General features: G+C 38.8%; 4 protein-coding genes and 1 non-coding gene across 9 annotated transcripts; 3 read left to right on the forward strand and 2 right to left on the reverse strand.

The window, feature by feature from the left end:
* Window positions 1-19,462: 19,462 nt before the first annotated feature.
* On the reverse strand, window positions 19,463-42,354 carry GPR180 (G protein-coupled receptor 180). Its single transcript, XM_075138414.1, has 9 exons — window positions 42,169-42,354; window positions 39,531-39,689; window positions 36,061-36,255; window positions 32,155-32,335; window positions 31,913-31,962; window positions 28,202-28,359; window positions 21,747-21,938; window positions 21,312-21,389; window positions 19,463-19,665 (listed from the first exon to the last, which is right to left on the reverse strand). Exons 1-9 carry the CDS (start codon window positions 42,302-42,304, stop codon window positions 19,507-19,509), a joined length of 1,308 nt encoding a protein of 435 aa, XP_074994515.1. The 5' UTR covers window positions 42,305-42,354; the 3' UTR covers window positions 19,463-19,506.
* Window positions 42,355-42,738: 384 nt separating this feature from the next.
* Window positions 42,739-57,783, forward strand: TGDS (TDP-glucose 4,6-dehydratase). 5 transcript variants are annotated; one of them, XR_012671107.1, is made up of 13 exons: window positions 42,740-42,974; window positions 44,112-44,178; window positions 44,619-44,687; window positions 47,342-47,432; window positions 48,454-48,596; window positions 50,757-50,855; window positions 51,715-51,774; window positions 53,545-53,588; window positions 53,885-54,050; window positions 54,613-54,671; window positions 55,591-55,660; window positions 56,600-56,697; window positions 57,099-57,783. XR_012671107.1 is itself a non-coding variant. In XM_075138450.1 (12 exons), exons 1-12 carry the CDS (start codon window positions 42,829-42,831, stop codon window positions 56,461-56,463), a joined length of 1,053 nt encoding a protein of 350 aa, XP_074994551.1. In that variant the 5' UTR covers window positions 42,739-42,828; the 3' UTR covers window positions 56,464-56,697. The 5 variants fall into 5 exon arrangements, 4 of the variants coding, with proteins under 4 accessions (XP_074994551.1, XP_074994564.1, XP_074994542.1 ...); XM_075138450.1 differs by lacking the exon at window positions 57,099-57,783 and having other exon boundaries at window positions 42,739-42,974; window positions 56,425-56,697; XM_075138433.1 differs by lacking the exon at window positions 55,591-55,660 and having other exon boundaries at window positions 42,745-42,974.
* Window positions 57,784-62,588: 4,805 nt separating this feature from the next.
* On the forward strand, window positions 62,589-62,661 carry TRNAF-GAA (transfer RNA phenylalanine (anticodon GAA)). Its single transcript has one exon. It is a non-coding gene; the product is annotated as a tRNA-Phe (tRNA).
* Window positions 62,662-74,658: 11,997 nt separating this feature from the next.
* Window positions 74,659-87,624, forward strand: DCT (dopachrome tautomerase). The gene is made up of 8 exons (XM_075139663.1): window positions 74,659-74,959; window positions 78,987-79,286; window positions 80,090-80,190; window positions 81,269-81,435; window positions 83,069-83,248; window positions 83,354-83,489; window positions 84,917-85,118; window positions 87,347-87,624. The coding sequence occupies exons 1-8, from the start codon at window positions 74,659-74,661 to the stop codon at window positions 87,526-87,528; spliced, it is 1,569 nt and encodes a 522-aa protein (XP_074995764.1). The 3' UTR covers window positions 87,529-87,624.
* A 23,108-nt stretch (window positions 87,625-110,732) lies between these two features.
* GPC6 (glypican 6) lies at window positions 110,733-896,958 on the reverse strand. The gene is made up of 10 exons (XM_075138503.1): window positions 896,462-896,958; window positions 662,554-662,712; window positions 464,905-465,296; window positions 323,178-323,343; window positions 184,166-184,296; window positions 176,242-176,385; window positions 171,665-171,694; window positions 120,945-121,081; window positions 111,794-111,969; window positions 110,733-111,359 (listed from the first exon to the last, which is right to left on the reverse strand). The coding sequence occupies exons 1-10, from the start codon at window positions 896,823-896,825 to the stop codon at window positions 111,157-111,159; spliced, it is 1,902 nt and encodes a 633-aa protein (XP_074994604.1). The 5' UTR covers window positions 896,826-896,958; the 3' UTR covers window positions 110,733-111,156.
* Window positions 896,959-1,011,691: the final 114,733 nt, after the last annotated feature.

Here is a 1,011,691-nt window from a genome sequence, read left to right on the forward strand (position 1 = left end):
TAGAGCTCGGGAGTAAGAACCATTAAATCTGTTCATGTTTTAAGAGGGATCAGCCTGAACAGAAATCAATTAGCACCGCAGACAAAACCAAGCCCTTCTTAAGACAAGTGACACTGCATTTTCAACATACTTCGGGAGTTAATCGGTAGCGCCGATCCTGTTTCTTCCTATGCTCAAACATTTCAGCATGACGAGGCGCAGATGCCCGTCAGCTGGCTCACGTTAGGCAAAGTCCCCGTCACCAGGAAGGAGTTACCGCTCCTCGGCCGCCCGTTTCACACCTGCTGAGGAAATCCCACGCGATCCCATGCCACAGGTTGGGGCGAGCAGCAGAGTTTGGCTGGGGTACATACATACCCCTCCGCATCCGACCCGTGCCCCGGCTGGGCGTCCCGGGGGGAGGCGGGCCCACCGCAGCTGCCGGCTGCCCGCCCCGCCGGGACTGGGCAGGGGCTCGGGGACCGGCCCGTCGCTCCTCGCCGCAATTCCCGGTACCGTTTGCTCGGGAGCAGGTGAAATAGCCCTGCGGCACGGCAGGGCCGGGCGCATCCCCCTCTGCCCATCCCCGGGCAGCCCGGCGGGGCGGCTGCGGGCCGGTCTCCCGCCCAGACGGAGCTGCCGGCCGGACCTCCCCTCCAGCCTTCCCCGGCTCTGGCAGAGCGGCTGCCCGGGCTGCGGCAACCTGAGCGCGTCCCCCCGCCCTGCTGCTCGCCCCCGCACGATCTCCCGGCCTCCCGCAGCGGCTGCAGGTAGCGCCGCCGGCCGTGCATCGCCCCCGACGCGGCCCGATGCTGTGCCAGCGTCCGGGCGCGACCCCCTGTCTCCTCCGTGTCTGTCTCCCCGTGTCTCCCCCGGTCTCCCCCTTCTCTTCCGCGAAGGGCACCCCGGGAACAGACCGTGCGGACCCGGGAATTTAGAGGCGGGCGTCGGGGGAAGCCGAGGACAGAGCTCCCTGGGTCTTTGCCTCGCTCCACCCGCTGTGGGGACCGCTGGGTGTCTCAGGGGTGCATTCAGCATCGCGGGGTCCCGCCTTCTCGGCGCCGCGCCCTGCCGGGGTGCTGAGCTACCCCCCGGGGGTGCCGCGCTGCCCCGAGCTGGAACCGACGAACCCCTTCTCCTTCGGGGGCTGCAGCCAGGACGGGTTTGATTTATTTTCTCAGAAAAAAAACCCAAACCAAAACCAGCCAACCCTGGAAGGGAGGACACACACCTGTGGCCTCGCTCCCCCTCGGGACCTGTTGACGATTTTAATAGCTAAAGTCAAGCTGGCAGCCTAAAAACCGGGGGAGCGGGTCAGGAAAACCCCTCTACGGCAGCCTGGCCGCGGCTCCTCGGACCTGCTGGGCTTCGCCGCAGACCTGACCCCCGCACCACCAGCCTCTCGCCTGCCTACAGGCACCTGGGACCCCAAATCAGGCAACCCCGAGGCTTACCCCATAGCCCGTGTGCTCCCCGCCTTTGTTCCTGCCTGGCGGACTACCCCTCGCCCAGGAGATGGGTCTCCAGCTGCTGGCCGTGCCTCTTCTGGGAATGATTTCCATCTCCTGCTCCCGGTCTGACCTACCTGGCCATGGGGCAGTGGAGGTGAGGGCTCTGCCCTCGCCGGGTCACTTTGTGGGCTGGAGGGTGAGATCCCTAGAGGCAGGAGATGGAAAAGCTTAGAGGGGTTCAGGGGTGTCCTGGGATTCTGCTCTATCTCATATTAGATACTCCTGGGGTAAAAGGCAGACGTTCAGCATGCAGAGCTCCAGTTGAAACCTACGATCTGGGTGAAACAAGTGATTGCAGGCTCTGATGCTCAGCTTCCAAAAGATGCCTAGCTACAACCTAGGGACAACTACAGGAGATGGACGTTAGACACATCTTTTTCTTGCAAATCCCAGTGTGGGCATCCAGCGTGGTTTGTACAAGTGCACGATCAGCCCCGTGGGGGACTCCGTCGCCAGCTTTGGCCTCGGACTTTCGTGTACTGCCGAGCCAGTTTCTTGAATGCGTGTTCTCGGATGTCACTGGGCAACGACATTTCATTAAAACCTGCTGTAATTGCCCAAGTCCGGCTGGTGGTTGGGCCATGGTAATTTCTTGACCAGCCCTTCTTGACCTTGTTACTGTAATTACTGAAGAATAGAGGTATGTTTGAAATTTGTTTTTACGGCCTGAATATTCTGCACACAGGATAAATAATACTTGCTCTTGCATCTCATCAGCTAAATTTAACAATTAGCAAGCCAGCATTCAAATAGTCCAGGAACCAGTATTGCTGGCCAATACTTACCGAAACAGTTTGTGTAAACAATGTCCATTCATACATATCTGCACAAATCAAATGATATTGTTACATCCAGATTATTTTATTAAAAACCAGCACTATTAATATCGATTTTACTGTATTTTGAACATAATCTTAGCAATTTAAAAAGAAAAAGTCCCAAATGTAAAAGTAATCAGAAAGCAACTGCAGCAGGTTTATATTGGTCACAGATAAAAGACACTGGGGAAAATCCAGACCACACTCTACCATGGATTTGACTAGGACCAGGCTTTTACCCAATTTTTTTTTTTCGTTGATGCTTTGCAATAAATTAATTACTTTCTGGGCTCCAAACTCTTTAGAGGGTCATAAATCCTGATGAAAACATGCTCCCTCTTGAAGTTGCACCTGGATCACTTATAGGAACATTTTTTTTAATTCATGTAAGAGTTCCTTTCTGCTTAATAAAGTGAAAAGTTGAAGAGGATAGCGGATTACACGAAAATTTAGTCTTTCATTTACATCTCATAAGTATTCTTGAGAATGCTCTTTTTCTGACATGAGCTAATGACAAACTTAGCTCCTGGATGACCAAGTAGGACACGTTATTTGAACATTACTAATCAAAACAATTGCTGAAGACATATTTACAGTTTTTTTCTGTTTTATTTGCTCTGAAATCCTCAATAGCAATTTTTATTACATCAAATAAGATGTACCCAAGGCGAGTTCCCTCTAAATGAGAAGAATATTTTACTCTGGCTTGTAACGAAGAAAATGATCTCTCACTTTTGAAGGATTCAGGTATAAGATTGTGAGGTTTTAGGGAAAGGGTACTCTTTATGAGGCACTGGCTTTGTAGGTATTCCTTCCATATGACTGGTTAAGTTTTTGTCAGTCTCCAAAACCCACACTTAAAAGAAAACATCAATTTTCTCTTGTGCTACCTTTCTATAAATTGAAAGGAGGGCAGTTAAGTCACCTACTAAAATATTTATTTATGATCAGCTGTGGAGAAGTAATGATAACCTCAGAGCAAGTCCACCTTAGCCAGGCATTGTAATACTTCTGACAAATACGCCTGTCACCTGGGAGCACCCCACAAAGCTACGATAGAGCTGAACATCTAGTAGCAAACTAATACTAGTTGCAGCTGCAAGATGAGCCAATATCCCACCTCGCTAAACACCTCCTGCTGATGGCAGAAGATATTCCAACCAACCTCCTCCCTTGCACATGCCACCTTGCTTGCTCTCTCAAGGTTTTCCACCCAGCTCTTCTGGCCCGTGGTTTGTTCTCATCCTCTTCAAACTCTCAGCTGCCTCTGCCACCTGCAGCCACGCTCTTCAGCGTTCATTTCTTTCGGGCTTTTTTTTGGAGGCCATCTTTTCCAGTTCTATTTCTTCTAACTCAGGGATGTGACAACTCCCTCATGCTGCTCACGCTGTCTTTTAGCTAAGTCCCAAAGACTTGCCTCTGTCACCCTCTCTTTCCCTTACCTCTCCTTTCCCTGGTGACTCTAGAGAAGAAGATGGCTTCATCTATCACCTTTACTGTGACAACACAGAATACCCCTCTTCATTCAGGTTCTGTCTTTGTAGTTGCTTTCAAAATGTCTCATCTTCATGGGTTTGAACATACCAGCATTAATTCAGCATAGCTCAGAGTGAGCCCCTAGATTCTCAGGCTTTGAGTATTTTCTTCCACTCTCCTCCCTTGCTTAGTATTCCTACCAACATCTCTGAGCCTTGACCTTCCCTTACTGTCCTTCAAACGAAACCCCGGTCAAGTCTTACATAATTTAGATTAATGTAAATTCCTTTGACAAATATCGTTTGTCTATCTTCCCTCTCCCCTTTTATAACAGTGCATGGGTCTCCTTCACCCACGTGACCACCTCCTGCTGTGCTTTCCTCCTCTGCCCCCTTTTCTTCGCACAGCTTTCAACAGTTTCAACACAACTGTTGTGCTAGTGTCAACAGCTGCGTGTCTTACCCCATCTTATTCCTTAACTACAGTGTTGCTATATGGGCTTCTGCCTTTCTTGTGCTTTTGATACCACCTTCACGGTCCATTGATCAGCTCCCCTCTCAAGCATCTCCAGCTTTGCCCAGTTCTGTGTCTAAGGAGCTTCCTATGAGGTTAGTTGTATAGTGTACTCCTAATCTCTCCTTAAGGTTGACCTCTACAATTGCACCAACAAAATCAAGGCAGTTGGTGGGCTGGATGGCTGCTTACTCTGCTATGAGTGATGATTCTACCCTTTCCTCATCCTGTTTGCATGTTGGATTATCTGTTGTCTTGTATCACACACTAGGCTTGTTCACTCTCCAGTCCCAGGAATGTATCCCAGGCTCCATGCACAGCAGAGCTGGCTGAAAAGCACAGTTTTCATTTGTCAAGACTTCAAATAAACATGCACACAATTTATTTTATATATATTTATATATACCTTTCATTTCAGTAAAAAATGTTTTTCCACAGCCTGGACATTTTTAGAGAAATAAATTCCTTTTAGAACACCAAAATGTAACATTTCCAAATAAAATACATACCTTACATCTTGCAGTTGATGAGGTAACTGCTGTTCTTTCATGGCACTGTCACCAGGCATCTGTGGAAGCTCCCAGAACATGTGGCTATAAGACATTTCCAGCACCCAAACTGGCCCAGGACCATGGACTCCAAAACATCACCCTAGAGCTTGGGCTCTATATCCCAGCCCTGCAGCAGGCAGTGGGGAAGCTCATAAAGACCATTTATAGGGAGCCTGTGTTCAGTTCAGTGATTTCAGGACTGAATTCCAGGGAAGGTCCACCAGAGATAACTTCCAGGATTTCACACTGGGGACAAGTCTTCTCTAGGACACCACATAAGCTCTGTGGGGCAAACATTCATCTTCTGTATGAAGATAAAGTATGAAACGTGCTTGTAGCATGTTTGGACAAGTGGACCACAAATGAGGTTCTGAGATGCAGTGTTGGCCACAGACCATGAAAGGTCCATTCCCATTTCGAAGGGTAACAGGTAACAGCTCCTTCCCAACTTAAGATTATTTTGAGTGGTTTCAAGGAATTCTGACCATGGACCTCAGTGCCAGCTCAAGTCCAAGGTTATTTTGCATCTGTCTGTTTGGTATAAACACTGGGATCAAGCATGGGCCTTAGGCAAAGTCAAGAAAGCAGTGAGACAGAAAGCTAAGGATGCGTGAGATTCTTCTGATGGACCAATACACAAAAGAAATAGATCCAGCTCTGATCTGAATGGGAGGCCATGTAGTCACAGTGCTATGATCCTATCACATAGTTTGGGAATATGTACAGCGTCAATGGATGCTGGAGGGGAAGGGGAGATAAAGCTCCCTTCAGCCCTTTAAGAAATCCACACTCACATAAGCGAATATTCCATCACTATAACATTGTCATTTTATTTGCTCCCCCTGGTTTATCACAACTTACACCTTGGTGGTTCTGCAGGATATATCCATTTTCTACCTGTAGATTTTTAACAAATCCAAACGAAGACTCTCTCAACAGTAAAGGTCACAGTAGTGAGCTCTCGTCATGCTGCTAATCAAGGGAGCAACATTCCCATGGAAGACAGGGACCTCCAAGGAAACACACACGCACCATGTATGAAAGTTGGACTTATATATGTAAATAGTTACATATGTAAACAATTTTCATCAATATGTTGGTGTAAAAAGCAATATCCAACTAGGATATTAATCTCATGGATATTTCTAAGGTATGTTCGAATAAAACAGCAATACAAAACAAAATACAAAAGCATTGACATTACCTAAATATCATATCTGAAGATGGAGCAAATTGTGTTACTTTTACTTGGTATTCTTTACTCCTATCCATTTATTTGTCATTACTTCTATCCCCCTTATTTGCACTGCTATTATTTTTAGCAATCACAATCATCGTTGACATCAATAGGCGTGTGAAAGGTATAATCAGGTGAAATGCACGGTGCCCCTCTCGGGACCCTGTATAGGTGACAAAGTCCATGTGCTGCAGCTCCCCAAGCAGTTCCACGCTAAGCAAGCCTACATTTGCATGGAGTTGTGAATTATGGCTGGGAATAGGCCTAATTTTTTGAATTATGTTCAAGATCTGTCAGAAACTTTTCCTTAGGCTGGGACGCTCATCATCTCTATGTCTGATTCATAGGATTGAGCTTGTGCTGCAGTCTTTCCCTCTGGAATCACCAGACTGGGTTTTCCTCCTATACCCAGCCGTCCATTTCCATAATAAAAGGCTGTGAGACCATCTTCCCTCAGCCAGATTTGCCTGAATTTGGCCAAAGAGATAACCAGTTTTCAGGAAGGGACCACCAGAGAGCCCGACAAAAGCACACTGCCTGGTAGTGCAACCTTTTCTCCAATTAGGAAACCAGCCTGGCAACCATCGTGTGTGTCCATGGGCTGAAAAATCTGCCAGGGATGGAAGAAGAAACACCCAGCAGTGATCTGGGTGAGCTTGAACATTTGTTGTAATGGATTGTTTTAAAGCTGGGTCGTTTTGACAGAACTAGTCTGGGGATGAGGTTTTCAGGAGTTACACCAGGCAGTGCGTGGGGCTGTTGGCCCCATGGGATGGCTGGCAGCATCTAGGCAGCATGAGGGCCAGGCCCTACAGCCCGCGCTATCGGACCGCATCTGCTCGCACCCCAAACCCAGACGACCACATGGTTTCACAGAAATGCTACCGGGGCCATGTTGGCTTCCTGGGAAGCCAGCCGTGTGTGGTAGAGCAGTCCCCCGTGGCCCCGTGGCTCGGGGACTCAGCCCCACAGCTGGAGGACTCAGTCCCACTGCTCAAAGCTCAGTCCCATGGCTGGGGGATTCACTCCCCCCGGCAGCACGAGGAGGATGCCGGGGTGCTGGGACGGAGGGACTGGGCACCAGCCGCCCCCGGGGCCGGGGAGCCCGGCGGGGCAAGGCCCTGCGTGTCCGTGGCAGGCAGGGAAGGGACAGCAGGGGCTCTCAGCCGCCGGGTGAAGGGCAGCCTGCGTCTGGGTTTACGCTAAACGTTGCACTGGCTCGTCGGAGGGGCAAAATGTGGAAAGGTGCATTTCGGTGCGGCTGGAGACGTGATTTGAAAAGACGACCGGCGTGTGCGGACACGCGTGTCTGGGACGATATCGTGCTTCTCCCCCCCTCCCCCCCGAAGAACTGGAGCAGATCTGCCAAAGGGCTGGCTGACACAGCCCCCCTTACCCCCCGCGTCGGAATCGCGGCCGGCGACGGGCCGGCGAGGCCGCGCAGCGCGGTGCGCAGGGCGCGCGTCCCTCCGCCCTCCTGCGCGGCTCCTGCCCCGGCACCCCCGCGCCGGGGCCGGGCTGCTGCAGCCAGCCCTGCCAGGGAGGGGCTTCCGCGGGCGGGGAGGTTTGCAGCGTAATGAACAGCCTTATCGTCGCTGGTATCTTTACAACTGCTTAGATGACTTTTTAATTGTGGCTTAATACATTTAATTATGACGACTCTTCCCCATTTTCAAGTATGATGTATTAATATTACAGATCATTAACGTTGCTAAATTACTGTAATGACACAGAGTCCTCAGTGTCCCAGTTAGACGGAAAAAAGACCCGCTCTTCTCATTGGGCTCTTTTGTTATTTGCCTTATAGGAAATTCATGCACGATTCTCTAGTCTTTAAAGCATGTAGGAGAGGCTGCTGCTGCTGCTGCTGCTGCTGCTGCACCCTCCTTATTAAATTATTGATAGAGAAAATCCCCCATGTAAAACTTCCCGAGCCCGAGACGGCGCAGGAGCTAATATTGCCTTTCTAATATCCACTTCATCAATGTAAAAGTTAGAAAGCCCGGGCTCTTGAGCGGGCCCCCCCCTCCTCGTTCGTAATTAGAGCAGACCGTATTTAACATCTGCAAAATAGTCATGCTTGTAAGGAATGAGAAATGCGAGATGTTCCATTCTGTTTGCAATGGTTAGACCGTTTTAATCTCTTAACTTCAATATATGTCCTCTAGCAGGCTATACTTCTTGGATTTCATTTTTAGATCCTTAAGGCTGCATATATCTGTCAAACAGACATAATGAATTTAAAGTGCTAATGCCTAGAAGACCAGAAAAAACATTGAAATATATCCTCGGTTGATTAAATTACCACCTCTAGCTACTTTACCTCCTTATGTCCAAACAGATTTCCCTTTTTACTTACCAAGTACCGGATCTGGGAGATGTGGAAGATGTAATTTCATGGTAAAAAAAAAAAAAAACAAACAAAAAAAAACCCCCAACCCATGCACGGGTCTTTAGACAAGTACATTTTTTCTTTAAACATCTTTTCAGCTATGTGCCTATACGATGGGGCTTGCCACTGACGGGAGGTATTTTTCAATTACACCCACGCTCCGGGGCAGCCCTCGGGTGGGAGCCAGTGACTTTGCCGCGCTCCCCCCGACACCTCACGACCGGGAAAATCGGGGGGACGAGACGAAGGCGGGTCCGACGGCGGCGGCGGCAGGAGCAGAGGGTCGCCCTGCCCGTCACCCCCTGCCCCCGCCCTGGGGGGCTCCCCCAGCTCCCCCGCTGCGGAGAGGGGCGGCCCGGGGGGGTAGGGGGGTCCCGGCCCCGAGGGTGCCGCGCGTCTGCGAGGGGCCGGCGAGGCTGGGGAGAGCGGGGACGGAGGGAGGGCGAGCAGATTTGTCGCGCTTTGAAATGAAACGTTATAATCCCCCCAACAATCCTGTTGACTGTGAGCTCTAGCGCCGGGAGTACGACACGGCAAAAAAAAAAAAAAAAAAAAAAAAAAAAAAAGATACATTGTTGGATAAACAGCTTCTTATAGGTAAAAACTGAATGGGGCAAATAGATGAATAAGGCGACACAATGGGAGGGGGGGTGGTGAAAGGAAACGAGTCGGTGGCAGTGGAAGAAAAAGGTAAAAGTGAACAGAGGAGAGAAAAGAACAAAATGTAAATGAGTGAGACAAAAAAGCAAAGAGAAAAAGAAAAGAGAACAAGAGGGGGAAAGAAGTAATATTTTCCTTGATAAAAATGCACAAAAGGGAAGATGAACTTTGTTCTTTTTCTCTTTCTACTCTCCTCTCTCTTTCTGCTTTTCGCCTCGCAGCACGCCAGCCTAAGCTGAGAGCTGTAATGTCATTAAATTGCAAATGCTTTTTCATTTCCGACACACACTGTTTACTTATCTGGCAAAAACATATGTTGGAAGGAATCCGTTAAATTCTGCCCATTGCCTTGGGTAAAAGTGCAATGGAAACGGACCCACTGAGCTTCTTCTTTCTTCTTCTTTTAGCACTTCCCTTATCTACAAGACTGCTTCGCAGAAAACTGGCTAGTTCAATGAAAAATGAAGATACAGCAGGAGATTAGAGAAGAACACTGAGCAAAAAATTCCTGGAGAGAGGGTCACTCCATTGCAAATGATTTCACTCCTCTAGATCTGCATAAATTACTATTTTTAAGGCATCTCCAAAGTCTGTATATTTTTCTCACTCTGTCAAACATTTAATTTCACGCCCCGTGTTCTGAATATGCTAAAATGCATATCTCTGATGCACCTTTAAGCCAGAAAAACGAATGCAAAATTGAAGATAAAATGATGTGATTTGCACTACAAGCCTATTACTTGAGGTATTTACATATAGTTTACCTCTGCAGTTCTGAGAATGATTTATTAAAAAAAAATCTGGATTAAGCTCATATAAATATGTATAAATCTTTGTTTAGAAAATAGATTTTGCAGCTGTTGTGTCAAAAAGTTCTTTAAGATTCTGTGAAGAATTTTCCTTTTAGCCTGCTTTAAAAAAAAGGGGAAAAGGACAGTATTTGACATCCTGCTTTGGCAGGAAGGAAAACACACACACGCACACGTTCAGACATTCAGGGTTTTTCTAAAGACTCGTTTTTTTTCTTTTTTTTTTTCCTTTTTATTTCACACTTTTCTTCCTAAACTTCTCCAGCTCCCTTCCTCTTCCTCCTCTCATCCGCTGGGCTCGGTATCAGCCGCGCTCTGGGTTTTCCCGAGCGGGTGAAGCAGCGGGTCAGGTGCACTAGAACAGCTGTAGGCTGGGGGGGAAAAAACAATAAATGGACCCAAAACCCCCAGGCGAAGGAGCAGGCACCTGGAGGGGCCGTTCGCCCGGCCCGGCTGCGCCCGTATCCCGCGGCACGCCACCGGCGGAGGCTCGGCGCGCTCCGGCCCGGGCGGTCCGGCGAGACGAGCTGCGGCAGCGCGGGGCTTTGCCTTTCTCTCGGGGGCTCGTCCCCCACCGATCACCGCTGCCAGCGGAGCCGCGCCGCGGCTTCGGCCTCTTCGGACCCTCTGCTTTTCGGCAGGCTAAGCAAGGCGAAGGAAAGTGCCCCCCCCGCCCCGCCGCCCCCAGCTATTCGCAGGTGGGTCGGGAGGCCGGGAGGCAGCGCCGCGGCGGCGGGACGCGGGCTCTGCCGAGGGGCTGGGCTCGCTCCCCGCCTGCCCTGCCCGCCCGCTCCGGGGGCGACCGCTTCGGCAGGCGGGTACCGGGCAGAGACGCTACTTCTGAGGCGACTTCGGTGCGCTGGGGGGCCTGGTCGTGCCGTGCCGGCACCTCGCTGTCCGGGCTGCGGGCCCGCCGGGGCGCGGCCCCTCTCCGGGCGGCCGTTGGGGCCGGGACACCTCGCAGCCGTTTTCCCGGGGCGACGCGGAGCGGCCCAAGGGCCCCCCCTGGCGGCGCCGGCCCGACACGCCCCGCCGCGCCCGGGCTGGGCAGCACCGCCGCGCCCCGGCACCCCGCGGCCTCCCCGCCAAGGGGGAACCGGGGCAGCCCCGGCCCCCGAGGTGTCTCGGCGGGGTCTTCTCCTCCTCCTCCTCCTCCTGCCCGCGCCGCCTTCACCACCGGAGAAACTTCCACCCCCTGGAAAGGCAGCGCTGCCACTCGCGGGGCGGCGAGGGCCTGCGGTGCCCAGAGCCGACGGGGCACAGTACCCATCTCTCCTCACGGAGGAACCTGCAGTTGTCACCTCAAACGCTGAGGGGAGGTGTAGGTGCTCACCAGCCCTGCGCTGCCACGGTCCTACTCCATGGAATGAAGCTGAATGAACTTCTAAAGCCCCTCTGGAGACACTGCTTGCGTTCCCTTTCTCTAACAGAGGTAGCAGCCATGACTGGGGGGTGAGGTGTGTGAGGGCACTTGCCTGGGATAACCACATATTCGATAGGGAAGAAGAAGAGACTTTTCAGCTAACTTCAAGGTTAATTGAAGACTTAGCTGCAAAATCTAGACTTTGAATAATATGTGAATTGCAACAATTCCACTGCGATATGGTGCCTGGGAAGTGATTCCGCCCCGCCCCGGTCCTATCATCCTATTTTCATCTCCAGGACAGAAGCCCCAGATTTGCTTCTCCCCCCAACGAAGAAAGGGGTTGTCGCATGACGTGACAAAGTCACTTACAATGGCGTGATCCATATATACACACCACCGCACGCTTTGGTCTCTGGTAACAGACCTCAGAGATAAGAAACTGAAACTCACAATCACAAACTCAGTGGTAGAACACTCTCCTTTTTTTCTTTGAAGGTGGTCAGCTCTTCTGGTAAGCGCACAGCAGTTCCCCCCTTGTAGAAATACATCAGGCTGATGGCAGCTGACAGCTCCTCTCCTGTCACGGATAAAGGCTTTGTGCTTTGTCCATTTGTCAATCCTGGGGTGACTCGGGCCATCGACAGAGTGCCAGCACAGCTTGCTGCCTTGGAGGGATGGAGACCAGGGTCTGAACTCATCCCTTGTCCCCACAAAGGTAGGAAGGAAGGAAAAATTAAACGTATTAAATTCTTTTTGGGGAGAAGCAGCAACGATCCTCATGCGCCAATGACATCAGTGACAACGGCAGGGCTCTGGAGATTCCTGAAGGCCATCCCTTCGCATTTAAACAGGAGAAAAGTGATGGCATGAGGGAAATTGAGATGGTCTTGAGAAGAGCTTTATTTTGGACAGCAAACGTTCATCTCACAGACTTCTCAGAAATAGGTCTGCCACCTATCAGGTACACAGTAGCCAAAACCAGTTACTTGTAAGAGGCAGCAGGATGAAATCAAGATGTACAGAGGGCAACCAAGTCTCATGTGCCATGTTAACTCTTAAAATAGTAGGATAGAAGCAGGGTCTCCCCGCTGTGACAGCAGAACGCTTGCCCCTCCACAATAAGCATTCTGTGAGGGACATCTAGGCAGTGACCCCAGTTCAGACAGGGCCAGTTTGCTGAAGCTCCACGGGCTCGATAGTCAAATCCTGTAATCCATCACCTCCATTCCATGCCACTGTTTCAAAAGGCATTTATTCATTTATAACAACTTGCTGGCATATTCTGCTCTTCATGTGTCAGGACTTTGGGTCTGTACCATCATTACTGCACCAAAATCAGTCTTCTAAGAGTCTTAATTCCCACTAAAACCAACTGGAAGAGCTACATCCCAGGGCAAGGATGGCACTAAACAAGGTTTCTGTCATTTGAAGTTGCTGTTATCTCGATCGAACTCACCACCACGGAAGCTGGCTTTGCTGGAGGAACAGATGCAGATTGTGGCGCTTTGCACTGAAAAGACACCTGCACACGTGCATGTGGAGAAACTTTCAAGAACCAAAGTGGCGCTACAGGAAAGGACAGGCGAGTGACCTGGTACTGAACATATGTTTGCAAAACTTGCATTCATCGGAGACCTGAAAGCCCAAGCACAGTCCCAGGCACTCCAAGGGGATGCATCAGTGGCAGAGCGACCGACAGTCTCTCCCCGCCTATCACTTCGCTAACGAAAACAGGGTGACCGAAATAACAGATGGCCCTTCCGATTCTCAGTTTAAGGCATAGTCCTATCCCATCCCTCACCACTTTGAGGATCCATGCGAACTTACTTTAGGGAGTTTGTCATCACTTGCTTGGTCTTCCAGGAGTCAGCAGAGGCTTCCTCCCCTTGGCATGAAGGCTGGAGATGAGCAGCTACCAGGGAAGCGCTGGAGACATGACTGCATAGGAATCAAGGGTAATGAGGAAGGCACAGAGAAGATCCAATATCTATAGCTCTAGATGATGAAATATTTTAAAATTATTTGTTGATACTGCTCACCTTTATATCTTGCACAATACAGATCCCATATAAATTGTATTCCTTCCCCAAATATCTCCTAACTTCCTGGTCCAGCATTACCTCCAAGCAATTTTAGTTCCTTTCTATGGAAAAGGAGCAATGCAGCCCTGTCACTGTGAACCTCCCCTGTTTTACACACCAAACTCTTTACCCTGCATTGCTTTGATACAGTATTATCTGAATGTATACATTAAAATCCCTGACCCGGCTGGATCCTGTGTAGCTAGTGTAGTCTGTCGCAGGAATACACATCTGAGCTCTGGGTAGCGTTGCCATATGCAGTGTACGGAACCTTCCATATGGTTTCTGAAAAGTGGTTACAGCACACGTGCACCAGGCACTTTTCAAAGTAAAACAGATCTGTTCATTTTTATTTTCAAAATACCAAAGCAGTAAAATCATGTAATTGAGTAATCACTTGCCAAATTTCCTTTTTTAATCTAATCTATTTTGAGTTACATCAGAGCCAAAATGCAAATTAAACTGGTAAGGTTCCAAGATTTTTTTTTTTTTTCCCTTTTAGAAAACACAATTTAAGGTACTCGTAAGTAAGGAAATTTTAAAACCCATTTGTTTTGTATGCTGTAAACTTTGGAAAACAAGTTTCAGCCTGAAGTAAATTTTCATAGGTAATAGGTTAAATAGAAGTCTTATGTAAATTTTGATCTCTTCTTAACAACTCCAGTGTTCTGAAAATAATGCCATTGTTTTAAAAGAGGCTCAAAGGGTCAGAAACTAGGCAAAAAAAGTATCCACTCTAACAAGGCACACGTACAGTCTTTCAGCTCTAACTACTGTATCAAAAAAGGAGAGATTCCCGAGATTGCTCATTTGCAGTCTCCATGAATGAATTTTTTTTTGGGTGGTTGTTGCAGCAGCATGAAAAGCCAAACTCACTCGCCAGCCTGGGCAAACTCGTCAGCACTTGACCACGAGGCGAGACAGATCCTCGCCTTCCTACCGCAGCCTCATGAAGTCACACATCTCAGCAGATGAACAAACCGATAGATAAAAGCACCCTTCCGGAGTACCTGGTGCTGGAAACCTTTGCTCTTTGGGTTGCAGTTGTTCGGATGGTCTCTCCCTACCCACAGGCAGACCTCGTGAAAAGCCGTGTGACCTCGTTGGTTGCCTTCTACCACAGCGCTGCCAGCTGTTGTAAAAACTGGCACCCACTCAAGTCATGGCTGTTTTCATGGTGCCTGTCTTTTGTCCCCTCAAAACTCCTTCCTCAAACTGGGGGCTGCCCGTGATGCCTCCCGGCCCCTTTTGTAAGGCTTCAAAGGCACAACTGACCCTGTTCATTTTAAAATACTTTAAAGCAGCCAAAGAGTTTTTGTTTTGCTGGGACTGTTGACAGAGAGCTGTTAAGGGAAGGGACAGGCCAGTCCTTAGCATGCAAAATGCAGCAGAAAACGTACAGGAGAGAGAAATGGAGGAGTTACAAGGCTGATAGTTTGCAAAAGCCTGACTGACCTTGCAACTGCTCTTCTAAATGGGATCTTGCCCCTCTTCAACACGCCTTTTCTACCCCATTCCCAGCAGTGCCACTGGTACTTATCAAATCCTGATGACCTGGTTCGATGAGCTAAAACCACTGAGAACTAATTTGTTTTTTCTTCTGTTGCTGCTAGAGGCTGAGTTTTCTACCAGTTTAACTCCTCAACTCCATCTCACGTAAACTGCAAGGTGACAGCCAGTGTCAGTTCAAGGGAAGCAAGAGCAGCGTGCAGCCAGGGGAACAGGGACACTCTTTTTTTAGCAGCTAACAGTTAGCCCAAATTAGCTGCGATGTCAAACCACACCCTCGGGTCTCTGATGGCTAGGGAGACTAAAGACATGGTAGAGAGGGCAAAGGAGAGACAGGAAAAGCGTGAAATCAAAACAGACCAAGGATAAAGAGAATATGCATACTAGATGCAAAGTAGGGGCTGGACTGTGAGTGTTGATCGTGGGAACAGATGGAGAGATAGAGAGAGAAATGACACCCATTACACTCAAAATCATATGTGTGAGAGAGGAGGAGAGGAGAGGGGCGGGGAGAGACAGAGCGCGGTGGGAGTGATGGAATTCACAAGACAGGAAAAAGATTTGCAGAAAATAATGGTTTAAGAAAAACTGGAATTAGAAACTTACTGTTCACTGGAAAATCAGTGTCTAGTTTTATCAGTGTGGTTAGAAACGAAGGATCCTTTGAAAAACAGCTCAAGACTTTCTCTTTTAATGTTTGACACTTGCAAGGATCACCTGCCCTTTGTACACTGTGTAGTCACACACACAGAGTTAAAACGTACATCAGCTTTGGCCAGCCCAATAAACATTTATTGTGTTCTCTAGAAAGTATCAACTAGAGGCATAACATTGCACAAAATAAACTAGAGTCAAATCAAATAAAATATTCTTCCAGTTCTGTAGAGGATCGAGATGCAAACAAAAAGACTTTGATACTTCCGTGGCTCTCCATTGGCACAGGAACCAGAAAGGAATATTCATTAGACCTGACTATAAACGTTTGTCTTGTGTGGGAGGTCTTAGTACAGTAATATGTATTAGAAACTTGATATTTTTCCAATCAAGCCTTTCCACTTCTATTTACATATATTTAATTGTAAATATTCATTTTCCTACCTGAAGCAGTTTAAATAAATGTACAATAAACACATTCTACACAGAAGGGGAGCGAATAGCTCAGAGGACTTGTGTTCCAGCCTCCACATCGCTGGTTGGGAGCAATGCAAGACGATCCCTCCTCGCAGCTTGTGGGGGGTCTCATAGACCGAGTTGGTGATCTCACCCTCGTTTCTCCTGAACCGGGATCCTCCCCCGCAACCAATAAATCATAATTGACGCAAACTGGCATCTGTGCCAGCAGAAAAGGTGACGGCTGGCAAGGAGACGCCCTCTCACACATAGAAGTGGATTTCTTCAGAGCATAACCAACTTCAGTTTGTAGTCGTGTCAATATACACTTACCTCTTCCGAGCACCAAAACACGTGGCCGATAGAATGATCATACTCTGTAACAGCAACGTTATTTCTGTGCGCGTAATGCACAGAAAGTCAAAAGTGAGATGTCGCCATTTGACCTCAGCTAAACAGTGCTGTTCAACAGGGTCAGCAGTGGCAGCGCTGCCTTCAGGCCCTTGCAGCGGCGAGGCGGCAGGGAGCCTGGAGCTGCTGCAACTCTCCCCGAGAACGCCCCGGGTATGCGGCAGCTCTCAGCGAGCACAAACCCACACCACTTACACACCGGGGCCACGGGCATACCAAAGGAGTGCTTTTGTCCACTGCTGTCACCTAATGCATAGCTGACATAGGGTGCATCGTGAGTTCCTCAGATGTATGCAAGAGCCCCAGTTTTGACGGAAAACATTTTTTTTTGTGACAAAAAGCATGTTTTAGAAAAGAAAGGGAAAGTTTGCCGGTCAGGATGCACTGATCGAAGACAACTGAAAGAAGGCTAGAAGCTATTCTTTCAAGATGAGGTTATGAAACCAAATTGATAAAATGGATAACTGCGTGAGTAAGCATGAAAAAAGCAAGGTCTTACCAGCTGGTCTCACAGAAGATCTAAGTTAGGATGAAGAGATAGGCTTTCACGTACTCAAACCACTCTTCAGGCATGATCCAGAGGCAGTAAGCTTCAAGCTAGAGTACAGGTAAGTATGAAGCTTTGCAAATTAGTCATACTTGAAGACTCCCCACAAAGATACCCTGTACCGAATTAACTGACACCTTGAGTATTACTGCAGTCATACTGACCTACTGCTACAGCACACATTAATGATTTAATAACATAAAATTGGTGAGTGTTGGTTATGAAAGAATGCTAATACACCTGGGCAGAAATGCACGTCCTTTGTACCACTTACCATGAGAAAGTGATACTTAATTGCTGCAGTTACATTAATAGCAAAATTAAAATTTTATTTTCAAATCGTTGGATTTGATGCCAAACTAAGAGGATAATGTTACCTGTTGACTTATGGGGCAATCTGGAAAACATTAAGAGACAACATCTTATCCTTCATATTTACACTCAGATTAACTATGAATTCATTTTATGAATTGTTGTAAGATATATTTATAAGGTGAAATTAAGATACCATTTACCTTAATACTGACAGATTGAAGTCAGAAGGACTACAGGAAGTAAGAAAATACTTCTGGAAGAATAATACAAATAGAGTGCCTCTTCTGAAAGTCACAGTTTTTTTCCGCATAAATTAAAACTTTTATCATGATGGATCATAAACTGTAAAGTAGTTCTTGTGTCTATCAGAAAATTCTATTTTATGTGCGAATTTCATGTCTTATACATGAGGACAGATAGAACTCTTCTACTGCATTATTGGAGACTTATCAAAAACAGGATGCTTTTTTCTTGAGAAGATGAAAAGTACAAAGATAAGCAGGGAAATAAAGACTGAAGTTTTAACCAATAATATTTTTGTGTGGTTATCAGAGGAATGTAATAATTAATCTTTTAATCATTCTGAAGATTGTGTGAAATCATAATATCTCATCTTTTCCAGCCTCAACCTGCCATTCTTGATCTGAATTACAAACAATAAGAAAGGAGATGATTTAATGAGCAACTTTGTCATGTTGCCATTTTGCCTTACTCAAAGGCAAATGTCTAGTTTTGCCTCTAAACTAAAATGGAATAGACTTATGTTTCAACTATGCTCGCAACTGAGGCAAACGTGAATGGAAAAGTTAGGGCTATTTTAAAGCTAGAACCCTGCTGTCTTCACATTTTTGCAGAGATATGATTAAATACACACTGTTAAAAGGAAACAAACATTCATTTACCAGAAAATAAAATCCACGCTGCGAAGAAACACACATGTATGAAAAGAAGTCTAGAATTTGACAAATACTAAACTGAATCCAAAAAGAAAGATTTTAGTCACAATGGCAATAGGTATGTTCTTCTTATGAAAGAAAAAAAAAAGTCAGCATGATTTAATCATACTCAATAAATAGGCACTTCAATAAAGTATATATTTACACCGGCTTTCTGAATGCTAGGGCATCACAAAGTAGTATGGCTTTATTACAATGGATGGAAGATGGCAACTACTTAGAACCCAGTGCCAACATGGATTATAACAAATCCAGTGAGTATTTTGTTTTTCAATTATTCATAGAAAATTTAATCCTGATTAAGTATCCTTGGGCAGGAATTCATGGGTAGTTGATGACTGAAACCAACATTTATTTGAAATGCTTCCGTTAATTTAATCTGTGTATATGGCTTAATTATGATTGAATCCTCAATGTAACAGAAATGAATTATATCAGGATTAAAATTCTAGTACCACATCACCCATTCCATTTTCTTTGCCTTTCCTCCCCCCGCCAAGATGCGAGCCCGCTGTTTTAATTACCTTTATGTTGCTATGTCTTCTAAGCCTCAAATACTGTTTAGACCCTCATTACTGGATGAAATTTTTAGTTACATTTATTTAAAAAAAAAAAAGCAGATATAAACCCTATTTTCATTCCCATTAAAATTTTAACCAGTATGAACACTAGTTGCAAAAAAGGCTTTTCTTTTACACCAATAATAAAGGAGTTTCTCGCAGTCAGTTGTGAACATTTTACATGTGTTTTCTAGAGGACTCTCCCTCTTTGGTTTCCCCTTCTTTTATACTTATACATAAAATGCATTTTCTCTAAAGCATGAAAATAAAAGAACTTGTACTCATCGTTACGCATCACACCGATTTCACAACTGGCCTATTTCAGACTTGTTTGAGCTTGTAGATGTTTTAGGAACTGCATTTTGTAAGACCTTCAAACCTAGTATTGATATAAAGTAAGGACATTTTTTGTGGCTGTGAATGGGAGAGAGAAGATTCGTTGTACTTTTCTGTGATACAGCTCAGCACCACATGCTACACATAAACAATATTTATAAAATTATCCAAATTATGGATTTTTCCACTCCACAATACTTTTAACAAATTAAGCTAGGGACCTTGTCAGACCAAAGGTCTGTGAAGCGCTCTGATTTATCACTCAGTTTTCCAGTGAAACCAACGTATCACACACATACGTGACAAAAATACCTGTACGTTTAGGTCATTATTGCACATTTATTACGTAATGTATTCTTCCTAAACACCTCAGAAGTGATGTCGATTTTTATGTCCAGAGGATACTGTTAGTGGCAATGTCACTGATGACAGTGAGGATACTTCCCAGTATAGACTATGAGATAGAAAAAGTCTGTAGAGGATAACCATGGAGATGCACTGACAGAGGATAACACCTATGGTAATAATCTAGAGACAAAAAAGGAGAGAAAAGGAAAAAGTAAGTGGAAAAAACCCAACACCAAACAACCCAAAATAAATTTCTATCAGCATACCATGTCAGTGCTTGAGGTTTAACTTTAAACCTTTTCATACTGCTGCAGTTACAAAAGATTTGAACATGAATCTCAAGTCCAGGATTCAGTCTCTCACACCTGGGTGTTTTTAAATCAGTGGATAGCCCTGGGCAAGTCACATAACCCTTCTGGCGGTCTCTGTTCTGGGGAATTTCAGACTTGCAATTCACCACCCATGCAGTTTCACAAGCAGAGGTGATGTTTAGATATTCTATTCTTACAACAAACAGAGCAGGGAAAAAAAAAGCCTGAAAACACTTTGCACTAGCACAGTCACGGAGCTGTGAGGATACCGATTTATCAGTCCCACTTAGACAGACCTCTTTTCGGTGCAAGTCTCTTCATCTGTAAAAAATGTATGAGGCAGTATTTATCAAACGCATAAAGGTAACTACTGTTTCTGAGAAAGCAAAAGTCTAAGTTTATGTACAAGAGAGTCTTTTAAAATAGATGTTTTTTCTTAAACAAATATGGTATTTATTGATCATGCATTTCTTTATTATATTGAAGTGCATTTAAAGAAGGAAACACAGCTAAATTAACATAATGTAGGAACTGCAGCTGCACACAATGGTTAAACTTGCCCAGAGCAAAGCAACTGTAATCTCCCTTCAGTAAGCTAAAAATCTTAAAATATTGCAAAAATTTCCTTTACTGATCCTACCTCTAGAGATTGCCCCCCTTGCCCTGATGATGTTTTCATCACACAACAACAAAAAGTCTCTTCATTAGTAGCTCTAGAGGAGTGTTCCCCCCACCCTTTTTTTTTAAATCAAACGTAGTATTTCATTTATTATATATTTTTAGTGGAACCTTTTTCTTTCCCTTACGTATCCTCTACAGAAATAAAAGCTCAATTTCCGAAAATGTGCAGATGGTTATAACCATAAATAAAAGAAGCAAACTCCACCCTGGAATGAGGTAGTCAATCACCTGAGAATAGTAGTGCACTTTATCTGAACATGGCAGGCTCCACACACTAGTTCTCTAGTTCCCAATATGTTTAAGCAACCGAGAAACCCAGCGAGCCCACCTTTGTTTTTAACTGTTTAGAGCTTACAAACCAAACTGCGTATTTGGACAGATTTCTTAGTCTAAAGAATACAGTTCAGCTACAGATTCCCTGACCTATTTAGCCACGTAAAGCTTTTAAAGGATGAAGACTAAAAATCAAACAACAAAAAAAATTCCACTGATTTATCTTTGTATTAGCCTTGTTAAAAGAATCCCCAAGGTGTTTTTAATTAAAAAACAAACAAGCAAACAATAAAACAAAACACCCCCTCCACATTTTCCTTTGACTTAACAATCCCCCCCGCCCTTAACCTAGGAATGATTACCCTTAGATGATTCAAACCCTGTATGCCTTTGTAAAATATGACTCACATTAGCATCAATGAGAGCTGTGTGACTAAGACTTTTCAAGTTGCTTTGGGGTCATAAGATTAACAGCCTAAGAGCATGAGTTTGCTAACAAACACTGAACATGAAGAACAACTACTATTCAAATTCCATCTCTTTTATCTTGCCTGTACATACCTTTTCTCTTTGATATTCTCTGAATATTACAGAAATGGTTGCAAGACATGGGTGGCACAAAAACCAGAGAATGCAGGCCTGAAAGAGAAGATGAGTGTAAGTTATAAAATGACTACATGCCAGTTTAGAAGAAAGAGATGACAGTTAGAGGAACTGCATTTACATTTCTGTCTATTTTATGAACCCATTGTTTAATTTTCAATCAACAGAATGAAAACCACACAATGAAAGGTGGGATTTCTGTTTAAAAAAGCTCTATACTCCTTGTCAAATTAAAATGACTACTCAGAGTATGATGACAGGGTGCAATTTAATCAAATCAGACACTTAAACATTAGCTTTCTTATGGAGGAAAAGAGTTTAGTGCTTCAGTCAACTGCATGCCACAATTATATTTACAGCAGAAGGGATTAGTTTCCCTGATGTAACCCATACTTTGGCAAAGGTGATATAGAACTCCCTTTTCAGCGTGCTTCTCTCCACTGTGATGATCTGGTAAAGACCAGCAGCCAGTGACAAAGCTAGGCAAACTCTGAGGCCAATAAGCAGTCCGCTTGCTAAGCCACGGTGTGAATGGTAGCTGTGGTGATTCGTATCTTCAAACTGCTCCCAAATTAATAAAAAGCTCTGGAAAGGAACAACAACAGCAAAGTACATTTAGAATAAACAAGGTTACACTAAACCTCAATGAATCTTTCCATCACAGATTAAATTATCCATGCACTGGTCATGCTCCGCTCTGCTTGTTGGAGACCGCCATGTTACCCTAGCCTGAACTGCTTTTTCACACTACCTATTACTCCAAGTACAACTGGCAGGAACAGTGTCTCACTTCTTGCATTCCGTAACTTTTAGAAAGTTTGACAAATTAAAGTTTCCTCTAATTTGGATAGAAGGAATGTGGCACCTTAGTATAAGATCCAAAATAATCATCTAGTTAAACTGTTGGCCTACTCAGCAGGAAGCCCACTGAAATGATTCCACAGAGTTACAGGGAGGTGTCTCATTCCACTTGGGATCCACAACCTGTAAAGCTTGTTTCAAAGGCAGGCGACTACGCCTTTTCTTTCAAAATCCTAACAGGATTCACTTTTCTTTTTAAAGATGGGGAAGTAAGAGGGTGGTGCTGCTGCCCCTTTTATACAATAGCCTAAAGGCTCAAGCATTCACCCAGGTTGAACTTGGATCTCCCACAATTCCCTTCTTTGCCTAAAGGATATCCAGCTCACATCTCCCACCTCCTTGGAGAGTGCCCCAACTGCCAGGCTATAGGCTGTTCTTGGGTGGGCCACTCTCCACCCCTTCTATTGAAGCTGTGCCACTGTGGAGAAAAGAATTCAACACCAGCTAGGTCAGAAACTGCGAGCGAGCCTGACTCTGCAAGCAACCGGCTCAGAAACCTCCTAGGGTCTAGGAAAGGGAGCGTCACAGGTTCCAAATGCCGTTCCAACACCTGGACAAATGCTCTAGCCAACAGATAACTACACGAAAGATAGTAATCCTTCTTAACTCTCAGCACTGTATCCATTTGCTGCAGAATCCAATTTTGTAGGAGCACTGTGAGAAAGAATATTGATAGACTCTCTAAGGAAAAACAGACTAAGAAGTGCCTAGTTTCTGAATCTTAGTTGGGTAGAAGGCAGGCGCTTACTTGTTGCATAAAAACTGGGTCTTGCTGAAAAATACCTTTTTAAGGCTTTGGGAATGTTAACGTTATAAATTAGAATACCCATAAAGTTTAGACTCTCCCAGCATCATGTAGCAGCTGAATGGCATTTTAAGACTTGAATACACACTGGAATCCAGTCCATCTACTGCACACATCTAACTTGCACTTAGGTTTCAGGTGTCTAATGAAGCAGGCTTTTTGAAGAAAGGTAGGCAAATTTGATTTATATGAGTGAGGTAGCTCTTCTGAAGGCCTTCAGAAGAAGACGTTGTATGCCTCAATTTAGAAATCTAAATTAGTCAGATTCCTTTCTGAACACATTCAAAGGCTCTCACTACATTAACTACATAAAGACAAAAAGGTTACTGAAATTAATTTTTTTTTTTTTCAAATGTGTAATCCACCTGTGCCTTCCAAAGGTGGGTGTCCTCGAGTCTCATCAGTTGAGACAGGATAATTTTCACTTAGAATATCCTTAGAGAGTACTCTCTCACTTTTCCCCTCCCTTAACTAGGCCATGACACAGCAAGCATGACTACTGTCATTTCAGTCACTCCTCAACTACCTGGATGGAAAATGGAAAAGTGGGAGAGGGACAGAAGTGAAGCATGCGCGTCTTGAACATCACTGATTACTAGTAAACAATCTGACCAACGTGCTTCAAATGTTCCCACCATAACACTACATTTCTGGGTAACTCCAAGCAAACCTCTTCAAATGATCAAATTACTTGACTGAGAATTCTGTCCAGGAGTAAGACTGAAGTAAGACAGTGTTTGGTAAAGTTGTGTCTACAGCACTCATTTTGTCATGAAATTGATGAATTCCTATCACAGAAGTTATTTCAGTCCAGGTAGAACGTGCCCAGGTAACAAACAAGGGTTCCACCAGTTACAAAATCACTGCAGTCTTGTACAGAGCATTTTCCTTTCTGACATTTACACTTGGGAATACCAAAGTATTTAACTTCCCTGAACCAGACATACACTGCCTGAGAAAATTAAAAAAATCCTCCACCTATGTTAGAATCTTCCTGACAAAAGCATGCATCTGGGGGAAAGAAATATAGGCTGATAGAGATGGAACTGTGATACTGTTTTAAGAAGAAACTTTAGGTAGATCCCAGGGATAGCTTAACCTTAAAAAACAGAACACATGAGGGTTTGAATTTTCCTTAACCTACACCAATAGTAACAGCAATGAGGGAAGCCACTTTCATGAGAAGATGACAAAGAGCTGGAGTAAAGGAATCAGGAGAACAAAGTTCAAATCCTCATGAGAAAATAGTGTCTGACAGCAGGGTATGCTCTGGATTAGCCCTTTAAAGAGTAAACAACACAGGAATCAGCTGATCAAAGACTGTGTGTAGTGACAGCAACGTAAGATCACAGAAGTCCAGCTTCCTTCAGTTTCATTAGATTATTCCAAAATAAGCAGAAAGCAGAGGCATTAGAAACAGAGATGGAACAGTCAGTGCAACACACTGGAAACTTGGACAAGGTGAATATGTGTCATTGCTCTTACTATGAACTGGAACTGTTCTCACCAGAGAAAAGCAGGATCCTATAAAAGAGAAATCTGTGCTATGGAGTGTTTCTAGGTTACAATGGATTAGGTGATCTGTTCTCAGTGAAGGAAGAGCTTTCATAGATAAGCATGATCTTGAAGTCAAAATCTCTTTGGCTGGCTATGCCTGAGAAATTAAGGTAAATAAGCCCTGAAGTCCCTTACCTTGACCACAGAAAAGCATGTATCAGCTCACTTAGCTGCAATATCGGGAACAAGCTGAAAAAACACCCAGACACCAACCTGCTGAAGTGGATACCAGAGACACTTTTTTGTGGGCAGTGAGCAGAACTATGTTTGCACTCTGAGAAGAAATCAGGGGGGAAATCCTATTTTTTATCCAGAACAACTCTGCTTGGGCTGTAGACAAAAGAACTGGATGAGCTAGGTAGCTGAAAAGCTGGCTTGCACTAGCTATGTCCAACATTAAATTCACAACTGCTTCTTCATAAAGTAAAGGAGAATGACCATCTCCTTGTTTACATAATACACTGTACAAAATGCCTGACTTCACCTGCACATCTGACCTATCTTGGTTCACAGTGGACACCAACCACTGTCCAGTACTGGTCTTCCTCTTCAAATCTAGAAGAATGTTTGCCACAGACATCATCCTGATGTTCCAGATATACAAGTTGAACCTCCACATCCATACGATGAAGAACCAGAACCAGACACTCTTCTTTTTTGTCATGAGGAAACAATTATGGTAGAACCCCTCCTTCCCTTCCCTATGCCAACACTGACTTTATGGCAAGCCAAGATAACATATCAATCTCCAGTAAAGGCAGGTTCTCATCCCTGAGAGGCAAGGGGAAGGTGGAAGCAAAAGGGAAATTAAAAGTAGCAGCAAGGCAAAGTGGATTAACTAGCTGCTTCTAACTGTATCTAGTACTTGGGTATCTGATGTCATGCAATGCCAGCACAGTAGAAAATGGTTTAGATCGAAGGTCAGAGGCAGAGCTCATTCTGAGCACACCTTTGGGGTGTACCTAAGAACCCTTGTGAAGCGTGATGTCTAATGCAGTAAGATTCTATGTCATTTTGGTCAGGTTCAAAGTGATCAGCTATCTTTCTAGAATCATTGCCTCCACTCTAATCAGCCCTGAAAGCTGAAACTGCTCAGGTCTATGTGATGGGAAAGGCCTGCCATCAATAAAATTTTGAACAAGATTTGTGTCTCAGCAGCAGAGAGTGGAATGTTTAATGAACACAGAGCGGCCTGGGAATCTTTTGTTCTGAGGCTGAAATAAAGAACAAGTTAAGGCAAAGGGAGATGCTGAATGGCAGACTTGTCCCTCCTTTGAGATGCTACCTCTTTGCAGCCGCAAAGACCACAGGAGATTTGCTGACTAGGAGGCTGTGTCCACCCTACACTGATGGTAAGCGTAAACACAGCCCAGAAAATTGCTGCTGTTTCTGAAAGAACAAAAAGAAAGAATCCATAGCATTAGTACCAAGAGGAGAAAAAACCCTGAAAATTTGCTGAGTAATTTGAACTAGCAGCAGGCAAACAGGGTCAGATAGTTTGTTAGTCAAAACTGCAGTTAAGTTGAAGAATAACATGTTTTCCCAGGCTGTCCACTTGCTTGACTTCCCTGAAGATGAGATAAGGACAGGTAGTGTAGAACGTCAATAACACTAACATGGTTCAATCTCTATCTGCTGCATTAGGGTAATGCATGTGGTTTCCAGCACCCTCCACAGCAAGTCCTCAGAACATTTCTGATTATCCACGTAAGTCCGTCCAACCTCTGGCATGGGAGGAAGCTAGCTCTCCCATAAGAGCCTCTGGGAAAGAGCAGGACAGAAAGGAGGTTATTCTAGGTTTTTAATCATTAAAGTGCTCATTGATTACCCTGTTTCAGCAGGTCCAACACCCACGTCAATCTAGACAGACCAGTGAACAACAGACTAATCCAGAGAATAAAGTCTTGAGCTCACCACCTTTGACAGAGGCGATGCGGTCTGCATCCTGCTCCCCTGAGCTCAACAGCCACATCCTGTATTAAGGAGAAGAAATCTGGCAGAAGGTATATTTTGTACATACTGAACCATGAGATGGAAAACATCCTCTCCAGAAGGGGCAAGGATACTCTTGGTGTCAGGGAACTTTTGCTGGACACAGTAGACACTGAGATGGGGGGTGCAAAACCACCCAGGCAATGACATACTCTGATATCCATATTCTGTTCCTACAAGACTCCTGCCAAAACTGACATTCCCAACTGTACCAGGAGGAGAGATGTGGTAGAGCTGTGCCTTCGTGGTGAAAACTAAGATAGCCAACTTTGTGCCAATGCTCCAGTGGTGCTCAAAGAGCCAACACAAATGTGTAATGCACCAGTACTGGGGGAAGCAGCAGTATGTATGATACCTGCCACAATTTTTACCACAAGAAACAACCAAAGAAAGATCAAGCTGATGATACTGACTGTCCTTTCTATGTATAGTAAAAAGGAAACAACAACAAAAAACTTTCCAGTCTCAAGTGACAGAGTACTAACACACCCAATATGTATGTACAAGTGGAGAGGCATGAATAGAATTAAATACTTTAGAAGTCTTCTTTACTACCAGCACATGAAGTTTCTGGTGCTAGATGGGTGTCAAAGTAAGGTGGAATGAACCTATCTTTAAATTTCAACAGTCCCATTGACCTTAATAGCCTTTGGTTTATATTCTTAATTAGCAAGAAATGTCAGCTCCCAGCTACTCTTAATGTTTTAGCAGTCCACTTATTTAGTTTGGAAGCAACACTAATTACAGATACTACTCAAATGGCACAAAATCTTCAGTATAATCTCTTCCTTATTACTGTCTCCAGTTTCTCCCTGCTCTTCTCTTTCTCAATGGCTTTCAGATTCTCTTGTCTTTATGCTGTGATTTAAAAAAATTTGTTTACAAAAGGCACCACCAGGGTTGGATGATCTCCATTACAATTTACTTTTAAGTTACTGCTTTACTTGACTTTCTAATTTATACTAATGGAAAATATTTGAATGAAATTATGTGTCAGACCATTTGTATATTTGCAAGACCAATCCTGCACATGAACCTTTCAAGAATTCCCTTATATTGATTGAGAAGACCATTAGATGTCCTATTTGAGTGGTTCTAAGAGGATGACACTGAGGATTTCAATTTTTTTTGGTGACAGAAAGAATTTCTCACAGCAGATTTTCTCATCTTTCCTGTCATGCTGCTTGTTGTCACCCCCCACAATGTAGTTCACAACCCCTCAGTTGTACTGATTACAACTATTTATAGGACCACATTATAAATCAGATCAGTAAAATGACTGTGCTGAAATCTCTTTTTTTTTTTGCAATCTAGATCATTCCACTGATCTCGTTTACAGTATAATGCATCAACAATTGGCACAACCAGAAGTTTGGAAAACTGTGGGAACTTCTTAAGTGGTTTTACTGCTAAACAAAAACATACTGTGGAGCTACACCTTAAATTGTTAAAGTAAAGAGAAGGTGTTGTTACCTATTAGACATACTGGGTGCACATTATGCTGTGGGTTTTTTTTTCCAGTCTTGATATTCCCTCCCTCATAAAATATTGAAATTAGTTGGTTCATTCACGGTTCTGTCATACTTAATAGCAGCTGTATATTTCAGTATAAGAATAAATAGAAAATACAAACCTGTGTAACAACAACTACTACAGCAATGCCAGTAGATGTTGGAGTGGAATCCCACTGAAGAGGTCTGCCATGAGATTTCTTCATTCTGCCTATCGTCCAACCCATACACAGACTCAACAATAAATACAGCATTTGTATCTGTGAGACTATGTCACACACTATTGAAAACAAAAGAAAAATAAATAGAGTCACAACAAAAATAAAGTTTTTTCTAAAGCAAAGAGAAATGTTCTATATACCCACAAATGAAGGATGGACATTTACGCCTTTGTATCACCTTTAGTCATAATTCTGATGATAGTTTCACTAGCTGAGGTTGCTTTGCCACAAAATGTGGATATTTTGAGTAGTTTCCAGTGATCAAACAGACCACTATCAGCTTTCCCGTAGTTATGCTGCAGTTCTGCAACACGGCCACAGTGCCACATCCTTCCAAATCCCACTCCTGTGTCAAAGAAGTCTGGGCTCAGGAGTCCATCTGCATAAATAGACTTATAAATGCTAAAGAACTAAAATCATATGTATGTTAATCACACTGCAAATAACAAACATGATCAAATAAACTCCTTTCTTTGCTCTGAAAAAACTTTTGTTCAAAAATCAGAGAGTTGCATTGTACTTTAAATTAATTGCACTTTGTCTTAAGGATGCAGTAGCTTGCAACAGAAAGCACAAATATTTAGGACAAATTCCACTCTCAGATACTTAAAGGGGAAAATATAATGAATAACCCTAACACAAACTTCATTTGGAGCAACAACTTGCCTGTATTTCATTTTATTAAATGCAAACTACCTTTGCCTCATTTTGCTATGTCCATTTTTTTGCTCTGTTTGGGAACAATTAACACATACTCCATAAAGCTACATTCTTAATCAGTGTCTCAAACCTGTGTTTGAAGCTGTATCTGAATAAAGAAAACTTCAAGCTAGAATATATTAAAGCCTTTACTTGTTAGCCTTGCTGAAGTACTACTGACAGTAGAAAGAACTGTTCTGGGTGTAATTGTTAGCTTCAGACCTGCTAAGTTTTTGACTGAAACTTATCGAACAATTTTTAAGTTGGTGTTTGGACTTGAGAGTAAACTGGCTCATTGTACTGGCGTAGCAGGAATGTACAAGAAAAATCGATTCTTATACTATGTAAATTGCAAATTTGGTTCAGAAACTAGAGACTGGGCACTACACATAACAATGCTTTCTTTTTCACTTGATTAATATTTTAGTTCAGTTAAATTTGTTCCTTATTTGTAATTTTCACTTGCACTATCAGGTACCAGAAAAATATTTCTATGTCACAAAAGCAAAACTTCTATTTTTATACAACTGCACTGTATTATAAAAGATAAATGTACTTCCACATTTACTAAAAATATTGGCATAGAAAATGTTGCCATTGTACAGAGATTAATATGCACACGAGGGAAGTGTCTCAAATGAAGATCAGCTACAATGTTTCCCTGACACTCAGCAATACTAGCAAAATATGGATATAAAGCAGACTTCAACACGTTATTCCTGGGATATATTTGGTATTCTCACAGTTTATATGCTTAAATGCTTCTTAATGTATTTAGACACCTTTTCTATTTAAGAAATTTCAAGAGCTTTCAGTAAATACAAACTTGCTCATTCTTTAATAAAATGAACTGGCACTGATTTTGGGCAAAATGATCTTGGAATTATTTTACAATGCCAGCTATGGAGACATAGTACTCACTAGAAAAAATTGTTACGTGAACTCAAAGCATGCCAAACCAGTGTCACAAATCCAAGCTAGAGAAGTGACTGAACAAATCTCGATGTTCTAGAGAGCATTTTATTTTCTGTCACTCCTTAAGATAACTTGCCCTGTAAGTTATAGCCAGACATCATCTCTCACTCACATCTTGGATATAGGTATTGCTCTGCTTCAGTGTGGCAAAAATTCAAGTGGATTCCCAGACAAAATGGTATAAGACAAAAATTCAGTACCAGCTTTAATCTTTGACATCTCACGCATTGCCAGACAGTAAGAAGGTTGAGATAAATTTCTAAAATTACAATAATCCCACGATATCCAGGGTCAGTGTAAAGTCACACGCTCCTGAGCTGATACCACATTTGTCTGATTTCATCACAATTCAACTTTTTTGGCTGTTCAACAGGCATAATAATATTCTTTGATTTTTCACATTTCAACCTCATCAAAAGTTAAAACATCACTAGTTGTGATGCTTGAGTGCCAGCATTATTTGCGTGATTTATGCGATTAACTCAGGCGATAAATTAGACTGAGGGTCAGGTCTTTATACATGGTAAAGACTAAATGATGGTAGGAAAAGAATAATTGCTTGGGATAGTATCTGAACAGGTTTCTAGAAAGAAATTCTGGCCCCACTGAGGTCAATAGAAATTTTACCATTTACTTTTAACTCGGATTTCTGTTCTGATATAGTAAAAATGGTAGCACCTTCCATCTTCAAACTATACTATTTGCTCTCAGCCATTCTTCAGAATTGTAATTGACACTGAAGCTTTCCACATTTCTATTACTTCTGCTCTTTTACTGTTTTGGGAACCATGAATCTTAAAAATAGTAGGAAAGAAAAACTCTCTTGATTCAAAAAATATTACTTTATTCTTAATAACCTTTGCTTTAAGCAAATAATAGTGGGCTCTTCACTATAATACATACACAGAAAATCTAACATGCAGCTCTGAAGTTCTGGCTGTGTTATTAACACTGGGTTTCTCACTGTGGAGGAGTTATGACAACCTCCATATTCTCTATTTAATTTAATTTCAGGAGACGAGAGGGAAAGTTTAATGATACAGTTGCTGGAAAGGCTGCAAGGAGCTGCTAACTCAAATGGTTAAAACAAGAGAGAGGCAATTACTGAGGTGCCAAGTGCCATCAAGAGGCTGTTAATTCCAACTGCAAGCTTCTAAATGAACTCTGGGAAGGGAAATATTTTTCTATATAGGCTGTTACTCTCCAACGCTTTCTAACTACCACAGTACTACTTTCTTGAGGTGCTTCAAGCCGATGAAAAGGCAGTGTATTTGCTTAGAAAGAACCCCCCAATGCTTCAAATGTGAACTACAGAAAAAAAACCCGACAATGTTTAACCCTGAAGAATCCAGCAAGAATAAATTAGTGCATTTTGGGAAGGCATGTTATAGGAATTTGGTTCCAATGAGAACTCAGAATACCTATACAGAGTGGAGAAAAATGTTTTGTTAACATCAATTCTTTACATAAGCATTTTCTGCATCACTCTAGTCATATCACTTGTGCTGTAAAACACTTACTTTTTCATTATAATCAATGTTAAATTTGCTAGTGAAATTACACACTCCATAAAATATGATTAAGTTTCCTAAAAAGCTTCACTACTCTAGATCATGCAAACTCCGCAAAACGCTTCAACGTATTGAAACATTTATTCACATGATAGGCATGTATTTAAATGTTTGTAGGATGGAATCTTCAGACAAGAAAATCTTTCAAAAAATCCTAAATAATACCACAATTGTGTAACTTTAAATGCAGTTATTGTAAACATCCAGAATAAAACCTGTTTTTCAGAAGAGCAACTTCTAGTATTTTATATTAAAAATCCAGTGGTATGGTCCAAGATCATAATACAGTCTGACAACAGCATTCACTAATGTATTATACACATTAATGTGTAAGAATATGTAAGAAACAGTAGACAAGCATACTCACATTCTGCCAGACTTCCCATAAAAGGTGTTCCTATTCCATCTTTAGAGTAACTGATAAAAGAATAAAAGATGGTATTTTTAAGTGAGTGAGTTCTCTCTTAAAAGTATATTTAGGCAATGATGTAGTTCTAAAAAGTCAGTCCTATGTTTTGTCACAATCACCACAGGAAAGATCATGTGCTGATCTTTACAATACAACGTTCTTCAAGTCTTAAGACTGAAAGCAAAAATAAGCAAAGATACCTTGAGAAATGCAGGTAGTTGGCAAAAGCTGAACCAGCCTGCAACAGTAACGCAATTGTCAACACCTTTAATACAGTATGCATAGGTCCACGCTTCTTAATTGTTTGCCATAGCGACTGTGCATATATGCAAGCAGTTATGAAGTATGCTAGGACAAGCAGGAAAAAGAATTCATGTAATCCTGTGAAAAAAGAAATACAGCTTAGTTTTTATAAAGAAACGTTGCTACTAGCAGTAAATAACTAAATCAAAATATTTCTTTAATATAATCACTGGGAAATACTTAGTAACTGTTACCCAAAAGTGGTAGTACAGATAAAATGAGTAAATCAGAGCCTATTTTATCCAAGAAGGTCAGTGAATTTTTTCAGAGAGCTGATTATTGTTTGATCTGACAAAGTATTTTTTATTCAACAATACCTTTTCTGAGTGTAGGAGAGATTTTGTTCAAAAACAAATAGCTTTGTAGCAATTACTGAAATAGTGTAAAGTGGCATACAGTTTCTTGATAAACAGAAAATAGTTGTAGGCCATTTGATCAGTCAGAAACATAGTTATTAAAGGACTACTCATTTTTAGCTCTTGTTTTTGCTTCAATTTTTAAAGGCAAATCTGAGATGAGAGAAACCCAGAACAGACTTCTGTTGAATCTATTTAACCACTGGGTGTCACTCTTCCTCCACATAAAGTAGTTAGTCCAAGCAGCACAGTTGACCAAGACAGAAAACTTTTATTAGATAAAGAAAAATGGAAAGAAAAATAGCACAGAGAACAATAGTAAGTTCACAGAGTGGATTTTTTTGCACCAATCTGAAAAAATGCCCAAAATTTTTGATATTATTTACAAAACAGAAGTCCTCTAATTTTCAGTCTGGCAGTAGTCTGGTAAAATGCTTCCCTGAAGACCTGGATCCTGAAAATCTTTTCTATTGTCCGGAGCTTTGGAACCCACCATATGAGCTCCCAAAGGGTCAAAGCCAGTGAGCTATAAGCAAAAACGGGTAAACAGAAATTTCTCACAAAAAAATTTTCTTCTCCAACCTTCCTTGAAACCAAGTGGTGCCCATAGAACCAGATTCTGAACAATGTTCTTCCTCCAGCAGCAAAACAATTCTGCTAAAAAGTTCAACCAGTTCCACCCAGAGATTAGAAACAGAGCAATTATACACATTTCAATATGTAAGTTGAAAAACATTAGAACTGAATGAGTTCTGAATAGTTGCTAGTACTGTAACTTCTACAGCTAAAATTAATCACCTTGGACATACATACAGTGAAATGGAAGAAAAAGAGCATAAGGTAATAAAGACTCATAAAACAAAAATTTCAGGGCCACTCTGCTTCTCTTGCATACCTATACAAAAGCATGACTTATGACTGACAAAAATATGCGTTTTAAATCAAATATCTTATTCTTCCTTTCACTCTTTATTTTTCTGCTTCAAAAGACACCCACTGAAGTTGGCAAGGGTTCTGTAGATAAATTATTTCTCATCCTGATGAGTGGGTACACATGGAAAACGCTTTAGGAAAATCATCTAGCTTTTAATAAACACTAAAACATTTAGGATAGAAAGCTCCTTTCAACCAAAGACAGATTGTGGATGATTGGCTTGAGACTAAAAGGATTTAAGAGAAAGTTGCACTGAAATATAACTATAAAAAAACCAGAAGGGTAGTTTTCAACCGGTCTTTTTTAAGTTTCCTGACTTTCAAGTAACCTAGAGTTGACAGAGAAAATAAAACATATGTACCTTAATTTGAAATACCTAACTTCAAAGATCTTCAAAATGCTGTCTACCTGGTCAGCTGCCCTTAGAAATCCTACGTTCCACTGGTACCATGTCTTCTGTAAAAAACCCTACCATATAAAATGATAAAAGATTACTTGCTAGGCACCAGAAGCCAGGCCTCCTCCTCTCTCAAGGCAAACATCTTAATCACAAGGTTACAGTCTCAAGTTCTTTCCTATACTTTCCTTATAGTCCATTCAATTTTAAGATCTCCTGTGTCAGGCCACAACTTTAGTAACTAAAGTGAAGGGTGACCTAACTTGAACCATCTGGAACTATGTAGTTTTTAGTTGCCCGAGTGAAAGAACCAAGAAATGAAGCTGGATCTTTTCTTTGATGCCCTAATGTTTTATGCAGCACATTTCTATGGAAAAAGAACAAAAATTATTCCACAAAGATGCATCTAAAAAAAAAAAAATTAAGAGAGAGAGAGGAAATCCTCGTCAGTTCTTTGAAATACACACAGGCATGTAACTTCAGGATTCATGGCAGTGTTACAAGTTTTAATTCTGAATAAACAGAGGTGTTCCTCTGCAACCGTGGAAGACATGGCATGTAAAGTTCATCCTGTTTCCTACTTGTTAGATCTAAATATGTGCATCTGACACATTTACACACCTCTTTGCTCGGCATGCAAGCTGTTCAGAGTTCTGCTTCCAAGTGCTCAAAGTCTTCCTACAAAATTACTATAGCGCTGAGATGCCTCTCTAGGAGGTCTGTACACCACTTTTAAGGGCCACATGGTATCTTATAGCTGCTTTGCCCCTTGATTTAGCAGAAGAACGCTACTACTGCTTTTTGAGAATACGTAAATTAACCTACAATTCACTTCTGGACACAAAATTCACCAAATAAAAACTGCCAACTAAGTTTGTAGCACAATTAACAAGTTAAAGAGACAGGTAGGTCAAGTTATAAGCCTTGAAAAATGGATGATTAACAGTGCTACTTTCTTACAGATTCTTCTAAATGTTTCAGCAAATACTCTCTTCCCTTCAAAAAGGGAGCTGCCTTTGTTCCCTCTATATTCTCTTGAGACCAAGAATGACAGCAGGGCACACGATTCTTAGCATAGCAATTAGGCTCATTCTGGGTATGTAGGTTCAATCTGTATGCGAAGGCAGACTAAGCCTATTGGGCTCTTCCCTTACAACAGACCTAGGTTAGTGACACGTTGATGAGGCCTCCCAGAGCAGTGAAGCTAAGCACTGCAATGAAGCATAGAATCATGGAATCACAGAATCATTTAGGTTGGAAGAGACCTTTAAGATCATCGAGTCCAACTGTTAACCTGGCACTGCCAAGTCCACCACTAAACCATGTCCCTAAGCGCCTCATCTACACGTCTTTTAAATACGTCCAGGGATGGTGACTCAACCACTTCCCTGGGCAGCCTGTTCCAGTGCTTGACAACCCTTTCGGTGAAGAAATTTTTCCTCATATCCAATCTAAACCTCCCCTGGCGCAGCATACATTAGGTTGGTTTGGATTGTCCAAAGCATACAATTTTATATAGGCACTTCTTCAGCTGCTGTCTTGAGTCACTTCTAAAAGTTTTTCTTTGCAGGTTTAAAGATTTAAAATTGCATTTCTTAAATAAAATAAAATCAGGACTGACAAATATCTGATCTGTGGCCTGTGACTAAGATACTTAGAAAGACATAAACATTAAACTGAAATTGTATTGGCGAAATGTTATATCGTGCATGTACTTGTGTTGCACAGAATCAAATTTTACACAGCTAAGGAATTTCACGGATTAAATAAGCAATTTCATTAAAATCAGGGATTAAATTCACATTCAAGCAGAAGCTTGTAATTTCAACAGGGGAAAAATACTTATTAGCAAAGATGTCAACACTATCTTTCCATGTGCATCTATGCTTCCAGTTAGGCAAGTTTTGGAAAGTCAGTCTAGAGAAAGGGAAGGATTTTTCTGTAATGCTAGAAAATGAATTAAAGTTTACTCTCTGTGAGAAAGTAGAATCTGAAATGTAAGAGACTCTGCTATCCATTCCCCAGTGCCACACTTTTCCAAGCATAGTAAGTACTGATTTGTTTGGGTGATCAGATCCTTAACTTACAAATCTAATTTTAAGAAAAAAAATCTTACCAGATTCCCCTGCGCTAAAGTGATCTAATGGATTCCCTTCTGCATCTGGGTTTAGTAAGACCATTTCAAACTGAATATCCTCGGATTCAGAATAATTCTCCTCGCAGGTAAACTTGTCTACATAAAACACATACCATGTTTCCGGGTAAGGAATCTGGGACACTGTCAGATTTTGCTCTGTGTGGTTCACAGTCACTTTGGAAGAAAACAAACAAACAAAAAGAGTAAATACTCGATTAGTTTGTTTTTCGAAAACTCATCTCTGACTGAAGATAAAATTTAAATCCACAACATCATATATAGGTTATAAACTACATAGAGTACAAAACAGTCTTTGTTTTGAAATCTAGCCATAACACCAGAGGCCAGATTTCCATCCTTGCCTTTTGTTTCAAACAGGTGCAGGCAAGGGTTGGTGAGGATACGTACCGCATTCCACCTCTCAGCTTTTGGGTTTGCTGGGAGGGCTCTCTTCTGCCAGAAGCCAGTAACTGCAAACCGTGTCTCCTATGCTTAGCACATTTCCATCCTCTAGTACCGTATTGATGAGACAAGCTATTTTGTATTAGCCAACAGATACTTCTGCAGTATGAAAAATACCTTTGTGAAATTTATTCTACTCTGTTTTCAAAGTCATTTAGAGCACTGAACAGGAACAGCCACATGCGAGATTGATAAAAAATAGTGTGCATGCTTTCAAGGTGCAACTTAGCATATTTTACAGCATCTTCCCCAAACCATAATAGACTAAATTTCAATTGACTGCTACGGGCGGAGAGCACTGTCTAATAAAATTGCATATTTCAAATCAGTTTACATTTAAAAACAACTATGTAAAAGACTGAAGTTTCATCTGCTCATTGATTTTACCACTATTTTTCCTAACAGCAACTATTAACAAATGCACAATCTCTCCAAAATAAACACTTGCTGAAAATGAAATCTGTGGCTCTGTATGTTTGGGTGAAACTCTAATAGTAAATACCGTTACACTGATTACTGAACTTGAGTGCTAATCAGCTCAACCATAAGTGAAAGTCACCTCTGTAGAAGAAATAACAATATAATGACTGGACTGTAGATGAATTCACCTTAATGGTTTAAGATGACAATGGCTAAGGATGAAGAAAGAGAAAAAATTCATTACAATTCTACAAAACAAACCATTTCTGGTTTTTATGCAAAAGTCTTTCTATATGAAAAAGGTGCAAACATACATACAAAACAACCCTTAGCAAACTCATTATCCCTAAATACTTTGTCGACAAAATTTAGAACTAATTTCTAAATTGAAGCCTATGTGCGAAAAACATTTATGCAATTTATATAAACTTGTTTCAACTTCAGGAAGTTATTTTCCATTCTCTGAGGCATGAACTGATCAACATTAGGATCCAGGAAGAAACATATGATGTGTCTCTTTGCAGCAATTGTCATGAAGTACAAATTCGGACAACACATGAACGAGAAAAAAAGAGTGTTCTAACACAGGCAATCTGTCTTGTGTAGCTAGTAAGTAGTATGGTAAGTGTGCATTTCACTCTGGAGCTACATATCTTATCAATCAAATATACAAAGTGAAACAGCTCCCTTCAAAAAACCGAGATTTTTAAAAACACAGTTTTAGGATTTCGTATGGTGCTTAATCCATATGAAAGGCAAACTGCAGCTGACAGGGGTGGCTTTACTCTCCATCTGTACTCTCAGCTGAGTTCTGACACAGTGTTATTTCCATCAAGACTAAGGATCACACAGAGCATGTTTAATCAGTTTTCCATCAAATCTGCAAGCTAACTCACAGGAAATGAAGTAAGATAAAATAAAAATGTAATTGATTTTGCCCAAGATCAGCAAACAGATCCAACTCGCCCTGTGGTCATATGATTCCTAAACACAGCAGAAAACAGCAAGTCCATTGCTGGGACAGACAGGAGTGACAGACCAACTGCTAGTCATTTCAGCAGCACTTCATGTTCAACTCTCATCAAGTGTAAGGGAACTACATCCTCAGAAGTGACATCTGCATAAGATTTCATTATGACAATGTTCCAGGAGATCAATTTGTTACTCTAGGGATTCCGGCCGCACAGAGGAAATGTATTTAAAAAAGAAGCTGTATTCACTCAAGGTATATTTGAATGAAATTTCTAATATTAATTTAATTTCTTAAAGGAAAATGTATGCTTTGAGTAGGCTTTGTAATATTACGATCAATAAATGGTGCAAAAATGATTATTTCAGTATGTTTGTCTTCCAGTTACATAATGGAATGCTTCGATGTTTTACTGTTCTTTTAAATTTAGATGGATACTCAAGCTTCATCCTGATTAGCTCATCTTTGATACTGTATTAAAAATTTTCTAACATGTTTTGTACATCAAAGTGTGACAGGTTTGTGCTATCATGAAAATATCCTTTTATTTTTGTTTTCTTGTCTTTGAAAAATGCCATTTCCATGGAATTGGAAAACAGGATCCTCCCGACAAATGAGAAATTTTCCTCCATAAACAAAAGACGACAAGATAACCTGTATATTCTGTACTGGTATAATTATCAGCTCAAATATTAAAAACATGTGAATAGGAGATTCAGTGATGAATACCAAATTACAAAATTAAAGGGTGAAAGACCATTAAATGATAAAGCCGGCAAGGTATAAAGTAAGGCAGCATAACCCAAACTAATTTTTGCAGATGACCTTATGGATGGGGCTGGGGGGAAGCTAATAATTATGAGATTGTGAAAGAAAAAAAAAAAAAGAACAGAGAAAAAAGGTTTTCAGGTACAAAATTACCCTATTACTGTGTACTTGGGCTACAAACTCCCACCTTACAAGCATTCACTTCAGAAATTTAGAGGTAACTGCAGCAGGCTCCATCAGTTTGCCTCTAATTTTTTTCATTCCAATAAAAGCCACAATTCAAACTGTACATTTGACTGTCCCAAACATTTAAATTCTCAAGTTCTTCAGTTTCATATTACAATAGTATTCTTTGTAAATTCTTTCAAATACTCAACATAATCTTTTTTATGGAAAAGTTTGAGATTAAAAAAAAAACAACAGACTTTTACTCCAAGCAGAGTTAAAGAAAATCTCTGTACTGAATGAGTAAATGAAAATTTCAGCCAAACGTGTACCCCTGCTGAGTTGTGTACAAGTGAGAGCATGAGACTAGAACTGGTGATAAAGTTTCGTTGTTTGCATTAAAGTCATTATTTGTCAAGGATTGTCCATTTTCCAGCAGTATATTAAATCATAACTTGCAAACAAAGTCTTCTGAAGTGATACAAACAAAACAATTTTATTTCCTTGTAATAATTTTTAATTACAGAAGGCCAAAGTCCTGCTTTTACTTAAATTGATGCAAAGTCCAAATTAGAAATAAATAGTCTAAATACACAGATAACTTAACAGGGTTCTAAATACACAAATAACTTAATTTATAAGGGGAAAAAAAGTAGCAACTCACTTGTCAGCTGAGCTTTAGAGAACTTCTCTGTACAGCTGTGATCTTGGATACTGTTCTGCAGCTTCCGCCATTCCTGTGCTTGAAACAGGTGAAGTCTAGCTGATTTTGTCACAGCTACTGCTATGTTCTTGATTCTGACACACAGAACAGCATGGTCACCTTGATATTTAAAAAATAAAATCAACTACTCTGCCTTGATGTCAGTTACGAACAAAAACCTAGCGTGGCATAGATTTTTTGTAAGTAGCAGCACTAAAGCTTCACTTTACTTCTTAAACTTCTACCACTACTTCCCATAAAAGTCTTTACTCTCTTTCAGAATCAAGTTTTATACATCTCATTAACACAATACTGCATGCACGATTCTCTATGATGGTACTTAAACAAACCTTCACCATAACCCAAATGTCATTAACGTTTTCTACTAAAAACAGCCTAGCCTTCCCTCCCCCCTCTGTTTTTTTTTAAACAGACTTCCAGATAGCCATTTTTTTTTTCCTTCCTCCCACTCCAAATTTTATTTTCTCAAGTAAAGACAGTGCCTCAATCAGTCTCAATAACTGGTTCAAAGTCAAGTATTTTATGACCTTTGTAGCATGATTACGAGCATCATAGGGTAGCTCTTGAGTCTAATACCAGAAGAACTTATGTGAATGGACCTTCATGTCATGGACTGATTAGAGCTAAAATAATTATAGATGACAGACATCAAATTGATACAAAGAAAATCAAATTTCAAAAGTGTTCTCTAATGTGTCAGTCTACCTGTAGGCTACACTTTGACATAGAGAAGTATTTTAGCCATTTTAGAACTAGCTCATTTGACACAATTTATCTTGCCTAGGTAATTCTACAATCCTCAAACTTATTTGGATAAATTCTTTCACTATATATTACCATAGACTTCTTTAATGTAACAGTATCCTAAATTAAAAGATAGGATTTAATGGAGAAGAAAAATCAATCAGTACTGCAAGAGCACAAACTCATTCAAATTTAAGCAAGCTTTGTATGTTTTTTAAGCTGTCAGAGCACTCTTCTTTTCCACCTAATCTAGGCACCAGCTGGATGTGAGTCAATAGACTACTACCAGCTTCAAATAAGGCTTTGCCAGGAAGGTTTGCCTGTTCAGAGCCAGCTGCAAGGCAGAGGTCCTGCAATAAAACTTCAAAAAAGGTGATCTCCTGGGATCTGTAAAATGTTGTATGGACTACAGTTTACCTAAGTTGCTAATAAAAGATTTGGAAAAATTAACAGAAGGTTCTAAAAAAAAGCCCATATAGCTTCACTAAGACCCAAAATACATATAGTTGTGGGTATTCATGCAGAAAGAGGAATATTTCTAAGGAAATACGCAACATCAACTTGTAGAATAAATTATATCTGAACACCTAAACCACTCTTCTTGAATCTTAACATTCTTTTCTCAGATTTAAGCAGTGCACTTTTTTTCTTTAGATCTATTTAGAGGGCTTCTACAATTATCTTCTAGGACAGCGATAATTAACTGCTTTCCAGTCACTCCACATGCTATGCCCACCCTATCTATCATCTCTCATTCAGTGCTGGAAGGTCACATTCCAACTCTTCTTGGCTTATGTCACATTTTCCTTCATCCCATTAGATTTTTTTCTTGCAAACATTTCTGTTTTCTTCTCACACTACTCCTCCAGTCTGGGAGGAAGCCTGTGTAAGTATTATCTTCATGATTGTCTTTCGAAGCATTCCGCAGAACTCTTCAGCCGTGAGGCTAACTGAGAAAAAAAATAGTCTAAGCTACCAAAATGCTGAGCATATACGAAAAGCATGCTGACCAGCACAGCCTCGTTGTACATGGCACTCACTATCTCTTTTTGCAAAGTAAAACTTCTGCAGCAAGGAGAGTAATTTCCAACCTGTATTTCTGCAGTGGCCGTTCTAACAGGACTCTAGCCCATTGCTAGGCCTCTTAACTAACAGTCAGGAATTATTACTAACAAGGAATTAATAACACGGGAAAGAAAAGCCATTGGGAATAATCAGGTGAGAATTTACATTCTGACGCTCGGTGACACTAAGAGCACCCGGTGATGTAAAACAGACATATACAATATCAGGCATCGTTCTCATTCGGTGGAGTTCCAGGAGGGAAGGAGAGAGAGGCACGTGGAAATTAAAATGCCTCTGCTCTCCCAGATACTCCCGCCACGCCCGGCTGCCGGGCAGGACGGGCAGCACAGCGCCCAGTTCCCGCAGCAGCACTTTTCCACTCGCTGATAAACAGCCACGCTCTTTCTGCAGCACGAGGGGCGGCTACCAACTCCCGTTTCCGCTGACTCGGGGCAGCCCCGCCTCGGTCCAGCGGGGTGCCGCTGCTGGCCGAGCTTCCCATCACCCCTCCGGCGCTGCCGCAGGCTCCTCACCGCCCGCCGAGACCTGTCGCACGTCCCGGCGGAGGGCGGCTGCCGGGCTGACCTCACTGCCCGCCGCCGCTCCCCGCCCTCCTCAGGCCGCCGCCCTAACGGCTCCCCCGCGCGCGCCGCTCTCACGCGCCCCAACGGCTCCTCGCCCCCCGCCCCCGTTTCAGGACGGCGGACAGGGACGGCGCGGCGCAGCGCAGCGCGGCGCGGCCCTCCCCTCCCCTCCCTCAGGCACCCACCGTGGAACTGGAACCGCGCCACGGGCCGCCACGGCTCCAGCCGAGCGGCGGCGCTGGCGAAGCCGCCCCGCAGCGTCTTGCCCCCGGCGCCCCACCAGCCGGCGGCGCACAGGAGCCACAGCAGCCGCCACCTCATCCTCGGGCCCCGCCGGCGGCGGCCGGCGCTACCCTCCCCCCACCCGCACTGCCCCCCCCCGCGGCTCGCGCCGCCGCGTCACGTGACCCCCCACCCCTCTGGGTTACAAGCGGGCGCGGGAGAGGCGAGCGCGAGGGCAGGAGCGGAAAGAGAACCAATGGGAGCCGCGCGCGAGCGAGCGTGCCCACCCTAGGGGGCGGGGCCGAAACGGCCGGCCCCTCCCCTGCCACCGTGTGCCCCGCAGCTCTGCGCCTCCCCAGCTACGACGTGTCCGTTGCTGGGTTCGGCCGTAAGTTGAGACCCAGCGTCGTAAAAGGCGACGGTCGCCGTTGAAGGCGGAGGCAGAGCCTCGGCCTCTTCGCAGGGCGTGCCAGTGCCGCTGCCACTCGCTTCAGAGGCGGCGAGCCCCGTTGTTCGGGCGCGCGGGGAGAGGGGAAGGCCTTTTTTCACGCAGGCTCTTGCAGTGGCCGTGGCCCTGCCTGTGAAACCCCTGGCGGAACTACGGGTTCCGTTCCCACTTGCGCATGGGCAGTCGGGAGGTTGCGGCGCGAGGCAACGGAAGGGGTGAGGGCTGCTGCCGTAAAGCGCGGACGATGTCGGGGCCGCCGCGTCCGGCGAAGCTGCCGGTCTTCGAGAAGCGGCTGCTGGTCACGGGCGGCGCGGGGTTCATGTGAGTGCCGGCCCCGCTTCTCCGTTGGGCCGGGCGGGAGCCGTCGGCCTCTTTTCCGGGGGCGCGGGTGGGACGCGGCGGCTGGTGGGGCGGGCGGCAGGGGTCCCGCGATGCTGCCTCGCTTGCCCGCCTCCCTTGGGCCTGACCTGGGCCGGTTCTGTGGCGCCGCTGGCTCGGGCCGCCTTCGCTCAGGCGGAGGCTGCGGTGGGCGCAGCCGTGTCTGCAGGACCGCGTTCGTCCCAGGGGCTGCTTGTGGCTCTCCCGTGTCGTGGAGGTTGAGGTGGTAAGTGCTGGCGGGCGAGCTGGTCTGCTGCCCGGCTGTCCTCCGCCAGCGGTGAGGAAGAAGGTGCTGGGTGAAGGCACCTCCCAGCGCTGTCGTGGGAGTCGGTGCTCAGCCTCAGCTGGGGTGGGGTAGGGGGGCGGCTGTGCTTTGAGCCCGCTCCTGTTTCTCACCTCCACTCCCCAGTGCTGTGGGCTCTGCTCGAGGCAGAGGAAGTTCAGGTCCATCTTAAGCTTGAGCCGGTCAGCGTGCTCAGGGCCTGAAGATGTGAGAGGACTAGATTTCTGTGTGCACCCCCCACCTTGGGGGGCTGGAGACGTGAATAAGCCCTGCCAAACCTGAACTCTCTGGTTGAGCTGCTTGTACACAAGACTGTACCAAAGAGAAATGCCACGTGGTAGTCAGGCTGTCATTTCTTCTTACACCTAGCAGCAGTGTAGGAGAGTTGAGTGTTGGGAGTCAGTATTGTGAGTTAGGAGAGTTGGCTGTTTTGTTGTCCCTAGTACCTAATGTATAAACTTAGGAGTATAAAAGTAGTTTTAGAATGGCAATTGAATATAGCATATAACAGTGGTTGTTGTTTTTTTTTTAGGTGGCTGTGAGCAGTGTTGCTTTCTTTTGTTATTTAATCTGATTTTTAGTTTTTTTAACAGTAGGCAGTTATGGGCATTATCAATAGAATAATGTTGACATATCTTAAAATACTGCTGTGAATTCCCCTTTCTCCTATCTTGAGTACAGCCCCCTCTTCCCCCAAAGCCTTTTGATATTGCTAGACTTACTTGTAATTTGTCATCTCTTTGTTACCTTAAAGCTCGCTATATAACTGTAAAATATGTTTTTCTTCTGTCCTACAGTGCTTCACATGTAGTCGTCTCTCTCGTGAAAAACTATCCAAACTATCTGATTATAAATCTAGATAAGGTAAGTAGCTTGTTTTCTTTCTTGATATGGAAAATTATCTTAAATGATTTTTAACGCAATCTGTAGCATGTTGAAATTTATATGGATTATTGTTATTTATTAAATTTTTGTTTGACTATCCATTTGTTCCTATACAGAAAAAAAATCAACTGCTGTTCATTCTTACAGTCCTGTGCCCACCACAAATAATTATTTGCAAAAAAAAAAAATGAAGGAAGCTTTTGAAGTTCTAAACTTCTGTTTAAGATTTTTTGCAGTTAGGATATCTTTCAGAGTTTTGTGTTTTTAAAGCTTCACCATGTCTGCTTGCAAAATAGCTTTTCTTTTGAAAAAAGTTTTTACTTTGTTCTCAAACTTCTTAGTAATTAGGTTGGATCTGAGTTAGCTTATTTACTTTCACGAAGCCCACTTAATGATATTGTGTGGGTATTTCTCTGTAGCTCGACTACTGTGCAAGCTTGAAGAATCTTGAAACTGTTTCTGAAAAGGAAAACTACAAGTTTATCCAGGTGATAAAGCCTTCTCTTCTATGAAACTTGACTTTTTACTGATTTTTATGCCTTCATATCAAGGTAATGTGGTCTCCGGAGCTCCCCAAACTAGAAGCCATTGCTTTCATTTATGGTAAAGTTGAAATTACTTCTACTAATTCATTGTCAAGAATGAGTCGGTGTATGTAATATGCCAATGTATGTGACAATCATATGGACATAACAGCATTTACTTCATCTGTTTTCCTTATTTATAGACTTCATATTTCACCCACAGAAGTCTGTGACAATGCAGTATGTTCTGTCTCTTACATGAAGTAGTCTTTTGAAAGTTGATAGATTTTATTGTATAATAAAGGTACAGAATTGGTAAAAGCCTGGTTATGGAGATGAGTGGTTTTAGGGATGATTGTTTCACTTTTGATAGGTGATATGGACGAGATGGACTCAGATTCGGCTCCTACATGCTTCACTGACGCTATCTTAGATTTTGCACCTTCAAACACTGTCAATTGTCATATTCCGTGGTGTGCAATACGCTCCTTCTTGTTCTGTTAGCACTAGACATCAGGCTACATTCTTGCTGTTGATGCTGTGTAGTTCATAGTTGTTTTGGAACAGGGTCTCATGGGAACATTCAAGATATGCCTTTCCTTCTTAAAATTTTGCCAATTAAACTAGTTTACTGTTTCCACAGTTTTATCTTCAGACAGGAGATGGATTTAGATTTATTGTTCAGATAAACATTCTGGCTGCCGGGTTTGTATGCTGAGGTTCTTCCCCTCTATGAAAGTCAGTACTGATGCTGGTCTCTCTGTCTAGCTGGGCTGCCCGAGGTTGCAGGATGTCAGAGAAACTCATATAGTTTAATTTTCTGAAATAGCAACTTTGGGGCAACGTTGTCAGAGGTAGTAGATGTAAATTAAACGTATCTCTTAGATTCAGGCAAGGTTGGGAATTGAACTTGTTCTCATCTTTTTGGTTGTTTATATTTTTGTGAACCTACCTCTTTATTTCAGTAAGTGATTATCTCCGAGTTCTTGGGATAAAAGTTGCGTGAGGGGAAAGGGGATGGCTACTAAGCAAATGTACGCAGTTTAAGCATGCCCAAACTGGATTTTTGGTTATTTTTCCTAATGTTTTTGACAGTTTCCAGTATGTGATACGAAATGTATGAATGCTGTAGAAAAGCCTCGTTACCTGTATATATATTAACATTTAATTGGTGGGGGTAGCACGGAGTTCTAGAAGGCATCCTGTAAACAGCCAGATCCCTATGTGAAGCAGGGGGATAGTAACAAGGAATGATGTAGCTATATTGCTTCTGAACTAGAGTACGAATATATTCTCACAAAACTTACAACAGTATAATTTCGGTTTGGTGGTTTCTGTGGTTTGTTTCGGTTTTGTGTTGTGTTTGTGTGGTGTGGGTTTTTTTTTTTTTTTTTTGTGGGGGGAATCAGAGGGGGGAAGGAAGGTTGATCAGAGCTTATATGCAGCCAAGCAGTTTACACTGATAGGAAAAAATGCACTGAAAAAAATACTCTCTGACGGACAAGCTCTACAATTAGAACTGTAACACTATTACTGGCCTTAGGAGAGAGTAGGAAGGATAAATGCTGTAGTGATGCTGTAGAAAAGAAGCCTGTTTTGGAAGGCAGAGAAGTAAAAGTTCAGAAAATTTGCATAAGAGGCTGTATGAAGGATACAATTTTATCACAACTTCTCAGCACAGACATATCGAGTTTGAATTTCAGTTTTAAAAAAAAAAAATCCGTGATTGTAACGATTTAGTTCAAAGTAATGTATGAGCCTGAAGTATTTACTGGAGTGTTTCAGTTCTGTTCAGGAGTGAGAAATAGGACAATCAGTTCATCATCTTCCCATTTCTGACATACAGTACTTCCTTGAAGCTGTTGTTCAGAATTATTGCTTGAGAACTTCTTAAAACATAGGTGTGTTTGAACTATTTTTAGTTAATTGCTTGTTATTGAAAATACAAAAGTCTTCCTCCCCAGGACACCCCTTCTTCTCAGGTACTATCTTGTTTAAGTTGAGCCAACAGATAAATACCAAAGCTTTTTCTCAGCTTGCATTTACCTTTAAAAGCTGCTGTTGCTTCTGTGTCAAACTAAAGAATGGCTTGTGTGTCCATGCCTGACTCTTTTCTAAATATATCAATTTAAAAAAAAAAAAATTACCAGAACAAACAACAACAACCAAAATCCTTGCAAGACAGCCAACCATCGTATTTTGACAAAAGTGGAAATCCACTTCAGCTTTTGTAATGCCACTAGGTGTCACCATCCGTTAGTCAGACTCCAGTAACTCTCACTTGCCGTGGGAACTTGTCCTTTCAACCTCAGCTTTCAAGCTACACACTGTACTTCTGTTATGTATATTTTGGGGGCGATGCTTCTACTTTTCTAATGTTAAATAATAATATAAATCCTGCAATAAGTTTCGTTGAGGCTGTTGCTCAAAACGTGTGAAATTTGTGTCTGGTCTTATTTTAGACATGGCGTTGATAAATTGCCCAAAACTCAGTTGGTAGTGCCGTTTGTATCCTGTGCTTCCTTTGTAACGGTTTGTTACGTGACACTTGGTACAAATGAAAGCTTACTATTTTCTATCAAAAATAATTTATTAATGATTTTTTTTTTCCTGCTTAGGGAGATATTTGTGAACCTGATTTTATAAAACAGCTCTTCGAAACTGAGAAAATAGATATAGTCCTTCATTTTGCAGCCCAAACACATGTAGGTGAGCATTGTTGCATGTTTTGGTATTATTTTCCGTGCATATATTTGAAATATATACTGATATTTTTTGTCTTTTCCCTTCATATAAAACAAGGATACAGTTTGTCTCTACAAACTATATGATTCAATGTCTGGTGGCCCTTTTAACTTAAAGAGGTTCACAGCCTTAATTTAAAAAGTGCTTCATCTGACTGTTGTCTGTTTTTATTGTGCATAAATGGTAATGCCTTTTTTTTTTTGCATTACATTTTAAAGTTCCATCTAGATACTCATGTAACTGACAATGTACTGGTGGAGTCATGAAGACAATGGAAAAAGAGTACATAGTCTTAAGTTTTTACTTGATTGGCTCCAACCTTGCAGAAAAAACAGTGTGGAAACTGAAGGATCTGGCATAGCTCCCTTCAGAATCCTGCCTGGGTTCTAAAAAGAGAGAATGAATTACACTTAGAAGTGCCTATTTCAGATTACCACTCTTCAGTAACACTGTTAATGAGAACTATCCCTACCATACTCCTTTCATCATGAGAAAAAATTCTCAAAGAATTCTCCAGGAAAATACTTTCCAAAATCGTCAGATTAGATATGCAGAAAGTCATTAGGTCAGTGGGACAACTCTAAGAATTAAAACAGGTGCTAGTTAATTAATAGTAATAGGTATATATTACTGTATCTTACAACTGTCTTTGAATAATACTTTTCTTACTGAGCTTGGCCCTTCTTGGTGGAGAGGGGAAGTAGTTATGCTGCCGCTTAAATAAAATTAGATAATGGTATTTCAAATGGAACCATCCATAGCCAACAAGCTTTTGCTCCTGATTCCAGCCTCTTGTTGAGAGCAAGGGTTTTGTCTTCAAGTAAGTGTAGAAAGTGTCTTCATTTAATCACGACCTTGCTATCTGACAATCAAAGAACTAGTGATGAAGTCCCAGTCTATATTGCAGCCTCTAATATTATGGTTCAGTAGGAAGCCGTGTCTTGCCTAAATTTAATCAGAATTGTCTGAATTTTTTTTAATGTAGATCTTTCTTTTTGGCATGCCCTGGAATTCACCTATGTGAATGTTTATGGCACTAACGTGCTGGTTGCTGCTGCGCATGAAGCCAATGTGGAGAAGTTTGTCTATGTTAGTACAGATGAAGTATATGGAGGTAGCACTGATGAGGTGAGTTTGAAAGTGCATGAGGGTTTTTCTAGCTTTACTTGCTTTTAATAGTGAAAACAAAATGAGTCTAACTTTCCCTGGCCTCTGTAGATATATGACTTTCGAGCTATGTCTGACAATACTGGAACTTGTAAACAAGCACTGGTTGTTTCTAGAAAGCTAAGTATCAAAATTGTCCTGAATTTTTTTTGTAGCATGTTTTATATTGAATGTGTATTACCTAAAGCAGTGAGATTGGGGTCATTAATGACATGTGAATACTCCTCAGAGATAGTATCAAAAGAATGTATTATACAAATTTTGCCTTGGAGCATTCATGAGACTTCAGTGCACAGTATGTTGGTTGATGGTGTGGTGTGTGTGGTTTTTTTTTTTCTTTCTTTCTCTGCCTTGACTATGAACTTGACAGGCAGGGAATTGTTTTATACTCTAGCTAAAATACTAACAGAACTGTAGGTAATGACAATTTGAACAGGAAACAGTTCCTGTATTAGTAGAAGAAATATGCAGATGTTTATTGTTGTTCTATGGAAATCTTTTTGATTTTTGCCAATTTATGCCTGACCTTAATTCAGGAAATGTAATTTAGCTCAGTAAAAACACAAATTATGAATGCTCGCCTTTCTAAAGGTGTAAATGACAGCCAAGGAGTCTTGTGCCATAATCCATGAAAATACTAACGTAGTTCTGAAAAGTCATGTGCACTTTCTTATTGTTGCAATGTCTTTATCAGTTCCTTCAACACAACTTCAATCTGTAGACTTTTATGATACCCAAGGATGGTGTTTTCCTGTATGTAGACCAGTGTTTTTGCTGAGACAACGTCAAGTGAACTTTTTCTGCCTCTGGGCCTTGAGAAGAGCACTTTCATTTAATCTGTTCTTTGTTCTCTTTGTGAATCATAGTGCAAGTTCTTGAAGTGAATTTTTTTGGGGGGAAGGAAGGTCAAAAAGTAAATCGGGGTCAATTCTTCAGAGGCTGTCCTGGTTTTGGCTGGGATAGAGTTAATTTTAATTTTCTTCCTAGTAGCTGGTATAGTGCTGTGTTTTGGATTTAGTATGAGAATAGTGATGATAACACACTGATGTTTTAGTTGTTGCTAAGTAGTTTACACTAGTCAAGGACTTTTCAGCTTCTCATGCCCTGCCAGCAAGAAGCTGGGAGGAGGCACAGCCAGGACAGCTGACCCAAACTGGCCAAGGGGGTATTTCATACCATATGATGTAATGCTCAGTACATAAACTGGGGGAGTTGGCTGGGGGATGGTGACTGCTGCTTGGGGACTGGCTGGGCATCAGTCGGCGGATGGTGAGCCATTGCATTGTGCATCACTTGTTTTGTATGTTTTTATCATTATTATTATTTTCTCTTTCTTTCCTGTCCTATTAAATTGTCTTTATCTCAACCCGCAAGTTTTACCTTTTTTCCGACTATCTCCCCCATCCCGTTGTCGGGGAGTGAGTGAGTGAGTGGCCGTGTGGTATTTGGCTGCCTGCTGGGTTAAACCACAACAGAAGCAAAGGTCAGATAGAAAACAATGAGTCTTTTAATCACATGTTAAGGTGATTGTTATGAATTGCACCTCAGGCAGTGTAGAATCCCTCCTTTCTTTGGTTCATTATTGTATCCTTTTTTTTGTCTTTTTTTTTTTTCCAAGTGAGTAGATAGAAGTGGCAGGATAGCCATGAAACTACCTATTCTGGAACAGGTCAGAATTGTTGAAGCCTTGCTTTGGAGGGCTTTGTGTTGAAATTCTACTTTTCTTGTAGAAATAAAGTTTATAGGAAAGGGAGAATGGACCCCTTTTCTTTAGGACGTGATGCAATGACACTCTGAGGCAATATGAACCTGAAAAAGATTGAACCTCCCTGTGGCAACAGTGATTATTTTACAAGATAAAAATCTAAGGACCTGCTACTGTGAAGTACTCTGCTAGAAGTATAAAAATACTACTGCTGGTATTCTAGCCACCTCCTGTGTTTGATAAATAGACTGTCTTTTGTTATTGGTCTTCTGCTGTAAGTGGAAGGGTGACTTTCTCAGACTGGTGTGCTTGGATTTTTAGGGATTTTTATTTTGGTTGCCACTGCAGCTTTTGTAACTTTAAGACTTATCTGGGCAAAAGAAATTGAGTAATGCAAATTTTTCTTTTCATTTTAGGAATTTGATGAATCCTCACCAAAACGTCCAACAAATCCCTATGCCTCCTCTAAAGCAGCTGCAGAGTGTTTTGTTCAGTCTTACTGGGAAAGGTACCAAGTAAGTTGATGCAAGCTTCAAAAACTCTGAAGCCCATACTTAAGTGTCTGTTTTACCTATATAAGGGTATAAAAGAAAAATCAGTACTAGTCCACACAGTGCCACCTCTTTCCTGATTGCTAGTCTGGTAGGTTGGATGTGTCGGAGGATGTCCACCACTTATTGGTGGAGGTATACTGCAAGACAGTGGGGAGAGGTCAAATGTTTTTAAATGTTTTTAAAAACCTGGTCGGTAAGGTCTAAAAATGTTCTTGATAAAATGGTCAAAGAGAACATTAGCAATTTAAAAAACAGTGTTAAGTTTGAAGGAAATCTGTTTATACAGAAGTAGAATATGCAAAGTTCAAATTGTATTAAGATTAGGCTTATAGTGAAAGCAAAAAAAAAAAGGAAAAAACAATCCTATTACTCAGATTTGTTTAAGCAAAAATATTTGAAATTTTGAATACTTTAGTCTTTTGTTCTTGACCAGTCCTTCTGCAGTGTTGTTTTTGACAAAAATCTGACTTGAATAAGATGTTAATGACTGTGAAACGTTTTCTTGGAATAAGTAGTAGTAAGCCAGTCTTCAGTCAACCAGGTACATGTATGTAATGTCCTATGGTGGCTCCATAGCAAGACTGAGAGGATACAAATATTTGTCACTTGTGGTGCTTTTAGAAGCACAGTCTGAGAAGGCTGGAGGCCCTTGCCTATTTGACAGAAGGATGGATAGCTTAATTCATTAATGTTTGTAAGGGCTTGCAGATTTTTGCGTAAGCACTGTGGGTGTGTCAGTTTATTGATCAGCAAGAAGCCTACAGATTTTTACTGGTATATATTTTCTTACGTAATCACATGCATGTTTAATGCTCTTAAGTTCCCAGCTGTTATCACACGGAGCAGTAATGTTTATGGACCACACCAGTATCCAGAAAAAGTAAGTTAAACCTATGCTTTACTCTGAGCTTCAATATACTATAATCTAGGGTTGTAGTGGTGTAACTTTTTTCTCATAATAATGGACTGACTTTTGAAAAAAGCACTGTCTTGCAAGTGTATTTGTCCACACTTACCTGTGATTATTTATTTTGATACCACACTAGCGTCAACACAACACATGAACACATGTTTTTTGGTTGTCAGTAAAGCATTACTGACAATTAGAGATTTCTAGTTGTTTCATGTTTACATGAATTTTACTACAATGACTTTGTTTTGTCATTTTTTTAGCTTTCAAAGGATATTTAACTGCCCTGTGTCTGGCAGGGTTCCCCTACAAATTACATTAACTCACATGTCATGTGCTGTAATTAGGAGGAATGTTTAATAACTAAGGTAAACATTTCAAAGAGAGCAATATGTCTGGTATGGAAAGAAATGTTCCAACCTGTACAGAAGATAGCTAAGATGAAGCTGTAGCAATCAGATATATGATGAGAAGTAGCGCAAAGCAACTTGTCCTTTGCATGTGTCCATATATACCTTGCGGGGTAACTATTTAAAATGGGTATTAGTGAGAAGGAGTTGCCTTTGTAGGCAATACCAAGATCTGCTATGCTGGTGAATGGAAATACACTGATGGGGTGATAGTGATAATCACATGTACTCTTTGGAGTTTGAAGCTTGTGTGAAATGTAGCTGTATTTTGCAGTTCTCGTGAGATATTTTTTAATTTGAATTGCTTTTTATGTGTTGGGGTTTTTCTGCAAATAAATTTATTTTCCGTACATTATTGCAGGTGGTTAAGCAATGGTTTGTAAAAAATGTTTTCACTGAGCTGTGGCTTGGGAAATGTCTGGTTACAGGTTGCATGATATTGGGAGTATATTCAGGGGATGTATCACTATTTACTTGCTTTCAGCTAATGTATATTCTTCCTCAAGTATCCACTTTTAGTTACTGCTAAAACACAATACTAGGCTCGATGGATCTTTAGTTTTACCTAGTATGTCTGCTCCCATGTTTAGAGCAGTAAGTTAACAAAATTAAAAGAATTGGAATAGCTTTCTAATGGTTTCAGTTTAAAAACTTTAATAGTGGGACCAACTGTCCTGAATTTTCTGGGACATTATGAATGGATCTAAGCTTGTAGCTGAACATAATATTGTAAATCTTTATGCTGCAGGCTAGCGGCTATCACTTAATACGTGTTTACTTATCTTGAAATTCTCTATTGGTTCTCTTCCAAATTTAACTATTTTAATGGCTGTTACTTTTTGGCTATAGATTTACTGCAACTTGCTGGATGTTTAAAACTGTTCTAAACTGTTTGCAGTAGTCATCCCTAGTTAGACTCTAGTGCACTTCTGTGTGCGAAAAGTAATGGAACCACTTTCTTTTGTAAAAATGTTGCATTTGTAACTACTGTTTTGTAGTGATTGACCAGAAAGATAAGCTTTACAACACAAAAGAGGCATCTAATTTTAAAAAAACACAAACAAAAAACCAACCCCACACAAACACCTTGATTCCCTGTGAACTTCAGAAAAGACAGTATCATGTGAAAGATACTCTGCTTACACCAGGTTAAAAGAATCCTTGCACTTTCTAGGCTTGATGCATTCTTTGATTAGACTTAAGAAAACTTAAAAGTATCTAAAGGGTCTTATTAAAATACTTAATGATCCTTACTGGTGAAGCCCCACGTTCTTTGCAGAGTAATAGCTTCTAAAATAGTGGAGTAATGTGTTTTTGTTCAATTTCTTAGGTTATTCCAAAGTTTATATCTTTGTTGCAACAGAACAGAAAATGGTATGTAAGCTGCTTTTTTGTCTGTGGTATTTGTGCTATAAAACTGTAATTACAGTTTTAAATATGTGGTATAGTTTGTAAAATGATAATTTCATAACTTATGAATTCATAAGTTATGAATTGCTTATTTTAATAATAGGATTTCCTTAAAAAAACTAAAGGATTGTTTGCATGTCAGCTACTTAAGGTACCTTCAGGTAACTGTTAACAGCAAAACTGCTTAAAACACAGTCTAACAAATTGAATGCTTCTATTTAAGGATTAACAAAAATTTCTTGCCTTTTCCTGGTTTTAAGCTGTATTCATGGTTCTGGACTTCAGAGAAGGAATTTCCTTTATGCAACTGATGTGGTAGAAGCATTCCTTACTGTCCTGAAGGAGGGGAAGCCAGGTGAAATTTATAACATTGGAACTAACTTTGAGATGTCCATTGCCCAGCTTGCTAAGGAGTTAATCCATTTAGTGAGTAAACAGCTATGATGTTTTTCTTTACCAGTCATTGCACATATGAACAATTCTACTATAAACCTTTTTTAGCTCAGAGAGAGGGCTTAGGCTTGCGGTGGGTCTTAGAAGATAGTTGTAGGAGAACGATGTGCTACCCTTTCTGTGGCAGTTGTACTATGTAAGTTTGCAGTACAGGCTATCGTGCGTTGCACTGCTGCATCAGTTATCCTGTCTTGGACATAACTGGTGTAATGATTAAATGCCATTTGGTAGGTTTTTTTCATGCTGGCTGCTTCAGTTTTGGTCTGAGAATGTGGCACTATTAAAATCTAACAATTTGATTATGGATGGTTAGGCAGTGCTCAGATGAAGGAGAAGTATTGGAGTTGTTCTAGATAATTTTGATAATTTCAGTAGTTTGAAAACTCAGTTTAGACAAAAGACCATTTCTGTTTGTGGTTTGTTTTTTTTTTTTAAAAGACTTAAATCTTGTTTAAAAAAAATTAAATCTATTTTTAAATGTATGTTAACACAGTGCAAGATGTGGGGATGTGATTTTTGTTTCTCTTCTTGACAGATAAAGAAGACCAGTTCGGAGTCTGAAATGGAGCACTGGATGGATTATGTCAAAGACAGGTAAGAAAATAGTGAAGCACATGCAGGATAGCTTTATCCTGAAGGTTTCTGGGTCTCTTGCCAAATAGTTTTTTGTGAAAGTGTTTCTGCTCTGCAGGAGGGAAAACTTTTGAGGGAGTAAGAGCTGTTTTGCTTTCTTAGTGTTTTTTTTTTGTTTGTTTGCTAATGGATTTGACACCTATGATCTGTACAGAACACTTTATAGAAAAACAGGATTTCCACTTATTATTTGGATCTTTAGGTCAGAGTATATGTCTTGAAAGGGAATGTGTAACGCTAATCTGTCTGTCTTCAAACTTTTTTCAGACTTCTTACTACTGAAGTCTGCTCTGGGAAAAGGACAGGTTTTACACAGTAGCTAAATCTTTTCTGAAGGGTAGTTTAGGTAGTTTATTCAGTACTTTGTATTCAACATCACTTGAGTGAGATGAATCCCATTGTCTCTCATTTAGCTTTAGTATTTTGACGTTAATGTGATAGTTCAGACTTAGATGCGCTTTATATTAAGATGCACTCTCCACAGGCAGAAATATGCACCTGCGGAGTGTAGTTAATTTTAGATTCCTATCTTAACCTGAAACTGCTATCTCAAAAGTAGATGTAAAACTGAGGTGCTAAAGTTAGGATGGCGGCAAATATGGGTAGCTTTTATAAATATGCTTTTGCTGTGTGTTTCCGTCCTTAATTTCAGGCTTGGTTTAGCTCTGTTCTTTTATCTCCATTTCTTTTCTGCAGCAACAATGAGTCTCTGCTTGCTTTAGATATCACTCTGTTTCTCCAGAGTGATTAGAAATGACGTATCTGCTCTTAGCAGTTAAGTATTATCATGGCCTTTAGAATTCTCACTTTCTGTTAACATTTGGATTGTTATCATGGCAACTGAAGTGTCTTTAAATGTACTAATTTTTGTTTTTAAAAGGAAGTGTTTTTCAGAATCGTATCTGAGTGTATCGCAGGACTTTGAACAAATTGCCTTTGGCTCACATGATGTGAGTGTTCAGTAGGTCTCAGTGTAATTCAGATTGAGATGTTTCTTCATGTGTATTGGGCCCTGTCCACTAATATTTAAACATAAATGGGCTTGGGAAAACTAACCACTTAAGAATATGTATTTCAAAGAATGTTGAGGCCGTATAAAAGATTCTTAAGATACCTAACTAATGATTATTTAATTCTATAATGAGCGACTTAAAGGTCATGGGGGTTACTTGCCATGGAAAAATTAGTTCTGCTTCTGCTTGAGATTAGCGTGTTTTAATAAGGGTGATAAGTAGCTGGTTTCTGTCTGCACGTGTAGCTTAACTATTCAGTATGCTAGTGCCAGTAATGCAGGAATGCTAGACTAGACTACCTAACTGCCAGACTGTGGAATTGAAAATTTGTGCCATGCTTAAATGTAGGGAGTCTCTTTCTGTGCTGAATCTTGCAGCCTGGGATTCTACGTATTCAGTATTAGTAAGTTTGTGTAGCTAATGAAGCACTGTAATGACAACGCTTTGGAAGTCTATGTATTTCAGAACTGAAGTATGTGGAAAACTTGTGGGCTTTCAGGATGAAAAATGTGAAGGCTGATTTTGGAAAACACTGGCTTGCATAGTGACTGTCTAAAGAGTTGCAAATGCACTGATTTGCACAACTGCATTGGCAGTGATTTGAGTTTTGCATTCATTTTTGTGCCAATAAGATATTAATTTGTATTTATTCTAGTCAATTCCAAATAGCTGGCTGTACAAACTGGATTGTATTGTTGTAGCTGCACTCAACTGCCGTGTACTGTTTGAAGGCAATATAATCTGTTCATGTTGATGGGAATTTTCAAAATGGAAGCATATCTAATGTTGGTTTGAAGACAGTGTGGGGTACTGCATCTGTAATTAATGAAAAAGTCTAATCAAATTGTTTTCCATGTGCATTTTATACTTCATCAGACCTACCAATGACCTGAGATACGCCATGAATTCAGAAAAAATGCACAACTTAGGATGGAAACCTAAAGTGCCTTGGAAAGAAGGAATAAAGAAAACAAGTAGGATTGATGCCTTTTACACTAATTGATTTAGAAGGGGTGGGAGGAGGGAAGGGGGGGAAAATGGGTATATAGGTTAGTTAATGAGAAGCTAGAAAGAATGAGCTTAACACTTCAATTTTACATAAAATTTGCTGCTTTTTAAGTAGTGAATTTACCTGATTTAAAAAAAAAAAGGTTAATCACAAAGTAGCATCAGAATTAGTTACTTTTTAATGCTAAAATAAGTCTTGCATAAAGAACTTATAAAATCTAAACTAGATTTTTTTTTTTAATATTATAGGTTAAAATTTTGCATAATGAACTATTAGCATGTTGTTAATCTTATAATATCTGTGGAATATTTGAATTTCCCTGTTATCTCTGGTCAACTTGACTCATCAGCATTCTTTTCGTACTAGTTGAATGGTACAAAGAAAATTTTCACAACTGGAAGAACTCAGAGAAAGCTTTGGAGCCCTTTCCTGTGACAGAGCCATTTGCACAGCTCAGTGCGTAGGGTGACGGAGAACCTGAAGGAGTTCATTCTACCTCATACAGTCTTTTTTTCGAAGCCTGCAATCAAGTGGCCACACTGAACTCTTAATGCGTTCAAGATACAGGAACCATGATGAATACAGAACTACAGTACGGCACAACTTTGGAAGGGTTTCAGCATTTTATAAGTTGAACCTGTTAATTTCAGCTTTTGGTGCAATACTATATTCTCCCTAGGTATTGATTTGAAAGAACTGTACAGGGTGAAGAATATTTATAATGCTATAAATTAGTGTAACTGATGTCAAATCTGCCTTATTAATTTAGAATAATTAATTGCGATTAAGCTTTGGGGACTTCCAATGAAACTTGTTTTAGTTCTGGAATCGTTCACCTGTATTAGTCTGTTTTTACAACGTAATATGTTATTTTTGTCACTTTAAAGAGTTGTGTTTTATTTTTAATCAAGGGGGAAAATGCTATATTTTCTGGAGAGTATAAATCAGTTGATAAAAGCTAGATATGGCACCCATATGGTTCAGTCCTTTTCTCTGTTAGTGCAGTATTACCTTCTGTAGATGACTGATTAAACTGTTATCTGCTTTATAACTTTAAATGCCTTTTTTTAAGGCGGGTGGGTGGGAAAGGTGTCAAGAAGTAGCAGATGTTCTCGCTGAGATTTCCAGAAGCATTTTCTTAAACTTTGCTCCGTTTTAGATGTCATCTTTTTACTGTATTACTGTCTTTTACATGTTAATTTCCTTTTCTTAACTGTAATTGTAACAAACTTAAAATACTGTAACACAGTTAACATTCCAGTGATGTTATTTCCTGTGATATGAAGGCTATTTATGGAGAAAAATTTTAAAAACTTCTTTTCCTGTGAATTGTGGGTAGGCACACCTTATTCAGTGCAGTGTTTCACAATTTTTTTTGGTGACAAACGTTTTAAAGATGAAACAATATTTGAATTTTAATGTAAAGTTTGGGAGGAAACTTCAATTCTAGAAATACGTCAATGAATCTTTTTCAAAGTTGATTTAGTAACAAAAGTTATGGTGTAACTGATTTCTCTTAAGTAAACACATTGAAAAAGTAGATGGTGGTTTTTTTATGTTTGTTAATTTTTTTTTTCAGGATACAGGAAGAACTATTTTCACTTTTTTGGCGTTGAGGTGGCAGACATAGAAGGGAGAACTCTTCTTGGTTTTATCACTTTAGCTTCTGTACGTGGCACACTCCCAGACCCTTCTGTTGCCCCTGGGTAGAGCTGCAGAAGCATAGGGCTAGGACGCTGCGATGTACTCGGAGATTGCTACGACTTCTCAAGTCTCTCAGAAATTGGGATTTAAGTCTCAAAACACAAGAATGTGCAGAAGCCCTTTCCTCATTATCCCAGGTGCAGGAAGAATGGAGGTTGGGGCATTTGCCTTAGCTTTGCCCCTGCTAGAGTTTCAGTAGTAACCGAACATAAAACTTAATAGTAGTGACCCAGATAGCCTACAGGTGGTGCTGCCTTTGGACCCACGATGCTCCCAACTTCACCACACCTCTTGTGTTGCACGGTGCTGTTGATAAAATGCTGCTCTTGGTTGGTAAGAGTCATCTTAAAAGAAGGCTAAACAGTAAGTGTCCAGGCTTACCTTAGCACCAAGTATGTGTTCTAAAGTCTAGGAATGTGTTATTGAAGGCAAGTTTTCTGTGACAAGGTGGGATACTACTACTATACTAGAATTGCGTCGCACTTGCATTTTTGGGGTTTCTCATAGCCAAAACCTCCATTTGGGAAGGACAGAAGTTACAGGATTTAGTAGGTACTAGTCTGCTAGGATACTGGGTTTACCAGATACTTAAGGTTATGCTTCCACCGATGAAGCACTTAAATTTCGTTGTCAAACACGCGTTGCTGGTAACATTCAAATATTTTCTTAACTTTTTACATTTTCTTGAGATACAGCTTCCTCACAATATGTAGAGAGTTACTGTTAACATCTTACTGTTTTGTATTTTACAAAAGTCAATACCAGAAATAGCTGAAGTACTGCGAAGATCTGTTTTAGCTGTATTTATGCTTACTGTGGCAGCTGCTCTAGGTGAGCTGCATGAAAGTATGTATCTTTCACATCTGCTTATGCTGGAATACTGGTTATGTGATGTGTCTTTAATTTTAAGAATAGAGATTATAGATTACTAAATTATTATTTTAAACCTTACAAATAGGTACAGTGTCTTTGGAACATTAAAAACCAATTAAGTTGTGATAGTGTTACCAGACCAAAAATACACAGAAGAAAGCAGTAGCGTGTGATTGGTTTATTGAACAGATCTTTTGAAAGTTGTTTTGAACGTTTAGGTGCTGAAGATGCGAGCTTTGACATTTATGTGACTGTCCAAGCAAGTGATATTACTGGGAGTGGATTTTTCAAAAGGATCTATTAATTTTTAGTGGAAACTCTTCTAGGTTATTTAAATGTTTTTGAAGATTTAATCCTTCCAAGTGTTTGAGATTTTTGGCTCAGTGTTCCTACTTCTATTTTTGTATGTATATGAATAAATATATACACGCACATTTTAAAAATATATAAATACATATATTAAAAAAAAAATAATCTAAGAGGCTTTTGCTTTGAGCTACTTTGCTGTAGATCAGGTTGCCTTAGCAGGTGAGTGCTCTGGTAGGAGCATTCCTTTCACAGGGAAAAGACTTTACTGTTAAAGAAAACAACTTATTTTGCCATTAACCTTCTGGCTTCTGTAGGAAGAAGAGGGCAAAGGCTCAACTAGTGACTGTTAATGCGGAGAAGTGTAATGCTTCTAGGTTTTATTTCTCACTGTTTTTACTTGGAAGATGTGAAGAAGCATTTCTGCAGAAGGCAAAGGTGGTAATGTAAAATACTGTGAACACAGCAATCTTTCAGTCGACTTTTCTTAAGGTTTGTGTCACAGAGCAAACTGAGGTTACACCAGTAAGAAAATAAATGGAGTAAATGTGTATGTTGCTTAAATTGCTAAAGCTTTCTAAAGGAGAAGGGCTGCACTTCGGCGAAGGGTTTCTGTCCAGCTTCCATCATGGATGAGAGGCTCACACTTGGGAAATTATTTGGGGATAGCTCTGCATCTCTTTTTGGGGTTACTGTTGTGGGTTGGATCAGATCGTCAGGAAGCAGCTCCTGAAATCCCTCGTGCATTGGGGAAAACCAACATTGCTACCCCATTTTCTGGGTGTACCAAGCCTGCCATTCAGCACATCCCTTGCAAGCAGCAAGTGAAAGAATTTGGAAGACGGTGAAGCGGGCAGCTGAGGCAGGGCTGTCTGCAGTCCCCCTGCCACTCATGGCCAGTGGGGCCTTCGTGTGTGTATCCATTCCGGTGTGGTGGAGATAATCCTCGCTTTCTCCAAGGCTTTCTCTGGTCTGACCTTGGCACCTGCTCGCTTACGTTTGCATGCTGCTGGGCCTTAAGGGGTGCCAGCTGTGGTTGAAGCTGGTTTACACTGTCGTAAGGTGAAGGACTGAAAAATAGCTTTTCTTTGTCCACTCTGTCCTTTACTAGATACAGGAGGAGGTTATGGGAGGGAAAAAAGTGTGGTTTGTCTTGTTTTTGTTTAGTTTTGTTTTTTTCCTCTTTTAATTCAATTCCTATTCTGGAGGGGTACAAAATAGCACAAATTTGGTTTCTCATTAGGAGAAAGTTGTGAATAGCTTTGGCTGGACTCAGAATGCTGTTATGCTCTTTAAATAGCCATGAAATGCTAATACGTTTCTGCTTTTCCATAAGAGGAACTTTCATACAAAAAACCCCGGATTTTGTTGGGGGGGAAAAAGCGTCTGTTTTATTATATATACTATATCTGAGACTGAATCATCCTTTTCTTTTACTTTTGTTCAGTTTTGTTTTGCATTACCTTTAGTTTTTATTTCCATTGCCATTTACATTTCACCTAGCAAAGCAAATGTTTCTAAAAATAATAAAAATTAGAATAACCTGTTGCTCCACAGTAGCTCTGGTTTTTGTGGTAATGTATGAAAACTCCAAAGTCAATAGTGTTTTTACTTCTATGCATGTCATCACACATTTGGAGTTTATCTGCACCAAAGATCACAAGACTATGTTAGCTGCATCAGTAGGAGACACGCTCATTAAGTGATTATATTCATCATTTCTCAGCAAAACAATCATTGCCAGTGGCAATGGAAAATCATGAGAATATGAGATTTTGTATCGGTATGTTGTTAGCAAACCTCGTTAGTAGAATGGTATGGGGTTGTTGTTTTTTTTTTTAACCTCTCCCTAACTGAAATTTTTTATTAAAGAGTGTTTGTTTTCAGTCACTAAGTAACTGCTGGCCTAGTCCTCAGTATTTTGACTTCTGAAAATAGGTCTTTGACTTCTGAAAATATGTCAGCTCCTGAAGAGCAGTGGTTGCTCCCAAAAGACTTTCCAAAATTGGACAACTTGAGGAAAAATATACTCTGAAAGTAAACAGAAATATGGGACTGTATATCACCAAATATTCACAGGGCTAGTTTGGGAAAAGGCTGCTTCTTCCACGTTGGAAAAAAAGGAGGGATTTGTTAAACTCCCGTGTTACTGTGGAAGAGAGAGAGGTTTGGCTTTTTTTGACTAACGGGAGAGAGAAGCAGCGGGTGATCTTGCAAAGCACCATTTCGCCCCACACAACATGCAGGGAGCATGAATAGGCAGCTTTTTCTAGAGCCGTGGGATGTGCAAATAAACACAAACTTGAGACGTGAGCGTCCAGCAGCAGTGCCACATGTGCTAATGTGTGCACTCGGGTACATCCTCTGCCTTCGACCCGTTGGTGATAACAGTCGTCTGTTGAAATAAATGCCTAAGGGACAAGGTGAGAATAAACTGTTTTTTCATATAACTGTGCTTAGTCAGGCTTTGTGATTTATGCAGAGATAACGTTCCAGTGGAATGTGTGTCTCCAGGCAAGACCATGGAAAAATGAGGCTGGAGGTGCCCTTTCTACTCACGTTTACTCGTGGTACAGAATTTGTCAGACTTCAGAATAAAGTCCCTGAAAGCTGAAGGAAAAATACTGCCAATTTAACGCTCTTGAATCCCACAGAATATTTTAGTTCCTGTTACCCCTCAAATAATCCAGGGAGCCACAGCTGAAACACCTTTATCCTGATACTAAATGCATGTAGGTTATGTATCGTGCATACACATATAGTTTTGTGCTATTGCTAAATTTGTCTTTGCCTTAAGGCGTAATTTTATTTGCAAAGACCCGTCATCAATTAATTTGTGGTATTCATGGCATCCAGCGATGTAGGACGAGTAACATCATCTGTCCTATTTCAATCATCACGCGCAAACACCGGCCAGGCGGTGGGCGGAGAAGAACGAGTTAGTGGTATTGCTTCAAAAAACAGCCGGCAGCAGCCGAAATAGCTCAGTTGGGAGAGCGTTAGACTGAAGATCTAAAGGTCCCTGGTTCGATCCCGGGTTTCGGCAGAAAGCTTTTCCTGCCTTTTTCGAGAGGTGGCGGGCGGCTGCCGCCGCCCCGCGGGCACTGGGAGCGTCCAAACCCCCGCCGCCGAGCACGGCCCAGCCCGGCTCGGAACGGCGGTGCGGGCGCCAGGCTGCCAGCCGGGTAGCGACCGCGTAGCTCACGACACATCGTTTGTCACCGTTTACGTCACGTCGTTCATGACCGTTCGTGCGGAGCTGGCAGCAGCGCGCACTATTGACTGCCCTTAGCCGGGACGCTCTGCCAGGGCTTTCGGCTGCTGGGCCTGAAACTTCCTGTTGTTTTCCTCAGCTTCTTTTTTTTTTTTTTTAAATTTAAAAAATTTAAAACTAAAAAAAAAAAAATTTCAATGGTGAGGTTCAGGGAAATGCCATTTTACCTCTGTTAAGTGTGCGCATCGACGCTTGCCGGGCGGCGGCATGGATGCACAGGTACTGCTCTGCAGAGCCTCGTATGTACAAAACCAATGTATAGGAGCCCAGCGAAGCAGCAACCCTTGGCGAGCCCGCCTTCCGTACGTGTGGCGTGCGCGCGAAACAACCATGCAGAGGCGATTTGCGAAGGAGATGGGGGGGAACGAGCCGTTGGGCCTCCCCGTCCTCTCTTCTACTGCTTCATGCCGCGGAAGAGAGGAGGACACGCTGCAAAGACATCAGCAAAAACATCAGGCATCACAGAACTCACGCCTGCCCAACACTGCCTGTGCCTGCGTCCTCCCTGGCGCCTGGAAATGCAGCGTCTGGGAGGGTTTGCCTTCCAGTTTCCCTTTTCAGCTCTTCTCAGGTTAAGCTTTTTATTTATGATGGAAGAACTGGAAGCCAAAAGCTTCATTCCCAGTCCCTTCTCTGCCCTTCACCCGCCTCCCACAGTAGATGGAGGGACGGCAGCCAGAGGAGAAAGCAAAATTGTGTGGAGAGGAGCGGGATGGCTGGGAGGGTAGGAGCAGGGAGGGGGGGCTCTCGGGAGGACGGGGACAGAAGCCGAGGCAGAAGAACTAGAGATTGCTTCTCGCCAAAATCTGGAGCAGAGGTCAAAATTCCTGGACCTCACTATTCCTCTGCTGTCAACAGATAGCTGATGAAACTACTTCTGGTTCACAGAAAGGCTAAGGAATAGCTTCAAGGCCAGAAACTCTGGTAATTAATATCATCTAGTCTTTACCGTTCCTGTATTTCCCCCTGATCCTCTCTTTACTTTTAAGTTGGAAAAAATCACTTGGATTTTTCTGAAGCATATTTTTAAGGAGGGCATCTGTTTCTGTTTTGAAGACATGAAGAGGCAGAAAAATCATTAGTTCTCTTGGTAATTTGTTGCAACTGTTCCAGATATATTCCTTATTTTAAGTTGGATTGGTCCTCTGTTAAATTCTAGCTATTATTTCTGTTCAGCCTTTTCTCTGTTAGATCAAAGATTTTCTCAGTACCTGGCATTTGGTCATCATTAAGCAGTCGAGTCAACACCCAGCTTTGTTTTGATAAACCAAAGAAATCAAATGCTCCAAGTCTCTCATTTTAAGACACTTTCTCCTGCTTTCAGGTAATTTTCTGTAACCTTTTTAGTATACTGACACTAGAACAATGCACAGAAAAGGTTTTTCAGTATTGGTGTCACCAGTGCAAAACACAGCAGTAAATCAACTCCTTACCACTCTTCAGCAATCTTTCATCTATTCATGAAAAGGTATCACTGGTCCTTTTTTAATCACAGCATCACATCAAGCATTGCTGTTGAATTGCTTGTCCGATACAAGGAGCACTCACTGCTGACGAATATCCGATTCGTACAAACAGGAGAAGTGTTACTTAGACCCCCACTAGTAAGGCATAGTATAACTGCTTATATTATTATTTTTCCTAAAGATTTTTTGAGCTTTCAAAAGAATATTAAGACTGCACACTCGAATACTCAGGGATAGAAGGAAATGTTAAAATGAAGATTACTTGTGATTTCTCATCTGTACTTTTGTGCATGTGATATGAGAAATAAATACTTTTTTTCCCAAAAACTTTTAGTTATTCGTCAAAGACTTTAACAGTGCTTTAGGAAGGGATTCATTTCCTGCAGATGCGTAATCGAAGAGGCAAAAGACAGACAGACTATTTACTTTTTGGCCATTTCCATACTGCTGAATAGAAGAGAGTCATGGAGCGAGCTTGGATGTTGGACCTCTGTCTGTCTGCTGGGTTTGTGCATTAGTGCCCCGATAGCCAACTCTTTCCAAGATTTCCTGTGGAGGGACCAGCCCCGTGCGGTGCAGACACCAGCTGGCCAGGGCCTCTCAGCTGGGGGGCCAGGATGGGGCCCCAAGGCTGCTTTTAGGCAGCGATCTGGCCGTACCCTCTCAGTGCCACACCGGAGGTTGGGTCCCCTCTGCCACTGAGTTCCCCGAGGGCCAGGAAAGATGTGGATCACTCTTGCCGTCTCCAAGTGTCTGATTTTCAGTAGCCGTACCCAGGCACACGGATGTATGACAGCTGCGGTAGTATCTGAAATTTCTATTTTTAAGCTAAGGATAATATTACCTGTAGTAGCAATTCCCTCCTCAGAGGTTTTGTGGCGTTAAACAGAAATTTTGTGGTGCACTGAAATACTAAGGGTGATAGCCATGGAGACATTGAGAAGAAAATCTCATTTTTGTGCAATATGGGATTTGGATAGCACACACTGAATAAGGCCTCGGGTCTTATGTGGAAGAAGAGGATAAAATTAAGAGATAACCTTAATCTGGTATTTTTTAACTCCTGTCTGATTGATTTTGCAGGCTTGATGCAGGTTTCTAATGTGATTTGGCAGGTTCTGGGAAAATAACCCTGAGTGTTGTTGCTTTATTGCTTTTATGTCACACAATATTCAGGCATTTTTCATTCAGATTTATTTTCTTCACCCCATCTTTTTGTTAGCATTGCTGCTTTTTAGGTTTCTTCTTGCCAGCAAGCATCTTAATTTCCATTTATTTTTCTATTAGCTTGTTCCCTCAAAATGAACCCCCTGCTAGGAAGCAGATCCAGGCTGCTTTCATGTTTGTCTAACTAAGCCTCTGTGTTTTAGTCACAAGGCTTCTTCTCTGCAACTGGGAAACTTCTCTGGCACCACAGATGTGGTTACATATGGTTCTTTAAATGACCATACTGAGGTTGATACCTCGCAGGGATTCAGAGGAAAAATCACATTTTACAATGTTGTTTCAGCCTTACTCAAATATTCAAAATCTGATGGATTTCGTTCACGTGCTTTTTCCATGACCATCCTTGACTACTGAGTTGCTGTTTTAAGTGAATGAAAACTGGAGCAGAAGGAGCAGCTCAGCGAGAGGTGTACCACACATCCTAGCTCTGCTGCAAGCTGCAACAACTTGCAACCGCAGAACATGACAAATAATGAAGCAGCTTAAAGCTTTACTTTGAAATACCTCTGTTCGGTATTTCTGACTGTGGTGGGACTAACCTGTGCCTGGCATTTTCCGTGGGCTTTTTGAGAGTTTTAACAAGTTCAGGTGTTCCTCGGATGAGATGCTCCTCCTCCTCCTTCTTGTCCCCAGCAGTCCCCTCCTTGTCCCTGCGGGCAGCTTCTGCACCTGATGTTTGTTACTGTCTTGCCTGCCTCTCAGCAGTGAATAAACGTTACTCAGCCTTACACGTAGTAAAATTTCCTTCTCTTTGGATTGAAAATTTTGTTTGTTGATAGAAAAGATTTGTTTCTGTCTCTCGACTAAAAGATTTCTGACTTTGACTCCTGCACATCCAGTAAACCTCATTTAGATATGCAGTACGATCCATACAAGAGATTTAGAAAACCTAAGTCAGAACTCACATTTAATTTTTATGATTTATGTATATTTTTAATAACAAATCTTAGTTATTGTCTATCTGGTTTCTGGTCCTGTCGAAGAACTAGAATTGCGTTTTTCAACTTTCTGAGAAAGAAATGCATTTAAAAAGAAAAAATTTTCAGCTGCCGATGCATTTCTAGAATCTAGAACTTTACATTCAAGTCTTCTATTTTTTTCCCTGTGAGTGAGCAAGTTAGGAGAGCTTTATCCTGAGTTCAGCACAGGAACCCCATGTAAGGAGGCTTTTTCTGATCCAGTTCCTTGGGAGTTTTGGGGCTTTTGTTGCTTTTTTTCCCCCCAGCAATATATCCCAGGGTTCTTGCTTTGTGCTTTTGTAGGAATATAGAACTCATATTCCGTACTAATGTAGAAATACAGAATTTATAGTATAGTTAACAAGACAAATTTGTGGCAGTTAAGTGAAATCTTAACCTTCAGTCCTACTATAGTTGTCAATGCTGTCTTTGTTCCTCAGTGAACCTCAGGGGAAACATTGTATTTTTGTTTGGACGTACATACATCTGCTTGCTTAAAGCAAGGGAGCATTCATTACTTTGCCCAACAATGTTCTTGGGATTTAGCCCACATGACATGAGGGATAAATATCTTTTGTTCCATTTTATATTTTCCGTTGGGATAAGTAATAGTATTTTGAAATAAAATTGTGCAACTGGGTCTTGAAGGACTAATATAAAGTCAAGGCTTTAGAGATTTCTGATACTATTTCAAATACTGTGTGTGTACTGTTTTTCAGATTTTTTCTTTTAATGTGGTACAGAGCCAAAACTGGATATCCTTCTTTCCCTGTGATTGGGACAATTTGTCGCGCTGCTGAATTGTTGAGACCAGAGCCTCTGTCCTAGCCCTTCCATGCTGCACATGAGGTCTTTGGCTCACGCCTTCCTGACCGGGTGCTGAAGGACCGGGAGCCACAAAGGCAGCCTGCGTGCTAGCCAGGCTGCAGGCTCCTTACAGGTTTTGCACAACATCTGTAAAGCTCCACATGTGCCAAAACTAGGATATTAAAACAGCTTACACCTCTCTCCACTTCTTTGTCAACCAGCATAAATCTACTCTATGTAAATCAGGTGCTCTCCTACCACAGCCATTTGGAGTGGGATTCATCTCACTTCACTTCAGACATTTAAAAGTTCAGTGTCTGCCTAAGTTTGAACTAGTCACCCTCACCTCCTTTGAAGGTCAAGGCAGAGAAATTAGGACAGAGAGAGGTCATCTGACCTTGCCAAGATGCCTGTCTGAGAATGGGATGAGTTGTCCCGTGGAGGTGCTTCTTTGCCTTCATAGACTATTGGGGAACCACAGGATAACTGAGATTTAGCTCTCCTACCTTCCAGATGCCTGGGTTCCTTAAGTGAATCGTACTTTATATTGTATGACTGCCTTTATAGTTAGCCCAGGTTAGACACTGATGAAATAACTCTGGAGATGAAGTCGGTTTTGGACAGCCTTTGGACAGGTGGTCACCACAGCGTTGGTGCAGAGGCAGATATAGAGAGGCTCTCGAGTGGTAGATCTCTTTGACATTATTTACACATCCTTTGCCAGCTGAAGATGCTGACATAAGTGGTGTTGCTTACTCAGGATGGTTTCATCTGCCAGTCAGCATTGTGTTTATCTAAACTATAAGTACTTAAGCTTTCACCCATATTCCTACATATGATGGACACTGGAAAAAGCATGCTTGTTTAGATATAAAGTGACATGGTATTGAGTGTCATTAACCAAATGATGGTACTGCTTCATGATCTCTGAAGAGGTTTCTCAGACATGTTAAATGAGGGAATAGGACAGAAGAAATATCTTAAAGGAAATGGAAGTGCTCATTCATTATCTCTGACAGAAATGAATAAAACTACACTAAGGCAATACCTGACTTAAAAGTGTAAAAATGTGTCAGGAATTTCTAAATAATGTTTGTTTAAGGCTGAGGAAAGATCTGGCAGGGTTGACACAGGTTCTGCAGTACTAAAGCAGTGTATGATTTTAGGACCTTTCTAAGCAAGTTGTATATAGCACGTGCGTCAGCTAGCACATGTCCTTGGAGAGGTGAGAAGCCAAGTGCCATCAAATTTGGAGCTTTGGAAGGGGATGTCTTTAAGTAATGAGGATTTCCCATTGCAGTCAGCTCCAGACTTGTGGGAGGCAAGTTCAGCCGGATCGCAAGGCCCGGTGAGGAATCAGTGAGGAATCCAGGTGGGATTCATCTGTCTAAATGTAGACCTCTCGTGTATTGAGTACCACTGAACCCTAGGCTCCCCTTACAATAAATAGATGGAGAAGGTTAGGCCTTTGTGTGATGCAATTCATCCCCTCCTAATGTGGGTACAGAAAACAGGCCAAGTGAATTGCACCCTAAACCCATTTATTTCTCACCATTAAGAGAGGGTCCTGTAAAGGAAGCCCTGGGTGACCAGTTAAGTGTAGATATCCGTAATCAACAGATGTCTAACATCAGATGAGATAAATTTAATCCTCTCTCACGAGGAAGCCTGCTGGTAAAGTGATGGAAAGATTGATGAGCGGAATTCATGATGCAAGGAAAGCTCGAGTAATCCAGCGTCCAGACTGATGGGATATGAGCACAGCAGCCTTGTGGCTGTTGAGGAAAGGAAACTCACCCAAGACCGTGAAGCTGTCTTTAACTCAGGTTGAATTCCTGTCTGCAGTCTTGTTGTGTATTTTCTGTGAGACCTGACCAGATTACCCTTCTCTGAGTTGCTTTTCTATTCTAACAATGTGAATATGTTGTAGCACGTAAATTGGTTTTTAGGAAAAGAAGTCCACAAATTAGAAAGGTACTGGGTAAATAACGCAAATATGAGAAGGCAGGAGCTGATGAGACTGTTCATATGAAGAGGGATTTTGTGCAAGGACAGGATCATGAGATCCCCAGAGCTGCTCTGCATGCCAAAACTTTGGCTTCATCTTCCCAGCTACAGGACAGGGAGACAAAGGGCAAGGTCATGAAAGGGCAGTGGTCTGCTTTGGAGGAAGGAAGAGAGAAGACATGAATGAATAAAAGCCTGTGTAAGAAGGAAAAAGCAGCATGGGATGGGAGGAGAAAGGAGGGAGAAAAGATTCAAGGGTGTCTACTCTTAAGGAGGGCGGGAGAGAACAGAGATGAGCAGGTAAGTAGCAAAGTAAAAAGGAAGAAAATTCCAACACAAAGATAGGAATCAAAAGGCCTCAGTAAAAGGATATTTGAAAAATTATCATCACACGTACTAGAAATGAAAGATAATCTTGCAAGCATAAAGAAACCTACCTGGGTAGTGGATGAACAAATGAGGGAACAGAGTGGGAAGTACTCTTTTCTTTTTAGGACATCCCTTATTGCAATTTATTGCAATTTATTGAAAATTTTGAAATATTGGAGAAACTATTTTTCTGAGATGTACTGCTTTGAGACATAAGCCTATGAGAACAAAGATTGTTTCTGCAAGTGTTGAGTTGTTTTTTTTCCAGATCTAATGACTTACGAGATTTTGTGTAGAACTGGTTGCACTTGGGTAACTCAGAGAGTCAGATAAACACAAGATCAACAGATGTAGGGAAGCCTTTCTTCCCATGGATTTCTGTTTGGTGGCTGTTTTTAGTATTTAGGAGGAGCTTTTTCTTTTGTCAGGTCACCTAAAATGGCTCATTGTGGAGCCAAATGGCTTACTTGTGTAGTCTCTGGTGTCTAGTAATGTGTAATCTCACACTGAAGTCTTTACTTCTACTGGGGCACTTAACAGCTCTCTCTTCTACTTGCCATCTAAGGTATTCTAGGTTTCCTGAATCGCCTAGGAAATTTATGTCTTTGAGATCTCTTTCTTCTGGGTGAGCTACTCTTTACGCTCCATCGACTATAATGATTAAGATATCTCTTTGCCATCATGGGAACTTAAAGACATGTAGCTCCTAGATGCATACATAGTAGGTGCATAATGAAGGTATCTTCGTCTTGAATTGACTTCCACCTGGTATAATGAATAGCTTTGCTTCACACATTTTCCAATGAGAGGCTTTCGTAAGTGTTCAAGTAATACATTCCTGGTAACAGTTTTGGAAAAACATGCCTTAGGTCATGCTTCTTACTCTATGAAATCTGGAGCACATAAATTCACAACATTTAAAATCAGCAGCCAAAATATTTATCTGTCACTTAAAATAGGAACAAAAAGGTGGATTTGATGTAAGCTTTGGATAAAGATTAGCATGGGTTCATTTCCATTCAAAACATTTTTATTATGGCCAGTTTCATGTCATGCGTAATATAAAGGCATGTTACATGATCTTTGGAGCAATGAAAAATGTACTAAGGTATTCTAATTTGGGTTTCTTGCTAAGTCCTTTTTGTCCAGCCTTGAAATTTTGCTTGACAGCAGTAGAATCTGTTCTTTCTCAGGTGAGGTTTATGACAATGTAAATACCCCTAAGCTAATGTAAAGGTGGTTTGGCAGAACAAGGAATCAGAGGTGTAATATTTTCTTCAAAGAAAAGAAAAAGAAAAGTATTCATAACAGCCAAAATTTCCAGAAGTGCTCATCACTTTTGAGTGCTTAGCTTGAGATACCATGGATTCACTCGACTGGGTGAGTTTGTTTCTTATCATATGGTGGGGTTGTTTTTCTTTTTTAAATTTGAAAATTCTTTTGTCTGTGGAGCAGATGCTTGGGTGTTGCTTATCCTGTCTCTTTTCTTTCCACTTGACCTTGATTTTTAACTTGTCTCCAGTTTTGCTTGTAGAATTATCTTTCTTCTTGTTATCTCCAGAATTATCACCTGCCATTATGAATTATTATGTGGTTTATTCTTTTTATTGATATCTTGATTTCCACATAAATTTATATGTAGAATGTTGTATTTTGGTCAAAATTCTTTCCAAAATTCCAAAGGCTAAATACTTTTCTGGCTTGATGCTAATCTGTGCTTGAGTACAGTCGAAGGAGCCTGAGAAACAATACTGTCATTGAGAAAAAAAATGTGAACCCACTGCCTACTTACTGCTCAGGAATTCTGTATTACTCGGGTGAGTTGTGTTTAGTGATGTCTTTGCCTGTACCTTTGAGTGTTTTTTTTCTTTATTCCCTCTCTTGCCGAAAAAAATATGTGAACGTATTAATCCCAAAAATGCGTTGGCATCCGTATGGGTATATTTGACGATAGGCTGAGAAGTTTGCTATTAGGGGTGAACCTGGGCACGAATCCAGAGTACAAGGTAGCTGAAATACAGTTTTCCTGTACTTTCAGCGTAAAGCCTAAATATTTTAACTAATAAATTTAACACAGTTTGAGGTGTGGTAGCCTGACCTGGTAGCTCGGAAGTGTGGACGAGGCAGCGCGGTTACAGTTTGGATCAAGGGGCTTGGGCCACTGCTCATGTGCTCAGATTCGCTGCCTGAAAAATCCTTTGATAGCTGCAGGCAAGCAGTTCTGGGCAGCGGTGCCAACATGCAGCGCTACTCATTTTTCAAGAGAGAGTAAAACCCCGTAGTAAATAAAAAGTCATTCAGCATGCTATTTTGTAAACTGGTATAGCGCCGATGTTGTGCGGCCCTAACAACGGCTCCTTTATTTAAGCGCAGTAGCCGCGGGGAAGCTGCGGGAGCTCCTGAACAGTGAGGCACTAAGAAACGGACAGTGCCTGCTGTTTTCCCAGTGACTAATTGAAAGACAACTGTCTTTTTGTAATTTGGCTCGGTGTCTTCCGCACGGCCTGTCATGCAGCGGCGTGCGGCTGCCGATGCCGGCAAGCCTGCAAGGGGCACCGACAGGGTGACGCCAGGATGTGGGATCTGTCCGTCCTGTTTCTGTCCATCCAGGTGCTCCCCCCCCGGCCAGGGAGGGCACTCCCAAAATGTTGATGCAATACTGAGGACCAGAGGCTAGCGCACAGCTATACTAGTACTGCATGCTGTAGCATGCTCCCAGTTTTGTAAAATTGTGTAGCTGTGATGGAGGGAAGTACATGTACACGCCGCTCTTCTACTCAGTTTTCTTTCCCCTGCTAACTAAGTAATCTCCATATTATTATCTATCCGCTGTCCTTTTCTCCACACTCTAACTTCTCCGAAAATGACACATTTCTGCTACCTCATGTACTACATTAGAAGTGTTTTTCCTTGCCTTACCTTGCCTTGCCTGCCTCAGTACCTCGCCTTTCTCTGTGCTTACTCTTTCTGTCTCATGTAGGCTCTCAAATGGCAGTAGCTACCTTCCTAGGGGAGTCTGAACTGAGCCGGCTTTGATTATAATGTTTGCATAGACACATATTTTACACCTCAGTTTGGGTGTTTAGTCGGCTAGCTGAATCCTGTCCATATTTTTTTATGGTTTTTTTGGTGATGCTGATAAATGTGTGTTCACTTTTATTGCTCTTGGATGTTATGTTGGTAACTTTGGTCCAAGACATTGTCTAGCCTAGGTTCAAGACTCATCTTTCCACGCCAGAGAGGTGTGTTCAGGTGCTGAGTAGCATAGGGAGGTGCATTGTTCAGAGTGTTTTTGAATTAGTTCCTCCATTTATAACTCCTGATCTTCTTCAACATATTTTTCCAGCAACTAGTCTCAATTTCTGTCTTTTTCGCATGTGTTGGGAGCAGCAGGCAAAAGCCAGTTCCAGGTAAATGGAATCCTAAGGGAGATGAGTTGAAACCCATTTCAGACTACGTGGTATTGCTAATTGGCTTTCTAATTGTACTTCCAAAAATGAAGTAGAATCACATTTTAGTTTGTCTGGCAAGTAATAAATTTTTCATATAAAGATTGGAGAACCTGAAAGTGCTGATGACAGTGTCTGCAGTGTGGATGATTCTTAGCTGCATAATGGCAATAAGTTTGCTGCATAGATAATAGACTTCTTGTGCCAGAACGGTGTGGTTGAACATCCGTGGAAATATTGAATAGTACAGACACAACCACAGCTGTTTTCATTATACATACTTACAAAAATGGCTAAACAATAGAGGTGTGGAGAGTGGGGGGTAGAGAAAGCTTTCAGTGAAGCAGAGGGAGTTGCCAGTTTTTATTCAGTATGGTAGAGCTGAACTAATAGCTATTGCTTCAGACTCCTCTCATGACTTATCACTACTTTATTTTGATTTATTAATTTTATTCCTCTAGCACATAGGAGTTGCATTGCGGGCAAGAACTGCTGCATGCTAGCAGCTTTTAAAAGTAATTTTTGTCGATGTCCTGAACAAAACCACTTGTCTGCATGTCTGGTGTGTGTATTGATCTTAGAGACTGTCTCCTGCCAGGTGGGCAATAAATGCTCAGCTGTGACAGTTCTGAAAGTCTAGCAGCCAAACCAGCCCCAAAACAACCTCTGGTTGTAATGATGGGGAAAGGATTAGAGCACAAACAAGGACCACTCAGCCTTTAAAAATAAATAATTTATTTTGCATGAAAAAAGGCTGTTAAGAAGGGAACCTTTCTCCAGTTGCTATTCAGATATTCTGCAATCAGCAGGTGGAGTCTCCATCACAAACTGTTACTACCAGGTTTATTAATTTTCGTTAACGATGCCCCTATATCCTCTGCGTTTCCAGTTCATTTTCTACTGCTACTGCTTTAGCGGATAGTATTATCTTGCAGTGAATGAACTGAAAAGAGAAGGGGTTTCCTCTTCTATTTATCATCTCTTTACAGGGTTTTGATTAAAAGAATAAACCTGCTTTTCCAGCCACCTCAGCTAAAACGAGACCATCAATTTCTCAAAGCTCCTGAAAGACCTGGAGAAATAAATCCGAGGCATTCACTCTCCTGACAAGCTGCCAGAGCCTGCAGAACTTGCTCTCACGCTGGCATCTTTTCTGCCCTTGATGTCATGTGCAAAACACGAGGATTTGTGCCGTGCTAATCCCTCTAATGAGGGCTTCTCCCAACCTCTATATAAACCCCGCTCAAAGCCGTGGCTGCTGGGCAGGCACCGCAGAGCCAAAGCATCCGTCTTTTGAACTGCATTCAAGGCAATTAGAGACTGGGATTAAACAAACACCCGACACCAGCATCCTCAGCAGCGAGAGGGATTATCCCAGTTGGCCGGAGCATGGAGCCGCGGGGAGGCCAGGTTGTCCCACGGTGGAGATCTCCCTGCTCCGCTCGCTCAGGTCCAGCGGAGAGGCAGAGCCTGCACCCAGCCGTAATGGGCGCCCTGAGGTGGCTCTTCTGGGCTGGGCTGGGCTACCTGAGCTGCTGCTGTCCCCCCCGGGCGCAGGCACAGTTCCCCCGTGCCTGCATGACGGTGGATGCCCTTCGCTTGAAGCGCTGCTGCCCGGCCTTGGGGACGGAGCCAGGCAACGTCTGCGGGTCCCTGCAGGGCAGGGGACGGTGTCAGGGGGTGCAGGCGGACACTCGGCCCTGGAGTGGCCTCTACACCCTTCGAAATGTGGATGACCGAGAACAGTGGCCCCTCAAGTTCTTCAACCAGAGCTGTTGGTGCACAGGTGAGAGGGGTGCTGGGGTGAGGGGACGGGCATGGATGGGTCTGCTAACCTCGCTCTGAAGGCCAGAAACATCCCTGATGGCATCAGGCGTCAAGAAGGCTTCAAATATTATCAGTTTCCTAAAAGTACTATCCTGTTCATGATACTGTCAGCACTTTTTTAGAGCAACGGAGTTGAAAAAGTGTTTTCTCTCATGCAGACTTCTGGGTTTTCCTCTTTGCCCCTAGAGTCGTCCCTGTAGCCACCCATCACTTTTCTCTGCAGGGTTTTGGACATTTCAGCGCTGCGTTCAAACCTCTGTCACTGCTAATCATGGTGCAGCGAACCTGGATCAGTGTGCATCGATCAGAGAGGTATTTCTCTTGGAGTGGTACTTTGCAGCAGGGTACACCCCTGTGCACTGAAAACGTGTGGATGTCTGGCCAGGGTGTTTCCCAGGGTCATTAACTAAGTCTACAACTCACTTTGATCCGAAATGGGTCTGTACAACCACCAAAGAGGCCATCCTGTCCTTTTCCTTCCCATCTCCAGCCACTCTTTCCCACCATGACCTTACGTGGGCCCCTGCGTTCACAGGCTGGAGGCAAAACGGGTGGGGGAGGAGATGTGCTCGAAGGTTAACCTGGCCAAAGGGGTCAGGGTTTAATAAGACCAGTTCTCTAGTACCGGCAGGAGGGAGGGAATAGGAAAGTGAGGTCAGGGCAGGAGAAGGCGACAGACCCTTTTTCAGCAGCAGCGCTGGTTGAAGGAGGGTTAAAATGAGCAGGAACCGCAGCCTCAGCCCAGGCTGCGTGACAGGGTTGGCAGGAGATGGTGCCGGGAGTCAGGCAAAAGGCACATCTCAAGCACTGGAGACACCTGCTAGGCAGGTTTCAAATGCAGCCTGGGATTTCTTCTTGGAAACGTAAAGTTGTTTGAATTTTCTAACATGGGAAGAATAGCCTCCTTTCCTTCAGCCTGATTCTTAGAACTAGTTGAACTGTTTTGCTAAAATATACCTTGGCTCTCACTGTCAAAAAAGCCCGGATCAATCTGAGAAGGAAGCACTGCAGAAAATTTCAGCCCACGAGGTTAAGTTTTGCAACGCTGTTATCAGCTGAAAGCAGAGAGGTAGTGGCAGATGACTTAAATGGATACATGGCATTACTGAAGCTCCTCAAAATAATAACAACAGAGTTTAGAGTATAAATCAATTTTTAATCTTTTCCTTTGACTTGATTTCAAATGCTTGTGTGGAAGTACTTTTCCAGACACTTTAAAAAAAAATTGGATGTAGCTTTTTTTCATTTTAAAGGTTCTTATTTACCTCCAAAACTAAAGTCAGGTATCACATGTAAGCACAGACCCTGGGTCAGAAGGGCACTGAAGCACATGGGTATGCACCAATATTTACGCAGTCTAAGTAATTAGGGCATCAATTAACCTGGGAGTAAATTGAAGAGGAGTGTAGACAGACACGGTCTGCATAGGCAGACATTAATTTGCTTGTCCAAGTAGAGGTAAGCACTGCTATTTGACATTTGCAGGGCTGGGTCCCTAGTTACGTGACCAGAATGTAGTGTCCTTTCATTCAGCCTTACTTCTGCTGAGCTGTCCGCTCTCCTCGGCTCTTTAAATCTGGTTCCTCTAGCTGCGTTTTTATTTCACTTGTATTCCCCTTCTCCTTGCAGTCTTTATTATCTAAATATACCAGTGATAAAACATTAAGGTGGCAGGCAACCTTAAGGATGATTTTCATAGAGGTTTTCCTGGGCTCTGCTCTGCTGTGGTCAGCTTGATGCTGGATGCAAAGGCATTTCTAGGAGAACGCCAAGAAATTCATAACTGTGTGGGATTTGGTTCTGTTAGTGCTATATTTCAATGTGATGCTTATCCAATGCTGAGAGTAGATGGGTCATTTCAATTACTGGAAGCGTGACTGCCAATCTCAAAAAAGACAGATCTTTTCGTGGTTAATTCCTGCTTTGTCCCCCTTCTCTTAAAAAGGATTAAATTGTACCTTTGGGTGTGAGGGGACAACAGCTGCTTTCCAGAAGTTCATGATCCATGTATTGAAATTTGTGCAATATATGTGGCCTAATTAGGCAATGTTGCAAGATATTCCTGATGATTTGTCATCTGGCCAGTACCCGCGGGAGTATGTGATGGGCCCTAACGGCGAGGCTGAGTTGTCAAGAATGAGCAAGTGTACAGTTAGTGGAATACACCAAGTTCACAACAGCAATCGTGCTTTTCCGATGGCACTCTCAGGATATCGTGATAAAATCAACCTTCCATGTTGCTTCCCCGCATCTTAATCTCTGCCCTCATCATAATAACATATCCATGCAATCTTCTTTCTTTCATAAAACTATAAACTACTTGCTTTTTCTGGCAAAGTCCTCATCCCCCTAACCAATGCAGACCCCTGATTTTGGGTGCCTTGTGTCCTAGCTGGAACATGGCAGCTGAACCCAGCTGCTCCTATCTGCATTGGGATGAAATGTAAGCCATAGGCCTAGAAACTGTCCTCATGGTACGCCAACGGGCTCTGCATGATCCAAAACCTAGTTGAAATCTTCACGCTTGTGGTGCCTAACCTTAGCACTGGTCCTAAGGTTCATGCTGGTGTGTAAACCTATAGATCTTGGAGCCTCCTGAGTAACCATAAGCTCTCTAAATCTACAGTTAAGAGTCCTCATGTCCTTTTGGTAGGTCTCACAGGAGTCTGTCACAAATCTTTAGAGCTCAGCAGCCCTTATCCTAGAGCTAGCCATAAGCTACACAGCCTTCTTGGTAACAGCCCTCGTAATCTTCGGGGTCTTTGGAATTGGAAATAAGCCCTGTAGCCCCTGACAATCTGAAATCTTACTTTAGTGGTAACTGTTGTTTTGCTCATAGACTCAACCCTACAGCCTAGGGGCATCTGCCCGTCCAGGAACACTTCATAAGCCACTTGCCCATCTCCATGTTAGCCTGAAGCCTATCCTGGGTCTAGCAGCGCCGATATGTGCAGGGAGCAGTGAGATTTTATGGCATTTTGGAAGACACTTGTTGTGGAGTGAGTGTGTATGTGAGGTTGGAGGGAGTCTCAGTGCAGACTTTGGAGAACTGAGTGGAGATCCCAGGGGAGCCCTGGTTGCCCCTCCGCTCCCCCTTCACCCTGGCAGCAATGCCCTCTGTCCCACACCGCTGCTACGCCGGCAGCCTGCCTGCGTGCGGGCAGGAGGTGGATGTTGAGCTGCAGGAACGGCTGGTTGTTCCCTGTCTCCGCCGGCAAAGGCAAAGCAAGCCGCAGCGGGGCCTTTCTGCTGCTGGCAGTCTGCCACGGTGGGCGAGAGGCCATGCTTTAAAGCAAGCTCTGCTTTCCTGGGCTGAGCTAATAGCCTAGAGCGGACCTGATTACTTGCCTTAGGAACGATGCCAGCGGGGAAAGACAGTACTGCTGTGTTTCTCAGGCTCCTACTGCAGCATCATTTAATAATGCTTAAAGCGTGACCTGCAGCACCCCTGGTGCTTGTCCTGGATTGCATTGGGTCCCAGATACACTGTTAACAGACGTTAGTTTTTCCTAAGCTTTGTCCTTAAGAGAACTGTTCTGTTTGGGGATTTTTTTCTGTGCTTAAGGATCCATGTGAGCCGACCCTTTTTTGGGTTTGATCCTGGAAGTCTGGGAGTACTTGACAGCCAATCGAGCAAAGCACTTCATCACGTGCTTAACCTGAAGTGCTCAGCCCTCTGTTCGGTGAGTCTCCTCACGTGCCTGAGGGCTTCGCAGGGCTCTGAGCACCCTGAGGCGTCAAGCCCCTTACCCCGCGCTTCACCTCCCCAACCGGCTGAGTGTGATTCTTGGCCCTGCCGCGGCTCTGGGAAACGAGCCATCCTTCTGGTTAGGCAATTGGCAAAGTTGCCAGTCTGCTCAGCTGCTGTCCCTTCCAGGAACCGGTGTCTCTGGGGAAAAAGAGTGCTAATTCTTAATTCTTCTGCATTTCACTGTTAGTTTTCTCTGCTTCATAATGTCATGATTGCTCTTTCCCCCTCGATTCAGGAAACTTTGCCGGCTATAACTGTGGTGACTGCAAGTTTGGCTGGACCGGCCCCGACTGCAACGTGAGGAAGCCACCAGTTGTCAGGAAGGATGTCCTCTCCCTGACGGAGGAGGAGAGAGAGCAGTTCTTCGATGCTCTAGACCGTGCAAAGACAACCATTCACCCAGACTATGTAATTGCAACTCAGCACTGGATAAGTCTGCTTGGTCCCACCGGAGAGGAACCGCAAATTGCCAACTGTAGTATTTATAACTACTTTGTTTGGCTTCATTACTACTCAGTCAGAGACACGCTATTAGGTTAGTGCTTTTCTTATCCAAGGGGCTCTGCAGGTAAAGGAGAGGGTGAAAAGTACCATTGCTGAACAAAGGTAAGTATGCTTTAATACAGCTGCGGTAGTTTAGCGAGCAGTGAGTCCCAACAGGAGCAGATCTGTGGATTGAAACAGCTGGTGCTGTGGCCACCCGCAGTTGAGGGAGGTCTGCTTCAGACCTGCTGCAGTCTGGTTCCCGCGACCGAATGCCCCGTGGCAGCTGGAGCACACCAGCTGCACTCCTGGTGCATCTTCCATCTGACAGGGAGGCAGTTCACAGGCTCCACTGTTGGGTGAACCAAGGCGTGGTCAGGCAGTGATTCACTTCAAAAAGATGTTCCTAATCCACAGGACAAAATTGGCAAAGGACATGTTGAATTACTGTTGGCAGGTTATGGAAAATGCTGAGGTTCTCTTGATAGATACACAGTGTAAGTCCTGCCACTGAGCAAGTGAATGAGATAATATGGTACATATTAGCAAGGAGCTAAGATTTTAGACAATAAGACTGCTTCTTAAAACCAGAATCCACTAAAGTCATAAGAAGTCTTCACAATATCCAACTTTTGGGGGAATGTGAAGTTTTGAGAAGCACTGAAGCGAACATCCACAGAGGAGTTTGTTTTACTTGTCCCATGTAAGTGTTGTAGCTTCTGATGTGCGCGCTCTTTCCAAAGGTGCAGAGCTGGAGGTTTTTGTTTAACTCCACTCCAGGCAATAGAAGAAGGTGCTCTCTTTCTCTCGAGCCTCATTTGTTGCCTAAGTGGTTATTTTATCTTCCCTTTGTAGGACCTGGCCGCCCCTTCACAGGTATCGATTTCTCCCATCAAGGACCTGCCTTTGTTACTTGGCATAGGTACCATTTGCTGTTGCTGGAGAGGGACCTGCAGGTTAGCTGAACAGCCTTTCCCTTTCCTCATGCAGCTTCTCTCTTTTGCTATGTGACTTTGTCGAGCCAGCCAAGGGTAAGCTATTTCCTAGGGTAGATTCTTACCCAAACTCTCAGGAGTGTTTGCTCGTTGATCCTTTTTTGTTTAAAGTGAAATTAGTGTTTTCAAGATACTGAGGACTGAACAGTTTCTCACTGTGAACAATGATGTGAAGGTTATAATGGAGATTTTTTTCTTCATCTCCACAACAGTGGACAGAAGATGTGAATCAACAGTATTTATTAATGAAATCAAAGCAACACCTACACGTAAAACTTGGTAACAGATATTGTCTGCTGATGTTGAAGATACCCTCCTAAGAAAGCAACTCTAAATATTACCCCCTTTAAATGTGCCATGCTATACCTTTAATACACGCATATATTTAGCAATACATCTTTTAAAGAAATATTTTAACATGCCCGACAGTCAGTTGCCAAAGCATTGACTCATTTCCATTTGCATTACTTCTACATTGGCAATGTTACTGTATTTCAGCCTTGCAGATCTCTAACAAAAATGGTTGGTATCAAAATAGCTGCAGGATCTTACTTGCGTGAAATCGTATCTAACAAGCAAGCACAAGCAAATGCCCTGTATTCCTCTATTAATACAAGTTCAGATTCTTCCCCAGGGCTAGCCTTTCTGGAGCGAAAGCAAACCACATGCACAATTTTACCCATTACCCACTTACGTCACTCAGAACGCCTCTTAGTTCCTTAAGGCTCAATTCATCTCTGCTCCTGCTCTCCTGCCTGGTCTCCGAGTTGGTAGAAAGCCTAACATGGCCGGAAGAAGTGCAGGCCAAGTGCAGTAGAATAACTAGTGACAATGTCTTTGCTAGAACTGACTTAACGGCCCAATCTTTTCAAAGGAGTTGGAGCAGCACTGTGAAGTGCATGTAGTTGAAATGTGGAACGAAAAGCAGAATATCCAGTGAAATATCCTGTGAATACCCAGTGAAATAACTTGCAGGAGTCCCTTTCTTTGTCTTTCCTTTGAAGGTGATTCCCTGCTAACGTGTCTCTGTCCGTTGCAGCAACTGATGGGCAACGACTCCTTCGCGCTGCCCTACTGGAACTTCGCCACAGGTAGAAACGAGTGCGACGTCTGCACGGACCAGCTCTTTGGAGCATCGCGGCCGGATGACCCGGGGCTGATCAGCCTGAGCTCCAGGTTCTCCCGGTGGCAAATAGTTTGTAACAGGTTCGAGAATATCTAGGGCAAGCTTGCATACTGACCAAACCTTGCTTTCATTCAGTATTGGCGGTGCGGGCTGCTCTCTCAATGTGAGCGAGCGGCAAGAAAAGAGCCAAGACATCCTTTTTAAAACTGGGAATCACAGTTGGTTTGTATGTAGATGGTGCTGTGTAAACTTCCCCCCCTAGTATTACAGAAGTATATATTTTAAAGATGATTCTTTTGGTACAGGATTTTAGTCAATTCAACCAATTTGAGGCTGCTGAAAGTCTGAAGAGTTTGCACATTGGCAAGTATCTTTTTAAGGAAGAAATGCCCGTGTATCGCTTCCCTGTAACAAATACCTGACTGATTTTGGCAGCAGAAACAGAAAGCTGTTTTGGCATATAGGAAGCCAGAGATAGGCTGAAAAATCTGTTCCCTTGTATGGGTGAGATCTTAACCCTGATATATTTAGTGCAGTTTGGGGATTGACTTCAAAGCAGCTGAGATTTCACATGGAAAACAATACAGAGACAGCCCCGTGCTTGCTGCCAGCTGTCTGTAGGCATATACTGATTCGGGTGAGGGCAGGGCTGTGGCGTGCAGGATTGGGGTGCTACGACGTAAGACACTGCTGGTTACAATACTCATAAAACCTTCTTCTGTCAGCTCCAGGGTAGCGTGCAGTCAGTCAGACAGAGGTACCGAGAGCTCAGGGCTTTTCAAAAGAGTCTCTTTCTCTGGGTACCTAAAGAACTACTTGAAATTCTAGCTTTAGGCACCAGTTGGCTTTAAATCTTGCCCCTACTTTTTCTCTAAGATAAATAGGGTTTTGTTTTTTCTTGAAAGCTGAAGCGACTAAACTTTTGCCTTGCCAAGGTCAAACAGAGAAGGGCTTTTGTTTACTTCAGGAGTTTCTGAAAATGCTGTTTCATTTTATACTGAATAGCACAGAATTTTTTCACAAGCGTTACACTCTTTTTCTCCTCCTCCTTCCCTCTTTCTCTCCCTGATATAAAGGACTTGCTCCCCATTAGCTAGTGGGCAATGCCTGCAACATCAGGATGTCCTCCAGGCCCTAAAAAAGAGGAGGCAATGCATTACAGTTGCTTTTCTTCTAAAGAGGATGAGGGATGGAAAGTGAAATCCTGTTTACTGTCATTTCTTGCATTTTCTTAGCCCGCCCCTCAGTGGGACTTTCCTGTTTTTTTTCCTCTTTGTTAAGAGTTAAAGAAGTAGTCCTTACTCAGGACTGAAAGTTTTTCAATTCAAAATTCAAGAGACTCTTTTAGATTGTTTGGCAAAAACTGTTCTTTCAAAGCCCTCGGGAGGGGAGTAGGTGTGAGGGGAGTTGTGCTTGCCTTTTCTAAAGCATCCTCTCTCTGTGGAGGACGAGCCCGGCGAGTCCTGGTCCAAATGACTGACGGTCCACAGAGGCCGCAGAGCCACGGAAAGTCATGGCATGGTGACAGTCCTGCAATAAATTCAGCTCCCAGGCCACGGCAGGTGGACCGAGATGCCCCAGTGGGTGTCAGTCCCTAACCCCTGCTCTCCCACATGTACAGCCGAGGCCTCTTTTATACCGCGGGAGAAAAAGCCGACAAGCCAGGCGTCATCACCTTCTTCTAACTTGTGCCTCTTGCTGTTTCACGCTCAGCTTGGACGACTACAACCGCCTGGTCACGCTGTGCAACGGGAGCGATGAAGGGCCGCTGCGGCGGAGGCCGCCCGGGGGCTCCAGCGAGCAGCTGCCCACCGCGGAGGACGTCAGGAGGTGCCTTTCCCTGCAGGAGTTTGACAGCCCCCCCTTTTTCCGCAATTCCAGTTTCAGTTTCAGGTTTGTCCTTCAGCTCCTCCAGAGCTGGCTGGGTCACGGGTTTTCTTCACGTGCGCGTTTGTGAGCAAAATATGGTTACTTGGTGCTGCTTTTACCCATCCGCAGGAATGCGCTGGAGGGCTTCGATAAACCAGGTGGAGTCCTTAACTCGCCCATGCTGAGCCTTCATAATTTGGCTCACTCTTTCCTGAATGGGACCAGCGTTCTCTCTCACGCAGCTGCCAACGATCCCATCTTTGTGGTATGTCTTTTTCCCCGAGCCTGAGTGGCAGTGGCGGTGGCTCAAAGGCAGCTGTCTCGCCAGAGATTTGCAGAACAGAAATAAAGTGAATTCCCTAAAAATAAGTCCTTTAAATAGAAGAGGAGAAATCTTTTTTCTTGAACACTGCCACGCCTGCATAATGGTCAAATAAAGAGGGAAGAAATCTCAGGGTGATTTGTGATATACAAAATAAGTTTTTAGGGAGAAGACCTGCTATTCCAAGTCACGTTGCCCTGAATCCTCTGATTAGGTGGTATCTAAATTTAATGGCTTATACCAGACAATTTTACAGCAACGAGAAAAACTGAAAGTGGGGTTAGTTATTTTAGAGCAGTAGACTGAGTAGTTTGTTTCTTTAAAACTTCACAGGCTAAAAGGAAACACATCTAATTTCAGAGTCTCTTGGGGAATAGAAATAATGTGATTTCACTGGTGCATTGGTACAGTGCTGCACTGCAATGAACAGCACAAACAGCAATGTGCAAATGAAACAGTTAACTTTGCTGACACATCTTTCTCTCCTAATAAATTCATGCCAATTTCTTTTCCTCTTTGTTAGATTAAACCACAGTGATTATATAGAGAAATCCCAATACAATTAATTTCTTTCTTACCTTTATTTTAAAATTGCAATCTTCTGTTGGAGAAATTAGCCCAAATACTTATGTAGTGGTTCTCCAGCTTATTTCCTTAATAATACTTGAATTCCTACATTAATTCTGTTCTTACACAATGAAATCTTCATTTCATTATGCCGTAATTTTATATGCAAGATTATTTTCTGTAAGATATTTTCTAAATTTTTCTAGGGTGATAATTAGAAAACATGAGTACATCAGAAATTAATTTGAACCACCCCAGACATTTGTAATAGTTGTCTGGACTCAACTTGGAAACACCTTTCCTGTATTAGTGCTTTATATACCTATAAACTCACTGGGCAAGATCTGATCAAATTCATGGGTACCTGGAGCTGTGGAGCTGGTGGCACGCTCTAAAATGAGCATGAAGAAATCAAATTTCCTGCAATTTTCCATACCTGTTCAGAGACGAGAGAGATTAAAATGTGTTTGAGAGGTACATTCACCTGAATGAGCTCAGCGGGCCCTCACCCGAGAGGACAGACCTGCCCATTCAATGCCAGCTGATATTAAACCGTCTAGAGAAAGAGCTTATTATGAACAAGCAGCAACAAGGACATATACAGCAAAATATCCTGTGCAGGAGATCAATTTACTCCATTCACATGAGCTTTCCTAGTTTCCCATTCTGTAAATCCCACCTAAATTAGATTACCCTCTCCTCTCTCTTTCAAAAGCTGCTGCCACCTTAGGCGGGAGTGTTTTAAATGCTGTTGAGTTCTGAAAAAGCTTAATAAGTGTGGGTGTCCATGCCTGGATTTGCAGGTTCTTCACTCCTTTACTGATGCCATCTTTGACGAGTGGATGAAGCGGTTTAGCCCCCCTGACAACGCCTGGCCTGAGGAGCTGGCCCCCATCGGTCACAACAGACTGTATAACATGGTCCCTTTTTTCCCTCCTGTGACCAACAACGAGCTCTTCCAAACTGCGGAGCAGCTCGGCTACACCTATGCCATTGACCTGCCAGGTACGTCTCAGAGGTGTGGAGGCTGTTCCAGGCGAAAAGATGAGACAGTTCACGTTTTCAACGACACAGGCATTTAGAAAATAAGGCACTTTTCACAAAACTTGGGTCTATTCACCTGCTCACTAGCAATCACATATTGTGGCACAGGTAGTTACAACTCACCAGGTAAGCCGTGGTAACTACAAGTGTGCACATACTTTGTTCGCTCTGCTGCAAAATGGATCAACTTGAACTGCTCCGGCATTGATGACGGTGCTCCTTTGGGGCTGGGGAGTCTTTGATTTTGCTGCTCCCAGCACTGTTTATGCCTGTTACAGGATCCTTTAACCTGTCAGAGGTCAGTCACTCTGCCAGGAAGCTCCTCTGGCTAACCGGTCACTAGAAAATACTTGTTCTGCACAGGGCCCTGAATAATACTGTGCCGTGAATCTCATTAGGGATGAGCTCCATTAATCTTTGGATACCCTGGAGAGATGTACCTGGGTGTTTTGTGTTATAAAACCCCAATTTTAAAGATTTTCCATGTCCATAGGTGTGATGTGCCTTAGGGTTTGTCTGTTCATTTGAAATCACCTTTGACACAAATCAGATAAAAACAAAAAAACAAGAAAGCAAAGTATTTATGCACAAAATCCAAAATTTGCAATACAAGTTACAAATATTTGTAAAAGGCACAAGAGTAAGAAATGCACGAAAACCATGCTTCAGATGCTTCACCAAAGATTAAATCTGAGCAGTTTCTTTCTCCATCTCAGTATTCCTTTGAGAGGCACGAGGTGCTTATCTAACCTATGTGGCCAGAAATTTCTTATAAATGCTTACCACATATCTGTGGTTTTAATCTGTGGAGACTGTTTAAAGCTCTATAGACTGCAAAAGATTGAAACCCATGTCCTCAGGCTGCATTCATGCAGGGGAACCCTGGCTTGTGGAGGCATGCTACCTGCTTCTGCAGTGCTTTTCTTAGGAGTGTCCCCAGAATTTCCCCTGAAAATTTCAACTTCCCCTTTTACAGAGTTTAAGTTTTCCTCCTTCTGGACCACTGCCCCCCCACCCCCAGCTTTGGAAATGCTGCTGCCCCTTGGGCATGAGGTACCCAGAGAGGAAAAAAGGCAGCTTGTGATTCTGCTGCTTCTCAACTCCCACCTAAATAAATTGTTAGCACGCTGTGAAGCAGCCTATCTATCTCTGTCTGCATGGTCAGTGTTCAGGCAATAAAGTTTTCACATCCAAACCCTTCTCTTTTATCTAAATATATAACTTGCTAGTTCTACTTCATGTAACGACATTAGAAATCAACATATGTAATACATTGCTGGCTCTTACGTGAGAGATGGTAAAGTGGTAAAAAATTCATTTTGGGAGCTTACTGAACTTGGGCATGATTGCCCTCAACTCTTTTGTTGACAGAGACTGCAGACTGGGGCACACAACTTCTAGTCGCTTTTATAGTCAGTGTGACATCTCCTTAAGCCATCTGGATTTAAGCCCATAAATCTAAGTACCTTCTAAATATCTTAAGCCCTTTTGAGAGTTTTTTTCTGAATATTTAGGCAAATGTAGTTATTGCCATCTTGGTATATGTAGCACTTTTCAGAACAGGACTGCAGGCAATTTTTGCTTCTGAAAGCATAAATGAATTCACAAAATAAAGTTATTCAGCCAAGTGGAGCAGGGTTATTATACGAATTGGCAACATTATCTTAGAAGACAGAAGTGGTTCCCCAGAAGTGGTTCAAAATCAGAGGATGCGATCCGGAGCTGGTCGGAAGAACCACACTAAGTAGTGTTTCAGTTAAGTTGACAATAGGCTGCTTTGTGGTCTATAGGAAAAATTGAGGGTTTTCTGTTGACAAAATAGCTTGGAAACAGCTACGCTGAAATGTCATTATAGAAAGAATTGCTTAAATCATTCATAATTTTGGCCAAATTAGGTAAGAGAATGATCTTTTTGTCTTGTCACTGTTAATCTTTCCCGTTCTCAGCACTTTAATTTGTATGAAAGGTTAAAGTTCAAATTCAGCTGTAGAATTCTCTGGCAGGAAACATCTCTGGCTCTGGTATGTGTGTTGGTTACACGGTGCATTACCAGCTTCCCCTGTGGCCAGTGGGTCTCTAAACCACAGAAGTAATCATAAATACCAGGCTGTGGGATATTTTCTTTCTTCCCTGTGATTTGAGAAATGAAATTATGGACTGTCCTCACTTCAGACGTTTCGTATTTCCAGATTCACTTGAAGAAACCCAAGTGTGGGCTGTCATGGTTGGATCCACAATTGGAGGAGCACTTATCGCTCTGGCCGTGCTCGTTCTGCTGCTTGTACTTTTCCAGCACCGAAGGCAGAGAAGAGGTTTTGAGCCACTGATGAATGTGAGCTTCAGCCCCAAAAAGTACATGGAAGAGGCCTAGTGCCCTCGCTTTGTTTCTTTGCTTATTCTTGTAGGAAGTGACCTTGATTGCCTTCTTGAGATCTTAGCTGAGAGTTTATCACACACTCCTTCAGCAGCCGACTACATTGTTCTCATTCAGGTTTTCCCGTTATCATGTGAATTGTAATATATGAAATCTCTGGGTACGTATGTGCAAGGCCCAAGACAGGCCAGACTTTTCTCATCACCAAATGTTATCTGGAGTGTGTGACACTTGTTGTAAGTCATCCTCTATAGATTTAGATCAAGACAGCTGAGAATCCAAATAGAAGAAAACCAGCTTGAATAACCAAGATAATTTTTCACCTCAATGTGTTTTTGATTTCATTTAGCAGCTTAGAGATGTGCTGAAAGTTATTAACTCTACGTATATATTTGAATAACATATTATTTTACAGTTATCAATAAATATTCTGAATAACATAGTCTTTTTTAAGGTTCAAAATGTTGCAAAATGTTATTGTTTGACAAAATACTATAGGAACCCCCTGGTTACAGTTTATTTCAGAAGCATGATCAATTCCATATGTTATTTCCAATCAAGCTGATGTTAGCAGTAGATAAACCTCCAAACTCAAATTCTCCTAAAATGTAAGAGCAGGAGTTCCCTGACAGCTGGGTATACACTTGTGTTTTACCTCTGTGTTAAGGACCTGTGACAGAAGTTGAAAATGGTGCTCGTCCTTCTCTATTTTGGCTCTGCTGCACTGTTTCATGAATTTCACTTACATTTCCAAAGTCTGGGACCCAGGACACAAGGTAACAAGACTGAGATAGCTCGCATTACCCAAGGTATGCAAGTGGGGGATCAGGTTTGGATGTGGCACTCCCTAGACACCGTCTTAAACATTCCTTTATACAGTCCATATTTACTTCTTTATTAGACATAGATTTGGACTACATTTGGGTGGCTCTCCTACGTTATCTTGAGACAGGGTTTTTACACAGCAAATGAAGTTCTGAACAGATTGTGTCAGCTTTGGTGCTCAATATATTACATTAATGGAGTGCTCAGGTTTTGCCTTTTGTAAGGTCCTGAGTCTTAGAAAAACTCTGCTTTTGTAGCCTTCAATAAAAAATTCCAGTTATTAACGATTTCTGATATTTCTTCTAGGTCTGCTCAATATTAGCCATGTGGACTAGAAAGAAGATCTCAGTAGGTCTTCACATATACTTAGCTTTGAATATGTGTAACTCCCAAAACTTACCTCTAAAATGCAGACTTCTTGGGGCAAAGGGAAGTTATGATTTGCTCACCACACACTCAGATAGCCCTTGCTGCATCAGGCGGACAATGATCTGCTGCCCTTTCTGCTGTTTTGTGGTGCCTTTGGGGGGGGCAGCGCGCTTGTTCCTGGCTCGTGCCCAAGATGTCAATGGTTGGAGCACTTTTTGTACAGCCGCTCAGCCCAGTACCCTAGCTCCCAATTCAGGTTGCCTTTTGGGGGTTTTTACAGTGTAGGGACCAGTGTTACTTGGTGCTGAGGACATCAGCTGAGGTTTCCAGAGACCTGGCTTGGGCATGTCCCAGATCAGTTGGACCCTGATCAGTCTCAGTTTGTGGCCAGGTCTGAGGTCTCCACATGCCCTTCTCAAGGAGATGTCAGCCACTTTCCAGCACTACAAGGCTATGAGTCTTCACATGGCACCAGTTACTGCTAAATACCAATGTAGAGAGATGATGTTGGATGGAGATTGACACCTTTTTGTCCTTCATGTGATGTGAATGCCAAAGTTTAGGAGACAGGCTAGGCTGGTCCTTCCAAGGGTGAATGAGATTTTTCCTTGGGCTCACAGGGCATAGTGTGTGCCTAACTAGCTTCACCACTTTGGAGGTTTGGATACTGCTGTCCCAAGTGTTTGCTTTGCAAGCTGCCCTGGTTATGGGCAAGTGGCAGTGGCAGTGGGGTAGAGGAAGGAGAGAGCCAGGGGAGAAATGTAAAAAATGTAGCATAGCAGCTAAATTGTTAGAACTGATTTTGCCTAAGAGCGGGTGGGTAAAACAAGGGAGAGTTGCTCAGTTCTCACTTGTAAATTGAGTAGAAAGGTGTTTTCCTTTCCAGAAGAAAAGCAATGAGGGCATTCGATTGATACTATGCGCATAAAAAATGCTAGGTCAAAGGTCCGTGCGTTACTCTTTCCACTCGCTGGGCCTTAGTTTAATAATTAGGGCTTTAAAACTGTGACGGGTCTTAATAGTTGCTTGTAAAAATCTGGCTGCAGCAAGCTGTATAGAGAACACAACCTGCCCTCTCGCGGTTTATTGGAAAATTACCTGGTGACACCAGAAAGCTGGAAAGCTGTTTTTCTCCTTTTTTAAAAAGTACAGTCTGGGTCTAGCAACCAAGGAAAGTTGTGTCCTTGGTGAAAGGAAGAAGTACATTTATATTAAATGCTTAAAAAAGAAGAAAGTTGAGCATAGGCACATTATAAAATGGTTGGAGGAAATCCTGTAGCAAGTCTGATTGTAAGGGTTGGTTTTACGTATTTTAATGTTCCACTCATCCCAAATTACAGAAAAGGCATTTTTTTATTGCTGGTTTATGCAGGTGTTAGTAAATACCTGCAATCTATTGCTGCATAAATTGTACTGAAGCTATTACTGCCAGGGTGAGATGAAAAGGGACTCTTCTGTCCCATAATGGGAGGCAAAGACTCCCACAGACCCCTAAGCTAAGGGAAACAATGCTGACAACACACCAGCCCCAATCTCAGGATACCCTGGGATTTTGGTCCTGCAAATCAGTGCAAAGCGTGACCTCAGCCCCTGGAGTCAGTGTGGGCTGGGGGCATGGAGCGGTGCCCACTGCGACACCCTGCCTTCACACTGCTGGCAGCGCTGGGCTCAGCGTGGGCACCGAAATGGGGACAGGGAGGGCAGTGTCCACCCGGGACAGGGTCACCGGTGCGCATGGACCACCTCTGCCCATCACTTTTTCGTCTCACATTCATAACTGAGCAGTCACCCGGCCCAGCCCAGGGAGGAAGGATGAGGGACCAGCACAGCCATCTCTTGGTCACTTTTTACGCAAGACGTTTGCTGGCAGATGAGAGGTGCGCTCCTGAATGACTTCAAGCTGAGGTGGGTGTAATCATCACCACCTTCCCCCGCCCCCCCCTTTAAAATAATACCTGCTGAATTGGTGCTTTCTTCTGACAAAAGGCTCTGAATCACACAGGAGCATGTAACACGCAGCTGCAAATGAGATGTTTAAGCTCCAGAGAGGGAGAAGTGTTCAAAACCATCTCAGCTTTTTTATTAGCTAGACCTATGCAGCTTCCAGCTCTGCGTGTAGGGCTTTTGTGTGCATTACCTTTCTGAGGAGTTTAATCTCTCTAGTCACTAGTTAATTGCTCTCTCAGTTGGCTGTACAGGATCCGTGGGCAGCTAATGCCTCTTTCTGAGTCATCCAGTGGGTCAGGCGCCTAATTTTTTGACTCTGTAGTAAGCTGGTGGCCACATCATCTCTGTCAGTCATGGCCTGTGCCTTTGTGCAAATGATTATCATGAAAATTCTCCGAAGGAATTAGTGAGAACCTGTTTCCTGAATTAAATTAAATCTCATTGCTGGCTGTTTAGCTGAATGCTTGAAAAGGAATCTGTTCCGATTCTGCCCCTGATTTAGGAAAGAAGCAATATAAAGGAACCACATCTCATGGCTATTATTGTAAAATTGGAAGTTGCAATGCCATCACTGACCTTCTGCTTCTATTAACTGCTTTCTTTACACAGCTTTTGGGAGAGACGTTGTGTGCTTGTGCTTGTGATGGGAAGAAAAGAGAAAGAAGAGACTATCAAAGACTATCAGCTAAATTTAGTAGTGAAGGTGCACACTTACAGAACCAGGCGTGTAGGCTGATGGCAACCAGGAAGGAAACTTAATTTCGTAAAGTACCCCCTTTGGCTTTTTATGCAGTGTGTGCAGCCAGTTAAATGCCCTGCACACAGCTGCCTGGAGAAAGTCACGTTACGAACAAGGCTGCATCTATGATCCTGCTCTACTTCAGTGCTCCTACAGCTGAGACACAGCAGATATTCATTATCCAGAGCTCTTTGCTAAAACTAGGCTTTCCAAGACCTGCATGGCCAGAAGAAACGGTACTGGTGCTAGCCATCTTTTTACACACCAGCCCTCTCTTCTTGTGAGGGGGCATCTAACTCATCATCTAAATGCTGAAAAACCGTGGACATCAAAAGTTACCGCTGCATGGTGTTTCAGATAAGCAAATGTATAAGCCATTGCATTGTATAGATCCAAAATCATGCTCTGATACTAGCAGGGGGCCCTCCAAGGAAGAAACGAAAAGAAAATGTGACCCTCAACCTATCACTTGTAAAGGCTCCAGTATGCGCCTAACTGCAGTGTCTGCAGGTCTGGTTCACTTTGCCTGTCCTGATCTTCTCCACTGATGTTACCATCTCCATGTATTTCCCCTTCAAAGGGTCCTGAGGCCACCTTGTGCCAGGACAGATGGGATTTGCAGATAGCAGCTAAGCTAGTAAATGGATGAGAGTGAGAAACCTGAACATAATAAGCTGTTCAGTAGAGAGGGAATAAGCGGTCAGGTCTCTTCCACAGCAGATGATCCTTCCCTGTTTGTCTCTCCTCCCTTCACTGCCTTGCTGTCTCTGGCCTTTTGACAAACCCATGAACCCTGGAGCAACTTCAGCAGGCAGGATGGAAGGAAAGCATGGGTGGACTCCAAGCATTGCCCTTGGCAGCACTTCCAGGTGCCTGAATAAAGGAGGCAGTCACTTGATCTCCAGCTCAGATGAAGTCTTTTCAGCCCTTATCTCTGCCCTCAGGCTTTCTCACAGACTAGATTACAAAGCTCCTTTTTCAGCACTGTGGTTCTGCCTGTGGTGGGTCTCCTTCTGTGGTTCCTGATTTTCTTTGGTCATGTAGCAGAGAGCTCAGCTGTCTGTTTTGGATATGATGAATTGTATTAAGTGGATTGATGCCTGGGAGACAGGTGCTTAAATGTTTAGTGGTGTGGCCACCAAGTCCCCTATTGTGGCCTCCTTCGCTTGGTGATTTCATTGCTGCGTCCCAGGCTGCTTCCAGACCTCTTTCCCTGCCATCCATCTCTGAGGGTTTGGTCCATCCCATCTGTTAGCACATTTTTTCATTTCTGCCTTAGTAGAGGTCTCCTGAGGTTTCACTGGCTTTTTTTTTTTGGTGGCTTTTGCTTGAAAACATCTTTCAGCAGCTTCATTTTTATATGGAGGCGTTATTGCTCAAATATCTGTAACAGTTTCATAGTTGCCTCCTCTGCTTGAGTTAACTGAAAAGCTACTAAACACATTAAATGCTCAGAAGCTGCTATTGTCAGGAATAAGGCTGATGACAGGCTTCTTTTGGGCTGGTTGGTGCTTATTAAGCCTTCTTCATTGGGTTTCTTTTTCATTTTAACCAGAGACTTTCAAACTCCAGCCTGGCTTTTATCAACAAATTCTTCCACTTTCCTTCATGCTGCCGTGTCCTACCATCCCATGGTCAGCAGCTGCCCAGGGTGGGGAGACCTTGCCAAAGAGCTGCTTCTTTCTGTGTTGCTCCGGTTGGCTGTGCACGGCAAAAGCATCGCGGGGAGAGCCGGTGTGCTCAGCCCTTGCAGATGCACATCAAATTTACTTACAGTCCTTAGGACCTATGTCAGCAACTGGCTTGCTTCGTGGTTAGCAGGTGCACTCTTGCTTGGCATGCTACGCTCTCGCCGGTCCCCTTGGCATAGCTGTCCGGCAGAGATGCGAACAAATGGCTTCATTTAGAGCAGCTCTGAGACTGTTCAGATTCGTGTCACATCCCAAGGCGGCTGCATCTCCTCTCCATGCCTGGAGACGGGAGCTTCGACGAGATGTAAAAGCCTGCTTCTTCTGCAGATGTGTACACCCACTCGGTGTGCCAAACCCTATGGATTTAGAATTCAGCTCGGAGCTTTGAAAAATACCACTTGTGGAGGCAAAGCACAATCCTTCCTGAGAAAAGAAAAAGCTGGATTTTTAACAGAAGGAAAAATCATCCTTTTATTCAGGCCAAGTACACTCTTGCCTACCTCCTCTTCTTTTCCCTCCAACTCTTTCCATGTGTAATCTTAGGATAAGACTTACGATTTTTCAAAAGCAACGAAGGCATGTTTTTAATGTAGAATTTGTTGTTTGTAAACACAACCTCCCAGATAAAAAAAATCTGATCAGGGACATGACATATATAGAGAAGACAGAGCTCAGTGCTCATTTACACTATGTCTGTCTGCTGGTAAGAAAAAAGTATACCCTGGTGGCTGTGCTAGGACAGACGAACAGAAAGATAAAAGGTATATTTCTACTTAAAACTGAAAAGGGAGGAAAAAAAGTGGTACTTTTCATTTCAGTCTTGCCTGTATCTAAATTGTTTAGTTTGGTCTGGGGATTGCCTAGTCATGTTTTTCTGATGTATACTTAATTGCTTTATTCAGACAGATGAATTTGTGTCAGCTCATCACAACAGCCTGTCTCATGCTCATTTTTGCCTTAGTTGCTGTCAGTCATTCAATATCAGTATAGTTGCTATTCGGAAAGCGTATCTCTAGTAGCACTGTACAGAATTGCTCCCTCTACTTTTCTCTAATATTCCATGATTTATTTCATTTGCAAGCAAAGTAAGGGCAGGTTTTACAAAGCAAGGTGAATAGGAATGGAAATTTATTGAACAACAAAACGACTTCTTGGAATATTGCCTTTGCCTTGCAAGTTCCAGTAAATTCATTTTGCAGCCAGGGAATGTCAGACTTTTTTCCTTCCATATTTCATGGAGTATATAGCAGAGCAGCTTTCTCTAGAATAGAAATCCCTTAGTTTTCAGCTGTGGCTGTGGCATGGTTAAGGAACTTTGAAATTGTTTTAGGGAGCGGTCCCCCAAATATTTAAACATGTCAGGGCATCGTAACTGCACATACAGCATGAATTACTGAATTGGGAAACAAAGTTTTCCAAGCTTCACAACAGTTGGGAAAAGAAAAAAAAGCCTATCCGAATTTCTCATGTGTTTCCATTGCAGTGCAGGATTGTCCCAGCTCCATATTTTCTGCTGGGAGATGCCCAGAGATTTCACCTCTGCTGGAGACTTCTCCAGTCTCCCTCCTCTCTTCCACATTGCTTGTCTTGTCCTTTTGATTCTTTCTGCCTTGCTTTGCAAATATATCTATTTCACCCTCCTCTAACTTATCTATTACTATTCATAACTGTGGGAGAAGGTAGAATGAGGCTTAAACTGAGCTGTATTTTTAAAAAGCATTGTAGAATGTGTAGCACAGATAGTTCTCTCATGTATTAACCATTTGTATTGTATGTACTCTCAGTTAAGTATAGTCAGGGTTACAGTTAAAAGATGGAAGTTTTTAACATTTAATGAAGAGTTTGTGAAGAGTGTCTGTATTTACATAGTTTTATTGATTGATTTGTATTAATTAATGCCTGTAGCAAAACTGAATAAATACATAACTGAAGAAAACCATTAACCAGAAAAAAAAACCAGCAAGAAAGAGAAACTTCATCCCAAAACCCAAAATCAGAGGCCATAGTTGGCACCTTTATCTTTCTCACTTTAAGGACATTTTTACTGATACTCAGCTCCAAATTTTCCTCTTAATACTATTCTGCGGCTCCTGGACTTCTCCTGTTTTCCTCTCCCCTCTCTCCCATACTCACCATCTCACCATATAATTTATTTGCATCAAAGCTGGCTTGTTGCAGTAGGCTAGTCCCTTTTCCAAGCCCCTCATATTTTTAATGTTCTCTCATTGCCCCGTCCCCAGAGCCCCCGGCTGTGTGGGCTGCCCAGCCCTGCATCCCTCCCGTGGGTCGGGCTTGGTCAGGTGAAGCTGATCTCAGAAATGAGCACCATCCATCACGTGCAGCTGCACAAAACCGAGCTATCGTCTCTCTGCTATAAGACAACATCATTCCTCATGCAGATCCCAATTCCAGGGGAGTTTTTTCTTGCATTTACATCATATTGCATGTACTTGACACCTGCACATTTTTTATATTAGCTTGGCATCTGTATTTGATGGCTCTATGGTATGTCTGAGCTTAGCAATGCATCAGCAAACATTTCCTTAGGCCAGTTTTTCCTGGATTAGTGACAACAGTTGATTGGATTTATTAATGTTTGCCATTTATACTACCCAAACATTCAAGTGAATGGATATGCATTTCATAGATGCAAATATGATATTATGTTCAATAGTGTATTAAAACAAGAGTGTGCTAATAAATTTAGTAAAGCCCCAGAATTTGGTATATTGATATCATTTCAGTGCTAAAGGGTGGTTTTCAAATATCATCTCTAACAGGTAAAAGAACAGACCAGAACCTTTACTTGCTATTCAAATAAAAGCATCTGTTGTTTTCAAACAGTTAGCTAGTTACATTTTCACTTTTTTAAATACTTTCTCACATTTCATTCTCCTTGAATTTTATTTGCATTCTGATGAGACAAAAAATCATAATAGACTTGCAATGTTTCATACAGTCATGAAGCAAATATCAGAAAACTGGCAGAGAAAATGGTCGTCATAGTATTTCTAGACTAAAGGGATTCAGTGGTGTTTGAATAGGCAGCTAGATTTTGGACGCTTAACTGAATCAAATCTCTAGCGATTCACATTTTCGTTCTGTTCCAGCAGGATTTAAAGCAAGGCACCGTTAATTAATAGAACCTTGTGGTAAGTGCCTGAGAAAAGAATAATAATTAAAAGGGGTTATTAATTGTCAGATTTTCCATCATTCACAGAAGAGTCTATGCACCATTGCAGGTCATGTCTCTTCAGGCAAGTAGCAGAATTCTAGATTCATGCTTCCACTAAGCTCTTCTATGATAAGCAATTGTTTTTTCCTTCTTGTAGAGCATGAAACATGCACAGCAAGGTTTGCCTTGCATGAAGAAAGTAAAGAATACTGCAAAATTATTAGAACCTGGAAATCATTCTTCAGAGGCGGAAAACTACAAAATATTATTTTTTGTTTGAAAACTCAGTGTTTTGGTTTAGAATGGGGAATACAGCAGTCTGCTCTAAACAAGTGAGTGCATTCCCAACCCGGCTCAAACAATTTGTTCACAATTGTTATAAAATGTTATAAATGAGCTGTTATAAAACGTTATAAATGAGCTAGTCTCTCTCAATTCAGCAACAGACATCCCTAGAAGGTAGCAGGCTCCATCTATCTTAGACACCTAGCGTGGGTACCCAGGGGTAGGTAATATAGTGCCATTGGAGATGCTCAGCGGTGCCATGCATTGGCTCCAGCCCCTACCCCAGAAAGGCATGGGTTTCTTGCTGCTCTGCATATCTGCCAGCTACACACTGATATCTTGGATGCAATACAAGCCGTGACTCAATAAGCAACACAAAAGCGTCCAGTGCCATTTGAGATATCCTAGAAAATCCAAGGCATAATGAGTAAGACTAGAAGATGTAGACACAGGATATACAACAGATCCAGTGGGCAGCTGAACTGAACCCTGCAGTGCCCAGAATGGCAATGATGCCTCTATTTAGCAACAAAACCCCTCCTCACGGTGAGATTCAGTTCGCCCAAATCTAGGCTTGTACCAGGTTAGGGTGGGATTCAGCTCACCCAAATTTAGGAAATTGATTCTGTTGCCTAAACTTAGGCCTTTAGTTTCATTTGAGGATCTTGAGACCATCCCACCTGGACGTCCAGCTGCCAATCTGGAAGGTGCAGGGCCTCTACAAGTCCTGTGCCATGTCTGCTGGCTCTCAGCAGATGTCTTGGCTAGCCTAAGCTGTTTCAAGCGACAAGAGAGAGCAATATGTAGGCAGCTGAACAAAACCCTTAAGCTTAGAACCGAATCAACAGAAGAATTTTAAGGAGGCTGTATCAACAGTTTAAAGACCCAGTAGGAAATCTTAGAATCCACCGCAGGAATTTTAGAATAAGTCAAATTAAAATGAAGAAACAGACCCCTCTCATTCACCAGATCCCACATTTCTTAAAGAATAACATTGATTTACATTTTAAGACTCCTATATCACGGGCAGTTTTATGTAAAAAAAATGGTGTTCAACAGTTGCAATAAAATGCTACCATTAAATTAGCTCTCAATCTGATTAACTCGGAACTAATAAGTAAGTCAAAATAACAATTGAGTATCATTTTTTAAACTATCTTACATATAGTCACAGAAAGCTCTTACCTTTTGCAAGAGAATAAATAAATAACTACTGCCTGAAATTTCATCCTTAGATGTCATGACTTTTGACACTTCCACAATGTTCTTCACTTCTCTGACAGATTTTAGGGGAACATCGCTGGCACATAAATATAGCTGGAAAAAGAATGCTGTAGAATGAACTTCTCATAAATTATTTTAAAGATTCATTTTACCTACCTCATGATTCTCCAGTAGCTGACAATCATGGGATTAACATTGCTGGCCTGCAGCAATTTTTCATTTTGCAGCCAAGAAACCACAAGACACGAGGCAGGTACTTACTTCAGATATTTATTGTAGTCCATCAGAGAATATCAAATCCCTGTTTTCAAACCACCAATATACATTGCCTTCATGGTGTGAGTGAAGGGTAATGAGAATGAGAAGAACTGATGAACATGATTTAGATTTGTTTAACACGTCTTGGATAAAAATGAATTGGACAATTTTAAGTCAGAGCAGTTATAGTTTTATTCTTTATATGGTAAAGCAATCTAACAAAACCAATACCATAAAAATAACTAGAATGAATAAGGCATGTCAAAGTCTTCACTGAGGTGTCAAGTATATATATACATACAGTACTGAATATTAAGCAACAGTGTAAAAGATCGCCCCACACTTTATTACTGTTGTAATTATGAACCAATAAAGTAAGTGTCATCAGTGTTGTTTGAGAGATAGATACCGAGGATATAAGCGCAAATTTAAATGGTTAGTATCAAACTTGTTAGATATGCTTCTCCTGGTACTGGAGCCGTTGGCAAACTCTCACTAGCTTCAGTGGAAGGAGGACCAGAGAGGCTGGGGAAGGCATTTCTGATCCTCCATTGCATAGTCCTCACACAGCATAAATTACCTTGTCCAGATTGCTGTAACACTTTTAAACTTTGGGTCGAAAGAAGTTACACTGGGGAGTCCTTATCCTTGGGAATAGTTACCTCACCAAAAATGACTACTTCTGATCACCTATCTTTAATACTTGGATCAATGGGCTGCGCGCAAACCACCTACTATGGCACTGTGCATGTCTATAATGGCTTCTAAGCTGAAGACGGTCATGAATCATTCACACGCTTATTATACCATGATGCCAGACCAAGGATGCTCTGTACTGTCAACACAGAGAAGTAGGAGCAACAGATAACATATGCACCTAAGCAGGTGGAGAGAATATATTTCCCGATTTCTGTCTGTTGATAGTATAGACAGTCGAGATCTCATGGCATTGGGTGGCAGGTAGTTTGACTCCCTTGTTGCTTTCTTGATGTTGCATGCCATAGTAGTTGCTGCAACTGGATACCTATAGTAGATGGTCTGCATATGACTTTGTGTGTTGCACCAGTAAGACTTTCCTGACAAGCAATCTGATCTTTTTTAGCTGAGATATTGCTCTCTTTGCACGGAGAGTTAGTTAATTGTGGATTCTATATTCTAATGCTTTACCAATCCAATTACAGCAAGATTAATATAAAGGTCAATATATCTTCTTGTTTAACTGAGAAAAGTCTCTTTATTTCTCATTATAAAGGCAACTGGAAAAACTGTGTTTTCTAACATTTTTAACACAGTTTTTTTTGTGGAGATTCACTGATAAAGAGTTTGCTGTGATTTTGAAAAGAATATTCTTAAGATCTAATAATCAGAACTAAACTTTCATGTAATGATCAGAATTTTATGTAATGGTGTCTTAACAAAAGCAAAACTTTGGCTAGTAATCAGTGACAATCAATTAGACTTTCCAACAAGCCATTGCAAATTTAAAATATGCACATGAATAAACAGTAGAATAACACTATGAGAGAAATAACTTGCTTTACACTGTCATCAATGAAAATACATATTCATTAATATATGTATACTATGAAGCAGGGAAACTAACAAGGTACAATCTGTCTGAAAAGCATTACGTGGATAACGTTTGCAGGCAAAAGGCAGGGCAAATAAAATTAATCTTTAAGAATGCTAGTTTCTGTCTCAGTCTGTTACTGAATATTACAATCCTATCCTAACTCTCAAATGTGTTGTAAGCACTAAAAAAGGATTTTTCAGTAGGCAGTGAAAGAAAGTATTGATTTAGAAAATAAAACGTATGGCCTTTTTCAAATGCCTTTGTCTAGTAACATAATATTGCACCAGGCAAAATTGTCTTGGCTGAGCAGCAAGGTCTTCTAATGCCTATATTTCAGGAAGATGCATTACAAAAAATGAGTTTAATAGGAGGTCATTCATTATCTGGTAGTAATTTTAAGGTACATGAAAGAAGCAGGCGCAGCACTACAAATATATATATATATATGTAAATGACTGTTAATACAACCCTTCCAACAAAATATCCCTGCAGTCAAACTTCTCTTACTAATGGACAGGAACACAGCAGTTTATGGTTTAACTGTTCTGTGATTTCCAAATATCATCTTTAACATCCTTGACATGACAAATTGTGAAAGAAACAAGCTTAAGAAACACAGAATTCATTATAAGTCTTGAGGGAAGAAATGGTATTTACATTACTGATCACTGCTTTGTGAAAACCACATTAACTGTTGTGCACTGGACTTAGTAAAGACTCAAGGGGAAATGGAAAAGCAATGGGCCGAACAGTAACGTCTGAGATGATTGTCTTGAAAATGTCAAACACCTCCCTTCTTTTTATCCACAGGGAAATCTGAATGCATTTCTACTAATCAAAACTTTCTGGAGGAAAGTGTGTGGAAGGGAAAGATGTGATGAAAAAGACCCACTGGCTGCGGAGGTAATCCATCGGGTATTGTTGTGTCATGTCATTCTTGGGTGATGGACAGCGGCAGTATGATTATAAACCTGTAATTCAGTTAAGGGGGGGTCAGATGATACCATTAGAAGTAAGAGCCCCTTTCCATGGATTATAAATTTCATTTTTAAAAAGAACACCAAATTGGATGACAGTTTTGATCATCAATATTTTACCCAATTCATTTTTGAAGAACATACTTTCATAAATATAGAAAAGTCATCATTTAACAGTTATTGTAGACTGAAAGGAAGGAGGTAAGGGTTCTGAAAAGCTTGGTGAGCTTTTACAAGTTTTTTCGTGTTCAAATAAAAACCAAGCAATAATGAAATTCATAACAGTAAAGCCCCAAAATACTGTGAATGAGATACCATCTAGGTTGCTGTTTTTATCTGGATAGTTGTGGGTTTTTTTACATTTTCCTTACTAGTATGAGCAGATGTTGCCAAATAATATCTGCAGACTCACCCTTTTCCATAGTTATTTCAGAAAATTGCAACAACACTTATAGAGACACAAGCTATAAGCATCTCTAAAGCAGAAGTCCCTACCTGGGACTCTCCTTGTTAGATCTGTGTCAAGTATTGTGGTAAATGGAGTCCTTCCAATACTCTTTTATAGCATATGGACTTGAAATTTACTGGCTTGTGGCTGTATTTATAGAGATATATATGTGTGGATATGTGTAAAATAAATGTGTATACAGGGAGAGAAATGCACGCTCACATATACTATGTGAGTGTGCCATTGTCAAAAACATGAAAAGGAAAACCAAGTGGAAGAGCAGGAGACCTAGAAAATGGGACACTGAATGGATGCTGTACAGCTAGGGCTTTTGGTTTCTGCCACATTTCAAGTACCAGCCCCCAAAAAGTATGTTGGGGAAAGAAAAAAGATTCCCTCATTATGGAGTCCCAAGAGATGGCGGGGGATACAGAGGAAGCTGCAGTTAATTATTTTCAGCTTTTAAAAAGTTATTTTCTGTCATAACAGTCAGCTGTTTTGCAAGAGGTGTGTTAGCGGTTTGTCAGCATTATCCTGTCTATATTAACCTTGCTTTCTCGACTGACCTCTTAGAAAATGTTTATTTTCCTTTCATTGATGCAGTAAGGGTGAGACTGACAAACGACTAAGTGCATTAATGATTAAACCCGAAGGGTATCTTTATCGCAGTTCTCACTGTTGAGGCACTGTATTAATCTGCTTTCTGCCCTTTGGCGATGTGCACCTTTCTCCTCGCTAACTCTCTGAGCTGGCTTGAGCCCTGTGCACTGCTTTCACCAGCCTTGGAAAGGCATCTGGGATTTCAGGAGAGATCTGTTGAGCTCCATCCCTTGCGCATACGCGCATTGAAGGCAGTCGCGTTGCATGTTCGTAGCTAGTGTAGTTGACAGGTTCAAATGTCTTATAAGGAAGAATACAAACATAACAGCATCGGGCAGCATTCAGAACAACGAATGAACGTTGGTTGTACGTCTAGTTGCAGCAGGGTTGGTTTGGCCCAGAAAAGAAGTCGTTATACTATGACTTCCCCAAATGGGATCCCTCTCCAGGCTCCTCACTCCAGCACTGGCATGAAGAAGAGGCACCATTATGCCGACAAGGAGAAGGACAGGAGAGAGTCTGGGTGAAGCCTGGATCCCCTCAGTCTCACCAGTGGCATCTACCTCCAGGCACTTACGTGAGGTGCCTAAATGACAAGCCTTGTCATCCCAGGCTGCCTGTGCAGGAAAGAGAGGTAAGCTACTTCCCAGATACGGAGGTGCCCATCTCCTTTGACTAACTGCAGAGACCTAGAAGGACAACCCCGCTGAGCAACGTGCTCCCTGAAGCGCCTGGTACTAGGTGGGATGACCTGAGGCCCTAAGACACAGCCGCTTTTCATGAAGACAGATGGGGTGAGAGGAAAAGGAGTCAGTGGGAAAGGATTTCAAGCCTGAGAGAATGTAGGGATTGCCGATCAGGGAGGTCTCGGTGCTCTTGGCACCGTCACCTCTTCTTGCTTCCAAGCTCTAAGCCTACAAGTGGACTGAAAGTGCATTTACAGCTAAGAAAGCAGAGCTTTCATAGTCTATCTACTGTAGTTAGTAATCATAAGGCTGCATATGATTGTAGTGGAAAGAAAAGTCTCGTGTTGAATCCAAAGTTATTATTACAAAAGGCTATATACAGAAACAAATTCAATTGCATTAGCCCTACCGAAAGTGATTTAAGGCATTTTACACAAAAAAATACTGGGCTCTGTGAAACCTATTTCACAAATGTATCAAAACGATTGTATATATTTTTCTATTTCTGTCCATGGTACATTACTTCTCTGAAGTTACAAAGCCATAAAGAATCTTTCCCTTAAAAGTTCAAACTCTGCCTTGCAACACTGTTTTATATATATATATACACACTTCTATACGCTGCTAAATACTGTATCTTTGTAAGTAGCATTGGGAGATGGGAGAACTTGGGATTTTTCTTTAACTTTCATTTTGTTTGGAACTCTCCCAAAACCGAAGCTGTACCATTTCAGATACAGGTGTAATCTATAAACAGGATCTGTAGGGTTTTTTTCCATGTCAGATTAGGCTGAAATGTTAAAATCGGATCTGTAGAAAAGCAGGTTTAATGTTTAATGAGATTTTTTCAACCCAACCCTATTTCTGTCTAAACCCAATTTTATTCTAAACTTGACTTGCATTCAAATATCACCCCTATCAATTCACATTTAACTATGTTAAATACTAATCTAGAAACACAGCATCAAAACCGGAGCTAACAATTTGCATGCTTTCAAGCGATGTTCATACGTCTGGAGTCGTAAAAGTTTAACAAGCAAGTATAAATGTCAATTGATACCCAAATCAAGACATCTGACCTACTTAAGCAACACCCTTTCTTTGAATTTGCTAAATGTAACAAAATTGCTAGTGGAAATTAAATGATATTGCTCACCAACAAAACAAAGTAACTTGGGAGGAATCGGTATATAAATTTTGTAGTTTGACATCCCTGAACATCTGAATGCAAATTCTTCATTTGTAAATTTGTGTTCAGATTAGGTAAAAGTTGAATAGAAGCTTCAGAATATTTTGGAGATGCAAGTGCTCCCTTGTCCCCCCTCAAATACACGCACATATTCACAAATTATTTACAAAATATTCTTGTGGCCTCAAACTCAACTAATAACAGAAAGCTGAAATCTGAACTCCAGCTTCTCTTTGGGCAGATTTTTAAGAGTGGTCATCACTCTGTAGCCCTTAGTAGCAGACTAAGATTGACCGACTACTTAAAAGTAGTCTGTGTTATTTGAAGACTGAAACAGTTAATCTGTAGTTATGTTACATGCATATAATGTAATATACACATAGCCAATGTGAAAGTAAATCAAATGAAACGCAGAATTTAAAATAAAATAAAAGGAAAAAAAAATCCAACACCGAATCTCAAAACCAATCAATTACAGAACCGATATGAATTGTTTCCTGATGTTGTTACCACAAATTCTTTGCTGTTGGCCTTGCTAGCTCATCAGCACAGCAGACGATAACAAAACACAAACTGTATGCTATAGTTATAAGGAAGAAACAGAATTTTGCCACAACAGAATGAATGAGCCAAAATGTAGTCTATAAGCTCTAATAATAAACTAGATTGAAAAAAGAGTCATGAGGATTTATGTCAGATGATCAAGAACATACACCCGACAGAACATGTTTAGAATAAAGAATAAAAGCTAAAGGTGGGGTCTGATAAAGACTGAAAAAACCCCCAAATAAGTGGACCAAATCTCTTTGTTGCTACATCCTCTGTCTGAAAAGAGAAGCATTAAGTGTTACCTACAGAGATCTGGGGAAGGAAGATAGAAAAATCCAGTGAGCTAAAAGTGACTGAAAAGACAGTTCAGCCTGGAGAAGAAAATGGTCATAGGGTCACTGGTGACTCAAAGGCAGATGGGACGTGTGGCACACTGGAGGAGGAGAGCCAGACAGGAAGCTTTAGTTAGAAATGTTTATCACCAGGAAACACAGATTTGCCAATTTTGCTGGAATGCACTAGCTTTGATGAAACATTCATTTTGAAAGATTTTTCAGGCCCAGGATGATACTTTGAGGTGAGGAGTGAGGAGAGGAGGGAGGAGAAAGAGCACAGCCCACTTGTAACCTGGTGTTTGGGGTATTTAGTGGAACATGGGAGACCTCTATGAAACCTTGGCTGACTGACCAGAATTTGGGCTTTCTCCAAAGCCTCCGTGAGTGACCTCTTCAGGCTTGAGAAGAAAACTCACTAGATGTGTAGTGGAATCGAGTCATTTCTGTGAGAGATGTGAAGTGCCTAAATAATGTATATTTTTAGGAAAGAGGACTACTGAGACACAGAAGTCTGTTTTAGGTAGTAAGCTCTTCCTCACATGCTGAAAGATACAGAATTAGCCAGTGTACTTTGAAACTAAGAAGGGAGAGAGAAATCTTGCAGCAGACTACAGAAACACCACTGACTTGTGAAGCAATATTTGCACCTTTGCTGTGTACGCAAGTGTATGGTTATAATTAGATTACGCAGAAAATTCACAGACAGCAGGTTGAAAGGAAGAGCTAGACAGCAGTGAGGAGCACCAGCTGTCCCTCACGTGATTTTATTTTATTATATGACCGGGATTCCCCATGATCATATATCTGCTGGGTCTCACTGTGAGGTTGCTGCTCCCCTCCCTTGTTCCTCAGTTGTCTCTCTAACCATCTTGGAAGAACACACTCCATCGGCAGCGACAACTTGCATGCCCAGGAGGCTCCTTGCTTCAGGTGGTCTACGTGGGAGCTTGGCAGAGCCCTGGAGAGGTATAAAAGCAGCTCCAGGAGCTGAGAGCAGCAGAACTGTCTAAATGGCTAGCCTCTCAATTTGAAGTAGGTAAATTTCTTTCCAACTTCCCCAACGCTTGGAGCCGAAAGCCATATACTTTGGTTTTTTTTACAAGGAAGAAAATCATACTGATTTCTATTTTAGAGGAAGTAGATTTGTTTTCTCTGGAAATTTGGCTTTAAAAGGTCTTCAGAGATACTGACAGATGGTACTCCACTATACTAAAGTAAATAATTGCCATTCTGTACCGCTTTTTCGTTAATGATGAATGGACACTCCCTTTCCTTAATCCCTCTCAAGAAAAAAGACAACTTCTTTTGGTAATGCAGCTGTTCTTAGTTTGATAAACACACTACACCACTGGATGCTGCCTAGTGCTTAAAGTATTAAGCCTCACAGATTTCCTGGTGCCAGAATAAAGGAGGAAAAGCAGGAAGACTTTTTTTTCCCAGTGCACCATGAAACAAAAGCCTTTCATGCATGTTACACTGTTAAGTATCAACACTACATAATTAAAAATAAAGGTGAAATGAGAGCTGATTGAAATACTGACCCATTATCTTGAAATGGTTTGATTTAACTGTGTAGTCTTTAAGCTATGGACAAACTTATGTGACTTTCTTCAAGTTCTGGACAGTCCAGAGACCTCGGCTGTGGAGAAGCTGGGCAGAAAGACTGCGACTGCTTTGGAGTAAAGTTTGGAAACTTACAGGTGAGGATGCTAATGTCACCTCTTTTATGGACAATGTTGCTGTTTTATTGAGAGTCAGAAAGAAATCAAATATGAACAGCTTCCAGAAAAAAGGGACTTACTTTTTTCTCCCTGATTATAGTCAAAATCCTTGTTAATGACAAAGCTCTCATTTGCTTTGTCATGGGGACGGGATTTCATGCAGGTGCAATGCACCAGTTTGTTATACGAACACACGTGATGCACAATCGGAATTGTAAACTAGGTAGTCAGTTTAGTAGAAAAAGCAGTGAGTACTGCAAGTGGACGCTTAATGTTACATTGGCAAATTACTCTCAAGTGATTGTATTGGTGAGCAGATTTGAATAGGATAGACTGTTCAAAAATGTTCTGACTGAATAAATCTGAGACCATCTCTCTTGCCTGGTGCTAGAAGTTTGTTTTAAAAATCAGTTTCAAAGTTCTTGGTTCTCCATTAGGCCTCCTATGCTTTTTAACAGTTGAGAAAATGGTTAATATAATTTTGTTCATCTTTCATGTCCCCTTTTACCATGGTACTCTGGTCTTTATCATTGTTTTATCAAAAAAGGGTCATAATTACATGTGTTAATATGATCCTCAGAGTCCATGTGAGTAGCTGTAATGGAAACATTGCCCTGTTCAGTGCACCACTTGCCCTAATTTTCTTGGAAGTATGCATTGCTGCGTCTATTGTGTTTTGACACCATATTCTCAGCCCCACAGCTAAGTCTTAGCCTTTGACTGTTGAATTTCCCTTTGAAATTAGGGTTTTTGCAGTTCTATGTGATGTTCCACTGTTGTTAACTCTATTCGTTCTCATCCAGTAGGTTTGAGAATTTATGGGTTAATATAGTAAATATAACTTTGTAGTCTTTGAAATATGGATTTCTTCTTAATCTGAAGTTTGTTCAGACATTTGTTTCCATAATGAAATCTGCAGAAACCTGATTTTCCCGGCAGAATCATTCAAAAATTTTCTGTATTCAGTTTTAATGGATTATCTTTGGAAGTAAATTAAAACCAAAAAAGACAACTTGCATCAGGGCTGTAATTTATTTTTCATGTTGAAGTAATAAAAAAGTCTCAGTGAATAAGTATAGTTACATTTGATAATGATTCAGGGTTGGTTAGTAAACCGAAGGCAACTGCTGCCTGCTGAGACACTGCACGCACAGTCCACCTCCCAAGAACAGCCCTAGCTCGCAGCCATTTTGCATGGGAGCAGCTCAAACTGGTTCACACAGCTGTGGGAATCATCCTTCCTAAAAATCCCACAGAACTGGGATAATTTGTATGAGTGAGACTCAGATTTTGGGAGCTTTCCATGGACAAAGTTCTGCGATACCTGTTAGGGAATTGGGATAGATCAGCCCTTACCAGAACCCTGAGGCACAGGTTCCTCTGCTCTTCCTCTGTAGCTGGAAATCTTTGACCTCTCTTTTTGATTCTCTCTGATTGTCTTTTTTGAAATGCCTAAGTTTAGTCAGAGTTCAGGTAGTCTGCACTGCAGTTACAGTAGTGTGTACCGAGCCATCAGCAGAAAAATCTGCAGTACAGTGAACGCTAAAAATTCGGGGACAATGTAAAATCAATGTAATTAGTATTAAAATGGAAAACCTCAGAGGGGTCTGCAGCACTGATTGTGTTATTCATTGCACCTAATTTTTGAAGAGCCTCCACTGTAAAAGGACATAAAATGGCAAGAACTTCTGGATTGCAGAGCATAAAGCGTTTACACAATCAAAGGATTTTTTCCTTAGGACTTAGGTCCTCTTTCTTGAACAGGTAATTGTTTTCTTTATCATTTCTTACCTTACTGGCTGCTAACAGAAGAGAAATACTTAAATTGTGGCAGACCAAAAAATTACCTTAGAAGAAGAGTTAATGCATATAAAGAATGTGCAAATAGAAGCATTGGAAATTATGTAGATTCTCGCATTTATGAACACGAATGCTCTTTCTTTTCTTTCCTTCATTCCCAATTTCATTTGCTCTGTACATTTAATAGCTCTCTTAATCTCAGAAAAATGCAGTGTATAAAAAGAGTATTCAACCTTTAGGGACTATTAAAGAAATGTATGCCTAATACCTCACGCAAAGGCACCTCCATCTCCTGACAAGATATCACCATGCATAGTAGGAAAAGAAGAGGAGAAATAATATGGAAGACAAATTTCTGGCAGAACTCACACAAGACAATTGCATTTTGGCAAAGATTCGTCTGGTTTGTTGTTTCACTGGCAGTTTGTAAGATCCAGTCCAAGCAGAGCTCCTTGAGTGAGAAGAGCCTTCAGCAAACCCCCTAGTTCTTAGGAATCCCTCTTACTCCTTGCCCACGAGTCCATGGAGGCCTACAAATAGCTGAGAGCACCCTGGACACCCAGTTTGTCTGCACCAGCTGAAAACAGTCATCAGATCACCTAAATGTGGGCCGAGGCTAACACAAAGACCCTTAGCTTCTTAGCCATCAGCTCCTCAGCCAGCAGTGTGGAGCAGGTACAACAAAGGACCTGCCTCAGAGGACTTCGTTACCTGTCAATAAGCTTCCAGACCCAGAATAATCAGATGGAAATAGCATCAGTTATCACTGAATAAACACACAAAGGGAAAAATCAAAATGACACTCAACTTGTCCTGAAACAAGGTTGCTGAGGGGGAGAAGCGTAGAAAGGGTGTGTGGATGGGTAGAAAGAGATGGATCAGGGGACAGTTTTAAAAGGGTCTCCTTGTAGAAAGCTGCATATGCAAGTTCAGGAAAAAAAAGCCAAGAAATTATCCTCTGCTTGGTACCTGCTGTACCAGAGCCACGAAAAAGCCTGTGAAAATTGGCTTAAACTCTGCTGTTTAACTTCCTGAAGGCATTAAATGCTGGATCACGAGATCCGCTCTAGAGTGAACCATCGGAGCAGCAGAAGCACTGCTACGGCCCGTGCAAGACCTGTGTGATGTGAACACCTAGCCAGTGACCCCTGCACACTAGGCCGGGCCAAGAAGAATAGATCATTATACTTTGAAGTAAACAAACAAATGGGAAAAAAAGAATGGAATACAAGTGGCTCAAAACCTATGCTTTTTGCTATTAGACATACTATACAGATAGTTTGTAAATACTTTTTGGTAAAAGTGCTTAAGTATACTTTATCCTAATGTGCTGTGTGTTTTCTACTTTAATTTCATGCCTAAATCGATAGCTAATTATAATTTGACAAGAAAAAGAGATTGCAATGGCTATGATCTACCTGCTCTGCTGTTAAATTGTAATGTGGTTGGCTGGCTTTACAGTGCTTCCATAATTAGTCTATACCATTTCCAGAGTCACCGTAAGAAACAGGAAATAAATTTCTGGCGAATCATTTCAACACCACGCAGAATTGTCACAGAAGCCCTTTGTCTGTGGCTGATGGAAGAGGGAAGGTTTTGATGTCTAATTGTTGACACTCATTTGTCCAGGATCTAAACAGCTTCCACCTCCAGTCTTACGACCAGATGCCAATTAGGGAAACTCTCTCCAGGACCATGGTCATTTAGGCAATGATGATTAAAGCAATGTATCCTTGAAGAATCTGAGAGTACAATTGCCATCCCAAATAACATCCGTGTCCTTCTCTAGGCCTATCACACAAACTCACGTACTCCCCCCAAATACACACGAGAGAGGTTTTCTCCCCCACCCTGCAAACCTGTTAAGAAATGGACGACTGGATATGTAAAAAATTCTCTTCTTTGATTTTCGTGCTCACCAGTCATTGAAGGGTTACTTTTCAGAGCAGCACAAAAAAAGAAGAGCTGGTTGACCAAACATTTTTTTTCTTACAAAGAAGTGTCAACCCTGAGCTTGTAATTAAGAAGTTAAAATCTGTGATTTATATATATTTATATATATAAAAATAGATGATCATACTAAGACTAAAAAAGTGAAAGAAATCTCCATGTCAATACTATATATTTTTTTGTTCTGAAATTTTGCAGAAGAAATCCTTGTGATACTGAAATTAATTGATATGAAAGATGTAGTTAGATGTGAAACACACTATTGATCCGCTCGCTGTTAGTCCATTAGAGAACTGCCATCTTGGTAGGATAATGAACATAGTAGCAGAAAGTCCTAATCGATGTCAGAACAGTGACAAAAGGAAAGAGATTATATCACAAGAGATTATTTTCTGTCTGAACCCTTCAGGGGAGATTTGTCAGGAGCGTTGTTTAGCATTACCACCATGGCTGATGGTGAGCTAAGTGGAAATCTGTGCCAATTGTATAACATGGATAAATACTAAAAGAAGCTAGGTGAAATCGTGCTACTACTCAATTTTTTACTGGGCATTAAGATTTAAATCCTAAACAACTGTAACATGATATTCTGAAGCTAGTGGAGTTACTATCATACTAAAAGATAAACTTATTTTTCAGCTTCTCTACCTTCATACCAATCTGATGTGGCTGGCAGATGGAGTGCAAGACATTCATCGTTGAGACATACTTTTGTGTTGGAAAAAAAATCCAGACTTCCTCCCTATAGCAATGATTATTCTGATGACCTGAATCATCCTACAGAAGTTCCTAAAGGAAACCTGGCTGTCAGTGAAGAACGGTTGCATTTTTTTTGTTCCTTTCTTGTCTTTTTTTGTTTTGATGCTATTCTGTTGAAATGCAGCAGCCTTGAGTCAGGCCTCATTCAGACAGAAAACTGTTTTCTTGGTTTCTTCCCCCCTCTTTTTTCTCGTTAGGGGAAAACACACACTGTAAGATCCTTTTTTACTTTTGCAGCATGAAAGGAAATGAAGCTCAGAAAGTCTCCTGTAATAAAGATTTGAGAAAGAATTCTCTCAAGAGTGGATATCGTCTTCAGAGATATCTGAAAAAAGCAGGAAGCAGTTCAGTCTGGCACCTGGTATTCTTTGGGAAAACAAAAAAGGGAAGCAGGTTGCAGTACCGCTCTCTTCTCATAGAAAACTGCAAGTGTTTGTGGCATGGTCCATTGTCCAAGAGTATAAGAAAAGAAGAAAGTTGGCTGTTTCTGTAGCTAAAACACAGTTTCTCCGACCAGATACAGGATTATCTCCACCGTCTCTGCAGTATGAGACTGATGAAGACGACGAGCAATGTCTGCAGTGACCGGCCAGGCTGCGCGGCTGAAGCCTCCACCTCCCTCCTGTCGGAGTCGACCGGTGGTGCTTCGGTGGTGACGAAATCGAACTCGGTGGGACAGATGTCATCTGTACAGCCGCTTCCGCTGCCCGAGCCGCTGGTTTCGTCACCTGGCACAAAGGAGGGAGGGAAACAACGTGAGGGCCACGGGTTACGGTGTTCATCCCTTTTCTCCATTCCCATTCCACCCAGCACCCTGGTGGGGTGAACACCTTGGGAACGGGAAAGTGTTGCTGGTGCTAACTTTCATTCAGTAAAGCATACAAATGAAAGCCACTGTGATTTAATTAGGTGCTTAAATGCCCTTCTGAAAAAGGAGCGGACTGCTGGCATTATGGAAAGCCCTCAGTGTCTTGACGCATTTGACATGAAGAGAAGCAAAAGAAACAAATATATAACTGGGATTTCATGGGACAGAAAAAGACTTTTTTTTATGTTGTAAGCAGCACAGAACACAAGGACCAAAAAAAGCTATTCTAAGGGAGGAGATTTATAAATGTGTTTAAAAACTATACTTATTTAATGACAGTTAATGGTTTCTTACTTGTATCCTGGAAGTTGACATCATTTCCATTATATGCGTTCTTCAGTTTGTTAGTCATGACACGTAAGGCCATGATTTGTTGTCGAATGAAGGTGTCTGGCCTTGTGATGTCCACATCTACTTCTGGATTGTTGATCTGGTTGGTCAAGCCATCGTTCATAATCTCAGGCAAGTATCTATATGGCAGGATGAACAATTAGTTTAAAATGCAATAAGTTTCAGAAATAAAAGACTGTACAGTAAATGCTGTGCTAAGCAATTCGACACTGATAATGATCACGCAGTTCTTAAACAGCTCCAGTGAAACCGTTTTAAAAATATGGTTTTTAATTTTACAGACTCTGAAGGCTCTGTTTAGTAGCTCAGCTGCATGGAGAGCAGAAAGGATTTAAGCTCTCCAGCCTCCTAACTTTCCACATACTCCCCAGCAAGTGCACTGGCTCTGTGAACTATGGAAGAGGTTCACCAGCCAGCAGTAAGTCATTGCATGTTCAGATCCTCTACTGATATGGATGGTTGCACACTAAATTAAGCATCTAACAGTGTATTGTTCTGTTTTTATTTCGTTCTGCTTAAAAATTATGAACTCCTTTGTCATATACCACATATTTGTTGTTCTGAGATAGTTTAGAAGGCTATCTTGAGGCATTATGGGTCTCCTTGTTTAAAGGAAGCAGTTAATTAATTTTCTTCTCCAGTTCTTCCTTGCAGCCCTTTTTGGACCACCGTGAACAACATCTCCAGCCTGTCTGACATCCAGGCCCATAAACAGCATTGCGAGTTTACCAAACTCCAGGGTTCTCTTTGATTTGGTCCTTATTCCTTACAAACAGGCTATACTTGCACCTCTCACGTGCATAACGTATTTCAGGCATTTCCCATCCACCCACACATCTGAATTTTTTATTCAGGCTCTTAGCTTATCATTTCTTGATTACTGCAGCATTCCCTTCTCTGACCTTGGCAAATGCAGTCTTAGGCTGCTCACAGACAGCAAGTGTGCTTTTGCAGGTATCCCTCCCCTACAAAAATCAGTCTGTGCCTCCAATCATCCTACGGTAAAAGTCTTCATCGTCTTTTGTTAAATAGGCACACTTTGTCCCCTGCTGCTCTTTGTCCTCAGGAAACTCTCCTTACAGGCATCTGCAAAGCTACCTTTTTTCCTACTTTGAATCTGTTAAAAATTACCTGTGCATTTTACAGCTGCTAGGCTGATAAAGGGCTGACATTATTTCTCTGTGCTGGCATGGTATCCTGTGAAAATAGTGTATCCCTTCTTCCCAGTTCTCTCTCGTCTGTCTTTATTTACCTACTATTTTTGTCTCATATTTAGACTGCAAGGAATTTGGGGCAGATCTACCCTTTGTTCATGTTCTTTATCAGGACATGATCTATTTTGTAATTAGTTTGCATACCAGGCTATCCTACTGATGTTTGTGGGACTCCTCGTGTGGGTATGTGCTCAGCCAGTAATGACAGCACAGTCTAGCTTACTAATGGCAAACTTTCATGATGCCTGATACCAAATATAGTTTAAGAGTATTTTACTTCACTCTCACTTGTGCCAGCCCAATTCACTGTCAATCTTCAAATTCGGTGCTGGTGCCAGTGTTATGTTCATATTGGTCTGGAAAATAAATATATCCCTTAAAAATAAATGTGAAAGTAAGGGAGAAGAAAGGACTTTCTCTGCTGAAGTCATGGTTAAGGGAAGACAAGTTTTGTATTGCTTCTGGAGGTTCACAAAATGATGACTGCTTTGCTGCACCAGGGAAGGGTTTAGTCTCATCGTAAGAGGTACTCGCTTTGCAAGATAAGACTCATTCGTCATCAGTGACTTTTGAAAGTTACATGAGAATAATCCTGGGGGACTGTGAACATATAAGAACAAACCATGACTGCCAAAAATACCCAGCTTCAAACTGCGTGTCCTGTTGTTTCACTAGTACCATAACGAGAAATAACAATGCTGTAGGGATCCCATCCAGACTCCTGTGGTACTGACTTAACTACGGTGAGAATACAGAGCCACCTCCCCTAGTACAGAAGACTGCAGACAGCAGTGTTATGAATCACCAAAGATAGAAATTGGAAATAATTCTGCAGAGCTGCCTAGAGGCAGCAGGACGGAGACCTTGGCACGCAGGGAAGCTCTGGGCTGTAAAGGAACAGCACCTCCATCTGTCACATGTCTCTACAAATGAAATGGCTGCTGTAGATAAATTACTCAGCCTAGAAGTAAATCAGCGATTTCAAGGTACAGTTGATTAAAAAAAGTAAGAATGTAAGAATTGCCCTACCAGCTGAGAGAGGATGTCCATCTTGCCTGGTATCTTGTCCATGACAGTTAGCAGCTAGAAGTGATTTGAAATCACTGAGCGTTCATGTGGATTGCTTTCCTTGTTTATGAAGGGTTAGCTGCTCTTTATTGCAAGCCATCCATGAGAAGCTATGGCTAGCTCTGAACGGCAGTTCACAGGCTGTCTTTCACTGATTTATGTTTGATTTCATCTCGTCTTATCGTCAATAATAAAAGAAGAATGTACTGACTTCTTAGTAAGCTTTTCATACAGAAAGAATATGAGTTAGTTTGGAGATTTAAAGCAGTTAGAGAGTGCTCTGGTGTGTTCTTTTTATCAAGATTCATATTCTGCACTGTGATCAGTGTGGATCTGGTGTCCTGAAGACTAACTTTAAATGGGCCAGCCCATTCAGTCGTAGGAAGTGATTCAGTCAATCTGTCACACACCCCCTAGTATCTGCCTCAGGATCTGATGATCCCCAAAGCGTTCCTGGCATGGAGGGTCTGTCCATGGCAGGAAAACGGTCCAGTGCACCTCACCTAGATGTCTAAGGGAGCCATACTGGATGTGAGTCACAAGAAATCCATTACCTTATGATTTCCTGAAGGTTAGGTGGATACTTAAATTCCCAGGTGAATGAGCCTCTTGGCATTTAGGGCATAAGAGCAAAAGAATTAGCGAGGCTGAAGATTCCTCTTTAGGTTTATGCAGATACCAAAACTTGTACATCTAAATGCAAGTGTCTGCATTTGAGCAGAGTCCCACTCTCACTAGATCTAGTCAACACAAGTTCTAGTCAAAACTAGTCAGGAATTTCTTTGTCAGTGGAGCGGGCACAGCTGTTGGAGACTCACGTGCCTTTGGCCAGATGACTAGTTCATTAGATTTCATCTGCTGGGATTTAGTTGCACAAACATAGACATCTGGTGCCATTTGAATGCTCTTGGTTATTCCTCCTCTTCTAGTTACTAACCCTGAAAGTTGGGGCTTTCCCATAGGTCCTGCATCATATCCACAGGCTTGAGGGGGAGATCTTGCACATCTGGGGCATCTAAAATTACATTAGGTGTCTTTCTTTAGGCATGTGAATTGAGTCTCGAGCGCCACTTTAGCCACCGGGGGATATGCTGCTTGGTGTCCTGGTGCCACTCCAGTAGGGTTTGAATATCCCATAGGTCCAATGTCTTATTTGCCAGCTCCATGAAGTATTCAGACCATCTCATATATCAGTAGATAAGTGTGTTTAGGCAGTTGAAAACTGCCTCATTGACTACACTGACAGGATATTAGGGCTCTCTTCAGGCACCTTAACATTGGTGATTTTTAAATTGCTCTAGCAGTTCTTGCCCAGGCTCTGGTCCAGATTGGAGGTAGCGTCCTGTGTCATACTCATCTCAGACATGCTGGAGAGTCTCAAATGACACTACTCTCGCTTGGGCAACACAAATGACTCCTTATTGTCTCATCCACAGGCATCTATATTTAAATGCATGAATTTACATGTCTGAATGTGAAGCTGGATTCTGCCCTCATTACTGACCTAGTTCACCTGCTTCCTCAGGGAACAAAAAAGGCAGAAAAGCCTATATTGAATGTAAATATCTTTGAATTGTTTTCCTTTCTTGAAAGGACTGGAACAGATACGGGAACACACAGCCCAAGGTGTTTTGTGAGTGACAGCCTCTGAGAGGCAGCCCGGCACATGTTCTGGCAAAAGCATTCTGATGTGTGTGGGGTAGGGTTAAGTCACACCGAATAGGAAGCCATGTCTTGGGACCACTTTTTGACAGATTTGTTGCTGGCTGGGCAAAGTTGTTCAACACAGCTGCTTTTGCTGCAGTTCTGTAAGTGGAGACACCCCTGTGAATTTTAAGCTTTGCTGCTGCTTCTGCTCTCGTTAATGATCTCTTTGTACGCCTGGCCGTTACGAGAACGGTATGCCCATTATAAATGAAAAGAAGTGCCAACCTGAGTCAGTGTCTGTTCTTTGCATCCTCGTAGCAAAAAAAAAAAAATCAGCTTTCTTATCCCTCTGAGTATAGAGAAGCTGAACAATATTGTTTGTTTTCTGCTGTTTGCTCCTTGCTCAGCTACATCAGGATTTTAGTGTAATTTACATTGTTTTCTAAAATATTAATGCTTTCTGTTCCTCTTAGCCTTTCCACAGTTCTTGCTTGTCTCAGCAGACACAACAAAGATGTCTTTTGGCACATCATAGCCAAGCACCACAAAGCCTATTTAAAACCACTTTTTTTTTTTTTTAATATCCAGTTAATGTTCCAGGGTGTCTGCTTCCTTTTCAAGTCTAAAAATGACTGATGAATCTTTCAGGTCATTTATATAAAGGCTGTAGCTATGAAAAAAAAACAACAAAAAAGGAGGAATCTTCTGTTTTTTAAAAGATATCTGCCTTAAAGGGCAGCGGTTTCCGTATTTTGCTGCTGCAGCAGCTGCTTACAATATGACTGGAGCATCCCACCTAGGCAGTACTGGAGTTTTTCCAGGTGCACAGAATTGTAGGCAATAGAGTACAAAATACAGCACAAGCTTACCCAGGCTGGGCTGGGGGTAGGCAGTCACATCTGGTCCAGAAAGATAAGTGCAGTGGAAAATTGGCTTGTTTGGCTAACTAGATCACCTCATCTGATTCTGTTTGCTCAGGAGGTAATCCCCATAGCATATTTTCAGTTTGGGTTTTTTTTTTTCTTTTGCTCTGTCTTGGAGAAAAGCTTGAGGAGACAGAAGGAGAGGGAGAAAATGGCTCATCTGCCAGTTTGGTAGAAGGAAGAAGCTGAAAAAATAAACTAGAGCCATCAATTAAAAATAGGCAATTTTCACACTTACCGAGAAGTGGTTTATTCACACTTTCACTAGTGGTGCTAAATGGTTATCTTTGCCTACCTCCAGGTAAAGGACATTCAACTCATTCCCATTGCAAGCCTTGCTGGTCAGCAATGAGCAACTTTCCCAGGGCAGGCACTGATCTGGTGAGTCTTTCTTCCCACCCGAATTTCACCAGGAATTAAAGGCTCTCTGCCAGGGAAGTAGGCATTCACCTACCTATGGCAGCAGAATAAGAAAATTACAGGCCAGCTGAGACTCTATCCTGTGTTTGTTTTGCTGAAATAGCTTATAATTTTGAGCTAAACATTGAAAATTACAGTGTTCAGTTTTCCTTTTATTCCTTACCTTTCTCTATTTTTTTTTCTGTTTATAATTACTGTCTGTCTCATATACAATTCTACTTCTTCTTCATTGTACTCGGAGCAGTGATAGGTTCCTCATGGAAAAGAACGCAGGTCTCATCTCTTCCATAGATTACAGCCTTCCAGAACTAAGACATATTAGTAGGTCTATAGTCCTGGTGAGCATGAGCACCAGGATGATAGTGCATGAGCACAACGTCTCACATGGGTTGGTTGAAATGAGTTGGCTGAGCTGGCTGGAGCCATTCAAGGTCCTTCTGACCACCAGAGTGGTTGCAGATTTGGCTACTGTTCTCAATTCAGTAAAAGTCACTTATTCAAGGGCTAATACCTTGGATTTGGTTTAACTCCTAAAGTCTGAATTCCATCATTCCTGGGAAAATTCCTTAACTTCTGGAGAACAGTGAAGAGGTTATCAGCTGTAGTTAAGAATTTATCTGCATGTAGGGAAGGAGCTAAACTTTTGAAGTTTGGTCTTAATGATGTTTTTCAGATCCTAAATATCTTTAAAAAATCTGTCTCTGTGTGTGTGGCAGAAAACATTAATTCTTTAAACATAAAATTACGTTAAAGTTATTTTGTGAATACAGATATGATGGGGAAGTCTTGTTGGGCATCTCTCTAAAAGGCAATTTGTCTGAAGTAGCTATTATTATTATTTTTAATATGGATTTTTTTTAAAAAAAAGAGATTCATGCACCTAATAAATGTTTTCCCATTTCCACAGCACTTAGTTTCGACCTGATGTGACCTGATTAAAACCATTCTTCGTACAGGATCAGCAACGAGCCAAGTGCACCCTTCCAGAACGTCAAATGGATGACTTTGTTACCCCATGATTATTTGCGAATTGGCGACCTTCATTTGGCGAGCCGGTGTCACTGTAAATTAATCATGGTAGCAAAGTGATATCTGGGGAGTGTAATAACCACAAGTGACCTTGGTGTAATGCCTCTCTCAGGAGAAAGCCTAGCTTTCATTTTCTGTGGTCTCAGATTTGTAACTCTTTCCCCCTGTAAAAGCAGCATCAAAAGGTGATGTATAAAATGAAACATGAGGCGTAATGTCTATCTGGCAGTTCAAAGCTTCTAAGACTTTATACCACCACAGGATCTGATCAAAACCCAGCAACAATCTCCTTTCCCAACAGTAGCCCACACCATGATGTCTTCTTATTTGTAGTATTAATGTCTAGGAAAACAGGAGGTGGCTAAATTAATTTTTTTTCTATCATGAGCTGTTGTAATATTCTCTGGAATTCAAAATGCAACTCTTCATGTAGCACAGGGGTGCTTATGACGGGTGACACAGTGAACACAAATAGATATATGCATATTGGCCAGATTTTGCCACCCTTGTTCTTGTGAACTAATGTTTATATCAGATACTAATCAGTATGATCAAGGAAACATTTATGGTTTTTCTTTACGCTGCAGTAAATGTCCTTGCTCACCAGCCAAGAGGTGATTTTGCATCTAAAGCTAGTTATTTTCAATAATATTTTCAATATTATTTCATACTTAGGCCATGGCATTCTATGGTATCTCTCTGATTTATTACTGTTCTCTCCACCTGAAGCATTTATTGAATTCTGTTATTAAGACTATGACTATACATTTCCTTTGTGAATGGATATGAAATAGAAACTGGACAGAGGAGCAGTGGTTGGGCCTGCTGAGACCGTACTTTCAGGTGATGCTTTGAAGTTGTGATTCCACATCCAGTGAAATGTCTGTGTTAAATTAATCAAGGAGATTATCAGCAGAGGATAGCTTTTCTCAGTGGCTCCAGAACATTAATCTCAGAAGGCACCAGGAAAATAACCAGGCTTCTCCTAAGATAAATACTGCAAAAGGAGGGTGAAAAACTACATGCATAAAACGCACCTCCATAACTCCCAACAAATGTGGAAGTTGTGCCAGACCCTTCAGGGCAGGAGTAGAAGACAGCTGAAAAGTATTGGCCAGACGTGGTACAAACACTAGCGTTGGTCATGGAAACCAGGAGGGATATTAGCAGGTTTGTTTGACTGCTCTTTTGTAGAAAGAGTTGCATATATCTCTTATTAATGCATGCATGTGACACATGGCATCCAGCTGGGAAGCCTGGAAACACCATCTAACTGCTGCAGCACATTGGCCTGGGGTCGTATCTTACAAAGTCCACCGACAAGTAAAGATATTATAAAGGAAGATAAAACCACGTTTTTATTTCTCTCTTCACATCGTTCCTTTGTGATGAATCCTGTAATAGCCAGACGCTCCTCCTACCTGTCTTTCTCAGAGTCCCCTGGGGCTTCCTCTGGATCTGGGACTTAGGAACTGAGCAGTGACCTGTGCTTTGGGACAGATATGTTCATGTGCATCTCAAAGTGGGTTCAGTGGGCTAGCAGCATCCCAAACAGCCCTCTGCTCTCATCTGTAAAATTAATTCTTTTGAGCATTATGGGGTAAGGCTAGGAGAAAAGGCGTGCGTTCAGTGCAAAACCTCCCCCTGTAAAGTGTGTGCCTTATAAAAATGGTTAGATGACGGGGTGGGTGTAATCTTCTATATATCTGTCCATCCGTCCACCCATCCATGCAAAATGAGATTTAACATTATGAGTTTTTTCCCATGTTGTCTTATTTTCACTGAGTTTTTATATTTTATGTGCTTGTCTCACTTTTTGTTGTGGTGGTTTTTTTTTTGTGTATGTTTGTGGTTTTTTTTGTTATTGGCTCATTTTTTAATTCTGGCTTCATTTGTATCATCAGGTAAAAGGAAAATAACGATTCCAGTCCCTGAGTGCCAGAAAGTATCACTGCTCTCCAAATTCAGTGCTCACCAGACGCTCAAACCTCTCCACTCCTCCTGTCTCCCCAAAAGCACAGGCTACCGCTGCAGACCTGAAACCTGACTGCCCCTGGCATGGTCCTTGAGCCAATTCCTCTCTCTCTTTCTCAGCAAGGATAATCAGATCCTCTCCTCTGTCAGCTGATGAATCCACACTGGGACCTTTGGAGACACCTGCTCATCTGCCAGCTCCAGCCCTGCCACAGCCAGAGCCAAGCAAACTTCAAAATTAAAACTTACAGAAAACTCATCACAAACAAGGGCAGATGACCACAGTATCTCTGATGAAGTAACATAAGGTCAAGCCTTCTACACAAGATAAGTAGGAGTGTTACATTTATTCTCTGCTGGCTATTTTTCAGTTTTGTTTTTTTTTTTCCCTGCAAATAGCCCTAAGCTTTGCCAGCCAATAGCAAATAGAGCCGAAATTCCAATTTCTGTTTCATCCCAGTATGATATCCCGAGAGTGCAATTGCTTCACAAGCTGTCAGTCCCAACACAGGGATGCTAAATGGAGCTAAAGAGCTCTTTGAAATCTCGGTATAAATTATCCTTCTGGAGCCGAACCAATGAACATTTTCTGTGTTCACATGCTGACACTCTGTGCACATTTACCCTGACTCACACTCTGGCTTTAATGGCACCTCGACAATAAGTAATATCGGCTACAAGCTGCGTGTGGACAATTACTTGTTCTCCCCATTTCCGTTTCACTCTTACAAACAGTGCTGTGAAGTGCCCTCGGTTTCACGATTGCTTCAGGCCGGATGGGGATTTGGACCGAGTGCGGTGGAGAGGGGTCCACCTCACCTCGCCTTGGTGTGGCCGTTCCAGCAGTCCTCCTCCATTGACGGACCGGCTGTCACTCGCTCATCCTTGCAGATTGTGTAGGGTAACGTTGACCAGAACTTTTTAGAGAGCTTTAGCTTTTCTTTAATGTCCGTTACCTGATTAAGAGACAACGAGAGGGAAAACAGGTTAAAAACATCAGCCACGCTAACTATCGTGTTAAATAATAGGTTGTTTAATTCTGTAATGGTGATGACGGTGAAGGTTAAAAGGGCTGAAGGTGCTAAAACTTAAATTCCTCTATTTACGAGCAAGGCACTCAGCATTTGGGTTCGCAGAGTACAAATAATCAAAGTCACCTTTTTCCACAGGCACGACATTAATAAAAAGCGTGTTACATCTTGCTTTTTCTAGTCTCCATTTGTCTAAGGTTTTCTAAATCTACATCTTTCTAAGAATTACTATGCCTCACAGTCTGCTGAATGTAAATTCAGTTAAACAGTGTACATCAGATAAAATGTCTCACCCACCAACTTGGTCATGCCTTAGATAAATATTATATTTAGAGCTACATGTGCAGGTTTTAAAAAAATTATGCAGTGCTGAGCTGATGTTGAACTGATTTAAGATACACAGGCTGAATACATTGCAGTACATTTGGATCTCAGTAACATCAGGAAGTTTGTGTATATACATGCATGCAGACACTATATCCATCTTTGCTGTTAGGTAGATAAATATCTGTAGCCAGATACAGACTTCACGTTCAAGAAATGTCGGGACAGTATCGAAACAGCTTCTTTACATTATAAACTCCTTGAACGACAATTTAATTTGGCATGATTCAGGCAGCAAGCAGGAACAAACTGAATTTCCAGCATCAACTTAATAAATAAATGGCTAAAATGTTATCAGTTCTTGTTGTGCATTTGGTTTACTACAGTGGAAAAATTTACAAGAATAGATAGAAAACACAACAAAGGACAGACTACAAAGGATGAATGGTGCCACTGTTGTTCTTAGGGAAACAGATGCATTTCACATTAAGTTGTAATAGGATTTAGGGGAGCTTGTTGAATACCTTTCAAAGGAAATCGCCGAGCTTTATTCTTTAAAAACCCAAGAAATAAAAGCTCTCCATTCTTCCTTTCAGTTTTGAGATTGGCTTTTAGGTTGTTGAGGTACAATATTGTACTTGGCTATTTATCTCTTTTATCTTTTGTTCTGAAGACATGATAGCTCTCCGAGCAAATGGCCCACGCTGCTTTGCCGTGCTTAAACTCCGTGGAATGTCACTTTATAAGCCAGGAGATAGAAACAGCCAAGAATGTTATTTCAGAAGCACCGTCTGCATTTTCATCCGTAAGAAATAAGTAGGACAGTATTTGGATGCATGAGTTGTTGACAGTGTTTCTTGCCATGATAGACACCTTATAAATCTCCTCCACACCCCTTGCCAAGCCCTAGTTGCTTTGTTTTCATATGAGATACGAGCAGCATTTGCAAGCCTTTAAAGTCTCAGTAGGGGAGCCCTGCCAAGCCAAAAATTAAATTCCAGTTTACAGACCATCGGCAAGCCTTCAGCAGCAGTGGGGATGGCCTCAGGATGCCTGCCCTTCCTGATGTCTTTGGTCCATGGGACCAGGGTCTTTGGGCAAACAGCGGGCTCTCCTCTTCCCCTGCTGCCCACGCTGAGGGTAAAAACCTCAGGGTCCGAACTGGCACAGTTAACCAGCACAAGCAACTCAGTTAAACTCCCCGGTGTTCATGGAGAGGTGTGTAAACTCCTGTTAGGCCACCGTGCAGTAAATCAGATAGAGAAATCCTATAGAAAACATAGGAAGGAGGGTCCATTCATATAAGCTTGGGGAACACAAGAGTCAAAGGGACAGATTTTCTCAATTATTGCTTCTGCCTGGATAACTATTTACACAAGCAATCTGACTGATATCTGTGATGAGTAATTAGTTTTCAGAGCAGTAACTTTGTTGCTATATGGAAGTTATTTTAAGCTATTCAAAACTCACATGTTTAGAGTTACATTCAGATTTCTACCGTAATCAAATTACAGCTGGCGCTCGAGGACTGCAGATTTCTGTTTTGAACCACAAGTGAGTCAACACCCCTTGTAAGGGCTATAATTTGGAGTACAAACCTTGTGTTTTTGTAGAAGTCAGAAAAAGAATGGAGAGAGGTTCTCACACGCTGCACAGGCTCTCCAGATACTCCCTGAAAATAAAAATGAGGACTCCCATTCCCCAGTCACTTCTGAAGATATTAAATGATGTTTGCCTACTGTATATGTGTACTGCATATACACAACAATCATTAAATTTCCTAACAATAAAGATTTTTTTTTTTTTGCATTTCAGAAGTGCACCTGGTAAAGTAAGATGGTCTTACTTTACCCAGGATTGTTGGTAAATGACAGCTAATTAAATCTCACAGACATCCCCCTGAGGCGTCATTCCCATTTCAGAACCCCTCCCTGCGGGGGGGGGGGGGGGAGGAGGGGGGGGAAGACATTTACATGACTCACAAAAAGCAGCAATAGCAAAAATGAATACAGCTTAGGGACAGGTTACCATTTGCAGCCCTCTCTAGATGCCTCCAATTCAGAAGCGTTTTAACAACCCTTTCCATCCCTCTCAGATATTTCCCTTCATAGCTATCCTCCCCTCCCCGTTGCATTATTTCACCATCGAGCTTTAAACAACTTGGGACTCAGCCTGCGAAGTCTTGCTCTTTCCTGCTGTGTGACGGGAGCTTTTGGCAGTGGAGTTTACACATCTACCTAAACAGTTCCTTGACCCTCACCCTGAAACTGGTTTTCTGGAAGTGCAGTCTGGTTTCTGATGGCCTTGAAAGAGGAATTACGAACACTGATTGATTCACCTCCTCTTTCAGGCAGTAGCCTGATGGCCACATTCACTTCTGCATGATGAACGTTCGGGCAGGCAACGACTTTGGAGTACTTTTAATGTAACTTTAAATGCAGAATAGAATTAGGTGATGTCATGCCTGCCATAACATGTAAAACTTTTGCCTGTGGGTTTTGGTGGCTTCAGTTCTGGGATCTCCTCAAGCATGACCACAGAAAGTCTCTTATTAGTCCCCATGGTTACACACGTTCCTCCGTACATCGTTTTGATCACCGCCAACATTTAAAAAATATGTAACAGATGTACAGTCCCTTGAAAATGGGATAAAAGCCACTAAGGATTCAGTTAACATCGCTTGCTTGTGATTTACGAAGTCAGACTACTATATCCCCCTAGTGACCTGTGGCCTTGTAAATGATTCCTTGGTATTTCCTATTCTTTGAATTAAAGATTAACTTTCAAGCTCGGTTAGACTTCTGTGGAAACATTGAAACACGAGATGTATGCAATTTTGATATTTTACATATTTCCTCTCCACTTTCTCTAGCAGAGATTTATTTGGATTAAGACAGCTGGATGTCTTTGGCTGTAGCTTGCCCGACTTCCCCTAGCTATCTTCCTGACGTAGCCCTGATATTATATTGAACTACTTTTTTTTCAGCTACTTTGAAGTACGAAATTTGTTTTGAATTGCCATACTTTCTTTCTCATAAGAATAGCAAGAGCCATGCAAAGAGTTACATTTTTAATTTATTGAGGGATATATAGAAATGGATATTAAAATAGCCTGGCCGTCTATAATTGCTAACAGAAGAAAGCTTTACTCTGTAGGTGAGAAAAGTTAAATATTTGCATCATTTCCAAAGAGAAATTCATACCCAGAGTTATGGAAATGGTGTAGTTACATGACCTACATTGAGAAATACAGTTCATTTCTTACTTCTGCCACTGACTTCTTGTGTGACTTATGGGAGTCACATATGTCATGCAGTTTCTCAGCAGAACTTGGAACAGCACCCACGAGCTCCGTTCCAGCCCTACCAGCATGGGCTCAGGTATAAGCAGGTAAATAAAGTTGGCCAATGTTTCTGTCTTCTTTACTCACCTTGCACTCTACAGTAATGAGGTGAGCTAAAAAGCAAGCCCATCATTTCAGCAGGAATCAGACCTTAGCATTCCTTGTTTTAATTCAGGACATCTGGATAAATCGAAAGATTCACCAGGAGAATTCACAAAAGCACTGAAAATACCATGCAGAACTAAAAGTGAGATGACTACATTTTATAAGGCATGAAAGATCCCAGAAAGACACGTCCTTGTGAAGTGGGCAGCCAATCGCCCACGGAATCCACTTTGGTTTAATTTCTGATGGAAACGCGCTTCTTTGGCAGGGGGATAATGTGCGCTTAGAAGCAATGGGGACCAAAAAGCAAATTTTAAATGTGGGGGACCTAAAATAATTTTTAAAAACTAAATTCTCTTTTTTCCTCCTCCTCCCCTGCCAAGTCCTCCCCCGGCAAGTCCATCTCATAGTCCTTCCAGATTTATCATCCCCACCTATTCCTACTCTTGCAGATAGAGGAGTATCAAAAGATGCTAAAATCATGTTCAAAGATGGTGGAATGCATCCAAAACTGACTCAGGTTCAACGCAATAAATGAAAGAAAATAATATGGAGTCTTGCTTGTGTTAAGAAAAAATGATTCTCATTAACCTTCTTTTCTTCCTCCTGATGTTTTTGCATTGCATTTTTTTCTTGTTTATTCTGCAATTTGGAAAGATTTTCCTTTTGAAATGCAAGCAGAATATTCAGCTTGCCTTTCTGTCGATACCTTCTCCCTGGGGATGCTCAGCAACACCTCAGTGCAAAGTCCCATTGAGAGTTAAGCCTTTATGCCCTGGAAAAATGTACAAACGTTTCTGGCTGCTCACTGGGCGTTGCTTCTCTGGTGTCCCGGGGTGCCACTCTGGGTGATGTACCGTGGGTTGGTATGCGGCGGTGTAGCCGCTTGGCAGATGTTTCAAGCGGATGCTTGTGACGAGGCGCTGTAATTTCAGGCACTTCAGGCCGGGTATGTAAAGTGTATCCTACCCGTGTGTCACACTAACAGAACAGCTACAGACAGTGAGTAGACAGAGGCCTGGGGTTTTGCCTTAGAGAAAAGACATGAAAGTAGCTATCACAAGCCACGTTCGTGTCTCTGTAGTTTCTTTAGTCATATATTCCTTTGCCCTTTAATTCACAAAGCAACATTTAACTAATGCCACTTCTTCATGCGACATTATTTCCAGGTGAAAAAACAGACAGTTTTCTACTGCCTGCTGCTTGCTTTCCCCTAGACATGTCTAACATTACCCAGCCACGCACCCAGCACCCTTGCAGTCTCTATTAAAAATGATGTAGAGCTTGTATAATGACGGGCAGCTTGATAACAGATTTATGGATACGGCGCTTGACCACCTGAACCGCACGTGGGACCGTGAAGAGCGTGCCCTTCGTCATGGACATGGCCAGGTAGGAAGAACAAACAGATCATCGCGATCTGATTTGTGTTACGCTGTACCAGCAGAAAACTGCGTCGGGCTTCCACACATCGATCAGCATTTATGTCCATTAGGGATTTAATCTGAAAGCCTTCTAAGAGTAATGGCCAACAATTTGTTTAAAAGGACGAGGTCAGCAAGCACATATTATATACTGTTTCTAACTGGTTGTTATGTTTATGTCTCTGCTACATGTGGGTGTCACAGTCAGGGCAAAAATCATATGTCACAAGCAGGTTAGTAGAGGACAGCTGGGTATTTTAGTTGACACACAGTTTTCCTTGTAAACTGGCCTTAATGAAAAGCAGTGAACTCGGACCCCTAAGTTTTAGGGGCTGCGCCTCGAGAAAGACGTGTCTCCTGTATGTCCTTTGTTACATCTTCCATCCTCATAGATGTCTCACAGGCATTAGGCACTTATGCATAAGCAACTGAACAGGGCTTCCTCCATCTCACCCAGGTGTTTGAATTTAGCTAAAGAGGATCTCTCTCTCAGAGGTTTTTTAAGGCACCTTCATTCCTCCACTGATTAGATATAGGGAGCTTAGGTGCATATTTTTGTTTAGAACAGCTCATTAGGTGCCCAAAATTTCAATGCACATTAGGTACCTCAGCGAGGGTGACCTGCATTGATTTGGAACAAGCGAAGCAGAACTTTATTTGCTCTATATGGAGATTATTTTTTCATACATTATACATTTCCACACTTTCTCACAAAATAAATTTAAATGCCAAGCAGTTGCCGAACCACCACGCGCTTAACCGCGGATTATTTTTCAGCCTTTTAAACAGTGAAGTGGGTACGGCACGGATTCAGCGGGGTTTGAGCACCGTGTCCCCCCAGCTGCCGGGGAGCACCCTGGATCGGGGGGGTCCTCGAGATGGCAGTGTTGCTCAGCCTTTGCGCTGCTGCCAGCCCCCCGGCGCACACCCGCAGCGCTTCCCAGAGAGTAAGACCGTAGATTGTTCCGCTGAATATAAAACTGACAACCCTGTTATTTTAAACTCGAAAGTGACAGGCTGTTATTTTAATGAGGTCTGCCAGTGCCAAGGTTAACCAAAGCTTTATTTCCCCTACAAAACGTTAAGGCTGTGGTTCTAAAAAGGGGGCTGTGAAATTTTACGGTTATTGATACTTTCTCAGGGCAGATAAGTTCTGAGAATTTCACCCGGGCCTTCTTGTGCAACAAATGTTTTTTGTTTTTCCGCCTCTCTTCTTTTTTTTTAAATTTGACTTTGCGACTTTAAATGGTCCGGAGCCTTACTGATAACTGCCTGCTCATGATTCATGTTTCTGCACAGAAAAGCAGATGACAGCTCTTCTAATCAAGAACTAATGGCGAATCCCAGTTATAAAGCACAAATGGGCGCTTCGGTAATTTGTGAAATAAAACAAATGAGCTAGGCGACTTTCCAAAACAAGACTCTTCTCACCAGAGTATTTTAAAGTGAAATGAAAGGATTGTTTGCTCTCATTGTCTCTAAGGGCTTTCCACATCTTTGACAAGAAAAATGTTAAGGCCTTTAATAACAGTAAAGAATGTCTATTAGCCCTACTGAATTCTCAGACTAACAGATACATAACTTCAGAGAGTTAGGGTGGCTTCAGCTCCCATACTAAAACTCCTACACTTATGTATGCACATTCGCAGTATAGACCACAGCAACCCGGCATTGACTCACTTAAGTTTCTAGTGCCATTTGAAATGCCTGCAGCGACCTGGTCAAATCTCCTATACATTGTGAGTTATATGTGACTGTCCGGTGTACTGTCTTGGATGACCTAGCTGCATTTTGTTTCCTTCAGCTTTGATCTAAAACACACATTTTAAAGCAATCCAGGCTGCCTATTGCATGTTTTTTAAGGAAAATAATTTACAGGTCTGCATGAATGCTGACATGCGCTTGCGGAATTCTCCTTGCCATCTGTGGCCTGGCAATGCTTGTGCCACAACACTGCATGTTAGCTGGCTCCAGGGGCAGGTGCCATTGCCCGTGTAAGGGGCTGGACTGTCACCGCTCGGAGCTGAGGGCCCTGTGCTCAAAAATAATACGAGCAAAGCGAGCATGTTTCTTATGGGACTGCCATATTTTTGTGTCTTAACCTTCACCTGGAGATCCTACCTTCAGCAGTCTCCACAGATCTGCAGAGAGCTTAGCACGGTCTCACATCACCAAATTGAGACTTTTTAAAAATTAAAACACTGACATTATTGCTTACAGGCAGTGGAGCCTGACACCAAACTATTCCCACATTCAACATTCATTTTGGCTGGGGAGAGAGGAAGGGGAGGAGTCTTTCAAATGGTGGAGCAACCTGGGATGAACTTCTACTCCTTTCCATAAATGTGCCCCTTTACCCTGGCCTTTGCTCTCGGCTTGATTTGCACAACCAGTCCACCTCCTTAAGTAGCTATGTCAGACCAAGTTCACTGCACTTGGCCCCCCAGTAAATAAAAACATAGCTTTTAGAAAGTGGAAGCTACTGGAAACGTCAGCGCCCTGAAATGGAGGTCTGTAGGAACCTGAGGCAGCTTTCCCCTTTCCTGTAATACCTGGGAGCAGTGCTAAAAAGCTGCTCTATAAATCTGATTCAAGCAAATCCAAAGCACTCGGAGGAATCAGTTTTTTATTGCAGATCAGTATAAAAGTAGCACCAGAAATATGCTGGAATCTTAAAGATAAAATGCCAGAGGCTTTTCTGTGGCAAGGCTTAGCCGTTAAGCACTGATTCTTTGTGAAGAGTTCTTCATCTCTGCAAGCAAAAATCTTAATAGCTAATGTAAACAATTACTGGTAGAGTATTTCAAGCTTATACAGACTTTCATTTGTCCTGGAAATGTTCATCTGGTACCAGAAGTGAAGTGGCTGTTTCTTCTCTTAAAACTCAAGGGTTTATGCGGAACTGCATGTGTTATAACAGACAAGTAGTTCAAGCCTCCCGACAGCTGTGAGAAGGATATGATTTCTAAGGGCAGCAAGAGCTGGGATACGTCCTTTCATAACAGAGCAAGAAGGATAATTGTACTGCATACTTGAAGTAGCCTTACATTTAACTTAATTTCTTCTAGCGGTTACTTCTTGACATAGCTGCATTGCCTTCCAAACTGAAGAAGCTCTAAGTGGACACTCAATGCCTTGAAGTAACTCAAGATTCAGCAATAGGATGACGGTTACCCTGGCAGCAACTTCTGGGCTTCTGACCTTCCTCTCCCTCCACCACGAGTGGCACATCCAGCTGTTTGCCCAGAGGAGATAGAGCCATGGAGAAAAGGCTGTGCTAATGTGGCCGAAAATACAGAAAGCAAAGAAATATGGAAAGTCAGAGTATGCAAGTGAGAGTTTTGATGAAGGGTCCACCTTAAGATTTTTGAAATTACTGTGCGCTGCCATAAAATATTTGAGATGTCTTCCATACAATATCAAAACCAGTACAGTTTTCCCTATGGACTTTGGGGATATTTTGGCATGGTCTATTTTTCAGTGCCCAGCTACGTCTTTTTTGAGGGAGTTTAGGTGTACTAAAGAGCACTTGCTCTTCCATGACTGGTGTTTTTATGCTGCAAAGTGATTAATTACTTAGTTAATCAGGCTACAGCACCGTTCCCGGCCCATTAAACCCTAATTTTAAGATTATTGGAAACCTGTTCCCTCTTTTTCCACGTGCGCTCCTACGAGAGAAACGTACGCAAACCCCCTTCCCGCCACATCGTGTCTGCGGGACTCCCCGCACCTTGCCAAGTAACTTTCCGCAGCCTCCGAGCAGGTTTTGTGCAGCCGGGGGCGTGAACCCCTGCCCGCCCGGAGCCCGGCGGGGGGAGGGGGCGCTGGGCGGACGGGTGCCCCCCGCGGAGCCCCCCGAGCGGGCGGGCGGGCGGGTACCCAGCCCTCCGCCCGGCTCCGGGGGCAGTTTTGCAGGCTCGTCAGCGGGCGTCGGCCTCCCCTCCGCCTTAAAAAGGGAAGGGAAAGAGGAGGGGAAAGGAGGGCGATGAGCCAAGGGCGGAGGTGGGAAGGGGCTGCGTGGGGGCGCTGCGTGGGCAGGCGCGGGCCGTGGCGGGGGGGGGGAGTGGCGGGAGGGGGGCGCTGGGCTGGGCTGGGCTGGGCTGGGCTGGGCTGGGCTGGGCTGGGCTGGGCTGGGCAGGGCAGTGTTCAAACCCTCTCATCCTGGGGGGAGCTTCAGGCCCCGCAGGCTCAGCCCGAGGGAGGGCGGATGCGAGGAGTAAGAAGTTAGAGCTGGCAAAATGCGTTTCTCCGCATCATAACCTGTGATAATGTTTTACCCGAACATCCCAAACTTGCAGCCACAGCATGCAAACTCCTGCTTCCTCCAATATTACGCTTTCATTTCATCCAGAATTAATGCTTGGTAGGTTTCCTGCCTAGTGCTTCTGGTTGCCAGTCATTCAGCTTAACTGAAACTAGAGCTTGAGTTCAATGACCTGGACATTTGCATTCTGGATTATTTTAATCCAAATATACAAATCTGCATTATTACAAGTGGTGAATATATACAGTCAGGAAAGAATTAAAAGTCAGCGTGGAGGTTTTGTGGCATTGCATGTGCTAATTGTGGTGATGTGGAGTTCTGTATTTATTTTTTTGCCAAATTTTCTTTCCAGACTCTCTGAGGAAGATACACGGTTTCATTTTCAGAGTTGCTTCAGAGATGAGAGAGGATTCAACAAATTGGTGTTATATCACATGCAAATATAATTTGTTAAAACATCTAAGTCCAAAATGAAAATCACAAAAGATTTAGAACGAAAACAATAATCTTTTCAGAGACAGAAAGGTTTATCAAAGGACATTTCTGGCAAGGCAAGTAGGCTCAGCAGCAAAAGCGCTTATCAGAAAAACAATCAGAGTCAGAGGGCGCCTTGTACTGTAAATCTACTATGTCAATATACTAACGACTTTCATTGCCTTCCCACTGAGGAGAGGGTGGGTTATCCTCCACTGATGTGGAGTTGCTCTCTCTTGTCCTTTCATGATAGGGTTAAGTACTCCAATTACTGGTTCCTAACAGAACAACTGCACACAGCTTCCTCGGGGCTGCCAGGGACTCCGGCACACGTAGGCAGGAGACACAGGCGCTGGGTATGGGTCCAGCTACCGCTAGCGCTTAAGCATCACTCTAAAAGAGGGAGACAATTTAAGTCCAGTTTGAAGTACAGCAAAGTAATGACGTGTTCTCATAAGATTTTATCCTAAAGCAGCAAAAATCTAACGAGACTAATTGATTTCCTGTTTTCTGCCATAGCCGGGTAGAAAGTCATGAATTTAGATATTCTTGCAAGATTGGTGTTCAATCTAATCCTGAATCAGGAAATGGACCCCTTCTAGTTTTTGGTTTACTTTGAAGTTAAAAATGCTAGCACATGCGTATATCTGGACTCTGGAGCCTGAGCCTCGTCACTCGATGCGCAGTATGAATTCAAGGTGCACTGCTCACCTCTGCCATAAATTCAATACACTCTGCAAGACCATTTGTGGAATCTAATCTGGGCAATTTAAAGAGCAAACACTGATGGAGAAATTTTGTATGGGTAAGAATGGGCACAGTAGCAAGCACTTGAGGCATACTGTGTGAATCTGAACGAGGTGTCTGTCCCAAAGAGGTTTCATTCCAAGTAGAAAAAGGGAGAGCAGAAAGGAATACCCCTATTTTTTATATATGTGTGTGTGTATATATATATATTTTTTTTTTTTTAAATAATTATATGAAAGAAAATGACTTGAAATCAAACAGGGAGTCACTGGATAAGCAAAGCATTACTCCTACATCTCTAGCACCTTTTTTATAATGAAAAGCCCATTTTCCCTCCTTGGATATTGCTTTAGGTAATAAGCCTCCCCACTCCTCCAAGGATATGTCTGCCTAACAGTCATGACAATATAGCACAGTTCAAGCTGTATTTAAATCAAGCAGGTAAACACAGCATGCAACTAGACTTGGTGTTAGTGCTCGAGTATTTATTGTGGCTCTTGGGCAGGCTTTGTAGGTTGCCATCCATCTCCCTGCCACTGCAAACGTGCTGCTGGCATCTGGGCACTCTATGTCACCGCATTGCTGAGGGGGACACACCACTTTCTGGATGCTGCCAAGTGAAGAGGCCTGAGTCAGGCTGTCAGGCAGTGTATGTAAAGTTGATTTTGTCTCCCAAGAACAAAGTGCAAGCATCAACCCAGGGCCGGACGGGAAGGCAAGTGAGACAGAGCTGGGAAGAGCTGGAGGAGGTGAAGCTGTGGCTGCTGCTCCTGATGGTCTGGGAAAGGGGAGGCAGCCCTGGCTGCTGCCCCGCATGTGCTGGGCAGCGACAGCAGCAACGTCAAGGCTGCCTTCTGCGACAGGCACAAGCGGCAACAGGCACCGACCGTCTTGCTGTGCTTGCCCCTTGCCCTTACCTTTTGTCCCAATGCAAGAAGCCCCTGCATCACAGAGGCTATGGAGGGAGGGCAGGCTGCATGGCTCTGCAGTGACAATCATAGAATAATAGAATCATTAAGGTTGGAAAAGACCTCTAAGATCATCGTGTCCAACCGTCAACCCAACACACCATGCCCACTACACCATGTCCCTAAGGGCCTCATCTACACGTCTTTTAAATACCTCCAGGGATGGTGACTCCACTGGGCAGCCTGTTCCAAGGCCTGACCACTCTTTCAGTAAAGAAATTTCTCCTAATGTCCAATCTAAACCTCCCTTGGCGCAACTTGAGGCCATTTCCTCTCATCCTATCGCTAGTTACTTGGGAGAAGAGACCAACACCCACCTCGCTACAACCTCCTTTCAGGTAGTTGTAGAGCGCGATGAGGTCTCCCCTCAGCCTCCTCTTCTCCAGGCTAAACAGTCCCAGTTCCCTCAGCCGCTCCTCATAAGACTTGTGCTCCAGGCCCTTCACCAGCTTCGTTGCCCTCCTCTGGACACGCTCCAACACCCCAATGTCCTTCTTGTAGTGAGGGGCCCAAAACTGAACACAGGATTCAAGGTGCAGCCTCACCAGTGCCGAGTACAGGGGCACAATCACCTCCCTGCTCCTGCTGGCCACACTATTTCTGATACAGGCCAGGATGCCGTTGGCCTTCTTGGCCACCTGAGCACACTGCCGGCTCATGTTCAGCCGGCTGTCAACCAGCACCCCCAGGTCCTTTTCCTCCGGGCAGCTTTCCAGCCACTCCTCCCCAAGCCTGTAGCATTGCCTGGGGTTGTTGTGGCCAAAGTGCAGGACCCGGCACTTGGCCTTGTTGAACCTCATACAGTTGGCCTCGGCCCATGGATCCAGCCTGTCCAGGTCCCTCTGCAGAGCCTTCCTACCCTCCAGCAGATCAACACTCCCGCCCAACTTGGTGTCATCTGCAAACTTACTGAGGGAGCACTCGATCCCCTCGTCCAGATCATTGATAAAGATACTGAACAAGACCGGCCCCAAAACTGAGCCCTGGGGAATACCGCTCGTGACCGGCCGCCAACTGGAGTTAACTCCGTTCACCACAACTCTCTGGGCTCGGCCGTCCAGCCAGGTTTTTACCCAGACAAGGATGCTGTCACTGGGATACGTGGGACCCAAACGGGGTGCGGGAAGGAGGCGCTCTGCGTCTTCTGCTGCTGGCTGTGAGGGCAGGGTGGGTGGTGAAAGCAAAGCTACAGGACCCGAAGCAATCAAGCTGCAATGGATAGCTAGGGAGTCACTTCACAAAAAACAGTAAAATATTCTTGTCTCATTCTTCCCTCAAAGACCGGGCAATCCACTGCCTGCTCTTCACAGCTATCTGTGAGCACAAACAGGTATAACTGAGCGTTGCCTGCTGCAAAGCTGCCTATAGTTGGGGGCAGCATTCTGCCGGCTACCTCTCTTGATGGAAGCGAGTAGCTGGACAGAAGATCGATGCTTGCTCCTTGCGCATAGGCAGCTTAAAAGCAGCCTAGCCTCTGTGCCAACACCCTCAGGATTGAGGCAGCTGCACACTGGTTGTTTATTTGTCTCTTTTTGAAAGTGCCTTCCCCACCTTAGCCTGCTGCTGCATTTCAGCAAGGATTCGTGCAAGGCCACGCCAGGCATTAGGTGATCACAAGCTGTGTTCCCACGGTCCTGAGTCTATCATGAAAATAATGACATCATAAAAGTAACAAGTGCTGCAGTTTATTTGCCTCCAAAATCTAGCAGCTTTAGGATTCATGTTTTGGGGGATTTAGTAATAGTCACAAAGGCTGGAAAACTGGATTTGTTTTACCATAATAGTGAAGACCACAGATTTTAAGAAAAGCAGTTTCACAAGACATGCGGTGGAAAATCTAGAACATTTGTAGTTTTGTCTATAAAAACTAAACCCAAACTTCTTTACAGGGTAGAAAAAACTCAGAATGGAAAAAATACAGTCTCAGGAAGGGTAGTGTCACAACTGAGATAAAGATAATTATAGAAACATTCACATTTTCTCTCTATTTTAGATATAAAACCAGTGATATCTTCCAGTCAGGAGCTCTTCACCAGGCAGAAGAGATTACCCTCACTGAGTCAAAGCTACCGCTGATACTGAATGCATAAAATATAGGCCATTGCCTGAAGTATATTTTCAGGAGCATCCCATAAGGATCCTGAGCTTCACAAACTCTTTCATTTGTTATCCTCTTAATTGGAGCATTTCAAGAATGTCGTTTGAAAAGTCTGGGATTTGGTGACATGGAGTAGAAAAGGACCAGGAAGGTACTCGCACAGGGTGGAAGGGTCCTAGCTTCCCCCCCTCCCCCGCCTAGGATTTGATATGGGTATGTGAGGAAAGAGCAAAACCTGCCATCTCTGGATTACCTGTGAGAGGAAGGAGACAATGTTGACAGGAAAGAAATGATTTTTGGCAAGATAGTGGGAAAATGCCCCTTCTAAAATCTTTTCCTCCAAAGGTCTCAGAGCAGTTTGATAAGTTAAACTATATGGAAAAATTATGAGGACTCACCTAAAGTGTAAACTCAGTTAATTGTTTTACCCATCAAATTGTTCAGCAGCGGTGATTAAGCTATAATTTATAACTCATTTTTTAGTCAGTGCGAATTTACTTCAGTACTTCCCTGAAAATTCTCTGACAGTAATTTATGCAGGCCAAAGTCATATTCTGTCAAACGTGTCTCAGGCTATCATACTTCATCTGTCCATCAAAGCCAATAACAGTAGACACAGGGAGTTTTGGGGGAAAAAAAAAAGTAAAAAAAAAAAGAAGTAGAGGAACAGAAGTCTTTTATAATGAGTGAGATAACGCTTGGGATAAAAAAAAAAGATGAGAATGGGTTTCAAACAGACTGTTCTGCTGCTATCCACTGCTCTTAAATCTTTGCATACAAGAACAGCAGGTTCCTAGAGGGGACCTGGTGTTTGTGGAGGAAAGAGAGCAAATGTACCATTGCTCTCAAATGTACAAATGCTCAGAGAGGGGTGGCTTGAAAAAAATTAAAAGCCCTGGGGAAAGAAACAGCCCAGCACCATTTTTTCTTTATTTAATTCCTATGTACAATGGAAGAAAGAACATGAAGCAAATATGGCGTTCAAGGTAAAAAAAAAAAGGAAAATTATACTTATGAGCATGCCTTTTATTCTGTACTGCTAACATCTTGCTGTTGTGTAAAAAGATTGCCACAAGGAAGAACAAGAAGCAGGAGAAGTATAGAATCCTAATTGAGATTTCCATCCTGAGCAAAACACCGTGATGATTGCTCATTCATTTGGCATTCCTCCTCTCCCTTAGTCAGTGCTCTGACTGGCAACACCATCCTGTGATATTTCTGAGTCACAGCCTGACCTACTGGCCATTTGCCAGCAGAACTAACAGTTGTTGACTATTCTGCCCTAAATATCGAGCAAGTAGTTACATTCTCTCTAGTTCACATCTTCAGCCACAAATGGGCACATACGAGGAGGAACGGTCATGCAGCATTGGTCATATGAATTCAGCAGCTCTGGGGAGGGGTGGTAAGGTTCAACATTTTTGTCACAGCAGTAATAACTTGCCATGAAATACAATGAAAAATTCATTCCTTCTCATTTCATTGGGTTCTTTTCTTTTTTTTTTTTCTATTTTATCTCTCTCCCCTTTCCTTCTTCCTTTGTGCAGAACAGAATCTCCCTCTTCAGCTGTCTCAGCGTTGGCTCTGTCTGTCCTGCACAGTTGGGGTATGCTGAGGTTGTGGTCCAGCTTGCTAAGCATCTCCCAGGGTTATGGTAGCTCCAGCTTTGGCCTGTAAACACTTCCAGGGGAGCTGGCCCCACTGGGTGAGACTTGACAGCCTCTCACGCTCTGCGAGTCTGGAGGATGGTCCCCTGCACCACAGCTGGGCATGAGAGATGGGGAAGAGGAACAGCTTCTACCACTGCCCTTCAGCCGGCGGGTGCTGCCTCCTACTTGTACCCAGCTGCCTGCGTGTGCTCCTCCTGCCCCCGTGAGATGTTAAACAGGTTGGCTCAATACCTGCCCGACAGCGAACAGGGGAGCAGTGCTCATGCAGTCAGACAGAGATGGGAGGTGGTTTAAAAGACTCTTCCTTGGCACCTCCAAGCTGTGAGCCTGCCAGCGCGAGCACAGCTACGGGGCAGGAGATTTGTTGGGTCAAGGCACTGAGCACATATAGGGCTAGCTAAGCCAAGTGTGCAGTGTAGATGTGGGCTTTTGTTGAGCTATTCTTTTAGCATATCCATTTCTCAGGACCAGCAGATCATTCTATATATGTACATAGACATATACCCCCCTACACTTAACTGCTGCTGCATGCCATGGTGTGTCCTGCAACCCCTGGTCATCTAAATCAGGTGCTACTGGAGACCTGTGATTCCCATCCAGTCTTTATACCAGGATTTCCTTTCTCAGAAACCAGGAATTACACAGGTTTTGGGTGATGTGTGCTTTGGTCTTGACAGTCTGGAGTTGGGACTCAAGCAGAGGAGTTACCCCAGTCTAAGCATCCAGAGCAGCTGGAAGCTGTCATCTAGCCTTTGCCGGTGAGGACTAAGTGGAGCAACTCACTTTTAGATATATCAATTCAGCATGCAAGAGGTTAAAGCATATTAAAAAAAGTTTCAAGAAACTTTCCCTAGAAACTAATGTTGCCTGTAGTCATAGAGCAGATGTACTTCTTTGGAGCAGCTATAAATCCTATGAGTACCCTAATAAATACACCACACATTCATTGGAACAATGTGCCCCACGGATTTAAACTGCATCTTATCACTTTTTCCTGAAAATAATTATCACACCTATTAGAGGCTATATTTGGGATTTTTAGCCTTATACATACATCTGCTTTCCTCTCTCTAGACAGATATTCTGCCATGAAGGACATGTGCATTGGCAGCCTGATTTTCTCCCCAAAGAACAGAAATAACCCTGTGACTATACACTGGGGCACTGGTTACAGTTTAAATCAAGGTGCCCTTGAATATGGCTTGAAGATACAGGCACTGAAAATCCTACTTTTAAACTGTTCCAGGAGCAACACAAACCTTTGTGCACAAAATAAATTTTTAAAGTGTCTCTTCTCATATCAGTCCATTGGAAGATCATGCTGTATTCATAAAAAATCAGTCAAGAATTGGAATAAGAATTTCGGAGCAATGTAATCTTGGTAATATTTCTGTTAACTGGTTTCCCAGAAAGTTGCTGCTTTGGAATAACCTTCTGAAAAATATCTTCATTGCAAAATAAAGCCTTATGAAACTTCTATAATTTCATTTTTTTTAAAGACCTGACAAGTTAGATTCGGTGATGCTGCCTAGGCTGGATTCAGATTCTAGCGACAGATGATTCAATTTTTTCCTTCAAAATCAGACAACAGCAGATATCAGTGCTAGGATCTTATTCTTCTCTCAAGTTCAAAAGGAATTCAGTAGGTAGAAAGCACCAAAAAAGCCCCAGAAAAATAAACTGAACAAACCCTCCTAAGGATAGCACGTATTTATGAAAAATCCACAAATTATTCTTACCAGAAAGAGAAGCAAGAGGTTGTAATAACGGGGAGGGGGCAAATAATGCACAGGGACAAGTCAAGTGAGCCCAATAGGCAAACCTAAAATAAATTCAATTGTAGAAAGAAAAACATGCCTGATAACTGTAGGAATAGAGTTAAAATTTCCTTTTGATGAATGTACAATGGATACATGTATTCCTACACAATAAATAACAAAATTATTTTGTGCAGACTAAGTTCACAGCATGCTGAAATGACTCCTTCTCAAATTAATTTGATTCCAAACACCAAAATCTGGTCTTGCTCTAACACGGTGAGCGGTAACCTGCATTACAGCTCTGACCAACCTTATTTTCATCACAAACAGAATTTTGCCAATACAGTATTGGGAGCAGATAGCTCTGGTTGTCATCCTTAGAGACAGCAAACTAACCTACTTTCTCTCAGCAGACGGATGCTTTCTAGGTGTTTACCTCAGCAAAGAAAAAGTACTACTGAAAAAAATAATAATCCATACTTGGGGACTAAAGCATCCTAGAAAATCCAGGAGATATTTCCTCATAACGTGCAAAACACTCGCAATGCAGACTGAAGTCCTGCAGACATTTCTGGATAAGATGCTTCACATGCAAAAGTAATGATACTGTGAAAGCCACAAATACTCAGGTTTGCTGACGGGAGCTTGCAGTACAGCAGTTACAAAATGATCCGTGTGTCCACTTGTAAAAAAAAACTTATTTATGAACAGCAAAGCCGAATGAAAGCATAGCTCCTTTACTAGCAGGAATATTCATGAAGTGTATTTTGAGCTGATATGGAAATATATCATGTATAAATTACCTATGATGTTCAATGTTTAAAATTTTAAAAATAACAGCAAATGTAAGGCATATTGCCCCCACCTCCCGCCCCGAGAAGTCAAAACAAAAGTGCTAACGTCTTTCTAACGAACCATTGTTTTGTTTATCTAGAATCCAATAACAACACACACAGGCTGAGAGTCAGCAAAACCCACTTCGTTGCAAGAAACTTAAATCAAAACTGATATTAAATCAATGTCCTGATCATTTACTTCCCCGGAGCCCTCTCACTCCCCACAACAGGAAAGTCACTGAAACTTAAGGTAGTAGTGCATCGCAATACTGGTTTGGATTAGCTTTATTGTAGCCAGGAGCAGATTTTAACCAGTATTAAGTGCTTAATTCTGATTGACTCTCATTTTTGGGGGTGTGCATATTACCCACAGACCATCTGCTCTCTGTGGGATGTAGGTTACATCAATGAATATACTGATCTCGCACGTCTTAGGCAGGAATGCTATAGAATGTGGTATTTTGTATGGTGTGCTAAGGGAGCTGGCATGCAAAGTTCCAGGAAGATCGAGCAGAATTGCTCATTCAAGTCTTCTGTCCAAGGACACAGTCATTCTAGCACAAAATAGTATCAAATTTTCAAGCACACTCTACTTTGTATTTCTCCTATATTTGAAAAGTTATAAATGCTAGTATATTTGTAAAGGCATGCATTTTTAACCCTAGCATCAATAATACCAACCACTAGACACTGAAGGTGGATCTACATTGCTAAATAAAAGTGGGAGAAGGCACAAGCATGGAACCTCGAATGGTTCATGGTGCTAAATTGTTAACTTATTCCCCGGCGCTCTGTGGACCACTCCAAGTGCTTTCTCCATCGCAATGTCCTGGCGTGGCCAGGGAAGAGTTCACTCCAGGGACTGCTCCCAGCAGGCAATGCACATGAGACCGCGTATTTGTGGTACCCTCTGCCCTGTGCAGCTCTCTGATGCCATCCTGGCAGGCTTTGCTTTCTCTTGCACAACCATATACCTGCATGCCGTGTTCAAGGGCGTGTGACACATATGCTCAGTTTCATGCTACCACAGTGATGGACTGCAGCACAGCTCACACGTTATTTCAGATTGTTTGAACTGGAAACACACACACACACAAGCAGTATTTTCTAAGACTACAGCAACACAGTGTGAGACCCACAGGAGATCCAAGACCAAGTGGCGTGGTCTGCGGATGCTGGCAGTTTGCTTCTGTGGAAACTAGTCCTCAGCAATGTGAACAAGGCACAGTTTAGATTGTATAGCCTCGAGATGCCGGGATCATACCCTAGCTCTCTTCCTATTTAGTGATATCAATGTACTCTTATAGGCCAGATTGCCATTTCCAATACCTGTGGAAACTCCTTTGCCTAAATTGATGGACATGGTCCGGTTGCCCACATGTAGGCTGTCATTGATGTTGGAGATGCCCGGGAGAACCCTACCTGGCTTTCAGCTGTCATTTCCAAAGGGTATGTGCCTGCTATCATGCTGAAGCACTGCTGTGACACATGTGTTAGCCCCATGCAGATACCTCACATAATCTACCATCATTTCAAATGGAAGTAGGTACCATATCTGGCCAAATGCATTGAGCTCTGACCGCTAAAATATTAGGTGCATACTAAATGCTAGAACATCCCTTTGTAGTTCGAAAAAGAATTGAACGTATGTATCTCATGCTTATCTGACATTGATGAACAGCATCTGGGAGGTGCTTCTCTTCCAGTAACTCAGAAGAGATGGTCTACAGGCTGGATACAAGGCTTCAGATGGGCACACTTAGGAGACCTGTATCCCCAGGCAGCCATGGAGTTCACAGAGAGTTGGAAATTGTAAATTGTACAAAAAACATGCTTACTTAAGGCAAAACTGGATGAAAATTTAATTGCTGGTATATTTTAAATTGAAAGGGCTAGTGGTAGGAAAAAAAGTATCTGGGAACTGAACGCATTTATTATTTTTGTTTGTGCCTTGGGGGTTCACATTTAGACTGGAACTAGTTCTAAGCTGTGACTTCATCCTCTGAACACCTACAGAATCTGCCTTGTGACTCTCACCTAAGACCTCACTAAATGAACAGAAATTTTCCCATTGACTTCACTGGACTTAATATTAGGCTGTAGATTTTCTTTTCTAAATACAGTTTGGTTTGTAAACATTATGCCCAGGTTTGTTTTAAGAGGGTATCATCTGAGTTAGTCTGTTATGTCCACACTTATGCTCTTTGGAGGAATGAGCAGGTGCTTCCTGCAAAATCACTGGAACAGTCTGGGTGCTCAGACCTGCTGAAAAACAAGGCCACTTGCTGAAAAAGCTCAGTATGGTGTTATTAGCCTAATTGTGGGCTCTAGTAAAGGAACATGGTGTCTTGTATTATTCTGTACCTCCTGTTTACCTGGGACAAGAGTTTGTTTGCTCACTGTGATTCCAAACTCAGCTAACATCACTCCAGAAAAAACAGTCCGATCTAGCTGAAAAGATTTCAAGTATATAGACAAAAAAAGATGCTTGCTATTATCTCTAACATGAGAATCAGAGAAGTTACTGCATCATTAGAGGCAGCCATGAAAGAGGCCACACATCTGGTGTCACCACTATAAAACAGCAGGCTGTCCTTATTACAGAAAGCCATTTATAGTTCAAAGCTCCTCATGGAGGGTTAAATGCTTTAAATACTTATGAGTGATGCCATAATGGCAGAATCAATAATAGTCTAAATGACCTCATCTTAGTGTTCCTCAAAGCTGAAGGCATTCCAGAATTACAGGTACCATAAAATTACAATTTGTCAAAAATGGATGATATAATTTTTATGCTACACTTCTGTATCTTTTCTACCTATCATTAGTTCTGATAGAATAGACAATACTGAAGATGCATTCACAATTCAGTAACATATTTCAGCTTCCCTCCAAGCCCAAATAAATAAGAAACTTTATAGTCAAGATTTACTTTCCTTTACTTACAACACTGAAACGTTCGGTGTTCCACTGAGAAAAAGTAAGACTGTTGTGTTGACAGTCCAAGGAGGACTTGCCATGTGAGATTGAAAGGTTCTTTACCCAGGGATGTGGAAGAAAAAAACAGAAGTAAAACTTCAGTGGAGAAGAACAACAGCTGCCCGAATACCCCGAGGTGAGACCCACTCGGAAAAAGACACTGGTTCAAAGAGAGGAACAATCTCTGTTTCAGAGTTCATGTTGCCTCTGAAACTCTTCAGTGAAACTCAGCATTCAGATCTGTGTCTCGCTGTACTGTATTTTTCCACACTGCATCTAAAAGGGGTGGTAGTAAAGTATGTGTAATCTGCTCCTAAGGATTGCCTATGTGCTTGAGCCATCGGTTCTTACATCAAGCGCAAACAAAACAAGACCAACAACCAACGTACAGTGGTAAATTGAAATAAGGGGAAGTCACCTCAGTGAGACACTAACAGGTACTGGGAGGGTTGTGAGATTTCTAGTCACTGCACTTCACAGCCAGGCTCAGTCGCACTCCCACACTTCGCTCTAAGACATTTCGATGTCTTTCCTGCACGCTACTGAATTCAGCTAGAAGGATGTTCTTGTGCCAGGATGGACAACAGGTGATGATAAGGCCCTTTCTAGGAAGGTGGGAGGTTGGAGTCTCTTCAGCCGGGGAAAGGAATTAAACCCAGACTTTCCATGGGCTGGTGAATGCTGTGATAATGAGCTCTGTCACGCTTGATGTCCATTTTGGAAGACGACCTCTGCTCAGCGGTTCAAGGTGATAGCTATGTCGAACATAAATAGATATATGATCCAGGCTATATGTGGAGGTGCTTCCTGGTACCGATGAGTAAATTACCGAACATGTCAAGAAAGTCAAGATCTAAAATGTTAGCCTGCCCTAAGCAGTGACTGGCTATCTCTAGGCTAGTGGCTCCCACCTTTTCAGCCAACAAATCACTGCTAACTTTTAAACTTTCCCCTGGGTCACTTTGCTTCCTTAGAAACATTTTACTGAAAACACTATAAATAGCATTGTTTTATGTTTTTCCAAGACCAAGCCTGCAGACTGTTGGTTTAAGTTCTGGAATTTGTTTTGCATCTCACAACGAGGCACAAAACTGTCCCCAGATATGATACAAGTAGTGCTAAGTGCCTGACTCAAAGATTTAGATTCAGCTCTGGGGTCACTCAATGTGTCCATTCTTTTTACATCTAGCCCTAAAAGACCTGATCCAAAATTCACTGACAGCAGTGGGAAGATTGCTGTTGACACTGGGCCATATCCTAATGAAGAGATAGATACACATAGCCCAAAACTATCATTCAAATTTGTATCACTGGTGTTTCCATTGAACTGTACTGATGAGCTAAATTACAAAAAGGATAAACATTTACTTCTCATAACAGAAGACTTCAATACCTCATTGTTTGACAGGAAAAGAAAGAATATAAATTGGGAGGGAGAGGACACAACCTCAGTAAAGGAGGAGTTTCAGCCAAGAGCCAAATAAGAGAAGTGATTTGTTTTTAATACTTGCTATTTGTATTTGTCCTCTTTTTAGTTAAAAGGAAAGGCATTACTGTGAAGATATTTTTTTTTTTTTGGTGTAAAGTGAGACTCAGATAACAAGATATGCTGAAGAATGGCTTAATTTTAAACAAAACCAGCCTCAGATTGTGTTCTCTAACTTTTTGTAAAACTAGGCATCAAAATACACTGGATACCATTGGTTTGAGAAACAGCACTTTTTTGATAACAGCAAAGGAAGAAAACCTATACCAATCACAATCTCACTGGTGACTTTATCCTGAAACACAAACATTGAAAAGATGCAATACATACAGCTAAATACATGGGTCTAAGTCTTTTTATTGCATCAGGAAAACCTATATGGGGCCCACACATTAAATATTGGTATAATCATCCATATGTAGACACATCTTTTTCATATACAGACTATTCTTTGAAAGTCTTAAAAATAGTATTTGGCTGTTCAGACATGAACCCTCCCCACCCCCAAACCCAACACTAAAGTTAGAGACAGATGAAGATGTGATGGTGACAAAGACAGCTAAGAGTTTTCTGAATATTTTGTGCCTGATGTTTGTCTCCTTCTGTGAAGAAGCAAGAGGCTGAGAAAATAGCTGCTCTGCCACCTTTCATGTCAGTATGAAAAGTGATATCACTGAAGTGAGAGCTAATGGTCAGAATCCTTTAAAAAGCTCTGTCAGGCGTGCTTGAGCTACCTGACTGATTTTTATTTTGGCTTTTTGACTCATTTGTCCATAATGGTTTGCTTTTGCATCCAGGAGGAATGTGATGCTCAATTAGGACTCAATCATGCGGTGTGCTAAGAGGAAAGTTACTTACCTGTTCAGTAATTGGAGGTCCTTGACATGCGTTATCTCTGTGTGCATTTTGTCCTGCATGTGGGGGTGTACATGCACTGACTGGAGACTCTTTCCCACCCGTGCCTGCTTGGCAGGGGAGAGCAACAGCAGTAGTGATGAAGGAATAGCAGTAAGTGAAGTGGGTTTCACATTCCTCTTGTTTTAAGCAAGAAACAATTAGTTTGAATGGGAGTCGGTTCCCCTGCATATCCATTCGGAAACAGAGAAGGCATATTTTGGGGCCCCACAGGACCCACTGAGGGGTCAGGTGCTTTGTGGGCAAGACGGTTTTGAGTTCCACACTGGAGGAACTAGTTGTTCTGTCCCATTTGATTTTCCTTAGAGCTCTCAGCAGTGCAGAAACCACTGGGGATGCAGACATTAATTGACCTGACAGTGCATTAGAAAGGTGTTCTGGCTCTGATGTCCCTTGAGCAAAATTCGACACATCTTGCTTGTGCTGCCAACTGAGGGGTTCATGGCTAAACACCCCCATTTCTGAAAAATGAACAGAATAATCAAACTTCAGAGCTGCCATTCACGATCTGTGGAGAAAATGCTTGTGGAGATTTCCAGCTGGTATTCTCCGTGGGCAGCATGTGCACCACTGATAGAGTGCTCTTACACTGCATACGCTGTTATCAAAGCATTGGCTTTGGTATAAAACTAAGGAGACTGTTTTTTGCTTTTGCTTTTTGCTGGTGAGGGACAATGACTCTTGGGGAATTTCTCCTTGTGCTTTCTTTCATATGTCCAACCAAATGGGTTCTCTGCCCTAGTAGCAATCTATGCATTGACTGCTGTTTTCACTGGCATGGGAAGGAAGAAGGGAGTTCCTATACAAACCTCTAACTACTTCTAACTACAAGATAGTCAGGGGGTTGGAGCACATGACATACGAGGAGAGGAGAGCTGCGTTGTTCAGAATAAAGAAGAGAAAGCAAAGAGGGGATCTTATTGCTGCCTTCAACAGCCTAATGGGAGGTTACAAAGAAGATGGAGCCAGACTCTTGAAGGTCCACAGCCTAAGAATGAGAGACAGTGGACACAAGCAGTATGGGAAAATCCAATTAGATGTTAGGAAAATTTTTTGCACAATGAAAGTGACTGAATATCAGAACAGACTGTTGAGACAGTTTGTGGTATCTCCATCTTTGGAGATATTCAAAACTTGACCGAGGCAAGGCCCTGAGCGACCTGTTCTAACTTGGAAGATAGACCTGTCTTTGAAGCTGTCCCTGCTTTGAACCGAATGGGGATATGAAGGGGAGGTGGGGGGTGGACCAGACGACCTTCAGAAGTTCCTTCTAATCTAAATTGTTCTATGAGTATGCAATTCTGCTTTCCATCCACTGTGAGTTATTTAGATCTTTTAAAGAACAGAGACTGGCATCTCTGGCCTGTGTCTGGATGATGTAAATATCCTCAGGCATGCCTGCAAACAATAAAGGTCAATTCTCATGTTGTGTGTGATGTTATATGACCCAGAAGAAACAAAAAAGAGGCTGGTGACATTTAAGGATTTGATCAAAGTCTCTGTAGAGGTTAATATATGCATAGTGTCCAAGGATTAAGCTTTGCTCCAATGCCTTTTAGAGTTTTACACGCTTTTCATTTACTGTAAAGGAAAGTTTGAAAGAGTTTGTTTACTGATTGCTAATGCTCCTTATATGGACCCTTTTAAATGCTAAAACAATTCCAAGTCTTGTGAAATACAGGTGGCCCACAAGCACCAGCAGACACAAGTGCAGATGTCTACACAAATAATACGAAAAGCATTTATATCTATCTGAAAACGTGCATCTTTGAGGTCAAGAGCTCCGAACCAAACTCCCTGACCTAGCAGAAGAATTACTTAGTGACCAATCTGAATCTCAAATAGTGAATCAAAGTACTTGGTGTCTGAAGTGTAAAATGGCCTCCACTCCTCTTTCTTCCTGAGAGAAGGAAATTGGACAGGATGGGTAATGGGGACAGATGAGAAGGATATAGTTCATATATTCAAGGATATAAGTTTATACCCTTTTAGAGAAAAGACCACACTCTCCATGTAAGAAACCTAAAAAGGGCACAGGAAAATTAAAGGAATAGATATACTTGATATTGTTTGCTAGAATTTGATGCAAGCATACTTACTATGGAGTGAAAATGCAAGGAATGAAAGCTGTATCTCAGAAATTTTTTGACAATTTTTTCTGACAAAATTCTGGAGGGATTCTGACAAAAAGGAGGTCCAATACACAATTTTGCAATGCCAGAAGAGCTGGATAACCATTAAAGACCGTCTGTCTCTTGCATTTCCTGACATTTTCATGTTAATCCATGAGAGTCAAAGGGAAATCATGGAGTGAAGAGTTTTCTGTCACCAGCATGATCATATGCTACCTGACTTAATTTTTCTCATAGGCATAGAATACTCCTAAAAACGAAGCATAGTTTTTAACATGTAGTAAGAACTGTCTGACTTCTCTCTGAAAAGATTTGCTGTTGGCAAGGGCATATCTTTGTTGTCACCTACACTTCTGATGATGTCTGAATACAGTAGCCAGGAAGATGCTGTCACTGTTATGTAGTCTACATAGGTGACAAATTACTGTTGAAGACATTCAAAGCTATTTGGCATGAAGATGTTCCAACAGCTTTCTATTGTGATTGTGATGATTTTGTTCACTGATGTCCTCAGGCTGTTATCACTGAACTCTCTTAATTTGTCATACTTAATGAATTTACATTTGGCCATGAGCAATTGGTAATTTGAAATAGAGACTTCAAAATGCACTAACAAGTCATATTTGTTTCCAAAGCAGTCCAATTACTTGATTTCTTTCTAGAAGATTATTATGTTTGAGTGGTACTGATACTTCCTATATCTGTATGTAGCCACTGTGCTGATAAAAAATATGGTACGGAAGGAGTGTGTAGAGGCTTTAGGTCCTTGCATGGAGTTATATCATGTCTTAGTTTTCTTTGATATGGGAATAATAATGCTATAATAATCATCCTCTTGTCTTTTGCCCCCCTAGAAATTAAATCTGAAAAGAAAAAATATAATCTAACAACTTACTCTCTATTTTTCAACTAGATCCATGAATGAAATGAATTTCATGTGTGTGGGTAATGCCTTCTGGAGAATTATACCACCCAGGTGCTTTATAAACATGAAAAGCTGACAATTTTCTACTCTCTGTGCAAGCTATTTTTTGGAAGCCTTGGAAGAGTGAAGAGGCTGGGTGGCAGCACTTCTTGCAGGGGTGAGAGCGAGCTCCCTGAGAGCTGTTAGTGGGTCTGTAGGCTTCTGACTAGACTAGGCAAGTTGTGCTAATGCTTTAGCCGCAATTGAGGTATTTAGGGGCAGAAACAGAACAGCAGTCCATGTGTTTAGAAAAATATTGGTAGCCAAACCAAGCCAAATGCACCTTAATATCTGCCATATCCTGCATTAATCGGTAGGATGAGACAGTCATTGTTAGACGGGTTCAGAGTTTGTAGCTATTTTGTTTTTGTTAAGAAGGGCAAAGGAAATTTCTCTTTTGTTGTGAAGCTTATACGAAAATCCTGTTGCTAATGATCCCATTCTAAGAGAACTGAAGCCCTGTGGGGGAGTTTCTGGGTAGAGATAGCTCAGCAGGGCGGTGGTTGTGGCCAGCAGATTGTACAGCAAACACAGCTGGTAGCAGCAGCTATAAAAAATAATTCCAGCCCAAATCTGCAATATTTATTCTTCTGTGATGTATCCGAGACTGTCTAGATGTGTAAGAAGAGTGTTGGGACAAGGTGGGGGGTAAAGAACTGGAAAAAAATCTGTCTGGTAGAAGAAGTCTGTGTGTCGAAGCAGAGGCCTCAGTGCCACGGGTCCTGAGGAGCGGCTCAGGCAGGAGCCTCCAGAAAGCCTCCACTCTCCCTGCGTGGGGGCGGTCGGACCGCAGCTGCATAGGAGTCCTCCTGCCTCTTCTGAAACCTGCTGCCAACTGGATCGGGAAGGAGTGACTTTGCCCTAGTCACCTGTGCGTGTTACCAACCTGATGGATCTTCATATGTTGCCTGGTGTTTTTCACAACATAGTCATTAAGCATTGTTTGGTTCTGATGATAAATCCTTGAAAATAAGAGCACAGAGTGTCTCTCAGGTTTACAAGGATAAAGATTTGTAAGCCATTCCCTTCCTCCTAAAGCAGTAATAGTGCAACTTTTTTGTCAGCTGGTGACAAATTTATTTTTAAAAAGCACTGGGGCTCATTACTGCTGGGGACAGCCCAAATACCTGTCAACAGCAAACGTGGCATAAGTGTCAGTGGTTGCCATCACTACCCTAAATTGTTCAAATGCAGAGCTTACTAAATGCTGTCTTACTACTTGCAGAAGAAATTCTTAATTACACTCCTTTAGCCCTCATTTTCTTTTCAGAGAGTAGAGTTATGACGACCTTCTCTTCTTGGATGGGCGCTGTATAAGCCCGAGTCTTCATTCATATTTAGCTGAAAGGATTTTCATCTAGTACTGTGCAACAAATCAAAAACCTGCAGCAACCTGCTGATATTTTATAGTCAATCTAGCAAGACTCTGCAGTTTTCATACTGAGTAGTAATATATGACCTAGACAAGACCCAGACAAGGGCTTGTGAGAAAGACCGTGCAGCTTTAAACTGATTGCTTTGAATGTAGGAAAGAAATACGGGTAATCACTGGCATCCTCTGACCCAGGGTAGTCTTCCGAGAGATAAGTATACAGCAGGAGACAAAGAACATCTGGGAGTTGGCAGGTTTTGCAGCTAGGTCATACCACTTGAAGCTGAGATTTAAGCTGATGTATATTTAAATAAAACTTTTGAACATTGTCTTGAGTGGAGATGAGGGGGATGACTTGTTCTCCCTCCTGGGACAAGGAATTTTAAGCGTTGCCAGAAGAGAAGTGTCTGAAGGCAGTGTCTACCTTTCAGGCTCCAAATAACCTAAATAGCTTCAAAAGTAAAGCTTAAAAATCAAAAGAAGGCTTTGGATAGTTCCAAGGTGCAGTTACAGCATGCAGTAACTGGGAGAAATTTACCTCATTGCCCAGACTGTTTGAGTCCTTACACAGAGGAAAGCTAACTCCTTACACAGAGGAAAGCTGACTTTGCATGGGGTATGTGTGACAGGAGGCGTCTGATGGCCAAAATAACCCATGAGATACAGTACAACCGCCCTGCAGAGCTGTATGTCCTGCACTTACATCCCTTCTGCTGCTAATGGGTGAATGGAAAGTGGGTCCTGGGCCTGGAGTTGGGGTGTGAGGGAGAATAATCTTCAGCAAGATACTAATCTATCTTCTATTGTTTAGTACTGCCATTCAGAAAAAATTCAAGGTCTGGTTAAAAAGAGGCATAGTCACCCTAGAAGGAAATTTTACAGGCATCTGGATGAGAATTGCGTGGCTGCCTTGCTGTTTCCAGTGTAACATTACAAACTGTGATATCTGCCTGGCCCCAGAGGGTGCGTGAGAGGGCTGGACTGAGGTGCCATGATTGCAGTACACAAATAGGAAAGAAAGTCAGGTGTGTCTCAAAGGCTACCCTAAAATCCTGTCCGTGAAAGGTGGAGCCACCTAAACCTAGCCAACTACAAATGTGGGCACAGTGGGTATGTCCCCACTCTGCAAGGCAGTGCTTGAACCCTTATTAGTATATTTTTACATACTGAGGTGTGTGGTCAATGTGGCAAGGTGGCACTTGTATTTGGCGCAGAAACAGTGAGCCCTGATGTATATTTCTGCCCTCAGAAGGCAGCTTGGCTCCAAAAATAACGTAGGCTTGGATATACTGCAGTGCTTAAATTTTCTGTTACCTGTCAATGCACTTTCACCACCTACTCAGCACCCATACTTTAAATCATACTTCTGAGCTTCTTTGGCTTCCTAGGCCAATCCATTTGCCTCCAGTTTTTGGACTCAACACTGGGATCCTGCTGCTTGAAAGTTTGGTGGTGGGCGACATAACTTGCAAGTACCGGAGTTCCCTATTGGAACCAGCCCTTGGTGACCACAGAGCAGATGACTTTTTCGGATGGCATCTAATTTCCCTGCACTTAGTTGATATTCCGATATGCCCACAAAGCTGTAGGTGGTTTGTATAAAATTAGGCCATAAATACAGCATGAAAAACATCTCTTTAACAGTGACATCATAAAGCTCTGTGGTTATTGCTTCTCAGTGGTTTCAAAATCAAATTTGCTTTCTATATAAATAAAATGGTGTGAGATTTTTACCTAATTAGCAGCCCTCCCTTGAAATATGAAAGTCAAGCACTTTATTTCTAGCTGGGGATTATTTCCAGCTCTGAATGAATTGCATTACAGGCACAATAACGAAACAACTGAGCTGGCTCAAAATGGAACTGGGGGAGTCAGGAGATGGCATGGGGAGGCCTGCACACAGCATGTTGATGAAACTTTACATATCTGTCCCATTGGTTCCAACTGGTGCAATAAGCCAACTAACTGAGTTCCCCCGTGAGCGAGACAGCCGGAAGACGATTAGCTGTCTGCAGATGTATTACAGATCACCTGAGACAACTTGGGTGAACTGGGAAGAGCAAGTGTGGATGCTATCAAATATTATATCAGCATAAAAATTGAAAGAGTGCGACTCCCCCACTCTGCGATGTGGCAGGTGGCCATTCCAGTGTGTTATAAGATCTTAAGAATTTCCTGCATGCCTAACTTGCAATTATAGCCCCAAATAATATTTCCATCTATGCCTGAAAAGGCAAACACAACCTCTTCACTCCAATAAAACTTTGCCACATACCTTTGTCAGTTCAGGACTGGATTACTGTAATGCACTCTATCTGGAGTGACCTACTGAATTCACTTGGAAAATGGAGTAAGCATGGAGTATAGCTACTGCTTCATTGCTTACTAAGCTATACGCTATGCCAAGAACACATTACACATTGCTTTAGGATCTGCTGTACTAATATATAAGGAGTGAACTTTTTATCAAAATCTATTTCAAGTTTTGTCCATTCTGCTGGAAAGAATATTCCCTGTTAACTCCTTATCTTCTGAATTCACAGCCCTGGATTTGTGGATGTTGCAGACAGACAGAACACAGTCTTAACCTCTTGCAAAAGGACTATCACCCATTGCCTCTGAATTTTACTAAAGATGGAAAATGACCAGAAAATGACAGAGGGAGAATCCACTATTCCCTGCTGGAGTCTGCTCATGTGGTTTGTCATCCTCACTGTTAAACTAAATGCCTTATTTCAAAGGTACATTTTTCTAACTTCACCATCCAACCATAGGCGCTTATTATTTCGTGTTTAGATTAAGTTTTTTAGTACTTGGACTTTTTCCATTTGGAGGCACATACACACAACCACTGAGTCACTTCTTGATCTTTTCTGATAACATAAGGGGAGAAGGGGAGAAGTTTTAAGTCTTTTGTTGTAAGGGATTTTTCTAGCTTTTATATAGGGTTCATACTGTTCTGACTTTTCACCATCCTTGTTAAAGTCTGCATTTAAAAAATACATGCCCCTTTCTAGAAATGATCTCAAGAGTTTGGCCCTGATGCCAAGTGGCAGAAACTCCCTGCATCTGTTCTACACAGCACTTGGCCAAGGGTCTCCCATTGCCCATGTGTTACACGCCCTGAGGTGTGTCAGGTATCTGGGCAAAGTGTTCTGAGGGTGATATTGGGATAGCAGATGCTAAGATAGTGTTGGAGGAATATGCTGGATTGAGAAGATCAAAAGTGGGTTGACTTTGTGCCCCTGCTGCTGGCTTTTGGGAATGGTTCCTGATGTCCTTCAAACTGTGTCCATGTCTTGGAGGGTATTTATTGGTGTGGGTCAAAACTGTGACGGGGAATGAATTAACACGTAAGCAGTGTGGGCGATCAATGATCCAGCCCTTGATCACAATCTAGCCCTTTCTTATTCAGTGATGTAGTAAGTCCATACTCAGTTCCATATTCAGGCAACAACATAAATCCTTAGTACTCCTCACCATTGCATGTGTGATGGCCAGGCTTTTTCTGCCACAGCAACTGGAAGTCTCTGCCTTGCCTTTTCCTGATATCTCCTCAGTTCTCTTAAGTTTTTCCTTTGCAGGATAGTCTCACATTTTTTAGGTCTGGCAGGTAGTCATTGTTGCCAGATACATGACCTTGTATCTGGCTCTATCAAAACATGTTCTATCTAAATGGACTAAAATCATAAGAGACTTAGATCACTCTCTTGGGCTGTCCTATTCTAGAAAATATTTATTATGTGACCAATCTGTGCTACCTGCAAAACTCAGTTCTACCAATAAAACCACTGAATGCTGCAAGACCTACCACTGGTATGAACAGAGTCCCACAGGAAGATATGGTTATGTAGAGGACCACAGCTGTGTGGAAACATAACATTTTGATGGTGACTCCTACTTGCTGAGGTGAGTCAGCCAGCTAGTAAGGCTAGATACTTCTTTTGGAAATTAAAGAACAGGAAGTGCCGATATATCTTTAAAAATCTGTCTCCATTCTTTATGTTTTTAATATAGGTTTTCTCCATGTTTTATAGAGGAAGATTTTAAAGCAGAATACTGAATATTGTCACTTCAAATAACATGGATGTGTTACTAAGCTATGGTACTAAACTAACTGATTACCTCTGTGAAAAACAATAGCAGGCAGAGATGTTCTGTGTTGTCACCTGCAAACTATTGCCTTCATGGCATCATTCTTGTGGGTTTTTTGTAGTGACTTGCACAAGATTTTTGCATTTTCTATACAGTTGTCCTTGAACCATAAGTTCTGTATAGGGATTCTGACTATGGAAGTAACTCTATTGCTTAAATAGCATCACATGGCTGTACTTCTTTTTTAGAAATGACTTCTAGTGGTGCAGTAATTTCTAGTATACATTTTAATGTCAAATCAGCCTCTGTCTATAACTATTTTGGGTTGCTTCATTTCATATGCTTACTGTTGTAATTTTAGTTTCCTGCCCATGTCAATGCTCTTTTGATTTACATAATTGAGAAATAGTTTCATTTTCTTTTTTATTTTAGCAGTCAAAACTCTTAGCTGTCTGCCTTAGCTTGGGAGAAAATTCTGTAAGATTTTCACAAGCTCCCAGTACCTTTACTTTTCTCACTATCTGATGACCTATTATATGCTCTCCAGTACCTTGATATAACTGGGCTAAATCACCAGTGTCACTATTTTTCTAGTGACTCCTACACTATTCACACTAGAGGATGATTGCTGCTTTCTCCCCATTCCACTGCGTCTATGAACTAAGATCCCTGATGCTGCCTTCATCTACAGGTGATTGTTTTGTTGGGTTTTTTGCTTGCTTGTTTGGTCTTTTATTTAAGAAGAAGAAACACGGGACAGAAAAAGCATCATTGAAGCATGAGGGATCCCACAGCACACTTCTCCTCACCTACATTCTGTGGCCTAAGCTATCAGTTTTCTCTTCAATAACTTAAGAGTAACAGTAACACTGCTGGACCCACTGGAAATTGATCGTCCATACAGCTAAACTGTGAGATCAGTCCCTGGAACAGTTTTGGCATGGGCCAGCTCTCCAGACCAATCTTTTGGCATGGTTCAGAAATTATTATAGGCCAGGCACCATGCTCAAAACCAGTTTTCATGAGGCCACCAAGCTTGGGAAGATAAGAGGTTTAGCACCATGGTTACTCCAAGTTCTGAGCTCATTACATTTCTAGAGGGCTCTTCCTGAGTCAGCAACTCTGTGATCCTATCTCAGACTATGGAAAGAGCCATCCTGTTGGTGATGCCCACAGCATGGCAAGTGGAGGCAGCTGGCTGCAGCACCAGCGAAGAGTCCCAACCGTGATTAAGATAGCAACATAACCACAGCCATACTACCTCTAAAGGCACTGTTTAGAGGACTAAGGCATTTAAACAACCGATACTTGTTGTTGTATGCTGCTGCTGTTCACTACAAGCAGTATTCATTTACCTGTCCAGTCACTTGAAAAGTAAAAATTTAGGCTAGCCTAGTTGTCTGGACTCCCACTGTAGTAATTTCTAGAGGCCAGTTCAACCTCTCCTGAGAAAGTACATGGACTGGATGGCCATGGGATTACCTTTGCTGACTTTATAGGGAGCCTAAATGCCCAGCTTGGGCTCATTTATGTTTTAGGCTGCTGAAGTTATGAGAATTCATTTGTAATTTATACATCAAACTGGACACACCAAAACCAGGCCCTGGACAATACAGATTTGGGTGCAGAACTGCCCGCTAATAGACAACCTCAACAGCATGAAATATGTCCCTCTAGGAGAGACAAAAGCTATAAATGAGAAAGAATTGACACAGAAAGGCCTGTGCTATTTGGAGAGGAATGAACGGGGAAGAGGATAGACAAGGGGCGCAGCTACGTCATGGCAGTCAGAGATCCTGGAGATAACCTCAGCCAAGCTTGTTACGGACCTGGGGGGTGGTTGGCAGTGCCATGTCAATTGAACCAATTAGTCCTGTGGAGAGTCAGGTCAAGAGGTGCAGAATGGTGCTAAAATATCTTTATTGCCTCTAGGACCTAAGCTGGCAGCTTCCCAGGGTGCGGCGCAGCGCGGGGTGCCAGAGGTACACCAGCTCACTCAGAGCTGGCTTTTTAGCCTGTGTTACTGCAGAGCACAGAGCTGACCCATGACATATTTTTAATTGTAAAGTTCAAAACTGGAGGGAAAATAGCAGCAATATCTCCTTGAGGGATCAGAAACCATTAAAGACTTTGCATAAGGAGAGGGAAAAAAAAAGAGACCTGAAAGAGATGGCAACTTGCCACTAGGTTACTCGTGAGCAGTAATAACAAGTAGACCCACAGGGATAAAACAGCGGCCACAGGATGAAGTCTTGTCCTAGAAAGACTCTGCTTTCCTCAGATGAAAGCCTCAGGGGTCTGCCCCTCTTCTACACCGTGCAGCATAGGCATATTTCCATTTCAGTAAGGTATCATGGAAATGAACTGGAAATTAGCCAGTCTCATTCTTTCTTCTCAGCTCTCCCCGTTTCACAGTATAATGAACTGTGCAAACTCCCGAGGCAGGCAACTCTTCTGCTTGTTGTTTTTTGCTCCCTGGCAGTTATAAGCCTCTTGATTAGCTGGTGGCCACAGGGCCACCACGGTTCCCGGAGGGCAGCTCCCCCAGCCACCATTTGGGAACACGCACACTGAAGGATGATGTCTGCCTTGCCTTCAGAAATCAGGATCATCCTGGTGTGTCGAGACAAAAGCTCCTGATGCAATTTTTATGAGTGACTATGAATCCTGGGGTTTGAGCTCGGAGCCCATGAGTGCAGGGTGGTGTGGCTGAATACTGACAATGAGATGATGCATAGCTTTGGCCTTAAGTGAGATTTATGGCTAGGGCTGTTCATGATGCAAAGCGTTTATCACTGTCAAAAGGAAGAGAGAAAACAGGCTCTCTCCAATTTAAACAGTTAATTGTAGAGGTTGTTCTCTGTTGAACGGAGGTACAGATATGGGATGTTCAAAATTTTCTTTCCTGGGTGCTCAAAACATCTCTGTTTAGACTGTGAAGTTTACAGTCTGAAAAACTCAGCTATATGTATATGTGATATACCTGTATGATACAAATATACAAATATATCTATACTTTTATGTAATGAAAACATTCAGATAAAGACATCCCAGATGCTCCAAATGCTTGTGGTTTAACATAACATCTTGCATAAAAATAATGCTCCAGCATAGCTGTGGTGCATCACAAATAAAGAGCTTGTATTAATCCCTCAACAGTGATCTCCCAGACAACATATTTCAGTTTTTATTAGTATAGGTAAATATCAACTTAATTTTGCATGAGGGGACACATTAAATATGCTTTTTCTTTGGAAAAAAGTCCAAGAGATAACAGACTTTTTACCTGCAATGAATGCTGTTGACCCATACTAGTTCACTTTTTGATCAGTTCAAGTTTAATTTAATGGGAAAATTCCTCAATTTTTAGATAATGGTTTTGAATGAAAATGCATTTGAGCCAGTTTGAATGTAAATCACAAGCCATGTGTGGGACAACCAGGGGATCAGGCCCAGCCAGCACAGGTTCATGGAAGGAAGGTCCTCTTGACCAACCTGATCTCCTTCTAGGACAAGGTGACGCACCGAGTGGATGAGGGAAAGGCTGTGGATGTGGTCTACCTGGACTTCAGTAAAGCCTTTGACACTGTCTCCCATGGCATTCTCCTAGAGAAACTGGTGGCTCATGGCTTAGACAGGTGCACTCTTCGCTGGGTAAAAACTGGCTCGATGGCCGAGCCCAGAGAGTTGTGGTGAATGGACTTAACTCCAGTTGGTGGCCAGTCACGAGCGGTGTTACCCAGGGCTCAGTTTTGGGGCTGGTCCTGCTCAATATCTTTATCAATGATCTGGATGAGGGGATCAAGTGCTCCCTCAGTAAGTTTGCAGACAACACCAAGTTGGGCGGGAGTGTTGATCTGCTGGAGGGTAGGAAGGCTCTGCAGAGGGACCTGGACAGACTGGATCAATGGGCTGAGGCCAACTGTATGAGGTTCAACAAGGCCAAGTTCCGGGTGCTGCACTTGGGTCACAACAACCCCATGCAACGCTACAGGCTTGGCGAAGAGTGGCTGGAAAGTTGCCCAGAGGAAAAGGACCTGGGGGTGCTGGTTGACAGCCGGCTGAACATGAGCCGGCAGTGTTCTCAGGTGGCCAAGAAGGCCAACGGCATCCTGGCCTGTATCAGAAATAGTGTGGCCAGCAGGAGTAGGGAGGTGATCGTGCCCCTGTCCTCAGCACTGGTGAGGCCGCACCTCAAATCCTGTGTTCAGTTTTGGGCCCTTCACTACAAGGACATTGGGGTGCTGGAGCGTGTCCAGAGAAGGGCAACGAAGCTGGTGAAGGGTCTGGAGAACAAGTCTTATGAGGAGCGGCTGAGGGAACTGGGGTTGTTTAGCCTGGAGAAGAGGAGGCTGAGGGGAGACCTCATCGTGCTCTACAACTACCTGAAAGGAGGTTGTAGCGAGGTGGGGGTTGGTCTCTTCTCCCAATAACTAGCGATAGGACGAGAGGAAATGGCCTCAAGTTGCGCCAAGGGAGGTTTAGATTGGACATTAGGAGAAATTTCTTTACTGTAAGAGTGGTCAGGCCTTGGAACAGGCTGCCCAGGGAAGTGGTTGAGTCACCAACCCTGGAAGTATTTAAAAGACTTGTAGATGAGGCGCTTAGGGACATGGTGTAGTGGGTATGGTGGTGTTGAGTTGATGGTTGGACTGGATGATCTTAGAGGTCTTTTCCAACCTTAATGATTCTTTGATTCTATGATTCTTTTATTCTATGATTCTTTTTAAATAATTTGTGTGTGAGAAAATGTACATGTATGATAAAATGAAGTACTCACAGCTTTCCGATCCTCTGTAGAGGAATGAGTACAGAGGGATTTAATCTTAGTACTACTCCTTTCACCTTGACACATCACTTATGCCATCTCTGTAACAACAACCAGGAAATCTAGATAAAGTCCTACTAACAAGGAAACACTAGCACTACTTTTCTTACATTCTATGACAGGTGGTATAGAAAAGAAATGTTTTCATTTAAAATATGATTTGCACCAGTTTTCTTTCACACAAATCAGCTAAGGTCCATAAGGGAGAAACAACTTGGATTTTATTTTAACCAGATTCATAATCCATGAATAAATTACTGCCTTGTAACAGTGTAAGAAATCAATCTAATTCTGTGTCAACCTGCTGCTCACACACAGAGAGCTCCCTGTGCAAACACACCCCAGTGAAGCTGAAGGCTACTTGCAGCGTGAAAGCCAGAAGTGCCCTGGGCTGGCAGCTGAGCACCCTCGTGCTTCAGAGAAACACTAATAAGAAAATGTTGTTGAATTTCTCGAGGTCTGTGGTGAATAACAGCACACAGTGCTTCTTTTCTTGGGGGAATATGACAGGATTCAGAGTTGCCTGGCCCCAGCAGAGAGATAATTGCTGTAATTCATTAGAGAGGCTCATTTCCATTTTTCATTACTGGAGCAAAACTTTATCAACTGTGCTGAAGGGAATGGGAGCTTTTGTTTCCTGAGGCAGCATATATAATCATTTCAATTCAAACAACCAGTTGAACCAGCCTATACTGGTCATTACATTTCCTGTCTTCTTCCTGTCATTTTGTAGTTTAATTTCTTCATCAACTTGATCCTAGTTTTACATGCTCTTTCAATTTCTCTGTCTTGAGGCATACAGCAGGTAAACTCATTGGCGGTGATCAGTTAGCACAGTTTCTACAGGCTCCTTTTTAGAATAGCCATCTAACATTGATCCTACATAATTTATTTTTCAGCCGTGCAAAGAGAATACTTTCACACTGGGAATGACTTCAAACTATGTCCTATTTTAAGATAAGCTCATTTATTTTCCCCATGCCCTTGCCACATTTGCTGATCAAAAGCACTTACATCTAAACAAATTTTGTTTCTTACAGATGCTTTGCCTGTCTTATTTTATCCTACAGTAGAACTGCTCGTGAAGCTGAATTTATAACTCAGCTACTGTATGCATAGCTACGGCCTGTGATGGAAAAAGCAAAGGGTTAGAACTCCACTGCAGGTTCAAGAGGAAGGCAAAGCTGTGTCAAAAGAGTTACAAAAAGAAAAAAAGAAAGAAAGGAGACTACAGGTTACATCATTAAAATCCAGGAGAACTTTACCATTGTGACTATAACTTCTTTAAGATTTGGCTTACAATATGCAAGCAGACAAGCCAAAAGCTGTTATTCAAACAGCAGAAATAGAGAACTGGAAAGGTGCAAGGTACCACAGCAATCAGTAGACTGCTCTCAGAGCAATCCTTCGGCAAGTTTGTCTCTAGCTGGGAGTGACATTCTCCAGGACTCTTGGCTGAACCATGCAGACTTACAGACGTGTTCCAGCTTCTGCAGTGTTATGCATCAAAGCAAGGAGATACCCAGCTATGATTTTTTTTTTTTAAAGCTGCACTTCAGAATGCAGTTCAGAATCAGCCCAAACTGGCGTACTTCAATTTTCTGAACATTTGAAATCTGTAAAATACAGCTGCAATTCGACCTGAGATCGCAGACTAGGTCAGAAGCTTACTGTACTTCAGTTATTTGCTTATTTGTGTTTCTAGTCCTGACCAAAAACAGATAAAGAAGAAACATACAAGAAAAATCTGCCTTATTCATATCTCCTGCCTGCTTTTCAAAGGAAATATGATTTGATGGACAACGGCTGGTATGGTCAGGATCTGAATTAATTTCTGACTCAAGTTCTTGGTGCAAAAGCGATGTGTTTATACAGTTCTTAGATTAATAGATCCTTCATCTTGTCAGGAACCCTAAAAAGGATTGTATCCATAAAAATAAGTAAGAAAAAGGTCCCATTATTTTTTCAACACACAAATGTTTGAATTCAATAAAGTGTGGGAGAAAAGGTAGAGTCACTTTTCATTTTATCTGAACTGGCTTACCCCTCCTCCTTTTATGTTGACATGCTTCTTGGGTTCAATTATTTTCAGAAGATATAACTTGCCTCACATTTTCCCACAGATGGCTTCCAGCCCTTTAAGAAATGTACTATGCAAGCCAAATCTCTGCGATGTTTACACTTCCTTTCAAGGTGGTTTTAGCAACTTTATCTCATTTTATTTTCCTACTTAGGAAAACTTGGCAAAATATCAAAAGAAAAATGTGCAGATGAGTGCTCTTCATGGAAACTAGATGGATGCTTAGTACCTTCCCAAACCAGGCTCACCTTGGGCTTTCTGATTAGCTTCTTGAAATTCAAATTCATTTGATGCCCGTGGATCCTTTCAGGATTAGTACCTCTTCTGACAAAAAGCAAAGTTAGCTCAAGCTGTCTGGTATGATGCACCCCAAAGGCTAAAAGCTGGTGATCGTGTTGGTGAAAAGCACCTCTTGGTTTTCCTTCTGTATTCATAAGTGGGCTACCCAATGCTCATGAGTTTGGCCTCCCTCCCCTGAATTTGCAGTGCAGAGTAGCAGCTTACTCCCGTGGCGGCAGCCAGCATGGCGTGCTTTGCACTCGGAGCTGTAGGAAATATTTACCAGGCTGCAGTGCTATGCTGCCGTCCCTTATCATATAGGCCAGCAGGCGCAGGGCACTAGGCACCTTCTTGCACTGGCTGTATCGTCATGGCCTTTCACACCCAAAGCCTACAGGTGTACATATAGGAAAAAGTAAAAACTTTACTGCTTGCCCTCCTTGGCTGCTGGGGATAGAAGGAGACAAGAACACCCTCTGTGTTCCCAAGCAAAGACCTCAAGAGCTTTGATGTTCCCTGAACCTGCACGTAAGCATACAGCCAATTCCCAGAACTGAAATTCCTGGCTACCTCGAACCTCGCTGCCTGCATATTCACAACATGGGGAAATCTGTCCCGGCCTCGCTGTACTGTTCCCCTTCTCCCTGTGCTCCAGGGCATCCTCGGTGGAAAATCCAGCACCTTTTTCTGCATCACTTTCTTGGTGGCTGTCATACTCCATTGTCGTGGTTTAACCCCAGCCAAGTAAATAAACCCTACACAGCCCCTCCGGTGGGATGGGGGAGAGAATCGGGAGGGCACAAGTAGGAAAACTCCCGAGTTGAGATAAAAACAGTTTAATAATTGAAATAAAATGAAGTAGAACAGGAAGAATAACAATGAGAACATCAATAATAACAGAATATACAAAGCAGACGATGCGCCATGCAACTGCTCACTGACTGCCGACCGCGTGTCACAAACGGGGGCGAGCCCCCCCCCCCCACCTGGTTTTTATACTGAGCATGATGTCACATTGTACAGAATATCCCATTGGCCAGTTGGGTCCACCACCCCAGCTGTGTTCTCCCTCCCCGGTGCAAGCACCACCCAGCATCAGCCAAAGCATCAATGGGCCATCAACGCTCCTTTCACACCGAACCCAAAACACAGCACACCCCCCAAGCTACTGGGAAGAAAGTTAAGTCTGTTTCAGCTGGAACCAGGACATCCAAGAAACAAGTTTTTTGCTAGTCTAACATGGATCCCCACATTGGCCCATGAAAATCATGTTGCCTTTCTCCTTCACAAACCACCACCCAGCCATAGACAGGTATGGTAAAACAAAGTGAGTGTAGGTTCCTGGAGGCTATAAATGATGACGTATGAAAGAGAATTAGGACAATTCAATTTTCCTATGCAGGGCTGACCCCCCTAAGACTAAGTAGAGAAGAAAAAGTGCTTTGACTAAGCAAATACGATATGGTAGTCACATAAGCAATAGAGTAAACCATATGGAATATCAGAATCTTATTTAAATAAACATACTTTCTAAACCAGAAAAAACATTTAAATATTCACAATAAAAATTTAAAATACTCCTTGCTCTGCCTCATCTCCTCATTTTCCTCTGTAATTCCTTTATACCAATGTATTACGCCTATGATTTCCATCTGACAGACCCTTTCCCTATTTACCTCTAGATGAACTTCGATCTGACTTTTAACAGCTGCCTAAAGATCCATAGTTGGGATTCTTTGCTCCATCTGGTTTCTGATAACAGGCAAAGCTTGATTAACTTATCCTGATAAGTTACTATGGCAACTTCCACTAGTGCAGCGAGAGTGAAGCATTCACAGATATGTTCTTATCAGTGCACATTTCCCTTGACTACGCAATTTAATCCATTAAAATTAAATGGTGAATTGTACAAAGGAAGGCTGAGCCTTGGACTCCTTGCTGGAAGTTTGTCATTAGCCTGGATTATAGTGTGAGTATTGCTTTCTTTGTTAGCAAACACTTCAGCAAGCCAACAGCTAGTGGAGTAAGGTCTCAAAACCAGGTAACATTACATTCAGAAGTGCAATAAATCCTAAAGAGAACCTTAGTGTTGTTAATCCTGTTATTTGGCACTATTAATAACACATTCCTGACTGGTGTAGAGCATGGCTACCTGAACAAGTGCAAAGCAAATTTGGATTTTCTAAGCGTCAGACACTCCGGTGCTTCAAATGGGGAAAAAATATGTAGGTGTGGGTCTAAACTCAGCTGTGTGGTCAACATGCAGCAGCTGAGCCCTTCATAGAATCATTAAGGTTGGAAAAGACCTCTAAGATCATCGAGTCCAACCATCAACTCAACACCACCATACCCACTACACCATGTCCCTAAGCGCCTCATCTACACGTCTTTTAAATACCTCCAGGGATGGTGACTCCACCACTTCCCTGGGCAGCCTGTTCCAAGGCCTGACCACTCTTTCAGTAAAGAAATTTCTCCTAATGTCCAATCTAAACCTCCCTTGGCGCAACTTGAGGCCATTTCCTCTCGTCCTATCAGTAGTTACTTGGCAGAAGAGACCAACACCCACCTCGCTACAACCTCCCTTCAGGTAGTTGTAGAGCGCGATGAGGTCTCCCCTCAGCCTCCTCTTCTCCAGGCTAAACAACCCCAGTTCCCTCAGCCGCCTCTCATAAGACTTGTTCTCCAGACCTTTCACCAGCTTCGTTGCCCTTCTCTGGACACGCTCCAGCACCTCCATGTCCTTCTTGTAGTGAGGGGCCCAAAACTGAACACAGAATTTGAGGTGCGGCCTCACCAGTGCTGAGGACAGGGGCACGATCACCTCCCTGCTCCTGCTGGCCACACTATTTCTGACACAGGCCAGGATGCCGTTGGCCTTCTTGGCCACCTGGGCACACTGCCGGCTCATGTTCAGCCGGCTGTCAATCAGCACCCCCAAATGAAAGCACCCCTTCCTGAAAGCCCAGTAAGTTCACTTGCATTTGCTGGAGAGCTTCTAGAGTGCGTGTAGCCATCTGTCAGGGTGCAAAGTTTGCTCGTGTCCTTAGCATCCACTGAGTACCAGCAGATTATGGCTCATATCCCGGAGTGAGAAGGCAGCCTTGGTCATTTGGTCCAGGAGGCCAAAGTTAAATCTTTAGGTGGTTATAAGACACAGAAATATCTTGGTCAGATCTTCTTTCTTACAATGATGTCCTTCTAATCTCTGTTTTCTCTCTGATAAAGTGAACGGCTGAGAGAGGCAAGAGAGTGTTTTAGCATGGGGATGAGTGGCCTTGAACTGATTATGGTGCCTTTGCCACAGGGAGACATTAAGGAACAAATGACATTGAAGAATATGTCCCTATATATCATTAACTATTTTCTAGATTTCTGAGAGTGTTTGCCAGCCGTGTTATTTCACATTTTAGCACAGAAATAAATCAGCATTACAACCTGGGAAATAGGAGTTTTTAAAAGTGCTTCCACAACTAGCTTGAGAATTCCAGGGGTTTTGTCCCAGGACATTACCAAGTCAATTTGCAGCTGGTCACACTTCTGAGTGAGCTGCTGCGTGTTTCACAGGCAGTGCTTTTCCTCCAATCAATACTTTTCCTATCTGTCTATATCCAGCTGATTTCATGATAAAAGAGATTTTTAAGGGACTCAGTTTTGCCACATTGATTTTTATTAAGCAAGGGATGACTTGATGAAAAGTGTGATGAAGCTGGGACTCTCTCTGCAGGCAGAGGGGAGCTGAGTTCATAATTTTCCATCTAACAACAAAGGTCTTTACCTGGGTGAACCCTAGCTGGCCTGGGAATAAGAAGCTGGGTGGGATTGAGACAGGACATTTAGCTGTCCTCTTTTCTTTTCCAACACTGTGGGCATTATAATCTGGGAGAGATGGGTTGCAGATAAAACCACCCATGGTTTTCCAGTCCCATCACTACTTGTGAAAGTGCCCTGTACCTCACGAAGAGGAGGGTATTCACAATCTCTGGGAGTCCTGTACCCTGGACAGCATTGCTTCTCTACTACTCTGCTCTTGGAGGTGTAATCTGAACTGAATTGCCCGAGCACAAGTGACAAGGGGAAGACTATGTCAACTTTCTCCTCTTTCTCTTGTGGGGCAAACAGGTTTACCAATTCAGACTTTGTTAACTGGGATATTATAAAGATCATTCTTTACAGAAACAGCTGATTGATTTTTCTGGATCACTTCGTTCCCATAATGCAAATGGATGGTTAGAAAATCGTACAGAGACAATGCGCAATGACTGCGAACCCTGCATCTTCTACTTCAGAAGAAAAGAACGCCTGAAAGAAAGATCTCATTAAGGTGTTCAAGAGAGGAACGTACTTTTAATGTGTTCAATGCCTAGCACAGGGTGACCCCTTGTTGCCAAAACAAATGAAGTAGAAATACCATCAAGGTGTATGATAATAGTTTCACAGTCTATCCAGGTTTGTAGACCGTGAGCTCCATAAGACAGTCTAAGAACAAAATTCATCTCACATGACACCAGCGTCCACGTCCGAGCTATGAACTCTTCTTCTGCAGTCAATGGTGAGAAACAGGAACTGAAGGGTGCAAGTGCATCTTAATCCAATAGAGATTTTTAAAGTAGCTCAGATCAACTGTACCCTGAAAATGCCTATTTCTCTCAGTAAAGGATACATTATTTGGCTAGCTGTAGGGTTAGATACCTCAATTTGGTCAACCGGATTCCATTTGAATGAATAACAGTTGAAAGGATTTTTGTGTACATATTATTTCTAAGATTATAAATGTTCTCTGATTTTTAAGCCCATTAACATTCAGTGTGAGATCATGGAAAAGGAAGTTTCTTTCAGGTTCATTTATTATGCAGTGAATTTTTTCCTATAAGTGATTGCTGCTTTTTTCAGCAGAAGAAATGCATTTCTCAAATTCCTGTTATTTCTGCATATATATCACACTTCTAATACATGAGCACTGAAGGTACGTTATATTAAAAAAGGCAATGCACTTCAAGCAATTAGCTTTTTACTTTAGTCGCTGTAGCAGTTACTTAGGTAACACAGTTGTTATTATGTACTGGAAATTTTTATGGGCTTGAATGTTTAAGGAGAAAGCTAACTTTTATTCCAGTCTATTTTCATTTGGGTTCTTATATAGTATTTATGCTGTCCAAATATATAATAGGAAAGCAAAATTCCCAGCATCTTAAAGCAAAGGCAATTATCCTAGGGACTGTTAAGAGCTGGTTGTGTATCAGCAATGTGGTTTGCTCCCATACAAATGAATAGCAATGTCAGTTGTCTGTCAGGCTCTGGCAGTGAGTGAGTCTTGCCTGAATTTAAAAGCTCTCAGTGTGGGTGTTGACATATGAACTGGTGTCAAAAAACCCCACCACAGACAGTGGAGACCTGGAGTGGGATTCAGTTGCCTGCACACAGGTATCCACTGCCTTTGGAGGCCTTCCCTCTCTTCCACATGCCAGTACAGGTTTCCAGTAGGTCCTGCACCATACCTGAGACCCTCATGTGAAGGACCTAGATGCCTCTCTCTGGACAGCCTGTGACCTCTTAGTCAGTGGAGTCTAGGGAGTTATTCAGGTGGCCAGCTGCCTCATTTTGGTCTAATTTAGGATCTTATGAGTAGCTCCTAGATCCCTCATTCAATATAGAAATAAATGAATCTAATGCCATTTTGCAGCACTCTGAAGCACCCAGAAGACTGAAGAACTTCTGTAAGGCCCTTATCACATCTCTTAGCTCCTTGCAGATGCCTAGATAGTTCAGGGCATCTCACTTAGCACGAGGCACTTGTGTTTTAGCAAGTGAATTCTGCCTGTTATTGACCACCTTGACTATGTCTCTATTGCCACCATGGGAGATTAACAAACCCAGCTCCACAGAGTACCTGTATTGTTGACATTAACTAAGACACAGTGAATTCCATTTCTTATGTACCAGAAATGACATGTACATGACATACATTCAGTGCAGAAGCAGCAAAACTCAAGAAAACCAACAGAGATATGTACACAATGGTCGTTTATGATTGTTGCCACCAGATCGCAAAGCCACCAGAACACGGTGAACTTGTGAGCATCTACTCAGTTCCCAGTGAGTACACCCAAGTCCTAAATTCTAATGGCCTCAGTCACCTTCACTTTGGTAGGGCTAATTGTGGAGAAGTCAGGTATTGACTGCTCAGCAGGGGTTAATCTAACTCAGCTCTAGCCCTCTGTAAGCTAAATGTCTTGTCAAGCCCGAAGTTCTTCATAGCTGACAAAGAAATATTGGCACTTCCAGGGAGCTATTCATGCAATGTCTCGCCGATGTCTACATCAGACTGGGAATTACTCTCTGAAAATGCCTGTTTTCTTAACCAACTGTGGAGGGAGTCCATACTACTAAGTCCTAATCCTGTAGCTGGAGTTCTCTCTTACTGTGTACCTCAGTACACGCCAGTGTCCAGACTGGCATCTGCTGAAGCATCTTGCAGGTATTCTGTTTTCCACAGTGACTAAGTATCTGGAGTGGTAATATGGGAACTATGCATTTTGTCCTAATGTAGAGCTGTGGTGCTGCTAGGGGCTACACCCAGACCTAGAATCCAAAAAGTGCTGCTGGGTCTGCTAACAGATGCACAACCTTAGACTTGTCCTTAGTTGATGATGGATAAAATTAGACACAATGAATCCTTTCCTTCCCCCTTCCTAAGCATTATTAAATGTCTTAGCTTTCCCATCAACGAATATCTGTAACTAGCCACTCAAGCTTTGCTGTTTACAGGCAGCTGCATTATAGAAGCATTCCGTATTGCTATCCTAACAACCTAGACTGATACATTGATATGATTGGGGGATGGGAGATAAAAGCAGGAGGAAAATATAGGAAATCTTTCCTAATGTAAAATATTTGGTTTTGACTAAAGAAAGTTCACAAAAGGGTCACTGTTTGTATGAAGGTAAACCTTTTTAGTTCTTCTATTTTACCTCCCCTCTAACCACTAGTAATACACATAGAAGTCCATAAAGTGTCAACTTCTGTCTATTACAACCAAAGAAAAATGTATGAGATGTTTGGCTTGGGAAATCAGTTTTCAGTCTGCTGTAACCTACTATTTGTTATAAGTGGAGTCCGGCATTGCACACTCTTGTTATGAGTTCACAATATATCTGTGTGCTGCAGTCTAGCAAAATAAAAATAGCTGCAAAAGGCTGGAGAAAACTAATTGCCAGTAAAGTATAACACATATTTTTCTTTGGAGAGTGAGAATCACTATTTGCCATTAATTCAGAAATTACCAAAGCTTTAATTTCTCTGTCAGTATCCACATTTGTGCACAACTAACTTTGTTGCTGAAAAGACATTTTATGGTCTGTAGTCACTTGCACAAAAGGATCCTCTAATTCTCTAGTGGTAAATGAACTGGTGATATATTACAAAATCCATTTTTTATGGAAACCTAGAACTTGTTGGTTGTACTCACATTAACAATGCAAGAATTCATCTCAGTGTAACACCTTCCAGGCAGGTAGTCAGTCATCGTTGTTACTGTCATGTTACTTGGAAGCATCTAAATGAGCATGGTTTATGCACTGCCAGTGGGGATACAAGCCCTGCTACCATATTTTTAAACCATATTTTTTCTTTTAATATCGTGTCAAAATGCTAAAGTGCAGAGGATGTTTATACAGTCACTATCTTTCTTTAGCATTAACAACATTAAGAATTCACTTTTCCTTCTGCACAGATTCATGCACAGACATGTGAAATGAAATGTGAGTTATCTTTCAGCTGAAAGAGCAGTGTTGATGTATTTCCTGCTTAGATTCATCTTCCAGAGGCTGATAATACAAACTTTCTGTATATTGGAAAAAAACCCCTAGTCTTTATTGAGCAGAAGCTAAAACATGAAATGGAAGGATTTTAATCCAGATTTACAGGGGGGAATTGCCATTGAATAAAACTTGTGCAGCCTCCGAATGAACTGTATTTGTTGGAGACTAGCCATCCTTCTAGGTACCTGATGATCCCATGATGATGAGTATGATTAGAAGTATGATTGGATCTACCAATCAATATATTTTATAGACCAAAATCTCCTTTGTGTGCATTTGATTCATAGAGCTTAACTCCAAAGCCCAGCATTTCAGTTACATTTAGACATCTACAAATTGGATGTCTGAGCTAATCATCCAGATTCTCTTCATGCTCCGTGGGGAGAAATGGGTAATTCAGAGGGTAATTCAGACTCTTGTAATCTCCAAGTGAGTATCTTAAGCAAGGTCTGGAAGTGCCTAATTCTGTTCATCAATTAGTAAAGGAATGAGGTGATAGCTCAGACTTTGATAGCGACATTAGAAACATGAAAAGCTAGGGCAAATAAATCCCACTTCATGTTAGTCTGGTTTGATATGACACAGATGTGCAAACTTTAGCCTATATATCTTGCTTTTCTTTACCCTAATAGCCAAGCTCAGGAATCACATAATCTCTCAATGTACAACAGCTGAAGACCCGTGACTATGCCATTTCTTTGTCTTACCGTGTGCAGACAAGTCTAGTAATCAGGAGTGGATTCTGCCTGCAGGTTTTGTATTCCCTATCTCTGTAACACGGATACATAATACCATTCATACCCCTAAGACTTTCCTGGAAATGAGATGATGACTCTCAGTGGATCTTCACACCCATCAGGTAAAGGAAATTCAACTAGTACTAACAAGTACATTTTTAGAAGATGTTCAAGCAGGCACTGTGTTCAATGAGACAGGCAACACATCACTCTTCAGGCAAGGCAGACACTGCATGGTAATCAAGATTGTGCATTTTTTTGGACAACTAATTAAGATTGTCCAAACTGTCTTTCCTGTTACTGTTAGAAGACGGTCTTTCCTTGCTTATACTAAGCAGGGTCCGAACTGCAGGCAGACCCATTCCACCTGAAGACAGAGGCAACCACTGTAATAAAGCTCTTTCTTAGTAACCACCTCACGCGCATTAGGAATGCAATGCATCAGATACAGCAGCATGCAGAACCATTCAGTTGGGGGATGGAATAACATCACTGTTTTTAAAAACAGGACTCTGGCAGGTCTCCCAGGGGGGTTCTGACAGCCACCATCATTCATCTGCCTTTGCCACCTGAAACTGGTATTAACCGTGAAGGAAAAAGTGATCGCACAGACTTAAACTTACTTAGATATTGCTGTGACACAGAAACTGAGAATAAACAAAACCTGACACTAAGCAAACACCTATTTTTGGAGAACCAAGCAAATCCTAAAACTGACACCAAATGACCACGATAAATGTTGTAAAACATATTTATTCATTGTGCAAATTATATCCAGACAGCTAATAAGAAACAGGACTCTGTTTAAACACACAAAACCTAAACCTGGAGGAGCTGTACACCTGATGTTTTACAGGGGTTGTCTGCTGATTAACATCACACAGGGTGAAATGGCACATCCAACAGCACCGCATCTAAGGGTTGCAGGGGGAGTAGCCTGTGGGAAGTCAGTGGGCTTCTAAAACACCTGCATGAGCCTGTCATCTTCACTCTTAAGAGTGTGACCAATACCTCCTGAGCTATGAAGTCTTTTACAGGTTCATTGTTTTTATCTTTCCCTATGGCCTCTGTACGCAGAAGGTGTTTGAAAAATTAATCTCGGTATTTTAAACCCTCTAAGATTTATACCTACTGGATTTTATTCTAGGGCCTCTTGAGAAATAAAATGTTGAGAATAAACATCCTATCTCAGGAAAATTGTGCTATCGCTGCATATATTTAACATTTCTAGACTCTGGATTAAATGGATTCTAAGAAAACTGAAACATAAACTCCACTTTCAGGAGTGCCCCAGAGTATTCCCTGGGCAATTCAGATCAATGTCTTCACAGTATACTGTCCTGTTAATTTTAGTCTTTTATAGCTAAAATGCAAAGCAGATTCTTTTTTTTTTTTAATCATATTTTCTACTTCATGTATTTTTGGAGCACTGGGAAGGAATTGTTCACAACAGATTTGTTAGGTTACTATTGCATTTTTTTATTGTAACAAAAATCATTACACAATGGAATAAAAAAAAATTAAAGATATGACTGAATGGACACTTTAAATACATCCCACTTTATTCCTAAAAAAAAAAAAAAAATTCAGGATCTTTTGCTCCTGGAAATTGAGACTTTATTTACTTTTATTTTAAGGAAAGCACGAGGAAAGATAAAAGAACATTTTCCTACTAAGTGTGACATGATATATTCCCATCCCCAAGGTAAAGAGCATGAAAGGTTTTCTTTTTCAGAGTGGTGCATGCTCGTCCACTTATCTATGCAGCCACTATACTGTACTTGAATGTAAATCACTTGCAAAATGCCACGGCCAATTTCTCAGTTGCCTACCTCCATAGTATGCATGTGCATTATGTATTATATGGTTAATAGTGCATCATCTCCCTTGTGGAAAATCAAGAAAGCTTCCATGTCCTCCTGAAAGAAAATGTGGAATTATTTTATACACGTCCAGCCAGGTCAGGCTGCAGCATGTTCTCGGGAGAAATTCCAGCTGAATTAAGGCAGCACTGTGCTGTACGGTGATACAGAGGTACTTGAGGCAGCTCAAGCGCAGGAAGTAGTATGGCTATATCAGCATGGTGGTCTCTGTAGACTAATTAGTCCTGCTAAGAAGCAGGATATAATAGTCCAAACTAAATGCTTTGAGGTACTTCCCAGGTGAGATGATGCATATCTGCGTGGTGCTGTGTTCCTGCCTTCCCCTCGGGCTGGGCTGAACCCTGCCAAGGCGGCCTTCTCTCTGAAACCAGGGACCTCTTAACATTCACAAAAACTTACGAAGCTGGAAAGCATAAGGGAATCTACTTTATCCAGCTCCCACAGAGAAGCTCAGTGGTTTGCCCAAGATCGGACAGCAAGACAGGGGCAATTCTAGGGAGAGAGCCCAGGAAAGCCTGGCAGCTCATTTCCATTGCTCCAGTGCTATCTCAAGGGACAGGACTCAGAGCTGAATGCCACCGCAGTGTCTGCATTGCTGCACATGCATATGTGGGGTCTCCCCATGAGACCATGGGGAAGCTTATGCCAGCTTTTAGCTCACTGAGGGAATACATACGCTCCTTTCTGGGGGGTGAGGCATCATCCTTGAAATGGGAGAAAAATACTGGAAGGAACCAGCAGCTCTGGGCACTGGGCAGAATTAAATCAGCCATAACGCAAAATTACAGAAAGAACTGCTAGCATTTTAGCCTACAAGACATACACAAAGTAAAGATGGTGAAGATGAAACTTAAAGAAGTGTTTGCCCAGCAGTGCACAAAGACAAATGGGAATGAAGGTGAAGAATAAGAATACCAAAGCTTACACCATGTTGCATTGTCCTCCAGATAGTCCTCTGGGAAGCAAGAGGGAAACAGATTCAGGGAACAGAAAAACAAAACAAAACAAAACAAAATAAACCACAGGTTATACCAAACAGGCAACCACAGAGAAGATAACGAGTCTTTATAAGCAGTTGATTTAAAATGAGAAATCTTAGATCATGCTCTACAGAAGCAGCTGAGTGGTTAAAATTATTTCATTTCTGACAGTATTTACCTTACTGAACTTCAGGTGTAATTGCTAGATGCCTAGCTTAAGGTTGTTACTTTTTGGCACTTTGTAGCAGAGGGATAGGGAAGGATTTCTCTCAGCTGTTTAAACATATATTTTAGGATGAGATGAATCATACTTTAGAAATATTTGATCTTAATTCAGTTGCCTAAACCTATGTTTAGATAGCTGAACGAAGACCTTTATTTCTCTCTGTTAACAGTAAAAACTACAGTCATCTAGACTTCAAATCGAGATAGCTGGTTATAGGTATCTACACTATGGATTTCTATATCGAATCAGAAGTCCTCATTTTTGCTTGTGTTACAGTCAGTAGAGAAATAGGATGGAATCCAGTTACCTAAATATGGGCATAGAAAGTGAATTTAGTAGCTCTGAGGTATTCCATCTTACTTCCAGCCAGGTCTCCTGTAACTTTACTTTCACATTTGGATATCTTGAAGACCATAGGCATCTCAAATAGCATTAGGTGACTATGTTTATGTAGCTGAATTCCACCCACAGGGACCTGCAGAGAAAAGCTGCAGCTCAGTTCCGTTCTCCCACTTGGATGCCACATAGTAGGCATCCTTGAGGATGTCCTACCCAGCCTTCAACTGCCAGTCCAGGAGGGCATGGGCATCCCAAAGGATTGTCCTATCTGCCAGCTGAATTAGACGTTTTACATACTCCGAGGCATCTCAGTGTTGCATAGCTACATGTGGATATCTCAGTTGAGCCTTTCATTTCCCAATCTGTGAGAAGGTCTGTGACAGATGGGGTGAATCACTCCCCAAAGATGTGTCTCTCTCTCCATTGACTTCAGAAAGAGCCTGACTTTTAGGCCCTGTGTTGTGAAGGCGTGATTGAATTGCCTGAGCATAGGTATCTTGAATTGCTTGAGATGCTGCAGCGTATTCTACCCGGCTCCCCACTGCTCCAGAATTATATTGGTCTCCTCTAGTCCTGTGCTGTATCTACCAGCCCCATGTTTCAGATACTCCGGGGTGTCTCAGATGGTGCTTTACATCTATGCTTAGAGAAGCTCTATGTAACTTCCTAAATATATTGGATGCATTTTAAACCAGCTATACCACTGCTTTTGGGGGACATTTAAATTTTTTTTCATATTTCTCACAATTTATTTTGATCTATTTCTTGTTTATTAAGCCTTACTGGTTATAGCTATGACAACAACACAGGGAAACTGCTCTCCCTTTTGGAATGGAATAGCTGGATTAATCACACAAGTTCAGGCAAGGATGAAGGAGTACTTTCTCAGAAGGGTTCAGTACCCGGTGATTTCAGTGCAGGCTTCTTATGAGGACTGCTTTGTGCAACATGCCTGATAAAATATGCTCACCTGAATTAAGCTTATAAATATGAGCAGGTTATGAGGGATATGAGCAGGAGTAAAAAAATTGGTTCAGATATGCTACATGTTTGTATAAGATAGAGATGCAGAGGAAATATTTTCCAAACTTGGTCTCTTCTGAGGACATGCTGTCAAAGACAGATGAAAGCAGAATTGTTTGTCACTTCTTTTGAGGTTTACATAGCATGTTTGGACTTTGCAATGACAGTTTAAAGTTAAGTGGCCTGACGGTGTTTTATGAATACAAACTCCAGAACAGACTTGTAAAAGCACTAACGTAAGACTGAACAGTCAGCTGACTCACAAGGAAAGATTTGTTTTTCATATCTATAGTAATCAAAAGGGGCTTTAACTTTTTGACACTGCTATCAAAATACTAATATTGCTGCACGTCTGTGTTAAGCAAGCAATAGAAAATGATCAGTGTGCAGACTGCAGAACTGCTGTGAGTGGGATTCTCCTTACATCCTTTTGCATTGCAAGGGTTAGGAGGATCTAACTGAAGCTGGTCCTCCAGGCTCTGTCTATAGTTAATGAAGAGAGATACGTGATTCAGGAAATGATTCAGCGCATTAAATGCTAAAGATCTAATGTAGGCAGGTTGAATGGTGTTCCTGTGAGGCAGGAGTGCAGCATTTATATCCTTCTGGATAAAATTACCCAAGTTGGTGTGAGATGCAGGCAGTGACCTTTCCCAAGTGCTGCTAAGGGATTACAGCTCTGAAACAAGGCCTTCTGCTCTAATCCACATAAACAACTTTCCTTGCTGCAGCTGAGGTCAGTGGCCATCTCTAACTTGAGGGATTGTTGTCTCAACAAAGGAGATAACAGGTGCATCACTGCCATTTGGAGATGGATTTGGTACCAACCCTCGTCGTTAACAGGCCATGAATAGTTATTATTTTAAATATCAACAGCAAGAAAAACAAATAGGTATTTGGCTTGAACACTTTTTAAAGTAACAGCAGCAATGCTAAGCTCTTTGTTTTTTCTGAAATAATGTGCGAACAAACCTAGCTAAATCATATGGAGACAAGTTCCCTTTTAAAAGTTGGTAAGTTATTATGAGTTATAAAGGATTATCTGCACTGGCAATTTTCATTAGTTACAGTCCTTAAAGGCCAGCAGCAAATGACACATCTCTGCTTTATTCAGGATGCTACTCAGTATTTTGGAAGCTTGTAGTTTAAAAAAGATATTAATGTATTTAGAAATATTCTCCTTATGTGAATATGGAATGTCTCTTAAACCTGTCTTTTTCATTGCACAAATGCTTAAACTGTCCTTACAACATACGAGTAATCCAAGCTGAACTGTGCTACCAGCCTTCCTTTTCATGCGCTTCCTCCCACTTCCTCTGTTTGCAACCTTTAGCTTTGTCAGGAGCGTGACTGAAACCTACGGGCTTTGGTGACCTTTCACTTTACCTTGGCCAATTCTAGATCAAGATCCAGGCCTCTGCACTGAGCAATACACAAGGGCTGGTTCTTTGAATCTAAAGTGAAAGAGTAAAATTAAGAACCTATCAAATATGGATTGAGTATTACCAGCCAGATTTTTAGCCTGAGATGCTACACTGGATTACGAATCTGCTGTGGTAGAAAGACTTAAGTCTACAACGGAGGTAAACATCATCTTTTCTGCTTCTCCGTTTAGAATAACCAGGCTACGTTGTTTCCAGACGAGCAGAGAACTAATAAACATTGCTTTTTTGCAGGGTAATCCCATGTCCTGACTAGAAATGTGATGGTATTTTTTTAGTTGAATTGCAATGAAGATTGACAGAATACAGTACATAGATAGAATACGGCATAGATAGAGGCGATTGGAAAGACTTGGCACTGTGGAAGACTACTGTGATCATCAAAGGAATTTGCTGAGTGATGGTGTCAAGGAGATACCCAGGTCCTTATCTGAATTAGTATATTTGGGTTCCTGCTCAGTGATTTAAGCTGCATATCAGAGAAACCTCTAGACATTTTAGGCTCATGATCAGAACCATAGCAAGACATTTTGGTGCCCTAGCGCAGCCGACACCTGCCTGGTAGCCAGGGGGAGTGCAGCTCACCGAAGCCTCATACCCCCAATTAATGGTGGCGGTTTCCAGCTGGGCACTCCTCTCCCCTCACTCTTGCTACAGCCCTGAGCACGACTCTCTTCGGCAAGACCAATGCTGTGCAAGTGTTCAGCAATGAGCTCGGCAAGCGGAGGGTATGATATACAGTCTGTTTTGATTCAGATGCTTTACAACTCTTTAATTTTGCTCATTGGCTTTACCTCGAGATGATTGCTGAGAGAGTATTAAGAGCTATAATAATTAGCCCACTATAAATCTATAGATGTATAAATAGCAGGAACATCGAAGTCTGAAATGTGAATCCAATGACTGGTAGTAAAGAAAATAATCTTATGTTAAAATCCTGTTTTCAAAACGATTGAATAAATAAAGCAAGATTAATGATCACTGAAGTTTTAGCTGATAAAAGTCAATTTTTGAGACGGATGGAAATAAAACAGTGGTAATTTTATAATTAAGTAAAGAAGTGGAACAAATCAATATGCCTTTGCAAGTGTATATGTTAAAGAACTAGCTGCTAAAAATTGCTTTAATACATAAAAACATTTTTAATAAAATAAAAAAAAATATAAAATGTTGCTGTAGATCACTTTTCAAAGAGAATTTATACTGCAAAGTACCTGTCGTGACTCATCTGTTTTTTGGCCTGCAAGAAAGAGCTTGTTCTCTTCTAACATTTTTAATACATAAAAACTGAGTCATATTGTTATCCTACAATGCAATTCTATACCATTTCCAATGGAGAAAAAAAGATTTATTGAATGCTGGAACAGCTGGCATAGAAACTATATAGAGTGATTATGAAATTATTAAAAAAAATTGTCAGGAGATTATAACTCTTCTATTATATTACCAAGCCATTTCTACTAATTTGAAAATGGAATATATTTTGCCTTACCAGCCTATCCAAACTTGTGCCAGCAGCAGTTGTAGGTCGCTCCTCTGGGTTATATGGTCTAAACCGGGTATTGAAGTTTTCAGGGACAGAACGGGAAGATCTCAGGGCAGGTGCTGGTTTAGGTTGGCCACATCCTTGGAAAACCTGAAAAAGACATTGTAGGTTATATGGCAGTCATAGAAAAAGGGAAGCTAGTACTTTACAGCCTCTTTATTCTCTCTTTCATATATTGGAAACCAGCATTGATTGAAATTTTGATAATAGTGAATTTAGCACTTGCCCTGCATTAAAACTCAGATTAATAATTAAGCATTATTAATTACTCGGTGAAGGTATAAAAACATATAGCAACCTTAAACAAACCTTAATTTAGGAAGGTGATTATTCTAAGAAGTTAACATCTGAAAGCATTTTAATTGCTATCTTTCCAGGAAGAGAAATGAGCTAAAGGAAGTCCTTTGTGGCAGGACTTAGTTGATAATTGTTTTAGTTTTTGTTAAAATGTGGTATTTACCCAGAATCACAGCTCATTCATAATCCCTACCCACAGCTCTTCCTACCTGGTGATTTTGTTTGTAGTCTCAGAGAAAAGGTCAATGATGAAATAGTCTTATAACTGGATTACTTCCTTATTCCCTAGCAAGTCTCTCGCTAGAAGAAGGGTGAGGAATACTGAGTAGGCAATAGTGAGAATTATTTTCTGCTAGTGTGTTTGTTTTCTAGGTATAAAAAATAATATTTAGGGTTATGAAATTTTTCATATACTTCCATTTGAAAAAAAGGTTGCAGTAGCACGTGTCTTGTGGATACTAAAGGACACAGAGGACACTTTTGACTACTAGATATCAAGTATATATCCCAGAGGAATTCTCACAGAAGTTGCTCGGCTGAAAGGAGGTAGAATATTCACAGAGTTAAATTTTTCAAGTGCTCTAATGAAGTAGGATCATAGTCTTTGCCTTCATACCAACTTTTTCAGTTCTGGATTCATCTTTCTTTTTTGAGACCATTGTATTTTGGCTGTTTCGACATTTTGCCTCCAGTCAGAAGAAAAAAAATTGAATGTCAGAATTTCTTGTAAGATATATTTTATAAAACCCTAATGTCAGACACCAACTATCTGTCTGAATGAGCTTTGGGGAGGTGAAAAATTTTATGCAGGTGCTGTGTTTTGTTTGTAGGACCAGGACCTTTTTGTGTGGCAGGTAAGATAACAGCTATGTGGTGAGCCAGCGATCAAAAAGACTCATGTTTCACTTTTAGACTTTTAGATTTTCCGCCTTGAGTAGTTCTCTCTGAAGTAGCCATGGATGTTATGACTTTTGCTGCTTTCAGGATACAGTACGATTGGCTCTTAGTTATGTTTCCTGATGTTAATTTAGAGGCCCCAAATGATTCAAGATTTGCTGAAAGTGATTCATACTAAATTTATGTCCAATCATCAGGTCTGTTTTGGCTCAAAGTCCAGCAAGTCAGCTGTTGTATGGCCATTGGGATTTTTAATTTATGAGTGGAATACTGCTTAGTCTGGTTTAAGAATATCTGTAAGATTTTTTTAATAGTTTCTAGCCTCCCTAGTCATAAGGACTCTTGGACAGTAAATTCATTTAATCAAACAGGAAAGATGATTTAACTTGTAAAGTTCTAATTTCTTCAGCAGAAAATAATCTGATTTTTCCTCTGTGAAGAAAATTTGAGTAAGATTAATGTTCAGAATTTATACATGATTGTGGATGATACTGTACATTTTAAAGGGCCAAATATATATGTTAAGATAAATTATGTGCAGAAAACATAACTGTTTATTTAGATACCTATGAAATCCCATTTAGTCAATTAGACAATCAGGTATTTGCTTACAAAGACAAGTGACAATTATCCAAAACATGCAACTTGACTCTCAGGAGAAAGGAAAGTGAGGGTACTGAATCTTCTCCTTAAATTTCACAGTGTGTGACTGTTAGGCTACTTGTATGACCATGTGGAGTAACTGCGAGTCTACATAATTTATATTTAATTTTTCATATGACATACTGAAAAAAACCCAACATAGACTTTGTGGCACTTAGCTTCATACAAATAGTTGTAGCAAGTAGGTTTATATGAACAAATTTACATACAGTCAGACAATAATAGAGATGTAAATTAGATAGCAATTTTTACATCACAGAACAAGAAATAATTTACTTTTTAAATGACCTGGCAGAAATGCAGTAAGGATACAGTATTCAGTAACTAAATTTTGAGTGCAAAAGAGACATTTTCTAATTTGCATCCAGGTTATTAACTGACAGAACAGAAAATGTAAAGCTGATGTCTGAAATTAATAAATGCTTCCTAAAAAGAAGCACATGAAATACTTTCTTCACAATGTTACTCAGAGATACTGAGCAATTTCTGGAAAAATATTTGGGTGTTTCATTATGCATGCTGTAAATTGGCAGCATAAATCCACTCCCTTTAAAAAATTGCATTTTATATATAATTGGTGCAGTCCATTTCATCTGAATTTAGAGAAGGGATTCCATTTGAAATTAAGAAACCTAAATTTAGGTGTATACATGTAGGTGTCTATATTTAAACTAAACTTTTAAGCTCCCATTTTAGACAGCGGAGATCAAAAGCTCCCTTCAGTTGCTCTCACATCAGCATCTATAACAGTTTGTGATGTCCTGGGATATCTGAGACATCTGTTAAGACTCTCTTAACACAAGACCATTCCCCACTGAACTGCAGCTAAAGCTCAAATGAGATATCCTAGGGTGTCACAGGAGCGCCAGACCTCTATGGTCAGGGATATGAACCAAACCATGAGATAAGTCAACAGAGCCAGTGAAGAAGTACATCTATCGAGCTGACTAAATGGAGGTATCTACTTCAGGACTATGTAAAAAAAGAGTCCTTTTCCCAGGAGAACTCGAGGTTTTGAATCCCAGCAGATAGAGTTTGTTCTCTATGAAGCCTTGAGTCATACCGTTATTTAGACATGCGCTAGTGCTCAGTGTTTCCTATTTAGTCTCTCTGTATGACTCTGCTCCATTGACTCTCTCATCTTCAGAATAGCATTGATTTTTTTCCTGAAATGCCATTATATTTTTCCTGCACAGGGCTCTGGAAAGAACACAGATAAATGAAGAGGTTTTGTTAATATGAAACTCGGGGGCTATTTTAAGAAGAACCTTGGATGTAGTTTTATGAAGATTTCCTCCTTATAAATAATGCATAGGTAGTCTGCTATGTCATGGAGCTCATTCATCCTTTTAGCTGAAGTAATTGTCAAAAAGGAACATATATCTATAGGTTAAAATGGCATATCCATCAGCTCAGATAAAAGTAGATTTAAGACTTACTAAGGGGAGACTCAGTTATGGGATAGCCTTTATTAAAGTGGAAAAACCTTGGCATGGCAGCCAAATGACACTTAGAGCAAGCAAACATATCTGTATAGAACTAGACTGTTGAAAATGCAGAAAATAGTCCAATATGTTGTGTTTTGAGTAGCAATGAAGACAAAATTATGCTGATGCAACCAGATTAGGTATTTTCTCCATTTTGAAGAAAAATGGATGTTATAACATCTTTTCTGCTGTTTTTTGAGTTTTCCTCCACTTCTTGTGAACGAGCAATCTCTGCAGATGTCAACTGCTAAATATGCATATTGTTAAAATGGAACAGATGTAGGATTTACTCTTTGACTTGAAGCAGGAGTCAAAAGTAATGGTACTGACAGCCTTATGGGAAGATTGTGAAGGCCCCCAAAACACTTTTGTTTTGGCCAGGATTGAAATGAACATTTATATATTACGACTCTCCAAATATGACTCCCTGAATTACCTCAGGGAGAAGAGAATAAGAATAAGGTAAATGTATGCTATGACTAAGTTTTGGATATGAACTGAGCCGTGGGAAACAATATACAGAATATGAAAGTTTTACCTGAGAAATAGTCAATCCATTGCTGAGTACTAAGTTTGGCACTATAATGTTCAAATACCAAAGAGACGTCACTGGTGAATAACAAAGATATTTCAGTAATGAAGATAACATGTCTCAGACATTATCAGGAGAAATCCAAGGTAAATCTATTGCAACCTGACTTCTACCAGAGGCAACCTTCAGTGAACACCACTGAAGTCTGGGTAGACTCAGACTGCAAAGCCTACTCTTAAAAAGTGCTGATGTCTTGGGAGGCATCTCAAACAGCTCAGACTGATTGTTTTTGCACTCTGTGTGGTTTGGTTTGCAGAAGGTAGTCTGTCAGAATGGCTGCAGGTGTTAGATGATGAAGCTATGGAGGCTGGTATTAATGATCTTCAGTCCTTGCCTTTTTTTGGAGAAGAGAAACTCGGATCTGATTCAGAGCATGTCGATTCCTCTAGCAGAAAGGCCTTGGGGTCTGACTTTCTAGACCATTGCTGTTTTTTGAAAAGCATCTCCAGATATTGCAACTGTCAGGAATGTGACTTTCCCTGAGGCAAAGTAACAACCTCGTGAGGCTGTCGTTCAGGGACATGAGCAGTGTATGAAGCTTAGAGATTTGTGGTCAGGCTTTCTAGACAGCCAGTGCTGAATATAGACGGCAGAGAAATATCAAGAAAACAGAGAAAGATTCCAGCCTCAGGATGAGTTGGAGGATCTTAACATAATACTAGTACCTGGTTAATGTGAACTGTGCTAAAAGAATCCACCACAATCAACACACAAACAAGAAAAGTTAATGGTCTAGGAACAGAGATGCTCCATTTTATGCAGTGACAGGTACTGGGATATGGCTGAGTCTGTATGTCCTTGGTCGGACGTACAGAGATAGAAGAGGTACATGTGGCACCTCTATAATTCTCTGTCTCGATATTGATGGGCACCCATTAAGAGTGGAAGACAGAGGGTTTGTGTCTTCTAAGGAAATGAAAGACAAGGCATGAACTCAAGCAATAAGCCCTGACTGTCTGCACTGATTAATTGTTAAGTCATTGGCTTTTTCTTGGACTGCTCCAACTTGCTCTTGGCAGAATGAAACAGCTCCAGAGAAGGTAGCTCTCAGCAGTATAGAAATGAATCAGGCTGTGACACTTTGGCCTCAAGATCAGGCACTGGTCCTTGTCCCCCTTTTATTTATTAGTATAATTGTAACCGTGAAGACTATTTCTCAGAAGGATAGTGTTGAATAGGAGGTGCATATTTATAGGAAAAAGATATTGGACAAAACCTTTAGTACTGCATCAAGTGAAGAATGGAGGGACAAACCATAAAAATGGAGACTTAGGAAGTTCATGATGTATTTTTCTGCCGATGTCTAAAATTGAAGACTTCATCATTCACGTAAGAGCATGCATTCTTACTTATTTTTATACACTTATTATGTTGGAAAGTGCACACTGTTGGTCACTTAATTTTGCCTCCATATGCACAGTACTGTACAGTCAATGTGTTATATCAAACATATTTTTCTCAAATAAATTTCAATATATAATTGCAGCTGGTATAATACAAAACATCATTTTGTGATACAAAGACAAATTGACAGCGCAATTTAATGCAAATGACTTTTGGAATAGGGCAATTTTATAAAATATTTGAAACAGAAGAGGGATGGATTTTGGATTAAATGAACTCTGGGTCTTCTGCCCACAAAGAGGATGAGATTAGTGAGAGGTCCTTGAGGAAGAAACTGTTCGTTTTCATTTGTTCCACTCCTTTTAAAAGAGAAACATCATTATACAAAATGGCCCAAAATTCTACTGAATACAGCATAGAACCTTGTCCCAGACATCAGCCAGATTTTTAGGATGAAAAAGCTGCATGTCAGTGGTGAAGAATAATCTATGTGTATGTGAGTGTTGCAGGCATAACATTATTAGTGCATCATCATTTTCCCATTGTAAAAATGCGCTGACTGACTTGTGGAAAAATAGCTGTGATCCCTAGTCACCACTTTTTCAGTGGGTACAGTGAAATGCAAGATACAAAATAGTTTGAAGAAAGAGAAAATAGCGTGATTTCGGCACCCTGCCTGAAGCTTTCTGAGCAGCATCTCAGAATAATTGACAAGCGTGGCTTTTCTCCTACATTAGGTCTGCAATTGCATTCCATGCACCCCATTACATCCGGCAAGGTATCTGTCATTTTCACTGAAGCTCTAAGTGGTCAGTATGTATAAGGGGGAAAAATTAGATGACAGATGACTGATTCAAAGTCTGCTCATATATCATGTCTACAGATCTGACATGACATAGGAGAACCCAGCACTAGACCCAAAGTCTTTGCCTTCTTATACTTTTCTTTAAGAATAAGGCATTTCCATGTGTTAGGACCTGAAAAAAAGATGAATATAACCTAGGAAAACAAGGAAACCACATTTCAGGAGAATAATGGTCTACACAGAAATACACAAAGGCCTCTCAAGGATAGACAGCTCTGTTATCTATGAAAATATAATAAAATAAATGTCACTGATATAATTTGATTTCTGTTCCTCAAGATTTTAAAAAGCATTGGCTAAGGTTTCTCTCAGAAGAAAAACTTTACATTGCAAATGGAATTGCTGTGATTTATTAATCCTTAGAGCAAACGAAATATTTCTGAGGGACAGGAGAAACAGTCTGCTCTGCTACAAACGAGTAGTGAGATGAGCTTGTGCCAAGGTGATGTCATTGGACTCTGGCAGGGGATGCAGCTTCCCGACTAATGGAAAAACTGTGAGAACCGAGCAACTAAAAAGGAAAATGAAATACATCTGAGCCGTGGGTGAGTTTTCAGTGAAAATATTTTTTGTTTCCTTTTTTGAGGTAAGGGCTGAGTTTGCTGAAGCTAGCCTTTAATTCCCAAAATATTTGAGAGAATTTGGCTGTTAAATGCCTCAATCACTACTGCCAGAAAAAAGTCTCATCGTGCAGGATGTAGACTGCTTTTAAAATCCGAGTAGCTTCATGTAGGTTGAAAGTAAAAAGCATCTTGAAGGAAATCCTTAGCAACCTGCAGCACTTGGGCCATAAAAAGCATCTAATTTTGAGTTGGCAGGAAGACTATTAACCTCAGCCTCCTGCCTTTTGTTCCCACATTTTTCCCAGCTACGGCAGCTTCCAAGCAATGGAAATTCACTGGCTCGGATGGCGGTCTAGCCAGCACCTAACTGACTACTGGGAGATCAATGGAAGATAGAAACTCCTAATGCAGCGAAGCTGGCAAACTGTTGACTTTAGATTTTGAGTTGTAGTGCACTGATGAATATTAAGGAAAAGCCATTAATTGTTGACTATTGGCTCAACAGCACCTGCTACTCATTTCAAAGGATCTTATTAGCATGAGGTTCAGAGGTGGTGGTGATCTGTGTATACACACACACACTAAAAATGGAAAGGAAGAAGCTGGTATCATTAGCTCTGTTTATCTTCATGTCAGAATCCAGACAAAACTCTATCAAACTGAGGTCTGGTAATCAGAGGCTGTCCAATGTAATGATATTTCCCTGGAGTGGCTATTAAAGGAGGTTAAATGGAACATTTTGTGTATTCACCTCAAACACATTGTACTTCAGTCTGACCTAGACAGATCAAAATGTATTTGGAAGTTAATATGCAGAATGACAGATGAGACACGAGCAGAAGTTACCAAATGTACTCTGCAGGATATTGCTTACAGAGTTACCACTAATTTTCAGCACACTCTGTTTTCCTTAAATCTCTTACAGCTATTAATTTGGAGTTTACTAAATGGTACCTTTCTCCCTGCCACTCCTTTTTGAAAACTTCAAGCTTGTTTAACTAGATGAAGGATTCAAAGGCAGTCTGGTGAACTGTTGAATGAGCAAAAGCAGTTTCTAGTGGTCTGGACAATCTTTCTTAAAGTCTGGACAGAAAAATGGTGGAGGTGTTTTTCCCCCTGCTTGTGACATTCAGCAACAGAGAAGGCGCGACTCACACAGTACCTTTGCCGACACCTGCATGCTGTTTTCTTGCATGTTCATGATGGCTTCAGAAATCTTGACATCAATAGGATCCATGACTGATTCAATGTTGAATGGTCCCTCTAATCTCTCCGCTACCAGAAGCATAGCATCTGTTAAAACACAAAGCAGCCATTCCCTTAAAGAAGGGATACCTTTGGGTGCCTCAGGCAGACCAGCATTGCCAGCCAGACGTGTGGGTACCGAGCGCTCCCGAGCAGAAGCCCGAGGGGACGTGTGGCAGCGGGACCATGAGATCTGCAGGACAGCTTCCCAGCTGTCAAAAATATCTTGCCCTGCCACTGCCATCACAGAAAGAGGAATAAAGACTGCAAAAGTTAGATTAATAATAGTTGCCATAGAATTATCGAGCTTGGGGTAAAATTATTTTACACAGCATTGCACCACTCGAAGCAGCCAGTGCTCTGGAGTGTATTATGTAGTCTCCTTCCCGAGAAAAAGCAGGATGATAGAAATGAATCCCTGGGGTATGTTCTTTGAGTTTGTGTGAGATGATGAAAACTTTGATATGATATATCAGGGTGTTATAATTAAAGCAGCTGTTCTTTCTGACCTTAATGATCTCATTTTCTTGCAATATGAACAGCAGATGAATATTGGATTTCTGCCATAGCGTATAGGTATAAACCATGTTTGCCTTGCTACATTTTCAAAACACGGTTGAAAGTGGTATGCAGAAAAATATATTCTTTGTATGTTTTGGATTTTAAAAACTTGTTTGCTTAATTTACATTGGAGTCCCTCTCCAAAATAATATTATCTATTTGTGTTCATTAACAAGTAAAATCCAAGCAACTAATCAGAAATTAATAACAGTAAAAAAGGTTTTGCCATATATCACATATGTTTGTCTACACACACAGATTCATCACAATTTCTGTGGCAATAGCCACGCGATAAACTGGTTTTATGCTATACCTTTGAACATCATATTTGATCCTTGTCTCATATGTTAGCATTTAAAATTTTCAGCGTCTAATTAGCTTTAAACAGATGCCACTTGCAATTTTAATGTAATAAACAAAAATCTTCACATGCTCTCTTCTTTATTGCTGAGACTTAGGCTCCAAAAGGTACTAACCAGACTTCCTTCCAAAACAGACCCCACGCGTGCTTTACTGTTGTAAGCACCAGTCCCACGGCAGCTATGTGGAGAAGGCATGGAGCACCCCATAGCCCCAATGGCAGTGTTAGCTCCTCACTTGGCTGGGGCTTCTTTCCAGCCTACATGGCCATCTTCTCCTTCCCCACAGAAGCACATGTGCGTGGATGTATGGGAAGAAGAGGCTGGTGTCTCACAGTTAAGACACAGACTCCCATGCACAGCCTGATCTGAGGGCTACAATACGTTGTTTATATGCAGTCAATGCATGCCTAAAAATACCACTGAAACTGAAATTACCTTGTATGTAGTACCTAAGCACTTTTGCAAATTCGGGTCTAATATTTCACGATACTTTTAGGCTGGAAAGAGTGTAATGCCAGTTATTTGGAATGGGGCGTATAGCACTTGTAGCTAACTGTGAGAAATGGTGAGATGATAGGAATTTGGTTTCAAACAGAGGTGTTATTTTGACTGTACATTATTTTAAAATTCTTTAGTTTAAACAGTTTCCAGTGGGAAACTCGGTGAAAACAGCACCTAGCTCTGATAGAGGAAACAAAAAACAGTTTTCATACACACAAAGATACACACACACATATACACATGCACACGTATACACTTAAAGATTCCTAAAATAAGTTAGCAATTTTTCCACATGCAAAGAGAATTTGTAAATGTGGACTAGTATAAAGTATCTTCTTCCTCGCGCGTTCGGAATGACTTGTATAAAACATTTATGCCTTAGCACTTTGTGAGCAATGCGATCAGCCTAAATCCTATCTACCACAACCAGCACTAGGCATTGTTAGGTCTTGGTGGCTGGATTTTGGTGTTTAGTTCAGGATTAGGGTTAGGATTAAGGTTAAGATTAAGGTTAATGCATAAAACAGTCATGAATTTTTTTTTTGTGTTTTTTTTTGGTAGGAGTAGCCCACAGCTTAAGTCAAGGACAGATGCCTCTTTAGTTTGGGAACTAGCAGGTTGGACAAGCCTAGTGCTAAGCTCAAGTACATGTTTCGGATAAGGGACTCTGTTGAAGTAGAGTTCAGTAAGTAGGTAATTGCTGGAGCCCCTTCATGAGAATGGGTGGTGGCTTGAGTCTACTTCCTGTTTCTTCTGATGGCATGGGGCACTAGTTCTGAATCAAATCTTGAACTGGAATCTCCGCTACATGGCAGAAGAGAAAAGTGCATCATTCTTAACTGAAGAAGAACCACAGCTTTATTTGTAAGAGCAGCCTTTCCTCAAGCAAAATGCCTTCAAAATTAATAATTCTAGGAGATGCAAACTAAAGATCTGTTCCTGGCTTAGAGAGTTTGTATCTTGAGAAAAAACATCCTTTAGTTCCTCAGCATCTGTTTTCTGAACCTTAACACTATCCATAGACTTAGTCTTTCCTTAGTCTTTGTACTGGAAGTGGGCAGAGGCTGAGAAATGTGGGTAATTCCTGGCTGCCAAAGGTCTCTCTGAGCTTTTTTGCTATGTTGAGCTTCCTTGTTTGATGTAGTATGGTATAGGTCTGATGGTGGGTTCAAGAGCTTGGGTTCAAGTTAAGGTTAGAGTCAAGTTTCAATCTCATGGACTATAGCTTTATGCTAAAAAAAAAAAAGGGAAAGAAAAGAAAAAAAAAAAAGAATAGAGAGCAAAATCAAGCAGTAGTTCTTGGGTTGTCCATATTCTTTAATTGTTATCTCCTCCTCTGGCTTGGAATGACTCTGGACCACTCCAGGCAGCTATTCACAACACAAATCTGCAGAGAAGCTAGCCTGAAACAGTGAGGCTGTGAGCCAACAGTATCACTTGACGTTGGAGCTCTGCAATCTTTTATGTAGTTAGCCCTATAGGGATATAGCTAGGGACCAATGGGTTAAGACAAAAGATTAATTTGAAATATCCACACCTTTATTGATGACAGGTACATCTTTATATCAGCAGTCTCTATTTTTGTTTTGGAGCTAGAATGTGGGACAGGACTAGTGTTAAACTAGAGGCCTATACAAGGACATATCTGAAGAGGCAGAGTCTGAGAAATGGATTAAATGCTGGGATGAGAGAGGCTTGAAGGGCTAAGGTAAAACAGGTTCCTCCTGCAACACTATTTCTGAGGCTGATACAAGTTGTGCTTCCAGTCAAGGCTCATTTTAGGGCTCAGCTCAGACTAGAAGTCTTGGGCAATTGCACAGTTCAGATGAGCTCTTGCACAAATGGAAAACTAAAGTTGTTTGAGGACTCATTTTATCTTCTTCAGTTTCAGTAGGTGTGGGGCCATGGCTGATATAGCAGTGACTGGCCTGCTGGGTTCCTCCTGTCTCCTGCTCAGTCGAGCAAAAGAGGATGAGCAAGTGCCACTTCTATGAACGCCAAAATTATTTTATTAGCCTCTGTCTGCCTGAACTTTTCCTTTTACCCTTTCTCTAACCATCATGTTGTCTCTAATATTAAGTCAAACCTATCCATATGATATCTGACAGCTCTAGACTGAGAGAAGCCTTGAAGAGCAAGGCAGTCATATTATTGTGAGTGTGCAGGCCCCTTGGGAACATAATCACTACTGTAGTTAACTAGCTTCTATCTACTGATTCTTTGAGTTAGCCCTCAGATTAAAATTCAGACTGAATTTCCTACCCTTAACATTGATCTCTAGGAAAAAAAAAACCCCACAATATGTTGTCTTAAGATGAATTCCTCCCTTGGAAAATATTTCCTCAGCTCATTAGGTTGCATCCTCTTGTTTGCCAACCCTAACCCTCACTGCAGCGCTAAACCTTATTATTCATTTGCACAATTCTATATGAACACATAGAATATATACACACCAGGTATCCTATGCAATTGAATGAAATAAAAGCTGTTAGGTTGAATATAGTGAAAATCAGATGAAATTTAGCAATCTGAGATTTTTGACAGGACAGTCAAAATGATGTAATGGTCCTTCCCAGACTGTAGCTCTTCAAATCTATAATCATGTAACAACAAACACAACACTGTTGTCCCAAGTCTCTTTTTTCTCCTAAAAATGTTATGAATATTATTACAGGAGAAGCTGGAAAGCTTTCAAAATGAAGTTAAGAAAATCTATATGCCTCAGTCTTGAATCTTAATTCTGAAGAACAGACCCTTGAACTCAAAGAAAGCCTAATTCAGTTTAGTGGGATGCTGTGTGGGTTTCATAATTTCTCAATCAGCTCAAATAGTAGATATTGGGAGCTTAATTATTGTTTGTGCTATAAAAATCTGAAAACTGATTGATTAATTGACTACCTGTTTTTTTATGTTGTTAATACAATTGGACTGCGTTGTTCATATGTTCTTTATTCTTACCTCTTTTGCATTTTTCAAAATCTGCTTTGCTTAAGCTAAGTACATGTCTTCCCTCTCCATATACTACAGCACTTGGCAAAAAGCTGGCATCTAGCTGCTGGGTTAGTGGATCAGGAACTCAGTTTAGGCAAGTCATTCTTGCCTTGCGGGTTTGTTAGCAACTCGGAAACAATAAACATGACTAATTGCTCACTTGAGGACATGGGCTTGCAAAACAGTCCTGAGAAAGTCAGAGCATATGGCACACTAGATTCACTGTCAGTGCCACTGCTCTCAACTTGTTCTGCTAGACGCACGTTGCTCAAAACAGGAGTGGGGACCTTCCTGATGCAGTAATAAAAACAAGTCTACTGGAGTCCCAGGGTGGAGTCCCAGAGGGAAATGTCTCAGCTGGCTGAGCAGAGTAGCTCTGTTTAACTGCTTTATATTTTCTTGTCCACACCAAGAAATACCATAGATATTTGACAGTGGCTCTTAGAAGGACATTGTTTCATTTTAAGCAATATATAAGAAAGAAATCCTGCAGAAATTTTTGGTTTACTTCACCGATTTTTTTTTTTTTAGAGTTTTATAGGTCCCATTTTAATGAGATGCACAAGAAAAAGCTGATCACCATGCTAAATGATTTATTGTATAACTTAAAATTTCAGAAGCCATTTGTGAATTTCAAGATACGATGACATTTTGTGAACCCTGATCATCTCCAGGCAAACTACTGGATAGACTAATATGCTGGTCTTGGCTGGGGTAGAGTTAATTTTCTTCAGAGTAGCTAGTATGGAGCTATCCATGGTTTGGATTTGTGCTGGAAACAGTGTTGATAGCACAGGGATGTTTTAGTTCTTGCTGAGCAGTGCTTACACAGAGCCAAGGCCTTTTCTGCTTCTCACCCCACCCCACCAGCGAGGAGGCTGGGGGTGCACAAGAAGCTGGGAGGGGACACAGCTGGGACAGCTGACCCCGACTACCAAAGGAATACTCCATACCATATGACGTCATGCTCAGCATATAAAGCTGGGGAAAGTCGAAGGAAAGGGGGGATGTTCGGAGTGATGGCGTTTGTCTTCCCAAGTCACCGTTAGATGTGATGGAGATGGCTGCTTTCCTGGAGATGGCTGAACACCTGCCTGCCGATGGGAAGGAGTGAAGGAATTCCTTGGTTTGCTTTGCTTGCGTGCGCAGCTTTTGCTTTCCCTATTAAACTGTCTTTATCTCAACCCACGAGTTTTTTCATTTTTACTCTTCAGATTCTCTCCCCCATCCCACTGGCGGGGAGTGAGCGAGTGAGCGGCTGTGTGGGGCTTAGTTGCTGGCTGGGGTTAAACCATGACAACTAATAACATAAATAGACAAGAATCTGCCTCTCTTTGCCAGGAACTGCATCAAACCACTGCCTTTTTGGCTTATCTTGATACCAAAAATGATGTCTTCCTGTTTATGTTTCATTTCCTTCAGGACAGATTTCCAGAAAGCTTCCTAGTAAATCCCAGATTGAAACAAAAGGAACAGGGACAAGGACACTGATTTATGAGACATCTGACAATTGAAAAAAACCCCAAAACTAGACTGAAATATGAAGTTCCTGTAAAAATGATCAGTGCCTCCTTTTTTTTGCCACCTTTCTATCATCAAGAACATGTAAGGAAGCTCTGATAGGAACGACTCAGGGAGCTGATAAGGGAAGGCATTTTTTGAGACTGTGTTAGTTTGGCTGTAACACCAGTTTTTCCTTTCACACACACTTTGTTGTTCTTCTGCTTTTAAATTATCAGTGAGATTACAGCACTGGCTGAGCTTTCCCCAGGGAAATGCAGAAAAGCATCTGTGGATGAAGTCTCTGAAAACACTGTTTCTTCAGTGAGACAAAGAATGGTAAAATACTAAATTGCATGTCCTTCACAAAATCTTAAGGTATATTTTGTTTTGGGAAAGGAAGGGAGGAAGATCTTATCTTAAATTTCCCATCAGGAGGTTTTTATTTATTCTAGTCCATAGATGTGGTCTAGCACTTATTTGTGAAGAACTGTGAAGTGCTTGTTCACATAGTTGCTTGTGAAAGAATGTAAGGATAAATTTTTATTTGGGAAGCTTCAAAGGATTAGTCTATGGACAAGTCCATGGATTGCAGAAGAAGAGAGACAAATCAGTTGTAACCAGACTGAGCAACTTATTGTAGTTGACTATGACTGTGTGAGTGGCAATGACTTTTTTGGAAAAGGATATAACTGTTAATATGCTGGGCTTCAAAGCAGTGCTCATTTAGTAGCTTCCCAACCTTCTGACCAAGGGCAAGGGGAGGCGGGAGTTTGGGTTGTATTTACTACGTCTTGTAGGCAAAACTCAGTGAGTTTTCCATCATGACACTAAATATAAATAGTGGTCATAAAATCTTTAGAGCATTAGATGGTAAATTAATGAAACAAAATAAAAAATAAAAATTGAAAAGTGAAATATGGGTACGCATTGACTTTTTAGAAATATAATCACAGTGGAAATACATCTCTCTAATACTCTGCCAAAACTTTTACTGCTAGATTATGATTTACTAAAAAAATTCAAGAGGAAAGTAAAACTCCATGTTTAATGAGGTGCTAAGGACTTTTTTCTCAGGAAATCAGCATAAGGCATGGCAGTGGTGCCAAAATTGAGGTTTTTCTTAGGGTCCACAGTCCCCTTTTCACATTATTATTCATATGAAAACACTGTACGGTTCTATTCTGATGAGGCTTAATTGACAGATTTCCTCTCTGACTATCATTAAGCTCCACATATGTATTGGCACAATAATGTTATAATTCTCTACATCCAGCTCTTTTTTTGTGAGGGGAAGATACTTTTCTTAAAACTCATGTTTGCACCTGTGTAAAGGGGATCTCAATATTCCTTATTTGGATATTCAGTTATCAATATCCAGTTAAGCCTATCCGTTAAGGTATGCAGGCAAATGACTAGTCATTGCCTGAGGTTTAGGTAAGTGAGTAAAACATGAGAAACTGCTGGACGTGGCATGAGATTTTCCTGGAGGTAACAAGTAACAGATTAGGCAGCTGAACAAAAGTCACAGTTAGCGCCATGAAGAATGGCAGGGTTTCACTGACAGTTAGCAAAACCGGGAGCAATGGGGAAAAAGTACCTGGGTTGTTTACATGGGAGAAAACACGGGCAAAGAAAGGAATGGATTAAGGTGAGCTGGGGAACAAGCACGGGAAAATGGGGAGAAGAGGACATATGAAAAAGGCCATTCATGTGGAAGCACTGCTAGTCAGCAAACTTGTTGGCTGCCTGATCACTGCAATCTACTCTATATTCTTATTAAACTCTATTCCTAACTATTTTCTGGTTGAGAATAATAGTGTGGGTGTGCAGCATATTCTGTGTGTTTGTGTGCATGATGTCCTGCTAGCAACATCAAGCTGGACTACCTGGCGAGTAGGAGGAGACTAGCAGCTGGAAAGACCCAAGGTCTAAGCTGGACACTTGGTGAAGGGTCTAGGTCTGGGTGCAGAGTCTGGATGGTCTTGAGGTCCAAGCTATGGTTCAAAGGAGCTGCTTCAAGGGCATTCCCCTAGTGAACTGCCACAGCGCCAGAATCCCATCCTGATCCGTGTGGCAGAGCTGTTTTCTGAGAAAACATTGGCAATGCATAAGGCAAAAGTCGGACCCTACACAAACTTCAGGTCAGCCTTAAATGCTTTCTAAAGCTTAATAATGCTTCACGGCAGTCTGACAGGGATCCATTCACCCTCTCAGCCCTTCTAAGCCTATCGTTTCTGTAGCTATTCCTAGAGCATGGAGTTCTTCAAAGGAGTAGTGAAGAAGAATGCAGTCCTGAAGGTGTCTACCTTTACACAGTACAATCACGAAGTGGGAGATTAATTTCAATTTTTTTGCCTGCTGTGAGGAGGCTCAAAATTTTACTTGCTGGAAAAACACCCTAACCACCTCTGCTATTCTTACGTGCCTGATACCTCTTCTTTCAAAGCTGTTTCTATGGAATACTTAGCTATTCACCTGGGCAGAAAGACTGGTCTCTAACTTAGCGTTAAAGGCACACAGTTATGAAGGGGTGAATCCAATTTTCTGGCTTATGCTTGTAAGGTGATGTCCAAAGGCTGATGCAATGGAAAGTACATCATAAGTTCTTGCAGGAGGGACTGGAATCCAGAATTGTCCCTGCCAGGTTAATTACCAATTAATTAAATTACCAATTAATTAAAAAGGCAAACTTTAAAAATGTTAGATAATCAGATCTAGTTATTTATTATCTATGTTTAATTTCAGTTATAAGAATTTGCAGATTTAAGAATTATAATGTGTTTTTTGATATTTCTGATCAGCTATGTAGCCATGCTGATTGATGACAATATCACTTACTCTTCTCTCAAAAAAGGAAAAAAAGAATTGTCAACAGTATGAATAAGCTAAAGTTTTCCATACCCAATTCTGTAATAATGGAGAATTTTTTATCCCTCCTGCTGGGTTTGTCTTTAACCGTCTCTTTTATGTAGAGAAGCTCAAGAAATCAGTTTAATATCATGTACAATATATGTATGAAAAAGTTATTGACACGCAGTTGTCATCTTATTGTAGCTGATAGCAACAAAATGAATTTTGTAGGGTGAACTGCAGATTCACTAGCGTTTTTTAAGCATTTCACATAGCATACATTTTTCTTCCATGTATTGAAAAAAATGACCATATTAAAATGATTTTGCTTCTTTGTCTTTCTATAACTTTGAGCAATTCTAAATAATTTAGTGCACTGTTATTAGATTATATCTTATTTTTGTTCATGTATGCAAAAAGAAAGCAGCAAAGACTATGCAAAATCGTAATCCTTGTCTATTATTATTATTCTTCCACTACCCTATGGGAGCTGAATGCAAGATGTTCTTCTGAACTGGACTTTTAGCAAATGTTATTGCCAAATGTTGTTGAGGATTCCGTATGAATGTCTGACATGAATCAATTAATAAAATGCAATACATTTATAAAATCTTTGTCTTGTTCCTTTTTCCATATGCCAAGAGATGTTTAAATAGTCTCATCATCAGTCACAGAAAATGTTGTTAGTAAATAAAATAACCCTTATTGATGCGTGCCTGTATCCTACCTGCTATAGTCTGTTGTTTAAATTTGTATTAACAAAGACTAGTACGCATAGTTCTTTCAAGATATGTGGGATTTGGAACACTGAAAAAAGTCCATCTTTCTGACTCTTCTTTGATGAGATATGCTCAAATGGTTAAAGACAGCAAATCATATCCTGAAATTTCATATTTAATGTATTCTTTTCTCAGTAAAAATCTCCTGAGTATATAGCTTGCATTGTGTTGGTACAGTCACAGACGTTAGAACCTCAAAGATCTTTTCAGGCATTCCACTGCCCATGCAGAGTTACTACCCACGGTATACATTCCCTAGTGATCTGTCCAGCCCAATTTTAAAATAGCTTAGTTATGTTCTTCCCATTTTTTTTAAGAAAGCTATTTCATTGTCTACTGTACATCACTATTAGAATATTCATCCAGTTATGTGGTGTATTTTTTCTGCTGCTTAATTTCACTCAACTATTTCTAATAAGCTACCTCATATCATCTTAAACAGTCCTATTCTTTTCTCGGTCACACTTTCCATGCTAATTTTTTTACTGTGTTTTCATAAGAGATTTCCTCAGGTCTTTTGCTGTTTTCTTTATTTCCTTTAAAAGAGCTCTCTGGTATTGTGGTGTCTGGAATTAATTAAACTTTTAAAGTTGGATCTCATTAGTGTTGTTTTGCAGAGGCCTTTTTTGGCCCATAAGTCTGAGTCAGAAAACTGTCTCGATTCCCTTGATGTATCTGATTTCCTTATCTTCTTCATCACAACTGATTTATAATTCATATTTACCATGTCAGTCCTGACATATTTTTTCAAGTGTCTCCTCATATTCAAAATTTACAGTTATTATATTTTCTGCACTGGTTTTTATTTCATTCCCTACTTATATTTCTAAATTTTGTGTGGTAGAACTTTTTCCAACCTTGACAGAATTTATGGTACACTTTTGAAAGCATAATTAATGAGCTGTCCATTATCTCATCTTGAAAAGTGATACATATTTTACTTTTATAAGCAACTGGTTCAAGAAACTGGTTATTTCAAGAATAACTTCACCCTTTAGCAGCATCTAATCTACACATAAACTTTCTACTGATAAGTGTGGTGGCATCTATGACTTTAATGTCTTCTTCTGTAAAAACCCAGTTTAAACCTAACAGACTTGCCATTCTTATTGGCAGTTTACTGATAATTACTTACAGAAGGGCATTGGTCCTCATTCTATTTTTTCTTTTCCTTGAAAGTTTCTCCCTACTGCTGGATGTAGTGCACCTTCAGTGCTGCATTAAGATTATCAATGAATTTTTTGCCAGTCTTTGGGTTAGAAGGGTCCAGTGGATGTCCACCTAGATGCTGAGAAGGTTGGAGAACTTGACAAATAAAGAAAGGCTGAATGAACTGGGTTTGTTCAGCTTACAAAGAGCTGGCTCAGGGGAGATCTCATCAGTCTTCAGTGCATAAAGGGTAGGTACAGGGAAGATGGGGCAACTGTCTTCATATGGATGTGGAGTGGCAGGACAAGACACAATGGACACAGGTTTCTGTTTGGCTATAAGAAAAAAAAATCACCATGTGAACAATTACACCCTGGACTACGTTGGCCAGACATGTGGTGGAATCTCTCTCACTGAAAATATTCAGACTTGGCTTGGCAGAGTCCTTCAACTAAAGGTTGGACACTAGAGGCTCTCCACACGTCCCTTCCTAATCCAGACTTTCCCTGTGATTCTGTGGTTGGGCTTTGATTCATTTCACGTAGAAGTTAGGCTTACAATCTGAGTTAGTTGTAGAAAGCTTAGGTTGGGATAACTTTTGCTCCAAAGACATTTTTAATAGACTCCACAGGACTCTATGCTTAAGACTTTGCTGTTGTAACCTTTTCATAAATGATCTGGGAATGAGGGTAAACAGTGAGGTGAAAAAGCACACTGGTGTTACTGTTCAGGAGAGTAAAGATGAAGAGTCTCCCAGAAAATCTGAGAGCGACCTCATGATATTGAATGACAGAGCAGTAAAATGGAATCAAGTGATAAGTATAAGAAAAAAGAAATAAATTCTAACATTTTTTAGGCAATGAAGGGCTCTGAGATTACTATTGTTTCTCAAAACCAAGATTTTCAGTTCATACTACCATAACATTGATTTAGCAATCGTTAAAAAAATCCACACTGAATATTGGGAATAACTAGGGAAGGAATAGAGCATCAAAGAAAACATGTTTATATTTGTGAATAAATCTACAGTGACATAACACCTTGGATACCGCATTGCAGAAGAAGTTATAAATGTAAGCTTTCAAATAGGGTGCAAATTGTAATCTAACATACTACAATCTTGAATTAGAAGAATTACTGGAGGATATAATAGAGGCCAGCCAAACTGTGGGTGACATGGGGACCTGTTAAGGTTCATTGTCTATTCCAGTACAGGAAGGGAGATGTAGAATATGAAACTAGAGGATCACATTTTATTAATTTCTTAACATTGCAATAACGATACCTTGCTAATCCCAACACTATGTGGCAAATTCCTTAGTGTTGCCATGACTATTGGAGAACATCTGGATGCTCCTCAGTTCCTTTGGTAAATTCAGCCTTTTTTTCTTTCGAATCAAAGAATATTTTTGCCCCTGTTTTATGCGGGAAACCACAATTGCTATTAAGACCTGAAATACATATTTCCCAGGTACCAATGCCAGATTTTTGAATAGACATCCTATGAGTAACATCTTTCCTGCTACTTTGTCACTAAGCTGACTTTATGTGTTTCCTTGCCATAAATAAACAATCAACCTATGGCCAGCTTTGCTGGCATTAATCCATCCCAATGGTACGGCTCTTAGGGAGGTGTCACACACAGTTGCACAGACAAAATTGATTTTTGCCTTTCATGTTATTGATTAATATGGAAATGTACTGTGGATATCTCATTGCGTTTAAAAGCCTGCCACTATGCAGAGAATTTTGAGATGCCTAACAGCATTTTCTCCCAGTGAGCCCCAATGCAGCAAATAAAAATGGTGGGTTTTTTTCCCCCCAGATAAATGTTTGAATCCTAAACGATTGCGTACATCAAGGTTGTTACAAATCAATACAGCTGGTATGACTAATCTATTTATTGTTTTGACATTCCTCTTGAAAGGAAAGAGCAATTTCTGTATGTTTGCCTAGCTGCACTAACTATATTATGGGAATAAAACAAAACTAATCAATAGGATAGGGGCAACGTTGTAAAATCCTACACTTGAGCTCCTTAATTCTTCTAAATTATCTATGCCCTGATCTTTTAAACGATTGGGAGATCAAGAGTACAAATGTTCATCCAGTCTAGAGAAGGTCAAAGTAATATAAAAAGCTAATGTTCATCACACAAGGCCACTTGCCTGATATGTTGTAATCATCATAAATATTAATAACACACAGACAGTGTTGGCCAGAAAATAAAAGATCTGTTCCCACTAAAACTTTCACAGCAGGAAAAAAACTGTTTTAATTGAGGGTGAAAAATTTAAAAATGGAACATTTTTCACAGAAAGATTGCTGGCTGGCTGCACATTGGCGAGGCTTCCAGGCCAGTGGCCAGGGAACCATTGTATTAATTCTCCCTCAAAATTTTTTGATTTTCTAAAATGAGCATTTTCCAACAGAAGAAATTCATCCAATCAGCTCCAGTTTCATCCAAGAGAGATTTATGAATATGAATTAACTATATTTTCCCATCAGACTGCTGAATGTCACAAAAACAGAGTAGGGAATCTAGGGAAGTATGGGGATGTTTTGGGATCAGTTCTCTGTAACTTTGAGTTTTAACCTGTTCCTACAATTCTAAGCACTTAGTGGAACAGTCCTCCCTGATTCCCTGTACACTAAATGAGGAGATGTAGTCAGCGCTAGAAATCTCCGGAGGGAGATGCCATCCACCCAGTTTATTTAGGGATTAAGTTCGTTGTGAATTTATTCACATTGGATCCCCTCTTTAGCGGCCCCCCCAAGAGCATCAGGTTCGTGCCTCTGCATTCAAGCCTCTGCACAGCTCTGTTCTACCCTCCCTGCCCACCTGAGCTCCTCCTCTGCCACTGACCTGTGCTCGAGGCCAGTTTTCATGCAATTCCTAAACTTTGTGCACATCCACTTAATCCAGTTCCTCTGCTTACTAGAATAACAAATGTTGGTGAAATTCTGCTGTCACTAACCTGGCTATACTAACACTGATTTCATTGCAGCTTTTTCAGTTCCATACAGGCAAAACAAGAACAGGGTGTGGATCCACTAGCACAGAAAGGAAGAAGAAACATTAGGCTCTATTCTATGCTGTTGTACCCATGGTTTATTACTGTCAAAAATAAAACTGATTTCAGATTTTCTGAATGCAAAAGTGTAAAAACAAAGATATAACCTCTAAACATTAAACCTTTTAATGAAGACATTAAGATTATTATTAATACACATATCTGCCAAACAAATAGGACGTGATCCAAGACCTACTAAAGTCACAAAGCATCTTATACAATTTGGTTTGGAGGAGGCTGTTCATTCCTATTCTCAGGTTTTGCAGAAAAGATCCAATTTTGTTTCCCCTTGGCTGAGTGCATGGCAGCAAATGAAAAACTATTATTCCCAGTGCTGTACTGATATCTGTGGACAGTGTTATACATAGCATGACAGGACTAGGTGGTAATTAAGTTGATTTTTTTTTTTCCTATTATACAAAATAAGCCATGCCAGTTTTGGCTCCACTCAAAACATGGGGGAGAAAAATCAGTGTTTGTCAAATGGAATAGGACAGCATCTATGGGGGAAATTGTTTTTCATGTTTTCAAAAGGCAGCAAAAGTGAGGAGGCAGAACAGCAAAAACTATTCTGAAAATTGATACAGCAAGGTCTACTTTCTTAAAATGCTGCTTACAGTTGTCATATACCTTTTCAAGGAAAAAGATAGGAAAAATGACATCATCTGACACTGATGTGCTGCATTGGATACTGGATCCTATCTTCTAGAAGGGGAAACCTTTTCACAGGCACTTAATGTTACTGACATACAGTAATTAAAAAAGGCATCCAAAGACATGTCAACTTGGTTCCACTTCAGTAAAAGGAAAATTTAAGACACGTTTTTTGTCCTCACTGTTTCGCACAAGTTCTATACGAAAGATAACAGTTAAAAATATAAATAATGATGATTAACTTGGTAAAATTATGTTCCTCTCCCAACCAGGAAAGAATACCAAAAGGCTTTGATAATACTTATAGCCCAGCAACATCCTTTCTCCTAAAGCAGATAGATCCCGTCTATATTTTCTTTTAGAAAAGCAAGTTAGACAACCTGCTTTTTCAAAAGTAAGTTGCACAAATGGGACTGGAACAAGTCTGTCCTTTTGGTGATGTTCATTCAAGCCATGGAATAGAAATATTTATTTTGATTATTTCAAACATTTCTCTCTCTCTGTATATATGGAAACATAACACCCATTAAATTCAACTCACCCCTTGCATTGACCATATTGTTTAACTTTTTTTATTTGTTTATTTTTCTGCAAATATTGTGTGCTTGGTGTTAGTTTACACAAATATCTGTAGAGGAGTTTTTATTCACAAACAAATTATTGTGTCTATGTTTCAGACAAGTTTGTTCAGCCTTGTCACATGTCCCAGCCCACAATTTCTTGACAGAAGTATGACACAGAAAAGTTTCACTAAAATGTCAGTTACTTAGATGTAAAAAGACAGTATGTGAAAAGAGAACTCTTATTTTTCTCTTTCCTTTGATAAGAAGGAATCTCACTAATTTAAAATGAAAGAGGCTCTGGCAAGGAAAGAATATGAAATATTTCCATACCTCTATTATGCCTCTTACTACAAAGCTTTTCTTTTCTTCTTTCCTATGGGAAGGCTAGAATATCTAGTCAAGAACTGGAAATCCATTTGCTGTGAACTGAGTGACCAGTTACAAAAAATGTATGCCAGATTGACTGTAATTCATACTTGTGGTTTCCTTTAGTATAAATGGTTCAGTAGAACTGAAAATCCACTTATGTTTATAAAATCTGTTCTTTGAAATGTAGTGAATAATGATTGCAGTCATGGCATGATTGCATGCTTCTGGATAGCTGCCTGGAGGAACAACAAGGGACACAACAGTGTTCATGTGTCTCCTCGGGCACTTTCTCCTGTCCTTCTGCTATCCTGGATGCATGACACAGCCTGGAAATCTACATGCAGTAGTGAAAAAGGGGACTTGGATGTTATGCATGGAGGAGATAACTTCCAAGGGACAGTCTAGAAATGAGAAAGCAGTGGCAGAAGACTGGCCAACTGTGCCTGCCCAGCTCAGGGTGCAGTCACACAACCTGTTTAAGCCAACTGAAAAAGTGACTTCTTCTCCACCATGCCATGGAGGACAAAATTTCATCCTGCTCGGTGCCAGCACTGGTGCTCAGGGAGTGCAGAGACAGCTGCAGGGAGGGATGGAGCTGGTTGGAAACAGAATCCCTTTTTCAAGCGGTTTCATTTTCAGCAGGGTGTGACCTACTGCAGAGCAGCCAAAAAGATGATGGGAATGGGAAGGAGGTTGCTTTTCAAAAGGCAGCTTGCATTAGGGCGGCTTTTACAGGTACTCAAACTGGTGCTGCCATCTGCTTCAGGATCTCAAGTGGTGCCCACCGTCCCAGGTGTTTGCAGGGAGAGGTGACTGCAGGGCTAGATGATGGGTGCACCCAGAGGCATACTCTGTGGGTTGGAAGGTTGTGACCATGGAGAGGATGTGCCAGACCTCCCCTGTAGCAGCAAGAGCAGCTCCAGAACGGGATGTGCACACTGCAGGGAAAAATATTTTCAGAAGGATGGAGTGGGAACAGCATATTGGAGAGAGGTTGCTTTGCTGAAGTTGAAACAGGGGACTGCCACGGTGCTGGAAACTATAGCCAAAGCCAAAACCGTTACAGTGATGTGAATCAGCAGCAAAAGATGGGCCACAGCAAAGAGTTGGCAGAATGGCACTATGGCACTGTGAAAACAGCGCCAAGAACAAAGTTCTGCCCAATTTCTGCTTCTCAGCTGGACTCCTTTCCTGCATCTACTGTTGTTCTTAGACCTTTGTTATTCTACAGTAACCACCGTGTGCTTGGAAAGCGCTTAGGAAGTTTTGAATGCCTCCGCGGAATAAATTAAAAAGAAAAAATCAACACTGAAATGACATCTTGATATGCCAAGATATATATGCCTTTCAGTGAATGCCTGATACAAAAATTAATTGTTCCTAAACAAAAAAATGCCCATAAATCAATCTTGTTTTAAACAGTAAATGGTTTTTAGTCCTTTGTATTTTGTGGAGAAGCAGGAAGGTGTAACTAATAAATGCTGATCAGGAAGGGTGTAACGAGTTACATACCAGCTTGTGTTCTTTCCAGCTCCCTGACAGACTTTGTGTGCTGAAAAAATGGTGAGCAGGTTGTGATAGCAGATTGATGGATTCTTCTGGCTGATTAGAAAAAAAAAATCTGCAATACAGGGGAAGAATAGCGGAATCTCAATCCTTTCCACGCTGAAGAACAAAACAATTATTCTTGGGGACAGAGGCTGCTAAAGACACATTTGTTCTGAACTTTTTTTTGTTCATTTAAAGATTTTTATTTTTATTGTCATTTATGATTCATCTAAGGGTTTCTGAAGTGTGGTTGCTTTGTAGACTTTCATGTTGTTTGAAAGAATCTCATCTCTCAGATAAATACTGTCATTATGCAGTTATTTATCCCTTTACCATTATGGCATCCTCTTTGATTAGTAGTTTTACAGATTTGTGTACAAAAGAGATTGCACTGTGTTGTGCCCATTCTTGACAATCAGATAAAATACCTTTGTTCACATTCAGCTTAGTTGTTTCACACTTAGCTAGTCAGTTTATATCAATCACTTGCTCACATTCTGCATGAACTCTTAGATGAGTCATCAATAAAAAAACATAGGTCTTTGCATGTTTTGTATTTCTTTTCTTTCTCTCAGAAGTGGACAGTATTGTATACGGATATCTCCAATCCCATCTTATCCAAAACTATTTGATGGCGTGGGAAATAAGGTAAAGACAGCCAATCTGAAATGTGCAGCACCTTGCCTGTTCCCACCGGTTTCCTGCAGTAAGCAGCAGATCATGCAAGCGTAGTTTAGGGGAAAGAAAAAAGTCTCTGATGGCATTTGCATTTTTTCCTCTTGGGTCATGCATTGAAAAAATTCCTAGATATGACTGGAAGGTTTACAATGCATTTAATTTTGCTAGAAAATTAACTATAATTTCCTTCACATCCCATTTTCCCCCAAATATCATGCACAAATTGGATGCAGTCACCAGAAAGACATTTTATTTACCAAGAGTTTAACTGAGTTTGAAGCAAGAGAATAAATATCTTTTATTCCAGATAGTGGAGAAGTATAAGAGACCACATATCCAAGGCTATTGAATTTCTAGGTTAATGTGTTTGTTTTCGTACCAAATTGTCAGAAGAAACAGGTGTCCTCCACCCCTTAAGCTTTCTATAAAAGGCCTCTCTACAGTACACTCCAAGGCACGTGAATGACAAATCTTTCGCTATTGCAGTTAAACCAGGAGACAAGTACATCCAAGAGAGGGAGGGCCACCCAAAGTGCCTCACATCAGCTTCATCTCCCAGAAAACAGTCATTCCACTGGTGTTAGTATTGCCAGCAGAGGAGCCAGGACTCTGCTGGAAAACGGAGCAGACCACATATATCAGACTAGGAATGAGAACGTGGAGTAGGGCTATGTTATGAGGATAAATGTCTTGCAGCTGTTAAGTAAGGCATCTCTCTAGCCAGAGCTGATGAATCCTGCAGCACAGAGCTGCAGAGCAGAGGGCTTCACCCAAGTAACGATCTGTCTGTCTTCTTGTAACAGTTTTAAAAAACTTAATGCGTTCGTTTGAATGCTTTCCTTATTTCATGTTTCATACTGTTCCCAATGCACTATTAATGGCACATGTCATGAGATCCTTCCTCTAGCTGTCATTATTTGTTTTAAAGAAAAAGATCAAAGAATTTTAATTGCAAAGTCTGCTCTGATTCATCTATTACTTAATGTTGAAATGCGCAGCGAAGGGTGATAAAATAATTCCTGCTTTATGTTGACTTTGGTGAGACCTATTTTTATCATTTAGATCACTGAGGGTTTGGATATTTAAACTAACTATGTCTATAGAGAAGATTGGAGTTTTACCCATTTGGATGGGTACAAGATGCACTTTTATTTTGTAGGGCTGTGCTTTATGTGTGCGTGACTTTATACATACATGTGCACACACACACACACACACGTATATCCGCCAGCACACGTGCAAATTTCATAATTGAAAGTGCAAGTAAATAAACCTTTTAGACACACAGATGCATATCTGGCTGCAAACACCAGTAGCTGTTTACTAGTTGCTAGTACCAAGTTATGGCAAATAAACTCAAAAGCTACAGTACATTTATGAATTTTAGCAGAAACTTCCAGCCCTGTAAAAATACAGGCCCAAAAAGCCATTTGGTGACTTTTTCATACCAGTTGGTATGTTTGTTGTTCACAGTTTGGCTTGGATCTATTTAACAAAGGAAATTTAATGAAATTTATTCTTCCATTCTTATGCTAAGTTTATCATAGAGACCGGGTGGTTTCAGGGATGAAGGACAGGACAAAACAGTTTTATTCACATGAAATGTTATTGGCATATTCTGTGCATTTACAGGGCCTGATTATTTATGCTGCTTAAAACTGACCAGCACATGAGTCCAGCAAAGAAACTGGGCAGAGAGCTGAGCAAAAAAAACCATTTCCGTCCCTGGAAAATTCAAGCATTTCGCAACACATTTTTTGCTTGTGCATTATTATGATTTACAACTACTACCCACAGAAAGGGGAAAACACTATGGAAAATAATGAGGTAAATTATTTAATGGTTTCAGCTTCATAATTTGTAAAATGGAGCGATTACCTGCTCCAATTCCTGGGGACTCCACACGTTACAGGACTGGGCAGTGGGAAAACTCTCCAGCCGAGTGGCAGAACATCCCCTGCCTCATAATGGAGAAGCCGTAATATCTTGTCAACCACCTGCTTAGAGCTGGGAGATCTTGAGGCGTCTGGTCCTGAGTACGGAGCAGGAGCTGCAGGATTGTGGGGATGTCCATGCGGGTAGTCTGCATGGCAGGGCTGAGCCAAATAAGCCATATGAGATTTATGTGCAGGCTGGCAAATGTGCATGAGTATATGTGTGCATATATGTATGTGTCTATGTGTGTGTGAACACAGTCCTGCACACATAAAGCAGAGCCCACAGAATGTAATACATGTGCATCTACATCCAAATGGGTAAAACTTTAAAATGGAGATGAAATGATGTGAAACATCTGATTAAATGGAGGTTTTTTTGACAAACTAGTGTTTTCCATGGAAGCCCTTTTTGTCAGCACTTTTGTGACTCAGTCTAGTTGGGAGCTGATCAACACTCTGCTGGCCAACGCATAGCTCTCAAAAGACCGTGTCCAAATGTGCATAAAAATTAAGCCACTCGTTTAGTCCTTATGGATTTTAATCAATAGGCACACTGGCAGGGAAGCAAGAAGAAGTCCTCACCTAACTTCTCCTGCTCACAGAGGTTTTCAGGATACAGAGTTCTGCATTTTTTCCCCTTCAGTGGGTTTTCAAAGAAAAGAATTCTGTAGTGCAAGTGGTGAGTTGAGCAATGATAACCCTTGCGGCTGAGCTTTGGTGCGTACCAGAGCGTGCAGAACCTTGGATGGACAGGAGCGCATTTGTCTCCAACCAAGGCTGCAGAGGGAATGCAGCGGTTGTTTTATGTGATAGCAAAATATCAGAACGCTAACTATACAATATGACCTTGATTCAGAACTAGTTACGGGTCTGGTATATTGGAATAATTCCAGAAATGACTCCACAATTTTTTTAGAAAAGTTGGGGACAAAATGTAATGCATCAATTCTGCCTATGATAAGCAATTTAGGGCCCTGAGATCCATACAGAATAGCTGCAAGCACTGATGGATTGCTTGTGCATTATCCCTACTGATTACTGAACACTGCATCTGGATAAGTACTTTCACTCTGATTGAAGATACAAGGTGCAGACTTTGATCAAAATGAATTAAATGACCACTTTGCAACACCTTTCCAACTAGGCACATCATTAACTGCAGGCAGAAGACAATGCGAGCAGGAGCTGAAATTGCGACCCGTGTACAATGGGAAGGAAGTCAAAAGGAGATCAGCGTCACCCCACAAACGTCAGACTGATCTATTGGTAATATGAGGTTTCTTCTATTTGCACTTTAAAGTCACTAATATTAAAGAAATATGTATTTTCTTCCAATGCTATGATGGTATAGGCATAGAGTAAGTAGACTTTCTCTAGTAATGAAATGAGAATTAGTATCTTGGCCCAGTAGAAGCTGCTGCTGGATGTTTCTCTGTGATGCATCACCCTAGGAGCCCAGTTCCAGATGGGCATCCAAAAAGCCAGGAGCCCTGGGCATTAGCTACTTCTGACTAATGCCACCCACTGACCTGAAAAGCAAGTGGCTTTCTGCCGCCAGTGGGAAATGTGCATAACGTTGGACATTTCTTCATGCCCTCCTCTCCCTCGCTGGTCTTCCCACATGCCTCAGGGCTGCGGGCGGTGCCTGGCCGCCGCGGCTCTCATGGGGGGCAGGGCGCAGCAAGACCCCGGGCTTTCCCTGGCAGGTGCAGAGGAACCACGCGGTGTTTCTCACGCTCCGCTCGTGACCCTCCCGGGCCCCTGCGCATCTCCGGAGTGGCCCTTGCCCGAGCGAGTCTGTGACTGGGAGCTCGGCAGCACTGCGGCTTCGCAGCGGGCTGGGTGCCATCGCCCACCCACCGCGCGGAGAGGTCAGGGGGAGCCCCCGCAAATCCCGTACTGACAGCTGACATGCGGTGCCTCCTCACAAACCCCTGCTGAGTCCAAACCTGTTATACCTCTTCCTCCTTCTGCTGGTTTTCACTGGGGTAGAGTTAATTTTTTTCACAGTAGCTGGTATGGGGCTGTGGTTTGGATTTGTGCTGGAAACAGTGTTGATAGCACAGGGATGTTTTAGTTCCTGCCGAGCAGTGCTTACACAGAGCCAAGGCCTTTTCTGCTTCTCACCCCACCCCACCAGCGAGGAGGCTGGGGGTGCACAAGAAGCTGGGAGGGGACACAGCTGGGACAGCTGACCCCGACTGACCAAAGGGACATTCCATACCATATGACGTCATGCTCAGCACATAGAGCTGGGGGAAGAAGGAAAGAAAGGGGGGATGTTCGGAGTGATGGCGTTTGTCTTCCCAAATAACCGCTACGCATGATGGAGCCCTGCTTTCCTGGAGATGGCTGAACACCTGCCTGCCGATGGGAAGGAGTGAAGGAATTCCTTGGTTTGCTTTGCTTGCGTGCGCAGCTTTTGCTTTCCCTATTAAACTGTCTTTATCTCAACCCACGAGTTTTTTCATTTTTACTCTTCAGATTCTCTCCCCCATCCCACTGGCGGGGAGTGAGCGAGTGAGCGGCTGTGTGGGGCTTAGTTGCCGTCTGGGGTTGAACCACGACATCCTCCTCCCCGTCTCATCTCTGGTTTTCTGTTCTGCTTTGATTTATCCTGCTTAAACTTAGGCACTGAACTGAAGTACCCGGGTTTGAAGCTGGACTAAATCAGTGCGTGCATTAGAAAATCACTGACACCAATGACTGCATGGAGATATTTTCTTTTTATTTTAGTGGTCATCATTTAGCACTCATGCCTGACTGTACAAATAAACCAAGTGCTACGCCTATTTGAGCTAAGTTAGCTAGAGAGAGGTACAGCAAGAGTGCTGTGAGAATGGGTTGCTCAGCAAGGCAGTGGCAAGCAGAAATTCAGCTGCCTTCTTGATTTTTCCTGTTAAATCACATCTTTACTCACAGCCTAATCTGTTCTGCAAATTGTCAAGTGAGACCCCAGTTTGAAAATAGTATGTGCCCTTCTTCTTTCATCAGGTTAGTTACCTCTTCAAAAAAAATACTAAGATTTTTTTTCAGAAGAAACAGCTGCTTCTGTTGTAGAGCTGCAGCCTCTGGGTTTCCGACAATTTCAGTTTTAACTCTCTTTCCTTCCTTTTTCTCTCCTTCTATGATCTGTTAATTAAACAGAGGCTAGGTAGAGAATAAAGAAAGAAAAAGTGTTGCAAACTAATTTGTCACATACCACCTTGCTTTTCTGCTGTCGATTCAGCTGCCTCCTGAAAATCTTTGAAAGAGATAAAGTTTCTGGCTTTTTTTGGTGTTGTCCCCAGCAAGAGGACAAACATCAGACATGATTATCTTTAAAAGAGTAAAATTGGCCTTTCTTGGACATATTATTAGAATGATTGTTTCTGAAGGAGGGTATAAGGAGCAGAGACTTTGACTAGAAGAAATGGAAGGAATGGAAGGACAATATAATACACGGATGTTTCCTTTCAAAATGCGTGTACTGCAAAATGTACAAGATAATTTCTAAAAAAATACATAAAACCACTCAGTAGCCCTTTGAAGAGTCTTTGTTAAGTGTACTCCACACTGAAATATAGAAGAGAGAAGTAGTCGGGGCTGTAAGAGCTTTATCCAAGGTACCCAAGAACAAAGCTCTAGAATGTGCATCCGTACAATAGCAAGCTTTGTTATTCACTTATAGTTGCTGTAAAATGGGCATGGAAATTGTTCCATAGTTGACTGAAGGTAATTTTGTTTGGTCAGACACTACATGCAGTTTTGATACTCCTTTCCTTAGACAATGAAATATAAGCATCTGAAAAATGATACAAAAAGGCAAAAGATTATATTATAGGGGAAAAAAAAAGATTAAGGAGAAGGAGAAGCCCAATCGCTTTAGCTCTTTTGAAGATTCGAAATTTCAATCACAACAAGTTTAGTTTTGAACACATAAATGAAATGCCATCCAGTTAGGTATCCAGCTTGCACAGAAATTTTAGCTGTCCAATGAAACAGTTCAACTGCAGTGAGTGCATTTATATTAACATTTTAGTTCAGATCAAGATTACTCTTTTTAAGTGCATTCCTTGCCTGTCCTCATTTAGTGTGCTTTGGTTCACCTTGCAGCGTGGGCTCAGGGCACACAAACTGTGTCCCTTTGAGTGGAAGCTGCATGGGAAGATGTACTTCAGGATCACGCCCATTGCATTCCCAGCATCACCGGGCATTGGTGCTCAGGACCAGGTGAGAGCTCTGAAATGTGTATGCTGCCGATATCAGGTCCTCAGCACCAACTGGTTTGCTTTGCAGATCTTCCCCTATGGGTCCACACTTCTGGCTAATATACACGTAATTCCTTCTTTAGTCAATGGGGGGAGGTGGCAGCAGAGGCCTCCAGAAGGAGATCCCTGTTTGCCTAAGCAGACATAACCAGTCTGGCAAGACTTCTCCTGGGAGGTTTTCAGAGCCACCTTCTTCACTGTCTAGATAAGGAATATAATTGTTTATGCCAGGAGCTAAATCAATACCTAAAGTTTGGGTGCAAGTTGTAATGAAGTAGAGTTCAGCTTCCTTACTGATTGAGTGCTGGCAGCCCTGCTTTTGAACTCTCTTTAATCAATTAATTATTTTGAGCAGACGTGTAGATTGATCAGTTTCTTAAAAATATTAATATGTTGATTTGCCCCCTAACTTTTCTTTTACGTGTACAACAGATCAATATTACTACCGAGGTTCTTCTCCTTTCTAAAGGAAAAAGTCATGAACTAGAACTTCCTTTACTATGTATTGATGGTCATAAAATAAAAGCCTTTTCAAAGGTTTTCAGATGTGACTTTTGATTTATACTTATGCTTTATCCAAAAAGTTTTAAATATGTTACATTTTTAAAGTTGCCCTCAGATGCTCTCTTTCTATTTCTATAGTGTCCTACTTCTCTCTCTCTCTAGGTCTCTCTCTTTTTTTAATGTACATATAAATATTTTATAGAAAACAGATGGTCTGGTAAAGTTGCTATCCACTAAAAAAGCAGAAGATGAAACAGAATGGATCATATTATTCCCTAACTTATGCTCATAAAATAATTCTATTAACATCAAAGTGAGCATTCAAAGCTGTAGGGCTTACCTTTATGTATTGAAGTGAGTTACCTACACACAGCCCAAAACATAATTATTGTTCTAGGATGATAACTGTACTTAAGCAGGGAAGCCTTGCAAGAAGAAAACAGTGTGCAGCCAAATGGTGTTTATACATGATTAAAGAGAATAATAACCATTGAAAGGGACATTATCTTTCTCTTCCTCAGAGCCTGTTCATCAAGAGATGGTGACCTTTCATTGGTCTTTCAAGTTGGTGAATCTTAGGAGTGCAGATCCCTCTGTTGCTCCTACTTCTATCAGAGAATGATGGCGGCTTGCAAGCCAACTTTTAAGCTCCTGGCATTTCAAGAAAAAATGGTCTAAGGTAATAAATGATCAAACACCTGTTTCCTTTATTTATAAACAGTAAGTGTACCTCTTTGTTGGTTCTAATCTGAGGAACTACCCCAAGGGTGATTCAGTCCCTCTTTTACCTGTGCGATACCAACCGGTTCCCCTAAAGGCCTGGAGAAGTTTGACAACGCACTGCCAGAGAGATGCCTCTGAAAGTAGGGCACATAACAAGAAAGCATCACTGTAATAAATTAAGTCAGTATTTATTCCATGCTCAACTCAAATGTTACTTAAATTTGAATTTTCCATCAACTGACTCTGCAGAAGTCCATCAGAAACGTGAGCTGATTCAGGGAAAGGATGACCATTGTTCTTTTAAACAAAATAGCTTCTCACCATATCTTTATTTCAGCACAGAGACAAATGGAAACAGCCTTTTCAAATGGAGTATTTTGAGTATTTTAATATAACATTATTTTAAACTCTTGTGGGCTTTTTATACTGAGGTTGGTTTTCTCTTTTAATGGGGAAAAATGTATGGGGTGCTACTATTGTAAATCCTCCTAAAATCAGGGAATTAATCTGAGCTGGCAGAGCGTACATTGCCAATACCCTTTGTTTGTTAAATATGTATCAAGACCCAGCTCAGATTTTGAAAGTACGTATGATAGTTATTTCAGATTTTGATTCAGATGTGCTGTTGACAATTTACAACAGTACTGACCATACACATATTAAACAGCTGAGACCACAGTTTAATCTGGCTGCAAGTCATCTTTTACAGACTGAGGCAGAAGTATTTTTCTAACTTAAGATTCTAAACTTTAAAATAGGTGGTTATATGTTATTATGTTCATATGTTATTTCATAATTAAAACAAAGTCTTTCTGATAAAAAAGTAACCTGCAAGCACTTCAAATTTGCTTTCTAAATGAAAAAAAAATTGTAGTGCTTGCAGTGTTTGAGTCTATGATTCATTTTGTGCTGATTATTTGAATGCATTGCACTAATGTTCCTCAGACTTTTACAAGCTAGGAGTGCATAAAACTTTTAAAGACAGGGCAATTTCTCTGCAAAATATGGATTTTTGTGTCATTAAAAAATGCTTTACAAGCTCTCTCAGGCCACCACTGCTGGAAAAAAGTCCTGTTGTTGATCTTAGTGTCAATGCCAACGTATTTAGAGACTCACAACACTGACTTCTGGGAGGGAGATTGTAAATGCAGATATATATTGGATGATGTGATGGGAATTGGTGATGTGTGTGTGCATGAACAACACTGGGGTTGGAAACTTACTTTATTTTAGTTGGAATGCAAGAAAATAAATAGGGAGAAATTCTGCTGGTTCCTGTTATAATTTAAATTGAGGTCTAAACTAAACATTATCTTATGAAAGAGGTTTTTGAAGGACAAATGGAGTAGTCAGTCCTCTATGAAAAGAGGCTAATTTGAAAAAAGCTGGTCTATCCAACCAAAGGAATCTGCCTGCACTAGAAATATTTTTCTGTCTTTAAAATGACGCTGTTTGAAGCTTTTCTGCATATGCTTATTTGAACTGCTTGGCTCTCTACTTCCTCTCTGTGTACTCACCCATAAGCAAAAATAGTAATTTGTATAAGCATGCAATCATGTTTTTCTACTGAAATATTTGCATGCAAATGGTTTTGAGTCACTTTGAAAAACACTTAAAAAAGTTCTTTTTAATGAAAAGGAGCTAGCAAGGACTTCTTAACAGAACCAGCACTTTATGAAAAGGACAGGGCAACTTTACTTGAAGAAGTCATGGTGAATTAATAATAATAAACAGCGTCACTTTGTTTGGCATAGAGGATTTCTTATAAAGTGTCAAAATGACAAGTAGCATAATGGAAGAACACCAAGAACACAGGAGAAGAGACAAGTTTTGAACTTATATTAGAAACAAGCTATAAAGGAGGTAAAGCAAAGGGCTGTTCTGCATGGCTGGAGAGGAAGAGGAGAAAGTTCATGCAATAATTTTGGGAAGACTGTATGAAAAGAGATTACTAATATTGGGTATGGAGCAAGTGAGCAGTTAGCTTGAATGGGATTTGCTAAGGTCTGAAAACAAGGAAAATTCTGAAGAGGGATTTGGTGGGAGTTACTTTTGACTGTGGGAAGTAGCAAAGCAAGAACAGAAGAACCAAATTTTCGGGGGTGAGCGCTCTAACCTGCTGTACATTTACATCACAAAACAGCAGCTGCAACTGCAGATACACTCCCAGAATGAAATCTGCCTCTGCTGAAACAAACAGCTAAACTCCTGTTGATTTCAAGAAAGCCAGTGTTTCAATTCTGGATAATATATGTCTGTAGTAAGAGTAGAAGATTGTTATCTGTATATCACAATTAACCACACAGGACTATTTTTATTTATTTGTGATCCTGGGTTGTGTGCCAAACAATCTGAGATAACTTGCAAAATATGAAGAATAAAAAAAACCAGTAAATTAAAATGTTCTTTATCCTGTAGCCCCTGCTTGTTTTATGAGATTAAAAACTACTAGTTAAAATAATGAAATCATATATTATTATTTTGTTTATCTTGCAGTTTAATTATCACAAGCCATTTAAAAATCCTTTCACTACAAATGTTAAGTAACATAACAGTATGCATTTTACAAGAGCAAGATAAGCAAAAACCAAAGATAAATAACGACACTGAGCACAGCTTTTTAATTATCTAAAGTCTTTTAAGCTGTCCTTTGTTTCTTTTAATAGAAAGTTCATAATAAAAACAAATCAAAAAGTAAGATTAAAAAATGTATTGCATTGAATAAATCTAAAATGCATTGTTACTATCGTTTCATTCCACAGTATTTTTTTCATGATTTAAAAAAACCGCAATAAACGTTTTAGGGGAAAGGATGAACACTCTATAGACTCATATATATTAAAATGATAATACTTTCATGTATTGCTTTCCAGACGTGGGCTTAAAAGCTTTTTGAAAATAGTCTTTTTTAATGGCAAAACTGAAACAGAGAATTTCTACTTTACTACTTTTTAAAATTGTTTTTTGAAAATCTTTTTTCCCTGTTCTCTTAAATTATCAAGTAAAATATACACATTTTGAAAATCTCAGTCTACCCACTCAATTAATGTTGAAGCTACCTGCCTAAATGATTAGTTACTTCATATTTGACTGAAAGATAACTGTTATATTTGGAGGAGACTGATGCTAATTATAGGGGAAGACAAGACAACACATTTTATTTTAATAGTATCTACGTAATTGAAAGTTAAACATCCAATAAATGTCATACTAAACCTTTATGTAAGGAAAAGGTATATTTTCTTTGAGGAAATAACTCATATTCTAACGTCAGTGTGCTTGGCTGCCTCAGATACCTCCTCTTTCAATTTTCCTTGCAGATGTCAGGTTAAATGGCAGATGAAATATGAGCATCTTAAAAAATGTTCTCAAATTCTTCACTCATTGTTACACAGCTTGCTTTCCTGCAGGAACACTTGAGATAATTTGGACCCATAAACTCCTCAAGTTTTCCTTCTATATAAATACTTTAACTTTATAATAAAGCAAGTCTTTTTGATCTTGGCAAAGCTTTAGAAACGATACATTGACTTTGGTTGGGGAATGGAGAAAAGCATTAATGTTTCTTCCATTGGCTTTAAATCAGATGTGTTTTCCTAGAGCACTTCTGTAGCAAAAAAAAAAAAGAAATCAAGTTGCCAGTATTAGAAAGAAAACCAAGCACTTTAGGTATATAGTAAAAATGATGAACTAAAATAACAAAGAACAAGATCTGCAAAAGGAACTGACATATGAATTTCATAATGTGAGATTTATAACTCTTTATTTAGTGTCTTTCCCTCACTTCTCAGCCAGATCCTGTCTGAAGTGTTTAAATTGATACTGACAATCACAGTGTGGTCTTTACATGTGTATAAAGATATTGCCAAATAAGCAAAAAAAGAAAAAATCCTGTTTAACTTACATAGGAATATGAAAAAATAAAAAGTCTTTCAGTCCTGGTGCCTATGAAAAACGAAGGTCGCAGTTTTGCTTAGAGGGAGATCTAGGGCACCCTCACAGATCTGATGTGGGCAGACGCAAGCTTCCTCTGCCAGAACTACAAACCACAGACAGGATACACCATGCAGTGCCACATCAACACAGGCATGAAGCTCCCGGATGGGCACCCATCAGGGTTGGCATGCCTACAGGTGGCCTCTTGTTGCACAGATTCTGCTCAGCCAAAGCGTTTCACAATTTGTTGTGTAGTGCTCCCTCATTGAGGTATATGCTTGTGCTTCCTGGCTCCTTTCCAGAGATGTACCTACCATTTTTAAAAATACCTCTAATTTTTATGATTGAAAAGTAAGCCTGGCCTGAAACCAAAATGTTTCTCAGGTCCTGTATCTTGCTTCTGTAATTTTGAGACTGGCTGTACACCAGGACAAACCTCAGGCTTGCATTTGTCCCTCCTCTATTCCCTGTTTTACACGGAAAGGAAATCAAAGATGTAGTCAAATGAGAGCCATGGTGCATTCCCACAGGTCCCCGGTCTGGATGACAGAGGATCTGAGACATCTGCTTGCACTGGTATGGTATGGATTTGTTCAAGGACTGATCCACAAGATGAAGCTCCTGTGCAGCTGCCCACTGTGTCTGCTTGCCACTTGAACTACCAAGAATGTATTTAGAGAGAACAAGGTAGAACAGCTATTCTACAAAAGGTATTTCAGCCAAATACCTAGAAAATAGGACTTGGGGTCTAATTTATTTCAATGGTTGCTAACAGAAGTACTATCTTGTAATATTAACATGGCTGTCCATTTCACGGCACAAAGTCCAGCAAGAAATAAGAAACAGAAGTATATGAAGTTCTGTATTGCTTACTTCCGTGGGTAATCCGCTAGTATACCGATGCTGATGAAGTTGGCTGTTTCACCTCATTTTTGTCACTTTGAGAAGCTCTCAGTTTTCAGACGCATTTGAGAACCACTGTTAAAATAGAGAGTTTAAAAGCTCTCCTTGGTGCACTGCAGTCTTGACCTGCAGCAGCCTTCACCCTTTCCATCAAGGTTGTGTAGTAGTTTTATGATACACACCAACATTCACTAGTGCAAGGTTGAGACTGCTAAGTCATGTCTGCATGGGACAATTGGAATTTGAACCCAAGTTTCTAGACGTGAAGAGTTAAAGCACCTTCTACAGCTCCATTTGTGACTTCCCCTACCCTCTCCTTCTGCCATAATTTTGAAAAACTAGGTAACACTAAGTGAAACCATTAACGCTGAATTCCAGCCAGACTAAATCAATCCGTAATTAATATTTTATAGGTTTGCTTCACAGTTTGGTAATGCCATATAGTTCTTCACAATAATACGCTGTGGGGGCCTATTCTTCTGTACATGTACATAAGGATTTACATTGTTGTTTCCCACTGTTATTAATGGAAGCAGCCACATCTATTCAAATAATATAGAAATAGAAAACAGGATGGGATGTAATGGAAGCGAGTTACTAAATTTCATGCAACTGAAAGCTGATACAGAAATATTGTTTATCACTATATACAACACATATACAATTGCTACACTGATTTATGTAGCATTAAATAAATAAGTAGGTGGTTTAAGTTTTGTGGATGCTTAAGGTAGTTTTAGGAGCTGTAGATGGCTGTATCAGGTCAGACCAAGGTTTACATAATTCACTAATCTTTGACAGTGGCTAGTAGCAGATGCCTAGGAAAGCATGGAAGAGCAGGTCAGGCACATATTGAAGTGCCGTACTGCCAGAGGAGCATCTTTGTATTTGAAAGACCTTGATTTTTCTTGAATGTGTTCGCTTAACTCCTTTTCTAAACCCACGTAAACTTCTCTGGCAACCACACCACCATCTGGCACTAAGATCTGAGGCTTAACCATGCCACGTGTAGAAAAGCACTTCCTTCTGTTGATTTGCAGTCTGCTATCTGTTGATTTAACCAGATATTTCTCGCGTCTTGTACTATGAGAGACAGGAAATAAATTCTCTGTGCCTATTCCCCTTGCTTCTTGGGGTTTTATAGGTCACTGCAATGTCTCCCTGGAGGTGTCCCTATTCTAAACTGAAGAGTACTGGTCCACAGAGTCATTCTTAGTGTGGAAGAATTTCTATTTCTTTGTTCATCTTCTTTGCTCTGTTCTGTATCACATTTAGTTTTACTTAAGCTTTTTCAAGATGGAGGAGCCAAAGCTTTACAGAGTATTTAGCGTCAGCTAATATTACAGTTTAGATGTAGAGCTGAGTGATAACGTATGGGCTTCTGAAACAAGTATCTGCTTTAGCATAGAGTGTGTAGAGACATAGTGTAATTATTTTTTTTGTTTTGGTAGCACTATAGACCTTAGAGCCAATTTATGTGAGTAGCTGCAGTTTGCATCTAAAGCTTTTGTGGCGAATTATAGGTTTCATAAAACACATCGCACCTTAAGTGTGGTTCCATATTTTATACTGTTGATGTTTTATTTAACTACATATTATTCAAAAGATTTTCTCCTGTGTGGAAGAACTCTTAACACTGGCTGTTTATCCTCTGAAAAGTTGTTCTGTTATCCGGGTTCATAAGAGGGAGATGACAGACTTGTTCAGGAAACGTATAGCCGTTACTCAGATATTTTCAGAAGATCTCTCATGTGACATTGGAAAACACAAATCTCATGTTTTTGGGTCATCCTTGAATGTGAAGGGATATAAGTGTGATAAAAACACAACTATATTTGATTCTGTGTGATGTTTAAATCTAGGGACAGTTAGCCTGAGTGCTCTAAAGGATCTCAGTGATTGTACTACTACCGAGGCAGCAAGAATACAGACAATTTGAATAAATAACTTCTCATGGCATATGACAGCCCTATTTTCACCAATGGGATGTTGAGCGATTGTTTTGCAAATGATATGCTTTGTGTTTCACCTTAAGCTTTCTTTTGTCCAGAGAACTTGTCTCATCTCACCTGCAACAGTTCAACTTGAGACTGCACTGGAGAAGAACAAAACACAAAATTATCTGGGTCTAATAAAAATAGCATATCATTAATAAAAATACTGTTCCTCTTCCACGTAAATTTAAATGATCTTCCATTCTACAGGAGTGATATTCACCAGGTGCTGTCGTGAATGAGTGGTTTTGAGGCCGCTTAAAGAATCACTGGCAAATGTATCAGCAAGAATGATTTTAATAAAAATTTATAAAAGTGCAACTTAACAGAATTCGATGGCAAGGTTCACTCTATTAGTTATTACATGGATTAAGTATACACAGGGAAAAGCATGTCAGAATTGAGTTGGAATGATTTATAGAGAGACCAAGGACAAAAGGGTAAGGAAGACCCTTCTGTCGAGTCACAAGGTTCAGAGAAGACCCGGCTGGATCCAATCTTAGTCTCAGACTTGGACAATGGTTTGTGTCTGATACAAAAGAGATAAGAAGGCCCCCCCGTTGAGTCACGAGGTTCAGAGTAGACCCCCTTGCTTTCTAAACTCCTTCTAAGAGAGGAGTCTAGGTGCAGCTGGATCTACCCCTAGTCTCAGACTTGGTCAACGGTTTATGTCTAAGGGATTAGATGTGTTTAGCAGCAATTTAAAGTTCATTCACAGTTTTGAGGTAGATCATAAGATTTTAACAGCACTTAATCATTGACTAATTTAACAATTACAAAGTAAGTTAATCAAGTTTACTACAATTACTAAAGTGACTTGATTACAGATTATGCTTATTACTGGTTATCTAAGTCAATACACACAAGCACACATACACACACGAGATCTAGATCAATTCACACATAAGGGCCCGAGGCCAGATAAATTTAGAAAGGCCTAAAGCTAGATAAAGGTACCTGTTAAAAATTCCCCTTGAGTCTGGTGAAATACTCATGTTAAGTGTCTTGGCATTTCTCAACAGACAAAGGGTTGAGCCCGGAGGAGGGTCTCGGCCGAGGAGTGTTTCAACCCAGGTCCTGACAGTCCTCCAAATATCACAAACTCGAGAGTTTGTGAACTCTGAGAGGCGTCCCACTCAGAGGGAGACTCTGGGCACAGCCCGCTGCGGTCCAAGAGAACTCAAAGGGTCTCGCTTGGGACTGCTCTTTATAGGTTTGCAAGATGATTGGCTTTAGTCATCAGTAAATTTCCATCCTGGCCACTATCTGGAGTGATCCGGGATAGTAATTATGGTATTGTTCCACAGTAACCATGGTATCATTCCACTTGAGCTACGATCCAGGTAGGGAATGCTTCAGGGCTGTCAGGGATGACAAATTATCCCCTGGTTTTGTTCCCTACCTTGATCAGGTAGCCGGTGTTCCTAGTACGATCAGTGTCGCTCCCCACTTTAACCATGCAAGAGTGCCTGGTCAAGGGATGCTCAACCGCTCAACTTGTTACACAATGGCTAAGGCCTAAGGGGAGTTCTTGAGGTCGTAGAGTGGCCCAGGGGAAGGGGGGAAATGCACCACCACAATCCACCCCGTGACTGAAGTCAATCCACAGAGTGGCGGTGTGGTCGCCTCTTGCCTCTGTGCCTATAAACAGAACAATGCCATATTCCAATTGTAATTGAGGGAAATTTTTGGTTAGTCTACCTAATCATTAAGGTAATTAAGAATTACACCACTTTCTTGATAGTTACAGGAGCTTTCTGTTCAAACTGGTTCTGATTTATACATGTTTCAATGCTACATATGCCCGTCGACACCTTGTATGCCCTCTGTCTCCTTGGGACTAGTATAGCCGTGAGAACAACTAGACCATTTAGACTGAAAGACCCTCCACTTAAGCACCAGGTAGTGGTATCAGTGCTCAGGACATGTCCCTAATTCTTTCAGCTGATCTGAGAGCACTCGAGAACAAGAGCACAGGAACAGTTAAAGCACAGAAGAGAGTCAGCTTGCTTACGTGGGGAGAAGGAACTGGGAGGATGCGTGCCACAGTCGAGGTGACCGATGTTCTAGGCTTTGAACTGACATTGAAGAAGCAGGTAGCAACTATTTTTATTAACGTTTCTATAACTGGTGTTAGACTAACAATAGCAATGATGAATAGGTTTGATACTTATACCTGTTTAAAAAAAAAATATGTGGAGGTCTGGATTAGAGGTTCTACTCCAAAATTGTCATATAATAAAAAAAGTGGCATTGAATTTTTAAAGTAAAATTGTTTCAATATGCATCTTACTATCCTATTTATTATTCATATAAAACGAACCTCAAAATACCATTAAATGGTGCTCAGTGATATCAAACGCAATTATGATTAACTGAAACTGATTTACCGCCCAAGTTCCTCAGATTCAAATGCCTCACATTACCGTATTTATTTACTTAAATTGAGCATTCATCTACTTGTTCTTAACATACAGCTACAGAAAAGGCAGACTATAAATTCATGTTCCTCTCGTTTATTTACCAGTATAATTTAACTCTCATAATAGCTGTTTCTCACTCTCTTTTTAAGAACTAGTCATTACTTTTATATATGATGTTCCACCCTCCAAGTAGAGGCCATCATGAAGTGCAATATTCAGATGCTGGTCTCAGCTGGACTGTGTTCATGAGTACTTGAATCCTAGGGCTTGATTCAAGTTTATCTCCAAATTATCAGGTTATTCTCCTGAAACTGAGATTCCTGCCTCCATGGCAGGATGACTTGTCCTTCTGACAATATTTACTAGGATAATTTTACCAATACATTTCTTTGCATGGATGCTCTTATTTCTGAGTAATATCTGAATCTCTCACACTTGGTGAGTTATGCTCTTCCTACTATGGCAGTATAATTATGCTTCTACATTTCACCATAAAAGCAAATGTTAAGCTTCATTACCAGTCTGCAATAAGTAAGTGATATTGTTTTTTTCATGAATTTCTAAGAGGCAGTGAGATGTATCTGTATTTATTTAAGAAAAAAGAAAGAATGATAAAACTTTTCAGACTTTGCTCTTTTGTGTAATATAGCCCTCTTTTACCATTCCAGTGACCATGCAGGTTGAACAAGGGGCTTTAAACAGCCCTCCCAGAGTACTGTAGTAGAAGATAATGTTATTATCCTTATCCCTCCAAAGACCCTGCGTTAAATGGAAAGCCCTCATCAAGTCAGTGAGAGATAATTTTTCTCTGTCCTATGCCTGCAGAAATCACACGGAATTTGTGAAACGTTTAGGAGTCTTAAATAGCTCTGAATTGCACTTGGGCTAGACGTGCAACTAAGAAGGTCCAAGGGTGGTCCGAGCACAGGTCCAACCTGTCCTCTGGCTCCCTGAAAAAAAAAGGAATGGTAAATCTGACTGACTGCATGTTATGTTTTGCAAATTTTCAGGACTTTGCATAGATGAAAATAATACTTAAGACCAAAATGCTGTCAAAGTAATTTCAGCAGATCCCTACTGGGATGTCTGAAGTCTTTCATTCGAATTCAGTATTCAACATCTCCGTGTGATGAACAGACAGTCTAACTAATGAGACTGAAGGATATCTTATAACTTTACTGTGAGTGAAGCTCTGCAGATTGATTGAAGACTGGCACACTCACACCTGGTAAGATGCATGGACTCATACTGGGATGCAATTAGCACATACATTCTCATTTGTTATTGTCTCTTTAATCCCCTTTCCTTATTTTTTTTTAATCAAGTATTAGGAGACTTTCTCAAAGATGAAAGTTTTCTCTATGTTTATTTCCCTACAGATGAAAATAAGTCTCCAACAGTAACCTGTGTTTAAATTCGGGAGAAATATAGCATTTCTAAAGCACAAATAAGCTCTCTATGGTATTCTGTATCACGGAAACAGTGTCAGTACATAAGCAAAAGAAGAGAAAGCATTCATATTATTCAAGAAGCATCTACCTTCTCCTCTAACTAAGCCTGAACAGATTTGAAGAGACATGAAAGCACCACATGTTCAGCACTATTTAGGTATTGTTTGTTTATCCCTTTTTCCATTTGAAGGGATTCCCATGTTTATTATAAAAATTCACTCTAGAGCACCCAACAAAAACCTTCCTTACTCTGATTTTTCCTGATATATATGCATATATAGAATCATAGAATCATAGAATAGTTTATATTGGAAAAGGCCTTTAAGATCGTCAAGTCCAACCGTCAACCTGGCACTGCCAAGTCCACCACTAAACCATGTCCCTAAGCCCCACGTCTACATGTCTTTTAAATACCTCCAGGGATGGTGACTCAACCTCTTCCCTGGACAGCCTGTTCCAATGCTTAACACCCCTTTCAGTGAAGAAATTTTTCCTCATATCCAATCTAACCCTGGCCCCCGGGTGCAACTTGAGGCTGTTTCCTCTCGTCCTATCTCTTGTTACCTGGCCTGATCACTTGGTTGTCCTGTATGTGCTGTGTGATGGCACTCAAGATGATCTACTCCATAACCTTCCCCGGCACTGATTATGTTGTGGTTATAAATTGTTATGGTTAAGAAGTTATAAAGAATGGATGCTAAATAGGCAGAAAAAATGATTTCTATTAGCAAAGTAATAATCCCCAATGAAATATAACAAGCCACATATTTTTCCTACAAATAGTTTAGCAAATTTCCTTGCTTATTCACTTTTGTTCACCCAGTACATATAGCAACTACTTTACTGAACCTAAATCAAAATTGGCACAAGATCAAAACATTTCTGACTTTTATTTAGCAGCTTGGTAGAACATGAGGAAATCACCTTTTCTGAACAGCTCTTGACACACACCCTCCATGGAACCACATGTACCCTCCATTAAATGTAAAGCAGTATAGAACGAAGACAACAGTTGTGCTGTTCCACTTTCCAAAAGTGATGCCTTATTGCCTAAATGATATCATTGCCCAAGTGTTTCAAAAAGTTTAATTAAATGTATCACTTCCAATAAATTCCTTGGGCAAACAGACTACCATAGGGGCACATAAAGAATGTGAACATTAATTGCATTTGAGATTAGCCTCGTTGAATTGAATTCTCACACACTGATACCCTTTGTACTTAAGCCATAAATATCAGGCATTTATACATCCAGCTATTGGCAGGTTTACTGTAAAGTAATATTCCCACTAGACCACAAGCCTACACAGGAAAAAGTTCCCACTAACAGAAGTACCTGCTTACAAATGACCAGTGAGACAGACAGAACCTCTGTTTTGAAACCCTTTATAAATAAGGTATTTCTGTTCAATATCATTCCTCAACAACCTCTGCATTAAAGAATTGTAGATGAAAACACCCTATAGTTACATAAACCATCAAAAATTTCTGAGGGAAAAAACCCCAAACAAACAACAAAGCAAGGACACCTAATGAAAAATCCAATTTGCTGATAAATTAATTAAATTCCCTATTGACCCAACCCTGACTGAACATGCCCCATGTGGGAGAGACTGAAAGCCAAATTTGCTAATTAATGTTAATGCAGAGATTGAAACAATTAGAAGAATAGGCTCACAGCAGAACACCCCTCTTTTACTTCAGCGAGTACAAGCATGGTAACTAAATCTTTACATGTGCAAGAGCTATTGTGAATTAAACAATTCCATTATACACAACACAAGCAATAATATCGCAGTCCCCTTGTGGAGGGAAATGTAAACCAAGTGAGGAATAGCTGTTCTTTCTGAATTTGCATTTAATCATGTCCCAACATCTTGAGTACCATGTGAAAATTGTAAGGGATGAGTACTACTGTGGCACTTCAAATAGTCTAAAAGATTATCTTGCCTGAACATCTTTTCTAGGCATATTCTAATAGAGACTTTTCACTGTTTGTAATTAATTGATTATTATAATTGTATTTCAGTGAATACAGTTGTAAAATAGAAAAGTGGATAAACTCACCTGTATGGTATTATAGACTAATGAGAGAAGGGAAAGCTCCAGATAGCTCAAATTAAAAGTGGCTGAATTCCCTTTACTAGTGCTTACTTTCACCACTGATAAAGTTAATTTTGATAAAGTTAATTTTTATAATGAGTAGATGAAGACTGTATACATGGTGGTAACTTGCCTGACTCCTTCCTAGTTTTAATAGCTCTCTTTTAAAAATCAATTCTGGATGAAGTAAGCTTCTCAGCCTACACAAGGGAATCTCATTATATCAGTTATAATTTTATTGAGTTTATTGGTTTCTACATGAAAGCAAAAATAGTGCAAAAGACATTTGCCAGTTCCTGATGTTTTTACCTTTTCTATAAATTACTTCTTTAAGATTGTTTATGATCTATTTCCATTTTGCCACCATGCTATCTCTTAATTACTGATCAATATGACTCTAAATATAGATCTACTCAAATGGTAGACTATAAGGAGCCATAATGGACTACTGGGTAACTACTGTCTGTTTTAAAAAGTCCATAACCACGTATTTGCTATAGGAGATGATACTTTAGTATGGCTCCAAAGGAGCTATTACAAGCTATTGACTCCAAGCACATTCCTACCCTTCTAATTATGTATTAATGTTACTGCTGTTACTGTCACAACAGAGAGAAAATTGAAGTGAGACAAAAAGTTAGGAAGTGAAGTAAATGCAAATTTATTTAGCATTGAAAATCCTAAATGAAATGTTTCTTTGCTGATGTTTACATGTTTCTTGGTAAAAACATGAAATTGGTGAGCAGTTGAAAGGAAGAGGGATGACTACTAGAGCTTACTAACACTCAGTGGATTCAGTTTCCAGTAAGTTAAACAGTTGTTTTGTTTCATCCTGCATTCCTGAACAGAGGCATCCCACAAATTTCTCTTTTAATATTGAGCTGAGTGAAAGGAACAAATTTGGTTTCTTTTCGTACCTATACCATTGCTCTCCACATGATTTTCAACCTAAATCCTTAGTGAGAAGGGTGATTCATTCCTCTTGATTTATCTGGGTTCAATTTTCAGTTACATAAGGAAGTGTGAAGCAAGGAAAATTTCATTTATTTCTTCATTTTACAATGAAGAATTTGCACAGCTTCAGTCCTGGTAGCAGGGAAAAAGCAAAGAAACAGAAGAGGGACATAATGATATCTTCTAAAAGGGAAACAAAGCTAAAATGAAGGAACAACTCTCTGCAGATGAACTAAGTAACTTTCCACCTCCCCAAAAGACAGCAAGACTTTGAGCTACACTCCCAGCTTTCCTGCATTCAGGGGTTTGACTATATTCACATTTACAGAAATAACAACTATCTGAGGCTGATTAGGAAAAGACAGTGGATGTATCTGATAGTGCAATCAAAGACAAGCCAGGGATGGTATCATTTTGGAAGACAGCCTGTTTCCAAGCCTTTCTCTGCACATTAAGATTCTCTAAGGAATCTCACAACTACGTGCATGATGACCAGGCAAACCATACCTGCACATCTTACTTTTCCAAGAGGTAGCAGGCATAACCAATAAAGTGGGTCAAAAGCAGAGTCCTTTCCTAAATTCCTGCTGAAAATCTTCATCAGAAGCCTGGAATGCAGAGTGCAAAATATTTTTCCTTTAAATAAAAAAAAAAAAAAAGAATCTCTAACTCCATTCTTCAGTAGTGTGTTTAGTCTTCAGCACCATTAAATCAAGGCCTTTTCCTAAAACATGCAACAATCCTTATGCCCTAGGGGAGAGAATGGGAAATAGAATTTTTCAGCAAAATTGCTCCTGGACATGATTTGCTATGGCCTCTAACCAAAGACTTCCTGAACTGAGAATGAATCACCCTGGCAGTTACAGAAAACTAAGCAACAGAGGCTTAGAAATGTCCACAGAATACATATTTTCCCAAGCTACATGATTCTAAACATTACCCAAAATCTTAGATGGAATCCACCTCACCTAATTTCAGGCATCTGTGTTGTAGATGTTTAAAGCTGAGCTAGCCAATTAATCTAGGCAATTGTTGTCATGTGACAGAAACAGACACTTTGAAAACACAATTCATTTGACTTATTTTAGCCATCTCTACCAGAATGAGGTGATCTACATTGTAATATAAATATTAAAAATAAGCCTAAGGTGCCCAGCTTAGATATGTAGCAATCCATATTTAGTTTGATTAATTCCCCTCCTTAAAACGAAGTTTAAGGAGTACAAAAGACCACAAGTTACATACTTGAAGGAACTACACAAAGGAACAGGTAAGATCAAGAGCTTTTCAAATCTCCTTCAGCAGCATCTCACCATTATTTGCCCTAAAAGTCACAGCCCAGAGATTGTATTTAAAAGAACATAAAAGCAAAACACACCCAAGCAGAGTATATCTAAGAATCATCCTGAATAGCCTGACTTTCCCTCAAATTTGAGAATTTTAGTGAACTAACATTCCAGAGGAAATTGCTTAAAGCACAAGCTACATACATTAAGACTATCAGCTGTTAGTCCTAATGATAATTAGACTTAAAGGGACATCTGGAGGTCATTAGGGCTAACTTTGAGGATAGATTCAACTTCAAAGGTAGCTCAGGTTGCTTCGGGCCAAACCCAGTTGAGTTCTGAATATCTCCAAAAACAGAGAATCCACAGCCTCTCTTGGCCACCTGTTCCAGTGTTTGACTATTCTTTTTGTGAAATTTTTTTCCTAAAGATGGAAAACATCCCGTGCATCTGCAAACATTACAAAATGTGGTGAAAAAGCAATAACATTCCTGTTAGCAACAATATTCTGCATTCCTTCATTTAATAGGTAGCATTCAACATGACAAAGCAGCAGAGGAAGCATGTATGTACACTATCTAGACAGAAACCCAACAACCTGTTAATTATTTCCTTGGCATAGTTTGGTAAACTACTTAGTTTGATTCAACGTGATAATATATTTAGTTTTTGCAGTTCCACTCTTTAAAGAAAAAAAGAGACAAAAAAAGAAGAGATTTCTTCTTTAAAGAAACCTGAGGACAAAATAATCTACTGAGCAATGGGTGTTATGGGTGCTCAATTATGCCTAATTGACCATCAGTAGCTAGAGATATCTAACAGCTCAGGTTATAGACAGATATACTCTCTGTTCCTGATGTCCCCAGCTCAGTTTTAAACTACCCTGACTACTATAGCTATATTTGATCTTTATCTCATAGAAGACGACGGCATTGCAAGTGAAGGAACAGGAAAGAATGAGGAATTGTGGCTTAGTTGCATATCTGGAACAGCCTCAGAGAAATTACAGACATTGTAAGCATAAAATCACTGAATGAATTAACTAACTAATGAAATGTCGTTTCTCAGTTCCCTCCTTCTGCACTGTAATACTGTGTGCCGTTGAACTGCTGCCTGTACTCACTCACAAGTCTTTATTGTTGGAAAAAAATGAATGAGACACACAAACTTGTACTTTCTATTATATATGTTATGGACAGTTCCAAATTATGCCAAATAGTCAGAACAGGGTTGCAAAAATGCTGCAACATTGATATATATAATTCAGGAGCAGGAAACATTTTTGCAGTATCATTAAAACGATAGCCAAGATTGTGGGTGTAGATACAGTCATGTCTTTATTCTGTACAGTAAAATGGTTCATTGCAGCTCTTATTTTCTGCTATATATTCTGAAGTGAAAATTAGGGCAGCTAGGCATGGGTTTACTAGGGCAGGTAATATCAGCAGCAAACAAATCAAACCAAAAGGATTTGGCCTTCATTAAGATAACTGAACCTTGTAACTGCCCCTTTCAGAAGAGTAAAATAAAGACACCAAATAGCGGTAGATGTCCGTCTGCATCATTTCGCTTCTCCTTTTAGCTCACAAGAAGCAGTTTGAACAGTTACAGCTTTATGGTGATTAGATGCTGCAGGCAGAGCAGAACAGTTCTGTGCTAGAGCCAGTGACCCCCATTACATAGGAATGTGCACGCTGTGAAGATTACTAAAAGCATCCTGGTTGCACAGGACCACCATCCCATCTCATCTATTTTAGACACCAATGTTAGGATATGATGCATCACATCCCTGAAGTGTATATTTCTCTTCCATGAGCATAAAGGCAGCACAGGGTAAGTAGCACTACTGTCTGCACGGGAGGTACCTGGAGTAACAGGAGGCAAGTGAATCTTGGCGAGGCAGTCAAGGGACCTGCTTGAGGACCAGTAGTTCTGGGGCTGGAAATCGTGTATTATTTCCAATGACAGTGTCACGAGCAGAACCTGCAGGTGGCAGTTATCAGTGGCTGTCAAGTAGCTGGCAGCTCTGGGACTGGGGAGCGACCCTGCCCTGCTTGTTGGCAAGTGCATGGTGCAACGCTGGGGAGCGTGGGAATCGGGTTTGGAGTACAAGGAGGAACGGAGATGGAAGCAGAGGGGAAAACAGAAACAAGGTTGGTTTCCTGGTCTGGAGAGGGTGAGGAAAAATTACGGGAGTGTGTGGATGTGAGGTCCTGGGTTGAGGTGCTGAGAAGGACAAGGGCCGTGGAGCTGTCAGGTTGAAGATGGGCTTTGGGCAAACTGTCAAGGTGGTGGGGAGGCAGCTAATTATGCTGTGTTTAAAAAAGGTGGGACCCCTCTAAACTTTCCTCTCATCTCCACATTATTTTATACCATATTTAAGAATATATATTTTTTTCTATCCTGTGAAGATAGGATGTGAGACCAGGCTTCCGTCATACTGTGAGCTGGAGTAATCAACTGATCCTGAGATGACATCAATGTAGGAAGGGGTGAGAGATATATTCCTGAATAATGGTCCTGAAGTACAGGCAAATGAAAATACAGAAAAATAAGAAATGAAAATTAAACTGAAAGAGAAGCTAATTTATAGAGAATGAAAGGATAGTTTAGAACCAAAGAAGAAAATACATCCCCTGTGTGTGTCCTGTCCTCCATTCCCCCCACCCTGTTTTTACTGCCTTCTATTATAGTTTCTGTTCAATTTAAGCCAGTATCAAGAATTCACAGAAGATTAAATTAAATCGCTTCCTTTAGAAAATAAATTACAAAGGACGACCTATTAAAAACAGCATCTTTAGAAATGGATAGTAAATGGCAAAATTAATGTCCAGTCTGAACTGAGAATAATTCAGGTTTCTGTTTGAAGCAGTAGGAATTCAAGAGCCCAAAGGAATTTGGAAAAAATAACAGCAATGGAACTCAATAAGGGTTTAGGAAAACTATTCAAGAAGTAGGTAGAAGTTCTTATAAATCAAATATTAAGGCTGCAACTACACCTTTCTTTTTCAAATCCTTTCTCCTAATGCAAACCAAAGAGCTCTTTAAGGCACTTGCCTTACTTCATATGCCTGCTTTCAAGTGCTGACATTTTTTCTGATCAAGTAAAACTCCATACGGCAAGGATCATGTTGTAAAGTGTCCTAAGTCAGTAAAGCAACTCATCAGAACAGAATTTATAGTAATTCAGGGTTGCATGGTGTTCTGTTCTTCCAGATCACCCGGATATCAGTAACAGTACTGCCAGCGAGTGAAAAAGTGCTAAGAGCTATACATAAATGATACATTTCCCAGAGCTCATATGAAAGTCATGACACCTTTGCCAGAGAAACTGCTAGGTTAAAAAATGGTCCTTTCTTGGTTGTCATATTCAAACCGAAAAATAATTGTTCAATGAGTCAAAATGTCTTTTTTCAATTCTCTCTTAATCTAATTTTTATGTTTTTTTATGTTTTCACAGAAATGTTCCCAGCCAGTAGCAGCACTGCCTAAACACAAAGCTGCATCATGGTGATGTCTTGTACACAGCATCCAAAGGTTTTGCTTTTAGTGTCAGCATGCATGAGAAAGAGGATTTTCACAGTTGCTTTGAGTTTTATTTCTTAAGAGATATGGCTTTGCTTGTTCATTATTGCTTTAAAATAACTACATCTTTTGTACATTAATAGTGGGTTTCACTGTGGTTTTTTCCCCTCCTGCACTGAAATGCTGAGCAGTGCTTCATTTGCCAAAAAACAGATGCTTCTTCCTGCTACTCCTGTAGCCAAATATTTGATTCGAATGGGGTTTTGCATCTGTTATACCAGTTATGGGAATTGCAGGAACTCATTAGCACTCAAGCCCTATGTCAGCAGACTTTCTTCAGGAAAGAGAGGAAAATGAGTGCCCCACAAATAATCCACAGCAGGAGGCTTCATCCGTTCAGAGATATCAAGACAGGTATCTCTAGTTCTGTAGTTATTTCTATAGGTATTTCTAAAATACCTACTTTTTCTTCATAAATATGTTTATATTATCTGATGCCAATGAATGAGTCTGATGATTGACTTCACTGGGAATAGAAATACTGGAACAAAAATCAGTAATTTATTTTTAGGTGACCTCTTATGGATTGGCTTTACTTTAACATAAGCAATCCGTGTCCTGCAGATACTTCTAAAATAAACTTTGGAGGCTGCTTTTCAAAGCTATACCATATGTACTGGCAAAGCTCTACTTAGATTTGTTTCTTCCCTTTTTATTAGTACCTTCATAGGACAACACCTTGCTGACATAAGAATACACCCACCTCCTCTTCCCCCTGATAACAGTGGCTTGTTGTTAGAATGGATGCTGTCCAGGAATTTAATGCAATTGAGTGTTTGTTGCAACTTTATAACTTCTTTTCAGAACAGATGTTTTTAAGTAGCATGGCAAAATGAGAAAAGGAAGATATTTGTTTTCTTTAGCTTTCTCCAGAATTTCTTTAGGGTACAAAGGTGTTGCCATTTGGATGTTTTAAAGTATAAATAACATATTTGCTCCTTTTTATGCTGAATAAACAGATCAATCCCCTATGAAATGTCAGATATATTCTTAGCAACGGAGCTATTTCTCATAAAGGATCAGCAAACCTAAGCATTTTTTTCTTATTTATAATTAGCAGCTTTGCCTTTCCAGTCAATCTTTTTCTACATCTTAACATCCCAGAAATTCTCTTCTGTTCCCTTTGAGGTTTGTTGCCTGACACATATAAGATAATGTTTTTATTTCAGTGCCATATCCCCATGGAAACAGGAATTACACTGCCATTTATTGAGTGTTTTTGAGAACAGTGCCCAACCACCACCTCTTAAAAATCAGTTGGCTAGTTATGCCACACTAAGTAGGACTTGCCAGTGGGTACTGTGAAAAGTATGTATGTTCCCTATTCTAAGATGAAAGACATTGCAAAGCACTTAAATACACTGTTGAGAATGAATAATAAGACCACTGAAGACTGAATGGTTATTTTTATATACATGCAAAAATGACATAACTGAGTGATTGTGTAAAGCAGCTCTGCTGAGCAGAGAAGGCTGTTCAATAATAAATTTAAGATTTATTTTCAAAACTTCCGTTATTAAATGAGTGGCAGCATTTGGTCAGATCATTTTTGGTTTGACAGTTGTGATAAGGAATCCACTTTGTTCCAGCCCTCGTAGTAAGTTTCTTCCACTTATTCCAACCAAAGACGACACACAGAAAATGACCAGATATAATTCATACCGCAGCCTATGAGAACAGAGGCTTGTTTAATTTCCAAAACCATCCTGCTTCATGTATTATTCCTGCAATTTAATGTAATGACTTTCTTAATGTTTCACTTGGATTCACTTCAGTAAAATGTCCTTTACCTCCTTCCCCCCCAGTTTCCTGCTTAGAAATTGCAGATTAATGAGAATTTGCATGGATGAAATGAATTCTACCCCGTCAACTCTCAGTTATTTGTGGGTCGTTTACAAGTTGCGGGTTAGTTGAACTGCAGATGCAGCGACACTGAGCTGGCTCCTTGCAGCGCCAGGTCTGGTCTGGCAGGGCTTGTGTGCTAATATACAGTGCTGTGGGAAGGTGACTCTATAGTTTCCAGGGTCAAGGTGGCCCAGAAGCGGTTCAGACACTTTACAGAGCCTAAACTAATACCACTTCGTCTCCCTGCACCATGCAGAGTCAACCAAATGGCTCTGCATGGACCTAGTCCAAGTCTGTCACAGCTGGCTTGGAGAGGAAGTGAAGGGTTTGACTGGCACAGCGTGGTAGCACATAGAGCTTTTTTTCTCCATGTCTCTGCACTGTCTTCCAGCAGTGCTCCTAGTCCAAGGGATTATTACTAAGAGGCAGAATGGAACTAATGTACAGAGCCAGTGTGGGTCTGGTCCCGTGCCCGAGTTGATACACACTGCTAGAGTGGGAGTCTGGGGCAGAGACAACCGAATGGCTCTGCTGAAGTCAGCTGGGGAGAAGGTCCTTACTTTGTACTGTTTCTAGAGATGAAAGGGTCGTACCAGAGCAGACCCGGAGAAAGCAGAATGTAACCTGGTGCTCTCTGACTACCAATGAGCATTACTGCCCATTTAGGAGTACAGGAATCAAAGACAAACTACATTATTTACTGCACGTACTTGAAAAGAATCTTAAAGATTACATCTTATTGCATGAAGCCCTTTTATCAAACTCCACATCAACAGCCACGAGTGTGTTAACTCTGAATTTGGTGCAGCATTTAATTGGGCCAGGGATCTGGCTTAGCTCCTGAGTGGACTTCTTGAGCTTTTGTTTCGGAAAACTTGTTCTCGTGCCTCATTTTTCTAATATTGTCTGTTTTCTGATAGATTCTTCTGGGTACTGAAATGTTGAGAAAACATTAACAAACACCAGTTTATTCAAAACTAGGCTTCCAAAGGTGCAGTCAGTGAATGACGGGTCCTACATAAGTTGTCGAGAAAGCTAAATGACACGCTTGCAGAGAAGAGTTTACATTAGACAAAACCTACCCTGAATTTAAATGTTTTTTACTGTAATAGAAGCTGGAGTATCTATCACACACATATCCAGGGGAACATGAATCTTTGGGAATCTTAACCTATAATGATGAATTTTAGGTATTTCTGTATGCAACACTGATCTCCCTACAGACTTCTGGAGAGATCTGAGATCTAAAATGTGCTGCATGACATTATTTGTCTTTGTACCACATATATGTGACCTTAGAAAGAATCTCTCTTTAAGAGGATATCTTATTTTTAAATTTTTTTTTGAGAAAACTTTCTATTGCGTTCATTTGTGATATGTATAGCAGGCTTTTTCCTTTGTTGTGGGTATATCTTAGCTTTTCTTTGGAGTAAAACTTATACCCCTTGAAACTGATGCATCCTGGTGCAAAGAAAAGGCTTCTAGAAGCATTATCCACTCCTGAAGATTTCAGGTTTCTGGAATTATCTGTTTTAGAAAAAAGGAGATTCAGGGAAAACCCAAAATTAAGAAATGCCTTTGTGACTGATTTTTCAGCCTTATTCTTCCAGCTGTCAACAAAGCAAAGAGTGATCTCCTCTTAACATGTAATACTTATGCTGATTGTGAAGAAGTAGCAAAATCAAAGGGAACATCTGCTCAAGGTACTCTCAATAAAGAGAAGGATGGATTGATTCTTTTGTCTGAAGCTTCAGTCTTTGTGCTCTGCAAAGGGGGGCACCATCATCTCTGGAAGAGTACCAGGGTGCAAATTCCAGTATCCCTCATTCCTTCCAGCACAGATTTTCCAAAGCTATGAAGATATGCAGCACCTCAGAGGACAGAGAAGTACTAATCCGCGGAAAGCTACTAGGAGAATCTAATTCAGAGAGATTTTATGTAGCTTTTTTTTACAAATATTTCTTGTGAGTGCTTATCAGGCAGAAGAGAATCCCAGGGCAAAGACTGGTGTATTCAGTTTCAGTCAGAGTGATGATCTTATTGTCCTGTTTTTGAATATGGTAAAAATACATTTTCTTTTGGTATTATAATGCCGTTTTCTAAGGAAGCAGCAGTAAGCTTTATCTGAGGCATATTAATGAAATCTTTCGACAGAAGCCAGACTTCATAGGAAATTCCCACCTCACTTTAATTCAACTCTCAAAAACAAGGGGATGAAGAGCTATACAGCCTTTTCTAAGTTTGCAAAGTATTTTTTAAGATTTTGCTTTCTAAAAATATAGAAAACATGAAAAATATGGACCCCCCTGCAATGTGTGGAGTTAATTCAGTTTGGCTGTCTGGTCTTGCTCTCAAAACAGCCCTAATGATTTCTCTTCCTCCAAATGTCCTCTTAAAAACAGTGTGATACCCCATTAGAACAGGTTATAAATTATATGCTTCACCACCTCCCTTTGAAAGGATGGAGAGGAGTCACTGAGGAGTGAGGACACTGTCGGGGAGCTTAAGGAGTAGTTTAGAAATGTCTCTCTCTCTGCAGTGAGGAGTAGGTACTTCCATCTTCCATAGAAGAGACTCTAAATTGCTTCAGCCTATTGCAACTACTGTAAATAGATTGAGTGCACAGAATGAACTTGTCTAGAAGCACTGGAGACAAACTGCACACTTCAGAAGATAAAAGAAGCTGGTCTGCATCCTTGCTTTGAGCTGGGAATCAATGAGGAGATGTAACTGGGCGGACTATCTCAAAGAGCATCTTGCTCCATGCTATTTATGCATCAGCTGCCTGGAAGTGAACTTTGCTCACTCGCTGGCTGGGAAGGAAGTTCCTTTGCTCTTTTGCCTTTAGATGATATCCGACCTTGCAGATATACCTAAACACATTTTAAATTATTGGCAGACTGCAGCAGCAGGGAGCCCAGTGCATGCTAACTGACAGAATATTTTATTCTTCTTGATGGGTGGCTTTTCCACATCATTCTGAGCCATGCTACCTCAGCTAAACAGCTACCAGTGTCTGAGATAACAGATATAAAATGGCTTAGTTAATTCCAAATTACATGCAGACATTGTGTTTCAGATTTACTGTTTGTTTATCATTCTTGAAGAGAAAAGGGAGTAAAAGCAATTTTTTGGATGTTAATATATTTCTTTTAAAAAAAATTCTGCAAATAACAAAAAACAACGGACTGCAAGAGATGTGGTTCACTGAGATTTGGTATTTCAAGACTCTTATGATATAATGCTTTTCATAAAATTACCAGGCTGCCCCTTAAAAGCAATTAATTTTGTCCTCACTACTTGAATGAAATCAGTTCCAGAATCTCAGTGCTCTAATTTTGCAAAGCCTGTCTTTAACTCCCAGAAAAAAAATATATTCTTGTGCCATCATCCTTTAACTTAACTTAAATTTCTCTTTTCTTTCCTTATGCTTGTTTCTTACACAATGTGCTGGGTCTGGCTGGGATGGAGTTAATTTTCTTCACAGCAGCCTGTATGGTGCTGTGTTTTGGATCTGAGACTAAAACAGTGCTGATGATAACACACCAGTGTTTTGGCTATTGCTGCCTGCACGGCGTTGATAATTTCTCTGTTTCCCACTCTGTCCTCCCAACGAGTAGGCTGGGGGTGGGCAAGAAGTTGGGAGGGGACACAGCTGGGACAGCTGACCCCAACTGGCCAAAGGGGTATCCCATACCGTATGACGTCATGCTCAGCAGGAAAAGCTCAAGGAAAGGAGGAGGAAGGGATTGTCATTCATGCTTAGGGTGTTTGTCTTCACATGTAACCCTTACACATGCTGAGGCTCTGCTTTCCTGGAAATGGCTAACCGTCTGCCTGCCAATGGGAAGTAGCGAATGAATACCTTATTTTGCTTTGCTTCACACACAGCTTTGATTCACCTATTAAACTTTTTTTTTCCTCCACCCAGAGGTTTTCAGCTTTTGCTCTTCCAATTCTCTCCCCCATCCTGCTGGGAGAGAGTGTGCGAGTGACTGGACAGGTACTTATCTGCTAGCCAGGGTCAACCCACCACCGATACAGACAACAATAATGTTTTCTTACTCTCCTCCATTATTCATTTTGTAGCTCTTCTTACAGCTGGAGCCTGCTCACAACCCTTCCCTACCAGTTCCATTTTGGACTCTTTTTGCTGACTACAAACTGCCTTTTATTGGTTTGATTATTTTTTTTCCCCTAATGAAAACATTTCTACCGGTGCATGCCAGGATGTAGTTTTCTTTTTCATTGCACTAACGGATCACACTTAGGTACATGAAGTTTCTGACTGTTTTATCCTGTGACAGTGAATAATAGTCACTAACCATTTCTTCTCTGACCAGCACAGCTCACAGAAAGGGAAAATGTTGATTGTCTACGTCATCAAAGGTGTCTTCACACTACTAAAAAAGTCAAATCATAATTTACTATTATTACATATTATAATGGCATACATTATTCAAGGAAAACATTTGCACTTTCTCACATTTTTTTAAAGACCCATACAGTAAGGTCAGGATTCATATCTACAAAGCATCGGTGGTACTTTGGAGAGAGTAAAGTATGGACTCTTAAACTGTGTGCTTCAGATTTTCAACTACATCAAATTTTGTGAAAAATGTTAAGGTTAGAGTGGATAATACAAATCTTACAATAAAGGGAAAAGCGTCATGTGGCTGTTATGGATAACAAGACAAAAGACAGTTGCTCAGTCAGAGGGTCTGAACACTTGCCCTGCCCAGAAGAAATTGGCTTGGGTACGTCATCTCACAAAAATTTACAGTTGAGATACCTCTGACAAAACACAGATTTATTTTGTCGTCCTTTTCCCCCTTAGTCTATAGAGGGAAACAGGCACTGCTAAGGCAGAGTTCATCTCACCCTAATGTTGGTGCTTTTAATGTTAGGTGATATGAATACTTGTTTTGGATTCTTTTGTCATCTGGGCAGGGTTTCCTAAATACCCTCCATTCCCACCTTACTTTTCTTCTGAGTTTCATGAGATAATTTTATGAGCTAAATTCAGTTTCTTTTCAGCTCTGAAAAGAAATCTGATTTTTTTGACACATTAACATGAAATGGCTAAAAAAGCGCAAGGACCAAAAGGATCAGGTTCAAAATAGAATCATAAATTTAATTTCCTCTCCTTCTTCCTCCAGCTAAAGTGATTTCTGACCGCTTGCTTCCTGGCACATGAAGTTTTCTTGCCCTATATTTTAGCTTTTTAATTATTTTTTATCAAGGATGAACAGAATTTCTGTCAAGCCGAGATATTTTCTGAATTGTTTAAAAAAAAAAAAGAGGGTCGTTTAACTTGGGTAAATTACAGAAAGACAGTTTATGGGCTCTAGCAAGTAAGAACTACTGGTGTAAAATGATTATCAGTTACTCATTTTCAACCAGCTATATCTCACTGGATCCATTCTACCTACTATATTGTAGTGCATTTATCAACTTAATTCAGGCAGTTAGTAATTTGATTTTCTTATTTCATTATTATGTATAGAGAGCAATTTTTTTTTGTAATTAAGGTAATAAACTATATTTGGACCTTATTTACTCTCCCACAACTTCAGGCACCTCAGTTAAGTGTGTAAGTTGTGATCCTTTTTAGCCTTCCTGGTACAGAAGCTCCCTTTATATTTGATGGAAGGAGAAAAGCAGCTCTCGGGAAAATTAAGATCTTAAATGGTCTCACTGAAAAACTTGAATCAGGCAGGCTGGGTTTTGGCCATGCTCGTTACCACACAGAGAGGTAACCGATTCACTGTTTTGAACTCCAATATGGTTTTGGCAAATCTGGCACTGTTTTCCTTTAACACACTTGCTTGAAATGTAGTTTAAATTTTTCTAAAATTTTTCTCAATTTGCTGACTTGAAACTTTGGAAGACTTTGAGGTTTCATAACTTCTCCTGATATTAGTCATAGTTAAGTACACAGCAGGTACACAGTGTATCTCTGAGGATTTGTGCCATTTGTAATTTTCTGTCACTATTTTTCTAAGGAGGTGTTGGATCCAAAACCAGGACAGAAATCAATGATAACAAGAGGTCAATCTCCTAATAATGTATGCACTACCTATAAAAGCACCCATAAATTGGCTGTTTAAATGGCTGAATTTACAAGAGGCATTTAGAACTAATTTTAGGATTTTCATATAGTCCCTTGCAGTATGCTAATGAAGTATTGTAAAAAGTAAATATCAGAGTTGCAGTCCTCTTGCACAACAGTTTCTGCTCTGAGTCCAAAATATCTTTGACAGTTTTTGCTATTTCTTTCAGCATCTTACACTTAATATCCCACTCCCTGTAATTATTTTGGCCTTTATCTTCTGATTATTTCCACATCCAAGAATATTTTATTTTCTGCCTTGAGAAATTTTTTTTTTTTTTCCCACGGAAAATGTATTCCTGCTATTTGTTAAATGTACTATTAGCTTCATCACTGACCTTTTGTTTTTCAGCTGTATTCATTTTACACAGTCCCTTGGATATAGCTAGAGTGTATATTTTCAGGTTTGTGCTTCTTTGTTCATCAACATTAGCTTTCTTTATTTCTGGTGTATTTTTAGCTAGATTACATGCATAACCCTTGGGCATACATTAATTTATCTTTGAATGTTTTCCATTTCCCTCTGTGTCCTTTATCTCTATTGATTTATCCTACTTGATTTCATCCTGTGCTTTTACATTCTTCTAAAACTCACTCTTTGAAATTTAACATCCTTTTTTTTCCTTTTGTGGTTTTACCTGTGTCCTAATTACCACTCTAATTAGGTTATGAACACAATTGCAAAGAGCCCTACTCACATCTGCAATCCCGTTATATTTACCACATACAGACCTAGCCAAAGATTGATTTTTTTCTCTAAATTCTTCCTTTTTCCCTACTGAATATATAGTATAATGCTGTGCCTTAACCACAGAACTAACAAATCTCTTGATTTATTTCTCGTATGTAATGAGCCTAAATTTACTAATTCAGAACTTTAGCAATATGCTTTAGATTACTCATCTCTTTTCATGTAATTTTGTGTTTACAACTCCTATATGTTACTATGTGTTTTTTCAAGCGGAGGCTATCAATTTGTTTGTTTCCTTTTTTTCTTTTGATTTATTCTCATTTCAAGACATGATAAAAGACCTTTACTGTCACATTTTCAAATATACACTACGTTTACACTTTTCTTAAGAAAGTGTACCCCTGTACCCCCTTTCAAATTTCTGGGTTTTTTTTATATTTGTCTTAAATTGTTATTCAAAATTTACTCTTTGTTCCAAATGACAGCTGCATGAAATTTTTCTCCTTTCCTCCTCCTTTGACTTTCTAATTTACCTCAGATTTTTGTATCAATCCTTTGTAGACTTTCATAGCATTCATCTGATCAATCTTGAGTTAATTGTATCGCACGCTTTTTTTGTTTGTATGTGCCTGACAGTCTTTGCCATGGTGATAATGTCATTGCCATGCTCACGTACTCAAGAATTGGGCCACTGAAGAACATCAAAACAACTAGCAGGTACACCTTGGGCACCCAAAGTGGGGCTTGAAGGATTCGAGATAACGACAGATTTGATTGGAATGTGCTAGATTGAATTTATAGCTGTTATTACTGTTTAGCTATTAATTGGCAGGCTCCTATGCTTGCCATGGGGCTTGCTTGCCTGACTGTATGTTAGAGTCTAGTGCTCGTTAGTGGCTGCTTTTTGCTTTCGCTGCTTGCTGTCCTGCTGTCCTGCTCATCATCTGACTCTGCTGTGCCTGGGAACACTTTGATAACAGCCATGGCGATGCGCCTGGGCTGGCAGATGGCCAGGGCATCGCTGCTGCTTCTGTGCTGCTGTGCTGGACAGGCTGGAACTCCAGTGCGAACTCGAGTCGAAGGGACTGTGACCTGTGGATGAGTCCATGTCGGAGCAGGACACCCCGAAGCGTCTGTGGCCGTGGATAAGTCCACACCAGAGCAGGTACATCTTGAAGTGTCTGTGGCCGTGGTCTGTGCCGCAGCAGGTATACCTCTGAAGGGATTGTGGCCCAAGGACAAGTCCACGCTGGAGAAAGTACACCTCGAAACATCTGTGGCTGTGGATAAGTCCATGCTGCAGCAGGTACACCTTGAAGCATCTGGCTGTGCATGAGGTCATGCTGGAGCACCTCAAAGCGTGTGGCTGTGGATAAGCCCACAACAGAGCAGGTACACCCCTGGAGGGACTGCAGCCATGGGTAAGGCCATGTTGGAGCAGGTTTACTTCTGAAGGGACTGTGGCTTATAGGTGAGGCTCCACTTGGAGCAAGTACACCCCTAAGGGACTGCAGTCTGTGGATAAGTCCAAGCCAGAGCAGGGGTAAGGAGAGGAGTTGATTGCAGTGTTAAACCCGATGGTCTGGTCCAAAGGGACCAGGGGTGGAGACTGTAATGGAAATACCTTTAAATTGTTGTAACCCGTGATTTGAGTTGCATGTTATAGGAATTACTATAGCAGGAACCACCTGAACCAATGGAGGACAAGCCTTACAAGATGCAGTGCAAGTGCAGCACTGATCCGACCTGAGCTGGCTTTGGTGCCAGTAACTCCATGCAACACACCATCTCTCCTGTCCTGAGTGACCACCATAACAGATGGATCCAAAAGTCATGGACTAAATGAACGCAGTGGACATTTTGTGGACATTTCTGGATATTTTATGGACATTTGTCATGGTTTAACCCCAGCTGGCAGCTAAGCACCACACAGCTGCTCACTTACTCCCTGTGGGTGGGATGGGGGAGAGAATCAGAAGGGTAAAAGTGAGAAAACTCGTGGGTTGAGATAAAGACAGTTTAATAAATAAAGCAAAAGCTGCGCACGCAAGCAAAGCAAAACAAAGAATTCATTCACTGCTTCCCATCAGCAGGCAGGTGTTCAGCCATCGCCAGGAAAGCAGGGCTCCATCACACATAACAGTGACTTGGGAAGACAAACGCCATCACTCTGAACGTCCCCCCCTTCCTTCTTCTTCCCCCAGCTCTATGTGCTGAGCATGACGTCATATGGTGTGGAATATCCCTTTGGTCAGTTGGGGTCAGCTGTCCCAGCTGTGTCCCCTCCCAGCTTCTTGTGCACCCCCAGCCTCCTCGCTGGTGGGGTGGGGTGAGAAGCAGAAAAGGCCCTGGCTCTGTGTAAGCGCTGCTCGGCAGGAACTAAAACATCCCTGTGTTATCAACACTGTTTCCAGTACAAATCCAAACCATAGCCCCATACCAGCTACTGTGAAGAAAATTACCAGCCAAAACCAGCACAAGGACAAAATTAAAATTGTTCCGGAATGTACTATGTTATTGTACATCTTTAGGATAATGAATATTTAAGTTGCAGTCACTTGTATACTGGGAGTAGGTCGATCCAAATACTTAATAATTCTATGAGAACTTATGCATGGCTACAGCAAAAAACCCCTCCACATTGTTTTGTCTTAATATTTGTTTCTTCCTCCTTATTTAATCAACTTCCCTTGCTTCCACAAGCATACTCTCCTTCTTTCTGTTCAGCTCCTTCCTACTGTTATTTCTGGCTAAGGGAAGGAGCTGAACAGCAAGAAGGAGAGTATGCTCCAAGTGAGTTGTCATTTCTTTCACCTATAGTATATTTGAGGACCAGAAAGCATTTAAAGAGACTTAAGATTTTATGATTTCATATCTCCATTGTATTTATAACTGTGTGTTCAGAAAATTATTCTGTTTCTTAAAAAATGGCCTCAAGTTGTGCCAAGGGAGGTTTACACTGGACATTAGGAGAAATTTCTTTACTGAAAGAGTGGTCAGGCCTTGGAACAGGCTGCCCAGGGAAGTGGTGGAGTCACCATCCCTGGAAGTATTTAAGAGACGTGTGGATGAGGCGCTTAGGGACATGGTGTAGTGGGTGTGGTGGTGTTGGGTTGATGGTTGGACTTGATGATCTTAGAGGTCTTTTCCAACCTTAATGATTCTATGATTCTATGATTCTATGAAATTATCCTATTGCATTTTTCTTCAAATTGCTTTCTAGCCATCAACACCCACAGATCCTGAGATAAAAGCTCATATTGCCTTCATCCCATGAACACCATCTTCAACCTTACAGGTAATGCTGTAGTAACTTCAAAACTGTTCACCTGAAACTTCATTGCAAACTTTACTTTTCGACAACATTGTATTGATGTTCAGAAAATATGGGGAATGGTTTGAAATCTTGTAGCCTCTTCATTTCAAAACCCAATCCAATCCTGCAGTGTAAAACATTAGTATTTTTTCTTTTCAATGACAGCCTTTTTGCCTTTATTTCTCTTCAGTAACTGCTGCAATAGCACTCTGTGTGCAATAGCAATAGCACCAGACTATGGCTACTGGTGCAGTGATCTCCTACAGGAAGGTGGGGTAGCATTAGGAGGTGGAGAGGGAAGAAAGCAATATGATGCATGTGTGACTTTCTCCTTGAAATCCTGCTCCCAGAATTGGGATATATCGTCTGCAAACCACAGCATGTGTCAGCTTCTCCAATTCATGTTCCCAGTGCCTCAGTGCAGCTGTTTCTGCATTTTATAATTGCATGTGAGTTAGACTAAAAAACACACACCTTGCATACATTTTTTGCATGACCTCATGATCCACATGAGGTTTCTTCTGATATTCACTTGTGGTTGTTTCTAGAAGGCTTTATTTCTTTACCTCTTCAGGTTTCTCTCCCCGAGGAGCTCCTCTTCCACCACCAAACTGACAGGTGGTTGAAAGTTTCTGTGTGTGGCTTGGCATCTATTAAGCTCTTCTTTCCTCAGTGTCTTCCTTCTTTTTCTCTTACTCTGTCCTCTCTTACTAGCTCTAAACCCAGATGCTCCTGATCTTTTCCTTGCTGTGCTTTGTTTTTTTCCAGATATCCTTGCCATAGAATACTTGTTCTAAACACTAGGCAATGTGGTAACTCAATTCATAAGCTCAAAAAACTACACCACTGTCAGATACTTCGGTTAATGTTGTAGATACCATATGTAACTGCATTTCTCCTTAACTGTCTTCCCTCAGAAATCAGCACATCTTGCCCTAGTTGCAAACTTTATGTTTTACTAAGTCTTAAGATATACAGTCTTTCACGTTTTATTACCCACCAGGTCAAAGTAAAAGAGGATGAACACAATATGAAGCAATCAAGGGTCTGTGAAGAGGGCCCTCGTCACACCCAGTCAGACCCCTGGTGTAATCCAATTAAATTGAACAGTTTGCAGGAAAACCCAGAGGATTAAACACACTTACCGAAGCAAACCCACTTCCTACCACTTGAGGGGTATAGCTCTGAAAACATGCATCTCGTTAAGTCCTGTTAGACTTCCTAAAATGGCAATTAAGGCTAAAAGGTTAGAGAAAGATAATAAAACACGATAGGGATTTGGCAAACTCCATCTCCCTACACCTCCCTCTTCCCCCCAGCCAGTGCCAGCTGTTTTCTAATTAACCCAATGGTAGCAAGGTGTCCGCAAGAGGATATCTGCTGATTAGCCAAAGAACTCTAATTTGCTCAGTGCTATTAGGACTGTGCCTCCAAAGCTCCCTTGTTTTACAAAAGTCTTCAGACATCGTCAAAGTTATGTCTATGCAATATGCAACTGCAGTAGCTGTATACAAGGAAAGCCACACAAATTCAGCTAAAGCGATCAGCTCACGCTAAGCATTGATAGTTATGCAACTGAGGCCAAGACGATGCAGTGAAATTATCAATATTCTCATTTCCACCTTTTCCTCAGTTTGTATCCTCTCTTCTCACCTCCAAACAGTCTTTTTAATTCCTTTTCCAACACTGGAGTGTCAGTCAGACTCTGTCCTTAGGGAGCAGCGTGCCACTGCAGCTCCAGGGTGTCTGGGCACAAGTAGGAGCCCCTCAGCAGGCTGCCATCACCCACCCGCTCCCCATCCTGACCAGGATGTGTTATCGGGAAATCAAAGGTGCAAGCACACGTCTGTCTTTCCATCAATTTTGGTAAGCTGGGGTTTAGACCAGGATTCATTTAGGGGAGTAGTCAACAGAGGCAACAGAAGTTATCAGTGTAGGGAAACAGGTACTCCCGAAGACCATTTAGGCAAGCCAGGGTCTGGACTGCCCACTGGAAGTACCTGGGGTATGCCTTCCGTGGTTAGGCTCTCCACTTAAAGGTCTAAATTTAGGTGGGACAAATCAGTTTCAGAATATAGGCATTCAAGCTGATGTCTTTTAATTAATATGCCTTTAAAGACTTAGGTAGAGTAAGTTACAATAATCCTTTATGTGAAAGGGAGAGAAACTGATTTGCCTAGCCTTGGTACGTTAAGAGACATATTGGTAAGTCTATCAATAAGACCTATTCTGCCTCAATACTCTTTTTATTTCTGTATATTTCAGGTCCTAAAAGGTAATTTGCTTGTGCTTTAGCAGAAAAGAATACAATCTACAAAAATGTCTTCTGATTTTTACTAGAGTATCTAAGAATATGTTAAGGCTTTTGTAGAGCTGACATAGACAATTTATCTACAGTTTGAATAGCTGATTTGAAAGAGCATTTCTGCACCCTGTCTGTATTCCTGTCTTCTAAGACACCTTCTGAAAACCTACCCCACTTTCTCATACCATTCAGCTACAGAATCACAGGCAATCATTTTACAAATAATAATAGAGCTACTTTTCTATTATTAGTCGATTTTTTTGTGTGCATTCCATTGTAACATCTGCTGAAATTTCATATGCCACTTCTCAAACAACATTTTTTTCTTCCTCAGAAGTGCTATGACAAATCCCGACCTGATGTTTTTTCAAAATGTGTAAGGTCAAAGTTGGGGCATGTAAGTCATCTGGGGATGACAGTGATAGAGAAGTCATTTTATGAAATGCTGAAACTTAGTCTTGCTATGAAACTTTCATCCACTTGACAGTGTTTAGGTGGTTGGATAGTACAGTATCTTCTATCATTTCAGTATAGCCACAGGCAGCTCTAAAGTTGAAACTTTTATGTTGCTGTACACCAGATGTTTTAAGTCGAGATTTTGTAACACTAAAATTAAACACCAAAACAGTAGAGCAATCACTGTACTAGCTTAAGTGTAAAATTAACTAAGGTGTAAGAGAGAGAGTTGTTGTTGGGGTTTTTTTTTTCATTCTTAATGATATTCATTATCTAGTATACTAGCATAATTTGTTATTTTCTATTTACACACCAGTCAGAACTGAAAGCGCATGGTTTGTTCTATTTTCAGTGTGAAAATCAAGCTCCTGTTACTGCGAATTATAGCTACAAATTAAACATAGATGGGAGTACATAACCCTATGTTTTCCTTTTTTTTTTTTTTTTAATTCTTCATGCAGTATATTAATCTCCAGATTTAAAATGCAGGTGCTCCAAGAAAAAAGTTCAGTTCTGATCTCTGTCCAAGAAGGGAAAAGACAGCACATCATAAATTAGGTTACAAAGTTGGAGATAATTTATTTGAAGAGCTGCAACATTTTAAAAATAAAAGACTTGATGCCAAAAGTAAGTCCAGATCTTTCTTGCAAAACTGTGCTTTGTTGGTAATGAATAGGTTTCGTTGCGCTATTAACAGTCCATATAATTCAACCTCCTCTTGTGCAAAAAACTTATCCAGTGCAGACATAATTTCATTTCTCTAGTACTAAGACTTGTTTTAAGATTTTTCAGACCAGTTACTTTTTTAAAAAGAGCCATTGCTTGGATACATTTATTTAAGGATCACAACCGATCTGAAAAGCTGTAAAATTTTGCTTTTCCCCTTTCTAAGTAGAAAACATTTGTAGTCTTCACAACTGACATTTAATAATCATAGTGCTATACGTGTTTTGCTTAATTTTATAGATACTTTAAATGAAAATTTTTATTAAGAAATTAAAAACGTTTAAAGTAGGAATGTAAAATAAATAAGGCTATAAAAGAGCATAATAAAGGAAGAGGGAAAGAAGTAGAGAAGCAGTTCAGTAATTGACACTTCTATTTAAATTTAAGTAGTTTTAAAGTAAGTTAAAACCTATGAAAAAAGCTAGTTTGAGAAATATTTCAGGCAAAATAATGGTGTGAGTGCTACAAACCTAGTAAGTAAAAAGCTAAAGGATGGAACTGTAATTGTTCAGTCAGTGCAAGTTTATGGAGATCAAATTTGAATACTTACTTTATGAGTCATAAGATCAGTGGAGATGGTAAAAATGTTGAATTAAACTTATGGAAGGCATTTGACTTGATGTTACATGGCACTTTAATTAACAAATTAAAATTATTTTAAAGCTCTGCAAGGGATATTTTAAAGCGATTAAAGATGGCTAACTGATAGGTCTCAAAATGTCATTGTAAATTGAAATAATTCTTGTTCATCATCAAATCCTTTTAGTGAACTCCCTCAGGGACTGGTTTGTGGCACAGGGATACATCGTGTATTTATCCAAGATCTGTAAGAAGCAGTGAAATTATTACTAGTATTGTGCGAGGAAGACCCAGGGACAGGGTGAGCGATAAAAAGGGAAGAGGCTATCTCCCAGATGCAGCAATCTGGGACTTGTCACACAAGCAAGTATGAGCCGCAGGGCAGGATGTGCTCTGGCACTTCCCACAGCCTTGGCCCACCAAGGCCAAGGGACTGCTCTGTCACCCAGAGAGCCTTCTCTTCCACTGAGAGCCAGGCAGCAGAAAGAGAAAATGATTTTTCCTCCTGACCTGCACAGCTAGGGTGTAAACCTACAGCTAGAAACAGGGATAAAAGCCCTGGTTTAAATGAAACATATTTGTGTTTCACAACTCTCACTTAGAAAATCCTATACCTGATCAGGACTGGAGGTATCAGTGACTCTGGACCCAAAGCCAAAAACGCTGGCATCTGCAAGACATATCCGTTCTCCAGCCCATGGGACAGGTATATGAAATGAATACTGAAGTGTACAGAAGTCATTTGCCTCCACATTTGTTATTGGCATGTATGGTATTGACATACTTTGTCAATTTTTTTTGTGTGCAATTTAGTAAGAAGGATAAAATGGAAATGTCCCAGAAAGCCATGAGAAAATTTGAATTAGAGTGAAAAACTCAAGCTCTGTTTGTTGAAAAGCATTTTGTTTTAGTTCAAAGATAGTACTTTGAGCTTTTATTTGGGTTCTGAATCACAACCAATCTGTGGTACATCCTCCAGGGTCCCAGTCCTATGATAATCTTGTCAGACCATAACACATCTCAAGCCTCCTGCTTGTCTTCCTTGTTCGTTAGAAACAGGAGGCTGTAAGTATCTTAAACTGTCCATTTTACTTGTGAATTTTGCTTGTGACAAAGACATTGTTGTCACCATTTTGCAGAAGAGAAACAGGCTCTGAGAGGTTTGAGTCCTGGAAAGATACTGCTGTACTCCTCCACATCTCTTTGGAGGCTGGCATTTTTTTTTTCCTTTCGGGACTTCTGTCCCCTAAAGGAGATTAATTAGAATGAACACCTTGTTAGTGCAGTGCTGGCCTAAAAAAGAAGGCAAAGGAAGTATGGCTTTTCTCTATAGGAGCAGCCTACTCAGTTTTGAATGTAGATATTTTCTAAAGAGTGTAATGGACACGTATAAGAGTTTCTGAAAGAACATTACTTCTGTGTTACTTGATTTTCTGATATTTGCAATTATGTAATTAACACAGAAATAAGGACTATGACTCTAAACCAGCAAAGCTCTGCTTATGTGAATATCAGTACTTAAGACTAGTGTGTTAAGCATGTGGTAGTTTTTTTTCTCAGTTGTATGCATAGCTTCTCAAAATTTAAACTTATGCCTAGGAAAAAACCTCAACATATTTAAAGAGAAAGCATTGTGGAATGCCATTTTTTTCAGATGCTTGTATTTGCCAGTTTTCCTTTATTCTCAATACAACCAATAATGTTCTACATCTCATAATACTTTTGCTATTATTTTAAACTAAGTCAATAAATTATGGAAAATTAAAGACCAAAAGCAGGCCTGATGGAAATTGCAGTTGGAAGTATCTTTGACTGTTCAAAGCCAAAGAGATATCAATTAATGTGCCTGTCATTCTTTTCTTTCTGAATTGCTACTGTTATTATTTCCTTTTCAGTGCTTAGGAACTTGTCAAGGAACATGCTCACCAATAAAAAACATTTTGTCAGGGATGCTGTAAGAAAGACAGTTGTGACTGAAAACATTGCAGAGAACCACTATTAGAAACATGACTGTTAGTGTAAACACTTTGGTTCAACTTTACAATATAATAAAAGATGTGTTAAACCATCCTTCATTGTCTATGGGGCCGAAGAAAGATTTTGACCTCTGGAAAGCCAAACCGCGTGGCCCAGCCCTGCCGTGTGCCTCCGCGGCAGGATGCTCTGCAGGGGTCAGATGCCCTGGGAGCAGCGCTGCTGGCTTTTACACCACTGTGATTTTGGGCAGCGTCGCTGCTGCCGGGACGCCTGTCCTCTCAGAGCCGGGTCAGGGAGCAGACACTGCCATCTAATACACTATGTACATCTGCTTTACGGAAAAGGTACATTTTCAATTTCAGTCAAAAACAGACCACAAAACCCATGCTACTAGCAATCTGATATAATTTGCACTTGTGTCAGTCCAGAAGCGTGTATGAAATCAGTGTAATTGAGAGAAAGGTATTAACTAATTAACATATGGGCCACATTTCTTTCTTCTCTTATTACCAGAGCCTCATGAAGGATTTCAGGTCAACTATGAAAACAGCTGGTTTCTTCTTCTTTCATCACTTAGAGACTGATCTTTTTCTTTTTCAGCAGAAAACAGCTCTCAGGTGATATTTCAAAAGTTCTCAGGACTAGCACAGCGCTGCTGCAGTGAAAGCTTTACAATTGCCAACAATGAGCGCACAGTCAGGTTAAAGCTGGCTGAGTACGCCTGAAAATTATGCCTGCAGCAAAGCTGTATTATTTGCAAGAAGTTCATAATTTTATTCTCAGGATTAAAGAAAAAAAAAACACAACAAAAAAACAGCTAACGATTTTCTCTTAGGAAAGACATACACATGTTTTGCTAGAGTAACAGATGTTAAGTGTGAAATTCATCAGGCAAAATTCAGCGGTCACATATATATAAAACATTGTCTCTGGTCTAAGCTTTATACGTACTTAGAAGACTGCTTAACATGCCTAGCTTTGGTAGTTTACTTTTAATTTATATATCATATATTTATAATATGTACATATTATAATATAAATATAAATATTTATATTTATAACTGTGTTACAGCAGCCTTCCAAACATTACTTACAATATATTGATACATTTGCGTCAGATATAACTAAATTATAAATAGCTTTCAAAAATATTTAAAATCTGCCCTTTGGGTGCCAGACCCTTTTGGTTTAAGAAATTTAATGTTTCATGTTTTTGAGGAGCTTAGATTATGTACTGCATTAACATGAATTATGACTGAAGTCACCATGTACCTTATTCTTCCTTATAAAAAACAAGTGCACAACAGATTGCTATAAAGGCTCTGCAAAGCTTATTAGCTCCCTTTAAATTTGTTTTCTTAGATGGAAAATGAATTTGTAAAAATTTGCTCTACAAAACAATGTCAGAATTGACTTCTTCCAAAAGGCAAAATGAAATTCTATACTATATTAAGATATTTTGTAATTTAGACACTTTGATCTTGTAAGTGCTTGATCAAGTGAAAAAGCTTGCTTCTGACTTATACGAGTAGAATCACTGAGTACTGCAGACAGTTTTAATATGAATAGAATTACTTTTATGCTCAAATATTCTCAGGATTAGGTCCATCTTTTGTGAAATGGAGACCACGCAGAGATTACTATTTGAAGACGTATTTCAACTACAATTTTTTTTTTTTTTTAGGTTTGCTTTTAATTGCTCTTTTTCTTTATAAAAAGGAAGTCCCAAAGCTCTAAGAAATACCATTAAGAATCAGTGCTTTAAAGCCTATTTAGATGGTAAATGAACACAGGTTCTTTTTGCTCTGAAATCAAAGATTATGAAAGATGCATACTCGAGGGATTATTTTCTACCTTTAGCAGCTGGATATATTTTAAAGTTAGATTAATCTGTTATTAACTGTAAATTCACATAGTTCAGGATCAGGATTCAGAAGATGATAACAAAGTGCTGCTTTAATAGATGATCCGTAGAAATTCTAGTATCAACAGGCAGGTGTCACGTTCGCATGCATTTCTCATACCCTGCTTGGATCTCAAATGGATAGCTGCCAAGTAGAAAAATTTGCTTTCTTTTTCATCTAAGACCTGCTTCTTGTTGGTACATAATATATTTTCATCAGGAAAGCATGAATATGTAAAACCCCTGAACAATATAAAATATGTATTTGTATAATCACTCATAGCCAGGTCATATTACTGCAATAAATTATACTGTTTGGTGTAATAGTGAGAATAAAATGATGATCATAATAAACAGAGAGGCTATCATTATTACTGTTCTCACTCTTCTGGCACCATGACCATATTATTCTCATTTCAGCCATATTTTTGTCAAGGCAGATGTTGTAAAAATCATAAACCTGATGATGCATCTTGCATTTTAGAATGAACTCCAGAGAAAAACAAGACCCGTGCATGGGTTACTAAAACCAGTAGATGACCTTCTGCTTTCCCCTTTGAATGCTGGACCATCGCTAACAACCTGACTTGCAGGTCTCAAGTGCCTTAGTGTTAAAAGTGTTATTGTAGTGACTGGAGCGGTAACTCCCAATGCCATGGAAGGACTGAGGACACTCCATATTCACAGATGTCTGCATCAACCATGAAACCTTATATTCTTCCTTCTTTTGGATCTTTGATTAGGGTACTTAAAATTTTTTTCTGGCTGTGTAAAAGACAACTTTGTTTTTACTCTTTTATTACTTACTTGTTACTATTTACAAAAAAACTCACCAAACTGCTAACCAAAAAGAATGGTAGCATGAAGGTTAGTAGTTAACAGATATGAGAAACATAGAAAAGCCCAAGTTCATCCCACACTGACATTATCAACCTGAAACTGGTCATTGAGTGAAAGACAGAGACTTCCAAGAGCAAAGTCATGACTCCTAGACTTCCCAAAAGTCTCATTCGTACAGCTATTCTTGCTGGGTTTGCTTTAGTGAGAACCAAAGGCAATTATGGTCTTGACTCAGCAGCCTTTAATTAGATGAGACACATCTGGCCTTCAGTGTATTTGGCAAAAATACATACTAAGACTCTAACACTTCAGCCATCTAATTTGGTGAAAACATTTTATATGGTAATTTTAAAGACTGATGAAATCACAGTAATTTTTAAGATACTGTGTTTCTGAAAGCTTCATAATTTTAGCCCCAGTGGTTCTAATCCAGCTATGGATTAGCATAAATTTAGTAAAATATAATTTTACAAGAATGTTCCAGTTTGCAGATTGCCTAATTCCCTAACCGTGGGGAGAGGCAAGTATTTCCAGACATACTGGTCCAAAGTCTGGTCCAACCAAGCATATGGCAAAGAATATGAATACAGCCAATTGCGAGAAACAAATGGCAAAGCTAGAAGTGTGGATCAACCTCTGAAAATTTTCAGTGAACAGTACATATTTGACTATCTGCATAAATTATTCCTGATATTATAGTTGTAGATAATGGTTCAACGTGAGACTGGAGTGCCACTTTGCTAAGTGACTTATGAGCACATTGTGATAAAAAACCTTTGTCATAAGAACCTAAGAATCTAAATAAAATCTATGTATGTGTGCAATATTTACAACGCAAGCATCCAACTTCATACACCAAGAACACCCACACGTCCTACTGAACTAGTTTTAGATGGGAGGAGCTGTGAGTATGTATCTATGAAAAATCATTTCAGAAATTTTTTATGCAGATAATAGTGTGCCCAAAAGTAATTTCAAGGTATTTACCAAGCACACAAAGCCTCATACCCTTCTACTTGCTACATGACTGGAATATAGATCTTATATTTATTGAGGCAGGGATTGTATCTTTATTCTCCCAATCTGCATATCGAATTGCATCAGTAGATGTTATATGGTCTGACTGCAAATATGGTTGCTTTAACACCTCACAAGCAGGGAAAGCAACAAGTGAACTGACAGCATCATGAGGTAACTTCTGACTGCTGTTGGTGTCTATCCTCAGGCATAATTCCATTGCTAATTATTTTTCTTATTATCAATACTTGCAATTAAAACTTTTGTAATTAGAACACCATGTTTTTATAAAATAATTTGCATTTAGTTAATTTCTCATTATTTTGTTTATTATCTCTCCTTTCACTCCCTCCCATGAATCACAGTGAGATGGTCTCAGAATGTGTTTTCAGAAAAGATTAAAACTGGTCCTTCATTTGAAACCAGTTGAGAACCATTGGCTTACAAACCATCCAGAACATCTTGGGTATACCTCTATGTGAATATAACATTAGTGAAAACATACCAAATTCACTTTTTAACAGCGTGACTCCCCATTGCTTTTCTTTTTGTCAGGATATGACAAAAATTAGCTTTCACAAATGAAAAAGCAACTATTGCAGTTAGAGTTAAGAATAACTTTAGATAAGCAGGAAAAAACTAAGATCTTGCCAAGAAGTGAATAGGGATTACATGGAAAAAACATTATTCTACAGCTAGGAATACTGACATACCATTTGCAGTAAGCTGCAAAAAGACAAGGGAACAGCTGGTGAAGATCATCTTAAGCTGTAAATTTGGATCTAGATCCAACTTTCTGAAAGAACAGGGACGTTTGTCCTTAAAGGTTTAGATCAAATAAAGAAGGAATGTATACAGAACTTATTTCTGAAAGTTATTCAGCTGGTGGTGAATTGCCAAGACATGTGCTGGCTATTAATATGGTAGCACGACCCCCAGTAGCTATCTCTGGAAAACTTCCTGTTGTGCTCCCGAGTCCGCAAGGACACTAACGATTTTCTTGCATCCTGTTGATGCCATCTGTTAAGTGCAGAGGTCCACTGCATTGTAGCTTCCCGTGCCATCTGCTTTGCACTCCTAACCTGCTTCATGTGACATGTTGGGCGGGCGGATAGCAGGCTAGCACATTGAACTGCACTGCATGAGTATTTCTTTGCTTCCTCGTTCAGTATGCTTTCCCATCTTGGTAATATGAATTGCCTCAGATGGCTGCAGTCAGCTGGTGAATCCCAGCAGTGACCACCAAGCAATTTACAGTAATTGTTTTAGGGCAAGTCATCACTCCTAGGATTTACTATGATGTGTTGAATTGGTGTTAACTATTGAAATTGGTGTATTTGAGAGAGGAGACCATGTTCTGGCTTAGGCACTGTGCATTTCATGCAGTGTTAGAGATTGACCTTACTTTGGTTTTGATATGCTGGACTTGTGCTGACTTAACAGGAAGCAATTCTTTTGCAAAATGACAGAAAAATGTAGATTTTATCTTCTGTGCCTAGTCAGCATCTACACTCAGATTTTGCTAAAAGTTTTTTATACCTCCTGACTCATGTTGTGTATTTATTCCACTTGGATTCAGGAAAAGTTCATCGAAGTTCAGTGTCCCTATTCTTCATGCATCTAAGGTGGATGCCACTCCTTGCAACTCTTCCCAGACTGTATACACTTTCAGTACACAGCTAAACTTTTTTCCAGTACCCTACTACTGCAAAGTAGTTGCTCTTCACAGTTTTTTTACTCGAACAGTTCTCTCGATTGATGATAGAAATTTATCTTCCACATATACTGTTAGTTTTATTACATTTAGCAATAATGTACCATCTGATGACTTTCAGCAACAACCTACCAGATTTCTGACTGTGCAGTGCACCGGATTTCTGGTCATCCAGGAATGTAAAACAAGTAGTCACTATCTGCTCCCAAAGTAACTCCATGTTCTGTGTGCAGCAAATCAAACACAACCTGGACACTTTGAATTCAGTGCAGATGCGACATCAACCCACATGAAGACTAGCCTCATTTGGGACTTACAGGCGACAGCAGATCTGTGCACGTACAGTATAGACCAGATTGACAGCACATGTACAGATGGTTTTATGGACACTTTGGATTCCTACCATTTCTTCATTAGAATATTGGCAGGTATAAACTCTTCTTATTACGGGAAAATACGGAACATACTGTCACATAAACCTCCCTTGGCTCCAACTGCAAAGGATATTGAGGAAGACTTTTTAGGGCAATCTGATATTGCAATACTAAAAAAGAATCCTGGTTATAACAACTGCCTATTTGGTGCTGTGCATATTAACTGTTTACTCTTTCTGCTAAAACTCTAATTTTCTAAAAGTTGTGCTAGTATAAAAGCATCATTTAAGTTCTCTCTACAGACAATGAAGAAGCAGAGGAGAGGCACTTCCAAAGGGTGATTCATCTCACCAGTCTTACACACCCCTCTATCTCCATTTACTATGAAGGCATCCCAGGTGGCCACCTTAGACTAGATATCCAGGTTTTAGATGGCTGAAGAAGTTTAAGGAGATGAATCCTTCTCTAGGTAATGCTAGCCTTTGTTCAGGTCTGAGGCACAGGATGGAGAACTAGAATTTGCCATTCAAGCAGTGGGTGAGATAAAGGGCAAGGACTCCTCCGCTTGGGGTATTTATTGTCCCAGTTCCTGGTATGGAGGAGGAGTCAGATGATTGGGTGGCTATGCAGTTGCTGTCAAAAGATGCTATGCACCATCTCAAAGCTAAGGTTCTCTTTCATAAACACTGTGCAGCTGCAGTGCCTGTGCCTGCGTGCTTTTTTACAGAATTAGTCTGAGTCACTTCTTACGAGGTTTCTAGGAAATATACTGTGAAGTTAATCAGCTTTGCCTGTGACACCTCAAAACTACCAGCTTGTATTAATTTTGTTCTGCAGAGGGAACTACATTAGACATTTTCCTTGCTCGTTTGTTTGATTAAAAAATTCCTGCTATAAAATGTAAACTAATACTTGCTGACCATTGTGAAATAGCTTTCACTTCAGGTTTTGCAGTCATTCTCAGCTGTAATAGCAAGTATACCTTTTTATCAGCTGGGAGATAAGTAGACGACTGTGCATTTATTTCTGAAATGTCTACAAAAGGCCTATGCCATACTTTCTTGAAGAAAAACCCTATGGAAAAGTTTAAACTTTCTGTGCAAAGTAAACAAACAGAAGAAATGTGGTTAAGTTTTGTTTTTCTCCCTCTAAGACAGTAGAAATGCCTTCATTTTGATCAACCTTTTACTTGTCATTCAAGGGCTTTTTGATTGAACAGGTCAAAAACCTGTTGAGGAAAAATGAATTTCAGGCTTTTTATAGAATCCCCCAACTTCAAATGAAAAGGCTTTCCTTAGTACATAAAAAACCCTTAGTCAACCAACCCTCTAAACTATTGGAAAAAGTATGCAATTTCCACAGCTAACCCAAGAAGACTGACGGCTGACAAACTTCCAGAGGTCACATGCCAGATTATATTAGAGATCTGTTAGGTGGGGGCTAAGAGATGCTACCTTTCAAAGGATCCTTTCTCTTGGCATTAACATTGTTCTGTTTTTGCTGAATTTGGGAACTTGAAGAGACTCTCTGCTTTTCTCTCCCAGGGTCTTGCTTAGGAGGCTGTAGCTCCAAACTCCAGTATCCAGAACCTGCCTGTGCCGCCTCCTTGGTGTTAGGTACAAACCAGCGATCTCCACAGTAGGCTGTGGCAGTATGAAACGGGAGGAAATGTCAATCTTTCTGTTTAGAGTTGCTTTTTTCGAATCCAATTCATTGGGATGCATTGCTCACTCAGATGTGAATAGATGAGCACATTTAAAGCCAGATGCCAGACATCTGTGCCTGTGCAATCCACCTGTCCCTGCTGCAGAAACAAGGATAAGAGGAAAAACTACCAGACCTAGAAGCTTTTGTGTTGGAAATGCAACCTCTGATGAAAAGTACTAATCAAGTTGACTGTTCCTCTGACACCAACAGGTCTACTGGTACACTAAAAAATCTTACAGAGCTTGCAAGGAAGAGAAGCATTCACTGTTGTTCTTTATGTGATTGCAAGAGAGAACCTGCAAGTTTTGCTTTAGGTCTGGACCTAAAAGGTTCAGAGAGCAAAGATCCAGTGCTGGTCTCCTGCTATTCTAAAATGGGAAAGGGCGTAATCAGATTTGTAAATTTATTTGCAAATAATTACCAATAGGGAGGCAACTGGCTGAATGTGAAATCTTGCAAATTGTACTACATCAACTTTCAAAGACCTAGTGGTTTCTACACTTACTCGGTAGGAAGGGAATTATGCAGGCGTTAGTGCAGCCTGTCTGCAGCTCAGACAGCAGCACGAGGGAGTCAGGTTGAAAAGATGCTAGCTCCTGCCAGAAACTAGATTATCCTTGTTTCACATAAGTAACTAATCTTTTTGCCTTCTCCCCCCCTCTCCGGTCAAGAAGTGCAACTCAGGGATGTGGTTTGGACCAAATGAATAATGGGAGCTGGGCAGGGAGAGAGGTGAAGGCAGAAGACCTTTTGTGATAATCCCCTCAGGGAACAAAATGATACTGAAGGGGTGGTGAATAGCTTATAGTAGTGGAGTTATCCTGTGATGGGATACAAATCGAGTGATCTCTCACAGCAGAGAGATGGTGAGGGGGGAACTTCATTCTGGGGCGAATGCCCTACCATTACACTCCGGGCGCGGTGCGGTGGTGTGCTGTGCCTCTCCCCTCAGCTGAACAAATACCTCTTACTGCCAGACCTGAGTGAGAAAATGCTCGCACATCAGGAAGCACAGAGGCGAACGAGCCGAGACATGAGATAGTTTCCAGGTCCAATTCCTCTCAATAAGAAGGGAGAGAAAAAGGAAGGTTAGGAGAAAAAGAAATGCTGCCTGGACATCTCCTGAGGGAGACGGCAGCAGAAGGGGAAGAGTAGAAACAGGAAAGATGGTACAAGCTGGAAATTTGTACCATTTTGTGAAACCCAGAGTGAGACAAAAACCATCAAAACAGTTATGCTGCCAGACCCATGGCCATTGGGAGGGCACACCTCTTTGCCACTGCCTGTAATGAAATAGCAAATGAAACCAGCAGTGTCTATGTGTGTTGCTGTTAATGGGCGATACTCAAAAACTAAGTCCACTTGCAATTATGGGCCGCCCAGAGTTGTCTCTAATCTGTAGTATTTTTGCTCCACTCAGCCCCAAGAGACAAGCACTTATTGCTTTTCTGTTTCTCAAGTACCTAGAAAACCACAGGCAAGCCAAAGCAATCATTTAGTTTATTATATGGCAAAGGTACACTAGTCACTTGGGCCCTCTCTAAGCAGCAACCTTGGCAATATTTATCTCATTTTTGAGAAAGAAAAGATTGGATGCAAGCTATCAAAAAATTCAACACCATAGATCTTTGGGGAAAACAGATGTAGGAAGCCTTAATTTTCTTAAGTGCCCAGGTAAACAACCACAGATAACAGAGAAGGCATGGCGGGTAAACATTTTCCTTGGTCAGGGATGACAGTCTTACCTTTCACATTGAACTTAGCAGCTGTTCCTACCTTTTTGCATCCTTTCACCTACCATGGTTCATTAAACGTGTACCCACCCCCCTGCACACACTCTTTTCCTTCAGGCAGCACTCTCAGCCACACTTCGTCCTCAGTGCAAAAACATGGTGTGCAAGGCCAGGCTCCAGGATGAGGGCAGTTGACTACTGATCAAAATCAAAACCACAAACTGCCACTGCATTTATTTAGCATATATGTATATACCTATCCATCTATTACGTGTATGCTAGTTATATAAAAATGCACAGCTTTTTTTTTTTCATTAATCCATAACATACTTATTTTATAACACATATTTCATTTTAAAAAGGAGAATTCACAGCTGAAGTGTATTTGAGAGACGGAAGTATGTTTGATATATTACACACGTAAAAGGGAGACCTATAGAGACCTAGTCAATCTGGTGTAATCTCACAGCTGACCATGCTTTGAGCAGGAGGCTGGACTGGACCTCCTGAGGTCCTTCCCAGTCTGGGTGATCCTGTGAAACCAGATAGAAGACAGCAGAGTTGTTCATATCTTTCAATACCTCATTAATTCGGCAAGGATATTTTATAATTTCTGCTTTTCAAAATTTAGTATGTATTGTCATTACTTCTCTTTGAATCAATCTTCACACAGCTGAGATAACAGCATCTCAAGAGAAAATGAATCAAAACACAATCAGCCAATCAATCAAGTATGTCAGCATTTTCTTGTCCCAAACAGACAATATTAACCTGAGTGAATAGTTTTGTAAGTAATTTCAGTTTTCACCCAGGAGAAGAAGTTTACTTAAGGACCCTTTTATATATCTACAAGTATCTCGGTCTGTTCATTGCTGTGAGGGAGGTGATCAACTCTCTGTGAGCACAGTTCTTAAGTGGAGGTGTTTGAAGCTTTTAGAGCTTGGGCCTGGATCCACCTCACACAAAGGTAGGGACCTAATTAAGAGCAAAATTGACTTGGGCTGCCTGGATATCAAAGGGAGAGGGAAGCAGCTCAGACCTTGAGTAATATGGATATATTTCTACTCTGACAAACGGTGAGTGCTGTCAGAAACACCAGCGTATATAGTTACCATAAATCTGACCTGTACGTGAGTATTTTTTAATGTAACACAAGTAAGAGTAAGTAGATTTTCTCTTGAGCCACTCAAGTAAATTTAGAAACAAATTGTGAGTACATCATAAAATAACATTGAATTAGTATGTTCATTTCATGGGCAGTTAACCTTTATGTCTCTTTAATAATTGATTGCTTTAATACTTTGTTAATATTATTAGTTTCATTAGTTTATGATCTTTTTTCTTACCTTTGGCCTTTTATTACATTAGGTCTATAAATTTTCATAGAATTGATTAGTTACAAGAAAGAAGCTGTTATGCTCTAATACCGTTCCGCCTTTCGTGGAAGGGAAACACTTCTAATTTTGTTACATGTCTCTCTTCACAAGGATAATTGAAATACAGCGATTACTAATTAAATTAGTATAGCTATGCTAGCTCTGCCAAAATATTATGATTTATAGTTTTGGTCCAAAAAATTGAGTAAAACTAAGTTATTTGTATAGTTACTTTATTAATTTATAATGCTGTATCTTAATCTTTCCAGTAATGTGTCATGACCTCTAAGTATCTCAAATTATGTTACTTAATCATGCAGGAACAAAGACAACTTGATGCCATATAATATATAATATTCTAGACAAGAAAAGAGCAAAAGGGTCAGGTCAAGCATTTCATACTATATGTTGCATCAGAACTAAAAAGTGAATGAAACCCTGAAATGTCTCTGTAGGAAGCATTAGCTAGTCCATTTAGTTTCCTGAATAAAGTGTGAATTTATAAGTATTTTGAGATGTGAATGAAATAAAAAATTCACATGAAAATAGAGGCACACTAAGATCAGCAATAAGATCTATGTTTCAATGGCTTCTTTGCTTGTTTGTTTTTGAATTTTTTCCTATCATCCCAGGGGTCTGACTGGCTTAGTTAAAATTTGTTAACTGCCTTGACTGATTTAACACCGCTACTGTCTAACATTGCTCCCAAATTGCAAATGAGCTTGATCCAACACCCACTAAATTGAATGGAAATGTTCCCAGTGGCTCTGACTGATACTGGAGCAGTTCCACTGTTTGTATCATTTATTAGGGCATTTTGTTTGGCATGATTTGAGAAGTCCTTTGGTAAGACTCACACCTTTTATCTGCATTAGGTTTGCTTTCCAAAATGCTGTCATTACTAGAAAGCTTTATTAAAGACCTGTAGAAACTTAGCATTACTTGAAGCCTAATAATACAATAGTCTTTAAAAGATATTTGCACTGCAGATATAAATCTAGAACAATCTGGTAACAAATCAAATTTCAGAGCATGCTTTTTCTTAATGACCTCTTCAGCTTCAGTGGACAATTTTCAAATCATCTTAAATTTACAGAGTAATCACTCAACTTGCTGCAACAACTGGGTTCAGACTGGAATTGTGACTCATCCGCACATTACTAGTCTATTGCTTTATTGGTAATCACAGACTGGTTATCACAGATATATTAACTAAATTTCATTTCTTTTGTATAAAGTAACATTTTGATGCTTCTTTTCGTACCCTAAATAACCTAGTAAACAAGGTATTTCTTGTAATGGATTTTCCTGGCAAAAAATGTATTATGTAAATGTACCCAGTCCAAGGTAATTTGTGCTAATGGCCAGTAACCATATTTGAAATATGACTGGTTTAATTGCCAAAATTAAGCCAATTTCTTCCATACGTCAGTAAAGGTAGCTGCTCCAAGAAAGTCAGATTCTGTGTATATACAATTTAGAGCCTGTTCCATAAAATTTAATTTAGAGTAATTTCTATACCATTACAAATGAAAAAGCCTTAAATGTAAATATTAAGATGTTTGGACAGTGGCCAATATAGTGCACAGTAGCTGTCAATATATATGTCATGTTTAGGGAAAACACTTTCAAGTTCACGCTTGTAAAATAACGTGTTTCACTCGGGGAGCTTAAGCAGCAAGTCAACTCAGCTGAGCTAAACTGCTTTACTTTTTCATTCAGATTCAAGGAGTCATGAAACATTTCCAGATGTTATTCATGTGAAGCTTCCTTTTCTTAAATTTAAAGTTTTATCTTGTGGAGATTACTGATGCAATTTAGCATGAACTGATTCTAAAGTGAATGTGGAGAACCGGCGAGCAAAACTAAACTGATTTCGTCTGCACTAGCTTTCCTTTTGTGACACTTCATTGACTTCAGTAGGCTCACTTCTTCCCCATAAAAATGGGGTCAAAATCAGACCCTGAAATACGGTATATATTTCATTTGCTAATATTCAGGGAATAGGTTCACCAACTATTAAACTCATTTACATAATAAGAAAAGTATAAAATATCCAGTTTTAGATGTCTGGTTTTCCTTTTGTCTAATCTCTATAAACATATAGAATAGGGATGTATTTTTTAAAGTAAATTTCATAAATGTTCCGGTTTATCTATGCTACACTTTCTAGGATGAATGCCTACAATTAGATCATAGTGTTTGCTGAAAGAATAAGTAAGAAAATAAAAATAATGGAATTCTTTTTTGAAGAAACAGTATAAAGCTTTTGCTGTTAATTGAGAAACCTCTCTATTTACTCTCATCTGGTTAAAAACGGTTCACACTTAGGAGCAATTAGGAGATGCTAAACCTAAACTTACTATAATAGCTCAGAAACAAGGCACTTGCTGTCATTGGGAGTTGATTGGCAAGGACAGACAAAATGAGAAGACTCTGGAGGAAGCTGGGCTTCTCTGCATTAGGAATACATCTATTATGGTTGGGGGGTGGGTGGGAAGGGTGACTGGTTTGGGTATGAAAAATTCCCTTTCAAAATGACACATTGCTTTGTTTGAAGATGTAATTTTCAGTCACTATTTTAATTAGCTGTTGGTCCCTAGGCAAAAGGGCGTACAGGTGTCTGCATAGTTGGGCCACTTAACACAGACGGTGAATGGGATTGGAAACCCAGCCAAAAAGTGTTAGGACTGCACAGTTACATAAGTAGGCTTGTAGGTAATCAAACATCCCTGTAATTTTTGGGCCAGATCACCAGATCCAAAACCACTAAGTCTATCTAGGTGCTGTCATGAACACAAAGAGCCCGCAAACAGAGCCCTAACACGAGTGAAGTCTGTAACAGTACAATTATGTTCATGTTGTTAGCTTTTTCTTAAAAAAAAACCCAAACAAACAAACAAAACAGAAAAAAAAAACAAGTAAAACCAGATTTCACTCATGACTATTTCTAGACTTTCATTGTTATTGATTACAACTTAAATCACCTTGGCATTTTTGAATAGCACACACAACATGCCTTGTTCACAAGTGTACCTCAGTATGCTCTGTAACCTCATCTTTAGATCAGGATGTATGGCTCATGTTACTGATACATTTTCTTAGAAGACCATACATACACATGGAAGAGCACAATACAGGCTCTTACTTAATGAGGTGGATGTTGTTCCCATTTTGAGCTGGCGTTTTTTAAGATAATTTCTGTTTCTCACATTGTTACAGATATCTCAGAAAATAGGTCAGTTAGTTTTAGTCACTAAGTGAAAGTTAGCTCAGCTAAATCTTTCTTACCTTTTACAGACCAAAACTGTAAATGTACTAGCTACAGCACCTGTTGCTTAATATCATATAAAATACTGATAGACTGACCTTCCATCATGTTGCAAAGCATTGCTAGTGTCCTAGGCATTTGTAACTGAGGAAGAACAAAAACCGGGTTGGTTTTACTTCTGGTTTGGGGTTCTACTCAATGATACTGCTGCTTTTGGTGTTTTAGTGTGTCATGATATGGTGAGATGTAAATGAAGTCAAGTGTGCTTAAAAAGTACAGACAGCTGTCCTTTTTGGAGAATGTGTGGTGGATTTCCTAGTATGCCTAAATGCCATGCGGCTAATCAGTCTTAAAGATTTCTAGTATTTAAAAATCTAAAAAAATGGGCTTTTTGGCAAATATAGAGGTACATGCATAAAATCAAAATAAAATATCTGGGTTGACTTTGTATCAAAAGCCTTCTAAAGAAGACACTTAAAACAATTTAATGATGAAAGGTCAAAGGATATCCTGTAATGACATTTTAAGTCTTCCCTGGTAATTTGTGACATATTGTACAAATCTTCTCTGCTGTGCTGTGCATATACACATATGTTCTGTAACATCTGGAATAAAGCAGCTTTTGCTAGGAACGTATCAGCCAGGGGATTTCTGAGAGATCACAGTTTTGCTTCTGACTTAATGAATAATTTCTGTTTTCCAAAGGCGAAAGGAATGATATTTAGTGTTCACTAATCATTAAGTCAAATATCCTTTATCGGAATATCTGAGATAACTATCGAAGTATAAAACAGTCCCGCTATTGGAACTACTACTTGTACAAATTTAGGTATGGATATTATTTTACGATTCTGTGTTCTTGTGATTCTATCTGCAGAAGATGATCAGAAGCTCTGATCTGATACAGAGACATTTGACTGACCTAAGACATCTTTCTACCTTGAGTGACAGGACCTTCCATCTGAAAAACTCTTTGAGAGTGTTTGATAAAACACACTTAAATAAGCATTAGGATGGTAAGGCAGAAGAGAAACTCTAACAAGTCTCACATTATCCTGTACACTGAAGTATTTATTATCCTAAGGGACATTACTAGTCACAGTAATGTTTTCCTGGTCACAAGAAGTTTTCCTGATAATAAAGAGTAGATTTTTCCATTATGTCACTTTATAACAAGCACTGAAGAGCAGCTAAACTGTGGTAACTTAAATCGAGATCCCTTTTGTCCTGGCTGTTTTATTGCTCGTGATAGGCAGTTATCTGATAGAGGTGTGTTCAGCTGGAAAGATATTTCTTGGGCCACTGAATCCTTTCCGGTTGTCCTGTGCCTCCCCCAGCCCTGATTAAGACAAAGCTGTAATACATCAACTCCATTTACCTTCCAAACCACAACCTCACAACCCTTCCAAACACGCTATTATAAACCTATAAATCTATACAGTAGGAGAGAGCAGAAGTCACAAGCTATAATGAGCCATAGGGGAACTCAAGGTCATCACCCATGTCTGAGAGGCCTTCAATATGAGAGACTTTGTTAGCTGACAGAAGTGGATTTGGAAGAATGCATCCCCTAGAGAAGGTAAGAAGGGAGATGAGCTCTTGTTGTCTGATATAATCTTCTTTCCTCAGTCTGTTAATCTTAAAATTAGAAATAAGAGAAGATGTTTTCGGAACAGGCTAGCTGTGAAAGGACACAGGGCAGTGGGCTGCGAGCAGACGTCTGAGTTCCACCAGCTGGAAGCCAGTCAAAAAGGAATTGCACTGGAAAATTTATTGCTTGATGGACTGCAAATTAATTAAATAGTAATGTTGTGATCCAATTACACCTTGTCCCTTGCATTCTGTCTAAGTAACCATGTGCCCGGGACAACAAGTTCAAGAAAACCAGAAGAGCTGATTGTCTTAGTAGAAACAAAAAAAAAGTATAAATAGAAAAGATGTCAGCACTATATTTCAGCTGAAAAGGGAGTAGGAAAGGAGGGTGAAGCAAGTTTTACATAATGACTTCTCAAAGGAGCAGCAGTAGGAGCCATAAAAGCAGCTGCTGCAGCAGGCTCGTCACCTGGTGTGACTGTCCAAACACTTTAACCTGCTTTTGAAAGCAGACAGATAGCTCCAGTTTGCAGCATTCCTTTTATACATTTTTATGCTAATGCATTCACATTTTCCTTCAGGAAATCTTTTTTCTTTTTTTTTTTTTCGTTATCAGTGCCAGCTTAAAGTTTTAAGAACTTTCTTTTGCTTGAAAAAAAAGATGCTTGTGTTGGCTCGGGCAAGGGGGACGCGACTTTCAGGAATATTCAGTTCAAGCTAGCCTTCAGCTGCTTTCTGCTGCTTTATCTTTACCCCGTCTACTCTGGAACAGAAACACACAAAAAAGAGCCTCTCGGAGGAGATGTCCTTCTGACTCTGTTACGAAATGCCTCTAAAACAGTCTGCAGTCGGCACTGGCGAAAAAAGGGATCATCAATGCAGAAAAACAGAATCACGTGTCAAAGACTGACAGCATACCTAAATCTGGATGCCACAAAACAAAGGCCAAGTCCCACTGAAGCTAACAGCAAACCTTCTCTTAATTTCAGTGGGGGAGGAATGTGGAGGTATATCTGAGCTTTCTTATTCTCTGGGGAAGAAGAGTGCAGAGTGGTAGAAAAGGTGACCAACAAATGAAGTCTACTATTTAGGTCCTGGAAAACAGCAACAACTTTACAGAGCGTATTAAGGTAGGGCTCCTGGGAGCTCCTTCCTATTTTACCACTTATTTTGGAGAACAAGTCACTTTGGACCTGATTTTGAAAATATCAGCTTTATTTAGTCAGCCAGCTGAGGACCCTGGTTCATGCCATAGTTATACACACCAATAGAACTACGCCTGTGCGAATACCTGCCTTAACAGAGATCTCAATCCACTGAAGTGGCTGGAATTTAATGTGACTTAAGATCAGGACCCTGTTTTCACAACAGTGAAACAGTTATACCTACTCTGGTTCACAAAGGATTGAGAATGAAGCTTACTTTCTTTTCCAGCACTCTGTGATTTTATTTGCATAAAATAGTATTTGTTCATCAGAAAACTAACATACCTCTCTGTACTTTGGATTTATCATAGGGGCTGGAAGGCACAAGCACTCTCATGAAATTCATTTCATTAAAGTCATCCAGCCTTTTACGTGCCAGCAGAATTTCTTATGTGTGACAGTCTCTGAAATGAAGAATAAAGTAAGAGGGAAAGTAAAAGAAAAAAAAGGACCAATGCAAATGTTAGAATTGAAGTACAATAAAAAAGTTTTGCAAATCCAGAGCATCAAGATTCTGTAGTTAGTGTAGTTCCAACAAAAAAAGCAAAAAACCATTGCTCACAGGAAGGAGTTAGATAGTTGAGATAAAGAAGGAACATAATAGTTACAGTCAAAGATACATTAAGTGACTATTGTATCCTAAGAGCATAAAGATTTATAGTCTCCTAAATATCCCACTACACATTCTGATTTTGATGGGGCACTATTAAACACTATGGCAGGTGAAGACTTCCATCAATACATGTGTTAATCTGGCCCTTGGGATGTCTGAGGAATTCCTGTGGAGAGATCTACAAAAATGCTCAAACTCACAGAGAACAATTATGAAGTGTTAACCTGGGTGTTAAAGATTTCTGAAGTTGTCTGATATCACATAATAAAGTTGAAACAGAGAATTTAAATAACATTTTGTCAGAATGCTGTCTTTCCTAATTACAGACTCTGGGGGAAAGTTTCTATCTGGATGCCGAACTGAATTTCAATAATGGTAAAAAGCGGAGAAGACAGGCTGCTCCGTGGGTGGACAGTGATGTCTTTTTATCTTATTCATTAGTAATGACAAAATAATTCACTCCTAGTTTATACAAAGTTATTTAACTTACAGAAGAAAGAACCCCTGGCTGTCTGCACAAGAATTAGTGTCTTTTCCTCTGAACATTAAAGTATGCCCATAAATACATATCTAACGTGCATGTATCTGTGCTCAATGTCCATACTTACATGATATAGCATATAATATAAGCATAATCTGTTCAATTATCATGAGCTTATCAACGGGTACATAGTTCCTAAGGAGGAATTCAGGAGCACATTGTAAACTCATCTCAAACAAATAAGTATAAAAGTTTCTTACCACATCAATTCATCACATATTCTTTATCAGATGGATACTTTACAGAAAAAAAATTGAATATTTTAGAGACACTTCATGTTTTATCAGAAATATCTTTTCTCTCTTTTCAGTCAGAAGCTAGAGTGCCATTTTCAGTCTAGCAGCATATGAATCAAAGGCAGAAAAGAATACATTATTTAAAAACCCATTTCTTATCAATACAAATGAAAGTGGTATTTTTCTGTAAGTGAAAATATAACAAATCTAGAATCTAATGGTTTTACAGTTCCCAAATATTGCGTATTCCTATTTTTCAATGATCAGAATCTTTCCTGAATGGTTACAAACTGAGCAGATACGAGCAAGGCAGTATGGAACCCAGGCTAGTAACCATGACAGCTATCTTAAAATACTTAATTTCACTGAAATAACTCTAGCATTGAAGATATCTTTCCTTACATTGTTAGTCTGTACCATTGAGGCAGACTCTTAGATGCCTTGGGTGGAATTTATATATACGTACATGTCTACAATGTGGTTATGTTATTGTGAATTAGTGACTGTGACTGAACTCCTGCTGCCTTCAACAGAGATCTCAGGTGGGATTCAGCTCTTCTTCTTTCTAGATCTGTAAGCGTTCGGTATCAGGTGTGAGTTACACAAGTCGGATTTCTTTCATGATTGATGACAGAAAGAAAGAAATGCTTCCTAAAAGGGATTCACCTGACCTATCTCAGACCTCTATCTCAAGAATAATTTAACAACCTTCTGAAGCTATCTGTTTATCTCCATTGACAGGAAAGACAAATGACTACTTTGAACATAATGATCTGCCTTCGAGACCAATAGGTTATAAAGGATGATTCCTTTCTGTTATAACAATCAGTTGGTACTAAAGATCTCTAGCAGTGCCTGCAGGGCTTACTTCCGTTCTTTGGGACTGGTTCCCAAAACATCCACAAATACAAACTGCTGTGAAGTAGCTAATTAGCAATACAGGCATCTGACAATACCACATCTCAATGATCCAATATTTTGTACTGGATCCCCAGAGAAAGAGCATTGCCCTGACTGACACTCACGATCATTTTTTTCAAATCTCTTAAAGTAATTTTGCACCTTATTTTTGAATACTAAGTGGTTGGGTTTGTACAGCATAGTTTGCTTTTCTGAGTTGCATTCTCTCACAGAGAGGTTTCTCTAACTTCATGGTTCTGGTAGTGTGTTGCAGTGAACAGCCGAGTAAGCATGGCAAACGCTGATGGAACCTGGTCAAGGAGACCCTTTGGCATGCGACTGCCTGCTTGCCCATAAGCGTTATGAGATGGACGGCTTGCGGACTGGGTTGGGGAGTCTCGCCCTGCGTTGGTGGAAATTCTCCATACAGCCACAGCCTTGCTAAATCTACATAGATAGATGATTTCTCTCTCTGGCAATAGCTGTCTTCCTATGGAGTACAAGCGCTTGCAAGTAATGTCATTCATGTGGAAACATTCCTTGACCTCCTACTTCTGTGCAGAGTTACCAGAGAAAAGAGAAGGAGAATCATGCCAGACTATGCAAAGGCCCAGGTGGTCAGGGAAACACACTTTCAGAAACTGCAGATTACCAGTGCCTTATATTTCTCTGTTGATTTCAGACAAGAAAATGAAGTCCCATACTGTACGTGAGTAAACATGTTACCATAAATTCCCTCTTTTTAAATAACATCAATGATAATCCTAGAACAGGATTCACTACTTGGAATTTGGCATTGCACTGAAGCGCAAATACAGTTTATTAAACTTGTCAGCAACAGCTATTTCTGGCTTCTCTGTAGTGAACATTTTAATGTAAAGTTAAATTACTACTCACAGCCATAGAAAGAAACTCTTTATTATTTGAATTTTTAAAGCCTTACTATAAATTGCTAGAGGTGAATTGTACACTAACACTATAAAAATAAAACGGAAAACCTCTAAAGTGCTGCAATCCAGAAAATATATGCACTGTTATCACAGATCATAAATGCAACTACAGATAATTTTAAACATATGGTAAGCTTCTCCTTAAGTACTTATATTTTAGGGAGCATAACTGTGCTCTAAATCTTATTGTACTCACAGAATAATTTTGCTTTGAACATTTGTGTAGGTAAACCTACTGCTGCTCATAATGATATTTATTGAAGCTGGATTGGTTTACAATTTGCAACTCATTAATTCAGTATATAATTCCAAATAAACAAGGAGTTTCTTGTATAGCTATTTAACTCAACAGCAATACATTACTGTAAAATACTAGCTACCAACAGTTGTTTCATGAGTAGCAGAACTAATGAGGTCCAGGGCGTCTATCAGTTACTTTCTGGCATTTGTCGATACACCAGCGCGTCTTGCTGCTGTGTTCCACATCTTCAGTCTCTGTCTCTCCTCTTTTCCCACCACTACCTGTCTGCTGAATTTGGTTGAAATTGGTCAATGGATTTTCCATCCAAGTACCGCTGAGGGCTGACCCTGATCTGATAATATCACAGTAAGGACTCTCAAGGGAATAAGGCATCACTGTTAGGCCAATATTTGTGCTTTTTTAAAATTTTAGTTATCTAAGGAAAAAAATAATGTAGAAAGTCAGAATCAAATCATAGAATGACAGAACCATAGAACAGCCCAGTTTAAAAGGCACCTTGAAAGATCATCTGGTCCAACCTTTCATGGGAAAGGGAGCCTAGATGAGATTATCTAGCACCATCTCCAAATGCATCTTGAAAACCTCCAGTGGGGACTCTACCACATCCCTGGTGAGGTTGTTCCAATGATGATTGATTGTTCTCAGTGTAAAAGATTTCTTTCTTATATCAAGATAAAACTTCTCCCAGTGAAACTTGTACCCACTGCCCCTTGTCTTCTCCATATGACTCCTTGAGAAGAGAGAGCCTCCGTCCTCTTTGAGATGAAGATTTTAGTTTAGGGGGTTTTTTTAATGTTTTAAGTTATTATTAATTATTATTAATTTATTGCATAGTTTTTAATTTGCTTGCAACTTGAAGGAAAAGCTCCCCTTGGATCAGATTTCTGACAGACATTTATCCAAATGAGTGAGTGAGCTACAGATGCTATATCCTGATTTTCAGTTGTTCTTTGAGATCTCAGTAAAATGTGCATGGTCACTGAAACACAAGAGCCCTTTAATTCCTGATGTGATAAAACTATCTATTTTTTCCATGCCTTTTATTTTGAAGATTGATTTTCTTAGGCCACCTCATTATTTTCAAGATATCCCCAAATATTTCTTAACTTATCCTTTTTTGAAGTCAGCAGGCCTCTTCTATTTATGTTCAGTGACACAGGACTATGAACAGGTCTTGTCAGTTTTGAACCTGTTCAAACATCAGGCTTCTAACCATTCGGTCCTTACACAAACATAATTTGATTTGCAAACTGAATAAGAGAAACCAAAACCACAGATGAATGGAAACAGAAGGAAAAATTTGGGGACTATAAGACGAAAGGAAAGAGAATTAAATTCTAATGAAAAACTTAAAATATTTTTTATTATTAATACTAATATTGTCATGGCAGTCATTTGAACCCCAGTGGGCTTCGACACTACACTGTGCAAAGAAAACATAGAAAAAAATGACAATCCAGGCTTCTTGGTTACTACTCTCTAAAGAGATTTGATAAAGAAAACATTGGTGAAGGCAGGAAGGGATAAATCATACAGTCCACCAGCAGAATGTAGTATTTTGAAAGGAAAAATGATGTTATTAATTTCTTTTCAAAACATTCTTGTGTGAGGAGAGTATACACAAGTGGACTTCAGATGCAGAGAGGGTGTGAAGTGATAAAAAAAGTGAGTAAGAGTCCAATGAGAAGAGTCTGAGGGAGAGTTGAAAAGAAATTGAGGTAAACACATAGTGCAGCAGGCTGATTAAAAAACACCTCTCAGCAGAAAATATCCAAGGACACATTCATATATTCTGAGTGCCAGTTTTCTATGTTTAGTATGTGAAATAGGTCCCATTTTCTGTCACTGGTGGTGGGTGCAGCAACACAGCTCTGAGACCAGGCTTCCTGGGTGTGGATTTGCAATGTAGCCAGGGCAGATGTACAGGATGCAAACAAGAAAGTATTCCCAGATGCCTTAATATGCTTCCCTGGGTTCAGTGCTCAATCCATTGATAGTCTCATCTTTGCCCTATTAAGTCTTCACTGGAGAGGCAACCAGTTGCCTACCACTAGAGAGTCAACCTGTTGCCTACCAACACAGCTGAACTAATTAGAGATGTCAGGATTGCTGACAGCCTGGGCTGCAGTGATCATGCCCTGGTGAAATTCACAATCTTGAGGGATATGGGCCAGGTGAAGAGTAGAGTCAGGACCCTGAATTTTAGGACTTTCAGTTGTTTAAGGAATTAGAGGATAGGCCCCCTTGGGAAACTGCCCTCAGGAATAAAGGAGCTGAACAGAGCTGTCAGATCTTTAAGGATGTTTTTCTTAGAGTGCAAGAGCTCTCGATTCCCACATGTAGGAAATCAGAAAAGGAAGGCAGGAGACCAGCATGGATGAGTAAAGACATCCTGGTCAAACTAAAGTGTAAGAAGGAAATGCATAGGCAGTGGAACCAGGGACATGTCTCCTGGGAAGAATATAGGATGTGTATGGATGGGATCAGGAAAGCTAAGGCACAGCCAGAGCTGAATTTGGCAAGGGATGTGAAGAATAATAAGGGCTTCTAGAGGTACATTGGACAAAAAAAGAAGATTAAAGAAAATGTGCCCCCTCCAATAAATAAGAACTAGTGACAACTAATGTGGAGAAGGCTGAGATACTCAACAATTTTTTTTGCCTCAGTTTTCAATGGTAATCTCTCTTCCCACATCTCTCAAGCCCCTGAACCTCAAGGCTGGGACTGGGGAAATGAAGATCAAGGTCGAAGACATCTGAGGAACCTGAACATACATAAGTCCATGGGACCCAATGAGATACACCCCAGGGTCCTGAGGGAATTGCCTGATGTAGTTGCCAAGCCACTCTCCATCATATTTGAAAAGTCATGGCAATCAGGTGAAGTCCACAGTGACTGGAAAAAGGAAAACATCACATCTGTTTTTTAAAAGGGGAAAAAGGAGGAGCCTGGGGACTAACAACCAGTCAGCATCTCCTCTGTGCCTGGTAAGATCATGGAGCAGATCCTCCTGGAAGATACATCAAAACATGGAAGACAGGGAAGTGATTAGAGACAGCCAACATGGCTTCACCAAGGAAAAATTGTGCCTGACTAATCCAGTGGCCTTCTACGATGGAGTGACTGCATCAGTGGACAAGGGAAGAACTATGGATGTCATCTACCTGGAATTCTGTAGGACCCTTGATATGGTCCCCCATTATATTCTTACCTTTAAATTGGAGAGATATGGGTTTGATGGATGCACTGTTAGATGGCTACAGAACTGGCTGGATGGCCGCGTCCAAAGAGTTACAGTCAATGTCTCAATGTCCAAGTGGAAACCAGGAATGAGTGGTGCCCCTCAAGGGTCTGTCCTGGGGCCAATACTATTTAATGTCTTCATTGATGGCATAGACAGTGGGACTGAGTGCACCCTCAGCAAGTTTGCAGATGACACCAAGCTGAGTGGTGCGGTCAATGCACTTGAGGGAAGGGATGTCATCCAGAGGGACCTTGACAGGCTTGAGGAGTGGGCTCATGTGAACCTCATGAAGTTCAACAAGGGCAATCGCCAGGTCCTGCACCTGGGTTAGGGCAATTCCAAATATCAATACAGACTGGAGTATGAATGGATTGAGAGTAACTCTGTGGAGAAGGACTTAGGGATACGGGTGGATGAAAAATCAGACATGAGCTAGCAATGTGCGTTTGCAGCCCAGAAAACCAATTGTATCCTGGGCTGTATAAAAAGTGTAGCTAGCAGGTCGAGGAAGGTGATTCTCCCTCTCTACTTTGCTCTTGTGAGACCCCATGTGGGGTCCCTAGTATGAGAAAGACACTGAAATGTTAGAGTGGGTCCAGAGGAGGGCCATGAAAATGATCAGAGTTCTGGAACACCTCTCCTATGAAAAAAGCTGAGAGAGTTGGGGTTGTCCAGCTTGGAGAAGAGAAGGCTCCAGGGATACCTTTCAATATATAAAGGAGGCTTATAAGAAAGATGGAGAAAGACTTTTTACCAAGGCCTGTAGTGACAGGACAAGGGGCAATGGTTTTAAACTGAAAGAGGGTAGGTTTAGATTGCACATAAGAAAGAAATTTTTTACAGTGAGGGTGGTGAGACACTGGAACAAGTTGCCCAGAGAAGTTGTGGATGCCCTATCACTGGCAATGTTCAAGGTCAGGTTGGATGGGGCTTTGTGCCACCTGATCTAGTGAAAGATGTCCCTGCCCATGGCAGGGGGGGTTGGACTCGATGATCTTTGAAGGTCCCTTCCGACTCAAAACATTCTACAGTTCTGTCATTCCATTATTATTCAGCCAGGATAAATTGGTACATGATATGTGAGCTGGAGACTGCAAACGTGATCACAACACACTATTTTTCCTGCAGTATCATCAGTCACCCACTCTCTTCACACCATCATGCTCTTTAGCCCTCTTCTTCTACTGTTGGGAAGCATTCCAATTGTCTTGCCAGCTTTTGTGATAATGATCACTGCAATGGATGAATTTAACTGACATGGCCATGTTTAGCAAAAGTACTGTGTATCTATGAAATAGCAGTGATATTTGATCCTTATTAATCTGAACTGAATTTTTTTTGTTGACTAGTTAGTCTACAGCAAATCGTCAGTCATTTAAAATGAGATCACTAATCGAACTATTTTTATTTTACTGTTTTACTTCATCAGAAAATGCTGCTCCACCAAAAAAAGATTCCTGGGAAGAATCAGTTTGAGCAAATCCATCCAAGTGATTTCTTAGGTCAAGGGCAACTACTTTTTTTTTTTTCCTCCAGTGCCAGAGGAAAAGACAGCTAATGTCCTGGTCATTACAGCACTCTGACAGGCTCTGGCAGGTCCAGGTTTAGCTCCCTGACCTACCTGGTTATTTTGGGTTCTGCTCCTCTGTCTTCCTCTCTCTGTCACAGCTTCTTATATTCCTTATTACACCTTCCATGGTGTAAAAAACCCTGAAATTTATTTCAGTGTAAAATGGTGTCCTGATTCCAGCTGGGACAGAGTTAACTTTCTTCCCAGTAGCTTGGGGGGTGTGCTGTGTTTCGGGTTTTGTATGAGAGGAGCATTGATGGCCCATTGATGCTTTGGTTGTTGCTGGGTGGTGCTTGTACCGGGGAGTTTTGGTTTCTCTTTTCAGCCTCCCATGCCCTGCCGCGCACAGGGGAAGCTGGGGGGTGGGGGGAACACAGCCAGGGTCGTTGACCCAGCTGGCCAATGGGGTATTCTATACCATGTGACATCATGCTCAGTATAAAACCCAGGGGTGTGAGGGGGCTCGCCCCACATTCGTGACACGCGGTCAGCGGTCGGTGAGCAGTTGCATTGTGCATTGCCTGCTTTGTATATTCTGTTATTGTTGTTGTTCTCATGGTTATTATTACTGTTGTACTTCATTTTATTTCAATTATTAAACTGTTTTTATCTCAACCTGGGAGTTTTCCTACTTGTGCCCTCCCGGTTCTCTCCCCCATCCCAGGGGTGTGAGCGAGCGGCTGCGTGGGGTTTATTTGCTGGCTGGGGTTAAACGTCAACAAATGGGAAGCATTTTAGAACATTTTAGAGTATTTTTGAGAACATTTTAGACTACTTAGTTGCATACGAGAAACATTGTCCACCTAATTCTAATACTGAAAATAGAGGAATGAATCTTAAAAAGTCTGAATAATCATGACCTTGTGTGTTACCAAATAGTAATCTCTTTAGTTGTACCGACATATCTGGCATTAAACAAAAGTATAAATATAGATTAAATGGGTTTCCATTCTAGGTTAGACAGGTAACTATGAACCATAACCTTAAACTGCAGTGCATAATGCCATGGCGTGAAACAATGAAAAGTCAATACAGCTTTTGGATGTATTGTTTTCCAAGGAAATAAAATAGAAGTGTCGTTGATTTGTGTCTTTCTTTTATTTCAAATGTCTTTTCATGAACTACATCTCATGGATATCAGAGCACAGGCTAGTGGTAGAAACCAACCCAAAAATTTTCTACGAAGAAAGCGCAATAGTTCACATGCCAAGAAAAAACTGTGGGGATGGAAAATAAAGGCATAAAATTGCACAATTAACATGAGGAATAAGTTGTAGATCCTCATTAACAGAGACTGTGGAATGTTCTTGAGTGAAGGTCATTATTTACTGTCAAAGATTCAATCCAATTTCAGCAAAATGCTAACAAAACCCGAGGTCACAGCTGCCTGACAAGAGAATCATTATTATCTCAGTACTTTAATTAAAGGAAAGAATGATAAGGTTGCTAAATCTTAAATCAGTAATCTGAATTTTCTTTTGGAATCTGATTCAACTGCTAGAATGGAAATCTGGTTTGAAAAAGGGTAATACGCAAATTAGAAAATGTAAAGCATGAATCATATTTGAGTAACTGGATATATATAAATTAGTTATTTCATAAACATTTTATAGGCAGAGATAAACAAAAAAGCCAGTGTAATTTGAATTAATAAATTAAATGCAGGATAAAACTTAAAGGATATGTTTGAAGTTCAGAGAAGGCTGAGATTAAGTTAAAACAGAAATGTCACATTTTTGGAAGTTTTTGTCTCATAAGTCACTTCTTGGATGAATTTTCACATCGTGATGAAATTTTTTCCTAAATACATTGCTTCAGTTTACATAACATCCAAGTAAAAACTACAATGCAGAACAGAAGTGCCAGCTGTGGCAATTTTGGATGCGTGACTCTGATTCAAGAAAGCTACCCCAAATTTTAATACAGGTATTTCTCCAGACTTGGAGGAGAAGGAATGGAGTATAGATCACAACAGGGGTCAGTCTCTACGTTTTTGAATTTTAAAGTGACTTTCTGAAACTCAGAGACTTGCTAGGATTTGCAAATGTGATTCAAGACGGTTGGTCCCAAATTCATTGCAACTAAACCTATGGAGTGAATTGTAGCCAGTCTGAATTTAGGAATACAGTTGCCTTCCATAGTCAGCCCAGAAACAAGGCTATTTCTAGAGGTGACTCACATTTTAAAAAGACTCCTGGCTCCCAATTCAGGAGCCTCAACAGATGTTGAATTCTGCATAAATAAATCTGGATCTTTGAGATTTTGTCCCATTTCTGCTGGATAGCTTTGGAAATAAAGACTTGCTAGGCACAACAGGGGTTTGCAGCGCATTTGTTAATCAAAAGTGCAAAACTGCAAGGTAAGGTAGAACGTTTGAAGATTGATTATCCTCATTTTTTTGCTTCCTAAGGAAGCCTCTGATTAATTGCTATATTTGTTATTCAGCATAACTTGTCCAAATTCAAATGCCAGATCGCTGCAATGGTCTACTTATGGTGAGTAAAAATACAGTGTATGAAACATCCTTTCTGAGTACAGAGATGGTTAAGCTTCTCCACCTGGATACAGGAACTGATAGGAAAAAAACCCTTCAAAACCAAAAAGCAATTGAGCACAGTATACTGGGGCAGGGGGAAGGCAGCTCTTTAAAAGAAGATTGAGAACACTGATTAATTTCCTAAGTGATTTCACTATTATTTAGACTAAAACTAGATTATAGTACTCTCTTAAAAGTATACTTCCCCTGTTGCTGGGGAGTACAGAGGAGAAACCATTGCTTGTTAACTTTGGGTTATTTCTGAACAGAACTGGTTTTGCTTTGATTAGTCAATGTTAATCATAAAAAAACGGGTTTTCTGTATTCAGTAATGATATTCAGAATCCACAGACCAAACTGAAATATGATTAATTATAAGAAAATTAAACTGATATGACATACTATAAAAAGAATGTATCTTTTTACTTTCCTTTTACAAAGATGCATTCCTTTATAGAAACGTATAAAAGTGTGTAAAAGAGGTACTGTTTTTGTTTTATGGCACCTTGAGACTTATTGTCAAATAACATTCTGTATTTAGACCTGCATAATCAAATGCATAAAGAAATCAGAGTACCAGAAGCCAGACTATTTTAACGTCTCCCCTCCAAACCTAACAAACAAAACCCCCACAAAACAAGAGAATGGTATAAAAGCACTGTTGTGAACTTAAAGTCTAGTATTCCATCAACATTTTCTATTGCTATTTATTTCATATTCTTTGGCAAAATAATCAATGCCTCATTTTTAATGGATTTAAATAGTTGTGGCTCCCTGTGAATAATGAATCTAAGCAATGGATATGGGAGTACCTGGGCTACAGTCTTGGCTCAGCTTAAGTCCATGGGAAAAATTCCTTTGATTCAGTAGGGCTAGGATTTTACTCATGATTTGTAGGCAAAATAATGTTCAGATTATTTCATGAAACTACCAAATATCTATGAATGCTGCTTTTTTACGTGCTGTTATATGTGATTCTGCCCTGGGGTACAAAGAGCAGCGGGAGCAGCATTTCCTTTGCAGCAAGAAGCAAGGGATAAATCATGAAGAAGGTAGATGCGGGAGAGGCAAATGAAGAAGGTTCATATTGTTGGCAAATGAATGAGAAGACGCAACAGCAAAGGTCAAAAAGTGGCCTGGAAAGGCAGGATGAGGTTGTGGATGGGGGATTAAATGCGTGGGTGGGTTAAATGCCTCACCTTTCTCAGTTTGCTCATTATATAAACAATTTGCCACAAGCCTATTACTTTGTAAATAATCAGTTCTCAGAAAAAACATTGTATCCTTTGTCTTACTAAATATGTCTTTGTAAACAGTGGCACGAACTGGAAAAGAAGGTCATACTCCAGCCCTTATACATACCTGCCACAGCACTGAACTATTCATTGCTAAAGTAATTTCCCTGTGACATATAAAATCTTGTCAGTGATTTTGTTTCAGAAGATGAGATTACCATGGTTATGTCAAATCAGAAATATTTCAATAAAATAAAGATTATCGAGAAGTTTTCTGTACATCATTCTGAAAGGATTGTTTTTCATGGGTCTCAGGAGGCCCTGTTCTGCAAACCCTTACCTTAACGCAATGCCTTTGACACACAAATAGCTCTGCTGGTAGCAGTATGACAGCTTCTGTGAGCAAAGGTTTCAGCGTCCCATCACTGAGATTTCTATCAGGGAACAGGTAAATCTATAAGGAATATTTGAAAAATATTCTCAAGCACTTCCAACACATATAGTTGAGACATAGGAAAGATTTATTTAGCAGGCTTGAAAATCTGAAAGCCTTTTTTTGTTAGAAAAAGTTGTGATAGCAATTTAAAAATTAAACAACTCTCATGCCCTGGAATGTTTATTGCTGAATTATCCGTTTAGGATTTTGCTGGATCCTGCTGTGCCATTTATCTCTCTAAGAAGCAATTTCTTAAAGATTTCACCATTACCTGCTTGCTGTAACAAAAATGTGTTTGCTTTTTACAACTTGAAAAATGTATGTATGTGCAGAACGTCTACACATGTAGTGTTTTTCTTCTGGGGCAGAGATTTGGAGTAGAAAGAAGGAAATAGAGTATCTCATTTCACTGGTTTCTTCCTAGCATGAAATATTTACAGATTGCTTCTGTGAAAAGCAACAGCCTTTCTCTGGGAAACAGCAGATCAGTGCTTTCTCGGAGCCCGGCTGCAGGTCTTGCTCTTTAGTTCAAATCGCTCCACTTGCAGCACCTGGGATATGCGCCTGTGTGCCCACCACCTTTCTTTCCTTGCTGTTACATACTTATTCTGTCCTCCGGTTGAAGCCTGTCCGTAACACAGCAGAGGGGGGAGGCTGACCGCCCTCCTCCAGAGGCCCCGTGTTTGAAGTGGAGCATGCTCTCCAGTGCACCGAATCACGCAGCATGGCTGAGGTGGGCAGGCGTCTCTGGAGATCCCCTCGTCCAACCCCCTGCTCTCAGCAGGGTCAGCTGCAGCAGGCTGCAGACCAGCACCTTGCCCAGTTGGGTTTTTAATAGATCTCCAAGGATGGAGACTCCACTGCCTCTCTGGGCAACCTGTACCAGTGTTTGACCATCTTCACAGTAAATTAGTTCTTTCTTATTCTTAAGCAACCTTCCTGTATTTCAGTTTGTGCCTGTTTCCTCTCACTGTCTCACTGGGCACCAGTGAGAAGAGCCTGGCTTCGTCTTCTTTAGTCTCCCCCATCAGGTATTTACATACATTGATGAGATCCCCTCTGAGCCTTCCCTTCTCCAGGCTGAACAGTGCCAGCTCTCTCAGCCTCTCCTCATATGAGAGATGCTCCAATCCCTTAACCATCTTAGCGGCCCTTTGCTGGACTCGCTCCAGTATGTCTGTGCCTCTCCTGTACTCTGCATTGCAGTCCCAGCGTGTGAGAGCACTGAGTGGGGCTGACCCACACGTGGGCCAGCACAGACCCACCAGGAGCTGCCTTACTCACAGCCCCCTGGGGAGAGGTGTTAGCCCTACCCCTTCTCTGGGCTTATTTCCCCAGGGCAGCAGCGGGGGCAAGGATCCTCCGCACTATGCCTCTGATGAGTGTAGGCAATCGATCTGACTGTCTCACAGTGCCCGCAGTTATCTCTCATGAGATTTTTTTAAGCACAAATGGCAGCTCTTTTATATTGTTCCAAACAGCAAAGGATCTGAACTTTCAAAGCTGCCAAATTCTAAGCAGAATCCGAAGTACTTATCTTCAGACAGTGCTCACTAAGGACTTTTTTTTGTTTGTTTGACTTGGATCACTGGCACATAATCTTCATTTCAAGTCAAAGACAGTAAACTCTTCTTCAGTGCACTGAAGGCTCATCCTGACCTAAGTAACTCAAATCGTGATGATTAATGGATTATACACATTTAGATTGAATTTTATTAGGCATTTCTTAACACTATACATCTTTGGCTACTCTGAGATACATTCACACTCCCAAAAGATATGGTAATTTGCCCTTCTGCTCAGGCATCCTTGCTGCAGATGTTGTGAGACTGACAAGTGCTCCTCAGTATATTCCCCCAAGACCCTGTAAGTTTAAACTGAATCTCAAAGATAATTTTCAGTCTCCTACTTCATATATGCTGAGTTCAAGTTCAGTGTACATAATTATATTCAGCGCCCTGTCACAAAAGGGAATCAATCTAGCCATACTCTATTAACTCCACCATTTTATGCTCAGCACCCAAAATACGTTTTGTGGAATTTTATAGACGCAATGTCTAGAAACGGGGAAACACTGGAAACAGCCAGTGACCCAAAATCTCCTGGAGAACTGAAGTGCAGAAAGCACTTGCATCCTTTTATCTTGGAGAAATACTTTCAGATTTCTTTGCTCTGACGATTTGGGATTCTGCCAATGTGCCATTTATGAGATCTAGTCAACTGTATAAAATTATTGTGAAAAGTCTGTGGTTTTTTATTTCAATCTATGGATGGGGAATTTTGTCATTTTCTGAAAAGCTCTGTACCACTCACCAGATTAGGCACAATGAAGAGTCATTAACCTTAATGACTACCCTGTCTACACAGGAGGCGTGCTCAGGAGGCCAGTTAAAGGTAGAAAAGCAATTTTTTTCCTCTTCCTTCTCTGTAAAAGGGAGCAAAAGGTAAAAATGCAAACTTTCCATTCAGGGCAGCAAAATAAAGCAACAAAGCAGAGAACTAAAAATAATTCACAGAAGGAACAAAAAGTGGCATATGGAGGATTCTGGCAAAAGAGGAGCATGTGTGGCTCATTTGTCTACCAGCCATGGCCACGGAAGGCTGCTATCCCTGGGAGGCTCTGGGAGAGGTGCTCTGAGGCAGCACAGGGGACACAGACCTGGGCCCCGCCAGCAAAACACAAGCAAGGTTCCTTACTTCATGCAGGCTCTTTTATCACTCACCCTGTCATGTGAAGAACAGGACTGAATGTCCACTGATCTAGCTTGGGCAGCTATGTAAAGCAAGCATGAAAGACCGTAAAGTGCCCCTTGGGTTTCAACCTGCTTTGCCCACATGTCGAGTGTCAGTCCGAGAAGGAAGGCGGAAAATCGGGCTCTGCGTGCTACTACAGTGCAGTCATAAGGGCGGTTCAGCCTCCTATTCAAATAAGTCAGCTTCAACCTTGAACGTAAAGCAGAATATCCCACTCAATTAAGAAATTGCTGCCCCAGATAACATGCAATCCACAAGGAAAGAAACAAAAGGCAGCACCAGACTTTGACAGTGCAAACTTATTTGAAGAACTCCTTAGTGCTGCTCACTGCTTCATATGGCTTCCTGCTGCTTTCACACAGGTTTTACTAAGATGGACATAATTTCATATGGCAGATGATAGAATAATTTCCAATGATTATCTTTCCTTACTATTTCAGCCTTTTTATTTTATAAGGGAACATTATGCATATATACTTGATATCATTTTAATTAATACTTTTTCTATTTAATCTCCAGCTCAGGTGAAATTATTCGTGTTAAAACAGTAATTAATTAAAAGCATATCTGAAACTGAAGAAAATGTGAAGCTTTACCCTACGTTTGTTTTTTCAAACCTAGAATCAGCAATTTTTCTGTAAATATTAAGCCCTCAGGATTAAGGTAGAGAATATGTGTATAAAGCAAAAAGAAAAGTAGAACAAGCTAAGAGAGTGTGATTTAATGTGATATGACAGGAAAACAAAACAAAACAAAAATACCAGCACAAATGGGGGCTCCAAAACCAAATGTTAGTTCCATACTACAATCAAAGACAAACTGCAGAGGCAAATAGTTTTCATACTGCCATCACTTTACATCTAGCAAAACATGCAGTACGAAACAACAGTCTTGCACTTAGGCCTATATCCAAACCTGATACCGAGATGCCCGTATGCAATTGAAATTAATGGTCCATTTAAGTCAAAGGGAGGAGGAATCTCAAATCTGATGCAATGTTGGGGCTTGAAGCATTATCCATAAAGAGAGGAATCTCTCTCAAGCAATTCAAACATCTAGCTAATGACATGCTGGCTGATGAGTAATACATTTCCATGTGTCTTTTTCTATATACTCTGTATAGGTAGTGGTACCCTGGAAGCCAGACACCTGAAAATCAGATATGATGATACTCACTGCATTTAAGTTATTTGTGCATCTTAAATTCCATATGCTCAAGTGAAAAGCACTGAGAATCCTAACTTATTGGTGCCTGTGTGCTTTGGTGGGACTCACTGTTAGGTTCCCAAAACATTGTGAATATGGTCCTCTATTGCAAAACTTCTGTGAATGGGAAGCACCATTACCAAAGAACGGCAGGAATATGGCAATCTTGATGATGAAAATTAATAAAAAATGAATTAGAAAGAAACTTGTCTTGAATGTGCTACTTTCCTGACTGAATACCAAGTTTGTATCAACCTTTCTAGGCACAGACATAAGGAGCTCTGGAAAAAGAAAAAAAAAAAGAAAAAAGTGATGAAGCATAATAGAGTGTTAAAATTGGAGCATTGCTTCCACACCCACGAGATTGCTTTTTCTTTAAAGTATTTCAATTATCCTGACAATAAAAGAAAGAACAGCTACATTAGTTTAATATTATTTCCATAACAGTTATCTTCAGTCACTTCTGATCTGACAAATTTCTACATGTATTGCACCTAATAAGCTTGTTTTGTTTTCTTCCAACCCCTTTGATGAAGTGTAAATCATACCACAATTGTTTCACTGGAGGCTTGCTATATGCACCATCCTACAGAGCCTGTTGCTAAGACAGAGCATGTGGTGAGGCTCCACCGTGGCAACAAGTACCAGCCCATGATACGTTAAAATCCTCAACTCCTCAATGTTAAAGATCATTGCGTCCTAAATAGGGATTCTATAATCTGAACAAACAGAAATCCCCTGCTCTTTCTGGTAGTGGTGCAATATCAGCAATTAGCTGCTGAGCCCCAGACTGCATCCCAGAAGATGAGCAGAACAGCTGCTTTGGATTATTAATGGCCACTGGCTTTATATCATTATGTTTTTAATTTGGGCAGCATATTGTTCTTAATTCCCCTCCAAGAGACAGAATCTATGAAGATCATCAAGAAAGTTTAGTCATCTTCGTGAGTGCTCCTGAAGAGGTTTTTTTTAACCTCATCAAACCCTACCAGGCCTTTTCTGCAAGGAGTCTTCCCAAAGCCGCAGGCTGCGCTCACAGAAAGCTGGTTTTATTAAGATTCAGTCAGTCAGCATTGTACATGTCACACTGTAAGGAGTCCTGGGTATATCTCCCAAAACAGATGATTCCCGAAAGAAGGATAACCGTGTCTGTATGGAGGCATTATGTCAAAAGACTCTATTATAAATGAGGTAAAACTGATGTCGTGTAACAATCAATACACACAGTTAAAGAGATTTGCGCAAGCTTATAATTGTTACAAATTCAATTATTTCAGCAAATGTAAATACAAGAGATAAAATATGCTAAACAGTTCAAAATTCTTTGATGAAAGCTAAAACTAATTTGTGTGCTATAATGTGCAGTCTTGTTGAATGCAATCTTACGAACTGTAGCAATCTTGACCAGAGTTTAAAGGTATCCAGTCACTGAAATGTTCATTAAGCATTATCTCAAGAGGCAGTTCTGTTTGCTAGAATGATCTTTTTTAATTAGTGAATTACAGAACCACATAAAAAACCTTCAGCTGCCGTCGCCTTCTGCTTACACAACATCTTTCTACTGCCTAAGAACAAAATTGCTCTGTAATTGTATCCTTGCAAATAAGCAAAAAATGCACTCCAGGAAAACTTTAGCAGTTCCTAAGATGGGTCAAAATAAAGATGAAGAACCAAACACCTTACGGGTTATGACCAAGTTTTCTTTTGCATCTTTCAGAATCTTTTAATGGTAGCTATTTTGGTAAGAAAAATGACATGATTGTTGATATCATATGACCCGAGTGAAATTGAGGTGGTCTTCACCAAACAAAAATATCACCCACATACAGCTATGGTTAAAAATCATGCAAAAAACCCGACCCATGGAAGATGGAGAAATTGTGCAATTCCACCTGATCAAGCACTGAACATAGACCTGTCCTAACACTCTCAGAACAAGAGTAACATATTCCAGCTAGATTTTTATCATGTCTTGTTTGTGGTTAACTCTTCTTTTGCCTTGATTTATCATAGCTCAGTGTCAGAATTATTGTCTCTTGTACTCTTGTTGTCAGATGAGGGAGACAAGCTGGGGATATTTTACCAATAATTATCCATTCATCCAATTACTTCTGCCCATTTAGAAAATGGTACAAAATGAGCAAAAAAATAGTAGTTTCTAGAAGAATATTATTCCTACCTGTTGATCATGAAAGACACTGATCTAAACCTGTGTATATTTGAAACTTCCAGCTGTAACAAGAGATTGTAGGTAGGCATGATGTGTAAAGATTATGAAAGGGTGCACGAGGTTTATAGGATGAGATTAGGAGTACCAATTAAATATGTGTAAATAGTCATTCTGTCAGTCAGCAAGTGTGCAGTAAACAAGGGAGCACAAAACTTCCCATACAGCCTTTAGTATAAACAAGTCAGCGCTTCTGAAATACTGTTAGCTTGCAGATAAGTAATAGGTGTTTAGCTCAATAGGTTATCTGAATGCAAAAATCCAGCCTGTAATCTTGCGTGCACTACTGACTGTACAAGGCTTGAGCAGGGCTGAGAGTACATCAGTACAGAGATGGCTGTTGCATCAGAAAAACAAATATATGAACCAACCAACTAACCAATGCCACAACTCAGATAACAGCCATTTTTTCCCGCATTATCAATATACACATGCTTTAACTGAGAAGAGAGTGAAGGAAGATTGGCCACATCAAATTGTTTTCTGCATTACCCCAGAATAAATGCACAGTGACTCCAGAAAAAAAAACCCACACCACAACACAAAACAGTAGAGCAGGTGAAGTCAAATGAGAAGCTTAGAAAAAAGTACATGATCTATAAAACATCCTGAGAAAAAGGTTGAGGGAAGAGGGAAGCAGAGCTCTAACAGTGTAAAGGAGGAAGTTGAAGAAGCTAGGGACCACACACACTTTTATCATATCAGTTTTCACTTCCTTGTGTTTTGTTTCTACTCTTAGAAATTCAGCGGCTCCTCACAAAAGCAGTCGGCACTAAGATTAGGAGGAAAAGGCCTCAGTTCACGTCAGCTGGTCAATACCTAGATCAGAAATACAGGAGCTCTTCCTTCTGATCATCATCTTTGCTTTCATATTTTAATGAGTAATGACTACATGAAATTTTGAGGATGAAATGTAAATGATATTCTAACAAAAACCATGTCACAGGTCAATAGCTTCATGGACATGAGAAAAAAAATAATGAATTGAATAATGTTTGATTTGAACTAAATGAGGGTTTTTTTGAGGTCAGTTAAAACGCTGCTGCATCTTCACCTTACACATTCTTGAATTAGTAGCTACATAGCCTTATCATAAGTATTTTAAAAGCAGCTTTTTTGGCAGTATCAGATACTGTACTGTTATGCAGGGTTATGTAAAGGAAACCAGTCTTCCATACAAGACATAATTTCCTACTCTTTTTTGGTATTCTCATCTGTTACCAGCTGCTAAAGATAATTTAGTGCAAAACATAGCTTTACACTGCAAGTTCTCATCCACTAGTGCCCATTCCCCTAATTTTAAGGTCTTCAGAAATGGCAAAGACAAAGAATGGAAAAATCAATACCTTTTCTGAATTAAAGGTTAAATGTGAAGGTATTTTGGATAAACATGGTCTTAACAAAGTTACTGTATGTTTACTATCATAACAGAGTTTGTAATATTTTCCTCACTTATCCCAAGCACATTCACGGGATTGCAAAAGATTTTTTTAAAGCTGCTTGAATGTTGTGAAGACTGTAATGACTTCAACAAATGATAAATCAGAGGAAGGGATTGTACTAGTGAACTGGATTTCAAAAAATATTCTCTTCCTCTCCTCCTGTACAGCAGCTGCCATGGTATTTCTGGTGTAGCTATGCACAGCTTTTAATTTTCTAAGAGCTTAATAAGTCTTTTGTTAAGAACAACACATACAGCAATGATCATCTGAACCATTTGATCACTATGCTGCTTAACTGATAGTTCACTTTCCTGTCTATGATCTGGATTACTCCAACAAGCTGTCCCTAAGACACTGCTGGAGCACTGCTCGAAGGACATTTCATTCTGCTATCCCTTCTGAAAGTCAATACTTTTTGAGACAAAACTGCACCAGAGTTGGGTTTCCTCCATACAGCACTCCTCCAGCGAGCTTTATACCCACAAACATCCCCACGTGCCAGTTGATATGGCACTGGTCATGCAAAGCAATCATTTTTCATGCTCTAGAAATATCACAATGTTTTTACAGAGCCCTCAAATCATACCAGACACTTTGAATTGAGACACAGACACGCAATTTGTGTGCTAAGGTCAGAGGAGCATCAAATGGAGTCCAGAGCCTAACAGTATGTCCTGCAGACAAGGCCTGTCTTCTGTGAATACAGCTACTCTTCAGCAGGGGAAATCCAAGCCAAGCCATGCCACTTGGCCTTCATTTATTTGGCAGTGATGCTAGGGCCTGAGATGAATCTGCCCCTATTTTAATAATTAGAGGTTGCTTAATGAGCAGCAACACAGCCCCAGTCAAAACCATAAGGAAAACCTGATCAACTCCACCTCTCCTGCTTTCATATTTAAAGGTACTTTCTTAGGAGAACTTTACAAGTATATTTCTTTGAAGCAGCAGCCCTATCACCTAGAGCCAGGTGGAGAGGTCTAGTATCAGTGGGTCACTCATGCAGCTTTCCTCTCCTGGGAGTTTCTTGATGTGGAAGTCAGACACAGCTTTACTTAATTCAGAAGGAAAAAAAAGGAAGGGGCTTGCTGTTATCCTTGCTTTTTCCATAATTCTCATGATTGGATCTGTTCAGTGAAACAATCAATTTGATCAAGACAACTGTTACCTGATGAATCAAGAAGCGTGACAGCTAGTAACGCATGTTTAAACACAGATAACTGCACAGAAAGACAGTCATATTCCCTGTCTTTCTTTTCAGACCCTTTCTGCAGATACCTTTATAGTATCTTTCTAGCACAGATTTAGTTGCCATTTCCTCAAATAACCTAAATTTTACTAGCTACTTTATACATGACTGGAAAAAAATAGACTCCTGGAATAAAACTGGAATTTTCTTGAGTGCAACAGAAGGCCCTTCTAAGAGAATCAAGAAGACTTAAACTGCAGGCACAGAGCAATAGCCTTGGTCGCTACCAATTTAGCAGTATATCCCATCCAATAAATTCTATTTAAACTCAATCCAGACTTAATAAAAAAGGTAAATAGTAGTTTAGTACAGATATTTTAATGGAGCTCTACAGTGATTAAATTTTAAAGGAGTGATTATTTTTGTTTTTATAGTCACAGGAATTGCATTTCTTATTTTATTACAGTAAGTCAAAAAATTAGGAGACAAAGACATTACTTCCAACAGCTAGTGTCCTATGTCTGGAAAGAATCAGCATCCCATTAAGGTAATTACCGTTCTCATTTGGGATCCTGATAAGCTCTTAAATAGTCTGTCATTAAGATATATACAGCACATCTTTTTAATAAGATCTCTTGATTTGATGAAACCCTTATTAATACCATAGAAGGTCCCAGAAGAACACCTCTGTTTTTTGTGAGTGTTCTGTTCAAGATTACTCTGGTGTCATTGACACTGCTTTTGGTATAATTAGGCATGAATTCTTGAATTTTCAAGACAGGTTAGCAATAGCGTGTATGTACCAATGTCATGCATTTCCCTTCACAGAAGCAACTGCTAGCATTAAAATAATGTATTTATTTTTTTATTTTATTTTTAAGAACAAATTAGTATAAATTCTGATTCATCTACGATGAATCTATCCAACGAGGAGAAATTGTATCCAGTGTTTTTACAGTAAAAGAATGCCACAATTTAAAAATCTCTGCTCTGAAATAACTTATTTCCAACAGGCATATCCTTTTGTTCTTCCTGTTCTTCTGTTATACAATGATTGCCCTGCACTGGTGTTTTGCAATGAGAAGAATAAAATGCACTAATACCCATTCATCAGGCTGGAGTTTGGATTAAGAACAGGAGGATACCTCCTTTGTTGTCCTGCAGGAGAAGCAGAATCCGTCCATTGATGAAGCACCTAATCCCAGATACAGCCCTATTTACCCCAAGTTAAAAGTGATTGCTTGATTCAGAGGGGGGAGGAAAAAGTAAAAGCTTGGATGGATGAATATATGCCACTTACAGGTGTTGAAAAGGGAAGGACCCCTCTGACCCACTGCCACAGCTGCGATGCAAGGAAGTGGCAAGCTGTCTGAAAGCTGTCAGACAGACCTGACAGAGGCCGTGAATGTTGTCTTTCCTGAAAATCAGGCTGCTGAAGCAGGTACTGGATGCATGTCTTGGTAGCTAAGCAGGCACCAAAATTTGCCTGGCCTTTCTACCCACATGAACTCACCGCCTTTAGAATTGCTATCATTTCAATTCACATGTCCAGCACTCGGCAAGTCCTAAAGAAACTATTCAGAATAGCATGCAGAGCACTGTTGAAAACCTGGCCACTTATGTGTACACTTTAACAAGACCAGGACTGTTCTAAATACCTCTTTATATTCACTTGTGAATCAGACTGTCGTGTTATATAAACCTTAAAATGCCATTGAAAACAGGGGGAACATGTGAGAATTTATAATACCTCCAGGTTATTTGATAACAAAATCGTTCTGGGAAAATACCAGGAAAAAGTGTTCATTTTAGAATAGTTTTCATGGTTTAAGAAGTTTTTATAGTGACTGTGATTTAAAAATGAATTAAAAGTTACAATGTATTCAAAGCAATTTTAGACACCATTAGTCCAGACAATATTTGTGGAGTTCTGCATGGAAAGGTCTTATTTTCTTATTGCCTGTCATTCAGAGGTACTTTTGTGTGCACTGAAAATTTTCCTTATCTTTTCCTTCCATTTTTTTTTAACCTACAAAAAAGTTTGCCACCAAGAAGAAAAATGTGGACATGTGTCCAATATTTTATCAATATACTTAAGACGAGATGCTTTTCCAAGTCTCTTTGAGGTGAGCCTGGCGTTTGTTCTGTTCATTCTGCGTAACTTCCGAAGGGTTAAGACTCATGCAAAAATGGGTAGATAATTCAGAATGTGAAGGAGAAAGACAATCTGCCAATCTGACAGAAGTAAAACCTGGAAGAACTGTCTAACTAGGTCACAGTCAATACAGCTGTTCATCACTTATGTAGCCAAGCAAACACATTCCACGGGCTGAGTGGCAATATCCCCATTCCCATCAAGAGATCTCCTAGGATTGCAAATGGATGTGATGGAGGTTTGCTTTAATTACAAAGCAGGACCAGTGGCAATCACCACAGTACTGTTGAAACCATTATGAAGGATGGATTTAGAAGATTTCACTAACCCTGAAGCAAGCAAATTATGCTAGATATTCTGATTTCTAAAAGAGTTCCCAGAGGATGAGTGTCTTAGCTTTTCTCAGCTCTCTAGGTCCCTCTCAAATGAAGAAAAATCCATTCAAATGCTTTATCTGGCAAACGATTAGGGTAGCTTATTGTATATGAACCGGTTCAACTTTTCTGCTATTCAGTGCTATTTGTCCTCTTGAATTCTTTAGTGTTCCTAATAATATTGCCACAATCTCTCCTACGAAGAAAGGCTGAAAAAGTTGGGGTTGTTCAGCCTGGAGAAGAGAAGGCTTTGGGGAGACCTTATTGCGGCCTTTCAGTACTTAAAGGGGGCTTACAAGAAAGATGGGGACAAACCTTTTAGCAGGGCCTGTTGCGACAGGACAAGGGGGAATGGTTTTAAACTAAAAGAGAATAGATTCAGACTAGATGCAAGGAAGAAATTTTTTATAATGAGGGTGATGAAACACTGGCACAGATTTCCCAGAGAGGTGGTAGATGTCCCATCCCTGGAAACATTCAAGGTCGGGTTGGACGGGGCTCTGAGCAACCTGTTCTGGTTGAAGATGTCCCTGCCCATGGCAGGGGGGTTGGGCTAGATGACCTTTAAAGGTCCCTTCCAACCCAAACTATTCCATGATTCTATGATTCTATGATTCTGTGAATTCAGATGAAAAAATGAAAAAGAGACAAATCATCATGACTAGTAATAGAAACAATCTTTGTGATGGAACTTTGTCTCCAGTAATTCATCTGCAAAATCTTATACTAAATCAGGATGGGATTATTCAGTTTTTTAAAAAAACCTTATGTGCTTTCATGTTGCTGGGCTTAGTCTGAGCATTCACTCCTTTCCTATTGTACTTCTGGGTTCTCTTTTCACTCCCACCAGCCATACCAAAACAGCAACAAAGACATTAAAAAGTTGCATTTTCAAATGAGGGCTCCAGCCTACCTTTTGCCCCTCAATTAATGCACAACATATGGAAGTTTAAATAGTGCATATGATAGAAAAAAGCCATCTCCAAACGTTTTGCTGTCTCATTTCTTTAAAACATTGTATGATTTTCCAGATTATTTGGAAATTTGTTAAAGATATGTCTTTTACATCTGTGATTAATGCATGGACATGAAATGGTATACAATCAGTGCATATATATATAATTTATATTGTGATGTACAGATTTCCTCTCCTTTGCTTTGTTTGATTGGACTGAAGGTACACTGTCCTGATTGCTTAAGCAAATTAGTAAATTAGTCTGGTATCAATTTGTCTTAGAACAGGAGAGCTTTTAAAAGGAAAAATAGAAATGCAGGAGCGAAGGTACTCAAGGACCATCAGGAAATAGTAATAAATATATTTCTTTCTTGTTTATTTAAATAGCTAATTGTACTGGGTCTAGCTGGGATGGAGCTAACCTTCTTGGTAGCAGCCTGTATGATGCTGCATTTTGGATTTGAGACTAAAACAGTGTTGATAACACACCAGTGTTTTGATTATTGCTGAACAGTGCCTGCACAGTGTCGAGGCTTTCTCCATTGCTCAGTCTGCCCCTCAGTGAGCAGGCTGGGGGTGGGCAAGAAGCTAGGAGGGGACACAGCCAGGACAGCTGGTCTGAACTGACCAAAGGGATATCCCATGCCATACGACATTGTGCTCAGCAATAAAACTGAGGGGTTTTGTCTTCCAGGCTGGTCATTGCCTGGAGACTGGCTGGCACCAGTCTGCCTGTGGGAGGTGGTGAGTGATTGTCATTGCAACAATTGTAGGTTTTTTCCCTCTTTCCTTCACTGTCTTTAACTTGACCCAAAAATTTTCTCACTTTTGCTCTTCAGATTCTCTCCCCTGTCCCGCTGCAGGGGGAGTGAATGAGCTGCTGTGTGGGTGCTTACCTGCTGGCTGGGGTCAACCCACAACATGAACTAATATTAAACTAGGGATCCTATGAATGAAAATCACGTTTTTTAATGGAATCACAAAATTTCTTAAGGGATAGCTCTTTTTTCAAACACATTTGACCTATAAATTTTAGGACTCTTAAAAGTAAAATAAATATGGTTAAAACTCCTGCATCTTGAGAACAGTAAAGGAAATTAAAAGTTCAGGTTCAGTTTGACAAACCATTCACAGCTTGCAATACTAGACCTGTGAACCCACTTCTTTTTAATTAAAATGGGCATTTCAACATTAAATAAAAGCTCTACTGGGAAGAGTTCATGGAGTGCTGACAGTATACCTTTGAAAAGGATTAATTTACACGAGAAAGGATAAATATGTATTAGAACTAAGGAAAGGGAGTCAGGGATGGAAAGAGAAGTGTTGCCAAAGCTATACTGTGTTGCAATTATAGTAACCTAACAACTTTATTCCCTTTAGTCCAACTCTCTGTGCTAGCGTTAGTTTATTCCTACTGGAAAAATAAGTATTAGAGTATCTAGTGTTATAAGGTGGTGTCATGTTACTAGGAACTTTATAAACATTACAGCACTTTATTTCATTTTGGACTGTACTTTTAAACAAACTTCTCCATGTTGGTCAGAGGCCCTTAGCAAGTATTAGTTGACAGTCATGAAGCACCAGATGTTACCAGAGCTTTGATTTTGGTTTCAACAGTTTGTCAATATACCCTTTTGATGTTGCCAGTACTCAGGCTTTTTCCAGCAATTCAAAAACATTTATGACTACTGGCACTTCAAAATAATGTGCACAGTCAGGGCTACAATTTGATTTGAAGAAAGTACTGGTTGGCATACCGGCCACTTTTCTAAGTTAAGAAACACTGTTTGCTTTTAGAAAACCTAGAAGCATTAAGCCTCTCTCCCCCAAGAGTAAAACTTTGTTTTCCAGTTTGAAGTGCAGTTGATTAATGCACGTTAACAAACACACGTTTTAATCTGTGGAGCCATTATACAGATGTTTGCAACTGAAGGAAGTATTCTTTGGACCAACCTTGATTAAGATACAAAGTCTATCCCAATGATTGTCTTTAAGCAATTAAATATTAGAAACCTATCCAAGTTTGTCACCTACAGCCCGTGAGTGTTTTACAGCCAGAGAAAGGATAGGAGGAATTTTCCACCAAAAAGCTTTTCTTTCTTCAGTTTTTCCATACCGAGACAGTCCAAGAACTTAGCTTGGACAATGATCTTAATTTCTCTGACTGTGAAAGTAAATATGAGCTCTGTTTGCCAGTGATTGTAGGAGAGTGGATCCATAACTCAGCGGTCCCTTCCAGAAATGTATTCAAAATTAATTTTATTTGTTTTACAGATACGAAAGGGGCAAGTGGAGACAGTCATAGAACATCTGCAAGCAAAGTGAAAATGAAAAAAAAAAAAGAGAGAAAGTGACTGTTTTGGAAAAGATAGTAAATAGAGAACTAGTAGCGATACAAAGGAGGTATGCAACACCAGCAGTACTGGAAAGTGGGGTTTACAACTTTCCAAAGGGAAGAAGACAAGTGAGCTGGAGAGGCTCAGTTCCAAGAAAAGAGCAGCCTGATCTAACAAACCATTTCATAGAATCATTTAGGTTGGAAAAGACCTTTAAGATCATCAAGTCCAACCACAAACCTAACACTGCCAAGTCCACCACTAAACCATGTCCCTAAGCGCCACATCTACATGTCTTTTAAATACCTCCAGGGACGGTGACTCAATCACTTCCCTGGGCAGCCTGTTCCAAGGCTTGATAGCCCTTTCGGTGAAAAAATTTTTCCTAATATCCAATCTAAACCTCCCCTGGTGCAACTTGAGGCCATTTCCTCTCATCCTATTGCTTGTTACTTGGGAGAAGAGACCGACACCCATCTCGCTACAACCTCCTTTCAGGTAGTTGTAGAGAGTGATAAGATCTCCTCTGAGCCTCCTTTTCTCCAGGCTAAACCACCCCAGTTCCCTCCGCCGCTACTCATAAGACTTGTGCTCTAGACCCTTCACCAGCTTTGTTGCTGTTCTTTGGCCATGCTCCAGCAACTCAATGTCCTTCTTGTAGAGAGGGGCCCAAAACTGAACATAGTATTTGAGGCGTGGCCTCACTAGTGCCCAGTATGGGGGGATGATCACCTCCTTCCTCCTGCTGGCCACACTATTTCTGATAAGAGCCAGGATGCTGTTGGCAACAATATGATTGAATGAGAAGGAGACAAAGAGTGTCATGAAAACACCCATTCCTTTTATGTGGAGAAGATGGAGTTTATTATTATCTAGTTATTCTTCTTTGGATGCGCTTGCCCTCTTTGGACATGCTTAGTTTTAAACATAAGGGGCAGCTTTGTGACCTTGCTAGAAGGATAGTTATGTTTACTGCTCAGGTCTATGCTAGACCTAGGAAAGTGGTAGCATTTGAAGGATCCAGCCCCTCTTAAGCTGCATCAAAGAGCAGCACAGCCTCAAGTAACCAAATCCTTTTGCCTCTCTCTTTCTGAGCCCTTCCACCATGTTTGTGTCTATCACTTCTCAGTGCTTCCCCTTTATGATTAGCATTCCTTCTTCCCACTTTACTGTCTGTCATTTATTGGTAGTACCAGAGAAAACAGCCTGGTGTGAGTTTTGCTTATATCATCATTTAATTTTACTTTTCCTTACTTATTCTAGAGGTACTGTCAAGCATCTGCAGGATATAAGATATATTTGTAGCTTTCACACAAACAGCTGAAAAGGATAAATGAAAGTATACCATCAACTCAAGTTGTGATGTACCAACCTGCACTAGCACGCCTGAAAAAAAGGTTCTCCTCTCTGCAGAGTATTCACATTTATGTGCGTTGATTTTAAAATCTCTCTGCAGCTCTACAAAGGCATGGTTCTGTGTGTTTATTTTCTGCTTATGTAGAACTACATTATAAAGTATTAAAGCTGCAAAGGCAAGAACTTGAAAATCAGGAAATTTCATAATTTAGATTACACATGAAACTTTAAATCTACTGCTGCCCCCTGTGCACATGTGGTATGACCGCTTTTAATGCCATGCCCACATATTATTTTTCCCAAAGGAAACCTCTTTCATCTAATGTGTGTGCACAATGGATAATGCTCAAGATATTCCCTCAGGAAGTTGTTTAATATTTTTGTGAAATTATAATTCAGTCTTTTACAAGCTTTTCAGTACATCACTCAAGAACCTGGAAGCCTGTGACCAATCATTTAATCTCCAGTACTACATTATGTATTTCACAGCTGGAAAAACAGAGACAAAGTCTTTTGAGGGCAACATAATGGGCTCAGCAGTAAATGAAGGGTTATAACTTAGGATCACCTGACTCCCAGGCATGTGTTCGGACATGATACATTTCTTTCAAATGTGATGAGCATAAGGATGTTCAAACCAGGTCAGACTGAATCTTTTTTAAATGATAAACTTGATCCAGTGTTCTGGCACCTTGCACAGGGAACATCCAGCTAAATTACTGGGGTAGAAACAAACATCTAAAAAGGGACCAATCTAGAACCTATACTTAAGACTGCTTTCTGCCATTTGGTGCCTCTTTATCTGGGACCATAAGATCAGTTTGGGTCTGGTTGTTACATATCAACATTCATTCAGCATCAAGTCATGCTTTTGGTTGGGGATTATTAGCAGGGACATAACTGAATGCAAATTACTGCTATCACATGAATGCATAGAATCATAGAATAATTTAGGTTGGAAAAGACCCTTAAGATCATCGAGTCCAACCACAAACCTAACACTGCCAAGTCCACCACTAAACCATGTCCCTAAGCGCCATGTCTACACATCTTTTAAATACCTCCAGGGATGGTGCCTCAATCACTTCCCTGGGCAGCCTGTTCCAACCCAAATGATAATACTTTTCAGTATTCAGTGGGCTAAAGCCTCTCCGAACAGCTCCGATGCATCAAAATCTGTGAGTTAGTGCAACTATTGCAACACTAATACATTTAGCACCCTTGCTCAAAGGGTTTCTTTCCTCTAAATTACTTACTGAGTTTGGTATTGAACCTTTCCCAACTGCTAAAGCAAATGAAGGAGGGCTGCTACAGACTGTCACTGGTCATATTGGCTCCCAGAATCTCCTCCTTTTCTGCAGCACCACCCATCCTCTGAACGGCAAGAGATGCTCCTTTGGAAAAAACTATGTGACGAAAAAAAGTAGGAAAATTCAGATGGTATGAATAACTTACACTCTGACAACTGCTGCCTGATACTTCTCATTTTGCAACTTGCAAAATGTCTTCTATGTTTTTTATATTTAGCCACTTCTTTTTCAAATAAGAAGAACAAAGGTGAATGCAAACTCTCTTATGTTCAACCACAACAGCATTCCATTGTGTACCGGTTAAAAAGCATTTGGACTGTAAACTATGGACCTGTCACTTTTGTATTTTCAGTATTGCAGACAATGATCTCCTTATCTTGTTTACCGGTTTCCTTTTGTGGGAAACTGAAACATGCAACAAAATGTTTTTATTTTCATGCAATACTTATTTTGTACTACTGAAAAAATAAGCAATGTAATAAGTGATGATGTGCCAAGCACTTATAATGCTTCCTGCCATGGGTTTTCAAACAAACGTGTTAATTCATGCTATTCTGGTTCAGTGCTTTGAAAACTATTATATGTCTTTTACAGCCCACTTGCCATCCCTGTTAGTATTACAAATGTCCTCCATTGCATACATGCTTTTATTTTATTGCACCTGTAGGCAAATTTAAAGCAAATAAAAAGATATAATTATGTTTGATTAAGGTAGCTCAGTGGTATATTTGTGTCATCCAGTTCAGTGTCTATAAATTTTTTTTTCAGTTTCAGTGAAGTATGTACAAGGGATAAATAGATCTCAGAAGGTGCTGTGTGCTCTACTCTGGAGATCTATGTTGTTCAATTTAACAGAAATGATTGCAATATTATGGAAAAACTGGAGAGATGTGGACACCTCCAGTGGGTGATTCTCCAAGTCTTGAATTACCCCTTAGAGATGCCCATCTGTCTCCATTGATTATACAGAACATTTAGAAAGACTACAAGCTAAAAGCTCATCAGCTTTGTACCTATATTGGGTGTAGGTGTCAAGGTGTTGTTGGGGGGGGGCAGCAGGGGTGGCCTCTGTGGGAAGTGGCCAGGGGCTGCCCCATGCCAGATAGAGCCGTCTCCAACTAACTCACCACAGGGCACAGCTGAACCCCTCAGCCACGATGGTGGCACCTTGGGGAAAGTCTATTTAAGAAAGGGTAAAAATGCCAGACAGGCAGAAGAGGAGGGAAAAACAGAGTGAGAAACAGCCCTGCAGATGCCAAGGCCATAGAAAGAGGATGGGGAGGAGTTACTCTAGGTGCTGGACTAAAGAGTCCCCTGCAGCCTGTGGGGGACTCACACTGGACCAGGCTTTTTCTTGACAGACTGCAGCCCATGGAGAGCCCACATCGGAGCAGGTGAAACACATGAGAGGGAAGTAGAGGCAGAGATAAATTGTTTTGCACAAACCATGCCCCCTCCCCACTCCCCCTGTGCTGCTCAGTGGGGAATAGAGGAGTTTGGAGTCTGGAGTGAAGCTGAACACTTGAAAGGGGGAAAGAAATATGTTGTTTTAATGTTTGACTTTGTTTCTCATTACTCAAATCTATTTTAATTGTCAACAAATTAAATTAATTTTCCCCAAGTTGAGTCTGTTTTGCCCATGAAGGTAATTGGTAAGCGTTCTCCCTGTCTTTATCTTGACCCATTAGCTTTTTCATCCTATTTTCTCCCCCGTCCTGCTGAGGAGGAGTGAGCAAGCGGATGGGTGGGGGTCTGGCTGCTGGCCAAGATTAACCCACCCTTTTAAGTAAACTTAAAATGAATGATATCAAGTTGGAAATGGGGAAGAGGAGGTATGCCAGCATCCGATTTATGAAAACTATTTGCATTATTTGTCTGAAAAGAAAAACTCTGTGCCTAAGACTAAGGCATGCACTGCATCGTCTTACTATTATTTCTGATTCAACTACAATTAGGAAATATGGCAATCCTTTCCTTCTCATAAAACACCTATATTTTCCCCTAAATCCCTTCTTGTGACATCCCACTGAACATCAGATATGCCATAGACCGAAGCTGCAATACAGGTTTGCACGAAATCATAAAGCTAGAAGATTGACTTTGCCAGTTCCTTAGTGTTTGAATTTTCTTGAAAAACATGATTCTGACTACTAGTACATAAACATTAGTTATAGCATATTAGCAGAAGAAGCTAAAAATGAGTTTGTGGCATGGTTGGGCCCATTCTATTTAGAATACATGCTGGCCTTGAAATTTTACAGTCTAAGTAACTAAGACGGAATCAGCAGGACAGCAAAGATCACTAACGTAACCACACACTTAAATCAAGAAGGCTGGAATACCAAAACAAGACCCTAGCTGTAGTCTAGGTCACTGTTGCTCTCCAGGTTTCCAAATTAGCTGTCTCTGTTTTCCCTTTAGTAATGATATATGCTCTTCTACCAATATTTATACAAGATAAAAGGCATAGTGTCTTTGAAACTGCGGTATGTTAACAGATGCACAATTAATCTAGTCATGTTTCCTTTCCCTAGATTTTCTTGATAACCTTGACGAAACATATTGTCTCTGCTACGTTCCTCTGATTGTCTGCCTCATTAAGTATGTACTGAATAACAAGTGACAGCACTGTGCTACCTAAGATATGCTTTATGGTATAAACACATGAGCATTGAAACAAGTCATTTTAAGTGCTCCAGAAACAGTTATTTCCTTCACATATTTACTTTTAATTAAAGATGCGTCCGCTTATAAGGACATTCATCATCATGATCATCATGCTAGTGGTAAGGAAATCTCTCACTGTGAGAATTGTACCCTCACTAATCGGTTTCTCTCGGGAAAATTCAAGGAGAGGTTACTAGAAATAGGTAGAAAATTAATTCCTCATCACGTGTAAATTTTAACGATTTCAAAAATTTCATCACCTCATATTGGGATCATCCTGAAACTTCATGTCTCTTTTCACCAACAAGAAAAAGGACAAAACCACCATGTTATTAAGTGCCTCTTACAAATGATGGACTTCAGTTCAGTCCCCCCCATCTGATGTGAGTGCCCTTATCAGAATAGATACTGGTACAGTTTCATAGAAGCTTGCATCTTCCCTATCCTGGTTTCGGCTGGGATAGAGTTACATTTCTTCCTAGTGCTGTGTTTTGGATTTAGTATGAGAAGAATTTTGATAACACACTGATGTTTTCAGTTGTTGCTATGTACCCTGCTAGTCAAGGACATTTAGCTTAAAAAAAAAAAAAAACAAAATAAACAAGTGCTAGGAGGGAGCATAGCCAGGACAGCTAGCTTAACTGGCCAATAGGGTATTCCATACCATGTGATGTCATGCTCAGTATATGAATGGTAGGCATGATCCAGGAAGTAGCAATCGCTACTTGGTTATGGGTCAGCGCGGGTGGTGAGCAATTGCATTGTGCATCACTCATTTTGTATATTCTATCATTATTATTATTATTTTCCCTTTTCTGTTCTATTAAACTGTCTTTATCTCAACCCACGAGTGTTCTCACTCTTACCCTTCCAATTCTCTCCCCGTCCCACTGGGATGGGGGGGGAGTGAGTGAGCAGCTGTGTGGTATTTGGCTGCCTGCCAGGTTAAACCATGACATTCCCATAAAAGATTTCAGTTGTGGTGAACTAACACACCTTGATTATATATATAAAAAAAAAGATCTTCAAGCTGTATGAATATTCCACCCAATTCTCAGCTGTATGTAGTGAGAAATGAAGCTGTAGAGTGCTACGATGGACAAGATGAGGTTGCATGTGTTCTGCTCCACCATGGATTCACTTTCTGGGGAAGGCAAGTCTTCTTCCTGCGGTCCCTTCTGTGGCAGGGATGGAGAATCAAAGATCCTTGCTCTTCAGTATTTCCACAAGCCTAGCTTTAGGTCAGCACTTCTAATGCCTGATCTTCCTGGGATCCATTTTGCCATGACAATGGAAACAGGACTGCTAACATTTGAAATCTTTTATTTTAAAATAGGTAGTCTATCTGCAGTGGCATAGATAAAAGAAGAAGCAAGCACAGATAAAATGTTTCTTAAGATAGTCTACATAAATGCATGCAAGGGCCAGACTGATCTTAGCTATTTGTTCTCAGCCAGGTTTCCAGCTGGCTTTATACTGTTAAACTACAGTTTACAGATTTTGTGTTCGTAAGTTTGTTGCTATTGTTAAGTTACATTGACATTTGTCTTATTAAGTGGTATGCTAAAGCACAGCTTCATGATATACGTAAGTGTATGTATCAACATACGGTTAGAATCAGTAATCGTGTAGAGTGCTATAAAGGTTTTATTGGCCGTATGCCGCTTGTGAGTTATGCAGGTCATCCCAAACAAGTGGCAAAACAACTTCTACAGCAACATGCACTATTATATTTCAGTCATGCCACACAGGGTATATCACAGCAACAGCATTAAAGAAAAAAATTTAGCAAGCTTTTAAAATAAAATGTTGTTATTGAAACTGCTTTTACATGACCCTCCACCTGCAAAGTGAGTTACCTTGGTTGCCCATAAATCCCAAAGATTTAGAGAACTCTTTGCCTTGGTTACACTATGCACATATTTAGTGCACATATTTAGTGAAACTATAATGCTGTCTAGTTTTTTTTATGTTCACTACCTTATCTTTGTTACACAGTTTAGCTTTTAAGATGTGTAATTATTTATCCATATTCTTAATGAGAGAAAATTCTACTTTCATTCCTTACAGATCAAAATTACTTTTTCTGCCACGTTGTTATTTGTGGTTAGGCTTCAAATTTCACTTGCTGCCTTGAGCTAAAATATATGTGAAATGAGGTGCAAGGTCATCTACACAGGATATTAACATTTACACAAAACAGGAACCAGTTCTACCCATATCACACTATGCTTCCATTCCTAAGGTATTAATAAACCCTGCTTGCACACTGTAGTTATATCAAAAACCTATTAAAATGCCAGGGATCACTTATTCAAACAGGGCTTTTATGGTTAATCAGGATATTTAACATTGATTATACTGCATCTGCTTTTAAAAAAAGTAAATGAAATTTGCCCACTTAAGAGTCATGATCAATCCCTTTGGGACAGCAAGGGGAATTAACATATTTAATGACCCTGCGATGGATTCTCTTTTCACTCGCTTAATATTTAAGACATATTGTATTACTGCAAAAGGTGACTACCTGCTTTATGAACCACACAAGAATCCTGGTGTTTCTGTGAGGAGGGGGACTATTTTTATTTTGCACTGCTGTAGGATAATGAATATTTTCTTCTACCTGTGCAAAAGCATTTGATATCTCAATTATGTACTTCAAGTGCAAAAATACGTTGTCACTAGAAGGCAATGAGGTGCAAGGTTGATTAAGGCACAGGCACACAACCCAGTTCCAGATTCCTTCTGATTTTGTCCCCTCGCTCCCCAACTCCCATTTGGATTTTTGGTAAAGCTGCAAGTGTTGCAGTAATGCCTCTCTGTGTGCACCTATGGAGATGTGCAGAAGCAAACCCAAGACCAGGATCAAGGTCAAATTCACCTCCTCTCTACATTATGTGCTGTGGGAGTGTCTTCAGGGCTGCAGTTGGGATAACTGGGATAGTTCTTGCAAAAGGTTCCTAAAAACCACACTCAGTAAGTATATGGGTGATCCCAAAGCATTGAGCAGCATCTGCCTGTTCACTTTTGCAGTGATCTTACATGATCAATGCTGGGCAGAAAAGGTGGTCCACAGTCCTTCCTAGAAAGGCAGATGTATCACCTCAGGAAGAAGCTGAGAATCTGTAACACAGTCTGCACATCAGGAATAGGCTTTCATCCAGCCCAGGAGTCAGCAGCTCAGCTACATCATAGATGCAGAGGTGGTTCATGAAATCACAGCCCTGAGACGTGCGAGTGCGCCAATTCAGCCCATGGCCCTGCTACCTCTGGATCCCACTGCAGACCCTGCTCCTCCAGAGGGCTTTCTGTGTTGAGCCCTTGGTCATGGCTTCTGGTCCTATTGTTCAGTTTATCCCCCCACTCTGATTCAAAACAAGGGAAACTGTCTTTTCCCTTTATGAGCTTTTCTGTTATGTGAATACCTCATCTATACTCTATATAGAATTTCTTAAACAAGGATTGGAGTTTTTTGTTGGTGATTGCTTGTGGGTTATTAATTACCTTTAATTACCATGTAACACCAAGATTAAAATGCATTCTAAAACTTGACACTTCAACCATATTAACTTACAACAAGAGTACAGTAGTTTCTAACGATACTATTTATCAAAGGTAAACTGCTTATTAAGACCTTCTAATTATTAAGGTAGTGTAATCAATCTTCAGTAAAATTCCATTAGAGAGATATAAGCCCTTGTGAAAACTGCTCGTGACTCTTATGAGCTTGACCAATTCTGAAAAGTATAAGAAATCTCTTTTCTCCCACCATGAGCTACTTATATTCAAATTTGCTACCTTGACACTTTAGAAAGAAAGGCTTTTGGTTGGTTGTCGATATGCCAATGGAGTGTTTTAATAATCTTGTAAATGCTGATGTTCTTATTATTCATTTTTTGTAATAATTTTATTCCACAAACAGATATTCGATGATAGGGAAGATAATTCATAAATCCATTAGAGGGCACAATCTTTTCCCCAATGTGTTTACTGTCTAAATAGTTTAGAAACACTATTCTCCCTCTAATTTGCCTGTTTACTGCATCCTTGGGTGTCTTCCTCTTCATGCTACTTATTCTGCTCCTGTTTTCAGTATGCAGATGGACTTTGTATTTCTTAGGTCCATCCACACATTCTGTATAAACATAGAATCATAGAATAGTTTGGGTTGGAAGGGACCTTTAAAGGTCATCTAGTCCAACCCCCCTGCCATGGACAGGGACATCTTCAACTAGAACAGGTTGCTCAGAGCCCCATCCAACCTGACCTTGAATGTTTCCAGGGATGGGACATCTACCACCTTTCTGGGCAACCTGTTCCAATGATTCACCACCCTCACTCTAAAAAATTTCTTCCTTATATCTAGTCTAAATCTACCCTCATTTAGTTTAAAACCATTCCCCTTGTCCTCTCGCAACAGGCCCTGCTAAAAAATTTGTCCCCGTCTTTCTTATAAGCCCTTTTTAAGTACTGAAAGGCTGCAATAAGGTCTCCCCAAAGCCTTCTCTTCTCCAGGCTGAATAACCCCAACTCTCTCAGCCTTTCTTCATAGCAGAGGCGTTCCATCCCCCTGATCATTTCTGTGGACCCGCTCCAACAGGTCCATGTCTTTCTTGTGCTGAGGGCTCCAGAGCTGGACACGGTATTGCAGGTGGAGTCTCGCCAGAGTGGAGTAGAGGGGCAGAATCACCTCCTTTGACCTGCTGGCCACTCTTCTTTTGATGCAGCCCAGGATACGGTTGGCCTTTTAGACTGCGAACGCACATTGTCGGCTCATGTCCAGCTTTTCATCCACCGCTACCTCCAAGTCTTTCTCGGCAGGGCTGCTCACCTTGATCTCACCTGCATTTTGAAATTTTCATGTCTTACCCTATATGTTCATTTTGGCTATGTCTTTCCATCTCCAGATGCGTGACTTAGTTGCTAATACTGTGATGGGATGCAACCGGGGCTTGTAGCACTGTCCCCTCCTCACTCTCAGAGCCGTGTGCTCTGACCCACCTCCCAGGCTGCTCCCAGCTGTGGGACATGGGTGTATTCACCCTCCCCACAGTATAGACTTGATCACCTAGCTCACCTCCTCTCTTCTTTTCCCATGTGCCAGACAAGGGCATTGCTCATCTTAAGATGCACAAAGAAAGCAAAGATTATCACTATCACCGAACAGAGATCCCATCTTTGAAAGTGTTTCAAGCTCAAGGCAAGGTTGCTTTTTATGAACTTGCTCTACTTTGCCTAGTTGACTCTCTCAGGGCCATATTGTAGCCCAAGAAAATAGAGATACACAAAGGTAAAAAGACACCCCACTAGGCTTTGTGGTTGATGCATTATAGCTTGTCTGTGTCACAGAGAGACAAGGGAAGCTCATTTGGTAATCTTTCCCATGTGAAAAGAAAGTAGCAGACTTTTTGCTCTTAAAAAATTCTTTCTGGGAGAAAGAGCAGAAGTAACCTGTCCTGCCTGCAAAAGATGGAAATAAGCAGAGTTAGTTCCAAGGAAAGCAGTGAGTTCCTTTATCCCAGATGAACTGTGACCTTCAGAATCACAGCTACTCTTTTAAAGATTTGTTCAGCATGGTGACAGGTTATTCAACACTGAGCTAAAGTGCTTGCTTTCAATTTCTGTTGTTGTTCTCCCATTATCTAAATCAGACTGCATGCCTCTCACTTTACACCAGCATTCAGAGCATGTCCTCTTCTATACCTCCTAGTATTTATGACAGCATTCTGCATTTCTCCATCTCATCAACTTCATACCTTTCTAAACCTCATCAGAATTTTTCCCCCTTCATATATGCCTCCTAATATCCTGAATAGATTTATTCCTTATAATTTATCCTACAACTGAATGTTTGTTTACTCACCCCCAACTAACTTTGCAACAGCTTCCTGCAATTTTTGGTATGTACTTTTCTGCATTGTTAAGGAAATTTTTGTTTTATAAAGCTGAATTTAAAATGATACAAAGCCATATTACTCACTCTTTGCATATTTTACAACAAATTAAACAGGAAAATTATCTTTATTGTAATGGTTCTTTTAATAAGGTTTTACAGATTAAGTTTCTTGCTCAGAGAAGAAATAGAAAATTGAAATAACATATTTTCTAATCCTCCACTGCAAGAACTTGTGTCTTATTTTTCAGTTGACTTAAAATACATCAGGATTTTATGCAAGAACATAGTTTTTGAAAGCAACACATAGCAGTCCGTTTCATTTGCTTCCATCACAGAAATCTATTAATAAAAAACATGGTCAACATTAGAAGAGGCTGCTGATAATGAGATTGTTTTTAAGGTTCCTCAAATGGAATTCAAGCTCTATTTTATTATGGATACTTTTGGCTTATCGAGCCCTAGACATCTGGAAAAAGTTCAGCATTTTTTTCATAATACTTGGGGAGGGTATTCTGAAAAGAATAATAAAATTTTGTGATATGAAAGGAGATTTTTTTATGCTTTTGTGTTTTTCTGAAAGCATAAGATCATTTCTGCTATAGAGTGGGCTTATCTTCCTGGTGTATATTTTTATTTGGGTTATATGTTGTTTAATTAGAAGACTATTTTTGTAGGAGAGTAGTTGTTATTTGAATGAAGTTACTTTAAAGCAAATAATCTAAAGACAAATATACATTAAAGACAATACAAGAATTTCCATTCCGGAATAATCATAAATGTTTTGAGCCATCCTATTTTAAAACTTCATTTATATCTTCCACAGTACAGAATTTAATTTTAGTTAAAGCTAGATAGCTAGATAGCAACGTTCTGTTGCAGATTTCATTAAGTAGGATCTTGCAGTATTGTATACAAATATCTGCTAGATTTCTGCAGAGCCCTGGTACTTCCACACCTACTCAGTTCTTCAGGACTACTTCAGAAAGATGCAATTAAGAGATCAGATATATTGAATGCGAATGGTTAGCAAGGTACAAATAGGTATCCTTTTTACTTTTTTCCCTTTTGCTCAGCTTCACTGATTTTAAAAACATGGGTTATAAACAGGAGTGAAAAATTCTGGACATGCTAAAAAATAAAAGACCAAGGGTTGTGGTATTTCATCCCTTTGCAAATTCTTTCTTCATTTTATGAGCCCTCACTGGTACCTCTGTTCTTTCCCACTGACAAAAAGTGATGTATTCTTCCCCTGGCTTACAGACCTCTTCAGCTTTGTCATTCATGTAAGTAAGGTTTTCTCATAAGCCATTTTCTGCCAAGTAAATATACCAAAGCTTTAAAGGTGGAATACAACAGCTTTTTAAAACATTTCAGGGTACCTTCCTTCATATAGTCAAAAGTAACTGCAATCCATTTAAGTCAAATGCTTCATATAAAAAGAAGCATTTACAGCAGCAGGGTTGTTTTTAAGGCAGTTTATTTTCTATAATGGTTTTGGCCCAGCCCTTTAGTTTTCAACAGCATTTAACTCATAGATAGAAATCTTAATTTTCTCCCTGCAAAGCATAAGTGACAGTTTCTTATGTAACAGTCCTTGAAGCCTGAATGACTGTAAATAGTTATTCAGGCCTTGTTATTTGCTTCTGACTTGCTTGTAATGGCTTAGTATTGTGATAATGCAATTAAATGCTGTGACTTACTACAAAGCAATGGAACATACAATTGACATGTGGTTTAGTTTGACTGTGGAATATGGCCAGTGCTTGTAATGGATGCTATTAATCAGAGACAAATGTGAATGTAAAATCACAATGTGCAGGTAATGGGCAACTGATAATCAGACCATCCATTTTCAGGCATCAGGTCAAAGAAAGATTATTATCATTATCCAATCAATTACATTAGGTTTTGAGCTGCTCTGGCTTGACGGGTAAGCAAGATCTAAATGCTGCCATTCTCACCACAAGTAAACCATTTGAGCTTTTTTAAACATGAGATACTGAAGTGTAAAGCTCTCCTTCCTAATTTCTGATTTTCATGGCAAGGATGGAGGCACAGAGATGTACAGTGCACTCTGGTCAGGAGGGCAGGATGCTGGGGTGTGCTGCAGAGTACAGCTATCCATAACATGGCCCTAGCTTTAAAGATAGCCACTGCAAAAATGGGCCTGATTTTATAAAAATCTTAGCTAGAACATTGTTTTCATCCTTCTATTTATATATTCTTTAAAATTTGTGTACTCCATGTGGTGAAGGTGCAAACCTCTTTAGAAATTTCATGTCGGATGCATGGACTTGCTTTCCTTAACCCTGTTTTGTGGAGTCTTCAGAAATAGCTGACAAACCCCAGGTGTTCTCTTGACCAAACATTGAAAACTTAAGCTTGAATATTCCTGGGCTAGAACATAACTGTTTACATCTAGATTTGGCTTCTGAGCCACCTAAACATAGTGTAAGGCTGCATGTAGGTTTTGGGAGAAGTATTTGGATCAAATTTCTCTCCCAGATAACTCTATTTCTTATTGCATGCTTTGGCATTAACCTGTTAATTTCCTTTTAAATAAACAATTGTTTTACTTGTTTCAAAATGTAAAAGTTTGGGTTTTGTTCTTTTTCCCCAAAGACATTTAAATTCAGCTGTATTTATTTGTTTCTTTAGTAAGCCCTGGGTATATACCAGATGGGAAATGACAGAGCTGCATATCTCTGTATAATTCTGACATCTCTAAGTCTCTTTATAAAAACACAAACTTATATTTATAAGGGCCTCCAAAATGAATATACATGCACTTTAGGTGAAATGTTTACAGTTTGCTTATCCACATAACAACCATTTCACAGATCCCAAAATATTTATTTTCAATATTGAACTTCTTTTTATGGTTGATCCACTCTCTTTCAAAGCTGTTCAGTTTATACAACCAGTAAATTACTTTTCCATAATTGCTGTAATTACAGTCCTCCTCATGTGCTTACTCTTATCTCAGAACTGTGCTACTGTTGAACATTCTGGTAACAGAAAACCTCATGTTTATTTAGGAGATAACATAGAACACTCTGTTAACTAAAATATCTATTTGGGAAGCTCTCTATAGTTAACGTAATGTGATATTACTGTGATTTAAAAGACTGTAACAACATACCAGCCATACAAAAAGCTTTTAAAGACAATGTATAGCTCAATGAAACCTTGAAATGTTAAAAATTTTCCTGTTAAAAATCAGGCTGAAACCATGGCTTTATTATGTAAAGGGAAAATACGCTAATAGTAAGAGAAAAAAAAATATGACACCGATATAGTCTAGGTCATTCCTACAGAACATGGGAAATCCTCATTTCCTGCTTAATCATCTCTGAAGAGACATTACTGTAACGACTCAGGACTTGTGCATTGTGTACTTTGATAAGTTGTATTTTACACTTCTCGAGTAGGTTTCATCAAAAGTGATGTTTCCTCATGTGCACAAACTCTTCTCATTGTGTTCTAGTTCCTGCTAATATCTATACAAAAAGCAACCCGGTTGTTTAAAGCACAACTATGACGAAACAACATTTAATTACCTGAAATTCTCATAATCCGGAAGATGGAGAGGACTACTTCTTCCTAAAGTATAACTTTTTTTTGGGAATTTAATCATAGTTTTCATCTTCAGCTCCTTTAGAAATGCCTTCCCTCAGTTTTACTGTCAGTGCTGATTACCCAAACCTGCTATTGCAGTTCTAATTTCCTCAGCAAAACACCTCAAAAACACAAGGAAAGAGGAGGATTGTCAACACGATTCCGAGATGGGCTGAAGCAGTCTTTCTCAGAGCTTTCTGCACTGTTGGCCTGTATTCACAACTACTTTGCTATTTTCTCATGGATACAATGAAACACAAACATATTAAAAATGGTATTAATTTCAGAATCCAGATTAAAGCTGACCTCTCATAATACTCTGACACATTTACTGCAAGGTACCACCCAGACTTTGTCTGTGCTTCATATTTCACCACTCCTTCTGTCTAATACCATCTTCTCTGTCGTTTTTCATTTTGTTACCATTAGTCATGCAGGAGCCTTCTTAAATAGAGTTTTTGCCATCTCTATCAGCTTTCCTACATATCGCTGCTTAGCAGCCCACTATTAAAAATCACATCAGAAAACAACTTTTTTATTCTTTTCCATTACTTTAATTGCTCTTTCCCTCACCTATTTCTTCATTATTTCCAGTTCATAAATGTATTTAAGTCTCTAAAACATTTTGGTCCATTGCATGTAGGAGGATGCAGTATACATCACAATTACATCCATAAATATGATACTGTGAGATGTTTTTTATAAGATCAGTTAAAAATTAAAAGAAAGCAGAATCACAATTTCTTCATAGTAGAGCATGAAACAGAACAAATGGCACAAATGCAAAAGTAGAAAATTATACATAATTTATTTTCTCCTTTGTAAAAGGGAGCTTGCGAACCAGGAGTTATCTAACAATCATTAAAACTAGAATAATAAACTGACATATATGGCAAGCATATAAAGTAATTGACAGTTTATTTTCTTTAAGGATATGTTTTTTTAGCACTGTGCTGCATATAACTCTAGTGAAGAACTGAAAGCAGACCCTTAAAGTGGAGCTACAGGTAAGAGCTTTTACCAATATAGTAGCATTAAAAGCATAGGAGGAGATCCCACTCTCTCACCTTATCCATGCTCCTTGTTATGAGCACCCACAGCTTATTTTGCGATGGCTCTAGCATGCACTGGATGATGATCCAATTGGACAATAAGCCAAGACAACTTAGTAATCAACCAGAAAACTAAAGTGGTTAAAAAAAAAAAAAAAGGAAAAGATTGGGTGGAGGGATTATTTAATCCTTGGGCAATGGTTTTGTTCACAAAAATCTCCTATCAGCATCCAAGTGAGTGCAAAGGAATCAGTGCAAATATGCAGCCATAAGAGGCCACAGGGATGTAGAAGAAATAAGTGACAAGACACCTTTTCAGCAATGGTGACCTCAGCCATCTCATGTAAAGTTACTATTTACATTTCTACCTGAGATGGCCACTCCTTGAGTTGATGCTGCTCACTAATCTCGCTGAGAATTTCAATCAGTTTTCCCCCTCATGGTTCATTTTCTACCAGGTCAGTAGGCTGGAGAAAGCTTTGAAAGAAGGTCAGGAGAAGGGAAACAGAAGGAGCAGATGGCTGGGAACTGGTTCTTTGCTTTCAGTAGCTTCCAGATCTTAGACTGGCTCAGCCGTCTCAGGATGCTTCACCTTAGGGATGTTACTGCTAAATCCACCTTAAGATCTACTGATGAAGATGAAATTAGCATTCCACCTCTTGTCCTGAATTATTTCCTTCTGCCATAAGGTGACATTGTGGCATATGAGTTAATTCGGGCAGCTGAGGCAGCAGAAAGCCTATCCCAGTTTTGTGACTGGGCTAGCTTCCTGCTGGTTCTGGTCCCAGTCAGCTCTCCGCAGGCTGAGTGCTCCACTGCTGCTGGAAAAGACACGGCAGAAACACATGGCAGGGACAGAAACGTGACTGACCTGTTCACGGCAGTTGCCCATAGCTTCCTCTCTCTGTAACATCAAACTAATCGCTTAAATCACAACCTGGCTGGTATTTCTATTGGCACCGATGGCCTAGGGGGCTCTTTTTCTCTCCCCGCCATGCTCTTCTCCCACCGGCTCATTCCCGCCGTGCTGCCTGTCCCTGCTCTGTGTCAGCAGTGCTGTTTGTCTGTGTGCAGGATCAAAAGATCAGGGGACTGCTGGTGGTACAGTGGTACAAACACACAGCTGGCTGCCACGTGGGGACTGCCTTCACGGGCTTAAGCAGGAAGGGTGCCAAATGTGAAATCGTGGGCAGACAGAGATTCCCAAATGTAGCTTGCTCAGATGCCACCTTCACAGGACTAGAAGTGTTTTCTGTCACACCTTCCCGCTCTGTGCCAGACCATATGCTTAGGAGAAAACATGGCACTGGCCCCAATCCCCGCTCCCATACGAGACAGTAGTAACAGCAGTGGCAGATCCGTGCTCCTTCAGACAGGAGGACCCACAGGAGGAGGCTTTCAGGCTCTCCTTGTCTCCTCTGAGGAAGAGGAGGGAGATCAGTTGTTAGTTTTCGCACATTGTATTGACTCCTGAATATCAAAAGGTGACTGGGTTATGACTACACCTCACCCTAGTGAATCTCTGAGGAGGGTCCTGCTAGACCCTTTGCTATTGTGAGGAAAAAGGATTAAAAGGTTTTAAAACTAAAAATCTAGGGGTTTCTTAGTTATAAACTAGGATAACTAACACAAAGAAATTAGAACACAGAGCATCTTAGGGTGTTGTTTCATTGTTTATTGAGGTCTCCTAGCTCACCACGCATCCCCTCCCTTGCCATGGTGCCAGAACTTACTGGGTCACAGGGAGAGCCAAATCAGAGAACAAAACTCAGCTAAGCACACTCACTGAAATAAAATTAAAAAAAAGAAAAGAAAGGAAAAGTGGTTTTCATAGAGATCTGCTCTCTGGCCCCCAGTGCTGGGGCTGGAACATAGGAAAGTGCAAGGATGTGCATCTGGCATCACTATTTTCTGAAGCAGCACCGGCTTAGATCAACTTAGGTCAGCTAATAATGAAGCCACACCTTCAGGCAACATTCAGAATTCTGCATAAAAAGCATGTAAAATGCACATCTACTCTGACGCCTGGCTGCAATCTGCATTGGTCAGCAGCTGCTCAGAGCCCATGAGACCTGTATTGTTTGCTTCCTATGCTCTTATGGATCATAGTTACATATATTACGTACACAGTGAGTCTCTGCAGAGAAACAAATAATTTCAGCTGTCTTACGTTAGAGCTTCCTAAAGGCACAATTCTCCACATTTATGTGAAATTTCAGATAGTCATGATAAATTATCTGAATGTACATTGAAATCTAAAAATTATGGCCTTAAAAACCGGGAATTGAATAAGCCTTTTCAGATTGAAAGTCAGTGATGTAGAGACAGAGTCTGAATCATTCTGCGAATTTTGCGATGCCTTAGTAGCAGTTTATGAGTACATAAGCCCTAACCTGTGATAATTAATCTTTTTTCAGGTTTATACCTGCAGGAATTGTACATATTGGAAATCAAACAGATTAAGATTGTTATTCAACATCTCTTCTTTCCTGTGCATTTCTTTCCTTAAAAAAAGGCAATTAACACATTCCTTCAGTCTCTGTAGCAAAAGGGAAGATGGTATGCTACTTGGGAATATCCACTCTAGCTTCACAGGTACCAATAGACACGGCTGGGCCATCACCAGGCTCAATACAGGTTACAAGACTCAGCTGGGAGCTCAGGGAAATACAGACAGCAGGCCTAGGCTCAATTCTGTGCCGATGTTTTATATTGTAATTAGTATATAAACCGGATACTAGTACCTAAACTAAATAAAGCTCAGGCTGCCCCTTAAGTGCAGTAAAAACATGTGACACAGCATCTTATCAATACCTGTGTTTTGCTCTCATTTAGTAATAACCCTTTTTTTGGTGTGACCTGAATTTCCAACTCATACAAACCCCCCTACTTCAGCAAGCTGCTGTGGGAATAGACAGGCGTTGATAAAAAAAGGTGCCACTCTCAGTAGGCAGACAATCTTCCATTTAATGATGATACTTAAGCTTAATTGTTCAAAGAGTGGGAAGGGATGTGTAGGTCATCACGGTGCTCCTAGGTGCCTCAAATGATAGCAATTCACCCCACAATTTACTGCAATGAATAGAAAATTGTTTGTGTTAATCCAGGTGCTCCGTCTGGGTTACTGATCATCCACACGACTCCATGAATGCTGTGAAAATTTTCTCATTTACATATTAGGAAAACAGGAAGAAACCTGTTGTCTGCTGGCCTATGGTCAAGCAAAGAAAAAATTTGATTCCCAAAGGCCTGTTTTTTATCTCTCTGTGTTTCTTTAACTCACTGAAAGGTGACATGTACATTTGCAGAGTGTTGAATCACTATTTCTTTCAAATAGTAGTATTGTAAAAAGATGTTTTGGTTGGGATGGTGCCCATTCATATTCTTGGCACTTCTCTAAAGCCTATGAAGGCATTTGCTCCATTTCCCCCAAATAAACAAACTGCAGCTGCTATTCTTCAAGCAGCAGATTGTTGCCTCTGCTTAAATACAGCTTTTTAATGTAAGAACATTTTAATGTTCTTAAATTTTGTTTATTAATAAGTCTCGTAACATAATCCTGGGAACACACTCAGCTCCCATACTCTTTCATTCGCTAAATAAGAACAATAAATAAAATGCATCCATGTATATAACATGGAATAGCACTACTCTACACCTTTTCTCTTTCACATACATTACCTAACTTCTCCAATTTTGTCTCTAATGAGGTCTCCTATGATAGTTTGGATTTGGTGAACTTGTTTCATATGCTTCAGCAAAATATCCACTAATTAAATAGAAATCAAACAAAAGGATTTTTCTATCTTATCTGTATCTGCTTAAATTAAAGGAATCTGACAGATAACCAAAGCTCTTTACAGATTAATAGCTATGGAATTCAGACTGAAATGAAGGAAATTCAATAGCTACCCAGTTTCTCATTGAAATAATGGTATTTCATAACTAACCCATTTGCCTTGAATTCTAACTCTTCTGCAAGGACTTCTATGGCAATATAATAGCTATTTATTCTATTAATTTCAATAGAATTTCAGTAAAAAGTAATGAAAAGCAGAGAGTGCACATCCAGTAACTACTAATTCAATACCATTTTTACTTTTTATTTTAAAGCGTATATTTTTACAAGCGTTGAAAAGCAATTTGTTCTACAGGAAAAGCTAATTATTTTTTTCATGTTCGCATTAGGGATCTTCAGTGCTTGGAATAATACTTTCATTTCTGAAGGTCTTGCAGTCTACCTTGAGCTCTACTCTGAACTGGAGGGAAAAATTTCAGAAAATCTACCCTCTTCCCCTCAAAAAATCTTTTCCTGAAACACAGTAAATCAGAGATCTGAGTGTCTTTCATCTCTTTTACAGCAGCTTAGCACATATGGGTAGGATATATTGAGAGGCAGATTTTCCAAGAAAAAGATGTTATGGTAACATCTGCAAATAAACCAAGCTGGAATACTAAAACATCACATGACATAAATGAAGATGATTTTAGGCAGAACTATTTACTTTGTATGGTATTCCCAGATCTCTCAAACTTCGTGTAGGTTTATGGACAAACATTCAAAAATTTGAACAAAACCCACTTCTGATAACACATAGATTTTGTGAGCAAGTTAAAAATAAAAAGAGAGATTATCCTTCTTCACAAATGCTTATTATTTTCATCCATAGCAAATGCAATGTTCTTCAGTTTAAACATTTGTTTCAGAAGTCCACAGAGGTGAAAGCTACGACAAAATAGCATGCTTTTAGAAAAATAAGTGAAGAATCGTGGCAAGTAGAAACACATTTCCTACAGTGCTGATTAAGCTATAGTACAAGACCCTTGCATACAACATGCTTTGCATATTTATATGAAACACTAAAAAACTAAGAGGTGAGCACAACTGGGAAAAACCCCACAAACAACAACAATGAAACTACATATACCGGCATCAGCTGAAAAAGACTACATTCTTGTCACTTACAGAGTACTATAAAGTCACAAGACTTTACACAGTTTGGACCTATATCACCATTTGGGCCAAATGAGATAAACGTGAAATGAGGAGAAAATGAAAATTATAATTCAGTGTCACGTACTTTGGAAAAAGCTATTTGTAACCTGTTGTTTCCCTCTGAGACCATTTATTCTTCAAAAGGTGCAAGTTATGTTTACTTGATGGTTTCTTTCCTTGTAAAAAGTAGCTGTCTAGAGGTCGCACCTTGTAGCTTGTTCTGCTTGGACGATAGCAACAAGGCAGATTGGAACAGAAGTATCTTCCTGTAAACTCTATCTGGGCTTATGCTTGGGTTTAATATTACCAGATTTCAAACTCATGTGAATCCAACTTGAAAAGTTATACAAGACTACCCTTACTCTACCCATCAGACTTTATGCAGCAGCTCTGCTTTTGACATAATAGCCTATATAACTAGATATTCAAACTATCAAATTCCTTTTTGTAAGGGGAGAGAAATATCCCCAAATTTCAGAATCAAGAGACTTTTCTCTTCCTGAACTGAACGGGGGCCGGGGAGCTTGAAGGTGCTTTCACAGAAAGAAAAATAAGTAATTGCTTTCCTCATCTGTCAGTAACAAATAACTTCACAAAATGAATTCATTTTGGAATTTTTTTTTTTAGAGATACATTCAATATCAGTGGAATTAGATCTTCATCTATTGTTCGCTGCCATATTTCCATTAGTAAATGATTTGCATCAGCTAAAGTTCTGCCACACTGTGCCTCCTGATTTCAACCCGAGTAATTTGTTATACATTTATTAAACTTTTATGATCACAACTGAAATGTCAGAGGCTTCTTAAAAAGGCGCTAACATATCATTACCATAGTTTTGCTTCCTTGTAATTTTTTAAATATTAATTTGTATACACACTCTTCAAAACACACATCAGTCAGACAACTAGGTTCTATATGTGTTTTTCTGGCAGCTGTGTTTGAACAAACCAAATATAATATGCACTTATATCAATAAAAGATTGAAAGATACTGTAAGAATGTGTTAATCGTATATGGAGAAGACAAACTAAATATTATGAAAGGACTCAAAACTGTCTAATAATTTAGAAGTGATTTATCTGAGTGCAGTCAACATGCTAAAATGAGAATGTCAGTCACTAACATCTGGAATAGAAGATTTCCGTATTACCAATATGTGTTTTTAGCCATCAGCGTAGCTTGGAGCAGCCACCTCTCATGCCTCCCACAGAAAGGTTTTCCTGACAGAAAATCTCCCAGGATAAAGTAGAAAGGAAACAAAACCATTTCATTTTCTAATTGTTATGAAAAGCTAACCAAAGGGTAAGTGCAGTACAAAGAGGAGAACCTGATTTAGAGTATATTTCCAGCACTGCAGATATCAGCAAAGTTTCAACTAACAAAATATTCATGGATTCATTTTTAGTTTGTCATAAGAAATACATAAACCCCCTCTTTTGAGTGTATAAATGAAACACAAATCGCAAACTGTAGCTATGTGTGCCAGAACTGTCACTTTTATGTTCCTATAGTAGAGACAGTCTATATACTGTTTATCAGCTTCCTTTAACCAATAAAATAAGGATGCTGAAGTATAAATAAATGCCAGTGGGTATGATCCTACATGTTTTATTAGAAGAGTGAAATCTACTGGAAGACTTCCTGTATCATTCATCTATGAAATTCAAGTTAGGAACTTGTGAGCACTCTATGTTTTATTGGCTCATGCTCAGGATAACATCTTGCCTTTTTGGCACTGTCCGTCTACTACGGTACATCATTTGGTTTAGTGATGGTTTTCATCTCGCCCTACAGTTGAGCTAAGTGCAAGATGCTGTTGTAACCTGCACACTGAAAGCGAAGACTGACCTTCATCTCATTTCACAACATGACAGTGAGACACAAAGCTTGGTTGAAAAATTGGATTCTCTTTTGAGGTCAGCAACAAATATCCAGTGGAACCAAAATTGCATCTTTATTTTTCAAGCTGCTATTTTTTCCTACATAGTTATCTGTATGTTAAGAGTTAACAAGACAAGACAGATAGAAAGGCTCTTTACTGCTGCTGCAAATTGAAGTGTGATATTATGAAGGTGAGTTCCTACTAACATGGAAAGTTCAGTATATGCTTCTGGTGGCTAAATGAAAAATACATGTCATGGGAGTTTAAACTCCCATAGGTTAACTTGCAATATAAATGACATTAAGGGATGTTGAATGTTATATTACAGGGCAGGTGACACTGAGTAACACAGAGAAATAAGAAATATAAGAGCTGAGTTTTTCATATTCTTTCATATTACCTTCTAAACACATTGGAATCTCCCAAATGCATCAGAACAATTTTAGATTTCACTGTTGCAAAAATGCTCAATGAATTTCGGCCATACCAGTTCTGTCATAGCAATCTGGGCCAAACTAGTTCTCTTGATTATAGAAATGGTAAGACCTTCTGTTAGTAAGGCAGAGAGAAAGGAGGAAAAATCTATGTTTTCCCCAATAATTCCTGCATCTGAAAAAAAATTTCTTTACAAGGAGAAATGGAGGGTTGACATATTGCAAGAAGGGAATCCATAAGACCCTTACCAGAAAGAAATAATTATTTCCTGAATCTTTTGTTTTACTAAAATTCTGATCTCTCTAATGATTTTAAGTTTTTGCTCCACTAAATCTGGCACTGATATGGGGTACTGTGTAGGGATCTTTATCATAGTCTCTTTGCCAAGTCGTGAGAAATTTATAGCTCAACCACTCTTCACCCTTTTCTATCAGCTTATCCTTAAAAGGTCTGTCTGAAACAAGAACGTTGACTGAGAATAATCTGTGCCCTTGTATACTTATGTCATTTCGTCAGAAAAAAGAGAACATTTTTACATTAAGGAACATGTGTACTTATATATCCGTACAAAATTATATATTTGAGTAGGTTTTGCCATATTGCTAATAAGGTTCAGAGCTTTTGGCAATACCGGGTCGTTTATGTATGGCTCAAAAAAGACCTGCATAAGCAGTTAAAAGTAAAGAAAATTTAGTGATTTAGGCTGAGATTGTCTACACATTTGAACTCTTTTCCTGAGTATTGGGTTGAGTTTTTATTCTTCAAGAAACATCAAATTGAAACTTGCTCTGAAATTCCAGGACTAAAAAAGCATAAGGAAATGATACTAAGAAACGCCCAAACGTCTCATTAATATTTACAACCCCAAATCTCTTTTTTTGTGTATTGTTCGTGAATAGCATTAGGACTTATTTGTAAGGAGACATTAAGGCTGGTTACCAACACCACTTTATTTCTGTATTTCAAAAAGAAATATGTGCCGTTTCCTTTTAAGGTCATGAGACATGATTGTAAAAAGATAATACACTATGTAAGACATTATCATAAACAGATTAGCCTTCATCAGGCAATGGCTCAAAATTATCATACAAAGCAAATCAATATCAATTTTGCTTTGACATCATCGCAGTAAGGGATTTGCACCTATCACCTTTTATTGATATTGTATAATAACCTCAGCAAAGTATTTTCAGACATAACCAAGTGTTTTGATAGTAGTAAGGTAGGGAGGTTTCTTGCTGTAGAACAAATTTGCTCTGAATTACATGCATGTCTCCATTACATTTACTTGAATAATGGAGAACATAATTTGACATTTGTTTCTGATACGAAGTTTAGAGAATCTGGTAAATCAGTCTATCAGAAAGAACAGATCATTTAAAATAACACATAGTTTCAAGTCCTATTTTCAGTGTATGAAAACTGATTCTTATTTATGCAGTTTTCTAAAATAGATGCAGGTTTCGAGACAAAATATTTTAAAAGTATAAAATGGTGTCACAGTGCAACAAAATACTTTTCTCAGATATATGGTCTTAAATACAGCTGAATACAAGCAGAAATAAAATGCAGAAAAATGGACACAGAGACAAAAGTTAAAATATAACCTTCAGTATTCCTCTGGGCAAAATTCAAATTAGTGCATCATTATGTTTTCCCTTAAAAATAGGAGTGTCTGCAAAACATAAAATTCATATAATCTGAAATTTATCAATGCTGACCAAGCCAAATGATGATGTAACTGAAGATATGTTTATAGAGATAACATAATTTTCACGCTTCCTAGTGTAATACAGCATTGCGTCAATTAAGTACAGCCAATGTAGCAAGTTCAAACCAATTAAATTGATATTTAACCCCTCCTGCTTGCAACATTTGAAAGAAATCTCTTTACATTGTTCAAAATAATGCACATGAAATGTTAACCAAACTTTTCTTAAAGTGGACTTATTTTTATTTCTGCTTGGGAAAAATGAAAAAAGTCACATGTTCTTCATTTGGATTTGTACTCCTTGAAAAAACAACTGCATGGAAGTAGCTCTTTCAGGTAACTGAACTGTAAGAGTATGATCAAGTTCTGGAGCCTGGGTGTGTGCTCCCTTCACACCCTTATTTCATACGCCAGAGAGAACGGGTGCCCCAAACACCCCAAACCAGAAGGGAAACCAGACCAGGTAAGAGGCACAATATTTTCCAGCTGGTCCATGGCCTGTGAAACGGGGAGATCAGCACACTGAAGGGCCTGAGGGATGGCCCTATAGGTAAACAGAGATTCAGCCCTACATAAGTATAATTAATTGAGAGATCAATTCCTCCACTGAAGAGAAAACTCTTTTGAGGTGTTAATGGTAACCTAGGACAGAAAGAGCAGTACTGTTTACTGCATTCCTGGAAGCAAGAAGTCCCTTGAGAGAGCATAGCTATGGACTTGGAAAAGTACAAAATAATAATGCTTGATTCACGCAGTATTTGAGCAATAAACAATCAACATGTTCTCCTGTTTCTAGAGGTGTCTCATGTAACATTCTTGTGTTCATTCATAGCATTTTGAAAGGCAGTGGCAAAACATTTTCCCCAGCACTTCCCCTGAACATAAACACAGAGAAATTTGCTATTCTATGCAACTTCCAAACTGTGCTCATGTGTACTAGCCAGTCATTTCACTTTGATGTAAAATAATGTGAAGGAGTTGGAGATGAGGAATGAAAGTGGAAATAAAAATCATCATTTGGGTCCAATGGTTTCATTATAAAATCTTTTAAACTTTTTTGACAATGCTGATCAGCCTTGTTATTTTCAAAAGATGCTGTAGCATCTAAATGTTGCAGTCAACTTAGGGCTCTGTTGTGCCTGCTGAAAACGCTGAGTATGTGGCTCTCATACCACTTCAAGTTTTGAGAAGATTTCCTGCAAATGCAGAAATCATACAGTTCAACAGTAATTGTGTACGGATGGCAAAGGCAGAATTCTTGAATTGCTGAATTCGATCCTGTATTTGTAACTGTCACATGACATGCCGATGGGTTATGTGTTTCACATGCACTAATATCTTTCTAACCTTAAAAAAACCAGCATAGTTAATCACCATACTTCATTTCCACAAGTCATATCAAAGCTCAGGAGCCCAAGAAGTTTGCTGCTGTCATTCAACTGAGCATCGGCATCTTCAGAAATCCACAGCCCCTCTTCAGGAGCTGCAGTTTTCAAGAGTCACCCTGAGTGAAGCCGTTACCATCGTTCCAGGTTGCATCCTCCTACTAATGAGCTGCCAATGGTGTCAGTGAACAGCAGGATCAGGCCAGATGAGTCCCAGCCCTCTTGAGCCACTAACTGGAGCAGAAGATCCCCATAGTCCCACAGAAGGGAACCTCCTTCTTCAGTGACACATCCTAAAGCAAATATATAGGGCAATGGATTGCAAGAAACTGTATTGACCCAGGGGGAGGCATAGAGATTTAGCAGGGTAAGTAGAGTTTAAGCAGCGGGCAAGTGCTGGTGCTATTTGCATGCTGCTGGCAGTCCCACAACTTCAGAGAGCTTCTCTCAGGCTGAATTCATTCCCATCTGAGGAATTATATGTCCAGGTTGTGTATCCTTTATACTTCTGAGGGAAGAGAAACAGTAGGGAAAGAGCAGATACCGTTCCCCTCTTCTACACATTATTTACCTCACTGAATGGTGATGTTCCCTTTATTTCAGGGGTGCTCCTATATGCTCTGACTAAGCCATCAGAACTTGGTACCTTATTTAAATTGTAGGCAGTGATTCTACTGTTTCTGGAAAACAAGGGGAAAATATGGGATCATGGAGGCTACTGCTTATTTGAGAATTTAAAAATGATAATACTGTAATCTTTTAATTAGGTATCATCAAGTTGAGTTCACTTTTCTTTTGTGCAACAACATATTTTTATCCTGAACAGATGTAATTTTTTAATGATATTAAGTCTGTTTTTTTAATAGCACTGCAAATTCCTTCGCATAGGCTACCTATGCATTGTGGACACTGGTGGGCCTGAAGCACGCTAAAGGTTTTTTTCATAAACATTAGATTTACATCTGCAAGTCTGGTTGTTCTCAACTTTTGAGCAACTGAATTTGCAGTTGTATCACACAACAGAGTCCTCTACTCATTTTCCCTTGCTTTTGGGAAACATAAGCTAAAGCGGGAAAAAATAATTCTAAACTACAGATTCCATTGTTTCATATATAATCAGGATGGGGCTCCACAACCCTTAGAGCCATCCACCAAGCCCTGCCACTTCAACTAAGGGAATAGACATTGGTGTATAATAACAGCTACTATAGTCTGTACAGATAAGAGACTTAAAGGAAATTTTACTTCTCCAAACTCTGGAGGCACTAGAGTTTCTCTAAGAAATGGGTAGAAAAGATGAAAAGCATTAGGTTAAGGTAATTTTCCCTATTCTCATTCTGACGGGCAGCAAAAGTGGTTTCACTAGAGATGTCATGATGCATTTCATTCATGAAGAAAGCAAGAAAGGATGATTTTAGCCTGAACAATTAAATGTTTGCTAAGTTGACACTAACTGAAAATAAGGCTTTATATACAGGTTTTGACTTTTAGGCTGCCTTAACTATGAATGTTATCAGTTTTCCTATGACCACAAGATGCACATTATGAAATTTTAGTGTTTGCATTCAAGTACCCATTCTATGCTTGTCAAACCAAAATTCATGAATTTCTACTAGAAATTCTGAATTTGGAGTAATAGCACCCTAGGACTGCAGGAACCTTCTGCAGTGCCTCTCCATGGAGGGAATAATATAACTTATTTTTATTCCCAAAGTCCTTACAGGAGGCTAACATACTTTCATATAATGATTAAGGAGGAGGGTGGCAGAGGGAAGAAATTCAAGTGTCAGGTAATCAAAGGTTGCTAAAATTCCTGTTTTTAGGTCTTACTTACCATGATCAAACAGGAGCAAGACTTTTGCCTGCTGAGAGTTACAACGGATTGCCAGCCTTTGGTCTGTAGTGTGTAAGGGTAAATAGAAGTAACAGATGCTGTACACTTCAGAGAAAGAAGGGGCAAAGAACCCAATCTGTTTTGAATGTTATCTCAGTACGTTTCAGAGGTTCCCTATTTTCATGAACATAATATGTAGTTGCCTACACAGCTATAGCTGTGTTTATTTACAGTAGCTGCACACACACAGGAAGAAGAAAATTGTAAAGGATCACTATTACAATTATAGACTGATTTTTCCATGAACCAAAGTGAGCCTTGAACAGCACAGTTATTCTTGTAATAAGCCATTAAAAAAAGACAAATCTAGGTGGTTTCTTCAAGCATTAAAAGGAAAATGTTTATCTTTGTGCTTGCACACAGAACAGAGAAAACAGAGTCCTGAGGGCTTTTGTAAGCAGTAAATAAAACTGATTGCATATTTTCATCACTCTAAAGCTTTCATTAGGAGTAAGTAGTTAAGGTTTTGATGGGGAGTTTTACTTAAAATGATCAAGTTGCTATAAGTGAGACTGCATGGTATGCTCTACCTCAAGAGGTCTCCTAAGGTAAGAGTCATACTGATGGGAAGAAAAAAGAGGGATTCTTAAAGGACAATAACAAGAAAGTCTATTAGTAATGCAGAGCTGCTGTAGTGACAGTAAGTGAAATGATTTCAGGACTGGAAAGAGAAGCTTTTGTTGAAACCTTGTAGATATTATTTTCTCCTGTGGCTGAAGTCTAGCAGGGCAGTGGCAGTAAGAGGTGGTTCTGGCTCTCTGAGCCTGGATGCCAGCTTTGCTGGCCTTGAATACTACAGTGTGAACACACCACATGCTGATCTGCCTTGCTACACTACAGAGTTTTCAAATATCGGATGCACTGCTAGCAAAGCCACTTGCTCTCCAGCCTGAGCAGAAGGATGGCTGTGGACATGAACTAGTGCAGGAGCCCCTTGGCTCCTTTACAACAGACAGGGATGCGATCCTGAGCCGTCAGAATCACAGTCATTTGCACATCTCTGTTACTGCACAACTTCTGAAGTGTTTTCCACAATCTCCCACTTATTAAAATATGGGAATAAGGTCAAGGTGTGTCTGATTTATCACTGAATGATTTCTAGAAAAAAAAAAAATTACCTGTAATTTATGCTGTTATAAATAGCCATGCGGTGGCAAACCTCCATGGATTGCAACAAAGCAATCCATGGACTACACTACTACACAGGCACTACACTAGAGTATACTTTGTCACTAAATACAGCAATAAAGCATTTATGATTTACTTTAGATGTCCACAAGAAAAGCCCAGGTACAGTCATTGCTGTGTTTAAAACAACTGCCTGGATTTTTACTCTAATGTTATTCTGAATTATTTAAGTAAGGACTATCATATTTGGCTCATAATCTTGCTTGATATTCAGATTTAGTATCATCTACGTTTTTGTCTCAAGACAGAAGAAATTTAATCCCACTGCTAATTGTGAAAAAAAATCCTGTAAAAAACAAATGGGTTATGGCCACTTTGCCATCCTGAACCTGTGGATAAGGCAGTGGTCAGAATGAGATGCACTTGCTTTCATGGAAATCATCTTTTTGCGGGTGTTGATTCTGAAGCTGAATGAGGGCACCAAGGGAAAGTGTGGTGCCCACTTAAGGGGAGCTCATTCCTCGACTTATATTCCTGCTTGAGGAAAAGATTAGTTAAAGGGAAATAAATGATCAATTGTAGAAAAAGCTAATGTTAGGTAGAGAAAGAGGAGTAACAGTACTGTTAAAATTGAATGTAATTCCCTAAGATAGATGGGATTTGAATCCTTGTAAGTAGGAATAGCTTTCTCCGTCTCTTCTGTGTTTCCGTGACAGAATGAACAGTGGGATCCCTGATCCTTATCGCTGTTAATTGGTATAGCTCCATGGAGAGAAGCATAATTTTGACTATATCTGTTGGGCCATGAGACAGAGAAAATCCCCTTTTCCCCATTCCACAGAATCACTCAGCTCCTCCCCTGAGGCAACCTCCTTCCTCAGCAGTACAGTTCCTCTACTCATTCCTTTTATCTTGCGTTTGCTAACTTTGCTTGAGACTGGTACAAAGGAGATTATGAGGGGTAACTAACAGGCAAAACATGAGAAGCAAGCTTTGTCAAAATACACATTTTCAAAGTCAGTGTGGCTGATTTACTTTTAAATACCTCATAAATATTTTATATAGATACCTGGAAGAAGCATTTATTCATTATAGTTTTGTAATTATAATATAATTGTTAAAGACTGTCTTTCTTTCTCAGGTAAAATTCTGAGTTTCAGAGGAATTCTGCTAGAATGAGATGTGCTACAGTTGACTTTTATTGTGCAATAATAAAGGCAACAAAATACAAAAAGCCTATAATGAAACGTTACACAAAAAGGACACAGACCTTAAGGTGACACAAACAGGAAAAATATAATAAACCATGTGTCATGCTGCTGCAGCTGTTTCACCTCTTACCAATTTTCACAGTCTATAAAATCTTGGAAAGCACCAGATGTTTAGGGGAATCTGTCCCACTCTCCCTAGCTTTGAAAGTAGATGCAAGATTTATTAGTGCTATATAAATGTGATTTCAGTCCTGACTTTTATATTTATAAACTAGGTGGAACATGTAACACATCCTGTTGTCAGAGAGCCCATTTACTTTCCTCTGCTCCTCCTCACTTGTAGATCTTGGGTATTGCTGGACAACTACAGAACAATAACTACAGAACAATACCAGAACATGCAGTCCAAACTACAGTATTTGCTTAGTTACTGACAAACACATCTGAGAGTTTTCTCCCAGTACCAACTTTTGCCAAAACAACCTTGCAATACACAGATTATGAGCTAAGCAAAACTATCTTGTTGTATATGAATATGAGCTAACATTTGGGATTCCTGCCTACGCAGAGACTGTTAGTGCCCAAAATTATCTCTTTTTTTTCCTAGTGCATGGTTCCTAGTATCGGAACGGGCATAAAAACTGCTCATGCATAATTTTCAATCTTTCATAGCTCAGCGGTGCTGTAAAGTGCTGCCGTTCGTTTTAATTCAGTGAGTAGAAGTTTTGTTGTGTTTAGTACTAAGGGAATTGCATGTGTTATTAGAAGGTCTCTGACAGCTGTCAGAGACAGAGACAACTTGCTGCATTTCAATCTTTCATAAAGGAAAGACTAAGGACCCTCATCTTCAGGAAAGCTGTCAGGAGCCTCAAAAATGGGATAAAACAGAATACCTTTTCCAGACACAGGAAAATCTCTGCCTCTCCTTCTCTATTCCCTTCCCTATCAAGTTGTAGAGGGGAAGTTGTATAGGTAGAAGAAAGAGGAAATAGGTTGTGATGTATTTGTCCTTTATACTGCCTTGTCATCCCTCACCTGAAGGGATAATTGCCTGCTTTCCTTTAAGGAAGCATACAGTGTGTTCCATAGTATTTAATAAATTAGCACTATGTTTTAATATAATGTACAAGCTTTCATGCAGTTTTTCTTTTCTGAGAGCAGGAACAATCAAAATCTGAAAGACATTGATGAAGACAAGGGCTCTGCATCAAAGACTGAAAGTCTGAATCTGTAAGCATTTCCACACTTTCCAACACATATCTCACCCTGCCCAGCACTCTCACTGAATTTAAAGCACCAGAAAAGGAAATCTTCTCTTAAGACCTGAAATCTTACCATCCAGCTTCTGAAATGAACAGGTGCTTGCCTTAATAAAAACTCTGTTGTTTATTTTAGTTAAAATGTTTTTTTTTTGTTTTTTTTTTTTTTTTTTTCTGAAAGCCTACATTATTTTCTTTGATCAGATTTAGCAACAATTCAGCTCTTGCTTACTCTTTAATGACAATGTCTTTAACAGGCCAGCATTGTCTTCCCATCATTTTCCCATCAGCTCCTACTTAGCTTTCTGATGATGAACTGACTCTTCTTTTCACACCAGTAATCCCAGGGGTATCCCTCCATACAGTGCTGCTTCTGATGTTAGCTCCTTTAACCAGTACAAGGGACTGAGAAGGCGTGTTTATTTGCATCATATGTTTATTATTGTTGTTTGCATTTTTGGCTTATGCTATTTTTATAGCACACTTGATGCTGTTTTTCACTTTTCATACCCTGATTCATTTTTCATCCTGTTTTCTTCTCCCTATCCATCTTGCACCACCTCTGTGCTGAGTAAAGTGAAAATACACGAATGAGTCAGACTCAAATTTTCAAAGTCACATTGGTCAGTGGAGTTTGAAATTAAGTAAAATGAGATTGCTCATATTTTGTCTTTCCAAAGGTAGAAAATAACATTTCCTTTCTTTGGCTGCAATAAAGAGAGCTTTATCCCATATTTTCCAGCTGCTTTTATTTTCCTGAAATCTACTCTAGGCTATGATGCTCATTAGTGACTGGTGTAACTAGCTGTTTCTGTTCTTTCTATATTATCATTATCATTGTCTAATTCCTCATCCTATCCTGTGTACCATCAAACCAACTCGAAGCTCTTATTTCCTGTTACTATTCTGGGAAGTTTTTTGGCTACAGGATATCTGAATGGCTGTTTAAAGGAGATTTCTTTCTTGTTTTTCTTAATTTACTTGAGTGACGAATTATGAGAATAAAACTGTAATAGCAGTTTTCCTTAAATAAATGTTCTATGCTCCATTCTAACATTTTGATTGCATGTTTAGTACTTTCTATTCAGCACACAGAAAGGGAAACATTAATATATTTTAATCAAGAACAAAGAATTAATAATTTCTCATGTATGTAACTTTTTAAGTTTTTTGCCTATATACTACCAGAATTAAGAACAGCAGCTGTTGTGATTTATGTTGACTGGATGTTATAAAATGTTATTATCTTCTCAGCTTGCAAAAGGCTTGCAAGAATTTTCAGTTGTAATACATACTATTTCTGCCATGTTAAGCTTGTTATCAAATCCTCAACCAACGCTTTCTCAACATTTCACATATCATGTAATAATTCAGCTCAGAAGCTGCTCCTTTTGAAATATGAAATACGAAATGTGACTAGCTCAGGGGTGGAAGAGCCATTTTTTACTGCAAACCAGGAAGGTCAGTTAGAAAGTGAGGAGCATCTGCAGTTGCTTCATTGCGAATATTGACCAACAGTGTCTTCTAACCTCACAAAACTCTGCAGATGTTTGCTATTACCAGCATTTCCTTCCACTAATATTTAAACTCTTCTTACCTATGAACAGATTCCACTCAGTATCCAAATCAGCCTGATTTGCTAGGCAGCCCTTCATTACATTGAGGCAATAGTTGTTGCAAGGTTTCACAGTGGGAAGTCCTCTGCAGTAAGGGCAGTACAACATCTTCATTAACGCCCGGATGCACCCTGGGGTGGGACTGACCTGCAGAGTTTAAGGGGGGAAAGAAAAAGAAAAAGGAGGAAATCAATCTCCTGTTCTGTGAATTTCGGGATCGCTGAGATTATGCCTCTCAAGCAGTAAGTGCAGAAGGGGCAGTTTGTGAAAAGAGCTCAACCCTTAATAACACCTTCCTATAAGACTAATTGATTCCTGCCAATTATCTTAATTTAGCACAGCCAGCAGTGATTTTCAGGAATGCAAAAATCAACACCCCCCCTACTGATGGCGGTGCTTGCCTCCCCAACCCTCCCACACGAAGTCTACTAAAAAGATCCAGGGAATCAGTTGGACAGTAACTGACTGATCCTAACATGGAGGATCCTGAGGAGACCTCACGTTCTTCCTACTCAAGCTAGAACTGTCAGTTACACCATCACTGGATCAGATTCTCCTCTTTATTAAAGCACAGTAAATCCAGGATAATCTTGACGATTTCTATAAAATTATTCAGAACTGCATCATGACAAAGGGATATCATTCTGTTTTCAGACAAAAGTACCCTTTTGTCTTCTCAGACAATTTCATAAAGAGATCAGGCGGGGGGGTTTGTACGCTTTCAACATCTCGAGTGACAAAAAGCATTATAGACAACAGTCTAATGCATTTCAATTTACATATCAGCATGGCACAACATGGCTACACATGGTAACTTAAAACAGCCACCAGAGTCAATGGAAAGACAGCCAATGAGTTTAGGATTTCTAGTCAAAGTCATTAACAATGGGCATGGCTGACAGAAGGAAGTAGTGTGTAGATATAAATTTTTAGTGATATGTGTTACAGTTTGCACTAGAAGAGTATGGATTTCCTGGAGAGGGAGCATGGAGGTTAGGAAAAGGTTTTTGCATAAGGCTTCTCCATTATTTCTAATGATCCTTCACCTCATCTTTTTTAGTCACCAAAATGCTGGGCATCTATTCAGCAATGTGCCTTCCATGTTCAATGGAGAGAAATTCCACCTCCTGAAGGGTAGGATAAATCATCTTCTGAAGGACATCCACTGAATCCTCCATATCTAAATTTAAACCTCAAAAATTGGTCACATTTGACAACCATGTGAAGTTCCTTGCATAAGTATTATTTCCCCCGCCCTCTAGTTTCCCTATTCGATTGTTTCACCTCAGACTTTTAAAATTGTATGTACTACTACAATGTACGTTTTCAGGCCAGAAATACTCTCTTGGATTAAAAGTGCACATTAGGTACTACTTGCAATAGCGTCTTGTCATGGTGCAGTGGAGCATAAGTTTCTCTTGCTGGAGTGACAATCTAGAGCAATGACAAAGGGCTACAGGTTCCTCAGTGATTTCAAAATTCCTGGACAGGAGAGTGCAAAGCAATGGCACTCCTTTCACTCATTCTGTTCGTTTATGAATAAATGCAACACTTCTAATATGAATTTGAAGGGATTAAGTAGTTTTTCTATATTCATGGTAACTTGTGCTGAAAGCATGAATCTGACTTTGCACTATAACAGTACGTGCTAAACTGACTGATGTGGTTTGTATTATCAGGATTGTACTAAAATGGCACTTCTTTTCTTCTCTGGAATTTCTTTCTCCCTTTTTGATGTTAAATCACTGATTTTTAGAGAACTATGCAGAACATACTCTTTACACTGGACGTTTTTACATGAAAATGGCTCTGTTAAGAGTTATAGCAGATGCTTCTGAGTATGTTTCGAAGTGATTTTTGCCTTGCTCTCCTAGGGAAATGCACTTTACTAGCACAACACTCTGATGGTGTATATGAAGATATATTTATCCATCCTTTTCCAACAGCTTTTGAACCATCAGCCAATTTCAATCAAATTTGACTGAGGACTTCAGGTCTCAGTACAGTAAGATCCTACAAGTTTTTTTTTAAAATAGACAGCTGGGAGAAGAAAAGGACAGAGGCTCTCTTACTGCCTTTATTGAGCAAAAAGCTGAAGCATGAGGTCAGTTCTTCACCGATATCAAAGAATCCACATAGAGGAATGATATTACGAATGACCCAGTGGTTAAAAAAGCACCAGCGAGAACTTTCACCTTATTAAATAGCAGAAAATCCAAATACAAGCAAAGCTGGACTTCATTATTTCCACTGCTTAGAACTACTGTTTAGAGTCACTTATCCAACTGGTTTATCTTTATACCTCCAAACCTAGAACAGGCCCATTTTTACAAAAAGATTATCACCAAAGCAGGATGTAAGCAGAATACATGTACTTACAGTCAACAATGAATCTTCAAAATTACTTTGGAATTGCTGCTTAAAGCCAGAGATATTTCTATCTGTTGGCACTGAGAGTTTTATCAGCAAAGTTCCTTTCATGCTTAAAATTATGCTTCTTCCCAGGCCCAGAAGTCTTGTCAATGCAAAGCTGTCAGCACCTGGTTGACCCCTAAGTTCAGCTGGAATCCACATGTTCTCCCACCCACACCTTCCCAAGCCCTTTGGTATCTGTGCTGACAGCACATATACCTATAGGATCTTGACCTTGCACAAAAACTTCCTGGCAATTTCATTCTTGAAAAGCATAGCTAGAGAAGAGAAGACAGTCCCTGCCTTTATATTATACTTATATACATCAAATATCATAAATATTTATGTGAGCCTTATTTTATCACAAGTGTAGTCTGAGAGGTAACTAGCTATCATGTCTTCCTCTGCCAGAGGTCCAGATCATATCCCTCATCTGCTAGGACAGGACCCTAAAGACCAGTTAGAATACCTATTTACACTAGCCCAGTGAATCTGGAATTCTTGTTGCATTACAGAACAGCTTTAACCAGAGTACTCCCACACACTGCGAAGTAGTCAGGATAAATTCTAACTACTCAAAAAGAATGAGCAGGACCCAGGTCTCTCATGTCTTGTCTGAATGTTTTAATATCTCCTGTACAAAATGGTGGCATCATCAACAGCATTTTACAAGAAAGGAAGGTGCCCTGCTTTTGTTTAGAGAGAATTAATACAGTTTTTAAAATAAGAGGCCAAGCTGTGACTCCAAGCAGAAAGCAGATGGAGAAAGTTTTGACAGAAGCCTCTGACATCTCTATATCAGCCTCTGACAAAAACCAACACAAGCAGCTCCTTGCTGATCAAGCTGGATGTTGCAGACCTCTGTTTCAGAAGATGCTGATGAAATAAAGCACTAGCACAGATCAATTGCCGTCTCTGAGGACAAGTGGCAGGGCCTGGCTTACATTCACATTGCTTACTGCTAGCACCTCCTGCTCCAAGTTGGCCGCATCCCATACTACATAGTGTTTGGCACTACAGCTTTGCTGGGTCCCACTTGGTGCCTAAGTGACTAAAATACATAATAGTTATTTTGTGTGGTTATTTTTCAGCTCAAAGTGTTTGGAATAATAGGAGGCAGCACTGCAGGCAATGGGAGTAAAAGGAAGCTATAATCCAAAGTCGCATGTTTTGAAGAGAGACAGGAGGTTACGTTTGATAGTGCTTAGACTACACTTGGGTTAGCGCTGGAAAGAAGGGAGGGGACCAAAACAAGACAGGTATCTTCATGCAGCTTTCTGGAGGCAGTCTCTGCCTTCCAAACAGTGCACAGGGACTGCGTGGAGACAACCAGATGGAGAGGTCCAAAACACATCCAGGAGGAGGGCTAACAGTTAAGCTGTGACCTGAGCACACAATGAGTCCCATTCTCAAGCTTGCTCCATATTCCCCTGTCACTTAGCAGTCCTGATGTACCTTTAGGTGACCAACCCTTCCCATCTGTGGCACAGGGAAATGTTAAAGTAACTCCGCTACTTTGGAAGTCTGAAGGCTGAAAGTTATATGTTGTGTTACAGCAGTTAAGTGCCTTTGTGAATCCAGCCTTCAGTGAGGAGCCAAGTTTCAGTTCTCAGCTTCAGTTGTTTTTTCTGTACCTTTATTTTCAGAGAATAGTTAGTTCTTTTTCCTCCCTCAACAACAGCTGAAGTATCTTTCACGCAAAAAATAATCAAATTTTGCTCTAACATTCTGAATTCTTGGTAAAAAAACAAACACAAAAAATATTCAGCTTAGAGTGTGAATTTTTCAGAAAGCTATTAACACATGAAATCCAGAGATTATCACAGAAAGTTGATTTTCAACCACCTATAATTGGCTTGCTACTTCTTGCTGCTGGCAAATTCTATGAAATGTATTTTCAAAGCCCATTTCTCATTCCCATCTTAAAAAAAAAATTCAGAGTCTCTCACACCTAATAATATTTTTCTGCAGATCAGTCAAAAGGCAGATATTCATTTCATTCAGAAGTATTCAAAACCTGCATTTGCTGAGGAAAGCTTTTCCTCAGCTCAGGACTTTCAACGGTTTTTCTGTAACTAACATTTGTGGGTGGATACGGCTTGGTTTTTTGTCTTTTTTTGTCTTTTAAAATACATTGCAATTGGCTCTATGTTAATCACAGTAGAGAAATTTGCATAGACTACAAAGTTTAGAAATAACTAGTCCTTTTGTAAATCATATATTATAAATCCATCAGATCACACTGAATGACATAACTGGGGAAACTGCTATAGAGGAGTCATTAATTATATCATGCTGTCTCCCTGACTGACTAGGACATCTTCATTTTAGCATAAGCATACGTGGAATGCAGTACATCAGAAAAGTGCCTTTCTGAGCTTTCATTGAGCCTAGTAGCTGCAGGACATGTTACATTACTGCATTTTGTAACATTTTCTGACAGCTTCAGCTTTATCTAAACGTATGTTTTTGCATACATGCAAAAAAACCAAAAAGCAAGATTCTTAAGGGCTTCATTAATGAACACTTGTTTTCCCCCTTCAGAAATTCTAGGAGGAATATTATTTCATCTAGAAGACAGATTTTGCAATGGTGAACTTGCAAATATAAATAATTGAGGAGAGAACTTCTTTGGCTAAAAGCCATGAAGTTCTACTCTCTTGTAACACCGCATATGCCAAGACTGCTTTGTTATGTATTTGACCTGCTTTTATAATCAAAAGCCTTGGCTTTGTCAGGTACAAAATATAAATCTTTTTTCTGATACAAGAAATCAGACAAACCGATTAAACAACTGGTCACCTTTGGAAGGATCAAACGCACTGACATGCAGTTTCTCTACTTGTATTTATAGGAGATTTCTTACCGAAGTAAGAAAGGGTTGTCTGGTAATAAAGTATGGGTGTTCTTCCAAAGCAATATTGAATGTACCTAAACTCACAGCATAAAACCATACTGACAGGTCCAGATCCTATCATTTCTTGGCATATAATAAAAACTGTCAAATGTGAGCAAAATGAATCAAAACTGAGTGCCACCCCACAGACCACAACAGGGGACACAACTCCTTCCTACATTTCCTATGCACCCAAAGGAACTGATCCCATTTGGAACCACACAGAGCCACTCCTTAGCATGGAGACCTTGGGGGGAAACTGTCGGGAGGAACCAGTCAATTTATAGCCAACTAGCCCAGGAAGTAGATAATCTTTCAAAATGCCTTTACACTAGAACAACCCATAGTCTGGGAAGGAGCAGAGGATTGCATTTTATTTCTCACAAGCTTTACGAATGCATTAACAATGAGGCTGCTGGATAAGAAGTGGAAACTTCTACTTCCTTCCCATTTGGTGTTTGAGACGAGGTATCACATACTTTGCTTTATACAAGAGCGTGAGGTATATTCCTGCAATCCCATGTAAATGGTCCATAATTGGAGAAAATTTTGAAATGAATCCCTGTCTTTAGCACTTGTGTACTGGTTAAATCATCCAGCTTCCCACTCAGCAAACTGATGTTGCCTGTCCTGCGCAGGCATGATGCACTGTCTGAGAAACTGGGGCACTGACATCCTTAAGTTACTTTTTGGGTTTCTGTGTAATCCATCTACAACTTAATGATGGAAAAACGAGCTAAGTTTCCCAAGCATAATTTTGTTCATAGCCTAATTATCTCAAGAGTTTCAAATAGGACTAGGGCAATAATAATAAAATGCTTACATATGTGGCCAGGTCAGAGTTTGTTCCTGAATACATTGGCATGTCTTGACCAACTCCAAGAGAAACGTGAACTCCACTAAGAGTAGCAGTACCCCCACATTCTTCCACCGAAAATTTAATATATCTGTGGACCACTCCATAGTCCAATTCTAGCGCTTCCTGTACAAAAAACGCCACAGTATAATTCTAGCATTTCTATCCAAAATTATATTTAAAACCAAATGGGACATAAGGATTAGAAGTTCATGCTTGTGATTTCAGAAGAGAAGGAAGAAGAAAAACCTTTAATTAAGAATTGCTCATTATTGCATTCAACCTGCTAGAACTGAGGAAACTTTTCCTAAGCACAAAAACGTCATTTCTGAACTCATGAAATGGGTGCAAACCCATTGTAACAGTGATGTAACTGAGATCAGACTGAAATGTATCATGAAGTATACTTTATAGGGTACACAGCATTGCCGCAAGCCTTTGGATCACCAATCCTAAGAGCTACAGGTCCTTCTTTCCTTTCATCTTTAACTAACTTCAGTACAAAGACTAAACTTCAGTCCAATCACTCACTACTTTTCATCATATAACTTTGACACTATCTTCTCAACATGTTACAATTGCTCCCTATTGATTTTTGTTGTTGTTCTTTGTTTTTAATACTGGGGAAAGTGGGTAAAGCTTAGCTGGCAATGAGGTTTTTCTTCCTTTTGCTCTTTCTTCAAACAACATTTGCTTACTGTTGGATCCAAGTGATTCATTTTTCTCGTTTTCGTATTTTGACTATTGTCAAGAGCACTGTATTACTGCTGATTTCATTTAATAATCCAGATATCAAGCAAGTTCTTTTCAGCAGAGTTCAGCTGAAAATATGTCTGTGTGTATCTAATTAGAACTACATAGAAATATTCATAGGATATTTAAATGCTTTATTGAAGTACTTCTCATTGTTTCAGTCAGGCTCTTAGATGCGAAGATCTCAGTTCATTGCTTTTATAGCACAATCTAATATAAAAATGGAAATACCGCATCAGCCATACTCAATTGGGAATTTGTGGTGTAGAAGGTCAATTTGAGAATACTTGCTTATACCAACCAGAAGTCTAGTCTAATACTAACCTCCTGAAGATAAAAATAGCTCTCTTTTTAACAATTCATAGCATCCCAGGTGACTGAAAGGTAGAAGACCTCGTTTGAGTACTACAGTTTTGTACTAGTGTCTTTGACTTTGTGCTTGAATTACACCAAAATAAAAGTAAAACAGGACAGCTGCAAGATTCCCACAATTCTGGGATAGTATATCTCAGGAATATGATGAGATAAAATGTGGTAAATTTAATTCTAATATTTTCATATCCAATAAAATATTTTTCTAGTAAATATATAATTTATAGTTCAATATGCTCATTAAACTATTAGAAACAATTTTAGGGCAATATAGTTGAACCCTAGAAAAGTTTTATAATGTAAAAAAAACCCTACACATTTACTATCTGATACAAACTGTGCAGCATTAAGCACTTACCCACTGTGACTCAGAGGAACCACCTTATTTTTTTCTAAAAGAAGAGGAACATTTAACCATTGTTCTTGTCCAACTGAGATGTCTTTTCCATTATCTATGATTTTAAAATCATGAGAAATATGTCAACTGGATTTTTTTCCAACACCTATTAAAATTTGAGGCATTTTTCATACTTATTTGGTCGTCTCAGTATGTCTATAGTTGTGTTCCAGTATGTGTATAGTTCTGGAAGGTGGGCAAATATTCCTCCTCCATTTTACAGATGAAAAAATGAAACATCACAAGCAATTTTTAAAGATATTTACATGGATAAAACCCTAAAAGTTATGCACCAGAATTTTTCTACACTGCTCATAAGTATTGCTCTCATCTGTGATTTGTCTAAGTTATCATAACATGTAATTCTGAAACTGGCAATAGGAAAATAAGGACTGCAAGTCTCTAAGTGATTACAACAGGAGGTTGTGCATCAAATAATAAATCATTGTTGGAGAAATGAATTATGGAATATCACAATTTCCCTACAGAAGTCAAGGGCAAAAAAACACAAGGACAAAATGTTCAGATGTTTACTTGGGTGAGACTGAACTTCTATTTACAGAGGAAAAGAATAGCTTCCCCTATTTTTAGGAAACTAGGAAAATTACTTATCTGTTTATCTGAATACAGAAACCCCAAATTTAGAAAACCATTTGAAAAGCTGCAGTCACAAGGATATTTTGTGTAAAGCTATTTTTTTAATCTCTTGAATAACTTATGAGTGATGGTTTAAAGCAAATTTTTTTTACAATTTAAGTTTTTACAAAATAAAATGTTTGAACGCTCAGATGTAAATATTAAAATGTTCTTCTTAAATCCCATTTTACCTGTCAGAGGGATAATCAATTTCAAACAAACTGGGTGGAAAAATGCTGTTTGATTATAAATATGATTAAAACAAGAATTTCTTAGACTGAAGATAGTGCAAGCTGAGAAAATACTCCAGGATATGGGGTTTACATCCCATGAGATATTATTGAGCTGAAAAATCTCCTTGCAAATTTTCTGGAAAAATATTTATCTTTCTCATCTGTTGTTAGAGTAAGCCCACATTAAATAGAATTTGAGGTATGGATTCCATTTGTTATTTTCCCAGCATTTGAAGGGCAAAGCTAAGGTGAAAAATCTTTGAAATAATTTCTTCCTTCCACTCCCAGGAGATGAGAAGTTTTCTGTTACACAGAAATAAGGGAGGAATCTCACAGCTGTTAGGCTTTCCAAATCCCACCACCTCTTCTGGAACATAAACTTTAAGACACCCTCTTAATAAAAAATAGTTCCTCTGCTTTCTTCCCAGAGGAAAAAAAACATTGCATCTCACTTAAAAGGGAGTGTGCTTGTTTCTTCCAGCCTCATGTAGTAATGTCTATGGCCTCCACCAGATAAGAGGGCTGTGGTTTGAGAGGAAAGCATATGCTAAATTTTCCAGGGCTGAAAATAGAATAGGACGTAACCGTAAGGAACAGGGTCAGAAAACCCCCTGAAACTGGCTACTTCAAGTAACTTGAGGAGCAAAAAGAAAATCCATAAAGTCCAGCATTTTAGAAGAGGTCCTTAGTATGATTTGCTCGACTAGACACAGATACAAAAATCTGACCTATGCTCCCTTACAAAACAGATTCACTTCAACCTGAAAACAGACATCTAAAATAGGTGTTTATGACTGTCTCTTGTGGTGCTATAATGAGTAATCCATCTGCAGATATCTTCATGCATATGTTTAAAGTTAAGCAAGAAGAATCCACTGCTGTTTTTTCCAACTAGAAAAGCAGGAGGATGTTACTGAGCAATGATGTGCAGTTGCCCTGTAGAACAGTCAGAAGAAGAGCCAAGTTGAAAGCGGCATTAAGAAAGAATGGTGAGGAAAAAATGCCAGACTAGGCTCTGCATAATCAAACAAAAGTGTCTTTGTGCTCACTGAGAGGAAAAAAAGTGTTGCAGAGAAGTAGGTTAAGTATTGCCCAGGTACAAATCAGAAATAGAAGGGGAGGTCCTTGATAATCTGGAAATCAAACCCCCAGATAAGCAGGAGGGAAAACTCTGAGAAAGGGTTGAGAGAGAAAAAGAGAACTGCCACAGCGGGAGATAATGATCAAATTGAGCAGTTAGACATGTTGTGCAGCAGTATCTGGATAAGAAAATGATGTGAAGAATGGTCTAAGCCAGTCCTACTTACAACACCCAAGAAGCTTGAAATGCAGACTACATACTTGCGAGCAGTCTTGCTGACTCTCTATTTATGGCTCACAGTGCAAAACAGAAAAGCACCTGAGAAGAAAATCAGTTCTCTCAAATAGACAGCGGGCAGCAAAACTGTTCTGATCACTTGTAAGTACTCACAGATACTCACAAGTAAGTCTTGTTCGCTGTTCACTGACCTGCAAATTGTTTTACTGACTTGAAAAGGGCATGAAGCTCAGAGTGGTGCAGAGGGCTGTGGGATGTCTTAGTTGTGTGGTGTCAGCAAGAACACACTAGCCCTGATGAAGAAATAAATGCATACATAATATTGGCAGTCTTGGTCAATGATAAGTTATGCAATAATTTGAGGTGACAAGTGACAACAGATTGACCCAACATATTCCAGCTCCTTCCTGCTCTAAGAAACATGGATGGAGTCGTGATGCAAAAGACACTTTAAAGTTTATAGTAAGGTGATCACTATCTGAATTTGTTGACAATGGCAATCTCCTAGACACAGCAAGTAAGGATATGCAGATTCCTTACAGGTGCCTTCCCGCATAACTGATGAATTGTCTGGGCTGCAATCAGCAGCGACTAAAGGGTAGGGACTGGGTGGACTAGTACTAAAAGGAGGGTATTCTACTAGGGAGAGAAATAAAATTGTAGGGATAGCAAAGCACGCAATTCCAAGGTTGATAGCTTTGTTTACTTGATAAGCTTCATCATATTCCTATATTGAACATTTTTCAAGTGAGTTCAAAGGGTAAAATCCCATAAGTAACCCCGGGCTATTTGGAAAAAAAGCAAAGGAATCTCCATAGAAACAAAACATTATTTTTCAAGTTGCCCATATTCTTGGTCCTTCTCCGTGAAATTCAAAAGGCCAAATAACAAAGGGTGCTGGATTTTGAAATGAAACATTAAATCTGATTGTTAGCAAAGCTGGTCACACCTGGTCAGAGACAAGATGGATACAAAAATACAGTCATCACTTCAGCAAGGAATACAAAACCTGTTTTAAAGACTGACTATTTGCAGAAGACCCTCCAGCCCAGTAGAAAGCAAGATGTTGGTTATCTGGGACACAACAGAATATAAGTTTGCTTATGCTCTTGTTTCATTTCATGATGTGAATGAAGCACAAGATAGAGGACCATAGACAGGACAGTAAAACAAAGTCTGTGTGGATCATATGCAAGTACAGAGATCAGAAGAGAACATCTTAAACTATTTTCCTGACTTCTAAAGTGAAGAAGGGTGTCAGACCTTTAAGGTATCCCAGCAAGGATCTAGTCAGATTCTAATAATCAACCAGTCAGGTTCTAATAATCAACCACAGGCTCCTTAATACAATACACAATGTCTTGGTAATATATTCAGGGTAGCAAGGAAGCAGAGGGATGCTTTATAAATAGCTCACCACCTATTTATAGGATCCATAAATGCCGACTGTGGCCCAAATCATGTGAGATCACCTTATAGCTCCATGTTAACATTTCCTCTTTTATGGTCTTTCAAATGCTCTTGTTAGATTCTCACAAAGCTACTTGTAAATATAAATACCATATATAAAATATTTAACAGATGCTCAAGTGCACCTTGGGATGATGACTATGGTCTGGAATGACCTAGTTATGGGATGTGTGCCCACATTTCTGCTGAGTATTGCACTTGCAGCTTTTGGAACTGCATAGCAGAAAGTAAATTTGCATCTTCATCCCATCATTTAAGCATTATTTTATTTTACTTTATTTTACTTTATTTTACTTTATTTTACTTTATTTTATTTTATTTTATTTTATTTTATTTTATTTTATTTTATTTTAAATCCCTTCCTCTTGACTCCTTCCCTATAGACACAAAATGTAATAACAGAAGGGTCCTCACTAGTGTCTGCGTGTCCTACTTCCGAGTCACTATAAAATAAACATAGGAAGGTGATTAAATCGAGAATAGTTAGGGGAACTACTGTCTCTACAGTAAGAACAGGGATTCTTCTCAGTGTTTTGTCTCTGAGTTGTGCGCTAAAGAAAAACATGGTCCAAAGTATTAGCACAGGATGAGTATATGATATGAAGTCAAGTATATAATTTCCCTGAGAATGTTTTGTTGGATCTTATTGAAACAAAGATGTATAAAAGATCCAACTTTCTTCCTCCTTCACGCTCATGTCCACATAAACATATAAAAACTAAAATCGTGTACATATATAGTAAAATTAGACGCATTGTCTTGTTTCCTGCTTGTTAACAGAAGGGTGAACTGCAGCAGCAAACTGCCTCTATTATAACTAGTATTATAAAATTATAGCTTAGGTACTACAATTTTTGGAAAATATTCTAATGGAAAGTAACGACATTGTAGCATTGGTTTGAAATAAGCAAGTACCCAATGAAAGAAAATTTGTTGAGTTTTAAATGGTTATTTGTTTGCAGGAAGCAGATCAAAACCTACACTATATAAATATACCTGACAATCAGATTTGCTTTTTCCTTTTGTGTAGAGATAGACTAAATGTGAAATTTACTGTTAAAACTTCATTTAATTTACTGTGAATTTTAGGTTGATGTACAAAACAGAAGTAGAGTCTACAAGCATATGAAAACATTCCTTTCAATATTTTGTTCCTCATAAAATCTCAGCATGTAAGCTGTTGTTTAAATTTTTTTTTCTTTATCAAAATCTGAGCAAAAAAATGCATCCTGTGTTGGACTGACTAGGACCTAAAAGGCAGCAGATCTACACACGTGAAAATTAAAAGAAGATATTAAACTGGGAAAAAAAAAATAGCCTAAGATTATTTTCTTTTGCTCAGACATTTTGCCATAGTAACTTAAAACCCAACAATTTCAATTATCACTACAAACTACTGTAATTGTCTTGATTTACAGTTCTCACTTTTTCAAGTGCAGAAATCACTCATTTATGTATTATGGTTTAAATCTGTCAACAGCCCTTGAAACCACTGATCCTATATCATCCTCAGTGGGATGGAAGTGCTCTGCAGTACGCACTGAAGCCCCTGTCCCAGACGCACACTTCCCAGCCGTTGTCTAAGATCTAGTGCATCACCTTTTCTTATCGCTTTAATATCTGATACATCCTTAGCTTGAAGATTTTATATTAAATGGATTTGGAGGACATAGCAAGGAGTAACAGCTTCCTCCACGCGCTCCATGCATCAGTGTGAAACTGCAGTGCTTCCAGGTACCATGGCTACAGCGTGTCGGGATGTGATATCTGTGCATAGAACCACCCTGTTGGCTTTGGTCCTTTTTTATGTGGAATCTGGATCCGTGGTGCTTCCACAGATCTTCTGGTCATGCAATCAATGGCCACAACGCCACCCACCCTGCTGAACCTATGTACTTTGCGGGGGCTGATGCAGCCACTGCAGCTATGCTTTTCATAAAGGATTCCTGAAATCTCAGATCAGAGACACAGTGTGTATGGGGAAGGCTTGTAACTGTGACTGCCCTTGTCCCTGTTGGTGTCTCTCCTCCCAACAGACTTTCACAGACTTTCCAAAATAAGTTAGAACAGACTTAATTGTGCTGTGGACTAAACTGGTCCTGAATACACCTGCAGCCAGACCAGGGCATGGATTTTTGTATTTCTCCCCCAGCATGCCAAGTTCTCCTTTAACAAAGTGAAAGATGTTCTATAGCCTGTTAAATAAGATGTCAGTCCTTGCTAGATGGCAAAACCCACATTCATGTTGAACCTGAGAGGACCACACAGATTGGACTGAATGACAATTTGACCCATGTCTCTAAGTGGCAAATGACTGAATTTACTGCCAGCTAAGTCAGAAAACCCAGTAAAAGTAAAATACAGCAATGTATAACGGCTACCTGGCAATAAATTTGTATTTAAGCTATTTCACTGTCATTTGTCTTTATCTGATTAAGCCACCTGATTTATAAAACATGCTGGAATACAATTTATATACAGCAATATAATCCACCTAGTGGTCTGGTTTCCAGAACCACAGGATAAACATGCTCAAACCATAAAGGCACTTTCAATGTCAGATATCCATTATACCTGCTGAAAGATGTCTCATCATTACCACCTCCGGTATGGATGAACTGTCAACTACACTACCACAACCTCTTTCCAAACCGTTTAAAAGTAAGGAAAGTCTCACTCATGTCCAAAACACAAAGGTATTTCATGAGTTGGGAGAGCTTTCCTCATCAGTGCAGTAATATCATTCACCTTCAGTGAAGAACACAACAGGGATATCACTGTGAAGTTAGCACTACTGCAAACCTTTGACAGAGAGACCGAATTTTCCAGTGGATATGAGAAACGCCATGTCATGGTTTAACCCCAGTTGGCAACCAAGCACCATACAGCCACTGACTCACCATCCCCCCTGTCCCCAGTGGGATGGCGGAGAGAATCTGAAGAGCGAAATTAAGAAAACTCATGGGTTGAGATAAGAACAGTTTAATAATTGAAATATAATAATAATAATAATATAATGATGATAATAATAATAATAGTAGTAGTAGTAGTAGTAGTAGTAGTAGTAGTAGTAATGATAATGATAATGATAATGATAATGATAATAAAGGAAGAACAACGAGAGAGAGAGAGGAACAAAACCGAGGAAAACCAAGTGATGCAACTGCTCACCACCTGCCAACCAATGCCCAGCCCGTCCCCAAGCAGTGGTCGCTGCCCCCTGGCCAACTCTCCCCAGTTTATATATTGAGCATGACGTCATATGGTATGGAATATCCATTTGGCCAGTTTGGGTCAGCTGTCCTGGCTGTGCCCCCTCCAAGCTTCTTGTGCACCTGGCAGAGCATGGGAAGCTGAAAAGTCCTTGACTTCATATAAACACTGCTGGGCAACAATTAAAACATCAGTGTGTTATCAACATTCTTCTCATACTAAATCCAAAACACAGCACTACACCAGCTACTGGAAAGAAAATTAACTCTACCCCAGCTGAAACCAGGACATGCCACAAACTTGATAGTGCCCTGTATTTCTAAAAGTGGATATTGGAACAGATTCTGAACCTGACAACTTTGGTCCAGGTATTGCAAACCATCATAAAAAAGTACAATTTCAGCATGCCTGTCCTTTCAGCAGAGTACATTGTTTCCAACAGTACCTCCAGAAATAAATGTCCTAAGTAGAATACTTGTTCTTAAAGATCTATGTCTTAAAAGGCTGCTGAAACATTTCTAATGAAAAATTAAAGGGTAGAAGATACCTGGTTTTCTTTCTTAAACAGCAGCAGAGTGAATGAAATAAATGCTGCACTGACAACTACCAAGGTTCAAGTTTTTATTTGCATGGGCAAGTGCAGTGAGGTTCAAAGCTGGCTCTCCTGGACATCCCATCTGCTGCCTGGATTTAAAGGGTTGATTCCAGAGAAAGAGAAAGAGTAAATTTGCTTATGCTTGCTTGATTTTCAGAATCCCTACATAAGATACTTTAAACACAACAGCCAATTAAAGCCAACAGTAACTGGATTCTGCAGCATGAGTATCTCTGGCCCAAGAAGCAAATTGGGATCACCTGCTGATTCCCCATGTCAGTAAAATGTCATTTGCTGGATGGCCTCAAAATTAATTATTGAGGTCAGTTTCAACTCTGTACATCCAGTTTGCTCCTCTCTCATCAAAACACAGTTTTCCAACTCACACAGAAAAATCATGGTATAAAAGTAGTCCTTTTTCACTGCCATTGCTTATTTTACATCTAATTTTGCCACCACCACTCTGCACCTCAATCCACAGACCCACAAATCTATACCATGAATAGCCCACAGACAAATAATCAGATAAAATAAGCTGAGATTTGTCAAAAGTTTTGTTTGATGGACACTGTTCTATCATCTCAATGGACCTTAAATAAGTGAAATTAAAAAAGAAACAGGTTAAAGGAAAAGAGATGTGAACTTCAACAGATTTTAGGCTTATAAAACAATACTTCTAATGTGAAGTTTTCCATGCTAGCAAACCTTTCAGAATAAAAAGCTTAGGTAAGGAATGGTTGCTGTCAGTCTAAAGGCTAAACTTTCTTTCTGACTTAATCTAGCAAGTGTAAGGTTGGTTTCTAGTTGCAATTAGTCATAGAAATATAGAATCATTTAGGTTGGAGAAGACCCTTGAGATCATCGAGACCAACCGTTCACCTAACACTGCCAAGTCCACCACTAAACCATGTCCCTAAGTGCTACATCTACACGTCTTTTAAATACTTCCAGGGATGGTGACTCAACCACTTCCCTGGGCAGCCTGTTCCAGGCCTGACAATCCTTTCGGTAAAGAAGTTTTTCCTAGTATCCAATCTAAACCTCCCCTGGTGCAACTCAAGGCTATTTCCTCTTGTCCTATCACTGGTTACTTGGCAGAAGAGACCAACACCCACCTCGCTACAACCTCTTTTCAGGTAGTTGTAGAGAGTGATAAGGTCTCCCCTTAGTCCGTAGGAAAACTTTCCCTCACTGCATCCCTTTGGTTTCCCATCTTGCTGAGTGTCTCCCATCTCTCTGTTCCCTCAGTGCCGTAAGCCTGTTGCTGTGAGCATGCTCAGATGCTTTTATGCAACCAGAGCAGCCAGAATGGAGGAACACAACATACAATGCCCAGGAAAAAGTCAAAAGCAAAAGATACTGTGTCATCTGCCACAGAACTTTACATATGCTCATCTTGGGGGCTGGTCTTAGGTCACAAAAATAACCTGAAAATGTTCAGCACTTGAAGCACCTTTCATAAGTGGGATGGTCTGAACAGTGGTTATGTTGGGCCATGCTCCAGAACACTTTGTTCACTGTGGATATGGTCCTGTGGTTTGCAGCAGGTGAATGGACTATTCCTACCATCAATTTTGAGCTAGGTAGATGTGGGGCTAATCTCACTTAAGTGTATAAATCTACAATTTAGGCATCAACATCTGATGTAGTTATTTGGACCCCTTTTAGAGATAATGGAAAGAAATAAACACAGGGCTTAGTCAGTCTTAGATTTAAGTAGATATATGTGTCTCAGATTTTAGTTAGAACAATCAAGAAATGATTATAAAACACACAAATGAAAAAGCTTGGAGTTTTTTTAATGTCAACACTAAACACTATGTATATTTGCCTTCACTTTTCCTCTATTATTCTTTGCTGTCTTGGTCAGTGGGTTGTTGACTATCCTCCAACTTCAGAAACACATTTCACCCAGACTTTGTTCCTTTTCTCCTTGTGCAGGAGAACATCTGGGCTTTCAAGGAGAATAGAAAATGGAGCTGTGAGGGTAGCCGATTTTTTTCTTAATATAGAAAGGTCAGTTTTTAGTAACAAGATTAGGATATGTCAGGTGGCCTAGACTTGCCCTTCGCTAGATGACAAAACACCAGGGTTGATCCTGCTGTTCTTCTGTCCATTGGCTACAAGTGCGTGTATAAAACCCAAACACAGCTTTGGCAAATAACATTGGAATAACGAAGTACAAACTAATGCTGCAGAAATATTTCCTTGTACAAAATGGCTTCTGGAAGTGGGTTTCTGCTATAATCAGCCCTTTACAACCCATGTTCCCACTTCCCCTTCTACCCACTGCACTTCTGACTGGCCGCGTGAACACACAAAATGGTGAGATCAGTGACATTGCTGCTGCTAGAGATTGGAGGGGAAGAACTGCTGGGCACCTATTATGATGAGGAAACATTAAAGAAATAAAAAAAAAAAAAAAAAAAGACTTGGCAAAGAGAAACACATTAAGCCAAGACTGAAATCTTGAAGCACTGAAAGCAGCCTCTCTCTCTCTCTCTCTCTCTCAAACCTTACAATTGTCAAGAACACTGAAAGACAACCTGAACCAGAAATAATTTCACTGGATTTCTTCATTCAGAAGAAAAGCATTAACAAAACCCTTTATATATTATCTCTCCAATTTAGATGTATATATTCCCTCTGTAGTAGTTGCAAATAGATGTGAAAATTTTAACACTATTACTTATGAACATAGGTGCACAAGAGAGAAAAGAAATTTCTTTAATCTTCTGTTTTTTTTAACATAATGATCTCGCTATGTTATCATTTAATGGCTAACCACATGATACTGTACTAGTAAGCAAACCCCTTACGAACTGCATTTTATTTGTTTATTTTTTGAATATCTGATTAGTAAGGGGCAACTAGAGATGGTTATTACAGGAAGCTATTATGTTACTTGCTCATCTAATACGCTGACTTTTTAGGTCTCTCTCTCTTAGGAAAAGTTTTAAAATGAGGATAACATTTGCAGGAGAAATGTCCACACCATGGACTAAATAACACTTGGTTATTTCACTAAGAGTACAGTTGTCTTGCAGAAGGTTGTGTTTGTTTCATGCATTATATTTATTATCTTTCATGTTCTGCGAATTATATGGTTTTATTTTTCTTTTATTTAAAAATAATGTAAAAATACAGTATACAAGACAAAAAAGAGGCCGTGGAGATGAAGCTTTCATAAATATGGTAGGATACAATGAGGATCAGTTTAAACTCTGCAGATCGGTTTTACTTATTACTCTGATCTAAAACAAAAAAGGTCATTTTACTCCCTTTATTTGATTAATTGGAATCTAAATCTCTCATCAACTTTTATGAAACTTGAGTTCCACTGAGTTGAGATTTTTCCCTCAATATGATTATTATTTAAGATTCTTGTCATGAGCAAGACTGTGTTTGCACTGTACTATGTATTATACAAGCACAGAATTAGATGGTGTAATGTTCTAAAATGACAAACATAACCCTGCATTTAAAATGTGAATTCTGCCCATTTTTACATATTATTTTTCAGACAATAACATTATAATGACAACCAGTTACATTTTCTTAATTGTTGAGTCTTCAAACCTGTGTAATTTGACAAAATGTGGGGCTTGGTCCACTAGACAAATTAAACTTGAATTAATGATAACTTTTTATTAGTCACAAATTTGCCAAATAGATCTGATTCAGAATCAAGAGAATGAGGGATATAATAGCGAAACAATGTAAATTTTGATTGTTCAGTGAATGTTGGTGTCATGTTATAGATGCTTGTGTTTTCCTAACAGATTTCTATAGCAAAGCCCTTGCTGATGTATCTTAAGTCCCAATAAAGTACTTATTAACTTCTTGCAGGTCCCAATTAAGTTACTTGCTTTAGTATGAGCAGTAACTTTAGAGTCTACTTCTAGAGACAGTGAAAAAAAAATTTTAAACCACTCAAGAAGAGCAGGAAAACCATTCGAACATTGATTTGTTTGAATGAAATTTTGAGAAATTTTCATCTGAAAATCTTCAGAGATTTCAAGACATGTTTCCTGCACTCAGAATTATTCAAGGTCACAAACTATTCTGAATGGAAGAATGAAAACATTTGCTTGCTTGCTTTTTGTGGAAAAACGACAGCATGAGAAGAATAATAAAGGAAAATTTTCTTGAGGGCTTATTCCCATTCCCTACTCACTCATGAACACAAAAGAAAAGTGAAGATGGAGCTGCAGACATCAAAATCGAGTGCAGTCTATTCTGGGAACCATTTATAGTGTAAGTAAAAGTGTAATTAAATAATGACTTCATTTCAGCAGGATCCCATGATAAGAATCAATAGTCAGGCCACTGATCTTGCATTAATTTGCCCTTACACCGTCACTAAATCTTGTCACAGTCACACTTTCGTGACACCCTGAATTAACCTTGACTATAACCTTGGCTTTAAAATAGAAGCTTTTTTTTTTCCTTCCCCTCTCCAAAGGCTTCAATGGCTGCTTTCTGGGATTAATTATATTCAGCAGAATTCACATATACAGGACATGATCTTCAATTCTAAAAGGTGTAACAGGTCTAACAATCCTTGCCCAAAAATGTCTTCCACAACATGGTGAAAACTGTTACGTGTTTAACTTATCTGAGCCTTTGCTGAAAAACGATTTCCTTTTACTTTAAGCCTTGCATATTCCTTGGAAGTAAATACTGCATTTTGATCTTAGTCATAAATCTAAAAACATGTTAGAAAAAACAACATACAAATATACAAAGAAAACAAAGCGAGCACGACTAAACTGTTGCAATATTATTTGTAAGTTTTTGGGCCTGCTGTTGATGTGTATCTTTTTTTTTTTTCATGTGCAAAGAACCTTCTGATCTTCTGCAAGTCGACGATCAGCACCTGCAATACATTTTCATTTTGCCTGGATTGTATTTGCTGGCTGAGACTTCGTGCTCCTGCAAATACAAAAGGCTTCCTGCTCCTTACATCTCTTTACAGACTTACTAAAAAATGAATTGCTTCAGAAAATTTTGTGCGTACTATTTTACAGCTTTAAAACTGTATGAATGCAAACATAAAGCAGCTCCCTGTCCAGACTGATAGACTGGGATTTATGGAGAGACAGCATTTTTACTTCAGGGTTTGTTAAGAAATGAGAAGCTGCAATGAATCTTTACTGTTCTGGAAATACAAAACATGCTCTTTCAATTCTGTCTAAAGATTTCATATTATGTAATTTCTTCTCTGGTGATACTTCATTAAGTTGCACAGAAAACTCATTATCCTCCCCCTCTGAAAAAGTCAATACAATAACTGAACCTTTTTATTAAAAGAATCAGTTTCAGATTCTTTGCTTTCCTGGAGCCTCAGAAGCACCCTGGCCTTCGGAGCTGGGTGTGCCCTCTTCTTGGTCTGAGGTCCATGCAGGGCCACGTCCTACATATTATAGCCCACCTTGATCATGATGCCAGACCTGGCCAGGTTGCTTTCAGCAAGATACTGGATTGTTTTCTGCCTTTGACTAGGAAATAGGATAGCCAGCTGTTTACCTAAAAGGTGCCTTAGTTTTCAGAGTCAACGTCGGTCCCTAAAGCTCAGCGTTCAGACTGTAAAGACGGCACCAACAGAGCAGAGAGAAAGGGAGATCAAAGAGCTTGGTATCGTTTGCTGTTTTACGTTCCTGTATCTATGTGTTGTGAAACATGGAAGCGCAAAATGTGTTGACGTAATTTTTCACATCATAATATCCATAGCAAGGAACTCAGTTATGAGGAGTGAAAGGAAATTTAGTATCTTCTACGTTTAGGCCTCCTTCATGAGTTTTTTTCATAGTATTTTTATTTTGCAATATATTGTGCTACTGTTTCAGGCGGTTTGGAAGTATAAATACCAGTGTAAATAAATGAAGGAACAGCACTTATTAAGAGACTCAAGAACTTGGTGATGCTTAGGTATTGGTAGCCATGACCACTCCAGGGTGCACTGCCATCTTGACATGCAACACCCACAATATCACACACAAGCCAATGTCAAACTAACCCTAAAACTCCAGTCTGTTTTATTTTGTGGAGTTTCCCCATACTCATTATTCATTTCATTTTCTAAATTTAAACCTGCAAAACTAAGCAAATAGGAACTCAGCTGGCCAGGATCTACTGAATACTCCAAATGACACAGAGTCCTAAGGGCATATGAACAAGTTTTTGAAAGGATATGTTTCATCCAGCATAGTTTACATTTTTAATACAATCTTCTAATTAGTAGTATTATATTCCTTGTTAACCATTTGTTTTGCTTTCCTGTATTCAGGGACACTCAGACGGAAGAGGAGGCAACAGCTCAACAAGAAACTGGTACAAAATACACAACATTCTTCTTCTAAATGTGTTTTTAGAAAAGTCACTGCCATAGAGACCTGCACTTATTTCTGTCTTAATCTTCATGCATATGGATTAATGCCTAGTTTTGTATGACCAAGGAAAAGATTTATCCTTGTTACTTAACTGGACAATGCTTTTATAAAATTCAGTTTTAGAGTTTTAATAAAAGCATGATAGTGAGTAGTAAAGCTTAATCTACTCTGCAGTATTATTTAACATCCACATAAAAAAACCTGAGAGAGCTGTTAGGAGAGTTCGAGCTGACAAGTCAGCATTACATGTGCTTTGTCCATTTTCTTATTGCCAAACATCCAAACATAAAAGGACCATTTTCCAGCACTCTCAGTACTTAGCTGACATTAACTTCTTGTATTAGCCCAGAGAGGGCAACTAAACAAAGCAAAACCAAGTAACATTGACTTAATGTCGATAAGCTAGTGCCTGCCATTTCATCTTCACAGCAGTCAGGGTATCCAGTAGCACCAAGGAGAATCAAGCAAGAACAAAATAGATTTATTGCCACTAATGAGTGACAACAAGGGTGTTCCAAAAGGCGCATCATACCCCATTTTCTTTTTGGTTTTGACGTTATTATATGGTAGAGAAGACACAGACAGGGGGGGTCTACTTGTACACAGGATGAGCTAAGAGTTAAAGAAAAAAACATTTCATGTTCCATACTCGCAAACCAACTACATTTTTTTCCTGGAAGCTAATGAGACAAAGCTAATATCTGCTTGTCCTTCATCCCATAATACACTTATTACAAAGCCACTATTCAAAATACAGTCACATCTTATTAGACAACAGATGGTCTTATCTAAATTGGTTGGTTAATTCAGGTTCACGATTTCTTTATTAATAAAGTCACAACAATGAACCAAGCCTTCCTAGAACTCTTCATGAAGCCAGCCATGTCTTGCAGTTAATGACTGCTATTCAGCTAGAAGCAACAAAGTTACAGAAATGCCATTTGTATAAAATGTGTTACTGCAGTTCCTTATGAATCTTGGTTATTGTCTCCTGTAGATGCATTTCTTCTACCACTGATAGGTGCCAGCATCTATTTTCCCATTGTGATGTATACACTAACTCCGTGAAAAGTAAATGAAGATAATCATAATAGAAAAATCTATGAAACTGACATGACATTCAACTTTAGTTTCATAGAAAAGATTTATTATCCCAAATGAGATTTCATGTCAAACAAGCTTTTCTTAACATATAATAATTCTTCTGCTATAAACTTTCAGCTAGTAAAATATTTTTAAAAAGATGAACAGCAGAAACCTGACTACAAGAACTTTCTGATTATTACATATGGAAATATAAAGTCTATCTTTGCTACATGCTTTTATTTTTCATCTAAGCATTTATGTGGAATTGAGCATTATAGCTTCTGCTTCACAAACTCTAAATTAAAATTCACATTGTTATCTCCATTATCTGAATTCTGCAGATACAAAACTGAACTGCTCACTGAAAACAATACAGTGTAAGTCTGCAAGGGAGGGCTTAATTTCCAGTAACTGAAAAGTTCTCCTTCCTGCCATGCCTTTTTGCATGTGGCCTGAAGATCAGGTTCACTGAAATAAATGTACTGCGCTTTTCATGGGGCTTACGTACCTCTGGGTTCCCTTACGAGAGCTAGAGCTCTCCTGCAAGCTAATATGCAGTTACAATGCCTGGAATCTACTTAATGAGAGGTTTCCCTCTGAAAAAAATGCAGCAGCTGTATAAGCAGGCTAACCCATGACAACAGCAGATTTTAAAAGCTGCAAGCCCATGACAGAAAACCTAGGGCAAACTCTGCCAGACATTGAAATGGCCCAAATGCACAGCTGGCTCACTTTGTACACAGCTGCCAGTGTCTGATTTGCTCTAGGTTTATGACATTAATTTGATGGCCATGCTCAAAGAAGAAGATTAGCAATAAAACTGAACTTTTCACACCTGAAGTGAAAAATGAGGCTAGTTCTTAATACAAGTCAATACTTTATTTGCACCTTAGAGAGATCACTGAGATTGAATCGGTTGTGCTCAGAGCAACTGAGCCCTGATTGAGGTCTCCCTGTGGCAGGGTCATCAGACAGTCTGCTTTGGTGGCAATGGACCACTGTTTTGAGTGAGCCCTTTTTCTATGATTGGCATGAACTATGGCCGAAAGCTTGAGGTTGAGCATAGATAGAAGTTAATGCCAAGAGTGGCAATGCAACAGAAGTCTTCATTGGGTCTGGAAGCTAAAAGAGATGTGACTGAAATCACACCTTCAACATCCAGTAATATTTCTTGATTCAGAGATAATTAACCTGGAAGCAGTTGCAAAAATAATTGAGAAATCCTAAGAGAAGAATTAGAAAAAGACCCAATAGTTGACCCTTTTATGGATTAGAAGTATTAGATTCCCAAGTGACAATACCTTCCAAGCCATTAAACTAACAGCTATACTATACACACCAACACTCACATCTCATAAGCATCCCGTGTACAAGAGAAACAGTTGCAAGAAAAGAGGACACAGGTTTTGAAAGATAACCACAACCCTGCTGGTAGTATTTGCATGCTACAGGTGTAATATGAAGTCCTCATACTCACAGAAGACGAAAAATACCAGAAGCAACAAACAGCTTCTAGAAATGAAATCCTGACCCGTGTGAATTTGATAGGAAGACATCACCTGGCCTCAAGGCCCCGACTGTCACCTCCATTTGGAAATTCTCCTAAGCTGTTAAAAAAGAACTCTGAAGGTAAATAATTAAAGCAGAAGTCCCTCCTGAGTCAAAGGGGAATAGATCCTCAGGATTGGACAAAGCAGTCCTGTTGATTCTTAAAGTCATGAAGATGTCTTTTCTCATACACATTCTAACAACCTACACCCCTCCCACAGCTTTATTTTTGGTGCTGATTGCTATTTTTCATTGATATAATGATTTATTTGCATTAGATTTCAGAAGCAAAGACGTCATGTGCAAGAAAGGAAAAGGAATTTTGAATCCACATGGTACAATTTTTCATTTACATTAGACAATGCATATGACACCTCATAAAGAAGATAAAAAGGCGCATCTCTGTTGAAGTGAAATACACTTATATTTGAAAGAAAAGAAAAAGGATTTGCAAATTTTGAGCTTTGTCTGGAGAGTGCTACTGTATATATTTTGTTAATCTCATTTAACAGGCCCAATTTCTTTGAATTCTCTGGCATGATAACAGTTTCCCTCTAGTGTTATTTAATTTCAATTTGATTTTCTTTATACTTGATGCCAACTTTTGTGCTTTTTTGATTATCATTTGTAAATGATGAGCACAAGGTGGGCGTTAAGAGAAACAGATGATAAATTACAAGCTATCCATAAAATTACAACTCCTAATTTATGTGAAAAATTCAGTTAGGTATGTGGGCCAAAGTTTAAAAAAAAAAACCCAGCTAAGAACCTGTAACAAGGTTGAGTCTTTGGGTAACTTCAAAACGACCAGGCACCTGACAAATCCTATTAACTTGCATGGAACAGACTGTCTGCTCAGCCCTTCTGAAAACTGGGTGAGTAAATTTAAGAATCTAAATATGGGATTAAGACCTTATCATCAGGATCCTATAATAAAACAAACAAACCAACAAACAAACTAGAGAAAAAAAAACATTTTCCAGTAAGTGGTTTTTATCCATTGAAAAAGAAATTTAATGCTTTATAGAATTTCAAAATAGGACTATTATTTAAAGGTGCAAGAAAATCACAACAAAGAACGACACATAGAAACTCCTCTAGACAACTGAGAAAATATTCAATAGAAATATCACATAAACTTAGAGAAAGAGGAAGACCACTTCAGTCTAAATACTTATCTGCTGCTTTATCCTCTAAGCGTACAATGTCCAGTGCAACAGGCAAATGCAACCTTAACAGAGTCAACTACCTTGAAAGCTTTTTATGCTTTTAGAGTGCAATGAACTTTAATATAATAGAGGTTACTATAATGCACAGAGGCAAAGTAGTTTTGAGAGTGATATAACCATTTGTGATGCCACAAATTTCATAAAAATTCCCTGAAAAATGAGAGAAATAAAGCAGTAGAAGTGATTGCATATATAGGAGGAAAGTGATCAATGACAATAGTATGGGAACGCAACAAGAAGAAAAAAATAGCTTGCAGAGAAGTGAAACTGTTATATAGTTGTAGGGGTGAGTAGTTTGACTGCAGTGTGTGCAGACTTACAGAGTTAGCTGTTTTTGTCTAGAACCTCTTTCATCTATCTTTGTTCAAATTAAAGAACCCCACCCCTCTTGCCTATCCCAGTCCCTGAAGCCAAGAGGATCTCCTGTGAAAAGCCCTCTTCAAGTCCAGTAGCAGAACTGAAACTTCTGAATGCTCTTTCAACAACTCTTTCCTTGCTGTTTTCACATGCCTTGTACGTACATAAGGAGGTTTTGGGGTAGGGGATGGGGAAGTTAGTGCTCATTATGTTTTAAGGTAGCAGTAAGCCCATTAGGCACCAGGAAATGAGCTAGGGAACAATTAAACATATAGAACTTGCCTTGAACTGCAAGCATTTTTAGAATTATTTTCAAACAGCTCAAATAACTGTATAAAAATGTTTTCCTGACCACAAAGAAATTAAACCCAAATGACAAAATTATTGCAAATAGCAGTCTTCATATTTTGAATCCATCTTCCGGTGCCACAACATCTCCTACCAAGCATCTCTTATCTGTGTTTGCCTTGTCTCTTCACTTTTGTTACATGATTGTTCCTACCCTTTGTAGGATTTCCTCATTCCTGCCAATGTCTCATGCAAATAAACCACTTAATCAACTTTCTTAACTTCAAAGAATTCAATTTTTTGACAGGTAATTCTCTTATATTAATGTAGATTTCATAAACTGAAATTTCATTTCATAATTCATTACTGGAAAGATCTATGATAACTCACTCAACACACTCTCTGATGTTATTAATAGCTTGAGAACAAAATCAGGATGATTGATCCATGATGACAATTTTTTCCTCTCAAAATTTTGGCAGTTTTGTGTCTTTACAAGGCTATTGGCTGAAAGGCAATTAATCTTCAAAACACGTGTTTGTCGCCTTATATATGTCATGTGGTAATAAAAATAATATTGAAACATAAAATGAAAAGCCTCTGCCACCATTTCTTATTCTTTTCTTCTACCTTGAAGTTCTACGATATTATGGCCCTTCCTTTAAAAGTGGAGATTTTAGAATAAGAGATGAAGTACTTCAATGAAATGAGGATTACTAAAATAATTAAAAATAAGGTAACAATGTGAAAATAATGTGGACAAACTCTCTCTTTACCTTTTTTAAGAGTTACAAAAGACTGGTACTTCTTAGTCAATAACAAAATAGGAGGATCACCTTGACAAAATTCCCCAAACATTGACCATTTAAAAGACTAATCAAGTGATCAACTTCTTTTTTCCTCATGCTTGTATGATTTACAACAAACAAACAAAATCTTCCTGCAAGCAGCCCTGACATCTTGGGCTTGGATAAGAAAATAAAGACTATTTCATTTTCAGTCTCCAATCTGAAGGCAGACTGATAATGGCTATATTATGGTCCTAGTCCTGCAAAGTATTATCTCCATGCAGAGATCACTGCAGGATCCTGGCTTCTGTTCATACCATCTGATGGCTGTTTGGTGGCCAGCGTGAGACAGGGAGACAAGTTAGCGAGCTCCGTCCATCACACCACCACCATCATGTTTTGCATTAAGTGGTGTTCTTGCTGGCAAACTAAACTCAAAAACTATATTGTGGGTGCTGAATCAGTCTGTTACCCATGCCAATCTCCAGAAAAAAGGATAAAAACTTTCACTGCTGCCTTCGTTCTTTGGCTAACCAGAGCATTTATTTCTCCGTGATATTAATATGGCACTATTCATAAGTACGTAGTTCTCTAAATACTTACAAAAGCTTTGTTAAAATTATATTGCTTGTTCTTGGCCATAAATGGAAACAAGCATAAGGTACATTCCATTCCCAGGAAAGAGTTATGTTGCACTGCAAAGAAAATATAACTGACACTAAGTAATTCTGAAGGGTTTTGCCTTTCTATCTAGAAGACAGACTGATGAGCTCTCTTTCACAGTGGGAATGTAAGTCTGAATTGCACTGCATGAAATTACACTTGCGTAAGCTTATTGGAGAAACCACCTGAAAATGACTTACAACTCAATTTGTTGGGAAAAAAATAGCAAAGAATTCTGGGATGGTGAAATGAATCTTTCCTGCTTTGAAGTTTCTGGATAGTTTTTTACAATAACCGTAAAATAAAATAAAAGAAACTACAGATTAACCTTCTCTGTAAAGTAGAAATTTATTGATAGATGTTTTTTTTCCCACTATTTCCAAATTATAACTTACTGAATATATATTTAGGGTATTTTATTGAAAATTTTTTTTTGCATGAAAACTACTAAAGCTAAAGACAATAACACTTTGGCTCTCTAGTGCATATTCTTGAGAATCTAGATTTTTCTTCTCAGTGCAAATCCTCTCCATCCCTCTCTTGCAGGAAGAAGTTATTTCCTCATCATGTTTGGAAGGCTAGTACAAAGCTAGATATGAAGTTTTAGTTAATGCGTGAAGCAAAGTTTCCTGTTCTGAATTATATTTTTCTACGTAGTTTTTATACCCTTTTGACAATTATGAAATACTTTCTGCTTGAAATTTAGCTCTTCACATTAGACATTTCTGTCTAACATAGCTAGTAAACTCATGTTCATTTAGCTTGTTCTTTTTTCTTTAATAAATATTACTTTATATCTTTCTACTGTTCATTAAATAGCTCTAATTTCAACATTTTTTCCTGGGAATTTGATTTCTTTGTTTCCTTTGGGTGTGTGATTGTTCCTTTTCCTTATGAACCCTTAGAAAAGGACTTTTTGCCTATGTTTTCAATCTCTTTCTATTCCCTCTAATTATTTCTCAGCCTTTCTCCCAGGCTATGACACCTACAGATTTCACTAACAGAGTGTTAACTCTGTCTCTGAGATAATTTAGAAAAATACTTTTGTAATAGAACTGACTTTTTGATCATAATAGTCTCTTCTGGTCCATCCCTTCTTCACCTTCAATCTATGAATTGATCATAAATAAAATGTCTATGAGCTAATAAATAAAATCTTTTCATCTTCAATAATGTATTGGGCTTGGATGTCTTTAGTGTCGTTCGGTAACCACAGCCCACATTCAAAACAGAGCCAGTCCTCTGTGCTTCTGTCTACCTGTTTGAAATATAAGATACGGATCCAAAGCATTAATGATCATACATGGATTTGCTGCTCCCTTTTCCTGTGCTTATTAAGGAGAACACTACATTACATTGGTGGTTTTCAGGTCCCTTAAACTTTTAACCACTGATTATTTGTATTTCCTCCTAACAAAATTTCTTGGTAGCGTCTATTTTAGAGCTCAGAGATGAGGAAGTTTCCAGAATGATCCCTGCAGGTAAACTCCTCCTTTCTTGCTACAGTGAAAGAGGTGAAGCAGATTTGACTGTTTTGTCAAGTAGACTTGGGCATGTTCATAAATCAGGCATTTTGGGACATTGTTTCTTTGCTGTCATGGTAAGGGCAGTTGTGTGCATTTCGTCTGATGCTGACTTTTACTCACTTACTATGCAGGAAAAAGAGACAAAATGAATCCCCCAAAGGCTTTGGATGTTTCCAAGATAAAGGCTGTTGGACTACTGTCCAGTGTATCATATCACTTTTATGATTAGTGCCCTTAGCTTAGGCAAAAAGAGCAGGATGAATCCAAATTGTTAGTTTCAGGTGATTAATTCTTTTGTCCACTTTCACCAAGTCTAGTGAAGACAATGAAAATGTGAAACGCCATATCCACTGTGGTGTCCATGCCAAGGCTGAGGTGTCAGCTCTGGCTTGTCGGGAAAGATCTAGCTGATGTTCATGAGTGCCCAGCTGAGCCGCAGCCACCAGCACGTACAGAGGGAAACAGCCCTATGATGTCTTAATGGCACGTCATGTAAAATAACTAGGTAATAATAATCTCCGTCTTCTCCACATAAAAGGAATGGGTGTTTTCATGGCAATCTTTGTCTCCTTCTTATTCAACCGTATTGTTGCCAATAGCATCCTGGCTTGTATCAGAAATAGCAAAGCAGCTATGCATGGCAACATCACCCACTTTTTGTCCTAATCTCAGCAGAACTGCCAATTAAAACAGTGCAAAATAATGTTTAGATGTTAATCCTAATTAGTGGCAGAACAACTGAAAAGTAACCTCTTGTAATACAGGTCGGTGCTATCAATGTTTTGTTCTCTTCTTCCAAGTGTCAGAAGCTTCTTGACAGTACTGCAGCATGGGGAATATTACACACTGTTTTTAAGAAAAGAATTTCTCATCTTATTTTTGCTATTTTAACCGGAGAAGCAGTGAAATTCACTACTATGCTACTTCTGGAAGGCTGAACTGTGTTCACTTAGTAACAAGAGCCTTGATGCTGTAAAATATCAACTTTGGTCATTCTTTATGACATTAAGAATGACTTTTTAAAAATTTGCTTCCTTATACAAATCGGAGTTGCCCTTCCAAAACACAAGCAGATTATTAGAAATTTGAAGCAATATTAAACTCCAGCCACATAAGGACAAGTTTCTATAAATATGAACACCTTGAAAAGGGGGAAAAAAAAAAGATATAGTAGTTTCTAATTTATTTACTTCTACATAGAACAACTATTTCTATGGTTATTTTGACTTTGAAAAATCTAACTCATCTTTCAGACCATTCCAAATCAGAATGCAATCAGATCAAATTTCTATCGATCAAACAAAATGAATTATCTGCTTACATAACTTCGACTGCAAGTCTGCCATGGAAAGGAGCAAAAGGAATGAATTTCTATACTCAATGAAGTTTAAATGACAATGAAGAAAAAGCTGAATAGGCTTCAATCAGGAGCAGTAATCCTAAGAGGGCCACCTGACAATTACATTTAATATGCTAATGCTATTACAGTACATGAAATTTTCTATTCTGCCCATAAAGGTCTTGTTAACAGTAATTAAATGTTAAGACATTCAGCCCCGTAAAGAAAAGAAATATAGTGAAATTATTATCACTAGAATCAGTGGAAGACTTTTTTAATTAGTATTTGAATAGCAAAAGATTGAATTCTCACTACCCAGGGACAACAAGGCTGATCAGGTCTCTGTTAAATTACATGCAATCATACCTTCTTCATTAGAATTGCAAAAATTTGTGTAAAACTCTGGTTTTGCTACTCAGCAGATGACAGGAGTTGATACTAATTCTCACCCCTTCCTACCCGCAGCATGTTTTACGCCCAAGAGCTGTGACCTGTGCTGCTCTCTATGGAGATCTGTGCTTCAACCCCTGGCACTGGCCATCAGGCAGTCTCCTGAGTGGGACATCACCTAGGATTAGGTGAGCAGTAGGTCTCAAGTGCTGAGAAAACACTATCTGAGCAGCCAAAAAGATGACCCACTGGAGAGTGTGTGCTGCTGCTGTGGGTTGGTCTGCATGGGATACAGGGCATGACTGTCCTCAGTGTTATGGCCCTGGCTCTTCTTTTCAAGCTGTAACAATTTATGGGTTTTGGTCCTGGAGGTCCCTGGCATTTTGTCCAAATGACAGGCATCATGTTCATGCAAACAGTTCTTCATGAAGAATATTTTGATAATCTCTTAAAAATGTTTTCTTTTTTGCAATAGTGAAGTAGACTCTCTACCAAGAGCAAGCACTGGAATTACACAGCATGGCTTCCAATAAAGAATAATTGGATTCAGTCTATAAAACTAATTAAGATTGCCACAGCCTCTTTAGGATCCTAATGTTGCTTTTAATACTTGCACATAGGATTTCACAAAACATCCATTTGCAATGAAATTTATTTGCATAGATAAATGTATATCAGCTAATTTAAACACATTAAGAAAAATGAGGTCCACTTATTACTTAAACTCCGTAGAAACTTAAGAGCACATTCATTCAGATTAATATTTAACGAGGTCCTAAATCAAAACTGATGTGAGGAGAATATAACTAGGAATAATCACCCATATAACATGTCAGCGATCATTGTTCCTTAACATCTTGGGCCCAATTCCATAGCATCTACCATTGTACAGAAATACTTGGCAAATGTTTGAAGCAAAACTCCAAGAAGTTAAGAAGATGAAGTGCTAAATAAATACTGTAGATCTTTAAGTTTGCAGCGTATCAGCTCAAAAGCTCATAATTTCAAATTCTGGTGATAGCAGACAATTTCATCAAGCAATGGATATCTATGCACAGTTTCAAATGTAAAAAGGGAAGGATATACCATGGGCAAACTGCTAAACATTAAACTATATTTCAATTCTTTATCTATATATTTTACTGTTCTAATGCTTGGGCATAGTGACATGGAGTTTCTTTCCGTTTTGTGCGGATGGACAATAGGAAGCTTTGGTCCACTGTTAAAAATGGGTCTGTTGCTTGCTTCCCCAGGCATCTCCAGCTTCCAGCATGGTGGTAGAGTGGTTATACTTGGGAGCAGAGAAAAATGAATATACACTGGTAAAGTCTTTGTGGATCAGTAGGTAAACTTCATGTACCTCACTCTTTCTGAGCAAACATGGAACCAGCATGGGTGACTGCCATCAAAATACAATTTCTTCATCTCACTTCCAATCAGTAATAATAATAATCAAGATCTCATGGAATAGAAATGTCACTGAATGCCAGTGACCTATTTTTCCTAAAACTATCTTATATATCCTATAACTTTATTTACAAAGAGAGCTGAAATAGCATTTGTGCAATGATGGGAGAAACACCCTTCCCCCTCTTCCTTCCCACCCCATCTTATCTTTTCACATTTAAACCTGGACAAAAAACTATGGTTGCTGTAACTACTGGACGGCTTGCAACCAGAAAAGAAAATGAGATAAAATGCTTGCCAGACTTTTACAACATATGTTCCTTCCAGACAACGCTCCTTTAATAATTTCTATATTCAGTTTGCTCAGCTGTTTGCCAAGAAGACTCTAATGTCCTCCATCTGCAGTTATGCCAGACAATGAGGTAGCCACCTTATGTAGATAAGCAGGAACTTGATTAAATCTTGAATGAGAGAAGGTGCACTATGTCATATGCTAATGTTTTCAAAGTTAGTTTGCAGAGCAGCTGAACATACTAGGTCTCCTATAATGCATTTCAATCAATAATTTTTTATTTCAAATTGGTAGAGAGATTCAATATGAAAGGATTAAGAAGCATTAAAATAGCACTTTCAGGTCACTTGATTAGGAATTACAGAGCAAATTGTGAAAGCTGTCTCCTTTTAGAGTTAAAATATGACCATTTATTACAAAAATTAATAATGATTAATAATAAAAAGCCCACAGAGGCTCATGTATCTTATAACATTAAGTATCTTCTTTTCCACCCTTATGGAGTATTTTGCAGTACTAGTCTCACCTATAGAAAACCAAAAGGATTTTAATATCACCTTCAATGTTAGCAGTTCTACCACTGTAGAACTTGCTTCTGAAAAAAATCCACAAAAATGGGAAATGGGATTTTGTACAAATTCTGGATAGAACTTTCCAAGAGTTACTTTAAGAATCCAAAAGCTGAATCCATGGAAACAAAAGATTAATTCACCAGGACTGAAAAAGAAAATCTTGCCTTGTGCTCTACATCTTCCCATTTTCCTTGGGCAATGAGGAGCGCTCACGTTTCTACCCATGGAAAACACACACAAAACAATTATTCAAGGAGCCTGAAAAAGGAAGGAGTACAAATTACAGTGCTGATTTCTGGAAACCTTAAGGTCTCTATATATGGCATAACAAACATTGCTCTGTGCAAAGTTAGCAGATGGTAAAGCTTGTGCCATTTGACATGACCAGTCTCTCCCTGACTGTTGTCATAATGCTACTGAAGAGATGGATGGTGGGAAAACCAGCAAGTGAGTGCTTATGTCTCAGCCTCCAAGTCTGGGAGGAAATGTTCAAATGTGCATTTTATACAAAACACAATAATTTAGAGGCTGTTAAACTTGTTTTAAAAGAAATAATTTCCTCTGGCTCAGGTCACATATTTGCCAACACAGAGCTCTAGCGTTCCTGCTGCTTCTGGATCCAGTATTTTGACTAAGTTCTAGTTCCAATACTAACACAACTTTGTTTTAAGTGAAGATGAATGGAGCTAGGAGAGAAGGGGAACTGCAATTTCCCTTTTTAAGTGAATCCAGGCTGCCATACATCTTGGAACAATACTGACTTCGTTCTGCCTTGCCCCTCTGATCTTCCACTCTGTCTGAGCATTTGCTTTAGACCAAACTGTTTCATACCACAGGAAATACCTGCTATACATAGCTAATACGCCTAGTGGCAGAAAAAAAGTAATTGTTCTTTTTATTTCATCAATTGTCTCACAATCTTCAGGCAAATGAATGAGACAGTAATTCCTCTCTTCTTCTCATTTTTAATATTATGTTTAAATAACAAACTTCTGACCACATCTGACCCACAAAAAATTGTGGTTATAACATATCAGCTACCCAGAAGTGCTAAGGCAGTCTCCACAAAGTGGGGTACTTCTGACCCTACTATGTAATATAAAAATTCAAGTCATGTTTCCTTTTTTTTTTTTCCTTCCCCCCAAAACCCAGGGGAATAGGAAATGTAAAGGAAAACTTCAGTCAGAAAGATCAACTTTTTGATGTCCTTAGAAAACCCAACTGATGTTTGAAAATGAATATAAAAAACCCTGAAGCTGCTGTAGTCAATAACTTAAGATTTGTACAGAAGTTCTTCAAACATCTGAGAGATTTCTTAAACAGGTTTTGTTAAAAATAAATGAGTAGTTTAAAATAAACACTAAGAAATGTGAAAAATCCTCAAACTCAGAAATTATACTAATGTAAATACTGTGTGCTCAGAGAAAGATCTACCTTTTACATTTGCAGTAAAATGTAATTTCTCATAGACTAACTACATAGCACAATGTTCCTGAAAATTTTCATTGTTTGAAGAGCTACTGTAACTTCTATTCATTTAAATCACTCACTCAAGACCAAGCTTCATCTGGGTTAAATTGCATTTAAGTCTTTGTGTCCAATTTTCCTGGAGGAGTAGGCCTAGAGACAGCAGATAATGAACAACCACAAGGTCTCATCTACAACTGAGATATTTGATACCAGAGATAATGAATCTGGGTAAGCAATTCCTGTTGCTAACAATAAAATACATGGCTGTAATTTTCATATTTTAAAATTTCACTGTATATGGGTAAGAAATCACTGATCTTCCATATAACACTATCAACCTAAGGTTGTATGGAGAAGTCATTTACAACACTGGAGAGTCTCTGCCTTACCATTACATCTAATTTTATTTTTAAATGGTAACCTTAAGATTTATATCACCTTTTCCCCTTAGTTTTAATGTACATGGGTTCGTTTAGTTACTGACACATAAAAGTGCTCTCAATTTATTGTACTGTACATTGATTTGAAAAAAATCTAGAAGAACTTTTTCTTTGATGCAGTCTTTGACCATTAATATCACAAACATTTGCCATTGTTTGGCATCTCTATCACTGATTCCAGGAGCACTTCCAGTTTCTAAAGAAACCCAGGCATGGAGGTAGGAGGCGATCTGCATGCCTGGGAGATGAGGTCTCCTGAGCACATTACCCTGGCACATCCCAAGGAGGGCTCTGGCAGAGCATCACAGTCTGTACCGCAACCTGAGCCTGGTCAGGGTGAGGGCTGGCACAAGTGTCAATGTGCCCAACTGTTAACAGAGTTGTTGTGTGGCAAAAATAACTATGGCTTGTATTGCCTGGAGCTTTACCAGACAATATCTATTCCTAAAAGGCACCTTTGAAAAGGCCAGCTTGCTTTGGGATGGAAAAGAGTTTAGCCCATATGGCATGAGCTATCCCATGCCACCACCCTCTGCAGGCTAGAGAATAGCTCCTGAATCTGTTTCCTGGTATATGTGCAGTCTACCCTACATCTGTTGACCATCTCAGAAGACTTGCCAAAAAATTAATATGAAAAGCAAGTGACCTAACCATTTAGTGGGGGAAAAAAAAATCAAACTATCGTATATGGTCTGATAGGAAAATTACATTGGTTTTACAGGCTAATCTTTACAACAGACAGTCAAATGGCCTCCTGTTCAGATTACCCAACCCTTGACATTGTAAACATATTTCTGCCTTTTAAAAATCCTCAAGGCAGTCTTTAGCAGACTTCTATAATTTGTGGATAATATCTGAAATTTGGAAGAGATTTGAAAAATGTCTGTGGCTATCCTTGGGAAAATCTGTTCAGATTTGACTGGGCTATGAACAGGGCAGTGTTATCATTTGTACTATCATCAGTAGAGCTTGCTAAACTACTAGGGATAGAAGTTGTGAACATGCTGTCTGAATGAAACATGTTCAGTCCCATGGAGACTTCTGTTACCACACATACATAGGATACATATAACACATAAATTTTATTACAGCAAGAGCCTGGGTGTCTTAACCTAAATTCTCTGCTGCACTGTAAAAAAGATTAACATGTACCGTCATTTCATTGCATATTGAAAACCTAAGAAAATGCAACAGATGTATTTGAAAATTACCTGAAAATTCAGGTAACAAATCACATTCTGTTACTTTGGGAAAAATAGATGGATACATGGCAATCCTTACAGACATAAGAGTCTATCTTTATTTTCAAGGAAAAGGCAGAACTTAATTCTAGTATGTAGGTAATAAAACGCCCTTATATTAACATAAGTGATGGATAACTAATTTGCTGACTTGCTGATGTGTGTTGGTGCTCATGCGATAGTACATGTTTTGGATCATAGCTCTTTCCTTCCAAACTAACAAACAATACCCCTTACACATGTCATTACTGGAGAGTGATGAAACCATTATACACATATTTTTCAAGACTTTGAAAAGCCCCAGATTTTTTTGGTATTCAAGTGAGTTTGAGACAAAAGTGCAATCAATCAATTTTGACAGTATCGGTTCTGAGCCAGATTCTGTTATCCTGGATTCAGGTGGAATGGTGCCTTTTTAAGCAAGTGGTACAATTGATTTTCATGGTGTTAGTTGCCAAATAAGAAACTATTCCGACTAAATAGGGTATCAGAAGTCACCTTCCATAACTGAAAATGAAAAATATGATGACTACTAGACATTTCATATACACTGAAATACAAAATGAAGTTTTTTTTAAACGTAAGTGCTCTTGTGTAAAGACAAATTGATTTTTTTTTAAAAGGAGCCTTTTTGTGATTTTATTGCTTTTCTTCTTCTGAGCACTTCAATAAACATGTATGAAATGACTTTTCAAAAAACTACAACAGGAAAAAAGGAAAAAAAAACCCCACAACTTACTTACTTACGCTCTTAAGTAAGGGTACACTCAAAATATACTTCATATCAATTAGTATTTAAAAAAAAATAATTGACCTTTGCTTTTGCCTGGGAAAGTCCCTAAATTTCTTCTTTCTTTCCTTACAGAGGAATTGCTATCAATGGTGTTATTACCAAAAATAACATCTCTGTAAGCTGGCATCAGAGTGTGAACCAATTAGCACTATGACATGCTGTGGAAGTTAAAAACCAAATGTGGCAATAACCATCTGGGTAGACAAAATATTCTTTTTACCTGCGGGTCCTTGAACACAGCAATAAACATATGGCAGAGAGAGCTGGGCTTGTTCAGTGCATTTCTAATAAAAATCTAGGTGACACAAATACGCCATGATAGGTGTCATAGAAACTAGTGTAATGACCTTTCACATCTGGATGCCTCATTTCTAATTAGGAATGAATAAGACATAACAAGGTCAGGTGACACTGTCTAACAGAGCATATTACTTGTATATGGATGAGGCATTTTGATGAAAAACTTCCAAAGCGTTTTTACCAATTATCCTACCTAACTCAGTGTGACACCAGACTGTGTCCCCTTAAAAGAGCTTCCAGAGGTGAAAGGTTGGAATTTTTATCTTGGAGTATGCAGTTTATTCTTTTTCCAGTTCTTTCTTATCTTTATATTAATGTCAAATGAAAACCAAATTTGTTCCCTCCACTTCCTCCACAACCCTTCTGAAATGTCGTTTTCAAAACACACCACTTGCTCAAGCTGCTTACACCACTCCAACAGCATGCGCACGTTTCACCAGTCACAACAACAGATGGCCAGATCCTGTCTCCCTTACTCTGAGTCTAATCATGCAGTCAGTCCCACCTAAATCATATTTTCTCATCATGAACTAGCCTGCTTCCTCAGTTTATAACCTCCCCAAAATATTACGAGGAAAAAAGGGCATTTCTAGACCTTTGCAAATCACCTGAATGGTGTGACCCCAACAGGAGAAGCAAATTCTGCAGCACTGCAAACTTAAATTGACGGGTTTTGCTCTACCGCCTGGGGCAAGCTTAAGCACAGGAAGGGAAATGGCTGCTTCTTTGCAAAAATTGGCACCCAGGACTCCAGCCCTGGCCGTAGGGAGTGGGCTGGGGCGCCTGTAGCTGTTCCTGGCAGCCAGTGACCATCCCTCCGTGGTGGCCATGGTGAGATGAAAGGGGGAAGAGGGCTGTCTGTGATAGCTCCTGACTCCAGGAGCAACTGCCAGCGGTGTCTGGTTTTGCATATTGAGTACCGTTTCCAGGATTTCAGGGGCATATCACATTCTGCTTAGTGTTTCTCCTCAAATGGGGATGTAGGTGCTACTGGGAGAGCGCTGCATGAGCTGTTTCCTCTGATTTGATGTCACCTGAAGATGTCCTGATTTTATGGATCTATTGCACTGGGAGGTTCACGAGCAACTTTTACTCACTTTTTGCTGTGAAGTGTCAATTATAAAAAAAAAAAGAGAAAAAGGAAAAAAAAAGGAGTCAAAGAGACAGAAATGGTGCTCTGAATAACCCATCAGTTTGTCATACAGGTCACTCAAACAAGGTCATTATTGACTGAAAATGATCATTCTTGCTCTTTCCAGGCACGTGTAGAATAAACAAATCATAATATTGGCGTGCTCAACTCTGCCTTATTACCCAGTTAGACTAATTTCTCACACACTTTTAAATTACTGCTTCCTTCTTTGTATTTTGAGATGAAGGAATAAGAAAATTTTCATTACATTCTAAGTTCAAACACAAGCCAGCTTAATACAGAGCTGAAAAGTAAACACATATTTTGGTGGTGAAAGAAATAACAGAAGAGGAGAGAGGCAATGTAATATATGATGAAATTCACAGCATGTTCAGGATAACACAAAGACCATTGCAAAGGTTCATGATGTTTAGTGAAATCAATCTAGGGAGGTATATCAGGAATTGTTCACTTGATCTTTACTGGATCTAAAACTCATAACTGGTTATAACCAAGCTAAGCTTTCTCATGGAGAGCAGAATTTAGTAACTGGCTTTAAAGAATTTGATTTTAGTAATTCCAGGATAGATCTTTATGAATACTGCACTCCAAAGGGCTGCATCTTCTCCTATGGCTCGGCAATCCACTGAACTTGCAATTCTACTTTTGTTAACATATACTGATTGCTTAGGTATATGCTTGAAGTAAATAGTAAAGCATAGCATGGAGACTCTTGAGCTGGAAAATAAACCAACTCTGGAACTAGTAGCAGTGTAGTACTATCGTCTAAGCTAAATAGCCTTCTGAAAGATATTGTACACTTATGACGTGGTCAAGGATATCCCTGCAGATCATTTACACACATTTATAATATAAGCAGCGTAGAACTGGGATATATCTACTTTTAGATCTTCAGTTTTCTGAGTGGGCTTATGCACAGAAATATTGAGTCACTAAAGGCCGCTATTCTTAAATCAGTCCTGGTTTTTTTAGGACTTCTAATATGAAGTTAAGGTTTTGGAAAAAATACATCCTGATGTATTCCTCTTTCCTTTACATTCCTTACTGCCCTGCTGCAGCCTACCTACCTCTACTTCGTTCCTTCCATCTTTTCACTGAGTAATAGCTGAAATTTGTTTTAAAGTTTTACAGGACTACAGTTTATGATTCATCATGAGGAGAGTAAGGTGCCTAGCATATCACAAGTGCTGTAAAAATAATAATAACTGCAATAACTAGCATTCTGTGTTGAAATCCTGCTTTATTTCAAGCTCTCAGACAGTGCGAAACTGCATTTTGTATATTTGCTTTTAACATATCTTAATCTGTATTTCTTTTGAATTTTCTGATTTGAGATGGAAGGTTACAAATCACACAGTACTGCTGGCATGGTTTTCCTGTAAATGAGTCTGCATGTCTCAAAAGATTTGCCTGCACTGACTACATAAATACAGACTAGTAAAGAACTAGAAAAAGGCAGGTAAGTTCACTGCCCCTGGCTTTGGCAAATATATCCCTTTGGTATGTCTATTAATGTAAATGTTATCTTTACACAGCAACCTTCTGTTTTAGGTTTACGGCAAAAGATGGAACTACTCAAGGTCAGACTTGAGCCCTGCTCTGTGGTGGGGCCCAAAGGTCAATCATGAGTCAGTCAAAGTTCCCCCCTCAATGCCACCAATGCTCTGACCTATTTCGCTTTGTTCTGAGCAATCATAGTCACTTCAAGGATTAGCCAACAAGGGAAGACTTCTAATTTCACACAGTCAGGACCCCGAGGAGGAGAGGTCATGATCCAGCCATTTTCCTCCTCCCAGCTCTACCATGTAGGGAAAGAGCATCCTCAGCTGGTCTCAGAGTATCATTTCTATTATGAAGATTTTCCTTCTGACATAAATGAAATTCAAGAGACCATGCATGATGTTTGCCTTAGCTCTCTATTTAAACATTATCTTCTGCCATATTGCATCACCTTGCAATTAAACGATCATGAGTAAGATACAAGATGGAATTAAAAAAGGTAATTCAAAAAGCCTTAGCTATAATTGTAGACAGCAACTGATGTTTTCTGATGAAGAGAAAAAGGAAAAGGAAAACTGATACATGAAGCCTGATGGTTTCCTGCAGATCTTTAAAGAATGCTGTTAAAAATAAAATATTTTTTCCTAGAGGAAAAACAACATAGACTTTCCTCTGTGCTTCATGAGACCAGAACAGCAGGTTCTATCAGTCAAAGTGATTCACACGAGTTTTTGTCTCTTTTTAATAATGATTAAAACTTTCAAAATGCCGCAATCCACTGCATTTGACCACTGCATCAGCTACACTGGAGCACAAAGAAATGTATGCTATGGATTTCAACCCTGCAGATGTATGAATTCTTATACTAACTATTCTGAGACAGAATACATCTATCAGATAAAATGCTAGATTATTTGTTTTTATAAGATTTCTTTCATATAAAGTACCATAAAACTACATATAGTGCAAATCGCTGTTATACTGTGGGAGACCCTCTGCAAATTACTGGATTTTGGAAATTATATGTGAAAAGCTCATTTGAAAACAGAGAAGGAAAATAAATCATTGTACTGTATTGCATAAATATACCTAGTTCCTCAGATGCCTCATAACAGAAGAAAACCCCCACTATTTCCAATTACCCATAGTCAGATAATCTGCACTTACAGGCAAATCTCTGCTCTTCTGCAATGAAGAAAGGGTGGAGGGATCTAAGGAGTGATAATCTGCACCAGGAGAGGAAGGGAAGAAGGAATCCAGCTCTAACCCATACCAAATTCAGAAGTAATAAAGGGGACCCTTTATCCTGCTGGGAGGAAGTGCCTTTCATTCTACATATCTTTATTTGACTTTAAAGAATATAAAACGCATTGCTCCCAAGACAAAGCTTTTTTTATGAACTCTGTAACAATCTATAGGCTATGCATATGTAATTCTTTTAGTTTGCCATTTTTCAGGCATTTTGCTGAACTAATGCAGCAGTATTCTCAGCTGTCTGGAATGAAAAAAATGTTTCTTTGCGAAGGCTGAGGTTCTGGTCCTTGAACTCCAGTGAAGGTGCACCCTCACTACAATTGCTATTAAGCTGCTGTTAACGGCTTGTCTGTGATCTTTCTGTCTACACGGACAAAGGGGGTGATGAGCAATGAAAAAAAAATGGAGAAAATGTCCAATGAGAAAATCTACAAAGCCATTCAGGAGCTTAACTGTTCTGGCTCAAAGTAATTTAGAAATCTAAAGCCCATTGAATTTTGATAGATTAAGCTTCAACTCACCAGAACACTTTTGGAAATTTTATTCAAGGCCCAGACTACGAGCATCTCCACCAGCACCAGGCTATTTCTAGATTCTCCATAAAGCTGCTGCTGAAAGACAGCACAAACAGCACGAGACTCCAGTGCTGGGCTTGCTTTTCTTTTCAGCTTTTGGAAGCGCTTGGAAATAGAGGTAATAAGTGTCTGTGGTGAAAGTCTAATCTGACTTGAACTCAGGATCTAATTTTAACCCAAACTTGTTCTTCTCATTTTTTTTTTAAATAAAAGAATATTTCATTTATAAATATTTTAATCAGTACATCATCTGACATGTTTCAAATTACATTTTCAAATTAATACTAAAAAAGGAGGGAAGGGGCCTGGATATGTAGAGTTAAAATCCTTATTTTGGATCAGGACAATTATTTCAGAAGACTATTTTTTCCTAATTTAATCCTTATAGTCCTTTCTTTCCCCTCTCAATTTTGGTCGTATGCTACCCCTAACTGACTGTCATCACACGACAGAGCCATGATCACATTGACTTCAGTCGGTCAGAAGATGTTATACAGAAAATGGTACACTGTAATGACATTTAGAGGTGCCAGGCCACTGTAAATAATATTTTTGATGTTACCCAGTGTGTTGTAGAAAAGCAAGTATCAGATAAGTTTTAATTCTTTATTAGTATTTTATATACAAAAGAGTTATTTTATAAAGTAATAAATTGTCAGCTATGAGGACTAGCTTTTTATTTGTTTAGAGAAAGTATGCCACATATTAATCAGCTTCACACTGCTTTTCACTCCTGATGTGGATTGTCAATTTCTCTACCTGCCTACGTTTTTTTCACATTCCCTTCTTATATCACCTGAGTGCAGAACATTGACATTAAATTCACATTACACTCTCCATAGCATACTTTTTGCCTCATTTAAGTTTGTCAATGTTACTTTCTGTTTTCTCTAAAATTTTGCATTCAGTTTTCACTGCTGCAAAACGGTGAATCAGTCAAAATACCCTGGAAATCAGGCTACTGCTATGATTATGAGATAGGAATGACTATTTAGCCCTTAACCTTTCTACAGAATGTGACAACAAATGTACCAATTAGTGTCATTTCTGATCTTGATGTTTAGGCACTGAGACTTGGACTGACAGCAGAATAATTTATAGCCTACCAGAATGAATTCATATAAATATTTACTGAGTTTACTAAATTGCAAAATACTGTTGTAAATGCAGCAATCTCTTTCAAAAAGTAAATTGCATTGGGCAAAGAATCCAGACAACACATCAGGCTTCAGGCTGGTGTTTGGATTATTTTACCTACAAATAACAAATTTCACACTGATATCTTAAAATAACACATGCAGAGAAAAAAAGTTCTGTTCTCTTTCCAATATAAGGATCAAGCTTCATACTTTGAAATGTCCTATTGATTAATTAACAGTACTTCATGTGGGGAGTTTTGATTAATATATACCCTTTTAGTCATTCAAACATGCTATGTGTTGTGAACTTGCACACACACAGAGTACATTTATGACTCTTGCACAACACAATACAGAATAACTAAGCCTGTAACATACTTAAGAGTTCCCTGAGAGGCAGAGAGACAGAGCCTGAAAGCCTAAGGTTCAAATACCTCTTCTGCATGACCACCAATTTATGAAGTAAGTTTTTTTTTTTTGCCTGTGAATAATGACTCTTTAATCTCCCATGTAAAATAGAACAGCTACAAAGCTGAGAAGTAGACTATTTAAGCAGTGAATGCATTGCAAATCTCTTATTTGGGCAGTGGGCAGTGAGATTTTGGTGTTTCTCTATTCAGAATCAGACACAGCAGGGATCTCTATACTTACTCTTGCAAGAAGCCATCCATCCTTTTGGTTTCTATCATCTCTTCCCCTATGTCATTTCAACAAAATCTTTGCCAAAATCAGTTCTATTCAGCAAAGAGAGGAAAAAGTTTGACAAAAAAATTTTCATTGTGGACTCACCAGAATATCTTTACATAGGAATGCTTGGTGGAGTGAGCAAAATAACTTCTTTCATAAAGCATATTTACCATATTTCATTAGATGCCATAGCCAGACTGTATTCCCAAAGATCTCTGTTTAACATTTTTCAAGTGTGGGACTCCAGTGCTGCAGGTGTTGGGTATTTTTGGTCTTGCCATTTGCAGTTTTACTTTGGCAAGTAGCACAAAACAGGAAAATTCTCTACTAAAGCGTAGTTTCCTTCGTACCTTGACCTCAGATTTAAAATTCCTATGCTTATGATTTCCTTATTTTTTCTTGCCAGTTGGGAATCAGGGAACACTATTTTACCTTTTGTAATATTATTTGTAAAAAATACCAGAGAGAATAGGATACAGCACAAAAAGCAAGGCTTTTGTGAAAGGGGAAGGACAAAAAAATGATAATGTGCCATCTAAAAAGATCAAGTTGTCAAGGATGACACTGATATAAATTCCCTCGTTACTGCGGATGAACCAGTATAATACCAGGGGACTGAACATGAGCCAGATTTGATTTGTCAACTTGTTGCTATTATTTTGACAACATTTCAGCAAAATTGTCACATCTGTTGAAATTCTGTTAGAAAATTAGATGTAGCAAAGAACACCAAACAGCCTTATTTTCTCCTACTGAGTGTGCTGGGATTTTCCTTCAGTGCGTCATCAGCCGGCAGCAACAATGAAGAGTCACAACAATCACAAAGATACCATCTGTTTAAGGGAGATGATCCAAAAGCAAACATGTATCTTCCTAAACATAAAATTCATCAGCTCAGAAACTACACACACACACACACACACACACACACACAAGTGTGTGGGTTTGCATACATATATATCATTTCTGTAAATCCTGACATGTTATCAAAACACCCAGATAGTAGCAATTACAAAATTTCCTGTATGGATTTCTATCATCAGCTAAAGCCACAGATGATATTACTTGAACTTTGTATCATGGGAGCTCATGACATTTGGAAATATGGAATATGTTTTTCATTACACAGTGCCTCTCACACCTGGTGCTAGCAGAAATTAGGCTTTAATGATTAGAGTGCTTCAATTTCGTTCGAAGTTTTTTTAACAAATACAGGCAAAATGCACAGCTCTGCATTGCCAAGAACACCTCCAGCAAACTAACAGACTACAGGATGACTACTGCAATAGGACTCATCTAGATGACTTTTTTTCCTTTTCTAACACTACGCATGTGGAAGTTCTTGTTCCATTTTAAAGAAAACTGTTTAAAGAAACTAGTTCTCCTTGCCAATCCTGGCAGCAATGGTAAATGTCCACAAATGTAAAATTTTCATCCGTTCTTGTGTGATAGAAAAACATCTCTGATACATTTTCTAAAGTAAACAAGACAATGAATAAATTGAAAAAGATAAAAGTCAACAATATTTTCCAAAAATGCAAAATAAATCTCAAGGAAACATTTGCATTGCAATTAATGAAAATATTAACAATGAAAAGATTGTTATTAAAGAGGCAAAGAGGGAGAACTGATTGCCAATACAGCTCCCTCACTTTCGTTTAAAACTTAAAGTTAATTGACACAATAAATGAACAGCAATACAATCTAGTGTTCAGACAGAGGCTTAAACTTATTTTTCTTTCATTTGTACCATCCAGACCTTTTAAAACAAAGCATAATGAAAAATAATGGTCATTAGGTGACTTAAATGTTGCTTTGTTTCTTACACGTACTCAATCTGCTACCCATTATAGATTACCACAGTGGACCTCATGAAGTAATTCCAGAAGCACGCAGGCAGCTACCTTCTCTGCTTGACTAATGTTTAGATCATGTCCATTCTTTTGCTTTCCTTAGAAAGTAAAATGTAGTGTAAGTGACTTAGGTAATCCACCCTTAGAGCCAAAAGGAGTTCATCCAACAGCAAAAATCCCAAGAGGAGTGGTCTAGTGATGGTACAATAATCATAAATATTTTATTTAATCCCTGTGCTTATATTTAAACGAAAGGCTTAAATACGAGCAAGACAAGGAACAAAAAAGTTTTGCTTAAACATTTACTGTGTTTCCCTGATTATGTTCTCATACAGCAGGAAATAAATGCTACTATTTTCTGCTTAAATTGCCTAAAACATCTGTCTGTTTTTCTACCTGTCTTCTAGAATTCTGTGATCTGTGGCACAGGAGTGGTAAAATTATACTCGCCTTCACTTGAACGTAAAGTGAAATATAAACATACATGCCCACATGAGATTATAGCAGAAAGTTTTTTATTGAAAAAAATCAACAAAACTCAACTTGTTGCAAAGGAACCTTCCTACTGCATGTCATTTTCCAGCCTCAATATTGTAATGTGGTCAACTTCTCTTTAAGCCACTTCTAAAGAAACATTTTAATTTTTTCCTGGGTGTACACCCTATCTGTTATGGTAACATTATACTATGGTATGAATTACTGATATAATATAATATAATATAATATAATATAATGCCACAAAACTAGTCATTTTATATCTAGTATGATGATTTTCACTAACACAGATATTGATTACTAATGACTGATACTAATGTAATCTAAATTTTGAGAATATACCTGATGATTTTGTGATGACGTATTTCATTTTGTATATCCCCATGTTAATAAATAAAAAAGATAAAACAATCACCTTGAATCTGACTCTGTGAATACATGCAGTAGGAACAAATGGCAAAATTTAAGCCTGTTTCTAAATGGTATCGAAGTCTCACTTGTTCTTGCTGAATTCTCTGCAAAGGTTCCTATGAATAATACTGATGATCATGACGATGTTAGTGTCATAAAAGAAAAAGATCTTCCCTGATAAGAAATTTAGTTGGAATAGTTATCTTATAATCAGTCAGGTATAGTGCATAGTAGGTCAGGTTTCTATCTCTTGCTTTCTGCCACACACACACACACACAAACACTTTCACAAACATGCAGTTAGCCATTGTTCCGTTCTCGAAATTCAGCCTTAAGGACTGTAGGTATAATAAAGAAATAGTCATAGGAACTGTGAAATATATAACAATTCCTCTGACTTCAACAATAGACAACAACTTTAACAATTCACCTGACATAAATAGACTGACGTCAAGGCCAAAATCAACAAATGGGTAATATTTAAGTAAGCACACTGCACATGAAACACATTTAGAAAAGACATATTTTAAAATGGAGTTCAAATCATGTTTTCAAACATGTTTCATCATTCGAGCTAGATGTGGCATAACTGACGACAAAACAGCTTTCTGCATTCAGTCAGCAGGACTATTGCATTGTGTGTATCTCTTCATTGGGAGTGAAGATGAGTATGGAATGAAAACAAAGTGACAGATCAAAATGAAAGAGAAGTGATATCACATAGATAAACTTGTCTTGGACATGTCAGTACTCGCTATTTTATTTCTCTGATATGAAGGATGGATGAAGTAAAACCAATTTTGGTTGTCAAGGGCTGCCACAAAATGGAGAGAAACAACATGAACAACAAAAAGATGTCAAGAATAGGTCTATCAATAACACTAACTTATTTTACACATACACAGTAAAAACCCATCCAGCTTCCAACTTCACATAAATAAAAAACCATTCCATTTCTAGTGGTTACCATAGCTGCAGAAGACATCTACTGCTTCACCCACCTTCTCAAACTTAAAAAGCCACTTATCTGAATATCTTAACATTCAGATACTACATCTGTACCATCTTGAAATTTTAAATAACTTGTATTAAAACACTTCTTCAGCTAGGACTCTATTGACACATTTTTTTAATATCCTGCACAAACCTCCTATTGAAGGCAATAGAAACTTTGGCTGCTCAGCATCTTTAAAAGTCTGTTCATACATTTTTATCTACTCAGTATCCATTTAAACATAAGCCCTGCAAAAAGTAAGAAGACTGTCCAGACAAGAATGTAAGTAAGTAATCTGAACAAACCTATACAGAGTAAGGGAATTTATAGAAAATACATTTAAATTTAACACAGCATAAGAAATATAGCTATAAATTCTGAACACATCCATGAACTGAGCTACAAGAATGAGTGAAATTATGATAGAAGAAAAATTAAAAAGCCTGTAACAGAAAAAATGGGAAGGCAGGGAAACAAAGAAAACCCTTACTATGTGGAAAATGTGCTAAAACACTTAGTTCTCCATAGAAATTCTAGTGTCATAAAATACTGTCCTTTTATTTTCACAGTAAATCTTATTTTGGAAGAAGATATAAGCAAGTTATTATTGTATAAGCCAAGATTCTTTTAATTCTGGTTTCATCAATAATTGACTAACTAATACGGAATTGATTCTTGTATTAAATCTACATGGAATAGGTCCTTATTATCAGTAAAAGACCCTACAAGTTACAACACGGAACACAATCAAAAACTGAAATAACAAGGACTGTGGAATTAAGCATGTGATTTAAATCAAATCATCTCAAGAAAATGAATTGAAATGCTAGAGATAGCCACATGTGATCTGACCTTCTACCTCCCTATACTATGTGATCAGATGGAATTTCCGAGCAAAAGTAATATTGACAGCTCCATTCAGTACCTGCCAAAATGATTCCGCTAAGGATTGAATGCTTGCGCACAATGGTTTGATCCAGTAGAGTTGATAGGAGAGATAGATGGCCTGGCATTTTCCACCTATGACATGCTGCAGAAAACTAAGCCACTCTTTCAAGGGCTTTGCTTTCTCTGGTTTGATAAGATGTTTTCTTCAGAAAATAAAAATAAGTTTATTAAATCAACTGCTCTCAGTAGAGATAGTGAATGACTGTATATCAAAAGCAAACGCATGTGTAATAAAGGAGTTCAACATAAAAACAACCATGTTTTCTAAAAAAAATCATTCTTATACAGAAAAGAAATGTCCTTTCAACAAAGTGATTAATATAATATTTCTAAAGACAACAGCCTTCATGTTGTCCTTGAGGATCAGGAAGTGACGCTGGTTTAAAATCTAACTACTACAAGAGTGATAAGTTACATGATTAAGAATCATACACATAATCACCGGTGCTGCTTGCTGTTTCTGGCTAAGTTACGAAGAGTGTATTCATCCCATGCTACCTAGAGAACTTAAATGAAGAAGGTTCCCCTTCCATCTGAGTGAGCAAGCAGAGTATGTTCTCTTTCTTTTATACAAGGAGAATTACTACCACCCTAGAGACCCAATAAAGTAGTGCTCTTGGAAAAATGTCCACTACTCCAATAAATACAATGTATTGAGCTGGTAGCTGCCTCATCTTTCACTAGGTCATGCAAGGAAATTTAAAAGCCAACAAGTGCAGCCCCTTCAAATTTGAAGCCATAAGAACTCACCATGATAGAATATTTGGAAGGTGTTTAGAAGTTTAGGGTAACATTAAAAGCTATTAAGACCATTTTGTTCAACTTTTTTGCCCATTTTCTTGAAATAACGTTGTCTAATAGCTGTCAAATCTCCACTTAACTCGCAGCATCAAATATGAATCTTTAACATGTGACCAGGCACAATGGTCTTGGATTTTCTTCTGCTTTATCATAAGTTATAATCTTATTTTCGTTTCCTTCCACCTTCTTGTTTAGACAAATGGAGAAAATACAATGACAGGTGAAAACTAATGACATTCTTCAAGAAACACCTTGGAATGGAATTAGTAAATAGGACAACACCTACTTTAATATGAATGATTAATCCCCTCTCTCCTTGCATGTCTCCCTTCTCCTAGATGCTACCCTTTCATTCTTTGAATTTGTTCATTTTCAGCCAAAATATTCTCAAAGTCAAACCTCTAAGCGCAGCCCGACAAGCAGCTCTAAATGTGACCTTTCCTGGATCTGAATGTTACTGTAGCTCCTTCAATTTTAATTCCAGTTTAGGTATTGTGGCACATTATGTCTCCTTACATAGCTCCAAATCACTTATTTGAAAATGCTGTTTCCAACTTCATTTCTACATCTGATGCTTATTTGTTATTTATAGTATGTTCCCTTTGTAACCTTTGAGCATGAGGGACTTTTTTTTTTCTTTTTTGTTTTCTTTACAAAATATTCTATTCTGTCATATATCTACTAAAAGAACATGCTGATCATACTGAGTTTGCAGAACACTGAGTTATACAGTGAAGAATATAGCAACAAATAACAGAAGGATAGGAAATAATCAAAATACCCTGGCAAGCTGAGCAACCTACTAATTTAAACGTATTTCTTCTAAATATATAATCCTATGGTTTTAGATTTTCCTTATTTTTCCTTAGTTTTCATGTCCATTTATTGAGAATACAACACTATGAGAAACATCTTGAAGGAAATAATTTAGTAGCATAGTCTACAAATTTTGGAAACCTAGATTCTAGGGAATGATGATTTTCAATCTAAATGAACTCAACTGAGCAATTTTGTCATTTCAAGGTAAATAAAGTTTCACACACTTTACTTTGTGTGGTTTCCTTGAAAGGAAATCAAGGTTTGTTCTTGTGTACATAGAACTTTTTAGAACAGATGTATTAGTATACAGCTGGTTGGGAATTTGGGAATTTTTCCAGTAAACCAGCTTTTCCATTGGGAAATGCTGAATTATCAAAATTTAGATCTCTTCCTTTAACTGATTATACTGGGTCTTGCTGGGATGGAGTTAGCTTTCTTCATAGCAGCCCGTATGGTGCTGTGTTTTGGGTTTGAGACTAAAACAGTGTTGATAACACACTGGTTTCAGCTCTTGCTGTATAGTACCTGCACAGCATTGAGATTTTGTCTGTTTCTCACGCTGCCTCTCCAGCAAGTAGGCTGGGGGTGGGCAAGAGACACGGCCAGGACAGCAGACCTCAGAGATATTGGGAGACTGGCTGGGCATCCGTCTGCTTGTGGGTGTGAGGAGTGATTGCCGTTTCATCCTTTCTGATTTTCTCTTTGCTTCACTTATTAAATTGTCTTTATCTTGACCTAAAAGTTTTCTTGCTTTTGCTCTTTGAACTGTCTCTACCATCCTGGTGGGGGACGAGTGGATGAGTGACTGGGTGGGTGGGTAGTTGCTGGCTAGGGTCAACCCACCACACTGATAAACCAGTTATAGTAAGAACATTTTGAAGTCAAAGATTAGGTTTTATATCAAAATAAGAGCAAAAGAAAGGAGCGAGGGATTCCTTCTTTTCCAATCAATTTTGACAATCTCTCTCTTGTTGATTTTTTTTCTAGTTAATATGTACAGTTAAACACTCAATAGTGCAGAGAAAGCATAAGATAGATTAATTCTAATTCTCAGCAGCTACATCCTTGTCTTGGGCTACTAGTGAAAGCAAAGGCTCAAGTGCCTTTTCAAGGGAAGGATTCGTTACTTATCTAAGGTGGAATAGTTCCAACAGGAGAGGCTGCACATTCCTTTCCTTTCCTCTCAGAGCAGTAAATAAACATTTGGTTATGAATTTTGTTTGGGGTGAAGAAGACTGAGGTTAAAATACACATAATATGAATTAAACAGGGTCTGTCTCATTCATTTGAGTTCACTGTTCACTAACCTAATATGAGAGGAAAGAACTGGAGAAACAGTTTTTTAAATCCTAAAACTTTGACTTGACAAAAAGCTATTTGCTCTCCAGCTATACTCTGGTATCCTTCAGCAAAATATCTCCCAGTTCCTTCAAAGGGATATTGAAGTTTCATGGGATTCTTTAGAATGAAAGGTATTATAAAACAAAAGAATTACATAATTATATGAATATAAAATATTCTTACTCAATTCTTATTCAGTTGAACTTTAAAAAGTGCAAAATACAGAAATGTGGATGTCCTTGGACCTGGATGGTCCTTGCATTGAAGATTTAATTTTCTTTGAAAGTCTCTCTTTTCCCTCAATCTCCCACCATTCAAAGTTAATTTAAGACATACCCAGGTGAAATGCAATGGAACGAGGACTATCTCTAATGGTTTCTTCAGAAGTTATGAAATGCTGCATAGCCCTCAGCAGTCTTCAGCAAATCTATTTTACAGTGTTCCTTGTAAGATTTACCATGTTTCGTTTTGGCTAAATAGGTAGCTGAACAGCTGAAACACACATACACATAAGAGCTCAAAACTTTTTTCCTCTTGGAATCAAAATTTTGGATGCTTATAATTCAGGTAAGTATGGGAAGTTTGCTCGACATACCCAAATAAACAATTCAGACTAAAAATAAACCAACAAAAGCAAGAAATTTTTTATTGGATCTCACTGAATCCAAACATTCATTTTGGGAGTTAAAATTCCACTAAGGAGACAAACTTACATAGATGGCCATAAAATATTTTTTCTTTTTCTTTGTCGCTAAAGCTAGGTAAGGCTCCTTAGGAAGGATGAATATTTACAAAGCCAGTTTAAGGCAATTTGTATAAATGAGATGCAAAATGAATTTATGTCTTTGGAGATTCATATATACACTATCCCCACTGTATATTTAGACCATATTCATGCTTTGGTGATACAAATGCCCAATCCTGCATACCACTATCTTTAACAGTAAAGAAGGTCTGAGAGGATATTTAATAAAAATGCAACCTTGGGCAGCAGTTTCGAAGGGATCTAAATAATATTTTGATCTAGATAAGCAGACAGCTGACAGTCAGCCTTTGGATGGAGATTAAGTAGCCAGGCTTTTCTGGGTTCAATGGTTGTTTAAAGCATGCTTAGAGTACCTAGGTTCTCCCTTGATTTTTCACGATATTTTGTCCTTCATTGCAAGAAAAATATTCAGATTCAAAATTTTATTTAATTATCCAAACTTCAGATTGTTCTACTTTGTTTTTAATCTTCTCAGACATTTTGTCATGTCAGAAGGGAAAAGAAATATCACAAATCATATCAGATATTAGTATTGAAATTATTATCAATAAATTGAAATATTTTTCTTGATATGGTATATATTGTACAACGCAAGTGAAATGTTTTTGGGAAGAACATTGAACTACATTTAAAGGGCTTGAGAACAATGCTTGTAATAATGGGGAATTCTCATTGCCAAACAGTCTAATGTAGTGCTATAATTTCTTCATTAAAAGATACTATTTGCATACAAATATCAACTAGTATGAAATAAAAATACAGACATGCCATAAGAAATAACTTTGATAAAGTTTAGATGTTATCGTGCAAGAAAATTTATGATACTTTCCTCATTATTTTTCTCATCACCTTTGGTGACCCACGATCACGTTTGCATAGCTAGTTACACAGGAAAGCTAAACACCACTCTTTTAAGTTAAAATCAAAATACTGTAAAGTGACTAGCTGTATTTTTGACTATACTTTGCGTTATCCCATCCCTTTAGTATAAACAATATCATACTGGAGAGTTTCTAAATGGAGCCGTTGGCTGGAAAAGAATGTCCCAAGGGTGCGGTGTGAAGGTAACTGAGTAAAGCAACAGCTTTTGGGCTCCTGACGAGTGAATAGGTTGTGTACCACTGCACCACCTTCAAGATGCAAGGCATGTTTTTTTTCATACAGCTGGACAGAAATACAAAACAGCATCTGCTGTCTCATTTTTATCCTTTCCCTCTTCCTTCTGGGCCTGAGGAAACCGGTTAGCTGCAGCTCCTGGTCTGACTGGGCAGAAGTCTGCTAGGCCTTCATTCCACTTCTGTGAGGGAGAAAGGGAAGGGAAAAGGCTTCTTTTTTCCAGAGTGCTCCATTTGTGGATAAGGGAAAAGTAGGGCTAGGTCGCATTTAGTACTCTCTTTCGTCATGCAGTACAGAAGAGAAGCTTGCCTGCATCTCTTTAAAGGGCCCTCCTGAATACAGCTGTGAGTTCATGGATGTAAATGATGAAGCGCCATCAGGATGTTTTTGCCACCATCAGTGCTGATCTGTACGTAGTAAAACTGTATGCATGGATAATGCCCTGGAATTGCTATTCCAGACAGCAATGTTAATACAAATCTGGAACGTTTCTGAAGGCTAATAAAAACATAAAATGAAATAATGCAGCAGACTTCTGGCAACGTCTCTGTCCTGTGCAATTTACCTCAGGAAATAAATCACTGAGACGGGAAACATATGCAATGGCAGAACATGGGACCTGTCACATCAGTTCAGCGCCAATCCGTATCTGCTGGTTAATGCAGACTTATATTAACCTTTCCTCATTGCAAACTCTCTTTCTGACCAAGAATTTTTATTGACTTTTCAGAACCCATAAATAGCTTTATGTTTTAAATAACAAAATTGGTAGACATCTTGTTTATCTAGTAACATGAGAGTATCTTATGGTTTCCTAAACATGTAAAATATCTGAACGCTTCAGGCTATAAACTTACCTATAAAATTATACACATGGCTTTTTAAGGATACTGTGTTGTCTGGAGCATGGAGATACTACCAAGTCAGTGCTGGTGAATCATTCAAGTGAAAACTTGTATCAGACTTCTATTGACTGTGAACACTCTTAGGCAGTCCTTTCTCCCTGATGGCTTTTTCATGATTTCCCTGCTGAATTTTGTTTTTAATACACTGGGATAAGTAAATAAGCCATTTCATTTTTATTTTCCCTTCCGTGAAATGCTTCCCAAGTAACTTGATTAATGTTCAAAACCAATATTTGAGCAGCCACATAATGTAATTAAAATTTCATAAAATGGCTATAATCATCCTAGCTTGGTAATAAGCAACCTTATTTATCACACAAATGATTTCTTTGGATTTTCAACAAGCACTTTATTTAGCTAACTAAATAATCTTTTTTCTGCAGGAGGCTTGTGTTTTAAAACAGACAATTGAAGTCACAGCCAGAATGCCTTGCCATACAGAGCCAATATTTAATCACAGGAGGTTTCAGCTATGTGTGCATTGAAGTTAGTCTGATTTATCCAGGAAAGTGTGCTTGACTGAGTTCCACTTTAAACGTGTCTGCCCAAACTGCTTTTTTTTTATCTTGAAGTGATACTAAGTGCACAATGAGCCAGTTTAAAGGTAGAATGTTAGGTGAATAGGATTTTTTTTTTTGAGTAATGTGCAGCACTGTGTTGGTATCTTTAACGCCATATGGACCTTTGCTGTCAATAACAATAACTATGAAATCTGCTAGTTACTGGAGAACCTTAAAGTTGAAGAGAAAGACAGTTTATTTTTTTCTTCTGCTCTTTACATAATCTTTATCTCCATACTGTCCCTACAGTCCAATTCTATTTGAGACTAAATGACTTAAAGTGCAGTCCTACTTTAAAAGTGCTTTTGCAAAAAGCGGTAGCATAAAGTTCCACATTTGTTATATCCCAATGATTTCCAGATCAAATTTTCTTAGACTGCTGACTGAAAGGTCATTTTTATCTACGCGCCTGTTCTACAAACCTTCCTGGAGTCTGGAAACTAAACTATGCTGTTGCTTCCATGCACAATAGCATCCGAAAACCTTTCCGCCGGGCAAATGCTTCCTTCGGGTACAACTGGGAAAGACAAAGCATTGCTTTCAAATCCTGCCCTCATTTACCTCCCTCCATGTAGCTTAGGGTCCACAATAGGGCTGGAAAGGTGCATCTCAGTACTCATTTGAAGCTATAACAGGAGTGGTCTGCATATTTAACTGTTCATAGTTATGCTGATAATAAAAACAGTAGAAAACTATCCTGCTTTCTATCGCTGAACAGAGCCAGTTCTGCAGGGATAATGGGATTGGAAAAGAAAGAGAAAAAAAAAAAGTTCATTTTCCAGAAGTATAAGCAGAAAAAGCTGTTTGCTCAATGAAATGGTTATACTATCAGATTTTAGGGAAGAAGAGACTTAAATATTATTCCAAGGTTCAGTACTACCACCAGGAAGCTTTTCCTCTGTGAAAATACCAGTCACAGCAGCTGATGATTTGTGACATTGTGTTGTAATCCAGGAGGAACTTGGAATATGACCAAAGGGCGTTACTAATATTCTGCATGACTAATTATTGAACCTTCCTCTGGGTTCAAACATCCCAGTGTTTGCACAGATGATGCTTTTGTTCATCCATCATTTAAAATGTCTTGTAGCTAGAAAGCTAACAACATTCATAAAAGTCCATTCATAAAGCCCTCTGGTGGGGGGGGAGGCGGGGTGACAGTTTGCATTTTTCTGGTCTTTTAACTTCTTTGCTGCTGACCATGATTACAAATACCATGTAGCCACAGTCACTGGGAAGGTGATTTGTCATATTTTTTAGGTAGAAAAACTGAAATATATTACATTAAGGCAACAGTCAACAGAACAAACTTGGTTCTGCTAAACAAACCTTTTAGTTCTGTGCTCCTGACAAGCTGGAACTTGTGGGATCACACTGCTGCTTTTGCCAGGTCTTTACAAATGGAAACTGGAAAGGTACGAAATGGCGGAAGGAGTGAAGCATGTCCAAAATTTACCTTGATATGGAGCCAGGATGCAGCGTTGGAAGCTGCTGGGTTCTGTTATTCTAGATTTATTTTCATTGATTATCATAGTATCAAGGAATAATTCAGGTTTGAAGGGACCTCTGGAAGTCATCTGAAATAATGCCATGCTCTAAGCAGACAGGTGAGGCTGATCAGGACCCTGTCCGTCAGAAGGTGCAAGTTCTACAGCAGCTTGACTGCATGACCAAACCCCATTGACCTTAGTGGTCTCTTCTCACTCTGACCTCTGTGAATTGCCTACATCTTCCTCTAGTATTAAACAAGAATTCCAAGTATTTTCCAGGTCTTATGCAAAGCTCCTGGAAAAAGGAGATTAAAGGATTGGCCTTAAATCTCATAAAAGCATTCATGACTCCAACAGTTATAGTAGTCACTCTAGTTAGAAGTATGTCACTACTACAAAACCTAGATAGCAAGAAAAGTGTCCAAAATTTCAGTATTTATTTTCATAGACTTTGCTTTGAAGAGAATCTTGGACATCAAGCTCAAAGCTCCAAAAAGCATATTCCTCCTCAGAAAAAGAGGAGGCACTAAATATCCTATCTTCTTTCACAGAGCCTCTCTTCTACACTCAATTTCCTTTCCTTTGTCAGGAGCATTCTAATTAGAATTTCTCTGCAGAAAATCAATACTTATTTAATAAGAATGAAGCTGACTTTGAATTTGCAATGGAAATTGAACCTGTCAACCATTCTGACTTGCAAACATTTGATTCCTCAAATATGAATCTGTTAAATGGACCTCAAAAAGCCTGTTTCTTCCCCCATTTTAAAGAATGGATGTGCACAAAAACATAGAGGGAAATTACTGGAGAACTCACACACTTGCAAAGTAGATGAGAATTATCCATGACCAAGCTCTGGGAAAGCCTAATGCTGTGTTCAATAATAGCTAATTATTGAGAGACATCCCTGTTGATGTTCTTTTCTGTTTCACATTTGAATGACAAAAATTTGTATGCAGTGTGCATAGTATGTGTTAAGCGCATGTATGCATGCATGCGTAAATGCACAGGTGTCTGCACCTGTCAGATGCGGAGTCTTTATGACTTCTGTGTTGAAATTCTATTTCTGAAAAGAGAAAAGAATAGCGTGCTAAAAATAAAATACCACTCAATGAAAGACAGATATTAGACACACAAGTTGTTGATATCTGTGCAGCTATCTCAAAATGTTTGCTAATTTTGAAAATGCAGGTGCTGATTGCAAGGACTGAAGACATGATTTCCACTGACTGCAAAAAAATGGATTTTAGGATTTAACTCTATCATCTGAAGATTAAACACAGTCAATGATGCACAGTCCTTGCTCCTGTATACAACCTCGCTGGTGAAAAGTTACTTACAAGTGAAGGGGAAAAGCCCTCAGCCCTTGTTTATGAAATTTTTAGTAACAGGATATTGTGAAGCAGAAATTACAGGGGAGTGTAGTGCTTCATTGAAAGAACAGAAGCAACATAACCCCTCTCTGTATTAATTATATGATTACAAAGTGTTGCATTAAGCTTTTTATTTCATAACTTTTTTTCCTTCGGAATGCAAGTATGATCTGATCTCTTCACATATGATGAATTAAGTCTTCAGCATAGTACAAAAGAGTTTCTTCATATGACAAAAGCGTAAGTGGAGCAAGGTGATAAGCCTAAAGAGAAGTATCTATTAGAGCAAACATTTTTAGCCCCTAGAGCTCCAGGAAAGCTGGTTTTCCCACTGGAGAGGGTCAGGCGCTAACGTTATGGTTCCACGCACATTAATACCAAGTCTGAGCATTGCTGAATCACTAGGGCAGTAAAAAGTAGGTCTGGACCAGGCATGAACCAACCAACCACATTTCTGCCTAATTAGTCTGAAATATCCCCAAGTGTCCCCTGTGCCTTAGAGACCACCAAAGTCAGTTCCAACTGATCGATGTTGCAGAAATCCCTTGCATCCTGATGTCCAACTGAATCCAACAGTCTCTAAAAGCTGGCAAATCGCACTACTCATTAGCAGTTGCCTTAATGTGGGAACACATCCAGAAAGGTAAACTCTGGGGAACTCTCCACCCAGAGACGCAAAGCATAGTCATGCTGCAGGCCATTGGAGATCACCATAAACCTCTTCCTGATGACAGTCTTAGCTGATTTGGCTGAGTACAGGATGCCCTGCCCTCTTTCCTTATCAGAGATCTATGAGCAGCTCCTGATCCAGAACCCATTATGGCAAATTGACTACAGTTATGTCACCCTGATTTTAGCGTTTGGTCTGTCTGATGTTGCCCTTATGGAACTATGGTCTAGGTCTCTCTTAGTCTAAAAGTAATAAAGAACATGGGTAGTTTTCTCTACTTGGAGCCTGCGTATTTTACCTATTTCACTGTTAATAACAGCAGTTACTGAGGAAGGATATTGCCAAATGGACCAGTAGAATCATAGAATCACAGAATCATTTAGGTTGGAAAAGACCTTTAAGACCATTGAGTCCAACCACAAACTTAACACTGCCAAGTCCACCACTAAACCATGTCCCTAAGTGCTACATCTACATGTCCTTTAAATACCTCCAGGGATGGTGACTCAACCTCTTCCCTGGGCAGCCTGTTCCAGTGCTTGATAACCCTTTCAGTGAAGAAATTTTTCCTACTATCCAATCTAAACCTTCCCTGGTGCAACTTGAGGCCGTTTCCTCTCATCCTATCGCTAGTTACTTGGGAGAAGAGACCAACACCCATCTCGCTACAACCTCCCTTCAGGTAGTTGTAGAGAGCGATAAGGTCTCCCCCAAGCCTCCTCTTCTCCAGACTAAACAGTCCCAGTTCCCTCAGCCGCCCCTCATAGGACTTGTGCTCTAGACCCTTCACCAGCTTCGTTGCCCTTCTCTGGATACGCTCCAGCACCCCAATGTCTTTCTTGCAGTGAGGGGCCCAAAACTGAACACAGTATTTGAGGTGAGGCCTCACCAGTGCCGAGAACAGGGGGACAATCACTTCCCTACTCCTGCTGGCCACACTATTTCTGATACAAGCTAGGATGCTATTGGCCTTCTTGGCCACCTGGGCACACTGCTGGCTCATGTTCAGCTGACTGTCGACCAACACCCCCAGGTCCTTTTCTGCTGGGCAGCTTTCCAGCCACTCTTCCCCAAGCCTGTAGCGTTACATGGGGTTGTTGTGACCGAAGTGCAGGACCCAGCACTTGACCTTGTTGAACCTCATACGATTGGCCTTGACCCATTGATCCAGCCTGTCCAGGTCCCTCTGCAGAGCCTTCCTACCCTCGAGCAGATCAACACTCCCACCCAACTTCGTGTCATCTGCAAACTTACTGCGGGAGCACTCGATCCCCTCATCCAGATCATTGATAAAGATATTAAACAGAACTGGCCCCAGTACTGAGCCCTGTGGAACACCGCTCGTGACCAGCCACCAACTGGATTTAACTCCATTCACCAGAATTCTTTGGGCCCGGCCATCCAGCCAGTTTTTAACCCAGCGAAGAGTACACCCATCCAGGTCATGAGCAGCCAGTTTCTCCAGGAGACTGCTGTAGGAAACGGTGTCAAAGGCTTTACTAAAGTCTAGGTAGACCATATCCACAGCCTTTCCCTCATGCAGTAAGCGAGTCACTTTGTCCTAGAAGGAGATCAGGTTAGTCAAGCAGGACCTGCCTTTCATAAACCCATGCTGACTGGGCCTGATCACCTGCTTGTCCTGTACGTGCTGCTTGATGGCACTCAAGATGATCTGCTCCATGACTTTCCCCGGCACCAAGGTCAGACTGACACGCCTGTAGTTCCCTGGATCCTCCTTCTGGCCCTTCTTGTAGATTGATGTTACATTTGCTGACCTCCAGTCAACTGGGACCTCCCTGCTTAGCCAGGACTGCTGACAAATGATGGAAAGTGGCCTGGTGAGCACTTCTGCCAGCTCCCTCAGTACCCTTGCATGGATCCCATCCAGCCCAATAGACCTGTGTGTGTCTAAGTGGTGTAGCAGGTCACTAACCATTTCCCCTTGGATTATGGGGGCTTCATTCTGCTCCCCCTCCCCGTCTTCCAGCTCAGGGGGCTGGGTACCCGGAGAACAACTGGTTTTACTATTAAAGATTGAGGCAAAGAAGGCATTAAGTACTTCAGCCTTTTCCTCAGCCTTTGTCACTCTTTCCCCCTACATCCAATAAAGGATGGAGATTCTCCTTAACCCTTCTTTTGTTGCTAGTGTATTTATAGGAACATTTTTTATCGTCTTTTACCACAGTAGCCAGATTAATTTCCAGCTGGGCTTTGGCCCTTCTAATTTTCCCCCTGCATAACCTCACATCCTTGTAGCCCTCCTGAGTTGCCTGCCCCTTCTTCCAAAGGTCATAAACTTTTTTTCCCTGAGTTCCAGCCAAAGCTCTCTGTTCAGGCAGGCCAGACTTCTTCCCCACTGTCTTATCTTTTGGCACATGGGGACGGCCTGCTCCTCAGCCTTTAAGATTTGCTTCTTGAAGAATGTCCAGCCTTCCTGGACTCCTTTGCTCTTCAGGACTGCCTCTCAAGGGACTCTGTCAACCAGGCTCCTAAACAGGTCAAAGTCTGCCCTCCTGAAGTGCAAGATAGCAGTTCTGCTAACCCCCCTCCTTACTTCTTTGAGAATCAAAACCTATCATTTTGGGATGCCTATGCCCAAGTCGGCCTCCAGCCATCACATCACCCACAAGTCCTTCTCTATTCACAGACAACATGTCCAGTGGAATGCCTTCCCTAGTTGGCTCACTCACCAGCTGTGTCAGGAAGTTATCTTCCACACACTCCAGGAACTTCCTAGACTGTTTCCTCTCTGCTGTATTGTATTTCCAGCAGACACCTGGTAAGTTGAAGTCCCCCATGAGAACAAGGGCTAGAGATTGTGAGACTTCTCCCAGCTGCTTATAGAGTATTTCATCTGTCTTTTCATCCTGGTTGGGTGGTCTATAACTGAATCCCACCATGTTATCTGCCTTGTTGGCCTTTCCCCTGATTTTTACTCATAAACACTTGACTCTTTCATCACCATCATCAAGCTCTAGACAGTCAAAACACTCCCTAACAAACAGTGTTACCCCACTGCCTCTCCTTCCTTGCCTATCCCTTCTGAAGAGTTTATAGCCATCCACTACAGCACTCCAGTTGTGCAAGTTATCCCACCACGTTTCTGTGATGGCAACTGTATCATAGTTTTCCAGCTGCACAATAGCTTCCAGTTCTTCCTGTTTGCTGCCCATGCTGCTTACTCTTCACTTTCCTTCATACTTTGCTTTGCAGCAAGGAATGGTAAGTGCATATCAGGCTGTGTAGCCTGCAGGTTGAGGTAGATGATTTCTCTTCTCTATTTGACACTTGTGAGACTACATCTGGACTGTTGTGTCCAGTTTGGGATTCCCTACTCCAAGAAAGACATTGACATACTGGAGTGAGGCCAAGAGGGTAAGGGGGACTGAAGCATACGATGTATGAGGAAAGGCTGAGTTGAGGGAACTGGGCTTGTTCAGCCTGGAGAAGAAAAAGCTGTCAACAAGTGCTTATTGGGAATTGTAAAGAAGATGGACCAGACTCTTTTTGTAGATGGATAATGATAAGACAGGAGAAAATGGACACAAGTTGCAAGAAAGGAAATTCCAATTAGATATGGAATTGGACTGTTCAGGGACCTGCTTGGAAGAATCCCAGGGGATGTAGGCTTGGAAAGAGGATGGATTCTGAAGAGCTGGTTGATTTTCAAGGATCATCTTCCCTGAGCTCAAGAATGGTCCACCCCCATGTGCAGGAAGCCAAGCAAAGGTGGCAGGGGGCTTGCATGGCTGAACAAGGAGCTCCTGACTGTATTCAAATCCCCAAATGAAGTGTTCAAAAAGTGGATGCAGAGACAGATGACCCAGGAGGCATATAGAGGCATATGTCTCTGAGCAGACAGGGGTGAGGTTAGGAAAGACAAAACCCATCTGGAATTGAACAAGGCAAGGGATGTGAAGGGCAACAAAAAGGACCTCTACAGCAGCTAAAGGAAATCTGAGTGACCACTGCTGAGTGGGAATGGGACCTGGAGACAGAAGCCCTGGAAAAGGCTAAGGCCTTCTTTGCCTTGGTTTTTACTGGTAAGAGCAGCCTTCAGGAATCCCAGGACTTTGAGACCAGTGGGAAAGTCTGGAGCAAAGAAGAACTTAACCTTGGTAGAGGAGGATCAGGTTGGAGTATATTTAAACAAACTCGACATACACAAGTCCATGCGACCTGCTGGGTTGTACCTGATGGGTGCTGAAGGAGCTGGCTGATGTCTTTGCAAGGTTATTCTTGATTGTCTTTGAAAGGCCAGATTAGAGGTACAGACTAGATAAATGGACAGTGAGGTGGATTAAAACTGGCTGAACTTCTGGGCTCCAAGGGTTGCAACTGGTGGCACAAAGTTGAGGTGGAGGTAAGTGGATATTGGTGTGATACTGATACTGGGGCCAGTACAGTTAACCTCTTCATTATTGTCTTGAATGATGGGACAGAGTGCACCCTCTGCAAGTTTGGAGGTAATACAAAACTGGGAGGAGTGGTTGATACATCAGTTGTTTGTGTTACCGTTCAGAGGGACCTCAACAGGCTGGAGAAATGGGCTGATAGGAACCTCATGAAGTTCAACAAAGGGAAATGGAATGGAATGGAATGGAATGGAATGTAGACTAGACTAGACTAGTTCAGCTGGAAGGGACAATCATCATCATTATCAGTCTAACTGCCTGACCACCTCAGGGCTGACCAAAAGTTAAACCATGTTATTAAAGGCACTGTCCAAATGCCACTTAAACACTGACAGGCATGGGCCATCGACTACCTCTCTAGGAAGCCTGTTCCAGTGTTTGACCACCCTCTTGGTAAGTGTGAAGTCCTGCCTGTGAGAAGGAATAACCTCATGCATCAGGACACAGTGGGGACTGACAGGTGCAAAGCAGCTTTGCAAAGAAGGCCCTGGGGGTTCTGTTGGACATGAGACAGTAATGTGCCCCTGTGGCAAAGATGGCCAAAAGACTTCTGGGCTTCATTAGGAAGATTGTTGCCAGCAGCACGAGGGAGGTGACCCTTCCCCTCTACTCCTACCCTTCCCCTCTACCCTTAATTTGATGAAAAGGAAAAAAAATGAGTCAAGAGGGAAGTAAATTTTGACAACTACACTTTCCCTCTCAATTTTGAGTGCAAAACAGGTTTATTCTGTGCCTTCCTCTTAACTGTTTTTTCTATCTGACTGAAATATTAGGCATTTCCATTATTTCTATCACATTTGCTAAACAAGCATAATTCAAACTGTAACATTCAATGAATTACCTCCTTCGTCTTCCTCACATCTGTATAAACGTTCATCAGTTCCTCAAACACCACTCCCAGACTGTCCCTTTTGGTTCTGACAAAACTGTATTCTTCTGTGCTAAACATACAGGTGACAGTACTGAAGAAGTAAGCAAATAAAAAACCTGGCAGATGACCATATGGTCACCTTTTGCAAATGACAAAATCATGAACCTTGCTATGTCACTAGTGATACAATCATCAGTCTTTTGATAATTCAAATACAGAAATCTATGTGTTCACTTGTGCCCAAGTAACAAACACATACCCTGGTCTAAGCAATTTGACAGTGTCTGACCTGCAGATTGGAAAACCTGTGTATGAACCAATAAATCTGGCTATTAAAAAGCAAAAAAGCTGAAGCAAAGCTGGGATTTTATCATTTCATTGAATCAGATCATTAAAGTTGAGTTATAGCCCATAACAAACCAAAAGGATGAAATTATGAAATGCTGGTTCTTTGCCAAAAAAATTAAAGCACTATAGGTTTATTTTTATCTCAGAAAGTCAATGTTCGTTCACTTAGCAGCTTTCCCAGGTGCAATGAAAATTTAAATGGAAAGCTCTAGGCAGTATTATTAAATGTCTTCCTCACTCTTTGATAGAAAAACATGCAGAACACAGATATCTTAATACAGAATATGTATAGATAATGGACCCACATAACCCTGGTGGGATAGAAATGGACTGAGTGAGGAGAAACAGATAGTTGCCTGTTGCAAGAAACTTAGTTTCTTTCTGCCCTGCTGTTTTTTGAAAGAAAACAGAGAAAAACTGTGTATATAATTCTCGCTTATAGTTAGTTTCTGTTTCTTGAAAACAGGCTAAAATCTGTCATTTTACTTCATGTTTTCAGTGGAACTTCTCTAGTGAGACTTTCATCTTTAATTCCTGCAAAGTATCACAGTATCTTCAAACATATATGAGAAAATAGACATGATCAGACATGGAAAGGAATATTTTTTTCTCTTGATGAATCCTACAGTCTCCTGTTAGACAGAGTTTTGGTGCACTGGTGCATGGGGCACACTGTAGAGGGGAGAGCAGGTGGGAAACTATGGAAATTTGACCTTGCAGTAGCTGTTTTTAGTATCCCCCAAGCCTTTGTGAGAAAAGAAATTTCTTGCACATGGACTTGTGATTGCAGCATTATCTAGTGAGAAGATGACTTAGAAGAAGTACTTCCAGGAATGTTCTTCTTTAGACATGGCAAGTAACAGTGAACTTGGGGCCAAAAATCCTCTTCACTCCAAATGGAACCAGTAAACCAGTCAATCTCATGGCACTTAGCAGTGTAAAGATCATATCACACAGAGATCGTATTCAACTTGTGCTCAAAATCAGGAAGCAAGCTGTACCCCAACCTCAATCATTAGGTCCTAAGTCCCAAGTCCATGCACCCAAGCTGAAAAGCGTAGGGGTTTTCCATATTAACAAGAGAACATAAATAGTGAACTGTGAACTACTTGTGCAGTTCATGGGGATGGGTTGCACTAGCAATATGTTTTGTTGGGAGTTTTTACTAAAAATAGCTTATAATGTGTTATAAACTAGTGACTCAGAAAATTTGAAAGAGGAGAGGAGAGGAGAGGAGAGGAGAGGAGGGGAGAGGAGAGGAGAGGAGAGGAGAGGAGAGGAGAGGAGAGGAGAGGAGAGAGGTATCTTTCTCCATCTATACAAGTATTTTTGTGTACAGTTCATGTGTGGATTGTAGTTTAGTACTATGCATGTCCCGATAAGATAAGCAGTGGATAGACATTGGCCCAAGGTACATTTTTCAAAATGCTTACTTGTATGTCAAAGATTCAAAGCAACTGCACAGAGCACATGCATCTTACTCCTTAATGTATTGGGCAACACAATTTAGACGTAAAACACTACTACTGAGAGGACTGAAAAAATATTTTAGCAAATCTCATATGGTTGTAATAAGCAGAAATTCTATGCCCTTGTTCAAAACTGAGGGTTTCATTTCCATATATAAACTTTTTCCAGTCTTTTAAATTCTGAAAAAAAAATCCTCTATTAGAGAAACAAAAATAAATCTGTCAAAACAAGGGTAGAAAAGGCAAAGAAAATTTTTTTCATCTTTAATTGAGAAGTCTCTAACACAGTCATTTTGTGCTTCATTTATCTGTGGCTGAAATATAACAAAACATCTCAAAGGGTTTTCAGTGACCTGTACGAATAGGATTGTAGAGTTTAATAGTCACAGCATTTCAGGATCATGTAATATTCTGTCACCTAGCAGAAGGGCAATGTCAGAAAGGGACAGTTATCCTTATTCTATGGAACATATAGCAACTGTGATAATTCCTCCTTAAAATGGTTTCACTTTCCATGATTGCTTGATCATTGGGCAAGATAGCTGGTAGAAACAGTACATTAGCCTCCTTTTAGTTATACCCTTGTACAAAATTCGAAAAACCTACTTTTTCATTAGGAGGTAAGTCTGTGAATAATTTTCAGCAGGTTCATAATTTCTATGCATGCAATTTAGTAAATAATACCAATAGTTTCAAGTACAATATGGAAAGATTTTAGAAAGTTCTAAATTTTGAGGTTCCCTTCTACATCTTAGCATAGGGTTGTTTGTGGTTTTGTTTTGGTTTGTTTGTTTGTTTAGAAACTCATTTTAAATTAACTGAAAAAAAAGAAACATTTTGGATTAAAAAGTTTTCCTTATAAAGGAAAAAATATAACTCTAAAAGGGATTCATAAGAAGAATCAGTTTGAATTAAGACTGGATGTTTGTTTTTTTGGTTTGGTTACTTTATTTTTTTCTCTGTAACATTTATTGTATGAAATATGAAAAATCTAAGCTTAAAGCTACCCAACCTAGCCCTCAAAGTAGAGGAATGTCCTTGAATATTCAGTGTCAGCAGTGGTTAGTTGTTATGGTAAGAATTGCAGAATGTAAGTATGGACAGTTCAATTTAAAACACCTCTTTCATTGGGAAAGAAAAAGACACAGCACATACGTTCTTTAGAATTATTTTTTCACTGCTTTTGCTGGTTTGTGGTTTAACATCTCCATGCATCTTTAAAAACCCCAGGCATAACCCTCAGGCAGACTAAACACACAAAACACACCAAAGTCGATGTTTTGTGATTTCCTGCCTGCTTTCAGGGTATTGGAATTAATTAAATCTGAAGCCTCTCTAAAGCAAACATCCCACCTCAAATGTAAGATTTCTATTTTTATATTTGCTTGGAATATTCTTCCCAACACATTTGCTCGTTACTATTTGCAATGGACTAACGTGTCAGTGAGGGGACAGGTCATATTCCTGGTGTTTCACAGGCCCACAGCAGTAGAAAAATAGAGTACATGTGAAGCCTCTTCAATTGTTTATGCACCAACAGGGCAAAACTACTGTCCCTGCAGTTCTCAACACTTCATCTGCTCTCCCCATTTCCACCTTACACCATGACACGCTTATTGAAAATGTTCTCTGCCCCTGCAAAGCTGCTCAGCTGTGCTACAAGAGCAGAAGGGCAGCCACCTGAGCTCTCTGGTTTGTGAAATAAGAGAGGGCTAGGGACTGATCTTTCACAAGGCCAGTGGCTTCAGCTATCTTCCTAACTCCCTGACAAGGACTTCTCTCAGGAGGAGCATCTTTTGCAGACCAGCCTGCAGCTGGGGAAACTGAGGGCGTGGAGCTGGGGGAGGCAGGAAGGAAACAGGCACGCTGGAATAGGGTGCCTGCAAGAGCATAGCCTTTATCACACACGGTTTCCTTGTATTTTGTTGCTAGCTCATTATGAACGTTTAGATGGACGAGTAACTGCAATTGTTATAAAGTGCTTGTAAAGATATGTTAGAAAACAGTAATCTAGAATCATACATTGGACATACACTACCAATAAGGACCTTTAATTTTTAGCACATGAATTTTAAATTGGCAATTTTTCCCTAGAGAATGCAGCTGCACATGTTTTTTCAAAGAATCCTCAGGTATCAGAGAGGAGGGGTAAGTGCAAAGAAGTCTTCAGATGGGCAAGCAAAATGATTGTAGCAGAGAATTTAACTATAGTTACCAAACAGTGCAGTAAGGAGATAACAAGAGTTGTTTCACTGACAACTCTTTTTCTAATATATTGCAATATTCTGACTGTGAGCTATGACTTCATGTAAACAAGCCTATAGCATAAATATAGTATATAAAAAGAGACTTATTAAAACAAATGCTTAAAATAGTTTGTAAGATTTTATTTAGAGCATGACTAAATGAGTTACTTTTTTTTTAGATTTGGAGAATTGCCTACCTTCATAGCCCATTAGATTTTTCAGTTTGCATCTGCTAGAATTATTGTTCATAGGCAGTTTGTAGAATAAATGAATTAGCTTGTTTTGCCTTCTTTCAAGGCCGTCTGAATTCTGTTGTTTGACAACTTGACTGCGATGCAAAGTGGCTTTTCATGGGTATTAAAAATGCCTGTGAAAAAAAGTAGTGGGAAAGGAGGAATTCTAATCAAAGCTAATACAGCAAGGAGATGTCATCTGTAGGAATCTATGTGTTTCAAACCAGAAAAAAAAAAGAAAATTGGAAGTTGAATTATGCTTTTAAATCAGATGCAGAGAAAAATAGTTTGTCCATTCCAAGAAATGATCAAACTATGATCTGGGTATCTAAGTCCCACAGGTTGTGTGCCAAAACTTCAAATTAGTTTGGCAGCTTCATGCCCAAATTTTGAGGGGTGAAAAAAAACCTCTCTAATTTGATGGAGTAGCCCATTGCTGTAAAGCAGCTTCAATTACGCAATCCTTCCCTGTGCTTCACAAAATATAAGTTTTTTGGATTTATATCTTCACCTTCTACAAATGATTTGAAATTAGCCAGTGCTGTTACCTTGAAGAAATAAAACATGCATTTGGTAAGATCATATTGTTATGAAAATCCCTTTCTAAGCACAATTTAAGAGTGATTGTATAGCTTGCACCAATTTTCACATCTGAGCAATTCAAATCTTGAGAAACATATTTCTCATCTATATGGACTATTGGTTTTATGCTTTCTTTTCTAAAGTTTTGATTTAATAAGCATGGTTGTTGAATTCTGTTATTGGAGAATGGTAATTCAGGAATAACTCTTTTCTTGACTGAAGGAGTTCTTGATGCACTATATATTAATGCACACAGAAATCTCCTATAAACTTGAAGTTACTAATAATATAACACAATACAGCTGAACTGTATAGAATAAAATCATGAATCCACTGCCAACCAGCCTGAGTGGATATTGCACCTTCAAGAGCTATGAGGGATGTGATAAATTTGTGATATTCATCAAAATACCATGTTCAAAGGAACATATGATCACTTCTAACCTTGTATGTTCATTTTCAAGATTATGGATCTGCATACACTCATTTTTGCATTATTTTGTTTTTGCTGGCAGTAAAACTTTTCAACAGATTTTTTCATTGAGAAAAATGAAACTACAATATTGCAATACCATTTAAATATTCCTTGGCCATCAAAAGTACATCATTGTAAGTTGTTATGTAAAATAAATACAAATTAGTTTCTAGTACTTCCTGCAAAGGTTCCGCCCTGTTAAGTGTGTATCGATTTATATTACATCAAATCCTGCAGTTGTCTCTTGTTTTTCTTTCTTTTACTTACTATTACTACCATGAACTCTCGCCATAAATCAAGACCCTGCTGTAAAAAAAGACTGTGAGAAAAAACCAGGACAAAAGCAAGCATACAGACTGAGCATAATAGGAGAACGGAGAGAAGCTCCTTGTTCACAAGGGGTGAACCAAAAATTGATAAGCATAATAGGCAATAGAGATATGTAGCACATGAATAGCACAGATGATGCCAATTTTGCTGTTACTTTGTGGACATCAGATTTGAAAGAGGTTTACTCCGGGATACGCATAATAATAATCAGACGTAGACCAATGATGGAGGGTGGTTGTGAGCCAGCTGCATGTTCGAAGTGACCTGATGAGAGGAGAGGATAAGCTGTGAAGGTAACAGAAAGCTTATGTTTACTTTAATAAAAAATGGGATCCAATGGAGGACTGGAAAGGGAAATTAAAAAACAAAACAAAACAAAACAATAGGTTGGAAGAACAATCTTTACAGCATTCTGGAAACATTAGCAAGATTGCTGAACAAAAGCAAGATTGCATTGGTCAAGGCCAGAAAAGGATGACACATGATGCTGGCAGCCTGGCTAAAAGCATGTCAATGCAGGAAAAAGGTGTATATTTGATATAATGTACAATTAGCTTACAATACTTGGGTGTAACCTGGAGGAAATTCCAAATGGAGACTAATATCTGCAGTTTATACAAGACCTTCTGATAGGAAAGATGGTGCTGCTGTTCAAAATGCTGCAGAGAAAGGTACCAGAAAAAGATTTTGCAGGTAAATTTAAGAACAGGTAACCTGGAGGTATCAGAGAAACAAGGTTTTAGCTTGAGTGGAAGGAAACAGGATTGGTATTGATAGTAAATTACATACCTTCCCAGTAGAAAAAATAGTAAATTAGATTGCTGTTATATGAGATTACCCCGAGGTATGACATAGTGGAAGGAGGGAATGGACCAGGACAGACCCTAGAGGGCCTTCAGCTAAAACTACTATATTGGAAGGGAAATAGAGAAGCAGAGAATCAGAAAAGAACAGAGGCCTGGGAGCAGAGATTGAAAAGATTTAAAGAAGAAGAAGATAGAGCTGCTGAAAGTGAGGGAAAGATAGAAGAAGGTGAAAATAAAGTCCTTATAGTGTAATTCAGCTCTGAAAAATCATTCTCATGAGGGCTGTTTCATTAGAGTGGGATTAGAGGTTACAGGAAAGAATTGGCAAATAGCTCAGCATGGCAATTGCAAAGCATGTACTTTGTGAACTTACTTCACTGGCAGCATAAAGGTTCAGCTGCTCAAAAATTAGACATCTAAGTGTGAGCAAGTTACCTTAGGCTCCCTTTCTAGCTAATTTATGTGATCTATCTTAAGAGATGATGAATCAAACTCTGGAAGGAGCTTCAATTGACTTGAAGGGGGACACAGACACAGAGCAATTATATGCACAAATTAAGGCAGAAATCCTATCACAAAGATCTGTGTAAATCCGGCTTCAGGTCATTGTTCTCTCCTCTTTTATGTTCTTCCATGAGTTGGCTTTGACTACACTGTCTATGGGAAGAGGATCAAGGACTCTTAATTTCTTTTCAGTATTAGAAATATTACTTTCTTTTCCACCGGCTTAAGCACAGGCCTTAATAGCTACATTATTTGTTTCTATATCCTTGGTCCATCTCTCCACAAATATTTCCTAATATTTTTTACCTGCCTCTGCTCTTCATATAAGGATATTACATCTAAGACTATAGGGCAGAGGGACAAAATGTCTGTTGTGCACAAGAAAAAAGTTTAACTCCTGAAAAATAATAATAAAAAAAGACAATTAATAACAACATCTATGTTAAGCTAATATTATTTTTGTCTTTTATTTAAAAAACTATATCTGATCACATGTTGCTACAAAATTCACTCAAGTCTGCTTTGCGTGCACTGATCTGATCTGTTTTGTACACCCAAAGCACCCTTGCTGTGCACAGCACACTGAACAGTAGCTGTTGCAGCGCTTGCAAATTTCATATGCACTTAGAGTCTATTTCATATGTTATTTTTTCATTATATACCACTTTTGTACAGGACTGCAATGATTTTACTAGCACAGCAATGATTTTACTAGCACAGCACAAGTCTGACACCTGATTACCTCCATATCAGCATCCATCCACTGCGCAAAGGATCAACTTCTATTCTTAACTGAAACTGTCATATCTGTTCTGCTTTTATTTCTGCCTGATACACAATATGCACCTGTACAAAATGAAAAAAAAAAACCACTACTGCTGCCCCTGTTGCAAACGAAGGGCTAAACTTCAGTGTTCCTATTCCTGGCCCTGCTGAAGGGTTGGTCCACATGAATGAGAAGACATTCAAAGATTTCCAGCTTTTTAAAAAGTAGATTTTTTTAAAGTAGTATGTTTCTATTCTAACAATTTTTTTTGTTATGATATAATACATTCCTATTATTATTTTGTTCATAGCACCAGATCTTCATCCAACCAAACCTTTCTCTTTGCTTGGTTTAGTCAATCTAGAATTTTCAAAACTAAATTAAACAAAAAATTAATTTACTTATGGATGTGACAGTTTCCATACATGCTTGAAACTATTTGACTCCAATGAACAAGAAACCATTGCCCTTGTATTTTTCCAAAAATCATCAAGTTTAGTCAGAAAGTGAATCATGTCAATGATTCAAAAACTTAACAGCAGTGGCAGGTTATATTGATGCAACTACTCGTTGATATCACTTTATGTTATCAAGTATTTGAAACAGCCTTGCTTCTAAGGGAGTTTTCAGAGCACCAGTACTTTGAAGTGTGAAGGCTGTCAAAATGTAGCTGAGATATACCTGCAAACCTCTGACTCAACTATGCAGTCTTTAAAGTTAAGAGTTTCTATCTTGTTATGATAGTAGGCAAGCAATAAAAAAGGTGTTGATCATACTCAATGTCTATCTATTTACATAGGAAACTAAAGTGACTGCTGGCTTGCAAGATTAAGTAGTAAGATCATATTACATTATTTTAAAACAGTCTTAAGATGGTAATTTTTTGTCCATATATGAGTGGGCATTGCTAATATGAAACAGTAAGAGGCAATGATTAGCAGTTACCTCACCGCTACTTTCTAAAACCCTGTAAACTTTAACCAAAACACTAGGCTGAAGACAGGTTTCTTTCACCGTAATCTCAGTGGTGTCAAAGTCTCACATCTCTGGAGAAGACACCTTTATGCCACCACATAAACGTGACTTCAGCTATGTTTTCCCACCAAAACATGAAACGCTTTGGGGAATATAGGTGGTTATCCACCCCGGCAGCAGGGTGGGAGAAAGACAATGTTGATTCAAATGTTGAATCAGCTTCTCTCATGCATTTCTACAATCCACCCACATGTTCAGAAAGACAAAAAACCCTCAGGAAAAGATTCCTAGGGATATTTTATTTTTTTGTGATGGTAAGAAATGTGCAGTTTGAACCCTGAAGTCCTAATGACTCACATATATGAGCACAGCACCGCAGCAAATTGACAGCCTAAGTGCTGATTCGCAGCTATCCTGAGGGACAATCAACTCTACAGCAAAAATATTATCTAAGTATAAGGACCTTTATTCAGGAAATACCAGGCCACCCATTCTTGTGAGCTATAAATTAAAAAGTGACAACAAAAATGAAGCACTTGATTTCTACAGGTAAGATTTATAAAGATGAGAAATATTTTTAACTTGCCTTGGCCTGTTTGTTGTTTTCTACTGTTGCTGAATGGCACATTTGCCATGACACGTTCTTTCTTCTCAGGTTTCATCCTGGGACAAACCTCTCCCCTCTGACTTACTTTCTTCCCTCACATCATCCGGAGAATAGGCCACATTTCCCAGTTTTACACATTCAAGATTGTAGAGCAATTTGGTTTGCTGACTTTATTTTATTTAGGCAGCATTTTTCCATTAAAATGTTGCCCTTAATTACATAAAAGGTATCCATATTTCAACTATCAGGTGCCAGCCTCTCAGCAGATGCCATCTTGCCCTGTCACTAATGATGATTATACCAGAGGTCATTGTGGGAGGCTTACTGTCATTTCACTGACACAATAGAAAATGCTCATAAAAGCTCTTCATTTATGCATTACGAATTTCCTCCTCATCTAACCAGTAATTCCACTGTACGTTTATAAGAGGAAAGCATCAATACATTTGTCGACTACAAGGCTAATTTCTCATCAGCAGCAGGGATTTCAGCCTGTGTATGCTCTAGTGACTGTGCATTTTTGCAGAATGCGATATTTCACCCCTGCGACTCAGCAGGTGGCCTAATTTTTGTTCTAATCATACAGTATCAGTATCTATTCAATTTTTATCCTGAATCATATCTATTCAGGCTCTTGTCCTTATCTGACCTTGATAAACTGATTGCATTTGTGAACCTTACAATTTGCTCTTTAGGCTCTTTTTCAGATGAGTTATTGGTTGAGCAGTTGGATATACTTGGTTAATCTTCCTGTGCCTTTGGGCAAGAAATCATCTCTGCTGAAAGCTGCTGTGATGAAACTTAGAAAATGTTCTGCTTTACTGGGGGAGGGAGAAGAGGCGGGGGGGTGGGGGATCTTTCAATGTCCTACTATTCATTCTTATTTTGTGGCATTGTTATACCTTCCAAAGAATTTAGAGTGTATTGTTCCCTTCTGAATAGCAGCTTATAGGAATACGTATGGTAGGTTCTTTACAAGATTTTTCTGTCCCCAAGGGAAAGAGACTGCAACTTGCTGCTCATAATATTTATTCAAGTTACTGCTGAAAAAAGTTCTCTGAGTTGCAACACCGTATGATAAAAAAATTCAACTATGCTAACAACTAACTTCCACACTTGACATAATAAATTATTGTTTCTTATCTCTGTTTAAATTTAGACTTCTCGCGTTAAATCTACAGAAAATTTTGGCACTAGATTTTCACTGACTAGCACTGTAAACATTTTTTATAAGTCTGAGAAGTATAGGAAGAGGGATGAAGATGCCAAACCTTGTGGCAGCTTCCCACCAAAATGGTAATAGGTGCCAATGATAAATGGGCACAGGACAAAATCCAAACATCCTGGGAAACCATATTGTGACCAGACTGTACCTCCACTCAGACACTGGAGTGGTTTAATCTCTTCTACATTTTGGCAATGCTTGTTTAGCTTGCCAGTGAAAAGTATTGTCAGACGGTAAGTGAATCAAATTCTTTTATGTGTTTTTTCACTCAGGAGCTAAGACTCATGGATGAGGTGTTGAATGTCTCTGTAAAAACCCTCAACCGGAGTTTAAGAATTATGAACATCTTTGAACATCACCCAGGACACAGACTCACGCTCTCAAAGGTAGGTCTGTAAATTCCTAGTTGACCAGACAAAGTGAGTTTGTTACTGTGGATTTACCGGGCATCTGGGAAAAAGAACACAAATAATTTGTATTCACATCTTAGAGCACTGCGGGAAAAAAGCCTGCATCACCACCAACTAAAACAACAATGAAAAAGAACCACTCTTTAACAAACTGTTCTTTCAGCAGTCTCCTTCTTCAGAATTAATGTGGAAATAGGTTTTGTAACAGCGGAGCAGAGGAGGTTCTGCTAACCTGCAATCCCTTCTTCAGCACAAGGGAGTATCTTCACAGGATGCTTTCTGTTGCTAGTTTGGAAAAAAAGAAGTCTTAGATATGAAGATCTGTGACACGGGGTATTATTTGCTAGCAGAAAGACAGAGCTGACTAATGAATCAAGGAAGGCAGGACTACCTTCAAAATAGCCTCTTTCAAATATTGAAAGAAAAGAGCTAAAAAGAGAAAGAAGTAGACAACTAGCAAACAGAGGGCAGTGTCATACCTCTGCCATGCTGTAAGGCTTGGTCTGCCACGTTGGGTAAAAAATGTAGTAAGAAGGTGGTATTTGAGATAAATGAGTGATTCCTGCCATCCACAAGGAAAAATGCTTCAGGGAAGAAACCCCATCTCTGCCAGTATCACCGGTGTCTTATTATAACTAATTATTTTGGGTAAATATTACATAACCATAATTTTAATTAACGTGCAATATAATTAATAGTGCTTTAGGAAAAAAAAGCCCTACACTGCAACTGAAAAATGCAAAAATTTCAACTGCAAGTTGATCTTTGGTAGGTAACAGCCTGATGCCTCCTCTGCAGGGAAGCTCTTTCAGTTTCAGGCACTGTGGTTTTTACCATTATTTCAGAAACAGCACTGCTATTTACAAGCAACTACAGATCTTGGCCTCCATTGTGTTAGGCGTTGCATTATTAGTACTTGACTTTCACCAGTGATTACCCTAAAGAAAGCTGACACGGCTGGGCTCACAGGATTACCAGGAAATGGCGGAAGATGCAGAAGGTAAACAGAGCAGTAACTGAAGAGGAAAGAATCATAGAATCGTAGAATCATTAAGGTTGGAAAAGACCCCTAATATCATCGAGTCCAACCGTCAACGCAACACCACCATGCCCACTACACCATGTCCCTAAGGGCCTCATCTACACGTCTTTTAAATACCTCCAGGGATGGTGACTCAACCACTTCCCTGGGCAGCCTGTTCCAAGGCCTGACCACTCTTACAGTAAAGAAATTTCTCCTAATGTCCAATCTAAACCTCCCTTGGTGCAACTTGAGGCCATTTCCTCTCGTCTTATCGCTAGGTACTTGGGAGAAGAGACCAACACCCATCTCGCTACAACCTCCCTTCAGGTAGTTGTAGAGCGCGATGAGGTCTCCCCTCAGCCTCCTCTTCTCCAGGCTAAACAACCCCAGTTCCCTCAGCCGCTCCTCATAAGACTTGTGCTCCAGGCCCTTCACCAGCTTTGTTGCCCTCCTCTGGACACGCTCCAGCACCCCAATGTCCTTCTTGTAGTGAGGGGCCCAGAACTGAACACAGTATTCGAGGTGGGGCCTCACCAGTGCCGAGGACAGGGGCATGATCACCTCCCTACTCCTGCTGACCACACTATTTCTGATACAGGCCAGGATGTCGTTGGCCTTCCTGGCCACCTGGGCACACTGCTGGCTCGTGTTCAGCCGGTTGTCAACCAGCACCCCCAGGTCCTCTTTGGACAGGCAGCTTTCCAGCCACTCTTCCCCAAGCCTGTAGCGTTGCATGGCATCAGGTTTCAAGAGGAAAGGATCATTGCACAGGTTAGAGGTGTGAAAGCCAACAAGTTGCATTAGTTTTTTTCTCAAGAATATCTGATTTGTGGTGAATCAAGTGATTATACGTGCTTTCCCCTAGACTGTTGTGAAAAAAGCAAATATCCCTTTACTTTTTTTTTTTTAATAGAATATACATGCTTTTTCCTCTGAACTTTCAAACATGTCATCACATGGGCCATACTGATTTTCCTGAAAAGATTTTCAAGAAATTTTTTGATTAATATTTAGATGATTCATCTAACTAATTTAGAAGTATATATCAACACCTGCAAATATTTTAAATCAATAAACTTGAAGACTGCTTTAAGATGACTGGTTACCTGCTCATACACAAGTGGTAGCATTTCTTTTCACTGGGCATAACTATGACCTTGCTAGAAATGTATTTGATAAACCGCCGATTGCTGGGAAAAATCAGCAGGGCAACAGTAAGACAAATTATCAGTTTTGTCATTTGGGAAAATAGAGTGAACTTTTTCTAACCTGACATTTAAAGATAAAAAAAAAAAAAAAGCCACACCTTTCGTTTCTAAGCTTTCCTGTAGAACACGAGAAAAATACCCAAAGTACCTTGCCTATCCATACAGCCATCTTTTCCTTCATGAGTTTTGCTCTGATGCTCAACAACTTTACAGCCAAGCACAGTAAAGAAACATGAAGGAAAAGCATGGAGATGTCAGTTAGCATGAAAGCAAGATGAAAAATGAAGCATTAGAACAGCCAAAATAGATAACAAGAAGGTCTGTTCAATGTCTGGCTTTCTGCTTGCCAAAAGAAGTGGAAGCCTTAATTATGATTCATGGAGTCATTAATTCTTTTTAGGCATTAAAGTTAATGGAATAATGATTTTTAATTGCTGTGGGATGATTCCTGATGTGCCTAAACAAAAATAGTACTGATGATGTATAATGCATAAAGAACATTTCAAGACAAGGAACCTCACCGAAATGAAAGGATACTTACGGACTAAGTGTTCATGGAGTGCCTTTTACGGTTTCAGTTCAGGGCACGGGCACTCAGGAGCCCACGCTCCCAGACCCACAACCAAAGTGCAGCTGAAAGAGAAGGGCCACTTTTGCTTCTCCCTGCTTTACATGAAAACAACAACTATTTGCACCGATTCTTTTGACGCTCTTTCTGCTAGGTAGCTGCCTGAAATGTGGCGATTGTTGCAGGAGTTTCTGTGGCGGAGACGAAAACCATGTCATTAGGAGCAGCCTCTGCTTAGCTGCAGACTGCCTTTGGATTGAAGCGCACCAGCGGTAACTCACGGACGAAATTCGGCTGGATTGATTCATTTCAGCAGTCGTCTTGTGTTCTTCCTGTTCTCATTCAATTAAAGTCATTGTAGCTAATTAAAAAACATGTTGGTTTTATTTGGATGTAAGACATAACGTTTTCCAAAAGGAGATATGATTTAAACATATGAGACAGCTATGAAGAATTGTACAGAACAGCTCTACAGCCTGCTTGTATTTCCTTGCATCGTAAAATACAAATCTAAGCTGAGTCCTCTTCTAGCTTATTTTTTATTCTTGTCTATGTATGTGGCCTGTGGAGCTTGTGATATATATCACTTTTTACTGTTTGCTCCTGTAGTTTTAATTCCATTCTCCCCTACCTCTGTCCTTTCCCTCCAACCCCTTTTTGTTTTGCTTTATGGATCGAAACAGGCTGCTGGACACAGTAATATTTGACTACCGTTTCCAGAGTTGATTGAGCATTTATCTATTTATTTCCCTTGAGGACCATGGCTCCTCATTTCTGATGTCTCCAGATGCCTGTACCTGGACTAGTCAATGGAAAGTCCAAGGCACATTTGTGACATCCTATGTTTTTCTGCTTGAACCACCTACTTCAGGATGAGACAGATGGCATAGGGGAAGAGGAGGAAGGATTTGCAAGGCTTCATTACAGCCTCCCCTGCGCTCAGTACTGATGCAGAATCAGTGTAAGCTGCACAGGGGCAAGCGTAACACACTGGGATCAGCTCACATCAAGGCTTGGCCAGCGCAAACAGATTTGGAGTCTGAGAGATAGTCTTTTCAGCAAAGTGTTTGAGACCAGTACTATTGATATTACAGAAAAAAACCACCTTGGTTACTTCAGGTGCATTTTTAAAATAGGCAGACATCAGAGACACAAAAAAATAATGCTAGTTCTTAAGCTCAGTTCACTTTCACATGAAGAGCAGAGTTGTCATCGGCACTCTCTGCCTCTTGTGTATCAAGTTAGGAGGACTCCTTAAAATTGCCATTATGGCTCTAGAAAAGTCCCACTAACAGTGTCTGCCTTGTATTGCACTAGGTCTTCTGTTACTGATGTGCAAAGGTGCTCAGCATGCTCAGTGACTCCTGATTTTGCTGGCAAGCTACAGACCCTCACCTTTTCTGTAAACTAAGTACTTAACTTGCAGTTCAAAGAAGATAATGCATTAAAAAAAATGATTTAATCACAATGTACTGTTTGTTTATTTACAGTGGCCTGAAGATAATCACCGAGCAGCGATGGGTGAACGACTTAATTTCCAGAGCACCTCTAAATAAAGCCTAAGTTAGCTCAGTTCCACATCCCCTCAACTAATATAATGATAATTTTGAAATCCAGCTACTTTAACTATCTCATGTGGAACAAACCGTGCCAAAAATATAGCTGACAGCTATAAAATATTGCCCAGAGAACTGAAGATACAGTTCTTATGTCACTAAGGGTATTATTATTCAATTGAGATGATAACTTTTTCAATTTTTATTTTATTTTTAATATTTCCAAGGATGGAGATTCCACAGCCTCCCAAGGCAACCTGTTCTGGAGCCTGACCTCCCTCATAGGAAAAAAAAAATCCTAATGTCTAATTAAAACTTCCAGTGTTGCAACTGGAGTTTGTTGTCTGTTGTTCTACTGTGCACCTTTAAGAAGAGTTTGCCTCCCTCCTGCAACCACCCATTGGGTATTTGTAGACAGCAGTAGGATTCCTCTCTTCTCAAGATTGAACAAACATTGTTCTCTCAGCCTCTCCTTCTACATCATATCAACAAACATAGCTGGGTGAAATAGGAAAATTAAAAAGTGAATAAAATATTTATTTATTGTTATGCATTCAGGGATTAAAAAGTGATCAGCTGGAAAACTACTCTTCTTTGTATGCCCAATACAGAGAATATATGACCATGAGCATTTTCAGAATCAAATTTGTCTCCTAAGTGAAATACATTTCAGTTTTTAATTGTGAAAAAGAAGAAAAACTTCAAAAATAAGTGGAAATTCTTTGCTGTCTACTAATCTTGTAGACCCAATACTGCTTGTAGATCTATTCATTTTACTCCTACTCATAGGTTTTGCTTTATTTGAGTATAAATTGCAATAGTAAAATAAAAAAAAAAGGTTATCTAAATTTTTTAAATTGGCACTCTGAAATGTTTGTGGGTAGTTTAAAGGCACTGTAACTATTGTATTTTTATCTCCTTGGTCTAGCCACTGAGCATATCAGTGCTGGCCTGAAAGGGAGGAAATAAAAGGTTTTTCTTTTTTTTTTTTTTTTTTGCAGCCAGAGAAACCTGTCAGGTGGTACGTGACCTTTACTGAACACATATAAGTCAGCACTGCCATGATCAAGAGGTTCAATAGATGGATCGATGACCAGTTAGAAGCTTCCAGTATGACCACCATATACAGGCTAGGACTAATACTGGAAAGAATTCTGGCATCCCCCCATGTGCTTCTTCAAAAATGAAAGAAAGAAAGCGTTTGTGCTTCTCTTGGATTTGTGTGACAGTTGGCTAGGGGGTTAAATGATCTGGCTTTTATACCTCTAGCAAAAGTAGCATCCCCTCAGTAGATGTATGTCAACAAGAGAAGGGAAATAACTGATCGTCCAAACAAAACTGCTGTGCAAAGATTTCCTTTTGGGATGAAAAATAAGAAAGAAAAATAAGATACAGAGATTATAGAAAACACTATTAAGACAGAAGTATAAATGTCTGATGGACTGGGGAGCACATAGACAGAGGTGAACACAGGAAAAACATGAATCTAGAAAAGAAAAGAAATTTTGTTCAGGAAATTTAAATGGAAAATTCTAAACAAAAAATTGAAAATCCTATTAGGTATCGCATACTTATTTTGTTATCCATGAGTTAAGATTTCCAAATGAAAGCTTGAAAATAACAGCAGCCTTTGAGGACAGCTCCTCAATCTCCACTCGTACAGCAGTATTATTATTATTTTTTAGTCTTTGTATTGTTTTGCTATTTATGCATGCGACTTATTCACTACCATGCAAGCTTATGCAAACATTCATAAAAATAAATTTTTTCATAAACAGATTCTTACAAAAGTAATGTTATAGTTTACTGACAGCAGTTATAGAAGACTTCCTGCTGGATTTCTTTGAAATCTGCTTCTCACTTCCATAGGTTGGATTTGTCAACCCTCCATGTCCACTGAAAGGTGTATCAGTTATTAACTTGTGATTGGAGAGTGAAGTGACATTTTAGTATGGAGTTTTTGAACTACATGATTTTTTTTTTTATGAGACGGTGTTAAGGATAGTTATTAAATTTTATTGTTTTTCCAAAACAGACTAGTATCCTCTACACTTTTTCACTGCACTCTGGTGTAATTAGACCATCCAGGTCATCAGTAGAAAGCTTGTTTGTCCATAGGCATCTGTGAAGGAAATGATCCATGTCCTTAAAACTGTCCTCTTTCTCTCCCTGACCTACTGCTGGTCACTGAATGTCTGAGACGCAATGACAGCGAGGAAAAGATCAATCTTATTAACACCGAGAGGCAAACAGAACAGAAAAGCTTTGCCAAACCTTTTATCGGAGCTATGATATAGAGAATACAATGGGGAATCAACTCCAGCCCTTGTGGAACTGCATATATAAGCACTAGCAAAGTAGTGTCTGCCTAAGTGGAAAAAAGATACCCTTTCAATATTTTATATATATAGAAAATTATATATATATATATATATATATATATGAGACACTGAAACAAACAAAACCAGCAGTGTTTCCCTAATTGATGCTATGCCTTCCTCTCAAACAAGCTCTTCCTTCCACGGGCTAATTGTCTCAGAGTGGGGTGCAGCTACATCTCTGTTGCTCCTGGCTCTGGAGGTGACTCAGGTGCGGCCAGCTTGCGGGTCTCTGCTCCAGGCTTCATCATGCAATGCAGACTTAACACCTGCTTTTACTCTTTCTTGCCTTACCCAAAGAGCCGATTCAGACAATTTACAGGGTAGTCACAATCCTAGAGTGCATTTACAACACATGAGAAAAGATATTTTGACTTTGACATATGGGAAATATAATCATAATTCACTTGTCTGGGAATATGATGGACTATCCAAGCAGATATAATAGAATGGTTAAACTATTTAAGGCATATATTAGGTGACACTACCATGTCTGAGATGGAAAAACACGACAGCAACTAAAGTGATCCTGGATTCCCTGTTCTCTCATATTTCCCATGCTTGGTTTAATAAAAAGGGCATAGCCCCAGAATTTGGCAGCTCTGTGCACTGCAGAAACTTTCTGCTGACTGATTTCTTTGTTCAAGGCAAGAGAACAGAGAAAAGCAGCCGATGATATTTGATTCTCATTCATGTTTTGTATGCCTCAGTATCTCTCACCTTTTGACCCGACTGATCCATGTCTGTTAAGAAAATCCTACAGTCGGTAATGAGGACAGCCAATTCCTTTCTCTGAAAGGTCAAGCTCAGAAAAAAATCCAACTCCTGGTTTTCTAAAATGCTAGAAAAAAACATTCCCTTCACTCTACTCTGACCCCATGGCACATCTGATCTGGAAAGAATAACTGCAAGTTAGGACCGGTGCAAGAGACTTCCAGCATTCATGATCCAAGGGGTCTACAAATAGCTCCAAATAGGAATCCTCTTCTTCGAGCATTTAAAATTTTTGAGAGAATGGCTGATTCAGTGATATCACCAGGTATGAAATTAAATGCTGCAGTTTAAAGCTGAACTTGCATCTGCATGCTTTCTTTTTTGAGGGATGTTTCTTCCTTTATGGGTAGGATAGAGTAATAGAAAACTTCTGAAAATAGAAAATAGAATATATGTTTTGCCTGCATTGGATATATATTTTGATGCCCTAGGATACAGAGACCCAGGAAGGAAATCTGTGAATTAGCCTGCCCTGAGGTCTATGGTACAGCCTTCTGGAGTAGGGGTAGAGAGAAAGAATCTTTGCAATAAGTAATATTAATGCAGGGGCCAAAGTCTATAGAGGCTGTATCCTCACTTCTCCCCTGGTACATCTAGTGCCTATCATCTCATCCAGGGCAGGTTTTAGGCTCAAGTTAGGCTACAGGTATCCTACAATATAACACTTCCAGCATTCTTGAAGATTTTGGGTCAGCTTTGTCTGTTTGCAGTCATGGTCTAACTTTTTATTACTAAGCTGGGAGCAAAAGGCAAAATATTCTGAAGAAAAATATTTTTCAAAATCTGGACATAAGAGAAGTGTCAGAAGGAGAAATTTGATTCCCTTCAAGCATCTCAGTGCAGCTGATATAGACAAGGACAGAGTACAGGATTGTTGTTTTGTTTCACAATACAAAACACACAATTTGATTATATCCATTAGAACAATTTAAGACTCGTTTCCCCTTAAGAAATGAATATAAACTTTGAACTTGTAGAGTCTGCATACAGACACCCTTGCATATAGCAAGGGTGTGTGAAACTGTTCACATATTGGCAAATGAGCATGCTATTTTCAGCAAGGCAGCAATACGTCAGGTTAAATCTAAACCTAGGCATCTGAGAAAACGGTCTTTGGTCTATGTCTGGAGGTACAATCTTCTAGTGCATGACCAAGTCAAAATTACCCAATTTTATTGGCTTTCCAGGTCTATAAATAAGACTATATGAAAGTTGAGTAAATCCTTATTTATACAGGTAATTCTTAATATAAGAGCAAAACTAATGTTGACTGAGACAAGAGACCAGTTGGAAAGTTTGTTTAAAAGCATCCTTGTGGGACTCAGAGCAAACTTTCCCTGGCCGTAGGGCACCATACATATATTGTACACATACAAGCTATTGATTATATTCCCATTTCTTCAGAGCTAAAAAACACTGAATCACAAAAAATTAAATTTCAGCAGTTAACTCACTGTATGCTTTCTGAATTCTTTTAGGAGGAAGAAGGTTGCACAGTTGCACCCACTTCTCTGAACAGTTTGCAACACTGAGTACTAAAAAACACTGGGTTTATACCAACAGTTCTGTTTTTCTGTGGTCTCTTTCCTCATTGAGGAATCAGAACTCCTTTAGACTGAAATATAAAGTAAATGGATGAAATTTGAATAATTAATGACTTGAAACAGAAGGAGTCAGTGTTTTTACAAACCACCTGGCACTAATTTTAAATAAAAGGAATGCTAATACTTGGGGGAAAAAAAAGTTTCTAAGGTCCTTTAAGTGTTTCAAGCCAATGATTTGAACATCTGGCTAGGAAAGCTCATGTTTGAGCATGGGAGGATTAGGTTAAACAAACCTGTCTCTGAGGTACGGAGGACTTGAACAGAGTCAGCATATTGCACAACTAAGCCACAACAAGTCTTAGGAAAGAAATTCCTGGAGAAGTTAATACACAAAGCTGAAAATAAAATATAAAACTAATGAAATCCATATTGAAGAGGAATACGTATCTATTATTATCAGTACGTAGCTGCCTGTCACTGAGTGCAACAACAGACTTCTTCCTGCCACTCAGCCTTCAGAAGCCTCCTCCAGATAGAAATGAATGGTCCACAGGCAGCTAGGGGAATTGGGGACACTGAGGGGTTCCAGCTAATCATGTTCAGCCTACTGAAAACAACTGAGAGCAAACCCTACGACAGCAAAACTACCAGAGAAACTGTAAAACAGTAAGGAAAAAACAATCCCCAGAAAGAAAACCTCACACTGATGAATACCTTCGTATTCATCTACCTCCATGGTTTTTACTTATATTCCTTTCCATTTATTTCTCAACCTCCTCATTTTGTTTCCTTTTTTTTTTTTTCTTTACAGGAAAGTGAGTTGTCTGCAAAAGTCTACAAAATATATTCTTAAAGTAAAGTTCGGCTCCCTACCCCTCTCTCTTTTTTCCCAAATGTCTGAAAATCCTTGTCTACAACTAAGCAGTGTGCTCACAAAAAGTTTATGCCTTTTGGATATACTGATTATAGGTTTTGAAGGGATTATTCTGTTCTGTATGCAGGGGCAAATATTGTTTCCCTTCACTATTGTGAGCTTTCCCTTATTGTCTTCTGTGTTCCACACAAAATTGAGCTAACAGTTATTGAACAACAACAACAAAAAATCCAAGCAGAAGAACAATTGCTCTGAAATACTTTCATTAAAAAAATGAAATCCAAAAGCCAAATCAACAGCAACAAGAAAACCTCTTTCCCTTCCCAAATCCATTTACAATTATTCGCTATAGCGGTACTATGAGAATCCAAAGAGAAAAAGATGTTGCCCATCCAAGCTTTACATTGAATAATTCTGTAGGGAAAAAAAAATCATAACTACTGCCTCACGCATTGAAAAGAATTCAAATCAATCCTGTGGAATAAGGCCTTAAGGTTACAGATGTAAATTGCCTGCAATAAATCTAATACATTTCTCCCAGCCTTTCCATTGTAGATATTGCTGATTGATTTGCAGTATCCAAGTGCAACAGAGATTGTTGTGATATGAATTAACATTAAGTGGTGAATAACATGTATATAAATGTGTCATAACCCATTTAAATCAATGTTAACCTTTCCCCCTTAATTAGATCTGGTGATCTCCAAACATTTTTTTTTTAAATGAGAAAGTGATAAGCAATGTACAAAATGAATATCCTAATTTATTTAATGTCATTTTAATGGTTTCAATTTACTTTTTTTCTTAAACAAACGTCAAGTTCAGTTGAAGATGATAAGTCTTGGCTATTGCTGTAAGTACATCTTTTGTGCTCAAAGTTACTAACAAAATGTTAATCAGGTTTATTTCCTGCTCAGTGCTATTAGCTATCACTTCAGAGCTCCTAAGATTTAAAGAGAGTTTTTGAACAGTCAAGACCTCCCTGTGGCATTAGAAATTAAACTCACTTTTTCTTCTCCCTTTTCTCAGATTGCTTATTCCATCAGGAGTAATTTACTCTAATTAGAGGCTGTGTGTTCTGAAACTGTAACCGTTTCTCCAGGACAAGTTAAATGATATTACGTCGCTAGTTGCCATGCCCGTATCAACTTCATAAGCAAACTTTAAACCTGAATAAATTAAACCTAGAAATACAGCATTTGTCAGACCGGATCAGACAACTAGTCTATCACAGTGCCCTGCCTGCCACTGGCAATGATCAAACACTTCATGCTCTTGAGCAAGACAAAATATGCCTAGTGCACCCAAGGCAATATTCTTTGTAGGGGAGAGAAAATTCCTTCCTGACCTCTGTAGGTGATGGATTATATCTCCCTGAAGCTTAAGATTTTATTATGACTTTGCTTTCGCTTCTTTAACTAGAGGGTTAGTAATGGATATCAAGTCAGGATTACTTATATGTAAGACCAGACACGTGCTCTTTATTCAGCTTGAGTCTTCTTTCCCGCCATGGAAACAAGTGTTGTGAAGTGGCTCATGCATAAATGCTTGATTTTGCAGAAATCAAAAGGGCTCATATCAACGAGTGCAGGATCTGAGGACAGTCTGGGGTAAACTGTCACCGTGTCTCCTTTGGTAGCCTTCAGTGTGTCCTAGTCTTCCCGGCCAAGTTTACCAAAGGGTTTCTTGTTCTTTCAGTAGTGTAACACCCCCACCTCCCACTCAGTAATGTAAATAACATTGATTTTTTTCCCCTCATTCTCCATAGCTCTGACTGCTTTTATTATGTGAGGTATTTTTGTTTGGTTGGTTTTGGTTTTTGTTTTTTTTTGTTTTTTTGTTTGTTTTGTTTGTTTTTTTTTTTTTAGCTATGTAATAGCTCCTCATTACACTAGGACATTCCTGGGTGATGCTATTTATTTTATATACATCTTTGTGAGACAGCTGTTTCAGTCACAGCAACATTTGCCTTAAAGTCATAGGATCAAAGATATAAGACATAATGAAGGAAGAGAGTAACAATATTTGGTTCACAATGTCATCATTATGACTTTATCGCCTTCTGGCTTTTTTTATTTTCTTATTTGAGAAGATCCTCTGTGAGTTATTTTTTAGCTAAACTGTCACAAACAGCACAAATAATGTCAAACAGAAAACTCCCACAAGAAAACTTTTTCTTTAGAAGAGCCATTCTCTTCATCCTCCTCTCATGACTTCTCATCTTTCAGATTTAAAAAAAAAAAAAATCAGTTATTTCAGTTATTTTCACCCATGAGAATTATACCTAGCTTGGTTGAATTTCATAGGCATCATGCTGCTCAGGGACAGAGGTGTCTACATCTGTATAGCTTTGTTTTTTAATTGCCCAGTCATGTTAATTAAGTAAAACCACTTACAGTACTGTTATTAATAAACATCCGACTCATTGCTTACTTTCTCATCCAGATCATTAGCCTGTATGTTCCTTGGTACTGACCTCAGCTACATCATTGATTTTTCTCCAAGATGAAGATTCAAAATTGCCTTGTTCTCCTCTCTTTCAGTTAAATAGTCTTCTGTCTTAAAAAACAATTTATTCTCTTTTTCTTTTTTTTTTTTCTTTTTCCCCTCTGCCAACAGTGCTTTACAACAGGCTTTATAATCTTATTTAAAAAAAAGAAGATCAAAAGTAATTATATTTTTCAGCTCACCTTTGTTTTTTCTTTAAAGTAGAAGACTGAGGAAAACCATGACCTCTTTAACCAATTTAAAAGCTATTTTTTGCTACAAAAAATTAGCATATTACACTATACACTATATAACATTACACTATATCTCTAAAATTTCAGTTAGTATCCAATGATCAAAAGAGAAGCAATGATGTTTTTTATTCTTCATTTTTTGCTTATTTCCTGAGCTTCTTAAATATTGAGTTTGATTTCAGTGTTTGGGTTTCTGGTCTATTTTCTGGTGAAGCTGCTTAACCTAGAACTGTGGAAACTGCTTTTAAAATAAGATTTGTTACTTCCCTGTTTTTTCTCAAATAATGCATATAAAGGTAGGAGGTTTAAACATTTGGTTAAGAAAATGCGAAACAACTTTTAAAGATGAAAGCATCTCAATAATAGTTGTAATCATTCCGTAAAAGAGAGGTGTAATTATGGCTGGTCCAGAAAAGAGGTGGCAGTGGAAAGGCCATCAATGGCGTATTTATAAAGAAGAAAATAATATTTCAGAATGAAAAAGCACTACACCGAAACAGTTGCAATGCTCCATAAAATCACTGGAATTGAGCAACATCTTAAGAATGCCATGTATCTCTTTTTCTTATGACAAGAAAATACATCTAACTTACTTTGCAGGATAATGGCATCTTTTACAGTACATCCTTGGTGCGCACTGTTCCGTCACCTTCAAAAGTACACAAATTCACTTTCAAAAGTCTGTGCAGTGTCCAGGGCCTTGAAAAACTGCTAACACATTTGCTACAGCTGTTGTCATTCTGAGAAGGGCAAGCAAATAATTTGTAGCATTGCTGGATGAGGCTAGAACCATCTGAACTTGTTATGGAGGAGTTATATTATGCATTAAAAAGCTTGAAACAGATGTTAGGAGGTTTCTCAGCATATACAGAATGCAAAGCATTAAACACCTTTAGGTTTTATCTTACATGAATAACTTTGCTCATATATATTGGAATATGTCAATATATATTGGAATATGTCACCTGAACATACACCTGAATATGTACTTACAATGTACATGAGCAATTTGTAGGATCAAAATTTATGAAAAGAAACTCTGCATTGGTATGACATTCAGCACACAAGTTTTTCCTAAACTGCACCTTTGGGGATCTAGATTTCAAGAAAGTAACCCCAAAACAGATACACTATGTAAAATATAATGAAAAATGAAATGGACAAAGAAAAGGAAGCATAGTCATGATCATGATTGTTGTCTAAATCACATATATGAAGTGCAAACTAGAGCTTTCCAACTTAAAAAGCAGAACATGCACAAATTTTAACCAAAGCAAAGCCCCATCCATTTTCAGCTACTGGTAGTACTTATTTGTTTTCTAGACATCAGCACAGAGGTTACTTTGCAAAAAAAAAAAAAAGACAGACATGTCAGTTAATTAGATAATATGCATCATCTGTCTCCCTTAAAAGAATACAAAGTCCCTCTAAGGAACCTGTGTAGTGGTCTGCAAAAATTAACAATCAACACACATATACAATAAATACACTCAGATTGTAATTAAAGTGTAAAAAAAAAAATCCCGCAACATTTAAAAAAAAAAAAAAGAAAATGCAGCATTATTGGTATTATTTTATGACTAATATATCTTAATTCATTGTCAAAAGTACAGTTTTTCCGTTTGTTTTCCAAATAAATTCTATTTTTACTATTTCCCATTGACAGTAAAACATTTTACATGAAAAGACAGTTAACTGCAAGCAGTGTGCTTCACTTAATCTAAGCCCTCTGTGAGACACATGGTCCCAGAGGGCAACTCTTTCCATCTCTGTTAGACGCCTATACTAGGATTAACCAAATTGCTTTTGGAGATGCCATCTCGCTCTGATCACTGAGGCAGCAAGCGTACATAACTAGTGTACCCTACTAAATGTCTAATTTCTCGATTATTACAGTTAAGTGAGATGAAGCCTGTCCTTTGTGATAGAAGATGGATATTTTAAATAAAAATAAACATAGTGTTGGTGATAGATATATTTCTGAGCATGTCAAGTTTGCCAACTCAGACAGTACATTTTCCCTAGTGCTGAATATTATCTTACGTTTGAATGTGAAAAAAAAAATGTTGGAACACTCCATCTGTATAGTATATTTTAGCAGCTCTTTTTGAAAGTCACAAGGACATTTAGGCAAGAAGCAGGGGGCCACAACTTGAAAGCACTGTCTGTCCTTGGTGACCCCAGGACCGCATTACTAAGTCTTTCCCTTGCCTAGAAAGAAGAGTGATTCCACACACTCTGCAATGTAACATGCTCTTTAATAAGGAATGAATACCACTTAATAGTGGCATGAATCACAAAACACAGCAACAAAGATAAAAGTCACAAACCCGATTTTGCAAAGCTTTAGAACAGCCCAAGTTTTTAAAAGATAATTCCCAGTGAGGGAAACATTCAGCGTGTTTGAATGTAATTCAGCTTGCTTTGTACCTCTGGTTATTAGTTTGATGGAAAGCTGATGTATGTTAGCATCTAAGCTGTTTGGTAGTTTATGCTGTAGCACTGAACCAGGAAGGACATTAATTCACATGGTGACTTTTGGAGCCAGACTATAATAACTCATAAATATTATATATTCCATTATTTGCTTCTTATAAAGGGGATTACCTTATGAAAACCCAAATATTGGCTGCACATCGGAAAAAAGAATCAGAGTACGCAAAAGAAACCAGTTTGTAAGTTTGGGAGACTAAAGAAGGAAGAACACATAAAGGTGACATTTCATGATTTGCTGAAGACAATTCATACCCAGGCAGAAAGCCACAGCCCTGCCTTGGTGGCCATTTCCCGTCGTTTCCTTTGTGCTGACATCACAGCTGACGTGACTGCATGACCACACAGCTACTCTGTCTGAAAAGCAGACCTGCAGAAAAGCTCAGAAAAGCTGAGTTTTCAAGCGGGCCTGCTCCCCACTCTGGCACGCAGTGCAGCCTTGCAAGTGCTAAGACGTGTGCGGCAGGATGTGAGCGGGGGACTGCTGGCTTCGAGCAGCCAGCCTCGAGGGAGTGGGAGAAGGGCTGCCGGGGTGCGTGGTGAGGACTGGTTCTCACTAAGGAAGCATGCCAACGTTTGCTGGGCTCTAGCGGGTGTACTTATGTAGGCGAAGGAAGGCAATGCATGCATACAGGAGCCCTTTCTGTAGCTTTGTTATTGATTTAGGCACTGCTTGCCTCTAACAACTTTTATACCTGCCTGGATGTTTAATACTTGCAGTTGCACATGGCATAATCATCCCTTTTTCCTTCCTTTCTTTCAAAATTCATATCCAGTAGATAAATTAAACTAGTAAGATTCTGCAGAAGTTGAATAAATCAATCTGCAAGTTACCCTCCCGTTTGAGTGGAGCATCTCTCTAAATGTTATACAATCACTTAACTATTAATTCAGGAGCAAATTCAGCCTTATGCCTTCAGTCTCAAGTCCTAGACTTCAAAATATCTACAGGTAAGGTGTGTATGTGAGTGTGTGTGCGTATCTGTGAGTACATACCTGTCTCTGTATATTTATACTTATAAAGTAGCTCATGTTCTACTGTTTGTTGATTATTCTCAAATCTAAGAAATAAAAAACAGAACATGAGCTGTTTTCAAATATCATAACCAAATATACATCAGTCTCATCATTCATTTGGTCCAAATTCCGCCAGTGACTTCCAGAACCACTCACTTAAGGAATTTCTTTTTGTTATGTTTATTTGTGCATATTTCTTTTCCTTACTGTTTCAAGCATCACTGAGCTCTGTGGTTGCCCTTTCCTAAGCAGCATATATATATATGTATGTATATCTATCTCATTATCCTCTCCTATGACAATTCCCTGCTTAGCTGCCTGTATCACCTTCAAAACTTTATTTTAGAACTTACCTAATTAGCCTTTGATCCACTAATTGGCTATTATCTGCAGATTTCTCTGTTCTTTTCATTATGGGAACATAGAATTTGTCATACTGGGACAAAACAATGGGTCGCCTGGTCTCACATCCTCTCTCTTACCAGGGCCAAAGATGACATCTCAAGCAGGCATTCAGCACCCTGAGCCTGCTCCTGTCATTCTCTCTTGTGCAAAGCTTCCACTGAAATAAAAGGCATGTAACATTTTCCCTTTGGCTGCAGGTGTGCACTGAACAGATGTCTTCACTGAACTGTCCACAGTGACATTTAAATCTTTTTTTTCCCTGAGAAATTACAGTTTAAGTCAGAACATAAACATGTGTACAAATAGCGTAGATGTAATTTCCAAACAGCTTTTATGTACTGATTTGGGTACTGTTGGTTAATGCTGCTAATTACAGGTTGGTTATCCAGGGATACAATCTTCTCGGGAAAGAAGTAAATCTAAGTTCTAAACATTTTCCCAGCCGAGACGTCTTTTTCGGTTTCAATGCAAAATATATTTGCACTTTTCAGGCTTAAAAGAAAGCAAGTATAATTATTTTATCATAACAGCCTGATTAATTTTGCTTTATTTTGAAAAAAAAAATTTATCTTATTTTTTCAAAGATAGACATTAAAAAATGAAGAATCATCCTCTTCGAAACATTTCAAAAGCTTGATTCCCAGTAGTGCCAATCTTATCCATTTAAACTTTGTGAACTAGGCTCCAGAGACTCACAACTCTCACAAAAAAAAAGCAAGACTCTTAACAAGACTTCCACAGACTGCTGAAATAATGGGTGGATGGCCTTACTTGCTGAAAAGTTTTCACTCTTTTTTGAAAAAAAAAAAAAAAAAGAGACTAAGAAAAGCACCAGAAGATAAAACTAAATAATGAGAATTAGGCAGAGCTCTTTATTTCAGTAATAAAATGAAAGGAAAGGGAAAGAGGAAAGAAGAAAGAGGAGTGCACCTGGAGCACTGTGTAGATGTGTACAAACTGGAGAGGGTCCAAAGGCCGGCCACGAAGATGATCAAAGGGCTGGAGAACCTGCCCTGTGAGGAAAGACTGAAGGAGTGAAGTCTTTCTCCATGGAGAAAAGAAGGGTCAGTCAGGACCTCATGACAGTATTCCAGTACTTAAATGGCAGCTACAAAGAGGACAGAGGCTCTCTCTGCACAAGGAGCCACATGGAGAAGACAAGTGGCAACAGGTACAAGCTGAGGTTTTATCTCAGCACAAGAAAGAAAGTTTTTACAGTGAGAACAATCATTCACTGGAACAACCTCCCCAGGGACGTGGTGGAGTCCCCATCACTGAAGGTTTTCAAGATGTTATTGGACAGGATGATAGATAATCTCATCTAGGCTCCCTTTCCCATGAACGTCTGGACCATATGATCTGTTGGGGTCCCTTTCAACCTGGATTGTTCTGTGATTGATTCTATGATTCTATGATTCTAGGAAAGAGGAAAGAGGAAAGGGAGAGGAAAAGGGAAAAAAGAACGAGGAAAAAAGAAAAAAGGGGGGAAAAATAGAGCGACACTATTTTCCAACACCACAATGTGGAGCACTGCAACAGGCACTGCTCAGAAAAACAAAGTTCTCCGCAGTGCTTCCTCATATGAAGGGTGAAATGACTGCTAGCAGTGCTTGTGCTTAACTCGAACTCTAAATAAAACAAAATCTGAACACTTTCTGGTTGCCAGGGCTGAATAATTCCAGAGACCTTGCCGTAGTTTTTGTAGGTCATTATACTAATTTAAATTCACAATGTTTCATCTCTGCTTTGAATGTAAAGTACCTCACACTCATCCGCACTGCATTTTCTTTTCTATGTTTTTCATAGCTAGTTTCATTTTTTTCCCTCTCAAGTGCCTCAGAATTAATTCTCTCCTTGACTACCATTCTCTTCTCAAAAGAATGCTGAGCTACCCCAATTTAAGATTATAAATAAAGAAGCTGTGGGGATAAATTTAGTGACCAAAGTAACTAAATGGGTATCTTTTGGCTTAAACTGAATTTTTTTCCATTTATGACAACGGAAAAGTTGAACTTAATGCAAAATAAATGACTTTTTAAATAAGGAAAATTAGATTGCTGTTTCAGCTGAGTCACTGTCACTCTGTGCGTGTGTGTGTGTGTATATACTCTTGATCCCTAACAAATACAAAGTTATATGACTTGGTGTGACTAAAGGTTGATTCAGCTCAGTTGAACTACCAAGTGGGCAAGAAGTATCGTAAACTGATAAAACTTTGGCCAAAATACAAAGCTTTTTGTATGTGCTCTTCCCTTCTCACAAAGATGTTCAAGTGTAGCTCATATGCTCTCATTATGCCATGTGCTGCTGGGTGAAGTCATTCACACCAGTGGGAGGACAGGAGACTTCTGATGATGGTGTTATGGGTTGGTCATCCTGGGACCTGAATAACCCGTGCCCAGCCGTCAGCCCCTGTTGCAGTGTCACGGTATGACAACATGAGAATCGCTGTCCTTTCTGGCTTGGAAATGTTTCTGGAGCTCTCTTTTCCCTGTCTAACTGCCCCATGCAGGCTATGTCCATGGTCTTTTAGCTATGACTGAACCAGAAGACAGGCTTCAACTTTTTCAGTATGTGGCTTCCAGAGAAGGAAGGTTGGCACTCTTATGTAAGTTGTCTTCAAAACTAATAAGACCAGCAGGACTGGAAAGACCATAACCTTAAACTAGACTGAACACAAAACACAGTGCCATACTGGCAATAACAGAAACTTAGGCCCCAGAAAACATCCAGAGTGAAAGTATGTTGGAAATGAGGTAGAAAACTAGACACGGGAACAATTGGTTTGGTTATCAGAGCTTCTAAGAAACCACCCTTTCATTAGTAAATTCCTGAAAAACAAGTGAAGAAATACCCTCAGGAGCCACAATTTTCTTCAGAAAAGAGATGGCAAATGTGAAGAAAAAGGAGTAAGAAAAAAGGAGAGAAGCATCTCTGAGCTATTTGAACAGCCAAGAAAGAGAACCGGCACAGTGAAAGTCCATTGAAAAAAGCATCAAAGCCAAATGAAGTCTAGAAATGACCATTGCAGAAGTGAATACTTCAAATAGCTTTCAATAAAACTTTATCTTTTATTTTCCTTTTACTTTGTTTTCTTTTACTTTCACTCTTCCATCTTTTTATAAATTTCTTCTCACTCTTCTTTTTACTTTTATTTTTGCTCCAAATTTCCTTCTCACACCTTTGCATTTCATAATGGCATGTGTTAATTTCAGATGTGTATCCCTTCGTTACACTACTCACTGGTTCCCACACTCTATTCCCAGTGAACAGTGAGATATTTATCTACCAAGCCTAAAAAGAAAACTAAAACGTAAAATGACATAACATTATGCTACTTGCAGCCTCTTATGCCACTGAATATGGACAGGCTAAGCCTACAAATTATTTACTTACAACACCCTTTAAAAAAAAATGCTCATGTACTTCTGTCCTCTTTGAACTGGGGTTTTCCATTTAGAATAATTTCTCAGAGTACAGTCATAAATATCCAGCAAATAAATGAGCTTTGAAAATTGGCCCAGATACAATTTCCCATAAGCATTATTTGGATTGGCAAACCTTTCCCTATGAATTGTTTTTGAATACTCCACTGCTGCAGATGAACAATATCTTCTGTTGGTTTTAACTAGACAAATAAAAGATGCCTACTTTTCACATCACCAAAAACATAACTCTGTCATCCAGATCTTCTCACTTCGTGAAATTCTGTGAAGAAGTAGGTACATGTTTTCCACTACTTTATTCTTTTAAATATTGCAATTGAACAAATTCCTTTAAAGGTTTTCATAACCACTTTTTCAATTCCTGAAAGAAAGCAAGCTATAATTTTATACCTCTTTTCTCAAGTGATCTCCATAGTAACATATACTACAATAATTCTCATCGTGAAGAGTTTTATTTACAATTTACCAAACTGCAGTCCTTAGAGGAGGTTTTTTGTTAATACATACAGGTTAACACAAATGGAATGATTTCGCTCAACTGAACTTCAGCACTTTTTAATCCTCTCATATGGAAACAAGATTAACCTTTTATTTTTCAATTTTACACTGTGTGTTTTTCTGTAAGCATTCTGTTTTAAATTTCTACTTACATGTGCAAAGTTTTGAGCAGGGTTGTTTCAAAACCTACCACAACTTTTTGAGGGAATGCAAAAGGCTTTAAGATGGCTGCCAGCTGTTTCGTACCAAATACTTAACCATATTTGGATGTTCCATTTTTTAAAGCCACAAAGTAACACTGGAACACTCTATGTAGATGTATATGTTCCTAGCAACTAAAACTACTCACAGTTTCTGACATTAGAATATAGGAAAACAATTTTGCTTAGGAAAATCTGAATTCATTCAATTGCAGTAAGCATTTTTGTAAACTTCAGAAGACTACATTCCTTCCTACAGTTTTATTGTAGTCTTGCAGGCAAGCATTCCCACAATTGAAAGAATAATAATTTCTTAATTTACTTCTATGGCCTGAAAAAATTGCAACTTTTACTCCACTTAAAGGAAGGAGGAAGAAGGTGTGTGTGAGTCTTGCAACTGCCGCACACCAAGGTGGAAGGGTAAATTGCCGGAAACGTGGTAGAACACAAAGACCCATCTTGTGGGTCAGCCGTGAAGCTAAATCATTTCATTTTAACAGAGGTAACTCAGAGTTATGACATCCTTTCAAAGGGATGTTGGAGAAAGTCATTATGAAACCAGACATGTTCATGAAACTCTCCTTGTATTTCTAAAACTTGGTTCCTAAATTGAGAAATATAAAAACCCCACCAAAACCAAAGATGTCTGCAACAGACTCTGAAATGTGCTCTAATTGTATTCCATTCATACGAATGCTGAGCTGTTTTTAAGGCCATATCTCGACTGAGTGAAATCTTGAGAATCAATCAAAGGAATGAATACAAAGCAGTGCTATGATGTTTAAGATGCATCCATTCCTCCTCCGTATGGGAAAACACTTCCCATCGAGTTTTGAGGAGCTGTCCCCTCCTATCTACTATTCGGGGTCTTCAGGTCTGCCTTGCATAATATCCGAGTGCCAGTATTGCTCAAAGTTGGTATTCAGTGAACATGAAAGGAAATTTGTTTGTCTGCAGAAACCCAGGAGATTATAGCATTTTTCTTATGTTAGTTACTGAAAACAGAAGCTCTTTCCCTTACTCACCCCCACCTGTCCTTATTGTTCTGAAGTTATTTACAAATAACATGAAAAGCACTTCACTGAAGCATTTAATGTTGGAGCTTATTTGTATGCAGAACACACGGTACTGAATATGGTGCAGAAAACATTACTCAATAGAAAAATATGCTATGGGAATTATGGTGTCATCTTCAGAATCTGACAAATTGCCCAGTGTATGAAATGTTTAGACATTGGTGGCTTACTTGGGATGCACATGAGTGGCAATAAAATCACAGGGTCTCCAAGACAAAGTTTGAATTTTGATTTGATTGCAGAGAAATTCTGGCAGGGCCCTTTTCAAGCTGCAGTTGATTTCTTTAACTAGAATTTGGCATGTAAACAAAGAGAAGATTTTGCCATTTATTTTATTCCATATTTTTGCATTTCTGTGCCATCTCCCTGATGATAACTTTTCTTTTTTCTTCACTCACAAACTGCTCATTTCTGCAGCGGCACCTGGGATGGATGGCAAACTAACAACACAAATGCAAGTGCTAGAAGGAAAACAAATCCACAAAGCCTGTTGCAATGTAAGGGTGCAGAGTGTTCCTTGTCTCTTGGCATCTTTAAAGAGAACTCACCCCCTCAACTGTCATTTTTACTCCAAGATGATTAAGCTTCTTTCTTCTTTGGAGTAAAGACTACAAAATAAGCCGATCAGTAGCTGTGGTTTTATGTGGTGAACTTTCTTCCTATTACAGCTGTAAAGTACAGTGAATTTGAAACTGATCAGTGTGAAGGGTGTTGAGCTTCCACGCACACCCCTCACATCAATGCTCAAACATACCTAGGATGCTTACGTTTTCTACAGTGTCCCTTAATGATCTCAGAGCCATCTTTTGATGAACACGTATGGGAGGCAACGCACCCGCAAAACTTTCTTTCCTATATCATGCTCAAGAGTTCCTCAGACATTCTCCATTTTTACTCAAAGTAATAAATTACTTAGCACTGTATTAAACCTGTCAATTTAAAGAGCTTGTTTAATCCCACTAAGGGAATAAGAGTATGGATAAAATATTCTAAATATTCTCTGGATTGAGCCTGGAGTTGGACACCATCGAAAAAACAAAAACCTCTGTCTCTAGTGGTGCTAAAAGATGACTTTCTCTGTTTTTAAATAAAAATGAAATCTTAAGAGGAACTTGGTCTCAGTTTTATGAGTGTAAAGTGAGAGATATTCCGCCTAAGGATCCATATTCTTTCTCTTTGTGTTTATGGCAGCTGAATGGAACTAAGAATCTGGTTCTCAAGATACCTACCGCCCTCCTTCTTTTTAAAATAGTTTTCCTCACATTTCATGGATGTAGTCACCTACTTCACATGAGGAGATAGTGGGTTTTCATAGGGCAGAGGAGGGCTTAGTTTTTAGTTTAGTGGTAAAAGCACCAAAATCATCCTTTTCCATCTTTTGAATAAGAACTGCAAGTTTAATTTGGGGTGTGGTAGTTTTGATCTTTTTTCCTTTCTTAGAAAATACCTTAGGCAAAACAAAATGTTTGCAAAGGCATCTAGAAATGTTCTTCACTCTCCAGAAATTAATAAATTTTTTTAAAAAATAATGTTAAGTATGGAGAATGTATCTCAATCCAATCTATACGCCAAATGCAGCAATCCACTCAAGTCTCAATCCAGAAAACAGTGAATCTTTGCATTATCTTACTGAAATCAGTAAGACCATGTTGGCTCTTACTATTAGGCTCCTATTAACATTTTATTGGATCAGGGCCATTAAGACTGTCTTTAATATGCATGCTTATGCCACCCAGTCACAAAAACCTGCCAGTGTAATTGCAAGCACCGCAACATCCACTGAGCAGTGTGTACCTTTGGTTCATTGAAACAGAGTTGCAAAACCCCAAAATGCTACCAAACGAAAAATCAGATAGGAAAATAAAAAATGACACCACTTTTGCACAGTCACCCACAAAACAAGCTCTACCAGTCTGAGATATATAAGGAAGTCTTCCTTTCAGTCGGGCACTGAGGTGTCCAAACGATGGTCAGAAATGTACTGCTAGATTCCAAGGACAGAAGTATTGTGGAGTGTGGGATAAAAGCCTGAGTGTCACAGGCATCTACAGGTTTCTCATGAACAGATAAAACATAGGTTTTATCTTACGGTTTTATCACATTTTCCTGTGCCTTTGGGATTCTATAATATTAACGTGGTTTTATAAGGTACCCAGTGGGATGTCCTATTCTTTCCATTTCACTGGGGGACCACAGTGCTGGGAAGACAAAATGTAATTACGGGGATTTTATACCTTTATTCCTGTTGAGTGACTTAGAGTCTTTGCCTTAGTGTAATTTTGAATTAATATCTTTTGGGGAGTGCAAACAGGAAAGACAGTCTCTTTCTGGATTAAAAGAATAGATATTAAAGATGAAATAAAAAAACAGCTGAATCAGGATATATAGTGGGAATATGCTAACAATCATGCTGTCTTTTCAGATTCTTCTTTTAGAAAGGTTACAAACATGACAACATGAAAAATATTGGCTCTGCTGAAGGAGAGTGATAAATAATGTTGTGACTTATGCCTTCACAATGTTAGTTCCCTCGTGATATTTGTGAGCAAGGCTTGTTTGAGGGCATACATAAAATGAGTTGATGGTCTCAGTTCAATGAATCAGCTTTTGTTTCACACAAAAAAATTACAGGTGCAGATTGCTGCAGATTCAAAGTTGAATGACCAGCAGGTTATGTATGGGTCATGAGGCTGAAAAACTCCATTCACTTTAGACATTGTGCTTTCCCAATGTGAAAACCCAAAACAAAACCACAACTAGATACATGTGTTAGCAAACGTGTTGTGACACTGATTCCACGGAACCTGTTTTGCGGATAAGCAAATGACTTCAGCTTCCACTGCTGTCAGTCTAACACCCTTTCAGAAGTAGTACATTTCACTCAAGGAATGTTAGCAGAAAGCTGACTCAATCTGTAACCCTAAGTGAGGCCATTCAGTTCTAGCGAGTGAGAAAAAAATGTTCTTGAATAACTACACTACTGATTTTGAAAAACAAACACAATCCAGACTTCAGCCCTACCTAACGTGAGTGCTGCCCTCCAGACCCGATGCAGGTAGGTAGTATCCAGAATTTCTAACGTGCCAGTCCAGTGCACTATCTATCAGCACGGCAAAACACAAATTCTTCACAGTGGCTGACAGAGGGTGAAAGAAATGTGTTTTTCAATCCACATCCTTCCAGACTTCCTAAATTATAGCAATGTCAGACACATTTCTTTTCAGGAACGCACGTGTCCTACCTGGCTTGCGTGAGTTCCTTCACAGACCAGCAAGCACATGTTTTCTGGCACCTATTCCAGGTGGCATTGTCAAACAGGGGCCCTGTTATTTCACGTGCAGCATGCAACGGTGTCACAAGGTACACGGTAACACACGTACTGCACTTTGCTTCCAAAACAGTGTAAGACTACTCACAGTTATAAAGCTTCTTCCCAAGAGATTATATTTCAACCAGAGTATCATGTCCTAAGCGTCATGTTATTTAAAACTAAAATGCTCCACGGTTAACAAACATACAGGAATTAACCTGGATTGATTAAGGATTGATCACATGGTTAATTATCAGTTCAACTGTGCTATGTCATGTATTACAATAACAGCAATGCCAGCCATTTTATGTTGTGCTTCTCTTCCCAAACTGTTAATGCCGTAAGTTAATGATTTGATAAAATTCAGATTGCTGATATAATCAGATCACAGCTGCTCTGGTAATGAGTGCTATAGAGATGTCTATAAGTAGGTTATCTAATTAAGTATTAACATATCCATTGCAATATCCATCATTATGCTCTAATGCTGTCCTTCCCAAATACCCATTTTGGGAATCCTTATTAGTATAATTTGCTCTGGGGCTCACCTGCAGACCGAAATACATTGACACTTACCTAGCAGGAATCCCAGTGGAGTATTTGTAGGTTCTGCTGCTACCACCACATGGGGAAAAGCTGGCAGGAGGTTAAATCCACAGCAGGGGCTCCACTGCAGGTGCTCCCATTGCTGCCTTGCCAGCCAGAAGCCTTCAGCAATCGTGAGTCTGTTCCTCCAAAATCAGGCTCATTTTTATTCAACAGCTTTTTAAATTTCACATTTGGGTAATACACTGATGGCTTTGAGGCCTTTTTCTTCAGGTTTTGGAATCTCTGGGGCTTAGGTGGCCCACAATTTGTGGTTTGGGGTTGTTTCTCCCCCCTCCCTCCCATTAACTATGAAGGTTAAAAATACATTATTTTTAGGTGAAAGCTAATATTCTGACACACAGGTCAACAAGCACTGGATTTTTAGAAAACACACCAAGGTCAGGAAAGGGCACACACAGGAGTAAAATATAATTCAGAGCACTATAGGAACTAGAACATGAACAAATAACGGCGGGACAAGCTAAGGCAGAAAGAAAGTGAATACAGGAGTGGCATGGCACTCTGCCCTGAGGTTTTCTGAAGACAAAGGAACATGACAGCCGCAGCCAGACCATCTCATGTGGAAAGAGTTTTCAAGTGGAAAGAATTTTAGGTTGTATAGTGATATCATAAAGAAGCATCTTGGAGGTTTGGATCTTGAGTGAATAAAAAATGTCATACCAGTGTCTAGGACAAGAGCTACCATGGATATCTCGACATATCATGAAGCTTTAGAAGACTGAAATCCTTAAAGGAGTGTTACACCCTAACTGAAATACAAAGATTGGTTATTAAAGCCATGAGAGAGCATAGCTCCATCCATAACCAATGGCACAGGATCTAGACAAAAACCCAAGTTTCTATAAAAGAGGTAACTGGACAGTGTCATTACTGGAGACATCTAGGCAGTATGTGAAGTATGAACCTGGGTTCTGCCCTACACAAGCGGTACAAAACACAGAAGACATTAAATTTCCCTTTTTCAATAGTAAACGTCACTGGATTAGAGAAAGCACTATTATGTTTTTCTCTTCATTCTTTTTCCTTTTCTATAGTTTCCTGCCTTCATCAACTTTACCAGGTTGGACGCCACCAAGGATTTAAAGAACAGTACACAAAGGCTCACAAGCAGATCTGTCAACAAAGTACACAAGGCAGCATTATGCCACAGAACAAGACAACAACTGTCATTGATATGTATGGGTGACATATACGCAGAGACTAAGAGATCTAGGAAGGTGTTTAGTATCTTGGAAATGCAGAGTAAGGAAGGTCAGAATATAGGGAAGCACTCTCAGAGCCTAAAGATGGGACAGAGCCATGACTACCTTCCAAATAAGGAAGAACATAAATAGGTGAGAATACAACAGATTAATTTTATTGTAGGTAAAGCTGGTCTGCAAGGCATTTTTTAAAATAGAGATTTGCTCTTTGCAGTGTTTCTGAAAATTTGATGGTAGAGCGTAATAAGATTTGATATGAAAAGACATTCCCCGGCTAATTCATATCCTCTGCCTTCTGATCTACCACCCAAATGGCCTGGTTTATCTGCATTTTTGTGGCATGTTAAATAATGAATATAGTAAGTGTTTAGCAATACAAAATAGCACTGAAACCCTGGAGGTTGGTGAATAATACATTAAGAAATGTAATTTCATTAGTACTATGTTTCCTTTTTATTATATAACATGCTCAATAGCTGGATGAAGAATAGAAGAGTGCATAACTCTTACTTTCTTACTAATAAATTCAGCAGAATGAAGGCAATAGCTAGAATAAAATAAATTACTGTTTCTGCAATTACGACGACTATTCTTCTTGCATCAGAAGAATCTCTTAACAATGAGTGTGCTTAGCCATAGCTATCCCCAGAAAGCAACTCAAAGCCATCAGGTTAAGCAAAATGGGACCTCTATAGATCATCTGTAAGAAATCATTGAGACAACTACACTGGGAGAATTTAAAAAGGATTCTGTATTTATGTGAACAGCAGTAACATCTAAAGCCATTATACCTATGTCAAAAAGTTACAAAAATGAATTCAGAAATCATGAATCATGGATTGCATAGATGGTCTGAGGAAGAAATTCTTTTGTCAGAAGGAAGTTCCACAATTGGATAGGTGCATTAGGTAACATTTTCTTTGGAAACCCTAGATGTAAACCACAGAGTGAAGCAGAACAGCAGTTTAGAAGCTTCACTTGTCCGAATAGGCAAGAAGTCAGTTCTTAGTAGCACTCCAAATATATCCTCTCGGAACACTTTCATGTCTCAAAAAGTATAATACATATCATTAAGCACTCCCAGAAAAGCATTTTTTCATCATCCTATGTATTGTTAACTTCATCTACCTCAAGGTTTGATTTAGCATCTGCCATTGTAGCATCTCAGAGCTATCCTGGCCCAATATGCCCAGTATGTAATCATCTCAGTCTGCTGACAAAGTACAGAACACCTTCCAGCTGAAAAAAAGAAATCATATTTAATGCTACATTTTAGAAGGATGAAAAAGAAAATCTGGATACAAGACATTTATTGCACTGGGTTCCTTTAAGTGTGTTATAAAGAGGGGACACTTTTTAAGAAATCTCTTTTGCAGAATTTTCACTCATCTTACAAAGAGTCATATATTTCATTTTAAGCTCCTGTTAGCTTCACACATTGCATATAATCTGTTTTTATTGTTGCTTTTGGGTTTCTTTCCATTCTCCAAGGAAGTCTTGGCTGGAGAAGACATTATTTACAAAAATGTGTGACTCTAGCAGAAAAAAATCTTTTCCCACTATGGTCAGGCGACATCTAACAGAGTTCTCTTAAAAGTTAAGACAGAATGACTGATGTACTGCAGATGCAGTGATGTTAGGAACTGAATCTGTGTATAAGGGAGCTACAAAAGTGGGATTCAGCTTTGGTTTTCAGACACTCGGCTTAAGATGTCTTACAGCCCACGTGTCTGTAAGTGAGGTCAACGTCCAAGCTCCTATGACAGCCAGAGGAGGACCTAGTCAATGCAGCTGGTGGAGGCTGCAGAGATATTCAGTTCGTGGTAAAATAGATACTGACATCTGCCCAGCTGAATGGTTTCCCCATTCCTTTGACTGCACTTACTAGAATGGGACAGCTTGCTTGCATGCTCTGTAAGTCCAGTGTAGATACCTGATGTTAGGGAGAGCTAAATTCCTTTGACTTAAGCTTTGACTTATGATGATGTGGCAATCTGGCTGCATTTGATGTGCTGTTTGTTATCATCTCAGTCATACCTGGCATTGCAACAACTTTTCCTGTGAGTTTTTCATTTGGTGAGAAAATGGTACATTCAAGGAAGTTTTAATGTTTTATTTTCCACTTATGCCAATCAGTACATTCATAGTACTTCTGTACTGGACATTTACATGACTTACATCTGTGTATTTATGTCAGGACAAGACTGTCTCCGTATACTAATCATCTAATATAAACTATGCTATCTTCATCAGGCATCAAAGTTTTTCAAGGGTTAAAGATGCAAAGGACGAAAACTACTATGCAAATAATGTTTACTTTGGGGAAAACCAGGGCCAGATACTCTACCACCCAATAACTATCACCGCATACAATATACAGATGTTTCCATCTGCTTTCTTACTTCTAGCTAAATTTGTATTATTTAGGCTATTACAAGTCCAGCATGGATATGATTTCTAATAACAAGACACAGGTGTTCCCTTTAATTCCCTCTTTCGCTATTTGCTTGACAACACATTTTACTTCAGCTGTTGGGTGTTATTGCTTTAGGCAGCCTAATGCTATAAAGTGAACATAACGTATAAATTATATTTTGGACCTGCTGAAGCAAACAGCCTTTTAAGATGTGCCATTTAAATAGCAGATTAATAAAATATGTATTTCCTGTTTTCTCTTTTTTAATTACGTAAGCTGATCCTGGAACACTAAGTTCTTATTTTGTTTGACAGTACTTTGACTGCTATGTAACTAATGAAACGCTGCACTTTTTTGTTATTATTTTGAAGGCAAACTGAAACCAAGAAGCAATTCAAGCCCCTTCCTAACTATCCTGAACTCTGGAGACTTGTCAATTATTTAAATAATGGAAATAAAATAGAGACATTAACTAAAGTCAAGAGGGCAAACAGTTTCTGAGATCTGAACTACGTCTCAAAAAAAAGGAAATAAACCATATAGGAAGTGGTAAACAGACAGCTTTGCTCTTTTTTTCTGAACAGATTAACAGAAGCCTTCTGTTCACAACAGAGTAATTCATAGCCTGTTCCCACTACAGCCACTGCTCTCTTCCACGCAGCTCATTCGCTCCACGGTCATTCCTCCCACAATCTTACTGAACAAATTGCTTGCAACTAATTGGTTGACAAACTGCAATTGCTCCATTTACAAGTAACGGCGTAATATTCCACCACTTGGGGAAGACTTTGCCTAAACTTAGCCAAAGATTCAATACGAGGGATAAAATTATGGGAAAATTAAAATAAATTATTTCCTCTATTTCCTTGACCTGCCAATTTTAAATATGGCTAGAAAGTGTTAGCAGTCTTCTTTTAAAGGGCTATTAAAAATAAGAAAGATGACGAAAAATAACAAGGGATGTTGCTGAAAAACTGAGTGTGGGAACTCGACGGTAAAACCGCCATTCCTGCGAGTGTAATAAAAGTTCTGTTGTGGAAGTACAGAGCAAAGCCAAATCTCACACTGTTTTAAGAAAAAATAAACTTCAGTCCATTTCCTTTGCCTTCTTTCCCCTACATTTTTTAATCATTACCATGTTCAAACCAGATCTCAAACACAGCTGTACGGAGACAGCTCCGCTAATAAAAGTCAATCCATCCTTGGAGCACCAAAGCCTCAGTTTCTTTCTAGTGTAAACCAAAGGTTATCTCTAGCAAATGCAAGCATTTCCTGAGGCTTACTTTTAGTTCATCATGATGGATAAAATGTAAATACGTCCTTCTGTCACATAAAAAGTATCAGAAGATATGATAATTGTAGAACAGGGCTCATTTTCAGCTGTAAAAATGGAAGAAATGTAAGATGCATTGTTAAATCTGTAATGATAGCACTATTTCCTTCTGTGACATCTCCACATATTTGAAAAATAATGCATCGTTTCTTCAAATTTCAAAGATATTATTCAAGGGATTACTGCATATATGAAGGTAATAATAAATTCTTAGGTATCCATAATATCTGGCATGAGGTCTGAAACATCCATTAAATACCTTACACGAAACCGCTTCCTGGCAAAGAAGTGAATATTCCTATTAACTAGTACTGACTGTACAATAAGCACCATTAAAGGGAGATTATCAAATTAAAACTGAATCTGTTTCATGAGATTAGTTAAAAGTAGTTTCAAGGATTACATCTGCCCATTAATTACCATGGCAATGGGCCTGATCTAGCGGAGAACTTTACAGAAATGGGTTTTTTTTAAAGCATACAAATAATATAATTTTCCTCAACTTTTTTCACGCTTACATTTAGAGCCATGTTTAAAAATATTCCTGGATCAGGGACAGGTAGTAAAGAGAGAAAGGCAGAAAAATTTTCCCCTTGGGAATGATTTTTCTCTTTGTTTTCAACATGATCTCTACAACTAAAAGTGACACTGAGTAGCTGGGGAAACCCACCGTATGCGAAACACTGTCAAACACGCTAAATAAACAGAACAACAGGTGAAATATTTCAACCTCTATTATCTTCCAGTTATTGTAACTTTATGTGTGCCTTGAAACAGCAGAAGTACTTTCAAAGGCAAGTGAGATTTCAAGTTGATGATGTCCTCTTATTAAAACAATATTTAAATCTATTAACATATCAAACAGTATGTCAGTAACACAGTACTTCCACTTATTTAACATAACACTGTTAAACTTTTGGAAACCATACAAACAATCTTAATGGACACATGTATGGATGTTTGTATACATCCATATACATCCATATACAAACATATACATGTTTGTATACATGCACACACATGCACGTGTGTATAAGAAAACGTCTGCAGGAAAGTCCATTAGGATTAGTTATATGGTTACCAACAGCTACCATGCCTCAATCCCTTCTCAAATGCTGCAGGTGTGTCCTGGCTTTTGCAGGTGACCAGAACAACGTGGCCTACACGTTGGTGCAGCTGCAGTTATACACCTCATTCCCTCCCCAGGAAACCACGCCTGGAGCCACCCCTTACTCCTCAGAAAAAACTCCATTGAGACTGCGTTTCCCCAAGCCTGTGTTTTTAGCTGGAGCTCCTTCCTTTATTTCTGCCAGTCACTGACTCCTCTCTGTAATCTTTGATACCCTACTGTGGTTTTTCTTTATTTATGTTATTCCATGAAGTGTGAAGAATTCTTTGTTTTCCAGGAGATGATGTTCCTACCCAGCTGTGTTTTTATTTTCATTAAAACTGAGGGAGAGTCTCCAGCTGCAGGGGAAGCTGAAAAGTAAATCAAGAAATAATATTCCAGCAGAAATGTATCTTGGAGGTACCATTCCACTGATGCGGTGGCCACAGCAGTGTAACTTCAGATACTGTGGCAACTTTTACTTGTTACATCCCAATACTCTCTGCTAGAAATAATTTTCAGGCTTATTTCATGGGTCTGGTGCTGCTTTTGCTTTATCCCAGCTCTTTTGCTTGTAAAGTTTCATGGCTTTGAAATTAGTACTGTTGTGCAGAAGCTTCTCAAGAGAAGATTTAAAACACTTCTACATATTTGCCACATCATGTTTCCTGGCTTTATGTGATTCAACGTAAACCACAGCTAAATGCAGCAGGCCAAAATCTCAGCTGGTGTTAATCATATCAGGTCCTTTAAAATCAATGGAGCTGGGCTGATTCGTCTCTGCACCCAGATTTTTACTGATACAGGAAAATGGTGTTTTTATAAATATGCAAAATATGTAAATGAGTAAGCTTGCTTGCTTAATTTTGATGCCACATGAACACTGGTTCCAAAGACAGCTGGGGCTAGTATTCCAGATGTCATAACACAGGATCCAATCAACACATTATTTCAGCTAAAATTTGCAAAATATTCTTTAGAAGTTAGTAAGTGAGATCCGCTCCAGATTGCAGAAGTTTGACATTCAGGGAGTAGAAATATGAGTGACAATACAGATATGTTAAAAGAAACTATCTCTAGAGTTCTTTAATGTCCACTGTGGACATTAACAATGTGGACTCAACAATTTTTTTGCCTCAGTCTTCACCAGCAAGTGCTCTAGCCACACCGCCCAATTCACAGAATCCAAAGGCAGGGACCAGGAGGATGAAGTACTGCCCGCCGTAGGAGAAGATCAGGTTCGAGACCATCTAAGGAACCTGAAGGTGCACAAGTCCATGGGACCTGATGAGATGCATCTGAGGATCCTGAGGGAACTGGCAGATGAAGTTGCAAAGCCACTATCCATCATATTTGAAAAGTCGTGTCAGACTGGTGAAGTTCTCACTGACTGGAAAAGGGGAAACATAACCCCTGTTTTTAAAAAGGGAAAAAAGGAAGACCCGGGGAACTACAGGCCAGTCAGTCTCACCTCTGTGCCCAGCAAGATCATGGAGTAGATCCTCCTAGAAACTATACTAAGGCACATGGAAAATAAGGAGGTGATTGGTGACAGCCAACATGGCTTCACTAAGGGCAAATTATGCCTGACAAATTTGGTGGCCTTCTATGATGGGTTTACAGCAGGGGTGGATAAGGAAAGAGCAACTGACATCATCAGCCTGGACTTGTACAAAGCATTTGATACTGTCCCGCACAACCTCCTTGTCTCTAAATTAGAGAGACATGGATTTCATGGGGGGACCACTTGGTAGATAAGGAATTGGCTGGATGGTTGTACTCAAAGAGTTGTAGTCAACAACTTAATGTCCAGGTGGAGACCAGTGACAAGTGGTATCCCTCAGGAGTCCGTATTGGGACCAGTATTAATTACATCTTTGTTGGGAACATGGACAGTGGGATTGAGTACACCCTCAGCAAGTTCGTGGATGACACCAAGCTGAGTGGTGTGGATCATACTCTAGAGGGAAGGGATGCTATCCGGAGGGACCTTGACAGGCTAGAGAGGTGGGCCCATGCGAACCTCATGAAGTTCAACAAGGCCAAGTGCAAGGTCCTGCACCTGAGTTGGGGCAATCCCAAACATGGATACAGGCTGGGCGATGAGTGGATTGAGAGCAGGCCTGTGGAGAAGAACTTGGGGGTGTTGGTGGATATAAAGCTGAATATCAGTCAGCAATGTGCACTTGCAGCCCAGAAATCCAACCGCATCCCGGGCTGCATCAAAAGAAGTGTGGCCAGTAGGTCGAGGGAGGTGATTCTCCCCCTCTACTCCAGTCTGGTAAGACCCCACCTGCAGTACTGTGTCCAGCTCTGGGGCCCCCAACATAAGAAAGACATGGACCAGCTTGAGCAGGTCCAGAGAAGGGCCATGAAGATGATCAGGGGTATGGAGCACCTCCCATTTGAGGACAGGCTGAGAGAGTTGGGAATGTTTAGCCTAGAGAAGAGAAGGCTTCAGGGAGACCTTATAGCAGCATTCCAATACTTAAAGGGGGCCTGTGGGAAAGATGGGGAGGGACTCTTTATGAGGGAGTGTAGCAATAGGACAAGGGGTAACAGTTTTAAACTGAAAGAGGGTAGGTTTACATTAGATATTAGGAAGAAATTCTTTACTGTGAGTGTGGTGAGGCACTGGAAGAGGTTGCCCAGAGAAGTTGTGGATGCCCCCCCCCTCGAAGTGTTCAAGGTCAGGTTGGATGAGGCTTTGAACAACGTGATCTAGTGGAAGGTAACCCTGCCCATGGCAGGGGGGTTGGACTAGGTGACCTTTAAGGACCCTTCCAACTCAAACCATTCTATGATTCTATGACATCGAGGCTACCTCTGCACTATGGGAGCTCCCACACTGAAATTGCCATGTCTGACTGTGAACCCAGGGAGGGAAATCTGTCTGTGCACTGCTCTCCCTCTCCCTCCATTCCTCTCCACAGAAAGAGAAAGAGGCAGAGAGTGCCTAGCGAGATGTCACTGCATGCTCTAACTGCTGACCAATCTTGATGACGACTCGTTGTGTCCCAGGTACCATGGTAGGTGAGTTTATCTGCCCATTGAGTATAGATAATAACCACTGAGCTCAAGACCCAAAGACCTGTTCTGCATTCCCAGGGTCAGAACCCTAGAAAAGTTAGCTTTCTACAGGAGGAAGAATGGTACAGTCACAAATGCATAAAAACAAATAGAAAACTTTAAGGAGATTCTGCAAGAGCCACTTTTTGGCTCCACCATTTGCTTAAGTGGAGAAAGACAGACATTAAATTTGTGCTTGTATTGCTAAATAAGTATGTTCTGCTTTACAAAAATGCTGAGTCCTGCCAGCTTCTATGATCATCAGAAGTGACAACTTTTCAATTTCTTTGAAAACCCCAAGTCACATTTACATTGTCTTATAATACTGCTTTTATTTTCCTCCTAACTTTAGACACCAAAGTTGGAAAAGTGGTGCCTTACCTGTTATTTGTAGTTTAGTTATATTATTTTGTACAGGTATTTTCTTACTTCACTGTATATGTGATTTTGAAGGTATAATTCACCAACACAGAATAGGAAATAATCGTTGTTTAATTTAGAAAAATTAGTAAGGTAAGGGAAAATTCTTATTTTAACGGACTGTGAAAATTTTACATAAACATCTAATGAGAAGATTAAAGTATGAATCCAATAATTTTTATATACATATATATATACACGTGCTTAATATAAGTTATAATCTATACGTAATAAGAAATTAACAGTTTATTTTTGTGAGGATATCTTCAGTGCCATCTGATATCAATATGTCAGTAGTTATGTTAATAAAATATACAAAGCAGACTTTCAAATCTAAATATCCACTCCAAATAGAGGAAGACAAACTATTTTTTGTTCCCTGAACAGAAAAACATGTTTGTTTTCGTACTTAAATGACTTAGAAAATTTGAAGAGTGGCTAATATTCATAATTTCTACCAAGTTAGGTTTTGATCTGCTTGGAAATGTTAGGAAACTACTGTTTTGGCTTCCAATTTTTTATCATAGAATCATAGGATCATAGAATAGTTTGGGTTGGAAGGGACCTTTAAAGGTCATCTAGTCCAACCCCCCTGCCATGGGCAGGGACATCTTCAATTAGAACAGGTTGCTCAGAGCCCCGTCCAACCTGACCTTGAATGTTTCCATGGATGGGGCATCTACCACCTCTCTGGGCAACCTGTTCCAGCGTTTCACCACCCTCATTGTAAAAAATTTCTTCCTTGCATCTAGTCTGAATCTATTCTCTTTTAGTTTAAAACCATTCCCCTTTGTCCTGTTGCAACAGGCCCTGCTAAAAAGTCAGTCGCCAGCCCTCTGATCATTTATCTGAGTAGTTCCTTTCATGATTACTTACTAGAAGGTTTGTTTTAACAGAGTCATGATGACCATGATGTATTTCCCATTCTGCAGATAATATTTCACATTCTGCCATCCCTGTTCAGGCAATCTGCTTTGCAAGTAGCACTAATAATTTAACTAAAAGTGGTAGAATTTTACTATAATAATTTACTGTTCTTCCTCAAAAAGGTAGACTAAAAAAAAAGACAAGCAGACTCAATTTTCCCCTGATTTTATTTCCTTCCCTTCTGAGAAGTGGGATTTTGACCCACATGAGGGTAGTGGACAAAGACATTATCTAACAATCAGGCAGTCCCATTGACCTTCAAGTGGAGGAAAGAAAGCATGTTATAACTTCAAGTGCAACCCACTCACTAGGCTAATAGAGAAAGAGGCTATATACACAGCAGCTCCCCAGGACACATGATTTCCTCCCACTACTTTAAACGAGATAAAGTGGGACAAACAATGTTAACTGCCACCTACAGTAGAAATAGATGTTTCGTAGGAGGAAGGAATAACAGGATGGCAATACGTTACTTGCCTTTTCTTCCAGCAAAGAAAGGCAGAAAATGATAAAGTGAGACCAAAAGTGTTTCACACTGATACTGTAAAAATAGTTTTATCTTGAAGTTAAGAAAAATTATCTTCACTATTCTTCTGACTGAAATGTAGTAGCTCCAGTTTTGTTAACCTTAAAAAAAGCATTAGAAAGAAACCTGTAAATAGCACAGTGGTTTTCAACACAGGACAACTGCAAAGAATAGCCCCTCTCAAAACACTTGTACAAAATGATCAGTGAGGACAGTAGGACTAGTTTTCTGGAAAGAGAATCTATTGCCAATTGACCAGATGAAATTCAAAGAAGCGAAGTCCACAGTATATCTATGGATAATAGCAATTGTTTCTGATTTCTTTACCAACACCTTGCCAATCTATACAGCATGAGGAGAATGCATCTGGAGCACAGAAAAGTGATACTAATGGGAACTCTGAAGTGATTTCTGGTGTTTGAAACTAAGAGCAGAATCCAGCACTTGACAGTAAGGTAATTCTTGAGAAATCCACAAGAAAGGAATTAAAAGAGTCTAACTTCTCAAAGTGAAAGTAGATCTAGACAATAGGAAAATAATAATATTCATAGCTTGCAAAGTGAATGTGGAAACATTGATTCAAGGATGATGCCAATGGTATAGACAGTGGAAGAACAGAAATCAGAGAATCTGTTACTGACTTTAGGATGTCCTACTTGTCACACAGGTCACGCTGATATTTATTTGGATAAATGCAACAATGATCAATTACCGGATGGAAAGAAACAAACAGGGTAAAGAGCATAAAATCTTAATTAAAGAGGGATGGTATCATAGCAGAAAGGAACCAGAGGGGTGGGTAAGGAAGCACTCCAGGAATATAAAATAAACTCAGTGTCAAAGGACATTATGTTGGAAAAATAATTCTTGTAAGACAGCTTATTCACAGTGTGAAAGCTACTTTCCAAAATACTCTTCAATTGCAAACAGAGGGTTTGCAGTCAAGGTCGAGAGAGAAGAATACAGTGGCAGAGAAAATAACAGATGAACAAAACTGGTAGAAAAAATAGAGCAGGAGATAAGGCTGAAGGTGTAGTTGATGAGATGGGTAAGAGAAAAGGAATACTTAGAGGATTCAATGTCTGATAAAACTCACATAAGAGGAAGAAAAAATGTGAAGGATGGGGGGGGGGGTAGCAAGAAAAAAAGAAAATAATGTTGGAAGGGAGAAAAGTCCTGGTTGAGAACTAAAGGCTATCCATATTATAATATGGACAATTATTCATATATATGTGTATAGTTTTATAATATTTGCCACAGTATAATATATCTACAGTGGGCCACATCTTGGGTTTAAATCCTAATTTGTTAAACACGGACACTGTTTGATTGCTAAGCTCTTAAGCATCTATTTTGAAATCTCTGGAGCAATCAAGGCAAGCTTGCCATCCAAGTCGCGCTCTGACGCACATGGTGGGCGGAAAGTCTCAGCTCTCACCTGTCCCTTCCCAGCAGAGAAGAGGATGTGGTTACAGGAGCGCTATCCATCCTTTCTATTCATGGGGGACGATTGCTAATTGCCTCTTTTCTAATTTGAGACCATTGCTGAAACAGAAAGGCCTTCCAGGCACAAAGCAGAGGAAGAGGACGAGTGTTGTCAGGCTCCTGTCCTGGCTGGGAACTAATTTTACAGCATCCAGGCTGACACCCAAGCCCCATCGTGCAAAGGCTGGTTTCCCACACTGCTCCTGAGAACAAACCAGCAACCTCAGCAGTCAGGAAGAAGAGTTAAACCCAAATGCTTAAATGAAGCCATCTGGAACCAGAAAACTATGCAGGTCTGATCTGAAAAGTGACAGTTACTAATGGTTGCCACAGCCTGGAGAATCTGCTGCCATCTGCCTCCCTGATGACTTTGGATGCGTTTCCACCTGGTAGGGCCACAGCCCACAGCTGAACCTTTGCTCAAAAGCAGGATGTAAACAGAGCCACATATTAGGATAACGAAACAAAATTAGTGCTCCTGTCCAGAGGCAGCTTGAGAGCGAAGGGTCTCAAGCACATATCAGAAGTTCAGCCTGCACCTTGGTTAAGGAACAGCGCAATCACGGCTTGCAGTATTAAAGGTTATCTGATACCGTTTCCTTTTCCTGCGGTGGACAAGATGACAGCACATTGTAATTCTGCCTTTCAAGGTGCTAGTGTTGAACGTGAGCCTCCATAGCTTGCAAATAGCACAGGCGCTGTGAATACTACAAGTCAAAATTGTAAGCTTTATCACAAAGAGCTGGTTGCTGGGAGGGATTTACATCAAATCAGCCAGTGTCTCTTCCCTTAGCAATGTACCCTGCATTAGCATTTATTTCAGTAGCACTATTTTTCAAACTTACAAATGCAGAAGAAAATAAATAAATATATAACAATTATGAATGTTTCTGAAATTACATTATCTGATTACTTAAACATAGTTACCTAATTGCCTTTTTTTCTTATCTTGTCTCTTTTTGGATTACTTAACAAAGGCCCTGTAAGGAACAGCTGAATTCTTACTTTGCTAATATTTAGTGACATTTCAAACATTTGGCTTTTAAATGCATTGAAGAGTAACTATTATGAAGCCAACTGCGTATTTTTCAACAATTTCAACCTTCTATTCCCTTTTATAATGAGCAGAGGACTGAAAATGCTGTTTTGTATTGCACCTAGACCATTCACAAAAGCTTTATAGAAGCCTGCACACAAGTGATTATTGAGTATTGCCAAATAGGTGATAATTCAGAGTCTACAGTCTCCCACAGAGTCTTGCCTCTGTCTTGCTCTTGCTTTCAACACGAAAAAAATCCTGCTGCTTCTCAGCAAACAATCCAAATACAATCATTGTTTATTATGATATACCTTTTGTGCTAAAAAAGGTAAGCAAAGACTGAAAGTTTTACATGCTTCCCACTTCGAGGAAAATGCAACAAGATGTTCAACATGATACAAGGTCACACATTACTGTATGGATTACATTGCTTTAATTTCCAGATGTATTTGCAAATGCCATTTACATAACTAATTTTAATATCCTATGCAAGTTTTTTTAATAACAAATGCCTCATTCAAATCTCCAATATCATTATTGGTGCTGAAATAAGTAACCTGATTCTTTGAAGGACTGAGGATGATGTCATTTATTTAAATGCTCATAAGGACTTTGGGGCATACATTTAGGTTGATGTTGTTTAAACCTTAGTGTCATAAACGATATTCAAATTATTTATGTAATCTGACATTCATAAATATCAAATCGTTCCTCTGATTCAAATATCTATGTTTGTCCAGTCACCAGTGCTAAATGCATATTTAAAATATCTTTTAAACTAATCTGCACTGCATGGAGACATTTTTCTAGCCTAGTTCACTCCCTAATCATTTTACCTTTTTAAGTTCAACATGCAGTTTGTGTACCTAAGAACTGACTCACTGAACAAGAAATATGTGTTACCTCACTAGGTAACACAGGGTTTTTTAAAGTACCAAGGCGATTTTTTCCAAAGAAAGGTTATTAACTAGTCCCCTTGAAGGGTGGGAGGAATTTGCATAAAGACATTTCCCATTTGACTAAACTGTTGAAAAGGTTTAGCTGAACTGAAAGAGAAGTTGTTCTACCCTTTCATCCAAGCAAAGGTCATATCAAAATCAAAAAGGGTTTCATTTTCTAATGGTTTCTTTGTGAATACAGAGGCATACATCGCATGCCTCACATTCTGGATGGTACACTTTCCCAAATCCTATTTCCAAACTTGCATATACTTTGAAACTCCAAATAGCGTATTCTGTTGCATTAATCTAGGTTATACTCTATGGTACAGCTCTGCAGCTCCTGTTTGGTAAACAGGAAGGCCCTACATCTTATCACCCGGCTTACCCCAGAGACGAGGTCCTAGAGATCATGCCCTCCATGATCTGAAGATCTATTTTACTTTACGAAATTAAAAGCAGTAGGAAGGGATTTTCTCTTTTATGGACTGTAGACACAGCTGATAAAATCCACTTAGCCTGGATGGGAAACAATCTCCCTGAATTAAAAACAATATGAGGCATAGGCTTTGCTTTGCAGAGACTTGATGTGTCCTGGTATAGTTATGTGGACAAAGCAAGGTGGAGATTTGCCCCCTCGCAGACACATTTTGTGAAAGGAAAATCTGCATTTGTGCAGCACCCAGCACATGGAGTCTGTAGTCTAGGACTGAGGGCTTATATATATTATAAAATTACAGATTATTATCAGCATTAATAATAATATCAGGCAGCCCACATAGGTCACATACCTTCTATTAAATTACAGACTGTTAAATTATTCTGTGAGGGTCTTTCAGTTCCCTTGAGCATAGGATCAAAATAGTCATAAAAATGACTTCACGACAAGTCTCCTTCACTGAACCTATTCTGTACTGTCTTATCTGGGTGCTCAAAGTGCAGCCATAATATTTAGTAAATGAGTGTGATCAGGCTGAATTTTCACATAAGCTTATTAAAGTAGTTCTGTTCAGTGCTTTCCCTTTTTATTGATAGCATTTTAAACCCAGAAAGGGCCATTGCAGTCATCTGGTTTAAAGACTAGCAAAACACAGGCAATAAGTCTTCTTGGAATGAATTCCTACTTCAAGTCAAATAACTAGGTTAAAACCACAGCAGAGCTTTTTGAAGAAGCTATTTCAAAAAATATCTAATTTAATATTCAAAATTTCAAGTGCTAGGGAGGCCATCATAACCTTTGAATAGCTGTTTCTATGGATAATTACCCTCGCAATTAAAAATGTATGTACTGAATAGAGCTTGAATTTGCCTAGTTTCAGCTTCCAGCCAGAGGATCTTCATGTATCTTAGTCAATTAAAAGCAAGCCTCTTCGATCATCAGACTGCTGTTCCACACATATGTGTGTAAAACCCATGATTAACTCACCTTTTACACTGTTTTTTTCTTAAAGGAATAGACTTAATTCCTTCAGGCTCTTCCTACTGGGTATATTTTAATTACTTCTAAATATTATGACATTCCTCTGAGTCTTCATCACTGTTTCAATATCTTTCTTGGACTGTTGACACATGGACACTGGGAGCACATTTTCAGTTCAAAATAGGTTGCGGCCAAGTCTTTTTCAGACTGAACTAAATACAACCCAGTTACACCCACTTGAATCTGAGAAATTTTATCATTTTGTTTTGTGATCAATACATATTTATTTGTCAATACTCAATCCTTTTTCATCCAGTGCAGCCTTTTTAAGTCAGGAATCATAGAATCATAGAATCATTTAGGTTGGAAAAGACCCTTAAGATCATCAAGTCCAACCACAAATCAAACACTGCCAAGTCCACCACTAAACCATGTCCCTAAGTGCTACGTCTACACGTCTTTTAAATACCTCCAGGGATGGTGACTCAACCACTTCCCTGGGCAGCCTGTTCCAAGGCTTGACAACACTTTCAATAAAGGAATTTCTCCTAATGTCCAATCTAAACCTCCCCTGGTGCAACTTGAGGCCATCTCCTCTTGTCCTATCACTAGTCACTTGGGAGAAGAGACCAACACCCACCTCACTACAACCTCCTTTCAGGTAGTTGTAGAGAGCAATAAGGTCTCCTCTGAGCCTCCTCTTCTCCAGACTAAATAGTCCCAGTTCCCTCAGCCGCCCCTCATAGGACTTGTGCTCCAGGTCCTTCACCAGCATCATTGCCCTTCTCTGGACATGCTCCAGCACCTCAATGTCCTTCTTGTAGTGAGGGACCCAAAACTGAACACAGTATTCGAGGTGGGGCCTCACCAGTGCCGAGGACAGGGCCACGATCACCTCCCTACTCCTGCTGGCCACACTATTTCTGACACAGGCCAGGATGCCGTTGGCCTTCCTGGCCACCTGGGCCCACTGCTGGCTCATGTTCAGCCGGCTGTCAACCAGCACCCCCAGGTCCTTTTCTATTGGGCAGCTTCCCAGCCACTCTTCCCCAAGCCTGTAGCGTTGCATGGGGTTGTTGTGATCCAAGTGCAGGACATGGCACTTAGCCTTAAAATACTTATTTCTGCACTTTTCATATATTTCAAAGGAGTCCCCTATGCTCCTTCTTTCTTTTTCCCTGTATTTTACAGATAACCATTTGAAAAGCAATGTTTCTAGTGTTGTACCTGTGGTGTCATAAACTTTCTGTTGTACAGAGATCTGCCTCTGTTCTTCTAAGGCCACTAGCCCTATTTTTACAGATAGGACAATTCATATTAACATAGGACAATTCAATTAATCAATAATAATTCAATGTTTTTAGCGTAGGTTAATGTAGGAGGGAAAAAAAACAAACAAAGAAGAACAAGAAGCCAGAAAGGAAAAATAAGTAGAAACAAGCTTTATTCTAAGATTTTCCCCCTCTAATCACCAAGCTGCTGGTTCTCAAAACACCCCACCCTGGTGTGCATGCTACCAAACTGTTCTGGAAAAAAAAATGTGCTGTGAGACTGATACGTGTAAACATGCAAATGCTTTCAAAAGAATGAGAAAGAGAACTTCCCAAAACTATCAGGTCAGCTTGCAAAGCCTAGTGAAACAAATATAGTTCAGAAGTCTAGGCATGCCTGGGCTCTAGATAGCCTGGAGTTTCCTGAAGTAAGATTTACATATTCTGGGAAAACATCACCTCTGTCTCAAGCTAGTAATTTAGAGCAATTTCTGAGGTGTCTGCTTTCTATTAAACCGAGATTTTAAAAGGTAGTTAGGGGATCCAGATGGCCAGACAATGAACATTTCAGAGTCCAAATTTTTAGAAACTGTTGAGTAGTTTCAGAATTCAGGGAATCCCACTTCTGTGGTATCTCAGACTGAACTGCCCAAATTTCTAGCTGCTTTTAAAACTCTTAGCCTTAATGGCATCTATGTAATATGCAAAAGTGAATCTTAATTTAGTGATTGCAATGAAAGAGTAACAACTTGCATTAGAAAGATTCAGGCTTCTCTCAAAAATTAGAATAATTTCATTTTAGGAAAACATCAGTCTACATAATTCAATCATCTTTTTTCAATCAGTTTATTGTAAATATCATATTAGTCCCAATTCTAGAGCATGTTAGTCTCAAAAAGAACCACTGTTTGTATTTAAAATAAGGAAGAATTAGCCTTAGAAATCTTTTTTTCTTCTTCTTTTAAAAAAGCTTAAATTAAATAATTTTTATCTTTAATCCCTACTAATGCTGTCATAAGAATGAGCATGACAGTACTCTCTGGGCAGTAATTATTTAACGGTGATTCTGATAAGGATGTCATCTTATACTGGTGTGCTATAAGCCATGAATCACTGGTTGTAGAAAAAATACATATTCTTTCTACATGTTTTCTGCTGAATAGTGGCTAAACACTCTAAAACCACTGTGTGAAAACATTAGCAAAAGTTATTCACTTTAAAAAGAGAAAAAGACATTTCTGCAAATTCAATATTCATATTACATTTTATTTGTGGAGCTTAGGCCCTGATTTAGAAGAGTATTTAAATGATGTTCTTAGTTTTGAATTAGTACCTCAAATTTAAAGCTGAGTATTTTTTTAGATCTTTTGCTGAGTCAGAACTAGTGTACAAAGTCAACATATTGAGATGTGTTACAAACAGTAACAGAAGAGCAAATATAGAAACCACGGAGTGCTCATTGGATAGAGCAATAAAAGATGTTTTTGAATTTCATATTCAGATAAAAAGTTTATTAAGAGATTTTTCTGGTTTGTTTAAAAAGGTGTCAGACATCCACCTGAGATTCATAACACTGTTTTGCACTGATGGTTGTGCTTCTCTGTGTGTAATATATTGGTTCCTCCTATGAATCATAACATCATCAAGATCTCTTGTATACAAGTCCAATTTGCCAGGGAAAAAAACCCTTATAAAAAGAAATTTACATAGCCACTGCATACAAATAGGATTAGGGTACAGTTAACAAGAACTGCATTCAAGAGGAGTCAACAGCATTTGCAAGATGTTTAGCAGCCAGCATATGAAGTAATTCTGAGATGCAGCTGCATCTGGATCATTTTATAGTTTCTTTGTTCTTAACAGGATGCTCTCTCATATTACTATTTTATGTGCAGTTAGTCAGCCTTAGAGGTCTTGTAAACTCATGGTAACAGCATTCCCATCTACGCAGTGGATCAAGAAATGTATGGAAAATCTCATCTCTCTCTTTAAAAGATAAAATAATTGACACTATAATCTTTTCCGTGCGAGAATAGCATGGAAAGTGCCATAAAAGAAAACTCTAATTCGCTTTAAAATGTTGCCAGAATTATTCATAAGCATGACATCTCTCTTGGAGGAGTGGCTAGTGTCCCAGACAGACATGGATTTATCACGATGGGAGCAGAGAAAGCTTAACCTTCCCATTGGTATGTGGAACAGGTGCCTGCACACAATCTCACCCCCACATCGTCTCTGGTGCACGGCCCCCTCCCTGCGATTAGCACCATCTCCACTCCCCGAAATAAAGGCCTGGAAAACTTGGCAAACAGTGAATGCTAATTCTCATAGTGAGTTCACCTTGTCACCTTAGTAATATGGGCTGCCTTTAGAAAACAAAAGGGCATAAACTTGGACACCTCCACCTACTGACGTTCCAGTTATTTTCAAAAAATGCCAGTTCTATGTTTTTTAAAGCTGATTTCTCATAACCTTACATTGGGCTGTGAGCAAAGTGCTGACAGCATATTCTTTCCCTTTTGTAAATTCGTCACTTGCTGGAACGTCCAAAGGTTTCATACTGTTTGCACTGTGTTTGTGAAAAACCTGCAGCTGGAGAGATTGCGCTCCAGAGACCCTCAGAGCGGCTGGACGAGAGCAGCGTTTCGAATACGTCCTTCCACGTGGGGTTCTTGTGTACTTGCCCACCCTGCTGTGAGTTTTCTCAGCCCAGTTGGCAGCCAGCTTATTATGTGTCACTACTCTGCTGGCAATTACAAGACAGAGCCCAGCCGACACTTGACATGATGATCATGATAACACACTTTCCTGTGAAAGGAAGGACAGGTGTTGAAAACTGGCACATAACATTCCCCTTTTTCTCCAGGATGCAAGCTTACTCATCCCTGTTAGAAAAAAGAAATTTAGTTTGTGCATGAATGTGGAAGGCACCGCTCACTCTACATAGTGACAGAGGCATGCAAATGTGAGTTCATCTGTGCCACTTAACCTTGAAGCCAGGGTTCAGTCCCCTATCCCTTTGTCTTATCCATGTAGCTGGGGCTGACTGGCTAAAAGCGCCTGGGAAAAGTGCTAGAGAGGCAATTAAAATGTTCCAACAATATTGGAACAAATTGGGGGGGGGCGGTTCATTAGTCTGCTTAACACAGCTAAGGCTGACCCAAATTTTTCATAATATAACTAAACGTGTGAGGCCAGTAATTTAAACCGAACCTTGACTTTCATATTTTCTAACAAATACCATGTCACAGAGAGAGACTTTGTCAGCTGCCCAGGGATAAATAGTGGTAGTATTTAGAAAAGGTCAAATAAAATTGCCCTAAAAACTGTGTGATAAATCAAAATTAATTTCCAGTCTGAGAATACAGTATGCAAAAATGTCATCATGTTATTAACATTCTAGCCAGCTACATGCATCCAGTATCATATTTGTCTGGTAAGAAAAATCGAAGGCCAGTATTTTTCACTCTTCTTAGCACCATAAACTGCACAGAATTATGAGAGAATGAACTCAGTTTTGTTCTTTTCTAGGTCTCCACATCTGTTCAGTGCACCATTCTACTCCTCATTACAAATGTCCCATCCAGCTGGAGACAAAACAGAACTATGTAGGGACCCTGGCTCATAAGAGCCAAACGGAGCCTATTTTAACATTCAGGTTTACTAATTCAAAGTTCCTTCTATTTCTTTTTTTTTTTTTTTTGAGAAATCTGTTAAAATAGACTAAATATGATAAATAAATCTGTAAAGAAAAGTGAATTCAAAATGGCTCCAGGCATATTTTTCTGATCAAAATCACATTTTTAAATGGTAGCTAAGTTTGCCTGACATATGCTTTTTATTGCATTGCTTTATTGCATTATCTGGTTTCCTGATTAAGAAGGCATGGTCTGCACCCATGACTATGGGCAAGACTCAGATTATTCATTCCTTTCCTATCTTTTGTTCTGAAAAGACAGTGGTATGAAACATTCATTTATTAACCCTGATAACAGTCTAATTCATTACTGACCACAGACTGCTTCTCAGAAGCATGGGTAAGATAAGACATCAAAGCCAAACATGTTTCATGTATTTTCTGATTTTTCAATTCAAAATATTCCTGAAAACTGCATATCTCCATCTATTCATGAAAAAGCACAGATATCTGAGCTGTAAATATTGTATGGAGAATTATTCTTCAATCTAGACTTATTTATGTGAAAGACAGCAGGCTGTGTGCAATAGAGACTTCTGCATTTAGCAATAAAGAGAATAAAGACTTCATGCTTCTAGCCAACCCCAATGACTTGGAATCAGTTCTTGAACGTTAACAGCTGATATTCATTTGTGATCATTTTGCTGCCGAGGTTCCCGATTGTCTGTGGATGGCAATATGCCCCTTGCAAGGTAATATGCCAGTTTTCCAGGACACAGCTGCCAGTCAACTGTGGATTGAGGTGGGGAGAGTATATTGCACTGCCAAGGCCATCCCATCTGCATTTGAGAGCGTGGCATACCAGTGCCAAATGCCCAAGCCAAAATGAGATACACGAACAATAGAAGAGAGAATGACGTGGTGGTTTCAGGCACTTGACTCTGCCAGAAAGAGGTTGAGCTGCTGTAGGTAGCAGGGGCAGCCCATGAAGAACGCAGTTGTCCAGCATATGCAGCAAACGACACCATCCTCAAGCGCTCACACAACATACATTTATGGGAGAAAACGGTCTCAAAGCACTGATACGCTAGAGTAACAGAGCCCAGGATTCACATATTACATTTGCCTTGAAAACACGGAGTTAGTCCAAGCACATGCTGTGACTGATTATGGGATACTAGGTATCAAAAAAGCAACGTCAATAGGTACATTATTTACACCTTAGTCATGTTTCCAGTTCCTGTTGGTCATGACTTTTTCTGCCAAGCAAAGTTATGTATCCTTTTATGTACTTACATAACTTTTTATATAACTCTTTAAAGTTGTGTTTTAAAAATCTTGCCAGCAATATAAATTCTTAAGTTGTACAGACACGAACTGTATTCCCAGGATATTTAACACTCATGCTAATGTTATGCTTTTAAAGTGCTACAGAGGCCTCTGCTAATTGCAGAATGTTAACCACGAACACATCAAAAGTCAGAAGTAAAAAGATGAATAAAATCTAAGCACTTTCAATGTAATCAACAAGTGGGGTACTGCAGCAGCACTGCATAAACCCATGTCTTGAGCTTGATCCATTTCATGCCTTTCCTGCAGCTGTCGATCCAACATTGGTATATGCGATTTATGTCTATACTGCTGATTGGAAGTAACTGAGCTCCTAGTCAATAAACCATCTAAGTTTGGTTAAGTCAACAAGTCCTTTCTTTAAAAAAAAAAAAAAAAAAAAGACCTTAATTTATTAATGTTTGAGTTAACCTGAGATGTGGGGGAGCAACAAGGAGAATGTGAGATACAATCATAAAACAAGAAAATATATTACTCAACAAGTTTCATGGCTAGAACCACATAGGCACTCTATGGCATAACCTTAATCAGTATATCTGATGAAATGTCATTGCAAGTTGTACAGATTATGAGATTCAGCATATTTTTCTAATACTTTTCAATTTCTATTTCTGTGCATGTCTTCATTATTCAATAGCATTTGCACACCGGAGTTTAAGAAATTCTGTTTACCGTTCATTTATTTACAGACTGCGTATTTTAATTGGATAATTGTATGCCTGACTAGTTAGCCATGTATTTAAATCCAATTTTGTGTTGAAAAACAATTCTTCAGCTGCTGACCAACTAACAGCAGGTTCTTCACATAAATACTGGGATTAACTCAATTACAATTTACAAAACTGAGGATTTCATAGCATTTTCAGAAATACTCCTTCCAATAAAGTAAAATTGGTTTATTTTACTCAAACATATTCAATGATCTATTTTTCATTATTTAGTCAACCCTGCTAATACATCAGAACACTGAACTGCATTAAAATTGTATATTTGTTGCCTTTAAACCATCTGATTTCTACAGAAAATCATTGTCTTGGTCTGTTCTCCTTTCAGAAATAATTTCCACAATGACTAACTAATAAATACTGAATAAAATGTCATTAACAATTGTATTTAAGTTATTTAATTAAGAGGGAGTAGCTAAATGTAAGAATTCATTACAAAATCCTAACAATCTCTTGTTAATAGTTACAAGATACTATAGTGCATATTAATATTGACAGGCTGGATTTTTTCCCACCTAATGTCATGCATGTAACCAAAGAATCTAAGATATTACTTCTAAGAGTTATTTTCTTCTCTACAGTTGGTAAAGAAAGACAGCAACATCCTGAGGTCAATTCGTGTGACTGGTGATGGGAACTGCTTTCTGGAGATGCTTATCTCTTTTCATTGTTTATTGAAGAAGCCTATGGCAAATACACTCCAAACCTACATGCGTTGGTTAACCTAAAGTTAGGATCATCTGAAATTCTGTTGAAGAAAGTAATGCTCTTTTGCTTAATGAACCAGACTAGTGAGCTAACCCAAGGGGCCTCCATGTTTGGAGAAATGTGATTCTGAATAAATCTCTATAAAAATAAATAAATCAGTAAAGGTCAGCTTTCATCTACAGTTCTTAACTTCTTAGTTTAGTAAGGCTTCTGAGATATTTTTTCCTCTGATGAGAAATATACACTAAAACTTGTGTAAAGAGTATAAAACTTGTATAAGAGAAACAGGAATGCATTTTTTTCCTGTTATGGAAACAAAAAGGTAAGAAATCTTTCAATTTGTGTCATTAATCTCTAGCTCAGAAAGGAAGTTTTGACAAAATGTAAAGTTTTAGTCTCTTGAGTACATGGTTGAAACTCTATTACTGGACATATATAATATCAGACTGATAAAAATTTTTTTAAGTATTCTTAAGTCTACCACATCGTGAAGTAGGGTAACTGATAAGGGTGCAGAGAAGGGACTACATGATCAAACAGCTCTTTCTCCCTTGCAGTACGGCCAGGCTAGTGTAGGCTGTTACTTCCAACTACAGCTCCCCTTTGAACATCATGAAAAGGGGGCTGAAATTACACAGCCTATGATCTCCACAGCTTTCTGAGGCAAAAGAGATTTCTCTCACAGTAAATCTGACTACACCAGAATATAATTTATGGAACTATCTGAAGTCAATTCTCTCATTAGCTAAACCACATGCTTTGAGATGAGACCCATTAAAATGCTCAGGCACATCCCGAAAATGGCTGTTCGTATTTACTGAGGCAGTAACTCCTTTGCCAGGTTCATTTCATGCTCTGTAACAAAAAGGAAAATCTATCAACTCTTTAAAAAAAAAAAAAGAAAAAGAAAAAAAAAACCTAATGAAAATTATGGTCCCAGGGTAAAAAACAACCACTTTCCTTCTCCAAATTAATAATACTTTAAGGCAAATGTACATGGCTAAATGGAACATAACTATCTGGGAACTATGAAATACCAAGGCAGAACTGTATTGATGTACAAATAATGCATTTATCTGCACAATCTGACACTCGGAAAAAAACCTCTTTTACAAATATCTCAGCTTTATTCTCCTGAAATTACACCCGTTTTCAGATCCTACCAGCAGCAGATCCTACCATCAGCAAGCCCTACCATTTGAATATTGACAGGAGCAGTTCTTGGACACTTTACTAGTGATACCTGCCAATGTCTATTTCTGACCCACTTCACTCACAGTAAAGGGACAGGGAAGTGAGATTTTCACTTTTTCCCCCCCCTTATTGCTCTCTGACCAACATTTCATTTGAGGCAACTGCTCAAAAATCCTCACCTTTACCTCATGCCAAAAAATCAGAAAATACCTTTGACAGCAAGCAGAACAAAATTAGTTGCATTGGGATACAGATTCCTATCTTGGGAAAAGAGTAAGTCAATAACATTAATGTTGACAAAAATTTAATCAGGCAGACTGAAATTTCTATAATCAGAGATTTCTTGTCTCAGAAGGTACTAACGAACAGCTGTAAGTTTCTTACCTATTACAATTGTAGTTACGTTGTAATGTCACTAATTTAAAGGTTCTTTTCCCTAATGATTGCTAAGAAAATCAAATTGCAATTCTGCTATAAGTATGCATAGCAGCTGAACTCTATAAACCATAGACTTCCTCTCCTCTTTTGTCATGTCACCTGTTCTTTAATTTACAAGGTCTCCTTATTCTAATAATGAATAATCTACATACACCTGGAGCACAGATTAAAGAGGACATTTTCCATTTCAATGCAACAGCAGTCCCACTTTTTACAGTTTGACTTCAGGAAAATGAATTATGAAGCACCACATTTTACATATAAAGGAAATTAAGGTTCATTCTGTCTTATTTTAATCTTTATCCATCATCTGGTAAATTAGCTTCTGATCACTGAGATATTGTATACTTGGATGAATACAGGTTGTGCAAGAAGAAACTATAATCGTGAGTTTAATCAGATTTTTTTTTGGTAAGAAATAACTACTATAGAGCTACGTGGAAGGCAAAAAGTAACCTTCTGGGCTCTTAAGGAGTTCATCATCACTATTCTTGACTTCTCTAATGAAATCCTAACCATGATAAATAAAAATCAACTTAAAGAGTCATTTAAAAATGTGAACTAGAAGTTCATTTAAAAAAAATTAAATATTGCAAGCAAAACGCACAGGCATGTTTTGTGCAGTTGAGCGAAAAGTAAAGAAAAGAATGTGAGACTTTTATTACAAATGTTGGCAAGAACACCTTAGGTAATTCCCATCTTTGGGTGTAAAGAAAGTTTCATTAAGTTCGTGGGATGTCCACATTATCAGGCAGTTTTACCTTGGACTAATTATAGGCTGGTCCATGCATTGAATGGCCACTAGTGGTTCTCTCTGTTCCCTCGCCTTTGCTGGAGGGACTGTCAGCTCTAGAACAGGATTCATAGAATCATAGAATAGTTTGGGTTGGAAGGGACCTTTAATGGTCACCTAGTCCAACCCCCCTGCCATGGGCAGGGACATCTTCAACCAGATCAGGTTGCTCAGAGCCCCGTCCAACCTGACCTTGAATGTGTCCACGGATGGGGCATCTATCACCTCTCTGGGCAACCTGTGCCAGTGCTTCACCACCCTCATTGTAAAAAATTTCTTCCTTGTATCTAGTCTAAATCTACCCTCTTTTAGTTTAAAACCATTCCCCCTTGTCCTGTCACAACAGGCCCTGCTAAAAAGTCTGTCCCCATCTTTCTTATAAGCCCTCTTTAAGGACTGAAAGGCTGCAATAAGGTCTCCCCGAAGCCTTCTCTTCTCCAGGCTGAATAACCCCAACTCTCTCAGCCTTTCTTCACAGGAGAGGTGTTCCATCCCCCTGATCATTTTCGTGGCCCTCCTCTAGACCCGCTCCAACAGGTCCATGTCTTTCCTGTCCTGAGGGCTCCAAAGCTGGATGCAATACTGCATGTGGGGTCTCGCCAGTGCAGAGTAGAGGGGCAGAATCACCACCCTCGACCTGCTGGCCACGCTGCTTTTGGTGCAGCCCGGGATACAGTTGGCTTTCGGGCTGCAAGCGCACATTGTCAGCTCATGTCCAGCTTTTCGTCCACCAGTACCCCCAAGTCCTTCTTGGCAGGGCTGCTCTCAATCCCTTCATCCCCTAGCCTGTATTGATACCAGGGGTTGCCCCGACATTGCACTTGGCCTTGTTGAACTTCATGCGGTTCACACAGGCCCACTTCTCAAGCTTATCCAAGTCCCTCTGGATGGCATCCCATCCCTCAGGCATGTTGACCGCACCACTCAGCTTGGTGTCGTCTGCAAACTTGCTGAGGGTGCACTCGATCCCACTGTCTATGTCATTGATGAAGATATTAAACAGTACTGGTCCCAATACGGACCCCTGAGGGATACCACTCATCACTGATCTCCATCTGAACATTGAGCCGTTGACCACTACCCTCTGAATGCGACCATCCAACCAATTCCTCACCCACCCGAAAGTCCACCCATCAAATCCATATCTCTCCAGTTCAGAGAGAAGGATGTTGTGGGCGACCATGTCAAAGGCCTTACAGAGATTCAGGTAGATGACATCTGTAGCCCTTCCCATCTCAACTGATGTAGTCACTCCATCCTAGAAGGCCACGAGGTTGGTCAGCCAGGACTTGCCCTTGGTGAAGCCATGCTAGCTATCTCGAATCATCTCCCTGTCCTCCATGTGCCTTAGTATAGCTTCCAGGAGGATCTGTTCCATGATCTTCCCAGGCACAGAGGTGAGACTGACTGGCCTGTAGTTCCCCAGGTCTTCCTTTTTTCTCTTTTTAAAAATGGGGGTTATGTTTCCCCTTTTCCAGTCAGTGGGAACTTTACTGGATCGCCACTGGACTTCTCAAATAGGATGGATAGTGGCTTAGCAACTTCATCCGCCAGTTCCCTCAGGACCCTTGGATGGGTCTCATCAGGTCCATGGACTTGTGCACATTCCGTTTCCTTAGATGGTCTCAAACCTGATCTTCTCCAACAGTGGATGGCTGTTCATTCTCCCAGTCCCTGCCTTCGCCTTCTGTGGCTTGGGCAGTGAGGCTTGAGCACTTGCCGGCGAAGACTGAGGCGAAAATGTCATTGAGTACCCCCGCCAACCTGCACAAGATGTGAAATTCCTGCACAAGATGTGAATTCACCCTAGAGGTGCCTATTTTTCTCCAGGAATTGTAGAAACAGCATCAGGTCACTCTATTTTTAACTTTGTTACCTCAGATAAGTGCCTATCACAAGCAATATAAATTTCTTGTTATTAAATATGACTCTTGATCTTGATCATTCTTGATTCCAAGAATACCTTTCCCCTACTTTTTCCACATCAATCATTTTGCTTCTTAGCAACTTCTCAACTAATTTAATATCCTCTGCACTATAAGCCCTTAACTTTTCTTGCTAATAAACACATTTCTAAGCATTTTCATCTGCCAAAACTTCCATTCTTCTTCTCACGCCTGTCCATTTGCCACTTTCACGTTAAACATAGCATTATATTTGAGTATCTCAGAACATTTAGGAAACATCTTACTTCTGAAGCTTTTTGGATCATGCCGCAAATACATGTAGGTAAAAGCATAATAGTGAAAAATGGTTCCATTAGAATGCATTTGTTTATTATCACTGTTTTTAAAGGATGTCAACTTGACAGCATAGCAGACATGAGTTCTTACTCACTGATAAAAATGAGCAAGAAAATGTGACTCTCAGCTTTGCTTCAGCTTTGACCCAAAAAGACAGAACTAAAGCTACGAAAGTTAAATCTACATGGTACAGAAAACCTAAAGTAATTTTCTATACTTGTTGAGTGAATGTTTTCCTCTGTATTAAGATTGCCTTCAAAAATGCTGGACCAAAGAGTGCTTTCTGTGATCTATGTACATACATATCAACATTTCACGTAGTGCAATAAATATCCATCGATGGTAACAACAGGTAGTCATTACAAGCTCAAATAGCAAAATTTGTGTGCTATTACCTGCAGCTAGATTGTGTGCCCATATGCATATACACACTCTAGTCCTTTCTTTCTTTTGTATGCTGAAATATATTTGAGCATAAACACAGATAAGTGGACCTGAACAATTATTAATTTGTGCAAAAGGAGATAGTCCAATTCACCTCTCATATAACACGATGAGTTCTCCCACTACTTTAGTGAACAATATGGCACTCCATGAATTTGTATGTGTGTGTGTGTGCGCGCGCATGTGCATGCATGAGTGTGAAGACAGGACAAGAGAAAAAAGTGTTGAAATGGATCGTCACTTGATTAAGCAGTAAGCTCATTCACTTTACGGAGATCTAATCTTTCCTTTATAGGTATTTACTCCTCCTACTAAGGAACAATACACAGTCACCAGGAAAAGAATTTTGATCATGAAAAAAGAAAATAATTCAATACATTTAGTTAACACGTTTCTTCCACCAAGTGACAGTCTGTTCTATGTCATATCTTAGCCAGCAGTAAGAATACCTTAGAGCTTTACACACCCCACTGCGTAGGTCCTACCTCACTTACATCAGCACTACTAATGCAATATATCTGTCAAGGCTTATTAAAATTCTTTTTGATGTGTATCTTGGCTCATAAACCTCCACACTGTATTGATATTGCCTAAGGGAACGTCCTTGTAGCACTGAATCTCTGCAGATGGGATGATAAAAGAAAAACGTTCAAAACTTTTAAAAGTTCAGTCTCTAGCAGAGCTTTCTCTTCCAACGCCTCTTTTGAATAGTGTTTTGTGTTGTCACTCTATAGCTACTATTTAAAAAATGGCTTACAGAACATTTTAACTCATAGGGAAAAAACTTCCTTACAAATAAATAATCAATGGTTAAAAAGCAGATGATGGATCTCAATCCATTTTCATAGATACACCCTTTTCAGTGCTTTGTATACATGTTTTGCCTGTATCAATCCTTAGGTAGCAAACAAACTGTGGCAGCCAGTTCACTGATTAGAGTGAGAAAGAATTTACCAAGTCAGTTGGAGAAGTGAATTTTGTTCATGTTCTTCTTCATGTATGTAATCTCTTCTGCTTTTCTATTTGTAATTAATTGCCACAGGGCACAGGAATTGCCCTTAGTGATTACGAACACTGTGCTCCCCAGTTTGGAACACGTCTCTAGTAGCAGGTGATGCTATACGTTTCAGAAACATATTAAACCTTTACAGTGTGTTTAAACTAAATCACATGGGTGAATTTTCACTGATGATGATTTTATGTGAATTTAACTACATATACTGATAGCCTATAAACATTTTACCTATGTTAACTCGTAGTGCTGTTCTTATGCCTTTAAATGGTCATTTCTTGACTGAAAACCTGTTATTCCACCCAAATTTCCTCAGCAATAAGTTTCCATCAGTAAGTTCTTCAGACTCCCTGTAAAGGCCTTTGCCTTAATAAACTTTGTTTTCTACCTGATTTTATACAGATCTGAAAAATCAGACCCTAATCAAGTTCAGATTGAAGTCAATGGCTAAGGTACTTTTTACTGATTCAGGAGGGAAAGTGGGAGGAGGGAGAGGGAGGCACAGACTAAATCTTAAATAGAGAATCAACCTTTACATATAAAAATATGCACTGTACTTATATATGTACATTCACAGTGCTTCAGTACTAGGCTAAGTCTGGAAGATATTTCTCTCAGAAGAAGTTTTGGGGAATCAGAGTGAAAATAAGATATGGCCATAGGATGCTTTCTTTGGGGTCAATAAACTTCATTGTATAAACATTATATAAACATATATTTTTTACATTTTTGACACTTTTTAATATTCCTGTAACTATATATAGAAGAGTGTAAAATAAAATGGAAGAAAAAGTAAGTGTATAGTAGTAGAGATTGGCAGCCAGCTTCCTCTGTTAGCTTTGGAGACTCCAGAGCATAAATTAATCTGCAAACATTCTTCACCCAAAATTTTAACTCTGATTTCAGTGAAAACCTGAATTGCATTAATTTCCAGTTGGTACATTGTGTTTTACTTTTAAATGCTGAATGCTACATACAGTGAATTACGTAACAGTAAAAAAGTTGTATGGAATTAAGAGAATTCTTTAACCTCACATGGCCAAGAAACATCCTGAGGGCTCCTAAAAACACTTCAGTTTTGAGGATCAGCGTGGAAGTTTCTGACAGCGGTTTGTCCTGTGGTTTGGTTTCTATACGTTTTCCTTGAAAAGCAGATGTACACTGTTCTTTACAAACGATGTGTGATAATGAAAGATACACAGGTGCTTATCTTTCCTGCAAAACTACATCTTATGCATGATGGATAGGTTGCCAGGATGGATAGGTTGCCAGGAGCTTTCTGAACATCTTTCGGTTCTATCTTCCTATACTCTATGTGGTAGCAGGTTACTCCCTTAAAGTTTACCTTAAGATCTCCAGGACTAAAGGCCACGGTGTGCCTTGAGCTGTCTCTGTGCTGGATTTCAAACTAACTGTTAAAATAGCCACCACTTATCCGAAGAAAATGTCAGTGTAAATTCAAAACTAACACTCAGATTGGAAGAAAAATGATTTTTTTCGTTCAGGCTATCCTTTGCACAGTAGTGTACAAAATCAAATTGTTGTTTCAAATAAACAATGAATTGATTAGCATTCTAATATTAACATGATCAGGTAAAGGCAACAACAACAAAATAATAGAGTTAGCCTGAAGAAATTAGACGCATAAATACTTCTAAGAGTTCCCTCTTCCACCGGGAAACAGGCAAGTATAAAAGGCGTTGTGGCCAGATCCAAAAAGAACATAGCAATCTATAGGGGAAATTGCAAACATGGCAAGAGGCTACCAGGTTTGGGTATGGAATTCACAAGGAGGAGTTTGTCATCTAATACAAGTTTGGTTTCCAGCATAGTGAAAGGGGAGAGTTAGTCACTGATGGCCACATCTATATGGGTGAGAAGTAGGTCAGACTTGCTCCAACCTAATTCCCTGTTCCATCAACACTAAAGACCATAGAGCTAAAAGAAGATGGTGCTTGACCTGAGAAGCTTTTCCTTATATGTTTCCATGGCTTCTAGGCCTGAGTTGGTTTGAGTTCATACAGCTTAGATGCCACAGACCAAAGTTGCTCAATTTTTGCATTCCCCAGACAGAGAAGACCAAGTGCTTAGATCCATATGCATTCACTTGTCTTGGGTCATGTCTGGAAAACAGGGTTCATAATAGCTGCCACAGTGTGCCGTAACATCACAGTGAGTGGCGGTACTGCGGAGCCAGCAAATTGCTGAAGAGAAGAATGCAGTTTGTAATTTCTCTCTTTCTTGTACTTAAACACTGAAGGCTACTTTTGTGAAATTCAGATCCATATCTTTGGATCAGGCTTCCCTCTACCAACTGGATGCATAAAACCTCCATTTGAAATAGAACAATTAGATAAGTGTCTTCTGTTGTGGAGAGAACGGCTGATGCTTTGGCATAACAACTCAGTATGCAGAGCACTTACTCAGGAAATGCGAATTAAATGTACTAGCCCTCCTTAGCTTTGTCAGCTTGCCAGATATTGCCTTATACACACTCGCTTTTGGATCCACAGATAATGCCAACATACGGATGTGAATGAAAGAATCATGGGATGAAAAGTACAAAAGGTAAGTGTAGATGCAATTCTGTTGCTTGGCGATACTGAAAATCACGTAAGCGGGGGTGAAGCAGGGAGTCTGTACATGCTTCCTGAATAAATCCAGTAGTTTCTCCAGTGGTGCATTCATGCAAAATTGATAAACCTTCTGAAACTAAAAGTCAAACTTGCACAGTACCAGGACAGACCTGAACATCAAAACTTCTCTGGCAGTTTCAAAAACAAAACCATTTTCAAGAATGGGGAAGTTGTTCGCAGACTAAAACTGCGCTGAGGTGTTGAGGAAAGGTAAAGCCTTGTACGCCAGCTGCCAAAGGATGGCAAATTGTTATGAAGGACAAGCGGGCATTTCTTGTATTAAGATCCTCTCTTTATATACTTAGTTTCTGCTCTTGGCCATGTAATGGTGACAGATGTGTACAGCTGAGGTCAACTAAATCCTCCTAACCTTATTCAAAACTCTACTTTTCCACTGTTCTGTCTGGTACATTCAGTTTTACTCAAGAAATGAATTCTTCCTAAGGGCTTTAAAAAAGAAAAAAGGAGAAGGAGGAAAGGAGAAGAAGAAGAAAGAGCAATGATAGCCTTAGACATGTAGACTGAACAAAAGTGACATTTTCTCTTCAGAAAAGATTATGGAAAAAACTTGGCAATCTTGTGGCATAAAAAATTCCCATAGAAGCAGACGCTGGAGGATGGGGATAAGTTTAAAATTTTACACATGATCAGAACTGCTATTTTCCTGACGATGAAATGCTTTGTTTTGTATTGCTATATTCATACCATCTTTCTTTTGTTTGAGGTATATTTTGAGATGCAAGGCTTAAGCAGACAATGAAGCCAACTGTCACTGACCTCTGAATAACTGAGAATTCAACTTAGATCCACATAGTTGACTTCAGACTTCATTATTTTAAAGTCTCAAAGAAATTTAACATTTTCAGTGTGTTGTTGATGACTTTGTTACCTAGAACACTTAAGCAGATATGCATTTAAATTCCAGTTAATGTTCCTGACGAGTTTTAGGTAAATCAGATATTTCCTTGACTAATGTTTTCTGTAGAAACCTGAAGGCAGAAGAACCTACTAGTTTTTGTGCTTCTGGCTCACATGAGAAATAAAATGAATTGCTTTTATCAAATCGTGATTGGAAAACAGTGCTTCCATAGGCTGCCTTCGAAACAGGATGAAGACAATCTGTAAAAAGAGTCATTCTAAAGAGTCATTCTAAAAATTCAGCATGTTGCAAGATGATATAGATCTCCTTGCATTGCTTAACCTTCAGACTTTTTAATCTCCCTCCTATTTCCATTTGATTATTCTGAATTTTCTTTTACTCTCCTGTGCTAAAACAGCAAAAACGTAAAACCTGCTGTAAGATTAATTACAGAGAAGGTCTAAATCTAGCAGTGTCAGCAAGCTCTTAGGTGAGCTTTACTTCTTTACCATTATTTTTATCATGACTTGGCTGTGTATCATGACATGCATTAGGATACATCCTTTGTTCTAGGAATTCCTCTGAAAAAGTTCTACATTTTCTCTTTACATAGCTTCTGCATGCGCCATATCAACATCTTTTATAGGTGGGAAATACAACTGGTATAAAAACTTTGAAGGATTGCGTGTAAAATGTGCTTTTCGGCAATCCTACAGAACACCTTGATTTGAATAATTCTTTTTCTAATGTGTCATGACAGTGTTTAATAACATTGTTAGACTAAAATACTCATTTTGGTTCTCAATACATAGGTGGAAGTTTCATGTAAAGCTGAACTAAAGGGTATTTTCTGTGTCATAGGCATTTAAAAAAACCACAAACTGAGCAAAAGCACTGTGTTCAGAAGACCTTTGCTCATGAATGATACAAAGAATCCAGGAAGACAGGACTACTGCAAATTTTGAGATGTGAAGTAGTACAAATTTTGAGATGTAAGTAGGAATAAACCAGGTTGGTAGACCTACTTAAGGGATACTGAGCATGACTGAACGTCTTACTGAGCAGTATAACTCAGTTAAACTGGGGTTATTAAGGTCAATACAAAACTAGCTGAATGAAATTTAAGGACCTAAGAAATGGAGAGGCCAGGCTGAATTATATCTGACAATTCTAACATAGAGGACATGGAACACAGCTTTTGCAGACCTCCTAGCTCCGTTTTCATTTTGTTGGAGTCGCTGTTTCATTTTAGGCCTTTTCTCCTGAGCTGCTCTTCTGGGATATCTGATGTCCCAGTGCTTACACAGTGGAAGATAGATCAGTGCACCTGCAGTAAGTCTGGGACATCTGGAAGGCATCTGGTTTATTTTCCCATGAAATGTCTGCAAATTAACTAGATCGGTTTATGTCCCTTTTCTTTCCAAGAAAGGAGGAAAGATTTCCTGCATAGCTGGAGAACCTCAATTCAAAGGATACTTCCCACAAAGCGCTCCAGTGTAGATACCATTCACTCTTGCTTCTACGCCACAGACGTCTCTGAGCCCTGAAACCCCCCTGGCTGGATAATCCCTGGACTCCCTGCCTGAGGAACACCAAGGGACAGGAAGAAGAAAAAAGAATGTGGCCCATTCATGGCATGGTATGATCCAGTTCTTGGAAAGATATATTAATTCAATTAAAACACAAAGAACGAATGACTGGAAAAACCTTAAAACAATAGACACAGAAGCAATCATAAAAGCTCCGCTTGCTCAGCTGGGCTGTTCCTAAACTAACAATTTGAACTAAGGATTAAAGTTTAGTGGAAATCATAGTTCTTTTTAGATCTCCTTTCCCTCTGTGACTTTAACAAGCCAAATCTCTTCAGCCAATGAAGTTAAGATATACCAGACATGTAGCTCTTTATCTGTCACACCCCGCAAATCACATTTTCCAGCGTTAAAGTATTATTCATTTTGGCTTTTAATTACCTGACTTATCAGCATGTCATATTTCCCCCACCTCCCTGCAATAATTACATTCTGAATCAGTGTGACATTCAATATTGACCTTTATTTATAGCTCTCGCAAACAGTCAAATGTTTATTTATAAACCATGAAAAGCAGAGTTTGTAAGAATATTGATTCAGCATATTACAAAAGCAGTGGCCTGGCATTCTGTGAGTAGAAGTAATCATGGGCAATTACTAGAGACTGCTTTTCACCACTAATCTTGGGTTTAGCCTTATAATTGTATTACTGAATTTGTTTCACTTTGTCCATATATCACCGGGTTCCTAATAAGAAGTCTGATATTAACATAATTTAATAATATTCAGGGGAAGAATGGTTTTAATTGGTTTAAAAAAAGGGAGACATATAGCTTATGCCACGCAGTGAGAAAAGTATTGTAACAGCCTTTTTTATTTTGCAATAAATGATAATTAATATTTAAATGCATTAATGAAAGTAGTTCTTAGTGGCTGGATCACAAATCTTTGATGTTTATGCCACTAACAAAATCACTAACTGCTCCTAATGATGCCCCTGAGCTAAGCTTCACTTTACTCCTGGTATAAAAACATGCCAGTAGCATGAATTTGCAAGTGTGAAAGGGAAAGTCAAACTAAGAACAATACTTCTTGTCCTTATCCCAGTATATAATGGGAAGAAAGTGGTCAAATTCAGAAAAAAAAACAAACAGCAAAACAGTCAAACTTAAAGAAAAGCAAAACTAGCAAACAATAACTAAAACCCCAGATCTATGCAAATAGGAGTACTCTGCACTCACTTGCTGTTCCTAGTGAGCCAGATTCAGTGCAAGAGCCAATGAAGCTGTAATTGTCTGCCTGGGATTAAATTAGAGCTCTGAGCAGCAGTGGGGTAATGACAGCTGGCTAATGACTGTGCTTTTGGATAGGACTGACCAGTCATACTTGTTATTTGTTTTTTTTCTACTAAACTCATATGTTCTCAGTGTGAATTTACGAGGCTAAAACATGAAATCGGCACGAGTCAGGCTTGAGAAGTTATGCTTATGAAACATAAAAAAAAGTGCTTTTTTTCCCCTCCTTTTTTCCATAACTTTCAATGAAAAGTATATGGAAAGAAAAGGTTTCCAGGAAAAATTTTCTTTGGGTGGAATGCTATTCTGATGGGATAACACCCTGTTAGTGAAACAGTACTGCCTGTACCAACTAGTACGGTATTTTTGGCAAATTTGCATCCAGTTAGGGATTTAAACTATCTTTTGAAATACCCTTAGTTTCAGTCTTAATCTTTTCTTGGGAACTAGTTCTATTTTTTACATGCTGTGTTTGGTCCAGAACTCTTCCTTATTTAATGAAAAAAATTCTCCAGTACCACAAGCTTTATAATTGTTGTAATTCAGTTATGAATATATTTGGGAAAAGTGTTTCAGGAATCATAAGCTCCTGGAAAGTCATAAAGACCCTCCCTTTTTTTAAATTTTAATTTCTTTATCCTCCCCATTTTTTTTTCTGCTTACATTTTCCACCACTCCGTGACAGTTCAAAGAGAGTACTATGATCACTGAGAATGTTTTGTTTAGAGTTGGAGAGAATAACTTAGCATTATTTTCTTGTAAAGTATCTAGAGCTCGGGCATAGTAAAAGATGAACACAAAAAATGTGCATACATCTTTTCTATCAGATTATCAGAAATCACAGCTGGCAGTAACTTCAGAAATATTTTCAGTAGTTTCTCCAGTTTAACATTAAATACTAAATCACATCTGATCAGGAAGGTTTGTTTGGTTTTTTTATTTGTTTGTTTTTTTTTTTCCTCCAGGAAAAAGTTGAGAAAGAGAAAATACGTTTAAAAACATTGACATTTAAATATGCTATATTTTTATGGGGGAAAGGAAAAGAATAGCACAATTTTTTCCACCAAATAGTAACAAAGCAGAAAAGCCTATTGTACAGTTTTTTAGGATCTGACAAATCAGTAGAAAAACAGGTGGTAGAAAATTTTACCAATTATTTCTAAGCCTGTAGCTCAGAAAGTCCATAAACATCTCCTATATATAGCTTAAGAAAGTATACTAGGTGAGAAGCTCTGCTCCTGTACTGACCTTTAAACTACTGATCATTGAGGTAAAAATCAACTAAATAGACCTTTGCTGTGCCCAGAATGGCAGCTCTTATGTTATATATTGAATATTATATATTGAAGCTGCGTCAGGGGAAGTTCAGACTGGACATAGGAAAAGGTTTTTCACTGAGAGGGCGGTCGGTCACTGGAACAGGCTCCCCAGGGAAGTGGTCACGGCACCAAGCCTGTCAGAGTTCGAGGAGCGTCTGGACGATGCTCTTAGTCATATGGTTTAGTTTTAGGTAGTCCTGCGAGGAGCAGGGAGTTGGACTCGATGATCTTTATGGGTCCCTTCCAACTTGAGATATTCTATGATTCTATGATTCTTCTATATTAATGAAAAAATAGTTTTCATTTTTCTTACTTTAAGAAATACTGTAATTACATTTTGTTCATATGCATACGCAGCTTTACAAAGCATATATAGAATTTAGTGAGCTGAACTCTACTCAAGCCAGTGGAAATACACTGCATTGACTGGAGATTTAACAAGCCCTTAGCAAACATAGACTGAAAAATTTTTAATGCATTAGTATGAGAAATAAAAAGATTTTAAAATCTCTGAAAATTATAAAGTACAATTGGACTTTGAGATTATGAAAACACTGTTCAACTAAAACTGCACAACTTCAGATAGATGGAACCAACTACATCTGCTTATGATTGAAATATAATATTAGAAAAATTACAAAAAAAAGACATGTCCTAATCACCCTCCCTCCCCATTTACCTAAATGAGACTTATCTAAATTATAATCTCACTGACATAAGCAAATAGCAAAATACTATTGTAAGAGAAAAATGTTTGCGATACGTGTTGCCTATTTTGAACATGCTTGAGTGCGTACTTTGTTGGAAAAAGAGGGGAGTAGAGGTCTTTTGCAAGGAATACACTGACTGCATCATTTTCAGTCAGTACCAACATTACAGCCTCTCTGAAGAGAAATCTTCAGAAAGGATGTATCCCTGACATTAGGTAGGGAAAAAATCCTTCTGAGTGCGTGACCCACCAAGTCCTTTGCAGAAACAGGCCAGAAGAGGCTGAGAAAGTAAATTAAAGGCCCAAAGGAGATGTTGTTACCAACTTTCTCATTTATAAATCTCTTTCTTATGGTGTTTAAGGTGTAGGCTTAACTTTTTCCTATGTGAGTGGCCTTTGACAGTGGCAGTTCAGTGAGATAATGGGTCCACAAATAGAAAGCAAAAATCTTTTTAGCTTGTGATGTTGCAGGTAGGAGATTCCCCCCGTTCCCAGCCAGTGCAGACAACGGACAAAGATTTCTGTAAAAGAACTGCAACAGTTGTTCTTTTCATTTTCTCTTTTTTTCATTTCTCTTGGCTTACCCAGATGTGGCATTCTTATCACAGACGCTCTTAATATTAGAGTACAATGAAAATGAAATCTGTGCTGAATCTGGATGACTTCCAAAACAGCAACAAAAAATATTTACCTGCCTCTTTTTTGGTTGCAAAGTTATGTGCTAACTCTAAGGGACGGTTATAGTCTTTTAAAATTATGTTTAAAGAAAAGGATCTGTCATTTTCTACAGTAGATAGACCAGCAGAAAAATCCACAGTTATGATATGATAATGAAAAGTTGGGTCTCAGAGTAATCACAACATTTCCACAGGATATTTATTAATCTTGAACATTTGGTGTCACTTGGGGTTCTTCGCATCTGCCTCACAAGGCTGTTTATGACACAAAGTCCCTAAAACCAGCAATCGTTTACCGTTTGCTGTGGGTATGAATATAGCCACTGAGATTTTAAAACCAAAGTCAGTCTTGCAATCAAAGCATATTCTACATTTAAGTAAAAATGTTCATTTCATTAATCTTTTAACAGGATCATAGGATAATTTGAGTTGGAAGGGCGCTCAAGAGATCTCCAGTCCAACCTGCTTCTCAAAGCAGGGTCAGCTCTGAACTCAGACTAACATGACCTGGTCATCTCAACCTTGTACAATCAGGACCTCCATGATGGAGCCTGCGCAGGCTCTCTGGGCAACTGATCCTCATGGTGAAGCTTCTCCTTATATCCAGTCTGAACTGGCCCTTGTTTCAACTTATGCCCATCATATCCCACCATGCCCCACTGTGAAGAGCTTTGCTGCATCTCCTTGATGACCTCCCTACAGGCACCAGGAGCTGCTGCTAGGTGCCCCTGAAGTCGTCTCTTCTCCAGGCTGAACAAGACCCAGTTCCACAGCCTCTCCTCACGGGGCAAGTACTCCAGTCCTGACCATGCTGGTGGCCTCCACTGAACTCGCTTCACTTTGTCAATGTCTTTCTTGTATGGGAAGGACCCAAAACTGAACACAGTATTCTAGATGTAGTCTAACAGAACACCACTATTTATGTATATATAAAGCAAAGAACCTGTACTGTATCGTGCACCAACCACCAAATATTTTTAAAGATTTTAAAGTATTGCCTTCATGTTAAAAGAAAAAACAGAAGCATTATTGAGCTATCCTTATCATCTTCAAGTGACACTACAAAAAGGCTCAATTTATGATTACTGAGCTAGTAGTTCTCATTATAGGATCATAGGATCATTTAGCAATCCTGTGATAATCCCTGTTCTTGAAAGGGCTTATGTGCCCAAAGCCCAGCAGGTGAGAAGAAAACATTTCCTCGGTAAGTGAGAGGGGAGACACCTGCATATTCTGTACATTCATGTACATACACAGGGAAAGTGACATCTCAGCAGACAATTCATACCTTAATGTGTTCCGGATTCACAAATTACACATCTACTACATGAATTACATAGCTTACTCCCTATAGTCTGATCCAGTCGATGCAGCAAGACCTAATGCCTACGGACAAGAGAGACATCGGAGCTCAGCACTTTCACTTAAAACCTGACCCACAGGGACATCACCACTCTTCAGTGGAAATCTGGGGCTGCAGATATATGCATTTTGCACACTTGGAGGCTAAACAGCTGCATCTGTCCCCAACCAGACTAGGAGGGCTGGAATTTCATGCCAATGCCCTCCCACTGTTCAGAAAGGACTGTAAGAATTGACAGTGCCAGAAAAAAAAGGGAAGGCAACCCTGTAGACCAGGAAGGCACTTGGGAGGAAGAGACCTTGGTTCTAGCTGGGTAACCAGGATCATGTATTTCATTCACTGACTTTTAAGTGCAAAACAACCCTTTCCTCCCATGCAGCCTCCTAGGCACAAAATCAGGCTCTCACTTGTAGACTACCTCTCTGGCTTCATGGCTTCTGAATTTGTAATTGCAAAATATCACATCATACAGAAAAGTTTAGAAGCCTCATCTTGCTGTGAGCTTGAATTGCGTCCACTGTACAATGTATCAGCTATACCTGTACCTCACCTTCTGGCTGTGGTTAAAAGGAAGCAAGAGAGCCAGTCCTTTTAATGAAGAGGAATGGCTTAAGTTTATAAATGCAGGAAGCATTGCAAGGGACAAGCATCAAAATCATGCATGCACTTATTGTCCAGAAGTGAGCATTTCATAGTGGATGTCGCTAAAGCACTTCAGAATTCAGAATATTGTTAAGGTCCAAACACACTACAGACTAGGAGTGCGAAATAGCCAGATCACAGAACAAGTATCTAGCTGGAATGGTAATTCAGAAAAATATACCTGAGTTTGAAACACTGTGTAAGGGAAAGTCATTCCGGCACATTTCTGGTACCCAGATGGGTTATTTTTGTGTGTGTGTTTTTCTTACACAGCTTTAATTATGTGAAGCTCTCAAGGATTATAATTGTCATAAATATTTGCATAGATAAATAATTAAAACTAAAACAAATGTGAGTCAAACGGTCCTTTGGGAGAGCTCAAGTTCCAGAGGTGTCACTATTTGTCTATTTTCTCATCAAAAACATGACTAGACATTTCTAACAAAATCCATCACCCAGTTGCATGATGAATGAATGCTGTGAGGGCTGTACTGCCCTAATGAACAGCAGCATAAATTTGCTTGAAACATTTAAATTCTGATCATAATCATCATCTTTTATATACGTAGCCAGTTTTGAATTACTAATGACAATCACTACCATACTATAACATTGATGTATATTGGTATTTCATTTTGTCCTAAGCAAAGAGAAATGCTTTCCAGTCAGTATTGCCTTAATATCTCCAGAAGGGATTAAACACAACTGTTGCCCCTATTTATAAACTTAGGATGGGTATATCAGTAGACATAAAAAACAACCAACCACACAACAACCCCCTCCCCCATATTAAAAAAAAAGTGCACAATCAGATTTCAATTGTCTAGCAAGTTTGAAACAAATTCAAACTCAAAAAACCCCTTGATTTTAGATTACCTTGGATACTCTGTTTGCAACCTCTCTGCCTACTGTCAGCCCCTGAACAAAGGTCCGTGCAGCAATGAACGCTCTAGTCACTTGAACCTTCAGCTTCCTGGGTACATCTCCAAACGGCTTCAGCTGGTCTGTGTACTTGCTTACACACTCCAAGTAGTCCTCAGTGAAATGGTACTGGGGGTTTATGAGCTGGAACATCCGTTCCAGCAGCCGAGCCCAGAAATCATTCAACATTTCCTCCAAGTTCACATTGCCTCCTGTGTAATACCGCTTCAGCTCTGTGAAGAGGTCCTGGAACATCTCCGAGTTCTGCATGTACAGCATGCCGTACGTCCGGACAAACATGTCGTTTAAGGATCTTTCCGCGTTTTCCAGAAGTTCTCGGAAAAATTCTGCAGGGAAAAAAGGCAGGTGTTGACTGGATATATTAGTAAGGCACCAAGGGCTTTCCGATTACATTCCTGTGTTAGCATTAGTAAAGTTTGTCCTAATATGTTGTTACAGCACTGCTTTACTAGTGAAATTAATCTATCTGGGTAGGAAATAACTTTCTTCAGAGGTAAAGAAAAATAGAGTATAACCTGAACTCCCCAACAAAGTAGAAGGATGTAGAACCTGTAACACTGAACATGAAAAACCCATTTAAAAGAACATCAGTGAACATAGTTCCACTTCTTCATGTACTATTTGAACATAGAAATCCCCGTCCCTTGCAATATCCTCCATAACCAGTATAGTAAATCTTCTATGCTAAATGTAAAGTCATTAATACGATGATTTAACTGAAAATGTAATGATTTTAGAATAGCTAGATGATGATAAGTTCCACTTTGCTGAAGTTCTTACGATGTAGCAGAACACCATGGAAATAAATCTGAAAACTTCTTTGCAAATATTCTTGAAGAGAACTTGAAAGAGACCTGAGTGGAAATGAGCAGGATACTTCTTAAAAGTATTACGTGTCTAGGTAGTACTAAGAAAATGTTAGTACTTTCAGTAATTTGCTACTCTACTGAAGAACAGTACTACAACCCTTCTCGAGTCATGTCACAGCCAGCTTACTAATCCCAGTTTGTGCTAGTTGTTGGTTTTGGAACAGCAGACCTTACATTTTTTTGAAAGGATTTCAGACTTTACTGCTTCTGTGCCTTTTATCTACTCAGGCCCAAACCATAACATATTTCTAAATTTTGGCTTGTGGAATTTATTCTTAATGGAAAGTAAGCCCATGGGATACACTGCAAATATGTAATCATCTCTTCTGTTAAGATCCTTTAACTGCCATGTGATACTTAGTTTTTCCCAGGAAATTCACTGCGCATGTACAATAGTTCTTTAAACATATCTGACAAAAGCAGGCGTAGCTTCTCCTGGTTTTTAGAAGGCGCCATCTTCCTACAGGGTCTGCTTGTCAACCTTTTTAAACCTCCTTTTGGAAAAGAGTTCAATGACTGCTGTGGCCTGTAAATGGGGCATTGCAGACAGTAAGGCAGAGATGGCAACACCTTTGGCAAAACATGTATATTTGTGCAATTAAATGATTTGCACTGATGCAGGAGTCATCACGCAGCCAACTCTGGGATACCAGATTCTAAATATGTGGTCACTGCCCATAGACACATCTGCGTGTGCTAACTGCAGGGACACGCTGATTTCTTGCAGTCTTGGCTAATGCTATAATGTGAATACTCTTTTAACATAGGGCCCTGCTGTGGCTACAGTGACTCATAAAAATGCAGAACCACTGCAATGCTAAAGACAGGATGGCAATTAAGACTATGTAAGAAAAAATCTACACTAAATTTGAGGATTTGCAACTGTGATCAGCTGAAAGAAGAATCCACCGAACACTGTGGACCAGTCTACAAGGACTCAGTAAGAAAAGAGCCTCTTCTTTTTGGCAGAAATTGTGCAGAGGTGCAGTCTTTGATCTCCCAGATAACTGCAAAGGGGTTATCAAGAAAATGTATACACAGAACATTGAGAACATACTTGCTACATCAAAGCACTTATTAAAGGGAAAATATATTCTAATAACTGTATCAATGTCTAAACTGTCATTAAAACCACAGCTCTTCATATGGAATAAATTCCATCTGGAAAAAGATATGCTTTTGCCAAATATTTTATGCAGGGAAAAGCAAAAAAAAAACAACCCCAAAAGCCACAACCAAAAAGAAAACCTTGTTATTCTTTGCTGCCAAACAGAATAAATTGAGGCCCACAGCATACAGTCTTCTCTGTTGTTTTTCCAAATTATCCACTAATTCTGACAAAACTGTTTTAGAGAAAAGCAAAACAAAGCTGTTTTTCACCCCTAACCCTGACCTGGTGGTATCCTTGATGTCTGAATCATCCTGATTACTATTTTATACATTCAGCATTTCTTCTTCTAAGGAACAATATATACTGCTGTACTGCTGAATACATCTAGCTCTCTAGTCACACAATCTGGAAGGCAAAAAGATGGCAGAGAACTTGGGGCTCAAATTAAAATTTGTTTTAATGTTCAAGCCAGGCTTTCAGACCAGTGCAATTGAACGACAACTGGGAAAGACAATCACGAAAGCAGTGAATTTAGGCCCCTCGACTTCTCTCCCATGAGGGTCTGTATGCTGGGGGGCTGCTGCTGCAAGCAATTCACATGCTGGCTCCTCCCAATCCATAGCTATACTGGGAATCCCACTATTTGTCTTAAAAGATCATGCCATTGCATGATCTTACCACATAAGTCAGTCACAGCAAAGCATAACCGAGTTTGCTGACAGCTCCTCTTGTCTGAGACTGTTAACCTATCATTTCTTTGTGCGGCGGTATTATGTAGCAGTCTCACAGTCAGTTTGTTGGAAGCCAACCAAACTTTTCAGGGAGGGGTAGACATCCATGCTGTGCTTGTACAGCATCTAGCACAATGTGGTCCATGCTGGTGGCAATCTTTATTTATACTGCAGTACAAACATTATCAGTAACTCCACAAGCTTAAGTTTCGTGCTAATCCAAATGTGACACCATACATATGCATTCTGTAGGAAAGCTAATGTCCTCAAATAGCAGTACTTTTATTTAATTTTTAGTCTTCTCCTAGGTCTCTAGTCTTTGAGAGCTATTGCTTAGAGTAAATTATTATGCCGTTAATAAGTTAGACCGTTAGTCTTCTGTACGCTTTGACACAAAAGACAGTTTAAGAGAGTTATCTGCATCAGTAACCCTATGCAGGATCAGGGTAATAAAGCAGCAACAACTACCAAATTGGATACCTTTTTAGTTCCAGAGAGAAAGAGATCACCCCTGTGTACTAATTAGAAAAATTCTCAATCAACTCCCATCCAGCAAAATGAATGCTGCTGTGAAGGACCACTTGCTTTTTTAGTCCTCAAATCTTCCATACATCAGGAAGGTAGTCTGCTTTGCAATGCTTATGTACAGAAACTATGTCCTGACATAACTTGTCCAGTTACATGAAGAGAAACTGTACTTGCTTCCGCAAAGGTTGAATTTTCCCATGGTCTTCACAGTAATTTAAAGATTTTATGTTCATTGCAAAGATGATATTTCATCAACTTGCAGGTAGCTTTTGAAAAATAAGGTAATATTTCAGCCCAGAGTAAAAGAACGAAGATGAGACAGACATTATCATGTTGCTTAATGTGCTTCTGGAAGGCACTCAAGTACAAGGGTGGGAGAGGAGAACCTATGTAAGACAGAGCTGCACAGTGTTTTAAAATATATATCTTGTGAATTTTTTTGCTGCCAAAATAGGCTGTCATGAGCAGTGTTAATGCTGGAAATAATTTTTCCTGATTTTAAGTGGTGATTCTTTTATATGACAGAATATGTCCTGGGTATGTCTTATGTTCCAAGCACTTTTTTACACAGCTTTCATTTATTAGCCAGACGGTCTCAGGAAGCCTGTTCCGTTCTGCTTATGAGGTAGTTGAAAAAGGTAAGGTCTAAGGCACACTGAGCTACCGAAAAGAGGGAGAGAAGATTGCTATTTCAAACCATTACATGCTCTATATAGGCTTAAATGGTGGGTTTCCAATCAATGGATAACACTTAAGCTAGTTTTTATTTTAAACATTATTTGTAAATTTAGGATGCAAGATTGATAATAACAGTCTCTGCAAATGAAGTCTGAATTGTTATTACACATTTTGTCTGTGATAAGACAACTCAGTTACAAAGTGAAAGGACACAATGCATTGCTAGAGTCTGTTACTGAATGGTAGGTACTGCTCTCAGATTAAAAATAGGGTCTTGTTAGCTCTCACACTACCTTGTCAACTGAAAGCTGAGTTTCTCACTCTATTTTAACATAGATAATCTGGTGTCATAATGCATTCAACCTGGGAGCTAGCCTAATTCCAAAGTTGTCACCATAAGTCAATGGATCAGGATTGGGGATAATATTGCAGCATGATATGATGTAATAACTGCCTTCAACAAAATATAATCACAACCATCTGGAGGCAATTATTAGATACACAAAGTTGTATTATGTTGGAGCTGATGTTCTATGATCATTCCCAGCCTGATAAATTCCCTTGTATTTTCCATCTGTAATTTAAGCAAAACCAACATCTGAATGTAGATGCAAAGCTAGAAACAGTTTGTTGTCCAATTCCCAAAACCAAAAAGATATGCATGAGCTTTAAGACCAAAAAGACCAAAAGGAAATTTCATTTAATTATCACATATTCTGCTCAGCTTTCCTTTTTAGCAGAACTTGAGATCTGAATGCTGTACTATGGTGCATCTGATACACTGGACATGCAGTCTCACTGCTACCCAAGAAAAAACAGCACAGCCGCACAGAGCTCTTCAGGGGTTCTGGACAGGGATATATGTCTGATTTTACATCAGCCTTTATGGAAAATATTGCTCAGGGTGGCATACTGATTTCATCCATCATTGACTAGCACCACCCAAAACATACATGTTCCCCATTATAGCCTTGTTCTCCTGCTTGTGGGCATTGATTTTCAAAGAGCTCTGAGGATTTAGACATACAAATTCTAGTGATCTACCATTTACTGTGAAGATGTGCATACATCTACACCCTATGTGGACCTAACTTAATTTCACATCTTTGAATTTCCCAGTCCTGATAAGGCTGATGGTAACAAGGATATTAGAATTCATGTAGGATGACTACCTTTATGGACAGGAAGGTTCTTTGGGGGTTGTTTAGGTACAGATACTTACATTCATGATATCCATCAATGGCAGCCTTTTTTTTCTGTTCCACTGCCCTATTTCTGTCTTTCTTTCTTTGTTCATGAAGAAGTCATTAATGAGAAAAAATATTTTGGTGAACTCTTCATATTTTTGTGGGATTCTTGCAAAGACTTTTTTTGTTTGTTTGTTTTTTTAAAGATATTCCACAATAGTATTAATTAGTGAAAGTTGTGATTTATCTCAAGGAAATTCAAGTGAAACTAACCTCTGTGGTTTCTATGCTTTTTCATTTTCCAACTGTTTTTTCAGGTTTCCAGAGATTTTCTTCTAACAATATCTAACCTTACAAAACAAAAAGAACTCAATTTAACTTCCTGATTGAGAAAAAATTGCTGCAAGGAGAATACTTACAACGGATGATTTTTTTTTCCTATTTTTGACATTACATTTGTATTTATATTCAAGAGTGAACAAATTATATGCATAAGGCTACCAGTGCATTGGTATTACTTTTTAGTGAGCCTGAATAACTAATTTTAAAATTCCCTTATAGCTTTGACCTTTAGAAACACTCAACAGTCACAACTGGGAAATGAATTTCAGCTCCCATTAGGAAAAACAAAAGCTGCAGTGTGATGAGGTCTGTTGAAAATTGCTCTCCTTTTTTAACTCATTTTGAATATATACACATTGCATTTAAAGCTAAGAAATACAAGTCAGATAATTAAATGTGTCCTATAATTACAAATTTCAGAATAGGTGATTTACATCCTCTGCTTATGTCTTGGGTAAAATCACCTATGGGTAAAATTATTTAGCTGTTAATGGATATAAATTCCTTTCTAGAATGTCCTATACCTGTAATTATCATGACATTATGAAATCTTTCGGATGCTACTAAATTGTTTAGAAGCCAGTGCAGTCTCAAAGGTTATGAGCAAAGATGAGGGTCTCTCTCCCCTCTTCAATCTCTCCATTTCTCGGACTACTGCAAGACTTGATAATAGAAGATAATTCACTGCAATCTTCTTCGTTGCCTCCTGTCCAGAGTCCATGACTTCTTGCCCCTTATGGGTCAGGCTGTTGCAAGGAAGGAAGGAGACCCAGGGGAAGGGGAGACCACTGAGGCTCCATCCTTAGCCACTCCCCACTGTGGAGCGTGGAGACAATGCAAACAGCACTGTCCTGGGCTAAAACGAGGGATGCGAGGATGGGGAGGAAACACAGACACATCTGTCATGGGCTGGGTTGGACAGTTAGATCAGGTGCAGGCAAACAGAAAAAAAGCTAGGCTGATATTTATACATCAAATGCCATCATCACAATGGGAACCTAATCTGACAAAGAATTTAAGGCATTATTTAATGCGGATATACAAAAGAAGTTATTGTACAAATGAACATTAATATAAAGGATCTGTCATCTACTCAGAGCCGATTACATGCACTGATAAAGGTCTGTAAGACTTTATTCTGCAACAGAAATCAATGAGAACATTATCAACAACTTCAGGGGATGCAGGTGCAACCTTTAAATGCTAAACTTGCTGTTTCTTTACTGCGAAAGGTCATTTACTAACACTTGAGTATGTCTAAAAGGGAGACTTGATCCTGACATTGATTCTATACAGACAATCCTGCAAGTAGGTGAAACACATCGCAGTTTCACATGAGAACTATTAAATTAGATATTAACACATACTTTTTGAACTCTTTACTGCTTTCTAGAATCTAAATTCATATTCCGTTGCATCTGGTACTTTATACTGATGATGTATTCTTGATTATAAATATGACATGCGAAATTCCCAAGATCCCCTCACACAATCATTGAACTTAGAGCAATAACCAGGAAAGAGAATGCTAGGAATAAAAACAAAGCAATGAGATAGCTTTACACATAATTTATATATGCACTAATAACTGTCCCTGAAGGTTCTACTTTCATTATCAAGTGGAAAATGCCCAAGTGAAGTACTCATAAAACGTAAGCAAAATGTTACATGGCATCAGAAGGCGACATTCTAGAATATTTATGAATGGGCATTTAAATGCTTACAGCAGTAGTACTGTCATGAATATCCATGACCAAAGAGAGACATGTAGCATTTCATGGATATCTGTGAATTTCAGAATGATGAATTTTACATCATATGTTCATAAAAATGCAGAACGCCTCATGAAACATTCATGAGTCACCACAGTTTCTTCTGAAAAACATTTAAAGCTTTCATGAAAATGATATTAACAATATATAAACTATGGGACTCAGTGCAACAATCGTTTTAAAATATAGAGACTGTTCTGTTTTTCCCTATGCACCAGTAGAGGTTATTAAATATCCAGTTCAATAGTTAAGGAGATTAACCATCTTATATTTTGTATGAAAATTCTTTGTCATGCCTATAATCTACAACAATCTTTTAAACGTATTAAAAGTTTGTTGTCTTTTAATACAGGGAAGTGTAAGGTGTACCAGAAGACATAGGGGAAAATTAACAACAAATTGCCTTGCTACAAGCCAGGTAAAACTGATTTAAGCCAGAATAATTTATATTCTCTCTGAAGAAAAAAAAAAAAAAGTAGGCATTTTTTTGACAAGCAGGACCCACACCAGAGGTATTATTTGCTATCATTAGACGCAGTCCTGTGGTGTTCAGAAGTCAGGTGTTGTGCTGGGGAGGAATGTGGCACTGAAGTCACTGCACGCCTTCATGCCTATTCTCAGAGTAGACAGCTTGAATTGACTAAGGGCAGGAGTCATGCGTCTGCAAGGAGGCTCTGGCTGGCCAGAGGAAAACACTGAAATCTTCATTGACTTTTATTTACAATGTGGTGATTAACCACAACCTGACAGCAGCAACTCTTTGGAACTGGGCTTCGGAGGCAGAAATCTCAACCTGGATTTAGATAAGTATGTGATAGAGGAGGGCTGCTTCTTCTCTTTTATAATAGTGGGGTTTTTTTGTTTGTTTTTTTCCTTCAATTTTAAACAAAATAGACTACTGTGAAGAGCTGTCATTGAAGAGTTTGAAAACCGGTTCTTGGGCCCTATTCAGCTTCAAGAAGGGGGTGTTTTCTGAAGCATCTACTGGATCACATCCATCTGGCGAAGAACCCAGTAGGAAGTGCAGTTCCTGAATCCCAGTGTGGAAAGGCAGCTCAGACTGGATGCATCACGATATGTTTAAAATTAGAACTGCAGCTACTTTCATGTCACACTTGCAAGTGCAGAGAGCTAAGAAATATTTGCACAGTTGTATTTATATAATGTAATTGCTGTAAATCCATTGCAGTTTTCCTTTCCATCTCATTTCACCTTTCTCTCTCTTTGAAACAAGCTCATTTTAGTATTTATAAAGAAATCCGTATATTGCATCAAAAAAAACCCCAAGATGTGAGACCTGAGACAGATAATACTGCAATAACTGAGAAGACTTCTATTTGAGCTAACTGGCAGAAGCCTGCTGTAAGAGCAGTTTGAAGTTTGACTTCCTATTGAAATTATTATATACATAAAATCAATTTTGCATATAAGTCTGCAGTTTAAGAGGTAATGAAGTCATGTTGATGGTTTTTCCAGACACCTCTGAATGCAGCTAATAACTTCTGTTATGGTTTAACACCACTAACAAAAAAGATAATACTACCTCCAAGATAATTTACTTATTTTTGAGCTTATCCAATTTTCCTACATCCACACTCAAAGGAACCCCATGCACCATTAAGGCCAAGCAGTATTAAATCCAGGCTAGTTTCCCAGTTGTTTCTTGACTATTTGGACACTGCGCGCAGCACTATTTGTTACTGTAATAATACAGAGGTATCATTCAATTTCTTGCTTGTAAATTGAGCTACAGTCAAACTTCACCAAAGCGGAAAATTTTCTTTTTTTTTTGTGACATCAAACTAGGTTAACTTAAATGTCAGGAAGTCAACTTAAATGTTCTCAGTTTGTTAGAGGGACGAAATTTTTTTTGTAAGGTAATAGTAGGAAAGTTAAGGAGCTACAACGGTCCTAGAGATCAGATTTGGGCAATCAGTGACTTAAAACAAGGCAATGCATAAAATCATGGATTAAGGATAAGGTTAAGGATTAAGGTTAAGGATTAAGGTTAAGGATATTACAGTTGGCTTCAAAGAAGCTACGAATGTAGGAAAAGATCTATTACTTTTGAAGAAAACAGTCTTTCAGATCCTGGATCTGCATTCATGTGCTGGTAGAAAGACCTTGGGTCCCCTATGGGGCTTTGTGAAGTCAATAAACTTTCCTACCTGGATGTTTCAAAGATCAGGGATTAAAAAACAAAGTTTGTATTTGAGTAGCTTTAAAGTCAACATAAATCTTCATCTGCAGACACTAGTTCTGCAGACACTGGATCAAGATGGTGCATGATTGATTTTTATCTGACCTACCTTCTCAACAGAAACCTTTTTTTCTCCTGAGAGTGTGTCTACTGGGAAAGTGTTCCAGTCAGAAGGAAACTTAGATATAAGATACGGTACAATGAACTGAAAAACTATCTTTACAAGATTGGTATATATTTAGGGTCGCATTAGATTTCAAACAGTGTAATCTACATTTTCTTTGATTGAGCTACACAGGGGTGGCCTTAAAATTCCTAGGACAAGTTTATTTGGGGAATTTAAATTAATAAATATAATAAATTCCCATTTATTAGCTGCTGTATTGCATATGATGTTTCCATCTAAATGGATATGCCATGTAGCGATACCAAAGTTTTGTACTTCTATGCCGGTCTGCTGATCAGTTGCTGAATCTATTGAACATATTGACAAGAATATTTCAATGAACCCACAAGCTATTGACTCTCTAAGCAAACAAACAATAGCTTTGACTCCTTCCTATGGTCCTGTGATGAAATGGTGTGGCTCAATAAGAGCTAGGAGATCTAGAACATTATTTCTGGATTTTTGTATGGGTTTTTTGTTTGTCTGTTTGTTGGTTTTTTTCTTTCACAGAAGTCACTGGGCTTCCAGGCATTTTGCCATTTACTGCTTCTTCCACCTTCTCTGCAATCTTGACACCAAATTGTCTGCTCTCCCTACTATACAATCTTCATCCCTCTCTCTCAGACAGATGTAATTCCTCACATTACATGGTTTTTATCTGCCAGCTTGATGGGGCAATGTAGGCATAGGCCATGTTTTTCTCATTGGTGTCCAATGTGTCCTCCTGAGCCTAGTGGAGTGGAGATTCTGGGTCACTTTTGGTGGCGAAGTCGTTCAGTGCCTAGAATCAGTGCTAGACACTATTTCCTTTTGTAATATTCTGGTATTTCTCCAGCTTTTTTGGCCATAACATTAACGCTGTGTCAGATTTGAACTGAAACTCCCACTAACTGTTCTTCTCATGTAAATCTTGCCAGCTGACAGTGATAGTCCTCCTAGATGAGGTTTCAGGAACAAGCTGAAAAGGTGATCAGTCATACTGAGCCGCAGGCGGTGAAGGGTCCAGGGTGACCCATGCTGACTAGAGGCCTCATATTTGTTTTCCTGCACTATACTACTGCAGAAACATTCAACTATGGGAGGACAAACAAGCGCAAACGAGGCAGTACAGGTGAAACAGGAAAGCAAAAGCTAAAAAGGACAAAAATAGTCAGAGAGAAGATAGAAAAACAAACAGGAAAATGACAACTGAATAAAAGGGAGAAAGTGATAAGAAGACAGTTAAACTTCAGTTTTCCAGAAGTTCCTCAGATACAGTCTCTCAATACTGCTAAAACCATCTCCTGTGAACACACAGGCAGAACAAGGGTCCCAAAAACTGTGTATCTTGTCAAGTGCAGAAGGACCTGCAGTCCAGGCTACATGCCGCTTCACTCCAGATACCCGACTGAGGAACCTCAGCATGAAGCCTTGCTCCACTTCTGCCTTTTGTGTTCTCCACAGGGAGAGAAAGAAGACTTTAGATCAGAAGTCTGGCTTGGGCTCTAAAATGGGGGCTCCCTGTCACATCCCACAGGAGCCTGTCTCTTCACATCGACCCCGCTAGATCAGTGCTCGTATTTTATTTAATACACATATGAGTATATGTATTATTGCTTGATAAGGCGATTTTAGGGCTTCCACTACTGCATTATCTGAAAGACTAAAGTTTTTAGCAGTCTGGTGAGATAGGGAAGTAAAATGAATACTTATTGTAAGAGATTATTGTAAACTTTTTATCCAATAACTTCTTTATTTATGTTTTCCAAATGTATATATACTTAGTTATTTGGGAGAAACATTCAGCCATATAACACAATAAGGGGAGATATCTCAATACAGCTAGAAAAAATAGGGATCTTTTGAAAAGGACACAAGAAAGAACACACCTTCTGGTTTTACATAGAGACAACATACTTCCTTGAATGAGGACCTAAATAATTGTGAAAAGACTTTCAAACTCACACTAAACCGGTGATAACTTCTGAAAAATGGAAACATCAGGTATGTTACATATTAGGTGACACTAATTACATTGCTCCTTTTCCATAACAAGAAACTTCATAGGTACATTACAATTTTATGTAGCCTAGATGGCTTTATACTTTAAGTGCTTCCACATTTACAAACCATATAATTAGAAATATGTTTCCAATAGGTGACTTTTATATTAGGGTTGGGCATTAAATTATATTGCTCATTCAACCCATTATCTAGCAAATATTCTCCACTTTCACTGAAGAAGCATTACTTTATTAGTCACACGTTCCCTTCTTGTAAAGACCACATGTTCACTCAGACTTACCCGTAATATGTATATGTATGTGCTAGTTTTGGCTGGAATAGAGTTAATTTTCTTCATAGTAGCTGGTATGAGGCTATGGTTTGGATTTGTGCTGAGAATAATGTTGATAACACAGGGATGTTTTCGTTACTGCTGAGCAGTGCTTACACAGAGCCAAGGCCTTTTCTGCTTCTCACCCCACCCCACCAGCGAGGAGGCTGGGGGGCACAAAAAGTTGGGAGGGGACACGGCTGGTACAGCTGACCCCAACTGACCAAAGGGATATTCCATACCCTATGACATCATGCTCGGCATATAAAGCTGGAGGAAGAAGAAGGAAGGGGGGGACGTTCGGAGTGATGACGTTTGTCTTCCCAAGTAACCATTACGTGTGATGGAGCCCTGCTTTCCTGGAGATGGCTGAACACCTGCCTGCCGATGGGAAGCAGTGAATGAATTCCTTGCTTTGCTTTGCTGTCGTGCGCGGCTTTTGCTTTCCCTATTAAACTGTCTTTATCTCAACCCATGAGTTTTCTCATTTTTACCCTCCGATTCTCTCTCCCATCCCACCAGCGGGGAGTGAGTGAGCGGCTGTATGGAGCTTAGTTGCTGCGTGGGGTTAAACCATGACAATGTACAATACATTTCAATTGAAATTTTTATGTTTAATGTCACAAAAATTGCAATAGGTACCATACAGCCTACCCAATATGTATTTAGTCACTAAGCACTGTAATTAGTGTTACATACCCATGTATAGTTTATAGTGTTAGTCCCTTAATACAGTAAAAATCAGTTAAGTAGCTGAAAATGTAACTGTAGAGGGTACTGAAAAATCTTTTTTGTTGATTACACAGAAATAGCAGCTTTTGTCTCTGGAATCAAGAGTTGTACAGAAATAGTGCGTAACACCACAGATACCCTGGATTTTGTGGTTGTTGTTGTTACTACCTTTTTTTTCTTTAAAATTGGCCTCTTCTAAACATTTTTACTTATTCTGAGGAGCCATCAAAGTTTGTACACTCTGTCACAGGCTCTGATTTAATCTGATTTAGCTGAAAGTCATGATTTCTTGTACTCTGAGCATCAGTATAATCTATTAGAAATTGAAATTTATTTTGGCATTGTTTTATTTTGGTTTTGGTTTTGTTTTTTTTTTTTTTTATTTTTGTGGCTATACTGTGGGTACTACCTAAGAACTAAATGGGTTCCTACTTTGCATACAACCATTTCTACTGCTTTAACATACCTCTGCCTCTGGACAATCTCAGACCTACCCTCTATTTCTTTTTCCTTTGTGATTTTATGAAGTTTGACAGCAAATAAAAAATTCAGTCTCATGTTATTTTGCTGCTGGCTGATACATTGGCATCAGGTCCGAAAGGCCTCTTGTTATTCTTCAAAGCCAAATGTGAGATCATAAATACACGGTCTGCTCTGGAGGGATAGAAAAGCCAGAGGCACAAATCCAGACCCAACAGGAAGAACCAAAGGATTAGGAAAATATACACATTTCAATCCTTTGGATTACTCCTATATTCTTGAAGCAATACATATTCTTGGAGCTGACATTGCCACAGAACAGTGAAGTACTTAATCATATTTCTGTTTTTAAAACGAGAAGTAAGGTCACCACTGTTATTAACTTAATCATATATATAATTCAGAGCATAATATAAAATTTAGAAAGTTCAGGCAAACAAGGACAGGGAAAAACGATGCCTGTTCACTAAGGCTTTTTTCAAAATGTCAGGTAAGCTTTAAAAAGACATAACACTTGAGAAATGATTTTTACCTGAGGTAGGAGAGGGAGAAGTTCTGAATTAATAAAAAGAGAACATTATTTTTTAACATCACAAAATCTGCATTCTTTGCTTCTGTCTATGCATATCAGGTGGACATTAACCTGGCCATGAGTCCTGGGTATTATTTTCTCATTTGTTCCTACAGTCTTAGCTTTTTCTTAATAGATATACCGAGGAAGTGATTAGCATTTCAGCCTAGTAGGCAGCAGCCATTTGGGTCTGTTAATCTGCGACACGAAATAAAAGGATGGGAATAAGGTAACATTGCTTTGCTTGGATTGTTGTTAAAAGGTTTAAATCTTCACTGCCATTCTGCTCCTTTGATTTCTGCTATCCTATGTGGTCTATATTGCGAAGCTGCTTCCCTGAGCGTCTGTTTACCCAATCTTTCTTTGAACTGCTGATGGTAATGAATCTCCTTCCTCCAGCCCCAACTGCTGCATTCAGTTATCATCAAGCACAGGCATCAACTAGAGCTCTAATCTTGCTCTGATGGATGGAATACTAACCTTTCACAAGATTAGAGACACAAGGTGCTCTAGAGATAATAAAATTCAAATAGGTTTATTTCAAAGGGCAACTCAATCTCGATTTTGTTCATGGGTCACTTGACAGATCATTTGCCAATGTAGTTTTTGTGTCCTTCTGCGTCTGGCTTCTGTGCAGTGCTCCAACTATTTCAAATTAAGTGGGCCCCAACAGGCAGAGTTCGGCAAGGGTTTAGCTTCGGCAAAAATAGCAAGGTACTCATTCAGCATGGAGCTGGCAACTTTGCTAAAAGTGCATCTTAGGTGGGTGGTGCTTGGATGGTGGAAAAGTTCTTCTTAGCATTTTCAGGAAGGCATAGAAATGACAATAATGATAAGCACCTTGAACGCTTTGAATTTTAAACTCCTGTTTGATCATGGAGCAAAAATCTTGCTAGCATCATGACAGCCAGCTGTGCAATATATGCAGTAGCTGTAAGTTAGGAGATCTGTAGCTCATGAGCGACCATTTTTAATGTGCTTGTCAAACACAACTATGCAAAAACATTTACAAATCAAGTATTTAAGTCAGGTATCTACAGGTATGAAGAGAAGGCTCTTACGGGTGCTGAAAGAAGATTCCTCTAGATGACAGTTTTGGTGTTCAGTGTTACATACATCAATTAGGATCCTATGCGGATAAAATAGGTAAAATCTCCTGCAACCTCTACCAGGTTGTAGCTTGCACCTATTCAAAACTACCAGTTGACCTAGCCCTGTGGTTTAATAAAGCAAAATTAAATGATTATAACTAGTCTGCTTAGAGAACAAATATTATTGAAGCCAGTGAGTATAATGTCTGGCCTTCATTTAGGAGAAGGATAAAAATAATTAAAAGGCCCATATAAACCAGACAGCTAAAGCTGCAGGTGTACCAATTGCCTGCAAACTACAGCACTTCCATGAGTTAGCCAGGAGGCTGGGGGCTGGCTTGTGTGTGCAGATGCTAGCAGCTGGACTCCTCTCCAGGAGAGAGAGGGAGAGAGGGGACGAAAAACAATTGAAGTACTTCAGAAGCGCACATGAAGGGAGCCAGGAAAGCTCAGAGAAAGTCAGAGGGATGTTGTATGCTCAGATCCAGGACAGCACTGAAAAAGAGTATGCTCTAGAAATTTAAAAAAAAAAATTTGCTCAAAAGTATTAAACCCTGTCTTTCTTCTATAGAACTTGCTTCTTGCATATTTGTAGGGGTAAGAGTTTAGAATAACAAACCCTTTGGAGGTAAGATTGCATTCTTTTAGCTTCCCAAAACAAGGATGACTACATCATATTTAAAATTCAGTGGTTGATGAGTTCGCATGATAACTAAGTAGGACAGATTTGGTGGAATATGCATCTAAAATGTGTACTGGACTAAGACTGAAATCTGGAGACTGGAAAATAAAGATTTTTTTACTGTTTAAAAGCCTTAGAACTACATGAAAAATGTATTCTCATTTTGAATGTTTTAGCTGTGACAGCTCACAAACTAGTCTATTCCTAGAATTGCAATCATATCTCTGCAGTCCATTTACATTGTTTAAATTTCATAATTGAGTGAGTTCTTAATATTTTAAAAACTGTTTCTGTTTTCATAAAGTTTTAATATACACAGTTCACTTGTCATTATTGTCCTTTATAGTAAGAAGCTCTTGAAACTAATTTTATGGTACATGTTTTTAAAAATGCCAAGAAACAACTCACTACACGTGAATCTTGCGATCGATTCAGGAACTTGTGCACTTACATGTTCCTTTCTCTGTTTTCAGTACTAAGCATTGGACATTAATTTCCTGTAAATACATGTGTAAGTAATCTTTAGGCATACAAGGTGGGAGGATGCCCATACCTGAGGAGTTAAGTCTTTTTGTTAGAGGATGTGAATTTTTCAGACAATCATATGTCTTTGCCACTTCACTGCCAACTCTATCAACCTATGTGTAATTTTCTACCCATGATAGATGCAAAACGCACTATGAAATTGCCACAGGATCATACAGGCTAGAGAATAGAGAATTAAGGTCTGTGTTACCTAAATTGTTCACACAAAAGGGGACTACATCAAATCAAGACCTTTCAGGAATATCAAAGCTCCCAATCAGCCGCCGTGGAGAAGGGTATGACAACTAACAACCTGGGCTGCAGGCAGATGCTGTAACTCTCCAAGAGTCAAGGACTGGGATGGAGGAAGGAGAGATGGAGAAGCAGACACTGTGATCAGCCTGTCAGACTAATCACCGACTTACCTCAAACGTTTAACTACACAAACTTTATTTATACGTTTCATCCCAATAGTATGTCTGCGTAGACTTTTCTACAGGGTTTGAAACCTTCAGTCAGTGTATATGGGTGAGATAAAAAAGCTGAACACACACGAAGCAAGACAGGGAAGTCTGACCGTGGAAATAATTTAAAATTATCTCCAGAACAGAGTGTATATTAAAACTTGGGAGATTTTAGCTTCTAGAAAAGCACTTCTTCAAATAAACCAGGTGCCTCTTCTTCCAAATTAAAGAAGAAATAGAAGAAATAGCATTTTACTGCAAATCAAAATATAGCACATAAATGTACCAATACTAGTCTGGTGGGCTTTCAGAAAAATATACTTGCAAATAAAAGAATTACTGAGAAGCTCATCCTGGTTTAAAGGTACCTGGAAGCATGAAATCTAGCATCAGACCTAGCTCCAAATGTAACTGCTGAGCTGAGCGCTCAATAATCTTTTTTATAAAGCCTGATCTGCAAGCACATACAAAGAAAAGACAAAGGACTTAATTTGATTTAAATGCAGCTGCCCTAATCACACACAGAAACAACCACAATAGTCAGACTAAGCTCTTTTCCAAAGAACAACACTTGGCCTAAACTACGTAACATTACGCTCTTCATCGTTAACTTTGAATTTTCTTGCTTTCGTGGGATTAAGCCAGACCCTTAACATTATGTTAATGTAGCCTTTTGTGGTTTAATTACAAGGTTTCCTCTAGAGTGTAACATAATAACAATTAATCAGCTAGTTCTTAACTTCCACAAAAGGAACTGTTAGTATCTGCACTGCTAACCCACCACAATGTCAGCAGAATAAAAACAAACAATTATACCACAAAAGCTACATGCAAATAGTGTCTGTAGCTTAAACAAATGAAAGCAAAAATCTCAGATTCAGCCCTGAAATTCTCCTTTGTTCATTCCATTTTACATAAACAACACACAACTAAAAGTATTTAAATGAATACCATACAGTAGATATACCCTAGCAACACACAGAGTGACTGATAGGAGTTGTGGATGGAAAATCATCTAAAAAGGCAGAATTCGAAGCTGATGCCATTTCAGGATTTACTGCCTTCTTCCATGATACTTAAATGTTAATTCTTTGGTTTATTTTTAGGTCAGGCTTATTTGCAGAGCCATGCTGATTACATTTGGCAGAAAAAAATCATTAATGGATGCAGAGAGTAGTTGATGTAATAGACTAAAATAATGCATTTTAAATACATGAATGTGAAATTCAATAAATGCTTTAATAAAAAATATGAAGACAGGATGCTGAAATTAAAAGCAAAGGAAGAAACAAAAAGTCACTAAGGGCATTTAGCATTTAAAAGTTTGAAAGTCTTGATCCTATCAGCACTGAAACATTCCCACGTTACAATTCGCTCCTCCTTGTGGACTGGGTACAGAGACGTATAGTATTTCCAAGTAGCTGGACTGCAATGGGAAATGAGAAGTGAAATTCTGCTGTTGTTATTATTTTTTTTCTTCCAGAGAGCAGTTTTCTCTAGGGTGCTGTTTGACTCTCAGAAGTCGCCACATAAAAAATGGCAGTTTGAGTCAACAGATTTGTTCAATGACAAAATATGTTCTTAGCACTCCTTAGTCCTGTTAGCCCTGAAGCAATAACATGACAGAGAGGGGCAGAGAGGGTCCTAGAACTTTTGTTAGGCATGAACAGTCTCTCCCTCTCTCACAAAAAAAAAAGAAGATGGTTGATTGTAAGACATAGCTGGAGAACTTGGAAATAATTGGGGATTTTCCAGAAACTGTTTCCCAATCCTAGGTATAGCTACTGCTATCAATGGCTGTTACAGTACATGTGTGAGCAGTTTTATAGAGTGTTTAACCCTTTTAGAGCAGTTATAGTATTCACCATTCATTATGTTGCATTTTTTTAATGATGTATATCTAAGTATTATGTAGGTTTTTTAAAAAAATGTTTGGAACATTAGCAGGTACCTGTATAAAATTGCAATCTAGTTAACCAATCTAGTTAACCTTTCCCTAACATTAACTCTGGTGTTACAGATATAAACTCTAGCTACAGCCTTTCTGTGATTGTGGGCTGTTTATACCAGCTTTTCAAAGGTAACCCATCCACTCTCTGCTGCACAAGTCACAAAGAAAGATAAATCTCAAATTCCAACAACAGCTATCGCTTCATTCATCGGTAACGAACACCTGTAGCAGCAGGATCCACATACACTTTAACTGGTTTTTTGCACCTCTAAATTGCTTGTCATCATAAAGAAATGTCAGCAGTTCAATAAGAGAAGAGTAATGTGGCAAGAAGACTGGAGCCCATTTTCAATGTTTAATTGCCACAAAAAAAGCTAACAAGTGATTAAAAAGATAAATCAAAAGTTTGCAGAAAGACTAAAGCGCCCAGTCAGTTTTATGGTTTCATTTGAGCTACAAAGACGTTATTATACATCCATTTACAAAACAATGAGCTCTTACTGTTTATGAAAGTTTAATCTCTTGGTTTATTGCTTTAATATATCTAACATTGGTAAGGTTTACTTTAAAATGAAATCTATGACTATATGATGTGGATGTTATTTTTTACATTCAGTCTGCAAACGGAATGAATAACATCATAATTGTACTCATCTATGAAACAATTAAAGTAGGGGTAATTGCTTCTTCTCTCATATCTGCATATAAAGTAAAAGAATTAATATTTTATCATTTGGCAATGCTTCTTGTTAGCACAATATTCTAACATCAATTTTTGTTTGGCCACAGGCATTTGAGCAAATACTGGAAAGAGTTCTGCTGAACCAAAATGCACATTACCAGTAAACTTGTGCTTAAAGAACATATCACCTTAGGCTCACACATCTGATAAAACTTGGGCTGCTCAAATAACATCAACAACAAGAAAAAAAAACAAATACAGATTTCTTAAACTACTAAATCCATAATTTAAGAAAATAAACAAACAAATGAACAAACATGGATTTGATGACAAATTGCTGCCCCTCAAATGATATCTCTATTCTAGACTGAACTACAAAATGACAACAATTCATTATGATAACAAGTAATTGTAGCTGTTGTTATTAAAAAGGATTTTTAAACACAGGTTTTAAAAACTCAGAAAATAAACTGTGTGAGTGCTTTCACTATTGTAAATTGTCATATCTGAAAAATATGTCATATCTGAAAAAACCCAAAATTGTCATATCTGAAAAAAACCAACAAGCATCCAGAAAACTATTTCCTTTTCTTCCCTACCTTGTCCAAGAAGGCATTGACCTTGGCAGTTGAATCGATTTTTATTTTATTTTTTACCCACTATTTCAGGAAACTGCTAATAACAGACTTTTAAATTCCTGAGGTGAGTCTTAATGATGCAATGTGGGAGACTGTCTCTCATGCACCTTGAGGATTAGCTTGGGGAGGACAGGGAGGCTCTGAAGGACCAGAGAAGGGAAAAAGGAAGCTGCTGGTCCTCTGAAGTGCCAGAGATGTTTCCTACCCTTCAAAATTATTGGGTCTTTTACTCATTTGCTGTCTCATTCTGCTTCTCATTTGCACATGAAGTCCTGTGGCCTGAGTTTGGTTATCATCTTTAACATACATGCTACAAGGTCAGCAATACAATCTAAAACTTCAGTGGTCTCTTCACTTTGCCATGTGGACACAAAGCAACCATTATAGACCTCTGCCAAGATTTGTTCTCCCTATCCCTACCAAGAGTTTCAGTTCCCCATGCTTTTTCGCCAGAAATGACAGAATGATTATATGGGTTTTTCATACTGAGGGCTACAACCAGCGTAGTAACTGACATATGCATATAGTTTAACAACGCAGGTATGGTTGATCAGATATGGGCTGGGGATGTAGCTGCTGATATCGAAGACTGGCCCTTTTGTTGTCTAATTAGGCTCTGCATTGGAGACATGGGTCAACAAAAGTGTGGGAAGAATGAACTGTCCCAAAAGGTGAACTTACAGTGCCCATGGTTAAAAAAGACTGTCATGTATCAAAAGAGATTTTAAAAAAGCATCAAAAAGCACTCGGATACATTTTCTTAGCAGTTTTACTAGTTTTTCGCATTTGGCCATTAATGAAATATACATAATAATACACACTTTGGATAACCTTTTAAAAAAGTTGGATTGTGTTACCAACTTGTGGCTGGCCACAGAACCAATATAGTTCTTTCCCCTGTTCCTATTTATTATAACCTTGCTCCAGCAAGCTCTAAAGGCAGTGTCTGTTTGTGAGTTTCTGAATAGTGAGAACAAACACATACTTTAGCAGAAAATTCTTGTCAAATGTGCTTAACTGCCTGTATTGCTAGCATGATCACTTTCAAATGTGATATAAAAATCAGATTCTCTTAATTTTGAGTAAAGTGCAGAGTTTTCTTTTCCATGAAAGTTTGCTAAAAATGTTCACAATGCAAGATGTGCATAGACTGAAGGAAAAAGAAAAGCATAAAGAAAATAAAATGCAAATATTTATACCAAATTGTAGCAAGAAGGTAATTCACACAGTCCTTTTGGAGCTGGAGGTGTGGAACCTTGAAAGAAAGGTTACACCCATCACTGTCCAAAACAGTGAAGATCACCATGAAGTAAGAAGAATCATGCTTAGTTTTTTAAATAAGCATGTGACTGACCTTTTCCACACACACAAAATAACCCCCCCAAAACCCCATACCACAAACAAGCAAACAAACAAACAAAAAACAGGAGCTGAGGAAGAGGTCCAAATCAACCTGAACCGTGCAGAGTGTGTCATAGAAATCAAAGCAGTTGATTCTTTCTCATTTCCCTCTCAGCATGACTTCTGACATATTACTTACACCATTAAAGACGCCAGTGGTATAAGACCATGTGGCTCTAAAGCTTTGGGGAAAACAGATAATAAGCTACTGATCACCCTGACATTATTATATACCTTCCATGTTATGCTGTCTCTCGTGTGTGCATGTTATGCATGTGTTAGAGATGTAACTTTTAAAGTCAGTGTTACACATTTTTATACACACTAATGTACTTAGCCACAGCAATCTTCAGTAAGTGTGCATAAAATACAGAACTGTGCATAAATCAGAATATTTCTAGATCTTTCTCATAAAACTTCAGAAAGTAATACATCTAAGTGTTAAAAATAGACATGATTACTGATTCATTGCCATCTTTTAAGACTACCATTACTTAGATCCACACTTGTAAACTTTAAGTGCAAATCCATTCATGTCACAATAAAAATAATGGTAAAAATCTTGACTTAAACTCACCACCATGGAATAACATGCATTGTAGGCCTTTTCTAACTGTATAGACTAAAAAATTAAAAAATGCATTCCTTTCCAGAAAAGTGCCTAGTTGGCAAGAAAATGTTTATTTCTACAAATACATAGTCAGAATTTCTGACTGATCCATTATTTCGTCACAGCCATTTTTCTTCATTCATCACCGCCGATGGTACTTTAAATATTTATAGTCAATGACTGAATATTACATGTTTATTGAGTTCTTAACCTCTTATGACTCTCTTTTCCTTTTTTTTTCTAAATGTTTATTTCCCTAATACAGCACTTCTAAATTGTCTCTGGAGAAATACCTAATGAGTGTAATAGAGAGGAGTACTTCCCTAAGCTGCTCTCTATTGTAGTTACAAAGCATCCAGGTTACAATGACCAGCTTGTAAACAAGAAAAAAACCCCAGTAAATCTAGTAGGGGTAAAAACTAGTAAAACCCTATTTTTTTACTGACAAAACTAGTAAAAACCCCACAAACTTCCCTTTTTTTCCCCCTTTCATTGTAGAATTTACCCATGGTCAGATGTGTTCAGCTAGTGCAGGGGTGCACGCCTTCACGGACAAGGTATAAAGGTGGGTGATGCCTGTGCTGATTCTGTACAGCTCATTAAGGGCATGGTTGCTCTCTGACTGGTCTGGAAATGCTGTTTTCACTATTTTGTCACAATTCATGACACAGAAGCACAGGTAATACAGCATTCGCTTTCACAAGTCTGTGTTTATACTGCAAGGTAAAGAGTGAGTTTGGGAACAGACTTAGGTATGCAGCAGCCTCCAACCGGTTTGATTCATGACTTAATTACTTAAAAGTTTGGATTTATGTCACCTAACTTGGGATGCTGTCAGTGCCGATAACTGTATCCACATTGGTCACAGTAGGGTCCCTTTATTAGGGAATAGGATTAGTGCTGCTTAGAATACAGTTGGTTTGACCTAATGCGGAGTGCACATTAAGGACATATAAACTGCACCCTGAAGTTATTTCTCTTCATTGACTGTAAAAATACCAAGAGTGACTAATACAGATGAAGATGTCTACAATGTACATGGTCACGTGAATTGCACTCAAGAGTGTTTGCTCTCCCTATTGGAAAAATTAAGTTTGTGATTATCTGCCAGTTCAATTGTTCAGCCCTTTTAATCACTTTATTTATCCAGGTTGCTCAGACAAAACTTGAGTTAATGTTAAGGGACCAAGTGTTCCCAAATTTTCCCCTCCAAGAGGGTTCTGGATCTTCATGCCATTTATATAAATTAGAATAGAAAAGAAATATAAGGCTACTAAAACAGCATTTTTCTCCATATGTTGTAATTTCTTATTATCTATATCAGTCCCATAGTATTTATATATTTAGTCTGCATATTGTACTGAAATTCTTCTTCTACCTCCTAAATAAGCATAATATTATCACGCATGATGCTAGTCCAAAGAAAATTAACTAATACCTTGCATTTATTTACTATTCTTCATCCAGAGGTCTTAAAGCACTTTATAAGCTGTTTTCAACTATGGCAGCTTCTGAGGCATTTCTATAAAGGAAAAAAAAAACCAACCAAACCAAAATGGTAGCTCTGGCAGTTCCATATGTTGTTTTTATGCCGTTACCATTGGAGTTTGATTCTGGCAATCACATTTCTGGTAAATATTTCTAAGAATGACAGTCACATTCCTGATAAATATGTCTAAAGATGACAGGACACATTGCAAACCCTGGGAGATGGGAAAGGCAAGTGGGCATGTGCTAATTGGTTTGGTTGACAAGCAAGTCGTCTTCTATGACATGAGCCATTCCCTCCAGGGAACAGAAACATTACTTCTAACTTCAAGGTAACTATAGATTTGGGATTTTCCACGGAACAGACCTAGAATGATAGAATCATAGAATGGTTTATGTTGGAAAAAACCTTTAGGATCATCAAATCCAACTGTTAACCTAGCACTGCCAAACCCACCACTAAACCATGTCCCTAAGCACTGCATCTACACGTCTTTTAAATACTTCCAGGGATGGTGACTCAACCAATTCCCTGGGCAGCCTGTTCCAATGTTTGACAACTCTTTTGGTGAAGAAGGGTTGACCTGTAGCTGGAAAAGCATAGTGGGTGATAGCAATCTGGAAAACAAACTGTCAAGCAAGTGTTGCGGTGGGGCTGGCTTAAAATAAGGTGGAACTCAGTGTATTGGAGTTACATTTGTGTGAACCATTCTTGTAATTGCTGATTTGATGGCTGATAAAGAGCAAAGAGTCCCAGTGGGCAGCAACAAGCTGGTGAATCATAGCTGCCTTCTGATGTTCATTTGATTATAACCACAGCTTATGAATGTCATGATTGCATTTAGGGGTTATTTGCTAGTTAGGGAATCTGGTTTTCTATTAAAATAAGGACAGGCAGAAAGGACCATTGGAAGGAACGTGCAATGAATGGATTTCATTTATTTATGGTTGTCTTCTCAGCACTTCAAAAAGAAATATAATAACAAATTAAACATATCAACAAGGGATTCATTGGTCATTTTAATGCGACCATTAGGATAATCAAAAGAACAGAGAACCCATCATACCACAGGACACTAAAAGAGCTTGTCATGCTTAACCTAACATTATGAAGGTTGGGCCAGGGCCAGATATGATTACTCTCTAGTACATATGAGTGTTAAACACCAGGGAGAAAAAAGAGCTATTTAAGATGATGGATAAAATAGGCATAAGAACAAAAGGACATTAATACAGCTTGTCTAGGAATTAGATGATTTCTATTAGACAGAATAGAGAGTTTCTGCAGCAAATTTCCAATAAAAGTAAGTAAGTGGGCAATAAAGCTGAGGAAGGTTTTTAAGAAGAGAAGTTCGTGCTGTAGGTATGGAAGACCTATGCTCCTTTGATTTACATTGAAAATCGAATATTATCTATACAAAATAATCCATTAAAAAATGCTAAAATAAAATATCCTCAGTCATTAATATAGTGACGATTTGAAAATACTGGCAACACTAAAAGCTTACACACACAAAAGAAAGACTATTTTGCAGTCTAGTTACCTTTCCTTGAGTTAGTAGAAGACAGTGATTCCTTAGCAGACAAAAACAGACAGTAGATTTTTTTTTTTACTCATTAAATTGTAATGAATAACACTAAAATATTTTTTCTATTTCTGTTTATAACAATTTTAAAAATGAATGATTTGTCTATGACAACAAGAAATAGAGATACGGAATAAAATGGAGCCAGTTTTCTAACTTGTCGCTTATGATGTTAACACAGATTTTATTTACAGTGAATTGTCCTTATTTTACAAAACATAATTCACATATTTGGTTTACGAGAAAATTTACAAGAAAAAAAAACCCCACATTAGGTATAAGTGAGTCAAAACACATTCTAGAAAATTTACCATTTCATAAAATATTCTGTATCAGTACCAATTAGTTTTTCAATAAGGCAGCATCACCATCTTTCTCTGATCTCTTTTGCAGGTGAATCCCCTCCTTTTCTGCCCTACAGTTTTTGCTTAAGCCACCTTCTGACATAACACTGAGCATATTGATAGCATGCTCAAGTGATCTCATCCATATCTGGTAGGTGACCTAGGGATCTCGCTTACTTTTCCATCCATCCAAAACCATCATTGCTTGTAAGAGTTAATACTCGTGATAAATTAGGAGATTTGACAAGGAGGAAGTTTGTGTCTGTCTGGGGACACTATTCACATTTCAGGGGTGAATCTACATTAGATGTTTTAGTTTGGATCAGGCATGCACTTTTGGCGCACTTAACCATGCTTTCTTTCACATGGCAGGGTAGTCTTGGACTGTGCAACCAGATTCCTTTGAAATGAAACCAAACCAGAAGATGCTCTCTGAGAGCAAGCTAACTCCAACTGGTAATGGGACCTCCGCCAAGAAAAAAGCTTTTTACATTTTTTAGGTATGCAAATAAATTTGTGTATTTCAAGTACATTTTTGCTGGAAGATGTTAAGTTACCACAGCATGCAAGAAAGAAAGATACAAAGAAATTGCAGTAGGAAAAATCATCATTTAGCTTCAGGAACTGTGAAAAACATGTGTAATTAGGATTTTACAACAGTGTGACACCCTATGAGAAATCAACAGCAATTGTGATGCAACATCTGGTTCTTCCAAAGACATATATCCCAAAACAAAAGCTACTAAGAACCAAAATGTAGACAGAATAGCAATGAACAAGAAGGAAAAGAGACATAGATTAGTTCCTGAATTCTACATTTTTTTGGACGTTTGTTTTTTTTTCTTCTATAGCACAAAGTCAAAGCTTAGCACAAGAAGTGTCTAACACTATACAAATTTTCTCTCTTTTTTATAATTTTTAAGCTTTGTGATGCATGTTACAGATACCTATTTATCATTACTAAGTGTCTCTGACGTACTATCATGGGAAGCCAAAAAGCCCGGATCTCTGACTGTGTGGTTAAAACCAGAAGCACTTAGGCAGTCCATGTAAGCAATGGTGGTTTAAAATTTAAGGAAATGGTGATGACTAGTGATTTTGTCTGAGAAATAAGCTGTAACTATGTAAAGGCCTTTTATGCTGGAATTCCATACTTTATTTCAATTATCATTGGGTCACTGTCTTCGGAGAAGGTAGTAACTTGCTGCATTACAAGAGTGAGTGAAATCACAGTAACTGGATAGGAAAAGGATGTTTCTGTACACTTCCAGAGCATGTATTGACCATGAAAAGTCACGACTCATTCCTTCAATGGATATAGGTATGGGAATCCCATTATATGCAGCATTTCATATTGCCGCCCCTCAGCCCCTCTGTACTAAATGACTATTGGTACTACAGCATGTGCAGCAGGGAGTAAATACCTCTGTCTCATTTTAAGCAACATCAGAGAAAAGCAATGTTAGATGTTCATGTGGTAGCCTCAAATGTAGGTGCTCAAGGCTGAAATCCTAGCTCTGATTTTGTTTGCCATTGTGACTATTTAAAGGCATGAGCACACAACCTCCTGCAAGCAGAGTCAAGTGATGTCTGTTTGCATTCTGGTTCAGCAGATGCTGTAGAAGCAAAGTACATTATCTTTTCCTAAAGATCCCACCAAGGAGGCTATTTGTAGGTCCAGTAGAGTGAGATGTCTTCTTGCAAAAGAACTATACACAACTTTATGCTTTAGTTTCTAATCAGACAAAAATGGGGCTAATCAGACCGCATGCTTCAGAGAGGATCTGAAAGCCTTAACAATATACCTAACCAATATATGAAGTACTCACGTATTATAGTGACAGAAGTCATAAAGTATACTTCAGGAAACTAAATGTTAAGCACTATACAAACATTTAACTTTGCCAAGCTTTAATATTTTTAACATAGCTTGAGGAAGGAACAGCAAACAAATTTGGACCTTGGAGTAAAATGCGGCACAAGATTTATATTGCTTATGTGTTTCTTCTGATACAAAATCTAACGGAATTGGATTAAACATTATCACTTGCTGTTTAATCTTGGTTTTACAAGGTGTTGGTTGCTTGACCTGATTTTAAAGGATTTAAAACTCAAACCTCTTATCCTTAATAATGATTCTAAACTTCATAGCTTTGAAGGAGGGAGAGGAAATGAGATCTGCTGCATAGTCATTGAGATTAGCAGTCTGAGTAAGTATTCCTGTCATGTTCAGAAAGACCTATATGGCTACACACTGGGAAACATTACATGTTATTTGTGCAATTGAAAACTGAGAATTGAACAAATAATTAAGAACTTAAGCTGTCCTGCTTGGAATTAGATGTGTACAACAATAATAACAGACAGATCTCAAGGTTCAGCTGAGATAACTAAGGGAGAATAGAATGGAACACTTAGCCCAATATTTTCTGAAATGCTAGCTGAAATTACTGTGGGGAAATAACAACCCTGTCTTGGTAGTGAATCTTATTTTTTTCATTTTACTCTTACTCAGAAATCAGAAGCTGAAAGCAGTTAATTAGGACTTTTGTTCTTAATAAAGGGGGTTAACTGGTACTCAGAGGTGGGGGGAATTGTTTGGATTAGCAAAAGAAAGACATAATGACTACTGCTTCTTTCAATAGTCCTGTTTATTTATCAGAAATGCAGGAGCTTCTGCAAGCACCACAGGGCTCAAAAAACACAGAAAATCACTTTGCTTACAGAGTGTGGTGCCTTTATCCAGTCACCATCTCCACCCTAAAATCTCTTTCTCGGCTTTTTCTTTGAACTGTATTAAACATTCTTCTCTGCAACTCTTAGTACTATCTTTCCTGTGTGAATCTTTTAAAATAGGTCATTTTTCCAAGATAATATCACTGTCCTGTAAGGATTTTCCAATCCCTCTGAAAAGCACTGCGTTGCAAGCAGCTCATGATTGGTATAAAATGGGCATTCCTATTTCCACTTCAAAGTTTGAATTGGTAACTAATCCCAAGCACATTCCCTATTAAGTACAAGTTCAACACTAACTCTTAGGTCTTAAATATGCAGAATATTAATCCTCCCTTCTGATTTAGGAGTATAAATACTGGATAAGGTCCTGTCCCAGGTTTTCAGTAATAAATTCTTATAATGTCACTCTGAAGTTGAAAGAAACTGTAAAGTTGTAAGGGGTGAGCTAGGGAGTATAACTGCAGACCCATCACAAGGATCACCTGAATTGGGTTGAAGCTGGCCAGAAGGCCAACCGTATCCTGGGCTGCATCAAAAGCAGCATGGCCAGCAGGTCGAGGGAGGTGATTCTGCCCCTCTCCTCTGCTGTGGTGAGACCCCACCTGGAGTACTGCGTCCAGCTCTGGGGTCCTCAGCACAAGAAAGACATGGACCTGTTGGAGTGGGTCCAGAGGAGGGTCACAAAAATGATCAGGGGGATGGAACACCTCTCCTAAGAGGAAAGGCTGAGAGAGTTGGGGTTGTTCAGCCTGGAGAAGAGAAGGCTTCGGGGAGACCTTATTGCAGCCTTTCAGTACTTGAAGGGGGCTTATAAGAAAGATGGGGACAATCTTTTTAGCAGGGCCTGTTGCGACAGGACAAGGGGGAATGGTTTTAAACTAAAAGAGGGTTAGACTAGGTATAAGGAAGAATTTTTTTACGATGAGGGTAGTGAAACACTGGCACAGGTTTCCCAGAGAGGTGGTAGATGCCCCATCCGTGGACACATTCAAGGTCAGGTTGGACGGGGCTCTGAGCAACCTGTTCTAGTTGAAGATGTCCCTGCCCATGGCAGGGGAGTTGGACTAGGTGACCATTTGTCCTAGTTTTGGCTGGGATAGGGTTAAATTTCTTCCTAGTGCTGTGTTTTGGATTTAGTATGAGGAGAATGTTGATAACACACTGGTGTTTTCGGTTGTTGCTAAGTGCCCTCCTAGTCCAAGGACAGCTCCCATGCCTACTGACTGAGCTAGGTACACAAGGTGGGAGGGAACATAATCAGGACAGCCAGCCCAGCTGGCTAATGGGATGTTCCATACCATGTGACGTCATGCTCAGTATATGAAGGGTAGGCGTGATCCAGGAAGTACCGATCGCTACTTGGTTATCGGTCAGCGCGGGTGGTGAGCAATTGCATTGTGCATCACTCATTTTGTATATTTTATCATTATCATTATTATTTTCCCTTATTTTTCCCTGTTCTATTAAACTGTCTTTATCTCAACCCACGAGTTTTTCTCACTCTTACCCTTCCGATTCTCTCCCCGTCCCGCTGGGGGTGGGGGGAGTGAGTGAGCGGCTGCGTGGTATTTGGCTGCCTGCCAGGTTAAACCACGACAGTCCTTTTTGGCGCCCAACGTGGGGCTCGAAGGGTTGAGATAACGACACATCTCACCCGAACGGGTTAAAACAAATTTGTTATAAGCATTCATTATATCAGTTTAGTACTCGATGTTCACAATGTTGATTTATTTGGTCTCAGAGTTTTTGGATCTGTTTTTGGAGTTGTGGTATATAGCACCTTACTGGCTGTCTATACTGCTGATTATCAGTTTGTATGTGGGGTTGGTCATCTCTGGGAAATGGATTAAGGTCATTGCTTTGCTATACTGTGTGACCTGGCTTTATGTTATGATAAAATTATTGCTCACGAGCCTGTACTCAGCACTGCCATCATTCCTGTTCTTTGGGAGCTATCTTTTGGAAACTATTAATAATTACACTTCTTATGTCTTCACCTCAGAGGATGAATTTAGTGGGGAGACAGGATGGGACACTTTCTCCCACTTGTTCACCTTCCCTTCCATATCTTCAGAAACTCCTTTTTCTTCTATCCTCTTCATGAAGACGTCCACAATATTCCCTGAGAATTTTGAATATCCTTGGGATGTTCAAACGAGCATGATCATATTGCTATGTCTCCTGAATGGGTTCAGGCCTTGTTTAGAGTTAAACAACTATTCAGGAATACTGTCCAGAGATCAACCCCAGCAACAGATACAGTGACTACTCAAACCCCCACGACAGGCAATGTAGCTACTTCAACCCGCACGACAACCACTGTGGCTACTCAAACCCCTGCGACAGGCACCGTGGCTACTTCAACCCCCACAACAACGACTATGGCTACTCAGACCCCGGCAACAGTCACTACAGTTACTCCAACCCCCGCAACAGGCACTGCAGCTACTCAAACTCCGCCAACAGTCACTGCAGTTACTCCAACCAGTGCGACAAGCACTGCAGCCACTCAAACCCCGGCAACAGTCACCACAAATACTCCAACCCCCACGACAGGCACTGCAGCTACCCAAACCCTCGCGATGGGTACTACAGCTGAACCAGAGGACCAACCGTCGCTGGTATCCGTCGCCCCTGTACAGAAGAAATCTTTGAAACGGAAGTCAGGTCGTGTAGAAAAGGATGATGGAAAAGCAGGGCCATCACGAGGAGGGGAGGAGGAAGAGGAAGAACTCATAAACGAGACGGAAACCACCCGATCCTTATCCCTGAATGAGTTGCGAGATATGCGGAAAGATTTCGGCCGTCGTCCAGGCGAGCATATTATTATCTGGCTGCTCCGATGCTGGGATAATGGGGCCCGTAGCCTGGAATTAGAGGGGAAGGAGGCTAAACAGCTGGGATCCCTTGCTAGGGAAGCGGGTATTGACAAAGCAATCGGAAAAGGGACACAGGTCCTCAGCCTCTGGAGGCGACTGCTGTCAGGCGTAAAGGAAAGGTATCCCTTCAAGGAAGATGTTATATATCGCCTAGGCAAATGGACCACTATGGAGAGAGGTATCCAGTACCTGAGAGAACTAGGCATGCTGGAGGTGGTTTATAGTGACCTGGATGATGTCCGAACACCCAAAGATCCAGATGACGTCCAGTGCACCCGACCCATGTGGCGGAAGTTGGTACGGAGCGCACCAGCATCGTATGCCAGTTCATTGGCAGTACTGTGCTGGAAAGAGGAAGAAGCACCAACGGTGGATGAGGTGGTTAGCAGACTTTGGGATTTTGAAGAAACTATCTCCTCCTCCCTTGTCTTGGCTGTGGAGAAGCTGTCCCGAAGGTCCAGCAACTCGAAGAGGGTATGTCCTATTCTCCACCTGTACGGACCAGTATCTCAGCCATTAGGAGTCAGCGTTTTTCTCCTCAAGAGAGAGGATATCGAAAGTACACACCACGGGGCACCCTGTGGTTTTACCTGCGTGACCACGGAGAGGACATGAGGCAGTGGGATGGAAAACCTACCTTCATCCTAGAGGCACGTGTACGTGAGTTGCAAGGAAAAACAATCAAACAAGGGGGTTTTCCCAGGAAAAATGCTGCTCCAGTTGTCAGGAAAACCCTGTCTCACGACGGTCCAGTTTCCAGTGAACAGTTCCCCAGACAGAGTAGAAGGGCTGATCTTACTTTGGATTGTAATTGCAATAAAGAAATTCTTGACTCACGTTTGCAAGAAGTGAGAGATGGATACTATGACCAGAACTAGAGGGGCCCTGCCTCCGGCCAGGTGGAGGAAAGAGACAATCAGGTTTACTGGACTGTGTGGATTGGATGGCCTGGCACATCAGACCCACAGGAGTATAAGGCTCTCGTAGACACTGGTGCACAGTGTACCCTGATGCCATCAAACTATAAAGGGGCAGAACCCATTTGTATTTCTGGAGTGACAGGGGGATCCCAAGAGTTAACTGTATTGGAGGCCGAAGTGAGCCTGACCGGGAATGAGTGGCAGAAGCACCCCATTGTGACTGGCCCAGAGGCTCCGTGCATCCTTGGCATAGACTATCTCAGGAGAGGGTATTTCAAGGACCCAAAAGGGTACCGGTGGGCTTTTGGTATAGCTGCCCTGGAGACGGAGGAAATTAAACAGCTGTCCCCCTTGCCTGGTCTCTCGGAGGACCCTTCTGTTGTGGGGTTGCTGAGGGTTGAAGAACAACAAGTACCAATCGCTACCACAACAGTGCACCGGCGGCAATACCGCACCAACCGAGACTCTCTGATCCCCATCCATGAGCTGATTCGTCGATTGGAGAGCCAAGGAGTGATCAGCAAGACTCGCTCACCCTTCAACAGTCCCATATGGCCAGTGCGAAAGTCTAATGGAGAGTGGAGACTAACAGTACACTACCGTGGCCTGAACGAAGTCACGCCGCCACTGAGTGCTGCCGTGCCGGACATGCTAGAACTTCAATACGAACTGGAGTCAAAGGCAGCCAAGTGGTACACCACAATTGACATTGCTAATGCCTTCTTCTCCATCCCTTTGGCAGCAGAGTGCAGGCTACAGTTTGCTTTCACTTGGAGGGGCGACCAGTACACCTGGAACCGACTGCCCCAGGGGTGGAAACACAGCCCTACCATTTGCCATGGACTGATCCACACCGCATTGGAACAGGGTGAGGCTCCGGAACACCTGCAGTACATTGATGACATCATCGTATGGGGCAACACAGCAGAAGAAGTTTTTGAGAAAGGGAAGAAAATAATTCAAATCCTTCTGAAATCTGGTTTTGCCATAAAACAAAGTAAGGTCAAGGGACCTGCACAGGAGATCCAGTTTTTAGGAATAAAATGGCAAGATGGACGTCATCAGATCCCAACAGATGTGATCAACAAAATAACAGCCATGTCTCCACCAACTAGCAAAAGGGAAACACAAGCTTTCTCAGGCGTTGTGGGTTTTTGGAGAATGCATATTCCAAATTACAGACAGATCGTAAGCCCTCTCTATCAAGTGACCAGGAAGAAGAACGACTTCAAATGGGGCCCTGAGCAACGACAAGCATTTGAACAAATTAAACAGGAGATATAGTTCAGGCAGTAGCCCTTGGGCCAGTCCGGGCAGGACAAGATGTAAAGAATGTGCTCTACACCGCAGCTGGGGAGAATGGCCCTACCTGGAGCCTCTGGCAGAAAGCACCAGGGGAGACTCGAGGTCGACCCCTGGGGTTCTGGAGTCGGGGATACAGAGGATCCGAGGCCCGCTACACTCCAACTGAGAAGGAGATATTGGCAGCATATGAAGGGATTCGAGCTGCTTCGGAAGTGGTTGGTACTGAAGCACAGCTCCTCCTGGCACCCCGACTGCCGCTGCAGGGCTGGATGTTCAAAGGGAGGGTACCCTCTACACATCATGCAACCGATGCTACGTGGAGTAAGTGGGTCGCGCTGATCACACAACAGGCCCGAATAGGAAACCCCAGTCGCCCAGGAATCTTGGAGGTGATCACGAACTGGCCAGAAGGCAAAGATTTTGGCATATCCCCAGAGGAGGAGGTGACACGTGCTGAAGAGACCCCACTGTATAATAAACTACCAGAAAATGAGAAGCAATATGCCCTGTTCACTGATGGGTCCTGTCGCCTTGTGGGAAAACATCGGAGGTGGAAAGCTGCTGTATGGAGTCCCATACGCCAAGTTGCAGAAAATGCTGAAGGAGAAGGTGAATCGAGCCAGTTTGCAGAGGTGAAAGCCACCCAGCTGGCCTTGGACATTGCTGAACGAGAAAAATGGCCAGTACTTTATCTCTATACTGACTCATGGATGGTGGCAAATGCCCTGTGGGGGTGGTTGCAGCAGTGGAAGCAGAACAACTGGCAGCGCAGAGGTAAACCCATCTGGGCTGCCGCATTGTGGCAAGATATTGCTGCCCAAGTAGAGAACCTGACTGTAAATGTACGTCACATAGATGCTCACGTGCCCAAGAGTCGGGCCACTGAGGAACATCAAAATAACCAGCAGGTGGACCAGGCTGCTAAGATTGAAGTGGCTCAGGTGGATTTGGACTGGCAACATAAGGGTGAATTATTTATAGCTCGGTGGGCCCATGATGCGTCAGGCCATCAAGGAAGAGATGCAACATATAGATGGGCTCGTGATCGAGGGGTGGACTTAACCATGGACGCTATTGCACAGGTTATCCACGAATGTGAAACGTGCGCTGCAATCAAACAAGCCAAGCGAGTAAAGCCTCTTTGGTATGGAGGACGATGGTTGAAATATAAATATGGGGAGGCCTGGCAGATTGATTATATCACACTCCCACAAACCTGCCACGGCAAGCGCTATGTGCTCACCATGGTGGAAGCAACCACCGGATGGCTGGAAACATACCCTGTGCCCCATGCCACTGCCCAGAACACCATCCTGGGCCTTGAAAAGCAAGTCCTGTGGCGACATGGCACCCCAGAAAGAATCGAGTCAGACAACGGAACTCACTTCCGAAACACCCTCATAGACACCTGGGCCAAAGAGCATGGCATTGAGTGGGTCTATCACATCCCCTACCATGCACCAGCCTCTGGGAAAATCGAACGATACAATGGACTGCTAAAGACTACGCTGAGAGCAATGGGTGGTGGGACATTCAAGCATTGGGACACACATTTAGCAAAGGCCACCTGGTTAGTCAATACCAGGGGATCTGCCAATCGAGCTGGCCCTGCCCAATCAAGACTCTTACGTACTGTAGATGGAGATAAAGTCCCTGTCGTGCACATAAGAAATATGCTGGGGAAGACAGTCTGGGTTACTCCTGCCTCTGGCAAGGGAAAACCCATTCGTGGGATTGCTTTTGCTCAAGGACCTGGGTGCACTTGGTGGGTGATGCGAAAGGATGGGGAGGTCCGGTGTGTACCTCAAGGGGATTTGATTTTGTGTGAAAATAGCCAATGAACTGAATTTTGATGTCAGCTGTTACATGATATTGTATATCATTATTTCTATGATATAGCAGTGGTATAGCAGTGAAAGTCACCCAGGTTAGTGAAGAATGAACTAACTCCAATGAAACCGAGCAAAGTGCAACAATGATAGAACTGGACGAGCGCAGCAGTACCGAAATAAGAACTGGCTTCAGGATGCAACGGCCCAGCACCGCACACCATCTCTTCGGCCCTGAAAGACTGTTATAACAGATGGAGCCCAAAGTCATGGACTAAATGAACTCAGTGGACATTTTAGAGGGATAGTCCATAGACCAAGGGAATGATATCTGTGCGTGCATATATATATATGTGTGTATATATAAAGAAAGATAGTGATGGTTAATTGAAATGTATTAAAAAAGATGTGAGACCTAAGCACGACGTAAATGGTATGGAATAAGGGGTGGATACTGTCCTGGTTTCGGCTGGGATAGGCTTAAATTTCTTCCTAGTGCTGTGTTTTGGATTTAGTATGAGGAGAATGTTGATAACACACTGATGTTTTCGGTTGTTGCTAAGTGCCCTCCTAGTCCAAGGACAGCTCCCGTGCCTACTGACTGAGCTAGGTACACAAGATGGGAGGGAACATAATCAGGACAGCCAGCCCAGCTGGCTAATGGGGTATTCCATACCATGTGACGTCATGCTCAGTATATGAAGGGTAGGCGTGATCCAGGAAGTACCGATCGCTACTTGGTTATCGGTCAGCGCGGGTGGTGAGCAATTGCATTGTGCATCACTCATTTTGTATATTTTATCATTATCATTATTATTTTCCCTTATTTTTCCCTGTTCTATTAACTGTCTTTATCTCAACCCACGAGTTTTTCTCACTCTTACCCTTCCGATTCTCTCCCTGTCCCGCTGGGGGTGGGGGGAGTGAGTGAGCGGCTGCGTGGTATTTGGTTGCCTGCCAGGTTAAACCACGACACCATTAAAGGTCCCTTCCAACTCAAACTATTCTATGATTCTATGATTATCAATCCTTAGCAAGAATTGCATCGCTTCCAGTGAAGGATCAGATTAGTCTTGGAAAAGTCTGGGACTTGCTGGACAGAAATTGATGTGAAGAACCCGGGCTAGCAGCAGCAAAGAACAGTGTGTCCTTCCTCTGGATGGGGCGGTGGTGGCAGAAGGCAGCAGGAGCTGGCTTCTCATGCAGATATTACCTGGGAAAACTACCCCATTCCCATTTCAGTATCTGACTTTGGCTGCTCGTTCAAGTTCTCCAGTTGCTAGGCAGAGGCATCAAGCCTTTCCTATGAAGGCCATGTATGAAGGATAAGAAAAAGAAAGGAGGGAGAGAGGGAGACAATGGAAGAGAAGACAGGAGAGAATTGGAAGGGTGATATGCCGCTTAGGAAAAGATGCTGATGAAAAGGAGCAAGAATTACAGGAAATTTAAAACCTCGATGCAAAGGCCAGCAAAATATTAAAAATATTTCTTTAAAAATATGCATAACCCCCTGACTGGTATGGGACTCTTCAGGGCTGTCTCACTCCTTTCACATGAAGAGGAAATGGCCCGGATGAAGCAGCTTTGCTGGTGCATTTCACTCGAGGCCCCTGCAATGGCTAATCTTCTCCAAGCCTGCTGCAGCGAGGCTGCGTGGCCGCTCCTCGCTTGCTGGAGCCGGGTTCTTTTTCCCTCCCTTGAGGGAGAGAAAATCCTTGAGGGAAGCCATCATTTGCTCTCAGCGATCATCAAGCAGCAAAATTTGCTCATTGCCCATTCTGAGAAGCTTAACACTTCACTGAGAACTGAACTTCTGGCCAGGCCAAAAAGCGATGCAGCATTCACTAAATCCTTAATCACTGCCTTTTTGAAACAAGATGATTGCTCTAAGGAGAGACAGGGGAGGGGACAAAAGGCTTTTCCTAGTGGTTAAGCCTGAGAAATGTTAGCTGTGCAGTGAGAGATTTTTTTTTTTAAATTTTTTTTTAGTTACATAAAATTTCTTAGCTCTTTTAAACATAGTAAATCTACAGCGTGGTACAGGAAGAGGTAACACGATTTGGCACATGTTCTTAAAGTGAGGCTAGGGAAAGATTATCTCCTCCAGTAAGGAAAAAAAAGGGTTGCTAGTCTGTTGGATATTGCTTCTTTATTTCTCAAGGAATAGAGGACTGGTGCTGGGATATCAGTTTTTCTGCACCATACCCTCTGAACCATCTTCTGTACTTCACAAGACGTTACTTTACAGAGACACAATCAACATCCCGAAATATAGAAAATGCCAGCAAAAAAATGAGTTTGAGCGCTTTGTTTTTGAGTTGGCACCATATTCGGAACACATGTATTAAACATTATCATATATTATAAAAAGGAAGAATGATACTAAAACTTCCCAGAAAACAAAATGCTATTCACTGCAAATTTCACCAGTATTAAAATATTTCCTCCCAGTTCCTGAAAACTCACAAGCAAGAAAGCCTCTGAACTTTTACTTTTGTCAAAGTTCTGAAACTTGAGGTCCATTGTTTTAACAACTAATTTCCGTGTCTTTTATGGAAACACGTTTTTCCAAATGTCTTTGGTTTTTTATAATTTTGGGTTTTATAATTTAATTTTTGAGCTTGTTCAGCAGTCAACAAAATATAATTTGCATTATGCCTCTTCCCTCAAATTCCTGAAAGCTAACCTTTTCCTTTAAAAAAATCAATTTATATGTAAATTATCACAGAGCTTTCTATAGCCCTAAATATTTCTCCATGCAAATCTTTTCAGCACAGATCCTCAGTGTACCTGAACCCACTCAGCATGCATTGTTTTTGGTAATTCCAATTTTCTTCCTTTCATCAATTGCAAGATTCCTGAGTGAGGGAACCAGTAAAGTTACCATGGCAAAAAAACCTCAACATTTTTTCTTTAATGTAAATACTGCTGAAATCCATGTACATAAAGAAGTGAAATGGACACTAAGCCTTCCTAGCTATTGATACTAGAATCCTATGCAATAGGCAGCACAAAAGGTTCCCCAGTTGCACATCATATCCAATATCAAATGCTGAATGACAGTCAGACTTGATAGCATACCATCTAACCAAGTTACCCTGAAATGAGCTCCCGTGGCAGTGTATTCAGAGATGCTCTCTTCTTTTAGTATGAGTAAAAGTGTTGATTTCTTTGATTGCAACTGCTCAGACTCTGGTTTCTAAGGATTTGAAAACTTGCAGGGATAGAATGCTGAGTTGTGGTAAATCACTAAAAGTCCACTTCAAGACAAGATACAAGGTTAGAATGATATGTTTTCTTAAAAATATAACCTGAAATAAGAGTACAACATTTACAAAAATACAAAATAACAAAATACATTACAAGGAATGTAATAATATAGATTTTCTTTAGTTCTGCTACACTTCAAGTAGCTCTTGACACTAATTAATTTTCATTCCATGTGTTTTGTTATCTCATCTTTTGCAGAACTCTTGAAGCATAAACGTGCTGCTCCTATTGCTCTTTTTTAGGCACAGCCACCCATAGACAATCTCTACTTCTATCGGGAATAATTTTTCTGTTCCTATTTATCTGCGCCTCATTTAAGAATGCATGACTGTAGCTGAACCACATAGTATCTCAGATTATTTACTCACTACTGTAATTCTGGACATGAATTATAGGTCACAGCTACTGTGCTATACGTAGCTCTAGCTATTCTGTCACATCTGCCAATCTGGTGAATACCCTAAGGCACCTCAAATGGACATAAATGGCCAAAAGGGGCAACCAAATCAAGGCCCAGGTCTCTCCTGACTAAAATGGGGCCATAGATACTGCATATAGACACCTACTTTTAAATGCAGACACCTACAGTCTGGGATTGAAGACTGTCACAAGAACATACTGAAACTGTCTCAAATTGCTCTAGCCTAGGGAAGGTCCTTTTTAGCTCATGTAAAGACTGTGCTACAGCTCAAGCAGCAGATGACGGTCAGAGGTGTAAGGTCCATTAAGACTCTGAAGTGGCCCCTAGGATTTTATATTATTAATGTAATCAATTAAGCCAAATTAATCCCTTCCATCAGTAATACCTTAGTTATTTGAAACATCTTTGTAAACCTGTGCTGCCCATCAAGCAAAATACAAAGCTATGATTATTAAATTAAAAAAACAAACAAAAAAACCAATCAGGGTTTATGATAAAATGTGTTTATGAACTGTGTTCCTTTCCTTTCTTTTCCCAAAGGCAGGCCCAACCTGTGTTTCCCTTAGTCATGATGATTACAGAGCAATAGCTATGGACAGCAGTACCATTAATGTTACAGGGACTTTATAGGGAATAAGGTATTATTTTTTAAGTGCTCTGTGGTCCTCCTTTACTAAAGACACTATAGTAGTTATTAAAAAAAAAAAATCTATATTCTATGGATTTCTTACTTGAGGATTTCCTACTTGGAAAACGACCTTATTTGCATGGTTCTTAAGATGTTCTCCCTTTTGATATAGGCCTCCAAAATGCATCCTCTCTTCTTTTAGACACATTTACAGAAGGTCTGGACCAGCAGTGATGATATTGCACAAATTACAAATCCTTGATGCTGGTGGAGCAGCAAGTTATCTGAAATTTGTATAAGCTGAGTGGCAGGGCTTGAGATGACCCCCGCTCCGCACAGACCCAGCCATACATTCTCTGCCTCAGGAGCCTCAGAAGAGAAGGACTCTCTCTTGGCTTCTGGTGGAGAGAAAGAAGATCAATTAAAAGAACCCTAGGGTGTGGTAATTTTGTACGCCCCTTTACAGAGTTAGAAGAACACGTTTGTTAAAAGGGAGATGAGACATATATTGTTGCTCTTGTCTTGTGGAAAGATGACTACTACAAAGGAGGAATGGTCTTCATCAGTTGGGGGTGAGTGGTTAACCTACTCTAAGACATCAGTTTTCAGCACTGGAGTGCAAAGTTTAGAGAGAAATAACAGTGAGACAGAAGTTGCTAAAGATGTTCCTGTAACCTGAGAAACAGCGGGATAAGGTACCAACAGGGACAACTCGCGGAGGGATGAGCAATGCAAGGCACGGCAAATGGGAGCCACCAATGAAAAGATGGGAAGGGCTAGCCAAACCGGATCACGCCAAAAGGTCTATTCAGTTTAAACTGCGCTTTGCTAATGTTTTTTTTGCTAATGTTTTTTTGTTTTGCTTTTTCAGCAAAACTGAAAAATCTTAAACTGTGAGTGAAGGTTGCAATGAGAAAGGGAATGCAACCAGCTAGCTCAGAGGGAAGGACTGAAAAACTGTCACGGTTCTGCTTTAAGAGCTAATTCTTGTTACCCTTTCTATTGATCTCATTAGAGTGTCTTTCTTCAATGAAAATATTGTCTGTTAAGCCATTTCATTGATATTTCTAAGTGGGCAAAAGTATTTCACTTGTCACCAAGAAAAGTTTATGGCTGCAAGCTGATGTTTTAAGGAGATACTCATCAATTTGAATGTTTCCCTCACCTCTGTGAATCAAGTCTCAGCAGAGAGGAGTTCGTAGATGCAAGATGCTTTGTACAGACAAGAACTGATATGAGCTGCAAGAGCAACATCCATTTCTATTATATTAATGTTAATGTTATGTGATATCACATTGTAAGTACATTAATTTAATAGGTTCAGTCTTGGATGTCATTGTGTTTGTCTGCCCTAGGGTATTCAAATAACTTAAATATTCCTTCCTGATACATGCTTGGCAACATTAGAAAACATTTATAGTGTCAAAAGGTAAAGACATAGAACACTATTTCTTCTTTTCAAGGTTCAAACCAACTGTTCTAAAGGATAACAGAAAGTGGTTGGCAGTGGCCTTTTTCAGTCTGCATCTTCATTTCATATTCATCTCCTTAAAAATACATTTAAGGAGGTGGGAAGCACAGTGAAATGAACTTTGAAGAGGTAACCTACTTAAAACCAAAATGAAGTTGTTTTACCTGGAAGCATTTCCTTGTACTGTCTTCCCTGTAAGTGATTCTTCACTGTCAGCATACAAAAAAGTTTTAACACCAAAGCTAGTTTGATCAACTTCCAAAAGTAATACTGAGTGACCTCTACCTTGAAAAATCTAAGAAATCAGCGGAATGTCTCCAAGTCAACAGAGATTTTCATATGCTGATCAGTAAAGTGGACAAGAGAGGAATAAATTAATTTTAATAACATGTTTTCATGTCTTAATAAATATATGATATAAAACCACAACAGACTGAGATATTCTGGAATAGTATCCAAATTAAAGAATACTTCTTGTATGTTTATCATGGCAAAGCGTTTTTGGAAGATAAGAAAGGGTGCTAAGTACTACTTTGGGTTACAGTGTGGTCAGTTCCTCTCAATACAAAGCAAGTTTATTTCTAGTGTTTTATATGAAAAAGTTGACAGCTATTCAGGTTCAAGTGTAATTAGCTTTAAAATATACTTATCAAGTAGGAGCAACTAGCCTTTCTCAAAAAAAAAGCCTTTAAAAAAATCCCAAATGTAGGCAAATTTATCATAATGGGCACTTCTGTTCCTTAGGCCTATGGAATATAGACTGAACTGAGTATGGGGTCTCCAGACCCAGGGCCTGGGTCCTGGGAAGGTTTGTAGAGAGATCCAAAATCCAGCTACCCACAGTGGAAGAAGTGACACCTTTAGAAAATGATATGCAAAATGCTATATAAGCAAGGGTCTGAGTTACCTTACTCATTAACAGGTTAATCAATGGCAAATCCAATGGGCAGTATTCATCTGTTGTTTGAGACATCTGAGCCATGTCCAGCAGATAGAGCACAACAATTCTGGAGATCAAGTGGGATATCTCACAGCACTAAAAATTAGATGAGCCTATAGTTAGGCAAATGTTTCCCACTGTAGAAACTGTTGAGGACCAAAGGGAGGATGAAATTTCAGTCTTTTCTTGGGCTTTCTTGCAGCCGGTCACGAGCGGTGTTCCCCAGGGCTCAGTACTGGGGCCGGTCTTGTTCAATATCTTTATCAATGATCTAGACGAGGGGATCGAGTGCTCCCGCAGCAAGTTTGCAGATGACACCAAGTTGGGCGGGAGTGTTGATCTGCTCGAGGGTAGGAAGGCTCTGCAGAGGGACCTGGACAGGCTGGATCAATGGGCCGAGGCCAACTGTATGAGGTTCAACGAGGCCAAGTGCCGGGTCCTGCACTTCGGCCACAACAACCCCAGGCAACGCTACAGGCTTGGGGAAGAGTGGCTGGAAAGCTGCCCGGAGGAAAAGGACCTGGGGGTGCTGATTGACAGCCGGCTGAACATGAGCCGGCAGTGTGATCAGGTGGCCAAGAAGGCCAACGGCATCCTGGCCTGTGTCAGAAATAGTGTGGCCAGCAGGAACAGGGAGGTGATCGTGCCCCTGTACTCGGCACTGGTGAGGCCGCACTTTGAATACTGTGTTCAGTTTTGGGCCCCTCACTACAAGAAGGACATTGAGGTGCTGGAGCATGTCCAGAGGAGGGCAACGAAGCTGGTGAAGGGCCTGGAGCCCAAGCCTTATGAGGAGCGGCTGAGGGAACTGGGGTTGTTTAGCCTGGAGAAGAGGAGGCTGAGGGGAGACCTCATCGCGCTCTACAACTACCTGGAAGGAGGTTGTAGTGAGGTGGGTGTTGGTCTCTTCTCCCAAGTAACTAGCGATAGGACGAGAGGAAATGGCCTCAAGTTGCGCCAAGGGAGGTTTAGGTTGGATATTAGGAGAAATTTCTTTACTGAAAGAGTGGTCAGGCCTTGGAACAGGCTGCCAGGGAAGTGGTGGAGTCACCATCCCTGGAAGTATTTAAAAGACGTGTAGATGAGACCCTTAGGGACATGGTTTAGTAGACATGGTGTGTTGGGTTGACGGTTGGACACGATGATCTTAGAGGTCTTTTCCAACCTTAATGATTCTATGATTCTATGATTCTATGATTAGGCTCCCTATACATAGGTTCCCCCTCTGACTCTTTGCAGCCACACAGCCTCAAGAGGAGAAACATCAGTACCCTGGTATCGAAACATCAACATCCTCTAGACCTCTGAGTAACCCAGAGCTGTACGCATATGTACCAAAGCAGATACAGAAGCTAGGTCCTTCTGGGAGAGTGCTTCAGCTACAAATATCTACAGCAGACAGCACAGCTATGGTGACTAGAGCTGCTTCTGCCTCCCATATGAAGAAAGGAAGAAGAAATCACCATTGTATTTTGTGGGGAAGCCCATCCCAAAGGTTGTGTTAGGGATGCTCCAGGAATAACCATTAGCTGAGACTTCTGGGGATTTGGGCAGAGAAGGACCTATGTTTTGTGATTTTGACTTCGTCTGGGACACTGTGCTATTCAGAGTGGTGTGGGAGTGCAAAAGTTTAAGGTCAGAAAGTAAGGTGCATGTGATGGGAGCTCCATTTGTCCAAGTATAGGACAGGAAAATCATGCAAAACTTCAGAATTAAAATTTTGCATGCACATGATTAAATACTGTCCAAATCCTACTTAGGTCTTTTATTGGAACTTGCTGAAAAAAAAGTATAGCATAGTAGCTTGAAATAACAACATCAATACTTTGCATCTGGGGCCTGTGACAATTAATCTCTTTCATTAAGTAGGTATAATATCGTGGTCTAATACACTTTCACCAGTGGGTTGGTCTCTGCAAGAGAAAATCACTTTGGTTTGCTCACCTTATTTTATATGACACCATCAGTTTAAAAAAGGACTAGTGGAAAACAGTATTATGAAAATGTTCAAAAGGCATAGCTGTTCTTCATGAGCGTAATCATTTTTATCAAACTTATGGAGCTTCTTATGCCTTTGAAACCCTCTTGACCTGTAGTACAGTCAGTGGATATTTCAGCACAGGGATTAAGTACAGTTTTGTATTTCGAAAGTCTGCTGCCAAATTCCAGCATAGGAATTGAGACAACTTTTAATGAAAAATTAAAATCTAGTGACTTTTATATTTAACAATATAATCTGTAGGATTTCTTTCCTCTATTAACAGGGCTGTCCAGATGTTTGCACTCTCTCCCACATCACCATACCTATCCAAAGATTGAAATGAATACTTTGGTTTACATAAAGACTTCTCTAATAGAAGAATCATTTTTATATGATCTGTTGTTATTTACAAATCTGAAAGTACTTTTCAGTACTTCCTAACAATGTACCACAGCAGGAAGTTGATTTGCGGAATTGAAAATATTTTACCTGGGCTTAGTCCAAATGGCTCAGAAGCATATCAGAGCCTGAGAAGGTAAACATTTCAGAAGCTAACCAGGATGAAAGCAATACTGTGTTTCTGCACAATACGTAATTTTGAAGTGCCACCCATGAACACCAAATACAGGTAAGATTTCCTTCTGCATAAGCTGTTTCACCAGCTAACAGTTAATTTCTAGCTGCAGACTAATTCCTAGCTGTGACTCATACCCAAAAATGCAAATACTGCACAGGTTTTAAATTCCTGATTTCTCAAATGTAAAAATAGTTTGCTACCTTGAAAAGCTTTATGCATTTTTGTGCTTTACACTACACATAAGTACAATATACATACACATACATATATATGTAGAAAGTAATATATTTATAGTTTTATGGCTCTATAACTTTTCAGAGAGGGATGGAAAACAACTATTTAAGCTTAAGTTCCATATTGGTGCAGAAACAGGTGAGTATCAACCGAACATAAATTGATCTGGAAACAGAAATGCAGTTAATAACAAATGCAACCAAGGAGCGAGGCTCTGTAAGAGTCTTCCATCAGAACTGGCAGTGGTAAAGGGAAGGGGACATCCTGCTAGCAGCTGCTGAAATTGCGGTTTGCTGTTTGCTGTTTGCTGGAGACTGCGTTTCAGGCCCCAGGCCTCAAGCTTTTGTCAGTCTTAGGATGTGGCCATGAGAAGACAAGATGAATTCTTTTAGTAAATATTTGTATAGCTGCAAGAAGTATTTTTCATTTTAATTCAAGTATTAATCAAAACTTGCAGTTCTTTGCTATCAGCATTAGTGTGGGCTCAGCCTGACTAAAGAAAAAAAGCAACACTAAAATAATTTTCGTTGTGGTATAGTCCTGCCTTTTAGAGAAAAGAAGGGTCTTCTTTTATCTTATCATGGGAATACTCACATACCATTCCTCACTAACTGATTTTGATTTCCTAATAGAGCTACTGTTCTTTTTAATTATGAGGCATTTAAAGCTCTCACTTAATTTAGTTCTGAATAAAATATCACTGTCTTTACTTCAATATTATACTTTGCATCTGATATGTGATAGTTACTCCATGATAACAATCTACTTTTTGGAAGTGAAGCCCTAAGTTATGTTTACAGCCTCTGCTAGGAAGAATCTGATTACCAGACTAGCCCTAAATGTCCTCTCCCACCAAATCAGAGTGTAAATGCATGGAAAATGCGCTGTAAGTCTCAAGAATCACTAGCTTTTTCAGAACAGGAAAGAGTTTTCTCATGGAGATAATGCATTCAATGTTCAATTTTAGTTTTATTTTTTCCTTCTCTCACCTTCCTCAGAAATTGCTGGTCTAGTTTCCTACAATGAAAAATGAAGACTGAAAAATACTGAAAACAGGTAATTTTGTCAAAACTCGCATCTTAAGCCAGTGATGCAAACAGCAGGCTATTTTCCCAAAAGTTAAACAGACATAGGAAAAGAGCTGGCTCTGAGCAGCTAGATCTAAATTGGTTTTTGTAATATGAAGACCAAACAGAAAGCTTCCTATCTTCCTATCAGCTTTAATGGGATGGAATCCCTTTAAAATCACACTATTCACATTATTCCCTCCCTTCCCTAAAAAAAACCAACCAAACACAAAAAGACTACTGCTATCTTGGAAGGAATGTAACTGCCTCTCATGAAAAATTAAGCATTCATACAAAATTTTGCCTTTTGCCTTGATATTGATTTTTTTTCCTTTGTTTCAATTTTCTCTACATCCAAAACCTTTATGTACAGAACCTTTGTGTCAATGACAAACAGATATGCAAGCATATTATCTGGCGGGATCCTGACTTTTCAGTAAGAAGGTTGCATTTTTAATTCCTTCTTCAGTCATCATCCAAGGAATTTAAAAAACAAGTAATTACTGTTTTTCTGGACAATTTTGATTTTAATACTGTATTTTCACCATCTTAGCTACTAGGTCAAGCAGTAAGAGTTTCCTGAAAATAACGTAATTCTGCAATATTTGAGGAGCTGCTTTAACTGTCCCTTCCAAGTCAAAGGTCACCTCCAAAAGTTGCCTCTGAAAGGAGATTCTGAAAGCTTCCTTTCAATTATTTCAAACTGAAATCTGAGAAGTGGAAAACAAAAGACTTTGTGGGTAGCTTCAATGTGAAAAATTTACTGTGTATGCAGGTCAGAAAATCAATGTAGCCCACAATTTACTGCTCTGAGCTTTTACTCATTTAACTGTTTTGTGTTGAGATTGGACATTCATTAGGGATGTTTCACTGCATATACACATTCCTGAAAACCAATGGAAAACAAATCTATTCTTTCAGCAACTGCTATTTTTACCAGTTGTTTATGTAGAAACATATTCATTTACAGAGTAAACATAGTCAGATATTATCAATGTTCTAATGACATGTTTAATTTCTCCTTAAAGTTTCATCTTAGTCTCATCCTGAAGGGCAGAGAAACATTTATTGCTTACAGTTTCAGGATCAGACTTTAAATTTGTTCCTTATCCTGTAAACCATAATGATGTCATAACCAAAAATCTGCAAACACTTATTTCCCATTTGAATCCTACAAAGCCTCCTATCATTCCACCAGCGTATACAGTCTTAAAAAAAGGAATAATTCAGACACTAACATAATCAGATTTTCTGTGAAAGTCTCTGCATTGCTGGATTCCTAAGCAGGCTGAGAACAACCAAAAGGCTTCCACTGACCTTTAGGATGAGAGGAAATGGCCTCAAGTTGTGCCAAGGGAGGTTTAGATTGGACATTAGGAAAAATTTCTTTACTGAAAGAGTGGTCAGGCCTCAAACAGGCTGCCCAGGGAAGTGGTTGAGTCACCAACCTTGGAAGTATTTAAAAGACGTGTAGATGAGGCGCTTAGGGACATGGTTTAGTGGGTGTGGTGGTGGTGGGTTGACGGTTGGACTCGATGATCTTAGAGGTCTTTTCCAACCTTTATGATTCTATGATTCTATGATTCTATGACCTACCACACGAAGCCAGGTGCTTTTGTGAATATATGCAGTTGCTCTCCTCTCGCTCCTTTCTCTCACCCTGTTCTAAGGATTACCCAAGAAGCTTTTAACGTTATGTATTGCCCAGGGAAAAAGCACTTTGGTTTGGACTCATTCAGCATCAGCGTTCTTACATGATGCTCTGCTGATACCTACTGTATCTCCTCTGTTAGAAGTCTCTCTGCTAGCACTGCTCTTACACATATCCTTGCGTCAACCAGTGTGTCAGCCTGGTTCTCTCACCAAGCCCAGTGCTGTGCTATTACAACTTTTCTCTATTATTAAGTTAAGTCAGGAATGAAACATAGACCCGTGGCTTTCTTGTACAGAATTACAATTTACTGTGTTGGGGATATTCAGTCACAGGCATACAGAACCCAAGGATTTAAGTTTTTTCCGTTAATCTTTTTATTTTTCTGAGCCTGTGCTTCCATTAAAAATGCTACTGATCAGCAAAACTTCTAGTGTGTCTAGCTGTGAACGTGGTCAGTGCAGTGTAAATCACTGGACAGCTGTTCTGCAGACACCGCAGCTCAATGAAACAACTAACAGTCTCAGGTATATATTTTCTCCATTTAGCTTCATAATAATATAGGTAGAAAACAAAGGGAGACAACAACAACAACAACAAAATGTGTACAGCTTCTTGTTTGTTTCCTCAGCTGTATCACGTTTCCGTGAAGGCTGCAGTTTAGGTTAAAAACTTACTTCAATTATAAATGTGTGAAAGAGAAGCACTTTAATCCTCCTTTCCGTGAAAATCATAGAATCATAGAATCATAGAATCATACAGGTTGGAAAAGACCTCTAAGATCATCGAGTCCAACCGTCAACCCAACACCACCATGCCCACTACACCATGTCCCTAAGGGCCTCATCTACACGTCTTTTAAATACTTCCAGGGATGGTGACTCCACCACTTCCCTGGGCAGCCTGTTCCAAGGCCTGACCACTCTTTCAGTAAAGAAATTTTTCCTAATGTTCAATCTAAACCTCCCTTGGCACAACTTGAGGCCATTTCCTCTTGTCCTATCGCTAGTTACTTGGGAGAAGAGACCAACACCCACCTCGCTACACCCTCCTTTCAGGTAGTTGTAGAGCGCGATGAGGTCTCCCCTCAGCCTCCTCTTCTCCAGGCTAAACAACCCCAGTTCCCTCAGCCGCTCCTCATAAGACTTGTGCTCCAGGCCCTTCACCAGCTTCGTTGCCCTCCTCTGGACGCGCTCCTGCACCTCCATGTCCTTCTTGTAGTGAGGGGCCCAAAACTGAACACAGTATTCGAGGTGCGGCCTCACCAGTGCCGAGTACAGGGGCACGATCACCTCCCTGCTCCTGCTGGCCACACTATTTCTGATACAGGCCAGGATGCCGTTGGCCTTCTTGGCCACCTGAGCACACTGCCGGCTCATGTTCAGCCGGCTGTCAACCAGTACCCCCAGGTCCTTTTCCTCTGGGCAGCTTTCCAGCCACTCTTCCCCAAGCCTGTAGCGTTGCCTGGGGTTGTTGTGGCCGAAGTGCAGGACCCGGCACTTGGCCTTGTTGAATCTCATACAGTTGGCCTCGGCCCATCGATCCAGCCTGTCCAGGTCCCTCTGCAGAGCCTTCCTACCCTCCAGCAGATCAACACTCCCGCCCAACTTGGTGTCGTCTGCAAACTTACTGAGGGAGCACTCGATCCCCTCGTCCAGATCATTGATGAAGATATTGAACAGGACCGGCCCCAAAACTGAGCCCTGGGGAACACCGCTCGTGACCGGCCGCCAACTGGATTTAACTCCGTTCACCACAACTCTCTGGGCTCGGCTGTCCAGCCAGTTTTTTACCCAGCGAAGAGTGTACCTGATGCAACCCCAAACCCCAAAATGCAACCCCAACTCCAGAGCCGTGGCCTAACTTCTATAATCCTTTGGTTTTATATAATTCAACTTTTCTAAAAAAAAAAAAGTATTCCCCTCCAGCAGAAAAAATTCCTGAAAAAAAGTCTCTTAAGTTGGACTGTAAGAAAGTGGAAAGAAGATAGAGTATGAAGAAAATATTGAGTTATTGGAAAAATAAAACCCCCAAACTTTTATGGTATCTTTTGCTAACAACAAACTAAAAAATGTTAAAGAAGAGACAAAATGCAGTATATATATATAAAATGAAGCTAATCTTCAGTGAGTGAGTCTTTATTGTGACTAGTGTCTGATCATGTTTCTCTGTTACCTGAGCACCTTTGTTGCTACCGTTTATTTAGAAAGCAATTAAGAATCCATTTACATGATTAGGTGACTTGGCTGTCTATCCTGAACTCATTCACAATATGCTCGTTAATACACCAAATTGACAAGGATGCCCACCCACTCCGTTACAGTCAAATACTGCTTTCTCGATGGGAGATGTTTTCTGAAATATTTCTTGATTGTAGCTGGCGTGTGATATATTCCAGTCCCCTTCAGTGCGAAGGTGAACAGCTTATTTTAAATTGTTGTCGGTTGAAATCTTCTAACTATTGGAAATGGCTAGGATCAGCTTCCTAAATCCTCAGTTATCACTCAAAATAACCAGTTTGACTTAGCACCAAATGGAATTGAAGCACTCACAAGTCACTTACTGGAGATGGAATTTATCTCATGCACCTGTAGATCTCTGTAGACACCTTAGTTTTGTAGAGCTCCTTTTTTAGTGGTAGTGAGAAGTAGGAACTTATAGAGAGCAATTCAAGTGGTCTGTATCAGATCTCCACCTAAGAAATGAGGGAAATGGCACTGTAGAAGTGCCTATTCTTTTTCTGTAAAGGAAGCTTGAATGACCACTTCAGACATTGCCAACACATTGTAGATATCTACATAGGTGAGAGGCCTCCTTCCACAAATTTTTGCTGAAAGAAGAGAGAGAGCTTTTGAAAGTTCCTCCCACTCTTTCCTGAGTGAATGAGTATTTACAATACCTTTCACAGCAGAGTGAAGCAGGTTAATTTGAACAACCGATTTCGGAAGCTGCTCTGACTTCACTAGCAGTTCGCTACCAGCTCTCCCCAGGTGACACCGGGAAGTGGAAATTTTCAAAGTTACTAAGTCTCTGAAACTGATTTCTCATCCCCTACCTTTACTCTTCATGCACTTGTCTTCAGCCTTAGCATGCCCCTGAATGTTATACTAGAGCACGCAAAAAATCTTAGTGCACCTCAGTATCATCCATAACTGTCGGGATACACACCTCCTAAGTCTTTTTTATTTGCAAGAAAATGTCTAGAACCAAATAAAGATGTTAGTGTCTATTCTCCTATATCACTACCCTCTCTTTTATTACTACAGCATGATTTCTACCTGTTAAATTAGACCTGAATAAAGGGTCAAGCTCACTGTAAAATAAATATGAGATAGGGGAATATGATTATTCTCATAACTGAAATTTTTGATAATTTCTGTTTAAATTTCTGGTTCTGGCTCTGCATTTATTTCTAGACTTGTACTAAATATGGACAGACAGAATGTATTTTAAAATCACATGCAAGCAGCCAGTTCATTCCACCAATATAATACTATATTGGCAACTTGGGAATTGAAGGGAGCCTAGGGTAATGATCATTTAGCATTGTTTTTCTTTTAGAAATGCATCTCTTGATTCAATAAGGAAAACCAGACAAAATGTGATGAATCTCTAGGTTGTTTTTATTTGGCTTATTTATTTTTTTATGCAGCCTTCAAGTTGATTTATAGCATTACATTAAAATAACTTGGTGGTGGCAGTCTTTGTTGCAAAACAAATGGATCAAATTAACCATCCTGTGTACTACAATTCTGGACAACAAAGTGCCAAACAGTACATGGGTGGGTTCAGCACTTTTAAAATGCTCTGTATATACCTTAATGCTTAGTCCAGCCATTGATTGATTAGACTACAGTTATCATGTAAAAGGATCAGCCCCATTACAAGGAAAAAGAAGAAAAAAAACAGCTATCAAGTACTTGGACCTCTATTAATATCGCCTGAGAAACACTCAGTATAAATGAGAGCCTGAAATGAGGGACAAAGGTGAACTTTTTCAATGCGAGTAATTAATTCTTGCTTTGCATAGGGTAATTGAGGGCAATCATAGAATATTGCATGTCATTTCATTACTGAGCCATCGGATGGACTTCCACTTGCATACCCTGGTAAATGTTTTAACCCATGAGTACCTTGGCTGCTGGACCCATGTTGAAGCCTCCTTAACCTTCCCATCATTCCTATCTTCCTTTTAAATGTTGTCATTTCCCTTCCACTAACTATATTTTCTGTAGACTAAACAAACAAACAAATAAACAAACAAAATGCAGAATCCCATGCTTTCCTTTGCTTTAGAATGAAAAAGAGCAGGAATAAGTAAAATAAAAACACTCTGGAATGGCACTAAATATGATCTAACATTATAATGAAATTCCCTGCCTGGGATTTTCATGCTGTTGTGGTCACTGCTGTCATAACCCTTAGCTTCCTTTCCTATGCCTGTGCAAATCCCTTCCCCAGCTGCCCAAAAGCAGGCTGTGAAGAAAGCCAAAGGCAGCTGCCAGTGTAACAGAAACTAACTAGAAAAATATTAGGTCTGTGATGGAAATCAACAACCAGGTTCCTCATTTCTTCATGAATTCCATGAACCCTCCTACAACATAAAGTACAACTTCATTGACAGTTTAATCCACTTGTTCTGCAAAATTTGACACACACTCTTTCACAGACCTTTCTGTGAGTGATTCACTTACTAGTGATACTTTCAAGGCCACCATACGTTGTTTGACTGAATACACATGTAAATTAGTAAGAGAGTTTAATCTTCTTTCTGCAGGATAATTTGTGGGGCATTGAAATATGCCTGCTTCCTCAGAATTTTGACACAAATCTTATGTTCAATGTGATTCGAGGGAAGAATTCCTTTGGTTAATTCCTACAAATTATTTCAGTTATTGCAAGTGATAATAAGTACGGGTCTTCAAAACAGATCAATGTACACTGGTACCAGATTCACACACCTTCCTTTTAGGAGTTTAAATGAAGAGCATAACTTCTGTCGTGGTTTAACCTGGCAGGCAGCCAAATACCACGCAGCCGCTCGCTCACTCCCCCCACCCAACCCAGTGGGACGGGGAGAGAATTGGAAGGGTAAGAGTGAGAAAAACTCGTGGGTTGAGATAAAGACAGTTTAATAGAACAGAAAAGGGAAAATAATAATAATAATGATAGAATATACAAAATGAGTGATGCACAATGCAATTGCTCACCACCCGTGCTGACCGATAACCAAGTAGCAATCGGTACTTCCTGTATCACGCCTATCGTTCATATACTGAGCATGACGTCACATGGTATGGAATACCCCGTTGGCCAGCTGGGCTGGCTGTCCTGGCTGTGTTCCCTCCTCCCAGTCTAACTTGGTAGCAGAGGATAGCTGTCCTTGACAAGGTACTTAGCAACAACTGAAAACATCAGTGTGTTATCAACATTCTTCTCATACTGAATCCAAAACACAGCACTAGGAAGAAATTTAACTCTGTCCCAGCCGAAACCAGGACTACTTCTTGTACAATATGGAGTTTTCTGCAATCTGTTGAAATTTAAGATCTGAATCTCTGGAATTGCATCTCTTTCTCCTCGTTGGCTTTGTGGGATTCTAGGGAAAACATTTTCTGACTTAGATATTTTGGTCAGATGCCTAAATTACCTGGAATAAACCTAGGCTTCAGTGCATCAGTGAAGAGGATAAGGATTCCTATTAGTAAGGTCATATTTATTTTAGAAAGACTTAAGTCAAGCACTTTGAAAAGTTTCCATACTGTTTGCAATATCTTGCAGTGCTGCTTTACATTACCACCATGTTAGATAGCAAGTGGTGGTGGGATCAGAGCCTTAGAGTCGATATCATACATAATAAACAGCAAATTGTGGACAAAGTATGCCCTTACTTACCTTTATAACACAGGAATTTGTGTCACAATATTTTTAAATAAAGTGAGTAATATTCCAGCGCATGCTTGCTTTGTGCCAGACAGGCACAAGGCACAGCCTTGATCACCTGAGATGTGCACGGTTGTCAAAGCTGAGGGTAAATTCTCACCTAGGAAAGAATTAAAACTGCTGTACTCATGAGCATGCCATAATCACAAAACTATATTGTAAACTCTTATCACCCTCCTGCCACTAGCTGCTGACAGGGGGACCCCTCTGTTTCCGCAGCAACATACAACAGCCTTTGTACTAGGCAGCAGTCCTTCTCACCAGGGCTGAGCGGTTGATGCCTTCACTTCGATCAAGAGTGAGCAAAAGAAAATTTAATCAAAAATGGTCACAAGATGTGGCCAACGTGAGATGGATATTTTTGCATTTACTGCATCTTTGCTGAGAACGTATCACTTTTCCTGCTGAAAATGCATCTCTATTCTCGATGGGTTTGGATGGCTGCTTTGCACACTGTTTTCTGATTTCCTCTTGTATATACGGCTGCATATTTACCTGCTGTTTGTGTGATATTGTGCATTGTGCTATATGGAATATAGCTAGTTTGACGCACACTAGTGAAACAGCAGGATACAGGTACTAATACACTCAGCTTGGTATCTGATGACAAAAAACCCAAACAAACAAACAATCAGAGCAACCCCAAACTAGTTTATTCCTGTATTCTTTTCATGTCCCACAGGGCAGTTTGCCAATCCAAAAACACCCAGAAAATGAGGTCATTGTTTTTAATATTATCAGCAGCACATTTGTTTGATCTTCAGTTAAACTGATGTCTTTTTTTTTCATAGGAAGTTACAGGGGTTTTTGTTTTGTTATGATTTGGCTTTATGTAAATAACTTCATTATTCAAATGAAACTGAATAATTAAATAAATATATTTCAGCAAATTTCCCAAGGGGCAATTCTTTTTGCAAAACGATTAACATATCTTACAGTTTGATGATTTCAGTAGTAAGAAAGGGAAGTGAATTAGTTTCATTTTCACCACAAATCTTCTATTTGCTTAAAAAATCCTCACAGTTTTGAAGATGTCAGGGAAGATTAACCCACTATTAAAAGAGTCATTTATCACAATTAACAGAGAGGAACACTTTCTTGCTATAACTGACTCACTATTTTTTTTCATGTACTAAAGGCTGTTATCCTTAGGCCTCATTAAACGTTCCAAATTGTTTGTCTGATGTTTCCAAATATAAGGTATTATCCAAAATGGTATTTTACTGGGCAAAAATCCTGGATTCTCCCCTACAATTTTTATTATCCTTCATTTCCATCAGATGAACTTCCGTGTGCTCCAACCGTACACCCTCGTATACTACCAATAGACCTTTTTTCAGCCATAATAATGCCATTGATTTCAATAGAAACTGTGTTTTTTAAAAAAGAAAACTGAATTTAACACTATATGTTTTCCCAGGCAAAGAAAACATTACTATTTCTAAAATATGACCACAACGTGCCTTTATTTTGTCAAATGGCATTATGTACTTCCTTAGTTATGATGACCAAAAAGGGCTTTTGTTTGAATGGATAACAAAGCAAAACGTGCCTTGATCTCTCAGCCCTTGAGACTGTGAGGCCTTGTAAATCCAGAATACATGCAGTAACAAGGGACTTGTACATTATGTTGCTGGGACAGACGCTTGTTTATTTATTTATTTTTAAAGTGAATTTAAATCCATCATCTATGAAAGACAGAGGAAACAAAGTAAGACTGTTCCTGAGCAGGGGTAAGATTATTTGATTCAAGTGAGTTTTATACCACGGGGCTTCTTCTGATGGGGGGGGGTTGCCTACAAGGAGAATGCAAGCAACTTCCAAAGCATCATCATATCTGGTATGCCTCTCTTTTGTAAATTACACAAGAAATCGATACTTAAAGTAAGGCTGTCGAAACTGCCTAGTACTAACATATGAGTGACTCTAAATTAATCACAGATTATCGATTATCCTATCACTAGAACAGCATCGGTGGGGAATAACCAACTAGTTCTGTTTGTTGTCAGTTCTGAGAAATGAAAAACTGGAAAACACACCTACCAAATGGACCTTGAATATAAATCCTTTCTCAGGACCCGCACATTATTCTCAGCCTGACAAGCCCACCTTGGCTGAAGGATTTATATAGTGTCTGCTTTCAGTGGAGGCAATGGACCATAATTACCTGGATTGAGTGTTGCTCTAAAATAGCACAACGGGAGGATAACATTTATGAATCACAATTAGTATGAACCTTTCCACACAGGTGGATCATGGAGCTGCTGTTCATCAGTGCCCCAAAATAAAGTTACAAAATGATCCACAGGCCCTCTCCCCAGTCTGAGAGAAATAAGAATAAATTAATGCAATTTTAGTTGCAACCCATCTGTAAACTACAGCATTAATTGAATGGCGGTGTTAATCATATGCTACTGTTGACAGTTATTTTAAAACTTGTTTAGGAGAAAAGGGACAGTGCCTATTACAAAACATTTATTTCCCTGATACCAATGCAGCTTCTCAGATATATGGGTGGATATGTATATGTGTATGCATATATTTATGCATGCAGATATGTATGTATAAGCACCATTTAGTAATTTAGAAATTGCAATTCAGTCATTATAACTGGAACTAAGAGTCTCTCCAAGGGTCTTGTACAGTTCTTTGAGATCATGTGGGAGAAACATATCAGATATCTTTTTCTAGTTTCCTTGCATAGGAAGCAGTGACAAAAATAGCCCGGGAGGAAATATTTTGTGTCCCTCAGCAATGGCCAGTGGAAAGGTGGTACTGGCAGCGACTCAATCCCTCATTTGCCAGAGACTGGGTGTCTCTCTCAGATAATAAATAATAAGTAATGACATTACTGCAAAGATTGCATATACTTAGTCATCCGTGAGAGTCAAAAGAGCTATTATCTGTCCCTGACTCCACACAAATGATCTAAACAAAAGCTTTACCTCCTCCTTTTTGTTCTCCGTAAGTAATAATTTCGTATGTAGAGGCAAGGGGTGTAACAGGAAAGAGGTGATTTTCAGGAAACTTCAGGGAAAAAGAGGATTAGAAATTGTAGGACAGGGCACAGCTGAACTTTAGTAAACAGATGCGCAAATAGACTAATGAACTGACCGCATAACTTCTGTCAGTTAACTTATCCTAAAATAATCTTCAAAAAGAAAGGAAAAAGAAACAAGTTCTTGCTCATGAGGTTTGTATCCACAACGCTTAGGGCTATCAGAGAGGGCTAGTTAGAGAGGTCCAAAACATATCAAAAGTCTGACCTAAAAAATAAATGGTGTGGATGAACAGGGGTTGAATATTCAAGCTGATTTCCTGAGTCTCTTTTATTTAGCAACATTTTTATCTTTGATCATGAGGGCTATGTCTAACAGCATTTATCAACAGTATGCAGTAGTGTGGAACAGAAATATTAAATAATATTTCCCATTTATATAAAGTTGATATTTCCCCCTTCCCCCCAAAAAAAAAGCAACCCCAAACTGTATTTTAGTCCAAATTTGATCAGAAAATTAGCATTAGTATTAGTCACGGACAAAAAGATATGTAAGAGAAACTTAAGTTATTTTTAAATAAATTAGCTCTGTTCATTCTTTTCATTAAACAGTATTGCTTTGTATTTGCATGGAGAAAAAAATAATCGATTCAATGTAACAGGAATTAAGAAATTTTAATTTCATTTGAAAAATGTTTTCTTTTTCACTTAATTTTTTTGAAGTCGAGAGAAGGAGAGGACCCATTTTTACAACAAAAAGAACATGAAACTGTTTGAACCTCTTTGGCACTTAACACTGTTAATTACGCAGAAAGTCTTCAGTGTGGTGTTTTAAAGGGCTGAAGCTCTCAAAAATAAGAATCATATCTCCCAAAGCAACTTGCAATGCTCTAGGACTGGGTCCTGCCATTACCTTTCCGAAGCAGTGCAGCTTAGAGAACCATAAAGTACTCTGAAGGTAACGATAGGTCTCAGTATTAACAGTTGTTCCTTATCATCCCTATATTGCACTAATAAGTCACCATTTGGGTTAGCCTGAGCCATCTTCCACAGTGACTTAAATTAATACAGCTGGTTTGCACTGAAACAGAGTGGGAGGACTCCCACAAGCTGTTATTGAGCCTCAGCTGCGGGGGCTGTAATGATTACCTGGAGAAGCAGCAATAAACAGCTGTGAAAAGTAAATTCAAACTGTTCTAGCTAGATCTTGTTTGTCTCTGCACTAACTTAATCAGCATCATCCTAAGCACAGATGAGTTCTTAGGATTTCATTCGTCCAAAGACTGAGGAGGCTGGCCTGACCTTTCTTAGCTTATAAAGCAAATGAAATCACAGTCTATTGCTTCAGAGAAAAAATAGCAAAAGATTAGTTTTATGATGGAGATTTAATAGTTTTGACATGGCTATAGGGCATATCTCATTTCTAACTTTTATCTTCCAGCATGTGTTTTTTCTTTACCTTAATAGTATGCAGCTATAAAACTCAAATTTTTGTTATTTAAAGTAAAGGGAGATGTGAAGCTGCAATAGCAACAAGTTGCTGGAAGTCTGTGGAGAAGATTTTGGAAAGAAATGCAAATTCTTTAATGTCATGTGCATGAAATGCAAATTCATACCCTAGAGAAATCCCAAACCCCAAACTTTCAAAACCTTATTTGTTAAATGCACAGAGAAACAATAAACTTCAGCAGGGATGAAGGAGCAAGTTGTGAAACTTTAACAAGATCTCCAAGGAAGCTTAGACAAACAGGTAGAGAAATGGTGTTGCTAAAACTTAAAAAAAATAGCTGAGGTTAAGTTTCACTTTCATGAACTTCATCTGAACCCTGGATAACCTGGCCAAATTCTGAGTTCTCAACAAAACATCTTTTCTTAGTTGAAGGACAGTCTTAAAATATCTAACATTTTTTAGAAGCTCTATTAATCAGAACTTAGAAAAGTAGAACAGAAAAGATGCTATAAATTGAAATAACTGTATTCTGTATACCACTGTATTTTCTTTTATCATTATGACTTTAGTTGATTTTTTTACAATTATCTGTTGTTATCTGCTATCTTACAATTATCTATTACTTTATGAAGACTGTAAGACTTTCATATAGAAAATACATTAATCCACTATGCAACTACCCCATACGTGTTCCATACTTGCCTAGTTGAAAGAGTTAATCCAGAAGGTTTAAGCATTTTATCATTCTACTAAAAATAATTTTTAATTGTTTAAAATTAAAAAAAAATTAAATGTGTAAGTGTCTAAGGTCTGAGAATCAAACCTTTCCTCCTTTCTCCCCCCGCTCCCTAATCCAAACCTATCAGTGCCTGCTAATTTGTTAGCATTAGTACAGCTAGCAAGATCATGAAATTTGAATGAGGGAAACAAGAGACAAAAATATCTATTCCTTGTAATAGTATTTTACATGCACTTAAGCTGTTGGAGCTACTTGCCTGGCAAAATAAAGATTAATGCATTCAGAACCAAATTTACAAAAAAGTAAAAATCACGTTGTACTATTTCTGTATGATGCACTAAATATTTCGTGACTGAAGCTTGGCAAACAATATTTTTGTGCTTTGCTTGGCAAATCATGGGAAAAAATGAAAAATCAATTTGGACCAAATATTTTATTAATTTTTAATCAAGTGGGGAAAAAAAAGATATTTCATGTTGAAAGCAAGATCCCATTTGAAAAAAACCTCCAACTTTTCAGTTAATAAAAATAAAAGAAATTTTAAATAAAAAATAATCATCTGGAACAGAAAATTGAAAACAATTCAAAATGAAAATCCACAGTTTAGGACCAGCCCCAGCTTCTAAGTCAAACTTAATGGTGTGTCATCTACAACAAAGAGAACTAAATCAATTCCTTTTCTGCCATGTATGCTTAAGCTGAATAATTTCTTTCTTTTTTTTTTTTTTTTTATTATGCTTGTCCTGAAATTCTGTGTATGGAAAATCCTCTTTATTCAGACAGAGACTTGGTTTAACTAAATTTATGTCCAAATTCCCACAGTCACAAGGAGGACTTCTGGATGCATTCAACCTCTAGAGGTGAGGAAGGTGGCTAACGCTTCCCTGACTTGACCTCCTGAATTTTTCCATGCATTTACATCTATATGGAAGTCCCGCTGGACTTATGAAGAATTAAACAGAATTTTAACATAAGGTGGTCAGTACAGTGTGCCCTGATCCACTCAAGCTCTGATTTCCAAAATCCTCCTAAGACTTTCAGACAGTGCAAAAGATCTGCCATTCGCCGTGAGCACACTTGAAGGGGTAGGTAGCCTCATCCTTGGGATACAGCAATAGCTAAAGGTTAAAAAACCCCCACCTTTTCTCTTCTTCTTAGTCACCTCTGGCTGCTTACAGCTCGTGAGGAGCTGTAACAGGGGACCCAACCAGTAATTCCCACACCCACATATGGCTTTCTCCCACCTAAGACTGAAACATGGGGAGCACAAGAACCAACACCTGAGAGACTTTTCCTCCTGCTCTTGCTTTTTATGAAGAATTGCTGAATCAATATTGCTTACTGCACTGTCAAAATGTGTATCCTCATGCACATTAGGCATTCTCAGAATACTGGATTTCTTGATTTATATATCATTTAAAAGGCTTGAAATGATGAAATTTAAATGCAGAGAGAAGCAACAGCAAGAAAATACATTACTGGAGGTGTAACAGGTTTTGTATATTTTTCTTTAAAAATCATTTTACAGGGAACCTATTTTTAGGTAAGCATCTTATTAATTTTAAGGCAGGAAAATGATGTTTCTCCTTTCAGTATTAGATATTTGCCTTCTAAACAGAGCAAATAATATTTTCCTCCATATGGTAGATCTTAATCAATCGAATGTTTTAGATTGTTATTTAGAAAACACTTTGATCAGCTACTCTGTAATGAAAGCAAAGGAACGCACTATTTTCTTTCCCTGCATGGTCTTACATTCATGACTGCAGAGGACCTCTACCCTTTCTCATCCCGCCTCTCCCCGTGCCAATTTTTTGGTGACTCAGAACAATTCTAGCTGATCTCTGTAAGCTCCAACTACCCAGTCAATATCCTGAGTGGGTGAAAGACTAATTATTTTCACTGAGATCAACGATGTCAGGATAGCAAAGGCCAATTACAGACAAAAGCTATCACGGAGCGGTCACTTCCAACCTCCTGCCAACACCAATCCCAAATGCAAAGGAAAACAGTTTCCTGCTGAACTGAAAAGGCACTAGTTTAAGTACATCTTATGTAACCAGGACGCTGGTGTCACTTTTATTCATTTTCCACAGCTGAAGTATAGGCTTTGCCGAGCTGTGTGACTCATCTTGCAAGCAGCAGCAGGCACGTACAGTGCCCAAAGCAGTGGTAATGCTAGGTGAGAGGGCAACAGGCGGCACATCAAACGTGCTTCTGGTACGCGAGGGGAACAGAGGTTGTCGAGTAATTGTGACTTCAAAAAACTCTTTTGCACGCTGCTTGTTGACAGCTGTTATTATGACATCTAGTCTATAGTCATTATTCAGGGAAGCAGCTCAGCCAGGATTCTGCAGTCACTCTGATAAACCCACTCGAGCTGTAGTTCCCAGAAATTCAAGTTCTCTTTCATTTGGTTGCATGAGAGCAGAGTAAAAATCTTGATCAGTGAGTAGCAGCAAAAATGCCCCAAAATGTTGAGAAAGGAAGGAAGAGAAATAAAGTTGAGGGCATAGTATGTGCCAGCAATCCTCAGTTGAGGAGTGATTGCTGAAGACTAGCAAGGTAGTGCCTAGCAATCCTTACTAAATGGACTAATTTAGTACTAACTAAATTACGACTAACACTGTTGAATCGCGCTGAGTTTAATTCTTTGCTATCTCAGGTGTCATACAGTCTTATCTCCACACGAGTTAACTTTTCTGTTTCAGTCCTACTGCCGTCACTGCTTTGATGACTGGAGGACATGTGATGTCCAGCCTTCAACATGTTCTGAATTATACCCAACGTTTCCTGTTGGCTCTGGCTGGCTCATGTCCATTTTTGTTTCCCCATTCACAGATGCTCCATTTGATGAGGTTACTGGATTTCGATCTTATTTATATTTATTTCGATCTTATTTATTGAAGAACTTCTACCTTGGATAAAATTATTAAGGATAAATTCAGTAGGCAGGGGATTTACTTGGGACATTGCTGACACTGATTCATCAATTTATACATAATTAGGCACACGAATTGGAACAGCTGCAGCAGGAAAACTTGAAAAAGACTAATCCAGAATAATGAATAACCTGTTCATGATGGCATTCTCTTCTCATGCCGGAGACCACGGCTCTACACATTAAATCCAGTTTCTTTCTCACTGCTGCTTTTGACCAGGAACTCCATTAGGGAGCTGAGAAGGCTTTGCCAGCAAACGCCTTCTTATACTGGCACAAACCAATAATGAGCTTCTGTTTCAATTAATTGGATATTCCAGTTAAAATAAAACGAACAAAACATTGTCAGGAAGTTCTAATATGCAAAAAACAATTCCTGGACCAATTCCATCTCTAACATTAAGTTACAAGTTAATGTAGTATAGTTTGCTGAATTGATTTGAGCATTAATTCACAAACTTCAGTAGTAGGTTTGACAGGTACATTACTCAGTCATGCTGTAACATTACCCCAATAACTCTGTCACTGCAAGCACGTATCTAGCCAGTAATTGTCACGGTCCTTGATGGGATTGGGAATAACCTATCTTTCTATTCTGGGTCCTGAGAAGAGAGAGAAAATAATCTAAAATTCCTTTTCGAAGCTGATTGGTTCTTTTTTGCAACATCAAGACTTGGAATGAAAAAACTACTCGATTAGGATTCTTCAGCAGTGCAAGTCAGGCCATTCACTGAATATCAATTAGCTGAAGAAAACTCAGTTTCAGTACAGATTAACCTTAAGATACCATTGCTAGAATGAAGTTTCAAGATGCAAATATTGTACGTTAGTGGTTGGTTGATGGTCAAAAAAACCCCCCACAAGATCTTGCACAGCTACAGGCTGTCTCTTTTGTGACTAATGTGGGGTTTGTTCGACATGAAATCTGTGACCTTACAGCCTTGACTTTCTCAAAGAGAGCCCAAGTGAGATTTTTAATGTATGTCTAATAGAATGTAAGATGACTACAGTGTAAATGAACATTGGTCAATTCTTTATGCTTATCATAATGGGTGATAATTTACAGAAGATCTGAATCACATAAGGAGATTTACACTCAAGCTCTGTAGGAGAGCCTGTAAACAAGGAATCCATTAATTCACAAATATTCACAAAAATCAAGATGACGAGACTAAATAAGCAAGTAAAAAGCAAACAGAATTCTGTCTTTCAGCAACTGGAATGCTGTATTGTAAGAAGCAGGTATATGTGGTTTAGGGAACAAACCTCTGATTAGAACTAATTACTAGAAATAGTGCCTCTATTTTACAATGTTAGGATGGTGAGTTTCTATCAGCTGTATAATGGAAACCCAAGCCTCATGTCAGTTCAGAGAATAATTAGACAAGCTCCCTATTGATAGCCACAGCAGTGACTCAAACACAAGTTAGAAAACAGAATTATTGTTATTCCTCTACAAGAACAAAGACCAAACCTGATGCTATGGGAACCCTCATGTAACTTTGAGCATTACAATTTTATTCACCGCTCTAGAAAGTCACATCATATAGTAAAATTCAATTTCAAGGAGTGTAAATATTTTAAACCTATGTAAATAATACTTTATTTTATGTGAAATAGACAAAAGGGCAAGAGGCCTGTAAATAAAGTTGGTATTTCAGGGGTATATCGTGGTAGGTACTGGGGAAAACAAATTGGCAACAAAATGACAAATATTTGGATATGTAATTCAATCCAAACAATGGTTTGATCCAGCAAGCACTTCAGCCAATACAGACTTTGTATGTGTGGGTAGCTGAGGTGAATTCAATTAAATGTTTTTGGGCATTAGAGATTACACAAGTTAGATAAAGACTGAAGGACGGATGTCACCATTTGCAATATAATGCTTCTATTTTAAGGTAGCTTTTAAAATCTATCACAATTTGTAATGCTTAATACTTTATTCAAGTAATGAAACAATATGGATAGATTCTATTGGGAGTCAGTTTCCGTTAATACACATTCATTTGCCTTGGTTTATCTCAGTGGAAAAATATGTGTAATTTCTAATGCCCCTAAACAATTAACTGAATTTTCAAGAGGTAATACTGGTCTAGATGTTAAAGTGAAGCAGAGTAACATAGTTCTGATGATTTTAACTCCCAGCTGAGAATAATTTTATATTCACAAATACATGAGTGTTTATAAATTACTGACACATAATACATGAACTACACAATACTACCAAAAATATATGATTTGAAAGATTTTTTCAATAAAAATGTGGTTGCACAGAGACAATATTCTTATGTTAGACTTTTTTTACATTACTTCTGTCTGGGACCATGTTGTGGTATTCATGATATGAAGTCAACACCAAAGTACTATCCTTCAAAAAAAAAAAAAAAAAAGCAGCAAAGAGCCATAATGTTAGCTGTGAGTAGCTATGCATTTAGACAACTAATTATGCATTTATACTGAAATGTGTGGAAAGATACTGCTCTACATCAGTCATGCACAATACAATTGTTTCAAAGAAATAACAGAAATATTAAAAATGTTGAGGTTTGTTTTCCATCTATTTATAACACTGAACAAGCACCCAGTATAAGTCTTTGACAGCTTTGCAAAGTGTTTAAAATTGACAATGAAAACTAAATTATGCATTATGGTTGTTATGATTCTGTCAAAATTGGGGCACACTTATAAGTGTAAAAATATAGCCCTTAATATGACAGAAGATGTAAGCTGAAGCTAATATGCTAAGCTAAAGCTATGAAAAACATATGCTGAATAATTTTTTTTTTGCTTTATTGTAATTCTGAGTGTTAATCATTCACAGCAGGAGGTGTTTTAGAGGTCTGATGGTTTGTTCTGATCAAAACTGTCACAGAAAAAGATGATCTCTTCCAAGCAAAAAGAGCAAATTAATTATACATTCCATTCACTAGTGGACGCAGAATTGACAGTTTTTCCAGTGGCTCATCTAGAAATAGGAATAAACTACTATTGATTTTTACTTCCCCCACCCCAAATCTGCTTTTGTCTGTTTAGTGGGGGTAATAAAACTTGTAGTGAGCCAGGGATTCAATTATTTCATTCATTTCTCAGTAACCAGAAAATTTAGAATTACTATTTACTTTAATGCTAAATGTTTTTCTCTATGACCTGACTTCTGCCTCTTTAATTTTCAACCCTGGGGATTCTCAAACTTTTTTTTTTTTTAATAGAGATAATTTTCTCTCTCAAAATCCCATCAACTCTTTTTTTTTTTTAAACAGTTAGGAACCCCTATTTATCATTGTTAGCAGAAAGATTTCTTGGACCTCGCCATGAAGAAATCTCTGCTTATGGATCTCACCTGTTTGTTCACAGATCTTACACGACTTCAGAAAAAGGAAGGAGTCAGATACCTTAATGACAAGGCACTTCAAGTTGTTGAGAATTTAAGGCAGTGATGCACAGGAAAATAGGAGGACAGTGTGCTTCAACGGAGTGAAACGTGGATGATAGAGTTTTGCATGCTTCCTTTATCATTATTGATTTTAAAAAGGGAATTTAATACAGCTTGCAGTTGGAGACATAATATCAAGGAGAGCAGAAAGATCAAGTATATTCCTAAGCAAGTCTCAGGCTTGCCTAGAGAGGAATTTGATCAACTGGGGTTTGAAACAGAACAGGCCTAGGGTCTGTTTAGGGAAGAGGTGAAAGCCACATTTAATCTCAGCAGACTCTGAGTCTTAAGAGGTTCTTAAACAGGTCATGAAACATCCTGTCCAGAAATAATTGACTTTTTTTTTTCTTTTCTTTTCTTTTCTTTTTTTAATATTAAATGTACTAACATAATGACTAGGAATATAATATATACCCAAGACCCACTTCATAAAACGTTTACAAGTAATAGAAACAAGAATTCAAAATGCCGTAATAATTTAAAAAAATAAATTAAACATATTGATGCTCATTTTCAGTCTCTCTCATTGCCTATTAGTGGAGAGGAATAGCAATTAACCTGCTTCTTCTACACTACAATTACAATTCTCCATCTGATAGTTTCTTTATAACTCTTCCAGGTTTCTATTAGCTTTTTTCTCCTCTGGAAATAGTACTTTATCCTTTCTCTACATTTTAGCAAGTCCTCTGTTTGGATTCGGTTGCAAGTAACCACTCCAGGGTCCAGTGAGGTATATCGTATAAAGTAACTAAAGACTTTTTCGTCAGTCTACCTCTGTCTCCAGTTGACATGGGGTCTCTCTCACCTTCCTTGAGGAGAATTCCTTGCTGTTTTCAGCCAGGGAATTATAACGGCAATGTTTTTTCCTGGCCTTTTCACCTGTCAAGGCAACAAGACCTCCTGCAGGACTTGATGGCTAGGTGCCTTGGAGTACAATCAGAATATCCTTCTAGGTGTCTTCTCCCATTTCTCTCAGCTTTACCAAACACTCTCCTGTGGGCATACTTCTCCGTCTTGAACTTAATACCATTACACTGGGTTTCTGTTAATTTTACATTAACCTAATTAATGCTAAACTTGAGATTATTTTTTGTTCAGTAGTTATATCTTGGATCTGGTTGGATTCTTTCACAGAGTCTTTCAGAGACACTACAGAGGAAATAGTGTCTAATCTAACTTTATTCCAATGAAGCTGTAGACAAATTCACAGCAGAGTACTGATGGACACCATATTTTTGTAATATTATTATTTTAGTTGTCCAAGGTAACAAAAATATCTGACTCATCTACTTACATAAAGTGATTTATAAAGTCTGTCAGCAATTACAATATGAAACCAGAACATTTCAAAGCTAAATTTTCTACATCTATCACCTAATAACTATGGAACATATGTACTATGGATCAGAAGTTATTTACTTTAAATTGATATAAAATATGGGACCTAACTAGTGAACAAAATAAAAAGGAGAAGGGAGTGTCTCAGTCATCAGGATCCATAGTCTGGCAGTAATAGAATGAGAATTACCCACAGACCGTGCCACCTCCTGGAGCTTGTTCTCGTCTCTTTCCTCCTCCCAACCTAACACCACTCTTCCTCATCCTGGCCCTCAGAAATGACTTAACCAGACCAAAACCAAAAAGGCATATAGAGGATATCATTACTTTCCCTGGCCTCAGTCAGATATCAAGCTTTATTTGAAGTGTGACACTTACGTTCCTAACATCACTGGCTTTCGTGTATCCTTTTCATCTTCACCGCATATTTCTTCTCTTAAAACCTTTCCAGTTGCAAAGCCACACCAGCAACCCCTAGCATGTTTTCCGTCAACATGAAAAACACTGCAGTGGAAAACAGACCTAAAATTAAGTGCAAGTAAAACAGGAAGGCAGAGAGAGATAACCAGAGCTGTATTTGTACAACTGCATCCACCTTATTGATGTGATGGACTCTACCCCAGAGCAGGGCTCTATTTCATAGACTTGGAGGATAGAAACACTCAACATATTAGGTTTTGGTTGTTGCTAATGGCTGAAATACCTCTTTTACAGCTACCACAGTTACAGGATGAGTGGTCACACTTTGTTAACAGGGAATGTCAAAACAGATGTGTTTAGCAGATTACGACTTCTAATCCATTTCATTGCAAGTCTGCTAGCCTTGTCTGCTCAAAACATTCTGGTTTTGTTCGATTGCAATAAACCTATCACTAGAAAGGCAGCTGATGATAATATCTCAAACAGCTTGACACTGCCACAAGTCTGCTGAGTGTCAGACTAGCTGACTAGATTGTGTGTAATACCTGTCTTTTTTTCAAAAGCAATGATGCGCAATTCAGCCCTCGTCACTGATGCTGTATTTTCTGCTCTGGCTATCTGTTCCTCTCCCTTCTGCATGTGTGTGATTTATTTTGTCTTCAGGGAAACAAGACAGAATTGGAGTAGTGAAAGTTGCAGTCCTTCTCAGCTAACCTTTCTCAGTAATGACTATCAGCATTACTATCTAAAAACTGTGGAGCAGAAAGGATTTTTTTTTCTAGAAACTCTTGAGGTCATTAGAATTGCAAGACTTATTGAATATCGTGCATTTTGAGCCACTTGAGATTTTTTTCTTTCCTTTTTCTGCATGTTTAATAAAAGGGAAAAAGGTGGTTTCCATGGTGGCAGGTTATCGGACAGACTCGTGTCTTGGTATTTGAATCTGAAGTGCATGTAGCTCTTCAGTTGTGTGGGCACAGCTGTGTAAAAAAAGTTTGATACTGAGTCCATTCCCGCTATCAGGAAGTATATGGCATCTCCTCTTGTACTGGGGACTTCTGCTCTCTGAGTAATGACAAGTGTGCTGCCTCTAATGCTGTTCAGTGTCCTGCAATATATTAGCATGATGAGGGCTGTAAATGCCTTACGAAAATCCCCACTGGCTGCACTGGGCTTAGGCTTTTTATTTTAAGACTCTGCAGCCTTACCCAGACTAGTTTCTGCCTGGAGTCCACAGTCGAGTTATGCTCCTATGTTTGTGGTGGCTCAGGCAGTTCACCCAAAGGGAAAGCAAACCTTGTCTAGCAAATGCGGACTCACAAGAAGTGTTTTGAAAGATTTGCACAGTCTTACTAGATATTTCATTATATAAATCAACTAACATGCTCAACTTCCTCCATCAAGTATGGATGTGGAGAGCGAAAGTTGTAGCTTAATTTGGAAAAAATATTTCATAAGACTGGTTTCAAAGCCAAACCAGACCAAACAAATCAATGAAACTAGGACACAGAGATATTTGGAAAATACTTGAAGGCAAGAATGCTTTGTGTACAATGTACCAAGAGAGGCAGGTCTTTCATAGCAATTAAGAAATCATACATTTGAGCCTGACATATGCTATTGTGTTCTGCTATCATGGTGCTCCTCAGATGAGAACTCCAAGGGTAGAAATGTTGGACGTAGGATCCAGCCTCCACTTATGATCTGATTATAAGCGAAGCAGCAATTAAAATATTTATAATTACATAAAATCCTGTCATACCTACTAGAATTAAAGGCAATCTGTGCCTAGCTTTTGAGTCTTATGCTTCTACATGTGGTTTTGAATTTCTCTATTTAATTCCAAAATAGAAAATGAAAGGTATTTTGCTTGGTGGATTTGGGGATTCTAAAAACATTTTAGGAGGGAAATTAAGGTGAGGGAACTGCTAGTTGCAGGTGAGAATGGACTGTGTGACCACTTTGGTTGGGCAGTGGGTTGAAAACAGCATCTGAAGGTTTTAGCATGCAAGAATGTTAACAGTGTACTAGCTGATGCGCAGCAACTGTTCTCCAAACGTATGGCAAAAGGCAGGTAATTCAGTATCCTGTTTCTGATATCACTGAGAGTAAAGGGCATTCAACCTGGAAGAGCCAACTCGTGTATTAGCAGTGAGACGTTGGTCCTGAGTGTTTCTTAGTCATTTTATAAGCTTTGATATTAAATATTCCAAATAATTGTAATACTGATTTCTCTCCCTTTGTTTGGTGTTCCTCCAGACTGTGGTTGTGTGAGCTGAACGCTAAAAATTGCCAGATAAGCAGTAAGGTCTAAAGAATGGAATTTTTCTGTCTCATTTTTCTTCAAGGTTTGCCTTGCTACTGGGGCATGTACAGTGCACATTTTAATAGCTTCTTCCTGCAAACACTTATGCACATGATTAACCTTTTATGTGAGAATAATCTGCAGTGTCTTACTGGCAATAAGTATCTGGTCCTATGGATATGATGATGTTCTAAAAAGATATGCAGGTCACTTTAACAGCTAATGGTCACAAATTTCATCTTATGGAGGAAATGACAAGGAAAATGTGAAGAAATGTCATTACTTTCTTTTGTCATTTTGCCCTGCACTTCATCAAACCATAAAAATATTCTGTAGTAGTATTGGATTAGCACAAATTTCAGATAAAAATTCAAAGGCCTACCAAGGTATAACTGGTGGGGTTTTTTTCCAAATATATCTCATAAATGGTATTGCAATTCATTGTTTAAATAAAATGTTTGAAAATTTTAATGATTAAAGATATGGTTTATTCTACGATACACTAAAATTGTGCAGTCGGTCTGTGACTATTTGCGGATTTTCACATATATGGAAGACTGCATTTTATCTTAATAAATACATTTCTCAGATGAATATAGCCATAGGGTCGGACTTTCTTCTACCTTAATACATGTGGGTTGGAGAACATGAGAGTCTCATGTTCTCCCTACTTTCATATTTCTACCTTACCCTTTTCTTGCTGACATTCAACCCGGTTCCTAAATTCAGCATATCAGTCTGCATGCTTAAATGTACTGCTCTCTGTTTTCTGCTGAGAGTCAAGAAATATGATCAGACAACTCTTATCTCAAAGGATCTGCACTGTATTCTGTCTCCGATGCACAACATCCCACTGGAGTATTGGATTGTTTATCTGCTTGCACTCAGGCTTATCTTTCTCATCTCGTAATGTAGTACATTAAAACAAGGCTGTTGCCCCATTTGTTTGCTTACTGCTTTACCACTGGCAGTCCCCTTGTCATATGTTGTGCAATTGTTGCACCGTGCTTAAGAAGCATACACCTGCTATAATTATCATGATTAATTATGTTAATTCTTGTGGTGCTTAAAGACACACAGAGAAGGAGCCCTGACTATTCTAGACACTGTACAAAGGGTGACAGTTGAAATATTAGTAGCTGAGAAAAAACTAATTTAAGGGGAAGGTCATTGTCATAAATAGACTTCTTTCAGAAGGAGCCCTGTCTTTTAACAGTAAGACTTAAATTGCATTATCTTCGGTACTCTAAAAAATACCGTTTTAGAGGTATACTACAGATCTTTGAAGCATATTAAAATTTTTTTAACTTTAAAATGTAAAAATATACATACATATATCCTTGAGTGCAGTTTTTTGTTCTGTCCCTTACTTGTTGGCATCCAGACAGATTTTTAACTTTCCAAGACAGAATCATTACTGCATGCCTAAATAGCCCCTCACATACTTTGAAGGCATTATACAAATATACAAATGCTAAATGCTAAAATGTAAATTACTGGAGACTTTGAGGACTAAATTATACTAAACACTGATGTCATCTTGGTAGTGGCTAATATATGTCCCCTTTACCAAAAACAGGCAAGGTGTATTTCTATTGTTTAATAGCAGTCCTAGAAAAACTGTTTTCTAACGTCCTATTTTGAGGAAATTTTCTCCTTCAAAATTATGATCTAGGATATGAGTGTCTTCCTACAGGCTTTACTGAATAAAGAATAACATAAGCATGAGCTCTAATTCTTACCCGATTAAGCACTTTTATGAAAAAAATAAGCCTCGAAAACACTCCTTCACCTTTTCATCATCAGTAATACCATACAAGCTCTAGGAAGATAATTTAGACAGGTTTTTATAGAAGGTCATATTTTCATACAATCACCTAACTCTCTATGACAATAATGGGACTGATGTACCTGGCATTTCATTAAGGTGGCAATATTGGATTAGGGCACTTCTGAAAAGTGAATGAGTGACCCATTCTCCATGTTTGCACATCATATTTAAACCCCAAAGTGCAATTAGGAAAAGACAAAGCTGCTAAGCAGTGCAGAACGGTGTTGGTTATCTAGGAGCTTGGTGAGATGTGTGATACTCTATGGGATACAGGAAGGGTGCAGCCCATCCCAGAAAGCTGAAATACTTCGGCTACAACAACCCCATGCAACTCTACAGGCTTGGGGAAGAGTGACTGGGAAGCTGCCCAATAGAAAAGGACCTGAGGGTGCTGATTGACAGCCGGCTGAACATGAGCCGGCAGTGTGCCCAGGTGGCCAAGAAGGCCAACGGCATCCTGGCCTGTATTAGGAATTGTGGGGCCAACAGGAGTAGGGAGGTGATCGTGCCCCTGTACTCGGCACTGATGAGGCTGCACCTCGAATCCTGTGTTCAGTTTTGGGCCCCTCACTACAAGAAGGACATTGAGGTGCTGGAGCATGTCCAGAGAAGGGCAACGGCGGTGGTGAAGGGTTTGGAGCACAAGTCTTATGAGGAGCAGCTGAGGGAACTGGGACTGTTTAGTCTGGAGAAGAGGAGGCTGAGGGGAGACCTCATCGTGCTCTACAACTACCTGGAAGGAGGTTGTATTGAGGTGGGTGTTGGTCTCTTCTCCCAAGTAACTTGCCATAGGATGAGAGGAAATGGTCTCAAGTTGCGCCAAGGGAGTTTTAGATTGGACATTAGGAAAAATTTCATTAACTGAAAGAGTGGTTGGGCCTTGGAACAGGCTGCCCAGGGAAGTGGTTGAGTCACCATCCCTGGAAGTATTTAAAAAACGTGTAGATGTGGCACTTAGGGACATGGTTTAGTGAGCATGGTGGTGTTGCGTTGACGGTTGGACTCGATGATCTTAGAGGTCTTTTCCAACCTTAATGATTCTATGAAAGCTGTAGCGAACAGTTCGCGGTTACAAGTTAATGTGGTCTCATATCCTTCCTTTCTCAGCAAGCCCAAGCTTTTTGATCTATGGGACTCAATATAAAATAAGTGAAAGAAAGCTACTAGCAGACATAGTTTATGTGTGAACATAGCTTAGCTTTGAATGAGAAGTTTAGAAATTTCTTTGGTGATGGGAAGTATTTTGTTTCTGTATTGTGGCCATTCATAGTACATGCTGATAGGTTTAGAAGTGTGGGCAGTACTTACATAGTACAAGGCATGCGTTGCATAAGTCGGAGGTTAGGACTGGGAACACCAGTCATGGGGCAAGTGAGCAGTGACACCACTAACACCTGAGGATCGCTCTGCTCTGAGTAGAGAAATAGAGTAACAAGCTCACCAAAGCAACAGCATTTTCTTACATAGGAGTTGTATAATCAAAACTGTAGTAGGGTAGGTGTGCTCTAGAGCCATCAAGGGTCCACTTGGCAGGTAATTTGCAGCACTACCAAGGGCTTCCCTTGCCCAGGGAATGCATGTTTCCTTTCAGCAGCACAGATGTCTGTTCTCAATAAATTGAGAAACTGTTTCCTGGAGTCAAAATTCAGCTGTGGTTGTGATATACAACTACAAATATCAGAATTTTTAGATCCAAGTCCTAGCTCAATCCCTTCTCTATACTGAACAAAATTGTAATTCATTACAACCCTACACAAGAGCCAACAGAGAAATCTTTACAAATCTCCTTCTACCTGAGGTACAGACATGTTTCCCTTATCAGGCACAGTGTTGCATGGTTCAAATGTCAGAAAGCATATGCTTAATTGTTTGCAGCCCTCTGTTACACATACGCCATCTACAGAAAATATATTAACATCAAGGGGTAAAAATGCTTTGCTGACATCCAGGTGTGAATTATGGTTGTTTTTAACTCATGCTAAAATGACTGTGATTTCATCCACATCGTGCATGTTTTTACACTTCCAGAACTGTGAACCTCGCAGAAATTCAACCCTGACTTATGACTGTGCTTGCAATTGCAGAACTCTCCTCCTGTCCTTACTCCTTCTCCTTCTCCCTTTGGAGGTGCCAGCAAAGCGCACTGGCAAATTTTTTAGTGAAGTGCAGAACTACCATTTGGGCATGGCTTCTGCCGTACTGACTCCTTTTTGCTGTGAGACTACTCTTTTCTCAAACAGAGCTGGAGGTACTCTTTTCTCAAACAGAGCTGGAGGTATGTGTGCGGAAGGAGGGATCATATGGCACTTGCCCATTCTGTACGCTGTAGGTTATGACTAGTTTATACTTTAAGATATTTTTAGGAAAAACAAATCAGACAGCAAATGACAGATTGCTGGCTTGTTAATATTCCCATTGTGTAGTCTCCTGTCTGACAATGATTCCCTTACACTTGTTTTAACAAGCTGTATAAAAATCTCCCCTATGCAAATTGCCATAGCAGTAGACAGCAGTAAATTGCGACTGGACTGACCCACATGCAATCCAACTCCTCAAAAGCCCTTCTGCATACAAGAGCACTCATCTGCTCTGCTCTGTAAAGGCTATCACTTCCATCTTTCTCCCAATGGATTGCAGCACTCATGAGAGGTGAATCAAAGTAGAGGTCAGAGATTTGACTCCTTATGCAAGTTAATTCTCTTAATCCATTCCTGGCAGTGTCATTTTCTAAGGCCCATTTATACCATTCAGGGATAAAGTGTAGTAATGTCATGGAAGCGCATTAATTCTATTGAATTTGCTAGAACTCTTGGCAGATATCAGCTAAACAAACAAGAGGGTTTTTGTTCAAAAGCTCAACTTTAGTATTATTATGTCCTCTGCCCAAAACAAAGTGTAAGCAAAAATAACCTGTTATTAGTGTTAAACATTTCATTTCAAACTTCAACCTTTTTGAGGCTTGCACTTTTTTTTCTCTTTAATTTAAAAAGAACACTTAGAACTTTTGAAATAGACCTTTCAAAATTGTACATTTAAAGAATTTGGAAAAAGGGACATTCGTATATATCCTTGTTCATACCTTGCTTGACTCAAAGTAGAGACTGAATCTCTGATCTCCACATGGCATAACAACACCTTATCTTTGGAGCTTTTGGCTACTCCCCTTCTCACTCAGACATTTGTTCCTTGACTGACCCAATCCTGTTACTGAGACAGAATCTTAATTTCAAAGCATCAGTGTCCTCTCTTGATGCCTATTCTTATGACAACAGGCATTTTATATTGCAGCAAGCTTACTGAAAATGGTAAAAGTTTATAGCAAGTTTAAAGACAAAAGTCAAGAGAGGACGACGACTTTATATGAGAGCTTTTCTGGGCAGCAAGGATGTCTGGAAAGAGACTTTTATATATATATAGTCTTTTTTTTTTACCCCTTCACTCTTCATTTGAACCACGTACGATTTAGGAAAGAGGCTGGTTAGAGCAGGTGTAACCCATTAGAGGACATTGTCGCATCATTTAGTAAAAATGCATGATACTGATAGGACACTTTCAAAGTGGGAAGTGTACTCAGGCAACAGATGTGAGGACAGTATTGCAGCAAACCTTTGAGCTCAGATAGCCAGTTACATCTGCCATGGATGTAAGTAAAACTGCTTTTTAATTCTTACATCCTTGACAACTTCCAGGTGAACACTAGAGTTCTTCAATACAGGGACATTTACTGCAAAGCAAGCATATAGTATAGAGAGGAAAAAAAAACATAAAACATTTTCCTTCTAACTAATATTTATTTTTATGTAAAAATGTAAACCTTGTAATTTGAGAAATGGTGAAATTAAGGAGATGTAGATAGTTTTATTTAGTTTTGCTGTTTTTCTGTGGCTTCATGACAAATTGCTACTACATATTTGCACAAAACATAATGAAGCTCATTCAGCAGACAAATAACATTAAGGAGTGATGTTTCATAAAAAAAATATACAAAATGTATTTATTAGAAAGCTCTTTTCACATTCTTTTAGCCTACCTTCTAGCATATACATCTGTACACTGAGGCATACCTTGTTATCCATCTACTAAAATTATAACAACCAGTTTGATTGCCTCAACATTGGGGAGCTAATGACTAAATTAGACTGTTGGCAATAACAGAGTCATCTTTTTAAATCATGTCAATTAGCATTAGAGTTTCTTCCCTCAGGTGTCCCAGGGGACCCTTTTGGTTGCCTTTTTTGCTTGAGATAAACAAAATCATTGTTTTTACCCATATCTCTGATACTTACTTCTTTTTTTTTTTTTTCCACCCTGTTATTGTTATTGTTGTCTTAATGAGCTGGAGTTGTTGATAGCACTGTCAGCTGCAAACAGTCTTGCTAGAGAGACTCTTATCCCAGTGGTATACCGGAGTATCGAGTTCCTAAGCCTGTAAAGTACTGCTACCCTTCCTCCTGACCTCAATTTACAACAGCATACTGCTATGCTATTTAATAAAGTGTTCTGGAGTGTGTTAAAACACTGTGCTGTACTTTCTTCTTTGATATTAAAAGTTGACAGTAAAAATTATTAATAGTAAGGTTCCTGAGACATAAACTTGATGTATAGTCTGGCTTGGTCACTGCCCATCTATCCACGCATTGCAGGCAGTTCTTTATGTGAGTGGTTTTTTGCAATGGGAAGCAGAGATTGTTTTCTAAACAACTGGTGCTTCACCCAGCATGGTATATCAAAGCATCTTAGAAACAACATATTAGTGTATACTAGAAATAACACATCAGTGTGCATGTTTTTTAACAAAGATAAGAGAACATTAGAAAACAGATTGGTCATTCAGTTAACTGTGGGTTATTAAAAACTGAAGCCAATGTTTCGGAAACTCCAACAACAATAAATATTAATAGATACAGCCATTGAAAATATGTGATGTATGGATTTCAGGTGGGGATAGGAAAGGACATCATGTCACCCTTATTCCCCCACCCACCTGAGATCAGAATGAATGTGTGATTTGCTGATGTCAGTTATGCCAGCTAATATGGGAAGTTTTACCAGCATAATGCATTCCTTCCATGTTGACAAATTGTTCCCTACTTTTTATGTATTCCAAAAAACACTAAGCACAAAGGTTCCCTTTGAATTTACAGGGTCATAATGAGAACTTGGAAGGGACAGGATCTGATGTTCTACATACCAAAATTTACTTAGACGTATGGTAATCTTATATGAACTTTGAAATACATTCAAGAGGAAAAAGTAGAATCATAGAATCATAGAAATGTTAAAGTTGGAAAAGACCTCTAAGATCATCGAGTCCAACCGTCAACTCAACACCACCATGCCCACTACACCATGTCCCTAAGGGCCTCATCTACACATCTTTTAAATACTTCCAGGGATGGTGACTCAACCACTTCCCTGGGCAGCCTGTTCCAAGGCCCAACCACTCTTTCAGTAAAGAAATTTCTCCTAATGTCCAGTCTAAACCTCCCTTGGCACAACTTGAGGCCATTTCCTCTCGTCCTATCGCTAGTTACTTGGGAGAAGAGACCAACACCCACCTCGCTACAACCTCCTTTCAGGTAGTTGTAGAGCATGATGAGGTCTCCCCTCAGCCTCCTCTTCTCCAGGCTAAACAGTCCCAGTTCCCTCAGCTGCTCCTCATAAGACTTGTGCTCCAGGCCCTTCACCAGCTTCATTGCCCTTCTCTGGACACGCTCCAACACCTCAAAGTCTTTCTTGTAGTGAGGGGCCCAAATGAGGAACAGAAATATTAAGTAGTATAGGTTATTTAAGCTTCTGCCTTTCTAATTCAAGTGGGATATCCAACAATGAAGAAAGATCCCACTGAAGATAAATCCTAAGAAGGAAACGTTTCCCATCCTATAGAAAAGAAAAAACACCTTCCCCTCCCCACATTCTTTTTCTCCATTGTTCTGAAACCTATGTCCTTCAAAAGTTTCTAGATGGACAGATCCATGTGGTTAGGGAAATCTGATGAAAAGCAGGAGGCCCAGCTACAAAGTTGGTGCTTTAAGAAATAGTTCATAATTAATACAGATATTTCCAAAAAAGGAATGAGAGAGTCTTTTATAAGAATGTCCATAAAGTTGGGGGTATGACCAGGATATAGGGAAATATAAATGCAAGCTCCCAATATCCAGGAAATAAGAGATTTGAATTTAGGTCACCCACAGTCTCATTAAATATTGGAATTTGGTTATTTCTTATTTTCTCTTTCTCCAGAAATACCTTTTTGCAGAAACAGATACACAATTTTCCTGCTAAACCTTTCCTATCAGCAATATTTGATATAGCAAGAAGTCCAACAGTATTGTGTATAAAGCATCAGCTTAGTCCATATGTAGTCTGACCTCAAGTTAAATCCCAACAGAGAACAGAAAAGCACCCATCAAGCCCAACAGCTTGCAAAGAATAGCTTGCTTGTTGCATGCGGTTTTTCTACAGGAACTCAGTTGAGTCTGGTTAAATTGAAAGCATACCAGTTAAAAAAGACTGAAAGAACCCAAATGAAGAATTTTTTGAACTGACTGCATGATACTAATATTCCCTACCTCACTTTCACTAAGTTTTTTTAAGATAAAAAATAACAAAGCAAAGTGCTAAAAGCTGCTCTACAGATTTTAAGCCTGGTTATTTTAAGCCTCTGTAGCTAATTGAAATTTATTGATCTATATTGAGAATGCTGGCTGCTACAGAAAGCAAGCAAGGAAGATTCACGCACTACCATAGAATCCCTACGTGTGGCTTGCAAACCTTTGCATCAGATCCATGAAGGGATGGCTATCCTGACAAAATCCTCTAATCCCCAAAACTGAAGTGGTGACCAAATACCTTGCAAGAAGAGAGTATGAGGGCTGGAACTTTCTGCTGCCTGTTGTTCCCTCTTGGTCTGCTCTCTGGGGACCTAGCAAACAACCAGGACTCAGGAGGCCCCTCAGGCTGCATATTCCAAACCCAGAGGGCTCCCCATTATCACTCAGAGGAAGAAAAACCTGCTATATGATTTGCTTCAAGGGTGCCACTTCTGAAGGAATTAGGAATAAGGGACAACAGGGCTGACCGTACTTGCTATGCATCCTCCCCATGCAAAAGGGAAGGCAAAAGAGGTAAATTGGGGAAGGCAGAAGAACACAGTGGCCAGAGCTGTACTTGGGAGCTGGGGAAGAGTAGTGGTAGCAGGAGAAAAGGTTTTTTTGGCTGGTGCGGTTGTGTCAGGAGAAACGTGAAAGAGAATCTGCACTGCAGGTTATTTTTGTCATTAATTGTGTTCACCTCCTGTTATCTTGCTCTTCCTTGAGAAAAAAAAAAAAAAAATTGGTACGTCCCACTGTGTAGCAAACCTCTTCAAGGTCATGTTTATGGACCATTTCTTTAAAATTAGCCTTCCTTGCTGATTCTGGTTCTGGTCCACTGATGTTATCAATGCTGGAAGTCAATGCCCCAGCACAGTTTCTTGCTAGCTGCTGCCATGGGTTTAAATTAATTGGCCCTGACCTTGAAAGTCTGCTAAGTGTTAAACATGTACGTGCTCTTTGCAGGACTAATATCCATATTGTCCAGATGTACCCAGAGAATAGCTAATGAACAGGATAGGATACCTGAGCTGGGCAGTCAACATATTGCCTGAGCGCTGTGTCCCTTCTGTCATGAAGCATGCACTGATCGGGGGAACTACAGCACCCAAACCTTTCCCTTTATGAAAAAGAAGCTTCCAGTTGGCCATAACTGTACGGCCATGATCTGGACTGTGCTTATGCCTGTACTATAATAACCAAACATACATAATACATGCAAAAAATAGAGTACTTGAAACATTTTTCCATATGCAGAGTTGTGCCACAACAGCTCCTATTAAGTAGCCAGACAACAGACAGAAGGTCAGATTTAAATTGCTGGTCTGGTCCATTCACAAGATGACAAATATTAACATGTATGCATTCCACGTAAGTATTAAGTTTTATGCTTTCAACATGAGTGGAAAACACAGAAAGTGAATGCAAGTTATAAATATTTCATATAAGTAAAATCAAAGGAGGCAATAGTTTTGCACTCTGTTCTTCTCTTTTACCTCTTCCAAATATATTGTCTTTGGTGGAAACAAAATCAGATCATGCTCTTTGGTTTTACTTGGACAATTGAGAAGAGGTGATAAAGTTCATATATATCAGAGTCAAACTAATTTTTCCCTTAATGCTTTTTTAGATGCTGTGCTTTACAGTCATTCACTGAAGAAGAGATCCTGACACTACCTATAGGCAGTCACCACTAAATGGCTTTGATCTCTGGATCAAGTTTTACAAGTAACAGCAGCTGGCAACAAATGCTTGTCCTAGTATAAGTTTTTATTTTCTCTTTAATTTTTCCTTTATTCTTACTTTCTGGAGTGAGCTACTTTTCTGGCAGTATCTTTGTACTGATTTCTGTAGCAATCTTCACTGGCAAATTTTTCTTACTTGATTGACAGGCTGTAGTTTTTGCACTGTGAACTGTACATTCAAATGGGGGCATTAGGTCTTTGTCTTCCTGTCTGTGAAAAGACCTTGCAACAGAGCCTGGATCCAGTTATTCACTCAGACAGTCGACTTTTAAGATAGCTTGCCTACACAGGCAGGAGGTGAAATAATCTTTCAAATACAAACAGCAGCATTCTCGTCTGCCAAAGCTCCACAGAGCGTCATGATAGTTCCTTCTCAGTTCCCTACTGATACAGTGCAAGTCAGGCTGAGACAGAGAGCACAACCCTGATTTCAGGTGTTCCCTAGATTTCCCTAATTAGGGATTACTTTTGCCTTAAGTTTGAAGAGTCTAGATACAATCAAAAATTAACAGAAAAAAATTCAAATTAAAGGAAGAAAAAATGTTAGGCATGCTTTGTGATATTTTAATGTGTGTATTCACCCACAAAGACCATCATGAACTTCATTAAATAAACAAGCTTACGTACACTGTGTGCCGATTAATGCATTAATCTGCAGAAAGGATATGGTAATTAGGCTGCAGTCCCTAGGCTTCTAGGGTTTGGGTGGTGCAAGGTAATGATAAATTTATACTCAATGTAAACTCACTTACACTCATTGTATAAATGTTGTACATAACTTCTTGTAACTTCATAGACAAAACATATTTTACAATTATTATGGAAGCAACAGATGAATCACAATTTGATTTCAGATTTTTAATATTTTTTAAATCAACTTTAAAATGTGCACTACAGGTACCCAGGTTAGTTTCTGAGCTATTTACGTTTTGCATCCTCTAGTTCCAGCTTCCATGGCTATTTTCTGTTTCTATTAGGAAGCATTTTAGTTATAACTAAGTCATTTTCTTATTTAATGCAGGAGAAGTTCTGCAAGATGCCATAATTCCTTTAATGGTAAGAAGTTCTAGTGTTATGGTATTATATTACAATAAATAGAATGCCTTCTCCATTAATCTTATTTTGAATATTCAGTTCCTACACACAATAATATGCTAATGATACATGCATGTAATTGTCATGGACATGCAGTTTCTAGCAGTGAACAGCAGAAAAACATTGATACATAGGAAAATTCAGGAGGTCTCTCGTCCAATCTCCTGCTCAAAGCAGGGTCAGCCATGAGGTCAGATGAGGTTCTGGGCTCTGGGCTTTATCTAGTCTGGTTTTGAAGATCTCCGCAGATGGAGATGCTACCTATATTTATTTAATTTTGTTTAAGTTAGATACAAAGAGAATTAGGGAAGTAGGTTTAATTTTTTGACAATTCAAAACCCCATCTTGAAAAACATTTGAATTTGCAGGGGGTGCTTGGAAAAGCAGAAGGCAAGCATTCTCACATAGAAAATATGCCACTGAAATATCTTTTTATGATAGGAGTGAACAGTGCTATACAGAAGCCTTTGTTCAACTCTGGCCCTATAAATTATTATGTCTCAAAATATTATGCCTGTTGGAGAAAATCATCAGTCCTCTGTGCACCTGAATTTCTTCCACCTATAATGCAGAATAAAGTTACCTAATTATCTTGCAGGGGTGTTGGGACTCCTACTTCATTAGCATCTTCAAGGTATTTTGTCACCTTCTGGAGGAAAGCCCTGATACTGGCAACAGCAGCAGCACCATCTCAATATACAATGAGGTCACACTATAAGGGAGGATTAATGGCCTAGTTTTACTTTTGCAAATGACAGTAAATATACCTTAATGAGAGTTGGCAGACAGTCACTGCACTGCAGATAAGAATGGCCCCAAAAGCTGTTTTAGAACACAAAATGTTCAAGACCAGAAATCATTTTAAAAATCAGAAGAAAAAGTTGAAACTTGAGACACTGACTTCACTTCCACAACCTAGTGCAAGCAGAATACGGAGTGTCATCTGCATAACCTCTGTGCCAGTGAGTAATTTCTGTCACTCTTAACACAGATCTGCCCACATTCAGTCAAAATTACAGAGTTTTGAAAAATTACACTTCTTGTACATTTAGCAGATGCTTAGATTTTGACTCATACATTCTCAGAAGATTTTATCTATAATGGCATGTGTGCTGGTTTTGGCTGGCATAGAGTTAATTTTCTTCCTAGCAGCTAGTATGGGGCTAGGTTTTGGATTTGTGCTGAAAACAGTGTTGATAACACAGGGATGTTTTAGTTCCTGCTGAGCAGTGCTTACAAAAGGCTTTTCTGCTTCTCACCCCACCCCACCAGCAAGGAGGCTGGGGGTGCACAAGAAGCTGGGAGGTGACACGGCTGGGACAGCTGACCCCAACTGACCAAAGGGGTATTCCATAACATATGACGTCATGCTCAGCATATAAAGCTGGGGGAAGAAGAAGGAAGGGGGGGACGTTTGGAGTGATGGCGTTTGTCTTCTCAAGTAACCGTTAGGTGTGATGGAGCCCTGCTTTCCTGGAGATGGCTGAACACCTGCCTGCCGATGGGAAGTAGGGAATGAATTCCTTGTTTTGCTTTGCTTGCGTGCGTGGCTTTTGCTTTCCCTATTAAACTGTCTTTATCTCAACCCATGAGTTTTCTCGCTTTTACCCTTCTGATTCTCTCCCCCATCCCACCAGGGTGGAGTGACCGAGCGGCTGTGTGGGGCTTAGTTGGTGGCTGGGGTTAAACCACGGCAGCATGGTACAATGCTCAGTACCTCAGTTCCTCAGGACTTTTTCTCCAGCTGAAGACCACAGTTCCTGTGGGTAGCTCAGGTTGACTTTAGAGGTCTCGTCTGTCTAATGGTCTCAAAAGTGCAGTAACATGCTGGTTAAGGTTTGTCTCTTTACATGTTACAATAATCATTAAATGTGCAAGCACAGCATTTCTCACAGAACCCTTGCACCAAAGAGGATAAACTGTGAGAATGAAAGGGTCCCATGGAGAAATACCATGCATTGCAGGCATCCCTTATTCTTTTCTGTGAAGGTTCACAGATTGAAAGGCAATCTTGATACCTGCATACAGTGCTACCAAGTCAGGCTTCCTGAGACTTCACTTCATGGCCCCATGTGCCTTACATTTCTGGCAATACAAAGACCCAGCTTCAAGAAGAATTTACCCTAGACCTGGGAAATAGGAAATTAAATCCCCGTAGAATAAGCAGGTAAGAGAAGCCAGGTCTGCTACTTTTTGGCACACATCCTAAATGCTAGATTGTTGGACTCAATGATCTTAAGGGTCTTTTCCAACCTAAATGATTCTATGATTCTATGATTCTATGATAAAAGAGATCGGATGCCTCCTCTGATATAAGAGCTTTTTGAAAGAAAAGAGTGAGGCAGTCATTTTGAACGGCAAAGATTATGTCAAATTAAATTATTTTAAGGTGATGATCTTGGGGAGATGGTTGTAGTCAGCTTGCATTTACTTCAAACAAAATGTGATCCTACTTTTTGCTTTAATGCCACCTTGGTTAACATTTAATGATTATTATCTAACAATGATTTCATAAAAAACTCAAGACAAACAAAACTTCTTTTTCATGAAACTGAGGAAAGTTAACTTAGAGTCTTGGTCTGCCTGCACTTGAACAACAAAACATGAGTTTCAAAGAAATAGCTAAATCAAACATTATACTTAAAAGGACAAAATGTTACCTTTCTGTTAATTTCAGTCTTATGTTGGGGTTTGCTTTTAATTAATGAAGACATTATTTCTGGATAGGCAGTAAAATTATTCACAAGAACTCAGAAAAAGGTATAAAAAATCTGCTACAGTGTTTGCTATTAATATTTTTGTTTTACCACAATATCCAAACCTTGTGGGTCCTGTGGGATTTGCAATACATGCACAATATACGAACTTGGTGCCTCCACTGATAACCAACTATTTCAATTCCCTCCTCTCCTTTTTTGAAATCACAGTTATAGAGTAGAGATGCAATGACTCTGCTTTCAATGCCCTCTCTCAAAGCTACACATGAGGGATCATTTTTCCATAGAAAAGTGAGCCTGGATGTCAGCTGTGGTTTTCTATAATTTTTTTAATCCCAAATACAGTATGAGAAGGAAACACACAATAAAGGGCATGTAATGAGCAAAAATATGCCCCCTTCTAGGCACCAAGTTGAGCAAACAGTGGCAGCAACTGTAAGAAGTGAGAAGAGGCTGTGAGAAGTAGGAGAAGGGAGCTGAGGAGAGCCAAAATTATCTTTACAGATGAAAATGTCACTTGCTACAGAAAACACTTCCTACAAAATCCTATCTCCACGTTTCTCTGCTTCAGCCAAAACTTAATGCACCCAATTTCTTTCATGGACTTGAAACCATGTGCACAAATCAATGATTTCTAAAACATATAGGAACATTTCAAAGATGGAAAAAAAGAATTAACAAATCAGGAAATTCAAGTCAATCTCCCTACAGAAATTAGAAAAATAAAAGGAGGTCAATAGAAACATTCAGTTTTGAAAAATTTTGTTGAAATATTGTTTCAATTTTCACCTGTTTGCCCTTCTTGAAAATTTCTAAATAACTTAGAATTTCAGAATGAAGGTTTATTTTATATTAAAAACCCCAAGGCTTTCCAGTGAAAAAATGGCCCCACTATGAAGTAAACATACAAATACTCTAAAGTTGTACTTGAGATACAGTGGTTGTCATTAAATTGCTGATAAGTTAACATTATGTATAATTAAATGCAATTGTTTCCATCATACAGCTGATCGCTATTCCCCCCACTGCAAACAGGAAATGACTTCACGGAATCAATTGGTGACTGCTGACATCTTAATGGAGACGACTATAATATAATTCTGTTTCTACATAGCACAACTCTTCCCTGAAGTATATTTTCTATTGATATTTTATAAAAATATCTTCCACCCTGACAGCTTCATGATGAAGTTGTACGGTGTCTTACATAGTATTTCTTAATGTTTAGGAGGACACACATGCAAAAAGAGAAATGAAACCTAATCTTTTAATAAATGTCTCTTGCTAGCAAGCCTCTATCCCCAACAGTAGTACCTGCTGTTTTCATTTCTTGTAGCTTCATTTATTACAGATCCTTCATTATCTCAATACTTCTTATGTAATCTACTTAGAAATGAATACATATTTGGCCAAAGGATATAAATATGAAGACAACCAATAAAAAGTCTGACTCTGGAGAGAATTACATTACCTATGCAACAATACTAAGTAACAACCCTAGTTGAATAGGGAGTCCTATTTAGTGATTTTTTTTTTTTTTTTTTTTTGTAAGTAATTATTTACAGAATTTGGAACCAAAAGATTATAAAAGCATTGTGGTCAATCAAAGCATGTTTGTTTGGTTTACAGAGGATACAGAGTGCAAAAATTGCTAATTGTACTGACAGAATATGTGGGCTGGGGAGCCAGGTAGGAATGGAGAAAAGTACTTCAACACTGTAATTTAAAAAGAAGCAAAACCAGAAGCACCTGAGGATGCCTCCTGAGGGTATACCAAACCAATCAGCTGCTTGGATTCACTTGAAAAAAGTTGTCTCTCTCCATGACTAGTACTTTCATTAACTAGGAATAGCACAGCAAAAAGGTCAGGCAGCAAGTTTCCAAGTGATTCAGGATAAATTCCACATCATTGTATTTTAGTTCTGTCACAGAAAACTTACAACAGATTTCAGTTGCTGCTTTGCTAAAAGTAATAATAATAATAAGATCCCTGGTATTTTATTCAAAGATGAAAACTAATGTGCTGTGAAAAAGGACTTCAGTACAGTATTATATTAAAGGACATTTGCCTTTTCAATCTTCATTTTACAGGCCATTTAATATTTTGTTAAATGAAAACTGACCCTGGGAAAAAAAAAACAACATGTCCTAAACTAAATTAAGATGGATGTAACATAGCATACAACCCTGTTCCTGTTCTCTGAAGTTACCATGGAAATAATACATAAAGTACAAATTATTCCCATGGGAAATTGCTAACGAACATCTTTTGAGCACTTCTAAAAGCATTTAAAGAGACTGAAAATACAAACTTCTTTTCTAAAATGAGCCATAAGTGAAACAAAGTGTGATGAGGTGATAACTACTTAATTGATTGAATGGGTTATCTATCTATCAAGAATTCCTGCAAGCTGTCACAATGATTGCTGTGTAGAAGAGAATGGTACGGTATCAAATTTAGAAGATAGATGTAATCACTTCTTCACCCTCTGAACTTCTCCCTAGCAGCTCTGATTCAGCAAAACACTTAGGGCATTTTTAACATTAAAATCCAAACCATTTCAAAGGAAAGCTTCTAATTTGGAATATATTTTGCCTCCAGCCTATATGTAACCCCATAGAGTCAAATGATGCTCACATTCTAAATTTTATCCCTGACTTAAGGGCCTTGTAGAACTGGGGCTATGGTAGAGAATAAAAAGAAGCTGATCTGGGTATTAGAATCAGGTTTCATGCCAGGCAGATGAGAGCATTTCAATGAGAAGGGGTATATGTATGTATATTTTACTTAAACAGCAATATATATCCAGGTGGCGGTGAAAGACATCATGTGAACCATTATCAGACAGCACTTGGCCATCTGTGCAAAGCTACTGTTTTCTTTAGTTAATTTTATGCTCGTTACCTATAGTGATAGATGACAAAAATTAAGTTTTCTGAAATTCTGTTATTTATGGATAAAATTAAAGAACAATAAAAGATAAATGGGGTAGCTGTGGCCTAAATGACAGCCATATGGATAATAAGATTTAGCACACGATAAGGAAAATTTTCAGTGGGGTGAAATGTAGTCTGATGTCTATTAACAAGGTATATTTTTGTCACTCTAATTTCCAAAACAAGACAAGGAAGCTTAAATGAAATTCACTCACAGTGTGGGCTGATCTCCAACTGCTAAGCTCTGTGGGGCATATGTGGGGCTAAATTGTCTTCTAATTACTTTTGTTCTATTCTACCTTTTTTTGCTATAATTTGCTACCCATGGTTTGTAAGTAACTTAATGAGGTTTTGTAAATGATATAGCTAACACGTTTCTTGGCTTGAGGGCATGACGTATATTTTCGATTTGCTTCTGACCTGATTTCTGAACTGTTTACCTGAAATGGGACCAACTATTCAAGGAACTATGAAGTTTTGCTGTGTTAACTGCTACTGATCTAATTATAAATTAGCTTTAACTGTTTTCTTACTGAAGAATTTCTAGCAGCTGGAAAGTACTGTGTTTTCCTAATTTTTTAAAAGATACACCAACTTAGAAAAAAATACTTGTGTTAGGATTCAAGTTTCTTCCATTCACTGTAATGTATATAAGAGCTCAGACCTGGACAAAGAATTCATCCTAGTTGTGGGGATTGTAGATTCTCAAAACCCTAGTCTACAGGGCATCCTGTAGACAGTTGTTTTGTTCTTTCATTTCTCAGTGTTAAATTGCCATTAAAAATATACTAAATGCCATTTGCATGCTACTTTTGCATATAACTGTTAGCTTTGATTTTCATATGGTTCATATGCAATCATAAATACGATAAAATGACTATAGGTGCATGGGCACATTCTTTGTAGTAAAAGCTAGTCTGCATGAAAAGGTTTTAACATCACTGTTTATTGAATTTTATCAATTGAATTGTTGAATTTCAATACAATATTGACAAGCCAAGTATAAAAATACCTTGGAGACCCAGAGATTCTTTAAGATCTTTCAGTAGAAGTCAGACCTAGTAACAACGTTACACAATGTTTTGGACTTGGCAGTGTTAGGTTTATGGTTGGACTCGATGATCTTAAAAGTCTTTTCCAACTTAAATGATTCTATGATCCTATGATTCCCTTTATTTCACAGGCTACTTATGGTTCACTAGGTATTGTTTTCCTTCAGTGCCATTCCCTTCCACCATTGCCAGCTACCGTGCCTGCAAAGGCTGTAATTTTAAATGTAAAATGTAAGAACAAGCACTATCACGTGAGCTATCTACTGAGTTTTGGATCAAAGAATATAATTTTTCATTTTGGTCTGAATTAGGTCTCTAATTGGTCCCGAATCAGAGAATCTTTATGAATGTAGAACTTGTACCAGTTGTTTTTCTGCAGCATTCACTCTTGCAAATTTAAACGCCAAAGCTGTCCATCATCATCTCTTTCTTTAGAAAGCATTGTGCTTAATTAAGTGTATTTTTTTTAATTATGACATATAAAAGAAAGTTTACAAATGAGTAACGACTCTTCATCACTATCAAGACTAAGAGTAGAGTTGCAGAGCTAGCTATCTTAAGAAAGCATGCTATCATGTATGTCCATTTGGCAACTAGATACAGTGCCTCTGAATTTATGTGAGCTGGACTAAAAGACACAACATGTGTTTCTCATGACATCAGGAGCTTTAAAACTGGTAAAAGGGATGGAAGAAGGCAGGGAAAGGGAAAGCATGCTCTCATGCCTAATTGGTTAATTCTATGGCTAGCAGATATAGTCTTCATCTAATTCTAGTCATTAATGACTAGAACTTTATCTTATTATGAAATATGTACAGCAGATCTCATGAAAATGTACAATTTATTTATTTTTATTATTATTACTTATTATTATTTGCTGTTTATCCCATTTGAAAATATATTGAGTAGTATGAACACAGCTTAACATGCAAAGGCTAATTAAGAAATATGATTAAAGGTACATTCAGGGAAGTTCCCTAGTCAGTGGGGAATGATGCATTTGCATTTTCCCTTTTAAAGACCAATGCCAAAAGAACATTGGGGAAAACTTTGAATTATATTTAAGAGGTCTGGCCTAGTAATGTTAAATTCTGATTGAATTACAGAATAAAGATGAACTAGAAGAAATTTCTTAAAAGGCATGAGTAAGATAGTAAAGGAGATTTATATCCTGAACAATTTCAGTAAGAAAATGCAGTTTCAGAAAACTCTGCAGCTGCCAATCCTCTCAAAGTTATCAAGAATGTGAAGAATGCAAAGGAAGATCTTCAGTGAGTTCAGTGAGAACACACAGAGATTCATGTTATTTTATTTTCCTCTTTACAATTGCATTCCAAACTTAGCAGTTAAATACTTAGATATTTGTTTTATGGTCAAGTTTATTTTCACTTTAGTAGAGTTGTTCAATGAGCACACAAGGCCATCTGAACACAGAAGGCAATTTGTTTTCTCAGATTCCAAATAAAGCCATGTTGCAGGCACACACCTCTTGGGTTTCTGAAACTCAAAATGAGCTTGGAAATCCTTGGAATCGGGTCATGTTTCCCATTAAACTCCAAGAATTGGTTTGAGGTCTTGCCACAGCAAATCCTTTGATGACGGACACTTTTTAGGAAGGGGCAGTCAGAGGGTGACACAGGGTGAACCCTTTTGTCACAGCACCACTTGTGTCTTGGCTAAGTTAAGGAAAAATATTTAATGCCCATTCCTTTTTTAGGCAATGTAGGAAAAGTTTATTGTAGCTACATTTTGATTTCAATGCAGTTAGGAAGATAAGCAATACGGAAATCTATCAATAACATTCCAGTGAAAACTGGAATTTCATTTGTTATTGCTTGGAAGAAATTCTACTTTCCAGTTGTGAGGATACAAAATTTGTTCTATTTCTAGTTGGACTGTGTTTGCCACGTGGCGTAAATAGGATTAAGGAAACTGGAAAGATCACCTTGTTGTTTTGATGTTATGATTAATGTTATTGGACCCATGGGAAAAAACACTTATATGACTAATATTAAGCAGTTTAAAGCTGATTATCTGTCTGAATACAAAAGGGACTAAAACACTGCAGTGTAATTTAACTACAAAGATTACTGTAAATAAAAGTTCTATTAACAATATTTTTATTATCAGAAAAGTAAACAGGTGTGTTTTCTTGGAGCAGAGCTGTCTTAGCAAACACATGTGCTGATTTTTGTCCTGATACTTCCAGTCACACAAAGACCATCTGTTCATTCCTTTAAATTCCAATTAATGCTACTGACTGATTTATTTCATTAATATCTCCTACAAGTGTTTCTTCTAAGCTTTGCCTGCATGAGTGTTCTCCTTTGATAGAATAAACCTGGAGGAAATATGGCTGCTATCCTCAAGTAGCTAACTGCTTTTCCCGCTCAGGTGTCCTTTTCAGCATCCCAAGGCATACGATATTAAGATATTGTTCTGAAACCTGTGTACTCCTTCTGCAAGTATTTTGTAGCTGTTCATAAGCATTCTTAAAAGGTGCATCAATAAAATGGTTTGTTCCAGTGCACAGCTAAGCACCACAAATAAATAATTTATGAGATTAAGGAGTCATATACCTTCAACTGTACTTTTAGTTCAAAGCCTTTCTCCACACCCCCATGACCCATTTCTTATGGGACTGAACTAAATTAACAAAAGCTCCCAAGAAAAGATCATGTTACCAGGGAAAGAATGGTATGCATACTGAGAGTAATATGCCAAGGAAAAATGTAGGGAAAAAAATTAGCTGTAGAATCATTACCTTTCTTTAAATCACATGTCCACAACTGGTTAGCTTGATCCACAGTGTAGGAAAGCTCTTAGACTACTCATTGGTAAGAAGATTTCATAAATGAATGAAGAATGTCCTCCTCATTGATAAGAATCTATTCTGTTCTTGGTAGATGATGACCTGACATCACCTGATTGTTCTGAAATTCTCTCTCCACTGTACAAAAGCAACACAAATTATCTAGACAGGAAGCCTCCATCACCAAAGCAAATCCATCAAGAATAAAGAAGTGGCAGGTCATGTCTCCAGCATAGTCATTTACTCAAGCACAATAAAACAGATCTCTCATATCTTCCTCATTTCATCTATGAAATAAAGTTTAAAGCCTTAGTTCCTGACTTCAGAATACCAAATGGTCTGGGCAATTGTAAGTAAATCACTTCAAACTCTTAGACAAAGTCTGTAGTCAAACTTTGATTCCTCTAGAACTGTCAGAGACAAGCTTAAGGATAATCTGGGCAGCTAAGAAGGCTTTCTGGAGGATTAGTCAGGATCTGAAGTGAAATGCTAGAGGATCTAGGGATTATCATACACCCCCCTAGAGAAAATAACTGATAGTTACCAAAGATAATTAGACAAATTCAGAGTTTGCAAACACAACCAGGACACAAGCTGTAATCAGAACAAAAATGTATGCAGTTGTTTTAGTTTTCATCCTCTTTTACCTTGGTATGTCAGGGTTATATGTATATAATTTTAATTAAAAAAAATAAAATCCCATTTATTAAATAAAATATCAGATAATAGTGATGAACATTTTGAATTTCTGAAATGAAAGTCTACAGGGCAAGATTCAGATTTTAGCAAAAAAGCTATTTTCGTTCCTCCCTTCCCCAATTTCTTCAATGTTCTGCTTAATGGAAACTCTAATTATTGAGGATTCCTGTATCTTCTAGTGGTCATTAATTGGAAATCTATATATATTCGTACAGAATAATATTTACCAATTTTCTTGTGAAAAATCCTAATTAAAGCAGTTGACTTCATTATGAAAGAATCCAAGGTTTTCCATCTGGGTGCAGGAAGTTTGCATTCTCTATATTTTTGTATGATGATGGCATTTTACAAAAGAATTCTGGCTTTTTTAAAATTTAAGGGAACGAATCATAGCTTCTTTTTCCCTTATGCATAAATTATATAACACTGCCCATTCTATCTAATGCATTTTCGGTCTAACGTGTTTTCTGTCTATTCACAGTGACTCTTATGTTAAAAAAAGAAGCTGTATTCACACAGACAATCCCTCTTCTTACACATATATGCATAAATACACATCCTTACACCCCAAGCTTTGTCTTTTTTTGATTGTTGCAAAAAGAAAGAATAAAAGCTCTGCTCTGAGATCATAATTGTTTGCAAATAAATAAAAAAAGATGTATCTACTATTCTCATTCCACTGGGAGGAGAAAGAAATTACCTTGATGGATTTATAAGGAAACTTCTGGTAAGCAAATTATAAATCTGTACTGGGATTATTCTCACTTTACTTACTTTGTGTTGATTACTTGTTTTTAACTTGTTTTATAGAGAAGCTGCTTCAATATATCTTTTAATTTACTTAGTTACATTCATAAAGTATTCAAGTGCTTTGGAAACAAATACGTGCTATAAATTTCACCCTGACAATCAGAATAGTAAAACTCTACTACTAGCAAATGTTTTCTTATTTCCACTCCTGCAGTGTCACACCTTCACGGAATGAATGAGATGGTGAGATTATCTATAGAACTAATCTAAATATGTTGGACTGTATGAAATATCCATCCTTATACTGTACCAATATACACACTGTAAGAGAACACATATGTAAAAAGACAGAACATCAGGATATTGAAGTTATCTGACCAATTTTTTTTTTGTTTTGGTTTGGTTTTTTTTGTGTGGAATTACAGCCTTAAATAACTCTGATTTGTAGTATTTATGGCTGTATTGCTGTGAAAGTTCCAAAGCCATGATGTTTTGCATAGCATGTGGTAGATGCTTGCTCCCCTAAGATGATGCTGGCATCACTTACAGATTCTGAAACAGGGCTGCTACAGTTCATTCACTTGCATCCTTGATCTGATATTACAATAATCAGAAAAAATGAATTAATATCTCTGCTTAAAAGCCTGATGGTTCAGGTCAAAATGCGCTTTGCAAGAGTGAATACCTAAGGCTGATCATGAATTGAAATAAGACAGCATAATCTTATGTTCATGCTTCTGTCTTTATTGACTTCAATATTGTCACTTTGATTTACATCAAGTGAGAACCAGTTTCACCATGTTTCTCAGGTCTGAGCACTGAGATTTTAAGACAGTTTCTGGGGACACAAATCTTAAACAGAGTTTTGAACCTTAAAATGAACTTTCTCTTGCTTTCTGGACATTGAGGTTTCTCATTCTGCACAAAAATTGCACAGTTTGCAAATGATAATGCAGCATATTACGTGGTTACATATGTTTCCACGTGATCTGAGAACCAAACCTGACATTTTTCATCCCACCCATCTTTCCAGTAGGAGGGAATCTTCAGTTACATGATGCCTAACTTACAGCTAAGCAACACTTGTCTTCAATGTACGTCCCTGGTGAAACTTGTGCAAATGCTCTGCTGCCTTCTGGCAACAGGTGCGTGGTAGGAAGACAGTTCACCTTGATGACCAGAGCCTGGAGTTATTCTGCAGCTCTGACAATTACAAAACCACGGGTTTTTTATGCAAAAAGACCAATTTGTCTGGAAACACAGTAAGACATGGTGATTGCTGAACCCCCTCATGCTGTTTTTTGCAAACTACTTTTCAACCTATATCCAACCTTTACACAGTTGAAGATTTGGTTGCTCTTCAGTAATTTATACTGTCATTTATCTGGGCCAGAAGAATGACTTGCTTCATTAGACATTAAGAATTTGCCTTATCATTCCCTTTAGCCAGGAATATTTTAAAGAAAGATTTACTACTCAAAAGAATGCTATTTAAGTATTGAAGTTATGAGTATTTATTAGTGTGTTGCTATGTTTTCTATAATAAGGCACACTATAACATTATGTTAAAAGCTTTTAAATACTTGTCTTTTACCTGCTGCAATAGCTTTGCTCTGGGTTTACATACCACCACTGACATAGCAGAAGTATTAGGAAACCTTTTACCTTTTACAACAGATTCAGTATTTAAATCTTTTCAATTTTAAATCAATGCATTATTTAAACTACATTAACTGTTAATTCAATTCATACCTTGAACTTATGCCAGTGTTTAAATGTATTACATTTTCAATGCTAGAGGAGAAATGACTTTTTTCTTTGGTCGGAATTGTAGTCCTTGCAAAGAATCACTTCTAATGAAGCTGTACGTTTTTCAGTATTTATTTGGACTAAGAAAAAAATACAAGATCTATTAATTACTAAGTAAAATGCAGTCAATTTTTAACAATTTGCTTAACAGATATTTGCTACATAAACCATTTTTTAAAAATAATTTCTCAAAAGATGTTATTACTTTCCAGTGCTAGATCTAATCGTTAATCATCCCCATGTGAGCCATTCCAACCCAGTGTCCCTTCAGACTGCAAAACCGTTCAAACTGTGTTAAAAATAAGGTGGACATTAGCATATCTCTCAGGAGCACTGTTTAACCTTAATAACTAAGCTGTTTATTGAACCTGAGATCACACTGTAGGGGTTTATCTGTACATTTGTTCCAATAAGATAAGATTCAACACCTGTGGCAGTTCAATTTAAAATTTGTTTTCTGAATTTCCCTTTCTCAAGCAAGGGCAAACTCTCTTCTGATGCACAAACACAGAAATACAACAGTTACCAGCCAGCTCTCAGTATATAACGTACTTTCTGAAGGAATACTCCCAAACCAGCACAATTCTCCCAACAGGGGAGATGCAGCTAGCCGTTGTAAAAGACTATGTGTAAAAGCCCCTAGAAATCCCACCTCCCACCAAAACAAAAAAATCCACACAAAAGAGTGTATAGCAACTGAACTGGAGTGCCTGGGGTGGGACTGATCTCACCTAAACCTAACTAATAGCCTTTCCCACAGCAGAATTCAACTAATCCAAATTAGACTTCTACAGTAGATTGAGACTAATTCCATTTAAGGAGTGCCTGTTTTTCCCCACTGAGTGTAAAGAGACAATCCCTGCACTGCTGAATAAAACAAAGTCACGGAGAGTCCTCTGGCCTTCAGGCCAAGTGCCATACAGGTTGGCACACTGCATGGCTCTAGTTACTGGTTTCCTTTGGATCTCCTTGTTATCTTGCTGGTCCTTATACATTTCTGCTCTTTGTAGGGTGTGGTTTTTTCATTTCAAACTGTCTGATATAGCACTGTGGTGCAGCCCACTAGAGTGACATTTTTACAGCATGAAACTGAGGAATTTTTTTTCCTGCAAGTGCCAGAAGGCAGCATAAGGGCAGCATGAGGGCATTACTGGCATTGCTGTGGGGCTCAGGAGCTCTGTAGGCTATGGAGAGCCAGGCCTGGTGCAGTCCTTTTCATATCCCATATTGTGAATGGCCCCTCGGATGTCCTCCACAAACAACTCTTGTGCACTGTCTTGCAAAGGAAGGACTAGGTGGCATGGGCCAAAACCATGCCAGGAATGTGCCACAAGGATGAGCAGCACTCCAATTCTCAAGCTCACCCTATGGCCATGCTTTATTAAGCAGTACAGACATAGCCAGCGACTAGGTCAAAAAGTAGATACCTGGCTAAATCTGATGGCTCAATGAAAAAGAGAAGCAGGAAGAAGTTAGAACTTCTCTAAGAAAGAAGTAGATATGGGATGCATGAAGACAAAGAGTGAAATAAAAAGCCAGAGATATTTAGGAAAACATACGCAAAGCCAATAAATCAACTCACAACATTAATCAGACTCTCCACATCAATTTATCTCTTCTATGAGAGTCTCACATGTGGAATACATAATATAGATGGGTGCAATCAAGCCATTTACTTGAAAATAACACAGGGTCCGCCTGTGCACCATCACTAGCATTTGTAATGTTTTGAAATGCAGACAATGGTTTGGATCAGACCTTATTGTTTCTTACACATACTGTGGCTGTCCTAGCCTCAGTCTGTATTGTTTGAAGTGGCTAGTTAAGTAAGTGTCTGATATTAATGTTTTTCCTGCTCTTCATCCTAAAAAATTTGGAAACAGATATGAGATTATAGACTGCTGTCCCTTTTTGGTTCAATGGAAATCCTAGTAGATGGGGCATCTTTTTTTAAAAAAAATTTTGATGTGATTTTGGTTTGCTTGGATTTTTTCTGGTTTACACAGTAATAAGAATCTTGCAGGTATAACACAACTGACTGCATATTTTCAAATATGAAGAATCAAGACCCTAAATATATTAAAAGTCAAAAATATATGAAGAAATAATAGATTACAGATTATTTTTATTTTCAGCTTTAAGCATTGCTGACCTGCTTTCTTAGCAGTCCCCTTCTCTATAACCATCACTCATAGATCTGTGCACAGCAGGCTTACAGACCTCTTTGCAAATAAATCCCAATAAAAATCAGAATGTGCAAATTGTCAAGACAAGAGCAGCTTAAAAACTTGGTTTTTAACAGGAAATACCAATGCTTCTATGGTCTCCATGCAGTTAATTTCTTCAAAAGATCCTGACACATGGAGAGGATGTGAGAGCTGTGCACAAACTGCCACAGTGAAATACACAAATGGACACCTAGCAAAATTCATGGGCTTACATATGTATGCATGTGTATACATCTCTCTGTCTGCCTGTCATCTATCCATCCCCAGAGTCTCTAAACAAATTATCTGCACAACTTTCTCCAATCATATCTTAAATTTTGTTTTTATTTATTAGTTTTAAAGTGCTGATACTATGCTGGGTAGATCAATTTTTAGAAGACTTTGTAGTGGCACTTCAGAGACATTAAATACTCTCTATTAAATGTTAACAATCACCTTGTACTATGTCCTCATAGTTGAAGTCTTGATTGCTAGTTTCAAAACAATGCACAGTTAAATTCAAATCAGCGTTGAAATGACAAAGTAGAAATGGATCTAGAAGCCTCCCAAATGCCACTTCACATTGACTTAGCAGCAAAGGGGTAACCCATCTGATGTGTACAATCAAAGGCAGTGGACAAGATATCAGCCACATAAAATGTCACATTCTGAGCATGCCAGCTTGATAAGCACACCTTTCACCTTTCAACAATTTGTTTATTTAGCAACCTTCAAAGCTGGTCTGAGAAAAAAATCTTCTCTTTGATTTAACTGAGGATTACTTGTTCCATCATCTCTATCAAAAATTTTTCATGGCTGTCAGGACAGCTACTCATTTGGGAATATATTTAGGAGTACTCATTTGGGAGCAATATTTGCAGGTATAAAAATTTATGAAAGTCAAATGACCTTCCAGAATTCATAAGGTAGTAACTCCTTTTTTGTAGGATTACCTAATTGAATATGAAGCATTTGGCAAGCATCAGGGAAATGGAACAAGTTTTGTCAAGGAAAAGAGAAACGCTCTTTAAATCATGATATGGCCTCTGATGGCATAATGTGGTTTGGCACTGAGTTTAGTGCTACCCTGTTGAAAGTCACATCTGAGAGCTTTACACTTTTTGGGAAGTTGGTTCATTTTCACGCATGATTTCAGTCCTTAAAAACAGCAGCAAAATAAATTTGATTAATTTACGTGTGTAATGCCATACACAATGGTGTGTGTATGGAGAGAAGTTCCTGGTTTAGACACATGACGGCTCACATACCCTGTTTGGGAAAGAACTTCATGGTAGATTTGAGTGTAAAGCAGAGACGTACGTGTTTCCCTAAAACAGAGAAGAATTTACTGACATGTTTCCACTTAAATGACTTCTAATTTAACTTCAGTGTCAGTTTTACTTTAAGCACCTTTGCATATGTTTTCCTCAGTGGGAATATTTTTCTTAATCAGGATATTTATAAATACTGTGCTTCCAGCTCATATGTAAAATGGTCATCTGCTAATATAAACTTTTAACTTCTTAAAATGTGTCCTTTCCACAAAGTTATTCCAGGTAGTTAATAAACATATTCTGCAAGTTAAGCTGTGTGTAAAAGATGAGTGTATGACTTTCCATCTATTCCATTAATCCCCAATTACTGAAAGTTTTCCCAGTCTCAGTGAAAGAAACATTTGTATCTCTGGGAAATAACAATTTCTGTCCTTTCAAGTACACTCACTGTATTCAGTAGGTTACAAAACTGTATTAAAGAACCTATGCTTAAGAATGAATAATTTTCCTGGATTACATTCTCATTACAGAATGTTCAGAAACTCTTTTACCTTAAGCCTAGCAGCAAACCGCTGCATGCTTTTGAATACATTTTCACAGACAAAAATACCTCAGCCTCAGCTATTAGAATATTAACAGCATAAGATTAACATTTTTGAATATAAATTTTAATAATAACAAGAAACCTTTTTCCTAAACTTGCCGTATTTTAATAAAATAGTTCACGAAAACACTAATATCTACAGCATAAAGAAAAATAATTGTGTAATGAATCTAAAATTAATTTTAATTGTGTTGTACTGTGCATACAGCAGATGGACCCAGTAAATTAATATTTATCTAACAAATAAACTCTTGAAAATTAGGTGTTTGCTTTTTTAATTGTTGGTGAGATACAATTCTGGTAGTGTCATTCACAAAGAAGTCTGTATCATGTTTAAGGCCTGGAAAATAGAGTAGGAATGAAAATATTTTAACGTTAAAAAGATTGTTAGATGCTCAACCACTCAGAATATTTAAAGGAAACACTAAAAATAAATAGGGGTTCCTAGGCATAGATGACCTGTCTTTTTTTAAAAATAAATGTAGTCCAGTTTTGAAGAAAAACAAAATAGACAACAATAATGAAAGCTCATTGTGCCACATTCGGTGAACCACCCTGATTATACTTAGCCTTTCCGATGTCTAAAGAGGAGGTAAATACTGAAGAATTTTTTACTGGGGTTACGTGAGAAATCATTCTGCTAATTAACATTTACCTGTAAACTTTCCATATCTAACAACAAAAAACCCTGTTATTTTGACTTAGACCTCTCACAAGTTTGGTTCAGACAAGCCCATGGTAACAAAAGCAATTTTATGACAGTGTAACTATCAATCATGTTTTCCCCAAGACAAAAATACCACATTTTTTTCCCTAAAAATTTTTTCTTTCTCTCCATAAACCCTTTTTCTCTTATGTGGACCTGGCCTTTGACATCTCTAACTTTTTGATGTTTGTAGTGATCTTTCTATCAGTTTCTTCCAACTTTTTCTCCACTTTTTGCCTTACAGCGAAGAGAAAATCGAAGGCTTGGAGTGTGCGCGTTGGGTAAATTTGCAGAATATAAAGCAATGAGACATGAAATCTTCTGTTATTTCTACAAAATGAATGGAGAGAACAATACATGTGAATCTTCAAATATCACATCAATTTTCATTCCTCCTATCTATAAAGGCTTATTTTAAACAAATCCAGCCCTTATAAAATTAAACACATCTTCCATTAAAATTAATAGAATGCAAATGTCCTTCAGACTTTTTTTCAAAAAAACCCCATCTTAGTCCGTTTCCCATTTTACAGTTCCTAAACTGCAATGAAACAATGAAAAATTAACATTCCTAAATAAAACTTCAGTCTAGCTGGAGAGACATTATAATACCAGAACACTGTAATCTTTAAAAAAAAAATTACTACTTCTGTATGTAAAATGTATTTCTTTTGTATAACCCTTCATATTATAGAGTATTAATATTAATTATTATTAATATTAATTAATATAGTAGAGTATTAATAAAAAATTCCCAGCACAGTGACGGGCACCATGCACATTACATAGAAAGTACATATATATACATTATATATAGTAAACTTCATAATCCCAGTGGTAGACTATTATCACACATTACACTACAGTGTTGGGTTGTTTTTACTTGTTTGATTATGAACATCACAAGAGATTGCTACAGTTCCCAGGCTGGCTAACAAAAGAGAAGAGAGAAGAATTTAAGTAAACCACTTCTGGTGTGATTACTGCAAGCATTTGCACACAATTTTTGCAGTTGTAAATTCAATTTCCTTGGAGAACTTGAAAGAAAATGTACCTATATATCTTACAGGTTGGTATAATCTTTACTTTTTCTTGTACCAAATGTTACTATTTTGTTGCTTGCAACTTCTAAAGTATAGGACAGATCATTGTACTTTGTCCACAGTATCCGATCAACTTTCTACCGTATATTCTACCTGTCTTTATCACTCCTCCCCTTCCCTTTGCAGAGTTTTAATCCTTTCATTTTTATGTTTCAAATGAGAAGCCTTATTCTTTTTTTTTTCTTTTCTTTTTTTTTTTGGTAGCTTTATCGGCTCCTGCCCATTCCATTATTCTCTCTGATTTCTTCACAGACGTTACTAAGTCTTTTTGGTCTCCTCTTTCTCCTGGATCTACGCAATTAAGTTTGAGCCAGTTAAGCACCTCACATATTCTTTAAATAGACCTCCTAGCATTTATCAACAGTGAACTTATCTGAAATCATGATGCCATTTTCTTCATGTCTAGCTTTTTTTGAGGTTCTACCCATTTTTTTTCTTGAATAACATGAATAATTTTGTATCACCTTCAAATATGGAAATTTTTCTTCTAAATTACTAGTCAGACATCACTGACCGTACTTCTGAATCTTGTCCTTGACACCCTACTGCTAACAGCCACTTGTGAAGGACTTCACTGGAGTCTCTTTCAAAGTGAAAATGGATTATGCCGTCAGGTTTCTCTTCATCCACCACTTTAATCTACTAAAGGTCTTTAAAAAAGAAATGAGAGAATGTTTGGTTTTGTTTTTCTCCGGACACTACTGATGGCACTCCGCAGTATAATGTTTATCTTTTTCATAATTTCACTCTTCATTAGCATTTCTACTATTTGACTGGTGCTTAATTAAGATTCACTAATCTGTTCCCAGAAAAAAAAATACAAGGTCCATATATAAAATTTTATGAAGGAAATCTTTTTTGGCATAGAAAAGAAAAGAACTACATACATATAAAATAGGAAAAAGAATATACTGTGTTATGGTTAGTCAGGTCAGGAAGATGTTTATTTTGTGAGCTCATGCTTTGTCTAGTGAAATTTAAAGAATGGCAATAAATAAGTCATTTCAGTCAGGGCACTAAGCTAGGCATAAGTACATATGCAGTAACATAAGGATATAAAGCAAAAGAGTGACACCTGAAAATAATATTGCCTCAGTAATCAGAGCTAGGCAGCTACTGTCCTAGGCAAGTTTTAAGGAAAGTCTATGCAGCCTTCCCCTCATTGTTTTCCTCCTAATTTAAAAAAAAAAAATTGTTACAAAATGGTTTGCAATTGCTAGTACTGAATGTTAAAACAGCTTTGTGTTATTCAGAAGTGACATATAGTGCTGTTGCTTAGCACTGTGTTTTAAAAAGCAATACTAATAGTCTACTAAGATTCACTGGAGCTCTAATGTTAGCTTTACATAGTTAAAAAGAAGTGTATATTTTTACACTAATCTTGAAGCTTTTGCCAAAAACTCGCCATTCTGCATCCGATGATGAGTTCAGTGTTTTCATTCCCAGAGAGACTATTTTCTCTCTAGATGTCTGGGGGCTGGTTCTGGTCCAGCTTACATAGATAAAGTGAGTCATCATAAATTAAGTTAATGAATCTGGTGTAATCTCCACTGTTACCTTTGATAAGCAAATGAACATTATTAACAGCAAAATCACAGGTGAAAGGGAATATATCTAAAAGTTCTCAAGAAGGTAATTCACATTTACATTATTATGACTTTTATAGATGTCTGTAAAACTGACACCTCAGTCCTACTGAAAGAAAAAGAACCATTCACTTCTTTATGCCTGCAACTAGGCCACATTTTTAGATTTTCGAGACCAAACTTTGTCTTTCTGTCTATATGTATACACATATATATAGATGTATGTACACATTTGGGTTATGTGGTATTTGTGATACACTCCAGGGAGCGACCCTTCCCTTAACTAAATAAGTCCTGAATGATTCAAGCCCATCCTGCTCTTTCTAAATTAGTCTGGATGCGTCTTCAGGCTATATGTAATTTGGATGTAATAGGTATTTCACAAGCCTTTTCAATGTACTCAGCACACCATACATGGCATTTCCCTCGTCGTGTGACACCAGCTCTCATTAAGGGCTTAACAGAAGTCACTTTAATTTTAGGGAATGACACATTGTAGCAGTATTTTTACAATTCTTTAAAATTAATATTTCTATATGAAATGGACAAGCTAAATGGCTTCCTTGATGCCTGTCAAGTTTTTGATTCGATGGCAGGAAGCCGAAAGCATGTGCTGTGTGCCAAAAGGCCTGGCAACCTTCCCGCCTGTTGGAGCAATCCTTGGACTACTCTGCACAGAGCCCCTCCTGACTCTTATCTGCAGACAGACACAGTTGGTCCATTCCAAAGGGGATTCCAGGAGTGATTCTGCATGCATGAAGTGTGAACAATCAGAAAGAACAGGTTTCTGGACTGAAAAATTGAATGATTCAAACTGACAGTGTAGGTGCAGCCTTTGTGAGAGCAGCATAAATCCATAGCACTGGCACAAGAGATTCCTTTCATCACACATCACTCCTGTCCGAGCTTGGAAGGAAGGCTATATCGTGTGACTCCAATCAGAATTAAAATGGTGTAAAGTTCTCCTCAAGACTTCATTAGAATATGCAATATAAATATATATTTAGCTATCATTGTGTCCTGGTTTCGGCTGGGATAGGGTTAAATTTCTTCCTAGTGTTGTGTTTTGGATTTAGTATGAGAAGAATGTTGATAACACACTGATGTTTTCAGTTTTTGCTAAGTACCCTGCTAGTCAAGGACATTCAGCCTAAGGAAAAGAAAACAAAACAACAAAACAAAACAAGCGTTGGGAGAGAGTACAGCCAGGACAGCTAGCCCAGCTGGCCAACGGGGTATTCCATACCATGTGACGTCATGCTCAGTATACGAATGGTAGGCGTGTTCCAGGAAGTAGCGATCGCTACTTGGTTATCGGTCAGCGCCGGTGGTGAGCAATTGCATTATGCATCACTCATTTTGTATATTCTATCATTATCATTATTATTTTCCCTTTTCTGTTCTATTAAACTGTCTTTATCTCAACCCACGAGTTTTTCTCACTCTTACCCTTCCGATTCTCTCCCCGTCCCACTGGGGGCGGGGGGAAGGGGGGGAGTGAGCGAGCGGCTGCGTGGTATTTGGCTGCCTGCGAGGTTAAACCATGACACATTGTCTTGCTGTTTGCAACAATTGCAAGATCTTTTCTATGGAATCTTTAGTGATAGGTGCAATATCTGAAAATTAGCTAGCCCTCTTTTAAAAATACAGTGTTATAAATATAGTTACAACAATATTTGACATTTATCCATCTGTGCTGGTTTTGGCTCAGATAATTTTGTTCATAGTAGCTAGTATGGGGCTATGTTTTGGATTATTATATTTTATTTCAATTATTAAACTGTTCTCACTTATTAAAGTGTTCTCACTTTTACTCTTCTGATTCTCTCCCCCATCTCACTGCGGGGCGGAGTGAGCGAGCGGATGTGTGGTGTTTGGCTGCCTGCTGGGTTAAACCATAACAGTCCTTTTTGGAGCCCAATGTGGGGCACGAAGGGTTGAGATAATGACAGATCTGACCCGAGCATGTTAAAACAAATTTGTGATAAGCGTTCATTATATTAGTTTCATAGTTGCGGGTCACAATGTTGATTCATTTGCTCACAGAGTTGTTGTTGTTCTCAGAGTTGTGCTATGTAACACCGTACTTGCCGCATGCACTCCCTGTGGTGCTGTTTATCACCTGTGGGAGTTGGATTAAAGTTACCCCTTTGCCGTACTGTGTAACGCTGGCTTATGGTATGATAAAACTATTGGTCGTGAGATTGTACTCAGCACTTCTCAGCCATAATAATAATAATAATAATAATAATAATAATAATAATAAGATGATGATGATGATGATGATGATGATGATGATGATGATGATGATGATGATGTAATGAAAAGAAAGATAACAAAAAGAGAGAGAAATAAAACCCAAAAAAGACAAGTGATGCAAATGAAAAAAAAAACAAAATCAATTGGTCACCACCCGCGGGCCCATGCCCAGCCAGCCCCTGAGCAGTGGCCTCCCTGTCTAGCATTCCCCTAGCTTATATACCGAGCATGACGTCATATGGTATGGAATATCCCATTGACCAGTTTGGGTCAGCTGTCCTGGCTGTGCCCCCTCCCACCTTCTTGTGTATCTCCAGCCTTCTCAGTTGGTAGAGCAGGAGAAGCTGAGAAGGCCTCGACTCTGTGTAAGCACTGCTCAGCCATAACAAAAAGATCTCTATATTATCAACACTGTTTCCAGCACAAATCCAAACCATAGCCCCATACTAGCTACTACGAACAAAATTAACTCTATCCCAGCCAAAACCAGCACACTATCTTATAAATGAGGGTTAATTTTTGCACATCAAAGTAAAGTTAGCATTTAAAAATCACCAGCGGAAAAAAAAGTTTACTCAGTGTGTCTTTCTAAAATTATTGACTCGAAAAAATCAATGCAATTAACTGGACTTAAGTGAGTACAAAAGTATCAAAAGCAATCATAAGAAAGTAGAGCAGACAAAAATAGTCTGGAAGTCACTGAAACATACAAAGATTATCAATATATAGGAAAGTTAAATGCTTTAAAATCTGAAAAGTAGGGTTATCATGAAACTCTGGGACTACCAGAATATAGTTATTTAACAAAAAAATTGAAAACCAAGAAAGAAATATTGTATTGCTATGATCCAACTGAGACATAGCTTGCTTTGTTTCTATGCTCATCTCATAGATCAGAAATGACAGACTTTTGAAGACTTAGGAAGAAACGCTAAATGAACAAAGAGAAATGAAATCCTGCCAAAGAAGGCGGCCTGAAATACTTATTTTCCGTTCAGTTAAAACCTAAAGGATATCCTTTCTAAAACCACATCTCTGGAATGAAATAACAAAACTATCATTCAGAACAATTTAAAAAAGATTTAAAAGAATTTTAAAATGTCTTCCTGTGATTAAAGTTTAAATTAACTTTCCAATGAGTTGGCAACAGAAACTCTGGGCCCTTTTTATGTTAATTTGGCAAATATAAAACATCTAAGTAGTAAATGTCACTATTTTGTACAGCAGCTGGATCTCTAATGTTGTTCCAATGTGGAGAAGTTGGAATGGTTCCTTTTGTTTCAAAAGAGCACAAACATGGATCCTTACCCAAGGATCTTGAATACCATCTAAATATTTATGTTAGTATCTTCAGTGGCTCTACTGATTTTACTTTAGGGGATAGTATAATATACATGCAATAATAATTTACAACAACAGCAACAACAACTTGGACGGGTGGGTGGGGTTACAGAAAAGCTAATGGATTCTGGAAGATGCTTAACTTGATTTGGGGGAATCAAGAAGAATATGTGTCTGGTGGGGTCAGGAAATTGAAATCAGATCATTTGTCCTGCTTTATGCAGCAGAACTGGGCTGCTGAGTACAGATACAGAAGGCAATGCTGTCATATTGACAGAGCACCTGGATGGCCCAGGAGCACTGACATCTTCACATAAGTACCATATCTTGAAGAATTTATCTTCTGTATCTTTACTGTTCCTTACCTGACTGAAAGTAAGTCTGTGTAATAGGGAATATTTTCCCCCAGGCAGTACCACTAGATAGCTCTTGCACCTGCCATCAAAGCATGGATTATAGAGCCTGTTCTAGTAGGTACAATACATTCATAATTGCCTCCCTCAGAATATAGGCAAGTAGTAGGATGCAAACTCTATTGTAGTGCCTTCTCTGTGTGTGTGTGCACGTGTAGGAAACACATTATTTTTGAGCTAACAACCAGATTCTGCAAAACCAAATGTCTGTAGTGACTTCAGCCTCAGAGGATGCAACAGAGCCAAGAAATATTGCTTCTACCAGAATATGTTGTCCAGTCTGTGTAACGGAAACCCTTTTCTATTCCTCTTTGAATATTAGCTGTGATCTCACGTGCACGTATTTGTGAGTCATATTGCTTTAATCAGTTCCAAAGTTCACGGTAAGTATAAGGACACAAGAGCTATTTTATAAATGTAATGTCTCCCAGTGGATGTGAAGAAAACACAGATGAGTAGTATTCAGGAAGCCTACGTAGGTTCCATCATGCAGGAGCTCACTCCTGTTCAAACAACGGTGCACAGCCACCTAGAAATCCTATGGTAGTATCTGTTTACTATTTTTATTTTGCAATCAGCCTGGAAACTCAGTGATTCCTCTTTCATGGTCCTCAGGTTCTCTGAAACAAAGACTGAGTGGCTTTCATTCCTAAGGTATGCCAAAACCAGGATGTAGAGAAAGTCTGTATGGTTACAGGCAAAGGTCACTGATTGGTGCTAGATGGTCACACCAATGGTGGTCATGTCAATAAATCTGTTTCGCTTTCTGGCTTGGACCCTATTCTGACTTCAAAGCACCCAAGGTACTTCCAAAGCATATCTTCAAAGCAAAGGCAGATACTGAAAACCAGTATGCCATTGCCCCTTCCTTTTTTTTTCCTATCTTTTTCCTCCAGATTTCCTGTCTCTGCTTCTACTGCATGTCTTCATGACAGCCTGAGATCCCAGTTCCTGGCATGTCAGAGCTTCTTGGCTCCTAAACATAATCTCTTTAACCTGAGCATGGTCTTACCTGAGCTATAGCAGTTTGTGAATGTCATAGATATGAAAAATTCAGAGTGGTAAAAAAGCGGTATTATTTTTAGAAATATGTTCCAGTTGGTTTTCTGACATAGAGTCACTGAAAAATGTAATTTGAGAATTGACAGTCAACTTTTTGTTCCAAATTTGTAACACAGCAAAACAGCTAGCTATGCCTGTCTCTCTCTTATATTTCACATGTACACATATGACCCTGTAAGTTAAATAGTTAACATGACTATTTCAAGAGAGAAATACTATATTGCATTGATTTGTCTGACACATGGCACATTTCGTTTTCAGACTTACTCCATTTTTATTTTGATATATGATATTAAAATAATGTAGGGCTGATACAAGAATCTGAAATTCTCGCTTCCTGTACCTAATGGGCATCAGGAAAAATCGTGGTGTCTTCCTGAATCTGCTTCAGCAGCTGTCTACTCAGCAGGAGGAACAAGCTTCCACATTCCAGTAACTGCTAATTACCACTGATGCACAGCCCTTCCGTATCGCACCACCACCTCATTTCAACGAAATGTGGGAATGGCTGTGGACAGTACCCAAATGGGTGTTATCTCTGCTTTTGGGTGAGCATTGCGTGTCCACTGAGTCTCAGCTGGGGACATATCTGTTACTGAAATTCAGGAGCTTTGCCTAGTATGGATAACAAGGTTTGCCTTTAGATTTCTACTTGATATTTTATGAATGTGTCATCCGATCCCCTTATGGCTTTATAGGTCTTTTTAATATAAATGCATTTTTTTCACTCCTCTAAACCCTATATCAGGGCTTCATGTTTAATGCTCTACATTTAATATATTTACTAGCAGCCACATTCTTTGGTAGAAAACCTTCTTTTGCAATCTGGAGTGAGACACCATCAGTATGTAAAAGTCCATCCTGCACTGTCTTTCTTTTCTAACAGATCCAACATGAAGTAGTCAAAAGTTATTTAGCCATTGACATTGACATAACTTTGCCACAAGCAACCGAAGCAATTACAAGACCTGGGTCGGGTGCAGCTGAAACACCTTGATAAGAAAGCAATGAAAAATGACACATCACACAAACAGAACGGTTTCATCAGCGCAACACTAAATCAACATGTATGTTTCTGGCACTCCCCATTCTTCCGATAATAGAATAATCAAACAGAGAGGAGGACTGATATCCCCAATTTTTCCTGACAGACTGGAAATGAACTAAAATAAAGCACGCCTGTGCACTGTCATTTGATTGTATTTTAACCAAGACAGTTTCAATTTAGTGGTCCATAAACCACTCCATATTTTAGTCTGGCTTGCCTCTGGTTGGTATAAGAAGATAATCTGTTTGTTGGATTTCTCCTTCATTCCCTAGAAAAATCAGTATTTACTATGACCACTGAAATCAGGCAGGATATCACAACAACAACAACAAAGGAACAAGTGAAATATGGAAAATAGGCTACCTGATGTTCTGTGCCTTGTGCAGGCAGTATGTCTGAACAGTGGTAAGGGTTAATGAGAGGAACACAATACTCTGGCCACTTAGGCAGAAAAGGCATCTCTATACCACAGAATTAGCTGTTTCCCCCTTCCTATTAAAAGAATGAGATCCATCCACAAGAAAGTATTTATTTCTGGGATATTTCAGTTTACAGGATAATTTGGTATTTGTTAATTTATTTCTCTTTCCAAGGTTAACCACAGGTATCATTAGATGAGTAAGCTGATATTATATTTCTCAGAAGAAATTTAGTATTTCTAATATTTCACTGTAATTTTCCATTCCTTTGCACTTACAATATCAGCAAAGTCCCTTTGATAACATATCCAGATGAAATGTCTTCTTACCCCTCAAGTGCTACCACATATGACAATTACAGGAGTTTTTGTAAAGCAGTAAGGTATTTTATTCCGACACAAAAGGCAAGCCTCATTTCTTTCAATATTTCCATCTCTTGCCAGGTAAAAAGATCTTCCTATTTATGCGTTTATATTACTGTATCATTATGCAGTGACATATCAGCTACAATAAATAATGAAAATCCCATATGAGAGAAGGAGGTTTCCAAAGCTGTGAGTGGTAGAAGCAATGCAGCATGGCCCTTGCAAAGTCATCCTTTCAAGCTGCAAGGATAGAGCCTGATAAATGGAGGAAAATCTAAATAAGTCTATAGAATCTATATACTGAAGATAAGCATTTAAAGAGAGAGTGCAAGAGAGGGGCAAAGTATAGTAAGTGATTTTAGTAAGAAAAGTGAAAATTTTTGATTTGATTCAGTGTCTTAATGATGCTACCATTCAAATCTTCATGAAAGAATCCAAAAAACACAGTAAAATATTCTGACACTACAAATTTCTTTATAAAAATATTTTTACCTTTTTTTTCTTTTGAAATCAAGTGAGTGAGTCTTCTAGGTATTGCAGTAGGAAAGTGCATAGTAAACTGCATATATATTGATAGCTATCTCTAACAAGGTATTTTCCTGCTTATTGAATTATGCTGCTATATAAAATGAGAAAACCTCCAACCTTCTTTTAAGGAGAGTAATACTTCAAATTCAGGAATGTAAGGCTTAGAAAGTGCCATAAATAAAGCTGAATAAAACTTTTAAAAGACTAATATCTGCCTTTAGCAGAAACCAAATGTTGGTTGACGTCTCACAGCTACTCAACCTACTGAAAACACTGATTGTAATAGGAAGCTTTAGCATCAGTGTCAGCTCTGTCTACAATAAAAGCAGCCAGCAACCATATAATTCCTAGTCCTCAGTTTATTTATATGTAACCTCTTTATATTTACCTCTGTATACACAAGCAGCTATTGATTTCTGCTGAAGATTCACTGAAATGATATGCCTATTGCTTGGGCACTAAGCAATATAAATATTATATCTTGAGATTGGACAAGAGTAAGAGACAACCTCAGTCACTGTTTATTACATTATCAGTTACAACAGAGAGTTTTTTTCTTTTTAAAAACGCTCTTGCCTCACTGCACCAATCTGGTGTACAGGATTTATGAAAAAGAGTGTTAAAAAGGGGGTTTGAGAGAATACTTAACATCAGAGATTAAAATCATTTCAGCTATCACTTTTTCCAGAGGCTTCTTTTATCATCATTACTATTATCTTTCCTTTTATGATAACATGTCACAGTCTTAGTTCAACCCCCTGAGATTTGCATTCACCAGAAAGACAGCTTGTTTATATTTTCAGTGTTAATGATTTCACCAGTATGTGGAGCAATGTTTAAAACTCCCATTTATGTTTTATTTACCGAAAAATTCTCATGACAAACAGTGATACAAGATATCGAGATATTTAAATTCAAGAGTACAAAATCACTACTGGACTGTATATTGAATAGTAATGTAGTTTTCCTTCATAGAAAAGGATCCCAGGAAATTATGATAATGACACTCAGCACAACAAAAGAAAAGTAGCCCACAGCAAGATGCAGGTAGATAATTCCAAGCTTGAAAAGGGCACAGAACAGGAGAAAGAAAGAATAAGGCCTCCATCCTGTGATGGAGGAGCAGAAGAAACTCTCTAATAGCTTCAAGGGGTAGCCCATGCCCTGTTCTGGCTAATTTATAACCCTGACTGCTATGGGTCTGATCACTTTGCTCTTGGCATAATTTTTGCAGCAGCCCAACTGTGTTTTGGAGAGGAAAGTGATAATACATCTGAAAATTAGTCTGGACCTGACTCCTACTGATTTGAGTGGCCTTTAGGCACCTGAATTCCACTTTGGGCATGCGATTTCCAACATATGGGGACATATAAGCTAACCACTTAAAACTGAACTAGTAACCTAAACCCTCCTCATAATCTCTGAAGACAAATAGATTGATCTAAAAGGAAATTAATTTATCCTAAAATAAGGGTCCAAAAGGTGGAAGGCTTTTAGAGATGACTACCTTAAAACTTACAATCATTAGCTGAAGTTCAGACTTCAAACTTCTAGGCATCTGTTAGGGTTGGGGACTGCTATCATTAAGTCTAAGCAATACCCTTAAACGTTCCTCATGCAGTGGCTGCCTAGCCCTCTATCACCCTTATACAGCACATTTTTTTACAGGACAGTTTATATTTATATATACTGTTCCATGATATTTAGGATCAGAAACAGGTCTTTGGCATTGAGACTGTAGATCTCAGGTTTTCTTCCAAAACGTCATTCTCCCACGAATTTGGAACAATATCTTCAAATCAGATAATTCTGCATACTGCAAAAATGATCAGTACATTCCTAAGCACTAGGAAGAGTCTTCCTTGGTCTCTTCTGATAAAAATCTGCTGTTATTCATAAAGATGATCCCCTGAATCAAGTACTTCAACACTAGAAAGGTACATGAGAGACAAAAAAATGAAAAAAATAATAGGAAATGGCCTAGTGCTAGGTTGCTTTAGTACAACCAGAAATCTCTCTTTGCTAACAGAGAAGCCATCCTTTGGTCCAGACACTTAGTAGATAAACAGAAAAATTGCGCAGTCCATTACCACACATTTGCATAACAATTCCTCTAATTTTCTTATCTATTATTTCTTTTTTTAATTATTATTAGTATTATCACTGTCGGCATTCAGATTCACGGGAGCTGACCCACTGGAATTGTTTGAAAGCAACACCACGTTGACACGATGTGGTACAGGCGTTTTGCTTTGAAAACTCTTAATGCAATTTGAAGAAAACCTACCATATATTTTAAGAAAATTTTAAAAATATTTATCATTTTCATAAGCACTTTGACAAACATACAGTAGGGATGTTATCATTATAGAGTTAATTAGGTATTTTAATGCCTACACTGATCATTCATTATCATGGTATTTTCAGGGAAACTCAGATCCTTATAATACGTGCTAAGAGAGAATTTATTTTGGTCATTTAGCATGGGATTTCTGATCTAAGATATCTGCAATGTAGTTTATATCTGTGCTAGTCACTGTAGGATCCTTGTATAGTCGATAGGGAGAAACAGGCATGCCATCCTATAGACAGATTTAGAAGTCTATTTTAGGATACAGTGAATCACACTCTAGAAGTTCTGTTGTTCTCCACTGATTATAAGTGGAAGTAAGTATGATTGACTCAGATGAAGACATCTATATTTTACATATCTGTGTTCAGTTACATGAATTCACCCACAAATTGTGCACATACACATTTATACACCTGGATATTATTCCAAAGAACTGCGTAAATCAGCCAAAAACATTTCATGTCTTATTTAATGAACAGAAGGAGCCTTTGTTACTTTTCTTAAAGCAATGTTTCATCATGTATTGATATTCTAATCTATGACAAATATATTTGTGAGCACCCAATTCATACAGTTTTCTTTATCATATCTGTATTTTTCAATGGAGCATGGCATAGAAGCATGCAAAACATCCCTAAAGGTGACAGATTACATAAAGTTGGTGCGGCACCAGGTCAAAAAAACACCTGAGGTCCCAAAAGCAGTCTAAATACATTAGCGTGGTCCTAATTAACTTTGCTGCCTAGAAGGAGTTTTGATGAGTTTGGATTCAGTTCTATATCAGCATGACTATATTGCTTCCAGTTGTGGAACGAGTTAAGTCAGTGCTACCTTGCAGTTCCCTGCTCCATACTTAATTGTATGGCAGAAGAAAGCTTAGTGACAAGCATAGCAAAACAGCCCACTGCACCGAAACCTAGCAACAGATGAATATTTCAGATGATGCAGTCCGTCTTCATCAAACGTTTCTATGGTCTTAAACTAAAAACTTGCACATTGTAGTCCTATACCTTTATTTCTCCCATATTTATTTCATCTTGGAAATGATTGAGAGAATACGTTTTCAACTGGAAGTTCTTCAGCTAGAAAATTCATATTGCTGTGAGTCAAGATCTATCTGAAGAAAGTTAACCAAAAGGGAGAAAAATTGATTCCTCTGTTATTATGAAGCCAGCAATTGGTGTAATTCTAGTATAGCTGTAGAAAGCTTAGCTGTGGATAGATGGAGGATAGAGGGTCAGATAGGATGGTGCCACAGAAGGGGAGAAGGGCATGGTTTGAGTAAGGGGAAAGGGAGTAGCTACTCTCTTTTGCTCTTCACTTCATTGTTATAAAGGTATGCATGCACTCTGCATCTATATGGATATAACATACACAAGCCAGCCATTACTCTGTTAAGCCTAACCTATATCTTATTCCTGGAGATAATCACTTTTTCTCACTAGGACACATACTCATGCTCATGTCTACCACAACTCAAAAGCATGGGAGGAAAGAAACGATGAGATTCCCCTCAGTAAATGAAAAAGCTAAACTTTGTAAACAGTAATAAAATGAAAGATGTTGTTATAATGAGACTTTTTAAAAGGAATAGCTTCGGTTCAAATTGCTGATACAGACTTATATAGTATTCTTTTTCTTTTTGCAGAATATTTTAATGATTTACAGTAGGTCTGTATCTAACTTGCATCTGTTCTATTGTATTTTGACAAAACCACTGAAGTTTTCTCTATAATACAGAATTCCAAATTCAATTTGAACTGAGCAATCTGTATAAGCAGATTTACAGAGAGGTCTGTGCTCTTAAAACCTACTGTAAAGTCTATACAGCAGAGCAATTAGGAAGACTATTTTCTCAGAATAAATAAAATAAAATAATTTTGACAAGTAGAAATGAATTGAAATTCATAAACTCATGCTTTTATATTTTATTAAAAAGATTTTTCTTCCAAATGACATTACATTAAAAAAAAACCCCTACTGTAGTGGGTATTTAGCCTGGAAATACTCACAGAAGGATTGTATAATTAAGGCCTGCATGAACTTCATTTTAAGACTGTTCAAAGGCTTCAATTACTTCTAATATATTTTCTGGTCTATTTTGAAAACTTTATTAAATTTATTCAGATATTTCAAGGGTAAGTCTATTCTCCTATACTTTAATTTATCGGATACACACTCACTTGACAGTCCCTTTACCCACAGTGACTTTGTACATTGTCTCAAGAGAAAAAAAAAGCCCAGAAGATTTCCAGGAGACTCTATTTTGGAAAAATAGATTGAGTGCTAAAATTGCATGTTCTATCAAATAAAGTAATATCTTTATTTGCAGAAAGGCCAGGGAAAAGCTCCCCTCTGTTCTTACCTTTGAGAACTCTTAGGTCAGAAAAAGGGAAACTCTTAGCTCAGAAAAGTGATTTGTCCCTTTCACTCTCTTTGTGACCATTCTGTTTGTATTCTCAGTAGCTAAAAGTCTTATGATCGGTGGTCCGACTTTAAATTCCCTTTGATTTTTTTTTCTTATTGGAATTTCACAACAGTGTATCATGATTGAAATATTTATTTATCTGTATTAGGGTAACAAATGAAAGCCACACAAGTGAAAGCAGGTATAAAGTGAAAGTGATTTGCATAAACATCTTTTTTTTTTATCAAAACAATTTGATACTGATTAAAAAAAAATTCCATTGTACAAAAATTTCACTTGCTGTGAACTCAATTCTTTCAAGAATCATAATATTTTCTATAACACTAGGTGGAAAACAAATAATTAGGTCGGTGGCATGTTGTCTACTGTTATGAAAATGTCTGAGGCAGAGAAAAAAGCAAAAGGGATAGGCTACACCTCCTCAAATTTTATCTGTCCAGAATGTAGGCCTGTGTGTAGGTTTGTCATGTATGTTACCCATCGCTTGCCATGGATTTTAGAAGTTTTTCCAGGGATCATTTCTCCCATTATCAAGTAGACGAGTCTCTCTCTTGATTATAAAGGCAGCACACAGGCTTCCAATGCCATATGAGAAGCCCTGCCATACCCAGAATAGTCACATGGGGCTAGTAGATATGATGCAAGATCTATAAAAACACCACGGAGAGATATCTGGTGTGAAAGTGGGTATCAGAGGACAAATCACATGGCACTGGATCTTGTGGTTAGGTAACTGAATTGATCCTAGATTTTCGTTAACTATGACATAATTTAGAGACTTAGTTCCTATGTTTGCATTTACCTTTAGACACCTCCATCCAGTCCAGGGTAGTGATTCACCACAAGACTGCAGAAGCTGTTATTCAGGTTTTTAAAAGCAGGCTGCATTGTCATAGAGGTGCACACGTAGCTGCCTTCCACTAGGGCACCAGAGCTCTATGAGTATGTTTTGCATCTAAAAAGTAGTTTTCTTGCTTGCATTATGTATCAATATCACATGATACAACTCACAGAACATATGTTGACTGGAACATAAGGACGACTGGACTTTTCCTGTTTATCAAGACAGATTTTGAATGATCCTTGAATAAGAAAAAAAAGAAAATCCCAAAATGTAGTCGTGTACAACATGCTTTTATATGCGTTTTGAGGCAAGGTGAAGTCTGATGGAAAACATATATTTTGGATTTCTTTTTATGCTGTGTTTCAATAAAACTCAAGGCTTTAATTTGCAGGCATAGAATTTAATTTCCAAGGCATGGAATTTCTGTTGGGCTTATGAACAATCTGGTATTATGATATCAAACTTCTAATACATGGTTTCATTCAGAATTGGTATGCAGCATTTATGTTAAACAATATATTTCATATGCGTTTACATTTAGTCTCGTGAAAGCAGGGAGGGCTATGATTCCATGTGAACGACAAATGATGGTATTCAAGAATAACAATGAAGTGGATATTCACAAAATAGGATTTGATTTGTATCAGCAAAGCACATAATGACAACATTTACAGCTTCTATAATTTTTCAATCTACAGTGTAACTGGATATAACAGGAAAGGTCAAATATGTAGTCATTTACTGTCCTTAACAAGAATGATATAGTAGCTGCAAGGTCTCATCAGCCTAAATGCCCATGACATTTCCATTTGAGTCCTGGCAGTATAAAGGCAAATGCTGATTAAATTAAAAGCCTACTGTTATTTAAAGCACATACTTTTAATCTGAATAAAGAGGTCATACAGAACTGTCCCAAAACATACTTAGTGATATATTAATCGTATATACGTCATCATCTCCTTATCATAGTCAACATCTGTCTCTTGTAATTTTTGTAATCTTTGTAATCTGAAAAGCACCACACCTGTTTGTCCCTCCAAAAAAAGATGACACCTCCTCCCGCAAACCACCTTCACAAAAAGTTGCAGCATGCTGCTTGTATATTATGTGTATTATTTCAAACAGGTTCAGAAAGCACACAGTTCTGTAGGGATGGTTTTATGTAATCAGATTAGGGGGCCTTATACTGTACCTTTTAATAAAAATGAATCCTACAGTGCCTATTTTAAATACTTATTTCCTGTTTTAGAGAACATACCATTAAGTCACAGATTATTGAAAATATAATATCAGAAATAAAATCTGATTTTCACTTTTTTAAGAAATTCAAAACTCAATTTAATCCTGATTTTCATAAGGCAGCTACTTTTCCTGTAGCTGTAAAATATTTTATGTTCAAACTTATCTCTGTAATTTAATTATAAACCCATCTGTATAATGTTTAATGCTGATACTCTATGATGTTCATGAGTTGTAGCACAGATGCCATAGACCATCATTCCTGGACTGATGGAAAAGTCTGTCATTAGAATAGATCTTGTCATTCCTTAATATCCTGTATTATTTTTCATCATTATAGAAAAACTCTGAGCTGTTGAATGACAGTGTCTTTCATTTCATCTGGCAATTAGCAAAAACATCCCAAAAGAATGAAATTATACTCAACAGAGAATGTCTTTCTTCAGTCAAAAATATCCAAGGGGCTGAAATATCCAAATCAGAAATATTTTTCTTAATACTGTTGAAAGTTCTTTCTATTTTAGAATCTTTTCACAAACAAATCTTTAAACTTAGACTGTGTGCTCACTTCCAACATTGGCTAAAAGCAAAACAGCAATAAATATTTTAAGACTTTAATCATTTCCAGAACCCTTGAAGTACCAATTAGCATATTAATGCAATGGTTCATTGGTTTTATCCAAGAAGTTAAACTTCTAAATGACTAAATAAAAAGCTTTATTACATGACTATGTGAAGACTGGTATTACTTGCAAAGGAACAGGGAGAAGAGAGGGAAAAATACAAACTCCACATTTGATAAATTGTTCAGTCAAACAATTTCAAAGGTCTCTTGTCTTTCTGTAATTAGTCTAGCAATTAAAACTTGATCTATATACTGAAAATTGTATTTGACTTCATAATTGTGTTTTAATCTGCTACTATCCTATTCAGAAAGATCATGTAATTAATTTCTACGTATACTCATTATTATGTGTGTCTAAAAACATCCAGTATATTTTCACTGAGTTCTCTCAGGAAAAAAAAAGCAAGCAAACAACTGTACTTCAGATTTGGTGGGCGAGAGGTTTTACTGGTACATGAGCTCAGTGCTGGAAAATAAAACGGGTGGGAATAAGAGAGAACTGTTGGAAGTTTCTTGATTTACTGGCCAACACAAATTGGCTGCAGTACTCATAAAAGAAATACAGAGTGTTCCCTAAACCCTTAAGTTGCAGAAATCCTCATGAAACTGAAGACTCTTTAGATGAAGACTCTGAAACTTGGCTGTCTTTGGTCATACAAAGTGCTCTACATGTCACCATTACCCCATAGGCAGGAAGAGTGCTGGCCAGTTTTCTGAGTTCACAGCTGTGATTTCCCCGAAAAGCTCTACCTTGGCCAGATCTAGCAGCTTTTGGTGTCATTCAGGGCTACAAAGCTGTGCATAAAAGAGTTTCTAAACCCTGCAGATTAATCAACCGCACCATAACTTTTGTGTCCCAGGTTACAAAGGAGAGATCAGGAACAGCTATGCTACCTGCAAGAAAATTTCCCAGGGCACGTGCTGTTCCAAGCACAGTACCTTCACTGCTATGATGAGTACATGTCAATGTTTAAGGCTTAAGAGTTCATCTCCTGCAGCAAAGGAAGAGATGTAGTAGAGGAGGGAATTTTTCTTTACATGCATGTAGCTAGTACTGCTATTGAAGTTGTAGAAGGTCCTTTTGCAGACAGACCTACATAACAAGATTTCTTCCAGATGGAACACTTGATTCTGCCCTGACCCTTTATTATAATATTTTTGTCACTGATGATTGAGAAACTTTTGTAAGGCAAAGTGGGGTGCTCATACAGGTCCCCATTCTCAACAAAGGAGAACATAAACTTGTAGCTGCAGGAAATGGTGAAAATTTCACTTTGCCTTTTAATAACCAGATTTCTTTTCTCTTTCTCTTAAACAAAATTAACAGGTCTGCTTCACTGGTTCATTTTTTCATTTAGTGGTCTCCTTATTTTCATTCCAAGTTATTATGTCTTATCTAAGTACAGCTTTGGAAAATGAAGAGCTAGTATTTCCAAATTGTTCAATAACAGCAGAATGGATACTGTCTGTTCTATGGATTGTTTTAACGCATGAGTCTACTGAAACAAACACTATCTACCAGGACCTGTAACTACAAACTTAGAGATGGGAAAGGCTTAATAGGTTACCAAATCCAGCTAGTTTTCTAATCTGATGAAGTCTCCTCTAGGTTTTATAAAAAGGTCTGTATTATTAGTCCTTAAGACATTATAGCCACAAAATACACACATAAGATGTAAATGCACACAAGCACATGTAAGTATAGTCAGCACAGAAGATGAAATACATATACGTTCTATGGAAGCTCACAAACTGAAGTTGCAGTTGGTGTGGAATCAAGCCATTGTGGTAGGAACAACTAAACTTCATCTGTTGAAAGTTGTCCAAGTACTTGAGGTAGGGACGTGCAGTGTGGAGTGACGTGACTGGCAAAGAGGGAGGGAGGGAGGTGCTGGGCAGGTCTGGGAAGATGAGCCAGCTGCGGCTGCTGATGTGGACATCAACGGCCCTCTGAGGCTATGTGCTGGTTTTGGCTGGGATAGAGTTAATTTTCTTCACAGTAGCTGGTATGAGGCTATGGTTTGGATTTGTGCTGAAAACAGTGTTGATGATAACACAGGGATGTTTTAGTTCCTGCTGAGCAGTGCTTACACAGAGCCAAGGCCTTTTCTGCTTCTCACCCCACCCCACCAGCGAGGAGGCTGGGGGGGCACAAGAAGTTGGGAGGGGACACAGTTGGGACAGCTGACCCCAACTGACCAAAGGGGTATTCCATACCATATGACATCATATAAAGCTGGGGGAAGAAGAAGGAAGAGGGGGACGTTCGGAGAGATGGCGTTTGTCTTCCCAAGTAACGGTTAGGTGTGATGGAGCCCTGCTTTCCTGGCGATGGCTGAACACCTGCCTGCCGATGGGAAGTAGTGAATGAATTCCTTGTTTTGCTTTGCTTGCGTGCGCAGCTTTTGCTTTCCCTGTTAAACTTTGTCTCAGCCCACAAGTTTTCTCACTTTTACCCTTCTGATTCTCTCCCCCGTCCCACTGGGATGGAGTGAGCGAGCGGCTGTGTGGGGCTTAGTTGCCGGCTGGGGTTAAACCATGACAGGCTAGGTTTAAGGGCATAAATATAGCGTCAAGCAAGTCATATCATCAGACACCAGACTGACTTGTGAAAGTTTAAATATAATCTCTCTATGTATGGAATACATTAGATTACTAAATATTTCCTGAAACTTTTACAATGCATGTTGTTGAAATTGTACATCAAGCAAATTGTATGCTGACGGAAGTAGTATCACAAGAGTCTGGGAAATATTAGCATACATGAAGAAATCATCTCACTAATCTGATTGAACGAGGTCTTTTAGATCTGTGCTTTCTGTCTGACTGTACATTGCATATATGCACATGCCTATACAGATAGCACAAAAGCGTGGGCACACTCTTAGGAGAAACAGCACATGAACTGAGAACATAAGCATCTTTTTTTTTAATAGAGTAAAACAGGAATCTATTTGCCATCAATATTTAGCATTACTAAATGTCCTCAGAACTGAGTAAAAAATGAGGAGGCTGAAACCAAAGGCAAACATTTCCCAATGATAGAATTTTGAAGAGACTGGATGATGAAACAAAGCCCTGTGACATTTCGGGGGGAAACAAGAAGTGTCTTGACATTGCCAAGACATAAAAACTTCCTGTAAAGAAAACGTAGGGCATGTTATTACATTTTCACAAAAGAAAATAAGACTGACAGAAGGGCAGTTGGGGAAAAAACGTATTAATGATTTTGAATATGCCCTTATTAGCAGAGCAGAATTTACTAGAGGTTGGCGGGAAGATGTGGTTTTGGGCATCACTAAAGGATGCTGCTGCCTCTTGTTACTCTGCCATGGAAGGTAAGACTTCAGTGTACTTCTCACATTTAACATCTAAATCTGCTAATACTGGTAACAGTGTGATTACACTTGGCCTCATGCCTTACAGAGTATGAGACTACCAGAGTATGAGATTTTTTTAACTGCTGAAGATCAGCTGTGATCTGCACAGGGAGTGCATGTCATTAATGGGCAGAATAAGCCAGAAGGGCTTCAGAAACACAGTACTTAGCCCAGGCCTCCAGTCAGCCATCTCTGCCTTCTTTCTCCTCTTTCTTATTTTTTAATTCTTTTCCACAAGGCAAAAATTTTACAAAATAAGGAGGTGGGAACTAAAATGCCATGTGCCTTTTGATATAACTTTAGAGCAACTTACTTTTGCCCTTTTCCAGCCTGTTAAAAATCAGTTCTTGTTTTCTTATCACTTTTGACTTCCATATTTTGTTTTATTGGGTTTTGTTTGTATTGTTGGGTGTTTTTTTTTTCTTATTTGGAACGAAGAAGATAAGGCTAGCTCCTTTTTTAAAACTGGATTATCACTATATAATCAGAGATATTGATTTCACTGTAAACTTCTTATGTTTCCTCCATAGGCATGGAGAAAATCAAAGGATACCGTCATCTTTCTGCTGATGATTTAAAAACTGCTGCTAATGGATACTGCAGTGAAATTACATTTTCTCTCCCTCTTCCTCTTTGTCTAAGTATTATTAACAGGTGCTGGATTTCTTCAGTAGGGAGAAAAAAAGGCCACTATAATGAATGCATTAATTTTTTATCATCTGATTTGTTTTCTTCTTGTAAAGCTATGGTTTTGGCAATGATAAAAACATTCCTAGCAGTCGAGCACAGTTAGGGAGCATTGGTATTTATTGCTAAATACAAAGTTAAGTATCACATGATTTTAGATATGTTTGCTATATACAAACACAGACCTACATTACATATTTCCTTATGTTTATATACACTAGTGATGCTTTTTAAAGACATTATGTGGAAGTAAATTGTATGAACATGAAATACATTAATCCAGCATAGGACTTGTTAGAGAACACAGTCCTTTATCTCCTTGCCTGTTCTGGAGATAAACACCCATTTCACTGAGAGAATTACACTGATCTGAAATCAACACAACAAAGGACCATTATACTTAAGGTCCTAAGGCCCTAAAATCTCACCTATTAGTTCTTTTAAACTCTGATCTGACTATTGGCAAAATGCAAACTGAAACTTAATTTCACATTAGTCTGTAGTCCATTTATACCACTGCACAAATACAGCCTCTTGGTTTCAAAAGGGAACTCACAAATCAAATAGAAAATAGGACAGTTAATTGCTACTTTTCACAGCTGAGAAAAATATACATTGGAGAACATTATCGGGCATTTGATATATCAGTTACTCTCTGTGATTTTTACCATATCTCCGTTGATTCCAGTATAAAGTTGATATTTCAAAAAGTCATGAGAGGCAGTATAACAGACTGCTTAAAAATTATTCAAATGTCAAATTTCTGATTTACTGTAATGCAAATGCTAGTTTTTAAAGTTGATAGGTGAGTGAATCTGTACATGTTCATACGTCAACAAACAACTCTGTCTACCTCTATTAATCGCATATAGTACTGTGTATCTTGTTGAAAACAGTACACTGCTGCATACACTGTTCTCTCCTGATTGACAAGAAAACATTTCAGAAGCCCTGTAATCGCTATTACAGTCCACAGATATTTGGTGGAAAAACTTGCATATTCTGAAACCAGCTAGCAAATGTTTCCAAGGGAGCCAGTCGCACCCATGGGAAAAGAATTGGGGTTACACCACCACTGGCCTCATTCATCACTCCCTGACAGTGGCCTAGATAAAGTTTGCAGTTTTTCCTGTAAATGCTGCTTTGTGAAATGTAAATGCACCAGATGCAGTGACTCAATTTCAGACTACTACATTCTTTCAAACCAACAGGTCAAGTATACGGCTTTCCTAATTGCATGCAGTCCATATGAACATATAAAAAATCACATGAAGAAAGCTATGATTTACATATATGATGGTAATTACTTTGTTTTGAATCCGTAGCGTATGATTATATGCTTTCATTATACATTTTACCTGTTTCATATCCTAGATCTGTGCACTAAGAGCTGCTTCTAACTGTTTAACTAGTATGCTCTTAGATGCTCTGATTTTCTCAGATGTTAACACTCTTTAATTACTTGGATATCACCAACAACTGCAATATAAAGATTGAGTAATTATGTATTTACAAATGACAATGAGAACAAAATGTCCATCTTTGCCCAGTTCCCTAGAACAACTACAATCCTGACTGACAGAAACAGAGTTTTCTCCTCTTTTCTCTTACCTCCTTATCACCCCAGAAATTGCTAATAAGTTATTCCATAGTTCCTTATGTAAGTGAAAGGGAGTCCTGCCCGCACTGATGCATTTTAACAATTACATTCCTATTCTTATGCTAATCCCCTTCATGATGGTATCTGAGTATTCTCCAAAGATTCAAAGTGACATATGACAAGAAGTATAAGTTCCACTTTGCTGACTGAATATCTTCTTTGCTGCTGAAGTATTTATAACTTGCTTTCTCTTCTCCTTGTGACTTTTTACTTCTATTTTTTCCATATTTATATTTAGAGTGTTTTAAAGGAATAAAAATAGAAGAAAGCACTATCCATTTTACAAGGATATCTTTGTACATAAATGTTCTCCATGCACATCTAAAAGCCCTTAAACATAGAAAAAATGTGACTGCAAAGGATGTGAAGGCAGCTTTCCAAACAGAATGTATTCAGTCAGAGATGAGCTCATGCATGTGTTATGATTTTAGCATGTTTAACGACTAATTGGTGTTAAAGGTAGATAAGCAGATAAAAACTTCTTTCTTCTGAAGAAGAAAGGTGAAGACAGAGCTTTGTGTATGAAATGAGTTGAGGCTTCCTCCTTGCATCCTTTTGTGTCTTTTTATAGACTATCTTGAAATACAGAATCATATCCAGCACAAAATATGTACAGCTCCTCCCATGTTATCTCCTACGTTCCAGATAGTAGTCCCAGAGTGAAAGATAAAGCAAAACACTAGCCACATTTTCTTCAGGATTTTGCCATAGAGGAAAGTGAAGATGGAAACTGTAGCTTGACTGTACAGTTTCTCCTTCTCTGGAAAATACAGAAAGTGCGATCCTAATCACTGCATTTCTATGCAGCCTTGACCACATCCTTTTCACCACATAGTGCAAACATTTCTGACAGCTGAATCACCACTGTGGCAGGACTGCTGTTCCTGAAAATCCCTATCCTGTAAATCAGCATAAACCAAGCATACATGAGCCATATTCTAAAAACGGTAAAAGAAAAGAACACTTCTCTGAGGGTGAATGGCTTTTTCTGATAATCTCCAGCATATGTTTTACTGTATTCTAGTTTGAACTGAGCATTCCCCTGAAACTGATGCCACTGGGTTCATTCACCTTTGCTACATTACAGGATTACAGAATGGTGTTGTGGTTTTGTTTCCAAATGGTTTGATTCTGGGGTATGTTGTTTTTATGGTTTTTTTTTGTGGTTGGTTTGCAGTTCTTTTCAAGTTAATTTATATTCAATTTCATTTATATATGTGGCAATAACAAGAAACAAAAAACATAAAAATCTTTTACTTTTTAAATTTCATTTTGCAAAATATTTTTTTCCAATAAACACATCTAGAAATGCATCACTTTTGCCTACCTGCTCATGATTCATGGGATCTTTTTCATATGACACTACTATTTTTATTTTGGTTACCCCTAGCCTTGTTAATCAGCCTGATTTCACAGCTGTTTGTCATCTTCTATTTCTCAACTGATAACATAGGACACTACCTAACTCTTTGTAGATTCATCTTGTGTATAGCAGGTTGGAACTTACATTTTTGTGTTCTTCAAACATTCAGGAAGTCACATAGCTATTAAACTCATCATGCAATAGTAAAATTTTTTTTTTGTTCTCATGTTTTTCTTTTGCAAGATGTAAAACCTCAGAATGCTTAAACCATAGTAGAAGGCTACTTCTTCAATATATGGCATGATACTGAACCATTATGTCCAAACTAAATGCGTAGCTCCATGAAAGAAAAAAAATCCCGAGAAAAAATCTCAGTGAAACTCAAATATGAACATTATCATAAATGGTAGGAGATAAATCTTCTCTATAATTAAATTACCCTTAAAACCAGAGCTGTAAAATATTCTAATAATATCTTAACTAAAGATCTCATATATGGATGTGTTTATACCAATATGAATCACTCCTTTCAAAACTTCAGTTCTATGTGAGATTCAAGTTTCAAAGGAAACACATTGTTACACATCGATTAACACACACAAGTTTGGATTAATCTTTGCTAATTATACTTGTCCTATAACTGGTGGTAGTCACCCAAAACTGATTACGTAGGCTCCATTTTTGGTCAATAGAGAAAGACTGACACCTCCAGAGTGCTTTAATTGTAAAACATATACATTACTATTTTTACACTAGATTACACCTGATTAGAAGACAAGTCAGTAAAAATACAAATTGTAATGTATACAGATAAAAATTATGATCAGAAAATATTATAAAATTATTATACAAATCATAGAAATGACTATCAGCCAAGACATAATTCTAGTGGAACAGATAAAAAATAAGGATAAGTTGGGTGACAGGAGAACCATGGTTCCTTGTAATGGCACCCCACCTGCTGTACATTTTACACTATTGGCAGCATTAGAGAATCTGCTTTGGAGCAACAGAAAGGCTTTAACAATATTTAGTGTTTATTTTTAAGACAGTGGGATTGGAAGAATTCCCTGACATCTCAGATCAAAATCTTTTCTTGATCTTTCCCCACCAACTTACTGTATTAAATGTCTATGACAATCTGATGCTGAAATGTTCCTCATATAAAACATAAACTGCAAAATTGCTGGTAAGTAACCCCCTAGTCACTGTTCTATACAATAAAGGTTTACAAAAGCTAATAATTCTTAAAAGCATGCATTGTATCAGACTCTAATTATACTCAGCCACACTAAGCACGATATGCTGTTGTGTTAAATGTTCCTTCTTACTCCTTTCTCTCACTGCTCTTAGCAGGTACTGCAATGAAGAGAAATTCATTTCGATCATTATGTGTCATATGTTTTGTTGCTTCTGTGTTATAACTATTTTGCAGTTAAATAGAAGACTTCATTCTTTAAGACTACCACTTAAGGTCTCAGGAGCACCAGGTTCACCAAAATGTGTAAACGGGGGAAAAATACTCACACAGTAATTGAATTCACTGTGAATTTCACTTCTGATGTAGCTACAACTGCATCCTTATCTCCAGACTTTTGTTTCAATAATCATTGCTAAATTCAGTTGGAGAATAGATATGAAGCCATAGGATTCAGAATCCTTTTGCTTGCAGACAGACCCTCTTCTCACAACAGCCATGATTTTTCAGTCTTTTCAATAATTTCCAACCTACGCTAATAACTAGATCCTTCAAAACCATTGATAGTAGCAATGGAAATGCATGTCCAGTACCAAATGATTATTATACTGCTGTTAGGTTATTTGAAACGTCAGCTTGTAAGTATTGTGCAACAACTTTGAAGACAATAAAAGTGTGGATTAAAAAGCAAAAAACCATTCTAAGTCCCAAACCTTCTCAGCTAAGCCAGAGAAAGACATATATTAAAAAATTTTCTTTGCTTCCAGCTAGAGATGCTCATAAAAATATCATATGCTAAACCATTGGAGGTCATCTTCAAATGCCAGAAACAGCAATATTAGAACCTGATGACATCCTGTATGCTTGTCTTGGTGTACATAATATTACAATATAATTTATCCTTATTATTTCATGAGATGGATCTTGCTCTTATTATTTGAATGTTATAAAAAGGAAAATAATAATTAATTGCATTTGAACAAGTTGTAGCTACTGACAGTGGTATTGCAAAAAAGTTTTTTAGAACTGGAGTATAATGCCATTTTAGCAACAGGTTTCCTCTGAGTTACATAAACACTTGACTTTTATAGCCAGTAATTTTTATAATCTTCAAGCTGTCAATAACATTTTTTCTTGTTTTTCTGGATATGAACCCTACAGTTTATTTACGCTTTCTGGCTCAGTGAAGGAATGTGACTAGCACAAAGTGACTGTAGAGAGAAAGAATGCAGCATCATTTATTTTTTTGGTTACTAAGAAAAATTCCCCCATTTCTTCATATTCTGTATTTACTTCCTTTTCAAAACCAAGGTCATAAGATTATTATCAGAACAGTAAGTAGGGTAGCTGTAAACGCCATCTTCAAAACCATCTTCTCTGTCATCATGGTCAAAGAAGATTTTGTGATCTTAAAAATCAGCGTAGTTGCACTAATTCATTAATGCTTCTTTACTTTTGGAGAATGTCCTGGTGCTAAAAACAATATAGTGTATGAGATTCTGCTTACTAGTATCCATTAACTCAAAGGGAGATTGTCTCTTTAAAACTATAAAGCAAATTCAGAATAAATTCAGTCTAATCAAGTTATCTTTGCACCTTCAAAAGTCAATATCACACCTTCAGCTCACTGGGAAGAAATATTTCACTTTGCTATCAACTCATCATCAACTGACAATTCATGGAAGGCAAGCAATTCCTGGGGGTTGTTTCACCGCTTTTAATCTCTGGATATTGTGGCAGCCTTATCTGCGAATTTTCCTACATTGCCTAGTTCCTTAAAACCTTTAACATGATTTTAGCATAGGTTTTGATTGATATTTTAATTTCCTTTATTAAAATATAATATATAAAAGGAAAGGAATCTTTTAAGTTCCCAACTGACAATGAAATAGTACTTACATTGTCGTAGGGAGCTAACTTCCTATTAATACAATTGTATTTGACATTTCCATTAAAAAATCTTCCACTAGTGTTATATTATTATGTCTGTGACAGCTCACTGTGGGTTCTATGGTTACATATTGATTTTAGATTATCGCTTTATTGCATATTTTTCTATGTACATAAGAGGTCCACTTTAGAAAAACATTAATTTGTTTTTGTTCTAAAAGTGTAGTAAGAAGATATTTACTGAGTTCAATTAAACTTTTGCATTGTAAGTGTATGTGATGCTCTTAATTTAAAGAAATTTAAAGAACCTTTTGCTTAAGGGAGCATTGAAATTAAGCTCTGGAAGTAGTATAAAACACTATGCTAATTTTATGTCAGTTAAATGTAGGCTTTTGGACAATGTAAAGGAACACCTCTCAAGAGACACTACGAAACACAGGAAGCCAGACATCAGTGAAAAAGGAATATGCAAGGAAAGGCACTAGACTGACCAGACAAAATCCCAGAACCAGCTAAGTTTAGCTTAAATTCTGAAGAATATTATTTCTGTCATGTTCTCACCATAAGACACTTCTAAGTATACACAGCAGCACAGAAAACCCAGCCTTCAGGCTTTCAAAATCATTAGACCTTTAAACATATGTGTATAACAATATAAATGTGACTTTAGTAGCAACATACGATTTCAAGTATTACCTTATAATGCAATTCAGACAACAATTTAAAGAGTGTTAACAGTAATATCACAAGGTCAGGTAGGTATCTCAATAGCAAAAATTAATTTTCATAGAGTATAATTTATACACAAATTATTTATTCAGGTACATGATATATTCTGTCTGGGAGCTTGACCTCTGCATTGCCATCTGCTGATTGTAAATTTTGTGAAAAACATTGCACCAACCTCGGATTTTTGCTTGTTCAGAAGATTATCCTTTCTACATTATTTAACTACCTGTCATTTGACCTTGTCTTTAAAATCATTGTATGCTTCTCATGTCACTGCATTCACTGTTGACAGCTGGTGTTTATCACCAGAAGCTGTGGGGGGAAAATTACTCAGTGTACAGCCTAGCCCACTTGCAAAAGCAGATCGAATAAAAAATAAGTAGAAATGAGGAGTCCCTAAATACCAGCAGCTAGCACTTCAATAAATACGGGGAACGTGCAATGGTTATATCAGGTTTCATTGTACAGCTGCTGTCAGCATTCCTACTGCTCAAGAAAACAGCTGAAGTGATGCCTGTGGTTTCTAATATCAGAAAGCGCTAGCTTTAAAATATGTCAAAACGCAGCACGTTAGTCTGCAGTACCGCTATTTTCTATGGTAGGCTAAAACCCAAACAAGGTGGTGACTGATCAGTATTTGCCCCACTCTTATAATCATCCATTACTGGCAACTGGCAGAGACAAATTCTGGGCGAGACGGACCTCTACGCTCAGCCGGTACGGCCGCTCCTCTGTTTTGATAAAGCACCTGTCAGATGCAGAAAGCGGCATCGGGACGGTGATGCGGGGGCCATCATATTTCAGGTGTGAAACACAATCCCAGTCCTGGCCAAGCTTGGTTAGTAAAACTACACTACATGTTTTCATTTAAAAGCATCACTTCTTGTATCGTAGACAAATACAAGTATTTACCCTTTGGTAATTGAAAATACACTCAGTTGCAGCTCAATGTGTTAATCCAGCCGCGTTCCTGCCAATCCTTTTGTACTGATGACATGAGCTGCTGGAATAGCCACATTTCAGTAAAGGTACGATAGACGCTTATATTTAGTTTTCATATTTATATCTTTAGCTTATTTTGAAAGCTCATTAGTGTTGTGTAGAAACAGAAGGGCTACACATACAAAGCACTGTTAATATGTTTTTCCTGAATTCTGCTTCCTACACTTGGGAGGTCCCTCTCCTTCATTAGCACTAATTGATGTTCATTAGCTCCTTTAAAACCCATTTTCCTCTTTTTACATTTTTATCATCTGAAAGCTGTGAATGGCACATGCATAGGGCCAAACAGGGCCCTAGTGGTGGAAATGAAAATCCATTGAGCAACTTAATGTAAAGGCAATACCCCTGGCTCGTGAAGTACCTGGTTATGGATCATAGGACTATTGGAAAGCAATATGAAGTATTGCAAAAGCTTGATCTAAAAGAGTTTAAGACTACTTATATTCTTCCCTGAACATTCAATTGACAACTGCTAGGTAGATCCTTGTTTTGACACACTAAAGCTTTTGACACATTAAAGAGAACATGAAATAATATTCTCTCTGACAAGCTTTAGTTCTGCTTTCTTGACTCATCTTATTTGTTTATATTACACCTTCATGATTTAGACTTGCAAACTATAAAGCCTGCCTTGCTTATAAAGGGATATGTGCACTGCACCTACAGAACACAAAAGACTAATTCTATATTCAACCATAAAATTAATTAGGCTTTATAAAAATTTCTTGGATTATCACACAAATAATTAAGCTGGGCTGGACACACATTACTTTGAACATGCAAAGCTGCAAAACTGCAAAAGGATTATGCATTGCACGGCTTTCACATGTCAGTATTAACTTTAAGGGGCTCAGCCACTGAAACAGGTAATCCTATGTGTAATACTACTCATGTAGCACTCAGTCCTAGTCAGGGAGTAAAACTAGAACAAAGAAGGGATAGAGAAATGACTGATGACTATGCTTGCACATTAAAGGCTAGTGGGTTCACTCACATGTGACTCTTAATAGATTTTTCAATCTTGTGGATTGTGGGCTTGTGGAAAGTGAACAAGTGGCACAGAATGTAATTCCTGTTGTAGGAAACAAATAATAGCTTTAATTGTTCTTTTAAAGTGTGGTCATCCAAATAGGATGATCTTTAGGATGGTCCTGTGTATTTGGTTCTGTCCTTAAATAGGCTAAAAGTATTCCATAAAGGAGAAAATAGCTATTAATTAACAAGATTTTAAAAAGATCATTGAAAAAAAATTTCCACTGTTTTTTCATCTGCTCACAGCAAAGAAGTTTTGGAAACCTGCGTCACTAGCAAAAAATTTGCATGTCATACAATGCTTCAAACTTACTTTTAAAACAGGAAATAACACTTGTATGTTTCCTTGAAATGAATTTAAGTCTTCTCAAAAAACATTTTGATTAATTACATGTAAATGAATTCTAAGAAGTCTATAAAGGGATTTCTTCAGTTGTCAAGGTGATTTTTAATTAACATAAAATGGGAGTCTCTTTCCTGGTTTCCATCAGTACTTATGATGCTGCTGGAGGAGCTATAGCTCATCTTCATAAGGCTTACTTGATGCTTTAAGTATTTATATAGCTTAGTCATATATATAAACTAGCAAAATAAATACTACATCACTTGTCTGTTTTTACGTAAGAACTAGTACTATTAATTCACAGCATCTAACTTCAGCTTGGATGGATCATGAGCAACATAATTCTAAAACATCTAATTATTGTTCCTAGACAAACCATGGTTAGACACAGTAGCAAAACCATCTGAAAAGTGCAAGTTTGACCAGACAGCTGCCTGACCAAACCTTCAAATATCCCAGCTCATCTTCCTACAAAATTTTCAACACAAAATGATTTAATGATTTCATTCAACTTAACAAAACGTATCTAACATCTGATAATTTTGGTTATGGTATTTTGTTACAAGTATGAATCCAATGTTTTTTCTAATGAACACAAGATCTAGAAACTGATTTAATTAGATGACAATATTACATACTGCTATGCTCTGACAATCAGCAAAAATCAATCTTTGTATGAATTTAGAGTATAATTCAAAACCTTAGGCATGTGGGATGAAATTAGAGAATACAAGAGAATGTTTGTCTTCTCCAGTGGACCAGTATTTCGTTCCCTTTATTTCATGGGGTTTAGATTCCAGTGTCAGCTTCAATTTCAGTGAGCTCTTTTTTCAGTAGCCTCTTTGCAGAGGTTTAGATTTAAAGGCCAGAAGGAACTCTTACAGTCATCTGGTCTTTTCATAACACAGGCTATAAAAAAGTCATGTAATAATTCAGGAATTAAGCCCTTCATTTCTTTTAGGGTTATCATATGTGTCTGAGAGAAATGCGGTGGCTTGAATTTAAAGTCACAGAGCAACTACCATATCACTGAACACATTTTCCCATTGACTGCATATGAAAGTATAGTGCCTTCATCTAGACTGATCTTTTATCTAGTTTCAGTTTCCATGGACAAGTTATTTTTACTTCTGCTATATAGAGCTGTTTATTGCCAGAAATAATTTATTCATTTGGAGCCTTAGAACGAGCCACCCTTCGCTTTCTACTTGTTAAACTAGAGAACTACTTTAAATTCATAATATGAGAGATAAATCTGAATTTAACCATTCTTTTAATCCTCTAGTAATTCATCTCCATCAACAGCTTTTAAAGCATCATCACCAGAACTGAATGTAGTACTTCAGTAACAATATCACTGATGCTGCATACTAAGTAATACTTCTTCCCTCGTCCCATTTATTGTCCCGGTTACAGGAAATCACTCCCAGTAGTTACAGTTGATTTGTTATCTGTAGCCCTGCACTGGTAACTCATGTTCAACCCTGACCTCAAGGCCCTTTTCGGTTTCATTGCATTGAGGATACATCTAGCAGGTACAACATGCAGTGTTAATTTAAAGAAATATTTTTTTGTATTTAACTGTACCACAGCAGATGCTCCTCAAATGAAACTGCAGTTTTAAGTGATCAAAGATAACTGACCATTCCATGGTTAGTTTTTATCCCTTTTTTGTATTTTCTGTTTTTTTTTCTGTTTCATTTTCTTTCACATTAGTAAAAGATATTGCACAATGCAGAGTCACACATGTCTCGTTTTATAATAAACCACTATTGTAATCTCTCAGTCATCCCACTCCTAATCAACAATTTATAAATACAAAAAATTGTTGTTGCTTTTAAAAATAAACTTCCTTTTTAGGAGGAGTGCTATAGCCCTTCTACTTGTCCACTTCTTGGCAGTGATTTGACAGGAGTCTCCATCCATGCTTTTCCTTTGTCAAGGCAATCTTCATCCTGAAAACCCTCCTGCTACTGCAATAGCTTCTCCTCCCATGGAGGGAGCCACAAGCCACAGCAACGACAGTGCCCCATAAATGTGGGCATAGCATTTCAACAGCAAAAAGCGCTTCTTCATCCTCACCAATAAGATGACAGTCTAACAGAAGATTTTGGTACCTATATATTAGCTGCCATTATGTCTTATTTCCAAAGGAGAATTTTAGGAGCTTTAATTCCCATTACTAGAGTATTAAGAGCCAAGGAGATCCAAACCAACCAGCATGCTGAAGCTCAACCTGAGCCAGCCTGTAGGAAACACTGTGCAGTGGGCATCTCTGCAATCCTTTCTCATCCTTTCCTGTATGGGGCTCAGACATCAAGCTCTGGGCTTTAAGCAAAACTGTTTGTTCATTTGCTACAACCAGTCTACAAATATATCTTTGGCAAATCTTTCAGAGAACTTCTTTTTCTTTTAAATGAGTCAGAAAAGCTTATTCCTTTTTCTATTTTCTCCTGTGACTGTTTTATGTAAAGTACAAACGTTAATCCTTGCATCAGGCACCAGTAACACATCTTATAGATGCATTCCTTAATTACTGGGTCACAGGTTCATGTTTCCTTTTATACTCTTTCTTTAGCTTAACAGCACTTGAAGAATTTTTTTTTAAAGTAGAAGTTCTTTATGAGAAGGAGTGGAAAGTTTCCATGCCCAGTCTACATCCCAGTCAGCTTTTGTTCCCTCCTGAGTACTGCACACCCTTTGAAACCCTCATTCCTGGGTAAGCTTCAATATGTTATACAAAAAGTGCTGCCACATGTTATACATCCCCAATCATACCCATCTGTGTTTGAAACATATCCTGAGAACTTCCAAGGGCAGAAAACATTTTGTTTCTCCATCACACATAGAGGTGGACAGCATTTATGGAGCAGATCTAGGTAGATATGGAGGAGATCTGTGCCTATAAAGTTCTACCTCTACACAGGCTGTAAGAAACTTAAGGAGATGAAACAGTTTCAGACTAGGGAGGCAGTTGAAAGAAGGCTTTCTGGTCACTGACACTGAGTTTCCTTCAACTTGATGTATTTGGTTGGTAGCTCTCCCATGTGTCTACGATACCAACAACATCAGAACCTCTCAGGAAGGTAGATCTTAGAAAGATACTCAATAAATCTTTCAATAACTCATCTTCCTTTGAAATTATGCTAAAGGAGCATAATTTTCTATATTTTGGGGTGACTGGAGAAGAACATATCTTTTCATTGATGTATTTATGTATTAAGAAATAGAGAAAACTGAACATAAATAAAAAATATTTTATTGAACTTTGTTTCAAATACTAGAATATCTGTATGTTACAGTTCATAAAAGCAGTAGTTCATTTCAGAATCTAATTTCAAATACAACATTTTATGATGCAGATGGGAAAGTTGAGTAAAGGGTTCTATACATAAAAGGAGAGAAAATAAAATCTTCAATAAATGGACTGCTAATGCCTATTCTTTTAAATAGAAAAAAACTGTTTAGAGATAAGGAAGATGCAGGTACTGAGCAACATAGATTCCTCAAAATTATATTCAGAATCTTTACCTTTGAGTTAAGATGGCATTTAACTATAAAATACAATACACAGAGGTATATCTAATAAGTAATGTAGTTTTTTCTGAAAGGAATGGTGAGAGCTTCCAAATATTATATAATATCTGGGAAAAGAAATGAGATGCCAATCGCGGGATTTTTTTCTTTGAAAAGTCTTTTTTTTTCTTTTTTTCTTCCCTTCCCTTCCCTTCCCTTCCCTTCCCTTCCCTTCCCTTCCCTTCCCTTCCCTTCCCTTCCCTTCCCTTCCCTTCCCTTCCCTTCCCTTCCCTTCCCTTCCCTTCCCTTCCCTTCCCTTCCCTTCCCTTCCCTTCCCTTCCCGTTATCTCTATAAGAAAACAGGTATTTCACTGCCCTTACAAGGCCAAAAGCTCATAGGGCTAAAAAAGCTTTGAAAAATCAAACTACGTATGATGCCTAGGAAAATACAACAGTTTAACAGACAATGATGTCTCCTGAGGTTTGGAAGTCAAAATTATGACTTCCAAAAAACAGTGTTAAGATGAAACCATAGCAAAATTAAACAGAGAAAAACAAATATTTTTTAAAAAATTAAATGCCCACAAGGCAGTCCATATATAATCACATACATAATTTAAAGCAAAATAATGGCAATCCAGTTCAGTCAAACCTCTGGAAATAAAAACGGCCTTGTGCTACTCCCAATCTCCCAATTAAGTTGTGAAAGCTGTATGTTCTATGTTATTAAACCAACTAAAGAAAAATGTATTATATATCACCCCCATTTTTATTCTGAGTTGTCATGAACAGACTCTGTCTTACTGAGTGTAGTGGTGCATTATGTCTAATCCATTTTTAAACATAAAGACTTTTAAGGTCATTGTTAATTACAGAAAGGTCCAAACTCTTCCTAACTTAAGGCTTTGGACGCATCGCTGCAGTTAAGCAAATTTACCTGTTTGGATTAATATAAACATTTGAGAATTAGACTAGCTTATCCCACTGGGTTTCCATCATTTAACTAACACTCATTTCTGGGCAGGAAACAAGATAAACTTCTTTCATCCAAATAATAAGGAATATTGCCAACAAAAACATAATACTGAAAGAAACTAAGAGGGGGAATCTGTTAATTAATCTGTTAATTTCTCACAGAATTACAAAACTACTGAAGGGAGTAAAATGTCAAAGAAGGAATGTCAACAGTACCATTATAAGGACAGAATCAAGGAGAAAGAAAATGTCAAGGGAATGTTGTACCTAATATACTCCCTTTTAAATTGCTTCATGTCTAGAAATTAGGCAATTCAACAATAACCTTAAATTATTTGCAAGAAACTTGACTTTGGGGCATTTTGCTCTTCATAAGATACACACTAGTATATATTCAGCACAATTTACAGACTACCGTTCTGATTTAGCTTGCTGAATAAAATCTATAATATTACAGACAAGCAACTATCACCTAGACATTGCCTTTCCACGCTGTAAAGTCACAGAATTCTGTTGAGTCTGTCCTTCCTTTGATGAACTCCATTTGGTTTGTGATAACACGTTTCATATTTCCTCATTCCTCAGCGTCACGATTGTCTTTGTAAATTGCAAACCCATTTAGATTGGTCAGTGCTACCCAGCCATGGAGAAGAGGTTTTACCTTGATTTTGCTCTCAGTACTACAGTGAAAATAGACATATATCTTAGCAAATATTTTCCTGTGCAACCTCATTTTCAATGTTCAGTGGCAAGATTTACTTCATAATATAAATCAAAATTGAAGTATAATAGGAAAGCACTGGTTCAGCTGTGGTTCCAAAGCCTTTCTTGCAAATATTCACCCAGCCTAGCACATATCTCTGAACGAATTTCCCATTAGTCCTTGTCATTGCTACTTGTTGAAAACCAAAAATGATCAACCAAAAGATGTGGGCTTATGCAATGGAAGAAATATAGCAAGACTAACCATACACCTCTAGCTGTTGTGTCCAAAATGGGAGATCCAATGACCCTCTCAATGTCACTCCTTAGAGGTCTTGAGCTAACCAATATATATTTAACAGCAAGAACTTAAAATACAAGAAATACAAGGAAATGTCAGCTGAAAGTCTGTGGTGCAAAATTCTGAACGAGAATTAATATAATATTCTTACCCCAGATATTTCTCATGGATGATAGACCTATATAATCTTCTCCTCTGAATAATTGCACACTTTTGCTTTGACATTTTTACACTTTTGAAAATACAGTTCTACAGTTCCTCTTAATTTAATGAGGTATATATGGAAACTGGATTTTTTCTGACTACACTAAAACTGGCATTAATTTGGAGAGACAAATGTCAGGTAGATTTTCCTCTCCAAGCCATTCCATGAATCAAACAATTTGGATCAACTTCAATAGAGGATTGATGAGTGAATTTCATTCCACAGTATGCATAAATTAAAAGCAAATGCTTTATGTTGAAGAAATAAACAACGAATATTGAAAAAATATAGTGTAGAATTTTTTCCTGAAACTTCAGAAAGATTCTTTAAATATTCACTGCTATGGATACTAAACCATGTAATTGAATATCTTTCTTCAACGGAAGGAATATGTTTCTTCTTCTCTACGGTCTACTTTTTACCACAGTGGTCATACTAGTGACCAAGTTGATTGCTACAGTCTGTAACTTGAATTAGCGAGAAGAAAGTGACTAGGGTAGCCATGAAAATGGTTATATTCATGTAATATAATTACTGGCAAAAAGTAGGAATCTGTAGAGAAGAGTAACTTCTAACATGTCCGTTACTGCTCCACAGTGTTTTAAGATGCACTGCTGGTTTCTTCACACACCAGTAAAAGCCAAGACAATAGGTAAAATGATTATGCTTCAGTAACTAGGTTTTTATAGTTTTTCAAGTATATGTTCAGCTTCTCAGTAGCGTTATTTGTCATACAGCATTAAAATGCTACCTTTTTCTTAACTGCATGTACAATAAAATAAAATGGACAGTTCTCATTTAAATAAAAACTGCCTTGCAAGGAGACATGCTAAGAATGAGATGCCTTTAAAATAAAGTGCCTTCTTAAAACACTTTTTACGAACACCTAGAGACCAAGAAGCCATAAACCACAGTTCCCACAGTCAATCTGAATTTGTTTTTATGATGCATTGTTCAGTAAAAGTAGAAATCTGCAAGAACTTTCAAGTCCAATTATGTTTATCCCCACTCTGCTATGTAGTTTGCTTTCATAAGTTATTATTATTTTACCAAAAGAATCAAAATTACTCTTTGACGAGGAATCTTTCTTAATCAGATATATCGGCTTTTCATTAATCAAAAATTTTATTTTGATCTGTCTGACCTTTTTTTACTTGTAAAATAATGAAAAATCAAAAATTTTTTTTTCTATTTTATTAGTATTACTTTATGTGAACAACAGTTAGAATCATAGAATCATAGAATCATAGAATCATTAAGGTTGGAAAAGACCTCTAAGATCATCGAGTCCAACCGACAACACACCACCACCATGCCCACTAAACTATGTCCCTAAGCGCCTCATCTACATGTCTTTTAAATACTTCCAGGGATGGTGACTCAACCACTTCCCTGGCAGCCTGTTCCAAGGCCTGACCACTCTTTCAGTAAAGAAATTTCTCCTAATGTCCAATCTAAACCTCCCTTGGCGCAACTTGAGGCCATTTCCTCTCATCCTATCGCCAGTTACTTGGCAGAAGAAACCAACACCCACCTCGCTACAACCTCCTTTCAGGTAGTTGTAGAGCACGATATGGTCTCCCCTCAGCCTCCTCTTCTCCACACTAAACAGTCCCAGTTCCCTCAGCCGCCCCTCATATGACGTGTTCTCCAGACCCTTCACCAGCTTTGTTGTCCTTCTCTGGACACGCTCCAACACCTCAACGTCCTTCCTGTAGTGAGGGACCCAAAACTGAACACAGTATTCGAGGTGCGGCCTCACCAGTGCGGAGTACAGGGCCACGATCACCTCCCTGCTCCTGCTGGCCACACTATTTCTGATAGAGGCCAGGATGCCATTGGCCTTCTTAGCCACCTGGGCACGCTGCCGGCTCATGTTCAGCCGGCTGTCAACCAGCACCCCCAGGTCCTTTTCCTCTGGGCAGCTTTCCAGCCACTCTTGCCCAAGCCTGTAGCGTTGCCTGGGGTTGTTGTGACCCAAGTGCAGGACCCGGCACTTGGCCTTGTTAAACCAGTTGATTCAGTTCATTTAGCAAAAAGTACATGGACAGAAGCCTACTTTGTGTGGAAGGGTGTTTAAGCAAAATAAGAGTTTTAGCTTATTAGGAACAAGAATGAATGCTAAAACTTTAAGATATTTTTATCTTAAACCCCAGGAAATTTACTAATATTATTCTAAACTGGCTCAGATACTCAAGGTCTAGCTTCAGCTGCACTGACTCATCATATGTTTCATACCCAAAGGCAAAACTAAGACTTTGACTTCTCATGTCCTATAGAAATATGGAGTATTTTACAAGTGACATCTTTCCCTTGCTTACTTGCAACATTTAAAGCTAAAAAAAAAAACCCAAACATACCCCCCCCTTCCAAAACAAAAAAAAAACCCTATTGCCTTACCTTTAGGATTTCAAAGTAATGTCACCAGCAGCACCACTGGGACAACAGTAGGTTCTACATTATGAATGTGTTGTGGAATGTGCACTGAAGCAATGCTAGCCTTGCCAAAATTAATATAGAAGCATATGGCTGCCCAGCCCCCTGACGTTGCCAGAATACACATAGGAAGAGGCACTGAATTAGTCCCAGGCATTGCCAAAAGTCCAGATGAGCCAACATACACTAGCACATTTACACCTGGATTCAGAGACCATAGCAGTAAATGTCAGGGTTTTGGAAACCTTCCTGAAACCTCATCAGACTTACCCAACTTTACAGTTCTGAAATGAAATGAAAACATGAAAGGTTCATAAAGGTACTGAAGAGCTGTGTTAAATCACATTTGTAACCTTCTTTGTTTAATTCTCCACCACACACAAGTTCCCTGAACAGTTACTTTCAAATTTGGAGCAGCAATCCCTTCATTTTTAAAATTCCCTCTCTTATTGAGCAACTATGGTCCCCAACACGACTCATTTCATCCAATAGAACACAATGATATACTAAAATGAGTGCAGCATGGGAGGTCAGGAAGAGGCGTGCAGTTTTAATGCATGTCTGCAAATTACATTCCAGTACAGCATTCAGGAACATCTTGCTCCCACCTACTCCTCATGCTAGATATACAGAGGGAATCATGAAGCTGCCTCAGGTTCTTTTTGGAAATATTGGGTTCTGTTACCAGCAATTGCCAAAAGAATAGTTTTTCAATACAGTATTGCTGGCTTATCATGATTAGGATGCTTGACACTTCATATAAACGCCCTAAAAAATCAAGATCATACTGATTCCTAATTTGAGGTCTGGAAGGAATTTCTTCTCCTATTTAGGCAAAAATTTGGATTTTTTTTTTTTTTTGCACCTTTCTTCCAAAAGGCAAGATTTGCCGCACTCAAATCTTGCACATCTCCTCTAAATAATGTTTTTCCTTTGCTGCACTTCTGATTGCACACTCTTTTCTTCCTCTGGCATGGTGCCTAGTCTCCTGAAGGTTCGAGTGGTTTTATCTAACTAATGTCTTGCATAGATAATATATTGTCACATACAGCTTTATAGGTAAATATCTGCATTGCATTTGAGGTCTTGAGATCTACTCAAGGCTCAGATATTGCCAAGACAAAGACCTAACGGCCAGATTGGGTATTTTATTGTGTTGTCTGGGCTTAAGCTCTGTGATACTTTAATACACAAACTGTGTTGTAACTACTAATAGTTACCACCTCTCTTTTTACTCAAATTTACACACCTGCTGTTAGCAGCACATCTCTACTCCACACTAGAGACAGCTCTCTTGTCTCACAGTTGAGTGACTTTTGGGATTTGTGGCACTTTGCTAAGCTGACACAAAGAGACCTATTGTAGGAGTCAGTTAAGCAACCGTTAAATAATGTTCATATGTTGCCTTGTTATTGAAAGACATAACGGTTGATTTAAAAGTGGATTTGTAACATGATAGTTACTCTATTTTTTTTTTTTAATTTTGATGTAATATTTCCTCCAGGTATCTTAGACCTGTTGGTTACTTTCCTTCTTTATAATATTCCTTGAATCAAGAGTGTATCACTAGAGAAGATGTAACTCAAATATGACAAAGATTTGAAAATTACTTTAGGCAACTAGATATATTTAATAATTCTCTGAATTAAATTCTGTCTCTGTTTGATTGTATTGTGACTTACATTTCAACATATAGGGGATATAGATCAGCACACAGAGTAAAAAAATAAATGCATTAACAAATTCCCTGCTTACATAGAGTAAAACAAATACAAATTGGATTTAAAGGGAGTGGGAAGAGACTTAATGGAGTACAACTTCCTCCTCCCATAAAACAACCCAAACAAAATGCTTATGAATCTATATTTATCTCCTGTGTTAAGGGGAGAGAGAGAGATGGTTTCTATGATTAAAAAGGGAAAAAAAGATTTCCCAGAATGATTGGATAGTACCAAATATTATGTAAAATAAAATGTGCAGTGTTCCAAGACTTATAAATAGTAACATTCTAATATATCCCACAATCAGGAGTCAAAGATCAGGGCTTCAGAGTGAGAACTTAGTCTACCAGGTATTTGAGCAGGATTAACACAATGAAGTATCTGATTTTGGTTGACAAGAGATGTGAAATACATGGGGACAACACAACGTGTAGGATCACCAGTAGTTTTAAAATTACTTAAGAATTTATAATACTGCTTTGAGTACTTATAAGCTATTTCTTTAACAGAAGTATGAAAGAGTGAAAAATAAACAATGATTTCTGAACAATGCATCACCTTTTAACTGTTTCTTTTAAGAGCGCCACATCAAGGTAAAGGCTTTTTCTATACAGTATAATGAAACATATATTGGCAGTGAGCCAGTCTTTATGTTGATACTCTGCTGCATCTGAGAACTGATTACATTTGGAACAATGATAAAACTATGATAAAAAAGTATGGTGCTTCAGAGATCTAAATTGCATTCTAATTCAATGTATCTTCATTGGCTGTCCAAGATGAATGGACTTTAATTGTGATAGTGATAAAATAATACTGCCATATATGATGACTGGGCAGCTGCATGCCATTACAGGCTTAGGAATACTTTTACTCCCTGTCCCAGATACACACTATTCTTGTTACCAAAACAGGATAATATTGCCATGATGACATCGAATTCAGAACATAGCTTTCATCCTATTTTAAATTTCTCTCCCTGCACTTTCTTACATGTTTTAATCAGCCACCATATTGCTAAGCCTAAGGTAACAGAATGGTCCTGAAAATGTTGACGTTGTTACCTCTTTATCTCAGAATTTGTGATTACACAAAGATATTAAATTCCAGTTTTTTTCCTTCTGCACCACCCCTACTTCCGGTGTCTAGCAGGATGGAGCCTGGCAACCTTACATCCCTATTGTTCATAATGATTAAATATTCATGCAAAATATGCCAAATCTATATGGTATATCCCCAAAATACACATAAGTTATCAGATGAGACAATTTTATCCTTGATCTTATCCCCTCCGATTTTCCACAGATTTGCATAGTATTATGTGATAATATTAGGAAAGTTTTAATAGCGAGCTTCTCATATTATATATATTATCAGCCTTCACAACATGTTACAATATAGTGTGTGATTTAACTGGCAGATCCTCTATTTTGAAGTAAAATGAATGAATATATACATTCAAGCTGCATACAAAGTAGCTCCTATTCAACATAATTTATAACAGTAATAATCTGACAGCTTAAATCATATCCATTAATTTCCTTCTTGGGGGGGTTTATGACACCTCAGAGGTCCAATATTTATAGCTAGTCTTCTGCTCCATTAGTGATATGCTAATTCATTAAAGATTTTTTTAATTAAATGCGAAGATTGAATTTTTATTTATTTAGAAAGAGGCTTTCAATTACCATAAAGTGCATTCTCACTTTTAAGAAAACTCAAATCTTTAAGCCTAGACTGTTGATCAGTTGAAATCTAAGAGACTGACTGAGGTCCTCATTGCTCCGTGGCTTTCCAAAATGGCTGCTGACTCCCTAGGGTACTGTAACTTTTTCATTACAGGATTTCATAAAAGGCATGACTGCATTTGGTGGCTACCCTAACAGCCACTGAGTTGCAAAAGTAATATAAAAAAAGGTTGTGTTATTTATTGGAATTATCATTGAAATGATCCCATGTGTGGCGAGGAGGTACGGCAGGGGAGCTTGCGCCAGCACATCGGAGCTGCAATGGATGGACACAGGCTGTTCAGGAAAGACCAGCTGGGAGAGCGAGCAGGAGAGGTGAGCTCTGTGCAAAGGAGTGCACTGAACACCTAGAGCTTGGCCTTGGCCTGGTGATGAGCCAGTTCAGAGCTTACAAGTAAGGATCAGAGGACAGACTGACACAGCTGACACAGACATGCTTCTGCTACAGACCACCCGACTGAGCAGAGAAAATGAAGCTTTCTTTAGAAAGCCGGAGGAAGCCTCATGGTAACAGGCCCTGTTACGCCCCAACTCTCATATTTGCTGGAAGGACAAACAGCTGTGAATAGAATAGAATAGAATAGAATAGAATAGAATAGAATAGAATAGAATAGAATAGAATAAATTGAATAATTGTGCACATTAAGTAAACCCTTGAGACTCCTGATGTGTGCTGATGACAAGTTCCTGACACAGGTGATGGGCAACCTGACTAGGGAAGATGGTCTATTGGAATTGTTACTCAAAAGCAAGCAAGAAATGTTTGGAGATGGGGCGGTCAAGGGTAGCCTTGATTCCAATAACCATGAGATTGTGGAGCTTAAAATGCTTGCAGGAGTGACCAAGACAAATAACTACAATACCGAACTTCAAAAGAATTTGTCTTGCTCAGGGATCCGAGCAAGGGCTCAGGACAGCTGATTCATCTCCAAGGACAACCTCCTCAGAGCACAAGAATGGTCCATTCCAATGTGCAGAAAGTCAAGCAAGAAAGGCAGAAGGACAGCATGGATGGACAGGGAACACCTGAATAAATTCAAAAGCAAAAACAAAGTACAGAGAAGGTTGAAGTGGGTCTGGGCTACCCAGGAAGAATACAAGGGCACTGCCCAAGCATGAAAAGATGCTGTTAGGAAAGGCAGAGCTCAGCTGGATTTGAAAGAAACTAGGAAGGTGAAGGGCAACACGAAGAGTTTCCGTATGTATATTGGCAGCAAAAGGAAGGCTAAGGGAAGTAGAGGTCCACAGCTCGATGAAGCACGAAAACTAGTGACAAAAGACGTGGAAAAGGTCAAGGTACTCAATTACTTATTTTTCTCAGTTTCCATTGGCCAGGTTTGCTCTCAGGTGTCCCAGTTTGCGGGAGTGAAGCAGTACCCAGGGCACAAAGTGCCACACCGAGCTTCCAAAAGAGCAATGAGGATCAGGGTAACTACAAGCTGGACAGCGTCATTCAGTATTTGGGAAGGTTACGGATCAAATCCTCCTGGAAGCCAAGTACATGAAGGACGAGAAGGGGTCTGGGAACAGCCAGCTCGGGATCATAGAATCATAGAATCTAAGATCATCCAGTCCAACCATTGACCTAGCCAAGTCCACCACTAAACCATGTCCCGAAGGCCCATGTCTACATGTCTTTTAAATACTTCCAGGGATGGTGACTCCATCACTTCCCTGGGCAGCATCTTCCAAGGCTTGACCACTCTTTCAGTAAAGAAATTTTTCCTAATGTCCAATCTAAACCTCCCTTGGCGCAACTTGAGGCCATTTCCTCTCATCCTATCGCTAGGTACTTGGGAAAAGAGACCAACACCCACCTCACTACAGCCTCCTTTCAGGTAGTTGTAGAGCGTGATAAGGTCTCCCCTGAGCCTCCTCTTCTCCACACTAAACAGTCCCTGTTCCCTCAGACGCTCCTCATAAGACTTGTTCTCCAGACCCTTCACCAAGGATCACCAAAGATGAGTTGTGTCTGACCAACATGACTGTGTTCCATGATGAGAGGACTGGCTATGGTTTGGAGCTCAGCTATTAATCTAAAATTATTTATTATAACTCCCTGGCATAAATGTAAAATGAGAGTAGAGGCAATTGCCTGAATACCCTGCAAAAGTATGAGGAATAGGAGTTGTGATAGAGAAAAAAAAATATGCAGGTATAGAGGACCAGATTAGCTGATGTTATATGGGCAGAAGTGCCTCTAATCAGTAAGGTACATTTCCTTAAAGAAATTGTAATTGAACTTCAAAGGTCCTTAATATTTTTATACTTTGGATTATATTATTATTTTATTAGTATTACATTATTTATACTTATGTCGCGTTATCCATAGCAGTTGGTACATCGATGATGCATAGTCTACTACTGCTACTTGTTACTCCACTGCCTGAAGCTGAAGCAGTTTGTGGCACTGATTGGAAAAATGAAGATGATCCTAATTCATTACCAACACATTATAGCTGATCAGATGGCAGATTGTTTTCTAAGAAGTTAGAAATAAGCAGAATTCTATTAATCTGGAGTATGCACACCCCTTTGTGAGCAGAATGTCATGGTTATGTATTCAAGCACTCAGAAGTTTGTCAGAAAAATTGCCTATGCATATGCAACTTTATAGCCTCTTTGACACAGCCGTCATAATATTTTAGTTACATGACTCATCATATTTTTTCCCCAAAGCTTCTAATTGCATTTATCGTTATTCGAGATGGAATTTTTTGTTGTTTTCCTTATTCAGTGTTTGACCTATACCTTATTTAGCACACATTATCCAAACCTCATATTGAAAGTAAAATTATTTTCTTCATCACCATTTCCATGGTGTTTTTGTTATAGTGAATGAATGCTTCATAAATACAAATTCCTAAGATTCCATTTATTACAGCAATTTTTCAGTCTGAAAATTAATCACAGTTGTACTAAGATGCCCACCAGTTTTGGGCATGCAGTTTTGATCACTTGAGACCTGACTTCTTCATACAGTAATTGATAACATTGTCCTCATTCAGAGCAGTCTTAATTGATTTTATTTACAATTGGAAACGCTACAGTTCTGCAAATCTGACCCCACATTTTTGATGGTGTATCCAGAAAGCAAGAAACATAGTTACAAGAGTATTTCATGCTCTAGATGAAAAGATATATTTTTGAAATTCAGGTGTAGGTTCCAGGAATTTCCTTTTCCTTCCCTCCAGCCTCTGCCGTGCTTTACAGCTTTGTCTCCCTCTTTCCCCTAGGAGATAACTAGTCTATCACCTCTCACTTTCTCCTCTGTGCTCTGTAGGCTACCTCTTCCTACCAGAAATGGTCTAACTGATAGATATCTGATATATTGTTCTCAACAGGGGTATTCAACTTTAAAATCTGTTGCTTCAATTTAAGACTGGAAAAAGGGCATAGATTCCTTAAAGCTTGTCTCATTTTTCCACTTATAAAGATACTACTTTTAACATGGCTGCATTAATGATGGTATCATCCTGTTTCACAGCCATCAGTTCCATTTCTGGTGTTACACATCTTCAAACCAGAAACAAATGAATCAGGCATCCTACAGACAGCATTTTCTTTCAGTGCAGCCTGCGAGAATGAGGCATTGGGTTAAGGCTTCTATTAAAAATGTATGGGATCATAAAAGCAAAGACTATATTATTATTCATGTGTGCAGACCTTAATTTTAGCATTCCCTAATGCTAGGTATTCTAAGTTCTAATTCTAAGCAAAAATTCAGTAATGTCCCCTACTATAATTTTTTTTAAAAGTGTTTGCATATATACATGTAAAACACATAAATATCACAAAGTATATACACACCTATACTCTCATTTATATGCTTATATTGACTAGCTATGAACATAAACAAATCTCACTGAATGATCTGGAAGTATATTTAAAAAGATATTTTAGTATTGTCATTCCCATTGGTTAGTATGAAGCACATTGAATGAATATTAGAACATAAATAGAAAACGGTTGAAGCTAGAAAGAAAATCAAAATACACTGATTGGTAGAAACAGGGAACTGCTGTGTCAAAGAAAATAACCAAACTTCCTACTTTTATCAGGTACTTGTATTCCTGCTAAATAAGAACTAACTAGACCAGCTGACAGCCAACTTTCTGCTAACTCTCACCTGATTTTATATGTTACTTGCTCCCCCCACCCCCGCCTTCCCCCACATACTCGTGATTCTGCTGTATATGTAGCTGTTTGGACTTCTTAGACTTCTGAAGGTACACAGGCCTGGTAGATTCAAATGTCTATATTTCTCATTTAGTCATATGCAGATTCTTGTTTCTTCTCCATAACCGTGCATCTACTTTTCCCACTGGTGCCCCAGCCTCTGCCGTGGGAAGGATGAGCTGCTGCCCAAGCCAAGAGCCTTCTACTCCCAGATGCCATGGGAAATCCCGTCTCCCACCGCGGCACAGATTGCTGATGTGACTGCTGATCGACTGACGTAATTCTTATTTTATGTCAGAATAAATAGACCAGAGCTTGAGTAAAAGGGAAAGAGGAAAAAACAATAACTAACATTAAAATATGGCAAAGGCTGAAGACGAGGGGATTTTCTTCATTAAATGTTTCCCTCTTGCGTCCTGCAATACTCACATAAATATCATCTGCAGTGCTCAAGTTTGGCAGAAATCTGAGCCCCGATGAACCCTGTGACTCCAAGTTGTTTAGTTGCTGATATTTATCAAGTGGGATAGCATCCAGGGGTGAAAGGGCTGTAAACACCGCTGTATTACTTTGTATACATGTGATAGTGATGGTTGATGAGGCTGGGAAAGATTAAGCTGCTCTGTGAAAGGCGAGCAAGTCAGAGGAGGAGGCGGCTAAGCAAGAGCACATAAATCCCAGTTATGCAAAGCAAGAGTGTATTGTTTGAGATTTGCATAGATGTCAGCAAGCAGCTTGTGTCCCTTAGGCATTCTGGTGGTGAAACTCTGGTTTGAGGAGTCAGAAGTTGACTGAAATTAGTTTGATAGGGAAAAAAGCTTGTTGCCATACTTGCAGATCAGTATGAAAACATGACAATGAGGAAAAAACCAAAAAGGATAATCTTCAGGCATAGGAAGCCTGACAACTGTCAAGCTGAGAAATACTTCCAGATGTATTGCAACTGTTGCATATTTTAAGTTATCCTATATTTTGAGACAATGATACTAGATGACCAGTCAATCTTTTGAATTTCCCTCATCTCAGAAACCAGGCAAAGTCAGTGATTTAGTGAAACTGAACATATTTTAAGAACCAACCCAAAACATGGCATGTGATTTCCTCTGGTGAATGCTAACTATTACATCATAAATTAAATTGTAGATGTTCACAGTACTAAAATCACAGACATCAAGGGCCTTCTTCACAGTAGACACGGTGTGCTTGACAGGCTAAAAAATCATTAAAAATCTCCAGCATACCTGTGTTCCCTAAATGTGGACTTGAAAGACAGGACAGCGTCAGTTTGCTGAATTTGGCTCATAGGGTAACTCTGCAGTCAGAGCTATAGCTGTTAAATCCAGCTGTTAATGAGGACATTTCAAATAACAGTCTGATGCATACATGCCTAGATGGAGAACTAGTGACCTGTGATAAAAGGTGGTCAGAGAGCACAGCATACTGGACCACTATTGTGGAAGCATTTGTAAGGGGGAAAAAAAGCCCCTTTTAAGTCTATAAGAAATTTTATCGAAAGCTAGTAAAAAGATTTTTTGAACAAGTGTAATGTAATGAGACAGACTGGAATCAGACAGGATTTAAGCTGCTGCATTTGGTATTAACTAAGTTTCAATATGGCAATATTTTGAAGGTGGGAAAATGAAACTTAAGATACAGCAAGCACCAGATTCTCAAAAATAGATTGGAAACCATAGCATTCAGAGGGACTTTTTCACACCTAATACATGGAGATGGTGTTTTGAGAGGTATTGCAAGTTATTGCTGGGAGGGAACAAAGTTACTGTATGTGAAATGAACAAAAAGCTGTTTGAAGCAGAGCAATGATTTGCAACAATTATTTCATGTTTGGAACCAGGCCACAGGTAGGCAGGACAATCAACTAGAATGAAGCAGGGTCTTAGTAGCTGGAATAGAATAATTCTTTGTATTCATCACTTACAATCAGAAAACCCAGCTCACTTGCATAGGAGACAGATTTTGTCGTAGCTCAGCATCAGAGATAGAAAAATAGAAGGCTGAGAGTTCACCCATCCACTTTCTTGCAGAGCTGCATGTTCCAATACAGCTTTTGGAATTCAGATTGGTACATGATGACAAGAACCTCTGCGATAGATGAGCTAAAGCTGACCTTAATATCGGCTCAGCTCCATGTCAGCTTTAGCCGAAGTTGCTGGATTCAGCCACTGAGTGAAATGTGATACATAGAAATTCAGACTAAATGGTCTAACAGTGCCTTCCACCTTAAATGATGGGTCAGATTAGTTAGCCCTAGTTTAGGCATCTCCAAATTGGGCATTTAAGTCTCAACTAGTCATTCTAGGCTCCCTTTACAATCCACGAAGGGAAATTAATCTCATGCTAAGAAAGGCATCTAAGAAGAGTAAGATAAATTACTCTCTGGAATGCTTATCTCTGCTGACTTTGAAAGAAGCCTAGGGAACTAGCTGAGATTTACACATCTATGCTTTGGATGTGTCAAGGCTGGGCAGATTAATTTCTCTTTTCAAGTTTGGGTTGGTTTTTTTTTTCCCCTGAGTTTGTGTTTAAAAATATAAGGAAGTGTTTCCATGTTTGCTACTGAATCCTACATATCCTTAGAGAAGTTAAAAATAAGTGAAAAGCCCATTCATGTTTCCTGTTCTTTCTAAAACAGTTTTGCTGTATCTTTCTTTCCATCATTACAATATATATAAACTGTAAATATATAATTCCAGTAGCTGAGAGAGGAGACAAATATTGTCACACATAAATATGCAAAATGGATAAACCACAACAATGAAAAGTTAAGAGCTCAATATAAAAAATGCAAAAAAGAAGAGTGTTTGAGAGAGAAACCTTCTTTGACAGCGGTCTCTTGATGAGCCTGGAACTCTTCGTGGTAAGGTAGAATCACTTCTGGTTTACATGGTGCCAGCAGTACCCGAATCAGAAGCTTCCTATTGAGGGAAATCTCCAGATACCTCCATACAGTTTGAAATTATTCATTTTTCTTCCTTCATTTTTCTTGTTTTTAATTATTTGTTAGTTATTTTCAATAGATACTTGATATTGTCATATCAACTCATACAGAGATGGATTTAACTGGGATGTCTTTCATCCAGAAGAACACCAAACAGCCTGCAAATGCATACATATTGCATATTAACAAGTAATATGCCTCTGCCTACATTAGAAATTAAATAATTCCAAGGAAGAAAGATTTGCGATAGCATCTTGTTTGGTCCAGTTTTTTACAAATCTAATAATAAAACATACTCACAAAGGAAAAGACTGCCCCAGCAATGGCTTGATTACACAAAACTTCTCTGCTCACTGCTGTCACTCATCTGTCAGGCTCCACTGCTCAGTGGATGAGTTTGATATGGGTTTCAGGGTGGTGTGTCACGTTCTGTATTCTTGCACACTTCTGGTACGAGTCACATTGTTGGAAGGACTAGCTACAAGTATGCTTTGCTTTTTGATACAGATATGGCATGTTTTAAAGCTCTCTTGCTGTTTCTGTGACCATCAAAATAAAAAAAAGTTCTCCTTTTTACAAGAGATGATCATCACTGGACATTGATACACTTAGCACTGATATAATTATCTAAAGATTATGTTACAGTAAGAGTAATAATAATATAAGTATAGCATAACTGTACATGAACATGTAACAGGGCACAACAGAATTACTGGATAAATAACCAAAACCAAGATTCAAATAAAAGGTCTCAGCATTCTCCAGAAGTGCTATGGAGTGCTATGGGTAATGAATACAAAGAAGAGATCTGTTCAGATAAAGAATGGGCGCATACCACTCTTTAAGCCTAGCCAGACTGTAGACAATTTTTCCATGGTAACCAACTAATGTAACATTAATAGTTCTAACAGATGGAGGATTATTAACTTGTCAAAAATAGGGACCCTAAAATAAAGCTCATGATCAAAACTGATAAAAAGAAAAATATTTTTAAGTAAATAAATCAAGTTGGCAAAATGTAAAGTAAGAGAGCAGATACAAAGGTGATACTTTGGAAGAAGTGCCCCTTCAGCCACGATCCTGTCTCATCTTCTGAGGTCTCCCCAGAAACCAATTGTGTAAGTAACATTGATTCTGTTTGTTTGAACTGCTTTTCTATTATTTGTTAGATTATAATAATTATTTTAAATCTCAGACAGTCCTTGATACAATGTTATGTTGTGCAAACTGAATCTAGACTGGAGACCAAAAATCTGCATCTGTTCCTTAAACGAAAATTTATCCTGAACCTACCTGAACTGATTTTTTCTGCATCTGCAACCCTAATCAGGTAGGGCTATATCTCCCTTATTTACTGATCCCTAAGAAGAGGCAAACTAATCTCTTACAGTGAGTTTCTTTAAAAAAAAAATTGAAGATTCAGCCTGTAACCAGATCAACTTGCATAACTCCTTTCTCATACATCCAGATCATTTATCATTAATGGACTATGTGGAAATTATGATGGAAAAAAACTTTATAAATGGAAAAAAATTACTCAAGTGTAGAAGAAATACTAACATTTTTATACAACTGGAGATCACTTGTTTGTTTATCCAAAGAATTATCAGTACATGCAAAAAAATCAGATTATTACTGAATATGTTCTGAAATGTTACATAATAAGCCACATTTTAGACTAATTTTTATTACAAAATGGGAAATGCAACATACAAATTGCCAACAACACACATCATAAACTTCTCCGTTGTAGAAGTCTTATCATCCTCTGTATTAATGAGATAACCTGAGTAATATTTAACAACATTTCAGTTTAAATATCTTAAAGACTTAGAATTGTTTTCAGTATTGTCATATTCCATATACTAAGTTAACTTCTTTACTGCGCAAATAAAATACTGCGTTTTTGTGATTACTACACGACACTTCCAGAAGCTAAAAGTCAGCAGTTTAAAGTTTGTGGTTTTATTTCACAGGGACTTAATATATCAATATGTGTGGGTGACTGTCAGACTTTATGGCATTTTATTACACCCAAGCAAGAGGAGAGAAAGAGAGATTCTGAAATGTAAATTTGACAACTCATTGGAAATTATCACTACTGCTTTGATTTTTCAAAGTATGTGTCTTGTTGCAAATGTAAAACCTTCAAGAAAATTTGAAAACAATAAAGAGAATGCTCTATGCTTTTGACATTTGAGTTCTCCACGGTCTAGTCTAAAGATACCACCCCACGCCTTATTGTTGTCTGTTTAAATCTTTCATAAAAGACTAACTTGCAGTGTCAAGGCCACTGGCTAACATCCATTTCGACACTGATGAAATTACCTGGAGTGATGCAGAATCTCCTGAGACATACTCTGTCACAAGTAATGAAATACGAAGGGACCAAAAAAAATTTTCTGGCTCTGCATAACAGAGCAGAGGAAGAACAAGGTAAAAAGAAAAAAGAAAAGGAAAAAACAAGCAGAAAACACTTTGAAAAGTATAACCGAAGACATATTTTCCTCCAAAGTAATCTTCAAATTCCACAGAAGCAAGACAGATTTGCCAACAGTCATGGTCTGGAACAGTATGTAAACAGTGTTTCATCATTACGGTCATGATATAATATTCTAGAAAGGCAGAGCAATAAATGATAAATGATTCTTGCTGAGTTAAAGAAGGAGAAGAATAACATTCAGGACCACTTCTCCTTGCCAATACCTGAGCATGTCCATCTGGCTTTCTCAAGTCTCCCTACCAAAGCAGTCTTCCCTTATAATGAAGCTGAGTATGCCAACAGTCATTACACTTGCAAAAATGATAAATAACCGATTGTTCTAATTTTGTTACACAGGGACTCATAATTGCATACGAGTCAGATGGAAATTGCACTGAAGTCAACAGGCTTCCAGTAACTCCAGAGGACTTTGGATCAAGCCATATGAACGAGCATCCTCAGGAGTCCTGAAGCCACAGTCTCAGGAGTGCCTCAGTTATTAAGGAACTTAAGGGACTTTCCAGCTAGGAAAGTTGCATGCGTATAAAGCAAGATATGGATATAAACTGTTACAATGATACCGGCATAATCTCAATGCTATGGACAACTCTATTCCAGTATAGGAATCTCTCTATTTTTAATGCAGTTCATGAGGCAAGAATGCAATGTTAAACCTGCCCTTGTACTAGAAAATATAAGGAGGAAGGGAAGGTGTGATACCTGTCCAATTAGCTAAGCTTTCCTGACAAGAATGACTAAATCGGTGCTGTTGAACTTCAGTTCAACTGCTAAAAATTTTACCCAGCCATCACAGATACATATAAGAATGCAGTGAACAAACTCAAAAATGCAAGGTACTTTTTTATGCAGTCCTGCCTTTTCCCTAGCCATTTATTGTTCTTATTTAAGTATTATTATCATTATCATTTCAAAGGCCCATATCAGGCCTTTATCACCACTTTAATCATTTACAGAGATCCAGTGCCTGAAGTATCCTAGTTGTTAGTTACTGACTGCACATCTGACCATAACCTCCTAGACATGCAGCTTCTCACTCATTTTTGAACATTGCATTGGGTCTCTTAATTTCCAACACCTTTACCGTAGTAGATTTGTCATATTGAAATATTAATTTTGGTCATTTTAGGGTTCAAATGTGTGGTGGGGTTTTTTATTATTTGGTTTAATAATTAAACCTCTTTTCATGCTTTTGGTACTAATATACTCATTCGCTCCCTTAAATCCTTTAAAACAGTTGTGGCCAATGGGAAACGTGACAGCAAGTGCAAGTCTTCAGCTGCTGATACAGTGTAATTCAGACACATACTAAATACAGTGTGAGACTACTGAAAAATCAGTTTCACTCTTTTTACTTATAATCCTTACAGGAAACAGATTTTACGCTATCACTTCAAAAAGCAGATCTAATCAACAATATTCAGAGGGACTAATGTAAAAGGCTTAAAAGCAAAATTTTATCTATAGCTCTAGTTGGAAATATTATTTCCAACATAAAAAATATGAATCCCGATGGAAAAATACAGTTAAATTAAACAGTAATCACAAGCCATGTATTTATGCCTAACAGTTACAGATTTTGGATACTATCAATGCATCACCGTGAATTTAAAAAAACATAGCCATCTGATTAGCAGCCTCCCATCCTAATATTTGTTTCTCTGTACCACTTACACAAAATCTAGGTAGAAGTCTATTGGACCATATGAATGTAGGCATTGCATTACTGGCGCTTCAAAGAGCTCTGCTTATTCCAGTAGTTAACCAAAATACCCAGTAATTCACAGTACTATCCACAAAGTATGATTTTGCCCAGACTTATCAGTATCATTATCAGAGATATATCAGCATACCAGAGTATTGTTTTCTACTTTTTAAAAACCTTTTAGTATTTCACACAAAGGGTATTTCATTTTTTAATCAAAGTGATGTTGATTTCTACCACAGGATAAAATGTAATAGAACGTGAAATAGGAATTTCACACTGCATTTCTATATATTAATTTCTAAAGAAACTTTGGTAAATTAATGATACCAAGCTGTTGTGTTTCAAAGAGGACTGACAATTTTAGACGCCTTCATTTTAAAGTGCTCCAAGTTAAGTATGTGTCATGAGGTCTTTCTGCAGCATTAATAGGATGTTTGAAAGTTTCTTAAATTCAATGCCCAGCTGAATGCCTGTAACCCTCTCTCAGAGTATTATGCATGTATAGCACCAGCAACCACCCAGACAAATCAAAGAAAAAGTGGCACTCAATTAGGTTCCCAAACACATTTGATTTGAGGAGAATGCTACCTTAATAACTTAAAGATGACCTCCACTCAGTACTCCTCTGGCAAAACAGGATCGTAACTTAGACCTGAATTATACATGAATTCTACGTATCCTTATTACACTACTGACCCCTGCCACAAAAAAGACCTTCCAACCTTGCTTAACTGAGCATTTTTAGTGTTACATATAATTCTATTCTGAAATCTATTTAAAAAAAATAATTAACCTGTTGCAATCTATACGGAAAAGAAGATCATATATCGGAAGAAAATTTCCTGGCACTCTACTTTTTCCTAGCCTAGAAAGCATCTTCTAACTTCACCTAACACTATTAGAGGGAGAATTCCCCCAAATTAACAAACATCAGTGACATGAGACCAACAAGCATAAAACTTTTCAATTTATCTCCTAATCTATCATGGTTAATTAGTTGGACAACTGAGTCATCAAAAGCTACGTGCCCTATAGCCGTATGTCCCAGGCTGTAATACATTTCAGTCACTGCACAGAATGTCCTTGTAGAAGCCATATAGTTGAAGCCAAATGAACGCCGCATCTCAAAACGAAGACCCAATTGGCAGAGGACAGAAACATCCAGTCATCAGAGGAAACCATTTTTCACAGAACAGTCTCTCTATCACTGTTCTCTCTGTCCTGAGCCTCAAGTGAGACCTATAAAATACCTTCAACAGATGAGCCTGAAAACTAAAACCCATTATTATACTGGACAGTAAAAGTTATGGACTGAATAAAGATATTGCACATTCCATTTTTCCCTGTGACACCCTGCCAGCTACCCCTGAAAATTTCATAGGCATTCACCACCTAATTCTGTCAGCTCCATGCAGAATAATGATCTTCCCACCTCTGCTTTATTAACATCCCCTTCTTTCACAAACTGCCAACCACCCTTTCCCCTCAAATTGTTTTACTGATTAGCAGAATGAAACTAAACACAACTGTTTCTAACCGGTAGCTAATTTTTCACTGTTCTCTTTCTGGTCCACATCTAAACAACATGCTTTAGTGTGCTGTTTCTCTTCATCTCAGTCAGTCAATATAACAAAAGACATTAATTTTTTTTTTTTTTTCTGATTTGTAAATTGTGGTGATATATGGACACAGAGTCCCACAGAAACTTCCTGATTTAATAATATAAGGTATAACTCTGCAGTTAGCTCTGTCCAGGGTAAAGAGTAAATGGGAATTGAAGATGTGACATGAAGTACTGTGCAGGAAGTACAGAACTATCTAATTTTCAGTATTTTGATGTATCAAAAATCATCTCCTTTGCAAAACATATAGGCATTATGCCTAACCATGTTTATATTGATTAGCCTGGACTCAGGTGCAAATACAGAAATATATTTGAAACAAAATGCTTCCATTTTATTCTTTTGATTGAGGGCCTCAATTTGAAAAAACATACTGAAATCGCTGGGAGTTGTGGATATTTGGCAACACTGAAAATCAAGTCCTTCTTTATTTATTACAGTTGGTAGTCATCTTTAGAACCATTTAACTATGGTTTAAAATGACATATCAGATGAGAACAAATAAAATGCCTGAATCCCCATTACCAAAAAAAAAAGAAAAAAAGATGTAGCACCAGCTGTCTCCAGACAAAGTCACATGCAAAGTAATAACTTTCTCTCTACAGCACCTGCATTCAATTTCTAAGGTACATCTGTCATTTTATTTTAACAAACTCTAACAAGATCAGTTCACAGCCATCTGTGTCTCTACCTTGCAAGCAATTCGGGTTGCGTCGCTTTAAAAAATACCATTCAAAGCAAAGCAAAACAAAGCAAAGCAAAAGATTAGAGATGACATTTTGAAGTTCATTGCAGCTTACAATTGATATCCCCATGTACTTATAATTGTAAGACCCATGCGTTCAAGCGTAGGCGAGTTATGAACTCAGAGCTTGCAGAGGACCACCAGTCCCTCTTCAGCAGCCGCTCTATTGTGTTACCACAGAGTTAAACCTACTGGAAGGGGTTATAAGTTTTTGACGTCTCATGGTGCTCACATACCCTTTTCTTTATTCATCCTCTCCTATGAAAGAGATCAAGAAGGTTAAGTATAATCACAGCTTATACTTCCTGAGAATCCATGTAACGGAAAGCTAGTGGACAGAGGAATCAGTCTCTCCATAGCAATGTAGCAGAAGTCTCCAAACAATGAGACTACAGACATAGGTACCTGGGTTATAGGTTGCTGCTAAGCAGTATAGGTAAAGAAAAAGCAGAAAATGTACATACCGCAAAGTTGCCTAGGCATGGTTTTCTAAATTCCTACTTAAAAATAAAGGCTCTCAAAGAATGTGTATCAAAGCATAATTATTTAATGAAAAATAAATGAATAAGGATAAGCCTCTGAGTCTCATTGGATATAGTCTCCCAGCCTTGTAAAAATAAAAGTCTACTTTGATCCAAGTCCTTCACACATGGTGTCAAATCACATCTCCCAGAACAGCAGCAGTTTGGAAATACAATAATGTGTGGCATTAGAAGCAGAATTTCTCATGCAGAAATTAGGACTGAGGGAGAGACAGCACATTAATTCAGTATTAAACGAAGCCAATTTAGGGGAATGAAAACAAAACAAAATGAAAACCCCAGAAAATTATCAGATCAGAGCCAAACACTGTGGATTTATTTTAGTCCCTCTGTAGTCAAATAAAGCATTTATTTTTCCTCATTTGTAGAACCAAAACTTCGCTATTAGTAAAGAATATGAGCTGTGGTTTAATTATAAAAATGTTACTTCTGTCTAAAGACAGAAGTAACAGTTTGTAAACCAGGCAATTTTCTGTTCCAGTGTATGGTTGATTATGAATGTCAGTCAGTCAGAGCCTAAAGTCACCTACAGATGATGCAACTGTATATCTACAGATGTATATCTGCATCCTATTTATATAATGGAGGAAGCTGCTTTTGCACCAAGGTAAATGCTGAGTGCCAGAAGTCTAAGGACAGACTGTAAAGATAACAAGTCCGAATCGTTACTACAGAGTCAGTCCGTAAAAACATGGCAGACTCAAAGAAACAAAACCTAAAGGGACAAGGGATTATGGAAAACACTTAGCAAATCAATCAAAGCCAACAAATATGGCAAAGGCAAGAGACTGTCAAGAACCTAAGGCACTTAGTGCCAGATTAATTGTAGTGAAATAGGCAGCAATTTGAAATGATGAGTAATGGACAGGTTATAAAAGCATTCCAGTAGCTCTACACTGGAATGTAATGAAACTGTAGACTCTTCCAAGCAGCAGCGAGGACTAGAGGTAGGACAGGACTGTCTGACTTACTGGGGGTAATAGACTATGCTCAAGAACTTCACAAAGCAAAAAAGGAAAAGAGCATCTGAGGTTAGAATTCAGGCTGCCAGAGACTTGGCGTCTTGTCAGTTCTTCATGGCAGTAAGTATTTGCAAAGTAAAAGACGTAGACCTCTGAACCATAACAGAGCAATGTCGTTATACTCTAATCTACTTTTATGCATATCAACATCTGATTTTTTTTTCCCGTTTCACAAAGGCTCTATCTACACTTCAAATTTTAAAACAAAAAATACCTCTTTGCTAGTTTGTTTACCCTCTCCGACTAGCAAAAAAGAGTTATTCTCGGTTAGTTGACACCATACCACTGATAATGCTACTATAAAGGCCACACTATATCACAGGAAACACATGAAAAAACAGCATGTGCACTAAAAAGTATGCATGGGTATCAACGTTTAGTACAAACACAAATTCTTTTATTTTCTCTATAAATTTACTAGTATCAATGATCTTTATTTTCAATACCTACTAAGAAAGTCACAGTTCATTTCTCATATGTTCCCAGAGGAGATTCAAGTCTTTGCTTAAGTACTTTGACAGAGAATGCTACAGCAAATATAGCCAAGAATGAAGCTGGCGGCATTCGACACCTCAGTTGGTGGGAAAACAATTACCTGTCCTTCCACTCCTCACCTTGAGGTAAGAAGTACCCTCTTTAAGTATTCTAGATTATCACTCAACTTTTAAAATAGTAACATTTCTGTGATGAATAGCAGTTTCTTTCCTTCTGGGTCCTTAATTTTGATTTGATTGTTTCCCAGATCACATAAAATCTTGAGTTGTTTACACAGTAAACAACTATGTGTATTGCACATATATTAAATGGTATGCCTACTTCCATTGTGAAAATCCTAGTAAATCTTACTTAGGGGATACCTGACTTATCTAATTTATTGGAAGGATAACACTTTAAGAAATTGTAATTGTTATTTTTAATGTACAGATACGTAAGACTGATTTTATTTTTTTCCCGTCCTGTTTCCAAACGCTCTGAGGTCTTAACAAACTCACTTACACTTACAAACTACTTGCCATTATACTTCAATTCAGGGTCACTTTCAGATTCTGAAGCTCTTGAAGTGTTATCATTTCATTGACATATATATTAAGGATCTCCCACAGTTGCCTAACTTCAAGTGCCTAGGGCCCTTCAACATGCCTTATTTTATCTGAGATATTGGCATGATCCTGGTCAAAGCAATGCAAGATCTATGAGAGATTCATGCCCTTCTGGGCTTGCAGCTAGAGGACAGGCAGAATACCACAGGCATCTCAAATGGCACAGACAACTACATTAGGGTAAAAAAAACAGACGTGAAGGATGAAATTCAACTCTCAGGTAAAGATACCTACATTTGTTTACATGCCCCGGCTCCCACTGTCATCAGCAGGGATGAAAATTTTAATTCATTTGCCTGAACATAAGTATCCAGCACCATTTGAAATTCTCTAGGGTATCCTGCCTGCCCTTCAGCTGCTACTCCAGAAGTGACATAAGTCATAAGTGATGTTTCATATCTGCCAGCCCTGGAAAAACATCCCAGAAAGCCCGCAGTGGCTCAAGTAGCACTAAGCACCTGTGTGCAGGAACCAGAAGGTGTCCTTGGTCAATTCAGTCAAGGCTTTGAGAGCTAATCCCTGATCTTGGTTCAATTACCTAAGCAGTGACTACTTCCTTCTGAGATGTCAAACATGGACATTGAATTGAGACCAATAAATAGGTTGTTAGACTCCGTTGTCTGTATTTACTAGACCTCCATTGTCTATGATAAGAATTTAGACACTTGGCTCACTTGTAAGCACCTGTATAGCATACAACTAAATTTAAGCATTCTAGTTTGAAACTGAGTCCCATCCAAAGAATACTGTTCCCTAAACATAAGTTTCTAGTGACCTTCTATGTACAGTACCATGCACCTTGAATGACATTAAACACTTATGTTTAAGCAACTGTATCCTTCTCCAAGAAGAGTAATATAACTTTGGTGTCAATTCAGGTGCCTAAACAAAGATGTCTAGTGTTATTTGGGATGTTCTAGGATACTCAAGACATGAGGCATTATGCCATGGGAAATATCAAGGCCTATGCTTTTCTGAAGTGACAGCTGGAGGCCAAAAACAGTATCCCATGGCATTTCAAAAGGCACTGGATGACTATATATAGGTACTTTAATTAAGCCATCTACAATTTCTTTTTCAGTGTGATCACGGACGTTTTAGTTTAGAAACGCCCCCAAAACCATGCATGGCTAAATGCTGAGAAGCCAAATGTTCCAAACCGAAGAGAGAAAGTTGATAGAGAAGACCAGCAAAGAAATTTGTCTTTTCTCTATCTTGTACTTTCAAACAAAACTATTTTAAGAATATAAGCTCAGTTTATTAAAATACAAGAAACAGAACCTCAAAAATTCCATTTATTATAAATTAATTGATTTACAATCATTGGTTGTCCATTCTAAATGAAATGTTAGGACCTCAATGTAAACACCTATTGAGATTAAATCTACAGTTGGATGAGCTCTCTCCAGCTATCACCTTGCCCATTTCCTACCTTGTATCACTTCACACAGATGCATTTTGTTCAGGCACTCTAAAATTGCTTCTTTCAGAAAACACGGGTTAATTAATTTTCTTGCATGCTCTAGCTAAGCTGCAGTGATACGCCTAGTAGGCAAGGAACCCGTTCAAAGTTCTGTGAATCAATTTGTAAGTACTACTTTTGAACAGCCTTAAAGAATTAAAGAAAGGCAGCACTAATAATAGTGAAGAGTTTTGCTAGTAATAAAAGTTAATCTATTTAAAAAAAACCCAACAAAACCCCACCAGCTAAAACTAAACTTCAGTAAAGTTTTCGATACACTTACTTCATATCACCATAACCTTTTACTGATGGAATAGTTTCTCCCTTGGCCATGCATTTTACTGGCTCCCAACATTATAACCTTCTAAGAAGTTAAAGGGTCTGCATAATGGGCACTTCTTGATTTCTTATCCCATTTCACCCCATTTTGAAGACAAATCACCTAACCAAGAGTGTCAAATGTGGCAGAAGCACTAGCTCCCTCCATTCCCAGAGGCTTCAAGAACTCTCTCAATTTCATGCTTCCTTGCACAACTTTATTTACACTAAAACCATTCTGCTATGTGCTTCAGCGCAAATACTTGGTTTTGATCTCCCAGCAAATCATGGCTATATTATCTGAACACTCTGTGAAGCCTTGAGTCTTTACTATAGACTGTGGCTGACATATCAGGTGAAATACAAGTGAACTGCATAATGGAAGTTAATGTCCCGTCAAAGTGGGGTCAACAGGATGCAATCAAACATGGGTATATCATCTACTCATAGTGTGCAAGCTTTTCGTCAAAATAGTATTTAGATTTGAAGTGGATGCTGTAACACAGATATTTGATATACATTGGTGGGGTGCTGCTAATTATCTTTTTGAAATTCAAGTTGATGTCTCAGAGAGATTCTTTCAACAACTGTTCAGATTAACAATAACTTAATTTTAAAATCTATAATACTTGTGGTTTCTCAGCAACATTTCCATGGATAAACACAGCTACAAATATAACCCCAAATACTACTGAGGTTGCATTTGACAAGCTTAATTACACGGGCTTTTTAAAAAATTACTTTTATACTGTTTGATTGTCTCTGTAAATTATCAGCTCAAACTCGAGCATTTAGCATAGCATCTCCATAAAAAACCTTCATGCATGTATGTGAAGAAATAGATTTTCGTCTTGAAAGATACTCTCTTTAACACTCAAAGCTCTAAAAAATTCAGTAAACACTGCTGAATACCTCTCTTTTATGCAGAATATAAAGCTTCTCTTCAAAGCTCTTATTTAAATATGTTAACTACTTAGACACTTTTCTAATGCAAATTGGCACGAATTGAAAGACACACTGAAAAGCATTTGCTGCATGCCATTCAAAGTTAAATGTACCTGTTTTGTACTTCTATAGAAGTACATCTATTTCTTACTTCCCTGCAACTTTTCTCACAAGAATTTAAATTATAAGATGAAAGAGAATACTTGTATTTTGCAGTGTGATGGTTCAGTTTCTGACTTTGCTTGTTCTGACCCAGTAGCATCTCTTTCATTCAAACTAAACAGACAAAAATCTCAGCTATATAGAAAACAACAGTGGAAAATGACAATTGTATTACAAAATAGTGCTAAGCAATTTCCATAGCTATCCATACAACTGCATTTTCCTAAGTTGCTTGTCTAAATTGAAAATGCTGATGAAACTCAAACTCAGTCTTCTAAGTACTGAAAGATCATTAGATGATTACACACTCCCATCTATGTACAGCTATACTTGGAATTTTCGATCTCTTACAGCAACTTTTTTTCTTACTTTCACAATCACAGAGCATTTTTGTAAACAAGTGGCAAAAATTTTTACTTGTGGAGATAATAGTATTTTAGATTGAAAGTTATCTCATAAAATACCTTCCAGTTCCCTGTCGGGATGTGGGAATCTTACTCTAAATCAGGTGTCTACAGTTGGCAAAGACTTCTTACAAAACCTTTTGAAAACTCTTCAGAAATTTTACTGCTTTTTTTCAAATGACATAAGAGGCTGCTTCAGCAATGTCAGACAGAAGTTTTTTGCATAGATTTATTGCTGTATTAGAAAATAAATCACACATTTATTTATTTTACATTATTTACATTAATATTCTCACAACAACTTCACAAAGTATTTAAAGTGAACCTATTTTTATACGTACTGTTCTGTGATTACAAGAGTGCTTTATTTGTGGGAGGCAGGGGTTCACCTTTATACAGTTAATTTTTTTGTACATTACTATTTCGGTATACAACCTATGAACTTTACTCTCCCCAAATTCAGAAACAATAACAGAGATAGCACTAGTTAAAATCAACAGATGCTCTGCAGATTGTCATAAAGCCCTGGTTGATAGTAAATACTGACTTACCTATGACACTCAATTATGCTTCAATTCTTAGACAGTTACACAAATCACCAACATTAAAGCACCATGAACTTTATTGAATCTCAAGTGTTCTTCACAGGGTCAGAGAATGGCTGAGGTTGGAAGGGACCTCTGGAGGTCAATTGGTCCAACCCCCCTGCTCAAGCAGGGTCACCTTGAGCAGGTTACCTAGGATCATGTCCAGACAGATTTTCAATATCTCCAAGGTGGGAGACTCCGCAACCTCTCTGGGCAACCTGTGCCAGTGCTCGGTTACTCTCACAGTCAAAAAGTGTTTCCTGATGTTCAGAGGGAACTGTGTTTCAGTTTGTGCCCATTGCCTCTTATCCTGTCCCTAAGAAGAGCCTGGTTCTTGCACCCTCCCTTCAGGTATTTGTACACATTGGTAAGATCCAACCCCCAGCCTTCTCTGCTCCAGGGCAAACAGTCCCAGCTCTCTCAGCTTCTGCCTGAATGTCCCATGCTCCAGTCCTTTAATCACCTTAGTGACTCTTCACTGGACTTGCTCCAGTAGGCCCATGTCTTATACCTCCAGGAGCTTTTCTGCAAAGCTGCTTCCCAGCCAGTCGGCCCCTAGCCTGTACTGGTGCTGGGGTTGTTCCTTCCCAGGCACAGGGCTTTGCACTTCCATTTGTTGAACTGCGTCAGGTTCCTGTTTTCCTTTATTCTTCTTAAAACAAATTACATTGGGATAACACTCTGGAGAAATACAACCGAAAGGTCAAAACTATCAGAAAGCTTAAACTTCTCGGAGTTTAAAGTATTATGGCCCTTTGAAAGAGTTTAAGGGATTTTACTGTGTAAACTTTGTATGTTTGTGAAATTTCTTTCTTCAATATTAAATCCATGCCTTCCTCCTACTCTTATCCAAAAGTGACACTGTTTAAATGTGAGCCTAAATAATGAAAAACTTCAGTCAAGAAATGGAAAAAGAATGAAAATCCAATATCTGAAACAGTGCAAATCTTTGACTTTTTCATTTTGTCTTAAACCAGCTTTTTTTAAGAAAAAATTTTTCTCTACAAGCCTGTGTGACATTTTTAAAAGTCATTCCATACATTTTCATTTTGTTTTTCTTACCTCAAAATTTTCCATTTTCTTTTTTACTTTCTGTATGAAGCCATGTGATCATCATGTTACTGTGTCATATAATGCCACGTGACAGTAAGAAACAAAGGCATATTCATCATATAACAGACTTGGCGTCCAATCACATGAAGAAGACAGAAGCCATACTACAAATTTTCAGTATTTATGTAAGATAAGTTGTGGGCAAAATTGTCATACTCCTTCAAATCTTCCTTAAAACAATCTAACTCCATGCTCTCAGTTCACCACCTTGATCTAGTAAAGACCAGCTCTGAAAACAGACCTCTCCCTATCTCTGAAAACATTTTTTCCAACATCTGGTCTTAGTTCTCTCTTGAGCATCTGCTAATTTGACATTTGTTAGTGGAATTTTTTCTTCTTTTTTCCCTCTGTCTGTAGACACCAGAAATACAAAAATAAGATAAATTCTTCAGAGGAGTCAAAACTGGACAACAGTCTGTTAACTTGTTTATCTGGAAGCCAAGGATTAGATTACAATTACAAATTAAGTTTCTTCATTTAACAAAATGATTGTGCTGTGTATTCCATTTGATATGGTATTGCTGTTCTGGCCTGGACCTTGTTTTGGTTTATCTCTAATGGCAGTGGTCTAACAACCAGGTTGCTGTAACTTAACTTGCTCTAGTTTTAGCTCTGCGCAATAATGTGGTGGCACACAAATAGTTATAGCAATTTTGATTTATACACATATATATACTTTATATATATATATGTAATTAAAGGATAGTAACAGCAAGCAGTAATTCTGTATAGAATGAACATTATCTATAGCTTTAAAACAAAAATGGCACAGAATGAAGTATCTCTGGCTCTAGAATAAAAATGTCGTGTAGAGCAGTGCAAGCATAGGATGGTAACATAGACGGTGGAAGTGCTGACATAGGATGGTAAAAGTGGCCCCAACACTGTGAATAAATCACCAATGGTCAATTCCTGGTCACTACAGGGATATGGTCTTGGGAGTTGGGTAAACCTGGGTTTAGTTCAAGGGCAACAAAAAGCAAAGCTCAAGCATACGTATGTAGAACTTCAACTATAGCTTTGATTTGAGAACTAATAAAGGAAGAACAAGCAAGCAGACAATAGAAGATTTATGAAAATTTGCAAGCAAATCCTCCCAAGCAATCCCAGGAGCAGGGAGGAAGAATTGCCCAGCATCAGCAGTGGCCTTCTGCTAGCACAGAGCTGGGATGCCGAGACCTCACCACAATACCCCCTCCACCACCTCCTTCTTGAGGAATATGACTATTGATGGCTGTAAGACCCAGAGGAGCAGAGGAAGGGTGAGCATAACCCCAGGGAAAAGACGCAGTTACACACGTACACATACTGGGAGTGTGAGTGCAACATTTTAATTATATTACTATTGGGACATTTTTCCATGACGGTGTTCTTTTCTGTAATTAGATCTGGACTAGCAATAATTACTTGGTTAGACTGGTAAGATTTGTACTAGACTCATAATATATTGTTGGCTTTATATAAAATGTGTGTTCCTTTTTTGACCATAACAAAATTCTGCGTGCAACACTGCATGTGTTTAAAGGTAAAAACAGCCCTGAGCTGCCATTCTGCAAAAGGCTGTTAGCTCACTTTTAAAGAATAATCTTGTTCATGTAGGGTCTGGGGTAGACAGGGTGTCCTTCCATATGTTTTTCTGAAACCCGCTGTAAGATGTTGCCCTACCAAAACAGATTAAAAACAAATCCTTAACTATGACCTTTGTTGGAAGAGTTTATTTTTATAATTACAAATTATTCCTAGTGCTATATTCCAAAGATGAATTTATATTACATTATTTCAACATTCATATTAATTTCCATATAAATAGCTAGATTTCCTTGTATTTGGCACTACCATTTTTGCTATTAAAATTATACTTCACTGTTTGATGTCTGTCTTTCCAGCCAGGGTTTCTGATTACTCATTTATCTTCAAATGAGAAATCATATCAAATAAACCATATATGATTGGACAAGTTTACTATACAATTACTGTTATTCTCTTGCTTTAAGTCTCTCTCTACTATGATTTTCTGCACCAACTTGTTCTCGTACTCATCTGTCTTCTGTTTCAACTTTTGGAAATATTTTACATGCAATAACAACACTAATTTTAACTTTTTTTTGTTTCCCAATGAAACTCTGAATTTCCTTCATGATGTCTTATTGCCCAAATATCTGGAAAATTCAATATCTGAGATATTTCAAACATTGACCCATTAAGTCAGCAAACTAGTTCAGCCTGTGCTTGCTTGATATCCCTGTCTAAAAGTGGCAAAATATAAACAACGGGTTCAGTTTTCTTTTGTGAAAAACATAGGGCTCACCTAAAACAAAACATTTTGTGAATTTCAGGCAATCTAATGAGTTGACTCAGAAAAAAAAATCAAATAAAGTGGGTTGTTATTTTTTTAAAGTTGAGATTATTTTGTGCTTTGTAATTTCTCTAAAATGCTATTTGAAACATATGCCCAAATTCCCAACAAAATATTAAATTTTAATTGAAATTTTCATTCTAAAGCTATCAATTCTCAGATTCATTAAACATTTGCAGAAAACATATTGTGTATTTGACTGATACATCCTCCCCTCATCTATTCTGATTTGTCTAATCAACTTTCAAATAAAAGGAAAACTATAAACCTGATTAGGATAGGACAGGACAGGACCAGAATTATATCTTTTGCCTTTAAAGAATGCATGCAAGCAATACTTTAATCACCTTTCTATATCCCACTGATTCCAGTGAGGTGAAAGTGCATCCTTAAGAAACAAACACAGATATATTCTGTGCTAGATCTTTCTGTCCCTGGGAAAACCAAAACATCTTTAAACATCCTCATTTCCCCAGCTCTGAAAATTATCTGGATGTCTATATAAAATATTCTACACCTACTGATTAAAAAAAAAAAAAAGAAAAGAAAGAAAGATCATAATATCATCACCATGATTATGACAATAATACAAATAATTTCCACCAGAGTAAAATATGAAATTTCTATTCATTTTCATTGCACTCTTCATGGAGTGGAAGAGTGTCCTCTCCCAGTGATGAAAGAAAAAAAAAGGCCATCAAAGAGTTAAAGTAGGCAGGAAAAATATTTTAATAAATTGCTTCCATTAGATTCTGAAAAGTCTTCTACTTTTCTGTAAGAAAGTTATTTAATGCACTTATTTATCATAATTTCATAGCCAATGTGTTACTTGTGGGAAAACTTTTAATTTGGCAATATTTTAATATGCTTATATGCAGGTAATACACAGGCAAGTTTATAAAAAATGAACAGATAATATATCAGTTCTTGCTATTCCTAGCAAGAATGTAATCTTATATGCTGGCATTTGGTGCCATCTTCCCAGGCCTTTCTTTCAAAATAAAAAGCAGAGTCCTCCCCTGTCTGGAAAAAATGTCTGTAGAGATATTTCATGCATAGTTAGAGGAATGTGGGTTATCTGAAACACGAGTTACATGTTGAAAATAGTGTTTCTAACATATTTTTTCAGATGTCTGTGCATTTGTATGCCACAGAAATATTTCCATTTTCTTCTGTGTCACTGTTTTTCACTGTGACATGTCTTTGTTTTAAAACATAGATAGTGTTCTTCAGAAAAATAAAAATAATTAAAAAAAATCTTTTAAAAATAATTCTTGCAACTATTTTCATTAAGCACAATTGCACAATTAATTTATCGATGTCTTGTAAAATTAGGATTTCTAGACACAATTCATCAGAATTTCAATTTTAGGCCTGACAAAATTCTAGTGACTTCACTAGGGGACCGCACTTACTTATCAAGGATCTAGCATACAGAGGAATATTGACCTGTGGAGGACTTAGTTGCCCAAACTCAGCATTATTTCAGGTAGTGTGGTATCCTTCCTGGTCTCCAGCTACCTCCCCAGAAGAATGCAAGTTTTCTGGAGACCTTGTGCTCAGTTCTGTAACCCTTAGCCCAGGCAGTCTGCTCTCTGTGAGCCAAGCCTGGTTTGGCTCAGCCTGGTGGAGAAAATTGTTACGAAGGTGTGAGAAAGTCCATTAGTTACATCATGCAATATAAGGAAAGTAAAAACAGAGACAGCTGAACAATTGCTTAGCAATTGGTTAGCAGATCAAGGATTCAAGAGGAAGAACACTGACACAGGAAGGTATAAAACCCAAAGGAAAAAAGCAGAAATGGAAACCCAGCAATGTTGAGCACCAATCTGTTCGTCACCTGACTGTTGAGTGGTCGCCCAGCTGAGATGTTTTGGGTATCTCATTGCGGTATCATATTAATGCTTAGCCTAGTAGCTCATTAGTCCCAGTTATCTGTTGGGTGTATTAGCCAGCAAATAATTGCTTTGCACTCTTAAGTTGTGTATATCATTCTTTGCTGAGTCTCTCTTGTGCACAACAGAATTTTTGCGCATACAAGAAGAAATGATGCCTGGACATAGTGTCTAGAGCATGTTGAGATGCCTCAAAATATTATGCCTGGCTTCCAGCTGCCATGCCAAAATGCTGTGGATCTCCAGTGTATCTAGGGTTTATCTGCCAGTCCCATGATGATGTGGCAGATAATCTAGGGAACTTCAAATGGCCCAAATGGACAACTGATTCTGCCCATCCTAGCTGTATGCATTTAACTGCATAACATGGAGGCAAAAACATCTGTTTAATGCTCCTACTCTGAAATTCCCTTTGGAAGATTCTACTTTCCTCGTCGACTATGTTGAATTTTAGGGAATACCAAGTTCTGCATTAAATTCCCAGATTAGGTCACCAAATGCGTCTCTTGGTACCCACACCAAGCATTAGCTTCAGATAGGAAAAATCTAAATGTAGGTACCTCCACAGCAAGTGTCTAATTCAAAACATCCAAACATATCTGAGACATCTTCTGGGAATGGGAAAGCCTCCTGTTATATTGACTGAAGTTCTGGGAAGCCAATGTCTCAACTTAATTGCTGAAAACCAGTTGTTAAAAGTAATGCCATTGAGATAACCGAGGATGTATCTTGAATCATACAGGACATCTCACGTAGAATTTGACACAAGCAACTAGATAATTGTCTAATGTTTGTATGTGTGTTTAGATAACTATGTTCAGGCAAATGAATCAGTGGATCTGGAGAGCTACTCAGTTTAACCTACTGAATAGCTGAAGAAATGCCAGCATCCACTGATGATTTTGGCTAGATTGCAAGCACTCAGTTCAACTTCTTTATCACAGGCATCTAGAGTAATTTGAAATGCATTACTGTAATCTCCCTGGCCTCAAACTGTCACACCAGAAGAATGTGGGTCTCCAAAATGTCCTGTGTCATATCTTTTCATTGCAATTAATGGACAAATTCCTGTCAACTGGAAGCCTGGATCAGAGATCTAATGAAAAGGATAAACATAAAACAAAGCAGACTCATCAATGTCTCTAACAAGTCTTGTATCATACCTGCTACTCTGGTAGATAGATGTTGGGTATTCTGGGTTTTCTTCAATGAAGCTAGACACTGATGCTTAACATAACTGATTTGTGCCTCCTTTGACTTTAATGGAAGTTCAGATAGCTGAAGCACTATTCATTGTGTTGTTGAATAAGATGTTTTTTAACAACTAACATAGTTTCAAACTACATGACAAAGTTTCAAACTACATGATAAAAGGTGTTTTTTAGGGGAGGGAAAAAAACAACCAAAAAGCCCCACCAAAACCCTACCTACCATATATCTTTGCTGACCCAGTTGAATAGCAAACTAACATTACACGTTCCTAGATATATTGTCTTTTGTATGCTTTCCAGAAGAATGCTGGCACCACTTCTTTGCAAATTAGTCTCTAAAAAGGTCTAGTCTACATGTTGACTCATGGAAAAGAAACCTTCTGAGAGTAGGGAGGAGTTTAGTACATTCCATCTTTGAGCTTACAATCACAACATCATCAACTGGAAAAAGGAGATTCCTTCACACTCTAAAGGGAACCAAGACTTGTAAGGCTTGGTTATGAAACTGGAAAATTTTGTTTTACATGAATTGTTCTGCTCTGTCTCCCCTACTTCCCATAGCCTTGTACACGTTTCTACTGTACTTCTGCAGTAGAAACTACCTACATAAAATTAATCTTGATGACATCATGTGGAGCTAGTTAGTCAGAACATTTAAGGAGGATAAAGCACTTTAGCCTTAAGGACTCTTAAAATGAGAATCATTTATTCTCTGTTGTCTTCTGTGAAATGGATTCTTGCTGTTACTAATGTAAAAACCTGCTGCTAAATGTTTTGACTGTACATATTAGCCAGCTGGTGGTTCAATTCTTACTATTGAGTTGCCCAGAACTGAAATAATTAATTTAGCTAAGAAAAGTATATTGTGTTGTACCTTTTGGATTTGTGACTGCAATCTGTAATCACCAGGGAGTTTATTTGGATTTGCAATAATACTGGATTTGGTAATTTATAACAGGAGAACAGGAGCTCACTATGTAGAGCTTATGAAGCTTGGAGTTTTTCAAGAATAAGTTGCAGAACTTTTTATAATACGGATGCTGTTAGCAGCTTACAATTGGCTAAAATATTAATTGGTGTTATCCTAATAACCTGAAAGCAAAACCCGTGGATTTGAAAGGTCCCTTTCTAAGCACAGGTATCCTTAATATTGTCTCTTCATACCTGTATAGCAAGAAATAAATCAAAGCTCACTGCAGTCTGTGGAAAGACTCCTGTTGACTGTAAAAAGATCGGACTCAAGTTCTCAACAAAACTGCTTAAACCCAAAGAGACACATTAATGCCAATTTATATGATTTTTCACTTCATATTTGTTATTTCCGTTAACTTCTGCTCACTCTTTGTGTTACAATAGGCCTCTGAGAAATGTAATATCTCAAGACTACCTGATACTTGAAAATTGTAGTCAGGCAAATACTGCTATTCAAATATATTCATTTGTTATTTGGTCCAAACACTGGTTTAGCTGGTTTAGATTTTTAAAAGGAAGGAAAAAAAAAAGGAAAGGGGGGAAAATAAAATTTAAAAAAAGAAGAAAAAAAAAAACCAACAAAAAAGGAGAGAACCATATGATACTGCAGTTCTCCAAAAGATTGCTTGTAAGAAGATGGACATTTGTCATACGATATTCATTATGTCGGGCATTGTGTTTGTCTAACTTTTTTTGGTTTTGTAAAATCTCCCTCCATGGTCCAATGAGACATTTATTTATCTTTCTTGCATAAGGACTCCCTAGAGAATGGACCTTCTCAGATATCTAATGGAGCCACATGCTGATCCTCCTACCCTTGAAGAATATGGAAGAACCAGAGGATACTCTCAGACTCTAAGGCTCTCAAAACCATCTATTGAAGGCTCCATTTCCTAAATAAAATGTGCCTCTACTTGCAGGAACGGGTGGTTGACCTGGTGATTTATTGATTTTACATTAAAAGGATTTGCATTAGTCAGGTTTGATATATGATAGATTTCAGTACTGCAGATAGATGAAGAGTTAAAGAGAGTGGACCATCATATGTTACTGCAAAATAGAGAAAGTGAGAAAGCTGTAATGGCATCAACACTAATCCCTCTGAAAGGCAGCTGGTTTTTGTTATTGTTATTTTACAACAGTGATGAATTTTATAATTGTGTATTGCTACAGTTTGTTTTTTAATGACACTTTTTTTTTTAAATTTCAATGCTAGTCTGTTAATGTACAATTATTCACAGATGTTTTATTACTCTTTACAGATGTAAAACATCACATTTTAGCAACTTGGTTCTCGGTAGTGACCAAAAAGTGTGATTTTGAATTGTTAAAGCCAGGAGAAAGGTATCAGCAATACTTAGTAGTCTCTTTCAACCAAGGTGTGTCATGAGCTTAATAAAGTTACTAAATACTACCCCAATTTAAAAATGGCAAATAGAAACTGCCAGGTATGACTGTGAACTGAGTGTGTATCATAACTAAGAACAGAATCATAAAATCATTTATGTTGGAAAAGACCTTTAAGATCACCGAGTCCAACCATTGACCTAGCACTGCCAAGGCCACCACTAAACCATATCCCTAAGCAGCACATCTACACGTCCTTTAAATACCTCCAGGGATGGTGACTCAACCTCTTCCCTGGGCAGCCTGTTCCAGTGCTTGACAACCCTTTTGGTGAAGAAATTTTTCCTACTATCCAATCTAAACTCCACTGGTGCAACTTGAGGCTGTTTCCTCTCGTCCTATTGCTTGTTAGTTGGGAGAAGAGACCAACACCCACCTCGCTACAACCTCCTTCCAGGTAGTTGTAGAGAGCGACAAGGTCTCCCCTCAGCCTCCTCTTCTCCAGACTAAACAACCCCAGTTCCCTCAGCCGCTCCTCACAGGACTTATTCTCTAGAACCTTCACCACCTTCGTTCCTCTTCTTTGGATGCAAGAAGAGAGAGTCCTGAAAACAGTACCTCACTCTAATTTCAATATACCAGAAACTATTATTGAATCAGATTTTTTATGGCAAAAGGAAATAAGAAATAAGCATTTGCTCTTGGGCAAATGCTCTTCTGGATTCAACAAGCCAGAGCAGTTCTTTCTTTAAATAAAAACGTAAGAAAAAACCCACAAAACAAACCATCAAACAAAAAAGTTTTGTCTAGTTCAATGTATTGTCTCCAATAGCACGTATATAATTGCAGATGTCTAGAACAGGGAAAGTATGTAGTAATAGTTAATTGGAGGGAAAGTGTGATTAAGACAAGCAGAGTCCTTGCACCATACTGGCAGCCACACCAATAGTAATTTCCTCGATAAATATCTTATGTGAGAAGGACACTTGAAAGTTCTTGCTTTTTTCTCTCAAACACAAACCAGAAACAAACTAAAGAGTTCCAGACTTATGTCCTACCTGTCACAAATCGCTTTTCATAAATAAAAATATCTTGAGTAGCATTGCTTTTAGACTTGTTCAAAAATTTTATATTAAAAGATATATAGAGAGAAGCTGAAGTATAGTTTGTTTAAGTGTTTATTCATTTTACCAATAAGAACATTTTGATGCTGAATGAACTTAGAGATACCCTTGCATTCATTTTTCAAAATTTACATTTAAATAAAATATTCTGGTTTACACTTCATTCAGTATTAAGAAGTGTCTATAATAATATTATCCTTGCACAAGAAAATGAAATTTTCCTATGATAGTGTTGAAGGATTTCCATTTATATGCAGATTCTGACTTTTACCTCAGTGAAAATGCATTCTTTGAAATAAGAGCAGGAAAATAAACAGTGCTTCAAAAAAAAAATCTCAGGAAGAAAAAACATCAGTTCTAATCAAGCATGAATTAGCTTCCTACTGATGAGCAACCCCACCCTCCCAAGAGGATTTCTTTTATTGTTATTTTTTTTACTGACAGGCAAAAAAGTCTCAAAACATCCAAATTGTCTTCTTCTCATTACTTTCCCTCTGCCTTAGCACTATTGCTTATTGCTCTAAGCCATATATCCTCCTGACCTCTAAGGCTTGTGAGTTTGAGATCATACTTTACTCTCTCAGATTTAAAAGTAGTATCTAATTTTCCCTTCACCAACCTCCACAATCTAGCAGGAGGCAAAATGTCCCTGGCTGCCCTAGCTCTTGACCGTAGCCCAGACAACTCCAGCTTTGATTCACTGTAACATCCTCATCACGGGACTCCTTGGTATTCATGTAATTATTCCACAGACATCACCTGAAACTATCATACCTTTCGCGCTCACCAATTCAAAATATAAATGTCAATCAACTTCTACTGCGCTGTGTCTGCCATGCGCTGGTAAAGCGACCAGACACACCTGACTGCTCCATGGACAACTCACAAACTCTTTCTACTGTGTTTTGAGCTGCTGTGTCTTTTCTTTTGTCGTTTGATCATGGAAACACTGCCTTTTCTGTTTCTCCTAAAGAAAACCATCATTCCTAGGTTTCCAGTCCGTATCTCCTTGCCTTAGCCTTATTCTGCACTTGAAAAAGCTGATGGCTCACTTCAGTTATCCATGTAGAGGGGTCTGGTGCCATTTGAGATGTTTTAGGGTATGCAAGACATCCTTACAGAGCTAACAAAGTTGGCGTATGACCTCTGAGTCAGCCATGCCCTTTTGAAGGGGCAGCTGAAGGCCAGGCAGGATAACTGGGGGCATTTCATAGGGCATTAGGTGTATTTAGGAGGAAATGTTCCGCTTAATCAGACATTCAGCATGTGAATCAGTTGCTGAAATATAAGGGTATGGTATTATGTTGAACATAATGGGAGATGGGTCCTTCTGACCTCCAGCTGCCCCTCCAGGTCTCCAACAGATACTGTATCATATTTGCCAAACCTCTGCATGTGTCTTGGGAACCCTGACACATCTCAAATGGCAAATGTCTATTTTTAGTGAATCCCCACCTTGTAATTCGGTCTGTGCAATCTGGAGGTGAAATACTACCCTGAGAGTCTGAAAGAACAAAAGCTACAAAAACAAAAGAACACAGGCACATTTTTCTCAACAAAATATTTTAAACATATTTGAGTAACTTTGATAACCATTTAGAATAACAGAAAACAGCAGATAACAAGACAATGTAATAACAATGTATTGTTCCTAAATCCACATTTTCATAAAAAAACCCAAGAATTTTGGTTTAAGGCCAAATAATGTAAATTTCCAATGTATTCATAAAAATTTTTAGAAACAAAAAAGGATTTTGAGGCTCAAATGAGTTAAAATAGCATACTCTTGTTTTCAATTTTATTATGACAAAAACCTGTTAGGTTAATTTTGGAGAAGAGAGGTAATTGATAAACTCCTCTAACCCCATAATCACAAAGGAATAAATGGTGAATATAATCATAGGTAAACATATTATCTCTGCCCTTAGGCAAATTTTGCTTCCTTATGAATTTAATTCATTCTTCATCGGCATATCATTCTTCTTGGAGGAGAACAATCACATGCGATGCCATAATGAGCCATGTAAAGCAGCCTAAGACTGACCATAGCGAGATGTTACTGGGATATATTCACGACAAAGTCTAATCTATCTAATAGCAGATGTTTGGCATGCAAGTACATATTTCTGAAAAGACCAAACTCTTCTTTACCCATGGTGAATATGCTGGAAAGGCATTTTGGCTGAAGGCAGAAACAATGTAGTGATTTGTTTTTAATTACGTTTTTATATATTGAAAAGAAAAAAGTGAGGGCTAAGAGAGCAGGGTCAAGAAAGTTTTCATTTTGCTTTTCAAGGGGAAAGAGACGAAAGTACCATTTTCAAAAATATGCTAAACCCCCCACTTGTGTGTGCTGCAAAGGAACACCTGACTGTGGTTAAGCAGTAACTTCTAGTAAAACTACCTACAACAGTATGTAATAGTCAGAAAGGGAAGGGAAAATGGGCTTCAAACTGGGGTGTTAGTCATATAAAGTACCCCAGCTATTTAAGAAGTGGTAAGGAAACAGCATCTCGGTTAACTGAAGTTATAACATCTGTTATAAATACTGACTTATCACTTTGCCTATTATAAAATACACACTTATCACTTTGTCTATTATACCGTGAACTTTGAAATACTCAGTGTCTGTTCTGGAGCACAAAGCTTGTGCAGCATTGTCCTGCCATTTCCACAATGCAGACCACCCTCACGATGAACGAGGAAGCCCTCCTAGACAGAATGGGCTGGATAAACCACAACAATAACGTTTAAACTCTGCAACACTTGCCACCACCACTGTCTGGGGGCATGACATTTGACTGAAAGCAGAAGAGTTAAAATACCGTAGAATAGGCTTATTCTGTGGATTTTAGAAAACCAGTTGTACATGAAAAAAATACAAATCAGAAATTATTAATCTAGGCAACACTACCATGCAGAAGAGAGATGGACATGGATTCATGTATGCATGCTGCAGACAAGAGACTCAGTGAAGAGGGATTTTTCTCTGCGGTGAAAATCAAAGACAGTATGAATGTAGACACTTCCTGAGCATCCAAAAATGAAATATGGGGCTAACCCAAATACACGATTGCATCTTTGTTCCTAAGAAAGATACAGATCAAATATCTTCACTATGGCTCATCCAGCATTATGCTAGAGCAGCATTACAGCATTACATTCTTTCTACTGTCACTCTTAAACTTTTTGATCAAGTAACCAAATGCAAAATAGGGAGGCTTGTGGCAGGATGAGTAACATCAGACCCTTTAGTCCTAATATCTCAATGAGATAAACAGGAATGGGACATCAAGATTTCTGTCGTCTCAGAGGTAAAGTTATTACCATTTACTGAAAAAGATGAGAAATTTTCCATTATGGGAGATTGTCTTGTATTTTCTGTGACTTGCAATTGTTTCTGACTGTGCTGCTCACATGAAATTCATAATAGATAGAAAAAACCTGCTTTTATCAGGCTGTTTTGTAAAATGCAGTGTGAGGCGAGCTAAAAGTTGCTCCTTTACATTTAACTTCACATTTAACTTTGTTTACACCGTCACTGAAATTGACTTTAATTTCAGTGATCTAAAACATACAATAACTTGCAGGCCAAGAATTGCTCCAAGTTTACCTTTTCAATTTTATACTTTTCAATACAGGTTGAAGACAAATGTGTCCATATTTGTGCAATATTACTTAATAATATACATAAGTTTATGCTCACATACGCATGCAAATCGTTTGGGCTGTATTTTGTGCTACGAGAATGATTATCAAAGGATGAAAACATGCCTGTAATAAGAAAGGAGAAAAAAAGTCAGTCAGCAAATTAATAAACAAATTTTAGGTCAACCTTTCCTCTTTTAAATCATAGTTTTAATGAAATCTGGAAGAGTAGGAAACCTGATACCTAATGATCTTACATCTCTAAAGCAGATGGCTTCATTATTGCATGTGATTGGAAAAGCTCATCTTGTAAGAGTCATCAGAGATTTCATGAATATCTGGAAGTAAAAAATGTGGAGGTTTGCTGCTATGTCTATAAAATTAGCCTAATATTGATTTTCTCGTGCATTAAAATCTGAAGTGAGCCAAGTTTAAACCTGAGGAGACTGAAAATAGTGCTATAGCATTGGCTACTTTATTGTAAATCAAAATATTCTAATTATATTTCCCATGTATTTGGATTCCTCAATGTCCTCAGTCACATATAAGGAGAATGTAAGTGTCTGAAGTCTTGATGCATTTATTACTATAGTCCAGCTGTGATAAAGAGCCATTAAAATCTCATTGGCCCTATATTGCTACGCCAAAAACACAACAGAAGCATTTTGTACCAGCCAGTAACATTATAATATTTCTCAGGTCGGGGAACATTGGTGGTATTCAACATAACAGAGGCCAATAAGTTAACTGGAATGTAAAAGACGGAAAGGAAATAACTAGGAAAAAAAGTATTTAATCTATTTCTGTTGGGTGAAATCTGCACCTGCAGAACCAACAGCGAAGTACCCAGTACTGTGATCCTTTGATCATTTTTGTGAGTGTGAAAAGCAATTTCAGTGCCTGAAACCTTCTGATACATGCACACACAAGATGCTGCACAAAAAGGAGGGGAGTAATGTCTCCATACACTGTGTCTGTAAATAAAAAGCTTAAAAATATGGGGAGACACAAAAGCCGGCACAGAAATTTAGGTAGAGGAAACTGAACATGGAAGGAATGACAAGTCCTTAAGACACGAAGAAGGAATAGCTCCTATTACCGTGGGATAGTGACAGCATCGTTCTTTCTGGCTGTGATCACTCTGATTTATTGTGATATCATCTTACCTAACTGTAGATACCTGTGACATGCATCTGAGAGGGTTAATTTTCATTTCTCGTGCAGTCAATAGAGAAAAGGAGCCACATATAAGATATATTCATCTAACTTATTCTAAAGGAGGAAATACGTTGTGCCCTGAGAGTTCCTATTTCTTTCCACTGACTATCAAGGCAGTTGAGACAATTTGCTCAGATGAAGTCATCCACACACTGGCTGACATCCCCATTCAAAAAAGAGAGAGAGGGAGACAGAAAGGGATGGAGAGAGGGAGGGAGAGGGAGCGGTACCAAAGATGCAGAGCACAAGAAACTAAGCTAAATGGAAAAGGCCTAGTATCAGGAGGGTGACTAACCTTTAATATTTAAGTCCTATGTAAAGAAGAAGGAGAATCATCAGGAACTGGGAACAACAGCAACCAACATAAATATCTCAATTAATAGAAAATGAGAGGCCAGTGTTTGAAAGGCTAATGGAAAAAGTATGGACAGATTGACATTGGGACATAATTCAGAACAGAACAAGGTGATGAATAGATTTAACTGCCAAAGGCAGAGAGGAAAACACTCTGAAGAACTGTATTACCAAGCCTGAGGAAAGCAAGAAAAGAGAGGTATAAATGGGCACAGAGCACTGAAGCTAGAATACAACAGGAAGGGAAACTTCCCCAGCTTTCTACACAAGGATAACTCTTCTGGGCCCATATAGCTCTGCTTGTTGCTCCTATTTAAGATTTTCAAATCTTTAAAATACCTGAAGTTTTTGTTGTTCTGGCTACTCCAGATATTGCCACCACACAAACCAGAGAATCTCAGAAATGCTGTTTGGAAGGGATGTCTGGAGGTCCTTTAACCCAACCTGCCACTCAAAGCACAGCCAACTGGGGCGTTGTCTGGCCAGACCAGGAAAACCTCCACAGGTGGAGATCCCACAGCCTCTCTGGGCAACCTGCACTAGGGCTGTGCTGCCTCCTAGAGATTTTTTTTTTTTTTACCTGAAGCTTTCAAGCTGCAATTTGTGGCCATTTTGCTTTGCTATATCATCTGGCACTTCTGAAGAGAGTTTGGTTCTATTATGTTTGGCACTAGATATCCTTTAAGGGATCATAAGCAGCTATTCCAGCTTGCCTTTTCCTCCTCTTTGTCAGACTAAACAAACCAAATTCTCTCTCATTTTCTTTGTATAACATGTACTATAGGTCCCTGACCATTCTGCAACCCTCTACTGGACCCTTTCTCCATACCTCTTTTGAAGTGGGAGCCTAAAATGAATGAAGTATTCTAGGTGTGGCCTCAGCAGCACCAAGTAAAGGGGGTTATAATTTCTCTCCACTGGCTATGCTTCTCCTCATTTATCCCAGTACACGTGTTTGCCGCAATAAGGCAAAAAGCAAACTGTTCATATTCAGCCAGGCATCCACATTGACCCCTAGGTCCCTTCAATAGGACTAATTCTCAGGCAATTGCTTTCCAGCCTGCATGTGGCTTGTCATCCCTAGGTGCAGAGCTTTTGCCTTCTCCTCATCGAACTTCATGAGGTTCCTGTTGACTCAGTCCTCAAGTTAAGCAAGGTTTGCCTTGATAAGCCTTTGGACCAAAGCTCACATTCCTCATGTCAGCTATTTCCTCTAACTTTGTGCCATGTGAAAAGTTTGTTCTATGTCACCATCGAGGTCACAGGTGACGATGCTGAACACTATGGGCCCGAGCACTCATCCCCTAGCGTGCTGGGTACCCTCTCTTCAGCAGCTGCCCGCTGGGCATCTAGCCACTGATCACTGCCCTTTGAGTCTGACAGCCCAAACAATTTTCTACCCACATAGCAGTCGGATTAGGCAGCCGGGATCTTCTCAGCTACCAAATGAGAACACTGTGGGAGACAGTGTCAAAAGCCTTACCAAAGTCAAGGTATATTACCTCCACGGCTCTTCTCTCTTCCGCAGAGCCAGTCATTTTGTCGGAGAGGCAATCAGGTTGTTCAAGCATGATTTGCCCTTGAATGCCTGCCGTGAACACTCGCAGCGCCTCAATGCAGCTGGCCTCACAGTCTTTTAATTTTAACACCTGCAAACTGACAGTCTCAGTCCTGCAAGGCTGTTGAACCCCAAACTGATGTTGAATGACACAGCCAGCACCTGCTGCACTTCAGGACATCATAGATTTGTATTCATTTTTTCAGAGTGCTGTTTCAGGGGACGGCAATAGACTCTGTAAGATCATACTTGCAAATTAACAAGCAATAATAAAAATATTAAATTCCTAAATAGCTCCACATCTCATTCTTTGGGGCTGTCTTTTATTTCCCAAATCAAGCCTTAAGACTAAATCAAATTAACTTGAAACTACTAAGTAATAAACAGAGAAAGTGTTTTCAGAGTCATTCAGATGTTCTAAACATTAGTTATGAGACATCCGATTAAAAGCATTCCTTACTGCAATCTTCTGTGAATAAATGTAACAGCTATTGATGTTTACAAGGGTATACAGCTATACACAATACACATACATCTTAGATAGGTTTCCAGGTCACATAAAGGTATATTCACAGTATTTTTGTCGATACCTTCATCTCTATTAAGATATTCCATATGCAGCATTTTCAAATACCAGGTTTCATTGTTTCCATTTAAAATAGCATGTTTTGAAATTGTGGCAGGGCTACTTTATAAGACATGCAATTTCTGTCTTTCAGAGGCAAAGACAAACAGATCAGTTACTGAACAGTAAAGGTCAAAGCATAAATCAATCATTTCACTAATAAGCTATCTTCAAGCAATAGCTGTATAAGGAATAGAAGAACATTTAGCTTGGTATTCTCTGCACGATATTTCAAGGGAAAAGGCTCAAGATGACATCCTGATTCCCATCAGTCCTCTGAGAACAGAGCTTTAAGATGCTGGATAGCTCAGAGCTAAGTGCTGTAACAGGCAGGTGCTAGGCCAGCCAGCAAACTAATTATATATATTGTATGCTGTCACTTGAAGGAATGGACATTCAAGTGTACTTGTAGTATTTGCAAACAAACTTCCTATCATCTTCATCTGTTGAAGACATAGAATACATCTCTTTTTCCAGCTTTCTGGTTGTTTATATTTTTTCTTCCTAAATATTTCTGTCCATAGGACTATGCCAGGTACACCTGTACTTTCGTCTCTGGAATCACTTCTGGGCCTGAGGAGATGCAACCGTTAGTTTCTCCTTTTCTATTGTTTTTACCTGTACATATTTTTGTTTGCTTGTTTGTCTGTTTGTTTGTTTTATACAGGTATGCTGATATTCTGGGTATGCAGTCACAACTATTTCTATCACATCAAGTAAACAGTGATTGTAATAGTTAATTCAATCAGAGAGTATCCTTATCATTCAAACACCATTATTTAGCAACAGCTGCCACTTTCCAGTACCTGTGATATCCGAACACATTCCTGGAGTTTGTTAGCTGGCATAGCTGAAGATGAGGAAGAAAGAGTAAAAGCCAGAAGCTGCCACAAAATGAATTTGCACTTTACTAGGTGCAGGTGTTGTTAAGCAATACCCTTCTTCCTCTTCTGAAAGTTATGAGCAAAGCTGGGTCTTGGAAGTCATGCACATGCCAAAAGAAAGCAGCATAAAATCTCTCTCCAGCCTAAAAGGCAGCATTGTCTTGCCATCATGAAGACGACGTAGTCTTAAGAGGAGGAATAAGTAGGTACCACTGAGCTGAACTGTTGTTCACGGTTGTTAGGTATGACATGAGGATAAGATTGGTTTTCCAGTTCTGTATAGATATATGGTAAATATAAAGTACTTGGCAACTGAAAAAAAATTTCTAATAGAGAAACTGTATTTGAAGTCCTTACCTACAGAACCTACAGAACCTACAGAACCTACAGTCAGGAGGTTCTGCTTAACAGCTAAGAAGTGCTGCAAAATATGTTAAAGTTTAATATTCATTATTTATAGATAGCTCACTACAAAATGGTGTCTTGGTGCCTTGGACAGAATTTACTTGCTAAAATCAAAACACAGCCAGGCCTAGTGAAAAAATATATTTAATTGTTCATTTTGGAGAAAATTTGAGGAAATCAAGGATGAGTAGTTATTTGCTGTTTTAGAGATATATTAAGCACTTTAATAACCAGTGAGATACAGAAAATTGAGTGGTCAGTGCAGTGATGATACTCATGGAAACAATTTTAGTGCCAGCCAACCTTAAATGTTTTTATGAACACTAAATCTAAGAAGGCCAGAAGTCTACTGCAATTTGGTTACAGATCTGAAGGCTTGTTTTGTTTGATAAATAACTGGGGTCCAATGATCCACTTTAGCTGTGGGAAGCTGGCATGAAGTTGCACAGCAGAAATTTGATACAACGAGAGCATTGTTGTTTTGAAAGATCAATGATGAGAGGAGGTCATGGCAGAATTTCAGCAGTCTAATTAGTTATGTTAGTAGTATATCCCAAAGAGCTTGTGTCAGATAAAGAATGGGTGTTCTTTTCAAATGAATCATCTATTAATCACCTGGAAGAGGAGTAAACAGCACATTAATTAAATTTGTAGATGATTCCAAAATGGGAGGTGCTGCAACAACTTATATAGAGGTAAGACAAAAAACCTGTAGTGATTGAAAATAAAAATTGGCAGTCAGTAGTGAAGTAGGTTCTATCTAGAAAAATACAAGTGAATGCATTTAAGACAAATAAGAAAAAATTCAGCAGGAATACCTGGGGGAAAATTACCTGAGGATAATAAATGTAATGTGAATGTGTAACACAGTGTGGCAGAGCAAGGAAAAAAATCAGTTTCATTTCATCAGGCAAAGGATGTTGTAAATCAGAAACCCTTTCTATGGCAACATGGTGCACTCATTGAATATTGTGTATAGGTCTGGACACTTCTAAACCAAAAACCTGAACTGAAAGAAATTTACAAAAAAGTAATAAAAAGTGACTATGAGAGAAAATTAAACTCATGAGAGAAAATAAAAAGAATTCTTGCTTACAGAAAAAGCTTGGATCAATGAAAATCAAGAAAAACTGGCACTTTCTCTAAAAACTTTATGGTATTAACATCAAGAAAAGTAAGGTTATATCTAATTGTCTGAGACAATGCAGATGAAAAGCAGCCCTTGTACCATTTGCAATTTTGTCGCTACCAAATGGTGTGACCTCAGGAAAGTCAGATTGCCTTTATGTGCCTCATTTCTTCACCATCTTTATAGGTATATGAATATTATAAGAATATTTTCTTAGTTCATGGAGAAGTTGCAAGACTTCAATAAACCAATCTTGATTTAAATTATTAAAAAAAAATTAAGAGAAAATATAAATAGTAGAATGAAAATACATGGCGTGAAAAACAAAATACATCTGAGATACTTTCACATACAGAAGAACTGTCAAGATTTGGATAGGTTAAACTGCTTGAAGGAATGACTTAGCATCCCTGTGGTTCAAAGGTTTAGGAATATGTGATTTACATTATCATTTAACACCTATGATTTCCATCTCTGTCATTCTGGGACAACGATCCTTTGCATATTCATCCCCCTGTGAATAATATGTGTGAAGTCTTTCTATGTGGCTAGAGAGAATTATGTATTTGGTTGAAATATGACAATGCAGGACAACTTTGCAAAATCTGACTACAAATTTTCTTTCCAGCAAAGTGTCTTGAGTCTAATTTCAGAAATGTTTGAAGCAGATGCAGATTTGAAAACAAGCCCTGTCATTTGGAGAATGAATATGCAATTCATAATTGTCTTTTTTGGTAGTGGATAGGGTAGGGGATAGTAATTTTCAGACCATGTTAATTTATCTACTGAATTCTAATTGCCAAATCTGTTTTCAGCCTTTTTTTTATATCTTACCTAAGAAGAGATGTCAACATTAACAGGAAAGCCTGACAATCCATAAGCATGTTCTGTGTTCAACAGTTAAAATATGACATATAGATTGACACCAGGATCAGAAAAAATTCTATTTATTAATTATCTGTGCAACTAATCTCAGAATCATGCTTTCACAAGGAACGTGGCCTTAGAAGTGCTCTACTCTCTAGGCATTCCTAAACCATTCCCCAAATCCCTTTCCAAATGGCACTGAACTCTTTAGAAACAAAACCAAATTATTTTCTTTCCCCTAGTAATACAAACTGGGATCATTACTGTAAACTTTGAGCTGCTCTGGTTTACTCAATAATTAAGTTGGCAAACACAGAGAAATGGGACTTATTTGGAAGATAACTTCCCTCCAAGAAGGAAGAGCATAGTAATGTATAGATGGTAAAGATTCAGGGATAGAAAAGTTGTCATCCACCTTTATTGTTTAATGAATGAATAACACTATCGTCTTATTAGAAAATGTGGGCTGTTTCCATTGTAAAGCACAGTACATCTAGGTAAAACCTAGATCTATTTCCTGAAGAGACTTCAGGTCAATGCCCCAGCACTATATAAATGTGATACTCCATTAACTCACACATGTTTTGCAAACAGAAGCTGAGAAGAAACCTTTTAGCTGTTGCAGGACTTGCTGCACTTGTTCGTAGATGGTCTATTAACGAATTTGATAGCGTACTGTTTTGCTGGGTAGTCTAATAAAGTCTTTTAAATAGACTATGTGGTAAGGCATTGGTAGGAGCAGGGTCTGGCCCTTTCCCAGGAGTTTGAAATCTGCATTGGTACTTTGGTGTTTTTATGTCACATCTGAAGATAAGCAGACAGCCAAGCACTAAGTTACCGAGTTCCTCCTTTTCAAAATTTCCACCTCCTAATTTTGTAACTCTCTTTATGGTATTTTGTTCTTATCTCTAAGAGTTACTTGCTATACTACATGGCCAGACCATTGAATTTTCACCTCTCTCTCTCTCTTTCTATCCCTTCCTTCCCTTTCTTTTATCTGAAGAAACCACAGCACATTTTTGCTGATTTAACAAGCTAAACCAGGTTAGTTGGTTTAAAGTTGGCTGATGGTATGCAAGACCATGACAGTAAGATGACCTTGTGGTTGATCCTAAACTTTGACACCTAAAATTCTTGAACGATATGAGTTTAACTATAACCAGCCTAAACATGTTCATCATATTAATGAAGGAAATTTCAAGTGAGAAGGATATGTAAGGTCTGAGTAGCAAAAGGAGATTTTAAAAAAGACAGAAGGAAAGAACCCACACCTAGGAACATTGAGGTCCTGTATACAAGTTGTATGCAAGGAAAACAAAGGTGACTCATTCAAACAAGAGTAACTTCAGGCAGTATCTTTTAAATCTTTGCAAGCAGAAGTAATTTAAGTTTTTCCTTTTTTGGCAATTTATTCTTTTAAATTATTTTTAATATTTTGATGTAAAAATGTACTTGTTACAAAGGTGCCTTGTTTTGCCCTTTTATCTGTGCACCCTATAGCCATCAGAAAATTATTTTTCTACCGGTATGTCTAGTAATGGTACAACACTTAGAATGCAAGATCAATATTCATCTCCTTATGCAAAAAAAAAAAAAAAAAAAAAAAAAAAATTTTGTAAACCACAAGCAAAAATACTGAGCAAGCAACAAACAAGAAATAACACATGGCCACAGTATTAACTTTTCAATTTCACATGGGCCTGAGCAGCATCACACAAACTCACAAGCAATATTATCACCTGAGTCTCAGTTTGAGACCTGCCAATAGAATGTTCAGGGATACCTTCTTTTGCACACCTATAGCGCTGCATTAGGGATGCACAAATCATCCCCGTAAATGGTCACTGGGTCTGTGCTTTTTCCCCCAGTGCTGTATTTGGTTTTATTCCAGAGATTACATAAAAAGTCTCTCACATTACTGCTAGTCCTAACTTAAATATGGATTATAGCTTTCCTTGGTATGCTTAAAATATAAAAATAAATAAATACAATATAGATTATTGATAAGAGCATTGAAAGCCTGCATAGTAACACATTTTCTATTTAGGGAATTTGTAAAAAGCAGCATTAGAGAAGCAAATTAAAGAGATTAAGACGTTTAGAAATTTTAGTCAAACCAGGAAACTGCTATTGTTTTTACGCTGTGCTAAGATTGTTTCCTTTCAAGCTGTGCATTTGAAGGCCTAATTACAGATACTCCTTGCATTCTGAAGTTTCTTTCGAGTTGAAGAGGAAAAGCTGTTGCCAGGAGGAGGGCAGATTTACATTCCACATAATACTCAACAACAACAAAAGCTTCCTACTGGTAAACAATTCTCAGGTAACAGCCGCCTTCTCCTGCTCATACCCTTAGATGATTTACCAGATCCTGCAACCTTTGACAAATAAATCCATTGACTGCAATGGCAATGAAGCCCTGCAGATTGCCCAGTGAGAGACCTTTGCTGAGGTGGCCTTCCTCGGGCCACCAGATTTCAACACTTATCCATCCTTTCACGGGACTAAGGCCACCATAAAAGTATAGTCAGTTCTCATCTGTCCTTCTCTCACCTTCAATCTTTCCTTTCTCTTCTGCATCGCTTGTCTTCCACATGCCTCTTTAGAAACAGATGAACAAAACCATTTCCTCCTAGGCACACCACTACAACAGTGATAAAGTTTTAGCAAGCAACTCACTGATGCGTAAGTAGAAAACTAGATCACGCTAGAGAAACACATACCTCAGCAATGTAACTACATAAATCACGAGCATAGCCCAGGTGAAGGTGAGGATAAGGAGTTTAATTTCAAAGTGTTTTTTTAAAAATGGTGGGCACAACATTGCTGCGGCTTGCTGCATTTTATTTTATGCATCAGCTGAAAATGCAATTGATCCCCATGAGAAGGCCCGGCATTACGCCTGCGTATATTTAGGTCCAGCACAGACTTATCCTTGGGCTAAGAACTGAACAGGGCTTTTTCTAGTTTTATGTACTGTCATGGATTTCAATGCATATGAAAGGAAGCAGTTCAAAAAACCAGTCACATTAAGGAAGAGAATGTAGAAATGTAAGATGCCAGAAAATCCAAATAAATCCCTATGCTTCTAGGCTTCCCTGTGAACAGTTAAGCATGATATTATCCTGGCAAGAATAGCATTGTCTCCCTGGCTCTGTTGTTACAACTGGTCAATTATTACTTTGAACTAACACTAATATTTTTTTCCTTTTCAAGAACTATGTAAAATCAGAGAAAAATAGAATTCAGGTACACTCAGACCAGCAGTACCTTCCTTCCATTTGAAAACTTTTTCCTGTTTCACTTTCCAAACCCTCTCCTATTTTCATGATATTTTGTTTTGGCATAAAAAGAAGTACTTATACAAGGGTATGCAGATTTAATAAGGCAGGTCCTGATCCAATGATCAAATCTATACAGAGATTGCATGACACTGAAAGTGCTAAAAATACTAAAGATATGCCCATAGTTATTCAAGGAGTGTGATACCGTGACTATAAAATGTGAGGGGTAGAAAAGTCTGTTGTAAGGTAATTTCCAGTATAAGAGCTCTATAAATTCTTAATTTAAATTTCCTTAATGATCACTTGATATTTAACATCTCATTTTTATTTAACAGAGAAGCTGTCACATAGGGATCCCTATCCTGCAAGGCATTTTATTTTACCCCTATCTTTAATTATGTCACTATACAACTTGCCTGAGAAGCTAGTCTCTGGCAGTGGACTGCTGAAAAAAATATGACACACTAAAATAATTTCAGCTTCGACATAAGCTTTCACAGAAGAGTAATTTATTTGTTCCAGTCCACTTATTGGCATTTGGAGACATATCTATGCCCAGTGTAAAGAGTGTGCAATAGACATGGATTGATTGATATTTAAATAGTACAACTGTGTATCTACTAAATAATATCTTTAAGTCAACTGAATGAACAGAATGAAATTGAATGTTTACAATGTCTTAATAATTGGTATTGATACAATCATGGCTATTCCAAAACATTAGAAGAGTGGTTAAGGAGGAATATGTTGGAGGACTCTGTTTATTAATGACATTTTGAGAACAAATCCCAGGAAGCATCCTAGAGAAAGGAATGTGTGATATTGGGTATACCTCAATAGTCTATTTGGAAAACTGTTACTAGCATCACTCAACTCTCCATTTCTTCTCACCTATCTCCAAACTGTTATCATGCCGCTGTGATTTTTCAGATATAGCACTTCAAGCTCCACAGTGGCACAGAAAAATGCACCCATAGGGTGCACTATACAACTGGGGAGTAGTCAAGAAGGTTGTTTGATTTAGCAGCATCTTGCCTTTGTCTGAAGTGTCACCATTCCCATTGACTGCATTGCTAGAAGAAGAAGCTAAAAAGTAAACTCCAAGAATGATTGGATTCTGGGCTCGTGTGGCAAAACTGGACCCAGTAGGATGTGGTAATGTAATGAACCTCACTAAACATGGAATTTTCACTGGTTCAAGTTTCCAGCTAATAGAAACAAACAAAAAAAATCTCCTCTTCTATTGATACACAATTAGATGAGAATGATCAAGCCTGTATACCTTTACCTAGACTTAAAATCCAATGTGTGAATAAATAAATCATAACTTTTAGGAGCTGAATACCAACATGCTTACAAGTGCACAGTGGCCTTTTAAAATATCAGATCATGTATGTTTTGGTATCAAAATAGGTAGCTGAATCTCAAAGATAGACTACATATAGGAAAAAGATGGCCTCTGGGCATCGCACTAAAACCAAGATTAATTTCACAGCTGTAGCTCTCCACTAGCTCTCTTCACTAGGCAGCAGATCCCAACCAGCTGGGTTTGGAGAGAGCCCAGAAATGATCCTGAGATGTCTGAGACTCTGGGATCCACACCTCATAGCCTAGAAACACCTTCAGCTCATGGCTAGTACTGAAACTTCATTAGGCACCAGAGAAGGTGAGACATGTTCCCCCAGCAAGTCATTTAATGAGAGGTTAAATTAATGCGTTAATTAATTAATTAATTTACTTGTAGGAGTTCCAGGAAAGTTATGGAGATATATACAACAGTAGACACTGAAAAAAGACTACTTTCCTGGGAGTGTTTGAGATTTGCTTGTAAAGCTGATCAAAGTGTTAACATCAGAAACTTGTAAAAATTAAAAATGCAGTGCTGATGCTTTTCACAAATTCATAGAATTTCACTGTGCCATAAAATATACTACTGCAGAAAAGTTTATAATAATTTGTTTCCCCATTTTTAAGTGCAAATGTTGGATTTTTCAATTGAAAATAACCTTTAGCATTCATTTGAAAACCTTCAAAATACTTGAATTTACTGAAATTCAAAACCAAATCTGTATAGCATTTTGTTGACATGAAATAGATATTTCAACTCCAAATCTTGCTTCTTGTTTTGTGTGGTGGTTGAAACAAAGTGTTTTCTTCCAGCTTTTGAAAATTAAACAACTCAAACAGTCATTATTTACTTAGTCTTAATAGTTAATTGCTCTTAGAAAATAGTAAATTTCTTAGTCTGTATTCCTTCACATGCAAGCTTGTTGTATTTTTCCCTTCTAGAGATTTTACATGCTCCAAAAACTAGTTCACATCAAGCAGAGATCACCTCGTCTTCCAGAAGTAACTCCATGGTGCTACCAAACTTTGATTCAACTTTTATACAACAAGTAGGTATAAATTGATGCCTTCCTTTAGCTGCACACCCCTATGAAAATTCTTCAATGTGAGAAGAAGGAAAAAGCAGACAACCACAAAATTTATTTCCTCAGCGCAGTTTTAGTACCTGCGTAGTCAAGTTGCTCTTCTCGTAGTATAAATTAAATCACATCATACATTGTACCCACTCACGGAAGTTAGTACTTAACAACTACCTCCTGCTGGTTTTTTTTGGCTATAATCTTGCTGAGATTTCGTTGACTGAATATGTCCTATGTTACTGAAACGAGCTGTTTTCACCTCCTTCCTGCTTCACATATGTCTAATGTTTTCACTATGAGTGTAGCTCTTCAAGAGCAAGGACAGCCTTTTAGCTGTGTGTTGCTGAATTTTCTAACTCAGAAATAGCAAATGGCTTCTAGGTGCTCCCATGATACCACAAAAAAAGTATCAATTCACAGTAAATAATTTCACCAAAGAATGTTAACTTAATAACCTGCCATATATTAAAGAAGATATATTTCAAGCCTTAAGGTTTGTTGTTCATTTTATTAAAATTCTTGGTATAGCTTCAAAGCAACCTTCAAGTAGCAATGGTGTCCACCATCTGTCTCTCCACCAATATGAAGACTATCTTCCACTAAAGCTGCATCACGTTACCCATCTAAGATTGCTCCTATAAGATATATACTGTCTTTTACATGATTAATAATAATAATAAATAGCTCATGGCACAGTATTTTTGGTCCTACCTCTCCATCTCTCTACCCCTTTCCCAGCTAATCTCCTCTACGCGTTGCCCTTACAATATCACTGCTGTTAATGATGGGTAACTGACCCGCACATTGCTGAAACATTTCGCTGATGTTTCAGTGATATATCATTCTGAATATAAAGCACACAGGTTACAACTAGAAGAAAATGAGAGAGTTTATTTCTGATAAAATGAATCTAGACATACCTCAGAGTATGTCTTGTAAATGAATCTAGACATACCTCAGAGTAAAGTGAGGATGTAAGGCATATACAACAAACACATTAAGCAAAACCATTTCAGTATAACTTGGAAAAGACGGGAAAATAAAGATCCCAATTTATGTAAATATCCCAAGAAGTGAAAGAGTGGGAACTGTATCAGTAATATTCAGAAAAAGAATCCATAAAAGAAATTACGGACAATCAGTGAAATTTAGTGTACCAATGTATTTAGGAAAATTGGAACATTTCAATAATCTAGGTGCCTCTATCTATCGAGCCATGCATTTTTTTAAGTCCCAAGATTTCAGAAACTTGAATGTTCATGCACAGTACCAACAAGCAAGAAATACTGCAGTATGGATAATCTAGTAGAGTTTGTATCTTGGTGGTCTGCTTTTATTTTGTCTGTAGCAGTCTGCAGCAGCAACTGCTCTTGTTATGGTGGTGTCACATCGAACAACAGTTGCTCTGCAAGCATGGTGTTACGCTAACCAGCTTGCCCACACAGCATGTGTGAACCCTCACCAGCACCGAGTGGGGCTGCCCGCACAGAGACCGACGGTTACTCCTTTTTACCAGCACCTACACAGAGAAGCAGCTAGATTGCACTATGGGAGTGTAGGCAGCATATGTTTATTTTCATCTCTCAGCTGTGGGTATAGAATGAGAGCAAGCGGGGAAGACTTCAGAAGCAATACCGCTGTGGCACACCTTTCCTATCTTTTTCCTGAAGATCTGGTAGCTCTGATTTATATATGGAATTTTCATTGTTACCACTAAGTATAGCACAAGTGGACCTTAATATGCCTGGTTTTGAACTATCTCTGAAGTATTCTTATGGCACATAGGCATATAGTTTCCTTCTCTCCCTAAAGGATCTATCTTACTGCCAAAAGTGACATTCCTATAACACTCCTCCCACAAAAAGAGCCATTTCCTTATTTTTATGGTAAACCACAGAGCAGAAGTAAAAGGAAAAAAGGAAACTTTAATTTAAAATAAACTCTAAAAAGTTTTTTAGTTAAGCAGAGACACAGGGACAGAGATTCACTAAATCATTTTTCAAATATTCCAGGATCCTTTTCATGATATACTATTTTAAGTTGGCTTTTAATTTCCCAGTTGTTTGGACACACAGGCAAAAGAATTAAGAAAAGAAGAGCAGCAAAAAGACAACAATGCCTGTGTATTACAGTCAAGAGATTCATCTAAAAAATCATATTTCTGCATTTAATGAGGGTTGAGGACAACAATTGAGAAATGATAAGGCTACAGTTCCTATTATCCGGGGTGTTGACACTATGTATGAATACCCGTGTTTTGTAGCTTGGTTTTTATATACAGTTCCTATTTTTTATTCTTACAGCATGGTTTTGTCCTTGCTGTGTGTCAGGTGAGCACATACCATCAGAGTAAGAATCAGGTGTGGGTTACAGAGCCTCTGACAGCTGATTGTCAGAAGACTGATGTCTTTCATCAGTGTTATGGACTTGAGGCTGAGACCTTTATTAATCCTGTTCTTGTCCATATACATATGAAACATCTTTAATCGCAGGATTTTTAGTATTTGTAATCAGTAATTTTACTTATGGGTTAGTATTTTTAAGGCTTGGACACTAAATTCAGGAAACAATTTCCATCATAAAATATTAAAAACATACACTATTCAGAGCTTCATCGAAGATTAAATGTCATTTGAATTCAACAGGACAGCATAAGATAATAACTGACCGCCATAGTGCTTGCTTGCCTCAATATTTTTAATGTCTCTTTCCCCACAAAATACTGCAGAAAAAAACAGAGGATGGCTTTTGTAAAAGAGGCAGATAAAGCACAAAGAGAGCCTCAAGAGTGTTTTAGATCTTTCACTCCTATATTATGTTCCTCGGGGTGGAATTTACCTGAACAAATGTGTAAGTCCACAGTATAGGCATCTATGTCTGAACTAAACGCCCTCTCTAATCAATGTAAAGAAATAAGCACTTCAGGGAGAGATTTTTCCTGACCTATTTGAGGTGTAAACTTTAGACCAGCATGACTTGCACCTATCATTCCCTATTGACTACTGAGGGAACCTACGGGAGTACCCTACACCGTGGACGTCTAATATTCAGCAAGGCAAATTCTGCTTTCTGTTTCACAGGAAAAACACTGGATCCTTGCCCTCTCAAAGGCTGTTTGGATTTGGCTATACCTGGACAACATGCTTTCTAACGAGATTCATTTCAGAGTGGGTCATGTCCGCCTGTTCCAGCACAGGGTAGCAGTTTGTCCTTTGCTTTGCAGCTTCATAAACCTGATGCAGCTGGTTAGAAGGTTACATGCTCCATTGACCAGCTGCACTTAGCAAATCAAGCTGCGGAAATGCAGAGAGAACATGCTGTCCAAATGCACGAAGTGCATTTCCAGCTGCAGGGAGCGTGCAGAAGACACCCGTTCCCACAGCGCTGCCTTTCGGTACGGGACTTGGCCAGGTTACAGAAATTGGCACCCCTGGCTGGAAACTGGTCTTACTACTGGGCCAATCCTTCCTTTCCAAATTTTGTAGGCTTGCCACCTCTCCTCTTTTGGTTATTTTTTAAAAAAAAATTCATTTGGATCTAATGTAATTCACAAATTTTGATATGATATGTGAAACTGATAAACAGTAATCTCAGCGCAAATTTTACAGGATTAGACCCTAAAATTGTTTGTAGGCAATAGAGATTCCTCTTAGGCTATTACCAACTCTGATAGGATTTGGAACAGGTGTAGAATATTTTATTTTCAAATTAGTGTTTCCTGTCAAATATAACGTAAAGGATCTTTTATCAAGAATCTCTGTAAAGTTTAGAAACTTGCACCAGATGTCCGACGAAGGCTTGCAAGCAGTTACAGACTACAAGCCAGCAGATATTACCTTTTTTTAAGGCTTCTAACTGCTCTAAGGCCTGTGTTTTGGCAAGTGCAGAAATTATGTAGTGTGTTAAAACAGTAGAGGAATTATATAGAAACTGTGGCTCTGCTAGAACAGTTGTGGAGTTTTAAAAATCCACCCGTCCTGCAATGGATTTTGCATTTGATGAGAAATACATTGCAAAGTGACACTGAAATCTTGTAACACAAACAAAGAAAACAAAAAAAACACTACCACCTTGCCCAGAACTAAAAACCAAAATATCTGGTATCCCAGCTTTCGTATGGCGGAGCCTATGTTCTGTTGCAGACATGGCAGCACTAGAATAATATGAGTAGTTGCATAAAGTACACAGATTATGCTATATCTATTTGACTTTCCCACATTCCTTAGAAGCCTCCTGCCTCCAAACAGGTCTGTGCAAAAGGCAGACCTTTCTGATTCCCTGCTTCCAAAAACCAAAGAAACAAAACAAAAATCTTCCTGTGAAAACCGTGCCCTTTCACATTCAAGGTAAGCAAAGCATGAAAAAAATGAAAGACCATCCTTCACCCGCTGACCATGACAGCACCAGTGTGCAAGTGGGCTCCTGTGCTGTTGCACTCCCCCTCCTCTGCAGAAGTCCACAGAGGTCGGTGCGGCTCCAGGCATGAGCTGGGGCTCAAGCTGGGCTGGCAGGCTGGGCAGCAAGGGTGGGAGGAAGGGAGAGCAGAAGACTTGCATCGGCCACACAACCGAACCTCAGTGTATTCTGACTTCCAGCATCTCCCTTACTTTACTTTCCACACTTTTTTGCCAAGTTTAATAAGATAGCTACAAGAGTTCATCTCATTGAAGAGTTCTGACTTCGTTGGAAAGCAGCTTCACAAAACACATATTTGTCACCTCTAATATCAAGGAAAGATTCATAAACACTATTTTTCTCCAAGTTCTTTCATAAATTGTGCAAGAAAAGAAAAGGGAATACAAGGTTTCTGAGATGCTAGCTATTCTTGCAGGTATTGTTTTGGAGGATTATCTCTGAAACTTTCTTCCCTGCCCTGTAATTTACACGGCTGCTGCTGGTAATGACTGTAAAAAATATAAGCAGCACTAATGGGTATGGATCACTGTTCTCCTAGACCGTAAAAAAAAGGAGCGTGGGGAATGATGACCCTGTAAGACAGATCAATGCAGCTGCAGATTGGTTCTTATGCTATTCAGGTTATTTTCCCTAAATGGCATCATGCCTCACATATTCTGCTGAAGGCTATCCATATCCATTCATGACAGCTATTCTTAGACATCCTTTCATTTTTAACACCATTACCAAGACTACTACTGTACCTTTTTTAATGATAATGAGGAGAGAGTGTCTCTTTTATCAGGTTCAGATCTATTTAGCTTAAATTAAAATTATTTGCTATGATTTTCCTATAGTTATTCAAAGGATTAGTGAGAAAATGTCACTGAACAGCTACTTGTCTCCTCATTAACATTCATGACAAAACCTTCCGGTAGGGCTGGTTTCGAGTGCTGATGGAGCAATACTTAAAAGAAATTGGCTTGTCTGTGAAACAGCTGCTCAGCAATGCCACTATGCAAGGGAATCAGTGATAATAAGATGATACTATTACAGCTACACTGGGAGCATAATATATTTTAAGCTTCTTTGAGGTCTGCAGTGGGGGTCCAAGAATTGGAGCATGATTGCTTGTCTATTGTTAGGAACGAGAAACAGCTGATCATTACACGTCTGCTTATTTGGATTAGTCCTACCCAAAGCCTCGAGGAAAAAGAAAAATCCGTACCTGCTGGAACCCTTCACTTCCTGTATGTTTCCTGTCTGCTGGAAGGGTTTTTTGTTCCTTTTCCTAGTTTTTGGAAGGGTTTATGAGTCTCATTGCTGAAACAGATATTGCATTCTTTGCTAGGAACATTGAGCACCTACTGTTTCAAAGGAATTTTTCTCATTTCAAGGCTTTCTTTCTTAGGCAAGATTCTCAGGAGAAGATTCCCTGGATCCTCATGCACCCATTAGTGAAATTGCAGAAACTGATTTTTTTGAAATGACCATCCAGTATGGTAATGCAATGGCAAATATACAGATGTGGGCAATACAGATGTAAATATCTGCACATAAGGCTCAGCCAAGAAACAATTGGCAGCTGGTATTACATTGCGTAGTGACTTATGCTAATTCACACCAGTTGTCTAGAATATGGAAAACAAATGAAAAATACTGTTATCAGACCTTTTGCTCTGAGACATCTTCGAACCTCACATACTATAAGGAATAAAACACTCAGGAAAAAATGAATCTAGAAGAAAAGTCCTAACACAGTAACAGCCCCTTAGAAATGTGGAGGACAAATGAATAAGAAATGGGTAAGATTATACAGGCCTTTAGGATGCGAGAACTGATTGCCAGTTAAAGACAATCATTTCTTCTGATCATAGCTAGTTCCAAAACACTTAATAGTTTCTAAAGTTCTCTGTTACGAATTTCATATTTAGCTACTTCTGCTTATAATTTTTACAGAAATTAGTTCTTGTAGATTTGGAAAGTACTGCACTTCAGGTAAAATGAAATATAAAACTGAAATAGAAATGATGTGGGAACATTGCCAGCAGGCTGAGGGAGGTGAACCTTCCACTCAGCTCAGCACTGGTAAGGCCACATTTGGAGTACAGGGTCCAGGTCTGTAGTACAAGAGAGTACTACAAGTACAAGCTCCCCAGTACAAGAGAGATATGGGGATGCCGGTGCAAGTCCAGCAAAGGGTAGTAAGGTGATGAAGGGACTGGACCATCTCTCACATGAGCAGAACCTGAGAGAGCTGGGACTGTTCAGCCTGGAGAAGGGAAGGCTGAGAGGGATCTCATCAATGTGTATAAATGTGTCTGGTGGGGGGGCTAAAGAAGACAGAGCCAGGCTCTTCACAACAGAGCCCAGTGACAGGACAAGAAGCAATGGGAACAAATTAAAAAATAGAAAATTCCATCTAAACACAAGAAAACACTTTTTTATTTTGAGGATGGTGAAACACTGGCACAAGTTGCCCAAAGAGGCTGTGGAGTCTCCATCCATGGAGATATTCAAAACCCAGCTGTGCATGATCCTGGGCGACCTGCGCTAGCTGACCCAGCTTTGAGCAGGCGGGGTTGACTAGGCCATCTCCAGAGGTGCCTTCATATCTCAGCTGTGCTCTGATTCTGTGATTCTGTGTAAGAATGTGTGTCTGAGCAGAGGCTAAAGAGACAGTGTTTAAGTTAGTTACAGCAGCTTGAGTTTCCTTGTAGATTAGATCATGAATAGGAATCTGGGGCAAAATCCTGAAAAGGAAAACAGACTTCAAATTACCTCTCAAAATGGAAATCAGAAAATCATTCCATCTATGCTTAAGTGTATGGATGTGTAACAGAAAGCAAATAAGATAATGTCCTGGTTTTGGTTGGGATAGGTTAATTTTCTCCCTAGTAGCTGGTATAGTGCTGTGTTTTGGATTTAGCATGAGAATAATGTGATAACACACTGATGTTTTAGTTGTTGCTAAGCAGTGTTTATACTAAGTCAAGGACTTTTCAGCATCTCATGCTCTGCCAGTGAGGAGGTGCACAAGAAGTTGGGAGGGAGCATAGCCAGGACAGTTGACCCAAACTGGCCAAAGGGATATTCCATACCATATGACATCATACTCAGTATATAAGCTGGGGGGAGTTGGCTGGGGTGCAGTGATCACTGCTCGGGGACTGGTTGGGCATTAGTCGGCAGCTGGTGAGCAGTTGCATCACTTGTTTTTCCTGTGTTTTGTTCCCCTCTCTCTTTTTTTTTTTTTGTTTTCCTTTTCACTACAATTTATTATTATTGTTGTTGTTGTTGTTGTTGTTGTTGTTATTATATTTTATTTCAATTATTAAATTGTTCTTATCTCAACCCATGAGTTTTCTTACTTTTGTCCTTCTGATTCTAGCCCCCATCCCACTGCAGGGGGGAGGGTGAGTGAGCGGCTGTGTGGTGCTTGGTTGCCGACTGGGCTTAAACCACGACAGATAAGAAAGGCAAGGCATATGAAGGTCAGATCATAATTCAACAAAGAGTTCACATACCCGTAGAAAGTCTTATGTTGCAAAGATTAGCATTACCTAAGATGTGCCTGGTACAGCAGAAAACAAATTGCAAAAATCTACAAGACCTTCCATGTCCCTTTCAAGAGTTTGCAAAATAGTATAAATGTCTGCACGAACAAAGAGGCTGGCAGCAACACTAGTTTAAGTTAACTTCTCATGGGAGCAATGCTAATATACTCTCTATCTCAACATTACTTAAATGTTCATATATTCTGTTATTGCTTAGATATGCTGCTCTTGATAAACACAAGTCCTATACACAACTTCCATAAAACCATCACAATTGGCTGTATTTGTTTTGTCATTTGTGGTGTACCGGCATCGAATGGCAGAATCATGTATCAGAACTCCCTTGTGCAATCAAAGTACCAAATTAAAACAAAAAAAAGATGATTCTTGAAGAGCTAAAATATTGACGTTCTCTAACAATCCAATATTTGCTTTACACCGAAAAGCGACATCCTCTTTTAAACTGCAACAAATCTAGCTGTTTTATACTGTGTCGTGGTTTAACCCCAGCCAGCAAATAAACCCCACGCAGCTGCTCGCTCACCATCCCCCCTCCCTCCGGTGGGATGGGGGAGAGAATCGGGAGGGCACAAGTAGGAAAGCTCCCGAGTTGAGATAAAAACAGTTTAATAATTGAAATAAAACGAAGTAGAACAGGAAGAATAACAATGAGAACAACAACAATAACAGAATACACAAAGCAGGCGATGCACAATGCAACCGCTCACCGACCGCCGACCGCGTGTCACGAACGGGGGCGAGCCCCACCCCCCACACCTGGTTTTTATACTGAGCATGATGTCACATGGTATAGAATACCCCATTGGCCAGCTGGGTCCACCACCGCGGCTGTGCTCCCCCCTCCTGGTGCAAGCACCACCCAGCAACAGCCAAAGCATCCATGGGCCATCAACGCTCCTTTCACACCAAACCCAAAACACAGCACACCCCCCAAGCTACTGGGAAGAAAGTTAACTCTGTCCCAGCCGGAACCAGGACATACTGAAAGACAGCTTACTAGGTGAATATATTTTTCCATTGATGTATTTGCCCTTCTAGAAAGACTAAGCAGTTTTTCCATATAAGTGAACAACTTTTGAATAGTTTTAGAATAGCATTAAAATACTGAAAATATACACAAAGTTCAATTGCTCTTTAATAAGACTTCACATTGCAAATTCCCTTTGAAACATCAATGATAAGCCAGAAGAAACCACTTAGTCTTTTAATCTAACTTCCTGCGGAGTAGATCCATAAGAATCCCAGAATGCAATATTTACAACGGGTCAGTAACTTTCAGCTATATACCTTACTGTCAGTGTTAAGATACAGAATTTCAGGTTACTGAAAAAGCCATAATGTGTTTAAGTTCATTGCAATATAAAAAGGCCTCAAGCTGCCAGAGAATTAGTAAGGTACTGTCTGAGCTCTGTGGTCAATGAGCCCAGTGTTTTCAGTAAACCGTGCTGCTCACTGAACACAAGCGATCATCTCGGTTTCCTTCTAGAAAAAGAGAAAAGCCCTATATGTGCCATAGATGGTTTGAAATGTCTGTTCTGCTTGCATACTCATCTTGTAATACTGCACACAAGTTCTGCATTTTTTTTTAGGTACTTTGAAAATCCACTACACAAAAAGTTTCAACTTCACATTAAAAAGGGAAGCAATCACAATGCAGAGTGCTGCACAGTCATCCACACCTCAGTCCTTCCAAGGACTAAGGACACTTTCTAAATTATATTAGCATCTGATCTGCTGATGGGGACTTCTCTCCAGCGCATCCTCATATTAGACATTTCCCACTCCCTCCTTCTAAAATTCATCTTCCCTTCTGTGTCATATTGAATATTAGAAAAAAAAAAAAATCTTTAATTGGATAAAGAGAATGATACAGAATTACCCTAAGGAGTTAGAGATATCTTCACTGAATGCGACCTCAGAGTTTCGAAGTAAGCTTCCAACTTCAGGGATAACCTTTCCAGCATTCTCCTATATGTGTGCATATGCCCCGTCACCTGGGGTTAGCCAGCTTTACTGCACCTGTTTGCAGGCGTTCTACCTACATGCAAAGATGCAGCTCTGCAACCCTCTTTGCAATGCCGATTCACACCTCTTAGTGCCAGCCCCTTTCCAACTTACACATATGCAGAAATGCTCAGGGGGCAACTTCCAATACAAATACAGATTTCATATTTAGATAAAGCCATGACTGAATATTCTGAAGTTCTTTTACTCTTTGCTAATCTGCAGTTTATGAGAAAAGCTCAATACAGTGTGACTTGTAAATATGGACACAACCATGAAAACTGCTTAATGTTCATTATTAAAGACAAGCATCTAGCAAATTGTGACACTGAACCCTTGATCTTACAAAGGTCTTACAAAGGCTGAGGACCAGAAGAGACTGGAGTACTGATTAGAAACAAATAAAAACCCCAAACTGTCCTTGTCAATTCTTTCTAGGTATAAAAGGTGTGTTCGATACTGCTTAAGTGTTTGCATGACAATCCCTCTCAAATGCAACTGAGGCCTTAGTGTTTGGAAGCAAGAAGCCCTCTAAGAGACTCTACATCACAAGAAAATCATGCAGGAAAAAACTACACCTTAAGGCTACAAAAAGGCAGACTACAAAAAACCTGCTTTGCAATAACAAAAATCATGGGAGACCCACAGATCATCTTGCAACAGTGAACATAAATGCAAACCTAAATTTTGCATTTGAAATTAGAAGACAAAAATTATAAACATCTCCATGCATATCTAATCTCTTTTTTCAACGTTAGCCAAGCCTGCCGGCGCTTAACAGTCCGATTCTTGATGTCATTGTAATTAAAGGCAATACTCACAAGGCTGATAAGCATACCAGCTGTATATTAACCCTTATCTTAGCCAAACTGACAACTGCAAATGTGATATCTAATTGTAAAAAAAAGAATATTGGAATTTATTATGGATAACTGACTTTTAAATCCCATAATCTTGAAAATAAGTAGATCATATCCAACCTACCATCAAACTTCTTGTGCCGGGATACAAAAGTGGTGCGTACAAAGTGACTTGTCTCCTCCACTAAGTTTTCAAACTCCAGTTTGCTCTGTTGGCTTAACTTGTCCTCCATTTCTGAGGTGCAACATGTATATTCCTGAGGGCAGATTCTTAAATGTTCCCCTGGAATCACAAGAAAAAAGGAATTAGAAACATTTGAATACAGATAGAAATGTGTCAGAACCAAATATACATGATGTCCCTTCAGTTAAGAAAGTTGGGCTACCCAAAGAGCTTTTTAAGTCTTGACTGCTTGATTGGGAACACTGTGAATCTGTATCAACAACTTTGCCATAGTCGGGCATTCCTCACACAGGAGGGGAGACACACTTTGCAGAGTTGTTCTGATAGTTCGAAAGGTAGAACTGTCTCACGCCAAAAGTGATTCCTCACGCTGAAGAAGCCTTCCTCATAAATAGACATATACTTAAAAATTCAAAGACAATTGCTTGCATTCGGTTTGTATTCAAAATGCCTGGAGAAATACCTAGTGAGATGACCTGTTACAAGTCATTGGAGCTGTCTTGCTGTCAAAACCTGAAAAACAGAAATTAAATATTTCTGTAGATAGGTCCCACTTGCCCAAATGCACCAAAACATTCTTCCCTTCTACCCTTCCTTCTCTTCTGCTTGAGTAAGTGTATTTTAATGACTGTGTTTGGATGCCCCATGTTTTCTTGGGCAGCATTTCTTGTCAGACTGAGCAAGTGCTCTGCTGAAGAGGAGAAAGCAATGAAGAGTTTAATTAACGCTTATGTTATACGGAAATGCAATGTAAAAGGTAAGAAAGCCTCTTATTTAATTCAATAGATTTATCTCTTGAAGCACTGTGCCCGTTCTTCTGACAATATTGCTTTCTTCGGTACAATTTGCAAGTGGAAACCAATTCTTTAGCTCATGAAATTAAAATGGTCTGTTATTACATGAAATGTGAATTTCCAATTGACACTGTACTATGGGTGTCAGAAACATTTAGCTCAGTTTGTACAAAGGCAGGAAATTCTACCATTCCCTCTTGAGAAATAAAAAGAATGATCTGCCTCTATGATTAAAGTTACTTGTAAGGCAATGAAAACATTTAGCTTTCTGTACACTGAATCCTGATTAAAAATCCCTCTGCAAATCTCTTAAAGGTGCAAATAAAATGATATACAAAACCCAAGGGTTAAATAAATACTGGGGACCTGATTCTTATTTATATTGAGGCTCCTTTCTACCACTGCTGAGCCATAAAGAAGATTTAAATGCAATTTATACCTACTCTAAGACTACTTTTCACCATTCTTATTATGTAGTGAGGAGAATCAGGCCCTAAGTTTATGCTTCCCAGGGGTATAATACATTTAGCTGCTGCATCATTTTGAAAACAGCATCAAAAAGAGGTTTGCACATGCTTAGAATAAACATTGTCTTGAGTTTGCCCTCACCTTATTCCAATTTTTGTTTCAGTTTTTGAACGAAGTCCTTTAATTTGAAATTTAGTCATTCCTCAACCCTGACCCATCACCCCTGTCTTAATTTGTTTTTTCTGCAAGAGTTCATAATATATGAAGTATAATGCCATGAGATTTCTTTTAGCAGTCTCAAGACTTTTTAAAAGCTCACAGCTATACATCTTCAGGAAGGATCATTTCATTATTATCAGTTACTGTTCGGCAGTACTACCTGCAAGTCCCAGTCATGTCCAAAAGCACTGTGATACAAAACACTGTATAAATCTGGAAAAAGAGATACCCCATGACCATCAAAATATTGTAAGGATTGTTTCCCATGTCTGCTACACCCTCCCAACACAATAAATTAATTCCTCTCCATTCTCAAAATCACGCATCCAAGCCATAAACAACACGTGCAGGACTGGTGAGCCAGCTGCCGTCAAACATAAATGATAGTGGCAAAATAATGGTTGCCTTACCCTCTATGTTGCTGTCACATTAAACTGAAACTATTCAACAGGTAACATGTGACTGTGGAGGTACCATAATAAGACACAGTAAGAATTATTTTAGTAACAGTAATGTTCTGAGTTTTTATTAGATGTCAGAAAGACAAGGAAAGCTGAAATAGTGTGTCATTAGAAACAGTGCCGTGTGCTTGATTAAACAAAAAAATACACACCATCCATAACGTCTATAACCCCCTTCCTCAATAAACCCAGGGGGTTTTGCTCATTGGAAAGCACTGGGTAGACCTACCATCCCAGTTCCAGCCACAGTGGTAGTTCATGCTTTCTATAATGATAATGTTGTCTAGTGCTGTTGCAGTCAAAAATTTTTATAAACTTCAGTTTTATTTCCTCTGTTCTTTTCAAGGTTTTTTTCTCTTCTGTCTGGCTCTGTTTGTTTTTCAGAATTGCAAGACTATCAGCTGAACTAATGCTAATCATCAAGGCACTGTGCTTCATAACAGCCACAGGCCTAGATTTTTAAGACATTATGTTATGCTGAGTATTATGACAAATTAAAGCATATTGAACTCAGTATAGCAGTCATTTTTGTAGCAATATTCATTTTTCTCACGCTTATTTATTTATGGTCTTACTTTCTCTTTACTACAAAAACTACTTCCCACCTTGGCTGCTACAAACTCATTCAGATTCCTACTGCACTTATTTCTTATACATGTATTTTCATTAAGTTTCTTCTTTTTAATTCACTGGCTCTTTATTGATTCATGAGGCTCTTGACTGCTGAAATACAAAACTCATGCTCACAACTTCTACACCACCTCATTGCTTTTCTCTCCTGATGATGTATCTTCCTAAATCATCTACACTAAACACCCGCCTTCATCACAAAAACTTTGCTAAACTATAATTAGCTTTTTTAAAACAACATTTCTAGTTCTTCTCTCCTCCCCTGCCATATACTCCCTGCATTTTGGTAGAAAGAAATAATAATGTAAATACTGTGCTACTCTTCACATTCTGCCTCAAGTTTTTTTCTTCCTCCTGTTTCCTGCACTAGAGGCTCAGGTCAGATCATAAAGCAAAAGCATTTTCCATTGCTATGCACCAATGGAGTGTTTGTAGGCCTAAGAGATTCAAGTATACTTTGCAAAGATGAAGTCTTTAGAAATTGTGGCTTATAAGCCCTAAGCATGTTTGTACTGACCATGACTGCAGTCTCCAAAGGCTCACAACTTGGACAAAAACTTGGGCCCTTTCCTGGGAATGGCAAATGGAAACTCTCTGACAAACAGTCATTTCTGTATGCTTAATCTTAATTTCCTTTTTAAAAGCAGCAATTACCATTTTGTGTTTGTTCTTACTAAACCTCCAACTCATGTTAAAATCACCAGGTCATTAATTCACTCCTTGGACAAAAAAAGAGGACACGAGGTTTTTTTTTTCCAGTTAAGGGATGTGTGCTTTATTTTGGGTTTTTTTGCTTTTTTTTTTTTGCAAATCTGTGATATAACAGACTGCTTGGATTGGAAATAACTCTGCAGGCTATATTTGATTGTGCTTCCTCTATTTCCCTGAACAGGATAATTTACCATTTGCATTTTGTAATATATTGTTCTATTACTCTAAAAGGAGTTTAATCACTGATTTGTGTATTTGCACACCTCAAGTATTTTGCAGGCTGAAAATGTGCTCACAGCTAATGTACCAATTCTTGCCCTGGGAAATTCCATATGGTCTACGTTCTTATGCTAATTTTAGCTAAGATTTTTATGGCGCAAGTGGCATTGGATATAACTGACTAGTTTTTCCTTGTTGCAAATGGTGTCTCCCCAGACAAGTTTGACAGAATGCACTTACGCTGCACCAGCATTTTGCCAGACTAAACAGGTATTAACTCAGCAGTTCCCTGCAACCTACCACAACTCTTCTAACCACCGTTTCCAGCTGAAGATGCTGACCTACATATCTCTCCTCATGTGGCTTATGTTATATAAATCAAATCAATTGCCTACTACAAATTCAGCTACCAGTATTCAAGTTCAGTTTTATTACAGCTGTAATCTCACACCTGCCTTCACATGATCCAGACTGGCAAGTTTTGCGGTTGAATTTGGCAATCCTGCTAGCACGTTGCTTTGAAGTGTGATAAAACAATTTATAAAGCACTTGTTTTATATTTAGATATATTGCAGTTTGGTGTCCCTGCAACATGCTACAAACCTCACAGGACTCTTTAAAAAAATGCAACTTTTTCAATTCTCAAGCTGAATAAATGCTTCTACTGTGTATGAAATTGCCAAAACTGATTTGAGCATGGTAACTACTTGCAGAAGATACAGTCTGAAGGAGCAGTAAACCCTATGGAATATAACATTACCCTTAACAATTTCACTGCCAGATTTCCTGAACACCTGATGCAAGCATTGGTTGTGTTATTAGAACTGGAACATGATCACATAAAATATTTTACATCAGAATTTTTTATGGGTCATGTTGCAAGTTTAACAATTTCAGAAACAGTTCTTTCTGAGGCAGTCAATATTTTATAGTTTCTATCCTAATCATAAATTAAAAAACCTGATGTTGTTCTGCTGACAGAATGGTAGGACTAACTGTACAACTGGTGAGAATAGAAAAATACAGTCACCACACTGCTTCATAAATCCAGCAATGAATAAATGTTAATAAATAAATGGAGTAAATTCAAGGTGTGCTTTCAAACTTGGTGACCCTGTATGCATCAAGAGCCTAAAGGAAGAGAAGATAGCTCTGCATCCTTCATCCTGCAGATTAGATTAATGTGATTGGGCTTTGTCATTAACCATGTTCTTTAAAATTAGAAATACCTGCTTCAGACCTACTCATATTCAGCCATTTGTGGAGAAGGTAGTGTAATTTATTAACGGTATGAAGTTTAACAAAGACAAGTACAAAGTCCTGCACCTGGGATGGAATAACCAAAAAAGCCCAGTACAGGCTAGGATCTGCGTGGCTGGGGAGCAGCCTTGCTGAAAAGGACCTGGGGTCCTGGTGGACAACAAGCTGAACATAAGCCAGCAGTGCACCGCGGTGGCAGCAAAGGCAGATCAGATACTGGGCTGCATCCACAGGGGCATGACTAGCAGGGACAGAGATATGATCATCCCACTTTACCCAGTGCTTGTCAAGCTACACCTGGAGTACTGTGTCCGGTTCTGGTCCCCACAATTCAAGGAAGATGCACACAGACTGGAGAGGGTCCAAAGGAGGGCCACAAAGATGATCAAAGGGCTGGAGAACCTGCACCGTGAGAAAAGACTGAAGGAGTTAGGTCTTTTCTCCATGGAGAAGAGAAGGCTCAGGGGGACCTCATCACAATATTCCAGTACTTAAATAGCAGCTACAAAGAGGACAGAGGCTCTGTCTTCACAAGGAGCCACATGAAGAAGGGGCAACAAGTAGAAGTTGCACCAGGAGAGGTTTCATCTCGACATAAGAAAGAAATTTTTTACAGTGAGAACAATCAATTACTGGAACAACCTCCCCAGGGATGTGTTGGAGTCCCCATTGCTGGAGGTTTTCAAGATGCGATTAGACAGGGTGCTAGATAATCCCATCTTGGCTCCCTTTCACACAATGCCTTGGACCAGATGCTCTATCAGAGTCCCTTCCAACCTGGGCTGTTCTATAGTTCTGCGATTAGGCACTTCAGAACTTCCTACCTCTCAGAATTATAAAGCACTGGAACAGCTGGAGTTTTGTTTCTAAATTAACATTTTCCACTGCATTTTCTGTATTTTTTAAAAATTATTTTAAAATATTATTTTAAATTATTTTAAAAATATGATGAACAGAGTTAAAATGAAAACCTCATTCAGCTTTAACCCTTGCCCACTGTTTTGAGATTTGGATCTTTTCCTGTATTGGCGATGATGTTTCTGAACACCTGCTTTTTGAAGTTTTAAATTTAAGTGCTATACTGGTGAAATCAGGAGCATGGGAGAACTCTTCATGATCATATTATTAATTTTCTATTATAGAAAACTATTCTCCTCCAATATACTTATATCCTTTTGCCACTTATATATGCAAAGAGAAAACAGTGCTGTAGAAGAATTTGACTCAAAATCATCTTTAACTTAAATAAAAACCCAAACATCATGTTTTCTACATTAACTTATTTAGCAGTTAAAACTAAATTAGAAACATGAGTTTCATCATTTCAGCCAATATTCAAATAGTGAAAATTAAAATATCATTTTGTTGGACAAAACCTGTTCCCTAACCAAAAAGTCCTAAGGCTCCTTCTGACTTTGTAATTATCTTCTCTATGGGGTATAACAGCCCTGCAAGCAGCCTCTGTAAAATTGCACCTCACATTGAAGTCACAGAATTGAACTTTCCTACTCAAACTAAAAGGAAACAGATTATGTTTTAAATTAATTCCATTGTAATATTGGCTGACAAGTGATGACGGGAGCAATACTTGCATAGAAAACGACAGCTCAAGGAAGGGAGGGAAAGCTGTCTGTAACATACAGATCATGTCATCAGACATAACTGTCCTAATTTTAATCAACAGAATATTGAACCTGAAAAACTTGTATGTTCAGTGGACTCCAATAAACCTGTGCAACTACCCCATGGAAGAAAATAACTCATTTGTTTGCCTTGGACCCAAATCATCTTTGCTCAGATTCCTTTTGTTCCTTGAGTGCTTTGAGGTCAATTAAAAAATGAATGCCTTCCAAACAGACTGATAATTAGTTAACAGTCTCTTCATTACAGGTCCCACAGGGAACATTCATTTACAAGAAGCCCTGACACTGTTGTCCTTGGGAAGCCCTCAGTAATAAGTTACAGAAGCGGAGGCCAAGGCAAACTTGTTCAGACTAGGACTATACAGATGCTAAAGAAAGAGCTGAAGTCCCTGGAGTCTTCCTAACTAAACTACTAGAAGCAGTACCACTACTCCAACACTCCAGTTCATTTTATTTTCCAAGCATACGCAGTCAGACAATTGGTTTTTGATAGTACAGTTTGCGAGAAGAATCTTTAGTTACCTCTTGGGGTGTGTATTACTGGCGTTGTGCTCAGTGCCTTGTGGAGAGCAAACAGTAAGGCTGTGATTCAGCACTGCATGGTTTCATCATCTCGCTGGCTACATGGCTGCAATTTTCTGGTTTCAGAGCATGTTTCCACCTGGGAATGGCAGCCAGCTTCCCCTCCCCCCAATTGATTTTTGCTGTTTATTATGTCCCCTACTATAATAGCAGAAATATCTTATACAGCATTACAGTGAGAAGTAGAATACAAGCAGCACATCGCTTTACCATGACCATAAAACACAGTGCAAGTAGGTTTGTACTTCAGCTGCTCTCAGAACAATTTTGTTATTAAGATAACAGGGTGAGATTGTCCACATTCATGCATTTATAAAAATTTTGATCAACATTAGTCACATAAAACTGAAATCCACAAACGTGATTGCAGCACATGACATATCAGAGAGAGTTGTGCCCACAGAAATGCAATCACAGTAGGACAGAGTGGAGTTAGTTACCTGAGGCTAACTGGGTATGCCGTACTGCCAAAACAAGTCCTTAAGATAGTTACACCATTACTACATACATGCAGCAAAAGTTAAAGTTGCATGAGCTACAGTTGTTGCCATTTGATTGCACTGTCAAGAATACTTTAAAGCTGTGTAGAACCCTTGCTGATCACTGTATTGTCATGTATAAAATCCATGTTTCTGAAATACTAAACTTAACAACAACTGCTTAAAAGTCCTTAATCACAGTGCTCTGCTTGTATTCATATGGCTTCAGTCAGTCCAAGGAAACCTTTTCATGCTACCATTAAACAGATGAATCTACCTTCCCGCCTTCTGATTGATAATGACATACTTCCTGCAATGCCAGAAACAGTTCACAAAGACAACCACGGTTGTGTTGGTCTTAAGCCAGAGGCTGTAATGGGTACATCAGTGGTAAGATTTTGGTGCTTCTGCCATAAGCTCTTTATTGAGATACTCTTCAGCCTAATCTCTTTCCTAGTTGCTTAAGGAAAAGAGGGTACAAAAAGGGAGGCTACAATTTATAAAGACTTCAGAGTCCTGTTATCAAACTGGCTCAAGGTCTACTCACGAGATTTCAGGGCCAGAAACTCTGGCCCCTGTCCTTTCATTTCTGTTTGGAACCAACCACTGTAAAGAACAAACTGCCCCTACCACCGCCTAAGTATTAACCTTACTGTGACACAAGTTTTAAGGCAAAAAGCAAAGCACACAAAGTTTGTGTGTCTTTGACTTTACAAGGGAGAAAAACCCCTTCCCTTTTTTTCCCCAGAGAAGCATGCTAAGAATATGGCCCTAAGTAAAATGGACAGAGAAATCACTCAATGCAAAAGAGTCCAAAACACGTAAAAAATAATGTCTGGTTACCCCCGTGCAGGAGTTCCACGGTCTGTGAGCCAAGTTTGGTGCAAGTTTGTGTATCCTTAGCTCAGTTTTACAGTTCCAATTGCTGTTACAGTGTGAGAAAGTCCATGCTGAAGCCAAGCAAGGTACTGGAAGCAAAACCACTGACAGGATTGTGGGAGTTAAAGGATTCAAGAGGAAAACTACTGACATGGGAAGGTATAAAAACCCATGGAAAAGAAGTGATGAACTGGAGGTTGGCAACCCAGCAACAAGGAAGATCAGCCCATTTCCGACCTGACTGATGACTGCATGGCCACCAGAGAATTATGGGGGGTCTTACCACTCATGGCAATCATACTATTACTTAGCCTCATAGCTCATTAGTCCTAGTCATCTATCATGTGCAGTAACCAAAAAACAATTGCTTTGTACTCTTCTACATATTCTGCAGTTGAGCATATTCTGCAGTGACTCGGAGAGAGTTGACTCCCAGGGATTAGGGGAAAAACTTCTCCAGCTGCTCCTCCTGATGGGCCAGTGAGAGAAGACACCAAGCAGGGGCGTGCCTTTTTTCTGCAAGTTGCTCATTGCCAGTGGCATCTCCTTCAGGTGAGAGGGCCTCAGAACTACAGAAATAAGCATTTAGTTCTTTCCTAAAGGTGCACAAGAGAATGTTCTGTGACTCCCCACAGTAAATCTTACGCAGTTTAGGAACTCAGACCTTTTTCTGTCCACTCCTACCAAAATTCACACTGCTGAAAAGACTCTCCTTCAGTGACAGGGGACACCAGCTGACACAGGAGGAAGAAGTACGGGTACAGGTTTCCAATGAGATTGTGCCAATGGAAAGTTCCAAAGAAAATCTATTGACTTTTTTCTATTGACTTTTCGGCACAAATGTGTTTTCAGCACAAATCCAAAATATAGCACCATACTAGCTACTGTGAAGAAAATTAACTCTATCCCAGCCCAAACCAGCACAGGGGCCCAAAACCGAACACAGTATTCGAGGTGTGGCCTCACCAGTACCAAGGTGAGGCACTGGGTAACCAGACATTATTTTTTACATGTTTTGGACTCTTTTGCATTGAGTGATTTCTCTGTCCATTTTACTTAGGGCCATATTCTTAGCATGCTTCTCTGGGGAAAAAAAGGGAAGGGGTTTTTCTCCCTTGTAAAGTCAAAGACACACGAACTTTGTGTGCTTTGCTTTTTGTCTTAAAACTTGTGTTTTTCTATTGACTTTCTTTGACTATTTTTTGACTGTTTTGATTCACTTATGTGACAAATATAGCTTCACTGAAATGAAAAAAACCCATGCATTAAAGTATGAATAAAAATATCCTGAATTACAAGGCTTCTAACTATCAATATGAATCTAAAGCTTCTCTGTGGATATTGTCAACTATAGCATGAGACTAGACATTCTATTATTAACACCATAGATAAGCAAACTTCTGATGAATAAGCAGGAAATTCTGAAACATTTTCAATAAATGATATTTCCTTAGGAATTTCAGGATTCAGCAATGAAGACTGACATTCTTGAAATCCTTTGTTCATTGCTGCTATCAGATTCTCAGTTTCAATAACCAGCTGTCAGATCTCCTAGAGCCTGGGCAAGGCTGGGGTGTCCAGACACTCCCATCTTTCAGGCAAGCTGGACTCACGAGCATCCCTCTGAAGAGGGAGGCAGTTGGTGTGTGTGCCTAGAAGCCTAGAAGTGTTTGGACTGAAGGTGGTTCAGACAACAGTGCTGTCACACTTCAGCAGAAGTTGGGAAGTCTTGAAGGCTTCCTGAGTCTGGTTCAGGTCAAGTTGTCAGGTTTCTGTACCCTTCCCTGTGCATCGAAAGGCTATAACTATACCCCTAGACAAAAAGGGGTCAGCAATTGATCCATGTGGTCAAAGGAGCTCGCACCCATGTTTCTTAGGGCAAATTCCCTCTGTACACAATGAATCTGGGAGCAAAGTAGTTGAACTAGTCAAAGCCAGGGTGGGACCTAATGATTTTGAGTCCAGTGCTTGAGCTCATTCCTTAGCCCTTTTTCAAACAAAGATCCTGACAGGTGGGAGTGTTGATCTGCTTGAGGGTAGAAAGGCTATACAGAAAGATCTGGACAGGATGGATCAATGGGTGAAGGCCAATTGTATGAGACTTAACAAGGCCAAGTGCCGGGTCCTGCACTTGGGTCACAACAACCTCATGCAACGCTACAGGTTTGGGGAAGAGTGGCTGGAAAGCTGCCCAGAGGAAAAGGACCTGGGGGTGCTGGTTGACAGCCGGCTGAACATGAGCCGGCAGTGTGCCCAGGTGGCCAAGAAGGCCAACGGCATCCTGGCCTGTATCAGAACTAGTGTGGGCAGCAGGAGTAGAGATGTGATCATCCTCCTGTCCTCAGCACTGGTGAGGCCGCACCTCAAATACTGTGTTCAGTTTTGGGCCCCTGTGCTGGTTTGGACTGGGATAGAGTTAATTTTCTTCACAGTAGCTAGTATGGTCCTATATTTTGGATTTGTGCTGAAAACAGTGTTGATAGCACAGGGATGTTTTAGTTCCTGCCGAGCAGTGCTTACACAGAGTCAAGGTCTTTTCTGCTTCCCACCCCACCCCAACAGCGAGGAGACTGGGGGTGCACAAGAAGTTGGGAGGGGACACAGTTGGGACAGCTGACCCCAACTGACCAAAGGGATATTCCACCATATAACGTCATGTTCAGCATATAAAGTTAGGGGAAGAAGAAGGAAGTGGGGACGTTTGGAGTGATGGCGCTTGTCTTCCCAAGTCACTGTTAGGCATGATGGAGCCCTGCTTTCCTGGAGATGGCTGAACACCTGCCTGCCGATGGGAAGTAGTGAATGAATTCCTTGGTTTGCCTCACATGTGTACGCGGCTTTTGCTTTACTTACTAAACTGTCTATATCTTGATCCATGAGTTTTCTCATTTTTACTCTTCCGATTCTCTCCCCCATCCCACCGGCGGCGAGTGAGTGAGCAGCTGTGTGGGGCTTAGTTGCCAGCTGGGGTTAAACCACGACAGCCCCTCATGACAAGAAAGACATCGAGGTGCTGGAGCATGGCTAAAGAAGAGCAATGAAGCTGGTGAAGGGCCTGGAGCACAAGTCTTATGAGGAGCGGCTGAGGGAACTGGGACTGTTTAGTCTGGAGAAAAGGAGGCTCAGAGGAGACCTTATCACGCTCTACAACTACCTGAAAGGACGTTGTAGTGAGGTGAGGGTCGGTCTCTTCTCCCAAATAACTAGCGATAGGACGAGAAGAAATGGCCTCAAGTTGTACCAGAACAACTTTAGAGGTTTAGATTTAGAGGTTTAGATTGGATAGTAGGAAAAATTTCTTCACTGAAAGGGTTGTCAAGCATTGGAACAGGCTGCCCAGGGAAGTGGTTGAGTCACCATCCCTGGAGGTATTTAAAAGACGTGTAGATGTGACACTTAGGGAAATGGTTTACTAGTGGACTTGGCAGTGTTAGGTTTACAGTTGGACTCAATGATCTTAAGGGTCTTTTCCAACCCAAATTATTCTATGATTCTATGATTGTAACAATCAATTAGAGTAGGGTCCTTCAGAGGCCAAAGGACTCTGGATTCAGGGAGCCTCTCAGAGCAAGCATGACATTGTCCTTGAGTTTAAGAGGTCTCCTGGCCTGAAGGAGGACACAGGACAGGTGTGTCCTGCACTGCTGATGCTGCAAGCTTGGGAGCGTAGACAGTCCTGCAGTCTTACAGAAAAAACTGCTTACAATATGATGATATTTCTTTATGTCAATATTTTCTAGCAGAACACTGTTCACTCTGAAAACTTTTAGCTCACTCTAATTAAGAGAAACTATGCTTCCACAATATCAGCCAGTCACATTAATTGCTGCCAAAAGGAAAACGAAAGCTTTTTAGAGAAGACTATTGTAGCTTAGCCACAACAACTGAAGATTTCCACTATTCCCAAAAGTGCTTGAGATTTGAATCTATTGTTAGCCCTACACAGTGGGGTTTTTTGTTTGGTGGTTTTTTTAATATTGGATTTAGACACATAAAAGACTGAACAGGTTTTTTAGCTCTTTTTATTACTGTACTTTTGTCACTGCCCTCTATGGCCTGTGATACTTGGCAAGGGTCAGGGTCCTCCAAATCAATAACTGAATGTAACAGAGTTTCTTGCCCTTCAAGTTTTTTAATGTTAAAGGTTTGACCTTTATGACTAAAGATCAGCTTGAAAGAAAATCCCTATCTATGTCCGAAGTCATCTCTTATGTAACCCTATTTTTGAATGGTCATTCTTGACTGCAAAATGAAAGGCTTCTGTGCACTTTTACAGACTTAACCAAAGCATTTAAATATAGAAGGATACAGTAATAAGCTAGACAGGTTCTATCAGTCATTTAGGGAATTACTGTTACCTTATTAATATGCGTTTTTGGCACATTTGTCCAGTACAATCACAGCTTTTGACTGGCTGCTTACAGCAGTGACCTCTGGTTAACTTGTGGTTACCTTGCAGCCCAGACTTTTGGGGGAAAAACCCAAAACAACAACCAAACCTTTTCTTTATTTATTTATTGAAAGAACATTATATTCTGGGTCTGATAGGCACTGTATTTTTCTTGAAGATGCACATAATTCCAATATGAATCATGTATATTTAGGAAAGAGTAATATTTTGGGATTTTTTTTTTTTTTGGATGAATTATATAGTTCTACTCTGGGACCAACAGCAGCAGTAGTAAATATAGTACAGTACTTTCTGGTGCTGTGTTGGACTAATGCACGCTAAAATCTTTTGCCTGGAATATTTTTCTTTTGTCACCTTGGCAAAAAACTTGAAAAGAGGAAAAAATAGTACTAGGCAATACCCCTGAAGTTCTTCTTTAAATACGAGTTACAGTAATTGCTAAATTCTAGTAATGTTGATATTTTCAGTCAACTATTGACTTTTACTGTCATTAAAATTACTTTTAATAGAAAATGTCCTAATAAAACTCACATTATGCTTTTCCTTATCACTGTCTATTGACTATCGAAAGGAGGTCATACATATTTTATTTTCCTTGTATATCACAAATACAGTTATAAAAAATGACTGACAAGATTGAGTTAAGGAATACATCTAGTAAACTGTACGTGTGAACAACATTAAATTGTCTTTTCCAGTCTTTCCAAAGTATCTGCCTCCTTGGCTAGTAAAGGTAATGCCTGTAACTACAGAGGGGGGGAAAAAAAAAGAAAGAAAAAAAGCCTAGTTTACCTGGTAAACTGTGTAAAGCATCTAAAGGAAGGTCTCCACTGACTGTCACAGGAATGGCCCTTCTATTTCTATATGACTTTAAGTCACTGCACAACTGTGTGACATTTCTTGTATGTCAGCCTGGGCAGTCTCTCCTTCCTGGTTTGATTTATGGGCAATAAGGAGATACCAGGAGATGTAACTTTGCTCTGGGGTTGCAATTTAAACAGTACGTCTGGAAATAGTATGTACAAATGATGAACATTTGCACAAAACTACGTATGTAAATCAGTGCACGGCATGAAAAAATATACTTTCCTCTTGTGAAACTGTTGAAAGCCATTCTCGGAAAAATTGGAGTGAAGTTTGGCTGCTTCTGTGACGAAAAATATCAAGATTGGTCTGCTTATAGTGGATTTATGAGATAAGGCAACAAATCATATTCTGTTAAAGCTAAGACTCAGTCATCAACAAAACAAGTCAGAATGGTTTATGAAGAAGACATATACAAAAATATACACACCTGCCAGTAAATAACCTCTTCACTGAGTTGGCACTTTTCTAAATTACAAATTAAGGATTCATGATCCTAATAAAGACAATATACTACTGGTTAATAGCTCTCACAGCATTTTATGTTTTTGAAAGAGATTTATAGGTTTATAATGAGGAACATTATAGTGCAGGTGCTATTAACTTCACTAAAAGCTATGCATAAAAAAGGAAAAGCAAATCCTGTACACCTTCCATTAAATAGAAAATACAAAAGCATTTTGTTAAAGTTTCTCTTCGTGTATTGTTTTCTAAGAAAAAACGTCTGTATTTTGAGGTGACTTCTAAGCAGTGTAATTAATTTGGTGGAGTTCACAAATTGCTTAATGAGTACTGTGTTTAATGAATATTCTCTGGAACTTTATGGCTATTTTCTACATCCATTCAGCACAACAGCAGTTCTGACACTTGTTGCAGATGTTTCCAATTGTTTTCTGCCAAATGCAAATTCACTTCTTGAGTGATTGAATTATCAATGCCAATTTTAGCTGATACTACTGTTAAAAGATTAATGTCCTAAAGGGAGAATCAGATTACTACTTGTGTTCTTTTAACACCACTTTAAGAATACTCTCAATCCCCTTCCACTTGGACAGCATGCTTTTTAAAAACAACATAGCATGGTTGAGTAGGTTTAGCCTTCTCACAATATGGTTACAAACAAAGTATCTAAAGCTAAAACTGTATCTTAACGGAGTTATCATCCAAAATTAATACCGCATAGTCTCATGACAAAGTTCTAAAACTTTACATAAAAGCTATTAAAAACAAGTCATAAAACAGCCATCTAGGCTACTCCTTGCTGTCATTTAATAATTCACTATTATCTGACAAATCGTAAAGTAACTACCTGAGGTTAACATTACTTCCTAAAATATGAAAAGCTTCCCACAACGTTTCAAATAAACTTCTGAAATGATGATGATGATGATAATTCTGCAATAATATCTGTACCTGAAAGTTCCACTAAGCTCTATGGGATGACTTACGTACCTGAAGTTACTTATCCATAAATACTGCCAGAAATAAAGTTCAGCAGCACAAGCTGCTGGAGCACACAACTTTTATTGATTTCTGGGTTTTAAATTTATAATTGAATTCTTATTGATCATTTATTGATTATTGAATTATTGATTTCCCTTTTTTATAGTGCTCTAAAATATAGGAAGCTCCGGGATGATTATGAGCTCCACGCAAGAATCTGTTCTCCTTAGGTTTGGCCAAACAGAATCTAAAATGAATCAAACCTACTGGCTTTTAGGTAAAGTTTTATTTGGGATACAATTAATTAGCATGATTCATGTATCACGTTATCAAAGTCCTTGCTTTAACCTTTCCTTATAACCTATAAATGTGCGGTCACACTTAAATGACTACTTATGCATAATCTGGTGATAAATTCAGCCAAGACAACCTTAATGTACTGATATCTAAGATATCTAAGAAAACATCAAATTAAGCACCTGCACTGTCCTCTTCTTTCAAGTGATAGGCACTGAAGGCAAGCTTCCAGTGCAAGAAACTGGAAATACTGTGCAATAAAGAGTTTTAAGTTCCTATAATAATCTGAAACTATTATTACTATTACTATCAACATAAAATTCTGTTAAAAAGTTTAAAAAATTGGTCATCATATAATAAGACGACTTAGGCACGTGTGCTAGTGACAGAATCTTGTAAGGTCCCACAATAATAATTCTAAGTTGATCTGCAGTTTACTATAGCTATGAAGATGAAATAAGTAATACAAAAAGAGATTCAAAGCTTTAGTCAAACTGTCTCCTTCAGGAATGAATTCTAGAGTAAAGATATGAACTGAGCTTCCTGCATTTTTAAAGGCAGATACTGCATACTTCATGTCAAGCTGCAGATCCGCGAGTACAGACTTTGAAAAGAGAAGTGATTTAATGCTAATTTGATGCATCATTCAGAGTCAAGACACCATCTAAGACTTGTTTGACAAGACACATTCAAAGTACAAAATGATCAAACTGAAATTGTGTCAGTTATTTTACGAGCAAATCAGATTTCTGAATGTTGCAGAATTTCCTTTACAAGGGTCTGTATCATCAGAACAGCTTAATTAGATGAAAGGTGGAAGTAATACAGTGAGTGACATCCACACTGGTGAAAGTGTGATTGATCAAAGAAATACAATGGAATCACGTTGTCTCTGAGTGACTACATCTTATTTTATTAAATGCTCCCATAGCATTGCATGATCATTTCTGCACTTAAATTCTGCTGCTCAGAACAGAACAACGTTCACCTATTTTGTTTCACGGAATCAAGCTAATACCACCTTCAGTTTTGATCTGCCTAAGTTGCCCTTTTCCAAGTTTGAATGAACCCACAAACCTCAAAAAGAAAATTTAGTCAAACTTGTCATATTTTCCTTGCTTATCTGCTTACTCAATGCATAAGTTTGCGTAACTATGAGGCTCAATTGTGACCCAGGATCGGACCACAACCCTTAGGTAGTCTCAGTTTGATTTCAGATAGTGTAATTAAATTGTCAAACAAAAGCCTAATGCTCATGAAATATGAGAAGGAAAGGGGACTGAAAGAAAAGGAAAAGAAAAGATAGAGACGGACAAAGAATATTAATAATTGAGGGTATAAATAATGTAACATTTGTCCAGAAAGAACCATGTCATTGCTATTTTAATTTTCATAAGCTCTCAACTGAAGTAAAATATAAAAGCAAATCACATTAATTCTTCAGACAGAACAAAACCTCACATTATTTCAGGTACTTTGAACTGAATAAATGCACCAATAATGCCACCTGAATAAATGTACCAATAATGCCACAGCATTACCCTATTATGGGACCACAGGAGAATCAAGGTTGAGGCATATGAAGTGTGGGATCAGGTAGGCAGCTTCTGCTCCAGAAGAGGTAGAGTAATGTGGGTATGAGCTTGACTATGCCACGTGCTTTGGGGCTACAAATCAGCCCCTTTTGTTAGCAGTTTTCTGGTTAAGCCAGGCTTGCAAGCAGAAAACATCTCCAGGTCTTCTACATCTTCCTAATTCAGACATAGTTCTTAAGAAAGCAAGACCCAATGTCAGACTGAATGGTTCGGATCTAGAGGAAGCTTTACAGTTGCTGACCTCCAGGAAGCGGCAGTTGTCCTTCCTGAAGGTCCACTCTGCAACACACACACTGCAGCTGGTAATTCTGTTCTGCTTTCAAGATTCTGCCCAATGTTGTATAGCTTTGCTGTGAATGCAATACCTTGATATTTTTTCACAGAACCCTTGTTTCCACAGTAACTTTGAGGAGGTTATGTTGATTAGCATATTTTTTCATGCCAAAACTCACCCGAAAGAGGATAACAGCAAGGACCTCATATAACTGCGCACAGGTGACAAATCAAGCATATGGAGTGTGAAAAAGAAGAGTGAAATCATTGAAGAAGAGCTAGCAGATAACTCTTCATATGAAGTTTAGCCTTTTTTTGAAACACTGAAAAGTGAAAAATGTGGTGCTATTTTTCTAGATGTAATCTGTAGCATTCCAGACTTCTGGAATTTGTTTCAACAATCTCATTCAGATCTTTTTACTTTACTGACTGACGTATCTGCCTTAAATTTGCACTTATACCTACATTGCTATTTGTCAGTGTACCACAATAACAAAACCAAACACATACAACTTTAGATATATGATGCATATAAGGTCTTAATATATACAGTCTTCCTTATTCACATGGTCCTACATATATATGTCTTCAGTTTTCAGAACTGACTATTCGGTCTCACTGAAATCTACTACATAGGCTAGGTTCAAGGACAACCAGTCTTTTAAAATTATAAATTATCTAAGGGCAGCAGGCTGAAAATTTAAAAATCTGAATTAAAGCTCAGTTTTAGACAGAAACTTGAAAAAAAACCCCAGGCAACTCAGCTGTTAAACTAAAGCTAAGGCAAGTAGGGCTTCGCAAAAGCTGTGGGTAAAAACACTGCAGTTCATCATACAGTATTTTAAAATAATACACTTAAATACTGCTGCAAGCTAAAAATGTTTTTCCATGATCATAATCTTATACCTCTAAGAAATTAAAATGAAGACAAGAGTTTTCCTTGTCAAACCGTGGTAAGGATAGCATCTTGCCAACATGCAAAGATTTACATGCTGAGTGTATTATGGTGTTGTAGATGCCTTCAGGGGACAAATTTATCTAGGATGCTTCACTCACAAAATAAATTAAGATGCTTTTCAGTTTCATCATGGATTGATGAGAGAAAACAAAAAGATATTTTTATTCTCAGTACACTGACGGTTTTACTGAGTAATATTTAATGCAAACAGAAAGAAAAGAGAGTTTTCTGGTCTGTATCTTCTCTTCAGTTCAATTCTATAGAACAGACTGCAGATATGATGATTGGCATAACTCACCAGTCTGAAAATCTTTTCTCTTACCAGTTTTCAAGATCTATAACTTTATGAAACCTCTTCTGCACAAATATTTTCCATATGCATTCTGCTTCTCATGACACTTTAAAAAAACTGCCTTTCTGACTTCTAGTGCTCTGTTTTTCTTTCAGAAAACAGCCAACAGTTTGTATATTCACTTGGGATCAGTCTTTAATTCAGTTTAAGTAATACATTTAAATAATAGGAAGATCTGACCATTTTCAATTATTTTTCAACTTTTTTACAGCTGACTAAAATGAGCTATCTATTAAAGTGATAGTCTATTGGGTTCACCCTCCCCATGTTACATCTCATAAATATTCAGAAACTTGTTTTGATGTCGAAAATTATTTTTTTTTTTTTGTGTTATCTCTCTGTCCTTGAAAACAAAAAACCAGCACATAGTACTTGGAAAGAAGTTTTCACATATTATCTACATAAAGTATCGTATTTACGACACAGTAGAAGATCTGTATGATTTCAAGTTATCAGACAAATAATCCTCACAAGTGTGCAGACAAAAGATTAGTCATTTTGCTGCCAACAGAATCTTAAACTATAAACTTACATCTGTGAGGGCTTACATCATTGCAGAGCAAAGTGCGAAGACTCGTATCAGAGCATTTATGTCAAGGTCAGAAATGCGAGAAAGTACAAGCTAATACTGATCCAAACTTAATTTTCAAGAAAATTTAGAAAGTCTAAGATATTTCCAGTTCACAGTGTATAAAATGAGTATTTAAATGATCTTTTTTTTTTTTAAAAATTAAAAAAAAAAACCCATAATTTTTCAATATAATTTCCTTCAGGCACTTAAATGCATTATAATAAAGTTTATTTACTGCATATTTACTGCAAATTCCTTTATCGGCAGGAGAAGTTAGATAAACAAGCAGGAAGGAAGGAATGGTAGGAAAAAAAATGTCCCTAAATATACTCAATTTAAAAAACACAAAACATGCTCTCAACAAGGAAGCTAATGGGGGACTATTCCTTCTACTTCATTTAAAGTATATTCCAAAAGAAACATATATTGCCAAGCTTGAATATACACTTTAGAGGGCTATGAATTCATTTCACTATGATTTGGGAGCATATGCAATCTGGGACATGCTCAATTACAATTTTCCACTATGAACACTCTCAACATACACTCAAACATATGCAACTTCTACTAGTTACAATATGAGCAAGAACACCTCCCGAAGTACAACTGCAAGAATAATTTTGGGAACCCCCTTCAGTTTAGGAAGTTCCCAAAGAGTCCTTGACGTTCCCAAACCTTCCCGATTTGGGAAACTTGCTAGATCACCAGTTACTGTCTAACTACAAAATTTTGTCTCAATGACTACAGAGAAAAGATACATTTGCGTTGTCATTTTGACAACCAGTTTTGTAACAAATCTCAAAGTTAGGCAACATTTTTCTTTTCATTTGTTTCCCCCTGGAAATTAAATAATGTTAATCTTGATCTAAAGCTTAGCAGAAGAGTAGAAACTTGCAGTTAAGAGTTACAGAGAAATAAGAACATTTATTTTCTGAGATGCTGCTCTTTTTCAGAAATTAGGTGATTGTTCATGTATTTATTTATATTGGCATTGTAAGAGTACAGTGTTACAAATGTCAAAATTTAATGTGAGTAATTTGCACTACAAATGCAAAGAACGGGCAGCTGGGAGGAACCTACAATTGCTCTTCTTTCAGTTCATAAGTGTTTACATGCAAACCTGGATATTCTCAGAAGAACAGAAAGTTCTATCAGTGGTAAACTGTTGACATTTCCTAGGCACAGTGATGCATAGCTGGCTCATCATCTAACAGTATAGAAAGAAACAGTGAAGGCCAAAGATCTATTTATTCATTTATTCAGTAGATGATAAAAAAGAAAAGAGACAACACCATAAGGCAAATACATTTGTGGTAATAAATAGCACTGTATTGACATGTTTGTATTTTGTTCCTGAAGGATGTACTCACTGTTTTGACAATATAGGATAAATTGTATAAATGAAAATGCTGAAAGGAAATTAAGACACATGGGAAAAATGCAAAAAAATCATTCCTCCCAAAGAAATAATTTTAAGCAGATGCCAGTTACTGTGTGCTAGAAACGTAAACAAATCCTCCTGAGACTTGTGTGAAACTATATTTAGAGAGACATAAAAAATGAGAGAAGAATATTTTGCCTTCACTCAATACTACCTAAATATACAAATAAAACAGTATTTCCTTATATAAAAGACTTCCTTACGCTACATCAGTGCAGAGCAGTCCATGCTCAGTACTTGATTGAAAATTAAATGTTCTTGTCTACAAATTTGTCCTATCCTACCCATTAAGCCAATGGATTTCTGGTGTAATAGATTAGGACTTTGATTTGAGTGTTGATGATGGAGCTGCATAGCCACACTTTCTGCAAAATGCTGGAGGAACTTTTTTTTTTGATAGAATGTTTTGAAAATTTATGAGTAATTGTACAACTGACTTCTGAATATTTAGAGGACTTGTCATCAAAAAGCCTATGAAATATCAAGGTTACTGCAACAATATTTTAAAATTAAAAACCATACACACATTCTGAAACTATTTTTATATAGTTAATGGTTAGCTTCTAAAACCACCTTCTCCTCTGCCTGCCAAAACCTAAAATACCATCCATGTTAGCCAAAGGTACCATGTAACAGAATGTTGTTCCTGTTTATTGATTATTAGTTACAAATAAATAATGAAATGCAATAAATGATAAAAGAATTTAAAAAAAAGGTTGTGAGATTTAAGAGCAGAAAAAGAAAAAGAAAAAGAAAGAAAAAGAAAAAGAAAAAGAAAAAGAAAAAGAAAAAGAAAAAGAAAAAGAAAAAGAAAAAGAAAAAGAAAAAGAAAAAGAAAAAGAAAAAGAAAAAGAAAAAGAAAAAAAAAAGGACTCCCAAATGTGTCTGTGTCAAATAAAAGATAAAAGTAATTCTCCATTGGGTGAGGAAAAAAAGTACTTTGGACAATAAATGGGGATTTTACACCTTTTACTACATATCTTGTCAAGTGGCAGTGGTTATTACCTTGGGGAATAAAATATTTCTCCTACTCCAGAAACAGTCTCTGGTAACCAGCATATTTAATACTGTCCTCACAATATGGTATTTCCTCGTTATGCAACATGCATCTGCACTGTCTTTAAAAAGTTAACCAACAAAAAAAAGAGTCTTTTTATACAGCATAAATATAGAAAGAACATACTTCTATCAGGTTTGTGCTTTGATTCTTCAGGTAAAAGAGAATGTTCTACATGCTTAGGAATTGAACCCTCTATTTCACATTTGCCCAATTTTGTATTGTAAATAGATGTCACCATTAGTTTCCGACGGAGGCATTAGAACAAAAAAACAAAAATTGAAAAATACTTTTTTCTTTTCCTGACTCAGTTCTAAGTACATGTAGAAGAAGGACAAATTAAAAATTCACTTCTCAGAACTACACCTGAACAATGCTTTCCTCCATGGTCTGTGATAGGGGTGCAGAATACATATTAAGCCTCATCTACACTTTAACAGATTCTTCAGATTATTTTCTATTTCATTGTGACCCATTAAATATATTTTTCTGAGAACAATGAATTGTATATAGGTTCTGGCTCAGAACATCAAAATTGCCATACTGGCAATTAGTGCATCAAAGTGCTCAGTTTTTATCAAGAGACATACTTTAAAAACCTCCCTAACCCCAGGAGAAAGCTAAGCCTGCAAGCGGCAGGTATGTGCAGCTTTCCCTTTTTTTTTTTCATTATATTGAAGGATAAAATTTATTAATTCAGAGAAATTAGCATTTTTTTCAATTGCACAGGGCACAGTAATAGTTACAAACGAAGAAAATAAACATAGCCTTTTATGAATGGCAGGGAAGCAGCCAGCAGCAGTTAAAACAGAGAAGCTGTAGCATTGTCAAAAATATCACTATCTGTGCTGATGGCCTTAAAATGGTATTGCAGAATCAGTGTCCGTCTTTAAAAGAGACCATGCCCTATTTATTAGTTGGACCTGTGAACAGCTAATACTTCTCCAATATGCTTCGTTTGTGCTTTCGGCATTTCTCCAGGAAGAGGACAACTGAAGTTTAGTTGCAAGCCTTCAACTCTGATCTCTGCTCTTCAGAAATCCATGAAGTTGCAAGTGTTTGGGTTTGCTGTTGTTAATGTTGTTTTTAAAACACACATCACTGTGGGCTGGAGAGGTCAAGGAGGAGCCACAAGAAATGTGTAGGCAGGCTCAAATGCATTTTTACATGGATTGCTCACTACCTTTGATGTGTATATTCCCTACTGACACAAATTCAGTGGACTTCAACTTGATTTATTGTTTTGATTTATAGCCAGGAAATTCTCATCTAGTTTTCAACCTGAAATCCACACATACTGTGGCCTGGTCTACAAACAGAGCTTACACAGTGTTTTAAGCTTTTAAAAAATTAGTTAATAACAATACTTTCCTGTGTAATTTATTCCCTATTGCAAAAACCAGTCTTTACTTATGGACTATTGTTATCTGCCACATTGATATTTACAAGCAGAGGAGGAACCTTAAGTTTTGGGGGAGTTTGGCAGAGGTTGAAGTAATGGTCCAAACTTTATGGCATCTTTGAACTATACAGTAAATCTCAATTCTGAGTGCCTCATATGGATTTCAGGGATTTAAGAGATTGTGAGTTAAGTGTTTTGCCTTTATTTATAATTTTTCCATGAGAGTTTTCCTACATCCATCTTGCTGCTTTGAGGATGCTGACCTAAAAACAATACATTGGCACAGTCATTTAACTCTTCCCATCAATAAGAAGTGCTCTTCCGAACAATGGGAATTTTGCTTTCATCAATATCCAAACCAGTTTGTATACTACAAGCACTACTACCTTTGCATCCAGGCTTTTATTACAATCTTCAACTTCAGCTGATGATGATATCATAGATGTAATCTAAATTCTTCATATTTTTCCTCTTTGATCACAGACATATGTGTGTGTTGAGGGGTGTGTGGGTGTATATGTGTGTGAGCACCTGTGTCTGTATGTATGTGTGTACACGTATATGTGTATATTCTCTAATTAAACTAGGCATTCATACATAAGTTTCTGGGAATTCTATCATTATGGATTTTAAGGCACCCTGAAATGAGTAGGTTTTCTAGTAGAAGGAGGCAGAAAGCTGAAGCAAAACTGGTCCATTAAACACTGTTTCCAGAGATTATCTGTTCACTGTATCATCAATTTCTCATTTCCATTATTAGAAGTTTGTAGGTCTAATTAGGGCAATACTAAGCACACTGAAAAATACTTGCTTATTATACGTTTCTTACATGCTACTAAAAGAATAAAATACAATTCCATGAAGGATTCAAGCACATTACCAGTTATTTTTCTGTACTGATACTGTCAAAAGTCAATTTAAGTTACGGCATTTTGACTGTCAAAAATATTGAGTAATAGTATTGAGGACTCAAAAGTACCCGAGAGACAAACAGAATGAAATGAAATATGTTTATATTTGAAAGACTTGATTGCTCATTACTGAAAATACTTCTCTCTACCCAAAAGAAAACTCTACTGGTAGTATTTTAGTTCTCATCTTAAAATGCAAAATTTAAACGATATCTGCTCTTTAACTTATCAGCTGTAACTGTCAGTGGGCTTTGTCAGACTAAGTGAAACCCAAGTTTCACAGTACTGAAATAGGGCTTCCCTTTCAAAAGATTGATTAAAGCTTTTGGGTTGTTTCTTCAGTAAGATTCAATTACTTTAAATTTAAAAAGGAGTTCAGCTAAAGTAGAACAAAAGAGGTGTTTGCTAATTAAAAAAATAGCTCCTTCATTTTCAACTTTTTTACAGAAGAAAGGATGTCCCAAGGTACGGGAAGTATCTCTCACTATTGCAATTTTGTGGTTTTTTCCAAATAATGTATTTTTCAAGCATTGGAAAACAATTAGTGCAGATGATTGGTTTGTTTTATAGTTCTTGACTGACAGCTCCAGCAAATTACTGAGAACGCTTTTGTTAAGGCTTTTTTTTTTTTTTTACTTAAAGGATTTACTTTCACTTTTTCTCTCTTTCCTAGTTCTTTGAACTTCCATTGTGAGACTACTGAAAGAAATAGTTTTTTCCCCAAGAATAAAACATGTTATGCAAAACATTAAAGGCCAAACTATCCACTCTCCCCTTTCATTAGCAGTATGTTAACCAGAAAACTGCAGGGCAGGTTCCCAACCAGCCTTTATTCCATTTAAATGGTAAAAAAATGTTGCTGAGCGTTTACCATTAGTATTTTATCTGTAGGGCATCTAAAGAATATCAGCTATATCAAAGATCAGTGTGGAAATACTGGATTTTTTTATTTGGTAGCCAAATGAGAAAAATAATAATTTTCCTTCCTTCCTTAATTTTATTGCTCTGATTTTTTTTTCACAGCATAAATGATTTCCAGGTTAGATCAAATCCATCATACAGTTTTCGCTGACCCACATACCTACTTTTACTGAAGTAAATGTTTGACAACAATAACAATCATAATCACAATAATCATTTAGGTGTCGGACAGATTGTTATCCAGCCTAAGTTTCAGTGGGCTCCCTTTGGCACTTGTGAACCTTTCATGTGTCATTCTTTGCTACAGAAAACAGGAAATATAGATGTCCTGTTGCATTAATATTGTCGTATTTTTAGGTATCTCGTTCATATGAGTGTGCATTAAAAAAATGAGAATTTCTTCATTTCCAGTGATCAACAACTCATCACGAACTCTTCTCCGGATATCTGCAAATGATAAGGTTCCTAACGCAGGTCCCATATGAAAAGTTTGTATTGGCATATGGAGAAGTAGGAATACGGTGATCGGGTTTATTTTCCATAATGAGGGGATTTATCTCTTTGTACAATGTGTCAAGCAAGTTAACTCCCTCTGAAAGAGTCAAAGAATGAGACTGTTCCCTGAGGTTTGTACTGAAATGCTCTTTTAAAATGATACCTGAAGGCTAGTCTTCCGAAAACTGCCATCAATGAAGAAAGCAGAAAAAACAAAACCGAAATTTTCATCACAGGTAAATTACTGTGACAATTAAAAATATTACTAGTTACAGCTGGATTTTGGCCGTTTGGATTACAGTTTGAGAAATCCTTTTAGTTATTGCTTTGATCTTAGATTTTTGAGACACCAATTATCAAACTTTCAACTTCCCGCTGCTCCCACATTTAGAGCAAAACTACAACCCTCTGTGTTTCAAATCTCGTATGTATTGTAAAATGGAATTTCAATCCAGATCATAATTTCCTTTCCAATCTTTAATTAAAAAGTTTGCTTGAATCACCACAATAGAGATGTAATAAGGCTGTGCAGCAAAGTATTAGGAATAAGAAACATTCATCAACACTAATCACTTGCTGTAAATTTTTGTCAACTGTGAGCATGGTATGAAATATAGTAGTCGGTAGGAACACAACAAGAAGATGTGACTGCAGGGATTTGAGGCTTGTCTGCCGATCAAGTCAGCAAGCCCGTCTGCTAGTGGGCCGGTTTGGAACTGCTCTTTGAAGCTGCTGTGAAGTATCACGGCTTACAACTGCCCTGAGAATCGCATTGCATTGCTACCCTTCCAAAGCAGGGGTGAACGACCAGGTACGTATCACTCCGCTTTGTCCTGCAGCTCGGTGCAGTTGTTTTCTAAATAAAATGCTATAATAACAATAAACTATTTCATGATTTTGAGTACTGGCAATGCTTCAGGTTTTGCTTCAAACTTGACCCTCCTGAAAGAGATTTTAAAAATAATTATATAAACCAAAAAGTTTAAAAAGACAAAAAAACTGAAGCTGTGTCAAGGGTCTTTCTGCCTACAGAATCCGTAGAAAATCAAAATGAAACTCATCTATACAGTTTCACGTCCAGATTTTGTAAGCATTTTGTATTTCTAAGGCAATGAAAACTGTAATTTAGGCTAATTCTTCTTGACATTTTGAAATTATGAAAATACTGAACTTTAAAAGAAATTTTGCTTATGCATACACCATGTGGTAGTTTTACTAAGGATGAATATTTAATTGGACAACACAGTAACTTCGTAATTACTTTGTAATTAAAAGGTCTGCTCCTCTGACCACTTGCACTTAACACCTAATTAAATGTAATATAATTGATTATATAAAATATCAGAAACTGAAAAAAAAATAGATTAATGTTGAAAAGTGGATAAAATAAAAAAAATTAAAATACTTACTTGAAACTACATTGCTTTTTGAAAAAGAATAGTTTCAGTCATTACTCTAAGATTTACATAGGATGTATGCTGAGGCATGTATTTAATGTTTTTTTTTGTACAGTGAGATAATTCCTTCATCATAGCATGAAATTTTCTTCTTTGGATCAGATGAGGTCAGGCTATCCCCTCTCTTTTGCCATACCCTAGCTCTCAAAATACTTCAGCTATCTATCTAAGATGATAACCTGACTATTACAAGTAGATTTTTCCCGTTACAAGAGAAAGGATCAAAGGCAGCTGTTTCACACAGGCCCCCTTGTGACATGGATTTCAAAGGCAGATAAAGACCTATTCTCCACGTCACTCTGTTATGTGGACATTTATGCCCTGCAAAGGCAAATACTTCTTCTACATGCCACTTTTGGACAGTGAACATGCGTCCATTAAGGAAGGGGTCTGTCCCTAATGATGGGTTATTCTATATCCTGAAGTGGTGACAGTCGTGGAAGCCTCTGTGACAGGAGGATAGGTAGTGCCTCTGTAGATATTCTCCAAAACATCTATCTACTTCTACTGCTCCCTCAAATCTAAATTTTCTCCCTCCCTACCGTGTACATTTTTTTCAGATGCTCCATAGCCACTTTTCTGAAAACAAGTAAGGTCTACCTCCTGAGCTCTGGAGTACCACTGTCTTCCTGAATAGCTACCTATTTGGGCCTAACTTGACATCCTGCTTTTCTGTCTTGGGGAGATTTGCCAGTCTCAGATAATAACAGTCCTTCACTTAATTCTGCCAGAGAACTGCTGAATTTTTATAACATAAATACAGGTGATTCTGTCCACAGTATAATAGTACATGACTTCTTTTATTGGTATTGGTTGTTTGTTACTGATTTTGAGAGTATGAGAAAAAGCAATGCACGCCAAGATATGACGTGGCTTGGATAGTACACATCACCTATATCAGGGCCCGTTGGTAAACTTTTGCATATAGAACTGTTGTGAAGATTAAGAGGTTGATTTAGAATTACACGTAGTACAGAATCACTGGAGGTAATAATAAATTGCTATTCAAGTGGCAGTGTAGTCCCTGGTGACAGGAGGACTATCCCTACTGGGAACATGAAATCTTTGAATCAAGAATGGGCAAGCTTGGAAAACACTAGGAGGAAATAACTTGGGATATTTTGTTCCTTTCCAAATAATTTTTTGCACAAATAAGGAAGCAGCGATCTGGTGGGAGATTTGCTTCAAGTGACAAGAAGACAAGAGAGGTTTTCCTGTTGTGTTAGCATAGGCAGATGGCTGTACTTGATGTGTTTCATTGGGAACATATTCAGTGCATTGCCGAGGCAGGCAAAGAGACGACAAAAGTGACAGAAGAGCAGCTGGGCTTTAGGACTGGCGTCACTGATGAAACTGGGGTGACATGGCTTGAGATTTATGTGAAAGCCAAACTTGCAGGAGAATGTGAAGAATAGAGGCATATAATAAAAAAAGCATGTGCTTTAACAAAGCAGACTTAAGTGGCAATTTCGTGTTACAGAAGATTTTTAATCAGATTTTTTTTGCAACAAATAAAGAAATATTTCAAAACAAAAAAGAAAGTTAGAAAACAGTTGTTCAAGAAAATTTGTGTACTTTTTGACATACCAAGTATTTCTTATTAGAGATAACTTCTTGTAGCATCTTGTTACAATACAATCTGACACTTGGATTATGTTCGGTTATACCAACAGAAGTAACATATATTTTTCTATTAATTTGATTTCTTTTCAACATGGATTGCTGAACTTATTCACATAGTGGATTGAAACAGGAAGAAACCCCCCAAATCAAAATACATTTCTTTAACGATTATAGCTGAACATTCACAATGACAGGGCAATTAAGATTGTCATATCTTCCAAAGAAACCTGATATTTTAGCATGAGTGTGTTTACCACAATGTTTTCTTTAAGTTACGTTTTTATGAAAGGAATTCAGTTTATATGTCATCAAAAAATCAACATGCTTATACCATCTGCAAACCCTCCTTAGAAGAGGAGAACAGTTTGGGCAGAAGTAACTAATATGCAAACCGGAAACAAATAACAAAGGAGTCAGTTTACTAAGGCAAATTAAAATGGGATAGCAGACATTTCTTGGATATTTGAAAGCATATCCTCCACACAAAAAGTATTTAGATGTCTTTTACTTGACTTACAAAGGTATTCAGAATCATTTGATTTATATTTCTGTTCCAAAACTACATAAACAGATAAAACCTACACAAAAGGAAATTTATTTAAACATTTCTTTAGAAGTGTCTCTGAAAAAGCACATTATCTTTCTGTACCATTTTAAAGTTCTCGTTACAAGACCTTTCATAACATGACTTACATTCTATTTTACTACCCCAAAAAAAAAACATTAGAGCCAAGTAAGTACTTAGTTAAATTTGGGTGTGTATATTTTCAATCTGTGTCCACTATAGCACAGTCAGTCACGGGAACATTAGAGCAAACAGCAGATTATGACAACAGGAGGATTGCAAGCCAATACATTTGACTCACTTAGCCGTGTTTAATCTCACTAATAGACAACAAGAAGAACTCCACATGATGTCTGTAAACACAGATTGAAAACTTGACATGATGATACTGTTAGTTCAGCTAATATTAGTGCTGAAAAAAATATCAGGACAAAAGAGAGAATCTGAGAATATCAGATCCATGTCTGTTTCTCTCTTCTCTCCCCCTCGTCCCAGCTAGACTATGAAATTAGACAAAATCATCTGAAAGGAAGATCACATTTTTAAGCATGGACACAACGGACAAAGTTTGGGAGTCCCTCTAAAAGGTGTGGTTTTACTGAAACAGAAATGACAGGCTCGGCATGGGAAGTGCCAGCGGAGTCTGTGCCAGCAGAGTCTGCAGAAGAACAGCAAAACCGTGACCCAGCAGCAATGCGCTCCCAGCCTTAGTGCACCGCTCCATTGGGAGAGCAGACACGATCACAGCAGGACAGCCAGTAGAGCTTGATTTCTATTTAGGACTGTTCTCCGTCCTGCAATAGTTTGGCTGTAATTCAAAAATGCTCTGATTGCAATTTGTTATACATTACCGGTGACTAAGATGGTAAAACTCACAGAGCTATACGTGTATGTCTATGCCACAATATATGCACACACCCCTGACAGCAGAGTTGCTCCGAAAGTGCTAGAGAACTGACAGTAATAAGCACTTTGTTAAAGAGAAAGAAAAGCCATCCAAATTATACACTACATTTTTCTTAAAGCTACATAGAAAGTGAGTTTTAATAGTATTAACACTTAATGTATGTCATATTGCTCTAATTGACTTCCAGTTGTGGCTGCTGGGCACCTCTGCAACCATAATGCTGACATTTCCTAACATTTGAACATGTGGCTTTCCAACCTTTCCAGACCTTGTTTACGGGGGTCTATTGCTCTTTTAAAAGTCACTTTTTTTGCTGTGTATAAACAAAGGAAAGTAAATGTCACAAATGCTTTGTGAAACCATAATGAGCTCTGCACTAAATGTTAGACGCACTGGATGTTCAAGCTAATTATGTTGCTTTTGCAGGCTATGTATACGTTAGCAAATAATTTGGAGGAACAGAAGAGGATCAGCAGATCAAAAGAGATGGTGCTGAGGCCCCTGCAATGATATATCTGGTACAGGGGTTTTACCTCAGATGAGATTTAATCGAGTCCCCTGGACTGAGTGTTCCCACCAGGCATGTGGGAACGGATTGATCCAAAGGACCGGCCATTGGTAAGGACCCTTAACTCTCCAGGAAGGGTCGGAGTGTATTTAGCTTGCACCTGGAGGGGACCTTTTTTGGAGGAGTATGTTTTGAAGATTTTATTGGTTTCCTCTGAAAATGTAAACAGCTCTGTGACCCAGCTCTCTGATGTGCAGCAAGTGGGGATGACCTAGGGGCTCTGCCCAGAACTTCAGTTCTGCCTCAAAGCAATCAATGAATGTAGACACAACCTAACGGAACCAGCTGTGCAAGCAGGATGCTATTTTGCCAGTCTATTTGACAGATATTTCTTCCAAATTCTGAAGGAAATGTGTGACTTTAGCCCTCCCTGCTCTGTCTTTCCCATTTCCCTTATCTTTAATTTACTCGAATTTCCCCTTGCCGGTTTTTTATTCCTTTAGTCCTGCAAAATGCCAGTTTCCTGACCGCCTCCTTCCACTTCTCCTCCACTTTGTCCCTGTATTTGAATGAGACTTCTCCTCCACAGTGACCATGTGCCAACCTAAGAAACAAGAACATGATGAGCCTTCAGTTCCAGGGACTGACCTGGGGGTCCTACGATTTCCTGGTTTAGCCCTGCTACAGCACAGTCAGAGAGCTCTCTTAGCAGTGAAGGATTTGAATTTTGCAGCTCAGTTCCCAAGGAGATAATAAACTTAAGAAGGCAACATGAATGATAAGAAGTATGGAATACTTTCATACAAAGAGGAAATAGATAAACTAAGGCTTTTCAGCTAGGAAAAGAGATTACTGAGGAAATGTGAAGGAGATGTGTAAAATGATGATTAGCAGAGAGAAGAGTAGGGAACTCTTACTAGCAATGTAAATCCACATCAGTGTTTTGTTCCAATCTGGAGAGCGCTTGAAGCAAATATCCACTTTGGTTCACACTATAGAGCAGCTTCAGTGCATATGAAATAGATTCCTTTAAAGTGAAAATAAACTGAAAGATGCACTCCAGATGCTTACCTAAAATGATCCAGCCACTAACAGGTGTTCATGGAACCAGACTACAGTTAGCTTGAAGTAAAACCCCTTCAAATGCATATCGTAGGGTATCAGGTCATCAGCACGAAGCGTTTCATTCTACATATTCACTTCAATTGCACTGTATTACTTGCTAAGATAGGCATATCCTATGTTGCAAAAACCAGAAGGCATCAAATCAAGTCATGACTTTAAAAAGTAGATATTCAGTATTCGACTCATTGCCACATATTCCCTTTGGGTGGTAAAATTCTAAATGGGTTCAGGAGTTACTGGGCAAATAAGATGTCTACAGAATATATTGACACAGATGCAATTTCCTGCTCAGAAAGTATCCAGACAGCAGATTATCAGAAAATCAAACCGGTAGACAGGTCATTCCCTGCTTGTCACATTATCGTACCTTTTTTGTCAAGCACAACACAAAGTCATTTTCTATTTCAAGCTGAGTACCCCGAATTCAGTTTCCATAGATCTTGGAGATTCAGAGTTCCCTAGCTGCTCGGTTTGCTTAATAACTGTATCTTGCAGGATGGCTTTCTGGTGGTGCCTAGCAAACATCCACTAGTATCCTCAAGGCAGAGCAAAACACCACCCACCAAATTCCGAGTTAAGCAAGTTTCTCTGTACTGTTGCGTGTCTCTACACACAGCTGAATAGCGCCTGGAACACAGGCTGGACATTTTGGAGTTGCTACTGTTTGATCATGGGGCATTTTGTCTTCCAAAGAAAAGAACGTTTTTCCCCAGGTATTTTTGCCTCACAGTGGTCGTATACGCATTTAATCCTTGGGTGTGCTACTTTAGCATTTTGGTTTGGATCAGGAGGGAGATTTCTGAAGTGAATCTTGCAGTGCCTGCACCTGCGGTGCTTTGGTTCGTGTCATGTCTCAGAAAGCAGGCACAAACTGCATTGCTTTCCAATTAAACTGCAGCAAGTGAAAAGACGCACTGCACGACTTTACCTAAGGTATTCCAGCATCTAACAGAAATAGAGTCCATAGAACTATTACAGCTAGAATGAAATAAACACCCTGAAATGCATATAATATAGACATCATGTCCTCAGCAGCAGCTATTTCACTCTACAGATCCACTCTTACTGGACTGCACTATTTGCTAACATAGCCATAACCCTTATTTCGTAACCACTGATGAGCTGTTTTGTTTCAGGTTGACTTTGATAAAATTAAATGAAAAAAAAAGAAACTAACAGAAGGCTCAAAATGAAAGCAGTGATAGGAAAGTTAATGATAAATGTTCTCTTGGCAGTGCTAGAAGTCACAAATTTAAAAGGCACCATTGACTGTCAGGGCCAGCAAAGCAATTGCAAATTAAAGACACCCTACGAGATCGCAAGGGAGCAATTAAAGTACGTGTGAACAAGCTGGCTGCAACGACCAAGCATTTCTTAAGCTTGAAATAAATTTTGGAGTAGAACTTAAGAAAGAAAATATTTTATGTCATCTGTACAAATTCAATTTAATTCAATTTAATATGTGTTAAGGTTTGACCTAATAATTTCATGGTGTTGTACCAGGAAGTGAGAAATCAAGATCTACTATGAACTCAGGATTTTTCACTTTTCAGATCAAAATGAGTTCAGATTATTACTTCTCTGTAAGTGTTCCACAGCCAAAACATGCTCCTAATAAAGGTGTGGCAATATTAATTGATTGACAATGCAGTCAATAGGCTGAAATTTGTTCCACATTTTAACTTCCTTACTCAATTGCACACAGATTTCATGAAAGAGATCTGTTAAAACTTGAGTTTTTCCATGTCACCATTAGAGACGTTTTTATGGCGCTGCTACAAAGTTTGAGGGAGGGAGATTGGTCACTGTTGTTTCATGAGTATTAGAAATTTTGCATTGCCTGTACACATTGATAGGAATGCTGAGGTTCATCCCGCTTAAATGAATCTACAAAACTTGTGATTTATACTGGAACTTGGAGAGATATTTTAAGATAATTTGGGCTTAAGGGTGCAGATTTATAGTGATTAGGTGCTGCTAGACAAACTCTTTGTTGCAGGTAGATTCTGGAAATACAGCCTGGTGCTTGCGGTGTGGCCAGCAACAGGGGAGGGAGTCTAGCATGGCTTAAGAGTCGCTATGATTTTGGGAAGTTTGTGTTTAATGCCTTGTCCAGAATATGAATTTGCACAGATGAAACACAGATGGTTCATAAGAACCCTCTTTCTTCCACACTTTTTAAATTCTGTCTCTTTTCCCTGCCTTCACGTTTTGCTTTTTCTTTGTATTCTTGGATCCCTGGGACTCGTTCTTTGTGCATGTCGGCTAAACATCTCCTGCAGCGGGAGCGGTGCTGGCATAGAAGCGGGAGGCAGTACCGGCGGTACAGAGCAGCAAAGATACTGACAACTGAAAGGAACAAAGAAATGGGAACAAGTTAACCTGACTGCAATGTAAATTCCTCCGTGTTGGGAACAGACTCCTTTCGGTGTTCAGTGGAGTGCTGAATATAGTTCTCTCTCAAGTAACAAATGTAATAGTGCTTTACAGCTAGAGGATGCAGTATATTTAAAGCTGCATTCCACTTATGACACAAGAGATATTAATTACACTTGATCAGCCAGTTCAACTAAGTGTTGAAATTGTTACTGCCAGCTTTAATTCTCTAACATTTGTTTGCTAAGCACATCTGATCAAACAAAACCTCAGACTTTATCTCCTCTTGACTTACCCATTTAGCCAAAGTAATGCACAGAACATCAACATGATTTACTTTTTAAGTACAAATAAATGATATGCACTTAGGAGTCTGGATCTCGGGCTTCACAGTTAGGTGTACACCTACTACAGAAACTATCTGCAATGCTTTCAAGAATCTGATAGTTATATTTAATTTAGTAGCTTTGTCTCCTTCTCTTACTGTTTCAACTTGGTTGCTGCTTTTCATGCATCAGAATCATTAGTGGTCACACAGAGATACTTGTCTCTGGGTTAAAATATCTGCAAGCTGTCAAAGGGTTTTAGTGTAAACCTCTGCGACTGAATGTTTAGTGGTGCTTTCAGCATACAAGAGATAGGCTTGCCAATATTATTTACATATGATGATAAATGGGCAACATTACTCACTTTACCCTAAAGTAAGCAGTGCTTTTGGGATGCTATTTAAGAAATCTTTTTCTCTATTGCAGTTTTCTATTAAAGTGGACTAGTTTTACTTTGTTTCACTTTTTTTTTCAGATTAATTTTAGGCTTATCGTACATGAATGAAAACCATATGCTTTCTCAAAAAAAAAAAGTCACTAACCTGAAAAAAAGGATTAAGAGAAAAATACTTTTGGATGTTTTAATCTGCAGCAAGAGAAGCAGGAATAATGCATGCCATAGCAACTGTAGCTCAGGGATTTTTTTCTGCCACTTCAGAATATATATTAGAAGCACTTTTGTTCACTGTATTATAGATATTCTCTGTTTTGTTTCTTTTTCTCTTATTAAAGATATTTACATAGAAATGTGGAAAAAAAAGAATTTTGATGATGGCTGAAAAAACAGTCATACATCTTGGAGAACTTTGGAAAAAACAATTCTGTTTAGAAACAATTTTGTTTTAATACTGTATTCATTACCAAGGATATTAATGTTAAAGCAGAATCTTTTTTTCTAAGAATTTGTTTGTTTCTCCAGCCGCTTGTCTAACTGAACTCTTAATCAGGTTTGATAACAGTGCAATTATTTCCACAGCAACCAGTTTCGGTGTCACAAATAGAGGATTATGACTGCAGTATACAAAAGAGCAGCAAGAATATTAACTCTTAGAAACAGCCTGGGGGAGGGGTGTTCATATTTAATTTCCCTAGTGCTAAAGAATACAGGAAAAGAATCAAACATATACGAGCACGGAAGTGTTTCTGAAGAAAAGGGCATGCAAGCACTTTTCATGAGAAACAGGATTATTTCCAACCAGTAATAATTCTATTATTCTGAAATCTGGGGTGGGATTTAAGTTCTAAATGAGACACCTAATTTACAGGGTGTAGGTGTCTATATATATATGATGGTGGGGGGGCATGAGTTGCCTAAACATAGGTGCCAAGCTCCATCTAAGACATTCTGGCGTACCTGGGATATCTGCATGAGCTATCAGGTAAGAGGGAAGACATATGGGAGACGTGTGGCCTTCTCAATTGTAGCTGAAGGTCAAGCAGGTTTTTGTAGGACATTTCACATGGTACCAGACACCTGAACTGAACTGACATATGAAGACCGTGTTGTGCCAGTCCTGTGTTATAAGGATGTTCTGGATATTGTAGCGTGTATCAGAAAGACCTGAGCATTTATGTTCAGGCAGGTGTATTGAGACCCTACAATGAAGTGTCTGAATCACAGTCTGAATCCTACCTTTAATGACAACTTAGAGACATAAGTTTTATTTCTCTGATGGAGTTGCAGTAAAAAAAGAAGAGAAAAAAACCCCAACAAAACCAACAACACTTCATATCGGGGACCATCCGGAAGTTTCTGCTTGCCTTTAGAAAATTTTGTGATGGCTGCCTGGGGAGAGATTAGTTCTGTCTGAGCATGCAAAGTATCTGCAAGCAGAGGTTCAAATTTGGTTTAAGAAGATACAAGAACATTGAAGACCAGTCTGCACTGACTTCCTAAGCACAAGCCTATCTCACTAGTACTGGAGAAACCAGAGGGCGGTTATGGCATTTACCAGGTAGGTATCAGGCAGCTAACATTTTTAACAGAGAGGCAAGAAATCAGGTGAGAACAGAGAAAGAACTGAGGAGGGAATACCTGGCTTAATTAGATGTTGTCAAATCAACTGAATCTCGGGAAATTTGCCTTAGAGTACGTGAAACACTGACTACAACAATGTCAGAAGCATTCGTGGTTATCTTTCAGAAGTTGAAGAGGACGATGACATTTCAGAAGATTTAAAAAGGTCAAACACAACCTTTACCTCTACAAAGTGGGAAAAGGAAGAGACAGGGAATTATAAACTATGCCGCTTACGTTCAGTTCCTGAAACAATACTGGAAGAAATTAAGAATTTTAGCAACCTGAAAGATAACACGAAGATGAATATCAGCCAACATATATTTGTCAAGGACAAATCCAATTCAGTTTCCTCCTAAGAATAAGGCCTTATGAAAAACAGAGTAGCAGAAGATATACTAACTTAAAAAATACTTTTGACATTGCCTCACAAGACATTTTTATAAGCAAGCAATGTTACAGACAAAACTATTCTGCCATGTGCAATACTGGTTTAAGAACTGCACTCAGGGAGTAGTTATCAATAGTTCATTGTAAGACTGGAAAGATATATGACGATCAACAGATGTAGATCCAGTAATACATCAATAGTCTTCATACTTCATTGACAACCTGGATGACAGAATAGAGAATATATTGATTGAATTCAGAGACAACAAAATAAAAAAAGGGTTTAGAAAACAGGACCAACAAATTGACAAAGTGGTCTGAAAGAAACAGGATGGGATTCATTATGGAAAAAAAAAAACCCACAATGTTCTTCAGTGAGGCAGAATAATCAGCTGCAAAAATACTAGATGGGAAACAACTGGCAGGGTGGCAGCTGCAAAGGGAAAAGTCTAAGGCATATATTGAATTCTCAGCTGATAGTAAGCTGTCAATGCCAGGTGACTGGAAAAAGGCTATCATACTGAGATGTATAAAGAGAAATATTTTTTGCAAGCCACGTGGAATAATTCTTTGGGATTGGCAAAGCCTTCTCTGTCTACTAAGTCTAGTTTTGGGTCTTGCGTTTCAAAGAAAAATTGGACAATTAGAGAGATCGTACAGGGGAGCAACCAGATGTCTAATAATAATAACCTACAGAAACAGCCAGATTTATTGTTCATAGAAGAAAAATGACCGAAGATGGATATAAGAATGGTCTCCAATATTAGGAAGCAGTTGTAGTGAGAAAGGAAATAAGCTACTTTCCATGACCTCAGTATATAAGAAAAAATGGTATTCCATTCCAGCAAGGAAAATTTAAGAATTCATAAGAAATACGAACATTCTCTAAAAGTAAAGCTAATTGAATGCAGGAATACAGGAATAGATTGTCTGTGGAAATTGTGAAATAGTAATCCTCAGTAAAAGGTTAGATCTGCAATCTTGTAGGTATAGGATTCTCTCTTGGAACAAAATGGGGAACATGAACCTTTAAGTTCCTTCTACGCCTTTTTTTTTTTTTCTGATTCTTTTCGTCTTTATCTCCTCAGCCCAACAGCTGTAAAGTAAGGACCTGCACTTTTATAATATTAGTTCCTTATTTTCAATTTTGAAAGGATTTGGTTTTTTCTGCTCCAAATTTTATCTGGTTGTTTAGTTCATTATTATTTTCTCTCTGGCTTATAGCATCGGTTTGGTACAGTCATAAGGCTGTAAGTATGGCCTTGGAAGAATGTTTTAGTGCATCACCTGTGGCTTGCATTGGGATAAAAGGCCTCTCAGAAGCAAAGCAGCTGATATTTTCTGAAGCATCTTATGGGACAGAGAAAGAGATGAGCAGAATTTGATGGAATTGGTCTCATTCACTGAAAATGGGAAGGACACATGAGAATACATACATTGCGGTCCCACTGACAGTTTGAGAAATTTGTATGACAATGCCATGTTCATATGGCAGGGATCCTATCATCCTTTCACCTCACATACTTATATTCTAAAACTTTGCTGCATACTTAAAATCCATCCCTGCACTGGTTTTAAATCCAACCCCAAAATGTACTGGCGTTTTATTTAAATTCCTGCCATAATTCTGCTTTCCAGGCACTTTGTCCTTCTGGAATATACAGGTAGCTAAACTTCTTTATACTGTATATCTCAGATCTCTTTTGAAAGCCCATTTTAAAATATTTTCACCTCTATTTATTAGAACGCAGTTTTACAAATTGAGTTTCTATTAGTTACAGTACTATTACAGTTATCGGGCATAGTTACTTTCTTGTTACTTTGGTATTGTTTTACTTTAGTGTTTCACATTTCCCAGTTTAATGTTATAACACACATGCTTTGTCAAGTATTTATTTGTTGCTTCCCATTTACTCTCTCTAGAACAAAAGATGGAAAAAACAGGGGACTAGCTGTATTTTATTCAACTGTCTGTACATTTGTAAAGCTTTGAGTAGAATGACTTAGCCCAGAACTATCCAGAAAGTTTGAAAACTATTGGGCATTTAATTCAGCAGCTCTTTATGAAACTGTAAAGGAAGTTTTCCTTGGGGCAAGTAAGAACTCCACCCAATGCTTCTACAAATAGTTAGTCTAGGAAGGGAAGCATAATAGTTACACACAAAATACTGCCAAAGCAGTTCTCTGCTCCATTTCAGTATCATCAGCTGTTTAATGATCTGAAAGAAAAGATAATGGCATCAAATATTGACATCTGAACTGCTTCACTAGATATTAGTTTTCTGTATGTTATTTTGTTCTTTATCATTCACCCTCCCATAGATACTTTTTTATTATTATTGGCTGCTAGGGTCTAGGACTAAAGAAAAAGAAAATGTAGCCAAGGAAAACAGTCCTTGGATTGGCAACAGAGGCCAAAATTAATGTCAGAGATCAGAAACAGCTGGGGAATTGCTAGCTTTCTGAATACTCAGTACGAAATTATTTGAGGGGAGAAGAAAAGGTATGGATCATTAATGAGGTTGTTATGACATTCTGTAAATTTGAGGATAGAGAATCTATGTTAAATGACTGTTCCCAGCCTCCCTTCTCCAAAACCATCACTTGAGGACTAAAGAATAAGAGATGCAATAGTAAGTGTTAAGCTGATGTGTTCCAATTTTCAGGTAACTAATTCAAATGTATCATCCGAAATTAGCTGCTTAGGTTTCCTGTACCATGCAGAGACACTTAAATACCTCAGAGCATAAAGGTAACTGCATAAAGAACACAGAAATGTACAGTATATGAAGTATATTAACACAATTTCAGTGACTAAAACACAATTGTTGTTTTTAGTGGCCAAAGCAAAGAGGTGTCCTGTTGTGTGTTGTTTTTTTAAGGATGTACGTAAATATATACATAGTCTCTGGATATACCTCCTTAAAAAAAAAAAAAAAAAAAAAGGCAGCTTTTTTCCCTAGGGACTAAAGCACATAGTTTCTTATGACCATCCTGTGGGAATGCATTAAGGTACGGCAAGAATCCCCCCCAAATAAATCGGAAATAATATGCAAAACAAAGACATTGTATTCCCACTTGACTTAGGAAAGAGCTAGAACAGATTTATTTCATTTACACTAAATTCCCAAATGTGACATAAGTGTTCAGTTGCCATTTTCAGATGCCTAAATCAAAAATAAAGCTCCTCAAAACCCACACAGCACTGTTGCCTAACATTGGCAGTACATGACTTCGTCGGGTACCTCAACTACTATAGGTGTGTTTCCAGCACCAAAGTTCCCCTTTTTTGAGCACGCTCAGCCTGCATGCGTACTGACCGAAGTAAGCAGGCAGGCTTCTGGCACACATCTAACTACTGTTGGGCTCACAAACTGAGTATTACTCCACTTTTCTTCCTTAAATGACCAAAGCGAGTAGATGCTTTAAGAGACGTTGGGGTTTATGTGGCGCAGAGACAATTCGGAAGAGCTGTGGTGCCTGGCACGCTTCTCTGCCAGTGTTTCACTGGGTAGAGACTTTACTCCAGACAAAAGAGAACCAAGTTCGGTTCTCTGCCTCTGCCTGAGGGAACCTGATCCTAATTCTTCTGGTACTCAAATTATCCATTCTAGACTGGCTGGATACATCTCACCTATATTTAGCTGTATAAATGTCATTAGTTGTCAAGGTACCTACAACAGCAATCTATTCTTGATGACCATTTTAGGATGGAGCCATTTGACTTAGGCTATTTCTATTTTTTTCCCATCACCTAACTCTTTCTATTAACTAAACTCCTGCTTCAGACAAATCTTTGTAGCTCTTCAGCGCCTGAAGTTTTGTGAGATGAATTCCAGTCAGAGTATTTAATGCCAAAGGTTGGTTCTCTCTCAGTCTCTCTTCCTGAAACTATTCAATTTTCTGTGGAACAGCTTAACATATGTAAGATATGTTAAATGTCTTATGTAAGATGGATACTGACGGCATGATTCTATAGTTTAGAAGTTCAGCATGCAGGCACTTGCGCTGCAACTGTGCATTTATAATACATAGGCAATCCTATGGGGAAAAGGTTACTGGCTTGAAAATACTTAGATAACTTTAGAAGATTAGAGCTTTTGTTTAAATAAGTGTTTATGGGCAGTACTTTGCATTTTCTCTCATGCTGAAAGTGTTGTTTTATTTCTTCTACAGGTGCGTACAAAAAACTGCTGTGAAATCCATTTCTGCCTTTTACACATAAATGTATTTTTGCACACTATTGCTGTGACTACTGAAAATCCTTTAAAGTAATTTAAGAGCAAAAGAAACATTGGCAATTAAGCCACGTTACTCATTTTGATACTGCTTTTAAATAAAATGGGGGAAAAGGGTTGTTAAACCCTATTCTTTTTCAGTATTGTCCTAGCAGCATAATATACACTGCCCATCTGAAGTGGTGGTAAAAAAGTTCAAGATTTAACTATGTTTATACACGCTCTCATAATGAATTACTTCATTACTGCTTTACTTAGGAAAAGAATGAAAGATGAACCTGTAGAGGAGCTGATCTCAGCAGAAAGGTTACTTATGATATAAATCAGGAGAGCTAAGTACATTTATCCCTTAAGACCTTTACTTAAGATCTGGATTAGCAGCTTTTTTGATACTTTTTCCCAAAACGAAGCACAGTTCATGTCTTGTTAGTCTTCATAAGCCGTAAGACAAATAAAAGCAAATATGAGGATAACATGCTTAAAAATTATTTCAATCCTTCAGAACATTTCCCTAGAAAATACCCAGTATCCTTTTAGTGAGGGCAGAGCGACAAAGATTCTGTAATAATTCCCTACTGTCACGTTGTACCTTCATAGAAGAGTCAGTGTCTGACTTGAAAATTTCCAGGTATTTGCTCAGTCTTTGTGTTTGGTTACTTGTGGAAAAACCGAAGAGCGCAATGCCTCCACCATTTCTAAGAGAGAGCCCTAAGTTTCCCTCTGATGTACGTACCACATGTATTTGAGACAGCGTGTGTTAGCTTCCCCCTGTGCTGGTGCAGATTTACACACGAGAGTGAGATCAAAGGAACAGTGTTTAGACTTGGGTAAGATGGATACTAAGTTGCAGAAAGATTAAAATAGATGATATAATTTACTATGAAAATTACTATCATAAAAGAACAAAATGAACCCACAAGAGCTTATTCAAAAAAGAAAGTCTGCTCACATATATTTTTGCTATATGGATGTCAATTTAAGTGAACAGAGGACAAGTTCTAAAATCAAAACTCAATGATTATTATATTTAAAACCATCACTACTAATTCACAGTACTGTGAATCTTTCAACTCTAAAGACCAACTGATGACAGATATGCCTATTTATTTCTATTTATTTATGACATCTATGGTTACAAGATCACTTCTCATGACAAGGAAAACTGCACCTTCATGCTGAAGAAAAATTATAGATGCTGTGAAATTTTCAATGCTGGCTGTTGCTTTTTTTTCCTCTCTTCAAAATGAGAAATTCTATCATAGTCTGGTAACACATTAGGTCATAAGATACAATGCAGTTTTGGGTTTTAAGGAGGTAGCAGAGTGCTATGGGGGATATGCAGCATTCAAGATTTTTCAGACTCTCCCTCTGACAGGAGTACTGTTGGTAGTAGATTGAAGGACTGTTACGACTCTGCTACAGAAGAAAATTATATGTTTTTAAGATAAATGAGTACAAACTGAATATCTAAAAAATCATCTCTTAAGAAATGCATAGTTTTTCAATGGTGGGAGAAATCTTTTGGATCAAAACAGCAAAATCGTATACTTCTAAAATCTCCTTAAACTCTGTTTTTGAAGAGAAATGGGAAACAGATTAGGGGGACTTGTTAGTTGACAGAAAGATACGAAAGTTAACATGTTTGGCAGGTTGTTAACCTTTATAACATAAGGATGGATTTAGACTAGGGACCACTAGATTTCTTCTTCTGTATGCTGCTAATAGACATATGAATAATCGTAAAGACATACAAAATATATTCTATTTAAAAAGACTAACACATGAGAACCAAAATTAGTCTTGATGCCAAAGTTAATTAATGCCTAACACTATTTAGGAGTCAAATTAAAAGCAATGGCAAATATTTCTTAAAAGGAAATAGATACTCTAATATTATCTGTACCCTTAATTATCACTCTTTCTAATATCAGCAATTTTCAGGTCTTACCTTTGCTATTTACATATCATGAGAGCACTTACTGCTACTATAGTAAGATTTTCATCAGCATGAACACAGATTTGTGTTCCAACAGCTCTTCGTATGTGTTTGAACTTGAGAATGTGGTTAGTTTTGAGAAAAAAAAAATACCTAGCATATGCCTAAAGAGTTATGTTTGCTGCTTATCATGAAAGCACTTATAATCTTGGATTAAAGTTGAAAACAACTTGAGGAAGAAAAGGATGAAGGGGCATTAATCTGCATTTACACTTAGACTATTTGAATCAATTGCCCTTTATAATAAATTTCAAATAAACAAACTACACAATAAAATGAAGCAGTAACAAACTGAAAAACTAGTTTTTGTGAACTCTGCATGGACTATTCAAGGATGGACACATCCTTAAGGTAATATATCTTCCAGTCACATCTTGTAAAACCCATGCAGACCTGACTGAATATCAAACTCAGTATTTTTATAAAAACATTTCTATGTAACAAGTTAGGTTACTTACATAAATTCAATTTTGGATTGGACAGTAAGCGAATGTCTAAACTTCAAGCTTCTGTTTCGCTAGTAATCTGATAAATACACCACTGATTTCCAGTTTCATCCACAAGGACTTGAAAGTCTCATTCATGCTCAATTTAAAATCCTGGATTTAGCTGCTTTAGGGTGGCTTGCCGTGATTACCTATCCTACCGGCCCGTCTTTCTCTTTCTGAAATGCATTTTCCTTTTGGCTCTCTGCCCAAATGCTGTTAAGAAGCATTAGTTCCCAAGGCAGGCCTCATCCTTTTCCAGTTAAATAGAGTAAGAAGTGCTGATTCTACTATTTTACTGATATCCTCACTATATTATTCTTTATTTTATGGCTTGTCTCTGAATGCTCCCTGACCTAAGAACTTGCTGTTCATAAAGTGACGTGATTGCTCCTTTCACACAATTATAAAAGAACCCAACAACCCTGTTACTTTTACTTCCACTTCACTGATCCGAACACTGTTTGAATGTAAATGTTATAAGCTACTATTTTGTCTGAAAGGAAAGCAAGATAACACTCTTTTAGCCACAAGGAAATGTTTTGATATTTTTTCTGGCTTTCTTTATAAGTGAAAATGAATAAAGACATCTGGGAAGGGTAGTCAAGGCAATTATCTCATATATTTTCTATTTATTATCATCTTTTAATGATTCTTGATTAATAATTCCAGAAAATGAAAATATTAATATTTGAAGGCCAGGTGAGTTTTTCAAAATCACTCCGTGTTTTAACTGCTGAATTCAATAGTAAAACTCACACTGATTTAATGAAGGACAAAATGCTATTGCTGGTATACCTGCACCTGCACCATGTTTTTCGCTACTATAGCCATGTTATATATGGGATGCTAAATAATGTAGTTAGTTCGGCTAAGTGTGGATCAAGATCCTGTTAAGTTGCAGGTGTTGAGCCTGAGCAAGGTATCCCAGGCATCCCTACAGACCACAGATTTGCAATACAACACCTCTCTTCTTCCCTGTAAGTCTACCTGCTCTGTGAGGGCAGTTGTACCTCCAACCTCTTTGTGCTGGGTACAGTCACAGCTTGTACCCTGCAGCTGTGTAGCTACAACCACAACACGCTACCGTGCTACGTTTGGAGGCATCAATGGGAAAAGCTAGACTCTCCTTCATACCCTCTCCTTTCCCTAAATCTGTTCTGGGGTCTGGCAAATAGGTGCATCCATCAGGCAGATTCAAAGAAGGTAGGACAGTTCTCAGCCTTTCAAGGGAAGTGAAAACAAGCCAAGTATCCTCAACAGATCTGACATGTCTGTTGACTGGGAGCAGACTTGTCTCCTTTTGTTGATGTATCTGGGACAAGTTGCCCCACTGTCCCATCCCATTTTTTTGTAGGAAGATATTTTGTAATTCTCTATCTAGGTTTTTGTGATGCTCTCACTTGTCTAGCAAGAAACATCAGCATCTTGCACAGAGTTTCATATGACTAGACATTAGCAAATGTAAAAACCATGAGAAAGAGAAAACAAGATTTATAAAAATGTGTCACACTATGTATTTGCAGAATTGAAGGTAAGTATTACTGCAACTCTGTAAGGAAGAATATTAACCCTTATCTAGAATACTCTATGCAAAATCCATCATTCACCAAAAAAAGATGAATGCAAACTGGAATAAGCCTGAAGCAGCGCTACCGGGATGAAAGAATTTTTAGAAGAGAACTTTTACCTTGGTTTATATTTCACTTTGTTTAACCTGAAAATATGAAAGCCTTGTGAAGCTTATGGAGCAAGTCCCCATGGATCCATTTCCAAGCACATTAAGGACAAGAGGTGACTGTGAACAGCCATCACAGATTTACCAAGGGCAAACTGCACTTGACCAACCTGATTGCTTTCTATGAGGAGTTAAAAGCCTCTGTGGATGGTGGAGGTGGTGAGGAGGAAGCATTGGAAGACATTTATTTTGATTTTAGTAGAGCTTTTGACAAAGGCTCCTATAGCATCCTTTTAGCCAACTGGGGAAAGATGGACTGGATGTATGAATTACAGGGTGGATGAAAAACTGGCTGTGCAAATTAAAATCAAGGCTAATGGTTCAAAGTCTAACTGGCAACCAATTTGGGGTACTATTTTTCAAGAGTTGATTCTGAGGCTAATGAATCAACTGAATGAATCAATGAATCTCTGTCAGTGATGTGAATGATAGTTCAGAATGGACCTCCGGTAAGTTAACAAATGACATGTGGGGAAACATCTGATATGCTTGAGGTCAGAGCTACTATTCAGAAAGGCTTTGAGAGGTGGAGAAATGGGCCATAATAAACCTCATGAAACTCGGCAAAGACAAATACCAAGACCTGCATCTGGGATGGAACAACATGCAACTGCAGCAGCTCTGAAGATGGCTTCAGGGTCCTGGTAGACGACATGTCAACATATGACATGTTCTATAATGGGTATCCTAAAAGTGGACATAATATTCCAGATGTGGCCTCATGGTTGCTGAGTAGAGGGAATAATCACTTCCCCATACCTGCTGGCATGCAACCTATACCCTCCACAGCATACCAGAAGAGCCTGTTCTGGTAGGCTGCAACACAGTCTTCATGTTCTTTCAGGCACACTTAGTAAAAAAACACATACACACACACACACACAAAAAAAAAAAAAAAAGAATTGTGTGCTAGGCCCATAGAAGCACCACACGGGAATGAGAAGAGACTCAGCATTATGTAGCTAGATTTAGCCAATCTGCTCTGGAAGGGCTAATGCAAAAATGGATGGGAGCCAGTCCATGAACTACTTAACCTCCAGACTCTAAGGACCCCAGACCTCTTTCATTCAGCATCGCAGACATAATGATTAGAGTAAATAGCAGGTATCTAGAGAAGAAGTATAAGAACAGGGGAATAGTACAGTGATACTTTCCTTTGACATGTTTCCAACTGCCAGCAGTCTGTGGCTTAAAGGATAACCTGATCCCCTGTATATAACTGCATTTAACAGCTTCGCTACGGTTTTAACAGACTTTGTGCTGATAACGTATGCAATTGCTCTTTGAATGCTTTTATACACTTGGCCACAGCAACATCCTGTGCGTTCCACACTTGTTCCACAATTGTGGGTCATGTGAGAAGAACTGCTTACTTACGTTTCTCTTAAACTTACTGCCTGACAATTTAATTGAATGCCAAGAAGTTTTCCTTGTACAATAAAGCATCGTGACCAATTGTCCTGGTTCCGGCTGGGACAGAGTTAACTTTCTTCCCAGTAGCTGGGGGGTGTGCTGTGTTTTGGGTTTGGTATGAGAGGAACATTAATGGCCCATTGATGTTTTGGTTGTTGCTGAGCGGTATTTGCACCGGGGACTTTTTGGCCTCCCATTCTCTGCTAGGTACACGGGAAGCTGGCGGGGGGAGCACAGCCGGGGTGGCTGACTTAGCTGGCCAATGGGGTATTCCATACCATGTGATGTCATGCTCAGTATATAATTAGGAGGGGTGGTCCACACTCGGGATGTGCGGGGCGTCGGTTGGTGGGTGGTGAACAGTTGCATTGTGCATCGCCTGCTTTGTATATTCTATTGTTGTTGTTAACATTGTTATTATTACTGTTCTACTTTGTTTTATTTCAATTATTAAACTGTTTTTACCTCAACCCGCGAGTTTTCCTACTTGTGCCCTTCCGATTCTCTCCCCCATCCCACCGGCCAGGCAGTGAGCGAGCGGCTGCGTGGGGTTTAGTTGCTGGCTGGGGTTAAACCGCAACACCAATCATGACCTGGTCATTTTCTCCATATATTATGCAGATCTCCAGCATCTTCTTTGTCCTCAATCAATCATCTCCTTTCAATGTTGAAGACTTTTAGTCTATTTAATAATCCTTCCCATGGTTGTATGGAAGTCTGTACTTCCGATGATCTTTTCTGATTGCCTTTGCATACTTTCAAGCTCTTCTAATCTTTTTTATTAGAGGTGAGCAGAATTGAATGCAATGTTCAAGATGAGGGCAAAACATTTATTTGGACATTAGTATAATGATGCTTCTTTTTCACTGGCCATTCTTAAAAATTCCTGAAGTTTTATTTGTTTTTTTTAGAGTTGAGAAGTGAGACTGTCCTCTAAGAACTCTTTCCTGAAAAGTAATATCTAATCTACAGATCATCATTGTGCACCCACATACTTATTACTACATACAGTTATAACTATAATATAGATTAGTTAGATTTATTTTAATTTCATCGCCCTTAATAATTTGATAGGATCAACAACTTAGTCACTTCAGTTTTATCTCCCCTCTGCTACCTTTTTTCTTTTCTTTAGGTCATTCATAAAGAGGTTAAAGAGCACAGTTTCATCTCACGCTTGAGTGGAACCTTTCTCCTTTGGAGAAACTGACCATTTATTCCTAACTTTAGTCTCCTTTAAACAGTTATCACTCCTCTAGAAAACCTGAGGAGGACTGAGTAAAGTTTATTCTTGAAAATCAAGTATATTTAACACCCTTATAAATCCTTTTTCTATGATCTGCTGTAAACAAAAGATGAATAATTCTCTTCTCTTTCATAATTATACATATGTTTACAACTTCTTTTCCAGTACAGAAGTGAAACTAATAGGTCTATATTCCCCTCAATCTTTTAAGGTCACCTTTAAACAGTCATTTTGCAGTTGCCATCTCCCATTACTCTGAAACTGAGGAAATTTAAGCAACAGGGTATGCAATTACTGTTAGCTTTTAACAATACTTTTTGCTGGCATGTAAATTTGAGGCAGTTCCTTCCCAGAAAGAAAGCAGTAAAATTAAATAAAATCGAGAGTCATTTAGCCCTGTGCTGGTTTTCTGCCTGTGCTCTAATTTACCTGCATTCTGTTTCTTTTTTTTTTTTTTCTAATAAGTCACCACGCATTGCAATTCAAGTTCTCACACTTTTGGTTGTATTTCCCTCTGGAGTGTTTTTCAAAACTGTGTAAAGGAATACTCCAAAGCAGAACCTAAACAGAAAGTAGTAAAACCATAATATATCCAATTCTAAACAGAAAGCTTATTCACCTTTTACTTCTTGTTTCCTTGCTCTTTTCCACCTATTGGGCCTCTATCTGAAGCTGCTACCACCTATCAGTCAGTAGGGCTAAACGAACTTACTGCCCATCAAAGAGTTTGACCATATCCACATTCGAGACAGGAGCATTGTGTTCTTGCAGTACTATACTATTAGCAATATTATTTTCCTATTCTTAGCCTAGAAGTCCGATTTATTTGCAAAAAGAATTTCTTGAGTCAGCTGCATCTCATCTTACTGATGATGGCCATGCCATCTCTCCTTGATCCCAGCAGAGTACTCTGTTCCACTACATCAACTCCCAGGCACACAGGAGGATAAAGCTGAATATCTGTTTTCCTACCATAGTCCTCGTTCTTTGTAAACAACTGCTTATAGTCATAGCTCAGGTTTCCTAATATCCTGCTGTCCCCTGAATACAGCTTCCATATCTCAAGGTGATATTGCTGCATTAACTATACTGCAACTGTTTTCTTGTGATGTTAATAGCCACACTGTCTTCAGCTCTTTTTGTGGAAATATTGTCTCTGAAATACTGCCACTTATTTAAACAAGCTTCAAACAAATGTGAAAAATACCCTAGTTACAGAGAAAAAAATAATTTGAAAGCATAAATATTCTTTCTGATACCACATTTTTAGTGCGGAAAACCCAAATACTGTTAGTAGATGTAGCATTTAAATCAAATCTCCACTTCAACACACAGTGTCATTTGAATGAAAGAAATAAGAAAGTGCCATTTAAAGAAATAAAACTTACAAACATACAAGGTAGATTAATCAGCTCTCTGTAGAAACGTGTAAAAATTATCATTTTCAAACGGATAAACATAGGAATTATAACATTGATATAACTCCAAAATCAGGTTTCAGGTTACAGAGAACAAAATTAAATTATGGAATATTAATAGCACTCCCCCTCACATACATAAATATTCAATTTGGTCCCCATCCCTTTACACCTTGGAAAGGGATGCACTGCCGTTACTACTTTATCCAAATAACTTATTTACTGGATTAAAAGTGTACCTGAACTTATTGCCACAAAACTGTATTTGTTGGAAAAAGATTTTTCAAACAGCTCTCAGTCTAAAGGGATGGAATTCTTTGTGAAGCATCTTTTGAATACTGAGACTGGTTGGCTTGAGCTTGACAAGTTTGTTTTATTTTTGCTTCCAATTATAAGTCCTGATCCATAATTATATCCCTAAAATTGCACTATGCCTACAGCCCTTTAATTTCAACACATCTCATATGGGAGTACAGTTATAGTATATATAATTTGTATTTAGGATTTGGCTCTGGATATGTGATTTTCAGATCAAGATTCTGATAGAAATATATATGCAGATTCACGTATAAGTTTATAGTTCTTTTTTCATTCCACATAGCTGCAGTGTTTTAGCAGATAGTGAATAAATTAATTTCCTACACTGTTCAAAACTGTAAGAGCTGCAAAAGGATCAGGAATTAAGCTAAAACTTACTCAGTTTTTGGCTTTTTTTGTCCCCAAAGTAACAAGTATTGCTCTAGTATATAATCATAGATATCTTTTTAAAGTCAGTCACAGTAAAATGTCCCTTGCCATTTACAGAGACTGAAAAACCAGCTGCTGACAGTCACAGAGATTTCGCATCAAGTGCCTTCTACCAGGCAGTCAAGGAACTCGATACCAAACTTCTGACTCACTCTACCATAACATAATCAGTGGCCCTTCTTGTAAATATAATTTAACTTCAGAGTCAAAGAAGGTAGGATTTATTTTCTCCAACTATATCTCTCCACATTGCAGGTGTCTACTTTTGGGCTAGCCAAATTTACACCTAAGCTACAGTACTTTCAATGTCAGAGGAGATAATAAGTGACATTGGGGGGGGCAGAATTCATCTGACTTAGACACGTCTACACCAGGTAAAATGACTATGATCATGACATTACTGAAAGAAATGTTGCCAGTCTTCCAAGTCACATGCGATTGCATCTCTTGTTTCTCTTCTACCAGATGTACATGTATGTGCTTTCACCACTGTCATTTCTCTGTAGTTAATGGAGATAATTTAGCTGCCTTCTAGAAATTCTTGTCTGTCTCTCCTACCTACAAATACATCCTAGCTGACAACTTAGACAAAATGACTAATTTAAATGGCTTAGAAATTAGATGAGATGAATCGTAGTGCTCACTTCTAGCTAAGCTGAGAAAAAAATGTCTTTTTGAACATATGCTAGCGTGTGTTTGAATTATTCCCAACAGCTCCAGGCACAAATTCAATACTGCGACAAACAGTAAGGACCTCTGCTGACCTCACTGATATTTGAACCATTTTACTGTGTAAAATGACATAATAATTTTGGATTCAATTGCTGTGTGGAAGTTGTTCCCATGTTTATCACAGCTTCAACATTACTCTGAATTTTCACCAATCTTTCCCGTAGTGACTTAGACTGGGAAGAATCTAGTAAGAGGAGTGCAAGAGCCTATTTCTAAGAACAAGATAGCAAGATCAAGGCCTTAAATTGTTGTTTCCATTACACTTCCTAATGCTGACTCAATTAGTTCAGAATATCAAATTCAAATATTAATGCACTTGCGGATTAATTTTGGCCTGAACAGTATTATGTAAAAAGAGACCATTATTCTCCATGATGTCACTATAGATCGGCAATCATTTTTAATGAATAATTTATTTAGATCATAGAATCATAGAATCATAGAATCATTAAGGTTGGAAAAGACCTCTAAGATCATCCAGTCCAACCATCAACTCAACACCACCATGCCCACTAAACCATGTCCCTAAGCGCCTCATACACACATCTTTTAAATACTTCCAGGGATGGTGACTCAACCACTTCCCTGGGCAGCCTGTTCCAAGGTTTGACCACTCTTTCTGTAACGTAATTTTTCCTAATGTCCAATCTAAACCTCCCTTGGCACAATTTGAGGCCATTTCCTCTCGTCCTATTGCTAGTTACTTGGGAGAAGAGACCAACACCCACCTCGCTACAACCTCCTTTCAGGTAGTTGTAGAGCACGATAAGGTCTCCCCTCAGCCTCCTCTTCTCCAGGCTAAACAACCTGAGTTCCCTCAGCCGCTCCTCATAAGGCTTGTGCTCCAGGCCCTTCACCAGCTTCGTTGCCCTTCTCTGGACACGCTCCAGCACCTCCATGTCCTTCTTGTAGTGAGGGGCCCAAAACTGAACACAGGATTCGAGGTGCGGCCTCACCAGTGCCGAGGACAGGGGCACGATCACTTTGATTAATTTTGTCCTTTTCTCTGGTCATGAAGACCTCATATTCTTCTCAAAGGTAACAGTCAAGACTGAGCAACAGAAAATTCATAAGACGTTTTTCTTTGCGCTCTGAAAAAAATTGTGACTTATTTTACATTTTAATATTTCTTGTTTGAACAAATTTCGACTAGAATTTTACATTGTGTTTTATAAGTGAAGGGAATAGTTTGTGAAAAAATATTTGTGCATTTGTGTGCAAATACTATGTAACATTTGTACACAATTTACAATTGACATTAAGCTTCTTTCCAGTTCAGTTGCAGCAATAGTCCAATATGAGAAATATCTAGTTAGAGAAAATGCTTTTGGTTTTGCTATAAAAAAACTGAATAAATATTATAAATTCAATTGTAATATATTCCCAGTTATTAACAATATGAAATAAACCTGAGAATGGTAAGCAATCATCTCATTCCTATGTTATAACATAAAATGAGCTGTTTCCTTCCATTACTTCCAAAGAATATGGAGAATTTTGTTTGCAAAGCTAATCAGAAGAAATAGTACAAAGTCATGGAAAATCATAATCAGGCTTCTGAAAACTATTTCATCATGGAAATGAAACAATAAATGGTACTTAACAATGAATACTACTCAATGGCAATTTCTGTAACAACTCTTACTTTACCCTATGCCATTGTCTTACAGAGAACTGCACAGAGGACTAAAGTTCACGTAGAATATTTACAGCAGTCCCCCAGGTTAGCTTCTTATCTTTTGCAGTCTTTGAGAACTAGATTGCACACCAAAAAATGCCAGGGCAATCAGTATCAATATTCAGCAAGTGCTGATTCTCAGTAGGAACTTACTGACACATTTCTGGACAGTTAAATAAAATCACAGAGTGTTAATAAAAAAAGGAAAGTCAATCAGAAAATGCCATGATCACAACGTGCAGGACTTTCTAGCAACTATATAGATCTACAGAAAAAAAGAAAAACACATGTGAATGACTGCTAACAAAAAGCTTTATGCGACGTCATAAAATGGTAAATATTTTGACAATGTTTTAATAGAGTGCTTTATTTTGTGAATGAACATATTCAGAATTTCTCGCTTTTCACAAAACAAAAAACCCTGCAAACTGAAAATATTTAATGTATCTGTCTGCATTGCAACAGAAAAAATATTCTCTAATTTCTCTGCCTTCAATTATAGCTATTGAAAAAGTATTCCTCTCATCTCTCTGTAAATTGCTATTTACTGGTGCTATTAGATTGTAATCAATGGGATCGATACCGCCAATGCTCTAATACACATCACTCCAGAGTGCCAACTCACATTCATATACAGACACAAATTTTCTATTTTGTGTGTTTCATGAGCATAATATGTGATGTTGTATAAGGTGTTGACTAATCAGTTGTTGAGTTGCTGTTTCCACATTACAAATGGAATTACACCTATTTAAATTCAAAATTAATTCCATGACTTTTAGTTACATGCAAACTTTCCATATATATATATGGTGTTTATAGATACTTAACCTTTCTGTCGTTACATGTATCTGCTCTTGTACTTGGAAAACATTGTATAGAATAGGCTCCTAAGCCACTAAGTTTCCACCAACATTAGTCTAAATGAGTTACTCCCTCCATGACACCTATTTTTCAACAGCAGGGAGGTCACATTTCAAGGACAAGGAATGGTTACTTCTTGCTACACCTGCAATCTGGCAGGCAGTCTAACGCTTAGTTCTGCTATCTGCACTAATTTTTAGGGTTTCTTTTCTTTCAGGCCCCTGAAATCTGTGACATATATGGAATAGGATTACATTTCTTTTCAGTCTGTTTGAATGGTCAATAGACTTTACCAACATAATGTATTTATGTTTACTCAGTCATATTAAATATATACAGGCACATATGTATATACACACACTAATACACATACATAAATACACACCCACATGTACACTAACATATTTTCCATAATTTTTTTCCCCTAAAAATTTTAGCTGGTCTAAAATTAAGGCATGTTTGGCTGGGAAAGCCAAAGCCCACCTGAAGCTGAATCTGGCCGTGGCAAGGAAAGGCAACAAGGACTTCTCAGGTATACTAACAGCAAATGGAAAACTAGGGAAAGTGTGCGCTCACTGCTGAATGGGAATGGGGACCTGGTGACACAGGACATGGAAAAGGCTGAGGTGCTCAACACCTTTCTCGCCTTGATCTTTACTGGTAAGACTGGCCTTCAGCAATCCCTGTTCTGAGACCTGTGAGACAACCTGGACTAGAAAGACTTAACCTCACTGGAGGAGGATCAGGTTAGGGAACATGTAAACTAAATGGACATACACAATCTAGACCTGGATGGGATGCACCCAGGGGTGCTGAGGGAGCTGGCTGGATCATTGCAACACCACTCTCGAATAGCTTTGAAAGGTCATGGCAAGCCAGGGAGGTTTCTGAGGCCTGATAGAAGAAAGCAAATGTCACTCTATCTTCAAGTAAGGGGAAGAAGGAGGACCCCGGGAACTACAGGCCAGTCAGCCTCACCTCAGTCCCTGGGAAGCTGATAAAGCAAATAATGGTTTAGAAAGCCATTTCTAAACATATGAAGGACAAGAAGGTGACTAGGTGTAGTCAGCATGGATTTATGGAGGGGAAATCATGCTTGACCAAACCAATAGCTTTCTACAGTGAAATGACTAGCTTGGTGGATGAAGGAAGAACAGTGGATGTATTTTATCTTGACTTCAGTAAGGACATGACCTGGATGATGGGACAGGGTGCACTCTCAGCAAATTTGCAGATTATACAAAACAAAGAGGAGTGGCTAATACACCAGAGGGTTGTCCTGCCATCCAGAGGCATCCTCAACAGGATGGAGAAATGGACTAAAAGGACTCTCATGAAATTCAGCAAAGGGAAATGGGAAGTGCTGCATCTAGGGAAGAATAATCCCATGCACCAGTACAGACTGGGGGCTGACTGGCCAGAAATCAGCTTTGCAGACAAGGACCTGGTGGACAAGAAGTTGAGTATGAACCAGCAATGTGCCATTGCAGTAAAAAAAAACCCCAACAACAGCTTTCTGGGCTGCATTAGGAGGAGTGCTGCCAGCAGGTTGAGGGAGGTGATCCCTTCCCTCTGCTCAGTGAGGCCACACCTGGAGTCCCGTGTCCAGCTCTGGGCTACCCAGTACAAGAGAGACATGGAAATACTGGAGAGAGTCCAGCAAAGGGCCATGAAGATGATTAAGGGACTGGAGCATTTCTCATATGAGTAGAGGTTGAGAGAGCTCGGACTGTTCAGTGGGAGAAGAGAAAGCTCAGGGTGATCTTCTCAGTGTGTGCCTGATGGGAGTAAAGGAGACTGAGCCAGACACTTTTCAGTGGTGTCCAGTGACAGGACAAGAAGCAATGGCCACAAACTGATACACAGAAAATTCTGTTTAAACACAAGAAAACATTTTTTTACTGTAAGGGTAATTGGACACTGGCAGAGGTTGCCCAGAGAGGTTGTGGAGACTCCAGCCTTGGAGTTACTCAAAACCCAGCTGGACTCCATCCTTGGCAACTTGCTGTAGTTGACTCTGCTTTGAGCAGAGGGGTTGGACTGGATGGTCTTCAGAGACGCCTTCCAACCTCAACCATTCTGCAATTCCGCAATATATTGAAGTAATCAATAACTTAATTCAGGGAATTGCTGCTGCCACCAGTGGTATAGTTCCCCTGCCTTGACTTCTTTGCCATATTAAGTCCATCAGCAAGAAAAAAAACTACATCCCGAAAGATAGAGTCCCTAGCACATACATACATACATATGAACGTGTATTTTTTTCTGTATGTTAACATGAGTAATCATTTGAATAAAACCTAACAACATTCCTTGTACAAAACTTTTAAAATGTTAGTGTTTTTTCTGACTTAGGACTATCAGGACTTTAAAACGTGGTTAAATAAATCAAGGTAATTCACAACAGAAATCATTCATAATTATATTTTGAAAGGGATTTTAACTATTTTCTGTATCTCTGAATTGTTGCAATTTTCTCAAAGCTCTCACAATAATCAGTTTCCATTTTATTATAACTTAAGGCTATTTTTTCCCCTTGTTAATCAAATATCCCCTGATCTAAAGCAGCAATCCTAACTGGCATTTTTAAACCTAATTGTATTATTTTAATGGGCTTGGATATATAGATGCTTCAGTAATTTAGCGTAATTCTCTCAGGCTTGGTTAGGAATAAAGAAAAGAAAAGGAAACAAAGCTTACTTTTAAATTTTGTTATTCTGCCTCGAGAAGAAACAATAAAAAGTGATCAAATTTATGTATAGTCTTGTTACAACTGAATATGTTAATTACTTTTTATCAAAACAATTTGATGTTACTAGGAAACAAAGCTACAAAGGCCACAGGTGGTAATGAAAGAAGGATACCTTATCAGAAGTGACTAATAACGCTTGAGTTGCCAAGTAACCAGATTGTCTCCTAAAAATGTATGCTTTGACATTCACTTATCAATGCTACTGAAATGCAACTCTTATCATGTCCGCATAGCAAATTTCATTTCCGTTTAAGTGATGAATATGCAGATTCTTCCATTATTTGAATGTCTCATTTATTTCTTTTTCACGCATACAGGAAAAGAAATGCTTCTTGTGGGTAGATTTCACTCCCTGAAAGGGATAGGCAGTGGCTTCACTGATAGGTTTTTGTTACAGTTTTGCTTTTGGGTCTTCGATGATTAGGCAGTAGTTTTGCTTTGGATTAAGGGGTAATAATTTCTCTTTCCTTTACCAAATTCGTTTTGTTATGTTGTCATACATCACATTGCATCTTTTAGCCACATACTGCTACTCACATATAACAAAATATATTGAATGTGCTATTTTCTAGAGAATCAAAGAATTTTGTTTCAGATTTGCTTCATATCTGTATTGCCATAAAACCTCACAAAATTGGTTGGATCTGAGTCACAAGAGTCTTATACCTTTAGTTGCCATTTTCACCTCTGCAGTAAAGACAAATGTACATATTTCTTAGCTTTCTTCTATACTATCATAGAAAACTTCTGATTACATGTTCTGTATGTTATCATGACTGCCACAGGACTGCACACAGGGCTGCAAAAAGGGAAAATGCCTTCTTATGGGTCCTTTGGAGCCAGACCAGGCTACAAGCAATGCCCTGGCCGCAGTACAGCACTGTTGATATTTTAATTATTTATTGACTTCATATCGCATACGCAACTAGTTAGCAGATGCAGCACTTCTTGCGCAGGGATTCATGGAGTAGGAGAGAGCCTGTGGCACTGTATGGCAAATATAGAGGTGCAGCGGTAAAGAAGCATGAGACAGGAATCTAAAGAGGAGAGGGGCAGGAATCTCATGTTCAGCGCATGAGATTTGACAGATCTGAATTATATAAACCCAACTATTTTGACTTGCTAAAGTTTTGTTCTTGGCACACATGTAAATGAACACACCAATTGAAAGACGGTACAAAACCAAATCCTGCTTCTTTCATCAATACAAAACAAAAGTATGACTTTCCCACTGTCGGAAATTGGCCATGAAAAATGTCTGTATAATTTTCACCAACACAGGCATACAATATCATCTTGGGAATAAGTGACTTCAGATACTTCAAAGCAGGAAATCAAAATGTTTCTCAGCTGTTGAATACTGCAGGCTGCTCTCAGTACAAAGTATGTGACAAATATAAGCAGATCTCATTGAAAATTCAACCAACGAGTTATGAAATTTATCAAGAACAACATTTGAAATTCCAGGTAACACTCTTCTGTTAAATAAATATTTTTCTATGTGCAGTACTGATTTTCTAATGGGATAAGATTTATCTCCTATAATTTCAGACATCTAAAAACTAAATATCTAAATTTGAGTGTTAGGATACATACAATGATGGAGAAAAATAGACTTTACTAGAAGAAATTTGTGTGACCCGTGTAGATACCTATTTTGTGATGAGATAAATTGCTCTCTGGAAATACCTCTTCCTTAACTGTAAAGGGAAGATGGGAGTTCAAGCTTGGACACTGAAGTTTCAGTTACTTAAATTATGGTCTAAAGCTATCCATGGTGACTGCAAGATACAAAATACTGTTCAAACATCTGACACTTGATGTGAATGTAAAAGCACCGAGTTGAAACTGTCTATAGTGCATGGTTATCACAGAAAGCAAACATTAATCTTGAGAGATGTAACTGAGAAATCTTTCTGAAAAAGAAAAATGTATTAAAATATTTGAGAATAATTTAAATTATAAATGGCTAAAACATTTTGTGAGCCTGTTCTACAAAAACCTCATATCAGTACCATCCAAATCTTAAAAGCAGTATCAAAATGTTATAAAAATATATTTCTCCTAAGAAATCTGCCAATTTTTGAAGTCTTTAGTCTGAGTATGATCTGCAAGCCATGTTGCTTCATTACCACATTGATATAGTCGTATTGAATGCAGCAGTATCAATGGGCCTATTTAGAGAACATACTACTCCTCAGTATCTCAGTGTGGCCAAATTTAGCTTTCCTCAGTCATTGTTTTTTTCATTGAATTCAAAAAAGTTAGTCGAAGGCTGAAATTAAACTTGCAGGTCAGCCCTTATCTTCTTCATGAGAAATCATGAGCAGACTGAAGGTTGCAACAGAAACTAGGCCTAGATAGGGTTTTAGATCTTCCAGGTGCTGATGTATCAGCAGTAGTAAATATTCAATCAAGTGTTAGTAAAGATCCCAGGCTTTCCATTCATCATCATCCCATGTATCAATATTACTAATTTTTGGACTGAAACAAATGGAAACAGACTGAATAATTTACAAGCAAGTACTGAAAGTTACAATTTATTCTTCTGGAGTCCTCCTCCCCCCATTCCCCTAAACCCCCAAATGCTACACACTATAAAAGCTAAAAGAGATTTATTTACTTTTTTTACTATAGTTCAGATCCAATTAGACCTTCTTTCTTAAAAGGTTAATACAGTCTGATAAGCTTTAATTTTCTTCTTGAATAGTTCATTCTAATGATTTCCAGTTAAGCTACTGGTCAAGAATGCACCAGAATCCAGAACATTTTTGATTCCCATAAAGTCTTAAGTGTTGTCGAATCTGAAAATTCTGGCTGTGACTCACAATAGGCTCCAGAGTGGACCACTTAAATCAGCAAAACTGATTAGGTTGGAGGCATTAGCCCACTGAAATAATTCAGAAAAGCTATTCTGCCTGACACTGAGGTAACTCTGTTACCCAAAAATTGCCTCAAGGGACCTAATCCCTTTCATGGGCAGCCAAAAATTTCACTTACAGTGCTTGCAAATAATGGATTACTGAAAAGTTTACATTTATTATGAATTGTAGACTTTAAAATCAACGAGTTATAAAATTACCGCATCAACACTTCTTACTCAGAACAAAAATGCATGCAAGATGTAAATATAAACCTGTATGCATAAAACGGTCTGGGGATAATATGTCTACCTTCTTCGAGCTATCACATACAATGACCAACATTAATATTTATAGCATTAAGTATATCTCTTAATTAAAGTAGTTATTGAAAAGGAGTTTTGTAATACTAGAAGAGATGAAAGGCAACAGGATTGGGATTACACAAGGAATATATAGAGACTACTAGAGTGACTATTATGAACATTTTTTACTCAGTTCCTTTTATTGTTGGTGCTGTGAATAACACAGTAAGTGATGAATATTAATATTTTAAAGGGAATAAGCAGCAAAGCAGATTCTGGCTGAATAGTACTAATCTCTCACTGCAATGTCTCATGTGTCTAACCAGACTAGATGTGTGCTGTGCATATGAACCTTACTGACAACCTTTTCCTTTTCCTTTACAGTGCTGTTGTTATTAAATAATAATAGTTCCCTAAAGCACGCAGTGAAACAAGGGTGGCCAAGTTGTTAAACACACAGTGAGAGGCACGCATTGCACTCCTTTCCAAAGAATTAGCTTACATAAGGCAAGTGGGGCCAAGGGGAAAGGAAGGAAGAGACAAAGTGATTTGCTCAAAGTCAGTGGCAAGTCAAGAGCAAAAACTGAATCCAGGTCCTTCCAGTCTGACGTCCCTTGCTCTCAAGTAATTTAGCTCCATGTTATCACATGGCCTTATTTGAAGTCTCTCACTTTCCCATAATAGTGATCATTTATTATTCAATGTTGAGTGAAAATGTTATTGTACTTGCTCTTAAGCCATATCATTGCATGCTATCACCAAGACAAAGCAAACCAAACAAACCAAAAATAGACTTTCATATATAGTCTCGAGCACACAGTAACAAATGCGTTATTCCCATCTGCTTCACATCCCTGTTTATTTGGTCTGTAAATTTTCCAGTGCCTTGGGAATTTGCTTAAAGGAAATACTGGCATAGATAAAAAGTGTGTTAGTCTGACCATTTGAATACAAATTCAAAGTCACACCCCAAAAGCCCCCACAGCTACACTACTTAGTCCTTACCAACACATAACTTGAAAAAATCATAGCAAAGTTTAAATATCACTGATTTATAAGGTCAAAGGTTTGGGCGCTCTATCAATCCCAAGTCCATCCTGAAGTGAGACCCTGGTTTACTGTCTTCTGCAGGATGAAGAATGGTATCCGGGCTGGACAAGAACTGCTCTTTGTGCCGAGGAAATCTCTCTCAGAACTGAATACACAGCTCTCGTCCGTCTCCCACTTCTCTTCAATATCTCTGCCATCGTTGAAAGATTTTTGTCTAATCTGCTCTTGAATTCTCATTCCAGTGCTTCAATGGCCTTAGTGTTAGAAAGTTTATCGAATGATGTTGAATACCTATTTCTTTTTTTTTTCCCCCCCCTAAATCTGGAGAATTTATAACAATTTTTATTTTTTTAAATAGTTACTTTTTTCACGTTTCAAGACTTTTTCTAAACTGAAAAACTTCAGTTTCCTCCACCTTTTCTCGGAGGCTATAGCATCTCGTAATTCCTATTACTCTGGCTGGACTATCTGCAATTGCTCTTTCTCAGTTGTGTCCAAACCTGGACAAAATGTCCCTGCATCACAGCACAGAGCATATTTATATATCTTCCCGAAAATGCTCCTGCCCGTCCATCCCACTATATACTTTGGGGTTTTTTGGCCATATCATGCCATTTTTGACTTCTGCTCAGTGTGTAATGCCTTGTGGCCACAGAAACTTTTCTCTTTAAAATGTTACATAATCAGCCACTCCATAGCCTGTACTTAAACAGCTGTTTCTCCCAGATTAATTTTGTTTTCATTTAAATTCACCCTGTTTTCTTCCCAATGGTTTCTCCAACATATCAGAATCTTTTCCTTTAATGCTGCAGGTTCAGCTGTGAACCGGTTAATGTCACTGGAAAATTGAATAAGCATTGTTCCTATTGTCTCATCCAAATCAATACCATGAATATTAAATAACACTAGACATAGAACAGACCCTGCAGAACCCTTCCAACACATTCATCTAAACCAACGCTGAAGCACTGATAACTACTCTTTGAGAATGACTTTCCAATCAAGGTTATGTATAGCCTGCTAACACAGTTGATAACCAGTAAATATACAAAAATAGGATAAAAGCTCAGAATGGACCTCATGTGACTCAGAATGTATTGCAAATTTATAACTGCATGCAGCTTGACAGCAGTGATTTATATATATGTTAAGAGAACATGAACAGAGAAAGAATCTTTCTTATTCAAAACACTAGTCACTCTTAAAGCATGAAAAATGATTTTCCAAGACTCTCTTATTAGCAACATCATGCATTATACAACAGCACTGCTTGTTCAAACTGTTTTTCTGATAAGAAACACTGCATTTTAAAAAGCAACCTCTATTTTAATATTTAATACCTCAGCATATCTAGATCTCCAAAAGTAGCAAGCTATTTAGGCAAGTAGTGCACTTCGTGTAATGTTAAAAGCATTTCTGGCATTTTATGTTATCTGCTTTTTAATGACTGTATTTTCCTAACATTAAAAATGAATTAATATCTCTTTCCTTAAGTAGTCTGCTGAATGCTGAAAGAGTAAATCTGACAGGGTTACTCATACCTTGCATATACTATAGAGACCTGCATATCAGTTTGTTTTTCACACTTTTGAAAGGAAATGGGTTTGCTTCAAAACTCAGTATCTCCAAAGCTCATTACAATTATGCCTGGGCACCAAGGAGAAAAACATACACTTGTTACCTTCAAATTTCTTTAAACTAGACTGTCAAATGCTAACCATCACTGGTCTTACCGGCATTTAAATCCAGCAATGAGGGAGCCATATCAATGCTTCAAAATTGCATATGGTCTAAAATTTGCAGAAAAGAAACCCTCAGAGCTGCGTGGTGAAGTCTTAGGAAGGCTTTCAACAACACTAAAACAAAGACAAACCCTTTATTTTATCCTCATCTCCAATTTAAGCTATTTCATTGTCCTTGTTTCCATCAGAGTAGAAAATATGTACTTATGTATGCATACATAGACAAGTAATTGTTTTCTGAGGCTTTTGTCTGTCCCTAGTAAGGATTGCAAATGTTTTATTAATTATAAAACAGAAGTAAAAATGACCATTCATAGCATTCCTAAGGTAAAACAGGAATTCTGGGATTATAATCAAATATTGTACACCGTATTTCTGTGGTTTTCCATTTTTGGTGCATTTTTTCTCCTCATATTCACTTCAGGTTAAGTATTGCATTTGAAAAGCAGCCCTTCATTCCAATCTGTGAATGACCTTATATTTTATCAGCCTTTTTCTCTTTACACGATAAGAAGTAAAAAAGACAGAAACACATACACCTCAAAAGTCCAATTTTGCAACATTTCCTTAGACAAAAGAAAGTCAAAACTTCTCCAACCATCTGTAACAATTACAATCATAGAATCATACAGGTTGGAAAAGACCTCTAAGATCATCGTGTCCAACCACCAACCCAACACACCATGCCCACTGCACCATGTCCCTAAGGGCCTCATCTACACGTCTTTTAAATACCTCCAGGGATGGTGACTCAACCACTTCCCTGGGCAGCCTGTTCAAGGCCTGACCACTCTTTCAGTAAAGAAATTTCTCCTAATGTTCAATCTAAACCTCCCTTGGTGCAACTTGAGGCCATTTCCTCTTGTCCTATCGCTAGTTACTTGGCAGAAGAGACCAACACCCACCTCGCTACAACCTCCTTTCAGGTAGTTGTAGAGCGCCATGAGGTCTCCCCTCAGCCTCCTCTTCTCCAGGCTAAACAACCCCAGTTCCCTCAGCTGCTCCTCATAGGACTTGTGCTCCAGGCCCTGCACCAGCTTCGTTGCCCTCCTCTGGACACGCTCCAGCACCTCCGTGTCCTTCTTGTAGTGAGGGGCCCAAAACTGAACACAGGATTCGAGGTGCGGCCTCACCAGTGCCGAGGACAGGGGCACGATCACCTCCCTACTCCTGCTGGCCACACTAGTTCTGATACAGGCCAGGATGCCGTTGGCCTTCTTGGCCACCTGAGCACACTGCTGGCTCATGTTCAGCATCCCCAGGTCCTTTTCCTCTGGGCAGCTTTCCAGCCACTCTTCCCCAAGCCTGTAGCGTTGCCTGGGGTTGTTGTGGTCGAAGTGCAGGACGCGGCACTTGGCCTTGTTGAACCTCATACAGTTGGCCTCAGCCCATCGATCCAGCCTGTCCAGGTCCCTCTGCAGAGCCTTCCTACCCTCGAGCAGATCAAGACTCCCGCCCAATTTGGTGTCATCTGCAAACTTACTGAGGGAGCACTCGATCCCCTCGTCCAGATCATTGATAAAGATATTGAACAAGACCGGCCCCAGTACTGAGCCCTGGGTAACACCGCTCGTGACCGGCCGCCAACTGGATTTAACTCCGTTGACCACAACTCTCTGGGCTCGGCTGTCCAGCCAGTTTTTTACCCAGCGAAGAGTGTACCTGTCTAGGCCGTGAGCCGCCAGCTTCTCTAGGAGAATGCTGTGGGAGACAGTGTCAAAGGCCTTACTGAAGTCCAAGTAGACCACATCCACTGCCTTTCCCTCATCCACTAGGTGGGTCACCTGGTCATAGAAGGAGATCAGGTTGGTCAAGCAGGACCTGCCTTCCATGAACCCATGCTGGCTGGGCCTGATCCCCCGGTTGTCCCGGACATGGCTCATGAGCACCCTCAAAACCAACTGCTCCATGATCTTCCCCGGCACCGAGGTCAGGCTGACCGGTCTGTAGTTCCCCGGATCCTCCCTCCGGCCCTTCTTGTAGATGGGAGTCACATTGGCGAGCCTCCAGTCGTCCGGGACCTCCCCAGTTAACCAGGACTGCTGGTAAATGATGGAGAGCAGCTCGGCAAGCTCCTCCGCCAGCTCCCTCAGTACCCTCGGGTGGATCCCATCCGGCTGCATAGACTTGTGAACGTCCAGGTGGCATAGCAGGTCATTAACTTCATCCTCTTGAATTATGGGGGGTTTATCCTGCTCGTCGTCCTTGTCTTCCAGCTCAGGGGGCTGAGTACCCTGAGGATAACCACTCTGACTACTAAAGACTGAGGCAAAGAAGGCGTTGAGTACCTCAGCCTTTTCCTCGTCCTTGGTGGCAACGTTCCCCCCCGCATCCAATAGAGGATGGAGATTCTCCTTGGCTCTCCTTTTGTCATTAACATACTTATAAAAGCATTTTTTGTTGTCTCTCATGACAGTGGCCAGGTTGAGTTCTAGCCGGGCTTTTGCCTTTCTAATTTCCTCTCTGCACGAGCTAATGCGATCCCTGTACTCTTCCTGAGTTGCCTGCCCCTTCTTCCACAAGTGATAAACTCTCCTTTTTTTCCTGAGTCCCAGCCAGAGCTCCCCGTTCAGCCAGGCCGGTCGCCTTCCCCGCCCGTTCTTCTTGCGGCACATGGGTTAGAAAGGTTAAGTCAGAGAACTTGTTCTAAGAAATATTTCTTAATGAAAAAAGATGTAATAAAATAATAAGAGAGAAAAATATGGATGATTCTATATCAGAACCAAACCAATAGAAAGAAAGAAATTCCCTGACACTTTTTGCATATTGGGAAGATCATGCTGTTTTCCCACAATTTTTGATTGACTTCTTAAATTTCTTAGAGATAAGGGTGGATCTTTGACATAAAAGATGTTAGAAAGATCCATATGACCTAATCCCATTATAACCACGCACATTCGTTCATCCACCACGTAGACACCATAGTTGTAGAACTACAATGAACTGCAGCTGATGTTAGAAAACCATATACCGGTATTTTTTGCGTTAACTTTACGCTCTGTACTTCAAATTTTGTCAGTGTTTATTGGGAAACAAATGCTTCACTGAGAGCACTATATTAAGCTATTCCCTAAACTAAAACTAAAACAGACTAGATGCAGTGGCAACAAAAAACATGCAAAATAATTTCAGAGCCCAACCTCAGAGACTTTAATCAATACTGAAGAATTCAAACACAGATCTGCTTGCCTCTTTCTCCTCTGAGACCACATAAATATATGTCTTCACTCCAGAAAAAGAAGTAAGATAAAATCTTCTCTGACCTTTGCAGAGAGACCCTCTGTATGCAACATGCTAATAGCTATGTAGCACTTAAGGCCTAAGCCAAAAGCCTGATTGTCCTAATATTCTGTAATCCATATAATTCAGGTATCTCCAACATGCTTATTACCCTAGATCCAGAGATTCTAACTCTGTTATTCTGCTCCCTTCTTACAATGGATGCACAAAAGTAAAATTAATGTATATTTTTGTACAGCTATAAAAAAAGTTCCACTTTCCTCTGTATCTACAGAGTTACAGCTCACTGTGTAAACTCAAAAATGTAAGGGACAAACTGGGTATTATGATGCATATATAACTGACAAGATCAGTTATAGCACCTATTCTTGGAGTGCTAAGCGAATGTTCCTTGCAGGCATATTGCAAGCTCTTTGTTGTCCTCCATTACACTGAATAGAGGCTTGATATTAGTGGTTATTATAGATTGATTTCCTTTTAGAAGCAATGTTCCTTCACCCACAGGATACGTTATTCTCATGCACGCTGATATTTGTAATGTAGTATCTTAAATAGAGTAGCCTATTTGTCCTACTGACTGGAATTATTCTCTAGCAAAGCAACAGCAAGTATTTCACAGAATTTCACAAATTTCATCAAAATAACCTACATCAACTTCTAAGAAAAGCAACTGTTATTTGCAGTTTTCCAGACTGCCAAACAGTGCTTCATTATCTTGACCTAGTAGTCTACAGAAACATTCCCGTAAGGGAAAGCAACTATTTTTCATACTAGTAGCACCACTATAATTAGCCCCCTACTGAGCTGTCCTTAGCCCTGGGCTCAGTCAAGAAATTATATCTGGGAAACAGCATTTGATTAGGATAAACTTATAAATTCATTATGCAGGTCTCCTAGCTATCATTTAATGTGGATAATTCAAACTCCTTTTCATGAGTTATTTAATGAGACAATAAGTATCCATGGGACAGGATATTTGAAGTTCCTAGTAATATATTTGCGCCATTATGTGTCATATATATGCCTTGGCTCTGTGTTCAAAAACAGGTGTTTGAAGAAAGACGAGGAATTAAAGGCCACTGGAGAGTGTGAGTTTCTATATAACTGTATGAACAACGTTAATTTAAGTCACGGAGCAATACCTCAGTGATTCATGTAAAAATCAAATGAAAATGACTACGATTTGCTTCCAAGTATAATCTTTCTTTCCTTAAAACATAAAAATAACAATAAAAAGGGACACTTTCTGCTTGTGACAGATTTGTTACCAAATCCCTCAAGAAGACTTAAATTAGCATTAATAAGGAGCAAATCTCAAGTGATTCAGAAAACTGTTAGGGCTTAGATCTGCATCTCAGAAACTGTGCATAATACTGTGAAGTGTATCCTGTTGGAGCAATTTCTGAGGCAGCATACACGGGCCTGCGTTGATTCATCTCTCACAAAAGACCAAGACTGCTTCACTATCATCTTGGATAGCTCATCTTATTCAAGATGTAGGTGTGGAGAGAAAAGGATTTTTCTTCCTCCTTATCAAGGCTGGTTCCCCTTCCACTCTGCAGCAAACATCTCTGTTCTTATGCACTTCTTCCTTTTTTCCGTCCCATAGTCGTGACTTGGAGATGAGCACTAGGAAGACAGCCCTCTCCAGGGGCGCAGAAGTGGTGGCTGCCTTGCCGATCTGGTATTTGGCACAGCTGTGCCCCTCCAACAGCAGGGGATTCCCTGCTGGCACAACCAGGAGTACCAGGGCAGTCCGTGAGGACCTATACTGCCTGGCTTCTCCTCGCCGGTGACGTTCCCACCAGCTCTGTGCTCTAGGAACAGCATTTGCCAGTCTGAACCCTTGGATAGACTGGAAGGAGGCGTTTTGCACCGCGGTGGGTGGTGTTCACGCCTGGAAGTTTGGTTTCAAGTTGCTCGCACCCGTGTGAGAGAGGACAGCGTCTCAGGCAGGTCTGGCAGCTCTGTTTCGAACATTTGTGTTATTCCTACCACTCAGCGATAATAGCGCAAGCAGATGGGAGGGCCTGCATTGGTGGGTTTATGCAAATTTATGCAAATCAAAACTTAAAAATACAGCCTGAGGGTTAGGAAGGTCTTGCTGCCAGGAAAACAAAGCTCCTGCCAGGAGGAATGAAGCTCTGTAGAAAGTTTGGGGCATTTGAAGGAAGAATAAAACAGGCAAAAACATCAGAGAAAGAACCCTGAAGTAGGGGAGGGAGCTATGGCCCATTTTCCTTCCTGCCATGGCAGGTATGGAAAAAAATGAGTTAGGAATGGCCCATAGCAGCCACCGTGCATGTTGCATGGAGCAACACCGGGAGGTAAAAGGAGCTGAATAGGCAGGTCTGCCAGCCCCGCTGCCACAGGACGGCTCTGGACAGGTCTACTTTCCTACCGCTTGTGTAGCCAGAACCTTTCAGCAGATTTCATGAAGTAGCTTCTGTTTTGTCTCGGATGGTAAACAGATGCTGGAATGAGTGGTTTGATTTTTATGTAATCCTGGCTGAGCTTTCATCCAGCCTGGAATCGGAGAGTTATTTGGATACTCTTCCTCCTCCCAAAAGGAGCAGAAAATTTCAGTGACAACAGCAACAAAGTCAAGGGAGTGATAAAACTCCCTGGCCAAGTCTGTCTTCCCCTGAATGTTCTTCACTTGATTGCTTGTGCTCCAAGAAGCCCCAGTGAAAATGCATTTACACAGCTTCTCTGCCTGTCACTACTACTGGATCACCTTCCTCATGGTCTCCACAGGGCTGTCATGAAAGCGTACAACGCTTGCACGGCGCCTTTCGCCTCCTCCCACTATGAGCCAGTGGAACGCTAATGCGGCGGCCATCTCCCGTCCTCCTCCTGCTTGTGATGGCTCTGCTCTAACCCCAGCTAGGAGACAGTGGGAAGTTTTACATATGTAGATGATTCATTTCCCACATCACATGATGTGATGTATTATTGTTATTTAGGAAAGAACCAAGGACACTGAATCTGAAAGTAACTATAATTCTACCGATAACTTTATACTGTGAAGCTACCTTTAAAAATATGATTGGAGTATTATGTTTCTGTGTTATTTTCTTACTGGAACACAATAAATTCTTGTCAAGCCTGCTAAAATAGGAGGATTTTATTCAGCTAAAGCTTAAATCAGTCTGACTTATGCAAAATTTAAGAGGGATAAGAAAGGTGCCCTTTGCCATTTCTCACTGGTACCTTGCATACCTTGAGATCAATGTGCCTTTCAATATTCATCGCAATGGGCTTTATTCTAAATTCCCACAGGTGCAGCAGTCAGTGGGAGCGAGAGCAGGCACAGTATTGTTCCACGTAGCTTCAGCTTGGGAAATGAAGTTAGAGAAGATTTGTCCATTACCATTCTAAGATGCACAGTTGGGGCTATTTTTGGTTCTAAGTATTTCTACGCTCAGGCAATTGTCCTTCCTTTGCCATTAGCCTTTACTTTGCTTGATCAGGCGGCTCGTCATTTGGTACCTTCCTGTCGCTCAGAAGTTTTGATGGGCTTTTATGGGTGGAAAGGTCTCATCATGCCTTCAGAATGTGAAATCCACATCTGCTAACTATGGGGGGAGGGAGGTCCAGACAAAATGGATAGCTGTAATTGCATGGAGAAGCTTTATGCCTCCAAATCACGACTGAATGACCCTGTGATGTGTAGTGTGCAGAGTTTGCACCTGAAATTTGAATTAACTGAGTAAGGAATTATCTGTCATTGATGCATATGATGAAATGGTGTCATGTAAAAAACTGGATTGCAAGTAAAAAATCAGGTTCACTTTTACCATGAATATTTCTTTTATTTCACCCGGAAATCCTGCTTACCGCCTTCCTTAAAAAAAAAAAAAAGAATCAAGAAAAAATCTGATGCACGTTATTCTCTGTCTGCTTTCTGTATGCTTTACAATTTCTGAAGGATTTTTCCAAGGATGATGAGGGACAAGATCCTTGTTAAAGAACACTTTGAATCTCATCCAATAAAGATGACAATAAATCTTCAAACCATTTCTGACCATATGTCACAACTCCTGAAGGCAAATGAAGGCTTTTGCAGCTTTTAAATAATCTTTGGCAATGACAGCTGTTAAGATGCTTCTCCTCCTCCCCACTCTTCCCTTTCTTACAAACGGGAGGGAAAGGTTGTGCTTTCATTCACCCTGCTTCCAGCGTCACACATAATGACCTGGCTTACTGTAAACTAAACATTAAAAACAACATGAAAGGTCTAGTTAATGTGTGCAAATTAAGAAACCTGTTATCCACACAGCTCGCGCAGTTTTCAAAATAAAGAAACTGCCCTACATTCCTAAACTATACTACTGTTCAAGGGCAAACTATATTTACTTCGGGGTTTCTAGTGCTAAAACAGCTACAGACAAAGAGAAATAAATAATTCTGTTAACCTCTGTATAGAAAGCTTGCAAGGGCTGAATTCTATAAATCACTATATTCACCACACTTAGTAGTATGATTTTTGCATCTGTTTTCTCCTGTTGAAAGGCTCAGATTAGTACATCAGAATGTAAAACAGGATCTGAATTTTAAGAAAACAGTAGTGCTTGTGACTTCAATGGAGCATTTGTCTCCCTACAGAGAATCTTCTGAGTTATGCAGATCAGTCTAACAAACCTGGGAAAGGGCTGCACTGAAAGAGAATGCATTTATCCATAGGCACATTCTTTTATATCATAGATTTCGATAGAAGCAAAAAGTATGCACTACATTTTAAAATATTTATTGTAGAAAACAATATATACAAGTGCCTTCGACGAGACTGGCCAGTCTTCAGTTACTGGAAATGGGTGATTTCTAGAAGCTGAACAGTTCATCAGTAGTGAATGCTATGTTTAATGGATTTTACTTATTTAGAATCTACACAGGGAATCCAAATACAAAGCATATCTTATGTTCAACCATAAAACTTAGTTTTTATATTTCTTGCAGAATTCCTACTCTACAAATCAGCTCATAAATTTCATACACACACACACACTTTTCCTCTACTATGCCTAATAATACATGTGACAGCCAGGAGTAAGGAATCTAATTATAATGTTCTAAATATTTTTCACCACATTTATCTGTTTCAAAAATCACCTTTAAAAAAACCCCAGCCTTTGCTATATTTTGAAAATCTTGCTTGACACCCAGGCTTATTTTTATTATAATCTAACAACTATCCACAATTTACTGTGATGAATGGATGCACACGTCAATGGGTTTCAATACCCGCTATGTATTTAGGAGCCAAAGTTCCAGGGGCATGAAACGGTGGAGCTTTAGCTCCTCAGCTGTACAAAGCCTGATATTTAAAATACTCTTTGGCACATACATACCTTTAAAAGTCTTTTTGAAAGTTTTATTTTCACGAGTTTGATGCCAAGTTGGTTCAGCGCATGGGCAGTGTGAGCTTGTAGCTATATATTCCCATCTGGGCATTTCCCTTGGTGGGGAAAAAAGAGAGTGTCTAGGAATAAGGCATCTGTTGACTGGTTAATTATGCCAAGCTAACAAAAAATGAAAGCAGAAGAGGATCTGGAATCTATTGGGGAATTTATGAAGGACTGGGATGAAGAACTTGGAATCTCCTCAATGACATAGCAATGATTTTACACATCACATTTGAGGCAGTTGGTTGTTTTCTTAATTTTTTTTTCAAGAAACAGAAGCAAAAAAAGCAGCTGAAGAATGCAGTGGTGGTTCTCACCTTAGGGAGATCTGGAAGATCTGGGTTCAATATTCTCCTCAGCCAGGATAATATACCTAAACCTCTTACTTTCCAAGAACATGCCCTCATCCCTTCTGTAATTTGGAGTGAAAATTTCTGTTCCTGTTGTAAAACACTGTCTATGGTGAGTAAATGAATACCAACATGTAGCTTTCTGAAGTCTATCTCAGTACTACTAAGTTAAAATAATGGTTTAGGCCTGAAAAATATTATAAATATATTCACTTACAAATTTATAAAAATATTTTATACATCTATGCAGATAGCTTCCTGTAAATTATACTTACAACTAACCTGTCTGGCAAAACAGGTGTCTTCACTTTCAGGACATGGTGAAACACATGACATATGTCAAGTATTCGCTGAACAAATAAGCAGAAACTGGTATGCATATGCCTATGTACTCTCTATGATGAAAGAAAGAAATGACATGCATACATGCTTTCAAATCAGCCAAGTTTCTCTGAGCTGTATTTTATACTTTCCATTAATTATATAGGAGAAATGGGAAGATCTGGAACTGAAGCAGTCTTTAAGGAGAGAGGCAAATAAATAATTGAATACTGCATTGCTTCAGAGAGCTTCCACATTCTTTTGCCCTAAGATATCTCTTTCAGGCTTCAGGGAATTAATAAATTAGACCACTGATCCATCTATTACACCTGCTTTGGGGGACCACAAAAAAAAGAAGAAAAAAATCAGGGTAGAAACATTTCATCTTGTAATTTATTCCCCTTTACTATTGCTTAACATCTTCCCAACTGAAAAAAAACAGTGAAAAGTCCGTTTAAAAACCTGGATTTAAAAGTGGGTGTATTTATTTATTTATTTATTTGGTGGATTACATGAAAATACAAAAAGTCTACTTCCAAACATTCACAGAAAACACCTTATATCCATAGGTAATTTGTCTTAAAATACACATATGTGTTTTAGATAATACTCATTTTTGATCTAAGATATGCTACATTTGATGAGTTATGATAAATCATAAAAGTTATAGGAAGAAACAATATGAAAAAATATATTCTTGAATTTACTCTATAAGAAATGACAGTTCAGTCTAAATCTAGTCATAATTCATTAACTGTGTTACTTCTAAAATGAGCTCACGCTCAGGGTGTGACCTGAGAACACGCATACCCCTCTGGCTGAGCAGTCCCTGTTTGCCATGAAAAGCAGAGCCTGACAAGGAGGCGTTAATGCCTCAACTTTTACCCAGTCCTTCAGAGGTTCAAGCCCCATCTCACAGGCTGGGAGACTAAAGCTAAATTTCCTTCTCTTCTAAGGGGATGCAGGTCAAGGAACAGCAGATGGGGCTGTCTTGTAATTTTGGCATTAATTTATTTCTGATGAACACCCTAATTTAGTAAAAGAGAGTCCCTAGGTGAGAAAGTAGGATCTCAAGACTGTCCCTCCCCTCCTTTTTACAATCTTCACAGCCAACAGTTGTCTTCCTGAGTATTTTCTTCAAACTTACATGCTGAAAATTCATGCGTGGGCTTCAAACATACTTTGTGATATATATTCCCGTAAATATGTTGAAGCTGGTCTTGCACTGCCCCAATTTTTTCTCCCTAGCCAAGAAAACAGTGTACCCAAGAAAACATCCAAGTGCAGAAGCTGCTATTATCTCTTCCCTCCCTCATGATAAAAAACATGAAGAATCCCCTTTAAATGTCACAGTGCAATATGGAGGAAGATTTAAACATTATCATTAAGCTTTCAAACTGTCTAGTTCCAGATTTAGCTGGTTTCTTTCTGCTGATGTCATTTAATTATAAATGCTGAAGCTTTTAGCAGCAGAGAATCAGATATGTTTGGTTATGAATGATTAAGTGTGCATAAAGTTTTTACCAGCACATTAATCATCAGGTATAGAAAGAAGCATGACACTGGTTAAAAATTCACTGCTTCGCTGCCCATGGGAAGTGTAAAGTTTTAGCAGACAGTCAGAGATGGCTTACCTTTATGACAGGCCAAGCGCTGAGTAAGATTCGTTGAATTTGCATTCCCCTAAACAGTACTTTCATTTGGTTAATGAGAGTAATTGTCCTTTGACAGTGTGAATGGCAGCAGCAGGAACAACAGCAGTGGCAAAATCAGATTAGGAGTTTTAATTATGCTTTATTGGATGCCTGCTCCTGCAACCTAAACCAGACACTGAAGAACAAACTAGTTCAGGGGAACACAGGTATCTCCATGCATCCTTGTATTTACCTGCCTAGCTCTGCACAAATTGCCCACTTTTGCTCTCGTGTGATCCATCAGAAATGGTTTTATATAGCAGAACAGCAGCACACAGAGACTCCGAACAAAGTGTGGCCCCTCTGTGGTAAGTTTTTAAAATACACTTAGTAAAGAGCTGTCTTTCTGTTTTCAAGTACGCACAACTGTAAGCACCTTTGGGACTTGGGACATTCACGTGAACTTTCTATTACTTTCACACTAAAGAGCCTTCCCAAATGTCACTCATCTCTGAGTGGGAAAGTCCCTTTCCTGGCTTCTGTGGGGCTAACTTTCAGACTGGGCCAAATTACTCCTATGCATCAAGCCTGAAAATAACTTGTTGCAAAGCTAGGCGATTGTAAAAGTGTCTCCAGCAGTCCAGGTTTTGTATTCAAGCCTTCTTTCTCCCCTAAATGAGTGAGGAGTGTTTTGAAGTACCTCAACATTTCCTTTAACTCAGTTAGGGTAAAATAAAAAGCCGTTAAAAGCAAAGGTAAAATAGAAACATTTGAAAATGTTTATAGTAATCTATACTTAAACTAGATATGCGAACATCAAACCTACAAGATTTCTCTATATATCCAGCTCCCAGAGACACCCTCAGGGATCCTGCTGTCCTGCATTCTTGTTGCACATCCTTAATGAGCATCTGTTCCTACTGAAACATCCTGGGTTTTATAGACTGTTTCTCTAGGTACTCTCTGGGAGTTATACACACATTCAATTCTTCCCAATTCCCAAATTTATTTACCTCTTTGACTTGTTGGGGAGATGATTTAGACAGCCCTCCCATCCAAAGGAACGTTGTCCTGCTGCTGCTGTAGAGATGCAAGCACTGATGCGGCAGAACAGTGTTGCTTCCTGCACTTGACTGACCAACTACAATCTCTTTGATTTATGAATAATTCCTTTTACAGCCTGTGTAAAAATTTCAGAGCAAAAATTTCAGTGACTCCATTTACATTTATAAAAACAGATGCATTTTTCATGGTAACTTGGAGATTATCAAACATACTTGATATTAATATGAAAATGAGATAAATGTGTTTATCTCATTACATATCCTCATAGATAAATACTGAACAGTTGCATTAACCCTGCTGAGATGGCAGCCGTTTTGGAGCAACTGTCCCCTAAACCTATCTTTGGTAGGTACCATAGTAACTTGTAAATTGGAAAATCCAGTAGTGCCAGCATCTAGTCAATTAAGAAACACTGGAATAACCCCAATATAGCAGCAGGAATTTGAAAGAAATTCTGAACTGTAGAAATCCAGACTAGGGTTTTGCAAGGTGCAAGCCTCAAATGCAGGGGGAAGCATAACTTAGCACTCCGAAAACTCTGAAAAAAATAATATGTGTGTAAGAAGCCATGTAGATTTTAAGTTTGTTTCTTGGCACCTGCATTTGTAACTTGGATACTGCAGATACAGAAACTACATCTCAAGAGATTGCTATTTCTTTTTCATGTGGGAAGACTAAATGCAGGAGTACAAAAATGACCAGCCATGCCTGTGACCTGCACCAGCTCTTTTTTTGACAGGCTTACGATCAAAAATCATATTTGAGTTTCAAACATTCACCGTGTTTGTGTTTCTTCATAAAACAGCAGATGAAGTCTGCACAGTAGAGCTCCAGAAAAATATTAACAGAAAACACGGAAACTCAAGTAAACAACAACAATAATCTTATGTATCTTTACACAAACTGACTGAAGACTTATAAAAAATCATTCATGTACTGTATTAAAAGATCCCTAATACTACTCCTGATTATTAATTTTCAATGGACTTGCAATGGTGTTTGAGGGATTGTTATTACTTTGCTTATTTGGATAAAGACACTTTTTTTTTTTTCTGCAAGAAAATATGCTAAAGTATGACTATTAAGCAATTTCAGTACAAATAACTTCCATGTTCTACCTAAGTGATCATCTGATAAATAGTATAATCTAAAAAGTTTACAATAACACAAAATAAATATGGTATGTGTAATGATGTTGCAAATTAAGGTTACCCAGCAGAAACCATTTACTTTTTTCTAACATTAGCATAAAAATAAAACCCAACTGAGATTTCTTTTAGCCTCTCCCTGCAGGACTAGCTATACTACCTTTAAAGTGAACTTTCAGGATAATAAAGCAATGGCATGATGAATATTCTAAAAGGTCAATACTAATTAACTGCATTAACGTATTTTACATAGAAACAGCTGTTTGAGGACACATTGATTTTTTTCACATGTACCAGCAAAAGTTCCTTCAGCAAGATTTCTGAGAGAAACAACTTGAAGAACAGCACTTAGAGTACAGAGCTTTACGAACACTACAGTACATTTAGTGTGTGTGTGTACATGTTTGTGTGTGCATGTGTGCGTATACACAGACACATAAATATGTTACGATAAGTTTGCTCAGATCATTAGTTTAAAAGCACCAACATTTGCAAGAAAACAAATCATATCCCCATACATACGACGCCAGCATTGAAGGAAATCAAACATCTGCCCAGATGCTGTGAAGTTAGCTCCTATGCTGGCTGAACTCCAACTGGCAAACTTCATCTAAACACTTTGTATGGGTTCAGCTACAAAGAAGCTGTTACTACAAATGATCCATCATGTTGTCAACTTCTTTCTTAAAAAGATGGGGCTTTCTACCTCAAAATGGTCTAGCTGTCTGTGAATGACAAAGAAAATCAGTTCCTGAGCTTGCATCTGTGCTTGCATTGTGGGTTATCTTTATATTAGCAAGCAGTGCACCACAACAGGGTGTAGAACAAAGCACTTTCTGCTGAGTTTTGGGGAGTTTCTACTACAGGCTCATTCTGGTTCATTCTTGTGGTGCACATGAGATTTGCAGAAACACATCTGGTTAAGTTTCATCCAAAAAGCCTTCGCTTTCTACACTCCAGCATCGTTTCCATGATAGTAATGAAAACACTGAAAGTTGGGATGGCCAGAACATCTCCTTCAAAATAATACTTTTCATCCTAAATAAAATGCTAATATAGATGTACCTGGTGTCGAGACATTACATGCAGTCATTCTTCAACGTGACCCGTCTCAAGGCCCTTAAAAGATGCAAGAAAACTCACTACTGCTCAAAAAGGAAGGAAGAAACAGTTTGAAATAGCTTCAAAGGTGCTAAGTCTGGGCCCCACTTTCTTTTGTAGCTAATCAGATGAGTTAATGATTTTTGCTTTGCCTCATCCCAGCCACAGAAGATTCTCAGACAAATTTCCCTCAGCAATTCTTTTGGCCTTCCAAGTGACAAGTGACTGGTTAATAGCACCCAAAATCTATCCGTACATTAAAACTTAATGAAGGTATCATTTGATTCCTGAAGAAGTGTTTGTAATTTGCCTTATTCCTCTTACAGGAAGGTTTATAGAGTAGCTTTGACTGCTGCCTGTCAGAAAAGGACCTGGGGGTGCTGGTTGACAGCCGGCTGAACATGAGCCGGCAGTGTGCTCAGGTGGCCAAGAAGGCCAACGGCATCCTGGCCTGTATCAGAAATAGTGTGGCCAGCAGGAGGAGGGAGGTGATCGTGCCCCTGTACTCGGCACTGGTGAGGCCGCACCTCGAATCCTGTGTTCAGTTTTGGGCCCCTCACTATAAGAAGGACATGGAGGTGCTGGAGCGTGTCCAGAGAAGGGCAACGAAGCTGGTGAAGGGTCTGGAGAACAAGTCCTATGAGGGGTGGCTGAGGGAACTGGGACTGTTTAGTCTGAAGAAGAGGAGGCTGAGGGGAGACCTCATGGCGCTCTACAACTACCTGAAAGGAGGTTGTAGTGAGGTGGGTGTTGGTCTCTTCTCCCAAGTAACTAGTGATAGGACGAGAGGAAATGGCCTCAAGTTGCACCAAGGGAGGTTTAGATTGAACATTAGAAGAAATTTCTTTACTGAAAGAGTGGTCAAGCCTTGGAACAGGCTGCCCAGGGAAGTGATTGAGTCACCATCCCTGGAGGTATTTAAAAGACGTGTAGATGAGGCCCTTAGGGACATGGTGTAGTGGGCATGGTGGTGTTGGGTTGATGGTTGGACTCGACGATCTTAGAGGTCTTTTCCAACCTTAATGATTCTATGATTCTATGATCTAAAAAACTGCTTACAAAATGGAAGAAATGAGCGATTATTTCAATCAAAATAACAAATATTTTTCCTAAAATATTGCTTTTTCTCCCCAGATGTAAATTTTTTATACTACTTCAGTTCGCTTCTGGCAATAAACGCAAACAAAACCAAGAAGTAACATTGCTATAGTTTCTTCCGAGACTAAATGAGACTTCTCTTTAGATGATCACAATGGGGAGTTTCGTATTTTTGCCAACATCTAGTTGGCAAAATAACAATCAACTTATTTAGCTCATATATAATATTTACCACTGTATTTTAGGCTGACTAGTCAATAAAGCCTCCATTCCATAAAAACTGAAGGAACCATTAAAATGATATAGAGAGGATAGACATGACATAAAAAAAGGCCTAAAATTCTTTTTTTTTTCTTTGAATGGGGTATATGCCTCTGCATTCTTTAAACAGACAGAACATGAATCACTTTCTAGAAAGCTTCTCTTTATTGGATAAAAGTATAAATAATGCCAGTGCCAAATCTTAAGGCAAAAGGAAAATAAGAGTCACATTCTTCTTCAGAAATGGTACCTTTGTCCTAATGATAGCTATTGAATATAACAGCTAAATGTCAAAGAACAGAGAAAAAAGAAGAGAAAGAAGATTTAGCATTAAAATCTACAGACCAAAAGGACATTTTCATCATTCTTTTCAGCAAAGTTCCTTTACCATTTTCTTAAATTCTGGCTTTGGTAGAAGAAAGTATTTTTATTTGTATATCACTATAGTGGTCAATATAGTTCAAAAAGGAGAATATAGCAGAAAAAGGGCAAAAAGCAGAAGTTCAGTGTAATGGAAAGTAACGGTTCCATAGTTCTTCTTTTCCATTCTCAGTACAGAAAAATACAAGAAAAGCAGGGAACATAGAATAAATGCCAAACCAAAATATTGCTGAGTGATTTGGTTCAAGAGATGGGTCGGAAGCTACTGGCTAAAAAAACTTACACTTGACTTCAGAGTGTAAATAGTCAAGTCTGGCTCATTTTTGTGAGCTGATAGTGTCCTGAATAATTTTTCTCATGTATGTACTGACCAGCTTCTCTCGTTTGACATCTCTTCATCTGTATGCAATTGTACGGGATTTACAGTGATTTTTTTTTTCCAACTAAAATTATAACTCTAAGAACCTTTTGATATCTGTAACTGACATGTGAGGACACTTGTATGCACAGGATGTATGTGTAGTTCTTATATCTCTTTCCACCCATCCTCCAGCACAGGAAACCAGTTTGGTCATTTACTTCTGTGGCTGAGTAAAAAACCAGTATAAAGCCTCAACTTCCATAGGAGAACCCAGACATTAGGAAGCGAGTGTCCATCAATAAATGGTCTCCTGACATTGTAACTGAGACCTGCAGAGTGAGAATACCAGATTTGTGCTTCTGGATGAGAAGTTTACACCTTGAGGAAAAAGGGAAAAATGCATTTGATGGTGGTCTGATTGCTTCAAGATTCACAGACCACAAACTACCACTCCCATAATCAGTTTTTGCTCAAAAGCAGCTCAGAATAGTAATGGGAACACTGGTAAAGCTGATGGGGAGATCTGTATGGACCATTTCAAGGCTGTGCTATTTGTTAATCTCTCAAATTCAGAAGTGTTAAATTCAACTACAATTTTAAAAATAAAACTAGAAAATCCAATGTTTCCTGACAGCAGAGTGTTCAACCTCATAGACTTTGCTCATATTATGAAGCCAACAAAGACTGTAAAAGTCTTAAAAAGCTGCAATTCTGTTGTTCATGTTTTCAGATGTATTTCTTCAGGAAATCAAATTGCGATTTTTAAATGAACCATTTAAGTACAATATCAACTGTAAAAATAACTTTTTTATAGAATTAAATTAGCTTTGTTTAAGGCTGAGTTATTTCTTACTCCTTAAATGTCCTTAAAACATTTTCTTAAAACTATCTGTTAAACAATCCTTCCTGCTGGTTTTCAGAATCTGTCTGCTATAGTGAGTCCTATGTCAGTATTTCTGACAGGTCACAGATTTTCTAGGAATATTATTACAGAATGATTAATTTGCTTTGGTTCTCATTCGATCTGAATGACCTTAAAAACACTTGCTTTTAAGTGCTGAATGCAACAGACATACTAATCATGATCTTTGGCCTGAATGTAAACCCCAAAATCTTGACAATGATGTGCTGAATACATTCACATAAAAGACTGAAAAGTAAACAAAAAACCCCCCTCTAGGATGAAAAGAACTCCATACTTCAAGTTACCTAGGGTGATAAAGGCGAGGAAATGTAATGTTTGGATGTTTTTTCTCTCTGGTGCATTCAACAGGGTTTGAGTTTTTCTACCAACAAAAATAACATTTTATAATACCTATTAGCGCTCTATGAATTGCTTCAGAATCTGCCCTTATGTCCCGATAGAAAGGAAGACTCAGTGACTTAGCGTAAATCCTAGATACACTGAAGTCACTGACAATTTTGTGTTGGCTGGGACTTTATCCTTAATCTTGAACAATTACATTTATTTTGGAAAAGAAAAGGTACAATGTCACTTAAGTGACAATTTTGAGAAATGAAGAAAGAAAGAAAAGTATTTAATGAATTAATAGTTATCAGAGTTTGTAGGCCATATAATCTCTAATTTTGACCAAGGACACAGCAAATCTGTAAATTTAGAAGTCTGTGTTAGCAAATGGAAAAACAGAAAATACTGTACCATCCTTAAGCATGCTACAGGCATTTTGCCACTTGTTACCTCACCATGAATTTTTATAAAGAAAAACTGTATTTCTGAGGTATAGTGAATGAGATTTGCTGCTTATTATTACTAGGTCATATTTATGTGCCCTCCAGACACAGCATGTTTACCTATTCCCTATATTTGTAAGTCATCCCAATTGAAATCAAGAATGAGGCTACATTTGTCCAGTTGCAATATTCCTCTCCTCTGGCAAAATGAGGATGTCTTGGGAGACAGTAGTCATTTATGACATGCTTACATCTTTCATTTCCAGGAGCTATCTAATCGTGCCTTCAGAGTAGAGTCTCATGAGTGACAGGTTTGAGAACTTCTCCAGGCTCAGGTGAGTAGACAAATAGCCTCAATAAAATGCTAGCAAAAGACATTCAAAGTACCTCTCCCAGTGAAAGTGTGAAATCCAAATGTCTTCTCAGTTCATCCGGAATATTCAGGATAGTCTGAAAGGCCTGACATATATCACGAAAGATGTTTCTACTGCTGACATCCAGGAGACTGCCAACTCTGTGTATCCAACAGCTCCCTTTGCCCTTACGCCTTCCTTTGGCTGCAAAGCATCATTATGACTTCATGTGGTCTACTCTTGTTAGTCACTATACTTATAATACCCTCCCAGGATGGAAGAGGATTATAATGGTTGTCTACCAGCATCCATAGCATTTTCTGAAGCTTCAAGAAATGTGAAAAAAATAGCATGTGATGATCCTTTCAAATCTTGTGAGTTACATTTGACAACACTTCAGGCATCTTAGAACTGTTCTTCAATGAAAAACATCAAGGGAAAAAATAAAAACAAATTTATGGACACTCACATTTTTGCGTACCAGACTGCATGCAATTTTCATGCCTTCCAGCCTCATCCTGTCATTCTGAATAATTTTATTTCACTATTAATATTATACAGAACCATTCTGTGAAATTTTTCCTCACATTACTTTCCTCTAATAGTGATAGCTTCATGTTAGTGTTTTTAGTATAAAATCAGTCTATATTATGTATAAACAAAAGTTCTGAGACTTCATCACTATGTAAAGACTTCATATATATGAATACGCTTAAGGTTAGAAGGATTGCTGAAGCTGTTATTTATATTTTACTTACTGAAATAAGAAGAAATAAAATCTTTTTTGTCAATAGAAACTCTTTTTTTCTTTTCTTTAACCACATCCATGAATACAATAATGTGAATGATGATGAGTATCCCATTTTGACATATATACTGTGTAATTTTAGACTGCTTAAAGCATTGTGCTGTTTCATCTGTTTTTCTTGATTGATAGCTACTCTGTAATTAGGGTGTGTTCTAAAATGACCTCAAATGGACCATAAATTCCCACTTTCTGTAATACTTTAAACAGTTACATTAATTATTATCCCGTTCTGCATTTTATACCCTTTGCATTTGCTGTGAAGTTTTCTGTATGTAGATTCACAAATGGTTTAAATTTGAAGACCTTGAATGCAGGCTTTGTCCGATTCCTTTCTCTTTTTTTGTCTGGTTCTCTTTCATAAACTTTCATGAAGGGAAAAAGTGGGGAGGACATTTGGAGAAGATTAAAGACATGAGAATATTCTTGTTTGAGAGAAAACTCTAAAATGTTGCTATTTGATTACATGCTTTTTTTAGCTGCTGTTCCTGGGACATGTTTTCAATTACTGTTGTGAAGACAAACTAACTTCATGGTAGAAAGGGTATGAACAAATATTGGTGTCCATGAAGCACTCAGTCATGAATTTGGAGGCTTCAATTATCCCAGAGTTGATTGATAGGAAAGGCTGAGCATGCATATCTGGTTGACTCGTGCACAGTATTTTTGTAGACCTTGCTGGAGGCTGGCATTTACATAGGCAAACCCCTAACAAATTAGTGGAGGAAACTGGTGTACAGAAGGCTAATTGAGGAACAGCTCATAGTACCCAAAACTTTTCTCATAACAGAGTTAATGTTTTCTGTCAAATTTTAACTCATAATGGATATGAATTTGCACACAGTTCCAGATGGTTGAAATTGAATTGGAATTGAAAGGAGCGGCAAAGAAATATAAACGTACAGTTTGCAGTCCAAGATGTAATTCACATTTGTATTCAAATCTAGCTATGATGACACAAGATTACGCACAGTGCATTATGAAGAGTCTACCTGCTTCTTAGTCAAGTTTTGCAACCTGTACTAAGCTCTTCATTGCCAAGGACAAGATTAAGATGACCCAACCGTTTTAGAATAGTTCATGATGCATTGTCTTCTTTAATGTTAATCTAAAATCCTGCTTATAATAGAAAATTTAGCATTAGAAATACACAGGAATAGAAAATTAATTTTTAATCTAAAGATGAGGTGCATAGAATTACCATCTAGCAAGACAGATTTTTTAAAAATAATTTTTTTTTATTACAGTCTAGAATAAAACAAAATAAGTAAAAAAAAAAAAAAAGGACAGACCATTTTGGAGAGCTGAGACTGAGAATCTCTCTGTTTATGTGACTTTCAAGGAAAGATAATGTAATAAATATCCTCTGGCTGATTTGAAAAAAAAATAGTAGAAAACCAATTTGTCTAATACTATGCAGAGTACACAGCTGCTGTGGACCCATATGTTTTATTACACTTCTGTAGGGACTCTAACATGGCACTAGCCTAGAGGTGCTAGACTACATAAGTGAGCAGTAGACATCTCCTTACATAAAGGAGATGAGAAAAAACTAAAGCAGCAATAAACGTTAGTTCATTCGATTAACTCTATGGCCAGAAGGCGTTAGGGACAAACATGGACACAATGAAGTTCTGAAGCAGCTCTCTACATTTAAGAGTTCTTATAATATTTATGACATTTATTATAAGGAAGAAAAAATATTCTTAGAAAATGTAATAATTTACATTCATGTAACAATTCACATAATTTAAATATTACTTCTATCTCTTTTCCTTACCAATATATGTTTGAACTTTTTCCTGTATGACCTTAGCTGGACCAGTTTTTGGTACTCAGGAGAAATGAAACACTATGTAAAGGTACCTGATTTCCCTAAATAGACAAAAAAAAAAAGACAGCAACTGGATATTCTGGATCAATTTTCAGTGTCCTTTGGGGTTCCTTGATATTTCCGTTAATGACTGGAGGAATCAAAATTTCTCCAAAATCACGATGTTGAGACTAAAGTCTCTGTCTCTCAGATGCTGCAGTTAGTAGAAAAATAGAAACTATATTACTGTTCATCTTTAAAACTGAAGCGCATCGGGATGAAATAATCTAAACCAGTTAGAATCACAATAGGCCTAAGTAGGCAACCTCAACGAACCCAACTTTGTCCAATAACAAGAAACCCCAGTCCTTTTCAAAGCAGTTGTGTCTATTCAATATTTCTGTAGATTAGCTGCCTTACAATTTTCTTTTTAGTTTTCCCAAGCATGATGTAACTGTATTCTCTTAAGTTCTGCTTAAGTTCTGCTTAAGTTCTTACACCATGCATATCACTGCAGGAAAAGTCGTGTTACATAAAAAACAATACAAACAATACAGAAAAACCAATATAAAACTGTATCTCTGACTGAGGCAGAAAGCCTGACCACAAATCTGCTCCTGGTAAAGACTAATGCAATGTGTGTCAAATTAATGCCATCTCAGGTGCAATTCAGCTCCATCTTACAAACCCTAGTGCTTGATTCATCTACCTAAATATATGCGTGTAGTGCCATTTGAGAGACCCTGGAGTACCTGAGCCAGCCACAGATATGATGGAGGTGTGATGTGAGCACCAAGATGTTCTGGATTGGCAGCTGAAGGCCAGCTGTGATGCCCCAGGAAATCAAAATGGCATTAGACTACTGTCTGCTTAGTTGAGTGACTAATCAACATACTCAGAGGAGGCTGGAGACCTCTTCAGCTTACCCCAAAGTGGACAACTCTACGCAGGTAGCTATGATCTGTCTCTGAATCCCATTTCTAACACAGGAAAATAACACGCTTGAAGAGAAAATGAGAATTCTTTGTGGACGTTATATTTTTTCTGCTTTGATATGAACACACAATGCTGCTCAGTGGTACATACTTTAGCAATACAGCAGGCAGAAATAATATTTTGGCACAGCTTACATAGGTAATCCTATATATCTGCTAAAGTTTAGATACGTACATGACACATATCATGGGTATATCAATACCAAGATCAATAATAATAATAGTCAATCTATGATGGTAGTTTGAACTGGATATTGGTTTCAACTAATAATATTAGTATGACTTGGAAAGACAACTAGGTTAAGACTGACACAGGCCTGTGAATTAATATTCTCATACCTCAGACTCATGAAAATATTGTTAATTATTGTCATAAAAAGTTATGTGAATAAAATATTTGGTGTTATGTTACAGCCATGTACATGTCATTTCATTTGACATATGAATCATTGAGGCATACAAAGTATTGAAGGAAGGTATTTTCAAAGAACATATTGCACCGACAGTTCTGTAACAATAGTACAAGGCAAGAGGTCTTCTTCATAAAGTAATATTAATAGCTGAGGTGGCATTTTTGTGTCCAGGCATTTTAATGCAATTATGTTTGCACAGCTGCTGTGATTTCTGTGAAATCAAACTGTATGGGTTAGAACACAAATGCTGCTAACAGTCCACAGTGACAGATACTATATTCTACTTCCATCCTCCAAAATAAAATACAAGTCTGATTGTGTTAGCAGTACAGATGTAAAGGTGTTGAACATCTGGATCTGGGCACTGACCATTAGGGTAGTGCAAAAAGGAAATGGTGGTTCAGAATCTGGGTCTGCATTAGAATTACTGAAAGTCTGTAACTGGATGACCCAAAACCTTGTATGAGGTCATCAGCTGAATCATTTGTCTTACCTAGGACATTGTACCTAGGCAAAAGTGATAAAATGTATTATTACTTTTTAAAGATCTATGCTAGAGGGAAAAATACCCCAAGTTTTCTGAAACCAATACAAGATGTATGAAAACTACAAAACGAAGTTAATGAACAGTTAAGCCCTGATAATACGAAGTTACAAATCATCTGAGGTCTTTTGAACTCTCTTGGTTTGAAATGGTACATAATGGTAACTATTTTGTGATCTACTTGGATATTCACAGACATGGTTTTCATTGAATAAGTAAACAATACTGAGCTTATAGAACAGACAGACTCTTAACTGTTACTATTAATACATTTAGCCTTTCCCATTTCCCACTTCTAGAGCTACTTTTGTCACTAAGTCACTCCTTCAATTAGGGAAATTTTTGCCCTTTTTTTGTACATTTTTTCATTGAAAGAAGTTAAAAAAGAATAAAAAACAATTTGCAGAATATGAACTTTAAGACCTTTAATACCTCTTTGTGTTAGAATTACCAAAACTTCTTAAATATATCATATTGTGAGCACAACAGTATATTATACAATTATTATGATTTAACGTCCATCTTTCTAGAAACAGCCTTCAAGATTATGATTTTTCATCAGAGACTTTTTGAAAAGCTTTTATCATGACCCCTTTTCCACTCCATTATGTGCGGTAGTGTGTTTTTTTCCAAAAACAATCACTATTATTCAAGTAGATGACCTCTAATTTCATTATCTTGCAATTTATGTATTAAACAGACTATGTAATTTTCTATAATTACAGCAAATTTGTTTTTAGTTGATGAGGTGTGTTCATCTGGTTTTGCTATAATTCCATCTTCTGATTAATGGTTTGGTGTTACAGAAATCTCCGCTGCTTTCCTAATTAAAACCTTTTCAGGTAAAATACACTTCATTACCCTTATAGCAAACATGTTAATCCATCAGGATTACCTGATAGTCCAGTGTTCATGGATGACCGACAATTTGTTTAGAGTATTTTTAAAGTATTAATATGGAGCATTACAACTGACATTGATGAAGAATGTTTAAAAATACAATATGCAGTAATCTAATCAGTACAATATGAGCTGAAACAATTTTTAGGGGTTACTCCTATAGTTGTTTTGACGAAAAAAAATTGTTTGCAGCTGGGCAGTTGATGTACACTTATCACTGATAAAAAGTACGCCAGCTGAGCCTGCCGAACTGACAACAAACAGGTATATTTTAAGCACAGTACTGCTAATAATAATATTTTTCAGAGAAAGGAGTACTATTGCTGCTGGTAAAACATGGCACTACTTTCCAGTTATTTACGTTAGTGATCCAGGTTTCTCTCTTTGAGTAGTGTACAGCCTAGGGAGACAGAAAAGAGTCTGGCGGCTACCTGGCCCCAGGGAGCTCAAAACGTTCCTAATCCGTGTGACTACCATCCCTCAGGGAAAACATTTTTCCTGGGGATTACTGGAGAACCAAATACTCGCCCACATACCGCACCCTCCTGCAGTTAATAACAGGAATCAGCAAGTGAAAGAAAGGAGATTTGGGGCTTTCATGTCCTGGAGACTCCTCCATGACGCCCAACTCCCTCTGACCTCCCGGCAGGACCGGAGGCCTCGCCAGGCCTCGGGCTCCTGTCAGGACAGCACGGGTATCAACCTATGGAGAGAGTCGGGTATGCTGGCTGCCCTAGCAGCTTTTTGTAAAGTCATCCAGCAAACATGACTTAAAGATACAAACATCAGAGAAGAAGTCTAACTTCTCTTCTGAGGCAGAGAAAAAGCTGGCAACCAGATGACAAACAGCTCTTCACTGAGCGAAGCTTACGAGGCAAGCAGCACCGAATGCAAGCCAAAAGCACGTCATCCAACACATCACATATTCAGGAATGTAATTTTTAAGGTATATCTCCGACTTCTTCCTTCAAAATTTATCTAACATTTACTAATATTTAAAAATTAATGGTTTAATTTAATGTCATTAATAGTTTGAGCTGGAGAGGCAATTCCTGTTTTCTTGTCACTGGTAACCTGCTTTGGTCATTAGAGACCTCTCTGCTGGCACCAGCGGGTACAGTCTGCCATGACAGCACATCACATAATCTAACAACTGCCTGGAATAGGCAGGGGTGTCCACAGAACAGCTGCAACCTCATTTGTTCCAGAAAAGAAAGAAAGGAGCATGATACGCAAGCAGCAGGCTATTTTTCCTCCCATCAAAATATATACTGCTCTCAGAGTCTGAATAATAATTTATCACTTTCTTTGTATTTTGGATTTGTTAATAACAAGTTTAAAAGAAAATAATGGAGATAAATATCTTTAATTTTCTACTTCATTTTGCCTTCAGAATACTCAGGCAACCTTCTATTTACTACTAATTCCTGCCACGTGGTAAACTGAATACAAAACCTGAGCAAGGGAATCATTGAAACAATTAGAAAGACCAGAGGAACTTAGAAAGCAGAAATTTTAAAACAGGGCAGATGCACAATCTTTGAACAGCAAAACTGCATCCAGATTCACTGGCCTAACCCTCAGACTCACCAAAACGCAGTCAACTGCACTTCCAGATTAGAAACAATCTTTCATCTGAAATCACTGTCTAATCCAAGAGTGCACTGAGACCACTGCCAGCAATATGTACTTGCGTTGGCTAATTCATTCCTTGTATTTCGCAACTGAAATTTGTCCATCTGGTAGTTCTTATCTTCTGCATATTTTGGGGACCTTCTTTTTCCATCTGTGTTTTTACAGCACCAATTAAAATTGGAACATGATGCTCAGTTCATGTTATTAAACACTATGAAAATACAGATAACAAATTTACTTTATTAAATAGTGTTAGAGAACAAGGTCAAGCTTCCCAAGAGGTTTTCAGAAGAGGAAAAGGTTTCTTGGACTTTTGTGAATATCAATTTCCAGAAAACAACTCTTCATCCTTTTTTTTTTTCTCCCTTGCTCACAAATGTTCGTGTGTTATTGAATCAAAAAGTGAAGCTCCAAATTGTAAGGATTCACAAGACTTGTTCATTTTCATGCGTTCTGCAAAGCCCAAACTGCTGAACTAGCACATTCACAGTCCTTTGCTGGAACTAATCCCTTTTGATTGGATGATCACCTTGAAAAGTTACTGATTTTTCAGAGAAAAATAAATATTGTTAGTTATCGTGAGTGCCATTTTGTAAAAATGACCATGGACCAATGTAAAGATGCAAACTCTGTTAGCCAGCATTTAAAGACTGCTGTTTTAGACAAGCTAGACATTTTAAATAAATACTTCAAAAACACAAAAATTCATATAGATTTTATAAAATGTTCTCCTAGATTACAAGAATCGGATTGTCTTAAATATATCTCTGTCAACCTAACACAATTTCTAATAGCCTGATATTGTATCCTGCAGTGTTGTCCATTTTGTAGCATTGGGCCGTAGTATCTCCCAGCAAAAAACAATTTTGAAGCAACATTTGAACAAACACTTGCTGAATGAGCAAAGAAACCTCACTAACTACCTTAAAACACTAAATGAGTAGCAATTTCACCTAAAATATCCAAACCACCAGGATCTGAGGACAGAGATGAAGGTGGAAGGGAAAAGGTGAAGCTTACACTTTAATGTATTGGCACCGTGACATCTTTTGCATCTCAACAGAGACCTTCCTCCTTCAGCGCCCTCATAAGGTGGGGGGGGAGACACCAACAGAGGGTTTAACATGATGTGAGAACAAGTGGACATTTCATATACAGTAATATACAGTAATTTCATATTTTTCAGGCAGGCACTTTCCAAACTCATCTGCGTTGCAGTGCTGGAAGGAAGATGCAGAACCTGAGTCTGAATATGAGGGGTTTTATTTGACTTTACTAAAGCTGGTAATTTATGACATCAGCCTCTGGTATATGAAATGATTGCCTAGCCTTTCCTCCTCTGATGTCAGAGAAAAACTATCTGGATGGATTTTAAATTATATTACTCAAAATAAAGTAGAATGGAAACATGAAAACAACCCTAGATAAATTGCTTCAATGGCCAGCTAAACTTGACAGCATAGGAAATAGTGTACAGCCAGTTTTAGTTCTCTGTCCCACTGCCTCAGACCATCTTTCTTGCACACGCTGTCTTTTAATTTTCAAATGTACATTTTTGCTATTTACAGAAAAACAATATTATAAAAAAAAAAACAGCTTCTCCTAGAAAAGAGTTGAGGACTAGAACTAGATTAAAAGGATTGGCAGAGTTGCTTGCAGAGAGCCTTCCTGACTTATACTTACAACTGTATTCTCAGAAGCCAGTTTTACTTTTTTTAAAAAAATATTTTCTCCTAAGTAAATATGTGCTGTTATATTTAAATTACACAATAATCTGTTGCCCTTTATATATCTATGTTTTGCTTTTAAATACACAAATAAATGCCTACTTTAAAAGCCTACTTATAATTTATCATTTTGGTAAGGCGTCAATATAATTATATTAACTTACCTGAACATCTACATTACCTCAAGTGAGCTATAACGATATCCTCTTAATATTAAAAGCAAAGCAGCAGCTCATTTTGTGAGACAGTAAATTAAAGTTAGTTCCAGTCCTTCTCAGTTCACGTTTTTCAGAGCATGTACTCCCCCCTGACAGTCTGCTCGATGTTTACTGTTATGCTCCAGAAACTGCACATACACTTTCGCTTTACTTTCCCCCAGATCCATGGTTAATTGTATCTATTCATCTTGTTGTCTGTTGCCATCATTTTCTACCTTCTGGTTTCTAGTGAAGCAACTTTCTCGGAAATCTCCATTGCATGAAACATGCTCTTAGAATTATAACCTGAAAGTTTCTTTTTCTCTTTTTCCTCCATTTTTTTCACGACTCCCATGACTACCATGTTTCAACAGGCCTTCCAAAAGCAAGACCATGTATTTTCACTGTGGATACATGAAATGTCAATTGTTATCACAATTTGTTGAAAATGTTTGTACCATGACCATATGGGTTACTTTACACTTAAGTCGTGATTTCGTTAACTCTCAAGACTACTTCAAAGTACTTTACGTAGGAAGACTGTTATGATTATTTTATTGGTGCTGTAGTGACCAATTGCAGCTACAAAAATATATCTATATGCATAGCTAGTACAGAAAACTTTGAACAAAACTATTTCACCAATCTTCCTGAAGTGAGCTCTGCCACATAAAAAAAAAAAAAAAAAAAAAATTAGCTGCACATGTCCCCTGCAGAAAAAATCCAAAATAATTATGTCTTCAATAAGACACTTGATTTTCCAGGTGTGCTGTGCACTCATAATATTCCCACAGTGTTATGGAAAATTATAATTACTCAAGATATTTGAGAATTCATGGATATAAGGTACTTTGCCTTATTTTTTTAATCTTAACTTTCTTTTTGAATGGCTTCAAAAATATCTTCAAAAATTCCTTCCAAAGGTCTATTGTTGTAAACTTGCTTTTACTATAAACTTATTTCATTTTTACATTTTAATCAATATCGATCATTATGTAAAACTACAAGTACTATTTAAATCTACAACTACTACGACAATGAATGTATATAAAGTATAAGTTTGTTAGCAAATATTTTGAGTTAAAGGATGTCTTGTACTTCTCACATTGTAATTAAAACACTTGATTTATAACAAAAGACATACAGAGACAAATTTTCTTGAAATTCAATAGCAAGAATAAGATTGCTACTTGTTCCATGTTCTGTAAAATTCCTGGCCCTTTAACTCTCTTCTCCTTAACACTTGCTTTCTATCTCACGTGAAAGCAGATTTTCACTGATGTTGCCCCAAAGGTTTATGAGAGTTGTTGCTGACCAATTGTTGCTTTCACAGCTTCTGCTCTTCGCTTAACTCCCCAGAGAGATGTGTTTTCACTAACTTAAACGCCCCTCCATTCCCAGTGAAAACTGAGAAATACAGTCTCAGGATTCTGCAGCCTTCTTAGTACAGCCATCAGGCTTGCCCTTGTTCCTAAATAACAACTGTGGTATCCTCCTCTTGATGATGTAGGTAAGTAATTTCCTCTTAAAGCCAGCAAAAAACCAACACAGGTAACACACAGCACTTCTACACGGAGAACCAAAAGACACAGGAGGAAACCTTGGCTCTGTTGAGCACAAGAACAACATAAACCACTCTATAAGCCACTTCCAGCAATGACCAAAGTATATGAATAAGGCAAGCATATAGGGAGATACTTTGTAACACTCAGCCGGTCCTTGTGTTTCTGCGGCATACAGATTTCCCGATTCAGGGATGACAGCTCTGCATTTAGGAACTCTTGACGGCATTTATTTCATTAACTTTGGGGATTGCCCCTTGCACTCCTGTAAAGTTTTGGTATCCACAATGGCCTATGGCGAACAGTTACAATGGACTACACAAAGAACCACATCTTTCTTTTTTTATATTGATCTTGGGGGTTTATTTGATTATTTATTCTTTTTTCAATCTTTAAGTTCCACCGAGGTCTCTATCTCCAGTGAAGTCAATGGGATCTCCCTTCCCCCAGTCCTGGAGGAAGGATGATCGGGATCCTCCTAAGAACTGGACATAAGTTCCACAGCGGCCAAGGGACGCTAACGTTTCAAGAAGAGCACGTTCAGCTCTGCCAGAAACTTCTGATACTGGAAAGGAGCAACAGAAGCCGAGGGCTTAAATTCATTAGCCAGCTGACACAAAAATTACAGGCCTGTTTCGTCTTGATGAAGAATTTACATCAGGTTAACGCGGGTGAATACCCTGTCTGCAGTTAGACAGGCTGGCAGGCACATGCTCTCCTGTGCCATGAATGCCTGCACCGTACGCTCACCAGCTCACTGTGTCCCCCGGGGGACCACAGGCACTCCGCAAGACACCGACCCCCCATTTATAGGGTGACATCCCGGCTCCCTCGCTGCCCACACAGCACAAACCCTTGAAGAAAATCAGGGTATATTCAGAGACAGTGAATACTTAGCTCTTGCACAGCTGGGGTGCAAGGATGTTGCATATCAAGGAACCAAGACTTTGGGCTCACTGATGAAGCACATTGTCTTTTTTTCTCTTCCTTCTTCTTATTTTTTGAAGATGAACCCACTGAAGACCACAGTGGTACCCAACTTGCAGGCATTTACCGATGCAAAATCATTTATGCAAAACAGTTTAGATGTAATCAGTGTTTAAAGGTCCCAGAATTACCCATAGGACATTCCAATTATATTGAAGAAGTTTTTCAGAGGAAACCGAGCATATTACTGCAATGTAAGAAAATGTTCAAAACACTGATTACATATTCTAATGCATTTTATTTTTATTTGGCTTAAAAAAGTATATTTATTTCTATTATCCTTGTTTGGTAAATCACAATTCCATTTTACAGACAGACTGGGTCATGGAAAGATTCAGTAATGGAAACAAAATTTGATCTCACAAGTTCTTATGTTCATTCTCGTAGTTATCAGACTGCTAAAAACTCAAAAGAGAAAAAGTACTGACAAGTGAAAAATGACAAATAGTTCTTCATTCTAGTTAAGGGGAAATAACTCGTATGTCAAGGACTTTAACTCCCACTGAGCTCCCTTTGAGAAAAGCTCTTAACAGTGGGTGTTCGGATCATTTTTAATTAAAATGTGAATTTTCTTTGTAGCCCTGATCTGACTTCATGATTGGTTTTGCTTATTACAATCACTTGCATTCAACATACAGGCAAAGTTCTTCGACAAAATGTGATGCATGCCCATTTATTTTAAAAAGGTTTCTTAAAGAATAGACTAGAATCTCACACTGAGTTGTTTATGACGTCCATTCTTAGTGAAGTCAAGAAGATGTTATTTCATGTAGCTGAAAGACTGTCTACACACAATGTCTGATCATTTTACTAACTGAATTTTCAAAAATTCACTCAGTTGTTCAAATGTTGGTTTACTGTTGTATTATTTATCCTAAAAGGGAGAGAATGATATTATAGCGGTGCATAGGCATAATAATAATAAAGTATCCGACAGCAAATCAATGAGTGATCTGTCTCATACTATGAAAAACAATACCTGATTGCTTGAAAACTCTTACAACTCCTCCAGTGCTATTTTTTCCTTCCATACAAAAATAATCTCTCATTTTAGAATATTCAGATGTTACAACCACAAATGTCCATACCCAACACATCAAGAAGACTGTTAAGAGAAGCTTAAGAGAAAACTCAGAAGCCTGCCTATGATGTACTTGCCTGAAGTTAAAATTAATGCATTTACATAAACTGCTGAAGTTATCCTTGCCTTTCATCAGCATCAGAGCAGAACTGGACCCTGCGGCTGGTCCAGTGTGCTCAGAAGCACCAAGAGTGCCACAGCACAGCATTTCTCGTCGGTGCAGAGCAGCTCATCACCCACCACCTATCAGAAGTAACAGTGACATTCAGCCTCATAAAAAAATATCCAAACAGGCATCACACCTGAAGAGAGATACAGCTGAGAAGAGAGGGAAGCAGGTGGCTCCTCTTTATTCCACAGGGTATTGACTGGGATCAGCGTGTCACGCTCACGTCTCCTGTTTCTACTGCAAACCAGCAGACATTCATGATAACAGTATTTTGCTCAAGTGAATCTGACCCGTACGTTGTCAAGTGACTGCATCCTAGCATCACTGGGTCTAACAATTCAATATAATGACAAAACCAGAGATGTATATTGGCAATGTTCTAAAATAAGTTTTGTGTGGAGCTTCCCTCCTATGCATCAAATTAAACTTTTAGTAATCTTTCAGGAATTGGCATAATTTCAGTTGTCATTGCTGACTATAAATTTATCAAAGCCCTTAAAAACAATTCTACAAGACTACCTTCTGATTTTGCATGGTCCTGAAATGTAAAAACCTGAGTTTGCACTACAAAACACATTTCCATTTTGTTATTTCAAGTTTATTCGTCTTAAATATCAGATACACACACTCCATCTCAATCAGACCCCCCAAAATTATTTCTATATAATTGGTTTATAATAAATCACTAGCCTGAGTCTGACAATAACATCTTTTATCTGGTCTACAGTTGAATCTGAATCTGTTTTAGGGATTAGCATAATCTGTAATGACATGTCATGCATTTAACGTTAAAAATATTCTTTGAACTTTTGCTGGATCCCCCAAAGTACTTATCAGTTTGCAAAAACAAACCCTCATAAAGAAAAATCATTGTCTTTTAGATTCCGGATCAGATAAGAAAGACAGAAAGAGAGAGAAGGAAATAGAGAATCAGGTGCTAGAGCTCTTCACAACCTATCACTGGTGAAACTATGACTTAGGTGATCTCATTGTCATAAACACTGTAAGAATCCACTGGGTCAAATAACTTCACTCCTCAATTCACTTTTGGATTCTTTTCATGTGGTAATTAGCAGTCTAAATATATTATCTATCTTTTATAGTGATCAACTAAGTCCCTCCAAGACCAAAACCCAGACACCATCCTTGATATACTTAGATGGAGAGGTTCCTGTTGGAAGTATGGATGCAGCTCCCTTGCTCTGTACGCTGCTCTTTGACATTCTATCATCAGACCTCGAACCATCGCCCTTCTCAGGCCACATCCCAAGACAGGCAAGGCAACACCGACCATCCTGCTAAGAAAATACCACTTTGCTGGGCTGCAGTTTGGCCCTCATTTTATTTCAGGTACTTTGAGAAACACCCACGCGACAGTCATCGCGCCTAAGGACACAGGTCCCAGTGCACAGTTCCTCCCTCTGCAGCAGTAGCATAATCCTCCCGGTCACACTCAGCATGCACACAAAGGCTCTCTGTATCCCTTGGCTAGAGAAAGAGATCTCTTCTTGGGGCAGACACCTATAGGAATGTAGAGATGCTATAGGGGAACTCACAGAAAATACAAACAGCCTAATAAGGGCTTTCCCTTTTACCTATCATCTTGAACTCCTATGCCCTCTCTCATCATTTTACAGATATTTTTGGACAAGGTAATAATTTCTAGGTTTGATTGACACGCAATCACTAAAAAAATGCATTGACTTTTTGCTTTTGATATTTTTATTCACATTAAGCCTTCTGAAATTGCATCATGCAGATGCAACTTTTTGCATTAAAAGATTTTGCATTAAAATTCCTTTGCCTTAATTATTTTTCAAACTGATGACCTTGTAATTTTAAATGTCTTTAAATACAATGTGTAAATACACACGAAGACGGTCTTGTGAGATTTAGCAGCTGGGGAGCAGACCCAAATACTTTTTGAAAAGGTCATGCTGTTTCTTCTGGCAAATGTACAGCTAATTATTAGTCTTTTGCACCAGGCACATAACTTACATGATACAAACTATCCCCCAGTGTATTTACATGGCTGCTTCTTACAATCACCCTGGGATCCATTTCTGTCCAACCACCTGAAAAGAAAATAGGAGCTACTTCCAGCTATTGTAAAAATTACCAGGTAAAACACGTTCTTTTTTTGTTTTGTTTTTGCCTTCTTATTTGTGTCAGGGTCAACCGCGTGAAGCACAAAAGTGCTTGCTTTAGTATATGAAAATCTTTCCTTCCGTGATCATTTGTACTTCTTACACAAATGAGTCCATAATCTGTATTCACTTTGAAGAGTTTATCTTCAACGCATACTTCCATTCCCCTCTCATTCAGCATTTTCTTGGCTTTCACGGATTATAAACCACAGAGATCAAGTGACTCCAAAGGAGACACTCTGTTCTTTCACCGCACAGGGTGTACTAATTGTGCTTTGGATTGTGATGATATTACAGATAGTGCCTCTAGATCCGGCTTTGCTTCATGATGCCTATGCACTGACCCACACACCTCCAACTTCATTTAGAAGTATTCTTCAAGTAGAAGTAGGAAAAAAAAAATCAAAATTTCAATATTATTTCAGTGAATTAATTACTATGCATCACTTTGAGAAATCTTGCTTTTAATACTTTGTCTTAAAAGATGTCAGCATTGACTGACAGAATACAATATATGAAATAGAGATCTAACAGCAGCATTTTTTCTGCCACTTTTTCAGTATATGCAAATATTTATCCAACTGTATGTACCTGATGATACAACGTGACTGACCAGTCAGCCTTGCTCTCTTTTCTTCCCATTCGGGTATGTCTGATTTTTCACAGCTAACAACATCACATGCACCATTGCTAATTTTTTAATCAGTCTGAAATTATTTCTTTTTGTTTGGACTCTTGTATCTTTCTGTTAGGGACCAATCTGATCTGTGCTATTTAAAAGAAAAGCTTTTTCAGGAAAACTGTTAAAAACAAACACTATTTGTTTGTCTATGATTCACTTAAATAACATGACAAAATATGTTTTCATTATAAATTGTGATATAAACGTGCAGACTTCTAACCTCACTTAGAATGACAGAGAGACATTATCCTGTTTTTTCTTCATAAAGCATTTCCATTGATAAATTATATGACTGAGTTTAAGCCACATAGGCGTTTTCTTTTTTTGAAATATCTGCCACCATGAAAGCATTGATTATCCTTTTGAGGTCAGTCAGTTGAGGGGGTGGGAATACAAAAGAGCAGTTCTTCTTCCAAAGAATAAAAGGTGAAATTTTCAATATTGAGATTTCAAGATCCAATTAAATCTAAGTTGACGAGCAACAAAAGAACACAGAAATTCTATTAAAACCATAATACCAGAGAAAAAAAACTAAGAATCCTCTAACAGTAATGTAATTGCAGGACTGACGAAAACTGTTCTATCAGCCTGACTGTGAAAATCAATCATCGGCATCATGTACGCGCTAAGCTGAATGAACTTCATTTAGTATTCACTTTAATGACAGTTCTACATCAGGTCTTCAGGCTATGAGCTCCCTAATATATAACTACCTCTTTCACCAAGAATGCTTGCTTTATGAATAGCACAATAGGTATATCTCCACTAATCAACAGAGGCACAGGCATTTTTTCATTGTTTTCTTACCTCTCCAGCACATTAAATAACATGAACTAGCTATCAGAACAATTGCGGATATATTTGTGCGTGAAGGTTGTTTCATCCCCAACTATGCCACGGTTTTTATTGCATGTAAAATATCATTGTGAAACAAAGGCATTTATTTTCTTGCTCATTTCTTCATTAGCCTTTTTTCCTTGGAGGAAATGTATTTCTGTCCTTACGATTGATTTCAACTGGTGCTCACCTGTGGAAGACCTGCAGAATGTAACCTATACATTATTTTTAAAGAGGCTTTCAGTCAACTGCCCAGAGAAGCTGTTAAAATTGGCAGATGATAACAAAACTAGTATTTGAGCGTAGTGTTTTGGTGCTCCCACAATCAATGACATGGTCAGGAACCTATTGATTTTCCTGAATTGCCCACTCCTGAATTAATAAACTTTTGCCAGCTGCATTCTTCAACGGGACTGCTCTATGCCCATCATGTAGTTAACACTCCAATGGATACACTCCCTATAAATATTAGAGCCAGGTGCCAGCTGCACCTCTGTGATACATCTGAAAAAGAGCAGCAGAATAGCAACACGCTGTTTGCAAGCACTAGGAACTAAAGAATATTTGTCCTTTTCTTTTCTCCCTCACCACACTAAGCTTCACCTCCTTCTCTATGTCCACTGGCAAGGAAGACCGTTGCTGCGGTAATCACAAAATTACACGCCAGACACTGACAAGCTGAATTCTCCTGAATATTGCATCAAGAAAATACATTTTGGTTTCTCTGCTATTCTCTACCGCTGATTTCCCCCCAAGTTTGTGAATTTGTCTGTGAGATTTCTACTGTCCTTTAAGCTTGGGTGGAAATTAGCCAGTGGGCTCCAAACAGACACAAGTGGGAAGACTGTGTGATTGCATAAACCTCCTTTCAGAGTTCTCTAAAATCAGGTTATCTTAAAACAAAACCACAATGATTTTACTACAAAGAAGCAACAAACACATTGCCAAGTTAGGTTTTCTGAAGGTGGTTATCTGAGGCTTCTAACATACACAAAAATACTGCTGGTACTAATATCCCAAGAATATTGTGAAAGAATCTCTGTCTAGATACTGATTTGCAATTTTTTGTTATTTGTAGTGAAACAAAGGAACAAATTAGCTAACTGAGGTGTAATTACATCCAATAGTTACCCTGAATAGCTAAATAGTGCACTGTGGGTATTACTCAAAGATGTGGATCAGAAAAAATGTTAAGAATAAACGTAAGTTAGCCTTTGAGTAGCCTAAAAGAGAAAGAAATATTAACCATAAACTGAATGTTTCCCATTACCTTTATTTGCCTCAGTCTTCACACACTGTACCAAAGTCCAGAACATGACAGCAGAGGAGATGATTTAATTGGTTTGTCCCTTATATGACAGTTGGATGAAAGATCTCTAGAAACAACATTTAGAAGTAGAAATACGGTTTGCTTATCCAAATTATTCTTGTAGTAGAACACAATTTACAAGTTTCTTTAACCCTGCAGCAATATTTTGTATGTCTTACACTCTTGGAGTCAATTTGCTCTCTTGCCTTTGCCAACATGGTGTGCCAACAAACCACACAGTCAAGCAGAGCGCCTATATTAGTGATAAGATAAATGAGAGTTTTTATTTACAAGTATCAAGTGTAATTGGTAAATAGGACAAATAACAGTTTATATTTACAAGTATGGAAAGTAAACAGTGCAGTATCTCCAGCAGAGAAGAACCGAGAACGTTGAGCAGTGCAAAGTGGGCACTGGGTTAACTTTACATAGGTAACTTATCAATGCCTTAAAGACTAAATGTCTGGTCACAGTTCTTCTGATGTACACACCTTTGCCTGACGATACTGATAAAATAGGTTTTAAAATGACAAAATACTTTTTCTTTTTGCTTCTCAGAGTTCTGCAAAAAACTCTGCACGAAACTTGTCACAGGCAGGAATTTCCCTCAGGAGGTAGACCTAATGTCTCATTAGACATTTCCTTGATTTCTTTTGTGTTTTCAGATTTTTAATACTTGATTATTTTCAAAGGTCTTGATGGAATGAATATAATTGCAACTAAATCCTCTCTAGATGCTTTGAGATCTGCTAATTGAACATTCTGGGTAAGAGCTCAATGTTATTAAGTATTGTCATTCTAAAACAACGAAAAAAATAACCAAGCATTGTTTAATTTTCATTGCAGCATGGGGATAGCTTTTTCTTCAGTTTCACAGCTAAAATTCTTTCCCTCATATTTCATTTCCAATCAACATCTGCTGTAACTGATTTCCCTAAAAAGCTTTGTGTAAAGATTTTTTAATGAAGTAAACTAGCTAGTTAGTGACTCAAAATATTTTGATATGGAAATTCAAGGTGTCTTTAGAAAATAAGAGGGGTTTTTATTTTATTTTATGTTTTTATCTCTTCACCGATTTTGGCCCAAATTCATGAATCCTTTCATTGCATATTGAAAAAAAAATTATTTAACCATCCAATAAAGTTTGGCTTAGCTACAGATATTATAACTATTTAGCTTTACTAAAATTATTTTCTATTTCAGTATATTTTTATGGTACAACAAAACCCAGAAGCACATGAGAACAGCTTTATATTAGCAATTAACTATTTCAAATTAAAAAAAGACATATCTTTATTACTAATGTAATGAGAAAGCTTACTTGTTAGAATAAAACAAAAAATAAGCTCAAAATAAGTGTCTGGTAAGTAATAAGGTATGAATAAGAATTGTCAACATTTGCTAGAAGGGTATGTTACTTTCTGTATTTTTTTAAGAGTGTTCAAAAAGGAATGTCGTCTGTAAATGTATCTGTCTTACACCATTGCATGAAATTTCCTAGTGCAGTAAATAAAGCAAAATTATACAAGGATCATATTGAACTGTTATCTTAAACTTTTACCACACAGTAGTAAAGCTGTATGATTCTGGACGGGCCGTTCTGGCACCACTATGAAAATACAAATTCTTACTACATCTCCTTTAAAAATTGTCAATAAAAAGGAATATTCAGTTCTAAATTATTTGAAAGCTGTGAATGTAAATAGTCTATTTAATTAAATAACTATTTTAATTTTTTCTCTTGAGTTATGAGAATGTTTTCATCAAGGCCTATAATCTCAAATATAACAACCAGTGGTTAGAGCTTATATTTTTCTTGACATTCTCCTATACAAATAATCAACAACTAATCACAGATTTCCATAACACTGTTTTAAACTTTATTTTTAATGGTGATGGCAATTATTTATTTCATAATCCATCATTCCCTAGCGCTGAGAAGGAATCTCTGAAGGCAGCAGCCATGGCATTAAAATGACCCCAGCTCATCTTCTCAGCCTCCTGAGATCTTTGCATGGCAATCCTTACGCAGCCTTTCCGTTCACGTCTTGGCTGAATCGCTGACATCAGAAATGACCAGGAGTGTGAAATATCTCTACTCTCTAAACACTTAAGTATACTCTCTTTGTTTCTGCTGACTTTTTACTGCCTTCTTGCACAATGTACTACTCCATGTAACAATTTTTACAGTTGCAGCATTCTTGCTGCTTTTATTAGCTCAATTATTTGTAGTGATATGAGGTAAACTTTTTTACAGAAATATTTTTGAAAATACCAGTCTTCTATTGACCAAGTTATTGCTCAGCTAAAAGGAAATGAACAGAAGGATGACATTCATCAAGTGATGATTAATTATCCAGGTATATTTGACTGCTTATAGTGGCTGTTTTTTTCAAGATAGGAACACAGTTCAATTCAGTTTATTGTGGTTTCGTTCCAAGTAGTTTTTCAGCTGTATGACTGCAATCTCCTCTAGACACTTAAAAGAAATTGAGTTAGCAAGCTGCTTATCTGAGATAACTTTCTGTAGCAGTGGGAGGAAACCATACTGGCTGACCAGCAGGTCTTGCTCGCATTTTCTGTGATGCCTGAGTGGACTTCCCAACAGTGACAGGAAGGATTGTAATGTATAATTCTGATCTCAGCTGAAAAGCACAAACCCGTCGTTTCAGTTTCCCAGCAGAGGGGATACAAGTGATGTAGAATCCGTGCATAATCTCAGAGTAACTAATTTCACTTATGCATAAACATGAGTACTAAAATAAGACACTCAGGCTGAAGGACAGTCTCCTCTAGGAATCTGGACTCAACACTAATACCCAAATCTCAGGAGCATCTCCACCCTAGAGATATTTTGTAATCAGAAACCAGTGCAAAAGCAAAATCTAACTTCTTTTCATAGGTTCCCACAATAATTCAGTTTCGAAGGGACATCAGAGGTCTCCAGTCCAACCTCCTGCCCAAAGCAGTGTCAGCCACAAGGTGAGAGCTTCCGGGCCTCAAGGGTCTTTCTTCTTTCTCAATATTAATAAAGTGTTCAATTTACTTGCTTGCATGTACGTGTTTGGTGCCGTCCGAGATGTCCCAGGGAACCAACGCCTCATGGCTTCCAGCTGCTAATCCCAGAAGAGCTGGATCTCCTAAATGTTACCAGTAACCTTCCTAAATGTCCAAGTCATATCTGCAGGACTACAAAGTGTTGCACATGAAGTCCAATAACTCTGGGTGGGCAACCAGACTGACTCCAAAGAGCTCCAATGATGAGCTGGGACCGCTCGGTGTGCAAGGTGTGTGTGGGAAGGGTGTGCACAGAGCACCATGACCCTGCATGGGGAGCAAGAGTTCGGCCAGCATGGACAACGGAAGCGACGCCTGCCTCCCTCCTTTTAAAGAGTAATAAACAGCCTAATGAATAAATACATAAATGAAATATTCTTTGAGACAAGGTGGGGTTTTTTGTGACAGCAGAAGACTGATTTCTAATGGGCCAGAACAATTCCGTTTCTTCTGAGAAACATATAGTATTGCATATTAATGAATACCTGGATGCCTAAATATTAGAAGAGGATACTTCCTTATTCCTTATTCCTTATTCCTTATGTATACCATTTTAACAATTATATCTATTACTTATTACATCCAATGCGTGGTAGCGTCAATATCGCAAGTCGATACTTCCTTTACTGATTATAATTGCCTTCCTCACACAAAGGAGCAAATATGCTTACTTAGATTCAACTCAATAAGGCATTTATTAACAATGAAGTACTGTCTCAGCTCAGCAAATTTGTCTTTATCCACTTTCAGGATATAAACACCACATTCATGATATATATGCAGGTATTACCTGTACCTTTTAATACGGTGATGCTAGCAGTTTCTGAAACATTGGAAGTAGGCTCATTATGTAAACTGCAGTAGAGATAGCACCAAGAGAAAAATCTGTACATGTGTCTTCAATCTAACTTTCCATTCAACCAAGCAATGTGCAAGCCCTGTCTCTACGCCCTATTACAGACTCCATGAAGAGAGGTGTGGGGTTTTTTTGAATATGGATATTTTTGGATGAATATGGTTCGGTAATTCTCAGACATCTCTTCAGCGTGTAAATGAGTCTGCATGCATATTTGGAAAGAGCTGTGAAGAGTCAAGGAGAGACGAGAGGAATTTTATAAACCACTGGATGCCTCAAACAAATAAATATGTCAGCAGGAAAAGCAGTGGGAGAGCAGAAGCAGGCTGTGGTAGCAGCTGAATAGTCCCTTTGTCTCAACACAATCTCCACAGATTTTTGTGCCCAACTCACATAAACAGTTTGTCTACAGCATGGCCAAATTCTGAGGCAGAAGGATCAGGCCTTTCGACGCAACAATTACACTAATTTTTCTTAGCACAGAAGTGATGGGGGAAAAGGGTGGCTACTCTGGCACTATCACTAGGGAGAACCTGGGAAAGACTAGTAAAACAGCTGGTTCTGAATTCTGCCTGGAAATATTTTTCTTTTCTAAATAGTCAGCTAATAAAATTAAAATTAGATGGTTTACCCCAAAGTATACCTGAGAAATTTGAAAAATTTCAAGGATTTTCTTAAAAATTCTTAGAAATGTGTTTGCAAAATGTTTGTGATTCTTGGTTACAAAAATAACTGCTAGAGGAAACATGAACATGTTCCTATATTTCATAATTATTTAATAATTTAATTTCATATTTTTACATTTTAAAAGTGGAAATATTCTAAAAGCGGAAGACAAGATTTTAATTTACCAAAACACAAGAGAATGGCCAATTTACTTTTCATACCTCCCAATTTTCAAAATTTCCCGATAATCTCAAATTTTTTTAAAAAATTATGGATTTTCTAATGATCTCTGGTTAACTTTAGGCAGTAATTAGTAGCACTATGTAGAAAAGGAACACAGTCAATTATATTTTCCTCTAAGAATATTTTATTTAAACAATTTTTAATCTATTGTTGTTCCCCATTTTTTATGTCTTTTTACAATATCATTATTGAATTGGTAGAAAGTCACTTCCAATGCTTGCTTTTTGAAAGCTTTATACTCAGTGAGCCAAAAAAAATGGATCTTGCACTGCATTTTTCCTAAAACGATAACAATAAAAACCAATTAGGAAAATTCACCAGTATTTGTGCATGTCTAGAAGGTAGAAGTATTTAATTTCTCACAGTATAATAATGCTAATGTTTTCAATTTAATTTAATTTAAAGTAAATTATAGTTCAGCTCTCTAATGTCATTGTTTTACTTAATGGCCTTAATTCAGGCCTGATGTTCAGATTAGTAGCTTTGATTATTCCGTTTATATCAGCAACTGCTTCAGTTTACATACAAAGGACTCCAGAGCTTGGGGAAATAAAGTCCGCAATTCACTAGACTTATCACGTTAGATTATTATAAATAGGGAAATGATGTCATTAGTATTAAAGCAAATGAACACATATTTAAATAGATAGCAGATGCAAAAGATAATGACTGCAGTCCAAAAAATAATTTGCTTTGGAATATCTTTTTAAAGAAGAAATAACCTTAGAAGGTTTCTAGTTTCTTGCTTTGTTTTCCATCAAACTGCATGAACGTGTGTATTCAGAGTTGAAGCATCTTTTTTAAGTCTTTCTGTTGACTATAACATCAAAATAAGAAAACTAACCTGAACATATTCTAGAAAATGCTTTTCTGTTGCTTTTTTGCCTAGTAGACAACACTTTTTTCTATGCATCAATGCCCACATACTTCTGTTCATTGCCTTCATTCTTAATAGCTGCTTTACACCAAAACTTCAGGACTTAGCTTGATAAACACAACTAAAAAGTCCCAGAGGTCATGATTGACTACCACAAGAGAACTGCAAATGCATATGCCCTCAGTGGCTCTAAAATGCCACATTAAACAACGCTCACCATCTACAGAAGAGCTTTTTCAAGATACTGCTTTAGCAAAGGACCACCCACAATTTTCAGAAAAATATAACAGACCAGCTTGTAGCCCACTGCTGCCTAGTAGTTAAAAAATTGCTGATACATCACTAAAGAAAATGTTTCACAAATCGTTAGCTTAGTATTGTCGTTAATATCATAACTAAAAATACTGATAATGCCTGGTGAAAAGCATTGGCAGATGTTGGGAGCTAGAAGTCATTCCGAAGATCAACCTTTAATGTCCTGGGTACTGCTACTAATCCTCTGTTTCAAGCAGCAGTGCAGAGTCAGTGGCTTTTTTCTCCTTGGAGTTGTAACCAAAAGTCAGTCCATTTGTGACCAGTCTTTGGAGGTTATCAGACTACCATGTTCCTGTAACAATTACTAATTCCAATCCTCTAGATAATATTCCAGCAACTGCAAATCCGATTCAGGGGTATATATATGAATGAACTGGCACCATCAACTTGAATAGTCAATCATTCAAGGACTAGTATGTTCTTTTGAAAATTATATTCATTTGGTTTCGACAGAAGGTCTCAGTTATGTTGGTTTATTGCAATGGGATTACAAAATCATTTGGCAAATGGCAGAATCTATACTGTGTAAGATCATCTTCTTCACTGGTAAGTGTAACCTGGAAAGCCAGAAATGAACCTGTCTTTTGAAATGTCCATCAGAATTGTCTGGACAGTTTACAATGGAATTCAAAGTCACATCTTTTTGTGGAAACGAAGGGTTAGCTTTATACTGAATATGGTACATTAGGAGCTGTCTGAGTGGGTGATGCAGAATCTCTTACAGGAAACAAAGGCTGAGGCTACAAGGCTGAAATGCATGTAGTTTGAGTATAGAGCAATCAAAACCCCAGAAAGATACTTATCATTAATATGATTGTCTGTTTTCTTTTGCCTCATCTGCTTTTACGGGTTGCTGTATGGTAAAACATGTTCTGCAAACCACTTATTTGAACCTGGTCTTCCCTCTAATTGTAAAAAAAGTCTAAAGGAAGCTAGATGCAAATGTCTATAGGGTACATTTAAAGCAGAAAAGTCCTCAGACCTCTCCAAAGTACAAAAGAAGATACAAAGGTACACCTAGGGCTCATCTCCTTTGTAAGGTGAGTCAAGAGTGACCAGAGTAGTGACTTCTCCCAGTGGTGTTTTCTCAAGAGCACAGAAATAGAACATAAACAGGAAAAGATTACAGACATAGGAGGAGGTCTTACCTGGCAGAGGTAAGAAGAGGTAAGAGGCAACAGAAGAAAAACATTGAAAGCAAATGAGACGTTTCTATTTCTAAAATTCAGGTAGAACTCACTGAAGCATACACAAAACAAGGACAGGTTTAATACGTCTGCTACTTGTTAGACTAATAAAGCTGACTCTGAAAAATCATGTATGCATATATTTTGCAAAAGGTATTGCACTTTTGGTGTAGTAAGAGCAGAAGGACAGTAACCTTCATTAAAACTAGGTTATGTGGTCATTTGCACAGCTCTTGGCTGCAATGCAATGTGTATTTTCTGCAGAAAAAGATTTCTGAGAGAGCACGACCTTTCTGAAGAATAGACTAGTATCCTGCAGAGCCAGGATCTGTGGTCAAGAATCAATACAGCCTTCTGGAGGTGTCTTGTTTGGTTTAATGGAGAGTGAGCAAAACAGCACGATGTGCTGTATAAATCCATAACACTATTCAAATGTCATCCGAGGTGCCTTCAAGGTTAACAATCGTTGCTATCAAATAAGCTGTCAGAATGACAGGAAGCTTTCGTTCACTGAGAGGTCTAAGGTCTAATGCGGTAATTAAACCCAGAAGACAAAATAAACTGTTCTCATGCAGTGTACCAGTGTGCCGGAGAATCCTAATGAATAGTTAGCATCGCTGCTGCTAATGGTAACGAAACCTTTACTTCTGCTCAGGTGGCTTTGCCTTCTTGTAAGCATCTGGTGCATTAAGTGTTTTCTCATGTTTCTAGAACCATTTCTTTGCAGTTTTCAAAGAAAAATTGACTAAAAGCAAAATAAAAAATATTTTTTTACCACTTGTCACAACACATGTCTGGATGAAGCACATTCACTTTTCAACCAGCTCACAGTGCTTTAGAGGCTGTAACATCGATATGGAGACAAACAGCTGTTCCAGAACAGATCCTCTCAATCGCATCATAATCTCTTTTGGGTCTGAGTTTAGAAATCTTGGGCCACTGTGACTCTACAGGCCTGCACAATCCTGAAGACACCTAAAGGGCCTCCTCCACCCTGGAAATCACGTTGGTGGCTTACGGAAAGGCTATGGAATAGCTCAAAAGCTACTACTGTTCTTCCTCTACTAAAATTCTGCTAGAAAAAAAGCATCAAAAAAGCATCTGCTGTATAGGTGGCTGCATAGGGGAATGATAAGATTACAAATGGGGCTGCTGGGCGCACTCCCAAATTTAAAGCTGCTGGTCATAAAGAGGGATATCTTCTGTAAAGGCAGGTCCTCTGCTCGAGGGAAGCCAAACACTGCCGACTGCCCAACAGACTCACATAAAAGCAAGGGCTGGCAGGAGTCACCTCTGCCCAGACTCCAAACATCACGCTCCCTGAAGGGCCAGCAACAGAAGGATATGGGATATTTTGAAATGTCTAATGTTTTAAGGACAAAGTCCTGGTGCTAAGCCTTGTTTTACTGCCTATCATCTTTAAATGGATAAATCAGACTGGATTTCCAGAGTGCCCGAAAGCCTGACTCTGACCCCGAGGCATGCTAAGATGTGTCAGACATTATTTTTCAGAGCTGAGGCAGTGCTATTCAGCGATAGTTAGAAAGGGCCTCCGAAAGGATTTCTGAAGTTGAGATTTGGCCTCATAGACCTAAAAATGCAGATCCAGATACAATTAGCTTAAAAGCTTCTGTGATTGCATAATTGAGTATACCCATACTGCAAACTAAAAGAGGGCAAGGAGGGAGCTCAAGCATAGGATCTCTCATCACCCTCTTAATTGCTTAATTGTTAGTTCATTCCTGGCTCTGGTCACATACAGGGGACTTGATACAGCAATTGGAATCAGTCACAAGACTGGTGGATATCAGGTCACAGTCTAACAAATACCCTGGAAATGCAGCACTCCAAGAGAAAAAGAAGAGCTTTCAGGTCTTTGGCCTAATAAACTGTATTTGCCTTTGGTCCTAAACCAACCACAGCATTATTAATTATTTAGTTCTTCAAGCATTTATTAAAAAACAACAGGAAAAAATTTACATTATGCTGGACTAGACATTATATTTCCTTGAAGGAAGCAAAGTCTCGAAGTTGGAGAATGTTAAGCTTTTAGAGTAAATGATTTAATAGTGTCTTAACTGTGGAATATACAGAGCAATAATTCTGACAAAAGGTGACTCATCTTTCTGGGACAGCTATCAAATTGCTTGTGCAGATTAAATACGTGCTCCAAACTGTATGCATACAGGTAGTAAAATCACAAAGTACTGCTGAAAATGGCCAAAATCATCCCTTGTGTAACTCTATTGAAGCCAGGGGAATTACGCCTGGGAGACATTTGTCACATTTATAGGCAGATTTCAATCTCTGTGACAGCAGAACAAAGGCCCCTGGCAGCAGGAACTCTGCCAAAAGTTCTCCTAGAGCGCGAGCGCGAGGCGTAGGCACATGAGCCCCGTTACCGACTAGTTCAAGCCCCAAAAGAGCGTGAACCAGAGTTGGCAGAGAAGGTTCGACCTACTGCCTCTTCCCTACGTGCATATGTGAGATCCCTGGGTAATCCCAGGCGGGTTTTAAGCCTGCTCTCCCGGTGGGCCTCAGAACCATTAGTGCAACCTACAATATTTCCATCAACCTGATAAATGCAAATGCCATGTCTCAGATCAGATCAGCAAAGTACTGGGGTGAGGTAGAGAAAGAAATAACTGCTCAAGACATTACACTGTCCAATATTTTTCATACAGTTTCCCTCCTTCATCCACCCCAGCTAGGACACATTGAATAGAAAATGCAAACTAAAAAACAGAAGGGTGAGTAAAATAAAGCATACATGAATTTGTTTCATAACATATGCGCAATGGATTTGTAATTTCTGTCTAAAGATTTCTGATGATGCCTGGTTTTGAGTGATCATTAGGAAGTTAATAACAACAAAATGCGTACACATTCAGTGTTTCTTCCATTGTAAGAGAAGGTACTGTTCTAGTGAGAGGAAATTATTTCCCAAACGAACTGATACCTTAAAAAACAGATGGAAGTACGACGACAGCAACTACTACACTTGCTTTTGCCTTACTCTGCTGTTGCCTTAATAAGGAGATTGCTGTTGAGCACTGACACAACTGGCCCCTCTTCCTATCTGCTTCACATTAAAATTACTGCAGGTGAAGTAAATTCCTGGAGTGGAAAGGAGAAAGTAAAACCGTACAGACACACAGCTTCATCAAGAGCAACGGAGATAATAGAAAATGGACATCACACACTGTTGTATTTAATAAGACAAACAATAAAAGGAAACTAATGGAAAAATAAGGTTTTTTTTTAAATACACGTATGAAAATATGGTAAATGCAATTCAAAGGGAGAAATACCAACTAAAAAAAGATGGTTAACAAGGACAGTGACTAATTTTCTTTTTTCCTGTCAGTCTTAGACAGGGAGAGAGGAGTTGCCGTGCTCTCCTAAAGACATTTTTCAGGAACTGATCCTTAGAAATTGAAATCTCTAGGGAGAATCCTAAGTGCAGCAAATCACTGAGTGCAAATCAGATACTTGGCTCTGTGAAAAGGTTATTCACTATAGATTCAGTTATGCCATGAAGCCACAAATCATGGAAGGAATATAACAGCAACATCACTATAAAGAACAATTGCCCATAGCTCCTGAGACAGAACATTGGGCCAAATTAGAGCAGTCCTTCCACTTACAGTTGCAAAAAACCCAAACCAAACAAAAACACATTTCTTAACTTGTGCAAATACCATGCGTTAATGATCCTATTTCATTGAAAATCTTTTTTGTCTATATATTCAACACCAGGAAAAAATCCTTTTTCCGTAGCAGTCGGTATATAGAATACTATAGACTACACAGTCAATAGTAGAGAGTCTGCTTCTTTTTAGAAAAGGATGCAAACAAAAACTGGCCTAGCATGCAAAAGAATATAAAAATCACAATCTTGTGAGAGGGTCATTTATCAAATAGATGAATAAATAAATGAAAATCCTGTGGTATGTTAACTCAAGACACACTATAAAAGACTGCTCTTCTGAAAGAGAGACCATTAAGTCAATATGCTAAGTAGATCTATTCATTAGTGTACTGGAAGAGAAAGTTGACTAAATAGTTGAAGCCTGCAGGTGATCATTTCAGTTAATGAAGTATGGAAGATTGTAAATAACTTTATTAGGAAACTCACATTTTTTCTGAAGTCCTTTTAAGAAAGTTTGTCAAACATTCATACTGGGTTAACTTGAGGCATTGAATGTCCCAGGAGGACACATGCCAGTCATATGGAATCTAGTAACTCTGCATCAATCAAAAAGCAGATCTTTGCCACTACTTCTAGTCCTCTGGATCCCACACTCTTGAGGAACTACACATATTTGGAAAAGCAACAGGTAACTAAGTAGAAAGTCAGTAGAAGAGAAGAAAGATAGTTTCAGGTAGAAAGAAATAATCTGGGCTGAATGGCCCACTTAGTAGGAGATCAAGCTGTCACATGCAAAATATTCAGCTAAAATCTGGAAAGCTTACAAACAGAGATTACCAGCAGGCATAAACATTTTCTTCTTACTAAATTTACATAAAGAAAAACTGCTCATTAAGAATGTGGGAAGCTTTTTTTGGAACTAAACACCCATATTGCAAATGCAAGTTCCACACATCCAGCGTATACAAAATGCTACTAAGCCCCTACTGTTCCCATACTTCTAAAAAAAGAATGGATAAGAACATCACATATATAGGTATATGTGAGTTTAGGTATTTAATTACAACTATTATGTTTTATTATCTCAGTGAATGTAAAAACCCCACACTTTTAAAACAGCTATTCATATATTATGAGTTATTTTACTAATATCCGGAGGGATCTACCTACGTCAGAAGACTCATATTTCTGTATCTTTGAGAATTCAAACACAAAGATGATGCAGCACAGTGAGTCTTAGCATTAGAGTCTCTGGGGCACATGTTTTAATAGATACCCATTCTAAACCCACTTTTATTCTTTCTCTGCAGTGATAAAGAAAATGTAAGATTTAATGTTTACATTTAAGCATGAAGATCTGTCTGTTAAAAATGCCTACCTCCCTCAGCTGTTATTAAGGAAGCCTAGGACAAATAACCTGCTTGTTTAGGAACAGCAAGAATATTCCTAAAGCTAGGTGTGATGAAAATTGCTACTAAGACAATAAATAGAGGAGAAAGGTAAGTAAACCAAGTCACATATTTTCAAGACTTATCTCTAGGTATTCTGAACTCCAATACCACTTATGATCTAGGGAGTCTCCCACATCATTTTATCTTGGTGGGTGATCCGGCATTTATGACAAGTGATCCAAGGACTTGGAACCTGTTGCCTGGAAGTCCCATCATGACATGTTTTACAAACACACAGGAGTACAGAAAAGTGTAAACTGTATCAGAAAGCAGGACCTAGAAACTAGCAGAAACAATTGAGCATTCAACAACAGGGGAAAGAAATTAGGGAGCTAGAATATTCTTCTGCCAAACCAGAGTTTAGACAAAATTACTCTAACACCCAGCTCTTACATTGACTGCTACAGCAACCAGTATACTTCAGATTGAACAGGAATATATCCATCTCTTCCTATTTTTACTGTCAAGTTAATCAAAGCTCTGTTTTCTTTCTTAACTAAATGGGTGCATATAGGTTGCAAGCCAGGCCAGACCAAATTGTGCCCTCAGTCTAGCCTGCACAGAAGGAAACTATTCCAGATAGATTGCTCACATCATACGTTGCCATCAGTATCACTTGCCCTTCAATCAATACATTCCCGGAGCCTGCTAGCACTACTCATGGCATGACTAAAACCTGTTGTTCTCATGCCCATCCATCAAATGCAGCAAGAGCACGGTCATAGCCTTCCAGTGGGCTTTCACAGGAACAGCAGAAAATAATTGCTTAGGTGAAGGTTACACATGGGCGAGTGGCAACGAGTAGAAACCCCCTTGCTGCTAAAGTGGCTTACGCCAGAAAGAGCTCGGCTGGGACACTAGAGCTGAGGCAGGGTCAGTAGAGATGGCAGGTCTGGAAGAGCAACTCCAACTTCACTCTCCAACCAAGCAAGTTTTAGCTGAAAAATCTGAGACACACATTAAATATGGAGGTCTACAGTGCCATTTTTGCAAAGTCACTGCCGAGGTCAAAATCATACTTTCAATAAGCTCGACTGTGCTCTGTCCTTCATGTCATTAGTATGCAGTTCTTTTTTACCCTGGTGAATTACCACTCTTTCTCTCTATGATCTGGGATGCTTCAAGGAGGGCTGGAACCTCACTATCTCCCTAATGTATCACTCTATGGATGAAACATTAAGAAAGAAAACAGTGGGATTTAGGAGCGGGGGAGGCTTTCCCACTGATTTGATAGACTCAAAAGGTTAATCTTCAGCTACATCTTGTTCATTAGTCTAAATATACATTTAAAACATCAATGTGCTTAAAAGTACTTTGTCAGTACCCATTAAGAATGCGCATTGCATATTTCAGACATGTCTTGATAGTAATAGGCGCTGAAAAGCAGGCACTGTTCATCTTTTTAATGAGTGGTTTTCCCTCTGAGTGCACTATGAAGCTATGATGCACCATAAAGTGACACTGGTATGCCCTGTGGACATGCAAGAGCAACCCATTCTGTGAAAATCAGGCAATTAAAAGGCATAATGTGTGAGCATGACTTCAAAGTAGCTACTCTTTCAGGTCTTGATTGCAAGTCCTACTTCTTCACACTGATATAAGGGAGGTGAAGAGGTCTAAGAAGACCTTTCAGATACTGGCCACCTCACTGGAATGTGGACAGCTGAAAAAAAGGAGCCACTGGAAGGTTATTATTCCACCTCTGATACATGATACGCTTTTCCACATCATTCTGCTAACGTAGCTACACTGTGCAAGTAAATATCCTGCAGCAGACAGATTAATTGCATCTGCCAGTTAAGGACAAAACAACGTCTATACTGCTAAACATCCCTGGCCCCAGGCCATGCAGTGAATAACCTCCCTCTCGGTCGGACTGGCAGTACGGTGGCCCGCAGTCCAGTCCCACTCCCTCATGCAGTGTCTTTGTGGCCGTTTTTTTTAAGTTGTTTCAGTTCGAATACCTGAAATAACAGGAAGGCTGTCATGCAATCTGTCAGCGCAGAGTGGTGCGTACACAGCATGCTGCTAAGGGAACGAAGGATATGGAATCAGAACATATGGTGCGTTTGAAAGTACACGGCCCGTTGGGATAGCGCAGAGGACTGTGTAGGGCAGAAGAAACCAAACCTGGCGTGGTCCTGGCTGAGGAACGATTTGTCCTCAGAATGAAGCATCTCCTGAGCTACAGCTGGGTTCACCTTGGAAGAAACACTTTGGTTTGCTTCACCAGAGAGCCTGGGAATTAAGTAATGTATCTACCACTTCACAAAGAAGCAGCTGATTTATTTGACATTGCCAACACATCCGAAGCGTCCTTTTCCACCGAAGCTGCAGGAACCAGCTGCGTAAGTATACATCTAGTGTGCCAGCAGTTCTGTAAAAGGTGAAGGTAGGAGTAGAGGGTTGCACAGTTAAGGACAGGACCAGTAGCAGGGGAATGGTGCCACGGCAGTTAAGATTGTGGTTGCTGGTAATGATGGAAATGAGCTTCACCTGGCAGCTCTAACACTGCTCACACTGTTACTGTGGAAGTGCCATCTCCTGTTCCTCTTAACCATGCCACAGAGAGTGGATGTAAGGTATTGCTCCCCTCGGGGTAGCAGCCTAACTGGGAAGTATGAGCATGAATACCAGTAGTGAAGGTCCAGTAATGTTTATTTAAAAACGTAAAGACAATGAAGGCAACTCTGTGCCTTTAACAGGGACATAGCATACTGCCAGCTTTTGCACAATGGGCAATAACACATGAGCAACAGGGTTCTACTTTCAACATGGGGGACGAGAGGGTTGCCAGGCTTTGAGCATGGCATGCGTTCTGTATCGTGCTATAAAAATACTGGAATGCAAAATAACCATCACGTAATTTCAAATACTTTGAACTGAAGGGCTTTCGCCTCTCCCCACCACCCACGTGCACACACGTGAGGAAGAATCACGTGTCAGGATGGCAGGGGCAGCGCGCGGGGCTCCGCCAAGCGCTGTGTCAGGCAACACAATCGCTCCCCTTCCGCGGGGGCTAGCCGCGACCACCCCGCGTCACTCCGCTGAGGAGTCAGGGAACACTTCGGGAACTCACCCATTTAGCCTTGTAGATGTAGCCTACAAGTGACAGCCGCTGAATAAATGAGCATGCGAAAGGTAAGCCCAGACTCATGATGACTTGGGAGTGTCAGATACTGCTTGTTCATATGTTTAGAGGTTTCTCTTTTCTTCTCCCATTACTGATTTAATCATTTACCGCGAGTGCATTGCTCACCGAGGAATTGCAGTTCACCAGAACTAAACACAGAGGATAACAGCTACATAGCTACATTTTCACAGCTGTTTGCTACAGAGAGTTTAGGATAGAATTAAAAATATCCAACAACCTTTCCACCAATAACTGATGGTTAGCAAATGACTATTGCTTGTCCTTCGGAAGGTCATGTAATTTCAATCTTGAAATATTTAGCATCTTCAACTTTGTTCCACCTTTTTCCTACCTTAGGCTGTACCTACGATTGCTATTCCATAAACTGCCCTTTAGGCTATCAAGAACATCACAAGAAACCTCTGCTAGTGCCTTTAGAAATTGTTTAAAACCTTGCAGATGAAAGAAGGAAAGAAAAGCAGAAGAAAAGCAAAATGAAAATGTATGTCTTAAAAGCCAGTGCTTGAAAGAAAAGCTTTAAATAATGTCTACATATTTATAAAAGGAAGCAGTCCATGCCTCATGGAAATACCAATTGAAAAATTCATATTCATTATTTTTTCTTAATAGAGCAACTAAGAGGAAAAAATAATTAGTGCCAGAATCTTTGTAATTGATTGGATGCAGCTGATCAGTTAATAAAGTACTTGGGGCTGTGTTCTTCTGCCTGGACTAGAAGATTGGTATATCAACATTATTAAGAGTTCATGCTATAATTATGGAGCATTACTGGGCAGGAAATAGATCTATGAAGAGGAATTATTTTGTGTATCTGTAAACATTTTTTTCAGATGAATGACAGTGAAGACTTAGTTTAACTACAGTTTTTAGAGAATTTAGAATCACTCAGTAGTATTTCAAGAACACTGCACTTTCCAGGAAAAGAAAACAATGTTTAAATTCAGAGAGTAAACCTGATAGGGAATGCAGAGACATCCATTTAAAAATCCTTCTTTTGATAAAGTATTAAGAAGAATGGGTAAATTAGTTGATATAAATCCGCACAGATGCACTGTAACTGTCAATTTATATTTACTTGAATAAATGTTATCAATGCCATAATGAGATTCCATAAATTTTGAATACTGAGTGGTAACCAAAGCAACATTAACTGGGGAAGAGAAATACACAGGACTCAAACTTAGCCCTAGATGACCATGAACTTAAGGCCTTTGAACCCATTGGCTGACTTTGTATCTGAAAAAGTTTTTTTCAGATACTTTCATGTTCATTTATGTTTTTTTTTTAATTTTCTTTCTCCAAGACATTTGCAAGAAGAATCCTGGTAAGGACACTGCATACCTATAAAGTGGCTCAAAACCCAAGGATTGATTTCACTTAGAATAAATAAAACACATTCTTCAAATACTCCTGTAACACAGCACATCCACAGGGTACGTGAATTACATAAAGAACTGGTGACATGAGCTTTGGAAATTCTATCTTTACTTACAGATATCTTTCATGTCTAATACACAGTGTCTGTTAAAAAAGAATCTCCCTCTCTCCCATCCTTACCCTTAAAACACGGTTGGAGCAAAATTGTTGGTTCCACTTCTCAAGTAGCACTGGTTCTTCGAGGATAAATGTCCCCTACGTTTGCAACTGGATGATCTCATTGCTGTCAGTCTCTTCTCTAAATTAGCATATCTTCTGACGCCTTTTAAGTTCATATAATGCATTATTTAAAGCAAGGACTGGATTCTTCTCTTGTGCTCAAGATGTCTATTACACTTCAGGGAACTCAAGAGCAACAACTGCTTTCATAGCAAGTCAGATGCTTACACTGTTAAACTAGGATGTAACAACTTAACTGACTTAGTTTGCTTTTACAAACTTTGATGAGATTTGCTCTGGACTTAAAACACTGTAAGAAAGAGTCTATTTTACCACAACTACCTGTATTTTACAGCAGCGAAGAAAAAAACTGTCACCAGACCTTTAGCTTCTGAAGAGGTGTGGATTTTACTGTTTTCTGCAAGTTGCCAGTAAGACACGCTGTGGGTTGCTAGCATAGTCACTACACAAAATAAGATTGGTTCTCCTGGGCCACACTTCTATAAATTTTATTCCTGATAAGAGCAGCAAAGGCGACAAAGAACAGTCTAGGGAGACATACTAGGAAACAATAAACATAGTATTAAAAAGCTTGCAAAAGGAGAATTATCCACTTTGAAGCAGCACAGCCTCTGCCGTACTGCTTCCACCTTCCACTCAAAGGCAAATAAATTCTCCATGACAGCTCCTAATGGCCTCCACAGTTGTTCACTGAACTTGCCCTCAAATTACAGGGTAATAAAGGCATAACAACCCTTGACTGACTAAATGAGGAGGTGGGTCCTCCCAGTAAAAGCATGTCTTTCTTCCTTGCCCTTTTCTTTTGCTCATCCAGTGAAGTAGTATCTCACAACTACAACTAAATCGCTAACAATTAACAGACTAATATATCTTTATTCCACTTAAATCATTCCCTGGAGCATCACTGTGGTAATGTGGAGCTGGGTTATAGTTTGTTTGTTTAAAAGTTAGCAGTGTAGTAATAACAACAACAACCCTTACTTCAAGTAAGCATACCAAGGCACTTGGTATTACTATCTCTGTAACATCATGCTGTCAGGTTTCTTCTTCCAGATTATTAAAACTTTTGCACAATACATGACTGTATTTCTGTCGAATGCCACTTTTCCTGTTCATCTGTTATTAGCTTGTTAAATTTTGGTCTCCCTCATAGGAGGCCACCTACATATATCCTGAAAATTTGAGAATTACATCTGTGAATACATCTGTCCTGACCTGCTTTCAGCTTGACATCCCCACAAAGAGGAATGTAATCTAAATTTAGTTGATACAAACAGACAAGAATTTGCCTGGATAACCACATTGCTACAGGTGAATTTCTGCCAAAAATAACTATTAAATTCAGATGAAAGTTTGTCCTATTTTCACACATGCAAGCTTCTTTAAAGCAACTTGTGTGTAACGAAGCTAGGCGCCTGATCCTCCTAAATTCTGAAATTAAAGACTATGTGACCAGTTTTTAAGGGTACTGAAGTCCACTGCACTTCAACGTCACTTCAAAAAGGTTCTCATTGCACTGAGCACCAGACAAAAAACCAAGAGTTATCCAAGGCAACCACACAGTCTTTAATCTCACTGGACTCAATATTCTTACCTCAGCTACTTAAACCACTTGTCCAAAAGTGGTGCAACTCTTGTATAAAATGGTTATTATACAACCTTATTATTGCCTTACAGTGCATAGGAGCTGACTTACTGTAAATCAAAGACAAGCCAGGCTTAAGCTAAGCTCAGTGGTAGATGAAATAGAATAAATACAGATTTAAAATCGTTAAGATATGAAAAAAGGAAACTCCTTATGCATACTCCTCCTTGACACAGGAAAGTAACGGAGATGCCCACCTCCCTCCCTCCAGGCAACCGCTAGCTGGGATTTTTCTATTTTATAAAGTTAACAGCTTGACAGGAATTTTAGAAAAGGAAAGACTAAGTAGCATGATTTCTAAGATAGAAAACAACCTGAGAAATCAAAGTAATTTCCAAAATGATTTCACCAAGCAGTGCTGATGTTGATTTTGTTTTCATGTTGATGAAGTCAACATGTTGATGTTGATTTCATTTGCTCATGCAGATCATTTATTTTACCACATCCTCTGCACATAAATGGGAATGAGATAAATTAAAAATTGAATATATACATTCTATCTAATAACTTTTGTGGTTTTTTTTCTGATTAGTTAGTATGTGAATAAAGATATTTTCTATGTTTTCAGCAACTGATATTCTATTACCAGTTCTCCCTTCTGAAAGTAAAAACTAGAGCTGTTCGTGGTTTGGGATGGGAAGATTTTCACACATTCATGCTTCCTTCCACCTAGACACCTCAACTCAAGGGATTTACAAAGTTATTTCATTAAACTGGCACATGAACCATGATCCATTTATTCTATCTTCATCAACTATTTGAGGTATGATGTTGTAAAAATAGTTTTATGAGAGCAAGCCCATTCAATTTCCTTTTTCACTTCTTTTTTTTGGGGAGTTTATTGTTGTCCTCTTTGAAAATACCAGTAACTCCTTTTTGCACAAGAGTAACAGGCCTTGTTTTAGCAACATTATGAGGAAATTCAAATTTCACATGAAGTAATTTTTTTCATTGGTAGATGTTGATCAGCTTTGTCACTTAAACTGGACTATGGATATATTTTTTCTCAGTGAGTTGTAAAACAGAGTCTCTTACACATTTTATAGCCAGGATAGTATGATGGGACATTGCTTTCTAATTTACAGTTCTTTTCTGCTGAATTTGTCACTGTTTATCATACATGAATGTTTTTAAAACTCCTTGCACTTAAAATACCATTTCCACCCTACTTTCTATCACATGAAATCACATGAACAAAGATAAAAATATTGCCCTACATTTTCTACACGCTTCTCTTACAAAATGGTGTTAAGAAGTATAGACTGGATTATATGTACTGACTGATCTTGTTTTACTGACTGTAGAACGGAGTGTTGTAAAATGTACAGATGTTGGTTATTAAGATATTGTGACAAGGCTCTAGGTATATAGCAAAATTAAAAAAAAAACAACAGAAAATATGACTATGAGTCATTAGATGGCATTTTTGAGTCAGTACTGAGCAAGTGCCCAGACTGATGCTCTATGTTGCTGGAGGCAGTGTCTTTTATGTCAGATACGGAACTGTGGTCCTGATTGCTTATAATTAGAGGGTCCCATGACACTTTTTTTGAGGAATTCAAGGAAATAAGGTCCAGCATCCTGGCGAGATTCCAGTGCTGGTAATTACATTATATCCCTCATTTTTTCCCCTTAAATTGCGGCTGGGGAAAAGAGTTCATCTTTTTAATAGTTATAAAGAGAAAAACCCAAGCCCCACTGTTCTCATATTGCTGATGCTATGCAGTCTTCACTGATCTTAATGTAGTGCGAATGCTGCGGATAGTCACCTCTAGAGAGCTGGCAAAACTAAATTTCAGTAGCAGCTGGGAATCTTCTGCCATCTCCCTTCGTTCAGCTCTTTTTGGGCTACTGTATCTAGTGGCCATTTTTCTGTATTACTTGTATCATGTCAACACTTCTGCTGAAGCACCTTATGCTTTCCACCAACCTGCATTTCTGATACAATTCCCCAGAAACTAGGGGGCCCAAAGGAGTGAGCGCAATTACAAGGCACCACTTTGAACAACTGACACTTAACGTTTTTAGGTAAAGATCTGGGCATTTTTCCTTGAGGAATACAATGAAAAAGGAGAAGGAAATTGGAAGGCAGAGCTATACTACAGCTTGGGATTCAGAGTCAAGGGATCTATTTACTGGTGACAGTAAATCTTAATGCTGCTCAAGAAACGATGCCCATTGTCCACACTAACGAAGGATTCTGATCAGTTTTCACCCTGAATAATTCCGGTACCTTCTAGCATGTCAGATGGTATTACCCCAAACCCCCAAATCAGAGAGAGATCATGTCTCCCTCCTTTATATATGTGTTAGTAATGAAATATGCCAAGGTCTCTTTGCATCCTCTGTGGGTGGAAGTGTAGGGGTAGCAGGGAGAGCCCTACCTTGCTACAAGAGATATTGCTACTAGAATCAGGAGAAAATCACTTCAAAGTACAAAAGTCCACAGACAGAAAGTCTTACTTTGTCACCTCTAGTTAGCTATTTATGTCCTGAATTATTTTTAATGGGTACAACTCCCACCTTTTTGCTTTTTGTGTATGTCTCAGTATTTTTTGAGGGCTATAAGGATATAAAAGTCATCTAGATAGTTTCCAGCACTCGAGAAGATAACAAATGCATTTCTAAAGCAGAACAATCTGAAGCTTGTTATTCTAGAGGCAAATTGTTAACCTTTTCACTATGTAATGGTCCACGGACCTGAAAAAAAAAATAGGATGTGGATCACAATTCCTTTTATTTTCTCTCTTTATTCTTTAGAGATTCAATTCACCTCAGATTAAATGGTAGTTCTTGCTTTGCCATTAAGTTTTCCTAAAATAGAGCCTAGGGTTTAAATATCATTTACATCACAGTCAAAAGAATAATCACATAAATAAGAATTTATGAATAATTAATTGCAACTGCTATTACATTAGCACAATACTATTTTTAATTTATGGGGACCACAATGGCATCTTTACCGACCTGGCAAGGGGCAAGTAGCAATTAAATTAGCACACTGATTAACTGATGAGTCATTGTATAGACATACAGAGATTGATTGATTGATTGGTGAACCTTTTCACTGTGATCATGCTACAGCGTACCTGAACAACAAGGAAAATCTTGTGTTATAAACAGTGACCTCAACCACAAAAAGATGATAAAAGTCCCACAAATATAAGAGGTGTATCGTTAATGCTGTTTTCACTGAAAGGGAATTATTTTGCTCTCAACAAAAGAAGGGATGAAATCTAAACCCTGTTGCAGCTGCCATAATATGCTGAACGTTTACAATTCAACAGGGAAAAAAGAGCTCTGCTGAAGTGCTCCAATAATGATACTTCTGCCTGAAGAGTCACTGAAACTTTCAAAACACTCAAAATGTGCCCATTTTTACATTCCTGATAGTGAAAGAAAACACAGTATTTTTCTTCTGAAAAAGCGCACTCTAGTTTTGTGCCTTTTTTCTTGTTTCTCTACCCAGATGTCTACTAATTTGTACAACTCCATGGAAACAGAACAACTGACTTAAAAACATAGTGAAAGACTGAGGAGCAGTTACAAAAGGGAATTTGAAGAAAAAGCTTTTGGTTTTATGTTTCTTTCAGGTAGTAACGTGAAACTGATACTTAAAATATATTTAAAACCAGCGAAATATAAAAGCATGGATCTCCGTTTTTCTATGATCAATTAGGTTGGTATTTCAAAGGAAAATATTGCAGATGAAGGCGGTTGGAATTTTCGGACAAAATTACTTCTCATTTGGTTTGCAGAACAGAAGTTTTCCAGAGAAAAGTGGTGTTGCTTTTAGCAAAGATGGATAACTGGTCATCATCTGTGAAAGGGAGCACGTATACACAGGTCCCATCTTCCTACGTCCAGTAGGCAGGTGGTCACAAAGCTCATATGTGGTGTTTGAGAGACAGGTTCATACTGCTGTTCTCCCTGATTCAGATGTATAACTTCATCTTTATACTCTTGATTTCATTCCAAAAGATATTGGTCTTACTCCAGTACACTACTGGGAAAAGCTCTGAAATACCAGAGGTGTCTTAAGAGTGAAAAAGTTGTTTCCTTTCTTGCTCTGCTTTCAAGACCTAAATATTGCTTACAGATACAGAAAAAATTGTATGACTTACAATCTCCTTTCTGTTCCCAAATTATTCAGATAAGGGTATTCTGAAACAGAAGTTCATGCTACGAATGTTTATCAAACTCTATATAAATGTATACCCTAAATTGTCTATTAAAGATAGAACATATCTTTACTGTACAGTTCTGATTTTAGCAACTGCCTTTCTTTTGTTCCAATACTCAAACTGATTAAGACAATTTCTTAATACCAAAACATGTGTAGAATACAACGAAAAGTGCTCTAGCACTGAAAAAAGTTCAGTTATGAAGGAAGGGATGGAGACATGTTTATTTAGTCATCAGATCCAAATAAGATGAATTAATACAGACAGCTTCGAGGGCCTTCGTTCAAGTGTGTAATTGGAAACCTTCAAACATACATGCCTTTTAAAATCAGATATCCCTTCAAATTCATGCAAACCATTCTGCTCCAATACCTACAACTATACCTGGAGATCAAGGGACAGTCATACAACCTAAGTGAAGTGTTAGCAGAGAGGTAGTCGGGACATTTCCACTATTGTCAACAAGGAGAAAGGCAGTGTTTTACAGACAGCAGTTAGATCTTTGGTGGGGCATTGGCTGGAGATGTGTATCTATTTCCACTTTGCATGTGGATAGCTAAGGGCCACCACGTTTCCCATCTGGGAATTTCTGTACAGAGTTTATTCACAGAATCAATCAGAGATTGGTTGAGGTCGGAAGGGACCTCTCCAGGTCATCTTACCCAACCCCAGCTGCGTTTCATACGCGGTTTCTCAGATGTCCTCTTCATCTTCCTCCTCCTCCTATTTCAACAAGTGACTCACCACAAAGGATTGGTTTCACATTCGATATAGGCTTATGAAATTACCTTTTGCTTCATGGATGTTAATTAGCAAGGGTAAATGACAAAGTAAAAGTAGCGAAAGGGTTTGCCTGACAGCTTTGAATGCAGGGCTTTTCTGTACCCTGCCCTACCACCCCTCTTCCTTCAAAACAGTCACTGCCCACGTCAAAGCAGAAGTTGATGCCAAACCATTGCTACCAAATGCGTAAGGCACTTCCAGTTACCTTGTCAACTAGCAAGTATTAATAGGTTATGCTTTGGCTAAATGACTTGGAAATGGGGAGCTGTTGCCAATGCTGTGTTTCCCAGGTGGCTCCAGGGAAGGAGACCGCCGAAACAGGAGTTTCAGGACAAAACAAACCCAGGCCACTTCCCTGCCCAAAGGCCGGCGCCAGGCAGACGCGGGCACCGTGTTTCGACAGCTCCACTGGATTATACAAAGGCCTGCCTACCTCTGAGGGAGGGTGATTAAAAAACTGCAGAGAGAAGCAGAGGCAGCAGGCAACAAAGCAGCAGGTGGAAGAACTGAATCTGCGAAAGCACATCTCCTCACCATACTGTGCTTCAGGAACAGTACTTTTACAGAACCCTATTTATTTCACGAAGGAAGTACAAAGAGGGATTCAACCTCATTGTCATTTTCTCCTCTAACACAAAGGATCCTTGGCACTCTAATTACCAGCTAACTTCTCACGTCAAGAAAGGGAAATGCTGGTAGGAGACACAGAATTTATTTTTAAGAAGATAAAATTGTGAGCAGGTTTTTCTGATGAGCCACAAAAGAGAAGATGCGAGCATGTTCAAAAAACTCCAAAACAGACACAGTAATTTTAAATAAGACTAAAAGACAAGAGGTGCAAAAGGGGATCAAAGCAGCATCTGGTGGTTTCTGAGAAAACGAGAAGCTGACTTTAAAAACAATGTTAAGCCTTTGTTGGATTAGCAGTTATCAAAGGCTTCAGCAGAAAAGCATCAGAGGAACTGATGAAGTGACCAGCAGCCTGCCTGTCATAATTTTAAAAGTTTTTCGTGAAATAACAAACGCTAGTCAAACTTTTGTTCTGAATTCGCTAATGGAAGTGACCTATAACTTGAACTTAAAAGCTCAGAAATCATGTTTCACAAATACAGTATCAGTCAGTCATCTGGATACAAAATTGAGCTTGCCATAATACTTTAACTGATTCTATATATATAAGACATCTATTCATAATATACTGACACTCAAAGGAAGAGACATGAGGCTGTTCCAACTCAAAAATTCTTTTTTTTTTTTGGCAGAGGAAGAGCTTTTTTTGAATTGCAGCCAGAATGAAGGGTTGTAGGGAACAAGAACGGGGTTCCTAACAGTCACTCCAAATTGGCTAGGTATGTTAGACCTCTGGGACACAAGGCTTACTCCAAAAATTTGCCAATACTATGCAGATCCGGCACAATCCTTGTAATACATGGTTCAGTGTAAGTAGTTAATTTGAGTTGGCCAAAGCCCAAGCAAGAGAATGAAGCTCCTGTCAGGCAAGAGAAATTAATGCAAAGGCTGTACTGACAAATTCAGCGTGGTATACCCACTACCAGCCTATGTGCATTTAAAGAATTAAACAAAAAATTACAGCATGACTTGCTACTTTTAGCCTGGTTATTACACCTAGACATAGCTAATGTACGCTAGCTATACTAGAAGCAACATATTTAAAACTTGTCTGAGGCTATTTACCCGTCTTCAAACTGAATGGAAATAAACCTAATTGTTTTCAAAGTAGTAATTCACATTGACTTTATGCTCACAAAATGGACACTGAGATGGTACAAAATGGCTAGATCCAGAAATGAAGAACTTTATGATTCTAATCTTACTAGTGCATATTTGGGTTTGCCATGATTACATCAATTTCTGCACAGACTGAGTGAGAAACCACTTTTGTTATCAGCAGAGAAAATTCATTCCTGAAGAGAACTCTTGCAGGTGCTTCTGTTCTAGCGTTCCTGCTTTTGAGACCTTCCTAGAGATGAACAAATGTAGCAGAGAAGACAGCACAAGAATGAAAAAGTACGTGAGAAGGCAATGGTTCTTTACAATAAAAATCTGGATTTGAGGGTGGTTTTTTCTCTTTTTTTCCTTTTTTTTTTTTCAGAAGAGAAAACCCAACACATGGTAATGTCTAAGTTACTGAACTGCTTTCAGTGTTATCTATGTTGGAAGAACCTTGGGGCCAGGGTGAGCTTTATTGCCTTTCAAGAACTCTCTTGAGTCAGGAATCTCAGAAGGGACTTAACAGATGGTTAGAAATTTTGCAGTGTTGCAGTAATATAACAGGCTTGAGTTCAAGTGGGGTAATGCTAAAGCCTTAACCCTTCAATAGTTCCTCCACTGGACAACCATAAATACTGCCCTAAGTAAAAGAACAAACAATTCGTTGAAAGGAACACTTGTGCTCCAGAAGGCAGGTCTACTTAACAATCACAGAACAGAAAATTCTTCCAAAACAAATGCAAGTTTGCTGCAAAGTAGGTATGAAACAAACAAACAAATAAACAAAAGCAAACCAAAAAAGCCACAACTCTAATAGACGTGTTAGTAAATGACTGAAAAAATGCTTGGAAAACACAGTCACTCTGAAATCTACCATGAGTAACACAATCAAACATTTCCAACTGTGACAGGAGAGTGTAGTAGCGATATCTACATGAACTGCTTAATCCACTCTCAGACTCCCTGAAGTGTCTTAAAATTTGGCTTGCATTGCTGTAAAATGTCTCTATCTGACTTTGATATGGAGATCAGTTTTCTGGTTTTCCAGAAATATTGAGCCAACACTCAAGATCATTCCTGGCATATCACGCTGAAGACTCATTTTCTCAAAGGCCTTTTCATTTTAAATGTTATGGACATATTTCCTCTCTCCTACTTTTGCAGTATCATCAAGGCTCATCAGCAAGTTCTTGTGGAGATACGAAAGAAGTGGATTGTTAACAATGTAATATTGTCTGTCTTCTCTAAGGGCTTAACATGCGATAAATTGTAAGATTTGTTTGCAAATTTGTGGTGCCTCATCACATATCAAAAGAAAGCTTAAAATAAAGCAGATCTGAACATACAGAACTGTTATCTAGGAGTAGGCGAGAGGAAGCTCTGTTCATGAGTATGGGTAGTGACTGAATGCAGTGAAAAAAGTGTATGTATGTGAACAAAGAAAGTTATGAACTTGTATTACAATTTAAAAATTGCTGGTGACTTAGCCCTTCCAAAAGCCATACCCAAGCTTTAGAATAAATGTATTTTTCTGTTGAGTGAAATGCTTGCAGAAAGTAGATTATGAAGACATGGACTGTAATTATTAAAAGGTTTTGCTGTATTTAAGGGTAAGGTTATGGAACACTAATTTACACAACAAGCTTTCAGACACCTTCGTCTAGCCAGTCATCCCTATCCTACCTTAGAATCAATAGAGAGAAATGGATGCCTCCAGAGGGTTGTTAATTTTATTCTGTCTGAGAAATGTGAGATGACTAACTGCTCAAGACAGAAGTGATGCAAGAAGAATGATCTAGATCTTTCCACAACATGGCTCACAATAAAATAAGTGTGAACAGAATTGCCACATTTGCACCATGGCTGAGAAAGGTACACATTTTACAGAGGCTATCGAAGGTCTTCTGAGCTTCCAAGATTATGTCATGTCCTGGGGTTTCAGGTCTCAGTTTAGAGCCTGCAAGGCACCCACTGGACATTCAGATTCAAAGCAGGATTTTGCAAGAGAGATGAGTTAGACTTCATGTCTAAGAACAAAATGACAAATCCCCAGTCTGTTGATGATGCTTGGCAGAGGTAAGGTCTTTCTTTATATGCACATATCAGATTAAGGTGTTTAATCAAACCCATCTATTGTTTAATTAAAGCAATCTACCCAGCAAGCTCGTAACAGATAGCCAGACACCTATTGGTGTGGCTAAGGTCACAAAGAATTTCAGGGAAATCCTCCAGGTTGAAAAAGTATTAAATTTAACAGCAGGATGTATTTCTCTTCTCTATATAAAGGACATTAAAGAAGAGTCTACTTCTGACTTAGATCCTTACTGGTGTTTAACCACAATGTCAGTCTCCACTGTGAAGCTATTACATCTCAATGAGAAGCTTTGGAAGAAATTGATATTTCAGTGAAGTTGTACATCAGTGTATGTGGTTCATTACAAATTGAAATGTGCTCTTTTGCATTTAAATGGGCAAGGAGATGAAAACATTAAATTGTGGTTCATTACAAATAAACATAAGACTGTCCATTCATTATACTCTCTTCCCCTGACTCAGCTGGTAAGCAACCAAATCACTAATACAAGCTGGGTATATGTGAAAATCTGGTATCTTGATACCATTTGATAGGTTTGTGCCTTTACTACGCTTACAGAAAGATGTTGATTTGCATCCTGCAGAGTAACTAATATTCTGTAGCTAATTGTGTGCACTGCCATGACAGAACATCTAAAGAAGGACATTACCGCATACGTCTCAGAGGGAATAGGAAGATACTACATTTATAGCCACCCATCTGTCTAGTCACGGCAGAATTACATACAAGCACAATGCAGAAATTGGTGTGTCCTTCAGGAAGAGCTCTCCCAGCACAACAGCCTGGCTCTCTGCACAACTCGATTCACATACCAGTTTGTTGTGTTACAAGATTCTGTATGTTGTATGCTTGATGACAGGCCCAGAAATTTGAATTTGAGAATTAGAGGGGAGAAGACAAATGCAAAGCTTAATATCAACATGAGGAGCACCAGTTACGTTTTAATTTTTTCCCAGTACAGTATTTATGTTGCTGATGTCTCCCAGTGGGGCATCGTCCTGTAAGTGAAAAATACTGCAATGCTCAGCTTCAAGAGGTCTTGCCCAAATGTAGCTGACCAAAGATGGATGTTCTGCTGGAGCACAGAAAATAAGTTTCTTTATAGATTTAAACTCAGAGATTTTTAACAACAATTAACTGTTGAGAATATTAATAACTTATAATTCATCATAAACATGAAAGTCAAGGGAAATCATTAAAGCACAGACTTCTCAGTGGCACACTCGATAAACACATCTTTTTTTGAAGAGTCAGAGAAAGCACTCTTCTTATGCGTAAGCAAGGGACTCCACAGGGCATCCTTCCACCACACTGCAGATCACTGAGGTCCTGAGGCTAATGCTGACCAAGCTCCTGTGTCTGCACGAGGCAGCTCAGCATGATGCACATGTCCTAACAAAAATGCAACATTACACCTAAGACAGAACATTTCTCAGCAGGAATACAGTTTGGATATGGCATCGTACAAATGCAGTTGCATTGCTTTTAAATTACTTAATTGTAAGTTATATTCTATGATTCCAGAGTCGGTGTGAGATGTTGCCCGCTTCAGCGTTTCTGCAGTGGCTACCATTATGCAGTATAGTCGTACAGTGCTGTCAATGCAAGATTAGATTAGCCTTGGAAAAATGTCTTTATTGCACTTTCAGATAATCTGTATTCTGAACAACTGCCCTTCCACCAATTAAAAAAAAAAAGTCTTTTCTGTACTATATGCTGACATATTTGCTTTAGTGTATTTGCAAGTACAGATGTGTTTGTGGGAGCCATTTTCATGTTTATGTTTCTGGCAATAAGTGTCTGATCAATTCCTGTCACCCTACATGGATTTCTGCTTCATACAGTTTTAATCTACTCTGTCTCTTCTTCTGGCTGTTCAGTCCAGACCAGACTTTCTACCACTTCTTTATGAAAAACAACTGCAATTTCATTCAAATATTATTACTCACATGATGTTAGTCAGTAAAAACAGCTTAACCAAAGTATGCATAGACGGAAAATAAAGCCCCCGTTTTTGCTCACATTTCTGATATTTCCATGACTTTTAAGAAGTTACTGTATAGATTAATCAGTTATATCTTAAATTTTGTATCTATAATGTGAGTCTTGTCAATGATTTTTGCTTAGAGAAAAAAGTTCCATTCAGTAAGGAAAACTGTATCTTAGTTAAAACTAGAAGTGAGGCACTAACGCAGGCTTTGGTCTCCCCTTCCCAATGACAAAAGAGGGGAACAGTCACAGAAAAGAAGGAGTTGTCCGAAGAAAAAACATTTTTCCTTTTGTTGAATAAACACTGAAAGCCTACCCTCCATGGCCACCATCACTAGGGAGGTGGGGAATAGGAGATTTCCAGATGTCCTGAGTGAGGGAGACCCAGGAATCTGTGGGTCACAGAAAGCTGCCATCAGGAGGCACACTGGGGTTTTGCAGACATCCCAATACAGGAGCAAAGACGACTCCTGAAAAGAGGTGGGGAGGGTGGAAATTGAAGGGGTGTAAATAGTTCTGTGGGGATGAGTGCATACGTGGAGCTGCTAGCCTTGGTGAAGGAACGAACACCGCCAATGCAGGAGCCAGAGGCTGGAAACGAGGAGATGCTGCACTGCAGCAGGAGAAAACCTGATGAGTTAGAAGGATGGCATGTGAGGCCCCCGATGATACGGAGTAGGGGAGGAGGAAGGGAGCAAATGACTGCAAGGAGTTCTGGCTGTAGGCAGCGAGCTTGAACCTGTTTATGAAAAGTTATGAGCCAAGTTATGAAATGTGGGACACTCTAGAAACATTTCGTATAAAATGTTGTGTAACTGGGCCACCACGATTTAATGTATCTATACCACAAGCCATTAGAAGTACATATGCAAAAATCAATCATGGAAAAAGCCCTACACACCCGTGAATATATTTTGCACTAATTCAAAAGATTTTGGCAATTAAAGTAAAGGTTTGTACAGGTTTAAAAAAATGTAAGAGAATATGTCCCCGCAATAGCGAAGCATATGTGAGAGGTCCTTGTTTCAAGTACAGAATGTTTCACTTTTAGATAATGCTACTTCAGCAACAAAAGCAATTAGTGACACAGCAGCAAGACTGGAATCATCTATTTTAAAAAAAAATAGAAGGAGACTGATCAGACAAAACAACATGAAACAAAACAAAAAAGACAAATCTATAAAGGCCTTTGGACCAGAAACTGAGAGACATAGTTAATTGCTTAAATATATCACAGACATACTCTTAATCTAGGCAAACTGTGGTAGTTCGTATCAATTTATATTCATGTTCATTTGCAGTCTTTGTGTTCTTTCTCTGGCATACAAGCTACAGCATTTCCCAGGCATATCTGCCAATTAGGAAGGGGTCAACTTTCCAGGTTATGTTAAACTTAAATTTTGCTCAGATTAAAAAAAAAAAGTAACTGTGTCAACTAAAATTGTTGACAGCAAGGCATGCACTTAACCAGCATTCATGTCTGAGGATAATTCAGCTGTGGCATGGTACTAGCTGTTTCTGAAGCTTAGCGTAGTAAACAGGAGCTGGCATTCCCAGAGGGGTAAAAGGTTTGCAAAATATTTTTTGAGATACCAAATATTCCATCTGTGGCATCTTGTCACCAATCTAACAGTTAAAGAACTGTCATTTTAAGTAGCATCCTTGAGGAAATGGGAATTTGGAGGTTTGAATAAAATCCCAGATAAAACGGGGTTCAAATTTCAGTAGGGAGACAATCGTCTGGAAGAAAGTATTTCGAAGTGCACCACCTCCGCAAGAACTTTAAAGGAGCCACATAGACATTTTGTGCATTACTGAAAGACTGGCAGGCAAGGACAAAATAATGTGTAACACTTCAATAAAATGGAATTTTTTTTTCATTTATTTTTATTTGCAGGAATGGTAGAGGTGGGAAAGAAACATCTAGTGGTATTGCTAGAGTATAGTAATGACAATGTAAGTGTCAACCTATCTGGGCTAGTAAAAGTCAAAGCAAAAAGAAAAAGAGCGCTCTGAAACAGTGCTGACCCTATACTTCAATTTTAAAATCATGACATAAGCAAACTGAATGATATATTTTTAAAATATTTATTCTGAGGGGACAACATTTCATTTTAGATGTCAAGCTGTCAGTCCAGGCAGATGATTCAAAACGAAGCTTCATTTGATGGTTGAAGTACCCTCACTAACAGAAGAGGACACGGAAGAGTAGGTCTAACTGTTGTAGGGCTCTTTGGGGGTATTTTAAATTTATGAAAGCAAACCAGACAGACTGGTGATTGACCTGAGAACTGTGTCACTGTCAGCTCTCACTAGTAAGAGAGATATACTGAGAGGTTTTCTGAGTAATGCTGTGTGGGTATTTTAATCCAAATTTTATTTTAAAGACAAACCAGGAGGCATGCTCTTAATGACATAACAGCAGTAAAAGACTTCTCTGCTGTTTCTCGTACTACAGTTTTCTATACACTAGGCCCAGTCCTACTACTGATAACTGGCAAAACACATAATTTACCAAAAAGAACCGCAGGCCATTACCTAATTAATCCCCTAAACTTGAAGACAGACCTCCAATAATGCCACTGCAAATATTATCAGGTATCCAGAATTTTTCCTTATGCCCCAGGATCGTAAAGCAAGAATTGGTGGGATATTGAGAGTTTTTACAGCCGCTAAGAATAGAAACACTGTCACATTAGTAGGTGGAAGAAGGCAAAATATTTTGGAGGGGCAATTTGGTTGCAAATGTTAAGCAACAGTTTGCAGGAGGCAATAGAGTTTGGGGGAGCAGGAAAGTCCACGACTGTTGTCTTTCCACGTCCCTTCCAGCTGAGACACCTCCCCTGTTGTTCTTCTGTGGCACGGGCTATGGAAGGTGAACTCCAAGTGTGAAGCTCAAGTTTGTCCACAGGTGCAACCGTGGTGTAGCTGGATACCGTGGCTGTGCCTGCATGCACACCCAGTAATGGTATGTAACGGGACTGCCCAGGACTTCCCCGGCCAGTCTTCTGCACAGATGAGCTAATGGCCTGGCTGGAGTCAAGGGACTGACTGGAAGCCAAGTGACTGACTGAACTTCGAGCCACCTTCCGTTACAATTAATTATTTTACTGAGGAGCTACAGTTACAGGAGCTCTCCAGGTGGGAATTTCAGAGAGTTGTAGAGATTCCCCCAGGCAGCTCCTGCCATGCCTCGTTCAATTTGTGAGCATAAATGCCTTGATTAATGTCCTGAGTAGAGTGTCCCAGTCAGCTACTACTGGGGGACTGATCAAATCGTACCTAGGTAAGCCACTTGAAAATAGCCTATAGAAGCTTGCCACAGATGCAGAAATGTTCATGTAGGACAGTCTTTTGCACATACTTTTAAGATGGTTAGGAGATGTTTTCTATGTAATTTAAGATAGCTCCTGAAAAAGGACCACGCATGCCCTGGAGTGGTCAAGTAGCACCACAAGCCAGTAGAAGAGTGGTTTGGGGAGTCTTGTCCAATCTAACAATACCATTGCAAAGACCCTTGCAATGAAGACTCTCATTTCCATCCAGACAGCAGACAACTGTTTGGATGATTTCATTCCCAACACAAGTATTACCATATGCCAAGGTCCAAAGTGTATTTTTTTAAACAAGTAGTCTGTCCATAATTGTCCATGCAACAATTACTTAGCATCAAACAAGCATCATTCAGAGAAGGTGTGGATCTGGCTAAGCTCTCCAAACAGCTGGGGGAGGGTGTTAACGCTGTTGCTTCCACTGCACACCCAAGAAGGATGTGTTGTGGTAAGGAATCACAGCAAGAGGGGAACTGCAGAATGAGTAACTCTATTTCTCACCTTCCCATAGTTTGGGTTTCCACAGAGTCCATAAAACTGTAAGATTATATATAGAAAGAGTTGGCAACAGCGTATTTAAAATCCAGCTCAAAATTGCCAGCTGAGAGCTAACTAGTATTTGTTTTACAAGATTCAGCACAAAGCTAGGAGTTGGGAAGCGGTAAATCCTCTGTGACATCTGCCAAGAAATGTAATCTCCCTAATTCTGCTTTACTCTGTCTTGTAAAAAAAACCCAAACCTTAAAAGCTAATAAAGTCCATTTTTTTCACTCCTTCTAGTCTCATCGTTAATTTCCATCTACATTTTTACAAAAACTCAGAAAAAAGTTTCCAAAAATCAAGTCTGAACAATTGAATTAATAAAGCCTCTGTCAATAACATCAAGTTTAGAAGTGTCATTGTTAATAGCACACCATGTCATTTAATCAACTTCGACATATGTAAGGTGATCTTGCCCTATTTGGATATGTGCCTGTCAAAGAGCACAGTTAAGGGACTCTGATTTTTTTGAATTTTAAATTACCACAAAGATCACATTTAAATCATTTAGATTTGCTGTTCCTTATCATCAAACCTATATTTCTAGGAAGAATTATAAAGAATAGACTCAAAGATGTATACACATCTCAAATGAGCATCAACGTATTGAGTAAGCTTCAACTAAGCAAAATCAGCTAATGCCTGGGAGAACTCTAGAAGTCCACAGAGACCTCTTTCTATTCAGCTGCTTAAAATACGCAGTTTGGCTTTTTGGATTATTAAACTGCACTTAACATATTAGGCTTCTTTACAGGTTTTCTGTAACTGGAACTATAAAAGAGTCAAGGATGCTCCAGCCTGGATGAAAGATAAATAGAGGAGAGAGATATAATAGAGGTCTATTAAATTCTCAGTGGTCTGGAGAAGGTGCATATAGACTGTTCATTCTCCTTTCTGATATAGGGAGTAAGGGAATGACTACTAGAACAAACAACAACAAGAACAAAAAAAACAACCCAAAAAAAGGAAGGAAGGAAGGAAGGGAAACATAACTTGCCTCACATAACATGAAATTAAGGTGAGGAACTCTTTGTAAACTTTTTACAAAGGGTTCCAAAACTGACTGGACAAATTAATGGAAAAAAAGCCCATTTGGGAATTATTAAATACAAACCTACCATTATGGCGCAGGAAGTCCTGGGAAAATTTCTGTGCAATGTTGCTTTCAGTTTAGACTCTTCCGTAGGCTGTCAATACCCTATTATTTATCCGTTTTAGTCAAGGTACGAACTGGCTGAACATTTGGTCTTATCTGATATGCCCATACATACATTCTTATGTCACCGTCTCGTGCTTTGAAATCTCAAAGTATTGCAAAACAATATCTATCTTCTGGTTTTTGCTATTCTTTAACCATTATCTTTGCTTAATACTTATATGAAATATTTCTATTCCAGAACTCACATGTGAAAATCTCAAAGAACCAATGGGTACATGCTACAGCCAGAAAGATCCCCTGTATTGCCAAAAAAAGAGTCAGTCTCAATTGTTAGGTGTCATCCTTAGCTATGCAGTATCTTCAGTAGCTGTTGTAGCATCCATCTCCTGAGAAATACTTTACTGAAAATTATAGGAAGATATTAATGTGCAAACAACAGAGACTATTTTGAAGTGCTTCTCCACAGCTCAGGTAAGCTGTGGAGAAGCACTGGCTACTCCGGGAACAGCGTAGAAGACACATATCGATCAGTAAAATCGAAGATTTGATATTAGGAAAACCTGTATTTTGTGTTTCTAGCAGTACACTCACCAATCTACCACTTTCTCCTTCCTACGTATGATACACTCACCTTTTTAACAAGGAAGCACTGATATTACATGTTCCCTTAAGCTTTTTTTTTCCTCCTTCCCTTGTATTTCCATTTCGATTATTTTCTCATTTCCACTTCTTGATTACTTCTCTCCTATATTAAAAGCAGCCTTTTAATGAACGATCAGATTACCCTGGCAATTCTGCAATATTGCAGTGAGTAGGGTGCTTGCGTTTGTACTTCACAAACATCCTGACATTTTAATAGGATTGTTAAAAGAATAAACTTTGAAGAATGTGGCATTCAAAGTAGCGATGCCTAAGAAGGAGGAGAAAAGACTTATGTATACTCATTAGTTTGCTTTTTCCAGATTTATTTAAAAAAAATAAAACAACACTAATGTTTTCAAGTTAATGGATTAACACCAAACACATGCAATAGATGAATGATAATAATTTTAAGCCACTGGCAATTATTTCTATTTATTTATGGAAGTAGTGTGAATAGGGAGCAGTGACCTGTAGAGACACACAATAAACACTGCAAATTTGCAAAAATCCACACAGGAAGAGTGTTTGTGGGGAGCCAGACTGTGAAAGAATGTTTCAGTAAGAAATTATGTTATGCATTTATTCCCATGTGTTAACATGCACCAACCATAACAGTGCAATCATTGTTGCCTTTATGTATTTACTAGTGTGCTGAAGGCGAAGTATTTACAAAGCATTTCCATACACACTGCATAAAAAAGTGTGAAAAACTGCATCCCGGTATTTCCACTCCAATTCGCCACATCAAATGAGAGTCTGTGGTAGAGCCTGGAGACGCTGAGCCTGTGCACAATTTCTCATCTGTGAACTTCGGTCTATGTAATCAAGAGCTACACAATTCATTCCTGCACCTGTAACCATCCCTGTGGCCCCTCCAAAAAGTCAATTCCATGTACTGGTCTCAACACGATTACTTTATTGACATTTCTCAGCTGAAAGACTTTTGCAAATACCATCCAATTTTCCAGCTCTTTCTAAAAGATCAAAAGATGCACCTTGCATAGTAGACAGGAATTTACACTGATGAGTGCCCATTGTCTTGAATATAAATGCTGCTCACGGTGTTTGCCCAAAGCCAAATGTGTATGTCTCTATAATAACTAACTGCAGTTAGACCACAAAAGCTTACTTGTATTGGAGATAAAATATGTTTGTGCTGGAGAATACCTTTTGCTTGAACAACCCCCAGGCTAAGATCTTCAAGGCCTCCTAATTAGGGAGGATGGCACTGAGCTTGAAACCTGTCATTCCAAATAAAACAGCTGGAAAGGGCACGTTATTTCTGCTTTGAAATGAGAATGACTATGTCAGGTTATTGCTGCAGGTAATAGGTCCTGCAGGTTGAGATCTGCTTCTGGCAGAGATCTGTAGGTAGTGCAGCTCGCGGAAGGAAGCCTGGGTTCGTTCGTGTAGTGGGAGGCAACGAATTGGACTTCACAACCAGAGGACAACCTGGCCAAGGCACTAACCAAAGTTTTCTAAGACTTTCTTTCAACTACATAAATAAATTCCTGTGTAGCTAAGCCTCCCAGATAGTGTCGCTTTCTCAAATCACCATATTACATAGCCTATAGTATTTTAGCTGTCCACATTAGACAGATTGTTGCTCTTTCTGCCAAAAGTCACATGTCGAGGTTAGCAATAAAGCTCGCTTTATCATATTACTCACTTGAACAATATGTTTAGAAGATGTGAAATCAATTTATAGCATTTTTTTGAAAACACTGCTAGGAAATAAGGCATTTTCAAGTATCTCTCAGAATCTCTCGGATTTTTGATTATCAAAAGGATAACATTAATTTTAAAACTAGTCAAAAAGAAAAGTTGTAGGACTTCAACTACCATATGCTCACTAAATCATGAATTATATACAGAAAATAAATCTTAAAAGTTACTTTGAAAAAGTAAAAAAATCATATTATGATCTCTGTGCTGCATAACACTACGGTTGAGGGGATTAATTTTATCCCATTGGACACTTATCCCAAGAACAAAAGGGTGAAAAAAGATTGTAACAGGATATGACTAGGAAACAAGACAGTTAATTCTTTCAAGTGGTGATGCAAAGCATATCCTTCATGAATAACTTACTGAAAATACCATCTGCTTCACAGCGTATGCACAATAGTATTAAATGTACTCTCATGTAGACATGTATCTTTGTAGTGTTTTTAATATTGTGTTATACATGTCAGATTAGAAAGCAGCATTACTAGAAATAAAAATTCAGCGTATGTCTAACAACGTCCCTAAAGTAATCTCAATAGCTCCACAAACATGAAAAGAAATTGTAGGTACTGTAACGTTTTGAGGCCGTGTTAGAGGCCTGGTTATCCTCGTCTCTGATGCAAATGTTTTTACATCAATACTTTGCATTTTGAAATGACTCCTTGTACTGAACTAAACTTTATAGCAATTCCAAGAAATATATTTTTTTAAGATATTAAAAAAATCTGAATATATGCAGATATTGTAAAACTGGACATTTATTTCAGCACAGCTAGAATGGAATAAAATAACGTCTTTTTTCTATTCTTATTATTTAACCATAGAATCCAATGCAGAACTATTTTACTTTTCATTCTAAGTTCTGATTAATTCAACTTAAAGATATTGATCCAGAAAAAAGAAATAATATCTAAAAATCATACAAGAGGGTATCCATAAAATGCTTTCCAAATGAATATTCTTGCATGACATTGTGAAAAAATGTTAACATATTTACCAACTCCTGAATATGTAGAAATGTAATAATCACTCAGTTTTGTTAATAGAAATTAGAACTCAAGTAAGTTACCTCACAAGACCATTTCCATGCCTTGTCTCCTGCCCCATATCTATACTTTTTCATTTTTTCAGATCATTCGTTTTAGTAGTACTCGATAGTTTTTATGACTGCAAGTCAGATGAATTTGGCTTGTCTAGATCCCTATTTAAAGATTTTCAGTGCTTTAAATGCTCACCCTTCTTATGGCCACTTATTTATGCCTCACTTTTTAATTTCAAACAGAAACGGTAAGATGGGAGACAATTTTCTCAAAGCGTATCTTCTGGTTTCGGATGGAGATATAGAAATACAAGTGATTTCTAACACTTCAACACTTCCCTGACTCTTTAGTAATGTGATTTTACACTTTTCAGCAAATCTGCAGAAGCAACTGAAGTCACCATTTAGAAGATTTTTTTGTACTTCAAAAGCTAAAATTCATTAATGAATTGAAAGAAACAGATATGATATCCATGATTATGGTAACATGAACTCTAGAAAGTTTAGACTAAGTACTTCTAGTTAAGAGAGAACTTGAGGTGAATTTTCCAAGAATTCCAGAAAATGGAGGAGAACTCCTGGTATCTTAAAACTTCTCATTATAGTAACATAAACATATGGTACAGAGGGAGATTCCACCTGATCCTCCATTTTATCCTTCGGTTTGTAATCAACACAGTCTTCATCCAGTCTGTGTGATGATTGCTCTAGTTTCTAGAGTCTGCAGAAAAAGGTCCTAAACTAACAGCAGATGCGGGTGGATGAGGGTGTCTTCTCACTGCACACCTAACCGCTCCTTCCTACCTGCTCTGGCTCCTGCGTACAGACTAAATATGGCACAGCAAGTCAATGGAATTAGCTCCAATGTTTACTATTCCTCATGACGCGGTTTACAAAATGTTGTTGAATTCATTTGTTGATGAATTATGGGTGAAAGAGGCCTGAAGTCAGGACTTTTTTGTGTATGTGTATGTATCATTTTATACATATAATATTTTTTATATATGTGTGCGTGTGTGTGTTTATCTTTATTTATATATGAAATGTCATATATATAGTTGTGTTTGTATAAAATATACATACACATATATATACATACTAAAATGTTACCGAGAAACAGTAAGTAAGAGGGAAGAAAATTGCTCAGTCACCAACAATGTCCCCTGTCTCTCATAGGAAATGAAGAGACAAGATAAGAAGGAAGGGAGGGAGGGAGGGAGGCAGGAAGGCAGGAAGGTGGGAAGGCAGGAACGTGGGAAGGAAGGAAGGAGGGAAGGAAAAGCTCTTATTTGGGAAAAGAGACAGACCTAGTCACTAGAGCAGACTAGAAATGCTAGCAGAGTAGCATACATTTCACTAGAGCCTAAAGGCTGTTGGGGGGTGGGGAGGGGGGAGGAAAAAAAAAGAAAAAAAAAAAAAAAGAAGGCAATATAATAATTTCTGGTGACTGAACAGTGTGATAGAGAACAACACTTCACCCTTACAGGCCTGCAAAATTTTAACATCGCTCAGTGCCCCATACATTACTCTGAGGTATGCAGTTCGTGATAGGGTGCATGTCTTCTACTCTACTAGTATGCTCGTGTAATATATAAAGCAAAGCTAAAGTTTAGAAATTATTGCTGGTAACTATTAGCTGAGACTCAGGTTCTGAAATTATCACATAATTGGTCATTTGACTGTCCGTGCTGTGAAAGGGTCAGGATGGCTGCTGTCATGGCTTCCACCTGTGCCAGCTGGCATTCTTCTGACCGCTGCCCCGGGAGCATGCGTGACCGCGGAGCTGGGCTGCGATGCCCTGCATGTGGTCTTCCTACACCGGCGGCCTCAGTGCCTCAGTGCCTCCACCTACATTTACAAGAGTAGAGAGAGCCTGAGAATTCAGCATCCTTCAAAACCATAGCATTCTTTCAGGGAGCTAAAAACTAGGATTCAGGCTTCCATGGTGAATGCTTGCAAATGGGACGTGTTGAAACCACTGAAGCGGTGACCGTCCCGGCTGTACGCGCCTCTCTCTGCTGGAAGTTACACGAGGAAAGGAAACCTTCCTATGCCAGTACTGTTCACAGCCCCGTGCATTTTCTAAACTGAAACCAACAGCACTTTACATTAGTAAAGCCGAGTCTTAGGTATGGCAGCAAAGGAGAAAAAAAAAATCTCTTTTAGTCATCCTGCGAAATGTCTGCAAACATGAGCCAGGAGCCTTAGTCTCCTCTTATAGATTACCATTTCAGCTTCCAGAGGTTATAGAATACCGTAAAAGGGGCATGAGCAAACATTAAATCACAATTACAGTTTCAGATCATTTTCACCAAACATGAAGGCCACCTGCCTTGAGGAAACGACTTCCAGGTGTGGTAAGACTCTTCACTGGCTTTGGCCAGTGATGCCTGTAAGGAGTTTCCTAATGATTTCAGGAATTCATCAAATTGTAGGTTAGTAGTTTTATAGATTCTGTACATAGTACAGTAAAATAATTGCTTAATATAACTCAAAGAGAAAAAATAAAATATCATAAATGCAAGCTATAGCTGCCATGGTGTTCATAACAAAGCTATTTATAAATGAAACATATTCTGTAAATAAAATACAACCAAATATTATCAACTTGCATAAACTAATTTAAAGTATTGTCTGGCAGCTTACATAAAAATGCCCTGAAACAAGGCTGAATATAGTGAAACTACAAAATGATTCAGTATCACCAAAGAATGAACTTAAGATATATGGAAATAAATGGGCCCAAATTCCATTTTTCTTGTAAGTACAAACATTTACTAGAGGCACTTCAAATAACTTATGCACATGTTAGAAATTATCCTTCCTTTGTTTGTGACAGCTTCAAGAATTATTTTGCAATGACTGTTACATTAGATTGCGGCACTGATTTTTACTTCTGCTATTGGTAATGTATTTTTCCAGCTATATCGCCTATTTTGCATTCTAGTGAGTGCAAAATTTGGGAGTCACATTTTTCATGCTCACTTAAAGAAGGTCATGTTAGTCATATAGTAATCTTTAGTCCCTACGGTATTTGCATGCCCCACCACATTTGCTTTCTCCTTACTTCTACTGTTAAGAATTCTTTGTATCAGAAATAAAGATTCTTAAACTGAAGTTACAGAAAGAGGGTTTTGGTTTTTTTACGAAAGAATGAATCCCAGAGCATTTTAAGATTTTCTGCCTTAGTAATATTTGTGTCTTTCATTCCGATTCCCTGTTCCACATTACAGCTGGCATTTTGGTCCTTGGCGTGTTGAGAGGTATATTTTTCAAACAGATTTACTGTTCAACATGGTGTTTCTCTGCATCAGCTAACTTGGATCAAATAGTGTATATGTGGATATAACTCAGCTAAAGTCAGCGCTCTTATTCCATGACTGAATTAGTATTTCAGGGAGTTCAAAGCAAAGCAAAGCACAGCAAAGCAAAGCAAAGCAATCTTCTCCTGACTGCATCAGCCATATTGTTTCTTTGAAGTAGTGGGAGCAAAGTCAAAATTGCAAGCGTATGGTGTCAAAAACATTTCATAATCAATGTGACTAGGTTTATCAATACCAAAATGGATGTCTGAACTTCACTTAAGTACAGGCATATCTGCTATCAATGACATGGATTAGTGCTGTTTCTGTCACATCTTGCTCAAAAGGGATTGAGCGGTTTTATGGACTTACCTTTTTTTAATTTGGTCCACTACAACTTTCGCTGACAAAATGCAGAAGATCCTAAGCAATTCTTAAGATACTAAGTCAGACTCTCAGTAAATCCTGACTTTGGGGGCAATGGACACATATTTTTTATAATAAAGCAAAGACGTCACGGCAGACTTCCAGAAGCGGGCATTACTCTTCACCCCTCCTAGTCTTTACCATATAATACTTTCAATGAACTACATTGAATTTCCCTGTCAAAAAAAAAAAATCAACTGCACCAAAATAAGATAGAAGGAAGAATTTGCTGTTACATGATATTCAAGCGCCATGTGCTCAGAAGGCACATTAGATGCATTATGTAGTAGAATATTATATAGCAGAATATCAATTCTTGGAAAACCAGTAGGTTGAAGAAAAAATAATGAGTTTGCTTTTCAAAAAGACACTCAGAAAGTCACTCGTGAGAAATGCCAGAGCTTAAGTTTTAACAGATTTTTCAAAAATAAAACTAACTAAATAAAAACCCTTTAAAAAGTTACAATGACACACTCAAAATCCCTTTAAAAAAAAAAAAAAGATTCATAGCATTTCAAGACACGAGCAATATGATATGCCTTATGTCATGTAACTGTTTAGGGGTTTTATTCTAAGACCTGAGATTTGAGAAATAGGTTTGAAAGTCCAACACTAAAATATTGATTCTCAGACCAAATCCTTGAAATCTGAGAGGTTCTTAGCTGTGTAATCACAGAGTTATTAAAGTTCAAAGGTATAAAGCTATTAAAAAAAAATGTGGTGACAGAAGCTTTTCCAAGAAGAACTATCCCTTACTTTCTCACCTTTCACAAAACAAAGGCACAAAATCCTAGTCTTCTGTCACCCTTTGAAATCTTGTCATCCCTCCTGACTTTTTTGGTCATGGCAAATCATAGTAAGTAAAAAAGAACAGTACTTTATACAAGGAAATCATGCAAAGAGAAATGGACTGAGTCAAACATCTGTAAGAGAAAGTTCTGTGTTGCAACAAGAGGTTAGGTAGAATCACAACTGAGATGGATGTCAGCTTCTACCTGTAGCTATCTTTTCCATACAGAAATGACTGAAAGGATTATGTCAGGCTATGCCCCAGCATCCAATTTACTGTAATGTGAAATGCAATGTTGCCTAAATCATGGAAGAAAATTAAATTAAGAACTATTAAAAAAAAAAAAAGACACATGATCTATAAATTGCTGGGGTCTGGGCAAGTAGTCAGGGGCATCATTGTATGCTCCCTTGATCTCATACTCTTCCTTCAGCATCTGAGAGTGGTGGCTCTCAGATGTACAGTATTATGCTACATGTCTCTTCAGATTGATCCAGCGCTATCACTCTTACGTTTTTATTGCAGATAAGGTTTTTTTTGTTTTTTTTTTTTGTTTTTTTTTTTGTTTGTTTTGTTTTGTTTTGTTTTTTTTTAATCTTAGTGTATTTAACAGTGTTCTGGACCCTGGAGCTGCAATACTAGTATAATGAAAACTAAGACTTGCATAAGCTATTTTCTAGTCCTCCTTATAGCGTTAGAATGGGAGTGAGACAAGGTAGATATGGTAATTTCTTTAGGCAGAGCATATCTGTCCAAACCCTCAGTCATTTCTGTTTTATAAAAAACACAACAGAAACAAGTCATAATCAACCTCCTGAGACCAGCACATCTTAAATATTCTCTTACAGTTATCTCTGAGTTCATATTTTTCCCTAATTATGCTTTGTGTCTGGAGTTCTTCTGCTTCAGCATGATTTTGTCCTTGTATTCCATGGACACAACCTTCCCAGAAAGATTCCCTATGCTTTTTCTTAGCCAAAAGCAGAATCAAGACTTAATTTTCACCCTCCTATTTTTCAAATATTTCTGACACAAGATTTTTCTTGAAATACAGTCATCTTTCAGCTTCTGAGAACACTCCTTTCTGCTTTTATTCCTACTTCTCTAATTTTGCTTTAGCATAACACTGATGTTTCAAAAGTTAACTATTGGCTTAAGATAATAATGGCTCAAAGAGAAGTCTTACTGTTCAGCCTGAGAGCTCTTTACTCTTTCTTTTCTATACGTCTGTGAATAATTCCATCCTCCTCCTCAGATACAAAACCTAAGATTTATCTCAGGTAGTAGCTCTACTTCCTTATATTCCGGATATATCTCCACCTTGCAGGCTCTTTCGGCAAACCTTTTAAGAGACACAGTCTTTCATATCCCAATACGCAGCCTGTGCATTCCCCAGATTCTGAACCTGTGTCTTCATTGGTGCAGCATCCTTTTCTACATCTTTTATAAATGCTGTTACACCTGCTTATTCACTTCTCTATAATATAACACTCTTCTCTATAATAAGCAAAGAGATATTAAAATAATTGTATGCACTTTACACTGGGAAGGAAGAGTTTGAACAGTCCTTGTTCACATATCTCAAAAGTTCCTTTTACTAAAGTCCATATATCAATTTGACAGAAGAGCAAGATGCAGCAAAAATGGTCCTGAAGCAGATTTTTTTTTTTTTTAGCTTTAGTAATCAATCCATAAAATCCTAAAATACTGTGGAGGCGAAGGGTACCTGAGAAAACTCTCTGAAAAGATGTACGACATAAAATCTATCACTGCTGTTACTGGCAATCAGAATGTTTATCGTCTTCCTTTAAGTACAACTTCATTCCTCTACTTAGAGCATAAAGTGAAAAGTACAGATTGAAAGCACTCCTGGAATGTGATTGACTGGCTTCCTAAAATATGCAATTTAAGTTCTTGGGCACCTGATGGCATTCATGAGAATTCAAACTAACTTTAAGAATTTAGTGAACTTTTTCCCCCTCAGAACACCAGAAGTGTTACTCCTTCCTTGCTCTTTTCATGTATAAATTTGAAGCTATCACGTTTCCAACTAGTTCTGGGATAGCTCAGTCATTTCCCAGCTTCCCAGGTTATACGGGCATAGCAAAGCACGAAGAGTATCTTCCCAAACTTGTAGTCAGACAAGACCTTTGACTGCAGTCTCCATAGGTTATAATCAAATTGTCCTCAGCAAATCCAAATTAAATTCACATCTGCTATTTAGGAACAGGTACAAGATAGCATTCCTTGAAAAAACTGTAGTGTCTTTTGTAACCTAACCTTTCAAATAGGATAGATATCCTTTCAAAAAAATTTATACACGTCTAGCTTCTGTGCTTCTGTAAGACTTTTCCATTCTCCAGATGATTGGGGAAGCCTCATCTTTCTTCAGTCACCTTGCTGATGAACCATCTCTTTTTCAATGTCATTGGAGCTTCATTCTTAGGCATTCTTTGGTCATTTGAGTCCTTAGAAATACAATTATGTTACTATGGCATCTGGAAAATGATGCTGCATAGTTGGTCGGGAGAGTATTTTTACAGAACCGTGTTACCACACCTATTTTACCAACTGAGCCATGTTAAAGCATTTGGTTGATCTAAAAATGCAGTCTAACTAATTATTGTCACTCAACTCTTAACCTTTCTATTAATTAAAATCATACCTTTTTGTATTTTTATGATATAGCATTTCTGTATCTGCTATTCAACATCTTTGAAGCCATCTACCTTCCTTATATCAACACACATTTTTATACTGTCTTGTACATGAAAGAAAATGAGATCTACCTCAGCATGCTTATTAGAAGTCTGGAGAAAATAATAATAATAATAATAAAAAACAAACAAAAACACACACACAAAAAAACCACTATGGAAATAATACTGGATCTAACACTCTTATACCATTTACAGAAGAATTAATTCCAGCAACATAGTTAAGACGTAACTTTTTAAAAGTTTTTATCGCAAGATTCCAAGGTACAGATCCATCACATAAAGAAACATGAAAATCAGTTTAAAGTAGAGGTCGATTCCAAAAACTTTCTCTCAGATATATTTAAATACCGTAATATAAGATTCTTGACTTACTACCAGACATAAGTATCAGTTACCATCTGCTCGTTACAAAGATTCAGAATCATATATAAGGTCATTAATTAGAGTCTCTTGACCAACAAAATTTTTTTAAAGCATAGGAACCAGATGGAAAATTTGAGAAAATTTCATCCCTAATAAATTTAAGGGTCATCTTCTCAAAAACTCTACTTAGAAGTAGTCTTCATTTTCAGAGTCTGAGGACATACAAAATCTCATTTTGCCTTGGTAAAACTTTTATCCTACTGAAAATAATATTAATCCGAGGGTAATTCTGTCAACACAAACAGTAAAGTCATTAATGGAATGCAGCGTTTCCCATATAACAGATCATGAAAGAATAATTACAGATGGCAGAATTTACCCAGCTACAGGACTGACTGATGGGGGGCACTGGGTGGGAGATACAGGGCTGCACAGTGCACTACATGGATGCTCCCATTTCACCCGGCTGGCAGAGAAAAAGGCAGAAAGGGAAGAAGGGCAGTAGAAACAAAAGATGCTGTAATCTCCTTCACTCTCCAGCTGAATCTTGCTGTATTTAGTGCTGTCATTCAGCATTACTCTACCTCATCTGTCTTGTTGAGACCTTTTTTTCATGCTCTTACTGCTTAAGTGAAACGATGGCTTTATTTCATGTCCAAACATTTGTGACACCTTTAGACTGAATAAAGGTTATTCACATTAGCAGTATGGAAAGTGCAATATGTTGTGCTGACCCACGCCTCAGTGTTATGAACCTTACAGCTTTCTCATAGGTTTTAGATTCGTTACTAGCTTATGGGATTCAGAAGTGGCACATTTAGAAAAAATATGGTGGAGACTGACAAGGATATAAATTCCTTGTCCTCTCAAAGTGGTTAGTTACCACCGTGTCTAGGAACAGTCATGACTCAGTAATGACTACATACATTATTCCCTATACATGTTTGCATCAAATGTATTCTTGGTATATGGACTGATACCAGACATGAGTGGATGTTTGTTGGATGGAGACACTTCTCAGCAGGTCACCAGAGAGGGCAGTGTGACACCCCACCTCATTCACTCAGCGGTGACCGTCAGATGCAGGAGTTGATACCTGACCCATCAAAGTTATATTTGCTCCCTTAAGGAAATGTCTGTTTCAGTTGGAGGAACAGTAAAACTAAGTCCTAACAAAAGTAGAAGTTAATAAGGCAGAAAGAACTGAAGGAGAACAAGTAAATCTATCCAAAGTCCTACTGACATTCAAGAAAGGAGATTAGTTATAAAGCTAACACTCCCGCCAAGAAACAGTTCTTTCCAAAAATGAACCTGAATGGCATGTAGAAAATATAATCCTCTGTGTAATGCATAGAGACACCTTTCAGTTTTAATCTTGATGTCAGAAAATAAAGCATTTTCTCCTTTCAGTTATTTATCAGGTTTTAGAAACATTTACAACATGCAAAATAGACAGCACGGTAACAAACTTTTTTTCTCCTTTCCATTTTTATTTTCAACAGATTTGAGCTGGGGTGATTGCCAGGATTTTTCATCCAGGACTGCTTAGCGGATTTATAAGTGGGTATTGCTACGTGCTAACAAGTGCTTTATCTCCTCAGCACAATTTCCAGAATATCCAAAGCGCAACAAACCATTCTCTCCTTAGAAAATACCTGGATCAGCTTCAGAGCTTGCAATGATAGGGTTGAGGGATGAAGACGTGTCTTTCGGTGATTATAAAACACAGCTTTGCATTGGGGAATCCAAAGCATTCCCAAGGAGCTGATTTTGGATCTCTTTCTTGACAGATGGATAAGGATCTTCTCACTGCATTTCTATGATCATAGATTTAATGAACGTATCTAGTACTTCTGACTGGTTAATTCTCCTGACACCATCTACATTTAAGAGACATAGTGAATCATGCAAGGGATTCAACACACCAACTTGTAGTACAGATGTAGCACATCTGTCAGAACAAATGTGACCTACCTAGAAAATACCAGAAAATGGAGAGTTCTGGGAGACTGCATGAGTAAAAGAAGAGTGGATGACAGGCAGAAGAGGCATGGAGAATATTTTGTTCTATTATGTAGTATGTGAATCTGTTCATAATCATGGAAGATGCAGCACATTTATGGTAGGTATGCAGTGCCTGGAAAGCAGAAGGTTTGGGGAGGAAAGCTGAAAAAGTATGAAGCAAAAGTCCATTTTGTTAAGAGCCAAAAAATGACTCCCATTGAGTTTAATAGGCTTTGGACTAAGCAGTTTTCCAAGACAAAGGACGACTTATTTTTGTGCTTGAAATAAGATTATATATTTGTCGGCACGTTTAGCAAACTATCTGATAGTATTGTGAATTCATTTCCACAAATCCCTAGAAAAAAGGATGAATCTCGCAACACAAAATACTGCCTTTTCATATTTTATAAATGAGACACAATTTAACCCTTAGTTAACGTATTTGTAAGCAGCTCCCTATACGATCACTGAATTTTTACGTAAAATTGTTTACCTGTGCTGTAAGAAGGCTGCAGAAATTGAACTTTTCTAGCAGTAGCTGCAAAAGCAAGCCAATAATTTACCAATGACTGTCAATAACACTTAATCATCATTTATATACTCCTACTGCAATATTTCGTCAACACAAAACGCTGTAACTGCTTCGAAAGTCTGACCTTGACGATACTAGGTGTGAATTTCTGTTTTGAGACAGCAAATTCAGAAGCCCAGTAGTCACAGAGTTCCACCAAGGATTTCCAGCGTGATCATTGCTCAAAATAGTATACATATTAGTAAATTATACTTCGACTATCACAGCTAAATTGCAGACTATATGAAGTGCAAAAATCTGCTTGAGAACCGAAAGCTACAGATTTTGAGATAGCAATGAAACGCAACCCTTACAGGAAAATGAGGAGAAAAGCAGCAGCGGTTTTGTGGCTTATTAGCGCAACCCCATTTCTAGATGCAATGCAACAAGACAGCATGCTCCTTAACAGCACTAAATTCAAACTGTCAGCGCAAGGCTGGCCCTTGAACTTCTCCCCACAACCTGTTCGAAAGCCTGGACATTTACCTACGAGTAACATGGGCTTCTGTTTCCATTCAGTATGTCCAGATGAAGAGAGAGGATCAGAATTTTTGTTTGTCCAGGCAAGGTTTGCATCGGGTAGCAAGAATTCAGAGGGCAATTAAAAAAAAGAGACTGCATTTATAAAGCTTCAAAAAGTGTCGAGTGTTGGAAAACACAAGCCCTTATTAGAAAAAGCTACTGCATCTTTTCGGCGTGTCATCACTCATTATACAGTTTATAGGCCCTAATTCAACTCCCCACAGTAAAAGCTTCCCTCAAAATTGGATTCAAAGACTAAAAATTAACGTCAGCATTTTTGAAGATTCAGCTCTCACACAGGCAGATCCTGTGAAACTGGAAGTCAAAATGGGAAACCGAATTCCAGACACAATCTTGAGATATTCATTAGGACACATTTTTATAAACAGACTCCAAAATAAATCCTCTTCCTTCCTAGCAGACCTCAACATTACCTTGGTTAACATTAAATTGTTCACACATTTTCTTGTAATCGCATTGTTAAATTATTTCTCCAAAAAGAGACTGAATGACTGAAGCAGGAAAATAAATGTGTATTGTAGATTTCAGTTATCTGCTTCCAAAACCATAGGATTGTTTGCGTACCCCTCTCTTCAGCCAACTACGCTGCTTATAGTTTAATGCATAAAACAGCATAAACCACAGACTGACCACAAAGTATTTGAAACTGCAATGGGCTTTTTTTTTGTTTGTTTTTTTAAAATAATGATGTTTCACCTGCATGCAGCCAAAAGCAATCTAACAAGGATTTCTTAAGCAATTAGCATGGCAGCCTTTAATAAAGAGATTCAGTCTAGTTCTCAGAAGACAGAGCTCCTATGTTCATCCCTGTTCCCCACACTTTTGATCTGGATTCGGACTCCCTAGCATTACTCTTTCACTAGGGCCACCCTCAGATTTCCAGCAAATCCTTCCCTTTTGTGGCCAGCAAGCTGTTTGATTTTATTTCTGCAACTATTCAGAAAGATCATGTGAGATCTACTTGAACAAAAGGAATCTGATGACAATTCTATGAACGCAATGCAAACTCTAAAAAAGCATCCCTTTTCCTCTGGAAAAGCTTTACTGCATTTAATGTACGAGAAATGTTCCAGAGACTTTATGCAAACTTCACAAAAAACCCAAGAAAAGCCCCCATGTGCAAATAACTTCACTGATATTAACACCATTTGCTGTTCCTTTACAGCAGATGCAATCTTCAATGAAAATGTAGCACTGAGAATCTTCTCCAAAAATTAAAATCTGCTCAAAGCAAGTGTAAATGTTTGTAAGTCCAATTCAGAACTTGTAACAAACTAGACTCCAAAACTTCCAAGTATGGTAAACATATTTTGGAACAGAAGTACAATGACGTGATTATGAAGAAAAATATTTCTGCTTCCAAACTCTTTTATGGTACATTGTATAGAAATGTTTTCTGCATTTTTCTTTAAATAGTCATGAGGACCAGATGACAAGAGACAGTTGGTCTCATCCCCAGTGGTATGCAAACTTATTACAGTATACTAGCCTTTCACATTCTATCTGCCTGATGTACCTACCCATAGGCGCTATCGGTTTGGGCCATTTTTTATTTACACATTCAAAATGAGGTATATCAGGTAAAAGGTTATAAATAAACTAAGAAAAATGTATTTTATTTCCAAAAAACCAATCAGTTTGGCATTTTAGAAAGCGTCTTTCAAACACTGATTAGGAAGAAGAACGAGAAATTAAATTATGTGTGCCCAAGTTTTTCTCACAGGCTGCACGAAGTGTAGCTAGTTAAAACTTCTGGTATCTCTATGGTATCAGAAACCTAGCTACTGGAAATTACTGGGTTTTGCATAGAATTCTCAGCACTAACACAACTGTGATAAATGCCATAGCTCAGGGAAACAGGAAACCCTTGGCCCATAATATAAAGAACATTTTATGAAGAAGAACATAGTTATTATGCAGTAACAGCACTCAATCTAACTTGGTCCCCTGATCTACAGGGCTGTACATTCAACCATCACTGGCATTTCACAGACATGGAAAGGAAAAATGGAGACCAGATTCTTGAAAAACCTGAATCTTACTTTGCTGTATGTAATTATACTGCATGAAATTTCAGAATTGTCCCAAACATTATTTCAGGAACTTAGCAATTTGGAAGTGTTTTAAATGAAGTGGGAGTTTCCTGCATCTTTCCCTTTTGATTGCTCCCTCCTCTCATTTTCCTCATGTCTCAACTAATACAGTGCTTGTATTGAGGCTTGCTGTAGCGTGAGCCTGATTTTGATGCACAGTCCTCCTTCCCCGGGATATAGAGGAGGACTGTTTCTCAGGGGACTGTATAGCACTGCTCTGTCCTCCTTTTGACTCTGTGATTTTTCAAGTATGAAAGGAAGACAATTCCCCCCTTTGTCAGATTCTGTATCTCTTTATGTTTTAGATTTTTTCTTGCTCTGAAGCCTTATTTCTAGATCTGCGTATCTTGAGAAAAGTGGCAAGAAATACGGATTTGAACCCATAGCTGGCGTAAGAAAGGTATTTAATTAGTTCTTTTTCCTCCATTTTAATCACTACAGTATTCCAGCCATTCCTTAGGGCATAAAGAAAAACAATGATCTTTAAAGAATTACTTTTCCCCACACATTAACCACATGTTGCAGAAAGGCTACAACTTAGTTTATATTAGAAAGGGGAATGAAAAAGTAACTCTCAATGAAAGATCCTTAATTTATTTCAAGGGTTTTTTTGGTCGCTTCTGGACTGCACAAAAAATAGAAGATGTTATCTGAAGGGCCTAATAACTGTTTGTTCCAGCTCAAATCAAGAGACATAATTAATTTGATAATTATATCCTGAAAATAGAGGGTCCAGACTAACAATTGCATCTTTCTTCCCCTCCACACCCAACTCCACTTTACAATCTAGGAAATCTGTTGAAGCTACAGGCTCCCAGGGAGGCGCAGAGAATAAAATAAGTACATTTCCCATCTAAAATAAAAACTATGACTTCCTTTTATCAGGCTTACTGAAAAGTAAAATCCTAACTATAAGGCTTACAAGCAAAACCACTACTAGTTCTATGACACTCAAAAAATAATACATATCATCCACCAGGTCTACCTGAAGTGCACTCAGCAAAGTAGGCAGCTGGGTAAGTACGACACGACAGTATAGCTTTGTACCGAGAGGGATGAAGAGGGTTATCTTGTGGAAAATTATGGAACTGAGGTTGCAATAAAATAAAGCAGGAAGGAAGCTGCCTACAGCAGCGTACACCAGCCTATCTCTTTCTTCAGCGTGGCCTCTTGCCTCTTCCTCTCTCTAACTGCCCGTGAAAGCTTTACAAAAATGAAGGGCAGGTGGTCAAAGCCAGCTTGACCATTTGTCTAATTTGAAAGTCGTTGCAGCATATATAATGCATCTTTATTACACTCCCAACTGCTGAAATCATAAAATTGATGTATGTTCCCCAAAAGCCTTAATGTCTTCTTTTTCTCCTGTTAACAACTTTGGACAGTTTCAGGTTTCATCTTTTCCTTCCCAGAATACAGAGCAAAGGAATGATCCTTTTCTTGAATCCTTCACGTGACCCTTCACCTTACACAAAACCTCTATAAACATCGTCTACCTTCATTTGTCCTATTTTTTGCATGCTACTATCAGCATGCATCATATGCAGCTGCAAGTACATATATGACTGTAAATGCCTGTATCAGCATATCTGACCTTTATGAGACATTTTTCATTCCATCACATTTGATATATGTGGGTTGTTGCTGTAACAGCAATGATGTCTTGTGTATTGCATAGGAATGACGACTGACTACTGAGCACAAGGCTGGGCTACACAACACAGCCCTTAAGGTTCGTATCTGCTCCACATTTTAACGCAGCTGAAACCATGACGGTATTAACTGCAAGCATAAGGGCTCCGACTTACGACAGGTACGCTGATATCCAGCTATTGTTTTTTAAAGACCTTTTGTACCCTGAACTAATGGATTGATTGGTTTGTTAAATAAAATAATCAACACATGTTTTGACAGAATTCAAACTAATGTTAACACACTAAACGCACCAAAAAAAAAAAAATCTTTGCAAGGAAAGAGTCTTGACAACATTTGTCAGTTTAAACACTTTCTGGCAATAGCTCAGTTTGTTAACAGGCAATGAAAGACTGCTCTATTAAGCTCAGGGTGATGCTAAAATGGTTTCATACAAGACGATAGCAATTTTCCTTACCACCAAGTGAGGCTGCCTGTTGAGAAAGGCCGGGGCACGCTGCAGGTCTTTGCTATTCACAGGCATTGATTGTAATGAGGAAGACATTTTATTGCTATCCAGCGTTATACTGAGTTACACGAACAGCTATCTTTTTATTAAGAGCTAGGAGTCATGTAAAAATGACTTAAGACTTCTGCTCAGTTTAACAGTATTTCCTTTTAATTTTAACTGAAGCGATGTTCCATACAAATAATAAAATAGATTACATAATCCTTTGTTTTTAATTTAAAATCAGCCTTTGAAAAGGAGAGGGTTTAATAAACGCTACCTTTTAGAATTATCACTTCCATCAATAAAGTGTTTTTCCTGATCACAACTAGATTAATTTTTGGTGCTAAGTGGAATTCTGAATTCTTGGCACTCACCCAAGTGTGTGGGAACCTGGCCTCAGTAAATATTGCAAGAAAACTTTAATGAGGCATAAAAGAATAAAAAAGAACAACAGAAAAGAGTGTCCACCAACAGAGAGGGAAATGTAAACCTGGTTAGTGTCCAGAGGAGAAGAGAAAATTACAACCTCGTCTCTTTAAACTCATTCTGCATTCTGCGGACTCCAGACATCATGCTGCACAGTAGTATTTTTTATTTGGGTATCAATGTTGCCAGTCTGACATAAATCTCTGTTGGAGGGATGTTTTAAACTCCCCAGTTTAAATATCCTGCTAGTCAAAACCTGGTAAATGCAGGACATGGGAAGAAGTTTTATTCTATTTCATACGGCAGTTATATTTTAGTGCCTAGATAATCCTCCCTGCTAGAGGTGGGAGATCTCTGATGAAAGCAAACCTCTGAAAGAAGTTCCTGGTGGAACTCCTTCGCAATCAGCCTGTTGAAAGACCTCGAATGCTAGCTGTCCTAGTTGATGGCGTGGCTGCAACTTTGCCCTCTCCCATACCTAGAAGATCTGAAAAAGATCTCTGCTTTAACATGGCACTGTCCCTGTAATTTCCTACTTCCAGATATTACCAAGTAGGCATGCAATGAATTCTGGTCTAGATTGTTGTCCCTGGCAGACACATTTCTGAGAACTTGTCAGGAGTGCCTTCATCCTTTACATCCAGCATCCTCCTTCTATCACAGTGCAGATTTCTGGCTCGTAGGAGGGACTCCACCAAGCCCACAATGAAAGGAAACCCTTTTCCAGGGAAAGCGCCAACATCCAGAGGTGCAGAGAACTATGCTAAGACAAGCCATTCTTGGTCACTAAATCATGATGCCTGTTTATTTGTATGCTAAATAAAAAGTGACCTGTTTGAATAAGTACCTTTGTATGATTTCAAAGGACTGTGTTGGATTGTACGAGTGCTGCTGCAGTTTCACTTCAGTCAAATGCCGTTTGATTTAACAGAATCAGATCAGCGTAAGACTGTTGTAAGGAGAATGTGAAAGGCGGCCCAGCAATCTACATAGACTAACAAGTTTTGTAGTCAGTCTCAGTCTTTATTTGGCTGGATGTACGTGCTGGATTCTCCATTCATATGGGAGCAAGGTGACACTTTGCGCTCAGGACTACTTGCATAGTTTCCATTAAGTCATCAATGTGTATAAATAGCTACAGTCTTGAGATCAGTAAATAAGATTTCTCTCCACCTACATATCCTTGTATTCTTCCTTCCTCCTTCCTTGAATGTTACCCATCATTATATATGAAAACTTCAGGAAACGAGGTAGAGAATGTCAGAGAAGACTAGGTTTCAATACAGGGCCACAGAGTCCAGTGCCCCAAATGTGGCTACAAAGTCCAACATTTATGAAAACTGAAATATCTAAGTTTGAAGCTTAATGACCTGAAGTTCCCTCTAGAGCCAATGAAGAAGGATATACACACTCTTCCTCAGAGCAGTTCAGGTCTTAACACTCCTCTAATGGTAGAGGGCTTATAGCCAACTGCCCTTCTAGCTCCAGTGCCTCAAGCAGGTGCCTGAAGTAGAGTCGAGTCTGGCCTGTGTTGCCAACAATTAAGAGCTCATGCTTCTTTATGCATATAGGTTTCACAGCAAAAATAGATTTTAAAATATTAATTTGTATACACAAAGGAGAAATAATATTTTCCATGGTTAAAGAACAAGACTAGAAGCCACCACTCCTGAAAGATAGCTCTCGATTTACCATTCGTTATGGGTCGTCCTTTTTTTCCTCGCTGCAAAAATAGCTTAGTTCCAGCCTTTATCAATGAGGATCTATGTGAATTTAACCATGTGGCCTCTTAGACAGGATCATGTGTTTTCGTTTCCCACCCCAAGCGTCTATTACTCCAGGAGAGCCGCAGCTGTCCCCACCCAGCCCCTGCTCCGTCGCTGCCCAGAGCAGAGCTGGGGTAAAGGGCAGCTCCTCTGCAAGTCCCTTTTTCTTAGTGCACAGGCTCCTTTGGTGAGAAGGCTTTTCAGATATCCTTAGTGATACAAAAGAAGTTCCTCCAGGTTAGCATATACCATAGCCTGTAGAACTAAACCCCTCAGTGGTATCTTCTAGTAAGTACACCTTCCGCATTATTAGCACTAGAAAATTGCCTAGACACAGCAGCTTTTCTTCCCGCGGCGTTATTTCTATTGTACAACACGTGCTTGCACAATTGCTTTAATTTGAATCTATGGAAATACATGCTGCATAGCAGAGGGCAGATCAACCTCTGGTTTTTAATAAATGATCACACTGACAATTAAAATTCCTGATGACAGGTGAATTACTGTTAAAATCTATGATTGATTTCTAGCAGGAAGATCTGGAGCAGCAGGGAGTAGAGCAGCTAGCAGAAAACCTTAATAAAAATCAAGGTAATAAACCTTTTGCAAATATCAATTTTAATTATTTTTTAAATTACGTTTCCCTCTTCCATCTCTTTCATATGGCCCAATCATGTGAAAAGTTAATCATATTTTATAATAAAAAACATTTACTGTTCTTTTTTTTCATCATCTTTAGTGGAGTTTTTTAACAATATGAGCCATTACACTAAAATGGGAATTTCTTCAGCCATCAGAGCACACAGCTGTTTTATAGTTAAACTGTTTCACATCAGTAGAGTTTTTTTACACAAGTACTGCAGCTTCCAGCGCACGATTTTGCTACAAGGTTTTTATTTCTAAAATCCTGTATTTAATTTTTAATAATATCTGTACAATGACTGGCCAATCTCTTTGCTCTGATAGGCTTCTTTACTCAGAATTTTTGAACTATCTTCAAACAATGGAAGAAGTAAATCAGCTTCAAAGTCTTTACAGTTAAAGCAGAGAAGTTTCTGAAACATGCATAAAGAAGTTGTGGAAATGAAGTGCACAGCAAAAAGACAACCGAAAAGGAAGGCTTCCTTCAAATTCTTAGAAGACCAATGATACAGAACATTTATTTTCATCTCATACTCTTCCTCTCCCACAGGTTGAAAGGGGTATTGTCAAGAAAAGCTTTCAAGGTACTTTTGTGTGAGCTAAGGGATACAGAGCACTGCATCTTCATTTTTAGAGGTGAAAGATGTAGCAAATGTTTAGAAGTGATTTGTTTAATGGAAGAAAAAGTGCCACAAGGGCCACTAAAAAGTGGCATAGAGCAGGGAAACATAAAAACCTCTGAGTGCTTACCATTTTAAGTTTCATTCATCCCTCTTTGTTTCCAAAAGTGCTTTTTACTTACACTGTAGTGATCTTTAAATGGGTGGTAATGAAGAATAATGAAGTCTGTGATGACTGGAATTGGTCAGCTCTAACTTGTGACTTGCCATGAACAGAGTGTGTATTAAAGAGCGTATCACAGTCAGGTATTTAATTCCAGCTCCTTTTATTTATTTATTTGCCTAGAGTATGTCCTGATCCCTTCAAGTTTTTACTGCCATCAGCGTGACCATGGTAGTTTAACTCCAGAAGAGATTGATCTGCTCAGAGACAGATAAAGGAGTAACTCCAAACAATTGCTTTATGATTGCTCTTACCTTTGCAGCGACTTTGAGAAATCATTCAGCAGTCTGATATTCTATACCGTTTCTTTTCCACAACAAATAATTTTTTTCTAGATGGGATGTGAAGCCAATTGACCAAGGGTGTATCTTTAATACGTATTAAAATACACGTGTGCATGCGACCACACAGATGTAGAGCAGTTTCTTGTGAAGACAGGCCACTTAATTTACCAAAATATCCAAATAGTGACTTAGCATTGCCCAACTAATGCATTTTAAATTCTTACTCTCAGTTCAGCTGGTTTGATTTTCAGAGCCACATACCTTCTCAGCAGCAGCTGAGGACAATGGACAGGACACATAGGACCCTCTCCTGACATATGACCAAGGCTGCAGCATACGTGCAGTACTGGAGCTGTTAGCGCTGATGCCTATACAGAGCATGTGCTACCCACAGCATATACGGGCTGCTGAGTGACCCATATGTAAGAGGGCATTCAGTGGGGTGCCACAGCCAGCACGATTCAGCTGGACCACAGCATCCTCCCTCCCCATCTCAGGCAGCTCCCAGGAACTGGACACGACTGCTCTGATGGACTAAATGAAGTATCTTCACAGACCTCAAAAACTGATGAGCTTGGGTGCACAGTCCTCTGCAACACACTCAAAGAGTGCAGAGAAAAACAACTTGAGATTGCATAAGGGAGAAAACTTGCTATTTAGAGGATGAGTTTATCAGAACTGATGTTTTTTCTAGTAAAAGCTGTTGTACATATGAGCTCAATTTGATGCTGCATTGTTTAGTGGCAGACAGAGATAATACAAAACATAATGCAATTTACCGCTTCACTTCTTCATAAAGCCTACCCAGAAACGTTTACTGCTCCATGTTACAGTAGAGGAGGAGTTTAGCTAAATGAGTAAAGGAGGGAGTCTGCAAAACTATAAATAATGCTCTCTGCATTCCTAAATAATATTTCACACTCCAGTGAAATAACATAAGAAATTTTCTTTTTAATGTCATATCTGACCTGAATTATTTGTCTAAAATTTCTAAACTTGAGTTAGTCACCCTGGACTAGATTTGTATTTATTGTTTTGTCTATTGAAAAAATGGACAGCTCAGTCTGCTCTGTCTCTGGACTTTGACAACTGAGAAAAACTTGAGCAAGTGTAATTTTCAGCTTCTGATTTTGTTTTTAATTACAACATTGCAAGTGCTGAATTTTGCTCAAGTTTCTTCTCAGCTGTCAATCACAAAGGATATGATTAAAATCAAGAGATGTTAAAACAAAACAATGACAATGCTTTATGGTTTTAGTCTACTTTCTGACTTTTTCACTTACAGACGCAAGATTCTGTTACCTCAGCCCAAAAACCTAGAATACCGTACATATTCTCGCTCACACACAAACTGTAGACCTCCTTTCAGACAATGGAGACAGAGAACATGTAACCTTTCTGGCGTCTGAGGTTGATAACCTCTTCTGTTTGCTTCTCTAGCACCCCCCAGCAACCCCCTTAATCACTTGCCAGGCATGAATTTTGGGGATGAATCTTCCCCCCCCCCCCAACATTAGTTCTTGAAAACTCATTTATCTTTCAATACCTCTGTTTGAAAGGGTAGCTATTTTAACTGTTTCATGTAATATGCATTTTAGGACACCAGCTAGTGCCTCTGTAGAGTACTGCACTGTGACACGTGGTAGATGCAGGTCAGACCAAGGTTAGCAACCTTTGTTCTGTATTCTGCTGCATAGTGTATATCTACTTTAGCTATTCTTACGGATCGAATTCAGACAAAAGCGTACACTTCCCAATTCAATAGAGATTGTAAAAGACAGAGGATGAATGATAACCTCGGAGTCAAAGGTGTCACTTCAAAGGTGCCTTCTTAACTGAAGATTTCCCAAAACAGAAACTGAAAACATATTTTCAGGAAGAACTAAATTTGGACAGTCCAAAAGATGATCGTTTCAGAAAGTTGTGAGAAAGAGATAATAAAAACAAGGAGGTATAGAAAACCAATCTGCAAGCATAAAGATAACCACTTGTAGCTACTACTGCCATTGTTCCATTTGATTTCAGATTATTTGAATCTACTGCCCATTGACAAGTGCTCAGTATGAAAGAAATTGGTCCTGAACCAAAACCACAATTTTAGCAGTTCAAAAATCTGTATTGAAGTTATGCAGCTTAGTTTCAAGATAAAGTTACTAAAAACAAAGCAACATTCAAAAGCCAATGGTTGATAATGTACCCAAAATGTAGGCAATTTAGCTGTAAATGCTTCATTCCTGCTGGTTAAATTTTTAGTGTTTTTATAGATAGGTACTAACTGATTTAAATAGGTCTATGCTACTTGATTCAGCAACTTCAATCAAGTCCCAAAGCAAATCACAAAAGATGACACATACAGTTTTCAGTTTGTACAATAAGGATGCAGAACCATCCCCAAACCTAAATCATATGCTCATACAGAACATACTTCTGTAGCTCTGCAGCTACCTTACTACCAAGTCATCAGTGTGTGATGCTCCTGAGTTCAAAATTCATGTAAGAACATTTCAAAATAATGTCCAATTAACACTGAAATCCTTTAAGTACTTCACACAAATTAATCCCAAATGAGTACCTCATGATTAATGTTATTAAAACAAATTCCAAAGGAATTGGTAATGATTAAGTTGTTATTGTAGAGCATTACTATTATTTTTATGTATTTGTGCGGATTTTGCCTGCTTTCTACGCTATATCTTTGAAACCTCATCTCAGATTGACCTGAAAGTCACATTACTTTGTATGCAATAAATGTCACATTACTTTGTATGCAATAAATGATCTGCAATATAAACTATGCAATACGAGATATAAAATTACTGCTGACTGAAGAGTTGCTGTATTAAGAACAGGATCTCATCTAGGTGAAGTAGCTGAGGTCCAGTGCTTTAAGTATTTCCCAGTGACAGTGGCCCAGCTTGACCTAAATGAGGTCTGATATCTAGATGTCTAAAATGGCATGAGGTAAACCCAGGCCCCGGAGTCTAACCTGAATGTCACTAATTTGGCAAAATCCTTCTTGACGTCAGTGGTGAGCTTCTTGTTTCCCTTCCTGGTCCTCTGCATATCCTGCTCAAAGCTTTAAAAAATGTTAAACTAGCCGTGTGTAAAAATGTTCTGGAATAGGAAAGTAAGAAGCAAATGTCTTGACTCAGCTTGCCCCCTCCCCCCCCTCCCCCAGCTTCGAATCTGGAGCATTTAGAGCCAAATGCTGAAATAAAGCATTTGGAACTTCAATGACTTTGCTCTCCTCTTAAAGAACATAGCGGTATTTAACTAAAAAATATGAACCAGAGATAATGCCTCTTTTCTAAATTTACCATTAGCTCCTTTCTATTTTGAGCAGAGACCGCAGAATTCTTAGTTTGAAAGTTTTCTTAGTTTACTCATCTTAGAGTAAGGTCAGCTTAGCTTCAATAAAATTTAAGAGCACCAATACATTGTATTATTTTATCTGATGCACCTTTTTAAGTCTAGATGAACTTAATATGTAATTTTTACTCTCCCTTTTGTATTTTGTATGAAACATCTCTTGGAAATACACTTTGTAAACCTATGGTGAAGATGGCCTTAGTAAGAAAATTAGAAAAAATAAATGTAAAAAAATTATCCATGTAGAAATGAAAACATTGAGGCAATGCTAATAAAAATGTAAATAGTAAATCATCTACAATAACCACACCTATAAAAATATCATTTTAACAACATTAATACCAATTCCTTCCCAATGGGTTTGTAACTCATACGGAAGATCATCACAGTCTTTTACTAATGGTGAAAATCCATGCCCTAAAATTCGAGTTTGCATCCACTAGAGAGTTTCTAAAGCTTCTAAATCTGTAAGGATTTGATAAAAATACTGGGCCCTTAACATTTCTCAGGAATATATTCTAGAAAACTCTTGGCTGAAAACATTATAAAAGCTGCATGATTTTTTGATTAGTTACCAAAAATATTATTATGACACTGTAGTCTAAACTCATGACCATGGACTATAAACCAGGCACAACTGTTCCAGAGGAGCATGTGAAAAATTATAATTATTACCTAGAAATCAAGAAGTTATGAAGGCAGAATGAAAATGTACTGGATTCTAAGTTTTGGAAAGAGGTAAAATATGTTTTCCTAAAATACAAAAGTGGAAGCTCTATCTTTCTTACTAGCAACAACTTTATACAGAGGTCAAAGAGATTGGAAGATCTGTAAGAAATTTGCACATATTTACCTTCATAATAAACAATGTACTGTAAAAGTATCTATCTCATTTACCTTATTTGAAACTTTTTTTAAAAAATGAGACCAAGAATTATTATTACAATCATGGAAATAACATCAATGAATGTAAAGGACAAACCCAGGCCAAATAAGGTTAAATTCTAAACATTTTTCTCCTTGTATCTGTGTAAGGCATTTTTTTCACCTAAAATAAGAACTTGCCTTTGTCATCACAGAATTGTGTTGTTGGGTGGTTTTTTTAACTTATTTAAAGTTTATTTATTAGCTTATTTAACTTAGTTCTCATCCTGCTTGCTGATTCAGCTCGTCCTCCCCTCCCACCCATTTTGGTGGAAATTTAGTTAGACTAGTCTTTATTTCATTGTCCATGTCATTACTAAAAATGTGCAATAGTACAAGATCGAGGACAGAGTCCTACAGAACAAACATCAGCTTGACAGGGAACAATGCACTCTGCATAGTTTCCCAACTATTCACATAATTGTCGTGTAATTTCTTTTTTTTTTTTAATGCTTTCTTATGAAAATGTCATGTGAGATAATGTCAGAAGCTTTATTTGTCGAGACAGATGACATCTCCTGGTTCATCCTCTTCTCAAAAACTGTCACCCTGTCACAAAAGGATATTAGACTGGTATTACACAATTTCTCCTTGATAAATTCATTCTGGCTATTACTCATCTCCCCGCTATTCTGCAGGTGCTTACAGTTCATTTGATTTGATTATTTGTTCCAGCATTTTTTTTTTTACGAAATTTGAATTGTGCTGATGGGTCTGTAATTCCCAGCTCTTCCTTCCTCTCCTTTATACAGGCAGGCACTGAGTCAGCTCTTTTTCAGTTTTCTGAAACTTCCTCCATTCTCCACAACAGAGAACTGCTAATGGATCTTGAGAATGCTTCATCTAGTTACTTAAATACTATACAATAAAATTCATTAAACCCGGCTCATTTAAAAATATCTAATTTCTCTAGATGCTTTTTCAGAAGCGCTTTTATCATTCCAATCTGAGATCTTAGGCGTCGTAGTTGTGTTAACCGAGCGCAGTAGGTCCAGTTAAGGAAAACTGAAAAAGATATTAAATGTTTTTGCAGGTTTAATACCATTTTTCAATTTCTTTCCTTCCCTGTCTGACAGCATATCAACCTTTTTTTTTCCTTGCTTTTGTTATTAACGTGTTTATAAAATGACTTCTAGTTCCCTTTTATGTCCTTTTTTACGCCATGCATAATTCTGTGTCTTGGCCTTTCCAGTTTTGTCATCCTTCATATTAGTGCTACTTCATTTACACTAATTTGGTAATTTGATCTAGTTTCCACTTTCTGAGGGATTTTTTCCCTGGGCCTTAGGCCACTGAAGTCAAGGCTTACTTAAGGGAGCTGCTTCCTAGGCTTCACAAGTATTGAGATTGTTTGTGCTTCTCCCTTAAATATAGTTTCCAGGGGGAACTGCCAGTGCTTGTAAACGTTCTTCCCTTAGATTTATTTGCAATGAAATCTGACTCATCAGCCCTACTAGTTTGTTTTCTTATAATGTATTGGTTTTATTACGGTCTGCACGTTCTGTTCCTTGATGTAATAAATCATTTTATGTCCTCACTAAGTAGTTTAAGGAAAATGAGAGTAAACCCCCCTTGTATTTTCAACTACATTTTTTCTAGGGGCTTCCTGCTAGCCGCCTTCATAGAACCACAGAGCAACTGAGGTTGGGAGGGACCTCTGGAGGCAATTAGTCCAAGCTTCTCCTCAAGGCAAGGCTAATTGCAAAGCTGGATCAGATTGCTCAGTCAGCAGACTTTTGAACATCTCCACGGAAAAGGTTGAAGTTGATTCCACCACCTCTCTGGGCAGCTTTTTCTTATGATAAACCACTTTTGCTCTAAATTATTGTTTTTCTTTATACTCAGTTGAAATAGTTTGTATTGCAGTTTGTGACAGTTGCTTATTGTCCTTCCATTATGCACTTCTGAAAGAGTCTAACTTCATTTTCTTTATAATGTCCTACAGGTGGTGGCAAACTGCAGTTAGATCGCCCTCAGCATTTTTTTATCCAGGCTGAGCAAACCATTTATCTCTGCTTCTCCCTGTACATCATCCTCCAGGCTACCAACAGTCTCGATGGCCCTCCGCTGGACACTCTCCAGTTTTGCCAGTATTTCTTACAGTAAGGTCCAAAATTGGACACAGTTTCCCAGATGTAGTTTGACTGGTGTCAAGCAGAGGGATCGATCAGTCCCTGTCACCAGCAGGCTTACACACGTCTTGCTGCTGCCGATGAGGATGTTAAACAGTATCAGCCCCAGCCTCAGTCCCAAGAAACACCCCTCAGACAGTGGACAAGGGGGACTTGGTACTGCTAATGGCAGCCCTTGCAGCCTGACGGTTCAGGCGATTTTCTCCGCACCCTGAAGTCTACCCCTCCAGTCCACGTTGCCGTGATTTGGCTAATGGGATACTGCGTACACAGCCTTGCTAAAGTTAAGGTAAACGACAACCGTTGCTCTCTTCCTGTACACAGAGACAGACATTTCAGGTTGATCCAGTGTGATTTTCGCTTGGCAAATCCATGCCGGCTGCTCCCAGTCATCTTGTTGTCTTCATGTATCTGTAAATGGTTTCCACAATGGCTTGCTCCGTATTTTCTCCAGGGACTGAGGTGACACTGATTGGTGTACAGCTCCCCAGATACTCTTTCCTATTTTTTTTTAATGGATGTAACATTTGGCTTTCTCTCATGGGGATGTCCTCCAGTTGCTATAACCTTTCAAAAATACAGCGACCTCACAATAACATCAGCCAGCTGCCCACCATGGAGTTGTGCCTGTCCAGCTCGCCTGAATAGTCCTTATCTCGATCCTGATCTATGGTGGACAGCACCTTTCTCCGAAAACTTTGCTCCTACACCTGATGGACCTGAGATAAGCCTTGCCAGCTCCGATCCAGCGAAAGCAAGGCACTGAATACCCCAGTCTCTTCCCTGCCCCGCATCACCATGTTGCCTAACCCGTTTTGCTGCAAAGCACTTCCACATCTTGCTGTGTTGCTCTCCTAGCAGATGGCTGGAGTTTGCCACCAGCTGAAAATTTACGCTTTGGATAATTCAAATAGCTGTTCACGAAACATCTTCATCCCCACGGACAGGGAGGTCACATTCATCAACTTCTAATTTTCAATGTACAGGTAACTGTATTAAAATTGTAAACCTAATGAAATTTTTGCTACTATTATTTGCAACTCACTGTACAAAACTTAGTTTCAGACTAATCGAGTTTGCTTCTGTTATGAGAAGATCACTCTTTCTTTATTCTTCTTGTTTTCCCTCTCTATTTCAAACACTTCTACAAAGATCCTAGTTGTCTGTTTGAATTTTTTGCTTAACTCGTTCTATATAACCTCATTTGCTTTAGAGGTAAACTAGCATATATTCTTGTGCATAATGACTGAACATTGTGCATTTCTGAGTCAGTCTTAAAAGGGAAACTGGGATACTGCAAACCATCTACTGATAACACTGCACTTAAGAAGCTTTTAAAATTTCCTCCAGGCAACCGCATTACCTGCCAGAGGCTAGGATGTTAAAGATTCATCACAAAAATGTTCCTGTTATGGCAAAGAGAAACTTAATTTTCTAACAACTTTCATCTGAAACCTAAACCAATAGTAAGAACACCAGAAAGAAGACTTTATTATTGAAATATCTTTGTTAAAACATAATCTCTATGGAGTAATCTCACGCGAAGGATGTATAGCTGAGGCACCCATACCTAATAGCTGAGGCACCCATACCTAAAATTATAATTACGTTTGCTATAAAAAGATGTTTTATTTTCTTTATAAAACTGAATATTCACTTCGGCACTAGAAGCAGAATAAAGGGCCTATAAGGCCATGATATACTGGATTTCTTTAGGAAGCATCATGTGAACTTACTTTTTTCCTCACGCATATACAGCTTTAGATATTTTGCAAGGATTTTGCCAACCGTTGGAAATAAATGAATAAAGAACGCAAGTGGAAGTAAATGAGGTGGGGTGAGGGTGGACCCAGCAACTTGAAGACAGCCTGCGAGGCTGCTTAACGGTCCATCAGGACCATGTGCGTCCCAGCGGCTCTCTACCCTGCCGCCGACAGCAACTGTCTGACTGTGCAGTCCAGCATCTCCACAGACAAAATGATTGTTGGATACCCTTGGGTACAGCAGCATTAATCTATTTTCATCAGTCATAAATCACACTTTTCCACTGCACCTCAGAGAGTTCAAATCAGGACTGGAGCCTGCCAAGGCAGCTAGAAGTTGTCCTTTGAGCTACATCTGGTCTCCCTCTCTTTTTCATGAAGGCTTCCCCGGCACATTGTGGAGAGGTCCTCAGAATCTGCTAATTTACAACAATCTAGATGTGTTGTACAGGGGCTTTAAAATGTCTGTAAACATTTATTTTTCAGCAGAAATGATAAAGATAGTGCAAACAAAATTCAGCCATCACTTAAAACATACCAAGGAGCAAACATGCTTTTTCCTTCTGATGTTCCTCCGATTTTTTTTTCTTAGTTTATATCGAGATTTAACTCTTGAACGCAAAAGAAAATGATTTGGGAAGGTAAAAATTTCTTTATGCGGATGGCAAATCCTAGTGTTTGACAAAGATTTCTCAGGTTCAATAATAGGAGGTCATTTAAATGTTTAAAAGAATCCGTATCCAACTTCTAAATCTCAGCAGTATCTACCCAATCTATAGCTAGTTCATTTAATCCTAAACATAATTTAGAAACACTGCGAAGTGAGAAGGAAGTAATTTAACCAGAAGTTAACCAATGATTTCCATTGAAAAAAAATGGAGAAAAAAATGAAGACGTAGTAAGCAAAGTACTTTTTTTCTTTTTTGAACTTTGTTTTTTCAAGCTTTATTCTGCTGCATAAGGCCAATGCAGTAACAAAGACTAATTTCCTGTGGCAATCATCTTCAAAGGGAACTAAAATGAACGCATATATTCTGGAGCCATACTGATAAAAAAGGTTCAAACAATCCCCATTATTTCAAATAATGTTGAAAAATGATACCCAAGAAGCATTTTCAACTTATTTCTAGCTATCCATTTTGGATTAACATAAACTATGCTACTTCCAAGTGTTACTATCCTTGTGCGATGTATTTATATCAATATGATTATTATCTTCAGTGAAAGGTTTAATATCAACATATATGTCATTACTGGAAATGTTTCAATTTATATTAAAAAATGAAACTGTAAGATCAGCAACAACTGCCTCAACTACATCAAATGATTCTTCCCGCAAGCCAAATATAAATGTTCTCATTTATTGAAGTTACACATCTCTTTCATAGCAAAAACTGAGCCACTCAGCTTCATTTCTAAAATTATCCTTATCAACTTTGCTGACTGTCTTTACACAGGGCTTATATGTAGTTTGAAAAGATCTCTTCTGAAAGCACTTGATCCTTTGTAAAGGTAAAGAAAAATTAAAATTGGAAAAATAGAAATTTATATAATATCAATGATTCCAATCTTTTACTTATGTACATATAGACATTGCAGTCTAATAATATTCCAGTTAGGTCACTGTCATGTTTTGGACACGATGATTTCCCTTTATAGCTGAGGAGATAAAAATAAAAAGTGTATTTCTAACTGCTAGACCAAATTGTTTTTATTTTGAATTAATGTGACTCTAACAAATTACTGGAATAACGTCTTTGGAAAATCTTTACTGATGGATCCTAATAAAAGGCATAAGAAAAGAAACCCGGAGCAGAGGATTCTTTCTCTGTCCACTTCCGAGGAAAATAAGGAAACATGCCAAATCTCCCAAAATCAATAAGGAAGACTACAGGTAGGTCTGAAGAAATCCAGTAAGAAGAGCCTACAGGAAAATTTTACATATTTATGTATATTTTGACACTGTGAGAAATTAAATTTCTGGTCATACCAAAGATTTGTTTTTGAAATAGTGTCAGAGGCAAAAGAAAGAATAAGGCAAGAGTCTACGGTAGCATCTGAAAAGCCATGGGGAATAAGAGAGAGGTATCCAGGCACATGTAAGTCTCCCGACATGAGGCTCATAGATATGACACAGACCTTTTGGGAGCACCCCACCCTGCTGGACCATGAGACCTAGCAGCCAGGCTGAAAACACAGGACATCTCAAACAGATAAAACGCCTACACGGGACATGCCACTTGAGCCCCAGATGGTGCAAAACATGTTGAAAAACAACATGAAATGCTGCTGATGTTTGTTTAGTCACCTGTGGGACAATGGGCACTCGTAACTCTACCGCAGTTTGTCCTGGACCCAGCTTCATCCAGTGTTTGCAGTGTGGTACAGAACAGACTTTGCTTACAGCGCTCACAGGGCATGGCATCACTCTGGGAAAGTTTCTAAATAATTGTGCAGGCAACCAGAACGCCATGTGAACCTGGCAAGCCAAAGAAATCCACTGACGTAGTCATAAGTGTGATACTTATAAAGGGGGATCAAATATAATACCAAATGACAACAGCCTGGAAACTCAGCAGTACGATAGAAAGGGTTTGGGGGTTTATAATGGATCCCTAAATACATGTGACTCATCACTAACTGCACGTGACACTGCAGTATCACTTGGGATATTTTATATGAGACTGGAAGTATTTACTTTCTTCTACTTCGCACTAGCGGACTTTTTCCAGAGAACTGTCAGCGTTTTGGGGCAAGTTAGTCTAGAAAAATTGGAGAGCCCAAATGAAAACAAGAAGATATTAAAAGACCAAAGCATGTAATTTTAATGAAGGAAAGCTGAAAGGAGCCCACGAGGTGCAGCCGAGAGGAAGTGGCAGAGGGAAGGGGCAAGGGGAGAGGCATTTGACCGGAATAGGCAGAAGTTGGCGCAGAAGACACAGTGATCAATTGTTCCTTGTGGCCGTGGCAGATAAAAAAGAGATTATCTTAATTTGCAGCAAAGAAGATTTATGTCTGATCTCAGGAAAAGCTTTCTCACTTTACGAACAGAATATACACACCAGCATCTGTCACATATGGATGTACTTGATCCTGCCTTCAGTATAGGTGATGAATTAGATGATCTCTTCAAGCTTTACATTTCCATGATTTAATGATCTCAGCTGAGAAACTTATGAGTTGTGATATGAATACTTGATTATAAAAAATAGCTTCTACTGCAAATTAGCCACAACACCAAATTCTAGGATACCAATTAATAGGTACTAATAATGCGACATTCCTGAATTAGGAGTGCAGAGCTTACTGTTCTTTATCCCATTTCTAATCCTGTGAACCATTCAGTCTTATGTCTGGCTGGATGTATCAAAGCAGGATTTCTGTTGACAAACATTGTCAGTTCGGTCATCACAAATGCTCAACTCATCATTTAAGAAAATAACACCACTACAAAGTTTATTATGCAAGGCTAATAAATGATGGTTACCCCATCATTGGAGCTGCACATAATTTCTGATGTGCTTTCTCTCATCTGTTCATTACTGTGATGGTTTTTTTTCAATGCAGAATTTCTGCGGAACTAGCTTAAACATTAGAACAGTATCAAATGAAACCCATATATTTTCACATTCCAAATGCATTCCTGTAAGAAAAAGATGAGCGATTTACAGCAATGCAGTTCCTTGAATTTAGTAGGAGCCGCAGCTGAGGTTAGTGGCTCGAGAACTGATGGAGAAAAGTTTTTTAGGAGTTACTGGCGTAAATTAGGGGCACTCTGTTTTTGACAAACCAGAGTGGAGTAGCTTCAGAAAAAAGTATAAAACCTTTTGAAGGCCAAGTCTTACACAGTATAGGCTAACTCAATATTAAGGTAAGTGAATGGGTTTTCACAAGTGCCACTGAACTAGAGACCTGTATAATACCAGAGGCTGGATGCAGATGCGCCAGCAGGTTCTGCTCCCAGTCCTTAAAGTCCATTTTGTAGTCCCCTTGTTGATCGGTGTCAACTAAATGGACTCTCTTCTCCTTTCTCCTTGGGGTCGAGTATGTTTTAACTCTTCTTCTCATGTGTGATCTCAGAGAGAAATAATAATTAAAAAAAAACCACGCTAAGTTCACACACAGAACAGACACACACACACACACACTACTTTGAGGGGAATAAATACCGTTTCTGTGTTGCCTGGACCACCCTCTTCCTCCCGCCAGCATTTCTGTGCTTCCCAGGTGTTGCTGCTGGCCACCGCGCCAGGACCTGCCACGTACCGGTGCCAGCACTGCCACGGCCCCGGCTCTCCCGAGGAGCCGACAGTCACTGGTACAGATGACACGCTTCTGCCGGCGGATGAGCACGTTTCCCCTGCAATAAGCTGAGTTTAATTCTGAAATGCATTCCCATATGGAAAGGAGAGTACGTAATAGCCATTTTACTGCCCACCGCCAGCAGCTAATTGCACAAATATACATGCAAAGCATATATACGCACCAGTAAAATCTGTTAAAAGATGTATGGTTTATTGCTATTTCACAAAACATTTGGAGAATTAGAGTAATAAGTATAAAACAAATGATATATTTTCATCTTACCAGGCAAAATTAAGCTCTGCCTTCTAACATATTTGTCATCTTCTTTCAGGAGAAAACCTATTCATTTCAGCAGAATGGCCCGAGAATTAAGGCAGCATTCATCCGAAGCAGCTGAAGTATTCAGCTGTTAATAAAACCAACAAGCTTTTATCAATGAGATCAGATGCCCCTTTCCTTCCTTAAACCAATTAATTGTCAGGCGATATATGAACAAGATCCACGCTAGAAACCTTCAAACAAACAAGTGAGAAAATGCATAGCTACATGCAAACGATTATTAGGAAGCACATCTGACCGAAAACCACACTAACTCTATGAAAAATGTTCAGTCTTTACTGGTGTTGGGGGAGGGGGTGAGAATGATCCCTAAGCAGGGACATTTTTCATTCACTAGCGCAGACTGTATAAAGAAAATATTATTTGTATTCTCTTCATTAATGGCATAATCAAGAAAGACAATTAAAAGTGAACATATATTTCATATTCTATAAACTTCTCCTTCATCAGAGAGCACCAGCCTTTTAATTTCAGTTCCCATACAGGTTTGTGGCTGAATATTTTTATTTGTACTAAGGATTTAAGGAACGTTCTGTTTAGCAGGCATAAATGTTCCAACACGATTTCTAGGTAAGTAATACTGGTAAAAACTGGTATTTTTCATAATTTAAAATAATTGTTCAATTTGCAACTTAATCAATGCAGTAAATGCATCTTTCTTGTAAGTTCCACTTCCTAGGTCTTTATCTTATTCATAGTTTAGTCACTAGGGAAAAAAAAAATGTTTTTAATCTTTTGGTTATTATTCTGTAATCCATTTTACAGAAATATTTGGATTTTATAATGATACACTATACTCTCAAATGTGAGTAAATTTATTCTTATGCAATATATAAAAGCACACAAAAATAAATAAAATATGTAAGAAAGAGGACCTGAATATTCTCTGAAAGCTACTTTCACATGATATTGTTTTGCATTTTATGTATTCTACACAAATATTCCCCAAAACAATGTGTAGTGCATAATATAGTTATTACAGCCAACAAAATGTCACATTAATCATATGAAGCCACACTATTAGAGACCATTATTTACCCTATAGACTTTCTCTTGCTGTATCATAATCCTGCACTTCTACTGTAAACATAAGCTTAATAATCAGTTTTCTCTTGTACAGCTTTCTTATTGTGACTATTATGTTATTGCCTATTTCAAAGTTCATATGTTGTAAAGGAATAGTTAGCTACAATTTGGTTTTATATCTACTTAAAATAAATATATATTGTAATGGATTTCAAGTCTGTTAGTTTTTCTCTGGTCTTTCAGTTGAGCATAAAACTTATCTGGAATGCATTATAACTGTTTCCTGGGTTAACCGGATCCTAGATGTAGGTCTGTCAAAGACCTGCACGGTCATGTCACCTTGGACAAAGGACTTAATCTTTCAGTACTTCCGCTCATTGTATTTAAAATTAGACAGTCATATTTCTATCCACTAGTGCTGTTTAAAGGAAGTTAAAACGTGTAGTTGCATTTTGCAACTAATTATTTTGCCACAATTTATGTAATTGCCAGTTTACAGTACATAATTGTTAATGAAAGCAATTATGGCTTAGAAGACGATACATCCACCAGCAGTAAAGGCAAAGTGCAAAATAAATAAATAAATAAATAAATGCTTGAGGATACCACAAATCAGGAGATCTCCAAGACTTGTAGACATGCATGAGCTAAAGGTACCACTATCAAGGAAAACGCAATGGCCAGCACGAGCCAACTGCCACAGTAGTTACGCAAGGTGGAGAGCCAGAAGTAGCATGGTTTTATTCCTGCAGTGCTGCAACTGCAACAATCTGCCTGGTGAGACCAACAATGAAGAACTAACGCTTATCAGCTGGGGGACAAAACTGACCCAATGAAGGCTTTAGATTCCAGCTAATAGGATCATGTGCTGCTGCACAATCTTGTATGATGCTACCAACTAGTGTTGGGTCAGCTTGGATACCACAGGCTTCAGAGGGCCATGCTTCCATACTCTGGAAAATCACCGTTCTGTGAGTCTGTGATTCTGTGAAAAGATCCTTGATGCTGCCTTAGAAAGCAGTCTCGGTCTTTTCAAGAACAACAAGTGGTAGGAAAATATCAGTCAGTAGCAGTGTTTTTGAAAATGATCAGTATTGCAGGTCTACAGAAACCAAGTGGAACAATCTGAAATCCTACTAAAATGTTGGACCAGATGGTCTTTTGAGGTCCCTTCCAATCTGGGCTGTTGTATGATTCTGTGATTCTAAAAAGCCAAAATCAATGAACCGTCAATGTCAGGTTTGAAGTAGATACCTATGCTCCTTCCCAACTCAGAAGCTAGTCAGCTGCCAGAAGACCAAGGAAGGCCCAAAGGAAGTAGAGAAAGAAGACTCCACATTCATCTATTATGCCCTTTTTCCAAAAACAGATGCATGTCACAGTCTGACAAGAAAACCAATGCCTTTGTCAGCACTACAACCATTTTGCTTGGCTTGGAAATAGCTCCTGAAAGATGAATAGCTCAGTATGATTCAGACAGCAAAGCAGGCCCTGCCGCAGAAGTAATGCTACTACTTTCTCTTCTTCATCACACAGAAAGGCTTCTTGCAGTTGAACAAACTATAATTAAAATATGCAGCTGGTTCGGAAGAGTGAAGGGGCAGCAAGCCAAGGTGCTAAGGTATAGGAGAATCCTTCTGATAACATCCATGGCCTTTGGTTCATACCCTGTTTATGGGTATGCCAGGAAGGCCTGGGAGAAGCCATGCATTTTTTTTCCTGCAAGTAGGGGTTCTGACTATTCCTGATAGAATAGAACTATTCATAAAGAGCATATGATTATTGATATATATGAGGATTTACCATAGCTTCATGCTTACTCAAAAGACATTTTGAAAATTGTTGTTCTTGGAAATTGTTGATTCAGAACACAAAATTAAATTGAACAATTTGCTGAAGAAATTGAAAATTGCTGGACATATCTATTAAACTAAACTTATGTTAAAAACGTGACTTCTTTGGTATGTATCATCTACACATGAATGGCCTTACCAATCGGAATAATAGCTTTCCTAAAACATGTTTTTCAGTTCATAGTCCCTGTTTGAAGAGTATTACTACTCCCTTCTGTAAGTTATCAGATAGTATTGTGGAATTTAATTTGTTGTACTTGATCCAAACATTCTCATTTAAAATTATTCCATATCAAAAACACTCCTTTCTCTCAAAAAAGTATTGAAAAAGAAAAATGATTTAAAAAAAAAATCACAATTTGCTGACATATCTTTTCAAATTCAAAGTTAAATATGTCATTTGCTTGGCATATACTTGACATACGGCCTTAAGTTTTCAGAAGATGCAAGTCATAAACTTTGCTGATTTGTTTACACTCACACTGCATTGAACTCAATATATAAATGTTTGAAAATGAGGAGCTTGTAATGTTTTACATATCCTGAAAAACAGCTTGGATCTTGGTTTAGTTCCCTAAATATACTCAGTCACTTAGTAACTAGTGCTTCTATGTCACTAAAACATTTCCATTTCATTTAATAGTATCTTCCTTCTGCATTCCAATCATATTTAAAATATTTTACCAAGTAGGCTTACATTGGAATTAATATTACAACTTTACGTTATTTTGTCATTAAATGCAGAATCTGCTCAACTCAATCAATCCTCCCATAAACAAGCTGAAAACTGATTTTCAGAAGCACTCGTCTTTAAATAGAATTTTTAGTTAGAAGAAAAATATCTCCTTAAATGATACCAAAAAATGTAGGTTATGTATGTATATTTGCCTCTATTTATGCAAAATATCAGTTAGCATTAATGAAGTGTTATGTTTTCATCAGTGTAAAATGACAGATGTTCTGAATGGAAACTTATCTGTCCCAATGTTTATACCATAGACATCTACCTCTAAGGAATTCATCCTAGGCACTTTTTCTAGTCATTAGAGAGAAGCAGGCATCTCATCCTAACCAAATTAACAGTGTTTGAGAAGTTTTTATTTCTTTCCATGAAATGACATTTACAGTTACTGCCCTGTTCATCTACGATGCGGACATGTAAAATCAGGCGAGAAGTGCTCTTTTTGTGTTCCTGCTACTTTATCACCATTACTCCTTAGCCAACACAAGGTGAGCTTCTGGCAAAGGCAGTGTACTTCTGAAGAGCACTGTATAAATTAATACATTGGGAATATTTTGCGAAGATAGAATTTAAAATTTAACCCACTTATCAAGCTGTAAGAAGAAAAATCAAGGTTTTGACTTACTGTTAAGTCCCCAGTGGATTTTTATCCCTGCTAAAAATTCTTCTGTTATTTGAGGATTTTAGACCTTTTCTGGCAAGCTTTGCAACGTAGAACATAAAGAGGATAACAAGGGTATTCAGCAAACAACAGTTAATAGACCTAGCGTTTTCAGGGGCAAAAGGAAAAAAAATAGAAGTGTATCACCAATTCACAAAAATCAAATCCAACAAAATAGTTCTTCTTTGTTGACAAGAGGGCGTGGGAATTACCCTCATGGGACACAATTCAGATGGACCAGCAAGCAGATTAAGCAATAGTTTCACCAATCCTCTTCTTCCTGTAGGGTTTGTAAACAGGGAAAAGCACAAGCTCCCAGTACTGCGCCCTTGGGAAGTGCAGGGATTCTCTGCACTGCTATTTTTTTTAAAGCAAAAAGACTAAGTCATACAATAAGTAATTTCAAAATATTGTCTTTGGAGAGCTTCCTGTGAAACGTATACAGTAGACTGGAGGAAGTGTAGTGAATAAATGGGATGAAATGGTAGTTAACAAGTACACTCCTTTCTCATCGGTGCTTATAAAACATAATTAAACCCATCTTATCTTACAAAACATCATCATTGATAATGCCTCCAATTTCACTTCTGGCAGAAGTTGCCTGACTATAGGCTTTTAGTATACGACAATGACCACATCACTAGATTTTATTACCCTACTTAAAACCCCTGTAACAAAAGATGAAGACAATCCTTACAAGAAGATTCAACATTAGCTTTAAGAGCAAAATTATGTTCAAGAAGTGAGGAAGGAGTATAAACAGATAACCTTGTAAAGCTACTGATGGGAAAATCCGCTTGTGTGAAAAGTAAATGACTGAGGTTCCCTGTATTATCTCTGAGAGTATGGAGAAAATGCCAGCAATCACCTGAGACCATAGGCTATATCCGCAGCTGGTATAAATGACTAACGTACTGATGCTGAAATACTATAGTGAAAGATGTAATTGAAAATATATATTTTAAGGCACAAGCAGCAAAAATGCAATAGCTGTACTCATGTGGGTTTTTTTCCCTCTAGATTCAAATTGAAGTTTTTTATTCCTTTTCCCACATGTACATAAACATATTGTTGTTCTCAGCAAGATAACTTAATGCAGTAAAGAAGATGATTAAACATGCAAACTATTCTAGTACTCAGGGTTGCATACATATTCAAGTATCGGAAATTTCAAATTTTAAACAGCTGATTAAAAAAAAAACGGATTTGTCTTATGGTTTTTCACTTTTTTCTCATAAGTTATTTTCTACATAAATACAAAATACTTCCACAGCCAAACTGCATAAATATAGGAATATTTTTAAAGAAACACACTTAAATGACACACAATAAATAGAGAAAATCTAGTTGTTTGGAAAAAAAATCATTTCTTTCTACTTCACTATAATTTATTTCAGTTTTCCTCAACTTGGGTGTTTTTCTAGGTATTCATGCCAGTGTAGTATCAGAAATCATCCCAGTAGTTCCTGGATAAGAACAAGTGTTTACTAGTTAAAAAAATCAGCACAGAAAACATTTGTAGATAATCCAAAGTTGTTGGAGACATAAAGCAATGAAGAAATAGGTGAACTATAAAGAAAACTTAGATTCCTTGGTAATGTGGAATATCTAGACCAATGTGAATTTTAGAGGCTTAAATTCAAGGTTGCATCTCAAAACAGACAATGCAGATTATACTCATATGACAGAAGAATTTCAACGGAATTCAGTGAAGTTGAGGAGGACTTAAAATTAAGCGTAAATGACCAACCAATCATGTACTTCAAGCGTGGTGCTGCAGCTAAGAAAGCAAATACTATTTTTGGATGTATTAAGACATACTTACAACATTAAACGTTGTAATGTTACATTAATTTTGGTGTTCAAATTTTGGAAAGTAGCTCAAAATTTGTTTGTTTGTTTGTTTTTTTAATTCAGAAGCTTGAAGTTCAACATTTTAAGTTCAAAAGTTTAAACCTCTTTCAAAAGACATCATTTTCCACTGCCACATGGGCAACAATACTGATAGAGCAACATCGTACTCTTCTCTCAAGGCGAACCTGATTTATGACTCACACTGATGCTGTGAGGCAGGGCTCAAGAGTACTTGGATTAGGGATATTCCTCGTTATATTCTTGAGAATCCGATGTGGTTATTATAGCTTTAATTAAGAAGTAGATTTTCAAAAATACTGTATTTCTAAGACCCATCAATGAATAAAGGTCTGAAATCACCTTTGCTTTCTGGGAATTCTGGCAAAGGAGAACTACAAATATTAAGAAAGAGATGAGAGACTTTGTTTCATTCATTAACAAGCTCCTTTACAAATACTATTTTTCTGTAATTCCTTTTTTATTTCAGTATCTGCTTCAATATCTCATGTGAGGATCCTTTGTTGCTCTGTGATTAGAGGAAAGAACCCCAAATTTCCCTTTCTCTTCCTAATTGTTAGTGAACATACTCCCAGGGATAAGGAGTACTGCCAGCACAACACAGGACAGTGTAAAGATGAGAGTAAGTCTGCACATGTGGGATGTACATGTCACGATAATCTCCTCTTCCCTTGCAAATGGTATCTGGTCGCATTCTCTCTCTGATTTTCCTGTCTCTTTTGTTTAGCTCATCAAACCCTACTTACTCACACCACTTCCTCACCTCAAAAGAGGAAGGTCAAACAGTAAGTAGAGATAAAAGAAGAAAAAGTAGGAAAAGGCTTAATTCTGGCCAGCAGAATGATCTTCACACAACTACAGGCAGTAGAAGGGAAGAATTAATATTTCCTTCATTGGCACAAAAAGGAAATTACTGTTTCTGGCTGTATCGGGTGTAGGTGGCAAGGTTTTGGGTGGTGGGGCTGCTGGGGTGGCCTCTGGGGCAAGAGGCCAGGGTGGGCACCTGGCTGCTGGCCAAGGTTAACTCACCAGCTCATGCATAGTCAGGGTCACCTGCTGGTGTCACAATTTGAACTAAAATACCCCCAAATCTCTAAAAAATCAAAGAAAGAAGATTTAAGAATGTTAACCGCAACTCCGCCCTCTTTAATAATGGGGTCAGAACATTTCCACTAGAGATGTTACAGAACAGTATAGAAGCATTATGGGAAAAGAAAGCATTACATGAAAGCAAGATGAGCGCATTAGGCACAAGCTGAAAGGAATTCACTTAAGTATGGTTTCCACTCTATCTCTGAATCTAGTACTTATCAAACAGCCTACCCTTGCAAACTTCATCACTTCTCCCTTTTACAAGAATATTTTTCCTAAAGTGCCTTTATTTACATGTTGCTATTGCCTTGATCTGTATCATCCATATCATTATTTTGTTATCCATCATGATAACTAAATGCCAACCTGTTTTTCTCAGTCATACAGAATCTTGGTACTGAAAGTGAGATATGCTCAGTTCTTCACTGAGATACATTTAGGTGTCTAAATATGAACAAGTTCACACTGTTGTAAACAGAGAGTTACATATAGAATTGATTACTTCAATACAGGCATCTAAAGTCACTTGAGAAGCTGCGAGGTACCCCTGACACATGCATGGAGATGATACAACACAGATACAACATAGCTCTATGGAAGACCTATAAGCTTTGTTAGTATTTATTCGTTTGCCATCAGCAGGATGCACTAGGCCAGCTCAAATGGCACTCAGGAAACAAATCCTGCCCTCAGTGTTCTTGAGGACACTGTTCCAATCTCCATCTGGGCCTGGGTCACATTCACTAGCCCTACGAGCGTGCCTCAGGTATGCCAGGACATCTCATATAGCATTAGACACCTAAGTTGAGGTAACTGAGTCCAATCTCACCCTTACTCACAAAGTTTACTTGCAGACACCTATATTTAGGTGACAATAACTGGTGCTGAATCCCAGCCTCAGGCTTCTACTATCGTCTTAACACATCATTCACAAAGACACCGACAACCTCTTTCAACCAATCCCCCACTATTCAGTACATTTGCCCTTAATACTGTGAACGGAAGATGGAGCACCAAGGCGTATGCTGTAACTCAAATACTTGGCATACAACACAAGTCATTCCATTGCTACTTAGCTGTACTATTGTACAATTATTACTGTTCCCGGTAAGTACTGCCTGATGCAGGAGGACAGTGTTAGAGTATTTTGTGGCATACCTGCAAGTGTTTTTCATAATTTGAAGTCAGCATTACTATAATTCATCACTTTCTGGTGCTCTAAAATGCACTACTATATTGTATGAGAATGTGAAGTAATTGAACTCAAGAGCTGAAAGTGCCCTTGGCAACCCTAACTCTGGTGTAGACTTTTGGCCAGCTAATGTACACTTGCTAAGAATCGCAAATCAACGTTACCACCAGACTGTAAAAGTGCAACTTTGCCAAAAGGTAGAGGCATAGACAGACCAGGACAAACTCTCTTGCTGCTTTTATGCTTTCTTTTTCCCATCACTGCCTGTGCATAGTCCTAAATAACATCGCAGCTGACAATTATACACTTGCCAGCTCAAAACCCAAAACTTGCTCGTACAAGGAGAAACAGGACCTCAAAAACTATTCATTACCATAATGTCTTAAGACTCTCACAGGGTGGTTTTCCAATCAGCCTGCCATCTGGAATCACCCACACTTTTATATGAATTCTAGTCATTTTCTTGCTGGTCATCTGTTGGTTTGGTTTCTAGTCAACAGTTTTTTTGGTCAACAGTTACAGCTGTCTGTGGCAAAACACTTTAAACCTTGGTAATTATGCAGAGAGCAAAATGGTACACGGAAGAGAAACTAGGCAACAAGCAAGGAGGAAAATGAGGTTTCAGAAAAGAGATCGTGGCATGTGGAAGTGCAGATGGAAGGGATGAAGTGGAATGAATATGGGAGAAAGAAAAGGCACGGCAGAAAACACTCACACAAGGGAGACCGATGGAGAAGAAAGAAAGAACTGAGGGAATTCTAGGATGGCAGAAATTACAAAGTTGGGCAGAAAGGGTGTATTTCACCAGTGAAACAGAATAATGCAGCTATCCTACCAGCAAAACTCATAGCATCTAAGCAACGGAAAAACTGGCAGCGCTGGGAATGGCAACTGAAAACTGGCTGAGAACCAGTAAACCCAACACATCTGAGACTCCTGAAGACCGATGACAACAGCATGCGAAAACGTTATTGGAAGTACTGGGTGTATGAATAACAAATCAATACAAAAAAACTTGACAGAAACTTTGCAAATGGAAAGAAATTTTTGATCATATCATTGTCTATGAATTACCTTTGCAGCTCTACTTGTAATAGAAACGTTCGGAGAGATGTAAACTACAGTACCAAAGGGAGCAGGGATGAGAGATGGAAAGATGAATCCTTCCTACAGAAAGATGTAGGTCCTTTTTATTATAGGCATATGTATTTATTATTTCTCTCCTCGATACTTTTCAAGGCGTACCACACTGCTATGAATTTATTGATTTTAGCTGGCACAGGCACTTTGTAATGGAAGTAATGACCCCAATACATATTTGGAGAATTAGTCGCACTTTGTAAGCCAGTTACTTCATGTTACTACTGTCAGATATATTCTTCAGGGGTCAGTATATTTAAGTTCATTATTACTGTTGATGTTTAATTAATTAACTAAGAATGATATCAATCTAATATGCTCAGTTTTATTACTTTTCAAAACTTTAACAGGTTATTAGAACTGTAAGATGTATTATTTAGTTGTGTTACAACTGTTCATAGATTTAATTTAGACCCTGAAGTACAGAATTCAGGTTGATAACGTTAATTTTCCATCACTTACATATCTTAAAGTATCTCGACAAGAAAAATTGAACTTCTAAAATATTTCTATGGGTGATATATGTATTTTGTTTGAAAATGTAAAATTTAAAAAAAACAAACTTAGGGAAAAGCAGATTATTCCATTTAAATACAACTTGTTTTAATGCATTTCTTAATTAATAAAATTGTTTCTTTAGGCAAGGAAAAAGTACAATAACCTTAATAGTTTTACCACCTTTTTTTTTTTTTCTTAAAATAAAGTGGAAGGCGTGAAGACCACCATGTCCGAAGAAGACATTTCACCGCAAACATTCTGAAAAACAAAAAGAACTCAGGATGTCAGGACTCAAGCTCCAGCCTGCAAAGCACTTCAACATCTGCCTAATTTTAACCCCTTGCTTCGGCTCCACCTGCTCCAAAGAAAGACATGCTTATATGTATTGTTGCAAAGAACTGGAACAAAGCACACAGTTAAAAATTAATATGTTAATCACAGATTATAAAGCCATAAAGATCTCTGTGATCCTCTAATCTGACCTGCTGCATAATAAAGGACAGAGGATTACCCTGGCTTCATTCTAGTTTGAGCTCTGTGCTTCCAAATGCTTTTTCAGGGCTTGAAATCCTTTTCTTCCTCGAGTGGAAATGGTTGAGAAGATATTTAAGAAAATAGGCTGTGTTTCCTCCTAAGTACACAGCAGCCACTTGTAAAAAAAAGCTTTAAAAATGAAAATAGTATCATTAATATCAGTCGGAACAAACTAATGATGGCCCATTGTGTCTCACTTTGATATTTGTATTGTAGTACCCTTCTGTATGAGATGCCATATATCTATTTAGATGCTTATCAACAGCTTTTTCAAACACTCACATTTAATTTTTCAGATAGAAGCAGAGGATTATTGATGACCTTGACTTATTCTGGTACTACTGGTTTTAAAATAATGTTATTCAAAGGATATATAGGGTTTTCCTGGTTAAAAAAGAAACTCACTCTTTGTCAAGAGAGCCAAACTATGCTGATATACAATGCAAGGGTACTAGGATATTGTCAGTCCTGATGAGCCCACTGCACTTGTATTACGGATAGCCATCGTGAATGAAATAGGAAGTCTTCTCCAAAGAACTGCTAATCTTCATCCTGGTCCTGTGGGGGAGGTGGCCCAGCACAGGCAGGATAAGGAGCTCCAGTCCTCTCACCCTACCAGCAATAACTTTTGCTTTGATAACACACAAAGACTGAATTATACCAGACATACTTATAGATTAAGCACGCGTATCATTTATTCTCTGTGGAAAGCAATAGGGGAGCAGAAATCAATTATTAGAAATTGCTTTGGCTTTAGTTAAAAACTGTATGCATACTGACATAGATATTCTGCTAATCATAATGGTCTAGAAATTTGTAACTTACCCTAGCACGAGAACTACTCAGCTGACCTGAGTAATTTAGCTGCTTGCACAGGAGCCTTGCGCACATCCAACCCACTCCAATGGGGCTGGCAGATAGGACGCCTGTAACCTTCTGAAGTAGCATCTGTAAACCAGCTGGGCATCCCAAACGGGACCATTACAGCCAACTGAATCACATAAAATTAACTTTAATGTGGACTGAATAGTGTTCCTGGCCACATGACTGTTTTGCCTAAAACTATGTTGTCTATATGGGGAGCCTGGACCCCTAGTTCACACTTAGGAGTATATACTTGTGTTGAGGTGTTTATTCTGAAGCTGAATCCAATCTTTATTGAATTTTCAATCATGTGCTGGGAGGCAGCGTAGAAAACTGAATTGCTCCTGGCAAATGAAGATGCACATATGCAGAAGTATGTGCAGAATCTGGTTCTTAGGGAGCACCATTTGTGTAAGGATACTAGAGAGGCTTGGTACATACACTACAATATTGGGAATTTGTAGACGATACTAGTCCTTAAAACAATTTGAGAGCTCTCTACTTATACCCACTACGCTTATATTCCGGATGCTAGCAAGTGCTTTCCAGGGCCACTGTCAGGTCCTTCAGGAAAGAACAAGCGGTACAGGAAAACTCAGTGTCTTCAAACACTTCGTGAGCCCTCTAGTGGGCTTCCACATCTCATATGTGGAAGCCATCCCAACCTTATCAGACCAGCCATCGAGATAACATCTTGGTCCTGCATTTTGATGCACCATTTTGCGAAGCATGACAACTTGAAATCCAGAGCACAAAGTCCAATGCCCATTTCTACAAGATGTTTCTTTGCAGTTGGGAAAAAGGAAAAGCTGCAACAACTTTAAGCAATTCAAGAAAGTCAGTGTTTAATTTATTTTTATACAGCCAATCCAAACAAGGGGTTTTTTAGAGGTTAAATTCCTTCCGTAGAGTTCACAATGACTGAAATTATGAAAGGGAAGTTTTTAATTTCCCTCCAGTTACTTGAAGTAACAGTTGTGTTCTCAGCCTTACATCAAACCAACAGAGATGTTGGCAGATCACTGTCTACTCCCTAAGAGCATTAACCGTAACCAATAACTACTGTTATTGTAGTACACAATGAAAGTAATTGAACTTGCAGTTACAGGTTTTTCTTGTTGTTCTTGTTAGGGGTTTTTTTGTGCATGTTTTTGTTTTTTTTAACTGTAAAACACAAATAATGAAGCAGTGAAAGCTAATGGGAGAAAAAAAGGAAGAAAATATCAGAAGTGTGTTTATTTACCTTGGTACCACTCCAGGTAATATAATCCTCCCCCAATGTCATTTCCTCTTAATCATGTTATAAAATCTGTTTTGTATTGTTCAAGTCAAATTGAGTCTGAGGTAAAAATAAGTAGAAGTGTCAGCAAGGGATGGACCAGTGCAATGGATTGATACTTTCACCACAATTGCTTCTTAAAGAATGCAGTCTAAATTCCTGAAAAATCAGTACAATCTCTGAGAAAAAGTTCGTTTTCACATAATTGAATAGAGAGTATCACAAAGCTATAATGTAGGGTATCAGTCTTGACACTAGATTTCCTGCATTTTACTTGTTCACGTTTCGCAAATAACATTATTTAAAGCAATAACACTTACATAATATTAGGTTTGAAATCTTTTAAGAAACTGAAGAAACCATCTTATTTTTTCAGGGTTGTAATTTATGCTTTAAAAAATAGTATTTGTACACATTTACCAAAGAGGATATATGGATTGGGAATCATTCCAGCTTTTTGCTTAAATTGCACACGTTAAAAAAACACTGTTTACTTACATATTTAAAGTACCTAGTCAGTTTGAGTAAATGCAGAAAAAAGAAGTTTAATTTTACAGTAATATTTAAATTTTCTAAGTAGTATTATTTATGCAAAAATCCCAAATTTAGCCTAGCATATAATTAGAGTACATTTTCAGCAAGTATGTTATACCTTCATAAAAATACTCGTAGTAATTTGTTGAAAATAAATTGATGATGGTGTGCCACAAAATAACTGATTTAAAATTTTAAATCTTATCTTGACTACTTCCCTTTACAATATCAAAAATTAATTTATTTATTACTGTAAAAGTACACATATGGAAAAAGGTGCCTTTAAGAAAACACCCACCTTTGGTGCCAACAGATCTTTAACCCTTTCCTTAACAGATCAAAATGTCTACTTTTTTCAACTATGCCTTATATACCATATATGTCTTTCCTCCTCAAAGGATAAAAATGAAAAGAGAAAGCATTCCAGCATTTGAGGGCCAAAACACACAAGCAACGTTTTAAGTGAGTCAGGAAACCTGCTCTGGAGCCAATGGCCTAACAACGGAAGTTTGGTCTTTCTCTTTTTCATTGTTCAGGTGACTGAGTATCTTTACATTATCTGAATTCTTAAGATCTTTTTAGTTTGTATACTGATGATTAAGAGTCTTGTCTGCAAACCTTAAACTTCCACTCATATCCACTGTTCTTATTCTGTTACATAAATACAGCAAATTTGCAGAGTGCAAATGTAAAATATACTTCAAACAGATCATGAAATATCATCAGTGGTTTAAGCTTATACAGTGTCATCAGAAGTCTTACATTATTTAGCATTTTCCTTAGATATCCATTTAAACATAATTATTCAAGACTCAACTTTCATCTGAAAAAAGAACCACTCTTATTATAAGGAAAAAAAACCCCAAAAATATTAAGAAGCATGTATAAAAAGGACCCACTACAAACATTAAAGTTGTTTTGAGTACAATTTCATAATTATGGGATTCTGATTTATAACTTTTGACTATATTGTTAGATCCCAAAACCTACGATCTAAGAAAATACAAAAATATGAAGAAGTATAAATCAGAAAAAAAAAAAAAACATGAAAGGATTAATGTTGCAATGAAGGATTTTACAATCTTGTAATGGATTTGAAGAAGGTAATTCAGAGTGCAAAGGATGCAGCAAAGTGTAAAGGAAGAGATTTTTTTTTCCTGATAGACACTGTTCTGAAGGCACAAAAACATGAAGAAAGAATAATACTTTTGCATAAAGATAAGTACAGCTAACAATGCAGATGAGAATTGGAAATATAAGAACATAATTATCCTTCAGGCTGGCCAAGATTAATCCCAGCTCAGGTATGATGTAAGACCTAATATAGGGTATAACATAAGATTGAAAAACGCTGGATTTATGATCTCAGGTCTACTGTGATTTGCTTCAACAAGCAGGAGTTTCTCTGCGTGGACTGGAGAAGAAGGGATCTCAGTAACCTTCCCCATGACACCCCTATTCAGGTACAAGAAGAAGGGCAGAAGAGCTTCTTCAGCTGCACTGGAAGCCATTGCCTTTTTGCCTATGGGACCAAAAAAAAAGCTATACTTGTACCTTGCTAAAACTGAAACCATGGCTGGAAACACTGCCATATGAAGACAGAAGAGAATGCTCCTTGGACCCTTATCTCCACTGACCCGTATGTGCATTTTACATTTCAAATCACGATAATTATATTACCAGAAGTAACTGCAAAAATTGAAACAAAAAGTTATTTCCAAATATTTGTTTTCATGAAGACAGTTAAGCTATTTGTATTCTACTCCTGCATTCCTCTCTGTGTTGTTGATGCAACGCTCGGCATGATGACAGTGCTGTATATGTATCAGTTTATGTCTGCCCAGAGTAGCGAAAGACCTCTGTGCATTTTTACATTGCTTAATTTGCATCCCTTGGTTACTTTGCTCTGGAAGAGCTCCTAGTGGCCTGCCTGCAAGTGATACAAGACGCATTGTGAGACTTCTCTTTATTCATTACTAGCGTTGCAAAAACTTGTCTAATATTAACCCATCTAAGATGTGTCTGAAGTGCCTCTGCAGGTACAGAAGAACTAAGGAATATACAGCAAAGATGGAGATGGCAAAGATAAGCAAAGGTATGGATCAGCTTCTGTTTGAGAGGAGATCAGATAAATAAAGACACTTAACTGGAAAAGAAAAATGTAAAATCAATACCATTATAGAGATGGTGAATAGGAAGCAATGTGCCTGAAGAACTATGCACTACAGTACCCGTAGCAGAGGGATATCAAATGGAATTATCAGGTCATTCACCCACAAGAAGAAAAAGAAGACACTTTTCGCACCATCTGGGCAATGTTGCAATTTTTTGCAACAGGAGGTTATAGATGCCAAAACTGTAAGTTCAAAAACAATTAGATGCATTTAGATTGAGAAAACCCAACAGTAGCTATTTAAAAAAAAAGATAAAAGCTCCTGTTTAGAAAATCTCCAGCCACAGATTGCAGGCATTAGAGTGTATAGGAGTGGAAGCATAACTGTGTGCTGGTGCAGACCTTAAACCCTTTTCTAAGCACTCCCTGCTGGGCTTTGTTTGACCCAAGAGATTGGGGCAGGTGGACACTGGGTCTGATCCGGTACCCAAGGGTTATCACACTTTAAAAGCATGGAATACAAGCAGCTAGATGAGGCTGTAAGATTGTATGACCAGGAGTACTGGGCCAGAACAAAGATCCTTCAAGGGATCCTGTGTCTGAAACAGTATATTGAATATAACCATCATTACAAACCTACTAAATGCAGAACAATCCCACAGTAAGTCTTCTACAAGATCTGCTCCCAGTTCCCAGAAATGTGTGATTTCAGGACTTTGTAAACTACATTTGTATCTTAGGGTTTGACACTCCTTGTGGGAATCTTCTTCCATGAATTCAGTCACTCTTTGATCCTCTGTGTATTTTTGGACTCCAGAACTTCTTATGGAAATAAAATCCATGAATTCATTATGCACTGCATGAAAAATATTTCCTTTTCCTCATTTTGTACCTGCTACCTGATAATTTGATTTAATGATCCGTGATGCTTATGAGAAAAAGTGAATAATCATTTTTCTACTCAACTCCAGCATGAGTTTATATACTTTTACCTTATCCGCCTTTAGTCACTTCTTTTTTCTTACTGAAGCCTTCGTCGAGTTAGATCTTGCCCAGACACCGCTCCATACTGATGATCAAGCTTGTCATCCCTCTCCAATGTTTTATAGAACCACCAAGCTTGAAAATGCATTTTCACAGTTTTGACAGTCGGTTTAGAGACAGTCCCTATATATGAATAGGTAAGACTGGTTTTCCCCAGCATATTTGTCTTTGGATTTATCATTTCTGAATTTCACCTGCTGTTTTATCACCTACTTATCAGCATCTTAAAACCTGAGTTCACTTCTGAATATACCACCCTGAATAGTTCAGTTTCACTGGAAAACTTTGGCACCTCTCTATATCAGGATAAATAGCTGTGGAATTCCACTATTCTACTATTGCAAATATTGAGCATTTTTATTCTTTAATTTCATTATTATTCTTTCCTGCCTATCCTTAAACATAGAACTATGAAAAGATCTTCCCTCTTATTCCACGGAAGCTTAATTTCTTATTAAAGACTTGGTAAGGAATTTTGCTGAAAGATTTTTGGAAATCCAGGCAGACTATATTAACTAGATGCGCCTTAGTCCATATGCTCCTTTACTTCTTTCAGAAGACTTTTAGCAGACAGTGACATAACTTCCTTCCACAAAAGTCATGCTGAATGATCTCCACTATTTTATATTTCTCCATGTGTCCCTCAGTTCCATATCACACTTTCCAATAATTTGCCTGCTCATCCACTTGTAGCAAAGCACAAACAAGTACTACGTGCATTTACACCAATGTCAGTGTCCAGAACTTTCCTTTATAGGTTTGTTTCTGTATTTTTCTGTATCAGTACAGCATTCATCTTCATTTTTGTTAGTTTTTAAACTGTCTCAAACACGTCTCCTGGGAATACTCTCTGTCACCTGGGCAGACACTCTAGATGATCCAAAACATCCAACACTTTGGCCTTTTAAGCAAACAAATTTGTGGTTCTATTTGCATAGTTATATTTACATTTTTCTCTCTAAAAAAAGAAGTCCAAACAGAACTTAAATATTCTTCTTTCTAAAGACATGCCACCTATCTTTATGGAGGTTCTGGCTTCACCCAAGGGCTCAAATGGATTAAGAAAAAAAAGCAGAGCCAAGTGAATCAAGTTCTTTTACTGTGTGTAACATGAGTGATGACTGAGTAGCTGATTATTCAAAGTACGAGTGCTCTTACATTTCCATGAAACAGCAATATTGAATAAAAAATGTTAAGGACATGGTCTAAAATGAAAATAATTACAATAAAAAAGATCACTAGCACATAAAACATACCGGTTCTTTTTTCTAAGCATAAAAGGAATTAGGACTTTGAAAATAAATTAAAAAAAAAAAAAACAATCCCCAGTACAGGCACAGCTTTTTAATTGCACATGGCAAAGGTCAGTTACAACAGAAAAATTCTAAACTTGCATAAAAGTTAAATAAATCATTTCTGATGCAGAAACTGGAGAACAGTTCATGATCACATCCTATGAATACCAACTATCCATGTACTAATACGATTCTCCCCACCACAGTACTATGAAAGACAAGCTGATGACCCACGTCCGGGAACAGAGCATTTGTACACAGTGTGCACAGCTGTACTTACAATCGGGACAGGAGTGCTCACATTAGCTTTAATCCAGGTGACCCTGTAGCAATAGCAGTGAAGAAATGGTAACCATGAGATCAGAACTGGCAGGAAAGCCCAGCAGGTAGAGATCCCACGGGCCTCACATAGCACATGCTGAAACTCATGCCATCACATTTTACCTATGCAAGTAACTCTATTCACTGTTCATTTGAGTCAACAGCAAAAGACACCAAGTAAAATAGTCCGGTAGTAGAAGCTGGCACCTGCAAACTGCTGGGAAGTCAGAAGAAATTAATTTACTCAGGTATCAAGCTTAAAAGCTAAAATTGACACCACCTACTCCAAACAGATTTAAGCAAACACTTGGCTCATCAAAAAATTTACCATGTTTTATGGCCATCAAGACGTCTCCAGCACTTCAGCCTTCTTCTATCCCAGTTTCTACTGATGTTGTTCACCTAATGGGTGCTTCTTGACAGAAGTCACTAGGTCCCTATAATAAGCATTGTCCACCCAGTTAGAAAGGTTGAGTGCCCCTGGTTTAAGCTCCTGTATTTTACTTCACAAGTGCAGATGGCTACGGTTAGAGTCACCATCAGTTCCCATAGCTCCCTTTGACAGGCATTAGTCATGAAGCTTTGGTGTCTTGATCTCCTGCCATTGTTTGAGCACAAAAGATTCAAGAAACATAGCTACGATTTGTTTAAACTGTGTGCTTGTCTTCAAGTATTTGCAAACCTGTGGAAATTTAGAATAGTATAGATAAGAGACCATTTTAATCTGGGATTGACAGCATTTCCCAGGTTAAAGGGAAATACCAGCACATAATTATCTCTTGCTACTACAAGATAAACAGGACTTTTTTTGGTTGCTATACAAGAAATAAGATTACCCTTGTAAGTTGTAAAACTGATAACAAATATAATGACAAGAAAACCAGCTAAAAATTAGAATTCTACTGATTTCTTTTCTAAAGTTACCTTATCATGAGCTTCTCTAAGGCTAACTGATATTTAATATGTAGTCGTTTGTACGTGTACAACTTTTAGATGACCTGTACATCATATTGCCCAAAAGAATGATATTCTATACTCAAATCTTACAGTACTTGCAGTTTTTATCTGTAATAATACATCCCACAACACAAAAGTAGGCACTACTTTCAACTTTGCCCTCTGTAATTCCTGTTGGTGTGTATCATAAAGTCTGTGAAGTCTTCACACCTTAAATATTACAAAGAATGTTTATGGTTGGGGATTATTCAACAGGAAATTCTTGCTACATCTAATAAATGTTGCAAATATTAAGATAAAAAATCTTACTTCTCCCCAAATTCTAAAATATTGCAGCTTTTAGAAGCAATACTTCATAATGCCATCATCAGGTACAAAGAAAGGTGTTTTATGTATAAAAACTGCAAGGTCATTTCACGTTATACCTGGTTATCAATGCAGTATCAGCATTTAACTATCAAATTTTAATTGGAAAGTTAGTTAATCATCTGGCAATGTTTAAGCAATCTGCCAGGCTCATAAAGACAAGAACGAGCTCTCCAAAAGTGAAAAAAAAAGATTGTCAGTTGTTAAAACTTTATCTTAAACACTCTAACAATTATTTAAGTTTAAAAGATATTTTAAACTATATTTGAGGTTGGTAATACTATATAAAGCATTAGGAAAAATTTTACTTCATCAACGTTTCTGCAACATGAGGTATCACTAAGACTGAAAAATTTGAAAAATGTGAAAATCATTGGAGAGTTCTAGATGTAGTTTCTTCTTAATAAATTCAGTTATTCAGAATGTGCATACCAAGAAGGGTTCTACGTAAGCTTTCCACTTTACTAATACAACTTCTTTCTGGTATTTCTTCACAGCTCTCACAGTAAGAAGTCTGCTATCTCACTTTTGTTGAGGTATCAGTATTCGATCCTCCCATGTAGCTCTTTGCAGGCTGTCATTTTAGGTTAAATCCACCACTTTATCCCAAGACTAATTTTGGAGGGAAACTGTATAGACAGAAGAATTCATTTTATTAGAGCAGTAGTGTGCTACTTCAAAATCTGACAGTAATCGTGTTTTCAGTGGACTGACACTTAATTCCAGCATAGCTGGTGTCGCACGGCCTTGTGAAAAGGGAAGAGAGATGCAAGAATAAAGGCAATGATCCTCAGACCTCTGCCTGTCTTTTTCTCTCCACTTCAACAACTGTTTTAGACTGGATGCTCACCTTTTAGGTGACTCAGATTAGACATTATGAAATCCAGCCCAGAAGATTAGGAGGTGCTAACAAGATGATGAAGCCAAAAAAAAAAAAAAGAAAAAGGGAGTACAGTACTATCCTAGGAGTATATGGAGCAGACATCCAGAAAAGAAAGAGAAAAGAGCATGTGCTATTTTGTAATGCACCCTGTCTGGAATACTTTTGCCCGATACTCATGCAAGATGAAGTGAAAATGGAACAGTGCATGGATGAATGGGGTAAGCAAGAAAGATAAAAAACTTAAGTGGACAAAACGTGCTCATTATTCTTAAAATACGACTGAGTACATTTACAAAAGAGACTGCAAAATGTTCTGACTGTGGTAGATACTGGGCATAATTCTTCAGGAGGCATTATCTAGTAATACAGTGTTTTTAGCAAATGATTAAAATTGTCTTTGCTCCCCATATGCACTCCCTATATTCCTCTAAATTACAACAAACTATTAACAACAACAACTCTGTGAAGGACTGTATTTTCATTCAGAAGTGTTTTTCCCATGAGAAACCATGAGAAACATAGTTTCTTCTCACTAAAAAATTACCAGTTTATTACACTTTTTCATACGAAGTATCACTTTGGTGGAGATGTCTCTATGTAAGAAAAGTACTACTTTTTCGATGAGGCTGTTAAACTTTATGCTGGGTTTTTGGACTTCCCTTGAAAAACACAGGAATCTGACGACAAACTGGTAGAGATTAATGGTAGCTGAAAATATACTGGTTTCTAAAGAACGCAGGGGATTATGAATAACTAAATTAAAATTCCGCAAGAAAACAGTTAAGGAAAGGACTTAAAAAGCATTTCCATGTGTATTGAACAGCATCTACTCTGTATTATGCTGAATACATTAGAAAATTATATCCCAGATCCGTGCTGGGGGGTATGTGACTATCAAACACAAACTGTGCAGTATTAGAGCCACGTGTCTGTCCACCTGGCTGTCTGTCTCCCTCATTCCCTCTCTCCCTCCAGCAATTCTTAGAAAACAGGAAAGATTCTTCTAGTACCAATTTATATACACATCCACATGTTAAAAGCAAGTTCAGTGGAGCTGGAAGGTGGACTATTCATTAACAGTGGCCTTGTAATGGTCTTGTTACGCCTTGTACATAGTGTTATTAAGAGGGATTTGGCATGCAGTAATTTTACAAATGTCTTTAAAATGTAAGATAAAAAAGTTTTTTTTTCTTGGTCTACTACTCTGACACTATTATAAGTGTATAAACAGAATATCAAATAACAGCAGTCTGCATAAAGGAAGAACATTTTTTGTTTCACTTCTCCCTGTTAAATCTTGGTAAAGCTATAAAAAAGTCTGTCACAGAAAGCACCTAACTACCATGGTAAACCTCTGTAAAATTCAAAAACTCTAAACCTACAATAATCCTAATCTGAACAGCCAATCACGGTGTGAAGCTATTATAATGTGTATCCAATTATAATCAGCATTATGATAATGGCACTGTCATTAATCTTCTGTGCTATTTCTCATTATTTCTAGAGACACTGCTACAAGCAAAACCTTGAAGCTATTTACAGGAGGATGGGAAGTTGTCCTGGTTTCGGCTGGGATAGAGTTAATTTTCTTCGTAGTAGCTGGTATAGTGCTGTGTTTTGGATTTAGCATGAGAAGAATGTTGATAACACGCTGATGTTTTAGTTGTTGCTAAGTAGTGCTTACATAGTCAAGGACTTTTCAGCTTCCCATGCTCTGCCAGGTGCACTAGAAGCTGAGAGGGGGCACAGCTGGGACAGCTGACCCCAACTGACCAAAGGGGTATTCCATACCATATGATGTCATGCTCAGCATATAAAGCTGGAGGGAGAAGAAGGAAGTGGGGGGATGTATGAGTGATGGCGTTTGTCTTCCCCAGTAACCGTTAGGCGTGATGGAGCCCTGCTTTCCTGGAGATGGCTGAACACCTGCCTGCCAATGGGAAGTAGTGAATGAATTCCTTGCTTTGCTCTGCTTGCGTGTGCAGCTTTTGCTTTCCCTGTTAAACTGTCTTTATCTCAACCCACGAATTTTCTCACTTTCACTCTTTCAATTCTCTTCCCCATCCCACCGGGGGGGGGGGTGGGGGGGTGGGTGTTGAGCGAGCGGCTGTGTGGGGCTTAGTTGCTGGCTGGGGTTAAACCATGACAGAAGTTTCAGCACTTATATTGCTCAAAATTTTCTATGACATTCCCTTCTTTCATGAATTTCCAATTTTGCCAATAATTTTTCAGCAAAAAAATTCATTCATCTGTTATCTGGTTGAGGTTTGTTGTTTAAGTATGCAAAAATTGTTCAGATATTCCATTCCAAACTGAAATTAGACAGGGAAAGGCAGGAAAAGATTTGCTTTGCCAAAGCTTTATGAATTCCTTCTCCAGTCTCATCAGATAACTTGTCACTTCACACTCTGGAGCAGCAAACTGAAATGTGTAAACAAAGCTGCTTTTTGTGGTTCCTAGAAAAAAAGTACTGACTCTGAACAAAACACAAACTCTTCTGGAAGATTTCTCTCCTGACATACACTGTGGAAATGAATTTGGTGACTAGATGCTCCAAGAAATCCCTCAGCGCCTGAATGTGCCCTGGTTCAAGGCTACCGTGGTTAAGCAGGGTGTTAGTAGGGCCTGTAGGGATAGGACAAGGGGGAATGGTTTTAAACTAAAAGAGGGTAGATTCAGACTAGATACAAGGAAGAATTTTTTTATGATAAGGGTGGTGAAACACTGGCACAGGTTGCCCAGGGAGGTGGTAGATGCACCGTCCCTGGAAACATTTGAGGTCACGTTGGACGGGGCTCTGAGCAACCTGATCTACTTGAAGATGTCCCTGTCCATGGCAGGGGGGGTTGGACTAGATGACTTTTAAAGGTCCCTTCCAACCCAAACCATTCTATGATTCTATGATCCCCTGGGGTACGCTTTCTTGCCGCTCAGCCTCTTAGAAATGTGAGCGATGCCCAACACTGTAAGAAAAAACGAAGTATCCGTCGTTGCGCCCAGCTTTCAGCTTGGAATGAAACATATATTGGGGTGGAAAGCCTACAGAAAAGCTGACATGGACCTGGTAAACTGGAGAGAGGTGTAGGAGGGAAGAAAGTTGTGCAGGGCCGATGCAGATAGCTTATTTATGGAAACGACACCTAAGAAAAAGGCGGAAAAAAGAGTGGGAAGACTGGGTAAGAGAAGTGGAAGATGAGGAGGAACACTAAACATACTGTGCAGGGATGGAGAGCCTTGCATCAGGTAGGTAAGGAGAAGAAAGCGGGTAGCTGATGCATGGGAGCCTCCTGAGTAGATCTGCTCCTTCAGCACATCCACCTGCATCCATACCCAGCACATCCACCTTCATCCAGACCTGGAGAGAAGGTGGCTCAAAACGGTCTTAATTTTCCCTCTCCTTTTCCAGGCATGAAGAGCCAAGGATAGAGCTGAGAATGAACTTAAAATATTAACAAGTTTTCAAAAAGAAAAGGGCAATGGGAAAAGAGAGCCACCACCAAAACTGCAAGGCTTTTTCTGGTCTCACAGCTTTCTGTCGCAGCGGTACTGGCGGCTTCCTCTTCCTTTGCCCCGTATCCAGCATCCCCTGAGGAGAGGGGGTGACTGCTGCTTGGCCCCTGTGGCAGGTCAGGCTGGTAACTTTGACCCAGAGAAGAAAACACTGGAAGAGGCTGAAATAAATAGAATGATCCTGTAATAATGGCTGGTATGCTCCCTAAGGAACAGAAATCTTCAAGTGCCTTATTACTTGAGGTCCCACAAAAATCAGTGAGAGGCAAGTATAACACAAACAGCAGTGACAGCCTGGCTCTACGCTGGAAGATAGTCTTTCAGGAGACATCTCTGAAGATTTAAATCCAGTCAATGTGGCATTGACTTAATGGGAATTTTTGTGAATGTAAAAAACAGGTTTCAGGATGGGAACGCAATGCTGAAACAGTTAACGTATTCTGCATTACAGTATACCATCCGAAGAAAACAGGTGAGGGAAACAGTTGCTGTCCTTCATTTATCAACATGAATTAATTTAAATGTTTTTTAATTTGACCTCCACACTACAACTGGCATTTGAGAAGAAAACAACGTATGTTAAAAATATCTACCTGAAAAACATTTAAAAAAAACCTATAAAGATGAGTTACTGAGAAAGAAAAATGTGAAGTCCATCTGATGGAAAAAAAGTTGGATAAGGAGAATGTGATCTCCCTAGAAGACAGAGAGAAACAGTAAGAGGAAGAGAATACAATAAAGAATAAAATACTATTAAAAACATAGGAAATAATTTTAATTATAAACAAATATGGGCAGATGTGACATTAACAGTGTTATGACTTGGAGAAATCTCAAGCCTGGGGGTTTGGGTTGGTTTTTTAATAATCATTCTTATTTTAACTATTAAGACTGGAAGTTCAGTACTTACTTTTAAGACAAAGAGAAACTACTGCCAATGAAATAAAATTAATTTCTGGTCTTATTGTTCATGGGATTTGGAAGATATGACTGAAACCATCAGTATGTTGGGACTAGTAGACCAGACTTCCTGGGTAGCCATTATATCACATGAATAAATGCAGAATGAAAAAAAAAAAAAGAAAATAATTTATATCTTTGTCTTTAAAAAAATATTTTCTGGTTTTAGGCTACACAATAAAGCTGAATTGCAACTCTTTTAGCTGTGATTAATTTCGCACACTGTTTTTCACCCCAGAGATTCAGTGGTTTGAAGCAAGGTACCACGAGAAAGGTTGTTTTAAGATAAGCTCTTAAGACAGTAACACACATCTGTGATTCTACTGCAAGCTACTGCAGTCTAAAGTGTATGTATTAGAGTATCGATAGCTGGTATGTCAGCCCATTAGAAACTGCAAACCAAAGGAATGCAGTCCTGTAAAAAACGAATTATATACCTGAAAAGTCACATACGTATGGATTTGGTATGTGAACACACTTGTCTCTTAATGGATGCAAACAAGTAAGTGCCTATGATTTTATAGTAAACATTGAAAAATAACTAAAAATGGCATAAGAACACTGATAAATAAATGAATAAAAACATGCATATGAGATTGTTGCACAGAGCTAGTTTCCGCGGCTTTGTTGCCCCGGTACTGGAAGCCTCCTGCTCTCAGTTATCCTTCAAGGAGTATTTCCTACGTCTTCAATCGCATCTTAAATTAGACTGCAACTCTAATCAACATCGCCCTCCTGATCTGCACCTCCACAGGTCTCCACGCAGTGGACCCCTGACCATACGCAGTGCAACCTGTGGGCAGCAACAAATTCCATAAACATGTGTTTCAGTGCACATACCTTCCTCCGGTGACAATGGCAAATAATTTCTGGCTGCAAGCCAACATGGCATTGCAGCCTCAAGTTACTGCACTGCAACTCCTTAATCAACCATAAATTTCCTTTATGTTATCAGAATGATTTACAAATTCAAAACATATTACTATGATCTTGCTATTTCTGTAGCCTTTAGAAATTATGTACTTCTTTCAGATGTTTTGCTTTTCTGTATTTTTCCTACTGCACAGTATGTGTCTATACTATAAGACATGAAAAAAGCTTTCATATCACACAGCTCATTAGAGGCTTAAATGAACCAGTTTTAGATGTATGATTTTGACCTCATTATTGTCCTCAATCAATGAAATAAAAATGGCGGTTGTCATAACATCATATCTTGGATACATTACTCTGGGAATCTGCAATCAGAGTCTGCTCCTCAGATGGTAAAACTGCTATTGAATATATTTGCTAGTACTAAGCCTGATTAAATAATAATAGGGAAAAAGGATTTTTAGAACTCAGTAAGTCAATCAAAGTATCTCTGAGCAAACTGGAGGGAAAGATATATCCTACCTGCATCTTGTCATAAACTTGGTCCATTTGCAAAATGCTGTAGAAAAACAAATCCTCACCTGGCACAATTCCTATGCCACTGCCTAAACACATCTTAACATGCTTGTGTGTCACATGCTGCAAATGTCACAACAAAAATCAGCACGTGTCTGAAGTGCTGCTCTGACGGTGAAAGACATGCTTTAAAAGCAATGACAATTTTTTTACACGCTCCTCATCTTCAGAATGAGAATATCTCTTTTCTTCATTTTTCTCCACTTTTATGCCAGTCACACACTTAGCAGGGGATGAACCACACTCTGGAGATGGCCCTTTCTCTCCACTGACTACAGAGGGAACTGAGGTAACTAACTTAAAGCTTGATGCTTAACCCTTAAACAACTTACTGCATTCTGCGAGTCTAATACAAATGAGATGGATTATCTATGGCTGCATTCAATTTAAGAGAGTTTTCAGTTACATGTACAGGTCATTTCAGTTACATGTACTAGTTACACTTCCGAATATATTATTATGTAAGCAATCATTATTTGGATTTCTAAAAATATACAGATAAAAATATACAACTTTCTATTGACTAAGCCTTTAGTTTGTACATATTTGTGAAGGTAGTAAGCTGGTATGTGTATACCTTGCCTGCTACATGTACTGGACATACAATGTATGTTACTTTTGAGAGACCTGAGTGACCAGTACTTACCCCAGAGGCTCAATAATTCATGAATAGTCCAGAGCTGACATATTTTCCCTTGTCATATGTGTTAAATATTTTAGCATACAGAACAAATTAGCAAACATTTAGTCAGGTTTCTGACAAGTCTGCCAAGCCAAAATTCTTCAAATTTTGCACTGTTCAAGTTAAGCTATTCTTACTTATTGATTTAGTTGTACTTGGTGAATAGACTCTGACAGCTTTTTAATCCAGTTTCATTTTTATCATTGAAATAGTGGGGTGTTTTTTTCCTGACAATGTAGTATTTTCTGAGATGTGTGAAGTCACGTTATTAAACAATTCAATAGTGTTTTGTATATAATATTCTTTGCAGGTGAAACTATTCTTAAAAGTTCCTGTTTTCTGAATCATATACCTCTACAGGATGCTGGGGTTTGATAGTTCTTTTACGATTTAGCCAAATGTTCTTTCTTTCTTTCACTTTGTCATATGTCAGTTAAATTCTACAAGCAAGGCTGCTTCTTGCTGCAATATACAACTGGAAGGTCGTACCTCCAATTTCTTTCATAATGTACTTCCAATTAGTTTCATAATGTTCCCTGCACACCTGTAGAGAAATGAAGCTTTCAACAGAGAGGCAGAGTGCAGGCAGAAGAAAAGACTTATTTGGATCTTCAACGGCAGGTAGGGAAGAAACATTTTACCTTTCTGCAGTCCTCTTCTCCCTTCCTTCATCTACTTTTTCTCCTCCCAGACACATGGAATAAGATGTCAACCCTCATCCATATGAGACAGCATGGGAAGGTTTGGGCAGAGAAGGCTCTCCGTAGTTGAATGACTCCTATCTACACCTGCTCAGGTGAAAAGCTTCTCTCTAACAGAAGGTGAGTATTTGGCATTGCCACATGTGTGCTTAGGCATACCATCTTCCTTAAAAGTAACTGCTTCAGAGTGTCCTCAACTATGTTATAGGCCTATAGTGTACGAATTGGGAGGGGATTTTTTTTGGCAGAAGATAAAGCTGACTTTTATCAGGCTGTTTTTAGCCTGGTTTCCTATGGAAACAAGGCTGCGCAAGAATATAATACAGGCTGTGTGTTCTCTCCTTGTAATTTTTGAACTAAGTAGCCCAATTTCAGCCAAATGTGACTGAGAAGATAGACATCTCAAAGATAGTTATGGTCTTACACATATTGAAAGCGGCAGCTTCTGGAGAGAAGAGAGACCAGAATCCTAGCATTAACATGCAGGGTGCTAACAATCTTATCAGCCCGTTTCTGCTGTCAAGTGTGGCAGCCTGCATACCATTACCAGAATATATGCATATTCAGAGATAAAAGAAGACCTCTATAATTCAATTATTAACTAAGAGACATAAATCCACAAGAAGCTGGTCCTCTTCAGTTCTGGTTCTTTTAGCACTTCTCTTTTTTAACTAGACAGCCAAGATACCAGGCTGATGAGGAAAAAAAAATAGAACAAAAAGGAGGAACAGTTTAAATGAAAACCAAAATTATACAAACCCCTATTGTAGCAAAAGAGAAGAGTAAATAGGTGGAATAAGGAGTTTATCAGCTACTATAGTAGAAGGATGTACTTCTACTGTAGTAAGGTACATAACTAAGTACATAACTAAGGTTATGTACTAAGGTACATTTAAATCCCTTTCCGATTTTACCAGGCTCAGAAGTCCTACACACAAACATAGACACACACACAAACACACATACAGGAGATTGTGAGCTTCACCTTTCAGCTGCAACCAACTAAACATATTGAATGACTCAACTTTTTCATGACGTAAAGCTGAAAATAATTTTCTTTTCATTTCCATTATTCCACAGCCAAGCAGCAACATAATGGTTAAAGAACAGGGATTCCCCCACCAAACCCATTTTTACAGCTCTTCAGTGATCAGTTTGAGATGATCTACCATAATTATCTGTGCCATAATTTCTCCTTGCCTGGTTCAAAAATACTTCAAAAAATACCACCAAATACTCACTGATTCATTGTTGAACTGCATGCATTGACTACGGGAAGTGGTATGACAAGTTATTTGTTATTCAAAGAAGTAGCATAATTCTTCCTTACATGTCCAATATTCTGCCAGTATTTACTATAAATAAGACTGTTCTTTTCCAAGATTTCTCAAGACAGAAGATACGAATTCCAAGCTCTCAGCCAAAAAATTTCAAAATCTAGAAAGTATTTCTAAGCCAGCAGTTCCTGAAACGCAACTGATGTTTGATCCCTACCTGTTAATTCTGAAGAGAAAAAAAGGAAAAGTAAAAAGATGAGCTTTGCTTTCACTCATTTTTGCTGCAGCGTCTCTCTCTCTTTTTTTTTTTTTGTCCATAGTGTCAGGTATCTTTTCCCTTGCATCCCCTCTGCTCATGCTGGGAATCAGGTGTGTGCCAGTAGGACTTGTTAATTCAAGGAGCTGCTGCTGTCCAATTAAACTTGGTGCCAGACCACAGTCAGCCAGACGCTAAGGTAGCTATTCTCCCTCCTAGTTCAGCAGTAAATGCAACGCCATTAGCAGCATAGCCTGGGTATTAACTCACTCGTTTGTAGGCACACTGTAAGGTTAATCCATGTTGGTCCAAATGGGAAAAAAACGAAAAGAAGTAAAGAAGGAAATCAGGCACTTAAAGTAGGCTCCATAAAAACAGAGATGCCTATATTCGAGAACATAATCCTGAAGACCTGAACTCAGATGAAAGTTTACTCAAGGAATCCACTTTTACTATTTGAAAAGTTCCTAGGTGCCTAAAATTTTCCATTAGCACATACACAGATTTTCTCCAGATTTGGGAATACTGAGAAATCAGCATTTAGCTAAATCCAAACTTAAAAATCAGGTTGATAATCTCCTGCCTACCTTCCATGAAGAACTGAATTCATTAGATGTTCTTGTACACACCGGACCAGGATCAAGCACCTCTGAAGTACAGTGTTAACCAACACTTTTAAAATCTAACACGAAGTGCTAGCTTTCCCTGTTTTTCAATAGCTAAATGTAGCTTAACCTATTTTCAATTTGTAATCTGCAGGCGTTAGACAAGAACAGACTATCTCAGTATAATTCATAAAAAGTAACTAAGAGCACACCTATCATCAATAGACTTAAGTTTGCTATGGATACACATCTCAGCCAGAACAGTATTAAAAAAAAGAAAAAAAAAAAGATTTCAAACTCTTGATTCAGTGGGTCAAGGATATACTCAGGATGTTTTCAAGAGATGACCTTTCAGCCTCTTTCTTCGTCTACTGCAATTCAAGCCCCTGACTCCCAGTACCCTGCAGGTTATGCAAAGCATCAGGCTATATGACTTGAGTAAGAAATCAGGTATCGGCGGCACAGCTCCTTACACTGTACAGTGTTATCACAGAAGTAGACACTCAGTCCAGGCTGATGGAGGATCCAGTTAACCTCAGAGAACAGTGCTGAAACTAGCCTGGAAGTAGCCAGCAATTAGCAAAGCAGACCCATATATACCTTAAGTGCTATTCCTCTCTAGATCTCTGCAGAGATACACAAGGCAAAAATCTTTCCAAAGAAGAAGAAACCCCTTCTCTCAAAAATGTACTTGGGATCACTCTTTCCTTCAGGCAGCACCGGTAAAAATCCATCTGATGTCTCCAGTTCCCCTATATACACTTGTCTAATGGATTCGGTGCTCCTTTAAGGTGCGAGAACTGAAGCTTTATCCCCGACATCCAACTTCCCTGGAAAGTGTCTTCACAAGTGGGTTGTACATTATTCTGGCCGGAAGAGAGCCCGCTCCAGCCTTTTCCTTAGTCAAGAGGACAAAGAAAAAGCAAAGAGCATGACTGTAGCTTCGAGGGCAGAGCAGCCAGGTGAGAGATAAGTATGCTCCAGTTCCTTCTGTGATAACTGTTTATGAAATTTATTCAGCAATCGGTTAACGTAAGGAACGAGACCACTCCAGAGGCAGGTTTGAAACCCTCGACTCCCTGCTTGTCCCGCAGCAGTTATGCTGCCTCGCACCCTGTTCTCATTCTTGCAGACTATACTATTCTCATGCACGAGATAAAGAGCTGCGATGCCTAACATAATTTCCAATCTTGGCATCTAAAGATTAGTCAATGGCTATGCTTAGCATTCAGTAGCTAAATCTTATTTTTATTAGCTTTGTTTTTTAAATCCTTCTCATGACTGCAAAGGCAACTTTATTTCCAACCTCCTTAAAAAGGCCATCTAAAGAAACAAATGACATAACAACATTATAAAAGAGACAAAATTAGCAGTCATGGAAAGTACTGAAGGCTTGGAATGAAATATATACTTGCAGGGGTGGTAAGGATATAAAAGCAGTGACACTGACAATGGCATCTGAAAGAGGAATCTGCAGACAGGGTTTTTACAGACGCTGAGGTCTGTAAGATACCGTACTTAACTCACTGCTCGCTCGATTTGACCTTACTTAGAGAGGAAGGATAGGCGAGAGATGGGTGCTGATGGGCAGTCCACAGCCAGTACACTTTCCCTGTGATTAAGTACAGGTTTACTAAGCTCCAGGGAACCTCCTCTGCATTTCGTGGACCCCATTTGAGCACTGGAGCCCATGTGTCTAATCCTAACAGTTAGACCGTCCTCAGATCTAGAAAGAACAAGCAATATGCGTCAACTAGCAGAAACAGCGGGAACAATATTAACTGTAAAGCTCATATTTTTATAAAATATTTAAATACTTATTGATATAGTATTTTAAACCCAATATATAATGCAGGAGATAAAAGATTTCGGGTAGTGTGAGAAGGAATTAAAAGATAAGCAGGAAGCATAGTCTAGCAATGAAATGAACGAGCTGATCCTCACCAAAAGTGATGCCACCTCTATGAAATCTATCCAACAGTTACCGATTGCTCTTTTCACTGTGCAATATGTTTATTATCTGTATCTTGATAAAACCTAGTGTCACTGATCAGGGCGCGAGGCTTCATCAAGCTGGGAGAAACAGCAACACATCCATGTAGTTTTTATGATGTGTATAGAAAATGAGAGACAACAGTTGGATCCAGCAGTCAGGAAAACAGAATTTAAGCACTGTCTCAGAGTTACTGCACTCTCATAAGTATGTCTCTCTTGATAGTATTTTAATCAATTGCTCTTGAACTTGGGCAATACATCTGCTCTATTTCCCAAGCTATTATATACAATGCATTTCAAGCTGTTATAATTTATAAATGGACCTCACATTGTCCTCCCAGTTATTATTAAATCCAACCACAAGTGACCATTCCACTATATACTCCACTGCCTCTATAGCAATGACCACACTTCAAGTTTGAAAAAGGATACTGAGAAGTTTAGAACAGGAAGAAAAAAAAAAAAAGGAAAAAAAAAGTATCTCATAAATACAGCCCACGGCTGCCCAAGAGATGAGGCTCAGGAAGCAGGAAAGATAGTTTGCAATATTTTGAGTAGGCACAGTGAGCTTTGTGTGATGACAGTAATAATAAATCCCAATTTAGAAAAAGGCCACAATTTCAACTTTTGCCTGGGGCTCTTTGGAATGTCTGCGTGCCCCTGAATGTCTAATTTAGCAGTGTTTTTATCCTATATCGGTACCTATCTAGTACCACTTAATTAAAGGAATTACAGTGGAAATACATTCTCATGAAGGAATAACACATTTTATTGTTAAGACAGAAGCAGACAACTGAACTAAATAAAGGAAAATGGAGTTGATTCCACATGAATTCAATTGCTAGTTTTTAATTTTATGACAGTCCTTGGATGCTGTGGCAACTCCCATTTCTGCACTGCCTGCAGAACACAGAAATGCCCCCATGACAGAGTAAGGACGTATCAGTAGTGGTCACAGGGGCTTTTCTTGGGGACAGCACAGCCCAATTCACATTCTCATGTAGCACCTGGAGAGCTCACATGTTTAGGGCCGATTTTCAAAAGAGCACAGAATTGTCTTTGGTTGTTCCCACGAGTTTTATGGAGGTCCTCAATGAGAGCTTTTGAACACTCCATCCTGAAAGTACAGCTTTTAGGTCACCAGTGGTGGTACATCAACCATTTCTTTCTCAGCCTCTCAGCAGCTGAAAACCTTTTCAAGAAACCACTTTATACAGAGCCATCACTTTCTTTGGGAACTGCATATGTATATGAAGGCACAGAGTTTGTTCCCATTTAGAAGAGGGAGTGCAGTCTACTCACAGCAAGCAATAGCAGAAAATACTATTGAAATTACATATATTCTCTAGTGGTTTTGAAAGGAATCTAAACGTACCTCTAGGGTATGTTTTATCCCCTGTCTTGTTGTAAGAACTACCATTAGATCATCACTCCCGTTTTGTGAGAAATCTATGTTCCTAGATGGTTTTTGTTGGTGCAGAAGGAAGTCTGTTTTGTTTTGTCTTGTTTTAATATTGCTTGTCTGGTGACATTCCCATTTAGAGACCCACTGGCTGAAACCAAAACCTTTACACAGCAGTCAAGCAATTCTTCTGAATCTAGTGTGATAAGCTGAACTGTACCAGCATCTGCCTAACCTAAATAAATATGCAGGGGATGCAAGGTGGGTTTCTTAAATGGCTCATTATGACATGAATTAAATTGGTAGGATCAATGATCAGGGACTCCCTCACATATTCTTGTGGACTTGCTTTTTCTAAAGAGTTGCCAAACAAAAATGGATGAATTTTTACGACCTCATTTACTGAATCTCTCCCAAGCAATACACAGGAACAAAACAGTGGGTGAAGGTGAGAGTTCCCAATAGCTAAAATGTTTTATCAATATTCAGAAATAAGATATGGAAAACAGCAGTTACAACACCTGCATCACTGATAGCTTATCAAGATTAAAAATTGTTTCTGCATTTATGTACATTGCACAAATCTTTATACCTTTTGTGCTTCAGACTTCTTTTTTTTGATGTTACATTACTCTATTTTATTTTTCCAGTCTGAGATTTTGCACATTTTGTTGTCTAAGATACAATAAAAGTTAAAGCTATGTATTTCAAGTGTCCTAAAAAAAATCACATATTATGCCCAAAGCTTGAAACACCTGTTGAGTCATTATATTTCTAATACAAAAGAAAAGGCACAAAATTCAGTTTTCTGTAAATGAGAGGCATATTATTAAGTCCGTTGATCCCAGACAAATCCTTATAAGTCTTCTTAGGAATGGTTCTTACACGAATTAAGCACGCACGTCTCCATCAGGCACTGCTCTGTTCACCACTTTGAAATAAGCAGCCAGTGAAGCATTACTCCGGGAACCTTGGGGAGGAAGTAAAGTAATGCCTTCACCTCTTCCTCAGTGCCAGGGGTAGTCACCACCAGGAGTGCTCAGCAAAGAGGAAAAAAGAAGGGCCGAGGAAGAAAGCACTAGTTTTTTTCTTGGAGACATTTTCTTCAGCGTAAGCAAACTAAAAAGGGTCTGCAGATAAGCTTCAATTCATAGAGGGAGAGTCTGTCTTGACAGAAAAGCAAGAGAGAGAAAACCTTTTGGAGAGGCTGGAGCAGCCAAGGAAGGTTGCTATTATTAAGCATAGTCTTAAGTCTGTTGTTGTACCATTCAGTATTTAGGTCCCATTAATGCAAATTTATGTTTTAAAGACATACTATTTAGTTCTTAAACGGGGAACACTGCCTGGATGACCTGAGAAACAAGAAGATGAAAGTACATGGCAAGTCTTTAAACACACGTACTGTAACACTGACAAGTGCCCAGCCCCCCAACAGACTATTTCTAGGCCATCCAGGGAATAACAAATATATTCCTTCGGAATGGGATATTTTAAGAATCAGGACAACAAACAACAGGAAAGGAAGAAGCATTTTCCAATGGTTTCCTGGCAATCGTGAGGAAAAACTCGCCGGCATATTGCATAGCAGTAGAGAGCATACTTGAAAACTAAGCTAGTGTATGACAGAAGGATTAAACCAAAACAAACTAATAAAATTCTGAGACATGCACAGCTTTTTTTTTTTTTCCCACCCAAGAATTTTAAATCCTGTCCAGCCTTTTAGCAAGCAACATAACGGTCTAACTAGATTTAACTTTTCTGACCTCGGTCACATTACCAGACCTCAGACATTTCACTCGATCTCACACTTTTCTGTAGCCACCAGCTGCAGCATCCAGGCTGCTCCACTGAGAGCACAACACATGAGCTAAATTCGCTCTGCCTGCACAGTCCCTATCACATGTAAGCATTCTGTTGCTCACAAAAACACTGCAGCTTAAAACCATTTTTCTCAAAGAATTTATATACTTGAAAACTGGTAACTTCATTACTGAGGAAGACCCAGTCCTGACAGTTAACTTGCTTTCAGTAATGGTCAGCGCAGCGGTGCACATGCGTCCCTCAAAGAAGTTTGGGAAACAGCCAGCTTTGATCCTACAGCAAACCATTTGCAGGTTGTGGGCATCAGCGAGGAACCGTGACTGCCTGCTAAAGGAGCTGCAAGGGACCTGCATCAGAGAAAGAGGCAGACTAGCCCCCTGTGTAAGAAAGTTTAGTTAGGGAAAAGAGGGTCCAGGGAAGAATGAGGAATTTCTTGGACATTTTCCCTACCTTAAAAAAAGGGTTCGTAGCCATTTATTTTCTCCCCCTGGTGAGGGAGACCTTCCTAACATATTCGATCTGTGGCCAGAGGCATCCCACGCGCAAGCATTATCCTTTGATGAAGTATATATCTAAAGTATATGTACATACTTAGATATATAGGTGTATACAGCTATATCTATATATATAGCTATATCTATCTATTCATATGCAAACACATAAATACCTATCCCTAAGCCTCAGAGACTGGGAGCATCTTAATCATAGTGTTATGTGGTCCTGCTGGCTAGGACTAGGGCTAGGATATTTTGGTTCAGGACAAGTGCCATCCTGAAATACGTCCTGAAATATCTATAAGGGCCATCTTGTGGTCCCAAGACCCTACAAGATGGGGGTGAGTGTGTAGTTTCCACTCACTAGGGATATCTGGTCACACCCCAAGACCCCTTTTACCCTAACAATATGGAGGAAATGGGGGTTAACTCTTCCACGGTGCCAGCAGAGTGATTTTAGACTGATTTTGGACTACAAACAAGGCACAATGAGCTGTCGTCGGAAGCTGATGTTAAAAAAGTTGCTGAGGACTACGCTGAGAGAAGTCTCGGAAATGGGCTGGTTGTATGCTGATCAGGGTTATATTTACTGGCAGGCAGAAAAGGAACCTGATAAAGAAGAGACTGCAAGGGAAGAGTTAATCCTGATACCCACAGAAAACAAACCCAGAGATTGATTTCCTCCCCCGGGAGGGAGTGCTCCGCTGACTGTCACAGCGGGGAGAGGGGGAGCGTTACCTCAGTGTTGAGCAAGGAGGGTATTTTTCAGTGCTGACACCTTGGGAAAGGACATGAGGGCCACTGAATCACCTAGCAGTGTTCTCTAAATAGGTGGGATTTAACATTTATATTGAAAAAACTAAAAATAGAGGGCTATGTAATGAGCTCAAGCACAGATTATACAACCGTCCACAGTGCTTAATTAGCATCTTGCTCCAGGAGTATATTAAACTGCCTTAACTAGCCTCCTTCAAGATAAATTTTTCCCGGTTAGCCTAAGACCCATCCCTGACTTATCTACAGTGATAAGTCCTGTTTTTACTATTTTCTTACAACATATATAGGTATTTAAAAATCCCTGGTAGGTGATGACTAGGTGAAAAGATATCGTCTGTCCCATCTGTCAGAATTACTTTGGGAAACACTCTTTAAAAGTACTGGGGTTTATGGCACATAATGATAGTGTCCTTGATTCAAATAATATTGTGGTTAAAAGACTATGAGGTAGAGGATTGAATTTTGCATCTTTTATGTCCTCATCTTGTGGGACTCATAACTTTTTATTGGCACTTCAAATGTGGTCACAAAAAACACACTGAAAGCAGGCTACCATTAATGTTGGCTAACAAAACCCAGAGCTTAACATATTGCATTATGGGGTGAGGATAGAAGGTGAAAGTCCAAGGAAAAAAAAATACCATATATGCAAACCATATCATAAAAATGTCAACAATCTAAACACACTATAATTGGATATTGTAATAAAATGCCTCGGCTGAGTTGCGGGCCTGGGGTGAGGGGAAAAGGGAACAGAGAAAGCAGATATAAGTGTGTTTGAAAGTTTCATACATCTTCTAGTGCCAACATTTCAGCCACTTAAAAATAAAAATCAGAATATTCTAGGGCTATTTAATGGACCTTATATATACCTGAAGTTTTTTTCAATAAATGGGTTAAAGAATAAAATCCCCATCCCTGTGACCTTAAGTCACAGTAAACTGTTGAAATTTCCCTTTCTTACAAAGATCACAAGTCTGTTCAGAGTGGCACAGATTCGTCCCTGCAACAAGGGGGTAAAGACAAACAAGCGATACCCCATCTCATTCCCTGAATTTTCAATGTGTATCAGCAAACTCTCACAACCAAGTTAATTCAAAGTAATTCCTAAGTAACAGACTGTTTCAAATAAATGAACTGAGGAAAAAGGAAAAAAAAATTTCTAGCACTGCAGAGCATAGGAATTCACCATAATGACATAAATCTCCATATTTCTACACAGCATTTCTAGAATATTCTGATCTGAGGACTTTTATTGTTGAAGAAAGGAAACCTCCAGGTATGCACGGTTACACTTTTCTACCTTCCATCGCACTAAGGTCCATAAATCAACTACTGTGCAATTTTTCACAGTTATGAGCTTGGAAAGATCTACCTTGCTTGGAAAGCAAGATCATACTCTAAATACGGAAATTCAAAACAAACCTTATATATTATATATAGTTTCTATTTTCCTCTACTTTGTATGACCAATAGCAAAAATGATAAATTTATGTACTGATAGCCATGCATTCGTTCCCATAGATCTCAAAATAGAAGTCATGACTTCTCTGCCTCAGATTGATAGTGCCATTATAAAAGCTCTGATGCTTACCTGAAAGGAAGAATGCTATTTGGATTTATTTTGAAATTTGAAAATGAATGCTATATGAGTTATAATAAGTACTCGTCTGAATTAATAATGCGATCCCATATCTTACCAGTAAGTGCTTCTAGCTTCAAAAAAGATGTTTGCTTGAAGATTGTAGTTATACTTCTTGTGCTGGTTTTGGCTGGGATAGAGTTAATTTTCTTCATAGTAGCTGGTATGGGGCTGTGGTTTGGATTTGTGCTGGAAACAGGGTTGATAGCACAGGGATGTTTTAGTTCCTGCTGAGCAGTGCTTACACAGAGCCAAGGCCTTTTCTGCTTCTCACCCCACCCCACCAGCGAGGAGGCTGGGGGGGCACAAGAAGTTGGGAGGAGACACGGCTGGGACAGCTGACCCCAACTGACCAAAGGGATATTCCATACCATATGACGTCATGCTCAGCATATAAAGCTGGGGGAAGAGGGAGGAAGGGGGGGACATTCGGAGTAATGACGTTTGTCTTCCCAAGTCACCGTTAGGCGTGATGGAGCCCTGCTTTCCTGGGGATGGCTGAACACCTGCCTGCCGATAGGAAGTAGTGAATGAATTCCTCGTTTTGCTTCGCTTGCGTGCGCGGCTTTTGCTTTACTTATTAAAGTGTCTTTATCTCAGCCCACGAGTTTTCTCACTTCTACTCTTCCTATTCTCTCCCCCATCCCACCAGGGGTGAGTGAGCGAGTGGCAGTGTGGTCCTTAGTTGCTGGCTGGGGTTAAACCATGTCAGTCCTTTTTGGTGCCCAACGTGGGGCTCAAAGGGTCCGAGATAATGACAGGTTTGATTGGAATGTGCTAGATCGAATTTATAGCTGTTATTGCTGTTTAGCTATTAATTGGCAGGCTCCTATGCTTGCCATGGGGCTTGCTTGCCTGACTGTATGTTAGAGTCTAGTGCTCGTTAGTGGCTGCTTTTTGCTTTCGCTGCTTGCTGTCCTGCTGTCCTGCTCATCATCTGACTCTGCTGTGCCTGGGAACACTTTGATAACAGCCATGGCGATGCGCCTGGGCTGGCAGATGGCCAGGGCATCGCTGCTGCTTCTGTGCTGCTGTGCTGGACAGGCTGGAACTCCAGTGCGAACTCGAGTCGAAGGGACTGTGACCTGTGGATGAGTCCATGTGGGAGCAGGACACCCTGAAGCGTCTGTGGCCATGGATAAGTCCACACCAGAGCAGGTACATCTTGAAGTGTCTGTGGCCGTGGTCTGTGCCGCAGCAGGTATACCTCTGAAGGGATTGTGGCCCAAGGACAAGTCCACGCTGGAGAAGGTACACCTCGAAGCATCTGTGGCTGTGGATAAGTCCATGCTGCAGCAGGTACACCTTGAAGCATCAGTGGCTGTGCATGAGGTCATGCTGGAGCACTGCAAAGCGTGTGGCCGTGGATAAGCTCACGACAGAGCAGGTACACCCCTGGAGGGACTGCAGCCATGGGTAAGGCCATGTTGGAGCAGGTTTACTTCTGAAGGGACTGCGGCTGTGGGTAAGGCCACGCTGGAGCAGGTACATCTCTGAAGGCATTGTGGCCCACGGAGAAGACCACATTGGAACAGGTGCACCTCAAAGCGACTGTGGCTGTGGATAAATCTATGCCCCCTGAAGAAGTATACCTCTGAAAAGACTGTGGCTCATAGATAAGGCTCCACCTGGGGCAGGTACACCCCTAAGGGACTGCAGTCTGTGGACAAGTCCAAGCCGGAGCAGGGGCAAGAGGAGGAGTTCATGGCAATGTTAAACCCTATAACCTGGCCCAAAGGGACCAGGGGTGGAGACTGTAATGGAAATACCTTTAAATTTTTGTAACCCATGATTTGAGTTGCATGTTATAGGAATTACTATAGCAGGAACCACCTGAACCAATGGAGGACAAGCCTTACAAGAAGCAGTGCAAGTGCAGCATGACCCGACCTGAGCTGGCTTTGGTGCACAATAACTCCACACAACACACTATCTCTCCTGTCCTGAGAGACCACCATAACAGATGGGCCCAAAGTCATGGACTAAATGAACTCAGTGGACATTTTGTGGACATTTATGGACATGTTACAGACATTTTACAGCGGTGGTCCACAGACTAAGGAAATGATATCTGTGTATTATATCAAAGGATGGGAAGCAGGGGATGAAGTTGAATTGGATAGCATGGCGTAAATGGTATGGAATAAAGGGTGGTGGTTATGTGCTGGTTTTGGCTGGGATAGAGTTAATTTTCTTCACAGTAGCTAGTATGGGGCTATGCTGTGGATCTGTGCTGGAAACAGTGTTAATGATAACACAGAGATGTTTTCGTTATTACTGAGCAGTGCTTACACAGAGTCAAGGCCTTTTCTGCTTCTCACTCCACCCCACCAGCAAGCAGGCTGGGGGTGCACAAGAAGTTGGGAGGGGACACAGCTGGGACAGCTGACCCCGACTGACCAAAGGGATATTCCATACCATGTGACGTCATGCTCAGCATATAAAGCTGTGGGAAGAGGAAGGAAGCGGGGGACATTCAGAGTGATGCCATTTGTCTTCCCAAGTAACGGTTACGTGTCATGGAGCCCTGCTTTCCTGGAGATGGCTGAACAGCTACCTGCCGATGGGAAGGAGTGAGTGAACTCCTTGGTTGCTTTGCTTGCGTGCATGGCTTTTGCTTTACCTGTTAAACTGTCTTTATCTCAACCCACGAGTTTTCTCACTTTTACTCTTCTGATTCTCTCCCTCATCTCACCAGGAGGGGAGTGAGCGAGCGGCTGTGTGGGGCTTAGTTGCCGGCTGGGGTTAAACCATGACACTTCTCTAGTCAAACAGACCTCCTTACAGTGGTATCTCTGGAAAGCTCTCTCTCCCTCTGATCTTCATGGGTCTGTGAGAATAATGTTCCAAGGTCTGAACTTTTCTGGTCTGAAATAAAAGAAGTAACCCTAAGAAAGAACACATCCTTCTTACTGGTCTTCTAAAAACTGTTTATTTATCGTGGCAATTAGTGCACGGTCCTGGGTTTTCTATGAATAGTTGCATTGTTTGTTCCTTTCTAGGACTCCCAGTTAGGATGAGTTCAGTATCCTCTTTGAACTAAGATGGCTCTGAATGAAGAATTTCTCTTTGCAGAGTGAGACGTCTGCTAATGCTCAGTTAGTCCACAAAACAGTGGTTTCATAATTCTTCAGGCATCTCTGGTTCTCTCTTCCCTATAACTTGCATTGCACACCAAACTAGTCTAGAACATAGGAAAGCACATAACGCACCCGGTTTTGTCAGTTAAATCAAGCTCCGAGGAAGGCTGCAGCTGGAACAGAGAGGGTGTTTTATCTCCCTCTGGATTTAAGAAATACCAAAAGAGGAATACCAACCTCTGTACCAGATGCATCAACAGAAGTTTGTCTAACGAATCAAATTAATAGAAAATTGTTGAGTGCATTATAACAAGCAAAGTCATGTCTCACAAATTATTAGTTCTTTGAAAGAATAAACAAAGTGTGTGTAAGATGCAACTGATGTACAAAGAATAGTTGGATTTCCATAAGCATTCTTTCTGATAACATCCTAAGTTGGCCTTAGACCCAACTATCATGGGAGGAGAGGAAACAGTCTCTTCTGGCTTAATAACTGGTTAGCAGGTAGGAAGCATGTTAGAAATAAATGGTCAGTATTCACAACAGAGAAGGAAGAGTTCCCAACAACCTCTCTCAGGTTCTCGTGCCACTGAACTTCCTTTTTTAGCATTTGAGAAAAGAGGATGATGAGTGAAAAGAAAGTCTGATCATAAAAAATTAACTAAAACAGGAAGAATTAAAGCTGCCTTTAAAGAGCTGTGCAAGGATCTCACAATACTGAGTCACTTGGCAAAAAAATGACAGATGAAATTCAAAGTAGCTATTTGCAAAGTACTCCATATGCAAGGCAAGAAGGGACAGCCCTAACTGCAAATAAACAATCATGGACTCCTATAACTTTCATTAGTATTAAGAGGCAATTTAAGCCCTTTGATTATTGTTCTTCATGCCCAGTAGCAGTTAAAAACAAAATGCAATTTTAGGAATTATTAAGTAACAGGAAACAAGACCAAAATAGAAAATGATTTACTATATAACCTTACGATACACAACATATGCACAACAATTTCAATACCTTAGCAAAGGTATAGAGAAGGAAGACCACAATGAAGCAACGTAAGGAAAAGCTTCTGTACTTAATCTCTGAAAAGATTAAATAGATTAAGAAACTTTAATTTGAAAAAACAGACAGATTTAGATTTCATTTTAGGAATACTGTCTGTTGTATGTGCATCTTGGAGTAGACCATCTAGTTCTGTCTGATTTAGTCCTGACTTTTCAGGATGATGATGCAAGCTCTGCCTATATTCAGTTATATGTGATTGTAGGGATTGAGGATGGAAGTTAAATAGGAGAAAAACATATTAGGGTGGGGGTTTTTTATTTTGTTTTGCCTTTTTGTTTGTTTGTTTGGGTTTTTGCCTCTAGTATTCTCCTTGAAATGTACCAGGGCACCAGCTACCACAATTATGCCAGAAGACAGGAGAGGGAGAAGAGAGAAGATGAAATTTTTTCAGCACACAGGGAAGGCACAAAAGGAATTAGATGTGGGCAGCACACACATTTTAGAATTAGAATTTAAAATTAAGCCTTGAAATTAAGCCTTCAACACGAAAGATCTGCTTCTGGGAAATCCATCTGAGCTGTCAGTTGCTGTGGAGACAGGTACAATTATGGAGAAGGAGGAGCATTTGTTGCCAATGAGTAAGTGACATCTCTTACTGACACCATACTGCTGGCTGGTACAAGGTCATGGAGCTGTAGATAGAAGCTGCATTACGTGCTGCAAACTTCAGCATAATGAAAAATGTTCCCGAGACCTATGAAAACAAAATCTTCACAAGGCTGAAATAATAATAGGAAAAAAACTTCTCAAGGCAGATACGTGAAACATGAAAAGTGGTAATCCGATAACACAGGAGGGGCTTGTACCAAGTGAAACACATTGGGTGAGGGGTACCACAATATGGTATGTCTCCTAAACCTTGCCACTTGCTCATCTTGTGTAATCCAATTGTAGCTGTACCTTCACTAACCAGAGAGGAGGAGGAGGTAAGCCAGGCTTCTCTCTCTTGTGGACTTTTCAGGGAGGTCCTGAACTTTGCGGTACAATATCCGAAGTAATTCTCAAAAGGAAACAGAAACAATAATAAACTCCTCAATAGTAAACTAAGAGTCTAGTCTACTAAAAGTAAATCATTCTAAGAGAAACATTCGAAATAAATGAATGCTTTAGCTTTCAACTTTGAAGAATTGTTCTCATTTTTGTGGAGTGTTTAAAATACGTCTGTGTCCCATATGAACCTGGCGCTTCAATACGCTTACAGCAGTACTTCAGCAGCTGCCACTTGATCTGAACAAACTGTGTTCTTCCCCTCTCTGGAAGAGCTCGGGCATAAACCAAACATCCGTTCTTCAACTGTGCCTTCCCCAGCCTTTCTGCTGACAGGTCCACTCCACTTGCAAAATCTGTTTTCTCATTAGTCGTCTCTTGGTCCCCTAGTGACAAACAGTCTTGGGGCAGAACAGCTTCGCAAAGAAGAGGAACTGTGAGTCCAATCCCAAACCACCCTCTTCCTGCAAGTATGGACCTGAATCCCATTCAGATGCTCGAAAGAATCAAATTGTACACCATCTATTTATTTTTTCCCCCTAAATGTCCTTGTAAGGTTCCTCCTAGCCTTCCTAAAGCAAGAGTACCATACTGTATCCAGTGGTGCTGTTTTGAGTATCATTTGAAGCAAATCTCCCAGTTTTATCAACCGGTCAAAGTCACAAAATACTTAAATGTGCAGCGCATCTCACATTTTTCAATGAACGTCATCATATTCCTTGTTCACTTTAATACAATTCTCGCTAAGCTACTACTATATGAATATCAGGGAAATTTACCACAATGCAAAGGGTCTATAAAGGACTTTTCTTTTAATGAATCAAGATGTGATTTGGGCAGAACAGAGACCACAGGGAGACAGATGTGGAGTGAATTTTATACAGAAAGATTACATGGCAATAAGAAAGTCTAAATTCAGGCACGTTCACTGTAACTTTTATACGCATCTAAGGAGTCCTGTTTAAAGATCATTATGAAAGTTAGGAAATGAAACATTCATACAATAAAACCGTACCTTCTGTCCCGCGTGTATATGCATCACAATGGTGAACAGCGTAGGACTAAACTGGTTTTAGAATGAGCGAGATTGGGTATTATTCAGCCGTAGGACAAAAGCCTTTTTTTTTTTTGCCAAACTTGGAAAGTGTTTAGTGAATGGAGATGGGAGTTGCAGCTAGAGAAAGGATAATCTCATGAGTATGACGGTGAGAGCATTTCCATGGAGAACTGCATTGTACCATTCTTCTTGCTATAGTTTCCTGCATCTCAGCCAAACTTTCACAAATGATTCTCCATTTACATTAATCACTTTATCACCAAACACAATGGAGCCTGATATGCAGAAGATCTACTCAGAGACTGCAGCTGAAACCAGTGATGCTCTGAAAATATAAAGTGCTAAGTACTCTTACAACACAAGCTGAGCATCTGAAACCTTAAAAATATGTTTCTTTCTCACCTGTAAAAGGAAAATAACATCTCAGAAAGTATTGTGAAAATAAAGGGGTTTAATTAAGTTTCCAGATACGGTAGTTGTAAGAGAAGAGGCTATGAGAACATTTATAGTCTTGTCTTCAGAACAAAACTTGAATAAAATCTAGTATAAGACAAAGAAAATAATTAATTGTATAAGTACCATTGATTGTGTATGAGGATTTGTGCATGATTATACTGCTAGAACTATCTTTACTCATACATACAAGGGAGCTAAACTGAAGCTCCTGCAACAATCTTAATTCTCTAAATTTTCAATCCTTGATGTTAAAATTCTAAATTTCTAATAATACACTAGCATATTGTCTTTTGTTTCTTTCGGTCCTACATATGAGCTAAGGTAGTATTTTAAGTAGAAATATATGCTACAAATGCTTATGAGAATCAGTAAGTTATAGAAAAGTACATCACTAAAGTCTATACCATTCCGTACTTGATTTATTATGGCCTTGACATGAGAAATGTGTACTGGTAAACTATTCTTTGAATGAATTGAGAGGTCTGTGTTTTCTGGGAGGGAGGAACAATATCTGAACTGACAGTGAAACAAGATTTACCAAATAGCTTTTGAGAGAACAAGCTAGGAAACAGGAGCTAACGCTGGTAACAAGTAGATGTTTTACTTAATAGTCCTAGTACAAGATCAAACTATTTGTTTCACGCTAGCCAAGTGATTACGAACAGCTGAATGCAAGTGTGGAGAAGCATGTGTCTCAAAAAAAATTGGGGTTTTTTTGCCCGTTTTCTATTGGTTCATGTTTTTTGTAATATTATCATTTCTCTCTAAAACAACAAACAGTCAAGAGCTGGATTAGCACAGATGCGGTGCGATCCCCATCGTGTTCTCCCCCAGGGAGAATAACTCGCTGAAGGGGACTGAAGTAAGAAGTGATACTCCGAAATAATACTCTGAAATAGAGCACTGCCTTGCTCTACTTTATGATATGAACATGATGACCTGTATTTATATCACCTACTTTTAGACAGCTAATGTGAACATTTCAGTGCCTCCATTCAGGCACCTCACTGCACCAGAGTGATTCAGACCGCCTGTGCTGAGGAGCGAGACTCACCCTGTAGCTAAAAGAGAGAAATGATAGAAAATCTGTGCTTGTACCTACATCAGCCAGCAGTGCAATAGGAGCAAATCCTTAGGGTAAAACACTGGTGATGAGAACCTGACATCCACACTACACATATTAAAGGCTTTGGACCTATTCTGATCTGGGTCTGTGGATTTGAATATCTGGTAACGGTTGGAGCACATCTTCTGGTTATCCAAAAAAAAAGTCCATCTTGTGTTCTCCAAGACGGCTCTGTGATGTGAATCCAAGCACAGCAAGTAGAGACAAAAGCACATTCCTAATTCATACCAAAATGCTAAGGCAGGTACATTCTCTAAATGCTGCCAGGGAATGATACAGAACATCTTAATTAGAAGTCTTCCCTTCTCCACTGACTACAAATAACTACAATGGAAAAAAAGACGTATATTTTATATTTTCTTTTCATATGCTATAAAAAGAAAAAAGAAAACTTACAGACCATAAAAACCTATGTACTTCCAAGGGAAACCGCAGGGTATCCATACGCCAAAACACCAGGCACAGGGGCGCACATAAACCTGATTAAGCAGATGCCTAAATCCAGTTGGGATTCAAAGTGCCGGACACTTCTTTTTGGGTGATAAACATACACTTCTTTTTGGGTAATAAACATACACAGGAGAATAGCACTCCTCTGTCCCAGCAGCCTAATGGCTAGCAAGTTGAAGTTTCTGCCCCCAAACAGACAATATAATTGTTTGGGGCAGAAGGGCTGTTTTTTACGTTTTTACAGAGGTCATGGTGTTCTCGAGAAGAAGCTGCCTCAACTGCTCTCCGAGATTTTAGTATCTAAATTCTGCATAAAGTCCTTTTAAGTTCCAATTTAGGAGGTCTGCATATGCATAGGTCCTGCATAAGTGGATTATAGGATTTGCATGCAATAAAACACTTGTAATACAGCCTCTACTCCAGCTTTCATTTCCAGGTGGAACACCACCTTTCATTTTGCTTGTTTTTCTGTTTGCTAGTATCACACATCATTTCATATGCTGAGACCCTCTGATCTCACACACATAGTAAAAAAAAGGTTGTTTCACAAATGTTAGCAAATGAACAGCTTCGCTTTAACCACGTATACGGAGCCTCACAAATAGCATACAGAATTCCATCTTTAATAAATCAATTCCAGGATTTTGCAAGTATTTGGAAACTGACTGGCATCTTAACACATTAAGAATGTATTAAAAAAAAAATCCCCTAACCCATCCTTAAATGGAGAGTATCTTGGAACACGGCTCTTTGTTCTTTTTCAGGTAGTCATGTTCTTTTCATAGCAGGAACATATATTGAGAATCAAAACCTTTAAAATTGCCTTTTCTTTATGGGATCATAAACAATTTATATTTAACAATTTCAGTCTTTGAAAAATGTACTTGATTGAGTGAGAATAATTAATTATGAGAATCAAGGCAACTGCATGGAAGATTTGTTGAAGGAACTAATCATAACTATGAAGTTCAGAGAGTAGGAATACTGTCACAAATACTCCAACAAGCACTTGTTCCTGATGAGATTTTGAAAGCAAATACAATTCTACACAATGCATGTGCCAAACAAGCAAAAACAAATTAAAGCCTCACATCCGAAGGGAAGGTACCACATGCTGCTTCCCTCACCTCCACTTCCCTCCACGTGCTGCTGTACGTTCTTATGGAGCGCCTCTTCTCCCGCCCCGTCCTCTTTATTTCCCATTTGCTTTCCTTTTGATCCTATTGCCAATGGGCTTCCAAGTATTTCTCTTTGGATCCGCCTCTTTTACTTGTCCCTAGCATCATACAGAAATACAAATTCAACCATCATCTCAGTCCACTTCACAAACTTCCCTCTCCTATTCTTTTTCCAGCTCTGTTTCTGTTCAGGTTAAAGCTTCTTCTACCAATATCTGCTCATGAATTGTAGTGTAAGAAATAGCTTTAAACAATAGTGATGACAATACCTGGTTCAGTATGTGTAAATGTATCGTTTGTGCCCAGAACCTGAATAACTACCAACTTTCTGCAAGAAATGAGTAAGTGGATTTTTCATTTTTAAATAAACAGTTTCCTTGCTTTACAGATATATAGCATGATGCCGAAAAGCAGAACTCCAGGCTTCTACCTACCTGAGTTAGTAAAATAGTTATACCTTGACCATGTATTTTTTATATCATGATTATAAAGGCAAATTAGTCATGGGGGGGTAGGGGTGGTGGATACCACCATGATTTAATGTTAACCCCAGACTATAACATAAGAATAATTTTGTTGATGCAATACTTTTCACATCACATGGGTTCAGGTTATAATCACAATATGTCACCATGTTAAATTCCTTTTTTTTTTTTTACACAATTAAACAAACTGGTTTGGTGTTTCTCTCCTAAAATTTGGATTTATTCGCTGTTACTAAAACCACAGTTAACATAAAAAATGTCAACAAATAAAGTTCACGCCTGTTGGCCATGTGCAGGCCAGGAGAGGAGATTAAAGTAGCAGTAAGCAGCTCAGTTAGCCCGGTGCTTGCACAGTCCTGATTTACACTGAGGTTGCATCTGCCTTTGGTGCTCCACACGTTTAGGTAGCAATGGCTTATTTCATGCATTATTCTGAAACTGTCTCCTTTGGGTCAAAAACTCCACTTTCGCCTTTTGGTAATAAAAAGAGAGCATTTATACTTCTTTTTTTAAATGAAGCTTTTTTCAGAGCTCATGTGTCTGTTTAAAACATAAAAAGCCAAAGCTTTGGCAATTTCATATTAATTTTACACTTGGATTTGATTACGCCGATTATTTTTCAGTGTTATTGAACAGGATGAAAAAGCTATTGGCAATGCTAGATGTCTCTGCTCCAAACTTGGTGGAGAAATTATGAAGTAATGGCACTAAAAATTGCCATGCTAATGAAAATATTAATTTTCCACTCCCCAAATACAGTATCATACTTTTTATCTTAAAAGTCAACATCATGGTAAACGGTAGATGAGCAGTGTTTTGCCTGGAGCTAGCTTATTTTCACGATAATTTTGTCAGGCTTCAGTCTAGCAGACTGTCATTTTTTATTCCTGTATTCTGAAGTGGATTTTGACTTTTCTGACTACAGCAGGATGACAAAGACAGTGCCTTTTCAACACATCCTGCCACTTCTGTCTTGCTACTGCTTTTTTCTTGTTTTGTCCTTCATCTACATTCTTCCCAAAGTGCTGATGATTGAAAAGTAAAAATATACCTGTACTGCTGTTTGCTACTAATACTTCTCCCTCCTTCAAATGTGAGGAAGAAAAATGTAACAAACCTCTCATTCCTAACATCTTCATTTGATGTCCTACCCAAATTCAGACCGATCCTAACACCCTCTTCTACTCTGCACAGCATTATTCTCCACACAGTATCAAACTACTGCATAAGGCGAGAGGTGCTATTATTCAGCCTAAGTAAAGACATTCTGCACAGGAGTAATTAAGGGCATTTTTAAGGTTAAATTCCTGACATTCTGTGAAGTTCAGAAGCACACTTATGTATGTATGTATGCCAGGTCAGCCAGCCTGGGGCTCCTGAGCTGCAGCTCAGGTGGGACATCCCTACCTAGGCCACTCCACATCATTTGCGAGTGCTGCACAGCTTTTCAGATCCCTTTGGACAAAGGATGGGAAATTACTGGGTTTAAGTGTCATGGCCTAAGAATAAAACACAGGGACTGAGTATAGTGGGGTCATAAAATCAGAGTTTGTAAACAAGATTCTGGTGCTGTAAAAATTTAAGCTAAATTGCTACAGTAACACACACACAAAAGTTACAAAAGATGATTTTAGTTACTGCTTGTTTTGTTCCTGCAGATACTGCTGGACTTGGGACTGCGTTCCTCTACTTTCACATAGCTCTGCAGAAGCAAACTTGTGTGCCTCATGCTTTTGCTCCTCAACACTTTGTTCCTTCACAAAGACTGAAGGGATTCCTCTTCCCTCCATATTCCCAAGGATAAAAAGTTTCTTGCATATTGGTTTAACTATTGAGCAAATAACTAAAATCTCCCAAAACAGGCGGTCCAGGAAAGAAAATTCTGGGCAAAGAAAGAAGTCCCAGCCCTACTAAAATCCAACAGAGTTTTGACATAGACTTTGGTAAAACCAGCAGTGTATCCACCAGTCAGGAAAAGCTGCAATAACGGATCACATTCTCATATGAAAAGATGGTTCCTGAAATACAGATAAAACCAAACTTGTGCCTGACAAGGTAGAAAAGTACTCCCAACAGAGGCTGACAGAAAACGCACTGAAAGGAGGCTAAATCATCAATGTAAGAAGACCACACTCAATGATACCTCTCTTGGAGTAACTGGCAGATACAACCACAGTTTGGAGTTGAAGCAGCAGAATAGTAAGATACTTTAAAAAAAAAAAACATTAGTAAAAGACAGAGCAACCGGAAAAAAAGCAGCATGGAGCGAAGCTACCGAGTATTTACTGTCAGGTTATCTTTATAATAAAAGCAACACAAATTGAATACAAAACCTTGGCAAGGACCAGGGAAATAGGTGAAGGAACTCTAGTAACCCAGTCAGTGAAAACCAGGGGACACAGGGTTGGCTACTCCTATGACTGCCCGCGGAGAATGATCAGTTGATGAGACTGTTGTATCTACTAGGAAACCAAAAATAAGTCAAGGAAAGAAACTCTCTCCCCAGAACGCTGTGCACACGGAACAGGGTAACTGTCTACAGAGGTAAAGGACTCCTTATAGGATGGGTGCAGAGAGAAGAGCATTTTGAGACTGTCAAATTTTTTGACTGTCAAATTTTAAGGGGGCCGTGGAGATCCTGAAAACTTACGGGATGTTTAAGAAAGGGAAAGGGAAGAGACTAAGGGAAGGGACTGATGCAGTTGTGAGTCACTCAGGAACACATAGTAAAGAGAGGTGATAAATGTGTCATGTTCATTTTTGAGTTTAGTATTAACTAAGCTCCTATCAAATGACTACAAAATTCTTAGCAAGAGAGGTTTGATTCCAGTTTTATTTTTGAGATTGATGGCAATAAGGAAGGAATTCATACTTAACGTGAAAGCAAAAGAACAATCTCGGAAAGCCTTTTAAGTCCACTCATCAGCACTCCACCAAATATCCATCTCCTCAGTCATGGTTATATCTATGCAACTGCACGAGAAATGCTTCTTTAGTTCCCACATCTGCCTACATCACAGTTCTGCAGCAAGCTGAATGTAGACATATCCCAGTCCTCCTAGCCCACTCTGCATCCTGCTTTCTCTGAAAATCAAATATATTATTAGTTCTATGTCTTTTATTGCTTTTCTCATTTTGTTGTTAGAAAGCTCCTCTGAAAATTGCTGTGTAAGTCCTGAATGAATATAATGTCCTGAATGAATGAGAATATAATGGTGTTAATCACAAAGGAAAGCTGTTCTCATTTATTTTAACTGTTCCCTGAAATAATCTTGCCAAAATGTTTCTGGCCTTGCTAAAGCTTCATTTTAAGTACTTACTTCAGTTGATATTTATGTACTGCTTAAATTGATGTTTGTGGTTTTTTTCACACAAGAAGATGTTTGAAGATGTAGGAAAACTCACTACTGAAGGTCAGCAGTGTACAATCGATAGATTCATCATGTCAGGTATGTAGCATTCATCAGAACTTAATTTCCTTAAACTTTATGATATTTGGAACACCTCTTGCATTTTGATGAGCAGCCCCTGGATTTCTTGAAAAGCAGCCCAATTAAAAAATAATGAACCTATTTTTTTCTGAAACTGACTCATTATCCTGGTAGCTTCCAACAGCAACTTAGAGCTCAGTTTCTTATCAAATTATTTTTGTGCCTGTTGGCCAACGATAGCTTTGCAACCTTCTAAGGTGCTTCTGAGGTCAAGCAATTTCCCAAGGGGAAATTCCCACTGCTGAGTTTGTATCTAGGCTCAGAAAGCAAATAAAACTTCTAATGGAAACAGACAGAACCCACGGGATGTTGAAGACCTCTCTCCTCTACCTTAACCTTAGTGGAACATCTTAGAAGGAGAATAGTTTCATACTCAGCAGAGAACACTAAGATTTCTGCTGCTGACTCTCCATGGAATAGGGTTTTTTTGTTTTATAGTACTATTCTTAAAAAAAAACATATTTATAGGATGCAAAACATTAAACCCTTTGGCAGGGGTCTATGAGGAACTGCTCTGCCCCACCGCCCACTCCCAGTAACAGGAAAATAAAAACATCTCCCAAGAATGCTTTCTGTTTCGTGCACATGTTTGAGGAAGAATCAACCCATTTTTGGAACTACAACCCACCCACAACTCACCTTTAACATTATTCATGTGCACTTCCAATAGTTACACCTACTGCTTTTTCACAAAAGACTTACTCTTGCAGAAAACAGAAAATATTTCTGCGTAGGCTCTCATGCCGACTCCGCATCACTTTTTGAGGATCCTGCACAGTGGGAGCAGGTTAATACGTACCCTCTGAGGCCGTGCGCTTCCTTGGAGCAAAACTGATATATCAAAAGGGATTGGGTGGCCTGGGAATCCACGAGGCAAAGGGTCAGCAGCCACCTACACTGGGAACTGTGTTAATCCAAACTGGCCCCTACAGAACCTCACAGTTCAAGGTGTAGATGCTTCTTTTCACTGTGTTTTTTTCCTTTAGAGTACTTAAAGAAAAAAGGCCTGCTACCACTACTGACAAATCATAATGAGATGACAGGAACATGTAATTCATTGTACTTTGTCTAATTTAGGATATAACGGCCCAAGCAATGAGCTTCCCATCAAATCCCTTGGAAGATTATGCCATAAACCAAAGTGTACGTCAAACATCAAGATTATTGTCAAACAGCAAGATTATTGCTGACTGCTTGCAATCTACTATTTGATTACTAATAATTTAGATAACATTATCAGCACAGGAAGAAAATTGGAATTGTTTAAATATTCCTCAAGAGGGAAAAAATAAGGGGAAAAAACCCTTCTATGCTGACCAATTTTCAAGTCAATTAAGTTTTTTCTTAAGAAAAGCTTCAAGACCAAATAGCAATGCCAGCCTACTTCAAAGCTACCTTATGTTTAAATAGATTCACTATAGACAGGGTTCTCCTTGGCAAAGAAAAATAATTTTCACAGCCTGCTCTCAATCTTTTCTATTACAATACTTCTACTTTGCATGCAATAATTACTTCTTGGGCAGAAACAGAGTGAAGAAACTATCCAGCTGAGTGCAGCCTGCCCTCACCTCACAGAGAGGTTGCAGATCCAGGATGCTAGTTTCAGTCTGTTTTCCAGTAGCTACCTTACACAAAAATATTCATGCATTTGTTGAACTGGAGCAGAAAGAATGTTTCAGCTCTTTCAAAACAGCATCCTCCGATATGCAAACAAACAGGCAAAAAAGACCCCACCCTCTCTGGCTTAGTGAACTTGCTATTATTTATGCACAGTGGAATTGCTTCAAAAGCAAAGATGGCATGCATCCCTCCAAAAAGGGCCTTGAAGATGTTCTCCCAAAAGGTGAGGAGTGAGGACTCAGCTCTCTCACTCATCAGCATCACTCACAGGACTTTTCTCCTAGGTTAGATGCACTGGCTGATTCCTCAGTTGTTGTGACTAACTCTCCTCGTGCATTGTATCCTGTAGCCTTAAGCACCAATATGAAAACTTTATCCTGCAAGGCAGGAAGCTGCCTAAAAACAAGGCGCTGTATCAGTAAATACAGCGATGGCCTAACTCTTTGTGGAAGCAGTAAGTATTCCAGCAAATGCAAATAATGTTAAAAAAATGAATTATCTGTTATTTTTTCTTCTTTTGAAATATGAGGTGTGTATGTGTCTGTGTAGCATAAACATGAAATATTCTGGGCAGAATAGAAAAGAATGATTTAGAAAAAGAAGGAAGAAGAGGAGTCCCCTGTAAGCAACTGAGAAAATATTCAAAATATATTCTTTAGCTTGCCTTTGCAAATTAACTCCTCGCTGTTGAAAGGCACGCATGCAGCTTTTTTGTAAAATTAGACCGACCAAGAGGTTTTTTCAAAAAAATTTGTTTGAATATTGAGTTCCTGCTATATCTAACACAACTTAGTAAGTGCCTTTGCTCCAAAGGGGCCCAAATGATTTGCACTTGCAGATCACAGCAGGGGGAAATAAAAATGAGATAATTATTTGTGGAATAAATATTAGTAATGTTTACAAATTTGCCTTTCATATGAGAGTATCAAAAATACAAATACCTATTAATCAGAAAATGTGGCTGCTAGCTGTTACTATCATCTTCCCAAGATGCTTATTGTTGAAAATGGTAAATAAGTAATCTCATATTTGCCGATTTAAACTAATTAAGATTGTCTCTCTGTATCTCTATATTGAATTCACACAAAGGTATAGGAACTTTAAGTACCGTTTTGGGAAGTTTTATTCTGCTACATGAGTCCTTTCCGCATGACTCATCTGAACAGTCATTGCATGCAACAGTTTGATCAGCTCCCACCATCAGGCAAGCCACAGAATGGAACAAAAAGATTAGCACTTATGTATCAGCCATTAAAATGATGATGATCCTAATTTGCCAACTCCATTAGTCTTTCTAGAAAGGTTTATTGTCTGTGCTGTACAATAACTGGAAAAATGATGTTGAAAGGACTATAAAAAATAACCTAAAAGTATATAAATCAATAGCAAAGTTACATGTATGATTCTTTAGCCTAACTGGAGTTTACGGACCTGCATCGGATTTGTTCAGCATTACAGACTAAAATTTGGATGAATCTGCTCTTAACTACATAATTTTCTTCATCTTGAGTTTGATTTTTGCTGGTGTTTCAGCTAAAAGGGACAGGGAAATTCTGCAGAGTTTCTTCTTCTGTCAAAGGCAGATTTAGCTTGAGAGGTCCATCAGGCATGAAGGTAATGGCAATGACCATCCTGTCACCAGAAAAATGGAAATTACTCTAGAATACTCAAAGAAGCAAAAGCAAACAATGAAAGGAAAACTATGCAAATATTAAAAGGAAAATTGGATCTCATAATCCAAAAGTTACCCACAGTGTTATAATATACCTTGGAAAAAAGCTGTCTGGTATATGATACAATTTCAGCAGGCTTTTTGAACGTAAGGGGCTGTTCGGGTACATGAGTATATGAATGTATGTACATATGTCCACCCACTGTGGACATAATACTTCTGTGCATTCTTTGCAGTTGAAGAGAAGGCATTAGTCTCTTGGGCAAATCATGAGAGAAGAGCAGTTTAAATCCATTCATCGGATATGGAAAAGCTCCACTTGAGCAATGATCCATATTTATGTGTTTAAGTATTCACCAGCAACCAGATTTTGGTATAAAAGGTGCAAAGAGTTCGCGGTTTGGCCAGTTTCTATACTGAGCATAGATTGTGCTCTAGACAATGACTTACAGTGTCCAGCTGGAGCTGCTTTAAAAAGCAAACTTAGACTCTAAATTACTAATTAACAAGGTACAAAGATGCTTCCACAAAGGTTCCATCAATTATTGTAGTAATCTCAGTGGGATATGAAGCTGGTGTCCTTTATAAGGACCATTAAAAAAATTAAGCAGCATATTTATTTGTACTATATTTGTTGTTTACATAATAGAAAAAGGTTTAAACAGTGTGTACATAACTATGACATTATGATTGTGTAAGTCTCATGAAGAAACACTGGCATAAAAATAAAAAGGAAGCTCTTTGCAGACAGGACTGTCGCTTCTTTGTAATTCTTTAGTGCCTCACACAATTAAATTGTAATTTTGAATTTTGATGATTTACTGCTTTACTCATTTTTGTAAAAAAACCCTGCAATTAAATCTCAATCAAATTCTGCCATCAGCTGCATTCAATGGAGATAGATAGGCAAAAATCTTGGGGGTCTTTAACTCAAAAAACTAGTAACAGAAGCGTGCACATGCCCCACAACCCATCTGATTACAGTCAATTTATACATGGCTTTCAGTATGCTGTCTCAGTAATTAAAGAAGAAAGAGGCTTTGGAGTTCTCATTCAAAGAACGGTACAGGACTTCAGAAGATCAGCTTTAAGAATAAAATAATCACTGTTTCAGCGTTCAATTTCAGGAAGCTGTTTCTGGGAGTCCTTTCACTTCATCAGCCATGCTACATTGCAGAGACAGGTGTTTGTATTTAATCAATGCATTTTACTTATCTTCCAGGTATTCAGTTAAGAGTGCTCATTGCCAGCCCTTAGCCAGCACGATGGCCCATCTTAGAACAGCAGCGGTCAAGGAATATTGCTCCTGGCTTTTCACCAATTCGCTAAATAAACCTCCCCTGCGCCATTCTTTTAAATACCTTCATTTTTAAATTAGATTTTGATTCTCTGCTCAAAAACACCTAAATCTCTGTTGAGCCAACAAAACCTATTTTGCAATTTTGATTAGCATGATCTGTCTTCCCTGCTTTTTTTTGCAGCTGGACTGCTAGTAGAGGATAGACTACTTCACAAAATAAAAAAAGAAGATTTTATTAAGGAAGTTTTTACTATGGGCCAGCATTGGCATCTTCTTTTACATTTCTGAAACTGCTTTAAATACATGCATGTAATGCAAAGTTTAGACCAGATAAGAATACTGTAAATTGCAATGACTCTAACTGGTTAAAGAGAATATGGTCTGAGTCTGAAACTGTTTAAGAGGTGTTTTTCATATTTCTCTACAACACAGATAATGCTGACAAACAAAATGATATATAGATATTTTCATCCAAGGATTCTAAATTGCCCATACGCAGTATTATCTTATACGTTAAAGTTGTAAAGCCAAAAGCTAATATCAGAGAAATAAATATTTATATTATGTGTTTATGCTGTGAATCAATTTTGTGTAACTAAATAAGATGCAGTCACTGTTTGTACCTACAGCTCCTTTCTCTGTGAAGTATTATGTCAGTTTAAGAGAAAAGATGGAAAACATTTCAGGTTTATCCACTGGACACTGGGTGCTCATCATCCCTTGCCTTTGATTTGTCACTGCATTGTTCAAACTTCTTAGGGACTAGCACACATTTAAAAACGAGGGTACTCAGAAATTAAAAGACATTTTAAAATTGTGCAACAGTTTCTGAAGCCTGGTGACTGACGACTGGATACTTATGACATGCAAAGAAGCGTCCTGCTACTGCTTTTAACAATTTATATTGCAGCACTATTATAAGCGCAATTTTATTTTATATGTCAAAGCTGCATATAGCGGGAATGGGTACCCTCAGGTGTAGAAAAGATTTAAAACACGAAAACAACAATAAATAGCAGTATATAAACCTGTGGTCTAATAATCCAATCCATTTGCCTTATAAACCCCAAATTTCAATGTGCCATAAAATCAGCAGACACCCACTAAACTGACCACGTTAACTATCACACATCGACATGATAACAAGCAGAGAGTTTCCCTAAGGTGGCGAAGCACCCTCAGTATGATCCCTCATCCCAGGTAGGTGTTAGCTCCCTCAGTTTTGGGGAACAGGTGACTTTGCTACTATGGCTTGTCAAATTTTGGTGATGCAGTTGGGCAGTCAAATGCAAAAGTGGGGATAATAGCCAAGAATGCTCAGCTGCTGGTAGTTTCTTCTCAATTACACCGTAAGAGTACCATACTACTGCCGCATTGCATTTTGCTGCCATGCGATAAAAGACGGACAGTCTTCCTCCTGCAGTTTCATGATAATTTTAAGACATCTACCTGAAAGCCACCATCAAATGGTGAGCCTCACTTTCTCATCATGACTTCAGGCACACGTTCCTACATACCCTCTTGAGTAACTTCAAGATCCTTTTTGGTGGGTTAGCTATCAGATCAGCTTGCTGGTCCAGGTCAGCGTGTCAGACGGCTAGACCTGATGCAAGGGAAGCAGTCAGAGGCAGGAACAGGGAACACACAACTCTGCTGACAACCAACTCCCATGCAGTGGGGTGAAGTATAAATCAAAACATACTTCAATGGTCTGGACCCAAGCCTTTTACAACTTTTTTTAGGTTTAAAGGAAGTATAAGCCAGAAACTCATAGTCTGCTCTCTCAGGTTATGGAGCACAGTTACATAAAGTTATGATGAGAGACAGAACTGTGCAAAAGCTGCATTGTTCTCTCTGCAATGAGACAATTAGATACTGAACTTGAACTATTGAGAACTGCCCACTTAGCAGAGCAACAAGCTCTAAAGAACCGTTCAACAACAGAAATGCCAAAACATCTTGAGTAGAACTTTTTCCATTTTGGAGCATGATCAGTCAGGTCGCCACAATCTGTTTGAGATGAGATATTTAACCACTTAGATGGTGAGAAAAAGGAGAAAACTACAGGACCAAGACCAAGTGGGGCATAAAAAAAAAAAGAAAAAGAAATGGAGCATCTCTGCTCCCTCCCTTCTTTGCATCCTATTCCTCCAAATCCTTGCATGAAAACACGAAAGCACTTTTCCAGTCTTTTTGCCTTCTGCTAGGGCTTTAACTGCGTGAAAGGTCTTAATACCCAACACAATGAATGCAAAATGACTCAAGCAATGAGAGAAAGAAGTAGTCCCATTCATGTTTCATTCATCTTCCCGTAACAGTCCCTTCTCCAACAATTCATCCTACCCTATATTCTCTTCCCGGTTCCCTGAGTCAGGTTTTTGCTAGGCTCACTACCTCTGTCTGGAGCTGTGTATTTGGACTCCAAAGTCACAGATTGCTACATTCACAAAAGACTATCCAAAACCAAAACACAGATCAATGTGGCATCTACTGGGCAAGAGAAATGGTTGTTCCGGATTGAAATGCTGCAACTATAAATACCAACACTTTATCCAAAATGTTACCTCTACTACTTGATTGATTTCACCAGAAAAAATGAAATTTAGACAAGAGCAGCTCAAAGACAAACATTTCCTGAAGACAGGAAATTGATTCCTGAACTGAAAAGAACCTACAGGAATTGTACAAGGGAGCCTCCCTGGCTGTGACCGTCAATCAGCACCATCGGACTTTTGGTAGGATAACTGTGCATAAAGATCCTTTCCCTAATGTTATGCTTCACTTCTTAAAAAATAATTCCGCTTAAGAAAGCCATTTTAGTTTCCTGTATTAATTACTGCTTACGGGTTCTCAAAGGAAAACTGCCAGGTCATAAGGGATACCATAACTCAAAAGCCAACCGCAGACATATGACATGAGAACTGTAGTAAGGCATTCACAGCCTGTATTTTGCCAGATTTTCTACATACCTCCATAGTTGTCACAACCATGGCAGATCCACGTACATCCTCACGCTATACCGTACTACCGTCTGACACCCAGATGTGCAACAGCTTCATCCCATGTGTTGACTTCCCTCCAAGACAAACTCAGACAAAAGCCAGATGGGTGCCCCTATAGTCTCTAGTATGTTAGAAATTCAACACATAAGCCAGAGAGATGCGGCCAAAAATATCAGAGAAATATGTGGCTACCATCACAGACATGGCAAGAGCTACAGCTATGGAGACTGACAAAGAATCTGGCAACAGAGAGGTCTAGCTTTTGACTTAGAGGGCAGGTAATGTTACCCACTGCTTAGTCAAGCATCAGGCTTGAACTAATTGGACTCCCCAAACAGTAGGATTAGCGTGGCTGACTTAGCCTTTGATCTTTCTGACATATATGAACTGAGCCCTGTGTAGTTTTTTATTGTGCATGTGTTTGCATTCATGTGTGTTTGCACATGTGTTTTTCAGATGGGGACCGTAAACCAAAGTTTCAACCTGGTTTGCAAATACCTATCCTGGTAACGTGCAGCTTCTCTAGCTCTTTCAATGCTTAAATGTGACTTTGAGGCCACTCCAGGTAAAAGCCGTGATTTTACCCCCACACGCACACACATGCACACCCACGCATACGACTGTGTTATTCTGTAAGTGTACCTAATCTAATGTAACAGCCCTGCAAGGCACCTGTTAAAAGCAGTTGAGACTTCCACTTATTTTGAGAGATTTGCCCTGCTATTTTAAACCCAACAGGTCAGCGAGCAGGTCCGAGGCTCCACTGTTAGTCGAGCGTCTGTAGAAATGCTTCTTTCAGGAGGAAAAAAAAAAACCAGCTCGGGATGCTCGGTACCCTTTACATCTGCTGCTCGGCTGGAGACGCGGTTAAAAGGCCATTAGAAGCGCAAGGTGACAGACCTCGCAGGCTAGGCGAGCCAGAGAGCAATTTGCTGTTTGCATTAGGAGCATCACCCCTCGCTGCTTCTATTTGAGGGACCGAGCGCGGCTCCTGTCCCGAGCCCTGAAAATCAAGGCCAGGAGAGGCGGCCGGCGGGTCTCCATCCCGGGGCTGGCGCTGAGCTGTAGAGCCTCCTCCCGGGCACCGGGGTTGCTACAGCAGGGCTGGCGGGACGCGAACCCTCCCGCCGCTATTCATAACCCCCGACGTCGCTCAGCGGAGACTCGCCCCGCGGGGCGTGGCGGCAGGGCCCGGGTGGCCGTCGCCCTGCCAGGCGGCGGGAGCGCGGGCGCCTCTCTCCCGTTCGGAGCTGCGGCACCTGCCATCAGGTGCTGCGGGCCTTCTGCCTCCTGCGGAATAAAGTACCATTGTTTCACTTCGCTGGAAGGAAAAGGTCGCGTTAGCCGAAAGCAGCTCATCGGAGAGAGCTGGTGATGTTTGTGGCAGCCTCCTATAACGAGAGCTAAAAAATTTCTTATTAGGGAAGCTTATTTTTTGGATGTGTGCAGGAGCTCTGGAGCAGTAAGTAGTGAAGAAAGCAAACCTTAGTTTCAGCAGGTTTTAGGCTGTTTTTACATACAGAGGAATAAAGTGCTAAGAATTTTACCAGGCATATGTTTCCCTGCCATCTGCAACACATTTTAAATTCCTTTTGCATCTTGTAATGCATTCTCTCTGTTTAGCATAATAACTATTCTGCCTTTAAACACCAACCTTTATATGGTGTTCCTAGGAATTTGTGGAGAAGTGTTAATTCTTTTACACATATTTAAGCTGCTAAAATAATTATGCCTGGTAGCATGAACAGTCAAAACCACAGAATGAAGGTTCCCTTCCCAGGGAGAGAGCACCCATTAACCAGGTAGGAAGGGGAGCATGCAGTCATAGTTCATTGAAAACGTAATTTCAGTTTGCTAGTAATGGGAGTGCTGATACTTTGATACCGTAATGGAGTTTTAAGCACCAAGCTTGTTATTTCAACTAGAAACTTTAATGTAATTATGCATTTTTACTTTACTAAGCAGAAAGGAAGACTAGTTCGCATACTTTTCTTACATGTATCGTGGGGAATAAGATAGAGAGCTCCGAGTGATACTGCAAGATGCTCAAGTCATTCAAAAGAAATGGCAGGTGGTAATTTTAAAGACAAATTACCCAGAAAAGCTTTTATTGTTGATCACTTGTTATAAGATTTGCCATTTGCAAGTAATTGTACATTCAGCTGAAACTGACCTTTTATGAGAGCCAAGTGGTAATATAAATGAAATGAATATATTCTTTATTGCAGTAATATAAAAAGAATGGCCTGAGTTTTTAACGTAGTGCTTGACCTCTCTGGTGTCTGAACACCACCTAATCTCAGGAGTATTTCACAACAGCATATGATGAAATAAGTACTAATACAGCATTGGAACAGTTTAACACATTAGCACTTAGAAGTGTAGAAAATATTATAGCTTTAGGTATGCTTTTTGATTATAAATCAGACTGATGACAGAAAGATTATTAGAGTACAACGCACTCAACTTCATCATTACACTAATTATTAAAGCATCACCTTTTCTATTTTAAAGTCCCTCTTTATAAGATACTCTACCATGAAGTCACATCGGGAAACTCCAGATGCTGAGATTTAAAATTCTCAGTCAAAAATGAATTATTTATAAGCATTAAAACCATGCTATTTCTCCTCAAAGGCCCTGATCTTACAAACAGTGCCTTTAGGTTTAGATGTGCATACACAAGTTGTATTCCCTTTAATGGCATCGGCCACATACAAACCAATAAATACGTACAAAAGTGATAGTAAAGCCAGGTCTTAGAAAAGCGGTACTTCTCCTAGCTAAATGCACACACCGGTTTATCAGCGTGCACCACGCACCCGCAGTGGGAAAATAAGGGAGGCCATAAGGGAGGGTGACCAGAGAGTCTCTTGATGCTGCAGTTACTGAAATTGCAAACAGAGATGAGGAGCAGTCATACACAGTGTGGAGGATACTACTACAACAGCGCTAAAACAAGAAAAGTGCAAAGTTTACATGAAATTCTGTGTCCATTTTCATTGTCATCACTGAGATCAGGAGTGAATTAATCTCTAATGGCCCAATTCAGATTTCACAAATTTGCATCGATTATATGATTGATTTCAGTAAGGCTATTCCTATTTTACACTCCTGAGACAACTGCACAAGGTGCCTGGGAATCCCCACTTGCCTCCTGGTCTTATCCCCACTTTATTCACACAACTCTCAGTGACAGCAGTAGCGAAACAGTAAAAGAAGGCATTAATTAACAAGTGCTTTGATACAGACTCGGTCAGGAGGATTTTCTGCTGTTCTCCTGTCAATCTACCATTACATTTTAGAGCTACTTGAAGGAAAGCAAAACATTCAGGAAGAGTATCTTGGGAACATCTGACATGGACTAATAGCTCAATTGCATGAGTGAATACTGAGTTTGTCTTTATTATTATTATTACCACTTTAGAGCTACAAGCAACTTGCTAGCTTTCTTCAGTCAACACCTCTGTATTATGCCAGGATGAAGCCCATTCATCAAAGCACAATTTCAAGTGACTCCTGACCTTCAAAATGAAGGGTTTGCTTCTGCTTTCATTTCAGTTACTTTCACCACAGTGTCCCTGTGTTGCCAGAATCTCACCTCGTTCATCATCTGCACAGGAGAACAAAGCTACTAACTTCTTACGCAGTATTTAGAACTCAACATCTTTACAGTTGGACGCTTTACCAGAACACTTCTAGTCTTTCTCTAAATACACTATTATTCAGCATCTAGTAAAAAACAAAACAAAACAAAACAAAAAAAACCAAAAGGCAAACCCAAAAAAACCCACAACCTACAAAAAACCCACAACCATCACCTTTCAAAATCTCTGGATCAACTGAAAGTGGAAAGGCACAAATCAGACACATCCATTACTTTTGAACAGTCAGACATTCGCTTTCATTCAGAAAACTTTGAGGCAAGGACACGCGCCTCCTTTAACTTTGATATTTCATTTTCATGGCTTCCCCTAAGATGCTGTAAGCTATTGAAATCATGGTTGGAGTTAAACAAGTAATGCTAACAGATATGTGCTGTGACTTTTCTCTTTTGTACTGACTTTCAAGTGACAGATTTTCCTACAGCAAAACATTTCCTGCAAAGTCCTTAGGAGCTCCACTCAGCGCCCACGAATGCTGGGTCACAGCAGCGTGAATCTGACAGTTCAGCTCTTCTTCACATGCAGGACGCTCCACAGCAGCTTTACAAGAGGGCAGATTTTACAAGGATAGCCCAGCATACACCACAAGCTACTGCTACCCACCCTGCATGTGACTGATGCATAGAATCAAGCCCAAGGCAGCATATTATGTATACTTCAAATTTTCTTCCCTCCCCCATTCCCAGACAAAGTTGCTTTATTGAGGACTGCCTTTGACAACCTATGTTGGAAGCCAACTTTATATGCTGTACTCCAATGTAGGTCACAGCACCAGGATTTGGTGATCAGACAAAACGTGAGGCGCAGCAGGTTAATTACAAATAAGTACTATACTGTTACATTGAACCATTTAGCACTGTTGTAAAAGCATAGCAGACAACCGTAATCACATTATTACCAACTTCAACACATTTCACGTGCAACAAAATACTGTAGGAAAAACTTGCCTTATAGTGCAAAAACAGACAGCTTTTTAAATTCGTAACTTCTACCTTCTCCATTCAAAAGTGAGTGCCAGTATAAATAATTTTACGAAAGTTACCTAACAAGCTGGCTTTGCAGTTCCATTCAACAGAGGGGTACCTCTGTGTCAGTAGCCTCTCTAATTTAAACAGATTCTTCAACTCTTTGCATCAGTATATACACACTACCTCAGTTTATCAAGTTTCAACAGTCCTAGCTAGAAAGTAGCTTTTAAACAAATGACAAATGAAAACATACAACTACTGTTAAATCAAAACACATAAACTATACTGTGTATTACTATTTTCCACAATATTATCAAGCCATTGATGCAAAATCTTTTGAAAACACAATGTTTGTTCAATGCTTGACTGTAATTAAAGTTCTTTGAACTCTTTAAAACATGAGGCATTTGACAGACTACACTTATTTCGTAACAGTAACAAATTGCTTCCTTAACCAAGTCAGTATGGTGGAAAAAGACAGAATGAAAAAGAAATTATTCTGAAACCTGTACATCGATTGCTTTAATTAAACTTCCAATATTGCACTGGGTTGCAAACACATAGCTTTCACATTAACAAGAGCACATACTGCATGAACAGTTATTACACAACCTCTCAGCACCCTACAAGCAGAGCATACCCCAAAAGACACCTTGAAGCAATCCTAGTCTTCCAACAACTTAGTAGCTTGAATAGCTACACACAGAACTGCTCAAAAGTTGATACACCAACTAGTAACAAGGCAGATAAACCACAAAGAAAACAAACAACTTGTAATAGGAAGCTCAGGAAAAATAACTCATTTCTGCATAAATCATGTACTTCTTAACCATAAATGTAGATATTACTTATGAAGCTTAGCAGGAAACTACTATTAAATATTTAGCTATGACGAGTCTTTCTGTACTGATACACGTCAGCAGAAACTTGCAAATGCTGGGATTCCTTAAAAAATGCATGGCAACTTTGCACTGTACATTAAAAAAATAAGACAATAAAACTTCCCTGTGAGCTGAAAGCAACAAGTGTTTACCCAAAGTTACTAGAAGCCTGAAATTCACTGGAAATTATTATTATTTTTTTAAAAGGGGACAGGGCACATCCTACCACCCTGCCTCAAAGCAGATGGAGTAACAGTATGTGAAGGGAAAGCATGACTGCATATTGAAAGGGTCTGTGGCTCACAGAGACTTCACGATTTGATGTAACTGATGAGCAACCTAAGGAGAAATTTTTTAAAAAGTGCACAGAAAGACCAGCGAATCGGTAAGCCTGAGTGCTGAACGTGCCTGTGGAGTAGTTACACGCACAGGCCCTTTACTCTCCTGCCTCGTCCTAAAGCACGTCAGTGGGTCAGACCTATGTGTCTGACGGAACCAAGGTGGCTATGCAGAGATCCGGTCTGTTCTGCATTGGCAACGTGGAACAAGCTTCCCCGTATTTTTGTGAACTACATCCTCGCTGTCCTGAGATTTTCCACATTTATCATTCCTCATGTAAAGTGCTAAATACTGCACAGTGAATAACTGTGGCTTTATTTCACCTCAAGGAAGATAAATCTACTGCTTCCAACTTTAAAAATGAAGCAAGCAAAGCAAGGGACATCTAATTCACTCTACAAACAGCAGAACCTAACAGCAAAGTGCCAGTGGCAAAGCAGAAATCTTTCCTGAGGGCTCAAGCAGTCCAATTTAAGCAGCCCAAGCTCATGCCTTCCCATATCATTTCTCTCTTTTTGTCGTGCTCTCTGATTGCTAAAGGATTATCTGCCCCGGACGTATTTTTATTCATTCAGTCCCAAAGATGCAAGATGGATAAGGTTGTAGGAAAAAGCAGGAAAATAAAATTACAACAAAAAACAACCCCAACACCTTCGTAGGCAGATCGAGATATAACCTGTTGTAGGCATGTTTCAGCAGAAGAGCTAAGTAACAGGCTGCCTGGTGTCTCCGGCGGCGGAGCGGGGGGTGTATGGGGGGGGGTGTCTCTCTCCAGCAGCCGATGCCTCCGCTCGATTTGGGCTGCAGCGGCGGCGCCCGGCTGCCCCTCCGAGGGGCGAGCTGCCCGGCCCGGGGGTGCGCGGCTGGGCTGTCCCCCTCGGAGGGGGCGCGCCGCTCCCCGGGGCCGCGGCAGCGGCGGGGTCCGGGGAGGGGGGAGGGGACGGCAAGAATGCCTTCCTCACCCTCCTCCTCCTCCGCCGCCGCCTCCCTCGCGCCCTGTCCCCGCTGGCAGAGGGCAAAGTTATTCCCCCGCACAGGGCGCAGCGGGGGCGGCAGCCGCTGCGGAACCGCGGTCTGCCTCTCCCAGCCCGGCTGCAACTCTCAAGAAGTTTCTGCCGGCGAACAGATCCGAGGCTGAGGCTCGCCCGCGCCCCTCCTTTTTTCTCTCTTTTTAATCCTCCTCGTTAGTTTTTATGTTTATTTAATCATTTATTTACACACACACACGCCCCGCCGGGAAGCCCCCGGGTGCCACCCGGGCCGGCAGAGCCGCTCCACGCCGCGCAGACAACGCGGCGATTCACGGCCCCGCTTCCGCGGGGAGTGCGCGCAGCCGGGCGGCGGCGCTCCCCCCGCTCCGCGGTTGCCCGCCCCGCTCCGCCCGGCCCCTTACCTGCGATCTCCTGGTAGGGCACGCTGGCCAGGCTGAAGCCCTTGGCGCTGTACGCCTGCCGCACCTCGCCGCAGCTCCGCGCCTTGCCTTCGGCCCCCGCGGCCGCGGGCGGCAGCAGCAGCAGCAGCAGCAGCGGCAGCGGCAGCAGCAGCCCCGCCAGGGCGCAGCGCCGCGCAACCCCCTGCGCCGCCGGCATGGCGCGGCGCGCAAGTCCCGCGCGGCGCGCAAGTCCCGCGCCGCCGCCGCACCGCCGCGCCGCCGCCGCCGCGCCCCCCGGCTGCGGGGGCGGCGGCCCGGGAGCCCCTCGGCCGCCGAGGCAAACTTTTGCGAGGCGGGGGGGAGATGGGCGCGCACACACACACATGCGCTCAGGGCGGGGGCGGGAGAGCGGCAGCCTCGTCCCCCCGGCTCCTTCTCCAAATGCAAAGCGCTCTCGCCCCCCGCCAGAAAGAAAAAAAAAAAAAAAAAAAAAAAAGGAAAATAAAAATCAGGGGATAAAAATCTGGCTGTAGGTTGTGAAGATTGAAACCGCGGGCGCGTTGCTGCGAGCGGAGTCCCGGGGCAGCGGCAGCGCGATCCGCCGCGGAGCTGTGCCTGCCGCCTCTGAGAGGCTGGAGGTGGTGGGAAAAGCAGCCGGCGTGGGGATGGACTGGACAGCGGCTCTGTGCGTGCCTGTGTGTCTGTGCGTGTGCGCGCGTGTGTGTGTGTGTGTGTGTGCATGCGTGTGGTGCACTGGATGCGTGTGCCTGTTTTTACGGGATCCGGGGAAACCTCTGCTCCGCGCAGCGCTGGAGCAGCCTCCTGCGCCAGGCAGGGAGAAATCCTGGAGGCAGACACAGCGAGGGAGAGACACACACACACATACACACACACACATACAGAAACGTGCTACACATTGCATCGCCGAAATACAGGAGCAGAAAGCAAATCCTGGCGTGGATCGCTGTTTGCTGGCGGAAGGAAGGAAAAGCACCCACAGCCCCGAAAACTTCCTCCTCACCATGAATCCAGCCGCTCCTAGCCCCAAAATTACAATTTGCCTGCTAGCGAGAAGTCAAAAAAGATACTCTTCGGCGGTATTGCTCTCTGTAATGCCAGGTTTGGAGTGGGCCCTGTAAATACTTTTCTTTTTTCATTAGTTATTATGTGTTGCACACATAAATACCCGAGCTGAAGAGCTAGAACGAGGATGAGTCCTTCGTCTAAAGGAGAGAGAAGGAAGGATGTTTCTGTGCATCAGACAGAGAAGAATGAGGAGGAATCAAGAAAGGCAGTCCTTGACCCCGGTAATTCGTGCCACCCTAGGAGAGGAGAGCAGGGGACAAAACCATAAATCCTCTCCTGCAAATAAGCATCTCCAAAGAACTGAATGGGGGAAGTGAAGAAAATTCCTGCAAGGTGAATTCAGTCTCTGCTTAGGGAGAGAGAAAAATATTCTATTCTTAAGTATTTGTTAGTAAAATCCAAAGTTACAGTTTTAAAGAATTTATTGCAGTGCTTTTTGTGAGTACTGTAGAGAAGCATGATATTTTGTCAAAAGTATACAGAGATGTCAGGCCCAGGATGAAGGCGGCCAACAGAAGAGATAAAAGACCATCAACTTGGAAACTCACTTATCAGTGAGGAGCCATAGAGCAATATCATGACACTATCATAATTCAAGATGCATTCAAGTTAGACCAAAATTACGGGGTGCCAATACTCCAGCAGGTAGTCAGGAAGGTGCTGCAGTGTCAGATTAACTGCAGTGTTAGTCTTCTGTCTGGGCCGGTATACGCAACCTGGTCCCACCTGACGTTGTGTGTTTCCCTAGCCTCCCTTACAATTTTCTCTCTCCCACATTATCATTCCTTCTTCTTCCCTCCCCTTTTCCCCACCAACCGAGTGATGATGCTCTGACACTGCTTGTGTACACAGCAGAGAAACAGCAGTTGTGTGTGCAGCCCTTGTCCTCCCTCTTCCTAGCAAAGTTCCTGCATGTGCAGGGCTAGGGTGGGCCAGGAAGGGGTGGGTGAGCACTGAATTTTATTAGAGTCCTGCAATCCGGTCAGAAAGATGGGGTTAGCACCTGTCCCTACAACTCCCCCAAAGGTGAGATGTCTCTAGGGGACAGGTGCCAAACCCCAGTGAGATTAGGTTGGAAGGCAAAGGTTTGGGAGGGAGGTTAGTGAAAGAGATTTCCTTCCTTTCTCCCAGCCCACAAGCCATTTAAAGCTCCATGGACTTGCTAGCTTGAAAGGTTTAATTATGTACCACAATTTTTGCTAGCACTAGTTTTGGGGGAGTGGGGGGTTCTTGGATAGGTACTGTAACAGTGTCAACTGCTATCACCCAGCCTCATCTCCTGGAGGACAGGATAGAAGTCACTGCTTTAGCAACCCACAAATAGAGAACTTCATATGTTACCAGCCCACTACGAATAATAAGCTGTCAGTACATGTTAGTGACCCCATATTAATGAAAAGTTAGGCAAGGTCTGTATATTTACTATGTGGAAAAGTTCTGACAGATCCATATGTAAGATCTCACTGTATGTAAGATGCATACAGTTCACCCCAAGGTAGAATCAGGAGGGTGTTACAAATGTTACACATACCTCATTTCTTCTGTATTGCTCCAACTTTCCTCTGCATTGTGGTTAAAGCAGAGAATTAGCTTACCACTTATCAAGCATGACAGACTCTCCCACAATCCAATCTTCTTCAACATTTCTTCAACCCACAGGGAAGTTATTTGTCACAAATTCAAAGATGCAAATGAGAAAATCAGCAAACTGGTTTGAAGTGCACAAATCATTGTAAAATAGCAAAAGAGATTATGTGATTAACTCAGGAGTGCATCTACGTAATTGTTTTTTAAGAAAATTGTAAATTTGCTAGGAAAGATGGGGCTTATTCACCCCTGCATTTTTTGCAAATACCAGTTGAATTCATACCATTGGTAATATGATAGCACTTTTACATAAGGTGATGACAGCATGATATAATCTTTATGTAACATGGGAAGCCTGCTATGGGAAAATCAGGCTCATTTCCACCCTTGAATCCTGCCTCGGACGTAAATGGTTTAGATAGCCAGTTGCATCGTAGTCCTGCGTGTTGAAGGAACAAACACCTTACTCTCCCAAGAGCTCACGTTTAAACACAGATATTTCTACTGCTTCAGCAAATCTCCTACTCATCACATGGGAGAATCATTATGTGTTCTCAGTACATATGTAATTAATTTTGTACAAAGTGGAAGAGCTCCAAAGAAAGCCCAGGTCGGAACATGCTCTAAGCCAGTGGCTTTAGCAGTCCCTTAGAAACATAACACCTTCTGCCAGGCACTTCATAGGCATGAGCTAAAAGCTCTCCTGTTTCAGGACCTGCACTGTTAGGCTATTTGAGGCAGTCATGCCATACCCATCCTTTTTCAGCTGTCCTACCTCATAAAAACTCACAACTAGTGAAAATACCTCTTTAATTTGTCCTTTCAGAAGGCGGCACATGCGACCACTGGTTGCTAAATTAGAAATAATTTAATGTATGTAAGATGGTGAATAAAGTCCTCCATCTTCCTCCTTGACATGGTGATTAGAGTCTTCCAGATATGGACTTGATTCTGAGTTGCTGTGTATCAGTGAGTGCTCAAACTTCTAAGTTGTTGGGTAAAAGGCTGGCTTTTCCTACATTAATTTTCGGAAGCAACACATTCAATTCATATGCATAAGCACCAAAATGAAACATTTTATTTTAGTTAAATAGAACATTTTCATCACTGGGGAATGTTTTTGCTTCTTTTGCATTTCTGTGGAAAGAAATAATAGCACTTTAAAAAAATTTACTTTTAATATTTTTGCTTGCTTGGCAGTCAGACTGAAAATCAATCATTTACCCTCTTGGAGAGCCCCCTCCACCAAGCACATTCAATGTAGCAACATAGATGATTGCTTAGAATGAAGATTTTGCAATGCATCCACTGGCCAAGTTTACCACAAGCGGGCTTTGTTTTTCAAGTTATTCCAAATAGAAGGTGTTCATTCGTATCAAGTTCTACTGATTGATTTTTTTGCAAACTTTTTCCTAAAGTTGTGCCAAAAATATGGAAGACAAATGATTTTTAACCTTTGTTTCCAAATACTTCTATAAAAAAATGGATTAAAAGTAATCATTCACACCCCATCATAATAAAAATGTCAACACAAAGTGGAGCAGCAGCCAGCGTTAATTCCTCCAACCACTGGAACACTCTGCCCCACGTGGCTGAAGCAGTTTTATGGTGTGCAGTAAAGGAGCTATGGAATCTCTAAACAATAAGGACAAAAATAAATATTGGATTGCTGTGTCATTTGCCAAGAAGCCATCATTTTGAGCTCTGAACAATTCAAGGACACGGTGGAAAAACACATGATTATGGACTTTAAACATTATAACGTGTAGTACATAGGAGTGAGATGGAGATTGTACAAGGAAGTTTTGCTCATTTTCTTCATATTTTTGAGTTATTTCACTTTAGAAACAGGATAAATGATGTTATGTTGAAAGATACACTGATTTATTATCAGGTGTTATCAAAAAACTCTCACTGATGTCATGGGTATTACGGGGACTGCATAGACAAAAGCATCTTTCACCTGACTTGACAATAAAGCTTTGGCAAATGTCAAAACGCTCTATAACTCAACTTCACAAAAAAAATAAGCTGACTCCTAGATTCACCATTAAATCTATGTGCTCCGCAGATTTGCAGCTTTCACATAATGGATTTCTAGCAAGAAGGTTTCACGGGTTAAGGCAATAATCGGTGAGATTCTCAGATGTCCAATAGAATTATTGTTGGTGAAGTGGCTCTGATGTTTCAGTTGATTTCTGCAGGAGGAGGACTGCTTCTGTGCAATTAGCCCCTGTCGGCACTACCAGGCCCTGAAGCACCGCAGAAGCTGTAGTTCTGTCTGTCAGGCTGGCAGGATCCTGACTTCACCTTAGGGGGAGATCTACCCCCACACAGGTCTCCAATGCATTTTTTTAGAGTACAGAGCACATCCTTTATATTGAGGACCAAGTCACCCACACTCCAGGCTGTACTCCCCAACAGGGAAATCTGAACATGCTTCTTTTTCTGTAAAACTGTGTGGACAAATACGAAGAAATTACGTGAAGAAAATGTTCTTGTTCTAGGTCTGCAGTGTCTACTCCAGGTGGACGTGGCTCTTTAAAAGCCCAGAAATCATTAATTGTATGGTGATGAGGTAACAATCTGTGAAGGAAATTGAGCTATGAATTTGTCCCAATAAACCTTTCCAAAGACCAGTTCAATGAAGGCATATATCGCAGCGTTGAAAGGTCCCTTTTAACTAGCTTTTCATGTTCTGTCCAGAGCCTTCACAGAAAAACTTCCTCGACAAAGCACAAACTGCTCTTCCTTATCACTGTGTGATAGAAGGGGAAACTTTTTTTTTCTTTGTACTGTATAGTATTTGCTGCAAAATTAATGCAAAGCCCAGTTCTTTCCAAAAAGTAAGCTCTAGAGGCACAGGTGTGAAGAACTCATCTTGCTCTTGAAGTTGCACTCAAAAATAGAATTGTCAACACAGCTGCTAGATAAGTCCTCTTAGAAAAGGTTTTCAGACTCATGGCCAAGAAAACAGACCTGCTAAATATACAGAATAATGAAATACAACTAGCTTGCTTTCCTCTGAAAATTTTCAGAGACAGAAGGCAAAAAAATGATCTAAGATTCCATATGCTCAGTTATTCATAATATAGGAGGCTTAGGCTCCCATAAAAAAGGTTTATAAGTGGTAATCAGTGATATCATATTAATTATAAGCAGTAGTGGTTGCTCTTGAAATCTGCAGGCTATGCTATTTTGGGCAAATAGCAGCATTTTATTTTAACTGTTCATTTTATGAAACCTTTTGTGAACAAATGCTAGAAGTTTATGCATAGCAACTGAATGGGTAAATGGAAATGCCTGGGCTTTGCAGCAATAGTACGCGAAGGCTGGACGGAACCATTGCTCCTTTTAGGTGAGGATTACAGCAAACAATCCAGGGCTGTTGTTCATAATAATAATTTTTAAAAATATTTTTTTCTATCTATTTATTTAAGGTAGTGTCATTTAATCTGCCCATTTTTGTGAAAAACAATGGATCACAGTGGCAGTCTCTCTTAAATAAAATGCCCACAGTTTTTATTTCCTTAGAAAAGGCCAGTTCCAAAAAAAGGGGAAAAATGAAATGGTTTTTAAGACCATAACTTTTCATTACAATAAGCAGTGAGACCATCAGACTGAAGTGCACATATATAGTTGAATTCTGTTCTTATGCTCAATTTCACTGAAGTCCAGAACATTTTTAAAGCTTGAATAAATGTTGGCAAAGTTCCAAAATCCAACTATTTATATATTTGGGTAGATCTTACACTGACCAAGGAATAGCATTTGAAATATTATGTACTGCTTCTTTTGTACTGTTATGATGCTTTCCTTCTAAGTGACTGGTCTCCAGCTCAGGCAGAATTTTGACATTATACTAGATCTTTCAAGAGGAAATGCCATTTTTCATAAGAACAAATATATACAAAATCAGGTTCATTTTCAAACATATACTTTTATGAATCCACTCCTCTCTAGTTAATCCATGGATAAGATGCAACATCTGTTCTGATTCTCAACTGTACAAGAAGATTACCTTAAAGATTCCTAAAAATGGCTAAGCATATTTTTAGCATTGTTTTCCTGTACCATCTTACTATCATTAGAAAATTACAATTAAAACAAAAAAGCACTTACTATACAGAGTCAAAGAAAAGTGTTAATTTCCAAACAGCATTTAGACTGTAGATTAATATTTTTGAGAAATATTACTTATTTTTAAACATGCATATATCAGATACCAAACTACAGGGTATATTGTAGCAATATTACAGAGTTGAAAATATTTGATACGCAATAGATTGTCACTAGAAAGACTAGCTTTATTGAGATCATAGGCCTGAGTAATGCAAAAGCCAACAGGTTACCATAGGTGACAATTTTTGTTCATATCTTACCAACTTGCAGTATTGTATTTTTTTTTCTGTTCAGCTGGAAGTTGAGGCAATGTTATGCAACAGGCAGAACATGGACATTATTTTCGGTAGAAAAGTACAGTCTAATATATGCATTAAAGCTGTGAATGTAAGGTTTATAGTTTTTAAATTACAATTTCCAAGCAATGTGTTTAAAAGTATATGATATGTTCTCTGACAAAGATCAAAGGGCTTAACGTATTTTGTAAATTACAGCTATAATGATTCCATTTGCAAAAGATGTAATTTACTCGTCTATTTTCATAATGAATGGGAGCCTAACGAATCACACAAGCCTATACATTCAGCAAAAATACGGAACATCTTAGACTTGACTTGGAATGTGCGTTATGATAATAGTTGAGATTTTATTGGAGAGTAAATTTTCTCATTTCTTGGCATGCACACCTTGTCAGCTTTCTTGGGTGTTTTAGTTTTCTAAAACAAAATATCTTTTAGGAATATCAGGGAATGAAGTGCAGGAGGAGGTTGCAATGCCGCATTCATTCCTCTGCGCACGCACATGTACTGAAAAACTGTGAGAAAAGAAAGGCCAGGTTCTTAGGTAAAGATAGACAAGAAACCTCCTGTGAGGATTAAAGGCACTTTTAATAGAATGATGTCATTGCCTTCTTGTCATGGGGTGGGCATGGCATGCCTAATAATCAAAATAGAATATTGTCTAGAATGTAAAAGAATGGATAATTTGGTCTCTTTCCCATGAGTGTTTAATACAGTTTTACATTGGTTCATGGAGACACTAGTCAAGCTAATGGAAGAGAAATTAGCTGAGAATTGCTAAATACAGAGAGTCAACTTCTGGCTCAGGAATAACTTGAGCAACCAGTTCCTCAAGATGACAGATTATCTCTGTAAATTTGTCTGTACATTCCATCGGCACATGTTTTGGGCCACTGTCAGAGAAGGAACAGCCTGCTAGGTCTACCCTTTGGTCAAAGCCAGTATGGCCATTTGTATATTGCATTCTTAATTTGGTTTTGATCTTATGTACCTAGAACAGAAGATAACCTCAATATAAAATAAATGCTTATCTCTCTGGGTCTGGAAAAACATACCAGTTTCTAAAGTGCATTCAATGAATTCAGACCTCCAGCAGGAAGCAGTGGAGACCCCCCCATAAACATGCATGCCTTGTAAATCCCTCATAAACCTCTGGTTTACCAACCGCACCCTGCCAGTGTTACAGAGATTGGCAAAAACTGACTTTTTTCCACTTCCCACAGTCAGGGCAGTTCACAGGAATATTCTACAAGATCACTGGCTGGACAAATGCAGTATCTTCCTTCTAAAAGTAAGTTCTACTTCACAGGAAAGCACAGTCCCTCCCTCTCTCCTTCCTGCCATCCCTCCCTTCCAGTAAGTCCCCCTGACTTGCTACTGAGTGGTATTCCATGGGAGGACAATTTTTTTTCAGTCCCAGCACTAGTTTCTAGTTTGATTCAACACAGCTCATGTCCATTTGACCTTTAAATGGCAAAACTGCTAATATTTTATTAATATTAGTGTAGAAGTCTTAGTTTTTTTTATCCTCAGGACACTAAATTCCACACGTTTAATTGAATAAAAGGATCACTCCTCCTAGGGACAGGAAAGCTCACAGAACATCTCTTCTATATTTACCCACCTACTGCTCAGGTAAATACCTGTCTGCTACAGCCTTATGTTCATGTTCAGCAAGCTACAAATCCAAGCTTAGGGGGAAAAAAAAGGGTTTTTTTCATGAGAAATTTACCCCACTTTCTTCAGGACACTTCTTGCAGATATTACAAAAGAAAGGACTGTATTCTTTCAACAATACTCATGTTCAGGGAGTTCTGTTGATTTACAATTTTGGTACAGAAAAATCAGATATGGGTATTGATCTGTCCTTATTCAATTCTTTGCTGGTTAATTTAGTGGCAGCTAGCTTTTCCTGTACTGCTTCAGTACTGCTTTGTAGTTCCCAGCATTACCTTTAACTCTTCTGTGAAAGTTAGGTATCGTATTCAGCCTCCCTCCAATCTTCAGACAGTAGCTGGCTTTAATTATAAAATGTGTATTTGTTAAGTAGCTCAGATGTTTTATTTTTATTTCCAGGCTCACAGGTTTTAGGAGAATGCCTCTTTCTTTGGAGATTATTTTCATGACCCCCACATGAACTCTTCATCAAGACGTTTCAGTGTATCTTCCGTTGATACTTTTTACCTCTGTCAGCAAAATTATCATTAGTATAATCATATCACCGTCCTTCTTTTTCTTCCAAATCTCAGAGTCTTAATGTTAGAATCATAGAATGATTGAATCGTTCAGGTTGGAAAAGACCTTTAAGACCATCGAGTCCAACCGTCAACCTCGCACTGCCAACGCCACCACTAAACCATGTCCCTAAGCCCCACATCTACACGTCTTTTAAATACCTCCAGGGATGGTGACTCCACCACTTCCCTGGGCAGCCTGTTCCAAGGCCTGACCACTCTTTCGGTGAAGAAAATTTTCCTCATATCCAATCTAAACCTCCCCTGGTGCAACTTGAGGCCGTTTCCTCTCGTCCTATCGCTAGTTACTTGGGAGAAGAGACCAACACCCACCTCGCTACAACCTCCTTTCAGGTAGTTGTAGAGCGCGATGAGGTCTCCCCTGAGCATCCTCTTCCCCAGGCTAAACAACCCCAGTTCCCTCAGCCGCTCCTCATAAGGCTTGTGCTCCAGGCCCTTCACCAGCTTCGTTGCCCTTCTCTGGACACGCTCCAGCACCTCCATGTCCTTCTTGTAGTGAGGGGCCCAAAACTGAACACAGTATTTGAGGTGCGGCCTCACCAGTGCCGAGTACCGGGGCACGATCACCTCTCTGCTCCTGCTGGCCACCTGGTACAGGCCAGGATGCCTTCTTGGCCACCTGGGCACACTGCCGGCTCATGTTCAGCCGGCTGTCAACCAGCACCCCCAGGTCCTTTTCCTCTGGGCAGCTTTCCAGCCACTCTTGCCCAAGCCTGTAGCATTGCCTGGGGTTCTTGTGACCCAAGTGCAGGACCCGCCACTTGACCTTGTTGAATCTCATACAATTGGCCTCGGCCCATCGATCCAGCCTGTCCAGGTCCCTCTGCAGAGCCTTCCTACTCTTGAGAAGATCAACACTCCCACCCAACTTGGTGTCGTCTGCAAACTTACTGCGGGAGCACTCGATCCCCTCATGCAGATCATTGATAAAGATATTGAACAAGACCGGCCCCAGTACTGAGCCCTGGGGAACACCACTCGTGACCGGCCGCCAGCTGGAGTTAAGTCCATTCACGACAACTCTTTGGGCCCGGCCATCCAGCCAGGTTTTTACCCAGCAAAGAGTACATCCATCCAAGTAATGAGCAGCAGTTTCTCCAGGAGAATGCTGTGGGAGACAGTGTCAAAGGCTTTACTAATGTCTAGGTAGACCACATCCACAGCCTCTCCCTTATACACTAAGCGGGTCACCTTGTCATAGAAGGAGATCAGGTTAGTCAAGCAGGACCTGCCTTTCATAAACCCATGCTGACTGGGCCTGATTACCTGGTTGTCCTGTATGTGCCATGTGATGGCACTCAGGATTATCTGCTCCATAACCTTCCCTGGCACTGAGGTCAAACTGACAGGCCTGTAGTTCCCCCAGACCCTCCTTCCAGCCCTGCTTGTAGATGGGCGTCACATTTCTTAACTTCCAGTCAACTGGGACCTCCCCAGTTAGCCAAGACTGCTGATAAATGATGGAAAGTGGCTTGGTGAGCACTTCCGCCAGCTCCCTCAGTACCCTTGGGGGGATCCCATCCGGTCCCATAGGCTTGTGTGTGTCTAAGTGGTGTAGCAGGTCACTAACCATTTCCCCTGGGATTATGGGGCTTCGTTCTGCTCCCCATCCCTGTCTTCCAGCTCAGGGAGCTGGGTACCCGGAGAACAACTGGTCTGTTAAAGACTGGGGCAAAGAAGGCATTAAGTACCTCAGCCTTTTCCTCAGACTTTGTCAGTATATTTCCCCGCTGCATCCAATAAATAATGGAGATTTTCCTTAACCGTCCTTTGTTGCTAATGTATTTATGGAAACATTTTTGTCTTTTACCACAGTAGCCAGATTAAGTTCTAGTTGGGCTTTGGCCCTTCTAATTTTCTCCCTGCATAACCTCACGACATCCTTGTAGCCCTCCTGAGTTTCCTGCCCCTTCTTCCAAAGGTCATGAACTCTCCTTTTTTCCCTGAGTTCCAGTCAAAGCTCTCTGTTCAGCCAGGCCAGTCTTCTTCCCCACGAGCTCATCTTTCGGCACATGGGGACAGCCTGCTCCTGCACCTTTAAGATTTCCTTCTTGAAGAATGTCCAGCCTTCCTGGACCCCTTTGCCCTTCAGGACTGCCTCCCAAGGGACTCTGTCAACCAGGCTCCTAAATAGGCCAAAGTCTGCCCTCCTGAAGTCCAAGGTAGCAGTTCTTTTTCTCCTTCTCCGAGAACCACAAACTGTCATTTTGTGATCGCTGTGCCCAAGACAGCCTCCAGGTGTCCCACCACCCACAAGTTCTTCTCTGTTTGCAAACAACAGGTCCAGCGGGACGCCTTCCCTAGCTGGCTGACTCACCAGCTGTGTCAGGAAGTTATCTTCCACACACTCCAAGAACCTCCTAGACTGTTTCCTCTCTGCTGTATTGTATTTCCAGCATGTCCGGTAAGTTGAAGTCCCCCACGAGAACAAGGGCTAGAGATTGTGAGACTTCTTCCAGCTGCTTATAGAATATTTTGTCTGCCTCTTCATCCTGGTTGGGTGGTCTGTAACAGACTCCCACCATGATATCTGCCTTTTTGGCCTTCCCCCTGATTCTTACCCATAAACATTCAATCCTATCATCACTATCATTAAGCTCTAGATAATCAAAATATTCCCTAACATACAGGGCTGCCCCACCGGCTCTCCTTCCTTGCCTATCCCTTCTGAAATGTTTATAGCCATCCATTCTGGCACTCCAGTTGTGTTAGTCATCCAACCATTTTTCCGTGATGGCAACTATATCATAGTTTTCCTGCTGCACAATGGCTTCTAGCTCCTCCTGTTTGTTGCCCATGCTCCATGCATTGGTGTAGATGCACTTCAGTTGGGCTAGTGATCCTGCCACCTTTTTTGGAGCCAAAGCCTTAATCGCTACATGACCATTCTCAGGCACTTCCGTGGTTTCTAACACATCAACAACCCTTGCGTCTTTGCTGCTGCATGGATCTCCATCCCCTACCTCCACCGAGATGGCAGACCGAAGGACCTCGCTAGCACACCGTTCCTTAAACATTGGCATGCCGCCCCCAGGCTTATCTTTACCGAGCCTGGTTTTATCCCTTTCCCCCTTCAAATCTAGTTTAAAGCTCTTTCAATGAGCCCTGCTAACCCCTGTGCAAAGATCCTTCTCCCACTTTGAGACAGGTGTACCCCGTCTGTCGCCAGCAGGCCTGGTGTCGTGTAAACCGACCCATTATCAAAAAACCCAAAATTCTGCCGGTGTCTCCAGGCTCGGAGCCAGGTATTGATCTGCTGGCTCTTCCTGTTTCTTCCCTCATCATTCCCTGCAACTGGAAGGAAGGGCAGAGGAGACCACTGATTGTGCTTCTGATTCCTTAACCAGTCGTCCCAGGGCCCTGAAGTGTCTCTTGATTGCCCTCGGACTTCTTGTTGCAACTTCATCGCTGCCTACCTGAAAAATCAATAATGGACAGTAATCTGAGGGCCATACTAGGGTAGGAAGCTTTCTCTTCACATCTTTAACCTGGGTCCCAGGGAGGCAGCAGACTTCCCTAAGAAGTGGGTCTGGTCTTCATATTGGGCCTTCTGTTCCCTTCAGAAGGGAGCCTCCTATGACAATAACCCATCTTTTTTTTCTTTATGGAAGCAGTTTTGATGCAGAGCGTAGGCTGACTTAACTTTGGCGACACCTCCATGCTAGATGAACCATCGTCCTTGTTATTGTTCGGTTCCGCTTACAGAGCCTCATCCCTATTATGCAAGGGCACCGGGGAAGGTGGGGTAGTCACAGAGGAGATGCGCCTGCTGCGTCGGGCAGAAACTTGTGGCCATTGCCCCCTATCCCTTAAGTCCCTGTGTTCAGCCAGGCAGAGAGAAGATAGGGAATCTTCCGTAAACCGTTAGGATTTCAAAAAAGTGCTAGGAGTAGGAAGGGCAGGAGTTTATTTGCAGAAAGCAGTTAAAAAATAAGTGGGACACTTTCTTTTCCCCCTGCAAGTACTTCTTTGCAATTTCCTCTGCAGCAACTACAAAATTGTGACCCTTAAAAGTAAATCAGTTCCAAAGCAGATAAAACACAGTAGAGAGATTGTGGGAACCCAGCAGATAAAGGTGTGCATTTTTGTATAGGATCCAGCAGTCTACCTGCTCCTTACCCACAGCTTGTTCCCCAGTGATACCTAAAGGAGCATATGACCCCATGGGCAGGTAATGCAGCATGGCAGGTGGCCAGCTGCCTCCAGGCAGCCTTTGAAAGACCATTTGCCTAACCTGACAAGCTGCAGATAATTGACTAAAACATTTCTGTTATCTGATAAAGTCTTAGGTTGGTGTCTTTGTGAAGACAGCAGTCTTGTGCCTTGCCTTCTCTAGAAGAGAGAAGGTGCTGAGATAAGAGAGAGCCTGGAAATCAGTGGCTGGGGAATCACTTTCAGGCTCAAATCTTTGAAGATAAGTTTCTCTGCAGAGTCAGAATATCAAGTCGGGTATCAATTCCTTTAGAATAAACAGAAGAAATGTGAAAGACATTTTTGTGTGATTCTAATGGGACTTTTGTATACCAAGATCACTGAATACGCAGAAGGTCATTTATAAGCTTATTTGTACTGTTCTCTGTGATTACTAGAAAAAAACTTGGAATTCTTACACATTAGTATCGTTATTTTCAGTAGTGGTGGGACCAGGTGGCTTTCTGAGGTCCCTTCTAACATAAATATTCTATGATTCTGTGACCTCAATATGATATGCTGATTTTTGGGTGAGAAATAAAGTTATACAAAGAAAAACCAAAAATATCTCTGAAAACAACTTGGCACCAAGTTCCATCTTTCTTTGTGGTTCCATAGGACAGATCTCAGCTATAGGAGTCATAAGCATGACTCTTGACAGCAACGATTCCTTTCTTACTGCTTGTCCAAATGGAATAACGAAGCTGGCTTGGGAGGACTGAAACTTGGATGTAGTTCTCTGAGGCTGAGCAGAACAGCAACTCTGCGATGTCTATGCCTAGAATGCAATTTTCAGTATTCTTTTCTTCCTGGACGTTTTAATTGGCTCCTGTTGTCTTTCAGTGCATGTGTAGTAGCTGGACTTATCTCGGCTCAAGAATAGGCATTAGCTCATACTCTTTCTATGTTTCTTTAACTAGCAGGTTCTTCTGTCTAGCTAAAATGGCTTCTTGCTGCTTGTTTTCAAGTTAAAACCTGTATAAATCCTATCACAATAAATATTTACAAAATACACATCTGACAAAACTCACAATTCTTAGAGTGCCTTTGGAGACCTTCTTAGAAACCACAGGTATCTTAATGTCAATTTAAGTGAGCCTTGGTATTTTGGCACATACACTATGCAGATCCTTTTGTAAATCCGATTTCCTTTTTTTCCAGGGAAGAGCTACAAAACAGTCTCTTGATGTTTTTCCTACATCATGTACTTATTTTTAAATGCAAAGCTCAAAAAACTAAGCAAAGCTCTTCCAAAACCCATGAGTTAAAAAAAAAAAAGGCATTAAATTACTCTAATCTCAGTAGAACTATTGTAGTTGATTTCTTCACACATACTGTCCCTGCTTGTAGCTTACTATATGTATGCAGATTGCATATGTTTAAATGGGTATGCTAGATGTTGTATAGTCAGTCTAGCCATGTGCAGTAGATTGCATTTAGGCACTCATATTCTATCCACGTGCAGAGTCCTTTTGTCTGGATTTCAGGTTAGATTTGCTGGATTCTCATGACTCTAGCTGCTGGAAAATTCCAGATCAATAGCCAGAAAAATCAACTCAGATCGCTGATAACACGCAAAAACATATTGCCAAACAATAGATAGTAACAACTAGAACAGTTGACAGATCTCGAATGGAATAATGCACCTTAGATGACTAACCAGACCATAGAACAAAATATGTGAAAAAAAAATTGAAGGAAAACACAAAAAGATTCCTTGCTGTTGCTAGAATTTGCACATTCCTCTAAGAAGTCTGTGCACTCTTTCACATTATTTAAGATTAATGTTGCAAACCAGTCCAAAAGGCAGCCCTTGTTTCTGGTAGGGAAGAAGAGTCACGCCCTAAGTACCCAGTGCTACAGACCAAGAGCTTCAAGGAGCCCTGAAGTTGTGTTTGTCTGCATCTTAATGATTCCTCTCTGTGGATCTACTGAAGGACTTAATCTGCATACAAGCTAAAAACTTCATACAATCTTGTCAGAGAAGTTTGGGGCAGAGCATTGCTGCATCATATCTGTAATCTACAAGTCTGAACATCACTTGAATACTAAACCACACACATCTTGCAAAAATGCAAGGATTAAGCAGGAGACTCAACAATTTAAGTCTCAACGCAGGGGACATATAAGGCACGTGCAAATATTTAGCTGAAGAGCACATTTCCATACCCCATATGCAATCTGTGCATCACATGATCTTCTCATTTTTGTCAGTTTGTGATAAAGTTACACTGGTGTTTTGAAATACAGTGTGATTATTGGAGTGAAAGAGAACAGGATGAATACCGTGCAGTGTACATTTTCTGCTGTGGTGGATGAGAAAGATTTCACTCACTAACTCCATTGTCATCTTGAATTCAGCCCTGAAATACCTTTGCAAAGCTTCTAGAAATATGTTTATGTGCTCTCATAAAAGTGGCAGATCATCTGAATTTGAAAACCACAATTTACTTCATATTTTTCAAAGTATATGTGGAAGTAAGCACTGATAATATGAGAAAGAAAGCTGCTTTGCACTTGCAGACACAGTGTAAGGTTTTTGAACATAAAAATAGGATATTGTTTTAAAGGTAATTAATGACAAGATATTGAATACTGCAAATAGGCATATAAGTATCTTCATAGAAGCTATGCTCATCCCCAAGAAGTTTATGCTCAAGCTGCTAGCTTAAATTTATCAATGATAAATTGTTTTTGGAAAAGAATGACAGTTTATCATGAATTTATGGGATAGTAGACATATTTATCATACTTTTATTTGATCAAAAAATCAAGAAAATATTGGATCTGTTCCCTGACCGTCAAGAGCAATGGTGCCATTCCTTGCTTTGAAAGGAGATTTGAATGATAAACTTACTTTAAAATGGTGCTTTAGGTTTAGAGTTTTCAAACATGTATTCCATATATGATGCATATATACTTTGCATTATGACCTGAGTTTAGGCATTTGTTACATAGAGAGATTTATTACTAAATTTATGGCTAATAAAGAAGTCAAACTTAAGACAAATACCCTTTCTCTTCCCCTAAAGATCCTTGACAGTTGTATGCAACTTCTACAAAAAGAAACAAAAGAGTTGTAACTTAGAATCTCATTTATCACATTTAATTCTTGGGGGTTTTGTTTGATTTTTTTTTTGTTGTTTGGGTTTTGGGTTTTTTTCCTCCAAGCTTTACAAAAAATGAGGGGGAAAAAGAGAAAATTTAGGCTTAAGAACTTCACTTAACGTAAGGGAATTGGATTGTGGTTTTATAAAAAGGTTATATACTGTAACATTCAGAATAACAATAATTTTATCTATTTATTGGAAAGCAAAACAAAGATGTGATCCTTTTGTTAAATGAAAATATTTGATCACTTTCAAGAAATGCTTTAAGTTATGTGGTTACCTGAAAGGTTAAGTTACAATAAAATTATAATGAGGAATGATGCAAACTTCAAATTAGTGTGCATAAATGATTTGTCTACCAAATAATCACATAGTAAGGGACATAAGGAATACTTAAAGTAAAAAAATAGATCAAGTAAATAAAAGTTTAAGAAACATACCTGAAAGAAACTTCTTCAGTGGTTTTTTCCTTGGCAATGTTTATTAATAATTGGCCACTCACTTCTGCTGGATTGTGTTACAGGTAAAGAGGATAGCAGCCTAAAGTCCTGATGGGAAATAATTACCAGATTTTATCAATAGACTTTTAATCTCCATCTATATTTCTTCATTGTATCTGCAACTTTATTGATTACATTTCTCTGTTTATTGCAGAGTCTGTTATTAAAGATACAGCTAGCAAAGGTGACCAGTGTTAATCAGACCCTGCCCCTCCTGACAGTGGTCACTGCAAAAATATTCTCAGTGTAAAACAACCATCAGACCTGTACCAGGGACATATTTATGGAGGTATTAGTTTAGCAGTAGGCGAGATGTTCTGAACCTAGCAAATCTTGGCCAAAGTATTAACACCTCAGAATTTTACAAGATAGTTACTTTCCAAAGGAAATAGAATATTTAAGCTCAGCAGGGGAGGATGATATTTACAAACTCTCTAAATAGAAGGAGGGTGATCTCAGTTTAAACGATTGTTAACAAAACATTAGTGACCTATTCAGTGACCCCGTATATTTCTGCTTTACCTTATCTGTTTAGCCACTAAATACATCTTAATCTCCAAAAGGGCAAATCCAGAATGTTAGTGATTGTAGTTGATGAGTGAAGCCAGACATTTTCAGCTAAAATATACCACAAAATATAAAATTGAAAACTGTTTCTACCTATGAAGCCCCCAGTATCAGTTATCTCATCTGCTACTTTGGGAAGGAAAAGACTGCACATAATATATGTGGAACTAATATTCCTTCTAGGGGCCACCCCTCATCATATTAGTGTTTTGTCCTTTCTGATTTTCCTATATACAATATTTTGTGCATGCCACAAACCATAAGGTACAGAGCACACCTATATAAATTTAATTCACATCAACTTAAAGAAAAAAAAGCTAGCTGCTCTTTTTAGGAAGAAAAAAACCTTATAAAACTGACTGGTTTGAATTCACCCAAGACACTGTTTCTCACTAAGGAGTATGCTGATGGAATGAAATGTTGGCAGAGTTATAACAATACTCATTTTAATATTACAGTTGGAAATATATAGAATGAATATTCACAGCAAGCGATCAAAATCTTGGATAACAGGAGGAAAATGGGAAAAAGAATATTTATTCCACAACAATAATACTATATAGGATGAATAAATCTTTTTTTTTACTAGAGATTTATAGAAAACAAGGAAGGAAATAATCTTTGAAAAAAAATGTTTAAAGTAGATATTCTTTTGATTCAACTTTTAGCATCCTTGCAATAGAAATGTTCCTCTAACACATTCATTGCTAGAATGTGTTTTTATCATCTCAATCTCTCTGTGAACTCTGAGGAAAAACATTCTGTGGGTGGTAGAATTTGCGTCACAGCATAATTCTCCAGATGCTGGAAAAGGACAGAGTTTTACTGGCAAATATTTACCTATTTAAAGAAGCCAACAAAAGTACATACTATTTAATCATCTCAATTTTATTACTTATCTGAGATGGTTTACTGAACTGGATCCCAGCTTACAAAGCATTTAGAATTCCAACACAGGAACAAGTCTCAAAGATTACGTCCCATATCTGTGATACAGGAGATACAGTATGTAAATTTTAGTGGCATCACTCTTCCTGCTTTCACCACTCTTCAAAGGTCTTCTAAGTCATCCCTGAAAAAAAGCAGAGGACAGGAAAAGAAGAAGATTCTAAAAGCATAAATTAACATTCCTATTTTCAGGAAAATCATTCCTTATCCTTCATTTAAACAAAAAACACATTTGCTACGCTATGCCCGCTCTCCTGTACCTACTCACTTTTATTGGATTGAAAAAACCCCAAACCCTAAGACATTATGTATAAAGGAAATGGAAATATAGTCAAAGTATGTTAATACAAGTTTTAAGGCCCCTTTTCATAAAATGAATAGACTTTAGTAGAACTGCAAGGTAGCAGTTTTTAAACATTGGTAGCAACCTTTGTGTTTTCTGACCATGCAGGGTAATTTATTACAATGCTTGATCCAGTCATTTAAAAACATATCTTATGCGATGAAGCTGGATCATCATCTGTAATTCTGGTATTTACCACCAGGATACCTATGGAATCATTAAAGGATTGGGGGGGGACATGGAAAAAAATCTCTCACAGTAAGTGATTTAAGAAGCTCCGTTTCTTCAGTTTACCTAAGAGAAAGTTAAGAGTGTGCTGGATTACAGTCTACCTATACCCATATTGGAAAAGATTTCAGATCAATTGCTCAAAGAGACAAAGACATTACAAGGTGCAATGCTAGGAAACTGAAACCGGACAAATCTAAAACAGAGGACATAGATTTTTTTTTTTATGATAAAGTTATTTAATCCTTGGAAGCTTGCACTGGGAGGTAGCCAATTCCTTATCACTTGAAAATCTTTAAATCAGTTGTATATGTTTAAAAATATGATGGAAGTTACAGGCTGGATACAGAGATTATTAAGTGGGATCTTATGCAGTTATGAGGTTAAGCCAGGATCGGGGTGTTGATATTTAAATGTGTATCCGATTTTTAAGCATTCATTTGCATATAACTGAGCTGGGGCAGAAACTGTCCATGAACTTAGTAGTCTTCTTTACGTGCAGAAAACATAATTCATCATACATATATGGAAATAGCCTCAAGTTGCACCAGGGGAGGTTTAGATTGGATATTAGGAAAAATTTCTTTATCAAAAGGGTTGTCAAGCACTGGAACAGGCTGCCCAGGGAAGTGGTTGAGTCACCATCCCTGGAGGTATTTAAAAGACGTGTAGACGTGGCGCTTAGGGACATGGTTTAGTGGTGGACTTGGCAGTGTTAGGTTAACAGTTGGACTTGATAATCTTAAAGGTCTTTTCCAACCTAAACAATTCTATGATTCTATGATTTATGTTGAATGTAAACCCATTCTTCTTCCTCTGATGCATCTACCACCCGGCAATGAGGTCTTCCAGTGTGCTCACAGTGAGCAGGTGGGAGCATCAGTGACTGGAAACATGGTGCCATCAGCAGAAGGTTCTCAACATTTTTTTGTTTTTTACCTGTTCAATCCAACATCATCCAAAGTGATTGTTATGCAAAACAAAAACCAAAAAAAAAAAATCAGTGGCCTTTCTCATACTTTTGCCTGGGAGACAGAGCATGGTTTATTCTGGAAGATGTCCCACTTTTTACTGTCTTTCAGAAGAGGCGGTTTTTATTTTTGTCATATTGTATACATTTTAGAGAACTTGGACAGACTCTGCTAGATATGGCTTTCTAGATATTTAAATCTATCTCAAATGGTTCTTTTTCATTCTTCCTGAGGATATAATTGTATAGCTCGCTCTACCTCAAGGTGAAGATTAACAGAGGGAGTTTTCATTACTTCCACCCCATTTGCTCTCATGCTCTTTCCACTCTGTGGCTCACCAGCACAACTTGCTCTGCCCACTGATGTCCTTCTACGCTTCCATATCACAAACCAAATGTAAAATGACCCAAACTATGACCATGCTTTGGGAAAAGAAGTGGTGGCAACCTAACAATGCAGAACAAGGAAAAGGGCTATTAAGATAACAGAGGGTGGGGCTGCATCCCATTTTTCTATCCAGGAAATGCTGGACAAAAATATGGGGGTATGCATACACCCCACGGCGGTGGATGCATTGTAATTTATGTAGGCTGGATTTCCACACGTAGCCAGCAAGCCAAGCCCCCAGTACAAGAAAAACAGCAAAGACTGAGTCACCTGATCCAGTCTGACATAATAGAATTTTAACTCAGCCCTTGCTATGTTTCAGTCAGTAATAAAAATATAACAGAAAAGAAAACAACTCACTGGGCAGTACGTAATGTAAAAATACATCAGTAGCATATGACAACGTACAGAAGCAAACCCTTGAGAGAAACACCAGTAACTCATTCTTGCCATAACAGAACAATATTTCAAATCAATTTACTTTATATCCATGCAACTTGTTATCCTTGACTGTATTGTGAGGCTATAAAGACTATCACTTGTTGACATAAAATACATTGTGGATTCAGTTAAACAGACTAGGGGGATTTAAAAGATATAACCAGAATACTTTGAAATACGTCCTTTTACTAACAGTTCGGAGTTGATTTAGTAAATGGGGAGATAGAATATTAATCAAACAACACTAAAAAATATGAGCTGACCTTAATAAAAATAAGTAGGTGAAGTTATAAATTAATTTAATTAACAGAAATTTAATATTAGGTGGTTCACATAATTTACCATGCTGACCATTCAAGTTTATTTCACTAATGAAGAGGGAGTATAAAAAAAAGGATGCAGTACAGCACAATAGTTTAGTATAATTTCATAATTTTCTCCAAACCCCTTTAGCAAATTGCATATCTTGAAATGAAATTCCATTTTGCATTCACACAACAGCATTCAAATAGCACAGAAACTTTGAGGTTATCGGTGACCTACTTGCATAATGCAAATTCTGTAAAAATACACAGGATCTATAGTGAGTAAAACCAAGGACTTGATTTTTCGTTAGGACAGGTAGGAAATCTGGGAACACAGAGCTATGTTTTTCATGCTTACAATTGCAAACATACATTATTAAATCATTATTAAATCATCTCATTATACCAAGTAAAGCCTCTCAAACTTTGTAAAACAAACACCCCAATGATTTTGCTCTAAGGCTCAAGGTTCACTCTGGCTGCCAAACTTGCAGCCACCTCAGTATATACCAAGCTGTAAGAAATAACTTGTCAACAACAAGTGTTGACAACACGGTTTCTGCTTAATTTCCAAGCAAATGTATGTGTACAAGTCACACATTGCATGTATGAAATTATCACACTGAAATCAGTAAATGAGGCACTAATGGGTGCCTCATGTTTTTAAGACTAGAAGATATTCATAAAATGATCAGTATTTCTTTTGTCTTTCTCTCTTAAAAGAGTACTTAATAGATAGCTTTGAAAAGGTTACACATGCCTTATTTCTCATGGTCTAAGCAGCCTTCAAGTTTCATATAATTAATTTGAATCTGAAATTTTCAGACCTTTTCTCACTTGTTCTTTTTTCTTCTTATAAACAAATGAGATGGAAATTAAGGCAGTATAAAATGTAAAATTAACATTGTCATTATTGCTTTATTAGTTTTGACCATGCTTCTCATTCAAGGGCCATAAGCATTTTCGCTGGCTTTCAGAGTTCCTGTTTCATGCCTAGGAATCTTTCAGTATCTCAAAGCCTTCTAGTCATTCTCCTTGCAGCTGCTGCTCAAAGGCAATCATGACTGTACTATCCACATTCAAAAGCAGAGCGTTGTTTGCTAGCATAATGTATATGCATTCTTGAGTGCACTTGCAGCCCAACTGACATGGATAATGACAAGTTCCCAGGAATGTCTGACAACATCAGGATTGTCAGGGAGGGTTTTAGAGAAGAGACTGAAGGTCTGGCCTTCCTTGTTACTGTGCTGCTCTGTACTATCCTGGAGCAACCTTAAGGCTCAAAACAAGACAAAACTCTGAAAGCATTATGACTTAGTATTAAAAAAACCCCCAAACTCCATGACATTCGTAGTTCTTCCAAGGAGTCATGGAGCTGTGGTGGTTTCGTTTTTTTGTTTGTTTGTTTTTTCAAATAATACCATTTAAAAATCATGATAAATGTAGGGTTCATTCTTTTGGCTCTTTCATTTTAACATATATTGTAGAGAAGAACGAAAAATTAAAACTTATAATCAATTAAAGCATGACTAAAATTATGGTTAAAAAGAACAGGAGAAAATGAATTTTATTGAAGCTGAATCTTATGCTGCCCTGTTGGTATTTGAAGATATATAATTCATCTTCATATTTTATGAAAGTTTTGGCGTTTTCATGTAGTGCAGGCTGAATCTTCACAGAGGCATTTAAAACAAGAAACAAAAATGGCAGACCAAAAAGCATGCAGAGAAAATATTTCAGAGATAAGTCTTTGTACAACACGTAAACCTTAAAATATAGCTGCTGCATTAAAATGCATTGTTTATAAATAAAGTCAATCTTAAAAACTCTCAAAATCCTTGCTGCATTTTTATTCTAATAAAATAATCTATATTTATTCTAAAACAAAGCAATTTTAGCTGTTTTCATTCAACTTTAAACTAAATGAAAAATCATTAGTAATTTTACTGAGAAGACAAGAGAATAGTTTCTTGGTAAACATGGAGCTACTCCACAATGCAGTATGGAAAAATTATTAACTAGAAAACTAGTTTGTTTGCAACATAATTGCCAAAACCTGGTCATTCTTCCATCACCTCCTACCTCTTTGTGCATTAGTCTATCAGAAATGATGCAGCGTGCCTATTTATTCAGGGACCTGGTCCCACTGAAAACTGACTTCCTCACCTTCCTTCTGAAAAAATGCCAGCAAAAGGGAGGGGTCTGGGGATGATTTGGGGCAGGAGGGAGAGGGAACAGGTAGAAGAGTACAGCATCTCTGAAGGAGATGAAATGCCATGGTACTGCACACGGTATTGGAGCGAGTCCATACAAAGTTCAGGAAAACAGCAGGAATTATAAGGTGCAGCTTGAAGAAAGCCATACAAGAAAACACATTTAATATATTTAAAGGCAAAGGAAAAGCCAAAGACTGAAGAAATTCACGCTTAGTTGCCCAGAAAGCCACATGAACTAGTTTGGGCCAACAAGATCACTGTCTAAAGAAATAAGTTCACCTTTAAGGAAAGATAAGGTAGCCATGCACTTTGATATTTTAAGCTTTTTGCTTGTTTTCATATCCTTAGGAAACCTTGTTCCTACTGGTATTAGGACAGTTGCCTCATCAGTCTGCTCCAGCATCCTTGCAGAATCCCAGGTGCCAGATCCAGACCATCATGGTAACCATGGGGATGTACAGTACAAGCGACAGTACACGAGGTCTGACCCAAAAGTATGGGAATTGGGAGATTTTGTCTTGGTAGGCAGAAGGAGGAAACCTGACACCAAGGGAAGTGTAGCTGGTGCCACCGCAAATAGTACAGTATGCAGCTGGCCCTCTGCAACTGTTCCACCTCTACATTGTGATAAAACACGATGATTGCTTCATATCTATGACACACAGCAATAGCAAAAAAATCAGGAAAATTTACTTATTCAGCCATAGTAATTGTATTTTACCAGGAAAGCAATGAGATATCCCATAAACTCACAAAACAATGTGACCTGTGTACCACATGGGAAAAAGTTATAGCACAGATAAGAGAAGAATTGAGTTACATGAATTTATGCCCACACTTATAACTCAAGTAACTACTTACAGCCAATCTTTGGAAATTCTGTCCTTGCCACCCTCCCTGCAGTTTGGATGCCAATAGGAGAGTACGGCAAAATATGCTGATATTCCCTTTTGTCTTATTTTATTGACACATCATACCCTCCAAAAAAAACCTTTTCTGTTTTAATGTTTAATAGTTGTAAATTATTTATATACACCTTTTTTTCATGTGTGTCGCCTAAGGATAAAACTCAGGGTTATTATTGCTGGTACTGGGAGAAGCAATCCTTTGGGTATGATCTTTGTTTTCACTCTCTCTGAAACCCTTTAGCTCACTGACTACAATGAAGCTGAGTGCAAAGAATGTACCTGTCAATCATCTAGGGATTTAAATCTATCGAACCCTGCTAGCTACTCAACTAAGCAAATGCATTTTCACTCACACAAATTTTAGAATAGCCTTGCATCTCCTTTTTGGAGAAGAAAACATGCATGTAGAGATATTCAGAAGCACAAAAAAAAAAAAAGAGGAATTCAGTGTTCAAAGGCAAACACAGCAGTGGGGTTAACCTGTTCCACAAATTCCTCATTTATGAGCATGCATGTGAGAATATAAAACTAAAGACGAGGTTATTTATAGTGCTGAGAGTGCTCAGGACTCCAAGATTTCATTTTCAGCTGAAAGGGTGCATGGTATCGGTTAATATCCAGGGAATATAATCACAGAATAATCCATTTTGAGGGAAGTGAGCCCTATCTTCGAAAACTTCAAATAACAATATTTATAGGAACACAGTTCTATAAGGGTACAGTGTAAATTTAAAAAAAAAAAAGGCACTTTATTATGGTAAAAAAAGGAAAAAAATAATAGAAAATGAGCTCAGGTAACTATCTTTATCCTCATGTAAATTAGATTAATTAGTATTTTTGTAATCTTTTGGGAAAAGCTGATAATAGTAGCTGCATTGTTTATGCAAATAGTATCCAAATATGCAAAATGGACATAACCAGATTATAAATTAAACTTCAGCTAAATGATTAGCCTCAGTCTATCTCTAGAAAGCGGAAAAACTCATTAGAAACATTGACTCTACATAAAAAAAGAAGGAGAAAACATTATAATTTTCTTTTATAATATGCGGGAATAGTATGTACAGAAAATGAATCTTAACATTGCCTTAAATCTTCATTTTCCTCCCATTTGGAGTTGATTTTGAATCAATGCAAGTTCTTTGACAGAACCTGTCTTCTGAAGGGACAGCACAGTTTACTGTTTCAATAAAATAAACCCAATCTTTATAGCAGCTAGACCTCATCAGAATTCAGTATGTAGCAATATCCTCCTTGCTGAAGAAAAATATGAAAAAATAGCTATATTGAATTAATTCCCTGGCTTAACAGAACAAACATATTATCAGGGAATATTCACAGAAGTTTGTCAGGCTTGTTTACTCATGCATTGCCTTTAGTTAGAAGTACAGAAAAACTAGGAGATAATATTTTACTCAAATATGAATTTTTATGCGTATGTGTTAAATTTCGTAAAGAGTAAAGATTCTGGTTGCTGAATCTTGAACTTTTTAAAAGCAGACTGCCCTTCAGAAAGTACAAAATCGGTATTTTGAAAGTGTCATTCCTTTGAAAATTTGGATCAAAAACTCAACATCAAGACACATTATTGAAGCTTGAAATGACCATAAGATTGGCCTTCAAAATCAAACTTACTGCCCTACTCCTTTATATCTATTATTTTAGCTTTATAAAATTCCTCATTTATCCAAAAAAAGAAAAAAAGGAAATATGCAGGACTAAATACATCACATCATGATTTGAAAGAGCTGGAAAAAAAAATCAGCATGAAAAAGGATGTATAGTACAGTCGGCAATCAACATGCTACGCAAACTTGCATACAAACTACTTGCAAAATTCAGTTTGAGTTCCAGTATCAGTTCTATGTTTTTGAAAAAAGTGTTAATCCCAACTCTGAGAACTTCCAACATCCTTAAACAAGAAAAGTACAAGACACAGCTTGATCCCCTTTGTCTCGGATGTATAGTCTCATAGATGCACCCTAGGAATTTTGTTTTAATTTTTATAGGAGCAAATAGAATTTTTCATTTAGCTATAAATAGAAGGAAGGATAAACCAGTATACCAACAATAAACTTGTTCTGTCCTATGTTTGATAGCTTTGTGTTTCCAAATAGAGCCCTATTTTAAGTGGATACCACTTCCTTGTCCAAAAAGTTACTTCAAAAAGTGTACACAAAAACTGTAGTCTGCTGTAATAATACTGTGAGCTTCTGAGGTCAGCAGGTTTAAAATAGAGTGGAAGAGTTGTGTATTCTAGCAAAAGAAAAAAAAAAAGTAAAAGCAAGTTTGTGCCTATGATAAGCTACCCCTTATTTCAGTTGTCCATTTTCCTCCACTCTGGAAAAGAAATTGGTTCCGAGCGTCTGGATTTTTTTCTGCTCACAGTTCTGCATTGATTTTACCCCTAACTAATACATAAACAATTTTATCTTGAGAGTGACTTATTTTTGGTTTGTCAAGCTAACAAGAATTGAAATCATGTTTTTCTTTCATTTTTGTGCAGTCTGCATATGCACATTCTTTTTTTAGAATGAGAGTGGTTTTTTTAGACATCCATGAAGTGTTGATATTTCAGATAATTTTTTTTCATCATGAACTGGGAAAAAATCCCCAACTACTACTAATCCCAAATCAAATCAGGGGGTGGCAGAGATCTTTTCCTATCTAAACATGTTTCTTAGAATGATTATGGGATTTAAGCATTTGGAACAGAGGATCAATATGAGTGTCATTATATTTATGTATGTCTTTGGAAAATGTGGCTGCTTTGAAGGAGATGATAGGTAAAAAGGCAGTAAAGAAGAGAATTAGATCTAAATATGTTTCTTTGAGTGATTATGGAATGCAAGCGTTAGGAACAGAGGTTCAATGCTGCTAACCATTTCACTACTGTCTACCAATAAAATGACAAAATAGGAGTTAAAAAGACAATATGGAAAGTAATGATACTTCAACAATTAAAGTTCTTAGATGTAAGAATATGCAAGTGTTTCTCAGCATAAATACAAATTATATTTTCTGATTTACAGCTGGATGACTTGGGACAAGTCTATTTGACTACTTTTCCATAACTCAAGTACTCAAGCAGTTGTATTGTCCAATGCACATAGCATATAAAAGTATAAATAGTGAAAGGATATTAAAGAGCAAAGGTCAGCTTCCTCTCTGGAAAGACAGCTAAGCCAAATATACTGCAGTTTATAATAAGATCGTGTTTATCCATAATAAGCAAACCCAGCAAGGATCAATAGCTACATTATATTCAGACTTACAGGCAAGGAAAGACATAGCAGACCCAGAGTCCACTGGGAGCTTTCTGAAGTTCACAGTATCAAAGTCTCCAAGCACTAGTCCGACTGTATCTAACATTACTAACTTCAGTTACGTTCCAGGAAACCAAACAATGTACAAATGTTTGCTAATAACTCCCTCATCACACAGCTTCTGGCCTCTTCAGGCAACATTTCTGATCTGCATCTCTCTCTCTTACTGCTCAGCCTGGTACCCTTTATCATTTTTGATAGTGGGCTTGTTAGCTAGACTTGAGGTTACCTGCCGTGCCTGCCTGCCTGATTGGTAATGAGGCTCAGTTGCCCTCTGTAAATGTATACCAGCTGCGGAGAGATTGATAAAATCTAACAACGCGTGTGAGGTGTCAAAAAGCTTCTCTCAAGTTCCTGGCATCCATCACAAATCTATACAACTGTATCTGAGGACTTCATGCAGGCTGAAAAAGGAGAGCTTTCCTTTGTGTTGAAGATGGCCGGGTTGACTTGCAAACCTACAAGATCTTTCACATCACTCACCAGAAGCATGGCACCAGGTTCTTCAGGAGAACATTGCACATACAAATATAGGACATCTAAACACTATGGGCAGCTTTTAGCATTTCGGATACTCCTCCAAGTAAGTTTGTGAGGAACGATTCACAAGAAAGTGACGTACAGGATCTCTCAGCCCATCTGTAGGGTAGGTAGCTTGTACTCAAAGTTAGGGGTTTTGTGTTTACATACAGCATTGTGTACGTTCTCAGGGTGTAGGGGCTTGCATTTTGGGTTGGCTTTTTTGTAATCAGTGTTTTGTAAAGGTCCTAACCAGGCTCCTTGTTGGCAGACTTTGTCCCTACGTCAGGAGGGTGAGGCAGATGCCCTCCCTGAGCACATTAAAGTTTTCATCTTTTTGTCCAGATCAGGGGACTCACCTGAATGCAGTGCAACTCCATCTTCCCATAAAAAAAAAGGGTTGTGGAGAAAGGAGATGGCATGCATGTCTGAGGTAAGCTCTGGGTGTAGCTATGATGGACTAGGAGGAAGTTCCAAATCTCACAGACTGGGACAGATGTGCATGCAGTGACCTGCTGATTTTCACATGTATACTGGTTACAGAGACAGGCTAAAGGGAAGTGCTCTTTCATTCAGAAAGACTATTAGTCAGTCATACTTTCAGGTACTGTATTGCCACTGAATATTCCTTGAACTCATCATTGCCATCCAGAGGGACCTTGACAGGCTTGAGAGGTGGGCCCGTACGAATCTCATGAAGTTCAACAAGGCCAAGTGCAAGGTCTTGCACATGGGTCGGGGCAATCCCAAGCACAAATACAGGCTGAGGGGAGAATGGATTGAGAGCAGCCCTGAGGAGAAGGACTTGGGGCTGTTGGTTGATGAGAAGCTCAACATGACACGGCAATGTGTGCTTGCAGCCCAGAAAGCCAACTATATCCTGGAGGTTGAGGGAGGTGATTCTCCCCCTCTACTCCACTCTTGTAAGACCTCACCTGGAGTGCTGTGTTCCGTCCCCACCATAAGAAGGACATGGACCTGTTGGAGCAGTCCAAAGGCCACGAAGATGATCAGAGGGCTGGAGCACCTCTCCTATGAAGACAGGCTGAGAGAGTTGAGGTTGTTCAGCCTGGAGAAGAGGAGGCTCCAGGGACACCTTATAGCAGCTTTCCAGTACCTGAAGGGGGGTCTACAAGAAAGCTGGAGAAAGACTTTTTACAAGGGCATGTAGTGATAGGACAAGGGGTAATGGCTTTAAACTGAAAGAGGGTAGATTTAGATTAGATATAAGGAAGAATTTCTTCTCCATGAGGGTGATGAGACACTGGAACAGGTTGCCCAGAGAAGTTGTGGATGCCCCATCCCTGGAAGTGTTCAAGGCCAGGTTGGATGGGGCTTTGAGCAACCTGGTCTAGTGGAAGGTGTCCCTGCCCGTGGCAGGGGGGTTGAAACTAGATGATCTTTAAGGTCCCTTCCAACCCAAACCATTCTATGATTCTATGATTCTATGATTCCCAGAGATGGAGGCCAAACCCCATGACGGCCTGTTTTCTCCTCTCTGCCAGAGAGGAACTCAGAATGGGAATCCTCATACAGCCAAGAGAAGAAAGTCCTCTGTCAAAAAAAAAAAAAAAAAAAAAGTCAACGTTTGAAGCAGTGGCAGGCCTAAAGGTAGCCAATAGCTATCCATACCTGAAATCCCAATTCTTTTAGAATTACCAGTTTCTTAGGAAACCAAAATTAAGAGAAAAAAACACAAACACCTTCACCACTTAGGATCCAGATCCTGGAAACCACATATGTGACTGTGCACTGAAAGACTCAAGTAAGTTGATGAAGGATCAGGAGAACATGGCAGTGACATATTTTCCACTTGTTTACAAAATTAGTAATACATTCAGCCACAAAATAAAAAGCCTGAATTCTATTCCCTGCTCAGCTACAATGAAACTGGAGCCTCATCTCCCAGTGGACACATTGATTTGCTTATTTTCTGTCCCCTGGAACTTTATATTCTTCAACACAGACTGCCACAGTCTCGCTGCATAGAAAGGAAACTAGTTTCTATCTTGATGCTCTAATAGTAGTCTTAGGATGTGGATTTATGGTTCCTTAGTCTGATGAGGGACAGGAATCTAGATCACTTACATCTATTTGATAAGATAGTGGGCATATTCATCCTCAGTATTTTAAAAAGAAAATAATTTGCCTTTAGTAAGGCCTGTGTACTAGATGTGTTTAAAGATACTTTATCAGGTTTGCAGGTATCTAAAGTGCTGCTGCTGCAAAGCAAACTTAATGGTGAAACCATCTGACGTAAACAAAGAAGTGCCCGGCTGTGAATGCTTGTAGAGATGGCCAACAGTTAGTTGTGCACCTGGGAATTTAAAATTTGCCTTATACTGGCTTAAGAAGCATTAGCCTTTCTTGAAGGTGGTCCAGATTTGTCTTTTTACTCAACTTTTTCTAGACTAACACCTCAGGTTTTTGTCAAAGACAAACAGGGGTTGAACAAACAGGTCAATGCTTTGTTTGACCATCACAAGATCATTTTACACTACTCCCGTTTTGCCAGTGGAGCAGTAAAAAGGCAGATTTTCCGGGCTATGTAAATTCTGATTTAAAGGCTTAATGGAATTGTATATAAAATCCAGAGAGAATTGTTTCAAATATGCAGAAATAAACAGAGTTAACATGCTTTAGAAAATTCTACTGTTTCTTTGGGAATAATCTGCACAGAAAGAAGGAATTAAAATCTGAAAAAAAGCATTCATCATGGAATTACTAGCCAATTAAATCAGACTAGAGACAGTGGTGAGAAGAGCTGGATAGTCAATGGTAGTAATTTACTGATAGTCATTTATTTTTCTCATTTTTGTGACAACTAAGACATCTAATGAAAAGGAAAAGATTCTCAGTCTTTGAGTATTCAGATTCTGATGGAAGGATGTTTTTATCTGAAAAGTAACTGCAGAAGCATCTATCGATAGTATAAGAAAACTTACATATGAAGTTGAAGAAGAGTTGAAGACATAATAAGGGGAATTTCTAATGAATATTACAAATTTTATTACAAATGTAGCTCCAGCTTTGATGAAAGTTGAGACCACAGTCCAAATTAAGAACTTGTACCTTCCAGTAGTTTTTTTCTTCTAAAATAATTCGTTAACTGTCATCAGGAGCAGAGTCTTTGGTGATCTGGTACATATTCTGCCACCGACAAGCCAGTTGTCTTCTAAACCCTTAGCCACCTGGATAAGTGAACCTTCATGAGGAAGTTGCATGAGTACCTGAAATTCATAAATACTTAGTATTTAAAAATAAAAGAAACTCGGTAAAAGCAAAAATAATTTCATTTTTTAATGGCAGTCCCCTTTCTACCTTTCCTTTGCCCAAAACAGAGAGAAGTAAAGAACCTGCCCATAGATCTAATTTTACCAGACTTCCTCAAGGCTTTCCAGTTCTTGCTATCTGAAGATTTCAGTGGTCTCACTGTCAGGTCCAGAGTTTCTAGTAAGTAAAACAGAAACAAGTTATTATTATACTATTATAATAAGTTATTATAATAATTAAAGAGGACCTCAAAACCAAGTGACACAGACTGTCTTGCTTCCAGACTGCTTGGTTCTATCTGTCTCTACAGCAGATTTGCCTTGGAAACAGCTAGTTGGAGCAGTCCATAACAGACACGAAGGAATAAGTTAAAATATAAGCACTGTGGATCATCAGGGGTTCAGGTCTTGAGTTCTGTCTTGACAGTGTTTGTTAGCAGTGCCCAGAGTTTAGACCACTGTGATGTTCAGCATGATACCAAACTTCAAAGTGCCAACCTTGTAGCAAAATTCTGACTCTGGAGTATGGTGGGGCCTAAACCCAATAAAAAGCCTAGTGTTAGATAATTTGACACCTGACTTTCAAGTATCTGACATCTTCAGTAGAATCCACAGCTTTCTGCATAAGCAGCTCTTCACAGGAACATAAAATCAGGACTATGACAGGGCATGGTAATACCGACAGATTTTGTTCAGCTACCCGGAAATTCAAAATTCTCGTTTGTCCTATTGGGCCTCTAATGAAGAAGTCTGACTGATTTGTCTGCCTGACATTAGGCATGTGTTGCATTGGTAGGCCGTATGAGAAATGTAGAAATAGACAGAATGTGTCTATGGCCATTACCAGGTGTCTGTACATCTCACTTAGGTCCTTGATGAACTGTCCTAAGGGATCTTTGGAGCTCAAACTCCCCTTCCTCCCACACACACCATATTTTGAAGCTTGCTCGAAGCCTAAATGCAAGACAAATTTAAGCTTGAGCACAGGAGACCAAAATGTGGACTAGTCGTAGTAACAGAGTATGAGAAGGCTTAAACCATGGTTTCTTGGCAGGTTAAGGCCACCCAAATCATGTCTGACACTATCTTCCTACTCCTTTTTTGAGCCTGTGCTTGTGTGGCTCCTCATTCAGGGAGCTGATTTGGCTTAAAACTTACATTTTTGCCAGGTTAGCTTTTGACTGGCCATTCACAAATTCAGATGGCAAGAATCCCAAGGACACACTTCTTTTCACTGTGATGACTAACAAAAGAGTATAACACTTCTCTGTAAGGTGCATGCAGTCTCTGGACAGAAAGATCTGTTCATTGCATCAAACTTTTTTGAAAGCTAATTTTGAGGTAACAGACCTAGGAAAATGAAAGGACCAGTTTTGACATCTGAAGGTAAATTGTTAAAATACCAATATATGGAACACTATGCAGCTAATTAACTTTTACAGCCAATATATAGCCAATTAACTTTTTCACATTTACCATATGTTTGTCTTCCTTCAGGGAGTATTTCCAGGAGGAAATCATAATGGGAGATATTCTGCCTTTTATATGGGAATAAGATCTGTTGATGATAGCTACAAATTCTTACATAGTTCATGGTAGCTTCAAAAGAGGGTGCTGTTGAAATCTGAGAAGTGAAATGTAGGAGTTCAGCAACTAATTTCATGGTTTCACTATGCTCGTTTCCATAACTGGTTAACTATAAATGGCCTTTTGTCTTTTTCCTGACAACAACCCGGAGCAGTCAGTATCAGCAGTACTCAAAAAAGAACAGGACATCAATTCAGACAAGACACTAGCTGAATAAATTATTGTGACACAGTGATACAGTGTGTCTCCAAGCTCCTTGACTGCTCCTCTTGGGAATAACCATATATTACTATCTATAGTACAGTAACTGTACAGTCCCAGGTCAAGTCTCAGCATATGTTGTTGCGGTGAAGGCCTTTGCTACAGCTTTTATGTGGGGACTTGTCCCCTAAAATCTGCCCTTGTAAACAAATTGTGGTAAATTTTTCCATTCTAGACGATAGCGGTAGTACTGGCTGGTGCTCCTACAGCCTTCCTCTCTTCACTGTCACCAGAGAGAAACACTGCAGTCATCCTGCAAACATCTGAAACCTATTACATGCAGACAAACTTGCCTGGAATTTCAAAATGCTGTCTTGAAATTATAAAACTAAAATACATAAATGAATGCATTGACCAACTCCAAAGTCCACAATTGCTTTTGAGCTGTTTGGTAGTGTAGCTCCCCAGTTCATTTTGCAGTCCTGGTCTCTCTCCAAAAGAACAGTTAGAGCACACTGAAGTCTCTTTTTTGCACCTGTGGTTGCAGAAGATGGTCCTCCAATGGCAATCGTAGGGACCAGGGACTATGGACGTGCCTAACTCTTGCCCAGACATGCAATTGGAAGATGCTGGGCTCCTGGGTCTCATGGTGGGATTGTGGCCTACATGACTGGGTCACGGGTGTCACTGCGCTTAAGTGAGGGAAAAACACTGTTGTCATGTGCCAGCCAAAATTGCTCTCCCTGCTCTAACAGTAATAGTGGAAGGAGAGATAGTTGCTTGGGTGTTCAGGCGGTTAAGTTCTCAGATCAGAGGAAATGGAATGAAAGGAACTAATGAGGAGGAATTAACTACTGCTGTGGTGAATTGGTTGTTGTTTATCACTGTCCAGAGTTGAACAGTCAGCCCGTAATTAAGTAAGACTTGCTGGAAAAGGTGCAGCAGTGTTTGCACACTGTACTGATTTTATTCTATTTTTTCAGTTTATTCCAATACAATTGCTTATACATTTATTTGATTAACAATGACATTTATCTTGGAGTAGCAGTGGTGGAATATTTATTGGGAGAGCTGAGGAGAAGAATATGAAGGATTATCTTAGTTGTGTCTGGCTTAATCGTTGATCCTAGAATTGAACTGTCTTATTTAAAATATTATTTAAAGTATCTGACACAGTTTTTAACATAAGTATATAAATAACTATTAAAAGACTAATTTTAGAGTTATCAGTATTTTAAAAATATGGAAGGAAATATTCTGATTTCAACACTATGATCTGACAATGAAAGTAGAATATCTAACATGAATAAGATAGGAAAAAAAAATTTTTTTTTGTTTAATACTAAATATTTCCCCCAAATAGCTGTGGGAAATACACTTCTTGTGGGTCAAACTACCACACTTCCTCCATTTTCTTTTTAAAATGCGAAAACTTTGCCAATCTGACTAATGTCAAACACTTTCTTCTTGTCGCATGAAAATATTCATTTCATTTTCAAGTTATTGAGCCCTTTCTGGGTTTAAAGGAGATAAATATCCAAAAGTAACACTATATTAAAATGTTTAATTTAAAAATATCACAGAAATTATTTTTCATTCTGAAGACAGAACAACTCATTCTCAAAATGTATCTTTTAATATTTTTATTTAAACTCTTCACTAAATTTGCAAATTATTTTGATTACTCCAAAATGTCACTTCTTGCTGAATTATTTTTTGAAAAAATGTCATCTAGCACTGACAATGATCATACATCAACACAATAATCCATTACGTCAGCAAAGTCCTTTTTGATTCATTTTTACCTCTGTTATTGAGAATCTTCTCTGAATATTTCATTTTGGAAAAATAAATTCTCAATCCTAACTGTTTAAATTTTAATGCCTTGAAACACTTGATGATAGAAGAAAATATATCTTTATCACCTAGGAGGCACTCCAAGCACACTGTTGGGTAAGATTAAAATTCAAAATTATCTTGATAAACTGGATAAATAACCTGGAAAAAGATCCTCAATCCAAACAGGATGCAATTCTCCAAATAGAAAGGCAACATTCTGCACTACTTCACAAAGATAAGAACGATAGGCTTGGTAGCATTGTGCAAAAAAGAATCAGGATCAAAGCTAAACAACAGTGATTAATGTCATGCAATTACAAAAAAATGTAATAATAATTATTATCAGGATATATAAATAGGAACACTCTCTCAAAAGCACAGGATGTACCCCTTTCTGCTTTTTTTGGTAGAGTTCCTTTTTATATGGTCTTGGCTGAAATGCTTTCACCTGCAACGTAGGGTAGATAAACACCAGGTAGAGTGTCCAGGAGGTTGCAGTTGTAATGTTCCTGTAATTAAATGTTCCTGTAATGCAATTAAAACATTGTAAGATACAATGTGAATGCTAGATGTGAAGAAAAACATTTTCCGTGTTTGCTGTAGACAGACTATGTGAGGTTTAGTTTCAGAAAGGGAAGATGTATATTATATATTATGAAAATATGCCAATTTAAACATTGAGGAGACTAAAGAATATCCATTCTGGAAATTTCAAAGGACATATGTTGGTCAGGAATTATAGGTAGAGTTTATAGAAACTACCATTTATTTTAATGAAAATCAAGAACAAAACCTGAAATATTTCTGGTTATCTGTAACCAAATTTATTGCCACACTTTTCTTCTGTGAGTATCTTTTCAAAGGTAGCACATTAATCACATTAACAAAAAGCAGGCATTTAAAACTGCCTTGAGACACACTGAGAATAATTTTTGACATTTAAGTATGTGCTTACCCTTTTGTTCCATAACATTTACGATAAACTTATGGTTTTGTCCTCAAGTTTTGTACCTACAGTCACATAAAAGCAAATGCATTTGTTAATTATGCATTTGTTATACGTATTTGTTAATTAATCTTCAAAATAAAATGGTAAAGAAACTGAATGTCTGCAATAAGGAAGTCTGGAAATTAGAATTGGAGTCATCAAAGAACAACTGTCTATATGACAGTCAAAAGCATTCTTTTTTCAGTTTTTGAAGATGATTTTAATGTCTGTGTTAGAAAAAAACCTATTCAACTGTCAAAAGTGCTTGTAAGAGAACTGAATTACTCTTTTGTCCTGAATTTTCTGGAATGAACTGAATAAGCACTCAGCAGTCATGGATGTTAAGGCCCAGACAGCAACTACAATGCTCGAGTTCCAAGTTCAGGAGTTGATTGCTGTTCACTTGTCAAATAACTTGGTGCAAATCTTTCCCTAATTCTTCATACACTTTTTCCATGAAGGGATTAAACTCTCTTGCAGTTCTGTGCCGTCACAAGTTGTTTGGCTCAAAGGTTCTTGATGTATGTTGTCCCAAATACCAATGCAAGACTTTGCACTAATAAAGTAAAATTAAAAAAAAAAACAACAAAACCCAAAACCCTGTGATATTTTTCTACTTGTGTTTTATGCAAAAAAATATTTTGCAAAAGATAAGAATGTAGCTGGCAGATGACCAGTCATTTTATTTTGACTGACATAATCTCCAGTCTTTCAGCACAAAGTCATCTGCTCCACAGAATGTGCAACAAGTGAAGATTTGTTTTAATTGTATATTTAGCAAGTGTCCACATATGTGGTGTCAAAATGTTGTTAACGGACACTTAGTTTCCTGAAATAATTCTTCCAGTTCACTTTTAGATGATGTCCAAACCTGGGCATTCAGTTGCATCAACTTTGGCTCTGGAAGCCTTATTCCTGTGTTTATTTATTTCAAACCAACTAATGATGAAACAACTTAATTGCTGACAGCCTTTCTCACTACGTTGCTTTAGTAACAATTACAGAAAACTGATCACTGAATAAATGTTTGTTATTAATAATAATCAAACACACCGGGAAAGTGCATCTTTGCTTTCTGTTGCGTGGAAGATATGCACAAGACAGGTACAACTTTATTTGGGAAAGCAAATGGCTAACTTGACTTTGGAATGAAATTAAATAGAATCCCCGAAGGTCATAGCACATGCTAAACCACAAGGTAATCCTGCTGGTAGATTTCTTTCTTGATGCATAAAGCTGAAGTATGCATCTATCATGGTTAGCATTTTTTTCATTAGCACTTGGCTTGACAAAACTGAGAGATTGTAAGTGTTGTTGTACATCCTGTTTTCTTCAGTCCCCCAACATTATAAGCTTTGAAGATTCTGAGTATATTTGTTTCTCAAATCCTTCCATCAATGTGTCATGCTCTTCATATGACTTCTGCTTACAACACTCCTCAAAAACTAATACCTTGATTTTATATTACCCTCTGTTCCCTCATTCATCACAACGATGTTGCAGATCAGTTGGGACAGTAGAGAGGAATCACTGAAGAAGGTGGAGGTACATACTTTTTACGCCCAGATTTTGCTGATTATTTTTTGTTTTACTGGGGAAAATTATTGTTTTAAACCCATATTATATTTATCAATTTAAATTAAAGACTAATGAGCCTAGATGTAGTATATCTAATCCTTTTTTCATCTTGATTTCCTCTCTTTTAAGCTTTAACATGTCATTCTTATTTATTAGCTTGATCACTATTTCTATTCTGTGACTTTATAACAGCTCACTAGTTAAAGACTTTATAAATCACAATTATTTTTTCATATAGAATTTATTTTGGTGTAATTTCAATGTGGTTATTTATAGGTGTGTTACTATTAAAATTGTGGTGCAGTTAGTACAAATAATTTTATACCAAAGGTTGTGCAGCATTCATTTTTTTTTCATGTAAAAAGAGCATGTCAATGTTGTTTGTTTTTACAATAGGTAGTACACTACAGCAGCTAAAATCTTTGGATTTGATTTTTCCTCAGCTCTGTTGTCTTCTAAACTCTTCTCCCCCCGATTTTACTTTATTTTTATTATTCATTTTTGAATTGGTTGTATTTCAAAAATAATTAACTGCTGGTTTGAAAGCTAGACGATGTTAAGAAACAAACAGAAATCTCTAAAAAAGTTTTGTTTGAGTCACCTGAATGTGTTAATGGGTAGGTATTCAAGAAAGCACAAAATGCAGTTGAGTGTACATATATAACCCTTTTAAAGACAAATAGCTTATAGTTGAGCTAAGAATGGGCAGTCAGATAAGGGTCTCAGGGAAGCGGGCAATATGATCAAGCTGAGCACAAAGAGAATGATCTTTGCAAGAGCATTTTGAATGGATATTTTTGTCGATATTGCAATTTTCAAGGCAAAAAATTAATTAAAGTAATCAAAGTGAGAGATGAAAAAATGAAATCAAGTTGTTTACTTTTTTTCTTTTGCGGGTGGGTAGGAAAGTCTTTAACTTAGAAATGTTATGCATAAGAAATCTGTAAGTCATAAAGGCAGTTGTGTATTTATTAGCTATAACTGACATTGTATCCACTTCTCTTGCAAAAGTTGTGTCAGTTATTTCCAGTAGTGCAATTGTATTGCTTTCTTCTGCGGCCTTTTTGTACATTTAGACTTTGTGATTTTTACCTGTCTTAAAATATTCACTTTTGATCTTTTTATTGACCAGGTGACCTTCAAGGCTCATGGAACTGGCAGAGGCAGTTGGGCTGAAGTGGGAGCGGAAGATGAAATGCAGGCAGGGACGGACCTCAGAGGCAGGACTGGAGCCTTAATCAGCCGGTTCCAGGGCGCATTACGCTGGCTGCATGACAATTGCCAGGGAATCGTAAAGAATGCATATTCTCAAAATTTTCCTCGAGGTGAACCAGGGAAGTAATTTAAAAGCAGCCTGGGAAGAGATATGGCTTAGAGTAGAAATGAAGCCTAAATCTGGTCCAGGGCGTGGATTAATGTGAGGGGGAATGCATTGCTTCAAGGCTGACTGGACTGTCCCAGGGATCAAATGCCAGTCAGGGCTGTAGTTAGGCGGCTAAAGCTACATCTACAATGCTCAAGAGAGAGATTAAAGATAAGTAAAGTCTGATTTATGGTTTCAGTTAGGGACATGGTTATTTATAATACAACATTCTTGTTTGATGTTCCTGTCTACATTTAATTTTATTTCTGATAGTGATATCTCTTGTTGCTGTTATTCTTCCAAGCCCTGCTCATTTTTCCTTTCCTAGTCATATATAATATATTTTTGTGAGGTCCTGCTTACACATAAATATTTTCATTTGGTCGGTGTCCATTTTACTTAAAGGAATAGCTACAGAAATGTTCTACAGAGGTAACACTAAAGCACTGTTATCTTTAAAAAAATAGTTCTTGATATCATAAAAGGAAGTAGTTAAAATAATACATATTTAAATATAGTTAACTTAGTGCTAATTGACATCTTTTAATAGTTTAGCTATGATGGGAAAATTCCAAACTTCTTTGGGTAGTTGATAGATGCCAGTTTAAGATAATTGCAGAGAGAAGGCCCTTTTCAAATAGGATGAGAAGACAGATTGTATTTTAACTGAGGGATGCTAAGAAGAGGGTGCTATATATTGAAAACTATTTCAGATGTAATAGTCTAGTAGAAAAAAAGAAGACTGCATTTATGGGACAAGAAAGGGAAGCTATAGAAATCAGTCTAAAAGGTAACTGGGTGACTTGTCTAGATAAACTATGAAAACAATGGGCTAGTTAAAGTACTGGGAGTATATACACTATAGAATGCCTACGAAAGGGAGTGGTCCTTACTTGGTTGCATGTTAGCCTCATCAGCGTGAAACTGATCAGTTTGGTAAGGCTGAATAATTCTAAAGGCAACACTTGCCTCTTTCACAGTTTAGATGTCTGAAAGTTAGGTGTGTAAGTCAGAAGTAGTCATGCTAAATTCTTTTTGGTGATGATGGAAAGAAACAGGCACCTTCGGATTAATCTGGCCTGTCTCAAGTATCTATGTTAGGGTGAGCTAAATTGTTCTTTGGAGCTCTCTTTCTCTCTTCCATCAATACAAATTGATGATGACAGACTTAAATAACATTTTGGATGTCTAGAGCCAGGTGAGAATAATACCCCTCCCTCCACATCTCCCACCCATATTCATAAAATAAAGACCTGTATGCACACCCATCTCATTCTTCAAAATGGGATATTTTCCCTCACCGAGTACATTTCTGCTTTCAAGCCTTCCAAAGCTGGTTGCACCACAAAGCACAGAGGAGCAGAACTGTGAATAAAGAGCTTTAACAAGACTCAGAAGAGACAGTTTCTAGTTCTTCCATGAACCAGATAAAAGGAGTAGAACTTGAAAACATAGGTAAGTCATCTGTGAAAATGGGATAAGCAGGAATGAGCAGGAAATAGCTGTTATTTTGAGGGAATATAAAAAAAATAGAAATATGTATAAAATATTTAATACAAATAAAACTAGAAGTATTAGGTTCATTTGGAAAAAGAGTTTTTTTCCCCCCCCACTTCTAAGGTTAAGAATATTTTTTATGCAATTACTTTTTAAAACTTTTTATTATTATTATTGTTTTCAGTCATTTTTGACAAAAGGCTATGGAGAGATCAGAAGGAAAGGGTTCGCAATAGATCAGTCAGCCAGACAATAATTAAGAGCTGATATGTCCTTGAAGACAGCTTCATAAGGTGAAGGAATTTTAACAGTGTTAGGGAACGCCTCTCTTGCTAAGCTATCCCTTGGTTTGGTAAAATATGTGTAGCATATGCATCTGGATTTTTTTCACTTTCTTTTGGATGTTTTACTTTGTAGTAAGGCTTGATTATGTTCTTCAGATACAAAGAAAATCATGTGATCTCTTGAAGTCTTCTTTCCATCAGTGTAGGTTAAAACGACGTGCACGTTTTCAAATCTGGATAGGCTTTCGTACCAGTCTGGCTGTGATGTTTCAGTGTTGTGCATTAGTCTGAAAGTTAGGTGTCAGCCAGAGAGTTTAAATACATGAAAAGGTTCCCACAGGGTAAGAAGTTAATGAAAGAAGGATAAGTTATCTCAAATTAATTTACCACAAGCTAAGAGCATGTATACAGGCAGCTGCCACAAATCAGCTGAGGTGTGTGAAGCTGTTACGCCACAATGACTTGTTCATTTGCGTACGCCCTTGACTGCGCTTTGAAATCTACTGTATTTTGATATAGTAAGCATCTTAGGTTGTAAATGCATAGTTAATAGACTATTTCTCTGCTTACTTTTTACTGTTAAATTTCCCCTGGCTGAACTGCATTAAACTACTTCATTTAAAAAAAAACACACTCATGATTGAGTTATGGTGATTTCAATTAAAGTTCTTAACTGATTTATATTATTGATTTTGTTTAGTATAGATTACTAATGTGTACGTAGAATGATACATAGTAGTGATATAACATTAATTATTAACAATGAGTCAGGTTAGAAGAAGTTAATTTAATACTCTGTAGATTGTACACAACCCGCATTTTCAATTTATTCTTTCTTTAGCACACAGCCTGGTAATGTTCCACGTACAAGCTGTACGTAGCAGGTCACTAGCGATAGAGTGAATTATTCCTTAACTCCAAGCTTGCTGCCTGAACAAAATTGAGATCTTTAGGATGTGCCTTCCTCACGCTGCTCTGACCCTGTTTGCTCAGTGACTGGCAGAGTCACTTGTGCCTTTTGTGCTGTCTGACTGTGTTAGACTTTGTGTGAACATGTTTTGTGCCTGCCAGTTTTACCCTACCAGAGACTAAAGAGTAGTTTAGGCTCCTGCACTTGCACCTGAACTGCAACATAGCTCAAGCAAGCCCATTTTCCTAAAATGCAGCATGATGGCATGTTCATTTGTTTTAAATGCTCCAGACATGGGTAGCGTTATGAAAGGGAAGACTGGGCTGTCCTGTAAGATATGGCCTTACAGTCTGTACATACAGTCAACACACACAGTCTGTACTGCCCCCACTTCTGTTTCCATTAGGGGTCTGAAATAATGTAGGGCTGTGATGCAGCTCACCAGAATGGTGTCTTAGTTTGAAACTAAGGGTGTTAGTTGCGTGCCTTGGGGAAGGGATAAGGGTCTTCAGGTGTATTTGAGACTGCAAGATGTCCTTGGATTGTGTTGGAGGATGTGGAGAGTGGAGGAAATCAATCCTGGCATAGTCTTATCCTTATGCTTTCGGGAATTGACTATATCCCTCATCCAGCTCAGGTTTAATCTTGGAAAAAGCTAGCTGGGACAGTTGAATAGTGAGCAAGTGGGGGAGTTACAATTATGTGGTGTGATAATCAGAGGCCCGTGCTTGAGTTTGCTCCCTAGCCTCTTTTGCTTTGCAGTTCTTTAGGACTCGGGTGAATATAGGTGGCCTGACCTGTTACCCATTTGTAAAAAAGGTCTGCAATCCTTTTAGGCCAACATAGTGATTACTTGATAGCTTTAGCATACGCTTTCACGCTACCACAGGGATTATTATCATTCATCCCTCTGAGGGCATGAGACATGATAAACAGGGACCGCTCAGCAGATTCAGTACAGCAAACTGTTACTGTTATGAACAAAAAAATAACTCACCCCAAGCAACAGTTGCCACAGTGTCTTTACCATTTGGAAAATACTCTCCAATGTTTAGGTAAATATCCTTCACGGGGCTTAGGACCCTACTCTCCTGCCAGAATTGGTCATTAAACCACAAAGCCTACCTCTTCCTCTTTCTCTTCCTCCTTCTTCTCTCTTTCTCTTTGCCTCCATGAGGTTTCTGGAAGACATTATTAACAACTCAGTTACTTTGTTGAACCCTGAGAGATGTTCTCCAAACTGCCACATCTGCAAAGAAGCTGGGGGAAGCTGTTCCATCTAGCTTCAACCAGAATAAGTTATCATTAAAATTTGACTAGCATTGTCCTTGTTTAGTAAATACAGCACTTGACAGCCTATGGTGTATTACACTGTGCGTTCCCTTCTTCCCCTGTAAACAGATGATTTTTAAACACCAAATGAACACATTGCCTTTCAAAGGCAGATTCCCTTCACAAAACAACACAGTCTATGTTGCCCTCATTACCCTCACTGATATCACTTCACTGAGATACATATAGGTAATATACTTAAATTGCAGTAAAAAACTATTTCAGAATTTTAGTTATGAGCCATAAGTTATATCAATAAATTCAGCAGGCTCTGGGAACTCTCAGGAGAGACTGAGGTCAGCTGTAGTGCACAGCATTAGGAAGGATGAATCACTCCCATCCTCCCATTTATCAAGGCTGATATCCATGACAGGCTGAAGGAGAACCAACAGTCATACAAGAACACTCACCCCCTGAATTAGAAGAGCGTTTTGAATGTTTGCTATCAATGCCTACGTCTACCCAAAACTGCCTTTCCCCTTCTCTGTCTTTTGCCAAATACTCTTGAAGGACCGCCCCAGGTTTGTAGCACCAGTCCAGGTTTGTTTTCATGTAATATCAGTGTTACAAACATGCTCTCTGTTTAGACATTTGAGACTTTTTCAGTTAATCTCAGAATTGCATGTCTGAATCATGTCTGTAAATCTTAGACTTCACAACTGAGGAAGACTGGAGCTTAAATACTCTAATGAAAGAAATTTTGGTTGATCCTATCCAGTGCAAACAGACCAAGTGGTCAAATTCTCAAATGCAGTTACACTTGATCTTGACACGGGAAAGGAGTATAGATATTGCTGCTCATTGAATTCAGCCTGAACTCTCTGTAAGCATTCAACTGCTGGGCAAGGGAATACCTTGTACCATTAATACTGTGGAGTCATGCTATCTATGAACGTTAAAAAAACCCCACAGAGCGGGAAATATATTTCATGTTTGAATTCCTAAATCTCGTTGAAAGACAGGCTGTGTTGAATATTGTACAGTTGCAGGTGAATAAGGCAACAGATAAATCATTAACAGATTCTTTGTTTCTTTTGACTTCAGCTTCCCCGATGCAGATTAGGGGAAGTTTCTTATGGGGAAACAGGTCAAGAGTTATCAAATGAAAAAAATACTACAGGCAAACATGGCATAATTATTATGTTACCAGTCACACAGTAACCCTCCCTCAAAGGAGAATACATTGCAGTATTCATTTACAAGATCTTTTAACAGTCTTGTCATGATGATAAATGTCATTTTGATTTGGTCTGGTATCCTGTTTTGTTTTGAGATGATACTTCTTTGCAGTTTAATTTTATTAACGTAGCAAGTTAGAGAATGATGTTCTGGATCCACATAGTGAATTATTCATTACATTTCAAATATTAAGTTTCCATCAAATGCTTTCTGATCTGCATTACATAAAGTCATGTTGAATCTCTAATGTCTGGACTGCCTGTGTAATGACGAACGTCTCAGACAGTGTTCAATCAAAATACACTTGAGAGAAAACAGACACAGTATTTTGATAAGCATCATGAGTACCCTATAGTTTTGTTTTGTTTGGTTTTTTGTTTCCTAAGCAAGAAAAATCCTCAGAGATCACCACATATCTTCTTCTTAGAAGTGCCTGCTCAAGCACAAAAGTTTTGATTTTAAAGTTGTAATAATGAAATCATTTAGTGAGATTCTAGGGCTGCTGTTACTGGTAAAGCTGTTAAAATAATGTCTTACAAATCTCTAATTTCTGAGACAAAGACCATACTCTCACTATTCTATATAAGAAATATGATGCTCTGTTCAAAAATCAAAACATCTCTGTAACATGGCCTTAGCTAGCAGTCAGAAAGAGACACTCTCTTCCACTTTGTGTTCTCTTAGAAAATAAAAATATAAACCCCCAGAACTCATATGAATAAAAGCATGACTTTTAAAAAGTTGAAAATATGCAGAGATAAATAAGGAAGTAAAGTAAAATGTTTAAGAACTCTAAGTCAGAAGAAGGGGATGTTTGTTATTTTTGTATATTAACCGAATTTATTGCTTGATCTTTTAGCAAACATACTGTCTTACAATTTTATTTTTTATTTTAATGTCTGAATGACCTGACCTCTGTTTTCGTATTTCAGTTTCACAGGCACAAATAATGGAAGACAAAATTTGGATCATTCAGATACATCTGATTTTTTTGTTTTGCTTCTTTGTCCTTGGAGGTCTGCAAGAGAAATTGCACTCCGAAGTAAAGCTATGCTTCATGCTGTGCCTTTAGCTGTTTCCATTGCCAGTTTTACGCCCTTAAACATTCAGAAACAAGACTCTTCTCGTGATACGCTGTAACTCCCAGTCGTTCTTAGTAGCTTTTAAGCCGTGATTCAGCGTTAAGTCGCTAGGTGGCATGTGGCAATGAAGGAGAAGGAAGTTAATATTGGGAAGTTCTGGTGAGCGCAGCTGGCACTGAGCGCCTTGGAGTAAACACGTTAGAGTTAATGTATTGCCATCTGCCTCTATTTTATTCACTTGTTGGACAACAGACCATAGTTGTCTATTGCTCAACATGCTAAAATGTGTTCAAATATTTCCTTTTGGTAACTTTATGAAAAATCATTCTGTGTGCCTGATTGTTGTAGAAATTGAGTTTTTTCTGCCTCTCCAATCCTCTGCCTACTAAAAGCAGACACAGTCTGCTTCAGGGTAACAACATAACCGAAGTATACAGAAATAAAGGGATAAAGTAGGCAGATGTTGGGGGCAGGGAGAGTGGGAGAAGGAGATGCCGCTATTCTAGTGCATATATAGCCATGTTATTCTGTGACTCTGGTATGATTCAAATAAGATATTTTTATTCCAAGCATTAAATTTACAAAAGAAAAGTTTCTGTTCCAGCTGTACATGAGATTGAAAGGAAATGGGTCCACCAGTTAACACAGCTCTGTATCATGGAAATCTGTGTAAAGGTGGTAGTTCTGCAGGTAGAAGCACAGGTAGGATACATCTCCCTGTAGAAATAAGTTATAGAAACAGCAGCCAGGTACAAAAAACCATTTCTCTTCCACTTCTCACCCTTCAAAAGCTTGTACCCATGTTCTAGGACAACATTGATTATACAAAGGTCAGAGACAAAAAGGTGGCTTTTTTTTAACTTTGCCTTAGTTCATTTAAAAGTGTCAGAGGCTGTGGTGATCTATGACAAAATATGTGGGAAAGTCGTGGACTAAAATTTTTGGTCATGTATGCCATCCCTTGTCTTTAGAAAAACAGCCTTCTTATTTCTAAATTTTATGCAGTATCGGTCTCCAGGTAACCCATGGAAGTCAGTTGTTTAGCATTTTTGGCATCGTGCCCTGTGATCTGCGTTCCCTTCTCCTGCTACCCCTGAACACTCTCTTTGCAAAGATTTACAGGCATGAGAATCTCAGATGGTGTCTGGGTGGCACCACAGAGGTACCTCTCCTGATCTTCGTTTCTTCATTTGCTGCCACAACTAATTGCAAATGTAGAAATTACAAGGCTTTGAAGTACACAGGAGATGAGAATTTGCGAAAATGAAATTTGGCAGTACTGAATGTAGAGTAATGAAGAATTCCAAAAATACAACCAGAGAAAGCGCCTGTAATAGAGGTATGTAATGCTTTGTCTCACATAAAATGCCAAAACAATGGCAAAAGACTAATCTCCTTTCTGGTCTTTTGAAAATCTCAAGTCCTATGGAACAGTAGAAAAGTCATGTGCCATCAGACAGTGCTGGTGGACCTCAATACTGATACAATCCATTTCATGTTTCTGTACGTTGTGTCCCTGTCAGCAGTACTTCTAGCTACATGGCACTGAAATACACACATTCTGACTTCATTACACACAAAGGAAACTAGCAACTGCACATTGAGGTGCATGTAAGTGCTCTGAACAGGCAACAAGAAAGGCCACAAGGGTGTTTTCATCAAAAGAGACTCTTACTGTAAGCTAAATCACTAAGGTAGATGCATCCCAAAAGTGTAGACACAAGAAGAACACATGGGAAGTATTGCATTTTTTCATCTACATTCATTTGCACACTCAAGTCTGTGCATAAATGTCATCATTAATCCCAGAAAATGGGAGAAGTGATGCTTTTACCCTCCGCCTGTGAAGCCTATCCCTCCTGTCAGCCAGGAACTCCCCCATCAACCAAGCTGCCTTTCTGCTCTGCCTTCCTTTCTGCTTGAAAATGCAGGTGAACCATTCTTGTGCCTTGGGGAAGCTGTCCTTGATGACTGACCAACTCTCTGGGGCTCCTTTGCCATTCAAGATATCCTCCAATTGCTGCCACTGCCCACCAGTTAACTCAACAAGTCAATCAGGTCACCCGAAATCCAGTTTTTTAGTCAGCTACTTGTTTTTCTTACTTTTCCCAGGATCTTAAATTCCTCCATTTCATGGTAACCACAGCCAAGGTTTCCAGTGATTACTACATACCCAGACAAGTCTTCCTCATTTGTGAGAACCACGGCCTGTGATGGGACACTTTTTCTGCTGGTTTAAGAAGACATTATCCGCTTTTTCTTCTTGATTTGCTTAGACTATATGAGATGCCCACCACAGTGTCTTACCTTTTGGCTCTGTGGTGGATTAACCTTGGCTGGCTGCTGGATGCCCACCAAGCCACTCTATCACTGACCCTCCTCAGCGGGACAGAGGGAGAAAATAAGATGAAAAACTCATCAGTTGAGATAAAGACAGTTTAATAAAGAAAAGCAAAAGGCGTGTAGTGAAGTAAAGAAAGCAAAAAGATTTATCCTCTACTTCCCACCAGCAGGCAAAGTCCAGCCACGTCCTGGGAAGCAGGGCCTCAGTACGCATAGCGGTTGCTCTGGAAGACAATCGCCTTAATAACGAATGTGTCATCCCTTCCCCCGCCTCTCCCTCCCCCCTTTCTCTTAGCTTTTATTGCTAAGCACAATGTCATATGGTATGGAATATCTCTTTAGTCAGTTTGGGTCAGCTCTCCTGGCTGTGTCCCCTCCCAGCCTCTTGCCTACCCCCAGCCTACTGGCCTTTGGGGTGAGGCTGTTGGAGAGAGAGCCTTGATGCTGTGTGAGCACTGCTCAGCAGTATCCAAAATATCGGCGTGTTATCAACACCGTCCTAGCTACAAATACAAAGCACAGCACTATGAGGGCTGCTATGGAGAAAGTTAACTCCTTCCCAGCCAGACCCAATACAGGCTCTTCTCTGATCCTGAACATAAGGTCTCAATAGGCTGCTCTATAGCAGAGGTCCGTGCTCCATAGTTGCTCCTTTGTGTCTGGAGCAGTCCACACTGCGTGTCTTTTCCACCTATGCTCATGCAAGAGCCTGTCCATGTCCACTTATTGCCGCACTCCAGGTAATGGAGCTACCCTGCCACGTCTCTCTCATCCCAGTGGTATCAGAGCTCAGCGGCTGTGTACTGGCTTCTGATTTCTTTTGTTTACTTCATAGGCTACTGGTACTTCAGATGAGTTCACAGCCACCTTGCCCTCTCAAGGGGAGTGTGAGACCCTTTTCCATCATGCTGTCCCCAGTGAGCTTCCCCTCATCCCTGTTTCCCCATTTCTCTGGGTTTTTTTTGGCCTCCATCCCCACCGAACCTATTTTAAAGTCCTTCTCACTAGGTCAGCAATCCTACTGGTAAAGATAATCTTGCCTCCTGCCTTCATTGGGTGGATCTTGTCTCCTTTCTCTGCAGAAGCTCTCATCCGTTGAAAAGGGCTCAATGGTCACAGCAAAGACCTGCCAGTGACCCCCAGCTGAGCAGCTGGGAGTTGACTTTCTGGCGCAACCTCTGTGATCCAATTCTTTCCTTTTGTCCATTAGGATGAAGGAGGATACTGTCTGGGCAGCTACTTTTCACATTAGCCCCTAGAGCCACCCTTTATCTGCTCAAGGTCTCCCTTGGTAATATTATTAATGCCCACAAGGATTATAAGCAAAGAAAATTTCAGGTTTTGTCCAGTTTCATGGTGCACCAATTCTTATCCATCATTTGGTGTGTGCTTTTTAAATACAGATTAAGGATCATTAGAAAGTTTTCTTCTGGAGCCACCTGTACATCAGAGGTGGCAAAACGTCCCATTAATTTGGCATCATTAAAGAAGTAGATCAGATGATATATGAAGTCATAAAAAAAGAAGAAAAGTGGATCCTCCATTAATCAGAAAGGAAGAAAATACTTGGAATTTAAGCAGACAACTAAAGTAACTGATTATTTCTCAGTACAGGTCTTATCATTAACATACCTCCAAAAAATCCTTCTTATGATGAAGTAAATATTCTTTCTTTCTGGATAATTTAAGTGCAGAGTCAAGAGGTCATTTAAGGTTAAGCAAGAGATTCATAAAACATAGTCCTGCTCTGCCTATGTTGAGACATAAATTACCCCTATGTCTGTGATTTTTACTTTTACTTTGACTGTTTGTGTGTAGTTATTTCTGCTCTTGCTTGATCTGATACATTTCTTTCTGAACCTGACCTTGATGAACTGCCCTGAAATTTTATTATATACTATGTCCCAGTTTTTGGAGATGGCTAAAATTAAATTTCTCTTTAATAAGGTGATCTGTCTTAGCAGACATTGATTATCTACTTAAACTAGGATTTAATCACTCTTAATAGGACTGCAAAGTATCTTCATAATGTAGTGAGGAATAAGAATTGTGAAGGGGGAGAAAAAGGAAAAAGAGAGATGTGTTTGGTTGTCATCGAAAACATTGTATCTAGAATTAGCAATGTATTTTAGGATTCAAATAAGTGAATTAGGATGTCTACATTTGATTAGTTGTCCAGACTGCCTTCATAGACAATGAGTCTGATGCAAGATGCCAATTTATCTCTATTAACTCTAAAGGGAGCATTGCAAATTAGTTCAATTGTAGTTGTCTAAAGTTAAGTGAGATGTATCCTACCCATGAGGACAAAACGTTTCACTACTGAGGAAAGCTTCCTTGTTGGTAGATACTCAGCAACAGGAACAGCTTAAACAGAACTTGTTTCAAAATGACATAGAATGAGAAATATCTTTCCTAATTTTGGATGTCTAAGTCCAAGCTGGACACTTTTAGAATGAATTCACTTCACCTGGTTTTGACATTTGTATTAGGATGAGTTGAATCATGGCTTGGAGATGAATCATGGCTTGTGAACAGAGATATTCATGCCATTATTTTCTTCGCTTATAAGAATACTGTTGCTTGATGTGTGTGTGTGAATGGTTGCTTGCAAATGGTTTATCTTCACGTCAGCAATAGTCCTGATTATTTTGACTCCAGTTGTATGAGAATTGGTACCCTACAGTAATACCAAAGGGAGTATTCCTGCCGTTACCAAGATTAAAATATGACTGAAGTACTTCTTGTGTGTATTTCCAAGTGTTGCCGGCATGCGACCACTTGAATTTGTACTTAGTTCAATGTAGTGTTTGTTGCATTATCTTAACTTTTACTTATCTCCACTGAGATATGCTCAGGTTTTATTATCTTTATGATTTTTTTGTGCTCAAAAATTCTTAAAAAGTGGCTTGTGGCTGCTGTGAAAAGAGAAAATAGTCCAGAAAGAGCTTTGATATATAGTCTTTTTAAAGTTTGTTGAAGATACGCTATAAAACAAATAAAGAGATTGTCTGTGATAGAAATATTAACATACAAATTTACAAATGGGATGGACTGCTACTTTTAATATGGTCATTGTCACAGCTCTTATTTTGGCTTAGGGATGTATCTGAATCAAATATCACATTATATTCCTCCTTTCTGCATACATTTTTTCTAACCTTATTGTCTTATTTTTTCCCAGTTACACTCATACAAGCATATCCAGATTTCAATGAGTCTCTTCTGTATCAGGGAAATGGGAATTTAGCCTACTGTTTTCCTTTTCACAGTCTAAAAATTACTTCCTTTATTCAAATGCTGTTTAATTACTTAAAACCTGAATGGTCATTAGATGTTTGAAGTAGATAAACAAATCAATGTCCATAAATAAACTTAGAAAATGTCATTGTGCTAAATTTCAATGAATTGATCTTAGCTAATCAGTTAATCATGAGCATTATCTCTTTAGAGGAGGACCATTTTTTGACGTGCAAGGCTTCCCAGTTTTATCCATGGTTACACACTTGGATTAACTGATCAGCTCCAATCAAATTGAGACATTAATAGGGAAAGTTCACAATAATGCCATAAGCATTACTAATAACTGAAATTTTCACTGGAGATTTGTTGTAGGAGTATGTTTACTGTTGGGCTAAATAACATACACACACAACACTTAAAGAACAGTTTTAGAACAGAACAATGTCTTGTTTTGAATTCCAGCCACAACTTTAATTTTAAAATCATCATTTTCTAGTTTGCTATGATGTTTTTCCTACTAGTGAAGGTGCAAACATCCTACTATAAGCAAATGAGGGATGTATTGACAAACATAAAGAACTGCATTATATAATAAGTCCCATGCCAATGAAATAATTGTAATTAAGTTTTAGCACTATTAGTTATATTCTTTACACATTTTAAGACTGAAGTGTGATTTACTTGGTTTTTTGTTAGATAATTAATATCAAAAGTATATAAATCGTAATTTTGTAGTGTATATATCTCCTGTACAACTAAGAGTTTAAATGGGTATAAATGTGTTCTAAATAGCTGTGAATGCAACTTACATTGCAAGAGTTTATTCTCTTGGCACAAAATTGCCTTGCTAATAGAGCTGAGCAGAAAAGAGCAATAGGAGCACTTCAGGATGTCAGAATGCAACCCTGTTGCCAGTCAGAAAGACAAGCTCACTTCTGGGCAGTGGGGAGTCCCAGCTGATGCAGAACCATGGGTCTAAAACAGGATCCTCAAGTGCTGCGGGCTTGACATTTTGCTTCTGTTTCCCACAGTGGGTGGCTAGAAGCCATAGTCTGATATGGTGGGACACCTGACTACAACCTGGCTAGTTTAGGTATCTAAACTTTCCAAATTTTGCTAGTGATGATACAGTTCCACAGGACATTTTGGTTAACGAATCATGGATACAATGATCTGGTGAACTTGTTTTACTTTAAAGCTTGCCTACAGTAGCGTTGATTAACCAAATAGGGACAATTCTATGCAAGTGACCTTGCTATTAATGAAATGCTTATTTTGTGAAAGTCAGTCATCAGTGAGTGTCTTGACAAGATATACTAACAGAGAAAAATATGTATAAAAAGTTTTGTATCTATCTCAGAGACACAAATGATTAAGGAGACTGGTTATGGACATCAAGCATTTACCCCTGTATTTTCATATGAATGCAGAATCAAGTGCCACTGGAGAAAAATTGCTTCCATCTGAAAGCAGCTTTCACCTCTCTATGCAATGGAGTGCATGTTCCGTTCATTCCCAAATATCTGTATCACTGACTAGAAATGCATTGGATTCCAGCTGTCTCAGAAGAAAACAACCTCCAAAGGAGAGCTTTTTAAACTTTCCAAACAGGTAGGAAAACAAAACCTACCTTCACATAGCTCCAAGTTCATAAAATCTTATTGAACACAAATTTAAGATTATCAGCTATCTTGAAAATATTGGCCATAAGCCTATGCAATTAATTTATATTTCATTGGATCCATGGGAAATAGAAATTGTGTATTTCTTCAGTACAATACTGGTTATTTAGAAAAAAATATGGTCACAGTCCTGCTTCTCTCTACACAGCTGGAATAAAATTGCAGAAAGGCTTGACAATCTGCAGCAAGAAAATTCCTGTGTTTCTAAATGAGTCCTGTGTTCCAAAGAACTCTGTTGTTCTCCTCATTCCGAAATATCCTGGGTTTTTCCTTTGCTTTCTATGCATGATATAGCTTGCTAACTGTTCCCTTTACTCCCTGCCTTTGCAGCTCTGTCCCCCGAGCCAGCTATCACACAGGGCTGCCTGCATTAAGGAACCATTGCAGAACCATCCTGCGATGTGACATCATCTAGAGGCATGATTCAATTAAGTGAAAGGTCTTCTTAAGGATTAATTTGTGCTTAGAGAGACTGAACTTCATTTCTTCTTTAATAGTCAATGGAGAAAGACAAAGGCTTCTCAGCTGCTAATTTAGTCTATAAAGTTAGATTCGTCCAGAGGATGATTCAAAGCAGGATCCTGCCTTTTTCTCAATCAATTATACAAGGGACTGGACTTCGTTAGCACTATTGAGATACTCCCTGAAGACTTGCCTTTTAACAAAAGTGAACACACAGTAAAATTCGTAAGAAGCTTGTCCAAAATCTTCCCCTGATTCCAGTCTTTATGTATATTTCAAGCTTTTGTCTTTCCACCTCTTGTTCTGTGAGATATTACCTCCATGTAGACAGTAATAGTTGCCTATATCATCACTGTACGTATCCATCCTTTTGGTACAAAGAGGCTCTACTCTTCATTAGAGAGTATCATTTAAAGTTATGGAAATCAAGGGGAAAAAAAACATTTAAGGGAAAAAAAGAATCAGTGTATACTGGGAAATTTCAGTCAGCCATCTTAACCTTCATAACCCCTTCTCTCTCATATTGGCGAAATGATTTTCATACAGTAAGATCAGCTAATCATGTAAGTAAGTTTATATTACTAAACCATCTTAATTTCATCTCCTTGTCCATCTTCTTTATCTGTTTTCTTTTTTTGTCATAGCTAAAAGTTAACCAAGGGAAGATTTTTATCTTTTTACTGGTTCCATACTTTACAGAAATGCAAATATACCACTTATATTGTCAAAGCAGGTACACAGAACTTAGATGCCAGGTGAAGTGAAAATATAAATGCTAAACCACAATGTCAATACAGAGTGTTTAGATACAGTTTCTCATTAGAAAGTACTGGGGAGTCAAAACCTATAGTTTTAGTTTAAACCAGATGTCAATTTGCTAACCCCTAAGTACCTTACCACTGTTCTTTTATTTCTGGTCTTCCCAATAAAGAGAGGAATACAATTTTGTTACAAAAGGTCAGAAGTTTATAACATGCTGCCTCTACAATTGATGAAAATACCTAACTCTTAATCTAAAAATGAATGTTGTTTTTAAAAGGTCAAATTATATTAGATTATTTGTATTTTTCAGCCTGGCAGTAGCATCTGAATTACTTGGAGTAATAGAGGTCACAGCATACACACAGAGTTAAAAATTAAAGGAATGAAGAACTAAAAGTTTTAATTTCAAGGAAGCACATTAGACTCTTCAGAGTAAGGCATAGACTATCAGAAGTGATTAACATTTATTTTAAATGTTCATAACGCTTTTTAGAAATCAAGCCCATTCATCACGATTCAACACAAAGAGTCTCTTCTGAAAATGGGGATTCTTTCAACAGTTGTCGGTCTGTGCGCCTCTGTTGTTACTACCAGTGTTATGAACAGCATGAAAAAACTGACAGTTTTTTATTATTCTGTCGTTTAAGTCTTGTTAAGATAGCAAGGTGATAAGTTCAAAGGTGCCCTAAGTGAAGAGATAATTGCTCATCAACTGCTCTCTGTGCCAGCAAAGACTATGTAAATGGAGCTCAAAGGAAAAATAGATGATCTAAAGTTCCAGTGAAAAAGTTCATTAAATAAATTTTTATCAGAAGGAAAGAAGCACACTTATGACATACCAATATCACCGAGCTAGCATATCATACCAAATATAGTTTTTAAACAAGCACCTTATGAATATTATTATGTTTAATTAAATTAATAGATTTTTTGCCTTAAGAAAAAAAAATTTCCATCAAAATTGTCAGAACTGCGTGATTAAATAATTTATTGTGCATTGGAAATAAAACAAACTCCAGGACTTTGAATTAACCTTTTAAAAAACTGCTATCTAAAACCCTAAGGTTAATCACTGAATTTAAAAGTAAAGATTTAGGTATTCTACTTCTGAAGAGGTAACCACCCAAAGGAAATAATCTCTTTGAAGGCTCTAGTACAGTCCTGTCACAATCACTGAGTGTCAGTAGAAGCTTTAGAAGGGAAACGGGTTAGATAATGTAATGGAAAAAATAGTAACATTTATTTTATGAGTCATTCATGATACAAAAAAAATGGATCAAGTTAAAAATACATGGAAAGTGAAAGTTAAAAGGATGTAATTTTAGGATTATGCTAAAGATTGAAGAAGAATTAGAATCGGAAGGTAAAGAGGAAATCTAGCAGGTTACATCTACTAATCTTATTATTCCCATACATTTGCTCAGATAAAACAGTTCATGTCTCTCTTCATGAAGACAGGAAAACCTTTCAGTTTCCCATATGAGTGTATTTGCAAGTTAAGAAAATAATTTTGTGGTTTTTTTTTTGTTTTGGGTTTATTTGGGGTTTTTTTTAGTGCCTTTGCACAGTTTGAAATTTATTTTTCATCAGTAAGGAAGTTACAGTTTAAATTGAAAGTTACCTTTTACAGATGGCATCATTTGACTCTTAATTTTCTTTGAAAGAAAGAAGTCAAGATATTGTTTTAAGCATCTTCAAAAATGTTAATGGAAATGTAAAAGGAAAGCTGGCAAAATTTACAAATATCAAATTAATCAGTAAAGGTGCAATCCAGCTCACTCATTTTTAACCCCCTGCATTATTTTAAGCTATATATGAAGGCTTACTTTCATAATTGATGCAAAGAGAGAGGTCATCCAGAATGATGTATCCACCTATGGGATCTGAAAATCATTGAATACTTCATGAGGATTTTCACCCATGTTATGAATAGAATTTGGTCTGCTTTTAATAAATATGAAGGACAAAACAATTACAGGTAAACGATAAAATGAAAAAATAATATTTACATTCTACTAAACTCATCTCAGCCACTCATCTCAGTGGCTTTGTTGCCTAACGTAAGGCAGTTTAGACAATTCAAAAGAAGTGGATAGCTCCATTTATTTTTAGGGCCTAAACATCCACTGTATTTACAGACATTCTATTTTCTAAAATATATTTTCAGCCTTAAAAAGCATTAGGTGCCTTGTTGAGGCTGTTGGCTGGAATGTATCTTAGCTTAATGCAATAAATTTGAAATAATCTCTGTCTTCCAGCCAGATGTCTCCACCAGACTATAGAATCCTTAAATATTTTCTCTTATAGCTGACTTCAAAGCTTGAGGTAATTGCTTTATCACAGCAGGTTAGGAAATCTATGTCTGACACAGAGGTTGAGTCCTGAAAACAGTACAGGCTTATGTTTTATGCATCTTTTGAAGATAAATTAACTTGTCTCAGGAATTTTGATCTTGGAAGATTTAGCTCTGGAAAATATGGATGTTCCTTTATCACCCATTCCAACTGATGATTCTGTTAAATATTTCTTTTCCTTTTATCGGACACTCTCTTGTAGGAATCCTACTTGCCATAGGAACATCAGCACACAGAAGGTGTGGATAGTGGACAATCTTTTGGGGACAAAACCAAAAAAAATAATGAAGATGATTTTATGGTTGGTTTTGAGAGTATTCTCTTGTCCCTTGAGCCAAATCTGGATATGATGACCAACATGACAATCATACAGATCACAGTCATTTTGATACTTTTTTTGTCTGTGGCAACAGCAGTAAAACCCCTCCACAACATAGACATTTGTGAGGTCCCACCCCAAAATGAGCCTTTGCAGCTGGATGCAGATGTGCCAGGTCTCTAGAACCCCCTTTTCTCATATAAGCCTGCAAACACACAAAGAAATGAATTAGGAAAAGAGTCTTGAGCAATGTGTCAGTCCTCTACTGGAGAATAAGTTCACTGCTTACCCAGCTACCAATTCTTCATTTACCCAGTTATCGTTGCCAGATCTCCCAAAAATTGCTCTCTGCCTGACAGGGATTAAAACTAAAAGAATATAATTATGTTAAGGAAAACACTACAAAAGAAACCTTAGGGCAAGGAAATACAAATGCAGATCGCCTTTGAAGTACTTCCTGAAATGCCTCAGTGTCTCTTAGCTAGTTTAGGAAGCTGGTTGTCTCTCTTTTTCTTTCTAACATATTTAAGCCAAAGTCTTCAACTTGCTGTTATAAGAATTTGATTCCTAGTTCTCTATGATTGGGCTTTTTGACAATCCTACCTGGTTTCTTGTTTTTTTAGGCTGGGTCTTTTAGCTTTTTTCACCAGCATTTCCTGAATTACATTTTCTGCTGTACTCTTTAATTTGTTTGCAATCTTCTTAAAGGTTTTAGGCTGTTTTCTCACTCTTATCTTTCTGAAGACACATTTGTGAAGCTGTATAGCTGATGTCTCAAGAAACAGTAATTTTTTAATCACCGTAGAAGACTTCAATATTAATTTAACTGTAAGTGTTGTATAAAGACCAATCATCATTCAACAGATGGCGAATTGTGAACGGTATCATTATGGAAGTATTTAACTTCTTAAATACAGTGTTGGAGAACAAATGCGACTAATAATGGTATTAGTACTGAATAGCCTCAGCTATTCAAATTTGTGACAGCTGGCAGATTTCTTTGCAAAGTCATTATGAATCAACAAGAAATGGTGCTAAATTTATAGTGATCTGGATATCCTTGTAAGGGTTTAATAGAAAATAACCTTAAATCATTCACTTTAAATTAATTCTAAAAAAAAAAGGAGTTCTGTAACAAATGTTTTTGGTTTGAAGAGGTCAGATTTCAATGAATTTGGGGAATTAGTGATGTTACACAGAGGAGCTAAGGGTATTGAATCACAGAAATTCCAGGACTCCTTCACATTCAGAAGAATGATCAGTATCCTGGAAAAATCTTGTGGAAAGTCATCGTGGCCTTTCTGACTGAAAAATCAACTGTAAGGTTATCAGGAGTAAACTTGGAGGGAGGAAGAAAGAAAATACTAGTTATGAAAGAAAAGTCATAAGTGCGGGTTTAAATTTCCCAAAGTAAGTCCAAGTTAGACTGCCGCAAGTGAAATAAGAACAAAACCCAAAAGCCATTTTAGCTTTATAAATATCTGTGAATCAAGAAAAAATACAGCTTGAAAGAGCTACCTCATACAGCAGAAGCAGTCCAACTGCATTAGCACTGCACTCTGCCAAAGCCGATATACGGTTCTCCTCCAGTTGCTCTCAGGAAGATGGTATAAAACATGTGGGGAACAGCATACGGAAATGTGAGTGTGTCCATACACAAAGGGAAAGTAAAATTCAAAGATGCAATGTCTGAAGTCAGAAACACTTGATAATTTCTGTCACAGGACCCTGGAAATCTCAGAGCTGGAAACAGATATCTTACATGGTTCTACAGAGTTAGGACGGAAATTCCTGAAAAAAAATTTTAAAAAAAGCCTTCGTCAAGTGCAGGCCTATTCAACTGACTTAAGTAGCGTGGCAGGAAATAGAGAAGTATGGATACAGTCATCCAGATGATGATTATTTGCAACAATGAGCATTATTGCATCTGCTGTACACCTTTTGATCTATGTTGCTACTTATTTTAACTGTTTACCATCCCTTTCACATAAAAGCAGGATTTTTAGGGCAAAGTGGAAAGACATTGAAATTATATAAAGCTTATACCTGAATTTAGTCATGAAGATTTTGGAAAGATACATCTTCACTGTTAACTTGTAGAAATGGGACAGCTGCTTCTTATTTTATTGTATCCAAACTGCAGTCAGAATAATTTTCAAAGACTTTCGTCTTGACCAGTATATTTAAGTAACATACTTCCTGGATACAGTCCAAACTCAGCATGCATTATGCAGAGATTAATGATTTTAATTTCTATCTACTGTCATCGACTGATTTGTAAGGAAGTAAATCGTTAAAGATTTCCAGGTAAAATAAGAGATTAAATTATCCCTAAACTTTTTATTGTATCAAAGCAACCTCTCTGGTAATAAAAATAAATTTGAGAGATCAAAGAAAACTAGGAATACTGGTCATATAGGTTATGTTTTTAAAAGTCACAGGGTCAGAAACTTTCTGGTTCATTTTTAAATCAGATTTACGTTCATTAGGAGTCTTACCATTGGCTTTACTTGTATTAAAGAAAAAAGAGTTCAAGCATTATGCATATGAAATAAATATTCCAATCCTTTCTCAATTGTACTTCCACATTAGTATTATATTGCTTTTAGGCAATTTCTACAGAAAAAGAAATAAAGTTTAAAATACAGTATAAAACAGTCCTGTTGAAAATGGAAAATTCTCCTGTAAAGAAAAACAAAAGATAGTATTTCATAAGTAACCCTGATATTCAGCTATTTTGGATCATTCAACACAAAAAAAAAACCCCAAACAACAAAACAACCTACCCCCCGCCAAAAAAATCCCTACACCCCTAATCAAATAACCCCATAAAGATTAAAAAAACAAAAAAACCAAAACAAAACAAAAACAACAAAGCAGCTTAAAGAGATGCAAATTTTTGCTGGAATACTTTTTGCACCTATGAAAAAGGTACATAGGCAGCCAGCTAGGTAACTCATGTTTCTCATTTTAAAAAATAAAAACCCAAACCACCCCAATCAGGAAATTCAACAATCTGGAACAGTGTATGGAAATTTGGTATTTGCAGTGATAAAAAAACATGGAAAGAAAATACGGCAATCTAAATACTTTATTTTAAATCATGCCACATTGTTGTCATCCTTATAATATGCACATATGAATAATAAGGCTTTATTTTTAAGATTACAGTTACCGACTTTTTTTTTGTTTTCTGCATGCATTTATACCCTTTCAGCAGTGAATCTCAATGATAGGTCCTTTGGGACTTGCTATATGGCGTCGATTTCTGGTGCTCAATAGGACATAGGCAGATACAGCCTTGACCTAAATGCAGGGCTGAGAAAATGGGAGCCACAGGCCGTAATGGCATTGCAGAAGACAGGTGCACCCGCGGATTGTGACAGGAAGCTCCTCTGTTCTCCTCTCAGTCCAGTCCCTGTTCAGTGTGGACCTCCGAGTCCCCTGTGTGGCTTGAACACCAGCTCTCCCAGAGCAGTCCAGGGTGCTGGATTACTGTTATTGGTAAAAATAAAATATGAGTGACCAAAGTTCCTGTTTGCCAGGTATTTTTAGGATAAGGAAGAACTTTCTAGATGTTGTGGAAGACACACTGTTTTCCCTATTAATTTTCCTAGTTCTTCATGAACAAGCAAAAGTTTAACTATTTATTTGCTCATAAAAACACAATTAGGAAAACATGAACCTATGTGTTGTATGTATGCCTTTATTGTAAAAAACCAAAGAAGGGTGAATGCTTTGTTCAGGATGACACGTTCATAATGGATAATAATAATGTTCACAAAATCAAGTGATTATATCTACAGTGTTTGTCTGAGTTTTAAAACCATTTTATGTTTTCTTTTTATACCGCTCCAGGGGAATAAAACTGATACATTTTATGGTCAAAGAAATGTAATGGAAGCTATTTAACCTCTCATTTCTGTGTGTATCTTTTCTTGTTTACAGAAGGACATTTTTAAAGCAACTTTTGTTGTAAAAACTGCCAGTTTTACACTCCTTTCCAAGACATTTGTATCGGCTGGCAGAGCTGCTGCTACTTCATGTATGAGGTGAGGCTGAACTCAAAAATAAATTCCCTTGTACCAACATTATCAGCTGGTCTACATGAATGTGTCTACTCAATTGATTTGGCCTCAAACTGAATTGCAGAGACTTAAGGAATCATTTGCAACACCAACCATTGTGCAAGCTGAATGCCCGTGCATAGGAAAGCCAAGTACTTCAAAGAAAATTTTGGAAGGTTTCTCAGGTTTTCGTTCATAATGTTAACAATATGAGATAGAGGAGATGGGGAAGAATTGTATAACTGCAGGTAAAGGATTTTTCCAAACTCACTATACTGACAACCTTGGTTCAGGTGACAGTCCATGAAACCATTGCTCAGAGTCACCAGATTTCACAAAATCAATTAAAATTATTTTCTTTTTATATGTCCTAACTTCAGTATCATTACCCGAGAATGTGAGCTTTTAATTAAAAAGAGGCAAAGAAACATAAAATTATGAAATTATTAGATAGAAAAGCTTGAATACATAAATTGAAAAGACTGAGGGCAAAAAGAGATCTAACAGAGCTGGTTTTAAACTTAACTTGTGATTCAGAATGATTTTTGAGTGCCAGTGGACAACAACCCCGTATCAACAATAATAACTGATTCTTTCATCCTGAGTGAGAAAACAAGCACAGATCTTCAATAAAGGGTTAAAAGGAAAAGCAGTAACTCTGGTAAATCATTATGGCGTGAGAAGGTGGTCCCCAGTTTTGGACAGTGAATAAGCTACCTGCCAAGTAGCCCATCAGAGACTCCCCATTTCTTTGCTCAGGAGCTGCATTTAAGCCCTTGCCCTTGTTCTTTGCCCGTGCTATGTTGCAGTTGCGCCTGTACCCAGCCTTCAATTGAGGAGCCCCTTTGCTGCAGGAGAGGAGTCCCAATCCAGCCCGTGCTGCCCTGTCTGAGGAAGTTCAGTAGCAGTGGTGGCTCCCTCTGAACATCACTGTCTCCACTCCCCCCACATGGTGCTGAAGGCGACAACGAGGTGGACAGAGCAGTGGGCTTTTGCCGGGAAGGGCACCTTCTGTAAGCAAGAAGAGCAGAGCAGGACCAGTGATGGTTACCACAGTCAGCCAAGAGTCCTGTGATCACCGGGCAAGTCTGCAGTAGCCAATCAAGTTTGAGGTGGAGCCAAGAAGTCAAGTCAACAGGTTGGGATCAGGTCGGGCATGGTCATACCTACAACATAGCTCAGGCAAGGGCCAGGGCTGTGGGTCTGAGCATAAGTGCAGCTTCAGAGTGATGGGGCAGAGGCCTCCAGCAAGGCCTCCATGAGGTCCTTCTGCCACCCAAGCTGTTCTCCCAGCGGTCTGTTGCAAGGTTAGGTGGCTGCGCATCAACACTGGCTTTGAGCACGGGCAGTCTGACCTCCAGGAGGGAGGGGGGCTGTAGAGCCCCTGGGCAAATTCAGGCCCATGAAGCCAACCTTGGCCTTTCTCAATAACGCCATTAATGAAACAATGGGGCATATTCCTGTAAGGGCAAGAATTAAAGCACAGGAAGGGCACTTAACACCAGTGAGTGACCAGCAGGTACCTTCTGCCCTCGTTCTATGAAATCTCGAAGAAAAGCCGAGCAAAAAAGTCAGGAAAAATTTGTAAATTAAAAATGCTATGATTTTATTAAAAAATCTTGAAAAACGGAACTTTGTAATAGAAATTAAAATGTCAAGTCAGAAGTTGAACTCTCTGATACATTCATTATACCTACGGTTATACCTACAGGTTGGTTCAAAATCATTATAAATCCCATGTGACTACTGAGAGATGTAAGAACTGTTCAAAAATTATCCTCTGTATTAGCAAATAAAACAGCTGAGATAATGTTATCAAATCAGATGGCAAATTCAAACCAATGTTCATCTCTGTGTTGAAATTTTTAGGTTGGAAGTGTTTATCTATCTGCCTAAGACAAAATAGACAAAGTTCACCTTTGCTGTTAGGAACATAAAAATACTGCAATGTTTTTAGAATAAGTTCTTGAACGGCTGCTAAACTTTACCAATGTTCACTTTGCAAACCTATTAATTTACAAACCCATTCATTTACTTTTGTTTCCATGTGTTTATTTTAGTGTTGGTTAATAACTCTTTTTGCTGTAGTGAAGAGTGTTAATTACTCTCCTGAACCTTTCTGTAAGGCACACAATAGAGATCGTGGAATAGTTTAATTACAGACCATTGTTGCAGGTATAAAAGGTGTTCCTTTCAGAATTGCTAAGTGACCCATAAGTTTAATTCAGTGCAGTATTGGGACAGCAAGATCAAATACTGAATTTATTGTGGCAAGGAATTTCTTCTTTTTGGAGTTGAGAGCTGTACTTTTATGCCAGCAAAGGCAAAAAAAGATCCCCCCCTTTTTTTTTCTTTCTGTTCTGGAGGCTTCTTTTTAATTGATGGAAAATTTTGATTATAATTATTAAATCCCTAATGCATCTCATCACCTTCCAACTAATATTCACAGGAAAGACTTTATTCTCAGTTGTCCCTGTACAAGTGCAGTTGCATAGACCTAAATGGTTACTAAGTTTGATACAATATTTTTATCTCTAATTTTCAAAGGAGCCTCAGTTCTATGTCCTTTCAGATGTGTAATTTTTTTTCTGCAGAAATAGTCTGTGCATGTTTTTCCATGAAGTGGTTAACGCAAGACCCTACTACATATCTCCCTGCATATTTGAATAAAATCTGTAGGAAAAATAAGTGTTAAATGCATAGCAAATGCCCATAAAATTTCTTTTATAGTAATGCTTTTGAATGTATGAGATTGTGAGAGATTTAAACTTTTAAATCTTGTTTTGAAACCACAGTAATTCAAATGTTTTATATGCATGGCAAAACTTCAACTAGGGACTGATTCAGGTGCTTAAAGATAGGTGTCTGGAGCAGTTTTTATAATCCTAGAGCATGCTGCCCAGCCTATTATTGCCACTCCAGAGAGGCACAGGTCTGCTATATATCCTCTACCTTCTCATCCTTCTGTCTGCCAATTCTGTGCAAATGTTTCACCTAGTCTCAAATGGTAGTAGTGGTTGATGTTTAGACATAATGAAAGAGATTCAGCTTCCTGAAAAACATTAATTTAAAAAATGGTACTGCCTGGCATTGTAAGAAACAATTGGGAAACTTTTATAAAGGTTTTAGTAGCTGCTAAGCTATTGATTGTCTGAAATTATGCATACAAAATCTATTACATGATCACTGGTATCACATTTTTAGATTATATGTAGAAATTCCAACTGCTTTAACTAAAAGCTACGAAATATGTTTCCAATACTAGTGGAACAAGAACAATAGTCCATCAGGGTGAAAATACATAAAAAGCCACAGACAACTCTAGAAACTGAATATTAAATTTGTTTAAGTAATTGTTATAAGAAATGATGCCTGAGAGAGAGTATTGAAAGTGAACTATCTGAAATTTTATTATTGCAATTCAAGACAATATTGACTATCATCTCATATACAGAGATGGTAACAAGGATACCATCCAGAAAACTGTGATTAGAAGAAGCAAATCAAAATACTCTTGCAATACTGAGATTGTAACTGGCCAGAACAGGTAGATAACTGAGTCTAATAAAGTTATAAAATTTAAGAAATAGAAAAGATGTCGATAGAATGGACATCTCAGAGCTGGAAACACATGAAAAAGAGGAGACAACCTATGTATTCTTGAGAAATTACTGAAATGGATTTAAAAATGTGCCTGATCTCAGTCATAAGGAAGCTATTAGCCGAGTTTTGCGTTTCAAATCCTTGTTGCACAGTCTGGAGACCACTTTTGCATTGACAGTTCTTGATTTTGAAGATTCATCTTAATGTGGCACATGTTCCTTTGGGAACCAAAGAGCAATGTCCATCCACAGAACTGCCATTTCTGCTTTCTAGGAAGAAATTGCATTCAGCAATACCATAACCACTATAGCATAACATTGTCATTGCAGCCAAAAGAGGCATCAAGTATCTCAGATGAATTGATTTCAATCCAAGCTCTTAGGGCTTTAAGGACATGCTTACAAGAAGCAATACCACAGTCTGTTAGAAACACCTCAGCTAGCTCTAAAGGATGCAATGTGGCTGCACAGTGCAGAACCATACTACAGTTGCAGATTTATGCTCCATTATACCTTGGAAGCAACATAAGCACAGTAAGGGAAACCCTGGCAGGTACAGGCACAACATGAGGGTGCCTCCAGTTTCAGAACTAGCTGGGACACAGCCTCTGCCTGGCATTGTACTATGCTGCACTGTCCAAATACAAATTACAAATTCTCTTCAGGAGCACCCTCCTGTTCAGCTCTGTTTCGGGGGATGAGTAATATATAATATAAGCCCTTTATACTCATGTGCTTAAAAGCTGCAGCAGCAGCGTCCACAGTCTTCAAACACCAGGAGCCCCTGATCTAAGGACAGCCCTTCCCTATTCTTTCTGTCCCCAGGTTCTGAAAAGACTACCTCAACCCTTCTCTTCTTTTTTTGTAACTTCAAAACAGGACCTGGAATGCAGGCCACAGCAACTTCATGTTAGTCTTGGTTCACTCGAGATTTTATTGATAAACCTAATAAAAAGAAAGCACCTATCCATCCCTGAGGAAGATCTGAGCTGTGCAAGCGCTGAGTCTTTGCTAACGTAATTAGTTTTGATTAGCATTTTATTAAAATAATTATATTTAACAATAAAAGCGGTATTATCTAAACTACTACACTAATTAATTATAGATGAGAACTAAAAAAAAATAAAGTCATGTCTTTTAATCTAGGAATACAACACGAAAACAATGTAAGGAAAGTTACAGATTGAATAGTTGCTACAGTAAAATAAAAATTTTACTTGAGACTTCTAGGTATTGTATTCAACATCGTACATTTTTCCTGAAAGGCAATAATTTCTTGACAACAATATATTAATTTAACTGGATGAATACTACAGCTAAGTCTCATTATATGACACTATATAGTATATTCTATCAGCCAAAGGTGAAATTCATTTATCTAACCAGACACAGGCATGAGGAACCTGTCACTAGGTGATGATTCAGACCTCAGAGTTTCGGTATTTAGGCTGTCATCTACTGGCCAGGGAGCCTCCCTTGGAGGATGCTGGAGTTCCTGCAGCTGAGGAAGGACCTCCCACACCCAACAGACAGGACTGGTGGAGCACCAGGACTGGAGGCTTGTCCCAGATTCAGTATTCCAAGTCAGAGATGTCTATTAAACACCATTCATGCTCTAGAGAATTAGGGCTGCCCATAAGAGTAAGTGTCTGAAATAACTCTCACAAAAGATTGTAAGTTCCCACCTTTTGAATAACAGCTTTCCCTAGAGGAGTCTCAGTCTCTTCTTTCACCTCCTAAGGTAGTGCCCTAAGTATTAGAGTATTTTGGAGAAAGAACTTTCCTTTTCCACTTTTGAAAACGTGTTTCCCTCTGTAACCGTCGATACAAAAGACATTGAGCCAGAGGGACGGACAACAAGGGGAGAAGCCCTGGTTATATGGTCTGACTGGGGTATTCAAACAGAATTAGTAAAAATGATTGCTATACAACCGGGCACTGTCTGAAGCGAGGAGTGCTTAGTGAACAGGAACCAGAAGCCAGATCTGCATGTGAATGAACCTTTGCCAGTAGTGTCATAAGAGACACTATTCTCTCTCTCTTAAGAGAAGAGCAATGAAGATAACAACTATTCAGGCAATAAATATGCTGTCCAGAAGAAAACATTCAAAGAAAAAAAACATTCAAGCCAGAAAATCTCTATTACTTACTGCCTATGTGATAAGTTCAAGTTCATAAGTTCAGTTACCTAGTTGCAGTAATAAAGTGTATGTTAATTGCAGATAAAGCAGCCATGCCAGATTAAATAAGTACAAATAGTTAATAGGAGGCACCTGAAGTCAAAAGCAAACACTGGAGAGAATTGAAATTTGGAATGAATGCTATGAATAAAGCAATGCCTTATAATAGTACCATTAATTATGAACTGTAATTGCAAACAATGAGGGCAAAATGCTTGAACTTTGCTAGAGTTATTCCAGGGATACTTTATATTAAAATTAGTTGTAACAGTTAGATGAGAAGAAGCTGTCCTGAACTTAGGCCTTGCCTTCATGAAGAAATTGTACAATCTTGAATATACCGGTACAGGACCATATATCTCTGTATAATGGTATAATGGTAATGATAGACAAACATTTCACTGACATGTACAAATTTTGTGGATCAGACCTTAGAATATCGCTAATGGCCTCAGAATCTGTCACTGGAGGGAGCAGAGTATCAGGGCTTTTCCAGTAAAATTGCATTTTATGCTTCACTAAATAAGTCTAAACAATCAGCTAAAAGTAGCATCTCAAAGCATGGGTTAGATACAATATGAAAATATATGTACATGTTCACATATATTATATATAATACAGCAGTATATACTATATCTAGGTATGTATGTACCTGTATGCATGGTATACAATGCACATTATTTGCCTATATTGTTACGTATCCGTTAGAGTCGCACATTTTTGATAACTGAGAAAGAAAAGGTATGAAATACTATGATTTCTGACATTATTCATAATAAATTCAGTTTATATTACAGAGCACTGTCACTGACATTGGACTAAGAGCAATGGCAACAGGTCCAGTAGCATCCTATAGAAAGCAAAAGAAAATAACGTCCATTACATGGACTATTTCCTAGAAATATCTTTCCAGTATATCACTGCACAGAAAGTGGAATCTTGATAACCACACCGCAGATTAACATCACTACAGTCCCCAAACACTACTTAGTTCTCCCCAAAATCCTTGACACCATCTTTGAATGAGGGTGACATGAACACTTAATTTTACAGCCCCACATCAAACTTATCCTGATGTTATCCTTCTGTGGCTCACAAATCCTGCTCCTGCCATCACAGCTTTTCCTCCACACAGACACAAAGGAGAGAGGGTTCTTAGGATTTTAATGTTGATTTCTTAGTCTTGCAGTCTTAGTCTAAATCACATTCAAAATTTTTATCAGTGGAGCTTCCATAGCTGGGGGTGTGAAAAAGATCCCACCCCTTACTTACATTATTATGTCAGAAAAATACCTTATGCAGAGACTTTTATGCTGATAGAGGAGAGTGTTTGTCAGACTTCGTTTATGTCAGGATTAGTGAGACTACGATGGCAGAAAAGCACTTTCTGCTGCCATGCTCTGCATATGCGCTAGGGGCTCTGTTGACAAAGCACTCGGTGTGACAAAACCGGTGGTGAAGACATCAGCTCAGGTTTGTTGAAGTCTGTCATCTGCTCACATTTGATGCACTGCCACCGCCACCCCGAGTTTTTACCCTGCTGTGGGTTCTGAGGAGTCTCACAGCGCTAAGGTGATGCACAGAAACTTACAGGGTGTGAAAATTGATACAAAAGAAGTAAGACATAGCTTGCCATGGACAAGCCATGGAATCTGGACTAGCTTGCCATCTTAAATCCCTTTATTTTTCAAGGATTTCTTTGTTCTCTTAATCTGATATTTGTCCAGATCTTGACAATTTATGCGTGATTGTCTCTGTATAAAAAGTCAGGAAAATGGAAAGGACGCAAGATACCTTTATTATACCTGTGTTCATGGTACATATTATTGGAGGTAAAAGTTGTCTTTTTTATATAATTTATTTACTCACTGAGAAAATAATGAATCTGATTGATAGCCTTTTTCTAAGCAGTGAATTGGCAGAGGCATTATAATACATCCTTAACAGTATCTAAAACACTTTCTACTTTGACTACTGCTGGGATTTTGGGTTAGCACCTTCAGCACCTTCACTTTTTTTGTGAGAAAAACATGTCCTCAAAATTCTTGCAGACATCTTATTTACTTCCTGAACTTTTGGCTTATACCTCAATTTCTGTGATCTTTTTTTCACTTAAAAAACTATTCATGGGATTCAGTACTTAGGCTCTTCAGTCATATCAGGAAACTATGACTGCTGATTGTCCACGGAAGTTAAAACACATTGTTATTTGCCTTTGACGATTCATTTGAAGGCAACTGTTTCAGTAAACTGATTCACTTGAATACTTCACGTTTGACATGTAAGCATCTGATCATCTGCACCTTTCCCAAAATGACACAACTGAAATGCCTATTAAAGTAAACAGACATTCCCTTTCCCCCCACACTTTCATGTGTGTTCTTCCCTGGTCATTTGTCCCCAGACAATCCTCCATGGTTTTTCTTTTTTAATGGGAAACTTTGATAAAATCAGAAGAATATACATATATGACATATATAAAATTATATACATACATACGTACATATGTATATTTATTTATTAATCTGATGAGCTCCACTGCTCCAAATCGCTTTAAGTCTAGTCCTACATTTATGAGATGAATTTGAGGATAGTAATTTTTCTGAACATTAAGTTTACATTTGTGTCAAAAAGACTTTCATAGGGATTATATAACTGACTGAGTTCCTAACAAAGTATTAACTGTACACTTGAACATCCCAAGTACCTAAGTCATCTCAAAACAGAGTTAGATGATGAACTCTGAAGAAAAGCACACAAAAAATCCCATATAAGAAGAGCACATTTTGATTCTGAAGTTGTCAATATGTCCCGTTGCTCCTCTTAAGTTCATACATGCTAGCATGTGCAGACTCGATGAAGAGTTCCCTCTGGAGATCAGTCAGGAAGAAAACAAGCGTCCATTGAACCAGCTTGCAACTAACTCCTCTCTGACTGAGCAGGAGGGCCCAATGAAAGTTTGAAAAAAGAAATGACACAGGAGAATGAGCATTAACCAGACCAAAATTTAGAATGTAAATGATGCTGTAAAAACTTACAGCAGCAGTTTAGAGCCTATTCTAGCAGACCATAACTTACTTGAGTGATCTGAATAAAGTCAATGAAGAACCTCATAGGAAGGTGCCAATAATTCCAGGCAGTTCGTTAAGTAGTTTGTGGTCACTAAGTGAGTGAAGCTCAGCACCCGAAACAAAAGTCTTCTCTTTAGGCATAGAGTAGTTTCAATGGCAACATAAGCTTTACTCATCTCTTTGCAGCATCTCATCTCTCAATAGTCTGAACATTTTCCAGATCAATCCATTTCAGAGAACTCGTTACATTACTGTGTGCACATGAATGCATGCCCACATATGCATGAAAATTACGAATACATTGTAAATAGGAATTTTGTGATATACTTGCTAATTCACTAGAGACTGTCTTGAAACCACATATTCACCTTCTGTCAGTGACAATTTATAATCACTAGAAAACAGCTAAAGCTGGTGATGATGGTAAGGACTGTCTAGCAGAGACATTTTTTGGTTCTGTGCTTTCTATCTTCTACTCTTAACTACCCAACTCACCTATACGTTGAAGAAACTTTGTGAGGAAAGGTTAAAAATAGTACTTCTTAAGTGCAACTATTTAAGGGAAATGCAGTTTCACAGAAAGTTGTCAGCACAGTTATTTTTGAGGCTCTGAGCTGTGTTGCTTAGAAGAGATGAGAGGAGGATTTAGATCACATGCCAGTCCTAAAAACTGGCTGTTATTGCTAGATAACAAAGGTAAACACCTGCGAGCCAGCTCAATGCTCAGATGCAAATCAGACTACATATGAATTTCTCTGTTATGATGGGTCTCAAAGGGGATCCATTAGAGCTCAATTAAGAAACAGCTTGATGTAAATTTTCTTCTTCCATTTACTTGTTTATGTTTTCCACACATGCTGCATAGGAGAAAAAGAGGTATCTGTGAATTTTAGAAGCAATCACAGTCTCCCTTTGACCATTTCATTTTTATAGAGCTTTCTGTTTATTTTTCTTGCACATTTGTTTATAGGGGTGTACTTTGCCTACTAGGTCTTTCTGGGAGTTTGTTAAAAAAAAAAAAAAAGCACAACCACCAACTCATTCCTAACCTCAGACCTTGTGAGTATTACTCAGTAAGAAAAACTAAATTATATGGAGAATTCCTGGAATACCTAACAACAAAAGAATAGAAATTAAATGCATTTTTTTTGGGGTCTAAACAATGTTAAAGGTGAATGACAAGCAATATTTGAGGATAAATAAAAGGATTCTCAGAAGTGTTATTCGGATGTTTTAGAAGTGTGGTCTCCTTTTCACTCATTTATCTTTTGTGACCTCTTAAGAAAGCAGCAGCTCAGTGCCTTTAAGGCAGGGTGGTGAAAACTAGCTGTAATTACTGGTGACAAGTGTTATTTGCTTTACTTTGTCCTGAAGTATTTGAACTGTAGCTTGCAATTAAAGATACTGAATAGTAATTAACTTCTATCTTGACTGTTGGTGTTAAACCCTAAGTCAATATACTTCAACAAAAGAGTTTAATAAGCCAACAAAAACCTTCTCATTACCAAAGCCAAATTCACTCTGAAAAAAAAAAAAACCAGGTCTGCAAGACTTTTATAAAATAGTAAACTGTCAACACCAGATATAGTTGTTTCTTTTAATTTATATGCACATCAGGTGGGATATTATGCAGGATAAACCCAAGAACATTAAGTTTTGAAGACATCTGAGATCAAAGGAAGTGATGGAGACACACTTTGTACTGGACGCAGAACCAGCACAACCTTTTTCTTTTTAGCAATAAGGCTTTTGGTCTGACATCGCTGATTTGTCGTAGTTACAGAGTGGGCAAGTATCCTAACTGGAAATTTTGAGTTTTATGCACAAACATGTAACGTCAACACAAGAATGGCCCCTGTAGTTTGCAGAAAATTAATCTCATCAAACAAAGCAAAAAAACCTTAAACCCAATCTGCCACAAATATGCAATTTAAATGGAGGGTGAACACATAGATGTACTGTAGGGTGAGTGCAGGAGACCAACAGAGAGGAAGCAGACCAGCAACAGCGATGTCTCCTGGGCATTCAATTAATCCTGCCTGCTGCATCATTTTCCAGGTCTTATTTAAGCTGCCATAAAAAGCTGAACTTTCCATTAGTGTTGTGGAAGACAGTAGTAATAGAAAGAGATTTATATCCTCAATTTAATATGCTGTATTACTTTCTATATTCTGTTCATTATTAGAGTGTAGGTAGGTCATCCAATCAGTTATCACTCAAGCACCCATAACAATTTCAGAGAAGCATGTTCAAATAACAGTCTGTTCCTACAGAATGAAATTATTTGGTGTAGTCTTAACTAGACAGTGATGGGGAGATGCAATGCAAGCAGATCAATGCGATTTAGTGCTGTTGTGCAAGATAGTAAACTATGTCCTTTACATTGGAACAGCATAACTGTGATAGGTACTTTAAAGAAAAAAAAATTTCTATTACATTCAACATGTTTTGAAATTCCAAGGGCAGATTAAAACCTAAGCTTAGGACTTACTTCCTGGGTCTGAAGGATTTTTGAACTGTCTACCTTTGATTAAAGAAGACAAAAGAAAGGTATGAAGAGAAGGCAACAATCTCCCTTCACCATGCTCAGTTTCTAACCCACACAACAGTAAAGAAAGCACTAAAAACCTGTACCAAGGACAGCCAGTGCAGTGATGTCTACCAGGGTACTTACATATTTGGAAGCAGTAGTCTTTTATTTGGTTGGATTTATCAGTGAAGTAACAAGCCTAACAGCTCTCAGTAGCTCTGTCACAAGATGTTGCACTGAAGTCTGCCCTTCTTTCAACTATGCATAAGCCCTGAATTAAGTAGGGGACAGTTATTGCCATAATTTTCCAGTTGGACAGATTAGTCTTATAGCTCACCCTTCTTGTAATCATTCCTCTTGATTTGCATGTGAGGACCATTGCACGATATAGTAGTATGGCGGTTTATCTTGTTTTGCTCTGATACTTTCTTTCTTTCCAGGATGGGCTGTTGCGATCTGTCTTCAATTAAGCCACAAACTCCTTGAAAGATAAAACAGGCTTTAGATTCATAGGATTATTTACTTGGAAGGGACCTGTGGAGGTCTTCTCCAAAACCCCACTCAAAGTAGGGCCAAGTTTTCTGAAGTGATAGTGTGACAACTGTCTTTTAAAGTAGCTTTTCCCAAATTATGTTACAGCAGCTTTCATAATGCAGTCCTGATCTTGATTTCTCCCTGTGTTAGGTTAGATCAACTGCTGGGTGGGAGAGAGGAGGAATAATTCAATTCTCCAAACAACTTTAAAATGACTATAAAAGATGCTGCTGAAACTAGAGAGGTAGAATTAAGATACCTTGGGTTCTAGCTATCAAGATATTATTCTATATTTAATAGTCTGCATGGGAGAACTGGTATTAAAGCAAGCACTTCACCTGATATTTTATTTAGTATGGTTTGACTTCCCCTCTTTTATGATTTTCTTCCACTTTCAGTTCTGTGTTTATCAGACCGTCTACTTCTGTATGCTACAGACTAGAATAAAAAAGTTGCAGAATTTTCATTTGGAGTTTCTCCCTTCGTTGTCCTTTCTCATGATGCTCACACTAGCTTAGACTGCATTAGGACAAGTTGAAAAGTAAAGTATAAATGAGAAAACGAAAAACGGTTTGCAAGGGTGGCAACAGCAAGCCTAAGGCTGCCTAATGTATCTGCCAATCAACCTGCAAAGTAAGAGTGGTTTCTAAGATAATTCTAAGACACTTCTTAGATAATTTTCAATTTATCCTAGCATGAATTATTCTAGAATCAAGTGGACAGCTGATTAACTAAACTCTGATTAACAGAAACTATATGTTCATCAGAGATCCATGAAGACTTCACTAATATGTCCCCTTGGGATATACTGACTTCGCTCTTATGAAGGTCCTAAAATTTACGGAGGCAGAACTTACCTTTTTAGAAGTTTGATTGTAAAGCCTCCAACAGTTCCTTCTTCAGTGCAGTGCAGAAATTACTGACCTTCAGCAAAGCTTTAGAAATTCATAGTGCCAGACCTAAGCAGTTTTCTCCATGAAGAGCCTACTAAACCTGTGTAAAGAACAGTAAAGGAACTTCAGCAAAAAGATATTTCTCTATAACTTTAGCATAAAAAATCAGGGTCATTATGAAGATAGAAATTAATAAATATGATCTAATGGGAGGGTTATTTGTTGTCCAGTTAAAGATTCTTAATGACTTGCATATGTGTTACACTTTCATAGGCAGTTGTGCATCGAAATTCATTGGGGGAAAAAAAGCAATTATGAGGACAATATTGTTCTGATCTGCTTTAAATGTCATTGCTGATCAACAGTGGACTAGAGATTATAGTTTAAGAAACCTGTAGAGCAAGTCCTCATAATCTTTGGGTCCCTCCTCTCTTCCAAGAGGAATGGGCTAGAGGTTGCCTAAGGTAGCTTGGACTAATTTGTTTCATTTTCTGGCATTTCAGACCAAGTGGATCATTTTTAAGTTTATAGTGTGCTTGGAAAAATCTCACCTGATTATTACCTTCCTGATTCCTAGCCCTTCTCCAAACAAGATTGAAATGTTTGTAAATTCCTTGAAGCTGTGAAATGAAGTCTTAAGACTACCAGCATAAGTTTCCTTCAGAGGAGAGAATGTCTGCAGGGGGTACATATAATGCTAATTCAAAAACTATCCAGCAGGAGTCTTGAAAAATACCAAACCCAAAAAATCTTAACCAAGCTGAGAAAATAGTATGAAGAAGCTATATGGCAATTATAAGTCAAAAGGAGATAAAAGACAAATTATATCTTCTAAAATGGTCAGTGGGTTTTTGTTTTTGTTTTTTTTTTTTTTAATTGGGCCATTGAATCAAGTGCTGTGCACTCGATAGCAGTAAAAAAAAATCAGATGCTGACTATAGCCATCTGCTGCAAAACAGCTGCAGGTACTTCCTGTACTTAAGCTTTTGTGGTGCATATAAAGTGGTGACTGTCTAGCATAATGAATAAAAGAATTCAGCTTCCTATCTACTTCCAATTACACAAGAAATTTAAAATGTGAGTTGACGAATTTTATATTTTAATTCTTTAAAATAAAGAAGGAAACAAGTATTTTTGCTTTTAATCCAGCAGATGCAAGGTATTGTTAAGCACAAATACCATGAGCTACAAATAGGGACTTCAAGGCAAAGTAATTGAGAAGTTTAATGCAAAGTAATTGAGAAGGTTTCTATGTTTAATGCTTCTTGTAATCTTGGATCTGTAATCAACAGTATCTCAATTTAGATTGCATTACAAGGAAGATTTCTTCTGCAAAAGAGATACTTTTATTAACAGTTTGATTATCTTTTATTTTTGATATTACTATAATTTTTGTCCTTTAGATAATTTCGTGCAATGTCAGCTGATGTTCTGTTTTCAATTCATAGGGTCTTGCTAGCCAATGACTGCACGAAAGTAACACAAACACTATGTACTGTAGGGAAATTAAATGTAATATCCTCAATTTTAAAACAGCTGTTGTGTGTGCTCTCCTTTATAGTGAAAGCAAGACAATTGCCAATGTGGACAAGTTGCAAAGCAGATTTAGACACCTACATTTAGGTGTCCACTTGTAAGCTAGTATCCAAGATGCCACTGTATTTGTGGAAGATTTTAGACTTGATTCAGGTGCCCACTCAAAGGCTTTTGGTACCTTTTGAGGTGTCATACATTGGCAGATCTTACACAATATCTATGGAATTCCCATGTGCTTCTGGAAGAGTATGGGCTGAATAGAATAACATATGGTATTTCAAATGGTGCCAGCCATCAAAGTCTTATCAACGGCTTTGTAGCCAATAGAGTCTACAGAATGATCGAACTGATGAAATGATACCAGCTCTGATTTGACTGTAATGCAAAGGCAGGTACTTAGGTGAATAATAACTTTGGAGTAGATTTGAGTGCCTGTACATGGGCGCCAAGTACCATTTTGGATACTCATGGACATTTCAGCTACCTACGCAGGGCTAGTTGATATGAGATCTATGGATAGCCCATGCGCTTTTAAAGAGGTGTCTGTAGACCAGAAGGAATATCCCAAAGCAGCTCAAATGGCACTTGAGATCTATGTTTGGCCAACTGGATCTGACCCTAAAAGTTTGTGTTTTGCAGTTACGTAAAATCTTTCAATACCTGGATTTAGAACAAGAGTTAATACTCTACTACATTAAATAGAATACATTCATAGTATGTTAGTATGAACTGATCTTATTTATCAGTGCTTCCCTTAGTGATTATAGGGAATTAATTTTGATAGGAAATAAAAAGGAAAAAACACACTTAGATATGTTTAAGCATATTAAAATCTTCATTCATATCCAGGTAACTGTAATGCAATGTAATAAATACAATTTTATATGCAATGAATAAATCATTTAAAATTAAGCAAAATATTCCCATGGCTGATTTGAAAAAGTAATCTGCATAAGAATAAAACCCATCATTCGAGTAAAAATATTTTTTACTTTTTTTCACATGTTGATTAAATGCTTTTACATATATATAATATAAATATTCACTATCACATTAGCTTGAGAAATCATTGTGTTAACAACGGCAACACAGTGTGTGGCTTGGTTGAGCCTACAAAAGTTGATGCCAATTTAGAGGAAGGCAGATGAAGGTTATGCTTGCCTTCCAAAGATCATATAGATGCATTGTAAGATTGATTTTCATCTCTCCTACATTGTTTTAATTCAGGAATCTCTTTATGTAAAGTCATTATAAGGGTTTGAGGCAAGAGAAGGGGGCAGGGAGATTCTGGCATTCATAAACCATTTCACTTTGCTGAACAATACTTCACTACTCCACTGGAGTGAAAACACTATGCTTGCACCTTACGAAATTCCATGTCTTATGGAGTTGACAGGCATCTTCAAAATAAGCTCAGCCTAGGTACTCACTTCTTTCTGAAGAAAGAAAGTGAATGTCACAAATCTGATTTCCCTCTGAACTGTTCTTACAGTTAACTTAAAGAGAAATAATAATAATAATAAAAAATCTATAGTTCATTGACTTGTGTCAAACACAGATGGTAAAGTTTTTAACCACAGATTCACAGAATCACAGAATCACAGAACAGCTGAGGTTGGAAGGGGCCTCTGAAGGTCATCTGGTCCAACTCCTCTGCTCAAGCAGGGTCACCTAGAGCCAGTTGCCCAAGACTTCATAACCAAAGTTACAAACAGAAAAAAAGCTTATAAATACTTCACCCTTATCATCTGAGAGTTAGTTTTGTGCTTGGAAAATTCTGTAGGACCTTTATTTTCTTTTTCTCATTTTTGTCCTCATATTTTGACATCGTGGCTGCAATAAGGATCATATTTTGTAGAACTACCAAATGAAAGTTTTGCTGAAGAGCAACACGAAAATCCATTTTTTCCCCAAAATATCAGTTCAACTCATTGAGTTCTATTACACTTCTCTCAGCCTTTCTACTGTTTTCTGAATCCTCTCTGGCACCACAAATAAATTTTCAATGATGGCCAAGTAACAAAAATGTCAAAATGCAATGAAACAAGAGCATATTAAAAAAGCCCTAAAACATAAGGCCAAAACCCATGTGATACTCACTTTTGTTTTCAGCCTCGTTTTTCATTCTTTTTTCAGTATTGTAATCAATTCATCTTTATAATGAGTTCCATGGGGATTTTAACAGTGAATGTTTCCCTCATCTCATGCCATTTCTTTCATGCTAGTTAAAAAAGTACAAAAACCCGTCTCATAATATATTGAGTATAGAATGAAATAATTATTAGTTTCTAGTCATCTACAAATTCACATGGATGTCAGTCTTTCTGCTAACCTTGTTTACTTCGATATAAAGGTACAGTTCAGTTTCCAATGAAGTCAGCAGGAAAAATCACAGATTTCATGGCTGCAGAAATACACTGCTAGACACAGGATCAGGTGTCATGTGATATGAACGCGTTTTACAACTTTTAAGACTTTTAAGCCCTTAGCACCTTCAGAAAGACCATTAATGTCTTAGGATTAAGCCACAGAGAACACCTTTTTAACTAACCAACTTCCATCAAACCCCAAGAGAAAACATTGTAAAACATGTGCATGTGTGCATGTGTATTTGTGTATGTGTGTGAAGATGGACAGTATACATTAACGATGTGACAGAACACTGATCTTGGTCCCTTGCTTTATCAGACAGCTTCTGGCAAAAAACAGATTAACTCCTAAAGATTTATAGCAGCTAGTGTTATTTGTGACACTTCATCTGAGTAGAAGGACTAATCAAAGAAACTTCTGGAGCATCCGAATCTAAGGCTGTTTCCCAACTCATGATCTCTGGATTAGCAGTGATCTGTAGGGTCTAAGCAAGTGGTTCGTGAAATGATACCTGTTCACAAACAGGCAAGAAAACAACCAAAATGGGAAAATAAAAAAATAATAACTGAGCATTCTATGCTTAGTTTAGTTTTTTAATAGGATGTAGATGAAAACCACTCTGCCAACATTGCACAAGATAATCTTTGTATTTTTAGAAGAATAGATTGCTTTCAGATTAAAAAAGACTGTGGTTGTGAGGCACTGGTCTAACAATTATAGTGTAGTGGTTCTGTAGTGCCATCTTTTAATCTCTTATCACCTTTCTGTTAACAGAATTGCATCCTGAAAGTTTTATATTGTGAATTCCTCAATGTATAACTTTTATAGGAAAAAGATCTTGCATTTCTGCACCATTTTTACATACTTAGTTTATTAGAGGTTCAGATTTGTTTCATAACCTCTGCTTAGATGATAGCAACTCCTTGACAGTTTCATGAATCTCTCCCAGGCTCCCTTACCTATCTTAATTTGTCTACACGAGTGTAAGGAGCATAATGAATTATCCAAAAAAGTACAATCTAACATATGAGCAAGCTAAATAAATGCCACATGTGCATAACTTTATTCATTACCTGAAAAACAACAGGTGAAAATATACACTGTGAAATGACTTCCCTTCCATTTTACCTGACACAAAGAGAGAAAAAATATCCAGCAGAATGCATATCTTGACTGAGTAGAAAAGGAAGTGAGCTAAACAATACCAAGAAAAATATATCTGGAATTTTTTATGTGATACATTACATCCTCTTCCCCATCCCTGTATGCCCTTGTGAATCAAGGTCCTGCAGAATATTGACTGAAATTACTTTATAAAAGTTATAATCATGAGTGCTGAGCTACGGGGAAAATGAAATGAATTGCATGATGATAACAAAGATTATGACTACCATAAATTATTATCTCTGTAGGACTGAGCCATGTAGGATCCAAGTTTAAAACTTAAAGAATCTATATTGTTACTTAACAACAGTCCCAGAATACTTCATTGCCTCTCTTCAGAGCTAAAGGCCTAAAGCATTATTAACTATCCTAGTGGCTAAGAAACCCAGATGGGAATCAGTCCTTTATACTCCTACGAGTGTTTTAAAATCAATGACTCTTAAATGTAAAACACAAAACAGGGAGCATAATCCAGGACTCCACAGCCTGATGTAGTGCTTTAGGCACTAGACTGTGAAGTCAAGGTCCCCCTTATCTTGTAAATCTCTTCTACTTAGGAGTTGAGTGCTGAGTTTTCAACAGGAAACTCTTCTGTATGCTTCTTTTTCCCTTCCTATATAACCTTCCAAATGGAGTGTGGGGTACGGGAAAGAGGAAATTATTTGGGGGGATTTGGGTTTGGCCCTGTCACAAGAACACAATAAATGCCCCCACAAATCAAACCAATTGTTCATCTTGCCCAGTGTTTTTCTCCAAGAGCAGTAAGAATTGCCATTTAGGAAGACCATATGAACCAACCCATTTTGTGCAACCAGTGGACTCCCTTATACTCCTCCAGGATCCCACTGTTGTATTAGAAATGCTGGAGGACTCATTCTTGCCTAAATGCTCCAAAGAGTAGCTACTGCTGATGAATGCCTCTTTGTTCAGGAACTCTAGTAACACTCTGGCATTACTTACTAAAGACAGCATGAATGTTGTCTTAGATATGATCTAGCAGATGCCTCAGTGACAGATCCTTCTTTCAAGAATGAAAAAACTCCATAACAGCCATGTAGAATATTCAGGTAAAACAACGTTAGTGCCACTAGAACTGTGTGATGGACGCCTAATTACTATATTTTGCATTATTTTCCCAGTTGCTATCTGTCATTGTCTATCACATATATTGCGAATAGTGGCTGTGGGTTCCAGTGCATCTTAGACTCGGATTATTCAAGCCAGTATAGACAAGTTAAGGAAGGCAAACACCGGAAGAAATCTTTGTCTAACAAGTCATAACAGGAGGTTAAAAAGACAGAGTAATGTAAGGGAGAGTGAAAGGAGAACAGTAAATTCAGACATGTTTGCATAAATTACACAACAGAAGTAGTGTGTTCCTTCCGCATCCATTTAAAGTGATTTGCAAGTACATCAAAAGCAGTAATAATATAATGAAGCCAGTTGAAATAGTGAGAGCTGTACCTTTATTTTGTAACATGTTCTGAAATGGGCAGATGTATTGTGGCATTGTCATGCAGTTATCTCAGGTTTTTTTCATTTTCAGCATTAATTTCATTAACTGATACCCTCCAGTGTGGTTGCCCATGCATAATGAGACATGAGGACAGGGTAGCAGCTCTAACAAAATGTGACACTTCTGCAGGCTGCTCAGCAGAACTTGCTCTGTGAAGCCACTTACCAGTATCCACTTTTAATAGTGTGTGTCACATTCCTGACAAATCAAGAATGCATTGTGTTGGAAAGGAAGTGCCTGTGAGTCAGTTCTTGAAGAAAATACTTCATATGACAGGGCAGCTCTGTGGACAATGTGACTTCTTCCATTTACCAAGTCCCTTGTCTCAAAGTGATCTTAAGTCCTTCAACAAGTTAGTTCAGTTACAGTACATTTTTAGGAGCATTTGTCATTACAGACATAACTGTACATATTGTCAAGCATTTACCCTTTTATTGTTCACAGACAAGACTTTTCATTATTTTCATTAATATGTAAAACCTGTCACAAATACTAGTAAGGTTGAAACTATGTTCTTCTGACTAGAAAAGGGGCTATATTTACAAAAAAAGTTTATTTGCTTGGAAAATACATGTTTCTTCTTGTTGTTAGTTTAAAACTAGTGAAGATCTCTGAATATATCAGTACTGTAAAGTTTGCAAAGGGAGTTAGATCTACAAAGTTGTGCTGGGTCCTCCTTTGTCCAAAGCTGGTAAGAGCTGAGATACAGAACTGTGGGTTGGACCATGATGGAGATTAGAAACTATGTTGTCAAGTTGCAAATCTATGTAAAGTGGAAGTAAATACATATTAAGATCCAGGATTTTGGTTAAGAGCAATCATTAATTTGATTGAAACAAATTTGGAGGAAGCACTTCATTTTTTAGTGCATAATTCACTGGATCTCCTTAAACTGTTCAGGAAAAAAAAAAGAATGAATGTCCAAAAAATTAGTATTTTTTTTTCCAAGCAGTGAGAAGAAAAAAAACCCAAACAAATTCTTCACATTTTGTCCATAGTTTTCGTACTTTCTCTAGCTCTATGCACTTTCTCTAGCACTATAATGCTGGTCTCTGCAACTATATTATTCTTCTGAGTGATCCAGATACTCCGGGGATACTGTTTGTAACTCTTTCTAACTGCACTGACTGTAAATGTTTTACTGAGGCAGTATATGTGTGTCCATGTTTGTATTTGAGACACATATATATCCAAGAAGAAAGAAAGAGTATGTTTAGAATCAGGTTTAGATAAAACCTTAGAAAGACACTAGAAACAAAGTAGCTTTAAGGATAAAATGAAAACAAGTTTCTACAGTTTATGTTGTATTTGTGTTATGTTCTACTTTGCTATGACTGAAATATGAGTATTGGTCTCAGGCAATCTTGATTTGCAGCAAGCATGAATGTAAGCATAAAACCAAAATTTTTAAAAACGTCCCAATTTTAGTTTCAGATACTCATAAGGAAAATATGGTTTATGAACCAAGGATTACAACACTAACCACTAAACACAAAAATGCCAGTTATTTTGTTTTTTTTTTTTTCCCCACTTGATTTGGTGCAAATATGTCTACTGTTTTTTCTCCCTATAAACACTAAAGAAAGCTCCAATAGCTGATTTCCTTGTGCATTCCAATTTTTTATTTAATAATATCAAATTATGGACAGATATGAAATGTAAAATCAGAGCAACTCTCTTCAGAAGAGCTTAGCTTCTTTTTTCTCCTTAATTCCTCTTTACACTCTTACTTTATAAAGAACAATACTGTGAGATGTTAAAGTTGCCATTTGCAAGTTCTACCCATCAAAACCTGGGATCAATAAAATGAACTTATTAAAAACAAACAAACAGCTGAAATGTTCTTGTAACTTATATGATCAGAGTAGAAGTAGGTAATCTTTTTGCAAATTCCCTTGTTAATGTTGCATTAGACTTAGGGAGAGTGGCATTGTTCACTTGGTTTCTGGCAATAAGCAAACAAAAGTCAAAAGAAGTGGCATAGTTGAATATGAAGATGTGTTTACGTATGTTCACCAAATAACTTCGGCTTGTAGGGTCACAAAATGCAGGATTCAGTTGCCTAAATGTAGACACACAGAGCTCTCTGAGGTACCCATCTGCTGCCCCTCACCTGCCATGATCCTTGGTCAGAGATGCTAGCTCCATGCAACTACCTGAAAAAACATTAAAGCATCTATAATGGCATTAGTTGCCCATTTTTAAGCAACTAAATTGCTTCTTTCTGAGTTGGAAAGAAACACTGAATATATGAGAAATATATCTTAATGAAAACGCAAGAAAGAAAAACATCTGTAAAGATTAATCAAAACATTCTGGTGCAGTAATTTCTAAAACATTTCATCTCAGTTTTGCCTTTTATTTTTCACTTTATGAATGTATTTATATTTTAATATTAAAAGTCTTTTTGTTCTGAAGAACAGAAAATAGATTTTAAAAAGCTATAAAAGCTTTGACAGTTATAAATTTATTTTTACCCAGAAAATTCAGTGACACTCTCTTACTAAGAGATTGTTTCAATAAATCATGACTTTTTAAAATGAAAAATTCCACATGAAAATTTGTGACTATTTCCATTTATTATATTTCTTTCAGATGTCACAATATACAGTACTTCTGTGAGATACAAAGAAGGAACTTTTATGTCATTGAGTTGGCATATGCTGTATTAATCTGGACATCAGCTGCTTCTCATAAATCTCAGTGTAGTATGTGTGAAATATACACTGTTAACATGATATTTTTCTAACAGTATAATAATTATTACTTAATTTAATTATTTAATTATCCAAAGAAAATAAGTTTTGTCCTAAAAACAGGTGCTTGCTTCCTGGCTTCCTGCTGTGCTTTTCTAACTAACTGCTGTGAGCAGAGGAACTCTCTGATGCGCTACTTTGCAAGGCCATTTGTTATATTTGTCTTCTGTAGTTCTTTATAACAAGTTGTTCGATCTTTCTTGACAGGAAATATTTTTTTTCAGCATGCCAGAAAGTGAGTCATTTAAACAAGTCTATGTATTCACAGTACACATCACAATTGTCATAATTCCTTTGAAAGTCTTGGTGTCTCAAGGTTGTGGTTTAAAGAAAGATTATCTTGCCTCCTATCCTTTCTCTTTCACTAGCTGGGGAAAAAAAAAGTAAATGGTGGAGCCCAACCTTACTACGGCTGTCACTTTCTCCAAAAAATGTCTCGAAGCTGAGCTATATGATTATTTACTACATGTACAAGAGAGTTTTAAGTTCCTGAAGAGCACATCATAAGTTCTCAGTGTGGGAAGTGCTTCCCAGTTCCAAATCCTTTGACCTTGTCAGTAGTCTTATACATACCAACTATATATTGAAATAACAATGGAGAAAGTGCACTGCCCCATGCTGTTCTTCAGATGGAAACCAAACAGGCAGACAGAGAAGGAGACATGGGACTTCTAATGACTTGGTGTGCAAGACCTAAATAGCCTTTACAACCTGGATAAAGAAATACTTTTCACCATTAGAAATGCTTTCTCTTTTTGGTACCATGGTGGCATGATTTCTGAGTATCTGTCAGACATTATGCATTTTTCCAGCCTTTAAGATAAGGCAATATTTATTGTTCCCATTTTTCAGACAGAGGACTGGGGCAAGGGGAGGTAGATGGCTCCTTCCAGACAGTTGCACCAACTGTGACAACCTCTGCTGCCTTCATCATGTGCCCCAGGGAGCCATCCTCATTCCCTGAGCCATTTGATTCAGAGTACCTTACTCTTCCTCTTAGGCCCTCTTTAAAATGAGCTAGCCATTTCTTCATGGGAACGGCTCCTAGCTCGCAGCTAAAGCGCTGGCCCCTGCTGACCTTCCTGTTCCCAAGACTCTCAAGCATATTGCTCACACCCTGAGTGCCCCGTGCTTCCAATGTGACCAAATAATTTTTCAATTTTTAGTATTTTGAATACTACTCGGAGTGTGTTAGGTTGTTATATCACCACAGCCACTAAGGCCTGGTGAGGAGCAGAGGAACAATGACAGGCCGAGGACCCCAGTAACTCCAGGAGTCCAGGAAGACTCTGCTTGTCCCAGGGCTGCCCAAGAAGAACAATGAGCCCAGTGTCTGGGTGTTCATCCCCCAAGATAAGTCAGGGAAAGAAGCTTCCTCCCCTAATGCCTTGTGCAGTGAATGGCGGTATTGCTGAAGAGGGGTATAGGATTAATTATGGGATGCAGGGGAAAGAACGTTTTAGGACTGTCTAAAACTTATTGTGGAATATATTCATGAGACTGTGAGAATGTGCAAGGCTTATTGTAGAACCTTTATTGGAAGGACCAAAGGCAGGCACAGGGATGGAACAAGCCTGGGAAAACAGAGAGAAATGGAGATAAAAGGTAAAAGTGTAAACAGGTCATCTGTATCCTGCACTTCATCACCACAATCTAGCCCATATTCTCATTAAATAATTTTTTAAACTATGTTCTGTGTGGGTATGCTCTCTATTCTGACTGCCTATATGTGAACACTAGCCAACTTCAAGATGGATTAGCCAACAAGTGTCTAAGAGGTGAGTGAGCCAAAAACCATAGGGGCTTATAGGCTCAAGTGCCAGCAACTGGGAAGACCAGGGAATCCAAGGGCAGCCACTGGATAGACTGAGTGTCTAAGGCCAGCTGCTGGACTGATACATGTTTTTTATTGTACATGTGTGTATATATAAGTATATATGTGTGTGTGTGTCTGTGTAGTGCACTACTGGACTTCAATCCCAATCAGCTGGAGAAGTGGCATAGGATCAAGCTTTCCATGCTATTCGTATTTGTTTGAGTTTACGTAGGTGCTGGTGAAGGCATTATTTTCCACCCAAGTTAGCATGGGGTGACTAGCCATGTATATGTGAATTTTGTGTGTGAGTGTGTGTCCATCCATGCATGCCTGCTGAGAACCCATGGTTAGCCTCACTAGTGGTTGGACATGGGGACAGAGAGCTGCAGCAGCCATGTCTATCGGCTGCCGAATTCAGCAAGCCTGAACAATTGCCTTCGAACTACTCATCATGTAGCAGCTACACTGCTGCAATTCTGCAGCTGGCTAAGGAATCCCCTCACCTGCAGTAACTTCAGTTTCAGGTTCTTCAGTGAATAATATTCCTTTACAAGTTGCCCAATATAATGAGAACTCTACTTCACATCACTCTCTGCTTCAGTTTTTATAGTCTGATACTGAATGTGTCTGCTATCTGCAGAAGTACCCCATATGGTACCCCATATGGGGATGTATGAACATACAAGACCTGCTGGAATCAATTAGATATTTTTGTTTATGTGAATGAATCACATTTTCAATGTCAAATCCTGAACTCAGCCTTCTTCTCTGACCCAGTTGTGTCTGTCACCACAACTCTTGTGGTTGATGTGAACGATGGAACGTCAAAATCTCAAATTGTTGATAAACCTCCAAACCAAAAAGTGGCTGCACCATTCTTTTATGTCATTGGGATTTTTAAATTTGGTTTGGTTTTATAATTTTTTTGTGTTCAAAAACAAATTAATTTTTCAAACTAAAAGTTAAGTTATATCAGAAAATTTTGTCGTAGAAAAAGTCAAAAGTAAAACTGAGATGATTTCAGAACTTTTATGCTTTTAAAAAGCTTTAAGACCTGATCCTTTAAAAAAAAAATAGTTTGAATAAATGGAGAACTTTTGTCCAAAATTATCAGAAAATTCTGACACAGAGCTGAAATTCTTTTTCTGTAAAGGACAAAAAAGTGAAGAATTAGAAGCGAAAATGCATAAGAAAAGACATAATGTTTATAGTAAGATTAAATACAGTTCCCATTTTCTTCCCCAGTCTTTCTTTAGTTGGGAGTTTGACATATAAACAATGTAGTTTGGTAATGGAAAGAAGTGGAATTTAAATCGACAGCCTTTGATTTAAGAAGATAAATAGTTTAGAAACACAGTAGCTTCCATATCATGGCATGATGTATTTCAATGTTTATTGGGCTTTATGCACAATACTTGTCAAATACAACAAGTGTTTCATGCTTTCAAATATACTGCCTTTTAGTTTGTAACAGTCAAATTTTAGAGGGTTTTTCAGTTTAGATCTTGAACTGGGAAATTATTCTTCAGTACTTCACATTTCTGGTATGCTGTAGAAAGCACATGAAGAAATTAAGAATCTGGTGAGACTTTTTCTATTAGCCTCCATATTTACAGTTATTTGAGGTTTTATTTAGTTTTAATGAAACAAACAAGGCAGAAATGATTTATGCTGTACTATGTATCTATGCTCTACATTCTTCAAAATTTAAACTCCTTGGGGATGAGACAATTAGAAATCTCACAGAAAATTTTCAGTGAGTTGCTTCCACTGTGTGTTGTGTCAGGCAGTGAAAAATAGTCATCATTCTTTATTAATCACAATCTATTTACAGTCTAATCCAGGACTGACACTGTGTCTTTCCACTGCATTTTTAGTTCACTTGCTATCATGCTATCTATATATTGAATATTGCAATTAATAGTTCTTCCTAATGCCATTTCCAAAATGCGGTTGCAGACCAGGTCAGTAAGGTGAAATTGCAACTAAATTTTGGAATGGAAATTTCTGGATTCAATCTTACAAATGCTTGACACTGAGAATAATGCATACTATGGAAAGTCCACTTAATACTGATGCAACTGCTCACATTAGCAGTCAATAAGATCAACAAGTAATATGGTTTGGGATTTTTCAGTTTCATCTTGCATCATAATTATGTTTCTTTTTTCTGTTCTCTCAGTTTTCACCTGTAATCAGTGTCTTTTAAAAAAAAGAAAAGACTCAAAGGTCTCTTCCTCTTTCTTTTCTTCTTTGCTTCTTTTTCCTGCTCCTTATGTTCTTATCTTCATTATCCACATTTTCTTCTTCTACAATCATAGTTCATAAATTAAATGAAATCAAGTAAAAGAAAAAAGAAACTGAGCAATATCAGTTTGGTCTGTAGCCAAAAATAACAATACGTTCTCCATGATTTTCTTTTCAGGGAGCTCCAACTTTTATTTTATTCTCTTTTGCAAATGGACTTCTATAAATATAGCTTACTTCTGCTCAGTAAGGGTGCTGTAAACTTATTGATAGTTTGTGACTTCAATAGGAAAAAAAAAAGTTGGGAAAACTTAAAAAAAACAAGCTCCAGAATTGGAATTGATGAATATTTCAAGTTATGCATGTGATTCAAGATTTTGCTGAATCACGCCTTTTGGAAGAGTGACTGGACATAACAGCCCATTACCACAGATGGGTAGGTAAATGCAGGCTTATCTCTAAAGTTTATGAGAACACTAACAGTTCTCATAAGTGTGCTGCTGAAGTGGAACTACATCAAGAGGCGTCAGAGAAGAATGTGTCAGATGTAAAGAGGACTATGTACAGAGAAGACTCTAAAGCCAGGAAACATCCTGTATAAAGCCATGAAACACACGAAAGCTTTAGATACTAATTTGCCTTCAAAGTCCAATTTGAGGTGTTTTGTCTGTCTGAAGTAAATCAACTTTATTTTCCAACCTAACAAATGTGCAGAATGAAAAACCTATCAGTGGAGTTACTATGAGACATAACTTTTTTGATATCTGAAATACACTTAGATGTACAATCAAGCTAAATATTCTTGGCACTTAGAGGAATAAAGTATATATCTAAAAGAGTATGTATGTAATGCCACCTTTGTAAAAATTAGGTCTATAAATGAGTGCATCACTGAGTTATATATGATTTAAAAGCGTTCAGTTTCCTTTAATACACTATGCAAATTCTATATAAATTATAATAAATTATTACATAAGTACATACATTTTAGTGCAGCTTCTTAAAAAGTAAATATGTAGAATAGAGATTTCTCCTAGATTGCATCATTCTGGAGGTGAGGAGGCCCTTGAAATGAGCTGATGTACTGACACATCTACAGATGTCCAAATTGTTACTGATGCTTTTATTCCAAAAGTCCGTTAGAAAAATAACTGTAGGACAAGACTGTCTTTCCTTAACAATACTTCCTTTTTTTGTATATTATTAGAGTGTTTTTTTTTTTTTTTAATTAGCCATGGCATACAATGGACAGAATTTAATTGTGTTATGTTCTGTTCTCATGTTCCTAAGTTACCACGAAGGGCTCATTCACAGAACAAAGTGGAACTTTCTGAAACACTGGTTTTGCTTTTGCGATAGCGTTGAAGATCAGACAAAATGTGTCAGGAATTCCTGCTTTATTGAAACCTGTAGACCATAGGCTCTAATGCTAAAATCAAATATTTAATGATGTTCATTGCTAAGAATTATCTCTGTTTTTAATTCTAGTTCAAATCCATGTTTAATCTTGAAAGATGAGGAAAGAGATTTTCTTTTGCACTTTTCCACAAAATGTTTCTGCATAAAAGTGTTTCATCAAGACTAGCATACTGTACGAGACTTTATAACATCAGGCAGACAAAAGAGAGGCTTTCCTTTCACCTTTACTATACACTCCAGGAAAAAAGACGGAAATAAAGCCTTTTTATTTTATTATTTTTTAGCTTGGAGACAGTTTTTGTTAGGGCTTTGTTCTTGCAGAATCTGAAATGGCTTCTGAACTTTTAGGAGGTTTTAATAAAGGAGGACTTTATAATGTTAGAGCAGTGATCAATACAGGGCATTGGGGCTTCCAATATACATTCCCAGATAGCTCAAATATGACCTCTGTGGTTACTGGGTCTTGTAAACCAGAAATATAAGCTTGCAAATCAAGTTTCTATTATTTTCTCTTTTTTACTTCAGTATAAGTTGCTTGAATGACTAGACTGCTTACTCAATCAGAAGTATTTGTTGTCCTTATTCTGCCTTTTATATTCATACGTTTCCTACCTGCCAGTCACAGGATCTTTAAGCAGAATTGTAAACCCCAAATTTTCTGGAGATCTGATATCCCTGATCTTTTAACAGGTATTGCTGCAGAGAGAAGACAGGATAAATCACACAAAACAATGTTTTGTTTTGTCATAGCTATGGTGTTACCAGATTTTTTAAAGCGTGGTTGCCCACAGTGGAAAATGATCCAGCTGGGGACCATTGTGGAAAACTAGTGGACTGGAGGGGATGGACATGAGGGTGCTGAGGGACCTGACTGCCATCACAGGGAGGCTGTCACCAACTTCACGGGTAACCGATAACTGGGGGAAGTCTCTGGTAACTGGAAAAAGGCAGACATCACTCACACTCTTTTTTAAGACGGGCGAGAAGGAGACCACCAGCTTCACTTCAGTCCCTGGGAAGGTTATGGGCTAAATTCTCTGGGATACTTGCTCAGGCACATGAAGGATGAGAAGGCATCAGGAACAGCCCATACGGCTTTACCAAGGGCAAAGCATGCCTACACAGCTGTTTGGCAGGGCCAGGACCGGTTAGAACCCTGTATCTCCAATGACCCTCCCGTAACAAAGCTGAAAATGGCCGTGTGAGAGCCTTCTGAGGGGCGGGCAGTGAGCAGCCATGGTGACAGCCAATTGCCAGGCGCGGTGGAGCCCTGAGCCAATCACAGTCGGGTACCCTCTGTCCTGCCCACAGTGCTGAGGCACCAGATTTTGTTTGTCTAATTGAAAATCAGGCAAAGAATCTTCAGCATCCTGGCACAGCGGCCACAGCCTCTTCATGCAAACAATGGTTCCTCTGAAATTGTTTGGGGAAAAAAGTCTCATGAGGGAGAACATATTTCCTTTCCCTAGAGCTAATTAAAGAAAATTAATCAAAGCACAGACTAAAAAGTTTTTTTTTTTTAATTTAGTATATAAAACTGTTTAACTTATATGATAACATATATAATTCTATATATAATTATGTTTATAATTATATGAACTAGATGATGATAGAATAAAAATTTATTGAACATAAATAAAACATTCTGTACAAAGATATTTAGTAACATTTGTTGACCTCTGCAAATATATTTTGTAATTTTTTGAAGCCCATTATTTTTTAACTTGGATATTAATATCAGTTTTGCTTCCTAACCGAAGACTTCTGCAAGGAGTATTAAATTTATTTCTTTGCTGGGGATCTGAATAGTTGTAAATGTCTTCTTTAGAAAAGGGAATTGCAAATTAGGGGGCAATTTAAAATACATCCTACTTTTAAAACTGCTTTAAGTTACTGTGTTACAGTTTTTCCTTGCTACTTCAGCCAATTATCAGAGTAATTTGGCATATTTTGTCTCATTTCCTCTGCTCTTCACCTGGTTGATCTTATACAGAAATATTAATAATATAAAAATGTGTGACATCCTACTTAAAAAACACAGATTGCTCCTGCTATTGAATACCTCAGACTTTTAAAGCTTTGCTCTTTTAAACAATACATCAGTGTCTTAGGCACCTCTTGCATGAAACTGTAAGTCTCTTACTATAGATGCAATAACAATATCTTGTAAGAAGAACAATTGGAGTTATGATTAAAAGTTCAGATCATTCATTTAAACAAACACTATTTGTAATAATTGAAGAGCTGCCAATAACTGAAGAGACAGAAACATGCAACAAGAAGAAAGGTAACTATAACAATAACGTTTTAAAATATTGGATTGAATGATGAGGTTTTTTGGATGCTTAGAGTAGAGAAGCTGGAAAAATGCATGAGAAACACATAGTGCATATATTCATTTTTTAGTCATTTAATGAAATTGCTTGTCTCCTTATCAGCTGCCTCCCAGTCATCTTCATATATGTTTCCTAGAAACAGCGGTAGGTAAGAAGATTTTATGGAAGAAAACTTTTGAATTAAACTTGTAACTGAATTTATACATAAAAAAAAAGTTGATGCATATATTTACTCATACTTAAGTCACATGCTGTAAGTAGAACAAATTGCAATCAGTAGGACTAATCTCAGCATGTACACTTGTACATAACGATAGAATAATAATGATAGAACAATTCAGGTTGGAAGGGACCTCAGGAGGTCATCTAGTCCAACCTCCTGCTCCAAGCAGGTTCAACAGTAAATAATCGTAAAAATGAGATTAGCATGTGTCTTACAATGGAATGAAAGTAAGCAATATTATATGAATTACTTGTGTTCATTTGAGGGGAAAAAAATTCTTTTAGTGACTCTCTCCTGTCAAAACTTAGTCAGCGAGGCTCAAATTTTTAAAAAGGCCTGTTCAAATACAATCTACAGACTAATACCTATTTACATGAATTAACCTAGAAGTAATTTGAATTAATTTAATTTGAAATGATGAACTTCCAGTTGATACTATGTTAAGTTACAGAGAGATTTATTTTGCAAGTTTTCAGTATTCAAGTAAGAAACACTTATTTGCTTAGAGTCACACACAGATCCTGAAAATGGGAAGATGCTATGTTTATATGATACTTAAGGAAGCTGCTTTCTAGTTCCTCCCACAAAACTGATTTTAACCTGTGTTATTTACAGTCTACAGTAAGTCCCATGATTGCCAGCTTATATATAGGATTTCAGTCCTATATGATTACTTCACTGCAAGACTGAGCAAAATAAGAGCAAGCAGGTAGTGCAGTGAGATAGAATGCTCCGAAAAACATAGATATTTCTAGAAACAGAAATGGGAATAAAACCCAAACAGCTACTTCATTTGCCTAATCACTTTTTACAAATTTCCTTCTTAGTGCTAATCTGTGTTTACTTATATTTTCCCTCAAAATCATAAGATGGCAATTTCTGCTAAATAAAAAAGTGATCTAACATAGAGAAACAATTTTTATTAAATATAATTGACATGATTATATTAAAATCAAATTATAATTCCATAAAATACCAGTCATCTTAAATGCTTTTCTTTATTTTTTACTTTTATACCTTAAAATACATCTGCTGATAAAACAAAAAGCATTGGAATTTCATGAAATCTCTGAAATAGAGTTACAGCTAAAATGGCACAAAGACTTTATTCATAAATAAAGCAGTCTGACTAATTTAGGGTTTTTTTTTGCCATCCTTTATCAGTAATTGCATATATTAATGATCATTTCAGTATGAATATTAATTATTTAAGCCACTTCATAGCAACAGTTATGATAGTTTTAATAGGTATAATATATAGTGCATAATATTTATTTAATTAAATATATATTCTTAACCATGACTCAGTAACCTAACATTTAGCTACATCAGGCATTCAGCTTTCTCATTGACTTCAATTAACTAAGGTCTTCAAAGATTAAATACTGGGCTTTAGTACTGTGCAACTAGCTTTAGATACTTCTCCAGTGGGAGTAGCGGCAATATTATCTCTGTGGAGTAGCTGCAATATAATTTTTTCCTTCTGTACTTAATGACCTGTCCTTTCCAAACCTGAGATGAAGAAACAGGTGGTAAAAAGAATGAAAGGTTTGCTTGTCTCAGAGGGATTTCTGACTCATGTCTGAGAACTTCTGCTTTGAAACTGCTGTGTATCCAAATGATTCCATTATTTATCATCATGCCTTCTTTCATTTCTTGGTCTCATGAAATACCGTGTTTGTCTTTGAATTAGACATTTTTCATTTTGACCTTAAGAACAGGTAGAACATTTGAAGATGCATGCTTTTATTATATGAACTATACTCTTGAAATTGTTTTTTGAAGAGAAGTTGAGTTGAGATGTCCTTTGATATCCAAGACCATCAAGCTCTTGTGTCAGGTCCCTAAAATTCTATTACATTTAATTTTGCTTTTCTTATTGTTTTTCTAAATTCATTTCCTAGAAACTGAATGCTCTTGAGCTCTCTCGGCCAAGTCTTGTCTACAAATCACACTGTTGTGGGTTTAGCGTTCTGGGCTCCACCTCTCGGTCCAGACCACTGAAGAAGAGCCAAAGGTAGTTAACATTTTCTGTTAGCATCAGATTTGTTCTCCCTTCATGTATAGCCATGAAAAGAATCATCATCAACCAAAGAGGGAGCACCTTGATTATCTGCCCAAAATTAGATGGGATGTATCCCAGCCTAACCATCTGGAATGACTGGACAGATATTTCATTTGCACGAAATGATCAAGGTATCACTTGGCAGTGCTTCAAGTTTCTGTCCAGTGGAGAATATAACATAGAAAAGAAAGGTGTTGCCATTATAGATTATTCAAAGCTTGACCAAGTAGGGCGATACAACTTTTTTCGTAGTCTGTAAACAATGTTTTCAGCATTGTTAACTTTTTTTTTTTAACGTTTAATTTTGCTGATGAATCATTTGTGTTTCCTGTTACTGAGGAGTAAAACCTTATACCAGCCCTCAACAAAAATTAAGATCTAAATCAAACTTTCAGATTTTCTACAGTTGTGTGAAGGCTTTGAATATCTTCTGTTCTAATAGATGATACATTTAGTATTATCAATATAATATTTAATTCATAGTCAATATTTAGAGGTTTACATTATAACCAATAATCAAACTGGAGTATCATCTGGGATACAGAACTGCAATGAAAGTCTCATGCAGTGATGATACTACTTCATTGCCTGATACAGTGTCTAATACATTGAAAAGAAGCTAAGAGATTTTAACAAAATGCTTCTTTTTTAAAAAACTTTCATGCAGATAACAATTACAGAAGTAGAGTCAGTTAATAAAAAGATATAGACAACCAGACTTGTAAATTCAGAACAAATTTTAAGCATCACTTTAGAGACAGTAACACATTGATCACAACAGATAGTAGATAAAAGCTTCAACAGAAACTGTATGGTAGAAGTACAATAAAGTGTTAGGAATCTGAAGATCTAAAGTCTAAGTATGTTTTAAAAAACCAGCAATAAATATATTTTATAAAACCCTCCATTTCCTGCTGCATTTTACTGGAGTAATGGATAACTGTGATATTGTTCATAGGAAAGTTATACAAATTCTACAGGGGGACTATATGACAGGACTGATTGTTTAGGGCTGTGTGTGTAAGTATATGGCTCACTTAAATTGTCAGAAGAACAATAGATAATAAGAAAGAGGGGTGAATAGAGAGATAGATGTGTCAAAGACAGAAACACAGGAGTCAGATTTGTTGCATTTACTTTAAGGTCTTTAACTGAAGTAACTATAATTAGAAGCTTGTAACACTGCATGTGTTAAACATCTGGCTGACTTTTAATGCTGTTTACGTTATTACTGAAGTTGCCATGCATTATGCTAATCAATTTCATTTATTTTATGTATTCAAAGAAGATATAAAATATTTAAGAGAGAGCAAGTAGAAAACAAGCCTGGAGATGAGTTTTAGTCATCTAGGTGGTCCTGTTAATTTAGGGGCTGTGAGGCACCCCACCTGCTCTCCAGCAGCTCTTCCAGCAAGTCATAGATCTCTGGGAAGTCCAGGAACCTGGCTACCAGTCCTACTCACAGAACTTGGATACCTGTGGCACCTCAGATGACATTAGGTGCTTATGTTTAAGCAACTGATCCCAACCCAGAATGGCCACTAAAGTAGAAATACTTTTGGTTCTCTGCAAACCAAAGCCTTAGTCATCAAAATAAAAATGATATTTTAACATGAGTTTATTGTACTCTCTTTTTTCCTTCAAAAAAATCTTATGAATACCTAGAGGGATTTTTATGGAACTTGTGACCTCATAAGAACTATAAAAAATTTCCTCTCAGTTCCTAGCAAATCAGTTTATTATTCCTATAATCATATTGAAATACAATAAATTTAAGCATAGTCTCCTGAGCTTGATGTAATCTTTTTCCTTTCATTAATACTCTGCCATTTAAAACATAAAAGCATTTTAGGCATACTCCCTGTTTTGATATTCGAAATCACAGTCCCACAGATGACTGTATAAACTGTATTGGTGAATCTTTTTTTTGTTGAACTTTTTTTCCTATGAGCTTTCTTCCTTTGAATAATATCTGGTTACTCTCTTGCAAAATAACATATATGTTTATCATCAGGTAAGGAAGGCAGGAGACCAGCATGGCTGAGTAAGGACCTCCTGGTCAAAATAAAGCATAAGAAGGAAATGCACAGATAGTGGAACCAGGGACATGGATCCTGGGAAGAATACAGGGATGCTGCCCAGATGTGTAGGCATGTGGGATCAGGAAAGCTAAGGCACAGCTGGAGCTGAATTTGGCAAGGAATGTGAAGTATAATAATAAGGGCTTCTACAGGTACATTGCTCAGAAAAGAAAGATTAAAGAAAATATACCCTCCTCCCCGCCCCCGATAAATACGACAGGAGAACTAGTGACAACTGACATGGAGAAGGCTGAGGTACTCAACGAATTTTGCCTCAGTTTTCACTGGTAATCACTCTTCCCACATCCCTCAAGTCCCTGAACCTCAAGGCAGGGACTAGGGAAATGAAGTCCCTCCCATCACAGGAGAAGATCTAGTTCGAGACCACCTGAGGAATCTGAACATACACAGGTCCATGGGACCAAACAAGATGGATCCCAAGGTCCTGAGGGAATTGGCTGATGTAGTTGCCAAGCAACTCTCCGTCATACTTCAAAAGTCATGGCAGTCAGGAGAAGTCCCCAGTGACCGGAGAAAAAGGAATATTGCACCCATTTTTTTAAAGGGTAAAAAGGAAGACCTGGGAACTACCAACCAGTCAGACTCACCGCTGTGCCCAGTAAGATCATGGAACAGATCCTCCTGGAAGACATATGGAAACATATAGAAGACAGGGAGGTGATTAGAGGCAGCCAATATTGTCTGACTAATCTGGTGGCCTTCTACAATGGAGTGACTGCATCACCGGACAAAGGAAGAGCTACAGATGTCATCTACCTGGACTCTGTAAGGCCTTTGATACTGTCCCAGACAACATTCTTGCCGCTAAATTGGAGAGATATGGATGGACTATTAGATGGATAAAGAATTGTCTGGATGGCAATGTCCAAAGAGTTACAGTCAATGGCTCAATGTCCAAGTGGAAACCAGTAATAAATAGTATCCCTCAAGGGTCCATACTGGGACCACTACTATTTAATATCTTCATCAATGGCGTAGATAATGGGATTGAGTGTACCCTCAGTAAGTTTGCAGATCACACCAAGTTGAATGGGGCAGCTGATAGGCTTGAGGGAAGGGATGCCATCCAGAGAGACCTTGAAAGGTTTGAGGAGTGGGCCCACACGAAGCTCATGAAGTTCAACAAGGCCAAGTACAAGGTCTTGCACCTGGGTCCGGGCAATCCCCAATATCAATGGAGGCTGGGGGATTAATTTATTGAGAGCAACTCTACAGAGAAGGACGTGGGAATAGTGGTGGCCAAAAAATTGGATATGAGCCAGCAATATGCACTCACAGCCCAGAAAGCCAATCATATCCTGGGCTGCATATAAAGAAGCATGGCTAGCAGGTGAGTCTCCCCCTCGACTCTGCTCTCCTCAGACCTCACCTGGAGTACTGTGTTCAGCTCTGGGGCTGCCAGTACAAGAAAGACATGGATCTGTTAGAGTGGGCCCAGAGGAGGGCCACAAAAATTATCAGGGGGTTGGAACATTTCTCCTATGAGGAAAGGCTGAGAGAGTTGGGGTTGTTCAGCCTGGAGAAGAGAAAGCTCAGGGGACACCTGATTGTAGCCTTTCAATATATAAAGAGGGCTTATAAGAAAGACAGAGAGAGACTTTTTAATAGGACCTGTAGTGACAGTTCAAGGGGCAATGGTTTTAAACTGAAAGAAGGTAGATTTAGATTGGACATAAGGAAGAAATTTTTTACAATGAGGGTGGTAAAACACTGGAACAGGTTGCCCAGAGAAGTTGTGGATGCCCCATCCCTGGAAACGTTCAAGGTCAGGTTGGACTAGGTTTTGACAAACCTGGTCTAGTGAAAGATGTTCCTGCCCATGGCAGGGGGGTTGGACTAGGTGATCTTTAAGGTCCCTTCCAACCCAAATCATTCTGTGATTGTAAGATTCCATTCTATAATTTATGAAGTCTCATAACTCATTAAATATACCAAGCATTCTCAATACAGAAATCTTACAGAATGGGAGTAGAGTCTTGATTTAAAGAAATGTGGTCATTAAAATAAATTCTGACTTGTAAAAAGGAGCTATTTTTAGTTGTTCTCTGTTTTGCATTCTGAGTAGACTGGTACAAATAATTTATTTTGTAAGAGTTAAGATGTGATGTTATAAAAAACCCCCACTGCTACAGTGTTTAGTTTAATACCAGGGCTAAATTTAGAATTAATGAACAAAGTAGCCTAAGCTATAGCCCTTCATTAAACTCTGGCTCCAAGGAGTCTGAGCTATTCTAGTTTACTTGCACTGGAAATAAAGGAAAATGCAAATTAAAGTTGCCCATATATGTATGTATGTAGGGAATAATATATTCCGCTCTATATACCTAGCAACTTGAGGATTAAAAGTATACAATATTAAAAGAAGTCACTAATTCATCACAATGTGTTCTAAATACTTTGTGAGGCGATTGTTCCAAGTTTTCTGTGACATTTCTTGATTATAATAATCAAGCACGTGACCTCTGTTCTGTTAGAGGGAGTGGTGAGCAGAGTATCTTTCTCGTAAACAACCCAGGATGCAAATGAAAAGAGCAAATATTTTCTTTCTACTTGAATTAAGAAAAGAAAACTGCAGATTCATACATAGAATGAACCAATGGTACATACCAGGTTCTGTTCATAGAGCTGGCATAAGGAAAGGTATTTTGGAGCGAGATCAGCAGAGAGCTACCAAGATGGTTGAGGGGGCTCATCCACATGGTCTGTGAGGAAATGTTGAAAGAATGGGGCTTGTTCAGTGTAGAAAAGAGAGGCTAAGGGTGATCTTATTGCCACCTACAAGCACCTAGTGTGAGAAAGTAGAGAAGACAGAGCCAAACTTCTCAAAGGTGCAGAGTGGAAAGTGAGAGGTAACAGACACAAGTTGGAATACAGAATAAGGAAATGAAATAAAATCCTTCTATTTAAGAAAAAAAAATGCCATAAACATGGTCAAACACTGTAACAGGTTGCCCAGAGAGGCTGTACAACCTGCATCTTCAGAGATATTTAAAAATCAACTGGACATGGCCTTGGACAACCTGCTGGATGTGCTCTGAGCAGGAGGTTGGACTAGATCACCTCTGGAGGTCTTTTCTGACCTATATGAGTCTGTGAGTCTATCTTCAGTATAAAGAGAATCCTTCAGAGACATGGGAGATTTTAATTTTATTTCCTTTCCTGTTGCACTGGGTAAGTGAGGAAAAGAATGCATTGTAGAAATATCAGGCCAAAATGAGGCATCGACTACACTTTTGCCCATCTGTCCAGTTTCTCGAAAGATAAATAATACAAATCAGATTCCCTGTAAATTGCTGGAGATCTTAAAAAAGATTCAGAGGAACTCCAGATTCGCAGAAGAATTCTGAATTATCAATTACTTCAGCATCAAATGGATTGATTCCAGTAGGCTAGATCCAGGCAATTTAATTCTGACTGCACTGAGGTCAAATGTAGAAGGTTTAGCCCTAAGTAACACAGACTGTCTTCTCTTTGGAGAAGCCTGTTCTACCTTAAAATTCTCTTGTTGCTGCAGTTGCATTTTAAGAAGTGCTCAAGTCAACTTCAGCGTAGGTTTTCTCGGGTGATGACATAACTAGCAGTCTGTAGAGCAACAGAATCAACAGTATCCCTTACATGCCATGCATTGAAGCAACATAACTATATATCTCAAAATATAAGACTTTCAGTGTCAGGAAGAGAGCAAGATGCAGTCCTTTGATGAAGGAATATCACATCCTTCACTGATGCTCTAACTACTGAGTAATATCTTTTTTCCAACCATAAAGAAGTGACCATACCATTTTTACCAAAATGCATGATTTCAGTTTGTGATTTTAATAACCTTTATGATTTCTGAGTTTTAATTTATTAGAGGTGTTTATCCAGGTCGTTCCATTTGAACAATCTAACTTAGGTGCTTAGGCTCCCAAAACAATCAACTATCAAAGCTATATTTTCTGCATATTGACTCTATAGGGAACCTATGCAGCAGAGTTAGATTGTCAGAATCACCCTAACATCTACTTTTCATGTATGGTAGTACCTAAATTAGGAACATAAAATGGACTGCATTAAGTTTTCATCACCTTAGCCCATTCTTATAAGCAAAAAGAAAGCTTTTAAGTGAGGAGCTTTTTTATCAATGACCTGCATTGAAATTTATAGCAGCCAGAGTGCTAAATGTATAGCCCAAACTAATTAATAGGAAATATTGATGAGAAGAATATGTCTTAAATCCTTCTCTTTTCAGGGCTGTGAACGCTCTCTGAACTGTTATCATAGTGTGGAGGACAAGACAAATAGGACAGAAAGGGAAAAAATGCAATTCAATTGTAAATGACTTAAGCCTTGAATTTGAGGTTGAAGACCAAATTTTACTCACGTAATCTTGTATGAAACCTGAATTACATCATTTTGATCTAGACATTTACATACCTTCCATAGTTGATAGACCGATTCAAGCACTTCCAGAAGGTAGTTCTCCCTACTTGTCCTAGGGTTTGGTTTCACAACTAACTTATGCTGAACTAGGACATGCTCTTACTGAGAGAAGTGATTCAGCCTTCTTTTCTGCTTGTAGCCACATTTCCTTCTGTCTGCTAGCGCTAGTTATTGTAATGCTTCGCAAGGCACAGAAACAGTATACCCATTGAATCCAACCGCTTTCAGAAAAAAGAAAAAACATTTTTGTAGTGATTTTTGACAAGCTCATCTGCTTTTGATTCTACTCCCTAAAACATGTCTTTTAGAATATAACAACTTCAGGCCCATTAAAGCTTTTCAACAGACAAATATAAATGAGATTGGTAGCATGATTAACACTATGGCCTCAAGTATACTTTGATGTTTATTTCTATATTTCTGAAGTTACTGTTCAATCTCAGATTACCCAGAAGTTTGTATCCAGGCCAGACTTCTGCAGCAGGGTTACATAGGAATAGCAGTTTTGGCTCTTTTGTTTGTAAATTATTTCCTTATTGCTAACAAATGATTTCTTTCTCTTTTTCTTCTGCATTCCTAAGCAACATCTGGAGAAAACAGGAGTCTGGATGACGTGTAATTTTTTTTTTTTTCCCATATGCTTGCCATGCTTTCTTCTTCATAGCACAAGAAAATGCAAACAAAAGGAAACAAAAATTTCTATACTGGGTCAGATTCTCAGGCACTGTAAAGCAACAAAATTGCCAAAAGAAACCTTATGTCTTTTACTTTAGCCATATTGCCCTTTCAAATGGAACAGTTTCTCATTACCTGTCCATCATTTCAATATTTTGAATGACATTTATTTCTGGGAGATAAAATTTAATATAAAAACGACATTCCTGAAGAACAGCAAAGTGCACAGTACACAACAAAATTGTTTTGTTTTTCAGGAACATTGCCTAATTCACACAAATTTATAGTCTGGATTACTGTAATTGCATCTTGAAGTTCTTTCCAGAAGAAAAGTTTGAAACTCCTCTTTCAGCATCTTGAAACGGTACATATGAGTGTTTGATAAAGACAAGTTTGGAAGAGATAGGGAGAGAAGAAAGAGTTCTGATGTAAAATAACAGCTGGGACATCACTTATATTCTTTACCATTAACATATTCAGTTCACTTGCTATCTTGCTTATTTCATTCTGCAGTGTATTTCTGAGATACACATACCTTGTCATGTTTTCCTTCTGTACTGTAACTTTCATTGTCATTTATCTTCTGTGATGTATGTATCTTCCACATGACAACCTATATTTTCATTAATATATGCATTTTATTTATTCTGTCATTACTAAAAAAGACATATGTATTTATAGATAATAATTAGTCACCATCTCTACCTTGCTTATCAGGACATGCAATGATTCATAACACAGGATTCAGAATCCTGTATTCGTGCACACCCCCTGCAGTGTATAGATAACTACTCAGAAATTAATATGCTAACAAAGGCTTCAGGTTCAGCTTCTTTCTGTCCCTTTCAAATTGTAACTAGCATACTTAACTTTCCATTTGGCTATAATATCTGTTGTTTTAATTATATTGCTAAAATGATATTCTATCTGTGGTATGCTGTATAGCATCTGCCACAGTTTCCTTCAACCTTGTAATTCACCATACAGATGTCTAATTCATGATTTTTCCTCTCTAATGAGGTCAGAGTGTCTTGTATAGTCTCAAATAGTACATGAAATGACTTCATTAGATGTACCTTGTTATGTGCAGAATTCAACCAAAGAATTAGAAAGCAATAGAAGTTCTCACTTAGAAAAGACATCTTTCCTCTCTCCTCCCCTCCCCTCCCCTCCCCTCCCCTCCCCTTCCCTTCCCTTCCCTCCCCTTCCCTTCCCTTCCCTTCCCTCCCCTTCCCTTCCCTTCCCTTCCCTTCCCTTCCCTTCCCTTCCCTTCCCTTCCCTTCCCTTCCCTTCCCTTCCCTTCCCTTCCCTTCCCTTCCCTTCCCTTCCCTTCCCTTCCCTTCCCTTCCCTTCCCTTCCCTCCCCTTCCCTTCCCTTCCCTCCCCTCCCCTCCCCTCCCCTCCCCTTCCCCCTCCCCCTCCCCCTCCCCCTCCCCCTCCCCCTCCCCTTCCCCCTCCCCCTCCCCCTCCCCCTCCCCCTCCCCCTCCCCCTCCCCTTCCCCCTCCTCCTTCCCCTTCCCCTTCCCCTTCCCCTTCCCCTTTCCCTTCCCCTTCCCCTGCCTTGCCCCAACTCATCTCTTTTGCTTTAGTCATATTGCTCTTTCAGCTGGTACAGTTTTTCATTACCTGTCCATCATTTCAATATTTTGAATGGCATTTATTTATGGGAGATGAAATTTAATATAAAAACAGCATTCCTGAAGAACAGGAAAGTACACAGCTTTTTGCCCTGCTGCCTCTTTTCTCCTGTCTGCCTCTGGCCCTACCCCTATTTCTTTTTATTGGTTTGATATGCACGAGCCTTCTTAAAGGAAAGGCAAGTTGTTCTACAAATTATTGGTTTCATCAATTTTAGCCTCAGGTTCGAAATGTCTGCACAGAATGTGATGGGCAGATGAGATCAGAAATTGATTTGAATTTAATTTAAACTCCATGACAAGGAGTGAAGGATGTTTTGAATCAAGTTCATGCAACTGGTTTGTTTTTTTCTATTCTATTAAACTTCTCCAAAGAAAGCCTTTAGATTTTATCTTTATTGGAGGTTATTGTTTTTTGGATTATTTGTGTGTGTGCTTATTATGCTCAACCTATTGTTCCAAAATATTTGGATATAGATGACCTGTGACTTTCACTTTCCTTTACAGTTCTGGAGGACTTTATTCTCTGTAATTAAGCCTGGACTTTGTTATTCAATCTCTAGCAAAAATAATAGTAAAAATTTTGTGCCTCATTTCAGCTTTCGACAGCATTTGGGGTGATCTGCACAGAGCAAATTGTACTTGAGAAGATTAAATTTTCTTCCACCTGATATAATAATGAACCTTGCTCTTGAAATGACTCATTTAGTTACAAGAAATAGCTTAGAGGTTAAAGAGAAGATTTTAAGAGAACCATTGCCAATTAGTATGCATTGTACCTAAAACTAAGTATATTATTTAAGATGATTCATTGATAAAGGCTCCGTAAATGGTAGTGTAACCTGAAATGCGGGACTGTGTCCTGGGTATCCTACAAGCCCCAAAATCACAAAGGCGGAAAGCCCAACAGTAAGAAAAACTGACTTGCAAGTTATTTCCCATGGCAAGTAACCTGCTACAGACCTGTGAAAGAATGGCTGCACATTTAATATCTTGCTACCTTCCTCAGCCATTACAAATCTGTGATTTTGAAGTTCTGGGATTTCTGGGTACTGCTGTACTTACCAGGTGTTTTTGCTGTCATTTCATGACTCCCTCTTGGAGTTGTCATGTTTATTAGCTGACACTCATCATCCCGCACTGCGTGTTCTTGAAGCCAGAGAACATAAACAGCACTGGAAAACAATTTCCAATATTATTTTAGACACTCAACTCTGCTACTTCCAGAGTTCATCCTTTCTAAACTGTTTCCCTAATCAACTCCTCCTGTAAAGACAAATTGTCTCTCTGTTTCTTTTCAAATAACCTTCAGATTCCAGGGTGAGGAAACCAGTAAACTACTGAAGCAGAAAGACTGTTAGACTGGAAAGATTTTGCAAGTAATAAGACATTGTTTAATTGCAGCTTTGCTATGGTAGATTTTAAACAGTAGACAACACCACTCTGTATCGTGGTTCTGTCTGCAAATCTTTAATATTTGTATAGAAGAAATCTTGGCTGCATAAAAGACTGTTTGAACTATATTGCCTGCTAATAAAACAACTGTAAATGGAAAAGGGTCTTTCAAAGAGTACAAACTCTGGCACTCTTAGTAAGGAAACAGGACGGTCTTTTGCATCATTTTTATAAAATAAAAAATCTCAGCTTCAAACTCATCGGTTGTATGCTTTTCTTAGTTGACTATGAGATGAGTTATCTATCCATTTTTGATGTGCTGATCATAAAACAGCATTCCCAGATTTGGATCACTTCCCAGAATTGCATTATACTGAAACAGCATAGCTCAGTTTTCATATACTTATGTGGGCCAAAAAATGGGTTGATGTGCTGGAGAGAAAAAACTTATAAATTGAGGTATTAAGATTGCTGGGTATAATTTTTATTATTATTTCAACAAAAGCCAAGAATGAAAAAGATCAGCTTCATTAATTTTGGCTGCAAAATTCATGTCAGGATTATCTAAACACTTCTACATAGGTTAATGACATGAAAAAAAGCCTTAGATTATTAGTTGTACAGCAGCAAAAAGAATGTTTATTCATAGGAGAAAATAAGACTATATGTTTTGTTGGGGACACCCTCCTTATAAAAAACCTGATATTATGGTGATTTGAAAAATAAATTTCTGTTGTGATGTTTCTTGTACCATTTCAGTAAGATTCTTTCAAACACTTACCTTGTCAAGAGTTATTGACATAGTCTTTTAAAACAGTTTGAAATAGATTGTCACTTCCTCCTTTTGAATTTTTTCATTACCTATTTGTTTTTTCAAAGAAGCTTTAAACTTTCTGTATGTTCAGAGCCTTTTTACATGTCATTTTCAAAGATCAGGCTCAATCAGAAGTGATTTATAACTACTTACTTGTTTTCATCTTCCTCTTTCACCTGTCCTAGCAGCACAATGCAGCACCAAAACAGGCAATAGCTCTTTCAAAACAGCTCTGTGGACTGCAGCAGAGCAATACAACATATTCTTGTAAACACTTCCCCTAACCAGGTTTGAAGATGGACCAAGAAGTTAATAAGTTGTATATAGTGTGAAATATTTAGCTCCAGTAGACTAAAGCAACAATCCCTAAGCACGGTGTAGGTTCAAAAATTGTATTCTACTACTGCAGCATTGTAATGGTCCCTACTGAAGAGTGAGGGCTTATCATTAACTACTATAGAGTGGTGTACTGGTGTTGCCTGATAGAGTTTGGCTAGAGTTAATTTTCTTCATAGTAGCTCTTATGGTGCTATGTTTTGGATTTGTGATGAAAACAGTGTTGATAACACACCGATGTTTTAACTATTGCTGAGCAGTGCTTACACAGAGTCAAGGCCTTCTCTGTTTCCCACACAGCCCCACCAGCGAGTAGGCTGGGGGTGCACAAGAATTTGGGAGGGGACACAGCTGGAACAGCTGACTCCAACTGACCAAAGGGATATTCCCTGCCATATGATGTCATGCTCAGCATATAAAGCTGGAGGGAGAAGAAGGAAGTGGGGATGTTTGGAGTGATGGCGTTTATCTTCCCAAGTAACCATTACATGTGATGGAGCCCTGCTTTCCTGGAGATGGCTGAACACCTGCCCGCCGATGGGAAGTAGTGAATGAATTCCTTGTTTTGCTTTGCTTGCGTGCGTGGTTTTTGCTTTACCTATTAACCTATCTTTATCTCAACCCACGAGTTTTTTCACTTTTACCCTTCTGATTCTCTCCCCCATCCTGCTGTAGATGAGTGGTTCTGTGGAGCTTAGCTGCCTACCAGGGTTAAACCACAAGAAGTGGTTGTTTGGAATACCATGATTATTTTTAAGGATAAAAAAAGAGTCCCAAAATAATCTAAAATAAGTTAGGCACAAGAAGGATCTTCCTTCCATGACTCCTGCAGTGGTGAGAAATTACAATTTCTTCTATATAAATACTATAACATCCAAGGAATATGAGGACAAAAAAGTAACAGTAGTGTTTTGGTAGCTGATGTTTGTTAAACAGCTGATAAATATTACGTTAAAAAAGATGGCTACTGTACTTCATTGAATAGGACTAATTTGAACTAGGACACATTTATTTTTCAGCTAACCACAGCAAAAATAGTGATATAGGTATGACATTCATACAGTGAATCCGCTTTGAAATGGTTTCTTACTTGACAAAAAGCATCTGAGTATTTTCCACTTTCATGTATCTGGGAGACTAGAGAAATCTGCACTGCAGAAATACCACAGAAATTCCTGACAGAGTCTGTCTAAATTATCAGTTTATTAATTAGAGAACCTTTGGCCCACAGTTGTTGACTGCATTGTAGCGTAGATTAACTTTTGCTCTTTGTCACCCTATATCCATTCCTTGTTTATTTTCAGATTGAAGCTAATTAAACCTGGAGTTCTGAAGAGCTTCCACTCTCACTCTGTCTCACAATAGACTCTATGTAGAAATCCTGAAAAAAAAGAAAGCTTTGTGTTTTTTCAGTGTTGGTCCTTGTCTTTAGCTTTCTTTGGCTGTCACTGGCCTTGTTGTTGATGCGTATCCTAGACAGCTAGACCTGTACTCATTTAACAAAAATGATGGCCCCACACAAGGTCCACCCTTGTGTGACTGGGAGTACAGGAAAGATCTATTACATACTGATAACTTGTCCTAATGTGTGGCTGAAATGTGGCTTGGGCATTCACCAAGTTGTAGGAACCACAGAAAAGCTGTCTTATACAGCAGTGTAGACATGGCCTCTATTTGCTTGACATAGGTGGAATTTGGTGATGAAATAAATGAAAAATTTGTAGTTCAAGGCCTTTATCACTATAACACGGGCAGAGGTATTTACAATACAAATAACAAGGGATATTTGCCAAATTATCTCAACTTTGAATCAGAGAAGCAAACCTTCCAAATTGTTCCATCATTCTGTTTAGGTTTTAGCTTTTCTTTTGATTACCATCAATAGTATCAATTGTGATTGCTATTTTATAATACATGTTCTTTCTGGCTTTTGTAGAACATCATTATTGATCACACAGATCACAGCTCCCTTTTAACTCACAACTTCTGCTTCTTTGCTACAACCTTCTGCTGTGTTTCTGTAGAAGAGGACTACTGTGTGTATCCCACTCAAGGATTCTTTATCTTCAGCACATTTATGTGACACTGACCATTTTGTTTTAAGCAAATTGCCTAAAGGACTTAACAAATGAAGGAAAACAAATAAATAGTTTTCAGAAACATATGACATCGAACAGGAGACACTGATTTTTCATATACAGCCTTGTCAAAGTTCTGTGGAGCAAAGCTAGCATAAATAGAAAAACTGAAGATGTACTTATCCAGCATCGAAATCCCAGGTAAACAATGTAGTCTGAAATTTTCCTTCATATTATACTTTTTTTTTTTTAAACTTGACAATTTATTTTAAAAATAGCAGAATATTGTCATGGGAAATGATTGAAAAAAAGCCGTATCAGGTGAAGTTGCACCAACATTTATACAAAACAAATAAATAAATAAATATGTATTTGTCCTTCACACTAGGAAAACTGTCTTTTCACCTTTCTGTCCCCAAATGCAGTGTTTCACAGGTCATTTTGACCTCTATCATCCTCGATATAATCAATTTTCAAGGTGATTTACAGAGATCAGAAATATTTCTCAAATCCTCTTTGCTGTGCAATATGAATTATTGACATGCCCAGGGCCCACCATGCTGGCTATTTCATTCAGAGTAAATAGGTGATGATGTGCTTATGTGTATAGAGAGCAGACTGACAGAAATGGGAACAAAAGGATGAGGACAGTGAGAGTGTGGTGATAAATATCAAACCAGAAAATGAAATGACAGAAGAAAGACTGTCAGACATGGCAAGCAAAAGAAAAAGTATGTTGCAAACCAAACATTTAATGGATTTTTTTTTAAAAAAAGTATGTTCCAATTTGTGGAAAATAGAAACAAAAATATTTTGAAATTTTCAATTTGAAATAGTTTCAGTATGAATTCTGAAATATGGGGCATATCTATCCTATTTTTTGTCATGTTCCTGACATCCATTATTATTTTCCAGAGAGATTATAGAAACTCTTGTAGTTCATAGAAGAATTAATATAGCTTGTCTCTGTGTCTTTTTCTCCCCCTACATGCATAATTTTACATTTAAGAGTTTAGTTCAATTTTTTTGTAATTCTCTGGAATGTCTCCATGCTCTTAAATGCCACTTTGGAAGGGCAAGAGTCTACTGTATGTCTTTTGTCATAACTGTTAGACCTATATAGAAGTCTCAGATACCCTTAGGGCAAAAGGTGATAGATTTCTTTTCAAGCAAATCTATTTCCTATGAAGTCTTTGGTTTCATTTTTAAGTTTGTGCTGTGTTTCTTTCCTGGGGTAAGTTTCTTTTAGAGTAGCTCTTCAGAACGGTGTCTTTCCAGATGCTAGATTTCCCAGACATGGAAGCTAGTGAATAAAGAGGATCTCCCTCAGGTTTGGTTCCAGAGGGGTTATTGGGTACCAGGCAAAACCCAGTCTGTAGGTATGAATCCTTATAAGACTTTTTCTTCATTTTCTGCTGTGGTTGCATATAATGATCAAGTTAGGTGTCATTTGCTTTTGTTGGTGTACCACCATTTTCAGCCATTCGTTCTGATACTAAACTGGGCTATTATAATTACATCTCTTAATGAAATATGTCTTGTATATTGATCTCTCCTCCCTTTTCTTGTCAATGATGCACACTAAAACTGGGGAATTTTACTGATTTGGCAACAGAAAACTAACAAAACACTATAACCGTCTTATTTCATAAGGAACAAGTTTGAGTGTTCTAATTTTACGTCTTATATCTGTTTTGAAGATTGTTTCCCTTCCAGTGATTGCCCAGCGTGGCAGATGTTTAAAATGCACATTGCTATTTTCATTTTCAATTGCATGCCAAAAGAGCTAGTGTGTCTTTAATGAAACAATACACAAAAAAATACAAAGCTCTATTTGGCAAATACTATGTCATCATAATTCAGATCTTTAGACATTTCTCAGTGCTGCTCATTAAGTTTATTATCACAAATGAAGTTTGTACAATCCCTGTTTTTAATGCTGTGTTGACTCACACATAATAGAGTAAGAAATGTCTAACAGTGATGTAATTCCACAGGAAGCATCTTTTTACTTTCGAAGTAATGCAAATAATATTCTGTGTTGCATTAAATTAGCATGAAGCTGATAAAGGGTAAAACCTATCAGCTGTATCGTTCTCAATTTCGCTGTTCACTGGTAGTGCTAGCAGTTGCAGCAGCAAGTTCAGAATGATAAACCTGATTAAAAAGTCCTTTAACAGAAACTCTATAGTCATGTCATGCCAGAAGACCAAGAAAATGTAAATAATCCAAGAAGTTATTTATGTATTCATCTTGATTAAATGAAATGTTAAATGTGGAAAGATTGTCAGTTTTTAAACAATATCTGTTATAAGCCATGTTTATCTTTGATTGGCTTTTGTAGAACTATTAATTTGGGGTATTTTTGCATACGTTATATAAACTTGCTTTTGTGTTGTGTGGGGGCTTTTTGTTGGTGGTTTTTTTTTTTTTGTTTGGTTTGTTTTGGTTTTTTTTTGTTTTTTGTTTTAAGATAATTTGTAGGGGATGAGGTATACTAAAGGACATCCTGAGATGAAATAAATTAATTATGTGTATGGATCAAAACCAGCGGTCAATGTTGGGAGAAGATAGCATCTATATCACAACTAAATAAAATTCAGTCACCCAGTTATTCTTGACTAATCTTGACTAATCGTGAACTAGTTGTTCAAGCAGGCCTTTTTTTAATAAATTTTATCTTTACTGTCTGCTTGGAATAAAATACTGTGCATTGTTCTTCCCAGTTTTCCTACATGTTTTGGGTAAGAATAAATGAGGTTGTCTTTTCCTGGACTAGTTAACTTTCTTTAAACATTGTACCAGCTACACCTTCTAACATTTATAAGGTTGGTTCCTGGCCGCTTCCCATCCGTTCTCTGTCAAACGCACATCATCTTCCTCACAGTGGAAACAGAGAACTCTTTTCTCAATATTCCAGACCAAGCAGGGGAGCATAAATAAGCCCTCTTTTCCTTAAATATCTATAAGAAAGAATATGTTCACTGAGTGAACAGTTTGGGAGAAGGTGTATCTAATTTATCTGATACCAACACTATTTCAAATAAAACAAATTGAAATGTGTCCTTCCTTCCATGTAACTTGCAAGATTTAAAAGTTGTCTTTCTTTTTTATTATTTTGTTCTCTTCTGCTCATATAGCCTGACAGTCACTGAGTTATTTATCATCCACTTACTACTTCTCAGTTGCTGAAATCAGTCTACTTTTTATAACAAAATGGAAAAGTGTATTAAATTGGTTTAGATGAGATAGATGGCATGCACCTGACTATGTATAGAAAAATCAAGTGGTGATGTTGGGTTGTGGCTTTGCTTGATCTAAATGAGGTGAATACTTTGCTTGATCAATCAGACTGAATAATAATGATGCACTTCGCAGTGACTAAAATCCATGTTCCCAGGACAGCACCATGTGATTTCATCCTCCAAACAAGACTAGCAAAATGCTCCACTGCTCTTACACCTGACAACTTTATTTTCACATGTTCAATTTAGCAAAGATCAAAAGGAATTCTGAAAGTTGTCTGTCTCATAAAATGTTAACTAGATCTCTCTCCAGGAAAATTGTTCCACTATAATGTTCCAAAAGAATGTAAAATAAGATGGACAAGGAAAACACAGTGATTTGGATAAACAATCATATTCACTAGAGATTGCTTATAGGCACCCATGGTACAAGAAATTTTTCTTGACACTCAATTTAAATAAATGATTGCCGTTGTAAATGAGGAAGAAACTGTGTTATGGTATTGACCTAATGCTTAAGCCTGATCTTAAACTGTTCTGAAGTTAAGTACAGTTTACTTTGGGGCTTACTTTAAATTGTATTCCAACAAAACATCAAATAAAATCACTTATTCTAGTAAGAAAGGTTTCAAGGAAGGAAGGTTTACCAGGTGCCAGCCCAAGCCTTGTTAAAATGTGTGTATGAAAACAAGCAAAACCATAATATAAAAAATATTTTTCCCAAAAATGCACTTAAAAAAATTTATAAATATTAAAAATTGATGGGCATACGTGAGGAATAGATACCAGGCACAACTCCTCTGTATTTTGTAGACAATTCTAGATGATGTAAGCAGAAATTGTTATAGCTAAAATAATGATGATGATTAAATCACTCATTTAATTAATTATTTAGTCACTGCATATTTATTAACATCTTCACTAAATAACTATTCTTTCCCCTTCCCGTTTTTCTCTTCTTTCAGTCTTCTCCTGATGATCACCTCTCTTTTTCATGGTGTAATATTACAAACAGTAGCACTTACAGTAATACCATCAGTACCAACACTTAAAATAATAGCATCACTTCAATGAGCACCTGAAAAGACCTGGCGGTCCCGGGCTGGTATATCAAGAAGATGCTTAACTTTTACAGAAACTGTTCTCTTCTAAAGTGGCTGCTGTTAGCTTGTCTGATATGAAATTTTATCATCAATCATTCTTACTAACCATGCAGCACTTTTTCATGTTCTAAGATCTTTACAAACCTCCTGCAAGTTCAGCCATTTCTTTAACAGGGTTTCACTCAAAATGTGGAGAGAATCATTCCCTTTCCTTCTCTTCTATTGAGATGACCTACCCCTACCACATTGGTGACATGCCCAGTGTTTGAAAGCACATTGAGTGCAAATGTCATATCCAAAAGACAAAGTCGTCGTTCATGAAAACTCAATATGGGGCCCTAATTCAAAACCCATTGAAGCACTGAAATCCCTGGAGAAAAAAGGAAAAAGTACTGATTTCAGTGACCATGGAGAAAACCAAGAAATGCAAAAAATATGTTCATTCAGTACTGCTGTATACAACATTAAGGTACATTCATGGCAATGAATGCAAGTCATGGACAATGGAAACCCATAACAATGTATTTAGCAGCGAGAACAGTTCTCACAGTGTAAGTGGGGCTGAGGGAGCAATTTGAGAAAGAAGGTCATGTAGCAGATGATTATCAGCTTGCTCTTGCAACACGGAGGGTTATTTAATAGAAAGTGCATGGCGGATTGTATCAGGAGGAAGATTCTCTGTTAATAGAAAGAAACAAAATGAGAAGAGAGAGAAGGTGGAGCTATAGAGTGCTTTAAAGAGGGTGAATGTGAAATTAAATTAGGGGAGTCAGTGATCAGACTGCAGAAAGGTAGAAAACAAGTTCCAAATGATAAAACAGAAGATAATTTTAATGGCAGCATGCCAGACCTCAAAGATAGACGCTGATGAAAAGATCATAATTCTTAAGACAGAAAATAGCTACAGCATTGAGAGCTTTAGCTGTGATGCGTTTTCCTCCCTCAGGTTTTGAAAGAACTCTAAAATAAAATTGTATCACATTCTAGTCAGGGACTGCTATGAAGAATAATAAATGAAACAAGTCAAAGAGAACACCAAGTTCTTGAGTCTGGGAGTAAAATATTCAACTAAGGATTTAAAAGTTCTCTATAAGGCCTGACATTTAAGACTGCAGGTTTTGTTGAGTAGCTAATTTCCCCGTGCAATGCACATGAAGACCTCAGATCCCACATATTGTGCAGGGAACTGCCTGGTAGGAATGATGAGGGTAGACAAACATCAGAAATCCCAGTGTCCTGTAGGGCTGTGGGTGTTTGTGTGTGTGTGCGTGCACTTTTATCTCTTCATGAGCCACATATGAGAGACGCATTTTGGGCACCACCCGGCTAAACAGCCTGTGCTGATGGCAGACCTGTTCACGTGACTGTGAAGTGGTTAGAATGATTGATTAGTGAAGGATCCCTACCTTTACAGGCCAAGAAGGTCCAATTTCACATCTTTTAAGATTCGGGAGAGTGTCCTCATCACCCTAATTTTCAAGCTACAGCTACTTCTAAGATGGGGATACTGTGCATTTCTTGATCTGAAGCGGCACTCCTGCAAGCAGTTGCGGCTGGAGCAAGTGGCACTGAGACTGAAAACAAATGTTGATTTTTTGCTGCATAAATTTCCAGCAGGATCGACAACTTGATCTGTCTCACTGCATTGTTAGCTGAAATGCTAAGGCAGTGGGAGCGTGCGGTTACAGACATGGGGGGAGGTTGGCACTCTCAGCATAGCACTGTCCCACATGGGCTTGAGGCACTCAGGAAGCCTTACTGCCAGTGGGGACAGGGAGAGATCAGATCGCATTTCATCACGTTGAACAAGTAGGCGAAGGAAAAGAGAAAAGAACAAATGAGGTAAATAGTAAACCAGAAAGAAAACAACAAAGCAAATGCTAGAATTTGGTGTATTTTGCACCAAATGTTTTATTGAAGAGTAACAGAACTACGTGAGGGAGCACATGTGGGATGGCTGGATAGTTACCAGGAACAACTGGTATGGCTGCAAATAGAGGTAAGCACAAAAGATAGTGTCACACAGCTTGAAATCTTCCAGTAAGGAAGCCTTACGGAGAAAAGGAACAAAAAAAATGATCTAGAGGTTTTTATGTTTGTGCATCAGAAATTGAGAAATATCTGCAGAAAAATATACATTGCTGTATTCTGATAGGTGAATAAAAGAAAAACCAGAGAATAGAGATTTCCTTTTACAGTGTAACAGAGACACTCAGAACCAGAGTGTAGGGAAATCTATGAAGATATGCAAGTATGTGGCAGTATGTGTATGAGACCCATGAACTCTTACTACCTGAGACCCTTGTGTTTCATTATTATTTGAAATTCAATTTTATTTGATTTACTGTGCTTGATTTGTGTCTTCTATGACAGAATAAAATCACATAGTGTTCATTTTGCTTTGATAGTAAATTGATAGTATTTATTTTTTAAATCCCAAAGAAATAAAGGTTTACTTGTAGCAACAAAGGTGTTGAGCTATAGTTTTTCCACATAAGATGGACGTTATATGACTGCCTAGAGGCCATTTAGTTTTTACAAAACAGGTGCATGCACATCATTTGAATATATGAAAAATGGGAAGTCATATAAAAAAATGATTTTTCAGATGTTATATGAAAGGGCAGCTGTCCTGGAAATCGTAAGTATGATATCTGTTTAGTTTTGATGGAAGACTTTGTGTATATCCTGTCTAATAATCCTTTTCTTTTTAATTTATCTCTTGCTTTTAACTTCTGGCTTTATAATCAGAATGCAAATTTTCCTTCTGAATAATACTTGAAAGAGAGGAAAAAAAAAAAAAAGGAAGAAAAGCAAACAAACACTACATACTTTCATTGCTTGCCAATACCACATTTTGTTTTACGTTTCATTTTTTAAGATCTTATAAAGACAGATATGTATCAGCAGAAAAATATAGTTCTTAACACTGAAAGTCAATGATGCAGATAATAGAGATTCAGAATCTCTTTGCAAAATGTACACTGTCCTCATTGTCAGACCCAGATGTTTGCAAAACAAACAAACAAACAAACAAACAAACAAACAGCTTGAAGGAAAGGTCTCCTTAGCTAGATTTATTAAACAAGGTCTTTAGTATGCCATATGGCGTTTTGACTCTTCCAAGAAGCATAGATCTATGGATGAATGTACTGAAGTGTGCTGACCAGCACTAGTGGAAAAATTGATGCCACCCAGGAGAAAGAAGTGCTTTCAGCAACATTTTTCACTAGTGTCACTTGTGATGCATTCCAAGTAGTTCATTTTGCCCCAGTATGCCTTCAATCAAACCAGTGATCTCCATTTAGCCTGCTGTTTAGAGAAATCTCTAGACATCGTGGTTACAAGAAATGGAGGGCATTTATAAGATTCATCATGTTATCTAACACAGCTTGCTTGTATCAGAAAATTCCGTGCAGGAAATCCAAACAAAAGGATTTAGAAAGGTTTAAAAAGCCGTTATTCAAGTAAATGGAAAATAGGCAAAGCACACGTTGTTGAAAGTGTTGGGCAACTCAAATTTTTCTTTTACCTGAAAATAAGTGAATATAGTTGTTTTCTGCTATCATCCAGAGATAAATTATTTATTGCAGTGATTTCTGGTGGAGTTTTGTTCTTCCCTTTCATTAGGGAACTCTAGGATTTTATAGTAGCTTTTAACAGGAGTTTGGAATATGAACTGTAATACGCATCCTAAATTGATCCTATAAAATATTAAATATAGTCTTACCCTCTCTCTACAAACTGCTACACCTTATTTTGTGTTATTTAAATGCCTTTTTCATTACAACTTTTTCTCTCAATACCATGTTACCTGACATCTTGCAACATTAGCCACCCAGTGAAGATACAAAAGGGAAATACTTAAAAGATGCCAACACATGCTCATTAAGAGGCTTATCCTGCCTGTGAATGCAGCAGAAAAAAGAAAATGGAGGATTAACTCCCTTCTCTGGCAGTGTAAAAATGTAAAGAAAGAAAAGTTACTGTTGCCTATAAAATGTCACTAGCTTTAAACTCAAGGAAAATAATTATTTTAATCAAATGGAATCAATCTATCAACCAATTGGTCTATCAACTAATGGAATTTATTGTCCATAATACCACGAAGGCAAAATCTTAGCAAAATCCAGAGAGTGGGATGTTTACATAAATAACAATATTTAGAGTTCTGAAATAGATGATCAAGAGAAAAGAAAAATCCTTCCTTCCTCTTTCCTTTCCTTCCTTTCCTTTCCTTTCTTCCTTTCCTTTCTTCCTTTCCTTTCCTTTCCTTTCCTTTCCTTTCCTTTCCTTTCCTTTCCTTTCCCTTCCTTTCCCTTCCTTTCCTTTCCTTTCCTTTCCTTTCCTTTCCTTTCCTTTCCTTTCCTTTCCTTTCCTTTCCTTTCCTTTCCTTTCCTTTCCTTTCCTTTCCTTTCCTTTCCTTTCCTTTCCTTTCCTTTCCTTTCCTTTCCTTTCCTTTCCTTTCCTTTCCTTTCCTTTCCTTTCCTTTCCTTTCCTTTCCTTCCCTTCCTTTCCCCTTCCTTTCCTTCCT

The sequence above is a fragment of the Calonectris borealis genome, chromosome 1, assembly GCF_964195595.1.
Source record: "Calonectris borealis chromosome 1, bCalBor7.hap1.2, whole genome shotgun sequence".
NCBI classification, from domain to species: domain Eukaryota; kingdom Metazoa; phylum Chordata; class Aves; order Procellariiformes; family Procellariidae; genus Calonectris; species Calonectris borealis.

Bases quoted from the DNA above. Each gene is read 5' to 3' on its own strand.
- GPR180 (XM_075138414.1), bottom strand. From the start codon at position 42,304: ATGAGGTGGCGGCTGCTGTGGCTCCTGTGCGCCGCCGGCTGGTGGGGC. The intron at 39,690-42,168 runs GTGGGTGCCTGA...TTAAATATCAAG, and splicing joins GGCGCGGTTCCAGTTCCACG to GTGACCATGCTGTTCTGTGT. The intron at 28,360-31,912 runs GTGAGTATGCTT...TGTTTTCAATAG, and splicing joins TATGGGAAGTCTGGCAGAAT to TGTGTGACATAGTCTCACAG.
- TGDS (XM_075138433.1), top strand. From the start codon at position 42,829: ATGGGCAGTCGGGAGGTTGCGGCGCGAGGCAACGGAAGGGGTGAGGGC. The intron at 51,775-53,544 runs GTAAGTTAAACC...TCAATTTCTTAG, and splicing joins CACACCAGTATCCAGAAAAA to GTTATTCCAAAGTTTATATC. The intron at 56,698-57,098 runs GTAGGATTGATG...TTTTCGTACTAG, and splicing joins AGAAGGAATAAAGAAAACAA to TTGAATGGTACAAAGAAAAT.
- DCT (XM_075139663.1), top strand. From the start codon at position 74,659: ATGGGCGCCCTGAGGTGGCTCTTCTGGGCTGGGCTGGGCTACCTGAGC. The intron at 74,960-78,986 runs GTGAGAGGGGTG...CCCTCGATTCAG, and splicing joins CCAGAGCTGTTGGTGCACAG to GAAACTTTGCCGGCTATAAC. The intron at 79,287-80,089 runs GTTAGTGCTTTT...TTCCCTTTGTAG, and splicing joins AGTCAGAGACACGCTATTAG to GACCTGGCCGCCCCTTCACA.
- GPC6 (XM_075138503.1), bottom strand. From the start codon at position 896,825: ATGTGTGTGTGTGCGCGCCCATCTCCCCCCCGCCTCGCAAAAGTTTGC. The intron at 323,344-464,904 runs GTAATCTAAAAT...TAAACTCTGCAG, and splicing joins TTGCAAACAGAGTATCCAAG to GTCAGTCCCACCCCAGGGTG. The intron at 111,970-120,944 runs GTGAGGTGGACC...CCTGCCATATAG, and splicing joins AACGGCCACACCAAGGCGAG to ATACTTGCCTGAGATTATGA.